This window comes from Sitophilus oryzae, unplaced genomic scaffold (assembly GCF_002938485.1).
Source record: "Sitophilus oryzae breed Bouriz unplaced genomic scaffold, Soryzae_2.0 scaffold_1081_pilon_pilon, whole genome shotgun sequence".
Taxonomy (NCBI): Eukaryota; Metazoa; Arthropoda; class Insecta; order Coleoptera; family Curculionidae; genus Sitophilus; species Sitophilus oryzae.
In genome coordinates this window covers 1,229,930-2,383,362 of record NW_022145706.1, presented here as the reverse complement: position 1 = coordinate 2,383,362, position 1,153,433 = coordinate 1,229,930, and the positions used below count along the sequence as shown (strand labels likewise).

Below are 1,153,433 nucleotides of genomic sequence, written 5' to 3'. Positions count from 1 at the left end.
TTGGCGTTAGCCGTACAATTAAAAATAATTACTTTAAAACAAATGATGAGTGCACAAAATGCATAATTATGTAGAAAAGCAACAAATATATATAAATTGTTATAAGTTTTATGTTAATTTAGGAAAGTCTTACTTTTTAAGATATTGAAATTCAAATACAAACAAGTTTTTATTTTTTTTATCGTCAATATGTTTTTTAATTTATTGAATAGATGATTTATTGAGCAATAAATATTTTATATCTGCAGTTTGAGTTTTTTTTTTATGGGAGATCTACATTTACTTGCTTCAGAAGTTAGACACTAAAATTTGCTTATCCTGACTTGAATAAGATTTTTGATGAAGTTTTATCTTAAAATGTTCTACGTAACAGTTTTCCACAGAGAAATTCATAGTCAATTTCGACGACATCCTTATAACGAGATATTAAACGCAGAACTTCTAGCCATTAAGGCCCTATAGGCCAGTCAATCTGGAGGTTGAGGTGGAAAAAATTAGTAACCAACCGATCTCAACGGGAATGTGTAGATAATGATCTCCTATTTAACCTCTCAAAAGTCCCATTCGGTCCCAGTGGGAGAAGTTTGAAAAAAAAACCGCCGCCATCTTGAATTTTTTCATTTTTTTTTCAAATATCTCCGTTTGCATAACTTTTTTCGAAAAATCTAAAGATATGCTTTTGTAGAGAATTAATTTAGAATATTTTACCTTCAATCATTTCTTTTTCAAAATAAATAGTAATAGAGATAAATTTTCCAGTTTTTTAAACCAATCAGCTATAATTTTTGCGTTAACAATATAGTTTTAATATAGATAAACCAAGTATAAATTTAAGCATTAAAACAATTAAAAATAACGTTTAAATATCATTTATAAAATAAAAATATTTTTAAAAAATTATTATTAAATTAAAGATATTAAATAAAATCTGCTTGACGTCATCCTGAGCGTCATTCTCGTCTTCAACTAAAATACAAAAGTTTGTGCAGCTGATTCCGTACACACACTGAAGAACATTTAAGACCAAGTTTTCTACAAGAGCAATTTTTAGAGCACTGACTCTCTTTGCAATGGCAAAAAAAATGGCTTTTAGATCTTTCTTCCATCCATATTGTAAAGGATCTAAGTTATTACCAATCCATTCTTGAGTCTAAAAAATACAACTTATCACATTTCCTATAATAGATATATCTTTAGTTACCTGAAAGTATGTTCTGAATAAATGGAGTTTTGCAGAGTTCTCGGTTGGAGGCAAATTAGCTAAATTAAAGGTAGTCTTAAGAGCTTGTCTTGATGTAACCCTATTGTACAGAGTGTATCTCAGATGGTTAATATATGTTTAATATAGCTTGGGTAGTGATATAGCTTTAAAAGATAATTTAATTCTAAATGAAACAAGTCATCTTTGTTAGCATTTTTTTCTAAAAATACGTCGAGGTATTTTAAAGATCATCTTTTTTCAGTACCAACAGGGGGCACATTTTTGACTTGTTTGACTGTTTTGTTGATTTTGACAAAATGCATGTCTAAACGGTACAGATAGGTTATCAGCTTATTTTATGGGTAGTCTGCTCACAAAGAATGCCCGATTATAAAAATCCCTGTTATTCCAAAATAGAAGCTATTCCAAAATAGAAACACATGTATGAACAATCTGCCATGTTTATTTATAAAAATAAATAAAATAAAGGTGTCCCAGTAAAAATGGCTCTCATCTCGGAAAATATAAGCCGTAGGACCTGCGGAAGAAAAATATTACCAAAGACGCCACCAGGAATCATTGAAATCAGTATAATCAGTATTGAAACTAGAAGAATTTCGGACTTCCATTGTCTTTATTTATTTTGATTAACACAACGTTTCGGTCAGAAGGATCACTGACCATTGATATCAAGTGTAAATTCTTCCTTGCTTGACAAGTTTTTTTTATTAATATCGTGTATGTTTTTTGCAGCATTGCGATTCAAAAATACTTTTCCATTTTTCGAAAACGCTTTTCGACATTCAATAAAAACTACCCACCGCCAACCCGCTATCGACCAGGAAACGAACATTTGACATAACTTATGTAACGGTAGCCCGCGGCCATTTTTTCCAATTTGGCTATCGCATTGTTCGTCGAATTCAATCGAACTTCCGCCTCGTACGAGCCGCGTTTCCGGTTATCGAACTACCTAATGAAATTATTGTTCGTCGATTGTGATCGAGACCCGCCGGAAACTAATCAGCCGCCATTTAGGCCGGATTCGACCGAAAAAAGCGCATCTCCTATGACTAATTTGCCGTTTTATTAACCTAAACGGTGCAACGGGTGGGTGATTATCGCTAAATGAACGTATTGAAAATATGTAATGGTTAAGTACATAGGGAATAGCTGATTGCGAATGAACATTTTTGATTTAGATACTTGAATATGTAATAGTTTAACGAACTCTATTTTAAAATGAGCTGCTTTTGAATATGACTACGTGTGTATTTTCCATCTATCGCTTACAATAATAATTTTAGCCTTTGCTCGAGTACACAAAATCTCAGATGCAAAAAAAAACGCTACAGAGAAATTTTTGGTCAATTTTAAAGTGTTATATTTTTGTAATTTTTAACCCTATTTGTATGCATTTTTTAACAAACTGTATATAATTATATCAACTTTAATTTTTAAACTCAGTTTTATGTAAACTTTAGTAATTGGCAAATGGGCAGTTCATAGTAGTGTACTAATATAGTTCACAATAATCACCAAAGCTGCCTTGTCATATTGAAAAAAAGATTCAAAAATAAATTATAATTGAGAAAATTGCAAATTGTTGGTGGCAAGTTCATTTTGCTCTTAAAAATTAACCAAGGCATGTATTGACATGATCTAAAAAATAAAATGCTCAGGAGACATGGTTCTGACCCTAAAATTATATTTCAGGAAAATTTACACACGAAATTATTGCAGAGGGGGCGTCAAAGTTAGGGTAAAAAAACAACCCCTCGATTAACCCTGTATAATATGCCAAATACTAAAGTTTATAAAAAACTGAGATTACAAATTAAAGTTGATATAATTATATACAGCCTGCTAAAAAATTCATGAAAATAGGGCTAAAAATAACAAAAATATAACAGTTTAAATTTGAGCAAAATTTTCTCTGTTGAGTTTTTTTTGCATCTGAGTGTATACTTGTTTTCACCTAAAACTTCCCAATATGGCGGACTTCAGTATGGGAGGTTTAAAAAATGAAAATCTCTAGACTGGAATCGACTGTAGTTCAAATCGTTCAAATCGATAATCTGTGGTAAATCTAATTGAACTCTGACACTTGGCTGACTGACGTTTACGGTTCCTTTTTCTAAATATTTTCATTATTTTTTGTGTTTTTATTGACAAATTCTACTTGATTTTGTTCTTTTATTTAACCTGCAGTATTAATTATATACTTATAAATAATCTTTTCACCGATCTAGAACTGAGGAATAGGCTGAAAGAAATTCAAAAAATGTGTAAAACGCTTAAAAACGTATTAGAAAACATTGACTCGTCCACAAATTCGTGAAAATAAATTAGTCCAGATGTTTGTAAAAAGGTCTCTAATTATTTTGAGAAGTTTCCTCGTATCAGTAATTTTCAGGTTTGTAATATGTATATGATAATAAATAGATTAAAACTTATATTAATTTCAGGAAACAGCGCGGGCATTACAGATTGTTGTAAATTAGTTTTAAAATATAAAGAAGGTTTAAAACAGGTTTAAAAGTTGAGTTAGTAGAGAAGACCTAAATAAGGTAAGGCTGGTAATGGGACCAAGGTCAAATAACACTTGAAATATATAATATGTACAATTATTGTAAGTAGTTTTTATGAATCTCTTTGATATCTATTGCATTGTTTTTACATTTCTTGAAATATATATTTTTTTACTTTACAGGATACACAAACAATAATAAAAAATACAGTTACTCACTAAAAGCACTTAAGGTTTGTAATAGATGTAGTTAGAATATCAAACACCAAACCAAACCAAAAATAATGTTTTATTTTACTGGTATTCCTCACATTTGAAAGGAAAGTCATTTCATAAATAAGCAGAAGGACATCGTATAGTACACTCTACATTAATAATTCTTTTTTATCCTATACTTGTTAGTTGACGCCTCACTAGGTATAAAATTTAGTACTGATTCCAGACCTATAGTTGTGGTTGTGACATATTCTGATGTGTTTCTGGCAATTTAAAATAAGTTAATATTTAAACAAACATTTCTGGCTTTCCTGACAGGAGTGTGAACACAAATTTAATAAAGGTATAATGTGGATAATGTTCTGATTATTACAGTTTGCATGGATGACTGTTTTTGTATGTTGTTATTTTTAATAATAGCTATTTATGTAACTAGTACCTAAAATGATGTTTTTTAGGACGAATCATTACTGTTTGCGGACGAGGCGTTAGCCGAGTCCGAAATAGTAGATGAGTCCTAAAAAACATAATTTAGGTACGTGTTACATACACTATTTTTTGTCATACGCTTTTTACAGTTTTTTAGAACGCATATTTGCAAATTTTCCATATTTGAAATTATAATGTTTGAAAAAGTTGGCTTATAAATTCATATCTTAGTAACGAGTTTGTTTATTTCATCGCATTTTGACATGTCATTCGAAATTTGTCACAAAATCACACAAATTCATCAACAATTTTAAAATGTTCCAAAATCCCGAACATATTGCTAATAAGGCCAAAGAAATCGTGTTGGATTTACTTCCTGTGAAGTCTCGTGCCATTTACCAGAAAGAATATGATGTTTTTAATGAATGGAAAGACAAAAATGGCGTATTCGTTGTAAATGAAGATGTATTGCTAAATTATTTCCACGAAAAAGTAAGTACCTAGGTACTTACTTTAAACAAATAACTTAGCTTTTGATATTGTTAGTATTTAATAATTTAATTATAAATATATGTATAATTTTATGTGATTTTGTGACAAATTTCGAATGACAAAATAAAACAACCAAATAACGAATTTAGACATTTTAGTCCATAAAGGTTGCCATGACGACCTTTACGGCCTAGGCCGAAAAAGAAACATTTTACGGACTGAAATGAGTCCGTAAAATAGCTGTTTTTGGGAGCGTATGACAAAAAGTATATTTAATGAGTTTTTGAGTATTTTTTTCCCTCAGAGGATTGTGTTCTAATCTTTATATATAAATTTTCATAAATTATATCTACAAAATTTATTACCTTATAACTTTTTGCTAAAGACTTTGTAGTTGATACAGTTTAACAGTATATAAAAGAACTATTTAAATAAGATGTTTGAGAATATATAGCTGTTTTTGCACACATCAATTCAATTTGTGATTAACTGTACTGAAATGAAACCAAATTAAGAGAAATGGGGTGATCTATCAACTATAACATGAAACTCATCATCCTATATCCAAGTCTTCTATTAATTTCACTTATTAAACAACTATTTTTATTCAATAATCTTGATAATTCTAGGAACTCTCAGATATCGTCAAAACATGAAAACAGAAATTCACTTCCTATAGTTTTTACGTTCCGTTAACTGAAATATAAGAAACAGGGGAGTTAATATTCTGACTGAGAACGTTTATAAAATACCTTTAAGTAAAATCTCTTCGGATCTGCGGTAAAATACCTTTATTCTTATTAAATAATTTCAATAATCTATGTTTTTATTTATGATTTATGACAACCACCTAATAACCTAACTTTAACGTCAACTTGACAATCCTCAAAAATGTTATTGTTAACCAAATAGTAAATCAATTTCTGAATTCGCTAACGCCAACTTATTTTTCATTAAAAAAAATGACCAATTTTCGTAACTAGGTCGGCAATATTGAGGAACTTTTAAAAGAATTGTACTTATAACAGTCCAGGACACCGATATAATTATTCGGTATCTTATTCTAAGCAAACTTGATATACAGGGTGCTTCAAAAAACATGTGCCATCTCTCGAAGGGAGATTCCTCACACAGTGATATGTTATTATATTATATAACCAACTAAAACTCCATGTTGCTCTTTTTTAATGCTATATTTTTAAATGGACAAACATTTCCATTTTATTTGTAGAGGCGCCTCTCTATTATACGTACAATAAAAATATACAGAGAGCAAAGGAAAAACTTAAAAGAGAATAAGTCAAAGATAACATCACAATAAAGCTCTATCTGGAAGTTCAAAACGTTTTTTACTCTTGTTTTCTGGACCGGCAGGACGGCAGGTAATAAAACATTTAAAGCAGCAAAAACAAAATTTAAGCCTTTGACGACAAAAGTTAATTCCCCGTAAAAACAAACAGCAGCGCGTTATATTTGTCAACTCGGTTTATGCCGGCAATTTGAAAAACTGGAATAAATTCACAAAAGCTGTAAAAATTTCAGGAGGCAACGTTGCCGTTATTATCTCTTTTTAGTTTATAATAACTGGACCTGCCTGGAATTTTGTTATTGTTTGAATTGGGCGTAGATAATTCAGTAGCTTTGGGCACACTACAGGGTGTCCCCGTTATTATGGATGATAACGAGAAGGTGAAAACTGATTCTTGTAGAACTTTTTACGTAGGTCTGTTTTTCTACGAAAAATATATTTTTGAAAATATGAACTAAAGTTGTTTTTTCAAATGGAACACCCTGTATATTTATAAATCATGTGATCCGTCTTGCTATGGCCTTCTTAAAATAACATATCACTCTACCGGGTGTTGCTCGTCGGACGGGACATAGGAAATCCCATGTAAATTTTAATGGGGTCAATTATAATTATTGGCTTCCCTAATTATTTTAGAGAATAATTCTATTTAGGTTTATCGAATAGCACTAAGACCCACATTAAAAAGGATAACTTTAGATATTTTTGATTAACTCGTTTACGAGTTATCGCCGATTTCTTTTTAAATATTTCTCCTTTCTTATTGCCCTGTATATGCCTTATTGCCCTGCCTTACTTATGAGCACCAGTCAAGGTAAAAGATAACTGTCAAATGAACTTGTCATTTCAGAAATTTACCTATTTAGTGCTTTATTATTATTGAAAACTCATTCCTACATCGGAAATCTTAAATATGTATTTATAAATACAAATTAATATGAATTAAAGTAAAATAAAGTAATCAATTACAAGGTTAATTATAGTATTATTACATTATTCAATAACTTAGGTACTATTAAATTGTTAGAATTTTAGGATTTAAAAAGATGTTCAAAAATTCCTCCATCGACTGCTAGACAATAGCTTGTTTCGTTTTCTTGTTATTACCGATTCTGAACCGTCCTAGAACTGTGATGCGTATGCGCAGAAGGAAATATGAAGACATTATTTCATTTGCGCATGCTCTGCAGAGTTCTAGGACGGTTCAGAATCGGCAATAACAAGTAAACTAAAAAAGCTAATAATCCAAGCGATCATAAAATTCTCTTCTTACATTCGCTAGTTGGTAAACTGAAATTCTATTGCATTCGGCAGAAATAGCATTTTTTAACTCGTATAGATTTGGGTATTTTTTATCCTTGTATGTCCTGTTTTTTAAATGGTCCCAGAGAAAGAAATCATTTGGCGAAATATCAGAAGACCTTGCTGGTCAATTTACTGTATGATTTAGGCCAATAACGTTTCCGTTAAAACTATTGTCTAAATATTCCCGAAAAGCCAGGGTACTATGTGCCGTGCAGTCATCCATTTGGTACCAAACTTCCTGATTTTCCCTAGCGGCATCATGTACAGCAGATAAAATGTGATTTTCGAGTAGTTCTAAATAATATTCTGCATTTAAATTTCGCGTAAGAAATAATGGCCCGATAATATTGTGTCCGAATATCCCTGCCCAAACATTTACTTTCTGTGGATATTGCGTCCTTGTTTCAACAAACCTGTCTTGGTTTTTTTTGTTCCAATATCGATAATTTTGAACGTTGGGTTCATTATTTAAGGTAAACGTGCATTCGTCAGTGAAACTTCAGTTGACAATTCTCCCAGTATTGTTACCGCCAATGACCATTGTCGTATAGTTGCATGTCATCATTGGCAGTAAAGATTACTGCACATTGTCGCATTGGCAATGACAATTCAATGTTTTAGCCATTCAGGGTCTATCTCGAAATTTTTAACCGCCGTGAAATGCTATCTTTATTTCACAGTGAACTGAAAGCACAGGTAGTGATTTTAGTTGTTTTTAGAGAGACCCATCTCTAAAAACAACTAAAACAAATTTCGTAAACTAAAATCTTATAGCCCTTAGTCTTCTGTAAATTAGAAACTGTGTTGTCTGTATTTTATTTATTAATATGTTTGTTTAAAATTGATTTTTACTCAACAACACACTGGACAACAACAGCATCAATAATTCAACAAGGGAAAGGAATTTACTGACCAATATCACGAACTCTCGACGTGGAATTGTTCGCAGGGTAGTTATCTTAATAACTGATGGGGCTTGTGGCGGACCAGCGATCTCAGATTGCTGCAAAGCGAAAGGAAAAGCCTTCAGGGCTCCGATGCTAAGGTCCAAAAGCTGAAATAACAAAGCACAACAAAGAAAGGGCAAATTTATATTTTTTTGCTTCCGACGACTAAGTTAACTTTCCGAAACGTTAAGCATTTTTTTGTTCGTTAGGCAAATTTGTATATCTTTAAACCTAACTTCTGACAAGTTTCCGTATGGGATTAACGCAGAAGTGTTTACATAAAATAACTATTTTATTTTGTAGATTTTCTTGCAGTGGTAAATAAATAAATAAATGCCTTTATTTTCAAAAAATTTTTCAATTTGTAGACAAAGGTAAACTAACAAACAAAGTAAAAAAAAACAAGGTACACGAACAAACAAACAAAAGATAATACAAAACATTATGCAAATAATATTGTCAGTCTTATTGTTAAAATAAACATTTATAAATGTTTACAATGTCAAAGAACAAAAAAAATTAAAATAATATTCAAAAATATTTAGCCAGTTTATAGCAAAATATCAATGACCTCTAAATAAATTAATTTCGATGTCATTAGTAAATATAGCAATAGCAAACATTAGACCAGTGTTTTCAAGATCAAATTCGATTTTCAATTCAAATATAATTCATTTACGGCGTAGAAAGCCTTGTCTAGTAAATAAGAGTTCAATGCTTTGCGAAATGAAAAAAATGATGTTATGGATTTGATTTCAAATGGCAGGTGATTGTGCATTTTTTTCGAGTTGTATAATATTGAACTTTTAACTAACTCTGAGCGTGGGGTAGGTAGATAAAGATCTTGCTCCGCGTTCCTGAGTGGATAAGTGTGAGATGGCCTTTCTTGAGAAGCTGATACATGTTTACGTATTAGGCAAACGGATTCAAATATAAATAAGGAAGGAAGAGTCAATATTTTTAATTCTCTAAAAAAGCCCCGGCAATGAGTTCTGCTGTTTAGTCCCAGTGAATATCGAACAGCTCTCTTCTGGAGCTTGAAAATGCGGTCAAATTGAGCCGCACAACACGTACCCCAGAATGGAAGGGCATACCTGAGGTGCGACTCAAAAAGTGCATAATAAACAGTTCTAGCCACTGACAAGTTAAGCTCCTTAGAAACAGACCTTAATGCAAAACAGGCAGAGCTCAATTTTTTCGACAAAGCTTCGATATGTATGTCCCATTTCAGAGAATTGTCCACAACAAGCCCTAAGAATTTTACGGATTTTACGACGTCAATGGTGGTGTTGTCAAGTACAAAAGGCTGCAACGAGTTTTTATACGACAAAGCCTTAGTTTTAGAAATGTTGAGACTCAGGAGGTTCGAATCGCACCAAGATTTAATGGTGATTAAGTCATTTGATATAATCCTATGAAGTGCCGCGATGTCCTTGTTGCTCCAAGTGAAGCTAGTGTCGTCCGCAAAAAGACATATTTTGCCACTGATGTTTATGTTAGCAATGTCGTTAATAAAAAGAAGAAACAAAACAGGGCCTAGTACTGAGCCTTGTGGTACTCCACATTCTATTGGCTTTCTAGAAGACAACGTGGTATCCACCCTCACAAGTTGACTTCTGTTGCTCAGATACGACTTAAACTATCCGAGAGATGATCCCCTGAACCCATAGTGCTGCAGTTTATTAATTAAGATCTTATGATTAACAATCGAACGCCTTAGAAAAATCACAGAAAATTGTTGCTGTAGAATGATGGTTGTTTAGGCTGGAGTAAACTTTATTAAGGAGGGAAAACATAGCGTCATTTGTGGACTTGTTGCTTAGAAATCCAAATTGATATTCAGTAAGTATTTCGTACTTAAACAGAAAAGATACCAGCCTTCTTTTAACCAACCTTTCTATGATCTTAGATAGCGTTGGAAGGAGTGCAATTGGGCGATAGTTAGAAGCTTCATCTTTGTCTCCTCCTTTGTGCAGAGGAATGATTATTGCCGTCTTAAGACATTTTGGAAAAACACCATTTTGGAACGACATGTTTATTAAAGTTGTTAGGTGATTCAGAGTGCTTTCTGGCAGATTCGAAAACATTTTTAAAGTTAGCCCGTCGGTCCCAGAAGAGGATTTATTTTTGATGGTATTAATTGTACTGCGAAGCTCTTCAAGAACTACGGGCGAAAAAAAGAAATTGTGTAAGTTTACATTATCATTAGAGAGATAAGAAAGTGGATAATGAGGAGGACATATGGTATTAGTTAAGTTTTTCGTTACATTTACAAAGTAATCGTTAAGGTTCTCAGGCGAGGTAGAGATATTGCTAGACGAAGAAGCTTTGTTTCCCAACTCATTCACAATAGACCATGTTTCCTTAGCAACATTACCAGAATTGACTATTCTCCTATTATAATAAAGGTCCTTAGCGGCTCTTATAGTCTTATGATAATTTTTTCTGTATAGTTTTACGTAATTGTGGAAGAAGAGAATGTCTGAGATTTTTTTAAGTGAGATAATGAACGCATGTTTTTAGAAGATATGCGTAGACCTTTAGTGGTCCAAGGTTTATTATGCTTATTTTTTATAGGCCTAAGAGGAAAGGATTTGAACGCTAGACTGGTTAATGTTTTTACGAAAATAGAAAATTCGGTGTCGACATCATAAGAGCTAGTATCCCAGTTGGTTGTTTTACATAAGTGGCTGAACTTTTGAGCATTCTTTTCTGAAAAAATACAGCATAATTTACGAGGGGCATTTTTGATTTTGGACTTTATCGAAAATTCAGTTGAAAATTCTTCATGATCAGACAGACCCGAGGTAAAGACGTTGCAGGCGATGGAGTTGGGATCAAAAGATGACACAACATAGTCTATAGTACTAGAACTAGTGAAATACCTATATAAGATTTTTAAGAGATGAATCCGCCACATAGGTATAGATATTTTTTAACATTTTAATGCCAAAGCCAATAGCAATAGTGTAAAAAACAGCTCTGAAAGTGTACTTTCTATTAGGGTGGAAGGTACTACTGGTGGTACTTGTTTTAACCTTATAGATACAATAATTTCAACTGTTTCAGGGCTGTAACAGAATTTTACACTATCGCCATTCGCTTTGGCATTAAAATGTGTCAAGAATACCAAATTTCAGGAAAAACAGTTTTCAGGAAAAATCCTCCAGCCTCAACCTCACGGATACCTCAGCCGGAGACAAGCTCCTCGACTGTGAAGCGCACGGAGGGCTAAACTCCAACTGTGGAAGGGTGGGTACCTCCTACGAGGGGGAGGTAGATGCCCACTCCTCGGAGGATGAACATCTGTTGTCCCAGAGTAGGATGGAAAATACCCTATCTCCCTATAATCCGATTTTTTCACATGTTTACACTATTTTTGCCCAAAAATAATTACTTGATATTTGCCGAGACTTCCACTCTTCTCCAATTAAAATTTATTGTGATTCGCAAACCGTTTATTTTTAAAAGATTTTTTTTGAAAATATAGATTTCCAGATATTAAGAAGAGAAAAAAGATATATCGATTTTTGAATTCAGAGTTCTAATAGCGCGACCACTGTCGAACACCAACTAAATTCCTATGGACGACACTATATAATACTATATCCAGTGACTTACGCACCATTAAATCTTGGTGCGATTCTAATCTCCTATGCCTCAACCTTTCAAAAACTAAAGTTTTGTCACATAAAAGTATTATACAACCTTTTGTACTTAAAAAACACCACTATTGACGTCGTGGATGTGTGAAATTCTTACGACTTGTTGTAGACAACTCGTTAAAATGGGACTTGCACATCGAAGCTTTATCAAAGAAACTAAGCGCTGCCTGTTTTACGCTAAAATCAGTTTCTAATGAACTTAACTTATCAACCTCTAGAATGATCTATTATGCGCTTTTTGAGTCGCATCTTCGTTATACCCTTCCATTCTGGGGTACTTGCTGCGCGACAAAATTTGATCGTATTTTCAAACTTCAAAAGAGAGCAGTTTTATTGGGACTGAACAGTAGAACTCACTGCCAGAATTTATTTAAAAATTTCAAAATACGGACTCTTCCTTCCTAATTCATTTTTGAATTCGTTTGCTTAATCCGCAAGCACATATCTGCTATTCCTGAAAGGCTCAATACTGTACAATGCCAAAAAAATGTACAATCATCTGCCTTTGAATATCAAGTCACTTTCATTATTTCTCGCATTTCGCAAAGCTCTGAAATCATACTTACTGAAAAGAGCCCTATATGCGGTAAACGACTTTTTTGTTGATGTTTAATCAGGAACGATTTTTGAATTTTAAATTTTGGTTATCATCTCACACACTGGTTAAATGTCTAGTATTTAATATTTTATAATCCTTACATGATTTTATCCAGTTACAATTTTCCTTTTGTAAAATTTTATTAATACGCCTGTGTTCTGCAATGTCCATGTATGTTTTTTTTGTAATTTTAATGACGTAAATTTTTTTGAACTGATTTGTATTGTATGCTATTTTTTTTTATTAATTATATATTTTTTTGTGCTTTTGTTTGTTGTGTAAATGCTTTGTCGATGAAGCTATTTTGGCTTTTTGTACAATAAAGCGTTGTTTTGTTTCCACTTATTTTTACCAAAAATGCAAGTGTTTGTAACTTGCACTTAAAAGTTTTCAAGCTATAGGGAAAATTACAACGACCCGTTAATAAATAAACAAATAAAGTATCACGAGACGTAATTAAATCGTGAAGCTGAACGCATAATATACACCTTTCCCTAGAACTTTAAGTACAGAGGTGCTGATTGGGTCAACCGGTTGACTGCGACAAATCTGCTATATCCCCTTCCACGTCTACTAGCAATGCGCAGAGTTTCTCGGTTTATTTCATACATTTGGCAACGTGTTTACTGTTCTCTCTTTGTTCAGTGCATTCTAAACGCATTGTACTCTTCTTACATACGGAAATATTGACCCAAGACTAATCTTTGCCAGCCCTTAGTAGATTTAAGTTTAATGGTCAAGCCTATCTTTCTTTTTCCCAGTATACAACATTTAGTATTTTTCATCTCATAATGACGCAAAATATTATATATTCAACCTACAGAACAACACGATCCCGGTTTTTGGTTTTAATGGTAGTTTCGGCTGAGACGGGCTTAATCCCGCACATGATTGTTTCTGTTTAAGCAATTCCGATGGCCAATTAGGCGGATTACGAGGTCGTGATGAAGGTATTAGCCGGCGTCTGGTTGTTGTAAGCTTTGTCTCCGCATTTCGACATCCCGCATAAGACGGACTTAATATGGGTAGAATAAAATTTTTATATTGTTTCTAACAAAGTTTATTTTGTGTATATAGTTAATACAAAGTGACCCAGAAATCAGTGCAAATATTTTAACTGGTAGTACAGGTCGACTCAAAGACATCTAAATGGGTAGATAAAACACTCCATTCATAAAACTCAATTTTTTAGAATCATACATGGTTTGACACTTTTATGAGAGTTAAAAAGAGATGGGTACATAAATATGACAACACGGTTGAGTTTCATCTATCTTTCTGTCATTTGGCTCTATCAATGCCGTGATGTTTTTTTATCAAAAATTAATGAATTTTATCAAAAATTGATTGAGATTGCCTCAGACCAATTTGCCATTATAACTAGTTTTGCCTGAGGTCTAACTGAGGGTACCTCTAATTTCACAATCGAAAGCGCCAACAAATAAGAAAATATACGTATTTTTGTAATAATCTACTTATAATTAAAAGTATCTAGATAAGCTACTGTAAGCATGGCTAAAGGTAAAAAAACGTAATGACACCGTCGAAATATCAATTCCGGGTTAGAATAGTCCACCTTTTTACAAACTATGCATTGGCAAACCATCGTAGATAGTTAAAAACTACTTTAAATAGTTTTCTTTGCAATAAACACTAATAATTAGTTAATTTAATTAATAAACAGGTTTCTGCCTAATAGGTTTTTCATATACCACACTATCAGCTCTGCGAAATAGGAAAATTAGTTTTTCAAAGAAACGCTTATCAGGAAGAATTACATTTGGATATATTTGAACATAAATCCTTCTGGCCAACCAGCAATTGTCCTCATAAAATAAAATCACTGGTAACATAAATATGCATTCCTTCCGCCAGCACCCAAGTAGCAAAAAGAAATTCTAAAAGGATTGAATTATTTTATAGCAATCGAATAGCGTTGTCTTAAGGACTGCTTGGTGGCAATTAAGCGTTTGGTTTCGACCATTCTGTTTTTAATAAAAGTTGTCATATTAAACTATTGTCTAGTGGTTTTTACAACATATCCTATAACGCATTAAACGATAATTTCTTTTAGTATTATATAACACTTAATAAGGCAATGCTATTTATAACAAACATATTATTTTATTAGACTCTTATACCTACCATGTAAGAGTTCTATAATATTTATATAACTACTAGTCACAAGATCATATAATAGTTACTTAAACTTGTCTTATTAAAGTTGTATTACGTTGTATGATAGAATGTTTTATTTGTTTTATTGCGTTAAACTACGGTGCTGTATACAACACCAGTTATATAGTCTTATATGATAAAATTGTGATTAACAAAATAATTCGCTGTAATATCTGCATTATAAAACTGGTAATGTATAATATAACCTCATTTTAAATTAAATGGTATACCTAGTTATTTATTTTGTTATTGTTGTTTTTGCAAAAGTAATATCTACGTACGAGTATAATCAATCACAGCTATTATGAATTCTGGACAAAGTTGGAAAAAAGTTAACAAACGCAGTGGTAGTTATAAAGAGCATGTAAGAAAAAACTCCTCGAAATTACGGCAAATAATCCCGAAAATTCCCTGGGTTCTCAAAAGCCAAAATCTCTCGGGTTGTCTGGCTTCTTCAAAGCATTGTTGCCACGATGATGTAAAAGTTTTACTGTAGTAATGTTTGTATTGTTTTATTGTTGTTTTTCCAAGTCCTTAGGTTGCCGCTCTACTTGAGGAGATGCGTCCAGCGGGTCCAGGTAGACGTGGCAGGAGCAAGGGGGTGACGTTTAGTGGGTAGTGTCCTCCAGACAGCTTAACGAGAGATTGAGTCCCACACTCCGTACTTAAAGGTATTTTACACCTCCAAAAAAAAAAAGGTTGCCGCTCACTCGTCGGGCACGCATCTGTGGGCACGCATGAAATGCATTGCGTGCATGAATCCATGAAAATCTGATCATGTTTGTTAGTTTAAATACTAATCAAATGAGATTTGGCAACATCTATTTATCACAAATCTCAATATGTCCAAAATAGTTCTATAGTGCCTGAAAATTCTGCGTAATGATAGATATTTATCCTATATACCGTTTTATTTTACAACAAAGACTTATTTAAGGGATTCATTTATAATAAAATGGTTGCATTATAATTCGCCATGTTTAAGGCAGAATTTTTGTATGGCCTATAGCCGCCATTATATGAAGCAAAATTAAAAACATCAAAATAAATTGTAAAATGTTATTTTTGAGAACAATTTTGTGATAAGATTCCCACATAACAGTAATAAAGTGTTTAATTAAATCAAAAACAAGAATTTTTGAAAATTTTATTTTATTTTATTGTTTAAATTTATATGCAAACCTTAATCGAAATTAAAGCGCTTTAATTTTTTGCCAAATACATACCTATAATCTACCGGTAAAATTTTCGGCGCAACAAAAATTGTCCCTACTTTTGAAACCCTATTAATGATTTTTTTATATTACATATTTGTTGTACCTTCTGACTCTACCCGCCATTTTCATTGTCGAGTAAAGTCTCCTTTTTAACAATCCACATCCTCTAGATTCATTTTACGACACTCTTAAAATATAATTTGCTCCTAATATTCTTCGGTAAAAAATAAAATACTCTTGTACCTCGCTAAATGATCAAATGTTCTTATTGTTCTGTTTCTTAGATGTGACCACGTAATACACAATAAAACTAGTTTTATAATAGTCATATAACGCTGTGTAAAATAGTTGCATAAGAGTTGTATACCCTTTTTATAGAACTTCTATACTACTAAACGGTTGTATAAAAATGGGCCTTTTTTGGTTGTAAAGCTATCATATTACGGTCATATAGCACGTTATATGAATTGAGGTATCCTATAAAAATTATCACATAGCTGTTTATACAGCCTTTATAAAATAAAATTTGCTACTTGGGCAGATACTGCTACATTTTTCTTGATAAAATAATAAATACTTACTTATTAATATTATTGTAAGTAAATTTAAATAAAGTCCATAAACTAATGTCGATTTTGAAAATAGCTACTAAGTGTCACTAGAAAATTGCCATGGTGACACCAGCCATCTTGATTACAGTTTTATTGAAAAATCGCTTTTTATTCAAAATCTGAACTAGATAGGTATAGGAAACTCTAATATAGTTTGAAAGAGCATTTAAATCTGCTTCGATTTATTTAAAAAAATACATAGTGTTCCATTTGAAATAACGAAGTGTTTATGTAAAATAAATAGTTAAAATAGATCAGCAATTTTTGATACCCCTGTATACATTTAAGGAAGCAATAAAATTGTTTAGTAAAGTTTATTTCTCTGGCTTGAAAGGCAGCACATGAATTAATTCTGAAAAGTAATGTACAAGGTGTTGAGAAACCTTTTTATTATAACATGCATATTTAAATATCTCAAAAACCAAAGGTTTTAGACATATAAACCCTTATAATAAATGCCTTATTTTATGTCCAAGAACCCAAAAATGAAATAAATTACCGGGTGTTCCATAAGAAAAAATATAACTTTGGTATGGATCTTTAGTTTTGACACACCCTGTACATTTCAAAATAATGTTAAATTATGCGAATTGCTTCTTCACATATACCCATAAAATATTTTGTTTCTACATCTTTCCGTTTTCGTATAATCAACCGAGGCGAATGAGGTGCGCCACCCTGTATGTTCCGATAAAATATTAATTTTGTATCATGGCTAATTATATCCAAAGATTCTTTTTCTAGGAGACGAACGCTCATTTGAGCATTCTGGAAATCGTTATAAAACTAACGAGCTAATTTTAACCAATTTATACAAATTATTCGGATGCAACCTGTTGTAGCTCTAGCCTAAAACGCGTAAATTTATTTTAATGCAAATTAAACTTGGTAGAATTGAATTAAACAATTCTACACTCTAATTAGCTTAATTAAAAGCAGTTAAACAGAAATAAATTAAAAATATTACTCGTCCTCTAATTTGATTTTCTCATTTATTCAAAACACAATTAACAGCAGTAGACCTCAATTCTATAATAAATTGTGTATCAGAATTAACAACGCTTATTTTAAAGTTTTAATTAACAAACTGTTTGAATTGTTGCTAGTTTATTTCTCGAAATCATTTATATACATTCAGGGTACAATATACGTTCAGGTTCAAGAAGGAAATAAATGGCTTGAAGTTAAGGATTAAATTTTTAGTGAACATTACCCTCTATGAATTAATACAATACTTCAGTTACTTAATTCTTCTTCAGCTACTTAATAGTTCTATACTATCTAAACTTGACTATGGTGATGTTGTCTATAACTCGGCCAAAAAGTCTTACCTAAAATCCTTGGATACAATACTCCACCAGGAGCTACGATTATCTTTGGGTGCCTTTCGCACCACACCGGTGGAGAGTCTTTATGCCTTATCTGGATATTCTTCCTTGTATCATAGGAGAATTCTCCAAACTCTTAATTATGGAATATCCATTAAGTCAAAGCCTTTTTTGATTGACTATGGCAAGTTCTTCGACTTACAAGACAGTGAAAAGTATACAGTTCATCCAAAATACCAACGCCCCATTAATATAAGATACCACCTATTTTCCTCCCAACAAAACATCCTAGTATCCATGTTACACTTTTTTCCGACATACTGCCCCCTCCATGGAAGGATCCTATTTCAGTTAATATGGCACAGTTAGCCTGGGCCAAGATGTCAAGAAAAAAAATATATAAACTTTGAGTAGGATATTTTTAAATGCCGATACCACTGGCTTCAAAAAAATATAAAAATTAAAATCGCCGACGTACAATTGCGGTCTCTACACAAATTTAAAAAAAAAAATTTTCAACCAAATTAAAAGGCGCGCAAAAAGTTTTGTTAATAATAAATAACGACCATCATCACCAAAAGGTATGCTTACTGCTGTCCCCCTCCCTGTTTCTAAATTCAGGAGGTTGGGTCTCTGAACAAATTTAAATAAAAATAGACTTTAATCTAATGGAAAAAGCAAAAAAAAAATTTTTTTCTAATATTTTAGTGATAAAATTTTACTTTATGATCATAAGTATTAGTAAACAAGTAAAACTACAAACTAACAATTAAGGAAGTACAATTAATAACTTTAACACACACTGAATTTAGACTAAAAAGGAAGAAAACAATTAGGTACTAATGAGTACAATAAATAAATAAATAAATTTTAAACATGGTTACTGTTGTAGGAAGCAACACTCCTAAGGAGATTTTTTTGATAGTTTTTTGATCTCGGATTTGAATTAAAGTTTTTTGAGAACAGCTTAAAGGAATGATGCACCTGCTCTGCGGCTTGCTCAGAGTAAAAGCCCAATGCTTTCTGTAAAATACTAACAAAATCCACTATATGGTGAACAACAGCGTGAATTTTTGGAGTAAAACTGATTTTCGTATCTCTTATTTTGTCGGAAAATTTCAGTATATAGGCTTCGTAATTGGTATCAATATATTTTCCAAAACAGCTGGCTACCACATCATTGAAGGCACAAAATACCTCTATGTATTTGTTGTCTAAAAAAAATAAGCAAAGGGCTTAGTGTCCAAATAACAATAATAAAATAAAATTTTGTTACAAAGTAAGTACCAGGATCTAGTGCTTTAAGAACGTCAACTTTTTTAAGCAAGTTTCTGGCATTATTTCCATTAAATCTGCTGTAATGGTCTAATTGTATCCCAGAACTTCTTAGCCAGTTTTGGGCAATTTCCGGAAAGTCCTTTTTTAGAGAATCGTATATTTTTTGTACAACTCCCATCTAAATAAATATATAGTTGATAATTGGAAGATCGTCATCACCAGTTATTAAAGGAATGTTGACACAATTCTCTAAAAATTTTAATTAAAATTTGCAAAAAAAATAACTATTAAAAAAGTCAATAAAGTAAACTTAGCAGTACACTTGTACTGTACTTTTTTGTTTCTTTTAAATTTCCACCTGTCTCCTCGTTCCATAATGTACTCCATTTGGAAATATCTTTTATGGATCTTAGTAGTCCCCTTGTCTGTAAATTTTTTGAGTTCACATCACACCAGGCAAATGGATGGTATGATGATGAAGATTGAAGGCCCAATATAATCATTACCAACTTTAGATCTGCGGCAAATGTGTAAGAACTGACTCCACAAATAGTATGGAGTTGCAAAATCTCAAACATTGCTCTGATATTTTTGTAGGTTTCTATTATTTTGGGAGCCAATCCTATTATAATAAGTTATAAGGTACTTTTATGTGTTTCTTGTTTTATTTCGGGATTTTCGTAACAATATAAAGACGGACAAATTTTTAAAGATCCACCTCGACTATCTATACCCAGTTTTAACTGGAAATCATCTAAGTTCACGTTTTTTAAACAAATGGTATTTCCACCTGGCCAGGCAGGCAAATTCGTCAAAAAAATCTCCTTAGGAGTGTTGCTTCCTACAACAGTAATCATGTTTAAAATTTATTTATTTACTTATAGCTAGTACCTAATTGTTTTCTTCCTGTTTAGACTAAATTTAGTGTATGTTAAAGTTATTAATTGTTCTTCCTTAATTGTTAGTTTGTAGTTTTACTTGTTTAATAATACTTATGATCATAAAGTAAAATTTTATCACTAAAATATTAGAAAAAAAATATTTTTTTGCTTTTTCCATTAGATTAAAGTCTATTTTTATTTAAATTTGTTCAGAGACCCAACCTCCTGGATTTAGAAACAGGGAGGGGGGCAACAGTAAGCATACCTTTTGATGATGATGGTCGTTATTTATTATTAACAAAACTTTTTGCGCGTTTTTTACTTTGGTTGAAAAAGTTTTTTTTTAAATTTGTGTAGAGACCCCAATTGTACGTCGGCGATTTTAATTTTTATATTTTTTTAAAGCCAATATATTATTGAGCGCTAAAAACCCCTCGCTGTTGACGCGCTCTGTAACCCAAATCCTCTCTCTCTCTCTCTCTCTCTCTCTCTCTCTCTCTCTAAGAGCAGTAATAATATCGAATCGATTGCAGCTGATTCAAAGGGGTTAGGTTAGGCTACAGAGCGCTAAAAGCAAAAGTGAGTCCACAGCATAGAGAGTTGACAGAAGCGATGTTGACAGCGCCTCCACAGAGCGAAACAGGGTTGTGTCAAACGATAACAGGGTTGGCGACTAGGAAACGTAAAAATTACGCCAAGCGTGCCAAATAAATTATCAGGCCTGAACGATACGGAATCCGATGACGATACGCCAGACATCATATAAATCATATATAAAAAATACATGTAACGAACTAAAAACGTTACAGTACTGAAACATACAGCGCCATAATATCTCGACCTCCGCCCGTTATCCTCGTAAGAGGTTGAAAAACAATGTATCTAAAACAACTGATGCTTTATTCTCCAACCTGTTTCGAACCTCCATCGACAATCGACCGATGCAGCAGCGTTACTTTCCCACTCCGATTATCTCGACCGCCGCTTGTTATGCTCGTAACAGGTTAAAAACCAACGTATCTAAAATGACTGCTTATTTTCTATACGTTATTCTCCAACCCGTTGCGAGCCTCCATCGACAATCGACCGATGTAGCAGCGTTGCTTTCCCACTCCTGTTATCTCGACCGCCAGGCGTTATACCCGCGACTGTTTCAAAAAAGCTGCTTCTTTTATATATCCTATTATTTTTAAGCTGTTGCAAGCCCAACACGACCGACCATCGATGCAGCGGTAGCACATTCCCCACTCCGTTGTCCGTATCTCGCCGCCTGTATCGATGGTTGTCGAAATAACATGTAACGGTTGCCTTATGTTATTTCTAAATAATTTTTATAAAATAACAGATAGTTAAATAACAACCCATCACTACATAGGTCTACTAAAAGTGAATTCTGAGCTTCTTCAATGTAAGCAAAAGACAGATAATTATTTTAAATGCTTTTAAATGAAGAGAAACTTTTTAAATCCTCTAAGAATTCTTATCCCCGCGATCATCTGGCAAAGACTATATTGAATTTGTTAAATAAACGAATTTCTAAATTAATTAAAACAGATGTTACGCAGATTGTCGAAAAAGATTAAGTCAAACTTAATTAATTAAAACAAAAAGAGAAGAGAATACAGGCCGTAATCGTGCGCTCACCATCTGTTCACCTTTTCGGCACGTTTTTAATGATTTTCTTGTAATAGAAAAACAGCATCTTCAAGTAACGGAGTCAGATAAGAAATTTTAGAAGGTTTTAGAAAGGCTGGCTGTTCAACTTTATAGAAAATAAGGTCTGATAACTGATAAAGAGTATCCGAATAGCACGTAAGAAGATTACAAATCTAAATAAACTGTAGTTATAATGCTCCAAGTATTGGTAGCTGCAATTCAAAAAATAAAATAAAATGAGATTTTATTCATTATTTTTTATATAATATTTTTTTTTCATAGCAACTGTTAAAATTGCCTTATATCTATCAAAAACAGTAGATAAAATAGTACTTTAACCGCAAGGGTAGATTAAAAAAAAACTCTGAGTTTAAAATTTTTGACTTTTGCGGTTTGTAACCGCTACATGACTGCTTCAAGGAAGCTATGAGCTGACCATATCTACAAAGTTTAGATGTTACTATACTACTACGGAAATTTAAACGGTATAGCTTATCCTTAACCTTGAAATATAAATGTTTTCATTGACCAGTATTGTACTTTTTAGCATTGAATAGTACGACCATAAACTGGACGGCTGCATTTTCTTTGATTTTTCAGAAAAATATGTTAAAAGTATGTTTTCACTTGATGTTTCTTCTCGCACGTTTTTTAATTGCTTCCATTTTTGAAAATTTCCGTTCTAAATATCTTGAGAACGGTTGCTCGTAGCGATTTTTAACTAAAGACATTTTTTACGTAAAATGATGGTAAAATGTCACTGGAATGTATATTTTTTCAGTCAGTAGTTTTATACAGGTACGGACGAAAAGTTATTACTCTTCAAAACAGTTAAAACGCAAGTAGATGGCGCCCCCCACAAATAAGAATCATATTGACAACAAAATCAAATTTCTCATGTCAAAAAACTCCCAGACACCAATTTTCATCCAAATATTGACAAATATTCAGAAATTATATGGAAAAAATGAAAATAAAAATGAAACTTCTACACCCTGTATCTCCGAAACTAAGAATTTTAGGACATAATATATTTATACGAACTATTTTACTTATTTTTATCTGCAGAATATGCTGCCGAAGTTTCCGGAAAACAGTTCGGGTCACCCTGTATTTTAATTTCAATATAATACATTGTAATTAAAAAATAATATTGAGAGTGTGTTCTAATTATATTTTAGATCATATCGAGGTAATATTAAAATTGCAAAACTTTTTCGAAAAAAGAGGCGATCTTGTCAATTTCAGACATAATCCGGTAAGTGGAAGTAAGGAAACGCTTTAATTCTTTATACTCTTGTGTCTGCTGCAAGAGCCATTAGAGCGAGCGGAAATTTGCCTATCAATTTCACCCTGAGCTATCGACAAGAGAACGAGGCTCTATAGACTCCCCATGTTCTCTATAGCTCTCTTTTGCTCTATTTTGCCCCGAAGAACGATCAGTCCGCGTCGGCGGTAAGCATTCGACCCCGAAAACGAAATATGTAGTTTTGGTGCCGTAAAGAGAGTGATGAATAATGGAACAGATTTCTAAGTAACCTTAAGATATTTTCTATTCAGTGAATAACAAAAATATGCTCGTCAGAGAAAGCTCACGCTTTGCTTTCAAATGGAGGGAGGCGAAAAGTTACACTGTTTTACAAAACTAACTATATGGTTGCTAAATATTATTTTAATGCTCTCGAATTTGTTGAAAAAATTGGTCAAGTGCGAGTCGGACTCGCGCACGAAGGGTTCCGTACCATTCATTATCTATACAACATTAGACACTATATTATTATAAACTTTTTTTCCAATTTAGCTGATATTTTGAACGCGCGAATAAGTAATTTAAAAAAAATGAAGGAACACATTACTAAAAATTGTATTAATCAATAAATATGTAAAAAGTAAAAATAAATATGTAAAAATTGAAAAAAAAACGATTAAAAAAAGTCGCCTTGACTAGGAATCGAACCTGCTTTACTACGGCTCTAACATCATAGCAGCGTAAAGTCCTAACGCTTTAACCACCGAGGACTTGAAAGATTCTATGTAAAATTCTTACTTAAAAAATAATGTTTAGTGAAAGTACTTTTTTATTTATAAACATTTATTAAATTCTGTTTTTATTATTTGTTCTTATAGCGGCAACATAAATACATTATCTGTAAAAATTTCAACTGTCTAGCTATAATGGTTCATAACATAGACCTTTGTGACAGACGGACGGACCGACGGGCAGCCAAGACTTAGTAATAGGGTTCCCGTTTTTATCCTTTGGGTACGGAACCCTAAAAAGGTGTTGACTTGAAGCTTATTTTCAACATTTACAACATTATTATTCATTTTTAGAATTATTAAATTTGAACTAGTTAAAAAATATGTACATGGTGCCCTCTACAAGTTTTTTGGGCTTTATTATAACCTGTTTTATTTCATGTATCCCTATTAAAAAAGGAAGTATTGCTCCCAGTTTTTAAAGGGTATAACACCCTATACTAATTAACTGATATATTAAAAATTTAATGAAGTATCTAAAGCATAATGATGAAAACAAAAAAGTTTGCAAATTAAAAATTTCAAAGCGTCAGCAGTTTGCTTTAATTAAAGATATTTTATCATGGCAAAAACAGCAGTTCCCAAAATATGCCTAGCGCTATAATGTTGGAAACATTTTCGCACAGTTTATTTTAATCATAGAGTTCTATTTTTATATTTTGGTGGGCATATAATTAAAAGTTAATTATTTAATATCATTCAACAATAAAATCAAATAAAAAAGTACAATCAGTTGTTTCTAATAGATTTCGATATATCGATTTTTGAATTCAGTATTGAGTAATTTGTTTTGTTATTTAATAATTTTGAGTTCTAATAGCGCGACCACTGTCGAACACCAACTCAATTCCGCTTGTTTTTACCAAAAGTTCAAGTTTTTCTAACTTGAACAAGCTATAGGAAAAATTACGACACGTTAATAAATAAACAAATAAAGTATCAAAAGACGTAATTAAATCGTGAAGCTGAACGCATGATGTACTAAAGCCTTGGGTCGACCGGTCGTCCGCGACGAATCTGCTTATCCCCCACCGTCCACGTCTCTTCTCTGTTTATTTCATACGTTTGAACTGCTCTCTTTGTTCAATACATTATAAATGCATTGTATTCTTCTTACATACGGAAATTTCGACCCTAGACTAACCTTTGCCAACCCTTAGTATAAAGCCACCAAAGCAAAATATATACAAAAATATAGCACTTTTTTGCATGAGAATTTAAAAGAAAATCTTGTGAGCTAAAAGGTATATAGCCTTCTTTTAAAAATATATAGCTTAAGTTTGAAAATGTATTTGAATCACCGCACAATTTTGAAATTTTGCGATACCCATTGGCTTCCTATTTTATAAAAAAAATTATAGTGAAAATCTTGAACCAAAAATCAAATATAGAGCTCTTTGAGAACGCTGGGTTATTCTGTATTATATTATTGAACTATTAAGAGAAAAAAAAATATAAAAGAAAATAACAAAAAAGAAAACACACTGTTAGCAGCTCGCTCAAAAAGTAAATAATCAGTTAAACACTCTGCAATGGGACCTCAAGAGTGCGCTTTTATTTACCTTTACAAACCATAACAGTCGAGTACGTAACAAGAGAATTCCTCCCGGTTATAATACGCAGCTAACTACGGTCCAGGAACAATGCGCTTCTTTGGAATTAAATTAAGCGAAAAGCCCGCCATGAAACGCGCGCTTATTTGCACGACCAGTGTACATTTACTACAAGACTTCAGTTAGAAAATACCCTAGTTTCATTCATTCATCAGTCTCATAGGGTCGACCTTCCAACGCGTAAATTGAATTAGAACGTGCTAATCAAATACCATTATATTATGATACAAAAGCACATGAGTAAATAAAATAGTGCAAACTGTACTAGAATAATTTTGAATGTGTCGCGCACTTTGCACATTGCTATGAATTCGCGAACCTTGTCAATTTTTGACGTTTGTAGAAAAAATTATCTTAATATGTTTATTACAATGTTGCCAAATATACAACATTTGACGTTGAAATAACTACAATACTATAATTATTATTAAACATAACAGCATTGTAGAAAAAGGATTGCGCTTTTCGCGAACGTTGTCTACATTATTGTGAAACTTACAGTCCTGTTATCAAAATTGTAATTTCGTGCCTCGTTTATGAGATTTTAGGACCTTCCTCGTACCTCGGTAATATCCAATAATTCAATGTTCTTAAAGGATTTATTGCTTCCAACTTCCACCAACACTCTCCCTATTGTACAGTAGAATGACATTTAATGACAAATTTTAGTAAATGATACTATCAATAGAGACTACTAAAAATTACTAGTAAAAGTCGACAAATTTCACCAAAATACGACATTCGACAGTCCAATACGTAATTGTTGGCATTTTCTACTGATTGTTAACATTAACTGGATTACTATTTTTAACACAACTGGCATCTTCATTGGAGGACGTCAAATCTTGAAAAAGAAACGATTATATCAAGTTTATGATCGAATAGCAAATTAAATAAACAAAACTAAATAAAGAAACGGTTACCGGTTCCCATTTTGTTTGTTTAGCCTCTATTATATTATCCAAAAATAAAAAACGTTAAAAAACATGTAAATATAAAAGGTAATATAGAACACACAGTTAGTAACTCGCTCAAAATGTAAACAATCAGTTAAACACTCTCCAATGAGACCTCGAGAGTGCGCTTTTATTTACCTTTACAACCATAATAGTCGAGTACGTAACAAGAGAATTCCTCCCGGTTATAATACGCGGCTGAATGCGGTTCAAGAACAATGCGCTTCTTTGGAATTAAATTAAGCGAAAATCCCGCCATGAAACGACCGCTTGTGTGCACGACCAGACTACATTTACTACAAGGTTTCGGTTACAAAATACCCTAGTTTCATTCATTACCAGTCTCATAGGGTCGACCTTTCAACGCGTAAATCGTATTAGAACGTGCTAATCAAATACCATTATATTATGATACAAAAGTACATGAGTAAATGAAATAGAGCAAACTGAACAAGAAGAATTCACTATATGTAATTTTGAATCCCTTCGGAAGTGCTAGTAATTTCAGCACATTCTACATAAAAAAACTGTTTTAAAATTAAAATTGAATTTTTATGCAATTTCTAAGTTCACACTATTCGATGTCATTATTGAATTTTAGCATTTATACCTTTATTTTTACTGATAATGGACTCGTATGCAGGAATAGTAGACAAAATATTGTCCGGTAGCAACTTAAATTCTCAAGTACTACCTGAGATAAATATAGGATGTAGATAAAGCATTTGGATATTATATTTTAAATCAATTTATATAATCGAAGGACCTAATAGGAAAAAATATCGCTGGTTGCAAGTTTCCCAGAAATGTGTTGATAAAATTATGAAAAACTTACTCTGTTAAAAGTATTTTTTTTTGTTTCTTGGTATGTTCTGTGGGTGGAAGGGAAGGAAAAAATCATAACCGATGTTTTTTAAAATCAAACTTTAAGTAATCGCCACTTGCTATAAATAACCAACTGCAACTAAATAAACCGATTACAAAATAAAAACTTTGCATTCCCGGCAGACCAACCGTTGCTCTCAGTATTACAATCTAATAAAATTATCTTAATATATTTATTACAGTGTTGCCAAATCTACCACAACATTTGGCGTTGAAATAACTACAATAATATAATTATTATTAATTAATATAATATCAGCATTATGTAGAAAAAGGATTACGCTTTTCGTGAACGTTGTCTTAATTTTTGTAAAACTTACAGTCCTGTTATCAAAATTGTAATTTCATGTCTCGTTTATGAGATTTTAGAATCTTCCCCGTATCTCGGTAATATCTAATAATTCAATGTTCTTAAAAAATGTATTGCTTTCAACTTCCACCAACACTCTCCCTATTGTACAGGGTGGGTCAAATTCGACGCTTTTAAATGGAAACACCCTTTTCTATGGGAGATAGACGAAAACTAATATCGGTGTCTGGAGCTCAATTTTCATCAAAAACATGATGGTGAAAACCGCACATCAATATCTCTTACCGTTTCGGACTTACGGGGTGTTTTTCAAAAATGTGCATTTTTAACAAATTGCTGTAACTTTTTTGCTATGGAAAATTTTGTATTTCTATGAAAACATTTCCAAAGCACTTCTTTACGCAGAATTTAACGGTTTCAGTATAATTTTTTTAAAATTAATATTTTAAGAGTTATCAACAGAAAAATTGATTTTTTATTCGGGACACCCTCTATATTTTTAATTAACTGAAAAGAATTTAGAATTACCTTTCCAAAAATATAGCACACTTGATATTTTGTTAAAATCCCCTTCGAAATACAGAATTTTTAAAAGTTCGCCACTTTCAACTAGTAGGCTTTGGACCCCTTATTGATGATATGCCCTTAATGGAACTCGAAAACATATTTTTTCCAGCAAGACAACGCACCGCCTCTGAACGCTGAAGTTATCAGCAAATTTTTGCAGCCAATTTCAGGAATAATAATTGTATAGCTAACCAAGATCTCAGCCGTTGGCCGTCGAGGCCGCCTGACTTAGTGCCCATGGATCTAATCCTATGAATATATTTGCGGAAGAATAAAGGTTCTTTATCATTCCGTATAATCTAGGCAAGAATTAGAAATACTTAGAAGTTATGAGAAGGTACCTTTCACCCCCACTGAGTTAATGAATTCCGCGATGAATGTTCAAAAACGGTCCCGTCTGTTCATAACAGAAGACAGTCTATATGTCGAACACCTGTAGCAAAATCTCATGTCTTGGTTTGCTATTTATTTTTATTGTTATTAGATATAGTTTAAATGTGTTGATGATGGTTAAATATATTTTAAATTGTTATAAAATTCTGCATCTCTCATAGCAAATATTATTTTCGTTTTAATTGATGCTCACAGCTAGATTTTTTTTGCATTACAGCCGGTGCCGTTCAAAGCCTACTTATTTAAAGCGGGCGAATTTTTATGTACTCTATATCTCGAAGAGGAATCGAGCAAAATATCAAGTGTGTTATATTTTTGGAAAGGTAATTTTAAATTCTTTTCAATATAATAAAAATATACAAGGTGTCCCATGTAAAAATCAAATTTTCTATTGATAATTCTTAAATTATTAATTTTTAAAAAATTATACTTAAACCATTAAATTCTACGTAAAAAGGTGCTTTGGAAATGTTTTCATAAAAATACAAAATTTTTCATAGCAAAAAAGTTACGACGATTTGTTAAAAATGCATATTTTTGAAAAACACCCCGTAACTCCGAATCGGTAACAGATATCGATATGCGGTTTTCACCATCATGTTTTTGACAAAAATTGGGCTCCAGACACCGATATTAGTTTTTGTCTCTATCTCCTATAGAAAAGGGTGTGTCCATTTAAAAGCGTCGAATTTGACCCACCCTGTACAGTAGAATGACATTTAATGACAACTTTTAATAAATGATACTGTCAATAGAGACAACTAAAAATTACTAGTTAAAGTGAACAAATTTCATCAAAATACGACATTCGACGATCCAAAACGTAATTCTTAGCATTTTCTACTGAATGTTAACATTAACTGGATTACTATTTGGAACACAACTGATATCTTCATTGAAGGACGTCAAATCTTGAAAAAGAAACGATTATATCAAGTCAATTGTCAAATAGCAAGTTAAATGCTCACTGAAAAACGGTTTGTTCCTATTTTGTTTGTATACCCTTTATTATATTATTCAAATATGGAAAAAACGTTAAAAAACATGTAAATATAAAAGGTAATATGGGGGAACACACAGTTAGTAACTCGCTCAAAATGTAAACAATCAGTTAAACACTCTCCAATGGGACCTCGAGAGTGCGCTTTTATTTACCTTAACAACCATAATAGTCGAGTACGTAAGAAGAGAATTCCTCCCGGTTATAACACGCGGCTGACTGCGGTACAGGAACAATGCGCTTCTTTGGAATTAAATTAAGCGAAAATCCCGCCATGAAACTACCGCTTGTTTGCACGATCAGACTACATTTACTACAAGATTTCGGTTAGAAAGTACCGTAGGTACACGAGACTGGTAATTCATTACCAGTCTCATAGGGTCGACCTTTCAACGCGTAAATCGTATTAGAACGTGCTAATCAAATACCATTATATTATGATACAAAAGCACATGTGTAAATTAAATAATGCCAACTGAACAAGAAGAATTCGCTATATGTAATTTTGAATCCCTTTGAAAGTGCTAGTAATTTCAGCACATTCTACATAAAAAACTTTCAAATTTAATTTTTATGCATTTTCTAAATTCACTCTATTCGATGTCATTATTGTATTTTAACCTTTTATTAACCTACATATGCTCACAAAATTTATTTTCAATACAAACTGTCGTTCTCCTTTGGAGCCTCCGCGGCGTATGAGAGGCGCCACCCTGTACAGGGTGTCCCACTAAGAATAGCTCTCGGCTGTATATCGGAAAGTATTAGTCGTAGAGCTTGCGGAAAAAAAATATTTATAACTAATGAGAGCATGAAAAATTGCTGGAAATTATTTTTAAGTTTGTAGAGCGGCCGCTAGAGGGCGCAACTGATATTAAAAATATGAAAAAGGAGTTTTTACACAATTTTACCTAGATAATGGATACTATAAATAATATATTCATTATCTTCAGTAATTTTTGCATACTTTTTGTTAGAACTATTTTCCCCTATCTGCTAAAATAAAGTGGTGGGGGAAGGTTAGATCTGTTTTTATTTAAATGTTAATAACTTCGGACTGGTTGATTGGAATTCAACATGTGAGGGCTCGTTTAAAAGAGCGTTTATTACTCTATATTATACCATATAAACAATAAAAATAAGCTTTTGACCGTAGACGCTAGGGGGCGCTGTCTTACAATTTAACAAACATTACGCGTTTTTTCGAAAAAGTTAAATGCGAGAGTATATGTAAATTTAGCTGATACTAAAGAGTAATAAAAGTTTAAAAATTCAGCGAAAACCGCATCTTAATATCTTTTTTCAAACCAAAGTTATTAGCAAAATTATAATAAATATCAAAAAATAAGCCCTTAATTACCTTATCTTTCTAACACGGTATCCCTAGCCCTCTTTATTATGACCATTCTAATAAAAAATTAGATAGAAAAGATTATTTCATTCAAAAAATCGACAATGTACCAGAATACCATAATACTAGGTGTATTTTAATATCTAATAATTAAGATATCAATGAAAGTGACTAACAAACGACGCTTCAATGAATTCATGGTAGGCTTTGGAAAAAAGTTGCTTTTAAAGAGATAGTTTAAACTCAGAATATTATTGTAGCTTTTGATTGCTTTTCTAAACATGCCTTTCTTCAAAAGAAAAAAAACGCTGCTAAGACTATCAAAATGTTGATTTAATAACTCTTTGACGTTTATACTATTACGTCAAAAGCATCTTTTTTCCAAAGCCTACCATGACTTCACTGAGGCGTCGCTTCTTATTCACTCTCATTGATATCTTAATTATTAGATAATAATACATCTGGTATTATCGTATTCTGGTATATTGTTGTCGATTTTAGAATAAAGCAATCGTTTATATCTTATTTTTTATTAGAATGGTCATAATCAAGAGGGCTACTGTAACCGTGTTAAAAAATAAGGTAATTAAGGGCCTATTTTTTCGTATTTATTATAATTTTGCTAATATCTTCGGTTTGAAAGAGGATATCAAGATGCAGTTTTCGCACTTTTATTACTCTTTACTATCAGAGAAATTTTTTTGAAAAAACAGCGCCCCCTAGCGTCTACATTCAAAAGCTTATTATTATTGTTTATACGCTATAATATAGAGTAAGAAACGCTCTTTTAAGCAAGCCCCGTTTGTTAGATTCCGTTCATCCAGTCCGGAGTTATTAATGTTTAAATAGAAACAGATCTAACCTTCCCCCACCACTTTATTTTGGCAAATAGGGAAAATTGGTTCTAACAAAAAATATGCAAAATTTACTGAAGATTATGAATCTATTATTTATAGTATGCATTATCTAGGCAAAATTGTGTAAAAACTCCTGTTTCTCATTTTTAATAGCAGTTGCGCCCTCTAACGGTCGCTATACGAACTTGAAAATAATTTCCAGAAATTTCTCATAGCCTCTTTAGTTATAAATATTTTTTCCGCAAGCTCTACGACTAATACTTTTCGAGATAAAGCTGAGAGCTATTCTTAGTGGGCCACCCGGTACATACGGCATAGCTTTATCCACGAAGTTTATAAGATCTAAGGTTCGAACGAACTAAAATAAAATTCGGTTTTATTTTCACAATAAAACAAATTTGAAATAGAACCGTGTAAATTATTTACCCTTCAACAAGATTCTCTTTCTCCAGGTGTCTGAAGCAAATGGAATTTTTAATGAGGTCAGGGGTTAGTTAGAGATGCTAATAAATAACGGTGAAAAGTAACCGATGCCTCATCCGCACGTACGAATGTCCGTAAATAAATAATCTATTTGTGTTAGTGTGATGCTGTATATACACGGCAAACGCGAAATTGAATATGCATGAAAATGCTTGAAATTCGGCCTTACAAAGGGAATAGCGTAAGAGATAACCCGGCGAAATTCGTCAGATGTAATATTTATCGTGCAATTTTTCCTGCAACAATGAAAAATCAAACATACATATTTATGTTCAACCGACAGGGTTATGTAAAATACGAGGCTGTTAGACGGATCCGTGTTTATGGTCCAGATATTTTTTGTATCATCGGAAATGGAAACGTCTATACAATATTGATGTTTCCATTTACTTTTCTTTTTCATAATCGTACTCTAGTTTTAAAATAAAAAAAAATCTAAATAAAACAAAGTTTTCCTGACACAATGGAAAATCAGCCGTGTAACCTGTTACCAGAGAACTTGGAAAATGCGAAAAGTGACCTAATTAAATATGGTCAAAATGAATAGTAAGTTGTCCAATAAAACAGAAATAATATTCAATTAACGTGTTGAGAGAGTAAGAACAGAGAATTCAAAAAGTTCCACTTTTGTCTCAATATTACTACTTTTGATGGGCCATAGCGTTTTCGCGCCACTTTTCATACATAATTAAAAAAAAAGTAAAAAAAGCTCGTCAACTAAGGGTCTATTCCGTTCTTTGAATTAGAAAACTAAGGAAGGAGCATATCAAAAATCTTAGGTACACCGCGATGGGCCTCAAATATGGCCGACTTAAATCCCGGTTTATCAATGTCGTTCTAATTTTATTTAAAAAATGTAAAACTATGATGTAAGGTAGACGTGGAGTAGACTCAATAATTTGTTGTTTTATTTTACGTTGTGAATAAATGTTGGTAGTTATTAAAATTGTTATAAAAATATATAATTCTAATAAAAATAGATAAGTTATAATAAGTATTTATTAACACAAACATCCGATACGCTACTGAAGCAGGTAAGTCAAATTAACGTATCTAAATTCTTTGACATCTAATCTTTGACAAGAAATAAATAAAAGCTAAAATGCAAGAAAAATATATAATTTAGTTAATTTAAGTGAATTTCATAAATGATCGGTTTACTACACGTATGTATATTATATAGTCACTTACTAGCGAAAAGTTGTTCCATTATTTCACTCAATTTTTGCCGAGATCTACCGCACGCTACACAACCAACTATTTTAGAGACTTTTTCGATAAATTGCGATAGTGTCACTGTTAATTTAAGTTCTGCCACAATTTCGATCTAGATTTGCTACCTTTATACAACTATCAGTAGTAGAATAAATAATAAATAACATAAAATAAGCTCCGTAAAGACTGACAAATCCACAAAATTTCAAATCAAATTCAAATGTGTCAAATGAATCGTCAAACAGAATTGTCAAGGATCCCCACCCTAGAGTGCTTTTTCCGACCACCGTGCATGAATACATGGATAGCATTATGCTCCTTCCTTAGTCTTCTTATTCAAATATTCCGTTGCTTACCTAGGTTATGGTTTTATGTTCCGTTTCTATCGGTTTCCTGAATGTTTTCTTATTACGGAACACGGTTCCAGAAAAATTCCGTTATAACTGTCACAAAACTAACCAGCGCGAGAAGGCTGTTTTTTCTGGTTCTGTTTCGAGTTCGAGTGAAATTCTCATTTAGTTTCTAAAATTTGTAATAATATTTTTTATTTACATCCAAAAGCAATGGAGGTAGACAGTAAAGGTAAATAAATTTCATTAACTAAATAGAATGACTGTTTCTTGGACCATTTAAACTTATCATGCAGCCATTCTTTCTTCAAGTCAGGAACATTTAAACAAAACATGAAAAACAAGACAAGTAATCGTGAATGTTTTGTAAGCAGCTATAAAAATATAAATATTGATTAGATTTGTTTATTTATTATTGATCTGTTTTAATATTGGACCTGCAAATCTTCACTTGAGTTGTCTAACGAGTTTAACAGTTTATTAATAAAGTACTTTTCAATATTAAACACCATTGAAAAGATGAAGCAAACGCAAAAGCAGAGAATAGGTACATTAAAAATGCATAAAAGATAAATTTTATAATAGAGGTATTGAAATTTAGAAAACGTCAACATTTGACGTTTCCAGTATTTTACCGAACCGTTCCGTATCAAACCGATGTTTTTCAGGAACCGTAGTTTACCGGTCTGGTTCGCCTGGTTTTGCAATGGAATACAGCCAGAAAGATAGTACGATACGGACGTTTTGACACTTTTTTTACAAATTTAATGTAACTTTAATAAAAATATAATGTACAAGAACTAGCAACGTCGGGAAAACAAGAATTTTAACAAAGCCGGTTCTTTCATATATCCTTTGTTATGCTCTCCTGATGAAAGTGCGGGAAATTGGCTACCGGTAAACTACTGCGCTTCACTACTGCGCATCACACCTCTACAGGTGTTTTATGGGATTTCTCGTTTATGAGTAGAGATACAATGATGCGATTTTCACAACACTTTGCTACTTTTTTATGAAACTAAATATGCTACACATATGTTTGTCCTAGCCTCCTTAGTTCCTGAAATACAGGGCAAATTTGTGGTGCGCTGTAGTGAACAGATCTTGGATACAGATATGATGCGCAGTAGTGAACGCAACGTCAACCGGCAGCCAGACGGTCCGCAGTCTGTTCAGGAGAGCTAAAACGTTGCTAGCTGTTAAGACTATAAGTAAAACAGCGAAATCGTTATGGAAATGAAAATAGGTATAAAATGACACTAACCACAAACAAATCGTACATCCGATGAACGCAGGCATGAAAATACAATAAATTTAAAAAGTGCGTAATTTTCTAACCAATCGAAGTCTTTAAATTTAACCATTAAAATTAATATCGTATCATCGTATATCGGATGCATGGAAATCAAGCTTAACATGACTGAAATACGACTGGAGTCAAAATGTTTTCCCAAATGACCAATAAGGTGAGTTGTGTCCAAAGACATCTAAATGGGTAGACAGAACACTCCATTCATAAAACTCATTTTTTTAGAATCATACATGGTTTGACACTTTTATAAGAGTTAAAAAGAGATAAATATGACAGCACGGTTGAGTTTCGTCTATCTTTCTGTCATTTGGCTCTATCAGTGACGTGACGGTGGCGTGCTGTTTTTTTTCTATCAAAAATTGATAAATTTTATCAAAAATTGATTGGGATTGCCTCAGACCAATTTTCCATTATAACTAGTTTTGCCTGAGGTCTAACTGAGGGTAACTCTAATTTCACAACTGAAAGCGCCAACAAATAAGAAAATATACGTATTTTTGTAATAATCGACTTGTTCGGTATTTTATTAGTATTCATTTTATAAATTTAATTTCGCGCATAATTTTTTTTGTTCATAATAAATGTTCGCCCGCTACGCCATTGCGCCTCGGGCAGGAAACTACGACTCCGAGTGTGACTTCGATATAGTCCGCCGCAGACTCAACTGGTCATTTTTTGTATCACGATATCCGAAGAAATTAAAAGACTTTTTAACCACGAGAAAGTGCAAGAACGTTCAAGGAGCTGACTTGGAAATAAGGTAGGCGAACATCCGCTATAATTCTTTTTGTTACTTTAATTTCAATTAACTTTTAATTTACCTAAATATTACTTCTTACTTTGTTAAAATAAATGAAACACCAGAACCAGCCCCAATGGGTTTATAATCCATTTAAATTTAAATATAAAATAAAACACGCCTTATAACTAAAAGTATCTATATACGCTACTGTAAGCATGGCTAAAGGTAAAAAAACGTAATGACACTTACCGTCGAAATATCAATTCCCCGAGTTAGAATAGTCCACCTTTTTACAAACTGTGCACTGGCGAAGCATCGTAAATAGTTAAAAACTGCTTTAAATAGTTTTCTTTGCAATAAACACTAATAATTATTAGAAAGTCGTTCAAAAGCTACAAAAACTTTCAACTACCGCAAAAAACTCACAACCGCGCGCTGTCAAATATAAGTTGAATGAAAACAAATGAAAACGTCAAATGTCAGCGTAATTCCTACAGATATCGACAATTTCGTAGTAAAAATGAATCCGCAGCGATGCCGCTAGTTAGCATTGTAATTTCGCTAATATAATTAATTAGAAAACTAAAAATTATTTCAAAGGTATAAAAATCCTGGCACAATCTATGTATATTAATTAGAGTTATATACCTATACAAATATTTAGTTTAACGTTTCTACAGATATCCAAAAAAAAACATTAATAACAGTAATGACATTTGGAACTCGAACCGTATTCTGTGTGTGTGATAAAATGTGAATTGTTGTCTCCCTTTATTTAGATGTCTTTGGTTGTGTCAAATCAATGGAAACAATCATATTTCTATGATACTCCAAACATAGAGACCCAACATGAATAATTTATCAAAACCGGAAGTGTATTTTTTGACCTATATATTTTTAATAACTTCATATTTTTGATACACGTCAATTCCGAACAAAAGAAGAATAAAGAAAACAAAATTCGGGACTATTTTCAAATAAATATTGATTGTGTTTTTCCTTGTTCTCCTTGCTGCGTATGAATTACAGTCAATATATCTTGGGAAAGAAAATTGCAGATAAAAAAGCAAGTGGTCAATAACTCACCAAAGGTAGATTCGGAGCCCTATACATAGCGGCAACACCAGTAATATATAATAAATGTGAAAGTTCCTTTATTATTTAGGTAGCCATTGAAGCAATTCCAAGTCTACGCCCTTTGTGGATTGCTATTTTAATATTCTTGCTAAATAAGGTCGACTTGAATTGCAAACGGGGATATAAATGAGAAATTATAAATTGTAAACTCATTGGATTAGTGGTTAAGATCAAAGAATGGGTGGTAATTGAAAATTAATTATTAACTTTTATATTATATCTGGGTAGGGAGTTCATTAATAAAAATTAATTTATTAATTATTAAGCTTTTTTTAACGAATAATTTGGTACCACACATACAATAAATTGAAACACTAAAATTTGCCACATCATAGCACTATAAATTGAAATTTCAAATGCTATTTCTTTAGGCTGTATTCCGTTGCAAAACCAGAACCAGACCGGTAAACTACGATAAAGAGCGGTTTCTGAAAAATATCGGTTCAATACGGAACGGTTTGATAAAATACTGGAAATATCAAATGTTAACATTTGTGAATGCATTGTTTTAACTGACACAAAGTGATAACTAGTTGTTAAAGTTGGACTAATTAGACAGCTATGTTGAAGTAACGTCAGACATATCACAGCCACCTAGATTTTATCAAATAATAAAGATCTACTCAGATCAAATCATGTAAATGAAAATATCTAGGAAAATCTTTGTTTGAGGGATAGGCAACCTTAATAGTATTTTGAAGAAACATGAATTCTCCATTTGAATATCGTAATATTATACTGGGTGTTCCATTTAAAATCAGAGAGTAACATGCTTTTAAAGGTGACCAATGTTCAATATTAATTTTGTCTCACCCTGTATAACTTTTTGGATCAAGTTTTAACTTGATTTAAAGTAAAATAGTTAATTTAACTATATATTAGGCTATACCGGGTAAATTCCAGTTTAGGTAGCTTTTATTCTAATTTAAAAAATTGTCCTTTATTTCTAGAAAATGTTAAATATGTCAAAAACCATACATTTTAGTCATATACTTCTCTTATAAAACTCACCTTTATTTTTCTACCAGAATCCGAAAATCAATTAATATATAGGGTGTTTCATTACAAAAAACACAACTTTGATATGTAACTTTTTTTTGGGGACGCCCTGTAGAACTCTCTATAGTTTTAAAAAGTGCACTGAATTAACCTACATATTCTCACAAAATTTCATTTCAATACAAACTGTCGTTCTCCTTGGGGCCTCCGCGGCGTATGAGAGGCGCCACCTTCTATGTTTATTAACAGAGAATAACGTTATAGGACCGCCTAATAACGGTACAATTTGGGAACACAGGACATGTTTAAAACTAAATTTACCTAGTTAACTTAAACATGCTACGTTTCGTCGGAAAATGTGCAATATTATTACGATTTCAGAGGGAAGGAGTCCGCCAGCGAAGCGACGACAATGGCAGCACAAAGCTTCTTTAGACTTTTGCTCGTTTGTTATTCTCGCCGTCTTACTTGTCAAGCGAATTCCGCTTTCCGTTTTTGTCGCACCTGAAACCCTATATTTCCTAATGCAAAACTGTTTCGTTTTGGAATAATCGCTTGTCTTGACGTATTCAAGCTGTCCAAATGATAGAAAATTGTTGTTCAGAAAATTAAGCGTGTATTATTTTTGTTTCTAATGCTACATTTTTAATCCATGCATATACAAGCTGAGTTTTCTACGATGCCGATGTTAATCACTGCGACCTTAAAAATCTATTGTGCCCCCTTTGTTGAGTCTATAACCCATCATACCCCTGTTGTAGAGGGTACAGAGTATTTCCCATCCTCCTCTGACAACAGTTCTTCCTCCGAGGGTACACACCCTTAAACGGTTGGAGTTTGGCCCTCCCTGCCGCTCTTCACAGTCTAGGAGCTTGTCTCCGGCTGAGGAACCCGTGACGTGGAGGCTGGAGGATCTGTCTCCATTTTCTCCACCTCTTTAACTTGGTCTCTCCTTAGACCTGATACCGGTGTTGTCCCGTATCTATAATAGAGGATATGTCCCTCTTTCTCTATTGTCTCCTTGTAGTGATGGGTTGTTATTTAACTATCTGTTATTTTACAACAATTATCTAGAAATAACATAACGCAACCGTTACTACTTTTAAAAAATAACAGATATAAAATATCGACACGCAGAGATCGACTGTTCGTGAAACGAAGTCGGCGCTCTGCACCGCCACGAAATTCGATGCTGCTCCAAGCAATTCCAAAAAACAACTAGTATGGATGGAAAACGTTATTTCGACAACCATCGATAAAGGCGGCGAGATACAACGGACAACGGAGTGGGGTATGCGCTACGGCGCGGCGCGGCGTGTTGAAAGAAAAAAGAAGCAGCTTTTTTGAAACAGTTGCGGGCATAACGCCTGGCGGTCGAGATAACAGGAGTGGGAAAGGAACGCTGCTGCATCGGTCGATTGTCGATGGAGGCTCGCAACGGGTTGGAGAATAACGCATCAGTTGTTTTAGATACGTTGTTTTTTTACCTGTTACGAGCATAACAGAGCGGCGGTAGAGATAATCGGAGTGGGAAAGTAACGCTGCTGCATCGGTCGATTGTCGATAGAGGTTCGAAACAGGTTGGAGAATAACGCGTCAGTTGTTTTAGATACATTGTTTTTCAACCTGTTACGAGCATAACGGGCGGAGGTCGAGATATTATGGCGCTGTATGTTTCAGTACTTGGTTATTAAGTTTCAATATTTAGGTATTTATTTATTCTGAAAAATTTTCAGAATAATATTTTAAGATTTTTTAAAAATGTATACAGGGTGTTTTTTAAAAATGTATTCTGGTCATTGTTTAATCACGATCCTGCTTTCAGTCAGGTTGTTTTTTTGTTTCTTTACTCTCCCCTCTTCGGAGGAGTGTTTTCGCTTTTGCTTCCTCTGGAGCAAGTCCTTCGTGGAGCAGTCGGATGTATATGTATATTATGTTCTCTATGGGTATCTCGGAAACTACTGGGAAGTCGGTTAAATGGAAAAAGAATTGCAGTTTTATCGGGTCATCAATATGCGTCTTTCAGATTTTTCAAAAAGTTCATGGCTTAATATATATTTCGAAAAAAACAAAGTTCGGCTATTTTAAAAATTGACCATAATTCTATTATAATCTATTTTAGACAAAAAAATTTCAGATAAAAGTTGTAAATAATCACATCCTTAATGAGATTGTGTTTTAAATGGCCCTAGCTGTAAACCCCTAAAAAGTTAGCCCTTGAAAGGTGATTGCGCTGATCATTGCAATATTTATATTTTATAAGCTCAAACCTCTATCTTAAAAATAACCCCCCTGCCATTCATAATAAATAAAATCATTAAAATTAAAGATTATTACAAAATGTATCTCTTTTATTGATTTCGTATTCCCTTCATACAATATTTGTACATCATTTATTTTTGCAATAAAGGAATGATCAATGAAAACCTCACATTAAAATTTTACTCTCTTTGGCTTTTATCAATTAATTGTTACTAAAGCTAAATACCCAACCTAAAAGATAGTTTAATTTATAAGAGTGCTTAAACTAAATTACGTTTTATAAAGTATTTCACATCTTGCCTTCTGTGCGACCCCGTCTCACTCTGGTGGAGCGTCTCCCTCTCGTCGTAATTGCGAAATCTAGTCCATTAAGCTTAAAACACTAAGTCGTATATCCGGCCTGCATATAACCAACTGCTCGGCTCGGCGACGTACGATTCTTTGGGGTATTAGTTTAAGTGAAACACACTAACGGCAGAGACATATTTTGCCACGCTTTACCTTCGTAAAAGTTTAATAATGAATGGAGCTCGAGACCAGTTAGAATATTCTGTTTTGCATACTTTTTACAAAGTATACGGAAAACTGGTGGTGGAGCAACGACTTGAAGAGGTTAAGATCGGAAGTTTCTTGAGGAACCCCAACATTGGGGTTCCTCAGAGCTCCATACTCGGTCCGGTTCTCTTCCTAATTTATATAAATGATTTACCAGCAAGTGAGGCTTCAGCAGGTTTTACTTTGTTCGCAGACGACCCTACAATTGCCTGTAAGGGTGAAACACTCGAAGAATCTTTGGAGCTAGTGATTGGTTTCATGCGAACAAATTAGTGTTAAATACAGAAAAATACCAAGCAAATAATATTTTCTATGAGAAACTCTCACATTTCCAGGGAACAGGTAAAATTCCTCGGGGTTTGTCTAGATCCTAGGCTTCAATGGGGCGGGCATGTTAACGCGGTTTGTGGGAGACTGGGCAGCGGCCTATTTGTTTTGCGAAATTTAACTAACAATGTGTCGCAAAACACAATGAAGATCGCTTACTTCGCCTTTATCCATAGTCATATTTCATATATCATCCAAGTATGCGGTCATTCAGCTGAAACCCACAGGGTTTCTAAACTACAGAGAAGGGCCGTAAGTTTGCTGGCCGGTCTTGGATACAGAGAGGATTGTCGGACCGCTTTCCGGGTTCTGGAAATACTGACATTGCCATCTCTTTATATTTATCGCGATCTACTAGATTTTAGGAATAAAATAGACTCATGTACAACTCACAGCGAAGTTCATGACTATAATACGCGAAACAAAACAGAATACTGACGTCTAAGAATGTGTAAGGATGGTCCGGGGTATTGGTCTATCAAATTTTATAACAAACTACCAGAATGTTTTAAAAATTTATTAAATAAGGATCTTAAAATTAAATTGAGGACATTTTTAACTGAAAATGCGTTCTATTCGCAAGACGAGTATCTCTCTTTCAATTTCTCTAGCTAAGATATCCTTTAATGTGTTTGTGCTTTGTGAATGTTAGTGTCTAAATTGTAACTGTAATGTTCTATATTTATTATATATGTATAACATATTTACCTCATTTTACTTTGTATCTTGCAAGGCTTGATAATCATTGACGATTGTAAACCTTAATGGTAATTCACAGGAATTTTGAATTTTGAATTTTGAATTTTGAATTTTGAATTTCGAATTTCGAATTTCGAATTTCGAATTTCGAATTTCGAATTTCGAATTTCGAATTTCGAATTTCGAATTTCGAATTTCGAATTTCGAATTTCGAATTTCGAATTTCGAATTTCGAATTTCGAATTTCGAATTTCGAATTTCGAATTTCGAATTTCGAATTTCGAATTTTGAATTTTGAATTTTGAATTTTGAATTTTGAATTTTGAATGTACAATTTCTAGTTCCTTTTGCATTCTCTGGATCGCGGTGTTTTTTGTGACATGGTAAGTGTATGAAATACTGAGCATGCGGCGATAGCAACACATTTCAAAGGCTTCCAAGCATTTGGATGTAGCGTCTGTCAAGCTTCAAGCGTCCACTCCATACAGAAGCATGGGCATATGTAGCACCTTAGGACCTGTGTTCTTATAGCAATCGTCAGGTGCATAAATATTGCATAGGATCTTTCTAAGACTGTAAACAATATAATGGAAAGTATAATTTCTGAAACTGTATTCTAAACTATTTATTAATATCATTTCAAAATTTAAATTGCAACAGCATCGAACAAGGATTCATCCGAATATGGAAATATTCCTACAAAATTGCGAGTTTGCGTTTAATATAACTTTATTCATTATTGCAATAATCTATAGTGTAATTTATTTCAGACGTTTCTGTTCCACGAACAACTGTAACAAATGGAGACGATTTAGGGCAATAGAAAAAACAAAAAGATGGGACGGATATTCTTGACGCTGTTACTAAATTTCCATTTCTGTAACAAACTTTCGTATTTTGCCGGCGACCGGTGTAAAATATAAAGTCATTCGGTAGTTGAGGAACGTGACTCGGTTATATTTGTGTTATGGCTGATAGAGAAATGATATCCACTTAAATAGCGCTTTAAAATGAAAAATGTTTTACGGGGAGAGTACAGCGATGGCGGGACAAGTCTGAAATTACTTTTTAGATATTTATAAATGATTTATAAATAATATTTGATAAAGTATTGGAGCTTATCACCGGTCATTATACCATTAATTACCATCGCCGGAAAGTTGGTTACCGGTAGCAGCTAGACAGCTAACTTTTGATCCATAAGGATATTTCGGGATTTTTTATTTTTGCTTCAATTATAAGCTTAAAACTACTAAAAATTCGAAATTTGAAGTTTGTGACACTTCTAGAAGTACCTTAGAATTTTGATGACGGTGAGTGAGTCGCTAGCGAAGTTAATCAAGTTTGACTGGAAAAAAATCATAATCATTGAATTATTGTTGGTACATTCATATACAAAATAAAATCACAAAATACCGCTTCGATTAATTCCAGTTTTCTACCTTTTTCTCGGTTGGAAAGTCAAAGAATGTAACGAGTAGCAGCTAACTTTTAATCCATAAAGATGGTTCGAGATTTAACATTTTTTCCTTTGCTTAAAGCTACCTAAAATTGAAAATTTGAAGTTTGTAACTCTTCTAGAAGTACCTTAGAATTTTGATGATCTGTCAGTGAGTCAATGTCGAAATTAAAGAATTTTGACAAGCGATAATTCATAAACTATGAGGTATAATTATTACATATTTTGGTAGTCTAGCCAGATATATAGTCTGTGAAACGAATAACTTTGAATTTGACAGTTCCCGCGGGCTTTTCTAATGTTAATTTTATTAGGTTAGCAACTTGCGACCATGCTGACGCAATGCCGTCTCTAATAGAACAGCCCCGGAGCGAGATTTATGACGTCACGCTTGTTAGATACTACGGATTAATAAATATGTTGTAGAATACATGGAAAACATAATTACTCCTCGTATTTTTGGTTACATTGATTATGGCTGAAATCGTACTCCATAGTCAATGTAGATAGTTTTAGTGTTAAGAATAATAATTTTAAAAAATATGTGGTCATCTTTTGACAAATATTTTATATGTAATTTTTTGGATTATATTCGACACTATTTTTTTCATATGACACAACACTGATAAAGGCTATAATATTAGCACGTTTTTTTTAAACCAAAAAAAAATAATGAAAAACCAAATGAAAACTTAATCAGCGTTTTTCCCGAACCTAAATCCCAAAAAAATCAAAAATTTTAGAATAATTTTACATATAAAATGACAGCGATCTTTATTTCATAGCCATCGGTGACGCCTTTTTTTATGATATTGTATTATTTGCAAATATAATTTTTCGAACATTGATACTTGCAAAATATACATATGAATTTTGTGAATGCAAATAATAATACATCACTATTAGTAGATATTGAATGTTTTTTGTTAAATTAGATCGATTTTCAAACCCCAAAATTTATAATATATTTTACATTTTACCAATTATCTTATGTACCTATTCATTATAACATATTGTAAAACATTAGCTGCATTTGTATTGTTCATAGTTTATTTGTCAAAGTATTTATTGCTATAAATAGGTATATATGTTGTATTTATTAAGTGTATATTATGTATATTTCATGTAAACTATATCATTTTTAAAATACAAACCAAAAATACGAGGAATAATTATATTTTCCATGTATTCTACAACATATTTATTAATCCGTAGTATCTAACTAGCGTGACGTCATAAATTTCGATCCGAGGCTGTTCTATTAGAGACAGCATTGGTCTGATATTTAGAAATGTTTTGTGTTGATTTTTGCAAGAAAAGGAAGAACTGTCACTTGTTTTATTATTTTCCTTTTCTATTTCACGAAAGTAAAAAGAGTTACCTATCTGATTCGTTCAGGCGCTCAATTTAAAGAATATTAGTAACTTTTTTGATAGAGGTATTTTATATTTGCCATGTTGGTAAAAAATAACGGTCAAAATTCAAAGTTATTCATTTTATAGACTATAGTATGTCTTCATGTGCAGTGAAAATTGATATTCTTACTTTATCCTCAACAAAGTTACAGGGTGGTCAAAAGTGCCGCTAATACCTCCGAGAAAAAGGTGGTACTAGTGTTGGGAAAAATCGGATGAATTCAATCCTCGAGTATTGATCCTCGAGGATTCCAATACTCGGATGATCATCCGAGGAATCCTCGGTCATAAAATTTTCTCTGTATAATATCTCGATCGAAACCTGAATAATACTTGCCGCGAGGTGTGAGTGATTTTGCTTGCTGTTGTAACACACTGTTGCCATGTACTTGAATGACTTAAATAATATTGTAATAAAAATAAATACTAATTATTTTAAACACTTTTTTAATACTTTTTAATATGTTCGTGTATAATTTAATTAAAATTTTTCATAGGTTTTGCTTTATATTGTGCTGATTTTGTTTCTTTAACTCCGACTCTCAGGCTAATCTGGCAACCTTTCAGCACGGCCAAATGAATCCAGTAATTCTAGGAAATACGTGCGGCTTTTTAAAAAGGGCTCGTTATTTATTGTTTATTTGTCGGCGGTCGGTCATTGAGATAAAAAATATATTTTGTCTTACTTTTTAATAGCGTACTTTCACCGAAAATAAACTGTAATACCTAATAAATTGTAGTAGTATTGTGTTATTGTGCATATTTTAAGTTTTTGTGCGACATAATATCCAGTTTTAAAATTGAATTTACCAACTGTATTATTTGGGCACAGCTTAACAAATAATCGAAAAAAATTGTTAATGATGATTGTTTCGGATTTTCAACCTCTTTCTCTTGTGAACCCTCATAATAGAAAAATATTAACTAATAAAATTTTACTTAAGGCCGAGCTTAAGGCTTACAACGAGTCAGCTGTCGCTTTAAAAACTGTTTAGAAAGAGAAAAAAAAATGAAATAAAATATACAGCAATATTGTTATTGTTCTTGTTGGCAAATTCCGCAAATCATTGACTTTATATCTACGTTCCATCACACATTCTATAAATTTCGATTATACTTTCATCAGAATATAGTCTCCCAACGTCCAACTACAAGCAAAGGTTTTTTTTACAAGAAAACACGTAAATTGAAAATTAAAAATGCAAATAAAGCAAAATCTCCAAGGTCTTAACCCAAAAAAAACAACTGTGGTTTTGACAAATTGAAACTCGAAAACTGACGTATTATGAATTTTCAGTTGTTTCAATTCTGAATTATTACACAGAAAAAACAACATTTTATTATTATATCAATGGTTAAAAAACTATAAATCTTAAAATATAAAGTATGGAGAAAAAATCTTCATAATTTAAATAAATGTTATAATTAATATATCCCATCTAAACAAAACAAAACAAAAATAATTAATGTATTTCAGTTCAAAAATGCAGGTTACTACTCTGAAAACCGGCTATTATTGCAAGCGATATGCGAGCAAGTGATTAAACGGTTATCCTCTGTCCTTTATACAGGGTGGCCCATCGAAAACGTTCCGCAAGGCATAACGGCCAGGGTATTCTTTTTTTTCAAAAAATCCAAAAACACGTCAATTTTGTTTGTGAGGGGGACAACTTTTGCCCCAAAAACGATTGCAAAATCTTCAACCCTCTAAGCGGGGGTGTCATCCCCCAACTTTTTTCAAATGGAAAGAGGGGTCAAGTCGTACCGCAATGAAAAGGGCTTTCTATTCTCTAAACTTTCCGGCTTTGTTTTTAAAAATCGGTCAAGTGAAGTTGAAAAAATATGAAGGATTGAAATTTGAAAAGTTTATTTAAACATTTATCAGAGTTAATGATAAGGGTAAATTCCTTCGACCAATTTGCTGTTTTTTCTTATATTATTTCTATTATTATTTCTAGATTTCTTATTATTTCTAGATGTTTACGCATTTTTTCACTTGCCACAAGGTTGAACGATCAGGTGCGGTAGTTGCTAGATAGCTGTTCTGTGACTTATGCGTTGAAGTTCTTCTCAATATCGTTAAACTTTTTAACAATTATTATGGAACAATTACTATTATCGAACCTTATTTTAAAAATAATGAATGTGGCAATCGGGTTGCGCAGATATTCAATGAACGCCATCCTGACAAACACCTTTATGGCAAAATTGTTCGCGAGTTAGTAGCAAAATTTCGCGAAACTGGAAATGAATAAAAAGAGGCAGAGGGAAAATCCTGTAGTAAATGAAGCTATGGAGGTATTCGTATTGGGCTAAGTTGCCATGGATAGTACGCTGAGTACAAGAAAATTAGCCAATGAGACCGGCGAGAATCGTACAAGTGTCCAAAGGATATTAAAAAAACGCAAGTTCCACCCGTACAAAATTCAGTTGGTACAAGAACTCAACGAAGACAATTTTGATCGTCGCTTGCAATTTTGTGAAATTATGAGTGAACGAGTGGCGAATGATAATAATTTCCTATTTAAAGTGTGTTTTTCGGACGAGTGTACTTTCTTTTTGAACGATGTAGTTAATCGGCACAACTGTCGGTACTGGGCTGAGGACAACCCCAGGGTTTTTTACGAGATGCACACACAAAACCCTCAGAAATTGAACGTGTGGACTGGTATTTTCGGAAATTCTATTGTGGGTCAGTTTAACGATATTGAGAAGAACTTCAACGCACAGTTGTCACAGTTCAAAGTCACAGAACAGCTATCTAGCAACTACCGCACCTGATCATTCAACCTTGTGGCAAGTGAAAAAATGCGTAAACATCTAGAAATAAGAAAAAATCTCAAATTGGTCGAAGGAATTTATCCTTATCATTAACTCTGATAAATGTTTAAATAAACTTTTCAAATTTTAATCCTTCATATTTTCTGTATGACTCGACCGATTTTCAAAAACGAGGCGGGGAAATATAAAGGATAGAAAGCTCTTTTCATTGTTGCATCACTTGACCCCCCTTCCCTTTCTAAAAAGGCTGGGGGATGACACCCCCGCTAAGAGGGTTGAAGATTTTGCAATCGTTTTGGGGGCAAAAGTTGTCCCCCTCACAAACAAAATTGACGTGTTTTTGGATTTTTTGAAAAAAAGAATACCCTAACCGTTATGCCTTGCGGAACGTTTTCGATGAGCCACCCTGTATAAAAGGTTTCAGCATAAATCGTAAATCGCCTATATCGTCGCGACCAGCGAGGATGGTACACCACACCCGATGTTAGTTGCGTGCCGAGCAATCCTCGAGGAACGATAGAAATACTCGAGACATACCCAGGATATGAATACTCGGATGACCGAGTATTTTTCACTCGAGTAATCCCATCACTAGGTGGTACGGCTGTGCTCGACTTGACAGATTCACTAAACGAATTGCAGAACAAAATTAATTGACACTATTTATGTTGCATCTTTTCTCTTTTTTGCTATTATATAATTTATACATGGCGTTCCATTTGGTTTCCATTAAAACATACTTATTAAAAATCTACGTGCCGACCATTCGGACGGTCAAAGCTGTGCGCCTCACCCGAGCGGCGATGGAGGATGCGGTTTAAAATGGAGCCGGGGACCGGGCATTAGGCTCGACCGGCCGCGGCCGCCGCTTTCGTATTCATAGTGACTGGAATTTATGAATATTGTATACGTAAAGACATTTATGCATGAGGCCCGCATACCAAATAGACGGCCAGGCAAAATGTATAAGCCGACTGACACTTTCGGTGAATACATTGCGGCCTGTGATCGACGAGCCGAAGGTAGAACTTATTTATCATAGTTTTAGGTAAGTTTTAGATGCGAATCTTTTTGCTATTAAATATGCAGTTATGAAATGAATTTTCTCTTGGACTGCCATCGATTTTTGCTCCTCTCAAAACTGTTTTCTTGGGATCTATTCTAAAAATAAAATAAATGCCTTTATTGTCAAAAAATTTTTCAATTTGTAGACAAAGGTAAATAAAACAAACAAAGTAAACAACAAGATACACAAACAAACAAAAGATAATACAAAACATTAAAGAAATAATATTGTCAGTCTTATTGTTTAATATAAACATTAATAAATGTTTACAATGTCAACGAACAAAAAAATAAAAATAATATTCAAAAATATTTAGTTAATTTATAGTAAATATAAATATCAATGACCTCTAAATAAATTTATTTCGATGTCATTAGTAAATATAGCAATAGCAAACATTAGACCAGTGTTTACAAAATCAAATTCGATTTTCAAAATACAATTCATTTACGGCGTAGAAAGCCTTGTCTAGTAAATAAGAGTTCAATGCTTTGCGAAATGAAGAAAACGATGTTATGGATTTGATTTCAAATGGCAGGTGATTGTGCATTTTTTTCGAGTTGTATATTATTGAACTTTTAACTAACTCTGAGCGTGGGTTAGGTAGATAAAGATCTTGCTCCGCGTTCCTGAGTGGATAAGTGTGAGATGGCCTTTCTTGAGAAGCTGATACATGCTTACGTATTAGACAAACGGATTCAAATATAAATAAGGAAGGAAGAGTCAATACTTTTATTTTTTTAAAAAAGTCCTGGCAATGAGTTCTGCTGTTTAGTCCCAATAAGTATCGAACTGCTCTCTTCTGGAGCTTGAAAATGCGGTCAAATTGAGTCGCACAACACGTACCCCAGAATGGAAGGGCATACCTGAGGTGCGACTCAAAAAGTGCATAATAAACATTTCTAGCCACTGACAAGTTAAGCTCCTTAGAAACAGATCTTAATGCAAAAAGGCAGAGCTTAATTTTTTCGACAAAGCGTCGATATGCATGTCCCATTTCAGAGAATTGTCTATAACAAGCCCTAAGAATTTTACAGATTTTACGACGTCAATGGTTGTGTTGCTAAGTACAAAAGGCTGCAGCGAGTTTTTTCTAAGAAGTGCCTTTCTAAAAATAACAAGACAGGAATCATCGAAACAACAGTCTATCTACTAGGTACCTAGGTAGAGTCCTTCAGAATTAGTGAGGCCGGAAAGCAAACTTTTATTAATTCTTTAAAACTTTCCTCTTTAGTTTCCGTGTAAATGCCATCAGATTTCTTAATGAAACCTATTTCTTTGATGGTAGCTCCATCTTTTGCCAGGACTTTATGGATACAAGAGCATGTCGAGACATCTGTAATTTCTTCGCAAAAGTTTCTCCAAGAATTCCATTCGGCTTTTCTTTATTGTATTGTGAGCTTATACCGGAAGGTACCCCAGTTTTGGTTGCTTTTGGCAAAGAGTATGTAGCTCTGCGTCAAAAAGTTTAATTCATTTTGTTTTATTATAATTTTTTTCCAAGTACTTTTAATGATTCCAATGAAATTTAGAACTTAGAACTTGTATCTTTTGATATTTTGTCGAATTCGGCCTCCTTAATGAGATAAACGTAATTTTATTAATCAACAATAATAAAATAAAAATAAAAATAAAATTAATGAAAAGATATATTTTACCGAATTTAGTATCAAATTTATTACTATTTATTATTACTACTATTAGTGCAACCTACAGCAATTTTAAATAAAAAAATGGTATTTAAGATAATTACCAAAAGCCTAATTTTAAAAAGTTTTAGCAACCTGTGACTCTAAAACTATGCATCTCCATACCCATGTTTATAAGAACTTTTTTTCATATTTTTTGATGAGGAGTCAATGAGTGCTTGTTTAAAACTTTCGCAATTTAATGATATTATTTTTTTTAAAGGACAAAATATCAAGAAACAACTTTTAATCGGCAATAAACTGCTTACACCATTTCGCTAACAAAAGAAAAAAAAGTCAGTAGTGTACATGCTTTTTTTAGAAAAATATTCTAGTGAAACCCATATACCCACCACTTTTTTAGCTTTAAAATACCTATGTCGCATTTATAGTATTTTTTACCTTCAAAATTTCACTCAAAACGCTAAAAGTACTTGAAAAAAGAAAATTAAAATTCTATTTTTTTTTAATTCTCCATCTAATAAAAAAAAAATAATATACAGGGTGTTCCATTAAAAAAAACAGAAAAAATATTTCATATTTTAGAGTGTTTGACGTAGAATTTTGAACACCCCGTATGACTTAAGATTACGATATGAATAGCAAAGTAAGTATAGACCATCTAAAGTAAATATCTAATATATTTTTGATTTCAGGCCTGTTCTTGTATTTGTAATAATTTTTTAAGGAAGGTGGCTCAAAAAAGTATGAGTGGACCAGGGTGATTTTTCCTTAAATGGAACACTTTCTATCTAATTGCAATGGCTTCCTTTCAGATCACTTTGCATAACCCTAAGATATGAGTAGATATATTTCGATAGTTTCAGAGATATTAATAAATAAATAAAAAATATGTATTTTATTTATTTACTAGCGTGTACCAGCAACTTCGTTCGCGTCGAATTAATCATTTGTAATGGTGATGATAAAGCAAAGCAAGAATTTCCGTTAACATACAAACTGGATAAAATTTTCTCACATTTATGTCAGCATGAGAAAAAACAATATGGCGATATTATTATATAACTTGGTAATACTTCAGTGGTAGTTTCATCTCGTTGTAATCCGACTTTCGAAAAATCCGTTTGCAAAAAATAAGCTTTTTACGTCAAGCAGTTTAAGCAGAATCGTGGTTAAGAAATTACCTAACTTTTTGGAACACCCTGTATGATTTTTTAAAAGATTTCAAAATATTTAAAAAAACCAAATAAATTATGCTTGTCCAAGCGTTTTCCCGAAAGACTAACCGTTTTTTAAATAACAAATATTGTAATATTTGAGGGGCGTTTTCACCCTCTTGGAATTTGAGATTCGAGAAACCCATCCTTATCGAACCTCTACACTCCACAGTCAATCCGTTTGCCAAAAATCAGCTTTAAACGTCAAGCAGTTTAAGCAGAATCGTGATTACTCAGTAGTCATATTTTATGAAACACCTTGTATAAATTTATAAAAAATCTTAAAATATGTAAAACAACAAAATCAAATATACGTGTTTAAGAGTTTTTCCGAAAAACTCACCGGTTTTTAAATAAAAAATATTTTAATATTTGAGGGATAGTTTTACCCCCTTAGAATTCGAGTTTCGAAAAATCCCTTCTTATCGAACCTCTACACCCTAAAGTCAATCTGTTTTCCAAAAATCAGCTTTTTACGTCAAGCGCTTTAAGCAGGATCGTGATTAATCAATGACCGGATTTTTCGAAACACCCTCTATACATTTTTAAAAAATCTTAAAATATGTAAAAAAACAAAATAAAATATACGTGTTTAAGCGTTTTTTCGGAAACTTGACCGTTTTTTAAATAAAAAATATTGTAATATTTGAGGGGTGGTTTCACCCTCTTGGAACTGGAATTTCAAAAAATCCCTTCTTAGCGAACCTCTACACCCTAGAATCAATCTGTATGCCAAAATTGAGCTTCTTACGTTGAGTGGTTTGAGCAGGATCGTGATTAATCAGTATGTCAGTCACTTAAGGATCTTATATACTAAAGCAAGGTTAGGCAAAGGTTAGTCTTGGGTCGAGATTTCCGTATGTAAGAAGAGTAAAATGCGTTTATAATGTACTCAACAAAGAGAGGACAGTAAACACGTTGCCAAACATATGAAATAAACCGAGAAACTGTGCACATCGCTAAGAGACGTGGAAGGGGATATAGCAGATTTGTAGCAGTTGACCGGTCCACCCAGTCAATACCTCTGTCAGTACTTAAAGTTCTAGGGAAAGGTGTACGTCATGCGTTCAGCTTTACGATTTAATTACGTCTCGTGATACTTAATTTGTTCATTTATTAACGAATCGTTGTAATTTTCCCTATAGCTTGAATTTTTTTAAGTGCGAGCTAGAAACACTTGCATTTTTGGTAAAAATAAGTAGAATTGAGTGGGTGTTCGATAGTGGTCGCGCTATTAGAACTCTGAATTCAAAAATTGATATCTCGAAATCTATTAGAAATAATAGATTGTAGTTTTTTCAAGAACTTTGTTAATATTTCTGTTGTATTTTCTTTGTAGACAGTATGTGAAAATCTTTATCATTAAAAAAATTACACGATTGCTGAAAATTGCTATGCTCTAAAAGTAAATGGATGGATTGTTTACAATTTTTGAATAGAAAAAACAACCTTATCGAATTTTTCTTATGTAAACATATTGTAAAATATCCGATCTTGAAAATAAAAAAAAAAGTTTCAATATCTAAAGTGGTTCTTGGGTTATGGCCTGTTATGTGTTAAAAAGTTCAGTTTTTAAATTATCGCGATTACTGACGTTTTCTCGTTATAAAAAAATGACACCCTAACGATATCCTTATAATTCCATTTCAGATGCTCAGAAACATGTCTAATGATTTTATCTAGTTATCTCTCTAAAAAAAAGTCTTTTAAAAATAAGCGGTTTGCGATCGTGATTTTACTTTATTTGATAGTGAATGGCGTATCGGCAACGCCGCAACAGCACACCGTCGCGCGTCACGTCGGTCGGTCGTATTTCTCTCACTCCGACTTAATAAGGTCCCTATGCGATTTACTTCCACACATGTAAATGCCGAGCCAAAAGTAACAGTTGCCAGCACGGTATTAGTATAGATTAATAGCTCTGAAACTATCGAAATATATCTACTCATATCTTAGGGTTATGTAAAGTGATCTGAAAGGAAGCCATTGCAATTAGATAGAAGGTGTTCCATTTAAGAAAAAATCACCCTGGTCCACTCACACTTTTTTGAGCCACCCTATAGAAGTTAAAATATTTTCCTGAAATACATACTAGTACATACTTTCGGTTGGCATTTAAACGTAATTCCCAAGTTTTTTATTCTAGGAGCTACAGATCCCGTCAAGGTTTACTTTAAATAATAACGAATATTTTTATTTGTAACTCACTTATCCTGCTCTAACTATTCATTAAATTGCAAATTTTCTCTTTTATTTTTCCGAATTCAACTTATACTTTCTTATGATTGTGGTACAAAAAAATCAGCTATAAAAGAAATATTCAGAGTGTTTCAATAATAAGTATTTTTACTAGTATTCTTATAAAATCTCATTGTGTAATGGCCTTTCTAAATATACGTCATCTTTATATATTCACAAGCGGTACGTGCAACAAGTAAAGTTACTCTTACAACAAATATCCCCATTCTTCATTTCTAAGGGTTGACACGCCACGCATTATACTCCCCTGCCTGATCTATTACGTTTCCCTTTATTATGACCACCGGTTGAATATATTCGTGCTATGCATTATTCATGCCGACCCAAAAGACACACACATTCTCTGTAAAAGGAGTACAGGAGAGGAAAAGGAAAAGCATGCTTTCACCCAGTTGTTTAAAACTGTTGTTTTCATAACAGGAGAGGTGTATGTTTTAATCTAAATGGTGTATCTTCTTTATTTTTTTGTTAATTATTATTAATATTTAAACTAATATTTAGTCTAGAAGTAGTAATTTTTATCAAATATATTTTTTCAGTTCTATTTATTAACAGAGTTAATTCCCCTTGAGTCCTGCAACAATGCGTCGAGCATCTATGGGTCCTAAAATAAAATAAAAACTTAGAAATTCCGTGCAGGCTTAAACTACACACATGGCCAAAATCATTGCATATACCCAACGATATTTTTATTTTATTTTGGACCTAGTATGATTCTTTTTATATTTTTGGACATATTGGCTTACTGCACGACTAGCTAATGTAAAATTAAAAATCTAAGTGCAACTAAGCTGTTATTATAATTTTATTTCATAATGAGTGAAAATCAACAAAAACAAATTTCATTTTAAACAGAAAATATTGAAAACAATTTTAATTATTTCTCACAACTAATAGTCTGTATTGCCTCCTCGAGCCTCAATGCAAGCTGTGAGACGACGTGGCATGCTCTCAATTAAGTTGTCCAGAAGATGTTGACGAATGGCTTCCCATGTTTCGCGCTCAGCAATTTTCAATTCACTTAAAATACGGGGGGGGGATCATTTCTTTTGGCAATATGGCGTTTTAGCATGTCCCAAGCATGCTCGATCGCATTCATATCTGGAGACATCGGTGGCCACCACAGTTTTCTTATACCCTCTTCCTCACAAAATTCGCGAACCGCTAAAGTGCGATGGGGAGGAGCATTATCGTCCATGTAAACAAATAGGCTCTAAAATGTCTCCGAGATATGAAGCACCTGTCATTGTGCCATCAATAAAAACAAGAGGAGTTCGAGCTCCGTGCATTATACCTGTCCATACCATAATACTTCCAGATGCTCTCCAGACCAACGTTCGTCACGAGTCTGACACTGGGTCTATTTTTGTTTCATCACTAAACATGGCGAAATTCCAATTAGGTCCATTTGCTCAGCCCATTGTAGTCGCGTAATTTTGTGTTGTAAATTAAGCTTCGGAAGACGTAGAGGCCTCCTTAAATGTAATCCTCTGTCATGGAGTCTTCTTGCTATGGTCTTTCTTGAAACATTTACTCCTTCAAGGCGAACTAACTCATTTTTAATAGCAGTACTAGAAAGCAGGGGATTGCGTCGTGCAATTAGGGATATTTGACGGTCTTGCTCTGCAGTAGTCTCTCTGCAACGTCTTGCAGGCCGGTCTGAAACCTCGTTTGTCTCCCTGATTTTTTTTAATATTCGCAAAACATCGCTTTGGTTAACTCCTATAATTTCAACTATTGCAACTTGCCGGTAGCCCTGTTAAGACAGTGTTACCATTCTGACTCTATTAAACTGTGAAATAATGTTTCTAGGCATTTTAAGGTCAAAACAATCGTCAAATTTCTTCTGAAACCCAAGAGACCACAAATCGAAACGTGCAAGAATTTGTAATAATATTGAGTCTGAACGATAAACATTGTTTACCATATCCATTTTAACAAAAAAATGTTTATTACAGATTATCACAATTACAGATTCTATAAATTCCTTTCCGTATATTTTTAAACGATCTATGCAATAATTTTGGCCATATGTGTATTTACTAGGGTGTTTTTTAGAAAAATGTTCTTGTACAAGGTGTCTCAAAAAAATTGAGTGAGTTGGCAGAAATTGTAAGACTGTAGACTGTTTGCTCTTTCAATAGATTTTGAGAAATATACAGGTGTCCCAGAAATAAGTGCAGATATTTTAAATAGGTAGTATATTTCGGCCCCAGAAACACGCCTATGAGTTTTTTTTTGCGAAAAAAAATTGTTGAAAATTTTATATTTTTCTTGACATTTCCCGGGAAATTTTAAAAAACTTTTTAGTGTCACTTGTTTATTCACCTGAGATTTCTCTACGGTATATCTAATTATATCTAATCCTTGCAGTGTGTTGCACCTCCTACATTATGAACACCTATTCAACAGTATTCAACATAACAGCGATCTTCATTTCATAACAATCGCCGACGCCCTTTTTTATACCATATTGTATAATTAATTAATAAACTAGAACATAATGAAAACCAAAAAAGTTTGTGTCTATCGATTTGCTTTCATACATAATAAATCCCCGCAAATCGAACAAATCGTAAAATTCTCCTCATACAAACTTGTTTAAATCAGGCCCTGTTCAAGTATAAAATATATTCCAGCATCCAACCATCAATCCTATGCAACCAGTAATACAAAGAAACGCATATCGTGTTGCCTTACCTCCAAAACTAAAAAGGTGAACCGGAGCCTAGCATATACAGCATCCCACTTAGAAAATCGGTAGCAGGGAGCATAGCTGTCGGCGAAAGGAGCGACGTTGTCAGCTGTTTCGAAGCGGTGATTTATTATCGGGATAATGGAGGAATGGCGAGGTAATTCTGAAAGGGCCACATCTAGCGAGAAAAATTGCACGCTTTGTTATATAAGTGCATTAATGTCAGAATATAAATGTAAATTTGCTTACCCGTCATAAACGCAATTTAAAATTTGCAACGTACAGTATTATGCGATGTAAAAATACAATGTTAAATGGGATAAGGCATTAGAATACAATGTAATATAATTTACGAAGAAGACGAAGAGATCATTAAGTGTTTTCTTCTAGAGAGCATAGCTGAATTTAATTTAAAAAAATATGAATAAAGATAGTTTTCTTTTCAAAAATGCAATTAATCATTTGGGGAATTAATTTCTCTTATATTAAATTTGTTCTAAATTAGAGATACTTAATTACTTATTTATACCTCACCGGCAAAAAAAACTGGCCACTAAAAACTAGTCTCAATTTCAAAGTTGGATTTCTCGCGAACCACTCATTAGATTTTGATGATTTTTTTTTTAAATTGTAAATTAATTCCTTCTTAACGGATGCTACGTCAGAAATTTTTATTCCGATTTTATTTTGAGCATATACAGGGCACAACAATAAGGCGAAGTTTTTTGCCCGAACTTTGTAACACCCTGTAGGGTGCAGCAGATGTTGTAGCTATTGCTAAATCAAATCACATTGTAGCCTCATCTTTTGTGAGGATTATTTTTTTTTAATCACGACATTATCTCTGTTTGTATTGGAGATACGCCGATTTAAAATAAACGCCTCGAAAAAAGCTTTAGTCCATTGCTCAATATCCCAATTCACATGTAAACGCGCAAACTGAAGACGTGCTCGACGATTTCTTGCAAGCTGTTTTGTTTTAGTCTTCGACGGATTGTTCTTTCGCTGACTTGAGTTCAACGCACGGTTTGTAGCAGATGTTGATTCTGAAACGCTGTAATTCTACGATTTCGTAAAGTATTCAGGACAATAAAGCTGTCGTCCGTTGCATTTGTCTTCCGTTTTCTTTCGGAACCCACTCGCCTAGTGAAATTTCCCTTTTTCATATACCGATTCCAGGCATCCTGGACTGTTGTTCGAGGTATACCCAGGGTACCGGACACATAAAGTTGACTTCGGCCATCCTCAATTAAAGCTACAATAGAGCAACATCCGTCACAGATAATGGCATTTTAACATTGAAAATGTTTCTGTTATCCTATATAAGGGAGCCCAAATCGAATTAAAATGCTACATTTGCCACACCATGACGCCATATATACAAGGGTATAGGAAATCTCGGCGCAGCGGCGGCAGTCGGCCAGCGCGCGCAAAAACCATTACATCGCTAATTGTTTATTGATATATCTTTATTAGTTTAAAAGCAAAAAATATGGGGTTTGCTTTGATACCTTGTCAAGACATAAGCGAAACTTTTAAATTGTTTCTTTTTTTCATTTAGGCCTTCGTTTTTCGTTAAATAAAAGTTATATTAAAAAAATCTATTTTAAACCAAATTTTCGCATGATTGAAATGATTATTCATGTTTAAAGTTTTTTGGTCATAAGCGCTAATGGAAATGTTTTTTGTAAATAATTATAAAAATTACTCCCTACGAAGACTTTATTATGTACTGGATCAAAAAATAAGTATTTGTTTTCTCTATACGGTGGTATTAATATATCGATTTTTGATGATAGTGCCCTTTTACACGGTCTAATTTTGTGCTACTTTCGGAATAAGGGTCCCCATATCATGTACTGTACTTCCATCCCTGAAAAATTCAGCTTGTGACACCGAAGTGAGAGGTAACGTCAAAATAAGCTTTAATCTACCTACATCATAGGTAGGTGTAGGTACTCTAGGTATATTCTACCTAGACAGTAGCTGAACTAGCTGACAGTAGTAATTAATTTGTTATCCGATAAGTAGTTGTCATTATATAAGTTTAATCATCTTATACCTCCTATAACGGTAAGTTTTGGATTTTTCCTGATTGGTTTGTTAATCAAAAATATACTGGGCATATAAATGTCTGTTACAGGTTAATTCGTTAAAGAAATATGTTACACACATATTTATTTTAATAATAATAGTATAATAGTAATGGCTATATTATGTTATAACACATACATATGTATTGAATGTACTTATTTTAACCAATGCATTGTTTTTTTTTAATCTCACAAATAAAGAAATGTTTTATAGTTTTTATTTTAACCGTTTTTAGTGTAACCAGGAGTTTATTTCGTAACCTCTTACGATATAAGAGGGCCCACAAAGTGTTTTATTACTGAATGCTTAAAATTTAATAATATATTTGTACATAAAATAGAATAGATTAGAAAGTCAATTAATTAATATTGACGTAATTACTAAATAAGTACAAGATTTTTTTTCTAATTATTTTAGTGTATTTTTAGTCACCTAGTTATAAAGGAGAGATATCCAATCATTGCATTATTTTACTCACAAATAAATGTTTTATGGTTTTTATTATAAAACAACGATTAATTTATTATACACCCCTTAACCCAAACACTCCAAGGAGGATATTTCGTGACCCCTTATTTAAGGTGGACAAGCTTTATTAATCAATGTTTTAATTACCCAGCGTTTTTAATAAAAATCTAATGTAATTTTTCATAGAAATGATCTGACATCAAAAGCAAATTTTATCAAAAAACTTTTTGATTATCTACAAGGAGTAAACCGCTGACAAATGTCTGTATACTAATGCCAAAGTAATGCCAAAAATATAAATTAAATACCAAAATTTCTCATATAATGCCCGACTAATGCCAAGCTGATTCCAATATAATACCACTAATACTACGAATAATATGTAACACATTTGTTTCACGAATTAACCTGTAACAATACTGGTAGGTACGTGCACAGATTTTTTCCTAGGTAACTTAAAAGTCGTTAAAAAGTCTAATTATAATTAAAGAAGATATAATTCCAACAAATTACATTATAAGGCCAATAATGCACAAGTAATACCATTAAAATTTTAGAAAATTTAAGAACTCTTTATCTGTCATTGATCATGATCTGTCATCATGTTAACCTGATGTTTTGTATGTTATTTTGTTTTTTCGAGGTTTTTTTGCTTGCTTGTTTTACGGATAGGTGCGATCGCATAATTATTACTGATAATGTTTTATTTAATGTTAACACTATTACTTTTTCAGTGAATCTTTAAATCTGTTGTTTTTTGTTAAGTTCGTTATTTAAACATATGTATGTAATACACTCATATTAACACTAATCATATTTTTGCGTTTTTATTCATCATTTTCAATGCCCCCCCGGTTGCATCTTTGTAAAGGACTGTGAATTTTTTAATTTGACAACCGTTGTTGTCATATTGCAAATACTCATTAATCCGTTTTCGCCTATGTCGCATTGATTATTTACACATAAAACTTTCTACCGACGAAGCATTTTTCCGGGACGTTTGTTATAAATCAGCGTATCTCCGATAAAAAGAGAGATAATGTCGTGATTAAAAAAATAAAATGCTCGCAAAAAATGGGACTACAATGTGATTTGCTTTAGCAATAGCTACTACAGCAGCTGCACCCTACAGGGTGTTACAAAGTTCGGGCAAAAAACTTCGTCGTATTGTTGTGCCCTGTATATGCTCAAAATAAATTCGGAATAAAAATTTCTGACGTATCATCCGTTAAGAAAGAATTAATTTACAATTTAAAAAAAAATCATCAAAATCTAATGAGTGGTTAGCGAGAAATCCAACTTTGAAGTTGGGACTAGTTTTTAGTGGCCGGTTTTTTTGCCGGTGAGTTTGTTTAAACGATTGAACTCCACTAATAACGGAGCGCACAACATATTGAAAAGTTGGCTATTCCGATTTTGCTCGTTTGGTTGGAGATAAATATAAAAATTCCAATATTTATCACTAGCGTCAAAAAAATCAAAAATTAACTACGATAATATTTAAACTTGATTTCCATAATAAATGTGAGACTAATTAAAACGTGATGAGAAATTGATATAATCTGAGAGTTTTCTAATTTAATTACTGAATAAGTGTGTTAAAAAATATAGGTTAGGTTTGTGGAAAACTAGACCAATGTATTAACATAACTATTTTTTAACTCTCGTAAAATTCAAATAATAAATAAAGGAATTCACGATCACGTCAGAATTAGAATAAAAGGATCCACCCCCATTTTATTCACCCCTCTAGCCGTTGGTCTTCCTCCTGCCGGTCTGCTTAAATGCTGTTTTCCTAATAACACGAAAAAAATACACTTTTATAGGATTGAGCGTTCACAAAATTTCTCATGCTTAAATGTACCAGGCAACGGTCCAGCTACGTCGAAACACCGGTTCCCATTAGAACACCGAAGTTAAGCGACGTAAGGCGATACTAACGGATGGACGGGTGGCCGGTTCGAAACTCTGTATCGGCTGTTGTCCAAAAAAGGCAGAAGTGTAAAATCTATTGATACACACTGCTCATTCGCGCCGGTTCGAGGCCGGATGATGAGACACTTGCCAAATCGGTAAACCATTGACCATGATATGGCCGATTCGGATTCCGCGTAAACAAAGTCGGCCCCGTCCAGATTAGCCCTGGCAGCAAAAATGAGACGTTAACTTGAAATCTTTACTTTACTTCTAAATGTACCACTCATGGCGCATTACAACGGAATGAATTCTCGTTCCGCTCATCTCTTGCGAAGTGGGTCATCTATATTTGAAGTATACAGTCATTTTATAATATACCAAAAATTTACACGCCATTTACAAGAAGTCTAAAAATTTAAAAGAAGTCTAAAAACTCTTTAACTTAAATTTACAAAATACTAAATTTTGATAATCAAATTTGATATTGAATTTTGATAATAAAACGCGAATTAGTTCCAAAAAATGATTGTTTATACCAGCGTTTCTTAACCTGTGGACCGTGGACCCCCGGGGGGTCCGCGAGTATGTTTATGGGGGTCCGCCGTCTTATCTATAACCATTTGAATTAATAACTAAATTTTATAAAAATGTATTTTTTTGTACTAAAATAATTTGTCCTAAAATTTCTGTTTTTAGGGTTCCGTACTCAAAGGGTAAAAACGGGAACCCTATTACTAAGACTTTGCTGTTCCTCCGTGCCTCCGTCCGTGCCTCCGTCCGTGCCTCCGTCCGTCTCTCACAAAGGTCTATCTTATGAACCGTTATAGCTAGACAGTTGAAATTTTTACAGATAATGTATCTATGTTGCTGGTTGCTGCTATAAGAACAAATACTAAAAACAGAATTAAATAAATGTTTATAAGGAAAAAAGTACTTTCACTAAAAATTTCTTTAGCTTTCATCACTTAAACATCTTTTAAGTAAGAATTTTGTATAGAATATGTCAAGTCCTCGATGGCCGCGTGATTTAAAGCTTTAAGGACTTTACGCTGCTATGACGTTGGAGCCGTAGTAAAGCAGGTTCGAATCCTAGTCAAGGCGACTTTTTTTAATCGTTTTTTTTTATTTTTACATATTTTACATATTTATTATTGATTAATACATTTTTTAGTAATGTGTTTCTTCATTTTTTTAAAATTACTTATACGCGCATTCAAAATTTCAGCTAAATCGGAAAAAAAGTTTATAATAATATAGTGTCTAATGTTTTTTTTTATCAATCAATTTTTTTTTAATTAGGGCGGTCCTTGAAATTGTGCTTGATGGGGTCCGCGAACTGAAAAAGGTTAAGAAAACGCTGATATTACCTATAAGTGATATTAACATAAAGATGTTAATACTTAATGATGAATTATAAGAATATAGTAGTAATTACACAACAGTTATTATTTAGATATGTGACTTCGACTGCAGAGCTGCTAGGTTTTAAATATTTTGCTTGCATATTTGTTAAAAATTGCCAAAAAAATATTTAAATTTCTGTTTTAAACATGTTTGGTATATAGGTTCTTTTTTGAAAAAAACGAACTCTTTCTTTGAACAAGCATTTAATAAATATGCAAAGTACAAATATTTTCAGGGCTGGTAGATCTCGATAAAAGAATAATATTTTCTCTTTACCGTTTTTCAAATAAGTTCAAAATACCCGACTTATTCAAGTTTGAAAATTTAAAAATAAATTATTTATTTTTAAAAAATTTTGAGGACCACCGGATTTTTTCTGTATTTCCATCCCTTTAACTTCATTCAGAATGGAATAAATTAGTGATTCTTTAATTTCAATGTAAGCATTGAAAATTAGTGGTAGACATTTTCAATTAGTAGAAAAAGTTATCAGACTTTTAACTTTTCCTCTAATTATACTTGAAATTTACGAGAAATGTCATTTTGGCCTTTATATTTTTATTTTTTTATAAGCTAAATTTAGGTTTTCCCTATGGATACAACTGACTTAACTATTAATTTTAATTGTGTATAAAACATTGTGAATAATCGTAAACTAAAAAGTATAAAGTGTAATTGAAACCACTAATTGCGAGGTTCTGAATAAAGCTTTTTAGTGCCGTAACCACAACCGTAACCATGGTAATATCACAGATTAAGAAATTCTACCGTGGGAAAATTTGAGGTGAACAGGCAGTTTTAAAAAGTTTTTTAAAATATACAGAAAAATTTATAAGAAAATGCACGATTTTTAACATCTTCTTTTCCGAAAACCTCATAGACCTGTTCCTGGGGTCGAAATATACCACCCCTAAAAATATTTGCACCTATTGAAGACTCACCCTGTATAGCTTAAAACAATTGTTTTAAACAATTTTTAAAAATAATCCTGATTTTGAAGTTACAATCGTGTTTAAAAGATTAAAATATGTATTAAACCAAAAAAGCCTGTTTTATTTAAAAATAAAAAAACATGTTTTTTTTCAACCCTGTACGCCTAATTTTCATGGAGAAATTACACGAAATTAGAGAAAAAGTACATTAAATAGACAGCATAATAATAGAATAGCGTAGAAAGGGGATGCATAGAATATTAGAGCATAGTTTCATACGAAAAATACATTGGAAAAGGAAGTGCATTTCATAACAGCAGAAATTGTGTAAAGAGACAAAAACTCACCTTAAGACGTCTAATGACATTCAAGCTCCTAAAAAGAAAGAGAAACATACATTAACAAAACGTCCACACATTCAAAACAGTAGAAGAGGGAAGCATTCTATTAGAAAGTTCAAATATTTAATAGCAAATTAAAATTAACAAAGATAGATATCATTAAAAAATATGGAATCTATCAGTAAATTGGCCGTTTAAGATGCTGGGAAATAACACGTAAAACTCAGCCAGAGCACAATTAAGATTTATTTTAATTTTAGTGTTTTAAAAATACCTCTGGACCTCATTTCCATGAATAGATAGTTCTTTAAAATATTAATACTGAATATATGCATTATACCAGTTGATGACGCTCAGTATATTAAAAAATATATATTAAATAAGGTAAAAGTTAATCATTGTGAAAGAGAATTAAAAGGAAGAACAAACTAAAATAAATATGAGATAGATAAAATAATATTATAAAATGAATAGCAGTAACAACTATAATATTAAAAAGATACATTATGATGATGGTATATAAAAAGTGACGTATATTTTTAAGGCCGTCATAATTTTTGAAGTAAAACTTCTTTACGCGCAATGGGAGTAAAAATTCAAGACCGTGGTAAGCAAATGAGGAAGTTGAGATGGGTCTTTGCAGTGTCGTAACACGGGTTCTATATGATGTGTGTGTGGGCACATAGTGCACATCCAATTTTTTTGTTAACACTGACATGCAAATGTGACATTTTGTTCTTATCTAGTGACATGCAGAGTAATTTTAACTGAAGATGGGGCGGAATACTATACACTTAGCGGGAGAGAAAGGAAGAGAATGGAAAAAATAGAAAAACTGATTTTTTATATTTCTTTAAATTTTTATTTTAAAAAAAACACACAATTCAATAAGTCATTACATTTTGGATACAAATAAAATTAAATAATATGCATGAATAGAAATGAACGCAGTTTAGGTACATACACCTACTAAGTTTAAAAAGTTAATATAGTGTCATTTAATTTATCTAGTTGATATAAAATCAGCTTGAAATACAGTATTGAGGATGATATCATTCTCCAAATTACATTAAAAATATCATCAAAATCGTATGCCAGTACATCTATGTAAACAGACTACCAAAACAATAGCCTTTCTGAAAAAAAATATATTATTAGTATTTCGCCGCTGAAAAAAAACTAAACATTATGATTTTTGTAAAATTACATAAATTACAATCTAAACAAAAACTACCTTATCAGTGGCTTTCTACTTTTGCCCTACAAGCAAAAAATCTTAGTGTTTCAAGAGATATACCTCCTCGTCGACAGAAGAAAACAACCCAGAATATAGAAAGAACTATGTAAAATCAGTAACTATACATGATTATCATTTTGTTATCTTACTGAGATTCATGTTGTATGGTTTGTTATTTTTTCAATAGTCAAAGAATCCAGGCAGATATTTATTAATACATTTAGTTACATTTGATTTGCAAATTAGCAATACATTTATTTATATTTTTTGATTTGAATTAGAAAAGCCTCTTTTATTTTTCGTTTAGCAGCATATTTCATGAACTGTGTTCTCTGGATATAAATCTTATATTCTCGAAAATCGTATTTTTAATGATCTTTATGTTCTTGTAGAATGTAGAATATAGAATGAGTAAGAGGGGGAGTTAATCACTGCGACCTTAAAGATCTATTGTGCCCCCCTTCCTTAAGTCATCACACAGTCTATAACCCATCACAACAATGTTGTAGAGGGGACAGGGTATGTCCCATCCTCCTCTGACAACAGTTCTTTCTCCGAGGGTACACACCATTCCACGGTTGGAGTTTGGCCCTCCGTGCCGCCCATCACAGTCGAGGAGCTTGCCTCCGGCTGAGGAACCCGTGAGGTGGAGGCTGGAGGATCTGTCTCCATTTTCTCCACCTCTTTAACTTGGTCTCTCCTTAGACCTGATACCGGTGTTGTCCCGTATCTATAATAGAGGATATGTCCCTCTTTCTCTATTGCCTCCATGGATTTGAGGTCAATTCCTATTGTGAGGACCTGACCATGACCCTCCTCCCTCGAATTGATGACTCGCCAACTCGATGTCCTTACATTGAATTTCTGACCCTGGATAAGGCTCAGCAGGTAGGTGGTGTCTTTCCCCTTACTCCTCGACAGAAAGACCGTGATCTTTATGTTCTTACGTACAATGTAATTCTTTCAATTAAAGTTCTAGAAGTATCGGTAATATAAAGTTTCGCACACTCCTAAGGCATTTTATATATTATAGGTATGTTTTGTTTGCTTTTTATTTTCATGTGTTGAATTTGTAGGGGTCACAAAATAAATTTCAGTGAAGCTTCTATTATAAATGAAGGACGTTCGTATCTCATATTGTTTTCCTTTATTCCGAATCGCCTAGTATAAGTGGATCTGTTAATAATTGTGTATTCTGTGCATTTCCTTCATTAATATTATGTATTATGGTTGCGGTTTGTATTTAATAAAAATAAAACAAAAAATAAGATGAGATGAGAAGAAAATATGATAAGATTTACCATATTCAAATGATGACCATATCCAAACTTAATAATCATGCAGTGAGCATAAAATGGATTATTATAGTTGCAGTAGTCGCAATTTACAAAAACTTTCTCCGCAAGTTTATAACCACATTTCGTAAAAGACATATATAATCTACAAACTTTGGTCCCCTTTGTAGCTTATAAATTAATACCTACAATTGGTAAGTCCGTTGCTTGGGCCAATAAGCAACCTCGTTCAAGAAGATTTGACCTGCGGTTAACACAACCTTTGTTCCTAAATTCTGAAGATTTAACAATGGTAGACTGATGTCCTATAGAATATTCATACACAAGAGTAATGTAACACTAAACATTTTGTTAATTTTTTGCATATTTAATTTAAGGACCATATAAAAAATATCTTCAAAATTCAGAATATAGTGTTTTATATTACAGTATTTATCTATAGTTTTAGTTTATTAGATATTTTTTTAACAGTGGATGTAATTATTATAATAGTAGGCGCAGTCGGTAGGATTGTGCAGTAATAACTTTTTCTATTTTAAGAATATTTATCAACTAACTAAAATAAATAAAATCAAAATAATAAAAATATATTGAGTTAAATTAGAAATATATTTTTAATAAATATTTTTTAAATATTTATAAGTAATGTAGAAAGTAAGTATTTTGGATATAATTGTTCACTGGGACACTTAAAAATGATACCTAAATATTGATATCAAAAACACTGTCGAACAAAAAGATTCCGGATATCAGGCAAAGAAATCCAAAGTATTTACAAAACTGGAAAGAGAACGCTTTATGAAAGAAGCCGATGACAAAGAATTCCTGTTAGCTAAATCTTAATCGTTGGAGTATTTGGAGCATGTAGAAGGGAAGAAATCACGTTTTTGACCGTAGATGCCATTAAAGATTGTCAGTCATTTATTAGTGTGAAGATTCCAAATACAAAAACTCATTTTCCAAGAGTGTTTACGATTACTGAGGGACCAATAGATGGTGTCAATTTCTTACATGTATTTCGTAAGTACGCAAAACTTCGACCACTCAATGTGACACATGTACGAGGTATGATGCTGTACACGGAAAAAATCATTTCTATATTCAAGAACAATCATACACTTAAAATTTTACACTTTCTTTAAGGATAGTATTCTTTCCATGAGTACAACAAATATTTGGAACTATTTTACTTTTACACTTGCTTTTTAAATATAGTTATAGTAACTTTAAGTAATTTTGAATCTAAAAAAAATAAAATGACTTATATTTAAAAAAACTTATATTACTATCAAGTGAATAAATCCTTTAGCAACGAAGAAACTATTATTACATGAAGTATAAATGCTTTTATATAATAATAAGTAGTATTCTTAACTTTTTTAAAACTTTTACTTGAAATCGGTGTATTAAGACTTTAAATAAGTATATTATTCTCGGCGCGAGAATAACACCCCATTTCCAAGAGTTACTATTCTTATATTAAGTGACCATCCCCAACAGCAACAACGCAACAGTGCATTCCTGATTCCTATCTTCATTTGATTTCTGTTTCTCCTCTGCGACACGAGACGCGCCGGGTACTTTATATATTTTTTTTTGTTATCGTTTGTGCTTGTGATATGTTAAAATGGAGGATCTTCTTCAGGCATGGGAGATGACGGATTTGATCCCAAAATTTCAAGGTAATTTTAGCAATAATCCTACATTATTTGATGATATTGGTTTGAGGTTAGGGGGACTCCATTTCAATATGCGTTATTTCTTATACATTGGTGGTAAACTAGGTATGTAAGCGTTTGGAACGATTCAATTATGTTTTAACAATTTTTATTATCGTTTCTCGTTTACAATTAGCGATACCGCTGTTCAATATCTACCTATATTGGGAAATTACACAGTTTTATTGTATTTTCTTATTACGAAAAGCATATAATTTGGTAGGTGATGTTTGGCTAATCTAATTTAAAAAATATTAACCATATTCGGGGTTATTCTGGTGATATTTCAATATTCCATACCTATTGGAAATGGAAATTAAAATTTTTAGCATGTCCCAACTCTATTATATTCATGTATGTTACCGGGCAAACCCGATTTTAGGATAAACTAGTTGTTCTTAGGACGAATATTAACCGGGATCGAAAAACTATATAGTTCTCACAAAATTCGGTAACGTGTTTCCTATGCTTTCGGAGGTTCGGGTTCGATCTTGTTAGAAACTCTTGTTTTGGTAAAATCTTTTCTTAATTTCCATTTACAATAGGTATGGAATTTTGAAATATCACCAGAATAACCCCGAATATGGTTAATACTTTTTAAATTAGATTAGCCAAACATTACCTACCAAATTATATGCTTTTCGTAATAAGAAAATACAATAAAACTGTGTAATTTCCCAATATAGGTAGATATTGGACAGCGGCATCGCTAATTAAAAACGAAGTAATAAAAATTGTTAAAACATAATTGAATCATTCCAAACGCGTACATACCTAGTTCACAACCTAGTTTACCACCAGTGTATAAGAAATAATGCATATTAAAATGGAGTCCCCCTAACCTCCAACCAATGTCATCAAATCTTCTTAAGGTGCTGTACAGATTCCTGCGTAGGCGTTCATCTTTTTCTTCCTCATCAGATGGTTCTGTTAACTGCCGCGACTTGGAGTGCTTGGAAGTCCTTGGACGAATATTGACGAATATATCAAATAATGTAGGATTATTGCTAAACTTACCTTGAAATTTTGGGATCAAATCGTCATCTCCAATGTCTGAAGAAGGTCCTCCATTTTCACATATCACAAGCACAAACGATAACAAAAAAAACTTTATAATTTTATAAACTACCTAGTCGGCGTGTCTAGTAACTAACCTAAAAGTAAGAACAGGCTTTATTTTATAGTAGGTGATATTACACTTGAACGAAGTAATTATTACACGTACACAAAGAATTTCTATACTTAACGCAATAATTTGCTAATTTACAAATAAGTATAAGTAGTACTCGAAACAAGATTTTATCTCGAATTGTGTGGAGTGTAGTTATAATCTTAATTTCAGTACTAGGTAAATCTTAAATAAAAGATAAATTTTCTTAGCTTCTAAGGATAAGGTTTTCTTGAAAAGAAGTATAACTAGATTTGCGGAATGGGGAAACTAGCATATCGTTGGTTCAAGATTAATAATCTTTAAGCCAGTTTAGCTGGTTTTCCGTGTACCTTGCCAGTTGGAATCAATACAATTGGGGGTATGCCAAAAAAGATAGCGGAATTTCTTGGACTCTCCAACGCCATTGAATACACTGGTCATTGTTTCCGGCGCAGCTCTGCAACAATGCTGTCAGATTCAGGAGCGGACATAACAGTTTTAAGGCGATATGGAGGTTGGCGAAGGTTACATTGAAAATTCAATTGAACAGAAAACCGAAATAGCAAAAAGAACCATGGGACAGTAAGATACGCCAAATAAGGAATTAAAAGCAGTTCACGTAGAAGCAGAAGCTACCAGCATTGCCAGTACAAGAAATTTACTTATTTCGACTCCTACAACTTGCATTTCTCTTAGAGACGAAAAGTTATTGGATGCCTCTTGTATTCACTTTAATAATTTAAATAATTGTACCTTTAAGATTTATAATAAATAAATATTTTCATTGTTTCTAACGTTTCATTTTTTACTTTTAGGCACTAGTGCCTAAACAAGTGTCACTTTTAGATACTAGCGCCTAAAAGAATGTCATTTCGAATCTCAAATAAATATCAAAAACTGTCAATTACGAAACGCTTTCACAAAAAATAATTTTTCTATATTTTAAATATTTATAAGTAAAGTAGAAGATTTCGTACTATAAGAAGTACTGCAGCTGGTCGCGTAAAACTACATAATATGGACTCCCCTCGTTCGCCATAGCCAGGAACAACATTAAATAGAATTCCGGATTTTCCGAAAGTTATTTACCGAGCCGTAGCACCGTTTACAGCTTATAAATTAGCGAGTACGGTTAATGAGGCTGTTTATGCGGAGGGGTCTGCCCCAGTTCACCCGGATTAGGACTGCGGTAATCAAAACGTTTATTATTGCACTCTGTCGACTTAACCGTGGCGCGGCGGTTGCTCATAAAGAATTCGTAAAGCGGCGATATACGCTAATTTTGTTTGTGTTACACATAAAAACGATATATTAGCTCGCAGCCAGGCGCTAAAGTTAAGTTTAGTAACCAAATCCACTTAAGCCTATAAAAGAAACGCTTTTTCCGCTGTTATCTTTTAAACGGGGTTAAGAAATTAATATGCATGTCTACTAAAACAGTTTAATATAATAAACTGAAAACATGGAATTGATAAATACTTTTTATTCTTTTGTGGTGGCTATCTTATTGGAATATACGGGATATTTCGCCACAGGAACATATAATTATTTTTATACAAGAAGATATAATGGTATTTTAACGTCGTCGACCGAAAAAATAATAAAAAAAATAAGTTTTTAGTTTTTTTATAAACATTACCACTGCGAACGGCAGCTTTTCATCGGAGAGCAGTCGTGGATAAGGTATTTCACAGGAAAGAAAAATAATTAATAACAATAAACAAAAAAAAATAGATATTGGGCGCCAGGCATGTACAGAGAAAGAAAACACAGTTGTATATTACTTAAAACTAATGACTATATTTATTCATGATGTTATTTGCTGGTACATGACATTGTAGAGTTCTAGTAAATATATAGTGGTTATATGTCAACGAAAGTGGTGTTAAGAATTGTACTAAATATCTATGAAAACAACTATGATAAAATACAAAACATGTAAATTTTAAGAGAATATATGAAATGTAGCATTACTTTAATTAATTTGATATATTTTATATGATGTTAGTGCAATAATAATATCTATAAAAAAGTAATACTATTACAAGGCGTAATGTAATGAAACCTAAAATCTAAATCATATTGTAACTACTAAATAGACATAAATGTTCTTAATAATCTAACCACTAAATATAGTCTGTACGATATTATTTAAAATGTACGTTATTAAGTTAAGACTGAAAATCGACTGAAAACCAGAACCTAAATCTACACTTAGCTGTTCTTGAGGCAATCCTGTTTCGAAGAGTAGCAGCGTGAGGTGGGCTGAAATCTCTGTACTGTCTTCGGCGATCCTGTTGGCCAAAACAACAAAAGGGGCCAGAATGAGGACACCATGAATCAATACAGCCGCAGCTACTGACTAGGCTTAGAAACGGGAGCGAAGCAGCATGGGGCCTACGCTGTATCTACACTGTGGCAATATGGGGACACTACCCGTACCTTGGAACACTACTAGGACCTTGGATAATGTCCGTAACTTGGACCATAACCCTGGACACAGTCCGTCCATAAGATAACGGTACAGGGGAACACTACCCGTACCTTGGATACTACTAGGACCTTGGATAATGCCCGTACCTTGTAAATAGTCCGTCCATAAGACCCTAAAAATCGAAACTCTTGTTTAAAACCAAACAAGGTCTAATAAACAAAATAAACCTACCTCGAAATACTTCCGAGGGCTCAATAATAAACAAAAGAACTGTCCTTTCTTCCATGTAACATTCTGGAGGAAAAAAGAAAACGGACGCCAACGTGCAAGCAAAACACAAATACAGGTTAAGTTGGGACATCCAAAACTCTACCCTAAAAATATTCAATAATAATAACGAATTTATTAGATTCGTTATCTTTATTAGAGATAATATCTCATCTTTACCTGTGCCTCGAAATAGCAGCTGATTCAGATTATACAGCAAGATTTAAATAATCACCATTTCTAGAAGCAGGATTTGCAACCGTGCCGCAACCGGCCAAAGACAAAGTGAGGTTAAAACGCACAGAGGCGCCTTGACATATAACAAGGATCTTGACAGCGCGCGCCTCCACAGAACAGTGAAACGATAGCAGGGTTGGCGACTAGGGAACGTAAAAATTACGCAAAGCGTGCCAAATAAATTATCAGGCCTGAACGATACGGAATCCGGTGATGATACGCCAGACATCATATAAATCATATATAAAAAATACATGTAACGAACTAAAAACGTTACAAGGTTACGTTTTAAAAAATATTCAGAACTTATTATTTCAAGGAATTACGAATAGAAAAAATATTGTGCTGGGTTGGCGTTGGTTTCTATGTAATTTGACGAATAAATAAAGCTGTCTCTTTAGTTGTCAGTTTTGAGTCAATATTTTTTAATTCTCTTTCGTATCGATTGCTGATTGAATTGGAGCCAGAAATGGCTCAAAACGAAATAAGTAAATTATCAATAGATATTCAGGCTGAGGCGACAAACGCCATATCCAAACTACTTCCATTTAAATCCCGAATAACTTATGAAAAGGAATACAACATTTTTCAAAAATGGAAGCAATTAAAAAACGTGCGGGAAGAAATAAAGTTTTTAACCTATCCTCGCTGTTAAAGTATCATTTAATCTACCCTTGCGGTTAAAGTACTATTATTTTATCTACTATTTTTGATAGATATAAGGCAATTTTAACACTTGCTATGGAAAAAAATATTAATGTGTATTTAAAAATACACTTTCCGAAAGGATATCTTTCGTCGGTTTTGGTTCATCTCGGATCACTCAAACAGCCGATTAACGTTTATTTTCAGGTTCATAAAAGTAAATCCAGGATTGTTCACCACTGACAACTGTATATATTTTTTGAGTTTCCTGTGTTAAACCGGTGCCGGTGTAGTGTTTTTTTGACTAATCGAAGTAGTGAATATTAGGGACATACTGCTCATTTGAAAGAGTCTCTCAAGGACCCAATATCGTAAGAGAGCGTTCACTCAATATGGACGTAAAAATTCGATATTATCGATGGGGGGAGCTTACCCCCACTCACCTTTATTTTCACTTTATTAGTGTCTAGTCATATAGTAAAATTTCGTAATAATAAAGTGAATCTCTTCTACACATCAAGAGTAATGCACAATAATAAAAAAATAGCTAATGTTGTTAGAAAGCTGATTCAAAAATATACTTTTTTTCGTCAGACGATTTCTCATCAGATAGTTTTAATTAATCAAAAAGATTTATTTTTTCCACTCAAACAAGATTGCCATAGAATAACTGAATTTTTTGCTGATTATTTACTAGGTCGACTTAATCTATTTGAATTCGTACGTGCATTGGGACATACATATTTTGCAAGTGAACTAACACACATTGTTCCATACCTGAGACTAACGAAGAAATCCAAAGTTATAATAGAAATTTTAAAGGTTTTCGAGAGGTTCCACTTGGATGACGCTAGAGATCAGTTACTGCGAAGATTTAAAGGCAAGTTATCACAACCCTTAGAAGTTGGAAGCACAATATCAAGAAAACATAGACTTCTTCGTCAATATCGTACTCCAAAATATTTAAAAAACTATATTTTGTTATAAAGTGAAAAATGTCAAGTGAGAATATTGAACTTATTAGTGCAGTAATATGTATTCATCAAGAATTTTGTAAATCATTTCGTGAAACTTATCAAAAACTTAGACTGATGGAAAAAATATGCATGCTTGCTTGTGCACAATATAATAAAAATGATGATATATTAGAATTATTCTCTGTAATGATAGACTTAGGATTTATAAATCAAATAACTTATTTAAATAAATTTGTTAAGAGTGGAGAATTCCACAGTCAAGTAACAGATGATGTAAACACTAACATAAATAGCAATTTAGTTAACCAGGATAATTCATCTAATAATTTAGTTGATGTAGAAGTATTAAATTAGTATAAAAGTTATATTTTAATAATAATAATAAAAGATGTAATAAATATTATATAGATTTTTATTCATTCATAAAAAAATTATCATACAAATACAATACATTTGATAATGCACACATTTGATAATGCACACATAAGCAGGTTGTTCATCTATTTCAATCACTGGTTTTTTGGAATATTTCTTTACAAATTCTCCTTTTTCTGCTCCTTTAACATAAACAAATTCCACTTCAGGTTCTTCAGTGAGTTTTTCAATTATTGTCGAAAAATAATGGTGAGGTGTAAATCCTTCATTTCAGTTGATACAATGATGGTTTTTCATTAGCCATACTGCCTGTCTGTGACATTCTGGTGACCGATAGTCTAATGGATAGGGTTTCTTAAACATATGATGTGAGACTCTATGTCCATGAAAGGCTGCAAGTTCTTTAGGTAAAAATGTGTTTTTCTCATCTTTAAATCCTTGAATATCCACAATCAACCTCATATTTTTAGTTCTCTAAACTTTTTAATTAGACTTTTTTGTCTTGAGTAATTTGTAATTTGTTCTTTCAATTTTTGTATTTTAAAAATAAATTTTTGTATTTCTAGTTGAAGTGTTGATGACATATTTACTACTACAGACTTTGTTTACTTATTTTATATTAAATCTAAATATTAAGAGAGTAGTGGTAAAAGTTATAACTGTTTAACAATCTTGTAACTAAATAATTTGTCATGTAAAATAAGACAATAAGCAGATGTGTCCTTTTTAATTGCACTGTTTGTTTCAAATTCTATCCTCATTACTACAGAACCCGTTTGAAGCGTTTCCTTTTGGTGAGAACAATCAATATGTGTAATTGGTGAAATCTCTTTGAATTTTTCAGGATTAAAAATCGGTTCATTAGACATACCATAATAAGAATAGCGAAAATTTGCAAACATTTCATATAATGCTGAAAATTTATTATCTTTGAAATTCAAATACAAGTCATAATAAGGATATCTTTGTAATTGTTTTCTGTTCTTCCGTCAACAGATACGGTGTCCAACGAGAAACGATATTTAAAATGCCCAACAATACTTCGGTAATTGGTTGATGGACCTGTTTGTTGGATCGTCGCCAAGGCTAATTCGTCCACGTTTATATTATCCATACCAACGAGAAATTGTCGACCGATGTGGTGCTTCACTGTCAAAAACAGAAACCAACTTGGCAAGGCATTATTGGCTCTTCAACGATTATTGGCAAAAATTGACTCGTCAAATTCAAAAAAATTCAGTTTAGATACATACCTACAGCTTTAAACGAAGCGGTCTAAAACTTTGGCGTTAAGTTGAAAGAAAACAACTAAAGATGACAGTTGATATGTGTTGACAGGGGCCTACTTTGTTCCTATATGCACACTATAAAAGACAATCCTCGTATACCCTAGTATATTGAGTAATAATATAATGGTTCCGTTTTCTAAGCAAAAGTTTAAATCCTTATATAAACGAACAAACAATTTATACAGCTTCCAGAGACCTTTGCATCACCCTATACACAAATCGTCCATTTATGCATAGATCCAGCCCAACAATTAACTCTATTATGAAAAGTTACCGATTGAATAGACTCAATGACCGGCCGTTGCTGCAATCTAGAGCGGGTGCAACGCTTACTTATGTTGCTTCACCGGATTACCTTCAATTACCTGCTCGAATGATCCCCTATTGAATCTCGGTTCAGCCGTGGCGCCGGCTTATTAACTACTGACTCGGCTAATCCGTCCTCGTCTTGAAATTGAAAGACCGGATTTGAGCTTTAATGTTGTCATTTCCGTATTCTCTTGTCGCTTTCAATAAGATTTTTTTTCTTGTAAATATATGGGACTCTCCACATATTATGCACTCTTTTATAAATATATCTAATATTAGAAAAGAAAAATACAAAATTATATTCGGCGAATCATAAAAAATAGAGTTATGGAAAGCTGGCAAAATTTTATATATCTTTATTTTATTGGTAGCCAATAAGTTACTTTAAAAGAAGTAAGCTAAGTTGAGAACTTTGTGATAAGACAACAATGAATAATCAACAATCAATAATGAATAATAAATTAATCATAAATTTTTCTGCGAAAAAATGATGATAAAACAGTGTCTGGTAAATTTTTGGCACAAGAATATTTCAAATTTATGATTTCAGTCTAACAACTATTTAGTCAACATGATTAATTTATGTCAATGATGATAGGTATTGATAATTTCGATTCCAAATATCTCGGAAACCATTACCCGTGGCGATTTTTACCAAGAGGCCTTTTTTACGTAAAAAAGTCGTAAATTTATATTTTTTTACCCACTTGTTTTATACAGGTACGGACGAAAAGTTATTACTCTTCAAACCAGTTAAAAAATATATAGGTGGCGCCCTCTACAAGTAGGAGTCATATTGACATCAAAATCAAATTTCTCATCTCAAAAACTCCCAGACACCAATTTTCATCCAAATATTGATGTTACTTAAATTATTTAGAAAAAAAATCGAAATAAATATGAAACTTTTACACCCTGTATCGCCGAAACTAAGCATTTTAGGACATACATTTATAAGAACTTTTTTACCTATTTTTTAGTAGTGGGAACTATCGAATGAATACTATCGAAACATTCGATAGTTGTAATTCATTCGAATAATTCGATGGCCAGTAAGAAAACATTCGTTGGAAACTATTCGAATGAAAATTATCGAATAGATGCGTCATCTGCCTTGAAATATTGTATTCTAGTAATTCGGCAGCAAAAACCATTCATTTATAAAATTCATTCATTTATGAAATTCATTTATTCGTCAGGATCGATTAAAATAAAATATTAACTGGATTTTAGTTGTCGCCCGGCGACGTAGGTTTCTTTCCTAGAAACCCGACAGCGGTCGGTGGCAATGCTATGAAAGAAGCCGGCATCTTTGATTTTTTGCGGACTCAGTTAAAGATAAGGATATATTATTTTTTTTATTGAGGTGCTAGTATTTACACAGAAAATACATTATGAAGGGCGCTGTTGCCATATATTGGTATTAGTTGATATTAGCAAAGAATATTATTGTTTGGCTTTAGTTAGTTAGGGATAGTATGTCTATATATTTTGTGCATTTTTTTATTAATATTCGGTTGTTACACTGCAATAATACTTGTTATTTTGGATGTAGGAAAATGATTTTTAATGTTTTTAAGCAAAGACTGGTTTAATAAATAATAATAACAGTAATAATATGTTATACCTATTAACCACAAAATTTAAAATCATTTAATATAAACATTTTTTTAAGTAGTAGCAAAATATAAACAACAAATTAGATGTCAAAATTATTTATATTAGATCCTATTTAAAAATAATATAGTCTCTAATTTTTTTTGTGGCAACGTTGCTTTATTAAATAATAATAATTACAGAACTAATTTGTTATATTAACAACAAATTTTAAAATCATGAAATATAAATATTTATTAATTTTCTAAGCATGCAGTGTAATGGAAGGAAAATATAAATAAAAAATTAGAAATCAAAATTATTTATATTAGGTACTTTATATTACTATTTAAAAGTAATATTTACTTTTACTGGCATTTACTTTAAAAAATAAATAAAATATTTCTTCGCAAAAAACTACATGTAAGAGAATTAGCATAAACAAAATACAAACATCGTTAACTTTTTTTTAAATTGGCAAGTGTAAAACTTTCAATTTAATTTTCAGACCCCATAGTTTGAGTTCGATAACCCCCCATTTACTTAACCACATTACTTAAATATGATTATTAAGTTCAACTAATTCATATTATTAAAATATCTAAAATACAAATATGTATTTTTAAAATTAATTGTAAGTTCATCTCATCTCTCTTAAAAATTGCTACTTCTCAAAATATCCCATTAAAAAATAGACCATATACCATATAAAATTAAATAATTGAAAGATCGGGCCACGGAAAATCACACAAATTTTCGGAAAAATTTTGACCACCTGCACACGGCACACAAACGTCAATTAAAAAAAAACTACAATTTTAGTATTTTAAATATTTTAATAAACGCAAAAATAGCACAGTATTTATAAGGCGAAGTTATAAAAATTTGGAAGAACTAATAATGCACTGACACACACAAAAATCAAACGAATACTAAATTTCATTTATCAAAAGCATTCGATAGTCGTGGCTCAACGATAACCATTTAGTCGCACGGCGAGGTTGTCACATATGCTTTAGTGTACAAATGAATGAATGATTTTATTCGAATAAAACCATTCGATAGTTGAAATCATTCATTCAGTAACCATTCGATTGTCTAATTCATTCGATAGTTCCCATTGCTACTATTTTTATTTGCAGAATATGCTGCCGAAGTTTCCGGAATACAGTTCGGACCATCCTGTATACTGAGACAATACACCAACATATTTTTATTATATTTTTAAAACTTTGAACTTTAGAAAGTAGAATTTCTAATTTCTACGCCACATAAATGAAGGTACTGTGCAAGTGACTTACAATGTTCTTTACTTTTATAAGAAATAATGTGAAAATTTATCTTTGTAGTGTATTTTCATCAATAATGAGACTTCGAAAATATAAGGTAATTATAGTTTGTCTTGTCTTGCCTTCCAGGTAATTTTGAAACTCTCATTGCCAGTGATATTATCGGGAAAATATTTTGAAAGCATAAAATTTAAAGTCAATATACATAAATGTTAGAATTATACATAAAATTGAGAATATCTCTAACCTTTAAACGCCATTTTATACAAATATGTAGTCTTGTCTTCCGTTAGAAAATAGTTTATATTAAATATTGTTAGGTTAGGTTGCACTTTAAAAAATAATATTTTATTTGTACGGCCCATTGCTTATCCAAATACCATTTATATAAAATTAAAGTGAAGGAAGATCCATACTGTGATTGTGGCTCTGTTGAAGACCTAAATCATATTTTTTTTAGAATATCCCATAAATTTTTTGTTTAATTGGGATTTATATAAAAAATTTATTAAAATTAATTTTCTTACCCCACTTTCAATATTTACAGTTCTGTCAAAGATAAGTGAAAAATTAATAGAAACTATTATGATATTTTTAAACATTAATATAATTAAATTATAATGCTCAACTTTCTATTTATTTATTTTCTTTTTGTTTCAGTTTACGAATGCAGTCTGTTTGTGTGACCTCTACCCTATGTGCCTTTGTTTGTGATATAATTTTCCTTTCAGCACTTCATTTATATATTTAATAAATAATAATAATAACATATTTCAGTCACAGGTTACCTTCATAGAAGTTAGTTATATTAAAATTTACCCATTATACATTTAATCAGATAAGAATTAGTGGCCTTGATATGGTTTAGAGCTAGTCAACATCTTGGTCACTCTCAAATTGAGCTGGCGATTGCCTTGTAGCAAAGCCATCATAAAACAAGAAGAAGAAGATTTTATTTGAATCTCTAATTGGTACAACGGTTTAGTTACGTTGAAACACCGGTTCGCATTAGAACACCGAAGTTAAGCGACGTAAGGCGATACTAGTGGATGGGACGGGTGACCGGTTCGAAGCTCTGTATCGTGCTGTTGTCCAAAAAAAGGCAAAAGTGTAAAATCTATTGACACACACTGCTCATTTCGGCCGGATGAGATCGGATATCTCGTGAGTAAGAGTCGATTTAGACACTTGTCAAGTCGGTAGGCCATTGACCATGATATGGCCGAGGACCGCGGTTCGGATTCCGCGTATACAAAGTAGGCCCCGTCCAGATTAGCCCTGGCAGCAAAAAGGAGACGTTAACTGAAATATTTACTTTTTATAACCTAACCTAACCTACACATTGTGAAACACTGAATCTACATAAATTTTGGTGAATTCTTTTATACATGGAAATGTTTATTACCATTTTGCATAGGTATTTATGCATAGTTACTAATCTTGAAACATAAATTTAACTCTCCAGACTAGCATTATATTCCAGCTGTATGGCTTAAGCACAGTAATTTAACATTTGCTTTAATATTTTATTCTCAATTTGAACCACCTGTTTCGTGTAGGACTTTCTGAGACTTAAGGAGATTAGAAAACAGTTATGTTGCTCGGCAGCGCGGATCTTGGTTCGGCGCTGTAAGGTAAATGTTTGGTCGATATAGCTTCAACATTTCCGGATTCATTGCCGAGGTTGTTTCGGGCCGGACATATTTTGTTTTAAAAACAAGATTGCCAATGAATTCGCTTGAATTGTATTGATGCCTTTAAGCCGACGGCCACACAGAAATCGTTTTTTGCTTTTTGGAGTTTTTTTTTTTCGTTTGAAGCTTTTATTTCGATTTGTGTCCATTAAAACACGCAAAAGAAGCGGCAGGTCGCCAGTTCCTATCAAGCATGCTGTCGATTAGTAACGAAACAGCTCTTGGAATTCCCGGCCCGTTCCACAATCAATCCTTTGAGAAAGAGCTAGGCGAGATCGGCGCGGTTAGCGTTGAAAAGACGAAGATGAAAGATATGCTCGGATCGAACGTTGAACGGGCTGGACATTTGACAACAAATGGCAATCTACTGCCAGTGCCAGTGGTGTGTGTAAAAATAATTATTATTATTTGCCATATATTTTATGAATTTTAGTTTATTTATGTATACAGGGTGAGTTTTCTACGATATTTTCTATGGGTATCTCGGAAACTACTGGAAATAGAGAGTCGGTTAAGTGGGGAAAGAATTGCAGTTTTATGGGGTCATAGATATGCGCCATTCAGATTTTTGCAAAAGTTCATGGCTTACTAGATATTTCGAAAAAAAAACAATTTTTGGCTATTTTATATAAAAATGGTCCTTAATTCCATTATAATACATTTTAGACAAAAAGTTTTTAGATAAAAGTTGTAGATAATAACATCCTTAATAAGACTGTATTCTCCGCTTTTTTCTAAAGCCTGTAATTTTTGACATATGACACAAACTTATGTTTTTTTTTAAATGGAAACCATAGTTGGCCATGATAAAAAGCGCCATTTTTTAAGCTTTTCAGCGATGTAAGCTATAATATGAGTTTTTCCAAAAATTGCTGAGTTATAGCCAATTCTTATAATTTTTAAACAATTTCACTTAGTTAGCCATGGAAACAAGTTCAAAAAAAAATTGTCATTAAAGCTTAGCATAGTCTTAGGTAGTCTGTTGTATCCATAGAAAAATCCTAATATTTAGCTTATAAAACAATAAACTTTTGATTTCTAACCAAAATTTTTCTTGACGGGTGATAATCAAGTGGAAAAAGTTTATTAACTTTTTCCACTAATTGAAAATAACTACCACTAATTATGAAGTTCTGAATGCTTACATTAAAATTAGGTGAACAAACTTCTACGACTAATTGAAACCACTAATTTATTCAACTAATTGCGAGGTTCCGAATGAAGCTTTACAAATGCTAATCTTTAATGACACAATTTAACGACAGAAATCTTGCATGTCCTAATTTTAAATGACCGACGTTTTTACACTAAAAAGCCAATGCGACAGGCCTATTTCCCAAAGGAAATAATTTGAATTAGAACCCATTATTAAACATACACGCACACGGAAGCAGCCCGGCCGGTCCGTTATCGGGGCCGTTATCAAATTAATTTGGCTCCCAATTAGAGTGCAATTGATTTCTCAAACAGAGCCCGTTTATGGGCGATTGAATTTTCGACAGAGTTATTTCATTATGATAATATCCAATTTGTAGCCGTCATCAGGTTCGTTTCAAAGGAACAAACGCTCCGGAACAATAGTTCGTCGACGCTCTTTTGCGTTCGTTTAGGTCCAATTCGTCCAGTTTTTGTTATGTGGACGTACATTTCGTCATTGTATTAATACATTATTCAGGCTGTATAACTCTGTTTTTTTTCTCAGGTAAGATTTCGACAGACGATGACAGAAAAAAAGGAGATGACGTCCCATACCAAGTATTTATTTAACTAAATAAAGTTTCTAATATTTTTAAGTTAACTATGGATGGATTTAAATATAAAGCCGTCTTGCGTCGTCTCTTGTTGTTTTTAACCAGTTTTATTGGTTTATTTCAAAAATGACAGATCATATTTCAATTTTATTGGTTTGACGGAACGATGAACGACAAACGGACGCCGATACTTATGAACTCACCTTTAGATTTTTGGGACTTGTCAAAGTCTTTCCAAATTATAAGTTATAATTTTGTGTCAACTTATGTCAAATATCTGCGTTTTGGAAGATGATGCATTTGATTCGTGTTATTACGTGTGTTTTGTGTCTTTTGAAGTCAAGTGGAGGAAAAATGGAGGAAAATTAACTCAGAGCACAGTTTATAGTTAATACTCGCTGCCCAGGCAGAAAGTCTTATACACCAATAAAGTTACCATCAATAACGTTTGTATAGCATCTCGTCGTAGATAAGTGCATCTCGTATATGCTACAAGGATCGTACTAAACATATACTACTGGAGTAGCTGTAAAATATCGACATCACACGATAGGTAAATAATGGATTTTAGTACTGCAGAAAAATAATGTCAAAATGTACTGGTTTAAAAAAATTAAGATTAAAGTTAATCAATCAACTTTTAAGGTATAAAATTTGGTAAGTGTTATTATTAATAAAATAGTTTGTTTTATTTATGTTGTTTTATTAATTCTTGTGGAATATTACAAATTTGAATTTGTACAGAAGTTGTATTGATAAATATAATAATAAATGCGGGAAGTTTCTTGAAGCTTGAAAGTAGTTAAGGAATAGTTCTTTTTTATATTTTTTGGTATGTGGTGTTTTGTTCTAGTTTGTTTTATACAGTTTTTTTTCACAATATTTTGAAGTAATCACTTATCAGTCAAATTTCAAATATATTATATTAATATAACCTAACTTATTTCTTTGTAAAATAAAATAAACTACTTTGAAATTAAAATGACAAACACATCTATCACTGTCAACGATCTTATCGTTGGACAGACAAAAGCATCAAGTGTGTTTTTGCAACATTTAACGATAAATCATATTATGCTATTAAATGCCTGCCTTATCTGTCCACAATACAAAAAACAACCTTTTTCTTAAGCACTCACGAAACGTACGCACTTACTAACAAAACCTATCTTGTCAGGGAAATTTAAAATAAAATGCACGACTTTCAACATCTTTTTTTGCGAAAAAAACCTCACAGACGTGTTCCTGGAGTCGAAATATACTTACCACCCCTTAAAATATTTGCACTTATTTAAGACTCACCCTGTATATTATATAAGAGACACGTTGCATAATCAAATACAGTCCAGATTTATCCCGCATTTGCATTTATATCAATCGACAGAAAGTGCTTTTCGAAACCGAAAGTTCAGGAGCCAACCGCCCCCGCAAATTAATTACGAGAAACAGTGACGCGGCCGTGGAAAAATGTCAATTGGTAAACGTGCCGGTCGGGCACTGATTGCTTCCGGCATCGGAAATTGCCGCGTCCGGCCGGATCGAAAGTTCATTTTCCAAATGTACGAGCGGCTCGTTAGCGGCCGCTAAGGACGCTCCGTCCCGTTTGGAAGCTCGTTGTCGTCCGAATGGCAAGCTTAATTTAGAAAAACTATCCAATTTAGATTTTAAATGTAACTTGGAAATAGGAGCGAGGACTAGAGGTGGGAATTCTAGTTCCTTAGGAGGAACTAATTCCTTAGTTCTAGTTCCTCCAGAAGAATAGTTCCTTGAACTAGGTCTTTAGTTCACAATAATTGCCGACTAACATTGACATTCCCGTTGCTTGCTAATGGGTTTTATGCTTTCTTAGTGACGATGAAAAGAAAGGTGTTGAGACCCAGCTGCGATCATTTTTCATTGTTTTACATCGAAAGTGGAAAAAAGTTGCTTTTCCTTAAACAAATTTCACAAATATAATAAATCGTAACTAGAAGACATTTTATTAGTTACAGGGAAGTCAAGTTTAACCCCCAAAAGTTTCATTTCAATCGGCTAGTATAAAAACGAAACAAAGACTCGTTAAAGGGTTAATAGAAGAGCATTCAAAAGGAGAATTGGATTTGCAACTACTATGAGCTTGAGGGTTAGTGGAAGTAGGGATGCTGTTGTGATCGTTGAAACCTTAATTGAAAACTCTATAGAAAAGCACTGAGTTCAAAAAATCACTGAATGTCACCAATATTCAATTCGGCAATTTTTCTCCTGATGAAGCTCTAGTTGTATTTACGGATTTAAAATTAACACAAGCTCAATACCAACCTCTTTGGAATGCGTTAAAATTAAAAGATCTTAAAGATGTGTTTCCCAGTAACAAACATATTTTGGCAGCTAAGACAAATTATTGTTATCCAATTGGCATGACAATTTTTGAGAAGGTTTCAGTGAGTAATTTTCAATCGTTACTAAGACATACCTCATAAAGATTGAGTCTCAAAAAGAGGTATTATCTTCTTTTGCAACAAATGGCGATGATTCTCCTATCTTAACTCCAAACTTAACCTGTATGTTAAATGGAGTGTTGATAGTAGTGGTTGTAAAAATTATTTTAAACAACATTTTGAGTTTGAAGTTTTTGATGATACATAATATTAACAAGCTCAGAACTTGCATTGTTCCGTTACGTCTAACTGAAAAAATGAACAAAAAGTTTTCTGGAAAAATCCAAAAATATCACCTACTAAATTTAACTATATGGGTGCTATATGTTAGACCATTTGCTACCTTCTTAGATTTTATTTAAGTCCCAAACATCGCTTCAGAGGCTTTGTTCCGCTAGAAGTACCATCCGCCGCACTGTGCGTCGTCCAAATGCAAGCTTAATTACGAAAAACTATTCAATTTATATTTTAAATGTAACTTGGAAATACGAGCCCAAACTAGCATTTACTATTAACCTGTTTTAATTCTGCTAGGGTTAAAATAAATAAACACTTATTATTTACCACAATACTTTAAAACACTTTAATTTTAAAACTGGACGCGCGTTTTGCTAACCATGTTACGTTCATCAGCAGATGAATGAATCTCTAATGTTTTAGTCATCTGCTGATGATGCTAACATGGTTAGCCAGACGTACGTCCAGTGTTAGAAGTAAAGTGTCTTGGTGTATTCTGATGAATTAGTTTTTATTTTGCAGCTGGAATAGGTACTAAAGTTTCCCTACCCCCAACTGTAATTAAGATAAAGATATTACTAAATAATGTCTATACATTTGTAGAGAATTCATTTCCTAAAAGAATAAAAAAAACTGGCGAACAAACCATTAAATTTAGTTTGGAAGTAGCCATTTCTTAATGTTTTAGTGTCAACGTTTCAAAATAAACTTATTTTAGTTGTTTACAGAAAACCGACAAATACAGACAGATATGTAAATTATTAATCTAAGCACAGTATAAGCGTAAAAGAAGGTGTCATTAAAAGTGTATACGATAGGACAAAAACAATAGGTTCAAACACTATGTTTTTAATGAAAGATATAAGCCACATAAAATAAACATTAATAAAAATGATTATCCACCATCTTCTATTGATAAAACATTAAACAAAATACGAGACACACGCCATAGGAAGAATGCACACTTATATTAGAGAAACAACTAGCCCTTTAAAGATTTGTCAGCATTCATGGGACACAGGACACAAAGTATATTTTAACAATGCAAAAATTAAAGAAAAAGAACAGATTGCCTCGAAACGAAAAATAAAAGAGGCCTTTTCCAATTCAATCTAATATAAATAAATGTATCAAATAATAAATTCAAATATAGAATATAGAATAGCAAGCTTAATTAAGAAAAACTATCCAATTTAGATTTTAAATGTAACTTGGAAATACGAGCGGGGACTAGAGGTGAGAATTCTAGTTCCTTAGTTCTAGTTCCTCCAGAGAAATAGTTCCTTGAGTAGGTCTTTAGTTCACAATAGTTCCCGACTAACATTGACATCCCCGTTGCTTGCTAATGGGTTTCGTTGTCAGTCAGAATTATTCACAGTATGATCTGTATAGTTTTTATAGTGTACGATATACCGCGTGCGTCTCAAAAGTGGCTCACCACTATAACTTTTTTATTTCTTCAGTTAAAAAACGACCTTTGGTATGTTAGTAAGTGACAAAAATTAGGATTGATTGACGTATTCAATTATTTTCGGTCACTTCCTGTTTCACCGGAAATGACAACAACTTTTGATTTTTAAATGGCACCCTCGGTATTTCTTTACTTTGTTGAATAGAAAATGACAGTCTGAATAAAATGACATATCATATGTCAAGTTTTCTATTGGAGTTATCGCAATTTCCTATGAGAGCCAATCGCAGGTTGTGGTAACGCTTTTCGCTGCGATTGAATCGCAGTTTGCGATTTGTTGCTCATCCCTAGTAAATACCTAAACATAACCAACATTGTGCCCTATGGTACTGCATATAGTTTTTGCATAAATAATAGTATTTGTTGATAGTTTTGCCAGATATAAATATGAAAAATATTATACACAAAGGTATTAAAAAATAACATTAACTTTTTATCGCGTTAAAGTAATTGAATAGCATTAAAATTTTGATCTAAAACATGAATATTAATATGAAATAAACAACAGCATAAGATGAAAAGAATATAATCCAGATAATAAAAAGCATGTCCTAAAATTGCGTTAGCGGGTATTTAGCAACTAGTAATAATATACCTTGTGATAAAGTTTCCAAATATTAAAAAAATTTTAGACTATACTTTATCGACAAGTTAAGAAAATGTATTGTATATGATAAGGGCAGAATACATTTTAAAGTTTAATTAAAAATAATTGTAAAAATTTGCCTAACATGTTTAAAAAATGTGGATATCAGGTAGAATTAACTATTATCATTAAGTAATTTGTAGTTCGATGTTCATCAAGTAACCATCTCCATATATCGTAAATAAAAAGATAAAGATATCATTTTTTTATATAAAATACTGAAATAAAGTACAATTCATTTAATTTCTTTAAAATATATTGCAATTTCATAATAATAATATATATTTCATAATAATAATAATTTTCAATATTTATTTCATCCTGAATTTCCAAATTTTGTTTTCTTTCATCGGGATGTTTGGGAACATGCACAGTCACATAAGAGGGTTGATTTGGAAAAATAGTAGGCATAGCATCTTCTGTAGGTTTTGAACGTGACTTAGTTACAGTTAATATTGTTGGAAAAAAGAATGTAGACAGATCCTGTGTACTTATTATAATTGCTGCTACAAGGCACAGGCACAGAACAATGTCGCGGCATTTTTTATTTCACAAAGAAAAAATAAAGAAACGAAAACTGTTTTACCTAAAAATACACGTCACTTACGTTGGTTTAACACTATATACTAACACTAACGCTATTAATTATGTTTTATATAAATTCCCCAACTTTTTCCTAGCCCAGATACACAGCCCGCATCGCCGATGTTACTATAATTTTTACCGAAAGTATGTTTTTTTCGCGGGTACGATGTTATGAATCGGATCTACATAGTTCACTATTCACTCAGAGTACACTCAAAATTATTTGGCATAATTTTATTAGCATAGAAAGGCGTAAAAAACACAGATTTGTTGCGAAACTAATGAAAACAATAGGTTTGTTTACGACTACTAATTCTCGACCACTTTGGTAGAACTGTCAAAACAGTCAGGCCTTGAATATGACGTTAACCACGACCTAAATACTATGCTAATAAAACTACATAATTGTATAGCAATATCTTTGATATTTAACATTAACCCCTTGTTTCCAGACAAGGAATATAACTCGATTAGCCTAATATACGTTGAAATTATTAATTGTCCGTTACAGCTTTATACGATTACCGAAAAAAAAAAATATCGCACAGTGGCTTAGTTTTTCCGTCTTTTCAAATCACAAAAGGTACTCGAATTATCTTTTTAATTTGGCGTGACGAGGAAAAAGCTTTCCCAAAGTAGGTTTGCGCAGCACACAGTGGACTTTAGTTTGCTCGACAAACTTAATTAAATTGCCCTTTTTTACGTGGGGGTAATGAAATATGCAGATTTTTAATTTCTACCTTTTGAACCCTTTAAATCAGTCGTTGCGGCAAAATTTTATTTCGTTCCGGCAAGAACTCGCATACTTGTTTAATTAATCAGATTAAGTGTGAATATGAAGGGTATTCTAGGCAAATAAAATGGAATATTTTAGGCCAGAATGCCTTTGAAAGTATATACAAGACATATATGACAAGAATATACTTGATAACTATTAAACTTTTAATTACGTAATCGAGGGCCATGCTAATCTTGGCACTCAGAGATCAAGGCCCCAACGACATTCTCAATAATCTAAAGCAGGGCATAACTACAGCAACAAAGAAAATATGTAGTAAAATGAAACACCCTTCGGAAACTAAATTAAAACCAGAAACGACAAAACTAATAAGGGAAAGAATAAAGACTGACAGAGATGCCCCAGAATATGACACCTTAAATAAAACAACTAAAAGAGAAATAAGAAAAGATCTAAGGGAATATAAGAGAAACCAAATTTTGAAAACAATTGAAAACAATTGTTTCCCAAATTTGCTTGCGTCTTAACAAGCAAATGCGCGGAAAACAAAAAATAATAAAGATAAGAAACACACATGGCATTATAACAACAGACAAACATGAAATTAGAAATGAAATACACAAATTCTACGAACAACTTTATCAGTCTGTTATACCAAACAAAGATAGAGTACAAAAACACATCACAAACGTAGGATCAGAAGATATGCCAGAAATATCAACTACAGAAATTAAATACGAACTTCAACAAATAAAAATGGCAAAAGCCCAGGAGAAATCGTATTACACCTGAAATGCTGAAGATGGGCGGAAACCATTAGTGGATGCCGTGGAAGTATTGTTAAATAAATGTCTGATGGAGGGTAGAATCCCGGACGCATGGAAAAACACAGAAGTTGTGCTATTATACAAAAAAGGAGATTTTACAAATATAGAGAATTATAGACCAATAAGCCTTCTCTCGCATCTATACAAGCTCTTCACTAGGATTATCAACAACCGACTGTCTACGAAACTAGATTCCTACAGCCCATAGAACAGGCAGGCTTTCGAAAAGGTTTTAGTACCATCGATCATCTACAAACAATTAAAACAGTCATTGAAAAAACAACAGAATACAATATACCTCTACATTTGGCCTTTGTAGACTACCAAAAAGCCTTTGACAGCATCGAAACCTGGTCATTTCTAGCTGCAATGGAGGACGCGAGAATTGATTCCAGATATTATTCCGTTATTAAAAATATCTATGATAGTGCAACCTTCCAAGTTAAATTAGATGATGACCTCAAAACCGAAAAAATACCACTCGGCAAGGGCGTAGGACAAGGAGATACCATCTCTCCCAAGTTATTTACACTGGCACTGGAAAATGTCTTCAAGAAATTAGAATGGGAAAATAGAGGTCTAAATATCGATGGGGTACACCGTAGCCATCTGAGGTTCGCAGACGATATTGTCTTGCTGAGCACCGACATTCAAGAACTGAACACCATGCTAAATGAGCTAAATGACCAATCCCAGAAAATTGGCCTTAAAATGAACTTGAAGAAGACCAAGATAATGAGCAACAATATCCATAACATTACCGTTGACAACGTTATTATTGAAAACGTAGACCATTATATATATTTAGGTCATAAAATCAAGCTAGGCAAGGAAAACCAAAATGCGGAGATCAAACGCAAGATCCATTTGGCATGGGTCGCATTTGGAAATATGGGCGATATTTTCAAGGATAAAAAGGTGCCCATGAACCTAAAGAGAAAGGTTTACGACAGCTGCATTCTACCTGTGCTTACGTATGGCTTAGAGACTATGGTAATTATCCGAAAAACAGCAGAACAACTACGAGTAGCACAAAGAGCCATGGAAAGAATCATGTTGGGAGTCACCATTAGGGAAAAAATACGGAAAAAAAACAAAATTAATAGATGTCGTTACAAGAGTGACAAGTCTGAAGTGGCAATGGTTAGGACATGTGGCAAGACAGGATCCAGACCGATGGCTCCAAAAAGTAATCCTATGGAGACCTAGGGGAACAACAAGAAGTGTGGGCCGACCAAAAAAGAGATGGGCCGATGACGTCAGGGCAGTGGCGGGAAGACAATGGATAAGACTGGCTAGAGATCGCGAAGCATGGAAAAACCTAGAGGAGGCCTATATCCAACACTGGATGGAACCAGGCTGAGAAAGAAGAAGAAGAAGAATCGAGTGCACGATTTTTAAATTCATTGTTGCCAACCATAACTGGAATTTAAATTTCGGGCTGGAAATTCAGCTGGTAGCTCTGCTGTAAAAAAATGTCAAGTTGCCCCATTTATTTATTTATTTCCGGACATTGTCATTCGTTTTGACACTTTAATTTTGTATTACAAGTTTTTGGTTTAAATAAATAGTGTTGTGATACTCTAAGCTAAAAAATGTTTACTAGCAGACCTTGCAGTCGAACATTGTTCTTTTTAGAACCTCTTTTAGTGCGAAGTGTATAAGATAGCTTAATAGTCATAAGAAACTCGGAAAAACGGGAAACCGGTAGTAACGGCTCTTTATGCCGCTTAAGTGCTGTTAAGAAGGTGAGTTTTGTTGATGTAAATAATAACTGTTTATATATTTATAATTAATTTATTTTTGTTTTCAAAAATATTTTCATTAAAAGAAAATATGTAAAAGTGGGCAAAGCTGTGCCGGTCAAGCTTATAATCACGTGACTAAAAGTTTATTTGGTATGAACTGTAGTGTTGTAGCTTGTGTTGTAGCGAAGCTTAACAAATTACGCAAAAAAAGTGTTCCTTCTATGGGTACCAGCCCCAGGGTACTTCTTCTGTGGGTTCCTTCTATGTGTACCAGCCCTTAGGAAATGCAAGACCTTGTTGTTGGTGGGGGAAGCTCCTTGTCAGGTGCTGGAGGAATCTCCTTCAGCACTTTGGCTCGGTCTAAAAAGCATCTCATTGTCTTGTCCCTGGCTGTAGTGTCTTGGCCAGGGAATTGCAGCAAGACATATAACGATGCCGGACGGGGCTACCCCTGTCCGTCATACCAGGCACCCTCTACTGACTGTGGTCATATCTCGCGGGTAAAGGTTGTGGGGGGGGGGTCTTGGCTTAACCGCCTGGACCAAGAGGAGACAACCTCACCAAAAACTTAAATCCTACGATAGCGGGACCAGATCAAAGGGATGCGTGGCTAGATAGAGGACTAGCCATTACTGCGGCCTCAACTTTGGGGCATCAGGGGGCACCCCATTGTATTTACCCCTTACTTCTGCATGCAGGGCTCTGTAGAAGTGGACCGACTATCCCTAGCGACTCGTGGGAATACTATGAGATCTAGTATTAAAAACACCACCGGTGAAGCTGTGGGGAAGCCCCCTAGCGACACTGGGAACATTACAAATGAAAGTTCCAAGGAACCAAATCCAAAGGAAACTACAGGAGGGGCGGCACTTGCTTGGGATCATCCTTCACAAGTAGCACACAAGCTACCACCTTCTCCAGCAAGGGTCGGGAGCCTACCTCTATACCCAATAAGCGACATAAGCTACCGTTTCCTCTACCCGGCCTGGGTCAACCAGGCGGGCTAGACGATCCTCTGAGAGTAGGTCTTAGCGAAGCAGAAGCACGGAGATACCTCCGACTGCTCCACGAAGAACTTGCTCCAGAGGAAGCAAAAGCGAAAACACTCCTCCGAAAAGGGGAGAGTAAAGAAACCAAGAAACAACCTGACTCATCTGCATAAAAGGGCAAGAGAGGGAGCGAGAACCTCTCACCTCTTCTCCGGCAGAGACAGAAAAAAGCCAGGATGGAAAGCCGTCCAACACCGGGAGGCAAGCAGGGACGTATCACCAGCTTTGCCGCTATTGCTGGACAAGTGAAAATGGCGGTGCTGCCAAAGGATTTCCCAGAGGTTGCTCTGACCACCGACCAGCAAACGTCTCTAGAAGAGGCTATACTGGACGAAGTAGTTCGCAATACAACGATCTACAGAATGTGGGGCAGCTGCGTTTTGCGTGGATACACATTCGGGTGGGCATGATCCTCATAGATTGTGTATCTCAAGAATCGGCGAATTGGTTGGTGGAAATCGCACATCTAAGCTTAAAAATTGGCAAAGGCCGGAACTGGTTGCAGTGAAGGGAGAAAACATCCCTAAAGGGGTGGCCATAACGGTCTTTCTGCCGAGGAGCAAGGGGAAAGACACCACCTACCTGCTGAGCCTTATCCAAGGTCAGAACTTAAATGTAAGGACATCGAGTTGGCGAGTCATCAACTCGAAGGAGGAGGGTCATGGTCAAGTCATCACAATAGGAATTGACCTCAAATCCAAGTAGGCAATAGAGAAAGAAGGACATATCCTCTATTATAGATACGGGACAACACCGGAATCAGGTCTAAGGAGAGACCAAGTTAAAGAGGTGGAGAAAATGGAGACATATCCTTCAGCCTCCACCCCACGGGTTCCTCAGCCGGAGGCCAGATCCTCAACTGTGAAGAGCGGCACGGAGGGCCAAACTCTAACCGTGGAAGGGTGTGTACCCTCGGAGGAAGAACTGTTGTCAGAGGAGGATGGGAAATACCTTGTCTCCTCTACAACAGGGGTATGATGGGTTATAGATTATGTGATGACTCACGAAAGGGGGACACAATAGATCTTTAATGTCGCAGTGATAATGCCTCTTACTCATTCTACATTCTAAAAGGATCTAGCTAGAAAAAGATCAAACACTCCGCTAACGGTCGACGAATCAAGCCGTAGTTTCACCCTTCATTTACTGGACTATTTCTACTATTGCAAATTATAACGATATTGCGAAACAGACATAATTATTTAAAGTATAAATAGTGCAGTAATATATTTCTACATATAAACCGCAAATACAAGTTTATAATATACACCATCAAAATTATTAAAAAAATATTCTGTTACATAGTCTGATTAAAATTGCCCTGGCGTGTGCAAACTAATACAATATTAAATGTAAATATTACCATTTGCTTTCATTTGGTTTAGTGTTCAAACCAATCATGGAATGAAAATAAACAGTTTAAGACTAAATATACACTAACAGCCCGAACTCGGTTGTTTTAGTAACCGCGCAAATATTGCCACTAGCGAATATTGATGTATAACAAAGAAAAGTTTGTCTATTAAATGAAATTCTTTGTTAATTTTTAACTTATATTAATAGTATAGGCCATAGGCTCAACTTTCGTTTAGCTGAAATCTGTTATACAAAAAATTAGTAGTGGGAACTATCGAATGAATACTATCGAAACATTCGATAGTTGCAATTCATTCGAATAATTCGATAGTAAGAAAACATTCGTTGAAAACTATTCGAATAAAAATTATCGAATAGATCCGTCATCTGCCTTGAAATATTGTATTCTAGTAATTCGGCAGCAAAAACCATTCATTTATAAAATTCATTCATTTATTCGTCAGGATCGATTATAATAAAATATTAACTGAATTTTAGTTGTCGCCCGGCGACGTAGGTTTCTTTCCGAGAAACCCGACAGCGGTCGGTGGCAATGCTATGAAAGAAGCCGGCATCTTTGATTTTTTGCGGAGTCAGATATAGATAAGGACACATTATTTTTTTTATTGAGGTGCTAGTATTTACACAGAAAATACATTATGAAGGGCGCTGTTGCCATATTTTGGTATTAGTTGATATTAGCAAAGAATATTATTGTTTGGCTTTAGTTAGTTAGGGATAGTATGTCTATATATTCTGCATTTTTTTTTATTAATATTCTGTTGTTACACTGCAATAATACTTGTTATTTTGGATGTAAGAAAATGATTTTTTAATGTTTTTAAGCAAAGACTGGTTTAATAAATAATAATAACAGCAATAATTTGTTATACCTATTAACAACAAAATTTAAAATGATTTAATATAAATATTTTTTTTTAGTAGTAGCAAAATATGAACAACAAATTAGATGTCAAAATTATTTATATTAGATCCTATTTAAAAATAATATAGTCTCTAAATTTTTTGGCAACGTTGGTTTATTAAATAATAATAATTACAAAACTAATTTGTTATATTAACAACAAATTTTAAAATCATGAAATATAAACATTTATGAATTTTCTAAGCATGCAGTGTAATGGAACGAAAATATAAATAAAAAATTAGAAATCAAAATTATTTATATTAGGTGCTTTATATTACTATTTAAAAATTATATTTACTTTTACTGGCATTTACTTTAAAAAATAAATGAAATATTTCTTCGCAAAAAACTACATGTAAGAGAATTAGCATAAACAAAATACAAACATCGTTAACTTTTTTTTTAAATTGGCACGTGTAAAACTTTCATTTTAATTTTCTCACCCCATAGTTTGAGTTCGATAACCATTTACTTAACCACATTACTTTAATATGATTATTAAGTTCAACTAATTCATATTATTAAAACATCTAAAATACAAATATGTACTTTTAAAATTAATTTAAGTTCATCTCATCTCTCTTAAAAATTGCTACTTCTCAAAATTTCCCATTAAAAAATAGACCATATACCATATAAAATTAAATAATTGAAAGATCGGACTACGGAAAACCACACAACTTTTCGGAAAAATTTTGACCACCTGCACATGCACACAATCGTCAATAAATAAAATTAAAAAATAACTACTATTTTAGTATTTTAACTATTTTAGTAAACGCAAAAATAGCACAGTATTTATACGGTGAAGTTATAAAAATTTGGAAGAACTAATAATGCACTGACGCATACAAAAATCAAACGAATACTAAATTTCATTTTCATTTATCAAAAGCATTCGATAGTCGTGGCGCAACGATAACCATTTGGTCGCACGGCGAGGTTGTCACATATGCTTTAGTATACAAATGAATGAATGATTTTATTCGAATAAAACCATTCGATAGTTGAAATCATTCATTCATTAACCATTCGATAGTCTAATTCATTCGATAGTTCCCATCGCTACAAAAAATGACTTTATATATGCGTTCTAGAAGGCGTTAGGAGTATAAATATACAAAAACTTTCCTGCGGAAATGCGTCATTTTCATTTTTCTGACTTTAGTATAGCCGAAATCGGTTACATCAAAACTAGTCTTCGGGGTGTGTTTTAGACATTTTTCTAAACATAAAAACACAAGAAAGTGTCTGCGGAAATTGTTTATTTTTATTTTACATAAAAAAATGCTTTGACTTTAGAATAACCGAAATCAGTTACTATTTGTTTTATACGTTATATTTGTTTTATACGAGCCTTTACGAGCAAAGAAATACCAAAATATTCCTGCGGAAATGTGTCAATGTCATTTTGTGCATTTTGTTTTTCATACATTTTTCAGTTTAGAAGCTTACGGGACCCGGGAGCGATTAGGGGTGCTGGGTGGGGTAAAACATCTTTCGGAGGAACAAGATCGTTAGCCAGTGTTGCCACAAGCTTATTTTTCATCGGGGAGGTTATCACGAGATAGCCAGGTTAAATTGTTTTATAAAGAGGTAGATCTACCCCGAATGAAGTGGCTGTGGCAACACTGCCGATATCATTTTTTCTCTTGCTAGCTCGTGCGTCACGGTGGTCTCAAGGCCGTCATTCAAGGGGTAACGTCGTGTGTCACGGCCTTTAATTTTTACCACCAACGCGCGTAAAGGAGTTTTACTTCAAAAAACAATACCTTTAAGAACACACACTTTTTACACTTAGATCCATTTTATCACATACTAAACCAATGAATACATAACAACAAACAAAAAATGTAATATACCAAATACTTACCATGCGAATGCGATAAATTTTACATTGGTGAAACATCTAGACCTTTAAATGTTAGAATTAAAGAACATAAAGATTATTTAAGAAAGGGAGATTTTCAATCTAAGATTTGTCAGCATTCATGGAACACAGGGCACAGAATAAATTTTAATAACGCTAAAATTATAATGAAAGAAGCGATAGCCTCTAAATAAAAAATAAAAGAGGCTTTTTTAATACAATCTAATAAAAATAAATGTATTGCTCATGCATCTGTAGATGTTAGTAATGTATGGCAATCGCTTGTTTGATTTTAATGAACATAACATAAATAAACATAACATACCTACGTAAAAATTAAAAATAATTATACAGAAAGTTTGGGGCTTTTTGGTAATTGTTAATTTTGAAGTTTAACTTGATAATATAATGTCATTTTAACAGAACGTCAACGATTTTTGTAGAGGTATCTGTTTTAAAAAACTAAAGTATTCTCGAATAGTTGAATTTAAATATATTCAATAGTTTTTTCTTTATTCTTTGTATTTTTTTGCTTCCGACGACGGAAAGAGATAAACTTTCCGATACGTTAAGCATTTTTTTGTTCGTTAGGCAAATTTGTATAACTGTAAACCTAACTTCTGACAAGTAGTTTTAGTTTGGGATTAACGCAAAAGTGTTAAAAAAAATAACTATTTTATTTTGTAGATTTTCTTGCAGTGGCGAAATACTCATAGAGGATTTTTTTGGAGAAATAGCTTTAAACCTTTACCAGATATAAAAGATTTTTTTTAAATTGTAAATATCTCAGTAAAGACCGAGTTACATTCGTTGTTACTCGGTATAAACAAGAAACTTACTTATCTATCAACGCCTACGAATTAGATGTTGATGCTATGCAAACGCCGGCGATTTTCCGCAAAAATTGAAAAAAAAGACCCCTCAATAAAAATTCAAATTTCCCTATTTGCATTTTAAATGCTTTTTCATACACAGTAGTCGCTTGTTCGTGCGTAACTGAAAAGTGAATGCTGTTTTACATAACATTATGGAATGCGATTCGTAAAGAAACCCGTTTAGCCAGAGATTTGCTCTTGAAGGCGTATATCAAGTTTATTATAATCCTTTTCTTAGCTTTATATCAAATGTTTTTTGGTGTTTGCGCGATCCTTACCAATTTTTTTCTCGCTAGCTCGGACGTTAAGGCATGGTCAATGCCATGCAGTGTCACGGCACGGCCTTGAATTTTTACTACCATCGCTCGTAAAGAAGTTTCACATCAAAAGATAGTAACAACCAAAGATAACAAACGAAACAGAAAGTTTATAGCGATTTAAAACGGTTTATTTAATTGGAAAGATCAAGCTTAAGATCTGTTTCTAAGGAGCTTAACTTGTCAGTGGCTAGAACTATTTATTATGCACTTTTTGAGTCGCACCTCAGATATGCCCTTCCATTCTGGGGTACGTGTTGTGCGACTCAATTTGACCGCATTTTCAAGATCCAGAAGAGAACTGTTCGATATTCACTGGGACTAAACAGCAAAACTCAATGCCAGGACTTTTAAAAAATAAAAATATTAACTCTTCCTTCCTTATTATTTATATTTGAATCCGTTTGCCTAATACGTAAGCATGTATCAGCTTCTCAAGAGAGACCATCTCACACTTATCCACTCAGGAACGCGGAGCAAGATCTTTATCTACCTACCCCATGCTCAGAGTTAGTTAAAAGTTCAATATTATACAACTCGAAAAAATGCACAATCACCTGCCATTTGAAATCAAATCCATAACATAATTTTCTTCATTTCCCAAAGCATTGAAATCTTCTTTACTAGACAAGGCTTTCTACGCCGTAAATGACTTATATTTTGATAATCGAATTTGATCTTGTAAACACTGGTCTAATATTTGCTATTGCTATATTTTTTTGAATAATATTTTTATTTTTTTATTCTTTGACAAATTTACATTCTATTATTATTTTCATTCATTTATAAATGTTTATTTTAAACAATAAGACTGACAATGTAATTTGTATACTTGTTTTATATTCTCTTTTGTTTGTTTACTTTACCTTTGTGTACAAATTGTACAATTTTTTGACAATAAAGGCATTGATTTATTTATTTATTGACCAGTGACTGACCCCCACTGATCGATAACCCTACTTCGATTGTTTAAATTACTCAAATGTATCCAGCAGCGAGAGTACAGGCTCAATGTAATTTACTTGGACGTTTTTATTCGGTTATTCGTCCACATGGATCCTAAGAAGCGGAGTAGTAAATTCAGTAATTGGATTTTTGATTTTGGTCCGATTTGCTGTCACATTACAAAATTAGGTAACGGCACGAGCGAGCGCGAGTGCACAGTTGCGTGGCTTTTGCCCTAATAAGTCACGGAAACTCGAAGAAAAATCGAATGCACTGACCAATAAACTAGCCTAATAGACGGAGAGCTGGCTACATAAAAAAACTTATCATCGTTACATGGCTAGTTTTTCTTGTGAAGTATCCTTTTGTGTAGCCATTGTGAAATATTCGTGTCTGTCAGCGCGAACCCGGGGCTTAAAGCGGGGGTGGCCAATCGAAAGGGTGAAATTTTGACACTAAAAATATTATAAGGTACACGAGTTATAATTGCCAAATATATATAAATTCGGGTATATTATATTTTCATAATAATTATTATTTTTTTACAGATGGATGTAAGAAGATAGGTTTTATTTTTACTGCTTCAGTTATCCACGGGGGGGGGGCAAATGCCCCCTCTTCCCCCCCCGTCCGGCGCCCATGTTGGTATCGGTATTCGATTAAATAGCACAACCAATTATGAAGTAATAAATAATTTCGTTATATTTCTATAATATATCAAGTACATTAATTTGCTAACGTCAACTTTTTCATTTAGTTCTTAACTGCTTAACCATTTCAAATTTTGTAATGTAATAAAAATATCATCGTGTCCTGTTTCTTTTAATAATAAAAAGCAGTTTGGCAACGTCAGTTTTAGAAATATGACGGCGTAGTACAACGGATTTCGAGGATGAATGAAAATTCCTAGATTCTGCTGTTGCGAGGTTGCTATTCCGCCGTTCAAGCTCCGTATTCTTTATTTGCAGTATTATAGTATTTTGTATTATTACAGAAACAAGACAACTTGTCTGGTATGGACATGTGATGAGAGCTGGGGAAGACCAATGGCCAAAAAGAGCTATAGAATATGCCCCCTGGTTTGTTTTTTAAATTACATATTTATTAATTAAATTACCTGTAGGAAAAAGGTACATGATACGTACTAATTACCAATAAGTTAATAACAATTATTTCTGTTTCACTTTTAAGAAAAAGTATTGAATGTTAAAAATTAAATTTAAGTTCTATAAGCCGCCTGTAATGTATAAAATTACGAACATCTATTTTCAAAAAAACCTACTTTCTTATAAGAATAAATCTAATCTAGGTACCTACTTGGGTTTTACAAACCATGTATGTCCCTTTTCATTTATGTCCCTTAAGTGCTATTAAGAAGGTGAGTTTTGTTGATGTAAATAATAACTGTTTATATATTTATAATTATTTTTTTTGTTTACTAAAATATTTTGATTAAAAGAAAATATATAAAACATTAACAGAAATTCAAAACACAAACCACAGACAATACACACAATAGGTATACAATTAAATACATACGAGGTTTTTCAGAAAAGAAAAGAAGGATAGGAAAGCAATATAAGATATGAACATCGTCTTAAATAGAAAATATGCTTACAATAGATCCACTTTGGCCCACACAAAACCAATGAACACTAAACATCAAACAAAAACTGTGATACAAAAAATATCATGCAAATGTGAAAAATTTTATATTGGTGAAACATGTAGATCTTTCAATGTTACAATTATATTTATAATTGTATTAATTGTATTACATTTACAAAATATAGCAAACACGGAAATATAACTTTTAGATATACACTAATCGAATCATTTTAGATTGGGCATTTAAATTTTCGAGATTTTCAGGATCCCGGGATTTAATATTGGGAATTAAACACACCGGAATCCCGGTTTGGAAACCCTAGTTACAGTTAAAGAACATACCTTAGTATGGATTATTTAAGAAAAGAAGATTTTTGCAATGCGAAATTGTCTGCAAATTTTATGGAATGCCACACCAAACTTTTATGCAAATGAGTAATAATGTCAACGCTTAAATTTTGAACCTAACCAACAATTCGTATTTATAGTGATTTACAGTAATTTTGTTAAATTATATAAATATTCTCGTTGATTATTGGTTTGAAATAAATATGACCTCCAATGAAAGAGTTGCTTAACTCTGGTAATTCTAATTCTGAGCTAGCAAAGGAGCTAAATACTTTACCTAGACCGTTTTCAGAAGCTACAAACCGATCGATGAAAATATGCATGAAAATTTAGCTTACTTCCTAGCACACAACCAGAGGATATTCGTACCCAGGTAAAGTATCAAGTTTATTATAATGCTTTTCTTAACTTCAAATAGTATTACAGTTAATGTTTAAGTTGATTCTACTTGAGTAATGTTTATTACTCAAGTACTATTGAGTAACAAAAAGGATTGGAAGGAAGAAATGCTTACTCAGTATATAAAAGACCATACCATAACGTAGTATACTGATGCTTCCAAAACCAAAGCAGGGACAGGGATAGGAGTATTTGGGCCAAAAAAATACTCCGAACCAATGGGCATCTACACCAGTATCCTTCAAACAGAAATAGACGCTATCGAAAGATGCGTACAATTTATCTTAGATAGGAACTATCGAAAACAGGAAATTGCCATCCTATCCGATAGTCAAGCAGCACTTAACGCGATCAACTCAGTAACCGTCAATTCGAAGTTGGTCAAAGAATGCCTAGAGAAGCTCAACAAATTAGGCAAAGAAGCTGCTCACCAAGGGACAGAAGGCAATGAATAAGCAAATGATCCAGAGAGGAAAGAAGCGAACACTCCACTAACTGGACCAGAACCGTTCTGTTTTCCAAACGGGAACCAACTGAAAGCGGAACTGAAGAATCTGGAAGACTCCATCCGTAACTTGGAATGGGTGTCCTCCAACGGTCTAAGACACTCGAAAAAGTTTCTCAGAACTTACGATCGAGAAAATTCAAAGGTTTTCCTTGATTTAAGTAAAAACAATCTTCGAATTGTCACAGGGTTTCTAACAGGACACTGTCCCCTCAACGAACACCTCAGTAGGCTGAAGCTGAGAAACAACGGCGAATGCAGATTCTGTGTAGAAAATGGGGAAACACCAGAACATCTTATCACTGAGTGCGCCGAGACGAAGTGTGCCATGAACTTTGGTACGGCTGATGTCGAGGATGGAGAGCTGGCCTCTGTGAAGCCGTCTCAGATACTGGCTTTTGTTAAAGCCCTGAGACTGTATGATGAGTTATAACTCGTTATAACTCAAGAAAGGGGAACACAATAGATCTGTAAGGTTGCGGTGATTAACTCCCCTCCTAAACATTCTACATTCTAGCTTCAAATCAAATGTTTTTGGTGTATGCGTTATCGTGTATGGCCTTGACCGTGCGTGAAATTACAGTCAAGGCCATGTCGTGTCACGTGTCAAAGCCGTGGTGTGTCACGGCCTTGAATTTTTACTCCAATCGCGCGTAAAAAAGTTTCACTTCAAAAATGTTTGTGAATTAAAATAAAAAATCGGTAAAAAAACTTTTAAGTTAAACGGTTTTATCTTATGTGCACTGAAAGCTAGAAAATAATAATAACAATTAGGTATTTTGAACTTCTAGTTCAGAAATATTTTAGTACTAGGCAGAATAACTTTTAGGCATATTAGACTAAAATAAAAACGTGGGGCCCCTCTGAAATCCTACCTATGGCAAAGCATATCTTTATACTTTGGTAGATCATGAGCTCGGCGTTCGCTGGTGAAGCCGCCACGGCTGGTTATTGATTGTCAAAATCTCCAGTTACGATTATAGTAAGTCGATGCAATCCACACTTAGTATAGAAGAAAGTATTACAGCAATAGTTAATGGGCCCCACGTTTTTATTTTAGTCTAATATGCCTAAAAGCTATTCTGCCTAGTACTAAAATATTTCTGAACTAGAAGTTCAAAATACCTAATTGTTATTATTATTTTCTAGTTTTCAGTGCACATAAGATAAAACCGTTTAACTTAAAAGTTTTTTTACCGATTTTTTATTTTCTAGTTTTTAGTATTTAACGGAAATGCCTGCCGAATATTCCTCATTCTATTTAATTCATTTAGTGCATCATTATTACATGGTTTTTTACCTGATAATTTATTACAATCTGACGCTCAGGTGTTTCTGACGCTAACAACTCTCTTTGCCTCTCTCGTTGTGATGTCAGCCTAGACTCATGACGCTCAGGTGTTTCTGCCGCTAACAACTCTCTCTGTCTGTCACGTTGTGATGCTAGCCTGGACTCATGACGCTCAGGTGTTTCTGACTCTACCAGCTGCCTTTGTCTCTCACGTTGTGCTATTAACCTGGCATCATGTTGCTCAGGTATTTCTGTTGCTAACCGTTCTCTCTTCGTTTCTGTAGTCGACTATAGGTTTCATTTTCACTTTCTTTTGCACGTTTCGTTCTATACTTTTCTTTCGCCTTTTCGAGCCTTCTTTTTCGTTGTGTAGCAGTTTCGTTTTTATTTTTGTTTGTTTTTTTATTTATTGTTTCCATGTTGTTCCCACGAGTAATGGACATTTTAACGGTCGACCCCCCCCCAGAGGTCCAGTAGAGGGGCAAGGCTATAATATACAACAAGAGGCCCCAATCTTGAGGGGAAAACGCTTGCGACATTACATTTTTAGCCACTCTAATGCCATACAGTCCTCAGCACGTTTTAACCTATTACCTTAACTTGGGTGGTAAAGCTACCGCTAACTACGTAGGTACATCTAATCACACACACACACACACACACCTATTTTTTTTATCTGTCCTTCTAACGTCACACAATCTTGGACACAACTGTTCTGGACACGACTACTCATGCCCTCACCTAATACGCCATTTTTTAACGACGTCCATCTTGGATTTTAAATTTTGTCATAATCACAGTATTCTACTAGTGTAGCCCTTTCATTTGATACCCATATTGAGGGTGTTGTGGAAAAATATGAAATCCGCCATTTTGTACCGGCGGCCATCTTAGATTTACAATTTTATTGATATTACTATATTGTATTGTCATCGGAACTAAAGGTGTGTACCAAATTTCAAATCAATCTGACAACAGGAAGGTACTTAAATTTCAATTTCTAATTTTGACCCAAATAAATAAATACCGTACGGGTCGAGCTAAATAAAACCGTTTAAAAAATGCGAAAGACTATAACAAAAAATGACTGTTAATTGTACCAAATTGTTCATTGCAAAAAACATCTAACAATTTTCACATTAAACAGTCAACCAAATTACACAAAAAAAATATAATAATAAATAAAGAGATAAGGCAAAAACTTTTCTCCAAGTAGAATTTCCTATTTTTTGTTCCATAAACTAATCCGATTTGCAAATCTTAAAACTTTGCCCGGCTACAAAAAGCAATCCCGTAAAACTAAACCTAATTATGCAAATAGGAAAAATTAATTTTTCGAAACGGCTCTGTCCTCGAGCCAAAGGCGGAAGACGACGCAAAGAAAGTACTAAATATGAAAAGTAGAGCTGCTTAAAAGGCTAATATAGTTTGTTTATTGTACCAGTACTGCGGAAATTACCGGAGAATTTCACTATTGGCTATCGGAGGAAAAATTCTTGAAAAAATTATGCCAAACCGCCTGCACCCATATATAGAAAAAATCATTCCAGAATCGCAAACAGGTTTTCATACCAACCGCGGTACCGTCGATTCCATATTTTCCATCCGCCAACTACAGGAAAAAGTAAAAGAGCAGCAGTCTAAATTTTATGTTGCATTCATCGATCTAACAAAAGCCTTCGACTCTGTGAACAGAGATGCGCTTTGGGCAATTATGAAAAAGTTCGGAGTACCCAACAAATTTCTTACAGTGTGTAAAAGCCTCCATAACAACAACAAGTCAAGAGTGTCACATCATGGATCACTGAGCGATCCATTCCTAACAAATACAGGAGTTAGGCAGTGATGTGTCTTAGCGCCCCTCCTATTCAACATATTCATGGCAGCGCTCTCCATTATAGTGGACAGCAAATTGCAGGAGAGAGGATTGGGCATTAGATACAGATACGACGGCGGTCTGTTCAGCATAAAAAGATTCAAAAACACGTACATAATTCATCACAGAACTTCAATACGCTGCCGACTGCGCTCTAGTTGCAAACACGTTACAACAATTACTAGAAATGTTGAACACATATATACATGTATATACCTAGGCATACGAGGCTTTGGGCCTTAAGCTAAACATCGACAAAACCAAAATCATGTGCACTCCCCCGGAAGATCACAACAACGCTATAAAAATCGGAGAAGAACTATTGGAATATGTGGCGGAATTCAATTACCTTGGCAGTTTGATTTCGGAAAAGGCCAATATTGACTCTGAAATTCAGCACAGGATTAGCAGCGCCTCAAGGGCATTCTGGAAATTAAGACAGGGTTTTATACAATCATGACTTGAGTACAAAAACGAAACTTGCAGTGTACACCCTGTATATGACCACAACTTAAAATACTTGCACTTATTTCTGGGACACCCTGTATAAAATGTATACTGACGGGCAAAACCGTTATTTTTAAATAATAGTTTATACTGTTACCGTTATTTATTTATAACAGCTTAAAATAACAGGTTCCTGTTATTTCTATCCGAAAGAAAACTGAGAAGGATCTCAGTTTTTTCAAATTTTCAAAGTAAAATAATTTGGTTATTTTGGCTCTATTTGAAAAACGGTTTAGAGAAAATATGTTTCTTTTCTCGAGATCTACCAGCCCTGAAAATATTTTATTTAAAACTCGCCATGATATTAGATTAATAGTTACAAATACCTGTTATAACAGAGAGTTAAATAACGACCTATCTCTAGTATAAATAGGCTATATTTTTAAAACCTGTCTATAAGGCAATTATATAATCTATAACGAGTATGTATCCGTTTAAACGCAATAATTGTCCACTCCTTATAAATTCATCATATTGATTACGATTTTTTATAAAGAAGTAATAATAATAATGGGATTATAAAATACAATAATGAAATATTATTATATTTAGTTTGCATTCAATTGTTACAATTATTACGTTTTAAATATTATTTAATAATATTTTATACATAATCCTAGATTATATGAGACGCATTTCTTTAATTTTACTTTTTTGTATGTTTAAATATCTTCAAGCTAAACTTGACCTTCTGAAATTTACAAGTTAAACAGTCAAACATAAATTGTGTGATATAGAGTGTTGTATATTTTAATATTTTTACAATATAATATAATATAATACAAATACAAAAATATATCATTTATCTGCTACCATCGGCTACCGTGAGATTTTATGGAAAAATAAAAGTTGAGCGTACGGACAAATGGTCGTTTTTTGATAGTTGATTATAGCAATCATAAAGGATATTCCTTAATAACATGGTAATATTTAAAGGAGCGATTCTTGAACCTATTCTAAGAAAAAAACTTTTGAGATACAGTGTGGTAAATTTTTCAAAAAAAAATGTTTTTCATAATAACACTGATGTTATTATAGATATCTTTATGAAACTTGATCCACGTTTCCTATGCACCAAAACATAATTTCGATGTTCAAACAAAATTATTTATTTCAATCAGTGGCGTCGGCACGGGTTTTATATAGAATACATTTTGAGAAGAAATGGTACACCACTAACTTGTTATATAATAAACATTATTTGCAAAATCTTAATTTATTTTTAAACAATTTTTGTATCTTCATTTTTTTTTGTTGAACGTATAGTTTTTGCTTAAAAAATTAAAGTACTTTGGGATATACAAGACACTTTTATTGGACTTAAAAATAATAATTCTTATGCATAGAAAACGTGCATCAAATTTCATAAGACATCTATAATAACATCAGAGTTAGTATAATAAAAAAAAGTTTTTTTAGAAAAAATTGTCACCATTTTTTTGTATCTCAATACTTAAGATGTTTAATAATATATGTTACGGTTAAGGTCCGATGTTCGGTTAATGCCGACATTACCCGGTTAATCTCGAGAATAAGGGTACGAACATAGTGGAGGCAGGTTTCTGTTTTCCGACAGCCAGCGCCGTCTCTGGGTACCTATTCTTAATCACTTGCATCTTCAAATATCGCTCACATCTCGCATCTCCGAAAAAGCCATATAACAATACACGTGATGCGTAACTTTGCGTATATGCCTCTCGTGTATTGTTATATGGCTTTTTCGGAGATGCGAGCAGGGTTCGGAAGTAGTTAATTAAGAGGAAATTTACTTGATTAACTAACCTAACCTAACGTAACCATATTCAAACGCCGCGCCCGCCGCGCCGGCGCCGCACATAGGGGTATTTGGTCTATAAACCTGGCCAAAAGTGATATTTTTTTATTTTCATTTTTTATCTTAACTGAATACAAATCTATAAATACTAAATGTAAGCACGTTTACCACTTTAGCTTTTTTTTTAGCTTTTTTTAAGTCGTAAGTTGACTATCAAATAAATAATATATTTCAATTATAAGTATGAATTATCTTGAGTGTATTCTGAATATTTCTAAGATTATAAAATAGTGGAATTGTTTGTAGTGCTGTTTTTTGCAAATTGTTTATAATAACTGTCATGATGGATACAGAGCCAGCTGGCAAGTCCTGTTTTATGCCATATTTTTATTTTGAAACGTTTCCTTCTATTCTATTTCTTTATAATGTTTTATATTTAAAAAATCAGAGGCATTTTTATAAGGTGTAAGACTATTCGGCAATATTCCGCATGGAAATTAGTATCCCTTTAGTGCTTAAAGTCTCCAGCTTTGGAATATGTACAAAAATCTTGCCATTGCCAAAAAAAAACATTGATTTAAATAGATTCTTAAACGAAATAGTCTTTACCCCATAACACCCATCCTCGCTCAAATATCGTCTATAATATACAAATTACTTTCTTGTTCTAGCATCCTCATCCAATTGCTTGGTTTTGCACAAAATGGCCCTATTTGATCGGTGGAAAGAGTTTCAGAGTAGAGGAAAAAATATTATGTAGGAAAAACAAAATGGGGTTCCGTATTAGCACCCTCTCCTCTAATAATTAATATTACTAGCAAAAAAGCACAAAAATCATAAAACATAATTTTGGCCAACTTTTAGTTCTTAATACCCCTCTGTGCGCCGTCGATCGGCGCGTGCAAAAGCAGAAATAAATAAATTTTCGTTCCGGTAAAAGCGAGAACGCCGATGAACGCTGGTTGACGGCGCCTACCTGCTTTCACTGTGAACTAGCCGATTTGATAACACGCTTTAATTTTTCAAGGTTATAAGCGCGAGGCGGCGCGGCGCTACTATGTCACCATATACAGGGTGTCCCAGAAATACGTGCAAGTATTTTAACTTAACTGGTAGTATAGTTCAACCCCAGAAACACGCCTATGAGGTTTTTCTCTAAATAAATTTTGTTTGAAAATTCGGAATTTTTTGAAAATATTTTTGGAATTTTTTTGCAATTTTTTTTAGTTTTTATTTAAAAAAAATAATTTCTTGATAATATGGCAACAATGGTAGTAGATTAAATTTACAAGAAAGAAAATCCAGAAAAGATCCAGTGGTTCTCAAACAAATCTCGAAGTATTGGAAAGAATGTGTAAGGACCAAGAACTATTGACTACAATAAAACAACGGAAAGCAGAATATTTTGGTCATATTTTTCGAAATAACAAATATAGTTTCCTACAGCTGATCGTTGAGGGAAAGATTGAAGGACGACGAGGCATCGGGCGTAAACGGTTTTCCTGATTGCGGAATTTGCGCCAGTGGTTTAATATAGGAGAGGCCAGTGCGATTATCCGTTTGGCTCAAGACAGGGAGGAATTCCAATTGATGGTCGTCAACCTCCGATGAGGAGAAGGCACATGAAGAAGAAGGTTCTCAAAATTTTAGCAAAAAATCATTTTTTTGGGAAATTTTCAAAGTAAAATAACTCCATTATTTTGGACTTATTTGAAAAACGATAAAGAGAAAATATGTTTCTTTTATTGAGATCTACCACCCTTTAAAATACTTACACTTATTTCTGGGATACCCTGTTTATAACAATACACGTGATGTGTATACGCAAAGTTGCGAACGATGTCAAGAATAGGTGCCCAGATTGGCGCTGACTACCAGTAAGCGGCAAACCTGCTTGCACTGTGTTCGCACACTAACACACAACAAAACAACCAGAAACATAACCTAACCCAAACATTAACGTGTTAATGTCGACATTAACCGGACATCGGACTTTAACCGCAACATATACATGTTATATGCCACATCCTAATGTGTAGAAAAACTGTAATTTGTGAAAAGCATATTTAAGTACAGGTTTTATTTATATTTATTTTCAGTGAACTTTATGAAAAATTCATTAACATGGAGAATTGAGATTTGAAGTTTAAAATTATATCTATCTTTGGCCGTTTAAAAAAAATAATTGTGTAAACAGAAATAAATATACAGGGTGGTCCGAATTGTATTCGGGAAACTTCGGCAGCATATTCTGCAGATAAAAATAGGTAAAAAAGTTCGTATAAATGTATGTCCTAAAATGCTTAGTTTCGGAGATACAGGGTGTAGAAATTTCATTTTTATTTCGATTTTTTCCAAATAATTTCTGAAGTAACGTCAATATTTAGATGAAAATCGATGTCTGGGAGTTTTTTGACATGAGAAATTTGATTTTGATGTCAATATGACTCCTACTGGTAGAGGGAGCCACCTACATGCGTTTTAACTGTTTTAACTGTGATTTTTTACGTAAAAAATATCTCTTTGTAAAAATCGCTACAAGCAACCGTTCCCAAGATATTTAGAATGGAAATAGTCAGTACATACCATTATTAACGAAAAATAAACACGTTGAGTAGATAGTTATTTCACTGAAATAATAAATTTGGGAAATTTTTATTTTTTTAAATTAATCATATTTTTTCTGCAAAAAATTATGATAAAACAGTTTTTGTTGAACTTTTGGTACAAAAACATTTCAAATTTATGATTTCAGTCTAATAACTATTTAGTCAACATGTTTAATTTATGTCAGTGATGACAGGTATTGATAATTTCGATTCCAAATATCTCGAAAACCATTACTCGTAGCGAGTTTTAACAAGAGACCATTTTTACGTAAAAAGCGTCGTAAATGTATATTTTTTTACTCAGTAGTTTTATACAGGTACACATGTGTTCTTTTTGCCTTCTATCAAACGATGATTATTACTACCTATTTTGCATTAGGTACTCACGGTCCAAATAAGAATATTTCATCCTTAGGACGGGGTGGATCAATGCGATGACTCAAAAATAAACAAAAAAAAACTTGAAAATGCCTTTTTCGGCGTATATTAAACCTTACCTACACATGTATAGACCAAATATAAAGGTCTGAAGCAGAAAAAAAAACCGGTCCCAACAAAACATTTTTTTCAGTGTCACGCCGGGACTCAACGTGTTAAAATACTTGCACTTATTTCTGGGACACCCTATATAGTAAGTATTATAAGTAGTAAGATACAATGTATTAAGGTTAAAAACACCAACAGATTTCGGTACATGCGGGACCGGCTAATTAAAATTTACAAAAGCCAATGATTAATGTGTGATGTAAAAACAATGACATGCTTTTTAGAGTGGTATACGTTAAGAAAAACAAAGTTAATAAAAACATGAAAATTACAATTATTTATAAATAAAGACGGTCTACTAAATTATCGACTTACCCGATCATTATAAAGACGACAAAAAACGAACAAGGCGAAGAAAAGAGTAACGACACAGAAAGGGTTTGTAAATAAAAAAGCTCCAAGACACTACGGTTGCGTGCTTCAAGCAAGATGCAGTCATAAATAATTAAAACACCGAATGTTAACAAGTGGTTTGCTAATATGGCGAAACGTCAAACAATAAAGGAGAACAATGATCGTGATCAAAACGAATGGTAATCCATTGGCACAACACAGAATAAGAATAAATGCACCGTTCGGCGTATGTACAAATAGAAAAATACGTTTCAAATACTATGAAAATAAAATTATTGGTCCGATTGCAGGTAAATCATTACATTATTTGGTCCACTAAGAAAAATCGACTGTCAGATTCCGTCTGGAGGGTGGCGGGTAACGTAGGGCGCTGCTCCGGTTATTATCGAGCGCATCCGCCAGGGCCGGATTCCACGCTGTATAACGATTTTCCAGATCGGGGAAGTTACCTAGCAACTCATTGAAAGTACGAATTATAAAATACGATCCTGCTTGGGCTGCTACAATCCTGCCTTATCCTGCTTCAAATCCAACCCAGCCACACCTACCAATTTTTACCCAAGCAACATTTGGACGTCGGGACAACGTTCTGTCACGCGACTAAACGTCGGGGTGCAACGTCGGCACAACCTCGTGCCAACCCTAGTCTGCACTAGTTTGGAGAATAATTTTTGGGTCGAAACGACGTTGGATACCGACGTTGGCTCGAAGCCTAATTTAGTACAAACTGCAACGTTGTTTAAAATCCTAATTCACAGAAATACAAAACTAATATGGCGTCTAAGTCGCGTTTTATCCTAAATTGGGATAATTATAGTAAAAATATTATTTTATGATTTAGTTAGAGACATAAGTCAGATGGCAGTCAAGGAAAACAAAACAAAGGTATTTAAGTGTGGAGGATGTTTGAAGATAATAATTATTGAAACACTTTAACCGACTCTGTAACTCGTTACCCAAGGCAAAAAAGTTAAACGCAAACAACTTTATTGATAAATGTATTGTTTCTACTTTGAAAAATACTAATGGGCCTTAAAATTAAAGAAGTTTCAAATATTTTCTTGAATTTTTTTTAGTAAAATGAGAATAATTTATTCGCAGTCGAAAAAATTGTTTCCGCGTGTTTTTTAGGGTCAAATATTTCAAGTTAATGTATTCAAAAAGCAGGAATTGCATTTTAGGAACGAAACATTTTCTTATTTAACAACATGGCGGCTTTCACTTTGTTGTTTTGGAGATTAAGATGGAGTAGTTCGAGTAGTCACATACTGGACTAATAAAGTCGCAGTTCGGCCTTAACAGGTAGTATACTAGTCGCAAGATTGCCTAATTTAGTCATCCAAGAGTCTAGCTTGTACCGCCCTCTATAATCTAAATAAACGAGGGAGTGGATAAACTATCGGTAATATATGTCGATGTATATTTAAATTTAGTTTTATATGTACCTTTTTATGTCTCATTTTAATTAAGTTTTTTTTTATAAAAACAAAAACAGCACTGAACTGTCTGACTGAACAGAATAATGAAGTGAGAATTTAAGATTTAAGGTTATGGTTCAATACACTTGCGAAAAAGGTAGTGACTCGACGTCCTACCAACGTAATTATAAGGAAATCTAAACAACGTTGGAATTAGTAAAACAGACGACGTTTGCATAACGTTGGAATAGGTCCTGAAACTGACGTCGGAAAACTCTATATTGTCCAACGTTGTAACTACGTGGTCCAAATCACCTAAAGATCACTTAAGCAAAAAGGTTACAAGACAACGTTTATTCGACGTCGCAGAAGCTTCTACTTTGCTGTAGTACTAGTCCAACGTCGGCACAACGTTATAAAAACGTTTAAATTTATTTTAATACCCAAGGTAGGGAGCTAACGATTTTTTGTAACTAATCCAACGTTGTGTTTAGTAAACATGTGGTCGCAAGTCGTGAAAATGCTACTTGGGGAGCTATAGATACTTTTATTTTGGTTGCTAACTTCCCAGTTGGCAACACATGAGAAGCGGAATCACCAAAACTGGTTTCTGCTATACCCCTGTTTGCTATAATATACCCCATATATACCCCACGAGGCTTTGGGCCTTAAGCTGAACATCAACAAAACTAAAATCATGTGCACTCCCCGGAACATCACAACAATGCAATAAAAATCGGAGAAGAACTACTGGAATATGTAGCGGAATTCAATTACACTTTGATTTCGGAAAAGGCCAATATCGACTCTGAAATTCCGCACAGGATTAGCAGCGCCTCAAGAGCATTCTGGAAATTAAAAGACAGGGTTTTCTACAACCATGACCTGAGCACAAAAACGAAACTTGCAGTGTACCGAGCAATAATAATAACCACGTTATATGGGAGCGAAACCTGGGTGCCGTACCGCCGACACATGAACGCATTAAACAAGTTGCAACAGAGACACCTTAGACATCTCTTGAAAGAATCAAATGGTTCCATCATATCTCAAACGTATCGGTTCTTGAAAAAGCTAACTGCGAGAGTATTGAGTGACAGGTAGAAACACCTTGACAGTCAGTAATACCTATGTTGCTATATTATCAAGAAATTATGTTTTTTAACTAAAAACTAAAAAAAATCCAATAAAATTTTTCAAAAAATTTCGAATTTTCAAAATTTTTTTTTTCGCGAAAAAACCCTCATAGGCATATTTCTGGGGTTGAACTATACTACCAGTTAAAATACTTGCATTTATTTCTGGGACACCCTGTTATACCTATACTGCAATAAATTTGTTTTCCATGTTATAGCATTCTAGTTTAAAATTGTATGCTACAGTAAAAATACTACCTGTTTATTACTTTCTTTATACTTACTACAGTATTTTTGTAATTGTATTTGCATCAATATAATTTTAATAATTACTGAAAAAATAAATTCAATGAGATGAATAATAAAAAAATTGGTCAAGTGCGAGTCGGACTCGCGCACCATTCATTATCTATACAACATACACTATATTATTATAAACTTTTCTTCCGATTTAGCTGAAATTTTCAATGAGCGTATAAGTAATTTAAAAAAAAATGAAGAAATACATTACTAAACATTGTATTAATCAATAATAAATATGTAAAAAGTAAAAATAAATATGTAAAAATATGGAAAAATAAAAAAAAAACGATTAAAAAAAGTCGCCTTGACTAGGATTCAAACCTGCCTTACTACGGCTCCAACGTCATTAGTGGGGTATGTTAGCTTAAAATTTTTTATGCCAAAATATTTCACATCTGGCATCCAACGCACCCTTTTGGATTTAGATAGCACATAGATAGACAAGTCTAAGAAGCTCGGGACACAAATTTTTCTGGCCCTCTAGCGGTCTTGATGACGTAATCAAAATGGCCGCCAAAATTTTTAGACACGCTTCTATATTTCCCGCTATAAGTCAGTTTTACTTTTTGATATTAACAAATATTGTTAGTGATTATAAAAGAGGAGGAAACGCGCTTTTTAACGGTATATTTCACAAAATTATTTACGTTTATAATAACAAAAATATTTGCTACTTAAAAAAAATGTTTTTTAATTTCATTTTTTCGTCAGATTTTTCTAAATAACTTGAAATTCACTATATGTAGCTAAAAATGTGTTCTATATTTTTTTACTTCGCCAAAAAATTACCTTTATAACGGTATATATATCTTCTATTTTGTCATAAACAGTTGCTAAAAATCTGCCAAAACAATGTAGCGTTGCACAGCTAGTCGTTAGGGCAGCAATGTAATTTATAGATTTCGAAATGTAATACAGCTTTGTACCTGCTAAAAAAAGTAATAACTAATTTTAAATTAATAAGTAAATAAATTATAGCTTTTTTCGGAAGACGAAACTTTGATTTCCGTTTTAAAATCGCGCACATGAAGCACACTCAAGGTATAACTGTAAAGTAGCTTTCAAACATATAGTTATATATAGTTACAGAAGTCATATCCAGAGTAGATGATTTGCATTTTACCCGTTCACTTATGATTACCGATCACTATCCGAGCACTATCCTTCACATACACAAAGTTTTGTACAGCGTATTCCCCTTTTAACACATTTACAAGATGTACATCGTAAATGTAACTGATTTCAAGTTATTTAGCAAAATGCGATGAAAAAAAAATAAAATTTCAAATATTTTTGGTTTTGTGAACCTAAACTATAAAACCAAATACACCGTTAGGAAGCATGATTTCTCCTAATTCATAATCACTATAAACATATGTTGATATCGGAAAGAAAAATTGAGTTATAACGGGAAATCTAGAAAGATTTTGGCGACCATTTTGATTACGTCATCAAGACCGCTAAATGGCCAGAAAAATTTGTGTCCCAGGCTTTTTAGACTCGTCTACCTATGTGCTATCTGAAACCAAAAGGGCGCATTGGTTGCCAGATGTGAAACTTTTTTCAGCCATCTCACCCCACTACATAGCAGCGTAAAGTCCTAACGCTTTACTACGCGGCCACCGAAGACTTGAAAGATTCTATATAAAATTCTAACTTAAAAAGATAATGTTTAGTGAAAGTACTTTTTTATTTATAAATATTTATTTAATTCTGTTTTTGGTATTTGTTCTTATAGATACATTATCTGTAAAAATTTCAACTGTCTAGCTATAACGGTTCATAAGATAGACCTTTGTGACAGACGGACGGACGGACGGACGGACAGCGAAGTCTTAGTAATAGGGTTCCCGTTTTTACTCTTTGGGTACGGAACCCTAATTAGCACAAAAATATTGTCTTGAACAAAACCGTCGATTTCACAGCACAATTATTGCATAAAGCAGTTAAATCTGATTCCAAATATGTAAAAATGTACAGTTCAACAGAGCTTGCTTTTTCGTTTAGTAAATAAGTATGGCCTATTATAATTTCTACAACGTATATTCATAAAAATAACAAAGTAAAAACGAATTCTGGACTTAAGACTAATATACACAGCAAATTTTGCAGAAGATATATTCTACAACCACCTATATAATTTTAACATAAACATTATACTGGAAATACAAATATGGTTAAATCAAAATAACTATAATTCCTTTTTTAGAATTGATTGATATAATAAGACATAATAAACTAAGGATTATTAAGATTTTTATTGCTATAACTCTATAACTTTGGTTATGTCAATATAGAAGTTAAAGTGTCCCCTGACCTCTTCAGACTGTTTCATAGTCGCTCCTTATTTGTTTCGCCAAATAGCAGGACAGAATTATTCCCACAAGCTGAAAATAATAAATATATATTGATATAAAAATGTATAACAGTTACAGAGAGATAAAATATTGAAATGACATTTAGGAAGCATAATAATAATAATAACTCCCGTATATAGCGTTTAACGCCTTGGAAGTAGCAAGGTACAGCTTGCCATGCTAGAGCTGTTCGGTATACAAGGAAGGTAATGTGGCTAGCACTACGCTTTAACCGCCTATTATTACCTCAGGATTGTGAATCCCAAGTACTCATTTAAGGCTGCGTCGACCTAGGTACCCAAACTATTTTTATTTTAATAAAAATAGTCGGCTGATGAAATGTCGGGTGTAGGATTGGAACCTACTACCTTGAGATTGGTAGACGAGAGCCTGTACCTCTATAAATAATAATAATCCCACCCTCTATTACGTCGATTAGTATATAATGTCGATTTTAAAATAGTTACTAAGTGTCAGAAAATTGCCATCGCAACGCCAGCCATCTTGATTGTCATTTTATTGAAAAATCGCTTTTTATTCAAAATCTGAGCTAGATAGGTGGTATAGGAAATCCTAATATAGTTTGAAAGAGCATTTAAATCTGCTTCGATTTAATTTAAAAAATACAGGGTGTTGCATTTGAAATAACACAATTTTATGTTAAAATAAATATCTAACATAGATCAGTAATTTTTGATACTCCAGTATAAATTTAAGAAAGCAATACAATTTTTTAATAAAATTGATTTCTCTACCTTTAAACTCAGCACAAGAATTAATTCTGTAAAGTAATCTACAGGGTGTTCTACACTCTATTCTATTGTAACATGCATATTTAAATATCTCTAAATATCTCAAAAACCAAAGATTTTAAACATATTTAACCCTCATAATACATACATTGTTTTGGGCCCAAGAATTCAAAAATAAAATAAAATACCGGGTGTTTCATAAGAAAAAATATAAGTTTGGTATGGATCATTGTTCCGAAACACCCTATATATTTCAAAATAATTTTAAATTGTGCACATTGTCTCCCCACATATATCCATAAAATATTTTGTTTCTACATCTTTCCGTTTTCGTATAATCAACCATGGCGAATCAGGGTTGGCATGATATAGTATATCAATGATATATATCGGATATATATCATTGATATATATCATGATATTTATACCTTGATATATATCATGATATTTATAAAAAAATAAAACTCAAAAATCAGAAAGAAAAAACAAAAAAGATAATATTGATTGGATCTGGGACAATTCAAATGTACCAAAAACTGTGCCAGAAACAGTATCAATTGACTCTGACGAATCTGACGATGATTTAACATTAATAAAATTAATAAATCAAATATAAATTTGTTTGTTGTTAGTTTTAGAATATCTGTTTATTTTTTTGAATTTCCGTTTACTTTTTAGAATTTCCGTTTATTTTTTAGAATTTCTGTCTATTTTTTAGAATTTCTGTTTATTTTTTAGAATTCCTGTTTATTTTTTAGAAGTTCTGTTTATTTTTTTTAGAAGTTCTGTATATTTTTTACATATTTTTGTTTTAATGTTGTAATTATGGGCAAAGCAACAATAATTAAGTTGAAATAAAAATATTTGCTTGAGCTCTTGATTTTACTTGATACTAAAAGCAATTTTACATAAAAAAATAAAAACAAAAATAAATACCAAAACTTGATATATATCGGATATATATCAGATATATATCCGATATTTGATATTTATATATTTTCCTATTTTTTATTTATATATATTTTTTCCTATTTGATTATTTATATACATATATCCGATATTTGATATTTATATAAATATCATGATATTTGCCAACCCTGTGGCGAATGAAGTGCGCAACCCTGTATTTATGATTAATTCATTTTTGTTTCCTAAAGTATTTTAAACAAAAGAAAATATGTAAAAGTCAGCAACGCTGTGCCGGTCAAACGTAATCACGTTACTAAAAGTTTATTTGGTACGATCTATACATATCCTGCCAGTGGATCAAATAAAATGATCCATCTGCTTATAAAAATGTTATCCTACACCCTGTCTAAATCACTTACCTGAACCAGAGCCAAAGAGATTCCAGCAATTTCAACAGAGGAAGTATTTGCTCTGATATAATCTCCAAAAGTTTCCAGACAACCTTCAGGATAAGCTGTCGCTATAGAGCAATTAAATATGTTCATTGCACCATGAGGAATTGGGCAACAACTTACAGGTAAAGTATGATTAACTGAATATTTGTTAGTAAACCAATCAGTGTAATTTGTAATACCACAGCACTTCATCTGTAAAAGAAACGTCTTATTTTTACAACTGAGTGTGAAAAAAAAAATAATTGAAAGTATCATAAAAACAGCCTCAAATCAAGATATATCAAGTCTGTATTTCATACGTGGCAGCATTTTATTTGAATCATACAGTATTTATATCTTTATGTATTGATTTTTATATTTATTTATACGTTAGACCATTGGTCTGAGATTTTATGCTGCGAAAGCTACTGTTTAATGAGAAGATCCGTGACAGTGACAGCTGTGTATGTCATTTTAATTCAATAAACAACGAGGTTTTTGCTATTTTCTGTTACTTTTTTAGCTAATTCTATGCATAATAGAGGAAAATTTACTAAAATAAATTTGTAAACAATCTGAAAATGTTGGGTTATGTGTTTCTGGCATTTAAAGCAACGTTGCCAATGCTAAACCTAAATTTAACGTTTTTTTCGCTCATTCTGGGATTACGAAAGACGGTCGCCAGAGGAACGGCCCCTTCCCGTAACTGCTATTTTACCAACGAGATCTAACTATTTATAACCATGAAGTGCGCGAAAGTTTTGATTGCATTGGTTTCAACTTCATGCAGAGGGGGTTAATCTTTTTTTTGTTATATTATATCAAAAAAAGATTAACCCCCTCCGCATAGAAGTTAAAACCAATGCAATCAAAACTATTTCGTGCAACTTTGTGGATATAGGTATATTTAATTATTGTCAGATCTAATAGGCAATTTTTTAAAATCCCTAATCATCCGAAAAAATACAAGATATTGCAACGTTGCAAATTTTCAAATTTCTAGATTAGATCTAGAATATATTGTCAGATCTAATAGGCAATTTTTTAAAATCCCTAATCATCCGAAAAAATACAAGATATTGCAACGTTGCAAATTTTCAAATTTCTAGATTAGATCTAGAATATATTTGTCTCTCTCATTACATAGGAGAGAGAAAGAAGGACATATGAAATGTCAAACTTCCATCTGGTCTCAATTTTCTTTGTTATTTTGTTAAGAAACGTGTTTTAAGTAAAATTTTGTACATTTTTCTATCCTCAATCAAGTGTGGCTTTTAGATAAACTTTCATATAATGAAAATATAGTCAAATTATTACTTTATAGGGCTGAAATATAGAAAAACTCACTGTTGAAATTATTTTCCGTTTTTCTGTAAAACGGTAAGAGACCGCCAGGAAAAAAGTTTAGATTCGTAATCTACGACCTCAAAATAGGATGTATAAAGATAAAACCAACTTACTAAAAGCCAGGAGCATCATGGGTGAAAGAGACCGTCATTATATCTCACTCCGGTTCTGGTATATATAAATCGGTTGAAGTGAGCAATTGGCTTTTAGTAAGTTGGTTTTATCTTAACCAATTTTGGTGAAAATCGGACGATTTCCAATTTTCCCAATAATTACCAAACTGCTAAATTGGTTTTTATTATTCAAAATTCACTTCTGTCTGCTATCATAATGATTCATAAACTCTAATCTGTCATAATAAGTACTTACCTGAGTTTGAACCAAGTCCCAAGTTTCAGTAATTTCAGTATCATTGCCATACAAACTTAAGCTTTGATTCATACTATGCTCCAAAAACTCTTCCGTTTTGTGTCTTAACACAATACCGCTAATACCAACTAAGGCTTCGAGTATAAAAATAATAACCAATAATGTGGAAAACTATAATAAAGTAATCAGTTATAAATACAAAACTTACAAAAATTTATAATTTTATAATCCATACTTACAGTTGTAGTTAAGCAAGCATTTTCTTTTAGGGCTCCACAGCATCCAAAGAATGCAATAATGAAAATAATAGCCCCAATAACAATGAGTAAATCGGAGACATAAAAATATTTATCGTTAAGTAAATCATCGAATTCGTTGTAGTAGGCCTTCGCACTAACTCCCACTGATATAATTACTACACCAGTAAGCTAAAAATAATACAAATAAATTACCACTTAAGCCCTATAGTGCATCAAACATGTAACATTGCACAATTCAAGTTATAGGTATACTCTATTTTACATTAAACTTCTAAAAATTTGTAAAAAAAATTCTCAAAACAATCCCTATCAGCTGGTAAAACCTAATAGGCCCTCCCTGGCTAGGCCTCCCCCTATCAGCTGGGAAAACCGAATAGTACGTAATTACATGAAATTGATATTACAACAGAACAAAGAACTTACCACAAAGAAAAAATTAAAAACTATTAATATATATCTGGAATAATCTCTCATCAATTTTCTGCAGTCGATCATTTTGATGTAGTTTTAATACCATAAAACACAGAAACTTTTAAAAATGCTACTTTTAGCCCAAAAATACTGATTAAAAAATCCCTTATCTCTGATGAATCACGTCGTTTGTCAATTTGTAAATTGTCAACGAGACGTGCAAGATGTCGGTACAATCGTCCAGCTGATTGTTGGTTTCTAAAATGTACAGAAACGGAGTTCTCTACCGGATTGGTTGGCTATATCACATGATCTTTGTTTTGTTTTGTTGCCAGAACGCGTCAAGGTTCTAATGTCAAGGTTGCCGGTTGTAGGAAAAGTTTTCCAAATAGAGGAAATAGAGGGTGAAAAAAAAAGATTGTTTAGTATAAATACCGTATGATAAAAAAACGGCGTCATTTTATATGTAAATTTATATGGGAAATATCATCCAAAGAAACTTTTGTGGTATTATTTAACCTCATATTCTCAGATGCTATTTTGTATAATGAGAGGTGTGATATGTAATTTAGCATTTATTACAATTCATACATTTAGGTTCATAAATAATAAATAATACCCTGACTTAATAATTTGTACCAGTATAAACTAGGGATATCTTCTGGGGAACTGAGGAAAATGATTAAGAGGGGGGGGGGGGGTAATCACTGCGACCTTAAAGATCTATTGTGCCCATCTTCTGGGTATGTCTTGTTCAATTAGTGTTCATTTGAAACTAGCAAAATTTATCTGACAACGTTGCTATGTGGTGCATTTACAAGCGATTATTTGCAAAGTGTTTGCAAACAACTGTGATAAACAGAGAACAGAGGAGGCCTTGAACTTCAAACATAGTTATTTTTACATGTAATTTTTGCTTTTCATTAAACATTTTATTTATTAAATTTTATTATTTTACTGACAAATTCATTTTTAGAAACTGAACGGTAGTCTGTGAGCGGTAGTTTTGAGTAACTTACATAGTAAAGACCTTCTTATCTTAAAATAAATCAAACTATGTATTGTATTCTCATTTAAAGATTGTATTTATATTATTTGGGAGTTGTAATATTAAATAAAAACAGCCCTTAAAAAAGTATAGATACATATATTACTACTTTTGAATATAAAGAGAAATAACAAAATTACCAATACTAATAAACTAATACCGTATGATCGAAAAAAAACGGCGTCCAGTTGGCTTGGAAATGACGATCGATGACATTCCCCATATAATTTTACATATAAAATGACAGCGATGTTCACTTCATAGCCATGGCTGACGCCGTTTTTTTCGATCATACGGTATTATATGCACAATATCCTGATTATTAATACTATTTACAACATTTACATCATCTTTATTTCAATTGAAAGTGGCTTCAGGCCAAAATAAATAAGAAATACAGATTTCTTATTTGACACACGTACTTCTTAGTTTCTACAGGGTTGTTTACGCTAGTCGACACGGAGTATTGTAGCCAAATCATTATATTTTTAGCAATTGTGAGTGATAAGATCGTTGGAGAATTACTAAAGATTCAATATAAAATTATTTGCCAAAGGTTAGAACTTTTTCATTAATGGCCATAAGCGGGAGTAAAAGACCAACCGCCCGAACAAACACTAGAGGCGCCACCGGTCATAAAATGGTGTATAAATTGCGAAAATTTAATCATCTAATTTTGACACAAGGGGTCGCGCTTAACTTTTTTAATTTTTATTTTAATCTTAATTCAATATTCATTGTTTTCAAACTATATTATTAGACTTTGTTGTATTTTGTGAATGCATAAATGTTTTCTTAGTACAAAGTTGCCTTATATTAATTTAAATTATATTACATACATATTTTAAAATTTAAATATTATGACATATATGTCAGTTGCCGTCTAAAATGTCATCTATGAATGTCATCTTGAAAACAAAAAGTTAGTTATTGTCAGAAATAGTTCAAATCATGTTAAAATATTAAAATTTACAAGTTATAATTAGTTATAATAAGTTATAATATTTTATATTATTTCAAAAACAAAAACATAATGGTACCGCGTAATGTTGATATGCAGGTCCAAAACAAAAAGTGCCGTTATATTTTTCAGTTTTCGTTGTCAGCGGCGGAAGTTTCAGTGATTTTAGTGTTGTCGGATATTTTTATTTGTGAAATAGAAATATTGCGTTTGGATTGCAAAACTAAAAGTGGAAGTTTTATTGCAATGTAAGTAAGCGTTTGTCCATTTTATATTTTACTTTTTCCATACGTACGACAAATATACATATATTGAAATTTTGTTATTAGTTTTATTTAAAAAATGTTAGAAAACAAGCTTGTAATCCTGTAATTGACCTAACTGTTATGTGATATATTTCATTTAAATGTAATAAATTACTTTACAATTAAAAAAAAGTAAATTTAAAAAATATATTAAAAATATATTACAGGCATTAATTGAGATTTTTAGCATGCGAACAAACACGAGAGGCGCTTTATTATTTACTTTTATTTCTTAACATGACAGACGAAGTTCTAAAGGAGTACAAATACTAATATTATCGATCTAGTTCGCTGATTTCTCTAAAAAATAAAAAAACATTTAAATATTTGTAAAAGAGGACCAATTCATATCATCCCAGTATTCGAACTACAATATAATAATTGACTATTTGCGTTGATTAGTAATTGCTCCAAATACTAATAAAAACTTAATTTTGTATTTGTATGAGACAGTGTGGTAAAAAATAACGGCCTACTAAATTTTATTTCATTCTTTGACGAATTATTTTTTCACAACAGAGACTTTCACATTCATAACTAATTCAAATCCACGTTTATTTAGAATAATTTATTAACTAACACAAGCTGGCTAGCAATATTATCGTTTTAGCATCTGTACATTTTATAAATTTGTTACTTTTTAAAATTAAACGTTAAATGTCAATATTCCATGGGTATATTGATAAATGATGTCTAAATTATAAGAAAATGCATTTTCTACGAAAACTTGAAGAGATAGGTAAAAAATTGTATAATACAGTTTGACAGGCAATTAAATTGTGCATCTGATTCACCTAAAATATGCAGGGTGTTCCATTTAAGTTAAATAACTTATTGCCGTTTAAAGCTAGTAATTATTTAAAATAAATTTTTAGACACTCTGTATAAGGTAGTATTATTGTAACAGAAAATTTAGTAAATAAAAAAACTTTAGTATCAGAATTTGGTTTTAAAAACTTAAATACGCGTATAGTATTACATATATACAGGGTGACCCGGGCTGAGCGTGCATTAGAAGTTTCTAGAGAACCACAATATCTAGACCGGAGATTTTTTGCACATCATTGTTTCACAACGAGATCTATCGATTAAAAATATTTTCATAATGGCGGCACTTCCGGAAATACCAGAAGTTGACGACAACTTTCTTATTTTAAATGGGTGCCCCCATTTTTTATTACATACTTAAATTCTCTGTAAAATTTTATGAACTTTGATATCAAACACTCTATACCTAACATAAACCGTTTTTGAGAAAAAAAATATTTAAAATTTTTGGACGATAAAAACTGCCTGTCAAAAATATGTGTATAGTCTAAACGTCAAATTTAGTGATTACCACAGCCACTGTGCCATAAAGAGAAGACATGTGGCTATCTATTTCAAAAATTAAATTGTTTGAATGTCATATAATAATGGCTGCAGCTGTCATGGAATTGAGCGATTAAGAAAGTATCATAAATCATTTTTTTCAAATGGAAACCCACTTTTTTATTTCACTAGTGAAAAGGCTTTTCAATTCGTTACTTTTGGACTATACAGGTTCCTATACCTAAAATAAATCGATTTTAAGTTATTTAAAATTTAGTTTTAAAGCGTATATTTTTCTTGATTTTAACAACTAGTAGCCTATGACTTTAAACGTGAAGTGATTATTTTACTTGACTTGATTCGTATTGTGACACTTTGTTAAAAAAGCAGTATGTTATCGATCATCATTTGCAAGCCAACTTCGCGTTGTTTTTTCTTCAGGGTTGATACAGTACATTATTAATATAATTAATAATATCAACTATTAACACTTTTTAAACTTTTAAGCAACAGTATTTACAATATAGGAAATTCAAATAATTTGTTTTCTGACAGATGGAAATAAATTGTCTGACTTTTTGACACTTAATGTCAAAGGAAGCTAGATAAATTCAAGAAAAATATACGCTTTCAAACTAAATCTTAAATAACTTAAAAACGATTTATTTTTGGTATAGGAACATGTTAAAAAGTAACGAATTGTAAAATCTTTTCACTACTGAAATAAAAAAGTAAGTTTCCATTTGAAAAAAATGATTTATGATAACTTTTTAATCGCTCAATTCCATGACAACTACCGCCATTATCATATGACATTTGAACAATTTAATTTTTGAAATAGATAGCTACATGTCTTCTCTTTGTGCCACAGTAGCTGTAGCAATCACTAAAATTCACTTTTAGGCTATACAAATTTTTTTGACAGGTAGTTTTTTTCGTCCAAAAATTTTAAATATTTTTTTTCTCAAAAACGGTTAATGTTAGATATAGAGTGTTTAACATCAATATTCATAGAATTTTACAGAGAATGTAAATATGTAATAAAAAATAGGGGCGGCCATTTAAAATAAGAGAGTTGTAGTCAACTTCCGGTATTTCCGGAAGCGCCGCCATATTGAAAATATTTTTAATCGATAGATCTCGTTGTAAAACAATGATGTTCAAAAAATCTCCGATTTAGATATTGTGGTTCTCTAGAAACTTCTAATGCACGCCCAGCCTGGGACACCCTGTATACAGCATTAAAATTGTTAGTGGATTTTCTCAAAATCGTAAATATTTCAAAAATGGTAAGATTAAAGTGCGGTTAGCCTTAATCAGATTTCTCTCCAGCCTAGTCCTCCAACAATCCCAACACTCACAATTTCTAAAAATATAATCATTTTTGGCTATAATTCTCTGTGTCAAATAGTGTGAACAACCCTGTATAGCCTGTCTATGAACTCAGGGAAGATTTCGACAGACGACATCCAAAAAACAACAGAATATGCAAATTCCTGTTAATTAAAATGACAAACACAGCTGTCACTGTCAGAGTTCTTAACGTGGAGCAGACTATAACATGGTACAAAGAAAACAAGGTATGATCGATAGCGGCTCCAATTTCGTTAAGTTTGCGCATACCACCTGTGACTTCATACGCCATACAAAAAAATATTCATATTGTCACTAATAAAAAAAGACCTAAAATAGGGAAGAATTAGGACATAACCCCAAAAGTTATGTCAAATCATCGAGCTTGACACTTGAAAAATTATTTTCACATTTATTATGTCATCTGTTTGACAATTTGAAATTGGCGCGCAGATCTTGCCGACCAATGGTGCCGTTTACCACCTGTGACGTAGTGACCAACCTGCGCAATATTATACCTTGTATTCTTTGTATCGTGAGACTATAATATACATTTTTAAAAACTTAATTTAAAGAAATTGTTAAGTTAATACTACTTATAGCGTTAATATAACTAATATACTACCATACGATCTAAAAAAACGGCGTCAGCGATGGCTACGAAATGAAGATCGCTCTCATTTTATATGGAAAATTATGTAGGGAATGTCATCGATCGTCATTTCCAATGGGACGCCGTTTTTTTTTCGATCATATGGTATTTATACAAAGAATATAAGTTAAAATAATACTACAACATAATATTTTACCATTTACTAAAATTGAAAGAATTGAAAGTCTTTTTCTTTTTTGATAGTGTGTCAGGCTTATCCATTTCTGTATCTGGCCTAAAAATATTCATTCTATTTATATCCTGTTTAAGTTATAGTCTAACAGCTAGCAACGTTTTCGAGAAAGTCGACGGGGGTGTCACTTGTATGGGAAAACAGGCAACAGTCAAATTTAAACGTGCCAGGATAAACGACAAAGAAAGCAACATCTGCCAGGCATTGGCTTTTTTGGCTGACCGTGGCCATTTTGTCAACAAAGAAGCTGGCCGGCTGTCCTGGCAAGTGATTTAAAACAATTTTGCGTTTTAACAATATTAAATTACCATTTGGATGTATTTAATGCGATTATTCAGTTAACTGGTACCTAAGTCAGAAATTACACACAAATACTTTATTCGTAAATACAACTAAGATGTAAACGTATTTTTGTATTTTTAGATTTCAACTTTTGCAAAGACCCGCCGATAGAACTTGCCTGGTAGCGTACCTGTTTAAGTAAACGTATTATTTCCTGATAATAATATCAAAACACGTAAGTACCTCTATAATTTATGATGAAAAATGATTTTGATTATGTTTTATGTTATTTAAATACTTTCTAACCTCAAATAATAGTAAGATCCTTGTTTATATCGCACAGCCCGTTCAAAACTGTATTGTCTTCAAAAAATGTTTACAAAACAAACAATTATTACAAAAACAATGTCCTTTTAATCTGATTTATACCTCAGAAGGATGCCAGTAAAATTTTATTAAGTCAACATTATATTATTTGGCCATTAATATGCAAAAAGGAGCATATTGCCTTAACTTAAATTTTCTTTTACTTCTTTTGTGACAATGTTCTCTATATTCTCTATTTTGAGTTAGTAAACTTTTAAACGGGATGTACGATATATAAAATACATAATATATCCAAGGGTGGTATGATCTGATAAAAGTATTTTTTGATGCATTTTTTGGTTGTTTATGCACGTTGGCTTGGTTTATGTTTTATTCAGCTTATATTTATTTGGTATAATAGTTTTTTTTGCCTTTGGAATGGCATGCATTGAGGCTAGATAGTGTTTCATTAGATCGGAATTTAAATTAGCACATATTTTTTGTGATATTAGTAGGTCTGTTCCCAGAAGAATCCCTGAACTAAGAATCCCTGACTAGTCAGCACGTTTCTCATTGGCTAAAATACGTAGAAACCTGATTCTTCTGGGAACAGACCTAGTGTGTTATTATGATACAACTACTAGGTAGTTGTATCATAGTGCCTTATGCATGTTATTTACCTATTATACACTTATGTATTACCAGTAAATAGATGATAACATACTACTAAAATGTATTTTTAATAGTATGTTTATCTTTCCAATTCACTGGTTATTTGCAAAATGTATTTTGAACTAATTTAAGTCATTAATTGATCATCTTTCTTTTTCAGGTTCCGGGATATTTTTTTTCATTGTTAAAAAAATATATATATTTCAATATTATTGTAATATAAATCGCAGCTCTAAAAAATAAATGATATTGTTTACTAAATGTGTAATTTATTTACTATGAATTTTCTCTGAAAATAATAAGTCTTTAATAATATCATTGATTTGCTGTGTAAAGTTAATAGACATATTTTTTAATACTTTAAATTATATTAAAGTAATAAAAAATATGTTTATTAACTTTAAAATTTCCCCTCTTTTAAGCCCCGCCCCTCCAATTCCCCTCAATTTAGCTAGTACTGCCAGGCTACACCGGGTGGCGTCTGTTTCCATTTTTTAACATGAAGTTAGCATTTCTTTAATGTACCTATTCTCTGGAGAAAGTATTTTAAGACGTCTGGCTCTTTGATATATCTTTCACTGGAACAGCATGCGGCCCGTCTGGCTGCCGATACCCGTTGTGTTCACTACTGCGCATCGGTAGAAGAGCCTATATATTTTTTTCAATTTAGTCCTATAAATTCTAGTATTGAATATAAATCGAACATGTCTCCATAGCGCAGTGCGTAGAGTTTCCGATTACGAACCGAGGATTCAGAGTTCGAATCCGGGTCAGGCAAAGACTTTTTTATTTTATTTTCGTTTATATTCTAATAGTAAAGTATTAAACAATTCTGGTGATTCAAAAAAAAAATATTTAATACTTTACTATCAGAATATAAACGAAAATAAAATAAAAAAGTTTTTGCCCTGACCCGGATTCTAACTCTGACTCCTCGCTTGATAGGCGAAACCTCTACGCGCTGAGCTATGAAGACTCGGTCGGTTTATATTCAATACTAAAATTTAAAGGACTAATAAAAATATAGGATCTTCTTTCAATGCGCAGTAGGGAACGCAACGTTTACCGGCAGTCAGACGGGCCGCATGCTGTTCAAGAGAGCATAGTAAAAGATATATCAAGGAGCCAGACGTCTTAAAATACTTGTTTTTCTGACGTTGCTAGCTCTCGTACTATTAGAAGTAATTAAAATACCTCTTCTTGACCTCTTCTACCTGCTGTGGATTTATATACTTTCCAACACCACTCTTAAACGCTTTCAAAGGCGTGTTTCGCAGCATTTTCTTCTTTTTCTCTTCTTGTTCTTTCTTCTCTCGATTTAATTCATCCTCTCGTTCTTTGGCAAGCTAAATATTTCAGACAATCAACAGGTTACCTCAATTCTGGCATAAAACACTTACGATTTCGTCCGCTTCGTCATAAGGGTTGACGAATATTTGCGTTTTAAGTAAAACAATATCTTCGATCGGCCTGTCTTTATTATCTACTTCTATTCTCTCCATTTCGTTCAACGTTTCTATGCCTCCAACAACTTTTCCAAATACTGTATGTTTATTATCCAAATGTTTGCACGATCTAAACGTAATAAAACTGAAACCAAAATATAATAATAAAATAAACAACGCTTTATTGTACAAAAAGTAAGTATTGTAAAACATTATTATAAAAAATATCATACAATACAAATCAATTCAAAAAAAATTCACGTCATTAAAATTACAAATAAAACATACATGGACAAAAAAGGCGTATCAATAAAATTTTACAATAGGAAAATTGTAAATGGATATAATCATGTAAGAGCTATAAAATATTAAAGTTTTTACCCTTCCCGTACTTTTTCTTGTTTTTTTGTGAAAGTCAAATTTTAAAGCACATAGCAACGGTTCCTAAAATATCTTAAAAAATGTGTTTATTTTTTAAAGTTCGATGCCCTCTAACGGACAAAAGAAGCACTTTTGTATAGAGATAAATTGTGTCCAATGAACTTATTTTGATTATATTATCTTATATCACAGCCGCCCTATAATTTTTCAAATAATAAATATCTACTGGCGCAAAATCATAAAAACTAAAATATCTAAGAAAATCTTTGTCTGAGGGGTAGGCAACCTTAATAATATTTTGAAGATATATAAATTCCCCATTGAACACCGGAATAATATACTGGGTGTTCCATTTAAAATAAAGGAGTAACTTGCTTTTAAAATTGACTAATGTTCAATATTAATTCTGTCTCACCCTGTATAACTTTTCGGGTCAAATTTCAAGTTGGTTTAACATACAATGGTTACTGTAATTAAATACCAGGTTATACAAGTTCAACTAAAATTTAGGTAGCTGTTATCGAAATTTAAAATTTACTCTTAAATGTGAAATATGTCAATATCCTTAGATTTTAGGTATATGCTTCTTTAATAAAACTCACATTTATTTTTTTCTAGAATCCGAAAATCAATTAATATATAGGGTCTTCCATTAGAAAAAACACAACCTTGATGTGTAACTTTTTTGGGGGACACCCTGTATAATTCTAAATATTTTTATAAAATGCTTTCAGTTAAACTACATATGCTGCCAAAACTTCATTTCGATATAAACTACCGTTCTCCTTGGAGCTTCCGCGGCGTATGAGAGGCGCCACTCTATACAGGGTGGTCCGAATTGTATTCCGGAAACTTCGACAGCATATTCTGCAGATAAAAATAAGCAAAAAAGTTCATATAAATGTATATCCTAAAATGCTTAGTTTCGGAGATACAGGGTGTAGAAGTTTATTTTTATTTCGATTTTTTCCAAATAATTTCCAAGTAACGTCAATATTTGAATGAAAATTGGTATCTGGGAGAATTGTGACACGAGAAATTTGATTTTGATGTCAAAATTACTCCTATTTGCAGGGGGCGCCACCTACATGTGTTTTAACTGTTTTGAAGAGTAATAACTTTTCGACCGTACCTGTATAAAACCACTGACTAAAAAAATATACATTTTCATGACTTTTTATGTAAAAATAAGCACACGTTGAGTATAGTTATTTGACTGAAATAATAAATTTTTATTTTTTTAAATTAATCATAAGTTTTTCTGCGAAAAAATGATGATTAAACAATTTCTTTTGAACTTTTGACACAAAAAGGTTTCAAATTTATGATTTCAGTCTAATTACTATTTAGTCAACATGTTTAATTTATGTCAATGATGACAGGTATTGATAATTTCGATTCCAAATATCTCGAGAACCATTACTCGTAGCGATTTTTACCAAGAGACCTTTTTTATGTAAAACAAGTCGTAAATGTATATTTTTTTACTCAGTAGTTTTATACAGGTACCGACGAAAAATTATTACTCTTCAAAACAGTTAAAACACATGTAGGTGGCGCCACCTACAAATGGGAGTCATATTGACATCAAAATCAAATTTCTCATGTCAAAAAACACCCATCCACCAATTTTCATTTATTTGGTTAAATTTGGTTAAATTTTTAACTTAAATTGGTTATTTGGAAAAAATCGAAATAAAAATGAAACTTCTACACCCTGTATCTCCGAAACTAAGCATTTTAGGACATACATTTATACGAACTTTTTTACTTATTTTTATCTGCAGAATATGCTGCCGAAGTTTCCGGAATACAATTCGGACCACCCTGTATAGAAAGTGTCCCAAAAAAGTCTTAATAAAGTTTTAAGGTTTCCTTAAATTGCATTCTTTCTTAAATTTTATTCTTGCTTCTAGGTCTAAGGCTAATGTTGAGATCGATGCACTGAAATCATCAACGCAGCTAGCATTTGTTAAGCTGATTCATATTCTTGAGACTAATGTTAGTGTTAGGGTTAAGATTGAAAGCGTGAACAAACCATTAGACAAAGACAGAGAGTTAGATTACACAGAGACAAGTACGCGATAAAGAATATTCTAACCACACTAATGATTTCTTGCCTTATTTATAAAATAAATATACTTTTACTTGAAAATGGAATGTTATTCATTGTCTTTTTTTCTGCGTATTATTTATTGTAGTCAACAAATGTGGATTTATTCTTGCAGTTTTATTTCTGTAAAGGTAATGGTGCACAGGGTTTGGAAAACTATATGTTACTTTTAAAAACTACATAAACTATATTACATGTAGTTAATGGAGTTTATGTAGAAGTTTATGTAACCTATGTATGTAACGTTCAAATATCAAAGGTTTGAGGTGAGGTTATAATAAGTTGAAGCTTTAGAAAACACATAATGTATTTAAGAAAACAGAAGAAATATGGTTTGAAATATAACCATTCACATCATATTATTTAGACCTCTCATACAAAGGAAAATTATTCATAATATCAATACGTAGTTTATTAACGTAGTTTTCATCTAGTTAATGAACGGGAAAAGACGTAAACGTTGAAGAAAAACTACACCTAGTTAATCAGGTAAATTACGTCTTAATTAACTACTTCTGAACCCTGAACTTACAACTGAGATCCATTTGTATGCTTTCCGGAGTTTGCCATGGACAGTACGCCCCGCCCTGTGTGACTTAAATTTGGTCTAAACTCATCTTCAAATTTCTTTTTCCAAATAGAAGTTCCTCCGTTTCCAGTATTTGTCGGATCTCCTCCTTGAATCTTCAACATTGATTAATTATTATGAGCTCCTAATCTAATCAAAAAATGCATACCATAAAATTTCGAATGGATCTGTGGAACTTTGTTCCATTGTAATAACCATTTTCACAATGCTTTATGAAGTTTTCACATGTTTTTGGTACTTGGTCGCAGTAAAGTTCTAAGTTTAGCATTCCTAAATTTGTAACCAGTCTAACATATCCTAAAATCGTAGTATATTTAAGAACAAAATAAGAATATTTAATATACAGGGTTGTTCACCACATACGACGCGGAGTATTGTAGCTAAACTCTTAGATTTTTACAAATTGTAAGTTTTGGGTTCGTTGAAGGACTATTAGAGCTACAATTTAAAAATATTTTTACAAGATACAGAGTGGCCCAAATAAATAAAAAATATCAAAGTTGTATTTTTTTAAATGGAACACCCTGTATATTATTACATTTTTAGTTTCTACGATTAAAATAAAGGTAAATTTGATTAGGGTTTACCTCATTTTAATCTTACCGTTTTTGAAATATTTAGGTTTTTGCCATTAATTCAATATTTGTTTTTATCAATACAATAACATATCATGTGTCAACTTTTGACATTAGGGAGTTTCCGTTGCTTACAAATTGCAATTCCGGTTAACACTAATTGACAACTTTGACATTTCAATTTCGATTATCGTATATCGTAACCGCTAACTGCGGATATTTTACGGACGTTAGCCAAAGCCGTTAACATAGCGGTACGCATGCGCACTAGCGCAGTAGAACACAACATTGAAAAATACAGATCTGACCTAACCTCATTCTATTTTGTTTACGTTTTGATTATTTATTTTATATGTGTTAAACAAGTTTGGAATTCTTAGTGCTTCAACTAATCGAGGAATGTCTTTTTTTTCAAAGCGGAAATTAGCATCGCACTCTTGGTCAGATAATATTTCTAGGTTAAACTCCCCATAAAGTTCTGCTCGATATTTGATGTTGTTTTCAAATCCTTCCAACAGCATAGCATCCTCCAAATCCGATTTATCACTAGAGTCCAATAAAATTAAATTGTCCATCCTATACAGGGTTGTTCACCACATACGACACGAAGTATTGTGGCTAAACGATGATATTTTTACAAATTGTAAGTTTGGGGTTCGTTGAAGGACTATTAGAGCTACAATTTAAAAATATTTTTACAAGATACAGAGTGTCCCAAATAAATAAAAAATGTCAAAGTTGTATTTTCTTAAATGGAACACCCTGTATATTATTACATTTTTAGTTTCTACGATTAAAATAAAGGTAAATTTGATTAAGGTTTATTAAACTTAAACCTTACCGTTTTTGAAATACACTTCACAACTTAAAGAGATAGGTAAAAAATGGTATAATATAATTTGATAGACAATTAAATTGTGCATCTGATCCTCGTAAAATATAGAGGGTGTTCCATTTAAATTAAACAAGTTATTGCCGTTTGAAGCTAATAATTATTTAAAATAAATTTTTAGACACTCTGTATAAGGTAGTATTATTTTTATTATTGCAACACAATAACTGATCAGTAAATAAACTTCAGTAAATATTTAGTATTAAAAACTTTGATACCCTTGGAGAAATGAAGCTTTAAAATTTTTACTGCAATTTCACAAAATTGAAAATATTTCAAAAACGGTAAGGTGTAAGTATAATAAACCTTTATCAAATTTACCTTTATTTTAATCGTAGAAACTAAAAATGTAATAATATATAGGGTGTTCCATTTAAAAAAAATACAACTTTGATATTTTTTACTTATTTGGGACACTCTGTATCTTGTAAAATTATTTTTAAATTGTACCTCTAATAGTCCTTCATCGAACCCAAAACTTACAATTTGTAAAAATCTCATCGTTTAGCTACAATACTCCGTGTTGTATGTGGTGAACAACCCTGTATAGCGATATCCAATAAAGTCATATAAAGCACTTTCAAATCAAACAACAATACAAAAACCAAAAATCAAAAGACGCTACGGGCTGTGCTCTCAGTCAGCTGTCAGTTTTCGGTTATCGTATCGTATGTCGGCTCCGAATCGATGAACCAAAAGTCCGAAACCTGTTTTTTTATCTGTCAAAATAGCGGTTATGGTTACGTATCCGTTAACCGTACCGTTGAATTTTTTTAAAGCAACGAAAACTCCCTATTATTCCTTAAAACAAAATTGTATTAATAGTAACTTTCAATCTAGAGTGCCATGTGTTAAAAACACTAATTTTTAATCAAGGAACCTTGGAAAAATATGTTTGATCGTCTAATGTTTTTAGTGTCTTAAAAGGTGCCTAAATCGTATTTTTAATCATATCTCAATTTTTTTAAATGGAACGAGGGTGGCTCATTAGCATATTTGGAAAAAGCACTAATAATTTGGTACCACACACTTGGTATTTCGAGTCAAATTATCGTTATGAACTGCATATTACAATTTCAAATAAACCATATTCAAAAATGTCAAAGGTTGACATATGATATGTCATTCTATTCAGAGGGTCATTTTCTATCGAAAAAAGCAACAAAATACTGATGGTACCATTTAAAAATCAAAAAATGTAGTCATTTGTGGTGAAACAGGAAATGACCAAAAACAGTTGAATACATCAATCAATCCTAATTTATGTCATATATACTAACATACTAAATCTCGTTCTGTAATTTGAAAAAATAAAAAAGTTATAGGGGGGAGCCACTTTTCAGACGAACCCGGTATATGTATCTTAGAGGAAATTAAATTAAAGGGAGTGAAAGAGTGAATGTGCTCTTTTGCCTTTGTGAGTAAAATACTTAAATTAGTATTGCATACATTACAAAATGATGTTGAAATTAATCATATGTTTTTTTTATAGCTGTATTGCAATGACTAGTAAAAAAATGTAATTATGATGGCTTACAGAGAATTAATTTTATATAAAACGTTAAATAAAACAAAACTAATCATTTATCAATATAGTTTCCTTAAACAGCATACCTTTTTTCTTTACTCTTTCATATCGTACTTCATCCTCATGTCTAATTGCTGCCTCATGAACCAAATTAGGTTGCATGGATGTTGATGTAAAACTTGCTGCTACGGCTCCAGTAGAGTAATGAGCAGCATTAAACTTATCGGCCTTCAGATTTGTTGCAGTTTTATTTATTTCGATTGTTGGAGGTTTGTATTCTTTCTCTAATTGTGTCAAAGTGTCTCTCGTCTCCGGGTTAATAGATTTTAATCTAGCTTGAGAATTTAATTTGTCATTAATTTCATCTGTAAAAAAAGCAAATAAAGTATTAACAATTTTTCCTAAATCATAATCTCTTTTAATAATTATAAAATATAAAATTAACAAAATAATGTTACCTTCTGTTTCCACCCTTAGATTATTCTTTACATGGTGAAACTGTGATATATTAAATTTTGCTATGTTATTAGGATCTTGCAGAGTAATTATATCTTTCCTCTCAAATGGCTTATCGTTAATCAGGTCTTTCCAATTGCGATTCTTTATATTTAACTGTTCGATAGCTTCCATCAAATAAACATTTCCTGTGGTAGCAATAGCTGCTATATGAGAACTTTTAGTAAAGGCTCTAAGTAATACTGGGCATTCAAAATTTCCATCGCTGTCTACCTTCATATTTAACTGGACTAACGAGTGAAAATCTAATGGTTTTCCAGTAACCGGATTAATCTTAAATTTCTTGAGAAATGGGATAAGTGCATCCAAGTCAAAAATATTTCCATCTAAATCACAGAAGGGCACTTCAAATGGTTGCAAAGATAAGCAGCAATGATCAAAAGGTAAGCGTTTGAAATTTTGTTCATCTTTCGCTAGGGTGCCTGACTTTTTACCACCATATAACGTAGTCCATTCTGTATACGTTAAATACATTTTGTCTTTTTGATGCTGTCGCTTCCCCATTTTGTTATTTTTCAATTAATCCTGCGATAAAATATCCAAAAGCTTCAAAGGGAAAGTTACAAAAATGTAAATATTTTTTTAATTTTTTAGGTTAGATTTTCCAGTCAAAAAATGTCAAAACATCAAATAAAAAATCTCAGGGCAAACAACATAAATACATTACAGAAAATATTCCTAATAAATATTTTATATAAAATATTTTAAGTAAATATATTAAATACTTATAATCACTTCAACTAATATAAGATTTACCGAGTGATAATAAAGGTAATAATAAATCACAATATTATTTGAAATAGTTTACCAAAAACGATTTTTATTCTGATTTGTTCTGCTAGGGATATTTGTATGTTGGCGATCTTGATTTGACCTCTCTGTTTTCGAAGTTCGCCCGTTCGCCATGATTAGCCGTCACTTCTGAAAAAGGGAGTGTAAATTTGTTTTTAGTTTTGCAAGTGCAGAAATTTATTGGTATGTATAATTATTATGATACATTATTTAGTAATAAACTTTATTTAGAACGAGCGAACATCATTTATGTATCACACTACTTTTTATTACAATGCCAAGCAAATTGGTTCAAGTGGTCAACTAGTTCTCAAAATAAGATTCGATATCTAAGAAAATAATTCAGTGTAGTGTACACATTTATGTTTACCGGCGCATTTAATGTGTAAGTTAAAGTGTATCTAGAGGGTATTTTAATTATTTCCATTAAAAATCTCGTTCCTGGAGAATTGAATCAAAATGGCCGACAAACGACGGGATCAATTTTTAAGAAGGGTCGTTTAGCTTTCTACCTTCTAATGATCCAATTCTTGATGTCGTAAAACCGTTTAATAAGCTATTCACCCGTATTACAGTAGTTTATTAACCTGCTAAGATATTATCACTGTAAATCATACCTTCTTTCACTTAATCAAACAAAGGAAGCATTATTGACTTGCAGATATTCTTTGCCTGATTTTATTGTGACAGAAATAATTTATAAACTCATTATTTAAAAGCAATAGAGATAATAATGCATACAAATATATGAAGTATGGATCTAATATACTGATTAAAACTTTAAACACTTTAGGTAGCAATAAATTTGTTATTACATTTTACAGTTATATTAATCTTAATATAAAAGTTATAAGTAAGATTGTAAGATCAAAAAATTATTAAGTTCGGTTAAGTTGTAGTTCTGGAATGTTGATTAGATAGATATCTATGTAACTTAAAGGTAGAATCTTAATAAATCAATACACTTGTTAACATTTTTGATATTGCCAGTAACTGGAGAAATAATTGGTTCTTCAGTTATTAGACTAATTTTAGAGTTGTTTCTTAAAAGAATCATAAATAGGAGTACCTAATCAGTCTTAAAAAAGTTGTTACCAGTCTGTGTAACTAGGGGTTTTAATAAAATATTGAAATTTGACATGTAGGTAGGTCTTGACGCCCACATACTGTATGGTTGAAAATAAAATTGGCATCAGGTTTCTTTAAAAATTACTAGGTATCATACATAGTTCATATTATTTTTATTTGCATTTCTAGTCTTATTAGGGACTTCATTGCAAGTTAAAGTCTGACTAGAAAAAAGTCATAATCCTTGAGTTATTGTTGGTACATTGATATATAAATAAAATCAGAAGAAACTGCTTCGATTAATTCTAGTTTTCTAGCTTTTTCTCGACTGGAAAGCCAGCCACCGGTAGCGGCTAGACAGCTAACTTTTAAACCATAAGGATATTTCGAGATTTTTCATTTTTTCCTTTGGTTATAAGCTTAAAGCTACCTAAAATTCTAAATTTGGAGTTTGTGACACATCTAGAAGTACCTTAGAATTTTGATGATCTGTCAGTGAGTCAATGTCGAAATTTGACAAGCGATAATTATTCATAAACTATGAGGGATAATTACTAGATATTTTGGTAACCTAGCCAGCTATAGTATGTCTTCAAGTATAGTGAAAATTAATATTCTTGCTTTATCCACAACGAAATTACAGGGTGGTCAAAAGTGCCGCTAATATCTTTGAGAAAAGGATGTGTACAGCTGTGCTAGATTTGGCGGGGGCACTGCCGTGCCTCCAGATATATACTGGACCACATACTGTATGGTTGAAAATAAAATTGGCATCAGGTTTCTTTAAAAATTACTAGGTATCATACATAGTTCATATTATTTTTATTTGCATTTGCATTTCTAGTCTTATTAGGGACTTCATTGCAAGTTAAAGTCTGACTAGAAAAAATTCATAATCCTTGAATTATTGTTGCTACATTGATATATAAATAAAATCAGGAGAAACTGCTTTGATTAATTATTCTAGTTTTCTATCTTTTTCACGACTAGAAAGCCAGCTACCGGTAGCGGCTAGACAGCTAACTTTTAATCCATAAGGATATTTCGAGATTTTTCATTTTTTCATTTGGTTATAAGCTTAAAGCTACCTAAAATTCTAAATTTGGAGTTTGTGACACATCTAGAAGTACCTTAGAATTTTGATGATCTGTCAGTGAGTCAATGTCGAAATTAAAGAAATTTGACAAGCGATAATTATTCATAAACTATGAGGGATAATTACTAGATATTTTGGTAACCTAGCCAGCTATAGTATGTCTTCAAGTATAGTGAAAATTAATATTCTTGCTTTATCCACAACGAAATTACAGGGTGGTCAAAAGTGTCGCTAATATATTTGAGAAAAGGATGTGTACAGCTGTGCTAGATTTGGCGGGGGCACTGCCGTGCCTCCAGATATATACTGGATACTGGAACAAGTAGCAAAATTTATAAAATTCTTATACAGGATGTCCTAATATTCCGCGGAAATAGAACTTCTCCGTATTTTTGGAATCAAAGTTCATTGGGCACAATTTACCTCTATACAAAAATGCTTCTTTTGTCCGCTAGAGGGCATCAAACTTTAAAAAAATAAACACATTTTTAAGATATTTTGAGAACCGTTATTCCGATTTGAATGAGATTTGGGGTGCCTACGTTTTGCGAAATGCTTTAACATTTGATTAACAAAAATCAAGAAAAAGTACGGGAAGGGTGTAAATTACCCCCACCCCATAGCTTTATTTACAAATTGAACTATATTTAAGACACCTTGTACATACATATATGCTCTCCATTGCTATTGTTACAGAGGGACAAGAACAAAGAACTAAAACGAATATCCTATGAACCATGATCTATGTTCATATTGCCTTAAGTTTTTTTTTTATTTTGATACTCTTGTAAACTTTAAATTATGTGTAATTTCAGACATATTTGTTTAATTTTTACTCATATATTAACAAAATAATATGTGCAATTTATGAAAAATTGTTGGATCCATGCAAGATTCATCTTGTCTACTATATTTTAATTGAGCCATATGTTTATTTTATCATAAACTTTCGATATAGATAATTACAAGATTATTATTTTCTACTTTTTGGAACTTTTAAGTATTTGTTTATGCTGGGTGCGTCTCAAAAGTGGCTCATCCCTCATCCCTATATCTTTTCAGTTAAAAAACGAGATTTGGTATGTTAGTATGGTTTGGTATGTCATAAATTAGGATTGATTGACATATTCAATTGTTTTGGTTGTTACATTCTGAATAGAATGTCATGAAAATCATATTTTAAATTTTAATCTAGAGGAGTGCCATGGCTATGTTAAAAACACTAATTTTTAATCAATAGGCCTTGGAAAAATAAATTTGATCGTCTAATGTTTTTAGTGTCTTGTTCTGGCCAGTTAAAAGATGCCCAAATCGTATTTTTATCATATCTCATTTTTTCAAATGGAACGAGGGTGGCTCATTAGCATATTTGGAACAAAAATAAAAACATTTTTTATCCACGACTCGTCTATAATTACTTATTATACATGTGTTTATGAAATAATAATAATATTCATTAATCACTAAATGGTTCCATTATTCACCGCTTCCACGGATATCTCGATCCAAACTCCAAACAAGAGCTATTTGAAGCTTTTAATGTCACTTTTTGCATTCATCTGTGGGGTGTTTGTAAAAGATTTTGAAGCTGTGAAGATTTAAAATATTTTTTCCTTTTTAATAAGTCTCTCATGTTATATCTCGACATGTAAACAAATTATTAGACACCATTACGAAGAAACAAATTACATCATTTTCTACTCTAAAATTCGATTTAAAAATTTGAAGTTTTAAATTTCACTTTTTGCTTTCTAAAATTCGATTTAAAAATTTGAAGTTTTCAATGTTATTTTTAGCATTCATCTATGGGGGGTTTCAAAAAATGTTTTTTAAAAATAAAAACTTATATTAATATTATCTAAATTTTTTTGATAGTCCTGAATAAAGTATAGTATTCTACTCGCATATAATGGCTGTTATTCACTTGGATGATTTATGACACTCGCCTGCGGCTCGTATCATAAACTTCATCTTCGTGAATAACAGCCACCATTATATGCTCATTGAATAATATACAATTTTACGAATAATTTGGTACCACACACTTGATATTTCGAGTCAATTAAAAGTTGACATTTGATATATGTGATTCTATTCAGAGTGTCATTTTCTATGGAATAAAGTAAAAAAAACGAGGGTAATTTCTGGTGAAACAGGAAGTGACCAAAAAAATAATTGAATACGTCAATCAATCCTAATTTATGTCACATACTAATATACCAAATCTCTTTTTTTTATCTAAAAAAAAATAAAAAAGTTATAGGGGTGAGCCACTTTTGTGACGCCACCCGGTATTTTGAATACTGACTAGGTTTTCTTTTTAGGATTATGTCTGCAGCTGGATCAAGCGGCTCCGGAAGAGGAAGAGGCAGTCAAGCAGCAGTTGGCGATCAAAAGGAGACTAAAGAAGCCAAACCAAATCCCAAGATGTCTAAAGCACTGGGTACTTCAGCCAAGCGCATCCAGAAGGAACTGGCCGAAATTACTTTAGATCCGCCACCAAATTGCAGTGCTGGTCCTAAAGGCGAAAACTTCTATGAATGGGTGTCCACAATCTTAGGACCTCCTGGATCTGTTTATGAAGGTACCTCGTTGAAATATCATTTTCATTTACTCCGAAGTGTGAAGCGAACTTGTAACGCTTTTATAAAACGTCGTAATGTTTAATTGGATACTTACTTACTGCCATTACTCGCTAACGAGTATTTGACAGGCATCAGACGATGGTTACGCAAGGCGTTTCCTGTCATGAGCTTTTCTGTGACTGAAAAGCCCGATACGTGATGTTATCTCTCTTCCGCACTCCGGACATTCAAAAATCTCATTACTTTGTTGCCTCTTTACTTTTTGGTTGTCGTTATTACTGAATTTACAATTCTCCTCTCCATTCCGTTCTATTGTGCGCTGCTTCCTGCTACTGATGTTGCATACTTATCCCCTTTAAGTTTTCATGAAAAACATCCTTGTATCTTTTCTCTACAAGTTCACCATAAAGAAGAGATTTCGGTAGGCGGTTTTCTTGCATCCTGCATACGTGGCCAGCCCATCTTAAGCGAGATTTAGTAATCATGACTTCAGCGCTTTCGCAGCTTGCTTTTTCAAGGACTGATACGTTCGAGACGTGGTGATACCATTTGATTCTTAACAGTTGTCTAAAGGTGGGTATTCACACTCAAAACACTCCGAACGAACCAAACGCGCCGCGCGCTTTATCTAGTTTGTGTAGTGAATACGTTGCGCCGAACCGAACCGAACGCGCCAAACATTTTCCGAACCGGACGACCGGCAATCGTTTTATGACGTATATAATTCCAACGTACGGCACGTAACCTCACTTTGCGTATCAGCGATTTGTGGATTTGTGCAACTATATTTTAGTTTTTGTTTTCTCTTTAAAACAATGGGCAGCCACTTTTTTAAGATAGTATATACAAAATTTAAAAGAATTGGAACCAGTACCTCACATGTAGGAGGAGGATGGGGTCTGCTGGTTTTCTAAGCTAAAAAATGAAATTAAGATGCACCAGTGTAATGCAGCATCTCTTCCAGATAAAAAGCATTCGTGGGTGGAGGGAAGACATCACTACTACTATTATTATTTTGCAAAAGCCTTGACCTCTTTCTGTAAAATGTAGATGAACGTCTAAATGCCATTTTAGTGTTTTTTTAGGCATAATAAAAAAAAATAAGTTTGTTTACAAAAACTTTTTATTAGGTTATGTTCATGATGTTTATTAGGCTACTTAATGGGTTGTATTTACGGACGTAAATAGAGATACGTAAATTAGGTTAAAAATATGAACATAAAATACAACAAAATATAATTGGACGTTACTTTAGGGATTATCAGTGAGACGTATCCTATTCGGACAACAGGTAGACGTCGGGCTAGTTCAAATATAGGTACGTCGTGCAAGCCAACGTTGGAACGACGTTGGGAAATTAATAAAAATGGTACGTTGTTATTTTGTACGTCGACAGATCGTTGGATTTACCGACTCGGATCCAACGACGTCGCTTTTAATAGGAAAGCGACGTCACCAGTCGTATCACCAGCACCCGACCTAAATTTGCACAAAGTCTGACGTCGCTTCAGGTCAGATTTAGTTTGAAGTCAGATAGATGCTACTTGGGCTATTTTATTAAATTAATAATTAATTATTAAATTAATTAAATTCTTCTTATGCATATAATCTAGGTCACTAAGTAAGGCCATATTATATTGACGGCTCAAAAAGAGGCGTCTTGCCCACATTTTTCGTCCTTTCCTTTTTTTCTCTTTTTTGTTACCCGCTAATGCCTCTATAATTAAAAAAGCACCAGCGGCTATGGTAATATCAGAAGCATCCTTATCGACAAACACACTAACACACACGGTTTGACATAATTTTTGCGAGAACTTTTCCTCCGATGACCAGTAGTGAAATTCCTCTGTAGTTTCCGCAATCTGATGCTCTTCCTTTCTTCTTAAATATATTCACTATATTCGCGTTGCGTTGCGTAATTGGACAAAAAAATTAATTGGCAGACTAAGTGGGCAGGTCGGACTTGGCCGTCCAAAATACGAAAGTTTTTTTTCCGCAGATTGGTATATAGGGGGCTCTTAAGCTTAAAGAGTTTGATGAACTGAAAGAACCGTTAGTAATTAATAATATTCCATCATTTCACTCTTAATTTGTATTGTCTCTTTTAACAGAATATTTCCGGTAATATATTAATTAATGCTGATCTGTTTTTAGGTGGCGTGTTTTTCTTAGATATCCACTTTTCTCCAGAGTACCCCTTCAAACCTCCAAAGGTTACTTTCCGCACCAGGATTTATCACTGTAATATCAACAGTCAAGGAGTGATTTGTTTAGACATTTTAAAGGACAATTGGTCACCTGCATTAACTATTTCGAAAGTGCTGCTTTCCATTTGCTCTTTGCTGACTGACTGCAATCCAGGTAAGATTTTAAGGGCTCTATTCCTTACAATATTAATTTATTTAAAACTAAAACTGTTTTATCCAACTTCTACTGTATAACAACTACAAAGGTTCAGAGTAGTGATGGGAATACCGGTTCCACATGAGTCGCGTTACAATAGGGACCGTTCCAGAAAAATACCGCGATTATGTAACCGAAGTTCCAACTTCCAAAGTGTCGCGTTCCTCGCTAAAAATATATCTAACTTATCTATATTTGTTGATTAATGTAACTTTTATCCGGCACTCATTTTCCAAATATCGAATTTATAATAATTGTGTATAGCCAATCTATCTCATTTTTAGAAAAACTATGACATTCCTTGTTATTTTCCATCAATTTTCGTTTAAATAAAATCAACGGCTCATATATGTGCATTGCAATATAATATATTTAATGTTAAAATCTAGAATAAAGTCCAAACTACTGTCAAAAAAAAAATGTTTATTGACCTAACCCAACATTAAAAATAGATATAAACAATAAAACTTATATAAATGTATAAAAGCAACTAAAATTTTATTTTATTTGCTTTTGCGTTTCATCTTTCAAACAACGCTATTTTATACCATGTCTAGTACATACCAAAAATCGCTATTTTGAAAGTAACGTAGCGACGGGAGCACCAACGCCAATAGTAACCGACCAAATCGCGACAGGCAAAACCGGAACCCTAGAAGCGCTCCAGCGACTGCTGGAACGAAGTACGTCACCGCCGAGGTCGAGCGTTGATAGCCAGTTACAGCAGGGACCAGTTACTTCTGTTTGTGCAGACGGAACTACGGCTCTAGCCGCTCTAGGAGCGCGACGGCTGAAGCGAAATTACGTCGCCGCCGAGGTCGAGCGTCGATAATCAGTTACAGCAGTTAACAGTTACTTCTGTTCGCGACAGGCGGAACTACGGCTCTAGGAACGCGAAGGCTGGAGCGAATACGCGCGACGCTACGTATACGTATTGTGACGCTCCCCTGTTTTTGAGAAAGGTCACGGACGCCGAGTTGCCTTGTTTCGGTTCCTCGGGCGCCACCCCCAATGTTTAAAGTGTTTGAGAGACCACTAGTGCCAATACGGGTAGCTTTTATACAGTGGAGATACCAGGGAGTGATGAGATAAAAAGAAAATAAAACACACAATTAACTATAACCTAACACTAGGTTTTTATTTAACTAATTAATTATGTACAAAAGTAATCAAAGCAATTTCGCGTTCTTTAATTGTAACAATAATAAAAATAAAATAAATATTTAGTACCTCGCAGAGCAAAATTTACACTAACAACCGTACCTCTAGAGTTTTGATCGATTATTCCCGAGATGCAACTCTCTGACTGATTCTATCACGCGAATTCAAAACGCGTTCCCGAAATGACGTTCTATTAAATAAGACGACGCGAGTTCCTGATCGACGTCGAATTTAGCGGCGTCCTAATGAACACAGACACGTAAGTACCGGAGCAACATACTCTACTATGACGCGACTCTTTAAACGGCGGCGACGTCGTTACAGGCGTCCCGATGGTCACAGCTAAATATTTCTTGGAACGGCGTCCGTTTTGACAACGAAACACGAACCTCGGATCGGCGTCGACGTTAAAAGCGTCCCGTGATACCCAAACGCGAGTCCTGGATTGATCGCGAAATTAACAGCGTCCTGTGGGATATACACACGCGAGCCCTGGATCGATCGCGAAATTAACAGCGTCCCGAGGGATACACAAACGCGAGCCCTGGATCGATTGCGAAACTAACAGCGTCCTGTGGGATATACACACGCGAGCCCTGGATCGATCGCGAAATTAACAGCGTCCCGAGGGATACACAAACGCGAGCCCTGGATCGATCACAACGTTAGCGACGTCTCGGCGAGTTGTACGTCGTTTGGATAAGCGCAGCCCGTACACACACCGCCCGCTCAGGACAACCTCGGGATTTCGGCGAGATCCCGTCCAGCGTTATTGATGCAGGGTGTCGTCCGGACGACACACCTAGAAAAATACGAGAGCTACAAAACCAGCCTCGGGATTTGGCGAAGTCTTGTTTTAGCTCCGTGAACATTCGCGACCCGGGCGTTTACTGAACTACCTTAACCGTTAGCTGTCTCACTCTCTCCCTTTTAACAAAAGAAATCGTTCCTCGCGTCCACGTGATCCGATCAAATATCCCCCAGCCTCCGTAGAGGTGCACAGTTTGATCTACCTGATCGCATATAAGTTTTGCTATGTCTTTGCGCTCGCGCGATTCTTTCAAATAGCCTCCAGCCTCTGTAGAGGTGCATAGTTGCGCCTATCTGAGCGAATATACATATCTCTGTCTCCCTTATCCCGGTAACGCGTTAAGGCAGTAAAGTAAACGTCATTAACAATAAAAGAATACGACCTACTCTCGATCACTTTGGCGGTGGGTGCTTACCTTATACAGTGCGGCGACAGGCGGCTGGCAGCAGGACACTTGGCAGGGCACTCCGGACTCGAACCTCACTGTTTCACGTGCGACCACAAACTGTCTCTCTAGAGCTGCTGTAGCCGAGGTACTCGACTGACGCTCCCCTCCACTCAACCTGCACTGGTAGGGAGAGCGGCGCAAACGTCTCGGTTTCTCGCACTGAACCACAGCGACCAAAACCGATCAAAACTCTCTTACAAAATGGCAAGAAATATTTAACTTATTTAATTCAACAATAGAAACACTAATGAAGTTCATTACAATAATGAGTTAACAATAAAATACACTGCCTGTCATTATTAAAAGAGAATCAAGTCTCTATTATTCTAGTATAATATTAACACAATATACAGGGTGTCCTAGAAATTTTATGAACTTCATTACAGTATGCTACGTATACCAGTGTCAGTTACTACTGTTGATGACCGACGATCGCGACGGCTGGAGCTAAACACGTTGCTATACGGTTACTACGGTTCAAGCTAACTTCAAGAGCGATTATAAAATAATTTATTTGCAAATTATAAATAATTTATAATTTTGTCGTCATTATGATCGTCGTTCTTCAGTAACAAGTTCCTGATTCGTTGTGAAGCGGGACACGACGTTACAAAAAAATATCGCTCCAAAATCGCGTTCCTCAAATACCGAAACATCACGAGTCACAGGGCACAGAATAAATTTTAATAACGCCAAAATTATAATGAAATAAGCGATAGTCTCTAAAAGAAAAATTAAGAGGCTTTTTTAATATGGCAACACTGTCGCTGTCAGATCCACACCGTCTTGGATATGCCTTCGCTGGCCGAATTAGAGAAAATAAGTGTTTTAATTTTTAATCGTTGACCGCAGAACGATTGGTGTCTCCATTGTAGAGCACTTGAGGCGAAAGAGGAAATTAAATCAGCCTTGTCACAAATTCGCTCATTAGGTTGCGTATGTTGCCAGTTCTTTCAATTGAAGGTTTTAGTTTTTATTTAATAGTTGACAGTGATATAACTATCAGAAATATTGTGGTTGTTTATCAGTGAAAGAGATGAGATTTATTTCAATTCTTGTTACTTTTCAAATATTTCGGTGTATCCTAACATTTTTGTTTTTGTTTCAGCCGATCCTTTAGTAGGTAGTATAGCAACTCAATACCTGCAAAATCGCGAGGAACACGATCGCATCGCTCGACTTTGGACAAAGCGTTACGCAACGTGATTCCGTTGCCCCCCGAACGCCCTTCCATCGATGTTCCCAGGGCTGCCAGTACAGGCAGAAACGGTATTTTTTTTCTCTAAACTCATGAACTAGTAGATTTTTTTACGATCCTTGTAACGTATCTCCTTGTTTTGTAATCGTACGCGCGTTACAAAATCTCCGAGACGTTATTTATGTTTTAAACATACCTATTGTAGTTCTGAGCAATATCTTCCCCGTTTGTGCTTCGGGCAAATGCATTGCCAATTTAATTTGAACTTTGATATTATTAAGGAATTGACTTAGTTGTGATGATCGATTGTTTAGTTCAAATTTACGTAATTTTTTTAAAAAATAAATTGTTTTTTTTTTGTCATTTTAAATGAATATATAGATATTGTCATAAAAATTCTGGCAATGTATCTGCCAACTTAAATGTATGGAAGTTTGTTTTGTGATGGTTTTAGTATACTGCAGTTGCCAAAAGTCTACATATATCGGTCACTGGTAATTTTTTAATTAAATAAGTGATTGATCTTTTTGTATTTAGCTGTGTATTGTACTTTAAGGCGACGTATCTGTCTTTCATATCAAACTGGTTCTTAATTTCCTGATTCAGTGTTACCAAGATTATTAAAACCATGTTTTATACAGTAGTTCAAGGAAAATAATTTTGCTTTTATATTAAAGTTCGATTTTCACGCATCCGTTATCTGTTGATGCGATGGTCCGACGGCGCTCATCCGTAATTTTTTTACTCCAGCCCGTCAACGGAGAAAGATTGTACAATAACGGACGTTTTGACACTTTTGACAAATTTAATCTAACCTTAATAAAGATATATTAAAGAAGTGTCAACTCTGTATTAAATCGTGGAAACACAATACGCCACCGAAAGCCTTCGTGGTCGTCTGGAGAACTAATTTTCCAATTGACAGGGTGACATGATGGCTAAATTTTCATTTCCGTTTCCGGTTATTCAATGGCGGGCCCTCTTTCAATTCAAATGTATTTTGTATTTTTTATTATCATAAATAAAACCAAAAAATAATTTATTCACATATATTTATTTGAAATATGGAACAACGTGGCTAAATAAATATAAAAATATAGAGGATTGTATTGTTTCAATATCAATTAGTTAATTATATGCACTTTTAACGTAAATTAGTTAAGGTATAAGCATGACTTACAGTAATTTGTAAATAAATACACGTAATCGCAGACTTCAAGGACAGAAAACGGATACAGGAACATGAAAACGGGAGCCTTACACAAAAACCTGAAAACAGAAAAACAGATTTTTTAAACCAAAACTAACAATGTAAAAATATGAATATAAAATATAAATATACTAGGTCTACACTATGATGCATTTAGGAAATTTAACAAAACTTGAAAATAAAATAAATATGAAATAAACCTAATTTCCCTTTTACATTTTAAAATAAAGATAAATAAAAGATTTATCGTATTATAGATAATAAACCACACATACTGCAGATAATTAATGTGGGTTATAGTTAAAAATGATCTTACCTTGAAGTAAGTTGTTTCCATTTTCAAAAAAATTGCCGATCAAAGAGATTATAACACCATTTTCTTGCATCTAAAAAATGTAAAAACAGTGTTTATTTACTACCTATTTTTCATATACATGGGACATACCTACTACTGCAGAAACGTCATTTTCTCCAGGATTCTTCATGTAATATATATTTTATATACTTTATTACCTCTATATTTATAAATTTCAGCCGAAATATTAAATTGAACTTCCAAAACGAAACTAAACGGAGTGAATTAAAATGGCGTCAAATAGATTTGTTCGATTTGTTCTAGAACAAATCTGTCAATCCTAAACTGTGAAGTTAGACAGAAACAATGCTGTCCTTGTCTAGGCGGCCATACTTGTCGTGAGGAGAATGACAGGAATGACACTAATGACTGTTTCCAATTTTCCTATTTCACTGTCACCCCCTGAGTACGAGAGCTAGCAACGTCAGGAAAAAGAGAATTTTAAGAAAGCTGGTTCTTTAATATATCTTTTGTTATGCTCTCTTGACCAAAGTGCGGGCCGTCTGCGTCTGGCTGCCGGTAGATGTGGGGCTCACTACTGCGCATCAAATCTATGTGTAGCATGTATAGTTTTATAAAAAAAATAGCAAAATCGCATCATTGTATCTAAAGCATTGCGACTGTATGATGAATATCCCGCTATAGCTCAAGAAAGGGGAACAATAGATCTGTAAAAGGTGGGTATTCACTTGCAATAAAACACTCCGAACCAACCAAACGCGCCGCGCACTCCAAACAATCTGCAGCAAAACATTTTCCTGGAACGCTTTGAACAACCTGCAACAAAACATTTTGCGTTCCGCCTGTTTGCGGTGTTCGTTGCGTTCCCACCAGTAATCAGTGTTAGTGTGTTTGTCGACATGGATTGCATCTGATAGTACCATAGCCGCTGGTGCTTTTTTAATTATAGAGGCATTAGCTTTCTATCTTCTAAAACTCGATAGAAGACTTACCCTATATTATTAGCAATTACCACCCAAGCATCATGCTTCTTCACTTTGTTATAATATGTCCCATTTGTCGGATCCCATAAAATAGGCTGCCTTGTAAACACTTTTCTCTGTTTCACTCCATAGCTAGGCACAGTTTAAAATTTAAAAAAACCACAAACACAACGAACGTTCAAAACTGCCGTATCCACCGAACACCGGCCAACGAACAAATTCTTTTGAGCAAATCCCGTTTACCGACAAGCTTCGCAAAATGTTTGGCGCGTTCGGTTCGGTTCGGCGCAACGTACTGACTACACAAACTTGTTAAAAGCGCGCGCGCCGCGTTTGGTTCGTTTGGAGTGTTTTGTTGCAAGTGAATACCCACCTTAAGGTCGCGATGATTAAGCCGCCTGCTAAACATTCTATATTCTACATCTCTACTCATAAACGAGAAATCCCACAAAATATCCGAAAATGGGACGCCCTGTACAGATGTGATGCGCAGTAGTGAACGTAACGTTTACCGCCAGCCAGACGGCCTGCGCTCTGTTCCGGAGGACATTTGTATATTCGATAAACATAGGCGTAAAAATGCAATAAATTTAAAAACTGCGTAATTTTCTAACCAGTATTTAAATTCAACCAATAAAATTAATATCGTATCGTCGGATAACGTATGCCTGAAAGTCAAGCTTATCTCCGGGACTTTTTAATTTTTGGTTTGGTTTAATATAATTCCCATTAATGTTTTTTTTTTATTCTTCGACATTACTTTTATAAGTTTAATGCGAAATCAATGGTATCAAAATATACTGAGTAACACACGGTCACTCGAAAACGAAGATGACTGGCTGATACCAAATAAGTTGTGGTTATTATATACCTCATGGTTTTCCAAACATACATCACTTAAGTTAAATATTTAGTATATATTTTCTCGAATTTAATTTATTTGTTTACAATACAAAAGTAATTTAATTATTCAACTTTTATTTTTTTTTAATTCAATTTAAAATTGTTATCAACATTATTAAACTGCGGCAGTTAAAAAATTTGTATATAAAACATTGTATTCATTGAAGAGTTTTATTTGTGATATTTTTCAGTGGTTAGGTAATAATAAAATCTGGAGTGGTTACTATTAATGGTTAGCTAATAAATTATTGACTTAAAAATATATAATATTTTTATATTAGTATATTAATACAATATGATCAAAAAAAACGCGTCAGCGATGGCTATGAAATAAAGATCGCTGTCATTTTATATGTAAAATTATATGGGAATGTCACCAAAGTTAATATCCCAGCCAACTGGACCCCGCTTTTTATCATACGGTATCGTAAGTTATTAATTAAAATACTAATATTAAAATTGTGGCCTAAAATGTATTTTCCTTGACCTACTTCACGAATGCTAAAAAGTTTGAATTTTATTTAAGTTATTTCTGTGAAATATGTCCTCTTTTGCAGATAGTCCTGCAGATAGTGCAATTTAATCTCTGTAGAATTGCTTGTGCAGAACTACTTAAAAGTTTATAGTAACGTGTAATTGCTTATTTGTAAATTAGCTACACGTTGCCGTGAATATTTCTGTTTATCAGCTTGTGTAAATTACTTTTTTTACTAAATTATATGAGAATATGGACTATTCTTCTAGGTACTGTTTAGTTTATAATTAATAAATGTAACAATAAATTTTAGTATGTAATCAAAGAGTAGTTTTATTTCCGTGTTGTCATGTTTTATAAACTATAATTGGCAAACTATACAGTTTTAGATGTTTTTGTGATATTCTAACAAAGTAAGCGCTAAATTTGGTACCTCATGAAAGTCTATTTATATTAGTGTGAAATATGCATTTATCTACAGGGTGATCCGAACTGTATTCCGGAAACTTTGGCAGCATATTCTGCAGATAAAAATACGTAAAAAGGTCGTATAAATGTACGTCCTAAAATACTAAGTTTCCGAGATACAGGGTGTAGAAGTCTCATTTTTATGTCGATTTTTCCAAATAATTTCTGAAGTAACGTCAATATTTGGATGAAAATTGGTGTCTGGGAGTTTTTGACATGAGAAATTTGATTTTCATGTCAATATGACTCCTGCTTGTAGAGGGTGCCACCTACATATTTTTAATTGGGTTGATGCGAAATAAATTTTGTCCGTACCTGTATAAAACTACCGAGTAAAAAAATATAAATTTACCACGTATGAAAAATATACGAAATAATATACATATGTATACTGATTTCTTTCGAAAATCTACAACTATGAAACTATGATCCCTTCCCCGACACAAACGGTACATTGTGAGACAGGAAACTGTAGAGAGAAACACGCCCTATAACGTAGGATACAATATTTTAATGAACAGTGCTTTCCATAAAATCTATAAAATGAAAAATATACGAAATAATATACATGTACTGATTTCTTTCGAAAATCGACAACTATGAAACTGTGGTTCCTTCCCCGACACAAACAGTAGAGGTGTGTAGTTCGTGAACGAACTAGTTCCAATGAACTATTCCGACCCCGGAATGAATGGAACTAGTTCCTGGCTTCTCAAAGGACTAGTTCCTCAGGACCTATTCCGGGATCGAGACTGTCCGATATAGAATAATATGCGACGGCGACGGATCGGCTAGCGCGCGTAGCCCGATGGTAGGCAGGAGTGGGAAGTGCCAGACGTACGTTATCGGATCCGGACCTAGAGGAACTAAACTAAATAAAAGACTAGTTTACGTACGAACCGATCGGGCAAGCGCGATCGATGCTAGGCAGGAGTGGGGAGTGCCAGCCTTATGCATATACGTATTACTTTTTACAAATATACTCAGCCTAATCTCCAAAAAGTGAAGCCCAAACAGTGAAAGAACAGTATGGAATTCTGCACAAGTCTATTTCACCCGGATATTCATTTAACTGAGCATGCCTCACCTGAAGAAGTTTTCATTGGTCGATGTTTTTAAAGGGAAGTGGTTGACTGACATTTCCCCTAACCTTCAATTTTATTTATATTTTTATTATTTATAACACATCATGGAGTTGGAAAAATATCAAAAATAGTTGGAAACAATAAACTAAACAAAATCACTCTTTTACGCGCACAAATAAAAAGTAATCCAAACAGAACTAAAACAACAATCAATCGGAGTTTGGCGCAATCGCAGTTCAATCCATATCCGGGTGAAATAGACTTATGCAGTTTTAATATGGAGCTGGGTTATGTTGTCTTTTTCTTACGGCACAGAAATTGCACACGGGGTTAAATAGGGAACCCTGAGTATATTTGTAAAAAGTAATACGTATATGGCCTTATGCCGTATGTTATCGGATCCGGACCTAAAGGAACTAGAGGAACTAAATAAAAGACTAGTTTACCTATGGATCGGCCAGCGCGATTGATGCTAGGCAGGCGTGGGGAGTGCGAGCCGTATGTTATCGGATCCGGACATAGAGGAACTATTAAAAGACTAGTTCACGGGAATCTATTCAGTCGGCAGATCCGAGATATAATACAAGGCGACGACGATGGATTCGGCCTTGTCTATTGCCGCAGCCGGCGCGGCGTAATTACCACAGAAAATTGTCGTGGATACTGTTTTTGATTTTTAGTTTGTTTATTAAATATGTTATGGGAATGTTTCACTTTAGGTCCCTAAAATTAAGAAATATCTTATAAAACGAAGTAGATATTCTGAATTTTTAGACAAAAAAGCTTGAAGTGAGGAAAAATGCAATTTTTCGTAAAAATCTGATTTGAGTTTTTTTTTTAATTTTTTTATCTGCTATAAAACTTACCTATATGTTTTTAACATACACAATTACCCGTCTCGTTATATCTCCGTACATTATGAAAATTATACAGATCATACTGTGAATAGTTCTGACTGACAACGAAACGCATTAGCAAGCAAGGGGGATGTCAATGTTAGTTGGGAACTATTGTGAACTAAAGACCTAGTTCAAGGAACTATTCCTCTGGAGGAACTAGAACTAAGGAACTAGTTCCTCCCAAGGAACTAGAATTCCCACCTCTAACAAACAGTACATTGTGAGACAGGAAATTGTAGAGAGGAACAAGACCTATAACATAGGATACAACATTTTAATGAACAGTGCTTTCCATAAAATCAATAAAATGAAAAATATACGAAATAATATACATGTACTGATTTCTTTCGAAAATCGACAACTATGAAACTATGATCCCTTCCCCGACACAAACGGTACATTGTGAGACAGGAAATTGTAGGGAGAAACAAGACCTATAACATAGGATACAACATTTTAATGAACAGTGATTTCTATAAAATCAATAAAATGAAAAATATACGAAATAATATACATGTACTGATTTCTTTCGAAAATCAACAACTATGAAACTATGATCCCTTCCCCGACACAAACGGTACATTGTGAGACAGGAAATTGTAGAGAGAAACAAGCCCTATAACATAGGATACAACATTTTAATGAACAGTGCTTTCCATAAAATCAATAAAATGAAAAATACACGAAATAATATACATGTACTGATTTCTTTCGAAAATCGACAACTATGAAACTATGATCCCTTCCCCGACACAAACGGTACATTGTGAGACAGGAAATTGCAGAGAAAAAACAAGCCCTATAACATAGGATACAACTTCGCTTCTTCATATGACAGACAGACTATCTATTTCGCGCAGCCGCAAAGAAAATTGAAAACCGGACTGTCGCTACTCGTCGGTTTACTTACTCTGGTTCTGCGTCCTTACCCGAAGCATAAGGCTGAGGACACACGATGCGGCTTTTCGTCGATGCGGCGTGGAACACAGGCGGATGGTAAGTCTAGCGGCACTCGACGAAAATCCACCGCGTGTGCTCTTAAATAATTGGGTAGATCTTATACAGGGTGGTCCGAACTGTATTCCGGAAACTTCGGCAGCATATTCTACACATTAAAATAAGAAAAAAAGTTCGTATAAATATATGTCCTAAAATGCTTAGTTTCGGAGATACAGAGTGTAGAAGTTTTTATTTCTATTTTTCCAAATAATTTCTGAAGTAACGTCAATATTTGGATGAAAATTGGTGTCTGGGAGTTTTTGACATGAGAAATTTTATTTTGATGTCAATATGACTCCTACTAATAGAGGGCGCCACCTACATGTGTTTTGTCTGTTTTGAAGCGTAATAACTTTTGTCCGTACCTGTACAAAACTACCTACCGAGGAAAAAATATACATCTCGTGATTTTTCACGCAAAAAATATCTCTTTGTAAAAATCGCTACGAGCAACCGTTCTCAAGATATTTAGAATGGAAATAGTCAATACATGTCATTATTGACGAAAAATAAACACGTTGAGTACAAGTACGTCTGTCCGTTCTGTGGCTACGGGGTATCCGTGAGAGGGGAAACGATATTCTCTCGATGTTTTTCGTAAAAAATAGACGACGCGTTCCATCAATAAAAATTCAACAAATTTGCAAGTAGCCAATAAAATGAGTGGGCGGAGCGATTTGCGGTGATGCACTCGTCAAATCGACGTATAAAATATATTGCTGTTTATTTAAATGTTTTTGTCCGCATTCCTTTCATAGACACAGATCCAGCAGATGTACAGTAGATAGTTAATTCACTGAAATAATAAATTTGGGAAATTTTTATTTTTTTTAATTAATGATAAATTTTTCTGCAAAAAATGATGATAAAACAGTTTCTATTGAACTTTTGGCACAAAAACGTTTCAAATTTATGATTTCAGTCTAACAACTATTTAGTTAACATGTTTAATTTATGTCAATGATGACAGGTATTGATAATTTCGATTCCAAATATCTCGAAAACCATTACTCGTAGCGATTTTTACCAAGAGACCTTTTTCGCGTAAAAAACGTCGTAAATGCATATTTTTTACTCAGTAGTTTTATACAGGTACGGACGAAAAGTTATTACTCTTCAAACCAGTTAACAAATATGTTGGTGGCTCCTTCTAAAAGTAGGAGTCATATTGACATCAAAATCAAATTTCTCATGCCAAAAAAGTACCAGACGCCAATTTTCATCAAAATATTGACGTTACTTCAGAAATTATTTGAAAAAAATTAAAATAAAAATGCAACTTCTACACCCTGTATCTCCGAAACTAAGCATTTTAGGACATACATTTATACTAATTTTTTAATTATTTTTATCTGCAGAATATGCTGCCGAATTTTCCGGAATACAGTTCGGACCACCCTGTATATTAACTCCTTAAAGCAGAAAAGATCCTGTAATTAGAGATCATTACTGCAATCTAGAAAAAATATACATTCTCCACTCATTTATATTTATTAGGTTATATAGATTTTAAAGATTTAATACATACATATATTGTAACATTAAATACTTTGTGTAAAGTAAAAATACGAGAATAAATTTTCTTAAGACTAATTTTACACATTTTAAATAATGTTCAAATAATTTTTGGTACAATTTTGGCAAAACCAATTTCAGTTCAAATCTAGACTAAAATACATTGATCTATAGTATATAATGACATTGATCTAATAAACAATGAACAACGAGAAAATACTTCGTTCATAGAAAATGTATTTGAGCATTTTTCCAACAAAGTAGATCCGTTTTCATATAAAAATATTTAAATAGGTATTCGAATTATTAGAAGTATACATATTATATCAAAATAATGCTCAAATTGGCGTACACACTATTTTATATCAAAATTTCCTATTTACTAGTGCAATGCATAAATTGTTATTTTTGATTTATTATTGTGTTATTATGAAGATTAATTATTAAATTTAATAAAATATGTAAAAATATATTTTAACAGAGATCAATAAAAATAATTGTTTTAAACATCTGGGCACTAGTAGGTATGAAGTTTTGAAATATTTTTACATATGTATTCGAAGTAAAATATTACAGTAATATAAACTATTGGTAATAAACTACAAATGTGACAAAGTGTAACAAATCAGTCTGTGAAAGTGAACACATGCAAGAATTCGAGAACAGTTGAGACATAATTTGTAATATTTTAATCTTAAAAATATTCTGTGTAAAAATATCATAAACTTATTTTTTATATAAGTTGTAAAAAGTGTATCAAAAAACTTAGACAATAAAACAAAGACATATTCCTATAATAAACAGAGAGATTCCTTTCAACTATAATCAAAACAAATACTTATTTTAAACTTATTTCACAACCAAAATAGTTATTTAAAATAAATAATAAACAAATATAAATAATACTACTACGTTTCGTAACAACAAAGAAAAGTATGCAAAATATAACAAGAGGTACCGTGGATGTGACAATGTTACTAAGCTACAATATTGTGCCTTTGGATACTGCTTAAACTGTTTCATATTCCTTGCGAATGTGCCGAGCCAACGCACAGGCGAAAATAATTCCAAACAACTAAAAAAAATAAATTAGATAAAGTCACTTTAATTGCAATAATGTTCCATATAAATTAACTTGAAAATGTTGACTATTGTAGCTCAATACAGTTCAACCTCTTTACTCCGGACATTACAAGATTCTAGTGATGGGAATACCGGTTCCACATGAGTCGCGTTACAGTAGCGACCGTTCCAGAAAAATACCGCGACAAAATAACGCTATTTTGTAATCGAGGTACCGACGTTCACAGTGTCGCGGTACTCGCTTATGCAGTATTTCTGGCATTAGTTACCTACTCCCAACCAGTGTTGTCAGGTTCTTACAATTGTACCAGCTGTTACAACCATTCCTGCCATGAACTTAGGTAGAGTAAACGCCACGAATGTTTGGGAGTGATTCATCGCTTGATCAAGTTAGAATCGACACTCGCGCTATCATTTTTACATTAAAAACGTAAATTTTTACCGCAGACGTAGGTTTTTAAAGGCCCGGTCTAATCATCTACCTGCGCTCCTCCTACTTATTCTAAAATGTTAGCGTGATTGACAAAGACGATACTATATCGCGTTCCTTTGATTGATTCGTTTTTGTGCATCAGTCCACTGGTGTGCTTGCAGTGCGACCAATGGGGCATTCCATTTTATATTTATAACCAAATATATGTTTTAACAAGACTTTGACAGTTAAAACAACAAATTACAACAGATTATATATTGATTATTATATGACTTGAAAGACCACGGCACTGGAATTAAGTTTTATGTGACCTTGAACAGATTAGATCACATGGTAGCGACCTTTGAATAAGAAGACTAAGGAAGGAGCATATCAAAAATCTTAGGTACACCGCGATGGGTCTCAAATATGGCCGACTTAAATTCCGGTTTATCAGTGTCGTTCTAATTTTATTTAAAAAATGTAAAACTATGATGTAGGGTAGACGTGGGGTAGACTCAATAACTTGTTGTTTTATTTTACGTTGTGAATAAATGTTGGTAGTTATTAAAATTGTTATAAAAATATATAATTCTAATAAAAATAGATAAGTTATAATAAGTATTTATTAACACAAACATCCGATACGCTACTGAAGCAGGTAAGTCAAATTAACGTATCTAAATTCTTTGACATCTAATCTTTGACAAGTAATAAATAAAAGCTAAAATGCAAGAAAAATATATAATTTAGTTAATTTAAGTGAATTTCATAAATGATCGGTTTACTACACGTATGTATATTATATAGTCACTTACTAGCGAAAAGTTGTTCCATTATTTCACTCAATTTTTGCCGAGATCTACCGCATGCTACACAACCAACTATTTTAGAGTCTTTTTCGATAAATCGCGATAGTGTCACTGTTAATTTAAGTTCTGCCACAATTTCCATCTAGATTTACTACCTTTATACAACTATCAGTAGTAGAATAAATAATAAATAACATAAAATAAGCTCCGTAAAGACTGACAAATCCACAAAATTTCAAATCAAATTCAAATGTGTCAAATGAATCGTCAAACAGAACTGTCAAGGATCCCCACCCTAGAGAGCTTTTATGGTGGCTTTTCCGCCCACCATGCATGAATACATGGATAGCATTATGCTCCTTCCTTAGTCTTCTTATTCAAAGGTTTTAACAAGACTTTGACAGTTAAAACAACAAATTACAACAGATTATATATTGATTATTATATGACTTGAAAGACCACGGCACTGGAATTAAGTTTTATGTGACCTTGAACAGATTAGATCACATGGTAGCGACCGATGAATCACTCCCAAACATTCGTGGCGTTTACTATACAACTGATATTGGAGATGGAGAATTACTCTCTATAAAACCGTCCCAGATACGGAAGAAAGGGGGGGGATGATAGATCTGTAAAGTCGCTGTGATTAACCCCCCTCCCACACATTTCTACATTCTACGACCTCAAAATACATTTTGCTGAGATTTATTGACTTTTCCACCACCTTTTTTCACAAACTGCAACTACTCCCAACCTTGCCGTTATCTCTGTGTCCGTGTAAATTCATAAACAATTTCATAGACAAATTTGTAAACAATACAAGATGACTAGAGGAATTTATAGTGGCAATACGTTAGGTTTCAATTTTAGAAATTAAACTATTAAATAAAATAAAAAATATGCCCTATTCACTAAACTGACGTTGTTTTTATTATTTAAGCACGAATAGAATTGACTTAAAATATGTACATACTTTTATTGGTATTCAATACTTTTTATTCGCCATCTATTCAGAGTGAAGAATTTTTATTCTTTCCAATAATAATTTAGATTTATATTCTTCTGATCCACGTTATAACCGCTGCAATTTAAAGAAAAAAAAACACATTTGTAAGATAATTACATTTTTCTATCTTTTGTTCTTAAAATATGTTTGCTTTAAAAACTTAAACAATAAAAAAATGACATAATTAGAATCATTATTCCATCATATATAAATACATATGCTAAATTTTTTTATCTAGATGTATGTTTTTATCTACATATATTTCTTACTCGTGGGAAAATTTAGAAGTAAAATGTTAATGTTCATGTCAGGTAATCATAAAATCATTCTTACATTATTCCCGTATATGTTAGTAAAATGTAATTCTCTTTCTTGTGGGATTATATTACTCTAATTAGGATTTTATTTTTAATCAATTGAGAGTGGTTTTACAAGTTTCCGTTTTTTTTTCAATCATATTTTCTTCTTTATTCATATTTTTTTTGCAACATAATATATTTAATGTTAAAATCAAGAACAAAGTTGAACAAACTACTGTCAAAAAAATTCTTTTTTGGTGACCGGTTTCGGCAATTCTAGCCATCATTAGACCTTAAAAATAGATATAAACAAAAAAGCAAATAACATTTTTATTTTATTTTATTTGCTTTTACGTTTTATCTTTCTAACAACGCTATTTTATACCATGTCTAGTACATACCAAAAATCGCTATTTCGAAAGTAACGTAGCGACGGGAGCACCAACGCCAATAGTAACCGACCAAACAAGCGAAAACGGAACCCTAGAAGCGCTCCAGCGACTGTTGGAACGAAGTAAGTCGCCGCCGCGCCGCTGAGGTCGAGCGTCGATAGCCAGTTACAGCAGGGACCAGTTACTTCTGTTCGCGACAGGGAACTAAAACTCTAGGAGCGCGACGGCTGGAGCGAAGTAGGTCGCCGCCGAGCGTCGATGCCCAGTTACAGCAGTTACTTCTGTTCGCGACAGGGAACTACAGGGAGCGCGACGGCTGGAGCGAACACGTCCCGATCGAGATCGCGCGGCGCTACGGACATACCAGTTTCTGATACTACTGTTGGCGACCGATGAAATCGCGACGGCTGGAGCTAAACACGTTAGAGGTGTGTAGTTCGTGAACGAACTAGTTCCAATAAACTATTCCGACCCCGGAATGGGTTTCTTAAAGAACTAGTTCTTCAGGACCTATTCCGGGATCGAGACTGCCCGATATATAATATGCGACGGCGACGGATCGGCCAGCGCGATCGTAGTCCTATGCTAGGCAGGAATGGGGAGTGCCAGCCGTATGTTATCGGATCCGGACCTAGAGGAACTAAAAAAGACGAGTTTACGTACGGATAGGCCAGCGCGATCGTAGCCCGATGCGAGGCGGGAGTGGAGAGTGCCAGCCCTATGTTACCTGTCCCGGACCGAAAGGACTGAGATTAACTAATTGAAAGACTAAAAATCTATTCAGTCGGCAGACCCGAGATATAATACAAAGCGACGACAATAGATTCGCCTTCGTCTATTGCCACAGCCGGTTACCACAGAAAATTGTCGTGGATACTGTTTTTGATTTTTAGTTTGTTCTTTGAATATTTTATGGAAATGTTTCACTTTAGGTTCCTAAAATTAAGAAATATCTTATAAAACGAAGTAGATGTTCTGAATTTTTAGACAAAAACAAAAAACTTGAAGTAAAGAAAATGCAATTTTTCGTAAAATTTTCGTAATATTTGCTCCAATTGATTGGTGATATAGTTTTTTAAATTCTGATTTGAGTTTCTTTTTTATTTTTTTTATCTGCAATAAAACTTACCTATATGTTTTTAACATACCCAATTACACGTCTCGTTATATCTCGTACATTATAAAAATTATACCGATCATATTCTGAATAGTTCTGACAACGAAACCCATTAGCAAGCAACGGGGATGCCAACGTTAGTCGGGAACTATTCTGAACTAAAGACCTAGTTCAAGGAACTATTCCTCTAGAGGAACTAGAACTAAGGAACTAGGATTCCCACCTCTATTAGGGACCATTTTTAAAAATTGCCAAAATTTTTTTTTTCCCGAAATATCTAGAAAGCCATGAACTTTTTGAAAAATCTGAAAGAGGATATTTATGACCCCACAAAATTGCAATTCTTTCACTATTCAACCGACTCTCTATCTCCAGTAATTTCCGAGATACCCATAGAGAATATCGTAGAAAACTCACCGTGTAAGTATAGTGCATTTATCCACTATTAGACTACTGGTGAATAATCCGAACAGTTTTCTAATTTGGACTTTGGACAAACCTATTGTACTTAATTGTCCGAATTAAAGAGGTGTGCCGTACTGTAATTTTAATTACTAGTTACCTGAAATCCGGCAACACCCAATCCAACAGCCCCAATACCGGATGCATAGTTCATAAACATCTCCTTCAACTTTTGAATGCAAGATGATTTGTACACGCCAACTGTAGTCTTTTCACAGACACCGTGATTGTGAACATTTGGACAGCAAGTGTGGGGAAGGGAATTGTTATGATTGACCTTTTGCCAATCGTCCGGACCATTCATTCCACAACACTCCAACTGTAATAAAAATAAAATGGGTGTTAGTATAAAACTGCCGTCCGAAGTTTTTCTAAATTTTAGTGCCCTATAAAAATAAATGTGTCAAGATCCAATCTCTTATACATATAGTGTCCATGTCCATAAATTGAAATTATTAGTATTTCTGTCTCAGTGTTAAAATTAAATTTTTTTTTTATTTAATTTAAAAAAAATAATATGGCACATGAAATATACGAATACTTCATAGAAACTAAAAAATTAAATTGTGAATTACTAAATTCAAAAACGTGTTCATGCAAAAAAACTGTAAAAAACACATATACAGGGTGATCCGAACTGTATTCCGGAAACTTCGGCAGCATATTCTGCAGATAAAAAGAAGTAAAAAAGTTCGTATAAATGTATATCTTAAAATGCTTGGCGGAGATACAGGGTGTAGAAGTTTCATTTTTATTTCGATTTTTTCCAAATTATTTCTGAAGTAACGTCAATATTTGGATAAAAATCCGGCCATGAAAAATTTGATTTTGATGTCAATATGACTCCTACTAGTAGAGGGCGCCACCTACATATTTTTAACTGGTTTGAAGAGTAATAACTTCTCGTCCTTACCTGTATAAAACTACCAAGTAAAAAAATATACATTTACGGCGTTTTTTACATAAAAAAGGTGTCTTGGTAAAAATCGCTAAGAGTAATAGTTTTCAAGATACTTGGAATCGAAATTATCAATACGATATCTGTTACCGTTTTGGAGTTATGGGGTGTTTTTCAAAAATGTGCATTTTAAACAAATCGCGGTAACTTTTTTGCTATGGAAAATTTTGTATTTTTATGAAAACATTTCCAAAGCACCTTTTTACGTAGAATTTATTGGTTTAAGTATAGTTTTTTTCAAATTAATAATTTAATCAAGTTATCAACAGAAAAAATGATTTTTTATTTGGGACACCCTGTGTATTTTTAATTAACTGGAAAGAACTTAAAATTGCCTTTCCAAAAATATAGGACACTTGATATTTTCTTATAATCCTCTTCGAAATACATACGAATTTTTTAAAGGTCGCCACTTTTAACTAGTAGGCTTTGTACCCCTTATTAATGATATGCCTCTAATGGAACTCGAAAACATATTTTTCCAGCAAGACGAGGCACCTCCTCAGAACGCTGAAGTTATGAGCAAATTTTTGCAGCCAATTTCAAGAATAACTGATTAGCTAACCAAGATCCCAGCCGTTGGCCGTCGAGGCCACCGGACTTTGTGCCTATGGATCTAATCTATGGATATCTTTGCGGAAGAATAAAGGTTCTTATTTTTAAATTGCCCGTATAATCTAGACAAAAATTAGAAATACTTAGAAGTTATGAGAGTGTATCTTTCACCCCCACTGAGTTAATGAATTCCGCAAGAAATGTTTAAAAACGGCCCCGTCTGTCCATAACAGAAGACAGTCGATATGTCGAACAGCTGTAGCAAAATCTCATGTCTTCGTTTGCTATTAATTTTTATTGTTATTAGATATAGTTCAAATGTGATGTTGGTTAAATATAGTTTAAATTGTTATAATATTCTGCATCTCTCATAGCAAATATTATTTTCGTTTTAATTGATGCTCACAGCTAGATTTTTTTGCATTACAGCCGGCGCCGTTCATAGCCTACTTATTTAAAGTGGGCGAATTTTTATAAACACTATATTTCGAAGAGGAATCGAGGAAAATATCAAGTGTGCTATATTTTTGGAAAGGTAATTTTTAATTATTTTCAATAAATTAAAAATATATGTTAGAGTCGAATATTCTTAGAACATTTATAGTTAGTTAGTAGATAGAACATGAATTTACATTAGGTTAAACCCTACGGTAGAAAACAAATTTTTCCATAATGTATCCCAAATCTAGAGAAACTTCTAAAAAGGAACCACTTCAATCGACGATCGTTTTTATTTTCTCATCGTAGGTATACGGTTTCGAAAGCTCGAATATGAGACTTTTATTTCTGGCGCTGTTAAAATTACATCACCGAAGTTTTATAATTCAAAGGTGCCTCTAGAATCCAATTTATTCCAGACGTCCGCACAGTTGTTTTCGGGAAGACATCGACGACAATTTATTACTATTTTTAAATAGAACCTCCTCACGACCCAAAACAAAATAAAGCGGAACATATTAAACATATTCGTGGCCAATTTGTTTTCTATATTCGATTTTCCGTCATGGGAGTTGTTGAATTATAGATCACCGCTCTATCTCGACTTCGTATACTTTAGTAATCTCGCTACTTGAATTATTACATTTAATCGATATTCAGGAACGAAATCGAATGTTTGTTTTATAAACTATTCACCAGTATTTTTAAGACTTAAAACTTCATACAGAACCTCGAAATTAGTGGAATAAATTAGTGGTTTCAGTTAGCGTAAAAGTTCCTTTAATTTTAGCATTTAGTTTTAGTATGTCAAAATTAGTGATAGTAATTTTCAATTATTAGAAAAAGTTATTAAACTTTTAACTTTTATTAAGCTTCGTTCAGAACCTCCCAATTAGTGGAATAAATTAGTGGTTTCAATTACACTTTATACTTTTTAGTTTACGACATAGATAAATGAAACAAGTTTAGATTGGAAAGTGCCCATAAGGACAATTGAGGACAATGTAAACACTATTTGGCGCTATTCTTGCAACGGTCGCGACCATAGACAAACAAATAAAAAGAGACTGGCAAATTAAATGGCAAAGAGAGGGACAACGTTCCCGTAGCGCAACTCAGAACGCAAAATTTCGTTCTATTTATGTTGATCTGCGCATTACGTCTATTGGGCCCACTATGTCATTCTAATATAACAAGAGAGAAAGAAGCAACCATATAAAACGTAATTTCTAAATAGAAATTAGAACAATCGCCTTTCGTTTTCGTCATCATGACAACCAAGATGACAACATCATGACAATTCGTCATGTTTGTTAATTTTTCTTTTAGTGATTTACCTTTTTTTCTAAACTCTCCATTTTATTAAACTTATGAATATGGATAGGGAACAAATTCCTTTGTTCCATATAGGTATTTACATTTTGTTACTTATAATTTTCGGTTATACTATTTGTTACTTTATTTGCTGCAGGAGCCAGTATCATCTATTTTTTTTATGTATTGGTGTCCCTTTTCTCTGATGGATATGTTAAAGACACCCGGTAAAATAAAAGTAAGTAGTTATATTTTATCATCTTATTAAGAAAAAGGTAGAAGTAGTAGTGTCAAAAATATTTCGAACCTCTCTTAACATAACAAATTAATACAATTAATTTTTTTCATTTTTTGGGTAGGTAGTTTATAGCTGGTTTATAGTAACCAGAAATTTTATTAATATACCTATTTTACTTTTGTTTTAGGATTAAAACTGGACTTGAAAATGGTTCAGGATCATGATTCTCGTAAAGTCTTCTTTGCTTGGATATTCACTTTGTTACTGCAATTAGGCAGTTTTTTCGAAAATGAGATTTTTAATGCAATTTAAAAAAATTGGCCGATCGTTTCCTGCAACAGTCAGCTCTTCTGCATTTAAAATGTAGGTAAAAGGTAGGTGGGTGGAATAAACACTGTTATTTTTTGTTATTATATTATAAAAAGTTTATTTATTTTTATGTATAAATAAATATGTTCATAAAACAGTACAATTTTTGCTTTTTTTATAATTTCTCTTATAATAGTAGTATTCTTTCGTTCTGAAAGAAATTGCAAATTTTCACTTAAACTGATTTATTCCCTACACCACGTTCCCTTTACGTGGTATAGGGAATAAAGTGAACATTTTCAGTTTCAGAATGAAAGAATACTACTAATAAAGGCTAATTTAAATTTTCCGCCAGCCAGAATGTGCGATAATGTCTTACAATACGTTTTATACCTATCTCTTTCTTTTTCATATAAAGCACACATAATAAAGAAATATAGCAATAAAGACGTACGTCCTGCCATGGTCCTGCTAATTGGTTTCAAAATTGTTATTCGGAGTTGCGCTACGGGAACGCGGTCCCACTCTTTACCATGAGATTTGTCAGTCTCTTTTTATTTGTTTGTCTATGGTCGCGACCCAAAACTTTTGAAAATTTCGGAGCGGTTCGGCTTTTTCCGGAATTATATTGCCAAATATTGTTTATTCAAATTTATTATTATTTTCGTTTAATTTTATAAATAAAATACAGTCTGTTGCATACAAAAAACTTTATTTTATGTAAGGACGCATGTATGAAATACCTATGAAACATTGGAAACCGACGTTATGCCACGATCCACGATGGTTTTTGCAGTTCACAGTTCACAGCACAGCTTTTTAAGTTTTTAATGCCACTTTTTCACAATTATCACCGGTTGGAGTAAATAAAACTTGAATTAAACTCACAAGATAGCAATAATTACTTTGAAAATGGACGCTATAAACATTTTTTTCGAGATTTCTTTAATGAGAGCGGTTTAGATTTTGAAAGATTATTATGATTTTTGAAGATTCTGACTATGACAAGAGAAAATTATTTCTGTTTTTGTTTGCCGTTGCTCTTAGCGACCGCTATAGCAGCGCCAGATCGCGTATAACGGTCGCGACCCAAAATAATTTCGCGATCCAAAATTTATACGGGCTTTCCAATCTAAACTTGTTGCATTTATCTATGGTTTACGATCATTCACAATGTCTAAAAAACACAATTAAAATTAATAAAATATCCTAGCAACAGCTTGCGGTGGTCTGTTGTATCCATAGAGGACGCATAATATTTAGCTTATAAAACCTTTAAAACAATAAACTTTTGATTTCTAACCAAAGTTTTTCTTGAGGGGTGATAACAGGGGCCGGAAAGTGAAATAGCAAAAGCGGTTCCACCGTTTCCATGGAAATTTCAAATAAAATAGTTCCAGCCTCGGGCGCTAGGTGGTAGTGCAATTAATTTTTAGGTTAAGAAGTTGCTACTAGTTATTGCCAGATGGCGTTCAATCAGATTTTTTTTTTGTAGTTTCCATAGTTTCCAACGGCCATTGTCATACTATTGTCAAATTCTCAAAAAATATTGTCGTTGTCATAGCGCCAATCATAATATTATCAAAAATGATTATCAAAACGTTTTTCAAACTATAATTTGTTATATGTGTTTTTATTAAACAATTCTGTTTGTTTGTGGCCCTAAAAATATAATGTAAGTCTTTTATTTTTGCCATAATTTAAGTACCTATTTATATTTACTCAATTTACAAAACTTTGGGCGTATTAGGTTGGTCTTGTTTTATTATAATAAACGATGTTTAAATATTTGACTTATAAATAAAAACTTTAAATAATAAATAATATTTACACATGTTTGGCTTTAATTTTATTTAATAATTGTATAAATTATACTGTTAAATCTTATTTTTTACACATCACAACGATACTTGTTATTAGTATTGTCGAATTTGTGTAAAAAATAAGATTTAATAATCAAATTTAATTATTTTAGAATAAAATCCATTCAGCGCGGGCTCATTTAAAAAGCCCGCGCTTCGATCCATTTAAAACAAGCCCTACTCAATAGATGGCGCCACTTATTTTTCAGTATGGCAGAGTCCATTCTTTTTCTAGCTAGGTATATTCTTTGGGTGATAATCAAAGGCCAAACTGACATTCCTCGCAAATTTTGAAGTATAATTAGTGGAAAAGTCAAAAGTTTGTTAACTTTTTCCAATAATTGAAAATTACTACCACTAATTATGACGTTCTAAATGCTTACATTAAAATTAGGTGAACAAACTTCTGCAGCTAATTGAAATTACTAATTTATTTCACTGATTTCGAGGTTCTGAATGAAGCTTTATAGTTAAAAATTTGCGAGTGATGTCATTCTGAAGTTTGATTATCATCCGTCAAAGAAATTGTTGGAATGAAAAGGTCAAAAAAAACTTTTGTTACTTACATTTTGAGAAAAATGCATTCTTCATAAAAATTTTTGCTTGTTTGTTAAAAGGTTAATCCCGTTTATACTTTTTCAAATTTCCACACTATTTTAGAGAAAATTAAAAAAAACTTGAAAATATGGTTGAATTGAGCCCTAAAAATCCGTAAAAGTCAAAACGCGTTTCTATGGTATAAAAATGAAGTATGCCGTTAAATAAATAAATCAATAAAAGCTGAGTACATAAATTAACATAAAAGATATCTTCTTAATATTATAAAAATAATCAATCTAATAAAGTCTATCTTCAGCAGTTCAAAAATGGGTCTAAAAATAGTACTGAAAATTCTGTATCCTGTCAAAAACGTCTAGGTTCCTACTGTGGCTTAAAAGCACTTATTTATGTCACTTCGGTTAAATGATGGCATTCAGGCTTAAAACAGCTTAATTATCTTTAATTTAGAGGTTAAAGGTAGGCCATCTAATTCTCTAAAAATAGGTTAACAATGGTTGAGTTGTTGACATTTTATCATCGTTTCTTGTAATCTCGCTCTCTTTTTATACCGTAACTTTATTTATTATACAGTATGTCCCCGGATTGTCTTTACAAGAGGAAAACCTTTTTTATTATTGACATTTTGAGAAAAATGCATTCTTCATATAAATTTTTGCTTGTTTTAAATGGTTAATTCCATTTATACTTTACTAAATTTCCATACCGTTTTGGCTGAATTTTTTTTTCTGTTGTAATATAATTTCGTTTTCATTCTTTGACAGATTATTATTCAAAGAATTTTAATAAACGTCATATTTTTTGCTGTTTTAGAATGTTAAAGAAGCGCAAAATTTATTTAGTTCATTGCTACGGAATGGCTGACAATAGTTATCAGAAAATGTGATACTTTAACCCACCAAACCAAAACAAAAAATATGACGTTAATCAAAATTAATAATAACCATCTATACTCTGTTTTTTTTTCTCAGGTAAGATTTCGACAGACGATGACAGAAAAAAAGCAAATGACATCCCATACCAATCTATTTATTTGACTAAAAAAGTTTCTAATAATTTTTAAGTTAACTATAGATGGGTTTAAATATAAATCCGCCATGCGTCATCTCTTGTTGTTTTTAACCAGTTTCATTAGTTTATTTCAAAAATGACAGATCGTATTTCAATTTTATTGGTTTGACGGAACGATGAACGACAAACGGACGCCGATGCGTATGAACTCGCCTTTAGATTTTTGACGCTTGTCAAAGTCTTGCCAAATTATAGGTTATAATTTTGTGTCAACCAATGTGTCAATTTTTGTCAAATATCCTGCGTTTTGGAAGATGATGCATTTTTATTCGTGTTATTACCTGTGTTTTGTGTCTTTTGAAGTCAAGTGGAGGAAAAATCGAGTGAAAATTAACTGTAGACCCAGAGCACAGTTTATAGTTAACACTCGCTGCCCAGGCAGAAAGTCTTATACACCAATAAAGTTACAAGTTACCATCAATAAAGTTCGTATACCATCTCGTCGTAGATAAGTGCATCTCGAACATACGACCATACTAAACACATACTAAAAACTGGAGTAGCTGTAAAATATCGACATCACACGATAGGTAAATAATGGATTTTAGTACTACAGAGAAATAATGTCAAAAGGTACTGGTTTAAAAATATTAAGATTAAAGTTAATTAACCAACCTTTAAGGTATAAAATTTGGTAAGTGTTATTATTAATAAAATAGTTTGTTTTATTTACCTATGTTGTTTTATTTATTCCTGTGGAATATTACAAATTTGTATTTGTACATAAGTTATATTGATAAATATAATCATAAATGCGGGTAGTTTCATAAAGCTTGAAAGTAAAAAATAGTTCTTTTTTATATTTTTTTGGTATGTGGTGTCTTGTTCTTGTTTGTTTTGTATTAACACATACCGTTTTTATTAAATAAAATAACTCGGTTACATTTTTTCAGTTTTATACAGTTTTTTTCACAATATTTTGAAGTAATCACTTGTCAATCAAATTTTAAATATTTCCTGCTATGCGTTCCAGTTGTACCAACTTATTTCTTTGTAAAATAAAATAAACTACTTTGAAATTAAAATGACAGACACATATATCACTGTCAAGGATCTTCTCGTTGGATAGACTATATGTGTCCTCAAAGAATGAAATCTAAATTATATTACCATGGAAACGCCTTTTGATTTTTAGGACTTATAGTTTAGGAGCTAGCACAAAACATCCCCCCTTCATCCCCCTTTAGAACTATTTCTTTAATGGCCATAAGCGGGAGTAAAAGACCAACCGCCCGAACAAACACTAGAGGCGCCACCGGTCATCAAATGGTGTAAAAATTGCGAAAATTTAATCATCTAATTTTGACACAAGTGGTCGCGCTTAACTTTTTCAATTTTAATTCAATATTCATTGTTTTCAAACTATATTATTAGACTTTGTTGTATTTTGTGAATGTATAAATGTTTTCTTAGTATAAAGTCGCATTATAGTAATTTAAATTATATTACATACATATTTAAGATTAAAATATTATGACACATATGTCAATTGCCGTCTAAAATGTCATCTTGATAAAAAGTTAGTTATTGTCAAAAGTAGTTAAAATCCAAGTTAAAATCATGTTAAAATACTAAAATTTACAAGTTATAATTAGATATTTTATATTATTTCAACAACAAACACATAATAGTACAGCGTAATGTTGATATGCAGGTCCAAAACAAAAAGTGCCGTTATATTTTTCAGTTTTCGTTGCCAGCCGCGGAAGTTTCAGTGATTTTAATGTTGTCGGATATTTTTATTTGTGAAATAGAAATATTGCGTTTGGATTGCAAAACTAAAAGTGGAAGTTTTATTGCAATGTAAGTAAGCGTTTGTCCATTTTATATTTTACTTTTTTCATACCTACGACAAATATACATATATTGAAATTTGATAATTCGTTTTATTTAAAAAATGTTAGAAAACAAGCTTGTAATCCTGTAATTGACATAATTGTTATGTAATATATTCCATTTAAATGTATTATATTACTTTTTTACAATTAAAAAAATGTAAATTTGAAAAATATATTAAAAATATATACAGGCATTAATTGAAATTTTTTGAGTGCGAACAAACACGAGAGGCGCTTTATTATTTACTTTCATTTCTTAACATGACAGACGAAGTTCTAAAGGGAGATGTTTTGTGGGATCCCATGTCGCGTGTGCCGTCGTATGTCCCATAAATTTTGTTGCGGGGATTTGTTAAGCTCCTCTAGGAGTAATTGACAAGCCATTTGGTCGCCATATTTAAAAATGGCTGCCATTGACATTGTTTTTGACGTTTACAAGGAAAAAAGCGTGAAAGGATTTGAGAGGGCTAAGCGATCGCGGAAACACCCTGTAGAACATGGAGCACCAAATGACAACACACCCCTTCCTGTAGATTTTGACGCTTACTGGGCCTCCTGTCAAAAAAAAGAATTATTGCAGTCATACTTTGTTGATTGGGTATCCCGGAAAAAAGATTCTGTCACTGCATCTATTCCCATTTACCTGGGTGGCGTTGTTAAAGATGGCCAGCCAAGGTGTTTCAGTATAAAGAATGGCAGAATTGAAGAACGTACGTTGGAATCTGATCATGAAGAAGCGGATGACAGAATGCTAACCCATATTTCTCACCTGACACTGACGTAAAGAACGTAGTTATTTGTTCTACCGATACTGATGTTTTTGTTAGTGCACTTCAACACTACTTGCAGAAGTGGAAAAGTGCAGGACTTAAAGAGCTTTATGTTGCCTTTGGAGTAGGAAAAACGTTGCGGTATATTCCACTTCACTCGTTTGATGGCAGATTACCACTTAATGTTTTAACAGCTTTACCTGCTATTCATTCTTTAACCGGTTGCAACACTACAAGCAAGTTTGTAAATGTAGAAGTAGTGTTTTAGACCAGTGCAAGAACCCTCATACATAAGTTAGTAAGTTTTCTGCTTAAACATCTTAATTTTTTGCCTTTGAAAAATTATACTTGTTGCGCGTTTTTTTGTGAATAAGTCTTAAGCATTTAAATATACTTTTATAATTTTGAAACCAATTTTTATTAGTGCTTAAAAACGCGCCATGGTTCCATATTTTTAAATTATACTTTCCTCAAAAGAACTACAGTTAAAAAATATGTGTTCACAAAATTTGTTTGCGGTCAAAAAATGAGTATAATAACCTTTAACGCTAAAATCGCGACCGTTTGTTATAGGAAGATATTAAAATATATAAGAAATTAGTAACATGTCGGCCATTTTTAAATATAGCGACTATACGACCACGATCTGGAGCGTGTGACCAGTTGGTTTTTAAGCTCTTATACATATTTAATTAAACGCCGCGCAAAAACTTAGGGGACATATAACTGCACACGAGACATGAGCTAGCGCCCGCACTATTAGGAGTAGAATGACATATCGTATATTCAGATTCAGTTTTTTAACATTATTAGAAGAGAAGTTACATTTCCTTCTATCATTTTTAATAGACATAAAACAATAAAACTATCTACTAAATACTATTATCGATTTCACCACATAACATTCATTACCTCATAAAGAATTTATACAATACACTATAAGCCACACAATCAAAAAAGCTACGATATAAATAATAAAAGAATAACGATTTTATTCTTTCAACGCTATAGTTTAGTTATGTACACCTATCAAAATCTATAAATATAAAGAAAATTGTGTCATTGTGAATGTATGATTTCAAAATAAACGGAAATAAAGTTATTTTTATATTTATTTTTTCGGAGCGATGTTAAAAATATTAATTTATAAGAATATCACTAAGGTATCAATTATTATAGTTATATTTACAGAAATAAATAAATATTAATGTAACCACAGATTAAGTATACTATATGTATACAGATAAAAAGTACAGTCGCATAGCGTTGTCTTAAGCACTGCTTGATTTTATTAAGCGTTTGGTTTCGACCATTCTGCTTTTTAATAAAAGTTGTCATATTAAACTATTTTATAGTGGTTTTTACAACGTATCCTATAACGCATTAAACGATAATTTCTTTTAGTATGATATAACACTCAATGAGACAATGCTATATGATAACAAACATATTATTTTATTAGACTCTTATACCCACCATGTAAGAGTTCTATAATATTCATATAACTAGTAGTCACAAGATAATAGTTACTTAAACTTGTCTTATTAAAGTTGTATTACGTTGTATGATAGAATGTTTTATTGCGTTAAACTACGGTGCTGTATACAACACCAGTTATATAGCCTTATATGATAAAATTGTGATTAACAAAATACATTCGCTGTAATTATAACACTGGTAATGTATAATATAACCTCATTTTAAATTAAATGGTATACCTAGTTATTTATTGTTGTTGTTGCAAAAGTAATATCTACGTACGAGTATAATCTATCACAGCTATTATGAATTCTGGACAAAGTTGGAAAAAAGTTAACAAATCCAGTGGTAGTTATAAAGAGCATGTAAGAAAAAACTCCTCGAAATTACGGCAAATAATCCCGAGAATTCTCTCGGGTTGTCTGACTTCTTCAAAGCATTGTTGTCACGTTGATGTAAAAGTTTTACTGTAGTAATGTTTGTATTGTTTTATTGTTGTTTTTCCAAGTCCTTAGGTTGCCGCTCACTAGTCGGGCACGCATGAAATGCATTGCGTGCACGAATCCATGAAAATCTGATCATGTTTGTTAGTTTAAATACTAGTGAAATGAGATTTGGCAACATCTATTTGTCACAAATCTCAATATGTCCAAAATAGTTCTATAGTGCCTGGAAATTCTGCGTAATGATAGATATTTATCCTATACCGTTTTATTTTACAACAAAGACTTATTTAGGAGATTCATTTATAACAAAATGGTTGCATTATAATTCGCCATGTTTAAGGCAGAATTTTTGTATGGCCTATGGCCGCCATTATATGAAGCAAAATTAAAAACATCAAAATAAATTGTAAAATGTTATTTTTGAGAACTATTTTGTGATAAGATTCCCACATACAGTAATAAAGTGTTTAATTAAATTAAAAACAAGAATTTTTGAAAATTTTATTTTATTTTATTGTTTAAATTTCTATGTAAACCTTAATCGAAATTAAAGCGCTTTAATTTTTTGCCAGATACATACCTATAATCTACAAGTAAAATTTTCGGCGCAACAAAAATTGTCCCTACTTTTCAAATCCTATTAATGATTTTTATATTACATATTTGTTGTACCTTCTGGCTCTACCCGCCATTTTCGGGTAAAGTCTTCTTTTTAACAATCCACATCCTCTAGATTAATTTTACGACACGCTTAAAATATAATTTGCTCCTAATATTCTTCGGTAAAAAATAAAATACTCTTGTACCTCGCTAAATGATTAAATGTTTTTATTGTTCTGTTTCTTAGATGTGACCACGTAATACACAATAAAACCAGTTTTGTAATAGTCATATAACGCTGTGTAAAATAGTTGCATAAGAGTTGTATACCCTTGTTATATGAAACTACCCCTCAAATATTATACCAAGTTATATAATAATATCGCCATATTGTTTTTTCTCATGCTGACATAAATGTAAGAAAATTTTATCTTAGTTTGTATGTTAATGGAAATTCTTGCTTTGCTTGATCATCACCATTACAAATGATTAATCCGACGCGAACGAAGTCGCGGGTACACACTAGTAAAAAATAAAAGAAATGGAATTTAACTTTCAACTCTGTAAATATTCTAGTAGCGCTAAAATTAGTCGATAATCCAATATCTAATTACAACATCGTAATTAGATCATAAAGAAGCACTAGTTCAATAGAAATAATTTATTCATCAGATAACAAGTTTATAAAGATTGAGGCTGAAAACTATACATGTCCTTTAAAAAAATCCGTTACAAAATTCTAATATTGACTGACATTTTCAACTTATTTGTCAATTAGTAAATACGTAAAGATTCAAATCGCATAAGTCAATAGAGCTGATTTACCTAATCTACACTACTGATTTTCGAAGAAAAAATGAATTAAAACTTACCTCGTGCTGAGCAACATCCCAGGTCTTCTTAATATCAGTACTAGTGTAGTACTTATACATTGTAGAATTCAGTTTGGTGTCCAGCATAACCTGAACTTCGTGACGATTAATGTATCCGATGACTCCAGCAGCAATTTCAGCAGCAAAGATAACTCCCAAAAGAATCGAGAACTGCAAAATTAAATGACTATAGTTATATACTATTATAGCCCTGTAAAGACACTTAATAACTAAAAAAAACAAATAACTGTATCTTTTTCGACAGGATTTAGTCTAGAGAAACTATTTTCAGGTCTAATAGAAAAAGTATCACAAAAGTAGCAGCTCTAGACACAACTGGAGCAAGGAACAACACAGCGCTAGAAGTAATTCTGGACTTGCAATCAATCGACTGGCTCGTGAAGGATCTGGCCGCTTGAGTGCCCTCAGATTCTTCTTCTTTCTCAGCCTGGTTCCATCCAGTGTTGGATATAGGCCTCTTCTAGGTTTTTCCACGCTTCGCGATCTCTAGCCAATCTTATCCGTTGTCTTCCCGCCACTGCCCTGACGTCATCGACCCATCTCTTTTTTGATCGGCCCACACTTCTTGCTGTTCCCCTAGGTCTCCATAGGATGACTTTTGGGGCCATCGGTATGGATCCTGTCTTGCCACATGTCCTATCCATTGCCACTTCAGACTTGCCACTCTTTTAACAACATCTATTAATTTTGTTTTTTGACGTATGTGGGTGTTCTGTATTTTTTCCCTAATGGTGACTCCCAACATGATTCTTTCCATGGCTCTTTGTGCTACTCGTAGTTGTTCTGCTGTTTTTCGGGTAATTTCCATAGTCTCTAAGCCATACATAAGCACAGGTAGAATGCAGCTGTCGTAAGCCTTTTTCTTTAGGTTGATGGACACCTTTTTATCCTTGTAAATATCGCTAATATTTCCAAATGCTACCCATGCCAAATGGATCCTGCGTTTATCTCCGTATTTTGGTTTTCCTTACCCAGCTTGATTTTATGACCTAAATAATATATTATATGGTGGTCTACGTTTTCAATAATAACGTTGTCTACGATAATGTTATAGATATTGTTGCTCATTATCTTGGTCTTCTTCAAGTTCATTTTAAGGCCAATTTTCTGGGATTGGTCATTTAGCTCCTTTAGCATGGTGTTCAGTTCTTGAATGTCGGTGCTCAGCAACACAATATCGACTGCGAACCTAAGATGGCTAAGGTGTACCCCATCGATGTTTAGACCTCTATTTTCCCATTCTAATTTCTTGAAGACATTTTCCAGTGCCAGTGTAAATAACTTGGGAGAGAGTGGTATTTTTTCTGTTTTGAGATCATAGTCTAATTTGACTTGGAAGGTTGCACTATCATAGATATTTTTAATAATGGAGTAATATCTGGAATCAATTCTCGCGTCTTCCATTGCAGTTAGAAATGACCAGGTTTCGATGCTGTCAAAGGCTTTCTGGCAGTCTACAAAGGTCAAATGTAGCGGTATATTGTATTCAGTTGTTTTTTCAATGACTGTTTTAATTGTTTGTAGATGATGGATGGTACTAAAACCTCTTCGAAAGCCTGTTTGTTCTATTGGCTGATAGGAATATAGTTTCGTAGACAGTCGGTTGTTGATAATCCTAGTGAAGAGCTTGTATAGGTGCGAGAGGAGGCTTATTGGTCTATAATTCTCTATATTTGTATAATCTCCTTTTTTGTATAATAGCACAACTTCTGCGTTTTTCTATGCGTCCGGGATTTTACCCTCCATGAGACATTTATTTAACAATACTTCCAAGGCATCCACTAATGGTTTTCCGCCCATCTTCAGCATTTCAGGTGTAATACGATCTTCTCCTAGGCTTTTGCCATTTTTTATTTGTTGAAGTGCGTATTTAATTTCTGTGGTTGATATTTCTGGTATGTCCTCTGATTGTACATTTGTAATATGTTTTTGTACTCTATCTTTGTTTAGTATAACATACTGATAAAGTTGTTCGTAGAATTTGTGTATTTCATTGCTAATTTCATGTTTGTCTGTTGTTATAATGCCATGTGTGTTTCTTATCTTTATTATTTTTTGTTTTCCGCGCATTTGCAGTAATTAGCCCTAAGATTAAGGGAATCCAATCTATGGAACCAGACAACAAGGAAACAGGAGGCACAGGTATAGACATCTTTTGCTGGATGCCAGGCCACAGCAATGTGGTGGGCAACCATGAAGAGGGAACCAGGGGAGAGGCTGCGGCCGTGGCAGATGACCCACCGCTTGTGACGATCAACACATTGAAGGAAGTTATAGAAACTACTATCAAGGCCAAGCAGCAAGAGACGTGGCAACATCGTGAGGACTGCGCTACAGCTCGCATAATTGTAGATGTCATCACTGGAAACTGCCCCACGGCGCGGCGGTAAACCTTGTGAGATGGAAGATTTCCGACGACGACTACTGAGTCCTCCTGAGAATTGCTGTCCTCCATTCGCGAATTTCAAGTTCCAGAGCTTTACGCCGGGCTACTCGAGAACGGTTCTGAAAGGAGCTGTGCCCGATAGCCTGGTGCCTCCATATGGCGCGGAACAGTTCTGAACTTTATGACTCAATTGATTGGAGAGTATCACGTGACGACTGCGTGAATGGAGGACAGTAAATGCGGAGAGGAAGAAGAAACCATAGAAGGTGTGTAGTATTATTTTTAGTGTTTTAATAACTATGTGAGAAAAACATCTAGCTAGCATAGACAGAGCTTACAGAGCACATATTTAATACTTACAGTTATAATCATACAGTGGTTTTCTTTAACGGCTCCACAGCATCCGAAGAATGAAATCAGGAAAATAATGACACCGACGGCGATCAGAATCACTGGAGCGAGTTGGTAGCTTGGATAAACGAAATTCGAATACTGAGCATAAATATGAACGTGGGCGATTACTCCGACTACCAATATTGCCAAACCAGATATCTGGAAAAAAAAAATTCAATAATAGAGCAGAATTAATAATTATATACAGGGTGATTCACGGTGACGTTTATGGAGAACCGGTGATAGGATTTTTTTGAAAATTTGGGTTTTTGCATAAAGGCGTCTGCTCCATCTGTCTAAATTATTTTCAGCATTATAGTGTTGCCTCTTGCCAAAAAATGTTGATTTCTCATTAATAAAAATGTACAATTTCCTTCCCGAATGTGTTCGAGGTTTGGCAAGAAACAAGTTAAAAGCCACATTAAAAATCTTTCTAGCAAAGAAAGCCTTTTATTCGTTAGAAGAATTTTACAGATCCGATAAAGCTGTGTTTATAAGTCTGATATCTAATGTGTAATATTTGTTGTTTGTATATATTAATTCTATCGTTTTTTATTTCTTCTATGTATTTGCTTATTTTACTTAGTTAAGATCTTAGTTTAATTGTAGTATTATCTTAACTGTAATTATATTATTTTGGTGTGAAATATTCTTATTTGACAATGTTTCCATGCCTGTTTGGGCTATTTTATGTGTTTTTATTGTAAACATTGGAAATAAATAAAGAAATATCTATCTATCTATCTTACTACTAAAAGTGGTAGCATCTTTGTTATTTTAAATGGAACACCCGGTATATTATTACATTTTTGAAAACTACTTTGATATCTCATCATTTTTATATTATCTTCTCTTTGATAGTTTTCGAGATAAAAAATAAAACATGCGTAAAATTGACATAAACATTATCTTGAATAAACATTGGTTAAATCATAAATTCGGCATATTAAGCTGAAATTTGGTTTTTAAGTTAAAGAAAGTCGGCAAATCCAATCTATCTAAATCAACTGATTGAATATCAAACAGGGAAGTGCGAAAATATAAATTATTTCCGTTTGTTATAAAATTACTCAATAATAATCTTTGTTATTTTAATGTTATTATTATAAAAAATACATCAAAATGTTGAGGTGCCCGTTTTTCGTGCCCGTGAGTGTAGATTACACACTAAATAATAAATTTGATTTATGATCAGTAAAGTTCTAAGTTAAGTTCAAATGGTTAAGAAAATTTTTAGTAGGTACCTAGGCCTAGGTACTTTTTATCTCCTTATATTTAAAGGAATGAGGTTCTGATTTACTGATAATGGTTTGATCTTCCTTATTTTCAAACTATTCTAGATAATATTTTAATCGTCAGCTAGTGCCTATCTTGCATCTTGCATATCTAGTTCTGCATGCAATTAAAGGTCACTTAATGATAAATTGACTGATATAAATAGTAGTAAATAATAAATAATTGTAAATACTTATAACATCACAGTAAATGTTCAAGCCTGGCACACTCTATATAAAAACATTGATTTTAAAACGGTAAGGTATTCTAATTGGTTATAAAATTGTTCAGTTCAACTTGGGCAAAAAATGCAATTCTTAAATTAAAATTGCATACAATTTACAGCTATGAAATCTAATAGAAAACGTATTTTATTTAAAATATTAAATACTATGTTTCCATCTTAAAACAACTTACCGCAAATAGCAAATTGAAGCAAAATAGTAAATATTTCACACAGGTCATCCCGCCTGACACCATTTTCAAAGATATTTATTCGGATATCTCTGAATAAAAACACTGTGAATAAAACCTTCAGAAATACTCACTACACCACTTATATTTTTATGCGACAACGAGTGAAAATGTTGAAAATAATCGAAATTATGGTTCAATTAAATACGACTCCTTTCGTAAAGTTGAATACAAACAAACCTGACAGCCGTCCACGATAAACGTCACTCAAAAATCGGCGAACGAAATTTTACTGACAGAGATGACAACTGACAACCGATTTTACACGATTCCATGAGCGCCTTTATTGAAAAATTTAAAATATTCTATTTTTGAAATCAAGATACCTAAAAAAGTATAAAAATGAGAATTATGATATGTTAAGCTATCTTCCTCTAGATGGCACTATTTGAATTATAATAAATGAAATTGCTGGTTGCCGGAATACTAAAAAAAAACTTGGCGTTGCTTTTATCTTTCATATACAAGGTGGTCTATTTCTTAACAGAGAAGAAATATGTACAGGGTGTCCCATAGTCCAAAGGTGAAAAATGAGTCCCATAGACATTTTCACGTAGAACTGAGTAACGTAACTGGATTTTCGCTGGAAGTTCATTATTGAAATATGATGACCCAAACTTATGTGTTTCTTTAATGGATTACCCTGTATATTATTTTTTCATTTTATTTGTCTTGTTGGGGTTTCTAAAAATATACTATACTGATACTTATTTTCATGAATAACGTAAAAAAATGCATTACTTAACTTTTTAACATAGGCGGCCGGTTTAACTGGTCGAAAATGTGGAAACTGAGTCCCATAGTTCTTCACATAGAATCTAGTGGCGTAAATAGTTTTTTTGCTGGGAGCTGTCATTTTTGAAATATAACCCAAGCTTATGTTTTTTTTATGGGACACCTGCCTGTTTTTATTTGGTTTGCTTTGTTCATAGATAAGATACTATAACATAAAATAGATAGGAAATTCAATACATTTTGTCCCGACCAAACGGTCGCGCAATCTCGTGGGTCTAGTAATGGACTATGGCGTAATTGTGTACAACCTGTCACTTATATAGGTTCCTAGGCATGGCTTTGTTACGGGCTGTCTAAAAATTAGTGATTCGAGCGATGCAAGTGACGCGAGTACCAAACGACGAACGCAAGCGATCCTAGAATGAAATAAATTGAAATCTGATTTTAATGTTACATACTCGATAAAAAGCCGAGCGAATTTTCTACATACATTGCAGGTAGCAAATTTATACGACACCGTATAATATATTTTTAGTTAAAAAAATGAGATTTGGTATATTAGTATGACATAAATTAGGATTGATTGACGTATGCAATTGTCTTCTGTCACTTCCTGTTTTACCGGAAATCACTACAATTTTTGACTTTTAAATGGCACCCTCGGTATTTTTTTAATTTATTAGATAGAAAATTACATTCTAAATAGAATGACGTATCATAGTCAACTTTTGACATATTCGCTTAAACCAAATTGTATTTTAAACTTCAATCTAGAGTGCCATGGCTGTGTTAAAAACACTAATTTTTAATCAAGGAGCCTTGGAAAAATAGATTTGATCGTCTTATATTTTTAGTGTCTTGCCCTGGCCGGTTAAAAGATGCTCAAATCGTATTTTTCATTATATCTCAATTTTTTTTTCAAATGGAACAAGGGTGGCTCATTAGCATATTTCGAAAAAGAATTTTTTTACGCATAATTTGATATCACACACTTGGTACTTCGAGTCAAATTGTCGTTATGAACCGCACGTTACAATTTCAAATAAACCATATGCGAAAATGTCAAAAGTTGACATGTGATATGCCATTCTATTCAGAGTGTCATTTTCTACCGAATAAAGTAAAAAAATACCGAGAGTGCGATTTAAAAATTAAAAGTTGCAGTCATTTCCGGTGAAACCGGAAGTGACCGAAAATAATTGAATATGTCAATCAATCCTAATTTATGTCATATACTAACATACCAAATCTCGTTGTTTTATCTGAAAAAATAAAAACGTTATAGGGGTGATCCACTTTTGAGACGCACCCGGTATATTTATCCGTTGCGTATCTGAGGGACAACATTTTACGACCTACATCGACAATGCTTCGAAATAAACTAAATTAAGCGATCAAGATCAAGCGAATCGCTCGCCGCTTACTACTTGCCGTTCATTACCGAAAAAATATGTGCCCTGCGCATGCAGCTTACTGCTTGGCGCTTAGCGTTGACGAGTACTTACAACATGCGACGGACAAAAAACCGTATTTTTAAATACGAGCGATATTTCGCTCGAGTGATCACTTATTGGTTATTGCAATCGCTTGATACTCGAGTACTCGATTATTGAAATTAATCGGTTTTTCCCATCACTACTAAAAATATAACATACTCTATACTTATTTTCATTAATAAAATAAAAATGCATTATTATTGCTTTTCAACATTAATCAACCTACGTTCCATCATGTTATCTTGATAAACTGCAATGAGAACAAATTTGTGCAGCTTTTAGAGAACACGCTGTTACGCTGTTGATCAGAGCTATTATTTATATTTTTGATCCCACTTCTGAAATCATTTTTCACACAGAAACTGGCGTGGAATAACCAATAATCACAATTTTATGTGGAATATATTATTTGATTGTTTTGATTACCTTATATTTATACCGGCCGCCTATGTTAAAAAATTAAATAATGCATCTTTTACCTTCTTTATGAGAATAAGTATAGAATATATCTATTATGTTTTTAGAAAGGTAAATAAAATAAAAGTTCCCATTTGATATCAGTAATAAGAAAAACATCTAAAAAATGCAGTTCGTTCACTGAAATAGGAGTCAGAAGGATTAGGTTTCGTCCACACATAGTTCAAAGAAGATTTTTTTCTTAAAACTAGAAAAAATAAAAGATAGTGTTCTTGTTGAAATGTTTATATGGACTAAAAAATTATATGCCTGGATCAGGTAGCTAAAATAAACTGATAAACATAAAGCAATCTAATACATTTTTGCTTATTTTCATAACCACCAAAAATTTAAAAATTAACGTTAAAAATATTCTGTATCTATTTAGAACATAACTTGTTTATTGAATTAAGGCAGATATTTGTGGATAAAAAAGTATTAACGACGACGTCCTTGTGTCACTGTAGACCATCCACCGCCATCTTCGGATTGCGTTTTCGTATCTTGCGCTGCAAAACAAATTACTATATTGGTAAAAAAATAACATACAAATTAATTAAGCTATCTATTAGCTACAACAGCCCAATCACTTTGTTTTTTTTTTCAACAAAAAAAAATCAAATTCAAATTCAAATTTCTTTATTAGACCCCATTAAATTTTACAGAATATTATTATTAATAAAAGTGTGTCTAAAGGGATCGCACCGCGATTAAAAAACCGATACAATGACACAAAGGGCCAGAGTGGTGCAACCCCAAAAACAAAATAGAAATAAATTAAATTATAAAAATAAACAAAATTAAAAAAATTAAAATTAGATAAAAAAAAGTGAAAATATAATTTTATCAGGGATGAGCGGAGAAAAGCAGAGAGGCATAACGAAACAGTGTAAAAACCGGAACAGCAACCAATGACGGGCATATCAGAAGAACAAGAACCTCACAAATCAGTCGACGAAATTATAATTCTTACGAATTTAGTAAATTATTTTTAATTTGTTTTTTATAATCTGTAAAGGATTGAAATTTAAAGTTATTAGAAATATTATTCCACAAATGTGGCGCTATGAAACTGAAAGATTTTTGGAAGTTAGCTGTTCGGTGTTGAGGAATTTTAAAATAATGCACTTGCCTAGTCGAATGATCATGGTAAACGTAGTGAAACAATGAGAACAAATAGGGAGGCTGCTCTGTAGTTAAAATTCGATAAATGAATGTCATTAAATGAAATTGTCGTCTGTTAGTCATGGATAAAATAGATAAATTTTTAAGATGTGGCGTTATATGATCTCTAAAAGGAATGTTAAAAGTAAACCGCAGACACGAGTTTTGAAGTATTTGGATTTTTCTAGAGAATCTAGCATTTATGGATGTACCATAAACAACATCGCCGTAATCAAATAAAGATAAAATAAGTGTGTCACATAACTGATACTTAGTCTTTGATGGTATATATTTCTTAAGAGACGAAAAATTCTTCAAACGTATATAAGCAGCCTTTAATTTAGTAGTTATATGTGCCTGAAAAGAAAGCTTCGCATCAAAATAGACTCCAAGATTTTTAGTCTCTGTAACAATGGGTATTGCAACATTATCTATATGGATATTCATGTTACCAGCCGTATTTGTAATTTTGTTTATATCACTACCAAATACTATAACACAAGATTTACCGGCATTTAATTTCAAATTATGATCCAGAGCATATTTATTAATTTTATTAAGATCGTCGTTCAAATTTAACTGAAATTGTGCCAAATTATTAGTATCTATTTTGCAATAAATTTGAGAATCATCTGCATAATGCGGCAATTTAGAAAACTGTAATTCCTTATCCATGTCAGCTACATATAACGAAAATAAAAGTGGCCCCAGAATAGATCCCTGAGGAACCCCAGAAATCATAGGAATATAACTAGATTTTTGTTTTAAACTTCCTTTATCAAATTGTTATTAGATCAACATTCTTATTTTCCATAGCAGTTGCGCCCCCTAGCGGCCGTTTTACAAACTTCAACAATAATGAAGTGAATTTACTTATCCACGAAGTTTATGAGATCTAAGAGATCTAGATTTAGAAAATTACATTTTGATTTTAATCAACTTTATTGAACGTCCAAGCCAGATAAAGAAATAGCCAAAAAGATCACTTACGCTTCTCTTTTGGAGGTGGACGTTTCTCGTCACCGCCGGCTCTCTTTATAGGTTCCTCTCTGCGCGGCGTGCCAGCACTCTCGCGTATTGGTGCGCCTCTCGATGGACCCAACCCTCGCCTCGGAGCATCTTCGTTGGATCTAGGGGCGGCCTGTCGCCACGACGAACCACCCTCAGGTTTGCGATCGTCTCTGAAAAGTCAATGAATATGTTAATATTAATTCTGGCTTATAAAATAATTAGAGCAAATTCGGAAACCCTAACAGAGGCGCCGCACACACGGCAAAATGCTACGTTTAGCTTGACAAAAATCCAAATTACAAATATTTTTTTTCGTTTAAATGTTATAATTTTTTATTAAACTATACTCTGTTTTTGTTCTCTCAGGTAAGATTTCGATAGACGATGACAGAAGATGACGTCCCATAACAATCTATTTATTTTACTAAAAAAAGGTTCTAATATTTTTTAAGTTAACTATGGATGGGTTTAAATATAAATCCGTCATGCGTCGTCTCTTGTTGTTTTTAACCAGTTTTATTGGTTTATTTCAATTTTATATCAATATACTTATTATTGATCATATTTCAATTTTATTGGTTTGACGGAACGATGAAAGACAAACTGACGCCGATGCGTATGAATTCGCCTTTAGATTTTTGAAGCTTGTCAAAGTCTTGCCAAATTATAGGTTATAATTTTGTGTCAACTTATATCAAATATCTGCGTTTTGGAAGATGAGGCGTTTTGATTCGTGTTATTATGTATGTTTTGTGTCTCTTGAAGTCAAGTGGAGGAAAAATCGAGAGAAAATTAACTGTTAGAACACAGTTTATAGTTAATACTCGCTGCCCAGGCAGAAAGTCTTATACACCAATAAAGTTTGTATACCATCTCGTAATAGATAAGTGCATCTCGTATATGGTACAAGGATCCTACTAAACACATACTAAAAACTGGAGTAGCTGTAAAATACCATCACACGATAAATAAATAATGGATTTTTTTGCAGAAAAATAATGTCCAAAGGTACAGGTTGAAAAAAATAAGATTAAAGTTAATTAATCAACATTTAAGGTAAAAAATTCGATGTGTTATTATTTAATAAAATAGTTTGTGAAATAATATTATTTAATAAAATAGTCCTGTGGAATATTACAAATTTGTATTTGTACATATACACAAGTTATATTGAAAAAAGTTATTATTTTGAAAGTAAGAAATAGTTTTTTTATATATATTTTTTGGTATATGGTGTTTTGTTCTTGTTTGTTTTGTATTAACACATACCTTTTTTTTAATAAAATAATTTGATTAGATTTTTCCAGTTTTATACAGTTTTTTGTTACACAATACTTTGAAGTAATCACTTGTCACTCAAATTTTAAATACATTAATTTTCTGCTATGCGTTCCAATTGTACCAACTTATTTCTTTGTAAAATAAAATAAACTACTTTGAAATTAAAATGACAGACACATCTATCACTGTTAAGGATCTTGTCGTTGGACAGACTATAGATGAGATAAGTGTCACTTAAAGTTGCCAAATTGATTAGTCTTGATGATTATGCTCGTGGGTGCTCCGCACACACTGTTTTCCTCTCGTAGGTGCAGGACCACCTGAGTATGCGCGCCCCTGAGCCCTAAAATGAAATAACTAAAATTTACTTACCGGTTTTCTTTGCGTTCAAAACGACCTCCACTGTCTTTGTTTCTTTCGAAAGGTCGTCCGTCTCTTTTCTCCTGTCCGTGCCCACTGTCCCTTTCATAACCTAAAAACAGACACATGAATTTCTTAAGCTTTACCAGGTTAGCTGTTATAGAGTTGTTATAGATTTGAAATATCGTCGGTGAAACGTGATAAACTGCTAACTCCATTATTCCTAATTTTACAGGAGAGCAAAAAAACGGTACAAAAAAATATGTACACATGTAGGAAGTATTTTGATGCGTTAATATGATAAAGAGATAAGAATTTTATTTGCTGGGGAACAATAAAACTCAATATTTCGTGTTACGTAATTTTTTTCAGATACAATAGGGAGATAGCAGATATTCGTCTTGCAGAAATAAGAAATAAAAATATACTTCTGGAGATAGCAACCTTTATTGTTTGAAATTTTGAAAATGGAAATGAATATTAGCCAAACAGATTTAGAAATAATTAATTAAATTTAAAAAATATGATATTCATAACCATATATTTATATTATCATTTTTCAAAAAAAAATTTCGCGCAAAAAACCTCATAATCGTGTTTCTTGGATCGAAATATACTACCCTACAAATATTTGCACTTATTTAAGACTCACTCTGTATATAATAGGGAAAAATTGACCAAAACGTAAGGCGAAAAAATACGCAAAAAAAAACACACGGGTACCTCCTTACATTGCCCCCCGGGCCCCTTTGGCCTAGTGCGACCCTGGATCGACGTACTGTACTAAAAAAACATACAACTAAGAATCTGGGTTTTTGCTTTAGCGTGATCGTAACGGAAATTACGGAGATAGCAGCATTTCGGTGGCTATTTCAGATCACTAGGAGTTAGCAGATATTATTGAGTTAAAATAAAAAAAAATCTTTAATGGGAAAAAATGTGTTTGCTTTCCCTATTTATAGAGTATTTTTTTCTCTTTCTAATGGTATAAAAAAACTTATTAACGTAAAAAATGGAGTTAGCAGGTTATCACGTTTCACTGACGATATGCAAGTTCAATATACCAAATAACCTAAACAATATTTCTCTGTCTCTGTCTGCAATAAAATTAAATGCTGGTGGCAAGTTCATTTCGCTCTTAAAAAATAACCAAGGCATGTGTGTTGACATGAGTCAAAAAACAAAATGCTCAGGACATGGTTCTGATCGAAAAGTAAAAGGAAAAGTTGCTTACGAAATTATTGCACAGGGTGTTTTAAAGTTAAGGTAAAAAACAACCCTTCAATTAACCCTGTATAATCAGCCAAGTACTAAAGTTTACAAAATATTGAGTGTATGAATTAAAGTTGATAGATTTATATACAGTTTGCTAAAAAAATCATGAAAATATGGCTACAAATAAAAATATATCACTTTAAACTTGACTAAAAAAATTCCGTTGCGTTTTTTTTTACATCTGAGTGTACTAAAAATATAGAGGGAGATAACTAAAAACGCCACTTTGTGTGGAAGGCGACGATATGATTATTCTGCTTCATTAATCTATTTTTTTCATATAATTGACTTACCCTTATCGTCGTCAGGACGTTCGCGGTTGTTATCTGTTCTCCAAGTATCTTCGGCAGCCCGGCGTTCTGAAACACAAAGAGATAAACATTGTAACTTCATCGTAAGTAAAAAAAAAACATCACGCAAAACTACTTTGGTGACCGCGGCTGCCGCGCTCACCAAATTTCAATCCTTGCCACGGCCAATAGAAACTTCTGCCAAAGCGGCAGAAAGGCCTACATTGCCCGCAGGCATCGAAAACCTGATGCGCGCGGCAGTCGCGGTCCATAGAAACGCACCATCGCACAGTGGTTCCCCTTAATTAGCTGCGCGGTCATAACTGTTAGATATCTAGATATAGCTTGACTGCACCTTTTTTAATAGAAATTTATAACAAATGTTAAATAAATGTATATAAAAAACTTAATGTAATATGTATTAAAAAAATTGGGCCCAGTTCGTGTGATTTGCATTTTAAGTTCTAACTATTCGGAAAGGTATACAATTATCTTTGCACATATGGTACATGTTTTTTCATATTGAAGAGGTCAAATTTATTTTAAATGTTGAAAAAATAAAAAAGACAGTTGTTTCATTTTATAAATACAATTTTATTGTCAATTGATATACAGTGTGTCTACGAAATAAGTAGACATGAAGAGGAAGAATGAAATGAAGCCAGAAAGCTGTTTCTCAGGGGCGAGAATGTGAACTGGAAAAGATTTCCTATAGTGGACTTCCCCAAAATATCGATGACTGAAGTCGATAGCGCAGTCAAGAGGCTAAAAAGAGGAAAGGCACCTGGACCAGACGGCATTCCAGTTGAGTTAGTTCAGATTGTTGCTCAGGAAAGACCTGATGTGCTGGTAGATATCTGCAATGATGTTATTGGAAATGCATCTATTCCGAGTAGGTGGAAACGTGCCCAGCTGGTGTTAATAGAAAAACCCCAGAAAGAAAGTGGAAAACGTAGCTATCGACCTATATGCCTGCTGGACTCGATGGTCAAATTAATAGAAATGGTCTTAAAAGATCGATTGGAAACTGAAAAAGCTAAAGGGTGGTTTAAATGAGAGGCAGTACGGGTTCCGAAAAAAAATCAGTACAATCGATTCTCTCAAAAAAGTGTCTCAGGCAATTAGAGTACTAAAGAATACTAGCTCGTCAAACAGAGATATCCTTATGTTGATTACCTTGGATGTAAAAAATGCTTTCAACTCGGCTAACTGGGAAAATATAATCAATGAGCTTAAATATCATTGGAAAATAAGTTTATATTTAGTGGAAAATATAAAATCTTATCTAAGCGAAAGATGCGTTATTGTAGAGGATACAGAAGTTAAAGTATCTAAAGGTGTACCTCAGGGATCTATACTGGGTCCTTTACTATGGAATGTACTGTATGATGGACTCCTTCGTATGGAATACCCAGCAGAAGTAGAAGTCATAGCATATGCAGATGATGTTGCGCTGATGGTAAAGGCTAAATGTACCGAAGACCTCGTTAGAACTGCGGAAAGAGCATCGGAGCAGGTGTGCTCACGGATGGATGAGGTGGGACTAGAAATAGCGCCGCACAAAACGGAGGCAGTTATTTTGGTTGGTAACCGAAAATCACGCAGTGTACGTTTTCATGTGAAACAAAATGTAATTGTACCAAAGAAAACAATAAAATATTTGGGGATTGTTTTCCAAGCGGGAGGAGGCTTTTCTGAGCATATCCGCCATACAGTTTTGAAAGCAGAAAAACAGGGGGCCATGTTATCCAGAATTATGCCAAACTGGTCTACCTTGGGTCAAACGAAACGCCGAGTGCTAGCTGTATTGTAGATGCTTGCTACAATTTTGTATGGATCCGAAATTTGGGGAGAAACCTGCAAAGTTCGGAGTCATAGAGAGAAACCTCTTGCAGTGCAACGAAGATTGGCCATAAGAGTATGTCGTGGATACAGGACAATATCTGCGGAGGCTGCACAAGTTATGAGCTCAATGGCCCCAATAGACATAGTAATTGAAGAAAGAATGGAAAGGCAAGAACATTCAGGAAGAACGGCGGAAGAAAGTCGAAATAGAGTTCTGGAAATATGGTGTAAAAGATGCGAGTCAAAACAGAAATGGGAAAGGTAAATGGACTAGAACACTTATAAAGAACCTAGAGTGTTGGATAAATAGAGAATATAGAGAAATGAACTATGCCATGAGTCAATTCCTTTCTGGCCACGGTTGTTTCAGGTATTACCTACATAAAATAAAGTTAGCTGATAGCCCGAGATGTCTCTATGGCGACTCTGATGCTGACACGGTGGAGCATACCCTTTTGGAATGTAAACGATGGACAGCTGAATGAAGAGTTCTATACGAAAAACTAAGAGTCCCAAAAATTAAGATTTCCGATCTAGTTCCAGAGATGATTCGATCCCCAGAAAATTGGAATAGTGTTAACACTTTTATGGAGACACTAATAGATGCAAAAGAGAAAGAAGCTAGACGAAGTAACTAAAACATCGCAGTAAAACCGCCTCCTCGAGAAGTAATGCCGAAAGGTAGTTCCTCGGGGAGATATTCAAAGCGGCTTGTGGAAATTTTTTAGTCGGTAAGGTACCTCAACCACCCCGACAGTACGACAGTACCACATACGGTCTCTGGTTTGCAGATTTTTCCCCACAAAAAAAAAAACAAGGCATGAAGAGGAAAAATAAGTTACTTTTATTTGAAGACAAAAAGTCAATCTTTAACCACCCGGTATAAGATCCGGCGGCAATTCGCGGCAGCCAGTGGCAATTAATTTATATGCAATATACTTTAAGCAACAAGTATTATCATGCCGTTTAAGAGGATTTGAAAGGAAAAGTAGTTAAAAGTCTTAAAGAGTGGCAAGCAAAAATGTAAAAATACTATTTTTGTTGTCTTCAAATAAATTGCCATAAATTAATATTACTTAGGTTTAATTAAGTGCAAAACAGAAAAAACAGTTCTTTTTACCTTCTTTTCGAACGTCCATTACAGAAAAGGCAACAGCTTTTATCAATTTTAATAAAATAAGTAATTAATTGGCGTTATCTGAAAACTGTTTATGTCATCTTGATAAACCTAACCTAACCTAACCAGTAGCAAAAATGTGACATTTCTAATAAAAAAAAGCGCTACACTAGGCTTACTTGATTTTGTTATTTATTATGTATCGTTTACAGGGGAATATAAGAAAAGTATTAGCAACAGTTTCATGCACAAACATTTTGAAATTAATATTTCTAAGTAATGACCTATCTGGGAACCACTGTGCATCGTGCGATTATATACTGTTTTTTTTTCTCAAGTAAGATTCTCAGAAAAGCAGATGGCGTCCCATACCAATCTATTTATTTTACTAAAAAAAAGTTTCTAATATTTCCTAAGTTAACTATGGATGGGTTTAAATATAAATCCGTCATGCGTCATCTCTTGTTTAACCAGTTACAACTAGGTTTTAAAGACAATACAGTTATTTAGTTATACAGTTATTTAGTTATACAATACAGTTACAATTAGGTTTTAAAAAAAACTAGGCCAAACCAGTTTTATTGGTTTATTTCAAAAATGACAGATCATATTTCAATTTTATTTGTTTGACGGAACGATGAACGACAAGCGGACGCCGATGCGTATGAACTCGCCTTTAGATTTTTGAGGCTTGTCAAAGTCTTGCCAAATTATATGTTATAATTTTGTGTCAATTTATGTCAAATACCCTGCGTTTTGGAAGATGATGCATTTTGATTTGTGTTTTTACGTGTTTTGTCTTTTGAAATGACGTGGAGGAAAAATAGAGGGAAAGTTAACTGTAGACCCGCCACATAGGTATAGAGTATAGACATTTTTTAATAATTATACTTTAAAAAGAACATATTAAAACGAATTGAAACTTACTTGATGTCCAAATTTCGGGCTTCTTCTCGTCAGACCTCCGGTCGTCAGATCTTCGATCGTCCGACCGGTTTTTAATATCGGACACGCGGTCTGATCGCCACGATCCCGCGTCTGGCTTTTTCTCTTTGTCGTTCCTCCAGACGTCCGCACTGGGTTTTTCCCTTTCCTTTTCCTTTTCCTTTTGTTCCGATAATTTGCGATCTAAAATTAAAAAAAAAATCGAAAATTAAGATATTCAAAATAACTTTTTGTGAAAGCGTTTCCAAATTGACAGTTTTTGATATTTGTTTGAGATTCGAAATGACATTCTTTTAGGCACTAGTATCTAAAAGTGACACTTCTTTTGGCAATAGTGCCTAAAAATAAATTGATCCATGTTTCAAAGTTGTTGTAGGTGGTCTCATATAAGTTTGTCGACTTCTCGGGCACTAACGTGGATAGCGCAGTTTCAGCAGCTTGTTGAATATCCAAAGACTCGTCATTATCACTCATTTTTTCACAAAAGTTTGTAGGAAATACGGCGACGTTTGAACCTGACAGAACTTTGTCATTAAACAATGCCTTAGAAACCGATTACCAGAACATTTTAAAAAATGTTTAAAAATAAATAATAATAATAGCACGAATATCTCAAATTATCCGCTTTCACAAAAAATCTTGTATGAAATTCGTTGCGAAAAGAGTGCTTTAAGTACGGGACGCAAAATTGCACACAAATAAAACACATTCATTTCGCAACTTGTTACATAAATAGCTATATTAATTTTAAACTTGACGCACTACGCAATGGCGTGCAGTGCAAATCAAAACATGATAAGCAGAAATTGGCGAAATATTAAAATAAAAATAGCATAAATAATTGGGATCCCAGCTTTCACTTTACTGCGCAAGACAGCGGCGACACCGTCGAAATTAATCAGGCGTTACATCTTTATGCTATCCCTTCCAGTGGCGGCTCGTCAGGGTAAGCGGCGCGCCTCTGGGTTTACAGCAAGAACCGAGCAGCTCTTTTTCGATTTCCCACAAATTTATTAAAATATGAGCTGCCTGGTTATTGTGGCCACCTCTTCAATTATTCTTTCCAAATTTTTATTAGTCTCGATATATGAATAAGAAAATGTTTTTCTTTGTAAATTTAATTGTCTATACCGGGTGCGTCTTAAAAGTGTCCCACCCATATAATTTTTTTATATAAATTTGGATTGATTGACGTATTCAATTGTTTTCAGTCACTTCCTGTTTCACCGGAAATGTATACCGGTGTATATACAGGGTGTTTCAAAAAACATGTGCCATCTCTCGTGGGGGAGATTCCTCACGTAAAAATAAGATTTATTTTTCATATCAACATAGGTCCCATTCTGCTTTGTTTCGTAGCTACAGGGTGTTAAAGTCTTAATAATCTTTCCATTTACTATAATTTTCTTTCAAGTACTTTTAGTGATTCGAATGAAATTTTGAGAGCAAAAGTTACTGTAAGTGATACATATTTTAATGCTAAAAAAATGTCGATAAATTCATCAGGGACGTGCATATGGGTTATCACTGGAATATGTTTCAAAAAAAAACTGCGCCACTGACTTTTTTCTTTTGATATCAAAATTGTGTAAGTAGTTTAATGCCAGTTAAAAATTATCTCTTGATATTTTGTCGATTTCGGCCTCCTTGATGAGATAAACGCAATACTATTAATCACAATTAATAAAATTAAAATAAAAATAAAATTAATAAATTATTTATTTTACCTAATTTATTATTAAATATTATTACTATTAGTCCAACTTACAGCAATTTCAAATAAAACCTTATTTTCTTTTTCTTTAAACTTCCACCGTCAAAATTTCATTCGAAACGCTAAAAGTACTTGGAAAATTATAATAAATCGAAAAAAGACGAGAGTTTAACACCCTGTAGCTACGAAACAAAGCAGAATCGGACCTATGTCGATATGAAAAATAAATCTTATTTTTACATGAGGAATCTCCCAACGAGAGATGGCACGTTTTTTGAAACACCTTGTATATGTTTTACCGGAATAAAGAATTTTTTTTTACTTTATTTGATAGAAAATGACACTCTGAATAGAATGGCGTATGGCAACTTCGTAAAAAATGATTTTTCCAAATATGCTAATGAGCCATCCCCGTTCTATTTGAAAAAAATTATATATGACAAAAAACACGATTTTAGCATCTTTCAACCAACCAGTATAAGACACGAAAAACATTAGACAATCAAATCTATTTTTCCAAGGCTCTTTGATTAAAAGTTAGTGTTTTTAACACAGCCATGGCACTCCGGACTTTAGAAAATATCCTAAAATAATCTGATTAAAAGAAAATATATAAAAGTGGGCAACGCTGTGCCGGTCAAGCTTAATCACGTGACTAAAGTTTATTTGGTATGAAGTGTATATGGTCCTATGAGTCGTGTAAAACGTTAAGAAATAATAAAATATGCAGCTATTTTTATTGCACGTCATTCTGGACTTTTTATATCTCCATCACAGATTTTATAGTGTAAAGCTTCATTTAGAACATCGAAATCAGTGGAATAAATTAGTAGTTTCAATTAGTCGTCGAAGTTTGTTCACCTAATTTTAATGTAAGCATTCAGAACGTCATAATCAGGGGGGTGACAGTGAAATAGGAAAATTGGAAACAGTCATTAGTGTCATTCTTGTCATTCTCCTCACGACAAGTATGGCCGCTTAGACAAGGACAGCATTGTTTTTGTCTAACTATTGTCTAACTTCACAGTTTAGAATTGACAGATTTCAGTTTTAGAGACAACTTCAGATTTGTTCTAGAACAAATTCGAAAATATTCGACGCCATTTTAATTCATTCCGTTTAGTTTCGTTTTGGAAGTTCAATTTAATATTTCGGGTGAAATTTATAAATATAAAGGTAATAAAGTATATAAAATATATATTACATGAAGAATCCTGGAGAAAATGACGTTTCTGCAGTAGTAGGTATGTTCCATGTATATGAAAAATAGGTAGTAAATAAACACTGTTTTTACATTTTTTAGATGCAAGAAAATGGTGTTATAATCTCTTTGATCGGCGATTTTTTTGAAAATGGAAACAATTTACAGCAAGGTAAGATCATTTTTAACTATTGCCAACATTAGTTATCTCCAGTATGTGCGATTTATTGTCAATAATCGGACTGATAATCTGATTATATTATCCGACTAAAAGTCTCTTTTTGCTTCTTTTTGATTTATAAGCCAGGTCTCTTTGGGAATAATGGACGCTTTTTTAAACAGTATATTTATATTTTATACCTATTGATATTTTTACATTGTTAATTTTAGTATAAAAAAATTTGTTTTTCTGTTTTCAGGTTTTTGTATAAGGCTCCCGTTTTCATGTTCTTGTGTCCGTTTTCTGTTCTTGAAGTCTGCGAATACGTGTGTTTATTTACAAATTACTGTAAGCCATGCTTATACCTTAACTAATTAACGTTAAAAGTACATATAATTAACTAATTGGTATTGAAACAATACAATCCTCTATATTTTTATATTTATTTAGTCACGTTGTTCCATATTTCAAATAAATATATGTGAATAAATTATTTTTTGGTTTTATTTATGAAAAGAAAAAATACAAAATACATTTGAACTGAAAGCGGAGGCCCGCCATTGACTAACCGGAAACGGAAATGAAAATTAAGCCATCATGTCCTTATCATGTCAACCTGTCAATTGGAAAATTAGTTCTCCAGACGACAACGAAGGCTTTCGGTGGCGTATCGTGTTTCCACGATTTAACACAGAGTTGACACTTCTTTCTAGTTAATTATTTTATGGTTATAATTAGTGGTAGTAATTTACAATTAGTGGAAAAAGTTAACAAACGTTTGACTTTTCCAGTAATTATACTTCAAAATTTGCGAGGAATGTCATTACGGCCTTGGATTATCACCCGTCAAGAAAAATTTTGGTTAGAAATCAAAAGCTTTATAAGCTAAATATTATGCTTTCTCTATGGATACAACAGACTACCGCAAGCTGTTGCTCAGATATTTTATTAATTTTAATTGTGTTTTTTAGACATTGTGAATGATCGTAAATTAAAAAGTATAAAGTGTAATTGAAACCACTAATTTACTCCACTAATTGGCAGGTTCTGAATGAAGCTTAACACCATTAAAAAGTAATAAAATGCAACTTTTAAGGATAAAAACTAACTAACTAAATACTAACCTATTTCTTCTTCCCTAGCCCGTTGTTTCGCGGCAACACGATCAAGCATCTCTTGTCTTTGTCTGTCGGCACGTTCCTTTTCTTCTTTTTCCTGTCGTTCGCGTTCTTCTTGTTCCTGACGTTCCCTCTCTTCTCGAGCGATGCGTTCTAGTTCTTCGCGCCTTTAAAAACATAAAGGTAAATGGTACCCAACATTCTAGCAACTTGAGGGAATACGACAATTATGTCACAAAAACGTAATTAATAATTGGATACAATAATATAATTTAGATATAATCTTCTAAACAAGGTGTGTTTAAAACACATATTACTTCAAAGCATCAAAGAAAAAACTGTTCAGATTTTGATTTTACATCTATTATGTTCAAAAATATACATGAACTTTCAAAAATGACAATTTTTACAAACTATGGTCTGTCATTTTTGAGATAAACCCATATAGTTCAGTCATTGGGGATCAAAAAAGGGGCCTGCTTGGAAAAAAGTCCGGAAGTTTTGAAACTTTGCAGGTTTATAGGTTTTGGGGTCCCTAACTAAAATCCATAAAATGCACATTCCCAGACTTGCCGCCGGCGCGGCGCCGCCATCTTGCCAAGATGATGCCCAACATCGGTGTTTTGTAAATATCTCGAAAACTATGAGTTTTTCGCAAAAATTTGAAGAAAGCAAAATTAAAGAGAATAAAATTTCCTATAAAAAAGGCTCTATGAAAATTTTCGTTAAAGTCAACCGTTTAGGCACAAAATCCCTGGAAATTTTACAATTTTGCCTAAACTATATATAGTCGATTTTCCGAAATCAAATGTCGATTAGGGTTCACTAAAACTAGTTTTAGTTTAGTTTCTTCAATTTTGTCATGAAACAGTGGCGTATCATTAATTCGCTCATTAAATTTATGAATAATTAATTGTTGTACTGGACAGCATTCATTGCGAACTTACCACCAGGTTCAGCATTGGCCTGGTTGTACCAAAGGTGCCGAAGAATGGGATTGGAAGAAAACAAAAACAGGCATTAATCCAGTCACAACGTTGACAGATCCAGCTCCAAAATCCCTATTGGCATTTTTATCCTATAAATGCAAAACCAACAACTGTGGTAAAGCCTGCGGATGCAGAAAAGCAGGATTAAAATGTTTTTGTGCATACTGCAATGGGAAATCCTGTGACAACATCACTGAAGTGTCACTCGACAAATCTGATGATGAGAAGTTGGACGAATTGAGAGACCACCCTGATGAGCTCAGCACAGCAGACACGATCGACTTTGATATCAATGAGCCAGATCCGTCGGGCTTGTGCAGATAAGTTAAAGTCTTTACCTAGTGGAGTAGGCCTCCGGGAGACCACGTTAAAATAAACGCGGCATGTACTTTACCTCTTGGGTTGGTGTGGAAACAAATACACATTTTCAATAATTCAAATTAATTATTCATAAATTAATGAAATAATTAAAAACTAGTTTTAGTGAACCCTAATCGATATTTGATTTCGGAAAATCGACTATACATATAGGTATCATATTTTACGCAAAATTGTAAAATATCCAGGGATTTTGTGCCTAAACGGTTGACTTTAGCGAAAATTTTCATAGAACCTTTTTTATAGGAAATTTTATTCTCTTTAATTTTGATATCTTCAAATTTTTGCGGAAAACGCATAGTTTTCGAGATATTTACAAAATACCGATTTTGGGCGCCATCTTGGCAAGATGGCAGCGCCGCGCCGGCAAGTCTGGAAATGTGCATTTTATGGATTTTAGTTAGGGACCCCAAAACCTATAAATCTGCAAAGTTTCAAAACTTCCGGACTTTTTTCCAAGCACAAATCCCCAATGACTGAACTAATAAAATTGCAGAAAAACCATAGGACTTAAGAAGATTTTACGTGCCTCTATCATGAATGAACAATCAAATGTATTAAAAAGATATAAAAATTGGGTCGATACATTTCTTCTATACGGTATTGCCGGATTTTGAATCATCAAAATTTCAAACGGCACAGTCTCAAGTAGGCGTTTACGCAAAATCTTGCATCCAGGGTTGGAACTTTATTTTTCACTATTAGCTACTCATTTTACTACATCTGTAATATATTATATTTAGCTTACATTATATTATATTTAGATATATTATCTTCATTTCAGTAGTATACAGGGTGGCGCCTCTCATACACCGCGGAAGCTCCAAGGAGAACGACAGTTTATATTGAAATGAAATTTTGTGAACATATGTAGGTTAATTTAGAGCACTTTTAAAAATATAGGAAGCTCTACAGGGTGTCCTCAAAAAAATTTACATATCAAAGTTGTTTTTTGTCATGGAACACCCTATATATTATTTGATTTTCGGAGTCTGGGAGAAAAATAAAGGTGAGTTTTATAATTTTTTTTAAATAACGATTTAAAACAGGCACCAAATCAAAAACTGTTTAAACAGGGTCTTAAAAAGTTGTTGCTGCAGTAAGAGCCATATGGTATGGAATATTACTTTAGTATGTAAATATTGTGAAATGCGCAGGGCTAGAATTTAGAATTTGTAATTTGTGGAAATATTGTATATTATTTTTCTATTTTGGTTTTGACGTTATTTCACTTTGCATAAAAACAAAAACGGACGACACACGACTTAATTATGGTATGTATATTGTTTATTGTTTAAATAGCGAATTGTTGCTACTAACTTTATTTGCTCTTCGCGTTTGCGTTCTTCTTCCTCTTGTTTCTCCTTAAGCCATTTAGCTCTTCTTTCTTCCTTTCGTTTGGCCCTGCATTCGGCGTGCCGCTTTGCCCGTTCCTCCGCCAACAGTTTTTCGAATTCTTTCAATTTCTCTTCGTACACGGAGTTCCTTTCTTTCTTAAGTTTAGCCAAAAACTCATCCTTGAAATAAATTTTTTATTTAATTTTAAAATATACATGTTTTTACATAAAGAGTTAAATTATAATACATGTTTTATTAAAAATTATATTATTCCCTGTCACACTTATTAAAATCCAAACATAAATTGGACGACCAGCGGGGTATGTAATACTTCCGTTAGGAGATGCAAGACATTGTCGTTGGTGGGGAGGCTCCTGGTCAGGTGCTGGGGGGAATCCCCCTAGCGCCTGGCTTGGTCTAACAAGTATCTCACTCATCGTCTTATCCCTGGCTGTAATGTTGTAGCCAGGGAATTGCACCAAGACATATAACGATGCCGGACGAGGCTACCCCTGTCCGTCATACCAGGCGCCCTCTACTGACTGTGGTCATGTGGCTTAACCGCCTGGACAAAGAAGAGACAACCTCACCAAAAACCTGAATGCTACGATGGCGGGACCAGATCAAAGGGATGCGTAGGTAGATAGAAGACTAGACTGTAGCAGTGAACCGACTATCCCTAGCGACTCGTGGGAACACTATGAGATCTAGCATTAAAAACACTACCAGTGAAGCTGTGGGGAAGCCCCCTAGCGACACTGGGAACATTACAAATAAAAGTTCCAAGGGACCAAATCCAAAAGAAACTAGAAAAGAGGCGGCTGACACTTGCTTGGGTTAGGTATCATCCTCCACAAGTGGCACACAAGCTACCACCTTCACCAGCAAGGGTCGGGAGCCTACCTCTAGACCCAATAAGCGACACAAGCTACCGTTTCGTTTACCCGGTCTGGGTCAACCAGGCGGGCTAGACGATTCTCTGAGAGTAGGTCTTAGCGGATCAGAAGCACGGAGATACCTCCGACTGCTCCACGAAGGACTTGCTGCAGAGGAAGCAAAAGCGAAAACAGTCTGGCGAAAAGGGGAGAGTAAAGAAACCAAGAAACAACCTGACCCATCCCCATCAAAGGGCAAGAGAGGGAGCGAGAACCTCTCACCTATTCTCCGGCAGGGAGAGAAAAAAGCCAAGATGGAAAGCCGTGCAACACCGGGAGGCAAGCAGGGACCTATCACCAACTTTGCCGCTATTGCTTGACAAGTGAAATAGCGGTGCTGCCAAATAATTTCCCAGAGGTTGCTCTGACGTCTCTAGAAGAGGCTATACTGGACGAAGTAGTGGCGAGCGGATCTACACAATGTGGGTCAGCTGCGTTTTGCAGAGATACACTTTCGGGTGGACATGATCCTCATAGATTGTGTATCTCAAGAATCGGCGAATTGGTTGGTGGAAATCGCACCTAAGCTTAAAAATTGGCAGGGGCCAGAACTGGTTGCAGTGAAGGGAGAAAACTAAAGGGGCGCCCATCACGGTCTTTCTGCCGAGGAGCAAGGGGAAAGACACCACCTACCTGCTGAACCTTATCCAGGGTCAGAACTTCAATGTAAGGACATCGAATTGGCGAGTCATCAACTCGAGGGAGGAAGGTCATGGTCAGGTCCTTACAATAGGAATTGACCCCAAATCCAAGAAGGCAATCAATAGAGAAAGAGGGACAAATCCTCTACTACAGATACGGGACAACACCAGTATCAGGTTTAAGGAGAGACCAAGTTAAAGAGGTAGAGAAAATAGAGACAGATCCTCCAGCCTCCACCTCACAGGTTCCTCAGCCGGAGGCAAGCTCCTCGACTGTGAAGGGCGGCACGGAGGGCCAAACTACAACCGTGGAAGAGTGTGTACCCTCGGAGGAAGAACTGTTGTCAGAGGAGGATGGGAAATACCCTGTCCCCTCTAGAACAGGGGTATGATGGGTTATAGACTGTGTGATGACTCAATGAAGGGGGGCACAATAGATCTTTAAGGTCGCAGTGATTAATCCCCCCTCTTACTCATTCTACATTCTACAGGGTATGTAATATATAGGCGTAAATTTACTTTATCAGCTTTCATGCGTGCAAATCTGTCTCGCGTAGCTACGGCCAATTTGCGCTCCTCCATCGCGGCAGCTATTCTTTCTTTCTCTTGTTGTTCCCAGAAGTTTTGATCTTGAAGCTGCCTCTCCTTCAAACTCTCTTGAAGTAATGGAATTTCTTCCAAACGCTTAGCACGTTCAAAGTAGTCAACCTTTCGAAAAAAAAAACATTGAGTAAAAGATAAAATATTAAACACTAATAAACATTACTTTCTTTTCTTGTGACTTCAATTTAGCTTGAAGTTCACGTCTTTCCTTTTGTATTCCTCGGCTTCTTTCGCTGCAATTTGGTCGGCATCCAGTTTTTTGATGTCATCTTCATCCATTTTTTTAAGGATTTTCTGCCCATGGCCAGTTTGACTAATCTATAAAAAATGTACAATGTAAACATATGAATCCAAAACACTTTTTTCTTTATAATGGAAATATTACATTTACCAAAACAATTAATACAGGGTGTCTCACAGAAGTACCGCGTATTTTTGGAATCAAAATGAATAAACACTACTTAAGGGCTCTAACTCATTGACGACCAGGTCGCAACGACCTGGCCGTCGGCTGGCCGGATGCATTGCATTTATAGCTGCGGCCAGATGAACGACCAGTTTCAACAGAGTTGTCAGATCTAACGATTTTTTACGTTTTACCAATTAGAAAATATTGTTTTCAGAAATGTTAAAATATCCGAGTTAACTAAAAAGCGAAATTGCTATTCATGAGCTTATTAAATGTTCTAATATTAATTAATGCATTTAAAATATTCTTGGATGATTTTTCGTTAATAAATACTGGTGTGGTAAATGGAGTAAGTAAAATCTCCAACCCCGACTACACGATAACGTCGTTATTTCCTTGTTTTTCAAATCCGCGATGCCTGCTATTCCATCAGTCGTTTCATAACAGAATATTCTACATCCTACATCTATGTAATTTAATATGTGTAGAGTGAGACATGCAACTCGTGAGATTTTCAGCATTACATCAATAAAGGACAAAAACAGTATTGTTCCTAAAGGTGCGTCCGGACTTGAGCATTTTAGCCCGAACGCACCGAGCGCGCACGAACAAGCAGAACAAATAGGCCGAACAAAAAGCATTGTGTACGCGCGACCGACAAAAAGGGAAATATTCTGTTTTTTTTCTACTGATATGGACTTCTACTGATGGCTCTTATTGACTTTAGAAGTGTTAGAAGTAAACATATTCGTAAAAAAGGTCGTCAGACACTGGCTCTAAATATAAGCAGGTAGAAAGTTTAGCATCCAGTTATTTCAATGTTTACAATATAAATTCCTCTTTTTTATTGTTACTGAGAATCTACAACAGTAATTACTTCTCTTTTTATGAATGTTTAAGTTACTTTTACTCATTTCTACTAGATATATTATTTAATTTTTTCTTTAAATAATATATCTAGTAGAAATATAGTCTAATGAACCCTGTTTGAAAAACGTTAAATTAAATATAATATTTAAAATACAGTTGTCCTCCTTGTACATGACTACAATACAACTAAAAAAACTAATTTAATAAAAAAAAACAAGTGGTTGTAGAAAAACTATAAATATATGATTTTTTTTTATTTTTTAACATCAAAACTCAAAGGTATAATAACAGGTAATCATACTAACCATAAATAGAGTAGGTATGTCATATAAAAATTTTTGGAATTTTTACTAGAATCGACCCTTGATAAAAAAAAGGGACTAGATTTAAGTTTACCTTTGATCCAGTCTGTATACTATTTCTATGGATTTTCTACACGTGTGCAAAAACTACACTAAAACACTATATCTTATATAAAATAAAATATTGTGCGTTGAATTTGAGGGATTTCATCTGAAAAATTATTAATTTGGAAGAAAACCGGCAACAAGCGGCAGAAAATAATATTTTAGTGCAGTTTACTGGTCGCAACGACCCCTTGGCAACGACCAACGGACGGCCAGGACGTTAGTGTGCGCCGTATCATTTGATTCAATGGTTTTAGATGTAACAGCGGCCTGGCCGGTGCGACCTGGTCGTCAGTGTTTTCGAGCCCTAAGTCTACCGTGGCTCACCCCTATAACTTTTTTAGTTTTTCAGATAAAAAAACGAGATTTCGTATATTAGCTTTGAATAAGAAGACTAAGGAAGGAGCATAATGCTATCCATGTATTCATGCATGGTGGGCGGAAAAGCCACCATAAAAGCTCTCTAGGGTGGGGATCCTTGACAGTTCTGTTTGACGATTCATTTGACACATTTGAATTTGATTTGAAATTTTGTGGATTTGTCAGTCTTTACGGAGCTTATTTTATGTTATTTATTATTTATTCTACTACTGATAGTTGTATAAAGGTAGTAAATCTAGATGAAAATTGTGGCAGAACTTAAATTAACAGTGACACTATCGCGATTTATCGAAAAAAGACTCTAAAATAGTTGGTTGTGTAGCGTGCGGTAGATCTCGGCAAAAATTGAGTGAAATAATGGAACAACTTTTCGCTAGTAAGTGACTATATAATATACATACGTGTAGTAAACCGATCATTTAGGAAATTCACTTAAATTAACTAAATTATATATTTTTCTTGCATTTTAGCTTTTATTTATTACTTGTCAAAGATTAGATGTCAAAGAATTTAGATACGTTAATTTGACTTACCTGCTTCAGTAGCGTATCGGATGTTTGTGTTAATAAATACTTATTATAACTTATCTATTTTTATTAGAATTATATATTTTTATAACAATTTTAATAACTACCAACATTTATTCACAACGTAAAATAAAACAACAAATTATTGAGTCTACCCCTCGTCTACCCTACATCATAGTTTTACATTTTTTAAATAAAATTAGAACGACACTGATAAACCGGAATTTAAGTCGGCCATATTTGAGGCCCATCGTGGTGTACCTAAGATTTTTGATATGCTCCTTCCTTAGTCTTTTTATTCAAAGTATATTAGTATTATATGACATAAATTAGGATTGACTGACGTATTCAGTTGTATTTGGTTATGATTTGGTTGCAGAATAAATAAAATATTTTTTTTTAATTATTAGTTCAACCAATAGGTGCGAAATATGCTAAATAATGAAACAAAATATATTTATATTCTGTAATAACAAAAGTAAAGATAATATAACTTAAAAATAAATCTTACTTTTTACTCTATTAGATTTTTTTCAAATGGATGCAAAACTATAAAATGTGAGTAAATATTATACCGGAAAAAACAAATATTTTACCTATATTTTACTAAAATATTATGCTTTCAAATACTCATGGATAATAGGTACAACATTAAACCATAATCACAAACAATTTAAGAATTTTCTAATTTCTAAAAAATGCTTACCTGGTGCAACTTCTCTTTGAGATGCCTATCTTTAATTTGTTGGATTTCGTTCAAGTGACGGCGTCTCTCGCGTTCTTGACGCTCTTCCTCTAAGCGTTTCTGTTCAGCCAACATTTGCTGCCTTTGAATTTCCTCAATACTGCAAATAAATTATTTAGAATTTATTAAAATACTATATATTTTTTCATTTACCGTTTTTGTTCTTCCTCTTCACGAACCGTATTGAGCCTCTCAATATATTCCTTTCTATCCTCAATAATTTTATGCCTCTGAAGAATCTTTTGGTGTTCTTTAACTTTCGTTTCATGGTAATTTTGGACCATGCTGTTCCTAATTCTTTCCCTTTCAGTCTGTAGATATATACAAAAAGCTTTAACAGCAAAAAAACAAAATATAAAACAATATTATTCATACCTTCTTCTTATTGGGATAAATAACATTAACAGCTTGGTTCAAAACACTTGACATATTAACAAGCTGATTACGAACTTGTTCGCTGGGCATAACTTGTAGAGTTGGACCTTCAGGTTTATCTTCTCTTTGGCTTTCACTCAAATCAATACCAAAGTGAATGCAGTGTTTACCATGATCTATTCTGATCTAAAAAAATAAAGAAACTTTGGTAAAATAAAGAAATAAAAAAAAATAAAGAAAAGAAAGTAAAAAAAAATAAAGAAACTTTGGTAATTATTGGGAAAACTGGAAATCGTCGGATTTTCACCAAAATTGGTACACACCCTATTTTGAGGTCGTAGATTACGAATCTGAACTTTTTTCCTGGCGGTCTCTTACCGTATTTCAGAAAAAACGGAAACTTATTTCAACATTGAATTTTTCTTTATTTCGGCCCTATAAAGTAATAATTTCACTACATTTTCATTATATTATAGTTTATCTAAGCCACACTTGATTGAGGATAGAAAAATGTCCAAAATTTTACTGAAAAACACTTTTCTTAACAAAATAACAAAGAAAATAATTGAGACCAGATGGAAGTTTGACATTTCATATATCCTTCTTTCTCTCTCCTATGTAATGAGAGAGATAAATATTATTCTAGACCTAATTTAGAAATTTGAAAATTTACAATGTTGCAATATCTTCTATTTTTTCGGGTGATTAGGGATTTTAAATAAATTATCTATTATGAGATCTGACAGTTAAATATACCTACCTATTCACAAAGTTACGCGGAAGAGTTTTGATTGCATTGGTTTCAACTTCTATGCGGAGGGGGTTAATCTTTTTTTGATATAATAACAAAAGATTAACACCCTCCACATGGAAGTTGTAAGCAATGCAATCAAAACTCTTTCGTGCAACTCCGTGGTTATAGTCAAATCTCGTTGATAAAATAGCAGCTATGGGAAGGAGCCATTCTTCTGGCGACCGCCAGAATAAGCGAAAAAAACACGCTAAATTTAGGTTTAGTATTGGCAACGTTGCTTTAAATGCCAGAAACACATAACCCAACATTTTCAGATTGTTTACAAGTTTATTTTAGCAAATTTTCCTCTATTATGCATAGAATTGGTTAAAAAAGTAATAGAAAATAGCAAAAACATCATTGTTTATTGAATACCTAACAAAATATGTGCTAGAAAACCTTAAAAGTATGAGAAATTAAGAAAAATTCGATGTTGAAATAATTTTCCGTTTTTCTGAAAAAACGGTAAGAGACCGCCAAGAAAAAAGTTCAGATTCGTAATCTACGACCTCAAAATAGGGTTTATACCAATTTTGGTGAAAATCGGACGATTTCCAGTTTTCCCAATAATTATACTACTTTTTATTAAAAACATTGACTTACCTGCATATCATTGTGCCTAACCGCGTCAACCAAAAGTCTCTCGAGATGAAATGGAGTTGCAAATTTAGCCAACTCTAAAAGTCTCGAAAATTCAATTGTTTGATAAACTTGAGCAGCTTGTCTTACAAGTCTAACCAAAGTAACGTCTTGTAGGGCTGGGACATATTGTTGAAGTGCAATATTTCCTTCATCTGTAATAACCAAAGTATATCAAAATGACTAATATACAAATTTAAGCAAATTTTACCTCCTTGTATATGTTGAATAATACCATGAACATGTGAACATAAGTTCAAGGGATCGAAATCAACTTCTAACCATCTATGTAAATCTTGAAGTTGTGGTGTTGCAAGGCTGATTACGTTAATACGAACCTAAAAAGTGCATTAGCGAATATAAAATATCAAAACAAACCATGAAAATTTACCAAATCCTTTAGAAGACTTGCTCTAGTAGGTGGTTGCATTAAACCTAAGAGTATGGCTAATCTTTGTGCTTTTTCTAAAGGCGATTTATCGGTTTCAATAAATCTATCAAACTCTGGATGGGCTGAAGGCAATGGAATAGACAAAGTCGCAAGTAAGACTCTAGAAAATGAAGAAGTTACAAAACTGTGGAAAAAAGACAAGCAAATACTATATACTTGCAAGCCATCCTCTGTAGCTCTTCCTGAGTAATATTCTTCTTCATTTCTTTGCTCAGTTGCAGTAATTTGAACAGAGCTGCAGCATGGAACAGGTAATTTCCAGCTTTCCAAAAAACCATTGCAAGTTTTTGATAGTAATTGGCCATAGTTTTAGGAACAGGCATTTTCTTAGATAAGTTCATTAAATTGTTAATATCTTCTATGGCTTTGTAAGCTTCTTGCCATAATTCCATTTGAATTGCAAAATCTAATTGATGAAGCCTAAAAACTCAAGTTTAGCAAATATTTTCTATTTAATTAATGGTATTTAAGCAAGACCACACAAGTGATAATGGAATTCAGGTTCAATCATTTTAATGTAAACTAACCAGCAACCCTAAAACATTTTTTGGAGGGAGAATTAAATACATGAGATACATGAGAACTTTTAAGTTTTGAATTTTTATCAAAATATTAATATTAAATCATAAATCTTGAAGCATATTTCACTAAGATATCTCTGTTCCTTTTGATTTTTTTTTATTTAAAAAAAATACTTTACATCATCAAATTTAATTAAACTACACAATTAAAGAAGAAATATGTGGTTTACTTGAGGTAATCTTGCTCTTTTACAATTATTACTAAATTACCTCGTCTCTAAATTTAGTTGTTGCGTTTCTGGTTTAGACATAGACACATTAGCAACCTGGGCAGGTAACTTACATATATCTTCCAAATGTTTCCGGAGCTTATCGCACAATTTCCTGAATTCAGTTTTCCTATTATATTTCAGACAAAACTGAAATGCCATTCTGGCAATATCGTGGTACAAATTTTCCACATGAGCATTAGTTCTAAGAAGCTCTAAACATTGACAATAAGACTCCCAAAGAAACTTAACCCATGGAGTTAATATGGTGCGGTCTGATCGATCTTGAGCATCTTCACCAGACACAGCACTTAAAAGTATACTTTCCGGTGTTGCTAAGTTGTCTAAATCATCTATATCAATTACTGCTTGAGCTGACTGTTCGCGTGCAGATTCAGTTTTCTCTTCAGCCATTCGTAAATATCCTCTTATTACATTTTCTAATGAACTTACATTGACAGATTGGAACATATTACGATATTGAAATAATCCTTCTTTTGCAATATGAGACTTTTTCAGCTCTACACATAAATCAAGGTACTTAAACATAATCGGCTCTAAAACCGATTCTGACCAATTATAAGCCCATTTCTTATTCCGAAACACTTCTTGTAAAGTATCAAGAGCTCTAGCTGGTTTCCCAACTTCAATGAACTCTGTAAATACAATGTGAACATTATTAAATCTTCGTAACAGGAAATATTTTATTTATAAAAAACAAGATTATAAGATCCATATGCCCCTATAAAAGCTTACCATTAGCACGTTTTAAAGCGTTCTCCGGCCTTTGTCCGTATCGAGCCATTTTTAACAAATCTATTTAAGTAACTGCTTTATTTACATTTACTTCTTATTTCAGGACGAAAATGATCAACCAAATCGCCCAGAAATCTAAAAAATATTCTAAAAATTATAAAATAGACTGGATCAATTTAATGACCTTTTAGTCATCTGTCACTAACTGTCACTTCCGTCACTTCGCCACGATAGCCACGATAAAAACATAAACCACAGAACAACTGCAGTGCGTCCACGTTAGAGATGTGACTATAAATTAGTATATGATCGTTTTCTTTTATTCAAGGCTCCAAAAGAACATGATGAAGCCGAAGACGTGGATATATTACCAATTAAACTTTAAAAAATACAAGCTAAACCCGCTAAATCTTATTCAAAGTGTGGTATACCCAAAGTGTAAACTTTAATTTAGAGCAGTTGAGGTCCTATAATTTCTATAAATCTATATCAAAAATGTTTTATATATGATCGGAAATTCAGTTGAAGCTCTCTTCATTCCCGCCAAGCAGGGGCGCATATATTGGAGGAGTAATGGGGGAAATTACCCTCACAGAGAAATTCAAAACCAATCATATACCAATCACTGAACTTACCACTTTGGTAAGCTATGGATACTGTGGACTGTGGATCTGGTGGCTAATCTTGAAGCCTAATATTTGCCCTTGCATATTTGCTGCATTTAATCACAGATACTACGCAAGCGCACATCGGCGATGTTGCCAAATTTCAGGTTATTTTTAAATTATTTACAGTTTACAGTAGACCGTACAAAACAATTTTGTTTTAATTTTATGATTTTAAATGTATGTTAAATATTCAATCAGCAATGATACAAATTCGATGATTAATTTTATAATTTAATAATCAAAAATTATGGAAAGAAGGTTAATGGAGATTGTGAAGTTAAGGTACTGTACTATGATTGTAATCGGAGGTGTAAGTATATAAATAATACCTTATTTATATGTATATTTACATAAGAATTAAAAATTATCATTTGCGGATTTTTTCTATTAGAATTATTTTGCATCATCAATATGACACATTTATTACACCCAAGTTGTTCAGTTTCTAGTTATTTACAGGCAACAATAGTTTTGATTATATAGATATGCATATTATGACGAAGTCCAAGAATATTTAAAATTTCAATTTGATAATTTTTAACACATAAATGACAATGAAAAAATTTGATAAAGCGGTAAGAGAGTATCTTTTTCTTATCCAATATGCTTTAATCTATGAGTCTTAAGGGGTGAGCGGTATTCCATCCCAAGCAAGATTGATATTCCAGGAAAAAATGAAGGTCGCATAGAGAACATGGAAGGAAACACGCTACTACTTTTGGCTGCGTAATATCAGCGATTGGTATGGATGATCAGTTTTGGATGCGAGAACATTGTTTCGACTAGCTGAAGGCAAAACACACTTACATTGGCACGATTAGAAGATGGAACAAATGACTCCAACGTGCTTTAGCAAATGGCACACGAAGAATAAGATCAGTCTTATTTATATAGCACAGTATGTACATGTCAATACCTATATAGTTTGATTATAATGTTTGTATCATAATTTCTTAAAAATATCAAGTTAGTGGATCAATATAGCCATTGTATTGTAGGGATATATTTTATCGAAGAATGTTGATAGGATTAAAACAAGCTTTAAGTTTTATCTTTTACTATTTAGAAGGGAGATGTTGAGTTACTATTTTGAGAAGGGAGATGAAGTTTATGTCGTAGTATACATTACAGTATTTAATATCCTGTACTTTGATATTCTTTTCTTAATTTACTGTAATACCAAAATAAAATCTTGACAATATGGTGAAGGTTGAGTTTTGAGCGTATTATTATACAATAGTATTAACGAAAAATGTAGTAAATACTAGGGAGACCATTTTACGAAAAGAAAATCTGTCGTCGGTGCAGCTGCAAAATATTTATACTAAAATTTATGTAGTGGTGGAGATAGTTTACTAGTAAAAAATAAGCCATTGTCGAAGAGCTATATGGAAGGTTCAGTCTACAGATTATTAGAATTTGTGAAAATATAATGGAAAGTACTCTTTCAGGGCTATTACGGAATTTTACACTATCGCGATTCGCTTTGGAATTAAAATGTGTATAAGACTACCAAATTTTGCAGGAAAAACGGTTTACCAATGTTTTTAAAAATATACAAAATATATTATTAGATCGGCAAAAAAAAAGTTTTTTAATTTCACTCAAAATGAGTTATTTGGGTCATAAATGACCTAAATACAAAATATTTTCATGGTGTCTCTCTGTCTGTCTGTAACACGATAACTGAAAAACCGCTAAACCATAGATAAATGAAACAAGTTTAGATTGGAAAGTGACCATAAGGATAATGTAAACACTATTTGGCGCTATTCTTGCAACGGTCGCGACCCAAAACTTTTGAAAATTACGGAGCGGTTCGGCTTTTTCCGGAATTATATCGCCAAATATTGTTTATTCAAATTTATTATTATTTTCGTTTAATTTTATAAATAAAATACAGTGTGTTGCATACAAGAACCTTTATTTTATATAAGGACGCATGTATGAAATACCTATAAAACATTGGAAACCGACGTTATGCCACGATCCACGATGGTTTTTGCAGTTCACAGTTCACACCACAGCTTTTTAAGTTTTTAATGCCACTTTTTCCCAATTATCACCGGTTGGAGTAAATAAAACTTGAATTAAACTCACAAGATAGCAATAATTACTTTGAAAATGGACGCTATAAACACTTTTTGGAATTTCTTTAATGAGAGCGGTTTAGATTTTGAAAGATTATTATGATTTTTGAAGATTCTGACTTTGACAAGAGAAAATTATTTCTGTTTTTATTTGCCGTTTTCCTTAGCGACCGCTATAGCAGCGCCAGATCGCGTATAACGGTCGCGACCCAAAATAATTTCGCGACCTAAAATTTTTACGGGCTTTCCAATCTAAACTTGTTGCATTTATCTATGCGCTAAACCGATTTTAACCAGATTTGGCACAAAAATACTCTGGCACCCGAGAATCTGGCCATTATAGTTTTTGGTGGGGGTGGGGGGTTGGTAAGGGGTTATTGCAGGGGGTTAAAAATTAAAAAAAAATCGTCCAAAATTACAGTTGCTAGCAAAACGCGGTTTTCAATTTAAGATTAGGAATACTATTCGCAACAAAATTTGTAATAACATCAAAATCAGTCAAAGTCGCAGTGGAAAATTCCTTTACTTTGAAACTAAAAGAAGTGCCTACCAACTTTTTATTAACATATTTTAGTAAAGGCGTGCCTCCCGGCGCCAATTTTTTTATTTACCCTTTCAAGGGCTGTAATTCCTTCGAAAAGCATTTCAGGGCATATGTTCATAGAAACTTTTTGTTTTATTTTTATCCGTAGAATCAGAGTTAGATTCACTATTTTTTTGACACCCTGGTATAATCTAGAAATCAAATATCCACAATAAATCTGAAAAGGTCGCAGTGAAATAGGCCAATGGCCACCTCACAAATCCTAATCTACTAGAAACAATAAATTCATTCATTCATTATACCATTGAATTAATTTATTCTCCTTTTAAGCTCTTAATTTACTATCAATCGCTACTAATTAATCGGTACGCGATAGTTTATTAATCACCAGCTAACGATACGTGATAATTCTAATTGAGATTGTTAGGATTTCTGTATAGCGGCAGCGCCGTGGTTCAAAGAATGGCCTGCCTAGCGTACTCTATGGAATGACACCTACGCACACACAGGGCAAGACCAACCGTAGCCGCCTCATAAATAATTAATTTTTGTTTTGCGACCTTTGAAGGCGTTCGCATTGTCGACATACCTGGTCCGATCTATCATCGTAACGAAAACATAAGGGCATTCCGGATAGGATAAACAGAATATATTGAGTGTGTTAAGGCAATACTAATAAAAACTACTGCTTTTAATATACCTAGTACACTCACCGGCACGAAAAACGGGCACCTTAAAATATATAGTGTTCAAGTGGATCTATTTTGATTATTTTTTAAGAAATTTGTAGCTAAATTATTTGACTTCTTAAGCCCCATACTCACACTTCGCTCCTTCGTCCCTTCCTCGCGTTACTTCCTCGCGTTACTTCCTCGCCTTACTTCCTCGCTTTACTTCGTCTCTTCGCTTCCTTCTTTCGTCCATTCCATAGACTAATGTCACGTACTAGAGATAGATTGGACACTGATATAAAACAAATAAGTCCGTCATTTAGAGCCACCTGGCGATCCGGAAGAAACTAATGGGGAGTTTTGGCATAACATAATTTTACCGTTCCGTTACTTATTAACGCTAACTAAAACGGTAACGTTATTCAAGCGCAAAATTATTCCTTGTAAAATATAAAATAATAAATAGAGACTCGTTTACTATATTTTATGTTTTATTAGATCATTAGAAGTATAACATATTCAAAACTAAAAATAAAATTATGAATACATACATTTTAAACACCAACATAGAGTACATAGCGCCTATTTTTTTGATTTGGTCTGGTATAAATTATAATATTAGAATAAAAATATTATAGACTACTAATTCTTAAAGTACTATATTACCAACTATGTACTTACTTATTTATGATTAAACATTTTTTTTATTTCGTTCACAAATGTATTATTCATCTAAGCTGTCTAAAAGGTCTTTGCTAAAAAAAGTTTATTATCTCACACGAAAATGATGGTCGATTGTAAATATCAAAATGCACAAACTAATAAAAACACAAACTATAAACACAAATCACCGAACTTTCTGGCAAATCAGGAATATCTGAATTAATAATTTTTTAAAATAACTTGACGGATCACCAACATTTTGACAACTAAGTGACAACTAGACCAAAACTAGACCATAGATGGTAGTAAATATAGAGGCTGTCATGTCATCTTCATATATAAATTAGAAATCTGTACTTTAATGTCTTTTGCGCCGTCTGGCGATGCGGAAGAAACTAAATTTGTAGTTCCATAAAATTACCATTGAGTGTCTAGGGCATGGTCCATCCGATGCTTGGAAATTAGTCGATTATGCAACAACACACCACAAAATATTTTTAATATAGCAGAGCTACATGTTTATTACGAAATATCTAATAGTAACCTCTAAAATTTTTATTATAAAACGGCAATTCTTTGTCGTGTCAAAAATAAAAATTGAATTTTAATAATATAATTTTTTTTAATAAATTCGAATATTTCAGTATCATGTACAAGGTATATCAGTATGAATGTACAAGGCCAGTCAACAATAGAGTAAAGTTTATTATGTCATTTATATCGAAACTACGAAATATGACATATGTACTAATTAAACGTTGATGTCAATCCCCACTTCTTAAGATATTTTTGTTAAAGCATCATACACACTATTTCTATTTTTTATTTTTGTCGCTACGATTACATAAATATGGACATGTAGGTATTTCTTCACAAATATGAAGACAATATTGTCTTTTCCTTCCATTTTTAAGACTATTGTGTGTGATATCTATTTTTATATCGACTGGCGATTGCTAGATGTACAGTGTGTCCCATTTTTGTGTGTTTTATGGGGTTTCTGGTTTATGAGTAGAGATATAAAGATGCCGTTTTGACATCATTGTTCTACTTATTATGAAACTAAATATGCTACACACAGATTTATCCTAGCCTCCTTAGTTCAAATTTATTTCTTTCTTTTATACTTTTTATTTTTTAATTAGTAGAAATTTTTGCATTGTTCGATAACCTTTGTATCTCGATAATTTTATAACTTATCAAAAAGGTGAAAAGGGTCAGTGATGGGCGGTGGGTAAGTACCCAATTTGTAGATAAATAAATCTGAGTATATATGTATATACCTGTACATTTAGATGAACATCCTAATTTTATAAAAGGTATTTCCGACGACCGCATAGTAAATACCCGGTATAATACCGGGAACAGGGATATACTAATATATATTAGGAATATTGTAGATATATTCCTAATATTACTTGTATATTTCTGGTATTATACCGGATATTTACTATGCGGTCATTGGAAATACCTTTTATAAAATTATAGACTGTTCATCTAAATGTACAGGTATATACCGGATACCCTAATTTTGTTTTTTTTTTCTACCTATTGAGTACTTACCAACCGCCCGTGTCTCGTTTTTCAGGTAGAATGCATTGACGAAACTAGTTCTTCGCTGGGAGCTGTCTATTTCGAAAAATGACTCAAACTTATGTTCTTTTTTTTAAACAGGACACTCTATATATTATTTTTATTTTATTTGCCTTGTTATGAGCTTTCTAAAATTATAATATGTATACTCTAGGTATACCTATTTATTTAGGTACTGCTAAACTGCTAAACGGCTCTTATTTTAGAGTTATATTATAACTATACTTTAAAATTAGCGTGGAATAGCCAATAACCCACATTTTACGTCGAATAAATTAGTTGATTGTTTTGATTACCTAATTTAAACCGGCCCACTATGTAATAAAATTAAATAATGCATTTTTACCCCGTTTATGAAAATATGTAAATATTTTAGAAAGCCCGTAACAAGGAAAATAAAATAATATACAAAATATCGCAAAATATCGACAGATTCAAGAACTAGTTACGTACGGAACACCGTTTTCACCTTATCGATAAGTTATAAGGTAATCGAGATACAAAGGGAATCGAAAAATGCAATAATTTCAGATTCGCCCTGTATATTAGAAAGTAAGAGAGCTAGGACATATCTGTATGTAGCATCTTCAGTTTCATAAAAAAGTAACATCGTAATGTGAAAACCGCATCTTTGTAGCTCGACTCATAAATGAGAAACCCTGCAAAACACACGAAAATGGCACCCTGTACAGACGTACTGCCAAATCAAGAAATCAACTACGAATGAAATCTAAGATCGATTTATATATTTTATATATTTTAATATTTTTTGTGTTCGTGATAATTCCTTTGCTACTTCCTCCAAAAACCGACAGTACGGGGAAGGAGCGTTTCGAGGAAGTAAACGGACGAAGGAGCATTTTGACGAAGGAACGAAGAAACACACAGTCGCATAAATCGACAATTTCCCATAGTAAATATATGATTTTTGGATGAGGAAGGAACGAAGTGAAGTAGCGAAGTGTGAGTATAGGGCTTTAGTATGTTTTTCTATTAAAAATGTAAGTTTCTATCGGTCAATTATGAGGAAAAAAATATATTGATATTTTGGTGAAAGTTTGGAGCACCCTGTAGAATAAGTTAACAAAGGCAGAAATTTAAAAATTACTTTATAATCTAGGTGTATCTTTCCTCAATCGGTAGGCGGTTTTCTTGCATCCTGCAAACATGGCCAGCCCATATTAAGCGGGATTCAATAATCATGACTATAGCGCTCTCGCAACTTGCTTTTTCAAAAACTGAAACGTTTGAGACATGATGGTACCATTTTGATTCTTAACAGTTATCTAAGGTGTCTCTGTTGCAACTTGTTTAATGCGCTCGTGTGTCGGCGGTACGGTCGCGGCACCCAGGTTTTGCTTCCATATAACATGGTGGGGATTATTATTGCTCGGTACACTGCAAGTTTCGTTTTTGTGCTCAAGTCATGCTTGTAGAAAACCCTGTCTTTTAATTTCCAGAATACTCTTGAGACGCTGCTAATTCTGTGCTAAATTTCAGAGTCGATATTGGCCTTTTCCGATATCAAACTGCCCAGGTAATTGAATTCCGCTACGTATTCCAATAGTTCTTCTCCTATTTTTATAGCATCGTTAGGATTTTCCGGGGAGTGCTCATGATTTTAGTTTTATCTATGTTCAGCTTAAGGCCCAGAGCCTCGTATGCCCAGGTATATGTGTTCAGCATTTCTTGTAATTGCTGTAACGTTTTTGCAACTAGAGAGCAATCATCAGCGTATTGAAGTTTTTTGATGAATTTTGTGCGTGCCCTGAGTCTTTTTATGTTGAACAGACCGCTGTCATACCTGTATCTGACACTCATTCCTCTTTCCTGCAGTTTGCTGTCCACTATAATAGAGAGCGCCGCCATGAATATGTTGAATAGGAGAGAAGCTGGGAGACATCCCTGTCTAAATCCTGTATTTGCCAGGAAGGGATCGTTCAGTGATCCATGATGTGACATTCTCGACTCGTTGTTATGGAGGCTTTTACACACTGTAAGAAATTTGTTGGGTACTCCGAATTTTTGCATAATTGCCCAAAGTACATCTCTGTTTACAGAGTCGAAGGCTTTCGTTAGGCCGACGAATGCAACATAAATTTTACTCTTTTTTTTTTCTTTCTGGAGGTGTAAAATACGTACGGAGTGTGGGACTCAATCTCTCTTTAAGCTGCCTGGAGGACACTACCCACTAAGCATCATCCCCTCGCTCCTGCCACGTCTACCTGGACCCGCTGGACGCATCTCCTCAAGTAGACGCCGGACTGTTCTTTTTGTTTTATTACCCCTGCTCTTCGCTGTATTTTGCTTCTAGTATATTTTGGGCCAGTTTTGAGATGGCTTCAAAGTTTTCTCTCTTTTCTGTTACCGATTTTAAGGTGTCTGCGGAGATGTTGCCACCAATCGTCATGCGTGCCTCACATCTTTCCTGTTCCCATCTTGAACCATCTTACTCTGCTGTTCTACGAGTATATCAAGTTGAACTTCAAAATTAACAGAATTCTCGTAGTAGAAACAAAAATAATTGATGCTAGTCCTGTTGTCGGTGAAATATCTATCCAAGGCTCATAAACTTGGTTAAATATTTTGAATAAATTCATATCTTTTATGAAAAGCTAAATTTAATTTGTTTCTATTATTATTTAAACACTGTGTGTATTCTGGTTATTTATTCGCTTATTTTCAGTGTACCCGTATTTCGGGGTCGGTTGGTATACATATCAAAAAAAATGTTTCATTTAAAATACACCTGTCGGCGGCTGAAGAATTATTTGACGCCCGGTTAAATGTGCCTATATTATATTCTTTTTTGAGTCGAGGTCAGTAACAAATTTTACATTATTTAATATTACAACAATGTAGCTATCTGTTTACGCGTGCAATTTATTAATAAATTCAAGTAAAGTTGTTCGATTATCGTCCATTATTTGTTAATTTTTTGTCTTGTTCTCAATGACTTTTTAATATTGGCATATTTATATATCACTCCTCTGCACTTAGATTCAAAAATTAATTCAAACCAATATAATTTTATGTTTATTTTTTACCTGTTTTTTTCTTTCTTACCAAGTTATTCTGTAGTTTAATTATCTTTTTTTCATAACAACTGTTAAAATTGCCTTATATCTATCAAAAATAATAGATAAAATAGTACCATAGATAAATGAAACAAATTTAGATTGGAAAGTGCCCATAAGGACAATGTAAACACTATTTGGCGCTATTCTTGCAACGGTCGCGACCCAAAACTTTTGAAAATTTCGGAGCGGTTCGGCTTTTTCCGGAATTATATCGCCAAATATTGTTTATTCAAAGTTATTATTATTTTCGTTTAATTTTATAAATAAAATACAGTGTGTTGCATACAAGAAATTTTATTTTATATAAGGACGCATGTATGAAATACCTATGAAACATTGGAAACCGACGTTATGCCACGATCCACGATGGTTTTTGCAGTTCACAGTTCACAGCACAGCTTTTTAAGTTTTAATGCCACTTTTTCACAATTATCACCGGTTGGAGTAAATAAAACTTGAATTAAACTCACAAGATAGCAATAATTACTTTGAAAATGGACGCTATAAACACTTTTCGGAATTTCTTTAATGAGAGCGGTTTAGATTTTGAAAGATTATTATGATTTTTGAAGTTTCTGACTTTGACAAGAGAAAATTATTTCTGTTTTTGTTTGCCGTTGTTCTTAGCGACCGCTATAGCAGCGCCAGATCGCGTATAACGGTCGCCACCCAAAATAATTTTGCGAACCAAAATTTTTACGGGCTTTCCAATCTAAACTTGTTGCATTTATCTATGAATAGTACCTACTTTAACCGCAAGGGTAGATTAAATGATACTTTAACAGCGAGGATAGGTTAAAAACTTTATTTCTTCTCGCACGACTTTTAACTGCTCCATTTTTGAAAATTTTTGTATTCCTTTTCATAAGTTATTCAGGATTTAAATAGAAGTAGTTTGCCTGATCATCTGTTGGTAATTTACTTATTTCGTTTTGAGCCATTTCTGGCTCCAATTTAATCAGCAATCGACACGAAAGAGAATTAAAAAATATCGACTCAAAATTGACAGCTAAAGAGACAGCTTTATTTATTTGTCAAATTACATAGAAACCAACGCTAACACAGCACAATATTTTTTCTACTCGTAATAAATTCCGTGAAATAATAATTTCTGAATATTTTTTAAAACGTAACTCGCTATGGAAAAAAAATTGTTTTATACACTACGATAAAATTGCATTATCGTCTCCCGAAATTAATTCACTCGCCATTTCATCGCTCGTGAATTAATCTTTTCGGTTCGGGCTTGTATAAAAAATAACTATTTTTTAAAATATTCAACACAGTTTTAAAACCGCTCGGATATGCATATTCTAATAGCTAGTACGACCTTGACGGTACCTCTAAGATGGGCGTTTCTTCTTTTATTAGGTGTTGCTCTCATTGTTTCGAAACTAATCAATTGAAAACATTTCCGATTTTTTGCCATCGCATTATGGCATTCCACAGACCTACGCATCGAATAATATTTAGGATTATGGTTTAAGGTCTGTCTGTTGTTAAGTACCTAACGGAATGTGTCAAGTTAGCCGTGAATTGTTCTTTTTTCGATAGATGTTCGTTTTTTATTTACTTCTATGTCACGTTCTTGACAGGTACATCCTAAATAATGATGTATTTATCAACAAAAGTATTGTGTCACGCATTTACGCTCAGAATTTATAATAATGTGATTATTTATTTAAAGAGAATAAGGATTTTCAGCTATCAAATAAGTACATAATTTATTTTGTCTGTGGGAAAGAATAACAATAAATATAGTTTTTGCAGAGCATACAGAGTGAGTTCTAAAAATATGGCAAAATTCTGAAAATTTAAGCCAAATTATTTTTTAATTTTCGAAATAAAATAGCTCAGTTATTTTGGACTTAAAAAACGGTAAAGGGAAAATACATTTCTTTTTTCGAGATGTACCAGCCTTGAAAATATTTACGCTTATCTAAGACCACCATGTACCTATAAAGCTTTATAATAGTTTGCAAAATAACCATCTGCCTTAATTTAGATGAAATGGCCGAACAAGGCTCGTGAAGGTAGTATTGCAAATAACATTTATATGTATAATGTATATTCCAAATAATAATCCAGTAAAATTCTATCGCCGTATAGAGAGTGAAAATAAAAAAATTAGGGGCAAGCTGATTTTTTCAGAGTTTGTCAGCGACTGTCTTCTGAGTGTAAAATTAACAAAATCGGTAATTTTCCCCTTGCGGTTTTGAGCAATTGTTGTACATAAGTAATCACAAATTCACAAATTGTACATAAGAACATTCTCTATAAGTTTGCCTAATGAATTTTTTTTATAAGTTTATTATTTCCGGACTTAGCGGCCGTTTCGTGAGCCCTTTGGGGTGGTTTTCAAAAAGTTTGTTTTACAGCAAATTTACCCGTATGAAAGTCGTTCATAATAAATAGACAAACAACTTTTCCTCATGAATTTTTTTTGTAGCTTGATTATTTTTGGAGATAGCGTCCAGTTCATGAACAAATTAGGGTAGTTTTCAATGTTACTCTTTTTTCAGCAAATTCACCCTAGGAAACTCGTTCAAAATAAGAGTACATATACCTTTGCCTTATGAACTATATTCTGACGACGACGACTTTACTTCATACGAAGTATAACAAAGAATTAGAATTTAGAATAAGTGGGAGGGGAATTAATTTCTGCGACCTTAGAGATCTATTTTGTCCCCCTTTCTTGAGTTATAACTCATCATACAGTCCCAGGACTTCCTACGGAGACCCGTGTCCCTCACAGTCGAGGAGCTACGACCCAGGCCGGGTAGACGAAACGGTAGCTTGTGTCGCCTGTTGGGTTTAGAGGTAGGAGGTAGGCTCCCGACCCTTGGAGGAGGTGGTAGCTTGTATGCCACTTGCGGAGAATGGTCTCACGCAAGTGTCAGCCACCTCTCCTGTAGTTCTCTTTGAGTTTGGCCCCTTGGAACTTTCATTGTTGCTGTTCCCAGTGTCGCTAGGGGGTTTCCCCACAGCTTCACGGTGATGTTTTTATTACTATTATTACCAGATCTCATAGTGTTTCTATGAGTCGCTAGGGACAGTCGGTCCACTTCTACAGAGCCCCGCATGTAGAAGTAAGGGGTAAAATACAATGGGGTGCCCCCCGGTGCCCCAAGGTTGAGGTTGTCCGTAGCCCCGCCCGGTATCGTTATATGTCTTGGTGCAATTCCCTGGCCACGACATTACAGTCAGGGACAAGACGATGAGTGAGATGCTTCTTAGACCAAGCCAAGTGCTAGAGGAGATTCCCCCCAGCACCTGACCAGTAGCTTCCCCACCAACGACAAGGTCTTGCATCACCTAGGGGAAGAAGTATAATAAAAGAAACCAACAATAAATCTGAGGAGCCAACGCCAGGTCCATCACACAAAAGAAGACGATACAAATTAAAAAAAAAACATAATATTCATTCACTTGATGAATTCCATGAAAAGGAATACAAAAATTTTCAAAAATGGAAGCAATTAAATAACGTGCCAGAAGAAATAAAGTTTTTAACCTATCCTGGCTATTAAAGTATCATTTAATCTACCCTTGCGGTTAAAATACTATTTTATCTACTATTTTTAATAGATATAAGGCAATTTTGTTTGGATGGTTGCTATGGAATAAAAGAAATTCTTAGTCGACAATAGACAAATATAAAAAATCTGTTCTATTAAATCAATTTTCTAATAGACTTCCACAAGTGTCTACGGAACTAAAAACGATAGCGTGCCTGTAAATGGGCCTTAATTAAAATCTTGGCGGGATTCTTTACACACCCATTCAAGCTATAATATGCCTGTTATTTTTACCTTCATGCAAATTAACCAGCAAGTAAACTTATGGTCAAGTTGAACCGATAAATTTTGCATTAATAAATTTAATTAAGCCGTAAAATTTATATTGTTTATTATTATTGGTTATATATGGTTTATTAAACAGTTTTTTTTTTCAACTTTCTTAATATAGGTACTTAATGTCTTTGTTTATAGAAGGTTTGTTCGTTTTTCTTTCAGTTAAACAAAGCAGTCTTAAAAATGATTTAAGACCAAGAGGTAATCGAACAGTCCAATAGGTCTAGGATATATTGGTTATTAAGCATTTTTAAAGCATTTTTAAACTAATTTAAAAGTAATAACCCTATATTACATACCGTTTAAAAAAGTGATTCATTACTGTCGAGACTCTAAGCAAATGTCGATATATTAATGAAAACTTTTCTTTGCTAGGTCTGGATACTATTTTATTTAGAACGATACATATTTCGTTTTGAGTATAAAATAATAATGTAATAAAAATGGCAAATTTCTTAATGTTTTTGTCAATTTTGAATTTTTAGCATTTGTTCCTTCGAATTTCTGTAAAAAAAGGAAGCAAAAATAGAAAGTGATGGTAACGAAGACTACAATGGTACTCTACCAGAACTTAGAGAAGCTACAGAAAAAATAGAAGAATGAGAAATGAGAAAAAAGTGAAGTGAAGGAAACGAATTAAAATGATTTTGTTACAATTAGTGAGGGATATGAATGAGGAAAACGGAAAAGAAAAAAAGAAAAATAATGTAAACCTTTAAAATTTTAATAACCAAATCTATTAGCACTTCTGTGTATAGAAGTATTTTTTAGTTTTTGGTCCAACCATTCTAAAGCAACTAAGAAAGGAATAGTTAACACTTTTTTTAACATCGAGCAAACACCATATATACCGGGTGAGTCTCAAAAGTGGTTCACCCCTATAACTTTTTTATTTTTTTAGTTAAAAAAACGAGATTTGGTATGTTAGTATATGACATAAATTAGGATTGATTGACGTATTCAATTGTTTTCGGTCAATTCCGGTTTCACCGGAAATGAAAAATCAAAAGTTGTAGTCATTTCCGGTGACACAGGAAGTGACCAAAAACAATTGAATACACAAATCAATCCTAATTTATGTCATATACTAACATACCAAATGTCGGTTTTTTATCTGAAAAAATAAAAAAGTTATAGGGGTGAGCCACTTTTGAGACGCACCCGGTATATAAAGACTAAGCATTACTTAATGCTGAACTAATAAATATTATTAAAACAGTTTAATTATAACAGATTTAAAGAGAAAATGATATCGAATTGTAAACCAGACTTGGATGACCAGCCTGATGAAGATGCGATTCTCTCTCTCTCTCTCTCTCTCTCTCTCTCTCTCGACTATTTTATATGTAAAATGAACATTAGAAAAGATCATGCAAAAAAACAAACGACATAGCGTTGAGACTGTTTTAAAATCTGGAAGGACTCTAAGAAGCGTCCTAACAAAATCAAGACTGGAAAGGTAAACTATCTACCAGGTATCTGGTAAATGCGGTGAGTCGTATATGGAGAGACAAAACGTCCTTTACATGTACGACTTAACGAGCATTAAAAAGCATGTACTAAAATGTGAAACAACGAAATCAGATATTGCAGAGCATATGTGTTCCAAGCAGTACAATATAAATTGGTCAGAAGCTTGTGTGTCCACGGGAAATCTCACTGAAAAAAAAACGTAAATTTAAAGAAGGCATTTTTTGGGAGTTTGTACAGTCTGGCCACCACTTATCAAATAGACCAATGCTGGCATTCTCCTGACAATCTAGCATTTGACTGCACCCAAATATTTACTAGCACTTATACTGCATTGTATATTTCCTTGGCAGTCGCCTTTAATTATTACATGGCAGTCATTGGCAGTCGCTTGGCAGTAAAATTATATTTTGGCAGTGCATGTATATTTTTTACCCTAGTGAGACACCCCTCGAAAGTCAATGGAATTTCGAAATTCTTTTGGTATGAAATAGAATCCATCTACAAAAGAAATAAAAAATATATATTATTTATATAATAAATGAATTAAAAAGAAAATATAAGTCCTAAGGTGCAGTGGCGGATACAGAGGGGGCCCCGGCCCCCCTACCCCTTAAATCTGTAAATTGGGTTAAATATTAGGCTTTTGGGTTAAAAATTACGCCCTAAAAGGCATATTTTGCATTATTTTCATTTCGGCCCCCCCCTAAAATAAATTTCTGTATCCGCCCCTGCTAAGGTGGCCCGGTGGCGTAGAGGTACAGGCTCTCGTCTACCAATTCAAAAGTTGTGGGTTCAAATCCTATAGCCGGCTATTTTCATCAGCCGACTATTTTTAATAAAATAAAAATAGTTTGGGTACCTAGGTCGACTCAGCCATAAATGAGTACTTGGGATTCACAAGCCTGAGGTAATAATAGGCGGTTGAAGCGTAATGCTATAACCACATTACCTTCCTTGTATACCGAACGGCTCTAGTATGGCAACTGTACCTTGCTACTCCCAAGGCGTTAAACGCTATGTATACGGGAGCTATTATTATTATTAAATATAAGTCCTCAGATGATTTTTTAGATTGACCGCATATCCTAGAAAACTCTTGTAGGAAAATATCAGATATGAAACATGGTATTAACCTTTATCAGAACATAAAGAATCACCCTATATAAAATCAATTACTTCCTCAAGGTATAAAATATTTAAAATGCTGTTTTCAAAAATACATTTTATATCATTACATTTAAACTAGTATTTCAATTACTTCAATGTTCTAATTTCTAATATTAAGGCAAACTACGCTACTTGACGCAAATTCAATCGTAATCATGCCCAATAGTCCGATCGATTTCAAACCCAACGACCTTACTAACCTACTACACAGACCGCGCGAGTATCATTGGACGGTTTCGCGAAATATCGAAATACCAACTAGTGTGAATTACGGTATTCGATCAAGTGAATAGAGCAGCAACGTTACAAAGAAATTCTGCGGCTTCCTTTAATGAAGTTCCACAGGGCGTTGCTTGGGCGCGGACACGAGAGCGTGAAGAATAGTGAAATAACGATTTTATTGAAATTTTGTTGCGTCGGAGTGAGAAATACTACGAGTTAAATGTTTTGTTAAACCTCGTTTTTGCACAAGGATTATTGATAATTTAACACATTATAATTTTAAGTTTAATATAAAAAAATTGCAGGAATGTTTTGATTTAATGATAGATTTAAGATGTTGCTGGACTCCATATAATTTCATTTTAACAGAACGTCAATGGTTTACCATTATACGTATCTATTTAAAATATCTAAATACAACGTTTCGAAAGTCCATTATCATCTTGGACAATTGGTGAAAATGTCCGTTAGTACACAATAGGTTTTAAGGTTTTTAATGGCATTTCGAACTTACTGATGTGAAAAAACGATTTTGGCTCCGAGTGTGGTTACGGCGTTTTTTTTACTCACGGCATAATTTTGACTTTTAATAAATAGCCAGCTTACAAGGTACCATACAATTTTTTTACTAGGATATTAGGTATCTTCTCCAAAATATGGATATGAATAGGTACTAGCTTCTAACCTCGGCATGTTTTTGATATGGGACTTTCAATTTTTAAATCAAGACAATCAAAGCAATGAAATTCCTATCAAAATTAAAATATAACAAAGGATCACAAAAAAAGTTGGTGTACAAGTGTATCAAAAAAGTAAATGTAAATGTAAGGAAGTACAGAGTATATAAAAAAAGTTAATAACGAAGTTTTATTTGTTCTAAATTGTAGTGCCCATTTTCTGTAGAGAATTGGATTTAGTATTAAATTTGGCATATAGTAAACCATTTTTATTTGAAGAACTATGTGGTATTGCCATGATATTTCTTATTCTACTGAATCTTTGGTTAAGAAACCATATCCAAAAAATTATTAAAAACTGAAGTGAATTTAACTTCATCCTGTATATTATTTTTCTTTTAGATACAGAACTAAAAAATTAACATTTTTTGCATTTGAACTATTATTGAGCCTTTTCTATAAATCTAAAAAAAATGTAGAAATAGTTAACTATTATTATTTAGTGTCACGTACTACAGCGCAATGTTTACAATTAATAACTTTTACAAAAATGTTGAAAGAAAAATACCTTTAGCAGTATTACCAACTGACATGGGTGTTAACATACTTATGTTTATTCTTGTAACTTAGCAAATTGACAAAATTTATTGTTAAAAGATAATAGAAACCACAAATTGATATTGTTTGAATTGATACTTACAGTTTTCAGCGTTATTCTATACATCGTGACCTAAATATCTGATAAATCTAATATACAATGCGGCCACATTACTCTTTTTTTCACATTTTTATTGCCTTTGTTCGGTTGACAGTTTTAAGGGTACACAAAGTTGTAGGTGGAGCATTAGAATGCTTTTGTTAGATCATAGATCTTATATTTAGAATACAAAGTAATTCTATTTCTCTATTGTATCTTTAGCAAAACACAAACCTCTCTTTATTTACCGAAATATATGTATTTGATGATAATATTCAAAATATTTAAAATTTTCTCAAAATCTTAAAATACCATCATATCATTTAAATGAGTGATTTAACATTTTGAGTGATTTAATTCATAGAAACACAGCTTACTTATGACCAGTTTGCCGACTTACGACTATTTGCATGGAAATTTGGTAACCTTCCTATATATATTACTATGTTCATAGAACAAGGCGAGATCTGAGCTTCATTTAAAAATCGATTGGGAGTGATGTTCTAAAAACTGCAGTCATATTTACGAGAACAAAAGCAGTAGATTGTAACGTTTTTAGTTCGTTACATGTCTTTTTTATATATAATATATGATGTCTGGCCTATCATCACCGGATTCCCTCTCGTTCAGGCCGGATAGTTTATTTGACGCGTAATTTTTACGTTCCCTAGTCGCCAACCCTGTTATCGTTCGACACAACCCTGTTATCGCTCTCAGGAGGCGCTGTCAACATCGCTTCTGTCAACTCTCTCCGTGCTTAACCTCACTTTGTTTTGACGCTCTGTTGTATCCCAGCTTTTAGAAATGGTGATTATTTAAATCTTGCTGTATAATTTGAATCAGCTGCTATTTCGAGGCTACAGGTAAAGATGAGTTATTACCTTTTATAGATTCCATATTATTATTGAATATTTTTAGGGTAGAGTTACGAATGTCCCAACTTGTATTTGTATTTTGCAGGCACGTTGGCGTCCCTTATCTTTTGTCCTCCAGAATGTCACATGGAAGAAAGGACAGGTTGTTTATTATTTATTGAGCCCTCGGAAGTATTTCGAGGTAGGTTTATTTTGTTTATTAGACCTTGTTTGGTTTTAAACAAGAGTTTCATATTTTTAGGGTCCAAGGTACGGATAGTGTCTTATGTACGGACATTATCTTATGTACGGATGTCCTGTGGACGAGTGTCCCCAGTAAGAATGATTTTTTCTTACATATAAGTGCCACAGCGTGGATGTAGCTTGAGTCCCATGCTGCTTCGTTCCCAGCTATAAGCTAGTTAGTTACGGCTGTATCAATTCATGGTGTCCTCATTCTGGCCCCTTTGGTTGTGTTGGATGGCTGAGTACAGAGATGCGAGACCACCTCACGCTGTTACTGTTTAAAGCAAGATTACATAAAGAACAGCTAAGTGTAGATTTAAGTTCTAGTTTTACATTTAACATTTAAAACATTTACAGTCTTAAACAATAACGTACATCTTAAATAATATCGTACAGACTATGTTTAGTGGTTAGATTGTTAAGAACATTCATGTCGATTTAATATTTAATATAATAATTAATACTAAATATAATTTAGATCTTAGGTTTCATTGCATTACATCTTGTAATGGTATTACTTTTATAGATATTATTATCGCACTATTTTAACAGATGAATAACCAAACATAGATTCTAGAATCTACAGGTTGCAACATCTTCGATTTAGCATCATATGGAATATATCAAATTAATTAAAGTAATGCTACATTTCATATATTCTCTTAAACTTTACATGTCTTGTATTTTATCGTAGTTGTTTTCATTGATATTTAGTACGACTCTTACCACCACTTTCTTTGACATAAACCACTATATATTTATTAGAACTCTACAATGTCATGTACCATCTAAGAACATCATGAATAAATATAGTCATTAGTTTTAAGTAATATACAACTGTGTTTTCTTTCTCTGTACATGCCTGGCGCCCAATATTTATAATTTCGAGTTATTATTGTTAATTAGTTTCTTTCCAGTGAAATACCTTATCCACGACTGCTCTACTAACGAAAAGCTGCCGTTCGCAGTGATAATGTTTTAAAAAAACGCTACAAGGTGACATAGGGTTATAGAGCGATAATGAAGTAAACTTTGAGAAGTTTTATATTGTGTTGTTGGTACCTATTTGTTAGTAGCAATATTTCCTGAAAGTATAAACATCATTCCAAGATCCAAATATCTTTTTAGTAACTTATTTACAAAATAACAAGAAGAACTTGTCTCAATGACACTACAATTTGTAATAGAGACACACTATACTACCCAGACATCAACCACTCCCTCAGACACAGACCTCATAAATTTTTAAATTAAAAATTAATACCTCCATTTCGAGGTTTCAGTGATTTATGACCTGAAAATGATTTTATTATAACTCCATATTTTTTTCCGAGCAAGAGCATGATATAAACTCACTGATAACCAGGATGCAGTAACACGCATAAGGCATACCTGAGTTTATTTATGACACGGTTTATATCAAAACGCATAAAATACCACTTTATCATTTTAATATGGACTCAAACGGTCGTTTTATGCAGTTCTTGCTATTGTTAACAATTCAGCTGCAATAAATTTTCGATTTGGAATGCATAAGGAGAAATAGGAGACAAACAAAAATGACACGGTTATTAAACCATGGGTGAAACTGATATCGAAATAAAATAATTTAAATAAACTGTTGAATATAATATGTTTCTTTTTTTGCCTAAAAGAAAAAAGTGGTTTGAAGTTGGTTAAGGTTTTCAAGTTTAACCTGCTTATTTCTAATTATCAAGTCCGGTTGACATGATACAAGTGTACTTGAGTGACAACTTGGGCCAAATAATTTGTACAGGTACGCTGTCAATCCAAGTTAATTTTCACAACAGTGTCTTCGTATAGATAATATATCTAGGTATCTATTCAGCCTTCTTTGGTCCATCGTTGGACATAGGCCTCCCCCAATCTCTTTCACTCTTCTCTCTCTGTCACTATGCTCATCCATCTCGCATCCATGTTTCCTCAGATCGTCCGCAAATCTCATCTGAGGTCTTCCTCTACTTCTTCTATTCTCTCAGGGCCTCCAGTTTACCGGAAAACTTCCATTTCAATTTTGCTACTTCACTTTTAACATTCCTTATTTTTGTTTTACCTCTGATCCACTCATTTCTTTTTCTATCTGCCAGTCTTACATGTAGCATTTGTTTTTCCATAGATCTTTGAGCTTTTGTTACCTTATCCATGTTTTATTTTGTTGGTTTCCAGGTCTGGGATCCGTTAGTAAGTAAGTAAGCAATACCTACCCCCTAAGCTCTTTAACCAGGCATTGGAAGACGTTTTTAAAATTTAGACTGGGAAGAAAAAGGTATCAAAATATATGGACAATACTTGGATAGATAGTAGGATAACGAATTTGGTGATATATTAGGTACTAGTGGTGATATATTAGGTACAGAACTAACTGCTAATATGTTTAACAGGAAATTAAATTCCCAGAAAGAACTACGTAAAATAAAACAAATACTTTTTACTCGGAGGTGGATCTTTAAGCGTCAGGCGACTGGGGTTTTCGATTTTTGAAAACAGCAGACATGCAAGCTGCTTTATCTGGTAGCCTAAATTAAAAAAGTAAAAAAAAAGACTCAAAGTCTCGGTCTTAAAACATTTAGACCGAGACTTTGAGTCTTTTTTCTACTTTTTTAATTTGAACCAGGTCTCTTTGAGAAAAATGGATGCATTCTTTAAATTTGGTAACCTAAAGTTAAAAATAACTTTACTTGGCAACTGTTTGTTCTTCAACTTATGTTCTCCCTATAAGTCCACTTATAATTTTTTTATGGACTTTATCGTCGCCTTTATTGTAGCCATTTCTAGAAAAGTTCATACTTGTGCAAAGTAAGTTGGCAGCCAGCCTACATACTTGGATGTTATCAAGCTTTCCAACTGGGCTTGGAATAAAGCAGATGTAACGATCCAAGACTTGATCCCAGGGCCGTTCCTGGCGAGCGTGCAGTGCGTGCACGCACGTAGGCGCAACATTTTGGGAGCGCAAAATCGAAGGGTCAGTCAGTACTTTGTAACAAAAATCGATACGCTTTCCTTGCCAATAAACAAATACTTAAACATACATCATAGGATAAAGTTTGCTTAGCGTCTTTTTTGCGTTGGCCGCACCGAATAAACAAGTCTAGAGCAATCTGTCGGCAACACATTGATCTCATCTATTTATTTTTCATTTTATGGAAAGCACTGTTCATTAAAATGTTGTATCCTATGTTATAGGGCCTTGTTTCTCTCTACAATTTCCTGTTTCACAATGTACCGTTTGTGTCGGGTAAGGGGTTTCATAGTTGTCGATTTTCGAAAGAAATCAGTACATGTATATTATTTCGTATATTTTTCATTTTATTTATTTTATGAAAAGCACTGTTCATTAAAATGTTGTATCCTATGTTATAGGGCTTGTTTTTCTCTACAATTTCCTGTCTCACAATGTACCGTTTGTATCGGGGAGGAGTCATAGTTTCATAGTTGTCGATTTTCGAAAGAAATCAAAACATGTATATTATTTCGTATATTTTTCATTTTATTGATTTTATCGAAAGCACTGTTCATTAAAATTTTGTATCCTATGTTATAGGGCTTGTTTCTCTCTACAATTTCCTGTCTCACAATACACCGTTTGTTTCGGGGAAGAGATCATAGTTTCATAGTTGTCGATTTTCGAAAGAAATCAAAACATGTATATTATTTCGTATATTTTTCATTTTATTGATTTTATCGAAAGCACTGTTCATTAAAATGTTGTATCCTATGTTATAGGGATTGTTTCTCTCTACAATTTCCTGTCTCACAATGTACCGTTTGTGTCCGGGAAGGGTTCATACTTTCATAGTTGTCGATTTTCGAAAGAAATCTGTACATGTATTTTATTTCCGATTTTTAGTTTATTGTTTTTATGTATTTCATATAAAATGGGTCAGTTTTTTTCTTTAGGGTACTATTTTTCTTACTAAATGTTTTTGTGGTTTCGATTGTTTTATTTATTTAATAAATGTTTTTATACTTTAATTAGAATAGTTTTTTTACATTTCCAATTACATATTGCTCGTTTGTCGCAGAATATAAATTCTTTAAATTTTTGAGATTAAGGTTAAAGTATATAATTGATTTAAATATAAAAAGGGCGCACCAAAGAATACTGCACGCCAGATAGCCCAGGAACAGGCCTGATTGATCCCATCAGTACACTTATGATTAAGTTTTTTCAGATACTTACTGACTTACTTCACTGCGGTTTATAAGTTACAGTCACTCTTTTTGAAACACTAAGAAAGGCATATTTGACAGGTTATATCCTTGATATAGAATGTGTTCTGTTTTAATGAAACAGTTTCTTGTTCTTATTGACAAAATCTGGTTTCGTTCAATAATGGCTTCCATTTTTCGTTCTGGCAATGGCTTTGTTTGTAAACCCCGTCAGCTTTAAGTGCTTATTATTAAGCTTAGAATATTCTGTTAGTATAGTCACTAGAATGTTAACAGTTTTTTTGTCTTTACTTTACTGGTCTGGTAAATTTTGACAATTGTTTTATTATGTATAAATTGTTTCGACGGCTCTGTCCTGGTTAGCGCTAAAAACCCTCGCTGTTGACGCTCTTTATAAACCAATACCTCTCTCTCCCTCTAACTCTCTTGATGTATTTTGGCGTCATTCTAGAGATTTACTGCAAATTGGTTACACAATTAAAATATGAGAAAAAAATTCAGTTGTTTAATTCCAGCTAAATTGTGATTCTGCTAAAAAAATGTGCAGCCTTTTTAAGCAGCAAATGAAACGAAGCTGTGTTATTTTTGTTAGAATAAAAGAACAAATTTAGTTATAAAATATCTTAAAAATATTAAAGATATTACAGTAATAATTTAAAGAAAATTGATTATCATAATTATAAATATATAATTTAATTATAAGTATAAGTACATTTTTACTTTTATTAATAGAGTGTTTTTCAAATATTTAGGTATTCTATATACTCTCTAGGTGTTCAATTTTCATTTATAATCACGAAAAATAATAAATTTAAAACGTATCGGATCTGTAACTCGATACTTATTTGAAATAAAGGAAAAATGACGCTGTTCACCTTCCGCTTGAGCCAATTATTGACCGAAAACAAAATTACATGCAGAAAATTCTTGAAAACCTCAAACACTCAGTATCATAGATATTAAAACATGTAGACTTTCGATTTCAGTATAAAATAGACAATGGTTCTGTAATTGGGGAAGGTATGGTATCGGAGAATTGTATCTAAATAACTTTCCATTGGTACTTAGTTAATAACTTTTATTAATCCAAAGAGAATATATTATACCAGAAGAAGAAAAAATATAATTTTTGCTGCTTGTTGTATTAGTGTTTCTAACCTCAAATATTTAATTTTTGTAAAGTTTTATAAATTCAATCTAGAGTGCATTGGCTGTGTTTAAAATACTATTTTTTTTCTCAAGGAGCCTTGGAAAAATAAATTTGATCGTCTAATGTATTTCGTGTCCTGTCCTGGCCGGTTAAAAGATGTCCAAATCGTATTTTCAATCATATCTCAATTTTTTTCAAATGGAACAAGGGTAGCTCATTAGCATATTTGGAAAAAGCATTATTTACGAATAATTTGGTACCACACACTTGCTATTTCGAGTCAAATTGTCGTTATGAACCGCATGTTACAATTTCAAATAAACCATATGCGAAAATGTCAATACTTGACATATGATATGTCATTCTACTCAGAGTGTCATTTTCCATCGAATAAAATAAAAAATACCGAGGGTACCATTAAAAAATCAAAATTTGTAGTCATTTCCGGTGAAACCGGTGAAAAAAAAAATAGTTATAGAGCCACTTTTGAGACGCGGTATTGAAAATACTTGTATCAAAATGTAAGTACAAGCATAGAAAACAAATTATAACAATTGTCAAATCGATTGAAGAGTGAAACACCAGAACATCTCATCACTGAATGCGCCGAGACGACAACCATTCGTATCATAAACTTTGGTACGACTGATATCGAAGATGGAGAAGTAACTTCTGTAAAACCGTCTCGGATACTGGCTTTTCTCAAAGCTCTGAGAACGTATAATGAGTTATAAATTTAAAAAAAGGACACAATATATCGATCATCGTGTCCATGTACATGCGATGCGTTTAAAAATTATCAGCAAACAATTTCTTAAAATACATCAACGTTCTTTCTATAAATTTCTATATCTATGGTAAATCTATCTGAAACGAGATATTTGTATATCATCGACAAGAACGACCATCATACAAGGACGCAACGCAAAAAGTCCGAAGCAGAAAAAAAAAACAGATTTAAGATCTTTGTGTGGAAAAAAGTGTCTCGCCCATCAGAAATACTCCAGTAGCCGCCAAGAATCAACATAATCGATTTATACATCGTTTCGGAATGGGTAATTGGCATCAATTAAAGGAGCTGACGGCTCTTTAAAATTCAGCCACGTCTCGTGATACGTTCTTAATGTACTTGTAAACACAGGCTTGTGATCTTGTTTATCAATATTTTTTCGGAGTTGAAAATTACCTATTAAAAATGTAAAGAATTCAAGTTACTAGACTGTCTAAACTTTTTGACTACAGAGTGTCCCAGGCTGAGCATGCATTGAAAGTTTCTAGACAACCACAATGACTAGTTCGGAGATTTTTTGCATAGTTTCACAACGAGATCTATCATTTTTTTTAGATTTTTTGTATAGAGCTTATACATGTAACAAAAAATCCTTAACGTTTTGGATCTCCCTTCGTCACGAGAATAAAAAATCATTATTAAAGAAATTAACAACAAAGAAAAACTATTTAAAATGTCTATTTTCATTTGATTTGGTTTAGTTCTATATTGAACCATCTCTTATTGAATTTGTGAATATGATTATACTTATTTCGGCGAAATAAAACATGATTGTTACTTACTTATTTTTTAAATCCTTGATTGGCTCTTATCTTCCGATACTTAACCCATGCATAATTGAAAACGTGTACACAGATTACAAATTATTAATTTTTTTTAACCATTTTTTTTCATCTGTTTTTGGTCGTTCAAAGCCGAATATAATAAGCGGTTTCATTACACTTCCAAACTCGTTCTTGATAATGGCGTTTATTTTAAAACTTTTAATCTCATTAACCAGAACCGGGGGACGCCTTTTTTAATTTAAGACCACACGAAACCCGTTACAGTGTTAAATTGTCATAAAGATGACGTACTTAAGTTCGGCATTTAATTAGTGCACTTGATATGATTAAGTGAACTTGAAAGGAGCTAATTATCGTGTATTTATTTATACAAAAAGATATTTCAGATAGAATTAAGTACAACTCATGAATATTAACTTCTGTGCGTATTAAAGAAAAGAGCGCAAAGTTATAAAAGGTTTAAATGCCAGTTCTGATCAACTCGAGCATTTTATGTTTATCAATATACTTTTTTCTTTAAAATCTATTAATTGATCATGGATTGATTATTGAATAATATTCTTTATTGTCTAAGAAACAGACTAACAAAAGCAACTTTTCCTTCCACCTCAAAAATATGCTGTTATTGATGCCACTTTTAATTTGCACATCACCATAGTTTGCACATCGAAGCTTTATTAAAGAAACTAAGAGCTGCCTGTTTTGCGCTAAGATCAGTTCCTAAGGAACTTAACTTATTAATCTCTAGAATAGTCTATTATGCCCTTTTTGAGTCGCATCTTCGTTATGCCCTTCCATTCTGGGGTACTTGCTGCGCTACGAAATTTGATCGTATTTTCAAACTTCAAAAGAGAGCAGTACGATATTTATTCAGACTGAACAGTAAAACACACTGCCAGAATTTCTCTAAAAATTTCAAAATACTGACTCTTTCTTCTTTATTCATTTTTCAATCCATTTGCTTAATCGGCAAGCACATATCTGCTATTCCCGAAAGGCAACCTCACAACTATCCACTTAGGAATGCGGAGAGAGCCATTTCAGATGAATTTCAAGATATTCATTTACAATTTTCCTATTGTAAAATTTTATTGATATGTCTTTTTGTCTTGTAATTTTAATGACGTACATTTTATCTTTTGAACTGTATGATTTGTAATGTGTGATATTTTTTATTATTTGTATATTTTTTGTGCTTTTGTTTTTTAAATGCTTTATCGATGAAGCTATTTTGGCTTTTTGTACAATAAAGCGTTATTTATTTTTTTTTCTGCGACAAATTCAAATTTTATGTCGCTACTGACAATATTTCCACCAAATAGCATCCAAAACATACATAAGCGAATTAACATCTGTATCGATAACAATAGTTTTTTATCGATATTTTTGTGATATTCCCCTTCCTTGCTCTTCAGTCAAATTAAAGCAGAAACTTCAGATTTTCAAGTCATATTTCAACTAAATAAATTAATACAAATATCACATATTATACATGGTTTATCTGTGACATATCTATGTATTATTAAATTTAAATGATCTTGTAAAGTATTGGAATTAAATGTAAATACCGTATGATGGAAAAAAGGCGCCCAGTTGGCTTGGAAATAACGAACGATGACATTCCACATCCAATTTTACATATAAGATGACAGCGATCTTTATTTCATAGCCATCGTTTACGGCGTTTTTTTTCGATCATATTGTAGTATTTTTACTTTTTTTTCTATTAGACATCTAAACAGACAATGCCGTTAGAACTCTTAACACCAATTTTATTCTTCCTCATATTCAGTCAACATTTATAACATCTATAATCGAACCATATCCCTAATAAGTAGTTTATTTTAAACTATACAATGTTAAAATACTTTTAAATATTTCAACATCTCGAAAAGGATAAGTTTGAAATCCGGGTAATTTGGCATATAATTAATCGTGATGTTAGAGATAAGAATTCTTTTAATAAATGGTTGTAGAAGTAGTTCTTAGTACACACCTACCTAAAAATAATTACCCACAATTTATACACAGAAATCCTTTACTTAAACTGATTTTTTTGCTAATTTAGTTTTCGTATTATAAGAAAACTATCCTGTTTAAAAAAAATATATTATGTTGTATTAAAAGCAACAAAATCTCTGTATTACTTATCTTCTTTCTTTCACGAGTTTTCCTAACTTGCCGTTTCCTTCCATTTCTCTTGCTTCTGTTTTTCCTGTAAGCTTTTTTAGGTACTAGAGAGTTACCAATGTTAAAACAGTTTTAAAAAACTTCATTTACTATAACTCTCTCATACAGGTGCAGCAGGATGTTTGAAACAAATTGGGGACTATCTGTGGAAATATACCGGGTGCGTCTCAAAAGTGGCTCACACCTATAAGTTTTTTATTTTTTCAGATAAAAAACGAGATTTGGTATGTTAGTATATTATGACATAAATTAGGATTGACTGACGTATTCAATTGTTTTCGGACACTTCCTGTTTCACCGGAAATGACAACAACTTTTGATATTTAAATGGCACCCTCAGTATTTTGTGACAATTCGATAGAAAATGACATTGTGACATATCATATTGTTGTATATTATTAAAACAAAGTTCAATTTTAAATTTTAATCTAGAGTGCTATGGGTGTGTTAAAAACACTAATTTTTAATCAAGAAGCCTTGGAAAAATAGATTTGATCGTCTAATGTTATTCGGGTCTTGTCCTGGCCGGTTAAAAGATAACCAAATCGTATCAATAAATTTTTACAAATGGAACGAGGGTGGCTCGTTAGCATATTTGGAAAAAGCACTTTTTACGAATAATTTGGTATCACACCCTCGGTATTTCGAGTCAAATTATGAATCGCACGTTGCAATTTCAAATAAGCTATATTCGAAAATGTCAAAAGTTGACATACGATATGTCATTCTATTCAGAGTGTCATTTTCTCTCGAATAAAGTAACAAAATACCCAAACCAAACCCACAAGTGCAATTAAAGTTTTGTTGAATATATACTACTACACATTTTCATACAAGGTAAAGCCAGATCTGTCATTCACAGGTTATTTGATGGTCAGTAGGATATAAGCAAGACGCATATTGCTGAAAACCAGAAGATTATCAAAGAACTGAAAGCAATCGAGGTATTGATTGTCTAGATGCAACAGCTACAAGGTAAACCTTTAATTACAAATTAGCATATGTATATATCGAGTTGGAAAATTATTGGCAGTCATTGGCAGTCGCTTGGCAGTAAAATTATATTTTGGCAGTACATGTATATTTTTTACCCAAGTGAGACACCCCTCGGTCAAAGCTGTAGTGGATGTGCTCACAGGACATTGCAAACTTAAAGGCATCTAAAGCTGATTGAATTGACGATTGAAGCTATATACAGATTTTGACAATTTTAAGAAGAAATTACAGAATACATTTAGTCAGTGCGAAAAATGAAAAGTTATTTATATCGGGCAATGATAGGTTATTGACAAAAAGCTATAGGGGGGTCAGTCGACCAGTTGACAGACTTTTTCAACATGATGAGACTGGAAAATTTAACCTAGAGATTGAAAAAAACTCTCAGTAGATACGAAAAGGTCGCTGTAGACAAAATTTTGGGTTTCTATCATAAACAAACTCAAAGAGACAAAAGTCATTTCTGCTTTACTAATTATAACGCCACCTTGGGTGAAAAAGTTTATAATGGGAACTCAGGTTCACCAGGTCCCGTTACAAGTAGGTTCCAGCTAGCTCAGTAAATAATTAAGTAAAATATATGCACAGAACAAGAGATATCAAAAGGGAAGTGGAAAAAGTGTACTGATTGAAAAGTCTAAAATGTACTGGATTCGTTTAATAAATATTAAATTTAAAGTTAAAACAAATTGCCAAGATCTATCATAAAATGTAACAAATATTTAAATACGAAATAATGAAATATATATATATATATATATATATATATATATATATATATATATATATATATATATATATATATATATATATATATATATATATATATATATATATATATATATACGAGTAAAATGAACTATCCGTAAAATAAATTAAATCATGAATAGTATAACAAAATATTGTTGTGACTAAACTGTGAACAACCCTGATGCGTATTTGTGATTATGATTAAATGACTTTGTGTGATTATGATTAAATGTCTATAAAGAATAAAATGAAATTTAAATGTAAAAATCCCCTGGTATACCAAGTTCACATACGATCGTATTGTAATAAATTTTAATCAATCATAAACGCAATAAAATAAGAGATGATTAAAGTCTTATCTGTCATCCAGTGGTCGTTCCAGTCAGTCCATGAGAAAATCCAGATTGCCGGTCTTCAGTGTCACAGTGGCATTCCTCGTCACAGTGGCATTCACGTCACAATGGCATTAGTTGCAGTACCAAATTCAGTACAAAAAAAAATTGATAAAAATCTTAAGCTAAACCGTAATCATCACTAAGGAGTAATAGCCAAGGAACAAGAACCCTAAAATATGATCTACTTTAGTGACACGTTCTAGTTTGGACATAGTAAAATACCTTTCCACCATGCGGACCTTCCAAGACAAGATGGCGTCTCAACGCATGTTACTCCATGGAAAAGGGTTCCTCTGTTCTCGTACTCATCCCAGTACGTCCACGCACCCATCTACAGCTCCTGCCCTCTAAAATAAATAGTTGTAGAAGAGAACCTTACACCTAAGAATGTCTCTTACCCAACCAACAAAGATATCCCTTTTCAAGGTTTTCCCCGGAATTCCAACTACACAGGCCAAGCTCAATTTCTTGCCAATCGGTCTTCTCGACCCTCAATGAATTCCAAGACCGTAATTCTACTGAACAATCCTAATATGGAACGGCGACCAGCCAAAATTTCACTAGAATTTCTTTCTTTTATTTTCGGCAGAGATCAGAAGGCTTCCCCTGCTTTCACCAAGATGGTTCAAAGTCGAAAAAGGACGCGTGTTTGCAAAATCCGCAAAAGACGCTGGACTCCAAGATACCAACCCAAAATCCAACACTGGCAACCAGTAAAACAAAAGAACCAAATAAAATTCGACATACAATTTTATTTAATGCATACGAATTGGGTGAAACATTTTATTACATCATAATAAACATATTATAATCCATATATGAACATAATATCTTCGGAAAATTATTAATACATTTTCCGATCATAAAAAAACGATTAAAAAGATCGAAAACCTAATTTACAAAGATCTATATGTCAACCTTCAACGCCGGTGTCACACGATCAGCTGACAAACAATTGAAACGTCAGTCTGTAAATGGTAATATAAACAAGATGAAATTTAGGGAAAAATCAACTATAATCAGGTAAAATCAATTGATTACACACAGGAAAAATACATAATAAAATCCTTAACCCATATGTATATTGTAGACCCAACATTCCCACTTGTTGCGTTGAAACAGACAAAAGATAATCACATCAAGTCGATGTTCAAGAATCCTCCGAAGAAATATGCCAAGAAAATATCCTAACACAAGCATAAGTCTAAATAAAGAATTAGTAACCACTGTAGAAAGAAAGGTAGGTTTTAAACAGACAAATTGATATTTTATTAATGAGGTTTTATATTACAGTTATCGGAGACAACTCCATCCCAAGAAATTGTTGTGGTGAAGAGACTTAATAGATAAGATATTATTAGAAGTTATATGTACAGTTAAGAAGTAAGCTAATTAAACGTTATTATTCAAGTTATTCAAGTAAGTTTTAGTTTTATTCCAAAAAATAAGCAAAATAAGTAAAATAAGTTACGGTGAAATTTTAAACCGTAACATAATATATGATAATCTACTTAGTATTCAAGCAGCACTAAACGCGACTAACTCAGTAACCATTAATTCGAAGTTGGTCAAAGAATACCTAGAGAAGCTGAACAAATTAGCCAAAGAAAATAAATAAAGTCCTCCTACTCTGGGTGCCCGCTCACCAAGGGATAGAAGGCAATGAAAAAGCAAATGATCTAGCTATAAAAGGAGTAAACACTCCATCAACTGGACCAGAACCAGTTCTGTTTTTCAAGCAGAAACCAACTAAAGGCGGAACTGAGGAACCTGGAAGAATGGGAGTCCACCAACGGTCTAAGACACTCGTAAAAGTTCTTTAGGACTTACGACCGAGAAAAATCAAATATTTTCCTTGATTTAAGTAAAAACAATATTTGGATTGTCACGGGGTTTCTAACAGGACACCGTCTCCCCAACGAACACTTCAGTGGGATGAAGCTGAGTAACAATGACGAATGCAGATTCTGTGGGGAAAATGGGGAAACACCAGAACACCTTATCACTGAGTGCGCCAAGACGACGACCGTTCGCGCTATGAACGTTGGTACGGCTGATGTCGAGGATAGAGAGCTGGCCTCTGTAGAGCCGTCTTAGATACTGGCTTTTCTTTAAGTCCTGAGACTGTTAGAAAGTTAAACACACAATAGATCTGTAAGGCCGCAGCTATTAACTCCCTTCCTAAATATTCTACATTCTACACATTATACTTAATATAGATAACTTTGATAATATGCTTAAAAATTTTGCTTCTTAAACCTCCAATAAAATTTAATCTAAAACGCTGCACTTATGTCTACATAATAAATATCGAGTTCACACCTAGCCATCATAGTTAAGCTACATTAACAATTTAAGTAACAAATCAACTAGATCACGTTAAAAATGGTCGTTTAAAAGCAGTATCAGCTTGCCATTTAAACTCTATTTGTAGACTAATTTGCTGCATTATAAAATGCCATAAATTAAAACGCTATCGATAAAAATGATATAAACTCTTTTAACATGCGTATTACATTCTTCGCATACTGGTTATATACATTAATTCATACATTATTATTATGTTGTACCCGGATTTATCAAAATCATTTTTTCTTGTACTGTTGGTGTGTTTTTTTTCCTCGTTGATACATATATTAACAAGGGTATTTACATAACTTAATAATCCTTCTTTTGTAATTTGATATCTTATCTATGTTATTAATCTTGTTTGTAAATTGACAAATGGTGAATTCAAATACTTAAAAATTAGTTTTTTTAAATGGAGAATAATTTGAATATGATTTTTTTGAATGAGTAATTTAATAGAGCACGCTACAAAATTGTCTTGTCTGAAATGATCCATCGAACACGTCTATGAAGCTTTTTAGCAAAAACAATGTGGAACATTTTATATTATTGGAGAAATTTTTTCTTCTGACCGAGACGTGTAAGCAAAATATAGACAATAAAACTTTGAAATTTCTGTTTGTTTCAGCATAAAAAATAGTTTTGGTTTTTCTTCCAGGGGCAAAAACCACAGACTTCTTTCAAGAAATCGTCGTAAAATTTTGTGGTCAAACGTGCTTTGTGTGAGTGACAGAACAACAATTGTTATGTATAAAGATACATTAAATATTTTTATTGTCAAAGTTATAGAACCAACCAGATCATAAATCTTATTCATCACACTTCACTTATTTATGGCCCTAGATCCAAAAAAAATCCTCAATCAGCAGTTTTTATTCAATTGTCTCTACAGGGTGTTTCAAAACAAATGCGAAAAACTTCAGGGGGTGATTCCTTGTTCAAAATAAAGGGTAGTTTGCTTTATAAACGTTGGGTCAAAAGTCAACCATTAGGGAGATATCGCGGTACAAAGATGGCGGAAAAATAATGTTTTTATTTTTTATCTTGAAAACGAAAAGAGATATACTAATGAAATTTTATGGAAGCTATTACTGTTATGAAAACACACTTTGTGGTAATTTTTTCATTTTTTTAAAATGAGTGGAAGGGGTTGAAATAAACTGCCTATCATTCTTGTTAACGAAATTTAAAGAAAAATCTTATCAAACACATGCAAAAAAATTAATTTGGATAGTTTAGTTTGTTTAGAAACTTTTTTATCTCTTGTGTTTTTTTGATAAAACTCACCGATTTGAAATTAAAAAATAAAATGTAAAGCATTACATGTCAGGACAAAAACATTTCATCTAGTGATAATAACGATAATAATAATCATCTAGATAATAACGTATTGCAGTAGAGTAATGTCAAATAAAATAATATTAGGAACATCCTAAAAAGTAACAGCGGCCGACTAGATTTTTTCCTAAAAAAAATTACAGCAGCCAACTAGATTCTTTATCAGAAAATGTTTTTTGTAAAATGTAATGCTTTACATTTTATTTTTTAATTTCAAATCGGTGAGTTTTATCAAAAAAATACAAGAAATAAAAAAGTTTCTAAACAAATTAAACTATCCAAATTAATTTTTTTGCATGTGTTTGATAAGATTTTTCTTTAAATTTCGTTAACAAGAATTATAGGGGTAGTTTATTTCAACCCCTTCCACTCATTTTAAAAAAGTGAAAAAATTACCAGAAAGTGTGTTTTCATAACAGTAATGCTTCCATAAAATTTCATTAGTCTATCTCTTTCCGTTTTCAAGATAAAAAATAAAAACATTATTTTCCCGCCACCTTTGTACCGCGATATCTCCCTAATGGTTGACTTTTGACCCAAGGTTTATGAAGCAAACTACCCTTTATTTTGAACAAGGAATCAGCCCCTGAAGTTTTTCGCATTTGTTTTGAAACACCCTGTATATCTAAACGACAAACTAGTCTGGTATAACATGCAATAAAGTTCACTTGCTTATTTATATTTTTATTATTTAAATTTCCTTTATAAAGAACGGCATTTTATTATTTTTCAACGGTTCGGATAAATGCATTCTACAAATTGTTATATATTTTCTATTTAATATTTATTAAAATATATGTTACATTATTGGAAGCTAATATAAAATTTGAATTTATAACTAATGGCTTAATCCGAGGTCAGACGAAGAATGAAGAAAATTCTGTTCCCAGTGGGATATAAAAATATTTAAGAATATCTAGTGCTAGCACGTGCTTCTTGCACATATTTATTAGAGTGCATAAAAAATTGCAGTTCTTGTATAAGTTGCACTCTGTCCACTGCATAAAAAATATTTATAGCTTTTAAAGCAATATTTATTGATTTTTTTTGAAAATTTTAATTTTAAATTTCTATTTTGCATTGAAGGTTTATTACAATTTTTTTTAACTTGCAATATTTATATGTCCTAATTGCCAATACCATAAACTATATGTATATGTACAACGAACTGGTAGACAGCAGGGGCGAATATACGGGAGGTGTAATGGGGATAATTACCCCTCCCAGGAAGAAATTTATAAATAAGAAAATCTGGTATGAAACAAAATTGTCACAAAATAAATTAATAATGTCAATCAAAATAGAAATCCAGAACAATCTAAGCTTATTTTTTCCACATAGTCACAATACCTTTGTGCGAAAATTTAATTTAAATCTATTACTTTATTTAAATATTGCCACTACCCGTCCCAGACCAGGGCCGGACTTAACGAAGTTGCCGCCCCAAGCGAAAAAAAAATTGCCGCCCCTTAACATTTTTTTTAATTAAAAAAATTAAGGATATAAAAAACATTTATTTGAATGCAGGACCAACAACAGAATAGACCGACAGAACAGATCAACACAGAACATAAAATAAATATTAAAATATTCATATAAAATGACAACAAACGAACAACAAAACTATAAGGTTTGCTTATATGATTACAGTTGAGGGTTGGATTTTTTTGTCATTTCTAGATGTATTAGTTGTTAGAAATACTAATAATTGCCTGGAATTTGATATCTATAGGAAAAATACCACTACACGCAGATATATTCCTAATGAATCACATTATAGTGTTGAACATAAAATGGCTAGTTTAAATTTCTTAGTTCATAGATTACTTAGTTTCCCACTTTCCAACGAAAGATATGAAATAGAAAGAGATTACATTAGGAATGTAGCTGAATGTAATGGATATTCTCCTTCACTAGTTGATAAATTAATTAGAAAACGTAGGTATAGGTTAATGATTTCTGAAAATTCGACTTTTCAAGTGGAGAAAGATACGTCTAAATATTTTTCAATACCGTTTGATATAGAGTTATCCCGTGGTCTAAAAGGAATTTTTAAGAATGTCAATTATAAACTTGTGTATAGTGCTAATAATAAATTACAACAATTATTAGGTAATCCAAAGGATAAAACACCTCCAGGAAAGGTCAGGTATTTATGAAATTTCTTGTAAAGATTGTAATCAGAAATATGTTGGGCAAACTAGAAGATCAATATTAACTAGATTTAAAGAACATTTAGCTCAGATAAGATATGGTAGACCGGATAAATCTTGCGTTGCCGAACATATTGTTGATAAAGAACATTGTATAGATCTTAATAATTTAAAATTAATTAAACAAGTCTCAAATTACAGGCAATTAGATGCATATGAAAGCATCAGAATTAATAAATGTAAAGATAGTATGAACAGAGTCAACGATCCAATTCCTTCAAGTTCTTTGTTCCTACTACTCTAGTGGCGGAAATTAACTGTTACGCTCAGTTTCATTTTTTTTTCTCTCTGACTCGGTTGGCTAGATTTTGCCACGCCCACTCGGTACCTACTGGGCGAGTATATAAACGCTCAATTTGTAGATTGTACTTTAGTTTATAATCATCTGCTGATGATGCTAACCTGGTTAGCGAAACGCGCGTCCAGTGTAAAAGTAAGTGTTTTTGTGTATTGTGGTGATTTAGTGTAATTTTATTTTGTTGCTTATATGCCTATAAAGGTTTCCTACGTACTTCTTTGTTCGCAAAATTATCAATTATTTCATCATAATTGATAGTTTTTAAAAGGTCGGACTCAATATGTAAAACTGCCAAATGATTTAGACGTTCTGTTTCCATAGTGATTCTTAATGCTATGAAAGTATTTGGAAACAGTCTTGAGCGTTTTTTTCATAAATTACTTTAAGAAGCTCTCTAGCAGATGGTTTTGCTGACTTAATGCATTTTATAAATTCACGAAAATGTATTAATTCATTAGGCATTGACTCATCTAAATCATTTGGATAACAGGTTATTAAATGTCTGGACTTATCGGTAATGTCGTCAATACTTAAAGTAGATAAATCACTAAAGAAACCAAATTTGGTTGAAAAGTCATTGTAGGCACTTTTCCTATAGGAAATTTCAAGGATTAATTTATCAATAATAACATTAAATACATTTATCCTAAAATCGTCCCCAGCGTTAAATAGAGTTTCATTATCACTGGTTTCATCAAATTGTCGTTTCACTTTTCTCTTTTTATCTGTCGCATATTCTTTCTCACCGAACAATTCTATGACCCTTCTTTCATATTCCTCAAATGATTTAGTATTATCTAGATTTCTAATTTCAGAAAAATATTTTTCCAATGAGCTATATAAATCTGCAGCAAGTTGTAGATCAATATCCACCATTTGAAGCTTTTTATTGACCGCATCTAATCTATTTAAAACGTCTGTCCAAAATACTGCCACAAAATCCATTTCTAGGCTTTTGAATTGTTTAAGGAGACTAGAAGCCTCTAATCGGGTTTTAGGCTTTTCGGTATCGTCTTCAGAAATTGACTCTAACCTGGATTTTATTTCATTGGAAGTCAAAGATAGTGTTTTTGATAGATTTTTTAATGTTTTTGAATTTATTTTTTATATTCGAGGTATTTATGTATTTATTAACTGTATGCATGGCACAATGCAGTAAAAAATAACCCAAGCGAATTATATATTTAAACAATAATAATAGTTATATGTAATCGGCTAAGGCTATATTCGAAATATTTTATGAACAAAGAAAAGTTAAAAAAAGATGCTGCTTTATCTAAATGTAGATGCTACTTTATCTAAAGAAGGAAACATTCGACCAATGTGTACTACCAGTCATGACCTACATATGCAAAACCTGGACATTTAAAACACACATTATAAGGAAACTGCAGGTCGCACAATACTCACTGAAACACGAAACTCCCAGTGGATGACATACCAAGAATTTACAACTTTCAGAAACACCTCACTGTAGTATTGAGTAATAAAAAGGATTGGAAGAAAGAGACGCTTACTCAGCATATAAAAGACCATACCATCATGCGGTAAACGGATGCTTCCAAAACCAAAGCAGGGATAGGAGTATTTGGGCCGAAAACTGAATACTCCGAACCAATGGGCACCTACCCCAGTATCCTTCAGGCAGAAATTTGCGCTATCGAAAGATGCGTACAATTTATCTTAGATAGGAACTATCGAAAACAGGAAATCGCCATCCTATCCGATAGTCAAGCAGCACTTAACGCGATCAACTCAGTAACCATCAATTCGAAGTTGGTCAAAGAATGCCTGGAGAAGCTCAACAAATTAGGCAAAGATAATAAAGTCCTCCTACTCTGGGTGCCTGCTCACCAAGGGATAGAAGGCAATGAAAAAGCAAATGATCTAGCTAGAAAAGGAGCGACCACTCCACTAACTGGACCAGAACCGTTCTGTTTTCCAAACGGGAACCAACTGAAAGCGGAACTGAAGAATCTGGAAGACTCCATCCGTAACTTGGAATGGGTGTCCTCCAACGGTCTAAGACACTCGAAAAAGTTCCTTAGAACTTATGACCGAGAAAAATCAAAGGTTTTCCTTGATTTAAGTAAAAACAATCTTCGGATTGTCACGGGGTTTCTAACAGGACACTGTCTCCTCAACGAACACCTCAGTAGGCGGAAACTGAGAAACAACGGCGAATGCAGATTTTGTGGGGAAAATGGGGAAACACCAGAACACCTTTTCACTGAGTGCGCCGAGACGACGACCATTCGTGCCATGAACCTTGGTACGTCTGATGTCGAGGATGGAGAGCTGGCCTCTGTGGAGCCGTTTCAGATACTGGCTTTTCTTAAAGCCCTGAGACTGTATGATGAGTTATAACTCTGTATAACTCAAGAAAGGGGAACACACAATAGATCTATAAGGTCGCGGTGATTAACTCCCCTCCTAAACATTCTACATTCTACATTCTACTCACTGAAGCGAAATATGCTAGGAATAATCAAGAACAACCATAAAAGTATAGAGTGGATACAAAAGAAACCAGGTAATAGATGTCATCCACAGAATCAAATCCCTCAAATGGAAAAAAATATGCCTGGAGAATGTAACCTAGAAAACAGAAGAGTTCTAGAGTGACTTCTATATACATATAAAATATAAATTTAAAACAATTTCAGCAATATCCACAATCATTTTTTTACTCTTAAATTCTGTTCTCTATTTCTTCATTAAGAATAAATTTTGTCTGACATTCATTTATGGAGGCTTCAGTAATTTGTTTTTTCACATTTTTGAACTGTCGGGAACTAGAATATTATAGCAGTTAACGCTTAATATTTACTAAAAACTTAATGAATTTGTTAGAAACCATAAAGATACGAATGTAGAATGATTGATAGCTATAAAAACTATAAAAAAGCTAAAAGTATTTTACATGAGCATTAAAATTGCTAATTATCAATCAGGAAGTGTTTTTACTATTGTTCCTAATTATAATCTTGTTTATGTGGGTTCAAATAATACGGGTATATTGTTTCAATAATGTATACTGTAATTTACATCAAATTCTACTAACTATAAGGTATGCAGACCTATTCTTTATTGATATTAAATTACAAAAAGTATATTGAATTAAAAATAAATAATATATAAATATTTTAACTCATTTGTTAAATAGTCTATATACCTTATGATCAAATATAACCAGGTATATGACCACTAGTTAATAGGTTATCAGATATTTTGCCTCTACCACAAGAAACAATTGCTATTGGTTAAAAGAAGCAAATATCTAGACAATAAATCATATCTCTCTTACATACCTGAGAGAAAAAAAATAAAAAGGTTCTAATTTTAGCTTCTAAACTAAAAGCAATTTATATTGAATTCTTATATAGTTAATAAACTATGTATTATTTGGATTATTTCTATTAAGTTGCATTATTATTTGATTATAAAATCGTTAGAAAAAAAATAAACAGAAGAAAATACTGTAATTGTTTTGATATTTCGCAAAAGGCGAGGCATCTCAAGCAGTCACGTCTTGTGCGGTACAGGAAAAATAAGTTCAACTAGATCAAGTGCCTCACGTTTCTTGCAACTTAGAAAAAAATATTCGCATTTGCAATATAGAATATTTTTAAATAGATTTACGTTTTTCCCTCTAAGTAGTCACTGAGTTTTGTTTTAGATTTAAATACCAGAATCTTTATTATTGGTTTTTCATGAAAGTTTCTATCATGAAAAACATTTTATTCAAAGTTTCTTTCATGAAAAACATTTTATTCAAAGTTTCTTTCCTGAAAAACATTTTTTCCTAGGTGAGTTTTGTGTGAGTATGCTTTTATTTCAAAGAACACAAGTTTAATTAAATTAAAATAAAAAATAATTCTTCTACATACAGTGTGGCCCACTCAAGACCGGGCACCCTCCATAAAATCTGTGTTTATAGTCCGATTTTGATGATTTTTTTTTCAAATATAAAGTTTCAAAAAATGTACTTTAGGGCTCAATGTCATGTTATTTCACAAAAAAACAAGGCCTACTTAATAAAGTTTTTGTGGTGAAAAATTTGCAAAATCATATTAGCGATTTTTTTCAAAAATTTGAGTACACCCCTACATTCGGCATCCCCCCAAAACAGTTCTGTACAAATTTCGTTTAAAAATATTAATTATTAATAATTCTGCAGTTAAATTAAATAATTCCCTATTTTTGCCAATTTAACGATGAGTTATCACGTAACCCTTGAAAAAAACAATCCACAACAATGGGTTTTATTAGCTGTCAATTCTTGCAGCGTAGAATTGAATATTAATTTAATAGCACGCAGAAAAGTGTTGTATCAAGAAATATTATTTGCATTATGGAACAATTAAATATTAGGGATAAAATTGAAATTATTCGTTTAGTGGGTGATAACTATCTTCAAGCAGGAGAAGCTGCCAGAGAATTTAACAACAGACATCCCGACAGACCTGCAGTAAGTAGAAGCACGGTTCAACGAATAAATAGAGTTTTTAATGAAACTGGTTGTGTGTCAAAATACTTACTAAAAAACAGAAGGCCGGAACATCGAATAAATAGGCGGAATGAGGAAATATTAGAATATTTTCGTAACAATCCTCGTGCAAGCATTAGAGGCGCCAGTGTTGATTTGGATATACCAAGGGAAAATATTAGGAGATGTTTGCGAACTAATAAAGTTAAACCCTTTAAACCAAAGATTTTACACACTTTGGAAAACGGAGATGATGTTAGACGATTAGAATTCTGCTTATGGGCTCAAGCAGAGTATTTAAATAATAGAAATTTCTTAAAAGAAATTTTATTTAGTGATGAGGCAACATTTAGTACAAACGGAGTAGTATCCTCTCAAAATTCGCGATTCTGGGCAGTCGAAAACCCTGAATGGGTGATCAATACAAGAAGACAGTATTCTCAGAAATTAAATGTGTGGTGTGGCATACTTGATGATAGAATCATTGGTCCATATTTTTTTGAGAGAAATTTGAATAGTCCAACGTTTTTGAATTTTCTGATTAATGACTTTTGGGATGCAATACATAATTTACCATGCCAAACCCGTTTGAATTTAAAATTTCAATTGGACGGATCACCTGTGCATAACGCGGCAGTTGTCAGGGAATGGTTAAATGAAAATTTTGAAAATAAGTGGATAGGTCGAAATAGCCCGCTAATTGAGTGGCCACCGAGATTCCCGGACCTAACACCCCTTGATTTCTTTCTTTGGGGTTTCTTAAAGCAACAAGTTTACAAGTCTAGACCTCAATCTGTAGATGAATTACGTATTAGAATTACAGAGGCTTCTGCAAATATTACACCACAGCAGCTTAGGAATGTAACTGTTAATCTAAGAAAAAGATGCGACAAATGTATTGAACTGAATGGAGGGCTGGTAGAAGCAACTAGAATTATTTGAATATGTTTAACTTATTATTCGGTTATTGTGTTGCTTGTAGTATTTTATCATTGTTTGTAATAAAACTCGTTGTCGTGGATTGTTTTTCAAGGGTTACTTGATAACTCATCGTTAAATTGGCAAAAATAGGGAATTATTTAATTTAACTGCAGAATTATTAATAATTAATATTTTAAACGAAATTTGGTACAGAACTGTTTTGGGGATGCCGAATGTAGGGGTGTACTCAAATTTTTTTGAAAAAATATCGCTAATATGATTTTGCAAATTTTTCACCACAAAAACTTTATTAAGTAGGCCTTGTTTTTTGTGAAATAACATGACATTGAGCCCTAAAGTACATTTTTTGAAACTTTATATTTGAAAAAAAAATCATCAAAATCGGACTATAAACACAGATTTTATGGAGGGTGCCCGGTCTTGAGTGGGTCACACTGTATATAAATTAAAATAAATATTAAATTTCTAAAAATTAAACTAAAGTAAATATTAATTTTCTACAATATATAAATTTGAAATATAAATTAAAGTTCAACATATACTAATTACAAAATAAAAAAATAAACATAATTCTTAACTTGTTCCTAACTAACATAACTAAAAAAATTATCCTACAAAATTGAATATCAGCATATACAGATTGAAATAATTAATTCTCAACTTACATTACTAATACAAAAAAAAAATATATCAAAAAATATATCACTCAAAATAAATTTAACTAATGCTTAAGTAAATTTCTTTGAATTGTGCATTGAGGTATGATTTGATTATTGCCTTGTTTTTTCTTTCAAAGCTGATTATACGGCTCACCTCACCTTATGTTTTAGTCTAGTTGTTTTTAATTTTTCAAATTTAGCATACCATATTGTTATCTGTGATTGAACAATTTTTGTGATAGATATAACTTTTTGACTTTGTAAAAAAAAAATTGTGACTTTTTAACTTGTTGTGATTGTATTTTATAAATTTGACCTCTGTAATTGTTCTAGCTTTGGGCCTGATGATGGGAATAGTTTAAATTCCCGAAACATGTCGCCCCCCTTGCTTTTTTAAGCATTAAAATTCAAATTAAACAACTTAAAGATTGTGAGTCATTGTCCGTTTACCCGCCTTCAAATGTTTTGCTTTGAAAAAACATTTTCTATAAAATGATTTTTTTTGAAAGGTCACAAAAGTATTAATTTTTGCGACGTTATTGAGAATATAAAAAAGTAATTTTAATGCCCAGGTATAAAAGTAAAGCACTTTTACGCCTAAGCATAAAAGTAAGAAAATATATTATTAAACTGACATAAAGTGTCAAATTCAACGAGCGTAACCATAGTTTCTCGATATATAATTACTTACAAGCCAATTTTAAATCTTTTTATATTATTTAGAACGTTTAAAATTGTTAAAAAATTATTTGTGACGTTTGAAAAAAATAGCATGTTCAATTTGGAGTAAAAATTACATTTTGTGCCTCGCCCTGTAAGTGTGTCCGTCAAACGTACAGCCTAGCCAGAAACACTATCATTTTTCATTTTTTACTCTTAGTAAAACTAGTATTTTTTACTCCTTTTACTCCTAGTAAAACAATATACTATTATTGGCTATTATAAAGATGACAGATAAAATCATAAATATTATTTTAGAACCTTACTTAATACCTGAAGAAGTACTGGGATGAAATAGATAGCAGCAAATCTTCCATTATCCTAATAAGGGAGTAACAATGACACTTTTGGCTATGCACAGAGAAGTATTTTATGTGAAGATAACACAAGACATTGTTGAACATTATCAAACAAATTGCGCAACGCAGGCTGTTGCGCAACGAGTTGCCAATGTAGATAGTGTTTGATGCGTTGCGCAATTGTTTGATGAGTTTCAAGAATATTTGAATTCTTTTATGCAACAGGACTGTTTGCGCAACGCGTTGTGAAGTGTATGTGTGCGTTGCGCTTCGTTGTGCAATATTTTAGTTCTTTCATCCAAATTCTTTGTTTTCTTTTTTGTTTTTGGTATCATCGACATCATCTAGGGTATATAGGATAATAATTGCCGCAATGGCAATTGAGGACATGATTGTTTCTCAAACAATGCTCAACTTTTAATAAAAAGTTTGATCAAAATTTTACTAAGTGCATGGGTGAGGCAGTTGTGCAACGGAACGTTGCGCATCGCTTTGTTGCGCAACTTGTTTGATGGTGTATGGACCGCTGAATCAGTTGTGCAACGCAACGTTGCGCATCGCTTCGTTGCGCAATTTGTTTGATAATGTATGGGCCGCTTTACGCAAAGTTTTTCGCTTCAATCTACTGAGGTGTTCATTGAAGAGTGTCCTGTTAAAAATCCCGCGACAATCCGAAGATTGTTCTTACTTAAATCGAGATCAGAACTTCTGAGGAATTCCTTCCCAAGTAGCATTTTCACGACTTGCGACCACATGTTTACTAAACACAACGTTGGATTAGTTACAAAAAATAGTTAGCTCCCTACCTTGGGTATTAAAATAAATTTAAACGTTTTTATAACGTTGTGCCGACGTTGGACTGGTACTAGTCTAACGTCGGACTAGTACTAGTCTAACTAGGCAAAGTAGGAAGCTTCAGCGACGTCGAATAAACGTTGTCTTGTAATCTTTTTTGCTTAAGTGATCTTTAGGTGATTCGGACAACGTAGTTACAACGTTGGACAATATAGAGTTTTCCGACGTCAGTTTCAGGACCTATTCCAACGTTATGCAAACTTCGTCTGTTTTACTAATTTCAACGTTGTTTAGATTTCCTTATTCTTACGTTGGTAGGACGCCGAATCACTACCTTTTTGCAACTGTATTGAACCATAACCTTAAATCTTAAATTTTCACTTCATCGTTCTGTTCAGTCAGACAGTTCAGTGCTGTTTTTGTTTTTATAAAAAAAAACTTAATTAAAATGGGACATAAGAAAGGTACATATAAAACTAAATTTAAATAATGTTTCGTTCCTAAAATAGCAATTCCTGCTTTTTGAATACATTAACTTGAAATATTTGACCCTAAAAAACACGCGGAAACAATTTTTTCGACTGCGAATAAATTATTCTCATTTTGCTAAAAAAAAATCAAGAGAATTTTTAAAACTTCTTTAATTTTAAGGCCCATTAGTATTTTTCAAAGTAGAAACAATACATTTATCAATAACATTGTTTGCGTTTAACTTTTTTGCCTTGGGTAACGAGTTACAGAGTCGGTTAAAGTGTTTCAATAATTATGATCTTCAAACATCCTCCACACTTAAATACTTTTGTTTTGTTTCCTTTCACTGCCATCTGACATATGTCTCTAACTAAATCATAAAAATAATATTTTTACTATAATAAATATAATTATCCCAATTTAGGATAAAACGCGACTTAGACGCCATATTAGTTTTGTATTTCTGTGAATTAGGATTTTAAACAACGTTGTAGTTTGTACTAAATTAGGCTTCTAGCCAACGTCGGTATTCAAAGTCGTTTCGGCCCAAAAATTATTCTCCAAACTAGTGCAGACTAGGGCTGGCACGAGGTTGTGCCGACGTTGCACCCCGACGTTTTGTCGTGTGACACAACGTTGTCCCGACGTCCAAATGTTGCTTGGGTCGGTGTCTTTGGCCGTTGGAGAATTTCTATCCAGATTACCTATGGAGTGTTCCAGGTTCTTCAGTTCTTCTTTAAGTTAGTTTCCATTTGTAAAGCAGAACGGTTCTGGTCCAGTTTGTGGTGTATTCGCTCCTTTTCTAGCTAGATCGTTTGCTGTTTCATTGCTTTCTATCCCTTGGTGGGCTGCCATCTAAAGTGAATATAGAAGAGCTGTGTAATAGTAAGAGCTGTCATTTTTTGGAATCCACATACTCTACACCAAACAGAAGAGAACAGATCTGTGAACTATTTTAGTTGAATACATTTTCCAGAATTACTAAAATGTACTTACTTTTGGTGAAATAATGTCGTAAAAAATAAGCCCGTACGTCGCGTACGACGTGTAATGGCTCTGATTCTGACTCTAAGGACCTGATGGCCGCAAGCACCGCCCTTCTCCAATTTTTCCTGTTCTCTGTTCTTCGAACGGCACCCTCCAGGTTGGTATCCGTAAGTTTTTCAACCATATCCACCCACCTGGTTGGCGATCTTCCTCGGCAACAGGATCTTGCAGGTCTTCCCTGCACTATAAGTCTCTCCATATGCCCGCTCCTGTTGACGTGACCGAAGAAAGAATGAATCCATTTATAGAAAGTGCTAAAGTCTTTGTGGTAATTGGATTTCAGTGCTGTCTATGGTATTCGCTCCATCCTCCTCCAGCACCACATCTCAATGACGTCAATGCGTCGTCTGTCGGCTGCCAATAATGTTCATGCCTCAGAAGCATAAAGCATAACTGGAAAGACAAGACTATTTGAAGACAAGATTAATTTTTGTCGAAATAATATACGTGTTGTCAATTTTTACAACAAACTAAACAAAAAACTACTTACAATTACTAAATTTAAAAAGAATTTAAGAACATTTGTAATATGTTTACTATGAAACCTACGAGTATCTTCAGTCATGCGTTGATTTCACTGCCCTATTTTAGCACTCTTAATATATCACACTGTTTGTTACACGCATAGCTAACAAAAAGCTGCATAGTTATAAATTTTGATTGATTAAGTTAGGTGTTATGCTCTGGTTGTCTTATTAAAAAAAAAGAAAATGTCTTATAATTATTGTTATCAAATTCAATGATTAAAGTAAGAAAATTAATAAATTTTTCGAAAAAAAAAATATTTTAAAAATATATTTATGAAATATTATATTCGGATTTTCCACCTTAAAAAAATAAAGTAATGAAATCAGAACTAATACGAAAAAACACACGTTTCTAATAAGTTGCAATGGAGGAAAATATTTAACAACTTTCATAACATATAAAATGACATCATTATTAAATAACACGTGTCATGGTACCAGTGTGTGAGAAAATTTACTAGTGCAGGTAATATTATTTTCTATTATTTATAGACAGGTATATATAATACATTATATTTTACATTATGTTGATGAAAAAAAAAAATGTTTTAATTTTTATAGACTAAGTAGCATTATTTATGAATCATTTAAGTACTTGAACCATTCGTTATATCTTCCCACTTTACCTAAGATGTTATCAAAAAGTATTAATATTATTCATGTTGTGAATATGTTAATCTTCACTTAATTATTATAAGTAGTAGATATTACTCACTAAAAGAAATATTTACTTTAGTTCATGTAGAGTAATCACATATGTGATCAAGTGAAATATTTATTTACATTTTGGAAAATTTGGAAAAGCATAGACGAAGCTAACCATTTTAGAACAAGCAATAATTTTTATGAAGAATGCATTTTTCTCAAAATGTCAATAATAAAAAAGCTTTTCGTCTTGTCAAGACCAATCCGCGGACATACTGTATGTGTTGTCAATGAAAATGAAAATTGGCAGCATTTCCTAGGAATGTAAATATTGAAATCTTAAATTTTTTATAAAAACAATAATTAATTGATTTTTATTGATTATGAAAACTTGAATACAAAAAATATTGAACTACTAAGGCATTTTTACACAAACTGAATATTTTTATGATTTTACATCTAATCACAGTATAAGTGTAAAAAAAGGTGTTATAAAAAGTTTATATGATAGGGCAAAAATAATATGTTCAGGCGACATTTCACTAAACCGAGATATAAACCACATAAAAAATACATTAATAAAAAACGACCATCCAGCATATTTTATTATACAAAACATACAAAACATTAAACGAAATACAAACCCCAAATCATAGACACAATGATAACCATACACAATATATACAATTTACAATTCCATACATACGAGGCATTTCGAAAAAAATTGGGATAGGAAAACAACATAACATACGAACATCTTTCAAAACACAAAATACACTTAGATCCATTTTATCATATACTAAACCAATGAATACAGAACAACAAACAAGAAATGTAATATACAAAATACCATGTGAATGCGATAATAGAACCTAAAATGTTAAGACAATTAAATAAAATTAAGTTTAATACGAATTAAAGAAAATAAAGATTTAAGAAAGGGAGATTTTCACAAATCTAAGATTTGTCAGCATTCATGGGACACAGGGCAGAGAATAAATTTTAATAACGCCAAAATCATAATGAAAGAAGGTCAAATAAAACATCCATCCAAACAAAGATAAGGATTTACAAAGCAATCGTAGATCCAATTTTAACATACGGTGCCGAATGCTGGCAATTTACAGCAAAAGAAAGAAGGATGGTCGAGTCAGTGGAGATGGACTTTCTCAGAAGAGCATGTCGCATATCAAGGATGGAACACATTAGAAATGAGGAGATCAGGCAAAGAACAAGGCGAATATATACCAGCACCGACAACATCGAATCGAGACAGCTACTATGGTATGGGCACGTAAAAAGAATGGGAGGGGAAAGATGGCCAAAAAGGACAATGGAGTATCGTCCCCAAAGCAGAAGGAAAAGAGGAAGACCTACAACTACGTGGTTAGATGGAGTAGACCAGTACATGAGAGACAGAGCTATTACCCAGGAAGAATGGCAAAATCGAGCAATATGGAGGTCGAAATGCGGGATGCGTACAAAACATACAAAACATTAAACGAAATACAAACCCCAAATCATAGACACAATGATAACCATACACAATATATACAATTTACAATTCCATACATACGAGGCATTTCGGAAAAAATTAGGATAGGAAAACAACATAACATACGAACATCTTTCAAAACACAAAATACACTTAGATCCATTTTATCATATACTAAACCAATGAATACAGAACAACAAACAAAAAATGTAATATACAAAATACCATGTGAATGCGATAATAGAACCTAAAATGTTAAGACAATTAAAGAAAATTAAGTTTAATACGAATTAAAGAAAATAAAGATTTAAGAAAGGGAGATTTTCACAAATCTAAGATTTGTCAGCATTCATGGGACACAGGGCACAGAATAAATTTTAATAACGCCAAAATCATAATGAAAGAGGCGATAGCCTCTAAAAGAGAAATAAAAGAGGCTTTTTTAATAAAATCTAATAAAAATAAATGTATTGCTCATGCATCTGTAGATGTTAAGCTACGTTTACACGAAGCAAGTTTTGCTTACGCAAGAACTTGATTGCAAGTACTTGCTTAATGTAAACTGTGTTTCAAGTAATTGCTCAACTGATTGTACAAGAAAAATTACTTTACAAGTAAAGTTGATCGACGGTTTACTTTTTTTGCACGCTAGGACTTGCAGAGCGAAAATTTGACATGTAAATACATTGTCAAGTTCTTGCAGTAGCAGTTGCACGAAAAAATGGCACCAAGCTGGTTGTCTGACGACCAAATTATGAGGTTGTTAAATTTCCGAAAAGCACCAATATTTGTGAACGTTGAAGTGTACACCTTATTGTACACTATAGAAATCAAAATATGAGAGATGCTGTCTCTGAAAGCGTTTTGGAATAAATAATTTTTCCTTAGATTTATCCATGGTTTTACCCATACTCTTGCTTTTTGATTTTTCTTACAAAGTACGCAAATCATTACATATGTACTTAACGTACGACATTAAATATTTACGCCATATTTAATAATCTCTGTGGTATCCATAGTTCTTGCGCAAACTTGACTAGTGTAAACATACAATTTTAAAATGTTCAGTTGCAAGTACTTGCCATCAAGTATTTGCGCAAGCAAAACTTGTATCGTGTAAACGCCGCTTTAGTAATGTATGGCAATCGCTTCTTTGATTTTAAAGAACATAACATAAATAAATATAATATACGTAAAAATTAAAAATCTTTTTTAATAAAATCTAATAAAAATAAATGTATTGCTCATGCATCTGTAGATGTTAGTAATGTATGGCAGTCGCTTCTTTGATTTTAAAGAACATAACATAAATAAACATAAAATACGTAAAAATTAAATATAATCATACAGAAAGTTTGGGGCTTTTTGGTTTTATCTTATTAAGTAATTATTATCAGGTAATAATTGTTAATTTTGAAGTTTAACTTTTTTTGAACTACAATGTCATTTTAGCAGAACGTCAACGGTTTTTGTAGAAGTATCTGTTTTAAAAAACTAAAGTGTTCTCGAATAGTTAAATTTAAATATTTTTTTTTTCTTTATACTTTGTATTTTTTTTGCTTCCGACGATGGAAAGAGATAAACTTTCCGAAACGTTAAGCATTTTTTTGTTCGCTAGGCAAATTTGTATATCTGTAAACCTAACTTCTGACAAGTAGTTTCCGTTTGAATTAACGCCACAAGTGTTTACAAAAAATAACTAGGTATTTTAATTTTTAGATTTTCTTGCAGTGGCGAAATACCCATAATATAGTATTTTTTGGAGAGATGAATCCACTACATAAGTATATACATTTTTTGAATATTTTTACTGTTAAACTTTTCACAAAAATTTGCAAATATGATAAAGAAAACTTTAAAATTTGATTCAAACACGACGCAAGCCAAAAACTTATATTCAAATGATTTCATAGGTATGGTTTCTTGATAAATTGATATATTTCAAATTGATTTTTTCTCTGACATTATACAATCAAGAAAAAATCTAAAATTTCGGCATCTAATGCATAGGTGAAATATTATTCAAATTCGATTCAGCCGCAACAAAAGACTGACTGAAATTTAAAGGACAATTTTCTTTGATTTCCATTTTTCGTTATTGTCAAGATCTTTAAGTGAAAGGGACCTTGCTCTTCAGATGTGGCTGAACATTGGGGGGCTTTATATATACCGGGTGGGGTCGCTCCGTTGCATCAGTACCAACTCAACAGTCCTAAGTGCTAGGAGGTAGAGTTCCAACTAAAGTGCTATCAATCATGAAGATTTTGGTAAGTACTTATGTCAGTGTGATGTAGTGATATAGTGCGTAGTGATTTTGCGGCATTCTTTTTCTTACTGTGATTCGTTTATTATATCTACGTCTAATATTTTATTTTTAATGTTTTTTTTTATTTTCTTATTTTTAAAATTTCAAAATCCAATTATTTTATAAACGTTTTTTTTTGGAGAAAATAAAAGATTTTTTTGAAAAAAAGAATGCATTAAAAATAATAGTGATTTTTTCTGCATTTAATAAAATATACAGGGTCGCTGTTATGTATCGAGAAGGTTGAATATTAGGTAAAATATAGGAGGTACCGCAAAAAGTTAAATACAAAAGTTATAGGATTTTTAAATTTCTATTAGCGAGTAATAAATTTAAGTATACAGGGTCGATCATTAAGTCGTGGCACATCAAAGTTTTATTTTTTTAAATAGAACCCTCTGTAAATTATTGCATATTTCAATTCTTTCTTCAATTCTAAGCAAAAATCAATAATATACCACATACATAATGTACCACAATAACGTACCAACCGTTTCCGAGTTATTGACTTGAACATATCACTTTAACAATTTGATTTAATTCATTTTGATATGTTCAGTTTCATTTAATGATGCCATTCAAATGAATTAAATCAAGTTGTTTAAGTGATATGTTAAAAAGTCAATAACTCGGAAACCGTTCATTTAAGGTACATTGTGTGTATTTCGATTTTTGCGACCCTGTATTTAAAAAAAAACATGGAGGATTTTTTACTGTTTGATGAAAATGTTTAAGAAGTTTAAGTTTAACTTTTTTAGAATAATGGTTAAATATGAGTGTCAGGCATATCTCCTCTCTGTTTTTCCTGTGTCTTCTATCTCTCTGTCTTCGATCCAGTCTTGTCTAAAATTACTACTTGGCTACTCTAATAAACATATATTTTCAAAATTAGTACTGTTTAATTTGCGAAGTTTGAAACTTTCGTCATCATTTTCGGTGCCATATTGGTTTTCACGTATTTCTTGACTTGGTCCATGAGTTGTTTATATCTCTGGTTATAAACTAACAATAACAAATTTAATAACAAAACCTTAAACAATGACAAATTTATTGTAGCTTACCCGCAGTGTATACAATGAATAAATACGTCCTCTATTAATATGTTCATGGATGTTATAAGCAGGAATTCCAGGGGACAAACGAATATTGTGACTTGTTTTGCTGCTTTTTGTTCTTTATCTTTCACGATTCCTCTGGAACTTATTCTTTGCACAGTCGAGCATGAAATTCCTAAAGCCTCCGATGCTCTCTATAAAACACGTAAATATTTTCGAGTTAGTTACAAAATATTAACTCGGTAGTTGTCCAATTACATCGTAAACAGCCGACACAGGTAAAAGGGTGTTTTCCACCATCTTTTTCGAGTTTCAAATACTCGATAACTTTTAATAGGGCGCATATCATGTTTTTCCTCTGGGCCTTTTAATTGCGATATTGGCGACACCATAAAAATTACCCTGTATAAGGTAATGTAAATTTTGGGAATATCCATTGCGGGATTATTCTGTTATTCTTGGTTTTTAGGAAATTTCATTCCATCTTTTTTTCAAAAAAATCCCATATGGGTATTTCGCCACTGCACTGCTAGAAAATCTACAAAATGAAATAATTATTTTTTGTAAACACTTCTGCGTTAAACCTAAACGGACGCTGCTTGTCAGAAGTTATGTTTACAGTAATACAAATTTGACTAACAAAGAAAAAAAATGCTTAACGTTTCGGAAAGTTATCCCTTTTCGTCGTCGGAAGCAAAACAATACAAAGAATAAAGAAAAAAACTATTTAAAATATTTAAATTCAACTATTCGAGAACATTTTACTTTTTTAAAACAGATACGTCTACAAGAAACCGTTGACGTTCTGTTAAAATGACATTTTTAACTTAATATTTAAACTTCAAAATTAACAATTACTACCTGATAACAATTACTTAATAAGGTAAAACCAAAAAGCCCCAAACTTTCTGTATGATTATTTTTAAATTTTACGTATGTTACGTTTGTTTATCTTGTTGTATCTATTGTTCTTTAAAATCAAAGAAGCGATTGCCATACATTACTAACATCTACAGATGCATGAGCAATACATTTATTTTTATTAGATTGAATTAAAAAAGCCTCTTTTATTTTTCTTTTAGAGGCTATCGCTTCTTTCATTATAATTTTGGCGTTATTAAAATTTATTCTGTGCCCTGTGTCCCAAGAATGCTGACAAATCTTAGATTTGTGAACATCTCCCTTTCTTAAATAATCTTTATGTTCTTTAATTCTAACATTTAAGGGTCTAGATGTTTCACCAATGTAAAATTTATCGCTAAATTTTAAGTTATATCCGAAACGTTAAGCATTTTTTTTTCTTTGTTAGGCAAATTTGTATTACTGTAAACATAACTTCTGACAAGCAGCGGCCGTTTAGGTTTAACGCAGAAGTGTTTACAAAAAATAATTATTTTATTTTGTAAATTTTCTTGCAATGCAGTGGCGAAATACCCATAAAGGATTTTTTTGGAAAGATTAATCCGCCACATAGATATAGACATTTTTTTCCATCTTTTTGTTGAACATCATAGTATTGAAAAATAGAAATTTCTTACATTGAAAAATATGTTGATTTCACAAATATAACAGTAATTTTTTGATCGATAATTTGTATTTGCATCAGTACCAAACACGAACTTTAAAATTTTCTACACAGTATTTTGCCTACTAACTATTCTTTGCCTACGAATCATTGTTGGTCGCTCAATATAGGGTGAGTCTTAAATAAGTGCAAATTTTTTTAGGGCTAGTATATTTCGACCCTAAAACCACGTTGATGAGGTTTTTTCGCAATTTTTTTTAAAGATTTAGAATTTTTTGGAAAATTTTTAGGATTTTTTTAAATTTTTAGTTAAAAACACAATATCATCATAATATGGTAACATAGTTAGTAGGTTAAATTTACAAGAAAGAAAACCCAGAAAAAATCCAGTGGTTCTCAAAATTTCAGCGAATTTTTTTCTCTAATTTTCGAAGTAAAACAACTCGGTTATTTTGGACTTATTTGAAAAACGGTAAAAAGAAAACATATTTCTTTTATCGAGAACTACCAGCACTAAAATTATCTACAATTATTTAAGACTCGTCCTGTATATCTTTTCCAGAAAACTACCTACATTAAAACATTTACCTCCAGAATTTTAACTTTTACTAATTTGCATGTTGTATAATAGTTTTCTTTATATCTGTAATCATTTCATTATTCTCTCTAAACATAATCGATAAACATTAATTTTCCAGACATAAATATATTACAATTAACCTTCAAAATTAAAAATAAATTTAATACCAATATTATTGACCGATTTTCTTGTCATATTTAATACTGAAATATCTACTATTTAACAAAATACTACAACTCAATTTACATCTGGCATCGATTGAACTTGTTTCGATAAATAATAAATTAATACCTTATTGACGAATGAGTTGTTATATTCCACTTAATTACAGATTTGCTTTAATTTTGTTATGAACTACCTACCTGATATTAACTGTTGACATTCTGGTTATTAATAGTTAGCAATAGTAAAAAATTCGTTAATAATTGTGATCTAGATTTCAATCATTTCACCAAGAACGTTTGAATATGGATTTTAGTGCGTATGGTAAATGAAAACAAAAAATATCATTACTAGTAAACTAGTACTTGATTAAGAAAAATATATGTAATGAAGGTAAGTAATCTAGGTACTGATATAATTGCAATTAACATATACAGAAAATGCATTTACCAGATTTACAAAATTTCATTATAATAAATTTATAAATTAAGAACATAAAGTTTTGTATAATATTACTGCATTGAAACTGCCAAGGTTCAAAATAATTTTAACATCTTTTTTAGATTCCTGATTAATTTTTTTGCTGCTGCGTAAAAGTAGACTAAAATGGCACGTCAAACAGACAGCTTTAAATTTTATTTTAGTTTCAAAAATAGGGTAAAAAGTTACAGGTTTTCAAGTAGATAATATTTTTTGTACAGCAAAACCATGGTGTCATCAGCTCTTTTCTATGGTATATCTTTTGTTTTAAGATATGCTTTTGTGTGCCCATACTTAAATCACAGTTATAAATATTATGTATACAGGTTGCTAATTTGTTCATTACTCGCGGCAAGAGCTTTTTGGTTGAAATATGGCAACCTCGGCCCGCTCGTCGATAGACGATGCACAGTGGTTCCGATTGCCAAAAAGTGGCGCATAGGATATTTTTAATTTTATTACAAATTCAAGATTTAGTAGGTTTAATGGCGGATTTATTAACATGACAAAGATAGTCCAAGGAATAAACAAAATATATTTCGGACTATGTTTGTTTAGTATAAAAATAATAACAAATGGGGATTTTCTATGAATTTTATTCAAAAATTATGGTTTGAAAAATGCTTCGAACCTAGTCAAAAAAAGAATACCCATTAGATTAACTGGTCTAAATTAAAGAAAAAACATAAATTGCAATATACCTTAAATAGAGTCTTCAAACTCATTTTGTTCATGACATGATTCACCACCACTTTCTTCTAGTTCCTCTTCACTATCCGATTGACATTAATATTCTGACTTCTTTTGCCGTCTCATTTTTATGTTCCTTCCTTAAATTAGAAACTGTAGCATATGCCAGAACTTCAGAGGTGTGATGTAAGAATCTCTAATTCCTAGAAATAAATTGATTTTTAATCTTTGCCATTAATTAAAATCAATAATGCAATATTTGCAGCATTATGTGAATAAAAAAACATGTTTTTTTCTGTAAGATATTATAAATTAATTCCTTGGCAATATATACTTTTGATCTCTTATTTTTTTGGGAGTTGGACAATTCTGAAAAAAAAATCATCTTGAAGGGCCAGGGTCATCAAAAGATTGATTTTCTTCCATTTGAAGTAAATTTTTATTCAGCCAGAGACAATTGTTGGAAATAAAACTGCTCCAAGTATAATTACATTTCCTCCACTTTTCTGACCATTTATAAACAAAATTTTCAATTTGCTTTTTTTTGATAATATGTTAGGAATATTACTATCACACAAAAATGAAATAATTTCATCAATAATATCCGCTTCTGACCTATTATTAAAACCCATTTTCAAAAACCTCTCACATATTGATCTGCGGCTTATTGTTCCTAAAAATAAAAGGAATAGAGTACGGGTGGAACATGTGAGTCTCTATAGTTACACTTTTACCACTCCAGAGTTACTCAAAAAATATTAGTATAATAATTTAAGAAATTATTCATGGAACAAAAATAAGTCTACTAGTCAATTTAAAATTCTAATTATATATCATCTACCTCGGGGTCTCTTGGGGTAAGATACTTGTGGTAAATTAAACTTGGTATAATACCTTTTAAAAATTATAAAATACAGAAGCGGAGATCTGCGGAGTTCTAAAGATACGCAATTTCAAAGTTTAATTTTTTTCAAAAAAACGCTCCTACTATGTTTGTGGTAACTACTCGCTTCATAAAAAAATATTTAAGTTAATACAATTCTCTTAAAAAGTACTTACCTTGGTCTTCAAAATCCATTATAATTTAATTTATTTCCAAGTCTCTGAATTAAGAACCAAAATATATTAGCAACACTAAACCATTATCAGCAAATAACTGATATATTTAAACTACAAAATCTAACGAAAACAACATTCCTGTACGCTTTTTTATTACGATTAAAAAGTGGATCGTGATAAATTTGAATAAAGGGACCCATCATCTATTGAAAATAATATCATTGTTGAAATTTTCGAAATTTTTTTCTTGACCCCTATACCTCGATTTTTTTGAATCTGAACCAATGTGCGACGCGATGGGACGAGTCGGCAGAAAAATCAATAATGCATGCGTTCTCAATAGGCAGTGTTGCCATTCTGTTCCCCTATAAGTAACTGTCGAGTTAACAACCTGTATATCGTAGTCACATAGTGTATTCCGTCTTTTCATGAAGATCCTAGGTCGCTTCATGAAGCGTCGGTTAGGTTAGCAGTTTAGTTATGTTATTAGGTTAGTTTTTTTCATTAAGTGACTAGGATCTTCATGAAAAGACGGAATACACTATGAGAAAAAAAATGTCTATACCTATGTGGCGGATTCATCTTTCCAAAAAAATCCTGTATGGGACATTCTGAAGAGAATGACATATCATATGTCAACTTTTAATATTTTTGCATATGGTTTATTTTAAATAGTACCACGCGGTTCATAACGAAAATTTGACTCGAAATACCAAGTGTGTGGTACCGAATTATTCGTAAAAATGCTTTTTCCAAATATGCTAATGAGCCACCCTTGTTCTATTTGAAAAAAATTGAGTGATGATTAAAAATACGATTTCGGTATCTCTTCACCGGCCAGAACAAGACACGAAAAACATTAGACGATCCAAACTGTTTTTCCAAGACTCCTTTATTACAAATTAGTGTATTTAACACAGCCATGGCACCCTCGATTGAAATTTATAAACTGAAATGTCACAAGTTGACATATGACATGTCAATAGGGGCGAGCCACTTTCGAAACGCACTCGGTATACCTTATACATATTGTATAATTATTTAAACTGTGCTTAAATGCGACACCGTGTAATAATTTAGAAAATAGAAAACTTACTAAACTACTTTACAAAAAATATCAAAATTAATGTCAAAAATAAAGTAAAATGTCTTGATACACAACTCAATTTTTAAAATAGGTATTTTTATTAAATTTTAATGTAAAAATAATTGGCGTAGGCACCTAAAAGCTTTTCACATTTTCTCTTTCAATACTAACAATTTTTGACAAGATTTTATGTTAATATTTAGTATATAGAGGAGAGATAGGAGAATCCCTGTCAAAACGTATTACCGATTTTTCTTCCTATGGAATGTGTTTTTGTTCAATAGTTTTGGTACATACCTTAATGAATTTTTAGCGTTGGAGGTGCTGATATAGCCTTGATATTTAACCAAATTCCCAATTAATGCGATAAAAAATTCAATGTCCTGATTTAGAAGAAGTTCTGATCCAGGAAGTATGATAAAACAACATTTTCCCAAAATAGATCAGATAAAAAAAGTAAATACCCACATATTAATGATACCTTTTAACATTTTCGTTTAGCACAAGTTAAATATGCATATCTTGAGATCGGATCAATACCAGCTTTATTCAAGTTTTTTTTTAATAATTATGATATTTATTGGGTGGATAATTTTCTCAGAGAAATATCTAAACCTGGAGGGTTTTGAGATCCACACACCGGAAAAATCTAGGGATATAATTTTATTAAAGTTAAAAATAAATGTTTTGAATAAACAACCACATATTTGTAGGCCGATTCTTTCTACTTCGATTGAAACGAAGTAGTCACACTAGTTATTTCTAAATTTGGGATATTTGCAGAAGTGTTTGTGCATTTTTTGTCAAATGTATAAAAAGCACCTAGCATCAATTGTTCGAATTTAACCTGTACTGGCTATGTTTTTATGATAACTGGCCAGAATTCATTCAAATAACTCTGTTTAGTATTAAACATTTTGGAGCGTAGACATCTTAACAGAGACGAAATGCTAAAGGCCATGGGTATGCTCGAAGCTGGAATGCGCCAAATCGACGTAGCTAGAGCATTAAATACAACGCAAAGTGTAATATCGCGATTAAGTGCACGCTACCGTGAAAGTGGTGATGTTGCTGAAAGGCACACAGGGCGACATCGCATTACTACCCCACAGCAAGATCATTTTTTACAATTAAATGCTCCACGCCGACCGACTCTTACAGCACCAGAGCTTAGTTTAATTCTCCAGGAGACACATAATGTAACCGTTAGTCCTGACACTGTTCGTAATAGATTTAGAGAGGTCAACTTAAGAAGCAAACGCTCCTGGAGAGCTCAACCCTTAACGAGAGGAAATCGAGAGGTACGATATTTGTGGGCTCAAGATCATTTTCAGTGGTCGAATGAACAATGGGCCAATGTTCTCTTCAGGGATGAGTAACGCTTTGGAATTCATCCGGATTCGAGAAGGCTTAGGGTATGGAGAGAACCGGGAAATCTTATTCGGTTGGATCATGTTCAGGAAGTGCACCCTTATCAAGGTGGAACAGTTATGGTCTGGGGAGGAGTCCAGTTAGGCCGAAAAACCGATCTCGTTTTTCTTGAAAGGTTTCTAACAGGAATCACATATCGTGGTTTAATTCTTGAGCCTGTCGTGTTACCATATGCCAATGATTTTGGGAGAAACTTCATTCTCATGCCTATGACAATGCACGGCCTCATACAGCCAGAGTGGTAAGTGAGTTTATCAATGCTCATCAATTAAACATCTTACCCTGGCCGGCACAATCTCCTGACCTCAACCCCATCGAGCACGTATGGGACGCGGTCCAAAGAAGAATTTTGAGAATGGGTATGCCTCGTGAAACTCGTAGGGATCTGGTTCGGGCCGTGAATGCAGCGTGGCAGGCTGTACCTCAAGAAGAGATCGACAACCTGATCAGGAGCATGGAGAGACGATTTAGGGCTGTAATGAACAGTAGAGGAGGCCATACCCTTTATTAAGTAAAAATGGTTTTATCTTTTTTTATTTTTAATTCACAGTTTAGAATAAAAAAAATGTGTGTATTTTTTTGAGTTCAATAAAAATCAAGGTAAATTTGAAAAATTCGGTAAATTTCGCATTTTTATTTCCAATACGTCCTGTAAACTATTTGTTTATTTTAATTTTAATATATCAGAAATGCAAATAATAAAATTACTGACGGTGGCTGGATAAAATTGTAATATCCCTAGACTTTTCCGGTGTGTGTATTTGTTAATACAACCATCATAGGGACATTATAGTTTGTTCGTACAAAAAGGAGTAAAATGGAAATAAACCGTTTGTTTACTTTTAATTTGACATGAATACACATTTAAATCATCATTATTAAAGGCTTGATAACGTCACTATCGTAGAATAGATAAATGCTTCTACTATAGTGTAATTAATCTAAAACCATCTAGGAATTTGATTTTCATTAGTATGATAAACATAGTACACTAATGACATACAAATAACAATGCCTATTTTACCAAACAAAAATAATCAATAGGAAATCCAATCGGCGATAAATTAAAATTTCTCAGTAGTTAAGTAGGTGTTTTGGCGAACAGTAACACATTGTTTATGACTCATAAATAATCCTTATTGTTTTCCAGTTCATTGGACACCTACTATTTTTAAATAAATCTATTCTAATCGAATTATCGCTAATTGTTAGGCCACCATAATTCACATAAAATTGACCCGCCCAAGTGCATTTTATATCTTGGCCTTGCACCATTGTATTTAGTAGCTAGTACTAGTTTACGATATGTTTGAATTATCCTGTTTGCTAAATGCTTTATCTGCGTACTATATCTGAGATATATTGTAGAATTCTTGAAAAAGTTGAGGAAATATTAGGTATAGCGTAATTATATACGCTGAGCAGCTACTGTTTACTTTAATTAAGTGGTACTGGTCAAGTGGGGCATGTTTTACGCTCTTGTTTATTGTTACAACTTTGTTTTTTTTTAATGGCACGTCATTGATATGTAACCAATCTAGTTTTTATTAACATTATACTTTGTCGCGTAGCTTTTTCTGATTTACGTTTCCTGAAAGAAATATACCTATTATATTCACTTAAAAAATATGCATTTATCAAAAACCTTCTTTTATTCAGAGTGAGTTTCCCACGATGCACAGTGCTTCGTCCCATGGACAAAAATCAAAAAATAAGTTAAAATTTACTAATATCTGAATATATAATTTTATACTTATAGCAATGTTCAACCATCCTGTATATTATTTTTCATAAACAGCGTTTTTGTTAGCAAATATTTTCACTAAAAATAAATTTTGCGATCATTATCTCATCAGTGAAACGAATAACATTCATAGTAGTTCTGTATATTATGGAGTTAAAGGGTACGTACTTAATTGAAAGCCACTATGGATATTGTTAAACAAGGTATGTACTTTTAAATTTATTTCTAAACAGGTTCGTGATTGTTTAGTTTTTTATTTATTTTTAAGATGATTCTTAAATGTGTATAAAAATTTTACGTTTTCAAACTTCAAAAAGGCATTTAAAAAAAACATATCAAAACATATCGTATTTATTGAATATTTTGTTGCCATATTCATACACTTTTAATTTTTGTATAGTTCACCTGCGTGTGCTTGCGACGAACTTTATTTTATAATACTTTTCAGATGGAGTAAAATTGATAAGCAATGCCGATCTGGCTAATACTTGGCTTGATCATAAGGACAAGAACTCAAAATTATTTGTATTTCAAAAAATATGTTCTTATTAGATATTGATGAACCTTCCAGTCAAATGAGACACCACTTGTGCCTGAAAAAGTCCACTATGTTGGAGCGAAACGTCGCATAAAAAAAGTGTCCATCTTTCAATTTGTATAAAATCTCATACCCAAGAAAAGGAAAAAATAATATATGGATATGGTCTATTAAAGAGGTAACTATTAACATCCGAACCCCTCGTACCGACAAAATGAACAGTAACAACGCGAAAAAGTAGAAAAAAAAAAACATATTAGAAAATTATGTACAGAAATATCTTATATGTGAGGATACTTCATCTACCTGTGATTTGATACTATAAATTTGGAAGATTCTGTCAGCAGTGATTCTCCTGAATCAGAGTAGTTACGATCTATGCATTTTGTTGTCCTAAAGTAAATTTATAGTATCTTAAGTTTTTTTTTAATTAAATATAACATTAATGTTTCTTTTTCATTAAAGAAAAACATTTTTATCTTATATTAGGCTTGTATTGTAGGAATCATGTTCTAATGTTATTTCAATTCTTTTTTATCACAGGAATTTATTTAATACTTACACCGTTTTCATACTATAACTTATTATTTGCTTAGATGGAAGACAACTCCAACATTATTATTATTTATAAGATTTTTTTTTCATAAACGTGGGACTAAGAACATCATCATTTAGTACAATGAGAGTACTCATCATTTGTGTCAAATAAACCTAGTTTGAATCAATTGCTTACAATAAAAGAGAAGTTTTGGATTTTTGTCCTCTAGAGCCATATGTTCGAAGCACTGTGCGATGTTTTCAATAGGTATCTCGGAAACTACTGGAGACAGAGCATCGGTTAAATGGAGAAAGAATTGCAGTTTTGTGGGGTCATAAATATGCGCTTTTTAGATTTTTCAAAAAGTTCATGGCTTACTAGATATTTCGAAAAACACTAATTTTGGCTATTTTAAAAATTGTCCCTAATTCTATTATAATCTATTTTAGACAAAAAGTTTTGAGATAAAAGTTGTAGATAATTACATCCCTAATGAGTTTGTATTCTCCGTTTTTTTTTTCTAAAGCCTGCCATTTTTGACATATCATATGACACAAACATATGTTTTTTAAATGAAAACCATATAAAACAATATAAGCTATAATATGTTTTTTTTTCAAAAAATTACTGAGTTATAGCCAATTCTTATCTTTCTTAACTAATTTCACTTAGTTGGCGTGGTGCTCTTATTTTGTTATGATTTATAACTTATAAAAAGACAAAATATATTATTAAACCGCCGCGCCGCTCTTTATAATTTACTTTACATAAACTAAAGCTTAAAAAATAATATCACTACATACATTTTAAGTTATTTTAGAAAATGTTCAAAAAATCCGCCATTGTTTTGAGTACATAAATGCATCTTTTGAAAACTGAATTTCTAGCTATTTCTCACTGAACGACCGGCCGACTTAATTAAACTTCTGTACAGCCTCTTCGAGTCCTCTCTTAATTCATAAGTTATTTTGTAAATCTTGTGTATTGTTAACCATACCGCATAAAAAAATCTAAAATGGATAGGTCAGGTAATCGAGGTGGGACATGCGATTGGTCCACCTCTCTCTGTATATACAGGGTTGTTCACCACATACGACACGGAGTATTGTAGTTCAACGATGAGATTTTTACAAATTGTAAGTTTGGGGTTCGTTGAAGGACCATTAGAGCTACAATTTAAAAATATTTTTACAAGACACAGAGTGTCCCAAATAAATAAAAATATCAAAGTTGTATTTTTTTAAATGGAACACCCTGTATATTATTACATTTTTAGTTTCTACGATTAAAATAAAGGTAAATTTGATTAAGGTTTATTATACTTAAACCTTACCGTTTTTGAAATATTTTCAATTTTGTGAAATTGCAGTAAAAATTTAAAGTTTTATTTCTCCAAGGGTATCAATGTTTTTAATACTAAATATTTAATGAAGTTTATTTATTGATCAGTTATTGTGTTGCAATAATAAAATAATACTACCTTATACAGAGTGTCTAAAATTTATTTTAAATAATTATTAGCTTCAAACGGCAATAACTTCTTTAATTTAAATGGAATGCCCTGTATATTTTAGGAGAATCAGATGCACAATTAAATTGTCTATCAAATTGTATTATACCATTTTTACCTATCCCTTCAAGTTTTCGTAGAAAATGCATTTTCTAATAATTTAGACCTCATTTATCAATATATCCATGGAATATTGACATTTTAGATTGTTTTAAAGCAACAAATGTACAAAATAAATAGACTAGTAATATTATCGTTTTTAACAAAACGATAATATTACTAGCCCATTTGTATGCAAAAAGAAAACTATTTAAATCTTTATAAAAGAATATACCATTAATTAAATATAACACCATTATTTCCGCCCATATACTAATTAATTACATACTTAATTGTGTTCGTTAATAAATTATTATAAATAAATGTGGATTTGAGTCAGAAATCAATATAATAATAAGTTATCAAATTAAAGTCTCTGTTGTTATAAATAAACATTTATTAAAAAATGAAATATCATTTTTATGGTGTTACTTTTTATCACACTGTCTAATGCCCATACAAAATTCAGTTTTTTAATATTTGGAGCAATTATTATTAATCAACGCAAACAGTCAGTTAATGTAGTTTGAATACTGGAATCATATTAATTGATCCTCTTTAACAATTTTTTTTATTTTTTAATGAAATGAACGAATTATATGGACAATATTAGTATCTTTACTCTTTAAAAATTTTAAAATGATCTTTACTCTTTAAAAATTTTTTAAAAATAATCTAAAATGTCAATAGTCCATGGGTATATTGATAAATAAGTTCTAAATTACAAGAAAATGCATTTTCTACGGAAACTTAAAGAGATAGGTAAAAAATGGTATAATATAATTTGATAGACAATTAAATTGTGCATCTGATTCTCGTAAAATATACAGGGTGTTCGATTTAAATTAAACAAGTTATTGCCGTTTGAAGCTAATAATTATTTAAAATAAATTTTTAGACACTCTGTATAAGGTAGTATTATTTTTATTATTGCAACACAATAACTGATCAGTAAATAAACTTCAGTAAATATTTCGTATTAAAAACTTTGATACCCTTGGAGAAATGAAGCCTTAAAATTTTTACTGCAATTTCACAAAATTGAAAATATTTCAAAAACGGTAAGGTTTAAGTATAATAAACCTTAATTAAATTTACCTTTATTTTAATCGTAGAAACTAAAAATGTAATAATATACAGGGTGTTCCATTTAAAAAAATACAACTTTGATATTTTTTACTTATTTGGGACATTCTGTATCTTGTAAAGTTATTTTTAAATTGTACCTCTAATAGTCCTTCATCGAACCCAAAACTTACAATTTGTAAAAATCTCATCGTCTAGCTAGAATACTCTGTGTCATATGTGGTGAACAACCCTGTATACAATAAGTCTACATAATTATGATATAAATAATTTTTAATGTTTCTTTCATTGAGGGGTGGTGTGTCATATTGTAAGTCATGTTAGAACCTCTCTAATAATGCGCGAGTATCTAAATTTAACTTCTTTAACATCTCTTTGAAAACCGTTCTCTAAAAAACTAAAAAAAAAACTAAGTAACGTTCACCGGTCAACGTATTCTCGAAACTGTATGGCCAAGAAAATTTGAACCAGTATTCTACACGCTTTTCCGTAAACTACAACTCTAATCTGCAAAAAAGTTTAAGTTAAATCAGACAAAGTATTGGGATTACCAATTGATGCAACAGCTACAAGGTATAGTTTCAACAACAAATTTAATATAACCATACCAGGAAGGGAAGACTGAAGTAAAGGTGTACCGATTCAAGCTGAGGCAATCTGGTCTACAGACGGCTCAAAAACGTCAGAAGGCGTAGGAGCTGGGATAGTAGGGCCGAAACAAGGGAGATCCTTCCACGTAAGCCTATCTAAGGATGTCACAATTTTCCAGGCAGAAATAACGGCAATCCACTATTTTGTAGAAGAAATAATAAGGCAACAAAGAACAAATCGTTCTGTGGCCATTTTCACAAACAGCCAAGCGGCGCTAAAATCACTCGGCTCCGCGGAGGTCAATTCTAGACTAATGTGGGACTGTGTGCGTGCTCTGAATACTTTAGGCGAATGTAGCACTGTTACATTGGCCTGGGTGCTAGGGCACGGGGATCACAAGGGTAACGAAAATGCAGATGAAAGGGTCAAGCAAGGCTCATCATTCATAGGACCAGAACACTTCTGCGGCGTTGCAAAGGCAGTCACGAGAATGGCCACGGAGCGATGGGTGGCCAACACAAAGGTTCATTGTAGAACATTCGCCAAAATTCACGGCAGATTTGATAAGCAAGGACAGAAAGACAATCAAAGCTGTACTAGGTCTACTAACAGGGCATTGTAAGCTAAATAGGCACCTAAAGCTGATGGGACTAATAGACGAAGCTATGTGTAGTTTCTGCCAATCTGGACAAGACACATCAGAACACATTTTATGTCGGTGTGACAGCCTGGCAAATGTGCGGTTCTCGGTAATAGGCAATGATAGGCCATTGCCAGGGAGCTACATGGAGGGTTCAGTCTCCAAGTTGCTATACTTTGTGAAAAGGGACTGGAGAATGTAATCTAAGGGAAGAGGACCACAATAGATCTGAGAAGGTCGCAGTGGATCAGGCCGAAAGCCACCTCTAAGAATCTAATCTAATCTAATCTAATCTAATAGGGAGTTTTTAGCTCAATAGGCAATCATGTGTATTATTACTATTTTACAATCTTCTCTTTTTCTGTTCAGTATAATAAACAAATATTTAATTAATATTGATACGTTTATCTTACAGATTCTCATTTCCCTTGCCGTGGCAGCAACCTCAGCTGCTTACTTAGGTCCCCAACACATCCCTGTCATAGGTCCCAATGGTGTACCGGTAGAACCACACGAAGTCCAAGCCGCTAGAGCCAATCACTTAGCTGCCGTAGCCTCAGCTTACGGAGGTGGAGCAGTTTCGTATTACGCACCTTATGCCGTCGCTCCAGTACAAGCCTTAGGTTTGTAAAAAATATTTTAAATTGATTTTAACTAATTTTTATTATAACTCGTGTTTTTTCTTACTTATTTATGCTTTCTAAGACGCTAAAGAAAGCCTCTTTATTGTCTTAAATCTATTTTCTTGATAATAAAAAAACTAACTTATTTTATTTACAATTGGAAACAAATATTTTAGGTCATAATGCCCTTCCTTTGGACACACCCGAAGTTGCCGCTGCTAAAGTACAACATTACAGAGATTTTGCCGCCGCTGCTCATAGAAATGGTGTTTACGCACCATTGCCTGCTATTGCTGCACCTGTCTTAGCTGGACCATATCCTATTGATACTCCCGAAGTAAGAATATGTTTTATTTTACGCAAACATTTTTTTTTCAAACGTCACCAAAGTATTAATTTTTGCGACGTGATTAAAAATATAAAAAAGTCATTTAGGCAAAAACCTAGGCATATGTCAAATGTACAGTGCGTTGCCGCAAAAAGTGTCATTTTTGCTCCTAATAAAACAATATATTATTATTGAAAAACGAAACACGAAAAATTAAACTGGCAGATTCTATGTTTTCTGCCAATATAAAAATAGATTTTTTCCGATGGATTATCATTGGATACCAACATACATCAATATTTACTGACATAGAATGTCCATATTATGATTGATAAAATCTGACATGCCTGTGTCAGGTGTAGATATGTGTTCTATTTGTTGATTATTTAATCATACAACAGCTCTCTCAAAAATATTCAGTTTAGGTTTAAATCTGATAAGTCAAAGATAATGAAAATATTGGAACTATTTTATGTTATACTAAAATATATATCGCCATAAAAATTGATAAGAATATTTGAACTATTTTATAGTTGTTTATATTTGGTAAATATTTTTTAATATTAACACCCAATAATTATTATCCTTGATATATAAAAATATAATCACTATCAATTAGTCGCGTTAAAAAATAGATATTATGAGATTATCGTTGGACATTCTATATTTTTTATATTTTCAACAAAATTACCTAAAAGTTTAGATGCAGATACACACAAAAAGCAAAAACCACTCTCACTTCAAGTCATATGGGAAGAGAACCCTGTGGTAATACATTCTATTTAGAATAATCTGCTAAAAAATGCTGTTCTAAGAGATATTTTTCTGCGATTGGCTATTTTTTTTAACTATACATCTTAAATACAACATTATATCATTATACATATTCCATTATTATTCTAGGTCCAGTTAGCCAAAGCTGCTCACTTCCAGGCCCACGCTGAAGCTTCTGCACGTGCCGGTGCCCACTACCGCAGACGTCGTGACGTGTATGGTGGTTACCACGTGCCAGTAATCGGACCCAATGGAGTTCCAGTAGAAACACCCGAAGTCCAAGCCGCCAGAGCTAGCCATTTGGCTGCTTTAGCCGAAGCCAGCTCTAGATCTGGAGCATCACCATACTACGATAACTGTAAGCATTGCTTTTTTAAAATTTTATAAAAACCATAGACCGAAATCCTAGTAACATCCATATGGGGATTGATGGTAACTAGCATAGTAACTAGCATATGGGGATTGATGGTTTTGAAGTGGTCGAAAAGTTCAATTACCTTTCAATTTCTTATAACAATCAAGATAGGCTGTAATGAAGAAATCAGACGTATATTAGCAATTATTTCATTTCGGTATAGATTAGCAAGTAACTCAACAATAAAACTAACCTCTCTATGGAAAGACTCCTTCTTTCCTATAGCTGCTTATACATCTGAGACCTAGACCCAGAAAACTGCGGACAGAAGAAAAATAGATGCTTTCGAAATGTGTGTCTCCAGAAGAATAATGCGATTTTCATATACAGAACAACGTACCAATATCCATTTAATGACAGGTAAAGTCACAAGACCTTCAACCAAAATAAACAACTCTACTTTAGGTACCTACTTTGAATACATTTCGAGAAGAACTCATTTTTAATCATTTGATGAACTGGAAAATCTCATCTTAGTTATCCACTTGTATAGCGAGGAATAGAGAACAACGATCCGCCCAATTGAGACATTATATTAACGTACTTTTTCTAGAGTTAACGGAGGAGATAGAGAAAAAGATAAAAACCTATTATCGATATATAAACCGCTATATTCTCATTTTTGGTTTGGTTTTGAATATCGGAAATATGCTGGGAATAACCAAAAGAGGCCGTAAAAGAATAGAGTGGATACGACAAAAGACCCAGGTAATAGATGTCATCCACAGAGTCCAATACCTCAAATAACAATGGGCAGGATACCTGGCAAGAAGAAGGGACAACAGATGGAGCACAAAAATTACAGCATGATACCTACGAGGAATTAAGAGGCCTAAGAAAAAGACCGAACCTGAGGTGGGACTATGATATTAAGAATTCAGGCAAGGATAACTTGGGCCCGTATAGCCAACAATAGACGACAATGGGCCCAACTACAAAGAGAGTATGTGAGGAAAGCGAAACCAAAATTGGAAATGGTTGAATAAGCTGAAAATGATGATGATGATAATGATATTTTCATTTTTTATCATATGATCATTGGGAGGATAGTTCCTCTACCTCTCTAAGATTTAAGTTCTACTTTTCATTATGTCTTTTGCAGAATTATAAAGTGTTTTTTTCATTTAGTATAATTTAATGTTGCTTTTTTTATTTTCAGCTGGTGCTTACGACGCTGGTAGGTACTCAGAACCCTACCACAGATACTACGGACCCCCAGCTACCATCGGACCAGACGGCCAACCCGTTGAAACTCCCGAAGTCAAAGCCGCCAAAGCTTACCATTTTGCTGCGCACAACGCAGTAAGATCAGGAGCTTACCTTGCCGGACCCGGACACTACTACTAGAAGGATTAACCTGTAGATAAAACCGCATAGGAAACAAAATATTTTTATAAGCATTACCTCTATACCTTTTTCTATTAATTTATTGTTTTCTGTAATTATTACCAACTCTAAATCTCACTACAACCTTGAAAAAAATGCTCAAAAAATATTTTGTCGTATTAGTCTGTACCAGTATCATATTTTCATGATTGAATACATAAATCAAGTATAGGAGTTTTTGTCTTAGTTCTAGGCCAAAGTAAGATAGGTTTTAACTATTTTCTGAGCCTATTAGAGGACAACTAGCCATAAGACCCCATGGTAAATTTTTCGAATTTACAAAATTTAGGTTTTTGTGAATTTGAAATTTTATCGAAATGGTGTTGTGATTTCACGTTACCTTTTTCTCATATATATCGTATCATTTTACCTGCATTTTTAATGTAAATACACTTATGTAATTTTTTTTTATGGAACATGTGCAATAAAAGTACTCTTGAATATGTCAGATTAGTTTTAGTTTATAGCCTTTATTTAAGTTTTATAGAAAAACTAGAGTGACTAACTGTAGTGACTGAGTAACTAACAGTGAAGTGAAGTATTTTTTTTTGTTTTGTCAATCTTGTGGTACGGATGTCTGATTGACGAAATGATCTGGAATCATTGCGACCTATCGATTTGACAGTTGCGGATATATGTTCTATACATTTTTGTTTACATTTCTAATCAAGTGTTTTCTGTGTGAGACGCCCCTCGGTCTTTAGATATTTTTCTAAATTTTAATAGGCTATTTTCTCCCTATTTTCCTTTAAATTCATATTCTACAGGGTGAGTTTCCTACGATGTTCTCTATGGGTATCTCGGAAACTACTGGAGATAGAGAGTCGGTTAAATAGGGAAAGAATTGCAGTTTTGTGGGGTCATAAATATGCGCCTTTCAGATTTTTGAAAAAGTTCATGACTTACTAGATATTATTAGGCTATTTTAAAAATTGTCCCTAATTCCATTATAAGCTATTTTAGACAAAAAGTTTTCAGATAAAAGTTGTAGATAATCACATCCTTAATGAGATTGTGTCCTCCGTTTTTTTCTAAAACCTGTCATTTTTGACATTTGACACAAACATATGTTTTTTTAAATGGAAACCATAGTTGGCCATGACTTTATAAAAAGTGCCGTTTTTTAAGCTTTTCAGCGATATAAGCTATAATATATTTTCTTCGAAAAATTATCGAGTTATAGCCAATTCTTATCAGTTTTAAATAATTTCACTTAGTTAGCCATGGAAACAATCGTCTTTGCTCTTATAAATGTGAAGCTGCCACATCCAAACTTTGTAAATTAAAATAAACAAAAATTGTAAATATGAATTTTTCAAATGAAGAAAAGCGTGTAAGATTATTGATTCAACTTTTCTTGACCATACATTTTCGAGGATACGTTGACCGGTGAATGTTATGTTTTTTAGAGAACGATTTTCAAGACTTTTAAATCTTTATAAAAGAATATACCATTAATTAAATATAACACCATTATTTCCGCCCATATACTAATTAATTACATACTTAATTGTGTTCGTTAATAAATTATTATAAATAAATGTGGATTTGAGTCAGAAATCAATATAACAATAAGTTATCAAATTAAAGTCTCTGTTGTTATAAATAAAGCATTTATTAAAAAAAAATGAAATATCATTTTAAGGTGTTACTTTTTATCACACTGTCTAATGCCCATACAAAATTCAGTTTTTTAGTATTTGGAGCAATTATTATTAATCAACGCAAACAGTCAGTTAATGTAGTTTGAATACTGGAATCATATTAATTGATCCTCTTTAACAAATATTTAAACAGTTTTTTTTTTAGTTTTTAATGAAATGAACGAATTATATGGACAATATTAGTTAAATGGTTGTTAGAAAAGTTAAATTTAGTTATAGCCAATTCTTAGTTCTCTTGACTAATTTCACTTAGATTGCATGGCATTTTTATTCTTTTATGATTTATAACTTATAAAAAGTCAGAATATATTACTAAACGGTTCTCTAGAATTTACATTACACAAACTAAAACTTAAAAAAATAATATCGCTGCAGTCGAGTCACTGCATACACTTTAAGTTATTTTAGAAAATGTTCAAAAATTCCATTGTTTTGAGTTACATCTTTTTAAAACTGAATTATTACCTATTCTCACAAAAGGACCGGTTGATTTAATTAAACTTTTCTCGTACCGCCACTTCGAGTGCCTCTTGTAATTCATAAGTTCTTTTGTAAACCTTATTTTTAACCATACCGCATAAAAAAATCTAAAATGGATAGGTCAGGTGATCGAGGAGGCCCATGCAATTAGTCCACCTCTCCCTATCCCTGAGTTTGTATTATTATGATATCAATAATTTTTATCATTTCTTTCATTATGCGGGGGCATAAAAATTTTTCGTTGCGTTTTTTTACATCTGGTTGTTCTTAAAAGCTTCCAAAAAATTTCAACTAAAATATCAAAGTAATACAGCTATAGTCATATTCACGGAAAATGACGATCGCTATAGAATATTTTTATTCAGAAAAGACATGCAGAATAGAAAGTTAAATGCGTTAGAGTGAGACAGTTTTCTAATTTTATGTCCTAGGAGATGGACCAAACAAAGATAGAATACATTTATTAGAAAAACTTTATTCGCAGCATTGACGAATGACAGAAATGACTGTTCCATCAAAGTGGAGATGATTGTAAAATAAATTCAACAACATCATAACGTCCATCTCTTATTTCATTCGAGTATCTAGTAGGTATGGTATGATGCAACTGTCATGTTTCTTGAATCGAGCTATATAAATTCATTTAAAACCCACTATGAACAGACTTACTCTACCGTGCCTACATCTAATTGGTGGGAGATATTGTTAACTTATAAATAATTGATTTAAATCTACATTCCATCTTAAACAACCAGTTTTAAAACAACAGACATAGTACAACAGTAGTTTTTTCGAAAAAAAATCATTATAAATTTTAAAACCATCGACAAAATAAATTGCTTGTTTCACACCTATAGCCGGAAGTCCTGTATTCTACCCACTGTCTTCAAAAAAATAGCGCTTCAGGATACTTAGGAGCCTTGGAATCACTAAGGTTTTTTCGTCGATTCGTGTTTTCATTGGTGTTAAAACTAATTTTTCGAATTTCTCCATAAAAGAATTTAAATATTTCATTAGGTATTACGTGGAAGCCTATGGGCAAACGGAGATAAAGGCGGGGCAGACTATATAAGGCTTTAAGGTCATATATCTATTAAATCGTTATTGTCGGTTCTTGTAGTAACAACAGAAATTAATTATGCGGTTTTTGGTAAGTCCTGCAATCATATTTTATCAGGTTTGTGTCGAATAATTTTTCCTTTGTATATGTAACATAAACCAGGTTTGTTATTGATGTTGTTCTGCTTAGTTGACTCTTTGTGTCTCCCTGAAGTTTTTGTAGCTGGGTGTTATGTAACGGAAAACATTCCTTTACACTTGCTGTGTTTGATTTGTGCCTTTCTTTTGTTATAGTTTAGAAATTTTATAAAACATTTTAAGTTTTTACAAATATAACTACAGTGTTTAGTGCACCTTTGTAATAAATCGTAATTATATACGAAAAATAACCCAGAAGGGTTTGACAACCTTATTTTACACAGTGACAATGTTCTGTTATTTTTTGGAAATAACAAAAAAACTCAAATTCATACAATTAATTGTAAGCAATCAAAATTCAGATAAAAACCTAAATGATTAAACGTAGATTTTACACTTCTACTACAGTATTGTTTTATATTGTCTCTCAGTTATAATTTATTATGTTAATCACAATAATAACGTTAGTTGTAATTGTATGTAAATAATTATTAATTATCATACACTAACCATTACAGCAAGGCATGCAAAGGTTAGATATTTTTTCTTATAATTAGTTATCTTAGATCAAATCTGTGATGGAGTAGTTGTGTTAATAATGTATTTTTATTTATTTATACCGTATGATCGAAAAAAGAACGGCGTCAGACATAGCTATTAAATAAAGATCGCTGTCATTTTATATGTAAATTTATATGGGAAATGTCATTGATCGTCATTAACCAAATAAGTGGGTTTTTTTTTCGATCATACAGTATATCAACGTCAAAATCATTTAGTTCCATCGATATACAGGGTGGTCCGAACTGTGCTTCGGAAACTTCGTATAAATGTACTAGCCTGACTTCGTTCGCATCGAATTAATCATTTGTAATGGTGATGATAAAGCAAAGCAAGAATTTCCATTAACATACAAATTGGATAAAATTTTCTCACATTTATGTCAGCATGAGAAAAAACAATATGGCGATATTATTATATAACTTGGTAATATTTGAGGGGTAGTTTCATCCCGTTGGAATTTGACTTTCGAAAAATCCGTTTGCCAAAAATAAGCTTTTTACGTCAAGCAGTTTAAGCAGAATCGTGGTTAAGAAATTACCCAACTTTTTGGAACACCCTGTATGATTTTTTAAAAAATTTCAAAATATGTAAAAAAACCAAATAAATTATGCTTGTCCAAGCGTTTTCCCGAAAGACGAACTGTTTTTTAAATAACAAATATTGTAAAATTTGAGGGGCGTTTTCACCCTCTTGGAATTTAAGATTCGAGAAACCCTTCCTTATCGAACCTCTACACCCCACAGGCAATCCGTTTGCCAAAAGTCAGCTTTAAGCGTCAAGCAGTTTAAGCAGAATCGTGATTACTCAATGGTCATATTTTATGAAACACCCTGTATAAATTTATAAAAAATCTTAAAATATGTAAAACAACAAAATGAAATATACGTGTTTAAGAGTTTTTCCGAAAAACTCACCGTTTTTTAAATAAAAAATATTTTAATATTTGAGGGTTAGTTTCACCCCCTTAGAATTCGAGTTTTGAAAAATCGCTTCTTATCGAACCTCTACACCCTAAAGTCAATCTGTTTTCAGCTTTTTACATCAAGCGCTTTAAGCAGGATCGTGATTAATCAATGACTAGATTTTTCGAAACACCCTGTATACATTTTTAAAAAATCTTAAAATATGTAAAAAAACAAAATAAAATATACGTGTTTAAACGTTTTTTCGGAAACTTGACCGTTTTTTAAATAAAAAATATTGTAATATTTGAGGGGTGGTTTCACCCTCTTGGAACTGGAATTTCGAAAAATCCCTTCTTATCGAACCTCTACACCCTAGAATCAACCTGTATGCCAAAATTGAGCTTCTTACGTTGAGCTTGTTACGTCACATTCTTACGTGTCAGTCACTTAAGGATTTTATATATTAGTATAGATTTCGGAGATACAGGGTGTAGAAGTTATTTTTCCAAATAATTTGTAAAGTAGCGTCAATATTTGGATAAAAATTGGTGTCTGGGAGCTTTTTGACATGAAAAATTTGATTTTGATGTCAATATGACTCCTATTTATTGGGGGCACCACCTACATGTGTTTTAACTGTTTGGAAAGTAATAACTTTTCGACCATACCTGTATAAAACTACTGAGTGAAAAATATACGGTCTAGGGGAGGATGTCTTCTGCGTAAATCTACCTTGATTGTAAAAAATGTCTATACCTATTTTATTATTTTTTTTATTTCTTCGCGCTTTTACCTTGATTGTTTTTGGACAGACTGTAGCTAATAATAATTATTAGTGCTTTAAATATTTGTGGTAGAAAATTCGTATTTTTTTAAAATTATAAAAAAAATTAAGGACTTATACTAATATAAGTAGCAGCTGCAAAAGAGTACAAAATTGTGTTTTGTTTTTAGATACTAATATCATCGGTAATTTATACCATAACAGCTGCACCAACTGGTGAAGTTCTTGTCAAACTATCCCCAGAACATTTCCATCCAATTCACTCGCTCTATCACAGTCAAGATCATGGACAATATGTTTATGGTTATGCGACGCCTACCGTTAGTAGGTCAGAGACAAAAGCTGCAGATGGTGTAACATACGGAGGATACTCATACATAGGTAAGACATATTGAAGGTCAATTTCAGAAATCGAAAACTGTACACCAAGACAGTTTTGACTATTTTGGACACTAATTAAGATTTTCAGTTTAATCATCTAATTTAATTTTGCAGATGGTGATGGACATCTCCAAACCGTCCAATACACAGCTGATGCCACACATGGTTTCAGAGTGGCAGCTTCAAACTTGCCATCAGACGATGCCGAAGTAGCCCACGCCAAAGCGAGTCATTTGGCTGAATTTGAAGCTATCAAAGCTGAGAGAGCCCAGATAGCTGCCCAAGCTGCAGCTGCTGTCACTGTGCCTTACTTTAATCCTGTGGCTGTGCCACACGCTCAAGTACCACAAGTACCTGTAAATCAACTGGTAAGATATTATCAATATTTTTAGCCGACCGACCATACCAACAGGTATGGTAGGCTATTAAGATCGACAAAAAAAAGTTTTTTTAATTTCACTCAAAATGAGTTATTTGGCTCATAAATGACCTAAATACAAAATATTTCCATGGTGTCTGTCTGACTGTCTGTAACACGATAACTCAAAAACCGCTAAATCGATTTTAACCAAATTTGGCACAAAAATACTGTGGCACCCGAGAAACTGGTTATTAGTTTTTGGAGGGGATGGGGGGTTGGTAAGGGGATATGGGAGGGGTTAAAAATTTAAAAAATCGTAACTCCAAAATTAGAGTAGCTAGCGAAACGCGGTTTTCAATTTAAGATTAGGGATAATATTTGCAACAAAATTTGTAATAACATCAAAATCGGTCAAAGTCGCAGTTTTTGAGATAAAAAATTGGAAAAATTCCTTTACTTTGAAACTAAAAAAAACTGCCTACCAACTTTTTATTAACATATTTTACGGGCGGCTATACGTGCCTCCCGGCGCCATTTTTTTTATAATCCATAAAGGGATTTACTCTAAATTGCACTCAATAAATTCAATAATAAATAAAAAGAGGAGTGTTTTTTTGTAAGGTAATAACGTCTATCTGTGTCCGTATTATTTCTATAAATAAATAAAAAAATAGCAATTAACAATTAAACAGAAATTGACAAAATTGTAATTTTATAAATTTCTCTTTAACTGACAAAATTCAATAATAACACTCGCAACTATTGTCCTGCAGTGATATAACAATTTAACTAAATGTATTAATTTAATATTTCCCAAGCAGTTAAAGATATCAGTATGACATTAGCATGAAATATGTACAGAAATATGTTTTGGAAAAATTCAAAAATTCAGTATAACATACTGTGTTCAGTCACAAGTACTGTGTATAGTCAATCAAAATAAAAATCATTTTGTAGTTTTCTTGGCATGATCAACTAATTGGAATTACTTATTTAGTTTTTTTAATGGACTTCATAATGTTACTACCGTATAATCGAAAAAAAAGTAAGTATGTCTAGGGCTTGACCTCACTGAAATTATCATGGATTATTATATATGTCCTCTTTGATGCTATTTTTTTTATCGTATGATATACCTATATTTAACATTATCAAGATATTTAATCTATGTTATCTAACATATGTTAGATTCTACAGTAATATACAGGGTGGTCTGAACTGTATTCCGGAAATTGCGGTAGCATATTCTGCAGATTAAAATAAGTAAGAAAGTTCGTATAAATGTATGTCCTAAAATGGCTTAGTTTTAGAGATACAGGGTGTAGAAGTTTCACTTTTATTTCGATTTTTTCCAAATAATTTCTGAAGTAACGTCAATATTTGGATGAAAATTGGTGTCTTGGAGTTTTTTGACATGAGAAACTTGATTTTGATGTCAATATGACTCCTACTTGTATAGGACGCCACCTACATAATTTTTAAGTGGTTTGAAGAATAATAACTTTTTGGCCGTACCTGTATAAAACTACTGAGTAAAAAATATACATTTACTACGTTTTTTTTTACGTAAAAAAGGTATCTTGGTAAAAATTGCTACGAGTAATGGTTCTCGAGATATTTGGAATCGAAATTATCAATACCTGTCATCATTGACATAAATTAAACATGTTGACTAAATAGCTCATTAGACTGTCGACTGTCGAGAAGCCCCAAATTTGAAATGTTTTTGTGCCAAAAGTTCAACAGAAACTGTTTAATCATCATTTTCTCGCAGATTAATTTGAAATAATAAAAATTTCCCAAATAAATATTTTCCAATTATTTCAATTAAACAATTTTATCTACTCATCTTGTTTATTTTTTGTTAATAATGACATATAATAATGACTACTCCCATTCTAAATATCTTGAGAACGGTTGCTCATTGCGATTTTTACAAACAGACATTTCTTACGTTAAAAATCACAGAAATGAATATTTTTTCACTCAGTAGTTTTATACAGGTACGGACGAAAAGTTACTACTCTTCAAAGCAGTTAAAACGCATGTAGGTGGCGCTCCCTATAAATAGGAGTCATATTGACATTAAAATCAAATTTCTCATGTCAAAAAACTTCCAGGCGCCAATTTTTGTCCAAATATTGACGTTATTTCAGAAGTTATTTGGAAAGAATCGAAATAAACATGAAACTTACTACCTACATCCTGTATCTCCGAAACTAAACATTTTAGTACATACCTTTATACGAACTTTTTTACTTATTTTTGTCTGCAGAATATGTTGCCGAAGTTTCTGGAATACAGTTCGGACCACCCTCTATAATAAATCCATAGAACTATTATAAAAATAAATATAGATTTAGTCCTTTTTAAAATGATAATGTAAGAGAAATGATATTCTACATTAAAATTCTCATTAAACAGACCTTTTTTAAACTACTCCAAACTTAAATACCATAAACAGTTCTCTTTGGTTAATTCCATAATCGCTGTATTATTATTAAATATTAATTAGATACGTAAAACATATATAAATTTTTCAGTTACCAGAACCAGTAACAGACCTTCCCGAAGTAGCCAAGGCTCGTGCAGAACACTTAGCTACCCTTCAGGCCGCCTACAGAAACGCCCAAGCTGCCACTTTAGGATATGGATTACCGCAACCCGTCCAAGATCTTCCTGAAGTAGTTAAAGCCAGAGCAGAGCACTTGGCTGCTGTAGAGAAAGAAAAGGCAAGACAGTTGGAGTTACGTGCTGAAGTTCCTTTGAGTCCTATTCCTGAGAATCTTGATGGCTATGTTGTGCCTGTCCAAACTCATGTAGGCGGCGCCGAGCCTCTTCCTGTTGCTCCTGCTGCTCAAGTGGCTTATGCTCCAGAGCAGTACTCTTATGGACCATATTCATATGGGTAAGAGATATATAGTAATCGCAAAACAATTTCCGACGCACGTGAGTGACAAGCGATGGTGACAGCGCTGCCAGATTGTGACGGATTTATGAGATTGATCTTAATTTAGTAGTGACAAACAATATATTTATTATATAATTTTTTAAATATTTTTACGTTTTATTTTTAATTTAATAACTAATATTTTAGTAACTGAATTAAATTGATTTATTTGTTTTATAGCTTATTTTACTTATTACATATTGGCAAAAACTAGCCAATTATGAAGATTATTCTAAGCGTTATTATGGGTTATTTATTTATTTATTGATGTACACCTTACAACACCATAAGTAGTAATAACAAGTAAGAGGGTGTTATTAATGCACAAACTAATAATCACAGAATTTAATAGAAACTAACGTAGAAATAACTTTGAAAGTGGTGCAAACTTACTTCTCTGACTCCAGTCAAGGGTAACATAGGACCATTATTGTCACGTTCTCGTTCAAAATAGTTTATCAGGGAAGTTACAAGCTGTTTGCTTCAACTGTTTAAATGCTTCGGCATATTTTCAACACACAATTTCAAGAAATGCAATTCAAAAACTCGAAAATTTAGTTCTTAAAAGAACTGTTTGGGCTTTTAAAGTACAATTAAGGGTCTTGTGCAGAACAGGTCCCCACGAAATCGTGGTTTTTTTAATTTTTAATGTGGATCCCATAGTTAATGGAATGGTTTAAAAGAAAAAAATTGTTGGATGAACCACTTTTTCTACGAAAAAAAATAATTGAAAATTCCAAATTTTCACTACATTTCAATGCGAAAACTCCCTATTATAACCTTCATAAAGACAGTAAAATACAAGGTTATGCACAGTGTTGCCATACTCACCCTGTGTAAAATCGAAAACGTTCTACTTTATATTCATTTTTTTTACATTTAGTACGCACTTTAAGAACACGAAAAATTAAAAATATAATAAACGAGGCAAAACAAAAACACTATAAAAATAAATTGACAATAAAATCATTACACAGTATTTAGCACAATTGTTTAAAAATATATTTTTCCCGGATTTGTTCAGTAAGATTCCGAAATCGATGTGATCTGCGTACTTCCAAACACTCCCCACCAACCTAACCTAATCCAATGCATTAACACCCCCAAATAACCAGGCTAACCAATGCATTAACACCCTCCAAATAACCAGACTAACCAATGCATTACCACCCTCCAAATAACCAGAATATCTAACCTAACCTAACCAATGCATTAACACCCCCAAATAACCAGGCTAACCAATGCATTAACACCCTCCAAATCACCAGGCTAACCAATGCATTAACACCCTCCAAATAATCAGGCTAACCAATGCATTACCACCCTCCAAATAACCAGCCTATCTAACCTAACCTAACCAATGCATTAACACCCCCAAATAACCAGGCTAACCAATGCATTAACACCCTCCAAATAACCATGCTAACCAATGCATTACCACCCTCCAAATAACCAGGCTAACCAATGCATTAACACCCCCAAATAACCAGGCTAACCAATGCATTAACACCCTCCAAATAACCAGGCTAACCAATGCATTACCACCCTCCAAATAACCAGGCTAACCATTGCATTAACACCCTCCAAATAACCAGGCTAACCAATGCATTACCACCTTCCAAATAACCAGGCTAACCTAATTGAGCCTAATGACAAAACTTCATTGATTACGCGTCGAAAAACAGTATATATTAAAAAAACTTATATTTTCGTAGAACCTGAAAAATCCGCAAATTTTATTTCAGAAATTGCTTTAAAATAATCCACACTAACGAATAAGCTACTAGACAGTTCAATTTTTGTTGCACTAAAGTGATAACTTACCGTTTTAAGTCCCTCCACAACAACTTTATTTCAGAAGAAAATCATATAAAGTAATTTTATTGACAACGTCGCAAATTCTATGCGAAGGCCATAGATGACATACCGATGATCGATTAACTGTCAATCGAAAAAGTCATAAAATTGCTAGCTTGAGCTGATGTAAATAAATATATTTTCTTAATTTTTATGCTTACAAAGAAGATTCGTTACATTTTTGTGCTTAAATTAGATCATTCCACGTTAGGGTTCCCAACCGTCCCGGTTTGGCCGGGATTAACCAGGAATCAGAATGTTTGTCCCGGCGAAAGTTTTACCTTGGCCGGGACCTGGAAATTAAAAAAATGTGTACTACACACATAATATATTTAATTTTCTAATATTTAATGTCTTGCTTCAATTATTTATAAGCTTAAAAATAAATGTCCCGGAATCGCCGATGCTCAAGTTGGGAACCTTATTCCACGTCTATATAAGGTAATAAAGTACTAATATGTGATGTTTTTACTGAATCCGTGTAGAAAATTTAACATATTTACTGTCCGTCGCCTGTACCTAAAATACGTTTTTTTGCCGCTTTTTAAAGATAAAACACATTCATCCAACAATTTTTATGCTTAAAAATATTCAGTTTAAGATAATCTTGCAAAAAAATCCCAAAAAAGTGTTAAATGCGTGGGGACCTATTGTGCACCAGAGCCCAATTAAAAAAAACTATGAAAATAGGCAAAAAAAAACGAGAATTACTCACAAAGATTCAACAACAACACGATATTATACAAAATAATGACTGACATTAGGATAATTGTCACATAATAAACGACAACCCTGCTGAAAACGGCGCAATGTGACCAACATAGCGATAATAAAATTCGGTTTAAACGAATTTTTGCAGCTTTAATCTTAATAAAATATCTGTTACAATCATTTGCTCTATAAAGTTAAATGAAGAGCTGCTTGGTATCTTAAATTAGACAACAAATTTAAACATTTCTGCCCAATTTATATATCTCTATATCCTTATATTTAGGTATGTGGAGCCATATGCAGCTAAGTCAGAGACTAGATCAGCTGATGGTGTAGTCCAAGGAGGATATTCCTACATAGATGCTTTCGGAGTGGTCCAGACAGTGAACTACATTGCTGATAAGGCTGGGTTCAGAGTAGCAGCTACTAATATTCCTGTAGACAAAAACCATCTTTCGGCAGCCGCTACAATTTCTACTGGGGCTAGGGTAGCACCTGCACCCATTGCTACTGTAGAGGAAAAGAAATTTATTGTACCTGCACTGTACAGTGCAGATATTCATTACTAATGTAAAGAATGCGACTGAAAATTAACTTGTTATGAAAATAAATAAATGTATATATTGTGTATTTTAAAAGTTGAATTTATTTTTAGTAATAAAATTCCTCTGTAGTCTAAATAAATAAAACGGTTAGTTACACCATTTATACAGGGTGTTATTCAAAATTACCCTATTATTTCGTTGTTGCGACACCAAAGGTTCCATCCCCAATTTGTAATGTCAGAAAATGATATATTCTATGATATCTTATGCCACCTTTTGATATTTTCAATTAAAAACAATAACATTTTAATTTTCAATCTAGAGTACCATGGCTGTTTTAAAACCATTAGTTTTTAATCAAATACTCAATTGTTTTCAAATAAAACGAGGGTGGCTCATTAGCATATTTGGAATATTTGGCATTTTTAATACGCAAAAAGTGTTTTTTTATGGGTATAAATAAGAATACGACATTATTGTATTTTAAGGGTTCCGTACCCAAAGGGTAAAAACGGGATCCCTATTACTAAGACTTCGCTGTCCGTCCGTCCGTCTGTCACAAAGGTCTATCTTATGAACCGTTGTAGTAAAGTTGCCCAACCGACTAGACAAAATGTGCTGCCAACTGGAGGACAAATCGTGAACCTTTCGGGGCGGAGTCAAAAATATCGATTATTTTCGTTATTTTCCTCAGAGTAATGTAATAATATAGCCCAGGGTTTCTGCGAACTTTAATAGTGATCAGCTGATTAAGAAATTTAAACGAAACTTTTATTTTCTTGTAAATTGTGGATTATTTTTGCCTGTAATTTTAAGAATTCTAAACCGTATTAACAAAGAAATTATTATTTCGATATGTTGGTACATTATTTATAATTTATGATAATGCTAATTGCTGTTAATTAGTATTTAAAAAAAAGTTACATACCTATTTTAATTTGATTTAATGCAGGTATATAAAATAATCATTTCATTCTTAGATTATTTTATTCTAAATTGAGTGCTTTACGAATTTTATGATATTTTTTTTGAAAACATGAAACTTTTTACATTTTTGATGCCAACTAATTGGCATGGTATTATTGGTATGGAAATTAGCCAAGAAAGAAAAGAATTGGCTATAACTTGTAATTTTTAGAAAAAAACATATTATACCTATATCGCTGAAAAGCTTAAAAACTGGCGCTTTTCATGAAGTCATGGCCAACTATGGTTTCCATTTAAAAAAAACATAATGTTTGTGTCATATGTCAAAAATGACAGGCTTTAGAAAAAAAACAGAAAACACAAACTCATTAGGTATGTGATTATCTACAACTTTTATCTGAAAACTTTTTGTCTAAAATACCGTATGATCGAATAAAAACGGCTTCAGCGATGGCTATGAAATGACGATCGATGATATTTCCCATATAATTTTACATAGATATAAAATGACAGCGGTCTTCATTTCATAGCCATCGTTGACGCCGTTTTTATTCGATCATACGGTAGATTATAATGGAATTAGAGACAAAGTTTTAAAATAGCCAAAATTTGTTTTTTTCGAAATATCTAGTAAGCCTTGAATTTCTCCGAAAAATCCGAAAGGCGCATATTTATGACCCCACAAAACTGCAATTTTTTCTCCATTTAACCGACTCTTATTTGACTAGATTAATTTGATTAATAAAACTCGATTAATTTAATTTAAAATAAATTTGATCAGATTTTTTTTTCGTATATTCTACTACCAGAAAACCAAAATTATATGATAACGCACTTTTCAACAAAGTTGAAGGAAGATATAGTGTATCTATCACAATACTTAATAGAATTACAACAATTAGAAGAAAAACAAAAAGAAAAAATACCCAAATACCTTCACCTACTACTCATCTACAAAATAAACTAATATAATCTCTTATAAAAACACTACACAACTACTTCTTCACTACTTCAACCACTTCTACACTGAAAAAATTATCAAACTTACTAATTAATCAAACAAAAAGAAAAAATAACCAAATTATCCTTTCACCTACTACTTAACTGCAAAATAATAAACTATAAAAACACTACTAAACTATTTCTGGTATTCTACACTAAACATTATAATTAAACTTAATAAAATGAATCTAATTTTACACTACAACCACTACAACTACAAAGAAATAGGAACATTTTTTAAAACTAGAAGAAACAGAACCTCGATACGTGCAACCAGTATAATAGATCAAGCGGACAAAGAATATAATATACTTTAAAAATGTGCATTCAGAAAGAAAAAATATCTCGAAAATTATCTAAACAAACATTTTTGTTTTCTTATCAGTGGAAAGCATCGGCCTCGTCGGCCTTGCGAAATTTGTCGGGTATTTACAATGGTCGAATTGTATAATTACCAGCTTTTATAGCATATCTAATAGGCAAAAAGTATCTGGTCGATTAGTAACCAATTGACACAGTCCGAAAATTATCGATTTTTATTTTCTCTGTTTTTATTGGGCGCTTCAAAATTCAGAGTAACAAAAAATATTTTTCTGTAGTAAAAGACTGTGAAATACGCCCCGCCATCTGGTGCTTTACATCCATAAACGTCTTAGGTTGAGCTACTTTAAAAATTCATATCAAATTCATATACAAGGGTTATAGCTAGACAGTTGAAATTTTCACAGAAAATGTATATATAAAGGAAATTAAGATAACTTTCGTTGCACATCATAATACGACCACCAGCAAACTCCATAAGACGAGGCATGGGGTTTGCTGACGTGCAACGAAAGTTGTTTTAATTTCCCTTAATGTTGCCGCTATAAGATCAAATACTAAAAACAGAATTAAATAAATGTTTATAAATAAAAAAGTACTTTTACTAAACATTATCTTTTAAGTAAGAATTTTACATAGAATCTTTCAAGTCCTCGGTGGCCGCGTGGTTAAAGCGTCAGGACTTTACGCTGCTATGACGTTGGAGCCGTAGTAAGCCAGGTTCGAATCCCAGTCAATGCGGCTTTTTTTTTAATCGTTTTTTTTTATTTTTACATATTTTTACATATTTATTTTTACTTTTTACATATTTGTTATTGATTTGTACAATTTTTAGTAATGTGTTTTTTAATTTTTTTTTTAAAATTACTTATACGCGCATTCAAAATTTCAGCTAAATCGGAAAAAAAATCGATATCTAAAATAATATTGGTTTAAAATCTAAAATCTGGACTGGGTGATACACCCGGTATAAAGCAATTACAACATAAACCCAGTCAATTTTAAACCCATTTAAAACAAATAAAAACATCGTAAAGTTAAACAAATGAAACAATTAACACAATGAGCTTTATCTCGTCTAAACAAAATAAAAAAGTACAGTTTATGCGGTACGATAGTGATATTACATTGAACAATTCGGTCGCATCCGTAATCAGTGCAGACCCATCATTCTTTTTCTGTGATCCGTATAATTATAGTGGGCTATTTTCGATAAACGGAAAACAAAATAATGTCAAATGTCAAGTGTAAGAGTTATTTTTAGTGTTACGCAGACTTTATCTACTCGCAAGATGTGACTATTATTATTAATATTTTTATTGAAATATCGCTGGTCAGTTGTTAAGAGAACGGTGTCCCGACATGGTCAGCATGAAACAGTACAGATGTAAGTTTATTAGATTTTTTCCTTGGCTTATCATATTTTCCCTTGATTTTGAGAAAATTTATAGGTTTTAGAAATTCGGAAATATTAACATTTTTATAAATCTGCAAACTTGACTTGAGTATTGAATACTTAGTCCATAAGGATGATGGCACAAATTTCTTCTGTAGTTCAAAGAAGTAAGTAAGCAAGATAGTTTCAAAACATCCCCCTTTAGAACTTTTTCTTTAATGGCCATAAGTGGGAGTAAAAGACCAACCGCCCGAACAAACACTAGAGGCGCCACCGGTCATCAAATGGTGTAAAAATTGCGAAAATTTATTCATCTAATGCCGTCTAAAATGTCATCTTGATAACAAAACGTTAGTGTTAAAATCATGTTAAAATGTTAAAATTTACAAGTTATAATTAGATATTTTCATAATGGTACAGCGTAATGTTGATATGCAGGTCCAAAACAAAAAGTGCCGTTATATTTTTCAGTTTTCGTTGTCAGCCGCGGAAGTTTCAGTGATTTTAGTGTTGTCGGATATTTTTATTTGTGAAATAGAAATATTGCGTTTGGATTGCAAAACTAAAAGTGGAAGTTTTATTGCAATGTAAGTAAGCGTTTGTCCACTTTATATTTTACTTTTTTCATACCTACGACAAATATACATATATTGAAATTTAACAATTCGTTTTATTTAAAAAACGTTAGAAAACAAGCATGTAATCCTGTAATTGACATAATTGTAATGTAATATATTCCATTTAAATGTAATATATTACTTTACAATTAAAAAAATGTAAATTTAAAAATATATTAAAAATATATACAAGCATTAATTGAAATTTTTAGAGTGCGAACAAACACGAGAGGCGCTTTATTATTTACTTTCATTTTTTAACATGACAGATGAAGTCCTAAAGGGGGATGTTTTGTGCATGTTTTACTTTCATCCAGGGACGGGAAAGTGAAATAGCAAAAGCGGTTCCACCGTTTCCACGGTGGTAGTGCAATTAATTTTTAGGTTAAGAAGTTGCTACTAGTTATTGCCAGATGGCGTTAAATCAGAATTTTTTTGTAGTTTCCATAGTTTCCAACGGCCATTGTCACATTACTGTCAAATTCTCAAAAAATATTGTCGTTGTCATAGCTCCAATCATAATATTATCAAATAAATGATTATCAAAATGTTTTTCAAACTATAATTTGTTATATGTGTTTTAATTAGACAATTCCATTTGTTTGTGGCCCTAAAAATATAATGTAAGTCTTTTATTTTTGCCATAATTTAAGTACCTTTATATAATTACTCCATTTACAAAACTTTGGGCGTATTACGTTGGTCTTGTTTTATTATAATAAACGATGTTTAAATATTTGACTTATAAATAAAAACTTTAAATAATAAATAATATTTCACATGTTTGGCTTTAATTTTATTTAATAATTATATAAATTATACTGTTAAATCTTATTTTTTACACATCACAACGATACTTGTTATTAGTATTATTGAATTTGTGTAAAAATAAGATTTAATAATCAAATTTAATTATTTTAGAGTAAATTCAATAAATACGCTCATTTAAAAAGTCCGCGCTTCGATCCATTTAAAACAAGCCCTACTCAATAGATGGCGCCACTTCTGTAGGACCATTTTTCAGTATGGCAGAGTCCATTCTTTTTCTAGCTAGGTATATTCTTTGCTTTCATCCACTCTTCAAACGCCTTGAATTCCCTATCATATTCGCCACGAGACTTTTCTGGCAGTATTTGTGCTGTAGCCGCCTCTACCTGGTTAATAATTTCTTGCGGAAGATCTTCCTGAATCATTTTTCTTTAAAATCTGACTTGCTGGTTGATAATTCACTATTTTATCGTTAAAAAATCGCGATTTATCTAAATGACGTCTTAATGTCAGTGCTATTTATTATTTACATAGTAACATAAACGCACCCTGATAATTTATTAATTTGCAACAATGAAAGTAGAACTGGTAGATCCTTTTATATCAATTATTCTTTAGAGATTGGACATGTAGAGATGGAAACAGTTCTGCTGTTGGATAAAATTTTGTATGGCACTCGCGTATTATGACATAAGTCACTTGAGAAAATTAGCCCTCTCGGCCTACGGTCTCGAGATTACCTATAAATGTCATCTGACAGTAATCTATTGGTTCTATAATAGTACCATAGTATCAAGGATACTATAGAGATAAGGATAGTTCGATTCCTATATTCCTGCACTGTCAGTTTTTTTATGTTATCTACTGACCGAATTGAAGTTGGCGCTAAAGATTTTAGACAGTGACAGTTATTTTTGCATTTGACAGACGAGCGCACAGTGCGTTGGAAGATAAATTTAGCGGGACAAAAGCGTTTGGTTAGAAATAAGCCAAAAAATGTGTACTGATAAGAATAAATAGTAGACATTCCAATTGATACAAAAATGCATGAATATTCTTTGTATTTCGATGTATTTCGTGCTTATACATTTTATTAGAAAACCAAATTATGTTGAAGATTGCCAAAGGTATGTACTTTTCTACTGTACGTATATTATTTGTTAAAATCCTTTGTGCCTTTCTTCTGCAGATATCAAACTTTCACTTTTTTTTCAAATATCGATATATTTGAAAAAATAAATATAGTTAAGGATTAAGAAAAAATAAATATATTATAGGATAGTATAAAAACAAAACAACTCCATCAAAAGGCACTGAGTTTAAAAAATTGTCTTAGATACTTACTATATATGAATTTACAATTACCGAATGTTAAAATTAAAATATCTATCTTATTTATTATTTTCAAAATAAAATATATTTTTTTAAAATAAATTATAGAGGGTGTCACAAGATTATAAATTAATTAAAACAAAACTGCTAAAGAGTTTTTTGATATCATAATTTTATGTATTTGGCAATAGTTTACAATACGGTTTTTGTGTGTCATGTACGAATAATATCATAGTTTTATTATCTTGTATTTATTTCTTAATAAATTAAGTTGTTAATAAATAAATAAATTTAACCATATAGTTGCTATATATATATATTGCTACGTTCTTAGATTTTAAGTCCCAAACATTGCTCTTGAGATTTTGTCCCGCTAGAATAACCATCCGCCGCACTGTGGAGGGCTGGTCAGCACGTGACGTAGCATTTGATGCGATCGAACGATCCTTAGAATATATACAGTCCTTGCCATAGTATTACTTTTTTTTCCAAACCTCCAAAACCCTTATTGTATATTCAATAATATTCAATATCTGCATATTCAATATCTATCAATTTTTGCAAATTATAAAAAATATATTAAATTATCCACTGTGTAGATTATTAGATTTTAATTGAAAACAAGAAAATAAAAAACAAATAATGGGCTTTAAACTAAAATTATTCTTAGATACCTTATAACACAGAATAACTAGTGTTAAAATTCAGCTGATCTGTATTTCGATAGCGTACTTAATAATATTTATCTGTCATCATATTTATGATTTAATTATGTTAGTTTTATTACATAGTCTGGAAAATTTTAGAGTGATATAAATATTTCAGAGTGAAATTAAAATTTTTGGATTTTATGTTAAATTTGTAGCATAACGCAAGTGATATTTTAGTTCGTTCATTAGTATTTTTAGAAATGATTAGCAATTTAGGATTAATTGGAACTATACTATTTTATTGAAAACAACTTAATTATTGTAGTCATAATATATATGTCTAACATTCAATGTTAATTGCTATTTTTCTATCAGCTTTGAATGACAAATTACTATTAATTATTTTATTGAAACACTTATAGAACAGTTAATAGAATATAGTTTTAATTGCATGAGTAATAAGTTGTTGTCAGATGTCATACTACAATAAACACTCAAAAGCATAGTACAATAAACACTTATTAGTCTAGATCACACACCTAAATCCTGATTACAAATTACTTTTAATTATACCATTCAATAACTCTGGATTCTCTTAAATCACTTAAGTTACTTAAAAAGAAATAAGAACAATACAAAATAAAATATATTCCTCTACTGTCAGTGTCATATATGGTTGATGTTAGCATCATCAGCAGATGATTTAAACTGATATTTATATTCATTCAGAATCTCTCTATTAGTGGCTATTAGTGGTTTAAATTTTATACTTTTTAGTTTTCGATCATTCACAATGTTTAAAAAACCCAATTAAAATTAACAGAATATCCCAGCAACAGCTTGCGTTAGTCAGTTGTATCCATGGAGAAAGCCTAATATTTAGCTTATAAAGCAATCAACGTTTGACTTCTAACCACAATTTCTCATGACGGAAGATGATCAAAGGCCTAAAATGACATTTCTCGCAAATTTTGAACTATAATTAGTGGAAAAGTTAAAAGTTTGATAACTTTTTTCTACTAATTGAAAATTTCTACCACTAATTTTGACGTTCTGAATGCTTACATTGCATTGCAACAAATTCTACGCTAATTGAAACCACTAATTTATTTTACCAATTGCGTTTTGAGTAAAGCTTAATAGTTTAACTCATATGTTAATGATGTAATGATGTCACTAAGTAGTGATTTAGTGCTTTATTTTGTTGTAACGCCAAATGTTACCAAAATTATAAACTATTAATTATTGAGTTCATAAAAATTATAATAAATTTTTAATACAATATTATCCTTATATTTCACATAATTCACATGAATGAAGTATCTAACTATTTTTTCGCATATCTTCCCAAAACCAACCCTGCAATTCATTCATTAAAATCATATGTGCTGTCAATACTCTGTGTTGTCCTACTCCAGCTATATTAAAATAGGGAGAGATGGAAAATGCGATGGAGAAATTTAATGGAAATTCTCGGAATACGTCACACACCCCGAAGCAACCCCAATCGATTGCAAAATGCAGCGCTGCCAAACGTAGAGAAGTTAAGGCATTTTTTAATAGATGAAAAATACATAATTAACAGAAGACAAATATACAAACTCAAATATAATATTGAATATTAATTGTTTGTGTCTACAGATCACACGTATGAAAGTGAAAAAAGGTGACATTTCAGTGTAAAACACTGTATGATAATTTTGAATTCTTCTATACAATTTTCCATTATTTATCTTCCTAATTCTATAAACTCCAACCAGAGTTATCCTTACTCTAATTAATACCAGTTTAAGTCTACTTAACCAATTTATTTTAAGAGATATAGCGAAATACGCTATTTCAGCGTCAAATGTAGCTCTTTGACAACGGCCAACACACTAATATAAAAAACCGCACATATTTGACAGTCTTTCTGTTTTTTTCTAGTCAAGTCTTCAGGCAATTTTGGTAGATATTTATTTTACAATGAAAAATTTCGTCTGTTTTTGCTCAGGTGAATTTTTGCACCATTCTAGATATTTATTGGCAACCACTGTATTATGGCAATTTTTCTGACTGCGCTTGCAGCACCGCAGAAGTGTTCTGGGCATATGAATGGCACCGATAAGCCTTGTTTTGCCATCTTGTTTGTCTTTTTGTTACCCTACTTATGTCTACCCTACTTGTGTTTCAGTACCCAGGTCAGCATAATATTTCTACGTTCACTCCTCTATATTTAGAGCAAGCACACAATACCACGGTAGTCTAGAATTTACCCTCGTGGAACCGAGTGCTTTTAGCGCTCTTTGGCTGTCTGTGAAGATGCTGCCTTGTTATTTCATCTAAACAATAACGGATTGACGCTTATTTCGGCCTGGAAAATTGTGACATGCTTAGGAGGCTCACGGGAAAAGTTATTCCTTGCTCCGGTTCTACTGCCTTCCTATGCCTTCGGACTTTCTTGAGCCATCTATATGCCAGGTTGCTTCAGCTTCAATGGGAACATAATTAATTCAGGCTCCGTCTAGTATAATTATACTAAATTCGCGAGTAAATTTGTTGCTAAAGCTATACCTTTCATCTAGCGGTATACCCAATACTTTATCTTCTTTTAGTTCTCCGATTATCATCTGTTTTTAGGCATTATGCGTCTGGGTTAACTTGTACCATAACTTTACGATGAAATTGCTTTTGCTCGCATAAGGATTTCAAAGTAATGATAATATTTAGGATTTCCTACACTCAAACAATCAGATCAGAATCAAACCCTCAAAGAATCAGAGAAAATTAAGCTGTGCTATAGGCTCTTTCTATAGACTGTTATCTGGATGGGCTCACCATCAAGTTATTACCTTTTAAGCTAAAGTTTTAATTCCTACTCTGGGTGCCAGCCTACCAATGATAGAATGTAATGAAAAAGCAATCGATTTACCCAGAAAAATCGAAGATTTTCCTTGATTTATCTAAGAACAATCTTCGGATAGCCAAGGGGTTTTTAACAGGACACTCTCACTGAACTCTGGTGAGTCTCCTCAGTGAACGTCTCAGTAGATTGAAGCTAAGAAACGACGACTAATGCAGATTCTGTGGGTAAAATGGGGAAACACCAAAACACCTCATCACTGAGTGTGCTGAGACGATAACCATTCATACCATACACTTTGGTACGACTGATATTGGAGATGAAGAACTAATATCTGTAAATCCGTTTTAGATAGTGGTTTTAGTCAAAGCCGTGGGACTGTATGATGAGTTATAACACAAGAGTAAGACACATATGCAGGGTGTTTCAAAACAAATGCGAAAAACTTTAGGGGGTGATTCCTTATTCAAAATAAAGGGTAGTTTGCTTAATAAACGTTGGGTCAAAGGTTAACCATTAGGGAGATATCGCGGTACCAAGATGGCGGAATCATAATGTTTTTATTTTTTATCTTGAAAACGAAAAGCGATAGACTAATGAAATTCTATGGAAGCATTACTATTATGAAAACACACTTTTTGGTAATTTTTTCACTTTTTTAAAATGAGTGGAAGGGGTTGCAATAAACTACCCCTATCATTCTTGTTAACGAAATTTAAAGAAAAATCTCATAAAACACATGCAAAAAAATTAATTTGGATAGCTTAGTTTTTTTAGAAACTTTTGTATCTCTTGTATTTTTTTGATAAAACTCGCCGATTTGCAATTAAAAATAAAATGTAAAGCATTACATGTCAGGATTTTTTTCCTGACATGTAATGCTTTACATTTTTAGATGAAGAACCTAGGGGGCTGCTGCAATTTTTTTAGGAAAAAATCTAGTCGGCCGCTGTCACTTTTTAGGAGGTTTCTAATATTATTTTATTTGACATTACTCTACAGCAATACGTTATTATCTTACGATCAGTTAATTATTCCGAAGCCTTTTTATGATCTATTTAATTGCGTAAAAAAGGAGTTTTAATTACGTATTACATAATCAGTAAAACAATAATGGTTAATTTCACTAATGCTGAAATGGCAGATATGCATTTTATGTATGGGCGTGCAAATGGAAATGCCTTGGAAGCTTGTCGTCTTTATACAGAAATGTATCCGAATCGTAGACCTCCCCACCTCAGCACGTTCACTAGACTTCATCAAAGGCTGCATGAATCTGGCACTTTCGAAAAAAGAAGTTTGGATACCGGCCGACACCGCCAAATTCGAACACCCGAATTAGAAGTTGCTGTCTTAAATATTATTGAAGCGCAACCTGAGACAAGTACCAGGAAAATTGCAGCGGACTTAAATACTTGTACATCAACTGTATGGAGGATATTAAAAGAACAGCAGTTATATCCTTACCATATACAGAGAGTTCAAGCTCTTTTACCAAGTGATTTCGAGCCGAGAATGACATTTTCCCAATGGTTTCATCAAATGAATATGGAAAACCCTTTTTTTTGTTCAAAAATTCTTTTTTCCGACGAAGCTAGTTTCTCAAGAGATGCAATTCAAAACTTCCATAATAGGCATATATGGGCTGAAGAAAATCCTCATTCAGTTATAGAATCTAGACATCAATATCAGTTTTCCGTTAACGTTTGGATAGGAATTGTCGATGAACATTTAATTGGGCCCCATTTTCTACCTTTAAGATTAACTGGTGAGTCGTATTTTTATTTCCTACAAGAAGAATTGCCTCCTTTACTAGAACATTTACCCCTGCAGATTAGACGAGAGATGTATTACATGCATGATGGTGCTCCAGGACATTTCAGCATAGATGTACGAAGGTATTTAAATCTTAATTATGAAAACCGCTGGATAGGAAGAGGTGGGCCTCATTTCTGGCCGCCTCGATCCCCAGATTTGAATCCTTTGGATTTTTGTATTTGGGGATATTTAAAAGAATTAGTTTATGCTACACCAGTACAGGATATCGAAGACCTACGAAATCGCATAATTGCATCATGTGATATAATAAGAAATAATCCTGGTATATTTCAGCGTATTAGGGGCTCAATGTTGCGTAGGATAAATGCATGTATTACATCACAAGGTGGACATTTTCAACACCTGTTGAAAAACATTTAATGGCTCCTGCAAAAGACGTTGTGTTTTTATTTGAGTTGCAATGTTTAAACATTATTTTTTTAACGATATTATTTTGTACTTTCATGAATTAAAATACAGAATTAAAAATTGTCTTGGTAAACAATTTGAAGAGGTTATCGTTCAGAAGAAAATGTAACTGAAACGAAATAAAACTGTTTGACAGCAGCCCACTAGATTCTTTATCTAAAAATGTTTTTTGTCCTGACATGTAATGCTTTACATTTTATTTTTTAATTTCAAATCGGTAAGTTTTATCAAAAAAACACAAGAGATAAAAAAGTTTCTAAACAAACGAAACTATTCAAATTAATTTTTTGCATGTGTTTGATAAGATTTTTCTTTAAATTTCGCTAACAAGAATGATAGGGGTAGTTTATTTCAACCCCTTCCACTTATTTTAAAAAAGTGAAAAAATTACCAAAAAGTGTGTTTTCATAATAGTAGTGCTTCCATAAAATTTCATTAGTCTATCGCTTTTCGTTTTCAAGATAAAAAATAAAAACATTATTTTTCAGCCATCTTTGTACCGCGATATCTCCCTAACGGTTGACTTTTCACTCAACGTTTATGAAGCAAACTACCCTTTATTTTCAACAAGGAATCACCCCTGAAGTTTTTCGCATTTGTTTTGAAACACCCTGTATATAAACGGGATTTGGTTTAAGTATTTAATACTCAATTCCAACTACAGCCTATTGCTGCGTTCCCGTTACCCTACGCCACATATCTAGATTTAGAACGTCATCAGCTTCTAGGTTACGAGCTTCCATATGCTTCCTTAATCGTTCCGTTCCAGGATTTTCTAGGTCTACCTCTCTTCTTTCTGCCCTGGGGAGCCCATTGAAAATCTTTTTTTTGGCCACCTGTTCTGCGGCATACGCAGAACATGTCCCAACCACTTTAAGATGGATTGTTCGATTCGATCTAGTACTGTTTCCTCCGATGCATTCATGATACGCCTGACCTCGATGTTTGTTTTTTTTTCATCCTAGATATACCTGCGCTTCTTCTAAGGTAGTCCATTTCAACAACTTGGATTTCGCGCTTCGCGTCTGCACCCAGAGTCCATAGCTCTGAACCATAGCAAAGAATTCTCTTTTTAGTTTTTTTTAGTTGTTGCAGACAAGTTTCCGTCCCACCAGAGGCTACTAAGACATTTGTTTGCTCTTCTAAATTCGGGTTTGTATTTTTTCTTTGCCCAAACCCTCGTTGTTGATAGTAGTTGCCCACTTGACGAATCTGGACGTTATCAATAATGAAGACTTCAAAACAAGCGTAGACGGGAGAGAGTTAGACACAATAGAATATAAGGTCGCCCTCATAATCTACATCTCTAAATCTCCTAAAGTTTTTAATTAATAAAGCTAGTTTGTAAGTTTAAAGTTTCAATTTCTACCATAAAAATACTTTACTGCTGCATTTTCCTGCTGTATTATATTCTGCAGTTAGCTGTACACGTTTGGCAACGTTGCGGAACACTGCCTGTCGCTTTTCCCTTGTTTCGAATCGCCCAAAACTGGCGGAAATGTCTTGAACCGGAACGGCACTCGGTGGTAAGAACCGTGCACCTACACATAAACCGTTTAAAATGGAATTAAAAAATATCTGTGTTCGATTGCGTACATCGGAGTATAACCACGTACACTCGGGCAGTGTTTCAACGAAACGTTAATATTCGTGTTAGCAAAACGCATCAATCAAAATAAATAATATACAAGCGAATAATCGCCTAATAAGAATTAAAAAAAATGTGAGTGTATAAATAAAAAAGAAATCATATTAAAAGAGAATGAAATTATTTATTTACATCTGTACAGTGCGATAATGTGATTTGTAACAGTTGGATATTTTTCGTATCTGCAAAAATTATTTTAAACATGGTAAGATTATCTTGTTCCTCTTTGCATGTAGGTTTATATGAATAAACACATTCCTATTATCAGTATTTATTTATATTTATGTATGTTTTATGACTGTTCTAAAATAGGTTTTAATTGTTGCAAGTAAACAGTGATTCATTAACATCATGCTATTGTTATTTAAAAATAACGTCGCGTTTTAGTTTCTTATTCCTCTTAGTTATTCTAGAGGATGTCTTGAATTAATGCCAATATTTACAGGGCTGGTAAGACCTTGATAAAAGAAACATATTTCTTCATTTCTTCTTTGCCAATTTTCAAATAAGTCCAAAATATCCGCTTTATTTAACATTGAAAAATAAAAAAAAACTTTTTTGCATATACCGGGTGTTTCTCAAAAGTGGCTCCCCCCATTAACTTTTTTATTTTTTCAGTTAAAAAATGTATTTCCTATATTAGTGTATGACATAAATTAGGGTTGATTGACGTATAATTGTTTTCGGTCACATCCTGTTTCACCGGGAATGACTACAACTTTTGATTTTTAAATGGCACCCTCGGTATTATTTGTTTTATTCGATAGAAAATGACACTCTGAATAGAATGATACATCACATGTCCACTTGTGACATTTTTGCTTAAAAAATCGTATTTTAAATTTCAATCTAGAGTGCTGTATTAAAAATACTAATTTTTAATCAAGGAGCATTGGAAAATAGATTTGATTGTCTAATGTTTTCGTGTCTTGTCCTGGCCGGTTAAAAGATGCCCCAATCGTATTTTTAATCATATCTTAATTTTTTCAAATGGAACAAGGGTGGCTCATTAGTATATTTGGAAAAGGCATTTTTTACTAATAATTTGGTACCACACACTTGGTATTTTGGATGTCAAATTGTCGTTATGAACTACATGTTACAATTTCAAATAAACCATATGCGAAAATTTCAAAAGTTGACATATGATATGCCATTCTATTCAGATAATAAAAAATCTCAGAATATTTAATATTATTGTTGCAACAAATTATCCTAAATATTAAACTAAGCAAAAAAAGTCGTTTTTATTATTACATCAAGCTAACGTTATGGTTTTATGCACGCACATACTTATTTAGTAATCTAAAATTAATTTTTATTCTTTTACAGACAAATATTTCTTAATAACTATTACTACGCATGAAAAATCTAACTCTTGTGAATATGTAACATGTTTTAATATAGATTATTTCAATTATTATTAAAAAACTCTGGAGGGTATACCCATGGTACAAAGAAAACAAGGTATGATCGATAGCGGCCCCAATTTCGTTAAGTTTGCGCATACCACCTGTGACGTCATACGCCATACAAAAAAATATCCATATTGTGCAATTGCCACTAATAAAAAAAGACCTAAAATAGAGAAGAATTAGGACATAACCCTAAAAGTTATGTCAAATCATCGTGCTTGACATTTGAAAAATTGTTTTGACATTTATTGTGTCATCTGTTTGACAATTTGAAATTGGCGCGCGGAACTTGCCGACCAATGGTGCTGTTTATCACCTGTGACGTAGTGACCAACCTGCGCAATATCATACCTTGTATTCTTTGTATCATGGGGTATACTGGTATACATTTATATAAAAACTTACCAGTTAATATGATGTGTGAAAAAAATGACAGTATTACAGAATATCGCTGAAGCTTACTCATGACATTGACATTGACAGCTAACCTCGGGTTATTTTAGATCCTTGTCCTCAGAGTTACCTCAGAGTTACAGAAGGCCTAACTGTCATTTTTCAGAAACTCTATTCTTTACGCAGGTAGAGCCCACGATAGCTCTATAAATAAATGATGTCAATTTTTTGGTTTAAATTGAATACTTCCTAAAGTTGTATTTTAAAAAATTTTATAGTTAAAACTAATTAATAAAAAATAAACTTTCTTTCCCTTAGAAATTTATTAATTTTCAAAATGACAAAATTATTGGGATTATTTAGTTTAGATTTTACCTTGATACATAGTCCCTAATCGTATATTTCTTCTACTCGTATATTAAATCAAACATATTTAAACAAAAGTATATGTTTAAGGCCTAATATCTAAAAAGCAATATACAAATTAACTACAATTATATAAATACAGTTTTACCATCAGTTTTAATTGTTTTTTTTTCGTTTCAGATCATGGCAAAAAATAAAGATATAAAAACATTTAACCCTTAGAAGCTCAAGAAAAACGCAAAAAAATCATGGGGAATCTTCAAACAAACGAAGGCGGCAAGTCAGGCTCTAAAGGTGGTCAAAAATCAGCCACCAAATCGAAAATGAGGCTGCTGGGGGGTAAAAAGGGGGCTAAAACCGAAGAATGGACCAGTGTAGTACCAGAAGAGAACGAAATCAGTATCAGGGTCACTCCAGAAAAAGAACCAACACCGCCTGTTGTTAGAACTACCAGGTACGTTAAATTTAGGAACACAACCCTTGGATATTTTAGTTTAGTAGATTTTTTTATTTAAAAAAAATAATTTGACGCCGGTTTATCAAAACTTCAAAGTGATTTTACATAGATATAATGTCATAATAATGTTTTTTACAGTATGTGCCTACAGTATTAACATTTTGAAAAAAATGCAATCTTTATGAAACATGTGGATGCTTGCTCTATGCTATTGCTCCATGGTTAATTCCGTTTATACCTTTTCAACTTTCCATACAGTCTTAGAGAAAAATTAAAAACTATGAAAATATGGTTGAATTTTCTTAAATGAGATCCCTAAGAATCAAAACGCGTTTATATGGTAATATCATAATATTCGTATGGAAATTTAGAAATATATAAACTGGATTAGCCCATTTTAGGACAAGCAAGATTTTTTCATGACATATTTCTTATTTCTTAAAATGTTATTAATAAAGAATTATTTCTCCTAGTAAAGGCGATATGGAAATATACTGTAGAATAACTAAACGTTCTTGTAGAATAACTCTTTATACAGTATGTCTTCTGAAACATAAAATATTTTTTGTTGATTAGGTAAATATGTTAACAAAGCGACTGACAAACTAGATTTTGTTTGAATTTGTATGTAGTTCTATTTTACAAATATATAGAGTACTAGCGTGTACCCGCGACTTCGTTCGCGTCGAATTAATTTTTTCTATTGGTGATAAAGTAAAGCAAGAATTTCCATTAACATACAAACTGGATAAAATTTTCTCACATTCATTTCAGCATGAGAAAAAACAATATGGCGATATTATTATATAACTTGGTAATATTTGATTTGGATTAGTTTCATTTCGTTGGAATTTGGCTTTCGAAAAATCCGTTAACCAAAAATAAGCTTTTTACGTCAAGCAGTTTAAGCAGAATCGTGGTTAATCAATTATCCAACTTTTTGGAACACCCTGTATGATTTTTTAAAAAAATTTAAAATATGTAAAAAAACAAAATAAATTTCCCCGAAAGACTAACCATTTTTTAAATAACAAATATTTAAAGGGCGTTTTCACCCTCTTGGAATTTGAGATTCGGAAAACCCCTCCTTATCGAACCTCTACACCCGACAGTCCATCTGTTTGCCAAAAATCAGCTTTAAACGTCAAGCAGTTTAAGCAGAATCGTGATGACTCAATGGTCAAATTTTATAAAACACCCTGTATAAATTTTTAAAAAATCTTAAAATATGTAAACCAACAAAATAAAATATACGTGTTTAAGAGTTTTTTCCCAGAAACTCATCGGTTTTTAAATAAAAAATATTCTAATATTTGAGGGGTGGTTTCACCCCCTTAGAATTCGAGATTCGAAAAATCCCTTCTTATCGAACTTCTACACCCTAAAGTCAATCCGTTTTCCAAAAATCAGCTTTTTACGTCAAGCGTTTTAAGCAGGGTCGTGATTAATCAATGACCAGATTTTTCGAAACACCCTGTATACATTTTTAAAAAATTTTAAAACATGTAAAAAAAATAAAATCTACATGTTTACGCGTTTTTTTATAAACTTGACGGTTTTTTAAATAAAAAATATTGTACTATTTGAGGGGTGGTTTCACCCCCTTGGAACTGAAATTTCAAAAAATTCCTGCTTATCGAACCTCTACACCCCAGAATCAACCTGTATGCCAAAACTGAACTTCTTAAATTGAGTGGTTTGAGCAGGATCGTGATTGATCAGGGAGTCACTTAAGGCTTTTATATATTAGTATAGATTCTAAGAATATTTCTTTAGTCTAAATTCAAATAAATTAAGAATATCGTTATCTCCTCCATTAAAGTCACAAAAAGAAAATACTACAAAGTAATTGTGATTATTGCTTTCAGCTCTGACTCACACTTTACTCTTGCCCTCAGTCCAGCTGCGTTCAATCAAGACATTACCTTCACCAGTGATAAGAAGAATTCAGTATCAACATCAGCACCGATTCTGGACAAAGAAGTACCCTTAGCATCATCGACCCTAATTAATAAGGACGAGAATCACGATAGTGGATCCTTTAGTGATGTATTCCAACCACTGAATAACTTTAAATTGAATGAATATAGAGCCAGGGTTGACAAGGTAAATATTTCATTTTAAATTAGAGTAAAAGTACCATACGATCGAAGAAACGGCGTCAAAGATGCCTGACAATGACAATCAATGATAATTTTGGTGAAGTCAAGCCTTAGAGTCATTTACTTAGCCTGTACTAAGTTCTGTCCTATTTTAATCTTTCTATAATTATTAGTGTTAATTTTTTGTAAATTCTTAGTAAATGCCGCCTTTTTTTGATCATACGGTATAACAAATTAAACTGTCAAACTAAACTTCAAAAATATTAATTAATTTAATTTTTTGATCTGAAGTGACTTCACAGATCATTCAATTTTTTGACGTTTGAAAAAAGGTACTCTATTATTCCACTTATAATCAATAATAATTATACTTTTTTTAAGGAAAAAGTTACAAAATTAAGCAAACTGGGAGTGACAAGAACGTCTCAGATAAGTCTGGAACAGAATGGAACAGGTTTTTCGAGTGGTGTGGTTGAAATAACCGAAAATGAGAATGAAAGCCCTACGGGAGAAGATAAAATTGGTATTACTGATGAAGTTGATGATAGTAGAACTACCAACACTTACAGTAAGTAATTTAGAAATGTTTCATTAGCATCCCTAGATATATTACCATTTTAATTTAAATTCTATTGTTATAATTGAGATTTTGAGGATATAAGGTGGCATTATAATAATCACTGGTTATTTTACAGTAATTACACTGGTTTACAAAAGCAGCAAATTTTTTCTCGAGCCCTGTCAATAGTTCTGCTGATTTTTATGTAATTTGACATCCCGAATTCATATATAGCTCCCGTTTTCTTCTATCACTGGTTTTTGTCAAAGTCCAGTGACTGTAATGATGAGTTATAACTCGTTATAACTCAAGAAAGGGGAACACACAATAGATCTGTAAGGTCGCAGTGGTTAACTCCCTTCCTAAACATTCTACATTCTCACATCGACATGAATTTAATTTAAAAGTCTGGAAAGAATTATTTTAGTGCAAAATAATAAATAAAAAGGTACCTACCTTTATTTTGTTTGCTTGCTTGCCATTTATACTCTAAACTAGCCTGTACCTGCGACTTCGTTCACGTCGAATTAATCATTTGTAATGGTGATGAATAAAAGCAAAGCAAGAATTTCCATTAACATACAAACTGGATAAAATTTTCTCACATTTATATCAGCATGAGAAAAAACAATGTGGCTATATTATTATATAACTTGGTAATATTTGAGGGGTAGTTTCATCTCGTTGGAATTAGACTTTCGAAAAATCCATTTGCCAAAATTAAGCTTTTTACGTTAAGCAGTTTAAGCAGAATCGTGGTTAATCAATTACCCAACTTTTTGGAACACCCTGTATGATTTTTTGAAAAAATTTCAAAATATGTAACAAAACAAAATAAATTATGCGTGTCCAAGCGTTTTCCTGAAAGACTAACCGTTTTTTAAATAACAAATATTGTAATATTTGAGGGGCGTTTTTGCCCTCTTGTAATTTGAGATTCGAGAAACCCCTCCTTATCGAACCTCTACACCCCACAGTCAATCCGTTTGCCAAAAATCAGCTTTAAACATCAAGCAGTTTAAGCAGAATCGTGATTAATCAACGATCAGATTTTTCGAAACATCCTGTATACATTTTTAAAAAATCTTCAAATATGTAAAAAAACAAAATGAAATATACGTGTTTAAGCGTTTTTTCGGAAACTTGACCGTTTTTTAAATAAAAAATATTGTAATATTTGAGGGGTTGTTTCACCCTCTTGGAACTGGAATTTCGAAAAATCCCTTCTTATCGAACCTCTACACCCTAGAATCAACCTGTATGCCAAAATTGAGCTTCTTACGTTGAGTGGTTTGAGCAGGATCGTGATTAATCAGTGAGTCAGTCACTTAAGGATTTTATATATTAGTACAGATTATAACTCTCTCGATCCAAAAACCAGCAGTACTAGGTCAACATACTTGCATTCCACTTTTCTTTTCCAGCTTAGTGATATTTTGATGAAAACGTTCTTTGTGTTAGGTTGGGTCCGAGACTGCTGCTAAATTTTTAGGGAAAAAATCCAAGTGTGTGTGAAGGAAATGCTCTCTAAGAGAGTAATCATCCAAAGTAGTTTGGGGATCCCCAATAACTCCATTCTTGATTTTAGCCTAGGAAATATTGGATCTCCCTCAAAAACTGATAGTGATGGAAGAAAATGGAGTTCATATTTGGTATCAAGATGTCATTAAAAAAAAGAAAGTTGTTTTAATTTCCCTTTACATAAGAATCTGCATGAACTATGTCAAGGCAATTTTTATTCAGACCAGTGTTATTATATATATAAATAGCTCTAAAAGCAAGGTTCATAGCTTGATTGGTTATCTTTCTCCATTTGTTTCTGTCTTTCACCTTTATTCTCCAACCATCCACTCTTATCCTTCTCAAGTCCTCTTCAACATCATTTTCCCATCTGATTCTCGGTCTACCCCTTCTTCTCTTCGTTATACTCGGTGCCCGATATAGTTGCTTTACTTCTTCATTTGTTCTTCTGGTTCATATGTTGTCTATCTCCTCTCCTCCAAAAATCTTCCTCAGTATTTTTCTTTCCCAAATCTCTAGCCTCAAATTTTCCGTTGAATTGAACGTCCACGTTTCACATGCATACAGCACTATTGGTCTTATCATTGTTTGGTATACTATCCCTATCTGACCATTCCATAAATTTCGTTTTCTTCTCATTAAACACTAAGCTTGATTTTCGAGTCTTTTGGTCACCGATATCAGCTCTTTCCGATCTCTTGCTAAGATAACTAAATCATCGGCAAAGGCTAAGCATTGGTGTCTTTTTGTATACAGAAAGCCCTCTCTGTTAATTTCCGCATCTTTTATAATTTTTTTTAATACTACACTAAACAGTATTGGAGATAGTGGATCCCCCTGTCTTAATCCGTCCCTGATTAATAATTTTTCCGTTGTTTGTCAGTGTGTCAGTGTTATTATACAAAGTAGTTTTTACAATATTCATCTAGATTAGTTTGTTCTATTTTGTTGTGTATTAAAATGTTAGGTTTAATATCAAGTCTGTATTCTGGTGTAAAATTACTAAAACGGTAAAGATCTGTTCCTGAACAAGCTATGTTAAAATTGTAGAAATGTTAGATGTTGAATATTTTTAAATTAATAAGATTAGTTTTTGAGAGGTATTGGTTCTATAAACTAAGTTATAATCATTGCCTGGAAACTTATATGGTGAAATTTTGATAAAATAATTTAGCACTCACTAAAAACACGGTATGTCGCTAGTGGTAGGAAAAATGATTTTTAGAGGTTACTAGTTTATTTGGTTGCCTGTGATATGCATATACAGGGTGTTTCCTAATTAATCTACAAAATAAAAAATCGTTAGAAAACCGGGCGCTTAATAAGTATATTTATTTTTTTCTCGGCAACCGTTTGATGAGCAAGAAAAACTCAAAAAATCAATTTTGTTGAAAAAGGATGGCCAGTCAAGAAAAAAAATATATTTTCTTTAAAAAAGCAGTAGTGTACTATTTATGTTAAGCAAAATATCGATTTTTTTTTAATTTTTAACACTCTGTAGATCAGAAAGGACGTGCTTTAGACACATGAGGAATCACACCACAATTTTTTAGACTAATTAGAAAACACCCTGTATATTGTCAACTTGACAATGATTGTTGATAAATCAAAAAATACCTTTTCTGTGAAAAAAGCCCGATTTTCGCAGGAAAAATTTTGGTTTTTATTGAATTTGGGCCTGCGTCTGCAAATACCGGTACGTTGTTTAATATTCTATCTATCTAAATTTTAAATATCATAGTCAGAAATAGTTTTATTATTTATTAACTGTAAAAATGGTACACTTATAAGTTTTATCAAATATTGTGATTTACTTTCTACCTTGTAGTCAAAATTTATATTTAATAAACTGTAAAATATATATATATTCTTATGTTTTATTAAAGTTACTCTGATATACTAATATATCAGTGTAACTTTAAAACTAAATCCTTTGAAATCAAATATAAACATAAAAAATATTTACAGCAGAAAAGGCGAAGGCGCTGGGTTAAACGTAGTCTCTACTAAGAACACGGAGGGGCGCTTTGACCCAAAATTTTACTATTAAGTTTCATATCTATCTTAATAGAAGATTATTTTCTTTTATCTATGGTTATAATATTTCATTAAAAGAGGCGTGTTGTATTAAGTGTAATATTACAAAAACTGTTTTGTGTAAAGTATTTTATTTATTTTTTAGATTCCATTCCACAATACCGTCGTCATATGTCTGTCCCATTAGACACCTCTATTTTGGTGGATAGTAATACGAGTACAAATTTACAGAAAACGCAATCATTGAGCAAATCAGAGTTGGAAGCTCGACTACAGAGGCCTAAATTTGTTCCGGAAAAGTTAGATTTTAAACTGTACGAAAAATTTGAAGGTAGGAATTCCTTTTTTATTTGGTCCTATTTTTATTTGAAATTTTGTATAAATTACGTATAGTAAAATATCGCAGAAACTGATGCACCAGAAATTGGTATGCTTGAAATATGAATCCAGTTGTTACTTTGAATGTGGTGAGAAATCATTCAGCAGTGGTACTAAAAGGATGTCAAAGTGCCTCTCTCTTTATTGAATTTATTTAAATATTATGATAGTTAAATATTTTATTATTTTATAATATTTAATATACAGGGTTCGGCAATAGTGCCCGACGCACTATTGCCGGACCCAATATACACACCGACCGCCACAGTGGTTCCCAGATAGGTCATTACTTAGAAATATTAATTTAAAAATGTTTGAAAGAAACTGTTGCTAATACTTTTCTTATATTCCCCTGTAAACGATACATAATAAATAATAAAATAAAGTAAGCCTAGTGTGGCGCTTTTTTTTATTAGAAATGTCACATTTTTGCTACTGGTATCAAGCTGACATAAACAGTTTTCAAATACCGCCAGTTAATTACTTATTTTATTAAAATTGATAAAAGCTGTTGCCTTTTCAGTAATGGACGTTCGAAAAGAAGGTCAAAAGAACTGTTTTTTCTTTTTTGCATTTAATTAAACCTAAGTAATATTAGTTTATGGCAATTTATTTGAAGGCAACAAAAATTGTATATTTACATTTTTGCTTGTCAGTCTTTAAGACTTTTAACTACTTTCCCTTTCAAATCCTCTTAAACGGCATGATAATACTTGTTGCTTAAAGTATATTGCATATAAATTAATTGCTGCCGGATCTTATACCGGGTGGTTAAAGATTGGCTTTTTGTCTTAAAATAAAAGTAACTTATTGTCAATTTATTTCGTGGACACGCTGTATATCAATTGACAATAAAATTGTATTTATAAAATGAAACAACTCTCTCTTTAATTTTTTCAACATTTAAAATATATTTGACCTCTTCAATATGAAAAAACATGTACAGGGTGGTCGAAATTGGTCTGTTTTAACAGAGAAAACCTATTTCCTGACTAGATAGAGCAAAACCGCCATAGATGTCATGGGCTCGATTTGTGAGATACGTTTAATGGCGTAAACTGCCTGTTGTTATTTTCACTGCCAACTTAGATACCGGGTCTTTTTGATTTTTTGACCATTTTGAAAATTGCCCATAATTTTTTTATTTTGCGGAATAATCAAATTCTGTAAAAACGTTTTTAAGGCACTTTTTTAAGCACAATCCAGTGGCGTAGTCAGTTTTTTTCTATGCTGTCTCTTTTTGTCAGAAATAATAAAAAATATAATTTTTTAAATGGAAATCATAGTTGGCTATGAACTTAAAAAAATGCTGACGTTTAACCCTTTCCAACGATATAAAGTTATGGGTATCTATTTCTAAGAATAAGAGAAATATTAGGTTTTTTATCTTTATATCGAAGCGGGCTTTGATTTTGGGTTGACCCTCGGGTTGACCTATTTGCCTAATTATTTTTTATCACAATTTAATATTCTATATTATTATTTATCTGCATAATTAAATACTTTTGAAAAGGTACATTTTCACATTCTATTTATATATTATTAGTATTAGTAATTACAACTGAAATCAACACAATAAACAAAGAACAAAACTAGAGAAACGTATTTTTTGAGTGACGAATATGGTTTTCTAAAAAAAATCAAAGATGTTCAAACTGAGCACTTCCTTGCTGAATACACAATAAACATCATTTGCGCACAGAGTTACAACGATTTATTAGGCAAACTGGTGTATTAAGTCCAAAAGCTTGCCTATAGTAGCCTTCTGCAATTCTTCTCTCGTCCCAATGGCTCTTTCCTTATATATAAGGTCTTTTAATTTCCCCCATAAAAAAGTCGAAAGGAGTTAAATCACAGAATCTAGTAGGCCAAGATATGGGCCCCTTGTTCCAATCCAATTCTCTCTAAATTCTCCATTTAATAGTTCGGTTGTAACTCTGGCGTTTTAATTGTAATTGGTAATACTAATATAGAATGTTGATTTACCTTTTCAAAAGTTTTTAATTATGCAGATAAATAATAATATAGAATATTAAATTTTGATAAAAAAATAATATTAAGCAACTAGGTCAACACAAAATCAAGGCCCGCTTACAAAGATAAAAAACCTAATATTTCTCTCATTCTTAGAAATAAATACACATAACTTTATATTGTTGGAAAGGGTTAAATGCCAGCATTTTTTTAAGGTCATAGCCAACTATGATTTCTATTTAAAAAATTATATTTTTTATTATTTCTGATAAAAAGAATAAGTATAAAAAAAAACTGACTACGCCACTGGATCGTGTTTATAAAAGTGTCTTAAGAACGTTTTTACAGAATTTTATTATTCCGTGAAATACAAAAGTTATGGGCAATAATCCAAATGGTAATAAATTCAAAAAGACCCCGTATCTCAGTTGGCAGTGAAAATATCGACAGGCAGTTTACGCCATTAAACGTGTCTCAGAAATCGAGCCCATGACATCTACATATGTCGGTTTTGCTCTATCTAGTCAGGAAATAGGTTTTCTCTGTTAAAACAGACCAATTTCGACCACCCTGTACCAGTGGCGTAGCAACCGCTGTATCAGCTGTATCAATGATACAGGGCCCACTAACCTGAGGGGCCCACCGAGCAGTAAAAAAAAATCAAAATATGATGTTAGCATCAAACTTTTTCGTAATTATGCAAACTTTGGTCATACTTTAATAAAACCCCGTATCAACTACAGCCAGAGCACGCGGCCATCACGTATTTGCCTGTCCCCGTATACATCAACCGGTTGCCAAAAATAAAAAAATAAAATTGTTATATACCTAATAATTATTGTTACCCTTCTTGATTTTAGTTTCATAATATTTTCTTGTTTTTATTTTTATGTTTGTTTGTTGTTGGTTTTTGGAACGAATATTTATTTTATTTCTGTAGGTATAATTTTACCAAAGACCATACGTTCCTTGTTTTGATATTTATGTTTATTGTTGGAACTATTGTTTATTTTATTCCTGTAAGGTAAAAGTTATTAATAAATAATAAGCTATTCTGATCAGACGGTAAGTTTTTTTATTTTTTTTTTACCCCCCCCCCATGGTTCTGTCTCAGGGGCCCCCGGCGAAATTCGTGATACAGGGCCCTTTCAATGCTAGCTACGCCACTGCCCTGTACATATGTGCAAACATAATCTGTATATGCAAATCACACGAACTGGGCCCAATTTTTTAATACATATTACATTAAGTTTTTTATATACATTTATTTAGCATTTGTTATCAATTTCTATTAAAAAAGGTGCAGTCGAGCTATATCTAGATCTAACAGTTATGACCGCGCAGCTAATTAAGGGGAACCACTGTGGCGACCGGCACAAAATTCCGCCACCCTAAAAAATTGACTAAGTTTGATGTTTCGTAACTTTTTATTTTGTAATTTGATTTTTACGATTATGGTATCAGTGTGTAAATACATTTATTGGCATTATTTTTTATTATTTTAATGGCTTATATTCTTCGGTTAGGTGGGTTTATACCGGGGTAAATCAAAACGTTGTTTTTTGCCATAAATTCAAAACACCCTGTGGAAAATATGATACGTGCATTTTGGATAAAATACACTTTCCTGTAATCTTAGATGTATTCCTAACATTTCATTTTTTGAATTATCCCATTATCTTTATTCTTCTGTGAGCTACACATTTTTAAGCTAAGTATTGATTTCAGAGACAATTTCAGAGACAACAGCTCGAGATCTTCATTGTATCGAATGAATAAGGGCAGTTATTCTTTTTTCAGTCTATAGCTTGATAAATATCAAGCAATAGATCAAGAAAATCCTTTACAGGAGCTAAGGCTAGAATTAACGGAGAAATTTCCGTTAAGGCTAGCCATAGCCTTTTTCAAAACTTATGAAGCATCAAACTTGGTCAAAATTTTAGGGTGGCGGAATTTTGTGTTGGGGGGTTTATATAGTTTAAATATTTTTTATTGATTCGTGATCTTTTATTTTACAAGATTGTAGAATATATCGGACAACTTATTATGTACGATATATTCGTAAATTTACTGTATCATTATTAATAATTTATCGAGATAATTTGGATTAGATATGTATAGATTTATGCTCGGCTTAACTGGTCTAAAATATTGGTGGGATTGCCTAGAAATTTTATTACTAATTTTGTTTGAAGATAGGTAACTAGACAGACACATAGGTACCTATGTATTTCTAAAATTTAATAGTTTTATAGGTGTAATAAAATTATTTTTAAACATATTTAGTTTAAAACATATTAAAGTAAAATATTATCAATGGCGTTTTTTCACTAAATGTTATAAAAATATTTTTATGGCTATAAAATGTCTTAAAGCAGGTGTTGTCCACTTTGTCCGCTGTATATTTTAACTGGTTCTAAATAAACCCAAATAAAATATAACTATTTTTCTAATTAAAGAGATGAATCTAGGTAATTATTACTAGTGATGTTGTTTGTGACATTAGGTAATATATTTATTTACTAGCGTGTACCAGCGACTTCGTTCGCGTCGAATTAATCATTTGTAATGGCGATGATAAAGCAAAGCAAGAATTTCCATTAACATACAAACTGAATAAAATTTTCTCACATTTATGTCAGCATGAGAAAAAACAATATGGCGATATTATTATATAACTTGGTAATATTTGAGGGGTAGTTTCATCTCGTTGGAATTTGACTTTCGAAAAATCCGTTTGCCAAAAATAAGCTTTTTACGTCAAGCAGTTTAAGCAATCGTGGTTAAGAAATTACCCAACTTTTTGGAACACCCTGTATGATTTTTTAAAAAATTTCAAAATATGTAAAAAAAACAAATAAATTATGCTTGTCCCCAAGCGTTTTCCCGAAAGACTAACGGTTTTTTAAATAACAAATATTGTAATATTTGTAAATATGTAAAAAAACAAAATAAAATATACGTGTTTAAGCGTTTTTTCGGAAAATTGACCGTTTTTTAAATAAAAAATATTGTAATATTTGAGGGGTGGTTTCACCCTCTTGGAACTGAAATTTCGAAAAATCCCTTCTTATCGAACCTCTACACCCTAGAATCAACCTGTATGCCAAAATTGAGCTTCTTACGTTGCGTTGAGTGGTTTGAGCAGGATCGTGATTAATCAGTATGTCAGTCATTTAAGGATTTTATGTATTAGTATAGATAGTTTCTAATATTGTATAGATCATGAATGGTACGGAACCTTTCGTGCGCGAGTCCGACTCGCACAGGTTATTTTCTATGACTCGCACTTGGCAAATTTTTCAGTGTCCTCTTGCTATTAAATGAGAAAGAAGTAATGGAAATCTAACTAATTTTTAAAATCTTAATGGAAATTAAAAAAAAAGTCTTTATCCAAAGATTTGATATGACTGAATTACATAAATTGAGTAGAAACAAGTAAAAGATAGATATATCTTATAGATAATATAAAAATAGTTATAACATATGTAATTAACCATTTTTGTTAACTCTAGTTGAAATTTTATTTAAAAAAAATAGCTTTAAACATTCAGTCGATAACTTAGTAAATCGTAGTTACAAGAATTTTATGAAAGCAAATAAAACGGAATTTTGAAAATACTTGACAGAAAGATATTTTCATTAATATCTTTTATAACTTTGTATATCAATACAATGTGAGTCTTGTATAAGTGCAAATATTTTTAAAGGTAGTATATTTTGACCCGAGTAACATGTCTACGAGGATTTTTCGCAAAAAAATAATTGAAAATTTTGATTTTTTTGAAAAAAAAATGGTAAAACTTTTTAATTTTGAGTTAAAAAACATAATCTCTTCATAATGTGGCAAATAAAACCTAGAAAAGATCCAGTCGTTCTCAAAATTTAAGTGAAAAAACAAAAAACATTTTTTTTATGAAATTCCTCAAGATTATAATAATATCCGGCTATTTTGGGACTTTATTTGAAAACGGTACAGAAAAAGATGTTTCTTTTATTGAGATCCACTAGCCCTGAAAATATTCAAATTTATTTAAGACTTTGTCCTTGTATATTTTAACACGATGTTTTCTACAGGTGTCAACGTAAATTTTGTATATCATCTTCATCATTATCAATATTTATGTTATCAAATCACACACAACAATATTTCTGTTTATAAATATCCTCAACAAACTATTTTTCGTGTTAGATCAATACTTACCACAAACAAATATCTATTTTTACACATATGAAAAAAAAAAAAAAAAAAAAAAAAAAAAAAATAGATTTTTAAAATATAGCCAACGTCAATATTTTTATCTATAATTCTAAATCTGATCAAAGCATTATCGATTGATTAGAGAGACTAGCTTAAGATTAAGACCACAGTCATTATTGTCACACTGAACCAGTAAAATGTGTTGCAGGTGCCAAAATATTGGTAATACGATTTTTTCGATTATAAACTGTACGAAAAATTTGAAGGTAGGAATAGGAATTCCTTTTTTATTTGATCAATTTATATATTTTGTATAAATTACGTATAGTAAAATACCGCAGAAACTGATGCACCAGAAATTGGTATGCTTGAAATATGAATCCAGTTGTTACTTTGAATGTGTGAGAAATGATTCAGCAGTGATACTAAAAGGATGTCAAAGTTCCTCTCTCTTTATTGAATTTATTTAAATATTATGATAGTTAAATATTTTATTATTGTATAATATTTAAAATACAGGGTCCGGCAATAGTGTGTCGGGCATCTGTAGCTCCTAGAATAAAAAACTTGACATTTTTGTTTAAGTGAAAACCTAAAATATGTACCAGAATGTATTTCAGGAAAATAACTTCTAAAGGATGGCTCAAAAAAGAGTGAGTGGATCTGGATGATTTTTTTTTAAATGGAACATCCTGTATATTATTGCATTTTTGGCTTCCTTTCAGATCACTTTACATAATCCTAAGATATGAATAAATATTTTTCGATCGTTTCAGAGATATTAATCAATAAATCAAAAATATATATTTTTTAGCCCTTCTTAAAAAAAATTATTAAAAATAAAAGAACTGTTCTGAAATCAAAATTATTATAGGAATAATAAGTAAATACCTAATTTTACTTATTATTCCTGGGCCCAAAAAAAGGCATTTATTATAAGGGTTAAATATGTTTAAAATCTTTAGTTTTTCAGATACCTATTTAAAGATATTTAAATTTGCATGCTACAATAGAATAGATTATCAACACCCTGTACATTACATTTTAGAATTAATTCTTGTGCTGAGTTCAAAGGTAAAGAAATAAACTTTACTGAAAAATGGCATTGCTTCCTTAAATTTATACAGGGGTAGAAAAAAGTGCTGATCTATTTTAAGGATTTATTTTATATAAAAACTTGTTACGTTATTTCAAATACAACACCCTGTATTTTTATAATAAATCGAAGCAGATTCAAATGCTCTTTCAAACTATATTAGGGTTTCCTATATCTATCTAGCTCAGATTTTGAATAAACAACAATTTTTAAATAAAATTGCAATCAAGATGGTTGATGTCGCCATTGAAATTTTCTAGTAACAGTACTTAGATTTACCCATAAAATAATTAACTAGAAAGAAGTGTCAACTCTGTGTTAAATCGTGGAACCACGATACGCCACCGAAAGCCTTCGTTGTCGTCTGGAGAACTAATTTTACAATTGACAGGTTGACATGATAAGGACATGATGGCTTAGTTTTCATTTCCGTTTCCGGTTATTCAATGGCGGGCCCTCTTTCAGTTCAAATGTATTTTGTATTTTTTCTTTTCATAAATAAAACCAAAAAATAATTTATTCACATACCTATATTTATTTGAAATATGGAACAACGTGACTAAATAAATATAAAAATATAGAGGATTGCATTGTTTCAATACCAATTAGTTATTATATGCAGTTTTAACGTAAATTAGTTAAGGTATAAGCATGATTTACAGTAATTTGTAAATAAACACACGTATTCGCAGTCTTCAAGGACAGAAAACGGAAACAGGAACATGAAAACGGGAGCCTTATAGAAAAACCTGAAAACACAAAAACAAATTTTTTTTATACTCAAATTAACAATGTAAAAATATCAATAGGTATAAATATAAATATACTGTTTAAAAAAAGCGTCCATTATTCCCAAAGAGACCTGGCTTATAAATCAAAAAGAAGCAAAAAGAGACTTTTAGTCGGATAACATAATCAGATTATCAGTCCGATTTATAGCATTATTGACAATAAATCGCACATACTGGAGATAATTAATGTTGGCTATAGTTAAAAATGATCTTACCTTGCTGTAAATTGTTTCCATTTTCAAAAAAATCGCCGATCAAAGAGATTATAACACCATTTTCTTGCATCTAAAAAATGTAAAAACAGTGTTTATTTACTACCTATTTTTCATATACCTGGGACATACCTGCTATTGCAGAAACGTCCTTTTCTCCAGGATTCTTCATGTAATATATATTTTATATACCTTATTACCTTTATATTTATAAATTTCAGCCGAAATATTAAATTGAACTTCCAAAACGAAACTAAACGGAATGAATTAAAATGGCGTCGAATATTTTCTAATTTGTTCTAGAACAAATCTGAAGTTGTCTCTGAAATTGAAATCTGTCAATTCTAAACTGTGAAGTTAGACAATAGTTAGACAGAAACATTGCTGTCCTTGTCTCGGCGGCCATACTTGTCGTGAGGAGAATGACAGGAATGACACTAATGACTGTTTCCAATTTTCCTATTTCACTGTCACCCTCCTGGATTTACCCACAAAGAAATGATTGTTATCAAGAAAAATAAAGCAGTATCTGCTGGCGGAACGAATGGATATGTTTGTAGTGAATTTATTTTGTGAGGAAAATTGCTTCTTGGCCTCAAGAGCTTATGTTCAAAGGTTTCCAAAAATAGCAATCTTCCTGATAAGCTTTCCTTCGAAAAACTACTTGTCTTGTTTCGCAGAGCTGGTAGTGTGGTTTATAAAATACCTGTTAGGCAGAAACCTGTCGTTGGAAGTGATGAAAATGAATTTGCCGTAATTGTCTCTTTTATAGAAAATCCATATATCTACAAATCATCGTAAAATAAATTAAAGAACTACTTCTTCGTTTTTCTTGATAGAATAATAAATACATATTTAATAAATATTATTTATTACACTATTGTAGGTTGTATACCAATTCCAATTGGTATAAATTTAAATAAGCCCATAAACTAATTTCGATTGTGAAAATAGCTAGTAACTGTCACTAGAAACTTGCCATGGCGACACTAGCCCCCTTGGTTGCCATTTTATTGAAAAATTGCTCTTTATTCAAAATCTGAGCTAGATAGGTATAGGAAACCCTAATATAGTTTGAAAGAGCATTTGAATCTGCTTCGATTTATTACAAAAAATACAGGGTGTTGTATTTGAAATAACGAAGTTTTTATGTAAAATAAATCCTTATAATAGATCAGCAATTTTTGATACCCCTGTATAAATTTAAGGAAGCAGTAACATTTTCAAGTAAAGTTTATTTCTCTACCTTTAAATTCAGCACAAGAATTAATTCTGAAAATTAATGTACAGGATGTTAATAATCTATTTTATAGTAGCATGCAAATTTAAATATCTTTAAATATCTCAAAAACCAATGATTTTAAACATATTTAACCCTTATAATAAATGCCTTTTTTGGGCCCAGGAATTCAAAACTGAAATAAAATACCGGGTGTTCCATAAGAAAAAATATAACTTTGGTATGGATTTTAGTTCTGAAACACCCTGTATATTTCAAAATAATTTTAAATTGTGCACATTGCCTCGTCACATATACCCATAAAATATTTTTGTTTTCGTATAATCAACCGAGGCGAATGAGGTGCGCCACCCTGTATACACACCGACCGGCACAAAATTCCGCCACCCTAAAAATTTGACTAAGTTTGATGTTTAATAACTTTTTATTTTGTAATCCGATTTTTATTATTATGCTATCATTGTGAAGATAAATTTATTGGAATTATTTTTTATTATTTTAATGGCTTATATTCTCCGGTTAGGTGGGTTTATCGGGGTAAATCAAAACGTTGTTTGTTGCCATAAATTCAAAACACCCTGTGGAAAATATGAGACGTGCATTTTGGATAAAATACACTTTCCTGTAATCTTAGATGTATTCCTAACATTTCATTTTTTGAATTATCCCATTATCTTTATTCTTCTGTGAGTTACACATTTTTAAGTAAAGTATTGATTTCAGAGACAATTTCATTGCTTCGCAGCAACAACAGCTCGAGATCTTCGTCGTATCGAATGAATAAGGGTAGTTATTCTTTTTTCAGTCTATAGCTTGATAAATATCAAGCAATAGATCAAGAAAATCCTTTACAAGAGCTAAGGCTAGCATTAACGGAGAAATTTCCGTTAAGGCTAGCCATAGCCTTTTTCAAAACTTATGAAACATCAAAATTTTAGGGTGGCGGAATTTTGTGTCGGGGAGTTTATAATAGTTTAAATATTTCTTATTGATTCGTGATCTTTTATTTTACAAGATTGTAGAATATATCGGACAACTTATTATGTACGATATATTCGTAAATTTACTGTATCATTATTACTAATTTATCGAGATAATTTGGATTAGATATGTATAGATTTATGCTCGGCTTAACTGGTCTAAAATATTGGTGGGATTTCCTAGAAATTTTATTACTAATTTTGTTTGAAGATAGGTAACTAGACAGACACATAGGTACCTATGTATTTCTAAAATTTAATAGTTTTATAGGTGCAATAAAATTATTTTTAAACATATTTAGTTTAAAACATACTAAAGTAAAATATTATCAATGGCGTTTTTTCACTAAATTTTATAAAAATATTTTTATGGCTATAAAATGTCTTAATGCAGGTGTTGTCCACTTTGTCCGCTGTATATTTTAACTGGTTCTAAATAAACCCAAATAAAATATAACTATTTTTCTAATTAAAGAGATGAACCTAGGTAATTATTACTAGTGATGTTGTTTGTGACAATAGGCAATATATTTATTTACTAGCGTGTACCAGCGACTTCGTTCGCGTCGAATTAATCATTTGTAATGGTGATGATAAAGCGAAGCAAGAATTTCCATTAACATACAAACTGAATAAAATTTTCTCACATTTATGTCAGCATGAGAAAAAACAATATGGCGATATTATTATATAACTTGGTAATATTTGAGGGGTAGTTTCATCTCGTTGGAATTTGACTTTCGAAAAATCCGTTTGCCAAAAAATAAGCTTTTTACGTCAAGCAGTTTAAGCAATCGTGGTTAAGAAATTACCCAACTTTTGGAACACCCTGTATGATTTTTTAAAAATTTCAAAATATGTAAAAAACAAATAAATTATGCTTGTCCCCAAGCGTTTTCCCGAAAGACTAACTGTTTTTTAAATAACAAATATTGTAATATTTGAGGGGCGTTTTCACCCTCTTGGAATTTGAGATTCGAGAAACCCCTCCTTATCGAACCTCTACACCCCACAGCCAATCCGTTTGCCAAAAATCAGCTTTAAACGCCAAGCAGTTTAAGCAGAATCGTGATTACTCAATGGTCATATTTTATAAAACGCCCTGTATAAATTTTTAAGAAATCTTAAAATGTGTAAAACAACAAAATAAAATATACGTGTTTAAGAGTTTTTTCGAAAAACTCACCGGTTTTTAAATAAAAAATATTTTCATATTTGAGGGATTCGAGGGATTCGAAAATTCGATTTTCGAAAAATCCCTTCTTATCGAACCTCTACACCCTAAAGTCAATCTGTTTTCCAAAAATCAGCTTTTTACGTCAAGCGCTTTAAGCAGGATCGTGATTAATGACCAGCTTTTTCGAAACATCTTGTATACATTTTGAAAAAATCTTAAAATATGTAAAAAAACAAAATAAAATATACGTGTTTAAGCGTTTTTTCGGAAAATTGACCGTTTTTTAAATAAAAAATATTGTAATATTTGAGGGGTGGTTTCACCCTCTTGGAACTGAAATTTCGAAAAATCCCTTCTTATCGAACCTCTACACCCTAGAATCAACCTGTATGCCAAAATTGAGCTTCTTACGTTGAGTGGTTTGAGCAGGATCGTGATTAATCAGTATGTCAGTCATTTAAGGATTTTATATATTAGTATAGATAGTTTCTAATGTTGTATAGATCATGAATGGTACGGAACCTTTCGTGCGCGAGTCCGACTCGCACAGGTTATTTTCTATGACTCGCACTTGGCGAATTTTTCAGTGTCCTCTTGCTATTAAATGAGAAAGAAGTAATGGAAATCTAACTAATTTTTAATATCTTAATGGAAATTAAAAAAAAGTGTTTATCCAAAGATTTGATATGACTGAATTACATAAATTGAGTAGAAACAAGTAAAAGATAAATCTTATAGATAATATAAAAATAGTTATAACATATGTAATTAACCATTTTTGTTAACTCTAGTTGAAATTTTATTTTAAAAAAATAGCTTTAAACATTCAGTAAATCAACAACAACTTAGTAAATCGTAGTTACAAGAATTTTATGAAAGCAAATAAAACGAAGAATCTTGAAAATACTTGACAGAACGATATTTTCATTAATATCTATTATAACTTCGTATATTTATACAGGGTGAGTCTTAAATTAGTCCAAATATTTTTAGGGGTAGTATATTTTGACCCCAGAAACATGTCTACGAGGATTTTTTGGCAAAAAAATAATTGAAAATTTGGAATTTTTTGAAAAAAAATGGCAAATCTTTTTAATTTTGAATTAAAAAACATAATCTCTTCATAATATGGCAAATAAAACCTAGAAAAGATCCAGCCGTTCTCAAAATTTAAGCGAAAAATAATTTTTTTTATGAAATTCTCAAATTATAATATCTCGGTTATTTTGGACTTATTTGAAAAACGGTAAAGAGAAAAGATGTTTCTTTCATCGAGATCTACTAGCCCTGAAAATATTCGCACTTATTTAAGACTTGTCCTGTATATTTTAACACGATGTTTTCTATGGTGCGTCAACGTAAATTTTGCTATCATCTTCATATTATTCAATATTTATGTTATCAAATCACACACAACAATATTTCTGTTTATAAATATCCTCAACAAACTATTTTTCGTGTTAGATCAATACTTACCACAAACAAATATCTATTTTTACACATAGTTATACAAAAATAAATGTCGCAATCAATTTCTCAAATAGATTTTTTAAAATATAGCCAACGTCAATATTTTATCTATACTTAAATTGATCAAAATAATATCGATTGATTAGAGAGACTAGCTTAAGATTAAGACCACAGTCATTATTGTCACACTGAACCAGTAAAATGTGTTGCAGGTGCCAAAATACGGGTATGTCGATTTTTTTGGATTGTAGAAAACTCGATTTAGTTAATTTCCAACTTTACACAATTTGGGTCATTGAAAATTAGTGCTCTTGTATTACGTTAAAATGTAGTAAAATATAATTAACAATGAAGTAAGACAATATTTGTTTATTAGTTTATTTATAGTTTCTATTGTTTAGTGTTGTTAATATTGTTAGATATTTTTAGTGTTTTATTCGTTTTAAAAGGTATATATTTCAGATTGTGTATTTCTGAAAAATTATTATTTTAAAGAACATTTTACAAATGTTAACTTTAAGATAAATTTTAATATATTGTGTATCCTAAAATTGTGAATTTATTATACAGATTACAGTTGAGGGTTGGAACCTTTGGTGTTACACAGCAAAATAAAATACTAAATCACCACAATACACCAAAAGTGTTTTGGTGTATTGCGGTGATTTAGTATTTTACTGACCCGTTTATAATACTGTTACGTTTTTCGTCGGTTCCGTGTGGATAGAAAGTCACAATTTATTTAAACACTATTTATTTAACACTAATTAACAAAAACAATAACGATAAAAGACTTATAGAACTATTTACAAACGATTTATAACTAAGAATTTATTTTGAATTTTAGCGCGTCAACTTCACTCGTCTATTTATAACTGCCCTCTCTAGGCCACAGCCGCCGGCTGTTATGTATACCGACAGCTAAAGATCTCTAGAATAGTCCATAGATCGTTAGGTGCATTAGAATATTTGAATTTAGAATGAGTGGGAGGGGGGTTAATCACTTCGACCTTACAGATTCATTGTATCCCCCTTTCTTGAATCATAACTCATCATACAGTCCCAGGGCTTTGACAAAAGCCAGTATCTGGGACGGTTTTATAGAGGGTAGTTCTCCATCTCCAATATCAGTCGTACCAAAATTCATGGCACGAATGGTTGTCGTCTCGGCGCACTCAGTGATGAGGTGTACTGGTGTTTCCCCATCTTCCCCACAGAATCTGCATTCGCCGTTTCTTCTTAGTTTCAATCTACTGAGGTGTTCGTTGAGGAGACAGTGTCCTGTTAAAAACCCCGTGACAATCCGAAGATTGTTCTTACTCAGACCCAGGAAGATCTGTGATTTTTCTTCATCATAAGCCCTCAGAAACTTCTTCGAGTGTCTTAGACCATTGGAAAATTTCCATTCCAGGTTGCGGATGGAATCTTCCAAGTTCTTGAGTTCCGCCTTGAGTTGGTTACCACTTGGAAAGCAGAACGGTTCTGGTCCAGTTAGTGGAGTGTTCGCTCCTTTCCTAGCTAGATTATTTGCTTTTTCATTGCCTTCTATCCCTTGGTGAGCAGGCACCCAGTGTAGGAGGACTTTGTTTTCTTTGCCTAATTTATTCAGCTTCTCGTTAGGTGCATAGAGAAGGTTTCGAATGTTCTCGTATGTACTACTCCATTCCAGTGGGACTCGATTCTTCTCGAACGAATGAATCATTACGGTGTCTATTCTTTAATGCGATGTTAAGGTCATCTGAGGGCGGGACATATAGTTAGGTTAGGTCGAGTCCACACGGGTCCGCAACAATACTTACTATGGGACTTAATTTGATGTAATTAGATTTAAGTTTACTGGCCAGGGGCGGCGGTGGGGCATCACTGTTAAATTATTTTAAAGGAAAAAATAGGCACGCCACTGATTTTTTAGAAGTTTAATATTATTTTTGGATATAGTAATTAAAAATATCATTTTTCTGCCTCCTGACTTTTTTGTCTATCTTGCTTACTTCTTGCGAAAAAAAAATAAATTCTAATTGGTAATTAATATTATAATTGGTATTCTAATGGTACCCTGTATCTCGAAAAGGAAGCTTTAAATCTTACAAGTTGGTATGTACTTTTTGTTTTATTTTTGCAAGTTCTATCGTCTATTAAATTTTCCCGATTAAAATCTGAGACACCCTGTATATAGCGAATGTTCGAAATTACTAGGAAAAGTCCACAAATCTCTTTAAAATACTACATTCACTGGTCTAATGCGTAATTGCTAGCATTTTCTAGTGAATGTTAACAATCACTGAATTTCCGACTTTCACTGTAACAAATATACCGTATGATTGAAAAAAAAGGGCGTGGAAGACGGCTAGGGAATGATAATCGATGATAATTTTGGCGGGGTCAATCCCTACACTAAGTAATTTACTAAAAATTGACATAAAACTGGTCACAATTTAACAGAATATTTAAAAATGGATAAAACGTTTCAAAAATCTATTTCCATTTTTTCGATCATGTGGTACATTTATACGATTTCGATAATAGTCCAGTCATCTTAGTCGAAATAGGGTAGGAATCTCGGAATTCAAGATAACCGGCTGTAAACTCGTATAAACCTTTATTTTAACATCCTAAAACATGTCTCAAAACCTACATATGATAGCGCATGCGCGACTTGTAGATAACTGAGGTCATAGGTCAAAAAATCGGTTTTATGCGCATTTTTTGCAAATATCTAGTTCCCTTTCACATTTACGCTATTTGTATCTATTATAAATATTGTAGAGGATAAAATTCTCTACACCTTTTGTTTCAAAAATTTTTTTGTACCTCAAACCGTTTATGAGATAGAGGGCGGTGAGTGCGCAGTCTTTCATTATGTAAGGTATCATTCAAAGTCAACCTGTAGCATGTAGTTTCGGTCAAAAACACGCCGTATAAAGTCCGTTAATTATTGAAGAATATATAATTATAAATAATTTACATTTTTTCATAAAAGATCATATTGAATATAACAATTTTTTTCATAAATTAAATATTTCTTCATTTGATAACACTTACCGCTTTGTACAATTAGAAAATTATAACAGAAATACTTTAATTACATTTTAATTATAGTTAGATTTATACTAATTACATTTTAAGTAAATACGATTTCATACGTTTCTCATGGTTGAAATTAAAAAATTTGAATAAAAATAAAAAGAACTCCATTTTCTTATTTTTAGTTTTCTTCTTCATCATCGTCGTCGTCTGGTCGTTATGGAATTTCAAATTCTTCTTCATTTTCATCTTCAACGACATTTGTCTCCAAGTCTTCTAGGATTTCGGGGTTAAATGTACCATCTTCATTGACATCACTCTGATAGGGTGAAGCATTGAGACAAGCTTGTCCATTACACTGGCCACAAGCTAAAGAGCACGTCAACCCTGATTTTCTGCATCCACATCGCGAACCACAACCATTCTTGTAGTTGCAGAATATTGTGTTCAGCAAATTTTCTGGAGCTGGAGGTAGAATAGTAGTGGTAGGTTCTAGGAATCCATTACGCATTATCCAACCCCAGTCCTGGGGTTCTAAGTCATGCCCTAACCAAGCCTGAACTTGGTAGTAAACACAATTGAAATGTTGGTGAGCTGCTGCACTTGTTGGTGGAAGATTTGATAATTAGAATTAGAATTAGAATAAGTGGGAGGGGGGTTAATCTCTGCGACCTTAGAGATCTATTGTGTCCCCCTTTCTTGAGTTATAACTCATCATACAGTCCCAGGACTTCCTACGGAGACCCGTGTCCCGCACAGTCGAGGAGCTACGACCCGGGCCGGGTAGACGAAACGGTAGCTTGTGTCGCCTGTTGGGTTTAGAGGTAGGAGGTAGGCTCCCGACCCTTGGAGGAGGTGGTAGCTTGTATGCCACTTGCGGAGGATGGTGTCACGCAAGTGTCAGCCACCTCTCCTGTAGTGCTCTTTGGGTTTGGCCCCTTGGAACTTTCATTGTTACTGTTCTCAGTGTCGCTAGGGGGTTTCCCCACAGCTTCACCGGTGATGTTTTTATTACTATTATTTCCAGATCTTATAGTGTTCCTATGAGTCGCTAGGGACAGTCGGTCCACTTCTACAGAGCCCCGCATGTAGAAGTAAGGGGTAAAATACAATGGGGTGCCCCCCGGTGCCCCAAGGTTGAGGCTGTCCGTAGCCCCGCCCGGTATCGTTATATGTCTTGGTGCAATTCCCTGGCCACGACACTACAGTCAGGGACAAGACGATGAGTAAGATGCTTCTTAGACCAAGCCAAGTGCTAGGGGGGATTCCCCCCCCCCAGCCCCTGACCAGGAACTTCCCCACCAACGACAAGGTCTTGCATCTCCTAGGGGAAGATTTGATAATTACACAAGTTTATTCAGTTTGGTTGATTTGATGAATTGTGTATAACGAAGATGATCGATGCTGTTCTCAGATTTTGGAGTATTATAGATTGCTAACAAAGTTCGCACTCCATTCTCAAATAACGTTGAACCGGACAGTTTTCGTCTTCAAATGCTGCAGCAAGTTGATCCAGTTAATTTATGAAAAAAAATATTATATTCAATATGATCTTTTATGAAAAAATGTAAATTATTTATAATTATATATTTCTCAATAATTAAAGGACAGGACGGCGTGTTTTTGACCGAGGCTACAGGTTGAACTTGAATGATACCGTACATAATGAAAGACAGTGCGCTCACCGCCCGCCCTCTATCTCAAAAACGATTTGAGGTACAAAAAAATTTTTGAAAGAAAACTTGTAGAGAATTTTATCCTCTACAATATTTGTAATAAATACAAATAGCGTAAATGTGAAAGGGAACGAGATATTTGCAAAAAATGCGCAAAAAATCGATTTTTTGACCTTTGGCCTCAGTTATCTACAAGTCACGCAAACGCTATCATATCGTCCTATTGCTGCCAAAACTAACATTTTTCCGAACAACCAAATTCAATCACTAACTATGTTTTGAAGCGGAGAATCGATTGCAAAAGTCATTAACTACGATTTCTGGCTATTTATGTTTTATTTTAATACCGAATAGTTACTAATTATAACATCTTTATGCAATGCAATTCTTCTTTAGACGCATTTTTTTCGGAAGTAATAAAAAGTAAGTTAGTGACTTTTGGCAGCAATGGGACGATAATATGTAGGTTTTGAGACATGTTTTAGGATGTTAAAATAAAGGTTTATACGAGTTTACAGCCGGTTATCTCGAATTCCGAGGTGAAACTCCTAAGATGACTAGACTATAATTCCACTCATCAAAATAACAGTAATTACTAACCATTGAAGGAAAATTACATCAACTGAAATAAAGAAAATTATTACTATGTGTTTCTTGTAATATTACGCAAACAATACTAGTAGCACATTAGGGTATTCCTCTTCTCTTTTTTTACACAAGACTGCACCCGGCTAGAAAGTGTAAACAAATAACAGTTTTTATAGGTTAGTCAGTACGAATCATTTCTAGGTTTCAGATCGGCGTTTTTTTAGCCTACCGCGACCGTGATTTTAATTGAAAAATGCTCGTGCAAGGTAATTTGGTTGTACTAGGTTCACCCTGAGTCATCGACAGATCAAAATACACATTTTACGAGGTTTTTTTACCTACCAGTAAATACGTATTTATAGATGTTTTAAATGCTTATTTTTTTTGTTTATACAAATTTATTTTTTTCTGTGACTCTGAAATCTACAGATCTAGTGTTAGTAGTGTGTCAGAATGTCGTATGTTTATATGTGATTCAAAATGTTGATTGAATATATTTGTCAATTTTACCTTGTTATAAAAATATACCAAAGATTGTATGATATTGTTTTGCAGTATGTTGCAGGTATTTATTTACATTCTTTTACAGACTATAATACTAACTAATAAAAAATTAATTTTTAATTTTTTTTTTTAAAATTGCAAATTAATGTTAAAAGAAGAGAATATTTAAGTATATGAATTTTTCTGAAATATTAAATATTATTATACAGGGTGAGTCTTAAATAAGTGCAAATATTTTCAGGGTTGGTAAATCTTGATAAAAGAAACATATTTTCTCTTTACCGTTCAAATAAATCCAAAATAACCGAGTTATTTTACTTTGAAAATTTCCAAAAAAAAAGAATTTTTGCTTAAATTTTGAGAATCACTGGATATTTTCTGGTTTTTTTTTGTAAACTTAATTTACTACCTATGTTGCCATATTATCAAGAAATTATGATTTTAACTGAAAACTAAAAAAAATTCCAAAAATTATTTCGAAAAATTATCAAAAAAAAAATATTTCAAAAAATTTTCAATAAAAAAATCATAATCTTGTTTCTGGGTTCGAAATACACTCTAACCCTAAAAATATATGCACTTATTTACGACTCACCCTGTATACAGGGTTGTTCACCACATACGACACGGAGTATTGTAGCTAAACGATTACATTTTTACAAATTTCAAGTTTTGGGTTCGATGAAGGACTATTAGAGGTACAATTTAAAAATAATTTACAAGATACAGAGTGTCCCAAATAAGTAAAAAATATCAAAGTTGTATTTTTTTAAATGGAACACCCTGTATATTATTACATTTTAGTTTCTACGATTAAAATAAAGGTAAATTTGATTAAGGTTTATTACACTTAAACCTTACCGTTTTTTAAATATTTTCAATTTTGTGAAATTGCAGTAAAATTTTGTTGCTTTATTTCTCCAAAAGGGTATCAAAGTTTTTAATACTAAATATTTACTGAAGTTTATTTATTGATCAGTTATTGTGTTGCAATAATAAAAATAATACTACCTTATACAGAGTGTCTAAAAATTTATTTTAAATAATTATTAGCTTCAAACGCCAATAACTTATTTAATTTAAATGGAGCGCCCTGTATATTTTAGGAGAATCAGATGCACAATTTAATTGTCTATCAAATTGTATTACACCATTTTTACCTATCCCTTCAAGTTTTCGTAGAAACTGCATTTTCTTATAATTTAGACCTCATTCATCAATATACCCATGGAATATTGACATTTTATTATTGACACCTATGGAATATTGACATCATATATTGACATTCTAGTAACATTATCGTTTTGCTAAAAACAATAATGTTGTATGCAAAAAGAAAACTATTTAAATCTTTATAAAAGAGTATACAATTAATTAAATATAGCACCATTATTTCCGCCCATATGCTAATTAATTACATACTTAATTGTGTTACTATTTATCACACTGTCTAATACCCATACAAAATTCAGTTTTTTAGTATTTGGAACAATTATTATTAATCAATGCAGTCAGTTAATGTAGTTTGAATACTGGAATCATATTAATTGGTCCTCTTTAACAATTATTAACAGTTTTTTTTATTGTTTAATGAAATAAACGAATTATATCCACAATATTAGTATCTGTACTCTTTAAAAATTTGGTACATCTTTAAAAATAATCTAAAATGTCAATATTCCATGGGTATATTGATAAATAAATTCTAAATTACAAGAAAATGCATTTTCTACGGAAACTTAAGGAGATAGGTAAAAAATGGTATAATATAATTTGATAGACAATTAAATTGTGCATCTGATTCTCGTAAAATATACAGGGGGTTCCATTTAAATTAAACAAGTTATTGCCGTTTGAAGCTAATAATTATTTAAAATAAATTTTTAGACACTCTGTATAAGGTATTATTATTTTTATTATTGCAACACCATAACTGATCAATAAATAAACTTCAGTAAATATTTAGTATTAAAAACTTTGGTACCCTTGGAGAAATGAAGCCTTAAAATTTTTACTGCAATTTCACAAAATTGAAAATATTTCAAAAACGGTAAGGTTTAAGTATAATACACCTTAATTAAATTTACCTTTTTTTTAATCGTAGAAACTAAAAATGCAATAATATACAGGGTGTTCCATTTAAAAAAATACAACTTTGATATTTTTTACTTATTTGGGACACTTTGTATCTTGTAAAATTATTTTTAAATTGTACCTCTAATAGTCCTTCATCGAACCCAAGACTTAAAATTTGTAAAAATCTCATCGTTTAGCTACAATACTCCGTGTCGTATGTGGTGAGCAACCCTGTATACAGGGTAGTCCGAATTGTATTCGGGAAACTTGGGCAGAATATTCTGCAGATAAAAATAAGTAAAAATGTTCGTATAAATGTATGTACTAAAATGCTTCCTTTTGGAGATACAGGGTGTAGAAGTTTCATTTTTATTTCGATTTTTTTAAAATAATTTTTGAAGTAATGTTAATGTTTGTTTGAAAATTGGTATCTAGGAGTTTTTTGACATGAGAATTTGATTTTGATGTCAATATGACTCGTATTTGTAGGGGGAGCCACCTACATGTATTTTAACTGTTTTGAAGAGTAATAACTTTTCGTCAGTACCTGTATAAAACTATGAGTGAAAAAATTCACATTTCCGTGATTTTTTATGTAAAAAATGTATCTTGGTAAAAATCGCTACGAGCTACAAGAGCTACACGAGCTTCTTCTATTTGTAAAAACTCTGTGAAATTATTTAAAATATTTGCGTCAAAATTATATCTCTATAATTCAAAATCACAAAGTATGTTCAATGTTCTTTATAATTTAAAAACTACCAAAAACTTACATAAATTAAATTTAATAATGTGAATTATATCAAATTATATTTTAGGCCACATGCTTGTCAACTGGTATCTGTCAGAACTCGCTTCTGACAGTCCAGCAAGAGCCCAACTAGGCGTGACAGAACTGAAGCTGCTAGCTGCCCAATTTTGCACTCACTTGCTTGCAGCTGGAGTCCTCAAACAGTTACCAGACCCGGGAGTTCCACCAACGAACATCTTTAGGGTAAATAATAGCTACAAATTTGATAATTTGATATATCCCAGAAAAAAAAACAATTATTTTTGCACAAATTTAGCCAGATTGTATTTACTATTGGAGCCATGCAGAAATACCACAGTCCCAGCCACAAACACCTGGACGGCTCAGCGCACTCTACTGGCCTCCACCATCGCCAAATGAAGCTACTTTGACATCTCCGAATGATGTTTCCAATAATGTCGGTAAGGAACTCTTATTACGTTACTAAAATTTGTTAAATTTATTTTATTAACTATGTTTAGTGAGCCTGGCGTCCCAGGAAATGAAAAGCTCAGCTCGGGATGTAGAAATATTATCGTTGGAAGAAGAAATAAAAAGCCTGAGGCAAGAAGTGGAAAAATATAAAACGTTGGTACTGTATATCTTTTTTATTACGTTATTAATCTAGATATAGAATGAAAGAATACTTGCACTAAATAAGGGAATATAGCCTAATATGCACCGCTTTGCAAAAAAAGTTAAAAAATTTACTAAATTTTTCGGACTGGGTGCTACTTGAAAAAGATATTAATATGGAAGTCTTGTTCAGCTTATAAAATAATATAGGGTTGGTGCATTCTCCGCCGGTGCTGCCACCAACGGGGAATATCGTAAACAATTGGTATATACAAATATGCGGGTTTAAATAGGGAGTATACGAAAAATTTATTAAATCATTATTTTAAAAGTGCTATGAAGTATATTTTGTGAAAATTCTAAAAATAAAAATGAAAAAGGAAATATTTTGATATCTTCAGAGGGTCTAACTTGTGTTGTGATTTATTATTCCAGCTAAAAACACTTTTTAGATGAGTTCAACTACGGTAGCGAGCATAGCTTTACGCACCGGTTTCGCTAATTTTTTAAAGGTACATAATTATAATTTTAGAAGATATTCATAAAACATTTAATCACTAGTTGATTAAAAAAAGCATACCATTCAAATTGCAAATTATATTTTATCCTCTCATAGTATATCGTCACCCTAGAAGAAGATTGTTCTATAGACAATTTCGATGAAACTGAGAAAACAAGGTTTAAAGTTTAAACTGGATATCCGTGAACGCTATATACAGTACGTCTGTCCGTTCTGTAGCTACGGGGTATCCGTGAGAGGGGAAACGATATTCTATCCATGTGTTTCGTAGAAAATTGGACGACGCGTCCCATCAATAAAAATTCGACAAATTTGTAAGTAGCCAATAAAATGAATGAGCGGAGCGACGTATTCGTACGTGACGTACAGACGAACTGTACCAAAATAGTTCTATTAAACATTTAAATTAAAGATAATATAAAAACCTATCAAACATACAGTACATCTGCTGGATCTGTGTCTATGAAAGGAATGCGGACAAAAAACATTTAAATAAACAGCAATATATTTTATACGTCGATTTGACGAGTGCGTCACCGCAAATCGCTCCGCCCACTCATTTTATTGGCTACTTGCAAATTTGTTGAATTTTTATTGATTGAGCGATTGAGCAGTCAATTGAGTGAATTCGAATTTGCTAACAAATCAGGCAATCAGTGCTTTTCAAACGAACCGATTTACCGCCTATTTGACAAACGAACGTTTAGTGGTGCAATTTCACCCGCTTAAAACAAAAGCCTTAAATTTAAATAAAAAAAAAATAATTAAATAAAACAGATACATCCATTGTATGTTAGAGAGAAAGAGATCGAGAATAAATGGATATAGAACAATCTAATTTTTATGCATAGTAACATATTTGTTGATCTGGTACGAGGCATGTTTTTTAAGTAAGTACCGTTTTGGAATTTAAAAAAAACGTGCAAAGATATCGCAATAATTTTATTTTTACATGAAAGCCTGTACCTTAATCTACTTTTCTACATAATTTCCGTGAATATTGAGGCACTTGTCATAACGTGGCACCAGTTTTTCAATACCCTCCTCATAAAATTCTGCCGCCTGACTGGTTAACCACTGTATCACAACTGTTTTGACTTCGTTATCGTCTTGAAGACGCTGACCGCCCAGGTGTTTCTTCAAGTGCATGAATAAATGGTAGTCACTGGGCGCCAGATCAGGGCTGTATGGAGGATGATCTAGAGTTTCCCATTTAAAAGATTTGATAAGATCTTTGGTCCGATTAGCCACATGTGGACGGGCATTGTCATGCAGCAAAACAATACCCTTACTCAACTTGCCACGTTTTTTTGTTTTGGATTGCACGGCGCAGATTGTTCAATGTCTCACAATAAGATGCTGCATTGATTGTCTCATTACGAGGCAGAAACTCCACTAGCAATACTCCTTTTCTGTCCCAAAAAACTGTGCACATGATTTTCCGGGCAGAAATTGTTTGCTTAAACTTCACTGTTTTCATGATGAATGTCGCCATTCCATGGACTGTTGTTTCGATTCTGGTGTGACTTAGGCCACCCATGTTTCGTCACCAGTAACAATTTTGTCTAAAAATCTTCTAACAAATCATTGTGGTACTGCTCAAACGAAAGTTAATGCACTGCCTAAACGTTGGGTTTTGTGCAAATCCGTCAACATTTTCGGAACCCAACGTGAACACAATTTCCGGTAATTCAAGTTCTCGGTCACAATGCGATACAAAACACTACGAGAACATTGAGGAAAGTAGTCGCACAATGATGAAATTGTAAAGCGTCTGTTTTCTTTCACCTTTTCGTCCACTTTCTGCACCAAATCTTCATTAACGACCGAAGGACGCCCACTCCGTTCTTCATCATGCACATTCGTATTTTCGTTCCATATCCACTTCTTAGGATAAAGAACACAATAATTCTTTTTTTTACTGTAGCCTTAAATAGTGATTTTTGGATGTAGGCCATTATATGGTTTCGCGACTTTCAAATTAATATGGATATAGTACAAAATATTAGATTTTTTTTCTTTATTTGTGAATTTGGCTATATTGTTTTTGTGGAAATAGAACAAGCTAATTCTGCATAAAAAAATGGTGTATGTAACTTATTTTACCCCAAAAGTGGATATAGAACAACCTAGTTCTAGGGTGACGATATGTCTATTTAATTTTTTGACTATGTAACGAGCACTTTGTTTACTCACTTGTTTCGTCGAACTACTTGAATCCATTTTTGCTTTTGAACAAATTGGTGTGAGAAACTCTGAAGTTATAAAATGTTGTTTCGGGAGAATTTTATTAATATTTGAAATTGTCACCACACAACACGATGCCTGGTTTGGATTCTTTTTCACTTATTTTTTACTACCTGGAATAGCGTTATATCACACAAACCTCGTACCTGAGTATTTTATAGTTTCAATTACTGCGCCAGCAAAAAACTAAAATAGGTACTTAAATATTATGACAGACACAACTTCCATATTATTTTAATGCGATCAACCGGGACGACGTGAAATACATGGTGAAAATTTCTGATTTCTGCCGTATACAGCGCTGCGGTTGGAATTTTTTGACATCAAATGAAATGCACCAAGCCGATTTATACTGCAAGGTGTATTGCCAATGCAATTTTAAACCATATATTCAAGAGGTACGATTTACAATCCAGTATTCTATAGGTGACTAAAAAAGGCTAACTGGAAGAACAATCTGACACATAAAGCAATAACCAACAAATTGTTACCTTTTTTCACATTTTTTATTAACATTATTAATATTTTTAGATCGAAATTCAGAACTTGACTGCTTCAGCCGTCAAGGACTTCGGATCTCCTACAGAGTCGGAAAAAACCTTATGTGAAGCTGTTAACAGCCATGTAGTTCAGAAAGCTACACTAGCTGCCGCTACGTGGACAAGTTTAAACTGCACTGAAACTGACACCCAGACAATATCGAGTGTAAATAGTGCCAGTACACAAACAGATATACCTTGTATGATATGTCAAGAAACTCAAACTGAGGCAGATTTTGACGTAGATAAGGAAAAGGTAATGGATTCTGAATATAGATTTTTAAAAGTTATATTGGCTATATTTCCTCATTTTGTTTGAGAGTGGGAGTCTCAGTACTAGCCCACATAATATGAGTGGAATTATTGGAAAACTTTTTGTTTTGCCTGATTATGTCGTGTTTATCGCTATATTCCTCGGTACAGTAATGAAATCGACAACTTCGATTTGCCCGACTGGAAAATTAAAAAAAATTGGCGCCGGGAGGCACGTATAGCCGCCCATACTAAAATATGTTAATATCTCGAAAACTGCGACTTTGACTGATTTTGATGTTATTACAAATTTTGTTGCAAATATTATTCCTAATCTTAATTTGAAAACCGCGTTTCGCTAGCTACTGTAATTTTGAAGTTACGATTTTTTAAAATTTTTAACCCCCTCCCATTTCCCATTACCAACCCCCCACCCCTACCAAAAACTAATGGCCAGATTCTCGGGTGCCACAGTATTTTTGTGCCAAATTTGGTTAAAATCGGTTCAGCGGTTTTTGAGTTATCGTGTTACATACGGACAGACGGACAGATGGACAGACGGACAGACGGACAGACGGACAGACGGACAGAAACTGACATACGGACAGACGGACAGATGGACAGACGGACAGACGGACAGACGGACGAACGGACAGACGGACAGACGGACAGACGGACAGACGGACAGACGGACAGACAGGAGTGACAGACGGACAGACGGACAGACGGACAGACGGACAGACGGACAGACGGACAGACGGACAGACGGACAGACGGACAGACGGACAGACGGACAGACAACGGACAGACGGACAGACGGACGACTAGACGGACAGACGGACAGACGGACAGACGGACAGACGGACAGACGGACAGACGGACAGACGGACAGACGGACAGACGGACAGACGGACAGACGGACAGACCATTGGTTTCTAAATACTTTGCTTTGCAATACTACAAATCCCCAAAAAATCAGTTCAATGTCAGTAAATCTTAAAATGTTTCCAAGTCGACATTCTTGTTCTTTGTGGGTCGATTTCAGGACTATAGATAAGAGTATGATACTAAACCGTTTTCGAAAATTTTAAAATTATAGGAAATGTTAGCCTAATAGGATATTTTATTTTTTGGCTAAAAACCAGGGATGTCAAATGGGGCGCCAGAATATAATCATTAATCAAAAAAATACATTCAGTGACTGAGACAGTTTTATAATTTATTGTCTTAGAAAAAAGAACATCTCAATCTTTGCATCAAACAAAGATAGATAATTTTTTCGTCTTACTTTAGAACTTCTCCTTACATAGAACATTACATATGGTTATGGAAAGATTTTTTTCCGCCAATCGTCATTTTCCGTGAATAGCATTTCGCTGGGCTAAAAAGACTGTTACTTTAAACATATATATTTATTTTACAGAAAACTCAACCAGGAGTATGCCCTGCACCACCACCTCCTCCTCCAATGCCAGTGGAAGTGGATTCTTCAGATCCACCGTCAAATTCAGTACCTCCACCTCCTCCACTACCTCCACCTCTTCCTGTTACATTAAACGGAGACCAATCATGTATTCCTGCATTATCCTGCAATGGAGGACCACCACCACCTCCACCATTACCAGGTCTTTCCGGAGGACTTCCACCACCACCTCCTCTACCTGGATTGGCTGGACCACCTCCTCCTCCACCACCTCCATTACCTGGAACAACTGGGGCACCACCTCCTCCTCCTCTGCCAGGAATGGTTTCTCCTTCTCTGATAGGAGGTGGAGTCCCGCCGCCTCCCCCTCCAGCATTTATGGGCGTCCCACCTCCTCCACCTCCTCCTGGATTGGGAGGTGATGGGAAACCACCTCCTCCTCCTCCGCCTGGAGGACCGATGCCTATGCCCGCGCCGCCGCCTGGAGGATTTATGATGCAGAAAGCTGGTGAGTTTAGATAATATATTGACACACCGTGTGATTAACAAAAAAAAAACTTTTGCAGATATAGTATGTATCTCAAATGTTCATAACCCCTTTCTTGTCAAATTTAGGTCGTTCTTAGGTGTAGGTAAATGTAACTACTATTTTTTTGTTGGTCATACGGTATGGTAGATCTAAATACCCATAGATCATCTTTCAGACGTAAAAGAAAATTTACATAGGTTGTTCTATTTTTGTCCTTAGGAACCACAATTCCTCCTTTCCATTTAGGTAAGATCATCGATATTGTAACGGTATGGCTTTTATTCTGGTCTCGGTATTGGCTCTGGGCGCACCCACGTAAATTTATGGTAAAAGTGCGTTTTAGGCGGTTGAAAAATGTGTTCAATTTTTCTATCTTTGAATACATCAATAATATACGGAATGGTGAGAAATATATTCCGGAAACTTCGGCATCAAATTCTGCAGATGACAATAAGTAAAAAAGTTCGTATAAATGTATATCCTAAAATGCTTGGTATCGGAGGTACAGGGTACAAATTTAATTCCTATTTCGATTTTTTCCAAATAATTTATGAAGTAACGTCAATATTTAGATGAAAATTGGTATCTGGGAGTTTTTTGACATCAGGTCTCTTCTCTTTAGATAGGCTGTAATCTTAGCCATTGTCTAGTAATACTAACTTTATTAATTACAATATGTTTATTAAAAAAGACGCGAAAAGATCAACAAAATTCATAAACTTCTGTTGTAAACAAAAATAAAATTTATCGTATGAAAATGTCGATATTGCCCAATTGATGATCAATTTATGTTCAACTGATATTTCTAAAATTTCTGTAATCTCAATCTTTTGATTGTCGCACGATCCTCTTTCAACCAAATTTATAAAAATTGAGCATATGAATTTTTAACCGCTCAAAAGACACTTTTAATAAAGTTTTCATATTTTTGAACTTGGCTTTTTCAGTCTGTATCTTAACAATAACTTTATTATTTTATATTTATATTGCGAATTAAGTAACTTGCTATTGTGGCACTAAAATATCTTTGCTTGGGAGTTTATAAACGCATGAAAGTTACATAAATATATCATTTTATTATTTATGATTCAATATTCAAAACGAAAAACTGTTTTAAAAATATTGTATTTCAGTTATTATAATTACTGTACAAATTAGAATGATTTTTACAACGAAACATAATATTTTGTAAAGACTCTAAATGTTGATTGAAGAAATAAGAAGATGCGCAACCTTATGGGCGATTTCGTGGCACAAAACATGCCCGAAATATAGCTGGCGTTACCGTTATTCTGTCCGAGATTTAGCTCTGCGCCGCTGCGCACTGATAGTCGTTTACAGCTTTGAATAAGAAGACTAAGGAAGGAGCATATCAAAAATCTTTGGTACACCGCGATGGGCCTCAAATATGGCCGACTTAAATTCCGGTTTATTAGTATCGTTCTAATTATATTTAAAAAATGTAAAACTATGATGTAGGGTAGACGTGGGGTAGACTCAATAATTTGTTGTTTTATTTTACGTTGTGAATAAATGCTGGTAGTTATTAAAATTGTTATAAAAATATATAATTCTAATAAAAATAGATAAGTTATAATAAGTATTTATTACCACAAACATCCGATACGCTACTGAAGCAGGTCAAATTAACGTATCTAAATTCTTTGACATCTAATTTTTACAAGTTATAAATAAAAGCTAAAATGCAAGAAAAATATATAATTTAGTTAATTTAAGTGAATTTCATAAATGATCGGTTTACTACACGTATGTATATTATATAGTCACTTACTAGCGAAAAGTTGTTCCATTATTTCATTCAATTATTGCCGAGATCTACCGCACGCTACACAACCAACTATTTTAGAATCTTTTTCGATAAATCGCGATAGTGTCACTGTTAATTTAAGTGCTGCCACAATTTCCATCTAGATTTACTACCTTTATACAACTATCAGTAGTGGAATAAATAATAAATAACATAAAATAAGCTCCGTAAAGACTGACAAATCCACAAAATTTCAAATCAAATTCAAATGTGTCAAATGAATCGTCAAACAGAACTGTCAAGGATCCCCACCCTAGAGTGCTTTTATGGTGCTTTTTCCGCCCACCATGCATGAATACATGGATAGCATTATGCTCCTTCCTTAGTCTTCTTATTCAAAGTTTACAGCGCAGCGGATAAAAAATACTGAGACGGTGTTGCCAGAACTACAGATTGATCCGTATATTTACGGATTTTCAGTACGTTAATAATACGGATTTTCTATCATTAAACAGTTTAATGTAATAGTATATGATTAAACAAAGAACGGCGTCAGAGTTGGCTTGGAAATGAAGATCGCTGTTATTTCATATGTAAAATATTATGGCAAATGTCAATAACCGTAATTTCCATCCCAACTAAACGGTTTCTTTCGATCATACGTAATATTCAGTACCTATTAAAATAATTTTTATTTTTGTTGTTTACTCTATGTTTAACACGAATAAATTTCCAATACATAAATGTGGATTTTTCATCCAAAGATATTTTCGTCAAACAATAAAGACATTACACATTTTAATATAGCGACATAATATGGTGGCCCGAACTGTATTCCGGAAACTTTGGCAGCATATTCTGCAGATAAAAATAAGTAAAAAAGTTCGTATAAATGTATGTCTTAAAATGCTTAATTTTGGAGATACAGGGTGTAGAAGTTTCATTTTTATTTCGATTTTTTCCAAATAATTTCTGAAGTAACGTCAATATCTGGATGAAAACTGGTGTCTGGCAGGTTTTTGACATGCGAAATTTGATTTTGATGTCAATATGACTCCTATTTATAGGTGGCGCCACCTACATGTGTTTTAACTGTTTTGAAGAGTAATACCTTTCGTTCGTACCTGTATAAAACTACTGAGTCAAAAAATATACATTTTCATGACTTTTTACGTAAAAAATCTCGTAAATGTACATTTTTTTACTCGTTAGTTTTATACAGGTACGGACGAGAGAGAAAAGTTATTATTCTTCAAAACAGTTAAAACATACGTAGGTGACGCCACCTACAAGTAGGAGTCATAGTGACATTAAAATCAAATTTCTCATGTCAAGAAACTCCCAGACACCAATTTTTATTTAAATAATGTCGGTACTTCAGAAATTATTTGGAAAAATCCGAAATAAAATGAAACTTCTACACACTGTATCTCCAAAACTAAACATTTTAGGACATATATTTATACGAACTTTTTGATTTATTTTTATCTGCAGGATATGCTGCCGAAGTTTACCGGAATACGGTTCGGACCACCCCTGTATATAGACATTACACATTTTAATAAGAATTCGCCCATTAGGTTGCATATCTTCCAATATGTCTCTCAATCAACGGTGTAAATATTATTTTAACAATATTGCATTATAAACTCTTAATGTTAACACAAAATTAACATACCTACCCCTCATCTCTGATGATATTATACACTGCATAAAGGTAACTTTCAGCTACAAGAAAGCCTCAACTCAATCCTCCTGTACCGATGAAACCGTTGTATTGGACTAGGATTTTGCTTGCTCAAGCTGTCAAAACTCAGGAGGGACCAGCGCTGTGGGACGAAATCGACGAAGAACCTATTGATAAGTTGTCAGAAGACCTTACGAAACTGTTTTCTAGACAGGTAAGCCCGAAATGTTTTTTAATGTAGATAATATTTTGCCGGGTCCAGACCAAGCAGACAAAATAACGACAAGACAGAAACATTCATGCTTTATGACAAAATTGCGACAAATCCAATACATTTTTGCTATATTTTTGTCTCATTTTTGTTTTATTTCAAAATTCATGTGCTGCCAACGGTAGGAGACCAGTAAAATCACACATGGTGTAATAAAACTCATTCGCAACAACTAAACTTTTGACTTTTTTGTACTTTTGTCGTTGCGGTGTGGAGAATTGGTCTCAAGTTTGTCTTGTCAGAATTCCCCATTTTTTGTCGCAAGTTTGTCTTGTTTTTGTCTCAAAATCGTGTTTACTTTTTGTCGCCTTGGCCTGGACCCGCCATTATATTTTGAAATAATGATTAACAAGAAGAAGTATTTTCTGTCGTTTCTGGATGCTCTTGTCCCCTTTGAATAAGAAGACTAAGGAAGGAGCATAATGCTATCCATGTATTCATGCATGGTGGGCGGAAAAGCACTCTAGGGTGGGAATCCTTGACAGTTCTGTTTGACGATTCATTTGACACATTCATAGATAAAAGACTTATACTATTAAATAGATAGGCAACTTATAATACATTTCAATTTTATTATACAAGGGCGCCTCTGGTAGACGGAGGAAGAAATACTAATGGAAGAGAGGGGTGCGGGGAAGGGGGGTTGTTTTAGTTAATTTAAAATAAATTTAGACATACATGTAAGAACACTTTGTGTGCTTTTAATTAGGTCGAACATATTATACACGATAAATCAACTGAATTAAAAGCATACAAAGTGTTCTTATATGTCGGATATTAATTAAAAAATATATTAAAAATACTAGAAATAGTATATATTAAGTTGTTACAGTTATAATTTAATCTTTGGTGGTTTTCAGCAAATAGCAGGCAGTTTTACATAATTTTCCTCCCTTTGAAGTGAATTGGAAACGGCTAGGTATATAATTTTGGTGTAGGCAAGATTCCCAGTTTGTTTCCGTTTGGGACCTGAAATAATCAAAACAAATTAAATCAGATGTAATTATCTGCTGATCATAAAAAAAAACGCGCGTCCTTAATTCCTTACATGCACCGTAAAAAAATTAAATAACTGCTCTGCAAGTAGCATTTATTAGCAGTACTAATTTAAAAAATCTATAACTGTAAGTAGATATGTTTAATTTACTTACCATTGTATCCTTCGGAAACCAGGTGTACAACAATTAAACTCCATGATAAAAAATAATTAAGAGTTATTACAAAACACAAATTGTCCCACCATTTTTAAAAAACATTGTCTAAAACAGAATACTGGCAAAAAATCTGAAGGAATTTAATTTTACAATAATTCGACAAATCAAACCGTAAAATCACAACAAAAGCGTCTCTGAGTGACAGTTAAAAATCAAATTTTATTATTGTCAGATATTGACATTTGCATTGTTAATATTGACAGTTTTAATATTTTGCGCCTCTGCATCTTGGAGGAAAAACTATTTTTAATGAACTGTCATTTCCATTTAAGTCAGCCATGGACACATTTGAATTTGATTTGAAATTTTGTGGATTTGTCAGTCTTTACGGAGCTTATTTTATGTTATTTATTATTTATTCTAATACTGATAGTTGTATAAAGGTAGTAAATCTAGATGGAAATTGTGGCAGAACTTAAATTAACAGTGACACTATCGCGATTTATCGAAAAAAGACTCTAAAATAGTTGGTTGTGTAGCGTGCGGTAGATCTCGGCAAAATTGAGTGAAATAATGGAACGACTTTTCGCTAGTAAGTGACTATATAATATACATACGTGTAGTAAACCGATCATTTATGAAATTCACTTAAATTAACTAAATTATATATTTTTCTTGCATTTTAGCTTTTATTTATTACTTGTCAAAGATTAGATGTCAAAGAATTTAGATACGTTAATTTGACTTACCTGCTTCAGTAGCGTATCGGATGTTTGTGTTCTTAAATACTTATTATAACTTACCTATTTTTATTAGAATTATATATTTTTATAACAATTTTAATAACTACAAACATTTATTCACAACGTAAAATACAACAACAAATTATTGAGTCTACCCCACGTCTACCCTACATCATAGTTTTACATTTTTTAAATAAAATTAGAACGACACTGATAAACCGGAATTTAAGTCGGCCATATTTGAGGCCCATCGCGGTGTACCTAAGATTTTTGATATGCTCCTTCCTTAGTCTTCTTATTCAAAGTCTTGTCCCTAGAAATAGTAGAGACCTTTTATCTATCTATATATTTTTATTTATATATACAGTATGTCATAAGAGGAAAAACTTTTTTTATTATTGACATTTTGAGAAAAATGCATTTTTATACAAATTTCTGCTGCCGTTTATACCTTTCCAAATTTCCTAAAAGTCCTAAAAATCAAAACGCGTTTCTATGGGAATATAATTTCGTTTTCATTCTTTGATAGATTATTATTGACAGAATTTTAATTAACGCCATACATTTTGCTGTTTTATAATGTCAGAATGTAGAATGTTTAGGAGGGGAGTTAATCACCGCGACCTTAGAGATCTATTGTGTGTTCCATTTTCTTGAGTTATACAGAATTATAACTCATCATACAGTCTCAGGGCTTTAACAAAAGCCAGTATCTGAGACGGCTCTATAGAGACTAGCTCTCCATCCTCGACGCCAGACGTACACCAAAGTTCATGGCACGAATGGTCGTGGTCTCGGCGCACTCAGTGATAAGGTGATCTGGTGTTTCCCCATTTTACCCACAAAATCTGCATTCGCCGTTGTTTCTCAGCTTCACCCTACTGAGGTGTTCGTTGAGGAGACAGTGTCCTGTTAGAAACCCCGTGACAATCCGAAGATTCTATTTAGTTAAATCAAGGTAAACCTTTGGTTTTTCTCGGTCGTAAGTTCTGAGAAACTTGTTCGAGTGTCTTAGACCGTTGGAGGACACCCATTATATAAGTTACGGATGGAGTCTTCCAGATTCTTCAGTTCCGCTTTCAGTTGGTTCCCGTTTGGAAAACAGAACGGTTCTGGTCCATTTACTTTAGTGTTCGCTCTTTTCCTAGCTAGATCATTTGCTTTTTCATTGCCTTCTATCCCTTGGTGAGCAGGCACCCAGAGTAGGAGGACTTTATTTTCTTTGCCTAATTTGTTGAGCTTCTCTAGCATTCTTTGACCAACTTCGAATTGATGGTTACTGAGTTGATCGCCTTAAGTGTTGCTTGACTATCAGATAGGATGGCAATTTCCTGTTTTCGATAGTTCCTATCTAAGATAAATTGTATGCATCTTTCGATAGCGTAAATTTCTGCCTGAAGGATACTGGGGTAGGTGCCCATTCGTTCGGAGTATTTAGTTTTCGGCCCAAATACTCCTATCCCTGTCCCTGCTTTGGTTTTGGAAGCATCAGTATACCACATGATGGTATGGTCTTTTATATGCTGAGTAAGTGTTTCTTTCTTCGAATTTTTATTACTCAATACTACAGTGAGGTGTTTCTTAAAGTTGTAAATTCTTGGTATGTCATCCACTGGGAGTTGGAGAAGTGGAATTTTATGATGTTAAAGAAGCATAAATTTAGTTCAATGCTTCGGGAAAGGTGATAATAGGTATCGGAAAATATGATATTTTAACAACATGAAAAAATATGACGTTGATCAAAATTAATTATGACGATCTATCAGTGAATAAGATCGAAATTATAATATCAAAGAAACATCTTTTAACTTTAAGGACTTTAAAAATATTCAAATACATTTTCATGTTTTTTTTTTAATTTTCCCTAAAACGGTATGGAAATTTGGAAAAGTATAAACGGGATTAACCATTTTAGAACAAGCAAAAATTTTACTGTAGAATGAATTCTTCTCAAAATGTCAATAATATAAAAGTTTTTCCTATTGTAAAAACAATCCGGGACATACTGTTTAACTTACTTTAGTTTTCTCAATATTTCTGTCAGTTTCATTTCAATTGCAGCGATAATAGGTGTGCCATTATCATAAATCTCAATTTGTTGAACATTATTTTATCAAACTTTCTTATTTAAGTCGTGCTTGTATCTATCTCTGATTTAATATTTTGTTCATTTTGTTTAAACTAATGTAGTTGGTTTATTTTCAGGTTATTAATAGGGCACCAACAGTTAAGAAACAGGTACAAAAACCGAAAGTGGAAGTGGTAAAACTATTAGACAGTAAAAGATCACAAAATGTTGGAATTCTTGCTCAAAGTCTAAGACAGGACTTCAACGAAATAGAAAACGCAATTTATAGTTTTGATACGTCCGTAGTTAGTTTAGAAGTATTGCAGCAAATATATGAAGTGGTATGTTTGGATTCTATGTTAATTTTTAAAATTAGTTAATAAGATTCATTGTATTTTTTTAGAGAGCAACTCCTGAAGAATTGGAACTTATTAATGAGCATCTGAAAACTCGACCGGATGTACCTCTTGATAAGCCGGAACAATTTCTGCACGATTTGTCACAAATTGCTGACTTTTCGGAAAGGATTGCCTGCCTAACATTTCAAGTAAGTAATTAGTACCAAAGTCTTATACAGGGTGTTTCAAGAAACATGTGCCGTCTCTCGTAAAAATAAGATTTATTGTTCATATCAACATTAATCCGATTTTGTATTTGTAAACATTAAATAATAATATGGTTGAGTTTGGAAAAATTAACTGTTTAATTAGCTGTGACTCTAGATACGTTTATTAAGGGTTGGAATAACAGGATTCTGTGTTTTTAGGTAGAATTTGACGATGAAATAACAACTATAGGACATACACTGGACAATTTTCAGTCAATATGTGAATTTCTTACGAAAAGTCCCGAATTGAAAAAAGTATTATCTTTGGTAAGTATATCTTTAGTAAAGGGTATCAAATAACTAAAAATTTCTTCCTAACTTTAGTATAAAAAAAAATTGGCGCCGGGAGGCACGTATAGCCGCCCATACTAAAATATGTTAATAAAAAGTTGGTAGGCAGTTCTTTCAGTTTCAAAGTAAAGGAATTTTTCCAATTCGGCGGTTATTTCGCCTATCCGCCACCTGGGGTCGCGTCCGATGCGAGTTTGGAGTTCTTCACACGGATTTTCTCAAAAACGGACTACGGAACCACGGAATATCTCAAAAACTGCGACTTTGATTGATTTTGATGTTATTACAAATTTTGTTGCAAATATTATTCCTAATCTTAAATTGAAAACCGCGTTTCGCTAGCTACCTACTGTAATTTTGGAGTTACGGTTTTTTAAAATTTTTAACCCATACCCCCTTACCAACCCCCACCCCCACCAAAAACTAATGGCCAGATTCTCGGGTGTCACAGTATTTTTGTGCCAAATTTGGTTAAAAGCGGTTCAGCGGTTTTTTAGTTATCGTGTTACAGACGGACAGACAAACAGACAGACAGACAGACAGACAGACAGACAGACACCATGAAAATATTTTGTATTTAGGTCATTTATGACCCAAATAACTGATTTTGAGTGAAATTAAAAAAACTTTTTTTTGCCGATTCTACTACCATAGTATATGGAAACTAGTAGATTTACTCCTTGTCAAATCCTTTATTCTTTTTCTGCCACTTTATATGACCTTGTTCTCGCCTCCCGTGACCACTGACGTAGCTGTATAGTTGTGGTCTATTAACTAGGCAAAGTATAGTCGTGGCACTCGCCGTAGTTTCACAGATATGTATTTAGAAAAATATGAGTTTCCAATAAAATAAAATAAAATAAATTGATCATCGAGTAAAAACTTGCCTGAAAACAGAATTATTTCACATTTCGTGTAGGTAACAATTCTTCTGTATCTGAAAATCTTCTGATGGGAAGAAATGTGGAAAATATATATAATGACATATTTTTATATTATTATCTATTTCAGAGATTTTCTACAATTTTTTTTTGATTTAAAACAAGTTTAATTTTCTATAGATAACTGGATTCTAAAAAATTAAAGCACACTCTGGTGTTGCCATTCTATTTCTTATTTACTAAAACTTTGGTTAAAAACATTATATATGAAAAGTGGCAAAAAACTAGAGTGAATATAACTTTATTAATACTTAGCTATGTTTTCTTAAACGTGACAAGGACACCAGAATAAATTCGTGTAGAAAAATTTACTTCATCGTATACAGGGTATTTTTTATGGCGTCACCAAAATCGTAATATTTAAAATGTTGTATTTCATTTTTTTTAAAGCAACACCTTGTATATTATTTTTCTTTCAGATGTAGAATTAAAAAGTGAACATTTTTTGTATTTAAAGTGTTTCTCTAAATTTGCGTTTTGCAAATATTTTCTGTATTTCATTACATATGGGATTTTCAACGATAAAATATCAGACAAAGATCATATTAGGTGGCTTTGATAAAAATTTACTGTTGAAAGAGCTATATGTAATATAATACTGCGAATATCTGCGAAACCGTTAAAAATGTAGAGAAACACTTTAAATAAAAAAATGTGCACTTTTAATTCTGCATCTGATCGAAAAATAATATACAGAATGTTGCATTTAAAAAAATTGAGATATACCATTTTAAATATTCCGATTTTGGTAACGCCATCGCCATAAAAAATATCCTATATAGAATAATGTATATAGAATGATGTAAAATAATTAAAAAAAAATTAACTTTACCATAACTTTTTTTCTGACACCCTGTATATAACAAAATATTTTAGGATACGACCCTTTATAAACCTTGAAACATATGAAAAACTTTTTTCACATCTTCGACAAGAACGACGATATTGGACTTCCTCGCAATAATGGGCCACCCTGTATATTTACGGTGGTTTATAGCTAGGTGTGGCACTTTTCTTCCCTCAAATATAAACTCAATATTTTGTCTATAATATTTTAAATATTGTTATATTACGACCACTTATAATAAAAAATAAATAAAATAAAAAAAACATAAAAAAATACAGTCCACTAAATTTATAATAGATTATGCTATTATAAAATTCTTTCATTTAAAAAATATGAATAATTTGCGGAGACTTTAGATGTACAAAATATTTACTCTAAAATTGTTTCAAAAACCAATTGATATAAATTATCTCGTAAATTATAATTGGAATGAAAATTTTATGGCAAATCCCCTGACCAAAGAATATTTTCATGCGCATATTTGAGAAAACCTGTATATCTAAAAAACTATTTCTAAGATTTGCCCACATGCTAAAAAAATAATAACATTTAATTAATTACATAATATCTCAGCTTCTAAAATAAACAAATATAATTAAATGTTTATTGATAATTACTATCAGCTTGCCGATTTACATCCGATGGAAATCTAAAAAAACTCAAAGAACAATTTTTTGAATTATTACTACAGTTAATAGCAGCACACAGTAAAGCACTCATTTTTTGTCAATCCGTCTCTGTGCTGGGACGCAACGCTCGAACCTCGCAGCTCGACGGACGGAATTCAACTGAAACACTTTGCAAGCTGCCGATATTCGACAGCTTGCAAAAACTGGCAGAAAATATTTGCGAGAGTGCAACTACTCTTTTCCTTAAACTATGCTATAGTCTATAAAATGAATAACTTTGAATTTTGACCGTTATTTTTTACCAACATAGCAAATATAAAATCCCTCTATCAAAAAAGTTACTGATATTCTTTAAATTGAGTGCCTGAACTAGCCTGAACGAATCAGATAGGTAACTCTTTTTACTTTCGTGAAATAGAAAAGGAAAATAATAAAACAAGTGACAATTCTTCCTCTTCTTGCAAAAATCAACACGAAATGTCATAATTGACAAAAGTAAAATGTCATCAGCTTTTGACATTTCTAAATATTAGACCAATGCCGTCTCTATTAGAACAGCCACGAGCGAGATTTATGACGTCACGCTAGTTAGATAATACGGATTAATAAATATGTTGGAGAATACATGGGAAACATAATTATTCCTCGTATTTTTGGTTTGTATTTTAAAAATGATATAGTTTACATGAAATATACATAATATACAGTTAATAAATACAATATAATATATACCGATTTATTGTAATAAATACTTTGGCTAATAAACATGAACCATACAAATGCAGCAAATGTTTTACAATATAAAAATAATGAATAGGTGGTACATAAGATAATGGGTAAAATGTAAAATATATTTTAAATTTTGGGGTTCGAAAATCAATCTAATTTAACAAAAAACATTCAATATCTACTAATAGTGATGTATTATTATTTGCATTCACAAAATTTATTTATATATTATAATATTTACTGCAATTAATAAACTAATATAAATTTGTCAAAAGATGACCACATATTTTTTTAAATTATTATTCTTAACACAAAAACTATCTACATTGACTATGGAGTACGATTTCAGTCATATGTAAAACATTTGCTGCATTTGTATGGTTCATAGTTTATCTGCCAAAGTATTTATTAATATAAATAGGTATATATATTGTATTTATTAACTGTATATTATATATATTTCATGTAAACTATATCATTTTTAAAATACAAACCAACAAATCGAGGAATAATTATGTTTTTCATGTATTCTACAACATAGTTATTAATTTGTTGTATCTAACTAGTGTGACGTCATAAATCTCGTTGCTAGGCTGTTCTATTAGAGACGGCATTGCGTCAGCATGGCCGCAAGTTGCTAACCTAATAAAATTAACACTAGAAAAGCCCGCGGGAACTGTCAAATTCAAAGTTATTCGTTTTACAGACTATACTACCATACCTCTTGGTAAAATTGTATCATCGTCATCTTTGGTTAGAAATTATATATTTTCAAGTTTTGGCAAATATGTGCTTCTTTTGGAGTTATGTACCCCTACTTCAAGAATTTTTTTTTAATAAGGGCTTTAATCCTTTGTGTGTCTCGAAAAAAATCCTTTATGGGTATTTCGCCACCGCACTGCAAGAAAATCTACAAAATAAAATAGTTATTTTTTGTAAACACTTCTGGCGTTAAACCTAAACGGACGTTGCTTTAAATATCCATAAAGGATTTTTTTGGAGAGATGAATCCGCCACATAGGTATAGACATTTTTTATCCTTTGTGTGGAAAATTCTTTGCCAATGCACATTTTTATTAATCTTATACTCTGTAATGCTATTTGACGATAGCTATGTTCTGTGTTGTTCTCCATCGACCATTGGTGTTTTCCTCTAGTTCTACTGCTTAATCCATTTCTTATATGATTTGACATCCTTATCCTTTTTTTAATTAACTATGTTACAAAACATTTCAGGTTTTAACACTAGGGAATTACATGAACGGTGGCAACGTAGCTCGAGGCCAAGCCGATGGATTCGGACTCGATGTCCTACCCAAACTCAGGGATGTAAAGAGTGCTCAAGCCGGAGTAACTTTACTTCACTTCCTAGTTAATACTTACGTAAGGAGGTGCCAAGAGGACGACAAACCCCCTCCCCTACCTGTACCCGAACCAGGCGATATAAGACGAGCCATGGCGCTGGATTTTGACAGTTTGAGGGGGGAGCTTAATCTACTCAAAAATAAACTTCAAGGTTGGTAACAAGTAGCACCTAAAGTGTTTATTTAGTATTATCTAAATTTGTAAGCACAATTCAACAATTTTGTTACAAATTGTTAGTTATCAATATTAGACTAGATTATTAATATTGGGGCATGACCGGGTGTTGCATCGTCGGACGTGACATAGGAAATCCCATGTAAATTTTAAAGGGATCAGTTATTGGCTTCCCTAATTATTTTAGAGAATAATTCTATTTAGGTTTATTAAAGAGCACTAAAACCCACATTCAAAAGAATAACTTTAGATATTTTTGATTAGCTCGTTTACGAGTTATCGCCGATTTCTTTTTAAATATTTCTCCTTTCTTATGGCCCTGTATTTACTTATGACCACCAGTCAAGGTAAAATATAACTGTCAAATGAAGTAATAAGTTATTGAATATTGTAATAATACTATAATTAACATTGTAATTGATTACTTTATTTTACTTTGATTCATATTAATTTGTATTTATAAATACATCTTTAAGATTTCCGATGTAGGAATGAGGTTTCAATAATAATAAAGCACTAAATTGGTAAATTTCTGAAATGACAACTTCATTTGACAGTTATCTTTTACCTTGACTGGTGCTCATAAGTAAATACAGGGCCATAAGAAAGGAGAAATATTTAAAAAGAAATCGGCGATAACTCGTAAACGGGCTAATCAAAAATATCTAGTTATTCTTTTGAATGTGGGTTTTAGTGCTCTTCAATAAACCTAAATAGAATTATTTTCAAAAATAATTAAGGAAGCCAATAATTGACCACATTAAAATTTACATGGGATGTCCTATGTCCCGCTCGACGATGCAACACTCGATATATTTCTGTAATAATTATAATTACTTTGCAATTGCACGATATGATATTCTCTACTAATTAAAAAAAATATATTCAAGTGCACTGTTTTAGATTTACTTAGTAATCGAAATGGTAGATTATTCTTTTACAATAATGATGCCAAAGCAAACGTATTAGGGAAGGCTTGTAAATGAAGATCTTTTTTATATTATATCTAAAATTATATAGGGGATATTATCGATGGTCATTTCATTGCCAACTGGACGCCGTTTTTATATCGTACGGCTATTACTTAAAAGAATTTATATATATTATGTAACAATATATTTCAAGCTAGATAGAACTTCCTATAGTTCAGTCATTGGGGATCAAAAAAGGGGCCTGCTTGGAAAAAATTCTTTAAGTTTTGAAACTTTGCAGGTTTATAGGTTATGGGGTCCCTAACTAAAATCCATAAAATGCCCATTTCCACTTGCCGCCATCTTGCCAAGATGGCGCCCAAAATTGGTATTTTGTAAATATCTCGAAAACTATGCATTTTTCGCAAAAAATTTTGAAGAGAGCAAAATTAAAGAGAATAAAATTTCCTATAAAAAAGATTCTATGGAAATTTTTGCTAAACTCAACCGTTTAGGCACAAAATCCCTGGAAACTTTGCGTAAAGTATGATATACATATGTATAGTCGATTTTCTGAAATCAAATATCGATTAGGGTTCCCTAAAAACTAGTTTTAGTTTAGTTTCTTCAATTTTGTCATGAAACAGTGGCGTATCATTAATTCGCTCATTAATTTATGAATAATTAACTGTCGTGCTGGACAGCATTCATTGCGAACTTACCACCAGGTTCAGAATTGGTCTGGTTGTACCAAAGATGCCGAAGAATGGGGTTGGAAGAAAACAAAAACAGGCCTTACTCCAGTCACAACGTTGATAGATCCAGCTCCAAAATGCCTATTGGCATTTTTATCCTGTAAATGCAAAACCAACAACTGTGGTAAGGCCTGCGGATGCAGAAAAGCAGGATTAAAATGTTCAATGATATGTGCATACTGCAATGGGAAATCCTGTGACAACGTCACTGAAGTGTCACTCGACGAATCCGGTGAAGAGGAGTTGGACTTGTCTGTAGATATCCCTCTGGCGGCTGAAGATGAAGAGTTGGACGAATTGAGAGACCACCCTGCTGAGCTCAGCACAGCAGACACGATCGACTTTGACATCAATGGCCAGGTCCGTCGGGCTTGTGCAGATAAGTTAAAGTTTTTAATTTACCTAGTGGAGTAGGCCTCCGGGGAGACCACGTTAAAATAAACACGCCATGTACTTACTCTTGGGTGGTGTGGAAACAAGTACACATTTTCTTCTTGTTCTTCTTCTTCTTCTTCTTTTAGAAGGCGTATCGCCTGTTTAGTTCCGGTTTCCTCCTCGTCTAAGCAACTCTTGCGAGGTTGACTGCCAACTGTCTTGCCAACGTTTAGGTGGTCGTCCAGTAGGTCTTCTGCCATGGGGTACGTTGTTGCGAATTATTATGGCCATTCTGTCGGGGCCCATCTGGTTCCATTCTCTTCTTCTCTGCCTTATCCATCTGACAACGTCGTTTGTTTGGCACTTTTCTCTTAAGTCTACATTTCTCTGTCTGTCCCTCAATGTGTATCCAGTTATCATTCTTAAGGTCTTCATTTCAGTAGTTCGTAGGATTCTCTTTGTTACTGATGTTTCAGCTCTGGTTTCCGCACCATATGTCATCACTGGTCGTATGCAGGTTTTGTATATTCTTGACTTACATTCTGTACTCAAATGTTTGTTTTTCCATATGGGATATTTAAGATGTCCTGATATTGCGGCAGCTTTATTGGCTTGTTTTCTCCTTCCAGGAATCCTGAGTTGTAATTTTGCATCCGAGGTATTCGAATGACATTATCTGATCAATGGTTTTGTCTTTTATTACCAATTTGCACCATAGAGGCTCCTTTGTAATGGTCATGCATTTAGTCTTATTTGTGGAAATTTGCATGTTAAGTTTTTCTGCCTGTCTGTTAAAAGCTTGTAGCATTCTTTGGAGGTCGTCTTCTGACTCTGCAATAAGTACTGCGTCATCGGCATAGCATAATATGTTTACTTTATGCATTCCCATTCGATATCCTAATCCAGTATTCTTGACGGTTTTTATTACTTGATCCATGATTGTGTTGAATAACAGAGGGCTGAGACTGTCGCCTTGGCGAATACCAGTTGTAGTTCGAAGATGTTGCGTTAAAGTAAAATTTGTTCTTATTTGGGTTGTTGTGTTTGTGTTTAAGTCCTTGATAAGTTCTGTGAGTTCTTTCGACACATTACTGCTTTCCAAGATGGTGATGTCTTTTAGTTAGACTCTATCAAAGGCCTTTGTTAAATCTATAAAACATAGATAGGCTGGAGAGTTATATTCTAAGGATTTTTCAACTAGTTGCCTGAGTATGAATAGTGCATCGGTAGTTGATCGGTTTCTTCGGAATCCTTGTTGTTCCTCGCTTATTGGCACTATTGAGGAGATTTTGTCCGCATTGATCTTAGTCAGAAGTTTTAGCGAGGTGCTCAGTAATGTTATTCCTCTATAGTTTGCTGGGTCTGTTTTATCTCCCTTTTTAAAAATGGGTATTGTTATACTTTGTTTCCATTCTTCTGGTATTTTCTTATGTTGTAATATAATGTTAAACAGTTTTGTGTATTCCTCTATGGTAGCCGTGCCTGCGTTTTTTATTAGCTCGTTTGGTATTTTATCTTGATTAGGAGATTTTCTATTTTTAAGTTTCCTTATTGTCTCTTCTACTTGCTTGTAAGTGATTTGCGCATGATCTTCTATATTATCTCTTTGGCTTGTCTCTTGTGCTTCCATTGTCAATAATTAAAATTAATTATTCATAAATTAATTAGCGAATTAATGATACGCCACTGTTTTATGACAAAATTGAAGAAACTAAACTAAAACTAGTTTTAGTGAACCCTAATCGACATTTGATTTCGGAAAATCGACTATACATATATCATATTTTACGCAAAATTGTAAAACTTTCAGGGATTTTGTGCCTAAACGGTTGACTTTAGCAAAAATTTTTATAGAACCTTTTTTATAGGAAATTTTATTCTCTTTAATTTTGCTCTCCTCAAATTTTTGCGAAAAATGCACAGTTTTCGAGATATTTATAAAATACCGATTTTGGACGACATCTTGGCAAGATGGCGGCGCTGGCGGTTAAAGTCTGGAAATATGCATTTTATGGATTTCAGTTAGGGACCTCAAAACCCATAAACCTGGAAAGTTTCAAAACTTCCGGACTTTTTTCCAAGCAAAAATCCACAATGACTGACCTATTATAGCTTTTCAGAAAATAGTCATTACTTATTCATAATTTTTGTAATCCAATGTATTATTTTGTTTTAGAATGCGAGAAAAAGACTGAAAAAATTATTACCAACTCTACTCCAGAAAATTTACAACCTTTCAAGGAAAAAATGGAAGCGTTCCTGGAAAAATCGCAAACGCAATTGTCAACGGAATGCGAAAATCTGGAAGAGTGTCACAAACTGTTTATTTCAACTATGAAACTGTACTTATTCAAACCAAAGACAGGAACCTTGGAGAGTTTTGCCCCGGGGGGATTTTTCGAATTTTGGTTACCGTTTTGTGTGGATTTTAAGGATATTTATAAAAAAGAAATTGTCAAAGTACAAGTAGAAAGGTAAATTAATTTGTGTTTTGTCTTTTGCAATTTTTATATTTTTTATTTATTACTTACTATCTTTGGTAGAGGCGCTAAGACACATCCCTGCCTAACTCAAATTATTATTAATATCATTTTTTGCAAACAATAAGAAGATTTTATTGCTGTTTCAGAGCACAGGAATTGAAGCGTAAAGAATACCACGATGCCAACTCTACAAAAGAAAGGGAAAATGGCCTAAAAGCCAAATTCAAGAAAGCCAAAGCCAGATTAAAAGACAAAGAAGAAACAGGGAAAACCAGCTAATGTTGCCTATTTGTCGCTTACAAAAAGCGGAGAACTATACTTAATATTACAAAAAAAAATGATTCACCTGTTGCTAAGATACAAATTACCTATATAATATACGTTGGATCTGATTACAGATATTGTTTCGAGAGTAGAGAAGATGAAAGAAAGATAAATAATGAAGAAAGCTTTAACATTTTTTTGATTTTAAACGTCGAATATTATTACTAGTTGTAGCTAGCGTTAGAAATGCTGCGGCGCGATTTTTTGCTATTTTACTAGTTGTGTTAATTTTATTTAATGTTTATTGTTGTAAATACTACGTTTTTTTAATGACAATTATAAATAAAATGTCAAATAACAAGTCGTTTTTTTTTGGCCGGATTAATATGGGTTTTTTTGACTCGCACTCAGCGGATCGATTTAGTGTCGAATCAAAATAATTCACTTAAATTTTGACCTCTTTAACTCAAACGGTTTTCGAGATTTTAAAAAAAACTATTTTTTCAATTTTATTTTTATTTTTATAGTAAAATTCGAAATTAATTAATGTTGATTCTTTTTTCTATTTCTTAGAAGTCTGAGAAATGAAAAAATAATATGATCATGATTCTTAAACGAAAAGCGAAAAACGATTTTTAGCGGAGGAAAGAAAATTAAAATCTTCATTTTTTAACCTTCGTGAAATATGTCACTGACTAAAAATCATCAGAAAATGTCTTTTACACTCCTTTACACTCAGGATTTTTTTAGAAATTTTTGAAGTGGTGGAATGATATGAAAAAAAAATAAAAACTATTTTTTTTTCTAAAATCTTCTCGGACTGATTTTTTTATAGTAATCTTTATGTTTATTTCTGGCAAGGATGTATTATTAATGAAAAAATATTTTCTACTCACTTTTTTAAACTAAACAAAAATATAAAATAATAATAGCTCCCCTATACAGGGTGCTACAAATTCGAGGTACGAGCATTGGTATCTCGGTAACCGTAATAGATACGAAGATGGTTAAATTGGGGCAAAGTTGCGCTTTGGGATGTTCACCAAGATGTCATCAAAAAAGATTTAAAAATTTCAAGGATTGCTGAGTTTCTTGGAAAAAACGGATTTTTTTGAAAATGAATTTTATTTTTTCCTGTCGTTACTTATAAGAAAATCAAAAAACTAATTGCATCTGATATTTTTTTTAGATTTTCAAATTAGCTGATAATTTGTGAGATACAGAGGCCAACTTAATTTTTTTAAATAGGGACCTGCATTTTTTATTTCAGATTTTGAAAGAACTCGGTCTCCTGAGTACAATGGTATGCCACATTTAATATTTTTTTTGTTTCAGACATTTGAACACAATTTATTTAAACTAATTTCAAGTCCGGCTCTGTTTTTTTTTAAATATTTAATCTATTCATCGTTACAATATCGATAAACTTTCAAACTTAAAAATGACCTGGGGTAAAACATTGAATAGTGAAAATCAAATGCAATAAAATAATAAAAAATAATATACAAATGAATACATTACTTCACGTCATTTGTAAAAGTAAAATCAATACATCTCAACATTTAGAATAAAGAGTACAAAATGCTTTCGGAAGTATAAGAAGAAAGTTTGAATAAATAAAATTGAACGAAAAATAAATTTGTGAAATAGGGAGGGTTGTAACCCTTTCGTAGAGCATTAGAAACTAGTTTGTAGAAGTTTATTTATTTATAATAACTACGATGAATATTACGCATATTATTAGATCGCACACTGAGATTTCAAATTCACAATAAAACAAATAAAAATAATATCTTTAAATTGCTGACCTGGATATAATTTATTTGAATCTTCCAATTGGCTCGATTTTCCTTATTCAGTGTCAATTAGCGCTGATTAATATGTATATTACGATGAATATAATCAGATAATAAAAAACAGGGTCGGACTTGAAATTATTTTAAATAATAATTATATAGTTTTTTGTTGTTAAGGTACCAAAAACAAAAAAAAGTATAAAGTGTGGCATATCATTGTACTCAGGAGACCGAGTTCTTTCAAAACCGAAAATAAAAAATGCAGGTCCGTATTTAAAAAAATTAAGTTGCCCTCTGTATCTCACAAATCATCAGCTAATTTGAAAATCTAAAAAAACTATCAGATAGCCCTAATAAAGTTGCTATGAGAATGTGCAATTAGTTTTTGATTTTCTTTAAAGTAACGACAGGAAAAAATAAAATAGATTTTCAAAAAAATCCGTTTTTTCCAAAAAACTCAGCAATCCTTGACATTTTTGAAACTTTTTTGATGGCATCTGGGTGAACATCACAAAGCGCAACTTTGCCCCAATTTAACCATGTTCGTATCTATTACGGTTACCGATATATAGTCTATAAAATGAATAACTTTGAATTTTGACCGTTATTTTTTACCAACATGGCAAATATAAAATCCCTTCGTCAAAAAAATTACTGATATTCTTAAAGTATTCTTTAAATTGCGAGTGCCTGAACGAATCAGATAGGTAACTCTTTTTACTTTCCTAAAATAGAAAAGGAACATAATAAAACAAGTGACAGTTCTTCCTCTTCTTACAAAAATCAACACGAAATGGCATAATTGTCAAAAGTAAAATGTCATCAGCTTTTGACATTTCTATATATCAGACCAATGCCGTCTCTAATAGAACAGCCTCGGAGCGAGATTTATGACGTCACGCTAATTAGATACGGATTAATAAATATGTTGTAGAATACATGGAAAACATAATTATTCGTCGTATTTTTGGTTTGTATTTTAAAAATGATATAGTTTACATGAAATATACATAATATACAGTTAATAAATATAATATATACCTATTTATAGTAAAAAATACTTTGGCAAATAAACTATGAACCATACAAATGCAGCAAATGTTTTACAATATACAAATAATGAATAGCTACATAAGATAATGGGTAAAATGTAAAATATATTTTAAATTTTGGGGTTTGAAAATCGATCTAATTTAACAAAAAACATTCAATATATACTAATAGTGATGTATTATTATTTGCATTCACAAAATTTATATGTACATATATTTTGCAAGTATCAATGTTCGAAAAATTATATTTGCAAATAATACAATATCATAGAAAAAAAACGCTGATTAAGTTTTCATTAGGTTTTTCATTATTTTTTTTGGTTTAAAAAAAACGTTTCGGCTAACATTATAGCCTTCATCAGTGTTGTGTCATATAAAAAAAATAATGTCGAGTATAATCCAAAAAATTGCATATAAAATATTCACACCACATACCGCATAATGTTTACTGCAATTAATAAACTAATATAAACTTGTCAAAAGATGACCACATATTTTTTAAAATTATTATTCTTAACACTAAAACTATCTACATTGACTATGGAGTACGATTTCAGCCATAGTCAAATATAAGGAATAATTATGTTAGGGTAACGTCATAAATCTCGCTCCGAGGCTATTAGAGACGGCATTGCGTCAGCATAGCCGCAAGTTGCTAACCATTTGCTAACCCAATGACTAAAGAATCCAAGGACAAATAACATCCGAGAGCAAATTGTGACGATGCCATCAAACAGTGCCGTGGCACATATTTTTCTTAACCTAGCTGTTTGAAGAAAACGCTAAAAAGTTGGAGTGGACTGTTTATTTACCTATAAAACGTAACTCCTGGCTCTTTCTTATCGCTGCTGCTTTTACACTTGAAAGCTGAACAACTAATCACCATTATAATAAAGTTTATACAAAGTTTACTACACATAAACTATTAAAAATGACTAAAATTGTCGCTGGTGACCAAATGATGACTCATTGTTTGCCACCAAAACAAAAAAAAGGTCACAAATTCTGCTGCAGCCCGTATAGAGGCGTTACATGTCCTTATATTCTTTAGTCATTGTGCTAACCTAATAAAATTAACACTGGAAAAGCCTGCGGGAACTGTCAAATTCAAAGTTATTCGTTTCACAGACTATACCAATAATGCTCGTACCTCGAATTTGTAGCACCCTGTATACAGGGTTGTTCACCACATACGACACGGAGTATTGTAGCTAAAGAATTAGATTTTTGATCATATTGTTCCACCACTTCAAAAAATTGTATTTTTTAGACTGTCGTCAGCTACTGGATACGTTTATATCTACCTTTAAAGACAAAATGAATGATCCAGCTCCACCTAAGTTTGTTTATATCCTCTTTCCATAATCTTTTTTGTTCAAAGTTTTTACATTTGAATTTTCAGTATGAGTTATTTAACTAAAAATTAGACTTGGGGGTATATAACACAATAAAAATAACTGTTTTATCTTAATCATAGACATTTATTTACAAAAACTAAAAACAAAGGTGCTTACAAGTGTATAGTTTCTTATTTACAACATTAAAATTGCGTCTCGGATCTTAATGCTAAGCTTACAATATATACGAAATAGTCTTTTGCGTCTTATGTACACATCAAAAACATTTACAAAAAGAAACAAATTCATCCCAAATAATAAATAGAGCTTCTACATATCTCTCAATTTCTTTTTGCGCTTATTTTTACAATACCAACAATTATTAATATCATCAAGAAAAAAATAATAGGAAAGAAAAAAATCAGTCTTTTAAGCATCTTTTAAGGATTAATTTACAATAAATTTAACTCGGAAAATATTAAAAGAGACTTAAAAGCTTAAAATTTAAACTGAGATCAAAATAAAGAAAAAAGAAAATACCATGCAGCACTTTCAACATATCAAAAATATAATTGTACAACATAAAATTCAAACTTTCCGTTTTTATATACTTTTAACAGCTTGAATTCGTGAATTTGTTTTGGCACAATCAAAATATAGAAATATATTTTATATCATTTTTAACTACTATATAAAATAGGCACAATAATTTTTTCTTTATAAATATGTATGTTAGCAATTTACAATAGAAGAACTTTACGAACAATAAAAATAATTAAGTATCGAAAAATAAATTAACATAATCCTGATATTTTGTATACACCGACCGGCACGAAAAACGGACACCTAGAAATTTTGATGTATTTTAAAGTTTTATATATCGTGTTATAGTGGACCGATTTTGATGATCTTTTAAGCAATTTGTAGCTAGATTATTTGACTTTTTTAGTATATCTTTCTAAATTGAAAATGAAAGTTCCCATCTGTCAATTATACGAGGGAAAAGAAAATGTTGATATTTTGGTGATAGTTTGAAACACCCTGTGGAGTATGTTGAGATAGCAGGGAACTTAAAAATTATTTTGTCGACTAGGTACATCCTTTCTCAATAATTTGTTTTTTAGATCATTTCAATAGCTATATTTTTGTTGGAGATATTCGCTTTTGAAGAAGACACTAGCATATTTTCGTAATTTTTACATTAAATTACTTAATAATGCTTAAAAAATCATCAAAATCGGCCCAGTAGAACAATAATTATTTTTTATACAAGACGATAAAAAGTAGTATTTTATCGCCGACCGAAAAGATTAATTCACGAGCGATAAAATCGCTCGTGAATTAATTTCGGAAGACGGTAATACAATTTTATCGTCATGTATAAAACAATATTTTTTTCCATAGCAAGTTACGTTTTAAAAAATATTCAGAAATTATTATTTCAAGTAATTTATTACGAGTAGAAAAATGATTGTGCTGGGTTGGCGTTGCTTTCTATGTAATTTGACAAATAAATAAAGCTGTCTCTTTAGTTGTCAGTTTTGAGTCGATATTTTTTTAATTCTCTTTCGTGTCGATTGCTGATTGAATTGGAGCCCGAAATAACTCAAAACGAAATAAGTAAATTACCAACAGAAATTCGGGCTTAAGCCGGAGTCTCATGCATCCGAAATCCGATGACACGACGATCCGACGGTGCTCCTATTGGTCGAAATATTTTGACAACAATTTTTATCCGATAATTTTAACTAATCATCCGACGTCGTATAAAGTTAAATTTTGTTTAACTTATCCTCGCTGTTAAAGTATCATTTAATCTACCCTTGCGGTTAAAGTATTATTTTATCTACTATTTTTGATAGATATAAGGCAATTTTAAGAGTTGCTATGGAAAAAATATATTAGGTAAACTTTAAAATACATCAAAATTTTAAGGTGCCCATTTTTCGTGCCGATGATTGTATATTTTTAGTTTGAATTTTTTAAACAAAAACAATATTCAAAGAAAAGTTCTTCTATCTCTTAATTTTCATTCAAACTAAATTTTCTACAAGAAAAGAAAATTTGAACAAATAACGTCGCTCGAAAATCTTAAATTCCACATATAAAAAATATAGAAACTAAAATTATATTTAAGTACATAAATCTATTTGTACATTCACAAAACAAAATCGATAACAGAGTAGCACAACAATAATTTATTGCAATTCAAATCACATTTCAGAAGAAACACTCATTCGTTCGTGACTCCTATACCGCTTAAGTACGTTTCGGCCAAGCATGCACCCGTCATCAAGCTCAACAACACTGTCAAAAAACATTGAAAGTGAACTAACTGTCTGTTTCAATACTTGTCATGTTAGAGGGGGACGATTTGTGTGTTTGAGTGATAATATTATCATGTCAAAATTTAATTATCAGATAACTGAAGTAATATCATTTATGAAAAAATCTGTGATGTATACTTTTAAACAGTCAATTTTCCAAAAAAAAAGTGTTTATGAAAGCTTTTTTTGGTACTTCAAGCATGTACGTTTACAAAATACTCTGACAAAGTGTTATAATGTTATTTACAGTTAAAAAAATAGTGTTTTAAATGATATGTATCAGTAAAAGTGCCAGAGTATCAGATTGTTTAACTTGTATTCATATCTATTTTCCTTGTATATATGCTCTATTAGATTATGGAAAAAAGTGTCGTATATGATAATCAAATACTATATTGTGATATGTTTGGTGTATTATATAGTTATCGTTACGGATTCGGGTCACTAAGCTTTCAAAAACACAGTTTTTTGGTTTATTTGTTGTCACACCAGCTCTAATTGTTTTACATAATTTTTATTAGCTTTGTAAAGAATATAGTAATTAATACTTAGGTACAATATATAAATTTTAGTTTAGTAGAATTGTTTGATGTTTGTTAATAGAAAATTATTAATTATTTTAATTATTTATAAACGAATTATGAAATCACTTTGTAATTAGTAGATAAAATTAACAAAAAGTTTCTCAATTCTTAAGGAATATTTGAAATATTATACTATAGTTTATGAAACGAATAACTTTGAATTTGACAATTCCCGCGGGCTTTTCTAGTGTTAATTTTATTAGGTTAACTTGCGGTCATGCTAACGCAATACCTTCTCTAATAGAACAGCCACGGAATGAGATTTATGACGTCACTCTAGTTAGATACTACGGATTAATAAATATGTTGTAGAATACATGGAAAACATAATTATTCCTCGTATTTTTGGTTTGTATTTTAAAAATTGATATAGTTTACATAAAATATACATAATACACAGTTAATAAATAGAATATATATACATATTTATAGTCATAAATACCTTGGCAAATAAACTATGAACCATATAAATGCAGCAAATGTTTTACAATATACAAATAATGAATAGGTACATAAGATAATGGACAACATATAAAATATATTTTAAATTTTGGGGTTTGAAAATCGATCTAATTTAACAAAAAACATTCAATATCTACTAATAGTGATGTATTATTATTTGCATTCACAAAATTTATATGTATATTTTGCAAGTATCAATGTTCGAAAAATTATATTTGCAAATAATACAATATCATAGGAAAAAAGGCGTCAGCGATGGCTATGAAATAAAGATCGCTGTGATTACATATGTAAAATTAAAGGTTCGGGAAAAACGCTGATTAAGTTTTCATTTGGTTTTTCATTATTTTTTTTTGGTTTAAAAAAACGTTTCGGCTAATATTATAACCTTCATCAGTGTTGTGTCATATGAAAAAAATAGTGTCGAATATAATCCAAAAAATTACATATAAAATATTCACAACCTAACCTAACACCACGTAATGTTTACTGCAATTAATAAATTAATATAAACTTGTCAAAAGATGACCACATATTCGTATATTGTAAAACAATTGCTGCATTTGTATGGTTCATAATTTATTTGCAAAAGTATTTATTACTATAAATAGGTATATATATTGTATTTATTAACTGTATATTATGTATATTTCATGTAATTTATATCATTTTTAAAATACAAACCAAAAATACAAGGAATAATTGTTTTCCATGTATTCTACAACATATTTATTAATCCGTAGTATCTAACTAGCGTGACGTCATAAGTCTCGCTTCGAGGCCGTTATATTTGAGACGGCATTGGTCTGATATTTAGAAATGTCAAAAGCTGATGACATTTTACTTTTGACAATTATGACATTTCGTGTTGATTTTTGTAAGAAGAGGAAGAACTGTCACTTGTTTTATTATTTTCCTTTTCTATTTCACGAAAGTAAAAAGAGTTACCTATCTGATTCGTTCAGGCACTCAATTTAAAGAATATCAGTAATTTTTTTGACAGAGGGATTTTATATTTGCCATGTTGGTAAAATAACGGTCAAAATTCAAAGTTATTCATTTTATAGACTGTAGATTTATAATTTTTTTGAAAATGCCATGATCATGACAATTGTTTTTAAAAAACTAGTAAGGTAGATGAATAATTATAACTGTTACCATTTTGAGTAACTTTAGCTTTTAAAGCATTATATTATGGCACTATCGTCAAGATAATCAAAATAATATGGCGGTCAAAAAAGATAATTTAATGCAGATAACTAAATATTCATTTTGAACTGCATCCTTGACATTCTAAAACTGTATTAAAGTATAAAAAAAATATAAAGTTAATATGATATTTTAGTATTGGAGAAAAAACTCTTAAGAAATTTGTTCCAGTGGATCTTAACTTTTAAAAAAGTGTATATTTTTGTAGCAAATCCACAAAAATATGTAAATTTGTCGGAAATAATTTTTATAAAAAACTTATATAAAATTATCTAAAACAATAATTATTAGAGTGTGACTACGCAATTTTACGTATACATCACGAGATGAAACTCGAATTATTTAGGAACTTACGTCAAAAGCGAAGTTACACACCGTATGTACACACAAATATAAATCGTCTTTTCATCCAAAAATAACTCGAAAATTCACCGCTTATGGCGCTTCTTACGAAGGTAAACGAACACGTACGAACACCGTCGCTTCTTGTTTATTGGTCGAATGTTCTACACAGTTAGACAAAAAACAATTTAAACGTTCTAAACGATTATTTCCCGGATCACTCTGCGCGTGCGCGAGTTGGGTGTGGAGTAGCCGCTTTCTAGCGACTCCTCGTAGGCCAGTGACATGTGCTGGGGTGGTGGGGGTGGCTTGTCGTCGTCCATCTGTTCCATGAATGGGTCGGGGAGCCCCGGGGTGTCTCTATATACTGCGGGGGATTCTAGGCGTTTTTTCGGCTTGTGTACCTGAAAGAAATAAAGAGATTAATATTGTCGTTACACAATTAACAAATACTTAACAAATTAACGATACTAGTGAGGTGTCTCATAAGTTTTACAGAATTACTCGCGTATCTTTATCGATATATAAGATTTGCTATGACATTTGCTAAGTATGACTAAAAATCTAAAAAAAAAAAAAAAAAAAAAAACATTCGATCAATTTGTACTACCAGTTATGATCTATGCATGTGAAACCTGGATACTAAAACGGATATTATAAGGAAATTGCAGGTCGCACAACGCTCAATGAATCCAAGTGGTAACCAACTCAAGGCGGAACTCAAGAACTTGGAAGATTCCATCCGCAACCTGGAATGGAAATCTTGCAATGGTCTAAGACACTCGAAGAAGTTTCTGAGGGCATATGATCAAGAAAAATCACAGATCTTCCTGGGTCTGAGTAAGAACAATCTTCGGATTGTCACGGGGTTTTTAACAGGACACTGTCTCATCAATGAACACCTCAGTAGATTGAAACTAAGAAGAAACGGCGAATGCAGATTCTGTGGGGAAGATGGTGAAACACCAGTACACCTCATCACTGAGTGCGCCGAGACGACAACCATTCGTGCCATGAATTTTGGTACGACTGATATTGGAGATGGAGAACTACCCTCTATAAAACCGTCCCAGATACTGGCTTTTGTCAAAGCCCTGGGACTGTATGATGAGTTATGATTCAAGAAAGGGGGACACAATGGATCTGTAAGGTCGAAGTGAGTGATTAACCCCCCTCCCACTCATTCTAAAAAAAAAAAAAAAAAAAAAACGCTCAATGAAATGAAATATGCTGGAAATAATCAAGAAAGGCCGTAAAAGAATGGAGTAGATACGACAAAAGATCCAGGTAATAGATGTCATCAAATCCCTCAAGTGGCAATGGGTAGGACCCCTGGCAAGAAAGACAGAATGTTACCACAAAAAATATAGCATGGTACCCACGAGGAAATAAGAGGCCTAGAAGAAGACCAAATCTGAGATGGGACTATGATTTATATTAGCAAAATTAGCAGGGATAACTTGGGCCCGCATAGTCAACAATAGAGAACAATGAGCCCAACTACAAAGAGATTGTCTAAATATGTGAGGAAGGCTACACCATAATTAGAAATGGTTGAATAAGCTGAAAATGATGATGCTAATATCAAAGCGTATCATGTTTTGAATCATTATCTATTTTATTTTACCGAAAAAAGCACTAAATTAATGTTAACGACTACTAATAAAACTTTACATTCACTGATTTGCCACACTCTACAGGATAACGCTATGCAAGTTCAACAACTAATTTTGAAACACACCTTCACTTGTGAATACGTTTAAATTAGCTTTGCTTTTTGACTTCTAACAACTGCTTGTAATTTACTATCTCGAATTAACAGAATTAATAGAGCAGGTAGCTGAAATTTGACGTAAGAAAAAAAAATATAATTTTTAGAATCAAAACATCCAAAACAATTAGATGCGTATTAAAATTAAAAAAAAAATAGATAATCAACAAAAAAAGATTGAAACCAAAGCAATTAAAACTCATTAGAACAACTTCGCGTCGAATAGACAGGCACTCGGTAGCGACTAGACACTTGCTAGATGCTTTTTGAGGTAAATGAAGAAAACTATTTTAATTGTATTTCTGTTTTGCTATCGTTTTCTTGTAATTTTAAATCAAATTAAAGTCAAATTTTCCCTAGAAATCTCTAGCTCAGCAGCTCTTAGCTAAAACAGATCATTGAATATTTAGATGTCATTGATTTGATACTGACAGTTCATAATATCACAGATTAGGTATCCTATAAGTATACAGATAAAAATCTTGTCCCTAATTCGTGGTACGAAAATTGTTTTTTATGACGAGTGCAAACGAGTCAAATTTCCTGTGCGCAAAAATAAACTCACGTAAAATAACAATAAACAGCGTAATAGAGAGATATCGCTAAACCGAATAGCGTGCATGGACGTTAATAAGGCCAGGTGTTATTTCCTTTACGTGAGGTGGTAACTTTGAATTTAAAACTTTGAAATTGTTGTGTTTACTAGGTATTTTAAAACTAAAGGACCAAAGTGCTTATTTCCAGTGCTTCAACGTCTGCCAATGGGTTCAGGGCATCAAGCAACAAATTCTCTTAGAAGGGCTAAGTCGTCATCTGCTGTAAACCTAAGACTCTTTATAGGTTCTTTAGTATTGGAAGAGGTGGAATCCATATTTCGGGCCATATTTATTTAATTCAAACTAATTCCAGCTACTTAAATATCAAATTACCTAATAAAACTAAAGCAATAATTCAAAACAATTCAAACATAACCTAAAATAAAAGATCTCGCCGGCTGGCTCCGGTTGTCAAATATCCGCATATGCCCATTTGAGCAATTTTTAAACGTTATCAGAGGTTATTTAGAAAGAGCGCTTGGAGTGCGGTCAGGCGGTAACGTTATTAGCGAGTGTTGCGTTAAAAATTGACTCGCGCATATCGTAACCATGATAAGGTACGCGTAAATACTGGATGACGCTATTCGGTTTTCCGATATCTCTCTAATAACTGTGCCGGTCAGGCGCTGTGCACAATTTTAGAGGCCATAAGTGGGCGTGCTATATGCGCAAACTAGTCACCTAACTAGTGCCCGATTCCGAAAATTGGAACCACGAAAAACAAAGATTATAATCTGTATAATCTGTGATAATATTTACTCTGGTTTTATTATACAGGGTGGTCCGAACTGTATTCCGGAAACTTCGGCAGCATATTCTGCAGATAAAAATAAGTAAAAAAGTTCGCAAAGTTCTTTCAGAGATACAGGGTGTAGAAGTTTCATTTTTATTTCGATTTTTTCTAAATAATTTCTGAAGTAACGTCAATATTTGAATTGAAAATTGGTGGCTAGAAGTTTTTGACATAAGAAATTTGATTTTTATGTCAATATGACTCCTACTAGTAGAGGGCGCCACCTACATGTGTTTTAACTATTTTAAAGCGTAATAACTTTTTGTCCGTACCTGTATTAAAAAAACCGAACGAAAAAATATACATCTCTGACTTTTTACGTAAAAAATATCTCTTTGTAAAAATCGTTCCGAGCAACCGTTCTTAAGATATTTAGAATGGAAATAGTCAATACATGTCATTATTGACGAAAAATAAACAGGTTGAGTAGATAGTTATTTTACTAAAATAATAAATTTGCGAAATTTTTATTTTTTTAAATTAATCACAATTTTTTCTGCAAATAATGATGATAAAACAGTTTGTGTTGAACTTTTGGCACAAAAACATTTCAAATTTATGATTTCAGTCTAATAACTATTTAGTCAACATATTTAATTTATGTCAATGATGACAGGTATTGATAATTTCGATTCCAAATATCTTAAAAACCATTACTCGTAGCGATTTTTACCAAGAGACCTTTTTCACGTCAAAAATGTCGTAAATGTATATTTTTTTACTCAGTAGTTTTATACAGGTACGGACAAAAAGTTATTACTCTTCAAACCAGTTAAAAAATATGGAGGTGGCGCCCTCTACGAGTAGGAGTCATATTAACATCAAAATCAAATTTCTCATGTCAAAAAACTCCCAGATATCAATTTTCATTCAAATATTGACGTTACTTCAGAAATTATTTGGAAAAAATCGAAATAAAAATGAAACTTCTACACCCTGTATCTCCCAAACTAAGCATTTTAGGACATACATTTATACGAACTTTTTTTACTTAATCTGCAGAATACGCTGTCGAAGCTTCCGGAATATAGTTCGGACCACCCTGTATATGACTAAAAAGATTTAAAATATATTTTCTAATTTTTAGTATTATACACGGTCGATGATAGGAAAAATAAGGCAATAATTCCTGCTCAAAAAGCGTTATATAGATTAATCAGGTTTTTATTTGATGATGTTATCATAACTTGTTAGTCTATGATTTTCCGTTTATAATATTGAGTTTAAGCACGTTTTTTAATAATATTTACAAACAAGGTATAAAATTATACTAAAATTTAAAATTGTTACTGATCATATTTCATAAAAATCTATAAATTCAAAACATTTTGGCAATTTTTTAAATTATTTTGTATCTACCTGTGCGTAAGGATCCTGAGTCTGGGGGAACGGTGCGTAATCGTCATGTCCGCCATATTGGTCGTACACTTGAGATCCTCCATTAGCTGCCATTTTCAGTTGCCACAATGAGTCCTGTGAGTCCACACTTCCGTTTCCGGGTACAGCAGTTGTATAACCTGCATCTGAAAGTAGAAATCTCATTGATTAGTATGTAATCTTGTATTTGAAATCAATTCTAGATCTTACGGCAATCAAAATATCGTATAACATTAAAAAAACAATAAGGTATACTTTTTCAATAATTCAAATATTCTTACCAAGGTAGTTCCAGTCATTTCTAGGTTCTCCATAATGTCCGTACCCATTTTGTGTTGCGGCGTAGACAGCCTTTTGGTCTTCCAAGGCCAGCTGAAGGTCTAAGGCTTGATTATCGAGTCCAGGCGCATAGTATGGTGGGGGTGCCTGGTTCTGGAACAAAGGTGAATTCAACTGTAAACAACAAAAAGTTATTTAACAAAGAATCGAGGCAAAATAATAAGTAAGCAGCACAATTATAATAAGAGGTATTATATTATATTAAAGTTGTATTATTTAGAAATATCAAGGTAATATGTGAATGTGTTCAGGCTTTAAATCTAAGAAAACTTGTATAACCGAACAATAGTTGTAAAAAAATATCAACAAGAACTATAAACATGCTTGGCCAATTAAATAAAAGATACAAAGAGTAAAATATTTTCTAAAAACAACCAACATGAATTGAAAATGAAAAATGTTTAATTTTCTAACGCTTTATAATAATTGTTATTGCATAAACGGTTAAGAATGCCATGTATTATCAAAAAGGCATACAATTATCTTTATCATAAAATAAGATTAATTAAAAATAAATAAAATTTTGTTACTATTAAACGGGAAATGAAAGAGATTTGAATCAAAATAATTGCCTAAAATACTTTTAATAGACAAATTTTGTTAAGAACTCTGCTTGTTCTTGTCATTTTATTTGTTAATTTAAGAATACAACATTTTTAGATATTTTAAAAATTTTATATTAAAAATATCATGCCCTACATTTATATCCATTTACATTTTTCTAAATAATAAGCAATAACATTAAATAAGCCACAATGACCACGATAAATAAACACGATTTTACAACACAAAGCTTTTAAACTAATCAAAGCATACCGATCCTATGTATAAACCGGCTATACGGCGTTATTACTCTACTTACTATTATTGGTCACTCTCTTTTTAATGTACCCATATCCTTCTTGCCACCAAGAAGTACGGAAGAGCATTAAATAAAGCAAATAGCAGATATTTTATCACAAATCATACTTATTAACGCCTCATTAAATTTTTAAAATCAACAATTTAATTACCTGTTGTCCATTTCCGTTGGCTGGTATAATGGTGGGTCTCACTGAGTCCATTTCCAGGTCTTTGGCTTGCTGAGCTTTCTTTCCATGCTGAGCTCTTCTACACCTGCAGAATACCAAAAGTAGTCCAGCGCTGAGCAGAAATAGAGCGCATGTAACGATAATGACGATCAGTGTTGGTGTTGTCAACGATGAAGCTTCTCTCAAAGAATTTGCGTATCCCACTGTAACAAAAATATAATATAAAATTGTTTTAGGAATAAAATTTCATTTAGCTTACATTCAGCTTCGACAAATTCACCACAGTGGTCTCTGTGAGTGCTTAGGCATAATTTGACACGAATTCTCGGGCTATATTCATCCATTCCTATAGGTTCGTCGACTAAGGATCGACCCAAGGCATTTCCAAAGCTTCTGGTCATCATTTTGTCTAAACTTCGTTCTTGGTAAGTTGGTGTCATTCCAGAAACCTAAGGAACAAACGTATTATGTACATTTTCATCAAATTTCCTTTATTTAAAGTACAATTAAAAATGTTTACTTTTAGTTACTGTTACGTTAGTCGAGACTTATGATCAAAGTAACTAGAAAAGCTTGTGTTTTAAAAAAGTAACACTTTTTTTGTATTTCTGCGTTGATTATAAAAAATCTTAAGCTTCCTTCAAAACCTCAAAACTAGTGGAATAAATTAGCAAATTCAAGTGTACTCTGTATTTATGAGTTTACTATCATTTACAATGGATAAAAAAATACAATTAAAATTAATAGAATATCCTAGCAACAGCTTGCGGTACTCAGTTGTAACTATAAATCCTCATTCAGAACCTCGCAATTAGTGAAATAAATTAGTGGTTTCCATTACAATACTTTTTAGTTTAAGATCATTCACAATGTTTAAATAACACAATGAAATTAATAGAATATCCTAGCAACAGGTTGCGTTAGTCAGTTGTTTCCATAGAAAAGCCTAATATTTAGCTTACAAAACAATCATCTTTTGATTTCCAACAATTATTTCTCTTGACGGAAGATAATCAAAGGCCAAAATGACATATCTCGCAAATTACTCTCGCAAGTACAATTAGTCAAAAAGTTAAACGTTTGATAACTTTCTCTACTAGTTGAAAATGTCTACCGCTAATTTTCACGTTCTGAAAGTTTGCATTCAAATTAGAGGAACAAACTTCTACGCTAATTGAAACCACTAATTTATTCCACTAATTACGAGATTCAGAATGAAGCTTAAAGAAAGCCTAATAATTAGTTTATAATACAATCAATTTTTTATTCCTAACCTCAACTTCTCTTGACGGATGATAATCAAACGTCAAAATGACTTTCTTGCAAATTTTGAAGTATAATTAGTGGAAAAATTAAAAAGTTTTTTAACGTTTAGTACGAATTGCAAATTACTACCACTAATTTTTACGTTATGAATATTTATATTGAAATTAGAGGAACAAACTTCTACTAAAATTTGTTCCACTAATTTCGAAGGCCTGAACAAAGATTTAGGTTAAATTTACTAATTAAATTTGCATCAAAAAATAATCTGACAACAAAGAAATAGTAAGGAACAAGATAAAAATAAGTAATAATGCCATCAAACTTACTTGTAAAGGTAAAGTGTCAATCACTTGCCAGGCAGTAACTGGATGATTATCATTACTGACAGATTCTATCACAGCAACCAGGGGTAAACATGTAGCAGGAATATTTATAGACAGCATATTTGACGATTTATCATAAGCAACTCTTTGAGGTATAGGTATTCGGTCTACTCTGGTTGTAGCTCTAATTTCCTGAGAGTCTTCACCAACTCCTTTAGTGTTCAATGCCTTAACCTTTAAAAATAGAAATAAATATTAATAAAAAGCTCGTTACCACTAAATATTGAATTTTAAATACCTTAAATACATATGACTGATGTTGCTCCAAATGAGTCACATTGCATGGTACGTTCTGTTGACAATCCACTTCAGCCCAATCCATGTTTTTCGAAATTGGACCACACCCTTCTACAAGCCCATTATTTTCCCCAGCTATCCTCTTGTACGAAACAAAATATTTGGTGTTATCAATTCCTCCATTAAAACCAGGTTCCCAGCCCAGTGTCACAAACGTTGGACCAGTAAATAAAGCAGATAGTTTATGAGGTTTTTCTGGTGGTCCCTTAGGCTGTAGTCTTATTTTTGTCTCAATTTTACCCAAATTGTTGATAACCTGGCAGTTATACTCTCCATAATCGTGCTTCTTTATATTGGATACCCTCAGGACGCTGCTGTATATGTCTCCTTCTTCGGGGGATGTTTCTATAATGTAGTGTCCTTCTGAGGAAGAATGAAGTGGACTGAGATTGTTACCAAAGAACCACTTGAATTCGGGTCTGGGATAGGCTTGAACGCGACAGACTACTTTGGCAGTTTCGGAAACGTCATAGGCGACTTTGTTATATTGGTGCAAAACAATTGGTTCATCTGAAAATAACAAAAAATTGGTTATGTTTGAATCTTTTGCGTTACAACTGAAAATTTCACAAATCTATCACAATACATTAAAACTTTATCTTAACCTCTAACACGTGCGTTTCGCTAGTAATGTATACATTGTCAGCGTATTATTTATACTAAAAAAGTTAAATTCCCTTCAGAAGTTTTAATTAAGACTGCGAACTAACCCAGTAAGCACAGAGTAGATGAAGTGAATTTTGGTAGATTTTCTATTAGTATTTAACTTATAATTTCTATAGTCCTCGTGTAGTTTTTCAGTAGTGAAATAACATCGATTTTAACAAACCCAAAATCAGTTTTTTTGTAAAATTAATTTTACAAAAAAAAAAAATGAGTAAACTCAGAGCTAAAAAAGTATCAAAGATTGATATTTGGTTGGTCTGGTTGTTAAAGTACCCAATCGGCTGCTCCATTCCAAAACACATTATGTGTAGAAAACAAACTTGTGAGAAAAACGTTCTCTAGTTTTTTTAGTCGGCTTTTGTAGTGTATTAAAAATGTGTAGATACTAGGTTTTGGGCACGTCATATCTCCGAATATCTTATAGCTATCAACAAACAGGCCAGGTTTAAACGTACAGAAAAACACAGTATATCCAAATATGTAAGAAAACTAATTTCTGAAAAAATGTTGGTTACTGTGTTTTGGAATGGAGCAGCTGCAATTAGCTGAGGTAATAAGGTACCCAATTTTGAAACAGTCCTTTGTAAACTTGTTCGCTATAGTATGAACGTTACTTCTACAGGGTCCGGCAATAGTGCGTCGGGCATCTGTAGCTCCTAGAATAAAATACTCGAGAATTTTGTTTTAGTGCAAACCTAAAGTATGTACCAGGATGTATTTCAGGAAAATATTTTAACTTCTATAGGGTGGCTCAAAAAAGTGTGAGTGGACCTGGATGATTTTTTTTAAATGGAACACCCTGTATATTATTGCATTTTTGGCTTCCTTTGAGATCACTTTACATAACCCTAAGATATGAATAAATATATTTCGATAGTTTCAGTGATAATAAAAAATAAATCCAAAATATATATTTTTCAGTCCTTCTTTGAAAAAATATTAAAAATACAGGAACTGTTCTAAAATGAAATCTATATTAGGTATTTACTTTAGATGGTCTGTTCTTACTTTGCTATAAATATTGTTATTGTATATGGTAATCGTAAATCATACAGGATGTTCAATATTCTACGCCAAACTTTCTAAAATATAAAATATTTTTTCTTTGTTTTTATAAATGGAACACCCTGTATATTATTTTTTTATTAGTTGGAGAGTTAAAAATGAACATTTTTTGTATTTAGAGTATTTCAAAATTTTTAACGGTTTCGCAGATACACGCAGTATTATCTCATATGGCGCTTTCAATGGTAAAATACGAGAGAAAAATCATTGGGTGGCTTTGATGAAAATTTGCTGTGGAAAATGCCATATGAAATATAAAACCGCAAATATCCGCGAAACCGTTAAAAATTTTGAAATACTCTAAATACAAAAAATGTTCATTTTTAATTATCCGTCTATTGAAAAATAATATACAGGGTGTTCCATTTAAAAAAACGAAGAAAAATTATTTTATATTTTAGAAAGTTTGGCGTGGAATTTTGAACATCCTGTATGATTTACGATTCTTATATTTATAGCAAAGTAAGTACAGACCATCTAAAGTAAATACCTAATATAGTTTTGATTTCAGAACAGTTCTTGTATTTTTAATAATAATTTTTAGAAAGACTGAAAAATATATATTTTTTATTTACTTAATTAATATCTCTGAAACTATCGAAATATATTTATTCATATCTTAGGGTTATGTAAAGTGATGTAAAAGGAAGCCAAAAATGCAATTATATACAGGGTGTTCCATTTAAAAAAAATCATCCAGGTCCACCCACACTTTTTTGAGCCACCCTATAGAAGTTAAAATATTTTCCTGAAATACATCCTGGTACATACTTTAGGTTTGCACTTAAACAAAATTCTCAAGTTTTTTATTCTAGGAGCTACAGATGCCCGACGCACTATTGCCGGACCCTGTATAATACGTCCACGGATTATCTTTACAAGAGGAAAAATGTCTTTATTATAAACATTTTGAGAAAAATGTATTCTTATAAAAAATATTGCTTGATCTAAAATGGTTAATCCCGTTTATACTTTTCCAAATTTCCATACTGTTTTAGAGAAAAATACAAGAATATGGAAATATAGTTGAATTTCTTCCCAAAAATCAAAACGCATTCCTATTTCTAATATAATTTCGTGTTCATTCTTTGATAGATTGGCAGTATTATTTTGATTAACGCCATTGCATTAAAGAAGCACAAAACTAACTTATATTCACCTTTCCCGTAGCACTGAACCAAATAAATTTTGTGCTTCTTTAACATATTAAAACAGCAAAAAATATGACGTTAATGAAAATTAATAAAAACCAACCAAACCAAACCAAAGAATAATAACCTAAAAATGATATTACTACAGAAACGCGTTTTAATTTTTGAGGCTTTCAACTATACCTTCATTTTTTAAAATGTTTTCTCTAGGCGGTATGAAAATTTGATAAATATCAACAGAATTAACCATTTCGGAACAAGCAAAAATTTTTTTATGAAGAATGTAAAAAAGTTATCTCCCAAAAAGTTTAATAATGATAAAAAAGTTGTTCCTCTTGTAAAAACATACTGTATGTTACCTCTAATGATATTTTACTTCATAAGTGTAAATCAAAATAAAAATTTTAACCTAATAAAACAATTTGATAATCAGAATTATTAATTATATGATGGATCATAAACTTACGTTCAATTTTCAGATGCATTGTAGATTCAGTTCGCCTCACTTCATTTTGAAAGTTACAAGCATAAACCCCTCTATCCGAAGGCAGAAGTTCATTCCCATTCGGCCTAGCTTTACCGTTAAATCTCAAAACACTCTGTACATTCACCGCTCCATTATTAGATTCGGAATATTCCGTTTTCACCTCGAACATATTCGCATCAGCTGTCAGTTCATCGTGATCTTTCAACCATTTCACGATAGGACGAGGTTTCCCTTTGGCGCTACACGAAATTGAATATGCTGCATCCCCCACTTTCCTGGTCTCAGTTGGTTTTAGTTTGTGTTTAAACGTTGGAGGTTGGTGAACTTCCAAATCCACCGAAGCCATTTCACCAGGACCTAGTTCGTTGGTAGCTTGACAGTTGTAAGTTCCCTCAGCCCCCAGATTTGCGTTGGCGATAGTGTACTTCGTTCCTGTCGCTAGAATGGTTGTTTGGCCGTCAACTCCCACTCTCAACCAGCGATATTGAGGTGCAGGCCAACCAGATGGTGAGGCTGTGCAAGTGAGTGTAACAGCACCTCCTTCAGAGACTACAGGTTTACTGGGTGATACTCTTGCTCGTCCAGGTCGATGGCGTACCAAGAGTTTGACAGTTGCATTTCCTACTCGCTCAAATCTGCGAGCACCTTGGCCTGAAGGGGTTAGGATATTAACTGCACGGCATACGTAGGTTCCAACGTGTTCAGCGGTCACGTGGGATAGTCGCAAAGCATCGCCGGTTTGTCTGAAGTCGGGCCTCTCTTCTTTAAGCTGTAAGAGAATCAGATATAAGCATGGTGTAGTTGTAATTATAAATATTTGATTTTTTTAATTGAACTAAGTTTATAATAACCTTTTCACTATTTTTTCAATTCTAGTATAACTATTTATTACTATTTTAAAAATTTATGTTATAATTCTGTTTATTACAATACAATATTACACAAATTTACTACAATACACCACAATACTTTATTTTAAAAACTTTAGGTACATCAAAAAATGATCAAAAGTGACGTAAAAGATCAAGTTTAATATCTGCTGATGTTAATATGGATAGAGAAACTGGGATCAAAGTTTAAGATAAAGTATTATAGTGTATTGGCTGTGGTATTGTGGATTTTTGAAGTTACTAAGTCAAACAAGATGAGAATTAATGTTTTCTTTATATAATATTTTGCTTTTCTACATAGATAAGAATGGTAACTTACCCATTCAATAGTAACTGGGCTAGGATTGGCTGTCACATTACATTTAATGTAAACCGATTCGCCTTCTTCGATGTCTTTCGTTTTGGCTTCTAAACTGACAATTGGAGCGTAGAGAACATCCAAAGTTATCTCTTTTTCACCGACTTTTCCTAAGCCATTGTCAGCACTACATGTATATTTTCCTTTGAAAAAAGAAATATTAATTAAATATCCAGCATGAATGTTTTATTACATTTATAGGCAAGTCAAGAACAAACTTCTTCAGAAAATTTATAAATTATTATTTATGTTTCTTCATTATGCAGGGTGATTTTGAAAAAAGTGCAAATATTTGTAGGGGTTGCATATTTAGACTCCAAGAACACGTCTATGAGGTTTTTTTGCCAAAAAAAAATGTTGAAAATCGTCCATTTTCTTTAACATTTTCTGTATATTTTAGGAAAGTTTTTAGAGCTATAAATTTTCCTACGATATAATTTCCATGGTTACGGCTTTACTCTATGGTTACGAAACTAAAAGAAATGCATATACAGACAAAATCCGGTGGCTCAAATTTTTTTTTAAAATTTATCATTTTTTTTTAAAACTTCAAACTTGAATAATTCGGTTATTTTTGACTTATTTCAAAAACGGTAAAGGAAAAATAAGTTTCTTTTATCGAGATCTACTAGCCTTGAAAATATCTGCACTTAAGACCCACCCTGTATATTTCATTCGATTCTATTATTAATAAGTTTTACTATACAGGGCGGTCCCAATTTTTATCCGGAAACTTTGGAAACATATCTATAAAAAGGTCCACAGACTTCGAGACAGAGGAAAAATCAAGTCCATTTAGCGTGTGTCGCAATTTTCACACTTTAAAAATTAGTTTTTTATAGCTACTATAGCAACTGCAGCGACTATGAAAAAAGCTGTGTAGTTTTCATAGAAAATAAGAGCACCTGTAATTCGTATGAGAATGTTATAAATCGCTAAAAGAGGTTCCAAATCTCTTGGATTTCTATTAATATTAAATAAATTTTATTAAAAATTGAACTAAAATTGTTAGTATCATAAAAACAATTCAAATTCAAAAATTGTATCAGTCAAATTCCCTCATTTACGGTGAATATTAAAGTAAATATAAATACAGCTCATTCTAAGCTCTACTTATCTTTAAGAAAAATTTAAACCATTGGTGCAATTGGGCCTTAATGCCATTTCGAATGAATAATAGTATTAATAATGTACATTTAATATACATAAACTTTATATCATAGTGTGTATTAAAACTACTAAAACACTTTTAAATTGGTATTATATTAACAACTTTTGTTTTTTTAATCAAAAAAAATAAAAGTAACAAAGTTCTCAATTAAAATATTTGTGGTCCTGAAAAGGACCTTTGTTTTCCCATGTTCGTCAAGGTAGGTATTGGGTAAACGGTAAAAAAAAACAGGATAATGAAATTTAAAAAATTACAAAAATTGTTCAAAAAAGCCTCCCTCTTGCATTAAACAATATTCCAAGCGATCATAAAATCCCCTCCTCACTTTGGATAACATATCAGAGGTGACAGTGTCAAAGGCATTAAATATTTTCTGCCTTAACTGCTCGAGGTTTTGAATTTCCTCATGGCCGTAAATTTTAGATTTTATGTACCCCTATAAAAAGAAATCATTCACCGAGAGGTCAGATGAAATTAAACATCAGTCTAAACAAAACTGTCATTTTTGAAAACTTGTCAAAATTTGGACACACGCTAAATGGACTTGATTTTCCTATGTCTCGAAGTCTGTGGACTTTTCTGTATAGTCTTAAAATGCTCGTTTCACAGATACAGGGTGAAGAACTTTCATTTTTATTTAGTGTTTTTAACTTCAAAAAATAATTTTTGACCATATACATAGTTATTTGACAGAAAAGAAAAATTTAGAAACATTTTTTTTTAATTAATCATAATATTTTATAGAAGAATTATATGATAAAACAGTTTCTGTTGAGCCTTTGGCACAAAAACATCTCCAAATTTATTATTCCAGTCCAATAACTACCTAGCCAACATGTATTTTTTTGTTAATGATAATGTACTGTTTCTTTCTATTCCATATATAATATCTTAAGAACAGTTGCTCGTAGCGATCTTTACCCAGAGACCTTTTTTACGAAAAAAACAGAGGAAATGTTTTTTTCTCTCTTAGAAATGTAATACAGGTTCGGACGAAAAGTTGTTACTTTTCAGAGAGTTAAAATACATAGTAGGTGGTGAGATCTACGAGTAGGGGACATCGAAATAGAATTTCTCATATGAAAAAAACACCAAGACACCAATTTTTATCCAAATATCGACGTTAAAACAGATAGAAATTATTAAAAAAAAATCTACACGCTGTATCTCCAAAACGAAGCAGAATTTTTATACGAATATGCATATATTTATACGAATTTCTTTACTGAGTTTTAATTACAGAATATGTTTCCAAAGCTTTGCGATTCCAACTCGGACCACCCTGTATATTTATTTAAATTCTATTATTAACAAATTCTACTCTATATTCTAAAAAGATGTTCTCTTATATTATATTTCCTTACCTGCATCTTGTATAGAAACTCGATGTATAATATTATTATAGTTCGCACTGATGAACCTTCCATTTCTCATCCATCTGACACCTGTCACTTTGGGTTTGGCATCGACCGAACACTGCAGAGTCGCCTGCGAGTCTCTTTCCACTCTGAGCGGATTTTCCGGGCCGACATCCACTCTGGGAAAGTCTGAAAATAAACGATTTCTATTAGGTTTAATTAATTCAATCGTCGTTCAGCTAAAATCTCGAAAAGTTATGATTAATTTAAATTTTATCTCTTCATTAAAGGATTAGGTCGATCGAAAATGAAGTCTAAACGTTCGTTGAAGCGTGTAAGAAGACAATAGATTTGCTTAAATAGATCCTTAAAGAAAGTTTCGGGTTCTAATTTGGAAGGGAATTGGAAAATATTGGTTTGAATTTGAATTATTAGTTAGTTTGCATGGAAATACGAACTGCAAACCATAGGCAGAATACACACAATACATACAACTTACAAGCGTACAACAACTTCAATCTCAGCGTGTGAGATTGATCATTTTCATTGTTAGTATACGATTTAACTGTGTTTTTACTATTTTTTTTTTAAATTTAGAGTTAATTTATTGAACTATTAGCAATGTACCAATGAGTATGATAAAATAAAAAAATCCTAAACGATAGATCTTGCTTCGTACCTGGCTGTATAAGAACTTACAGTGGAAGAAAGACAAATAAAGAATGGGGTGAAAGAAACCAAAGCCTTTTCAAAGGTCCTAATGTAAGTGGTATATCTAATTAATTAAAAAAATATGGATAGATGTTAAGAAAAACATTCAAATTATATACTGTCAGTGCACAGATTAATTTTAGATTAATTTGTGCACAGATTAATTTTAGATTAATTCGCACACATTTAATTTTAACTCTTTTGAAATAAATTGAGTTCACTATTTATTCATTAATATTTTATTTACGAAAATTTACCTTTACAATTATTAGATGACATTGAATATAATACATCTTGAATTTAATTCTCTACGAAACAGTGACAATTTGCAAAACTTTGCTAATGACATTAAAACTTAAATTCAGAAAATCTAAAGAAAAAACACTATTGGACACAGGAAACATTTCAGCTTAATGTGCATATTCTCTGGTTTCAGCTATAAAAAGTTATGGGATAGAAAGGGTGCAACAGTAGTGTTCATCTTCACTTTCCATTGAAGTTATTCCTGATAGAATACTTTTAATTTTCGTGATTCAGTTTCTGTCAATTGCCGTAAAACCACTACTGGTTTGTTACGAAAGTTTTTAATGTTTTTAAAATGGTATCACACTGAACTGCATGTAAACATATCAATTTTAAATGTTTTTATGAAAAACTATTAATAAATCACTAACACAAACACACCATAAACTATTTAATTCGCATTTGTCATCAAGAAACAACTCTGGAAACAATTACTGTTTACATCAAATCAAAGGTTGAACTGATGATATTTGTTGCTGGAACTTCTATCTTTTTTGTACAACAGTTCTCGGGAAGATTTATTTTAGCAGCTTATATTTTTCTTCGGCCGTGTGTGCACTAAAAAGAACCATATAATGAAACAATTTTATAATAACAACTTAGAAAAAGAATATCTAAAACCGGCATCTGATATAAACTTCTAACTTACTTTTCAAACTCAAATTTAAGGTTTTGTATTCACAATTTTAGCCACGCACATTGTTCAATTAGAAAAAACCACGTTTCTAAAAGCTAAATCTTGTAAAAATATGCCCAAATATTAACTGAACTCTATAATTTATAACAAAATAGTAATTCTTGCCATAAGAAGCTGTGTATTTTTCAATCTCTTTGATCACATGCGCCCCTAACGGCGATTTTCGAACTTCATTTAGATCATGAAATCTGGGCCCAAAATTTTTGCGTTCGATTCGCCTCCTCCTTTTAGACTCCAACTCAATAACTCTTTCAGTCTGAACCAGCGTTGCCACCTCGGTTTCGCAGTTCCGCAATGAATTTTCTCGTGATTTTTATAAATGTCTAATGTCTCTATAAGTACTAGATCTAACAATAAAAAGTACTATTACGAGGTTTACGTTTTTTTAGTTAAATTTTAGGATTAATAGGGGATCATGAAGTGAAAATACTGGAAATATGTCGGCACTTACTTATTAAAATTAAATTTTCTCATAGTCTCATTTCTTCATAGTGTACACCATAATTCCTCTGCGGTTTACCCCTCGTATAATACAGTCTAATATAAATATAAATGTCTCCAAAAAAATTCTATATGGATATTTCGCCACTGCGAGAAAATCTACTACATGTTCGAATTAAAGAATGAATAAATTAACTTTCACAAATCTAAGATTTGTCAGCATTCATGGCACACAGGGCACAGAATAAATTTTAACAACGCCAAAATTACGCCTTTAATAGAACGTCAACGGTTTTTGTAGACGTGTCTGTTTATAAAAAAAAGTGTTCTCGAATAGTTGCATATAAATATTTTAAATAGTTTTTTTATTCTGTGCATTTTTTTGCTTCCGACGACGGAAAGAGATACACTTTTAAGCATTTTTTTGTTTGTTAAGCAAACTTGTTAATCAGTATACCTGATAAGTGCTGACAATTAGTCTCCGTTGGATTAACGCCCAGCAGTGTTTACAAAAAATAACTATTTTATTTTGTAGATTTTCTTGCAGTGGCGAAATACCTATATAGGATTTTTTTGGAGAGATGAATCCGCCACATTGGTATAGACATTTTTTACAAATAAATGTATTGCTCAGGCGTCTGTAGAAGTTAGTAATGTATGGCTATCGTTTATTTGATTTTAATAAACATAGCATAAATAAACCTGACATAAGTAAAAATTATAAACAAATAAAACCAATCACATACAGAGAAAGTTTGTAGGCTTTTTGGTTTTACCTCATTAGGTAAGTAATTATTGTTACCAGGCAGTAATTGTTAATTTTGAGAAAATGTGTCTGACTTTTCCGTGCACTTGAAGAGTACGATTGGATCATTGTTCAAAGTTCTGGTTTCAAAGTTCAAAAGTTTTTAATTAATGATGTTAGGTAAATTAATTATACAGGGTGCTACAAATTCGAGGCACGAGCATTGGTATCTCGGTAACCGTAATAGATACGAACATGGTTAAATTGGGGCAAAGTTGCGCCTTGGGATGTTTTAAGATGCCATTAAAAAAGTTTTAAAAATTTCAAGGATTGCTGAGTTTTTGAAAAAAACGGATTTTTTTGAAAATGAATTTTATTTTTTCCTCTCGTCACTTTTAAGAAAATAAAAAAAACTAATTGGCACATTCTCATAGCTACTTTATGGAAAGAATACTATCATTAAAGAAAGTGTAAAATTTTAAGTGTATGATTGTTCTTGATTATAGAAATTATTTTTTTCCGTGTACCGAGATACCAATGCTCGTATCTCGAATTTGTAGCACCCTGTATACCTCGTCAACCGGTTTCATTATTTGATTATTTATCTCGAGCCTCAAGTACTTTACAGCCTTATCTAAAAAGACACCCTGTTAAAAAAATTAATTAACTTAACTTGCGCCGCGACATCTTAGTGTCAATCAAAATGCCGACTTTTATATTCCGTAAAACATCTAAAACTCATAACAAAATCTTGACGACTCGTAGCACGTTGCTGCCAACGACAGGCGGTAATACTTCTAGTCTATTTATACGAAACGGAATAAAAAGAACGTTAAAGATGATCGAGAGCCACTAGGAAGTCGGATTAGTCAAGTAATGAAAGCGAAAGACAGCTTTTTTTCGATTCGATAGCAAAGATTAGTTAGTGGTTGCGTCGCCGGCAGGAAACTGGTTTTATAAACTGGAAGCGCGTGTTTATTTTTGCTACAAAAATAGCAATTTCATAAATTCCGCCGCAGAGTAGCAGGAGATTATCTGTCAGTCTCTATTTTGCCTTTGATGCAGTTTTATATTGATTTGTTTAGCCTGCGGAATTGCTATCTTAAGGTTATACTAAGGGCTGGCAAAGGTTCGTTTTGGCTCGAGATTTCCGTATGTAAGAAGAGTACAATGCGTTTATAATGTACTGAACAAAGACAGAACAGTGAAAACGTTGCCAAGCGTATGAAATAAACCGAGAATCTGTGCACATCGTTAAAAGACGTGGAACTTAAGGGTTGATTCTCACTATAACTTCCGTTTCCATTCCATATTCGTTCCGTATTTTTATTGTATTGACGCTATACGTAAGCTTCCGTTCCGTATCAGTTCCATACTTTTTATTGTACAATTTATATCATTAGGAAAGTTTTATTTTAAAAATTTGTATCTGTTGAAACAAGTAATATAGTATATTTATATTAGATCTAAAATAGCCGAATAGAAGAAAAAAATTATAAAGTTTTGATATGTTGAGATTAGACGCACCAAAAGGAGACTTTTCAAAATCAAAAGAGTTCTTAACTCTAAAGTGTGAGCTTCACCCCAAAAAACCACCCCCAATACGCCCTTCGATGGTTTTTCGCTTTTTTTCTCAGAACCCGTTGGTCCCACAAAAAAATGTATACTTACCAAAAACATTTCCTATAAAATTTGCTACAAAAAAGGTTCTATTCATTATTTATATTTATCCCATGCATTTCGAGCAATAACCGTTTGAAAAATGGAGTACAAAAAAAATACAGGTCGCCTTTTAAATTATAGTTTCCCAAGGTATTTTAACGTGCTAAATATACACGCAACAGATATAATACTGTATAATATAAACAAAAACATTGCCTATTCCACTAAACTAACATTCATACTTTCATCTACGAGGCATGCTTTTTAAGGAAGTACCGTTTTGCGATTCCGCCGCCGCAGCTCTACGGTCGGCGTTCCGTGCATGCGCGCTGGTTACCTACATCTCTTGTCTATGCACAGACGCCAGTACAGTCTGATTCTTCATTGTATACGTTGTTTATTGAGTGTTTAAGATGCCTCCGACAATCGTGAGCCCCGCCGATTGTGAAGTACGGGCTGTCATACGATTTCTTAGTGCTAAAGGCGTAAAACCGATCGATATTCATCGTGAGATCTGTGAAGTTTACGGACAAAACATTATGAGTGATGGAATGGTAAGGAAATGGGTGAGAGCATTTAAAGATGGCCGCACAAATGTGCATGATGAAGAACGGAGTGGGCGTCCTTCGGTCGTTAATGAAGATTTGGTGCAGAAAGTGGACGAAAAGGTGAAAGAAAACAGACGCTTTACAATTTCATCATTGTGCGACTACTTTCCTCAATGTTCTTGTAGTGTTTTGTATCGCATTGTGACCGAGAACTTGAATTACCGGAAATTGTGTTCACGTTGGGTTCCGAAAATGTTGACGGATTTGCACAAAACCCAACGTTTAGGCAGTGCATTGACTTTCCTTGAGCAGTACCACAATGAAGGTGAAGATTTTTTAGACAAAATTGTTACTGGTGACGAAACATGGGTGGCCTACGTCACACCAGAATCGAAACAACAGTCCATGGAATGGCGACATTCATGATCACCCAAAACAGTGAAGTTTAAGCAAACAATTTCTGCCCGGAAAATCATGTGCACAGTTTTTTGGGACAGAAAAGGAGTATTGCTAGTGGAGTTTCTGCCTCGTAATGAAACAATCAATGCAGCATCTTATTGTGAGACATTGAACAATCTGCGCCGTGCAATCCAAAACAAAAGACGTGGCAAGTTGAGTAAGGGTATTGTTTTGCTGCATGACAATGCCCGTCCACATGTGGCTAATCGGACCAAAGATCTCATCAAATCTTTTAAATGGGAAACTCTAGATCATCCTCCATACAGCCCTGATCTGGCACCCAGTGACTACCATTTATTCCTGCACTTGAAGAAACACCTGGGCGGGCAAAACAGTTGTGATACAGTGGTTAACCAGTCAGGCGGCAGAATTTTATGAGGAGGGTATTGAAAAACTGGTGCCACGTTATGACAAGTGCCTCAATATTCACGGAAATTATGTAGAAAAGTAGATTAAGGTACAGGTTTTCATGTAAAAATAAAATTATTGCGATATCTTTGCACGTTTTTTTTTAATTCCAAAACGGTACTTACTTAAAAAACATGCCTCGTACATATTGTCATCGTCTATAGTTTTTAGAATGTGCTCAGTATTCGAACAACTTTGCCCACGACAGGTTAAATAATAATTTATATTTTTGACAAGAATAACATTTTCTGTGCTATAATCGTTTTCGAGAAAAACTAGAAAAATCACCGCAGTGCGTATTGGGGGTGGTTTTTGGGGGTGAAGCTCACACTTTACAGTTAATTTTAAAAATTAATTTTAAAAAGTCTCCTTTTAATACGTATAACCTCAACATATCAAAACTTTATAATTTTTTTTTCTAAATATGCTAATATCAACGTACTAATAGATTTAATTAAGAGGCGAAAGAATAAATAAATATCAGCAAAATTTTAACAGAGTTGTGAAATGTAAGAACTTGACTGTTTCCGATACGCTTCAGTCCCTCCGTCAAAAAATGTATGGAAGAAAAGGATATGGAACGGATAGTGTGCATTGTCCTATTCATTTACATGATATAATATTTTATGTAAACGGAACGGAAACGGAAGGGAGCTGATATGGAATGGTATAGTGAGAATCAACCTTTAATGAGACATAATCTTTATAAAAATTAAAAAAAAAATTAAGAAGAAAAACAATAAAAAATCAATGGAATTACGCAACTATTTTACCGAAAGCGACTGCACTGTTCTTCAGGCTCGGTCTACTACCGTTTAATCGAACTAGTAAAAAAAAATGATGCGACCCGTCAATAAAAATTCGACAAATTTGCAAGCGATCTAATATCAATCAAAATATATTGCTGTTTATTTAACTGGGTTTTGTAGTAAATTAATCATGCTCCAATATTTTGTCTACATTCTTGAAATTCCTTTAATAGGCACAAACTTACTTTATATCTTCTGGAGTAACTAAAAAACAGAAAAACAGTCAAGAAGTTAAAATTACACAAACAAATGCTTATTGACAAGAGATAAATACAAATTTAGTGACTTCCCGGGATGCGATTGTGGATAATCTCTGGAACGAGCAGTGACGCGGATGTTTTCCTGCATTAAAATGCGACAACAGCTGCCGATCGCGCGCCTAATACCGATTTAATAAATTGCGTAACGAAACCGGTTTGTCTGTCAGACAGAAGCAGCGACGAAAATATTGTAATCAGCATCAGGCGTCAGTTTGAGCCAATGGCCGATATACACTGCAAATTTTGAGAGGGAAGGCGCATTAGCATCATTGAACGCGTGGCAAGCATTATTAAGGCTGTATTTCGTTGCAAAACCAGGCGAACCAGACCGTTAAACTACGGTACGGAGCGGTTCCTGAAAAATATCGGTTTGATACGGAACGGTTTGGTAAAACACTGGAAACGTCAAATGTTGACGTTTTCTAAATTTCAATACCTCTATTATAAAATTTATCTTTTATACATTTTTAATGTTTTATATTCTCTGCTTTTACGTTTGCTTCTGTTCAATGGAGTTTAATATTGAAAAGTACTTTATTAATAAACTATTAAACTCGTTAGACAGCTCAAGTCATGATTTGCAGGGCCAATATTAAAACAGATCAATAATAAATAAACAAATCTAATCAATATTTTTATAGCTTACAAAACATTCAAGATTACTTGTTGTCTTGTTTTTCATGTTTTTGTTTAATTGTTCCTGACTTTAAAAAACAATGGCTGCATGGTAAGTTTAAATTGTCCTAAAAAGTCATTCTATTTAGTTAATGAAATTTATTTACCTTTACTGCCTACCTCCATTGCTTTTGGATGTAAATACCAAATATTATTACAAATTTTAGAAATTAAATAAGAATTTCACTCGAACTTCCAATATTTGCTTGATTTCTGTCACATAAATGACATTGATTGACAAACAAAATCAGAAAAACCAGCTTTCTCTCGCTGGTTAGTTTGGTAACAGTTATAACCGAATTTTTCAGGAACCGTGTTCCGTAATAAGAAAACTTTCAGGAGACCGATAGAAACGGAACATAAAACCATAACCAAGGTAGGCAACGGAATACACCCTAAGTTTGAAATTCAAACGTCATTTGCTAAAAAGACGAAGCGGATACGGGGTGTCCAATTTTCGTGTGTTGAATGGGGTTTTTCGTTTACGAGTAGAGATACATAAATGCGGTTCTTACACATCTGTGCTATTTTCTATGAAACTAAAATGCTATACACAGATTTGTCGTAACCTCCTTGGTTTCAGAAATACTAAGACAAATTGGAAAAATGCTCGACACCCTTCGAATCTTGGTTTTTTTATAACTTATCGAAAAGATGAAAAATGAATCCCGTAGAGTTTTTTACGTAGTGGTGTAACTAGTTTTTATTGGGAGCTGTTATTCTCAAAATATGACTCAAATTTATATTTTATGTAAACGGGACATTGTCTCCCGAAGAAAGGGTTTTAACAAGACCTTAGATTGAAGCTAAAAAACAACGGCGAATGCAGATTATTTGGGGAAAAAATGGAAAAACACCAGAACACCTCACCACTGAGTGCGTCGAGACGACAGCCATTCGTGATACAAACTTTGGTACGACTAATATCGGAGATAGGGAACTACCGTCTCAGATACTGGCTTTTACCAAAACCCTCAGACTGTATGATGAGTAATAACTTAAGAAAGGGAGACAAAATATATCTATAAGGTCGCGGTGGGTAACTTATCCCTTCCCATACAATCCAAAATCAACAATCTTCATATAAAAACAAACTATAATATAAAAGTTAAAATCAATATTTGATATAATATCTGATATATCCAATATATATCGACATGTGTCGAATATATAGCTTCGAAAAAGTATATCGAAAAGTTATTCAAGTATCTCAGAATAAAATAAAAGAAACAGCCTACGTGAAAAAGTTTAGTGTGACACTTATTTCTTTTTTTATGTCCAGAAAATGTAATACGATAGTGTAATTTTAATAACTTAAACAACACATACACGTTTTGTATCATCTTGTCAGCATCAAAATGAAATTCTCTTTCATTTTAAACTGGAACTAGGGCACTATTTATACTCTTGTAAAAATATTTTACGTTTACAATAGAATTTTTGCCGGCTACACGTCAAACAACGGCAAAAGGGAATATTTGAACAAAAATTTAATAAAAGCTGAAGGTCCGCGAATACGAATAAGTTTTTCTTTGTTGGAGCTCTCTTGGCTTTCTATCGGTTTAGTGCAAATTAGTTATACGATTTTTTTGTGGTTTCGTATGTATGAAAACAGGAAATATATGAGCAATCTGATTTTTTGTAATTTAATACTAAACTTGAAATACATGTATAATAAGATATGGTACATCTAACAAAATAACGTAATATTTTAGAGATTTATAATGAAATATATGTAAGCTTTTGTATAATAATAGTTGATAATAGTTATTTTTTTATACAAGACTATAAAATGGTATTTTCTTCCGAAATTAATTCACTTGCGATTTCATCGCTCGTGAATTAATCTTTTCGGTAGACGACAGTGCAATTTTATCGTCGTGTATAAAACAATACTTTTTTTCCATAGCAAGTTACGTTTTAAAAAATATTCAGAAATTATTATTTCAAGGAATTTTTTACGAGCAGAAAAAATATTGTGCTCGGTTGGCGTTATTTTCTATGTAATTTGACAAATAAATAAAGCTGTCTCTTTAGTTGTCAGTTTTGAGTCAATATTTTTTAGTTCTCTTTCGTGTCGATTGCTGATTGAATTGAAGCCAGAAATTGCTCAAAACGAAATAAGTAAATTACCAACAGATATTCAGACTGAGGCGACAAACGCCATATCCAAACTACTTCCATTTAAATCCCGAATAACTTCTGAAAAGGAATACAAAAATTTTCAAAAATGGAAGCAATTAAAAAACGTGCGAGATGAAATAAAGTTTTTAACCTATCCTCGCTGTTAAAGTATCATTTAATGTACTCTTGCGGTTAAAGTACTATTTTTGATAATTTTATCTTGTTAGCGTTTAATTTATTAAAAATAAAATAGTGTAATAATACAGGAGTAATATCCATCCATATTTTATAAATATAGAAATATCGATCAGTAGATTTTCTTTGAAAATTGACAGGTTGCTATATCCTAATTTATTTTGAGATTAGGGAAACAATTTTTGTTACCATGAATAATATAATTTTGAAATAAGTTACTGTGACATTTACTTATTTTATTTAGATACTGGCAGTTATTATATTCACATATACCGGCTGAGTCTTAAATAAGAGCAAATATTTTCAGAGTTGGTAGATCTGGATAAAAGCCACATATTTTCTCTTTACCGTTTTAAAAATTAGTCCAAAATAACCGAGTAATTTTAGTTTGAAAATTTCAAAAAAACACTGAAGGCTGGATTTTCTTTCTTGTTACAAACGTCTTGTTGGAATCTTGTTAGAAATTATTTTTTTTAATGAAAAACTAAAAAATATTTCCAAAATTCTTTTTAAAAAATCAAAATTTTGATTTTTTTACGAAAAATCCTCATAATCGTGTTTCAGGGGTCGAAATATACTTACTCTAAAAATATTTGCACATTTAAGACTCACCCTCTATATGTAGCATAATTTCTCTGTATGTGATTCTCCCTCCGATATCTGTAAATTTCTACAAAGCCGTAATTAAGAGAAGAATACTTTGAATACACACATTTTTTTTATATTGGGCAGTAATAGCAAACTCTAGACAATATTTTTTTATTCATATATCGAAAAATGTTAAATATTGATATGGTACAAGGTGAACAAACGAACCTGATATACAGGGTCGCTGTTATGTATGAAAACGTTCGATTACTAGGTAAAATATAGAAGGTACAACAAAAAGTTAAATAAAATAGTTATAGGGTTTATAAATATCTATTAGCGGGTAATAAATTTAAGTATACAGGGTCGGTCTTAAAGTCGTGGCACATCAAAGTTTTATTTTTTTAATAGAACCCGCTGTATATTATTGCATATTTCGGTTCTTCCTTCAATTCTAAGCAAATATCGAAACACACACAATGTACCTCAAACCAACCTTTTCCGAGTTACTGATTCTTGAAAATATCACTTAAACAATTTCATTTCATTAATTTCGATATGTTCAGTTTCATTTAACGATGCAATTTTGCCGAAACTGTGATACTTAATAGTATTTAACATTATTTCTCAGTTAGCATTTATAGATGAATAAAATGAGTGTATATTAAGTCTAAAAATTACAAAATTTCCGTTAAACATTTCAATTCTTCAATTTATGTACATTGTGTATTACGATTATTGCTTAAAATTGAAGGAAGAATTGAAATATGTAATAATATACAGAAGGTTTCATTTAAAATATAAAGCTTGATGTGACACAACTTTATGACTGACCCTGTATACTTAAATTTACTAGTAGCTAACAGGAATTTAAAAACCCATTACAACAGTATTACAGTTTCGGCAGAATGGTATCATTAAATCAAACCAAACACTTCGAAATTAATTAAATCGAATTGTTTAAGTGATATTTTCAAAAGTCAATACCTCGGAAACGGTTGCTTTGAGGTACATTGTGTGTATTTCGATGTTTGCTTAGAATTGAAATATGTAATAATATACAGGGGGTTTTATTTAAAAAAATGAAACTTTGATGTGCCACGACTTTATGAACGATCCTGTATACCTAAATTTATTACTCGCTGATAGATATTTAAAAATCCTATAACTTTTGTATTTAACTTTTTGCGGTACCTCCTATATTTTACGTAATAATCGACCGTTTCCATGCATAAAAGCGACCCTGTATAAATTAATGAATGGTAACTATACCCAGAATTTCCTCCACTATGAAATTTCTTTGTCAAAGAACTTTTATAAAAGATATTCGGTGAAAAATTTGACATTGTTAATAAACAACATTTCATAAAATGACACGTATTACACGGTCAAATACTTTGATAAAATAAAATCTTTGACAAAGAAATTTGATAGTGCAATACGGGCCTAATAAATAACAGACAGGTATCATTCAGATTATTCAACTCCTTCTGTAAAATCTGACTCCATCACACCGTATTCCAAAACCCTAATTCCATCGAAACCGTGCACCACAAAAGCCGCGAAACGATGAACCGAATTTAAAGTCGGATATCAATCCGTAAATTAGAAACATGTAGCTCGGCGTGGCGGCCCGCCCATCAGCCTTGCACGAAAATTGATTGTTTCTAATTCAAGTTTACGCATAGTTCGGTTTGGGCTTTCGTGTTCGGCATAATTACGGAGGGAGTCACTCGCTCAGTCACGCTGGCAAGACGAGCGACGATGCTGCCGCCGCCTTCAGCTTTCTTGTCAGGTCGCTGGCAGGATCGTGCATCCATGCAGAATATTCGCCAATAAATATTTAACATGTTCCGTGGACCGACAGCTGTGTACGCTCTAAATTTACAACGCCAGTAGTTGCTTTATATATGGCATCTTGTTTGTATCATATAAATTCGATGAAATACATTTTTCACAAAAGTTTTTTTTGGTAAACAGTAGAATTTTCTACTGTTTACCAAAAGGTTAAAATGGTGGAGATGTTTTTACACGTTTATAATTTTTATCTTGTAGCATTTAAATTGTGAAAAATTTGAAACTGAGTTCTGTGACTTATAAAACAGCAAAACACAGACAGAATTACTAGAAAAAAAAACTGAGACAGAATTCTAAAAACAAAATGTTGTTTTTCGTCTAAAGAACCCGTGCAAATAGACGAGATTGTTTCAAAAAGGTTGTTCTTTTTATGCAATACCCATATTTGCATTTTATATATCATTTGAATATTAGTAGATTCTGGGTACAGTTAACATTCGTTAATTTATATATCAGGTTCGTTAGTTGACTTCGAATATCTTAATTTATTAATAATTAATCATCAATATTTAACATTTTTCGATAAATGAATGTAAAAATAGAGTCTGCTATTACTGCCAAATAAGTATAGAAAAATGTGTGTATTCAAAGTATTCTCCCTTAACTTTCCTTGTAAAAATTTACAGATATTGTGAAACCAGATACAGAGAACTTATGCTATATATAGAATATTTTTATGGATAGTATATTTCGACCCCAGAAACACGATTATGAGTTTTTTATCTGACGGAAAAAAATCAAAATTTTGAATTTTGAATTTTTTAAAGTTTTTTTAGTTTTTATTTAAAAAATCATATTTTTTTCATAATATGGCAACATATGTAGTAGATTAAATATACAAGAAAGAAAACCCAGAAAAAGGTCCATTGTTTTTTTTTGGAAATTTTACAAAGTAAAATAACTCGGTTATTTGGGAGTTTTTTTTTGGAAAACGGCAAAGAGAAAATATGTTTCTTTTACCGAGATCTGCCAACCCTGAAAATATTATTTGCACTTATTTAAGCGTCATCCTGTGTATGTGAATATAATAACTCCCAGTATCTATACTATCTGATAGCTGTGTACGCTCTAAATTTATTTTACTCTAAATTAAGGCAAGTAGTTGCTTTATATATGGCGTCTTGTTTGTATCATATTTCGATCAAGTATGAACAGTAGAATTTTTCAGTATTTATTTCAGCAGAAAAAGATTAATAAAGATGTATTAAGTCAAAAATACGTAAAGTTGCTAGGTAACTACTATACCGGGTGTGTTTCAAAATTGGTTCACTCATATAACTTACTTAATTTTTCAGATAAAAAAAAACGAAATCTGGCTCCTTGATTAAAAATTAGTATTTACAGCGATGGCACTCTAGATTGAAATTTAATATACGATTTTTTTCTAAGAAAAGATATCAAAAGTTGACATATGATATTCATAGTCATTCTATTCAGAGTGTCTTTTTCTATCGAATAAAGTAAAAAAATACCGAGGGTGCATTTAAAAAAAAATCAGAAGTTGTAATCATTCCCGATGAAACAGGAAGTGACCGAACACAATTGAATACATCAATCAATCCTAATTTATGTCATATACTAACATACCAAATCTCATTTTTTCACGTTTTTTTTGGACTTATTTCAAAAACGGTAAAATGAAAATATTTTTTACAGTTATTCGAGATCATAAACCAGCCCTAAAAATATTTGTACATATTTAAGACTCACCCTGTATAATAAAGATAAATAATATATCATGTGGTGCATTGCCGTTGCAAACATAGTATCAACGTATCGTATCAACTCCGTAAAAATCTATTAATATCTATTTACTTATAAAAAAAATAAAAACTATTTAGACAGTTCAGACTCCCTAAGTTTCCAACTACGATACACCACCCGGTATGCTTATTAACCTAAACAAAATATTTTTAACTATTAATATAATCTAGTTATTATCTTATTATTACTTATTTTATTTCAATATTGAGATTTATTTTAATCGCATATACTAGATCTGGTCACTTCATCTGCGTGGTCTGTATTTCAATGCATGCGACAGAGATAAATATAAATGACCGGTTGACAAACAGAGAGACAAAATAAACAGTGGAATAAACAACGGCTACAGTGTTGCATTTTAAAAACTTCGTTTATACTATTGTTACAGCTGTAGTAAAATGAGTAACTAATAGACCCTAGATGCAACATTTTTCATAAACGCCTACTAGTGCGATTTGAATATTGATGCAAAATATGGTAATACCGCATATAAGAAATGTATCAACCCAACTTTTATGTCTTTTTAATACATTTGATTTTCCATTAAGCTATCTACATTACTGTCTTACACGTTAAAATCCAGACCACGCAGTTTCGATGATCAAATCTGTAGACCTTGCATAATTTATCTGTATCTGATACGCAAACACACAGGTTATATTTAAATGTTTTTTACGGTTTTATATATTCGTTTATCTAGAAAATGATATATATTGACTATCAATCATAATTATAGGCCATGCAACAATTATCAAAACCTATCGTTTAATAAACAAGTAGTGTAATTTATGAATTAATAATTATTTTTAGATATTTAAGTTTAATTACATGTTTGGCATTTTTCTCATTAAAATTATGATGTAAAAAAATATTAAGACTGTCTTGTTTTAATTATTCCATAGAGTAAATTTAGTTTGAAACTAACATTGTATCTCCTCATATCTATTTGTAGTATTCCTCTTCTAAATTATTCAGGAAAATCGATTCTAAGCCCGTGAACTACAACATTTAACAAATATTGTTTTTCAAATATGACATTAAATATATATCAAAGAAAAACATATTTATTACAGGCTATTATAAGGCGATATTAAATAATTACATGCAAGGAAATTATTCTCTTATAATGAAAAGACCTATTTTATCAATTCTTTGTTTTTTTATTTATTTGTACTGATTAGTAGTAATTTTTTCCATAGCAACTGTTAAAATTGAATGATATCATATTATATATTAAATGATACTTTAACAGCGAGGATAGGTTAAAAATTTTATTTCTTCTCGCACGTTTTTTAATTGCTTCCATTTTTGAAATTTTTGTATTCCTCTTCATAAGTTATTCGGGATTTAAATGGAAGTAGTTTGGATATGGCGTTTGTCGCCTCAGCCTGAATATCTGTTAGTAATTTACTTATTTCGTTTTTAGCCATTTCTGGCACCAATTCAATCAGCAATCGACACGAAAGAGAATTAAAAAATATTGACTCAAAACTGACAACCAAAGAGACAGCTATATTTATTTGTCAAATTACATAGAAACCAACGCAAACCCAGCACAATATTTTTTCTACACGTAATAAATTCCTTGAAATAGTAATTTCTGAATATTCTTTAAAACTTAATTCGCTATGGAAAGAAATATTGTTTTATACACGACGATAAAATTGCATTATCGTCTTGTACAAAAAATAACTATTAATTGATAATGTCTCTATTACGATGTATAATTATTTACATAGAACTCTCCTAAAATAAGATAGCAAACTTTAGGTTAATAAATGCACTTTAAAACTTCGTTATAACACACATAGGTGTTTGTAAATGAAATATTGAGAATATTTAAACCAAGGCTTTTCAAGACAATATGACTCTAACTATAAATCGACGTCAAACTTTCAATTGAAATTTGAACAATGTATCGAATATCAGAACATATTACACAATATTTAATAACCGGATAAAAAAAAACATGTTAGGTAAAACCTCGTTTTTACTACAGGCACAACAGTCGACTTTCTCAAGCCATTTTCGTAAAATAAAGCTCGATTATGTTCTTACAAAAGCCAACGCCGAAGGTATATAAGCGGCATGATTGATTATTAATACCGTAAAATATTTAAGGGCCTAGGAAAGTCGACCTGATAAAAAGACCACGGAATATAGCTTTTGGATCGGGGAATAATTATTGACGGTTTGGAAATCATGAAAATTTTATCGGCTCAATTAAAAATAATTGCGGCTCCGACTTCTTATTTTCTTTTTCCGTTCTTGGAATCTATTATTTTAAATAAACCATTATGTAGTAGATGAAAGGATAAGGCTTCAAAACAGGCATATTTCCCATTAAAGTATTTTTTCCTTGGTATACAGTTGCATTGCATACGCAGCAATTGTTTTTACAAGAGGAAAAACTTGTGTATTACTTCATAAAAAATTTTGCTTGTTCTAAAATGGCTAACCCCGTTTATACTTTTCCAAATTTCCAAAAAAAACAGTTGTTTTATGTTAAATATATAAGAAAATTTGTAAACGCTGTAGCGATTTTACTGCTAACTGCATCTTTGCCAAAAAAAAACATGAATTTTAGTTATCTAGTATCATGTAAACCGAATTTTTTTTTAAATTGGCGCCGGGAGGCACATATAGCTGCCCATACTTGATTTTTTTTATCTCAAAAACTACGACTTTGACTGATTTTGATGTTATTACAAATTTTGTTGCAAATATTATTCCTAATCTTAAATTGAAAACCGGCGTTTCGCTAGCTACTGTAATGTTGGAGTTACGATCTTTTTAAATTTTTAATCCCCTCCCATACCCTCTTACCAACCCCCCACCCCCACCAAAAACTAATGTCCAGATTCTCGGGTGCGACAGTATTTTTGTGCCAAATTTGGTTAAAATCGGTTTGGCGGTTTTTGAGTTATCGTGTTACAGACAGATATGTCCAGTTATAGACCATGAAAATATTTTATATTTAGGTCATTTATGACCTAAATAACTCATTTTGAGTGAAATTAAAAAAACTTTTTTTGCCGATCTTAATAGCCTACCATACCTGTTGGTATGGTCGGCTAAAAAACATACTAGGTGCACAGTGTTTGAAAACAAACAAAACATTAGTGTAATATCAATAATTGTAAAATAACCATAAGATTATTAGGATCATCTATTTTTTATTGTCTAGCTAAATTGTGAATGCTGCTGGTAAACTAAAAATATATTATAAATCAATATATATATGTAATATTGTAAGGGGGTACTTTATGTAGTTTTTTTGTGTTGTAATAAAAAAATACTCACATTGGACGCTTAAGGTGACTGTGGAGGTTAAGGGTTTATCTTTGGGTAAAGCTCTGTTCCAGACTTCGCATCTGAAGATAGCTTCGTCATCTTCTTTGGTCGGAGTAATAGTCAGGGTAGCTGTGGTCGGTTGGTCCCTCGATCCACCATTTTTAAGGGCAGCTTCCAGTGGATATACTGATCCTGAAAATAAAAACATAATAAATATTAGATTATTAATAAAAATCGTATAAAATATTTTATACAGGGTGGTCCGAAGTGTATTCCGGAAACTTCGGTAGCATATTTTGCAGATAAAATAAGTAAAAAATTTCGCATAAATGTATGTCCGAAACTGCTTAGTTTCGGAGATACAGGGTGTAGAAATTTTATTTTTATTTCGATTTTTTCCAAATAATTTCTAAAGTAACGTCAATATTTGGATTAACATTGGCGACTGAGGGTTTTTTGACATGAGAAATTTAATTTTGATGTCAATATGACTCCTGTTTGTAGAGGGCGCCACTTACATGTGTTTTAACTATTTTGAGGAGTAATAACTTTTCATCCGTACCTGTATAAAACTACAGAGTGAAAAAATATACATTTCCGCGATGTTTTACGTAAAAAATGTCTCTTGGTAAAAACCGCCACGAACAACCGTTCTCGAGATATTTAGAATAGAAATAGTCAGTACATGTCGTTATTGAGAAAAAATAAATATGTTGAGTTGTTGATATTAATTAGACTGAAATGATCAATTTGTAAACTATTTATTTTTTAAATTAATCATAAATTTTTCTTCGAAAAAATGATGATAAAATAGTCTCTGTTCAACTTTTGGCACAAAAACATTTGACAGGTAGGTTCAATTCCAAATATCTCGAGAACTATTACTCATAGCGATTTTTACCAAGAGACTTTTTTACGTAAAAGATATTATAAATGTATATTTTTTTACTCGTTAGTTGTATACAGTTACGGACAAAAAGTTATTACTCTTCAAACCAGTTAGAAAATATGTAGGTAGCGCCCTCTACAAGTTATAGACGTTACTTCAGAAATTATTTGCAAAAAATTGAAATAAAAATAAAACTTCTACATTCTGTATCTCAGAACCCAAGCATTTTAGAACACACACTTATCTAATTAACCCCCCTATTATACATTCTATATTGTACATGTAAGTTGTTTCGACAGGATTAGCAATTAAAGAGTGGAAATACGAAAGGGAGTAAGTGGCCAAAATTATTCTTTAGAGATAAATGAGGATAACACTGAAAATAATAAATGTTTACAATATCTTTTAAAATAGATAAAAAAATAGACGCTTTCGCTTGGTACTTGTAACTTTTGATATGGCATGCAGCATGGTATTTATTACGTTTCTAATGCAATAACTTAATATTGAAAAATTTGGCACTTACACCCTTTGGTATTTCCACTCTTCAATATTTTAACGATAAAATGTAGATCAATATTTATTCTACTAAAGAAAAAAATGCCGCTAAATAGAATTAACTCGCTCAACTACACTACGTATTTTTTGTGTCCCTCGTAATTCATTTAAATGTCGGTAGCGATTAAATTCCCGAGCCCAATATTATTTTATAGGTTTATAGGCCTCTCTCCATTCCCATCGTAAAAAAACCTAACGAAATAAATTTGTAATTCGGAATATTTTACCCCGATCGGTTGGAAAAATCAAATTTCGCGTCGCGCCAGCTAGGGCCTCGTTCACCAACGAAAAAAATATAATTGTACAAGTATAATACGCTTAATATTATAAAACACAAAAAGTCCAATCTATATGCAAATGGTCGCCGGCTAATATTTACATTTATAACGATTGTTTGTACTCGCCCACCGTGAGGACCAAATTGGCCGATTGTGATTTAAATTAATTTTTTCTTCGGCTTCCTTGTTTAAAGGGGTAGAACGCTCGGATTATCGGGATAATAAGGTTATGCGAAGGTGAAAAATTATAAGAATATTTACCGAATTATACAGGGTGTTCCAAAACAAATGCAAAAAAACTTTATAGTCTAAGAGCTAGCAAAGTTTTCGAGAAAGTATTTTAAGACGTCTGGCTCTTTGATATATCTTTTACTATGTTCCTAGAACAGCATGAGGCCTGTTTGGCTGCCGATACCCGTTGCTTTCACTACTGCGCATCGGAAGAAGATCCTATATATTTTTTTAATTTAGTCCTATAAATTCTAGTATTGAATGAAAATCGAACATCTCTCCATAGCGCAGTGCGTAGAGTTTCCGACCACGAGCGATGATTCAGAGTTCGAATCCGGGTCAGGTCAAAGACTTTTTTATTTTATTTTCGTTTTTATTCTGATAGTAAAGTATTAGAGGAACATGAAAATATAAAAAGCTGTATTCACAAAACAAAGAAACATTAGGAGAATATACCACTGTAAGAAATAAACAACCGGAGTACATAACACAAGAAGTAAAACAACTCATTGAGGAAAAAAATAGGAAATACAAAAATTATTTATCAAATAAAACAGAAGCGAATAGACAAGAATATAAAAATGCAAATAAGGAGGTGCGTACACAAATTAAAAAGGACAAAAATGAATTCTGGGAGCGGAAATGTAATCAAATAAATACGTACATAGGAGGAGCTCGTACGACTGAAGTATGGAGAACAATAAAAAATATGAAGAGAAACACTAACGAAAAATCATTTTCTCTTATAAGTATAGAGGAATGGAAAGAATACTACACGCAATTATTAACAGAAAATCGAGAAGAATAATTCATGAACAACGCAAATAATGTATATAGAGATATCACAGAACATAAGAACTCAACACCTATTACAACGGAAGAAATAGAAGAAGCGGTTAAAGAAATGAAAAATGGAAGAGCACCCGGACCCGGAGATATTGTAATTGAAATGATCAAGTGTGGGGTGGGATAACACTATATGAGAGAATTAAAAGCTTATTTAATAATTGTTTACAAGAGAGAAAAACACCGAGTGAGTGGAAAATTGGATATATTTCACCTCTGCATAAGAAAGGAAACAGAAATGATCCAAATAATTACAGGGGGTTGTGCGTCACTGCTACTTTCACGAGACTCTGGGGAAGAATTATACAAAACAGAATAAGAGCTGAAGTTGGAAACTCTATATCCGAAGATCAGAATGGCTTTACCCCAGGTCGGTCATGTACTGACAATTTATTTGTCATACAACAAATAGCAGAAAAAAAGATAAGAAAAAATGAAGAAATACATATAACACTTGTGGATATAAAGAAAGCATATGATAATGTCACGAGAAATAAGCTATGGATGGATATATTGGAAACTATTGGGGTTAGCCAACATCTTATAGGCCTCTCTCTCCATTCCCATCGTAAAAAAACCTAACGAAATAAATTTGTAATTCGGAATATTTTACCCCGATCGGTTGGAAAAATCAAATTTCGCGTCGCGCCAGCTAGGGCCTCGTTCACCAACGAAAAAAATATAATTGTACAAGTATAATACGCTTAATATTATAAAACACAAAAAGTCCAATCTATATGCAAATGGTCGCCGGCTAATATTTACATGTATAACGAGTGTTTGTACTCGCCCACCGTGAGGACCAAATTGGCCGATTGTGATTTAAATTAATTTTTTCTTCGGCTTCCTTGTTTAAAGGGGTAGAACTCTCGGATTATCGGGATAATAAGGTTATGCGAAGGTGAAAAATTATAAGAATATTTACCGAATTATACAGGGTGTTCCAAAACAAATGCAAAAAAACTTTATAGTCTAAGAGCTAGCAACGTTTTCGAGAAAGTATTTTAAGACGTCTGGCTCTTTGATATATCTTTTACTATGCTCCTAGAACAGCATGCGGCCTGTTTGGCTGCCGATACCCGTTGCTTTCACTACTGCGCATCGGAAGAAGATCCTATATATTTTTTTAATTTAGTTCTATAAATTCTAGTACTATTGAATAAAAATCGAACATGTCTCCATAGCGCAGTGCGTAGAGTTTCCGACTCCGAACCGAGGATTCAGAGTTCGAATCCGGGTCAGGGCAAAGACTTTTTTTTATTTTATTTTCGTTTTTATTCTGATAGTGAAGTATTAAATAATTCTGGTGACTCAAAAATTTTTTTTATTAAAATAAAAATAGTTTGGGTACCTAGGTCGACTCAGCCTTAAATGAGTACTTGGGATTCACAATCCTGAGGTAATAATAGGCGGTTGAAGCGTAGTGCTATCACGGAAAAAAAGCTAAACTGGCTTAAAGATTATTAATCTTGAACCAACGATATGCTAGTTTCCCCATTCCGCAAATCTAGTTATACTTCTTTTCAAGAAAACCTTATCCTTAGAAGCTAAGAAAATTTATCTTTTATTTAAGATTTACCTAGAATTGAAATTAAGATTATAACTACACTACTGACAATTCGAGATAAAATCTTGTTTCGAGTACTACTTATACTTATTTGTAAATTAGCAAATTATTGCATTAAGTATAGAAATTCTTTGAGTACATGTAATAATTACTTTATTCAAGTGTAATATCACCTACTATAAAATAAAGCGTCTTCTTACTTATAGGTTAGTTACTAGACGCGCCGACTAGGTAGTTTATAATATTATAAAGTTGTTTTGTTATTGTTTGTGCTTGTGATATGTGAAAATGGAGGACCTTCTTCAGGCATGGGAGATGACGATTTGATTCCAAAATTTCAAGGTAAGTTTAGCAATAATCCTACATTATTTGATGACATTGGTTGGAGGTTAGGGGGACTCCATTTTGATATGCATTATTTCTTATACACTGGTGGTAAACTATAGGTATGTACGCGTTTGGAATGATTCAATTATGTTTTAACAATTTTTATTACTGTCTCTTGTTTTTAATTAGCGATGCCGCTGTCCAATATCTACCTATATTGGGGAATTACACAGTTTTATTGTATTTTCTTATTCCGAAAAGCATATAATTTGATAGGTGATGTTTGGCTAATCTAATTTAAAAAGTATTAACCATATTCGGGGTTATTCTGGTGATATTTCAAAATTCCATACCTATTGTAAATGAAAATTAAGAAAAGATTTTACCAAAACAAGAGTTTCTAACAAGATCGAACCCGAACCTCCGAAAGCATAGGGAACACGTTACCGAATTTTGTAAGAACTATATAGTTTTTCGATCCCGGTTAATATTCGTCTTAAGAAAAACTAGTTTATCCTAAAATCGGGTTTGCCCGGTAACATACATGAATATAATAGAGTTGGGACATGCTAAAAATTTTAATTTCCATTTCCAATAGGTATATGGAATATTGAAACATCACCAGAATAACCCCGAATATGGTTAATACTTTTTAAATTAGATTAGCCAAACATCACCTACCAAATTATATGCTTTTCGTAATAAGAAAATACAATAAAACTGTGTAATTTCCCAATATAGGTAGATATTGAACAGCGGCATCGCTAATTGAAAACGAGAAACGATAATAAAAATTGTTAAAACATAATTGAATCATTCCAAACGCGTACATACCTAGTTTACCACCAATGTATAAGAAATAATGCATTTTAAAATGGAGTCCCCCTAACCTCAAACCAATGTAATCAAATAATGTAGGATTATTACTAAAATTAACTTGAAATTTTGGGATCAAATCCGTCACCTCCCATGCCTGAACAAGGTCCTCCATTTTAACATATCACAAGCACAAACGATAACAAAAAAACTTTATATAAAGTACCCGGCGCGTCTCGTGTCGCAGAGGAGAAACAGAAACCAACTGAAGATAGGAATCAGGAATGCACTGTTGCGTTGTTGCTGTTGGGGATGGTCACTTAATATAAGACTAACTCTTGGAAATGGATTCTCTTGGATTTCAAGTAAAAGTTTTAAAAAAGTTAAGAATACTACTTATTATTATATAAAGGCATTTATACTTCATTTAATAATAGTTTCTTCGTTGCTAAAGGATTTATTCACTTGATAGTAATATAAGTTTTCCTTAAATATAAGTCATTTTATTCTTTTTTTTTAGATTCAAAATTACTTAAAGTGACTATAACTATATTTAAAAAGCAAGTGTAAAAGTAAAATAGTTCCAAATATTTGTTGTACTCATGGAAAGAATACTATCCTTAAAGAAAGTGTAAAGTTTTAAGTGTATGATTGTTCTTGAATATAGAAATGATTTTTTCCCTGTAGTCACATTACCTTCCTTGTATACCGAACGGCTCTAGTATAGCAAGCTGTACCTTGGTACTCCCAATGCGTTAAACGCTATATACGGGAGCTATTATTATTATATATTAATACTTTACTACTTTGCTCTGACCCGGATTCGAACTCTGAATCATCGGTTCGTGGTCATCTTCTTTCAATGCGCAGTAGGGAACGCAACGTTTACCGGCAGCCAGACGGGCCGCATGCTGTTCTAGAGAGCATAGTAAAAGATATATCAAAGAGCCAGACGTCTTAAAATACTTGTTTTTCCGACGTTGCTAGCTCTCGTTCTACTGGGTTGATATACTACAACCTGAATTTGCAATAATCTTGCTTTCACAATTAATTACACAGTCGATTGCGAACATAACTGGTTTACAGATTCAATCAGGACGAAATGATTTCATATCGGGATGCGTGTAAATAATAACGACTGATCCACGAGCCTGCTGAAGATTTACGATTAAAGGTCAGTTAAAGGTTTAACGATCTCCAGATAAAACCCGACACATGACCGGCACAAAACACTACACCGCCATAAAATTAGATGCGACTTAATTAGATTGCAGTCTATAACCGGCCAAATTGCATTTTAATTATATACCGAGCCATTTGGAAAGCCTATTTTCATACCGGTTACCGAATTTAATGGCTGGATAAATAATACCTTCCAGTAAACAAGGAGAAGGTTTTATGTCGTGGATTAAATAAGGAAGCATTACCTTAGCCATTACTAAATTTTGATGGTGTCTTAGAGATTAAATAAATACTTGCCACTTAAGATATATGCGCCTGCAAATATAGCTGAAATCTATACTGATATATAAAATCATTAAGTGACTGACATACTGATTAATCACGATCCTGCTCAAACCACTCAACGTAAGAAGCTCAATTTTGGCATACAGGTTGATTTTAGTGTGTAGAGGTTCGATAAGAAGGGATTTTTCGAAATTCCAGTTCCAAGAGGGTGAAACCACCCCTCAAATATTACAACATTTTTATTAAAAAAATGGTCAAGTTTCCGAAAAAACGCTTAAACACGTATATTTTATTTTGTTTTTTTACATAATTTAAGATTTTTTAAAAATGTTTACAGGGTGTTTCGAAAAATCTGGCCATTGATTAATCACGATCCTGCTTAAAGCGCTTGACGTAAAAAGCTGATTTTTGGAAAACAGATTGACTTTAGGGTGTAGAGGTTCGATAAGAAGGGATTTTTCGAAACTCGAATTCTAAGGGGGTGAAACTATCCCTCAAATATTAAAATATTTTTTATTTAAAAACCGGTGAGTTTTCGGAAAAACTCTTAAACACGTATATTTTATTTTGTTGTTTTACATATTTTAAGATTTTTTATAAATTTATACAGGGTGTTTCATAAAATATGACCATTGAGTAATCACGATTCTGCTTAAACTGCTTGACGTTTAAAGCTGATTTTTGGCACACGTATTGACTGTGGGGTGTAGAGGTTCGATAAGGAGGGGTTTCTCGAATCTCAAATTCCAAGAGGGTGAAAACGCCCCTCAAATATTACATTATTTGTTATTTAAAAAACGGTTAGTCTTTCGGGAAGACGCTTGGACAAGCTTAATTTATTTGGTTTTTTTACATATTTTGAATTTTTTTAAAAAATCATACAGGGTGTTCCAAAAAGTTGGGTAATTTCTTAACCACGATTCTACTTAAACTGCTTGACGTATAAAGCTCATTTTTGGCAAACGGATTTTTCGAAAGTCAAATTCCAACGAGATGAAACTACCCCTCAAATATTACTAAGTTATATAATAATATCACCATATTGTTTTTGTTCATGCTGACATAAATGTGAGAAAATTTTATCCAGTTTGTATGTTAATGGAAATTCTTGCTTTGCTTTATCATCACCATTACAAATGATTAATTCGACGCGAACGAAGTCGCCGGTACACGCTAGTCTTTGAATAAAAAGATTAAGGAAGGAGTATAAATATACGTGGATGGCGAGGCCCAGGAAGAAAACAACATTCCTGGCTAAAAAACATACGGGATTGATGTAATATCAGCGACGCAGCCACCATATTTCGAAGAGCCGAAAACGGCCTCTACACATTATATGAAGAGTACAGACAATCATCAACGTGCTAGTTAGATTTTTAAATGGCACCCTCGGAATTTTTCTACTTTATTCGATAGAAAATGACATTCTGAATAGAATGACATATCGATTGTCAACATTGGACATTCCCGCTTAATAAAAAATTAAACGGTTTTAAAATTCAATCTAGAGGGTCATGGCTATGTTAAAAACACTAATTCTTCATCAAAGAGCCTTGGAAAAATAGATTTGATCGTTTAAGGTTTTTAGTGTCTTGTCCTGGCCAGTTAGAAAATGCTCAAATCGTATTTTTAATAATATCTCAGTTTTTTTCAAATGGAACGAGGGTGGCTCATTAGCATAATTGGAAAAACATTTTTTTTACGAGTAATTTGATACCACACACTTGGTATTTCGAGTCAAATTTTCGTTACGAACAGCAAGTTATAATTTCAAATAAACCATATGCGAAAATGTCAAAAGTTGACATATGATATGTCATTCTATTCAGAGTGACATTTTCTATCGAATAAAGTATGAAAATACCGGGTGTACCATTTAAAAATCAAAAGTTGTAGTCATTTCCGATGAAACCGGAAGTGACTGAAAACAATGGAATACGTCAATCAATCCTAATTTATGTCATATACTAACATATGAAATCTCGTTCTTTTAACTAAAAAAATAAAAAAGTTATAGGGGTGAGCCAGTTTTGAGACCCACCCGGTATAATAAAGACATTAGCACTATATAAAAAAAAACTGTACGTTTCTGTTTCGAAAAAAGTAATGTTGAGTAGAAACAGCGTAGGAAAATGATTGACAGATTTTATATTCTCATATATACAATGGAAAAATAACTGACACAATAAGGCATTTAATGGTCATTTAAATATTTTATAGTGATTGAATTGGATGAATTGTTAGGTTAGGAACTTGAGGCCAAATGCAGCTAATGCAGCTATTAATACTGACTGTTTAGGAAGGATTGTTCTAGAGATCTGAGATGTTTGTTCATTGAAAAGTTAGTTTGCAAAATTGCTATTGAGTTCCAAAACTGACCAAGAATCCATTTTATAACAGTAACATTTCCGAAACAAGTAAAAAATAACTGTTTATTTAATATTTTGTATTTTTAAAAACATCGTAAACTTTAAAATCGATACACTTAACTCCGTACAACTTACTTAAAATCATACACACGCATTTTGAACGGCGTGACGCCCAAAACATGCCCTAAAATTACCTAAATCCGCTTAGAGCGATGTTTGAGGCGTGACAAGGCGTGGGGTACCTTTCAGAAGATTTGTCAGATTTACCTCCCCCCAAATCATGAGCGGTATTTGTCACCCTAATTTTCGTGCGTTGTTTCGCATCCAGGATTCGGTTACTGGATAAATAGCCGGAGAAAGAGAGGACATTTAAATAACTGGTGGAATAATGGGAGCTTTTAGTTAAATTCTGGAATAATAGGCCTAAGAGAACCGGAAATAACAATAAAATTCAAAGAGTTTTGTGAAGAGATATTCCGGCCTCTTAATATAATTAATTAGAGCTTAATCTTCTAAGAAACATGTTCCTTTGTACAGGGTGGCTCGAATTCGACGCTCACCATTGGGATTTTGGAAACCGTAAGAGATACAGGATCGGTTAAATGGAGACAAAGTTGCGCAATTTGATGCTCCATAAAATACGGTATTGCTTTTTTTATTGTTTTTTTGCATAAAATATTCTTGTGATGGAATTTTCTGTACGAAACGTCGGCAAATATCAAAGTGACTATATATAGTGTTTTGAGAGTGATAAAAGAATTTTTAAATTGGAAAAAAAATCAGGTCCGTATTTAAAAAAATTAAGTTGATGATAACACCTTATCCATCTGAGGTTCGCAGACGATACAGACGTCTTGCTGAGCACCGACATTCAAGAACTAAACACCATGCTAAATGAGCTAAATGACCAATCCCAGAAAATTGGCCTTAAAATGAACTTGAAGAAGACCAAGATAATGAGCAACAATATCCATAACATTACCGTGGACAACGTTATTATTGAAAACGTAGACCATTACATATATTTAGGTCATAAAATCAAGCTGGGCAAGGAAAACCAAAATACGGAGATCAAACGCAGGATACATTTGGCATGGGTAGCATTTGGAAATATGAGCGATATTTTCAAGGATAAAAATGTGCCCATGAACCTAAAGAAAAAGGCTTACGACAGCTGCATTCTACCTGTGCTTACGTATGGCTTGGAGACTATGACAATTACTCGAAAAACAGCAGAACAACTACGAGTAGCACAAAGAGCCATGGAAAGAATCATGTTGGGAGTTACCATTAGGGAAAAAATACGGAATACCCACATACGTCAAAAAACAAAATTAATAGATGTCGTTAAAAGAGTGGCAAGTCTATGTGCAATGGATAGGACATTGTGGCAAGACAGGATCCAGACCGATGGCCCCAAAAAGTAATCCTGTGGAGACCTAGGGGAACAACAAGAAGTGTGGGCCGACCAAAAAAGAGATGGGTCGATGACGTCAGGGCAGTGGCGGGTAGACAATGGATAAGATTGGCTAGAGATCGCGAAGCATGGAAAACCCTAGAAGAGGCCTATATCCAACACTGGATGGAACCAGGCTGAGAAAGAAGAAGTTGATGATGGTCGCCAGAAGCTGAAACGTCAGAGTCAATATTTAATCACAAAGTAGCATAGAGCAGAAAAAGTGGCCATGAAAATGTGTTTTTCATTTTAAGTTATCTTAACAAATAAAGCCAGGAAACAATAGAAAATAAAATTGAAAATTCCGGTTTTTTTTTTGAATATATTCGGACGTATTCGGAATTTTTCAAAATGCAATACGGCATTTTATTGAGCATCAAATTGCGCAACTTTGCCTCCCTTTAACCGATCCTGTATCTCTTACGGTTTCCGAAATCCCAATGATGAGCGTCGAATTCGAGCTACCCAGTAAATACACGTAACATAATTCTATAAACTATTAAAAAATACTGAAATAATTATTACTTATATACCGAGTATTAAATGTCCGCTTAAAACGGACGTTATAAAGAAACTGCAACGCTCAGTAGAACGAAATATGCTGGGAATAGCCAAGAGAGATCGCAAAAGAATAGAGTGGATACGATAAAAGACCCAGGTAATAGATGCCATCCACGGAACCAAATTCCTCAAGTGGCAAAGGGCAGGATACGTGGCAAGAAGGACAGACAATCGATGGACCAGAAAAATTACAGTATGGTACCCACGAGTAATTAAGAGACCTAGAAGACCAAACCTGAGATGGGACCATGATATTAGAAAACTAGCAGGGATAATATGGGTTCGCATAGCCAACGATAGACAACAATGGGCCTAACTATAATAAGATTATCTAAATATGTGAGGGAGGCTACACCATAATTGGAAATGGTTGAATAAGCTAAACATGATGATGAAGATGATGATAAATAAATAAATAAATCTTTATTGACTACGTATTTATACAATGTATAATTGTAGCAGGTCAGAGTAAATAACAAACAGATAAAAATCCATAAAAATACTAAAAGTTAGAAAAAAAACAATACACGGGAGGCAAAGTGTGTTACATTAAATACATACAAGACAAACAACAATTTAAGAATTTTTGTACAAATAAATCAAATTAAATCTAAGTTCCCATCTACCTGCTCTATAAACTCATCCACGCTATAAATTCCAGATTTCTCTAAAAATGTCTTAAGCTTATATTTAAATTTATTAAAACATAGAGTTTTTAATTCCATTGGAAGACGGTTGTATAAATCAATGCGTAGAGAGTTTCTAGCTGATTTATCCAGTCTATAGAAATTGGTTCGTATTAGATTGGCAGATCTTGTTCCATAATTATGAGAGTCAGAGTTAACTGTTAGATAAGATTTAGTTTTATGAACTTCCAAAAGTTGATTTAATATATACAGAGCAGGCAGTGTAAGTATATTCAGTCTAATAAAGTGGGGCTTACATGTATCTCGATAGCCAACACCACATAATATTCTAATTACCCTTATTTGCAACCGAAATATTTGAATAGAATTTGTCGAGTTCCCCCACAAAGCCACTCCATAGGACATATGGGAATGAAACAAGGCATAGTACGAATTCAACAAAGACTCCTGGCAGATTAACGCTTTAAGTTTACGCATCAAGTATACCACCGACGAAAGTCTGCGTTTAAGATTTTCAATATGTGGTACCCAACTGAGTGTACTATCCAGTGTAATACCCAATAGTTTAGCACTATTCATTTCTATATCCTTAGACCATCTGGAGGAAAAAAATATGTTTTGCGTTTTATCGCGATTCAGTTTCAGGCAATTATGCGTGAACCAAGTCTCCGCACACGTTTCATCAACCTTTCGCTTTCAGTCACTAGCAGATCCATATTTTTATTTCTACAAGACATTGAACTGTCATCCGCAAACGCTCGACACTTATTTGGTATAAGGTAATTAAAAGGTCATTAACATAAATAATAAAAAGAGCAGTGGTCCCAGTACAGATCCCTGTGGCACACCACTCTCCATCAAACCTACTTCCAGAAACCGCATTGCCAAAGTTCACGCACTGTCTACGCCCGTCGAGATATGACTTAAGCAATTGCAGTCCAACACCTCTAACACCATATCTGTACAACTTGTCAATCAGGATCGCATGCGATACACAGTCGAACGCCTTAGTGAGATCGCATAGCATTAGATTTACCAGCTCTCCCTTTTCAAAGCCCTCGACTATGTCCGACACAACACTACCAACAGCCTGAACCGCAGATCGCCCCTCCCGGAAGCCGAACTGTGAAAAGTCGAGCAAATCGTTTCTCTCGAAAAAATCCATTAATCTAACTTTAATAATTTTTTCAAATATTTTGCCAAAAACGGGAACAATTGATATGGGGCGATAGTCCGACACTGAATCCTCGTCTCCTTTTTTAAAAATTGGAACCACGTTAGATAATTTAAAAAGATTGGGAAAATTGCCCTTTTCAACACAAATGTTAAAAAGATGAACCATAGGCTGGATAATTTCATTTGAAATGCTTTTCAAAATATTGCTACTTATATCATAAATATCATATGAAGCCGAATCTTTCAGCGTATTAACAGCATTCCATATCTCTCGCCCGTCTATTGGCAAAAAAACAAAAGTGCTGTTGTAGATGATACTGAGTATCCCACAAGAAACTAAAAGATATCAACTCGATTATCAAAATGATTATAATTAACACCCTGTATATTATAATAAAATTTAAGATTTCTCGGATCGAACATACTAGCAACGAGAAAGTTCTTGTACAGCTAAATAAAGATCGGGAACTCTTAAGGTACGCGCACACTGGCCAGAGCCGCACGCGTCGCATCGACCGAATAAAAATATTGTTTGTGTTACTTTCAATGAAGCTGCGCACACTAGCCAGAGCCGCACGAATCGCATCGACGAAAATGCGGCCAACATTGTTGGGCCAGAATGATTTTCGGTAAATGCGGCTAGTGCTGCTGACGTCACACACAATTCTTTCCACTCTATGTAGCGTAGGTAGCCGAAGAGGAGATTAGAAATTCAATATGCTAAAAAAGTTCAAAAAATGTTTAGTTGATCCTTAATTAAATATGGAAATAATGTGAATTTTTGCCAATATTGTGAACCTATAACTTTCGATGCTTTCTCGTGATTTCTTCTTTTTCAATTAGCACGGAGCTCATAATTATTTCTTGTTCGTTGTCATTTATTGTCGAGAAATATTAAAGCGACTGATGAGAAATTCGATTGACAAATACGGGTGTAGTAGGGAAAAAAAGAAACAAAATAGCGAAAAATGCGGCGCGTGCGGCGAGTGCGGCTCTGGTCAATGTGCGCATACTTTTAACCACCATCAATGCCAGAAAGGTTAGCTACTTCGAACACATAATGCGTGGCACCAAATAGTATATTCCTCGTTTGATCATTCAAGAAAAAGTCGAAGGTAGAAGATGGGTAGGTCGAAATAACCAGTCATGTCTGGGGGTGGAGAGGCTGTTTCATGCAGCAGAAGATAGAGAACTCTTCAACGAAATAGTCATGGAGATCGCCAAAGCCTGAAGACAGTCACAGAATTTTATATACAGGGTAAGTTTTAAATGGGTGTACGTATTTTAGTGGTGGTATATTTCAGTCTAATAAGGGAGCATTTTTAAAGATTTTTTTTTAATTTTGTATGATTTTTTTATTATTTTTCTTTTAATTTCAGTTAAAAAAGATAATATCTTGATAATATGGCAATATAGGTAGTACCTATATTAAATTTAGAGAAACGAAATCCCAGAAGAAGAAAAAACAGAAGTTTTGGAGTTATTTGCAAAACGGTAAAGAGAAAATATGTTTCTTTTATCCAGATCTTTAAGCCCTGAAAATTTGTACACCTATTAAAACACACTCAGTATAATGTCCTAATTTTACATCTGAACTTAGCCAATAACATGATCATTAACCATGTAAAATTAACCTTCACATTTGAAAATTTAAAAAAAATGGATATTAAACTATTATCTAAATTAATTAATTTAAAATTTATTTTCTGATATTTTCTGGATTTTGTTTAGTGAAAAGGGTTCTTCCTAAACTTTAATCAAGGATACAGTGCGCTTCTTTAATTTAATACAGCTGCCACTTCATTTAAAAGCAGCTGGAGAGCACAGTAATCTGAATTAAATTTAGACCATCTAAATGGACTCGCAATCAACTTATTTCCATTGATAATTTGGAGCAGTTGAATCTATCTGGTAAAGACAAAGCCAAAATTGCCACTCAAGCTAATTGCTGAATACTACGGAATATAACTGAGATAACTGCAGGGATTTTGTTAGTTCCAAACTGCCTTCAAATCAAAATTATTTCTTTTTTGTTATACAGGGTGTCTTAATTAAGTGCAAATATTTTTAGGGTTAGTATATTTAGACCCCATAAACACGTCTATGAAGTTTTTTTCGCGAAAAATAATTTTGAAAATTTGAAATTTTATGAATTTTTTTTCAGTTTCTAGTTAAAAACATAATTTGTTGATAATATGGCAACATAGGTTGCAAGGGCGTAGATAAGGGGGGGTACTGGGGGACAGTACCCCCCCCCCCCTGACGCTTGAGGAGATACGAGAATTGAAATAGTCATTGACTATGAAAGGATTTTTTTTAATTAATATCCGACATATAAGAACACTTTGTATGCTTTTAATTATGTTGATTTATCGTTTATAATATGTTCGACCTAATTTAAAGCACACAAAGTGTTCTTATTGGCCAGCACAGATTAGTGGGGTTAACTCTAATCAATATCCATAAAAATATTGAAATAAATGTTGATGCTGTTATTGATAGGTTTTCCAAACAACGTACTAGAAAACTTGAATTTGTTTTGTAGTTTTATTTATAGTTTTTATAGTTTTTTTTGATAGTTTAGATTTTTTTATTTATAATTTATAGAAAATTAACTAATAAACGTCGTTGTTTCATTTTTGTGTATGTTATTTACAAATCTATATTTTAATTTTTGCGTTATGTTTAGACAAAAAAATCGCCGTCGTTTTAATTCGACAAAAAAATTCCGACGGTGATTTTTTTTACGACTTAATCATAGTACCACCCCCATAGCATACACCTATCTACGCCCCTGATAGGTTGTGGATTAAGTTTACAAGGATGGAAACCCAGAAAAAATCCAGTGGTTCTCAAAATTTAAGGAGAAAATCATTTTTTTTTTAAATTTTCAAATATAACTCGGTTATTTTGGACTTATTTGAAAAACGGTAAAGAGAAAATATGTTTCTTTTATCGAGATCTACCAGCCATGTATATACAGGGTGGTCCGAATTGTATTCGGAAAACTTTGTAAATTTATATGGATATTGTCAGAAAGTAGGTTATTAAAAAGCATATGTTTTCTCATTATTTAACTAATGTTAACTAAATTATATTAGTTTGTTTTCCTATTGTAATATTCTGTATTAAAATTTTTTCCTGCTTTATTTGATTTGGCAAAGATAATATATAACATGTATATGTATTTAATGGATCCGATTTATGATGTGAATAATTTCAGTTTAAAAGTAATCTAAATAGAATCATTTACTGTCCATTCGTGCCGATGTTTGTGGTTCAGTGTGATTACAAGGGCCTTGTTGAATGTACTAACATTTTTCGACCGTGAATGGGCGAATGCCTTAGCTCACAAAATAGCAAACAAAAACAATACATAGAGAATCTCATAGAATAACTTATAATCTAAAGATATTGGCACCAAACCTTCAACTTTAGCTTCGAGACTCGCAACAAGAGAACTTAGTACCTGAAGGTATGTTTTGAATGTATTAAACTATAAGGTATGAGGACAGTTTTTGAATTATAATTATTTCTCTTTTATTAAAGTTCAGAACAGTTGGATTCTTTGGAATATTGATCAAAGTTTTCTCTGCCGTGCTCTTTAACTTGTGAATTCCAGGCAGAGTACGGCACTCCTTTCATTTCATTTAACAAAATAAGTATGGCTATTTAGAAATTTAGCGTTTCATTTACATAACCTATTCTCCTCAAATTTCTCAAAATATTGCTTCTGTCGGGCGCATTCGAGGTGATCACAATAAATCGCTTTTTAACACAACCTAGGTTCCTTTATTTCATTTAAATCGTTTGTCATGCAGTTGGCCAAAATATCACCTTTACGACCCTGGGTTATTATTTAAACTGTATTCAAATTCAAAATGCACCAGTATAAACAAATGCACAGTGCGTGATCAGCACGTGTCAGGCGAGAGCCAGCGGCAAAATCTACCCTGATTGGCCGGCCAGCCATAGAGCCGTTGAGGTAAGCGGTTGAGATTTTTTACAGGGTCGGCTTGCATAGCGCTTTAAGGAATACTGTTTGATAACATAAAAATGCTTTTTAAATTTATTCCCAACCAAGCGAGTAAAATCAGAATAGTCAACTATTTCAATAATAATTGTTGATCACTTCGTAAGAGTTACAAGTTACAAATAGAGAAAATAATATTTATGTTTGCATAAAATATTTTTACAATTAGTACACACGTACCTACTACAAAAAGTCAAAAGTTATATATTTTATATAAAATTATTATTTTGTAAATGTTAATAAAATTATAAATTTTGTAAATCTAATGTTAATAAATGTTATGTTTAAAAATAGAAGCTTTTTATTTGACTAGTTTTTCAAAAAAAATGTCGTTATACTTTAAAACGGATAATACAGCAGGCTACGAAAGCAAGTTAAAACTAAGTGTTTTTGTCAACTAAAATTTTTTCCTGGCGGTCTCTTACCGTTTTTTCAGAAAAACGGAAAATAGTTTCAACATAGAATTTTACTTAATTTCTCATATTTTAAGGTTTTCTAGCACATATTTTGTTAGGTATTCAATAAACAATGAGGTTTTTGCTATTTTCTGTTACTTTTTAACCAATTCTATGCATAATAGAGGAAAATTTTTGCTAAAATAAATTTGTAAACAATCTGAAAATGTTGGGTTATGTGTTTCTGGCATTTAAAGCAACGTTGCCAATGCTGAACGTAAATTTAGCGTGTTTTTTCGCTCATTCTGGGATTACGAAAGGCGGCTGCCTTGTTGAACAGCTCCTTCCCATAACTGCTATTTTACCAACGATATCTGAATATTTATAACCACGAAGTGGCATGAAAGAGTTTTGTTTGCATTGGTTACAACTTCTATGCGGAGGGTGTTAATCTTTTCTTGTTATATTATATTAACCCCCTCCGCAAAGTTGAAACCAGTAATCAAAAAACTCTTTCATGCAACTTCGAGCTTATAAATAGTATTTATATAACTTCTTTGTGAAGGGGTTTAATCTTTTTTTAATATAATATAACATAAAAATATCAACCCCTAAGCATAGAAGTTGAAAGCAATGTAATTAAAACTCTTCCGCGTAACTTTGTGTGGATATAGGTATATATTTAACTATTGTCAAATCTCATAATAGGTAATTTATTTAAAATCCCTAATCACCCGAAAAAAATCAAATATTTGTCTCTCTCATTACATAGGAGAGAGAAAGAAGAATATATGAAATGTCAAACTTCCATCTGGTCTCAATTTTCATTGTTATTTTGTTAAGAAAAAGTGTTTTTCAGTAAAATTTTGGACATTTTTTCAATCCTCAATCAAGTGTGGCTTTTAGATAAACTATGATATAATAAAAATATAGTAGTGAAATTATTACTTTATAGGGCTGAAATAAAAAAATTCAATGTTGAAATTATTTTCCGTTTTTCTGAAAAACGGTAAGAGACCGCTGGTTGGTTAGGTTTGGTCAGATTCGTAATCTACGACCTCAGAATAGGGTGTATACCAATTTTGGTGAAAATAGGACGATTTCCAGTTTTCCCAATAATTACCCATTTATATAATATAAATTTCCATCATAAAATATAAACAATAGTAAAAAAAATCATAAAAATATACATAATAATTTTATGATTTGAAATATCCGACCTTAGTGCCGTCCTGGTTATATTACTACAGCGTTCCTGTTCACGTGCTTGCATCATTTCTCTGTTTACGTTTGGTGCATCTTGGGGTTGAATTTACTATAGTAAATATTTTGCATTTCTTCATTTATCTCATATTCCAATTTGTACAACATTAAAACTAAACAACTGTTTTACTTAAAACTGCAATTTTGAATCCCTTTGATGGTTAAAAACTTTTAAAGACAATTACAACATGTTCCTTTAAGCCAGCCAGGTCAATTAAACAGAGCAGTTTAACACAGATACGTCTAGAAAAAGAAAAAAACAGAGACGAAACTCGGAACGACTTTAACTAAACGACAAGGCTCGAGGGCAAATCCTTGCCGTACCATTATTTCGCCCTTTCTTTCTCCTTATTCTCCTTCTTTATTTTTACCTCTTTCGGCTTTTTGCCGCTGAATTATGCAGAGACGTTCTGGGCGCGCGCGCGAGATGTAAAAACGCCTGTTTATGTGGGCAGGTTGTTGCTTAATGGCCTCGGGAGTTTCGTTAATTCTCCTGGAAAGGATTAGGAACGAGCCCTTAAGACTGGCGCTGGAGAAGGCCACAGGGTGGATAAGAAAAATCGGGCAACGTTACCGTTTGTTTCATTCGTAATAGAAGTCGATAGTAGAGTTGTAGCGTTTTTTTATAAAACATTACCACTGCGAACGGCAGCTTTTCATCGGAGAGCAGTCGTGGATAAGGTATTTCACTAGAGAGAAAACTAATCAATAACAATAAACAAAAAAAAATAGATATTGGGCGCCAGGCATGTACAGAGAAAGAAAACACAGTTGAATATTACTTAAAACTAATGACTATATTTATTCATGATGTTCTTTGCTGGTACATGACATTGTAGAGTTCTTGTAAATATATAGTGGTTATATGTCAAAGAAAGTGGTGTTAAGAGTTGTACTAAATATCTATGAAAATAACTATGATAAAATACAAGACATGTAAAGTTTAAGAGAATATATGAAATGTAGCATTACTTTAATTAATTTGATATATTTTATATGATGTTAAATCGAAAATGTTGCAACCCGTAGATTCTAGAATCTATGTTTGGTTATTCATCTGTTAAAATAGTGCAATAATAATATATATGAAAGTAATACCATTACAAGACGTAATGTAATGAAACCTAAGATCTAAATCATATTTCAAATATTAAATCGACATGAATGTTCTTAACAATCTAACCACTAAATATAACTTAATCAAATAAGTCAGCTTTTTAAAAGTGCCTATTGTAAAAACTAAAGACGCAGTTGAATATATCGTTGGATTTTTCTTTAAATCGGTAGATCGGTAGCTTACAGACGAAACCGGTAGACCTGGCAACTCTGTGATGAACTGACGGGAGTCGGAATAGCGAGGTGCGGAGGCGCGGGAAGGGAAATAAAATAATGGCGATAATATATTGATCAAAGTTTTCTTTGATCAATAAAACAAAACACAAAACTTTTTTAACAAAATAAGTATGGCTATTTAGAAATTTAGCGTTTCATTTACATAACCTATTCTCCTCAAATTTCTCAAAATATTGCTTCTGTCGGGCTCATCCGAGGTGATCACAATAAATCGCTTTTTAACACAACCTAGGTTCCTTTATTTCATTTAAATCGTTTGTTATGCAGTTGGCCAAAATATTACCTTTACGACCCTGGGTAAATATAAAATTTAGTAAATATTTTGCATTTCTTCATTTATCTCAAATTCCAATTTGTACAACATTAAAACTAAACAACTGTTTTACTTAAAACTGCAATTTTGAATCCCTTTGACGGTTAAAAACATTTAAAGACAATTACAACATGTTCCTTTAAGCCAGCCAGGTCAATTAAACAGAGCAGTTTAACACAGATACGTCTAGAAAAAGAAAAAACAGAGACGAAACTCGGAACGACTTTAACTAAACGACAAGGCTCGAGGGCAAATCCTTGCCGTACCATTATTTCGCCCTTTCTTTCTCCTTATTCTCCTTCTTTATTTTTACCTCTTTCGGCTTTTTGCCGCTGAATTATGCAGAGACGTTCTGGGCGCGCGCGCGAGATGTAAAAACGCCTGTTTATGTGGGGAGGTTGTTGCTTAATGGCCTCGGGAGTTTCGTTAATTCTCCTGGAAAGGATTAGGAACGAGCCCTTAAGACTGGCGCTGGAGAAGGCCACAGGGTGGATAAGAAAAAATCGGGCAACGTTACCGTTTGTTTCATTCGTAATAAAAGTCGATAGTAGAGTTGTAGCGTTTTTTATAAAAACATTACCACTGCGAACGGCAGCTTTTCATCGGAGAGCAGTCGTGGATAAGGTATTTCACTAGAGAGAAAACTAATCAATAACAATAAACAAAAAAAAAAAATAGATATTGGGCGCCAGGCATGTACAGAGAAAGAAAACACAGTTGAATATTACTTAAAACTAATGACTATATTTATTCATGATGTTCTTTGCTGGTACATGACATTGTAGAGTTCTTGTAAATATATAGTGGTTATATGTCAAAGAAAGTGGTGTTAAGAGTTGTACTAAATATCTATGAAAATAACTATGATAAAATACAAGACATGTAAAGTTTAAGAGAATATATGAAATGTAGCATTACTTTAATTAATTTGATATATTTTATATGATGTTAAATCGAAAAATGGTAGTTGCAACCCGTAGATTCTAGAATCTATGTTTGGTTATTCATCTGTTAAAATAGTTCAATAATAATATATATATGTAATACCATTACAAGACGTAATGTAATGAAACCTAAGATCTAAATCATATTTCAAATATTAAATCGACATGAATGTTCTTAACAATCTAACCACTAAATATAATCTTAATCAAATAAGTCAGCTTTTTAAAAGTGCCTATTGTAAAAACTAAAGACGCAGTTGAATATATCGTTGGATTTTTCTTTAAATCGGTAGATCGGTAGCTTACAGACGAAACCGGTAGACCTGGCAACTCTGTGATGAACTGACGGGAGTCGGAATAGCGAGGTGCGGAGGCGCGGGAAGGAAATAAAATAATGGCGATAATATATTGATCAAAGTTTTCTTTGATCAATAAAACAAAACACAAAAACTTTTTTAACAAAAAATAAGTATGGCTATTTAGAAATTTAGCGTTTCATTTACATAACCTATTCTCCTCAAATTTCAAAATATTGCTTCTGTCGGGCTCATCCGAGGTGATCACAATAAATCGCTTTTAACACAACCTAGGTTCCTTTATTTCATTTAAATCGTTTGTTATGCAGTTGGCCAAAATATTACCTTTACGACCCTGGGTAAATATAAAATTTAGTAAATATTTTGCATTTCTTCATTTATCTCAAATTCCAATTTGTACAACATTAAACTAAACAACTGTTTTACTTAAAACTGCAATTTTGAATCCCTTTGACGGTTAAAAAACATTTAAAGACAATTACAACATGTTCCTTTAAGCCAGCCAGGTCAATTAAACAGAGCAGTTTAACACAGATACGTCTAGAAAAGAAAAACAGAGACGAAACTCGGAACGACTTTAACTAAACGACAAGGCTCGAGGGCAAATCCTTGCCGTACCATTATTTCGCCCTTTCTTTCTCCTTATTCTCCTTCTTTATTTTTTACCTCTTTCGGCTTTTTTGCCGCTGAATTATGCAGAGACGTTCTGGGCGCGCGCGCGAGATGTAAAAACGCCTGTTTATGTGGGGAGGTTGTTGCTTAATGGCCTCGGGAGTTTCGTTAATTCTCCTGGAAAGGATTAGGAACGAGCCCTTAAGACTGGCGCTGGAGAAGGCCACAGGGTGGATAAGAAAAATCGGGCAACGTTACCGTTTGTTTCATTCGTAATAAAAGTCGATAGTAGAGTTGTAGCGTTTTTTTATAAAACATTACCACTGCGAACGGCAGCTTTTCATCGGAGAGCAGTCGTGGATAAGGTATTTCACTAGAGAGAAAACTAATCAATAACAATAAACAAAAAAAATAGATATTGGGCGCCAGGCATGTACAGAGAAAGAAAACATAGTTGTATATTACTTAAAACTAATGACTACATTTATTCATGATGTTCTTTGCTGGTACATGAGATTGTAGAGTTCTTGTAAATATATAGTGGTTATATGTAAAAGAAAGTGGTGTTAAGAGTTGTACTAAATATCTATGAAAATAACTATGATAAAATACAAGACATGTAAAGTTTAAGAGAATATATGAAATGTAGCATTACTTTAATTAATTTGATATATTTTATATGATGTTAAATCGAAAATGTTGCAACCCGTAGATTCTAGAATCTATGTTTGGTTATTCATCTGTTAAAATAGTTCAATAATAATATATATGAAAGTAATACCATTACAAGACGTAATGTAATGAAACCTAAGATCTAAATCATATTTCAAATATTAAATCGACATGAATGTTCTTAACAATCTAACCACTAAATATAATCTTAATCAAATAAGTCAGCTTTTTAAAAGTGCCTATTGTAAAAACTAAAGACGCAGTTGAATATATCGTTGGATTTTTTCTTAAATCGGTAGATCGGTAGCTTACAGACGAAACCGGTAGACCTGGCAACTGTGATGAACTGACGGGAGTCGGAATAGCGAGGTGCGGAGGCGCGGGAAGGAAATAAAAATAATGGCGATAATATATTGATCAAAGTTTTCTTTGATCAATAAAACAAAAACACAAAACTTTTTAACAAAATAAGTATGGCTATTTAGAAATTTAGCGTTTCATTTACATAACCTATTCTCCTCAAATTTCTCAAAATATTGCTTCTGTCGAATCTCATCCGAGGTGATCACAATAAATCGCTTTTTAACACAACCTAGGTTCCTTTATTTCATTTAAATCGTTTGTTATGCAGTTGGCCAAAATATTACCTTTACGACCCTGGGTAAATATAAAATTTAGTAAATATTTTGCATTTCTTCATTTATCTCAAATTCCAATTTGTACAACATTAAAACTAAACAACTGTTTTACTTAAAACTGCAATTTTGAATCCCTTTGACGGTTAAAAACATTTAAAGACAATTACAACATGTTCCTTTAAGCCAGCCAGGTCAATTAAACAGAGCAGTTTAACACAGATACGTCTAGAAAAAGAAAAACAGAGACGAAACTCGGAACGACTTTTAACTAAACGACAAGGCTCGAGGGCAAATCCTTGCCGTACCATTATTTCGCCCTTTCTTTTCTCCTTATTCTCCTTCTTTATTTTTACCTCTTTCGGCTTTTTGCCGCTGAATTATGAGACGTTCTGGGCGCGCGCGCGCGATGTAAAAACGCCTGTTTATGGGGGCAGGTTGTTGCTTAATGGCCTCGGGAGTTTCGTTAATTCTCCTGGAAAGGATTAGGAACGAGCCCTTAAGACTGGCGCTGGAAGAGGCCACAGGGTGGATAAGAAAAATCGGGCAACGTTACCGTTTGTTTCATTCGTAATAGAAGTCGATAGTAGAGTTGTAGCGTTTTTTATAAAACATTACCACTGCGAACGGCAGCTTTTCATCGGAGAGCAGTCGTGGATAAGGTATTTCACTAGAGAGAAAACTAATCAATAACAATAAACAAAAAAATATAGATATTGGGCGCCAGGCATGTACAGAGAAAGAAAACACAGTTGTATATTACTTAAAACTAATGACTACATTTATTCATGATATTCTTTGCTGGTACATGACATTGTAGAGTTGTAAAAGAAAGTGGTGTTAAGAGTTGTACTAAATATCTATGAAAATAACTATGATAAAATACAAGACATGTAAAGTTTAAGAGAATATATGAAATGTAGCATTACTTTAATTAATTTGATATATTTTATATGATGTTAAATCGAAGATGTTGCAACCCGTAGATTCTAGAATCTATGTTTGGTTATTCATCTGTTAAAATAGTGCAATAATAATATCTATGAAAGTAATACCATTACAAGACGTAATGTAATGAAACCTAAGATCTAAATCATATTTCAAATATTAAATCGACATGAATGTTCTTAACAATCTAACCACTAAACATAGTCTGTACGATATTACTTAAGATGTACGTTATTGTTTAAGACTGAAAATGTTTTAAATGTTAAATGTAAAACTAGAACTTAAATCTACACTTAGCTGTCCTTTATGTAATCTTGCTTCAAACAGTAAGAGCGTGAGATGGGCTTGCATCTCTGTACTCGGCCATCCAATACAACAAAAGGGGGCCAGAATGAGGACACCATGAATTGATACAGCCGTAACTACTAACTAGCTTATAGATGGGAACGAAGCAGCATGGGGCTCAAGCTACATCCACGCTGGGGCACTTCATATGCAAGAAAAATCATTCCTACTGGGGACACTCGTCCACAGGACATATGATAATGGTACAAGGGAACACTACCCGTACCTTGGACCATAACCTAAGACCCTAAAAATACGAAACTCTTGTTTAAAATCAAACAAGGTCTAATAAACAAAATGAACCTACCTCGAATTACTTCCGAGGGCGCACTAAATAATAAAGAACCTGTCCTTTCTTCCATGTGACATTCTGGAGGACAAAAGAAAAGGAACGCCAACGTGCCAACAAAATACAAATACAAGTTAGGTTGGGGCATCCGTAACTCTACCCTAAAAATACGCAGTAATAATAACGAATCAAATAAAGATAATATCTCATCTTTACCTGTAACTTCGAAATAGCAGCTGATTCAAATTATACAGCAAGACTTTTATAATTGCAGTTTCTCGAAGCAAGGATTTTTTGATGGTGACAGTAGGACGGTCAAAGCCAAAGTGAAGTTAAGCACGGAGAGGCGCCTTGAAGCGATGTTGACAGCGCTCCACAGAACAGTGAAACGATAGCAGGGTTGCTGACTAGAGAACATAAAAATTACGCCAAGCGCGTCAAATAAACTATCCGGCCTGAACGAGAGGGAATCCGGTGATGATAGGCCAGACATCATATGTAACGAACTAAAAACGTTACAGAGTAGAATTATTAGGAACACGGTGTAATAATACAATAATAAAATAATAGAATAATTCGAAGATATAAACGAAATCAAAAATACATTAATAAAAGACGACTACCTTCCATCATATTTTGTTGACAAAACATTATAACAAATAATACAAACGCTAAATGCAAACCCCAAACCATAGGCAATAATACACAATATATACAACTTAAAATTTCATAGATACTAGGTGTTTCGGAAAAAATAAGAATGGTAGGAAAACAATATAACATACAAACATCTTTCAAAACACAAAATACACTTAGATCCATTTTAACCCAAACTAAACCAATTAACACTGTACAACAAACAAAAAATGTGATATATAAAATTCCATGTGAATGTGATAAATTTTATATTGATATTCGTTTTTTTGCTTTTTCTTAAAAATTTCTTTTTTTTTCTTTATGCTCTTTCTTCTTCTTTATGTTTGTTCTTAAAAAAATAAAAAAAAACATAAAGATTATACAGTTTAAATTTTTAGTTAGAAAGGGTAATTTTCGTAAATATAAAATTTGTCAGCATTCATGGGACACAGGGAACAAAATAGGTTTTAACAGCGTAAAAATTAATATGAAACAAGCGAAACCTCTAAAGAAAAATAAAAGAGGCTTTTTCAATACAGTCTAAAATAAATAAATGTATTGTCCATACATCTGTAGAGGTTAGTACTGTATAGCTATCGCTTCTTTGATTTTAATGAATATAGTTCAGTCATTGGGGATGAAAAAAGGGGTCTGCTTGGAAAAAAGTCCGGAAGTTTTGAAACTTTACAAGTTTATAGGTTTTGGGGTCCCTAACTAAAATCCATAAAATGCACATTTCCAGACTAGCCGTCGGCGCTGCCATCTTCCTAAAGGTGCGTATTCATTATCCGAACGAACGAACGAACGAGCGAGCGAACGAATGGAATTCGGTATATTTGGACGGTGGACCGAACGCATGCGGTCGTTCGTTTGTTCGTTCGCTCGGCCATCCGTTTCGAATCGGTACATCAAAGGCGTTCGCAAACGAATGGGTTAAGGTGTTTTCGTTTGGTTCTAAAATCCGGTCCCGTCCATACTACTACCGAACGAACGAATGAATATTCGTTCGTTCGTTCGGATAGTGAATACGCACCTTAAGATGGCGCCCAAAATCGGTATTTTGTAAATATCTCGAAAACTATGCGTTTTTCACAAAAAATTGAGGAGAGAAAAAATAAAGAGAATAAAATTTCCCATAAAAAAGTTCTATGAAAATTTTCGCTACAGCCAACCGTTTAAGCACAAAATCCCTGGAAATTTTACAATTTTGCGTAGAATATGATATATGTATAGTCGATTTTCCGAAATCAAATGTCGATTAGGGTTCACTAAAACTAGTTTTAGTTTAGTTTCTTCAATTTTGTCATGAAACAGTGGCGTATCATTATTTCGCTCATTAATTTATGAATAATTAATTGTCGTGCTGGACAGCATTCATTGCGAACTTACCACCAGGTTCAGCATTGGTCTGGTTTTACCAAAGATGCCGAAGAATAGGGTTGGAAGAAAACAAAAATAGGCATTACCCGGTCACAACGTTGACAGATCCAGCTCCAAAATCCCTATTGGTATTTTTTATCCTGTAAATGCAAAACCAACAACTATGGTAAAGCCTGCGGATGCAGAAAAGCAGGATTAAAATGTTCAATGATTTGTGCATACTGCAATGGGAAATCCTGTGACAACGTCACTGAAGTGTCACTCGACGAATCCGATGAAGAGGAGTTGGACTTGCTTGTAGATATCATCCCTCTGGCGGCTTAAGATAAAGAGTTGGACAAATTGAGACCACTCTGATGAGCCTAGCACAGCAGACACGATCGACTTTGACATCAATGAGCTAGTCCGTCAGACTTGCGCAGATAATTTAAAGTTTTTAATTTACCTAGTGAAGTAGGCCTCAGGGGAGACCACGTTAAAATAAGCGCGCCATGTACTTTACCTCTTGGGTGTGTGTGGAAACAAGCAAACATTTTCAATAATTAAAATTAATTATTCATAAATGAATGAGCGAATTATTGATACGCCACTCTTTCATGACAAAATTGAAGAAACTAAACTAAAACTAGTTTTAGTGAACCCCTAATCGGCATTTGATTTCGGAAAATCGACTATACATAGGTATATCATATTTTACGCAAAATTGTAAAATTCCAGGGATTTTGGGCCTAAACGATTGACTTTAGCGAAAATTTTCATAGAACCTTTATATAGAAAAAATTTTATTCTCTTTAATTTTGCTCTCCTCAAATTTTTGCGAAAAATGCATAGTTTTCGAGATATTTACAAAATACCGATTTTGGGCGCCATCTTGGCAAGATGGCGGCGCCGGCGGCAAGTCTGGAAATGTGCATTTTATGGATTTTAGTTAGGGACCCCAAAACCTATAAACCTACAAAGTTTCAAAACTTCCAGACTTTTTTCCAAGCAAAAATCCGCAATGACTGAACTAATATAAAATAAATAAACATAACATAAGTAAAAATTAAAAACAAATTAAGTAATAATCATAAAGAAACTTTGAGACTTTTTGGTTTTACCTGGTTAAGTAATTGTCATCAGGTAGTAATTGTTAATTTTGATGTTTAACTTGATAAAATGCCATTTTAATTAACAGAACGTCAACGGTTTTTATAGACGTTATCTGTTGAAAAAAACTAAAGTGTTCTTGAATAGTTGTACTTATATATTTTAAATAGTTTTTTTCTTTGTTCTTTGTGTTTTTTCTTTGCTTCGTTAGGAAAATTTGTTTATTAGTAACCAAACCACTGCTGACAATAGTCTCCGTTGAATTAACGCAGCAGTGTTTACAAAAATAACCATTTTATTTTCTAGATTTTCTTACAATGCAACTGACGAAATACCCATAGGACTTTTTTGAAGATTATTGTTGAGATTTATACAAAATTCCCCTTTAGTAATACAAGTACAAAGAAATATATCACGTATACTTTTCAAACCCTTTTGAAAAATCTACAAATATCGCCGGAGAAATAGTGAAATTCCTAGATAAACGAAACACCGAAAAATACAAAATCGAGACGTTTCCGATTTTTCTTTGCTCCACGCTATCTGTCTCGCGCCGCTCTGTGTACACTTTAAACATTCGAAGGAATAAAATAAAATGAACACCGTTCGCGATTCTACATCTCAGGAGGAGTAAGTGGCGCACAGCTCGTCGTGCTCTTTTTATTTCTGCATTTGCTTTATATGCTCTATCTTCTCCGTATACAAATATAAACGTATATTGTCCGTGGAGATAGAGCAAGAAGGATTTTACTTTGCCAGAGACACCTTTGTATCATGTATATGTGTGTGTATCTCTGGAAAGGATGCAACTAGTTACGTCAAAGTGAAAATGATACTAGTCAAAACTGAGAGGTGATAAATTTTTACAGAGGAATATTGAATATTATAGATATTTATGGTTCATACCAGATAAACTTTTAGTCACTTGATTAAGCTTGCGATGAGTTTTTCGCATTAAAAGAGATTCTAAAAAGCATAATGTTGGACTGCAAGGTCTGCTAGTAAATGGAATAATAAATCAATCCTTATCGTTACTCTGATAAATGTTGAAATAAAATGTTCAAATTTCAATCCTTCATATTTTCTCAATGACCCGACCGATTTTCAAAAACGCAGCGGCAAAGTATAGAGAATAGAAAGCTCTTTTCACTGCGGTACCACTTGACCCCCCCCTTCTCATTTGAAAAAAATTGGGAGAAGACACCCCCGCTTAGAGGGTTGAAGATTTTGCAATCGTTTTTGGGGCAAAAGTTGTCCCCCTCACAAACAAAATTGACGTGTTTTTGAATTTTCTGAAAAAAAAATTACCCTGGGCGGTATGCCTTGCGGAACGTTTTCGATGAGCCACCCAAAAAATGTTTAGAAATGCATGGAGATTGTGAAAATAATTTTTATTTTAAGAAAAGTCAGTGGGGGGTGTAGCACTTTTTGGCACGGCACTGGTTGAAATAAATAAAATTCTTTGTACACCAGACAAGGTATTTTGATGCATAGAAGACGTGTATCAAGTTTCGTGAAGATACCTACAATAAAATCAAAGTTATTATGAAAACAAAGTTTTTTTTATAAAAATTTACCACCCTGTATCTCAGAAATTAAGATGTTTAGGACATACATTCATATAAAGTTTTTCTCTTAGAATAGGTCCAAGAATATAAGCATGTCACTAACGAACACCCTGTATTATAATATTTGGACTTGCCAAAATTTCTTTCATTTTTTTTTGAAAATACTATCAGGAATAAAGAAAAAAATAGAAATGTGTAATACTCACCTTGCTTGTACCATCTAACTTGAGGATCCGGGGAACCCCCAACACTACTGCACGTCAACTCTTGTCTTTTTCCTTCTGTCACTGTCACTATGGACCCAGGAGCTATTTGAGGAGGCTGAGGAGGTGCCAGGACGGTCAAGGTGTATTTTTGCACGTGCAAGTCCTGTCCCGAGCCTGCGGCTTTAACTTTGCACTCGAACCTGCCGTTATCTCTGTCATAGGAGGCGTTGTTGATGAGCAAGTCGTAGATGCCTTCGTCTACGTGGTAGTTTGGCCTGAAACAAATGACAAAGGTAAATAAAATACGTAAATATACAGGGTGGTCCGAAGTGTATTCCGAAAACTTCGGCAGCATATTCCACAAATAAAAATAAGTAAAAAAGTTTGTATAAACTTATGTCCTAAAATGCTTAGTTTCGGAGATACAGGGTGTAAAAGTTGTGTGTGATTAAAGTGATTAACCCCCCTCCCACTCATTCTAAATTCTAAAAAATTCTGACTCCTACTTCCAGAGGGCGCCACCTACATATTTTTTAACTGGTTTGAGGTGGAACTTTTCGTCCGTAAGGTGGAACTTTTCGTCCGTACTTGCATAAAATTACTGAGTAAAAAATATACATTTACGACGTTTATTACGTAAAAAAGGTCTCTTGGTAAAAATACTTTTTAGACTGAAATCATAAATTTGAAATGTTTTTATTGTCAAAAGTTCAGAAGAAACTGATTTATCATCAATTCTTCGAAGAAAAATTTATGTTTAATTTAAAAAAAAATAATAAAGTTATCATTTCACTGAAATAACTATCTATTCAATATGTTTATTATTTGTTAATAATGACATGTATTAACTATTTCCTTTCTAAATATCTTGAGAAGGGTTGCTCGTAGCGATTTTTACAAAAAAAAACATTTATTATTTCGTTCAGTAGTTTTATACAGGTACGGGCGTTAAGTTATTACTTTTTGAATCAGTTAAAACACATGTAGGTGGCGACACCTACAAATAGGAGTCATATTGACGTCAAAATCAAATTTCTCATGTCAAAAAACTTCCATACACTAATTTCCATCCAAATATTGACGTTACTTCAGAAATTATTTGGAAAAAATCGAAATAAAAATGAAACTTGTACACCCTGTATCTCCGAAAATTAGTAATTTTAGGACATATATTTATACGAACTTTTTTACTTATTTTCATCTGCAGAATATACTGCCGAAGTCTCCGGAATACAGTTACAGTTCGGACCACCCTGTATAATGTACCGTTAATAAAAGTGTACCGTGTTAGTATACGTATTACGTCCAAAGTGAAACGGAAAATATAAGTAAAATTACAAAATCAACAATGAATAAAACTTCAAGAATGAAATAATATACATAAAAACACCATTTGGTAAATTTTTGAAACTTAATAGCGATAATACCGTACGATCGAAAAAAAAACGGTGTCCAGTTGGCTTGGAAATTACGACCAATGACAAGAAAATATAAATCAATTATAAGAAAACAAAAAAGGAGAAGAAAAAATAAATCATTTCTCAAAGTAAAATGCAATTAAATAACGGAAAAATAAATCTCCAATATAAAAAAATGTCAAGACACAGAGATGAGACAATGAAGACAGAATTCCGCACTTCGCACCAGGACCGCAGTTATTAAACGGGATTAGCGCTCGATCCGGGCGCTTCCCGTCTGCCAAATTATTTAAAGCCCGGGAGGCATTAGTCCGGACACGTCCGGTCTGTCCGAGGCAGGACGTGGGACGCGGTCGGCGAGGCGTCCTGCTGAAAGTTTGATGGCGTCGGTGCACCGACGACGTTGACGTCGTCCGATGCAGCCAGAGGCACACGAGAACGACCGCGCGCTTGCTTCTCCGCGTTTAATTAAAACCGAACGTTTAATTAAGGTTCTTATAGAAGGCTTTATTTTCGGTACTTTAGATTAATCGAGATATACAATCAGTTCAGTACTCTTCTCCTGCTTTATAGATTATATTATTTTATCTGTGAGCTTTTTTGTCCTGGAGAAAGCAAAAAAAAGAGAGAAAGCAAATATCTCTCTTCTGTACCAGCAACATTGTTTTTGGAACAGTTTTAATTGTAGTACAGTCTGCAGTACTTCCGGTTCTACGTAATAACGTCAATAATTGTCAGACCCGGTTGTCCAATAAAAGACATATTAAAGCTATTTAGCGGGTTCAACCAAAGTATTTGCGACAGATTGTGCACATATCAAATACTTAGCCATCTTATCCGACAGTCAAGCAGCTTTAAGAGGGATCAACTAAGTAAACATTATTTCCAAGTTCGTCAAAGAATGAATAGAGGCGCTGAACAAGTTAGATAAAATTTTCCGCAAAAAAAAATAAACAATTATTCTAGAAGCTTTGTGTTATTTTATTTATTTATTTTTAAATTTTATTAATTACTCACTGAAATTATTATTATACACCTAAACTAGCAAATTTTTTGAAAGAATATTTAAAAAAATATTGTAACAAGTAGCCCACCACAAGTTTGTCCACCCCCAGCAAATTTTTTGGCAGGTAAATTTAAGTTTTATGTAACAACTATACATATAGATTTTTTATAACCAAAATTTTTCATGTTTCTTTTATAGTTTACAATTATTACTTTACATATTTGATAACAATACTTTATACATTTTTTTAACATGTAAAATATATAAAAAAATGTTTATTGCAGAAATTGTATTTCTCTGATTATAATACCCTACGCCACTGGAGAAATCGTGTCTGAGTAGCATTATTTATAGTTTCAAACATTAATTATAATATAGGATATTGAAAATACTACTTGGAATGAATAAAAATAGTTTGCTTTGGATGTGGTACAAGACATATTAAAAGCATTTTACATATTTTTACCGCTATAATGAAAAAAATGTACATTTTATGACTACATAGCACAAGTTGTGTATCAACTTTTACCTGTAAAATGTAATTCCAGTCATTTTTTTCTCGCTTCAGCCTTTGCAGCCATACGCCGAACATCTCACCATACTAAACAACACAGTTTATAAATTTAAAACAAAACAGTATTCACAAAAAACATAAAAATTCGCTTGATGTCAACTCGAAACCTTGTCACCAAAGTATGGCCGCCGATCAAATTTTGGCCTCAAAATTTTTTTACTGAAGAATATGCGTGTTAGCTGTACCCTCACTATCCTTGTCTAAGGTGCAAACAGATTTTTTTTAATCTGATTGTCCACTTCAGTCATTTTCTACTTCTTATTCTCATCCTTCCATTCATCCATTATTCTTATTCCCCTTTGATATTACACTTTTTTCTTGATTTCTTTAATACTTGTAACAAAACCACGTAGAACTATAAAACTTCTTACATCACCTCTATTTCTTCCACAATCAAATACACTTTTCTAAACGAAACTAAGTTATAAAATGCGGAAAAGTCAATAAAACAGTATTAATATTTCAAATATCGACTGAAAATAATTTGCGAAGATTAAAAACAATCCCAAAGTTTTATTACCTATTTTTTTATACGGCATACTGGCTGCATTCAGCAGAATTTTAAAGAAGGTACATCGAAGTAATTTGATTGAAAAAACATTTCTTTTTGATTTTAGATAAAAGTGATTTATTAGAAAAAGTAATTTAATTGTACCGGGTTCTTTCTTGTTTTATTTTCTTGTCTGGACTGGGAATCGCATGACCTATGGAAATATTTTTAAAATGCGGAGTAAGATTTACGACAACGTTTAGATGCGATCTCTACGTTTTTCTACATAAATAACTTACTCAGATCTAATATATTAGAGGTTTATGTACTGTACTGTAGTATTTCAATTTATTTTGTTAATGAACGCCTTTATTTATAGGAAAAATAAAAAACGACCCGATAAGACCTGTTTTACAATTAAAATATGAGTTAAAATCAAGATATTTAACGAATTAGTGGAATAAATTAGTGGTTTCAATTAATGTAGTTATTAATGTTCAATTAACGTAGTTTGTTCCTAAAATTTCAATGAAAAGCTTCATTCAGAACCACGTACTTTGTGGAATAAGTTAGTGGTTTCACTTAGCGTAAAAGTTTGGTTTGGTTTGGTCGTCAAAATTAGTGGTAGTTATTTTTAATTAGTAGAAAACGTTATCAAACTTTTAACTTTTCCACTAATAATACTTCAAAATTTGCGAAAAATATAATTTTGGCCCTTGATTATGTTCCGTCAAGAGAATTTGTGGTTAGGAATCAAAAGTTGATTGTTTTATAAGCTAAATATTAGGCTTTCTCTATGGATACAACTGACTAACGCAAGCTATTGCCAGGATATTCTATTAATTTTAATTGTTTTTTTAAACATTGTGAATGATCGTAAACTAAAAATGTAAAGTGTAATTGAAACCACTAATTTCCTCCACTAATTGCGAGGTCCTGAATGAAGGTTAAGCATTGAAAAAGTCAAAATTAGTGGTAGTAATTTTCAATCAGTAGAAAAAGTTAAAAAACTTTTAACCTACTTTAAAATTACCCACTAATGTCATTTTGAAAATTTTTAAAATTTGAGTCTTTTTCAAACAAATAACCACATTTTTTAAAATACTTTGAACCCATGAAGAACCCATGTTCCGATTTGAACGAGATTTTTATATTTTTTAAAGTTTGATGCCCTCTAACCAGGGTTGGCATGATTTAAATCAAGTAATTTTTTTAATTTTAATCATGTGATTTAAATCAAAAAAATAATTTTATTGAAACTTTATAATAAATCAAAAAATAACTGTAAAAATTATAAAAATCTGTCCTAGAAAACTATAATAAATATTTCTATAACAGATATAACAGATAATAAATCGAAAAATTATTATAAATTTTATAAAACTATATAAAAATATCTATTCGTCAATTTAAATGTTGAAGCGATTTTTGAAGTAATTTCGTGTGAATCCATAAGACGGCTAAACGCAGGGATTTATTTTAAAATTTATAATTTATGTATAAGTGACAAAAATTCGCTGTTCGAATACATATCATTCGCAGACTAGTGCAGAAATAGGTTCTTCTGATATATAGACTATATCTTCATTCCCGAAAATCTATAATCGTTGTCAGAAAATATGTCATTTTATATATATTTTTTTTGAAACGTTGGTATGTTCCCAAATTCTTACCGACATTTTGATTTGCAGTAAGTACTTTGCACTTTGACATTAGATAATACTAATTTCGTTCTCGACTTAAGACTATTTCCGAACAATAGTATATTGTTTTATTAAGAGTAGAAATTATACTTTTTTTGACGATGCTGTACATTTGAATGACCATCGTAAACCTATTCCGACGTTACAAGAAGGCACAAAAAGTACATTTTTACTCCGAATAAAACACTATTTTTTTAAAAGCTTACAAATAATTTTTTAATCAATTTCAAACATTGCAAATAATACAAACAGTAATCGAGAAACAATTTGTACACTCGTTGAATTTGACACTTAATATCAGTTTAATAATATATTTTTGGACTTTTGTGCTTAGGCGTAACAGTGCTTTACTTTTATGCCTAGCTGTTAAAATGACAAAAATTAATACTTTTGAGACGTTTGAAAAAAAATCCTTTTGATCTGAACCGAGCGACTTTTTTTGCGGAATATATTGGTGACCGATGTGGAAAAATGACACGCGCCATAGAATTGTTAAATAAGTCCTAGTCATTTGGAAATCCGATTTAAATATTGTTTTGAATTAAAATCAAAAAAATCTGATTTTTGTAATTTTTTTTAAAAAATCATGATTTTTTCCAACCCTGCCCCTAACGGACAAACGAGGCACTTTTGTATGGAGATAAATTGTGCCCAATGAACTTATTTTGGTTCCAAAAACACGTAGTAGTTCTATGTCCACGGAATATTGGGACACCCTGTAAATATATTTCGAAAAACGAGAGACTCCGATATATATTTTTTTTCTAGATATAAAAATAAATATTAGAATAATATTTTTAGAATTACCAGAGATTTTTTAGACCCGTCCTCAGTAACAACATTATGTAACAGCCTAGTAAGATTATCACTAGAGTACTCTTCCATAATCTGGATGCCACGTTATGAAACACATAAAAATAGATTTTTCCAAATTGAGAAAAAGTTTTTAAAATATATGAATTTCTTCCTTTGTAAAAATAACATTCTTTTGAATATGATTAAGACTTCAGAGTATCTAAACTTCCAAAGGTTGAAGCTCAGATGGGATTATCTGGCTGTATGTTTCATCGTATCGATTAACCAGATTGTTTGACAAATTTCGACTTTCACATTGCTCCAAGACACTTGAGGTCACAATCGTTGCTACACTTAAGAACATATTCAACTTTTTATGCAAAAAATTGTCCTGCGAATTTCCAGAAGTGTGAATGGGTACGACTTGAATTATTTTTAGAATTCCTTAAGTATATTTAAAACCCGTGCTAGAAATGTAATTGTTTTCAAAAATGAATTGTAGACTGTGCTTGGCTTTTGTTATTTTATTATTATATTTTTAGTTTTTGGAATCTATTACTTCTGTATTTTAAAAAAATCGTTTTTTTTGTTGAATTACTCTGGCGTTTACGAAATAAATAAATAAATAAATAAATGCTATAAAAACAATTAAATATTTTTTAACTAAGTACTTAGTTATTTTTATTAATTGTTATTTAGGAAATATAATTATATCATTTAATTATAATTTTATACCACATCTCAGGTTCTGTTTATCCTTAATCCTTCATTATTCCTAAACGAACACAATTTTAAATTAAATTTACACCCTACCCGTTAAAATATCACTGTTCTGAACTCGTTCTGAACGAATCTAAATACACTACGGTTCCATTTCTACCCGTTTCCAGTCTTAATTACACAGGCGAAACGGGGGAGACAAAAAAAACTTGGAGCTCGAATCTAAACGATCCTAATTTAATCTTATCGAGAATCACTTTATTATTTTTGGTAATTATTTTCAACAATTTTCGCTCTTTAATTAAAAATCGTGATAAGTGAGTGCCGAGACGTTCGTCTACGGTCCGGAGAAGCAGGGAGAGCGGTGTTGCCAGATTAAAATATAAATATTTCACCAGGTTAAGATGAAGGTTTCGTATTTTTAGATTTAGGAAGAATTTATATTATATTTTTAAAAAAAAATAGGACCTTCCGCAATATATTAAGATTTACTAAATTTAAGCAGGATCCATTTGGCATGGGTAGTATTTGGAAATATGAGCGATATTTTCAAGGATAAAAAGGTGTCCATCAACCTAAAGAAAAAGGCTTACGACAGCTGCATCCTACCTGTGCTTACGTATGGCTTAGAGACTATTGCAATTACCCGAACAGGAGAACAAATGCGAGTTGCACAAATAGCCATGGAAAGAATCATGTTAGGAGTCACCATGAGGGAAAAAATGCGAAACACCGACATACGTCAAAAAACAAAACTAATAGATGTTGTTAAAAGAGTGGCAATGGATCGGAAATGTGGCAAGACAGGATCCAGACCAATGACCCCAGAAAGTCATTCTATGGAGATCTAGGGGAACAACAAGAAGTGTGGGCCGATCAAAAAAGAGATTGGTCGATGACGTCAGCACAGTGTCAGGAAGATAAGATTGGCTGAAGATCGCGAAGCATGGAAAAATCTAGAAGAGGCCTATATTCAACACTGGATGGAACCAGGTTGAGAAAGAAGAAGAAATTTAATTGAGATTCAGGCATAATAATAATTGACAATACTACGTTACAGGAGTTTAGGACTACTGATTGGTACCTATGCTGGAACAACTTATCGATCGAAATGTTTTTAGCAGCAATTTATTGGGCTTTCCTTTGCCTTCATGAAAAAGTTATGACTGCGTTATTTGTAAAATCGACATATTTATTTTTCAATATAAAAAAACCGTTTTTCGTTACAACTATAGCGTTAAAATGGAAAACCCGACATACAAAACAAGGTTAGAATCATATATTAAATTTAGAAAATATCGCATGCTTAGTTTGAAGTAATTTTTCAAAAAATCACACTATTCTCACTGTAATTCAAATCTTGACTCAATGTCTATCCAGATTTGTACACTTTGTATAAAACCAATTATAAAATCAATAGAAAACAGCGAAAAACTCACAATAAATTAATTCAAGAATTTATTAAAATAATATTTGACTACTTCACTAGTTGATTGTTATTCAATTTAATTTTTACAGACTTATATTTCAATTGGTGCTAATTTTGTGTTACTATTATAAAATGTAGAATTAGTTACAAGAAATAGTTAATTAGACTTATAACTCATCATAAAGTCTCAGGGATTTCACAAAAACCAATACCTCAGACCGCTCCACACAGGCTAGCTCTCCATCTTCGACATCAGCCGTACCAAAGTTTGTGGCACGAACGGTTGTCATCTCGGCGCACTCAATGATAAGGTGTTCTGGTGTTTCCCCATTTTCCCCACAGAATCTACATTCGCCGTTGTTTCTCTGTTTCAATCTACTGAAGTGCTCGTTGTGGAGACAGTGTCCTGTTTGAAATCCCATGACAATCCGAAGATTGTTTTATTTAAATCAAGGAAAATCTTCGATTTATCTAGGTCGTAAGTTTCGTAAGTTCTGAGAAAATATCTATCTCAAATGTCCCAATATTGCAACACCGGAAAAGAAAAAAACATTAATTTTTATTCCCCTCTCTTTCTACATCACTTTTTCCTTCTTCCTTGCTCATTATCTTTTTTTATCACGTCTTCGCCAGGTTAAAACCGTCTTTTTTTCAGTAAAATACCGCCGGTCCCCTCATTTTTGTTCTCTACTAATTACTTTTCTTTAAACTCAATTAACACCAGTACGTTGTGCCATTTAGAAATGTTCCCCCAAGACGGGTTTTAACTATTTTTTTACCAGGTTATCTTAATTTAATATAAGGGGGACCTCAGCTCCAAATGAGATCGGACCAAATAACCCCTCTTTATCACTACCACAAACCATTCGAGGTGAACAAAATGGATCGAGGAATGTGGACAGATATAACATTTCTTCAGGATGGACTAACCTGGTATACAGACGGGTCAAAGACCGCTGAAGGAACAGGAGCTGGAGTATTTGGGGAAAGACCAAGGGTAAGTTTATCCTTTTCCTTGAGTAAACACTCAACCGTTTTCCAGATAGAAATCTTCGCCATTCTACAATGTGCGAGAGAAAACAATAGAAGAGCTTATTCAGATAAGCTCATCAATATATGTTTAGACAGTCAGGCGGCACTTGGGGTGCTTATGAGCCCAAAGGTATCGTCAAAACTCGTCTGGGAATGCCTGGGTGAACTGGGAGCTCTGGTTCAAAGGAACAGAATTAAATTATTCTGGGTGTCGGGCCACAGCGGCATCCAAGGCAACAAAAAAGTCGATGACCTAGCTAGGCAAGGATCATCGGCATCCTATCTTGGTCCAGAGCCAGTACTCGAAATATCCAAATGTATGGCCCGTAGTGCACTAAAACTCTGGATCAGGGAAAAGCAGAATGTCCACTGGAGAAACAAACAGGGGCACAGGCACAGCAAGGCTTTTATCCAAGGACCTAGCTCTAAACCTCAAAAGTACTGCTAATGTTTAGCAGGAATAAATTGCGGATTACAACAGGCTGCACACATGGCTGTCAAGTGTTACCTGAACAAGCTCAACCTGTATCAAGGAAGTCTTTGCTGCAGACCCTGCGATAAAAATTCTGAAACAGCGGAGCACATAATATGTCACTGCGAAGCTCTGGATCGCAAGCGACACTTCTTAATGGGGAAAGCTAGGCTAGAACCGGAGGAACTATGCTCCCATCCTATCAAGGACCTGCATAAGTTAGTGCAGGGCACAGTGATAGGAGAATGGGTGCAGATATAGAAAGGGGACAAACACAATAGGTCTCACAGGTCACAGTGTTTCCGGCAGAGGACTGCCTCTTATTGTAAAAAAATATAAGTATCCCAATTCAACAAAAAACATGTTTAGAATCATGTGTAGATGAAACACCATACCACACAACTTAATTCTTAGTATAAACCAAAATATTTTATATATTATGTCAAAACGTCAATATTTATTCAAACTGTTCCATTTTTTACCCATATTTTTCAGAAACCGAAGCTTACTGTAGTTTACCAACATGATTAGCCTGTATTTTCAACAGAATACAACCTAAAATGACAGAAATCAAGTGTCATATCATGCATTCTCCCCATATAAAGACTTTATATCATTAGATCGTTTATAATTAGAATCGCGAATCCAAATTGAAGTAATCAAAAATAAGTGAGTTTGCTACTAATAATTACTTTTTATTAATGAGCATTTCCAGCCGCAGAAAACAAAGTTAGAAGCCTGAAAAATCTTAACTTCCCATTAAAGTACGTTACAAAACGGAAAGGTCGTTAAAATAGCGGTTAGTCCTTAAAAGGAGTTTAAAATTTTAATTCCAGCGGTTGAGATTTTCGGGTTGAAAGGAAACATTAAAAAATCATAACGAAAGAAGCGATAGCCTCTAAAAGAAAAATATAAGAGGCTGTTTTAATACAATCTAATAAAAACAAATGTATTGCTCATGCATCTGTGGATGTTAATAATGTATGGCAATCGCTTCTTTGATTTTAAAGAACATAACATAAATAAACAAAACGTAATCATACAAAAAGTTTGAAGCTTTTTGGTTTTACCTTATTAAGTAACTGTTATTATTAATAAAATATAAAATCTATGAAAAAAAGCCAAGTTGACGACTAATGCAGGAAAGACAACAAAGCAGTTTGAGATTCTATGGAATCGATTTAATTAAAAGCAACTATTTAATTAACTTTGGTTCAGTTTTATTAGCGCGGAGCACGCCATCTGCTGAGCGCTAAAATATTATTTTATGGAAGTCTTTCGGGCAATATCTTTTGTGAGCCTTTTGAGCTTTGCCAGGCTTGTCGCATTTCGTCTGTTTTCATTTGACGGACTTTGTACGGTTTTAATTTCAAATCGGTTTAAAATTGAAAGATTAAAGAAAAACCATAATTGTTTTATATAATTCTTCATAATATAAGCATCTTTTTATTCAGTAAGATCGAATGATGCAATTAAAAAAATAAGGATCTGTGAACTAGGGAAGCATTATTTTCGCTAAAGTTTTTGGTGCAGAGGTGTTATGACTAACGACCAGGGTGTATTTATTTGTTTTATTGATTAGCAAAGAGCATTCGATAGTATCAAGCATGATTTACTTCTGGCAAGACTCCGGAAAATTGGGGTAGATGAAATGACACCGAAATCATAAAACAACTCTATTGGAACCAGATAGCTGAAGTGTAGATAAATGACACGGTCTCGACCGAAGCTTTTGAAGTAATCGTAGGACTACGACAGGGATGAATTCTCTTACCGATGCTTTCTCTCTAAAATATGCTTCGACATATACGAGTGAACCTATGAGTTTCATAGTTGTCGATTTTCCAAAGAAATCAGTACATTTATATTATTTCGTATATTTTTCATTTTATTGTTTTTATGGAAAGCACTGTTCATTAAAATGTTGTATCCTATGTTATAGGGCTTGTTTCAGTCTACAATTTTCTATTTAACAATGTACCGTTTGTGTCCGGGAAGGGTTCATAGTTTCATAGTTGTCGATTTTCGAAAGAAATCAGTACATTTATATTATTTCATATATTTTTCATTTTATTGTTTTTATCGAAAGCACTGTTCATTAAAATGTTGTATCCTATGTTATAGGGGTTGTTTCTCTCTACAATTTCCTGTTTCACAATGTAACGTTTGTGTCCAGGAAGAGTTCATAGTTTCATAGTTGTCGATTTTCGAAAGAAATCAGTACATTTATATTATTTCCTGTATTTTTCATTTTATTGTTTTTATGGAAAGCACTGTTCATTAAAATGTGGTATCCTATGTTATAGGGCTTGTTTCTCTCTACAATCTCCTGTTTCACAATGTACCGTTTGTGTCCAGGAAGAGTTCATAGTTTCATAGTTGTCGATTTTCGAAAGAAATCAGTACATTTATATTATTTCGTATATTTTTCTAATAATTCAAAAATAAGTCGGGTGTATATAGGGTGGATTGCAATGATTGTGATGCCGTGTACATAGGCCAAACAGGTAGAAATTTAGATATAAGGATTAAAGAACATGTAAAGTCTATTAATAATCTCCAGCTTAGTTCTGGTCTTGCAACTCATTGTATAGTAAATAATCACAAAATTAATGAAAACTCAATTAAGTTACTACACAGAGAAACAAAAGGTAGACGTTAGAAATACTAAAATCTGTTAAAAACGAAAATAATGTTAACGACCAACAAGGATTTCTAAACACATTTTTTATTACCCCTATTGTAAACTCTCTGAACCCACCCCCCCAAATATATATATATATATATATATATATATATATATATATATATATATATATATATATATATATATATATATATATATATATATATATATATATATATATATATATATATATATATATATATATATATATATATATAGTTACAGTGTAGTTATACTATTAGTTCTTAAAAAATTCTTGAAAAAGGCCTAACAAGCCGAAACATATATGTAGAGTTAAAGTTACTCTTATTAAAAGTTTTTTGAAACATCTAAAAGCGTGCTTTATTAAAATACTAATATTTCAACGATGTTTCACAAGGAACCAACCACAGCTTCAGTACATTTATTATTAGTTTCAGTACATTTATTATCAGTACATTTCAATTTTTTCAGATATGATCAAAACTAGATTTTTCACATGTAGGTTCACATTTTTCAAACATACTAGTTTTTCTGTAAGTTTCGTGCAAAAAGCATGGCAGTGTTTCGTTGTTTGTCAAAATTCGAAAAAATAGACAAAAAATGGAAGAAGAAGAAGAATATGGAAGAAGAACAAAGAATATGCCTGTATATTAAAATGTGTTTTCGTATTCACACATTCCCTAACAAATATCAATTCCCACATTCCCAGGCTTTATTGAAAAAAGGCGGATAAAAAACCGTCGAACTACTTAAGAATGGTAAGCGTCGTCTTTGATTTCCTGCCAGTGAATATTTTCACTCTCTTCACGTATATCATCACCCACGTCCCGCATTTTTGGACGGCGATACGCGAGAATCCGTCACGCGCATATCGAACGTATCGCCGACGTGTTATCAATAAAAAATCCAAGAATCTTGGTATTGTTTCTTGAAACATCAGAGGATGTGTATGACAAGATTCACAACATGCTCGCTCTTCTAACACGAACGGTTTTGTAAAACATAAACTATTCCCTTGGAGATTTGATAAAATTGTTTTTTTTTCTATAACACGTTCACGTCTACATTGAACGTGATATATAAGAGAATTTATAGAATAACGATAAGCAAAAAGTATATCAAAATTTTTCAAAAAAGCAAGGTAAAAGTGTACTTGGACCAAGTTGTGGCCATATAATATACAGGACGGCACATCGAAAACGTTCCGCAAGGCATAACGGCCAGGGTAATTTTTTTTTCAGAAAATTCAAAAACACGTCAATTTTGTTTGTGAGGTGACCACTTTTGCCCCAAAAATTATTGCAAAATCTTCTTCCCTCTAAGCGGGGGTGTCATCCCCCGATTTTTTTCAAATGGAAAAGGGGTTCAAGTGATACCGCAATGAAAAGGGCTTTCTATTCTCTATACTTTCCTGCTTCGTTTTTGAAGATCGGTCGAGTCGTTGGGAAAATATAAAGGATTGAAATTTGATAAGCTTATTTAAACATTTATCAGAGTAAATGATAAGGATAATTTGCTGTTTTTTCTTATTATTTCTAGATGTTTGCAATCGGGTTGCGCAGATATTCAATGAACGCCATCCTGACAAACACCTTTATGGCAAAATTGTTCGCCAGTTACTAGCAAAATTTCGCGAAACTGGTTCCGTTATGAATAAAAAGAGGCAGAGGGAAAATCCTGTAGTAAATGAAGCTATGGAGGTATTCGTATTGGGCCAAGTTGCCATGGACAGTATTCTGAGTACAAGAAAATTAGCCAATGAGACCTGCGGGAATCGTACAAGTTTCCAAAGGATATTAAAAAAACACAAGTTCCACCCGTACAAAATTCAGTTGGTACAAGAACTCAACGAAGACGTTTTTGATCGTTGCTTGCAATTTTGTGAAGCTATGAGTGAACGAGTGGTGAATGATAATAATTTCCTATTTAACGTGTGTTTTTCGGATGAGTGTACTTTCTTTTTGAACGGTGTAGTTAATCGGACAACTCTCGGTACTGGGCTGAGGACAACCCCAGGGTTTTTCACGAGGTGCACACACACAAAACCCTCAGAAATTGAATGTGTGAGCTGGTATTTTTGGAAATTCTATTGTAGGTCAGTTTAACGATATTGAGAAGAACTTCAACGTACAAGTCACAGAACAGCTATCTAGCAACTACCGCACCTGATCGTTCAACGTTGTGGCAAGTGAAAAAATGCGTAAACATCTTGTTTAGGAAACTCTCAAAATATATTTAATTTTATCTTTTTTAATTTTAAATTCAATATTAATTTATTCTATTATTTATTGTATACGCATATGTGGTACTAGGGAGGTTATTCCAAAGGGCTGAAACACGCCTGCGTCAATTAACCTTGGACCACAATACACTTGATCGAAAGATCCCGCAAGAACCGCATCTATCGAAAGATCGATTCAACGTGCTAACCGCCGCCGCCGCCCATAACTTTATTTTAAATCTTCAAAAGGTCCTACCAATTCGGTACCGTTTACTCGTGCGAGTAGTTGTTCCTGATTCAGATACAGGGTGGCCACCCAGGAGAAGACTACAACCCTCCAAGGTAAGCCGACCTCGTACCCCGTGTTTTATTTTAGCAGGAATTTCTATTTTCTCGAGTATATTACAATCATTTCTTTATTTCCTTTCTAAACACATCTAGAAATAATAAGAAAAAACAGCAAATTGGTCGAATTTATCCTTAATTATCATTTACTCTGATAAATGCTTAAATGAACTTTTCAAATTTCAATCCTTCATATTTTCTCAATGACTTGACCGATTTTCAAAAACGAAACGGGGAAATATACAGAATAGAAAGCTCTTTTCATTGCGGCGCCACTTGACTCCCCTTTCCATTTGAAAAAAGTTGGGGGATGACACCCCCGCTTAGAGGGTTGAATATTTTGCAATCGTTTTTGGGGCAAAAGTTGTCCCCCTCACAAACAAAATTGACGTGTTTTTGGATTTTTTGAAAACATAAATACCCTGGCCGTTATGCCTTGCGGAACGTTTTCGATGGGCCACCCTGTATATACAATGTCGCTGTTATGTATGGAAGGTCGATTAAATGTTAAATATTAAAGTTATAGGGTTTATAAATATCTATCAGCGGGTAATAAATTTAAGTATACAGGGTCGGTCGTAAAGTCGTGGTACATCAAAGTTTCTTTTTTTTAAACGGAACCCCCTCTATATCATTGCATATTTCGGTTCTACCTTCAATTCTAAGCCAAAATCGAAATACACACAATGTACCTCATACTAACCGTTTCCGAGTTTATTCACTTTTGAAAATATCAATTAAACAATTTGATTTAATTAATTTCGATATGTTCAGTTTCTTTTAACGATGCCATTTTGCTGAAACTGTAATACTTAATAACTTTGACATTAGTTCTCAAGTTAGAATTTATAGATGTAGTATAGCAAATCTGGAAATTAAAAATTTTCGTTTAACATTGTGCAGAAATGCAGTTGTGGACTGTATTAATTTTAAATTTTAGTTTGACTGGTCTTATTTTATCAATGTAAATTACGTTAATAGCTGGGAGAAACCGCACAGAGAAATGAGAAACCTGCTCCTACCTTTAATGTTCGTCTCAGACAGCTTCAGAGGGCCCTCTTCTCGATCTTGATCTTCTCAGCGCTAATTTTCACACATACACTAACATGAATCGTCTTTGAAGGGATGTAACTTTTAAGTTCAGACTTTCGGCGCGTACCGGTTAGCTGACCAATTTCGTCGTACGACGGTTTGTAATAGACTGTGTGCCACACTTCCTAGTGTTCGGGCATGCGTACACTAATGTTGCAGGAAGCAGGTATAAGTGCGTTTTAATTTAAAATTTAAAGAAATTAAAATATTAATTATTAATTAATCTTAATCTAAGAAATTACATAAAAGAAAATAATTTTATATAAAATATTAAGTTTCCTTAACATTCCACCCACCAAAACATATGTTTTTAAAAATAAGATAAAGGAAAAAAATAATGCAAAGTTAAGAATAAAAAATGTATAAAGAATTATTTTACCTTATTAGTTGCCAGGTAAAGGGCAACTCGTCTTGGTAATATCCCATGTGCAGTTTTAAGTGTATTAAGTGTTCAATTCTTAAATTTATGTACAGGGTGGGTCAAATTCGACGCTTTTAAATGGAAACACCCTTTTCTATAGGAGATAGACAAAAATAATATCGGTGTCTGGAGTTCAATTTTGTCAAAAACATGATGGTGAAAACCGCATATATATATATATATATATATATATATATATATATATATATATATATATATATATATATATATATATATATATATATATATATATATATATATATATATATCGATATCTGTTACAGTTTCGGAGTTACGAGGTCTTTTTCAAAAATTTGCATTTTTAACAAATCGCTGTAACTTTTTTCCTATTGCAAATTTTCTATTTTTATGAAAACATTTCCAAAGCACCTTTTTACAAAGAATTTAATGGTTTAAGTATAATTTTTTTACAATTAATAATTTAAGAATTATCAACAGAAAATTTGATTTTTTATATCGGATACCCTGTATATTTTTAATTTATTTCAAGAATAAAAGAATTTAAAATTACCTTTCCAAAAATATAACACACTTGATATTTTGCTCGATTCCTCTTCGAGATATAGAGTATATAAAAATTCGCCCGCTTTAAATTAGTAGGCTTTGAACGGCACCGGCTGTAATGCAAAAAAAAAAATAGCTGTGAGCATTAATTAAAAAGAAAATAATATGTCCTATGAGAGATGCAGAATTTTATAACAATTTAAAATATATTTAACTAACATCAACACATTTAAACTATGTATATCTGATAACAATAAAAATAAATAGCAAACCAAGACATGAGATTTTGCTACAGGTGTTCGACATATCGACCGTCTTCTGTTATGGACAGACGGAGCAGTTTTTAAACATTTCTCGCGGAATTCATTAACTCATTGGGGGTGAAACGTACCCTCTCATAACTGCTACGTATTTCTAATTCTTGTCTAGATTGTACGGAAGAATAAGGGACCTTTATTCTTCCGCAAATATATCCATAGGGTTAGATCCAAGGGCACTAAGTCAGGCGGCTTCGACGGCCAACGGCTGGGATCTTGGTTAGCTGTTCAATAATTCTTGAAATTGGCTGCAAAAATTGGCTGATAACTTCAGCGTTCAGAGGCGGTGCGTCGTCTTGCTGGAAAAATGTTTTCGTTTCCATTAAGGGCATATCATCAATAAGGGGTCCAAAGCCTACTAGTTAAAAGAGGCAAACTTTTAAAAATTCTGTATTTCGCAGGGGATTATAACAAAACATCAAGTGTGCTATGTTTTTGAAAAGGTAATTTTAAATTATTTTCAGGTAATTAAAAATATAGAGGGTGTCCCAAATAAAAAATCAATTTTTCTGTTGATAACTCTTAAATTATTAATTTAAAAAAAATTATACTTAAACCATTAAATTCTACGTAAAAAGGTGCTTTGGAAATGTAATCATAGAAATACAAAATTTTCCTTAGCAAAAAAGTTACAGCGATTTGTTAAAAATGCACATTTTTGAAAAACACCCCGTAACTCCGAAACGGTAACAGATATTGATGTGCGGTTTTCACCATCATGTTTTTTATAAAAATTGAGCTCCAGACACCGATATTAGTTTTCGTCTATCTCCTATAGAAAAGGGTGTTTCCATTTAAAAGCATCGAATTTGACCCACCCTGTACATTGTGTATTATGATTACTGTTTAAAATTGAAGGAAGAATTGAAATATGCAATAATATACAGGAAGTTTTATTTAAAAAAAAAAATTGATATGACACAACTTTATGACCGACCCTGTATACTTAAATTTACTAGTAGCTAATAGGTATTTAAAACCCCATTATAACAGTATCACAGTTTCTGCAGAATGACATCATTAAATCAAACCAAACACATCGAAATTAATTAAATTGATTAAGTGATATTTTCAAAAGTCAATAACTCGGAAACGGTTGCTTTGAGGTACATCCTGTGTATTTCGATTTTTGCTTTGAATTGAAGTAGGAATTGAAATATGTAATAATATACAGGGGGCTCTATTTAAAAAATAAAACTTTGATGTGCCACGACTTTATGAACGACTCTGTATACTTAAATTTATTACTCGCTAATAGATATCTAAAAATCCTATAACTTTTGTATTTAACTTTTTACGGTACCTCGTTATAAGCGACCCTGTATAAAAGAATTCATAGAATAAGATACAAGTTGATATTCTGTAAGGTTTACGAAAAATACTCCCACCATATAAATACTACCCACCTGTAATTTGGAGCAAATGGCGTGTCCTTAATAGCAACGTTGTCGTGGCTATATTTCGTCTGCCTTATCCAGTAATATGACAGGATATCCGACGAACTCTGTGGCGAAAACCTGCACTCCAAGGTGACATCCTCCCCCTCCCTTGCGTCCTTGACAATATCCTCAGATCCCACCAAACATATTCCTGCAAAAAAGGAAACCACAAAATTAGAAAAAATATCCTAAACGAGCAGCATAAAATATAAAATACAAGACGATTTTCCTTTGCAAAAAACATTTTTGCTAAAGGAAAATCGCTTGTAACATTTTCCTAATACTCAAACGCGTATAATAATTGGGTATGGGAAAAAATGAAAGGAACTCGGTCAAGGGATGACTTCTAAACGAATCAATTACTGATTTTTTTCTGGGCTGTTTCCCTTTTCGTTTTTGAGGGGTTTTTCCTCAACAAGAAAAAGAAACGACGTTAAAGAAATAAGCTACTGGAAGTTTATTTTTCTTTGAAATTGTTTAAATGTATAGGTTATTGAGTCTTTGACAAGGGTTTGGGATGTAAATTTTTGTGGTAAGTACCTAAAAGAAAGTCGTAATATTTAATTTATTTATGAAAAAATATACTTAATACCATAAAATTTAGATGAAAATACCGTTGATCGAAATCAGATCGGCGTCAGGGATGGCTTGCAAAGAAAGACGGCGATTATTTTGTGTAGAAAATTAGACGGAGAATGGCAAACATCGTCATTTGAAAGCGAAACGGATGTCTTTTTTTCCGAACATACTTTTAAAGTTAAAATTAAAACATATCCTGTAATTATTTTAAGAGATTTTAACTTCTATAAACTGTCTCTGATACTGGTTTTTGCCAAAGTCCCGATGCTGTATGATGAGTTATATCTCAAGAAAAGGGGACACAAAAGATCTATAATGTGGCGGTGGTTAACTTCCTATACCTCCCATATAATCTACAATCTGTATTTGAGTGAGTTTTTATTGATTCATGAAAATTAAACAATAATAAACAAACGTTTAGATAATCTAAAGCATCGTTTATCAATCAACTAATCGTAACCAATTTTCCGTCTGTCCCATTTCCCGAATAACCAACATCTTTTCACGAAAATTAGACTCAGTCTGCTCTCGAGCAGGATCAAAAGGAATGCTTTTTTTTCTTTTTCCATCCATTTGGCTAGAAAATCGTTCGTCCCTTTTTACGCTTTCGAGAGGAAGAAAGAGGTAAAATAAAGGAAATAGGATGCGCTCCATTTAAGAATGCTTATGCTGTTGCTTTGCAGCGTAAGCTCGGACGGGGACGGAAAACGGCGATGTCAAAGGAAAACGGCAGAGAAAAAAAGCCGTCGAAAAGTTTTTGCTTCTTTTCCGGGTTTTATTCGAAGGTTTCTAAATGCATATTTGTCGAACAGATCTTTGTTAAGATTTTTTTGAATTACTTCCATTTTAATTTATTAGATTTTTTGGAAACTCTATTTTATTAAAATTGAAGGAAACTTGAACTTGGACAACGGTCACGAAATTAAGCAGTGTCCTTTGTATACTTTCAGCAGTGTCCTTGCAGAGTATGAGTACCTGGGAATTACATTTGATAACACTGGAACTGACGGCAGAGAAATAGAGAAAAGGATTATCAACGCGAAAAAAATAATCGGATGTCTAAATGGAATCTTATGGAGCAAATCAATAACAAAGCGAAGAAAATTCAATATATATGAAACCATGATAAAGAGCAACCTCCTGTATGGACAGAAACATGGAGAATAACTGAGAGATACAAGAAGGGGATAGAGGCCGTAGAAATGGATGTCATTCGAAGATCAATGGGAATTTCAAGACAACAACGAATAAGAAATAATACCATAAAACAACAAATGGGTATAGAAGGTACGATAACACAGGATATAGAGAAAAAGCAGCTGATCTGGTACGGACATGTAGAGCGAATGAAGGACACTAGATGGCCCAAGAAAATAATCAATTGGCAACCAAAGGGCAGAAGAAAACAGGGAAGACCAAAACTGGAATAGCAAAAAAGCGTACACAAAGCGATGAGTGAAAGAAACCTATCAACAGAGGATTGCACGAATAGAACAGGCTGGAAATTGGGTATCGGACAACGTAGAAAAACGTTCTAAACCGACTAATATATATGAAAAAAACAGGATAGATGCGGGTCAGACTCGCCCACCGAGGGGGCAAATTAATATACAGGGTGGTCCGAACTGTATTCTGGAAACGTTGGATAGCTACGTTAAAATGGGATAATTATAGTAAAAATATTATTTTTATGATTTAGTTAGAGACATGTGCCAGATGGCAGTAAAAGAAAACAAAACAAAAGTATTTAAGTGGGGAGGATGTTTGAAGATCATAATTATTGAAACACTTTAACCAACTCTGTAACTCGTTACCCAAGGCAAAAAATTTAAACGCAAACAACTTTATTGATAAATGTATTGTTTCTGCTTTGAAAAATACTAATGGGCCTTAAAATTAAAGAAGTTTTAAAAAATTTCTTGAAAATTTTTTTTTTAGTAAAATGAGAATAATTTATTCGCAGTCCAAAAAAAAATTGTTTCCGCGTGTTGTTTAGGATCAAATATTTCAAGTTAATGTATTCAAAAAGCAGGAATTGCTATTTTAGGAACAAAACATTTTCTTATTTAACAACATGTCGGCTTTCACTTTGATGTTTTAGAGATTAACATGGAGTAGTTCGAGTAGTCGCATACTGGACTAATAAAGTCGCAGTTCAGCCTTAACAGGTAGTATACTAGTCGCAAGATTGCCTAATTTAGTCATCCTAGAGTCTAGCTTGTGCCGCCCCCTATATTCTAAATAAACGAGGGAGTGGATAAAGTATCGGTAATATGTCAATATATATTTAAATTTAGTTTTATATGTGCCTTTCTTACGTCCCATTTTAATTAAGTTTTTTTTTGATAAAAACAAAAACAGCACTGAACTGTCTGACTGAACAGAACAATGAAGTGAATATTTAAGATTTAAGGTTATGGTTCAATACAGTTGCAAAAAGGTAGTGGCTCGACGTCCTACCAACGTAATAATAAGAAAATCTAAACAACGTTGGAATTAGTAAAACAGACGACGTCTGTGCAACGTTGGAATAGGTCCTGAAAGTGACGTCGGAAAACTCTTTATTGCCTAACATTGTAACTACGTTGTCCGAATCACCTAAAGATCACTTAAGCAAAAAAGGTTACAAGACAACGTTTATTCGACGTTGCAGAAGCTTTTACTTTGTTGTAGTACTAGTTCAACGTCGGCACAACGTTACAACAACGTTTACATTTATTTTAATACCCAAGGTACGGAGCTAACTATTTTTTGTAACTAATCCAACGTTGTGTTTAGTAAACATATGGTCGCAAGTCGTGAAAATGCTACTTGGGTTTGTTTTAAGGGAAAAGAAAATGAATAAAAAAAATAGTTCTCAAAGATGTCAGGAAGTAGGTCACGATATACATAAAGTCACTCCTCTACGCTGTCGTATATAAGTCTTCGCAGTCTTATTCCTGCAGCATATTTTAAAGAAAGAAAATCTATAATATCCCTATATTTCAGATCGCGGCAATGTCGGTGAGCGAAATGACAAATGACAGTCCCCAGCGCATTAAACGACATCGAAGGCGCAATACATAAAAGAAAACAGAAGACGGAATGCGAATAAATAATATGCGGAAAATAAAAAAGAAATAAATAAAATATGGAGGAGTGGTAGCATCAGGAGAAAATAGAAAAATCACATATTGTCAGCGTCAATTTTGTGGTTGTAAGAAGTGTGTCGTCAAGTCAAAAACGATTCTCATATAATAATAAAATGTATCTGGATTTTTCTGATGCATATTTTTTTGGTTTCTCAAAGAAATGTTTCCATTCAACATTGAGTATAAAATTTCTGATAATTATTTTGTCATTACTGATGAAATTTATCATTAATTATACGATTTTTCACATATTCTTTCTGATTGATGTACAGGGTGGGTCAAATTCGACGCTTTTAAATGGAAACACCCTTTTCTATAGGAGATAGACAAAAACTAATATCGGTGTCTGGAGCTCAATTTTTGTCAAAAACATGATGGTAAAAACCGCATATCTATATCTGTTACCGTTTCGGAGTTACGGGGTGTTTTTCAAAAATATGCATTTTTAACAAATGGCTGTAATTTTTTTGCTATGGAAAATTTTGTATTTTTATGAAATCATTTTCAAAGCACCTTTTTACGTAGAATTTAATGGTTTAAGTATATTTTTTTTAAATTAATAATTTAAGAATTATTAACAGAAAATTTGATTTGTTTATATGGGACACCCTGTATATTTTTAATTTATTGAGAAGAATTTAAAATTTCCTTTCCAAAAATATAACACACTTGATAATTTGCTCGATTCCTCTTCGAGATATAGAGTATTTAAAAATTCGCCCGCTTTAAATAAGTAGGCTTTGAACGGCACCGGCTGTAATGCAAAAAAAAATCTAGCTGTGAGCATCAATTAAAACGATATTTTTTGCTATGAGAGATGCAGAATTTTATTACAATTTAAAATATATTTAACGAACATCAACAAATTTAAACTATATCTAATAACAATAAAAATAAATAGCAAACCAAGACATGAGATTTTGCTACAGGTGTTCAACATATCGACCGTCTACTGTTATGGACAGACGGGGCAGCTTTTGAACATTTCTCGCGGAATTCATTAACTCAGTGGGGGTAAAAGATACCCTCTCATAACTGCTAAGTATTTCTAATTTTTGTCTAGATTATACGGAAGAATAAGGAACCTTTATTCTTCCGCAAATATATCCATCCATAGGATTAGATCCATAGGCACTAAGACAGGCGGCCTCGACGGCCAACGGCTGGGATCTTGGTTAGCTATTCAATTATTCTTGAAATTGGCTGCAAAAATTTGCTGATAACTTCAGCGTTCAGAGGCGGTCCGTTGTTTTGCTCAAAAAAATATGTTTTCGAGTTCCATTAAGGGCATATCATCAATAAGGAGTCCAAAGCCTACTAGTTAAAAGTGGCGGACTTTTAAGAATTCTGTATTTCGAAGGGGATTATAACAAAATATCAAGTGTGCTATATTTTTGGAAAGGCAATTTTAAATTCTTTTCAGTTAATTAAAAATATAGAGGGTGTCCCAAATAAAAAATCAATTTTTCTGTTGATAACTCTTAAATTATTAATTTTAAAAAAAATATACTTAAACCATTAAATTCTACGTAAAAAGATGCTTTAGAAATGTTTTCATAGAAATACAAAATTTTCCATAGCAGAAAAGTTACAGCGATTTGTTAAAAATGCGCATCATATCTGTGTTCAACATATGTTCACTACTGCGCATCACAAATTCGCTCTGTATTTCAGTAACTAAGGAGGCTAGGACAAACTTATGTGTAGCATATTTAATTTCCTAAAAAAGTAGCAAAGTAATATGAAAATCGCTTCATTGTATCTCTACTCATAAACGAAAAATCCCATAAAACACGCGAAAATGGGATACCTGTATAGATGTGATGCACAGTAGTGAACAGCAGTGGTCTACCGGCAGCCAGACGGCCCACACTTTGGTCAGGAGAGCACAGGGAAGCATAGCAAAAGATATATAAAATAACCAGCTTTCTTAAAATTCTCGTAATCTCGGCGGTGCCGCCGGTGCTAGCTCTTGTACTATTATATTTTTATTATAAATTTAGACTAAATTTATCAAAAAAGTGTCAAAACGTTCGTTATCGTAACGATCGGCCCGAAAAAGCTATGCAAAGGGACCCATGAAAATCAACCTTAACAATTTTATAATCTAGACTACGCTTTTACGATGACCCGTTCGGTACAACAACTCAAAATACACTTACAAAACACATAAAATAAAATAGAAAACCATTTAAACTTCTTTAAAACCCGATAAAATTTTAAAAATTGTCGCTTTTAAGTTATATCTCAATCCGATTCCCTCTAAATTCCAGTTTTAAAGGTATATTCAATTAAAAACAAGTAAATTACAAACCCAGTGCCTTCCTTTGAAAGCAAATTAGTTTAGAAAACGAGCTTTTCGAGGCAAAGTAACGCGTTTTGTAAATATGGCTTAACGGTTTCAAACGGACGTGTTACATGTAAAAGAGGATAATCTACGAATTAGCCGTTTTTCAAAAGTTTCGCTACCGAGTTGATTTTGTCACGGAATTGGTTTAAATTTCCCTGCACCTATTACCATCGCGGATGATTTGGTCTTATTTTAAGCAAATTACCTCACTAGCAGGCGGCACGTACGCCGGTATAGAATATGTGGAATAATTTAAAGGATACTTCAATTTATCCGTGAAATTAGGCAGGTCTCGCACGCGAAAGGCGAAATTTAATATTTGCTCTGGTTTATTTAATTATGCACTGTGATAAAAATCAGCAAGATACGTTTTAGCAACGGACTTCGGTGTAAAGTAAAATGCAGTTGGTTTATTTTAAGAAGCTTTTATTAGTAGTATTCGTAAATAACGGTGGTATCCATATTTCTATAATGCCAAGATGCCAAATGCTATATTTTGGCAAACGGATTGACTGGGGGGTGTAGAGGTTCGATAAGGAGGGGTTTCTCGAATCTCAAATTCCAAGAGGGTGAAAACGCCCCTCAAATATTACAATATTTGTTATTTAAAAAACGGTTAGTCTTTCGGGAAAACGCTTGGACAAGCATAATTTATTTGATTTTTTTACATATTTTGAATTTTTTTAAAAAATCATACAGGGTGTTCCAAAAATTTGGGTAATCTCTTAACCACGATTCTGCTTAAACTGCTTGACGTAAAAAGCTTATTTTTGGCAAACGGATTTTTCGAAAGTCAAATTCCAACGAGATGAAACTACCCCTCAAATATTACCAAGTTATATAATAATATCGCCATATTGTTTTTTCTCATACTGACATAAATGTGAGAAAATTTTATCCAGTTTGTTTGGTAATGGAAATTCTTGCTTTGCTTTATCATCACCATTACAAATGATCAATTCGACGCAAACGAAGTCGCTGGTACACGCTAGTAAACTTATAAAAACATTCATTAGGCGAACTTATACAGAATGTTCTTCTGTACAATTTGCGTCTAATTATTTTGTTGTAGTAATATTGCTCAAAAACCGCAAAAAACCGGGGAAAATTTCCGATTTTGTTAATTTTACACTCAGAAGACAGTCGCTGACAAACTCTGAAAAAATCAGCTTGCCCGTAATTTTTTTATTTTCAAACGACAATTTTATTGGACTACTTGAATTCTTCATTGCCCATTGATACGAAAACTAGTTTCACATTCAGTTCCAGTCGAACCGTGAAATTGCTCAAAAATCGAATTTATTCACACGCTCACATCAATATATAAATAACTCTACATCGTGGAATAAAATTCGTTTTCCAAATTTTATTATAGCAAAAATTGGATATTATGTTCTATTTGATACGGCGCGCACATAAGCCGTAACCGGTTTAAATTATAGACGATATTTACGAACGAAAATGGACAGAATTTAATTTCATAAGTAAACAAATTATGCATTTTGTATATTATTCGGGCCAAAACCAAATTATTTATAATGTTTGCGCGCAGCGATACACAATAAATAAATTAACGGTTTTGTATAATATAAATCGAAAATAACGTTTATGTCAAAAATCCTTTTATGTTAAACAACTAGGAACAGATTGTTAAACACAGGAACAGTCAAGGTCGCGTTTCGTCGCCTAACTTTGTCGCGTTTAGGCTTATCTCCGGTATTCTTGACCTATTTCGGTGTATCTCGACCTACTTTCCCCAAGTAGCAAAATTACGTTGTTCAACGTAATCACAACGTCGCCAGGAGCAACCCAACGTTGCCGGACAACGTCGAAGCGACGTCTAAGCGACCCATATTTGCACGAAAATGGTGGATGTTTTTAGGGTCGCTACAACGTCGCCGTCGACGTTGCTTGAGGCGACGTAGTACGTCGTGTGCTAAAAGTTGTTTTGCATGCCGATTCGCGATATTTTGAGGTTAGAGTTAAAAATATTCTTCGTCAAATGTTACTATATTCAACCATGGGGAAACCAAAACAATGCAATTTGTAATGGCTGATGATGTATGAATTAAAAATGGAATATATTATGTTCCATTAAGAAATAACTAGATGAATTTAACTTCGACAAAACTGCAAAGTTTTGAGATGTCGGCAATCAAAATTCATCAACGAAGATTAGTTTACTGTTGAAAGTGACCATGATACTTCGAAATATGGCCAAACCCCTTTTTTATTTCCTAGTTTTAATTTTAAAATGATAGTTTACTTGGTTAACTAACTTTTTTTTTTTAATTTTGAGACAAATATACGAAATCTATCAGGAAAATTAGCTTACAACCCTAACAGATACAGTTTTTTAACGAAATTCACAGTATTTTGTGGTTTTTGTAATTTATTCGATTCGCCCACAACGCACGAAAAGGTAAATCGTAGTAAAATGGCGGAGTTGCCTAAGGCAACCTTTAAAATATCAATATAGTGCATAAGGTGCGGTAACCGACCTTTGGGTCACCTATGTCAACCTTTGGTTCAAAAATTGACACCTGCGTTGACGAAATAGGACCTCTGAACCCTACCGACATCTCGGAGGTAAATAAGAAAATTCCTTCTTACTCTCTTTTACCTAGGAACAATAAAATAAAAAAAGAAAGCAGGGTCGTCCTTTGGTGGTGGGGGTCACATACTCGTTAATAATATCGCTGATATTAGATCAGTATTTCTATTTATTTATTTTTAAAAAAAACCGTACAGGAAGTATTCTTGATTTTACCACTCATTTGAAAATTAAAATCTAATATTCTCTTCAATTTATGCTGAAACTGAACTTCAGTTGACTGCTCTTCTGGAGGATCATTATTCTTATAGTATCCCTTTGTTGTATGGGCTTCAGGTGTACTGTTATTTATTTCTATAGTATCCATTGATGATAAGCTACCACTAGTAGCACTATAAGCACTGAAGTGGACGTTCCTTGGATACATGATTGCGAGGATGTGGATGACGGACCCAAACTCGTTATTTCCACTTAATTTTTCGGACACTGACTTGCTCGCTGACTTTCTTCTAAATACTTTTTCCTTTTTCTATAAAAAGTTGTAGAGTATTTATACACTTTTTTCCTATACATCTTCTTTTCGCTTTACACAGTAAATACAACAGAAAAAATACATAACCAATTGCTCTGTGACAGTAGAGTACAGAATTTTTTGAGGTTAGGTGTTGATAGTTCCGCTTCCACAACAAAAATCGATATCGTCGCGCTCGTCGCCGTAATCCAACGTAGTAATTGGTTATAATTTTGGAGTTGCTTTGAGTCGTTTAATGAAACGTTGTATTACGTTGTAGTTAGCATGTACTTACACTCGTAATTTAAAAGTACGTTGCACAACGTTGTACTACGTTTGTTATTCAGTAGTACAATAAACATGCCTTCTGGCGACGTAATGACAACGGTATAAAACCCAACTTCTAACAACGTTGTGTCCTACAACGTTTACCAACGTTGTTAAGGGTCAAAATATACAACTGTTTAAGTGCAACGTCGTAGCGACGTTTTAGCTACGTAATTTGAGGTTTGGGTATGCATAGGGTAGGGATAAGTACCAATTTCAACGTTGCGCGTAGTCAAAACTAGTCGGAAATCGGAATTTTGTTACTTGGGTCGTTTCTTAAAAGCGCAAAATCAAAACTACTCGTTAAGTAACTACTCGTAACTTAACTGTATTTTTTGGCGTTTCCTATTGTCTCGTTCAATTTCGTTTTGTTTCGAACTCTTTCCAAAACATGGCGGTATCTATACCCGAGGCAAAGGACCTTCTTTTCATAAATCTCAGTGAAGTAAGTAAATCTAGACGTTTCGAAAATATCTGTTGTAACGATGATATTTCATTAATTACATCTCGTTTTATGTTGATATATATTTCGCAAGATTAATATTTGAACACGCGTTTAATAATATGTATAGTAGATTTTAAGAACGAAACTTTTCACTTAATCTACAGGAATATATTTAAAATATTTTTATTATTTCATTTTATTATAATGAACTAGTATATAAAATTTTATGTTATGTTTGTTTACGCGGCCTTAATTGATTAATATAACAGTAGTATTGCTTGATGATGAGAACATTATCAATCATCAATGTATTGAGCTGATTGAGAAAATTATTGATTCGATGTCTTTTATTGTTTTAAGAGTAAACAGTTAGATATACTTTTGTATATAGTAATAGTGATGGGAATACCGGTTCCACATGAGTCGCGTTACAATAGCGACCGTTCCAGAAAAATACCGCGATTTTGTAACCGAGGTTTCGACTTCCAAAGTGTTTCGGTCCTCGCTAAAATATATATCTAACTTATCTATATTTGTAGATTAATGTAACTTTTATCCGCCACTCATTTTCCAAATATCGAGTTTATAATTGTGTATAGCCAATCTGTTCTCATTTTTAGAAAAACGATGACATTCCTTGTTATTCTTTTTCTTTATCAATTTACGTTTAAATAAAATGAACGGCTATTTATGTGTATTGCAATATAATATATTTAATGTTAAAATCAAGAACAAAGTCCAAACCACTGTCAAAAAAATTGTTTATTGGTCTAACCTAACCTTAAAAGTAGATATAAACAATAAAACTTATTTATATAAATGTATAAAAGCAAATAAAATATTTTTGTTTTATTTTATTTGCTTTTGCGTTTCATCCCTTTCAAACAAAACTATTTTATACCATGCCTAGTACATACCAAAAATGGCTATTTCGAAAATAACGTAGCGACGGGAGCACCAACGCCAATAGTAACCGATCAAATCGCGACCGAAACCTTAGAAGCACTCCAGCGACTGCTGGGACGATAGTAGTAGCCGCCGAGGTCGAGCGTCGATAATCAGTTACAGCAGTTACTTCTGTTCGCGACAGGGAACTACAACTCTAGGAGCGCTACGGCTGGAGCGAACACATCCCGATCGAGATCGCGCGGCGCTACGGACATACCAATTCCAGATACTACTGTTGGCGATCGACTAAATCACGACGGCTGGAGCTAAACACGTCGCTATGCGGTTACTACGCTTCGCGCTAACTTCAAGTGCGATTATAAATAATTTATTTGCAAATTATAAATAATTTATAATTTTGTCGTCATTATGATCGTCGTTCTTCAGTAACTGGTTCCTGATTCGTTGTGGAGCGCGACACGACGTTACAAAAAAATACCACTCCAAAATCGCGTTGCTCAAATACCGACACATCACTATATAGTAATAATATGGTTTGATATAAATCCGTTTAAAAATAAGAAATAATTAGAGGATTTTTAGAAAGTTTAACACCGTGGATAATAACGTATAAAAGGCGCCAGAACAGTTTTAGTCATTGCTGCCCTGCAGTTTTACGAATTTAAGTTTTGAAAATATACTTTTTTACTATATTGTAACTGATAATATTAGACAATGATTAAAACTAAATATTCTTATGTAACTTTATTCCTCCAATTTAATCTGCCATCGTAACTGTTTCCTATCTGCGCAGTTTTTGATTTTTCATATCGGTATAATATAGTGGTATTACAATAAACTCCATTAAAAACTAATGAGATTTATTCATACTCTATATTTACTTATTTTTCAGAACTCACTACAACGTTTGATCTCGATTGCTTCGCGAAATAGTACGATATAAGCGCGTGTTGTTGAAATTTTGAAATAGACCGAGACACGCCATGATTGGTTGTTTGTTTGGTAACCTTTGCTTGTGAAAGTATTTCGGGAAATGCCTCGCGAAATTTTTCACGAAATATTTCCAGGAATATTTCGGCCATAGTGTAGAGGGGTGTGGTTAGATATTTAAGATGACTCACTGAGAACAGGCATCTAAAGAAGACGATACAATCTTACTATGGTCTAGAATTGACCGTGGGAAAGAGTGTCTTTTGCACTAAATAAATTGTTAAACATAGTTTTTTTTTCTTTTGAGTATTGTACAGGCTTTCTCAATTTTGGTTTCCATGCCACATATCTTTGTTATTGCCGATGACTTAACAATTACTGATGATAGTGACCTAATAAGTTTAGTTAAAAAAAACAAAAAGACCAATAGCATTGCAAGAGTTAAATAAAACCTTAAAGAAAAAGAAAAATCCAATTTTGATAATTAAATCCTTGTGAGGTAATATGAAATATTAACTGGAGGGTGAAAAAACCCTTATTGATTGACTAGAAGCACGAACAAAAACAACTTGCATATTTTAGGCCTGTTAGTAATAAAACAAATTAATACATCATTAGGCACCCGTTGTTCGTTACATGTTTGGACGGCCATCGAAATAATTGATGTGGTTTTAATGATTTTATAAACAGTGTATCAGTTTAATTAAATTATTTCTAATGCACAAATACTCAAAATGGGATTCTTTTTGTTGATATTTCTATTTGCTTTTCATTGTTTATACAAATATAATTTCCTTTTTTATGATATCTCAATTTATAGTTACATAAAAAGGTCTAGCTTTTTGGTAATTATATATTTTTATGTTAAAATGTTGTTAAGTTATAATGCTCTAAACGAAAAAAATATTGAAGATGAATTAAATGTTTTCATCTTGGGTATTCTTTAGTACTCTGATCTTCAAATATACTTAAAGAGAAAGGTGTTTAACCAGTGTGTTTTGTCTGTCCTTACGTATAGAGTTGTTGAAACACTTACTTTGACAAAAATGAACAGACATAAAATACAGGTCATGCAACGAAAAATAGAAATGTGCAAGTTGGGTGTTACACTTTTAATATATCCAATCATACCATTAGAAATCGAACAGGAGTGAGGGATGCAGTGATATCTATCTTACTTAAATGGAATTAAAGAAAAAACAACGCTTTATTGTACAAAAAGCCAAAACAGCTTCATCGACAAAGCAAAACAAAAAAGCACAAAAACAAATAATAAAAAAAATGTCATACAATACAAATCAATTAAAAAAAAATTTACGTCATAAAATTATAAATAAAACATATATGGACATTGCGGAACACAGGCGTATATAGAAAATTTTACAAAAGGAAAACTGTAAATGGATAAAATCATGTTACAGTTGAGGGTTGGAACCTTTGGTGTTACACAGCAAAATAAAAACACTAAATCACCACAATACACCAAAACACTTTTACTTTTACACTGGACGCGCGTTTCGATAACCATGTTAGCATCATCAGCAGATGATTATAAACTAAAGTACCATCTACAAGTTGAGCGTTTATATACTCGCTCAGTGGGCACCGAGTGGGCGTGGCAAATTCTAGCCAACCGAGTCAGAACCAACTGAGCGTAACAGTTAGATTTCCGCCACTAGAGTAGTAGGAACAAAGAACTTGAAGGAATTGGACCGTTGACTCTGTTCATACTATCTTTACATTTATTAATTCTGATGCTTTCATATGCATCTAGTTGCCTGTAATTTGAGACTTGCTTAATTAATTTTAAATTATTAAGATCTATACAATGTTCATTATCAACAATATGTTCAGCAAGGCAAGATTTATCCGGTCTACCATATCTTATCTGAGCTAAATGTTCTTTAAATCTAGTTAATATTGATCTTCTAGTTTACCTAACATATTTCTGATTACAATCTTTACAAGAAATTTCATAAATACCCGACCTTTCCAGTGGAGGTGTTTTATCTTTTGGATTACCTAATAATTGTTGTAATTTATTATTAGCACTATACACAAGTTTATAATTGACATTCTTAAAAATTCCTTTTAGACCATGGGATAACTCTCTATCAAACGGTATCGAAAAATATTTAGACGTATCTTTCTTCACTTGAAAAGTCGAATTTTCAGAAATCATTAACCTATACCTACGTTTTCTAATTAATTTATCAACTAGTGAAGGAGAATATCCATTACACTCAGCTACATTCCTAATGTAATCTCTTTCTATTTCATATCTTTCGTTGGAAAGTGGGAAACTAAGTAATCTATGAACTAAGAAATAGAAACTAGCCATTTTATGTTCAACACTATGATGTGATTCATTAGGAATATATCTACGTGTGGTGGTATTTTTCCTATAGATATCAAATTCCAGGCAATTATTAGTATTTCTAATAACTAATACATCTAGAAATGGTAATCTGTCGTTGTTCTCAATTTCATGCGTAAATTTAATGGAAGGAAAACGATTATTTAACTTAGAAATAAAATTATCTATGGTGTCTGAATGTGTGTCAAAAACAGCAAAAATATCATCCACATACCTGAACCATACTCTTGGAAAATACTCAAACTGATTCCTAGCCAACCTACCATCAACTATAATAACATAAAATCAAGAGTTATAAAATATTAAATACTACACCTTTAACCAGTGTGTGAGATGATCAAAATATTAAAATTAAAATTCTAAATTTTTCATGATTAAACATCAACAAAAAAGTCGTTTACCGCATATAGGGCTCTCTCCAGTAAGTATCATTTCAGAGCTTTGCGAAATGCGGGAAAGAATGAAAGTGACTTGATATTCGAAGGTAAATGATTGTACATTTTCTTGGCATTGTACAGTATTGAGCACTTAACTAGTTCTGAGCTCGGGGTTGGCAGATAAATATCGTGCTCCGCATTCCTAAGTGGATAGTTGTGAGAAGGCCTTTCCGGAATAGAGAATATGTGCTTGCGGATTAAGCAAACTGATTCAAAAATGAATAAGGAAGGAAGAGTCAGTATTTTAAATTTTTTAAAGAAATTCTGGCAGTGAGTTCTACTGTTTAGTCCCAATAAGTATCGTAGTAAATTGGGCAGGTCATGTGGCTAGGATAACAGGTGGATGGTGGACAAAGTGGTGTAGAATGGAGATCGTTCAACCTTGTGGCAAGTGAAAAAATGCGTAAACATCTAGAATTAATAAGGAAAAACAGCAAATTGGTCGAAGATCGACTCGACCGATTTTCAAAAACGAAGCGGGAAAATATAGATAATAGAAAGCTCTTTTCATTGCGGCGCCACTTGACCCCCCTTCCCATTTGAAAAAAGTTGGGGGATGACACCCCCGCTTAGGGGGTTGAAGATTTTGCAATCATTTTTGGGGCAAAAGTTGTCTCCCTCACAAACAAAATTGACGTGTTTTTGGATTTAAAAAAAAACATCCTGGCCGTTATTTCTTGCGGAACGTTTTCGATGGGCCCCCTGTATGATCTAGGAAATAAACAAAGGGTTTCTTTACAATTTTCTTGTGTGTGATGGATAAAAAACAAATCAATGTATCCGATTAGTAAATTTTTATTCAAGCCTATGATTCAAATAAGTAATATAATAACCGAAATTAGTAACGCCATTTACCGCGTAAAAACATCGAGTTTCAAGAATTAATTACGCTCCCATTTAACCCCGTAATAACGCCGCAACCACCCTTTGTTTTCCTCCAGAAAATATACAGCCTTGCGAAGCCCTTTAAAAATAAAAGTTTCAATTAAATGTGAACGTGTCAAAGACCTCGATAACAATTACGGGGAGCATTTTTCTAGCGGGCCCTATAACGTATCCGCGCGGTAGTAAAAACCCTGTAACTAACCTCTAACCAATTTAGATTAGAGGTTTGAAATTACAAGTGGAAATATATTGCTCTTATGCATGCAACGTGCGCGAATATGCTAATTTTTATCCAGCCCGTACTACTATCAGCAAAAATGGTAATAAGGTATATAAGGGAATTTTGCGTTTTAGTTTTTATGAGGAGACGAGCCACCGAAAATGGAAATTTAAGTTTGTGCGGGTATTTTTTGGGGGACGCGGACGGTTATGTAGAATGTAGAATGTTTAGAAGGGGAGTTAATCACCGCGACCTTATAGATCTATTGTGTGTTCCCCTTTCTTGAGTTATAACGAGTTATAACTCATCATACAGTCTCAGGGCTTTAAGAAAAGCCAGTATCTGAGACGGCTCCACAGAGGACAGGTCTCCATCCTCGACATCAGACGTACCAAGCTTCACGGCACGAATGGTCGTCGTCTCGGCGCACTCAGTGATAAGGTGTTCTGGTGTTTCACCATTTTCCCCACAAAATCTGCATTCGCCGTTGTTTCTCAGTTTCAGCCTACTGAGGTGTTCGTTGAAGAGACAGTGTCCTGTTAGAAACCCCGTCACAATCCGAAGATTTTTTTTACTTAGATCAAGGAAAACCTTTGATTTTTCTCGGTCATAAGTTCTGAGGAACTTTTTCGAGTGTCTTAGACCGTTGGAGGACACCCATTCCAAGTTACGGATGGAGTCTTCCAGATTCTTCAGTTCCGCTTTCAGTTGGTTCCCGTTTGGAAAACAGAACGGTTCTGGTCCAGTTAGTGGAGTGTTCGCTCCTTTCCTAGCTAGATCATTTGCTTTTTCATTGCCTTCTATCCCTTGGTGAGCAGGCACCCAGAGTACGCGGACGGTTAGCGATTAGACTTGTTTAATTTTTACTTGTATCGAGCATATGCTTAATGTATTTAATGTATTGTAGTATAACAACCAAAGACATTATAAAGATAGACAGAACATCTCATTCATAAATACTCGTTGGTAGTGTATCAAACATTCCAATGTGTCAAACAAGGACAGAAAAGACAGAGAAGTCTAAAATTTCCGACCCCGGCAACTAGGAGCATTTCGATTGTTCTAATGGCCAGTGGCGTATCGTTTTTTGGAAAGAATTTAATTAGTAAAGTAAAAGTAAAGTAATTAGTAAAATGTTTACTCCATATTAATATACTACATTAACACTTTTTCGTCAGATGAGTTTTGTTATAAGGTCTAATATAATAATACAATTAATATCCCACATATACCTATGTTGAAACGTTAGTAAGTAGTTTTCGAAAATCGCTCCAACGTCGATTTTCAATTTAAACTTTCAGTTAATTCTATATAAACTTTCAGTTACTTTTGAATCTTTACAGGGTGACTCAGGCTTCCGAAACAGTTCAATATTAGGTTTGCGGTTGGTGACTTTTCTTTCAATTTTTTTTTCAGAATATGGAGGCAATGGTAAAGCACATTTTAGACATTTTTGTAAACATAGGGGGCCGGAACATATTTTCAAACTAAAGTTGTAGATTTGCCATTAAATTTCCATTCCAGAAATACCTAGGGTTGCCACTCACTCCTTTTTGAAAAGGACAGTCCTTTTTTGGAATAACTTGTCCTTTTGACTTTTTGACTTAAAAGTCATTTTTATTTTCGTATTTTCCCTGAGAAAATTACCTACAGCAAACAGAAATATTCTTTTCGTCCAAATTTAATTAGAGATGTTATAAAACTTATAAATAAATTTTTCTTGTTTAGAATAGGCAAAATATCATGGTCGTGTTTCTTTAATAATAAAAGCAGTTTAGGCAACGTCAGTTTTAGAAATATGCCTGCGTGTAGTACAACCAGTACAACGTATTTCGAGGATGAATGGAAAATCCCTAGATTTTGCGAGTAATAGGTAAGCGTAGTAATAGGTAAAAGTTTTTGGAGGCCTGGGTCACTCTGTATATAGGTATGTATAAAACTAGTAGCCTAAGAATTATTTACAGTTCGTCCCATTCTAAAAAAAAGTAACACCGTACAAATAACTCTAGGAAGAGGTATTTGTACAGTGGTAAAAAATTGTCTAAATAAGGCCGAAGTGGTGTATAATAAAGCAATAAAATGTAAAAAAGGTCGGGTAACACCTTTGTTTATTTGTTGAGCAAAATTCCTTTAGAATATCGTATATAATGACCAGAAATGACGCAATTTTAAGAAAAAAATGTCACTTTCTGGCTTATAATAAAATTTCAAATGCAACGTTTATATTCAAATTTGTTATGATCTACAACAGTTAGGTAGTCATTGAGACGAATTATAATTCAATTACTGGCTACTACGTTCTTGTTTTAATAGATTAATTACAAATATAATTAGAAATTATTTTGATTGTGAGAGGCTCCTTTGTGGGACGCCTATGTACAATGACGAAAAAAATACCCACCTGTGAAAAGACAAATTCGGGTAATTTGAGCTTATTTTTCCACACACTTGGCACTGTCGTACCATACTGAATTCGCAATTCAAAAGTACGTTAAACAAAAACACAAAACCACCGAAAACACTGAAAGTTCACTTTCGTCTTGATTCCGACTTCAAACACACCGCAAGCTAAACGTAGTACGCTATGGTCGGGACCAATGGCCGTCGCGAGGGGCGGTGGGACGGACGGCTCATTTCATTCTGGAAGACTAGCAGCGACGTTGCCAATAGTTCTAGACGTTTCAGCACATTAAACAGTAAACATGTCCTTTAATAGTAACGCATATATCCTCTGGTTAATAACATATTATTACGCATGCTTCTTTAAAAATAAACTATTAATTTAATTAAGAAATTGAGATTTATTGATATCCGGTAAAGGTTTTAAAGTCACCTTTTTTCTGCAAATCAAACTGAGTAGATAGGCGCAAATTGAGATGCGGCAATGTGCCCCTTCTCTATCTCAGTTGGTTTTTACCTGACTTAAAATAAAAATATAGACTGAGCATCTCATTCATAAATAGCTGGAACATGCGATTAGACACTGTCTTGTTATTGTTGTGTTATTGTTTTAGGTTATAACGAATTTGTACAGGCGACAGATAGGTTGTCTCTGTCGTAACGGTCGTTCCCTGACGACTCTGCCGAGAAACTAACACTGTCTTTCGTTTCTCAAGTACGCGACTCTCCGTATCATAGCCGGGTAATTTTTTTATTTTAATGAAGCTATAATTAAATTAAAAATATATCGTATTTAAACTTTTTTATATTTTATTAAGATTTGGGACAGGTTTTTAAATAAAGAAAGAAAAGTTTAGAAAAAACAATTTAGTAGCAAAAAGGATAAAAATAATAAAATACACGTTATACGAAGAATTTTATAATCGAAATTAGGTAATTTTTGAAATTAATAATAATTATTAATTTTAGTCAAACATTTACTATCTAATAATAATCAAAACAGGATCTATTCCACAGATATAATAGAGATCGGCGACAGGGAGAGAAAAAAATATGATTGTTGTAAAATTTTCTGGTTAAGTGATGTCTTATTATGTAAATTAGAGAAAACATAAATCTGTTCCATTAAAGCAAGGAAGGTGATAGGAAGTGGATAAAATAAAAACTACATTTATTTAACTCATTACTGTCTTTGTCTATGCAGGTGCGTCTCAAGAAATTATGGCTCATCCCATAATTTTTTATTTTCAAATAAAAACAAGATTTAATATGTTGTATATGAAATAAATTAGGATTGATTGACGCATTCAATTGTTTTTGGTCACTTCTGTTTCACCGGAAATGACTATAACTTTTAATTTTAAACGGCACCCTCGGTATATTTCTACTTTATTCGATGAAAATGACCTCTGAATAGAATGACATATCATATGTCAACTTTGACATTTCGCATATGGTTTAAAATTGTAGTATGAATTGTAACAATTTGACTCGAAATACCAAGTGTGTGGTATCAGTATATTCATAAAAAATGCTTTCCCAAATATGTTAATGAGTCACCCTTGTTCCATTTGAAAAAGAATTGACATATGTATGATTAAAATACGATTTGTACATCTTTTAACCGGCCTAGACAAGACACAGAAACCTATTAGACGATCAAAACTATTTTCCATCATGATTAAAACTTAGTGGATTGAAAAAACTGGATTGAAATTTAAAATAGGATATGTTTTTAAGCGACAATGTGTCAAAGAGATTATTCAGAGTGTCATTTTATCGAATAAAAGTAGCAATATACCGAGGGGTGCCTTTAAAAATCCAAAAGATGTAATCATTTCGGTGAAACAGGAAGAAGACAAAACTAATGCGTCAATAAATCATTTATGTCATATACCTACTAACATACAAATCTGTTTTATCTGTAAAAGTTATAGGGATGAGCCACTTTTGGCTGACAGTATATTAAAAAACTATTGTTTCATAATGTAATATCATTTTAAATTCTTGTACGTTATTTTTAGAACAGAAGATAATTTAAAGATAAACCGGAATATATTTTTAATAAAAACATTATTAATTATTAACAGGGTTATAATTATGATTTTGTTACAATGTAAGTAAGTAAATAATGTAATGTAAAGAAAAATTCAGATTTTACATTTACTAAATATTATCTAAATAAGTGCCTTTCTACAACAACGCCACTGACTGCCAATGGGTAAATTGAGTTGCCTACCGGTCAAAGTCGTTTCAAAAGACTTAAATGGATTATTTAAGTCAGAATTTCTTTAAAATTTGGCACTGTGAACCATATTTTATAGTTTTGAACAGAAAAAAGTCAATAAATAAACGCCCAGGACTACAAGCTAAGAAAATGCGTTAATACAGCCAGGGGAGATAACGGCAACAAAGCTTTACCGCACGTGCGACACGTACTACAAGGTAATAAATGAATGACTAGGCTCCCCTCGCCTCATCCGGTGTTGTCAATTGTAAGAACTTAACCTTGATAAACAGTATCCGACTTATAATTTAGTAGTATAAGGACTATTTAATACATCTATGGAATATTAAAACCTACTTTATTAAACTGTAGTATTAATATCTCAATATATGTGTATAACAAGAAAAAAAATATTGATAATATTAAAGACGTGACAACATAGGCTGGATGAGGAAGGCTCGGTCGATGCCAGAAATAAACATGTGCTTACAAAAAGGTTGTTTGTCCGCGTTGAGATGTAAATAGTGCTAGTCTATATTTTTATTTTAAGTCTATGGTTTTTACAGTACGTAGACAACCTCCGATTGTTTGATCGGGTTAAAATGTCTAATGTGATATCTGTTCTTACTAAATCTATGATAACAACCCATGTGCTTTCAACAAAGTTGAAGAGGTAATATTTTGGCCGACTGTATAACAAACTATTTAAATGAAATAAAGGAACCTACATTGTGTTAAAAATATTTTCTTATTATGATTACCTCGGAAATTTGAGAAGCATAGGTTATGTTAATCAAATACTAAATTTGTAAATAGCCCTTAAAAGAAATGCAAGGAGTATCGTACTCTGCCTGGAATTCACAAGTAAAAAAGCATGGCAGAGAAAAATATTCCAGAGAATCCAACTATGCTGTTCTCATACCAAGGTTTGATAATATAATACAGGGTGGTCCGAATTGTATTCCGGAAACTTCGGCAGCATATACTGTGGAAAAAATAAGTAAAAAAGTTCGTATAAATATATGTCCTAAAATGCTTACTTTCGGAGATACAGGGTGTAAAAGTTTCATTTTTATTTCGATTTTTTCCAAATAATTTCTGAAGTAAAGTCAATATTTGGATGAAAATTGGTGTCTGGGAGTTTTTTGACATGAAAAATTAGATTTTGATGGCGCCACCTATATATTGTTGCTAGTTTGAGGAAGGTTTTCATCCGTACCTGTATAAAAACCTGAGTAAAAAAATATACATTTACGACGTCTTTTACGTGAAAAATGGTCTCTTGGTAAAAATCGCTGCGAGTAATGGTTTTCGAGATATTTGGAATCGAAATTATCAATACCTGTCATTATTGACATTAATTAACCATGTTGACTAAATAGTTATTAAACTGAAATCATAAATTTGAAATATTTTTGTATCAAAAGTTCAACAGAAACTGTTTTATCATCAGTTTTTGCAGAAAAATTAATGATTAATTTAAAAAAATAAATATTTCACAAATTTATTATTTCAGCGAAATAACTATCTAACTCAACGTGTTTATTTTTCGTCAATAATGCCATGTACTGTCTATTTCCATTCTAAATATCTTAAGAACGGTTGCTCGTAGCGATTTTAAAGAAGGCTATTTTACGTAAAAAGTGGTCTATATTTTTTCAGGTCGTGGTTTATACAGGTACCGAACAAAAAGCCACGCTTCAAAACAGTTAAAAAGCTATGTAAGGTGATTGCCCTCTAACAAGGGGTCATGCAGCCAAAATCATATTTCTCATGTCAAAAAACTCCCCAGATGCTCATCAAATGACTTTACTCAGTAATACTAGAAAAAATCGAAATAGAAATGAAACTTCCACACCCTGTATCTCTGAAGGAAGCATTTTAGGACATACATTTATACGAGCTTTTCCATACTTATTTACCCGCTATTGAAAGTTAAAAATAAAATCTTACAACACTCACCAAAATCAAAAACTCTATATTATTCTGTAATAATATTTATGGGTTAAAAATACCATCTTTATATACGTAATATAAATATTATTTCACAGTTTAAATCTTACATTAAGCAAGAACTTACAAGATATTCCACCAAAAATAGAAAACGTAATATTCCCACGTCGCATTAGATTAAATTTATATCTAACTATCGAAAAACGACTAAAACCCCTTTCTATTCCACAAGTATCTCGTTAGTCCGACTTTAAAAAGAGCCCTAAGGATTCGGAAAAACTATTTAAACCGAATTCGTCCTATTAAATTCTTTGGTAAACGTCGGAAGAGTATTTCTGACGATTAAATTGGTTATTAAAACCTGGAAAGTTTTTCGATGGAGCAATTAGTTTAGCTTTAAGGCTGTACTTTGAAAGATATGTTACGATTCATATTATGTATTCGTCGTGTAAAGGCAGATTTACATTGGTATTAATAGTAGTGGATCTCACTAGCATAATTTTTTTCTAAAATACTATACTTTGTCTACAGGGTGTTTTAAAAAACATGTTCAATCTCTCGTGGGGAGATTCCTCACGTAAAAATAAGATTAATTTTTTATATCAACATAGGTCCGATTCTCCTTTATTTCGTAGCTACAGGGTGTTAAAAGATGTGGGTTATTCGGGAAATGGGACTGACGGAAAATTGGTTACGATTAGTTGATTGATAAACTGTGACTTAGATTATATAAACGTTTGTTTATTATTGTTTAATTACCATGAATCAATAAAAACTAATATAATAATTTATGAAGATTTGTTGGAATTCGCTCGCGTCCGATACGGAGGTGCTCGTTTCACGTTCGTTTCAGGAAATATATTAGATATGTCTTCTTTCGGAACCCGGTATATCTTCTCTTGGTAGATCTTCGCTATTTCCAATATTATTATGATTTAGTAGTTTTCCTGTTTTTAGAGTTTGCAGTTTTTCTACCTCAGTCTGCGATTGTGGATAATTGTATGGATTCATTTATTGGAGAAATGACAACGTTCTGGATCCGGATGCTTCTTGATGATACTTTTCTTTAAAATCGCCTCTAGTATAACTAATACCATCAATTACTAACTTATTTCCTTTTAGCTTAGCGTTTCTGTTTTGAGCTTTTACTTCTTTCAATTTTTCGACTAAAACCTTTTTGTTCAATCTGTCTTCAGCTACTAAATCTTCGTCTATAAATATATTTGTTCCTCTGAGTTTTCCCTTATTTTTAAGGAGTTCCGTCCTTTTTAAACAAGACACTAAGCTTATAAGGATGTTCACTATTTTTCTCTGGCATTCCATATATTATCAAATTGTTTTTCTTTAAAAGTTTTTGTGTAAGATATATTTGATGTTTTAATTCCTTATTTTCTGTTTCTAATACTTCAATTTTACTTTGAAGGAAAAAAAACTGCTTATCAACTTTAGAGCTGAGATTATCTAGGTCTGTCTTGATGTTATCAATCTTATTGCAAACATTTTCGTTAATATTATTCAAGAGTGTGTATAAATCCCTAATTTAATTTCTTGGATCATTTTATCGATAAACAGCAGTAAATTTTGAGACACTTGATAACACCGTTGGGATGGCTTGTAAGGTTGCTTGCTAAATATTGCAAATTCTTTAAATTCTTCTATGTGATAGTATTTTAGAGATATTCAAAAACTACTTTTCGTGAAGTCTGAATCAACTGATTTTCACTCACCCGTTCTATCTTAATATACTTCATAACTTGTAATTTGAATTTTCTAATTTATTTCATATATAACTCCACTTTTTGAATATATTTAACGGATAAAATTCTAAATCACATTAACACTTGACTTGCGACGTTGCCATGATATAAATATAATAAACAAGAAAAATAATACACATAAATCAAGAAAAATACAGATAGATTTTAATAGGTCGGTAGTTATTGGCTTCTTCCACTTCGAACCTTACAGATCTATTGTAGGCCTATTTTTGTTACTAGATTATATTTCCCAGTTGTATTCCGTTCAAAAAGTCTAATAACTTATAGTGAGTTTTGCATATAGCTCTTTGCCAATGGCTTTGAACATTGTCTAATACAAATAACAAACATTTGTCATGGAATCACACTGACACAGATTACAGATATTCTTCAGTTTCTTCTTCTGTTTGAGAGAATCCTGGCACATGGTTTTGTCAGCTAGTGTCCTCACTAAATGCTTTCAATGCTTCTTATTATTGTTTCTGCTGTAAATTTTGGCTAGGGTAATTTGAGTATCTATCCTTATGATTGTTCTACCATTCTAGAGATTTGTTTTCCACACATTTTTTTTTCCGGGACTGTTTGGTTTGGTTCGGTTTGGTTTGGTTTCGATCGGGACTGAAATATAAAACTTAAAAAAAAAGCATTACACTAGTGGATAGAGTCTATGCTCTTTTACTACTACTCGGTTTTTGAGCGAGTTTTTTCAGATGTTCTCTATGGGTATCTCGGTCAAATGGGAAAGAAATTGCAATATATGGTACCTTTCAGATTTTTGAAAATGTTTATGGCTTACTAGATATTTGGGAAAAACAAATATCAAGCAACCATCAATTCGAAGTTAATCAAAGAATGCTTAGAGAAGCTGAACAAATTAGACAAATAAAATAAAGTCCTCTCTACTATGTTTTTTCGACATATATACAAATATATATTCTGTTATAACTCATGAAAGAGGAACAACCAATGATTACTTCCCCTTCCCATACAATTTACGATCTAAAATCATACAATAATATTTTTCAATGCTGGAAAAAATAACGACTTAATATAACAAACATTCCGGAAGCAGCGACACGTCCTGTCCTCCCACAACACGAATGCACCGACATCGACACTACGAAACACAATTAAAAGTCTTTTGCAGCTTGGCAAAGTTTCCGTCCCGTCTGAAATAAGACTATTCCAACTTGAATCCGATTACGTTTACGATAGCCATCGTTTCCCTGCGCCATGCGCCAGCCAGGGCGCCATGCAAAAGCTAAATTTAATTAAAAATTGTCCTGAGTAGATTATTGAATTAGTCAGACCGGTTTGTTTCCTTCCGTTTTCACAGAAAAAAAAAGAAAAGAGAACGCGAAGTTCTGGATAATTAGGAAAAAAGGGAAAAAGGAGAAGTGTGACTGGAAAATAGTGTCGCAATTATTTGGCGAGTTTGAAATTTTACTAATCCTAAGAATTTTCTATATTAAACAAATGTCGTTTTTCCATAGCAACTCTTAAAATTGCCTTATATCTATCAAAAATTGTACTTTAACCGCCAGGGTAGATTAAATTAATGATAAATTTAACAGCGAGGATAGGTTAAAAGCTTTATTTCTTCTAGCACGTTTCTTAATTGGTTCCATTTTTGAAAATGTTTGTATTCCCGTGGTTAAGAAATTACCCAACTTTTTGGAACACCCTGTATGATTTCAAAAAAAATCAAAATTATGTAAAAAACCAAATAAATTATGCTTGTCCAAGCGTTTTCCCGAAGGACTAACCGTTTTTTAAATAACAAATATTGTAATATTTGAGGGACGTTTTCACCCTCTTGGAATTTGAGATTCGAGAAACCCGTCCTTATCGAACCTCTACACCCCACAGTCAATCCGTTTGCCAAAAATCAGCTTTAAACGTCAAGCAGTTTAAGCAGAATCGTGATTACTCAATGGTCATATTTTATGAAACACCCTGTATAAATTTATAAAAAATCTTAAAATATGTAAAACAACAAAATAAAATATACGTGTTTAGGAGTTTTTCCGAAAAACTCACCGGTTTTTAAATAAAAAATATTTTAATATTTGAGGGATAGTTTCACCCCTTAGAATTCGAGTTTCGAAAAATCCCTTCTTATGGAACCTCTACACCCTAAAGTCAATCTGTTTTCCAAAATCAGCTTTTACGTCAAGCGCTTTAAGCAGGATCGTGATTAATCAATGACCAGATTTTTCGAAACACCCTGTATACATTTTTAAAAAATCTTAAAATATGTAAAAAAAACAAAATAAAATATACGTGTTTAAGCGTTTTTTCGGAAACTTGACCGTTTAAATTTCTAAAAATTAAACTAAAATAAAAATTAATTTTCTACAATATATAAATTGAAATATAAAGTAAAATTCTACATATACAAATTAATAAAAATAAACATAATTCTTAACTTACTCCTAACTAACATAACTAAAAAAATTATCCTACAAAGTTAAATATCTGCATATAATAATAATAACAGCTCCCGTATATAGCGTTTAACGCGTTGGGAGTAGCAAGGTACAGCTTGCTATACTAGAGCCGTTCGGTATACAAGGATGGTAATGTGGCTAGCACTACGCTTCAACCACCTATTATTACCTCAGGATTGTGAATCCCAAGTACTCATTTAAGGCTCAGTCGACCTAGGTACCCAAACTATTTTTATTTTAATAAAAATAGTCGGCTGATGAAATGCCGGGTGTGGGAATCGAACCCACACCTTCAGATTGGTAGACGAGAGCCTGTACCTCTACGCCATCGGGCACCTATCTACATATACAAATTGAAATAATCATAATTCTTAACTTACATGACTAATACAAAAAATAAAAAAATTATCCCTCAAAATACATTTGACTAATGTTTAAGTAAATTTCTTTGAATTGTGCATTGAGGTATGATTTGATTATTGTCTTGTTTGTTTTTTCTGTCAACTTATCTAATTATAGTGGATTATACGGCTCCCCTCACCTTATGATTTTAGTCTAGTTGTTTTAATTTTCAAATTAAGCTTACCATATTGTTATCTGTGATTGAACAATTATTGTGATAGATATAACCTTTTAACCTTTTAAAAAAAAATTAACTTTTTAATTTGTTTTGTGATCGTATTTTATAATTTTGACCTCTGTTTGACTATTGCAATTTTCTGTTATTCTGATTGTAATGGTTTTAGCTTTCTGAAATTGTTTAAGTCACGAAACATGTCGCCCCCCGGCTTTTTTGAAGCATTTAAATTTAAATAAGCATCTTAAAGAATGTGAGTTATTTGTCCCCTTCTTCAGAGGTTTTCAGAGGTTTCACTTTGATAATTATGTTAATTATTAACACCCGCCTTCAGAGGTTTCACTTTGATAATATGCACTTGTTCCGAAAGTATGTTATTAATGTTTAAATTACCACTCAGTGCTAGGTTTGTACAGGGTGAGTCAACGATAGAGTAAAGTCCATTATCTCATTTGTTTCGAGGTTTACAAAAAAATGTTAAATACAAAAGTTATAGGGAAGATTAAGATACACATTATAAAATTATTATAGAGTATACAGGGTGCTTCAAAAAAGTGTGGCGGATATAACATATGTTTTTTTAAAGGCAACACCCTATTTTTTATTTCATTTTTAGATTCTGCGTAAAATTTTATAATTTTTTTATATATAACGTTATATACCTAAAATTAATAGTTTTTGTAATATTTAAATTTGTTTATACAAATGTTAAATTGCAGTGTGGTAAAAAATTGTCAGTGGTACCATTGTTTCTGAAGTTGGAATACCAAAATTTGTTATGAGAGTTCTATAGAGATTAAGAAGAAGATATATGTTAAGATATTTTAGTTAAATGCTACAGGGTGTTCAAAATATATTTATAAATTTCAACTTCTTAAAATTAAAAAATCTAAAATTTTTTAAATGGTACACCCTATATATTTTGATTTTTTCTGATAGATTTTGCAAAGCTTTCAACTTTTATTAAGTATGTCATATACTTATTTTTAATAATTTGCGATTTATTCCAATTTTTTCTATTTTTAGCCACATCTTTAATACAATTACGCTATAACATCACAGTTACCATGACAAAAAATAATAATTAATATTAAAATTTCATATGTCTGTTAAGCAAGTTAAGAACAAAAGGTGAATTTTAGTTTCATTTGTTGTAATAGGTATAAATGGTAGAGGTAGAGGTAATAGTTTCAGATTTTCCTGAAAATGGATTAGTTAATGTGACTGATATACACGAACAAGCCAAAATAAACAGATTTTTTGGTTCAGTACTATATATTATATAGTACTTTGCTAAGTACTATAAGAATAGATGTAGATTATCTAGAAAACATTTTCATATTATATTATATTATATATTATAAACCAGAATTACTACGAGAAAAAAAAATTACTGTATGTCGGAGAAAATTTCAATATCAGCAGTCGTCAACAATTAGGTAATCTAGTTAGTATTACCCTAATCTGTGGCTATTCGGCCCAACGGAAAATCCAAATGTCATCTTTCATAATATAGAAATACATCAAGAAATTCACGACTACGATTTTAGTTTATTTGAGTAAAGTTAGTTAATTTTGACTAATAATAACAATTGTAATTAATTATTAAACTACTTGTTAAAAATAAGCAATAAATATGTTTGTTTTGTTACGGCAACTATGATGTTATAGCGTAATTGTATTAAAAATTAGGGTAAAAATAGAAAAAAATTGGAATACATCGCAAACTATTAAAAATAGGTCTATGACATACTTAATAAAAGTTGAAGAAACACCCTGTATAAATTTATTAAAAATCTTAAAATATGTAAAACAAGAAAATAAATACCATTTAAAAAATTTGAAATTTTTTAATTTTAAATATTTGAAATTCATAAATATATTTTGAACACCCTGTAGCATTCAACTAAAATATCTTAACATATATCTTCTTTTTAATCTCTATAGAACTCTCATACCAAATACCAACTTCAGAAACAATGGCACAACTGACAATTTTTACCACATTGCAATTTAACATTTGTATAAACAAATTTAAATATTTCAAAAACTATTAATTTTAGGTATATAACATTATATATAAAAAAGTTATAGAATTTTACGCAGCATCTAAAAATTAATTAAAAAATAGGATGTTGCATTTAAAAAAACATATGTTATATCCGCCACACATTTTTGAAAGACCCTGTATACTCTATAATAATTTTAAAATGTGTACCTTAACCTTTCCTATAACTTTTGTATTCAACATTTTTTTGTAAACCTCGAAACAAATGAGATAATGGACTTTACTCTATCGTTTGGTTCACCCTGTACTGTATTGTTTCTTTGATTTGATAAGTTCATTTTCAAACCGACCTTTTCCGAAGCATCATTTAGCATATCAAGCATACTCTGTGCTTCCTGTATATTGTCTGTTATTAAAACAATATCGTCTGCAAAACAAAGATGATTTATCAATTTGCCATCGATGTTAATTCCTGCTGAATCTCAGTTTATCATTTTTAACACACTTTCTAGCACAGCAACGAATTGATTAGAGGAGAGTGTGTCAGATTTATATAGGTACTTTGCATAAAACCTAAAAACTATAAAATAAGCAATAAATAATATAAAATCAGCATAGAAACTGGTCCAAACAGGCAAAAATTTGCAAAAGAAAATTATTAAAAAATCAGCCAAAACTGTTAAAAAAAGAGCAAATAAAACTATTCTCCAAAAATAGCCTGTATTATAAATATTACACTATGGCCTCTACGGCAGCAACACTAAGTAATTATTTTTTTTAATTCCATCAATTATCACAAACGAAACACGCGGCAATGTTGCGAATTTTAGAACCGTAAAACAAATCGTTCTGTAAATAATACAGGAGCAACATCATTTGTAAAATGCCGAAAAAAATCATTTCAAAAGCCAACAAAGGTCGATTAAAAATGGCCCACGGCAAAAAATTAATTAAGGTTTGTTTACTTTGTACGGGCGTTAAAAATTTTGAACTTTTTCGATGATTAATGCAACAATTAAAAAAAATGTATGCGTGAGCGGGTCATGATGATTGGGTCAGTATAATCACATAGTAGTAGAATTAAAAGAAACTTATTATTGTTATATACTGTACCTAACTCAAAGGTTTACTCAACTCAGGTTTTATTTTTTTTTCGTCAATTTTGATAAAATTCCGATTTTTAAATCTTAGAATAGTTATTAATGATATAAGTTCGACACGAACATCATTTTCATTAAAAAGTTATATCGTATCGAACGTGTATCATTCAAAATTTAATCTACGACGCGACACAAGGAACGATCCAAAGAGATATGATTTAATTTAAAATATCAGAGATATCCTCATAAAAATTAAAATTCAAAATTATCAGGTGCCCATATTAGTCGACGCCGTGGTAACCGTGGTTGTTGATTGTTTCCATTTCGACTTTGACAACTCAATTATTGAGGTCCAATTTTGTGTTAAACGTTCAGTTTTAGCAAAAGCAAAAAATAATATTAATATGGGTGATTCTGATTCTGAAAGTGTCCCGTCGGATATTGAAGGCATTGCGCAAAACGTTGTCGATTCCCTACTTCCCGAATAATCAAGACAAACGTAAGAGCAAGCCTATGTAAAACTTGAAGATTAGTGTAAAGGGAAAGGAATCAAGAATAGTAGTAACGAAAAGGTTCTCCTGGCATATTTTGAACATCTTTCAAAACATACGAAGGCTTCATCACTTTGGGTACATTATTCCATGCTACGTTCAGTTATATCAGTGAAGAAAAATACAGATATTAGTAAGTACGTCTATTTAATTCCATTTCTAAAAAGAAAATCGGAAGGATTTCGGTCAAAAAAATGGAGAATTTTAAGAAAAGAAGACATAACTCGTTTTTTGTTGGAAGCCGATGATAAAACTTATTTCCTGACAAAAGTTTCATTGATAGTGGGACATGCGGGAGCCTACCGGCGTATCGAGTTGACAAATCTGCAGCTGCAATATGTTAAAGATGAAGGACAATGCATTCATGTCATTATTCCATTTACGAAAACAAAGATATCATGAGCTTTTTTTATAACGAAAGGGAATGTTGAAGGAATAAATATGGTGGAAATGTTTCGAAGATATATAGCTATGCGGCCAGGCAACACAGAGCATACTCGATTTTTTGTGGGGTACAGAAATGGAAAATGTATTAAGCAACCCGTTGGCATTAATACTTTAGGGAAAATGCCGTATAAAATAGCATTGTTCCTAAGTCTTCCAAATCCATAACAATACACTGGACATTGTTTCCGTAGATCGTCTGCGTGGTTGCTTGCAGATTCAGGAGTGGATTTATTAACTGTTAAAAGACATGGTGGTTGGCGCTCTAACACAGTGGCAGAGAGCTATATAGAAAATTCCAAAGAAAATAAGAAAAAAGTGTCATGTAATATTTTGGGTAACATTTCTGGCAATGATGAGTCTTCAACAAGTTCAAACACTCAGGAAATAAATTTACTTTCTAAAAATTCAACGCACCTGTCATCGTCTGGAATTAATTTAACCAATTGTACTGATATTATAATTAATGTTTACAATAAATAAACGTATTTAGGTCCTTTTTTTGCTTGTTTCTTATTTTAAAATTTGCGTGTTATTATGAATTCATAATAGCACTAGTGCTATTATGAAAGCCATAATGACATCCAAATGACAATGTTAAACGTGTCATAATGACGATAATGATATTGTCGTAGATTAAATAATATAAACAATTCTAATCATTCGTTTTAATGATAGCTAAGTGTCCAGGAAATAAACATTTATTATCTGATCCACGTGCCAATTGCAGCCGGTTTGTTATTGATTAACTCGATTAAAAAGTCATACGACAGTGGCAGGCTATTATTTATTAACAGATTAAACAAGCGGTAGTTATATTGGTTCCAATACAACTCGCTTGCCTATTAAAAATAAATGAGCTCTAGTTGCGCCATACACACAGCTCTATGCTCTAGAGAAATTAAAAATCGCGACAACGCCGAGCTAAGTTTAATTTATTTTCAAAAGGATAGGCAAATATTGTCTCTGCTAGAGTCTCGATTTCTTGTTGGGCTGGAGACGATAGAAATTTTTTAAATAGAGTTTTATTTGTACAATATTTTACATTTTTCTTACAGTGCCATATTCTATATAGCGCGTCGGCTACCTCTCGCATGTACTTGTGATGTGTGTCATCAGTGTTTCACAAGAACACGGGACCTACAGTTTATTGCCGAATCCGAACGGCACTATTTGAGAGGCTGTACGGCGCTATAAGGCCGATATACTCAAAGTGGTTTGCCATTGCCTTCATTGAGGTGGCGGCTTGTTGGTCGCTCTATTTAGATAAATAAATATATTTATTTAAATAAATAAAGCGACCGTACTGGCTGGGGATCGAACCCAGTACCTTCCGCTCCGCAGATCGACACACTAACGCTGGAGCTACGGCCGGCCACTATATTAGGATAGTGTTATTATGGTGGGGATAATTATAACGTATTTGTAATAATTCAATGTCCATTGCAAACTAGTGACATTCTAGACATTATAGAATAGAAATTTAAGAAAAAATATCACATTTAAATCTAGATATTTAACGATTAATAACAATAATTGAAACTTGTTTAGAACAAAACTATTTTCAGTATGACAATGAAATATTTATACAGAAAGATGGGTTACCGATGGGTTCCCAAATTTCACCGTTATTCGCAGAAATATTTATGGCAGACTTTGAAAAGAAGCTATTTAAAAACAAGAGTAGTTTGATATCAAAAATAAATTATTGGGCAAGATATGTAGATGACATTTTTTGTATTTGGTCAGGCACCGAGATAAATTTAAACAGTTTTCTAACATTATTAAATTCAATTAACCCGAGAATACAATTTACTATTGAAAAAGGTATTAATACATATAATAAATAATATAAAACAGACTAATAGATTACAATTTGATATTTACAGAAAACCCACTACCACAGACACTGTAATACATAGTCAATCACACCAATACTGGCAAATCAAAATGTAACCCTTTCATAGTTTAATTCATAGATTAGTAATGTTTCCACTGAGCCCAGAGAATTTTAAAAAAGAGTTAAATATTATTAAACAAATAGCCATCAACAATGGATATAAGTGTTCCCTTATTGATAATATGCTAAAGAAAAAACAAAAGAAAATATTAATGAAACCTTTTTATTCCGCTAATTCTAAAGACAATAGCAATTATCGACTTTTAAACTACATTCCTAATTTAACTAACAAAATATCAAATAATCTCAATAAAATAGGATGTAAAACTATTAACGTAAATAAAAGAAATTTAGGTCAAATTTTATTAAATAATAAAGACAAAACTAATGTCAAAAATAAGTCGGGTGTATTGCAATGATTGTGATGCCGTGTACATAGGCCAAACAGGTAGAAATTTAGATACAAGGATTAAAGAACATGTAAAGTCTAATCTCCAGCATAGTTCTGGTCTTGCAACTCACTGTATAGTAAATAATCACAAAATTAATGAAAACTCAATTAAGTTATTACACAGAGAAACAAAAGGTAGACGCTTAAATTACATTGAACAGTTAGAAATACTAAAATCTGTTAAAAATGAAAATAATGTTAACGACCAACAAGGATTTCTAAACACATTTTTTATTACCCCTATTGTAAACTACTCTCTGAACCCACCCCCATAGCAAATATATATATATATATATATAGTTAGACGATATATATCTTAAAAACTATATATATATATAACATATATATATATATATGTAGATATATATATATATATTATATATATATATTGATATATAGTTAAAGCGTGTTTTAGACCTAACAAGGTAACTAAGGCCTAACAAGCCGAAACATATATTATGTAGAGTTAAAGTTACTCTTATTAAACGTTTTTTGATACATCTAAAAGCGTGTTTTATTAAAATACTAATACTAGATAAATATAAATATAAATATAGATAAATATCAATATAAATATATTGAAATATATAGAAAATGCTCGAATCGGAGTATCAACAAATATAAAGAATAAATGACATCAACTGTCAAATCAATTGACCTGAATTATTCTAGATCATTCAAAATTAATATAAATTAATTAGAAGACAGTAGAATTTTTTTACATGCACGTACTTTAGCAGCATTTTTAAAAGAATTTTTTGTACTAAAATGCAAAATACATATTCCAGTGTAACAAAATATATTTTTCAGTTTCGTCATAAACCAAAAGCAAAACTTTACTCTTTTAAAAAAATAGCCACAAAGTAATAAAAAATGATATCCCTATTTACGTGCCATAGGCATTGGCAATCCTCATAAATACGATGTTTGACTCCACTGCAAAGCTCTAAATTTCCGAATGGCTGGAAAAACGGCGGATCGACTCGTTTGTATCTGGCAAGGTTCCTTTTCCGCATCCATAAAGTGTGTCAATGCGAACGATCATCGATAAAAGCGGAGAAAGAGACCGGGTTGCGACAATTTTCGTATACAAAATTGTCTTCTTTGTAGCTTTGTAGCATTTTTTTGTACTGTATTATTTGTCATTAAATTTAATATTACATAGTCAGTCATGGATTCTGATTTTCTTCTCATTTTCTTTAATTGTTTTATATTTAATACTTGTTTAATTGAACTAAATGTCGAATTGCTAAAAGTTGATTAAAATACAGCCAGCAATAAAGAAGGTCTCAAAATGAATTTAAAATCTAAAATAACGTACAACGAACTAGTAGACAGAAAAAACATTCTAATAAATGACACAATACTGTAAATAGTAGAAGAATATATACAGGGTAGCGCACCTCATTCGCCTCGATTGAGACTGGTTTAATTAATTTTAAATTATTAAGATCTATACAATGTTCTTTATCAACAATATGTTCGGCAACGCAAGATTTATCCGGTCTACCATATCTTGTCTGAGCTAAATGTTCTTTAAATCTAGTTAATATTGATCTTCTAGTTTGCCCAACATATTTCTGATTATAATCTTTACAAGAAATCTCATAAATACCTGACCTTTCCAGTGGAGGTGTTTTATCCTTTGGATTACCTAATAATTGTTGTAATTTATTATTAGCACTATACACAAGTTAATAATTGACATTCTTAAAAATTCCTTTTAGACCACGGGATAACTCTCTATCAAACGGTATCGAAAAATATTTAGACGTATCTTTCTCCACTTGAAAAGTCGAATTTTCAGAAATCATTAACCTATACCTACGTTTTCTAATTAACTTATCAACTAGGGAAGGAGAATATCCATTACACTCAGCTACATTCCTAATGTAATCTCTTTCTATTTCATATCTTTCGTTGGAAAGTGGGAAACTAAGTAATCTATGAACTAAGAAATAGAAACTAGCCATTTTATGTTCAACACTATGATGTGATTCATTAGGAATATATCTACGTGTGGTGGTATTTTTCCTATAGATATCAAATTCCAGGCAATTATTAGTATTTCTAATAACTAATACATCTAGAAATGGTAATCTGTCGTTGTTCTCAATTTCATGCGTAAATTTAATGGAAGAAAAACGATTATTTAACTTAGAAATAAAATTATCTATGGTGTCTGAATGTGTGTCAAAAACAGCAAAAATATCATCCACATACCTAAACCATACTCTTGGAAAATACTCAAACTGATTCTTAGCCTCCACTTCAAACCTGCTCATGAATAAATTAGCCAAAAATGGAGACAATGGATTACCCATTGCTGTACCTTCCCGCTGTTCAAAAAAGTTGTTATTAAATTGAAAACAATTTCATTATCCAATCCCTCATTACCAAAATTGTATGCTTTGCCAAAAATTCATAAACCGGACAAGTCTATGCGCCCAATTGTTTCGGCTGTAGGTTTTCCGACTTATAATTTGGCAAAAGGCTTATCAAGGGAGTTCGAAAATTTACCTGATCATGAACCTTCTTTCTGGGTTAAAAATAATATTGAATTCATTAATAAAATTAAACATATAACATTGCATGAAGGTGAAATTTTGGTCTCCTTTGATGTATCTTCGTTGTTCCCAAGTGCTCCAATTCCACATACTTTAGGCTACTTGAAGGAATTACTGAACGCAAATGGTCTCGACAACAAAACTGTGATTGAATATATTGGGCTTACTTCGTTATGTATGAAACAAAATTGTTTTCAATTTAATAACAACTTTCAATAAAATTCATTTTTTTTAAATTAATATCCAAATTTTCTTTTTAAAACGAATATTATTTTTATGAAAAATGGTCTGGCTTTTCGGGTCCCATAAAACTTTTATAGAGCGAAAAACAGCGCCGTGTATTTTATGTTTTCTAATAAAGTTGGGGAATGCCGGTGGTCAATAACGTAAAAGTAGATATTGATCTATCTAAAAGTCGGGCATATTCCAGAGATGGAGAATAAAGTATCGTGTTTAGGGTACGTCATGAAATAAACTTTTTTTAATATTTTTCGATAATAGTATTGAGAGTGTTTTAAATTGTATTATTTATCTGTGATTTTAAGAACAGGTTAAGATTGTATCGAACAGGCATTTATTTCCCTGTTGCTTGGAGTAAAAAAGAAATAGAATATCGAGTTTTATTATTATATTAGTTTAGTTTATTAATTTAGTTTAGTTTAGTTTAGTTTAGTTTATTAATTCCTTTTAATATAAATACATGGTACTTAGATTATAGGATCGTCGATAAATATATATACAGAAAACAACAATTTTTGACAGAAAATCATACAAATACAAATATAAAACAACTATACATGTTTTTATACACAAACAAAAACAATTGTAAAGAAGAATCACTATTATATTTGTGCTGACAAGCCTGGAATTTCCGGCTCCCGGAAGAATTCGTCTAGAGTGTAATAGCTCCTTGATATAAAAAATTTCTTTAAATTAAACTTATTTTTTTTGTTTAGGTTTAGAGAGTTAAACTCTACGGACACTCTTCTCATTTTGTTTAAACACTTTCTCCCAAATATTGATGGGTTGTGTTGCCCCATAGTAAGGCGCGTATATGGGATATCAAATTCATCTTTGTAGCGGGTGTTGTGACTGTGAACTTCCCGCCGTCGGGATAATTCTTCCTCATTCTTAATTGTAAATACAATAATTGAATATAAGTACAAAGAATATAAAGTCATAATATTTAGCGATTGAAAACATGGCCTGCATGAGTCTTTCTGACCCTCCCAGCCATGATTCTTACTATTTTCTTTTGAGCCACAAAAACCGAACCCACCTCACCGGAGTGTCCCCAGTACACCAGACCATACGCCAACACAGATTGTACCAATCCATAATAAATCAGTTTTATTTTTTCGCTAGAAACTGTATGCTTCAAGTTTTTAATCAAAAAAGAAGCAGAACTTAACTTTGCAGTTACTGACTTGGTATGATCTGTCCATGTTAGCTTCTGGTCTAGATGTACGCCCAGGAATTTACTGCAGTGGACACTCTCAAGAGACCGATTTTCGGCCTTCACTAACAAGCTGTAGTCGAGGGATCTATTCTTTGTAGCAAACTCTACTATATTAGACTTGAAAGTATTTAGTTTAAGTCCATTATGGTAACACCAGCTCAGCATTTGCTGGACTGTCCAGTTATATTTGTCAGTTAGCTCCCTGTGGGTATCTGCCTGTATTATGACGTTACAGTCATCCGCGTATTGGATTGGTATACCATACGTGGATATTTTTTTATGGTAAATCATTAATAAATACATTGAATAACGTTCGCGATAGACAAGAGCCTTGAGGTGTTCCTAGGCTAATTACTTCCATCTCAGATCTAGTACCGTCTATCTCAACTAACTGAGTTCTGCTAGACAGGTACGATTTTAGCCAGTTCAGAGGAGGACCCCGAATACCCATGCAGTTTAATTTATGAATTAAAAGTTCATGATTCACCGAGTCAAAAGCACGGGTCATATCAAAAAACAAACCACAAACAAATTTTCAATTCAATGTAAATATAGAAAAATGTATGAATGTAGAATGTTTAGGAGGAGGATTCATCACCACGACCTTACAGATTTATTAGTAAGTAGTTTCTTGAATTATAACCCATCATAGAGTCTCAGGGTTTTTGACAAAAGCCAGTATCTGAGACGGCTTTATAGAGACTAGTTCTCCATCAAAGTACCAAAGTTTATGGCACGAATGGTTGTCGTCTCGCCGCACTCAGTCATGAGGGGTTCTGGTGTAAAGAAACAGAACATCTCCCTTTTTGACGGTCGCGCGTACACAATGCTTTTTGTTTGTTGTGAATAGCAACTTCGCTTTTTAGTTAACTCGGATATTTTAACATTTCTGAAACAATATTTTCTAATTGGTAAAACGTAAAAAATCGTTAGATTTGACAACTCTGTTGAAACTGGTCGTTCATCTGGCCGCAGCTAAAAACGCAATACATCCGGCCAGCCGACGGCCAGGTCGTTGCGACCTGGTCGTCAGTGAGTTCGAGCCCTAAGACACCCACAGTTGGGTATAGTGATGGGAAGTACGTGTGCGTGTCGTACAAAATGTACGATACATTTCAATGTACGGTGTACGTGTCGTACAATTTTATTGTACGAAACGTACAATCCACAATTATCATTGTACTTTGCATCTTTGCAAGCACTGGACCCGGGACCGGGGACCGGCAACACAACATACTACGGGAACTGTTGCTTGGTTAAATTAGCTTTAAACCAAAATACGTACACTACATACGCACGTACATAGTGAATTGATGTACTGTGTATATTATAGGGTGTGCTATCTTATTAGTACTGTAGTTTAACTTGAAAATTAGTAGCGATTTATTTTTGTAGTTTATAGGTACTTTCTACGTATGCCTAATATGCCTAGTTTCTAATATCCTAATTCAAATAGGTAATTTTTTTAGGATTTTCAATTTAAATTCAAAACATACGTAGGTATTCTAGAACTTGATTTATGGAAAATATATTATTTAAAAATATAATTATAGTTAAACAATTCTGAAGGTATTGCTATTTTGTAGATTTTATTACTAGGTACATTAGTAAAGTATAAAGTATAGTAGCATAGTAAATATGTACGTATCGTACAACATAACAAGTATAGCCAGAGACGTGAGAAATATAAAATAACACGCGACCGGTGCTATCCCCAAGTCTCTTCTTATATTTGTACAACTGTACTCGTACGCTTCTGTTACGGGTGACTCATACTCATTCTACTCCGTTGCCGTCCGCTCATGATCTCGTGAATCTCGTCGTACAATTGTACGACACGCACTGTACGATACAATTAAGTGTACTGTACGAAGTGTGCTAGTACAACCAATTGTACTGGTTTTGCCCATCACTAGTTGGGTAGTGCCGGATTCTTACCAGCTAAAAAAACCCTCCTCCAACTACCACTTTACGCCGGAATCCGCTCTCGCAAAGGGTGTCGATAGATTTATGATGCTCGTTCTGTCTTCCCTATCTTTACAACTTATTATATTTCGGACTATCCGATATACTAGCTTCCATTGTTCATCCCCCTTTAACTAGGTACATTTTAAATGCGGGTAAGTCAAAGTCTCTGCTGGTTTCTGTACGGAATTGTTCCCTAAGGACCTGCCATCGTTCACACGCAAATAGTGTATGTCGAACATCATTCATCTTGACCAGATGCATGATGCACTATCAACCCTACGATGATCGTATAAAGATTTTCTAAAACATCTATCGCCAGACAATGCTTGACTCATGAAGTAATCGCCTACTCCATATTGTCTGTTTAACCATAGTTTTATGTCGGGTATTAACCTGTTAGTCCATCTGCCATATATTCCGTTATTCCATTTCTCTTGCCACTGTTGGAGAAGTTTTGTCCTTGCTAAATTTTTATCCATCTCATGGTATCTATCATATCGTTCCTGTATGAGCAAATCAATAAGCGCTATTTCAGCTATAACTCCTATAGCCTCTCCAGATACAATTTAATATGTGCTGCATACCCTAATAGACATAATGCGTTGTATCCTGCGTAGTCTTTGCATTAGCTTACGATTGTTAGTGACTTTATGCCATGCCGGTGCAGCATACAACAGCTGTGAGTGTACAACACTAGCAAGTACTCTTCTTTTGGATGCTCTAGCACCTCCTACATTTGGCATGAGTAAGGATAAAGCAGTGAGAGTTTTCTCGGCCTTGGTGATGGTTTTATTATTCGCATCCATAAGTTAGACATTTGACCAAAAGCTTATATAAATAAAAATAAGATTTAACAATAAAATAGTCAAAAATTATAATCATTTTTAATTTCTAGTAAATTTGTTAAATCGGTTCATTCCGATATGAATCTATAGACCGTTCTAATCCCGATTCTTGCAATCGGGACTGTTGCAAACAACGAATTTAATTGTCGTAGTCGCGACAAATAGAAATGCCCGCCGCTCCAGCTAATACCCACTTGATTTACCACCCTCTGTTCGCCATTAGCGAGCGAAATACTCAGAATTTCGGTCGTGTTCGCCGTTCCCGTTAATGTTAAACTTTTGTGGAAATGGCGAATTAAATGCTCCAAATAGTTCGTACGTACATACGTTTAAGCGGTATATTATTATTCGCTACTAATTCTTCCGTTTTTAATGGATTGTTTTTGAGTACACTGAATTCAGGGCTTCCTGTAAATGTTTCCGAAACATGTTTTTCGAGATATTTCGAAATCTTTTAGTGGAATATTCTTCTTAGAGTGCCATACTCTATATATAGAGCGTCGGCTACCTCTCGCATGTACTTGTGATGTATGTCATCAGTGTTTCACAAGTACACGGGACCTACAGTTTATTGCGGAATCCGAACGGCACTATTTGAGAGGCTGTACGGCGCTGTAAGGCCAATATACTCAAGGTGGTTTGCCATTGCCTTCCTTGAGGTGGCGGCTCGTTGGTAGCTCTATTTAGATAAATAAATATTTTTATTTAAATAAATAAAGCGACCGTACTGGCTGGGGATGGAACCCAGTACCTTCGACAAAACAAACAAAAAAAAATGAACCGATTATTCGTTGGGCTGTTTTCTAAATTTCTTGAATTGAATTCTAAATTACGATAAACATTTTAAGAATTTCTTTTTGTGACCTGATTGTGAATAATATGAATCATTTTATTAAATTTATTCCAAAATAAAGTTATTTTGCAGCATAACAAAGATTTTCGTAAACGTCATAAACGTAATGTTTTAGATAATTTTCGGTGGTTTTTGTTAAGTTTTCATTGAAAGGGTAAGTACTAAAAATAATTAATGTGTTTTTTTCCTATAATTATTAATAATGAGAACTGATAAAAGATTAAATTTAACATTCCTAATTTTTTGAGTAGAAATTTGTCTATGAATTTATAAATGTAGAACTATGTTCCGCCGAACTATGTAGAATGTTCTCCGATCCCTGTTCCCGTATTGGTTTTGGAAGCATCAGTATACCAAGTTATGGTATGGTCTTTTAACTGCTGGGCAAGCGTTTCGCTCTTCCAATCCTTCTTAATGTAGTATTGAGCAATAAGAAGGATTGGAAGAGCTTTTCAACATTTTTTTTTCGCAAAAAAACCTCATAGGCGTGTTTCTGGGGTTGAACTATACTACCAGTTAAAATATTTGCACTTATTTCTGGGACACCCTGTTATATCAACATAAAACGAGATGTAATTAGTGAAATATCATCGTAACAACAACTATTATAGAAACGTCTAGGTTTACTTATTTCACTGAGATTTATAAAAAAGTATTTTGCCTCGGGTACAGATACCGCCACATTTTGGATAGTTCAAAACTAAACAAAATTGAAAGAGGCAACAGAAAACGCCAAAAAAATCCTCCCACATCCTCCTCAAGAGTATTTTTCAGGCTCTTTTAAGAATCGAAAGCATGCCCAGGCATACCGAAGTGGGTCTAGACAACTGGAAAAAATAGAAATGCGACAATAGACTTAGCGGTTATATAATACTCTTCCTTGAACAGAAAAAAAAATAATTTGCGGTCTCTCAAAGATAAATAGATAATTTTCTACCGAACATTTCCATTTATATGATTTTAGTCTCTGACCGACAGATCGGACTTGGCTCGCCTCAATATTCATGAGAATGAGTGATCCATTAAATCTCATAATTTATTTCCGTCGAGGTCCTTTGGCCGGGATACGTGGCATAGCGTTCGGTAATTCAGATTCATTAGGAGCGCCGATGTGCCATGTATGGAATGGTATAAAATGCCACTAATTGACATCGGAAATGTTGATAATTTGCGGTATTAGAAGATATTAAAACCCAGATGAAAGAGAAAAAGTAAAAAAACAAATATTATTTTAAGATTAAACGTTTTCGAATTTATACGAAATATATTGATATAATATTTAATCTACTAAGACTTCTCTAATTTCTTAGTCCTTGTGTTATTCTTCTTCAACAAAAGAAAGTGACAATACTCCTTTAAAACATAAATCTTAGTAATGAATAATAATTATTCTTAATAAAATTATATAAGAGTTTCTTGCCTTGAACTGCTAATATAGAAATTAATTCCACGCTGTATTCGACATAATGTGGATCAACCTGCTCTCACTACCGGTTTCGGGGCCCTACCCCATCATCAGGTGAGCTTGGGTCGTTTCCACAATATGTCGAGCACAGCGCAGAGTATATATACACGACTTGTCGTAAAGTAGCGGTAAGATATTAAGTCCCGCATCGCGAGATAGCGGCCTGCGTGCAATGGTAGGACTTTCGTACCACCGAGGCACAACTATCGATAGTAAATATTTTCCATTATATAATTATTCTTTATACAAGACGATAAAATGGTATTTTAAATGGTATTTTATCGTCAACCGAAAAGATTAATTCACGAGCGATGAAATCGCGAGTAAATTAATTTCGGGAGACGATAATGCAATTTTATCATCGTGTATAAAACAATATTTCTTTCCATAGCGAGTTACGTTTTAAAAAATATTCAGAAATTATTATTTCAAGGAATTTATTACGAGTAGAAAAAATATTGTGCTAGCTTTGGTTTCTATGTAATTTGTCAAATAAATAAAGCTGTCTCTTTAGTTGTCAGTTTTGAGTCAATATTTTTTAATTCTCTTTCGTGTCGATTGCTGATTGAATTGGAGCCAGAAATGGCTCAAAACGAAATAAATAAATTACCAACAGATATTCTCCGAATAACTTATGAAAAGGAGTACAAAAATTTTCAAAAATGGAAGCAATTAAAAAACGTGCGAGAAGAAAGATTGAATTTGCATGAATACAAATAATAATGATGATTCTTTGTAATTTGAATATTTTTAATACAGGATTGCAGAATAAAGTTTTTAACCTATCCTCGCTGTTGAAGTATCATTTAATCTACCCTGGCGGTTAAAGTACTATTTTATCTACTATTTTTGATAGATATAAGGCAATTTTAACAGTTGCTATGGAAAAAAATATTTTACTACACACATTAAAGCTTTGAGGTTTAATCAGGCTGTATTCCATTGTAAAACCAGATTAACCAGGTTGCTTAAGGCTTTTTGTTTATATACTTTTGTATTGTACTCTGGTATCAAAAATAGCAGATCATACTTCAATATGATTCGAATGATGGACGACGCAATTTTTTTGTTATAGGTACTTTAAAATGAAAATAGATTTGCGTGACTGGAAACGTTATATCCTTTTTTATTCTTTCTATAATTGGTGTTAATTTTAACAAGTTTTTATGCTAATTTTTATTAAATGATCTCTAGAGATCGACCTTACTAAAATTATCGTCGAGTCATTTTCCAGCATTCTTTGACACCCTTTTTTCCGTTTATACACATCTATCAGTTTTAAGGATTTTTCCGTTGGAGAGACTATATATGTTCGTGCCTTTATTTACATCTTGAGTAAGTTAAATCCTTATAGACTATAAGTAACTTCATTGTACACACACCGGCACAAAAAACGGGCACCTTAAAATTTTCATGTTTGATATTTTGGTGAGAGTTTGAAACACCCTGTGGAATACAATAACAAAGCAAGGAATTTAAAAATACTTTTGTCATCTAGGTGTATTTTTTCGCGATAGTTTGTTTTTTGATTCATCTTAATAGCTTTATTTTTTTTGGAGATATTCGCTTTTGAAAAAGACACTAATATTTTTTCAATTTTTTTACATTAAAGCCATACCTTTGCTTTTGGTCCTAGTCAACAGACCCATAAATAGTAATTTAAGCTTTATGTAATGATGTCACTGTCTTTGAAAAATCATATTATCATTGTCTGTTGGGCAGTTACCCTAGCAGTTAGGGTTTTAAGTCCTAAAGTTGATATCTACTAATCACTTAAAGCGGCAATAGCCGATACTTAATTATTAAATACTAGCGATGGGAACTATCGAATGAATTAGACTATCGAATGGTTACTGAATGAATGATTTCAACTATCGAATGGTTTTATTCGAATAAAATCATTCATTCATTTGTATACTAAAGCATATGTGACAACCTCGCCGTGCAACTAAATGGTTATCGTTGAGCCACGACTATCGAATGCTTTTGATAAATGAAATTTAATATTCGTTTGATTTTTGTGTGCGTCAGTGCATTATTAGTTCTTCCAAATTTTTATAACTTCACCTTATAAATACTGTGCTATTTTTGCGTTTATTAAAATATTTAAAATACTAAAATAGTAGTTTTTTTTTAATTGACGATTGTGTGCGTGTGCAGGTGTAAAAATTTTTCCGAAAATTTGTTTGATTTTCCGTAGCCCGATCTTTCAATTATTTTATTTTATATGGTATATATGGTCTATTTTTTAATGGGAAATTTTGAGAAGTAGCAATTTTTAAGAGAGATGAGATGAACTTATTATTATTAATTTTAAAAATACATATTTGTATTTTAGATGTTTTAATATGAATTAGTTGAACTTAATAATCATATTTAAGTAATGTGGTTAAGTAAATGGTTATCGAACTCAAACTATGGGGTGAGAAAATTAAATTGAAAGTTTTACACGTGCCAATTTAAAAAAAATGTTAACGATGTTTGTATTTTGTTTATGCTAATTCTCTTACATGTAGTTTTTTGCGAAGAAATATTTCATTTATTTTTTAAAGTAAATGCCAGTAAAAGTAAATATTATTTTTAAATAGTAATATATGCCAGTAAAAGTAAATATTATTTTTAAATAGTAATATAAAGTACTTAATATAAATAATTTTGATTTCTAATTTTTTATTTATATTTCATGATTTTAAAGTTTGTTGTTAATATAACAAATTAGTTCTGTAATTATTATTATTTAATAAACACGGGATGCCAAAAAATTTAAAGACTATATTATTTTTAAATAGGATCTAATATAAATAATATTGACATCTAATTTGTTGTTTATATTTTGCCACTACGTAAAAATGTGTAAATATTGTTGTTAATAGGTATAACAAATTATCTCTGAATTGTACATTTTTCGCTAATTCTCGCAATATTACTCTCGCCTCAGTTAGGCAATGTTATTTCTCTCTCTCACCTATTTATTGTAGGTATTTTATATATCAAGTTTACCTTTAAGTTAATGGGAAGCTGCAGTGAATTTGTTTAATTTCAGTTTGATTTACCGTTTTTAAAGTTTTACCATTTGCCAATGTACGTGTTGTTGTTGACCCTAGTAGTTTTTTTGCGACGTGTACTGGATCCACTTTGAAATTAATTACACATTCGAGAGTAATTTGAATATTACTCTCAATTTTGGATTTGGTGCTCTCAAGCAGTAGTACCGATACAATATGACTCCGCAAAAAATCAAAGATGCCGGCTTCTTTCATAGCATTGCCACCGACCGCTGTCGGGTTTCTCGGAAAGAAACCTACGTCGCCGGGCGACAACTAAAATCCAGTTAATATTTTATTATAATCGATCTTGACAAATAAATGAATTTCATAAATGAATGAATTTTATAAATGAATGGTTTTTGCTGCCGAATTACTAGAATACAATATTTCAAGGCAGATGACGCATTTATTCGATAATTTTTATTCGAATAGTTTTCAACGAATGTTTTTTTTACTAGCTATCGAATTATTCGAATGAATTGCAACTATCGAATGTTTCGATAGTATTCATTCGATAGTTCCCACTACTATTAAATACAAAATTTAAAACCATCTCTACTAGAGTAAACGTCAATAAACAATAAAAGACAAAACAATAACATCACAAAAACAATAAACACTATGTTGATAAGGACCCAAAATCATTGCTAAAATTGCTGTAAATCGTTACTGTCGGGTACGTTTATGTTGGAGCTGTGATAAACGATAAAAGCAGTGAATTAGCGTTGCTCTTATCGTTGCTCAACTGCCAATCGTGTCTCGACGCGTTGCTCCAATAAAAACACCTACATATAAATTAATATAATAATATTCTTTGCTTTGCTACTATTGCTACTCTTATCGTTTATCGCCGCTGCAACATAAACTCACCTTTATTCAAAAGCGAATATCCCAAAAAAACAATCTATTGAGACGAATCAAATAACGAACCATCCGGAAAAAAACGTACCTAGATTACCTGCTTCGTTAACATATTCCACAGGGTGTTTCAAACTTTCACTAAAATATCAACATTTTGTTTTCCTCCGTATAATTGACAGATGGAAGCTTTCATTTTTAATTTAGAAAGAAACACTTAAAAGTCAATTAATTTAGCTACAAACTGTTTAAAAAATCATCAAAATCGGCCCACTAGAACAAAATATATTAAACTTAACAACAATATTTTAAGGTGCCCGTTTTTTCGTGCCGATGAGTTTATTTCTAAATAAAATACAGATACAACTAGATCAACCGAGTTTATTGAAAAGTATAAATTAAACAAAGCAAAAAATAGAAGAGAAAGAGCAGTAAATCGAGCGGTTAGTAAAAAGGAAATAAAACAAAACCGGAGCGGTTCGTAGGCGATATCATATTCTATGGGCACGTGATCTGGCCGTGTTTGCTTTATCTGCTCTTGCTCTCTCTCCGCATTTATCACGATCGTAGTATGCGGGCAGTAGCCGGAGAAGGAATCGTGATCAAAGAATTATGATTAGATGGCCTAGCCGAGCCATGGACCAGTTCTTGTCCGGTTCGGTTTAATCGAGAACGGGCTCAAGACGCCATCGAAACATAGGCGTAGATTTGGTATTTTGTGTGTATTAAACATAGACTTAAAATAAAATATAGACTACACTATTTACATCTAAACGCGGACAAACAATCATTTTTGTACACATGTTTACTTCTGAGTACAGTCGACAGAGCCGTCCTCATCCAGCCTATGTTGTGACGTCTTTAATATTATCAATATTTTTTTTCTTGTTATACACATATATTGAGATATTAATATTACGTTCTAATAAAGTAGGTTTTTATATTCCATAGATGTATTAAATAGTCCTTATACTACTAAATTATAAGTCGGATACTATTTAAAAAGGATAAGTTCTTTACAATATAGCAACACCGATTAGATTTATTACCTCGTAGTACGCGTCGCACGTGTGCGGTAAAGCTTTGTTGCCGCTATGTCCCCGGCTGTATTAACGCATTTTCTTAGCTTGTAGTCCTTAAGTGTTTATTTTATTTACTTTTTCTGTTCAAGAACTATAAAATATGGTTCGCCAGTGCCAAATTTGCAAGAAATTTGACTTAAATAATCCATTTAAGTCTTGAAACGACTTTCGACCGGTAGGCAACTCTCAATTTACCCATTGGGAGTCAGTGGCGTTGTTGTAGAAAGGCGCTTATTTAGATAATATTTTAGTAAAATGTAAAATCTGAATTTTTTCTCTTACATAATCATTTATATAAAGGTTTTTGTAACAAAATCATAATTATTATAACCCTGTTAATAATTAATAATGTTTTTATTAAAAATATATTCCGGTTTATTCTAAAATTATCTTCAGAATCTAAAATAACATACAAGAATTTTAAAATGATATTACATTATGAAACAATATTTTTTAATATACCGGGTTCGTCTCAAAAGTGGCTCACCCCTATAACTTTTTTATTTTTTTAGATAAAAAAAACAGATTTGTATGTTAGTAGGTATATGACATAAATTAGGATTGATTGGCGTATTCAATTGTTTTTGGTCTCTTCCTGTTTCACCAGAAATGATTACATCTTTTGATTTTTAAAAGCACCCTCGGTATATTGCTACTTTATTCGATAAAAAATGACACTCTGAATAGAATGACATACCATATGTCAACGTTTGACATTATCGCTTAAAAACAAATCGTATTTTAAATTCCAATCCAGGGTGCCATGGTGTTGTTAAAAACACTAAGTTTTAATCAAGGAGCCTTGGAAAAATAGTTTTGATCGTCTAATGGGTTTCGTGTCTTGTCTAGGCCGGTTAAAAGATGTACAAATCGTTTCAATTTTTAATCATATATATCAATTTTTTCAAATTGAACAAGGGTGACTCATTAGCATATTTGGAAAAAGCATTTTTTTATGAATATATTGATACCACACACTTGGTATTGCGAGTCAAATTGTCGTTATGAATCGCGTGTTACAATTACAATTAAACCATATGCGAAAATGTCAAAAGTTGATATATGATATGTCATTCTATTCAGAGTGTCATTTTCTATCGAATAAAGTAGAAATATACTGAGGATGCCATTCAAAAATTAAAATTTATAGTCATTTCCGGTGAAACAAGAAGTGACCAAAAACAATTGAATGCGTCAATCAATCCTAATTTATGTCATATACTAACATATTAGATCTTGTTTTTTTATTTGAAAAAATAAAAAAATTATGGAGATGAGCCACTTTTGGGACGCACCCAGTATAATAAAGACAGTACCAAGTTAAATAAATGTAATTCTATCTTGGTTGAGGAACATCAGAAATTGGACTCATCTAACTTTTGAAGAACTCATAAGGAAAACCGAGAATCGTAAAGATTTTGCCAATGTGATCGCCCACTTCCATGAAAGAGACGGCACGTAAAGACGTAAAGAAGAAGAATATTGTCTTTACACATTTCATCTTTTATAACCAATCTCTTAAAAGAGGAATCTAGAATTATGTTTGATTTACTTAATAAAAAGTACACGCTACAAGATTACACAAATTAAGAATATTTAAGATCGGTTAGATCGTTTGACACTATAAAATTTGCTCTAATAGCATTTAAAGTTTTAGAGACAATAAAAGTAAGTCCAAAATCTGAAACCACTGAAGATTTCATTTTTAAAATTCAAAATGACCAGAGCTGTTTTTTAGAGATAAAATAACTTGGATAAATAATATGGAGCTAGAGGCAACCCTGTTGCATTGAATTATAGTGAAGGTTGTTACTTCCAAAAATCAATGTTCTATAGTTTAAAAAGTTTTGAGAATCGTATTAACATAAAAGATCTAATATCAACTAACAGTTTTGCCTTTAGGCTTAAAGATACGATAAGAGAATATTTTTGACAAATGAACAAGTCTACTCTTTCAAAAATAAAGAAATGTCGGGTCAAAAATTTCAGAAAATACATTCTCTTTGGATTACTGGTATTAATATAGTTAAAGAGATTTCTAAAATACAACTTACCCACACTCAGTATAACTAAAAGTCTCATGATTGCTTATTTCTCGTTCTTCCTCGATTTTAAAATTTTACCTGAAACAATAAAATGACATAAGAAACATGAACATGAAGTTAAAATACAATAGGTAAGTATAATAAAGAAATGTCTATAAGCCACACATAACAGGTATATTTCGACTTCATAAGTGGTATATTTTATATTTCGACCCCATACAACACGGCTATAAGGTTTTTTTGATTTTTTTTAGTTAAAAATCATCAATACTTCATAATATGGCAACATAGGTGTAGTAGATTAAATTTACAAGAAAGAAAACCTAGAAAAATTCCAGTGGTTCTCAAAGTTTAAGCAAAAAATCATATTTTTTTAATTTTCGAAGTAAGATAACTTGGTTATTTTGGACTTATTTGAAAAACGGTATATATAATATATTTCTTTCATTGAGATCTACCAGCCCTGAAAATATTTGGACTTCACAAAACAATAAAAATTAATTTAAAAGTTTCAAAATTCAAAATCTTTATTTTATGTAGTCACTAGGTTTGGAATCCCTAAAGATAACTTTTTTTTTAGATCTTTCATGTTGTATTCTTCCCTCTTTGAAGTTAATTTTATTGTTTATAGAAATTTCTGTTCAAGTAATGAGCTACTGAAATTCTCTTTAAATCAACTTAAATAAAAATGTCTGTACCGGTAGCCATAATCCCTAGAAATTTCCAGTAACTAACTTACCACAAAGTTCGAAATAATACTTAAATATAAAATTAAGTTTAATATGTTTACTAAGAAATAAAATATTCTGTCCACGCCACTGCCTAGAAAACCGTTGGAGCGCACCATTCTACCAGTTTTTATCCACTAATAGAGACGGTGATCAATCAAAATCGTCAAAAATTCGAATAATCAACATCGACGTACTACACGATCCAGTTTCGTAATCTGCCATGCTCAAAAAAAGAGATAAACACATACTGTCAGAAAAAAAAATGTAATTTCCTATCAAGCCCTGTTTAAGAATTTCTTTTAATAACGAAAAGCTCTTCACACACCTTAAAATGATAATTTAGAACGGGTTTGGTGAGAACCTCCTCAATTAATTGTGTGATTCTAGCTCATAAATTAAAGCTGGTTAATTTTTTTGGATGTCCTCTAATGATTTATGATTGTTTGAAAAATTACAACGGTTAAAATAATTTCAAATTAAATCAGAGATTCATACTTCAATCATTTTCTTTTTTGGCATTCCGGGACAGTAAATTTTGTCAGATTTTTTGTCAAAATAATTGCAATAAACTTTTGAAAACTAGAAAATCAAATATCGATATCTAAAAATGCCCTGGGAGGAACAAAAGTTGAAAATTATTTTCCTTCCTCAAAAGTCCTCGAAACTTTGTCCTATTGCAAGAAATGGAGGCGTTTCAAGTAATCTTTCTGCTATAGTGATTATTCTTTTCAACTTAGTTCCTTTCTTCATTAAAGTTTGATTAATTTTTATTGGTTTTAAAACACTTTTCATGTATCTTAGAAAAATATCCTATATTTTATGCTGTTAAATTTTCTTTCAATAAAATAATTTAAACAGCAATAATTAAATTAAATATGTGTCCGGAAAGTTGAGCCTTATATGCAGTTAAAATAATCATTACACATTATACAAAATATATAATATAGAATATTTTTCTTTTGAACTGTTACCACTGAATTTCTGAATTTATTTTTCTTTCTTTTATAACGGATTTTATTATAACGGGATGGGGTTTGCAAATATCTAAAAGCTTGCATTATTAAGCATTTTCCAGGTGTTCGACATTGTGTTAGTTGCCACGATATATTTCATATTTCAAAAATCCCCAAAATTAGAAATCTAGATCGGACAAATCCGAGAATCAGGAAGGCCATCACATGTGTCCTTTGGTTTCAATTCATTGATTTGAGAAATAACAATTTAACTAAATTCTAATAAACAAACAAAATACAAGAAGAGGAAAAAGGGGCCAAAAAACCCTACATATATATATATATATATATATATATATATATATATATATATATATATATATATATATATATATATATATATATATATATATATATATATATATATATATATATATATATATATATATATATATATATATATATATGTATATACAATATGCTTATTCTCTGCATTAAGTTCATCAGACTGAAGGGAGCAGCCATGCGACGACCGGTTTCGGAGATTTATCTCCATCGTCAAGCCGACTTTGCTGTAACCCTCAATCTGACAAAACGAAAAGCAGAGAAGAGCATTTGAGTACAAAACGTACTACTATGGATAGTGCTAGACGCTCTCTCTATCTAGCGGTAGCTGTGACAATCACAGATCATACCGCCAAAATTAAAACCAGCGGCCTACTGGACAAACATGCTTGCTTCATGCACGTTACCGTAGATGGAGCTGAAAGTTTTGGTAGGGTATATATAAACAAACAAAATACAAGAAGCGGAAAAAGGGACCAAAAAAACCTACACATATGCTTATTCTCTGCACTAAGTTCATCAGACTGAAGGGAACAGCCATTCGACGACCGGTTTCGGAGATTTATCTCCATCGTCAGGCCGACTTTGCTGTAACCCTCAACGTGGATGAAGCAAGCATGTTTGCCTAGTAGGCCGCTGGTTTTAATTTTGGCGGTACGATCTGTGATTGTCACAACTACCGCTATATGGAGAGAGCGTCTAGCACTATCCAGAGTATTGTACTCAAATGCTATTCTCTGCTTTTCGTTTTGTCAGATTGAGGATTACAGCAAAGTCGGCCTGACGATGGAGATAAATCTCCGAAACCGGTCGTCGAATGGCTGTTCCCTTCAGTCTGATGAACTTAGTGCAGAGAATAAGAATAGTAATAAAATATATAATAAGAAATAAAACAACAAAATAAAATATACGTATTTAAGAGTTTTTTCGAAAAACTCACCAGTTTTTAAATAAAAAATATTCTTATATTTGAGGGTGATTTCACCCCCTTAGAATTTGAGTTTCGAAAAATCCCTTCTTATCGAACCTCTACACCCTAAAGTTAATCCGTTTTCCAAAAATCAGCTTTTTACGTCAAGGGCTTTAAGCAGGATCGTGATTAATCAATGACCAGATTTTTCAAAACACCCTGTATACATTTTTAAAAAATCTTAAAATATTATTCTAAAAATTTTTCAGAATAAATAAATACCTAAATATTGAAACTTAATAACAAAGTACTGAAACATACAGCGCCATAATATCTCGACCTCCGCCCATTATGCTCGTAACAGGTTGAAAAACAATATGTATCTAAAACAACTGATGCGTTATTCTCCAACCCGTTGCGAGCCTCCATCGACAATCGACCGATGCAGCAGCGTTCCTTAACCACTCTTGTTATCTCGACCGCCAGGCGTTATGCCCGCAACTGTTTCAAAAAAGCTGCTTCTTTTATATCCTATTATTTTTAAGTTGTTGTAAGCCCAACACGCCGCGCCGTGCCGTAGCGCATACCCCGCTACGTCCGTTGTATCTCGCCGCCTGTATCGATGGTTGTCGAAATAACATGTTTTCCATCCATACAAGTTGTTTTTTGGAATTGCTTCGAGCAGCATCGAATTTCGTGACGGTGCATAGCGCCGACTTCGTTTCACGAACAGTCGATCTCTGCGTGTCGTTATTTTATATCTGTTATTTTTTAAAAGTAGTAACCTGTTGCGTTATGTTATTTCTAAATAATTGTTATAAAATAACAGATAGTTAAATAACAACCCATCACTAAAATGACATCTTAATGTCAGTGCTATTTATTATTTACAAAAAAACAAAACGCACATCTATATTGCATAGTAACTTAAACGCACCCTGATAATTTATTTATTCACAACAATGAAAGTAGAACTGGTAGATCCTTTTATATCAATTATTCTTTAGAGATTGGACATGAAACAGTTCTGCTGTTGGATAAAATTTTGTATGGCACTCGCGTGTTATATCATATAAGTCACTTGAGAAAATTAGCCTCACATAGCTAAACATTTCCCAGCGTGACTTATATGTAAGATAACACGCTAGTACCGTAAATAACTCTTTTGACAATTTTAATAACTAATAACATTTATTGGCAACTTAAAACTAACATGTTTTAAATAACATTAGAACGGTACTGAAGAACCTAAATTTAAGACAGCAATATTAAACAAACCTTAAAGTTTGTTAGTATATTCTTTGCTTAATTTTTTTCTCATAGTTTTTAAAGTCGTAAAGTCCCACTCCATAAAATTAACGGTTAAATTAAGTAATTATAACACGTTAATGATGTTAATGCTATCATAAACACAACAATCACTCCTCGCATACAAATTACCCAATTAAACAAGCTCACCCTTGAACTTGACAACACCATTTATCATTTTAGAACAACACCAGTACACACACGTACGTTTTGTCGTGCAACTAGATTCTTGGAACGGCGCCATCTTTTGAGAAATTGCCCGAAAACAGTCATAATTCACGTTCCGCAGGTCTCATATATTCATATCGAGTTGTAGCAAAGCTGCTGGTCTTTAGCCTGCGACGAGGCCATCGTAAGCGAACAATAAATTCTCGAGTTCTTGGAGTAAGACGACGGAACTTCGCAGTTTGTTCGGATCCGCTCGTTTTGAGTTCTAAGCACTAGGCAAACTGCCTGAGCTAATAGTGAATTATGACCCAAAGTATATCATGTTTTTTTACTGTATTTGAATCTGGTTTTATTTTGTTTTTAATTGTTGTGATGAGGTTCTTTAGTTAATAGTTTTTTATACATTAAAATCTGTTACTTTAGGCCAATTCTTCTTCAATTTTTTCTTATCGATGTTTAACGTCTCTTTTTTGCTTGCTTGCTACTACTCATGGTAAATGGCCTACTGACTTGGTGAGCGTTTAAATCGACTCTTACGTTATGTCCGATAGATTTTACAATCTTACTATAGAGCAACAGGTCGACAGAGTTTCCAGAAGTTAACAAGTCCATCCACTCACATCCTCTAACGTCGGCGTAGCTGGGCCATTGCCCTTGAATAGTTGTCGGGAGGTTATTATCTAAATAGTTTTGCTATAATTAATAATAATTTACTATAATTGGCTGTAAGGTTTAGCGATACCAAATATCTTCACACACAGGGCTGGTAGATCTCGGCAAATGAAACATATTTTCTCTTTACAGTTTTTCCGAGTGCTAGACGCTCTACGCCATCTAACGGTAGCCGTGACAATCATGGCGGTACGATCTGTAATTGTCACGGCTACCGCTAGATGTCGTAGAGCGTCTAGCACTCTTGCCATAGTAGTACTTATTGTACTCAAATGCTATTCTCTGCTTTTCGTTGGTCAGATCGAGGGTTACAGCAAAGTCGGCCTGACGATGGAGAAAAATCTCCGAAACCGGTCGTCGAATGGCTGTTCCCTTCGGTCTCATGAACTTAATGCAGAGAATAAGCATATATGTGTAGGGTTTTTTGGCCCTTTTTTCCGCTACTCGTATTTTTGTTCATTTAATAAATAAATAAATGTGGCAACTTGACATTTTCTACAGCAGAGCTACCAACTGAATTCCCAGCGGGAAATTTAAATTCCAGTCAGTCAGCCCGGCGCCGAATACGTCCATGGTTGGCAACAATGAATTTAAAAATCGCGCCCTCGATTACGTAACTAAAACTTTAATTGTATAGCTGAGAATACTTAGTAAGTATCTACCTGATATCAGTGGGTGTCTACATATTTACGAAACGACGTAGTTTTGTAAATCTAAAAAATTAATTCAATGCAAGCTGGACAAATCAGCTTTATTTCAAATTAACTGTTTTACTGAAAAAACATGCCTTTCTCAAACATAAAAACATTACAATACCTAGGAAAACCAACGAAAATTGCTACACGGACACTTAAAAATTAATTCTTTTACCAGCCTGGTTTCTAGCGATCTACAATCTGCAAAATAATAGGAACGGCGAGATAAAGCGAGGAAATAAAAACCCACAGCTCGCTATTTATTGTTCGTAACCGTAATGCCTCTCTCGTACCATTGCGAAACGCAAACCGCTTTGTTCTGCACGTTTTCGTTGGGGCCTAGTACGCCCACGAAACGGCGCGGCGTAATCTGACGTCAAGGCGGTTTAAAGGTAGAACGGCGACAATTTGTACTTGCATAAAGAGACAGACCGGTACCGGTTGCACTGTTTTGCCAGTGGCGGGTTGAGAATATTTCTTAGTGGGAGCAAGCTAAACATAATTATTTTTTTTGATTTAGAACCACAAAGGAACTGTTTATACTTGCTTCGACATTTTTCATCTTTACAGACAGAGCTGCAAGCTCGCAGAAAACTTAAGTTACCTAAACAGTAGTAGTCTCACTAGTAGTAGGCTCACAGAAAACTAAAAAGTCGCCTTGACAAGGATTCGAACCTGCCTTACTACAGCTCCAACGTCATAGCAGCGTAAAGTCCTAACGCTTTAATCACGCGGCCACCGAGGACTTGATAGATTCTATGTAAAATTCTTACTTAAGAGATAATGTTTAGTGAAAGTACTTTTTTATTTATAAATATTTATTTAATTCTGTTTTTAGTATTTGTTCTTATAGCGGCAACATAGATACATTATCTGTAAAAATTTCAACTGTCTAGCTATAACGGTTCATAAGATAGACCTTTCCCAAGTAGCATCTATCTGACTTCGAACTAAATCTGACCTGAAGCGACGTCAGACTTTGTCCAAATTTAGGTCGGGTGCTGGTGATACGACCGGTGACGTCGCTTTCCTATTAAAAGCGACGTCGTTGGATCCGAGGCGGTAAATCTAACGATCTGTCAACGTACAAAATAACAACGTATCATTTTTATTCATTTCCCAACGTCGTTCCCACGTTGGCTTGCACGACGTACATATACTTGAACTAGCCCGACGTCTACCCGTTGTCCGAATAGGATACGTCTCACTGATAATCCCTAAAGTAACGTCCAATTATATTTTGTTGCATTTTATGTTCATATTTATAACCTAATTTACGTATCTCTATTTACGTCCGTAAATACAACCCATTAAGTAGCATTTGCGGTCTAATGAACATCATGAACATAACCTAATAAAAAGTTTTTGTAAACCAACCTATTTTTTTTATTATGCCTAAAAAACACTAAAAAGGCATTTAGACATTCATCTACATTTTACAGAAAGAGATCGAGGCTTTTGCAAAATAATAATAGTAGTAGTGATGTCTTGCCTCCACCCACGAATGCTTTTTATCCTGAAGAGATGCCGCATTAAACTGGTGTATCTTAATTTCATTTTTTAGCTTAGGAAACCAGCAGACCCCATCCTCCTCCTACATGTAAGGTACTGGTTCCAATTCTTTTAAATTTAGTATATATACTATCTTAAAAAAGTGGCTGTGAAAGTGGTTGTAATTATATTTCTAAAACTGTTGTATATTTTATAATAAATAAATATATTTTTATAATGGTTGTTTTGATCAAAATGATAGAACATGGTATAAGCGATCCTAGCAAACAACCCCCGAGCTAGGTCGCGACAATATCGTTGTGAAATATGTTTAGTTATGATAAAAAAACAGTGCAAAGCTAATAATATTGCCACTAATTAGATAGAAACATTATGGATTTCCTAACTAAACACCACTTTCAATAATTAGTAAACTAAAACACTCCCAATCAATGTACAATACGCATATAATATAATTTCGAATAGCACCAAAACTATTTTTTGATAAAATTAATTTAATGTTAGGTTTAATAACCCCAATTAATTAGTAGACCCGTCCTAATGCGATTCGTTGTAGTGCAATTACCGTTTTCCCGTGTCCGATATTCATTAGTTACAATAATTGCAATAATTAGTAACTGATAGTGTATTATATGTTGATCAGGTTCAGACTAGGGCGTCTATACGTAGGTCGTTATACGGTAATGATGGTAATTTTTCGTTCTATTGCTCTGGTTTATTTAAATTGATTTTATTAAAACACCCATCTGTAAGGTTTACTAAATAAAATCTTCTTGTAAACTAACCTTTTTTCGTAACTAACTTATACACTCAGAAGCCAAAAAAAACGCAACGGAAATATTTTTCGTCAAATTTAAAGTGTTATATTTTTGTTATTTTTAGCAATATTTTTATGAATTTTTTAGCAAACTGTATATAATTATATGAACTTTAATTCAACTCAATACAGGGTTAATCGAGGGGTTGTTTTTTTATCCTAAATTTAGAACACCATCATGAAAGGGAACGTCTTGCGTAACCATCTTTTGATGTGTGTCAAATACTCGTCAGCGAATAATGGCAGTAAGTATTTTTTTCCTACTATTGGAACAATAAGGTGGTCTACGCACTGCAGCATATCCCTGCACCTAGTTATTATACAGTAATGTAGTTAATATTAAGGTGCGTATTCATTATCCGAACGAACGAACGAATGAACGTGCGGTATATTTAGACGGGGACCGAACGCATGCGGCCGTTCGTTCGTTCGTTCGCTCGACCATCCGTTTCGAGTCGGTACATCAAAAGCGTTCGCGTCTGATCTTCTCGTGCGGTTCTATCGTGCGGTCCCCGTCCATACCACTAGCGAACATTCGTTCGTTCGTTCGTTCGGATAATGAATACGCACCTTTACATAAACTTGAGCTCTGTTTTCTCTCTTCTAGAAAACTTTACAAATTTTGTTTTGTATGCATAAAAATTCTAAATAATTATAAGAAAACTAGCGTGTACCCGCGACTTCGTTCGCGTCGAATTAATTATTTGTAATGGTAATGATAAAGCAAAGCAAGAATTTCCATTAACATACAAACTGGATACAATTTTTTCACATTTATGTCAGCATGAGAAAAACAATCGAGAAACCCCTGCTTATCGAAACTTTACACTCCACAGTCAATCCGTTTGCCAAAAATCAGCTTTAAACGTCAAGCCTGCAGAATCGTGATTACTCAATGGTCATATTTTATGAAACACCCTGTATAAATTTTTAAAAAATCTTAAAATATGTAAAACAGCAAAATAAAACATACGTGTTTAAGAGTTTTTTCGGAAAACTCACCCGTTTTTAAATAAAAATATATTCTAATATTTGAGGGGTGGTTTCACCCTCTTAAAATTCGAGTTTCGAAAAATCCCTTCTTATCGAACCTCTACACCCTAAAGTCAATCCGTTTTTCAAAAACAGCTTTTTACGTCAAGCGCTTTAAGCAGGATCGTGATAAATCAATGACCAGATTTTTGGAAACACCCTGTATACATTTTTAAAAAATCTTAAAATATGTAAAAAACAAAATACAATATACGTGTTTTTTAATATATTTTTTATATAAGCGTTTTTTTCGGAAACTTGACCGTTTTTTAAATAAAACATATTGTAATATTTGAGGGGTTGTTTCACCCCCTTGGAACTGGAATTTCAAAATATCCCTTCTTTTCGAACCTCTACACCCTAGAATCAACTTGTATGCCAAAATTGAGCTTCTTACGTTGAGTGGTTTGAGCAGGATCGTGATTAATCAGTGAGTCAGTCACTTAAGGATTTTATATACAGGGGCCCATCGAAAACGTTCCGTAAGGCATAACGAGGGTAATTTTTTTTCAGAAAATTCAAAAACACGTCAATTTTGATTGTGAGGGGGACAACTTTTGCCCCAAAAATGATTGCAAAATCTTCAACCCTTTAAGCGGGGGCGTCACCCCCCAATTTTTTTCAAATGGGAAAGGGGGTCAAGTGAGGGGGTAAAATCGGTCGAGTTATTGAGAAAATATGAAGGATTGAAATTTGAAAAGTTTATTTAAACATTTATCAGAGTAAATGAGAAGGATAAATTTCTTCGACCAATTTGCTGTTTATTCTTTTATTTCTAGATATTTACGCATTTTTTCACTTGTCACAAGGTTGAACGATCAGGTGCGGTAGTTGCTAGATAGCTGTTCTGTGACTTATGCGTTGAAGTTCTTCTCAATATCGTTAAATTTTTTAACAATTATTATGGTGTACTCACTTGCAGAAAAAGTAGAAATAATCGAACTTTATTTTAAAAATAATGAATGTGGCAATCGGGTTGCGCAGATATTCAATGAACGCCATCCTGACAACCACCTTTATGGCAAAATTGTTCGCGAGTTAGTAGCAAAGTGTCCAAAGGATATTAAAAAAAACGGAAGTTCCACCCGTACAAAATTCAGTTGGTACAAGAACTCGACGAAGACGATTTTGATCGTCGCTTGCAATTTTGTGAAACTATGAGTGAACGAGTGGCGAATGATAATAATTTTCTATTTAATGTGTGTTTTTTGGATGACTGTACTTTCTTTTTGAACGGTGTAGTTAATCGGCACAACTGGTCGGTACTGGGCTGAAGACAACCCTAGGGTTTTTCACGAGGTGCACACACAAAACCCTTATAAATTGAACGGTTGGGCTGGTATTTTTGGAAATTCTATTCTGAGTCCGTTTAACGATATTGAGAAGAACTTCAACGCACAAGTCACAGAACAGCTATCTAGCAACTACCGCACCTGATCGTTCAACCTTGTGGCAAGTGAAAAATGCGTAAACGTCTACAAATAATAAGAAAAAACCTCAAATTGGTCGAAAGAATTTATCCTTATCCCTTACTCTGATAAATGTTTCAATAAACTTTTCAAATTTCAATCCTTCATATTTTCTGAATGACTCGACGGATTTTCAAAAACGAGGCGGGGAAATACAAAGAATAGAAAGGTCTTTTCATTGCGGTGCCACTTGACCCCCCTTTCCATTTGAAAAAAGTTGGGGGATGACAGCCCCGCTTAGAGGGCTGAAGATTTCGCAATCGTTTTTGGGTAAAAAGTTGTCCCCCTCACAAACAAAATTGACGTGTTTTTGGATTATTTGAAAAAAAGAATTCCCTAGCCGTTATGCCTTGCGGAACGTTTTCGATGGGCCACCCTGTATATTAGTATAGATTGGTATAGATGAAAAAAATTTTTCTTTCATTTTAAGCTATAATTACTGTGCCAATATAATAGAAGGAAATATAGGAACTGTGGCATTGCATACTTAAAATATCGCAATATCATTTTAGTATTAGTGGTTTTAACTGTCAAAAAGTAATTAAAAGTACAGCTACAGTCGTGAATATTCAACCATGAATATTGTGTTTGTTCGGAATTACTGTTCTGTAACAAACCTAATGAGATATTATGTGAAAGTAAAATAAACTAACGTTCGAGTCAAGTAAAAGGTTAAAAATATATTTGTTTACCGTTGAAGGAAACGGTCTGTATTCAAATGAGATCGGTTTATAGAAAAACGTTTTAAGTATGTCTTTAAATTTTTATGATTATGAAGTGAGGCAACTGTTGCTTGTAGAAAAAAAATATATTCAACTTTAGTTTGTAAAGAACTCACTAATACTAGATTATATTTTCGAGGTGGCTCTTGCCCTGTTCCACTGCGTGCCCGCGTTTTCAGATCTATTGTGGTCCTCTTCTGGTTCTTAGATTACATTCTCCAGTCCTATTCATTATAAAAACCTACTAACCCTAAGACCGAGTCCTCCATATAGCTCTTTTGCAATTGCATATTATCGGCTAAAACAAAGTAGCGCACATTCACCAGGCTGTTGCTCCGACATAAGATATGTTCTGTCGTTTCTTCTTCAGATTGACAAAATCTGCATATCGCGACGTTTGTCAATCCCATCAGCTTTAGATACCTATTAAGCTTACAACGCACAGTGCTTCGAACATATATGGCTCTAGAGGACAAAAATGCAAAACTTCTCTTTTATTGTAGGCAATTTATTCAAACTAGGTTTATTTGACACAAATGATGAGTACTCTCATTGTACTAAATGATGATGTTCTTAGTCCCACGTTTATGAAAAAAATCTTATAAATAATAAAAAAGTTGGAGCTGTGTTCCATATAAGGAAATAATAATTTATAGTATGAAAACGGTGTAAGTATTAAATAAATCCCTGTGATAAAAAAGAATTGAAATAACATTAGAACATGATTTTTACAATATGAGCCTAATATTAAAAATTATTATTATTAATGAAAAAGATACATTAATGCTATATTTAAAAAAAAATAAGATACTATAAATTTACTTTAGGACAACAAAATGCATAGATCGTAACTACTCTGATTTAGAAGAATCACTGCTGACAGAATCTTCCAAATTTATAGTATCCAAATCACAGGTAGATGAAATATCCTCACATATAGGATATTTCTGTACATCATTTTCTAATATGTTACTTTTTCGCATTGTTACTGTTCTTTTTGTTGGTATGAGGGGTTCGGATGTTAATAGTTACCTCTTTAATAGACCATATCCATATATTATTTTTTCCTTTTCTTAGGTATGAGGTTTTATAATAAATTGAAAGATGGAAACTTTTTTATGCGACGTTTCGCTCCAACATAGTGGACTTTTTCAGGCACAAGTGGTGTCTCGTTTGACTGGTAGATTCATCAATATCTAATAAAGAACACATTTTTTGAAATACAAATAATTTTGAGTTCTTGTCCTTATGATCAAGCCAAGTATTAACCAGATCGGCAGTGTTTATCAATTTTAGACGCAGGTCAACTATACAAAAATTAAAAGTGTATGAATATGACAACAAAAATATTCAATAAATACGATATGTTTTGATATGTTTTGATATGCGTTTTTGAAGTTTGAAAACGTAAAATTTTTATACCCATTTCAGAATCATCTTAAAAAATAAATAAAAACTAAACAATCACGAACTTGTTTAGAAATAAATTTAAAGTGCATACCTTGTTTAACAATATCCATAGTGGATTTCAATTAAGTACGTACCGTTTAACACCATATACAGAACTACTATGAATGTTATTCTTTTCACTGATATAAGATAATGATCGCAAAATTTGTTTTTAGTGAAAATATTTGCTAACAAAAAACGCTGTTTATGAAAAATAATATACAGAATGGTTGAACATTGCTATAAGTATAAAACTTCATATTCAGATATTAGTAAATTATAACTTTTTTTTCGATTTTTGTCCATGGGACGAAGCACTGTGCAACGCTCTGTTAGTGGACTAGCTACAGCTTTGACTGTCTTTCTGTCATTGCTTCTCAGGGTAAATTTTGCCGAATGTTCTACAATGAACTTCTTCGCCTGTCTATACCCTGGTGAAGTCTACCATTCTAGAAATATGTTGGCTCTCTACCATTTTAGTAAAACCAAACCAAACCAAGGCGAACGAGGTGCGCCACCCTGTATGTTTCTTCTGGCCAGATCTACCACTCCTTAAAATACTATTTCTGGAACACCCTGTATAGATGAAACAGGCTAGAGATTTTTTTAAGAGGATTTTATTCTTTCTAGCGCCTTCGTTAAAATCACTTTTGCGATAATTTACGGCGATAAATTCCAGCGACGGGATTTCAAATATCCAGCTTCCTCTATTTTGACGGAGGTGGATAATGGGCACGTGCATTTTTCCGTGCCAATCTGCATCGTCAATCGCCGCGTCCCGAACAACAAAGCCGCGGATTTAACCGATCCAGGTTGCCCCTGCTACCGTATCAAAATCCGCTCTTTGTTAACCGCACTATTAAGCAACACCGCTTTTTCTATTCTGTGTCGATAGAGGCATCGATTTAATCAATGGAAAGGCCGTGGAAAAAGTTAACTGGACTAGCGACACTGAAACTATTGTTTGAGTAGCGAGATTTATTGATGGTGGATAGAGGCCAGAGATTTTTTAAGCTTTATGTCGTTTTATAAGGGTTAACGTTGCGAGAAAATGATTTTTCGCGTAGTCAGTATTATCATTTTCAGCTTATTCAACCATTTACAATTATGGTGTAGCCTCCCTAATATATTTAGATACTCTCTTTGTAATTGGGTCCATTTTTTGCCTATTGTTGGCTATGCGGACCCAAGTTATCCCTGCTAATTTCCTAATATCATGGTCCCATCTCAGGTTTGGTCTTCATCTAGGTCTCTTAATTCGTCGTGGTACCCTTACGTTAATTTTGTTGTCCGTCGTGCCCTACCTATTGCCACTTGAGGGATTTGATTCTGTTGATGAGATCTATTACCTGGTTGTCTGTTGAGGTATCCACTCTATTCTTTTACGGTATTTCTTGATTATTCCCAGCATATTTCGTTCCATTGAGCGCTCCAGTGATCTCTGTATTTATTTAAAAAAATGTATCAAGAAGTAGTTTTAAAAACATAGACACGAGGGAAAAACACAAAATGCTTGTGCCCTTATAGTAATTTGTATATATACTATATAAGTGGTTTGTTCCATTCAATTTATCAATGACTCTCTAGTCTAAAACAAATTTGTCAGTTCAACAAGAAATTTTAAACCTGCCAAGAGTTATTTGTTCGTCTAACAGATATTTCTTTTTTCGAGAATTCTATAACTTCTCCCAATAATCAATACTAATATCTACATATATAAAATGCTAATGTTTATCTGTGTCGTCTCTACTGAAATAACGACTTGCTCTAGAAAGTTGCTTTTTTACTAAAAAATACCTAATTGGCTCTTCTAAAAACTGTCGTCGCCGGATTTTTTGATTTTCATTTAATTAAAAAAAATAAAAATTATTATTTTTTCTGATGTCGCATGTTGTGTCGGATGCGCCAGGCTTCTATACTCTTTTCTCAGGTAAGATTTCGACAGACGATGACAGAAAAAAAGCAGATGACGTCCCATACCAATCTATTTATTTTACTAAAAAAAGTTTCTAATAATTTTTAAGTTAACTATGGATGGGTTTAAATATAAATTCGTCATGCGTCGTCACTTGTTGTTTTTAACCAGTTTTATTGGTTTATTTCGAAAATGACAGTTAGTATTTCAATTTTATTGGTTTGACGGAACGATGAACGACAAACGGACGCCGATGCGTATGAACTCGCCTTTAGATTTTTGACGTTTGTCAAAGTCTTGCCAAATTGTAGGTTATAATTTTGTGACAACTCTTGTCAAATACCCTGCGTTTTGGAAGATGATGCATTTTGATTCGTGTTATTACGTGTGTTTTGTGTCTTTTGAAGTCAAGTGGAGGAAAAATCAGTGAAAATTAACTGTAGAACCCAGAGCACAGTTGATGGTAAATACTCGCTGCCCAGGCAGAAAGTCTTATACAGATACACCAATAAAGTTAATATCAATAAAGTTCGTATACCATCTCGTCGTAGATAAGTGCATCTCGAATATGGTAGAAAGACCATACTAAACACATACTAAAAACTGGAGTAGCTGTAAAATATCTACATCACACGATAGGTAAATAATGGATTTTAGTACTGCAGAAAAATACTGTCAAAAGGTACTGGTTTAAAAAAAATTAAGATTAAAGTTAATTAATCAACCTGTGAGGTAGAAAATTTGGTAAGTGTTATTATTAATAAAATAGTTTGTTTTATTTATGTTGTTTTATTTATTCCTGCGGAATATTACAAATTTGTATTTGTACATAAGTTATATTGATAAATATAATCATAAATGCGGGAAGTTTCATAAAAGCTTGAAAGTAAGAAATAGTTCTTTTTATATTTTTTTGTATGTGGTGTCTTGTTTTGTTTGTTTTGTATTAACACATACCGTTTTTTATTAAATAAAATAACTCGATTACATTTTCTCAGTTTTATACAGTTTTTTTCACAATATTTTGAAGTTACTTGTCAGTCAAATTTTAAATACATATATTAATTTCCTGCTATACGTTCCAGCTGTACCAACTTATTTCTTTGTAAAATAAAATAAACTACTTTGAAATTAAAATGACAGACACATCTATCACTGTCAAGGATCTTCTCGTTGGATAGACTATACTAGTAGGTACTATATAAAATCCTTAAGTGACTGACTCACTGATTAATCACGATCCTGCTCAAAGCACTCAACGTAAGAAGTTCAATTTTGGCATACAGGTGGATTCTAGGGTGTAGAGGTTCGATAAGAAGGGATTTTTCGAAATTCTAACCTAACCTAACCTCAAATATTATAATATTTTTTATTTAAAAAAACGGTCAAGTTTCCGAAAAAACGCACGTATATTTTATTTTGTTTTTTTACATATTTTAAGATTCTTTAAAAATGTATACAGGATGTTTCGAAAAGTCTGGTCATTGATTAATCACGATCCTGCTTAAAACAGATTTTTTTTATTGTCCTAAAAAGCTGATTTTTGGAAAACGGATTGACTTTCGGGTGTAGAGGTTCGATAAGAAGGGATTTTTCAAAACTCGAATTCTAAGGGTGTGAAACCACCCCTCAAATATTAGAATAATTTCTATTTAACAACCGATGAGTTTTTCGGAAAAACTCTTAAACACGTATATGTTATTTTGTTGTTTTACATATTTTAAGATTTTTTTTTTTAAATTATACAGGGTGTTTCATAAAATATGACCATTGATTAATCACGATTCTGCTTAAACTGCTTGACGTTTAAAGCTGATTTTTGGCAAACGGATTGACTGTGGTGTGTAGAGGTTCGATAAGGAGGGGTTTCTCGAATCTCAAATTCCAAGAGGGTGAAAACGCCAGTAAAATGGGGTGAAAATGAGTTTTATCTTTCATATTTAGTAACTGCCAAAATATAATAATATCGCCATATTGTTTTTTCTCATGCTGACATAAACGTGAGAAAATTTTATCCAGTTTATATGTTAATGGAAATTCTTGCTTTGCTGTATCATTACCATTACGTCGCGGGTACACGCTATTTAAATATAAAGATTGAAAATACAATTCAAAATCATGTTTTTCTTTAGAATCAGACATCCTTTATAACATGATTCATTTTTTGTCTAATATTCAAAAAAATTGTGAAGATTTTAGCACAACGAATGATAATAGAAGCGTATAAATATTTATGCTAAAAGCTACGTTCATATAATATTTTACGACCCATAACTTTAGGGATATTATATAACGTACGGGATAGATATAGCCAGTATAGAATATAACTTTATCTTAGTTTCGCGCATCATCAAAAATCTCGTAAAATTTTTCATATTTTTAAAAAGGAATATTTTAAAAATTGCAAAAATGTCATATATAAGAGATTTAGTTTTTATCACGTATACGTAATATTTTTAGTAGTTATATAATTCAAATAATACTAAATAAAACAATTAAAAAATAAGTATTATGTCATCGATTATGTCTATACATTTGTGGCTGCTTCATTTTTGGAAAAAATGTATCAACGTCAATATCATAAAATACAAATAAGTCTTTAAGCGATTTAGGATAAGATTTTGACTGGAAATATTTAATTAACATGAAAATATAACTTAATCTCGATCAAAATTAACAAAATACTAACTTAAGTCTCAATCTGCAAATAGTAACTAAAGTCCCACCGTGCAAAATTGGATACGACGTTTTGTTTACATCTTCATCAAGGTTTTCGTTTACACCTTCATCTAGCTGAACATTAGGGGTCCGTTATTTACCAAGTTGACCATTTCTCTCACGACGTTATCTAAATTTTTAGTTTATTGTCTAAAAAACAATAACAGACTATTGTAAACCCATTTAATATTCACATTAAACTTAATCTATTATTTGAAAAAAAACAGCAATTTTCATGATACCATGATAAACAATTTTGAATGCATGACAGGTTGTTAATTCTAATACTTATTATTTTTGAGCTTGCATTCTTTTGCAGTATACCTACTTACTTAACTAATTTTAAGTTCGGTAAATTTCTGTTATTTTTCTAACAGAGCTCTAGCTTTCTTTCTATTGAGTTGACGATTTGAATTTATTTTTACAAACGTTCTTGCCAACATACAAAAAAAATACCAAAATTCAACTAATCCAACTTTTAAAAACCTAACAAAGAATGTTTATTAAAATAAATCAGCTATATAGTCTGTGAAACGAATAACTTTGAATTTGACAGTTCCCGCGGGCTTTTCTAGTGTTAATTTTATTAGGTTAGCAACTTGCGGCCATGCTGATGCAATGCCATCTCTAATAGAACAGCCTCGGAGGGAGATTTATAACGTCACGCTAACATAATTATTCCTTATATTTGACTATGGCTGAAATCGTACTCCATAGTCAACGTAGATAGTTTTAGTGGTAAGAATAATAATTTTAAAAAATATGTGGTCATCTTTTGACAAGTGTATATTAGTTTTTTAATTGCAGTAAACATTATGTGGTGTGTGGTGTGAATATTTTATATGCAATTTTTTGGATTATATTCGACACTATTTTTTTTATATGACACAACACTGATGAAGGCTATAATGTTAGCCGAAACGTTTTTTTAAACCAAAAAAGATAATGAAAAACTAAATGAAAACTTAATCAGCGTTTTTCCCGAACCTAAATCCCAAGAAAATCAAAAATTTTAGAATAATTTTACATTATAAAATGACAGCGATCTTAATTTCATAGCCATCGCTGACGCATTTTTTTCTATGATATTGTATGATATGTATGTTATTTGCAAATATAATTTTTCGAACGTTGATACTTGCAAAATATATGTACATATAAATTTTGTGAATGCAAATAATAATACATCACTATTAGTACATATTGAATGTTTTTTGTTAAATTAGATCGATTTTCAAACCCCAAAATTTAAAATATATTTTACATTTTACCCATTATCTTATGTATCTATTCATTATATGTATATTGTAAAACATTTGCTGCATTTGTATGGTTCATAGTTTATTTGCCAAAGTATTTATTACTATAAATAGGTATATATTATATTTATTAACTGTATATTATGTATATTTCATGTAAACTATATCATTTTTAAAATACAAACCAAAAATACGAGGAATAATTATGTTTTCCATGTATTCTACAACATATTTATTAATCCGTATCTAATTAGCGTGACGTCATAAATCTCGCTCCGAGGCTGTTCTATTACAGACGGAATTGGTCTGATATTTAGAAATGTCAAAAGCTGATGACATTTTACTTTTGACAATTATGCCATTTCGTGTTGATTTTTGCAAGAAGAGGAAGAACTGTCACTTGTTTTATTATTTTCCTTTTCTATTTCACGAAAGTAAAAAGAGTTACCTATCTGATTCGTTCAGGCACTCAATTTAAAGAATATCAGTCACTTTTTTGACAGAGGGATTTTACATTTGCCATGTTGGTAAAAAATAACGGTCAAAATTCAAAGTTATTCATTTTATAGACTATACCAGCTGTTGCTATGTTATGGTTTAAACTTGATTAGTCTTGAAAATTTCTTAATTCCCAACCTTAACACCATCAGAGTTGTATATTTTTACAGTAATAGATTAATTTTTTCAAAAATAATCATAATTTTGTCAAAAAAGCTGAAAACTTTAGGAATTTACCGAGTGGTTACGTTTAACTGTGTATAACTTTTGAACGAGTAGGCTTATCGAAAAACTGTAAGAGACCTTTTTTGTAGAGCATTCAATTCTGTATCACCACATGTGATTGTCATGGCTGCGAGAGAACAAGATCGAGAAAAAAAAATATTTGCAAATTCCCATCTAATTTAAATATGGCAAATGAATCGTCTTTGGAGCAAGGTTTAATGTGAATATTAAGGGTTTACAATGGTCTGTTATTTTTTTTAGACAATAAACTAAAAATTTAGAGGGCGTCTACTGAACATGCATCTAAAATATATTTGTCTAAAAAATAAAATCTTTTAGTGCTTCGCAGTAGATTTCTAAAATCTACTAAGAAATAGGAAGGATCGATTCAACAAATAGAGATGTTAGTTTCAATTCGCTTTAATCGAGACGATAAAACAGAGTCCGCTCTGCAACTTATTTACAGAAACCTTAATTAACAATCTCGATGCAATTAAAGTCAGATAGGGAGATGGCTAGAAGGAGAATGTAAATCCGGGACAAAAAGATAAATCCGCTCGCTCTCACGAAAACTGTTCCAGTAAAATAACCCCTTATTTCGATGCAAATGGCTATAATTTAGCAGTATCCTCCCAGCGAATAACAGGGAGGAGACTGGTCGCCTATATTTCCTAATTGCATTTTCTTACTTGACTAGTTTCAGTTCTGCCGTTAGTTGCAAGAGAGGCGCGACTATACAGGGTGCTACAAATTCGAGGTACGAGCATTGGTATCTCAGAAACCCTAATAGATACGAAGATGGTTAAATTGGAGCAAAGTTGCGCCTTGGTATGTTCACCAAGATGCCAGCAAAAAAGTTTTAAAAATTTCAAGGATTGCTGAGTTTTTTGGAAAAAACGGATTTTTTTGAAAATCAGTTTTATTTTTTGCTGGCGTTACTATTTAGAAAATCAAAAAACTAATTGCACATTTTTATAGCAACTTTATCAGGCCTATCTGATAGTATTTTTAGGTTTTCAAATTAGTTGTTAATTTGTGAGATACAGAGGCCAACTTAATTTTTTTTAAATACGGACTTGCATTTTTTATTTCAGATTTTGAAAGAACTCGGCCTCCTGAGTACAATGGTATGCCACAGTTAATATTTTTTTTTTGTTTCGGAAATTTGAACACAATTTATGTGTGTTTCATAAAATATGACCATTGAGTAATCACGATTCTGCTTAAACTGCTTGACGTTTAAAGCTGATTTTTGGCAAACGGATTGACTGTGATGTGTAGAGGTTCGATAAGGAGGGTTTCTCGAATCTCAGATTCCAGGATGGTGAAAACGCCCCTCACATATTACAATATTTGTTATTTAAAAAACGGTTAGTCTTTAAGGAAAACGCTTGGACAAGCATAATTTATTTGTTTTTTTTTACATATTTTGAATTTTTTTAAAAAATTATACAGGGTGTTCCAAAAAGTTGGGTAATTTCTTAACCACGATTCTGCTTAAACTGCTTCATGTGAAAAGCTTATTTTTGGCAAACGGATTTTTCGAAAGTCAAATTCCAACGAGATGAAACTACTTAAATATTACCAAGTTATATAATAATATCGCCATAATTTTTTTTTCTCGTGCTGACATAAATGTGAGAAAATTTTATCCAGTTTGTATGTTAATGGAAATTCTTGCTGTGCTTTCTCATCACCATTACAAATGATTAATTCGACGCGAACGAAGTCGCTGGTACACGCTAGTTCATTATATAATACAGGTTTGTTCACCACATACGACACGGAATATTGTAGCTAAACGATTAGATTTTTACAAATTGTAAGTTTTGGCTTCGTTGAAGGACTATTAGAGCTACAATTTAAAAATATTTTTACAAGATACAGAGTGTCCCAAATAAATAAAAAATATCAAAGTTGTATTTTTTTAAATGGAACACCCTGTATATTATTACATTTTTAGTTTCTACGATTAAAATAAAGGTAAATTTGATTAAGGTTTATTTCACTTAAACCTTACCGTTTTTGAAATATTTTCAATTTTGTGAAATTACAGTATAAATTTTAAGGCTTCATTTCTCCAAGAGTATCAAAGTTTTTAATACTAAATATTTACTGAAGTTTATTTATTGATCAGTTATTGTGTTGCAATAATAAAAATTTTACTACCTTATACAGAGTGTCTAAATATTTATTTTAAATAATTATTAGCTTTAAACGGCAATAACTTTTTAAATTTAAATGGAACACCACGTATATTTTATGAGAATCAGATGCACAATTTAATTGTCTATCAAATTGTATTATACCATTTTTTACCTATCTCTTCAAGTTTCCGTAGAAAATGAATTTTATTGTAATTTAGAACTCATTTATCAATATACTCATGGAATACTGACATTTTAGATTATTTTTAAAGATGTACCAAATTTTTAAAGAGTACATAATATACTAATATTGTTGATATAGTTTGTTTATTTCATTAAAAAATAAAAAACAACTGTTTAAATATTTGTTAAAGAGGATCAATTAATATGATACCAGTATTCAAACTACATTAATTGACTGTTTGCGTTGATTAATAATAATTGCTCCAAATACTAAAAACTGAATTATGTATGTGTATTAGACAGTGTGGTAAAAAAACTAACACCTTAAAAATGATATTTCATTTTTTGACAAATGCTTATTTATAACAACAGAGACGTTAATTTTCATAACTTATTATTATATTGATTTCTGATTCAAATCTACATTTATTTGGGATAATTTATTAACGAACACAATTAGGTATGTAATTAATTAGTATTTGGGCGGAAATACTGGTAGTATATTTAATTAATGGTATACTCTTTTATAAAGATTTAAATAGTTTTCTTTTTGCATACAAATGGGCTACATTTGTACATTTAGCATGTACATTTTGTACATTTGTTGTTTAATAAACAATCTAAAATGTCAATATTCCATGGGTATATTGATAAATGATGTCTAAATTATAAGAAAATGCATTTTCTACGAAAACTTGAAGGGATAGGTAAAAAGTGGTATAATACAATTTGATAGACAATTAAATTGTGCATCTGATTCTCATAAAATATACAGGGTGTTAAATTAAACAAGTTATTGCCGTTTAAAGCTAGTAATTATTTAAAATAAATTTCTAGACACTCTCTATAAGGTAGTATAATTTTTATTATTGCAACACAATAACTGATCAATAAATAAACTTCAGTAAATATTTAGTATTAAAACCTTTGATACCCTCGGAGAAATGAAGCCTTAAAATTTATACTGCAATTTCACAAAATTGAAAATATTTCAAAAACGGTAAGGTTTAAGTGTAATAAACCTTAATCAAATTTACCTTTACTTTAATCGTAGACACTAAAAATATACAGGGTGTTCCATTTAAAAAAATACAACTTTGATATTTTTTATTTATTTGGGACACTCTGTATCTTGTAAAAATATTTTTAAATTGTAGCTCTAATAGTCCTTCAACGAACCCAAAACCTACAATTTGTAAAAATCTAATCGTTTAGCTACAATATTCCGTGTCGTATGTGGTGAACAATCCTGTATAATGAAATATATTATATTACTTTCGAGTTTCATTGAAGTAAATCTATTATTTTGAATTGTTTCGTTCAGTTCTCTGACCGTTCCATTCAAGTTTTCGACTATAGCTATCCGAAAATCTGGCACAAGCTGACTAGGGCCGATGACAAACTTCCCCAGCAATGCATTTGCAGGCTTTCTGTACTTGATTTACAGCCCAAATATAGAACTACATTCAAGTTTAATGTCTTGGAAAATCTCAAAAACAGTTCCCATTTAAAGGCTTGCTTTTTAGCTGTAGGATTTGGCATATTTATAGGCGACAGTCATGCTAAACAACATGAAATGTATATAAATTAATATGCAATTTTCTATATTTATAAAAACGTTCATCCTAGTAGAATAGTATGGTTATCGGCGCGAAAAACGGGCACCTTAAAATTTTGATGTATTTTAAAGTCTAATATATTTTGTTTTAGTGAGCCGATTTTCATGATTTTTTAAGCAATATGTAGCTAAATTATTTGACTTTTCATTATCTGTTTCTAAATTAAAACTGAAAGTCTCCATCTGTCAATTATACGAAGGAAAACAAAATATTGATATTTTGGGTGAAAGTTTGAAACACCCTGTGGAATATGTTAACAAAGCACGGTATTTAAAAATAATTGTATCATCTAGATAGATCTTTTCTCGATAGTTTGTTTTTTGACTTATTCACATAGCTTTATTTTTATTGGAAATATTCGCTGTTGAATAAAGCTTGATTTTCATGCATCCGTTATCCGACGATACGATGATACGATATTAATTTTATTGGTTGAATTTAAAGACTTCAATTGGTTAGAAACGGTTAACCAATCGAAACCTTTAAATTCAACCAATAAAATTAATATCGTATCAACGTATTGTCGGACAACGGATGCATGAAAATCAAGCTTAAGACAGTAACTATTTAGAGCAATTTTAGCCTTGATTTTGAGTCGTCATCAACACACTTATAAAATAGTGTTTATTGTTTTTGTAATATTTCTGTCATTGAAAAGCACGGATGGAAAAAATCATGATTTAAAAAAAAAATAAAATCAGATTTTTTTTTATTTAAATCAAATTTTTTTTTATTTTAATTCAAAACAATATTTAAATCGGATTTCCAAATGACCAGGACTTATTTCTAATTAAAGTCCTCTCCTAAATGGCTAAATCTATACCTCGATACCGATAACATTAACAATTCTACGGGGCGTTGTGATTGTTCCACATCGGTCACCAATATATTCCGCAAAAAAAAATCGTTCGCTTCAGATCAAAAGGATTTTTTTTCAAACCTCTGAAAAGTATTAATTTTTATCATTTTAACGCCCAGGCATAAAAGTACAAAAATATATTATTAAATTGATATTAAGTGTAAAATTCAACGAGTGTACAAATTGTTGCTCGATTACTGTTTATATTATTTGTAATGTTTGAAATCGATTAAAAAATTATTTGTAATGTTTATAAAACATAGTATGTTTTCTATTCGGAGTAAAAATGTACTTTTTGTGCCTCCCTGTAACGTCGGAATAGCTTTACGATGGTCCTTCAAAGGTACAGCATCGTCAAAATAAGTGTAATTTTTACTCCTAATAAAACAATACACTATTGTTCCGAAATATTCTTAAGTAGAGAATGAAATTAGTATGTATTATCTCTAATGTCAAAGTGTAAGGTACTTACTGCAGATCAAAATGTCGGTAGGAATTTGGAATACAACTGTTTCAAAAAAATATAAAACAACGTATCGTCCTATTGCTGCCAAAAGTCAGTAACTAACATTTTTCCGAACAACCAAATTCAATCACTAACTATGTTTTGAAGCGGAGAATCGATTGCAAAAGTCATTAACTACGATTTCTGGCTATTTATGTTTTATTTTAATACCGAATAGTTACTAACTATAACATCTTTATGCAATGCAATTCATCTTTAGACGCATTTTTCTCGGAAGTGATAAAAAGTAAGTTAGTGACTTTTGGCAGCAGTGGGACGATATTTTCTGACGATTATAGATTCTCGGGTATGAAGATATTACAATCTCTATATTAGAAGAACCTAGTCCTGCACTAGACTTTGCGAATGATATGTATTCGGACAGCGAATTTTTGTCACTTATACATAAATTTTAAAATAAATCCCTGCGTTTAGCGGTCTAATGGATCCACACGAAATTACTTCAAAAATCCTTGAAGTTGTAAATATAAATATATAATCAGTTATTATTAAATAAAAATATAGTTTACGTGAATATATAATTCCTATAATAAAACACTTATATCAGGCACAAATTCTATTCAGCTATATAATTTAGTGCTACGACCTCTTATACGAAGCATATAATTTGCATTTTTAACAATGGGAATATTAAGTGAAGGAAGAAAATAATATACTTAATAAAATAGGTTAGAAACGGATATAAGGGTGCCTATATTGTTTAGTCTTTTACATAACCTAGTCATCGCATGTCTTCAAGATCTGTCTTTAAGTATATCTACTTTAGTATGTGTTAAAAAATTTATTATATCGTCAACTATTCTCGTTAGGGATAGAAATATCTGATGCTAGTATATATTTTTCAGGCCGTATAAGACATGTAAAATGGCATTTTTTCCATAGCAACTGTTAAAATTGCCTTATATCTATCAAAAATAGTAGGTAAATAGTACTTTAACCGTAAGGGTAGATTAAATGATACTTTAACAGCGAGAACAGGTTAAAAACTTTATTTCTTCTAGCACGGTTTTTAATTGCTTTAATTTTTGAAAATTGTTGTATTCTTTTTCATAAGTTATTCGAGATTTAAATGGAAGTAGTTTGGATATGGCGTTTGTCGCCTCAGCCTGAATATCTGTTGGTAATTTACTTATTTCGTTTAGAGCCATTTCGCAATCGACACGAAACAGAATTAAAAAATATTGACTCAAAACTGACAACTAAAGAGACAGCTTTATTTATTTGTCAAATTACATAAAAACCAACGCCAACTCAGCACAATATTTTTTCTACTCGTAATAAATTCGTTGGAATAATAATTTCTGAATATTTTTTAAAACGTAACTCGCTATGGAAAAAAAATATTGTTTTATACACGACGATAAAATTGCATTATCGTCTCCCGAAATTAATTTACTAGCGATTTCATCGCTCGTGAATTATCGTCTTGTATAAAAAATAATTAAATTTGCTACAAATCTGTACGGTTTTGGCTACTTTACCTTAATCAGGGTTGTCCGAACTGTATTCCGGAAACTTCAGTAGCTTGTTCTGCAGATAAATAAAAGTAAAAAAGTTCGTATAAATGTATATCCTAAAATGCTTAGTTTCCGAGGTACAGGGTGTTTCATTTCTATTTCGATTTTTTCCAAATAATTTAGGTAACGTCTATATTTGGATGAAAATTGTCTCTACAATTTCCTGTCTCACAATGTACCGTTTGTGCCCAGGAAGGGTTCATAGTTTCATAGTTGTGGATTTTCGAAAGAAATCAGTACATGTATATTATTCCTATATTTTTCATTCTATTGATTATATGGAAAGCACTGTTCATTAAAATGTTGTATCCTATGTTATAGGGCTTGTTTCTCTCTACAATTTCCTGTCTCACAATGTACCGTTTGTGTCCAGGAAGGGTTCATAGTTTCATAGTTGTCGATTTTCGAAAGAAATCAGTACATTTATATTATTTCGTATATTTTTCATTTTATTGATTTTATGGAAAGCACTGTTCATTAAAATGTTGAATCTTATGTTATAGGGCTTGTTTCTCTCTACAATTTCCTGTTTCACAATGTACCGTTTGTGACCAGGAAGGGTTCATAGTTTCATAGTTGTCGATTTTCGAAAGAAATCAGTACATGTATATTACTTCCTATATTTTTCATTTTATTGATTATATGGAACGCACTGTTCATTAAAACGTTGTATCCTATGTTATAGGGCTTTTTTCTCTCTACAATTTCCTGTCTCACAATGTACCGTTTGTGTCCAGGAAGGGTTCATAGTTTCATAGTTGTCGATTTTTGAAAAAAATCAGTACATGTATATTATTTCCTATATTTTTCATTTTATTGATTATATGGAAAGGACTGTTGGCAATAATAACATGTATTGACTATTTGCAGTTTATATATCTTGAAAACGGTTGCTCGTAGCGATTTTTACCAAGAGACATTTTCTACGTAAAAAGTAACGAAAATGCTTATTTTTTCACTCAGTAGTTTTATACAGATACGGACGGAAAGTTATTACTCTTCAAAACACTTAAAACACAGGTAGGTGGCGCCCCCAACAAATTGGAGTCACGCTGACATCGAAATCAAATTTCTCAGGCCAAAAGAAAAACGAAAACCAATATTCATCAAAAAATTGACGTTACTTCAGAAATGATTTGGTAAAAATCGAAACTAAACATTTTAGAACATACATTTATAAGAACTATTTTATTTATTTTCATCTGCAGAATATGCTGCCGAACTTTCCGGATAACAGTTCGGACCACCCTGTATATTTTTCTCCATAGGTAAGAAGAATTTTTGGTTACATCTAAAAGAAATTTCGTAAGTTTCTATTTCGTTTATTCTTAATACAACTGTTTTAAACAAGGCAAAGTTTTCCGCGTGTTTCCCATATATTTCCGGACTTCGGCAAAACTCAATTTTGCCAAAGATTTCGAACTGGAAGCTCTCGAACTCGGCTAAGGCAAAACTCGCACTGCCACTGACACTAACGCCAAGAAACAACAACCTATCTCCTCCGGATACGTAATTGCATTCGAAAACTTAGGAATTCGCGTCCTATAATGCTGTTGGGGTTGGAGGAGACCCACCCCCTTGTGCCATAACATAATAATAGTAGTTCGTCATGGTCGGTGCCGTTCGGTCGTATATAAACTTCAGGTAATTCGAAGTTATCGAGAAGTCGAAGAGGAAAACTAGTTCGGTGGTAGAGATGGCTTTAAGACGCATTATATTCGATAAGTTTGTATTATAAATTGATGTAATTCTGTGGGTTTATTTTTTCCCGTCTAACAACAACAGTTTAAAGAGCATAATATGTTCTTTTAAGAGGCTATTACGCTGTACTGTTCGGGTCGCTCTCAGGGGTCGAGTAAAGAGGGTGTGTGGCCCAAGGAAATATATATTATATTTCAGAAATCTGCCAAAGGCTTAGTCCGATCCTGTCGTGTTAAGCCACACACGTGCTTTGATTTACCCACGGCCACACAGAAAGCGTTTGTAACATTTTGCGTTTTTTGCGTCTCAAGCGCTTTTTGCGATTTTACCGTTTTGAAAGTTTTTTTGGATTTGTGTCCATTAAAAACAGGCAAAAGACGCGGCAAGCTCGTGGATTCCCGGCCCGTTCAACAATCAATCCTGTGAGAAAGAGATAGGCGAGATCGGCGCGGTTAGCGTTGAAGAGACGAAGATAAAAGATGCTGGGATTGAATTGTGGACAGGCCGGGGCATATATTCGGCGACAAACACAATCTACTGCTAGTTCCAGTGGTGTGTGTAAAAACAATAATTTGCCATTTATTTTACGAATTTTAGTTTATATGTGTTTAGTTATTTTATGTTGTATTGTTGTGGTTACTTGTTATAGTTTTTTATTTTGTAGTGTTGTGGTTACTTGTTCTAATTATAATATAATATAATATAATATAATATAATAAAGAATTATAATTATATAATAGAATAGTAAATATATATTACTAGTTGCTAAAGCAATTTTAGGAGATGATTTATAAAACTTTTTGGAGTGAAACTTCTTTACGCGCGCTGGGAGTAAACATTCAAGGCCGTGACATACAAGCTAGCGAGACGGCCCTGACACACGAGCTAGTTGTAACGAAACGTGTTAACTGCTTAGAAATACGTAGTGACGCGACGTGTATTTGTGAGCAATCCACGTGTTTATCAAAAATATTGATATTTTAATACAAATTTTTTAAAAGTGAATCAAATTATTACGTGTAAAAAACCATTTGTTACACGTAAAAAACTATTTTAATTATTTTACGCGAATAAAACTGTTATATGTAAAAAACTATTCTTTATGCGTATAAAACTATTTTTACTGGTAGAAAACTATTTTTTACGCGTATAAAACTATTTGTTAAACGTAAAAAACTATTTTTTTACGCCTCAAAAACTTATTGTTTCTGGTAAAAAACCTTTTTTACACAAAAAGAAATATTTTTTACGTGTAAAAAACTATTTGTTACACGTAAAAAAACTATTTTTTTACGCGTCAAGAACTTATTATTTCTGGTAAAAAAACTCTTTTACTCAAAAAAAAAATTACGTGTAAAAAACTATTTGTTACACGTAAAAAATATTTTTTTACGAGTCAAAAACATATTGTTTCTAGTAAAAAAACCTTTTTTACGCAAAAAAATATTTTTTACGTGTAAAAAACTATTTGTTACACGTAAAAAACTAATTTTTACGCGTCAAAACCATTTGTTTCTGTTAAAAAAAACACTTTTTACGCATAGAAAACTATTTTTTACGCGTAAGAAAATATTCCCTTAATTTATTACTTTTTCAACATTTCATTAATTGAATCTTCCTAAACAGTAGACATTCTCTATAAAAATATTTTTAGATAATATTCTAAACTGAAAAAAATTCTATTACTATTTAATTTATTTTTATTGTATTATTAAATATTACGTTCGCCTATGACGGGGTCTCATAGAAAACGCTAAAGACGCTACAGAAAACAAATTGATTTGTTTTCATTTGCGTTTTTTGCGAGACATGCCGACCGCTAGACGCTTTTGGTGGGGCCACTCCTATATAATCCTGTCATTTTGTTTTAGACGCAAAAGACGCTTCACGCTAAAAACGCAAAAAACGCTTTCTGTGTGGCCGTGCACTAGACTTGATTAAGGTTTGCAGAGCTTCAGCATTTGCCATAAAATAGCGAGCAATTTGTTACAAAACCATATAAATTATATATCACTGTAATCACAAAACTTCTATCTATTTCCGTATTGTAACGGAATTTTAAATTATGTCTTTATTTTCGAGAAAATTTAGACAAAACATAAGGAATATTTTCTTGATGTTTGACCATCAAAATCTTAAAAATAAAGAAGTTGTCTAAAAATGTGCTACAATACGGATATAGTATAATCCTTTATCTTTAATTTCCTTCTGCATTTGTGTAAAAATACCTAGCCAGTTTTACATAAAACGTTAAATACCGAACGCTTATTTTGCTACTTTTTCGGAATAGTCAAATGGACTCTTAACATAAACTAGTTGACATAAATTAGTTTGATGTGAAATGGGAGTTTTCTATTTATCAATCTTGTAGGACGAATAACTGATTGACCAAGTGATCTGGAATCATTGAGACGAACCACTACATTGGGACTAAAACAACAGTTTTGGCTTCCACACCATTTTGATACCGGACAGAACTTCAATTTTGATTATGTAACCACAGATTAGGTATCCTATAAGTATACAGATAAAAATCTTGTCCCTAATTCGTGGTACGAAAATTGTTTTTATGTTAACTCGCGTAAAATAACTGTTGTAAAAAAATTCTGTTCGCGTCGCGTCCGCTATTTAAACTTAACCTAACTTTGAATTTAAAACTTTGAAATTGTCTTGTTTACTAGATATTTTAAAACTAAAGGGCTAAAGTGCTTATTTCCAGTGCTTTATTGTTCAACGTCTGCCAGTGGGTTTAGGGCAACAAGCAACAAATTCCCTTAGAAATAAGCCTCTTTACAGGTTCTTTAATATTGGAAGAGGTGGAATCCATATTTTGGGCCATATTTATTTAATTAAAACTAATCCCAGCTACTTAAATATCAAAGTACCTAATTAAACTAAAGTAATAATTCAAAACAATTCAAACATAACCTAAAATAAAAGATCTCGCCGGCCGGCCCCGGTTGTCAAATACCCGCACATGCCCATTTAAGCAATTTTTAAACGTTATTTAGAAATAGCGCTTAGCGGTGTAATTAATCCGCAAATTACATCAGGCGGTAACGTTATTAGCGGGTGTTGCGTTAAAAATTGTCTCGCGCATATCGTAACCATGATAAGGTACGCGTAAATACTGCATGACGCTATTCGGTTTTCCGATATCTCTCTAATAACTGTGTCGGTCAGGCGCTGTGCACAATTTTAGAGGCCATAAGTGGGCGTGCTATGTGCGCAAACTAGTAACCTAATTAGTACCCGATTCCGAAAATTGGAACCACGAAAAACAATAAAGAAAAAAACAAAGTTTATAATAGGTCTGTTCTCAGAAGAATCCCTGACTAGTCAGCACATTTTTTATTGGTTAAAATGCGTAGAAACCTGATTGTTAGTCTGGTTTCTACACATTTCAACCAATAAGAAACGCACTGACTAGTCAGGGATTCTTCTGAGAACAGACCTAATCTGTATAATCTGTGATGTAACGGTTCTCAAGAGTGAATCAAACTGATATAAACGAAATATAGAAGAAATGATTGAAATTCATTTGAACATAATTGCCAATATGAGGTTTAATATGTGTAAAATAAACGAAAAGCTCTGCAAAACACACGAAAATGAGACACTTTGTTCAGAAACATCAAATAGAAAAAGTGTATTTTTTTCTAAAGCCATACACCCCAAAATTGCGAACCACGCGGCGCTTATGAAATAGATTTTATTTCTACGCTTTTGGCTTTTTGATATTCTTATCAGTATTAACAAATTTTTCCTTTATCCCATTGCAAATTATCCCCAAATTTGTATTTGGATCACGGATATGGAAGTGGGACAAGCGGGAGACGGCTTCCCACAAAAACTTTCCCAAAAGTCTCCCATCGCGCGGTTCGAAATGGCGTTATTAAACTCGCAGAGTAAGTTGGAAAATGAGTGGATTTGACGACGGGATCGGATCGGATAAATAAAACGCTTAACCGCAGCCGAGTTACGCATTTTGATAAAAGCCAGTGGATGCTGGGGGCTTCGGCAAATGTTTGACGATAAAAGTTTCGGGGTTGGGAAGTTGGATGTCGAAATCATTTCCGACTTTCAATCGCACGTAATAACCTTTACCGTCATTGTTTCTAAAGAAGTACGTAGAGCTGATGTTGATATTAGTTTGTATGTTGTTCAGGAATGCATGAAGGAATCAGTAACTTATAGTCTAAGAGCTAGTAACGTTTTCGAGAAAGTATTTTAAGACGTCTGGCTCTTTGATATATCTTTTACTATGCTCTCTGGAACAGCATGCGGCCCGTTTGGCTGCCGATACCCGTTGCGTTTACTACTGCGCATCGGAAGAAGATCCTATATTTTTTTATTAATTTAGTCCTATAAATTCTAGTATTGAATACAAATCGAACATGTCTCCATAGCGCAGTACGTAGAGTTTTCGACCACGAACCGAAGATTCAGAGTTCAAATCCGGGCCAGGTCAAAGATTTTTTTATTTTATTTTCGTTTATATTTTGATAGTAAAGTATTAACTAATTCTGGTAATTAAAAAAAACCAATATTTAATACTTTACTATCAGAATATAAACGAAAATAAAAATAAAAAAGTCTTTGCCCTGACCCGGATTCGAACTCTGAATCATCGGTTCGAGGTCGGAAACTCTACGCACTGCGCTATGGAGACATGTTCGATTTATATTCAATACTAGAATTTAAAGGACTAATAAAAATATAGGATCTTCTTTCAATCAGAGTACGTAGATCGCCGAGTAGCGACAGAAACCGTCGGCTCTTTTGATGTGGTGGGACCAAATTTTCTTTCTCTCTCTTTTGACGTGTTTGACAGATAGACTACGTATTTAACTGCTCAACTTATGAAGTGGTCCTATAAACATGGTATACACTGCTCACAATTTGAAGTGGTATTAATTATAAAGTTTTATATAGTAAACGCCACGAATGTTTGGGAGTGATTCATCGGTCGCTACCATGTGAACTAATCTGTTCAAGGTCACATAAAACTTAATTCCAGTGCCGTGGTGTTTCAAGTCATATAATAATCAATATATAATCTGTTGTAATTTGTTGTTTTAACTGTCAAAGTCTTGTCAAAACATATATTTGGTTATAAATATAAAATGGAATGCCCCATTGGTCGCACTGCAAGCACACCAATGATGATGAATCACTCCCAAACATTCGTGGCGTTTACTCTACATATCTTTTTTGTTTTGTTTTATCCTTATTTCTAAATTTGAATGTATAAAATATCTTACTGCTAATAAATAATTAAAAAAAACGATTCGTTGCCTGAGGTATACTTGAAATAAAGTATATAGAGATATTTGATAAATGGCAACAGTGGCAACTTCGCTTCTTCGTATGACAGATAAGCTACTTATTTCGCGCAGCCGCAAAGAAAATTGAAAACGGGACTGTCGCTACTCGTCGGTTTAGGTACTCTGTTTCAATGCGCAGTAGGGAACGCAACGTTTACCGGCAGCCAGACGGGCCGCATGCTGTTCTAGAGAGCATAGTAAAAGATGTATCAAATAGCTAGACGTCTTAAAATACTTGTTTTTCCGACGTTGCTAGCTCTCGTACATATGTGACACGGTCTTAAAAGTTTGGCTGTTGTATAAATGTTTTACATTATAACGAATAAAGTTTTTGGGATTAAGTGAGTAACCGGAGTATGATCATATTATTGAGAGAAATAAATCTAAATTTGTCGTTGAAAATCGTTTATTTCAACATTAGTAAAAATAATAGTCAAATATTCAAAAGAGGAGTAGGTATTTGAAAACCCGGTTTTGCATAACACGGCTATTTGTTACAACACATTGTTTTTCATACCATTTACAATAATTGTGTTTCCAAATATTTACTTATTGAGTTAGGCTTGAAAAAAAGTAAGACAAATTGAAGTTCCCACGTTTACCAATTAACACTTTAAAGGAATTATGCAAATTTATTAATATTCACATAGTAAATGGACAATCGCTTAAAATATTTTCATCACAATGCTCAAAATTTTCACAAAATTTTTGACATTAATGTAGGTGGAAGAGTACCATAACTTTTACGGTAACGGGACAAATGAACAGGCATTTAAAAAAAAATAGCTATATTAATAAAAAGTATATACCGGGTGCGTCTCAAAAATGGCACACCCCAATAACTTTTTTATTTTTTCGCGATTTTGTGTGTTAGTATTTGACTAATTAGTATTGATTCACGTATTCAATTGTTTTCGGTCACTACCCGTTTTACCGGAAATGACTACAACTTTTGAATTTTAAATGGCTCCCCCGGTATTTTTCTACTCTATTCGATAAAAAAATGACACTCTGAATAGAATGACATATCATGTCAACTTTTGACTTTTTCGCATATGGTTAATTTGAAATTGTAACATGCGGTTTATAACGACAATTTGACTCGAAATACAAAGTGTGTGGTATCAAATTATTCGTAAAAATACTTTTCCCTAATATGCTAATGAGCCACACATTCATTCCAGGCATCCTGGCCTGTTGTTCGAAATATACCCAGAGTATCGGAGACATAACGTTGACTTCGGCCATCCCCAATTAAAGCCGCAATACGAGCAACATCCGTTACAGATAATGGCATTTTTTAATTTGACAACCGTTTCTCTCATATTGCAAATACTCATAAATCCGTTTTCGCCTATATGTCGCCTTGATTATTTACACACAAAACTTTCTGCCTTTTCCAAGATGAATTCTGATTTTTCAGAGACGTTCGTTTTAAAACAGCATATCTCCAATACAAAAAGACATAATGTGGTGATTAAAAAAACAAAATGTTCACAAAAGTTGAGACTACAATATGACTTAATTTAGCAATAGCTACTACCGCTGCTGCACCCTACAGGGTGTTTCAAAGTTCGGGCAAAAAACTTCGTCTTATTGTTGTGCCCTGTATGTGCTCAAAATAAATTCGGGATAAAAATTTCTGACGTAGCATCCGTTAAAAAGGAATTAATTTACAATTTAAAAGAAAAATCATCAAAATCTAATTATTGGTTCGCGAGAAATCCAACTTTGAAATTGGGTCTAGTTTTTAGTGGCCGGTTTTTTTGCCGGTGAGTTTATATTAAACTATTGAAATTTCTTTCATTTAATGACAAGTTGTCTTTTACAGTTGAGGGTTGGAACCTTTGGTGTTACACAGCAAAATAAAAACACTAAATCACCACAATACACCAAAACACTTTTACTTTTACACTGGACGCGCGTTTCGCTAACCATGTTAGCATCATCAGCAGATGATTAGAAACCTACAAGTTGTCACTGAATATTAAACCACAAAATAGAGCGCGGACTTTGACATAATTATTATTTATATTTAAAGCTCCAGTTTGAACAGCAATTTCATACACACCCAGTATATAAAATAAATATTCATATTTACATTTTAAGGACATATTTTTATATATCTCCTTTCAAGATATCTTAAAAATTTCATTCGCTCGAAATAAAACCTTTGAATATTCCACGCTTTTAGAAAATATACTTTTCGTGCCTAGTTGAATATAAAATTCGTATAGAATAGAAAACACTAAAAATTGCATTTCTTACAAAAAATTTATATCCTCTTATACGTGTTTCCCGTTGAATTCGAATATATTACAGTTTAAAATTGCAACTTTTCAGAAAGTCTATTTTCTCGGAGGAGTTGCCCGAGCTGTTCTAGAATAAATAATATATTCATAATTTTGGAAAATGAAGAAAAATAAGGCAGAATTTACCAGCAAAATAACTACTAAAATCTACTGAAGCTAATTTCTCAAAAATAAAAAAAATAAAAAAAAAACAGTAATAATTATATACAGGGTGTTCCTTAATGACAAGCTAATATTTAAGAAGTAATGAAAAACCAAAACCAAATCAAATATAACATTAGAGATATTTTGAAAAAAAAATCGAAAATTTTACCACCCTGTATCTATAAAGTTCAGATGTTTAGCACATATATTCATATGAAGTTTTTTTCTTAGAATAGGTCCAAGAATCACCTCCTTAAATATTAGCATGTCATTAAGGAACACCCTGTACAGTGCTATATCATGAATTAACCAGCCGATAATTTAAATAAATCTATAATTTTTGTAAAAAGAATTTTATGTAATGCAATAATTATCATTTTATGTTGCTATTGCAAGAAAAAATGATGGAAGCACATTTAAAATCTAAAAACTGAATATTACACGATTTAAGAAAAAAATATTACTTTTTCTTTTAATAATTGATATTTCTCCATGGAAATTTTAAACTAAATGAACTTTCCTATCAATCTGATAACATAATCGAAAAATACTTACATCTAAAGGTAGTATCAGACATAGGTACTTTTGTTGCGCAGCACATTAAAAAACTGCGCAACTTGATCTGCTGCTAGTGTGAATACCTAGGCAACCTGCAACGTTGCGATCGCAGCTTGGTTGTGTAGGCTACTTTTTTGTTGCGCGCAGTTTAAGAAATAGCCATGTGTGAACAGTTGTTGAGGAAGGTTGCAAGTGCAGCAAAAGATTACTAATCAGTTGAAACTTTTACTGCGGACATCGGTGCAGTATTCTGTTGGTATGCCCGAAAAATTGCGATGTCGTCGAAGTCAAAACAAGCGATTTGGAACAGAGAACAAGTAAAATGTTTAATAGAAGCGGTAGAAGCAAGGGAGTGTTTATGGAACATAAAAAAAGTTCATTCTATCACAACCAAACGAAAAGACGAGCCGCTATTTCGGAAATTTCTTCTGAATTACATATGCCCGATGAAGATATAAAAAAGAAAATTCACACGTTGCGTGCACAATATTCGAGAGAACGCTCAAAAATGAAAAGTTCCAAATCCGGTTTGCTCTCCCAAAAGGTACACACACGATACTTGAGCTGTGGATCGTGTACTATTGGTACTTCCAAGGCTGCGGCTATCAAAATATGTTGCAAAAGTAGCGCCTTGGTGTGAACACATGAAAAGCATGTAGTGTCGACCTGCAACTTTTTTAGGCAGCTGCTGCATAAAAACTGCGCGTTTTGGGCTACTTTCTGCTGGTGTATGAAAACTGTATGCTGTAACTTTTGCAGCGGCTGCAAAAAAGTTGCGCAACAAAAGTAGCTGTGTCTGATACTACCTTAAGGTTCTGGAAGGATCTGATTTTCTGCAATCATCAATATAAAGAATAACTCACCATTTTAATCTTGTTACACTGAGGTATAAGCGAACTAACCTGAAACAATAAGAACATGGTGAGATATTTTTACTTCAAAATAGTGTGTATATAAAAAAAAATTTAAAAAATATAGTCTATAAAATGAATAACTTTGAATTTTGACCGTTATTTTTTACCAACATGGCAAATATAAAATCCCCCTATCATAAAAGTTACTGATATTCTATAAATTGAGTGCCTGAACGAATCAGATAGGTAACTCTTTTTACTTTCGTGAAATAGAAAAGGAAAATAATAAAACAAGTGACAGTTCTTCCTCTTCTTTTAAAAATAAACACGAAATGTGTTAATTGACAAAAGTAAAATGTCATCAGCTTTTGACATTTCTAAATATCAGACAAATGCCCTCTCTAATAGAACAGCCACGGAGCGAGATTTATGACGTCACGCTAGTTAGATACTACGGATTAATAAATATGTTGTAGAACACATGGAAAACATAATTATTCCTCGTATTTTTGGTTTGTATTTTAAAATGATGTAGTTTACATGAAATATACATAATATACAGTTAATAAATACAATATAATTTATATCTATTTATAGTAATAAATACTTTGGCAAATAAACTATGAACCATACAAATGCAGCAAATGTTTTACAATATCTTCTTCTTCTTTACGTGCCGTCTCTTTCGTGGAGGTTGGCGATCACATTGGCAAAATCTTCACAATTCTCGGCTTTCCTTATAAGTTCTTCAAAAGTTAGGTGAGTCCAGTTTCTGATGTTTCTCAACCAAGATAGTTTCTTCCTGCCGAGACCTCTCTTTCCTTCAATGTGTGTGTTTTTACAATATACAAATAATGAATAAGTGGTACATAAGATAATGGGTAAAATGTAAAATATATTTTAAATTTTGGGGTTTGAAAATCGATCTAATTTAACAAAAAACATTCGATATCTACTAATAGTGATGTATTATTATTTGCATTCACAAATTTTATATGTATATTTTGCAAGTATCAATGTTCGAAAAATTATATTGGCAAATAATACAATATCATAGAAAAAAATGGCGTTAGCGATGGCTATGAAATAAAGATCGCTGTCATTTTATATGTAAAATTATTCTAAAATTTTTGATTTTCTTGGGATTTAGGTTCGGGAGAAACGCTGATTAAGTTTTTATTTGTTTTTTATTATTCAAACCACACACCACATAATGTTTACTGCAATTAATAAACTAATATACACTTGTCAAAAGATGACCACATATTTTTTTAAGTTATTATTCTTATCACTAAAACTATCTATATTGATTATGGAGTACGATTTCAGCCATATTGTAAAACATTTGCTGCATTTGTATGGTTCATAGTTTATTTGCCAAAGGATTTATTACTATAAATAGGTATATATATTGTATTTTCATTTACTGTATATTATGTATATTTCATGTAAACTATATCATTTTTAAAAATACAAACCAAAAATACGAGGAATAATTATGTTTTCCATGTATTTTACAACATATTTATTAATCCGTAGTATCTAACTAGCGTGACGTCATAAATCTCGCTTCGAGGCTGATCTATTAGAGACGGCATTGCATCAGCATGGCCACAAGTTGCTAACCTAATAAAATTAACACTAGAAAAGCCCGCGGGAAGTGTCAAATTCAAAGTTATTCGTTTTACAGACTATGTCTATACCTCTGTTGCGGGTTCATAACTTCAAAAAAGTCCTATGGATATTTCGCCCCCGTAAGAAAATCTACAAAATAAAATAGTTATTTTTTCTAAACACTGCTGCGTTAATCTAACGGAAACTAATTGTCAGCAGTGGTTTACTAATAAAGAAATTTGCCTAACAGACAGAAAAATGTTTTTTTTTTATTTAAAAATTTATAGACCTATCTGTTTGAAACAAACTAAAGTGTTCTCGAATGGTTGCATTTAGATATTTTAAATAGTTTTTTTCTTTGTTCTTTGTGTTTTTTTTGCTTCCGACGACGGGAAGAGATATACTTCCCGAAACGTTAAGAATTTTTTGTCCGTTAGGCAAATTTGTTTATTATTACTCCACTGCTGACAGTGTCCGTTGGATTAACTCAGTAATGTTTACAAAAAATAACTGTTATATTATTTCGTAGATTCTCTTACAGTGGCGAAATACCCACAGAAGTTTTTTGAAGAAATAAATTCGCAAAGAGGTATAAATATTTTTAATAATCATATTAGGGTGAGCCAAAAAAAACTAACCTATGGAATTTATGGGTTAATATGAACCTAATAATCGAGAAAAAAATATCCCTGGATGGTAGGATTTTTACCTCACTTCTAAAGATATAATTTAAATAACACTTAAAAAAATATTTTTTCATTAAAGCACCATAACTTTGAAAACGGTTTACGATTATTTTTTAAAGCACGGATTCTTGTAGAAATAAACTTTCTTAAAAAAATCTATCTGAGAGTAATCTAGTTTCAACAAAATAAAAAGAAGCAAAAATTAAGGCCTAAAAAACCCTACATATATGCTTATTCTCTGCATAGCAAGTTCATCAGACTGGAACAGGGATGGCAGCGGATTTCGACGACAGGACTTTGCTGTATTCTTATTCCATGACAAACGAAAATCAGAGAATAGCATTTGAGTAGCCGCTCTCGTTTTGTACTCAAATGCTATTCTCTGCTTTTCGTTTGTCAGATTGAGGGTTACAGCAAAGTCGGCCTGACGATGGAGATAAATCTCCGAAACCGGTCGTCGAATGGCTGTTCCCCTAAGTCCCTGATGAATTAATGCAGAGAATAAGCATATATGTAGGTTTTTTTAGGCCTTAATTTTTTGCTTCTTTTATTTTGTTTATTTATATAAACCCTACCAAGCCTACAGCTCCATCTACGGTAACGTAGATGAAGCAAGCATAATCTAGTTTCTTTTTACTAAATATCAAAATTTTTAATTAATAAACACTAAAACTGTATAATATACGAATTATTGAATTGAAAAAAAATACTCTCATATAGATTTTTTAGTAAATCTTATGTTCTACAAGAATCCGCGATGTAATTTTTTTTTATTGTAAACCGTTTCCAAGTTATGGTACTTTTAATGGAAAAAGATTTTTTTACGTGTTATTTAAATGAAAAACTTTGAATGTTCACCGACACCTTTTAGAAGTGAGCTAAAAATCCTGCCTTCCGGGGATATTTTTTTTGTGGTTATTAGGTTGATTTCAACCCATAAATTCCGTCGGTTATTTTTTTTTGGCACACCCTAATATACATGTATATGTTTTTAACCGACCATACCAACAGGTATGGTAGGCTATTAAGATCGGTAAATTTGTATTTTAATTCCACTCAAAATAAGTTATTTGGGTCATAAATGACCTAAATACAAAATATGTTCATGTAGTAGTGGGAAGTATCGAATGAATACTATCGAAACATTCGATAGTTGCAATTCATTCGAATAATTCGATAGTTAGTAAGAAAACATTCGTTGAAAACTATTCGAATAAAAATTATCGAATAGATCCGTCATCTGCCTTGAAATATTGTATTCTAGTAATTCGGCAGCAAAAACCATTCATTTATAAAATTCATTCATTTATGAAATTCATTTATTCGCCAGGATCGATTATAATAAAATATTAACTGAATTTTTAGTTGTCGCCCGGCGACGTAGGTTTCTTTTCCGAGAAGCCTGACAGCGGTCGGTGGCAATGCTATGAAAGAAGCCAGCATCTTTGATTTTTGCGGAGTCAGATATAGATAAGGACACATTATTTTTTTTTATTGAGGTGCTAGTATTTACACAGAAAATACATTATGAAGGGCGCTGTTGCCATATTTTGGTATTAGTTGATATTAGCAAAGAATATTATTGTTTGCCTTTAGTTAGTTAGGGATAGTATGTCTATATATTCTTCATTTTTTTTATTAATATTCTGTTGTTACACTGCAATAATACTTGTTATTTTGGATGTAGGAAAATGATTTTTAATGTTTTTAAGCAAAGACTGGTTTAATAAATAATAATAACAGTAATAATTTGCTATACCTATTAACAACAAAATTTAAAATCATTTAATATAAATATTTTTTTTAAGTAGTAGCAAAATATAAACAACAAATTAGATGTCAAAATTATTTATATTAGATCCTATTTAAAAATAATATAGTTTCCAAATTTTTGGTGTGTCGCAACGTTGGTTTATTAAATAATAATAATTACAGAACTAATTTGTTATATTAGCAACAAATTTTAAAATCATGAAATATAAACATTTATTAATTTTCTAAGCATGCAGTGTAATGGAAGGAAAATATAAATAAAAAATTAGAAATCAAAATTATTTATATTAGGTGCTTTATATTACTATTTAAAAATTATATTTACTTTTACTGGCATTTACTTTAAAAAATAAATGAAATATTTCTTCGCAAAAAACTACATGTAAGAGAATTAGCATAAACAAAATACAAACATCGTTAACATTTTTTTTTAAATTGGCACGTGTAAAACTTTCATTTTAATTTTCTCACCCCATAGTTTGAGTTCGATAACCATTTACTTAACCACATTACTTAAATATGATTATTAAGTTCCAACTAATTCATATTATTAAAACATCTAAAATACAAATATGTATTTTTAAAATTAATTGTAAGTTCATCTCATCTCTCTTAAAAATTGCTACTTCTCAAAAATTTCCCATTAAAAATAGACCATATACCATATAAAATTAAATAATTGAAAGATCGACTACCGAAAACCACACAAATTTTCAGAAAATTTTGACCACCTGCACATGCACACAATCGTCAATAAATAAAATTAAAAAATAACTACTATTTTAGTATTTTAACTATTTTAATAAACGCAAAAATAGCACGGTATTTATACGGCGAAGTTATAAAAATTTGGAAGAACTAATAGTGCACTGACGCATACAAAAATCAACCGAATACTAAATTTCATTTATCAAAAGCATTCGATAGTCGTGGCTCAACGATAACCATTTAGTCGCACGGCGAGGTTGTCACATATGCTTTAGTATACAAATGAATGAATGATTTTATTCGAATAAAACCATTCGATAGTTGAAATCATTCATTCATTAACCATTCGATAGTCTAATTCATTCGATAGTTCCCATCGCTAGTTCATGGTATCTGTCTGTCTGTCCGTCTGTAACGCGATAACTCAAAAACCGCTAAACCGATTTTAACCAAATTTGGCACAAAAATACCGTGGCACCCGAGAATCTGGCCATTAGTTTTTGGTGGGGGTGTGGGGTTGGTAAGGGGGTATGGTAGGGGGTTAAAAATTTTAAAATATCGTAACTCCAAAATTACAGTAGCTAGCGAAACGCGGTTTTCAATTTAGGATTAGGAATAATATTTGCAACAAAATTTGTAATAACATCAAAATCAGTCAAAGTCGCAGTTTTTGAGATATTTCGTGTTTCCGTAGTCCGTTTTGAGAAAATCCGTGTGGAGAACTCCAAACTCCCATCGGACGCGACCCCAGGTGGCGGATAGAGGAAATAACGGCGGACCAAAATTGGAAAAATTCCTTTACTTTGAAACTAAAAGAACTGCCTACCAACTTTTTATTAACATATTTTAGAATGGGCGGCTATACGTGAGCTCCTCCCGGCGCCAATTTTTTCATTAGAGATTTATGTATTATTCAAAAGAAAGAACCAGATCTACGCTAATAGAGGTAATAAATATCTGGAACTCGCAAAGTTAAGACAAAACATCTTTCTAACAAGAACTGTAACGAAAGGCCTTGCATATTTTGTGTGCGCCAAGCGAAAATAAGCTTAATATATTGCTGTCGTTTAGGTTGTTTATCGCTTCGGACGCAATCCGGACAAAACGCTCCGAGACTGTTTATTATTAAATTTAATTCGACTGTTTATTCGGCACATTAGAATATTCCCGAGTCCCTAACCGAGCGGGTAAACCAAACATCTCGACCTAAAGGTCCAAACCGCGCTATTTTCATATTTAATGGGCCTTTGTCCTCGGAGAAAAACAATTAAATTTGGATGTGTTATGCCATTACTAATTGTTAGAGTGTCCCAGTGGAGCTGGGCGAAGGGTGAGAACAACCCTTTTTGCGCGCGACGAAAAAGCTAAGTTATGTTGGTGCAGACAATTAAGGGTTTTCTTGTTTTGAAGGAAAATTATGTAATAAACAAAGGATTTGACATAAAACCGCGTATATATTAGGAAAATCTACTGAGACTAATAAAACCACGTTATATGTAAAGATTAAAAGCGGTAAATATACACCTATATTACTTATCCAGCGTTTGGGAATATAATTTATTATATATACAGGGTTGTTCACCACATACGACACGGAGTATTGCAGCTAAACGGTTATATTTTTACAAATTTCAAGTTTTGGGTTCGATGAAGGACTATTAGAGGTACAATTTAAAAATAATTTGACAAGATACAGAGTGTCCCAAATAAGTAAAAAATATCAAAGTTGTATTTTTTTAAATGGAACACCCTGTATATTATTACATTTTTAGTTTCTACGATTAAAATAAAGGTAAATTTGATTAAGGTTTATTATACTTAAACCTTACCGTTTTGAAATATTTTTCAATTTTAAGGGAAATTGCAGTAAAAATTTTAAGGCTTCATTTCTCCAAGGGTATCAAAGTTTTTTAATACTAAATATTTACTGAAGTTTATTTATTGATTAGTTATTGTGTTGCAATAATAAAAAATAATACTACCTTATACAGAGTGTCTAAAAATTTATTTTAAATAATTTCTAGCTTTTAAACGCCAATAACTTCTTTAATTTAAATAGAACGCCCTGTATATTTTAGAGAATCAGATGCACAATTTAATTGTCTATCAAATTGTATTATACTATTTTTTTTACCTATCCCTTCAAGTTTTCGTAGAAAATGCATTTCATTATAATTTAGACCTCTATTTATCAATATACCCATGGAATATTGACATTTTAGGTGTTTTTAGTAACAGGCTAGTAATATTATAGTTTTAGCAAAACGATAATATTACTACTAGCCCATTTGTATGCAAAAAAGAAAACTATTTAAATCTTTATAAAATAGTATACCATTAATTAAATATAACACCATTATTTCCGCCCATATACTAATTAATTACATACTTAATTGTGTTCGTTAATAAATTATTCTAAATAAATGTCGATTTGAGTCAGAAATCAATATAATAATAAGTTATCAAAATTACAGTCTCTGTTATAAATAAGTATTTATTAAAAAATGAAATATCATTTTTAAGGTGTTTCTTTTTATCACACTGTCTAATACCCATACAAAATTCAGTTTTTTAGTATTTGGAGCAATTATTATTAATCAACGCAAACAGTCAGTTAATGTAGTTTGAATACTGAATCATATTAATTGGTCCCCTTTAACAAATATTTAAACAGTTTTTTATTTTAATAAAATAAACAAATTATATCGACAATATTAGTATCTGTACTCTTTAAAAATTTGGTACATCTTTAAAAATAATCTAAAATGTCAATATTCCATGGGTATATTGATAAATAAGTTCTAAATTACAAGAAAATGGATTTTCTACGGAAACTTAAAGAGATAGGTAAAAAATGGTATAATATAATTTGATAGACAATTAAATTGTGCATCTGATTCTCGTAAAATATACAAGGTGTTCCGTTTAAATTAAACAAGTTATTGCCGTTTGAAGCTAATAATTATTTAAATAAATTTTTACGCACTCTGTATAAGGTAGTATTATTTTTATTATTGCAACAAAATAACTGATCAATAAATAAACTTCAGTAAATATTTAGTATTAAAATCTTTGATACCCTTGGAGAAATGAAGCCTTAAAATTTTTACTGCAATTTCACAAAATTGAAAATATTTCAAAAACGGTAAGGTTTAAGTATAATAAACCTTAATCAAATTTACCTTTATTTTAATCGTAGAAACTAAAAATGAAATAATATACAGGGTATTCCATTTAAAAAAATACAACATTGATATTTTTTACTTATTTGGGACACTCTGTATCTTGTAAAATTATTTTTAAATTGTACCTCTAATAGTCCTTCATCGAACCCAAAACTTACAATTTGTAAAAATCTAATCGTTTAGGTACAATACTCCGTGTCGTATGTGGTGAACAACCCTGTATATAGAATATAATTTATAATATATATTGTCTTTATTTATTTTGCTTACAGAACGTTTCTGTCAGAAGTATCACCGACCGTTATCAAGTGTGAACTAAGCTAAATCCGATAATGATGATAGTCTACCACTTCTAAGAAATACTGACATCATTGCTTAGAAAGCCTATATGTCATCATCTAAAAATATGTATAGGGGTGAAGGAGTGCCTTTAAACTGTAAAATGACTGCTAATAATTATAATATACCACCGAGTATACCACATATAAATATAATAATAATAATAGCTCCCTTATGCATTTAAGCAAAATGTACCATTATTTAGTCCATAATGTGATTTTCCCTGCTCTCATTGGTCGAGACTAAACGCTGGTGCGTTTTGCCAACCATGACTATAATGCGGTACATTTTGCCACGTTAGCGTGAGGCATTCCAAACGCAGGTACATGTTGCTAAACTTTACTAAAACGTCGTGTATTATGCCTGAGATCGAATGGCATTAACCTTTTCAATAGCCCTGAGAAAAATAAAAATGAATTGACGGATTGATATGACAACTTCGCCAAAAACATGCCGCCGTTATACGCTTTTCTCAAGTAGCTTTCATTAGACAGACGTTGTTTTTGTGTGCTTGAATAAACTTTAGCATTTTTAATTGATATCTACCATGACATCTGAAGGTTTGACGTATATTTTACCGGATCATAACATAAAAACTTCGTTATTTCTATGTTTGATGCAATTTAATTTTGATACCCCTGTATACATTTAAGGAAGCAATCAAAATTTTAGTAAGGTTTAGTAAAGTGTTGACAAACTTTTTTATCATAGCATGCATATTTAAATACCTTTAAATATCTCAAAAACCAAAGCATTTAAACATATTAAACCCTTATAATAAATGCATTATTTTATGTTCAAAAATCCAAAAATGAAATAAAATACCTGATGTGTGTTCCATAAGAAAAAATAATAATAACTTTGGTATGGATCTTAGTTCTGACACACCTTGTACATTTCAAAATAATTTTAAATTATGTACCTTGACCACATATACTTATATATAAAATATATAATTTTAACTACAGAGCAGCCTCCCTATTTGTTCTCATTGTTTCACTACGTTGACCATGATCATTCGACTAGACAAGTGCATTATTTTAAAATTCCTCAACACCGAACAGCTAACTTCAAAAATCTTTCAGTTTCATAGCGCCACATTTGTGGAATAATATATCTAATAACTTTAAATTTCAATCCTTTACAGATTATAAAAAACAAATTAAAAATCATTTACTAAATTCGTAAATATTATAATTTCTTCGACTGATTAGTGAGATCTTGTTCTTCTGATATGCCCGTCATTGGTTGCTGTTCCGGTTTTTACACTGTTTCATTATGCCTCTCTGCGTATCTCCGCTCGTCCCTGATAAAATTATATTTTCACTTTTTTTATATAATTTTAATTTTTTTAATTCTGTTTATTTTTGTAATTTAATTTATTTCTATTTTGTATTTGGGGTCGCACCACTCTGGCACTTTGTGCCATTGTATCGGTTCTTTAATCGCGGTGCGATCCCTTTAGACACACATTTATTAATACTAATATTATTCTGTAAAACTTAATGGGGTCTAATAAAGAAATTTGAATTTGAATTTGAATTCGAATATACCTGTCTGTGTTACAGAGACTCCACGACACACGGAAATCAAACAAACAATTTTTCAGAAGTGTCAGACTAATATTTTTATAAAATAGGCGTTTTCTTAACATTTCACGCTGGTCCTAAAAAGACGATTAAATATTAAATAGAATAATTCTGTGGTCATTCCTAAAAATCAAAGATTTTAATAATGGCGTTTATAGCATTTTAGTGTAATCTGCATTGTCCTTAAAACATTTGTATGATGCTGGAAAGAATATGGCAGAACGTACCACGTTTTAGTCACGGTTGGCAAAACGCACCATCGTTTAGTCTCAACCAATGAAAGCAGGGAAAATCAAATTATGGACTATATAATGGTACATTTTGCTTAAATGCTTCCCGTATATAGCGTTTGACGCCTTGGGAGTAGCAAGGTACAGCTTGCCATGCTAGAGCCGTTCGGTATACAAGGAAGATAATGTGGCTAGCACTACGCTTCAACCGCCTATTATTACCTCGGGATTGTGAATCCCAAGTACTCATTTAAGGCTGAGTCGACCTAGGTACCCAAACTATTTTTATTTTAATAAAAATAGTCGGCCGATGAAATGCCGGGTGTAGGATTCGAACCCACTACCTTGAAATTGGTAGACGAGAGCCTGTACCTCTACGCCACCGGGCACTTTCTAAATAAGTTTTAAAATCCATTAAATATGGTGTATTACAGTTGAGGGTTGGAACCTTTGGTGTTACCTGCATTTTCAGACTGTAGTCCAATATCGAACATAATGTTAAACAAAATATCTATGCTGTAGTAATTTTCTTTACCTTTTGTTACTTCTAATATGAAACAAGTCTAACATATTTTTTAGAAATATTGGTCAATGAATAATACCATACCAGAGTTAATTGGAAATTTAAAATGCCGTAATTAAATAATGGAGACCCCTGGGACCTAGCATTGTTGCCCAAAATAGGTGCATAAATCAATTTAAATTGATGCTGTCATAACACTATTAAACTGACTTAGAAGAGCTATAAAACCAGTCAAGGAAGATAGTAAATGATGTTAATGATCTTTAAGAACAAAAAAATATTTTCTACTGATTGCATAATCTTATCTATTTTAATGATTATTATTACTTTGAACAGACATGTTTGTTTAGTTCGATATATGCGAAGTACTATTTTGTTCTGAAATAAATATACTTAAAGAAAATTTACTGCAAATAAAAATAAGTAGCAAGTGTACCCCTTCTTGGTGAAGTATTTTTACTACTCTCTACTACAGAGACGGCTTTATTTTGATACATAAAAATACAAATACGAATACAATATTTTCACCTCTAGGTGTAGTATCTTTGCTGTTTCTTAATATTTTTTAATACATCATTTTCAAATAAAAATATCTAACTGTGTGAACAACTGTGTAATTTACACAACCTAACCTCACCATGCCTATTGCGATTTGAAAAATACAATATTCTATAGTAGTTCATGTCTATTACTTGCTAAATAATTCATTTTATAGTTAGTCCAATAGTTGTTCTGACAGCGAATCCAGCTAGATTAATCTAAGAAGCATTAAAAATATCTTAATAATACATCATTTTACTTAATATACATATAATAATAATGTATAATTGGTGACAATGTTTCCGAAACAATACACTTTAGTATCTGACGGATAAAATCTCTCTCAAAATATAAAAAAATATATATTTTCACTCCTTTACGTAACTAAAGCAGGATTATATAACATTTTTAATTTTATATTTTTATACTACTTTCAGTAACTCGAAACATATAACATATAAAACTATTAGTTTTATATGTGCTATCTAAACCTAATTTTACCTAGAATTAGAAAAAAGCCAATATACACGACAATGTTTATAGTATAATACATTACAGTATCTTTAATAGAATCGTAGATCCTCCAGATAAAAGCTCCCTCCAACTAAAGAAATCGACATTAAAGACTAAACGAAATTTTAAAAGGGCCCTTTTCATCCCTTTAACTTCGTTTCGCTCCCCACGACACAATCGTCTGGCAGGGCCATTGTCGGCAATCGTGTACTTCCTGCTAAGGCTATACGATAAGGATGTTTGTCGCCTCGAAGGAGCGACACCGATTGGGACTAAACAATTACGTTTCGCCTCTGTCGAATTATTTGATGTATGGCGGAACGTGCGATTCGTTTAATTCAATCAGAAATTTTGCTAGAATTGAGAATAATCTGTTACTTCCTTTGTTAATATCATCTGCGACATCAGAAACAAAATGTATATGGTATAATGTATGTAGAGAATACCAGGCAATAACTAAATAAATCACAGTAAATTACTAATAATTTCAAGATTATGAATTGGAAATTTCACTGATAAATTCAATAACACCTTTTGGTCACATTTTTTAACTTTCTGTTACTCGCGTCTTGTTTTCGCGTGGAATATTTTAATGTTTCTATAAAATAATTGTTAATGAGAAAAATAAAAAAATGATGTCATATTAGTAGTTACATGAAGAATGTAGAATGTTTAGGAGGGGAGTTAATCACCGCGACCTTATAGATCTATTGTGTGTTCCCCTTTCTTGAGTTATAACGAGTTATAACTCATAATGCAGTCTCAGAGCTTTAACAAAAGCCAGTATCTGAGACGGCTTCACAGAGGCCAGCTCTCCACCCTCGACATCAGACGTACCAAGGCTCATGGCACGAATGGTCGTCGTCTCGGCGCACTCAGTGATAAGGTGTTCTGGTGTTTCCCCATTTTCCCCACAAAATCTGCATTCGCCGTTGTTTCTCAGTTTCAGCCTACTGAGATGTTCGTTGAGGAGACAGTGTCCTGTTAGAAACCCCGTGACAATCCGAAGATTGTTTTTACTTAAATCAAGGAAAACCTTTGATTTTTCTCTGTTCTGAGGAACTTTTTCGAGTGTCTTAGACCGTTGGAGGACACCCATTCTAAGTTACGGATGGAGTCTTCCAGATTCTTCAGTTCCGCTTTCAGTTGGTTCCCGTTTGGAAAACAGAACGGTCCTTTTCTAGCTAGATCATTTGCTTTTTCATTGCCTTCTATCCCTTGATGAGCAGGCACCCAGAGTAGGAGGACTTTATTTTCTTTGCCTAATTTGTTGAGCTTCTCTAGACATTCTTTGACCAACTTTGAACGTTTTTCCGAATCGCGACGAATTTCCTGTTTTCAATAGTTCCTATCTAAGATAAATTGTACGCATCTTTCGATAGCGCAAATTTCTGCCTGAAGGATACTGGGGTAGGTGCCCATTGGTTCGGAGTATTCAGTTTTCGACCCAAATACTCCTATCCCTGTCCCTGCTTTGATTTTGGAAGCATCAGTATATCACGTGATGGTATGGTTTTTTATATGCTGAGTAAGCGTTTCTTTCTTCCAATTCTTTTTATTACTCAATACTACAGTGAGGTGTTTCCCAAAGTTGTAAATTCTTGGTATGTCATCCACTGGGAGTTGGAGAAGTGGAATTTTCTTTTTGAGAGTGTTTCAAGCCCCTGACTTGAAAATTCTCCCAGTAATGTTTCCGTCAGTAACCATTCTAATCATTGTCGCATTGGCATAACTACCGACGACAATGTGCAGTGGTGTTAGGCCTAGAATGACCTCCATTGCTGCTGCTGGACATGTTCTCATTGCACCTGTGATGCAGATACATGCCAGTCTCTGTACTTTGCAGAGGTTTTGCCTTGCTGTACGTTGCTCTAGTTTTCTATACCAAGCTCCATAAGTAATCATGGGTCTTACTATCATGGTACACATCCAGCGCAAAATGTTAGGGGCGCAGCCCCACCTGTTTCCCGCCAGTCTTCTGCATATCATGAGAGCCTTTGTGGCTTTGCTGGTAATGTTCTTAATATGCCTGTTCCAGAGAAGTTTACTATCCAGGGTTATTTCCAGATATTTCACTTCCTGTGATGGCAGTATTTCCTTTCCATCTAGATGGATTATTTTCAAGTTTTTCAAACTTCGCTTTCTGGTAAATGGCACTACTGCGGTTTTATCTGAGTTAATGCTCAGCCCGACAGTCCTGCACCATCTCTCAGCGATGCGAAGTCCTCCTTGGATAATATAACAGAGGGTGCCTTCCGGTTTCCCCCCGTGCATGTCATATTAGTAGTTACATAAAACATAATCCACTTATTTAAATTATAGCAATATTTATTCACATATTACATCAATTAGAGCAATGGATTTTACATATCTATTTGTTGCAGTTGGGGCAGCTCACTGTATTTTCCTTTCATGGCTTCTGGGTTAAAAATAACACCTTGCTTGACTTTTTTGCAGATGTAACCCAGTGAGCAAAGTTTTGTCACATTAGGAAAAAGTTACGTATCTGCGTTTCATTGCTTCATATCAGACACAAGAAGGGCCTGGTAACGTAACAATGACGTCACCTAGAGCATATTTCCCTTGAAGGAATAAAATGCTCACTGGGAATGTTTTAAGATAAAAATATTCAAAATATATTTTCGATAACATTCGACGGTAAATATTTAGTATATTCACGATAATTAGCATCGTTTAAAATCTTTCTTGGCATGTTTTATGGCTCATCTAAACTCAGATTTATTGTATTATGACAGAGTCAATTTAAATTGATTTATGCACCTAATTTGGGCAACAACCTGGAGCCTCTGCTATGTAATGGTGGTATTTTTTTAAATTTCCAATTAATCTTGATAGCAACATTATATCCAATATTTATGGTATCATACTTTAAATTAACAAAAGGGAGGAAATCATTACAGTATTCATATTATAAAACCGGTATGACAAACAGGCACCTTAAAATTTCCATGTCCTTTAAAGTTTAATAAGTTTTGTGCTAGTTGTCCTATTTTGATAGTTTTTTAAATAATTTGTAGCTAACGTGTACACGCCTTTTTATGTCTTATAATTCTTAATTTAAAAAGATATTAAAAAGTAGAATAGATTAGCTATAAATTGCTTCAGAAATTACAAAAAATCGACCCACTAGAATGAAATATAATGAATTTTAAAATACGATTAGCGTATAATTCTCTAAATGAGATGATTTTAAAAATAAATTAATATATTTAAAATGTATAAGCAAGTGGAATAATATCTCTTAACAAGTTAACCTTAAATTTTATATCTCTCTATTTCTCGGCTCTCCTGTATATTACTAATAATAGAGACGGATTCAGTTAGCTGTACCCGGTCGTAAACCGAGCTTGAAGTAGCAATATTCCCAGTTGTTTGAACAAGCTCGGCGACTTGGCAGCGTGTTTGCCATTACAAGCCACCCTCAGTTTGTTTACGGAGACATAGCAGCGCGGAATAGTAATTTCGCTCTAAGACATTCGTAACGATATTGCCAATTTCGCAATGAGCAATTCGAATTTGAATGCGTTTATACTGCGCTAATGGAAGTGTGTACGTATCGGGCACTTGAGACTAATTCGAATACTAATAATATATGCATGCAGAAAAGTTTGGTTTACTTGATAATTTATAGTACTCTGCAATCCATAATGTTAAATGTATTTAATAAACAGGGGTTATTCAGTTCATTCGACACGGAGTACTGTAGCCAAATGATGGGATCGTTTGGTTTGGACTCATGGTACAAAGAATACAAGGTATGATCGATAGCGGCTCCAATTTCGTTCAGTTCGCGCATACCACCTGTGACGTCACTAGGAAAATAATGAATAAATAAAAAATAAAGAAAGTTGACAGGAGATCTGCATTTTTTGGGGTTATGGTTAAGAATTGTTTATTTTTAAGACTTTTTAGTTCGTTTAATTTAATAATTACTAAAACCAGCAGTTCCAAAAATATATTTAAAAATAATAATTATCAATTAACATGGATTTGGACGATAGGTAAGAATACTAAATTTATTTCTATATTCGGTATAAAATTGTTTATTAGGTTTTTAGTTTGCGATGTTTATGGTAAATAATTTTTATGTTCATTGCCTCTGAATTCACATGAGGACAGAGATGAGGATATCTATGGAAAAGTAACCACAAGAGGAATTGTTACATCATTTAAAAAATGTTGGGAATTATATTGTTTCCCATCGAAAAGTAGAAAATGCCAATGCAGATGAATGTATTGTAATTGTGATAGAAGTAATTCCAAGGGTGAAGTTTATTATAATTACTGTGCTTCTTTTTATATGTAGATGTTTCAGGTTTTGAGAATAAATCGGTTGAACGAAACCCAAAATTTAGAAGAAGTATTTGCATACCCAGAATATGCCCATCAAGGATTATATAGCTCAAATTTCCTTTGATCCTAGGCAATTATTCAATGCAAATTAACTTTTTAAGTGACTGAAATATTAAATAGTTTACATTGGTATATCACTGTAACAATATATTACTTTTAGGTACAATTAGGGCCAGATACATTTCAAAAAGTAGAATATTATTTTATATTAAATGAGGTATTGTACCAACAATCAATTTATATTAATACCGCAGATTAAAAAATAACAGAATAAATAGTTCTATCTTTTATACTAAAAAATAAACTATAGAATACAACAGTATTTAAAAAAAAGTTATGTCCCGCCGAGATTCGAACTCCGGTCTCTCGCTTCCTAGCCCAACTCCTTACGCACTGCTCCACAGTAACTTGCTTACCGATAATTCAATGACGGTATATAAACAAAAAAACAGGTTTATAACAATACCTTGACGATTTGAACTGGCGCGCGGAGCGTGCTGACCAATAGCGCCTGTTATCACCTGTGACGTAGCGACCAACCTGCGCAATATCATACCTTGTATTCTTTGTACCATGGTTTGGACTACTAAACCTACGATTTAAAATTATTTTCAAAAAGTACCCAAGTTGTTATACGTGTTATATTTTTGTTATTTTTAGCCCTATTTTCATGAATTTTTTAGCCAATTCTATATAATTATATCAAATTTAATTTGTAAACTCAGTTTCTCATAAACTTTAGTATTTGGTATATTATACAGGGTTAATCAAGGGGTTGTTTTTTTACCCTAACTTTAAAACACCCTGTGCAATAATTTCGTGTGTAAATTTTCCTAAAATATAATTTTACGGCCAAAACAATGTCTCCTGAGCATTTTGCTTTTTGGATCATGTCAATGCCTTGGTTAATTTTTTAGAGCGAAATGAACTTACCACCAAAAGCTTACAATTTATTCAATAATCGTTTCATTTTGAAGCGATTTTTGAATATGACAAGGCGGTATGTACTACTATGATCTGTCCATAATATTCGATGTTTGAAAAATGCTTGGCAGGAGTGTTAGAGATCGCGAAGCAGTACCAGCTTCATTAAATGACTTCGCTTGGTCCTTTAAGAAGAATGGGAAAATATAACGTAATATGATATAAATATGCAGTCTCGATGGCTGTATGAACGGAACATATACAGGCAGCCAAGGGAAACAATGCAAAGTATTAGAGTATTTTTTTTTCTGTTTGTATACTTGAGCATCACAGATGTTTTCTTTAATATCAATAGTTCTGTTATCGTTATTTATGTTTATTAAAATCAGGTCTGTATCGTTAGTCTTTAACGTTTCTTTTAAATTTAGTATAGAGTATCCACTGCAGCGTAATATAGTGACCTAAACCATCTCGTCACATTAAAAAATTACATAAAAAAGTAATGATAATTGAAAAAATTGCAAATTGATCGTGATCAGTTCATTTCGTCCTTAAAAATTCACCGAAGCATGTACTAACATGAATCAAAAAATAAAATGCTCATGAGACATGGTTCTTACCGTAAAATTATATTTTAGGAATATTTACGCAATTATTTCACAGACTGTTTTAAAGTAAATGTAAAAAAACAACCCCTCGATTAACCCTGTATATTATGCCAAATATTAAAGTTTATAAAAACGGATTTTACAAATTAATGTTGATATAATTATATACAGGGTGGCGCCTCTCATACGCCGCGGAGGCTCCAAGGAGAATGACAGTTTGTATTGAAATGAAATTTTGTGAGCATATGTAGGTTAATTCAGAGCACTTTTTCAAAATATAGAGAGTTCTACAGGGTGTCCCCAAAAAAAGTTACATATCAAAGTTGTGTTTTTTCTAATGGAACATCCTATATATTAATTGATTTTCGGATTCTGGGCAAAAAATAAAGGTGAGTTTTATCAGAGAAGTATATGACTAAAATGTAAGGTTTTTGACATATTTAACGTTTTCTAGAAATAAAGAACAATTTTTAAATTACAATAAAAGCTACCTAAATTATAATTTACCCGGTATAGCCTAATATGTAGTTAAATTAACTATAGTACTTTAAATCAAATTAAAACTTGATCCAAAAAGTTATACAGGGTGAGACAAAATTAATATTGAACATTGGTCACATTTAAAAGCATATTACTCTCTTATTTTAAATGGAACACCCAGTATATTATTCCGATATTCAATGGAGAATTCATGTCTCTTCAAAACACTATTAAGGTTGTCTACCCCTCAAACAAAGATTTTCCTAGATATTTTTATTTACATGATTTGATCTGAGTAGATCTTTATTATTTGATAAAATCTAGGTGGCTGTGATATGTCTGACGTTACTTCAACATAGCTATCTAATTAGTCCAACTTTAACAACTAGTTATCATTTTGTATCAGTTAAAACAAAAAAATTTCTCAGAAATTTGCTGAAATTGCAAACATATTTTACATCAGAGAGAATTGATATGATACTCTTAGTTGGTGAATGCAGTGTGCATTCACCAATTAAGAGAATACTTAAATGCTCCTGATTTTATCTAGTCTGGGTTTTTTTTATGGGGATATGTTAAAGACAGTGTTTACAAAACTCGACCAACTAGTGTCGACAACATGAGAGAAATTATTGTAGCTGTTTTTCGAGGTAGAACTCTACATATGCCTTTTAAAATGAAAAGATCCTTTTGAAAAGACAATAATTTTATGCAGTAAACAGGAAGGGAAGCATTTTGAGCATTTGATTTCATCTAGCTAATTTTTGTCGCATAATTATAGGTTTATAAATCTAGTTTTAATTCTGTAATAACTAAAATATGTTTTAAATGCGTATCTTTTTATTACCCTTGTGTATTTTACTCTACAATCTTTAATTCTTGTTAAATTAACAAAAGGTATATCACACAGCCACCTAGATTTTTTCAAATATTAAAGATTTATTGACGCAAAATCATAAAAATTATAATATCCGGGAACATCTTTGTCTGAGGGGTAGGCAACCTTTATAATATTTTAAAGATATATAAATTCCCCATTGAACACCGGAAAAATATACTGGGTGTCCTATTTAAAATAAAGGAGTAACTTGCTTTTAAAAGTGTCCAATGTTCCATATTAATTTTGTCTCACCCTGTATAACTTTTCGGGTCAAATTTCAATTTGGTTTAACATACAATGTCTACTGTAATTAAATATTAGGCTATACAAGGTCAACTAAAATTTAGGTAGCTGTTATCTAAATTTAAAATTTACTCTTTATTTTCACAAAATGTGAAATATGTCAAAATCCTTAGATTTTAGGTATATGCTTCTTCTTATTGAACTCACCTTTATTTTTTTCTTAAAATCCGAAAATCAATTAATATATAGGGTGTTCCATTAGAAAAAACACAACTTTGATGTGTAACTTTTTTTGGAGACACCCTGTATAATTCTATATATTTTTATAAAATGCTTTCAGTGAACAATGAATATGCTGCGAAAATTTCATTTCGATATAAACTACCGTTCTCCTTGGAGCTTCCGCGGCGTATGAGAGGCGCCACCCTGTACAGCTTGTTAAAAAATTCAGTGATATAAATTTGACATGTTACGAAAAAATAACAAAATTTATTATTAATAAAATCCTTAAGCTTGAAAATCTTCCAACGCCAACAAAAACATTTTTACTAGAGTCGCTATAAAATTTTATATGAAAACTTCAGGTAAAAGGATTTGACACCTTGAAATATAGATAAAACTTTCAACTATACCGTCACGCCTGTTGAAAGGTAATTTATCACACGTAAATCAATATTCATAGATGCATCTCATACTTTATAACCTGTCTCATCAATTTTTAACTACAAAAGAACGTTACAAAATAATTTAGCACCTCTTTGAGACTTTGAGAACAAGTTTTCTGTATGCTGAAAAATGTTTAAAGAAGATATAAGTAAAAAATCGTCGTCTGATTTAACTTATTAACTTATTAACTTCACAAATGCAACAAATACTTAACGAATGTAATCGTTATGTCATGGCCAACTATGGTTTCCATTTAAAAAAAAACATATGTTTGTGTCATAAGTCAAAAATGACAGGCTTTAGAAAAAATCGGAGAACTCAAACTCATTAGGAATGTGATTATCTACAACTTTTATCTGAACACTTTTTGTTTAAAATAGATTATAGTGGAATTAGGGACAATTTTTAAAATAGGCAAAATTTGTTTTTTTCGAAATATCTAGTAAGCCATGAACTTTTTCAAAAATCTGAAAAGCGCATTTTTATGACCCCACAAAACTGCAATTCCTTCCCCATTTAACCGACTCTCTATCTCCAGTAGTTTCGGAGATGCCCATAGAGAACATCGTAGGTAACTCACCCTGTATTTATAATCAATTTATTTAAATTAAATGTGGGCAACGCTATGCCGGTACAATAACGGAGAATTTTCTCTTATAATTCTTTGTTCTCAATCTAACAGGGGTATAATTATACCCCATTTTCGACATTCTCTGACCCTCGTTCCCTTAAAGGTCTTCCTTTAATGTTGAATAATAGATTGCCATTACTTGTAAATGCTCGTCATAAGAAAACATCGCTTGCCTTATATCTTTCAATTTTTTTTCTCATCCCCACTGATCTATCTTAAATTATTCAACTCTTATTTTTTAGAGAAAACACAATATAAATGCTGTAAGAAAAATTGCTCCAAAATTTTTACAAATTGCAAGTTTTAGGTTCGTTGAAGGACTATGAGAGCTACAATTTAGAAATATTTTTACAAGATACAGAGTGGCTCAAATAGATAAAAAGAGTAATAGTAAAAGAGTAAGTAAGTAATAAATGAGGTCTAAATTATAAGAAAATGGATTTTCGACGAAAACTTGAAGAGATAGGTAAAAAATGGTATGATACAATTTTATAGACAATTAAATTGTGCATCTGATACTCATAAAATATACAGTGTTTCATTTAAATTAAACAAGTTATTGCCGTTTAAATCTAGTAATTATTTAACATACATTTTTAGACACTCTGTATAAGGTAGTATTATTTTTATACTTGCAACACAATATCTGTTCAATAAATAAACTTCAGTAAATATTCAGCATTAAAAACTTTCATACGCTTGGAGAAATGAAGCCTTAAAATTTTTACTACAATTTCACAAAATTACATATATTGCAAAAACGGTAGGGTTTAAGTGTGATAAACCTTAAGTAAATTTACTTTTATTTCAATCGTAAAATTTAAAAATAAAATAATATACAGGGTGTTCCGTTTAAAAAAATAAAACTATAATATTTTTTATTTATTTTAGACACTCTATATCTTGTAAAAATATTTTTAATAGTCCTTCAACAAACTCAAAACTTACAATTAGTAAAAATGTAATCGTGTAGCTACAATACTCCGTGTCGTATGTGGTGAATAACACTGTATATTAATTAGAAATATTTGTTATCTTTTATTCATGGTAAGACCCCAAAATCGAGATTTTCTCAGTGGAAATTACGTTATTTTATATTCGGCACCAGTTTTATTAAAAATAAACGCAGTAATAACTAAAGAAAGAAAAAAACGAAGCGCCAACTAACAATACGGCCATTACATTCAACACGAAAAAGCTCTCTAAAAGTTTTATGTGCCGGCGAAGTGCCGGTGCAGTTTTCTTTTTTGCCGGCCCGCCCCAATTTGTAGACTAAGCGGACTAGTAGATGAATATTTTAAGAAGCCGGCGCCGCTGGTAAAGTTCGTAGTTAATGACAGGGCCGGACTTACAATCGGCTCCGGGATTAAACGGTGCAGATTTAGGGGAAACTCGGTCAACGGGTTTTTGAATTTTCAGCTTTGTACGAGAAAAGCTTTCTTATACAGGGTGAGTTTCCTACGATGTTCTCTATGGGTACCTCGGAAACTACTGGAAATAGAGAGTCGGTTAAATGGAGAAAGAATTGCAGTTTTGTGGGGTCATAAATATACGCCCTTCAGATTTTTAAAAAGTTCATGGCTTACTAGATATTTCGAGAAAAACAAATTTTGGCTATTTTAAAAATTGTCCCTAATTCCATTATAATCTATTTTAGACAAAACGTTTTCAGATAATAGTTGTAGATAATCACATCGCTAATGAGTTTGTGTTCTCCGATATTTTCTAAAAGCCTGTCATTTTTGACATATGACACAAACATATGTTTTTTTTTAATTGAAATCATAGATTGCCATGACTTCATAAAATTAACCATTTTTTAAGCATCTCAGCCATATAAGCTATATTTTTTTTTTTTCGAAAAATTACTGAGTTATAGCCAATTCTTATCACTTTTAAACAATTTCACTTAGTTAACCATGGAAACAAAATCAATCGTCGTGAAATGTGAAACTGTCACTTTCAAACTTTGTAAATTAAAACAAACAAAAATTGTAAATATGAATTTTTCAAATGAAGAAAAGCGTGGAGGATTATTGGTTCAACTCTTCTTGGCTATACATTTTCGAGGATACGTTGACCGGTAAACGTTACTTACGTTTTTTAGAAAAATTAAATTTAGATACTCGCGCATTAATAGAGTGGTTACAACATGACTTGCATTATGACTCCCCCCCATAATAAAAATGCTGAGAGCTTAAAAAATAGCTTTTCAGCGATATAAGCTACAATATATTTTTTTTAAATAAGAATACCATACCAAGTAAGTGAAATTAGTCAAGAAAGATAAGAATTGGCTATAACTAAGTTATTTTTTTCGAAAAAGACATATTATTTACTGGCTTTAAGTAAAGAGAAAATCGGAGAACACAAACTTATTAGGGGTGTGATTATCTACAACTTTTATCTGAAAAGTTTTTGTCTAAAATATATTGTAATGGAATTAGGGACAATTTTTAAAATAGCCAAAATTTGTTTTTTTCAAAGCCATGAGCTTTGAACTTTTTAGAAAATCTGAAAGGCGCATATTTATGAACCCACAAAACTGCAATTCTTTCCCCATTTAACCGACTCACTATCTCCAGTGGTTTCCGAGATATTTGGAATCGTAATTATCAATACCTGTCATCATTGACATAAATTAGACAGGTTGACTAAATAGTTATTAGAATGAAATCAAAAATTTGAAATGCCTTTGTATGAAAAGTTCATTAGAAATTGTTTTTTCATCATTTTTCGCAGAAAAAATTATGATTAATTTAAAAAAATAAATATTTCTCAAATTTATTTTTTCAGTCAAATAACTAGGTATCTACTCAACGTGTTTATTTTTTGTCAATAATGAGATGTATTGACTATTTCCACTCTAAATATCTTGAGAACGGTTGTTCGTAGCGATTTTTACCAAAAGATATTTTTTACGTAAAAAGTCACGAGGATGTATATTTTTTCACTCAGTAGTTTTATACAGGTACAGACGAAAAGTTATTACTCTTCAGAACAGTTAAAACGCATGTAGGTGGCGCCCCCTACAAATCGGAGTCAAATTGACATCAAAATCAAATTTCTTATGTCAAAAAACTCCCAGACACCAATTTTCATCCAAATATTGACGTTACTTCAGACATTATTTGAAAAAAATCGAAATAAAAATGCAAGTTCTACACCCTGTATCTCCGGAACTAAGCATTTTAGGACGTACATTTATAGGAACTTTTTTACTTATTTTTATCTGCAGAATATGCTCCCAAAGACCACCCTGTATAACAACATTTAATTTATAAAGTAAGCGAAAAATGAAAAGTAACGATATCAAGAAATATAAATAAAAACAACAGAGTTAACAATCTTGCTCGGCATTATCACAGTGCTCTGACACTTGATAATGCCGAGTGCTACTTATGGACAAGTTTAACGTCAATTTTCATCCACAGCCGTCTCTGATACCGTTTTTTTTCTATTATACTGTATATTTATTCCTAAGAACGTAAAACCTTTTTAGTAGAGTGTGAATTTCTAGATTTTATAGTGTCACTTCGATAACAAGAAATCATGTTAAAAGTTTAAAATTTTAGCGTCTCAAAAGATGTTATAGGCCAATAAAAGGTTTTAAGACCGTTGGCTGTTTTCTAATAAACTAAAAAACCGCACTATAGTTTTTTTTTCTGTGTAATCTCCTGAAAAGTTGTAAAATAATTCAGTTCGCTGTAAAAGCGATACACGCGAAACCGCCTGCTGAGATCTCTATTTCTATTTTCTTCCTTTTTTTCCGTAAAAAAACTAATTTAACATTTTTACGTCACCGGAAAGTGCGCCTTATGGAAATTTAACCGTGTAATTAGTTTCTGGAATTTTACGACAGCTACTGACTTTATGTCTAAAGTTTATTTCGTGTTAAAGAATAAAAAAACCTCACAAACATCCTTGAACAACGTTTAAAGTTATCGAGGTTTTTGTATGGGAAAAAGTTTTTCTTCGGGTAGATATCGAATGTGGGGCAAATATTTCTGATAAAGAATTATCTGCAAGTTTTATGTTCGATCAACAGGTTTTCGATAACAACTTTATTGAATTACTATTTTTCTTTGAAACACAATTTGTTCTCAATCGATAATTTCTTAAGACTTCTGTTTTCCTTTCTCAAATACTTCAGCATATATTATTACTACTTGTAAAGAGAAAACCTATCTAAATTAGATGGGCATTTTGGAGAAAACAACACTTCCACATCTTAGATGTATTCCTAATATTTCATTTTTTGAATTATCCTTTATCTATCTATTCTTTTATAACGAGCTACACATTTTTAAATAAAGTACCCAAGTAGCAATTGGACGTTATCTAACGTCGGGTATACGTCGCGTTCAATAAACCCGACGTCGGGTACCAACGTCGGTTCGACCGCCTGACGACCCTTATTTGCACCTAAATGGGGAATACAGATTCGGGTCGCCTCGACGTTCGTATCTGACCTAATAGAGAATGTAATCCTACCAATTACCAACGTCATATTACGTTGGATTTTAGTTAATTAAAATTCGTCACTAAGCACTTACGTTACGTTTGGTTTCATATTCGCTACCAAGAATACATAAAAACCTAACCAAACTACCTAAGACGACTAATGTTGGAGACCCGGTCGGAATTGGTATATTAGTAGTTCATATTAAGTCGGACACAGAAATCCGCCATTCTTAACACGTATCCGATTGTCAGCCATTTTAAAATCGTTTTTTGTTTTTAAAAATTAATATTCACATTTCGATTTCTAGTAGAATAATATTGATAAGGTTGAGTTTGGGGGGAACCACAGTACAGTTTTATGATTAAACTAGCTAGAAAATAAAAAAAATATTTTGCGAGTTACTTTTTTATAGATATTTTTATTTCATAAATCTACCTAATTTTGAAGGCGCTCGTTGTTTTCCGGAGTATTTTAACCAGATATATCAAGAAAGTGACTTCCGTTGACAAAACTGATGTCTGGATTAACGATTCAGAATTATTATAATATGAAATTAGATAGGCACTTATAGTTATATTCGAGGAGTGATTATGAATCCATTTGTAATTAGGTAGTTTGGTTAGGTTTTTATGTATTTTTGGTAGCGATTATGAAACCAAACGTAACGTAAGTGCTTAGCGACGAATTTTAAGTAACTAAAATCCAACGTAATATGACGTTGGTAATTGGTAGAATTACATTCCCTATTAGGTCAGATACCGACGTCGAGGCGACCCGAATCTGTATTCCCCATTTAGGTGCAAATAAGGGTCGTCAGGCGGTCGAACCGACGTTGGTACCCGACGTCGGGTTTATTGAACGCGACGTATACCCGACGTTAGATAACGTCCAAATGCTACTTGGGTGTTCTTTATAAAAAATTAAAAGTAATAGCACACAATAACAATGAAAATAAATAATAAGAGGTAAACTAAACGTAAAACCAATAGAAGCACCAATATAATCAATATTACTGATTATACAAAATTAATTATTTACTGATTCAGATTTTTTACGATTCTTGCTTTTTATAAGTCTCTAAAATGCAAAAAGGTATATAAATTAAAAGTTGCATGTTCCTTTATTCTTGTCAACTTTTCTTTAGACCAACTCGTTCGTTTTACTGTTAAATTTCGAGGTTACACGCTCGAGCGACGTCATTTAAGACTGGTGACGAATCCTCGATCGACTCGACGAGCACAAAAGGTGGCAATTTGCATTTGTTAGGAGAAATATAGGTCGCGGGATGAGTTGGAAAACTCGCTTTTCCAAAGGAAGCCTTCGGGAAAAGAATCGAAGATAACGCGAAAATTAAAAGGAGAAGTTAAAAGTTTTTTCTTTGTAGATATATAAGAAAAGTTAAATTGATCGGAAAAATATCTAGTTTTAAAGCAATTGTTATAATAATAAGACATTCTTATAAAAGTGATTAAAATAATTATATTTCTGTTAGTTCATAAAGAAGTATTTTTTAGACATTATTATCAATTCTCTAATCTGCATGCTCTCAAGTTACATAGAATACATCTTGTTTTTTCAAAGCTACTATTATGTTAAGCTTGTTTTACAGCTTTTTCCCATTCACTGTTCGTGTACCTTTCTCTAGTTGCACTTAAAGTAAATAGTAAATTTTCTTTATTTTTTGTTTGGTTGTCAAAGAGAAAGTCTGCAAGCAATTTAGTGTTCAACGCTGAGTGCACTTGAAAAAAGACAATAACTATTAGAGAGTAGGAAAGTATCATTAGGTATTAATTACAGTAAAAATGTTATAACGGATCTTAAGATTATGTTTCTCTCTTTGTATTACATTAGGAGAAATTAAGCAAATTAGATTAAATATGGTCAAAAAAAATGGCGACAAAGACAGCTGGGGAACGACAGTCGATGAGACTGTCGTTCGATGAGAAAATAGAGACATAAACTTCTTAAAAATTAACTTTAATTATAGCAATTCTCTTTATACCGAGACATTCTCTTTATACCGAGAGTTTCCGAAAAGTGGCTCATCCCTATAACTTTTTATTTTTTCAGATAAAAAAACGGGATTTGGTAAGTTGGTATACGACATAAATCAGGATTGATCGACGTATTCAATTGTTTTTAAGTATTTCCTGTCTCACTGGCTGTCAGAAGGTGGCATATGATATGTCATTGTATTCAGAGTATTATAAAGTAAAAAAAAAATACCGAGGTTGCCATTTAAAAATCAAAAGTTGTGGTCATTTCCGGTGATACAGGAAGTGACCGAAAACAACTGAATACGTCAATCAATACTGATTTAAGTCATATACCAAATTTCGTTTCTTTTTAATAAAACAGTTATAGGAATGAGTCACCAAACCAAACCCAACACCCGGTATTATATCATTTTATTTTATATATATTAATTTTACAGATCTTACCAAGGAGTCTATTGAAAACCACATTGTATACTGCATCAAGCTCTTCAAACTCATTTACCTGAAACAAAAGAAAAATACACATAAAACAAAAGGTAATTATTGGGAAAAGTGGAAATCGTCCGCTTTTAATCAAAATTGGTATACACCATATTTTGAGGTCGTAGATTACGAATCTGAACTTGTTTCCTGGCGGTCTCTTACCGTTTTTCAGAAAAACGGAAAATTATGTCAACATTGAATTTTTCTTAATTTCTCGTATTTTTAAGGTTTTTTCGCACATATTTTGTTAGGTATTCAATAAACAATCAGGTTTATGCTATTTTCTGTTACTTTTTTAACCAATTCTATGCACAATAGAGGAAAATTTGCTAAAATAAATTTGTAAATAATCTGAAAATGTTGGGTTATGCGTTTCTGACATTTAAAGCGACGTTGCCAATGCTAAACCTAAATTTAGCGCGTTTTTTTCGCCCCCTCTGGGATTACCAGATTCATGGAAAGGGAAATATTTTCCCCTACATTCCAAGGCAAAAACCGTTAGATTCTAACGATTTTTCCAACTGATTTTTGTTGATTAGAGCTTTTTTCTGCGACTGAAGACAAGTAAGTATTTAGCAATGGAGCCCTGCAATGGATGCACTTTGGACGTCGGAGGTATGTATAATATAGTCAATGATGAGGGTAAACTAAATAATTTTTTATTTTCTCATTGGGTATTTTCTATCGAACCTATAAATTGTCCGAGATGCCATGTACCCTGCAAATTTTACGCACGCGATAAATTTACATTTCATTGCACTAATACAGTGTATTTGTCTAAAAAAAGGGGACTAAATGTACGTTTAAAATTGGGGCATAGAGGGGAACTTTTTTTGAGAAGGCGCATTGAGACATCCAGACAATTTGTAAGTTCGTGTTTTACTGGTTAGCCCATAATCACGGGCAGGAGTGGATGATGGTCGAGCTGCAATTGGCGTCCGATACTGTTGTCAACTAGACAAATTTCTGCAGGGAAGTTTGCTTAATTTGTCTGGTTGATAACTCCCAAAAGGTGGGGGCCCAGGGGTTATTGTAGAGATCGACGAATGTAAGATGGGCAAACGAAAATATAATAGAGGTAAAGTAATCGACGGTCAATGGATTTTCGGAGGAATCGAACGGGAATCAAAAAAGCTCTTTTTGTTACCCGTTGAAGAACGGTCGAAGGAGCATCTGCTGGCGGTTATTCAAGAATGGGTACTACCGGGTACTACAATAATATCGGATTGTTGGAAATCGTACAACTGCTTGGCAGATGAAGGTTTCTAACATCTGACGGTAAACCACTCCCAAAATTTTGTCGATCCAGACACTGGAGCACACACGCAAAATATTGAGAAAGCATGGAGGGATCTGCGCGGAAATGTTCCTAAATATGGCCGGGCAAAAGATCATTTTCCCGGTTATTTGGCGGAACATTTATTTCGGAGGAAATTTCGAACACCCAAACATCAGGAGATGTACCATGAATTTTTTAAATATATCTAAATGGGACAAATTAAACGGTCCAGCATCAGGGCCTGAAGGCATCGCTTGAACATTTTTCGTCCGATATACCCCGGGTCTGACGGCCTATCTTAAACGTACCGGGTCTGACTCCGTCGATTTAATAAATATATATATATATATATATATAATTTTTTTTTTTTACATAAAATGAACCCCTAGTTTTCGGCCATACGAAATTCGGCCGTTTTCTGTTAAAAGCAATATGGCGGCACAAAATTCCTAAATTTTAATAAAATTATTGATTGTCCGACTTTTGGACATTTTAATCTTAGAACTACCTACGTATAATTACTCAAGAAATTCGTAAAAATTATATTGATGGACGATAATGTTACATAAACACGTTTAGAAACTTATGAGACGTAATTTTTTTAAGAAAACGTCCTAAATTCAGATGCAACTGAACTAATAAAAACTGAACTTAATCGTTTTGATATTTTGACGTAACCAAGTTACCTGTTTTTGTTTTCTAGCCTACTACTATAATTTTTAGACCATATAATCCTAAACGGCAGCCTACATGATTTGTTCTCTTAATATCTCCGGTTAGAGAGAAGATAGAAAGTTGCGGTTTGCGCTGGTTTTTTGGAAATTTTGTGCTCTATTTAACTGTGTAAAGAGAAATATAGCCTCCTATTGAAAATTTTTCTACAAAAGCGCAATATCTGTTATGGTGTCAAACAGCGCCCTCTAGCTACCACGAAAAAAATTATGGAAACAAAATTTATACTGGAGATCATAAAGGAAGAAAAGCTCTTTTAAACGAGCCCTAGTTTGTTTAAATCGGCTAACCTAAATCAGAGTTATCCTTATTTTAATAAAATCAAGTTTAACCTTCCCCCACCACTTTATTTTATGAGATAGAGCAAAATACTCTATATCAAAAAAATTACAAATTTCTCGACGATTACAATAGTAATATTTAAAATACCTGTTCACCTACATATTTTTGAGAAAAACTCTGTTTTCTGAATGGCTCTCAGAGAAACGCCCCCTAGCGGACATTTTTCGAACTTGGCAATAATTTCCAGCGATTTCTCTTGGTCGATTTGCTTACTAGAATTTTTTTCCCAAAGTTATACGATAAGTGGTTTCTGAGATACAGCCGGCGTCCATTCTTAGTTGGCCACCCGGTACAATTAAATAGCATCAATATAATAAATTTGAACTGTTTTGAATGTAGATAAAATATATCTTAAACACACTATTTTGGGTTTATTACTTTGTAATTTTGTTTTCATAATGAGTTATAGTAATGTGTTCCCCGGAGTTCAGCTTTTAATTTAATAAAATTAAAATCAGTAATATAAATATGTTGATACAGGTATAAAAAAATCAGCTTTCCCAAATCTGCCCTTTTTGAAATAGCCCTTTATTTGCAGGGAGTCGCACTAATTTCTATAGCAGTCCTGCAATATCAAGAAAGGATTTTTTTAGTTTTAAAATGACAAATATTCTTAATTATGAATTTCTAAGTTTATTACAAGCTTTTTTTCATAAACTTGAAAGTAGAAAAAAGAAATCAAATAGCTGTGCAGGGTGTAAATGACACTCTTTTGCGTTTCACGAAAGGTGCGAACTGCATCCATTTTCGGTAACGCTTGCACTACTCCAGTTTTTTCTACTAAAAAATTTTCTAATATTTAAAATTAGCCCTACAAATATAATAAGAAAAACAATGTGTGGATAAACATACGAAAAAAAAATTAATCTGGATTTTTTTCAAGGCATTTTGCCGTGTGGTGCGGCGATGCAACAGATGGTATTCCCATTTCGTAAAATTGTTGAATAAATCATAGTTTACAAATTTAAATGCTAATAGTCCCATAAAAATTAAGAATTACCACAAAACATCTAACAGACCATAAAAACATCAAACCACAGTTACCGAAAGAAGGAAAACGAGGAAAAAACTCCGCGTTTTATGTGCCCATATGGTCGAAAATGGCCGATCAAAAGGGCATTAAATAACAACACAATCAACAGTTGCCTTATTCAGCCGCATACTCTCCTTCTCCTTCGTCTCGCCTTCTTCTAGCCTTCCCTGTTCTCTACGTCTTTTTATTATTCCGCACCGTCGTTATACCTGCAGTCATCGACCATCTGGTCGTTTGCGCCAAGATGGCGGCGGTACGACCAATGGGAGCCGAGATCGTTGACCCGTGGTACGGCCACGGCGAGGTTCTTGCGGCCGGGGTTCAGTTCTAAAGACTTGTTTGTTTTAGAGAAGATCTAAAATGTATAGGATTTTGATTTCAAAATAAGCAGAACTGAAATAGGCCAGTCGCCAAGTATTAAAAAATAGCATATGGCGGGAGCAAATCCGGACAAGCTCGAATAAATTTTGTTTTGTTTATTTTAGTGTAAGGAACCACGTGTTAAATTTGTACCACCCCCAAAGCCCGGATTTGGCAGCCATCTTGGAAAAAGTGGCTAAAATTCGGTTTATTTTTCATTATTTGTCAATAACTCGATTTCTATCAACTTTAGTGCAAAAAATGTACAGACTAAAATTAAAGAAGAGGAAAAACTCTATAAAAAACGTTCTATGTACTTTTTCCGTGCGACGACCCGTTTCCAAGTTATCTCGGTTTAAACACGCAAAATATATTATAATATAAATTATTTCCTCTATTCTAAGCAGTTTTTGTCTTTCCGAGAACCTTACTCTTTTTATTTCTCTACGCATTTAGTGGCTGCGATACCACATCCGCATTATACAGACAAGAAAAAATGAAATTCGTTAAAGTTTTACAGAAAGAAAAAGAATTATTATAGACAGCTGCACAAACTTTCAAAGACCCAAACACATCCCCAGAAGGTATAGAAAAAGCTGGAGAACGATTTCTTCTACATCTATATGGATCCAAAAAATGCGACTTATTAGATAAGTACAGATACCAGTGTTTTGTAAAATCTATTACCAAAAGCTTACCAAACCTAGAATCATTCCCACCGAGCAAAGACGCAGCTCGCTTGCACTCCCTCCGTACGTACAGCTATAGTATGCGAATGAAAAATCACCTCTAGATTGGGAATGGAAAAATTCAAAGAATGGGTTGATGCACATTGCTACTTCCCAAGATGCAGCTCCCCAAGAATTATTAAATCTGATTTCATTTAAAGTTGCCGCAAAGCAGGTTTGCGTTGCTCGGTAATGTGTGCACTTTTTCAGGGCAAATCATGTTCGAATAGTTTGGAGGTGGCAAAATTAGACGAAGATGAGTACGAGGACAATTTTCCTCTCGATAAAGATCAACGAAAAGAATTCTGCACCTTATGAACCAGATCCGGAATATGATACAGATGTGGAAGATATTCAGAAAGATTATATTGAACAGCCAGTAACAGAAAAAAAACGAAGGAACTCTGATTAACCTTCCACCTCAAAAGAAACCTAAGTTGACGACATGTGGATTAGGCCTATTGAAAATGGGGAGGAGACCACTCAAAGAAAAACGCGCCGGGTACCTGCTTTACCTCAATGCAGCTCCCTGATCTGAGAGATAAGGCGGTTAAACTTGATTTTCCACCAGTCGCGCAACAATAAAAATTTAGTCCGTTATTGCGTTCATAATGTAAATTGCGTTCTTCCATTATGACCGCGACAGCAGACTACTGCCAACCAGTAGCAAACAAGTTTTTAGGCTTTATGTATCGGGGGTGCCGCTCAAGGTGGTGTGGAAACAAGTACAGTTAACCCCGGATATATTGAACACGTACATTATATGAAACTTTAATTTTGTTATCGTAAAATTCGATACTTTGGGTAGTAGCACGAAAAAAATCCATACAACGTTTTTTATAGAGTTTTTCCTCTTCTTTCGTTTTGGTCTCTACATATTTTGCACTAAAGTTGATAGAAATCGAGTTATTGACAAATAATGAAAAATAAACCGAATTTTAGCCAATTTTTCCAAGATGGCGGCCAAAACCGGGCTTTACGGGAAGTGCAAATTTAATAGGTGCTTCTCGACACCAAAATAAACAAAATAAAACTTATTCCTGCTTGTCCGGATTTGCTCCCGCCATCGATGCACTTGTCGACTGGCCTATAATTATATAGATTTGGGTATGATTAGCGATGGGAACTATCGAATGAATTAGACTATCGAATGGTTAATGAATGAATGATTTCAACTATCGAATAGTTTTATTCGAATAAAATCATTCATTCATTTGTATACTAAAGCATATGTGACAACCTCGCCGTGCGACCAAATGGTTATCGTTGCGCCACGACTATCGAATGCTTTTGATAAATGAAAAATGAAATTTAGTATTCGTTTGATTTTTGTATGCGTCAGTGCATTATTAGTTCTTCCAAATTTTTATAACTTCGCCGTATAAATACTGTGCTATTTTTGCGTTTATTAAAATAGTTAAAATACTAAAATAGTAGTTATTTTTTAATTTTATTTATTGACGATTGTGTGCATGTGCAGGTGGTCAAAATTTTTCCGAAAATTTGTATGGTTTTCCGTAGTCCGATCTTTCAATTATTTAATTTTATGTGGTATATGATCTATTTTTTAATGGGAAATTTTGAGAAGTAGCAATTTTTAAGAGAGATGATATGAACTTTGAATTAATTTTAAAAATACATATTTGTATTTTAGATGTTTTAATAATATGAATTAGTTGAACTTAATAATCATATTTAAGTAATGTGGTTAAGTAAATGGTTATCGAACTCAAACTATGGGGTGAGAAAATTAAAATGAAAGTTTTACACGTGTCAATTAAAAAAAAAATTAACGATGTTTGTATTTTGTTTATGCTAATTCTTTTACATGTAGTTTTTTGCGAAGAAATATTTCATTTATTTTTTAAAGTAAATGCCAGTAAAAGTAAATATAATTTTTAAATAGTAATATAAAGCACCTAATATAAATAATTTTGATTTCTAATTTTTTATTTATATTTTCGTTCCATTACACTGCATGCTTAGAAAATTAATAAATGTTTATATTTCATGATTTTAAAATTTGTTGTTAATATAATAAATTAGTTCTGTAATTATTATTATTTAATAAACCAACGTTGCCAAAAAATTTAGAGACTATATTATTTTTAAATAGGATCTAATATAAATAATTTTTACATCTAATTTGTTGTTTATATTTTGCTACTACTAAAAAAAAATATTTATATTAAATCGTTTTAAATTTTGTTGTTAATAGGTATAACAAATTATTGCTGTTATTATTATTTATTAAACCAGTCTTTGCTTAAAAACATTAAAAATCATTTTCTTACATCCAAAATAACAAGTATTATTGCAGTGTAACAACAGAATATTAATAAAAAAAAAATGCAGAATATATAGACATACTATCCCTAACTAACTAAAGCCAAACAATAATATTCTTTGCTAATATCAACTAATACCAAAATATGGCAACAGCGCCCTTCATAATGTATTTTCTGTGTAAATACTAGCACCTCAATAAAAAAATAATGTGTCCTTATCTATATCTGACTCCGCAAAAAATCAAAGATGCCGGCTTCTTTCATAGCATTGCCACCGACCGCTGTCGGGTTTCTCGGAAAGAAACCTACGTCGCCGGGCGACAACTAAAATTCAGTTAATATTTTATTATAATCGATCCTGACGAATAAATGAATTTCATAAATGAATGAATTTTATAAATGAATGGTTTTTGCTGCCGAATTACTAGAATACAATATTTCAAGGCAGATGACGGATCTATTCAATAATTTTTATTCGAATATTTTTCAACGAATGTTTTCTTACTAACTATCGAATTATTCGAATGAATTGCAACTATCGAATGTTTCGATAGTATTCATTCGATAGTTCCCACTACTAGTTATGATATTGTTTAAAGATTATATTATCATAGGCATAGTTTCCTCACTCTTAGCTACTGAGCATGGGTCAATATAACTCGAGTTAAATTTTGAACACTCTCAATGATAAAGCGGACGATCCTCACCACTCCTCGATTTCAATAGCTGTGAGTTAATTATTTGTCATTCATTGAGTGTGGCAGTTGTGTTTATGAATCTTTTACAACATTGAAATACCGATGCGTACGGTATATGCGCAAAATCCACTCAAGATGAGAATCTAATACGATTTCCAAAAAACGTTGACTCCATAAAAACGCGTTTGGATTTTTAGAACTTATTTTTAGGACTAATTTTTATAAATTCAACTATATTTTCTTGATCACAGTTGGTGGTTGGAAGCTTTGGTGTTAAACAACAAAATAAAACACTAAATCACCACAATACACCAAAACGCTTTTACTTTTACACTTGAAGCGCGTTTCGCTAACCGAACCTAACGCGCGTTTCGCTAACCATAGCATCATCAACAGATGATTAAAACTGATTTAATCATCACAATACACCAAAACACTTCTACTTTTACACTGGACGCGCGTTTCGCTAACCAAGTTAGTATCATCAGTAAATGATTAAATCAATTTTAATCATCTGCTGATGATGCTAACATGGTTAGCGAAACGCGCATCCAGTGTAAAAGTAAAAGCGTTTTGGTGTATTGTGGTGATTTAGTGTTTTATTTTGCTATATTTTCTTGTTTTTCTTTATTTTATCTAAAACGGTATGGAAATTTAGAAAAATATAAACGGGATTAACGAATTTAGAACAAGCCACTTTTTTTGTGAAGAATACATTTTTCTCAAAATGTTTATAATAAAAAACGATTTCCTTTTGTAAAGATAATCCGAGAACATTCTGTAGATAAAGATATGTAATACATGCTATGGACAACTTGGAATGTTCATTAAAAGTAAAACAATGTAAATCCTAATCTTTTTGCTGAAAAATATCTTGCTTAAATTTTTACACCTACGAATAAAAAAGCTATTTATCTAGCCAAGCTGTCTTTTATTCCTCCTAAATTCCAGCTTAACAACTTAAGAAAAAAAACTAAGGTTTCTGTTCCAAGCGCTTGTTGATATGTATAAAAACGCACAAGGCACACGTAGGGTTTCTCGCTGATTCGCCTGTCGATATCTTATTGAATATAAAGTAAACCCAGCGTTCAGGAGCAGAGAATTTCAGTTTTTTTTCTTTCTACAAGACCCAAACGAGTTTATTGAATTACAGCCTGGTCGGTTGCAAGAGAGTTGCTTCCACATATTAATAGGGATGGGATAAAAATCAATTTATCGATAATGTCACATATTCATATAGGAGGTACGTACCAAACAGCTTCAATCCAGATTTTCTTTTTTAGATTTTCATGTTTTTAAGGGGTACTTCCGTATTTTATTTATATAATTACATTAATTTACGTATCATATATCATTACATTCTGAAAAAAAGTCATTTGATGGCTAGTCAATTTTAGCGTCTGTATACAAGATGTCCAAACAGCAATTTCATCATCTAGTTGTATCTTTTATCGATAATTTGATTTTTGATTAATCTCAATAGCTTTATTTTCTTTGGAGATATTCGCTTTTGAAAAAAAAATATGTGGTGCTCAAAATAAAATTGATTCTATAGACAAGTATAATTATTATTATACAAGTATGTATTGTGATAACAAAATTTATCAAGTTTTTAGATTAGAAGAAAAATAAAATTAGAAACATCTAATAAATGAAAGTCTTGTTCATTTAAAATAAGGAAGTAAAACATCGATAACAACACATCGATATATTTTATAAAGGTATCGATATTTGAAAAAAATCGATGCATCATTACCATTCCTAACTTATGAAACCAAATCGTCTCAAAACCCGTTATTACACGTTATGCATACATTAAGACTCGAGGCTGACTTTTAAATTGGAATAAATTGATAAGTGCTGTTCTTTTTTCGTGTTTTTTTCTTCTCGAAAGCCGAGTGTGGTACACCTGTCGCGCGTGGACGTTTCACCATTAGCTAATGGAGAAATTATTCCGAGTTAAACGCTCGTGTAGTTTTATTATTGCTTTATATGTTCTATGGCATTTTCTAGAATCGCTTAACGTTTATTTTATGATGCTGAGCAACGGTTGTATTGAAGAAAAAGCCATCTGTATTTCTATCTCGAGTATTTATTCTTCCGTGTAAATAATTTAAATTGAAAAGAAACTATAATTTGATTGGAGCTTTGTATTTGTAACGGCTTAATATAAATTAATTCAAGTAATATTAATAAGTCTTTGACAAAAACTTACTAATATTTTTTTTATTTTTTTATTATATTTTATTTCTTATTTTTTACTTTTTCTTTTTCTTTTTTTATTTCTTATTTTTTACTTTTTCTTTTTTATTTTTCTTTGTTTATTTCTTACTGAATTAATATAAGCTAATATCGTTTTGGTTACGTTAACCATAAATAGAGTTATAACTCCCTTGGGACGACTTGGGACATTTTTAACGGGAATTAAGATGCCTATCTTTTATAGGTAACAACCATGGAATACAATAGAGATTTTGAATAATAATATAAAATGAAAATGGACATTCATCTAACTACTCTAATAATGTATTTACATTATTAATGTCACCTATAACAAATTTACAAGAGAAGAGTTTCACAGACATCTCCTGCTACAAAGTTTTTTCTGTTCCAGCCACTGAAGGCATTTCTTATATTCATTTTGGTAAATTGATTCGCTTTAATGTGGAAGTAACGATTGTCGTGCTTTTTAAGCTTTTTTAAATATTCCATCTATTTTAATGAAAACGTACTCCAACGTGTGCCAAATTCGTGCAAATTGCGTTTTTTTACAGAAACACTAAACTCGATTGACAACATCCCTCAATTTATGAACAGGTCATTTAATATATAAGAGAGATATGGCAAAGTCCAATACTGCCGTAATTCCGTTATTAGCGCTGACGTTATTTTGACATTTGCCTTTGTCGAACTTCGAGTTATGGCAACACAAAACAGCATTAATTGATTTTGACGATTATGCCAACATTTTTAAAAAATTATCCCTAACCTAGTTTTCTGATTTTGTCAATCAAAAGAGCATCTATATTCATAATTTTTCTTTATTTTTATAAAAAAATAGCTATTTTCATTTATCAGAAGTTTTAATTAGTGTCCAAAAGAAAGTGTGTCTAAAAAAGAGTACAATTTAACCCAATAAAGAGTTAACGCTGCTTGTAGGAAACAAGCAGCGTTAATATACAAATATTCCAGAAAATTAATAAATGCAGCATTTGTGTCGTTTTCAAATGGGACAAAATATATTAAATTCAGTAAAAAATAAAATTATCTATGTACCAAGGAAATTATAAGGTGTCAATAAACTCGGGCAATTATTGTACCTCGGGTTATAGGCCCTCGGGACAGAAATTTTGCCCTCGGTAGTTTGGTTTGTAAAATACCTTTATAATTCACTTGATATACAGGGTGGTCCGAACTGTATTCCGGAAACTTCGGCAACATATTCTGCAGATAAAAATAAGTAAAAAAGTTCTTATAAATGTATGTCCTAAAATGCTTAGTCTCGGAGATACAGGGTGTGGAGGATTCATTTTTATTTCGATTTTTTCCAAATAATTTCCGAAGTAACGTCAATATTTGGATGAAAATTGGTGTCTGGGAGTTTTTTGACATGATAAATTTGATTTTTATGTCAATATGGCTCCTACTTGTAGAGGGAGCCACCTATGTATTTTTTAACTGGTTTGAAGAGTAATAACTTTTCGTCCGTACTTGTATAAAACTAGCTAGTTAAAAAATATACGTTTGCGATATTTTTTACGTAAAAAAGATCTCTTGGTAAAAATCGTTACGAGTAACGCTTCTCGAGATATTTGGATTCGAAATTACCAATACCTGTCATTATTGATATAAATTAAACATGTTGACTAATTAGTTATTAGACTAAAATGATAAATTTGCAATGTTTTTGTGCCAACAGTTCAACAGAAACTGTTTTATCATCATTTTTTTTAAGAAAAATTTATGATTAGATTAAAAAAATAAAAAGTTCCCAAATTTCTCATTTCAGTCAAATAACTATCTACTCAACATGTTTATATTTAGTCAATAATGACATGTATTGACTATTTCCATTGTAAATATCTTGAGAACGGTTGCTGACGATTTTTATCAAGAGACATTTTTGACGTAGAAAATCACGGAAATGCATATTTTTTCACTAAGTAGTTTTATACAGGTACGGACAAAAAGTTATTACTCTTCAAAACAGTTAAAATACATCTAGGTGCCGCCCCCTTAAATAGAAGTCATTTTGACATTAAAATCAAATTTCTCATGTCAAAAAACTCCCAGACACCAATTTTCATCCAAATATTGACTTTACTTTAGAAATTATTTGGAAAAAATCGAATTAAAAATGAAATTTCTACACCCTCTATCTCTGAAATAAAGCATTTTAGGACATACATTTATACGAAATTTCTTACCTATTTTTATCAGTAAAATATGCAGCCGAAATTTCCGGAATACAGTTCGGACCACCCTGTATAGGGTGTGTCTTAAATAATTAAGTGCAAATGTTTTCAGAGCTGGTAGATCTAGATAAAAGAAACATATTTTCTCTCTGCCATTTTCAAATAAGTCCAAAATAACTGAGTTATTTTATTTTGAAAATTTCAAAAAAAATATATTAATTTGTTGTATAATTTAAGATATCGAGCAGCTCTTCATTTGACTTTATAGGGCAAATGATTGTAACAGATATTTTATTTAGATTAAAGCTGCAAAAATTAGTTTAAACCGTATTTTATTAGCGCTATGTTGGTCATATTGCGCCTTTTTCAGTAAGGTTGTCGTTTATTATTTGGAAATTATCCTAATATCAGTCATTATTTTGTATAATATCGTGTTGTTGAATCTTGGTGAGTAATTCTCGTTTTTTTTGTCTATTTTCATAGTCTTTTTTAAAAATTGTACTTTAAAAGCACAAACAGTTCTTTTAAGAACTAAATTTTCGAGTTTTTTTTATTGCATTTCATGAAATTGTGTGTTGAAAATATGCCGAAGCATTTAAACAGTCCAAGCAAAGAGTTTGTAGCTTCCCTGATAAACTATTTTGAACAAAAAAAACGTGTTTAATGTTACTTTACTTTGAAATTATTAATTTAGAGATACTAAACTAATAATAAAATATGTACTGACGCATAATATTGACGGGAAAGCGCTTAAAATAAAAGGGCTAATAAAGGACAGAAATGAGACCTTGGACTTGTTTTTCCTTTAAAAAATATTTTATCACATATTGTATTTTTACACATATATTTTCAGATCAATTTTAAAATGCGTATTTTTTCTTCAAGGACACATATTCTACGAATAGTAAGTATAGGAGAAATATATTTTTTTAACAAACACATACAAATTAAGGAATGGCAAAGCTAAGAGCGAGATCATTATCGCACATAGACATTCAGGCCTTTCCAATTACAGCGATCGTTGGTGGTTTTTTGCCAGCGCCTCGTTTGGCGAACGCGCTCGTATCTTATTCCTACGACTTCCCTGTTTGCTTTTTTCTCTAAATTAAAAGTCCCTTATCATTAAAACTAGAGCTAAGCCTAGAAATAAAATAAAATAATTTTTCTTGAGTCTGTCGTTAGTTACGGTCAGTGAAACGAATGATTAAAAATAAAGAAATTATTTCCTTAATGCTTCTCAGAAGAATATTTTTATAGAATTCAAGAAGATTTATTGCATAGGTAATACATTATTTGTTCATTGCTTCATTTAGACATAAATATTTTTCTTGATTTAGAAAAAGAAGTCAGAAGAAGAAAATTAATTAACAAGGACGTACAATTAGCATGGATACCAAGTCATACCAACATTCATGGAAATGAGGAAGCAGACAAGTTGGCCAACGCTGGGCGGCCCCTACCTCCCACACTAACACCCACAGCAAATTATAAAACCTTTATAACAAAAGTGAAAGAATTCATATACAATAAATGGAAAGAAAGATTTGTAACGATTGGTAGAACGAGAGGAAAAGAATATTGCACTACAGTTCAACAGCCATACAGGACTCCATGGTTCAAACAATACAAATCCTTGACAAAGCAACAATTAACCACCATGTGTCGACTCAGATCAAACCATTGCTTATCCCCGTCATATCTCTATAAAATCAGAATCAACAGAGACAATTTGTGTCAGTATGGAAAAGTTGCTGATGTCTTTCATTTGATAATTATTGCTTGTCCACACAATTATAATCACCAAAAAATCTTATACTCCTATTTCAACAATGAGATAGAGCAAAAACCGATTTCCCTGCATGACATCCTTTTCAAATTAAACAAGACAGAACACATAAAACAAATCGCTGTGTTTTTGAATGTTAGTAATTTAAAACTCTAAATATTTACTAATACCGAGCCTAACATTAACTTTATAATCAAGAAAAAAAAACTAGCCGCAAATTTGAATTGTCATAATCACATTTTCTTGAAATGCACAGTAATTATTGGAACTTTGAGCTGCTTACTACTTGTAGAATGCATGCATAACTGAATAGAGCTTAAAGCAACCTGTTTAATAGGCTCAATAATTGTTAGTCGTTAATAAAAATAAATCAGTGAAGGTCCATAAAACGTGACCGCCCAGAATAAAGAAAAACAGAAAAGAACTTTGCCAGAATGGCCCTGGCAGCCTAGGCAGCGCAACTCTCTCCTGAAAAGGAGAGTTTGAGAAGAAAGAAGAAGAAGTAACAACAATCTTAGGATTGCCACGGTTTTTTTAACAGGACACTGTCTCATCAATGAACACCTTGAACATTGAAGCTAAGAAACAACGGCGATTGCAGATTTTGTGGGCAAAATTGAGATATACCAGAACACCTCATTATAGAGTGCGACGAGATAACAACCATTCGTGCCATACACTTTGGTTCGACTAAAATCGGAGATGGAGAACTAACCTCTGTAAAACCGTCTCAGAAACTGGCTTTTGTCAAAACCCTGAGACTGTATGATTAGTTATAACTCAAGAAAGGGGGACACAATGAATCTACGTGTTTCCTTATATATTTCGATATTATTATATATATTTTGTGAAGTTGTCCGTTATTTTGTGATAGAATATTTTAAATAAATAAATCTTTGTTGACTTCCCTGATTTATAGATTTAAGCTTCATTCAGAACCTCGTAATTATTAGAACAAATTAGTGGTTTGAATTAAACTTTATACTTTTTTGTTTACGATCATTCACAATCTCTAAAAAACACAATTAAAATTACTAGAATATTCTATTAAAACCCAGCAAAAAACAGAGGCTTGACTTGAGAAAGCTTGTAAATGCTGATGTTCTTCAACAAACACAGACAGAAATAAATGACAACTTAAAATGTATCTCAACTTTGCAAGACACTTCTAATATTAATGAAAAATGGTCCGAAATAAAAAAGGTAATCTGAACAGTAGGCCAAAAAAACTTAACTGCAACCAGAAAAACAAAACAAAGATGGATAACCGATGAAATCTTGGATTTAATGGATAAAAGGCGAAATAACAAAAACAATGCCGCTAAATATAAAGAAATACAGAACCTGATTCGACGGATGATCAGACAGGCCAAAGAAGACTGGGTCCGTAGAGAGTGTGAAGCCATTGAGGAGTATGAGAAAAAGTATGATAGCTTTAACTTGCACAAAAAGATCAAAGAACTGACTGGAATGGCGAAACATAAACAACCGACAGTAATAAGAGATAAAAATGTTACTTTAATCATTGATATTAAACAACAGCTGCTTCGTTGGTCTGAATATATAAAAGACCTTTTTTACGATAATCGTCCGGACATGGTGCCCAGCTTCTCAGAAGCCACAGGTCCTACCATTTTGCGAGAAGAAGTATTACACGCAATTAAACAGATCAAGAGTGGTAAAGCGAATGGTCCTGATGAACTTCCAATCGAGCTTCTCAAACTTATAGATGATAAAGCCATTGAAATTTTGGTTAATCTTTTTAATGTTATATACACTACGGGCATTATACCAAAGGATTGGATAATGTCTAGTTTTGTACCGTTGCCCAAGAAACCCAATGCCAAAGAATGTTCCGACCATCGAACAATTGCCCTGATGAGTCACACATTGAAAGTGCTTTGGATAATTATTTATAATAGAATTTTTGCTAAGGTGGACTCAGAAATCAGTGATAACCAAGTAGGGTTTAGAAGAGGCATGGGTACGAGGGAGGCTCTGTTTAGCATAAATGTGTTAGCACAGAGGTGTATTGATATGAATCAGGACCTGTATGTGTGTTTTATAGATTTTGAGAAGGCGTTCGATAAAGTTCAACATCATAGACTAATTGAAATACTTAAAGGCATGAATATCGATAGCCGAGATATCAGGATAACAGCAAACCTTTATTGGGGGCAAACATCGAAGGTTATAGTGGACGACCAACTTTCTGATGAAGTAAAGATTCTGAGCGGCGTTCGTCAAGGATGTATATTTTCTCCGCTATTGTTTAATATATATATAGCGAATCAATTTTTCGGGAGGCCTTGACTAGTAGAAAGGAGGGCATCACTATTAATGGGCAGGTCTTAAATAATATGCGGTTCGCGGACGATACCGTCCTTATAGTAGACAACGTGGAGGGTCTGCAAACACTTCTACAAAGACTAAACAACACGTGTAGAGTCTATGACCTGAAAATGAACCCTAAGAAAACTAAATTTATGATCATCACTAAGAGAGAAGATGTCCAAGCCAACAACTACTCTACTCTATGGTTCAGAGGCTTGGACACTTTAAAAGGTCAATATGGAGAAGCTTGAGGCATTCGAAAGATGGTGTTATCGGCGTAGGCTGAGGATTGCATGGACTGACAAGGTTACAAATGTAGAACTGCGACGCAGAATTCAGAAGGACGAAGAGGTGATTAACACCCTTAAAAAGAGAAAACTTGAGTACTTTGGACACATAATAAGAGGACCTATAGAAGGAAAAGATAAATGGTAGAAGGAGCCAAGGAAGAAGAAGAACATCATGGCTCAAGAATTTGAGAGAATGGTTTGGAATGACTTCAAACCAGTTATTCAGAGCAGCCGTTAACAAAGTTAGAATTGCCATGATGATTTCCAACCTCCATTAGGAGATGGAACCCGAAGAAGAAGAGGAATATTCTAGCAACAGCTTGCGATAATCAGTTGTATCCATAGAGAAACAAACTTCTACGCTAATTGAAACCACTAATTTATTCCACTAATTGCGAGGTTCTGAAAGCTTTATAGTTCAGTGAATAAGTTTACAAGTCAGTGATGAAATACCAAAAAGGGTATTTATTTTTTTATGAATTTTCTTTAGTTTCACACAATGGCGGAATATTGCCCCTTGACTGTAAAGTGTTTTTTTGTTTAAAATAGTTGTCTGCAATCAAAGAGCCTTTAAGATGTTGTTGTCAGTAGATTCCCAATGCATTGTCATTTAAATTTACAGTTCTATATACCCACATTTTCGCTCTAATTATATTAAAGTTAATAAAAAAAATAAATCTAAATTATTATTCTCTTGCCCAATCTCACTTCTTAGCTCTATTATCCTTGGTAAAATCCACAAATCTAGGTCATCAGCAACGGTATAATATTATATTTAATACTATTATTGCACGACCACACCCATTGGAGTACTACCACAAATTCAACATAACCTACTTTTGAGATGAGATTTACCAGCGATAATATTAACGCTCGATCAATAATATTTGTGTAGCATAAAATATATTATGAATAATAATTAATCAACAAACAATTTCTTGGTAGAGAAAATAAAGGAAATAACTAAAATTCTTTCGAGAGAAAATATGCAATTATTATTGACTGACCCTTTAAAAAAACAACTGTCGAACGTAAAGTAGTAACAGTCACAAATTGTTCGATACGACCGACAGCCTGTGTATATACAACCGGTTTGCGGTAAAAAAGCGTTACCATGTTGCCACTTCTTACTTAATTAAAATAAATAAATCCCTGAATAATACACGCCAGAAATTTTTACACTCTTACTATTTGTTATTGTAGTTTAATTTTACCCTGAACAGACAAAAACATAATAATATAACACTATGCCTGTCTCATAATGTTTTTGATTGAAGTCAAACTTTTTTACGCGCGCTGGGAGTAAAAATTGAAGGCAGTAACACACGAGACGCGGGAGGAAAAGTGGTAACGTTGACATTTTGATCTCGAAGCGTCGTAACTCGGGCCCTATGTGAGCTAGGGGACTGAAACTCGGAATATAGATGTGCCTCGAAGAGCCTCATCTTTTCATGACATTTTGACGACGTTTCGTGCACAACGAAACCCCATCATCAAGGAGTCAAATCAAAAAATCATCCGTTTTAAATGAAATTTGGCATGTCGATAGATTGGACGAAGGCCAACTTGACAGTGTCACTGTATCAGTTAGTTTTGACGTAAGAAACATCAAAACTGAATGGAGTTCCCAGACGGACAGACAGACAGACGGAAGTAAGAAGAAGTTTCACATCAAATGTGCACACATATGTACCTAATTCTTTTTCGATATTTTATATTTTTACAATTTAGTGTGCATAGATATTTGTCAATAAAAATAATTATTCTTTTTTGTTAAAAATAAAAATAATATTTTAAATTTACTGTTTTCTTTTATTATTTTTTAATGTTTTTGTAACTTGTGACATTAACCTAATTAATAATTAAATTTTACCTATCTATGTCAAATTATTTTAGAGATGTCTATAATTGTAAATGTTTAGGAAGTTTTTTCTTAACTTTTTTGGAAATCTTAATGCTTTTCTTCGATATGGAATGTTAAACATTTACATGTTTACAAATTAAATTATTTACATGTAAGTTTATATAATATTATATTATATTCAGGAGATTATTGTAATATTTTGTAGCCTTGAAAAAGGAAATAAAATTTCCGAAAGCTTGGCGTATGTAAAACAAATGTTTAATTTTTTGCCTTCAGACCGCTAATCCCAAGAATTTCCTTCCAAGTTTTTTGTGTCAATAAATATATGTTAGAGAGTAATACTATAAGCCCTATCTTAATAGTTAAAATCTCTGTCTAAAGACATATTGCAACGTTGGACAACATGAGATTTATCAGCTGTACCATACCTTAAAAAGCTGTTGGTCAAACTAAAGACCAATATTAACTAGATTTAAAGAACATGTGGCACAGATAAGATATGGTAGGGCTAATATATTTTTGATAAAAATAATTGTATAGTGTACAAGTCTCAGATAAAGGCAATTAGATACATATGAGAGCGTCAAAATAAATAAATGTAAAGATAATATAAAGAGAGATAATGGTACAAATCAAAAAAAAAAGTTTTTTACCTGCAATATGCTAACTTTTTCACATGATCGGTTACGAAACTGCTTGTAAAATGTAAATCAAAATAAAACATCTGTAAAGTGAAATCTTATAAATCAAAAGCACTTTCCAGCTTAACAAAAACTTGTTCTTTAACACCTTTAAAATCCTGGTACACAAAAAATACTGTTTACTCGAGACAATTAGATGCATATGAGAGCGTCAATGTTCTGTATCCAATGTTGTTCAATTTATATGTGGAAAGAGCATTCACTGAGTCAATCTCCGACAGTCCCATTGGTTTGAAAATAAATGGCATTCCAATTAATAATATCCGATATGCGACCCAGTGATATTGGCAGACAATGCAAATGACCTCCAAATTCTTCTAAGTAAGATTGACAATGAAAGCCAAAGACTGGGTTTAAACATAAATACTACAAAAACTAAATTTATGGCTGTTAGCAGAAACAACATTCCAAACGCCAGAATTTACTTAAATGGAGAGGTCATCAAACAGATCACACAATTTAAATATTTGGGATGCATGGTTAACGAAACGTGGAATCCAGATCAGGAGATGAAATGCAGGATCGAACAAGCAAGATTAACTTTTCTGAAACTTCGAAGATTTCTCACAGATATGAACTTGAATTTCGGCTTTAGATACAGAAGTTTTGTTATATGGTGTGGTTTTGTTATATGGTGTGGTTTTGTTATATGGTGTGGAAGCATGGATACTGAAGGTAGCAACAATAAACCGAATTGAAGCCTTCGAAATGTGGACCCTACGACGAATGCTAAGAGTGCTCTGGGTCGACCGTGTGAGGAATGAAGACATTCTCAGAAGAGCTGGTCTAGAAGAGCGTGACCTCTTTGAAATCATCAAGAAGAGGAAAACAGCCTCTTTAGGAAACATACCACGTGGAGAATGCTATCGCTTTCAGCGTCTGATTCTCCAGAGGGGTAAAAGAGAAATAGGCCGAAGGAAGCTATCCTGGCCGATAAATATTCGTCATTGGACAAGCATACAGGACTTTCAAGCACTCCAAGTCGCTACAATTAATAGAACCATCTGATGAGGAAGAAAAAAATTAACGCCTACGCAGGAATCTGCACGACACCTTAAGAAGAAGATAGCGTCAAAATAAATAAAGATAATATGAACAGACAGAATAATATAATATGGTACAATTCTAAGTTTTTCACATACTAAATGCTAAGTTTTTTATATGAAGCGTAAAGAAACTGCTTTTAAAATGTACATCAAAATAAAACATCTGTAAAGTGAAATCTTATCAAAAGGTTTTTTTACATCAAAACACCTTTCAGCTCAACAAAAACCCGTTTATTAACACCTTTACAATCCTGCTACACAAAAAATGCTGTTTATTCAACACCAAAATCTGGCAACGCCGAATTGTCGAGGTCATGTTGTCAAGCGAGCACCTGCTGCCGCCGCTGCTGTTACCCGAACACCAAGAAGCGCAGCATCGTCTGTCTGCGGCACGGACGTGATTCAATTTTCGATTCTTTGCGGCCTTTTAACTCCGGTGTAAAAGCGCCCGCATCGATCTTTAAGGCTTAGATTTGGGTGAATTGCCAAAAGCTCGAGCCGGAAAAGGCGATAAAAATGATTGTAATATGATTTAAATAAATTGGAATGTGTGAATTTGGTGATAAAGGAGTTCGAAAGGTACTTATAAAAGAGTTTTGACAGATAATGATGTTACTAGAGTTAAATTAGATGATTGAAGAGGTTAGTTGAAAATCACACACTCCATCTCCGATATCAGTCGTACCAAAGTTTTTGATACGAATGGTTGTTGTCTCGGCACACTGAGTGCTGAAGTGTTCTGTTGTTTCCCCATCTTTTTTTATCACACATTTATCTTAGATAGGAACTATCGAAAACAGGAAATTGCCATTCTATCCGATAGTCAAGCAGCACTTAACGCGATCAACTCAGTAACCATCGATTCGAAGTTGGTCAAAGAATGCCTAGAGAAGCTCAACAAATTAGGCAAAGAAAATAAAGTCCTCCTACTCTGGGTGCCTGCTCACCAAGGGATGGAAGGCAATGAAAAAGCAAATGATCTAGCTAGAAAAGGAGCGAACACTTCACTAACTGGACCAGAACCGTTCTGTTTTCCAAACGGGAACCAACTGAAAGCGGAACTGAAGAATCTGGAAGACTCCATCCGTAACTTGGAATGGGTGTCCTCTAACGGTCTAAGACACTCGAAAAAGTTGCTAAGAAATTATGAGAGAGAAAAATCAAAGGTTTTCCTTGATTTAAGTAAAAACAATCTTCGGATTGTCACGGGGTTTCTAACAGGACACTGTCTCCTCAACGAATACGTCAGTAGGCTGAAACTGAGATACAACGGCGAATGCAGATTTTGTGGGGAAAATGGGGAAACACCAGAACATCTTATCACTGAGTGCGCCGAGACGAAGACGAACCTTGGTACGTCTGATGTCGAGGATGGAGAGTTGGCCTCTGTGGAGCCGTCTCAGATACTGGCTTTTGTTAAAGCCCTGATACTGATGATGAGTTATAACTCGTTATAACTCAAGAAAGGGGAACACACAATAGATAAGGTCGCGGTGATTAACTCCCCTCCTAAACATTCTATATTCTACATTCCCCATCTTGTCTTGTGGTACTTCTTGGGGTGCAAAAGCAACAACACTTCGGATCTCCGCCCTTGGTCTGGTATTCAGTGTGGCAGAGTATTGTGCACCCGTGTGATTGAACAGCCACCACACAAATCTCGTAGACAGACAGCCGAAGAACACCATGCGGCTGATTACAGGGAGAATCAGATGCACACCTAGTTACTGGCTTCCAATTCTGAGTAACATCCTACCTCGAAATCTACGCAGAAACGAGGCTCTTAGAGAATTTGACAAAATAATAGCTACCCCAACGCTACCTGTTCATGAAACACTTCCTGCTTTACAGGTGAATAGACTTAAGTCGAGGAATCCACCTTTGCGAACAGCTGAACAAACTAAAAAGCAGTAACTACAATTCTCGAGAACAGTGGCTTCAGTTATGGAGAGAAATGGCCGATGCGCACCTATACTCCTGGTTCAAAAATAACTATTGCCAGACACCGGGTACCGATCTAAACCGGAAAACATGGTCAACTTTGAATAGGATACGCTCTGGCCATGGAAGATGTGCGGATTCCCTTTATAAGTGGGGAAAAATACCTACAGAATGTGATTGCGGATCCCCTCACCAAACCATCCATCACATAACTAGAGAGCGCAACCTACTCGCTTATGGTGAAAACTGGAGGGACTTTCTGGAGGCTTCTCCATCAGCTTTGGAATGGCTGGAGCATCTAGATGTTAATATATAGTGTTCGTAAATACGTTTTTTATGTTGTTTTTTATAATATACTTGTTTTTTTTTTATATTTACATTGTAATGTTTTCATTTACATTGTAGTTTATTTTATGTCTATGTTTAAGTGTCTGGTTTTCTTGCATGTATATGAGCCGTACGATAAATAAATAAAATTCTTCTGATTTTTACAACAGCTAGGGTTTCACAGTTATCTAGTTTCTGCCCAATAACACCTTTGAGTCCACAGGGACCTAAAGTTTCACCATCTAGTTCTTTTACTAAATGTCGCAAAGGAAGTTCATTTAAATGGAATAAACAAATTAACCATTGTAAGGGACGTTTTAATTCTTTTTCCAAAAAACGAATAACGCCATTTTTCACTCCCGTATTCACAACAGTTCCATCTGTCCCAACTGCTACTAAATCGGAAAGTTCGGTCAAGTCAAACTTTTCTTTTAAGAAATTAACCAAAGACCGTTTTATATGACATGCAGATCCGCTTTCCGGTGTGACCTAGCCCAAATACTTAGAACCGGGTTCACTTAGAATAGAAATATGTTCGTAAATAATAGTAGAGTCCTTTCGACCATCAAAAACACGCCTAATAACGACATTTTTCACCTAATACACTAGTACAAACGTTATGTTGATACATTCTGGCCCTCCTGATCTTCATTCTATCTACTATCTGTGTAGAACTGCTTTTAGACACTACTCCAATATCCTCTAAAACAGCATTTACGATTATAGCGGCAGCGTGATCTGAAACTCCAATTTTGTCACAAGCAAGTGCCACGGATGGTAGTTTATCATGCAGGTGGACAAGTTTCAAATATATTGAGGAACCGGAAAACAATAATTTAAGTGATTTAGTTTGGATAACATTATTGGATTATATTTTATAGTCATGGTTAAATAATTATCAAATATGTTGACGGGCAAAAAAACAAATATTTTTCAAAATATCTCAGCTTTTAAGGCCCGTGAGGAACCTGAAGATACAAAGGCAGGGCGCTCAGCTTTTGAGAAAAAAAATTACTTATCTAAAGGCACATTTTGAGGCTGGTGTGAAAATATTTTGGAATTTTTTTTTATTTTCTTTTTTATTTTATCACTCCCTCATATATTTAGATACTCTCTTTGTAGTTGGGGCCATTGTTGTCTATTGTTGGTTTTGTTTTCTAATATCATGGTACCATCTCAGGTTTGGTCTACTTCTAGATCTCTTAATTCTTCGTGATTACCATGCTGTAATTTCTGTAGTTCATCTGTTGTTCGTCCTTCTTGCCAGGTATTATGTCTATTACCCCTTGAGGGATTTGATTCTGTGGATGACATCTATTATCTGGGTTTTTTTCATGTCCACTCTATGCTTTTACGGTCTTTCTTGGTTATTTCCCGCATATTTCGTTTCATTGAGTGTCCATGTAATATACATTTTTCTTCTTTAGATAAAGTGGCATTTTTGAATATAACAAATAATATAACAAATCAACCGTACAAGTAAATATTTAAATAAAGCAACAATATTATTAGCACCTTTTAAGAAATTTTATAATCACTGAACCAATAATACATTCGGAGATACAATCCGTACAGACAGTTAACTGATTACAGACTTACTTCAAAACAGCAATTCAAAAACACACCAACAATAAATAAAAAAACTAATTAACTAAAACCTGACACGTCCTTTATACCTTCACACTCCAACCTAAACGGGCCAATTTCAACAAAAAAAAACAGCGTTAAAAACCCTACTAATTACCGACAAATCCTCCTGTCGTTTCCCACACTCTCGCGCTCTGATATATTTTCCGCTTTTCCTTTATTAACAGGCCGCACAAAGAAAAATCGCCGCCATTTTTAGCTGGCCAGCGACGACGAAATATATGGTCGGGCCGGTCTGCAAATTGGCAAGCGCGCGTGTAATTTATACGCTGACCTAACATCAGGGAGCGGGAGAGAAAAAATCCGTAGAAAAAGGGTCTTAATTCGGGCTCTAATAGATAATCTAAGCTTCAGTAATGTGCTCGTTTTTCGCATTTAATGAAATCGAGAAAACTCTCAATAGGTGTGGTTTGTTTAATATAAACAGGCTCTATAATATTAGTATTTTAATAAAACACGATTTTAGATGTATTAAAAATTTAGTATGAGTAACTTTTTCTCAACATATATGTTTCGGCTTGTTTGGCCTTTTTTCAAGAGTTTCTTAAAACTAACCGTCTAACTATATTGTACCGGGTGGCCAACTAAGAATGGACGCCGGCTGTATCTAAGAAACTACTTATCCTATTACTTTGGGAAACATTTTTAATAGTAAATCGACCAAGAGAAATCGCTGGAAATTATTTTCAAGTTCGAAAAATGTCCGCTAGGGGGCGTTTCTCTGATAGTCAATCAGAAATCAGGGTTTTTCTCAAAAATATGCAGGTAAACAGGTATTTTAATTATTACTATTGTAATCATCGAGGAATTTGTAATTTTTTTGATATAGAGTATCTTGCTCTATCTCATGAAATAGAGTGGTGGGGGAAGGTTAAACTTGCTTTTATTAAAATAAGGATAACTCTGGTTTAGGTTTGGTGGTTTTAACCAGTAGTAGAGTTTTTACCCATATCTCGATTTCATTCTTGATTCTATATAGAAATTTTTAATTCTGCGATTTCTAGAAATTAACATTTCCTTGGCTCATTTTCTTAGTTTGTAAGTTAAAAATACTCAGTGCATCTTCCTATCGCGGCAAAAGTTTGCGTTGCCCTCTAGCCGTAACGAATAAGTTATTCAAACTTTGATTCCACCGTTCGCGCTCTATTTCCATCTGTCATTCCATAATGGAGGAGTCGGTCGTGGAGAAACGACTCAAGGGCGCCAGGATGAATACGGAATGGAGGAGGACGACTCATTTGCTTCCACTATTAGATCTTAAAGGATAGGTTAAAAATGGAGGAGGAAGGAGGAAAGACAAAGGTCTTAGAGGTGGAGGATTCGACATTCGTTTTGTCGAAGATGAAGACAACGTTATCGGTTTTTAGTTTTTTACATACGTATATATAACGTATAGCGTATAATGTTTGGTTTAGTCAATTGTAAGAACTCTATTTTTCTATGCTACGTTTTCTTTATCTGACGTAATAAAAAACAGACATTTCAAAAGCCGGAGCGCAATGGAATTTCGAATGTAAACAAAAACAAGCCCAAAATTCATGCTACCTGCACTTTTCAAAAAGGTTTTAGATAACATTCAATACAGTATCGCCGTCTAAAACAGTATTAGACAGCGTCAGAGAAAGAATTGGTACGCGGTTATTAAATTAAAACTATTATAGTTTCTGAGGTTTAATTAAGGTTTTGTGGTAGTTCTGAGTTCCATTGCCGTCCCGAATAAGAAGTCTAATTAAGGTGAGTTTATTATATCTCACTGAGCAACTAGTTGGTTACTGTTTATTGTTTATATTGAGATATATTATATTTCTGAATCTCAGATAAATTTTAAGATATTTGAATATAAAGAAAAGATAGTTTGCAAATGATAATATTGAAGTATTTCTTTATAGTGAGTTATTTATAATTTGTCTATGTGACTTTAATAGAAGATAAGAATATATTTGTGTATTAATATTATCAAATCTTGATTGAATATTAAGAAAATCTTGATTGAATATGAAGAAAATATGATTTGCGGATGATAATATTGAAGTATTTCTTTACAGTCATTTATTTATATTTTGTATAAGTGACTTTAATAGAAGATAAGAATATATTTCTGTGTTTGTATTATCAAATTGATCTTGAATGAATTATGATTAGCTTTATTATTTTCTACAGTTAGCCTTTGGGGCGTAGTGACCCTGTGTAGCGTAGTTAGACTTGAAGAGTAGTTCGTCCTGTAGCGTAATTAGCCTTGACAAGTAGTTAGTCCCGTAGCGTAATTAGACTTGAAGAGTAGTTAGCCCCGTGGTGTAGTTTGATTATTAACTTGTCCATTTTTTTAGCCTGTGTGGCACTTTGATAGCCTGTGTGGCATTTTGATAGCCTGTGTGGCATTTTGCTAGCCGGTGTGGCATGTTTTTTTTAATAGTCTGTGTGACTAGCCTGTGTGGCATGTTTTTTAATAGTCTGTGTGACTAGCCTGTGTGGCACTTTGATAGCCTGTGTGGCATTTTTTTAGCCTGTGTGGCACTTTGATAGCCTGTGTGGCATTTTTTAGCCTGTGTGGCATTTTGATAGCCTGTGTGGCATGTTTTTTTTAATAGTCTGTGTGACTAGCCTGTGTGGCATTTTATTATTTTATTTAAACTTGTATTTTTAAGTTGGACTATTGATAAATCATTCAAGTACCTGTTTAATTTTAAATTCACTTTATTTTAATAATAACTGGTAACATTGTTGCTCACACCATGTTTTTTTCTCTTTAATTGCAGGTAGGTCATCTCGGTAGCCAGGTCATACAAGACTTTTGTTGCTATACAACATTTGTCCATTTGCAGCGCCCAGCGCCCAGATCAAAGTTGGCTATTACCATTAGTAACGTACCATCTATTAGTATTATTTTTATTTTATATTATTAGTTGTATTTTATTATACAACATTTACGCCCTTTAAATTTGTTTTATGGTTTTTATTTTTAATTTGAGTTGACAGCTTGAAAAAAAAATTTTGGCCCGTACATAATATAAATCAATATTTAATTTTTTAATGTCGAAATAAAAATTAGTTTTAGTTGCTGTAGCTTTTTCGTAGCCGAGGGTTTGAGATGCAGCGCGAAATTTGTGTAAGTACTAATTCAAAATTTTCTGGTTCTGGATACATGATGAACTCTTGTTGACTAATTCTGAAATAGATATTTTCAAATAGACAACATATAGTGTTTAGTTTGTAAAATCCTGCGGTTAAAAAAAACAATTGCTTAAATTTCGAAAAACGTTTAGAGAAAGAATTGACTTAAAATATAAAAAAAAGTGAAGTAAAACTTTTAGGAATATGTATGGGTATATATGTATTTATATTTTTGTGACATTATTATTTAAGTATCTTTCAAATCCTACCGTTGAAAATTTGTGTAAAGAACATTGACTTACAACAACATTGGTACAAGTACCTTGTAAGAAACCAATTAAATTTGGTCGCGTCTTAAACAAAATCGACGCAATATTTTTAGACATTGACCTCTCTACAATAATAACCACGAGTCGCCACTGCAATTACTATTCAAAATTTAACAAAAATATTTGTACAACAAATTTGACAATACTTTTATCGTATATCCAGATATAGAGTTTTTTTTCTAAATACACGTTTCTGTTGACCGAAATACATTAATATATCCGGAAACCATCTGTATTTATTCCTTTCCAAACAATCAAACAATAATCCAATATATATCCAGCGTAAACAGAACGACTCTTTAACGCAAACCCGCGACTATTTTAAGCCATTTCTTCGACAGACACGTCGGCCTGTAACGCCAGTTTATTTTTAATTCAGGTATTTGTTTTGTTTCGGCATTTCCAGTTACTATTTATGAATGTTTTTGAAACAGACGGAAATGCATTAGAATCGACAACGGACTCGGAATATTCTCGGTAATTTCGAGTTATTAATAACTGGATGCAGGCAGGAAACGGTCCATGTCGTAAAAGTTTATCGGATTAGAGATTGTAATTATAAAAGTAAAAAAGGGAATTAATGGTGTTTAGATCTTCGTGATGATTTAAGAATTTTATCGTTGAATAAAAGTTTTAATAGGTGTCGTGTATTTATAACTTATCTTTATCTAATAAATTTTCTTAAACGCATACGAAAAATTTTGACGCATTTTAAATTTTTATACAGGGTGGTAGAAGTTTCAATAAATTGTACTGAAGCTGTGGTTGGTTCCTTGTGAAACATCGTTGAAATATTAGTATTTTAATAAAGCACGCTTTTAGATGTTTCAAAAAACTTTTAATAGGAGTAACATTAACTCTACATATATGTTTCGGCTTGTTAGGCCTTTTTCAAAAGAGTTTTTAAGAACTAATCGTCTAACTACACTGTAACTGCTCTTATATATATATATATATATATATATATATATAACAACTTATATATATATATATATTTGCTATGGGTACGTAGGCGTATTTTAAATTTTATAAGGGTGGTAGAAGTTTCAATAAATTGTACTGAAGCTGTGGTTGGTTCCTTGTGAAACATCGTTGAAATATTAGTATTTTAATAAAGCACGCTTTTAGATGTTTCAAAAAACTTTTAATAGGAGTAACATTAACTCTACATATATGTTTCGGCTTGTTAGGCCTTTTTCAAGAGTTTTTTAAGAACTAATCGTCTAACTACACTGTAACTATATATATATATATATTTGCTATGGGTACGTATGACGTATTTTAAATTTTTATACAGGGTGGTAGAAGTTTCAATAAATTGTACTAAGCTGTGGTTGGTTGTAGCGTGAAACATCGTTGAAATATTGATATTTTAATAAAAACGCAGATGTTCAAAAAACTTTAATAGGAGTAACATTAACTCTACATATATGTTTCGGCTTGTTAGGCCTTTTTCAAGAGTTTTTTAAGAACTAATCGTCTAACTACACTGTAACTATATATATATATATATATATTTGCTATGGGTACGTATGACGTATTTTAAATTTTTATACAGGGTGGTAGAAGTTTCAATAAATTGTACTGAAGCTGTGGTTGGTTCCTTGTGAAACATCGTTGAAATATTAGTATTTTAATAAAGCACGCTTTTAGATGTTTCAAAAAACTTTTAATAGGAGTAACATTAACTCTACATATATGTTTCGGCTTGTTAGGCCTTTTTCAGAGTTTTTAGAACTAATCGTCTAACTACACAGCCAACTTCCTGCCATATATATATTTGCTATGGGTACGTATGACGTGGCACTAAATTTTTATACAGGGGTGGTAGAAGTTTCAATAAATTGTACTGGCTTTGTGGTTGGTTCCTTGTGAAACATCGTTGAAATATTAGTATTTTAATGAAGCACGCTTTTAGGTAAAAAACTTTTTTTAATAGAGTAACTTTAACTCTACATATACCAAACTTGTTAGGCCTTTTTCAAGAGTTTTTTAAGAACTAATCGTCTAACTACACTGTAACTATATATATATTTGCTATGGGGGTGGGTTCAGAGAGTTTACAATAGGGGTAATAATAATTATTAATTTATCAAATATTACTTTTTCAAATGATGAAATTTCAATATTGGAAAAAGACATAGAATTGCTAGCAGTTAACACCGAAATCGCAGTTGGGACTTTACCTCATGCCTCAACATGTAATAAATATCGCATACTAGAAAATTTCAATAATTGTAACAAATATTTAAAAACTAACAGTAAAGAGAAAAATATCATACAGTCTATAACCAAGAAAATAAATGATAACAATTTAATAATTACAAAAGCCGATAAGGGCAACACTATAACAATTCTTACAAAAACAGAATATGATAAGAAAATAGCTGATATTTTAAATAGTGGAGATTTTACTAAAATTTCTGATCCAACATGTAATTTTCAAAAACAAATTCTTTCTATTTTAAAAAATAACAAATCTATATTACCTAATAACAATGAATACTATGCCAAAATAATGAATCCTTCACCCCCATTACTCTATGGTTTACTAAAATTACATAAAGACAATAATCCAGTTAGACCAGTCGTCTCGTACATAAATGCTCCCTCTTATAAATTATGTCAAATACTAGCTAAAACACTTCCTTCCATGATCAATTTTCAATCAAAATTTGCCATAAAGAATTCTTTTGAGTTGCTAGATAATTTGAAAAATATTGAAGTTCCACATAATGCAACACTCGTTTCTTTCGATGTCAAAAGCCTGTTCACTTCTATCCCAACCCATGAATTGTCCTCTATTATTTATGAACTAATTGATAAATCTAATCTTAATATAATAGTAAAATCAGATTTAATAACAATAATTGAAACTTGTTTAGAACAAAACTATTTTCAGTATAACAATGAAATATTTAAACAGAAAGATGGGTTACCGATGGGTTCCCCAATTTCACCGTTATTCGCAGAAATATTTATGGCAGATTTTGAAAAGAAGCTATTTAAAAACAAGAGTAGTTTAATATCAAAAATAAATTATTGGGCAAGATATGTAGATGACATTTTTGCTTGGTGTCTGGGAGTTCTTAAACATGAGAAATTTGATTTTGATGTCAATATGACTCTTCCTTAGAGGGCGCTATCTACATATTTTTTAACTGGTTTGAAGAGTAATAACTTTTCGTCCGTACCTGTATTAAACTGTCGAGTAAAAAAATATAGAGTTACGACGTTTTTTACATAAAAAAGATCTCTTAGTAAAAATCGCTACGAGTAATGGTTCTCGAGATATTTGAAATCTAAATTATCAATACTTGTCATAATTGACATAAATTAATCATATTAAACATGCTGACTAGTTACTAGACTGAAATCGTAAATTTGAAATGTTTTTGTGTCAAAAATTCACCAGAAACTGTTTTATCATCATTTTTTGCGAAGAAAAATTTATGATTAATTTAAAAAATAAAAAGTTCTCAAATTTATCATTTCAGTCAAATACACCAACCGTCCGAACAAACACTAGAGGCGCTACCGGTCATCAAATGGTGTAAAAATTGCGAAAATTTAATAATCTAATTTTGACACAAGGGGTCGCGCTTAACTTTTTTCATTTTAATTATAATTTTAATTCAATATTCATTGTTTTCAAACTATATTGTTAGACTTTGTTGTATTTTGTGAATGTATAAATGTTTTCTTAGTATAAAGTTGCATTACATTAATTTAAATTTTATTACATACATATTTGAAATTCAAATATTATGACATATATGTCAGTTGCCGTCTAAAATGTCATCTTAATAACGAAAAGTTAGTTATTGTCAGATAGTTAACATCATGTTAAAATATTAAAATTTACAAGTTATAATTAGATATTTTATATTATTTCAAAAACAAAAACATAATGGTGCCGCGTAATGATGATATGCAGGTCCAAAACAAAAAGTGCCGTTATACTTTTCAGTTTTCGTTGTCGGCCGCGGAAGTTTCAGTGATTTTAGTGTTGTCGCATATTTTTATTTGTGAAATATTACGTTTGGATTGCAAAACTAAAAGTGGAAGTTTTATTGCAATGTAAGTAAGCGTTTGTCCATTTTATATTTAACTGTTTTCATACCTACGACAAATATACATATATTGAAATTTTATAATTCGTTTTATTTAAAAAAATATTAGACAACAAGCTCGTAACCTGTAATTGACATAATTGTTATGTAATATATTCCATTTAAATGTAATATATTACTTAACAATTAAAAAAAATGTAAATTTAAAAAATATATACAGGCATTAATTGAAATTTTTAGTGTGCGAACAAACACTAGATGCGCTTTATTATTTACTTTCATTTCTTAACATGACAGATGAAGTTCTAAAGGGAGATGTTTTGTGGTCAAATAACTATCTACTCAACATATGTTTATTTTTTATCAATAATGACATGTACTGTCTATTTTCTTCTAAATGTCTTGAGAACGTTTGCTCATAACGATTTTTACCAATAGACCTTTTTTACGTGACAAACGTCGTAAAAGTATATTTTTTCACACCTTATTTTTATACAGATACGGACGAAAAGTATTTTTCTTTAAAACAGTTAAACTACTATACTTTTTCTTTAAAACAGTTAAAAACATTTAGGTGGCGCCCTTTATAAATAGGAGTCATATTGACATCAAAATGAAATTTCTCATGTTAAAAAACTCCCAGACACCAATTTTCATCCAAATATTGACGTTAAAATTATTTGGAAAAAATTGATATTAAAATGAAACTTCTACACCCTGTATCTCCGAAATTAAACATTTTAGGACGTACATTTATAGGAACTTTTTTACTTATTTTTATCTACAGAATACTTTGCCGAAGTTTCCGAAATACAGTTCGGACCACCCTGTATTGATAAGTTGTATATTGTGTCTAGTGGGCCGATTTTGATAATCTTTTAAGCAATTTGTAGCTAGATTATTTGACTTTTTATGATCTCTTTCTAAATTAAAAATAAAAGTTCTTATCTGTCAATTCTATGAGGAAACAAAAAATGTTGTTATTTTGGTGAAAGTTTGGAACACCTTTTGAATATGTTAAATGGAATGTTTTTAAAGTAGAATAATATGTAAGAATATAAAAATCATTTTATGATCAATGAAAAAAAAAATGGAAATATAAAATAGATTTAAAAAAATAAATCAGTATAATTTAAAATAAATACAATGTTACTGATATTTATTTATTTATTTTTTATTAAATAATTCTTCAATTTTGAAACTAAATTCATTGTTACTGAAACTGTTTATCCAAAACACGGTGTAACACAATAATACAGATTGAATTTTATCTTGATATGGGACAGTCCATATTTCATCTCGTATCTATTATATTGTGCCATACTATGAAATTTATGGCTAATTACCAAGCTGAATAATAATGGATGTCGGTATACAATAATATTATTGTATTAGTTTCCAAATATTTTAATAGGATATTAATCTAGGATGGGGTAGAAAACTTTAATAATTAATTTTGATTGATAAAATATATACAGGGTCCGGCAACAGTGCGTCGATCATATGTAGCTCCTCGAATAACAAATGTGAGAATTGAGAAGTTTGTTAGTACAAACCTAAAGTATGTACTAAGATGTATTTAAAAAATTTACATAATTTGATAAGATTTTTTTTATAAAAAATGCACCTATTTTTATTGGCCTAATTTTCCTACTCATATCTGTCTTAATGCAAAAGAATTTTCGTTAACTTCCTGCCGGAACTTTAAAATAAGTTTTTAGAACATAAACACAGTACTTAGCCAGACCCGTACTCAGATTTTTTAATGGTAATTTTATCCGGGAAATAAACGCGGAGAAAATTATTTTAAGGCAACACCAAACCATTAACAAGTAACTTAATACAACCGGCCGGGAATTATCCTTAATAAACGTTTGAAGGCGAAGTTTCTGTAGAGATTTGCGAAACTTTTAGCGACGTACCTGCATCCAGTCAACTCCGAAGACGAGAAAGAGGAAGAAAACTAAGAGCGGGGGAAGAAAAAAAGTTGGAAAAGTTGTTCGAGACGCCGGGAAACCGAATCTGGTTTAGGAAAACTAACAGGCAAAGGGTGTCGGATAATCTAGCTCGCAAACTTTCTGTTATGTGGAACAATTCAAAGTTTCAGTTTACTACTACGGTTTTTTTAAAGGAAGACAAGAAGATAGTATAGGGAGACGGTTTGTGTTTTACTTTGATTTGATTTATATAAAATTGAATAACCTGATTTATAGACAGATAATTCATATTAACTCTCTTAATTCCTCTTGGGTACCATGCTGTAGTTTTTGTGGCCCACCTGTTGTCCGTTCTTCTTGCCAGGTGTCCTGCTTATTGCCACTTGAGGTATTTGATTCTATGGATGTCATCTACTCTATTCTTTTACGGTCTTTCTTGGCCATTCGCAGCATATTTCGTTCTATTGAGTGTTGTGCGACCTGCCGGTTCCTTAAAATGTCCGTTTTAAGTATCCAGGTTTCGCATGCATAGGTCATAACTGGTAGTACACATTGGTCGAATGTTTTCTTTTCTCTTTAGCCAAACGGATAATTGCACTGGCCTCTCCTATATTAAACCACGTAAATTGGCGTAAATTCCGCAACCAAGAAAAGCGTTTACGCCCGATGCCTCGTCGTCCTTCAATCTTTCCCTCAACGATCAGCTGTAGGAAACTATATTTGTTATTCCTAAATATATGACCAAAATATGCCGCTTTCCGTCGTTTTATTGTAGTCAATAGTTCTTGGTCCTTACACATTCTTTCTAATACCCTTGTATATATATATATATATTTTTAAAGTAGATCAACCTAAGACTTTTATGGACTAAGACTACTAGATGGCAGGACCGGTTTGCCTAGAGAAAAATATTTTTTGTTACTCTGAATTTTGAAGCTACCTATAAAAACGAGAATTGCAGTTTTGTGGGGTCATAAATATGCGCATTTCGGATTTTTCGGAGAACTTCAAGGCTTATTAGATATTTCAAAAAAAACAAATTTTGGCTATTTTAAAACTTGTCTCTAATTCCATTATAATCTACCGTATGATCGAATAAAAACGGCGTCAACGATGGCTATGAAGTGAAGATCCCTGTCATTTTATATGTAAAATTATATGGGAAATATCATTGATCGTCATTTCATAGCCATCGCTGACGCCGTTTTTATTCGATCATACGGTATTTTAGACAAAAAGTTTTCAGATAAAAGTTGTAAATAATCACATACCTAATGAGTTTGTGGTTTCTGTTTTTTTCTTCTAAAGCCTGTCATTTTTGACATATGACACAAACTGTTTAAAAAATTATGTTTTTTTTTTAAATGGAAACCATAGTTGGCCATGACTTCATAAAAAGCGCCATTTTTTAAGCCTTTCAGCGATATAGGTATAATGTTTTTTTTTCGAAAAATTACAAGTTATAGCCAATTCTTTTCTTTCTTGGCTAATTTCCATAACAATAATACCATGCCAATTAGTTAGCATCAAAAATGTAAAAAGTTTTATGTTTTCAAAAAAAAAAAATATCGTAAAATTCGTAAAGCACTCGATTCAGAATAAAATAATCTAAGAATGAAATGATTCTTTTATAAACCTGTATTAAATCAAATTAAAATAGGTATGTAACTTTTTTTTAAATATTAATTAACAGCCAATTAGCATTATCATAAATTATAAATAATGTACCAACATATCGAAATAATAATTTCTTTGTTAATACGGTTTAAAATTCTTAAAATAAAAGGCAAAAATAATCCACAATTTACAGTAAAATAAAAGTTTCGTTTAAATTTCTTAATCAGCTGATCACTATTAAAATAATCGATATTTTTGACTCCGCCCCGAAAGGTTCACGATTTGTCCTCCAGTTAGCAGCACATTTTGTCTAGTCGCTTGACCAACTTTAAAAATATATAAACAAAGCTAATACTTAGAGATTTGTTATTCGTCCGGTCCAGGATATTTTCAATTTTCGTCGGTATAACCAACATCTCAAATGAATCCAAGCGTGACATGGTCCGTGCCTTCAACGTCCATCCCTCGACTCCGTACAACAATGTAGACAGTACATAGCATTTGGTAGCTCGCCATCGAGTAGCCAGATTCAGGTCTCGGTTGCAGAGTAGAGTTTTCATTTTGAAAAAAGTGTTTCTGGCTATTTCAATTCTATGTTTGATCCCATTTATCATTCAGCCAGCAACCCAAGTAACTAAATCTTCTCACTCTTTCTATATTTTGATCTTCAACTTGTATCCTGATATTTTCAATATTTGGTTTGCTGATAATCATAAATTTTGTTTTGTTTATGTTTATTTTAAGACATGACTCTGACTAATACTGCTAACTCTGTCCACCAGGCACTGCAAATCTTTCTCATTGCTTCAATTTGCCATCAAAAGGCCATCTCAAATTCAATTCAATCTAATGAGGTGTTCAATGAAGAGACAGTGTCCTGTTAAGAACCCGTGACAATCCGAAGATTATCCTTACTTACTAAGTCAATGAAAATCTTTAATTTTTCTCTGTCGTAAGTCCTGAGAAAGAAAAACTACCTACTATTTAATTTTATAGTCCTTTAAAAAATCCACCCAAACTTCCGTTTCAGTTTTCAACCAAACAAATATTTACCACATTCACTGCTCTCTTTTTTCCGACGAAACTTTGTAACCGACGATTTTAGGTACATGTTAGCTCTGTACAGTATTTACAATTACACACGCTCAACGCTATTATATACGTTTTCCAGAACGGGTAATCAGATATTTCCTGGTCGGTGTATGGCCCTATTTAAATGTAACCAAAAACCAGGCGAAAACAAAGGCTATTACGGCTACCGCATGTCCATGTCTTTTACAAAAGAATAAATGAAAGCGTGCGCGCCTGTTTGTGTGTGTATGGTAATAATAGATTGAGATAGAAGCGAACAATGGCATGACGGAGCTTTCAAAAAATAGGCTGGAATAGACAATGAGCGAGTGACAAAAGCGTAAATGGTTTATGTGATATGCTTTACTTTCTTTTAGGTGTAACGTTTCTTAACGGAATCCTAAATAAATAATTTAAGAATAGTATTATTTAAGATAATAATATTACAATTTTAATTATATAGATTAGTTTTAAAACGCTGTTAATGGATTAATTATAAATTTAGTAAGTCGAACAAAAAAAATAAGAAAACGTGTTTCATAGCTTATAATATTATGATATTCATCTTGATGGATTTTTAATATGGTTTTTAATTTTGAAAAACTATACAACAAATGATAATGTTGTGTAAAGTGTCAAGAGCAAAGACAGTATCAACAAGATATTTCTAGATGGGATAGATGGGATATTTCATAGTTAGTATGTTATAATTAGCTAATAAAATATACTCGATACCAATTAAATTTTAGTTACGTAATCGAGGACGCGATTTTTAAATTCATTATTACCAGCCATGGACATATTCGGCGCCGGGCTGACTAACTGGAATTTAAATTTCGCGCTGGGTTTAGGTGGTAGCTCTGCTGTAATTGTCATTCGTTTTGACACTTTAGCTTTGTGTTACGAGTTTTTGGTTTAAATGAATTGTGCTGTGATATTTTAAACTTAAAAAAAATTACTACCAGGCCTTGCAGTCGAATATTGTTCTTTTTAGAACCTTAGAACGTCTTTTAGTGCGAAGTGTACAAGATTGCTTAATAGCCATAAAAAACTCATTGAAACTTTATTAGAATATTTTGAATGGAAAAGCGATAGTAATGGCCCTTATGTCCCTTAAGTGCTGTTAAAAAGGTGAGTTTTGTTGATGTAAATAATAACTGTTTATGTATTTATAATTGAAGGGGTTAGAATCATAAGGGTCTAAGTACATCTACCATTGTTTTGAGATAATTGAAGTTAAAGTTGATTGCTTATTGTAAATTCTGCATGAACGCATTTGAAATGATTGTTACGTAAAAGAATGCACTTCATGTAACTATTTCATATACCGTTTGCCACAGACTGAAAAAAAACTGTATTTAACTAGTTTTATGTCACTTGGATCCATATGCTTCTGACGACTTTGATCAATTTCTGTCAGGAAAAGAGGTATAAGTCGATTTTTTATAAAAATAAAGAACATTTTATTATACAAAAATTGGCGCCGGGAGGCACGTATAGCCGCCCATACTAAAATATGTTAATATCTCGAAAACTGCGACTTTGACTGATTTTGATGTTATTACAAACTAGGTTTTTCCCGCGACTACGTTCGCGTTACACCTCGAATAGTTCATGCATTGATTTAAATGATTTACTTTGTATATAGAGCTAGTGAGTCTTACAAATGCCCTATTTAAACTGTGTTTTTAAGAGTTCTAGAGCTACTCGTATTTCATATGAAAGTTATCAATTGTCGATTTTCTGGATATTATACAGGGCAAGTTTTGAATAAGTGCAAATATTTTCAGGGCTGGTAGATCTCGATAAAAAACATATTTTCTCTTTACCGTTTTTCAAATAATTCTTTCGAATTACTTTAAAAAGTTCCAAAAAATATTTTTTTGCTTACATTTTGAGAACCACTGCAGCTTTTCGGGTTTTTCTGTCCTGTAAATTTAATCTACTACCTATCTATGTTGCCATATTATCAAGAAATTATGGTTTTTTAACTAAAAACTAAAAAAAATCCAGAAGGTTTTTCAAAAAATTCAAAATTTTCCAAAAAAATTTCGAGAAAAAACTCATAATCCTGTTTCTGGGGTCAAATATACCTACTAAATAAAAAATGAATTTCAAATATCTCTTCTAATTCTTTTTGTAGGATTTCATTCTTCTAGACCACATAGTAAGGAATTTTCATACAACAAATTGTTCCGACATAATTTTACTCTCTAAGGATGAATTTTCTAAAATCGCTTTGTGTAGCTAATTCACTAATGTCGTTTAAACGAACCTTTGTTCTAATATTTATGTATCTAAAGCTGGCTGTATGAACTGATCCCTAAAATATCTAAAAACTTTATATATAATCTAACTGACAAACCACTGACAATGACAAATAATTTATTTCTGGAAGTATTGTGTGTAGGTGTTTTTCAGGTATGTTTTATTATTTTAGTCAATTTACACAAAGAAATAGCCATTAAACAATTTATAAATACTTCATAACAAATCTAGACATATATACCTTTCATTTAAAAAAAGAATCATCAAGATTGGTAAAGCAGTTTCTGCGGGATGGATGTAACAAAAAAAAACATATATAAAAGCTCAAAAGCCCTTTGAGCTTTTATATATCTATGGATTTTGTTGCAAATATTATTCCTAATCTTAATTTGAAAACCGCATTTCGCTAGCTACTGTAATTTTGGAGTTACGATTTTTTAAAATTTTTAACCCCCTCCTATACCCCCTTACCAACCCCCCACCCCCAACAAAAACTAATGGCCAGATTCTCGGGTGCCACAGTATTTTTGTGCCAAATTTGGTTAAAATCGGTTCAGCGGTTTTTGAGTTATCGTGTTACAGACGGCAGACAGACAAACAGACACCACGAAAATATTTTGTATTTAGGTCATTTATGACCCAAATAACTCATTTTGAGTGAAATTAAAAAAAACTTTTTATTTGCCGATCCTAATAGCCTATCATACCTATTGGTATGGTCGGCTAAAAAAGGTATCAAAAAATACAACACGAACTTTAGCCGAATAATCCTAATTTTCGTAATCCGACACCACATTGTCGTTGCCTTCATCCATTTCTGGATTTTCCTCAACTTCAACAATGAAACAAAATCAGTTTTTTCCATTTCATAAACAGTAAATTTTTTAGATGTTTTTTTTTATAACTTCAGTCGAGTCCTCTGGAACAAAAACGGTTAATACAGTTTTCTTGGCTTTCTCAAAGCGGACAAAAGAGCGATCGCAGTCCATATATGAATATCCAATTTCAAAAAACTTGTGATCTATTTTTTCCAGGCTAGTAGATTGGACTAAATACATAAACAACTTCGCAACAACCAAACCAAACCAAACACAAGAGCCGGTTTGCACGCGTCAGTTATATTGAATCTATACAATAGAAATACCAAATAAATAAAAAATGTAAAAAAGGTATATATTTGATTAAGGTTTATCACACTTAAACCTTACCGTTTTTAAAATATATTCAATTTTGTGAAATTATCTATAGTAAAAATTTTAAGGCTTCATTTTCTTTCTCCAAGAGTATGAAAGTCTTTAATGCTAAATATTTACTTAAGTTTACTTATGAGTCATATTTTGTGTATATTTGTGTGTATCTGAGACACCAGTGTTCACTCACTGTACAGAAATCTGCAAAAATCGTGCCGATATCTCAAAGTTTGTCAGATTTATAGGGTTCACCGGCACGCTGACCGGACAGATAGAAAAGCTAGATCTGTCCGTGCGCGCTGCTTTATTTATTTCCACCTTTAAACGGGTCCGAAGTCAGCGGTAATTTATGCGAGCGGCAATAAACTGTGACCGAACGCGACGGAACCGTAGTCACACCCACGATTCGAGCCCAACCTCTAGGAAATCGGTCGTGTCCGGCCGAGTTTTTTTCTTTCTATCCTATGTAAAAACGGGAAAGGTTTCGAAACTTTCTAAAAGCGGTCAAAATGTTTTAAAACGGACAATTTCCTGCTGTGATAGGAGTGAAACTTATGAGGTTTCATAATTATTAACCCTAGAGTCACATAATGCAATGCCACAAATACTAACCATTCGTAAATTCTTGTTAATGTCATAGAAAAGTACTATACAACTTTTTGTACTTAATAGCACTACTATTATTGACGTAGTGGATTCTGTGAAATTCTTAGAACTTGTTGTAGACAACTCGTTAAAATGGGACTTGCACATCGAATCTTTATCAAAGAAACTAAGCGCTGCCTGTTTTGCGCTAAGACCAGTTTCTAAGAAACTTAACTTATTAACCTCTAGAATAGCCTATTATGTCCTTTTTGAGTCACATCTTCGCCATGCCCTTCCATTCTGGGGTACTTGCTGCGCAACAGAATTTGATCGTATTTTCAAACTTCTCGCAGTTCGATATTTATTGGGACTGAACAGTAGAACTCACTGACAGCATTTCTTTAAAAATTTCAAAATACTGACTCTTCCTTCTTTATTCATTTTTGAATCCGTTTGTTTAATCCGCAAGCACATATCTGCTATACCCAAAAGGCCATCTCACAACTGTCCACTTAAGAACCTCGAGCTCAAAACTAGTTAAAGGCTCAATACTGTATTGTGAGGCCATCCATTTCTTCAGTTTCTGAGCTGCTATACCTCCAATCATCTGATGACTAGCCTTTCGTCATTACCCTCAGTTTGTAACAGTCAAATTTCCTCGCAACGACCTCTGTGTGCTAGCTCATAAATTATCGCAAATAACTATTATTTTTGCATCATGTTTACTATAATTTTATTGTTAAATATTATTTTATTTAGTATTTTACCATTATGCAACCGAATATACACCGCGATATTATACTGGCTTCAGCTCCACAATATTGTCACTGGCCCAGCATTAGAATTTTTGTCCCTCTCTCTATATCTTTGATCATCACCTCCGTCACTTGTCATTGTCAGATCAAATCAGATGTTTTAGATTTATTTATCCTTTGTTTTGGTTATTGAAATTTTATCATTATCAGATAAAATTTCGTAATTAAATTGTTTATTTTTGATGTGGATCGCAGTGTGCAATTCGTTCATTTTAATTGTGGAATTTCTGAGTTAAGTTCGTTCATTGACCGGATATGAAATATGGCTGTTGGAAAATATTCTAGAACATCGTTTTTTATTTACGCCTTTTTGTGAGTTGGACTAGTCAAGATATATAGTTCTCTATCTATATACTGGAGGGAGATTTCCGGTTGAAATCTGATTTTGTGAAGGAAATCGAATCCTTGCATCAATTCTTGTGTACTCCCCGACCGAGAATATCGTCGTGAAGAACTGGAACTGGCTGCCGTTTCGTGAAGCATTCCCTGTTGGTGAATAGCAGGTCTTCGTAAAGAAGGATTAAGCCTTCCGAAACACATTTGGTCAGAGACGTGGTTGGATTTTGTTGAGTTTACATGGACCACCGACCAATTTCCGTAAGGGATTAAATAGTATTCCACGTGCCCAAGAAGTCCCCGAACAGTTCCAAGAGCAAGAAGACCGATCCAGACCGTACAGCACAGAACAGTCCAGAATTCCATCCGTTCCTGTTGTACGTGTGTAGAGTTACCCGTTGGACATCATAAACCCTCGTTGAGGTAAAGTTCAGATTTGATTAGTCCTTCTTTATTACCTTTATTAACTCATACACGTTGTGCTAGTCCTTGTTCTATAATTGAGGCTCTTTTCTAAGACAACCAATGTTATTTAGGGTTTTTATGTTCACCATTTGAAACCTCAACAACTTGCCTTTCATCTGTACATCTGCTGACATACGTGGGCTCCAGTGACAGTACACCGAGCTGTAGCCACCCTTAGCTGTACACCGTAGCTCAACCGGAGGAAGTTTCAGAAATTTTCAAGTGTATCACATCGAGTAGAGTAAGACTGTTTAGATATTACTTAGGTTTAGATTTGCAAATTGTATTCCGCCCTTAGAGCATACTTAGTTTAAGTTAAGGGGGATGACGTCATAGATTTAGTCTTTATTGATTTAAATTCTGATTTAATATATTTCAATCATTTACATTTTATTTCAGTTCTCATACATTTCATTCATTCCTTTATATATTAACTTTTAATATTTTAATAAATTGCTTAAACATTTTTACTAGTATTATTTGCAGTCTAGTCTCATAGTTAAGTTAGAGTCACTTAAGTTTAACGAGTTATAGCATATTTGAAGTTCATGGTCGTTGCACTCAACAGTTCGAGGTTAGTATTGAACTCTACTTAATAGTTATATCTTTATTGCCGAGTTTATAGAGTATAATCTCGTGGCGCCCTTTTATTAATATCTTTGAACCCCGACCACCCGGCTGTTAAAATTAAAAAGCTAGTGGCCTCTATGCAACTCATTACCGATTAAGTAAACTTGTGTTTTATTGAACTGCAAATTAGAAAGGGCGTGGCAAGTTAGGAACAGTGACAGTGTTTCTGATTCTGTTCGTTTTAGGGGTCTTGTATCTTCCCACATCTTTGACATTTTTCCATAAATTCGTCTTTAAAACAAAGAGCAGCTCGGGAATGTTAAAACACCAAAAAATAGTAACGTGCATACTAACTTTTCGTAAAAAATACGACGCAATGCTGTTTATAATAAATTTTAGTTATATACTTCTTTACTTACACAAATGAATTTAAAGGATTTCAGTTAATTTTTATTTTCTGTTTTACAGGTCTAAATATAACCTAATGTCAGTGCTGTAAATACTACTTTGTTAACTTACCGCTGTAGTGCATAGAATAAGTATTTTAACAACCAAGGAACTGCGTATAACACTGAAAATTACCTGAAACAAAAAAAAACGTTATTATATATACATCAAAATCAAATGAATCTGAATTTAAAACATGCATTTCTCAATAATCGATTAAAAATAACCCTTTAAATTTTTCTGTTGCACTGTTTGATTTGGTTTGATTTGATCATTTCAAATAATTCATCAGTATAAGAATCATCTTATACTGACTGTTTTCAGTAAGTATACAGGGTGCGTTTTATAGTATTAAAAAAAATTGTTGGTTAAATTTTGAGAACCACTTGATATTTTCTGTGTTTTCGTTTCTCTAAATTTAATCGACTATCCATATTGCCATATTATAAAGATATTTTGTTTTTCGAGGGAAAATTAAAAAAAATTCCAATAATTCAAAATTTAAAAAATCATGAAAAAAAAAACTCATGGACGTATTCTAGGAATCAAAATTTAGTGCACCTAACATGTGCACTTTTTTAGGACTAACTCTCTGTAGTTATTATTTAGTAAATATTTATGTTCTAGTAAAGAACCACCAAAAATTCTCTCTTAGTTTTTAATCCAGCAATTTAGATAACTTAAATAGTAAAATATAAAATAATTGTATACAATAACTTAAATAAATATAATAACTTGAATTAAAATAGTCAATGTGGTTACTGTAATATAAAACAAATATTATTCGCTCTCGAATACCTTTCCTACTAACAAGAAGAAAATATTTTAAATGAGTTATTCCACCCAAACCGACCACCGCTATTATTTTCCAAAAGAATTCGATAAGGAATATTGAACGGTGGCATTATCCAAACAGAGGAACGTTTCCAGATAGACGTCATTCCAGGAAAGGACACTTTTTCTATTTTTATTCGCAAACCGAGAGATCGTACACATTTCTCCATTCCAGACAGGGACAGAGGCGATATTTTCTCTATCCAGAGATGCATCTCGTTGTGAAGGAGATATTGGAATTATATCGGAAATCGAAGTTTAGGTATTTAATTCTAGACATACAATCGATATCATTTCGACTAAAGACCTTTTGTGCGTTTTTATTATCGGTTACTATTGTCTATCTTAAGATAGTAGAAATGCTATAACCGTTGATATAATAAATAAAAAGATGCGCGAGCTTATGGGCGATTTCGCAGCACAAAACCTATCTGAGATGTAGGTGGCGTTACCGTCAGCCTGTCCGAGATTTAGTTCAGCTATGCGCCGCTGGGCGTTGATAGCCGTTTACAGCGCAGCAGGTAAAGAATACTGTACCGTAGTTCTGTTTTCAGGCGACAGAATGAGTGTTTGTCGGAGACAGTGTTGTCAGAACTACTGATTAATACATAGATTTGCGGATTTTGGGTAGAGTACGTTAAAATAATAATACAACAGATTTTCTATCATTAAATAATTTAATATAATATTACATGACTAAACAAAGAACGGCGTCAGAGTTGGCTTGGAAATGAAGATCGCTGGTATTTCATATGTAAAATATTATGGTAAATGTCAAAATCGTCATTTCCAAGCCAACAAAACGACTTTTTTCGATCATAAGATATATTCAGTACCTATAAAAGAATTTTTATTTTTGTTGTTTATTCTATATAGCGTGTACCCGCGACTTCGTTCGCGTCGAATTGATCATTTGTAATGGTGATGATAAAGCAAAGCAAGAATTTCCATGCCAAAAATCAACTTTAAACTGTGATTACTCAATGGTCATATTTTATGAAACGCCCTATATAAATTTTTAAAAAATCTTAAAATATGTAAAACAACAAAATAAAATATTCGTGTTTAAGAGTTTTTCCGAAAAACTCACCGGTTTTTAAATAAAACATATTCTAATATTTGAGGGGTTTTAGAATTCGAGTTTCGAAAAATCCCTTCTTATCGAACCTCTACACCCTAAAGTCAATCCGTTTTCCAAAAATCAACTTTTTACGTCAAGCGCTTTAAGCAGGATCGTGATTAATCAATGTCCAGATTTTTCGAAACACCCTGTATAACGGGTGACCTCGGAAACTTGACCGTTTTTTAAATAAAAAATATTGTAATATTTGAGGGGTGGTTTCCATTAACGTAACTACAGGGGTGCACGGGGATGCCGCCCCCCCCAGGTTCTGCTGGGCACCCCCTGAGAAATCATGAATTATGACTTTTGGCTACGTATTAATTTTTATTTGCTTGTGATGCAGTAAAAATGACTGTTTCTAGTTTTGTTTAGTTAACATTATTTTGTTGTGTTCAAAAAATGTGTTAATTTTTATTTTTTTAGAAAATTTGTAGGTATTTAAGTAATCTACGGGAACAGGGTTTGATAACCAAGTCTATGAAATTTATTGATAGCGAAATTCATGTAAACGTTTTATTCAAAAATGTGTTTTTTTCATTTAAAAAAAACAAAAGCTCTAGGCCCCGCCTGGGCTCAACCCCAGGTCCGCCCCAGGATAAATTTCTAGTTACACTAATGGTGGTTTCACCCCCTTGGAACTGGAACTTCGAAAAATCCCTTCTTATCGAACCTCTACATTCTAGAATCAACCTGTATGCCAAAATTGAGCTTCTTACGTTGGTGGTTTGAGCAGGATCGTGATTAATCAGTGAGTCAGTCACTTAAGGATTTTATATAGTAGTATAGATTTGTCACGAATAAATTTTCAATACATAAACGGGGATTTTTCATCCAAAAATATGTTCGTCAACCGTATTACAGATATTACACATTTTAATATGGCAACACTGTCGCTTTCAGATCCACAACGTCTTCGATATGCCTTCGCTGGCCGAATTAGAGAAAATACGTGTTTTATGCGTTGGTCGCAAAACAGATCGGTCAAGTTTGCCCCCCGTACTAGAGGAAATTCAAAAAGAGATATACCACTATTTTGCACACATTTTGCACAATTTTGGACACCATAAATGATATTTTGCACACTTACCTATGAGAAACTAGAGCCGTTTTTTAAACGGGGGGCAAACTTGACCGTTCCCCCATTTGTTACGAAATTGATTTATTTCTATGTACACGGATTCGGCTAATTTTGCACAATTTTGCACACATATTTTTAAATTTTGCGCACCCTCCTGACTAAAGTTATAAGCGGTTGAAAATTTGAAATTTCCCCCCCCCACCTGCGACTAAATTGAATTTTGTTTATATCAAACGAATGGGCTAATTTTGCACAATTTTGCACACTTATTTTAGAATTTTGCACACCTTCCTGATAAAAGTTATAAGGGTTTGAATATTTGAAATTTCCTTCCCATCTGCAACAAAATTGAATTTCGTTTATATCAAACGAATCGGTTAATTTTGCACAATTTTGCACACCTATTTTAGAATTCTGCACATCTTCCTGACGAGAGTTATGAGGGTTTGAAAATTTGCAATTTCCCCCCCATCTGCTACGAAATTGACTTTTGTTTATATCAAACGAATCGGCTAATTTTGCACAATTTTGCACAGCTATTTTCGAATTTTGCACACTCTCCTGACAAAAGTTATATGGGTTTGAATATTTGAAATTTTTCCCATTGTGTGTGAATTGTCCCATTTAAAAAACATAAGTATGAGTCATATTTGAAAATGATAAGATCTCAGCGACGTGGAAAACTGTACGGAACCCAGACTTCATCTTTTCGATAAGTATAGGATAACCGAGATATGAGGATTGTCGAAAAATGCAAAATTTTCAAATTTGTCAGGTATTTCAGGAAGTAAGAGGGCTAAGACAAATCTGTGTGTAGAATCTTTAGTTTCATAAATGTTCTTCTATGCAAGCTATAAATTATCGAAAAGGTGAAATCTAAGTTCCGTGCAGTTTTTCACGTCGCTGGGATCTATCATTTTCGAAATATGACTCATACTTATGTATTTTTAAATGGGACATTTCACACACAATGGGACAAATTTCAAATATTCAAACTCTTATAACTTTTGTCAGGAGAGTGTGCAAAATTCGAAAATAGCTGTGCAAAATTGTGCAAAATTAGCCGATTCGTTTGATATACACAAAATTCAATTTCGTGACAGATGGGGGGGAAATTCCAAATTTTCAAACCTCCATAACTTTAATCAGGATGGTGTGCAAAATTCAAAAACAGGTGTGCAAAATTGTGCAAAATTAGCCGATTCGTTAGATATACACAAAATTCAATTTAGTCACAGATGGGGGGGAAATTTCAAATTTTCAACCGCTTATAACTTTCGTCAGAAAGGTGTGCAAAATTCAAAAACAGGTGTGCAAAATTGTGCAAAATTAGCCGAATCGATGTATATAGAAATAAATCAATTTCGTAACAAACGGGGGGGAACGGTCAAGTTTGCCCCTCGTTTAAAAAACGGCCCTGGTTTCTCTTAGGTAAGTGTGCAAAATATCATTTATGGTGTGCAAAATTGTGCAAAATGTGTGCAAAATAGTGGTATATTTATTTTTGAATTTCCTCTAATACGGGGGGCAAACTTGACCGACCTTCGCAAAACGATTGGTGTCTCCACCGTACAGCACTTGAGACTTAAGGAGAAATCAAATCAGCCTTGTTACGAATTCGCCCATCAGGTTGCGTACCCTCTCAATTCTTTCAATCAACCCTGTAACTTATGCTTCTGTATACTAGAGACACTGTGTTTTTTTAAATTTAAATTTATTTGTTTTTTTTTATTGAAATAAACAAACTGCTTGGATATTATTAGTAAACATATCATATCATATTCTATATACAATTAATATTTATTTTACTCAATATAATATACATTAACCTATTGTAAACAAGACCTTTCCAAGACTAAATACCCATTAACATGACTTTCTAGACGCACACGTGTGAGAAAGATCTCGAAAAAAAACTATAAATTATGAGTGAATCCCACCGAAGCCAACATGTGTCTTCCAACTGTTTCTGTTCGGCTTTGTTGTGAAAGGAAATAAATATCGAAACGCTCCAAATAAATATACTTTTAGCTGGCTGGTCTAGGGCGGAAAGGGCATTTTTTTCTGTATATTGGTGATAAAACACTCGTTATACATTACCTTTAAATTTATATGAGATTTTCTTTTTGACTACTAAACTTGGAATAGATATTTCTTGAACTTATTTAGAGCAAAAGGTCAAGTTATTAATTGTTTTTTAATGATACTTTGTTTTAATGTTTCTTTATATTTTATTAATTTTTATTTAAGAGCTTGATATTTTATTATTTTTAGTTCCTTTCATTTATTAATTGAAATAAACAAGTCTTAGAATATTTTTAGTATTGATTTAAGTGTTTCAATCTGTTGTTTATACTCAAATGTATCGGTCCTCGAAAAGCTAATTGCGAGAGCGCTGAAATCATGATTTCTAAATCCCGCTTAAGATGGGCTGGTCATGTATGCAGAATACCAGAAAACCGTCTACCGAAATCTTTTCGTTTTTATTTATTTTACCCCTCGAGGGGGTAAAATAAATTAAAACAAAAATAATATACAGGGTTGGGTTGGTCATATTTAAAAAAAAACAAAGAAAAATTATATTATATTTTAGAAAGTTTGGCCTAGAATTTTGAACACTCTGTATAATTGAAGATTACGATATTTACAGTAAAGTTAAGTATAGACCATATTTACAGTAAACACCTAATATAGTTTTGCTTTCAGGACAGTTCTAATATTTTTTTAAGGAAGTTTGAAAAAAAACATTATTTTTTTATTTTTTTTATAAATATCACTGAAACTATCAAAAACATTTAATTATAAATTAGGATTATGTAAAGTGATCAGATAGGAAGCTAAAAATGCAATAATATACAGGGTGTTCCTTTTAAACAAATTAAAAAAATATCCCAATCCACTCACACGTTTTTGGGTCACCCTGTAGAAGTTAAAATACTTTCCTGTAATACATCCTAGTACTTACCTTAAGGTTTGAACTTAAAAAAATTCTAAACTTTTTATTATAGGAGCTACAAATACCCGAAAATGGTTGCAGGGCATATTTTATTGTATTATTTTTATTTGAGACACATGGTATTATCAAAATTATTTAATTTAATAATAAACAATTTAAAATAGAACAATATTTGTCAATTTATCATAAATTATCTGCCGGCATAATGTTTAGTTTCGGACATTAAAAGCGCTTTTCCAAAAACCATCCCCTTTCGATAAGAGAAATACATATTTAACGTTAAATATATTTTACAAAATATATAATCCAATTTATCATAATAAATCAGTGGTATTATTACGCATTATGCGCCGGGTTAATAAATGTTTCATTAATGAAGTTTTGTTTCGTTTCACTTGCCATGTAATCGATTTTGCATTCAAAATACAGCATTAGTTTTTTTGTTATACATATATCGCATTATCTGTGGTGAATCCATTAGAGTTTAACCCCTTTGATTCGTGTTCACTTGTTTTATACATTTGAGTATCAATTAATTATTATTTTAATTCATAAATTACCGTAAACTGGGGTATATCTGTGACTGCAGCATGACTTTAATACATTCACCATATTTTCACATTGTGAATTATATGGTTCATCATTATCAATAATAAAGTTATCTCTACTACATACTACTAAAGGGTAACTAAAATACGACTAAATAATCCCAATCTGGCCATTCCGCATTAAACACTGCATGTTTATTAACATTCCAAAAAGTCAACTACAAATAAAATAGGTATATTTTACGAATTATGTATGCTTTCTAGGCTACAAACAGAACTGTAAATTTCTATGAAAAACTAGTTAGTATATCTTAAAACCCTCTTATTTCCCTCATATTTTAGGTAAAAAACGGTTTTTTATATGACACTGGGAGAAAAATATATTTGCTTCTAGACAAAATTTTATCTTTGCGGGCCAATTTTGGTACTCAGAGTTGTCCTATGAATTCTTATTAGTATGTGTCCTGAATAATTAATTTACTAAAGTTGGACATGGTAATTGAAGTATTCTTTTAAAGCAACAAATTCACATATACATAGACTAAATAACTATTTAGTCTATGTATGTGTGAATTTTAATCATTAAGGCTAGTGCGAAACAGGGATATTTTTGATGAAATTATTGGATCTCCAAAATTAGGGTGCACTGCACATACGAGGCATGTTTTTTAAGTAAGTACCGTTTTGGAATTAAAAAAAACGTGCAAAGATATCGCAATAATTTTATTTTTACATGAAAGCCTGTACTTTAATCTACTTTTCTACATAATTTCCGTGAATATTGAGGCACTTGTCATAACGTGGCACCAGTTTTTCAATACCCTCCTCATAAAATTCTGCCGCCTGACTGGTTAACCACTGTATCACAACTGTTTTGACTTCGTTATCGTCTTGAAGACGCTGACCGCCCAGGTGTTTCTTCAAGTGCAGGAATAAATGGTAGTCACTGGGCGCCAGATCAGGCTGTATGGAGGATGATCAGAGTTTCCCATTTAAAAGATTTGATGAGATCTTTGGTCCGATTAGCCACATGTGGACGGGCATTATCATGCAGCAAAACAATACCCTTACTCAACTTGCCACGTCTTTTGTTTTGGATTGCACGGCGCAGATTGTTCAATGTCTCACAATAAGATGCTGCCTTGACTGTCTCATTACGAGGCAGAAACTCCACTAGCAATACTCCTTTTCTGTCCCAAAAAACTGCACATGATTCTCCGGGCAGAAATTGTTTGCTTAAACTTCACTGTTTTGGGTGATGATGAATGTCGCCATTCCATGGACTGTTGTTTCGATTCTGGTGTTTCGTAGGCCACCCATGTTTCGTCACCAGTAACAATTTTGTCTAAAAAATCTTCACCTTCATTGTGGTACTGCTCAAGGAAAGTCAATGCACTGCCTAAACGTTGGGTTTTGTGCAAATCCATCAACATTTTCGGAACCCAACGTGAACACAATTTCCGGTAATTCAAGTTCTCGGTCACAATGCGATACAAAACACTACGAGAACATTGAGGAAAGTAGTCGCACAATGATGAAATTGTAAAGCGTCTGTTTTCTTTCACCTCTTTGTCCACTTTCTGCACCGAATCTTCATTAACGACCGAAGGACGCCCACTCCGTTCTTCATCATGCACATTTGTGCGGCCATCTTTAAATGCTCTCACCCTTTTCCTTACCATTCCATCACTCATAATGTTTTGTCCGTAAACTTCACAGATCTCACGATGAATATCGATCGGTTTTACGCCTTTAGCACTAAGAAATCGTATGACAGCCCGTACTTCACAATCGGCGGGGCTCACGATTGTCGGAGGCATCTTAAACACTCAATAAACAACGTATACAATGAATACGTACTTACGGTACTTACTTAAAAAACATGCCTCGTACATTAGCCTTTCTATTTAAGAATAATACAACTTTTTTGCTCCAATATTTTAGACAATAAGTCGTTGTACCTATATAAGAAAAATATTGTTTTATTTTTGTGATGGATATTTAATTATTAGAATCTGTGTGAATCTAGTTGCTATCTGTATATGCTAGTTCTTTAGTAAATAACATACATCGCAACAAAACTATATCATCAGTTTTTTCCCCATGTTCCAGTTGAAAACAAAAATAATTTAAAATTTCCGCACGTCAACTCGTACGTTGATGCTTTATATTCCCTCTCCAACTTTAACGAAAACCCAGAGCGGCGAATAGAAAAAATAAAACATGGGAAATAATAACGGGAAAAACTAAGGAAAACTTTGCTCGCGGGCAAGTTTCGAGTGAATTTTCCCCGGAAAAGTTAGTCGGTCGGTTGTGGGAAAACTAGCGAACGCAAACCGCAAGTGATATTTGGAAAAATTGAAATCATAAACTGAATTTTATTCCTGTGTCAATTGGCTCGCTGGCTGGCGAGTTTCGAAGCGTCAAACGAACTCTCGGGTGTCGGAAGTCGGTCGCAAACTTCCGGAGTTTTACGTTCCAACTCTCTTTCTGACTTATTGAGTGGTGGATCAGAAAGAAAAGAACTGTTTGTAGAGTTTCTTGAAAGTTTATCTAGCCGAAGATATATTTTTTAAAGAAAATTATATATAAAACGATACGGTTTAGACTGGATAATAAAAAAATAGATTATAGATTACACTGCTACCCTCTAGATTTATTGTTTCCCCCTTTCTTGAGTTATAACTCATCATACAGACTTAGGTCTTTGACAAAAGCCAGTATCTGAGTCGTACCCAAGTTTAAGGGAGGAATGGTTGTCGTCTCGGCGCACTCAGTGACGAGGTGTTCTGGTGTTTCCCCATTTTCCCCACAGAATCTACATACGCCGTTGTTTCTTAGCTTCAATCTACTAAAGTGTTCATTGAGGAGACAGTGTCCTGTTAAAATCCCCGTAACAATCCCCGGGTTTCCCCATTTTACCCACACTTCAATTACTGAATTTTTCACTGAGGAGACAGACATTTATTCTTCTTCTTCTTCATACTCTATATTAGGCAAATCTTTTTCTTGGCCTTCCCGTACTTCTTCTTCCCAGTGGTGATTTGTCTCGAGCTGACCTTACTATTCTTCCCTCGTCCATTCGCCTTATATGTTCATTCCATTCGCGTCCTTTGCCCAATACCCATTCATTAATGCTATCCACCTTGCATGTTTGCCTTATGTCGTCTCTTGGTTCTCTATCTAGCAGCGTATTACCTGTGATTTTGTGGAGGATTCTCATCTCGCCTGTGTCCAAGAATCTTTTTGTTTTTGCTGTATCCGGTCTGGTTTCTGCTGTACAGGTTATTATGGGTCTGACGACAGCCTTGTATGTTCTTGACTTGACCTCGACACCTATGTATTTATTATTCCATATGGTGTCGTTCAGACATCCAGCCACCTTCAAGACAGACATTTAAACCCGTAAATAGCCGCAAAGAACCATTTTGTACCCAAAAAGGGCGCACATCTTAATATAAATGAAGCTAAAAAAGTTTGGTGATATTTGGAAAAATTGAAATGATAAACTGAATTTTATTCCTGTGTCAATTGGCTCGCTGGCTGGCGAGTTTCGAAGCGTCAAACGAACTCTTGGGTGTCGGAAGTCGGTCGCAAACTTCCGGAGTTTTACGTTCCAACTCTCTTTCTGACTTATTGAGTGGTGGATCAGAAAGAAAAGAACTGTTTGTAGAGTTTCTTGAAAGGTTATCTAGCCGAAGATATATTTTTTAAAGAAAATTATTTATAAAACGATACGGTTTAGACTGGATAATAAAAAAATAAATTATAGATTACACCGCGACCCTCTAGATTTATTGTTTCCCCCTTTCTTGAGTTATAACTCATCATACAGACTTAGGTCTTTGACAAAAGCCAGTATCTGAGTCGTACCCAAGTTTAAGGGAGGAATGGTTGCCGTCTCGGCGCACTGAGTGACGAGGTGTTCTGGTGTTTCCCCATTTTCCCCACAGAATCTACATACGCCGTTGTTTCTTAGCTTCAATCTACTAAAGTGTTCATTGAGGAGACAGTGTCCTGTTAAAATCCCCGTAACAATCCCCGGTGTTTCCCCATTTTACACACACTTCAATTACTGAATTTTTCATGGAGGAGACAGACATTTCTTCTTCTTCTTCTTCATACTCTATATTAGGCAGATCTTTTTCTTGGCCTTCCCGTACTTCTTCTTCCCAGTGGTGATTTGTCTCGAGCTGACCTTACTATTCTTCACTGGTCCATTCGCCTTATATGTTCATTGCATTCGCGTCTTCTGCCCAATACCCATTCATTAATGCTATCCATCTTGCATGTTTGCCTTATGTCGTCTCTTGGTTCTCTATCTAGCAGCGTGTTACCTGTGATTTTGTGGAGGATTCTCATCTCGCCTGTGTCCAAGAATCTTTTTGTTTTTGCTGTATCCGGTCTGGTTTCTGCTGTACAGGTTATTATGGGTCTGACGACAGCCTTGTATGTTCTTGACTTGACCTCGACACCTATGTATTTATTTTTCCATATTGTGTCGTTCAGACATCCAGCCACTTTCAAGACAGACATTTAAACCCGTAAATAGCCGCAAAGAACCATTTTGTACCCAAAAACGTCTGCATAGTAAATTAATTTTTCGGCAATACAACAATTTCTAAAACAATTATTTTTTTAACCGGTGGCTTTACAAAAAACACAATTTAAATTGATTGACACCATTGGACTGGTTGATTTTTCTTAAGTTCTGTTCTGATTCCAGAAATTTGTTAAGCTCTATTTTCTTTTAATTAGTATTTTCAGAACAAAAGAAAATTACCTCATAAAAAAGTAATTAAATTGTCTTAGTTAATTACAACATGACAAAAAAATAATGTCTATACATTTCTTGGAAAAAGTAATCGGTTTTTCGCAACTGCGAGACAATCTAAAATATAAAAAAGTTATTTTTTTGTAAACATCATTGCGTTCAGCTTGTCAGTGTTTTTTTTGCTAGCAAATCAAATTTGACTACAGACAAAATATATTTAATGTTTCAGGAGATCTATCTCCTGCCGTCGTAAGAAGCAAAAAAACAAAAAGAAAATAGAAAAAAACTAATTAAAATATCAAAATACAACAGTATTCTGTATCCAAATTAGTAATGTATGGATATCGCTTCTTTGATTATTTATTTATTAGTCTATTTATTTTTATCTTTTACACCACATAAAATAAATAGATATAATATAATGGAGGTAAAAATTAAAAAGAAAGAAAGCTAGAAAGCTACGGCTTTTTGGTTTTACCCCACTAAGTTATTGTTATCAGATACTAACTATTAATTTGAAGTTTGACGTCATGTAGTATCATTCTAGCAGTACTTTAACGGTTTATAATACACGTATTTGCTGAAAAATAAGGTGTTCTTAACAGGTCTAAATAGTTGCATTTTGAAATTCTATATATTTTTTTTTTCTTTATGTATTTTTTACTTCTGACGACAAGAGAAGATATAGATTGAATAGTTAAGCATTTCCTGTCGGTTAAGCAAATTTGTATTAGTAGTAAAAAAGCCAACCGGCAAGATGGTTTCCATTTGGATTCAACAAAGTGGTCTTTACAGAAAAAAGGACTTTTTTATTTTGTAGATTTTATCTTCCAGTAGCAAAAAATAGAGCCTTTCTCAAGAAATAACATATAACTTTATATAATTTTGATGTCATATTTAAAAGATAATAAAAAGACACATTTTTGTCTACAGAATCGTACATATAGATCTAGTTTTGATCCAATTACTTCAATCAATAAGCAGTTTCCCTCTGTGCTGCATAAATCTGTCCGATTGTCACACAGATATCCGATCTTAGAATTAAATCAGTTATCTCTATGAATGATGTATTACCAAAAGTGATTGACCTATTACCATTGATTTCCAGTCAGCGCACTACTGGATGAATACAAAGTTTAACAAGGAATACAAAGATAGTATTTAAATATGTGAGGCAGGCTACACAATAATTGGAAATAATGTAAAAAAACGCAACAAAACTTTTTTCTTGGTCCTAATTTTTTTCTACCAGAAGGAAAATATTAAGATGAGACGTTTATTTTTCATATCATGTAGTATTCTCGAATTTTCCTATAAAAACATCAAAAATTCTCCAGACTGTGCGTTCTTTACCAAAGTTTCTTTTCCAGAGAGATCCACTCTTAACTTTAAGAACTCCCATCCCAAATTGTTTAATACTAAAAAAAGTTTCACGAGGGATAATCTTCTGGAAATATCCTTCGAATTTGCTAAAAAAACACTTTTTTCTTATTACTTTGCCGCTGCTGCTGCTGTTTTTTCTTCGTTAATAAACTCAAATTACCATACTTAAATATCTTTTTAAAATTAATAATTAAATTTCTTTTTATTCTAAAAAAAAGGATCACAAATAGAGTAAAAAATAAATATAAACGTATGATTTCAAAGAGGAAATTATCCATATCATTTACATTTCACCGTAAATCACGACAAATGCCCAGGAAAAAATTGTGATAGATCACGAATATTCAAACATTTTGAAATAAAAAGTACACTGATAATTGAATTACATGGTTAGGGCGGATTCTGCGGTTTATAACGTTTTTTTTATTTGTTCGAGTTACCTCTTTCCCATGGTTAATTGATCAACAAAAAATATGTAGGTATATTAGTGTCTCATTTTTGCTGAGTTTTAATATGGTTAATATTCTTTTTTAATAATTGTTTAGTATATTTTTTTTGCATGACAACTGTTAAAATTGCCTAATATCTATTAAAAATAGTAGATAAAATAGTACTTTCACCGGGGTTAAAAGGGTAGATTAAATGATACTTTAACAGCGAGGATAGGTTAAAATCTTTATTTCTTCTCGCACGTTTTTTAATTGCTTCCATTTTTTGAAAATTTTTGAATTCCTTTTCATAAGTTATTCGGGATTTAAATGGAAGTAGTTTGGATATGGCGTTTGTCGCCTCAGCCTGAATATCTGTTGGTAATTTACTTATTTCGTTTTGAGCCATTTCTGGATCCAATTCAATCAGCAATCGACACGAAAGACAATTAAAAAATATTGACTCAAAATTGACAACTAAAGAGACAGCTTTATTTATTTGTCAAATGATATAGAAACCAACGCCAACCCAGCACAATATTATTAATTTCTGAATATTTTTAAAACGTAACTCGCTATGGAAAAAATATTGTTTTATACACGACCATAAAATTTCATTATCGTCGCCCGAAATTAATTCACTGAATTAATCGTGAATTAATCTTTTCGGTCGACGATAAAATACCATTTTATCGTCTTGAATAAAAAATAACTATTCATTTTCTAAATTATAACCACATTATAACTTATATCGATTTCAGACTATTTTTTTAGAAATAATAAATAAGATGTTTTAGATATGTGTTTTTACTATACTACACCTGACTTGATATGTATATTTTACATATTAATGTTAACAAAATATGTATATTTTACATACATCACACAGACCTTTCAAATATGTGTCAGTTTTAAGAAAGTATACATTTTTTCGAATCCACTTTACCTTAAAAAGCTCAATAAAATATTTATTGCATGCTTTATATTTGAAATATCTCACTCTATAACATCTCGAGGAAACGGGTGCTAAACCTACATGTGTCATTTTCTGTAATTGACAGCATATTACAAATTCCTTGTTTTATTCTTGAATAAAAAAAAATTTTGATGGAATACGTTTTTCCGACAAAACACACACAAAATATTCTCCACTTACTTTGAGTGAGTATTAAGATAAGATATTTTCATACATCAATTTATTTTTTATATTATCATATACAGGGTGTCCCAATATTCCGTGGACATAGAACTACTACGTATTTTTAGAATCAAAATAAGTTCATTGGACACATAATTTATAAAAGTGTTTCGTTTGTCCGCTAGAGGACTAATACAATGTTTATGGTCCTTGACGTAAAAAATGAATAAAACAAAAGCAATACAGCTTAAAAACATGATCAGCACTTGTGGTTCGTCAAATATAATACATAAATCTACAGTTCATACCAAACAAACTTTTAGTCACGTGATTAAGCTTGGCCGGTATAGCGTTGCCCATTTTTATATATTTTCTTTTAATGAAAATATTTTAGGCAACAAAAATAAATTAATTATAAATATATAAACAGTTATTATTTATGTTTGCTTAATCCACGTTACCATAGATGGAGCTAAGAAGGCTTAGGTAGGGTATATAAATATATAATAAATAAACAAAAATACGAGTAGCGGAAAAAGGGGCCAAAAAACCCTACATATATGCTTATTCTCTGTGCATTAAGTTCATCAGACCGAAGGGAACAGCCATTCGACGACCGGTTTCGGAGATTTTTCTCCATCGTCAGGCCGACTTTGCTGTAACCCTCGATCTGAGATCTGACCAACGAAAAGCAGAGAATAGCATTTCAGTACAAAACGTACTACTATGGCGAGAGTGCTAGACGCTCTACGCCATCTAGCGGTAGCTGTGACAATCACAGATCGTACCACCTAAATTAAAACCAGCGGCCTACTGGACAAACATGCTTGCTTCATCCACGTTACCGTAGATGGAGCTAAGAAGACTTAGGTAGGGTATATATAATAAATAAATAAAAATACGAGTAGCGGAAAAAGGGGCCAAAAAAATCCTACATATATGCTTGTTCTCTGAAGGGAACAGCCATTGCCGTTGGCGTTGAACAATAAAGCACTGGAAATAAGCACTTTAGCCCTTTAGTTTTAAAATACCTAGTAAACAAAACAATTACAAAGTTTTAAATTCAAAGTTAGGTTAAGTTTAAATAGCGGACGTGACGGGAACAGAAATCTTTCCGATCCGATAACTATAAATTAAGTTAATACCACCTCACGTAAAGGAAATCAAACCTGGCCTTATTAACGCTCATGCACGCTATTCGGTTTAGCGATATCTCTCTATTACGCTGTTTATTGTTATTTTACGCGAGTTTATTTTTGCGCACAGGAAATTTTAATCGTTTGCACATCGTCATAAAAAACAATTTTCGTACCACGAATTAGGGATAAGATCTTTATCTGTATACATATAGTATAATAATAATAACTGCTTATTATTTTAACTTCCCTTCGGTAAAAAAAAACTTAATATAAAACAATATAATAAAACTCATCTTTAGATCTCCTGAGCCAACAAAATCGACTATGCAAAATTCAGCACAACGCGGTCTTCTACAAAGCTCGTCTATAAAACAAACCTTAAGGGCCCATCGCTGGAAAGAAATAACGTCGATAGCGAGAGATAAAGGAAAAACGAAAAGAGTTAGTAGCTTCTTCGTTCTAGGAAAGAGTCTGAGTATGTTTTTTTATATAGAAAACGAATAAAACAAAGAGGAAATAAAAACAAATTAAATAAAGCTACGCGCTGGCCCTTTTTCGCTAATTAAAATTTTTAATTCTAAACAATTAATTCGGTTGCATGTAAATTAACTGGAACGAGCTAGAGGGAGCTACGTGCCGACTTGAGAGAAATACCGGGAGCTTTTTAATCAAATAGCTTTTTTCTTGGGTCGTTGTTAGTGAGTCTTTTTTTGCTTTCTTCTTCGGTGTCTGGTCGTGTATTTTTACGTAACCTTAATAATTAAAAATAACAATTAAAAACGAAGAAAAAAATACTGCATAATGAGATTTAAGAGTTTGAAAAATAAATTTGTGTATTTCAGAGACTACTTAAATTAATTTTTCGAGAATAAAATACAGGGTCCGGCAATAGTGCGTCGGACATCTGTAGCTCCTAGAATAAAAAACTTGAGAATTTTGTTTAAGTTCAAATCTAAAGTATGTATAAGGATGTATTTCAGGAAAATATTTGAACTTCTATAGGGTGAATCCTTCTATTGGGGAACACCTTGTATATTATTGTACTTTTGGCTTCCTAACTTTCCTTTTTTTGACTTTACATAATCCTAAGATATGAGTAAATATATTTCGATAATTTCAGAGATAATTAAAAATAAAAAAGATGTATATTTTTCAAACTTAAAAAAAAATATTACAAATACAAGAACTGCCCTGAAAGCAAAACTACATTAGGTATTTACTTCAGATGATCTATGTTTACTTTACGGTAAATAATCGTAATCTTAAATCATACAGGGTGTTCAAAATTCTACGCCAAACTTTCTAAAATGTAAAATAATTTTTCTTTGTTTTTTTTACAGAACAGCCTGTATATTACTTTTTTATTAGATGGATAGTTAAAAAATGAGTATTTTTTGTATTTAAAGTATTTCAAAATTTTTAATTGTTTCGCATATACACGCTGTATTATTTCATATTATGGCTCTCTCAACGGTAAAATATGAGAAAAAAATTATTGTGTGGTTTTGATAAACAATTACAATTAAAAAAAAAACGAAAAAAAAATTGTTATATTTTACAAATTTTGGCTTAGAATTTTGAACATCCTGTATGATTTACGATTACCATATTTATAGCAAAGTTAGTACAAACCATCTAAAGTGAATATCTAATAAAGCTTTAATTTCAGGACAGTTTTTGTATTTTTAATATTTTTTTAGAAAGGCTAGAAAATATATATTTATTTATATATTAATACCTCTGAAACTAACAAAATATATTTACTCATATCAAAACATTATTGCAATCAATCACTCACACTTTTTGAGCAATCCTACAGAAGTATTTTCCTGAAATACATCCTAGTACATATTTTAGGTTGTACTTAAACAAAATTCACAAGTTTTTATTCCAGGAGCTACAGATGCCTGACGCACTATTGGCGGACCCTGTATAAACAATGGGAAATAGATGGATTTTAATGAATTTAACAAGTCAACAGAAAGTAGTAAAAAAGTTGGTCGAAATACTTAAAACTACAAGATAAAAAGGTATTAAAAAATGCTCAAAATATAAAACGAAATTATAGGATTTTCTAAATACAACTACTTAAGAACACTAGGTTTTTTTTTCAACAGATACGTCTATATAATAACCGAAGACATTTTGTTAAAATGACGTTATATCAGGTTAAACTTCAAAATTAACAATTACTACCTGATAACAATAATTATATTTAATAAGGTAAACCAAAAAGAGACCAAGAGAGACGGTTATTTTAAATTTACAAAAAAGATTTAAAAAAAAAGCTTGACACTTTCTTTTGGAAACAAAGAAAAACCTATGAAAGTAAAAATTTTTATAAAGTAAGAATTTGCGCATAAAGCGTTTTGAACTGTCCACTTTTTATTGTATGTATTTAATAAAAAAATATTAATTATTATATGTCCTATTTCCATTTTCAGGTTCGTCGCAACTGGAGACAGCTTTAAAACAATATCATCCAGCTACCGCCTCGGGGAATCCACTGTAAGGAAAATAGTATACTCTACTTGTAAAGCTATCTGGGAACAGTTAATGCCAGTTGTAATGCCGAAACCGTACAAAGAACAATGGGAAAATATTGAAAACAATTTCAGAATACGGTGGAACTATCCCAATTGACAGTGATAGACAAACCTCCCAAGTCTGGGTCCCTATTTGTTAATTATAAGCAGACATTCAGTGTCGTTTTGATGGCATTAGTTGTGATGCCGATTATAAATTCATCACCATAAGCGTAGACTGCGTAGGTGGTTATGGTAAAGACAGTGATGCCGGTATTTTTGCCCTTTAGGAAATTATTCCCCCCTAGGAAAAAAATGACAACCGGTAAGGCAAATTTTACCGATGACAAACTTTTTCCAGGTTGTACTGAGCCTGTACCACATGTTATTATTGGGGATGAAGGATTTCCTCTCCAAGAGCACCTTATGCGACCTTTTCCTAGGAAGCAAGTAAAATCCAGCTTAGTAAAACAAGTGTATAATTATCGCCATGGCAGAGCTAGAGGATCGTAGAGAATATGGTCCTGCACATAAATTGAAAACCACCTAAATACGTTCTTGAGAGTACTAGAAACACATTATTACAAAAAACCAAACTTCTCTACTTTCTGTATGATTATTTTCTAATTTGTTAGCGATTGCCATACATTACTAACCTCTATACAGTTGCCTAAACAATATATTTATTCTTATAAGACAGTATTAAAAAAGTCTCTTTTATAGCTATAGGGTATTACCGTTGAATAAACTGTAGCCAGTATTTTTCCTTCTTGATTATCTAATATATCCTTACAAACGTTATTTTCATCCATATTTTTTACCGCATTACGACAAAAATCTTATTAAAACTCAACTTTGAAACTTCTACTTCGATTTCGTCAAAATAAACTATTCCCTTTATATAAGGCCGCCGAAGAATTGCATCGACTCTATCGATCATTTCTATTCCTGCCTCGATATCAAACCGAATGTCGCTAAAAAGTATCGAATATTGGAAACGTTGCGGCATTTCCCGATTTATATAGAGCAGAGTATATCTTGTGGAGCTTCCCCAATATAAAGTCGAGGAAAATTCTTTGGAGGAGCACAATACGAATTTATCTGATGTTTTTATTGTCGTTTTGTAGAATTGTGATATGTGTCGTGTTATGTTAGAAAGGGATAAGTGAATTTAGGAGATATAATAAGCTGTATTTTGTGTTGTTATCCGAACAAAATACACTTTTAACACTTAAGGTGGGTTTTCACTTGTCAGTGTCACTGACGCAGTTTAACTGATTCGTTATTAATGAAAGATGGAAAACGGCGTTTGCATTTATACGTTTCTTTTATACCGGGTGTTGCATCGTCGAACGGGACATAGGAAATCCCATGTAAATTTTAATGGGGTCAATTATTGGCTTTCCTAATTATTTTAGAGAATAATTCTATTTAGGTTTATTGAAGAGCACTAAAACCCACATTTCAAAAGAATAACTTTAGATATTTTTGATTAGCTCGTTTACGAGTTATCGCCGATTTCTTTTTAAATATTTCTCCTTTCTTATGGCCCTGTATTTACTTATGAGCACCAGTCAAGGTAAAAGATAACTGTCAAATAAAGTTGTCATTTCAGAAATTTACCTATTTAGTGCTTTATTATTATTGAAAACTCATTCCTACATCGGAAATCTTAAAGATGTATTTATAAATACAAATTAATATGAATTAAAGTAAAATAAATTAATCAATTACAAGGTTAATTATAGTATTATTACAATATTCAATAACTTATTAATTTAGGTACTATTAAATTGTTAGAACTTTAGGATTTAAGAAGATGTTCAAATATTCATCCATCGACTGCTAGACAATAACACAGGCGATCACAAAATTCTCTTCTTACATTCGCTAGTTGGTAAACTGAAATTCTATTGCATTCGGCAGAAATAGCATTTTTTAACTCGTCTAGATTTGGGTATTTTTTATCCTTGTATATCCTATTTTTTAAATGGCCCCAGAGAAAGAAATCATTTGGCGAAATATCAAGAGACGTTGCTGGCCAATTTACTGTATGATTTAGGCCAATAATGTTTCCGTTAAAACTATTGTCTAAATATTCCCGAACAGCCAGGGTACTATGTGCCGGGCAGCCATCCATTTGGTACCAAACTTCCTGATTTTCTCTAGCGGCATCATGTAAAACAGGTAAAATATAATTTTCGAGTAGTTCCGAATAATATTCTGCATTTAAATTTCGCGTAAGAAATAATGGCCCGATAATATTGTGTCCAAATATCCCTGCCCAAACATTTACTTTCTGTGGAAATTGCGTCCTTGTTTCGACAAACCTGTGTTGGTTTTCTTTGTTCCAATATCGATAATTTTGAACATTGGGTTCATTATTTAAGGTGAACGTGCATTCGTCAGTGAAACATATGTTTTTTAAAAATTTCCTATCCGTGTTTGCTCTTTCCATCATATCAAAACAAAACGCCTGCCGCCGTATTTCATCCCCATCTCGTAGCTCTTGGTGCTTTTCATATTTGAAGGAATAGTATTTCTGTCGTTTCAAAATTCGAAACGCTGTAGTGTGATCTATTCCTATTTCATCCTCAAGTTTCCTTGTGCTGATCTTTCCATCGTTCTCTTCCACGCACAATAAAACTTCCAAGTCGTTATCATTTCTTGCATCTTCTCTTTGTTCCTGCCCTGCTTCACATCTGCAGTTATTTATTAGGGTACCTTTGATCTCAAATCTCTGGATATTCCTTGCGATTGTAGATTTTCCAGGTATCGGTCTATTCAAATACAGAGCAGCAAACATGTCCGACACCTTTTGATAACTATTTCCTTGATAATACCATTTAATCATCAATACTTTTTCTTCGGTAGTGTAATTCATGGCTAATATTTTCGATGTAGGTATGAGTTTTTAATAATAATAATAAAGCACTAAATAGATAAACTTCTAAAATGACAACTTCATTTGACAGTTATCTTTTACCTTGACTGGTGCTCATAAGTAAATACAGGGCCATAAGAAAAGAGAAATATTTTAAAAAAATCGGCGATAACTCGTAAACGAGCTAATCAAAAATATCTAAAGTTATTATTTTGAATGTGGGTTTTAGTGCTCATCAATAAACCTAAATAGAATTATTCTCTAAAATAATTAGGGAAGCCAATAATTCACCCCATTAAAATTTACATGGAATTTCCTATGTCCGGCTCGATGATGCAACACCCAGTATACCTATAATAGCTCTAAAAGCCTAAAAGGCTCATGGCTTTATTGGTTATCTTTCTACATTTGTTTCTGTCTCGCCTTTATTCTCCACCCATCCACTCTTCTCCTTCTCAAGTCCTCTTCAACATCCTTTCTCCATCTGGTTCTCGGTCTACCCCTCCTCCTCTTTCCACCTATTTCACGTTTCATTATCATACCAGGAATTCTTGCTTCAGCCATTCTTTCAATGTGTCTCAGCCATCTCAGTCTTTGTACTCTTCCTACTCCCGTTACCCGATGTAGTTAACAACTTGGTGCCTGATATAGTTAGCAACTTTAATTCTTCATTTGTTCTTCTGGTCCATATGTTGTCTATCTTCTTTCCTCCAAAAGTCTTCCTCAGTATTTTTCTTTCCCGAATCTCTAGCCTCGAACTTTCCCTTGCATTGAACGTCCACGTTTCACATGCATACAGCACTATTGGTCGTATCATTGTTTGGTACATTGATGTTGTTATTCTTAATATTTTTTTGTAGTGCGCTAACACATATATTTTCTGTCATTATTCTTGCCACAATTTCCTGAGTATTTAGTTACATTGGTTTCCTTAGAAATACTGTTCCTAGATATGTGAATGTATCTACTTCCTCAAACTTGTATCGTTTCCTTCTCTCAGAGTCTATTTGTAGGCATCTTTCCTTCTCAAAATCCCTATCTGACTACTCCATAAACTTCGTTTTCATCTCATTAAACGCTAAGCCTACTTTTTTCGCTTGATCTTCTAATCTTCTGGTCACCGATCTCTGGCTAAGATAACTAAATCATCTGCAAATCATCTTGCATCTGAGTGTGTATTCTAGTAAAGCAAAAGTCTAGTAAAGATAATTTAAGCGCTTGCGGAAGAATATGAGCATTTGCTATGACAAATAACTAACAGATTTGTTAGATTATTTTAGTTTGTTTGTTATAATGCTATGAATATTTATTGCTGATTTGAATTATTGGTTATAAACGAATATATCGAACTTTTGTATAATCTGAAAAGCACATCTTGATCTTGCTCATCTATACTAATATATAAAATCCTTAAGTGACTGACATACTGATTAATCACGATCCTGCTCAAACCACTCAACGCAAGAAGCTCAATTTTGGCATACAGGTTCATTCTAGGGTGTAGAGGTTCGATAAGAAGGGATTTTTCGAAATTTCAGTTCCAAGAGGGTGAAACCACCCCTCAAATATTACAATATTTTTTATTTAAAAAACGGTCAAGTTTCCGAAACAACGCTTAAACACGTATATTTTATTTTGTTTTTTACATATTTTAAGATTTTTTAAAAATGTATACAGGGTGTTTAGAAAAATCTGGTCATTGATTAATCACGATCCTGCTTAATCACGATTTTTGGAAAACAGATTGACTTTAGGGTGTAGAGGTTCGATAAGAAGGGATTTTTCGAAACTCGAATTCTAAGGGGGTGAAACTATCCCTCAAATATTAAAATGTTTCTTATTAATATATAATTTAATATAATAACCTTATATAAAACCGGTGAGATTTTCGGAAAAACTCTTAAACACGTATATTTTATTTTGTTGTTTTACATATTTTAAGATTTTTTATAAATTTATACAGGGTGTTTCATAAAATATGACCTTTGAGTAATCACGATTCTGCTTAAACTGCTTGACATTTAAAGCTGATTTTTGGCAAACGGATTGACTGTGGGGTGTAGAGGTTCGATAAGGACGGGTTTCTCGAATCTCAAATTCCAAGAGGGTGAAAACGCCCCTCAAATATTACAATATTTGTTATTTAAAAAACGGTTAGTCCTTCGGGAAAACGCTTGGACAAGCATAATTTATTTGGTTTTTTAAAATAATATTTTGAAATTTTTTAAAAAATCATACAGGGTATTCCAAAAAGTTGGGTAATTTCTTAACCACGATTCTGCTTAAACTACTTGTCGTAAAAAGCTTATTTTTGGCAAACGGATTTTTCGAAAGTCAAATTCCAACGAGATGAAACTATTGATATTACCAAGTTATATAATAATATCGCCATATTATTTTTTCTTATGCTGATATAAATGTGAGAAAATTTTATCCAGTTTGTATGATAATGGAAATTCTTGCTTTGCTCTATCATAACCATTACAAATGATTAATTCGACGCGAACGAAATCGCTGGTACACGCTAGTTATTGTATAAAAACATATGTCCTGTATTTAACACACATTTATTTTTTTATTTTAATTAGAGAAAAGAAATTAGAATACGAGGTATCCCGAATAAAAATATTATAGCCCTATCGTCTTCCTTATCGTAAATAGTACTTTATACTGATTAAACATCTATATATTTACCAAATTTACATCCACTTGACTCCAGAATTCTCCCCAGACTTGCCCAACTTACGTAAACCTTAGTCCCAGTCTGACATCGTCTTATTTCTTGCAAAACACTCACCTGAAATAAAAAGAGAGAAAAGAACTGTTAAATCTACGTTTTCATATGACAGACAGTATGGAGGTAATAAGTTAAAAGAGGCCGGCAATCTACATATTGCCTCGACTAAAAGGACGGCAGACATAACTTTGTTACCCAGAGGGAACACAGAGCACAAAAATTGTGATCACGTAAACGGAGGAATATAAATAGACTTTTTTTTTCTTTTTAGATAAATATGTTTATATCTCTAGTTGTTCTGTTTTTGTGTTGTGTCACCCCTATAACTTTTTTTAGTTCTTCAGATATAAAAATGAAATTTGGTATATTAAGTTTCGGTATTTTTTTACTTTATTCGATAGAAAATGACACTCTGATTAAAATGACATGTCATATGTCAACTTTTGACATTTTCGCATATGGTTTATTTGAAATTGTAAATGCGGTTCATAATGACAATTTGACTCGCAATACCAAGTGTATGATACCATATTATTCATAAAAAAATGCTTTTTCTAAATATGCTAATGACCCATCCTCGTTCAAAATTGAGATATTATTAAAAATACGATTTGGTCATCTTTCAGCCGGCAAGGACAAGGCACTAAAATCATTACACGATCAAGTCTATTTTTCCAAGGCTCCTTGATTAAAAATTAGTGTTTTTAACACAGCCATGACACTCTAGATTGAAATTTAAAATACAATAATTTCTTGTTAAGCGAGAATGTCAAAAATTGACATATATGATATATCATTCTATTCGGAGTGTCATTTTCAATCGAATAAAGCAAAAAATATCGAGGGTGCCGCTTAAAAATCAAAAGTTGTAGTCATTTCCGGTAAATAATTGAATACGTCAATCAATCTTAATCTATTAGTACCAGAGCTAGCAACGTCGAAAAAAACAAGTATTTTAAGATGTCTGGCTCTATGATATATCTTTTGCTATGCTCTCTAGAACAGCATGCGGCCCGTCTGGCTGCCGGTTAAACGTTGCGTTTCCTACTGCGCATTGAAAGAACATCCTCTATTTTTATTAGTCCTTTAAATTCTAGTATTGAATATAAATCGAACATGTCTCCATAGCGCAGTGCGTAGAGTTTCCGACCACGAACCTATGATTCAGAGTTCGAATCCGGGTCAGGTCAAAGACTTTTTTTTTATTTTCGTTTTTATTCTGATAGTAAAGTATTAAATATTTGTTTTTTTTAATTACCAGAATTATTTAATACTTTACTATCAGAATATAAACGAAAACAAAATTAAAAAGTCTTTGACCTGATCCGGATTCGAACTCTGAATCATCGGTTCGTGGTCGGAAACTGTACGCACTGCGCTATAGAGACGTTTTCGATTTATATTCAATACTAGAATTTATAGGACTAAATTAATAAAAAATCTAGGATCTTCTTCCGATGCGCAGTAGTAAACGCAACGGGTATTGGCAGCCAGACGGGCCGCATGCTATTCCAGAGAGCATAGTAAAAGATATATCAAAGAGCCAGACGTCTTAAAATACTTTCTCGAAAACCTTGCTAGCTCTTAGACTATACAGGGTTGTTCACCACATACGACACGGAGTATTGTGGCTAAACGATGATATTTTTAGAAATTGTAAGTTTGGGGTTCGTTGAAGGACTATTAGTGCTACAATTTAAAAATATTTTTACAAGATACAGAGTGTCCCAAATAAATAAAAAATATCAAAGTTGTATTTTTTTAAATGGAACACCCTGTATATTATTACATTTTTAGTTTCTACGATTACAATAAAGGTAAATTTGATTAAGGTTTATTATACTTAAACCTTACCGTTTTTGAAATAATATTTTCAATTTTGTGAAATTGCAGTAAAAATTTTAAAGCTTCATTTCTCCAAGGGTATCAATGTTTTTAATACTAAATATTTAATGAAGTTTATTTATTGATCAGTTATTGTGTTGCAATAATAAAAATAATACTACCTTATACAGAGTGTCTAAAAATTTATTTTAAATAATTATTAGCTTCAAACGGCAATAACTTCTTTAATTTAAATGGAATGCCCTGTATATTTTAGGAGAATCAAATGCACAATTAAATTGTCTATCAAATTGTATTGTACCATTTTTTACCTATCCCTTCAAGTTTTCGTAGAAAATGCATTTTCTTTTAATTTAGACCTCATTTATCAATATATCCATGGAATATTGACATTTTAGATTGTTTTTAAAGCAACAAATGTACAAAATGTACAGACTAGTAATATTATCGTTTTTAGCAAAACGATAATATTACTAGCCCATTTGTATGCAAAAAGAAAACTATTTAAATCTTTATAAAAGAGTATACCATTAATTAAAAACATACTTAATTGTGTTCGTTAATAAATTATTATAAATAAATGTGGATTTGAGTCAGAAATCAATATAATAATAAGTTATCAAATTAAAGTCTCTGTTGTTATAAATAAGCATTTATTAAAAAATGAAATATCATTTTTAAGGTTTTACTTTTTATCACACTGTCTAATGCCCATACAAAATTCAGTTTTTTAGTATTTGGAGCAATTATTATTAATGAACGCAAACAGTCAGTTAATGTAGTTTGAATACTGGAATCATATTAATTGATCCTCTTTAACAAATATTTAAACAGTTTTTTTTATTTTTTAATGAAATAAACGAATTATATCGACAATATTAGTTTTTTTTTCTCTTTAAAAATTTGGTACATCTTTAAAAATAATCTAAAATGTCAATAGTCCATGGGTATATTGATAAATAAGTTCTAAATTACAAGAAAATGCATTTTCTACGGAAACTTAAAGAGATAGGTAAAAAATGGTATAATATAATTTGATAGACAATTAAATTGTGCATCTGATTCTCGTAAAATATAGAGGGTGTTCCATTTAAATTAAACAAGTTATTGCCTTTTGAAGCTAATAATTATTTAAAATAAATTTTTAGACACTCTGTGTAAGGTAGTATTATTTTTATTATTGCAACACAATAACTGATCAGTAAATAAACTTCAGTAAATATTTAGTATTAAAAACTTAGATACCCTTGGAGAAATGAAGCCTTAACATTTTTACTGCAATTTCACAAAATTGAAAATATTTCAAAAACGGTAAGGTTTAAGTATAATAAACCTTAATCAAATTTACCTTTATTTTAATCGTAGAAACTAAAAATGTAATAATATACAGGGTGTTCCATTTACTTTGATATTTTTTACTTATTTGGGACACTCTGTGTCTTGTAAAATTATTTTTAAATTGTACCTCTAATAGTCCTTCATCGAACCCAAAACTTACAATTTGTAAAAATCTCATCGTTTAGCTACAATACTCCGTGTCGTATGTGGTGAACAACCCTATATGTCATATACTGATATACCAAATCTCGTTTTTTATCTGAAAAAATAATAGTCACAGGAGTGAGCCACTTTTGAGACGCACCCGGTATAATACATAAAATAATATAGGGAAAAAACTGAGTTAATCTAAATCTACAAATTATACAGGGTGAGTCTTAAATAAGTGTAAATATTTACAGGGTTGGTAGATCTCGGTGAGCAGTCATATCAAAAATATTGATATTTTAATACAAATTGTGTGAAACAAATTATATATTATTTTTTTATTTTACGCTTATAAAGCTATTTATCACACGTAAAAAGCAATTTTTTACACGTAAAAAAACTATTTGTTACACGTAAAAAACTATTTGTGACACATACATTTTTTTAATTTATTCCTTTTTCAACATTTCAAACTACACTTTTTCAAACATGTCCTTCCTGAATAATTTTTGTTAAAATTACAGAGAAACACAAACCAGAAAAATGGTTTGCGTAGTTTTCACGCCAGTACGAGAACCGTTTTAATTATAACGAACTCTTTGCCGTCAAAAGCCCGAAAACTGTTCGTGAAAGAAGCGGCACCGACGCGACGGCAAAGGACTGAATATTTCACGGCATAAAACAGTTGTTACCGGGACGGCGAGATCATAAAAGCGCCTAAAATGACACTGGAAAAAATTTAAAACAAAAACTGGAAAAGGCAAAGCAACGAATACACGTTTATTTTTGACGCCCAGCCAACCCTAACGAACTAAAAAAAGTAGGAAAATGCGGGTAGGTATAGTGGAAAACGGGCAGTGCCGGCCTAAAGGGCCGAATGAATACAAATGATATGTCCGCATCTAGGCCGGGCTTTGTCCGGTGGTCGAGAGATGTTTTTTTTTCAGTTTTATATCTACCATCATCAGGTTTTGCTTTAAATTTCTTTCCATTTTTGAGGGAGTATGTTTTTTTCTAGAAGGACTAAAAATGCTGGAGTACAGGATGATAACGATATCCTCAATCGTTTTAAATGTTCGTCAAATATAGTCATTTATGTACCAAGGGAATTACAAGGGTGTTAGTTATCGAGGAAAAGTTTCTGGCAATAATTGCCCAAGGTTATTAACACTCTGTAATTCCCATGGTACATAGATAATTTTATTTTTTACTGAATTTAGTATATATTGTCCCATTTGAAAACGACACAAATGTTGCATTTATTAATCTTCCAGTATATTTATATTACCGCTGCTGGTAGGAAATTTGTTTGTTACCAGGTTACTATTATATTGAATGAGCTGTTTATAAATTGACGGTTGTTGTCAATTGAGTTCAATTTTTTTCAGTTCGCACGATCGAGTTTCCATCAAAATAGAGAAAATATTAAAGAAAGCTGAAGAAGCACGACAAGCGTACAAGCACTTAAAAGTGCATTTACCTAAATGTGATTTACACTCACCGGCACGAACATTTTCTTGTATTTTCAAGTTTTATATATTGTATTCTAGTGATCCAATTTTGATGAATTTTAAAGCAATTTGTAGCTAGATTATTTGACTTTTTAATGTCTCTTTCTAAATTAAAAATGAAAGTTGTCATCTGTAAATTATACGAGAAAATTTTACTACCTTATACAGAGTGTCCAAAAATTTATATTAAATAATTACTAGCTATAAACGGCAATAACTTGTTTAATTTAAATGGAACACCCTATATTTTTTACGGGAATCAGATGCACAATGTAATTGTTTTCGTATCGTATAAAATGCATTTTCTTACAGTTTAAACCTCATTTATCACTATACCCATGGAATATTGACATTTTAGCTTATTTTTAAAGATGTACAAATTTTTAAAGATGTAATAAATTTTTAAAGGGTGCATATACTAATATTGTCGATATTGTTCTCTTATTTAATTAAAAAAATAAAAAAAAGTTTAACTATTTTTTGTTAAAGAGGACCAATTAATATGATCCCAGTATTCAAACTACATTAATTGACTGTTTACGTTGATTAATAATAATTGCTTCAAATACTAAAAAATTGAATTTTGTGTGTGTATTAGACGGTGTGGTAAAAGTCCCAATTTTATTTCATTTTTTGACGAATGCTTATTTATAAAAACAGAGACGTTCATTTTCATAACTTATTATTATACTGATTTCTGAGCCAAATCCACATTTATGTAGAATATTTTATTAATTAAAACAAAAATTGATTTACTCTTTTACAAAGATTTAAATAGTTTTTTTTGTATGCCAATGGGCTTGCAGTATTTACCACCTGTACATTTTGTACATGTATAGTGCTATAAAAAATCTGAAATGTCAATGTTCCTTGGGTATAGTGATAAATGAGGTCTAAATCATAAGAAAATGCATTTTCTACGAAAACTTGAAGAGATGGGTAAAAAATGGCATAATACATTTTGATAGACAATTACATTGTTCATCTGATTCGCGTAAAATATATAGGGTGTTACATTTAAATTAAACAAGTTACTGCCGTTTAAAGCTAGTAATTATTTAATATAAATTTTTGAACACTCTGTATAAGGCAGTAAAATTTTTATTATTGCAACACAATATCTGATCAATAAATAATCTTCAGTAAATATTTAGTATTAAAAACTTTGATACCCTTGGAGAAATGAAGCCTTTTTTTTTTTACTGCAATTTCATAAAATCGAAAATATTTCAAAAACGGTAAGGTTTAAGTGTGATAAACCTTAATCAAATTTACCTTTATTTCAATCGTAGAATCCAAAATAGAATAATATACAGGGTGTTCCATTTAAAAAAAAATACAACTATAATATTTTTTACTTATTTGGGACACTCTGTATCTTGCAAAAAAACATTTAAATTGTAGCTCTAATAGTCCTTCAACGAACCCAAAACTTACAATTTGTAAAAATCTAATCTTTTAGCTACAATACTCCGTGTCGTATGTGGTGAACAACCCTGTATATTAAACTTTAAAATACATCAATATTTTAATATGCCAACAATCAAGTCAGTATTTAACGCTACACCTTTTGATACGCTTTTGATTATTGGAATCAACGTACAACGCAGTGGTGTACAAAAAATAACTTTTTATTTTGCAAATTTCTCTTCCAGTGGCGAAGAACACAGACTTTCTCAAAAAAGATAATTATAGTTATATTATCATTATTATTCCATAAGTAATACAAAATCACGACAACACTTCGACTAGTATTAGCTAGCCATTATTGAAGCAAAAACTGACAGAAACCTATAATTTAATGTTAATCAACTCTCCGTAATCACTCTATATTTGAATTTTCACAGTCTAATTATAAAAACCAGATAAATAGCGCAAAATTGTCGAGCCATTTAATTTCCTAGACGGTAAAACAGGCCGCTGTAAATTGCAACAGTTCATTAGTTATTTCGAATGAAAATTGCCCGTAGAATTTATCGCTCTCTTGTGTTTGTTCTACCATAAAACTTTAATTATATTCAAACGGTTTTATTGAAGCTTTTAACGGCAAACTGTTTTCGCCGGAGTTATAATATATTATTTTTCATTGCTGGGATTCTCAAAATTTTACTATTGGTTTAATTGGTATTTAGGAATATCAAGTGTTGGCGTCGCGTTGTAAAGATTTGAAATCATATATTTTCCGAGTAATGACATATTATAAAATGTTAAATATTGTTTTATATGTTTTCATTTCACAAAAATAATAATCAACACAGTACAAAACACGCTAGACGCTGCTTACTTACTTACTTACTGCCATTACTCGCTGACGAGTATTCGACATGCATCAGAAGATGGTCACGCAAGGCGTTTTCTTTCTTGAGCTTTTCTGTGGCTGAAAAGCCCGATAATGTTATCTCTCTTACGCACTCCGGACATTCAAAAATCTCATTACTTTGTTGCCTCTTTACTTTTTGGTTGTCGTTGTTAACTGAGTTTACAATTCTCCTCCATTGCGATCGAGTTCTATTGTGCGCTGCCCCCTCCCACTGATGCTGCATACTTAACCCCTTTAGAATTTTAGAATTTAGAATGAGTGGGAGGGGGGGTTAATCACTGCGACCTTACAGATCCATTGTGTCCCCCTTTCTTGAGTCATAACTCATCATACAGTCCCAGGGCTTTGACAAAAGCCAGTATCTGGGACGGTTTTATAGAGGGTAGTTCTCCATCTCCAATATCAGTCGTACCAAAATTCATGGCACGAATGGTTGTCGTCTCGGCACTCAGTGATGAGGTGTACTGGTGTTTCCCCATCTTCCCCACAGAATCTGCATTCGCCGTTTCTTCTTAGTTTCAATCTACTGAGGTGTTCATTGAGGAGACAGTGTCCTGTTAAAAAACCCGTGACAATCCGAAGATTGTTCTTACTTAAACCCAGGAAGATCTGTGATTTTTCTTGATCATAAGCCCTCAGAAACCTCTTCGGGTGTCTTAGACCGTTGCAAGATTTCCATTTCAGGTTGCGGATGGAATCTTCCAAGTTCTTGAGTTCCGCCTTGAGTTGGTTACCACTTGGAAAGCAGAACGGTTCTGGTCCAGTTAATGGAGTGTTCGCTCCTTTCCTAGCTAGATTATTTGCTTTTTCATTGCCTTCTATCCCTTGGTGAGCAGGCACCCAGAGTAGGAGGACTTTGTTTTCTTTGCCTAATTTATTCAGCTTCTCTAAGCATTCTTTGACCAATTTCGAATTGATTGATACTGAGTTGATCGCTTTTAACGCTGCTTGACTATCAGACAAGATGGCTATTTCTTGTTTCCGATAGTTCCTATCTAAGATAAGTTGTACGCATCTCTCGATAGCGTAGATTTCTGCCTGTAGGATACTAGGGTCAGTGCCCATTGGTTCGGAGTACTTAGCTCTCGGTCCAAACACTCCGATCCCTGTTCCTGTATTGGTTTTGGAAGCATCAATATACCAAGTTATGGTATGGTCTTTTAACTACTGGGCAAGCGTTTCGCTCTTCCAATCCTTTTTATTGCTCAATACTACATTGAGATGTTTCTCAAAGTTGTACGTTCTTGGCATATCGTCCACTGGGAGTTGCAGGAGTGGTATTTCCTTTTTGAGGGTGTTCCAAGCCCCTGATCTGACAATTCTCCCAGCCCTCCTTAGCCTTGCCGTCCGTTGCTCTAGTTTTGTATACCAGGCAACTGCTCCATAAGTAATCATTGGTCTTACTATCATGGTATCCATCCAGCGCAAAATGTTAGGGGAGCCCCTTTAAGTTTTCATGAAAAACATCCATGTATCTTTTGAGTTGTCCACCCGGTTTCCTCTTACCCTCTACAAGTTCACCGTAAAGAAGAGATTTCGGTAGGCGCTTTCCTTGCAACCTGCACATCCTGTGGCCAGCCCATCATAAGCGAGATTTAGGAATCATGACTTCAGCGCTTTGCAGCTTGCTTTTTCAAGGACCGATACGTTTGAGATATGGTGGAACCATTTGATTCTTAATAGTTGTCTAAGGTGTCTCTGTTGCAACTTGTTTAATGCGTTCATGTGCCGGCGGTACGGCACACAGTGGATCGAGGTATATAGCGATCATAAATAGAAAAAAATACTTTAATAAGTAATTTGTAGCCCAGCTGCTTTATTGATGCCGAAAAGAAAAATATCTATAGATTTTTTTTATAATTTTAATTGAATTTTAGCAAAACGCCGGCGCCCGCCGTTCTAATTATGACTGCAAAAATTATTTTGTATCTTAATAATATCGGTAAAGGAACACACCTGTAGATTTACGGTTATCGCTTAGCAATGATTTCTGGTGAACTCCAAAAAATGTTTTTCGAACTCACGCCCCCTCCTTTAAAGGGTGAACGTGTTGGATGGGTTTCGGAAAATGTTTGGATTGGGTGAGCAAGTGAAAGGTGAAAGAGATAAGTTAAGTAATTCTTTAAAAATCACTTCTTGTATGACCAGCTGTTTGCTTAGACATTTCTTAATAAAATAAAATCAAGTTTCCCGTGAAAAAATAAAATAACAAGATACTAATTTAACAATGGGATCCAAAAAATATATGCGTGCAGACGAAGAAGTGTTTATAATTTAATTATGTTTGTAAAAAAGTTTTATTTTGTAAATAAAGTGATTTCCATACTTAAAAGAAACTTTAAACAGTATTAAAATAAACCTGAAGTATAAAATTAAAAAAAAAATATACATTTCACAAAACAAAAAAACTAAACCACCATTACAACTCTGAACGTAAAAGTAAAAAATAATATTTATGTAAGAAAACGTATTCTCAACCAACTCGGTTCTATAAAAGGAGTTCTTTGGCATCATCATCCAGCTCTCAACATTCACTTTTCTTCCACATATGCCGAAATGCAGCCAAATAAGAGTCAGAGGATATTAGGAGACAATTAAAAACATCTTGATTTGTGGCATACCGTGAACATTTTCGACTATTAGACAGTTAAAGCAAGGCACAATACGTATACGTATCTCTCGACACGTAACGCAGAAACCTACGCTACGTCTGCCGTTCCGTTATCGTGTAAACAAGGATTAAAGCAAGTATTTTGACGTACGTAACGTAAATTGTACATTTGTAATTCTAAATTATTTTGTGAAACAATTTATTTCATTTTAAAACTGAAAATGGATATCTATTATTCCATTGATTCCACATTAAATTTATAAAAGTTCGAAAAATGAAGAAAATTATAAATGGTAATAAAAAATATTGGAAAACAGACACAGAATCCTCATATGGATTTTGGCTAAGAACTAGCATTTAATTAAATAGATTTCAAAATGAGTTGATTATGATGCTTAATATTTTCATACTAATTTATTGTAATAAAATAGGCCCAGTTCTGTTACACTGGCCCCAAAATTTATGAAATAACTTAATTACTAGCCAGTTGTGGAAACGAGTTGTTTGTGAATTTGTACGTTCGGCATCATTCGGGTGAAAATCGAAACTCCTTCGGCTCGATACGTTTGCGTTTTGTACGTACGTAAAGGCACGTAAAGATACGTATCACGTATCCGTAAACGCAAGTGAATTTTTCACTGCGCAAGCGTACATGTCAAACGATACGTTTACGTCTACGTCTTCGGCCGTGCTTTAACTGTCTATTGTCTTTTCTGAAAAAAACGTAACTTAAAATTGTGTTGCCGGTCTATTGAGAAACACGAACTACTTCAAATAAATATATCGCATGAATAGGCAGAATTCGGCAAACCGTTTTTTGTTTATAAACAAATACATTCCTCAAACTATATTATTTGCGATAAGAGGGAACATCGATAAGCGTCGATAGTATTTTTTTGGTATTTTGAAAACTATAAAAATATGGATAAAAACGACGTTTAAAAAACATGAAAAATTAATACATAATAATAATTTCAGAACTTTCTTAGTAATAGTCCAAAAGTAGAGAAAACCTTTTCTTTAAAATATAAAAAATAATAATCACGGGTTTTTTAAAGCCTCCAGGAATATTTAGATTCTTATTTGCTATCACTGAGCGAAAAAGACAATTAAATGTGATGGATTTAAGAGAAAAAAAAACATGGTTACAAATTTTATTCAAAAAATTTGTTGTTGTTTTTTTTTAAACTAATGCTACTACTATTCAAAAAGTTTAACAGTGTGTCATATAGTTTCATTTTTCCAAAATCACTTATGGCCGCTCTTTAACATAAGCAAAAGCCACTGTGCGGCACCCAGGTTCCATATAACATGGTGGGGATTATTACTGCTCGATACACTGCAAGTTTCGTTTTTGTGCTCAAGTCATGATTGTAGAAAACCCTGTCTTTTAATTTCCAGAATGCTCTTGAGGCGCTGCTAATTCTGTGCTGAATTTCAGAATCGGTATTTGCCTTTTTCGAAATCAAACTGCCGAGGTAATTAAATTCCGATACATATTCCAAAAGTTCTTCTCCGATTTTTATAGCGCTGTTATGATTTTCCGGGGGAGTGCACATGGTTTTAGTTTTGTTGATGTTCAGCTTAAGGCCCAAAGTCTCGTATGCCCAGGTATATGTGTTCAGCATTTCCTGTAATTGCTGTAACGTACTTGCAACTAGAGCGCATTCGTCAGCGTATTGGAGTTCTGTGATGAATTTTATACGTATTTTTGCCCAGAGTCTTTTTATGTTGAACACACCCATCATACCTGTATCTAACACCCATTTCTCTTTCCTGCAGTTTGCTGTCCACTATAAAATTCCGGAAGTCCGAACATGCCTAGCCAAAACTACCTTAATAATGTATCTAATCTAAATATCCAAAATACAATAATTATATATTAAGTATGCGAGTTTATTTAGTAATTGTATATTTTTCCGTAATTATAAGAAAATTTCAGACAACCCCAAGCAGTCATCAGTCATTATATATCTCACGGTGGCCTAAAGGACAAAACTACCGTCATAATGGCGTAATTTAACCCAGTAATAATAACCTATGGGAAATGGATCTCGTGCATTGTCAAGTGACACGGCCAAAGTACCTGGTTCTTTGAGATCTCTTAAGCAACATGAGAAATCGTGCTGGTTGAATACTGGTACTGAATGGGTACAACGGAAGTTGCATGAAACAGGGTTGGGTATAATTTTGATTTGCTATGTTAATTTATTACGGTAATAAATTCCCAGTAGGTTACATAATGTAGTAAATTATTAAATCTCTCACTTTACTATAGGAATATACCAGTTAACAGTAAAAGAATATTTATTTTTATTTCATTCATCCTTTTTTTAATTGTCATTGTGTCGTTTTACTCGGTTTCTTCACTGCCTGGTAAAAAACTTGTTCGCACAGTTATTTGTCAGGCGTGTTGTGCTCCCGTGTATGTTCGTGTGCAAATGGGAAATTAATTACACAGGTAGTATATATATTTTTTCCCTTCGTCTAATTCTATGTTAGTTTTATGTGTATATGAAAGTAGATCGTAATATTGCGTGAAGCAAGAGGTAATTTATATTTTGTTTTATGTGGAGAATGTCGTAGATAGTAGGAGATTAAAAAATATACATAAAAAATGTGTACCTACATAACCAACTGTATACAGTTTTTTATCTATAAATAGTAACTTTATTCCTATAGGATGACCAATATTAAATAATGAATAGTTATTTTTTATACAAGACGATAAAATGGTATTTTATCGTCGACCGAAAAGATTAATCCACGAGCGATGAAATCGCGAGTGAATTAATTTCGGCAGACGATAATGCAATTTTATCGTTGTGTATAAAACAATATTTTTTTCCATAGTGAGTTACGTTTTAAAAAAATATTCAGAAATTATTATTTCAAAGAATTTATTACGAGTAGAAAAAATACTGTGCTGGGTTGGCGTTGGTTTCTATGTAATTTGACAAATAAATAAAGCCGTCTCTTTAGTTGCCAGTTTAAAGTCAATATTTTTTAATTCTCTTTCGTGTCGATTGCTGATTAAATTGGAGCCAGAAATGGCATAAAACGAAATAAGTAAAGTACCAACAGATATTCAGGCTGAGGCGACAAACGCCATATCCAAACCACTTCCATTTAAATCCCGAATAACTTATGAAAAGGAATACAAAAATTTTCAAAAATGGAAGCAATTAAAAAACGTGCGAGAAGAAATAAAGTTTTTAACCTATTCTCGCTGTTAAAGTATCATTTAATCTACCCTTGCGGGTAAAGTACTATTTTATCTACTATTTTTGATAGACATAAGGTAATTTTAACAGTTGTTGCTATGGAAAAAAATATATTTATGCTATATATTTTGTCTAATATAGATATTGATTATTTATTTGTACACGGTAAAAATACAATAAAGTTGTGGATGGAAACCTAGATGTAACAACAATAAAAAAACAGTAGTTCACCATAGTACACCAAAACACTCTACCACTCTCCACTTACTACACTCTTTCAACAATGGAAACGAATTTTGTTAACCATGTCCGTTTGCATTAAAATTTATTTTATTTTAGTTTCAATATAGAGGGCAAAAATATAGTACGAATTACATAAGTGTATTGAGTTTGTGTTATTTTTCAAGTGAAACTTCTTTACGCGGGCTGGGAGTAAAATTTCAAGGCCGGCCGTGACACACGAGCTAGTACCAATGGCGAAAAAATCGTCCGATTTAAATTAAATTTTGTACGTCAATAGATTGGACCAAGGCCATCTTAACCATGTACGAACGACATGTGTCACTGTGACAATTCGTGTTGACGTAAGAAACGTCAAGAGTTGATGTCGTTCGATCTTGACCAAATTTGGTAGGTAGGCTATGTGAGCGAGGTGCACACGGTCCCACCTTCCAATGTTGAATACGACGTTTCGTTTACATCTTCATCAGGGTGGGACTAAGGATTTGATATTGAAGAAAAATGTGGGTCGATTTCGGCATAATTGAGGATGGGCTAGAGGTCGACCAACCGATGTCTCTATTGGATGAAATCATCAGGATTTTTCTTAATTATGAGTCGATTGGAACCAAACTCGGAACGTATATAAAAGTATCCGAATGGAGTCCTCAGATGAACAGATGGACAGACGGACAGACAGGCAGACGGACAGACAGACTAAAGTAAGAAGAAATTTCAAAATGCCAACAAATTTTTTTTGGATGTCGTCTGTGTTAATTATCTCATCTCACAGTGAACACAATTTCGTCAATAATAATTATGTACATGTATAAAATATACAATAAATTAATTTTAAAGCTTCAATTGTTTCGCGTCTAATAAAAGACAATTTTAATTGCGTTATTACTTCATACCACAGCGTAAATGTTTCACTACTTTTCACTACTTTTTTTTTGTAAAAAGGACATAAAATTTCCTGTATCTAAAACTTTCTTATTCTACGATGTATACGCTATGACGCGTTTAATATAATAATTGGTAAAAAGTTTCATCTTACAGCAAGGGTGGGTAATATTTATAGATTTTTTTTAAATTTTTAGTTAAAATTGAATGATGTTCAATAAATTTTGCAAAATCTTTTAATTTAATTATGCCTAAATCCCAATAGCTAGTATAAATATTAAAATTATAAAAAATGTATCTATATCTATGTGGGTATTCATCTATCCAAAAAAATCCTATGGGTATTTCGCCACTGCAAGAAAATCTACATAATAAAATAGTTATTTTTTGTAAACATTGCTGTGTTAATCCAACGGAAACTACTTAAGTTTACTGATAAACAAATTAATAAAAATAATTAAATAATAAAAATCTAATTAATAGATTTTAACAACGCCAAAATTATAATGAAAGAAGCGATAGCCTCTAAAATAAAAATAAAAGAGGCTTTTTAATACAATTTAATAAAAATAAATGTATTGCTCATGCATCTGTAGATTCTAGTAATGTATGGCAATCGCTTCTTTGATTTTAAAGAACATAACATAAATAAACATAACATACGTACAAATTAAAAATAATCATAGAGAAAGTTTGGGGCTTTTTGGTTTTACCTTATTAAGTAATTGTTGTCAGGTAGTAATGGTTAATTTTGAAGTTTAACTTGATATAATGTTATTTTAACAGAACGTCAACGGTTTTTGTAGACGTATCTGTTTTAAAAAAGCTAAAGTGTTCTCGAATAGTTGCATTTAAATATTTTAAATAGTTTTTTTTCTTTATTCTTTGTATTTTTTTGCTTCCGACGACGGAAAGAGATACACTTTCCGAAACGTTAAGCATTTTGTTGTTCGTTAGGCAAATTTGTTTATCAGTAAACTTAACTGCTGACAAGTAGTTTCCCTTAGATTAACGCAGTAGTGTTTACAAAACATACCTATTTTATTTTGTAGATTTTCTTGCAGTGGCGAAATACCCATTTAGGATTTTTTTGGAAAGATTAAAAGTATAATTGCACATTTTGTAAATGGGTCAGTTTTATAAGTATTTGTTCTGGAAAAATCCAAATTAAAAGTTTTTCTTTGCCTTGTGCATTTTAAATATGTATATGTTGTTAGATTCTCTAAAAATTCTAGTTGCTATACTTAAGTAAGTTTAGTAACTTTTAGTAAGTATAGTAGTACTTTCATAATAGACGGTTATAGTTAACTAAAAACCCAACCCTGCTCTGGAGTTGCAGAAGTTTCCTCTTCTAGGTTTAGCGAAAGAAACACCACTAGCGCACTTCCAGTTATAACGAGTTTACAAATTTCACCAACTTAATTCATATCGTGTTTTAAAAGTGGCGCTAGGCCAAAGTTCGGGCTGAAGCTGAAACAGACTGCTGTTGCGGCACCGTCTATACATAATAGAGTGAATTATATCGGCTGGTGTCAGTTTCGGGTTTATATTATATACGACTGGGAAGGGTAAAAGTTTCCAACTAAGAAAATGGGTTTTAATAAGTTGAGAAACTTTAAATAATTGCCTGTTTTGCTTGGAGACTGCTTGTAAAATATATTCTGCCATAGATATATTTTCGTGGAAGAATTACTTAGAAGAGATTCCAAATTATATATGAAAACTTTCAAGTACTGTATGATCGAAAAAACCGGCGTCAAAGATATCTGGGGAATGACAGTCGTTGCTAATTTTGGGAAGGTCAATCTCTACAAGACATTTATTAAAAATTGTCATGAAACTTGTAAAAAATTAACTCTAATTATAGAATAATTAAAAAAGGATACAACGTGTCCTGGCACACAAATCTATATCAAAAAAAAATATTTTTTCTCCAATTTTAAACTACACAATTTAAAAATAATTTTTACTCAATATAAAAATAAATTACGCCAACTAGCAGTAAACGTAATGATGTCTAGGGCTTGACTTTGCCAAAATTTTTATCGATTGTCGTTCCCGCCGCCCCACAGTGGGGTATTTGACACTGATACTTGATAAAAAAAAAATTATGTAGACCTTATATAAATTATTGCTATTTTCAATTAAAGAGGAAATAATATGAACAAAATAAAGGATAATTCGTCGATTCTAAAAAAAGAAAGAAAAATCACTGTTCCAGTGTTTCCACGGTCAGTGCCAGTAGTAATATCGCAACTACTACTACTAATGCTACGACTGATCCGCGAGCAATGCCCATACCACTAAAGTCGCTACTAATGCCAAATTGTGCTATACTGCTAATGGCACTAATGCGATCGCTTTGTACACAACAATGCCATCGCGGTTTACACCTCGCATTAGTATATCACTGATTGGCAAATTAGAGGAAACCAAGAATGTTTTTCTCATTTTATCAGCAAAGTCGCAAAAAGGTGCAGTATTTTATTTTACTGTATGAAAGCCCAATGTTTACTAAGTAAAACGTATATAGACAATATGCTGAATTCTTCGAAATGCGCAACTAAATGTCTAAGTATAATAAAAATGTCACAAATTTAATCAAATTTTATGAACGCCTAACTTTTAGTTGCAAAAAAAATCGTTAGTATAGAGAATATCAAAATAAATAATACGTTTTTGTAGAATACATACCTGCAGCTTGCTGAGCCATTTTCAATCAAAACAATAATATAAACGTAAAAAGAGCACAAGAACAACAACAATTTATAATTTTAAACATAAAATTTAGCCATTTACCTCTTATCTGTGAGAAGTAACAACTTTGACGTTTCGTTGAAACAAATGAATGCAACTAAACACACCCATAGCAACGCCATTCATGGCAGAGATGATTTACTTAACTAACCAAAGTAAACCAATCTTATCATTTATCTTTTTTTGGGAAATATTAAACACATTTGCTTTTTCGAATTTCGATCACATTTTTCATGCTAATACCCCACCGTGCGCCCATTTGACGCCTTTTTTTTCGATTATACGGTATTACAAATATGTGTTTAAAATTCTCGTTGGGAATGCAAAAAAAGTTAATTTCAAGAATTCATAAAATATATTTTTTGTATCTACCTGTTTATAATATTTTTTAGAACATATTTTTCTTCAAAAATATCTTCAAATTAGACATATAAAGAGACATACTCGGAGACATGCTAGGAATGCATTGTTTTTTCATTAAAAATATTTTTTGAATTGAGTTTTTATTAAAATATTTCAAACCAAAGAAACTGGAGTAAACCAAACTTTTTTTGATTTATACAAAACTTTGGAACTAATTGAAATGTGCGATAATAATAATCTCCACTTTTTGCAACAGTCACTATACAGGGTGGGTCTTAAATAAGTGCCAATTTTTTAGGGGTAGTATATTTCGACCAAAAAAACACGATTATGATGTTTTTTTCGTTAAAAAAAATTAAATTTCGATTTTCTTAAAAAAAAATATTTTTTTTAGTCAAAAAACATAACTTCTTGGTAATATCAATATTCTACATAGCTAGTTCAATAAAATAAAACAATTCATTATTAGTTCACTATTTCGCGACTCTACCATATGATTATTTTGACTTAAAATTAATCAGCTGGCATCCGCTTGACCCTCTCACAAAAACGAATTGACAAGCGGACCATTTAAAGAATTTTAATGCGGTCGCAGCACTGAAAAAAAAAACCGGTCGGAACACACTTTCAGGCCACTTATTCGCCGCCATGTTGTATTCCGATGGACAACCGTTATCTGAGGCTGAAGCCGATGACGACGATGAAATAACGACTCGCCAGAGGGCGTCCGCAGCAGGAATCTGATAATGAGAGCCTGTTTCAACCTCTTTTTTAAACGTGTGTGTGTGTAATTATCGTGATATTAACAACCTACATCTATATAATATACCGTGGAATATCCTTTGGTGTTTCTTCCTTTTGTCTTCTATGGAGAATGCGGTGTCAGACAGACTAGTAATTTGGGATTTTGAGAGACGGTTGTGAAAGATTGAAATAAAAAAAATGTGGCTTTGTCTGGACTGTATCTTAAGATATTATTACAGCTATTTCTTGTTCTATGTAGTTGGCTTGAGGGTTTTTGTGTGGCAGGGTAATTAAAGTTGTTATTTAAACGGAAGTAGTGAATCAATTAATGATTAATATTATCTATGATCATATAGAAATGAAGAATTACTGCAGATTCTAAAATTGGTTGAGGGCGAAAGCGAGAAACTTGTAATTAATCCCTTCCAAACAAAAGTTATGACTATCGACAGATAAAACAACAACAAACCTGATAAAGTGAGAATTGATAGTTTTGAGGTTGTCAGTCAATTTATATATCTTCGTTCAACATAAAAAACACGTACAAAATTCATCACGCTGATGACTGCGCTCTAGTTGCAAAAGCGTTACAGCAATTACAAGAAATGTTGAACACATATACTTGGGCACATATACTTGAGCTTAAAGCTGAACATCGATAAAACTAAAATTATGTGTACTCCCCCGGAAGATCATAGCAATGCTATAAAAATCGGAGAAAAACTATTGGAATATGTAACGGAATTCGATGGGCACCAAAACTGTAGCTGTTAAAACAACGCAAGGAACTCCACAAGGTGGGGTAACCTCCCCTTTGCTGTGGAGCTTGGTGGTGGATGAACTACTAGACGAATTAACTCTAGCGGGAATACACTGCATTGGGTATGCAGATGACATAGTCATGATCGCTCGGGGGAAACATGAAGGCACCTTGTGTGATATTATCCAAAGAGGACTCCGTATCACTGAGAGATGATGTAGAACTGTCGGGCTGAGTATCAACTCAGACAAAACCGCGATAGTGCCATTCACCAGAAAGCGAAGTCTGAAAAACTTGAAAAGAATCCAACTAGATGGAAAGGAAATACTGCCAACACAGGAAGTTAAGATATGATTAGAATGGTCACTAACGGAATTAGTACTGGGAGAATTGTCAGATCAGGGGCTTGGAACACCTTCAAAAAGGAAATACCACTCCTGCAACTCCCAGTGGACGATATGCCAAGAACGTACAACTTTGAGAAACATCTCAATGTAGTTTGAGCAATAAGAAGGATTGGAAGAGCGAAACGCTTGCCCAGCAGTTAAAAGACCATACCATAACTTGGTATTCTGATGCTTCCAAAACCAATACGGGAACAGGGATCGGAGTGTTTGGGCCGAGAGCTAATTACTCCGAACCAATGGGCACTTACCCTAGTATCCAACAGGCAGAAATCTACGCTATCGAGAGATGCGTACAACTTATCTTAGATAGGAACTATCGGAAACAAGAAATAGCCATCTTGTCTGATAGTCAAGCAGCGTTAAAGGCGATCAACTCAGTATCAATCAATTCGAAATTGGTCAAAGAATGCATAGAGAAGCTGAATAAATTAGGCAAAGAAAACAAAGTCCTCCTACACTGGGTGCCTGCTCACCAAGGGATAGAAGGCAATGAAAAAGCAAATAATCTAGCTAGGAAAGCAGCGAACACTCCACTAACTGAACCAGAACCGTTCTGCTTTCCAAGTGGTAACCAACTCAAGGCGGAACTCAAGAACTTGGAAGATTCCATCCGCAACCTGGAATGGAAATTTTCCAATGGTCTAAGACACTCGAAGAAGTTTCTGAGGGCTTATGATGAAGAAAAATCACAGATCTTCCTGGGTCTGAGTAAGAACAATCTTCGGATTGTCACGGGGTTTTTAACAGGACACTGTCTCCTCAACGAACACCTCAGTAGATTGAAACTAAGAAGAAACGGCGAATGCAGATTCTGTGGGGAAGATGGGGAAACACCAGTACACCTCATCACTGAGTGCGCCGAGATGACAACCATTCGTGCCATGAATTTTGGTACGACTGATATTGGAGATGGAGAACTACCCTCTATAAAACCGTCCCAGATACTGGCTTTTGTCAAAGCCCTGGGACTCTATGATGAGTTATGACTCAAGAAAGGGGGACACAATGGATCTGTACGGTCGCAGTGATTAACCCCCCTCCTGCTCATTCTAATTCTAATTCTAAACGGAATTCGATTACCTTTGCAGTTTGATTTAGGAAAAGACCAATATCGACTCTGAAATTCAGCACAGGATTAGCAGCGCCTCAAGAGCATTCTGGAAATTAAAAGAGAGGGTTTTCTACAATCATGATTTGAGCACAAAAACAAAACTTGCAGTGTACCGAGCAATAATAATACCTACCATTTTGTATGGAAGCGAAACCTGGGTGCCGTACCGCCGACACATGAACGCATTAAACAAGTTGCAACAGAGACGACTTAGACAACTCTTAAGAATCAAATAGTTCCACCATGTCTCAGACGTATCGGTTCTTGACAAAGCTAGCTGCGATAGCTTTGAAGTCATGATTACAAAATCCCGCTTAAGATGGGCTGGTCACGTATGCAGAATACAAGAAAACCGCATACCAAAATCTCTGTTTTACGGTGAGCTTGTAGACGCTAAGAGAAAACCAGGTGGTCAAAGGATATTTTCCACGAAAACTTTTAAAGGAGATCAACATGCAGAATGAGTGGAAAGAAGCAGCGCACAATAGAATGCAATGGAGAAGAATTGTAAACTCAGTTAACAGCGATGCCCAAAAAGTAAAGAGGCAACAAAGCAATGAGATTTTTGTTTAACATTATTTAACTGCAACTTAACTTAACCTAACCACCTATAAGTCCTAAAAAAAAATGTTATGTTAAATGAAAACTTAAAGCAACCAACTTAAACGAACACAACTTTCCAAGTATACAAAAGTGGAATGTGCCGAACACACCAGCCTCCTGCGACAAAAACGCCCGTGTTTGCGTTCGTGCCCTACACGTACATGCAGAATAAAACCAGAATCGAGTTTTGTTGTCTCGTCGGTCGCTGGAAAGGAAGAGATAAAAGATGCGGCTTTCAGAGTGTGCGGAGCGATTTCTGAATAATTTACATGGCTATATGGGGCCATGCTTATGAACAAACATTTTCCGCGGGTAATAAATATGCCCCGGGCATGACAAAAGATTGTGCGTAAGAAGAAGGATGCTTAGCGGAGGTTTAAGGTTTGCAAATGGAATACGTAGAGATAGGGCGGATTTATTTAATGTATACCTGTTTAACGCATGTTGAATCGTATAAAATTTTATATAAAATCGGTGTCTGGAGCTCAATTTGAAATGATGGTGAAAACCGCACATCGATATCTGTTATTATTAAAATGCACATTTTTGAAAAATATCGAACCGATATCCATGTGCTCTTTTCTCCATCATGTTTTTGACAAAAATTGAGCTCCAGACACCGATATTAGTTTTTGTCTATCTTCTAAAGAAAAATGTGTTTCCTTTTAAAAGCGTCCACCCTGTACATATGGAAATACGTCTATTTATTATCTCTTTTACATAAAATGATACTTGTTTCAAAATGTAAAGAGAGAAGTCTCATACTCTATTTTTGTATGATGTTTCTTAAATTAGATATATGCAGTGATTCTATTAGTGTTTCAGAGTATTTATAAAACTCATTCTTTCTGTCTGTTGAACATGAACACCACCACTAAACAAGATAACTCAAAACTTGATTGAGTCCACATTTGCCCAACCAACAAAATAAATGTCTATTGCAGAGTTGAGTCGACTTATATAACATATCGCGAGTAATATATACTTATTATAATGACATCACCATTCAACTGATATTAAAAATTAAACATTCCATACTGAATGTTTCTTTCATATTTACACACTAATTATTCTTCAAAGTTTAATACACTATCGATTTAACAAACAATTTTCCAGCAACATACGATCCCTAATTTCCCTAGAACGCCGCTACAAAGACTATCACGAACCACCTCCATGGCCGTTTTTAACTAAAAACATCGCATTTTATTTAATTACAAAGTTACTAACGCGCCGAAATTAAACTAGATGGCGCCCGTAGTTCGTTCTCGCCTTCGTATTTCTCGCGTCGTCTCGTTTTAAGTTTGACACCCCAAAAGAATGGGAAAAAGCACCGTTTGTGCATGAGAAAAGAGTGAAAAAAAGCTATTGTAATTAGCTACGGGACGTAAAAATTGCTTCCCAAAGGGTTGGAAAGGCCTTATAATGGCAGTTTTCCTCCGAGAGTACCTTAATGATCTCTTTTAGCGCGCTAAATTATGTATTACCTGCTTTTAATAATTATAAACACGGTCATTTTATCTCTCTCTGTTCATTATTTTTGCGTCTGTCTCTCTTTTAACGTTAATGATTGCGCCTTGAGTGATTTTCGGTCGTTATCTTTGTTTTCTTCGTACAGACACCAACCTCATTAAAATTTTATTTGCTCTGTTTCTTTTTGTCTTAAAGTAAACAATGGTTCTTTATCTATTCACAAATATGGACCCAAGTCCCAAACCTTTTTGACTCTCAATATCCATACCTATGAAAGTCGTAATTGTCACTAAGCGTCCCCTTTTTTATCATAATATAATTTAGTGATATGATCGAGACTGGTCTTGATCTTGTGGACCTGTGCTTCTTGCAAGGCCAGGATTAATACTGCAACACCAAGACTAGTCTCGCTCATGCAAGATATTTTCTTGGCTTTAAAGTATGTAACACCTATAACAAAGATAATTCCACTTTGCTTATAGTAACTTTTACCCTCTGAATGTCATTCCATTCACTAAAGGCACTTGAAAGAAAACTGTAATAAGTCGAAAAGAAGACTTTAACCAAGACCTTTCCGCTTCCAGAGTGGAAATAAATTGACAGCAGACCTCAAGAACCTGGAATACTCCATCCGTAACCTGGAATGAGAATCCTCCAAGAGTCTAAAAAAATCGAATGAATTTCTCAGGACTTACGACCGAGAAAAATCAACGATTTTTCTTGATTTAAGTACAAACATTCTTCGGATTATTATGGTTTTTTAAGAAGACACTGTATGCAGATTCTGTGGGAAAATGGGGAATAACCAAAACACCTAATCAGGGCCGTTCCTGGCGAGCGTACAGTGCGTGCACGCACCTACGCGCAACATTTTGGGGGCGCAAAATCGAAGGGTCAATCAGTACTTTGTAACAAAAAACCGATACGCTTTCTTGCCAATAAACAAATACTTAAACATACATCACAGGATAAAGTTTGCTTAGCGCCTTTTTTGCGTTAGCCGCACCGAATAAACAAGTCTAGGGCAATCTGTCGGCAACACATTGATCTCATTTATTTATTTTTCATTTTATTCATTTTATGCAAAGCACTGTTCATTAAAATGTTGTATCCTATGTTATAGGGCTTGTGTCTCTCTACAATTTCCTGTCTCACAATGTACCGTTTGTGTCGGGGAAGGGATCATAGTTTCATAGTTGTCGATTTTCGAAAGAAATCAGTTCATGAATATTATTTCGTATATTTTTCATTTTATTGATTTTATGGAAAGCACTGTTCATTAAAATGTGGTATCCTATGTTATAGGGCTTGTTTCTCTCTACAATTTCCTGTCTCGCAATGTACCGTTTGTGTCGGGGAAGGGATCATAGTTTATCAGTTCAGGTATATTATTTCGTATATTTTTCATTTTATTGATTTTATGGAAAGCACTGTTCATTAAAATGTTGTATCCTATGTTATAGGGCTTGTTTCTCTCTACAATTTCCTGTCTCGCAATGTACCGTTTGTGTCGGGGAAGGGATCATAGTTTCATAGTTGTCGATTTTCGAAAGAAATCAGTTCAGGTATATTATTTCGTATATTTTTCATTTTATTGATTGTATGGAAAGCACTGTTCATTAAAATGTTGTATCCTATGTTATAGGACTTGTTTCCCTCTACAATTTCCTGTCTCGCAATGTACCGTTTGTGTCGGGGAAGGGATCATAGTTTCATAGTTGTCAATTTTCGAAAGAAATCAGTTCAGGTATATTATTTCGTATATTTTTCATTTTTATTGATTTTATGGAAAGCACTGTTCATTAAAATGTTGTATCCTATGTTATAGGGCTTGTTTCTCTCTACAATTTCCTGTCTCACAATGTACCGTTTGTGTCGGGGAAGAGATCACAGTTTCATAGTTGTCGATTTTCGAAAGAAATCAGTACATGTATATTATTCGTATCATTGCCTTCTGTCCATCCAGTCATCGGCTTGTAAATTGCGCAATGACATTGCCTTTGTTACCCCCTTTAACCATGTCTCTCGGGGATCCATTTCGTTATATTCTTTGGTAGCCTTTCTTCTCCCATTCTGTTTACGTGCCCATACCAGATTAATTGTTTTTTTTTATTTCTTCTATGATGATACTATTTAAATAATTCAAAAAATGAAATAAAATTAACTCTTTTGTATAAAACCTGCTGATCCTAATGCCGGCGATTCTATAAATATAATAGCTTTATTTACTGATCCTCACTGAAAAGCTTCAAACACGTTAGATTTATGGCAGCATATAAACTGTTTAATTGTCATTATATCTCACGCAACCCGCTAGCGAAGGCTTCTTCGTTTGTTCCGTTCTAAAAATCGATCGGATTATGTCGATTAGAAGTCACTTACTGTTAGAATAGGTCAGGGAAGTTGTTGTTTTATAGGTCACATGTTAAGAGTTAAGAAAAGGTGATTTTTTAATGAGTTTTCAATATAAATAGAAACATTCCAGAGGCTTAGTACAGTGTAAACTAAAAAAAGGATATATATTTTTTATGAATGCTTTTTATAAACTTCAAAAAAAAATAGAGTTAATATAAAACCGTATACTATTCTAGCTTTATACTTGTATAATGTTTATTTTTTAATTTTTATTTAAAAACGATAATTCTATCACTCGGCCGGATAGTCTGGCAGCTGTGGCAAGTAAACCAAAATACTACTACATCTGTATAATATCTAACTACTACTAACTAGGCCAGGACAGTTAGGCTAAAAATAATGGCCTTTAGGAGAAGTTTTTGCAATCAAGCTAATTTTTTCACAGATGATACTACCCATCAATAGTACTCTGTAAAAAAAGTTACACCTTCTAGGAGGCTTGCTTTTTCCGCCATGTTGAATTAAAGATGGCCGACACAATATTCTTTTAAGTACTGTAACTTCCTTATTTTTTAACCGATTTACCTCAAACAAACTCCATATTAAGGAGGAAGAGAAGCTATTTTTATAACAAAGTACAGGACGAGAAAAAAAAATAAAAACCGATTTTTTAATTTTCGGGAATTTTTTAAAATACATGATAATGCAAAAAAAAAGATAAAAATGCTATTAACATTCATATTTTAAGGCACTTTACACGTTTCAGGTGAAAAAAGTACAAAAAATTGAAAAATTCAAAATTTTTTTCAAAGGGTTACGTATGAATGCTCAGGAAATCGACAATTGAAAACTTTTATTCGAAATATCTCAAAAACTATTCGTTTTAGAAACACAGTTTAAATGGTACAATTGTAGGGCTCCACAAGCTCTATCCACACAGGGGTCAACCATCATTTTACAATTTATCATTTTCGAGATATTTAGGATTATTAGATTTTGCAAATTTTTGACTTTGGATCGATTTCTACAACACTCTGTACAATATTAAGAAGTAAAAACATTCTCGTTAATGACCACCACCTATGCTCTATCCAACAATGTATAACTAATTACAGACAAATGAAGAATATGGGAGATATTTAAAAAAAATAGGCAAAAAAGGACACATGGTTTGGGATCTAATTTTGATTTGGCAAATCTTCCTCCCACAGAAGACTCCAGTAATCAACACGTTTTTAGAGTATATTTACAGGTACAAAGCTGGAGAGGAAACGAGTTAGATCCACTTGAGTGGGGGTGGTTTGCCAGTGGCAATGAGCTTTTCCCAGTAACTTCCACCAAACCTCCAGGCCCGAACATCTAATGGCAACTTTTTTTTGCAAATTCAAAGATCTTTGCACAGCAAACTGTGTGTGTGCTCCTTATAATCGGAAATGCAGCAATTTGGGTAAAAAATGCAATCAAGCCTGTCTAAATGCACCCAGAGTCGATTATGAAGAAGTGGATATAGATGATGGTGACGTGTAAATACAAATGTGAAAAAGTAATTATTATGTATTTGTAGTTAAAAGCTATTAAAAGTTGAATTTATACTTTTCTGTTGGAATAAAAGAATTTCAGTGTTTATTATTATCTATTATTAAGAATAACAATTTTTACTGTTTTTTTAAATTTATTTTTAATGTTTTTTTTTTAATTCATATGTTTAACCTAAAACCAAAGGCAACTGTTTTTATTTTATGTCATTCGAGCAAAAAATAAAGTATTTTTACATCCTGCATAAGTTTTATTTTTGTTTGTATCCTTAAGGATACACGAATACACTATATCTACCGCACTACTCAACCTATCACAAACTCAAGGACTGTTTTATTTAATTAGAACAAAAAGCGCATATTCTTTAACCTTTTTTGCTACGGAGTACGGTTCAAATAAAATTGAAGAAAAGCAAGTCGATTTCTTTTATTATTTTCCCTTTTTTATTTTTGACAGAAAAACAACCTGTCAAAATAGTTTTATATTTTTATTTCATTCTTTAGTCCAAAACAAAGGTAATGATTTTTATTTGACGAAAATCGGTTAATAAATAAGAAAGTTACGATTTTTTACGAAAAGTTACGAAGACGCCATCTTTTATTCAGCATGGCGGAGGAAGCAAGCGCTCTAGGAGGTGTAACTTTTTTTTACAGAGAACTGTTAATAAGTACTATCATCTATGAAAAAATCTGCGTGATTGCAAAAACTTCCCCTATTTTTGCTAACTGCCTTGGCGTAAACTGCTACTAACCAACAATTTGTTTTGTGTGGTCTGTAGTCTGTTTATGTTTAAATGTTTTGTTCATTATTCATGTTGGAGAATTATTTTTAAATTAATGTTAATCGTTAGGCAAACCCATAGAATATGTATTCCTTCTGTACAATCAAAATTCTTACTCTAAATTTTATATAACCAAATTGCCACTCAAAATCGCGCGATTGTAAACGTAGCAACTATTAGCTGTAAAATAATGAAGCTGAAAGTTCCGCGAGTAAAGATTGTTGTTAAAAATTAAAAGAAAATATCGAAAAAAGCACTATCCACTATCAGTATCCTGTTTTTTTTTCTTCGAAAGTGTCACTGTTATTTCTGTCCAAAAACTAGCTTGGAAAGAGACCGAGAACAAGCTTTCCGATTTAACACGCTCCCATCGACGATAAAAATAGTTAAAAGCTCCATTACGTCCGGATCGGGTCGATCAGTGCTGCCAATCTATTTCGTAATTTAGTCGTCGATGACTTTTGCAGCTGTCGCCTGACCCTGTCCCGGTGAAATATAGCGTCCGAGTGAGAGAAAAACGGTAAAAAAAACAAAAAAAAGCAGTATAAGAGAAGAAAAATAACAGTTTAATTGGCTTTTATAGCTCGGAGGGCTGTTTTTCTTTCTGCGTTTCGTGTTTTTATTTGATATTTTGTTTTGATTTTCGGGGTTATGACATACCGAATTAAATTAATTGTTATTTTAGGGTATTATATTATTTTAGTAGATATATTATACAAACCGATGATTTTTTATACGTATACAATCACATGATTTTAACTGGAATATCTTAACCATCTAAGATTCGCTGATGACATAATAGCCAATAGTAATGAAGATTTTTTTTCTGAAGAAAAAAAAATTGGCAAATATAAGGTAAGCCTGTAAACAAGACCACTTCTTAGTTGTAATTTGCTCATCACTAATAAAAAACAATTTTAGAATGCTAAAAATTGATTAAAACCTTTTTCAAAAATGGCAATACCAAGAAAAATAAATAAAAATAATATTATTGAGACAATAAAAGAGAATATAAACATTCAAAACTGTATACACTCTTTGAACATTCTCTCAATTTGTTATTCCCCAAAAGCAAACTCTCCCGAGACCGAAAAAAGTGAAAGAAAACGTTTTTAATATCTAATGGATTTTCAGGAAAGAAGACAAATGCTCAGAAATTTTCTTTTCCCGATTGACTTTTTCACTAAATTTACCTTCTTTTAAACTCTCCAACAATAAACTTGGATTGAATTAAATTTAAAAATGATTTTTAATTCTTTCGAAAAAATTAACCATTGTTTTTTAGACTCTTTATAGATGTTAAATGCAAATGATTTATTTGTTAGAGGAGCGATTTAAAGCTGTTGTTCCGAACAAAAGAACGAGTTGAGCTTACTTAACCCAACACACAATTCTGAGATTTAAAATCGTATTTAGTGTTGTTCAGAGCAGAAACAATAGATGGTTGGACACAAACAATGAAGAGGTACGAATATTAATGATTTTTAAAAATAAAGAGAACATTTCTAAATGAGCATATTGCTAACAATAAGGTACGAGGATGGTTATTACCGAAACAATAGAACTGTTTTAGCTATTGAACATAATGAAAAAAAAATAACCTACGCATATGCTTTAATTTCTACTTTTTGCCTTAACTTCAAAACTAACTGTGTTTCATAAACTGAACTAATATTACAATTTTTCTCGACGATAATTTAAGAAATGCAGTGTCAGAGATAGTGATGTAAAATTTCCAGAAATATATTTTCGGAAATATTTCCTGAAATATTTCCTGTAACATTGGAAATATTGGAAATATATGAAATAAAAAATAAGAAAAACTGAAATATTTATTTATAAAAATTATAACAAAACATCGCAAAACACAAAATGAGTTATTCTTCAAATTAAAAAATAAATTAAGGTTAAATTTGTACAAAAAAAAATATTTTTGACACACTAGTCGAGCAAGAGGCATATCTTCATCGCTGTCATCAGCATCACACTCAATAACCTCTTCTTGACAGTCTACTTCCTCAAAACCTTCAATAGTGTCGGAAATAAAAATTGATCTATTGCTGTTTCCTATTTTCTTCAGCAAGTTTTCATTGTGGGATACATAGAGTAGCTTAGCGGCTCTATCATTAGTAAGCCTGTATCTCTTTTTTGAATGAATATAACTATAAACGCTAAAACTGCGTTCCGTGGCAGCCGAAGATGCTGGCATCATCAAAATTCGTGAAGCTATACTTGTGATAATGAAGATGAAGAACACAGTCCTTTCCAACAGGAGACTGGATTATCAAAACTACTTTTCCATATGAAGTTATTTCCAAACAACTTGCCACTTCTACAACGGTAATCTGCTATTTCATCTATTATTTCTTGCTCCTTTATATTGAGTTTATTTTTTGATATATTAAGTATATGCATGTCTATGACAGAAAGAATTTGGGTTTCATCAAGTTCAGAACCTTGTGATTTTGGATTTAGTAATTCTGCAGCATAATGAATGGGTTTAATAGCAAATTTTTCTCTTTTGTCAACAAACTCCAACAGTTCGGATTTTTCTTTGTCGTCAAGTGAGGACAATGCAAGATTATTCTGAATTACCCTTCTAATATCACAAAATGCTTTTACAGCAAAATGAATGTCGATCAGGGATTCCCCTACGCTACGACCTACGAGCTCGGGACTTCCCCGTAGAAATGCGAGGTTGCAAATAAGTAGGTGAATCCTCAAACTCGATATATTCACCATATTATATGTTTGTAAACAGTTTAATGTTTATAGGGTTGCAAAATATGAAAGATATATTAATAAACATCGGGTTTGAATCGTTAATGACAAGATTTAAGTATTTTTAAAAATATTTCCAATATTCCCAATATTTCCGAGACACGTTTGGAAATTTTCCAATATTTCCATTTACAACACTAGTCAGAGATAACGTCCGCAACATATGGGATTTTTTAATTATTCATATATAGTTCACATCAAATAAACTTTTACTCACGTCATTAAACTTGACCGGCACAGCGTTGCCCATTTTTCTTTTAATCAAAATATTTTAGGAAACAAAAATAAATGAATTATAAATATATAATCAGTTATTATCTTCATAAACAAAACTCAACTTCTTAACAGCACTTAACGGACATAAAGGGCCATTACTACCGCATTCCCGTTCAAACTATTCTAATAAAGTTGCGATGAGTTTTTTACGGCTATTAAGCTACATTGTACACTTCGCACTAAAAGAGGTTCTAAAGAGAACCATGTTCGACTGCAAGGTCTGCTAGTAAACATTTTTAAGCGTAAAGTATCACAACACTGTTTATTTAAACCAAAAACTTGTAATACAAAACTAAAGTGTCAAAACGAATGACAATGTCAGGAAATAAATAAATGAATGTGACAACTTGACATTTTTTACAGCAGAGCTACCACCTAAATCCCAACGCAAATTTAAATTCCAGTTATGTTTATGGTTGGTAACAATGAATTTAAAAATCGCGCCCTCGATTACGTAACTCAAAGTTTAATTGGTATCAAATATAGATGACCGCGCATACATTTTTACTTAGCTACTTCGTGTATAACATTTTATATTAGTTTACAGTAAATTATGGTTAAAAATTTCTGATATCTTTTTCGTTTTCTGTATAATTATACAAAATTAAGTAAAGTGGACCCATTAAAAAGAAAGCGATGACCTACAACATCCGTGGGAGAAACGAAAACAAAGGGTATCCTCTGTATATCGTCGCATTGGTTTCTCATGTCTTTAGATCATAAATGAGGGGGGATTTTAGATAAACCAGTAGCGGTTCATCAATAGGGGCACAAGTGCACGTAAACCCTCCAAATTTAATCTCCCTTTGTTTCCTTCTTAAATTTATTTTGAGGTTGTTTTATAATGTTTGAGGAAGTAGATACGATAACATCTCTAGGAACGGTATTTATAAGAAAACCAAATGCAACCTAGAAAACTCTATGAAAAATAACGGCAGGAAGTAGATGTGTCAACGCACTACAGACAGAGAATTATTAGGAGGAAGAATATCTCTAGAACTTTAAAATTTAGAATATACTAAACACTGACAACAAACAACATGCTGAACGACAGAATATTCCAAGTTGTAATGGGATCTGACACAAGCTCTTCGTTCTTAAGAAACTTAAGAACAGCCTATCTCAAGGGCGGTGCTTGCGCCGCTTTGATTCAGCTTAAATGACGGTTGATCTCAACAAAAAATGGGAAATGTTTCCGAAATTTCCAACCAAACGCTAGCAAAACAGAATTACCCCGCTTTCACCTGAATAACAAACTCGCAAATAGAGAACTCAGTGTCCAGTTTGAAAACACTACTCCCAAACATAATATAAACCTAAAGTACCCAGGTATTCTCGATAGAACACTTTCGTGTAAAGAGCACTTGTCAAAAACAGCAGAGAAGCTGAAAACAAGACAATATAATACAAAAATTGTGCGGAAAATTTTGGGGTGCTTCAGCTTCTACTCTACGCTCGTCAGCTCTGGATCTCGTCTACTCAGCTGCCAAATACTGTGCTCCGATATGGCTCAATAGCCCATATGGTTCACAAAATAGATGCACAGCTCAATGAGAATGATCGCTGGTGTTGCCTCCGATCCAGAAAATCACCCACCAAGACCGCACTAAATTCAATTGAAGACGAATGGAGCATCACCGATGCTTGGTATCAGGAATGGACGTCGAAACAAAACAGTGACATGCCATGCATCACCAACTCTACTAAGGAAAACCTGGTGCACGCTAAACACAATTAGAACGCAGCTTGGCAGATGCGCCTATACTTTACACACACATATCGTGGAGGAATGCCCTGGAACGGCTTATAACGGCAGACCAGAAAATTTTCTATTGGCAACTCCAGAATCAATAGATTATATAAATTTGTTAAATGTTCGTTTGTAATTTTTTTCTTTTTGTCATACGTATTTTGTGTGAATATGGCCATACGCTAAATAAAACTAAACAATAATAGACCAGTAGCACTTAGTTCAATTAAACGGAAAATTCGAGACTAGAGATTTGGAAAAGGAAACAACTACGAAAGATTTTTGGAGGAAAGAGGATAGATCATATATGGACCAGAAGAACAAAAAATGACATAAAGCAGTTATATCATGCACCGAGTGTAAAGGGACATTAGGGTAGGACATTTTGAAAGACTGGCTGAAACAACAGTTCTTAAAATGATAAGACGTGAAGTAGGCGGAAAGAAGGGGTGGATAAAAAGGGGTGGATAAATTTTAATGGATGAAGAATAAAGTCAAATGACAGAAAAAAGAGGAAAAACATAACTAATCAAGCCATGAGCCTTTTGGATAGGCCTTAAATTGATGATTTTATATTCGAAAAGGGGTCTTATTTAGTCTCTGTCGTATGTCAATTTGTTATTCTCAGGCTCTAAACCCCCCCAAAAAAAAATTAGCCACGCGCCGCTACTGGATTTTGGATAAACGTAGCACTAATTAATATTGCCAGTCGGGATTTGACGGTGTAGATTACAGAAAACCGACGCTGTAGCTACACCGGCGACATCTAGTTCGCTCGATCGGCTTTTGACGTAACCTCATTTCGAGCGCTTATTACGAATGCATCCATTATAAATTTATCAGCAGTCGCATTTCAGTTTGATTATTAAGGTTAACCTGCTTATATTAACTCTGGATATGTATGGTAGCTATAGGAAGAAATTAAGCCTATATCCGGGGATGGTTCTGTGATATATGTGTCTATTGATGACCTGAAAATGTTCATTAGATTCCCAGCCGATAAGTGCAATAAATAAATAAAATTGTTTTTTCGAAATTTCGGAGAAACGGTAAGAACTAGAAAAAAAATGTCCAAATAAAAGTTGTGGAGCGTCAAATTTCACATATAAATGATCTCTACACTTTTTTGTTCAGATCAAAATTAACCGAGATAGGATGGCTAGAAGCTAGAGGATGATAGTAGAAATTAAAAAAAATATAAGTTGCTGAAAAATTCACATATTTAACATTTTTATTCATTATTTGCTGGGAAAATGATAAATTCCAATTAAGATTTTTTAAATTCACCCCGAGAAGGGGTGAAAAATATAAATAAAGTGTTTTTTTTAAATTTCGGAGAAACTGTAAGGATCTGGAAAAAAAAATTCAATAAAAACTATTCCCCAATTTTGATTTGAGCGAAAAAAGTATAAAGACAATTTTTATCTAAAACTGGACGTTCTACGACTCTTGTTTGAACTTCTTCTTTCTAGTCCTTACCGTTTATCCGAAATTCGGAAAAATAATTTTATTTAGTTATTTCACCCTTTCTAGGGTGTGAATTTAAAAAAAAACATTTTCACAATTCGTTTTTAGACCTTTCAAAGTAACTTATATCAAAAATTCAAGTTTTTACTAAAACTTCGTGTTTGAAGGCCTATTTTCTTGGACTAATAAGATTGAACTACAGACACGATTTTAGCGTGCAACATTAATTTATAGACAATACATTTTAGTAAACGTTTTTTTATTATTAATTTTATAAGTAAGTTTCTACAATTTGCATACTTTGATTATTGATGAATCGATAGCCGAAAAATAGTCTTTTTGGGGGATAGTCGCGTGACATTTTTTTTTCCACAGGTTGTCCAGCACAAGTATTGACTGATCATGCTTTACAATTCAACTGATTTAAAATTTTAAGTGTTTTTAAAACCTACATTGCGTGTTTAAAAATTACATACCGTAAATTTATAGATAGTAAATATGAAGATTATTACTATAAGAAAATTAAACTTAATTTAATAAAATAACTCACCAACAACAGCTTACAGGACATTCTAACAAACTTCTCATAAAAGTATTTAGTTTACCTGAAACAATAAAAAAATCAAAATTAGATAAATATGATGTAAATACATTCAATTTTAAACATACCTAATATATATATACCTAACCCCCCCCTCACTAGAAAGATAAGAATTGCACATAATCTATATAAAATAAAGTCCCTAAAACACAAACTAGGAGTCTTAATTATCTGCTGATGATGCTAACATGGTTAGCGAAAGGGGCTCCAGTAAAAAAGTAAAGCGTTTTGGTATATTGTGGTGAATTAGTGTTTTATTTTGCTGTTGTAACACCAAAGGTTCCAACCCACAGCTGTAATAACGGAACTTCGCCATCTTGTGCGACAGTTCACGTATTGATGTCGACTTAACTCAATACATACAATCAATATTATAAGATTATTAAACAAGACATACTAATCAATACAAAATGTAAATTCAACGAAATATATTTAAGTAAAATAATAGTGAGAAAATAGTGAGAATTAACTAAATAGTAAATAACTAATAATAACTAAAATACTGAGAAAATAGTATATTCGAATTTAGAAAGATATTGAAATATAAAGAAACTACTTGAAACGTAATGTAAACAAAAATATAAAAAAATGTCTATACCTATGTGACGGATTCATCTGTTTTTCATCAAATATATTCTGTGCTCTGTGTCCCAAGAATGCTGATAAATCTTAGATTTGTGAAAATCTCCCTTTCTTAAATAATCTTTATGTTCTTTAATTCGAACATTTAAGGGTCTGTATCTTTCGCCAATGTAAAATTTATCGCATTCACATGGTATTTTGTAAATTAAATTTTTTGTTTCTTGTTCTGTATTCATTGGTTTAGTGTGTGATAAAATGGATCTAAGTGTATTTTGTGTTTTGAAAGATGTTCGTATCTTATATTGTTTTCCTATTCTTATTTTTTCCGAAACGCCTCGTATGTATGGAAATGTAAATTGTGTATTGTTATTCATTGTGTCTATTATTTGGGGTTTGTATTTCCTTTAATGCTTTGTAAATAAAATATGGTGGATAGTCGTTTTTTATTAATGTATTTTTTATGAGGATTTATATCTGTTTAGTGAAATGTCGTCTGAACATATTATTTTTGCCCTATCATATAAACTTTATATAACACCTTTTTTACACTTATACTCTGATTAGATGTGAAATTTAAGTATTTATTTTATTTTTTTTTATTTTTTTGTAGATTTTCTTGCAATGGCGAAATACCCATGGCCATATAGGATTTTTGGGGGAGACAAAAATAGAGATAGATAACAAATGACAACAACGGTCAAATTTATTATTCTCAGTCATTTTAAATCATTTGGTCAATCAGTAATCTCACAAAATTATTTACAAAATTAGTCGGTTCAGCTAGTAATTATAAACCTATCGAAAAAATGCTCTGGGAATAATCGCCAGCAAACGGGAAAAAATCAATGAAAAATCGATCACCAAATTTTAAATGGCTGTTATCTTACAAAATTTATACAAAGTTGCTCAGAACTATAACCTATTCCTGGCACGCTCTAAACGAACACTGAACTAATTACTATTATTCAGGTTAACGAGTGTATAAACTTAAAAGCTTTACGCCGGAACGGATTAGATTACATAATATAAGAAACAACTTCAAAAGATCGTATTTCTAATAAACCTAACATCGCTCCTAGCAATAAAATAGAGAAGTGTACCGAACCAGTTTAAACGAAGCTATTTACATCGGGTAGAAACACCGAAAGGTCAAGTTTATGATCTTTAAAACGAGTTATACTAGATACGTTTACGTATTTTTGCGTCTAAAATTCGTAGAAATGTATTTTTTTCGTTTTTTTATGTGTGTAACTTTGAATAATGTCACATATAACGTGAAAGAAAAAACGTTAGGTATACCCGAAAAAATGTGAAATGCTCTGGAATATAAAGAAGGAACGATATTATTTAATAAAACTTTTGTCACATGTCGCCAGACATTTACAAGTTTAATATTTTGTCGAGATTTCTTTTAAGAATTTTTTCTCCTTCAAATTTTCAGCACCATATGTACTTTTTAGAGATCATAATATTCAAAAAATAATACATATTTTTTCTTAAATTGAGAGCTATACAATTTTGCAATGATTAATCATTGTATAATTTTATAAAGATAAATAAGAATTCTTCTTGAATAAATGCTACGTATTTCGCTCCACTGAATCATAGGTAAAAAATTAAAAAGCTTGTCAAAGGCTTTCTACTGAACTATTTTGAATTTTTACTAAGATTTTTGTAATGTTGTAATGTTGCTTGAAAAATCTTATTCTCTGTTTAGAGGCTTAATTTCTTCTATTATAATTTTTGCATTGTTATATAGAACTTATAGTTACATATAGTATATATTAAAATACATTATGTTATTAAAATGATTACAACATAGTACCCACGAGGAATCAAGAGACCTAGAGGAAGACCAAACCTGAGACGGGTTAATGATATTAGGAAATTAGCAAGAATAACTTGGGCCTGCATAGCCAACAATAGACAACAATGGGCCCAACTACAAAGAGAGTATCTAAATATATGAGGGAGGTTTGGACCAAACCAAACCATAATTGGAAATGGTTGAATAAGCTGAAAATGATGATGATGATATTAAAGTACTCCACGCGAGCACTTACTTAGTAACTGAGTAACAGAAGGTAACGACAAAGAATAAACTGTCAAAATTACAACGACAAGCATGCTTAGCGGTGACTGGTGCCTTTCATTCTACGCCGTCAAAAGCTATGGAAACCCTACTCGACTTACCTCCTCTTCAAATTATTTTGGAGAGGGAGGCGAGATGGGCTACATATAGGTTTCTAAATATGGCACGAGAGAGCCAAGGAACAATCATGTTCATACAAAACCGACTAGTAGACGAACTACAATCGGATGAGATTCTGGGAATGGTCTCGGATCTCACACCAGCAATCCAACTCTTGACGCGCACCTACAACGTCCTGTTTCCGAATAGGGACGAATGGGATAAGCCGAGAAACGGCTTATTATTTGCGGAAATGTGTTGGTACACGGACGGATTCAAAAACGATAAAGGATCTGGCGCAGGAATTTACTGCAGCAGTCCAAAGACTGAGATCTACCAGAGTCTTGGAAAACACACCACTATTTTCCAAGCTGAGCTATATGCGATTGAAACCTGTGTGCAACTGCTGGTAGAACAGCAATACACCGGAAAACAATAAGCATATTTTCGGATATTCAAGCCGCGTTGAAAGCACTTGAGGCAACGAAAGTACGTCCAGGACGATTCTTCATTGTAAGAAACTACTCAATATATTAGGAGATGGAAACAAAGTGTCGCTAATATGGATACCGGGACATGTCGGCCTAGAGGGAAATGAACGTGCTGATTCCTCGCCAAAACTGGTGCAGGCTCGCCATTCGTGGCCCAGAACCGACACTAAGCGTACCAAAAAATCTCGCAAGAGACAGGCTCTGTGAATGGGTTAGGGGTGTAACGCTTCGGGACTGGTATGACAGTCCCGGAATGGAACATGCCAAAACAATCCTAGCAGGGCCATCCAAACGTAGAACAGATGAACTCCTAAAGGCTGGTAGGAACGGAGCGCGTACGCTTACTGAAACTTACTTAAACCCACGCTAGACTTATCAGACCTAGAAGACATATCACCCTCGGACATAACGGCCTATGTTAAAAGGCTGGGTCTTGAGGGCAAACTTTAATGCTCTTTTTCTATTAAAGAGCTTGTAGAAACTGAGCCACAATAGGCCCTCGCGGCCTCAGTGGAGGGTCCCACCTGGGACTCACTCTTAGTAAAATACAAAAAAAAAATACAACAGAAGGTTAAAAAATGTGACCAAAATGTGTTATTCAATTTATCAGTAAAATTTACAATTATTGCATTATTGCATTATTAAAGCAAGACCTGTCAAATAGCAGGAGTATCCAAAGTGCTGACAAAACAAAATAAAAATCTCAAGACCATAAAAACTTATGAAGATGAGCGAAACGTCAAGATGTTTAAAAAAAATGATTTATTTAACGAACCCCAAGAAAACATGAATTATTGATCTTTAAAAAATGGTTCAAGAAAAGCTTCATGCAAAGTTCATTATGTTATAAAATAGTAAGAATAAGAAATTTAGTGGTAAGCTTTTTATATTAAAAATAATGATGGACAATTGAATACATTTAATTCTCAGCTGCTCCTTATCAGTATTTAAACAGATTTTGATTTATTTATTTTCCAACAACATATTTTATGTATAACAACATACGCAAACATAAATCTCATAATGACATTTACGCAAAGAAATGGAAATTAATGTTAAAAAGAAACTTTATTATGTATGATATGTTATTCAACAAATTTGCTATACCAGAAATAATTGTACATTGAAAAAATAAGCCTTCAATGTAGGGTGTGTATAGGTCAAACCCATTTATTTTTTAAACTGTAAGACCTCGATTTTCAAGTCTAAAAGGTGTTATAAATAACAATGGTTGTTCTATTTTATTTAAAATAAAAAATATTCCGTAACATTGGCTATAGTTGACTTTTATTCTTCCTTAACCTACAAATTCAGGTTTTTAGCTCTAACTTTCAACGTTTTATCGGCTAATTATGTTAACATAGTGAAAAAAGTCTTAGCGCATTGTGATGGACTAGTATTTTATAATCCAAATTTTTGTTTTAGTTTAATCAGTAGAAAATGTACATTTTTGCATACGATTTCTTAACAAAATATATCGTTCTGTATACTACTGGGGGAGATACTTATTCCTCCGCCGCCACTGTACCTATTTTTACCTGGCGCCCCCGACCCGCCGGCTGTTCAAATAACGTCGGCATTCCGCTGTGTTCTGAGGAAGGGCGGTCGAAAAAGGGCCGAAACAAGGCCTGCAGGCCCCTAGCTGCATAGTAGGAATGAAACGATACTAGTTTTTATCTCGATAGCTTTCTATCGATACAACTACTTTTGATATCTATATTCTTTTTTTGACTGTTGCTAATCCTGTGGAGTTAATCAACTGAAGTAGACCATATTATCTCTTTTGGTTCCTCATTCCATGTCTCCTAGATAATTTTCAATATTTAATAATGTCCGGTCTCCTTTTGAAGAATTTCGAAGATTTTCTTTTTGGATATGTGGTCCACCCAGGAAATTCAAAGAATTGGTCTTTATAGCCACGTATACATATGTCAAAGGTTTTAAGTTTCTATGTGGACGCTTTCGTCACTATCCAGAACTTTGCACCATACGAAAGCACACCAGATGTACCTCTCTATTACGGATGCTGGTAATAAGCCAAGCGATTTAAACTTTGCGTACTGCTGCTCTAAATATACATACATATTGCCATTACCCACTGACGAGTATTTGACATGCATCAGAAGAGGGTTGTGATGAAAGGCGTTTTCTTTCATGAGTATTTCTGTGACTGAAAAGCCCGATACGTGATGCTATCTCTCTACCGCACTCCGGACATTCAAAAATGTCATTGCTTTGTTGCCTCTTTACTTTTTGGTTGTCGCTGTTAACTGAGTTGACAATTCTTCTCCATTGCGTTCTATTGTGCCCTGCTTCTTCCCACTCATTCTGCATGTTAATCCCCTTTAAGTTTCCGTGGAAAATATTCTTGTACCTTTTGAGTTGTCCACCCAGTTTCCTCTTACCGTCTACAAGATCACCGTAAAGCAGAGATTTTGGTATGCGGTTTTCTTGCATTTTGCATACGTGGCCAGATCATCTTAAGCGGGATTTTGATCTTCCGGGGAGTACACATGATTTTAGTTTTGTCGATGTTCAGCTTAAGGAACAAAGCTTTATATGACCAGGTATATGTCTTCAACATTTCTTGTAATTGCTGTAACGTTTTTGCAACTAGAGCGCAGTCATCAGCGTATTCAAGTTGTGTGATGAATTTTGTACGTGTTTTTCCCGTTGAATAGCCCTCCGTCGTATCTGTATCTAATGCCCAATCCTTTTTCCTGCAGTTTGCTGTCCACTATAATGCTCTAAATAATCCTCGTATAGACAGAAAAAAACAGGTTCTAAGATTTTTTCATCAGGACATTCTGCGCCTTCCATACTTTCTTCTGTCTAAGACCTTTCCATGGTGCATCAACTGAAATGGACCATAATAATATCTCTTTTGATTCCTCATTATGGGTCCCAGATATTCAAATTTTCGTTCTTTAATAACGTTATTTTGATGTTGTTAATAATAGTTAAAAGTATCGATACTTAGGTTCATCCCTAACAATAAGGGTTCCTTGGAGCGTGACTGAAAGATGATTTTTATTTTACGTGTGTGTGTGGGTTAGGGCCCTTGGTTTAGGTATAAAGGGTCCACCCCACATATTTTGCCGCTTCGGCATTACAACGGTCGCATTGTTAACAGGATATATGCGGACTGGTTTCTCGATGGTTTGGCTAGGAAATCTGTCGAAAATTATACACCTGATGGTTCTTTAGTAAATAATGTACTTTTATATATCTAGTTAGTTAGAATTAAAACCAAAATTAAAAAGGAATCATAATAGAAAGTAAACGTAAACCACCTATAATTTTATATACAAAACATGACGTTGAATTTCACTGGCACCTTAATACCTTTTCTTAGATTTATTAAACTATCTCTTTGAATATACGAGTCATACGACTGCCCATACGATTTAGAAAATATACTAAATTTTTGACTTGTTATATTATAATAGATTAAAAAATAAGCGGATTTTAAAAAACTTAAGACTTAATTTTAATGTTCAATATTTGACATTAACAAAATCGTAGGTTGACATCATAAAGTATTGTTTCTTACTATTATTACCTCTAATTACATTTTTATTTTTTTTTAAATACTACTTATTATCACTCCTTGCATACAAAATCTCAATCAGGATACCCGTTACTTGTTTTTTTTGAGCTAATTAATCCCTCACTATAGAAGTGGGAACTCTAGTTCCTTGGGAGGAACTAGTTTCTTAGTTCTAGTTCCTCCAGAGGAATAGTTCCTTGAACTAGATTTTTAGTTCACAATAGTTCCCGACTAACATTGACATCCCCCTTGCTTGCTAATGCGTTTCGTTGTCAGTCAGAACTATTCACAGTATGATCTGTATAATTTTTATAATGTACGCAGATATAACGAGACGTGTAATTGTGTATGTTAAAAACATATAGGTAAGTTTTATTGCAGATAAAAAAAATAAAATAAAACTCAAATCAGAATTTAAAAAACTATATCACAAATCAATTGGAGCAAATATTACAAAAATTTTACTAAAAATTGCATTTTTCCTCACTTCAAGCTTTTTGTTTTTGTCTAAAAATTCAGAATATCTACTTCGTTTTATAAGATATTTCTTAATTTTAGGGACCTAAAGTGAAATATTCGCATAAAATATTTAAAAAACAAACTAAAAATCAAAAACAGTATCCACGACAATTTTCTGTGGTAATTACGCCGCGCCGGCTGTGGCAATAGACAAGGCCGAATCCATCGTCGTCGCCTTGTATTATATCTCGGATCTGCCGACTGAATAGATTCCCGTGAACTAGTCTTTTAATAGTTCCTCTATGTCCGGATCCGATAACATACGGCTGGCACTCTCCACGCCTGCCTAGCATCAATCGCGCTAGCTGATGCATACGTAAACTAGTCTTTTATTTAGTTCCTCTAGTTCCTTTAGGTCCGGATAACATACGGCATACGGCTGGCACTCCCCACTCCTGCCTAGCATCGATCGCGCTGGCCCGATCCGTTCGTACGTAAACTAGTCTTTTATTTAGTTTAGTTCCTCTAGGTCCGGATCCGATAACGTACGGCTAGCACTCCCCACTCCTGCCTACCATCGGGCTACGCGCGCTAGCCGATCCGTCGCATATTATTCTATATCGCTCACCGTCTCGATCCCGGAATAAGTCCTGAGGAACTAGTTCTTTGAGAAAGCAGGAACTAGTTCCTTTCATTCCGGGGTCGGAATAGTTCATTGGAACTGATTCGTTCACGAACTACACACCTCTACCTCACTATGCCATCTTAAATTGACAAAAAAATAAAGAGTAAAATCTTTACCATGCATATCATGCACATAACTGTTTTGCCTAAAAAAGTTCAAAAACCTTAAATGCATGTTTGACTTTATTATTTTGAAGTAACCTACGAGTGTGTTTGCGTAATATATTAAGGCAGGTTTCACACAGTCACTTATCGTATTCCCACAAGTTATCGGAACCATCTGCCATCACAAATAAAACCGTTATTTCAGGAATTAAAATAATCTTTTTGCTGCAATTCCTTGATACTTATTTACTTTTTATTCTTCTTTTATGTTTCCTGTTTCTTTACCCTCTCAAAATATAATCCTATTTTCCCAATAATAAAGTTTTTTTCTGCAATATTTTGCTTCATTTCACTTCGTTGCAGTCGTTCCCCTACTTCAAAAATAATCGATCAAACCCCAAACATTTTTTTTTTATTTAAATTCTTCCACTTGTATTTGCACTCCCCCTATTTCAAGCGAATAAAAAACTCTCTCAAATCCTTCAATAACTATTCAAACTCGTGATCGTTTTATTGAACTCTGGATGAAATTTTTCCCCTCTCTAGGGAATGCATTTAGAATCAATTCTTGCATGAAAATGTGCATAATGCGTGGTTCCCACATTAAAAACATATTTTTTATGTTATCAGGACAAGTTAAGTTAGAATGAGACATAAAGATAATCAAATTATTCAATATCGCTTGACATAAAGGAAAAATTAGTTACAATATTTCAATCAGTTAAAATATTTTTATGTACTAATTTTAATTGTTCCCAAAGGTTTTCAAGAATATACCCGCTACTGAAGCATAGAAGTTACTTAAAATATAATCTATTAACACTATTAGCAGATACTTAGTTTTAAATTTCTGTAAATTGGTTGGTGCTAACAAGGTAGTCGTAGGGAATGATAAAGATATTTAAGTATGGTATAGTAAAAATATGTTTTTTGAAATATCAAAGAGGAAAAATAGCCATTCTTTACTAACATCTACAGATGCTTGAATTAGAAAAGCTTTTTTAATTTTCCGTTTATAGTTTACTGGTTCGTTCAATATAATTTCTGCATGGATAAAGTCTACTTTATGGTCTGTGTCCCATGATGCTGACAAATTTGAGATTTGCAAAAATCATCTACATCTAAACTGCAGCCACTATTAATTTTATTATATAGATTTTTTATGGCACTTTTCTATTAAATCCTTCATAATCTGCCACAGTTTGAATAATTTTAAGACTTCCCTGGGCAGAAGGTATTGAAAGGATGCATATAATTATATTTTAAAATATTATAATAAAATTTTATGAATAAAAAATAAAATTTTCTTTGTAAAAAATCTAGTTCTGCTAAATTTCGATTTTCGACATTCCTATACAGTCAATAACATCCTTCAAAAATGAAATCCTGAAAATTAATAAACCCGGAAAATTTTTCATCTAATACCTCCACTTGCAGTGAAAGCTTCCACCCCAATTTTATCACCCTCGAAAAAAAATCCCTCAAATCGTTCAATAACTATTCAAACCCATCCTAGCCTTCGCTATATTGGATTCCTGGCGAATTTTTTATCCCTTTTAGTAATGCATTCAGAATTAATTCCAGCATGAAAATATGCGTGTTGCGCCGTTCCCACATTAAAAGTGCTGTGTTTTGTGGAGAGGGCGCCATCTCTCGCGAGCTTTTTTCGTGATTTATTGCTGCTTGAGGAGGTGCTCTGCGCGAAAAGCTTTACTTAATCCGGCTAGAGTCCTTAATCTTGGCGTTGCTGTTCAGGATTAATGGTGGTGTATATTGTATCAAAAATAACGAGACTCTGGGAGTTCTAAAATATTGGAAAAAGCTGTTTAAGAAATTAAATTTGAATAGACTTGTAAGAATAGTTTAGTTTATTTATTATTCTCTATAATTATGCCACGCCCTTTCTAATTCGAAGTTCAATAAAACACAAGATTACTTAATCGGTAATGAGTTGCATAGAGGCCACTAGCTTTTAATTTGGAAAAAATCGAAATAAAAATGAAACTTCTACACCCTGTATCTCCGAAACTAAGCATTTTAGGACATACATTTATACGAACTTTTTTACTTATTTTTATCTGCATAATATGCTGCCGAAGTTTCCGGAATACAATTCGGACCACCCTGTATATGCTATGCTTAACGAAAAAAATAAATTTATATAGTTATATTTTTGTAAAATATGCTATTTTTAACGAAATATTCAAATATCTTAAGAAAATAAATTTAATATAAACATAGCGTGCAAAAAGTATGCATTTTGCATATTTGTGCTTCTTTATATAGCGCTTCAGGATGAAAATAACTTTTCACTGATGATGTAGGTAGGTATATTAAAAATGTTCAATTTATTTTTGTAATCTGTACATTTTCTGTTTCCTCAATAGCCTGCAAATTTCGTGGAATACCTCCCAAAATACACACTTTCGTGTAAATGCCTAATAACGTTAACGCTTAAATTTATTTAGGAAGAGAAAAACTTTTGAACCTAACCATCAATTCGTATTTATAGTGGCTTACAGTACTTTTGTTAATTATACGAATCTTCTCGTTGATGATTGGTTTGAAAAAATTATGACAATATCCCCCAATTAAAATGCGAGTTTCGTAACTCTAATAATTCTAATTCTGAGCTAGCATATGAGTTAGATGCTTTAGCTAGACCGTTATTCAGAAGCTTCAAACCTATCGATGAAAATATGCGTGAAAATTTACTTTCAGGCACACAAACAGAGGATATTGGTACAGAGCGTACAGTATCAATTTTATTATAATGATTTTCTTAGCTTTAAATTAAATGTTTTTTCGTGTTTGCGCGATCTTTACCACTTTTTTTTCTCGTTAGTAGTAGTGGGAACTATCGAATGAATACTATCGAAACATTCGATAGTTGCAATTCATTCGAATAATTCGATAGTTAGTAAGAAAACATTCGTTGAAAACTATTCGAATAAAAATTATCGAATAGATCCGTCATCTGCCTTGAAATATTGTATTCTAGTAATTCGGCAGCAAAAACCATTCATTTATAAAATTCATTCATTTATGAAATTCATTTATTCGTCAGGATCGATTATAATAAAATATTAACTGAATTTTAGTTGTCGCCCGGCGACGTAGGTTTCTTTCGAGAAACCCGACAGCGGTCGGTGGCAATGCCATGAAAGAAGCCGGCATCTTTGATTTTTTGCGGAGTCAGATATAGATAAGGACACATTATTTTTTTTATTGAGTGCTAGTATTTACACAGAAAATACATTATGAAGGGCGCTGTTGCCATATTTTGGTATTAGTTGATATTAGCAAAGAATATTATTGTTTGGCTTTAGTTAGTTAGGGATAGTATGTCTATATATTCTGCATTCTTTTTTATTAATATTCTGTTGTTACACTGCAATAATACTTGTTATTTTGGATGTAGGAAAATGATTTTTAATGTTTTTAAGCAAAGACTGGTTTAATAAATAATAATAACAGTAATAATTTGTTATACCTATTAACAACAAAATTTAAAATCATTTAATATAAATATATTTTTTAAGTAGTAGCAAAATATAAACAACAAATTAGATGTCAAAATTATTTATATTAGATCCTATTTAAAAATAATATAGTCTCTAAATTTTTTGTGTGTGGCAACGCTGGTTTATTAAATAATAATAATTACAGAACTAATTTGTTATATTAACAACAAATTTTAAAATCATGAAATATAAACATTTATTAATTTTCTAAGCATGCAGTGTAATGGAAGGAAAATATAAATAAAAAATTAGAAATCAAAATTATTTATATTAGGTGCTTTATATTACTAGGTATTTAAAAATTATATTTACTTTTACTGGCATTTACTTTAAAAAATAAATGAAATATTTCTTCGCAAAAAACTACATATAAGAGAATTAGCATAAACAAAATACAAACATCGTTAACTTTTTTTTTTAAATTGGCACGTGTAAAACTTTCATTTTAATTTTCTCACCCCATAGTTTGAGTTCGATAACCATTTACTTAACCACATTACTTAAATATGATTATTAAGTTCAACTAATTCATATTATTAAAACATCTAAAATACAAATATGTATTTTTAAAATTAATTGTAAGTTCATCTCATCTCTCTTAAAAATTGCTACTTCTCAAAATTTCCCATTAAAAAATAGACCATATACCATATAAAATTAAATAATTGAAAGATCGGACTACGGAAAACCACACAAATTTTCGGAAAAATTTTGACCACCTGCACATGCACACAATCGTCAATAAATAAAATTAATAAATAACTACTATTTTAGTATTTTAACTATTTTAATAAACGCAAAAATAGCACAGTATTTATACGGCGAAGTTATAAAAATTTGGAAGAACTAATAATGCACTGACGCATACAAAAATCAAACGAATACTAAATTTCATTTATCAAAAGCATTCGATAGTCGTGGCTCAACGATAACCATTTAGTCGCACGGCGAGGTTGTCACATATGCTTTAGTATACAAATGAATATATGATTTTATTCGAATAAAACCATTCGATAGTTGAAATCATTCATTCATTAACCATTCGATAGTCTAATCCATTCGATAGTTCCCATCGCTACTCGTTAGCTCGTGCGTCAAGGCCGAGTCGTGTAAATTGTCACTCCTAAAGCGTAAAAAAGTTTCATCTAAAAAAATAGTACAATTTTTATGAATAGTTAAAATCGTTAACAGGAAATGCAATATATATGCAGTTTTTTTTTCAATACCAAATCACCGCGTCTAATTTACGTAAACCTTAACAATGAAAATCGAATTTCTATCACAAGAATAGAAATTTCTTCCAACAACAAGAGAACCTTTAAAATTTTCGAAACTTTTGTGGTGCTACCGCTGCGAGTTCTACCTGAAACCCTATTATAACAAGACCGATTCTTGAAATACAATTTTCCACTCCCACCTACCTACTCGTTATTTTCTGTCTAAGTTAGTCGGTTTCTAAGGGTTTTCTACCTGTTGCCGGGCCCGAACGACTTGTTGGAATAGATATACTACCTAGATATTTCGTGAAATTAATGTTGTGCCGTCTCAAGTTAGCGAGATTTATTTTTGAGAAATATAAATACGAGCTAGGGTTTGGAATAGTTTCACTTTCTGGGAGATTTTGTTACTGTATGTTAATGATATTCGTATTAGAATAACAGTAAATCCTAGGTTTTACCGCATTTCGGGCATTTACAGTAACATACAGGGTGTTGCATCGTCGAGGGGGACATAGGAAATTCCATGTAAATTTTAATGGGGTCAATTATCGGCTTCCCTAATTATTTTAGAGAATAATTCTATTTAGATTTATCGAAGAGCACTAAAACCCACATTCAAAAGAATAACTTCAGATATTTTTGATTAGCCTGTTTACGAGTTATCGCGGATTTCTTTTTAAATATTTCTCCTTTCTAATGGCCCTGTATTTACTTATGAGCACCAGTAAAGGTAAAAGATAACTGTCAAATGAAGTTGTCATTTCAGAAATTTATCTATTTAGTGCTTTATTATTATTATTAAAAACTCATACCTACATCGAAAATATTAGCCATGAATTACACTACCGAAGAAAAAGTATTGATGATTAAATGGTATTATCAAGGAAATAGTTATCAAAAGGTTTCGGACATGTTTGCTGCTCTTTATCCGAATAGACCGATACCTGGAAAATCTACAATCGCAAGGAATATCCAGAGATTTGAGACCAAAGGTACCCTAATAAATAACTGCAGATGTGAAGCAAGGCAGGAACAAAGAGAAGATGCAAGAAATGATACCGACTCGGAAGTTTTATTGTACGTGGAAAAGAACGATGGAAAGATCGGCACAAGGAAACTTGAGGATGAAATAAGAATAGATCACACTACAGCGTTTCGAATTTTAAAACGACATAAATACTATTCCTTCAAATATGAAAAGCACCAAGAGCTACGAGATGGGGACGAAATACGGCGGCAAGCGTTTTGTTTTGATATAATGGAAAGAGCAAACACGGATAGGGAATTTAAAAAAAACATATGTTTCACTGACGAAAGCACGTTTACCTTAAATAATGAACCCAATGTTCAAAATTATCGATATGGGAACAAAGCAAACCAATACAGGTTTGTCGAAACAAGGACGCAATATCCACAGAAAGTAAATCTTTGGGCAGGGATATTCCGACACAATATTATCGGGCCATTATTTCTTACGCGAAATTTAAATGCAGAATATTATTTGGAAATACTAGAAAATCATATTTTACTTGCTTTACATGATGCCGCTAGGGAAAATCAGGAAGTTTGGTACCAAATGGCTGGCTGCCCGGCACATTGTACCTTGGCTGTTCGGGAATATTTAGACAATAGTTTTAACGGAAACGTTATTGGCCTAAATCATACAGTAAATTGTCCAGCAAGGTCTCCTGATATTTCGCCAAATTACTTCTTTCTCTGGGGCCATTTAAAAAATAGGATATACAAGGATAAAAAATACCCAAATCTAGACGAGTTAAAAAATGCTATTTCTGCCGAATGCAATATAATTTCAGTTTACCAACTAGCGAATGTAAGAAGAGAATTTTATGATCGCCTGGGTTATTGTCTAGCAGTCGATGGAGAAATATTTAAACATATTAAATTCTAAAGTTCTAACAATTTAATAGTACTTAAATTAATAAATTATTGAATATTGTAATAATACTATAATTAACCTTGTAATTGATTACTTTATTTTTTTTTAATTCATATTAATTTGTATTTATAAATACATCTTTAAGATTTCCGATGTAGGAATGAGTTTTCAATAATAATAAAGCACTAAATAGGCAAATTTCTGAAATGACAACTTTATTTGACAGTTATCTTTTACCTTGACTGGTGCTGATAAGTAAATACAGGGCCATAAGAAAGGAGAAATATTTAAAAAGAAATCGGCGTTAACTCGTAAACGAGCTAATCAAAAATATCTAAAGTTATTCTTTTGAATGTGGGTTTTAGTGCTCTTCAATCAACCTAAATAGAATTATTCTCTAAAATAATTAGGGAAGCCAATAATTGACCCCATTAAAATTTACATGGGATTTCCTATTTCCCGTCCGACGATGCAACACCCGGTATATATTTCTTATATGATGAAATAAATTGAAAAAAAATCCAGTAAACGTTAAACTAAAACATAAAAATAGGTAAATGCTATTTACGTTGTCTATTCTTTATGTTATAATAGTCCAATTATTGAAAACAGGAAATATATTCCAAAATCATAAAAAACCTATGCGAAGCAAAATGTAATATCGTCATTAGATATAAGGTGGGGTGCCTTATAAAGCCTCCTCGCGCTTTCATTTTGAGCGAAGCTTTCAGAGCTCTTATCTGCGCGTCGATGGTGTTTGCTCTGAATGTGTGACAATATTGTTTGGCGATAATGAAAGCACTTATGGCGTTTAAGGGGTTGATTATACGAAGGGGTGAGATTCAGCCAGCCGTCTTCGGCATTTGTTTATGAATTAGTATCGCGCGCAAACATCGTTGCCAGAATAAACTGACGAGGATGACGAGTTGTTTGTTATTCGATATAGAGAGAAATCGGAAAGTTACTCTTAGAACATTGTGTTAAATTTTTTAATGTCTTTATAACCGGGTGTTTTTCAAAACCCCTTTTTTATATTTCACAATAGAAAAAAAATACATTTAGTCTTTCGGTTTGTAAAAACTATAAAGCAGATAAAGCCCCATAATCATAAAAACCACCATAATGTCGTTCCTTTTTCGCTACGACGCATTCTTAAAAAGGCAGTTAAATATATCTCTTTCCCAGATCGTAAATATCAAGGGAAATTTGGTTGTTTGAAGTTTTCCAGCCAGCCTTGCTTCTGTCGTTACTTCCAGACCATTTGCCTTGAAAGATGTGTCTTTGCGGGTTTTTTGGGGGGTCGCCCTGTTACAACAAGGATACATTGGAAGAGGGAGAGAACGCTAAAGTATTATGTTAGCATGTTTTGTCAACATACACATTATTTTTTCATATTACATAAAAGGTAAAACTGGTAACAGAACAAAAAATTAAGCCTATCATCAATTGTGGAACAGAAATTTAAAAAATACGGAAGTTACTTTTTTGTAAAATACCAGTCCGTAAAATCCAATATACCGTAGATAAAGGACACAAGTTTAGATTGGAATGCTCGGCTTGCCGCCAAAACTTAAAGTGCTTAAAGCGCTCATTTTCAAAATAATTATTGCTTGTGAGTTTAATTTAAATTTTATTCACTCGAACTCAAAAAATTGTGAAAAAGTGGCATTAAAAGCTAAAAAAGCTGTGTGAACTGTGAACTGCAAGAACCATCGCATTACATATTGGCAAAAACTAATTCATAATGAAGATTATTCTAAGCGTTATTATGGGTCATTTATTTATTGATATACATCTTACAAACTAATATAATCACAGAATATAATAAAAATTAACTTTGAACGTGGTATAATGTGCTTATCAATAAAACTTACTTTTCTGACTGCAGTCAAATGACAAGAAAGGACATTTATTATCACGTCCTCGTTCAAATTGTTTATCAGCGAAGCTACAAGCTCTTTGCTTCGACTGTTTAAATGCTTCGGAATATTTTCAACACACAATTTCAAGAAATGCAATACAAAAACTCGAAAATTTAGTTCTTAAAAGAACTGTTTGTGCTTAAAAGCGCAATTTTTAAGAAAATACTACGAAAATAGGCAAAAACCGAGAATTGCTCACAAAGATTCAATAGGAAGACGATATTATACAAAATAATGACTGACACTAGGATAATTCTCAAATAATATAGGACAACATTGCTGAACACGACGCAATGTGACCAACATAGCGATAATAAAATTCGGTTTAAACTAATTTTTGCAGCTTTAATCTAAATAAAATATCTGTTGCAATCATTTGCTCTATAAAGTAAAATGAAGAGCTGCTTGGTATCTTAAATTATACAACAAATTTAAACATTTTTACCAAAATTAGGTTTATTGACTTTAATGTCAATGTCGATATGATTGATGACGTGCATCGGAAAATGTTTTGCGATTACAATATATTTAATTCTAAGGATAGTTTATTAAAAAATTACTGAAGGCCCAAAACTTACAACCGGTAATATTAATTTACCGCTTCATTGTGTGCAGTTTCCAAACTTCTCCAACTGAAGCACGAACATCTGTCAACTGGCCCTTAGAGTTTCGCGAAACTTCGTCGAATTATTTAAGAAGTACAACTACCTAGCCCGTACCGAAGTTAGCTGTGAGGCAAGACCATTATGCATGTCCAAACGTACATTGTATTACGTCGTATTAGAGTGGGCGCTATTGCCAAATGAGCAATACGGACTGCTCTAAAGTCCTCTGCAAAGTTTGGGACAAGAAGTCGGTCGCGCACGTCATTGTACCATACTGTTGGACAATGTAGGTATAATCTTGTGTTTGCTTAACAAATTAAAAATGTATATGGCAGTTAAAACCACAGAAATATATAAAAGAAAATACTAACCAATTTCTTTTGTAAATTTACAAGTTCATCATCATCATTTGCAGCTTATTCAACCATTTTCAACTATGGTGTAACCTCTTGATGTTGTTGGATCTAGTGTTACGACTCCGAGGACACTAATATATTGATTTTATTCATCTTTTCTCTGATAATTTTTCAGACGCAGTTTTTGAAAAGATCCAAAATTGATTAAACTATCTTCTAATTTTTTAAAAATGGCTGGGTTTGGTTGCTCGCGCTCTGGATACCGCTCAAAATATAAATCAGCTGCCATTTGCTTATGTATGTTAGACTCAATATAACATTCTAACATATTATATTTCTCAAAATTTTAAAATTTACTAATTTTTTTATTATTTAAAATACACACACTTCAATCTGTTGAAATTAAATGTCCCGCATCCATCAAAGGTATGTTCCGATCACCATGAAAACCGTTTACTTTGTTACTCGGCGCGGCCTACTATCTACTAAGTGGATAGATTAAAAAAAAATTGAAATATTGACGTTAATAATGAAAATAAATATAGAGTGTTATATATTTTCGAGAAGCCCATGCCAAGCTGAATAAGAAAATTTAAAAATATACAGGGGGTTCTATTTAAAAAAACATAAGTATAGTTAATATCTCAAAAAATATTTTTTTCGAAAAAAGTCTCACTACGCCACTGCATTCTACACAGAAAAGTACCTTTAGAATGTATAATTCATTTTTCCGTGGTTGCTGAAATAAACAAACTATCGAACATCTTCAAAAAGTACAAAATTTGAGAATCCCCCTGTAGCTTCGAAATAATATATAATTTTTTCAAAAAAAGAACCCGAGACTGCAGTATCAAAATTTGAATATTACTCACGGTTTCCTAGATACCCTATAGAAACAACCAAAATGGTCCACCCTGTACAATACGAAAAAATGTACAAGCATCTGCCTTTGGATATCAAGTCGCTTTCATTCTTTCCCGCATTTCGCAAAGCTCTGAAATCATACTTACTGGATATGCGGTAAACGACTTTTTTGTTGATATTTCATCTTGAACAATTTTGAATTTTAAAATTTTGATCATCTCACACACTGGTAAAAAATCTGGCATTTAATGATAACTCTAAATTGGTTATGTTTTTTTTGCCGTTTAGAATTTTCCAATTGTAAAATTTTTATTAATACGTTTTTTTGTGTTCTGCAATGTCCATGTACATATGTTTTTTATTTGTAATTTGAATGACGTATTTTTTTTTGAATTGTATGATGCTTAGTTGGATCTTTTATTATTTGTATATATTATTTTTTGTGCTTTTATTATTTGTATATTTATTGTGCTTTTTTTGTTTTTTAAATGCTTTGTCGATGAAGCTATTTTTGCTTTTTGTACATAAAACCGTTATTTGTTATTATTAATATTATAAGCGATCAACAATACCATCTTTCACTCTGTAGATAATTATATTTGAACTAATGTTGATTAATCAATTATCCAAGGATTCCATACATAATTAACGTTTTCTTACGACGAATTGTTGAATTCTAGTCTATATATCCTTGGAAAATGGCCCCCTCAAGCACAATATAATTGAAATTTACAGGCGAGTGTATAGAGGATTATTCGGGAATTAATTCTGGCATAACTGTAACTTTATATCGTCTAAATCAATATGGCCCTATTCGATTTGGGTTACATAATGGCGGTAAATCCCAGGCATTAGATAGAGAACGGTTTCAGATTTACCGACTAGACACTAGAAAAAGTTTCGTTGAATTGTGTCTGGAATGAAGAAAATTTATTTGAGTTTCGGTAAAAAAATTTTGATACAAATTTCTTTTTTTGAGAAATATATATGATTTTACACAAAATTGAACAATTGTATATTAAGTACTTTAATTCTTAATCAAGTAACGGCGTTGATGTCAATGCTGCGTTCTACGAGTACATTGTAAATAACCAATGACGGAACCAATGGTTGCTAAAAGGAACAGGGGCACAGATAAGTGTCCACCAGGTATTATTGAGTAATGTCTATACCATTTGGCGGACTTATTCCTTGACAAAAGGTTTGGTATTCTGTTTTTTAGATAATAGAAATATAAAAAGTAAAAAAGCATGCTACTTTATAACCTCTTTTAACATGCTACTGTCTAACCAACAAAAGCAGATTATATTTTAGTGTCATTAGATAGCAACTGTTAATTTAAAATTGGATTTTATGCAATGACAATTTGTCAGAACGTCAACGGTTTATATTACGCTATGTTCTATGCATAGATAATGGAAACAAGTTTAGATTGGAACTTTGAATAAGAAGACTAAGGAAGGAGCATAATGCTATCCATGTATTCATGCATGGTGGGCGGGAAAAGGACTCTAGGGTCGGGATCCTTGACAGTTCTGTTTGACGATTCATTTGACACATTTGAATTTAATTTGAAATATTGTGGATTTCTCAGTCTTTACGGAGCTTATTTTATATTATTTATTCTACTACTGATAGTTGTATAAAGGTAGTAAATCTAGATGGAAATTGTGGCAGAACTGAAATTAACAGTGACACTATCGCGATTTATCGAAAAAGATAGTTGGTTGGCGTGCGGTAGATCTCGGCAAAAATGGAGTGAAATAATAGAACAACTTTTCGCTAGTAAGTGACTATATAATATACATACGTGTAGTAAACCGATCATTTATGAAATTCACTTAAATTAACTAATTATATATTTTTTCTTGCATTTTTGCTTTTATTTACTACTTGTCAAAGATTAGATGTCAAAGAATTTAGATACTTCAGTTTGACTTACCTGCTTCAGTAGCGTATCGGATGTTTGTTTTAATAAATAATTATTAAAACTTATCTATTTTTTTTATTATAATAATATGTTTTTATAACAATTTTAATAACTATCAACATTTATTCAAAACGTAAAATAAAAAAAAATTATTGAGTCTACCCCACGTCTACCCTACATCATAGTTTTACATTTTTTAAATAAAATTAGAACGGCACTGATAAACAGGAATTTAAGTCGGCCATATTTTAGTCCTATCGCGGTGGACCTAAGATTTCTGATATGCTCCTTCCTTAGTCTTCTTATTCAAAGGATTGGAATGCTCGGCTTGCCGCCAAAAATTGTTTTGGAGCGCATACGTTGTGGGGCGCTGCTATAACGGTTGCTAAGAACAACCGCAAACAAGAACAGAAATAATTTTCTCTTGTCAAAGTCAGAATCTTCAAAAATAATTATAAAATCTTTCAAAATTTAAACCGCCCTCACTGAAAAAATACCAAAACGTGCTTAAAGCGTCCATTTTCAAAGTAATTATTGCTATATTGTGAGTTTAGTTTAAATTTGATTCACTCAAACCCGTGATAATTGTGAAAAAGTTACATTAAAAGCTTAAAAAGCTGTGTGAACTGCGAACTGCAAAAATCATCGTGGATCGTGGTATAACGTCGGTTTCCAATGTTTCGTAGGTATTTCATACATATTCTTATAAAAAATAAAGTTTCTTATATGCAACACACTGTATTTTATTTAAAAAAATAAACTGAAAAAATAATAAACTTGAATAAATAATATTTGGCGACATAATTCCGAGAAAAGCCGATCAGTTCCGAAATTGTCAAAAGCTTTGGAGAGCGACCGTTGTAAGAATAGCGCCAAACAGTATTTACATTGTCCTTATGGGCACTTTCCAATCTAAATTTGTTTCTTTTATCTATGATTCTATGACTGTTCAAAAATCTCAGATTTGTATAATCACATTTTATTTATAACATTTACAATTCTTTTATTCCAACATATAAGTATGCCTTAGCTGTCTAGACTTTCCGCAAATAAATTTTTTAGTGTTTGATTTAAAAGATTGTATTAAAAAAAACAATCAAAACAAATTAAATTCCTAAAATAGATTACATTCATAAAATTTTATTAATAATCGTAAGTAAAAAAACAGTAATTAAACTAAAGTAATTTGAATACTCCGAAGCGTAAATAATAAATCTTTATTAAGAAAAAAGTAATATAGAAAAGTTCAACCACACAAAAAACAACCGTTGTTTTTTTTGGATTCTCTGAGATATATAGAAAAAAACAAAGTCCTTTAATAACTTTAGGCAGAAGAGTCAGAAAAAGAAAGGTTAAGAACAAAACGAACCTCGCACATAAATTATCTGGAAGTCAAACAGAAGACGTCTCGAAAAGTCCCTTTTTTTCTCATTAACACCGAATCAAAAGACCTTATAATTAAAAAGGGGCAAGTCTAAGGAAAGAAAAAAGGAAAGTCGCCTTGATCTCTTGCTACTTTCGAGGGATTTCTAGTGAGTTAGCTTAAGTTTAGTGCTTAGCTGGACCATAAAAACCGGCCTTTAACTATCAGGCTGTTTCGATTAGAGATAGAGTAGGGTCAAGAGGACTAAGCTGGTTAAATTATTTTCGAGGTGTGATGGATATTATGATTCAGAAAAAAATGTGTAGAAAAAGATCCAATTCTTAGATTAAAAAAGTATTTTGCAGGTAGAAAAAGGTATCTTTATACACTTCTAAGTTTGGAGTGTTAGATAGAGTGACCTAAATTTTATCGGAAGAAACTTTGTTAACATTTGCTAACAGCTAGATATAATTCGTCACAGTCGCTTTATTTTGGACACAAACTGTTAAATGTTCTACTTAGTATTTAGTGCTTAAAATAAAATGTGTAAGTGCGGAATTTAAATTTCCCGCTGGGATTAAGGTGGTAGCTCTGCTGAAAGAGATGTCAAGTTGCTACATTTATTTATTAATTTCCTGATACTGTCATTCGTTTTGACACTTAGTTTTGTATTGCGAGTTTTAGGATAAAATGAATAGTGTTGTGATACTTTAAGTCTAAACATTTTTACTAGCAGATCTTACATCGAACATTGTCCTTGCCTTGAAGCAGTCGAACATTGTCCTTGTTAGAAGCTCTTTTAGTGCGAAGTGTACAAGATAGCTTAATAGCCGTAAAAAAGTCATCGCAACTTTATTCGAATATTTTGAACGAGAAATTTGTAGTAATGGCTCTTCATGTACCTTACGTGTTGTTAAGGAGGTGAGTTTTGTTGATGTAAATAATAACTGTTTATATATTTATAATTAATTAATTTATGTGTCCTTAAATAGTTTGATTAAAAGCAAATATGTAAACGTGAGCAACGCTGTGCCGGTCAAGCTTAATCACGTGACTAAAAGTTTATTTGATTTAAACTATATATCCGGAGCTATAGGAATGGTTCAGTCCCCAGGTGAATAAACCTTTGATTTAGAGAGACAAGAAGAAGACCATAATAGTTCTGAAAAAATAGCAGTAGCAAAAGGCTAATAACCAACTCATTAAATCTATCTAAATGCATCAGAGTGTATTAAAATATTAAAAAAGTATTACTTTTGCTATTTTCTTCAGATACGTTTCAAAAGATGAAGAAAGAATTTGTATACTTCGTTCCATCGTCCAACTGAACCTAGTGTATCATCAATTTATAATACGTAAAAATATTTTAATTTATTTATCGTATATTTTTGTTACCAGATTCTTATTTTTATATTTATCAAAGGAATATCCTTGATCTGCAGTGTAATCAATCCATTCATCCAAAATTAAAAACGATTCTATTTAATTTCGCCAAAATATTTAAAGAAATGCGTCTCATACTTCGATAAATTATGGTGTTAAATGGAATTAAATGTGTAAAATGTTCTTTTAATACCTACTTGTCTATTAAACAAGATAGTATTTTATATAGCAATAAATCTAAGATACATATTTAAAAAGAATACACCGAATAAAAAATAGTTTTTCATACAAATATTATTTTTTTATTTCCACTCGGTATTAAATATACAATGATAGAAAAAAAACATTTCTTTTCTTACAGGTCCAGTGAAGCATATCTTAAATAACGAAAGATCGAGAATAGATTTTTTGCCGAATAGTGGAAAGAAAGTAGATGGGGAAACATCAAAATCGAAGGAAGGAAAATAATGGGGGATATGAAAATGATAAATAATGAAAGCAGGGGCAAAATAAGTCGAAGCTTTTTCCACTTAAGGGCGAAAGAAAAACCTCAGGGCAGACGAATTCTGATTAAACCCAAGATCCGTGATTAAAAGAAATGTTATTTGGTAAGGTTAAGTTTCGGTTTCGCAGATAAAGCCTAGATACTATCTTGATTAAATAAGATTTATGACTTACTTTGATAAAACAAAAACAAAAATTATTAGGAATAGTTTAATAATTTATTAATATAAAATTATATTATAAAATATTGCTTTTTTTCTATTTTCTTCTTATTATAAGCACAGGGTAGCTCATATGGTGCGGAGGCTCTAAGGAGAACGGTAGTTTACATCAAAATTTCAGGTCAGGGGCTTGGAACACCCTCAAAAAGAAAGTTCCACTGCTCCAACTCCCAGTGGATGACATACCAAGAATTTACAACTTTGAGAAACACCTCACTGTAGTATTGAGTAATAAAAAGGATTGGAAGAAAGAAACGCTTACTCAGCATATAAAAGACCATACCATCACGTGGTATACTGATGCTTCCAAAACCAAAGCAGGGACAGGGATAGGAGTATTTGGGCCGCAAACTAAATACTCCCAACCAATGGGCACCTACCCCAGTATCCTTCAGGCAGAAATTTACGCTATCGAAAGATGCGTACAATTTATCTTAGATAGGAACTATCGAAAACAGGAAATTGCCATCCTATCCGATAGTCAAGCAGCACTTAACGCGATCAACTCAGTAACCATCAATTCGAAGTTGGTTAAAGAATGCCTAGAGAAGCTCAACAAATTAGGCAAAGAAAATAAAGTCCTCCTACTCTGGGTGCCTGCTCACCAAGGGATAGTAGGCAATGAAAAAGCAAATGATCTAGCTAGAAAAGGAGCGAACACTCCATTAACTGAACCAGAACCGTTCTGTTTTCCAAACGGGAACCAACTGAAAGCGGAACTGAAGAATCTGGAAGACTCCATCCGTAACTTGGAATGGGTGTCGTCCAACGGTCTGACACTCGAAAACTCGACCGAGAAAAATCAAAGGTTTTCCTTGATTTAAGTAAAAACAATCTTCGGATTGTCACGGGGTTTCTAACAGGACACTGTCTCCTCAACGAACACCTCAGTAAGCTGAAACTGAGAAACAACGGCGAATGCAGATTTTGTGGGGAAAATGGGGAAACACCAGAACACCTTATCACTGAGTGCGCCGAGACGACGATCATTCGTGCCACGAACCTTGGTACCTCTGATGTCGAGGATGGAGACTGGCCTCTGTAGAGCTGTCTGAGGTACTGGCTTTTGTTAAAGCCCTGAGACTGTGTAACACACAATAGATCTATAAGGTCGCGGTGATTAACTCCCCTCCTAAACATTCTACATTATATCAAAATGAAGTTTTGGGAGCATATGAAGTTTAATTGAAAGCATTTCATAAAAATATATTGAGTTATACAGGGTGTCCCCAAAAAAAGTTACACTTCAAGGTTGTGCTTTTTTGTAACGGAACACCCTATATATTAATTGATTTTCGTATTCTAAGACAAAAATAAAGAACATTTTGTGAAAAAGAAGAGTAAATTTTAAATTTCAATAACAGCTAGCATTTAAGTGTTCTATTAATTGGTGAATGCACACTGCAATGAAAATATCTAGGAAATTGCTCTTGTGTTCATTTTTGGCATCTAACAACACTGTATCCAAACACTATTTACTACTTTAAACTCATAAAAACTTGTATAAAGAGTTTTGAATATTTTCGCAATATCTTGTGCAGTGAAGCGTTTTTAATCCTTATCGATCTTTAACTTAATCCATGAATTCAAGTAATTTAGTTCTTGCGGTGATTTATAAACAACTAATTTATTCTCGTTTAAGTATTCTGCTTCTAAAGGTAAACAAGTCAAACCGAACGGTACAGTTGATTAACGATTGGCTCTGACATTATTCGAGTGGCATTTTCAGGCCAATCTCATTGAAAATCGAACGAAAACGTTTTAGCAAACACTACCATACCTTGATACGGTATTTACGTATACGCATGTACAAAAGAATCGCACGCAGTCATGTGACAGGCTTGGATAAACGGAGTTGTTCCAGAATATTAATTTCTAAGCTCGCTTGGGCAGACTTGTCACGATTTGGCTATTTTTTAAGAGCGATAACGATATAGGGCAGGGACAGCAAGCACCACTGGCTTGAATTAATTTCTAGAACCGAGTCCGGTTGCCGAGGTACAAATCGTGCAGTATTTGCCAAACAGATGGCATATAGGTTAACATCCAGAGATTCGTTAAACAAATCTAGATGTTCATGTTAAATCTCTCTCTTTTACGTTATTTTTTTATTGTTTCAATAATATTTTTATTTGCAGCAAAGGGCACACATATATATTAAAAAAGTAAAAATTATATAAGAAAATTAGGGTGAGTCAAAAAAATCGACATTTTTCACTTTAGACTCTAAAAAACAGGTTGTAGACATCTCAAAAAAATACTCTCCATTAATTTTAATAGGATTAAACCTCCGTTTTTCAGTTTTCAATTTTTTCCTTATTATTAGAAAGAAAAATTCATATCTCGATATCTACTCATTGGAAAAAATTGGCGCCGGGAGGCACGTATAGCCGCCCATACTAAAATATGTTAATATTTCGAAAACTGCGACTTGACTGATTTTGATGTTATTATAAACTAGGTTTTTCCCGCGACTATACGTTCGCGTTACACCTCGAATAGTTCATGCATTGATTTAAATGATTTACTTTGTATATAGAGCTAGTGAACCTTACAAATGCCCTATTTAAACTATGTTTTTAAAAGTTTTAGAGCTACTCGTATTTCATATAAAAGTTATCAATTGTCGATTTTCTGGGTATTATACAGTGCAAATCTTGAATAAGTGCAAATATTTTCAGGGCTGGTATATGTCGATAAAAAAAAACATATTTTCTCTTTACCGTTTTTCAAATAACTCCAAAATAACTGAGTTATTTTACTTTAAAAATTTCCCAAAAAAAATAGTTTTGCTTAAATTTTGAGAACCACTGCAGCTTTTCGGGTTTTTCTGTCTTGTAAATTTAATCTACTACCTAACTATGTTGTCATATTATCAAGAAATTACGGTTTTTAACTAAAAACTAAAAAAAATTCAAAAAGTTTTTCAAAAAATTCCGAATTTTCAAAAAAAATTTCGCGAAAAAACTCATAATCGTGTTTCTGGGTTCAAATATACCTACTACCGCTAAGAATAATTGCACTTATTTAAGACTAGCTCGACAAAAAATCGATATTGTTATTTTTGACTTATTACATATTTTTTACTTAAAATTTATAAAAAGCCGACAATATTCCAATTTCAAGAGCATTTTTATTCTCTTTAAATATTATTATGTACTTGAGAAAATTCGAAACTTTAAAAACCGTTTTTTATTTTTTCATCGCTTGTATATGACTTTATGACACACTTTGTATACCAAAAATAAAACTTTTGATTAGAGCCGTCTGAAATAAAAAATCTTAATAATTCTAGAAGTTATCGAAATCAAAGTATTTCAAAGAAGTACAATTTTGGCCACAAAATGTTTTTGAAATCTTGCTTTTTTTAACACTTTTTTTCAATTTTTTCTAACTACTTCCATTGACTGAAACTAATTATGTATGGTTGGATAGAGGGTGGATGGCGATCTTCCAGGGCGGTTTTTTATTTCTTATTTATATATAGATTATTTTCGAAACCGAACCAAAGTCAATTTCAAAGAAATTTTGCAAAATCTGAAAAAATAAAATCTCTCCAAAATAATAAATAGTGAAATGATTATTTACCCTCTATAGATAGAACCCCTACCTATGGTCCCATATAAACTGAATTACTAAAATAAATAGTTTTGAAATATGAAGTTTTCAAATGAATATTTGAAATTTTCAATTGTCGCTTTTTTCGCAATTTTTTTTTAAGAGCACTAATACTCTATTTATAGTTATTTTTTATTCCTTGAAGGATAATTGAAGAAGAAATATTTCGTTTATATTATTGATGTGTCACTAAATAAACCCTAGTATACAATTTGATACTGCTAGATGTTATAGTAATGCATTTTCGTACAGCAAACTTTCATTCCCTATTCTACTCCCTAAGATTATAAATTTCATAAAATCGTTTTATCCAAATAATTAACTCATGTCTTTTAAATGATCTTTTGTACCAATTTTTATGTGTATAATCCAGAGGTCACCAAGTTTTATATAAATTTTTACTAACTTTACCCATTCGGTTGATACATTTCAAAAATCTCTTCTAATTCTTTTTGTAGGATTTCATTCTTCTAGACCACATAGTGAGGAATTTTCATACAACAAATTGTTCCGACATAATTTTACTCTCTAAGAGGATAAATTTCCTAAAATCGCTTTGTGTAGCTAATTCACTAATGTCGTTTAAACGAACCTTTGTTCTAATATTTATGTATCTAAAGCTGGCTGTATGAACTGATCACTAAAATATCTAAAAACTTGATATATAATCTAACTGACAAACCACTGACAATGACAAATAATTTATTTCTGGAGGTATTGTGTGTAGGTGTTTTTCAGGTATGTTTTAATATTTAGTCGATTTACACAAAGAAATAGCCATTCAACAATTTAAAAATACTTCATAACAAATCTAGACCTTTCATTTAAAAAAAGAATCATCAAGATTGGTAAAGCAGTTTCGGCGGGATGCATGTAACAAAAAAAATCTTTGAGCTTTTATATATGTATGGATTTTGTTGCAAATATTATTCCTAATCTTAATTTGAAAACCGCGTTTCGCTAACTACTGTAATTTTGGAGTTACGATTTTTTAAAATTTTTAACCCTCTTCCATACCTCCTTACCAAACCCCCACCTCCACCAAAAACTAATGGCCAGATTCTCGGATGCCACAGTATTTTTGTGCCAAATTTGGTTAAAATCGGTTCAGCGGTTTTTGAGTTATCGTGTTACAGACGGACAGACGGACAGACGGACAGACGGACAGACAGACGGACAGACAGAGAGACAGACAGACACCATGAAAATATTTTGTATTTAGGTCATTTATGTATTATGTATCAATAATATTAAAAAGAAATTAAAAAAACTTTTTTTTGCCGATCCTAATAGCCTACCACTGTTAAGCCTAAACTGTTGGTAATAGCCTAAACTGTTGGTATGGTCGACTAAAAATGAAAAATTTGTAGGAGTGAGCCACTTTTTAAAAACACCTGGTATAGTTGGATATCGTTCTCGAGAGAAAAATAATTCAACATAAAGAAAACAGACTATGCCGGGAAATTCAATTTTACAGTAAACTTATTTTCGAGCTGTAATATTTTAACTTTATTAACGGAATTTAGTGTTGATTTTGTGCCAAGTTATCTTGGTGTATCATAAACTGCCTTGAACTTAACCGGGAGCTTAGCAAAAGCCGGCGGTATAAATCACACAGCTTTCGCAAACTTTTATTTATTGGATCTTGTAAAAGTATATTGTTAAGTCTTCTTAATAGTTTAGCAGAATAATACGATTAAATTGTAGAGAAGTTATAGGTAGTCGAGTGTTTGAAACTGTATTATTCTGATTCATTATCTGAGACTTTTATTTGTTTATATTTAATATACATATACAGGGTGTTTCAAAATTTCAGTCTCCTTGATGAAATAAACTCAATTAACCTAAATGTCAGATTTGAGAGATACTCGAGAGTAACAGATAATTCGTTATGACATTTTTGCACCAAATTTCAAAGCAAAAACTAAAACCGATGTCAAATATCACATAAAGCCTCTCTAAAAAGTCAGGGAAGATTTCTACCGGCAGACGACATCCAAGAAATGATAGAAAATCCAATTTACCTGTGAATAAAAGTGACAGAAAATAACTGTCACTGTATCCCTCAAGAATAATCTTATTGGACAGACCATATAAATAAAAAATCGATATTTTGAGGACTTTATTTGCTTTTGACAATATCCATCGCTACATTTCCTCTTCGCAAGCACTGTATTCAGACCTACCCCAACACATTGTAACTCTATACGCCTAGCAAAATGGTGTATGCAACAACTGCACCAGTATCGGCCTTTTGCCATTAATGCCGGCCCTGGTAAAAAATAAATTAATTGGTGCAAGCCGGGCAGCAGTATCTATTACAAAAGCTTTTAGCGGTATTAGGTTTGCGTTATCTGTATATACGTACGAATATATATAAACATATATTGTAAACCGTGCATACATATATTTAGTGGTCTGGATGTGGAGGCCAATTAGCCGCAACGGTGTAATTTACTGGTGGAGAGAACAGTGAAATAGTTTTAATCGGAATATTGGTGGAGTTAATGGAAATACGTAGTTTGTGGTTGTTACTAGTACTATTTAATTCAATAATATTAAAAATAACAGCAATTTACCTTTAATTTTGTTTTATTTAGTTTTCGTTTTGTTTCTTCTTCAAACAAAATTTGATCGTATTTTCAAACTTCAAAAGAGAGCAGTTCGATATTTATTGGGACTGAACAGTAGAGCTCGCTGCCAGAATTTCTTCAAAAATTTCAAAATACTGACTCTTCCTTCTTTATTCATTTTTGAATCCGTTTGCCTAATCCGCAAGCACATATCTGCTATTCCCGAAAGGCCATATCACAACTATCCACTTAGGAATGCGGAGCACGATCTTTATCTGCCAACCCCGAGCTCAGAACTAGTTAAAGGCTCAATACTGTACATACAATGCCAAAAAAATGTACAATCATCTGCCTTTGAATATCAAGTCACTTTCATTCTTTCCCGCATTTGGCAAAGCTCTGAAATCATACTTACTGGAGAGAGCCCTATATGCGGTAAACGATTTTTTTGGTGATATTTAATCATAAACAATTTTGAATTTTAAAATTTTGATCATCTCACACACTGGTTAAAGGTCTAGTATTTAATATTTAATATTTTATAACTCTTACGTGATTATATCCATTTACAATAATTTTCCTATTGTAAAATTTTATTGATACGCCTTTTTTTGTGTTCTGCAATGACCATGTATGTTTTATTTGTAATTTTAATGACGTAATTTTTTTTGGAATTGATTTGTATTGTATGATTTTTTATTATTTGTATATTTTTTGTGCTTTTGTTTGTTTTCTTTGATGCTTTGTCGATGAAGCTATTTTGGCTTTTTGTACAGTAAAGCGTTATTATTATTATTATTATTCTTAGCTTCATAATTCATTTTGTCCTTTACTGCTACGCGGAGCATACGGCTTCAATAAACGCTCTCCAGCGGGTTCGGTTGTTAGCAATTGATTTGACATCTCGCCATGATCGGTTTCGATTTCCTTTTTAATTGTCCTTTACCATGTATGTCTTGGACGACCGCTTCCTCTACTGCCTTGTGGATTCCACCTCCATTTCCTCAGTTTGATCTCGTTATACACCTGCCTCTGTTGGTCAAGCTACATAAATTCTCATTTCTGATAGTATTTGGCCAGAATATTCCGACAATTTTTCACAGACAGCGGTTTATGAAAACTTGAAGTTTGTTAATGAATGGCGATGAAATTTTCCAGGTCTGTGCACCATACAGCAATACTTATTTTAAGTTTAGTAAGTTGAGACTACTGTCTAGATCTCCAAATATTGTTGAGCATTCCAAATGTTATTCTGGCCTTGTTTGTTTTATTTTATGTATTATATATCCTTGTTTATTTTATTATTCTTCTTAGCTTAGGTTGTTTCATAAAAATAATTAAATCACCTTATTTTAAGTACTTTAAGATAGTAATGCATAATGATAAAAGCTTAAAATTCAACACTCTATTAAATTTCTGAGACAACAACTAAAAGTACTTTAAAATTTAGATGATCGATGATTTTGATTAGCAATAATTCATAAACTTAGTTTATGAATGGCAGTTTATAGATATAACACTAAATTATAAACATAATTGTAATGTTGTAGACTGTAGATTGTAGATTTGGAGGGGGAGGTTAATAATTGCAACCCTATAGATTTTTTGTGTTCTGCTTTCTTAAGTTATAACTCATCATACAGTCTCAGGGCTTTCTCAAAACCAGTATCTGAGACGATTTTATAGAGGGACTACCTGAATTGTTTAGAAATTATCAAAAATATAGATGAAATAACGTAAAGTAATATTTTCTATAAGATATATCCAAATATGACTAGAATATCCAAACAAAAGTACAATAAAACTGATATAAATCTGAATGCATATCTACAGGGTTTTTAATGAAATCTAATATAAAATTATAAACACCTGAGAAGATTAAGTGTGACTGTTGCCTTTGGCAGAGTTCTTTGATCCCTCACAATAATACCGGACACTTTCTTTTCATGTAAAACTAACCTTTCCCTAACCTCTAACCCAACCAAATGTAACAATGACATTTGTTGACTGATTGTATATTTTGCAACCAATATTTTCTGAATACTGAATAAGTTATATTATTTTTTTTAGCCCACCATACAAGGTATGGTAGGCTATTAAGATCGGCAAAAAAAAGTTTTTTTAATTTCACTCAAAATAAGTTATTTGGGCCATAAATGACCTAAATACAAAACATTTTCATGGTGTCTGTCTGTCTGTCTATCCGTCTGTAACACGATAACTCAAAAACCGCTAAACCGATTTTAACCAAATTTGGCACAAAAATCCTGTGGCACCCGAGAATCTGGCTATACGTTTTTGGTGGGGGTGGGGGGTTGGTAAGGGGGTATGGGAGGGAGTTAAAAATTTTAAAAAATCGTAACTCCAAAATTACAGTAGTTAGCGAAACGCGGTTTTCAATTTAAGATTAGGAATAATATTTGCAACAAAATAATTTAATAATAAAAATAAGTAAAAGTTGCAGTTTTTGAGATATTCCGTGTTTCAGTAGTCCGTTTTTGAGAAAATCCGTGTGGAGAACTCCAAACTCCCATCGTCGCGACCCCAGGTGGCGGATAGGGGAAATAACCGCGGACCAAAATTGAAAAAATTCCTTTACTTTGAAACTAAAAGAACTGCCTACCAACTTTTTATTAACATATTTTAGTATGGACGGCTATACGTGCCTCCCGGCGCCAATTTTTTTTACATTATCATTATCAGTGATTAATTCTGATAAAAAACTAGTATATTTTTCTCCATCTCCGATATCAATCGTACTAAAATTGATGGCAAGACTGGATGTCATCTCGGTGCACTCAGTAAAAAGATGTTCTGGTATTCCCCTTTTTTCCCGCAAAATCTATATTCGCGGTTGTTTCTTAGCTTCAGTCTATACTGAGATATTCATTGAGGAATCAGTGCCCTGTTAAAAACGCCACGACAATCCGAAGATTGTTTTTGCTTAAATTAAGTAAAATATTTGACTTTTCTCTGTCTTAAGCCTTAATTCTAACGTTCTGTTATTTATAATAACTTACATTAGTAAGTAAAGTTACTCAACTCCCTTGTCGACTAGCTCTGAACGCAATCAAGCCCAATCTACACAACCCAACACTAACTTCTATTCACCGTTAACAAACGAAAACAAACAAACCAGCACACCGACGTCTCCTAATACGTTTTCTACCTGAGTTCTGCTGCAAATCAACATACCAGAATCGGTCGGCAAACAACTGCATGCACTGGCTAATCCGCCTCATATTAAATGCAAGTCCTCTGTGGAAGTTTGTCTTGCGTGTCGCGTGTGGACCGGCCCTAATGATCAAAAGGACCGAGCGTGTGTCTGGAAATTGGTACAGGACGAGAACTGAGGTTGGATGGAGATTTTCGGAGGGACAGTGAGGTTTCGCATCTCTAGGGTCGATTTGATTTAGTTATCGCGTTAAAATAAATTAACTCTGATTGAGCGATGAAGAGGAAGTGGGGATTTTGACGCTCTACGGGGCATTTAATTTGTTTAATCTAGTTCCTGTTAGATTTTAATTGAAAGTTTTTATCTCCTAAAGCTTCATTCAAAATTAGTTGAATAAATTAGTTGTTTAATGAGTGCCAGAGACCTGAAAGATTGACAGTGGAACAACTGAGAGGTGTGGAAGAAGGGCAACGAACAACGGCGAAAGACGTTTTGAAACCGATTTATATAGTATATATTTTCATTTAGCCCAAATTATTATTGTTTTAAAAAAAATATATTTTGTTTATATTCTCTTCCAAAGTTACAGAATTAACAAAAGGTTTAATTTATACCTTCGAAGTAGGAAATAAATTTTGGGCAAGGCCTCTCATTCAAGCCAGACTGCCCTATTTTCCTATTGCTCTTGATTGATAGCGCACCTCACGGGTGATATTAAGCCTTTTCAACGTACACGACAAGCCACTTTAAACTAACTCTCGCATCGGAGAAAGAATTAGCCTTGAACTCTGGCAGCACGATTGCTACTTTTGTTTGTTATGACAGCAATTAATTTCTGAGAAAATTTCCATATAATATGTTAAAATATGCTAAATACTCTGGTATTGTTAAAAGTATATAATTAGTAGATGTGACATTATTTTGCTTTTGAAATAAAATATAATTGAATAATATTTTTTCTAATAATATTTTATTATATTTAAAGTAAAGACTTATTTTAAAATTCTGTTAAAATACGGAAATAGATTGAAGTTTTGTGATTACAGTGATATATAATCTATATATTTTGTAACAAATTGCTCGCTACTTTATGATAAATGCTTAAGCTCTGCAAACCTTAATAAAGCCTTAATCAAAGCACGTGTGCTTGGAATTTTGGATGTGGCTTAACATCACAGGATCGGGCTAAGTCTTAGGGAGATCCTGTTAGGCAGATTCCTTCGCCACACACACGCTTTACCCGACACACCCTGAGAGCGACCCGAACAATACAGCGTAATAGACTCTCACAACTGGCAGTAAGCATTAAACAATTAAAAAGAGTACGACCAAGTAACTACTCTAGGACTTGACCTCGCCAAAATTAGCATCGATTGTCATTCCCCAGCCATCTTTGACGCCGTTTTTTTTATCGTATTGTATAAATAGACAACCGTTATTATACAATATGAATATACTCAAGATAGACAATCCAGTTGTTAAACAGAAAAATGTTTGGTTGCCATTTATGTTATTCATAATCATAGTTTTGATAATAGATAATATATTTAAACAATGTTAATTTTGTTATAAAAAATAACTATAATATAAATAAAACATACAATTTGTTACTTACACATGGCTTGATGCACGCTTGCACAAAAGGCACAATAGACTCACCTGAAACAAAAATAAATAAATTAGCATTAAATAACATAAAAGTTATTCAATAATAACAATTCTAAACAAAAATGCCAGCTGTTAGAGTGGTAGCACATAAAATACATGTCTGTGAAAAATACTCAATGTTTTCTATTGTATTTTTGTCATTTTTCAGCACATTGTAGTAACAAGTATATTTATAAAAAAAACTGTTCAAAATATCCCAACTCCGCTTCTATTATTACCATATTACTTGTTATTTCCTAATTTTATTAAAAAAATGCTATGGAAGAATTAATATTACCAGTTTGCATCTTGCCGGCTCTTTAGAAAAAGTTAGGCGTTCAGTTTTTTCTGTAGAGAAACTGATTTCCTGCTCTCAAATTTACCTTCAATGACAAGTTTGAGCACCTCGTATCTTTCACCCCTCATAATGTAACCGAAATACTGTAGCTTCCTTTCCTTAACCGTTGAAAGGGGTTCTTTATCTTAAGTCATACTTGAAGTCAACTCAATAAATTAAAATAAATCTATAAAGAAAGTAAACAGAAATGCTTCCCAAATATAAAAAATAACGCTGAAAATACCAGGATTAAGGTGATATTAATCCAAACGTCCTGAAACTACAATTCAGAACGATATGTCAACGAAAGTTACGAATACAGAAGGTGAAAGACCTAAAAACCCGGCCTATTTCGCTGTTCGCGAGCGATAATCTCGTTTACTATTTAAAATCCGACGAGATAATCCACGGGGCAGTCGTAAAACCGTCATATTTTGCCTGGAAAAAGTCCAGAATGCAGTAGAAACCCTGGAAAGTAATTTCGGCGACAACTACTCCAGACATTAATCTGTATTCGACGCGGAGTCGTTAACAATTAGGAATTTTCCAAAGGATAAACGTGGACGGAATGTAAAAAATGTTCCGAAGGAAAAGGCTGAATCGAAAATTTCAGGGTTTTTTAGCATTGTCGTCGTTTGAATTTGTAGTAATTTAAGTTTGGTTTAAAGGGTGTAATTGAAATTAAATCAAGTACATCATATTATTTTTAAGATTGTTCCAAGGAGATTTTAAAGAAAATTATGAATATTCTCAGTATTTTTGTAAGATAAATTATCTTTTTGGACTGAAATTTTCCTTAATTTTAATATTTTAGAAGTGAGACTTCTTCTAGGAGATGCAACACCTTGTCATTGGTGGAGGAGCCCCTAGTCAAGTGCCAAAAGGATTCCACTCATTCCAGCATTTTGGTTGGGTCTAAGGAGCATCCCATTGTCTTGTCCCTGGTTGTAATGTCGTAGCCAGGGAATTGCACCAAGGCGTATAACACTGCCGGATGAGACTACCCTCTGCGTCATACCAGGCACCCTCTACTGTCTCTTGATGTATTAAGCCCTTAATACCTTATTATTAATTTTCCAAAGACTGGCAACCGCCTATACTAATCAATATAATCGGTTAAAAAAGTCGTATTATTACTTAAATCGCTCATCTTGCTAGTACAAAACTTCCAACTGGTCAAAAGATGGGAACAAAATATGATTAAAAAAGTTGATAGGATCTTTAAAAACAAAATTTCGGTTTATATGTTTTCAGCTCTTTTAATATTCCGGAGCATTCCAAAAATATAAACTAATAAACCCAACATCAAACAATGACCTTTTGTTGTATACTGTCCACCCAAAGCACGAAACAAGTTTGTAATGTCCATTTCACACGGTCGGTCAGTCGCTTCTCATTTTTACATTACGATCACAACCGTATCCCTACAAACGACAATCATAATATTCCCTACACGTCCATGTCCCATCTTACGTAACAAATATTCCGAAAACCCTCCGGATTACTACGTACATTAACGAGACGCGTATCAATGAAAATCGGTATTTAACGAGCTAATGCGCCAGAAAGAGACGAAAGAACAAAGCCGCGCAAGGCTGGAGAAAGACAAAAGAGAATTAATTATTCATGAACGGTCGCTTTGAGTTAATCAGAGGCAGATCACGAATCAACGCCGAAGCGCTTTATTGTAGCCAGTTTTAAATAATAAAATAATAAAAGTTATAAAATCGTCTGGGCATGGCCGGAATTAGAATAGAATTCGGAATGGAAACACATTCTAGTCAGTTAAATTTCGATTTTGTAATATCTAGCTATAAATTTGTTTGGTGATTAAATTAGTACGATCCCGCGTGCGTTAAAAGCTTTAAAACGTGAAATATTTTATTATTTTTGTTAACAATATTAGATGAGAATTTATATGATATAATATTATAGGTACATTTCTTGGCAGAAATAATATAAAGGCGCACTCTCACGACTCGTCTACTTGGCAAGTACGCCAATATTTGCGTACTTGGCAAGTATCCCCACCAGTCCCCACTTTGTAAACAACATCGGCAAGTGGGACGCTCACACGACGTGTCCATTTCAACAAGTACGCCAGCAGAAACATTGTTTAAATCCTTGGCAAGTAAACAGTATAGTCGCATCGATGGATACCGGTCGTCCCGAAATTGTCGTTGCTCGTGATTCTTTTTAAGTTCTTTTACTGTACACTTCAATACGATTTCAATGTTCTTTATATTTGGCCATCGATGGATACTGGTCGTCCCGAAATTGTCGTTGCTAGTGATTCTTTTTTCTTTTTAAGTTCTTTTACTGTACATTGCAATACGATTTTTAGGTTCTTTATGTTTGGCCATCCATATGAGGGGCTCATTTTCGTATAAATCCATAAATTCCAAAACAACATCATTTGAAGACTACACGGGAAAACCCAGTTTTGTCCATTTTAAGCCGAGAAAATTGCAATTTTAAGCCGAGAATTTGGAGCCGAGAAAAATGCAATTTAGTGTTTTTAAAGAAATATGTTATTTTCGGTTGAATAATTAGAAAAATATTTATATTACTACCAATTTTGAATTATTAATATTGCGAATTATCGCCATATTCTGAAATATTGAAATAAAATCTAAATAGATAATCTAAAAAAAATAGACAAAATGCAAAACAAAACAGAGGAAAACCAGAGATGTTCAATTAATTAAAGGTTTTATAAAACCTAAATATAAACTATTATTTTTTTTTGTTGAAAATTTATATTTAAGTAGGTTTTATTACAATATAAATTTATAACCATATTGATAACGAAAAAATATTCCGAAATATACGTACATAAATTAATTACGTATGTGTATACCTTTAAGATTGTTACATAAGGATAATATTTTTGTATTGATCGTGTCAGATGATGTTTTAAAGAGATTTGTTGATTCATCTATGTTTTTCGGTCAGTCGAGATTATTGTTGTTTATTGTAAGCTTCGGCAAGTTTCGAGCGGAATAAATTTGTTTGTGTTTTTGATTTTCGACGTTTATTTTCTGTAATATCCCTTGTTTTAATAATATAATACTAATTGCAAGATGCATGCTTGTCGCCCATGCGTAAGTACATCTCTGGTTTTTTGCCATTTACGCGTGGACTACTGTGGTTTTTCCTTTGTACGGCAAAATAACCAAGCTGTAATATCTCTGGGACTAAGCGTATTATTGCTTTCTTTTTCGAATGACGTTAACATTTGTCTATAAGTTGTATCTTAATTTCTATGAAAATGTGACATGTCTGGTTTTTCCCGTGTAGTCTTTATTTGTCCACTCGCCATTATTGAAGTTATTAATGTAAATTTGATATTATATAATCATTATTGTTTTAACGTTTTAAATTATTCGCAATTAATTTGAAAAACAATACGATCCGAAATAAACGGGACATTTTCTATAACAGTACAATTATTTGCGCCTCGGCAAGTATAGACAAGGCTGGGCAAGTACATTTGGCAAGTGTACGAATAATTATTGTGATCCTTTGACTCGGGGTATATTTACCGACAGAGTGGAAGTTATTAATGTAAATTTGATATTACATAATCTATTATTGTTTTAACGTTTTAAATTATCCACAATTAACTCGAAAACACTACGATCCGGAAATAAATCAGACATACGCTATAACAGTAACATTATTTGCGCAGTCGTTTTTGCGCCTCGGCAAGTGTAAACAAGGCTGGCTCCAGGCTGGCCAAGTATACTTGGCAAGTGTATGATTAATCGTTTGACTCGGGCTATATTTACCTACAGAGAGTGGGGACGCGACAAGTGACCAAGGAACCCGTTCTCACGACATGGCAAGTATATTCCAATAACAAATGTTTGTCAAGTACGCCAGTCGTGAGAATCCGCCTTCACACGACGTGTCCATTTCAACAAGTACGCCAGCAGAAACATTGTTTAAATCCTTGGCAAGTAAACAGTATAGTCGCATCGATGGATACCGGTCGTCCCGAAATTGTCGTTGCTCGTGATTCTTTTAAGTTCTTTTACTGTACACTTCAATACGATTTCATATCCATGTTCTTTATATTTGGCCATCCATATAAAGGGCCTATTTTTGTATAAATCTGCTGATGACTACACGGGAAAACCGTTTTTGCCCAAAAAAGTTTTGCCTATTTTAATTAGAGCCGAAAAAAATGCAATTTAGTGTTTTTAAAGAAATATGTTATTTTTGGTTGAATAATTAGAATAAGATATATTACTACCAATGCTGAATTATTCTGAATTATCGCCATATTCTGAAACACCGAAATAAAAACGTCAAAATGCAAAACAAAACAGAGGAAAACCAGGGATGTCCAATTAAAGGTTGTATAAAACCTAAATCTAAACTATTATTTGTTTGTTATAGGAAGAAAATTAATATTTAAGTAGATTTTGATTACAATACATAAATTTATAACATATAATACTAATTGCAAGAGGCATGCTTGTCGCCTATACGTAAGTACATCTCTGGCTTTTTCCATTTACACGTGGACTACTCTGGTTTTTCCTTTGTACGGCAAAATAACCAATCTGTAATATCTCTGGGATTAAGCGTATTATTGCTTTCTTTTTATCGAATGATGTTAACATTTATCTATAAAGTTGTATCGCTATCTTATGAAAATGTGACATATCTGGTTTTCCCCGTGTAGTCTTCATTTGTCCACTCGCCATTATTGAAGTTATTAATGTAAATTTGATATTATATAATCATTATTGTTTTAACGTTTTAAATTATTCGCAATTAATTTGAAAAACAATACGATCCGGAAATAAACGGGACATTTTCTATAACAGTACAATTATTTGCGCCTCGGCAAGTATAGACAAGGCTGGGCAAGTACACTTGGCAAGTGTACGAATAATTATTGTGATCCTTTGACTCGGGGTATATTTACCGACAGAGTGTGGGGACGCCTCGAGTGACCAAGGAAACCGTTCTCACGACATGGCAACTATATTCCAATAACAAATGTTTGTTAAGTACACGAGTCGTGGGAATGCGCATTAAGAGATAATAATTTTGTGTTGTAGGGGGGACAGGGTATTTCCGGTCCTCCTCTGGCACTAACTGTTCATCCTCTAGGAGCGAACTGTTCATCCTCTAAGGAGTGAACATCTACCTTCGCCCCGTTTGAGGCTTAGCCCTACGTGTCCTTCACAGTCGAGGGGCTTGTTTCTGGCTCAAGTACCTTTGAGGTGGAGGCTGGCGGATCTCTCTTCATTTTCTCCACCTCTTTAACTTGGTATCTCCGTAGACCTGAATCGGTGTTTTCCCAGATCTATAATACAGGATATCTCTCTCTTTCTTTATTGTGTCCTTGGATTTGAGGTCAAATGTCAACGAGGTTAAGTGTCAAATTCAACGAGCGTAACCGTAGTTTCTCGATATATAATTACATACAAGGTATTATTTTAAATCTTTTTTAATTACTTGGAACGTTTGGAATTGTTTAAAAATGTATTTCTGGCATTTGAAAAAAATAGCATGTTCTATTTGGAGTAAAAATGACTTTTTGTGCCTCGCCTGTATGTGAAACGTATAGCCTCGCCACACAAAGTATTATTTATACTCCTAATAAAACAATACACTATTAATTTATCTGATAAAATTGAGAATCTTCCTTGAAAAAAGCTTTTTGTATCTCCTAATAATAAGTAAACTTAAACAAAAAAAAATTAAATTGGACGCCATCAATTTTATACATTTTTCATATTCGGTGGTTATTAAAAATTTTTCCAGCGAAAGATCAACGCCAAAAAATAGAGAAATCCCCTAGAAAAATACTATTAAAAATAGAAGAAAGTGCGATAAGCCAAAATGGCTTTGGGCTAATTTCGATTATGCTTGGATAATGGAGATGCGAATAATAGACCTCGCATTATTCAGAGTTTAAAGCGAAAAAAATTGGCTAGAATGGAAAATTATGTTCGAACATTTTCCAATATGGCTGAGAGTTTTTTTCGTTGCTTTTTCAGTCGATATGTTCATAGTGCTTTGCATGAAATTTTAGATATAAAATATCCAGCACCAAAAAGAATTTAATAAGCTTCAATTCATCAATAATTATACCCGAGCGCAAAAGTTAAAAAAAAGTTTGTTTAATTAAATTAGAGTCAAATTTTATTATGTCGTTTATAATCTAATTCAAAGCTATTATACAGGGTGACAAAAAATAGTGTAAATGCTTCCCGAAGAAATTATAACCCTCGAAAGGTTAAATAAAAATAATATATTATTTTGTTTATTTTTAAGAGCATTGGTAAACCGTTTTTACAGAAATTGGTACTCTAATTTTTTATTAAAATACGGTAATTCTATTACCCGGCCGGATAGCTGTGGACAATTAACCCAAATACTACTACATCTATATCTCTGACTACTATTAACTGCTACTAACCAACAATTTGTTTTGTGTAATCTGTGATCTGTTTTTGTTTAAATGTTTTGTTCATTATTCATGTTGGGGATTTATTTTTAAGTTAATGTTAATCGTTAGGCAACCAGTAAACTCATAGAATATGTATATCTTTTGCATAATCAAAATTATCACTCCAAATCAGTGTCTTTTTTAGACAGATATCACTTCTCATGTCATTCAATTCATTATTCGAATTATCAGAATGTTGTTAACAAAAGTTTTATCTTAAAATAAAATTTCAATCAATCGCAATTGTTTATCTCCATCGTTTATCGGATTCATAATACAGAAATTGCAGCTCAATTACAAATAGGGAATGCAATCCCGCACCAAAATCTCAATCCCGCAAACCCGCGGGATTAAAGCAATCAATCCCGCGGATCCACAAGGGTCCACAATATATTGATATAGCGTGTATCTTAAACTAGCTGTACACCTCTGCTTCTTAAATCAGCTGTACAGAAATTTAGACCGATGTGTACAGAGCGTTCAAAAAATATATTTAATATTAAATAAACTTAATTTTTATTATAATTTATCTACTTATTTTATAAATAAAAATATTATTCTGATGTTGAAGTTTTTTTTTAACTTGTGTTTAACTTGTGTTAGTTGTGACTGCTGTTAGATACACTCTATTACAATAATTTGTTGGCACATGCAGAATGTACAAAGCTTTTTGTACCATTTAGGACAATACGTATGACTAAAGATGCATATTTTTCGAAAAAATATCTCGTATTTTCTTTAAAACAAAAAAAAATTAAAAAACTGATCAAATTGTTTTTTTGTAATTTCAATACAGATTAGTCGTACTTGGTAAAAATTTCGATTTTTTAAAAATTGTAAATTTGCGGTAAAAAAGATTCTTAACCAAATTTTTACACTCTTATAAAACACCCTGTATACGAGAATTAATTTTTATATAAATAAAAAGAAACTAAATATATTTTCGAAAACCACATAGCATCTTAATCACAATAGATGCATCTAAAACCTGGTCCAAACCGCATCCCAAAATCTTTTTTAGTACAAGAGATATTCAACTTTAAATTTACCCTAAAATTTTGCTTGTCCCTATAATTATGTCCGGCAGTTTATTTGACGAAATTGTCCGCAAGTACTAGTTAACCGCTTTTCTATCACTCTTCCACTGGCTAGCTCCCGCGTCGCAGCCGTCTCGCATGCATATCGCGGCCGTCATTCAAGGCCGTGTGTCATGTTATTGAAAAAAGCGTAAATGTAAAGAAGTCCTTTTTCTATCAAATAATAACATAGAACCAATTTATTGCAAAATTTTGAAAAAAAAATTAAAGAAAAAAAATATAGCACCGGAAAAAAGCCGGATGCACTTTCACCAAAAACAAAATGAAACAATTCAAATAATCCACGATCAATTGATAACTTTTCCATTCCTATTTACGTTAAGCCGGAACAAATGAATAAAATATACATTTCGTTAGGCATGCCGTAAGGCCCGTTTATCCCCACAGGTCCCGCAGGAAACCGGAGGCTAATAATCATCAGCATCGTTGCCGGATTTATAATTCCGGAAAGATGGGGAAAACAGCGAGGGTCGGTATTAAAAGCATTGGAATACGATCCAGGGAATAAGTAGATAAAATAAATCGAGAGATATGGAGATTTTTTGACCATTTTGGACATCAAATAATGACTTTTAGTTGTATAGTGTCCACCAACAGCAGGTAAAGGAGTTGAAATGTTTGTTTTTTTTTTTCTTGAGAGTTTCTTGTTTGGTTTAATCTCAATTACTTTGTTGGTATTCAATATATTTGCCTGTAATAATGAAGATAAAGAATTTTCAATCAATTTTAATGAATTTTAAGTACAAGTAATTGCAAAAAGGCAACGCACTGATGAATTGGACCATGAATTTGGACCATGCATTGGGAAAACTTGAAATCCTCTAGCAAAGTTGAGGGCAATAGGTATGTAGCAAATTGAATATTACAAATATTCATCTTTAATAAATTTGGAATATCTATAGAATTTAATGAAAAATATTCTAAGAGTCATCAAGAAACCAATAAATTTGTATTGATATACCGTGGTGGCAACTCTTACTATTGGATCGGTATTTACATGTGTGGAAGTAAATGGCATAGGGATCTTATTAAGTCGGTAATCTTATTAAGAGAAATGCGACGGTGTATTGTTGCGGCGTTGCCACATTTCTCCGGTACGCCTTTCCCTATCAAGTAAAGTAAAATCACGATCGCAAACATCTGAAATGGAATTATAAGGATATCGTTTAGGTTGTCCATTTTTTTATAACGAGAAAACGTCAGTTATCGCGATAATTTAAAACTCAAATTTTTAACACATAACACGCAATAACTCAAGAACCACTTTAGATATTGAAACTTCTTTTTTATTTTGAAGTTTAGATCTTTTACAAGATGTTTAAATAAGAAATATTCGATAGACTTTTAGTGCATAACAATTTTCAGCAACCATGTAACTTTTTTATTTATAAAGACTTTTACAAACTATCTGCAAAGGAGATATAGCAGAAATATTAAGAAAGTTTATGGAAAAAAACTAGAATGAATTGTTTCTAATGGATTCCGTGATATCGATTTTTAAATTTAGAGTTCTAATAGCGCGACCACTGTCGAACACCAACTCAATTCCACTTAATTTTACCAAAAGTGCAAGTGTTTATTACTTTTACTTAAAACTTTACAAGCTATAGGGAAAATTACGACTCGTTTATAAATAAACAAATAAAGTAGTGAAAAAAACGATTACTTTTATACGATTACGATTGCGATTACGATTAAAACCGAAATAATCGTACGATTACGATTACGATTATCAAGTAAAAAACGAAGAAATATATATTTCATATAATTTATAAAAGAAACTAACGAAAATAGATACAAACTGAAAATAAAATATAGGTTCAGAACAAAAACATTTAAAATCTAAGATAAAGAAGCAAAATTAAGTCCCAGGCCTGTTTTTGGTATAACATAATATAATTTAATATTGAAAATTAAGAGATATTAAATTATTATTAAGAAAACATAACATTTTTAAGTTTTCAAAACCCAGTCGATTTCTCTTCGGAGTTTGAATGTTTCCTGCTGTAGAAAACAATCTTTCTGACTGGACAGAGAATGGTGTGAATGACAAATATTTCTGTGCCAACATCTTAAGGTTTGGATACAAAGAGTTTTCAGACCAGTACTTGAAGACATCTGCTGAATGATCTAAATTAGGTGCCTTTAGGTATCTCTCAATCCCTTCTTTAAAACCACTTTTTTGCTCTCCTTTTTTGCTCTCCCCCAGAGCTTTTTCTTTATTTGGATTATCCGCTAATTTTATAAAATGTCGCCACACATCACTTCTTTCTGGTTTATTTCTTGACGCCATTGCAAAATAAAACAACTCCGTAATACCTATGTCTGCGCGGTGAAACCCTTGATATATGATTTAAAACTAAAACGTTTTTGCCTTTACAGCCGTACGCCTAATAACACAGTCATAATAATCGATATTTTCGCATTCCTCGCGTAGAGGTGTCCTAGCGCATGGCGGAGTTGCCGGGGAATTACCAGTGGTTTTAAAACTTTTCATATTACAATAATCGTATCAATAATCGTATAAAAATCGGCGGTTAATCGGAAAAATCTAATAATCGGCGGTTAATCGTAATCGGAATCGTTTCTACACTAAAATAAAGTATCACGAGACGTAATTAAATCGTGAAGCTGAACGTATGATGCAAACCCTTTCCTAAAATTTTAAGTACTGATTGGATCGACCGGTCGACGGCGACGAGATCTGTTATATCCTCTTCCACGTCTCTTAGCAATATGCACAGTTTCTCGGTTTATTTCATACGTTTGGCAACGTTTTAACTGTTCTCTTTTTGTCCAGTTAACCTTTGTAAAACTTTTAGTTCAAAACTAACCTTTGCCAACCCTTAGTATAAAAATAAAACCACAAAAACATCGTATAAACCTTTAGCTATATCTATCTCCACTCCACATTCAATTTTAATGAGCTTAAAGTACTAATAATTTCAAAAAATCGCTGCGCTGATTGAATTTGGATCATACATTGAGAAAACCTCAAATCCCGCAGGAGAAGCGGGCTTTTGCCGAAGTTAAATTGAACTGGATGGAAAAGTTGAGGACTGGAGGGAATAGGTTGTTGGCTGGCCGAGTCCTGCCCAATGCCGCATGTGTATTTTCGGTTTACGAGGTTATTTTTTTAGATTAATGCTCGCTTTTGGCCATCGAAAACATCGAACAGAAATTGATTCGAGCTCAGCCAAGAGACTTTTTACGATTATGGCAGGCAATTTTAATGCGGGCGGTTTTTGGAGTGGACATTGTTCACTTTGATCCTTCCCCAACGATATCATTTAAAATGACAATAAAGAGGCTCTGGATATTTTTTTATTAACCTCCGGGCAGGCGCGTGTTTTAGAATCACACGACTGGGCCCTTAGCTGTATTAACCTCACTGTACTGCATTTATATTTTGTAAGTATTCTGTATTATTTATATTTAAGTATTTTATCGTCGAACGAATAGATTATTAATTTCGGTAGACGATAATGCTATTTTATCGTCGTGTATAAAACAATATTTTCTTCCATAGCGAGTTACGTTTTAAAAATAATTCAGAAATTATTATTTCAAGGAACTTATTATGAGTAGAAAAAATATTGTGCTGGGTTGGCGTTGGTTTCTATGTAATTTGACAAATAAATAAAGCTGTCACTTTAGTTGTCAGTTTTGAGTCAATATTTTTTAATTCTCTTTCGTGTCGATTGCTGATTGAATTGGAGCCAGAAAGGGCTCAAAACGAAATAAGTAAATTACCAATAGATATTCAGGCTGAGGCGACAAACGCCATATCCAAACTACTTACCATTTAAATCCCGAATAACTTATGAACAGGAATACAAACATTTTCAAAATTGGAAGCCATTAAAAAACGTGCGAGAAGAAAGATCAAGTGAAAACATACTTAATGTGTCTGGCACTTTATAAAAAAACGATATTCAGAATTACTACACAACTTTAATAATCAATATTCAAAACAATTCACCATCTTTCGATAAAATATACTATTTCTCGATAATTCGGTATGAAACCCGTTGTCAGCGATGTAAAATATTGACTTTCCCAAAAGTTATACGTTTTAGAGTGGGTTATTGAATTTTGAATACAAATACTTGGAAGATAAGTGCCTTATAATCCGCTTTCCAAACTTTAATATTTCGAAACTGCAATAAAACTACTTCCCCGATCTTGTTAGTTCGTCGTACATTATCTCGCGAGTACCGCATCATATCTATATGTAAGCGCATACATTTTAGTTTTAAGTTTCCGTTATAGGTCGTTGAGGAAGTAAGTTAACAAATTTCAAAAGTCAGTACTTAAGAAAAAAGTTTCTGAATGATAAATTTAAGTACTTGAATTATGTATTATTCCATTTTATATTAGAATGTAGAATGTTTAGGAGGGGAGTTAATCATCGCGACCATACAGATCTAAGGTACATTAACTTAATATTTGACAAAAACTGGGATGTGACACAGAAAGTGCCGAATACTGGTACAGTAACGATTACTGGTACACTTAACTTATTGTGTGTTTTCTTGAGTTATAACGAGTTATTACTCATCATACAGTCTCAAGGCTTTAACAATTTCTAATTTATTCTTTCTAATTTCTAATTTGTAAAATAAGAGTTATCTGCAACACTATAAAAACTTTTATTCCCTCTTTTAAATTAAATTCTAGATCCAAAACTCCATTTTTAAACATTTTATTATAATTTAGTCTCACGACGCTGAAACAGAAAGGGCACAAATGGGCGATAATTGACTTATAATAAAAATAACAGAGGAAGTGCCGGTAAATGGGGGTTTAGGGTGGCAGAAAACGTAGTTACCGAACCAATTACCTATTTAAAATTAACCGATTTAACGTAAAACGGGCCCCTAACTCGATTTTCCATAAAATTGCGATGCTATCGCGGCGCCATTTAATTAATTCTAATCGGGCTGGGCGTTAACTGCGTTTAAATTTGCCGCCTTTTTAGGCCCTAACCGGATTTAGATTATACGTGGTTAAGGATTAACAGCGACGCTCTATTTAATACAAAACAGAGTCGTGTTTAAGTTAGATGCATCGATTTAACTCTATACAATAGAGTTATACAGGGTGCCTCCAAAAAAAGTTACACATCAAAGTTGTGTTTTTTTGGGTTTTTACCCTGCATAGCCTGATATTTAATTACAATAACCATTGTATGTTGACCAAATTGAAATTTGACTGAAAAATTAATCAAGGGTGCGACAAAATTTATATGGGACATTGGTCACTTTTTAAAGCAAGTTACTCCTTTATTTTAAGTGGAATACGCAGTATATTATTCCGGTGATCAATGGGAAATTCATATATCTTCAAAATATTATTAATGTTGCCTACCCCTCAGACAAAGATTCTCCTACATGATTTCGTGTCAGTAGATCTTTATTATCTGAAAAAATCTAGGGGTGGCTATGATACACCTTTTGTTAATTTAACAAAAATTAAAGGATCCAAAGTAAAATACTTAACGGTAAGAAAAAGATACACGTTTAAAACATATTCCAATTATAACAGAATTAAAACTGGATATAAGCCTCTCTTTTCAAAATATATTTTCATTTTAAAAGCCATTTGTACTTCGAAAAGCAGCTACAATTATTTCTTTCATGTTGTCGACAATAGTTGGTCAAGTTTTGTAAACACTGTCTCTAATATATCCCCATAAAAAAACCTAGACTAGATAAAATCAGGGGCAGTAAAGCATTCTATTAATTCTCTCTGATGTGGGATAGGTTTGCATTTCCGGCAAATTTCTGAGATGTTTTTTTTTTCTTTTAACTGACACAAGATCATAACTAGATGCTAAAGTTGGACTAATTAGACAGCTATGTTAAATTAACGTCAGACATATCACAACCACCTAGATTTTATCAAACAATAAAGATCTACTGACACTAAATCGTAAAAATGAAAATATCTAGGTAAATCTTAGTTTGACGGGCAGGCAACCTTAACAGTATCTTGAAGAGACATGAATTTCCCATAGGATATTGAAATAATATACTGGGTGTTCCATTTAAAATAAAAGATTAACTTGCTTTAGGGCTGACCAATGACCAAAAATTAATTTTATCTCACACTGTATAATTTTTTGGGTCAAGTTTTAATTTGATTTAAAGTACAATAGTTATTTTAACTACATATTAGGCTATATCGGGTTAATTCCAATTTAGGTAGCTTTTATTGTAATTTAAAAATTGTTCTTTGTTTTTCGAAAATGTTAAAAATGTCAAAGACCTTCCATTTTAGTCATATACTTCTCTAATAAAACTCACCTTTATTTTTCTCCCAGAAACCAAAAATTAATTAATATAATATACGGTGTTATGTAATATGAGTTTACCAATTAAAGTTGATATTATTATACAGGGTGGGCAACTGAAAACTTAAAATGGCTATAATTCTTAAACCAAAACAGATATCAAAAAAATAAAAAATACCGTTTCTAAAATATCGAGGGGGAATACATATGACGTATTTTTTGAACCACCCCGACCTACCCCTTAGGCGGCACCCCTACTCACTGGAAAATCTTAAATGGCAACACCCCACTTTTGGCACCTTTTTGGAAAGCCCATGAAAAATGCTAAACGATGATCATAAAGTTTTTAGGGTGAAATTGAAAAACTAACCTTACACGAAAAATTAGGTGGATATTTATAAAAAAAGTGATTTTTTCAGCATAAGACACTTCTTTGGAAAGCTAATTGAAATTGTTAAACGATGGTTATACAGATTTCAACTTCTGTCTTCTTTCAACAATTACTGGTAAATAGTGATAAGAAATGTAGGTGTGACAATTTGAAAGATATTTAAAATGATAATTTATTTTAACAATTGCTCAAAATGACAGCCGTTTTGTTCCATACAAAAATAACAACGATTTTCAAATTCTTCTCTCACTTTTTGGAAAGTCTCTCTCAGAATATTTCGACATGCTTCAGTTATCCTCTGCCGCAATTCTTGCAACGAACCTGGTTTTGTCTTGTAGACTATGGATTTAGTGTAACCCCACAAGAAAAAGTCTAAAGGAGTGAGATCAGGTGATCTTGGTGGCCACTCGATTGGACCCCTTCTGCCAATCCATTGCCTTGGATAATATCTATCCAACCACCGCCTTGTGACAATAGAATCATGCGGAGGGGCTCCATCTTGCTGAAAGAGTATGAGGTCTTCATTAAGAGTTAAATTTCCTTCCAAATCTCTTTGTTTTTCAACCTCATTTACAATGGCTGGCTCTATCAAATTGTTCAGCATTTCCACATAAGCATCACCAGTCAAATTTCCGTCGATGAAAAATGGACCTATAATTTTATCGCCTAGTATTCCGCACCAAACATTAAGCTTTTGGGGATGTTGGGTGTGTTCTTCAACAACAATATGCGGATTCTCATCGCTCCAGTATCTGCAGTTCTGCTTATTCACAATTCCGTTTAAAAAAATGAGCACTCATCACTAAAACAAATATTTTTAGTGAGTGAAGGTTCCCTTCGAATTTCCTCCGTCATTAGTTCACAGAACTGAATCCTTCTATCTGGATCGTCGTCGCCAAGTTCCTGCAGAATCTTCATTTTGTAGGGATAGAATTTGTGCATTTTCAATACTGTCCTGACAGATGTTCGAGGTATACCTGTGATTGATGCCAACTGGCGTGTTGATGCTTCTGGATTGACCGATACCTGACCAATAACTTCCATCTGCATTTCTTCACTCAGTACCCTGGGCCCTGTCCTTTTTTATTTTTGACCGACCCAGTTTCTTGAAACTTTAAAATCAAATCTCTAACATAAACGTGACTTACGTTTTTGTCCGGATTTCTCTCATTGAAAGGACGGGCCGTTCTCAAATAACACATACCTTCAGCACTATAAAGAAAAACTATTTGAATTCTTTCTTCCACAGTATAAACCATTTTTCTTTCAAATAAGCGAACCAAATAAACGTTTAAAATACCACCACATTTGCAAACGATTGAAAATCGATAAAAGACAGTGCAAAAACGCAAATATATGCCGTTTTATTCCTGTTTGTTGAAAGTAAAAAAATAGATGAAAAGGAAGAATTTGCGTTTTCGTAAAATTAGGCTGAACGATTAGTAAAACATCTTTGTGTTGCATTTTGTATTATCTACATTTTTTATTTTTAGCTTTAAAATGGCAATGGTTTAAAAATGGCATTGATGAGATTAGAAGTGAGGGGATGGCACCTAGGGGTGGGCCGGGGTGGTTTGAAAAATACCTCATTTGCCCCTTTTAGCTGGGTCCCAATTTGTAACTTATGCTGAAAAAATCACTTTTTTCATTAATGTCCACCTAATTTCTCGTGTTAGGGGTAGTTTTTCAATTTTACTCTAAAAACGTTATGATCATCGTTTAGCATTTTTCATGGGCTTTCTAAAAAGCCCCTTTGATATCATAGAAACGGTATTTTTTATTTTTTTGATATCTTTTTTGGTTTAAAAATTATAGCCAGTGTAAACTTTCAGTGGCCCACCCGGTATACAAAAATTAATGAAAATAGGTCTAAAAATAACAAAAATTAATTAACTTTTAATTTTACTAAAAATTTCTCCGTTGCGTTTTTTGGCATCTGAGTGTATTTTTGTGAATTATTCCGGAGACTAATCCAATCCATCAGATATTTTTTAAATCGGTTCAGCTATTCTGCAGTTACAAATGGTGTAACTAACCCGGCATTATTTTATTTTTTTATATAATGTTTATAATAATCTAAGTTGCGCTTATATATTTTTGTGTTTTATTTGTCTTCGTATAATTGACTAGATGTTTCTAATTTCAATGCTACGAGTTAAGGGTTTAAGGAAAAATCCTCTTAAAGATGTTTTGTAGACTTAGAACTGTAAACTTCTTAACAAAGTTACATAAATCGAACTTTATCTTCTATGTAACGTACAGCTTAATTAACTTAGCAAATTGCGTTGCTTCTAAGAGCAATTACCTGTGCTTAAGTTACCAAGTTACTATTACGTTCTCGAGTTACGAAAGAAATTGGGATAATTTCAACAATCACGACTTCGTCTATTAAATTGACTTGTTCTTCGGTTACAAATTACATTGGAGAAACTCTTGCAAGTGCCCGGGGGTTTAAATTATTTTTTCCTTAATCATGACTACAATTTGTCTGAATGTGGTAGACCATGATTCACTATTAAAACTAAAAGAATTTCGGACTTCTGTTGTCTTTATTTATGTTTTCCTTACATCACTGTCCTTTATCAAGTGTGCTTGGTAACGTTCAAGTGGTTGCTTGTGGTGGTTGGATGACAGAGGAAAAAAGTTAAAAAAATTTTTCTTTTATTTCCTTTTTAAAATTTAATTTTTTTATTATTATAATTTTCATCTCTCATTTCTACACATTGTAATGTTTTATAGACATATTCAATATTTCAAAATATAATAATACTTATGTGATTTATGTATTGATCTCTAGAAATAAGTAGTAAAATAGTTGTGCTTCATATTTAAAGAACACGATTGTATCTTGAAAAATAATTACTATACTTTTTCATCTAGTCGAGTTAATAATATTTCAATACTTTTAAACTATATTGGTTCTAGAACATAGACATATTTTTTGGTTTCATAATTCCATTATGCAATTACCTCGACGTCCTGAACATTATTGCATACAAAGTAAAGGTATTTGCGAAGCCGAAGGCTATAATTACTTCTTGGTCTAAATTAAATTTTATGTCGAATCAAGGTTCTTTGTGGCGCCGAATAAAGAAAACTGATTGCGCCCATTGTTGCCAAGCTATGTTTAATGTTTCGTTGGGAGTCGCTGGCATTTCGAGGCATTTTAAGGTTGGTACTCGGTCCGTTGCGATTGTCCGATAAATGTCACTGGTACTTCAGTTTATTTCGAGTGATCGATCAACTCGAGTTAAAGAGAAAGTCTATTGCAGTAATATATTGGATATATACAGTCTGTCTCGCTTGTTATTATTAAAATATAACATTTGTGTCCAATTAAGAATATTTCTTTTTATTTTTTATGTTTTAACAATAATTCAGTACACTGATAAAAAAGATAGACTTGAACTAAAGTCGTCATCGTTCTTTAAAAAAAAAATAGTGGCAAGAGAATTTATTTTAGCGTAAAAGAAAATATGTCTTAACTCAAGAAAACTTTTTCTCTTGAAAAATTCGAAAATTTCTCTTGAATCTATTTTCATTCAACCAAGTGCAAGTTACTTTGTTTTAAGATAATAACAAAAATACGCTAGGAAGACTTCATTCAAGAAACATGGCCATATTTCCAATAGCTAAATACTCTTGTGATGAAAAATAATAACGACACGTAAAGACGATGACGAAGGATGGTATATACAATCAGTCGACAGTCCGATCAGTCTCACGTCGCATTTGATAGGTCGCACATCATATTATGCACGGGTTTTGTTGCCTGGAATTTTCCACTTGGAATTTTGCATAATTTGCTTTTTAAACGCATATCATATAACAAATTAGTGATCGTTATTAACATGTATTTGTCATTTTTTATGGACAAATTTTACGATATATGGATTCTTTAAAGGAGTTTCTGAAAAAATGGAAATTAGAGCATTTATTTGCTATATTTGAAGGTAAGAGACATTTACCTAATGCACCTGTTTAGATAATACATGCGTGACTATAGATAGAATAAGAATATAGGTATCGATTTTTTTATGCAAATAATTACAAAAATTTTAGAATTTCAAGTCGTCGTATTAAAAAATTCAAAATGTGACCAAAGCTTATAATTTTAATAATTTGTTTGCTTTACTTTGATTAATCGTGATGTAGTATTTTTTTTGTAATTTGTAGAGTGATGAACCACCCCAAAAAATACCAAGGAGTGAAGAAGCAGAAATAACTACCTACTATCGAGGAAAATAATATCACTTTACTTACTACAGGCTAGGAAAACCTAAATATATCAGAAAATAATATACCTCGTAATATGCCTGTATGCCTGTATATGATATATATATAGACTTCTCTTAGATCAAAATAAATTTTAGTTGAGTCAATGGTATTCGCTATTGGTTTAAGAAAAGTGTCTCTTTAATCAAGAAATGTCCCTTTTCAATCAAGAATTTTTGCATGAATCAAAGAGACTATTGTTCTTGTAGCAAGAACTTCTTTGCATATTAATTTTGGGTCAAGAGTGAAATACTTTGGACAGATAGATTCTTCTATTCTCTAAAGTAATTTTTTAAAGCTTAAGAAAAGAGAGTTAATACTTTCGGCAAAGAAACGTCGTTCTTGGCCCTATTGAAAAGCGCCAATCTTTTGGGTCAAAGTAATATTCATTTCGACTGAGAGATCTTTTTTTCAGTGTAGTAGTTTTATTTTTAATTTTTCTTATTATATATAATTATTAACTAATTTTTGATGCTATATATAATACATACCAAACAACATGGTGTAACCTGGAATGAAAATCCTGCAACGGTCTGAGACACTCAAAGAAATTTCTGAAGGCTTACAACCAAGAAGATTTTCCTTTATTTAAGTAAGAAAATCTTGGGATTGTAACGGGGTTTTTAACAAGACCCTCTATGTTTTAACTGGATATTGTCTAGGGATTTGCAGAGTAGTATTATATCCAATTGCAAGTTTGACTCATTGGTGCGCCAGCCTGAGGACGATGCTCTTTCTCCCTCTCTTAATCATCTTATACATGCAAGGAACATCGAAGAAGATCAATAGCTAAGCAGTATAAAATTAAAACTGTTTTTAAAGTCTGGGACTATTCTAAGGAGAATCACCAAACCAAGAAAAAGGTACCTAACATCTACTAGGTAAGTTGCGAGTGCGGTGAGTCGTATATTCGAAATATGGTGGCTGCGTCGCTGATGCTACACCAATCCCGTAGGTTTCTTAGCCAGGAATGTTGTTTTCTTCCTGGGCCTCGCTGTCCCTCTCTTTCTCCTTGTAGGATTAGTTTAGGAATGTAATATTTGTCTCCTCTAAGGATGTGGCTAAGGTAGGAAAGTTTTCTTTCTTTAACTATATTAAGTATTTCTCGTTCATAGCCTGCAGTTCTTAAAACTTCTTCGTTGGTGGCATGTGCGGTCCATGGCACACGTAAGAGTCTCCGGAGAGTCCACATTTCGAAAACCTCGATGCGGTTCAGGGTTCTAGCATTGAGAGACCACGTTTCTGCGCCGTATAGTAAGATAAGCCATATGTTGCATTTTACTACCCGTACTCTAAGTGCTAGCGGGAGACTGCGCATGCCAATAAGAAGTTTTTAAGATTCAAAATGTTGTTTTTGAATAATTAACATAAAATAACATAAAAAACATACGCAAAGAGGTGAAACAATGAAGACAGGTTAAATAAAATTCAGAAATTTTTTCTCATATTTATGAGTTCAAAAAAAATTCCGAAAAAATTTCAGAAACAATCTTCAGCAAGCAGATAAACAAATCATATTTTTAAGGCTCGTTAAAGATACAGGACAACAAAAATTCTTCTCCCAAAGAACAGATATTGTTTATCTGATTTGCTTAATTTTGGGACAAACCTAAACACTAAAAGCAGGTAATTTAAAATTAAGTGTTATAATGGATTAGCCTTCTAAATCATAACACTAAAATCTTAAAACGATACGGCGCGCCGTTTAGGATACAAATATTCCCCTCTGCAGAACATCACGTGCCCATAACGAAATTCTCACTCAAACCTGCATCACCGTGCGCCGGCAGCCTGCTAGATCTGACGAATATTTTAACGCAAATCCAGTCAGGATACTCTGCGCGCACAAACCGGCACACAGTATGCCTCGTCCTGAATTTAATCTAAACCTGTGTTGTACGAAATAACGGTGCAGCAGAAATAAAATTTGCCAGTCTTCTATTTTTCGTTGAAAGAAAAGCGGGAAAAGATTCTTCGCTCGAAGGGAAAGTTTATGAGTACGCGTTTAGGGGAATTTTCCGAATTTTCTCTGATCTAGTTTAATCGGCTGACGCTTTACGATGTGAAGAAAGGGTGGAAGTATTGGAGCTGATTTGAATTTGGTTACGAGTTAAGTTAAGTTACGAGAAAATCCTTCGGATATTTTAGTTTTCTTTAATATAAATAAATGTCTTCATTTTGGATTGTATTATTTAGTTGCATTATAATTATTGTTAGTTCCCAGTAGTTAGTACACAGAAAATAAATGGTGGGTGTTTGGGACGTTTGGCGACTTTAATGTCGCTTCTTCAGGCACCCAGGTAATAGCACCCAAGGTTGGAATATGGTTCTCGAGATATTTGGAATCGAAATTATCAATACCTGTCATCATTGACATAAATTAAACATGTTGACTAAATAGTTGTTAGACTGAAATCATAAATTTTAAATGTTTTTGTGCCAATAGTTCAACATAAACTGTTTTTATCATCATTATTTCCCAGAAAAAATTATGATTAGTATAAAAAAAATAAAAATTTGCCAAATTTATTATTTCAGTCAGATAACTATCTACTCAACGTGTTTATTTTGTGTCATTAATGGCATGTATTGACTATTTCCGTTGAAAATATCTTCAGAATGGTTGCTCGTAGCGATTTTTACCAAGAGACATTTTTTACGTAAAAAGTCACGGAAATGTATATTTTTTCACTCAGTAGTTTAATACAGGTACGGACGAAAAGTTATTACTCTTTAAAACAGTTAAAACACATGTAGGTGGCGCCCCCTACAAATAGGAGTAATATTGACATCAAAATCAAATTCCTCATGTCAAAAAACTCCCAGACACCAATTTTCATATAAATATTGACGTTACTTCAGAAATCATTTGGAAGAAATCGAAATAAAAATAAAATTTCTACACTTTGTATCTCCGAAAATAAGCATTTTAGGACATACATTTATACTAACTTTTTTACTTATTTTTATCTGCAGAATATGCTGCCAAAATTTCCGGAATACAATTCGGATCACCCTGTATATTCTTTTAATATTTCCAGTGTTGTGTTATTTACTAGAATATATTTCCTTTCCACTAGTTCGTTATATATTACTTTCGTTATTGCTAAATTCATTTTGAAACACACTTTATTGCTGGCTGTATTTAGTTCATTAATTTGTACTTGCAGTTTTTCAGGAATATTGGCAATTAGGACTATGTCATTAGCGAATCTAGATGGTTAAGATATTTTCTATTCTATTTCTATTTTTAATTCTTTGTTAGTCCAGTCCAGTTAGCGGAAGATATGTTAAACAAATTTCATTTTTTTAACGAAAAAAAAGTCGTAATCCTGTTTCCGGGGTTGAAATATACCACCCCTAAAATTTTTGCAGTTATTTAAGACTCACCCTGTAGAACTGGTGTATGTTGACTAACCTAAAACAAAAAAAAGGAATTATTAGTAAAATTTAATAACAGTACTTATTAAGTTTCCCCCTCATAGTAAACCACATTTTCACCCGAAAGAAAACAGAAAATCTCCTTTGTTTCGTTTATCCGACCGCAACTGTTGGAAACTTCCGATAGTGAAACTCGATATGCGGTCGAAACTCGACTCCGTTCACCGATTTGGGTCAATAAAACCGAAGAACGGAAAGCTTTTAAAATTTTGTTAGCCCCGAAAGTAACCAAATCCGACAAGAATATAAAAAAGTCAGCGCAAAGTCCATTAAATGAGTAGCCCACTGAAAAGTAAATATTTACTTTGCTCGGAAACAGTATCGAATAAAAGGAGAAATTTAGTTTTTTATGTTTGTTTAGGTAGGGCGGTTCTATAATGAACTTTCGGACAAAATTAACTCACTAATTTAGATAACTAAAGTAATGGTATTAATAAGACTTTTAATAAATTTATTTTTTCTTGCTATTTTATATACTTAATAGTAATTATATTCTTTATAGTGTTTGAGAAGTCTTTCGACTCAATATTATCCTAAGGCAATAATAGAAGCTCAAACGAAACAAGGTATTGGCAGGCCTTATATAGAAACCCTTGCCAATATACACAAAAGTCAAAACAAAATCAATGATATATAAAACAACCCTAGAGTTCCCAACTGGCAAAGGAGACGCGGTATTCCCAAAGTTGTATAAAGCAACACTAGAAGAAATCTTACGTCAACTGGACTGGACTAACAAAGGACTAAAAATAGATGGAGAATAGGCCATCGACAGAGAGTTATGTGGAAGATTCAGTCTCGTTTGCTAGACTTCAACTTCAAGACTTTGCTTAGACTACAACCTCCTGGTAGTACCAGTTAAGACTAACATTATAACTCGATATACTTAAATTTAAATGTTCATCTCTAAAAAAAGTCCAGAATTTTAACCATACATTAATCTCCAAAAGTCTAGATCACGATATATTCGCTTTTTGTTACCTTATATCTATATTAGCCCGCTTTTATTCACTGCCAAGAGACGAAGACGTATTGGGAATTCGTCGAAGTCGACGCCTCCTCACGTCACTTCCGTCTCCACGGCTACAAACGGCTCGTTTCCAAGCATTAACGTTTTTATCGCGCCGAAATAGACGTTGATGTATGGAAAGGCCGATGGCTGGTTTACGTTTGACTCCCTTCTCAATTTGTTTCCGTTATTTTTTTGTGAGTGGGAGGGAGAAGGGTTCGAATAGTCTTTTCCTTTTTTTTGGAAGGTATAATATATATCAAGTTTATTTTCATTCATATAACTCTTAGATTTCTGGACAAATTGAAATAAATAAATTACTTTAATTTTTCTCAAGCCTCTACTTCAAGCTTCAACTCAGGCTTCAGTAAAGGTTCTCCAGCGAGTTCAGTTGCTTGAAATTGATTTGAAATCTTGCCATGATCGGTTATTGTTTCGATCTCCTATTTAATTCTTCATTGCCCTGTGTGTCTTGGACGACCAGTTCTACTGCCTTGTGGATTCCACTCAATAGCTTGAGGATTCCACTCAACAGCGATGAGTCCGAAAAAGGTTGGGTAACTTGACAGTAATAAGTTGATTTAGACACTCTTTAAATCTGTATTACTTGCAACTAAAAGAATAGGTAACTAACATATTTATGCTGAAAATACAAAAAGAAAGAAACTCAAAAATAATACAAAACCGAAAAAAGAGCATGAATGAAAATATGAAAAAGGGACAGTTAAGATTATCTAAAGATCACAAAGCTTAGATATGAAAACGAAACGTTAATTCTTGGTTGTTCAGAGGAAGAACTGGTTCAAAGTTGTGACAATAAAATTAAACGCGGACTAGCAGTATGGACAGACTGTGCAATATCCTAGCACAACAAATTAAAATTACTAAACATTACTGATTATATTATGCATCAAAGATCTGCAAAACAGCGAACAGAAGAATAACAGATGTTTTCGAAATGTAAACCTAGAGAAAAATACTGCGATTCTAAGGCAATAATAATTAATTAAAATATACCATTCATATATACCTTGGATACTTTTGGGCACATTTCGAGAAGAACCAGATGGATTGGAAACTCATTATTGAAGGAAAAATTAATGACGAACGACCAAAAGGAATGTTTCCGACGCGCTGGCGCTGGGTGGAGCAAACTAAAAAAAATATTGGTCACGGTTTATAAGAAGCTTCTCTGCCCGCAAAAACAGAAATGGGTGGAGAATAACAATCCGCGCAATTATAAAACAAGATGTCGCCATGAAGAAGAATGAAGAATGTTTAGGAGGGGAGTTAATCACCGCGACCTTACAGATATATTGTGTGTTCCCCTATCTTGAGTTATAACGTGTTATAACTCATCATAGAGTATCAGATACTGGCTCCACAGAGGCCAGCTCTCCATCATCGACATCAGCCGTACCAAAGTCCATGGCACGAATTGTCGTCGTCTCGGCACACTCAGTGATAAGGTGTTCTGGTATTTCCCCATTTCCCCCACAGAATCTGCATCCGCCGTTGTTTTTCAGCTTCAATTTACTGAGGTGTTCGTCGAGGAGATAGTGTCCTGTTAGAAACCCCTTGACAATCCGAAGATTGTTTTTATTTAAATCAAGGAAAATCTTTGATTTTTCTCGGTCGTAAGTTCTGAGGAACTAAGGACTCGAAAAAGTTCCGTTGGAGGACTCCCATTCCAGGTTACGGATGGAGTCTTTTAGTTTCCTCAGTTCCGCTTTTAGTTGGCTTCCGCTTGGAAAACAGAACGGTTCTGGTCCAGTTAGTGGAGCGTTTCGCTCCTTTTCTAGCTAGATCATTTGCTTTTTCATTGCCTTCTATGCCAGGATGAGCGGTTATCCAGGCTAAGAGGACTTTATTTTCTTTGCCTATTTGTTCAGCTTCTGTAGGCATTCTTTGACCAACTTCGAATTGATGGTTACTGAGTTGATCGCGTTTAGTGCGGCTTCACTATCGGATAAGATGGCTAGATGATGTCAACATACTTTTACGAGAGTTAATGGACTAGAAGAAGAAGATCTAATTCATAGTTATTTTTTATACAAGACGATAATGCAATTTTATCGCTGTGTATAAAACAATATTTTTTTCCATAGCGCATTACGTTTTAAAAAATATTCAGAAATTATTATTTCAAGGAATTTATTACGAGTAGAAAAAATATTGTGCTGGGTTGGCGTTGGTTTCTATGTAATTTGACAAATAAATAAAGCTGTCTCTTTAGTTGTCAGTTTTGAGTCAATATTTTTTAATTATCTTTCGTGTCGATTGCTGATTGAATTGGAGCCAGAAATGGCTCGAAACGAAATAAGTAAATTACCAACAGATATTCAGGCTGAGGCGACAAACGCCATATCCAAACTACTTCCATTTAAATCCCGAATAACTTATGAAAAGGAATAAAAAATATTAAAAATGGAAGCAATTAAAAAACGTGCGAGAAGAAATAAAGATTTTAACCTATTCTCGCTGTTAAAGTATCATTTAATCTACCCTTTTGGTTAAAGTACTATTTTATCTACTATTTTTGATAGATATAAGGCAATTTTAACAGTTGCTATGGAAAAAAAACTTTTTTTTGTACGGTCTAGTTTTATTTTTTTTTTAATTTGAAATTTAGTTCGGAAAAACAGTAGCGCAAAATCAGTGCATAAAAGTTGAACAAGCAAAAACGATTCGGAATAATATTCGAAGCGGACGAGATCGCGACGCACCCAACTTATTTAATCAAAATTGTGTCGCCGGAAAAGTGGAATTCGGAGGCGCTAATGCAATTTGGCGACGACTGTCGTCGGTGTAATTGAAATCCGACGGGACCAGAGTGAAACTTTCAGGCGACACAAACTATTTTTGCCACAATGGAAATAAACAAGGCGAAAGAACGTTCAATTAAACGTTAACTACGATCTCGAAGTTTCCAGCCGGTATGTTTGTATCTGTGGTCAAATTGGTATCTGTGGTGGTATCTGTTGTACGATGTATCTGTGGTCAAATTTTCCAAAAAATTTTCCGCAATACCTTTGACGGATTTTCGCGCAACGAAAAATAATCACTTGATTTTTCAATATAATATGCGAATGCAGTTAGTCATGGCCGGAACAGCGATTTTTTAATAACAGGTACAAGCTGTTCCAGTTGCAAAAGATACCTGTTCCAAGAAACCTGTTCCAATTCCAAACTGTTCCAAAACGAAAATTAATACCGTACTTGCGTCATTGTGAATCGGTGGCTATTTTTCTTTTTAAATTTATATAAAAGAATATTTTTTGCTTAAATAATGAGAACTACTGGAGATTTTTCTGTTTTCTCTAAATTTAATCTACTATCTACGTTGCTATATTACCGAATTATATTTTCGAAAAATATAAACTTTTCAAAAACATGTTTTCCCGAAAAAAAACTCAGGAGAATCGAAATATACCACCCCTAAAAACATGTGCACTTATTTAAGACCCACCCTGTATAAGCACTAATGAATAAATATAGATTTATAATTTTGCGATATACTTAAAAAGTAAATTCTTGGAAGAGTTTAATTTTATTTTAATATCTACTATATTTATAATACAAAACAATAACCGACTGTTCTTACACTGTATTTGTCAAAAAAAAACTATAATGCGATAATTATATTGCATTTGGCAACATCGCCAGCATTTTTTTTTATTATAAAAAATGTTCCTTACCTATTCTGTTTCTGTTTACATTAAAAAATATAAAATATTTAAAAAAAATATTATAAATTTAAAATTTAAATAAAAATTTAGTTGGCTATAGGAACCCATACTAGATCCACAGTTGAACCTTTAGATATTGAAGAGTGATGCAAGTCGAGCGATTTAACGGCTAGAGGATGTTTTGGTGATAATTCGTTTAGGCATTGTAATGCATTTAGTGAATCTGAACATATCACCCATTTGGAAGGAGGGAGGTTGGAGATTATTCTTAGTGATTCCTTAATAGCAAAAAGTTCGGCAGTTTTATGTGAGAATAAACGTCTTATCATATTATACAAGAAAGCATAATGACATTATATTTCTCTGTAGTTTACACCCACACAACAATTTTCAGCTAAACTCAACCCATTTAAAGAATGACTCAGTTCTCTCGCCTTCTTGATTACTAATTTTATTAATATTTTGCGACGTGCAAATTATTAAACGCCTGAATTTATAAGGGATTTTACTTTCTTCATTATGACGTAATAAATTTTAATTAGTAGAAGGCCATTTTATGCCGGAGTTTTTAAATGAATAATCAGAAATCTGTGTCAAACTCATAAAGTATGCAAAATACAAAAATGTTATTAATTCATAAAGGTTTTCTAAATGACAGTACATTTATTTTATTTACAAAATAATAGTTAATATTTTTAATGCTTGGACTAAAAATATCTACTGGGTGGTCCAAAATTGTATTTCCCAAACTTGGGCAGCATATTCTGCAGATAAAAGTAAGTAAAAAAATTCGTATAAATGTATGCCCTAAAATGCTTAGTTTCCGAGATACAGGATGTAGAAGTTTCATTTTTATTTAGATTTTTTCCAAATAATTTCTGAAGTAGGTAACATCAATATTTGAATGAAAATTGGTGTCTGGAAGTTTTGTGACATAAGAAATTTGATTTTGATGTCAATATTAGTCATTTTCTTTAGGGGGCGCAACCTACATGTGTTTTAACTGTTTTGAAGGGTAATAACTTTTTGTCCATACCTGTATAAAACTCTGAACTGAGTAAAAAATATATATTTCCGTAACTTTTTACGCAGAAAATGTATAAATGCATAAAAAAACATTTCAAATTTATAATTTCAGTCTAATAACTATTTAGTCAATATGTTTAATTTATGTGAACGATGATAGGTAACTATTGATCATTTCGATTCCAAATATCTCGAGAACCATTACTCGTAGCAATTTTTTTACCAAGAGACCTTTCGTTCTTAAAAATAAACTAAATATATTATTTTTATTTCCCTTTCGAGGGTTGCAACTTCTTTGGTAAGCATTTTGGGGCATATGTTCATAGGGGAACTCAATGTTTTATTTTTATCTGTAAAATCACCCACCAAAGTTAAATACACATTTTTTGACACCCTGTATATATAACAATTTTCACACCCAAATGTAGATTATTTACGAATCATAAACCTTTATAAATTAAGCATGCGTTTCAGCAATAAAATATTTAAAACTAAATAAACTAAAGCCTTGGATAGGTTTAACAAATTGAATTTTCAGGATTATTAAATTTTATAGGATTAATCAAAAATATTAAATCAAAATTTTATAGCTATATTTCACGACTGGAACTTTTTTGTATAAAAATCACTAAAGAATTTCATTTAAAAATTGGAAAAATAACATTTAAAATCGATTTTAAATAAATACACCCCTTCGTTTTGTAATTCTAAACATAACTCTCCGTTAGCATTCATTCCTTTATTCAGAAATGCCATTTTAAAACGAATGTTTATTAAAAAGTGTACAGTTTCGCACGGCCAAAATGAACAAATTGAAATTCTAGTCGTTCATCAAACGAAAAAGTTTACTAAATTTAATTAAATTAAATATACGATGATAAGAGAGAAAACAGAGACAGACAGGCCAGAATATTTATTTTCACTTTTAGAATAACATAAATTTTTAGTCTAATAAAAACTTCAAATTGCGTTTGCTAATAATATACCTCTGCCAACAAGTTTTGTAAATATAATTAATTTAATTGGACGAAAACGAACTTATACTCGTTTTTCTGTTTATTTACTCGTAGCTTTTACTGAATATAACGGAGTTACTTCATTTTTCCTTTCTCCGGGGCTAACAGACTATAAAAACAATATATGATCGTAAATTGTTTATATTAAACTCATTTCGCCAGTTATTTTTAAACGTAAAATTCATATTCCGAGAAAGAAGTAAAAGTTAATAACCCGACTATGTAAAGAGGATGTTTATGATATTCTGTTGGTTTTTGTATGAAATAGAAATTCAAAATTTCCGAGAAAAAAAATATATTTAAACTTAAGTTTATAATAATTCTAATTTAAGAAATAATAGGTATGTTTTTGTATATACATTCAAATGCAAAAAAACGCAAGGGAGAAATTTTTGGTCAAATTTAAAGTGTATTTTTGCTATTTTTAGCGCTATTTTCATGATTTTTTTTAGCAAATTGTATATACTTATATCAACTTTAATTCGTAAACTCAGTTTTTTTATAAACTTCAGTATTTGGTATATTATACAGTGTTATCGAGAGGGTGTTTTTTTACTCTAACTTTAAAACACCCTGTGCAATTTTTTTGTCGATCATGTCAATACATGCGTTGGTTAATTTTTAAAACCGAAATGAACTTGCCACCAACAGTTTGCAATTTTTTCAATTATCATTTCTTTTTCAAGTTATTTTTCAATCCAAGTCAATGTGACAAGGCTGCTTTGCTGATTATTGTGAACTGTATACTACTATGAACTGCCCATCATGTTCGACGTTTGACAAATGCTTGGCAGGAGGGTCGGAGGTCGCAAAGCAATAACAGATTCATTAAATAAACTTCGCTTGGTCTTTAAAGAAGAATGGAAAAACATAACGCAATATCATATATTATACAGCCTCCATGATGGTATAAACGGACGTATACAGGCAGTTATAGGCAGCCAAGGGCAGCAATACAAAGTGTTAGGGTATTTTTTATATATTTTTTTTTCGGTTTGTATACTTGAGTATTAGAGATGTTTTCTTTAATATCGATAGTTCTATTATCGTTATTAATGTTTATTAAAATCCGGACTGTATCGTTAGTCTTTAACGTTTTTTTAATTTAGTATAGCGTATCCAATGCAGTGTAATACGACGTTACGACAATAGTCACCAAAACCATCTCGTCATATTAAAAAATTACATTAAAAAGAATTAATAACTGAAAAAAAATACAAATTGATCGTTATAAGTTCATTTTGCTCTTAAAAATTAACTATAGGATATATTGACATGAATCAAAAAACAAAATGCTCAGGACCAGCTGTTTTCACCGCAAAGATATACTTTAGGAAAATTTACAGACGAAATTATTGCACAGGGTGTTTTAAAGTTAAGGTAAAAACAACTCCTCGATTAACTCTGTATAATATGCCAAATACTAAAGTTTATGCTATAATAATGCTATACGGCATTTTATTGAGCATTAAATTGCGCAACTTTGCCTCCATTTAACCGATCCTGTATCTCTTACGGTTTCCGAAATCCCAATGATGGGGTTCGAATTCGAGCCACCCTGTACAGGTATAACGTCAAATATAAACAAAATTCTAATCTACATAAATTATAAATTTAAGTATTCAGTTTTGAAACTAGCTAAATTTTATGTAGTGATAATTTCGAAACAAGTCGAGTTTTAGAGAAATTACGCAAAGTAAAACAAAGCACCGGTATTTATATAGCAACTTGACTCGATATCGTAAACTGGAAACGAGACTAATAAAAAGTTTCATAGTAAAACTTGTCATTTACCGAGGACAATTTCCACGTCGGCACTAAAGCAGCTCTTATAAAACTCCCTTTTAGCATCTATAAAACAATATTTACTTCCCCTTAACTGCAGCTAACGCTTCGCCGAGATATAAATTTACAACTAGTTTCCTTATAAATATTTCCGTCCCTTATCGGAAAACCTGCGGGACCGTATAATTCCATTTGTATAAAATATGCATGGTAATCCGTAAAGTTTGTAACTCCGTTGATGTCATTAGTATGGCATCGATTGTATTATTTTTGTATTACGCGTTGAATTACAAAGGTTGTTAATGACTGTAATCGAAACGAATAATATAATATTGTTCTTCCCCAGGTGCCTTTTCTCAGCGAAGATTGGCGATAACTACAGAGAATTCTTCTCGTCTTTCTGCTGTTCTGACGGAGTGTCTGAACATTCATTCCTCTCCAATCCCTTATGTTTCTCATCCACGACATCTGTCTTCTGCCTGGACCTCGTTTTCCTTGAATTTTACATTTGATGATAAGGTGTAGTAGACGGTATTTGTCGTTCCTGAGAATCATCATCATCATTTCCAGCTTATTCAACCATTTCCAATTATGGTGTAGAGTTGGACAATGCGTCGAATGCTTAAAACACTCTTCTCGCAACGAATTTCATACAAGATTTTTACTATTATTATTATTTATTTTTAAACATTTTTTAAAATGTTCTGGTAATCGGTTCTAAGGCATTGTTTATGCATTGTTTAATGACAAAGTTCAGTCAGGTTCAAACGTCGCCGTGACGAGTCGTTGGATATTCAACAAGCTGCTGAAACTGCGCTATCCACGTTAGTGCCCGTGAAGTCGAAAAACTTATACGAGACCACCTACAACAACTTTGAAACCTGGGTCAAAGAAAAACATGTTGACAATTTCACAGAAAAGGTATTGCTAGCCTATTTCCTGAAGTTATCCACTACCTTAAAGCCGTCAACTCTGTGGAATAAATATTCGATGCTCCGCACCATGATTTACCTGAACAGAAACGTAGATATTAGCAAATTCACAAACCTTATTGCATTTTTAAAAAGAAAAGCTTCCGGATATCAGGCAAAAAAATCAAGAGTATTTACAAAACTGGAAATAGAACGCTTTATGAAAGAAGCCGATGACAAAGAATTCCTGTTAGCTAAAGTTGTTTTAATCGTTGGACTATTTGGAGCATGTAGGAGGGAAAAAATCACATTTTTGACGGTAGATGCCATTAAAGATTGTCAGTCATTTATTATTGTGCAGATCCCGAATATAAAAACTCATTTTCCAAGAGTGTTTACGATTACTGTGGGACCAATAATAGATGTTATCAATTTCTTTCATGTATTTCGTAAGTACGCAAAACTTCGACCATTTAATGTGACACATCAGCGATTTTTCTTGACGTATCGAAAAAATCAATGCTGTACCCTGCCAGTTGGAATCAATACAATTATTGGGGGTATGCCAAAAAAGATAGCGGAATTTCTTGGACTCTCCAACGCCATTGAATACACTGGTCATTGTTTCCGACGATTCAAGAGCAGACATAACAGTTTTAAAGCGACATGGAGGTTGGCCATCAAGCTCGGTTGCTGAAGGTGACATTGAAAATTCGATTGAACAGAAAACCGAAGTAGCAAAAAGAATCATGGGACAGAAAGATAACGCCAGATAAGAAATTAAAAGCAGTTTACGTAGAAGCAGAAGCTACCAGCATTGCCAGTACAAGAAATTTACTTATTCCGACTCCTACAACTTGCATTTCTTTTAGGCACGAAAAGTGGGATGCCTCTTGTATTCACTTTAATAATTTAAATAATTGTACCTTTAAGATTTATAGTAAATGAATATTTTCATTGTTTGTTTCATTTTTTACTTTTAGATACTAGTGCCTAAAAGAATGTCATTTCGAATCTCAGATAAATATGAAAAACTGTCAATTTCGAAAAGCTTTCACAAAAAGACTATTTAAAATATCTAACTAATTCATTGAACATTTGTATTTAGATGTTTAGCTGACCATCTATCGATATCAATCCCTGGCAATAAATCAAACATTATAACATACTTTCGCTTCTCTAGCTCTACATAATAAATTCATGAACGAACCGAACGCACGTAAAGACACTACGAACGAAGCTCAGATTGATCGAGGAAATTTTCGAGACTTAATATCTGTGGAATTTCCATGAAATCGAACAGGAACCTGATGCCGGGGCCGCATTAACTGCACGAAACGTCGTTTTCGGTCCTTCTTACGTCGCCCCAATTACCGGCAAGGCGAGAAAGACATTTGCTCGATACAGCGAGGGGTGCGAGGAGGGGTTAAATGGAAGAGACACGCGACCGTCTCTTGGCGTCATTATTTTCGACTTACCATCCACGAAAATGCAACGGAAAAATTGGAAAATTGAGCCGCTGTAATGTCGATTTGCATTGGGAAGCGTGAAATATGCTTCCTGTACCAATTAAGGCAATTTTCTTTTTTTATAAAAAAATCCGAAACTAAGCATGTTTGCATGATACGAACTTTTTTACTTATTTTTATCTGCAGAATATATTGTCACGGGGTTTCTAACAGGACACTGTCTCCTCAACGAACACCTCAGTAGGCTGAAACTGAGAAACAACGGCGAATGCAGATTTTGTGGGGAAAATGGGGAACACCAGAACACCTTATCACTGAGTGCGCCGAGACGACGACCATTCGTGCCATGAACCTTGGTACGTCTGATGTCGAGGATGGAGAGCTGACCTCTGTGGAGCCGTCTCAGATACTGGCTTTTGTTAAAGCCCTGAGACTGTATGATGAGTTATAACTCGTTATAACTCAAGAAAGGGGAACACACAATAGATCTATAAGGTCGCGGTGATTAACTCCCCGGTGATTAAACATTCTACATTCTCCATCTGCAGAATATGCTACCAAAGTTTCCGGAATAGATAAAAATAAATAGAAACATTAAACTAAAATAATTTTTTGGAGCACTCTGTATAATGAACGCTAATTTGCTTAACAACTTACGTTATATTTCCCGTTATTGATTTCTCTATAAAACAAAACCCAAGACAATCGTAAGAAAAACTAATCCCAACTAAGAAGAGAAAGCGGTAACATTAAGCAGTAGATCGGCAACTTTCTGCGGAAACTCGCCTTAGTTATTTGTTATAACCCAGATTATGTTAATGCGATTGGAGCAAACCGCGGTTTCGGCTTTTATACACTTTTCACGGCGAACTTAGACGCCTTTTCTTGGTATAATAAAGTTTATTTTGGGCACTAAAACGCCCGCCTGTACCGAGAAAACAAAATGTTTCTTTATGTCTGCCACAGTCGTGAAAATCTGTAAATATAATCACTCAAATATTCTGGCTATTATTAAATATTTCGAAAAACGGGCATCTTAAAATTTTGATGTATTTTAAAGTATTATATACTGTATATATTGGATAACATATCAGGGGTGACAGTGTCAAAGGCATTAAATATTTTCTGCCTTAACTGCTCCAAGTTTTGAATTTCTTCATGGCCGTAAATTTTTTCATCACCGAGAAGTCAGGTGAAATTAAACGTCAGTCTAAACAAAACTGTCATTTTTGAAAACTTGTCAAAATTTGGACACACGCTAAATGGACTTGATTTTCCTGTCTCGAAGTCTGTGGACTTTTCTGTATAATCTCGCAGTAATTTAATAGATTGCTCGTCATATTATATCAGTTCGTAGGAGATTAGGAAAAAAAAAAGATATTTATAGTATAAAAAATTAATTTATTTAACAAAATTTAATTAAAGATGTGACAAAATAGTTACATTTCTATTGGTTCTATCGGACTTTCTTCGACTATATAAATCTTTATTTTTTGTAAACTTTAATGCATAAAATATTTTCGATCTAATAAATAATTTAATGATGTAAATAAGAGGAAATCTCTCACATGGGTAGTCAAATTCTGTAGTTTTCATTATATCAAACAGCCTCTGAATGTTTTCTTCAGTGCAAAACTCATCAAAATTTAATATAAATAATTTTTCCAGCCTGTAAATAAAATGAACAAATTCTTCCACTTTCATGATTAAAGGCTTTTAAATGGGTAAATAATTTCGAGTTATCCAGAGATTCGGATTCTTTTGCAAATTTTAGACAAATATCACATTGATGTATTTGTTTTAATAATGTAGTTTTTTAATGATGTAGTCAAACATAATTAAAGGCATTTTGAGTTGAAAACATTTCTCAGAGGCTGTTTGATATAATGAAAACTATAAAATTTGACCACCCATGTGAGAAATTTCCTCTTGTTTACATCATTAAATGATTTATTAGATTGAAAATATTTGATGTATTAAAGTTTACAAATAAAGATTTATATAGTCGAAAAAAGTCCGATAGAACCAATAGAAAGGTAACTATTTTGTCACATTTTTAATTAAATTTTGTTAAATAAATTAATTTTTTATACTATAAATATCTTTTTTTTTCCTTATAAATAAACACATTTGCATCCCATTTTAAATAAGATATACAAATTACCAAAACTTAGACAGAACAGTTCGAAAGTTCAACAAAAATCCTACACGCGTTTTTAAAAAGAAACATATAACCACGCACTATGTCATTCCAGCAAGCGAATACGACACAGCATAGGTTTCCGGACTAAACGACTGGTGTATTTACACCACTCAATAGGCGTGTCGGGTTTGCCGAGCGGTTTCCGATGCAGTCGCTTTCTTTCGCATCTGTTATAGGTAATTTGTGCTTATGTCAAGAAGGCCTGCTTCGGGATCACAACTTACTACGTCTGTTGACTAAAGCCAAAGGGATGGTTTTAATATAAAAATTGCGAAAAAATGCTCTAGTGTCTCCTTATTCTTTGAATATCTTCAATAAAAATAATGCTACTGAGATGAACAAAGAAACCAACTATGGAGAAAGGACGTACCTAGTTGATAAAATTATTTTTTTCCATAGCAACTGTTAAAATTGCCTTGTATCTATCAAAAACAGTAGATAAAATAGTACCTTAACCACAAGGGTAGATTAAGTGATACTTCAACAGCCAGGATAGGTTAAAAACTTTATTTCTTCTCGTACGTTTTTTAATTGCTTCCATTTTTGAAAATTATTGTATTCTATTTCAAATAAGTTATTTGGGATTTAAATGGAAGTAGTTTAGATATGGCGTTTGTCGCCTCAGCCTGAATATCTGTTGGTAATTACTTATTTAGTTTAGAGTCATTTCTGGCTCCAATTCAATCAGCAATCGACTCGAAAGGGAATTAGAAAATATTGACTCAAAACTGACCACTAAAGAGACAGCTTTATTTATTTGTCAAATTACATAGATACATAAATTCCTTGAAATAATAATTTCTGAATATTTTTTAAAACGTAACTCGCTATGAAAAAAAATATCGTTTTATACACGACGATAAAATTGCATTATCGTCTTGTATAAAAAGTTAATATTCCCTGCTGTTTTAACTTATTCCAGATGTTTTCTCATTTTTTTTTCTTTTTCACATTTTTCCTCTTTGTACATCTTGTAATATTTTTTATGTTCGTTTAGGTCGTTATTTTCGTCTCTCCACCATACGACTCACCACATTCACAGATACCTAGTAGATGCACCTTTTCTCTTGTTTCAATGCTTCCAATCTTGTTTTTGTTAGAATGCTTCTAAAGTAATTCCACACTTAAAATCAGTTTAATTGAGATTCTGTTTCTCACTGATATTCATATCATCTTTTCTGATGTTATTTTTATAAATGGAAACGCCAAGAGGAAGAGAGCATTCTCTTCAGACTAAGGCATCAATGAGTCTGTTTTATTAAGTACACTTTTCATAGTAATGTTGAAGAAAATCAATTTAATAATGCTTAGTTCAGCATTCAGAGATGCTTGGTCACTAGTGATGGGTTGTTATTTAACTATCTGTTATTTTATAACAATTATTTAGAAATAACATAACGCAACCGTTACTACTTCTAAAAAATAACAGATATAAAATAACGACACGTAGAGATCGGCCGCTCGTGAAACGAAAAACGAAGTCGGCGCTCTGCACCGCCCCGAAATTCTATGCTGCTCGAAGCAATTCCAAAAAACAACTAGTATGGATGGAAAACCTGTTATTTCGTCAACCATCGATACAGGCGGCGAGACAACGGACAACGGAGTGGGGAATGCGCTACGGCGAACGTAGCTGCTTCGGTCGATCCCGTCGACGGTCGTATTGCGCTTATAACAGCTTAAAAATAATAGGATATAAAAGAAGCAGGTTTTTTGAAACAGTTGCGGGCATAACGCCTGGCGGTCGAGATAACAGGAGTGGGAAAGGAAGGCTGCTGCATCGGTCGATTGTCGATGGAAGTTCGAAACAGGTTGGAGAATAACGCATCAGTTGTTTTAGATATATTGTTTTTCAACCTGTTACGAGCATAACGGGCGGAGGTCGAGATATTATGGCGCTGTATGTTTCAGTACGTTATTAAGTTTCAATATTTAGGTATTTATTTATTCTGAAAAATTTTCAGAATAATATTTTAAGATTTTTTAAAAATGTATACAGGGTGTTTTGAAAAATCTGGTCATTGATTAATCACGATCCTGCTTAAAGCCCTTGACGTAAAAAGCTGATTTTTGGAAAACGGATTGACTTTAGGGTGTAGAGGTTCGATAAGAAGGGATTTTTCGAAACTCGAATTCAAAGGGGGTGAAACCACCCTCAAATATTAGAATATTTTTTATTTAAAAACCGGTGAGTTTTCCGGAAAAACTCTTAAACACGTATATTTTATTTCGTTGTTTTACATATTTTAAGATTTTTTAAAAATATATACAGGGTGTTTCATAAAATGTGACCATTGAGTAATCACGATTCTGCTTAAACTGCTTGACGTTTAAAGCTGATTTTTGGCAAACGGATTGACTGTGGGGTTGAGGTTCGATAAGGAGGGGTTTCTCGAATCTTAAATTCCAAGAGGGTGAAAACGCCCCTCAAATATTACAATATTTGTTATTTAAAAAACGGTTAGTCTTTCGGGAAAACGCTTGGACACGCATAATTTATTTTGTTTTTTTACATATTTTGAAATTTTTTAAAAAATAATACAGGGTGTTCCAAAAAGTTGAGTAATTGATTAACCACGATTCTGCTTAAACTGCTCGACGTTTAAAGCTTATTTTTGGCAAATGTGAGAAAATTTTATCCAGTTTGTATGTCAATAGAAATTCTTGCTTTGCTTTATCATCACCATTACAAATTATTAATTCGACGCGAACGAAGTCGCGGGTACACGCTAGTTTAAGTGTAAAATTAATTCGAACTCTAGTGTATAGTTGGTTTACTTATGAAGAATATACTACACATTTTCTTATATTGCTATTTTTTGACCACAAATGGTAAAATTATAACTAAGAGCTTCTTGCCCGTCGAGTGAGATGCACCCTGTACACTGCTACGCAATTCAGGATTTACGCCGATCGAGGGGCAAGGCGTAGGTAGATCGGAATGTATACGTATAGACGAGTGGCGGAATTTTGGCTTTTTTATATCGCAATTTGTAAACAGCGCTTATTTGTAAACAACGGCCGTTTTTAGAAAGGTATTTTAGATATCAATCGATATTTAGAAATTTTTAGACACCCTGGAAATACTACCACCGAGCATGTCATTATAGCAACTTGCAACTGCGTTAATACGCCTGGCGGCGACCGCTTCATACTCTTTCAGATATTTAGCAATAAAATAAAGAAACCTGTTATTTTTAAGCTGTTATTTTAAGCTGTTTTTTATAAATAACTATAACAGTTTCAACTGTTATCTAAAAATAACAGTTTTGCCCATCACTATTGGTGACAGCATATGGTGTTGGATTGATCACATAATGTTTTAACAAAAAAAATATTATATCACCCATAAATATGAAATAAAACTATCAAATATAAAATACCAATGTAATCAATAACTTGTATTTCCAATGTCAGTTGTTTATCTGTATATAACCAAAATATTTAACTCCATATTCAATTTCCATGATCCAAACTATAAATAATCCATGAGCGGAAACCTCCTCTTTGTTTAGAATCGACTAATAAATTGTTGCTGAATCGAAACAAATCATTATTTATATATTTTTTGTGTTGTTTGTCTGTTTACTATGGGCTTTCAACGCTAAATAAAAGTTTGTACAAAAATATCCGATTTATTTCGGTTTGTTTGCAGAAAAGTTTTTGTTGTTGTTTTTCTGGATAAATAGAAAACTGCAGAAAGGATTCTGATAAAAATGCATTGAGAGAGAAAAAGATAAAATGCTGAAGTCAGGTTTATTTTGGAATTTTTGCGGAGTGGATTGGCTTTGTTTATCAACTACTTACTTCTAATCAAAGAAAACAGAAAGAAGTTACTTTACGAGAATATATACGGAATAAACTTATAGAGATATATTGTATGACCTGTTTTTGCTAGATCTTTTATTTTTATTAGCAAATTTGTATCAATATTCGATAATAAATGCATCGTTAACAAAAATATCTTACCTAAAAATTATCGTTTTACCTATTTAAATCTTTATAAAAGAGTATACAATTAATTAAATATACCACCATTATTTTCGCCCAAATAATTAAGTATGTAAATTGTGTTCGTTAATAAGTTATTCTAAATAAATGTGGATTTGAATCAGAAATCAATATAATAATAAGTTATAAAAAGAACGTCTGTGTTGTTGTAAATAAACATTTGTCAAAAAATGAAATATAATTTTTAAGGTGTTACTTTTTACCACACTGTCTTAATACACATATAAAATTCAGTTTTTTAGTATTTGGAGCAATTATTATTAATCAACGCAAACTGTCAATTAATGTAGTTTGAATACTGGAATCATATTAATTGCTCCTCTTTAACAAATATTTAAACAGTTTTTTTTTACTTTTTAATGAAATAACCGAACTATATCGACAATATTAGTATCTGTACTTTTTAAAAATTTGGTACATCTTTAAAAATAATCTAAAACGTCAGTTTCCATGGGTATTATTGATAAATGAGTCCTAAATTACAAGAAAATGCATTTTCCACTGAAACTTTGAAGAGATAGGTAAAAAATGGCATAATACAATTTGATAGACAATTAAATTGTGCATCTGGTTCCATTTAAATTAAACAAGTTATTGCCGTTTGAAGCTAGTAATTATTTAAAATAAATTTTTAGACACTCTATATAAGGTAGTATAATTTTTATCATTGCAACACAATAACTGATCAATAAATAAACTTCTGTAAATATTTAGTATTAAAAACTTTGATACACTTGGAGAAATGAAGCCTTAAAATTTTTAATGCAATTTTACAAAATTGAAAATATTTTAAAAACGGTAAGGTTTAAGTGTAATAAACCTTAATCAAATTTACCTTTATTTTAATCGTAGAAACTAAAAATGTAATAATATACAGGGTGTTCCATTAAAAAAAATACAACTTTGATATTTTTTATTTATTTGGGACACTCTGTATCCTGTAAAAATATTTTTAAATTGTAGCTCTAATAGTCCTTCAACGAACCCAAAACTTACAATTTCTAAATATTTAATCGTTTAGCTACAATACTCCGTGTCGTATGTGGTGAACAACCCTGTAATATACTTTATTGGACTTGGAAAATGGTTTATTTTTATTAATTTTGGCACAATTTTAGTAATTAATATTTTGTATCTTATACCTTAGTATTATCTTGGGTATCTTCGTTTTGTACAGTATGAAATTTAAGGTTTTCCGAATTAGTGTTTTCATATTTAATATTACGATATTTTTATTTAAATAAATAATAAACGAAAGAAATGTACGTTGCCTTTTGTTAACCCTTAATTAACTCATAACACTTCATAAATAATAAATGTGATTTTAAGGCCCCGTAATTATTTTTACCTGGCCCGTACTTCTTCACAAACGAAATACGAAATTTATATTTTGATTAATGGTCAAAGTCGACTTAAAATACACGCCACTCGAAACGTTGTACTTAGAAATCCGAAGAGTACAAATTCCTTTCGGTCTGAAGCTTAAAATAACACATATCAGGGTTTCCAACCTCATAAATTAAACAGTTTGCAAGGAAAATGGAGTTTAAGAAAATAGAGGAAGTCAAAAAATCAAATAAAAGTATCTTAATTTATTGAAAAAACTAATACCTAGTTATTTTTTATACAAGACGATAAAATGGTATTAAATCGTCGACCGAAAAGCTTTTTCGGGAAAGCAATTTCGGGAGACAATAATGCAATTTTATCGTCGTGTATAAAACAATATTTTTTCCATAGCGAGTTACGTTTTAAAAAATATTCAGAAATTATTATTTCAAGGAATTTATTACGAGTAGAAAAAATATTACGCTGGGTTGGCGTTGGTTTCTATGTAATTTGACAAATCAATAAAGCTGTCTCTTTAGTTGTCAGTTTTGGGTCAATATTTTTTAATTCTCTTTCGTGCGGATTGCTGATTGAATTGGAGCCAGAAATGGCTCAAAACGAAATAAGTAAATTACCAACAAATATTCAAGCTGAGGCGACAAACGCCATATCCAAACTACTTGCATTTAAATCCCGAATAACTTATGACAAGGAATACAAACATTTTCAAAAATGGAAGCAATTAAAAAAGGTGCGAGAAGAAAGATCAAGTGAAAACATACTTTCAGCATATTTTTTTCTGAAAAATCAAAGAAAATGCATCCGTCCAGTTTATGGTCGTTCTATTCAATGCCAAAAAGTACAATACTGGTCAATGAAAACGTTGATATTTCAAGGTTAAGGATAAGCTATACCGTTTAAATTTCCGTAGTACGAGGGTGGTCTGAAAAGTTTCCGACCTAACAAAGATACAAGACATTTTTTCTGAATATTTTATTTTATTTTTCAACATAGTCCCCTTGTAACTCTACACACTTTTCCCAGCGATGCTCGCATCTCTGTAACCCGTCCAAATAGTACTCGGCGTTTTTCTCTGCAAAATAGTGGTTCACGAAGGTGATTGCCTCTTCATTTGACGAAAATCTCTGTCCTCCCAGCGCAATTTTTAAATGAGGGAACAAAAAGATGTCGCTAGTGGCTAGATCTGGTGAGTAAGTTGGATGGTCAAGCAGTTCAAACCGTAATTCGTGGATTTTCGCCATGGCAACCGCTCAGGTGTGAGACGGTGCGTTATCTTGGTGAAACAGGATTTTCTTTTTCCGTAAATGTGGCCGTTTTTCCGTAAGTTCTGCTTTTAGCTTGTCAAGTAATGATGCGTAGTATGCTCCTGTGATGGTTTTTCCTTTTTGAAGATAATCAATTAAAATAACTCCATGACTATCCCAAAAAACAGTCGCCATCACTTTCCCAACCGAAATAACTTCTCCCTTTGCCGTCCACTGTTTGGACTGTATTTTTGTTTCTGGTGTATAATGGTGTATCCAAGTTTCATCTACAGTAATTAATCGACGCCAAAATTCAGATTTATTGCGCCTAAACTGCGCTAACATAGCGTTGGAAATGCTCATACGAACACGCTTTTGGTCTAACGTGAGCAAACGCGGCACCCAACGCGCGGACAGCTTTGTCATGCCTAAATCTTGATTTAATATGTGACAAACACGTTCTTTTGATATGTTCATAACCTCTGCTATCTCTCTCACTTTAATTCGGCGGTCGTCTAGCACCATTTGGTGAACTTTGGCGATGTTATTGTCGGTAGTTGCAGTTTTTGGACGTCCCGAACGTTTATCGCCTCCCAAGCTCTTACGGCCATGTTTAAATTCAGCTGCCCAAAATTTCACTGTGGTAAATGATGGCGCAGAGTCCCCATACACAGAATCCAACTCATGTTTAATTTGTGTAGGCGTATTGCCTTTCAAAACCAGATATTTAATGACAGCTGGATACTCGATTTTGTCCATTTTCACAAAACACTGACATCAACTCACTCAAACGACTGTTACATAACAACTGCGCATCCAAAACGGTTGAAACTTTGGTGAATAACTGTCAACAGATGAACAATGAAAATTCACTAGTTTTTATTTTTTTAATGGTTTATAAAAATTAACAAGCCTTTTGAGGACAGAAGTAGATAAAAAGAGCTTTAATATCAATTCTTATAAAAGATACTTATAATTCTAATTCTTTAAAATAGATTTAAAAAAATAGAAAGACATTAGATCAATATAATAATAAAGTTGGACATTAAGTTAATAAAACTTTAAATAAAGTAAAATACTAAGAAATGTAACATCTTTCACGATAAATTCTAATATATATAAAATTTAAAAACTTAAAGTAAGAGTAAAATTGAAATGAAATAACGAAAATAATAAACCATAAAGATGAAATTACCGACGTAACAACTAACTGAACGACCACAATACGAAACGGAGAATTCTTTTAACTACTTTTGATCCAAGAAAGGAGCTAGTTATCGTAAAATGGCGGAAAAGAATGAAAAGTCCGAAAGAAAATTACGATAGACTCGGAAAATACACGTATCTTTTCCCCCGAGCGAGCCGGATCCTTTTATTCTTATTTATGGCTAAGTGCAAAACAATTAAACTGCTCTTCCTGAATTAAGGATGGTATAACGGCCCAAAGATATGGTTTATACCCTCGCTTACGAGCTGGAGATTAGCGGGAAATTTAAATGGCACTTACCGTGTAAGCGATACACAGGATTTTAATGGAAAATCCAAGAATAAAATTGAAAGAGGCTCTAAAAAGGTAGTCACAATGAGCGACTATGATTTAAAGAGCTTTAATCAAAGTAATTTAACGATTACACAAAAGTGTTAGTTTGTATTTATTTTATTTAACAATCTGTCTCTTGTTTATAAGGTTTTTATTGGATTGTACGGAAAATGTACTCATTTAATGTCTTAATAGAAATAGTAACAGAGTAATCATTTGAAGGATACGAGAACTTTAATTGATATTTGTCTTGTGTAACTACTTTTGTTATAATTCCCTTTGTTTTTAAATTTAATTTAGTTTACTTTGGCACCAATGCTAATGCCTTTCTTCTTAATTTAAAAAAAGTGAAGAACAAATAATGTTAATTCTAAAAGCTTATATTTCCGTCTCAACCATTTTTCAGTTTTCTACTTACCTCTTGTAGTAATTATAATGAAATTAATCTTTAGTAAAGCTTCTTAATTAGTGGCTTTTAGTCCTGGAGTCTTAAGACGAACATTATAAGAAAACTGCAGGTCGCCCAATGCTCAATGGACCTAAATATGCAGGGAATAACCAAAAAAGACCGTAAAAGAATAGAGTGGATTGGACAAAAGACCCAGATAATAGATGTCATCCAAAGAATCAAATCCCTCAAGTTGCAATGGACAGGACACCTGGCAAGAAGGACGGACTACAGATGGACCACAAAAATAACAGCATGGTACCAACGAGGAATTAAGAGACCTTAGAGGAAGATCAATGAGATGGGACTATTAGCAGGGATAACTTGGGCCCGAATAGCCAACAATAGACAACAATGTGCCCAAATACAAAGAGGGTTTCTAAACATGTGAGGGAGGCTACACCATAAATGGAAATGGTGGAATAAGCTAAGAATGATGATGATGAATGCTGCTAATTATAAAAACATTTTGTAAGAAATGATATTATAGTTATTAATGATACAAGTTCGATACGAACATCATAATGAAACGATTATTTAAGTTACACAATATTACACAAATTAATATGGGTGATTCTGATTCTAAAAGTGACCCTTCGGATATTGAAGGCATTGCGCAAAACGTTGTCGATTCCCTACTTCCCGAAAAATCAAGACATACGTACGAGCAAGCATATGTAAAACTTGAAGATTGGTGTAAAGGGAAAGAAATCAAGAAAGGTTCTCCTGGCATATTTTGAACATCTTTCAAAACATAGGAAGGCTTCATCACTTTGGGTATATTATTCCATGCTACGTTCAGTTATATCAGTGAAGAAAAATACAGATATTAGTAAGTACGTCCATTTAATTCCATTTCTTAAAAGAAAATCGGAAGGATTTCGGTCAAAAAAATCGAGAATTTTAAGAAAAGAAGACATAACTGTTTTTTTGTTGGAAGCCGATGATAAAACTTATTTCCTGACAAAAGTTTCATTGATAGTGGGACTTGCGGGAGCCTGCCAGCGTATCGAGTTGACAAATCTGCAGCTGCAAAATGTTAAAGATGAAGGACAATGCATTCATGTCATTATTCCATTTCCGAAAACAAAGATATCACGAGATTTAATGAAAGGGAATGTTGAAGGAATAAATATGGTGGAAATGGTTCGAAGATATATAGCTATGCGGCCAAGCAACACAGAGCCTACTAGATTTTTTGTGAGGTACAGAAATGGAAAATGTATTAATCAACCCATTGGCATTAATACTTTAGGGAAAATTCCGTATAAAATAGCATTGTTTCTAAGTCTTCCAAATCCACAACAATACACTGGACATTGTTTCCGTAGATCGTCTGCGTCGTTGCTTGCAGATTCAGAAGTGGATTTATTAACTGTTAAAAGACATGGTGGTTGGCGCTCTAACACAGTGGCAGAGAGCTATATAGAAAATTCCAAAGAAAATAAGAAAAAAGTGTCATGTAATATTTTAGGTAACATTGCTGGCAATGATGGGTCTTCAACAAGTTCAAGCACTCAGGAAACAAATTTACTTTCTAAAAATTCAACGCACCTGTCATCGTCTGGAATTAATTTAACCAATTGTACTGATATTATAATTAATGTTTACAATAAATAAACGTATTTGGGTACCTTTTTTTGCTTGTTTCTTATTTTAAAATTTGCGTGTTATTATGAATTCATAATAGCACTAGTACTATTATGAAAGCCATAATGACATCCAAATGACAATGTTAAATATGTTATAATTTTATCTAACATTTATATCTGTAATTATAATTAAGTATATCTAACTGGATATAATCTTCTTTCTATACACACATTGTTACTTTTTCAGTATAAAGCGAAACTCTATAATATCACATTTCATCAAAGTTACTACTGATATGTTTTACTTTAGTGTAACTTTATATACCTTAATTAACTTGAAATTCGAGTAGCAAGCTTTAAATTATAATTACATACATATAAACAAATTAACCTTTTATTTGATACTTTATCATCCAAAAGTTTCCTTTGACTCTTGTTTGATAAAAGCATTGTATTATTATTGATGTATGTTTAATTAGATAGTCATTTAAAAAAAAACTGCGATAATATTATTATTGAAAATAAAATTTAATAACTAGAATGTATAAAGTGCTGAAAAAAATAATGACTCGACTTTTTAAGAGGTGTGTACGAAAGGACTATTAAGAAATATGTCGCACTTGATTCTAAAACCAGTGAAATTTTTGGAAAAAAAAAGTATTGCTATTTTTTAAAATATATCTGTTGGAGTGGCAATATAGTAGAGTCTTCAACGATTCAGGAAAAAATTCGACAGATAACACTCAAATACAAGTTACCTGTGATTTAAAATGACAGACACATCTCTCACTGTCATGTATGCTCCATATATTATAGAATTCTTCTATATAAAAGCTTGTTACATTTTAATTACTTATAAAAATGTTACTAGGAAATATCTAATCTTTTTTAACTGCATTTTATATTAACTTCTTTTTCCTTTTTCAGTTACGCTCAACATATTTGTGGCAAAGCAGGATAAAAAAGATCCTCCAGAACGATTCGTTTGATTAATGATTGGTGCAATCAATCTTGTGGAAGATTCCGATAGTGTAATTAGATCCTTCTTTCTACTATTAAACTAACGAACTAATGAAACTCCGTCTGGCTACAACAGACATAATTAAGAGACTGTTATTCAAAAATAATGAGAAAATGATGAAGTGGAAAAGTCGAAACTCAACAAGTCTGCTAAGGCAATTTTATATATTTATTCGGAAAATATCTGTCTGGAGCTAGTTCAGTAAATATCACCATTATTTTTGATTTATAGTCTTAGGGGTTTCATAGAGAATAGAATAAGAGCTACCTTTATTTTTTAGTCATATATAAATAAATGTATTTCTCAGGCATATGTATGTTTATTAGGTAAGAGTCAGTTAGTTGTTAATAACTAGCTAGGTATTTTTACACAAATGAAGAAGGAAATTAAAGATAAAGGATTAGACTGTATCCGTATTGTAGCACATTTTTAGACAAGTTTTTTTATTTTTAAGATTTTGATGGTCAAACATCAACAAAATATTCCTTATGTTTGGACTAAATTTTCTCAAAAATTAAGAAATAATTTAAGATTCCGTTACAATAAGGAAATAGATTGAAGTTTTGTGATTATAGCGATATATAATTTGTATGGTTTTGTAACAAATTGCTCGCTATTGTATGGCATATGCTGAAGCTCTGCAAATCTTAATCAAGTCTTAATCAAAGCACGTGTGTTTGGAATTTTGAATGTGGCTTAACACGACAGGATCGGGCTAAGCCTTAGGCAGATTTCTGAAATATAAAATATATTTCCTTCGGTCACACACCCCCTTTACCCGACCACTGAGAGCAACCCGAACAGTATAGCGTAATAGACTCTTAAATAAAATGTTTAATAATAAGTTCCTTTACTTATATGTAATACACGACAAATCTAATTCTAACAAGCTCTTATTTCTCCACTTCTTTGAAAATTATACCGCAGAAGCCATTTTCAGGTAGTAATTTGTGTAATAATTACTTCTAAGAAACATATACACATGTAAGTGCTGGCTAATTTATCATCTGAAAGAAATAATTGTAGTGAAACGTATATAAAAAAGGAAAAGGTATATTAAAGTAATACGTTCAAATGGTAGCGTGGATTCTATTATTCTTTTTTCGTTTTATGTTTCCGTTCTATTTTACATAATTATTATTGGTACTTGTGCCTGGTATAATATCACAGCAGGCTGGTTTAATTGATTCGGCTACCTACATGTTCTATTTATTAAAAAAAACTATTAAATCTAAATAAAAAAAACACTTTTATTTTTTTATACAACGTATATCGAAAAAGAACTATATCATGCTTGTGAAGAAAATATTTTGCAGTGTTGCTAGATCTACTCATAATTATAATCAATTTCGTTTTTTCAATGACACACCCTATACTAGCCCTGTTTAGAACACCCTATACTAGCATTATTTCCGTGGTCTGTACCTTATTGCATAAGACAGAGATAAATATATACTACCAGTTGACAGACAGAGAGACAAAATAAAAAGCGGCATTCAGTGTTGCCAGTTCGTACGAGAAATAAAACAATAAACTGAGATAACACATCTAAGCTAGCTTTATCTAGCTTTCATAGTTTTTTTAGCTGAAAATTTTTCATTCAAAAGTTTTTTTACCTGAAATAATCTATTCTAATATATAAAATCCTTAAGTGACTGACTCACTGATTAATCACGATCCTGCTCAAACCACTCAACGTACGAAGCCCAATTTTGGCATACAGGTTGATTCTAGGGTGTAGAGGTTCGATAAGACGGGATTTTTCGAAATTCCAGTTCCAAGGAGGTGAAACCACCCCTCAAATATTACAATATTTTTTATTTAAAAACGGTCAAGTTTCCGAAAAAAACGCTTAAACACGTATATTTTATTTTTTTTTACATATTTTAAGATTTTTAAAAATGTATACAGGGTGTTTCGAAAAATCTGGTCATTGATTAATCACGATCCTGCTTAAAGCGTTTGACGTAAAAAGTTGATTTTTGGAAAACGGATTGACTGTGGGGTGTAGAGGTTCGATCGGTGTCCCTCCAAATTTCCAAAATGTGATCGGGCGGTTTTTTTATCATACCCTATACCTAAAACCCAGAGTTGTTAAATCAAATATTTAGCGAAAAAAGTGAGAGGTGATAGAAATCCCAATGGATCGAATATTTTTGCCAGCTCTGACAAAACGTGCCTTTTTGTACATGGCCTTTCCAGAATATCAACTTTATATGTGAAATAATCTTGCAGTGGAAGCCACTGGAGACCAAGAATTTTGAGAACCATGTCCTTTTCAAAATCAAAATAAAAAGAAGAATCGTGACACACAGATGACGCGATTTTATCTAAAAGAATTTGTGAGTTACTGGACCATTTTCTAAGTTCAAATCCTCCAGAACTGTATAATGCCACAAGGTCTTGCTGTAATTGTAATGCAGACTCGACCGATGAACAGCCTGTTACAACATCGTCTACGAAAATGTCAGTTTCTAGGACTTTTGCAGCTAGTGGAAATGAAGCTTTTCCCTCTGCAATAAGCTGTTGAATAGTGCGAAGAGCTAGAAATGGAGATGAGCTAACTCCAAAGGTGACAGTTTTCAAACGGTAGTCTTGAAGGTCTTCGAACGGAGAGAACCGCTACAAAATATGTTGATAATCCGTATGCTTTGGTTCTATCCAAATCTGCCGATACATTGGTTTAATTTTTGCAGTGAATACGATTTTATTAATGCGAAATTTTAACAATATTGAGAATATATCCTTCCGGTATTTCTCGAATCTCAAATACCAAGAGGGTGAAAACGCCCCTCAAATATTACAATATTTTTTGTTATTTAAAAAACGGTTAGTCTTTCGGAAAAACACTTGGACACGCATAATTTATTTTGTTTTTTACATATTTTCATTTTTTTTTTAAAAATCATACAGAATGTTCCAAAAAGTTGGGTAATTGATTAACCACGATTCTGCTTAAACTGCTTGACGTAAAAAGCTTATTTTTGACAAACGGGTTTTTCGAAAGTCATATTCCAGCGAGATGAAACTACCCCTCAAATATTACCAAGTTATATAATAATATCGCCATATTGTTTTTTCTCATGCTGACATAAATGTGAGAAAATTTTATCCTGTTTGTATGCTAATGGAAATTCCTGCTTTGCTTCATCATCATTACAAATGATAATACTAAGACCCATAATGACTTATACAGCAGAAACAAAGAGATTCTTAGAAACAAGCAACATCCTCCGCAAAATCACAGGTAAAACGCTTCTAAATAGAGAACGAAGCAACAACATCAGGCAACCATGCAAGGTGGATAGCATTAATGAATGGGTATTGAGCAGAAGACGCGAATGGAATGAACATATAAGCCGAATGGACGAGGGAAGAATAGTCAGCTCGATACAAATCACCACTGGGAAGAAGAAGCACGGTAAAGCAAAGAAAAAGATGGTGTGATAACCTTAACATCGATTGAAACTGTAGGCTTGATGTGAAGAATGAACAGACGATCTGCCTAATATAGAGTAGGAAGAAGAAGAAGAAGAAGAAGCAGCAGCAGAAGAAAGATTAAAAATACGATGAGCGTTGTAGTCCAGCAGCCGGCTTTTAGAGTAATAAAACACTATTAGGGAATGCAATCCCGCAAATGCTGGATCCCGCAAATGCGGAATCCCTCTGTGATTCCGCGGGATCAAAGTTGCGGGATTTGCCGTGCGGGATCTGCGGGATCGACACCAGGGGATTCCCCTTACGGCTTGGCCATTAAAAATAAGTGAAACAAACAGGTTAGTTATTAGATTTCTTTCTGGCGTGCGTAAGTGAAGAAAAGCGTTTAACTAGTACTACTAGTGGACAATTTCGTCAAATAAACTGCCGGACATAATTATCGGGACAAGCAAAATTTTAGGGTAAATTTAAAGTTGAATATCTCTTGAACTAAAACATATTTTGGGATGCGGTTTGGACCAGGTTTTAGATGCATCTATTGTGATTAAAATACTATGTGATTTTCGAAAATATATTTAGCGAATTCTCGTATACAGGCTGTTTTATAAGAGTGTGAAAATTTGGTCAAGAATCTTTTTTACCGCAAATTTACAGTTTTTAAAAAATCGAAATTTTTACCAAGTACGACTAATCTGTATTGAAATTAGAAAAAACTATTTGATCGGTTTTTTGTTTTTTTTTGTTTTAAAGAAAATACGACGTCTTTTCGAAAAATATGCATTTTTAGTCATACGATGGTCCTAAATGGTACAAAAAGCTCTGTACATTCTGCATATGTCAAAAAATTATTGATATAGAGTGTATCTAAAAGCAGATAACTAACACAAATTGAAAAAAAAACCTTCAACATCAGAATAATACTTTTATTTATAAAATAAGTAGATAAATTATAATAAAATTTAAGTTTAATATTAAATATATTTTTTGAACACCCTGTATACATCGGTCCAAATTTCTGTTCAGCTAGTTTAAGATACACGCTATATCAGTATATTGTAGGCCTATGCAAAATGTACAATGCCTTTTGTACCATTTAGGACCAAATGTATGACTATAAATGCATATTTTTCGAAAAAAACTCGTATTTTCCTTAAAACAAAAAATTAAAAAAAAACACCAAATTGTTTTTTCTAATTTCAATACAGATTAGTCGTACATAGTTAAAATTTCGATTTTTCAAAAATTGTAAATTTTCGGTAAAAAAAATTCTTAACCAAATTTGTACACTATTATAAAATATCCCGCAATTTTGCGGATCCGCGGGATTGATTGCTTTAATCCCGGGGGTTTGCGGGATTGAGATTTTGGTGCGGGATTGCATTCCCTAAACACTATATTTAAAATCACACATTTCTGGAAAAAAAGGTAGGTGTACCAAAACAAATTAATTTTACCGTTAGACATAAACAAAAAAAGAAATAAAAGTGAAGGGAAAAATCGTAACGTCAAATTATTTCCTACCTTCCGGCAACAATCTCCTTCCTTCAAACAATCCCAAGGATTTAAAAACGACAAATTGTATTTTTTTTTTCAAAAATCCTCCAATTTTCCAAAGTAGCGAATATTCCGGAATTACGACAAGTATTTAACCGTTCCATCTCTATCTGTCTGTATTTTTTCCGTTCCCGTGTTTTTATTTGTTGTTTGCGTATGTATTTTGGAGCGTCGAAAAGTCTCGGAAAACCGCGCCACCGAAACAAGTGGCTGCGGCGGAATCGGAAAATTGCGGCAGTTTTTCCCGCCATACCGCTAATTGTTCTGGATGGTTCGCTTCGAACAATAAATTTCGGGAAAACAAGGACACGGTTGCAGTTTAAAAATAGAGAAGTAGTTTTGCCATACCGCAAATGCTTAATTACGGCAGTAAAAAATGTCATAACGCTAAACGCATTTCCAACTGGCATTGTTCTTATTTTTATTTATCTAGTTGGAGAAAGTTACAGAAAAATGTGTAATTTGTTTTTTTATTTATGTTTCAACTCAATAAAATTTAAAAATTATCAAGTTTATAAAGGGTGTTTTTCAAAGAGCCGCTTTTAAGAAAAACCTAGAACTTTTTATTTTTTCAGATAACAAAACGAAGTTTGGTATATTGGTATGTGACATAAATTGTCTGATTGACGTATTCAACTACTTTCGGTCACCTTCTGTTTCACCGTAAATGACTACAGCTTTTGATTTTTAAATTGCACCCCTTGTATTTTTTTACTTTATATCATTGAAAACGACAATAGACTGACATCACACTGTTCGGTTTTTATATGATTCAAAATAAAAAATATATAAATTGTAAAATTAGTAATTTTTTAATGGCCATAATGCGTTCTTTCAAAATCATCGATTAACTAAATCATTTCCATAGATCCTGTGACGTACCGTAACTTTGAATTTTGAGACTAAAAACTAAACTGACAAATAATTTGTCAAAAAAATCATATTACAGCTATATGTTTTATTTTGCATAAAAATGTTAACTAATAAGTTAAAATAATTATATTTCTTCCCTAACTAAGTGGTTTAATCGCTAAATTTAACTAAAGCTAAGTATAACACAAATCTTAAATACGTGGACTATTATAACAACAAATACATCGTAAAAGACTATTTTGGTAGCATTCTGAACGAGGATTCAAGTTAAACTTTTTAGAAAATAATTTAAAGGAAAAATTAACCTGCTCGCAGATGCTTGTTCCGGGTAAGATCCTCGAGCTCTATGATTTGCTTTTATAAACTATGGCACATGATGCAGAATTACATGAATCTTTGGAGTTATCTTAATAGCTAAGTTGAGTATTTTCAATTTAAATTGTTCGATGTCATGTTCAAAATGTTTGTTTAGTGCTTGACCAAAACAACTCGAAACTACTTGATTGAATGCAGACAACACTGCAATATATTTATTTCCTAAAAAAAAATGTTTAGGTTTTTGCTTCTAAAAACTTTGAATAGGATTCTTTACCGGGCGATATCGTCTTCAAAATATCCACTTTCTTTAAAAGTTGTCTGGCGTTATTTCCGTTACATTTTCCATAATGATCTAGTTTCAATCCCGCTTTTTTTTTATCCATTCTGTTGCAACATTGGTATTCTCCAATTCAAGACAATCAAATAGTTTTTGAACCACACCTAACAAAAGGTGAAGCTAAAGAGGGGGAATATACTTTAAGACAGGTGTTTCTTCGTCGCCAATGATGAAAGGTAAGTTTATACAGTTTTCTAAAAAATAATTGCCCCTTTTTATATGGTTCATTGAACAACAGTTTAAAAAATACAAAAATAAATATTTCAAATAAAAACGCTTAATAAAATCTTTGGCTTTTGTTATATTTCCTCCAGATTGTTGCCATAAATTTGTATTTTCTGTAATACTTTTTATAGTTCTGAATGATCCTTTAATTTCCATTTCCTTTACATTTACATCACACCATGGGCAAGTGTGAATGGATGAATTTGACTGAAGACCAAGGAGAATCATAATAAGCTTAAAGTCAGCGGCAAAAGTATAGGAACACATTCCACATATGAACTGCAGATCTAACGTCTCAAAGAGGATTTTAATGTTAGCATAAGATTCAGACAACTTTGGTCCTAAGCCAATTATGAATAGTTTATTAATTCCATCACTTTTATATTTCTTGAAATATTCGGGATCATTTTCAGGGAGCACATTCAGAAAAACTTTAAGTGATCCACCACCACTATCAATGCCAATTTTTAGATGAAAATCTTCAGGTAATTCTCTAATTTCCAAATATATGATAGAAGACCAGATAAATCTAAGCAGTATACAAAAATTAATATTAACTGAATTAACATTTTTCCTTTAAATTATTTTCTAAAATGTTTAACTTGAATTCTAGTTCAGAATGCTACCAAAATAGTCTTTTACGATGTATTTGTTGTTATAATAGTCCACGTATTTAAGATTTGTGTTGTACTTAGCTTTAGTTAAATTTAGCGATAAAACCATTTAGTTAGGGAAGAATTATAATTATTCTAACTTATTAGTTAACATTTTTATGCAAAATAAAACATATAGCTGTAATATCATTTTTTTGACAAATTATTGTTTCAGTTTTTGGTCTCAAAATTCAAAGTCACGGTACGTCACTGGATCTAGGGAAATCATTTAGTTGTTCCATGATTTTGAAAGAACGTATTATGGCCATTAAAAAATTACTAATTTTACAATTTATATATTTTTTATTTTGAATCATATAAAAACCGAACAGTGATCGTATGTCAACTTCTATCATTTAAAATTTAAAAAAAGGCCGTTTATATACAGGGTGGTCCGAACTGTATTCCGGAAATTTCGGCGGCTTATTCTGCAGATAAAAATAAGTAGTCCTAAAATGCTTGGTTTCGGAGATACAGGGTGTAGAAATTTCATTTTTATTTCGATTTTTTCCAAATAATTTCTGAAGTAACGTCAATATTTCGATGAAAAGTGGTGTCTGGAAGTTTTTTGACATGAAAAATTTGATTTTGATGTCAATATGGCTCCTACTAGTAGAGGGCGCCACCTACATATTTTTAACTGGTTTCAAGAGTAATAACTTTTCGTCCGTACCTGTATTAAACTACCAAGTAAAAAATATACATTTACGACGTTTTTTATTGTATTGTATTGACTATTTCCATTCTAAATAGTTTGAGAATGATTACTCCTAGCGATTACAAAGAGATATTTTTTGCGTGAAAAGTCACAGAGATGTATATTTATTTCTTTCCTCGGTAGTTTTATACAGGTATGGACAAAAAGTTATTACGCTTCAAAACAGTTATAACACAGGTAGGTGGCGCCCTCTACTAGTCGGAGTCATATTGATATCAAAATCAAATTTCTCATATCAAAAAACTTCCAGACACCAATTTTCATCCAAATATTGACGTTATTTCAGAAATTATTTGGAGAAAATCGAAATAAAAATGAAACTTCTACACCCTGTATCTCTGAAACTAAGCATTTTAGGTCACAAATATATACGAACTTTTTTACTTATCTTTATCTGCAGAATATTCTGTAATACCTTTTACTAACTAGTAGTTTGATAAATGAAAATGTAATTTAAGTGAGAAATTAAAGGCAAATTGTTTACCATCTTCCGACATACATAATCGTTTTCAAATTGTTCTCCTCTTCATTCCCCAGTCCATTATTTCTTCTTCCCCCGATCGTTCAAGTTATGAAGACAATAAAAGCACAGCAGAAGTTCCCATGGTACAGTCATAACAGCGATTTACCGCTAAGTGGAGCCTTCATTAACGAACAAAGAAATTAGAATAATGCCATGTCCTGTCTTGTATTAAGTTTCGGTCCGCCGGCTTCCTAGCGAATCGCCGACTACGACGTTTGTATTTTCAACGACTTTATCTATAATGTAATCCTGCTAGGGGGTTTAAGTATTTGTTGTGCTGGAATGGACTTGTATGGTCATACGCTTAAGTGATAGATTAAAGGGTTAATTGGGTCAGGCAAATACAACTTGTAAAAAAATACGAATAACATGATAAATTAGGATAGAGCATGATTAAGTTTGTCATATTAAAACCTTGTTTTGTTTGCCTTCTCTGTTATTTGTATTTGTAAAAGTTTTAGCTTGTAAAAGAGCTGATATTGGTGACCAAAAGACTTGAAGATGAAGCGCAAAAAGTAGGCTTAGTGTTTAATGGGAAGAAAACTAAGTTTATAGAGTGGTCAGATAGGGATTTTGAGAAGGGAAGATGTCTACAAATAGATTCTGAGAGAGGGAAACGATACAAGTTTGAGGAAGTAGATACATTCATATATCTAGGAACCGTATTTCTAAGGAAACTAAATGTAACTTAGGAAATAGTGTCAAGAATAATGACAGGAAATAGATGTGTTAGCGCACTACAGAAAATTGTTAAGAGTATGAACATCTCTAGAAGTTTAAAAATCAGAATGGCGTTGTATGCATGTGAAACATGGACGTTCAATGCAACGGAAAGTTCGAGGCTAGAGATTTGGGAAATAAAAATACTGAGGAAGATTTTTGGAGGAAAGAAGATAGACAACATATGGACCAGAAGAAAAAATGAAGAATTAAAGCAACTATATCGGGCACCGAATATAACGGGAGTAGCAAGAGCACAAAGATAATAAGAAGCTATCTTGATAATAGGTTTATAGTTCTCAATAGAGAAGATGAAAGAGAGGTATTCGGTGGCGTCCCACAGGGCTCGGTGCTGGGGCCAACTCTGTGGAACATATTATACGACAGTGTCATGGAGCTTCCTGTATCAGGTGGGACAGAGTTGATGTGTTACGCCGATGATCGTGCTGTGATAATAACAAAAAAAAACTAAAAGAAACAAAAAATAAACGACCTCGACCTAATGCAGACTATGGATGATACACTAAAGGTCATAGCCAGATGGATGCGTGAGCACAGACTCGAAATAGCTGTGGAAAAAACAGAGGCGATTTTACTGAGCCACAAGAGAAAAGTTGACCATATAAGGTTTAATTTGAAGGATATAATAATAAATCCAGTAAAGCAAGTCAACTATCTTGGATTCCACATAGACCGTGCACTCACGATGGACCTGCACATCAAGGAGGTTTGTTTGAAATCACAACGAACTGCTAAAGCGTTGTCCGCAATACTGCCAAACGTTCGGGGCCCAACACCAGCAAAGAGAAGAGTGTTAGCGTATGCGTGCCAGAATATTATTATGTATGGAGCACCTGTGTGGAACAAAGCAACCAATATGCACGTAAATAAAAAAAGACTTGAAGGTGCACAGAGAGTTATGGCTTTGAGGGTCTGCTTGGCGTATCGGACAACTTCAACTGAGGCAGCCTTGGTGATATCGGGTCTGGTGCCCCTGCATCTTCTCTCAAGAGAAAGAGAACGACTCTGTCTCAAGGGTGAAGTACAAACCAAGGCAAGCAGAGAGATGGAGAGAAACCGCTCAGTGCAGCAGTGGCAGGCAGAATGGGAAGTATCGCAAAAAGGAAAATGGACATATAAGCTCATCCCAAATATAAATATGTGGATTAAAAGAAAGCATGGAGAGGTCTATCTTACTCAAATATTGAGTGGTCACGGAAATTTTGGGAGTTACCTGTGTAAAATTGGAAAGAGGGCAGTCGCGGAATGCCGATACTCTGCTGAACCCAATGATACTCCAGAACACACAATGTTTGCTTGTCCAAGATGGGAACAGGAAAGATGTGAGGCACGCGTGACGATTGGTGGCAACATCTCCGCAGATACCTTCTTAGAATCGGTAACAGAAAGAAGAGAAAACTTTGAAGCCATCTCAGAACTGGCCCAAAATATACTAGAGGCAAAATACAGCGAAGAGCAGGGGTAATGAAACAAAAAGAACAGTCCGGTGTCTACTTGAGGAGATGCGTCCAGCGGGTCCAGGTAGACGTGGCAGGAGCGAGGGGGTGATGTTTAGTGAGTAGTGTCCTTCAGGCAGCTTAAGGAGAGATTGAGTCCCACACTCCGTACGTAAAGGTATTTTACACCTCCAGAGAGAAAAAAAAAGCACAAAGACTGACATGGCTGGGACACATTGAAAGAATGGCTGAAGCAAGAGTTCCTAGTATGATAATGAAACGTGAAATAGGTGGAAAGAGAAGGAGGGGTGGACCGAAAACCAGCTGAAAAAGGGATGTTGAAGAGGACTTGAGAACGATAAGAGTGGAGGATAAAGGCGAAAGACAGAAACAAATGAAGAAAGATAACCAATCAAGCCATCAGCCTTTTATGCTTTTAGAGCTATTATGTATAAAAAAGCTGTAACTTTATTCTTTTTGAAATAGATATCTTACACTGATACTGTTCGAAATGGAATGTGATATATTTACCTCAAATACTGCTTTTGGGTTTTGAATTATATTGTAAATGACATAATCAAAGCTCTCAGGTATCTGTCAAATTATTTATACTTACATAAATAGCTAAGATTTGGATTTATTCCCAAATTTTCAAAAACTTTATCTATTAAGACGAAATTGCTTCTTTTTTAATTTTACATAAATACTTCTATGATTATTCAGCCATCTAGATAAAATATATTTTTTGCATTTTATTTATAACCAATAGCAGCTGATTATAGAGATATAGACTGTACAACAACTGAGAGAAAATTTCAATAGACGATGACAGACAAAAAGCAGATGACGACCATACCAATCCATCTTTGTCACTAAAAAAAGTTCCTTTTTTTATATGGAGGGGTTTATACAGGGTGAGTCTTAAATAAATGCAAATGTTTTCTAGGCTGGTAGATATCGATAAAAGAAACATATTTTCTCTGTACAGTTTTTCAAATAAGTCCAAAATAATCGAGTTATTTCACTTTCAAAATTTCCAAAGAAAAAAAAATTGCTTAAATTTTGAGAACCACTGGATCTTTTTTGGGTTTTCTTTCTTGTAAATTGAATCTACTCCCTATGTTGCCATATTATCAAGAAATTATGTTTTTAATTAAAAACAAAATATTTAAAAAAAAAATCAAATTTTCAAAAAAAAAATTACGAAAAAAACCTCATTAAATATTTTGTATTTCAAAAAAGTTAAGTTACTTATTTAGCTAAAAAGAATTAGGATGACCCATCAAAAAAAGACGACTGTTTGAACTGACCGGACCGTAATTTGTTATATTTTTTTAATTCCCTCAAATGGATTTCGCAGTGAAACTTTCGATCGCTTGACCGCTTCGGATACGACAATAAAACGAAAAAGTTTGCCAAATGCAGGCAGGACACTCTTTTTATTTATTGATGCGGACGAGTTTTGTTTGCTTTTTTTCAAATTCTATAGGACACAAACATTGCCATTGTCTAAAAATACTGGAAAACAGTTAAAATATTCATGGAATAAATACGTACAGTATATCGACACGAAGTTTCACTTTAATTAAACAAAAAAAGAGCTGACTTTTATGAAAACGACGATCCAAATCATACATATTATAGTTTAATTCCAGAAAAAATTATATAATATTTAAATGTGCTAAAAGTATGACTACAATTTATATAAAAATAATGATGAATTAACTGATTTTATATTTCTATTACGTAAGGTATTAGTAGAACGTAAAGAAATCAAGATATTAAACAAGATAATACCTTATAGAGTCAATCGATCAAAAAACGACTGACCTTTCTTTAAGAGGGGATGGAAAAAATTGTCCATTAATTTTCAGCTAGGAAAAAGCAATTTTGAGTAGGGCAGATATAATCGATAAGAATATCTCGAACTTCATAAGACTAGTAATCGAATACGAAATGACCTAAATGATAATGAACAAGGAAATCAGAGATAGTTTTCTTCTTCTTCTAAATCAAAAAGCTAATGAAGATGAATTTAAAGTCCTTTGCGAAAATTATGACATAGTATAATATTTTAATAAAAAAAGCGATTAATTTAATCAAATATAAATTCATGTAGACCTCAGGCATCTGTAGGTATTAGTAATATATGACTACAGCACCATTTTGATACCCAAAATACTAGATGAAATCTTCCGTCAACTGGAGTGGACCAACAAAAATTAAAAATAACAATAACATTCGCTGATGACATAGTCCTAATTACCAATAGTCCTGAAGAACTACAACCAGACATTAACAAACTAAATACAGCCAGCAATAAAGTGGGTTTCAAAATAAATTTAGCGGAAACTATTGTAATGTACAATGAACTACTAAACAGAAAAGGCATTCTAATAAATGTATTCCTTAAGAGGTTCTTCCAACAGTAATCTTCATGTCATTCGGTTTTATGATATGCAGATACCGAAATTAAACGACTAGAACTTGCTGTTTACTAAAAAGAATCCTATCAAAAAACACTTTTAACAAAGTTTTCCCTTAATTTAATACAAAACCAACCATATTACATATTCCTCGACAAAAGCCTAATCTGTTTAACATTTTCTCTGTTCTGTCCCCCAAAGCCGATCGAAAAAAAGGTCCCAGGGTCAATAAGTTTTTTCGTTAGTCGACACAGATCCGAAAAAAATCCGACATTATACTTTTGGGGCACACACGCGTCCGTACGTGTACAAAAAAGGTTTTGCTTCATGCCCCATTAGGAGGCTAAAAAGACGAACAGGATCAGTACTAACAATCCCTAGCAGTGCCGTCACTCAAATAGAATTACGAATAAAAAATAGGGACCTTTTTTAACATGCAGCTTTCGCTGGCCTAGGGTCAGTTGGGATCGCCTGGCCCTAAAGACCTTTTTCAAATTATGGCTTTTTCGGACCATTCGTCTTTGGAGTTTTATGCTAAGTAAGTGCGTTGTTATCTTTATATCCTCTCATTGTTACATGTAAGTCTCAATTATCTTGCTCAGGAAACTTATACAGAGGAGATTTAACAGGGTGTCAAAGATAGCGTAAAATCTTTCCGTAAAGTTTTTTTAACCAAAAACTAAAAAAAATCCAAAATTTTTTTCAAAAAATTCAAGATTTAAATAAAAATATTTTCACGAAAAAATCTCATAATCTTGTTTCTGGGGTCAAAATATACAGGGTTGTTCACCACATACGACACGGAGTATTGTAGCTAAACGATGAGATTTTTACAAATTTTAAGTCTTGGGTTCGATGAAGGACTATTAGAGGTACAAATGAAAATAATTTTACAAGATACAGAGTGTCCCAAATAAGTAAAAAATATCAAAGTTGTATTTTTTTAAATGGAACACCCTGTATATTATTGCATTTTTAGTTTCTACGATTAAAATAAAGGTAAATTTGATTAAGGTTTATTATACTTAAACCTTACCGTTTTTGAAATATTATCAATTTTGTGAAACTGCAGTAAAAATTTTAAGGCTTCATTCCTCCAAGGGTACCAAAGTTTTTAATACTAAATATTTACTGAAGTTTATTTATTGATCAGTTATTGTGCTGCAATAATAAAAATAATACTACCTTATACAGAGTGTCTAAAAAATTATTTTAAATAATTATTAGCTTTAAACTTTAAACGGCAATAACTTGTAATTTAAATGGAACACCCTGTATATTTTACGAGAATCAGATGCACAATTTAATTGTCTATCAAATTATATTATACCATTTTTTACCTATCTCTTTAAGTTCCCGTAGAAAATGCATTTTCTTGTAATTTAGAATTTATTTATCAATATACTCATGGAATATTGATATTTTAGATTATTTTTAAAGATGTACCAAATTTTTAAAGAGCACAGATACTAATATTGTGGATATAATTCGTTTATTTCATTAAAAAATAAAAAAAAACTGTTTAAATATTTGTTAAAGAGGACCAATTAATATGATTCCAGTATTCAAACTACATTAACTGACTGCATTGATTAATAATAATTGTTCCAAATACTAAAAAAACTGAATTTTGTATGGGTATTAGACAGTGTGATAAAAAGTAACACCTTAAGTGAGACTTTAATTTTGATAACTTATTATTATATTGATTTCTGACTCAAATCCACATTTATTTAGAATAATTTATTAACGAATACAATTAAGTATGTAATTAATTAGTATACGGGCGGAAATAATGGTGCTATATTTAATTAATGGTATACTCTTTTATAAAGATTTAAATAGTTTTCTTTTTGCATACAACATTATTGTTTTTAGCAAAACGATAATGTTACTAGAATGTCAATATATGATGTCAATATTCCATGGGTGTCAATAATAAAATGTCAATATTCCATGGGTATATTGATGAATGAGGTCTAAATTATAAGAAAATGCATTTTCTACGAAAACTTGAAGGGATAGGTAAAAATGGTGTAATACAATTTGATAGACAATTAAATTGTGCATCTGATTCTCCTAAAATATACAGGGCGTTCCATTTAAATTAAACAAGTTATTGGCGTTTAAAGCTATAAATTATTTAAAATAAATTTTATTGCAACACAATAACTGATCAATAAATAAACTTCAGTAAATATTTAGTATTAAAAACTTTGATACCCTTGGAGAAATGAAGCCTTAAAATTTTTACTGCAATTTCACAAAATTGAAAATATTTCAAAAACGGTAAGGTTTAAGTGTAATAAACCTTAATCAAATTTACCTTTATTTTAATCGTAGAAACTAAAAATGTAATAATATACAGGGTGTTCCATTTAAAAAAATACAACTTTTATATTTTTTACTTATTTGGGACACTCTGTATCTTGTAAATTATTTTTAAATTGTACCTCTAATAGTCCTTCATCGAACCCAAAACTTGAAATTTGTAAAAATATAATCGTTTAGCTACAATACTCCGTGTCGTATGTGGTGAACAACCCTGTATATAAAACATCTTAAAATATTTGCACTTATTTAAGACTAACCCTGTATAAAGCTGTATTTTATTTAGATTTAATGTTCGAATAACCGATGAATGTTAAGCGTCAATCAATTGGACTGCTTATTAACTCGAAGTATTGTAGGTCTTTCTCTCAAATTCAAGTATATTGTTATAATTAGTTATTGCATTGGCAGTTGCTTTTTTTAATAATCATAGAACACTTTTAGAGTCTATAAGACATCTTTAAGAGTCTCTTTCAGAAATCTGCCTAAGTGCACGGCCACAGAGAAAGCGTTTTTTTGCGTTTTTAGCGTGAAGCGTCTTTTGCGTCTAAAACAAAATAACAGAATTATATAGGAGTGGCCCCACCGAAAGCACCTAGCGCTCGGCGTGTCTCGCAAAAAACGCAAATGAAAACAAATCAATTTGTTTTCTGTAGCGTCTTTAGCGTTTTCTATGAGACCCCGTCTTAGGCAAACGTAATATTTAATAATACAATAAAAATAAATTAAATAGTAATACCATTTTTTTTTTTATTTTAGGATATTATCTAAAAATATTTTTTATAGAAAACATCTACTGTTTAGGAAGATTCTATTAAATTCAAAAATTTCAAGGAAATGTTTGAAAAAATGTAGTTTGAAATGTTGAAAAAGACATAAATCAAAGGAATATTTTCTTACGCGTAAGAAATAGTTTGTTATTCGTAAAAAGTGTTTTTTTTTTCTGCGTAAAAAAGGTTTTTTTAACAGAAACAAATAGTTTTTGACGCGTAAAAAATAGTTTTTTACGTGTAACAAATAGTTTTTTCACACGTAATTTTTTTCTTTCTGTAAAAAAGTTTTTTTACCAGAAACAATAAGTTTTTGACGCGTAAAAATTAGTTTTTTATGTATAACAAATAGTTTTTTACACGTAAAAAATATTTTTTTTTGCATAAAAGATTTTTTAACAAAAACAAGAAGTTTTTGACGCGTAAAAAAATAGTTTTTTTACGTGTAACAAATAGATTTTTACACGTAACAAATAGTTTTTTTCACGTAAAAAATATATTTTTTTGTGTAAAAAAGTCTTTTACCAGAAACAATAAGTTTTTGACGCGTAAAAACCAGTTTTTTTTACGTGTAACAAATAGTTTTTTACACGAAAAAATTTTTTTTGGGTAAATAAGTTTTTTTGCCAGAAACAATAAGTTTTTGACGCAAAAAAAAATTTTTTTACGTCTGACAAATAGTTTTTTACACGTAAAAAATATTTCTTTTTGCGTAAAAAAGGTTTTTTACCAGAAACAATAATAATTTAACAAATAGATTTTTACACGTAACAAATAGTTTTATACGCGTAAAAAATAGTATTTTACGTATAACAGTTTTATTCGCGTAAAATAATAAAAATAGTTTTTTTACGTGTAAGAAATGGTTTTTTACACGTAATAATTTGATTCACTTTTACAAAATTTGTATTAAAATATCAATATTTTTGATAAACACGAGGACTGCGCACAAATACACGTCGCGTCACTACGTATTTCTAAGCCGTTAACACGTTTCGTTACAACTAGCTCGTGTGTCAGGGCCGTTTCAATAGCTCGTATGTCACGGCCTTGAATCTTTACTCCCAGCGCGCGTAAAGAAGTTTCACTCCAAAAAGTTTCATAAATCATGTCCGAAAATTGCGTTAGCAACTAGTAATATATATTTACTATTCTATTATATAATTATAATTATTTATCATCTTATATTATAATTATAACATGTAACCACAACATAAAAAAACTATACACATATAAACTAAAATTCGTAAAATAAATGGCAAATACTATTTATTATTTTTACACACACCACTAGCACTAGCAGTAGATTGTGTTTGTCGCCGAATATATGCCCCGGCCCGTTCACAATTCAATCCCAGCATCTTTTATCTTCGTCTCTTCAACGCTAACCGCGCCGATCTCGCCTATCTCTTTCTCACAGGATTGATTGTTGGACGGGCCGGGAATCCACGAGCTTGCGACGTTACTTATTGACATCTTGATAGAAACTGCAGACCTGCCGCGTCTTTTGCGTGTTTTTAATGGACACAAATCGAAAAAAACGCTTAAAACGGTAATATCGCAAAAAACGCTTGAGACGCAAAAAACGCAAAACGCTAAAAACGCTTTCTGTGTGGCCGTGGGCTAAGGCTTAGCCCGATCCTGTCGTGTTAAGCCACATCCAAAGTTCCACGTACTTTGATTAAGACTTGATTAAGATTTGCAGAGCTTCAACATTTGCCATAAAATAGCGAGCAATTTGTTACAAAACCATATAAATTATATATCACTGTAATCACAAAACTTCAATCTATTTCTGTATTGTAACGGAATTTACAATTATGTTTTTATTTTCGAGAAAATTTAGTCCAAACATAAGGAATATTTTGTTGATGTTTGACCATTAAAATCTTAAAGATTAAGAAGTTGTCTAAAAATGGCTACAATACGGATATAGTATAATCCTTTATCTTTAATTAAGAATAGAACATTTTTTATATTGGGCTAGATAGTTACAATAAACAAACTTTTTCCAGAGGCACTAAATAAATATTCAGAATATGTCTGTCCTAAAACAAATTTAACAAAGCAAAACTATTTTAATCGTTTCATTTTACCTCAAAAATATTTTTAAATTTAAATCCCTTTATTTTGAAAAAATATGTAAAGATAATGGAACTCCGCTACTCAGCATTACAAAGAACCAGAGCTTCAACTTTTTAATTTCCTCTTTTTAAAACCACTCCCAGGTACGAGCAGAAAGATATATTCTACTTTTATTCTGAGCACAATAGGAAAAGCATTCGGCCATTTTTTCTGGACCGGAAATAGTCGTCCAGCGTCGGTCTTGCAAAGTACACTCCGTCATAAAAGTGCGCCTTTCACTCACTCGTCCCGACTACAGATTTTCCATTTTAATAATTAAACGTAATAAAATTCTGGAAAGCGTATTTTTCTTTCGTAGGCCGCAGTGTTTTATATATAAAAGCCAGTGGTGGAGGTTTCCAGCCTATATTATTACTAAAGAGGCCTATACATTGTCCAGCGAATACCGCAAAAAGCGCCGGCCAGCGTTGTTTTTTTGCTGTACCAGAACCGTTCTGCTTCCCAAGAGGAAACCAATTTATAGCAGAAGTCAATAACCTGGAAGAATATATCTGTAATGTGGAATTGGAATTCTCCAATTGTCAAAGACACTCTAAGAACTTTTTACTTTTTTAAATCTCTTTCGGGTCGATTGCTGATTGACTTGGAGCCAGAAATGGCTCAAAATGAAATAAGTCAATTACCAACAGATATTCAGGCTGAGGCGACAAACGCCATATCCAAACTACTTCCATTTAAATCCCGAATAACTTATGAAAAGAAATACAAAAATTTTAAAAATGGAAGCAATTAAAAAACGTGCGATAAGAAATAAAGTTTTTAATATTAGTATTTTAATAAAGCACGCTTTTAGATGTTTCAAAAAACTTTTAATAAGAGTAACTTTAACTCTACATATATGTTTCGGCTTATTAGGCCTTTTTCAAGAGTTTTTTAAGAACTAATCGTCTAACTACACTGTAACTATATATATATTTGCTATGGGGGTGGGTTCAGAGAGTTTACAATAGGGGTAATAAAAAATGTGTTTAGAAATCCTTGTTGGTCGTTAACATTATTTTCGTTTTTAACAGATTTTAGTATTTCTAACTGTTCAATGTAATTTAAGCGTCTACCTTTTGTTTCTCTGTGTAGTAACTTAATTGAGTTTTCATTAATTTTGTGATTATTTACTATACAATGAGTTGCAAGACCAGAACTATTCTGGAGATTATTAATAGACTTCTTTAATTCTTATATCTAAATATATATATATATAGTTCTTTAATCCTTATATCTAAATTTCTACCTGTTTGGCCTATGTACACGGCATCACAATCATTGCAATCCACCCTATATACACCCGACTTATTTTTGACATTAGTTTTGTCTTTATTATTTAATAAAATTTGACCTAAATTTCTTTTATTTACGTTAATAGTTTTACATCCTATTTTATTGAGATTATTTGATATTTTGTTAGTTAAATTAGGAATGTAGTTTAAAAGTCGATAATTGTTATTGTCTTTAGAATTAGCGGAATAAAAATTTTTCATTAATATTTTCTTCTGTTTTTTCTTTAGCATATTATCAATAAGGGAACAACTTTTTTTTAAAGAAAAAACTGCTTTTTAAAGAAAAAAAAACTAAAACTATTAAAAAGTGAAACTATTAACGTAAATAAAAGAAATTTAGGTCAAATTTTATTAAATAATAAAGACAAAACTAATGTCAAAGATAAGTCGGGTGTATATAGGGTGGATTGCAATGATTGTGATGCCGTGTACATAGGCCAAACAGGTAGAAATTTAGATATAAGGATTAAAGAACATGTAAAGAATTTTAATAATCTCCAGCATAGTTCTGGTCTTGCAACTCATTGTATAGTAAATAATCACAAAATTAATGAAAACTCAATTAACTTACTACACAGAGAAACAAAAGGTAGACGCTTAAATTACTTTGAACAGTTAGACATACTAAAATCTGTTAAAAACGAAAATAATGTTAACGACCAACAAGGATTTCTAAACACATTTTTTATTACCCCTATTGTAAACTCTCTGAACCCACCCCAATAGCAAATATATATATATAGTTACAGTGTAGTTAGACGATTAGTTCTTAAAAAACTCTTGAAAAAGGCCTAACAAGCCGAAACATATATGTAGAGTTAAAGTTACTCTTATTAAAAGTTTTTTGAAACATCTAAAAGCGTGCTTTATTAAAATACTAATATTTCAACGATGTTTCACAAGGAACCAACCACAGCTTCAGTACAATTTATTAAAGTTTTTAACCTATCCTCGCTGTTAAAGTATCATTTAATCTACCTTTGCGGTTAAAGTACTATTTTATCTACTATTTTTGATAGATATAAGGCTTTTAACAGTTTCTATGGAAAAAAAGTGCTTTACTTTTATGGCTAGCCGTTAAAATGACTTTTTTATATTGTCAATCGGGTCGCAAAACTTAATACTTTTGTGACGTTTTAAATAGTTTTTTTTTCTCCCTTTATTCTGACTGGGGAGGAAATATATTAGAAATATATAGATTAAGAAACTTTGTTTTAGTAGTAAAAAGTTACTTTTAAGGTGGTTTCCGTTTAGCTCCAAGGCAGTGGGGTTTACAAAAAATATCTTTTCTATTTTGTAGATTCCTCTTCCAGTGGAGAAAAAACAGACTTTTCTGAAGAAAAATAATTTGATACGCCACTGATATCTACTACGGGATCCCAGCTATAAAAGGCGGTGGGACCCATGCATTCTACATGTTTATATGAATTTTTAGTGGCGAAATTACGAAAACGTATGTATAAGAATATGAAAAAGAACCGGTCTCCGTACGTGTATTCATATAGAATAGAGTAGGTACACAGCTCGCACAAAGCTTTTTTCACTGCCTTGTGATGTTAAATTTATTTTATAAAGAAAATTTGTTTTTCCTATGGACACGACAAAACTGTATGCGTGCATGAATATATTTTCTTTAATATGTTACTCTGTTTTATTAAAGTACATATAAAATATATTTTCACCAAAATACACCACAATATTCATGTAATATGTATTAAGTATTTTTAGATTGTGGAAATAAACAAGATTTTAGGTGGATTATGTTTTTTCATACTTTATTCTGTAGTACTAATGGTATTGTTTCATTCGTATATATTATTAATGGGAAACCAATGTACAAAAAGTGAGTTTATCAATAAACGATTACAATTTTTTTTAATAATTATACTTACTGATGCAACAGCTTGTAAATTTGATGAGGAGGAAAAAGCTTACCTGAAAAAGAAAGAAATATAATTTAGAAATTTAATATAATTATACATTGATATGCTTTGACCCAATATATACAGGTAATGTATAAAGAAAGAGTTCATTTATTTACAATTTGATTTTATCATGGACTTATATCATCTTTTTTTTTCAAAATATTACAATGGTTTCAGTATCTTCATAAAACCACAAAAAGAGAAAAAATTAAGATATATTATATTTATTTAATTTACGCAAAAAGCATTTACAGAAACAGATAGATTCAAGCTGATAGCGCATTCAGATGGAGCGGACCGTACGCGAGGAACGTCCGCGCGGATGTTATAATACTTACTATGGGACTTAATTTGATGTAATTAGATTTAAGTTTAACAGCCAGGGGCGGCGGTGGGGCATCACTGTTAAATTATTTTAAAAGAAAAAAATAGGTTTAGGCACGCCACTGCTTTTTTAGAAGTTTAATATTATTTTTGGATTTAGTAATTAAAAATATTATTTTTTTGTCTCCTGACTTCTTTGTCTATCTTGCTTACTTCTTGCGAAAAAAAATAAATTCTAATTGGTAATTAATATTATAATTGGTATTCTAATGGTACCCTGTATCTCGAAAAGGAAGCTTTAAATCTTACAAGTTGATATGAACTTTTTGTTTTATTTTTGCAAGTTCTATCGTCTATTAAATTTTCCTGATTAAAATCTGAGACACCCTGTATACAAGTAATGTACAAAGAAAGAGTTCATTTATTTACAATTTGATTTTATCATTGACTTAATAATCTTTTTTTTTCAAAATATTACAATGGTTTCAGTATCTTCATAAAACCACAAAAATAGAGTAAAATAAATATAAGATATTTTATTAATTTACGCCAAAAAGCATTTTCGAAACAGATAGATTCAAGCTAATAGCGCTTTCAGATGGAGCGGACCGTACGCGAGGAACGTCCGCGCGGATGTTTTTTCAATACAGCTCATCCGCGCGGACGGAGCATACGCGACCCATGTGAAATCGTTCATATAAACTCATGGTACTTGCTCGAAGTCGCGGACGATCCGCTCCATCTGAAAACGCTGTAAGTGACATGATATTGGCAAGTTGATTAACTTTTACGGCGTCTAACTAAATGCTCCTAAGTTCTTCGATGCAGATGAATAACCATTATAAATACCATTCATAGACCCAGCAAGCAAAAGAATTCACAAGAATCTTAACAAAACAGTTAGTAGTTGCCCAACAAATATTTACGAAAAAAATAAGATTAATAATAAACGTGTTGAGTAGATAGTTATTTATATAGGGTCGCTGTTAAGAAACCGTTTCCGAGTTATTGATTCTTGGACATATCACTTAAATAATTTGATTTAATGAATTCCGATATGTCCAGTTTCATTTAATGATGCCATCCTGTCGAAACTGTGATACTGCTGGAATTGGTTTTTAAATGCCTATTAGCTACTAGTAAATTTAAGTATACAGGGACTGTCATAAAGTTGTATATGTTGTATAGTTTATATATTGCCATATTACAATTCTTCCTTTATTTTTAAACAATCATCGTAATACGCAATGTACAGGGTGGTCGAAATTGGTCTGTTTTAACAGAAAAACCTATTTCCTGACTAGATAGAGCAAAACCGACATAGATGTCATGGGCTCGATTTCTGAGACACGTTTAATGGTGTAAACCGCCTGTTCTTCCCCTAGGAGATGCAAGACCTTGTCGTTGGTGGGGAAGCTCCTGGTCAGGTGCTGGGAGGAATCCCCTCTAGCACTTGGCTTGGTCTAAGAAGCATCTCACTCATCGTCTTGTCCCTGACTGTAGTGTCGTGGCCAGGGAATTGCACCAAGACATATAACGATACCGGGCGGGGCTACGGACAGCCTCAACCTTGGGGCACCGGGGGGCACCCCATTGTATTTTACCCCTTACTTCTACATGCGGGGCTCTGTAGAAGTGGACCGACTGTCCCTAGCGACTCATAGGAACACTATGAGATCTGGTAATAATAGTAATAAAAACATCACCGGTGAAGCTGTGGGGAAACCCCCTAGCGACACTGGGAACAGTAACAATGAAAGTTCCAAGGGGCCAAACCCAAAGAGAACTACAGGAGAGGTGGCTGACACTTGCGTGAGACCATCCTCCGCAAGTGGCATACAAGCTACCACCTCCTCCAAGGGTCGGGAGCCTACCTCCTACCTCTAAACCCAACAGGCGACACAAGCTACCGTTTCGTCTACCCGGCCTGGGTCGTAGCTCCTCGACTGTAAGGGACACGGGTCTCCGTAGGAAGTCCTGGGACTGTATGATGAGTTATAACTCAAGAAAAGGGGACACAATAGATCTCGAAGGTCGCAGAGATTAACCCCCCTCCCACTTATTCTAAATTCTTCTAAAACCGCCTGTTGATAATTTCACTGCCAACTGAGATACGGGGTCTTTTTGATTTTTTTACCATTTGGAAAATTGCCCATAACTTTTGTATTTCGCGGAATATTAAAATTCTGTAAAAACGTTCTTAAGGCACTTTTTTAAACACAATCCAGTGGCGTAGTCAGTTTTTTTCTATGCATGCTCTTTTTGTCATAAATAATAAAAAATTTAATTTTTTAAATGCAAATCATAGTTGGCTATGAACTTAAAAAAATGCTGGCGTTTAACCCTTTCCAACGATATAAAGTTATGTGTATTTATTTCTAAGAATGAGAGAAATATTAGATTTTTGATCTTTGTATCGAAGCGGGCCTTGATTTTGTGTTGACCTAGTTGCTTAATAATTTTTTATCACAATTTAATATTCTATATTATTATTTATCTGCATAATTAAAAACTTTTGAAAAGGTAAATCAACATTCTATATTAGTATTACCAATTACAATTAAAACGCTAGGGTTACAACTGAACTAGTAAATGGAGAATTTAGAGAGAATTGGGTTGGAACAAGGGGCCCATATCTTAGGTCCTCCTAGGTCCTGTGATTTAACTTTCGATTTTTTTAAGGGGGGAAATTAAAAGACCTTATATATAAGGGATAAGAACCATTGGGACAAAAGAAGAATTGCAGAAGGCTACTAGGCAAGCTTTTGGACTTATTAAACCAGTTTGCCTAATAAATCGTTGTAACTTTGTGCGCAAAAGTTTATGTGTATTCAACAAGAAGGTGCTCAATTTGAACATCTTTGATCTTTTTAGAAAACTATATTCGTCACTCAAAAAATACGTTTTTTTTAGTTTTGTTCTTTGTTTATTGTATGGATTTCAGTTGTAATATAATATAATTTACCTTTTCAAAAGTCTTTAATTATGCAAATAAATAATAATATAGAATATTAAATTGTGATAAAAAATAATTAAGCAAATAGGTCAACTCAAAATCAAAGCCCGCTTCGATATAAAGATAAAAACCCTCATATTTCTCTCATTCTTAGAAATAGATACCCATAACTTTATATCCTTGGAAAGGTTTAAACACCAGCATTTTTTTAAGTTCATAGCCAACTACGATTTCCATTTAAAAAATTATATTTTTTATTATTTCTGACAAAAAGAGCAAGCATAGAAAAAAAATGACTACGCCACTGGATTATGCTTAAAAAACTTGGACACTAAAACAGTATCACATACCTTTTCTTTTTCTCAACTGTCTTTTTTATTATCTTTTAAATACCATACACCTCGTACGTTTATCGACTTGATATTTTGTCCCGAGAAAAGGGTCGTGAATCGTCGAAAAGGCAAGATAAATCCAATCTCCAGACACTCTTCATCGCCCTCTTTCTCCTTTATAATGCTTTGACGACGGTAAAAACAGCGGAGTGGGGACGAACGGGCCAAATACGAAGAGGGGAAGGAAAAACAAACCGTTCAACCTGTCGAGCTTCGACTTGTTTGTCCGAACTTTCCCAAAGGAAAACGATGACGTGTCGACTTTTTCCGTAACTCCGCTTTTCCCCCACGGACTGGAAGAAAACTCACCGGAATTAAATCTTGGAGTTGGGATGTTTACCGCTTTGACGAGCGGGTCTATTAGTGCAGATTTGCTGTGTGATATATATCGGTGACAGAATGTTGTTTTTTTCTTAGATTGGTAGGTGTTTATACACTGATAAAAAAGATAGACTTGAACTAAAGTCGTCATCGTTCTTGAACAAAAAATTTAGTGGCAAGAGAATTAATTTTAGCGTAAAAGAAAATATTTTGCCTGAAGAAAAACTCTCTTAACTCAAGAAACCTGGTTCTCTTGAAAAATTGGAGAATTTCTCTTGAATCTATTTTCATTCAACCAAGTGCAAGTTACTTTGTTTTAAGATAATAAGAAAAATACGCTAGGAAGTACTTCATTCAAGAAACATGGCCATTTCTCCAATAGCTATATACTCCTTTGATTGAAGTGGAGGTTAAGAATCAGTTCGGTTAGGTATGTGGATGATATTTTTGCTGTTTTTGACACACATTCAGACACCATAGGTAATTTTATTTCTAAGTTAAATAATCGTTTCCCTTCCATTAAATTTACGCATGAAATTGAGAACAATGACAGATTACCATTTCTAGATGTATTAGTTATTAGAAATACTAATAATTGCCTGGAATTTGATATCTATAGGAAAAATACGACCACACGCAGATATATTCCTAATGAATCACATCATAGTGTTGAACATAAAATGGCTAGTTTAAATTTCTTAGTTCATAGATTACTTAGTTTCCCACTTTCCAACGAAAGATATGAAATAGAAAGAGATTACATTAGGAATGTAGCTGAGTGTAATGGATATTCTCCTTCACTAGTTGATAAATTAATTAGAAAACGTAGGTATAGGTTAATAATTTCTGAAAATTCGACTTTTCAAGTGGAGAAAGATACGTCTAAATATTTTTCGATACCGTTTGATAGAGACTTATCCGGTGGTCTAAAAAGAATTTTTAAGAATGTCAATTATAAACTTGTGTATAGTGTTAATAATAAATTACAACAATTATTAGGTAATCCAAAAGATAAAACACCTCCACTGGAAAGGTCGGGTATTTATGAAATTTCTTGTAAAGTTTGTAATCAGAAATATGTTGGGCAAACTAGAAGATCAATATAAACTAGATTTAAAGAACATTTAGCTCAGATAAGATATGGTAGACCGGATAAATATTGCGTTGCCGAACATATTGTTGATAATGAACATTGTATAGATCTTAATAATTTAAAATTAATTAAACAAGTCTCAAATTACAGGCAATTAGATGCATATGAAAGCATCAGAATTAATAAATGTAAAGATAGTATGAACAGAGTCAACGGTCCAATTCCTTCAAGTTCTTTGTTCCTACTACTCTAGTGGCGGAAATCTAACTGTTACGCTCAGTTGGCTCTGATTCGGTTGGCTAGATTTTGCCACGCCCACTCGGTGCCCACTGCGCGAGTATATAAACGCTCAACTTGTAGATTGTACTTTAGTTTATAATCATCTGCTGATGATGCTAACATGGTTAGCGAAACGCGCGTCCAGTGTAAAAGTAAAAGTGTTTTGGTGTATTGTGGTGATTTAGTGTTTTTATTTTGCTGTGTAACACCAAAGGTTCCAACCCTCAACTGTAATCTCTTTTGATGAAAAATAATAACGACACGCAAAGACGATGACGAAGGACGGTACATATCAGTCGGCAGTCCGATCAGTCGTACGACGCACATCATAGTACGCACGCGTGTTGTTGCTTGGAATTTTGCATAATTTACTTCTTAAACGCATATCGTATAACAAATTAGTGATCGTTATTAACATGCATTTGTCATTTATGGACAAATTTTAGAATATATGGATTCTTTAAAGGAGTTTCTGAAAAAATGGAAATTAGAGCATTTATTTCCTATATTTGAAGGTAAGAGACACTTACATAATGCACCTGTTTAGATAATGCATGCGTGACTATAGATAGAATAAGAATATAGGTATCAATTTTCTTATGCAAATAATTACAAAAATTTTAGAATTTCCAGTCGTCGTATTAAAAAATTCAAAATGTGACCAAAGCTTATAATTTTAATAATTTATTTGCTTTACTTTGATTAATCGTGATGTAACATTTTTTTTGTAATTTGTAGAATGATGAACCACCCCAAAAATACCAAGGAGTGAAGAAGCAAAAATAACTACTATCGAGGAAAATAATATCTCTTTACTTACTACAGACCAGGAAGACCTCAGAAAATAATATACCTCGTAATATGCCTGTATATGATGTATAATCTTCTCTTAGATCAAACTAAATTTTAGTTGAGTCAATAGTATTCGCTATTGGTTTAAGAAAAGTGTCTCTTTAATCAAGAAATGTCCCTTTTCAAGCAAGAATTTTTGCATGAATCAAAGAGACTATTGTTCTTGTAGCAAGAACTTCTTTGCATATTCATTTTGGGTCAAGAGTGAAATGCTTTGGACGGATAGATTCTTCTATTCTCTAAGGTAATTTTTTAAAGCTTATGAAAAGATAGTTAATGCTTTGGGCAAAGAAACGCCGTTCTTGGCCCTATTGAAAAGCGCCAATCTTTTGGGTCAAAGTCATATTCATTTCGACTGAGAGATCCTTTTTTCAGTGTAGTCGAAGATCCCAGGGCCACACACCTTACTTATTTTCTCACAAAAGTTAGGTCAGGGCGATTAGGTGAAATAATGGCCTTTAGGAGAAGTTTTTGCAATCAAGCTAAATATCTCAAAAACTATTCGTTTTAGATGGGTTCATTCACAGTTTAAGTGGGGAAATTGTAGGGCCCCATAAGCTCTATCCACACAGGGGTCAACCATCATTTTACAATTTATCATTTTCGAGATTTTTAGGATTTTTAGATTTTGCAAATTTTTGACTTTGGATCGATTTTTACAACACTCCGTACAATAAGTAAAACAATTCTCGTTAATGAGCACCTCCTATGCTGTATCCAACAATGTATAACTAATTACAGACAAATGAAGGATATGGGAGATATTTAAAAAAAGGGCAAAAAAGAAAAATTTCCAAAAAAATTTGAGGCCAAAATTGAACTTTGAGAACAGAAGGTTTGGGATCTAATTTTGATTTGGCAAATCTTCCTCCCACAGAAGACTCCAGTAATCAACACGTTTTTAGAGTATATTTAGGTACAAAGCTGGAGAGGAAACGAGTTAGATCCACCTGAGTAGGGGTGGTTTGGTTTGGTGCAAAAGGTTATATGGAAAAAACTTGAAACTTAACCCTAAAATGACTCTATGGTTATTCACAAGGATTATAGTCGGTGGTGTGGTGAACAATGACATTGCAAGGCTGTAAAGTTCCATACAAAGGCTTGCTTGTTAGTGTGTAACGGGGGCCATGAAAGGATTGTTCCAACCAGCATTTCGGGGTCGTTTCAAAATCGTACTCGAATCGGTTTTCTTGCATTTTGTTAGCATGCGCGGACTTCGAATAGTTTCGTGACGGTGCAAAAAGTATCAACGTTGGAACGTTTTGTGGATTGTTTTCGGGGCTGTCAAAAGTGTCAAGCGTGCGTGTATCGATCGGTTTTTTATTCTTGTTTAGAATTTCGTAACATAACACTATTATTTTTGTTTGCAATTTGCAATAATAATAATTATTATTCTTGAAATGGAGAACCAGAATCCAGTAATTGTTGATAAGTGTAGTTTCAACTGTAACTCACTACCTCACCTACCTATCCTCTCTTTTATGATTTTGTTATGCGTAGTTTCCTGTTTTTTCATTGCAGTGGTAGAATCTTTGAAAATTATTTTACAAATAAAAAATTAATTAAAATTTCCGAACGATTTACTCCACACAAACTCACAAGCAAAAGTATAACGCATACGTATTCGAATTCGTAAAAAATAATCAAGACAGAAGCATCAGCCGGACGCCGGACCAGAATCAGCTGTTAAAAATCGAGAATGCCCTGCCAATCGATAATTCCCTGCCGATATGCCTTAATGCGCAAGTCAACCCAAACAGTTCTCAATTTGGACTATGTACGGAAATTACCGTTCTGAAATCGTAACTAAACGATCCCAAGGTACGTTGGCACGCAAATAGGATCGTCCGATAACCGTCAAATCTCGGTTGGAACACATTTGAATTACTGCGCACGAGCGTGATCGTTCGGTGACGGTTCTGCGGCGGGTTGGAACAAACCTGAACTTTTATGTTTATAAATTGATGAAATATATTGTTACGGATTCCGTGGGTCCACTAATTAAACTCACGATAAAATACTTAACGAATTTATTTGTTTCACTCTGTACACACAACATATACTATTTACAACACAACTTATGCAACTACTATTACTCTAACCAAAGACATTATAAATATAGACCGAACATCTCATTCATAAATACTCGTTGGTAGTGTATCAAACATTCCAATGTGTCAAACAAGGACAGAAGAGACAGAGAAGTCTAAAATTTCCGACCCCGGCAACTAGGCGCATTTGGATTGTTCTAATGGCCAGTGGCGTATCGTTTTTTGGAACGAATTTAATTAGTAAAGTAAAAGTAAAGTAATTAGTAAAATGTTTACTCCATATTAATATACTACATTAACACTTTTTCGTCAGATGCGTTTTGTTATAAGGTCTAATATAATAATATTTAATAATATAATATATTTAATATAATATAATTAATATCCCACATATACTTATGTTGAAACGTTAGTAGGTAGTTTTCGAAAATCGCTCCAACGTCGATTTTTAATTTAAACTTTCATTTAATTCTATATAAACTTTCAGTTACTTTTGAATATTTATAGGGTGACTCAGGCTTCCGAAACAGTTCTATATTAGGTTTGTGGCTGGTGACTTTTCTTTCAATTTTTTTTTCAGAATATAGAGGCAATGGTAAAGCACATTTTAGACATTTTTTGTAAACATAGGTGGCTGAACATATTTTCAAACTAAAGTTGTAGATTTGCCATTAAATTTCCATTCCAGAAATACCTAGGGTTGCCACCTGTCTTTTTTCAAATGTCAAGCTCGATAATTTGACATAACTTTTGGGGTTATGTCCTGATTCTTCCCTATTTTAGGTCTTTTTTTATTAGTGGCAATTGAACAATATGGATATTTTTCTGTATGGCGTATGACGTCACAGGTGGTATGCGCAAACTTAACGAAATTGGAGCCGCTATCGATCATACCTTGTTTTCTTTGTACCATGAGTCAAGAACACGTCAAGAAACATAGGTTACCGTCAATTTATATGTTTTCAATTTCAAATACTCGACGATCATTGGTCGTGACGAAATCGTCTTCCTCGACAAAATACGGCATATTTTCCTACATAGCCCGCTATAGGGAGTTGAATATCCTTCTTCTATATATCCTTGTTCCAGCTATTTATGAATGAGATGCTCAGTCTATATTTTATTTTAAGTCTATGGTATACCCACAGCGCAAGAAAGGAAGATTTCCAAAGTTAACTCCAGGATGGGAAGGTCCTTATACAGTCATCAAGAGGATAAATGATGTTGTGTACCGGATTCAACGCAGCCCTAGAACTAAGATGAAAGTAGTTCATCTGGATCGATTGAAGAGATACCAGACAGGAAACCTTGATCGGGACGATCAAATTTGAGAAGGGGGCAATGTCAAGGTGTATTACTGGTTGCATAACTGCATACTGCTAAATAATCGCAACCAGTAATACACCTTGACAATATTATAAAAAACACAAAAGAAATACGTTTTTTATTAATAAAATACGATTTTTTTTGTTCCCATAAAAATGAATTCACCAATAAATCTGGAAATACACTTTAACTGATCCATTCTTTAACGCTGCACGAATATCTAAATAAAAACGTTAGAAAAACTAAACCGATACGTTATTTCTCTCATGTGCAATTTCTTAAATCGCGGTCGTTTGGCTGAACGTGCCGTTTTATCAGGGAAAACGATATACTAAAATAGTAATATTTCTTTTTCTACGGCCAAAGCAAATTTCCATCCTTGGGGATCGTCTCTCGGAATACCCGGCAAAAGCATCAGTAGGATTTTCAGTTTTCCATGAATTTATCAAAGCGTGGATTTTTTGTTTTCAAATTTTCTTCTTGCTAGTTTCTTTTTTAGGAAACTATTGCCTTTAAGTACAAATAATACACTCAGGTGCAAAAAAAAACGCTACAGAGAAAATTTTAGTTAAATTTAAAGTTGTAGTAAACTCAGCTTTTTATAAACTTTAGTATTTGGCATATTATACAGGGTTAATCGAGAGGTTGTTTTTTACCCTAACTTTAAAACACCCTGTGCAATAATTTCGTCTGTAAATTTTCCTAAAATATAATTTTACGGTCAGAACCATGACTCCTGGCCATTTTGTTTTTTGATTCATGTCAGTACATGCTTTGGTTAGTTTTTAAGAGCGTAATGAACTGATAGCGATCAATTTGCATTTTTTTTAATTATCATTACTTTTTCATGTATTTTTTAATATGACGAGATGGTTTTGGTGACTATCGTCGTAACATCATGTCACACTGCATTGGATACTCTATACTAAATTTAAAACAAAAAAAACGATAAAGATTAACAATACAGTCCGGGTTTTAATAAACATTAATAACGATAACAGAACTAACGATATTAAAAAAAATTGTAATACTCAAGTATACAAACAGAAAAAAAAATGTAAAAACAGCCTAATACTTTGTATTGCCATTGCCCTTGGCTGCTATAACTGCCTGTATACGTCCATTCATACTGTCATTGAGACTGCATATAATATCATATTGCGATATGTTTTCCCATTTTTCTTTAAGGACCAAGCGCAGTTATTTAATGAAGCTGGTACTGCTTCGCGTCTTCCAACCCTCCTGCCAAGCATTTGCCAAACGTCGAACATGATTGGCAGTTCACAGTAGTATATAGTTCACAATAATCACCAAAGCCCCTTGTCACATTGAAAAATAACTTCAAAAAGAAATGATAATTGAAAAAATTGCAAATTGTTGGTGGCAAGCTCATTTCGTTCTTAAAAATTTACCAAGGCATTATTGACACGATCCATGGGCGCCGGACAGGGGGTGCAAGAGGGGGCATTTGCCCCCCCCCCCCCTGGATCACTGAAACAATAAAAATAAAAGCTATCTTCTTACATCCATCTGTAAAAAAAATAATCATTATTATGAAATTGTTAGGTGTTACCTGTAAAATAATAAAAAATGTGGTAATTGTTGGGAAAACTGGAAATCGTCCGATTTTCACCTCAAAATTGGTATACACACTATTTTCAGGTCGTAGATTACGAATCTGTTTTTTCTTGGTGGTCTCTTTACCGTTTTCAAGAAAAACGGAAAATTATTCAACATTGAATTTTTCTTTATTTCGGCCCTATAAAGTAATAATTTCACTATATTTTCATTATATTATAGTTTATCTAAAAGCCACACTTGATTGGGGATAGAAAAGTGTCCAACATTTTACTGAAAAACACTTTTCTTAACAAAATAGCAAAGAAAATTGAGACCAGATGGAAGTTTGACATTTGATATATCCTTCTTTCTCTCTCCTATGTAATAAGAGAGACAAATATATTCTAGACCTAATCTAGAAATTTGAAAATTTACAACGTTGCCATATCTTCTATTTTTTCGGGTGATTAGGGATTTTAAATAAATTACCTATTATGAGATCGACAATAATTAAATATACACCTATATCCACAAAATTACGCGGAAGAGTTTTGATTGCATTGGTTTTAACTTCTTTGCGGAGGGGGTTAATCTTTTTTTAGTTAATCTAATAATATAACAACAAAAGATTAACACCCTCTGCATGGAAGTTGTAACCAATGCAATCAAAACTCTTTCGTGCAACTTCGTGGGTATAAATAGTCAGATCTCGTTGGTAAAATAGCAGTTATGGGAAGGAGCCGTTCTTCTGGCGACCGCCTTTCGTAATTGCAGAATGAGCGAAAAAAACGCGCTAAATTTAGGTTTAGCATTGGCAACGTTGCTTTAAATGCCAGAAACACATAAACTTACTTCGGGTTTCTCTTATTACCGATTCTGAACCGTTCTAGAACTGTGATGCGTATGCGCAGAAAGAAATATGAAGACATTATTTCATTTGCGCATGCGCTGCAGAGTTCTTGGATGCTTCTAAATCTAAATCTTGGTGCGATTCGAACCTCCTGAGTCTCAACATTTCTAAAACTAAAGCTTTGTCGTATAAAAACTCGTTGCAGCCTTTTGTACTTAACAACACCACCACTGACGTCGTCAAATCTGTAACGTTCTTGGGGCTTGTTGTAGACAATTCTCTGAAATGGGACATACATATCGAAGCTTTGTCGAAAAAATTGAGCTCTGCCTGTTTTGCATTAATGTCTGTTTCTAAGGAGCTTAACTTGTCAGTGGCCAGAACTGTTTATTATGCACTTTTTGAGTCGCACCTCAGGTATGCCCTTCCATTCTGGGGTACGTGTTGTGCGACTCAATTTGACCGCATTTTCAAGCTCCAGAAGAGAACTGTTCGTTATTCACTGGGACTGAACAGCAGAACTCATTGCCGGGACTTTTTTAAAGAATTAAAAATATTGACCCTTGCTTCCTTATTTATATTTGAATCCGTTTGCCTAATACGTAAACATGTATCAGCTTCTCAAGAAAGGCCATCTCGCACTTATCCACTCAGGAACGCGGAGCAAGATCTTTATCTACCTACCCCACGCTCAGAGATAGTTAAAAGTTCAATATTATACAACTCGAAAAAACTGCACAATCACCTGCCATTTGAAATCAAATCCATAACATCATTTTTTTCATTTGGCAAAGCATTGAACTCTTATTTACTAGACAAGGCTTTCTACGCCGTAAATGAATTATATTTTGAAAATCGAATTTGATCTTGTAAACACTGGTCTAATGTTTGCTATTGCTATATTTACTAATGACATCGAAATAAATTTATTTAGAGGTCATTGATATTTTACTATAAACTAGCTAAATATTTTTGAATATTATTTTTATTTTTTTTTGTTCTTTGACATTCTAAACATTTATAAATGTTTATTTTAACAATAAGACTGACTGTATTATCTTTTGTTTGTTTGTTTGTGTACCTTGTTTTTTTACTTTGTTTGTTAGTTTACCTTTGTCTACAAATTGAAAAATTTTTTGACAATAAAGGCATTTATTTATTTATTTATTTCAGAATCGGTAATAACAAGAACCCGAACAAAGCTATAACCTAACATTTTCAGATTGTTTACAAATTTATTTTAGCAAATTTTCCTCTATTATGCATAGAATTGGTTAAAAAAGTAACAGAAAATAGCAAAAACATAATTGATTATTGAATACCTAACAAAATATGTGCGAGAAAACCTTAAAAATATGAGAAATTAAGAAAAATTCGATATTGAAATTATTTTCCGTTTTTCTGAAAAACGGTAAGAGACCGCCAAGAAAAAAGTTCAGATTCGTAATCTACGACTTCAAAATAGGGTGTATACCAATTTTGGTGAAAATCGCACGATTTCCAGTTTTCCCAATAATTACCAAAAATGTCAATTTTTTATTCATTTTTACCTTGCCCCCCCCTAAATTTCATTCTTCCGGCGCCCATGACACGATCAAAAAAACAAAATGATTTTTTTTAGTTTTTGGTTAAAAATATAATTTTTTGATAATATGGCAACATAGGCACTAAATTGAATTTACAAGAAAGAAAACTCGAAAAGGTTCTCAAAATTTAAACAAAAAATAATTTTTCAAAGTAAAATAACTCGGTGACTTTGAAAAACGGCAAAGAGAAAATATGTTACTTTTAGCGAAATACATCAGCCCCCATTTAATTAAGACTCACCCTGTATAGTTATTATATTCAAATTAAAGCTCAAGTTAAGTTATCATTATTTTATAATCTACACTCACATCATTTTTAGTTTCTGGTATTTCCAATACCCCATCATTGAATCCATTTTTAATATGGTCAGGTTACTGGGTTACAGAAAAAGAATAATCGATTTTTAATTATCTTAAAGTGCCAGAAATATACTAATGACGATCCTAATGACATTTCTTCTAGGAAATTAAAAATAGCTTTAATTTATTTCCACAATTAAACAACGAAAACCATTAAATAATTAATATTCAACCAGTAATTATATTTTCGAAAGTATCACTTCCATAACGATTTATTATTTATTTGATTTAAGGTTAAAGGTATTTTCGGATTTTGTCCTTTATTTTCTCTTGTTGTTCTTTGACGTTTAAACAGAAATTCTTCGAATTATTTATTCATTTAAATTACTAATTTTGGCGGAAATTAATAAAATATAAAGCACAGATTTCAATATTTCCTCTTATACATATTTTATATAACCACGCTCTTTGATTTTCTGGCCTCAAGCCAAAATTATTTAACAGATATTTAGGCCCATTCAGCAAGATATATTACATTTAAGCATCTTCTTTCTTTTAAGCTGCTCGGCACTTTGTCATTACGCCGTCTTTTTGCTTGGTCTTCTCAGGATTTCGTCCTTTTTTATACAGTCGAGTTGTTTTTTTTTCGTCTTTTGTACGACGTGGAAAAGCTCTATTCATTGGTCATTTTTTTGTCCTTTTACTTTTGATTTAGCGGTTTACTTTTTTGTTATTTACAACCATCTTTGTTATGCAATGTGTCTTTGTTTATTTTTCATTTTTTTTTATTTAGTAGCATCAACTTATTCGATTTCTTCTTCATCAACCCTTTACATATTGCTCTATTTTTAGCATAATGATATACAGGGTGGTCCGAATTGTATTCCGGAAACTTCGGCAGCATATTCTACAGATAAATATAAGTGAAAATAAATGTCCTAAAATGCTTAGTTCCGGAGATACAGGGTGTAGAAGTTTCATTTTTATTTCGATTTTTTCCAAATAATTTCTGAAGTAACGTCAATATACGGATGAAAATTGGTGTCTGGGAGTTTTTTGACATGAGAAATTTGATTTTCATGTCAATATGACTCCTACTTGTAGAGGGCGCCACCTACATGTGTTTTAACTGTTTTGAAGAGTAATAACTTTTCGTCCGAACCTGTTTCTTGGTAAAAATCGCTAAGAGCAACCGTTTTCAACATATTCAGAATGAAAATAGTCAATACATGTCATTATTGACAAACAATAAACACGTTGAGTGGATATTTACTTGACTGAAATAATAAATTTGGAAAAAAAAAATATTTTTTTAAATTAATCATAAACTGTTCTGCGAAAAAATGATGATAAAATAATTTCTGTTGAACTTTTGGCACAAAAACATTTCAAATTTATGATTTCAGTCTACTAACTATTTAGTCAGCATGTTTAATGTGTGTCAATGATGATAGGTATTGATAGTTTCGATTCCAAATATCTCGAAAACCATTACTCGTAGCGATTTTTACCAAGAGACATTTTTTAAGTAAAAATCTTCGTAAATGTATAACTTTTTATTCAGTAGTTTTATACAGGTACGGACAAAGGAGTCATATTGACATCAAAATTAAATTTCTCATTTCAAAAAACTCCCCGGCACCAATTTTCATCCAAATATTGACGTTACTTCATAAATTATTTGGAAAAAATCGAAATAAAAATGAAACTTCTACACCCTGTATCTCCGAAACTAGGCATTTTAGGACATACATTTATACGAACTTTTATAATTATTTTTATGTGCAGAATATGCTGCCGAAGTTTTCGGAATACAATTCGGTCCACCCTGTATATATTTTCTGTTAAATTATTCAACCACAACTATACATATAATACTCGATATAATGTTAGAATGGATACAACTCCAGATAAATGCATTTTACAAGCGACACATTAAGCTGCAAACTTGCAATATAAATATGGGAAAAAGGCTTTTGTTTGATTGTGCCAATTCTCAGAGCCTACTTCGTTACGCAGCAATATATCACTGTTATTTTGTAAATTTAACAAGTCTCAGTTTAAAAGAAACCAGTTTGTTAATTAAGACAGATTTCGCAAAGTTTTATTGTCTTTTTTCAAAATGTTTTTTTGACAAGAAAAAAACAATGCAAAAATAGCAAATACAGTTCCATAAATTGAAAACCGGTAAACTAGGTAAGGTAAAATTTTCTTGAATATTAACAGAAAACGTGTCTACATACAAGGCGTAAATTACGGCAGAGATATTCTTAGCTAACTGTAAATCCTAATAATATTGCGTTATGTCCCGTTATACCTATATACGATGTATTTACTGATAAATATGTAGATTTCTGAAATGGTATGAGAAAATTCCCATAAAAACTATAACGAAAAACTTGTTTTTGTGTTAGATATTCAGGTTTCGTAAATTCGGATCAGCTGTTTCTATTGTTAACTTAATACACAAAAATGTTTTAAATTTTTAAATATTTATTATTTTTAGGCCAATCAAGTTACAGGTAAATAAGGGTAGGTAATTATTGCAAATATATTACCACCAGAATCGGAAATGTGCCAGTGTTCGCCACTTTTTTTTGTCACATCACAGTTTTTGTCAAATATTAAGAAACTTTTATATAGCACAATAATAAATCAAAATGTACTAATTTCACAGATTTGATATTATTTGATCGATTTCGCAAAATTTTATAATAGCTGTCATAATTCGTTTCTGCATTACTTTTTGGTACGTGATTGGGACGATATTGGTTCTGTGCAAGTTCTTTAACGTGTATGTTAAGACATCCAAACGTTTAAGATACATTAGAAGTGTAAAGAATTAAGTTTAATTATGCATTTTTTATATTAAATAGCCTGTATTGATTTTAAATTTTCTGTCGTTAGGCAATTTTACAAGATTTAAAGAATATTAGATATTAGTTTATTTTCCTGTGCCGATTACTAGGTCTAATAAAGGTGGTGGTGTCCTAATAATCGGCACATATGACGATTACTGGTGCATGGAAGTAAAAATTATAATTGCGTATAGATTAACTAGTTTTGTTGGTATTTCTAGACCTTATCTTTAATGGTGTTTTTTTAAGCAATAAGAATATGCGTACCAGTCTACATCATACCATTTTGTTTCGGGATTTTAAAGAGAATATATATGTTAATTAGAGATGACGAATACTGGGACATGGGGGTAACGATTTCTGGTATTATCAGGTAATATGGTAAAACTTAAATATTCCGCAAATAACACGCTTAAAACCAGTGTTGCACAAGACAAGAATTCTTGTCTTGAAAATCAATTTCTTGTCTTGTCTTGAAATTCAAGACAAGAAATTTTCAGTCTTGTCTTGCAGATTTCTTGAATGGCAAAGTCTTGTCTTGTCTTGCAAGACTCCTGAAATTTCTTGTCTTGAAAAATTTTACATTCTAACAAAAAAGTAATAATATTTCTATATTTTATTTCATAGAAAGCGTCGTATACAAAATGTAATAGGGAAAAATGAACAACAACGATGCTAATTTTAGCAAAAAAATCTTAACGGACCGCAAACGAACTAGGTCAACTCGCCCGTTTGACGAAACAAGAGCCATTACCAAATAAAAGATGAATAAGAATAAGTAAGGTTAAGTTGTGAGGATTTAACCCTTAACCGGCGTTGCGGAGTCCCTGGGACTCTAGTAAAAATAAATTGTTTCATAACTTTCGTATTTGTCGACCAACCAACGCGCGTCGTCTAGTAGCTTCCTATGGTGATGGTACCCATCGGATGTGGAGAGGACTTCGGTCTGTTATCACGGCAAGTGCATCTAACAAACATCTTAGAGTCCGTGGGACTCCGCGACGCCGTTAGTGTAATGATATCAATTTAGTGACTATGTCTAAGAAATTAAAGGTGGCTAAAGCTACAGATCCTAACTTTGAAGAAACTATGTTAAGATGGTTTAATGAAAGCGAGGAAGAGTTTTCTGACCAAGATGGAGAACCTGAGAGCCATGTTACAACAGAAAATGTTATATAGTGATCACGACATGGCCAGTGACATGTCTGCCAATGAATCTGATGATCAAGACGGGATGGAGGTTACTGAAACTTTAGAGGACAGTGACACAACTGATCCAACTAAAAAATATTTCTGTTCAATCAAATACTCAGGAAAAGTGTGTGTTCAATGCATAGAACATACCGAAGATTCCTAAATAAAAGCTATACTTTATTTGTTTTTAAACACTTGTCAATTTTTTACAGTTTTACATTAGGGGTGGTTATATTCTTTTTTTTTGTAGTTTTCACCTTGGTGATCACGTTTTTCAATGAGTAATGTTTTTTGTTAATATTTTTCTTTTTGTAAAATACGATGAAAAGTAATATAATGTTCATTTTGTACAAACTGTATTACTTTTGGTTTGTTTGCTTTTTTTACTTCATTTTGTAAATAATATGGCTGTAAAAATAAAAATATATTTCCTTGTAAGTGTTTAACAATGTATATAACGAAAAAAAATATTATGTTATGATAACACTAATACAGCGCACCTGTATATTTTGGAGTCCCAGGGACTCCGCAACGCATGGAGTGCTAAAATTTCCGACCACGCCTGTTAAGGGTTAAGTTTGGACACAGGGTGTACGGAAAGGTCATGCTAGAGTGTGCTATTTGCACTATTTGATACTACTTTTTGTTCGCAGAGCAATTTCGTGCATGAAAAGTAGTACCAAATAAATAGCGCAAATAGCGTGCTCCACGAACCCACTATTAGTTTCAACTACCGTTAGTTTTTTTTATAATACCATTATACCAATATAATTTTGTGTATAATACCAATTAGCAATATACGGTTTGTTGCCTGGACTTTATTTTATGTCATTCTCAACTCTAAAACACTGGCTATGATAGAAAAAAATTAACACTGGTCAATATTAATGCCAGGTTTATACAACATTTGCATAAGTCGTAATCATAATCACAACGCAATTTTAATGTACGTTTATAGAGCATTTTCATAATCATAATTTTTGTATCAGTGAAGTTGGGTAACATAAAATTAAAGGCTAAGTTCATGGTAGATGTCAACAGGTTTATAAGAAGTGGATAGTTTAACTTTTATGATTATGACTATGATTGTGATTACGACTATGTAAATGTTGTATAAACCCGGCATAACTTGCGCAAAGACCTAATTATCACTTGATACAAAAAATGTATCATTTCTAACTTTCAAGAAATCTTGCAAGACTCTTGAAATTTTTTGCATATTAAAGTCTTGTCTTGAAATTCAAGACAAGAAATTTTGAAAGTCTTGTCTTGAATTTCTTGCAAGATTCTTGGTCTTGCAAGACTTTTTCAAGACTCTTGTGCAACACTACTTAAAACGATTGAAGCTTTTAATAATGGTTTATCCATTAAGAACGACTTTGTGAGATAAGGTTATTGTACAGACCCTATCGCGATGAAAATGGGACCACAATCCGTTTTAAGCTTACTAGAGAAAAACATCTTAAAAGATAATATAAGAATAATGGATAAATTTCATGGCTCTCATTATATCTTTCCGGAACTTAAATAACTATTGAAACCTTCCAAAAAGGAAACTCTGAAGAAAAACTAATATTTAACTTAAAACAAAACTGCAAAGCAAAATAAAATTTCAAGAGCACAAACAACTTTAACAATCAGAAAACAAACCTTCAAAAATATTATCAAGAGGGCATGATCCGGTGCATGAAATGTAAAAACTGGGTGCACGAAAAATGTACTGGAGTAAAAAATCTTGAAAATAACAATTGTTCGTATTAAGTAAATATTAATTTCATATTTACTATAAATACAGTATTTAATTTAAATATGACGATTACTGGGACACGATAATGACGATATCTGGGACAATTGTGTAGCGTTTTTTAAACAACTACCACTGCAAACGGCAGCTTTTCATCGGAGAGCAGTCGTGGATAAGGTATTTCACTGGAAAGAAAACTAATTAAGAACAATAAACAAAAAAATAGATATTGGGCGCCAGGCATGTACAGAGAAAGAAAACACAGTTGTATATTACTTAAAACTAATGACTATATTTATTCATGATGAATTCTGATGGTAAATAGCATTGTACAATTTTAATAATTATTATAGTGGTTATTTGTTGAATAAAACTATGTATGTAAATAATATTAAATATGTTCTATGAAAAGACTATGAAAAAATACAATGCGTGTAACGTTATAGAAAATATAAGAAAAGTAGCATTACTTTATTTAAATTGTTAAATTTTATGCGGTGTTAAATCTGATATGTTGCAACCTGTAGATTCTAGAATCTATGTCTCGTTATTCATCTGTTAATATAGTGCAATAATAATATCTATAGAAAGTAATACTATTACAAGGCGTAATATAATGAAACCTAAAATCTAAATCACATTGTAACTACTGAATCGACATAAATGTTCTTAATAATCTAACCACTAAATATAGTCCGTACGATATTATTTAAAATGTACGTTACTGTTTAAGACTGAAAATATAGAAAATCTAAAACATAAAAAACTAGAACGTAAATCTACACTTAGCTGTTCTTTATGTAATCTTGCTTCAAACAGTAGCAGCGTGAGGTGGTCTCGCATCTCTGTACTGTCTGTCGGCGATCCTGTTGGTCAAAACAACAAAAGGGGCCAGATTGAGGACACCATGAATCCTTACAGCCGTAGCTACTGACTAGGCTTAGAAATGGGAGTGAAGCAGCATGGGACTCAAGCTACATCCACGCTGTGGCACTTAGATGTAAGAAAAAATCGTTCTTACTGGGGACACTCGTCCACAGGACATCTGTACATAAGAGAATGTCTGTACATAAGGCACTACCCGTACCTTGGACACAGTCCGTACTTTGGAAATAGTCCGTACCTTGGACACAGTCTGTACCTTGGAAATAGTCCGTACCTTGGACACAGTCCGTACCTTGGACACAGTCCGTACCTTGGACACAGTCCGTACCTTGGAAATAGTCCGTACCTTGGACACAGTCCGTACTTTGGACACAGTCCGTACCTTGGACCCTAAAAATATGAAACTCTTGTTTAAAACCAAACAAGGTCTAATAAACAAAATAAACCTACCTCGAAATACTTCCGAGGGCTCAATAAATAATAAACAACATGTCCTTTCTTCCATGTGACATTCTGGAGGACAAAAGAAAAGGGACGCCAACGTCGTGCCAGCAAAACACAAATACAAGTTGGGACATCCGTAACTCTACCAAAAAATATTCAATAATAATATCGAATCTATAAAAGGTAATAACTCATCTTTACCTGTAGCCTCGAAATAGCAGCTGATTCAAATTATACAGCAAGACTTAAATAATCACCATTTCCAAAAGCTGGGATACAACAGAGCGTCAAAACAAAGTGAGGTTAAGCACGGAGACAGTTGACAGAAGCGATGTTGACAGCGCCTCCTCAGAGCAATAACAGGGTTGTGTCGAACGATAACAGAGTTGGCGACTAGGGAACGTAAAAATTACGCGTCAAATAAACTATCCGGCCTGAACGAGAGGGAATCCGGTGATGATAGGCCAGACATCATATATTATATATAAAAAAGACATGTAACGAACTAAAAACGTTACAATTGTATCTAAGGGTTGACGAATACTGAGGCAATGGGTACTTAAATGAAAAAAAGATTTATAGCGATAATTGGGGCTACAGAAACACAAAAATACGACCTAAGATAATGAATTCGATATAATATCTCCTCACAAATAAAATTACTACCAAAAGGAATATACCATATAATTTGGATATAATCGCCATACGTATTATGAACTTTTCTAAATGTGACGAGCCTTGTGAATTTACCGTAGTATGGCTAAAATCGAAATGGCGGGTGTCATAATTAGAGTGTTATTTTTCAAATTATTCTTTTCTCCCAATAAATTTTTCACCCCACTGAAACAAACCTCAGACCCTTAAAAACCGATAACGCCCTTTAAAGGGCTTAGAGCGTTACTTACAGCCCGGGCTTGCTAAAACCGCGGCATGCCGCTCGTAAATATCCGGGAAATATACGGTGGGCCATAAATCTCGCTAATCCGAAACCCATACCGAAATATGATTCGACGAATGGTGCTACTGCCGCTGCTCCTCTGCGGCAAATATTTGTTAATATGAAATAATTGCGCTTTGCGGCCTCACGCAAATAAATAAGCGCACAGAGCGATTGAGGTTATGTTCGACGGCGATCGGAATCAGATTATGACGTAACGTGCGGACGAGGTGCCGTGAATATAAACGAAGAGTTAATATTATGACCACTGGAAATGAGGATTTCTTTCATTGAGACTCATATTGAGTCACATGTTTTTCAATTACCTACTTTGATTTTGATGAAAACTTTACTATGTTTAGTAATAGATACTTTTTTCCAATCTGACATTAATAAGCATATTGTGCTTTTTCAGTATTTTCTTAACATAGAATTTTTTTGTAAGATAAAATGCTTTTCTACGTTGTCCGATACCCAATTTCCAGCCTGTTATATTCGTACAATCCTCTTTTGACAGGTTTTCACTCATCTCTTTGTGTACCTATGCTTCTTTGCCATTCCAGTTTCGATCTTCTCTATTTTCTTCTGCCCTTTGGTTGTCAATTGATTATTTTCTTGGGCCATGTTGTATTCTTCATTCGCTCTACATGTCCGTACCAGATCAGCTGCTTTCTCTCTATATCCTGTGTTATTGTGCCATCTATACCCATTTTTTGTGTTATGGTATTATTTCTTATTCGTTGTTATATGGAAATTCACATTGATCTTCGAATGGCATCCATTTCTACGGCCTCTATCCTCTTCTTCTTCTGTCTTTATATTTGTTTCGTAGACTATAAAAAAGCTTTCGATAAAGTCAGATGGCATCACCTGTGGAAAATCTTAAAGGAAGTGGGGGTACCGCAACACCTTATTTCACTTATCATTCAGTTGTATCAGCACACTACAGGATCAGTTAGAATACTGGATTCAGCTTCAAAGGAATTTTCTCTCGAACAAGGAGTCAGACAGGCGTGTATATTGTCTCCTCAACTATTTAACATATACGGAGAATACATAATGAAAAGGTCGCTAGAAACATGGGAATGAGGCATTTCAATAAATGGTCAAAAAATAAATAATCTACGCTTTGCAGATGATACAGCACTACTCGCTAACAGTCAAGAAGAGTTAATCAATTTAGTAAATAGGGTAGAAAAGGAAAGCAATCGGCTCGGTATGGAACTAAATACGCAAAAAACCAAAATTATGATAGTTGATAGGCAACATAACAACCATCCAAATATAAGTCATATCGATCGCTTTGAAGTCGTTAAGTCATACGTATACCTGGGATCACTATTGACAAATACAGGCACATCGGAAGAAGAGGTGAAGCGTAGGTGCAACATGGCAAAGGTAGCTGTTGGAAGACTGACCAAGATCTGGAAAGACCGCCAGATTTCAAGAGCCATCAAAAACCGGCTAGTCAACTGTTTGGTACTCCCAATATTGACGTATGGCTGCGAATCGTGGACTCTCAGGCAGGCGGAACGTAAGAAGATCGATGCTACCGAGATGTATTGTTATAGACGTATGCTGCGTATCCCATGGACTGAACGCCGTACAAACGTTTCCATTATAAATGAACTTAATATTACTAACAGGCTTTCCTGTAAAATCCGACTAAAACAACTAAAATATTTTGGACATATAATGAGGAAAAGTCCGGAAAATATGGAAAGACTCATAATTCAAGGCAAGGTGGAGGGACGTAGACCACGTGGCCGCTCTCCAACTCGATGGATAGACCAGATCACGACTAGCTGTAGCAAGCCAATGCACGATGTCATCGAGATGACAAAAGACAGAGGCCCATGGAGAAAAATCATCCATGATGTTACGCTGACCACTACACTCCCTAATGGGGGTCAGGACTGAAGAGAGAGAGAGAGATCCTCTTCTGGCATTTCTCAGTTTTTCTCCATGTTTCTGCTCCATATAGGAGGCTGCTCTTTATCATGGTCTCATATTATATTGAATTTTTCTTTGCTTTGTTATTGATTTGCTCCATAAGATTCCATTTAGACATCCGAGTATTTTTTCGCATTGAAAATCCTTTTCTCTATTTCTCTGCCATCAGTTCCAGTCTTATCAAATGTAATTCCCAGTTATTGTCTTGACATTGACAAATTTCTTGACTGTTGTCGAAGTTCAAATTTCCTTCTTGTGCGCCTATACTACATAGATATTTTGTTTTGTCTATGTTAACTGTCAAGCCCCATTCTCCGTATTCTTCAATAAGTTTTCTTAGCATATATTGCATATCATCTTTGTCATTGGCGACTATTATTTGATCGTCTGCCAATTGAAGTGTGAACATTCATTGTCAATCTCTATGCCCATACCACCAAAAATCTTTGTTTTTCAATTTTTTAAAGCGACTGCAACATATATTTTAAAGAGGGTAGGGGAGATGCAACAACCTTGGCATAGGCCTTTGTTGGTTATAAACGTTTCTGTAAGCTCTTTTCTTACCTTTATTTTTGATTCTGCATCCTTAAATATTTCCCTAAGAGCTGTTGTAGTTGTATGGTTAATGGTAGATTGTTCCAGTGCTCTCCATAGTCTGGATATTGTGTAAGATATTATTCATTAAATAATAAACAACTGAATATTTTAACGCTAGAGAAAGCTTTAAATACATTATGATTATTGGTTATTTATAAAAAAAAAACATAAATAATTACCAGCTACCTTTGACTTTTAGTTTCGTGATACCTAACCTACCAAATAGAAAAAAATGTAATTCCATTTATTATCACACAACGAAAGGGAATATTCTATCACAAATACCAATAATTATTATCCTACGATATTTAAACGACATTTTCTTGCATAAGAAAGGTGAATAGCGTAACAACAATCAATAAATAATATGATTTAATGCAAATGGAATGAAAACCTGAAATCCTTGAAATTAAATGTTGATCTACTTAAGTTTCATTAGTAATATTTATTATATTTTTTTATTCTCGTCTCTTCAAAGGTCAACTCATTTTAATTCTCTCTTAGACAGTTTTTATCCCCCTATATGAATAAAGAAACATCTTTGATCTTTATTAAAATACAATTGCAAGAAGATTTTTATTTTATTTCAAGTTGCAAAAGAAAATATCTTTCTTATATGATTATATTCTCTTCACCAAGGCCAAACATTTGATTTACACTACAGCCGACAGTGAAATATCATCTTAATGATTGAATATCAAAATGGCTGAATCGTTTGTTACAGATTTTGATTTATTAAAGTCATTTTTATTCTATAAAAATACAAAGGAAATGAGGCTTACGCCACGTGTAAGAAGCTGGGAAGAGTTATGGATGACATGAATTATTTGTTATAACACCGGTCGATGTTTTTATTAATCTCTACAAATGGCTAAAAGTATTAATATATTTAGACTTGGCATGTTAATTTATTTCTTATAATATTCATGACTGCTAGTGAATGTCGTATTTGCATGTGTTGTGTAACAAATGCATTTAAACTAATTGGCAAACTAAAGTTTTTGTAATTGTCTGTGGAAATGTATTTTTATATTTCCTATATATTATGCAAAGATATGTTACAATATTTATAGGTTTGGTTTGGATAATATATATCTATACTGCAAGAAATTTGTTTATTATTTTATAATTTGGCTTGCCTGAAAAAAAAACCTTTTACCATCCTTTTACTATCGATAGTTGTGCCCCGGTGGTACGAAAGTACTACCATTGCACGCAGGCCGCTTAATATCTAACCGACACTTTCCGACAAGTCGGAATTAACTATCTCTGCGCTGTGGTTGTCATTTTGTGGATCTGCCCAAGCTCACCTGATGATGGAGTAGGGCTCCGAAACCGGTAGTGAGAGCAGGTTGATCCACATTATGACAAACACAGCGTAGAATTAAGCACGTGGGACGAATCCTTATATAATATTTATAGGTTGATATAGATTATGGTTATTAGCATTACAGTCAAAAAGTAATTGTTTAAACTAATCTTACTGCCCAAAACAAAGGTACAGCCTGTTCAATGAGAGGATCTGTAACTGTGACAGTGGTGTTTGACATTTTAATTCACAGAGAAAATGTATTTTCTGTAATTTTTGGATGTCATCTGTCATAGCGCGATACCGCGTCGAGCTGAAACATAGTAGCTGAAAGTGCTGAAACATAGTAGAGCGGCGAGGAATAGCGAGGTACTTGCAAATTGTCCTTTCATTTTCATTTGCTTATTGATAATTTAAAATGTTAACAGTAGCTAAAATTCTGGGCAGTAGTGTCGCAAACATTTGGTTGATTCAAAACCAACACACCAGAAGGTGTAGTGTAAATGAAATTTTCAAAAACAGGAGAGAATGTGGCAAGTTTTATAACCTTTACGAAAATTTGTACCCACTTTATCTTATAACTTTTCTAAAATGTACCGGTTATGGTGATTACTATCTTTCTGGTCCCATAAAATCTCTCTTACAATTACTAAATCTATTAATTTTTTGAAATCCATCATTTTCTACAGTCTATCCACTATGTTCTTAGCCTAAATCTTACTAATCTTTACTTGGGCAAAAAAGAACCTAATAGAACACAGGTAACGGAAAATGAAAAGATCCATGTTACACTTACAAATAAAATACTCAATCATACCATAAGAAATGGAACAGGAGTAAGGGATGTGGTGATATCTATCTTACATCTTAAATGAAACTGGGCAGGACATGTGGCTAGGATGATAGATGGACGGTGGACAAAGAGACTTGTGGAATATACATCAAGACACGAGGTCTATAGAAGCAGAGGAAGCTCTCATAGTCGATGGACAGATGATATAAATAAAGAGTGGCTGAAAATTGGATTCAAGTGGTCCAAGAAGGGAGGCTTTTGTTTAGCAGTGGGTGGAATAAACTAAACGATGATAATGATTCTTTACAGATGAATATACAGGGTGCTAGAAATTCGAGGTACGAGCATTGGTATCTCGGTAACCGAAATAGATACGAAGATGGTTAAATTAGGGCAAAGTTGCCGCCTTGGGATGTTCACCAAAATGCCATCAAAAAAGTTTTAAAAATTTCATGGATTGCTGAGGTTTGGGGAAAAACGGATTTTTTTGAAAATCAATTTAATTTTTTCCTGTCGTTTTCCTTCTATTAAATTTACGCATGAAATTGAGAACAACGACAGATTACCATTTCTAGATGTATTAGTTATTAGAAATACTAATAATTGCCTGGAATTTAATATCTATAGGAAAAATACGACCACACGCAGATATATTCCTAATGAATAACATCATAGTGTTGAACATAAAATGGCTAGTTTAAATTTCTTAGTTCATAGATTACTTAGTTTCCCACTTTCCAACGAAAGATATGAAATAGAAAGAGATTACATTAGGAATGTAGCTGAGTGTAATGGATATTCTCCTTCACTAGTTGATAAATTAATTAGAAAACGTAGGTATAGGTTAATGATTTCTGAAAATTCGACTTTTCAAGTGGAGAAAGATACGTCTAAATATTTTTCGATACCGTTTGATAGAGAGTTATCCCGTGGTCTAAAAGGAATTTTTAAGAATGTCAATTATAATCTTGTGTATAGTGCTAATAATAAATTACAACAATTATTAGGTAATCCAAAAGATAAAACACCTCCACTGGAAAGGTCGAGTATTTATGAAATTTCTTGTAAAGATTGTAATCAGAAATATGTTGGGCAAACTAGAAGATCAATATTAACTAGATTTAAAGAACATTTAGCTCAGATAAGATATGGTAGACCGGATAAATCTTGCGTTGCCGAACATATTGTTGATAATGAATTGATAATGATAATAGATCTTAATAATTTAAAATTAATTAAACAAGTCTCAAATTACAGACAATTAGATGCATATGAAAGCATCAGAATTAATAAATGTAAAGATAGTATGAACAGAGTCAACGGTCCAATTCCTTCAAGTTCTTTGTTCCTACTACTCTAGTGGCGGAAATCTAACTGTTACGCTCAGTTGGCTCTGACTCGGTTGGCTAGATTTTGCCACGCCCACTCGGTGCCTACTGAGCGAGTATATAAACGCTCAACTTGTAGATTGTACTTTAGTTTATAATCATCTGCTGATGATGCTAACATGGTTAGCGAAACGCGCGTCCAGTGTAAAAGTAAAAGTGTTTTGGTGTATTGTGGTGATTTAGTGTTTTTAGAATGTCTTTTGACTTATAATGTCAATTTGAATTATAATATCAAACAACTGTCACTTATATATTATTTTCCTCGTACAAAAAATTACCGCTATACAGTATCCTTAAAAAAATATGTAAAAATGAACTAATATGTCACTGATGTTTCAACATTTTATTGACATCTGACAAAAAAATAATTAAAAAAGAATTAGCTGCTTAAAAAATATGTAGGAAAAAATATTAAATTCATCGAGTAACAAAAAAAATCTTGTTTTTGTAACAAAAACTCTCATTTTTTTGTGAATTCAGAAACTGTAACAGAAAAAAAGTCCCTTTCCATCAGCTTGACTGACAAAGTAATTTCGTTCCTTTACAATAATCAACTTGTTGCAAATTTTTCGTCGTGAATCAAAAATACGTGTCATAACCATAAATTAACTCAACCTTGTTTCGGCACAAAATTTAATTTGCGCTAAAGTTTCGATGACCTGAAATTGATAGGGCCTTTTATTCTATCCGAAATATTGGTTTTTAATATCGTAAAATAATTCTATTAAAATAATTCGTTCGAAGTGAAACGCTGCACGTGACATCATATACGTAGAGTAAACGTTCTGAGTAAACTTTAAATTGAAATCTAGGAAATTAAAACATAGCATATCACGATGTATTTGCTCTTTGATCAAACAAAATTGAATATTTATACTTCCACTTTTTCTATAAATCTCTTAGTTAAATTCCTCTACGGAATTTTCATACAGAAATGTAATTTAAACTTTTTTATTTACTTCAACAACTGTCTAGAATGGTGGACAAATTCTTTAGGCGAAAAAGTTTATTACAAATCATTCGCCAAAAATTATTATATATTATAGACCTGAAAAGAAAAGACTGTTCTATAGTCAGTGTGTCTACTAATACTGCATTTTAAGCCTAATATATTCGATGGTAATTAAACTTTTACTTACGTAATCGTGGGAGCGATTTTTATATCATTGTTGCCAACTATGGAAATATCCGGCGACGGTCTGTCTAACTGGAATTTAAACTTCCCCCTGGGATTCAAGTGGTAGCTCTGCTGTAAAAAATGTCAGGCTGCCACATTTATTTATTTACTAGCGTGTACCAGCGACTTCGTTCGCGTCGAATTAATCATTTGAAATGGTGATGATAAAGCAAAGCAAGAATTTCCATTAACATACAAACTAGATAAAATTTTCTCACATTTATGTCAGCATGAGAAAAAACAATATGGCGATATTATTATATAACTTAGTAATATTTGAAGGGTAGTTTCATCTCGTTGGAATTTGACTTTCGAAAAATCCGTTTGCCAAAAATAAGCTTTTTACGTCAAGTAGTTTAAGCAGAATCGTGGTTAAGAAATTACCCAACTTTTTGGAACACCCTGTATGATATTTAAAAAAATTTCAAAATATGACAAAAAACCAAATAAATTATGCTTGTCCAAACGTTTTCCCGAAAGACTAAACGTTTTATAAATAACAAATATTGTAATATTTGAGGGGCGTTTTCTCACCCTCTTGGAATTTGAGATTCGAGAAACCCCTCCTTATCGAACCCCTACACCCCACAGTCAACCCGTTTACCAAAAATCAGCTTTAAACGTCAAGCAGTTTAAGCAGAATCGTGATATTTTATGAAACACCCTGTAATAAATTTAAAAAATCTTAAAATATGTAAAACAACAAAATAAAATATACGTGTTTAAGAGTTTTTCCGAAAAACTCACCGGTTTTTAAATAAAAAATATTTTAATATTTGAGGGATAGTTTCACCCCCTTAGAATCCGAGTTTCGAAAAATCCCTTCTTATCGAACCTCTACACCCTAAAGTCAATCCGTTTTCCAAAAATCAGCTTTTTACGTCAAGCGCTTTAAGCAGGATCGTGATTAATCCATGACCAGATTTTTCGAAACACCCTGTATACATTATTAAAAAATCTTAAAATATGTAAAAAAACTAAATAAAATATACGTGTTTAAACGTTTTTTTGGAAACTTGACCGTTTTTTAAATAAAAAATATTGTAATATATGAGGGGTGGTTTCACCCTCTTGGAACTGGAATTTCGAAAAATCCCTTCTTATCGAACCTCTACACCCTAGAATCAACCTGTATGCCAAAATTGAGCTTCTTACGTTGAGTGGTTTGAGCAGGATCGTGATTAATCAGTATGTCAGTCACTTAAGGATTTTATACATTAGTATAGAGTATAGATAATTAATTTATTTTGTTTTAAATTATTTTTCTCAAAATGTCAATAATAAGTTTTCCTCTTGTAAAGACAATCCGAAGACACACTGTATATTTTTATGATTTAATTACAAATGTATAGTTTTAAATTTTTTTATACTTGTAGTATAAGACTGTATTACTTGCCAAATTTCAAAGTTGTAGGTATCACGGTATACCTTGAGAGTATCAAAATATACTTTTTTTGATAATTTTTTTTGATTCTGTAAGGGTTCCGTTTTTTCCTTTTGAGATACGGAACCCTAAAAATCGTAATATGTCACGATATATTTAACTATAATCAAATAAAATTGAATATTTATACTGCAACTTCATTTATAAAAACCCTTCACTAAAATTTCTCTACGTAACTTTCAAACAAAAATTTAATTTAAACTTTTTCCGTTTGCTTCAAAAATTTCATAACAACACTAATTACAGTAATGAATATTTATAACTTTATAACTTTTTTATAACTAGTTACATAAATAGCATGAAGTTAATGCAAAAGCAATTAAACTAATGAAGGCATTATCTCCGACGATGAAGTGAGTGGTTCATATTATGTCTGATGCGTATGTATGTGTAGTAATGAATTTCAGAACTAGGTTGAAAATATCTGAATAGTTCTAAATGATATTCAAATAGAGTAGCCTCAATTTAACGTAAATGCAATTTCAGATATAAAATATATGATTCGGCCTAATGGGTACACGTGCTTTGATTAAAATTTTAGATTTGCTATAATTTTGTCTATTACACTGTAATCATCGTGCATTAATATCCCCTCATCCCCTTTTTCATTGTTACCATTATATTTTTATATAATGTTACCATTATATTTTTATATAATGGAAACAACATGTTAAAGATATTATATATTTTTATGTCTTTTGTAATGTCTTTGAATAACAAACCAGCGTATATGTGTTTTATTGATTTAGAAAACGCGTTCGACCGTGTGCAGCTAAGAGACGTTGTACACCTTCTTTACAATAGGCAAATCCCACACAACCTCGTTAAAACCATACAAAACATATATGAAGCGAACCAAATTCAAGCTAAAATTAACGGGGTCCTGACCGAACCAATAAATGTAGGCTGTGGTATCCGACAAGGTGACTCCCTGAGCCCTCTTCTTTTCAACATCATTATGGACGAAATAATAGGAAATGTACGTTTACTGAAGGGATACAGCATGGGCGACCAGGAAATTACTATTCTATGCTATGCCGATGAAGCCGTATTGGTAGCTGAAAATGAGAACGATCTACGGCGCTTATTACATCGATTTAATTGCACTGTCAAATCACTTAATATGATAATATCGACCCAGAAAACTAAATGCATGACGACATCGACAGTACCACTAAGATGCAAACTGGAAGTCGAAGGCAATGTTATTCAGCAAGAGATGAAGTTTAAGTATCTAGGCATAGAAATCTCAGGATATGGTGATGTAGAAGCGGAGGTGCGAGAACGGACAACGAAGGCAACCAGAATAGCAGGATGCCTGAATGATACAATATGGCGAAATAAAAACATTGAGGTGGAAACTAAAGCGAGAATTTACAAGGCAACGGTACGACCAATAATGACATACACTGCAGAAACTCGACCTGATACAGCGAAAACTAAACAACTACTAGAAACAACCGAAATGAGAGTATTACGCAGAATAGCTGGAAAGACGCTTCTGGACAGGGAGAGAAATGAAAGCATAAGAAGAGCGTGCAAGGTGGAAAATGTAAATGAGTGGGTACTCAGCAGAAAGGAAGAATGGAACGAGCATATCAGCAGAATGGACAACAGAAGGATAGTGAGAGTTGCACGCGACAAATCACCGCTAGGTCGCAGAAGCTTAGGACGTCCACGAAAACGATGGAGCAACAACTTGTCAGTCTAACCGGTAGAGACGACGAAACCAAACAGGCGATTCGCCTAGTATGAAGAAGGAAGAAGAAGAAGAAGATGTCTTTTGTACATTTTTTCAGTAGTGAATATATACAGGGTTGTCCGTACTGTATTCCGGAAACTTCGGCAGCATATTCTGCAGATGAAAATACGTAAAAAAGTTCTTATAAATGTATGTCCTAAAATGCTTGCTTGAAGATTTTGTAGATTTCTTGTGACCGATGGTGTAACATGAAAAAGCTGCGACACATATCATTGCGGCTGACGCGACCCTCCTGCAATAAAGTTGTGGCTCTGATGACTTCTTCAATATCTAAACGCCTTCTAACACCGTTTGGTGTTTCCAAAACATCAAAATTTTTCATATTTAACACTAATTTTGACGATCAAGAATGAAAAATCACACTAAATAAGAAACTGATTTTGTATGAAATTTATGCGTCTTCGAGTGCGTCTTTATTGTTATTTTTTTATGACGGGGAATAATTTCGTTTTTGTATCAATTTATGCATGAAAAATTGTTCTTATGATATGCTGCTATAAATACACAGAGATCGGTCTATAAACATAGTAAATACAGATACTCATGTGATCCCTAGTTCGTTTTGATTCGTTTATATTTAATTATTTAGTATCTAGAGATAAAGGTGCCCGGTGGCGTAGAGGTACAGCTCTCGTCTACCAATTCAAAGGTTTTGGGTTCGAATCCTACAGCCAGCATCTCATCAGTCGACTATTTTTAATAAAATAAAAATAGTTTAGGTGCCTAGGTCGACTCAGCCTTAAATGAGTACTTGGGATTCACAATCCTGAAGTAATAATAGGCGGTTGATGCGTAATGCTTGCCACATTACCTTCCTTTGTATTCCGAACGGCTCTAGTATGGCAAGCTGTACCTTGCTACTCACAAGGCGTGAAACGCTATACAGAGAAGACCAGGCTACTAGTAACATAGCAAGTTGACGGACGAATTTACGTTTACCCGATTTGCGTTTGTACTCGAGATTCACGCCGGCTAGTCGGCTGGTCAGGCAGTACGCAGTTGCAGTTGTGCTTGGACGGGTCGGTCGTGACAGACTAGGAATACGACGCGAGAAGTGCCGAGTATTTATTATTTTCATTTTAAGTGTTTACCTTCAAGGTAAACACTTAAAAAAAATTTTAAGGTAACATTTAAAATAAAAATACTTAAAATATTTATTATTTGAGTACTACTGACATTGGCTAACACATTAGAGCTAATAGTTTGGAAAGCCCCTCGTATTTTTACTTGAAGCTCATCCAGATTATTAGCCCTATTATGACCATACACTTTGGATTTTACATAACCCCACAAAAAGAAATCATTGGGAGAAAGATCTGGTGTTCTAGCGGGCCACAAAATAGTTCAGTTAAACGGTTGGGAAAAAAAATTTTCAAATATTCTTGAACAATACGGGCATTGTGGGCAGGGCAACCACCTCAGCAATTTGATTACTTGAAAACTATCTATTTAATATAATAATATAATAAACTTTATCTATTTTACAATTATTAAACATTACAGAAAATACAGATGTGTATTACTAAACCTGGGCCTTATGATCCGAGCATTGTTCTCGAACTTTTTCCGACATGTCAAACCGAACTAAGACCATCGAATTCCGACAGTCACTTAGAAAGATTAGAGCCGATTAGGACTGCCATGAATATTCCCGTTTGAGACGGTCGTCGGCTCGCGCACAAGGATGATATCTCGCTGCAACTGCACTTTGGCTGCATTATGCATCAAATGAGCAACTAACTCCGGCACAGATTAGCCTAGTCCTCTCGGTGTATAATTCCATCGGAGGTAAAGTGCATTAAGGCTGAGGCTGGCCGAGATATAAGCCAATTTAACTTATTTGTGTGTATATGTGTCTTGAGCTCTCCGATCTTGTGGCGGAATGCAGGATGTTGACGAAATTTGCGTTGGGCTAACTTAATTTTTTTTTAGTTTCATAAACCACAGAAAAGAAATATTAATAAAATTACCCACCATTTTTTAATGACAAAAATGAAATACAAATCACAAACTATAGGCAGAATACACACAATGAAGTCCAGGCGTTATAATGAGACGTTTAAGAAGGATAGAAAAAACAAGAAGTATAGGAAAACAATATAACATACAAACATCCTCCAAAACACAAAATACACTAGATCAATTTTGACATACTCTAAGCCAATGAATATATTGAACAAGCAATAAATGTGATATACAAAATATCATGTGAATGTGAGAAATTTAATACTGGTGGAACATCTAGACTGTTAAACATTCAAATTAAATAACATTTGTCAGCCATTCAGGGAACACAGAGCACAGACTAGATGATAATAATGAAAGAATTATAATAAAAGAACCGCTAGTCTCTAAACGATAAAGAGTATAAAAGAGTTTTTTGGCCAAAAAAAATATGCCAAGGTGCCAAAAAAATATGCCATTTATTTATTTATTTCCTGACATTGTCATTAGTTTTGACACTTTAGTTTTGTGTTATAATTTTTTCGTTCAAATAAATAGTGATTGGCTTTGAATAAGAAGACTAAGGAAGGAGAATATCAAAAATCTTACAGTACGTCTGCTGGATCTGCGCCTATGAAAGGAATGTGGACAAAAAACATTTAAATAAACAACAATGTATTTTATACGTCGACTTGACGAGTACGTCACATCAAATCGCTCCGCCCACTCATTTTATTGGCTACTTGCCAATTTGTCGAATTTTTGTTGATGAGACGCGTCGTCTAATTTTTTACGAAAAACATCGAGTGAATATCGTTTCCCCTCTCACGGATACCCCGTAGCTACAGAACGGATAGACGTACTGTGGGGATGGGCCTGAAATATGGAACCACCGCGATGGGCCTCAAATATGGCCGACTTATATTCCAGTTTATCAGTGCCGTTCTAATTTTATTTAAAAAATGTAAAACTATGATGTAGGGTAGACGTGGGGTAGACTCAATAATTTTTTACTTTATTTTACGTTGTGAATAAATGTTGGTGGTTATTAAAATTGTTATAAAAATGTAAAATTCTAATAAAAATAGATAAGTTATAATAATTATTTATAACGATAAACATCCGATACGCTACTGAAGCAGGTAAGTCAAATTGGCGTATCTAAATTCTTTGACATTTAATCTTTGACAAGTAGTAAATAAAAGCAAAAATGCAAGAAAAAATATATAATTAGTTAATTTAAGTGAATTTCATAAATGATCGGTTTACTACACGTATGTATATTATGTAGTCACTTACTAGCGAAAAGTTGTTCCATTATTTCACTCGATTTTTGCCGAGATCTACCGCACGCTACACATCCAACTATTTTAGAGTCTTTTTCGATAAATCGCGATAGTGTCACTGTTAATTTAAGTTCTGCCACAATTTCCATCTAGATTTACTACCTTTATACAACTATCAGTAGTGGAATAAATAATAAATAACATAAAATAAGCTCTATAAAGACTGACAAATCCACAAAATTTCAAATCAAATTCAAATGTGTCAAATGAATCGTCAAACAGAACTGTCAAGGATCCCCACCCTAGAGTCCTTTTTCCGCCCACCATGCATGAGTACATGGATAGCATTATGCTCCTTCCTTGGTCTTCTTATTCAAAGGTGATTGGTTTGGTTGATTTAACCTTACTAGTAGACCTTGCAGTCGAACATTGTTCTTTTTAGAACCTCTTTTAGTACGAAGTGTACAGGGTGGGTCAAATTCGAAGCTTTTAAATGGAAACACCCTTTTCTATAGGAGATAGACGAAAACTAATATCGGTGTCTGGAGCTCAATTTTTGTCAAAAACATGATGGTGAAAACCGCATATCGATATCTGTTACCGTTTCGGAGTTACGGGGTGTTTTTCAAAAATATGCACTTTTAACAAATCGCTGTAACTTTTTTGTTATGGAAAATTTTGTATTTTTATGAAAACATTTCCGAAGCACCTTTTTACGTAGAATTTAATGGTTTAAGTATAATTTTTTTAAAATTAATAATTTAAGAATTATCAACAGAAAATTTGATTTTTTATATGGGACAGCCTGTATATTTTTAATTAATTGAAAATAATTTAAATTTACCTTTCCAAAAATATAACACACTTGATATTTTGCTCGATTCCTCTTCGAGATATAGAGTATATAAAAATTCGCCCGCTTTAAATGAGTAGGCTTTGAACGGCACCGGCTGTAATGCAAAAAAATCTAGCTGTGAGCATCAATTAAAACGAAAATAATATTTGCTATGAGAGATGCAGAATTTTATAACTATTTAAAATATATTTAATCATCATCAACATATTTAAACTATATCTAATAACAATAAAAATAAATAGCAAACCAAGATATGAGATTTTGCTATAGGTGTTCGACATATCGACAGTCTTCTGTTATGGATAGACGGGGCAGTTTTTGAACATTTCTCGCGGAATTCATTAACTCATTGGGGGTGAAAGATACCCTCTCATAACTGCTAAGTATTTCTAATTCTTGTCTAGATTATACGGAAGAATAAGGAACTTTTATTTTTCCGCAAATATATCGATATAATTAGATCCATGGGCACTAAGTCAGGCGGCCTCGACGGCCAACGGCTGGAATCTTGGTTGGCTATTCAATTATTCTTGAAATTGAATGCAAAAATTTGCTGATCACTTCAGCGATTAGAGGCGGTGCGTTGTCTTGCTGGAAAAATATGTTTTCGAGTTCCATTAAGGGCATATCATCAATAAAGGGTCCAAAGCCTACTAGTTAAAAGTGGCGAACTTTTAAAAATTCTGTATTTCGAAGGGGATTATAACAAAATATCAAGTGTGCTATATTTTTGGAAAGGTAATTTTAAATTCTTTTCAGTTAATTAAAAATATAGAGTGTGTCCCAAATAAAAAATCAATTTTTCTGTTGATAACTGATAAATTAAATTATTAATTTTAAAAAAAATTATACTTAAACCATTAAATTCTACGTAAAAAGGTGCTTTGGAAATGTTTTTATGGAAATACAAAATTTTCGATAGCAAAACAGTTACAGCGATTTGTTCAAAATGCACATTTTTGAAAAACACCCCGTAATTCCGAAACGGTAACAGATATTGATGTGCAGTTTTCACAATCATGTTTTTGATGAAAATTGAGCTCCAGAAACCGATATTAGTTTTCGTCCTATCTCCTATAGAAAAGAGTGTTTCCATTTAAAAGCGTCGAATTTGACCCACCCTGTACATGATAGCTTAATAGCTGTTAAAAACACATCGCAAGTTTATGAGAATATTTTACTAGCCCTTTATGTCCCTCAAGTGCTGTTAAGAAGATGAGTTTTGATGATGTTTATTTGATATGAACTATATTTAACAACCTTAATTTTTTTTAAATTTTCATTTTTTTACTGTATCAGTTAAAGTGACTGAATTAGTGCGATTGATTACACCCTTTTTCTGTATTGTATAATGTTAATAGCTCGGCTGCCGCGATTTTCCAATTATTTTCCACGAAAACTCCCTCCTGTGTTTTCCGTGAAACGGGAAACGCACGCGAACCCATACTTTCCGCATCCAACAAGTTATCCGTGTGCGTGGATCGCATTACAATAGCTTTTATCTCTTTATCTTTAATTTATAAGGTTTTCGTACACATTCCCAACATAATTTGGCCAAAAAAGCGCCTTTAAATAATGAAGTTAGGGCCTGAAAGGGCGCGAGAGCCACAAATGGACTAAATGTATAAGGATATAATTTGAAAACTGTGTCATACATTATTAGTTATTACTTACAGGGTCGCTGATATGTATGGGAAGGGTCGATTATTAGGTAAACTATAAGAGGTACCGCAAAAAGTTAAATATAAAAGTTATAAGGTTTCTAAATATCTATTAGCGGATAATAAATTTAAGTATACAGGGTCGGTCATAAAGTCGTGGCACATCAAAGTTTCATTTTTTTAAATGGAACCCCCTGTATATTATTGCATATTTCGTTTCTTCCTTCAATTCTAGGCAAAAATCGAGATCACACAATGTACCTCAAACCAACCGTTTCCGAGTTATTAACTTTTGAAAATATCACTTAAATAATTCGATTTAATTAATGTCGATGTGTTCGGTTTAATAATCAATAAACAAACGCTGTCAAAAGACAAATCAAATAGATCTGAAAAAAAATGTAGTTAGAAAACATTAAGAAATACTGAAACCAAACATAAACAGTAAAACAATGTCATATTTCATTTTATGCAACTTTGATGGGCAGTTTGGCCAAAGGAAATATTTTTAGGAATTTGTCCGAATGAATTACGGTTATGCTTTAACAACCCTTTAAAGCCCTTTAAAGTTGCAAGTTTCCCTTATCGTAGGGACGAAGGAATGCCCTTAATAACACTATATTACCTTGCGGGCAGACATGCATGCCGTTTTATTAGATTTAACGTTCGAAAACGAAAATAAAAAGGGCAAATTTCGATGCATATTTCAGATAAGCGTTGTTTATTGAATTCCATAGTTGTATAGTGATCGATATAACAATAGCAGGTCGGTTACATGTTCTAGCTTCACTTGGAGCAACAAGGACATCGCGGCACTTCATAGGATTATATCAAATGACTTAATCACCATTAAATCTTGGTGCGATTCGAACCTTCCCACATTCGAACCACCTCACAAACGAGTCTCAACATTTCTAAAACTAAGGCTTTGTCGTATAAAAACTCGTTGCAGCCTTTTGTACTTGACAACACCACCATTGACGTCGTAAAATCCGTAAAATTCTTAGGGCTTGTTGTGGACAATTCTCTGAAATGGGACATACATATCGAAGCTTTGTCGAAAAAATTGAGCTCTGCCTGTTTTGCATTAAGGTCTGTTTCTAAGGAGCTTAACTTGTCAGTGGCTAGAACTGTTTATTATGCACTTTTTGAGTCGCATCTCAGGTATGCCCTTCCATTCTGGGGTACGTGTTGTGCGGCTCAATTTGACCGCATTTTCAAGCTCCAGAAGAGAGCTGTTCGATATTCACTGGGACTAAACAGCAGAATTCATTGCCGGAGCTTTTTTAGAGAATTAAAAATATTGACTCTTCCTTCCTTATTTATATTTGAATCCGTTTGCCTAATAAGTAAACATGTATCAGCTTCTCAAGAAAGGCCAGCTCACACTTATCCACTCAGGAACGCGGAGCAAGATCTTTATCTACCTACCCCACGCTGAGAGTTAGTTAAAAGTTCAATATTATACAACTCGAAAAAAATGCACAATCACCTGCCATTTGAAATCAAATCCATAACATCATTTTTTTCATTTCGCAAAGCATTGAACTCTTATTTACTATACAAGGCTTTCTACGCCGTAAATGAATTATATTTGAATTGAAAATCGAATTTGATCTTGAAAACACTGGTCTAATGTTTGCTATTGCTATATTTACTAATGACATCGAAATTAATTTATTTAGAGGTCATTGATATTTTGCTATAAACTGGCTAAATATTTTTGAATATTATTTTAATTTTTTTTGTTCTTTGACATTGCAAACATTTATAAATGTTTATTTTAACAATAATTCTGACAATATTATTTGTATAATGTTTTGTATTATCTTTTGTTTGTTTGTTTGTGTACCTTGTTTTTTTTTACTTTGTTTGTTAGTTTACCTTTGTCTACAAATTGAAAAACTTTTTGACAATAAAGGCATTTATTTATTTATTTATTTATTTATAATTGGAATGTAATAAAAATCACTATTTACTTTTGAAAGTATTTTACAATTACTAAAAAAGAATGTATTTAGGGAAGATTTCCGAATATTCATAAAAAAAATTCTAGAAGTCTCTAGCTAGAATTGCTAACTTTCAAAATTAAAAATAGAGGATGAGAGGGTGAAATATTTTTTGAAACCTCGCACAAATATTGTCAAAAATTTACCCGAAAGTTTTATAAACGTTATGAGGTTGAACTTTTTATTTCAAAATATAAGCTAGGAGTAAGTAGTATGTTAAGAGCGTGGCTAACGTCATATTCAAGGCCTGACTGTTTTGACAGTTCTACCAAAGTGGTCGAGAATTAGTAGTCGTAAAGAAACCAATTGTTTTCATTAGTTTCGCAACAAATCTGTGTTTTTTACGCGTTTCTATGCTAATAAAATTATACTAAATAATTTTGAGTGAATAGTGAACTATCTAGATCCGATTCATAACATCGTACCCGCGAAAAAAACCATACTTTCGGTAAAAATTATAGAACACCGGCGATGCCGGCTGTGTGTCCGGGCTAGGAAAAAGTTGGGGAATTTATATAAAAACATAATTAATAGGCGTTAGTGTTAGTGTATAGTGTTAAACCAACGTAAGTGACGTGTATTTTTATGTAAAACAGTTTTCGTTTCTTTATTTTTACTTTGTGAAATAAAAAATTCCGCGACATTGTTCTGTGCCTGTGCCTTGTAGCAGCAATTATAATAAGTCCTCAGGACTGTCTACATTCTCTGTCCCAACAATATTAACTGTAACTAGGTCACGTCCAAAACCTACAGAACATGAACAGCCTACAATTTTTCCAAATCAACCCTCTTATGGACCCTCTGTGCATGTTCCCATAAAGAGAAAACGTCCCGATGAAAGAAAACAAGATTTGGAAATTCAGGATGAAATAAATATTGAAAAGTATTATTATTATTATGAAATGGCAATATATTTTAAAGAAATTAAATGAATTTGTACTTTATTTCAGTATTTTATATAAAAAAAAAATGATATCTTTATCTTTTTATTTACGATTTATGGAGATGGTTACTTGATGAACATCGAACTACAAATTACTTAATATTAATAGATAATTCTATCTGATATCCACATTTTTTAAATATGTTAGGCAAATTTTTACAATTATTTGTAACTGCCGTTATCATATACAATACATTTTCTTAACTTGTCGATAAATGTATAGTTTTCAATTTTTTTAATATTTGGAAACTATTTATCACAGGTATATTATTACTAGTTGCTAAATACTCGCTAACGCAATTTTAGGACACGCTTTTTATTATCTAGATTTTATTTTGTTCAACTTATGCTCATTCATATTAATATTCGTACTTTAGATCTTAATTTTAATGCTATTCAATTACTTTAACGCGATAAAAACTTAATGTTATTTTTTAATACCTTTCTGTATAATATTTTTCATATTTATATCTGGCAAAACTATCAATAAATACTATTATTTATGCAAAACCTATACGCAGTACCATATGGCACAATACGAAAGCCGGACTAGTGCGGTGACGTCACAAATCGATGTCTCTGGCCTGTCTGTCATGTTGGCCATGTTAAGAGTCCATGTCACTAATTCGAAAAAGTAGCAAATTAAGCGTTCGGCATTTATCGTTTTATGAAAAACTGGCTAGGTATTTTTACACAAATGGAGAAGGAAATTAAATATAAATTATTATAATATATCCGTATCGTAGCACATTTTTAGACAATTTCTTTATTTTTAAGATTTTGATGGTCAAACATCAACAAAATATTTCTTATGTTTGGACTAAATTTTCTCGAAAATAAAGACATAATTTAAAATTCCGTTACAATACGGAAATAGATTGAAGTTTTGTAATTACAGTAATATATAATTTATATGGTTTTGTAACAAATTGCTCCCTATTTTATGGTAAATTCTGAAGCTCTGCAAACCTTCATCGAACCTTCATCGAGCCATCGTGTTTCAAAATAATACATCTACAATCCAAATTCTGCCTAACGATCCAATGAAGTTTTCGACAAACGACAAACAAAAAAAATGACAAGAAACACCATATACCTGTGAGTTAAAATGACAGTCAGCTCTAGAAACCTTTTATGTAAGCTCAGCCAAAGGCAACATATTATTTAAGTTATTTAAAATAGTTTATATGACACTTAGGAAAGGCAAATGACTTTCTATCGTGTCCCCATAAATTTCAAAGAAACATTCCTCAGTTCAGGCCAAACCTCCAAAGACCCAAGTCCGCATGGCATTTTGAAATAAATTAAAGGGTTGGTAGGTACAGAAATTAACGCCCTTACCTAAACACGCATTCATATTAAAAATAACCATTTTTCAGCTTTACGTGTGTACAATATTACCGAAAACGTAGGTATACACACAAAATGTCTGCAGGACAAATTTCCGCTTGGAAGCATAGTTATACAGAGTGGGGGCATAATTATTATAATGAAATTACGTTTAATTTGTAGCGAAATGAATATGGCAGTATGCTAATGCAAAAATATTAATGAAATCAGATCCTTTGTAATTAGTACAAGCGTTAGAATAAATTAACAGGACCTGGAAAAATGTTGATTATATATAATTTTGTCCTGTGTATCTCACTAATAATATGAACGTAACTGAAATAAAATATTAATTTTAATTAAAAGAAACTAATTGAGAAAAATAAAGAATTATCGAGAAAAATATAATTTTACTGCTAAGTGAGTCTCACTGACTGCAAAGAAGACTGCCTATGTCTGCCATATAAATATAGTCGACTGAAGGATGGATTACCACGGCAGTTTGATTTCGGAAAAGGCCAATATTGACTTTGAAATTCAGCACAGGATTAGCAGCGCCTCAAGGACATTCTGGAAATTAAAAGACAGGATATCGGCTATTGCTGATTTAATTGATCATCGTAGAGATCAACTATTTGACTTAAAACCATCTCTGCTAGAGTAACGGCCCAACAGACAATAATAATATGATTATTCAAAGAGAGTGGTATTACATAAATCATGAAGAGTATTTTAGAGGTCCGGTTATAGGACCAAAAGCAAAGGTACGGTTTTAATGTAAAAAATTCTAAAAATGTTAGTGGTCTTCTTCAAAAGCGAATATATTTCCAATAAAAATAAAGCTATTGAGATGGATGAAAAAACAAACTATCGAGAAAAGAGGTACATAGATGATAAAATGAGTTTTAAATTCCTAGCTTTGTTAATATATTCCACAGGATGTTTCAAACTTTCGCAAAAAAATATCAACATTTTGTTTTCCCTCGTATAATTGACAGATGTGAACTTTCATTTTTAATTTCGAAAGAGATACTAAAAAGTCAAATAATTTAGCTACAAATTGCTTAAAAATAATCAAAATCGGTTAACTAGAACGACACAATATATAAAACTTTCAAATACATAAAAATTTTAAGGTGGCCGTTTTTCGTGTCGGCGAGCGTAGTTTATATTACCTATTGATTTTCCTTCATTATATCCTCAATTACAACTATTCTAATTCGTACAAAGAACATTTCCGCATAGTTTAAGCGAACAGTTCAAGAGAAAAACCAACATACATACGAGTATATCTGCCTCAAAACAAGATACGTCTGCAAAACAAGATATGTAGCCTAGGCCTTTGCTCGTTCACGCGAACGATAATTTCTAATTACTCGGATATTTAATAGAGAGCTTTGAGGTTAACGATTGAGGAAGATGCACGTAGATCGCCTGCAGTTTTCGCTCAAAGGTGTTTCTCAATATTAGCTTACGTCTGTAGGAGATATGTATGTATATCGAAGCCAAGTTTGTAAATTTGTAGAGAACAAATATTAGTTTTATGGATTTGCTTAAGTCTGTTTTAAACTTTACTTACCATGGAGGAGAACACTGAGTTTAGTTCTTGCCTTTTCTTTTCATTAATTTAAAACTGACAAATAACATTAATATAGGTATGAAGATGATATTTATCTCATTCTGATCTGGTATTCTATAGCGTCTCCCGATATTGTTTACTTCAAAAAAGTCAAAATAAAAAAGGTTTCTCATCGTTTTGGTCTATTTTGGTTAAGTAGCATAAAAAACCCTGTCTTTTAATTTCCAGAATACTTTTGAGGCGCTCATAATCCTGTGCTGAATTTCAGAGTCGATATTGGCCTTTTCTGAAATCAAACTATCAAACTGCCGAGGTAATACACCCATCAGTCGACTATAATTATATGGCAGATATAGGCAGTCTTCTTCTCAGTCACTGACAGTCACTTGAATATTTCCCTATGAAATTTCCCTACTGAAAAGTTCTAAAGTCTTGTCCTCAAAGAAATGTCCTCAATAGGAATATTTTACTCCTCCAGCTCCTATTGGATGACATACAAAGAATTTATAAGTTTGAGAAACAACTTTTTGTAGCACTAATCAACAAAAAGGATTGGAAGGGGGAAACGTTTCCTCAGCAGCTAAAAAACCATACCATAACATGTTATATCATTGCTTTCTAAATCAAAGCAGGAACAGGAATAGGAGTATTTGGGTCAAAAACTAAATACTCCGAACCTTATCTTATCCGATAGTCAAGAAGCCTTACGAGTGGTTAACTGAGTAACCATCAATTCGAAGTTGGTCAACTAACTCCTACTACAAGTTCTCCTACTCTGGATGCCAAACCAATAAGAGATAGAAGGTAATGAAAAAGCAAACGATCTAGCTAGAAAGGGAGAAAATACTCCCCATTAACTAGACCAGAACCGTTCTGCTTCCCAAGTGGAAACCAACTTAAAGCAGAGCTCAAGAACCTTGAGAACTCCATCCGTAACCTGGAATGGCAATCCTCCAGCAGCGGTCTAAGACACTCTCAGAAATTTGTCAGGACTTACGACCGAGAAAAATCAAAGATTTTCCTTGATTTAAGTAAGAATAAATTTAGGATTGCCACCGTTTTTTTTAACAAAACACTGTCTCTCCAATGAACACCTTAGTAAATTGAAACTAAGAAACAACCAGGAATGCAAATTCTGTGGGGAAAATGGGGAAACCCCAGAACACCTCATTACTGAGTGCACCGAGACAACAACCACTCGTAACATATACTTTGGTAAGACTGATATTGGAAATGGAGAACTAACCTCTGTAAAACTGTTTCAGTTACTGACTTTTGTCAAAGCTCTAAGATTGTATGATGAGTTATAACTGAAGAAAGGTGGATACAATAGATCTATATGCTAAAATGGAGCATAACACACCACAACCAACAACAGCAATAACTAACGTTGTCCACATAGCATCGCCCGCAAAAAAGCTACAGCATAAATCTCGCCGATACGTCTAATCAGGACAAACTTGAAAAAACTTTTATCGCCGCCAGGGGTCGTGCATGTGCGACCTAATGGACGGACGCGTCCCGCCGGACGGGTGTGTGGGGGGAAACCGGAGGGGGAAAAACGATGGGAAATGGCGCCAAAATTTATATTTTAATTTCGACACCGCCGGGATGAAATTATGTGCCGCGCGGCACTCTTTGCTCTTTTAGCAAACGTACTGGCTGGGAAATTTAATTATTCCGCCGAGATAGTGGGGATATTTTTACCGGAACTAATTTTAAAAAAGCTTTTCCGGTTTTAAAAAATCCCCGTCGAATATCACGATCTTGGGAAACGTGGTAGGGACGGTTGCCAATTTCTCTAAGCCATTTTCATGTTTTTTTTCAGGGAATGAAAACTTATATGACCGATTTATGAAAGGAAAAAGAAATAACTCAAAATAATTTTCACGCTTTTGCAGTTTTTTAGCTACTTCTTTAACCAAATTAAAATAACATCACAGTTATTAGACATATTAATTATTTTATTCAAATGCTATTTCTACGTCTAGTATTATTCATTAGTCATCAGAGGTTTGAAATACTGTATGGTCGAAAAAAACGGCGTCAAAGACGGCTGGGGAATGAAAAAATTAACACCAGTTATTGAAAGATTAAAAAAGGATAGACCGTTTCCAACACCAACTTTTTTTCCAAAAAAAACTTTAAACTAGATCATTAAAAAGTCATTTTACTCAATATGAAAATAAATTATAGCCTTCCTAAATCCAACTGGAAGTAAGAGCCATCAAAGAATAAAGAAGAACAAAAGATGTCTAGGGCTTGCCCTCATCAAAATTATCATAAATTCTCATTCCCCAGCCGTCTTGACGCAATTTTTTTTTTCGATCGTATAGTACTAGAAGTGATCATATCTGAAACTTACCCTATCATATAATAGCCGAAACTACTCTTAACTGCATTTTATTCATTACCTGAAATGAAATAAAATAAAATATGTTAAAATTCCACCAAAAAAAACACCTTACTACTAAACATTTAAAATTTATTATTTTAAATAAATATTAGTGCAAATACCAAGACTTGAACTTAAAAAATGTCTATGGAATGAAAAAATTAACACCAGTTATTGAAAGATTAAAAAAGGATAGACCGTTTCCAACATTTTTTTTTCCGCAAATTTTTATTACTGTAAACACAACTTCTGACAAGCAGCGTCCGTTTTAGGTTTAACGCAGAAGTGTTAAGGAAGTGAAAATAACTATTTTATTTTGTAGATTTTTCTTGCAGTGCAGTGGCGAAAAACCCATAAGGATTTTTTTGGATACTTGAACTTAAGTTAGACCAAAATAAATTTAACAAATTTCAATAAATCAAATTTATAGCACATTCCTTTTTCTTTATTCCCGAAATCTATTCTGATATTTCTCATATCATACATATTGGCAGACATGTCTGCAGGCAAACGGTCACGCGTATAGTAATTTGCTGATTTTATTGAGTCACGTTCTTCGGCAACGTCGACGTCAGAACGTATTTTCGGCTGACTGATTGGGCCACCAACCGGCTTGAACATATTTCGTGTCTGCTTATTCGATATTAAGCAGGATTTCGTCACGTAACAGAAAAAATGTATCAGTTTGCCCTATATATTAAAACAAATACAGGCACGTGTGTTAGTATTGTCTAATATGAGACAATATTTTTCACAGTTTGTGAAAAAAAAAATGTTTGATTAACTAAATTTCTTTTGAATCAATTAAACCAATTTATTTTTATAAATAGGGGATAAACCGGCGAAAAAAAGAACATGTATGCACCATAATCTGATTTTTTAATCTACTATAGAAAAATGACTCATTTAATCTATACTAATATATAAAATCCTTAAGTGACTGACTCATTGATTAACCACGATCCTGCTCAACCCACTCAACGTAAGAAGCTCAATTTTGGCATACAGGTTGATTCTAGGTTGTAGAGGTTCGATAAGAAGAGATTTTTCGAAATTCCAGTTCCAAGGGGGTGAAACCACCCCTCAAATATTACAATATTTTTTATTTAAAAAAAGGTCAAGTTTCCGAAAAAACGCTTAAACACGTATATTTTATTTTGTTTTTTACATATTTTAAGATTTTTTAAAAATGTATACAGGGTGTTTCGAAAAATCTGGTCATTGATTAATAACGATCCTGCTTAAAGCGCTGGACGTAAATAGCTGATTTTTAGGGTGTAGAGGTTCGATAAGAAGGGATTTTTCGGAACTCGAATTATAAGGGAGTGAAACTACCCCTCAAATATTAGAATATTTTTTATTTAAAAACCGGTGAGTTTTTCGGAAAAACACTTAAACACGTATATTTTATTTTGTTGTTTTACATATTTTAAGATTTTTTAAAAATTCATAGAGAGTGTTTCATAAATTAGGACCATTGAGTAATCACGATTCTGCTTAACCTGCTTGACGTTTAAAGTTGATTTTTGGCAAACGGATAAGGAGGGGTTTCTCGATTATTTTTTCTCATGCTGACATAAATGTGATAAAATTTTATCCAGTTTGTATGTTAATGGAAATTCTTGCTTTGCTTTATCGTCACCATTACAAATGATTAATTCGACGCGAACGAAGTCGCGGGTACACGCTAGTTAACTAATATTTTAGATAGGATAGGTTAACATATCTTAGATAGGAACTATCGGAAACAATAAATATCTGATAGTCAAGAAGGTTTAGGTAACCATCAATTCGAAGTAAAAGAATCCCTAGAGAAGCTGAACAAATTATGTAAAGAAAATGAAGTTCTTCTACCTTCTGAACGTAATGAAAAACTGCACTAACTAGTCCAGAATCCTTCTGCTTTCCAAGTGGAAACCAACTTAAAGTGTAGAGTGCAGATTCTGTGGAGAAAATGGGAAAAGCACCAGAACACCTTACCACTGATTTGCTCAACTGTGATGTTTCAGATTACTATAAAGTGAAAACTAAACCTAAACATACATAAGCTACATAATTTGTATATGACCGGTAGACAATTTAGCATAAAAAAAACATACACCTACGAGTTTGTTCCACAAGGACTCAGTACCTCTAAATTTTCCTTAAAAATATTTCCGATCTGTTAGCACTTCGGTGCTTGGTCGGTGGAAAATGCGCTTATAAACAATAGCAGCTTCTTTAAATTTTCGTTTTTTCTTCAATGCAGTTTCCTCCAGAAATCTCTAGCCTAACATAAAAAGATTCAGGGCAAAAACGCGTACAAAATTCATCACAGAACTTCAATTCAATACGCTGATGACTGTGCTCTAGTTGCAAAAACGTTACAGCAATTACAAGAAACGTTGAACACATATACCTGGGCATACAAGGCTTTGGGTCTTAAGCTGAACATCGATAAAACTAAAATCATGTACCCTCCCCTGGAAGATCACAATAATGATATAAAAATCAGAGAAGAACTATTGGAATATGTAGCGGAATTCAATTACCTCGGCAGTTTGATTTCGGAAAAGGCCAATATCGACTCTGAAATTCAGCACAGGATTAGCAGCGCCTCGAGAGCATTCTGGAAATTAAAAGACAGGGTTTTCTACAATCATAACTTGAGTACAAAAGCGAAACTTGCAGTGTACCGAGCAATTATAATCCCCACCATGTTATATGGAACCGAAACCTGGGCGCCATACCGGCGACACACGAACGCATTAAACAATTTGCAACAGAGACACCGGTCCTTGAAAAAGCTAAATCCCGCTTAAGATGAGCTGGTCACGTATACAGAATGCAAGAAAACCGCCTACCAAAATCTCTGCTTTACGGTCAGCTTGTAGACGGTAAGAGGAAACCGGGTGGACAACTCAAAAGGTACAAGGATATTTTCCACGAAAAGGGGCATAAACATGCAGAGTGAGTGTGAGTGTGTATAGAACGCAATGGAGAAGAATTGTAAACTCAGTTAACAGAGACAACCAAAAAGTAAAGAGGCAACAAAGCAATGAGATTTTTGAATGTCCGGAGTGCGGAAGAGGGATAACATCACGTATCGGTCTTTACAGTCACAGAAAAGCTCATGATAGCAATCTTCTGATGCCTGTCAAGTTCTCGTCAGCGAGTAGTGGCAGTATAGCATAATATATAAATATGTATTACATGCCTACCGTTCTTCTATTAATTTAATATTATACACATGATATGGTACCCGATACCTTCAAATAAGTCTCTTCCTAATACAAATATTCTTTTTTTTTTTCTACCAAAGCCGTCCATATGAAGCATAATTACTTGTAGCTACTGATATATTAGTTATATAGCCCAGACTTCATCTCTAGACCAAAGAACTTAATCTCTAGACATAGTTACATTGCATTAACGGGAAATATAATATGTATGGAGATTTAACATAAATTTGGTTGTTTCATCTTTAAATATAAGTCTCCATCTCATACAATCTAGGCCTTATTTTACGACAGCATTAACGCTAGCAGACTTTAAGGCCTTTAAAGCTCGATTAGGCCCCATTTTTCTCCACAACGTATCTCGAGCCAAACGAACTTTCTAACATATCGGGGTCAAACGCGCACGACGAAGACAGAAAATATTATCCTCCATCAAACGTACAAACAGTCCGAAGAAACCGAGAGACGCATACTGCGAGAGAGACGGAAACAATCCGGTTTCGTTCGAGATAAGAGAAGATCAACAAAAATACTACGAAGAAAAGTGGGTATGACGAGGACAGATATACGATCCGGCGTTAGTGGAAGACTAATGCGAGGGGAAGAGAGACGGAGAATGATGATGGGGCGCGTGCTGAAAGGGGACAGAAACCGGTCCGGATGCTGCGTGCAGTTAAAGGCGGCCAATGCGAGGTCAGGTAGCGGTTCTACGTACTGCAAGCTGACGATATCGAATGTATGTTGTGTATCGCTTGATCGGAGAGAAGGGCACCAAGTAAGTTGTTTAGTTTCTTGCTCTTTAATACAACCCTTCAAATACAAACATTTATTTAGCTATATGATACTTGTATAAATATTATTCAGTCGAAAATGTAAATAAATCTGCGAACGAATATCTACACTAGGTATGTCCCCGGATTGTCTTTACAAGAGGATTTTTTTGTCTATTTTATGTCTATTGATGATCATCCCTATTCTCCCAAGAGAGTGATTTCATTGCGTATTCAAGGACAGCTGTAAAAAGTTTAGGCGAAATAGTATCCCCTTGTCGAACTCCTCTGCCTACCTCAATTTTATCTGTTGTTTCGTGAAGTTTTACAGTTGTGGTGGCATTACTATAGATGTATTCTATAAGCCTTGTATACCTATAATCTACTCTTCCCTGCTCCAATGCTGCTATTATTGATGTTAATTCTACTGTGTCAAATGCTTTCTGGAAATCAACGAACACCAATGCTAGGGGCCTGTTGTATTCCACAGATTTTTCTATCAGGACTTTAATTACTTGAAGATGATCGTTTGTTCCATAACCTTTCCTAAAGCCTGCCTGTTCTCTTGGTTGATAGAAATCTAGTTTACGTTCGAGACGTTTGGCAATGATTTTGGTAAACAGCTTATACAAGTGACAAAGAAGGTTTATCGGTTAATCGGTCTATAATTTTCAAGCTCGGTGATATCGCCCTTTTTATGGAGAAGTATAGTTATGGCGTTGTTCCATTGAGACGGGATTATTCCTTTTTCAAGGCATAGATTAAATAAGTCTTTAATCCATTTTAATAGTGTTCCTCCTCCGAGTTTTACAGCCTCAATCACTCAATTGTTATTTTCACCTCAATTTGTTATTTTTCATTTCTTTTAAGGAGTTTCTGATTTCTTCTGTAGTTATTTCCGGTATATCCTCTGATCCCTGGTTAACTATCTTTTCGCACAGACGTAGGGGCATAAATATCGATAATATCGAATAGGGGCATAAATATCGATGGTGAAAGGTTGACACATCTCAGATTCGCAGATGACATCGTCCTTGTCTCAGATAACATCGGAGATTCAAAGCAGATGCTCGAAGAATTAGTGCAGGCCTCATTAAAAGTCGGTCTCCGGATAAATACGAGTAAAACGCAAATAATGACAAACTTAGTGCTGACACAGAACATCAGAATAGGTGACGCCGACATAAAAGAAACACATATATACAAATATCTCGGGCACGAAATACAAAAATCGGAAAGAACAACCAAACACACGAGATACAGCGCAGAATAGGTTTGGGTTGGGCTGCTTTTGGCAAACTGCGGGAGACCTTTAAAAGTGATATACCCATATGCTTGAAGAGGAAAGTTTATGAACAATGCGTCTTGCCGGTAATTACATATGGAGCGGAAACTCTAACATTAACGAAAAAGTCAGAGAGAGCCATGCTCGGAATAACTAAAAGAGACAAAATTCCTAATAACACTATCAGACAAAAAACCAAAATTAAAGACATAGTGGAATACGTAACTCGAATGAAATGGAGATGGGCAGGTCATGTGGCGAGAACATCTAAAGACAGGTGGACTAGAAGATTGTTAGAATGGCGACCTCGAGCAGATAAACGTAGCAGAGGCAGACCACCGACACGCTGGACCGATGACGTAAAGAGGATTGCTGGAAATTGGATGATGACGGCCCAAAATCGAGAGACATGGAGAAATATGGAGGAGGCCTACGTTCAGCAGTGGACAACGATGGCTACATGATGATGATCATCCCATGGTTGGGATATATTGGGAAGATGGGAAGATGGTTCTTCTAAGGTTCTTTAACCAAGAGTTTTGGTGTCCTTCAATAGATCTTTTTCTTTGAATTTTGCCTTTAATTATACCAGTCTCAGGAATTCGTATTATTTATCACCCCTCTACTACTCTGAAGAAAATCATAGAAGGAGCAAGAAGCAAAAATCTATTCCTTAACAAATATATTCGCTAACAAACGTACTACAGTCCGTTTGCTGGATCTGTGTCTATGAAAGGAAGGCGGACAAAAAACATTTAAATAAATAGCAATATATTTTATACGTCGACTTGACGAGTACGTCACCGCAAATCGCTCCGCCCACTCATTTTATTGGCTACTTGCAAATTTGTCGAATTTTTATTGATGGGTCACGTCGTCTAATTTTTTACGAAAAACATCGAGAAAATATCGTTTCCCCTCTCTTGGATACCCCGTAGCTACACAATGGACAGACGTACTGTACAGTTTGTTTTGTTCTTTCTTCAAGAAAGTAAATATGCCAGACACATTTATATTAAGCCACCGTTGTTTCTGAGAGCCGCATGAAAATATCGTATTTCAAAATATGACTGCATCTACGCCATGTTATAATACGCAGCGACTTGAGTTTTTGTTTCAGGCAAAAAATGCATATTAACGTAAAAAAATGTATTTTATCTGAAGCTGAGCGACGCCGCATGCACAATAATAATTTCAACAATATTTTTTTAGTCCTTTATATGATGGTGAAAGAAAAGACACTAATAAGAAAACAAAGGCTAAAGGTATGTATTTGGACTTTTTATCAAAAATGTTGCCTGCTAAATAAATAAAAAACATTGAATCAGAATATTATTCAATTTTTTTTTAGTTTTTAGTTAAAAAAACAATTTCTTGATAATATGGCGACATAGGTAGTAGATTAAATTTACAAGAAAGAAAATCCAGAAAATTTGTTCAAACAGTGGTTCTCAAAACTTTAGCAAAAAATATTTTTTTTGGAATTTTCAAAGTAAAATAACTCCGTTATTTTGGACTTATTTGAAAAACGATAAAGAGAAAATATATTTCTTTTATCGAGATGTACCACCCATTAAAATACTTGCACTTATTTCTGGGACACCCTGTATATTTAATTTACTACATGCTAGCCACGATAGATGGTGGGCTGTGGCACCGAATATTAACTAAACTGTTGCTGTAGCTTAGAAGCAACTGCTATTAACGCTAAAATCTCAACTATTCCTATCCATATTAAAGAAAAAAGCAAATGAAGAAGTTTGAGCGCCGATGGGAGTAAAAAAAACGCTAGTACAAAAGGTTGAGAATAAACACCTCATATGGTATGGTCATGGATGATTCAGGAGTACACAGTAACTGAGACCATTCTACCATTCCACCAGAAGGTGTGTAACTGAGACCATTGGATGGAGTCAATCCTAAATATACTCTTTCTATCGAGGTAAAGCCAGACTAGAACCGGAGAAACTATGATCCCATCCTATCAAGGACCTGTACAAGCTGGTGCAGGGCACTGGGACAGAGTAGACTAGGTGCAGTCATAGAAAGGGGACACAACTGGCTTTACAGATTGTAGTATTTCCGATTTACGACGACCCCTTATTATTAAGAATACAAAATCAGAGTTTGGTCTACGTTTCAGACCAAAACATTTGGGACAAATATTGCAACCCTCATTGAAATCAACACAGCTGCAGCTTAGAATCGTTTTGGAAATGCATTTTGTTGTACTAAAAACTTTCAGGACAGCTCTATCTGTATACCTGTGTAGAATGCTACGTAATAATTTTAAATTACAGTATTATTAGACTTCATAGTACGCTTTTACGTCATTCTTTTTTACGCTAAAATTAATTCCTATCCATAATTCGACCAAACTTAATACACTTTTAATATTTAGCATCCCTGATAAACAAACGAGCTCGTATATAAACATTCTTTTTAGCGAATCGCGTTGAGGTAAAAACAAACTCATTAGGGCCATTTTATGTAGTAATTTGCGCTTAGCTAAACAGTTCCAGCATTAAAATTTATGGTATGTTTTAAATTACCTAGCGAGCGGAAAAAGTTTCCGCGGGCTCGGGGAGTATACATCACGGACCTATCATATTAAAAAGCTTGGAAAATTAAGCGCGAATGAGAGACTTCGTTTTGCCGGTGGATGTGAAGCATATTCATTTAGTTATTTTGAAATATTTGACTCGAATATATAGCACGATTTCAATATGACTATTTTACAATTTAGATTTATTTAAGTTGTAGAATTAGCCAACGATATACAAGAACTGCAAAGCATTATAGATGCCGTAGTCTACTATAGTGAGATGTTTGGACTGCATCTCAATGTCTCCAAGACCTAGAAGAACTATTGGTCTTTTAAAAGACTCCAATAAATGCACACCTGCGTGTCAAGGGACAAACAATCGAACAAGCGACTTCAATAAAGTATTTAGGAGCTAACATCAATAATCAGTGCGACTCGAAAAGAGAAATATTTTCAAGAATTGAGCAAGCGAGAAAAATCTTCGTGAATTTGACAAGTGACAAGTGTTTTTCTTCTAAAATTATTGTGCATGAAACTATTTTCTATAAAGCAAAATCATGCAAAAAATTATTTGGGTAGTTTAAACAATTAAATACAATAGGTTGAGTGATATACGGCTAGATTATTTCCTGAATGACTTAGAATGAAGCGAATGACTATAAGAATTTTATTTTTGAATTGCCAACTCGATATTGTCGCCGGAAATATTACTAAACCGTGAATTCATTTTCACTACAGCGGTAAATAAAATTTAAAGACGTTTCAAAATGACGTCTCGTAAGTAATGTTTGTGCTTCTGCTACTTTGGTTACGCATCCCAACAATGCATCGAGAATCGTTTCGCATGTCAACACTGAAAAAAAGGATCTCTCAGTCGAAATGAATATGACTTTGACCCAAAAGATTGGCGCTTTTCAATAGGGCCAAGAACGACGTTTCTTTACCCAAAGCATTAACTATCTTTTCATAAGCTTTAAAAAATTACTTTAGAGAATAGAAGAATCTATCTGTCCAAAGTATTTCACTCTTGACCCAAAATTAATATGTAAGAAGTTCTTGCTACAAGAACAATAGTCTCTTTGATTCATCCAAAAATTGTTGATTGAAAAGGGACATTTCTTGATTAAAGAGACACTTTTCTTAAAACAATAGCGAATATCATTGACTCAACTAAAATTTATTTTGATCTAAGAGAAGTCTATACATCATATACAGGCATATTACGAGGTATATTATTTTCTGATAAATTTAGGTTTTCCTAGTCTAGTAAGTAAAGTGATATTATTTTCCTCGATAGTAGATAGTTATTTCTGCTTCTTCATTCCTTGGTATTTTTTTGGGGTGGTTCATCTCTCTACAAGTTACAAAAAAATGTTACATCACGATTAATCAAAGTAAAGCAAACAAATTATTAAAATTATAAGCTTTGGTCACATTTTGAATTTTTTAATACGACGACTTGAAATTCTAAAATTTTTGTAATTATTTGCATAAAAGAATCGATACCTATATTCTTATTCTATTTATAGTCACGCATGTATTATCTAAACAGGTGCATTAGGTAAATGTCTCTTACCTACAATTATAGCAAATAAATGCTCCAATTTCCATTTTTTCAGAAACTCCTTTAAAAAATCCATATATCCTAAAATTTGTCCATCATAAAATGTTAATAACGATCACTAATTATACGAAATGCATTTAAATAACAAATTATGCAAAATTCCAAGTGGAAAATTCCAAGCAACAAAACCCGTGCGTACTATGATGTGCGACCTATGAAATGCGACGTGAGACTAATCGGACTGCTGACTGATTGTATATACCGTCCTTTGTCATCGTCTTGGCGTGTCGTTATTATTTTTCATCAAAAGAGTATTTAGCTATTGGAAAAATGCCCATGTTTCTTGAATAAAGTACTTCCTAGCGTATTTTTGTTATTATCTTAAAACAAAGTAACTTGCACTTGGTTGAATGAAAATAGATTCAAGAGAAATTTTCGAATTTTTCAAGAGAACAAGTTTTCTTGAGTTAAGAGAGTTTTTCTTCAGGCAAAATATTTTCTTTTACGCTAAAATAAATTCTCTTGCCACAATTTTTTTTTCAAGAACGATGACGACTTTAGTTCAAGTCTATCTTTTTTATCAGTGAACACATCAAATTCTGACGTATTTTTCTCCACTTATTACCCATTCGCTACCCATTCCTGGTTTAATTTTACAAGCATCCATTCAAAATGGGGAAAGTTACACAATTTACAACTCAAGAACGGCTGGACCGATTTTAATGATCCCTAAATTGTTAGATTCGTTTCTTCCCCGAACAGTAGAATCTGTCAGTTCAAAATTGAATGTATTGTGTATTTCAAAACTGTTTTCTTTAACACAGAAAATCAACTAATTGATTATTAACCAACTATTCATCGAATAATGGATTCCTAAGTGTTCTTGCTCACTGTCGCGAATCAAAACGAGTAAAACGATTTCGCTGTTCTCGCTGGCTGTTCCGAAAATCGAATCCTTTTTGTTCTCTTCCCCCTCCTGCTCCTCCCCACACCCCCCGAAACGTAGAACGGCGTCCGACTAAATAATTAAATTTTCGATGTGACGGTAACGTGGCGCGGTCGCTCCTGCATAATTCACGGAGGTTTTGCCTGGCAGAAGTTACAGTATCGGAATTTCAATGGGGCCGGCCGCCATCGCCTGCTTCGATCTGGGCGACGCGACCGCGAGGGGTATCCGGGCGTGGGACGTTTTTAAGAGTTTAGTTTTCGGTTTGGGGAGATTTGCATAAGCGCGGTGAAGAGAAAAGGAGGAGAATAAAATGATACCGGGCCCCCGATTCTCTGGTGGGGAGAAAGATGCTTCCGTAACTTCAGGAGACACAAGTATACGGATGGCTGTAATGGTCTACAAGCAAAAGTTCACGCCCTAAAGGAAGCCGTCAGTTGTATACGAGAGAAAATTGCTGATATACAGGGTGGTCCGAACTGTATTCCGGAAACTTTGGCAGCATATTCTGCAGATAAAAGTAAATAAAAAAGTTCGTATAAATGTATGTCCTAAAATGCTTAGTTTCGGAGATACAGGGTATAGAAGTTTCATTTTTATTTGGATTTTTTCCAAATAATTTCTGAAGTAATGTCAATATTTGGATGAAATTTGGTGCCTGGAAGTTTTTTGACACGAGAAATTTGATTTTGATGTCAATATGACTCCTATTTGGAGGGGGCGCCACCTACATGTGTTTTAATTGTTATGAAGAGTATTAACTTTTTGTACGCACCTGTATAAAACTACTGAGTGAAAAAATATACATTTCCGCGATTTTTTACGTAAAAAATGTCTCTTGGTAAAAATCGCTACGAGCAACCGTTCTCAAGATATTTAGAGTAGAAATAGTCAATACATGTCATTATTGACAAAAAAATAAGCATATTGAGTAGATATTTATTTGACTGAAATGATAAATTTGGGAACATTTTATTTTTTTAAATTAATCATAAAATTTTCTTCGAAAAAATTGGCTCTAAAACAGTTTCTGTTGAACTTTTGGCACAAAAACATTTCAAATTTATGATTTCAGTCTAATAACTATTTAGTCAAGAGGTTTAGTTTATGTCAGTGATGACAGGTATTGATAAATTCGGTTCCAAAAATCTCAAGAACCATTACTCGTAGCGATTTTTACCAAGAGATCTTTTTTTACGTAAAAAACGTCGTAAATTTATATTTTTTACTTATTAGTTTTTTACAGGTACGGACGAAAAGTTATTATTCTTCAAACCAGTTAAAAAATATGTAGGTAGTCCTCTACAAGTAGGAGTCATATTGACATCAAAATCAAGTTTCTCATGTCAAAAAACTCCCAGACACCAATTTTCATCCAAATATTGACGTTACATAAAAATCGAAATAAAAATGAAACTTCTACACCCTGTATCTCCGAAACTAAGCTTTTTAGGACGTACATTTATACGAACTTTGCTATTTGGTTTGCCGAAGTTTCTGGAATACAGTTCAAACCACCCTGTATATCGTGATATACTCTGACAGCTTGGGCTCTTTAAGAAGCATCACCATGCAATAAGTGAGATCGAAAATTGTGATGGACTGCCAAGAAGCACTGTCCTGGCTGCGTAAAAGCTGGGCTACTCTCTGTTGGATGTCAGGCCACAGCAATGTGGTGGGCAATCAAGGAGCAGACAGACTGGCTAAAGAGGGGGCAAGGGGAGAGGCCGTGGCAGATGACCCACCACTTGTGACGATCAACACACTGAAGAAAGATATAGGAGCTACCATCAAGACCAAGGAGCAATGCACGTGGCAACACCGTGAGGACTACGCTACAGCTCGAAAATTGTGCCCAGTGGTAGATAGCAAAAAGATAAAACAACTACTAGGACACAAAAAGAACCTAGTAAGCATAATTGTCGGTGTCTTCACTGGAAACTGACCACGGGGATACATTTCGTGAGACTTCCAAGGACGACTACTGCAGAGAATGCGAAGAGGAAGAAGAAACCATAGAACACCTGCTGTGCCACTATCCGGCACTGGAATACCGACGCTTTAAAACTTTAGAGCAAGGTTTTTTGGAGGGAATAGAAGAAGCAGCAGAAGCCAACATCAGCGACATCGGGTACTTTGCAAAGAGCTGGAAGTCCTTTAACGCAGAGAAAAAATGAGAGGAAGGTTTGGTACAACAATACAGAAAAACGTGGAACATTCAAGGAAGAATAAAAGCAAATAATGGCCTGAAAAAATACAACACACAAGCTCCTTAATTTTAGACACTAAACTATTTTTTCTGATGCAGGAACTATATTTGCAGAAAGATCTAGAAGTTTTTGATTTGAGTCACAAAAACTCATTATGTCCTTAAGTTTGTTGGCAACAAATATAATACTCTAATCCTAGAAAGTAATTTTCCGCCACTTTGCACACGCGTTTGACATTTGCACGTAATGAGATTAATATTAAAAACAAATTAAGAAGCAGTTTGCATACGGCCTTAGTCTGGACTTTCTAAAACGTTAAATTAGCCGAGTTTCAATTAAAAGCCGTTTTAAATTTTGTTGTTTTCGCTGGCTGTTTGTTGGCTGGCCTGGCCTGGCGTTCTCTCGAAAAATTTACAATTCTAATGGCGTCTAAATGTTTTAGGTCGAAGGTTTTAGTGCCGCTATGCGCCACTAGAACCAGATTACTTTGGACAATATTAAGTAATATTTAATTCGTTTTACGAGTAGTACTTATGAAAATTTAAATATAATACAAAGCGGACACAGGTTTAATCTTCTTAGATGTTCTGCTGTATTAAATTATATATTTTTAATGTTATCCTACTTATATTATCCAACTATGACTAGTAGTGGGAGAGCACAAGCGCGGATTTTCAGATTTACTCAAGAGCGCCAGAATACAACATAAGGGAAGAAACCTTGTACCCTTTTAAGTACCCCCACCAAACATGAGCCTTTTATACAGGATCGTACAAGTAGGGTAGCCGAGCAGAGTAGTAAATAAAATTGATGCAGAAGAATGTGGATTTAAGTGACCAAAAGAAAATGGAAGAGTCACAAAATTGCAAAAAAAAAAACGCCGCCTAAGCATTCCCGAGCATGGTTATTTCTTTTTGTTTTGAAGTCTAACAGATTTATCTATCATATACCACTAGATTGACAAAATAACTCTCAGTTCACTTTACTGTTAGCTGGTACGAAGTCATCTGGGTCAGTTAGTATTAGATAAGGTGGGTGGACCATGGAAGGCCATGCTCCTTTGAAGGCCAACTATAAAAAAGTCATAGTTATTGTCATGTGATGACAAATTCCTTCCACTCACACTAAGATCCATTAAGCTCAAGGACACAGACGCGGTGGCGAGTCACTCGCGTCACTATTTTGTTAGTGCGGTCCCTCGCTTCGTAGACTTCAATTGTCGATTGTAATTTCATTCTAAAACGCATTGGCAACTTATTTGTCATAGATATAATAATTTCCATTAATATATTTTTAGTTATACCACAGATTAGGTATCCTATAAGTATACAGATAAAAATCTTGTCCCTAATTCGTGGTACGAAAATTGTTTATTATGACGATGTGCAAACGAGTAAAATTTCCTGTGGGCAAAAATAAACTCGCGTAAAATAACAATAAACAGCGTAATAGAGAGATATCGCTAAACCGAATAGCATGCATGGACGTTAATAAGGCCAGGTGTTATTTCCTTTACGTGAGGTGGTATTAACTCTCTTCATTTATAGTTATCGGATCGCAAAGAATTCTGTTCGCGTCGCGTCCGCTGTTTAAACTTAACCTAACTTTGAATTTAAAACTTTGAAATTGTTTTGTTTACTATACTATAGTTACTAGGTTACTATAGTTTTGATTTCCAGTGCTTTATTGTTCAACGTCTGCCAGTGGGTTTAGGGCAACAAGCAACAAATTCTCTTAGAAATAAGCCTCTTTACAGGTTCTTTAATGTTGGAAGAGGTGGAATCCATATTTTGGGCCATATTTATTTAATTAAAACTAATCCCAGCTACTTAAATATCAAAGTACCTAATAAAACTAAAGTAATAATTCAAAACAATTCAAACATAACCTAAAATAAAAGATCTCGCCGGCCGGCCCCGGTTGTCAAATACCCGCACATGCCCATTTTAGCAATTTTTAAACGTTATTTAGAAATAGCGCTTGGTGTAATTGATCCGCAAATTACGTCAGGCGGTAACGTTATTGGCGGGTGTTGCGTTAAAAATTGACTCGCGCATATCGTAACCATGATAAGGTACGCGTAAATACTGCATGACGCTATTCGGTTTTCCGATATCTCTCTAATAACTGTACCGGTCAGGCGCTGTGCACAATTTTAGAAGTCATAAGTGGGCGTGCTATGTGCGCAAACTAGTAACCTAACTAGTACCCGATTCCGAAAATTGGAACCACGAAAAGCAATAAAGAAAAATCAAAGTTTATAATCTGTATAATCTGTGGTTATACGATGTGATCAAGGAATGTTCGTTGAGTTTTTTTAAAGAAAATTATAATATGTTAAGCATTTAATTTTTCGTTTAATTGAAAGGGCTTTTTATGTAGTTTTAGTAAAAGCGGGTATTTTGATTATTGCAACTCTAATGTTAAATTGAACGACTGATAATATTGGCCTTGTATGGAGCCCTGTTCCTTGCAAGGCCGTTTGGAAGATCTTAATAAAAGTTAAGTGTAATAAATAGTGATTACATCTAGAACAAAAAAAGGTAATGTGTCTGTTACACAATAAAAAAAAGTGTTAATTAATAATTTGTTTCTTTTATTTATCCAGTAATCTACTGGAAACGACTTTTAATAAGTTTCAATTTTTCCTTTATATTGACAAGTTCGATCAAAATCGAATAGAAATGTATTTTATGTATATGCATCTAAAGTTATTTACATTATCAACTATATAGTTCGTTCGACAGAACGAACATTAATATTTTTATATTCGACTTAGCAAGGCCCTTCCGTCTCTCCTCCCCCACCTCCGTTCCTCCGATGGATAGATAACATCAATTTTGATTAAATTCTATTGAAAATAAGAAAAATAGCGTGCCGCTTCTCCATAAAGTCGAAGAAAATACGCTTTGTCTAGAGATATTTCATTTTTGATTTCTCGTTATCGGTTTTTCATTCTCGTCCTTATGGAAAATGCTTTTTCTCTCTTTTCGTGGCCCGCTCAGTCGGTCGGTCAGATATCGTCTAGAAATTACAACGTTTAATGCATCTGCGTTTTTTAAAATTGCATGACTGCATTTAGTTCGACGGTGGTGCAGAATGCCCGTTCTTTTATCCATTAAAAATTTAGATGCATTTATCTGTTGGCGTGGATGGGTATCAAGGAAAAACGTTAAGCGTTTGCCGTTAACGGAAGTACAAGGAAAAGTAATGGTTTTTATCTCTAAAGATTTTTAATTTTTAATAGCTTTGTGTTACTATAGTTGTTAAAATGTACATTTTTTAATTCCTTTCAGAAGAACGTCGTTAGATGTATATGTATTTTAATATTTTATAAAGTAAATTTCCTTCTGAATCCAATGTCCTATGATGTTAGTATTTAAGGCCTTATTGTGCAGAGGATGTTGTGTTTTTAACTGACCCATTCGTAGGTTTGTTTTTTTGTTATATAATTGCAAAATGTTAATGCCTTTTGTTTATACATTTTAGAAACTCTCCTGATGAGAGGAATAAAATTCTCGAAAGTTTGACAAATTGAAAAAGTAGGTTTATTAGCCTACGTGGGGATTATTGACTGCATCCTCACTTAAATTTCGAGTTTTTTCTTAACTTAGTCGGTCACGACTAAACTTGCTGTTTTATTTTTAATTTCTGTATATTTACCAAATCATTATCATCATCATTTTCAGGTTATTCAACCATTTCCAATTATGGTGTACCCTCCCTCACAGATTTAGATATTCTTTTTGTAATTGTGGGCCCATTGTTGTTTATTGTTGGCTATGCGAGCCCAAGTTATCACTGCTAACTTCCTAAATCATAACCCATCTCAGGTTTGGTCTTCTTCTAGGCCTCTTAATTCCTCGTGGGTACCATGCTGTCATTTCTGTGGTCCATCTGTTGTCCGTCCTTCTTACCAGGTGTCCTACCCATTGGCATTTGAGGGTTTTGACTCTGTGGATGACATCTATTACCTGGATCTTTTGTCGTATCGACTCTATACTTTCACAATCTTTCTTGTTTATTCCCGGCATTTATTTCGTTCTATTGAGCGTTGTGCGACCTGCAGTGTCCTTATAATATCCGTTTTAAATGTCCAGATTTCGCATGCATAGGTCATGACTGGTAGTACACATTGGTCGAATGTTTTCTTCTATAAAGTGGTATTCTAGATTTGAATATGATTGAGTTTCTTCCATGCTAACTTAATTCTTTTGTTGATTTCTGGCAGTAGAGATTCCGATCTGTGTATTAGTTGTCCCAAATATACAGGGTGGCCCATCGAAAACGTTCCGCAAGGCATAACGGCCAGGGTAATTTTTTTTTCAAAAAATTCAAAAACGTCAATTTTGTTTGTGAGGGAGACAACTTTTGCCCCAAAAATGATTGTAAAATCTTCAACTCTTTAAGCGGGGGTTTCATCCCCCAATTTTTTTCAAATGGGAAGGGGGGTCAAATGGTACCGCAATGAAAAGTGTTTCCGGTAGAGGACGGCCTCTTGTTATTGAAAAAAAAGTTCATTTCTAAATAACTTATAATATCGAACAGTGTGCTATCAAAATATAGGTATCATACATATTATATCAATTCAAAACCTACAATCAACTATAAGGTTCTTACGATTGCGTTCACAACAACTTCGACATTTTAATAAATAATGACGGAAAATAATACGTTCGAAAGATAAGTTTACCCTAAATAAATAAAATATCAGGTAACTTTTGTTGCCTCTTCGTTTGACGACGGCGAACTACTTACATTTATTATTCGCTTTGATGGAAAAAATATCCGTGTCTTGGAAAAGAACAGGTTTCAAAAACTATTAGTTTTTTGTACCAAATGTTTAGAATAAAGTATATATTATTACTAGAATTAATTTTTTAGATATTGGTCATTAATAAGTAAAAAATGGCCATGGATATAGATACTACTCAAAGTAGTATCTCTACACATGGCCAAAATTATTGCATATAACGATATTTTTATTTTATTTTGGACCTAATATGATTCTTTTTATATTTTTGGACATATTGGCTTACTACACGACTAACTAATATAAAATTAAAAATTTAAGTGCAACTAGGCTGTTATTAAAATTTTATTTCATAATGAGTAAAAATCAACAAAAACAAATTTCATTTTAAACAGAAAATATTGAAAACAATAATTTTAATTATTTCTCACAACTAATAGTCTGTATTGCTTCCTCGAGCCTCAAGCTGTGAGACGACGGGGCGTGGCATGCTCTCAATTGAGTTGTCCAGAAAATGTTGAGGAATGGCTTCCCATGTTTCGCGCGCAGCAATTTTCAATTCATTTAAGGTACGAGGGGGATCATTCCTTTTCGCAGTATGGCGTTTTAGCATGTCCCAAGCATGCTCGATCACATTCATATCTGGAGACATCGGTGGCCACCACAGTTCCCCCTCCCCCCTTGTAGAATGTAGAATGTTTAGGAGGGGAGTTAATCACCGCTACCTTATAGATCTATTGTGTGTTCCCCTTTCTTGAGTTATAACGAGTTATAACTCATCATACAGTCTCAGGGCTTTAACTGTAACCAAACCAACCCCCCCCCCCTTATATCCTCTTCCTCACAAAATTCGCGAACCGGTAAAGTGCGATGGGGAGGAGCATCTTGAAATGGACGCACAATAGGCTCTAAGATAGGGGATAGATAGGACGCACAAACGTCTCTAAGATATGAGGCACCTGTCATTGTGCCATCAATAAAAATAAGAGAAGTTCGAGCTCCGTGCATTATACCTGCCCATACCATAATGCTTCCCCCTTGAAACGGGACACGGGGTTGAGCTGCATTCAAGCAAGCTCGTTTTCCAGATGTTCTCCAGACCAAAGTTCGTGGCGAGTCTGATACTAGGCATATTCTTGTTTCATCACTAAACATGACGAAATTCTAATTAGGTCGATTTGCTCTCATCTCCTCAGCCCATTGTAGTCGCATAATTTTGTGCTGTAAATTAAGGTTCGGAATACGTAGAGGTCTCCTTAAATGTAATCCTCTGTCATGGAGTCTTCTTGCTATGGTCTTTCTTGAAACATTTACTCCTTGAAGGCGAGCTAACTCATTTTTAATAGCAGCACTAGAAAGCAGGGGATTGCGTCGTGCAATTAGGGATATTTGACGGTCTTGCACAGCAGTAGTAACTCTCTTTCTGCATCTTCCAGGCCGGTCTGTAACCTCGTTTGTCTCCCTGATTTTTTTTAATATTCGCGGAACATCGCTTTGGTTAACTCCTACAATTTCAGCTATTGCAATTTGCCGGTAGCCCTGTTGAGACAGTGTTATTATTCTGACTCTATTAAACTGTGAAATAATGTTTCTAGACATTTTAAGGCCATAACAATGGTCTGAATCTGTCAAAGTTTCTTCTGAAACCCAAGAGACCACAAATCGAAATGTGCAAGAGTTATAATATTGGGGGGGGTGGTGTCTGAACGATAAACATTGTTTACCATATGCATTTCAACAAAAAAAAAATGTTTGTTACAGATTATCAAAGCTATGTATAAAAAAAAGATTCTTTAAATTCCTTTCTGTATATTTTTAAACGATATAATATGCAATAATTTTGGCCATGTATGTATATACACAGCGGACCGATTTTGAGTTTTTTTTAGACAATTTGTGGCTAAGTTATTTGAAGTTTTAATATCTCTTCTTAAATTACAATACTTTAGGTCCCATACAGATTAACCTTAGTAGTAAAAAAGAGGAGATGAACACCAATTGGAATTTGTTAATATTAAATTTTATTGCTTTACTATTTTCAAAACTTTTGAAAACAACAACATGTTTTAAAAGCTATCAATTCCAAATTACTAAAACGAAATAATAATAAAGAGAGATAAAAGCCATTTTGTTTTATTGCTGCTGTCGTAAATCGATAAAACGATATTCTTCGGCGTCCATTATAAACCTAAATCGACTTTACGACGGCAATTTCTTCTAAAGTAAATAGATTGAGAACGCGGGACCAGTTTTTCCATCGGCAGATGCGGAATACTTAAAATAATCATAATAATAAACAGAGAAAAAAGGAAACCGTGAACAAATGTGTATTGAACGATTCAGGGAACAACTAGAGAAAATGTACCGTGATTCGTGATGGTTGTAGGAAAGAATTCTTGAGGTTTCATATAAAAAAAGTCTGTTATAGGAGCGTTCTGGTAAATATTACGTAACTGTGTCTAGGTATAATGTTTTATTATTTGTTTAGGTACCCGCATTGTTAAGAATAAACAAAGAAGTAATAAGATCTTTATTCTTCTTTTGAACACACAGTGAGGTAAACAAGATAACATTGTTTTCTTGTTAGAAAAGTTACTATATATCTTGTTTCGTTTTACCTCTATTCAGGTTAGTTCTAATCAACTTGAGTTGCCATTTTTGAAGGTTATTAGTTTTTTCTTATAGATTTAGTTTAATCAAGATGAGAGAGAACCTACGAAGTTATAGAATATGTTGATGGTTTTTTACTAGTATAACATTTTTCAGTTTTGTAATCACTTAGGTACCCAAAATTTTCTGGCAAAACTTATTTGACTTAAAAAGTATCTCAGTTTTATGAGGTTATCTACCTGTAGCAAAAATTCCCAGGTACTATTATCGATTTCTTTAAGATGCGTCAGTTCTTGGATTAGCTGACTTCCAAGAATTACAGTTTCTGGATCTTTAGTGTGCTATAATTGCTATTTTTAGTATTCTCTTTTGTACCTTTTCTTACAACGATACTTGCATATCATATTGATAGCCATGGTAATGCAATAAGGGTTTTACATTTTTTTTTATTAAAAGAGATATATTATATTTCACAGTTAATATAAAAGGATTCTTTACCAATTATAATATTTGATACAAAGTAGGTACTCTTTATATTCTTGGTGTTTTGGAGGTAATTTTTGGAGTGTTCTTTGCAAAATTTTCTGAGATTATCACTATCAAAAAAAGCTCGTCTTAAAAAGATATATGTTTTGTAAATGTAAAAATCTCGTAATTCATTATTGCTTCAACAAAAATTAATTAACTTACAACTAAAATAAAAAAATAAATAATTGACATTTCAATAGATATTTTTGGATGTATGTCCACCGATTTAAAAAGAAACAAAGATATTAAAAAATATAATGTACATTTGGTCAACTTTTAAAATGGTTAACAGAATTATTACATTACATCACTATCAGCGAGATAATAATTAACTGATACTTATTTGCAAAAGAAATGTCCAATTAGTTTAATTATAATTGATTAGAATGTATGAAATAATATGTCTTTATAAATAAAAATAATATATATTTAATTATTTCTCAAGCTAATTATTATCATCATAATCATCATTCTCTGCTTATTCAACCTTCCTCTTTAGATAAAATGGCATTCTAGATTTGAATATGATTGAGTTTCTTTCATATGTGCTCATAAGCTAATTGTATTAAAATTTAATTTAGTGAAATATATTTTTACGCTGTGAGTCTCATATTTTAAAGTACTTATTTGTGTCAGTAACAATTTACAACAAAATAAAACGCTAGTTCATCACAACCATACACTTTACTTTCAACACTAGATAGGCGTTTGGTTATAATATACAGGGTGGGCCACTGAAAACTTACAATGGCTATAATTTCTAAACCAAAAAAGATATCAAAAAAATAAAAATACCGTTTCTATAATATCGAGGGCGAATACATATGAGATATATTTTGAACCACCCCGACCTATCCCTAAGGCGGCACCACTACTTGAAAATCTTAAGTGGCAACACCCCACTTGTGGTACCTTTTTGGAAAGCCCATGAAAAATGCTAAACGATGATCATAAAGTTTTTAGGGTGAAATTGAAAAACTACCCCTTACACGAAAAATTAGATGGTTATGAGAAAAGTGATTTTTTCAGCATAAGTTACAAATTGGGACCCAGCTAAATGAGTTTTTTTTCAAACTACCCCGACCCACCCCTAGGTGCCACCCCTTCACTTCTAACCTCAAGATAGCGATACCCCACTTGTGACACCTATTTGGAAAGCGCGAGTCTAAAAATAAAACAAAAATGTCAAAACGTGTCAAAATCAATAGAATGAATTATTTTTGTATCCATGAACCATTGCGAGAAAAAAAGCTGGTACAAAGAAATTTATTATAACTCTTAATGAAGACCTCATACACTTTCAGCAAGATGGAGCCCCTTCGCATTATTCTATTGTCACAAGGCGGTGGTTGGATAAATATTATCCAAGGTAATGGATTGGCAGAAGGGGTCTAATCGAGTGGCCGCCAAGGTCACCTGATCTCACTCCTTTAGACTTTTCCTTGTGGGGTTACACTAAATCCATAGTCTCCAAGACAAAACCAGGTTCGTTGCAAGAATTGCGGCAGAGGAGAACTGAAGCCATGTCGAAATATTCCCAGAGAGACTTTCCAAAAAGTTAGAGAAGAATTTGAAAATCCTTTGTATTTTTGTATGGAACAAAACGGCTGTCATTTTGAGCAATTATTAAAATAAATTATCATTTTAAATTTTTAAATTGTCACACCTACATTTCTTGTCACTAACCAGTAATTAAGTTGAAGTCTGTATGACCATCGTTTAGCAATTTCAATTAGCTTTCCAAAGAAGTGTCACAAGTGGGGTATCGCTATCTTGAGATTACAAGTGAGGGGGTGCCACCTAGGGGTGGGTTGGGGTGGTTTGAAAAAAACTTCATTGGCGTCATTTAGCTGGATGCCAATTTGTAACTTATGCTGAAAAAATCACCTTTTTCATTAATGTCCACCTAATTGTTCGTGTAAGGGTAGTTTTTCAATTTCACCCTAAAAACTTTATGATCATCATTTAGCATTTTTCATGAGATTTCCAAAAAGACGCCACAAGTGGGGTGTTGCCATTTAAAATTTTCAAGTGAGTAGGGGTGCCTCCTAAGGCGTAGGTCGGGGTGGTTCAAAAAATCCGTCATATGTATTCCCCCTCGATATTATAGAAACGGTATTTTTTATATTTTTGATATCTTTTTTGGTTTGCAAATTATAGCCATTGTAAGTTTTCAGAGGCCCACCCTGTATACCATATCAGCATCAGCAGCATGAATAAAACTACTCACTTTTAATTGTACTGTATAAATGTTATATTTTGCTCTTATAACACAGGTTCCAACTTCAACTGAATTCAACAATATTTTTAGTACTGATAAACATTAAACATTAAAATATTTCTTTTAATTAGATATCCAATTAAATATTCCATTTGTTCAATATTTATATGATTAATAGTAAAAACTAAAATGACTAAGCTAAATTTATGTGTTTATCTGAGTCAGACGAGAAAATCCAAATCCGAAAGTTTAAAAAAACCGCAGTTCTCCGACAAAATTAATAATCAATCTGGAATCCGAGACTGGCTTCCTGTACTTTTTATTCCCGCTCTTTTCCCTTAGCCACTGTCATTTGAAAAGTCCTTAATTAAAAAACAACAAACCACTATTATTGAAGAGCATTATCCAGGCAGCTGTGGACCAGCTACGATTTCCTCTAACGATGTTTATTTTTCAATTAAATCTTGACTGTAAAAGGAGTTTTTTTATATGTATAAGAAAATAAGTGATGCCGCAAAATCTATCGTTATTAATCTCTGGTTTCCTAATCACCACGACTACAGAAAGTTATATAAAGTATATACCGTTATAGCGTTTTTTTAAACATTGCAAACGGCAGCTTTTCGTTGGTAGAGCAGTCGTGGATAAGGTATTTCACTGGAAAGAAACTAACTAACAATAATAAATCGAAAATACAAATATTGGGCGCCAGGCATGAAGAGAGAAAGAAAACACAGTTGTTTATTACTTAAAACTAGTGACTATATTCATTCATGATGTATGCTGATGGTAAATAGCATTGTACAATTTTAATAATTATTATAGTGGCTATATGTCGAGTAAAGCAATGTATGTAAATAATATTAAATATGTTCTATGAAAAGACTATGGAAAAATACAATGCGTGTAAAATTATAGAAAATATATGAAAGGTAGCATTACTTTATTTAATTTGTTGAATTTTATGCGATGTTAAATCTGAGATGTTGCAACCTGTAGATTCTAGAATATATATATATATATATATATATGGTTATTCATCTATTAATATAGCGCAATAATAATATCTATAGAAAGTAATACTATTACAAGACGTAATGTACTGAAACCTAAGATCTAAATCATATTGTAACTACTAAATCGACATAAATGTTCTTAATAATCTAACCACTAAACATAGTTTGTACGATATTATTTAAAATGTACGTTATTATGTTAAGACTGAAAATCGACTGAAAACTAGAACTCAAATCTACAGTTAGCTGTTCTTTATGCAATCATGCTTCAAACAGTAACAGCGTGAGGTGGGCTCGCATCTCTGTACTGTCTCTCGGCTATCCTGTTAGCCAATACAACAAAAGGGGCCAGAACGAGGACACCATGAATCAATACAGCCGTAACTATTGACTAGGCTTAGAAATGGGAAAGAAGCAGCATGGGGCTCAAGCTACATCCACGCTGGGGCACTCTATATATAAGATAAACCATCCCTACATGGGACACTCGTCCACAGGACATCCGTACATAGGGCATCCAACCATAGGACCCTAAAAATACGAAACTCGTGTTTAAAACCTACCAAGGTGTAATAAACACAATAAACCTACCTCGAATTACTTCCGAGGGCTCAATAATAAACAAAGAAACTGTCCTTTCCTCCATGTAACATTCTGGAGGACAAAAGAAAAGGAACGCCAACGTGCCAGCAAAATACAAACACAAGTTAAGTTGGGACATCCAAAACTCTACCCTAAAAATATTCAATAATAATAACGAATTTAATAAAGATATCATCTCATCTTTACCTTGAGAAGCTTCGAAATAGCAGCTGATTCAAATTATACAGCAAGATTTAAATAATTGCAATTTCTCTAAGCAGGGCTCTGAAGGTGACCGCAAAGCGGCAAAAGCAAAAGTGAGTCCACAGCGCAGAGAGCGAAAAATTGAAGCGATGTCGACAGCGCCTCCACAGAGCAGTCAAACGATAACAGGGTTGTGGACTAGAGAACGTCAAAATTACGCCAAGCGCGTCAAATAAATTATCCGGCGATAGGGAATCCGGTGATGGTTTGGAGGCATGTAACGAACTAAAAACGTTACACCGTCATAAGCTTCATTCAAAATCTCGAAATTAGTGGAGTAATAGTTATTTTTTATACAAGACGATAAAATGGTTTTTTATCATCGATCGAAAAGATTAATTCACGAGCAATGAAATCGCGAGTGAATTAATTTCGGGAGACGATAATGCAAGTTTGTCGTCTTGTATAAAATAATATTTTTTTCCATAGCGAGTTACGTTTTAAAAAATATTCAGAAAATATTATTTCCAGAAATTTATTTCGAGTAGAAAAAATATTGTGCTGGGCTGGCCTTTGTTTCTATGTAATTTGACAAATAAATAAATCTGTCTCTTTAGTTGTCAGGTTTGAGTCAATATTCTTTAATTCTCTTTCGTGTCGATTGCTGATTGAATTGGAGCCAGAAATGGCTCAAAACGAAATAAGTAAATTACCAACAGATATTCAGGCTGAGGCGACAAACGCCATATCCAAACTACTTCCATTTAAATCCCGAATAACTTATGAAAAAAAACACAAAAATTTTCAAAATGGAAGCAATTAAAAAACGTGCGAGTAGAAATAAAGTTTTTAACCTATTCTCGCTGTTAAAGTATCATTTAATCTACTCTTGCGGTTAAAGTACTATTTTATCCACTATTTTTGATAGATATAAAGCAATTTTAACAGTTGCTATGGAAAAAATTAATTAATTCAATTATAGTTTATACTTAAGAGTTTACGATTATTCTCAATGTTAAAAAAATCCAGTTAAAATTAATAGAATATCCTAGCACCAGCTTACGATAGCCAGTTGTAACCATATATATGGAAAGCCGAATAATTAGCTTATAAAACAATAATATTTTTATTTCTAACTACAGTTTTTCTTAACAGATGATAATCAAAGGCCAAAATGACATTACTCGCAAATGCGCATTAGCATTTTCAATTATAATTCGTAGAAAAAGTTAAAAATTAGTTAAATTTATCTACTGATTGAAAAGTACTGCTACTAATTTTAACGTTCTGTATGCTTACTTAGAAATAAGAGGAACAAACTTCTACGCTAATTGAAACTACTAATTTATTCCACTGATTTTGACTTCAACCTAACAAAAAATATTATTTTAACTTATTTTAAATTTATTTTCTTAAAAAGATTTCGTAGAAAAAAGATATTATTTTAAGTGCATATAAATTTAAATACATGCAACATTATTCTGTATTCTCAGTAGTTTCTTCCTTATAGGCTTATTCCTTATTAGCCTTGCATTCAAATCGCTGAATAGATCAAATAGAGGCATATTTTTCTATAAAACAATATTTCTTCACGAAAACATCGTTGAATGTAATCTTAACAAGGCCCGTGACATTTAAAAAGTTATCTTAAACGTTATATAACCGAAATCTTCTAAAATACATCTGCATTGATAAAATGTTATTGACACTGATAATGTAATAAATAGACATCTTGAATGTACCTTTCAGACTGTTTACCCCACGCTTTTATACGAATAAAAATACAAAAACGGTTAAAATTTTCTTATAAATCCAGTGACAACTGGAAAAATATTTTTTATGCAAATTATGATCATGGTCTTTGATAAGGATAAAAAGTATTTCTTATAATTACATTACACAATGCCAATTTTTTTGGAGATTTTAGGTAGCTTTATAAAAAACAATTCTTATAATAAAATTCTTCAAATTGCATTTGGAGAATTTTATTATTCTTTTTAGCTCCATTTGACTTTTATCTTTGGGTCGAGTTACATTCAGCACTTAAATATTATGGTATTCGGCACACTTTTCATGTTAACTTATTCTTCTGTTATTGGTATAATCATTATTTGAAAAAAGCTAACAAAAAAAAATGAAATTAAAAGCACATTTAATACACCAATCAGAGGTCTACTAAATCAAAGACTACTCCACTAACTGGACCAGAACCGTTCTGCTTCCCAAGTGGTTCTTCCCCACTGCTTCCCAACTTAAAGCAAAACTCAAGAATCTACAAGACACCATCTGTAACCTGGAATCCTCCAACGGTCTAAGACACTCGTAGAAATTTTAAAAAGATTTTCACTTATAATATCACAAGAGCTTAAATTATTTTCGGAAATTTTTTTGAGGGCACGAATATTTTGAAAATTATCCCGAGTCGAAGACGAGGGATAATTTTCCTAAAATATTCGTGCCCGAAAGAAAATTTCCAGGAATAATTTAAGCTTGCGTGGTATTCGGTAAGAAAATTTCACACCTAAATTTGAAAAAAAAAATATTAATCCAACATGACATTTTAAAATAATTTCAATTTGTTAATAATATTAACAAATATTATTATATTTTTAATTAGTTACATCAAATGTTAAAACTCAAATGGGTAATATTTCAATATATAGACATTGTAGTTCATTCACATTATGATTGTAGATCTTATGTTTACCTTTTCAACTGTCAAAAAATTTCCACTAAAGTTTCGTGGCGCCTCAAAAAAAAATTTGCGGAAATTTTTTCAGTTGCCATGGTAACTAGTCAACATTAAAGCATGTTATTGGTTGAAAAGTAGAGGTGTGAAATTTTCCTTGATTTAATTAAGAACAATCTTCGGATTGTCACGGGATTTTTAACAGGATACTGTCTCCTCAACGAACACCTCAGTAGTTTGAAACTAAGAAACAATGGCGAATGAAGATTCTGTAGGGAAAATGGGGAAACACCAGAACATCTCATCACTGAGTGCGCCGAGACGACAACGATTCGTGCCACGAAGTTAAAACTTGGATGGAGTACTAACTTCTGTGAAACCGTCCCAGATACTGGCTTTTGTCAAAGCCCTGAGACTGTCTGATGAGTTATAACTCACTAAAACTCAAGAAAGGGGGACACACAATAGATCTGAAAGGTCGCGGTGATTATTATCTACATTTTACAAGTCAAAGACTTACAAATAACGTGGAAAATTTAATTAAAAGTGATGTAATATTAAATTTTCTGCAAAAAGTAAAAGTATGAATATTCCATTCTAAGAAACATTAAGTCTAAGCTCATGTACCGTACTTCTAGATCCATTATATTTAAATCATTTCAAAATTATGCTTTAGTTGCTTATTGTTATTGTTTCTTACAATAACAGTATGCACCGTTGAAGCCCGTTAGCAATTCCAATTAATTTCAGAAAAAAATGCAATTATTATTTAAATTGTATAAATTTAAATTAGCTTAATGACAATACGGTCCAAAAAGCATTTAGCTGATTTTACTCTCCAATAAATACTAAGATTTTTTGCAATTTTAATTGCAATTGTCACTGCGATATTTTATACAAATTATATCGCTAGTTAATTATAATTTGATAAAATATACAACTATGGAAATAAAAAACGATTTTATTGATATAAATTTAGATTTTTTCTGTTAAATTTTAATTCAGAAGCTTCAGCTGATTTTACTCTTCGATAAATCCCAAGATTTTTTTAATTTTTTAATAATTTTATCAATATTATTTCAAATAAAGTACCGCTAGTACATATACATATAGAATGTTCAGCCATCGTTCAACGTGACGTCATATATTGTCGAACTTTCTCAATAACTTGCCAACCAGATGAAAGACATTGGTGACGTCATTACGGCATTTCGTAAATTACTGCATATATTCACTTTAGTGACTGTCATTGTCATTAGATTTGGGGTTGTAATTTTATTGACGGGCATCGATAAATGTCAAAATTAAAATTTGATTGTTGCTGTCTTTGAATAAGAAGACTAAGGAAGGAGCATATCAAAAATCTTAGATCCACCGCGATGGGCCTCAAATATGGCCGACTTAAATTCCGGTTTATCAGTGCCGTTCTATTTTATTTAAAAAATGTAAAACTATGATGTAGGGTAGACGTGGGGTAAACTCAATAATTTTTTTTTACTTTACGTTGTGAATGAATGTTGGTAGTTATTAAAATTGTTATAAAAATATAAAATTCTAATAAAAATAGATAAGTTATAATAATTATTTATAACCGTAAACATCCGATACGCTACTGAAGCAGGTAAGTCAAATTGACGTATCTAAATTCTTTGACATCTAATCTTTGACAAGTAGTAAATAAAAGCAAAAATGCAAGAAAAAATATATAATTAGTTAATTTAAGTGAATTTCATAAATGATCGGTTTACTACATGTATGTATATTTTATAGTCACTTACTAGCGAAAAGTTGTTCCATTATTTCACTTATTTAATTTATTTAATTATTTCACTCTTATTAATTTTTGCCGAGATCTACCGCACGCTACACAACCAACTATTTTAGAGTCTTTTTCGATAAATCGCGATAGTGTCACTGTTAATTTAAGTTCTGCCACAATTTCCATCTAGATTTACTACCTTTATACAACTATCAGTAGTAGAATAAATAATAAATAACATAAAATAAGCTCCATAAAGACTGACAAGTCCACAAAATTTCAAATCAAATTCAAATGTGTCAAATGAATCGTCAAACAGAACTGTCAAGGATCCCCACCCTAGAGTCCTTTTTCCGCCCACCATGCATGAATACATTATGCTCCTTCCTTAGTCTTCTTATTCAAAGGCTGCTGTAAAAAAAATTCAAATTCTAAGCTTATAAACTATTTTTCTCGAGAAAGAGATGGTGGAAGAAAACACTTGCCCGTGGACGCTGTGTATGAAGTCAGTACAACGCAAAGGTGTAATATTCTTATGTAAAATACAAGAGTTGTTGATGGTTTTAGAAACAGGAATTTCAACGTCCAAAGGATTGGAATTAAAGGGATCGTAACTGATAAAGAGTTTAAGAAAAAATGAATAAATGCCGAAAAAAAACGGAACTCCCCCAATCAATAATAAGGAACGTACTTAAAATTTTCTAAACAATATGAACTGATCTCAGACACACCCTAAAACTCATATTTAACAAATAATCATGACGTAACAGTGAACGTTGGTTGAACAGTCCATAACTCTAGAAAAATTAATGATATAACCTCAAATTTTTTCTATTGAATTTGAAATCAATTCTGACTACGCAATAAAAAGCTTGATTAAATTTTTGATATTCATCCATATTTAATGATTTATTTATCTGAGGTATTGCGGTATACTCTAAGTAAAAACTAACTGCATAATAATTGCATATAATATCTACATAGCGTTTATACAAGCGGCCGAGCATAAGCACTTTTCCTGTGTTTTAAATCAATAGTGCATGTAATTGCTCGGTTTGTATTGTAAATAAAAATAAACATTTTAAATGCATGTAGGTATGAATACAAAGCCTTCATTCATACCTGGATAAAATGTAATAGTGCAGAATTGTGATTGAATTATTCAGAATTAAAATATTTTTATCGTTTATTTATTTTGTATCAATAAATAATGTCGTGAAGCAATATTTCTAAAATTAATAAATCTCTTAAGATTCTTTTAAGTTCTTTTAAGTATAAAATTCCTAAAATTTATTTTTTAATTATTTCATTAATACGATTATTAATGTTTTTTAGATATTAAGGCCCAAATATGATGAGTCTTAATAAGTGCAAATATTTTCGGGGCTGGTAGATCTCGCAAAAAGAAACCTCATAATCGTGTTTCTGGGGTCGAACTTTACTATCCCTAAATATATTTGTACTTATTTAACACTTACTCTGTATAATAGCACCGCTAAACTTCGCCAATGGAAGCACGCCTTAATAGACTACACTTCAAAGCTCAAAATACACTACTAGCTCAAAATGCCTGTTTTATGCAAAAAGTCATTAGGCTTATTTTATCAATTTAAACCTTCTTCATCCTCAAGTCTAAAAATTGACATTATATTAATAGTAAGTGCAGCAATGTTTTAAGATTTTGTTTCAACCAACATATTTTCTTTCAACAGCCAAAAGAGATATACTAAACTAAAAAAAAAACTATATACCTAAGGTTCCTTCCTGTGTAACCAGCGACTTCTTTTATTATCTCCTATTATAAGATAAGATTGATTTATAGCTCAATATTTTTATTGATTAATGTGATGATTAAAAACTTTAACTATAGCTTTTAATCATCTCCTGATGATGCTAACATGGTTATCGAAACGCGCGTTTAGTGCAAAAATGAAGTGTTTTGGTGTATTGTTGTGGGTTAGTGTTTGATTTTGCTGTTGTACCACCAAAAGTTCCCTTTTACAATTTTTTCGATAAATTTTGCTTATTTTGACATATATGTTTTAATCCTAAATATGCACTTTACAAAAATTTACATTTTGTGTTCCGGATATATTTTTGTTGCTAAGTTTCGGAAACTGGAATTTTTTTTCTGGATATGAACAAATTAGTCATAATATATTAAATATATTATAAACTGGTTTGTGTAAAAAAGTTTTTAAAAATTCAAGGATTGCTGAGTTTTTTGGAAAAAAAACGGATTTTTCTGAAAACTAATTTTATTTTTTCCTGTCGTTACTTTTTAGAAAATCAAAAAACTAATTACACATTCTCATAGCCACTTTATTAGGGCTATCTGATAGTATTTTTAGATTTTCAGATTAGCTGATAATTTGTGAGAAACAGAGGACAATTTAATTTTTTTAAATACGGACCTGCATTTTTTATTTCAGGTTTTGAAAGAACTCGGTCTCCTGAGTACAACGATATGCCACACTTTATACTTTTTTTGTTTTGGGTACCTTAACGGCAACAAAATTATTTAATTATAATTTAATAAAATTTCAAGTCGACTCTGTTTCTGTATATATTAAAAAAAAGCAGAGCCGAGCTTGAAATTAGTTTAAATATTGTATCCAAATTTCCAAAACAAAAAAAATATTAAGTGTGGCATATCATTGTACTCAGGAGACCGAGTTCTTTCAAAATCTGAAATAGAAAATGCAAGTTTTTATTTAAAAAAATTAAGTTGGCCTCTGTATCTCAGAAATTCTCAGCCGATTTGAAAATCTAAAAATACTATCAGATAGCCCTAATAAAGTGGCTATGAGAATGTGCAATTAGTTTTTTGATTTTCTAAAAAGTATCGACAGGAAAAAATAAAATTAATTTTCAAAAATATCCGTTTTTTTCCAAAAAACTCAGCAATCCTTGAAATTTTTAAAACTTTTTTGATGGCATCTTGGTGAACATCCCAAAGCGCAACTTTGCTCCAATTTAACCATGTTCGTATCTATTACGGTTACCGAGTTACTAATGTTCGTACCTCGAATTTGTAGCACCCTGTATAACGAGCAAGTACCTAACTACATAATGAAGGTATTTATCACAGTAAAGAAATATTTTTGAATCAAGCAATATATTTTATTACAAAAAATCATAAACCATATTACCCCAACATATATTATTAATTAGTATCGATATAGATTTCAATAAAAAAAACCATTTCACTATTACATGTTTTAAATTAAATATCATTATCAATAAAATTAGCACAATTAAACACCTTTTTTCCAACTGCCGCTCACCATTAACGCTCTTTCATTCACAAGCGCTAACTGCATGTAATGTTTATTTAGTCTCTCACGCATAATAACAAACATCAGCGTTTCTTGATTATTATTTTAAAAATCTTTTTAAACCTACCTGATAAAAATATGGAGACCAGAAACCACCGCAGTTCAAAATCCATTCTTCGCTCCATACTCCTTCCGCTGAAACCAGTTTTTTTTCACTCGAAGTATTTTTTCGTCGTTCAAATCCAAACAAAACTCACTAAATTCACTTAAAAATCCTCATCAGGTTAATCCTTTATGTCATGGTCTCACACAATCCTGGTAAACACACAATATAAACACACTCAATCCAAGAAAAACAAAAATAATCCAATTCAAATCATTTGGTGATGATGACACTAACAAAACACGCGCTGAGAATCAAGTTTGCGCGTGCACTAACGTCAAGTTTCCTTCAAGAGTTTTTCTTTTCAACGGAAAATCTGCGGAAAACTTCGCGAAAAGCGGGTTTCCACCGGCCGATCTTTCAAAGACCTCTACGTAACAGCGAGCGGTCGTAGAATGCGCGGCAAAAATTCAACAGAAACGCTGCGGCGACCGTTACAAACGACCGTCCTGCCTCTAGCGCACGCTCGGGAAACTACACAAACTCTCCTCGAGGAATAACGAAGTTACAGACCAAATTTTTCACCTGTTTTCCATGTAAACAATACCGTTTTTTATCGGGCTTCACCAAAATGTTCAAATAATCCAGCAAAAACCAGAAATATTCTTCAAATACTCAATTATTTTCGTTGATAATGTTGAATGTGTATAAATACCAGCATAGGTAGTAAAGGTAGACTGGTATAAGGTAGAATAAACGTTTCATGGGTGTTGAATCATTGGCGTACCATGATGGATTTATGTTTTCGTACCAATTTCGTTTCTTAAAGAGGATGTATCGGGATTTTGCGAGGTTTTTGAATCAATCAACTGGAGCAGTGAGGCTGAAAACAAAAGGGTTGCATTGAGAGGGGTGGATGGGTCTTAATTTTATTGTTAGAATCAACAGAGAGGGTTGTAAGAACTTAATGGGAATTAAGATATTCGGACAATGTGTTGTTGATGAAACGTCTTCTTTGTATTAATTAGGTTTGTCCTAGAAGAGGAGTTTGGAGATACTTTTGTTAATTAGTTTTTTTGATGTTGAACTGTCTTATAGGCAAATGAATATTGAACTCTGTTTTTTTGAGGGAGAAAACTGTGTGTAATGTGTAATATTTTTTTTCGGATTTACCCAGGACAAAGCTGAATCGAAAACACAAACCACAATTATTATTACACAAGCAATGAAGAAAATTCATAATATGCAATGTGGCGCTCCTCATTCTCGTCGGTTGATTATACGAAAAAATTGCAGATCTGTTTTATATACTTATTTTACATAAAAACTTTGTTATTTCAAATACAATACTCTTTATTTTTTAAATAAATCGAAGCAGATTTGAATGCCCTTTCAAACTATATTAGTGTTTCTTACGCCTATTCAGCTCAAATTTTGAATAAAAAATGATTTTTCAATAAAATGTCTATCAAGATGACTGGTGTCACCATGACAATTTTCTAGTGACAGTTACCAGATATTTTCAAAATCGAAATTAGTTTATGGACTTTATTTAAATTTATAACAGTTTATTTTTATTTAATTTACCTGCAATAGTTTAATAAGTAAATATGTATTACTTTATCAAGAAAAATTAAACAGTCTCTGCTGGCGGAAGGAATGAATATGTTACTAGTGATTTTTGTGATGAAAGTTGCTTCTTGGCCTGAAGGGTTTATGCTCAAAGATATCCAAATAGGAATCTTCTTGATAAGCGTTCCTTTGAAAAATTACTTTTCCTATTTCGCAGAGCTGATAGTATATTATATGAAAAACCTATTAAGCAGAAAGCTGTCTTTGGAAGTGAAGAAAATTAATTTACCATAATCGGCTCTTTTATAGAAAATCCAATATTTCTACAAGGCATTGTAGTATAAATCAAAAAACTTCGTTTTTGTTGATAAAATATTAAAAACTATTATAAATAGAACTATAAAATAAAAAAAATAATACATACCTACTTATTTAAAATAGTTTCTTACAAATATTCAAAATACCAGAAAACTGTATTCCTAGTAAATAATTACCCTTAAGTCGAGAAAAATCACATAAATACGTGCAGAAACACAAGGAATCTGTAGAAAATAAAGACACAACCTTATAATTACGCTGCAACTAAAGTTATACAGAACATTTTTGGAAATAGCTTCAAAACATCAACCACGAACACCTTAAGTACAATAAATTCCAGTCCTGTGCTACGCCACTGACTACAGTACTCCGTCCCCTCTCGACCCATGGCCCCAGGTTACCATCGTGCTCTGTCTCCGTCGCACCCATGGCCCCAGGCCCAACGCTGGGTCGACCCACGGAAGTGGCTCTTTCATGGTCAAGTTTACGCCGTACCGTAGAACCACCGTCTGCAGACGGTACGACCAGCCGAATCGACGCAAGAGATATTTTTGTTTGGTCAATGACCAACGTTTGTTGATGATTCCTGCTAATTTGCATTTTGTTGTTTAGTAAATAAATTACTTAACTATATGGTACCATTGACTGTTGTAGATGATGCAGTGAGTCAAAATGCAATAGATGTACGGTTTTTTTTATTTTTACCATAGCAACAACTGTTAAAATTGCCTTATATCTATCAAAAATAGTAGATAAAACTGTACTTTAACCGCAAGGGTAGATTAAATGATACTTTAACAGCGAGGATAGGATAAAAACTTGTTTCTTCAAGCACGTTTTTTAATTGCTTCCAATTTTGAAAATTTTTGTATTCATTTTTATAAGTTATTCGGGATTTAAATGAAAGTAGTTTGGATATGGAGTGTGTCGCCTCAGCCTGAATATCTGTTGGTAATTTACTTATTTCGTTTTGAGCCACTTCTGGCTCCAATTCAATCAGCAATCGTCACGAGAGAGAATTAAAAAATATTGACTCAAAACTGACAACTAAAGAGACAGCTTTATTTATTTGTCAAATTATATAGAAACCAGTCCCAACCCAGCACAATATTTTGTCTACTCGTAGTAAATAATAATTCCTTGAAATAATAATTTTTGGATATTTTTTAAGAATTAATTTTCCAAACATTAATTCACTCGCGATTTCATCTCGTGAGTCAATGTTTTCGGTTGACGATAAAATACCATTTTATCGTCTTGTATAAAAAATAACTATTAGTCAATGACCAATTTTTTGAAGAAATAAATTCTTGAAATTTGCATTTTTATTATAAATAAAATGTGTGTGCACTACGTGTGTATATTTGAAGTGAAACTCCTTACTGACAGCTATTCAATTAAAGGACTTGAAGGAAACGTTTGAAAAAGTGTCCTTTGAAATGTTGAAAAAGTAGTAAATTAAAAATTAATAAATAATTTGATTCAAAATTAATTTAAAATAAAACAACTGTTTCTAAAGCTGCGATCACCAAGCTCTAACCCTGGTTATGGATTTTTGTTTCGTTTCAATTTTTTTAATGATGACTCAAAATTAAGTCGATTTTTTCAATTCAAATCATCAGTGGTGAAGCTATAGGGGATGATGGGGGGGGATGCTTCCCCCCCAATGTATAATTGAGTTGGGAAATTAGTCATGACAACGCGACGCGCGACGTCTAAATCCCAAATTTGTCAAAAATAAAAAAAAAATTGCCGCTGTACTAATGTGAAGCAGATATTGCCATCAACTTAGATTTACCAAAAATAATAACAACTTGGGTCACTTTGAAGACCAGACGACTAGTCTATACTAATATATGTATAAAATCCTTAATAAGTGACTGACATACTGATTAATCACGATCCTGCTCAAACCACTCAACGTAAGAAGCTCAATTTTGGCATACAGGTTGATTCTAGGGTGTAGAGGTTCGATAAGAAGGGATTTTTCGAAATTCCAGTTCCAAGAGGGTGAAACCACCCCTCAAATATTACAATATTTTTTTATTTAAAAAACGGTCAAGTTTCCGAAAAAAGCTTAAACACGTATATTTTATTTTGTTTTTTTACATATTTTAAGATTTTTTAAAAATTAATACAGGGTGTTTCGAAAAATCTGGTAATTGATTAATCACGATCCTGCTTAAAGCGCTTGACGTAAAAAGCTGATTTTTGGAAAACAGATTGACTTTTGGGGTGTAGAGGTTCGATAAGAAGGGATTTTTCGAAACTCGAATTCTAAGGGGGTGAAACGGTATCCCTCAAATATTAAAATATTTTTTATTTAAAAACCGGTGAGTTTTTCGGAAAAACTTTTAAACACGTATATTTTATTTTGTTGTTTTACATATTTTAGGATTTTTATAATATAATAATATAACCATTGAGTAATCACGATTCTGCTTAAACTGCTTGAAGTTTAAAGCTAGTTTTTGGCAAACGGATTGACTGTAGGGGATGGGAGAGGTTCAATAAGGAGGGGTTTCTCGAATCTCAAATTCCAAGAGGGTGAAAACGCCCCTCAAATATTACAATATTTGTTATTTAAAAAACGGTTAGTCTTTCGGGAAAACGCTTGGATAAGCATAATTTATTTATTTTTTTTACATATTTTAATTTTTTTTCAAAAAATCATACAGGGTGTTCCAAAAAGTTGGGTAATTTCTTAACCACGATTCTGCTTAAACTGGTTGACGTAAAAAGCTTATTTTTGGCAAACGGATTTTTCGAAAGTCAAATTCCAACGAGATGAAACTACCCCTCAAATATTACCAAGTTATATAATAATATCGCCATATTGTTTTTTCTCATGCTGACATAAATGTGAGAAAATTTTATCCAGTTTGTATGTTAATGGAAATTCTTGCTTTGCTTTATCATCATCATTACAAATGATTAATTCGACGCGAACGAAGTCAGAAGTACACGCTAGTTGTTAAATAAAATATTAAGGATGGTACGATTTTATTTTAATTTTAGAGTTGTCATAACAATAATTATTTATGCATGTTATATTGTTCAATAATGTTAAATTTAAATTTTAAATTAATAAAACAATTTTTTTAAAACAAGGGTTTTTACATTATTACATGTATTATGGTCTCTAAAAAAAAGATGGAAGTTGGGAAAATTGCTTGTCCTCCCCCCCCCATAAATCGAAAAATTATTAAGACTTTAACACCCTGTAGCTACGAAACAAAGCAGAATCAGAACTATGTTGATATGAAAAATTAATCTAATTTTTAGTTGAGGAATCTCCCCACGAGTGATGGCACATTTTTTCAAAACACCCTGTATATGCAGTAATAAGATCAGTATAAAGGTTGATTCTAACTATACCTTCAATATCAGCTCCCTTTCGTTTCCCTTCCGTTCACATAAAATATTATATCATGTAAATGAATATGACAATGCACACTATCCGTTCCGTTTCCCTTCCGTTCCATATCCTTTCCTTCCCTACATTTTTTGGCGGACGGATTGAAGCGTATCGGAAACAGCGTTGTCAAGTTCTTACATTTGTACCAGCTCTGTTAAAATTTTGCTGATATTTATTTATTCTTTCACCTCTTAATTAAATCTATTATCTTTTTCAAAAGATACAAATTTTTAAATAAAACTTTCGTAATGATTTAAATTGTACAATAAAAAGTATGGAACTGATACGGAACGGAAGCTTAAATAGAATACAATAAAAATACGGAACGGATATGGAATGGATATGGAATAGAAACGGAAGGTATAGTGAGAATCCTTTATTTTAAACTATTACAACCTTAATAATTCGGCATAAATGAAATCAAATAATTAGTAATCATTAATTATTTTAGCGCTAAGAGAATTTTAAAACCGATAAAGTTGTAATGGTGGTTTTGTTTATAATATTTGAATTTTACATTGCACGCTAATTAACTAATTAATATAATTATTCTATTAGATGTAACTGACAAGTTTGCGTTAATATTTAAACAAATAATTTTAATAAATAAGCCTGCATTTATAATCGAAACCTTATTTTCATTATTTTCTATGGCAGAATGACTAAAATTTAATTAGGGTTCACTCTGAATATAATCTCTTGTATTAATTGATTTCGATAATTAGTAATAAATAGACAAAAAGAATCGTTCTGTAATAATTGGTTTTAGTTTATAATTTTTTATATTATATTTAATAGGAAAATAAATCAATTCTATATAGGGTTAGTTTTATCACTTATTTACAAATATTTTCAGGGCTGATGCGCAAAAATAGGCAGTTCTAAAAAGTTTTCGAAAAATATACAGGGAAATTTAAAAGAATATGCACGATTTTCAACATTATTTGCGAAAAAGCCTCATAGACGTGTTCCTGGGGTCGAAATATACCACCACTGAAAAGATTTGCACTTATTTAAGACTCACCCTGTATAATTAGCTTTTCAAAAGAATATTTTAGTCTTTTCTACTAACAACATAATCTAAAATTCTCACACAAGTCTTTTCTTTATTTTGAATTCAATTCTTATTTTTATTTTAATGCAACCCACTACCAGAACATTTATTTCTGTAACACCCTGTAAATACCAGAATATTTATTCAAGTCTTCATATAAAGGAATCAATCGCTTGCTCGCAATCCGCTTCTTTAAAAACTTTAAAAATGAAAGAAATAAAATTTGTATATCCTTTACCAAAATTTTACCACCATATCTAAAAAAACTTTATCTACACACAAGCAATAACTTTTATTTTACGTTTACGACATACAAAAAGACATATTGCAGAATATGAAATCGTTTACAGTTAATACGAAATTTTCGTTTAGATTTATGAGCTCTAATGAAGACCTATGATCGAAAAGTTGGGTCGTAAAGGCTGTCCCAAACTGATTAAAACTTCCCCCTATTTAAAGCGCTTTGACAGTGCAATTGTCAATCCTGCCACATCCATAATATTTACGACTTTTAATATTTAACTGTTGTTCGGAAACATAAAGTAATAATTTTATACGACGCGACGTTGTCAGATTCTTTCAGTCTAATAAGTTTAAATTGAAACCAGGAATCCTAATAAGAATAATATTTTATTTCGATGGCACTTTTACCTGCATTTACTTAAAATATAATTCTTCAAATGGCTTTAAAATTATAGTATTACTGAAATAAGTTAATACACTCAGATGAAAAAAAACACAACGGAAAAACTTTCGGCAGTGGTGGACTAAGGGGGAGGGCGGAAGGGGCGGTCCGCCCCAGGCCCCTTCTTCTAGGGGGCCTCCAAATCTTAATAAGTAATTTTTTATTCAACTGGCTAACAGGCCAATATGTGTTCAGTAGTTATAAAGCAATTTGTAGTTGGAGTATGCAAACCATAAGTATACGCAAACTAAACACAGTATAAATGGAAGTAGATATTTACTTAATTATCAATTATTAGGCCCCAGTAATTGTCAATGGCATTTTTCTATTTACGAAATTAAATCAAGGGGTAATTTTCTTTGCTTAGAATATCGAATAATTATTATTTTTTATATTCGAATAATTATTATTTATTCTTGGATCTATATAGGAGTAGGTATACCACGATTTTGTAAGGAGCCCCTTACCTTACTTTATATTTACCGGGAACGGTCCCGAAAGTAACGCGGCTTATATGTGGAACCGGTATTCCCATCACTTTGTTATCATAAATTGCCATTAAATATATGTAAACATTCGCTCGAAACAGGCATATTAAGAACACTACCAGCAAAGCCATAAAGGCTCTCATGATATGCAGAAGACTGGCTGGAAATCGATGGGGCTGCTCCCCTAACATTTTGCGCTGGATATATACCATGATAGTAAGACCCATGATTACTTATGGAGCAGTTGCCTGGTACACAAAACTAGAGCAACGGACGGCAAGGCTAAGCCTATGCAAAGTCCAGAGACTAGCATGTGTTTGCATCACAGGAGCCATGAGAACCTGTCCAACAGCAGCAATGGAGGTCATTCTAGATCTAACACCACTGCACATTGTCATTGGTAGATATGCCAATGCGACAATGATTAGAATGGTCACTAACGGAATTAGTACTGGGAGAATTGTCAGATCAGGGGCTTGGAACGCCCTCAAAATGGGGGCTTGGAAATACCACTCCTGTAACTCCCAGTGGACGATATGCCAAGAACGTACAACTTTGACAAACATGTCAATGTAGTATTGAGCAATAAGAAAGATTGGAAGAGCGAAACGCTTGCCCAGCAGTTAAAAGACCATACCATAACTTGGTATACTGATGCTTCCAAAACCAATACGAGAACAGGGATCGGAGTGTTTGGGCCGAGAGCTAATTACTCCGAACCAATGGGCACTTACCCTAGTATCCTACAGGCAGAAATCTACGCTATCGAGAGATGCGTACAACTTATCTTAGATAGGAACTATCGGAAACAAGAAATAGCCATCTTATCGATAGTCAAGCAGCGTTAAAGGCGATCAACTCAGTATCAATCAATTCGAAATTGGTCAAAGAATGCATAGAGAAGCTGAATAAATTAGGCAAAGAAAACAAAGTCCTCCTACACTGGGTGCCTGCTCACCAAGGGATAGAAGGCAATGAAAAAGCAAATAATCTAGCTAGGAAAGCAGCGAACACTCCACTAACTGAACCAGAACCGTTCTGCTTTCCAAGTGGTAACCAACTCAAGGCGGAACTCAAGAACTTGGAAGATTCCATCCGCAACCTGGAATGGAAATTTTCCAATGGTCTAAGACACTCGAAGAAGTTTCTGAGGGCTTATGATCAAGAAAAATCACAGATCTTCCTGGGTCTGAGTAAGAACAATCTTCGGATTGTCACGGGGTTTTTAACAGGACACTGTCTCCTCAATGAACACCTCAGTAGATTGAAACTAAGAAGAAACGGCGAATGCAGATTCCGTGGGGAAGATGGGGAAACACAAGTACACCTCATCACTGAGTACGCCGAGACGACAACCATTCGTGCCATGAATTTTGGTACGACTGATATTGGAGATGGAGAACTACCCTCTATAAAACCGTCCCAGATACTGGCTTTTGTCAAAGCCCTGGGACTGTATGATGAGTTATGATTCAAGAAAGGGGGACACAATGGATCTGTAAGGTCGAAGTGATTAACCCCCCTCCCACTCATTCTAAATTCTAATTCTAAAAAAAAACATTCGCTCGGGGATTGTTTTATTACGTCAAATTGTATTCGTTTTTTAATTTAAATGTATTATTATAAGCTTTAAAAAAATGATGTTATCGTTTTTGATACCTTTTTGAAGCTGATGCCCTTGAGGGGGCCTTTAATTCTTTGGTCGGGGCCCGTCGCGCGTCGGGTCCCTACGTAAAAACGGCACTGCCGATGAATAACATATTTATATCTACAGTATGTCCGCGAATTGTCTTTATAAAAATGTTTGCTTGTTCTAAAATGGTAATTCCTGTTTATACTTTTCCAAATTTCTATACCGTTTTAGAGAAAAATAAAAAAAAACATGAAAATGTAGTTGAATTTTTGAACTAGTAAAAATAAAACGCCTTTCTATTTTCTATGGTAATATAATTTCGTGATAATTTTTTGATAGATTATTATTGACAAAATTTTAATTAAAGTTATATTTTTTGCTGTTTTAAAATGTTGAAGAAGCGCAAAATTTATTTAGTTCAATGCTACGGAAAGGGTGACAATAGTTATCGGAAAATGTGATATTTTAATATCAAAAAAATATAACGTTAATCAAAATGAATTATAACGATCTATCAAAAAATTAAATCGAAATTATATTACCATAGCGTTCTAATTTTTAGGACTTTTAGATTTTTTAGGATTTTTTTTTTGTGGAAAAATTACATTAAATAACTACATTTTTATGTTTTTTTTTATTTTTTCTAAAACGGTATGGATATTTAGAAAATTATAAACGCTATTTTACAACAAGCAAAAATTCTTATGAACGCATTTTTTTCAAAAAGTCAATAATTAAAAAGTTTTTTCTCTTGTAAAAAAATGAATTAAAGTTGATAGATTTATACAGAGTTTGCTAAAAAATTCATGAAAATAGGGCTATAAGTAAATATTAAAAAAAATTGCATTGCGTTTACTTTGCATCTGAGTGTAGATTTTGGTGTGCATTCAAATATTATTTTGACTCTTTTCCTTGTTTAAAGACCATTTTAACTGTGTTTCCAGATATTTATATAACCGCTGACTCACCCGGTTTAACCGAAACAGCAATGCCAAATGGAAAAACGAAAGAAAAGTCGACGGAAAGAAGGGAAATGTTCGCCAGCTTAAAACGTCTTCGGCATTAAACGAGCTGTGCTGAGATTTCTATTTATATCGTTTCGGCGAGGCTTCGGCGCTACATCTAACTAAATAAAAAGAAACGGAGCTTGAAATAAAGATAAACACCCTGGTGGTACGTTTTGGACTTGAAATAGCTCTATAGATTGATGTATTAATTGCAAAAATCATTAGTTAATAGTTATTTACAGTACAATGTATTTATTAACATGATTACAACAACGAGTGTGAACGATTAGAACGACGAGGTCGTAGACCGAGTCGTTCTAATCACACGAGTGTTGTAATCATGTTTAAAGGCACGGGTCATGTACAGCTGGTTTACACATTTTTTTCGAACATTTGGGCAGTGTATATTTATGTGTCAAGTATTTTGACATTTTAAGGTTATTGTGACATTGTATAAAACAACTTTGCTTTTGACAAAGTGCTTTGAATAAGAAGACTAAGGAAGGAGCATATCAAAAATCTTAGGTCCACCGCGATGGGCCTCAAATATGGCCGACTTAAATTCCCGTTTATCAGTGCCGTTCTAATTTTATTTAAAAAATGTAAAACTATGATGTTGGGTAGACGTGGGGTAGACTCAATAATATGTTGTTTTATTTGACGTTGTGAATAAATGTTGGTAGTTATTAAAATTGTTACAAAAATATATAATTCTAATAAAAATAGATAAGTTATAATAATTATTTATTAACACAAACATCCGATACGCTACTGAAGCAGGTAAATCTGGTAAATCAAATTGACGTATCTAAATTCTTTGACATCTAATCTTTGACAAGTAGTAAATAAAAGCAAAAATGCAAGAAAAAATATATAATTAGTTAATTTAAGTGAATTTCATAAATGATCGGTTTACTACACGTATGCATATTATATAGTCACTTACTAGCGAAAAGTTTTTTTTATTATTTCACTCGATTTTTGCCGAGATCTACCGCACGCTACACAACCAACTATTTTAGAGTCTTTTTCGATAAATCGCGATAGTGTCACTGTTAATTTAAGTTCTGCCACAATTTCCATCTAGATTTACTACCTTTATACAACTATCAGTAGTAGAATAAATAATAAATAACATAAAATAAGCTCCGTAAAGACTGACAAATCCATAAAATTTCAAATCAAATTCAAATGTGTCAAATGAATCGTCAAACAGAACTGTCAAGGATCATCATTACGATGAGCGATTCCGAAAGTCTCCCTTCAGATGTAGAAGTTGCCGCAGTACGTGCCACGGAATCATTATTGCCGGAAAAGTCGCGATCTAAATATGAAAAAACATACAACCAGTTTCGTAGATGTTATAGTATCGTCTTTATACTAAATAATATAAAAATACTGAAAAGACAAATAACTTAGCTACAAATTGCGTAAAAAATCATCAAAATTCGTCCACTGGAACCCAATACACAAAACTTTAAAATACATTACAGTTGAGGGTTGGAACCTTTGGTGTTACACAGCGAAATAAAAACACTAAATCACCACAATACACCAAAAACACTTTTACTTTTACACTGGACGCGCGTTTCGCTAACCATGTTAGCATCATCAGCAGATGATTATAAACTAAAGTACAATCTACAAGTTGAGCGTTTATATACTCGCTCAGTGGGCCCCGAGTGGGCGTGGCAAAATCTAGCCAACCAAGTCAGAGCCTACTGAGCGTAACAGTTAGATTTCCGCCACTAGAGTAGTAGGAACAAAGAACTTGAAGGAATTGGACCGTTGACTCTGTTCATACTATCTTTACATTTATTAATTATGATGCTTTCATATGCATCTAATTGCCTGTAATTTGAGACTTGTTTTTTAATTAATTTTAAATTATTAAGATCTATACAATGTTCATTATCAACAATATGTTCGGCAACGCAAGATTTATCCGGTCTACCATATCTTATCTGAGCTAAATGTTCTTTAAATCTAGTTAATATTGATCTTCTAGTTTGCCCAATATATTTCTGATTACAATCTTTACAAGAAATTTCATAAATACCCGACCTTTCCAGTGGAGGTGTTTTATCTTTTGGATTACCTAATAATTGTTGTAATTTATTATTAGCACTATACACAAGTTTATAATTGACATTCTTAAAAATTCCTTTTAGAATTCCTCTATCAAACGTTATTTAAAATACATGAAAATTTTAAAGTGCCAGGAGCAGTAGGAAATTTTATTTTACATTTTGTCATAGTGTTCCTCATCCAAGACACAAGAAGACGCATCGCAGTATATAAAATCGTTTAAACGTTAATACGATGGTTTCGTTTAGATTTATGTCCTTTAATGAAGACCTATGATCGAAAAGTTGGGTCGTAAAGGCGGTTCCAAACTGATTAAAACTTCCCCCTATTTAAAGCGCTTTGACAGTGCAGTTGTCAATCCCGCCACATCCATAATATTTACGACTTTAAATCTTTAACTGTTGTTCGGGAACATAAAGTAATAGTATTATACGACTTTGCCCGATGGTTTCATTGTAATAATTTGGAATTGAAACATTAAAGTTGAGAAATTATACTTATTAATCACATTTAAATTAAAATAAAAATAAAATTAATAAATTACTTTTTTAACCTAATTAGTTATTATACTTGGATTAAGAGAAATTAATAAAATTGTGTTATCTCATCAAAAAATTTGTTTATTTCACTTTTTTGCATTAAAATGTGTCGCACTTACAGTAAGTTAAAAACTTCATTCGAATCGCTAAAAGCACTTATATACAGGGTTGTTTACCACATACGACACGGAGTATTGTAGCTAAACGAAAAAAAAAGTTTCGGGTTCGTTGAAGGACTATTAGAGGTACAATTTAAAAATAATTTTACAAGATACAGTGTGTCCCAAATAAGTAAAAAATATCAAAGTTGTATTTTTTTAAATGGAACACCCTGTATATTATTACATTTTTAGTTTCTACGATTAAAATAAAGGTAAATTTGATTACGATTTATTATACTTAAACCTTACCGTTTTTGAAATATTTTCAATTTTGTGAAATTGCAGTAAAAATTTTAAGGCTTCATTTCTCCAAGGGTATCAAAGTTTTTAATACTAAATATTTACTGTATTTTATTTACTGATCCGTTATTGTGTTGCAATAATAAAAATAATACTACCTTATACAGAGTGTCTAAAAATTTATTTTAAATAATTATTAGTTTCAAACGGCAATAACTTGTTTAATTTAAATGGAACACCCTGTATATTTTACGAAAATCAGATGCACAATTTAATTGTCTATCAAATTATATTATACCATTTTTTACCTATCTCTTTAAGTTTCCGTAGAAAATGCATTTTCTTGTAATTTAGAACTTATTTATCAATATACCCATGGACTATTGACATTTTAGATTATTTTTAAAGATGTACCAAATTTTTAAAGAGTACAGATACTAATATTGTCGATATAATTCGTTTATTTCATTAAAAATAAAAAAAAAAACTGTTTTAAATATTTGTTAAAGAGGACCAATTAATATGATTCCAGTATTCAAACTACATTAACTGACTGTTTGCGTTGGTTAATAATAATTGCTCCAAATACTAAAAACTGAATTTTGTATGGGCATTAGACAGTGTGATAAAAGTAACACCTTAAAAATGATATTTCATTTTTAATAAATGCTTATTTATAACAACAGAGACTTTAATTTGATAACTTATTATTATATTGATTTCTGACTCAAATCCACATTTATTTATAATAATTTATTAACGAACACAATTAAGTATGTAATTAATTAGTATATGGGCGGAAATAATGGTGTTATATTTAACTAATGGTATACTCTTTTATAAAGATTTAAATAGTTTTCTTTTTTGCATACAAATGGGCTAGTAATATTATCGTTTTGCTAAAAACGATAATATTACTAGTCTGTACATTTTGTCCATTTGTTGCTTTAAAAACAACCTAAAATGTCAATATTCCATGGATATATTGATAAATGAGGTCTCAATTATAAGAAAATGCATTTTCTACGAAAACTTGAAGGGATAGGTAAAAAATGGTATAATACAATTTGATAGACAATTTAATTGTGCATCTGATTCTCCTAAAATATGCAGGGCTTTCCATTTAAATTAAAGAAGTTATTGCCGTTTAAAGCTAATAATTATTTAAAATAAATTTTTAGACACTCTGTATAAGGTAGTATTATTTTTATTATTGCAACACAATAACTGATCAATAAATAAACTTCATTAAATATTTAGTATTAAAAACATTGATACCCTTGGAGAAATGAAGCTTTAAAATTTATACTGCAATTTCACAAAATTGAAAATATTTCAAAAACGGTAAGGTTTAAGTATAATAAACCTTAATCAAATTTACCTTTATTTTAATCGTAGAAACTAAAAATGTAATAATATACAGGGTGTTCCATTTAAAAAAATACAACTTTTATATTTTTTACTTATTTGGGACACTCTGTATCTTGTAAAAATATTTTTAAATTGTGGCCCTAATAGTCCTTTAACGAACCCAAAACTTACAATTTGTATAAATCTAATCGTTTAGCTACAATACTCCGTGTCGTATGTGGTGAACAACCCTGTATATATAAATTACGACTTCAACGCCATGTCTACACGACACAAAGGTATTTTGAAACACCCTGTATGAGTATTTTTAAGTAATCTACACAAATAAAGACGTGAATATACAATTTTTCTTTTCTAAGACTATGCACCCCCAAAATATTGAACGTCGCGCCGCCACTGAGCGTGTGCCAGTGCGATTGACCCTTTTATGAAACAAGATATGAAATGAAACGACCCTGGAACAAAATTAAATCTCAAAAAGATTTATTAAAATAGGTTACTGGCTACATAAATCAGTGTTCGATAGAATTATGAAATATTTACTAAACGTTTGAGTGATTAAATTACTATACTAGTAACAAGAAACAGATGGGTTTAATATTAGTGTGCTTTTTCCAATCTTAGTTAAGCAAAATTTAACTGAATTTATGAAAAAAGTATATTGGAAGTTCAAATGACACTCAAAGAACTGTGTGTATATACAGTTTGCCAATAATCGCTAAGTCAAGTAATAAAGGCTTGTTTACCTCTTTTTTATAAAGTGTTAGATCAAATATTGCTGAAAAAATGTTAGTGCTTATTTTAACAAGAAAGAAAAACGCAAAAGATTAAGTAGTACTACTGATACATTTCAATATTTTTATTTATAACTTATATAACTAACTGGAATTTAAATTTTCCGCTGAGGATTCGGGTGGTTAGATCAAATATTGCTGAAAAAATGTTAGTGCTTATTTTAACAAGAAAGAAAAACGCAAAAGATTAAGTAGTACTACTGATACATTTCAATATTTTTATTTATAACTTATATAACTAACTGGAATTTAAATTTTCCGCTGAGGATTCGGGTGGTCGTCTATTTCTGTAAAAAACGTCAAGTAGCCATATTTCTGTAAAATCGCTTATTTCTTGGGGCTTACTCAACCGGGTCTCACAATGCAAATTCACCTCAAATATCTATTTAGTTGGTCATTGGCAAGCATTCTCTCATTGTACATGAAAATAACAAAACAAACATTTACTGATCTGGATAAAATTGATAGTTAAATAGTAAGACTCACCCGGGGGTACTCCGCCCCCTAGCCACTGATATATTCTATTCAATATATCCCATTCCATATTCTCCATCTAATTCAAATATTATTCGGATCTATTGGTTAATAATCTTCAACAACTAGCTAGTGTCACCTGAAATAGTATAGGAGGTACCTCACTACCCCAACGCCACATCGTGTCAATCGAGAAGACAAGGGAGACTTCAAACCATAGAATAAGTAACTGAAAGAAATGAAAACTCCTATGTTAAAGCCTGGAAACACGCGCTCGACGCGATCCAAGCGGGCTACTGGCAGAACTAAAACTTCGCGCCATATTTTTAAATGGACCTTTACTGCCAGTTCATAAGTTTTTTACTTATATTTGGTAATTTCAATCTAGATTATGAATTTATTTGTAACAAAACATTTTATAAAATAAAAATAATGTATTTTGATACAAATAAATTAATAATCTAGGTTGAAATTATCCTTGAAATTAGAATAAAACACGAAAAATCTGTAACTTGATTATTTTATTATAACATTGTTAAAATTACATATAACACATTCAACACTATAGAAGTATATATAAAAGTTATCAGAATTTATACAATCAGTTATAAATAATTATAAATAAATCATTATATAAAAGATATAGTAATTAACGTGTATATAATTTGGTATAACTTTAGTCTCAACTTTAATGACCTATTCAAATAGAAACATCTCACAATTCGCGTTATATAATACACAAAGCCAAGGGACAAAATTGTTAGTAAATCTATTCTCGATGACTCGAAGCATTTTTTTGCAAACAAAACAGGACATATAAAGCTTATAAATAATACAAGGGTATAGAAAATATATAAATAAGTAAATACAAATATATTTTCAAACTAAATGATTAATGATTATACTCGTTTAAATAAATAAATGATCTTTTTAAAATTACTTGTTTGTCTTTGCAAATTTGTATATTTAATATTTATCTAACAGCGTACACTTACATAAATTACTGCACAACCTTTAAAATTAAGCTTTTAATATGTGTTATACCAATTCTTGATTCGATATAAATTCATTTAAATAAAACTTTAAAATTAATGATCTTCCAAATTTCTGAGACAGCCATTTTGTTGAAAGAATTTGTTTTGATTATGAGAAATTTCATAAAAATTATCACAGGGATCAATTGATCTTATATATCCAACTACTTGGCTCTTAAATTTCACAATCCTATCGTCCAAAATACTCGTCCAAATTCGAGAAAATCCGTAAAATATTCCCATAAAAACAAATCACAATTCACTTTCACTTTACAGAAACTGACAGGCTGGCCCAATATGGAATGACGTTTATTTTTCAATTTATTTTACTAATCTAACTGATCCGGGTCACTTAGAAATTAAATTTTTATTAAATTATTTAATTATAATTGTTTCTGGCGAAAGCAACTTCATACCAATATTTATTCATAGAGTAACAAAGCACATCACTGTTAAATTATCAACATTTTATATAAATTTTATATAAATATTTATAGTTTTCAACTACTCCAACTACTCAACAGAGAATCAAACGAATTGTTAATTAAACTATACTCTGTGGATGACTTGATAAAATCATGATGAAATTAAAGTCCCTAGATGAATATCTAGGGACTTTAGATGAAATTTCTACGCAGCGCCATCTATCCCTCTACTGGCGGAAACTCCGCCGTGTTTCCAAAATTCAAATGGCAGTTTCATCCGCCTGCTTCAAACTCTCAAGACCAACCTCGAAGGCAAGACGTCACAAGAGGTTTTCTTCTGGTCAAACGACCCGTTGCCTTACAGTACTTGCAACGTTTATAGTCAAAAGACTTTCAACCCCCAAATATCAGCTCTATGAAAAAACACAACACAACAGCCGGCCGGCCTATCAACTACTGACTCGCCTCCGGCAAGCTAAGCCTCCTCTTGCATCACAATTTTACCGGATCGTAAATATTTACATTACTTGCCAATGAATCATTCTATTTTCTCTAATCGACTTTCAAATAGAGGGTTTTAGCATTACTAGATAAATAAATAGAGAGTTTCCGAATTATAAAACCATTATTATAACCAACTTATTTTCCAAGCTTTACATTTATTCATTTATTTCCTGACATTGTCATTCGTTTTGACACTTTAGTTTTGTATTATGAGTTTTTGGTTTAAATCAATTATATTATTAAACTTAAAAATTTTTACTAGCAGACCTCGCTGTCGAACATTGTTCTTTTTAGAACCTCTTTTAGTGCGAAGTGGTACAAGATAGGTTAATAGCCGTGGCAAAAAACTTATCGCAACTTTATTAGAATATTTTGAACGAGAAAGCGGTAGTAATGAGCCTTTATGTCCCTTGAGTGATGAGTTTTTTTATGTAAATAATAACTGATTATATATTTATAATTCATTTATTTTTGTTTCCTAAGATATTTTGATTAAAAGAAAATATGTAAAAGTAGGCAACGCTGTGCCGGTCAAGCTTAATCACGTGACTTAAAGATTATTTGGTATTGCTTATATATTCTAATGTAGTCTAATGTACTGCAATTAACTGAACAAAGAAAAAAAAATAATCACCACTTGTGAAGTTCACATGATAGTCTAAGTCAAACTAAATCATTAATCAATCAAGAGGGGGGGGGGGAGGAGAAATTAATCACTCTTCTTCTAATGACAAATCTAACCTCAAACCTACGCTTGTGACATTCTTGACACTGTCGATATTTACTTCATAGTTTCTTGCCAAGTATTATGAAAAATCGGAACATATTTTACAAAACGTTATAAAAATAAAAGCAAATGAGAGCAACAAACAAGCGTTCTTAGAATAGTGTCATTTATTAAACATAAAATAAGTAAGTTGACGCCTGTCGGTATTCAGACATAAGAAATATGGAGCTTTTGGTTACAAACATATGTTAAGCCATGTCATGTCAAATTAACGAACTCTTTCAAATGAGAAAAGCACAACGCTAAACGCCATCGGTCAGCGATCGTCACACGTGAGGTTCTGTTCCGATTTCGATTTCCAACAATAATAAATGATGCCGGCCTGTCGTTTATCTTATGATAGCAATAACAACAAATATATGATAGAGTAGCTGAAACGTAACAATATATTCTAAGTAATCCATATATTTTTTAACTGTCTAAAATAACTTTTAATTACTACTAAAGAAATGTCTACACGAAAACTTCATTCAGGACCTCGAAATTAGTGGTTTCAATCAGCGTAGAAGCACAAATTACCTATAACAGATGCGAAAGAACACCGAATTACGCGTTCAGGTTTCTGTGTCCTTCAGAAAGAGTTCATAGACAATCCGCATCAATGTATAGTTTGGGTTATTATTTGTTTGGGTGAAAATAATCTGCACCAATATGTTATCGAGGCATACAAAAAGGTCCACAGACTTCGAGACATACGAAAAATCAAGTCCATTTAGCGTGTGTCGCAATTTTCACACCTTAAAAAATTAGTTTTTTTATAGCTATAGCAACTGCAGCGACTATGAAAAAAGCTGTGTAATTTTCATAGAAAATAAGGGCACCCGTAATTCATTTGAAAATGTTATAAATCGCTAAAAGAGGTTTCAAATCTCTTGGATTTCTATTAATATTAAATAATTTTTATTAAAAATTGAACTAAAATTGTTAGTATCATTAAAAACAATTCAAATTCAAAAATTGTATCAGTCAAATTCCCTCATTTAAGATGAATATTAAAGTAAATATAAATACAGCTCATTCTAAGCTCTACTTATCTTTAAGAAAAATTTAAATCATTGTTGCAATTGGGCCTTAATGCCATTTCGAATGAACAATAGTATTAATAATGTACATTATAATAATAATAAATTTTATATCATAGTGTGTATTAAAACTACTAAAACACTTTTAAATTAGTATTATATTAACAACTTTTGTTTTATAATCCAAAAAAAAGTTACCAATTTTCTCAATCAAAATATTTGTGGTCCTGAAAAGGACCTTCGTTTTCCCATGTTCGTCAAGGTAGGAAATGGGTAAACGGTAAAAAAACAGGATAATGTAATTTAAAAAATTACAAAAATTGTTCAATAGTGCCTCCCTCATGCATTAAACCAAACGATCATAAAATCCCCTCCTCACATTGGATAACATATCAGGGGTGACAGTGTCAAAGGCATTAAATATTTTCTGCCTTAACTGCTCCAAGTTTTGAATTTCTTCATGGCCGTAAATTTTAGATTTTATGTACCCCCATAAAAAGAAATCATTCACCGAGAAGTCAGGTGAAATTAAACGTCAGTCTAAACAAAACTGTCATTTTTGAAAACTTGTCAAAATTTGGACACACGCCAAATGGACTTGATTTTCCTATGTCTCGAAGTCTGTGGACTTTTCTGTATAATTTCACAGTAATTTAATAGATTGTTCGTCATATTATATCAGCTCGTAGGAGATTAGGAAAAAAAAAGATATTTATAGTATAAAAAATTAATTTATTTAACAAAATTTAATTAAAGATGTGACAAAATAGTTACATTTCTATTGGTTCTATCGGACTTTTTCGACTATATAAATCTTTATTTTTGTTAACTTTAATGCATAAAATATTTTCAATCTAATAAATAATTTAATGATGTAAATAAGAGGAAATTTCTCACATGGGTGGTCAAATTCTATAGTTTTCATTATATCAAACAGCCTCTGAATGTTTTCTTCAGTGCAAAACTCATCAAAATTTAATATAAATAATTTTTCCAGCCTGTAAATAAAATGATTTTTCCACTTTCATGATCAAAGGCTTTTAAATGGGTAAATAATTTCGAGTTATCCAGAGATTCGGATTCTTTTGCAAATTTTAGACAAATATCACATTGATGTATTTGAAGACCCTTTTTAATGATGTAGTCAAACATAATTAAAGGCATTTTGAGTTGAAAACATTTCTCAGAGGCTGTTTGATATAATGAAAACTATAAAATTAGACCACCCATGTGAGAAATTTCCTTTTATTTACATCATTAAATTATTTATTAGATTGAAACTATTTGATGTATTAAAGTTTACAAATAAAGATTTATATAATCGAAAAAAGTCCGATAGAACCAATAGAAAGGTAACTATTTTGTCACATTTTTAATTAAATTTTGTTAAATAAATTAATTTTTTATACTATAAATATCTTTTTTTTCCTTATAAATAAACACATTTGCATCCCATTTTAAATAAGATATACAAATTACCAAAACTTAGAAATAACAGTTCAAAAATTCAACAAAAATCCTACACGCGTTTTTAAAAAGAAACATATAACCACGCACTATGTCATTCCAGCAAGCGAATACGACACAGCATAGGTTTCCGGACTAAACGACTGGTGTATTTACATCACTCAATAGGCGTGTCGGGTTTTCCGAGCGGTTTCCGATGCAGTCGTTTTCTTTCGCATCTGTTATAGGTAATTTGTGGTAGAAGTTTGTTCCTTTAATTTGAAAGTAAGCATTCAGAACGTCAAAATTAGTGGTAGACATTTTCAATTAGTAGAAAAAGTTATCAAACTTTTAACTTTTGCACTAATTATACTTCAAAATTTGCGAGAAATGTCATTGTGGCCTTTGATTATCTTCAGTCAAGAGTAATTCTGGTTAGAAATGAAAAGTTGATTGTTTCATAAACTAAATATTAGTCTTTCTTTATAGATGCAACTGACTAAAGCAAGCCGTTGTTTTTTAAACATTGTGAATGATCGTAAACTAAAGAGTATTAAGCGTAATTGAAACCACTAATTTATTCCACTAATTGCGAGGTCGTGGTTGGTTCTGAATGAAGCTTTAAGCTTCATTCAGAACCTCGCAAATCAAAACTATAAAACACCCTGTGAAATGGTCCAACAAAGTATTGAACTTAAATGAGACTGATCCTAGATAAAAGGTTTGTTCCAACCAGTACATACTCGAATCGGTTTTCTTGCACTTTATTAGCATGTGCGGACTTCGAATAGTTTCGTGACGGTGCAAAGAGTATCAACGTTGGAACGCTTTGTGGATTGTTTTCGGGACTGTCAAAAGTGTCAAGCGTGCGTGTATCGATCGGTTTTTTGTTTTTGTTTAGAATTTCATAACATAACCACATTATTTTTGTTTGCAATTTGCAATAATAATAATTATTATTCTTGAAATGGAGAATCATAATTCAGTAATTTTTTGTAAGTGTTGTTTCAACTGTATACTCACTAACTCACTTGCCGATCCTCTCTTTTATAATCCTGTTATGCGTTTCCTGTTATTTCATAAATAAATAAATAAATAAATGCCTTTATTGTCAAAAAATTTTTCAATTTGTAGACAAAGGTAAACTAACAAACAAAGTAAAAAAACAAGGTACACAAACAAACAAACAAAAGATAATACAAAACATTATACAAATAATATTGTCAGTCTTATTGTAAAAATAAACTTTTATAAATGTTTACAATGTCAAAGAACAAAAAAATAAAAATAATATTCAAAAATATTTAACTAGTTTATAGTAAAATATCAATGATCTCTAAATAAATTCATTTCGATGTCATTAGTAAATATAGCAATAGCAAACATTAGACCAGGGTTTACAAGATCAAATTCGATTTTCAAAATATAATTCATTTACGGCGTAGAAAGCCTTGTCTAGTAAATAAGAGTAGAATGCTTTGCGAAATGAAAAAAATGACGTTATGGATTTGATTTCAAATGGCAGGTGATTGTGCATTTTTTTCGAGTTGTACAATATAAAACTTTTAACTAACTCTGAGCGTGGGGTAGGTAGATAAAGATCTTGCTCCGCGTTCCTGAGTGGATAAGTGTGAGATGGTCTTTCTTGAGAAGCTGATACATGTTTACGTATTAGGCAAACGGATTCAAATATAAATAAGGAAGGAAGAGTCAATATTTTTAATTCTTTAAAAAAGTCCTGGCAATGAGTTCTGCTGTATAGTCCCAGTGAATATCGAACAGCTCTCTTCGGAGCTTGAAAATGCGGTCAAATTGAGTCGCACAACACGTACCCCAGAATGGAAGGGCATACCTGAGGTGCGACTCAAAAAGTGCATAATAAACAGTTCTAGCCACTGACAAGTTAAGCTCCTTAGAAACAGACCTTAATACAAAACAGGCAGAGCTCAATTTTTTCGAAAAAGCTTCGATATGTATGTCCCATTTCAGAGAATTGTCCGCAACAAACCCTAAGAATTTTACAGATTTTACAACGTCAATGGTGGTGTTGTTAAGTACAAAATGCTGCAACGAGTTTTTATACGACAAAGCTTTAGTTTTAGAAATGTTGAGACTCAGGAGGTTCGAATCGCACCAAGATTTAATGGTGATTAAGTCATTTGATATAATCCTATGAAGTGCCGTGATGTCCTTGTTGCTCCAAGTGAAGCTAGTGTCGTCCGCAAAAAGACATATTTTGCCACTGATGTTTATGTTAGCAATGTCGTTAATAAAAAGAAGAAACAAAATAGGGCCTAGTACTGAGCCTTGTGGTACCCCACATTCTATTGGCTTGCTAAAAGACAACGTGGTATCCACCCTCACAAGTTGACTTCTGTTGCTCAGATACGACTAAAAACCATTCGAGAGATGATCCCCTGAACCCATAGTGCTGCAGTTTATTAATTAGGATCTTATGATTTACACAATCGAACGCCTTAGAAAAATCACAGAAAATTGTTGCTGTAGAATGATGGTTGTTTAGGCTGGAGTAAACTTTATTAAGGAGGGAAAACATAGCGTCATTTGTGGATAGCGTCATTGCAGTGGTAGAATCTTTGAACATTATTTTATAAATAAAAAATTAATTAAAATTTCCGAACGATTTACTCCACACAAACTCACAAGCAAAAGTATAACGCACACGTATTCGAATTCGTAAAAAATAACCAAGACAGAAGCATCAGCCGGACGCCGGACCAGAATCAGCTGTTAAAAATCGATAATCCCTGCCAATTTGCTTTAATGCACAAGTCAACCTAAACAGTTCTCAATTTGGACCATGTACCGAAATTACCGTCCTGAAATCGTAACTAAACGATCCCAAGGTAGGTTGGTACGCAAATAGGATCATCCGATAACCGTCAAATCTCGGTTGGAACACATTTGAATTACTGCGCACAAGCGTGATGGTTTGGTGACGGTTCTGCGGCGGGTTGGAACAAACCTAATATGTAACGAGAATGATATGTTGGGAGGCACACTCCGCTTGATTCGCTCTTATGTAATCCTGAGTAATTTTAGTGTTTTACTTGGAAAATGTATACTACATTCTGGCATCAGAAGTGGGATCGATCTACTAAAAGTAATATGCCATGTTATGTGTGAATCCACAAGTGCTGGAAAATGAGATAAAACCATTAAGCAACGAGTTCAGCAGTGTTGGTAAATAAAAATGATTATAGTATCTACAGGAAAATTTGGAAATTGGCTAATACGTAAATATTCTTTAGAAAAATAACCCACCGACATCAAAAATGGTAAAAGCTAAGGCTGTTTCGATGTGCAAGATGTAAACTATAATGTCATATTCATATTTGCTCTGGAATTGTCATTGCTCTGGAAGGGAAACCGATATGTACGAGACAGTCTAGAAGACATCCAAAAAGATGAAAAGACAGTTTGCAGTCCACCTCTCAAGAGAATACATAACTAAATTCAACCAACCGATATGTATTCAGTTGAGAACATTGTTAGTTTATATTACAACTCGTAATATCATAAAATTTAATATTTCAAGCGTGTCTATTTTTGATGAAGCGCCTGCATCGTAAATTTATTAGTATATATTTCACATTCCGGACTAATTTCGAAGCCATTAACTCCATCGCGCTTTCGGGACTTTTGCGAAATGATTCTATCGAAATCAGTCCCCCGATATATGTTGTAGATAACCCATCTGGCGCATATAAATATTTCTTGTTTGCAGCTGTCGATGTGGCTACAGTTAATATTTCGTTCTAGTATACCGGGACGATTCGTTGTTTTGTACACTTAGCCAATAAAATACAAGTCGCTTCACAACGTATTTCTAAGCCGTAAGCTGCTCTTGCCAATTTTCGTCTCGGGCTTGTGTGTCACGTCCTTGAATGTTTACTCCCAGCGCGCAAAAAATTTCACTTCAAAAATTCTACAAAAAGATTTGGTCACCCATCCATTTATACCGCCCATACCGTTGCTTAACTCCGATTATTGATTACGTACTTTAAATCAAGACTGTATTTTTTATGATTTTATTAAAAATGTATAGTTTTCAGATTTTTCCCTCTACTTGTAGTACCAGACGGTATTACTTTTCATTTCGTAGTTCTAAGTCAACGGAAAGTATTCTTAAGTTTTACAAAAAAAATACTGACCTGGCCTTTCAAGAACATCCGCATATACATTGCTGAATTTATATCGCCGTCAGCACGTTTAATAATAATAATAATAATATTTGGAATTCGCGGCTTTCTTCTAGCAACGGTCCGGTTCTTTAATATTTTATTCATGCTACTCGATTATTGGTCAGCGGTCATCCTGTTATACGAATACAGATGGACTGGTTAATCTGACCCAGGCTCTTTATTGTCTTTTGTTCTTCCTTATAACGCACCATCTTGCGGTTTCGGTTCCACTTAGAGAGACGAGCAAATGAAAAATATAGAAATGAAATGAATATGATGAAAAACTTATAGGATATATGACAATTTGTTTTTTATGGAATGTGTATATTTATGTTATTATGATTTCTATGATAATCCGGGAAACGTTTTTCTTGAGACTTATAAGTGGAAACTGAGTAAAAAGTAAAAAGTAAAAAGTAAAAAGTAAAAAGTAAAAAGTAAAAAGTAAAAAGTAAAAAGTAAAAAGTAAAAAGTAAAAAGTAAAAAGTAAAAAGTAAAAAGTAAAAAGTAAAAAGTAAAAAGTAAAAAGTAAAAAGTAAAAAGTAAAAAGTAAAAAGTAAAAAGTAAAAAGTAAAACGTAAAAGTAAAAAAAAGTAAAAAGTAAAAAAGTAAAAGTAAAAAAAGTAAAAAGTAAAAAAGTAAAAAGTAAAAGTAAAAAAGTAAAAAGTAAAAAGTAAAAAGTAAAAAGTAAAAAGTAAAAGTAAAAAGTAAAAAGTAAAAAGTAAAAGTAAAAAGTAAAAAGTAAAAAGTAAAAAGTAAAAGTAAAAAGTAAAAAGTAAAAAGTAAAAAGTAAAAAGTAAAAAGTAAAAAGTAAAAAGTAAAAAGTAAAAGTAAAAAGTAAAAAGTAAAAGTAAAAAGTAAAAGTAAAAAGTAAAAGTAAAAAGTAAAAAGTAAAAAAGTAAAAGTAAAAAGTAAAAAAAAAGTAAAAGTAAAAGTAAAAGTAAAAGTAAAAAGTAAAAAGTAAAAAGTAAAAAGTAAAAAGTAAAAAGTAAAAAGTAAAAAGTAAAAAGTAAAAAGTAAAAAGTAAAAAGTAAAAAGTAAAAAGTTAATAGTAAAAAGTTAATAGTAAATAGTAAATAGTAAATAGTAAAAAGTTAATAGTAAAAAGTTAATAGTAAATAGTAAATAGTAAATAGTAAATAGTAAATAGTAAATAGTAAATAGTAAATAGTAAATAGTAAATAGTAAATAGTAAATAGTAAATAGTAAATAGTAAATAGTAAATAGTAAATAGTAAATAGTAAATAGTAAATAGTAAATAGTAAATAGTAAATAGTAAATAGTAAATAGTAAATAGTAAATAGTAAATAGTAAATAGTAAATAGTAAATAGTAAATAGTAAATAGTAAATAGTAAATAGTAAATAGTAAATAGTAAATAGTAAATAGTAAATAGTAAATAGTAAATAGTAAATAGTAAATAGTAAATAGTAAATAGTAAATAGTAAATAGTAAATAGTAAATAGTAAATAGTAAATAGTAAATAGTAAATAGTAAATAGTAAATAGTAAATAGTAAATAGTAAATAGTAAATAGTAAATAGTAAATAGTAAATAGTAAAAGTAAATAGTAAATAGTAAATAGTAAATAGTAAATAGTAAATAGTAAATAGTAAATAGTAAATAGTAAATAGTAAATAGTAAATAGTAAATAGTAAATAGTAAATAGTAAATAGTAAATAGTAAATAGTAAATAGTAAATAGTAAATAGTAAATAGTAAATAGTAAATAGTAAATAGTAAATAGTAAATAGTAAATAGTAAAAGGTGAAAAAGTGAAGTATCTATTTTATATTTTCAAGATCCATTCCAAATATCTCTTGTACTTTATAAAAACGGATAATTGCCACATTTAGTGTGGCAGATGTGATGTAAATAAAAAGTTTTCATTCCACTTTTCGAGAAATATCTATTTCTAAACGACCAAAGTTTTTCTACAGCTCGTTTAGTAGCAAGTTGCGAGTGTTTGACCGCTCGTAAATGGAGCAATAAAGAAGTTAGGGATTCTCGTCATTCTTGTCATAAGACATTGGAAGACATTCATAAATCCCAGTTATATTACTGTAAGTATTTGAAGAAAAACTAATATTATCTCTATAAAAATTTTATGGCAAACGTTTAATTTAAAATATCTAGTGCTTCGACATGCTATATAAACTATGAGGGCTACATTTTTCATTTTAAGCAGTATTGTTATTAGAGCAAAACACTTGTCACATAATGAATATGTCTTTATTTTGTACAAAAAACATCCTTATGATGACGTTATTTCAAAAATAGTACACCATTTTGAAGTTTCTTTGTACTTGTTAAACTTTTGACACCAATTTCATTGGTTTACCGCAACTGTCCCATAGCTGTTGCTCTGCGAACAAGTCGTGAAAACTCCGAAATGCTGAAACAAAAGGCAGGAAAGACGGAAAGAAAATGCGTTTTGTTGAGAAAATGTTCACTCTACATGCCGGAAAACTTTTCCCGAAAACAAACAACAACCGAAACGAATGTCAGCAGGTTTCCAGGGATATTTTCCCAGTTGTTGACGCGATTTTTAGTCCTCGCCATCGCTCATAATACGTAGGCTCTTTGTCTTGTTTTCTTCCTTGCATTTTTCATCCGTTTTAAGCAGAAGGTAAAAGCAGGAACAAATTGTTGTGTGGATGTAAAGTGGCTTTTTAGTTTTTAGAGAAAATAGAAGATTACCAAAACATATGGTATCTTTTGGTAATCTTTCTTATGCATGTTTCTTCGTTATGTTAAACCTGTTTTTTGGGGGGGTTTAACCTAGGGTTAATTTTCCTGGTTAACTACGTGTAGTTTTCCTTCAAAACCTAGGTATTTTCCCGTTAATTTATGTATTATGCAGACTACTTTAAAAAAACGTTGTTGTATACACTATATTTGATAGCAATTAAACTTTTAGCTCCGTAATCGAACCCGCGATTTTTAAATTCATTGTAGCCAACCATGGAGATATTAGGCGCCGAGTTGACTAACTGGAATTTATATTTCGCGCTGGAATTCAGGTGGTAGCTCTGCTGCAAAAAATGCCTAGTTGCCGCATTTATTTATTTATTTTCTGACATTGTTATTCGTTTTGACAATTTAGTTTTGTATTACGAGTTTTTGGTTTAAATAGTGTTGTGAGACGTTAAGCTTAAAAATGTTCACTACACTGAAAAAAGGGATCTCTCAGTCGAAATGACTATGACTTTGACCCAAAAGATTGGCGCTTTTCAATAGGGCCAAGAACGACGTTTCTTTGCCCAAAGCATTAACTATCTTTTCATAAGCTTTAAAAAATTACTTTAGAGAATAGAACAATCTATCAGTCCAAAGTATTTCACTCTTGACCCAAAATGAATATGCAAAAAAGTTCTTGCTACAAGAACAATAGTCTCTTTGATCCATGCAAAAATTCTTGATTGAAAAGGGACATTTCTTGATTAAAGAGACACTTTTCTTAAACCAATAACGAATACTATTGACTCGACTAAAATTTATTTTGATCTAAGAGAAGTCTATACATCATATACAGGCATATTACGAAGTATATTATTTTCTGATAAATTTATGTTTTCCTGGTCTGTAGTAAGTAAAGTGATATTATTTTCCTCGATAGTAGTTATTTCTGCTTCTTCACTCCTTGGTATTTTTTGGGGTGGTTCATCACTCAATTACAAATTACAAAGAAATGTTACATCACGATTAATCAAAGTAAAGCAAATAAATTATTAAAATTATAAGCTTTGGTCACATTTTGAATTTTTTAATACGACGACTTGAAATTCTAAAATTTTTGTAAGTAATTGCATAAAAAATCGATACCTATATTCTTATTCTATCTATAATCACACATGCATTATCTAAACAGGTGCATTAGGTAAATGTCTCTTACCTTTAAATATAGCAAATAAATGCTCTAATTTCCATTTTTTCAGAAACTCCTTTAAAGAATCCATATATCCTAAAATTTGTCCATAAAAATTGACAAATGCATGTTAATAACGATCACTAATTTGTTATACGATATGCGTTTAAAAAGCAAATTATGCAAAATTCCAAGTGGAAAATTCCAAGCAACAAAACCCGTGCGTACTATGATGTACGACTGATCGGACTGCCGACTGATTGTATATACCGTCCTTCGTCATCGTCTTTGCGTGTCGTTATTATTTTTGATCAAAAGAGTATTTAGCTATTGGAAAAATGGCCATGTTTCTTGAATGAAGAACTTCCTAGCGTATTTTTCTTATTATCTTAAAACAAAGTAACTTGCACTTGGTTGAATGAAAATAGATTCAAGAGAAATTTTTGAATTTTTCAAGAGAACCAGTTTTCTTGAGTTAAGAGAGTTTTTCTTCAGACAAATTATTTTTTTACGCTAAAATAAATTCTCTTGTCACTATTTTTTTTTTCAAGAACGATGACGACTTTAGTTCAAGTCTATCTTTTTTATCAGTGTAGCAGACCTTACAGTCGAACATTGTTCTTTTTAGAACATCTTTTAGTGCGAAGTGTACAAGATAGCTTAATAGCCGTAAAAAACTCATCGCAAATTTATTAGAATATTTTGAATGGGAAAGTGGTAGTAATGGTCCTTTATGTCTTTTAAGTGCCGTTAAGAAGGTGAGTTTTGTTGATGTAAAGAATAACTTATTATTTTTCTTTCCTAAAATATTTTGATTAAAAGAAAAAATATAAAAGTGGACAACGCTGTGCCGGTCAAGCTTAAACACGTGACTAAAGCTTATTTGGTATGAACTGTATATCTACCAGGGTTGGCATGTAATTTAAATCATTATTTAAATCGTGATTTTTTAAATTTTAATCATTAATTTAAATCAAAAAAAAAATAATTTTATTAAAACTTTATTATAAATAAAAAAATAACTGTAAAAGTTATAAAAATGTGTCCTAGAAAACTATAAAAAATATTTCTGTAAAAGATAACAGATAATAAATCGAAAAGTAATTGTAAATGTTATAAAACTACGAGTATATAAAAATATCTATTCATCAATTTAAATGTTGAACCGATTTTTTCGAAGTAATTTCATGTGAATCCATTAGACCGCTAAACGCGGGGATTTATGTTAAAATTTATGTATAAGTGACAAAAATTCGCTGTTCGAATACATATCATTCGCAGTCTAGTGCAGAACTAGGTTCTTCTGATATAGAGACTATATCTTCATTCCCGAGAATCTATAATAATCGTTGTCTGGAAATATGTTGTTTTATTTTTTTTTTGAAATGGTTGTATTTTTCCAAATTCTTACCGACATTTTGATCTGCAGTAAATATTTTACACTTTGACATTAGATAATACTAATTTCATTCTCGACTTAAGAATATTTCCGAACAATAGTGTATTGTTTTATTAGGAGTAAAAATTATACTTTTTTTGATGACCTTTGAAGGACCATCGTAAAGCTATTCCGACGTTACAAGGAAGCACAAAAAGTACATTTTTACTCCTAATAGAACATACATACTATTTTTTTAAAACATTACAAATCATTTTTAATCAATTTCAAACATTGCAAATAATATAAACAGTAATCGAGCAACAATTTGTACACTCGTTGAATTTGACACTTAATATCAGTCTAAGAATATATTTTTGTAGTTTTGTGCTTAGGCGTAACAGTGCTTTACTTTTATACCTAGGCGTTAAAATGACAAAATTTAATACTTTTGAGACGTTTGAAAAAAAATCCTTTTGATCTGAAGCGAGCGACTTTTTGCGAAATATATTGGTGACCGATGTGGAAAAATGACAAACGCACCCTAGAATTATTAATGTTATCGATAACGGGCAGAGTTATAAAGATTTAGCCATTTAGGATAGGACTTTAATTTGAAAGAAGTCCTAGTCATTTGGAAATCCGATTTAAATATTGTTTTGAATTAAAATCAAAAAAATCTGATTTTAATAAAAAAAGTCTGATTTAAATTAAATAAATCTGATTTTTTTGATTTTTTTAAAAAAATCATGATTTTTTCCAACCCTGATATCTACTAATAAACAAAAAAAATACGAATTTCATAAAAGTTTCAAATCAAAAACAAAATTTAAATTTAGAATTAGTCGATCTCGTTTTAAAAAGCAATTCTCGTAGTGTTATTCGCGATCCCAACCAATATTGTATCGGTAAATAATTCTGATTCATCGGTAAACATTGGCAACGTCAACCGCCCCAATTCGAATTAGTTCAAAAGTGACCGTAAACAACAATAATGTGGGGGGGCAAGTCGATCGCGCTTAATTAGCCAAATTGTCGAAAATACATTTGGAATATGTCAAAATTAGAAAAAGCGATCGGGCGTGCATAGATCCGGCCGCAAAGCACGTCAAAATATCCGTCCGCAGAGGAATGTAGCGTTAATTACGAAAATATTCGAAATAGTTATTTATATTTTATATGGACGATGGGTTCGGTTGAGCGTTATATAAATCGCAGATAAACCAATATTGACGTGGTTGTGTTTGTTCGGTGCACATTAGGCATTTCTAATATAACAAAGTACAGATTTAATTTCATTAACTCTTGTTTATTTCAGTGCGTGTACCTGCTAGGTGCACGTGTAATTTCTGGCAAATAAATAACAGTTGATCAGGGTCAGATTGTCGTCTCATCGCACTCAGTGATAAGGTGTTCTAGTGTTTCCTCATTTTTCCCACATAATCTTTATTCGCCGTTGTTTCTAAGCTTCAAACTACTGAGGTGTTCGTTGAGGGGACAGTGTCACAAATTACCTATAACAGATGCGAAAGAAAGCGACTGCATCGGAAACCGCTCGGCAAACCCGACACGCCTATTGAGTGGTGTAAATACACCAGTCGTTTAGTCCGGAAACCTATGCTGTGTCGTATTCGCTTGCTGGAATGATATAGTGCGTGGTTATATGTTTCTTTTTAAAAACGCGTGTAGGATTTTTGTTGAAGTTTTGAACTGTTATTTCTAAGTTTTGGTAATTTGTATATCTTATTTGAAATGGGATGCAAATGTGTTTATTTATAAGGAAAAAAAGATATTATAGTATAAAAAATTAATTTATTTAACAAAATTTAATTAAAAATGTGACAAAATAGTTACCTTTCTATTGGTTCTATCGGACTTTTTTCGACTATATAAATCTTTATTTGTAAACTTTAATACATCAAATATTTTCAATCTAATAAATCATTTAATGATGTAAATAAGAGGAAATTTCTCACAAGGGTGGTCAAATTTTATAGTTTTCATTATATCATACTCGAAATTATTCGAGTATCATACTCGAATTATAACTCGAAATTATTTACCCATTTAAAAGCCTTTGTTCATGAAAGTGGAAAAATTTGTTCATTTTATTTACAGGCTGGAAAAATTATTTATATTAAATTTTGATGAGTTTTGCACTGAAGAAAACATTCAGAGGCTGTTTGATATAATGAAAACTATAGAATTTGACCACCCATGTGAGAAATTTCCTCTTATTTACATCATTAAATTATTTATTAGATTGAAAATATTTTATGCATTAAAGTTTACAAAAAATAAAGATTTATATGGTCGAAAAAAGTCCGATAGAACCAATAAAAATGTAACTATTTTGTCACATCTTTAATTAAATTTTGTTAAATAAATTAATTTTTTATACTATAAATATCTTTTTTTTCCTAATCTCCTACGAGCTGATATAATATGACGAGCAATCTATTAAATTACTGTGAGATTATACAGAAAAGTCCACAGACTTCGAGACAGGAAAATCAAGTCCATTTAGTTGCTATAGCTATAAAAAACTAATTTTTTAAGGTGTGAAAATTGCGACACACGCTAAATGGACATGATTTTTCGTATGTCTCGAAGTATGTGGACCTTTTTGTATGCCTCGATAACATATTGGTGCAGATTATTTTCACCCAAACAAATAATAACCCAAACTATACATTGATGCGAATTGTCTATGAACTCTTTCTGAAGGTCACAGAAACCTGAACGCGTAATTCGGTGTTCTTTCGCATCTGTTATAGGTAATTTGTGGTGTTGTTGTGTGACCTGAGCTAGACCTTCGACTGTGTGGACCATGGTATCCTCCTTAAAAAGCATCATAGCATATCATTTTTCGCCAAAGAGTGTGGAACTGCTGAGGTCTTACTTAGAAAATAGATGTCAAAAGGTAAGGATGGGGGGTGTGGTGTCTGGGGAGACTGTTGTAAACATTGGGGTTCCTCAGGGCTCCATACTCGGTCCGGTTCTCTTCCTAATCTATATAAATGATTTACCAGCTAGTGAGGCTTCTGCAAGTTTTACTTTGTTCGCAGACGACACTACAATTGCCTGTAAGGGTGAAACACTCGAGGAATCTTTGGAGGGTTCCGGGAGAGCGCGGTCGAGAGCTAGTGATTGGTTTCATGCGAAAAAATTAGTGTTAAATACAGAAAAAACCAAGCAAGTAATATTCTCAATGAGAAACACTCACGTTTCCAGGGAACAGGTAAAATTCCTCGGGGTTTGTCTGGATCCGAGGCTTCAATGGGGCGGGCACGTTGACGCGGTTTGTGGGAGACTGAGCAGCGGCCTATTCCTTCTGCGAAATTTAGCTAACAATGTGTCGCAAAACTCAATGAAGCTCGCTTGCTTCGCCTTATCCATAGTCATATTTCATATGCCATCCAAGTATGTATATATATTACAGAGACGGGCCGTAAGGCTACTAGTTGGTCTTGGGTATAGAGAGGATTGTCGGACCGCTTTCCGGGTTCTGGGAATACTGACATTGCCATCTCTTTATATTTATCGCAACGTACTAGATTGAAGGAATATTTTTTAAGAAATAGACTCATGCACAACTCATAGCGAAGATCGTGACTATAATACACGAAACAAAAATAACATTGTAACAGATTACTGGCGTCTAAGAAGGTGTCAGGATGGGCCGGGGTATTGGTCTATCAAATTTTATAACAAACTGCCTGTATGTTTCAAAAATTTATCAAACAAGAATTTAAAATTAAATTGAGGACATTTTTAACTGAAAATGCGTTCTACTCGCAAGACGAGTGTAGCTATGATATCTTTTAATGTGTTTGTGCTTTGAGAATGTTAATGTGTAAATCTTAACTGTAATGTTCTATATTTATTATACAGGGTTGTTCACCACATACGACACGGAGTATTGTAGCTAAACGATGAGATTTTTACAAATTGTAAGCTTTGGGTTCGATGAAGGACTATTAGAGCTACAATTTAAAAATAATTTTACAAGATACAGAGTGTCCCAAATAAGTAAAAAATATCAAAGTTGTATTTTTTTAAATGGAACACCCTGTATATTATTACATTTTTAGTTTCTACGATTAATATAAAGGTAAATTTGATTAAGATTTATTATACTTAAACCTTACCGTTTTTTGAAATATTTTCAATTTTGTGAAATTGCAGTAAAATTTTAAGGCTTCATTTCTCCAAAGGGTATCAAAGTTTTTAATACTAAATATTTACTGAAGTTTATTTACTGATCAGTTATTGTGTTGCAATAATAAAATAATACTACCTTATACAGAGTGTCTAAAATTATTTTAAATAATTATTAGCTTCAAACGGCAATAACTTGTTTAATTTAAATGGAACACCCTGTATATTTTACGAGAATCGGATGCACAATTTAATTGTCTATCAAATTATATTATACCATTTTTTACCTATCTCTTTAAGTTTCCGTAGAAAATGCATTTTCTTGTAATTTAGAACTTATTTATCAATATACCCATGGACTATTGACATTTTAGATTCTTTTTAAAGATGTACCAAATTTTTAAAGAGTACATATACTAATATTGTCGATATTATAATCGAATTTCATTAAAAAATAAAAAAAAACTGTTTAAATATTTGTTAAAGAGGTCCAATTAATATGATTCCAGTATTCAAACTACATTAACTGAGTGTTTGCGTTGATTAATAATAATTGCTCCAAATACTAAAATACTGAATTTTGTATGGGCATTAGACAGTGTGATAAAAAGTAACACCTTAAAAATGATATCTCATTTTTTAATAAATGCTTATTTATAACAACAAAGACTTTAATTTGATAACTTATTATTATATTGATTTCTAACTCAAAAATCCACATTTATTTATAATAATTTATTAACGAACACAATTAAGTATGCCATTAATTAGTATATGGGCGGAAATAATGGTGTTATATTTAATTAATGGTATAGTCTTTTAAAAGATTTAAATAGTTTTCTTTTTTGCATACAAACGGGCTAGTAATATTATCGTTTTGCTAAAAACGATAATATTACTAGTCTGTACATTGTACATTTGTTGCTTTAAAACAATCTAAAATGTCAATATTCCATGGATATATTGATAAATGAGGTCTAAATTATAAGAAAATGCATTTTTCTACGAAAACTTGAAGGATAGGTAAAAAATGGTATAATGCAATTTGATAGACAATTTAATTGTGCATCTGATTCTCCTAAAATATACAGGGCATTCCATTTAAATTAAAGAAGTTATTGCCGTTTGAAGCTAATAATTATTTAAAATAAATTTTTAGACACTCTGTATAAGGTAGTATTATTTTTATTATTGCAACACAATAACTGATCAATAAATAAACTTCATTAAATATGTAGTATTAAAAATATTGATAACCTTTTAATTTACCGTTAATGATATTACATTTTTTTAAAAGTTGCTATCAGACTTGGATCAAAGCAAATTAATAAAATTGTTTTTATCTCATCAAGGAGGCCGAAATCGACAAAATATCAAAAGGCAACTTTTAATCGGCATTAAACTGCTTACACTATTTCGCTAACAAGAGAAAAAAATCAGTGGCGTACAAGCTTCTTTTATAAAAATATTCCAGTGATAACCCATATGCACGTTCCTGGTGAATATTTTTGACATTTTTTTACCCTAAAAATTTCATTCGAATCACTCAAAGTACTTGGAAGAAAGTTATAATAAAGCTAAAAAATATTAAGACTTTAACACCCTGTAGCTATGAAACAAAGCAGAATCGGACCTGTGTTGATATGAAAAATAAATCTTATTTTTACGTGAGGAATCTTCCCTCGAGGTATGGCACATGTTTTTTGAAACACCCTGTATAATTTTTGACCCACCCGCGTATGTGCGAGAGATAGACTTAAATTTTTGCCCTTTTATTGATAGTTTAATGTCAATAAGAATATCAAGAAAAATTTCCGAGAAACTCGAAACAAACCTATGTAGGTATTTAAATTTCTTCCCGAATCTGTATATCTCATCGTTTCACCTACATAGCCGCTTGTTAAATTCTAACAAAACCTTCACAATTAAAACAGGAAAAATCATCGCAGCAAGGCAGACGTATGTAGGGGCTCATTACAATTCACGGCGCTCAATCTATTATTTACATATCATTTGTTTGCCTTTCGCGAGGCAAAATAAAGCAACCGAAGAAAAGGAAAGCGAGCGACTGCTAGCGTACGCGGCCCGAACTTATTATGAGTAACGACGTTCTTAGACATGGTAATAAACAGAGGAGAACGTTTCCAGAATGTAATACAGGCAGCCGGCGAAAGGAAATACAAGGCTAGATAAAGGTAAATAATGTAGTTTAATGGCTTCTTATATTTATTTACAAAATATTACCTTCTAATGAAGTCGAAGGTAAGATTCAATGAAATTTATTTTAAATTGGAAAAAAAAACTAATAGACGTGTAATAAATAATTAAAAATTTTAACATACTCATCACTTTATTAAAATTAATAAGAAAAACAATTTTAGCTTGAAGCCGCATCAGCTTTTTTCATCAGGTTTCAGTTTTCTTTGAGGTCACTAAATCTTGCAATAATACCAAGTTTCCTTCAAAAAGGCAAATAGTTTAGGTCTTTCCCTTGTTGAAAAAATGTTGATTAGGGAGCTATTGAGATCAAAATTAGTTTTAAATTGGGACAAATGTTCACATGAGATGGAGACTGCCAGGACACAATGACATACCTCACGAAATGGACAGGGAGAGCATCGTAACAAATATTCGTGTGAGAATTTATACTGACCGATCATAAACCTATTAAGATGGTTCCTTTCGATTTATCGTAGTATATTTGCAGTGAAATGTGCCCGGTGGCGTAGAGGTACAGGCTCTCTTCTACCAATCTCAAGGTTGTGGGTTCGAATCCTACACCCGGCATTTCATCAGCCGACTATTTTTATTAAAATAAAAATAGTTTAGGTACCTAGGTCGACTCCGCCTTAAATGAGTACTTGGGATTCACCTCCTGAGGTAATAATAGGCGGTTGAAGCGTAGTGCTAGCCACATTACCTTCCTTGTATACCGAACGGCTCTAGCATGGCAAGCTGTACCTTGCTATTCCCAAGGCGTTAAACGCTATATACGGGAGCTATTATTATTTATATTTGCACCTTCAAAGAAAATTCTTTTGATGTTCCAGGGCTTATTAGGGAAATCAAAAAGGTCCCAGTCTAGCTGAATTAAGTACCTAGTTTACCAGATGCTATAAGAGTATACGTATTTTCTAGAAATGCCATTAAGATAGTCAATTTCCAGCAATATCACCATGACTAGGAATCTAAATAAAAGGAATAGAAGAGCCAAAGCAAAACTACTCTAAATATAAAATTACAGATTGTAGAGCACCTGGTTGGATACAGTCTCTCCACACAAGAAAGGTTTGAAAGAGAGTCGAAGAAATAAGTATATAAGAGCCTCTGTTATTACCAGCAGTTTCAGCTCTTCTCTAATTACAATTAACCAATGCACAACTTGAACTAGTATCTGTGACTGAACCATCTGTATAGATTATTCGATTTTAAGAATATTTCGAGGTCAACCTGGTGAACTCTGATCTGATGAAGCCATGAGTAACTGATGTTAATCCAAAGACACTAAAGACAGCATACCGCTGTGCTATTTTTTATGTTTAAGACAGTATATACAAAAATAATTTATTCATAAATTAATTAAAGGATAGAAAAAATACCGAAATGCATTAAATTAAGCACTAACGTATCATAATAAATATATTCTAGAAAATATTAATCTATTGCCTGTCTTATACAGAAAATGTCTTAATTCAATGCAGATTTTTTTTGAGCACTGCATACATTTTACTCTTTTGTACAACACACATCGATAATGAGTGTTTTTTTTATAAACTCGGTGGATATTTATACCAGGCTGTTCGTATTGTCAGAAAATTTTCGAAGTGGTTTATCGATCTTCGTTTGGAAAGAAAGATAGATAATCAAATTTCATGCCATCTTTTTGAAAAGACGAGAAATCAGAATATTCTACATCCATTCCTTCAATTTTCAGTGTATCTTCTAACTCATAGCATTTTCGCTAAACTTTATACCGCCGTCATTTTGATTTAAAATATTTTAGGCCCAGTGGTCAAGTCTTGGGACATTAAAGAGTATAAGATTCGGAAGTTGCTCATAACCAACTTCACCGGGAAAACCATCGGAAATAATATTTTTACTTCCTGTAAATAATATTAATAGTTACATGTAAAATATTCGACGGTTTTGTATATTTTAATAAATTATGGTCTGGATTGTTTATGTCAGATTTTATTTTAAGAAACCTTGATGATTTATAGGTTTTAAAAGTACCGAAATTAATTTTAAATTAATTTTGAAACATGTTTTCTAATTATTTATAGGTCGTCTTTAAGAAAGCAGTGGGCTGAAAACATCTAAAAATTTGCATTTTAATGTCTCCATTAGAATAGTTAATTTTTAAAAAATACCCATATCTGACAGTCAGGAATATTTTTGTGTTTGTAGAAATATTTTTTGAAAATAACAGTAGTATAATTTTTATACTGCTAGTTTAGAAAATATGAAGGAAAGTATTTTTAATTAGTTAACCACATAAAACAGAATTATTATTAAATTTTACTTATCTACTCATTGGCATGTTTGACTTGAGACATGGTTAAGGGGTATTGTATTTATTATTGTCTAAATAATTGGTATTGCTATTTTTTGTAAACGTCACAGCGTTGATCAAACAGAGATTAGTTTGACAGTGGTATTTTACCAGTAAAACCACTTTGACTAACCGACAAAAAAAAATAACTTTTTAACAGTTTTATAATGGGTAATTTTTAACAGTTTTATATTGGGTAATACAAGATTGTTAACTATTTATTTATATATTTTTATTTATCGTATGGCTCATATACATGCAAGAAAAACCAGACACTTAAACATAGACATAAAATAAACTACAATGTAAATGAAAACATTACAATGTAAATATAAAAAAAATCAAGTATAATATAAAAAGACAACATAAAAAAACGTATTTACGAATACTGTATATTAACATCTAGATGCCCTATCCATTCCAAAGCTGATGGAGAAGCCTCCAGAAAGTCCCTCCAGTCTTCACCATAAGCGCGTAGGTTGCACTCTCTAGTTATGTGATGGATGGTTTGGTGAGGGGATCCGCAATCACATTCTGGGGAAGGTATTTTTCCCCACTTATAAAGGGAATCCGTACATCTTCCATGGCCAGAGCGTATCCTATTCAAAGTTGACCATGTTTTCCGGTTTAGATCGGTACCCGGTGTCTGGCAATAGTTATGTTTGAACCAGGAATATAGGTGCGCATCGACCATTTCTCTCCATAACTGAAGCCACTGTTCTCGAGAATTGTAGTTACTGCTTTTTAGTTGTTCAGCTGTTCGCAAAGGTGGATTCCTCGACTTAAGTCTATTCACCTGTAAAGCAGGAAGTGTTTTATGAACAGGTAGCGTTGGGGTAGCTATTATTTTATCAAATTCTCTAAGAAGAGCCTCGTTTCTGCGTAGATTTGGAGGTAGGATGTTACTCAGAACTGGAAGCCAGTAACTAGGTGTGCATCTGATTGTCCCTGTAATCAGCCGCATGGTGTTGTTCAGCTGTCTGTCTACGAGATTTGTGTGGTGGCTATTCAACCACAGGGGTGCACAATACTCTGCCACACTGAATACCAGACCAAGGGCGGAGATCCGAAGTATTGTTGCTTTTGCACCCCACGAAGTACCACAAAGTTTTTGTATAATGTTGTTTCGTGTTCTGATTTTCCCAGCAACATTTTCTAGGTGTTTTCTTCGAAATGAGAGTGTACGGTCTAGAGTAATCCCCAGATATTTTGGATATTTGTTATTACTCAGAGTGGTGCTACCAAACTGGACGCTTATTTCAGTATTCGCCAGCTTGTTATTAAGATGGAAGGTAGCCACTTCTGTCTTATTTGCATTGGGTTGAAGTCTCCATTTTATAAAATAGGCATTCAAGGATGCGAGATCCTTTGTAAGCGTTTCTTGGGTTTGATATAGCGATTCATATTCCGTTGCTATGGCTATATCGTCTCGTAAAACAAAATTTTCTAGATTGCGTATCTGGTAGGTCAGAGATGTATAAGTTGAATAAGAGAGGGGCGAGAACGGAGCCTTGGGGTAAGCCGTTGTTAAGTTTTTTAGGTTTACTTGTGCTCTCTCCCTGAAATACTTGGATATATCGGTTACTTAGCATGTTGTTGATAACTCGAGCTATAGTTTGACAAGGAAGTGCTTTAAGTAATTTATAAACCATACCATCTCTCCAGACTGTGTCGTAAGCGGCTGTTAAATCGACAAAAGCTATGGAGGTTTTAAGCTTAAGTTGGAAATTTCCTTCAATGTGAGATGTAAGTGCTAGGACTTGGTCACAGCAACTGCGTTTAGGAATGAAACCTGCCTGTTCAACTGGAATATGGTCTAAGATACCATCCTTTATTCTATTGAAAATAAGTCGTTCTAGGAGCTTATGGGTACAACTAAGAAGGGCTATGGGTCGATAATTCTGAGGTTGATCTTTAGATTTTCCTGGTTTTAACACAGCTATTATTTTAGTTTTCTTTAATTCCTTTGGAATGTTGCCGGTTGATAAAATTCTCGAGAAGAAACTACAAAGCCACTTGAGGGCAGGGTTTCCAGCGTAAATAAGGAATTCTGGATGAATGTTGTCATATCCAGGAGCTTTGTTCGGCTTGATGTCTTTAATAGCTGTGACTGTCTTCAATTTCGAAGGGCTGTGAATATTCCGAGACATGGGGAGTGGTTGTTCTTAACTCCTTCAATTTCCTCTTAATCTCAATTGTGTGCTCCTTATCACGTCGAGACCTAGATGTCTCAGCTATATAATTTGCAATTTGATTAGCTGATATTTGAGAGCTTGGCCTATTTTGTCTTGTTGAACTTCCTCAATTACGTAGAAGGATCCAGGCCTTCCTACTAGATCGATGGAAGTCTATGTTAACTATTTAAGTACTTTTTTACTTTAGTAGAATAATTGGCAAAAAAGCTATTATACCAACCATTTTGTTTGTCCCTTTTCTACTTTAAAACATTGTTCCAAAAAAGCAAAAGTAAAGTAAAAAAGGACATTAATCCCATTGCCACGTGACAGACGTGGCGCTCTTGCACATCTGCACCATCCGAAATAACGTTGTCCTAGGACGGAAAAACACCCCTCTTCAATCCTCCACTTTAGCCCTCTGTCAGGCTCATAGATCGATTATGGCCTCAGAGAAATAAGTAAACAGAGAGAAGTCTGAATTATTTCTCCATACAATAGGTAATTATCTTTATGTTTACGTTTAGTAACGTTAACACGTATTAAAAGAATATGAATTGGACACTGACGAGTACGATAAACATACACCTTAAAGTGTGTTTTAATGTTCAATCTATTTTGTGCTAGTACGCCTATTTTGATGATTTTTAAACAATTTATACTTAAATTATTTGACTTTTTAGCATTTTTTTTAAATAAAAATTAAAGTTCGCATCTGTCTGTCAATTGTAGAATTGTGGAATGATTTAACAAACTAAGGAGTTAATGTTAAATCATTCCACCACACCATCAAGTTAAATTTTTTCTCGATAATTTGTTTTTTGGTTAATCTCATTAGCTTTATTGTTATTAGAGATGTTCGTATTTGAAGAAGACAGTTACGATTTAAAAAATGCCTTTGCTTTTGGTCCTCATTATCAAACCTATGAAACTGAGTTTATCTTTTTTTCTAATGTCTATTACTAGTCTAGTCTATGTCTATTACTAGTCTAGTCTATGTCTATTAGTAGTCTCTAGTAATGTCTAGAGTTAATCACATAGAAGGAGGATATATCCTTTAAAACAATAAGTGTCTTTTTTATTTAGAAAAACTTGTTGTTTAAAACTAAGGAATTAAACAGTTACGGAAAAGGTGATTTTCATATACAGGGTCCGTCCCAAAAGTGGCTCACCCCTGTAACTTTTTTATTTCTTCAGATAAAAAAATGAGATTTTGTATGGTATTATATGACATAAATTAGGATTGATTGGCGTATTCAATTGTTTTTGGTTATTTCCTGTTTCACTGGAAATGGCTACAACTTCTGATTTTTAACTGTCACCCTCGGTATTTTATTTTATTCGATAAAAAATGACATTCTGAATAGAACGAGACAACATATTATGTCAACTTTTGTCATATTCGTATATGGTTTATTTAAAATTGTAACATGCGGTGTGGTACCAAATTATTCTGAAAAAAATGTTTTTTCCAAATATGCTAATGAGCCACCCTTGTTCCATTTGAAAAAAATTTTGATATGATTAAAAATATGATTTGATGAGATAATCAAATCTATTTTTCCAAGGCTCTTTGATTAGTAATTAGTGTTTTTAACACAACCATAGCATTCTAGATTGAAATTTAAAATACGATTTTTTAAGCGAAAATGTCAAAAGTTGACATTATGTAATGTCATTCTATTCAGAGGTCGTTTTCTATCGAATAAAGTAAAAATATTCGAAGGGTGTAATTCAAAAATTAAAAGTTGTAGTCAGTTCCGGTGAAACAGGAAGTGACCAAAAACAATTGAATACGTCCAATCAATTCTAATTTATATCACATACTAACATACCAAATCTCGTTTTACTTACTTTGTAATTTTTTAGATACTTGTTTCTGTGACAAAATACACATCCCTGTTTCAAGAAATTTAATTACAGAGACATTGCATTGGACTACAAGCCATTGTTATTTATCTCTCTCCATATTTACTTATTTCTCTAGGCTGATGGGTCTCTGGATTGCCCGGAGGGGAACAGAAAAAGAGCATAGGCTCGTTGTGACGTCAACGTTGGCGAAGATGACGTTGGAGACGTCGACAGATGTCAAGACAGATGCTACGGAAACGAAACAGAATTTAATCTACTTCGAAGTGAAGCTGAGGGGAAGGATATAGACTACGTCAAAGGAGGAATGTAAGGAGTGCCTCGTTAAGTCGTTTTTTTTTGTCCTGTTATGAATTTGGTATTTTTAAATTTAGGGAATACTGATTTTATTTTAGAACCTTCAGTGTTAACCCTCCAGTATACGCGCGGGGTATTTTACTACTCCACATGGTTGATTTCTTTAGATATCTTGTTAAGGTAGTGTGAAAATTATATGCCTCCTCGTGTATTCTTTAACCTTAGTTTATAGGTGTGTGTGTTAGCAGATAGTCGCAATCACGTTACTAAAATTTAAGAAGTACTTCCATTGTATGTCGAGAAACCAACAAGATCTACTAAAGTACATTATCTTGAAACATTACATGAGCAAAAAAAGTTCAAAACTGGCACAGGAAGGTGTAATTTATGTCTTAGGAATCATAAAATCATGGAACGCCTCAAGTGCATTGGATGGATATGTAAAATTCAATGGCTTAGCAAACAAGGCCAAAGCAGTTTTCGAATTCGAAAATTCTGGCAAATTCTGGCTTCTTAATATTTAATGATTTACAAGTTTTTCAATGTCGATAATTGTTAAAATTTAAGATTTTTGAGATGGATCCACTGGCCTGTTACACTGCGACCTTTTTAGATCTTTTCCACAATATGTACCTACTCCTCCAATTATGAGTTACATTCTGTGGTACTATCAATTTTAAAAAGTCTAATAACTTGAAGATTGAACCCACCATAAAACTCTTCGCTCAGGCCGTTGCTCTGACATAAAATAGTGTGTTGAATTTTTACATAAAAAGATATGTATATTTCTGGCCGTAGTCTCCAAGATGCTTAGTCGTTATCAATATATTAATCAATATCTCTGTGTTCTGATGAAGCCATGAGCAGATTTTATCAGTTTGTAGATGAAACGACAGAACATATTTTCTGTCAGTGCGACAGCCTGACAAATGTGCGGTTTTTTGTATTAATCAATGATAAGCCATTGACAAAGAGCTATATGGAGGGTTCAGTCTCCAAAATTCTAGCCTTTCGAAGACTCCTTTGAAAAGAATTCGACTAGGAAATGTAATCTAGAGATGGCAGCTAATTGGCAGCATACTAATATATAATATATAATTTTCTTCTTCTTCTTGTCGTCAGTTACTTGGAGACACTAGCGGTAAAAAAAATTTCACTTGGAGCGGGCCAGATGTTACGGCACTATATAATACTATATCCAGTGACTTACGCACCATTAAATCTTGGTGCGATTCTAATCTCCTATGCCTCAACCTATCAAAAACTAAAGTTTTATCATATAAAAGTACTATACAACATTTTGTACTTAATAACACCACTATTGACGTCGCGGACTCTGTAAAATTCTTCGAACTTGTTGCAAACAACTCGATATAATGAGATCAGTTTCTAAGGAACTCAACCTCTGGAATAGTCTATTATGCCCTTTTTGAGTCGCATCTTCGTTATGCTCTTTCATTCTGGGGTACTTGTTGCGCGACAGAATTTGATCGTATTTTCAAATTACAATAGAGAGGAGTTCGATATTTATTGGGACTGAACAGTAGAACTCACTGCCAGAATTTCTGTAAAAATTTCAAAATACTGACTCTTCCTTCTTTATTCATTTTTGAATCTGTTTGCTTAATCCGCAAGCACATATCTGATATTCCCGAAAGGCGACCTATACTATCCACGTTTATTTTGTCTTCTGCAATGTATGTATGTATGTTCTATTTGTGATTTTAATGACGTATATTTTTTTGGAATTGTATAATTTGTATTGTATGATATTTGTTATTATTTGTATATTTTTTGTGCTTTTGTTTGTTTTTTTGAATGCTTTGTCGATGAAGCTATTTTGGCTTTTTGTACAATAAAGCTTTATTTGGATAATGCTAATCGAAAAGGACCCAAGCGCCAAACTGTGATTTTGAGATATTGCCTTCTAACGTACGAGCTCTGTCTCTCTTTGTTGAGCTATCAAGAAAAATGTATCCACAATTTATGACAAAATTGATTTAAGATGAGTACAAGAACGAATTGACAAAATATAGCTTCAAACTTTACACATCTTAATAAACATTATATAATTTAATTAATTTAATTAATAAACATTTGGCGCATAATTCTTTTTTAAGAAATGCCGGAGTACTGTTATTAATTTTAAAAAAGAACCAAGTTTTTGGTTATTTGTAAGTAACTGTTTACTCTGTAGAAGAGAAGTCTCCTTTATCCGTCGTTTCGAAAATTATATTTTCCCAAGCAAGTTCTTGGTTACTTGTAACCAAAAAGAAAATCTACAACATGGTTTACGGTGTTTTCTATTGCAGATTTGTTTCTCTGTTTGTTCTGTAGAATAGAAGTCTTCTTTATCCATTGTTTCAAAAATTATATTTTCCCAAGCAGCCAACACAATACTTTTCACTAATTCCTATGTTTACCCTTGTTTTAGACTAATAATAATAATAATACCTTTCTTTTTTATAATAAAAGTAATACCTTTCTTTTTTATAATAGTTTTGTAGTTTTAATATGAAAAGCACGCGGCTAAGCAAACATTTAAAGAGAATCAACAGAAAACGGACATACATATAAAAGGAATTGTCGCTTGGATCCTTTTAGACAAATTCAAAAGATTCCTACACAGTGGTGGTGTTTAGGATCCTGTTCAATAGATGTCACTGAAACACCTAATTGTAGCGTGGATCTTTTTCCACATATACATTGAACATTGCTCTGTCAGATGATGCTTCTTCAACTATCTTAGAATTGAGACGTTGGCCCGATGTTCCGTATATGAATTTCGCAGCATTCTTCTGTAGGCCCACATTTCGAAATAATCTATTTTTCTTCTGTTTGTAGTTTTCAGATAGGAAAGATCAATATGTTTAGTAATTAATTCTTTTATAATTTTCCTTATTTTGCCTTGAATCCTCAAAATTTATCAGATAAAAGTAAAAATTAAAATCCAAACCAAAGAATTCATTTTTTGAGAAAATAGAGCTGGATTTCATTAACCAATTCCGAATAGTTCACCGAATAATAATTGGAAGACCAAAAACAAACAAATTATCGCAAAGATTAAAACTCGACAAAAACAGAAATCGAAACTCCTTGGGCTCTTTTAAAGAGAGACTTCTTGGGCTCTTTTAAAGAGTTTTCTTTTAAGAGATCGAGAGGCGCTCGCTGCTGCTTGGGTCGATTGTTTCGTCTGCCGATAAAAAGCCCGTCCCATTTAGCATTAGTTTTTTATCATCCTCCGCTCACAAATTACGAAATACCGAATCCACCTAACGTCTTGCATCTAATTTATCGCCCGAAACTTTTCTTTTAATTAGTTTTACAACTAGGAACGTATCTTGAACGAAGACGACAACGAGTTCGTAGAGACAAAATTAGTGGGTGTCAGCGAAAATTTATTGTTTTTCTAAAGCTTTGAATAATGAAATTAAAGAAGGGATATAACGGTAGCTATTCATGCATGAGAGATGATCAGTTCTGTGTCTTTTTTGTTGATTTGAAATTTTGCAGATGTGTTGGGCTTTTCTGGCATTATTTTATGTTATTTTATACTAGTTCTACAATTGGGTTTTATTCAGAGGAGTAAATCTAAAAGGATATTTTGTCAGAACTGAAATTAACAGTGATGTTATGACGAATTACCGAAAAAGACTGCAAAATAATAATTTACATATATAAATACGGTAAGTAAATATATAATATACGTTCCATCTGTGGTTCCATGTAGTAAACTATAATCAATTTATCATTTCTTGCATTTTCACTTTTATCTAATACGTATTAAAAGATAACTAGTAAACGTCAATTTTACTTATGCATGTTTTTCAAGAGCTCTATAATTATAAAGTCTACTGTTTTGATTATTAAGTAAATATAAACAGTGCATTTAAGAATAAATCATTATGATAATAAAATATGTTGCCGTGCAATTGCCAAATCAATATAACTATTATAGAAATACAGATAAAAATGTCTACAGTATTAATAAGGTAACTTTGTATTGAATTGAACATCGTTTCGGTAATTCGCCAAACCAAACCAAATACAGCCAGCAATTAAGTGGGTCTCAAAATCAACTTAACAAACACTAAAGTAATATATAACAAACTAGCGGAGAGAAAAGACATTCTAATAAATAAATCAACACTGGAAATATATATATTTGGGATCTCTACTACCAGAAATCAACAGGAGAATTAAGGTAGCATGAAGTACTTATTGAAAAAACTCAATCAAATTCAAATCTAGAATGCCAATTTATCTAAAGAAGAAAACATTCGACCAAAGTGTGCAACCAATGCATGCAAAACCTGGAAACTTAAAATGGACATCATAAGGAAACTGCAGGTCGCACAATGCTCAATGGAGCGAAATATGCTGGTAATAACCAAGAGAGACTGTAGAAGATTAGAATAGAGTGCAAGGGGGGATATATAAAAAGACTGGGGGCAAAAACACGTACAAAATTCATCACAGAACTTCTATACGCTGATGACTGCGCTCTAGCTGCAAACACGTTACAACAATTACAAGGAATGTTGATCCATACCATACCGCCATTACTCGCTGACGAGTCTTTGACACGCATCAGAAGATGGTCACGCAAGGCGTTTTCTTTCATGAGCTTTTTTGTGACTGAAAAGCCCGATACGTGATGTTATCTGTCTACCGCACTCCAGACATTCAAAAATCTCATTGCTTTGTTGCCTCTTTACTTTTTGGTTGTCGCTCTTAACTGACTTTACAATTCTTCTCCATTCCGTTCTATTGTGAGCTGCCTCTTCCCACTCATTCTGCTTGTTAATTCCCTTTAAGTTTTCGTGGAAAATATCCTTGAACCTTTTGAGTTGTCCACCTGGCCTCCTCTTACCGCCTACAAGCTCACCGTAAAGCAGAGATTTTGGTATGCGGTTTTCTTGCATTCTCCATACGTGACCAGCCCATCTTAAGCGGGACTTTGTAATCATGACTTCAATACTCTCACAGTTAGCTTTTTCAAGGACCGATACATTTGAGACATGATGGAACCATTTTATTCTTAAGAGTTGTCTAAGATGTCTCTGTTGCAACTTGTTTAATGCGTTCATGTGTCGGCGGTACGGCACCCAGGTTTCGCTTCCATATAACATGGTGGGAATTATTATCGCTCGGTACACCGCAAGTTTCGTTTTTGTACTCAAGTCATGATTGTAGAAAACCCTGTCCTTTAATTTCCAGAATGCTCTTGAGGCGCTGCTAATCCTGTGCTGAATTTCAGAGTCGATATTGGCCTTTTCCGAAATCAAACTGCCGAGGTAATTGAATTCCGCTACATATTCCAACAGCTCATCTCCGATTTTTATAGCATTGTTGTGATCTTCCGGGGGAGTGCACATGATTTTAGTTTTATCGTTGTTCAGCTTAAGTCCCAAGGCCTCGTATGCCCATGTATATGTGTCAACATTTCTTGCAATTTCTGTAACGTATTTGCAACTAGAACACAGTCATCAGCGTATTGAAGTTCTGTGATGAATTTTGTACGTGTTTTTGCCTTGAGTCTTTTTATGTTGAACAGACCGCCGTCGTATCTGTATCTAATGCCCAAACCTCTCTCCTGCAGTTTGCTGTCCACTATAATGGAGAGCGCTGCCATGAATATATTGAATAGGAGAGGCGCTAAGACACATCCCTGCCTAACGCCTGTGTTTGTTAGGAAGGGATCGCTCAGGTGATCCATGATATGACACTCTTGATTTGTTGTTATTATGGAGGCTTTTACACACTGTAAGAAATCTGACCAGCCCATGAATGTTGAACACATATACCTGGACATACGAGGCTTTGGGCCTTAAGCTTAACATTGACAAAACGAAAATCATGTGCACTCCCCCGGAAGATCATAACAATGCTGTAAAAATCGGAGAGGAACTATTGGAATATGTAGCGGAATTTAATTACATCGGCAGTTTGACTTCGGAAAAGGCAAATATCGACTCTGAAATTTAGCGCCGGATTAGCAGCGCCTCAAGAGCATTCTGGAAATTAAAGGACAGGGTTTTCTACAATCATGACTTGAATACAAAAACGAAACTGGCAGTGTACCGAGCAATTATAATCCCCACCATGTTATATGGGAGCGAAACCTGGGTGCCGTACCGCCGACACATGAAGGCATTAAACAAGTTGCAACAGAGCCACCTTAGACAACTCTTAAGAATCCGGTGGTTCCAACTGTCTCGAACGTATGGGTCCTTGAAATAGATAACGAGCGAGAGTATTGAAGTCATGGTTACAAAATCCCGCTTAAGATGGGCTGGTATGCAGAATGCAAGAAAACCGCATACCAAAATCTCTGCTTTACGGTGAGCTAGAGATGTTACGGAATAGCTTTTCAATGTACCTATTACGGCCTGTAATAGTTCCACATATGAACCTATTCCAAAAACCTGTTACAGGTCCAACTCACCAATGAATGGTAGCGGCCCGCGGTATCGTTCCTATTCCGACCTGTAATAGTTCCACATATGAACCTATTCTAATCTATTCCAAAAATATGTAACAGGTCCAACGGGTCCAAGGTCTCCACAGCAGTGCTGTGCTATAAAGATGCGGAACAGGTACCCCGCCACGGCTCCCGCTGAACACGATTAGCATGCAAATAATCACCGGTTTTTTAGGGATTTGACCAATTTGCTCGATTTATTTTTTGTGACGTGATAGGGAGGAGAACTCGAAAAAGACAACCTCTAAAATTATTTTCGTTTTTAAAGTTTTCTTTATTTTTGAGTTAGTAACATTTCTAAAATAATTTCTTTTTTTTAGGTATAGACATTTTTTAACATTTCTAGTTATAATAATATACCTAAAAAAGTTTAAATATTGTCATATAGTCATGAATAGACGACGAACTAGTGCTGTTTGGGTTTTTTTCTGTCTTGAATAGTAATAAACAAATGGCTAAAATTGGTTCATAGTTGCCTAAACCTGTGTGGCCTATTGATATATCGACAGTAGCAAGGCTGTTTCTGTGGCCCTGAATAAAATAAAAAGAATTAGAAAACTATTAGAAAACAGGTATACATTTTTTCTTGATTCTGGTTTTTAATGTTAAAAAGGTTATAATAGACATTTGATTGCTTTGAAAGTCTTTAGATTCATGCAACCAGCGATACACGCAGGAACAGTGACGTTCGGAATTTCGAATCGGAATTCGGAATCGTGAACCAACGCGCGACGTCACGACAAGCGCACTCGTAACAGGTACCTCTGATTTCGGGTAATAGGTACGTGGAATAGCCGACCGATATCTATTCCGTCGGAACAGGTCCAGTCAGTGTTGCCGAAGTGGCCCAATTGGGTCACATGTGGCTCTTTTCGGCATAAAAATACTCGTTGGCTCCTCGTTGCAAAATGTGGCTCTTTCCGCTCTTTGCAAATAATAATATTACTATAATAATTCCTTTTTCTTCATAAATCATAAATTTATACATAATATCATCTCATTTTAAATTGTTTAGTCATTAAAATAAACGAATCGTTGTATCGATTATTTTATCCCTCCCTATATTGTAGTATCTGGTTGCTGCGTTCGTGTTAGCGTTTGACGTTTGACGTTTGATACGATTTTGGTGGTTTTGAACATTGTTAGGTTATGTTCAGTGTTCAGTTTAAATTTTTAACCGTTATACCTGTAATCAATAAAAATCAATAGATATCAATAAATTAATTATTATCAAAAGTCTTTACTATCAATAATTCTATTCCTTACGTATGATCAAAAGTACATAATATACAAAGATGGATAAATAAGTATCTGGTTTTTTAAAAAATACGTCATAATATACCATCATAATATACCGTCATATCCTACTCATTATGCCAACCAGTCATTCACACAGTCACCATATACCCATCTTTGTTTAACTCTCTTATCTCTCAGCATAGGCATGCATGGCCAGCGACAAATATCGATTTTTAAGTTCTAATGCTAACCTAAATTTTTAATTAAAATGCACAATTAAGCTCAGTCAAAGTATTAAGTTTTTGTTTTATTATTGTGTATATTATTGTGTTATATTTATTATTTTGTATATTTTTGTTTTATTTATTAAATTTTAGCTTGAATAATAATGTGGCTCACTTGCATGCAAATGTGGCTCGTTTTTTCAATATTGTGTGGCTCGGAAAAAAATTGTCTATCGGCAACACTGAGTCCAGTTCCATCGTAACATCTCTACGGTGAGCTTGTAGACGGTAAGAGGAGGCCGGGTGGACAACTCAAAAGGTTCAAGGACATTTTCCACGAAAACTTAAAGGGGATTAACATGCAGAATGAGTGGGAAGAAGCAGCTCACAACAGAACGGAATGGAGAAGAATTGTAAACTCAGTTAACAGCGACAACCAAAAAGTAAAGAGGCAACAAAGCAATGGGATTTTTGAATGTCCGCAGTGCGGTAGGCAAATAACATCACGTATCGGGCTTTTCAGTCACAGAAAAGCTCATGAAAGAAATCGCCTTGGGATGGATCATCCTTTGGTGCGTGTCGAATACTCGTCAGCGAGTAATGGCAGTATATGTATAGAATAGAGTGAATACGACAAAAGATCTAAGTAAAAGATGTCATCCACAGAGTCAAATCCCTCAAGTGGCAATGGTTTGGTTGCATTAAGGACGGACAACGAAGAATCAAGAGACTATTTGCTATCTAGAGGAAGACCAAACTTGAGATAGGACCATGATATTAGGAAACTGGCAGGGATAATTTGGGCCCACATACCCAATAATGGACAACAATGGGCCCAACTACAAAGAGAGTACCGAAATATGTGGAGGAAGCTACACCATAATTGAAAATGGTTGACTAAGCTGAAAATGATGATGCTGATGATGATTCCAATCTATAGATATGGACACTCTAGTTCTACGGTTTCGTCGATCAACACAATACTATACTTAACGAATTCTAAAATAGATTAGAGCAGTCAAAGGGACGAGCCGAATTGAAAATTGAAGGGTGTTAACCCAATTTATTTTCGAACGATTGGCCGTACTATAGCCGTATCGTGTTTTTTCTACCTGGCTGAACAATTAACAAGAACAATAAATTTGTCCGGAGTTTAATGAACAAAAGCACTGAAAATTATTAGGTATAATAAAATTGATATTTTAATCTATCAGGAAACTTTTTTGGGAGCAATTTTAAAATCTTGTCTTTAAAATATTCTTTTTCTTTTTTGATAAGATATTTTTAATTATTTTTTTCCTTCTCTTTAGAGTTCTTTGTTTCTGCCTTATTATATTTTTCCTCTTCTTTGTTTATTCTTTTGTTTTGGTTAATTTAGATCTTTTGTAATATTTTCTTTTTTTCTGTTTCCGCAATAGTATAACTTTGAGTTTCATAGATGTCGATTTTCGAAAGAAATCGGTACATTTATTTTATTTCGTATATTTTTCATTTTATTGATTTTATGGAAAGCACTGTTCATTAAAATGTTGTATCCTATGTTATAGGGCTTGTTTCTTTCTACAATTTCCTGTCTCACAATGCACCGTTTGTGTCCAGGAAGGGTTCATAGATCCATAGATGTCGATTTTCGAAAGAAATCAGAACATGTATATTATTTCGTATATTTTTCATTTTATTGATTTTATGGAAAGAACTGTTCATTAAAATGTTGTATCCTATGTTATAGGGCTTGTTTCTCTCTACAATTTCCTGTCTAACAATGTACCGTTTGTGTCCAGGAAGGGTTCATAGTTTCATAGATGTCGATTTTTGAAAGAACATGTATATTATTTCGTATATTTTTCATTTTATTGATTTTATGGAAAGCACTGTTCATTAAAATGTTGTATCCTATGTTATAGGGCTTGTTTCTCTCTACAATTTCCTGTCTCATAATGTACCGTTTGTGCCCAGGAAGGGTTCATAGTTTCATAGATGTCGATTTTCGAAAGAAATCAGAACATGTATATTATTTCGTATATTTTTCATTTTATTGATTTTATGGAAAGCACTGTTCATTAAAATGTTGTATCCTATGTTATAGGGCATGTTTCTCTCTACAATTTCCTGTCTCACAATGTACCGTTTGTGTCCAGGAAGGGTTCATAGTTTCATAGATGTCGATTTTTGAAAGAACATGTATATTATTTCGTATATTTTTCATTTTATTGATATTATGGAAAGCACTGTTCATTAAAATGTTGTATCCTATGTTATAGGGCTTGTTTCTCTCTACAATTTCCTGTCTCACAATGTACCGTTTGTATCCAGGAAGGGTTCATATTTTCAGAGATGTCGATTTTCGAAAGAAATCGGTACATTTATTTTATTTCTTATATTTTTCATTTTATTGGTTTTATGGAAAGCACTGTTCATTAAAATGTTGTATCCTATGTTATATAGCTTGTTTCTCTCTACAATTTTCTGTCTCACAATGTACCGTTTGTTTCTAGGAAGGGTTTATATTTTCAGAGATGTCGATTTTCGAAAGAAATCGGTACATTTATTTTATTTCGTATATTTTTCATTTTATTGATTTTATGGAAAGCACTGTTCATTAACATCTTGTATCCTATGTTATAGGGCTTGTTTCTCTCTACAATTTCCTGTCTCACAATGTACCGTTTGTGTCCAGGAAGGGTTCATAGTTTCATAGATGTCGATTTTCGAAAGAAATCAGAACATGTATATTATTTCGTATATTTTTCATTTTATTGATTTTATGGATAGCATTGTTCTGAGTTGTTTGCTACTTTTGAAGAAAATCTATAAAATAAAAGAGAAAACGCGACCTTTTGCGTCAATAAGCAAAAACAAAAAGAAAAATGACAATATTGATAATCCGTGTTGCCACCTCTAGCCCTTATGCAAGCTTCTATCCGCTCTGGCATGCTTCTTATTAAATCATCAACGGTATCGTGGGGTATGTTTTGCCATTCTGCTAATGTTATCAATAAGCGCTGCGAGAGTTCCTGGATGGTTTCGACGAGCCTTAACCCTTCATTTGAGCTGGTCCCACAAGTGTTGAATAGAGTTTAGATCTAATGAACATGTAGGCCAGTCCAAAACTACGACACCTTCCGTTTCAAAACATCCTCTAGCCACTCTGCTGGTATGGGGAGGTGCCGAGGGGTCTCTCACTATTGGAATTACATGTACATTTTCTTGGCAGTCGCTGGCAGCCATTGGTAGTCTTATGACAGTCGCCTATAATAATTACAGGCAGTCTTCTTCATAGTCATTGGTAGTCGCTTAGCAGTGGAAGGATATTTTGGCAGTACGTGTACATTTTTTACCCGAGTGAGACACCCCTCGGGAGGTGCATTATGGTGCATGAAGTTAAAATTATCCCCAATTGCAGCTCTCCAAAGCCTAACGATTGGTCCTAGCATTGAATCAACATACCTCCGATCCGGTAAAGTTTGTTGAAGTGGTCACAATTGAGTTTTTGCTCCCAGTATAATACCTCCCCAGAACATTACAGTTCCTCGTTTATATATTGGTACAGATTTTGTCTCGCTCGTCTTCCTGGAACTCTGAGAAGGCGAGTTCGATGATCATCTGATCTTGGGCCAATTTTGGTCTCATGCGAAAAAACAACATTTTGCTAATTCTCAATTGTCCAGTTTTGATGTTGAAGGCATCAATTTAGTCGGACAATTTTATTTTGCCGAGATAACAGTGGAAACCGTAATAATTACTTCGAGAATTATTCTCTTCTATTGTACACCCTCGAGCACGAAACCTTTTACTTACGGTTTAAATTGAAACGTTCGCACCTGTAGCTGCCAGAAGTTTTCTTCTGGCAGCACTGCAATTTCAAAATCTGTCAATTTGGCACACAAAGCAGTCTTGTTGTTCATTTGTCGACTCTTTGACGACTTTGTCTGGGCCTGTTCTTGAGAGTTCCTAGTTTCAAGTACTTACATTGCATATGTTTTCGATATATCATCCTGGGTAAGGGCTACTATCTCTGGTACGTCTCTTTGGGGCATTCCTTGTTCGATGAGAGCAATAATTCTCCCCCTCTGTATATCTGTTAATCCAAGATAAGGCATTTTTTATTTTTTTTTGGATTGGGGGCATCACACAAACACAAAATTCACAAGAAAAATTAAATCGCAGCAGTCGTTTATTCTTCATTATCATGTGTATTTACAATAAAAAGCTTTATCTTAAAGTTGTATACCAATCTTTTTCCTTGCAAAAAGTTTAGTCAGAAATAAAGAGTTACTCCATATAAGTTTGGTTGTGTATATTCAAACATTTTTCAAACTATTCGGTCTGTATTTTTTGAAAAAAAAAAGATGAAATACAGCTGCAGTACGAATGATTGGAAATATGAACCGTTTTTTTCTTCCTTTCCTTATCGAAACACATGGCTGTTTTGGCAAACTGCCGACAAAATATTCTAATACGCCAGATTGGGTAAGAAATGGGCAAAAAACGAGGCCATTAGACGATATAAAACAGAATAATAAAATATGGAAATATACCCATCCATCGAACTTATTCCTGTTTTTATGATAACGACCGTTTGGGTACGTTCGACTTCGTGATGGCACATAAAATCCGAATATCGATAAATAAATATCAATTTAGCTATATAATAATAACGATATAATATAAATCAAATCGAATAGAATACAAAAAAACACTGTTACATGCCGTGGACAAGGTGGCGCCTCTCATTTGACGCGGAGGCTCCAAGGAGAACGGGATTTTATCTCGAAATGAAATTTTGGGCGCATATGTTATGGTTAATTGAAAGCATTATATAAAAATATATAGAGTTCTAAAAGGTGTTCCCAAAAAAAGTTACGCATCAAAATTGAGCTTTTTGTAATGGAACTAATCCCTATATATAAATTGATTTTATATATTTTTATAATTCGGATAGGTTTCTAAAAAAATATAAAGGTGAGTTTCATTAAACATGCATATGCCTAAATTGTAAGGATTTTGACATATTTTACATTTTTTGAAAATGAAGAATAAATTTTAAATTTCAATAAAAGCTGCCTAAATTGTAATTTACCCTATATAACCTGATATTTAATTAAAATAATAATTGTTAAACTAAATTAAAATTTGACCCGAACAGTTATACAGGGTGAGACAAAATTAATACTGAATATTGGTCAATTTTAAAACAAAGTTACCGCTATATTTTAAACGGAACACCAAGTATATTATACCTGTATTCAATGGAGAATTCATATATCCTTAAAACACTATTTAAGGTTGCCTACCCCTTAAATAAAGATATTTTTATTTTAATGATTTTGCGTCAGTAGTTCTTTATTATTTGATAAAATCTTGGTGGCTGTGATATACCTTTTGTTAATTTAACATAATTTTGTTACTTAAAAGTAAAGGTTATAAAATGTTGCTAGGCAACTCGAGGGGTAATTCGCTATGGAATTTGGTGTACACGGACTTGGAATTTTTTGGAATATTTTTGAATTTTTTGAAATTTTTTGAAATTTTTTGAAATTTTTTGAAATTTTTTGAAATTTTTTAAAATTTTTTTGGAATTTTTTTGGAATTTTTTTGAATTTTTTTGAATTTTTTGGAATTTTTTGGAATTTTTTGGAATTTTTTGGAATTTTTTGGAATTATATGGAATTTTTTGAGAAAAAATTCCATTTGGTGTACACGATTCGAGCAGCGGTTTACCCCTCGAGGCAACCTTAATAGTATTTTGAAAAGACATGAATCACCCATTGAATATCTAAATAATATACTGGGTGTTTCATTGAAAATTAAAGAGTAATTTGCTTTTAAATTTGTCCAATGTTCAATATTAATTTTTTCTCACCCTGTATAATTTTTTGGGCTTTTAATTTGATTTAAAGTACAATCGTTGTTTTAACTATACATTGGGCTATACCGGGTAAATTCGAATTTAGGTAGTTTTTATTGAAATTTACAAATTCTTCTTCAGTTTTAGAAAATTATATACATATGTCCACAAAATGTAATTTCAATACAAACTGAATTTTGAAGTTTAACTTGATATAATATCATTTTAACAGAACATCGACGGTTTTTATAAATGTGTCTGTTGAAAACAAAAACTAGAGTGTTGTTGAATAGTTTTTGTTTGTTTCCGGAATTTTTTTTTCGGAGAATTTCCCGAAACGTTAAGTTTTCTTTTCTCCGTTCTGCACATTTGTTTATTAGTAAATCGCTGTTGACCAGTTGGTCTCTGTTGGATTAACACCAGCAGTGTTTACAAAAAATAACTATTTTATTTTGTAGATTTTCTTATAGTACAAGTGACGAAATACCCATAGCACCATTTTGAAGAGATGATTTCGCTACATAGGTATAGACATTTTTTAGATCATTTTTTTATTCTCACTCTTCTGATAATATTTTTAACTTGATATATGTTTTTTTTCAATAAAAGGATAATATTTTGCTAAATGATTTTTATTTAACAAACAAAATGCTCTATTTTACAATAACCACCATACAAATATAAACCATTTTTCATTCCTACCGAACATAAAAAATGGGATATTTTATTTTCAATCTAATATTCCGTTTCTCTATTTTACCTGACAAAATAAAACAAAAATCCTATAAATACAACAACGACAAACACGAAAAAAGCCGAAATTAACTTTATTGCCGAATGGCAAATATCAAAAGACAAAAACCGACAGCGATTCGTTGTTTATTGAAACAAAATAGCTCTACGGAGGTCTCTCTGTGTCCCCTTTGTCGTCGAGAGAAAGTTTAAAAGCCAAGAGGGTTTCTGCTTTGCCTTTCTTCTCCTTTGCTTTCCTTTCTTTTGTAGTTACGACCGAATTAGAACAGAAACAGATAGAAGCGGAGATTTCATTACCTTTGCAATGAAGCCAATCGGTTTCTTCGAGAGAAAGGACCGATTTTACCGATAAAAGTAGACAATGCTAAGGAAATTGTCCATGTCTTGTAGCCAGTTTTATATCTTGAAGATTATAGTTACATAGATACAAATAAACTGGACTATCCATTTGATCCAACGATACATTCCTATGTACTCATAAGAAAGTGTTTCATCACTAATGAGGTATATATTTGACTTATTTACAATTACATATGAGTGTAATACATTGACAGGCCCTGACACGGGACATAGAAAATCCCATGTTAATTTTGAAAAGGTCAAATCTTATCCCCCAGATGATTTTAAGCAAAAGTTGTATTAGACTTTCTTAAAGAGCCGTTAATGTTGTACTTTTGTGTAGAATTTCGTTTCATTTGGAATAGTTATTTAAAAGTTATTTGCAAAAATCTACATTCAAATTAGTAAAATTCGTAATACCGTCCTAGAGAAAGCTACAATTAAAATACCAGCAAAAAATATGATTATGTCATTGTCAAATTCGATGTCACATTTTGTTTACAAAAATTTGAAGGTTCCAAACAGAGTATATATATATATATATATATATATATATATATATATATATATATATATATATATATATATATATATATATATATATATATATATATATATATATATATATATATATATATATATATATATATATATATATATATATATATATATATATATATATATATATATATATATATATATATATATATATATATATATATATATATATATCTTTCCTCCATAAACGTGCCAATCCCTTCCTGCCAACTTCTTCTCGGTCTACCCGGTTTTCTTCTTCCTGCAGGTTTCCAGTTTATAATTTGCTTTGGGATTCTTATTTCTGCCATTCTTTGGACATGCCCGTACCATATGAGTTGACTGTTCTTTATGTCGTCCACTATCGTATGTTTAACTTCCATAATCTCTCTTATGCGTTCATTAGTTATTCGCTCGAGTCTTGATTTTCCTGCTGATCTTCTCCAAAAATCCATCTCTGTAGCTTCCAGCATTCGTTTTGTTGTTTCCTTAATTGGCCACACTTCACAGCTGTACGTGGTTATACTCTTTATGATGGTATTGTATATTAGAGTTTTGTTCTTGTTGTTTATGTTTCTGTCCCACAGTATCCCATTCAATACCGTGATAGCACTCCTTCCAAGTTGGTTTTGTTCTTTAATTGCTGTATCAACAGTCCATCATTTGTGATTTGCATACCCAAATATTTGTATTTTGTGCAGCACTTAATTTTCTTCCCTTCTTCTAGTATTAGATCTTGTTGTTCTCCTCCGATACACATATATTCTGTTTTGTTAGTATTGATCTCGAGTCCCCATTTCTGATATTCTTCTATAAGCTTACGTGTCATATAATTTATGTCATCGTAATCTTGTGCTATGATCACCTGATCGTCCGCGAAGCAAAGTGTGTAGAGCATGTTATCCCCTATGGTTACTCCCATATTTCTACATTTTTGCTTCCAACCTTTGAGAACTTGTTCGAGATATATCTTGAACAGTGTTGGTGAAATACAGCACCCTTGTTTCAGACCTTTGGTTCCATTAAATCCTGTTGTTAACTTTTTGCCGACTTTTATTCTAGTTTTTGTTTGCTTATATAATGATTTTACTGCTTTTATTAGCTCTACATTTATATTGGTTTTTTCCATAGCTTCCCAAAGTCTCACAAGGGGAACGCTGTCGTATGCCTTCTGCAGGTCCACGAACACAAGATGTAGCTTTTGGTTTAGATTGCTCTTTTTACTTATTACTTGAGTGACTGTAAATAAGTGATCCACCGTCGATCTTCCGGCTCTAAATCCTGCTTATTCTTCGGCTTCTATTTCTTGGTATTCGTTTTCGATCCTATTTCTCAAAATTTTTCCATATATTCGACTCACGGTGGCTGTTACTGATATTCCCCTGTAGTTTTCGCACTTAGTACGATCTCCCTTTTTGTATATAGTTGATAGGTAAGCCTCATTCCATTCTTGTGGTACATCCGTTCCGTTTATGCAGTCCTGGAATATTTTCCTTAAGTGTTCGTACAGTTTTTTCGGTCCTGATTTAATTAACTCTGCAGGTATATTTCCCGGTCCGGGTGCTTTACGATTTTTTAGTGAGGTACATGCCTTAATTACTTCGTCCATTGATATTCTAATCGGGGATCCCATTGTTCTTATATTTGTCGTCACGTCAGGGCAGTCCATAAATTCGATTCTATTTTCCGTCATAAGATTTTCCATGTATTCTTCCCATTTTTGTGGTGTAATCGGGGAGATGATTTCTTTGCCTTTTCCCTTTCTGACATTTTTTATAAATTTCCAACTTTCTGTGCTTCTTCTACCAAACAGAGTAATTTTGTTTAAAATAATTATGAATTTCGCAACTTCTGAAAAAGTTACGATGTTTAGACGGCAGTTTACTGGAAATAGTATTCCCGGTGTGTTAGATTTGTTCGCAGCTCAGTCTCCTGATACCGAACAAGTCAACAATTTAAAGAATAAACCGGAGGTTTGAAACTAAAGGCACTATGGTATTAAGCTCATGGAAGTGCGAAGACAAAAATAATTGAACAGGAAGAAAATAACAATGACTTGAATATTCTTCATGTTGAAGAAAAGAAAAACATTGACTCCCGTTTATTGGGGATACAGTAGGAAAAGACCAGAGGATCTTTCGCCGAACGACTTCTTCCTGTGGAGCACACTCAAAACCCGTTTTTGTAGGCATATTAAATACAGAAATTTAGATGGACTGAAAACGACACATCCGTGGAATGCTAAAGATTCCCCCTTAACAGCTTTGTATTGTGAGGCATCAATTTCACAATCATTTGGGGTATTGTTTAGCTGCGAAATGGGGATTATGTAAACATTTTATTAATTCCAATTCAAGAAAATCAAGCATTCCAATTTAGGAAAAAAATAACCACCTTTTTGCAAACCACGCAGAAATTCTTGTAAACAAAAAGAAACTAAACAGGGGTATATAAATGTACTATGTTTGTTTTCATGGCAAATATTATTGTGGGTTTTGCCCGATAATTTTGTTTTTCTTTTTTATTACAGTCCCCACGATAACATCCATTGTTTATAATAATTATAATATATAAAACAACCCCAGAGTTCCCAACTGACAAAGGAATACGACAGGGAGATGCGATATCCCCAAAAATGTTTACCGCAACACTAGAATAAATCTTCCGTCAACTGGACTGGACCAACAAAGGATTAAAAATAAATGGAGAAACTATCTAAGATTCCATCTGATGACATAGACCTAATTGCTAATAGTCCTGGGGAACTACAAGCACAAATTAACAAACTAAAAACAGCCAGCAAGTTAGCAAAAACTAAAAAAATGTGCAACGAACTACTAGACAGAAAAGACATTCTAATGAATAACACAACACTGGAAAGAGTAGAAGAATATATATTGTATTTGGAACAACACGTAATGTGACAACATTGTATTGTATTTTTAACATTACTGTATTAATTCTTCCAAAATTACACAACACACTTTTATTTTTCTGTTTAATTTGATATGTCACATAAAAACGAACATGTAAAATAAAGCTCTTTTATTCCTTATCATTTTGTACCATTTCAGTACCATCTAAATTACGGTTTTTTACATATTGGTCTTACAACAATGACGTGACTGGAACGCATACTGCCTGAATGTTCCTCGCCCAAATAATAGGCACGTCCGCTCCACCCTAATTAAATAGCTTTTGATTATTATTTACATCTCTTTTTCCATTGTAATTGCTCTTTTACATAATTACACAGTGCCGATAGAAACACATGCGAAAAAAGCGAAATTATGAATTCTGGCGGAGTAGCGTTTTGTATTATGAGGCTACCAGCTAATCCGTCTTTGAACCTAAATTAAATCATAATTAATTGCAAATTTTACATCTCTTTTTGTTTCTGCAATGTGGGGGAGTTACAGTATGTTCAAAAATATACTAGCAAAAAAAGGAGAACACCTATACCACATACCTATATGTCTATTTTTGCTGGCTTTCCTTATCTTGCCTTGAATAAAAAGTGACCAAAGTTTCAGGCTTATCTCTTGAATATTTCAGTACCTGCATTGATCGTTAAAGGCATCCAAATAAATTGGAAGGCAAACAGTCAATACTATAAAAGCAGCGTACACGTGAGACGCGCGCAGCCGTGGCTAACGTCATATTCAAAGCCTGACTGTTTTGACAGTTCTACCGAAGTGGTCGAGAATTAGTAGTCGTAAACAAACCTATTGTTTTCATTAGTTTCGCAACGAATTTGTGTTTTTTACGCGTTTCTATGCTAACAAAATTATACTAAATAATCTTGAGTATACTCTGAGTGAATAGTGAACTATCTAGATCCGATTCATAACAGGGTACCCGCGAAAAAACCCATACTTTCGGTAAAAATTTTAGTAACACCGGCGATGCGGGCTGTGTGTCCGGGGTAGGAAAAAGTTGGGGAATTTATATAAAAACATAATTAATAGCGTTAGTGTTAGTGTTAAACCAACGTAAGTGACGTGTATTTTTAAGTAAAACAGTTTTCGTTTCTTTATTTTTTCTTTGTGAAATAAAAAATGCTGTGACATTGTTCTGTGCCTGTGCCTCTGCTTGTAGCAGCAATTATAATAAGTACTCAGGATCTGGCATTCTCTTTCCCAACAATATTTACTAACTACGTCACGTCCAAAACCTACAGAACATGCTGTGCCTACATTTTTTCTAAATCAACCCTCTTATATGACTGTGCATGTTTCCAAACATCCCGATGGAAGAAAACAAGATTTGGAAATTCAGGATGAAATAAATATTGAATATTATTATTATTATTATGAAATATATATTATTATTATGAAATGGCAATATATTTTAAAGAAATTAAATGAATTGTACTTTATTTCAGTATTTTATATAGAAAAAATGATATCTTTATCTTTTTATTTACGATATATGGAGATGTTTACTTGATGAACATCGAACTACAAATTGCTTAATGATAATAGTTAATTCAACCTGATATCCACATTTTTTAAATATGTTAGGCAAATTTTTACAATTATTTTTAATTAAACTTTAAAATGTATTCTGTCCTTATCATATACATTTTCTTAACTTGTCAATAAAGTATAGTTTTCAAATTTTTTAATATTTGGAAACTTTATCACAAGGTATATTATTACTAGTTGCTAAATACTCGCTAACGCAATTTTAGGACATGCTTTTTATTATCTGGATTTTATTCTGTCCATCTTATGCTATTGTTAATTTCATATTAATATTCGTGTTTTAGATCTAAATTTTAATGCTATTCAATTACTTTAACGCGATAAAAAGTTAATGTTATTTTTTAATGCCTTTGTGTATAATATTTTTCATATTTATATCTGGCAAAACTATCAATAAATACTATTATTTATGCAAAAACTATATGCAGTACCATATGGCACAATTCAAAAGCCCGACTAGTGCGGTGACGTCACAAATCGATGTCTCTGGCCTGTAGCTCATGTTGGTTATGGCGCAGCATTATTATAAGTACAGCTATACAGCGGCGTGTCGTATAGGGAGCCAGTGGGGGCGAAAGCCCCCTGCCCTTTGGGCTTCTGGCGCCCTTTGGGAAAAAAATAGAAAAACTAAATTTAACGCAAAAACAAACGGTGTCCTACCGTGCCCTTAGCTCTTCAAGATAAAAAATGACGTATATATTTCTCATATTTTATTTTTGTTTTTTAATGTTTACTTATATTTAATAATTTAAATCTCTAATGAAGTAGACGTATACGTACGAAAGTTTTCATATGGGTTTGAAACTACGCTACCGCTAGACCATTGTCTATAAATAAAAATACAATGGCTAGACATAACCTTGCGCCGGCGCCGCGCCGCCAAAGAAGACGAAAGCAGTCACGATGGAAATAAATTCGGGGAATCACCGACCAAAATATAATCTCTTAATATCCATGTCTACGTGCATTGCTGAGGATTTTTTACACTATAACCATCAACAGTTAGCTGGTGCAGAACGATCTTTCAGTAGATTAGGAAGAATTAATAATTACCAGAGGTGCAGTAGCACACAAGATAGAACAAATTATTTACCACTTCTCAGTATTGAAGCAGACACTGCCCAGGATCTAAATATAGACAAAATAATTGATTCTTTTAAATTAGTTAAAACAAGACGCTTGCATCTTTGAAATAACAGTTTTATATACTAACTTTTTTAATAAACAAATTTATAAGTAAAAAAAATAAAAGTTTTCATGTAGTCTTATTATTTAAAAAAAAGTTTGTAATTTATTTGATCTTTTATTGATCATTGCGCCCCTAAGGTCTTCGCCCCCTCCGCCTTTTTATCCACGACACGCTACTGCAGCTATATGGTAGCATCCCTAGCCAAACATTGACAGGCCTTATATTATAGAAACTCTCTCCAATATATACAAAGAAGCCAAAGCAAGAGTAATGATATATAAAACATCCCCAGAGTTCCCAACTGGCAAAGGATTACGACAGGGAGACGCGATATCCCCAAAGCTGTTTACAGCAACATTAGAAGAAATCTTCCGTCAACTGGACTGGACCAACAAAGGATTGGAAATAGATGGAGAATATCTTAACCATCTAAGAAACTTTTCTTAACAAAAAAAAATTCGCTGATGACATAGTCCTAATTGCAGACAGTCCTGAAGAACTACAAGCACAAATTAATGAACTAAACACAGTCAGCAATGAAGTGGGTCTCAAAATGAATTTAGAAAAAACTAAAGTAATGTACAATGAACTAGTGAAAAGAAAAGACATTCTAATAAATAACACAACACTAGAAATATTAGAAGAATAGATGTATTTGGGACAACTAATACACACCTCGGGATCTCTACTACCAGAAATCAACAGAAGAATTAATTTAGCATTGAGTACTTATGGAAGAAACCCAATCATATTCAAATCTAGAATGCCACTCTATCTAAAGAAGAAAACATTCGACAAATGCGTACTACCAGTGATGACCTATGCATGCGAAATCTGGACACTTAAAACGGACATCATAGGGAAACTGCAGGTCGCACAACGTTCACTAGAACAAAATATCCTGGGAACCAAGAGACCTGGGAACCAAGAGATAAAATACCCAGGTGATAGACGCCATCCACAGAGTCAAATCTTTCAAATGGCAATGGGCAGGACACCTGGCAAGAAGAACAGATGGACCACAAAAATTACAGCATGGTACCCACGAGGAATTAAGAGACCAAGAGGAAGACCAAACTTGAGATGGGACCATGATATTAGGAAATTAGCTATTATATAGGTATTATAGGTTATAAGGGATAACTTGGGCCCGCATAGCCAACAATAGCCAACAATAGACCCATCTACAGAGTATCTAAATATGTGAGGGAGAAAACGTCATAATGGGAAATGGTTGAATAAGCTGAAAACGATGATGGTGATGATGATGGTGGTAGCATCAAAGTGTACTTTGTCCAAGTAACTTGGACGCTGCCATGTAACGCATACATTTAATTTGAAAAAAGATGTAATTCCTCATAACTATATTTGACAAAGAAAAGTTACAGAAGACAAACAAAAAATGGCAATTAGAGAATTTCTTTTTTGCTGGTGATGAGACGATGAGACGTAGTAACTGTCCTGAATATCAGGGCAGTCAATTTACAAATAACTAAAATATGAAAAGACTGGATTGGCCATAAAAAGTGCAAGGGGGATAACTGTTATTTTTCTTTATTCTATATTCAATACATTATATTTTTTGAAACATTCCGAAACAACCCACTATTAATTTACTACTAATTTTGTAACAAGAAAGTTACAAAATTATTTCAATAATTTCATTCATATATGGACTGTAGCTCAACGAGTATTAAGAACTATTATTATTAAAAGGAAGTCAGCTATTATTTTTGACTACTATATTCTCTCAAGAACTCCAGGTCGGCAAAAATAATTACCAGCAGTAAATGTATCTTCATTTTTATTAAAATTTACTGTTTTAGTCAATTTTGCCTTTTTTATTTAATATCTTCTTATTTACACTGAATCTGAACCCACTGTGCAGCAGATTATAGGGCTCAATTCTTCCTATTATTATTTTTTGAGATATAATATACGAAAAAAAACGCACCTAAACAAATAGGACCGTAAAAATTTTTGGCATAAAAAATTCCAGTTTCACCAAAAAATTCAATTTTATTTATTACCAAGCAAACAATGCCTAGGGCTAGAGAAAGTTAAGGGTGGCACAGGCTTTTTCTTTTATTTACTGCAGATTTTTGTAAATAAAAAATTGACCTTTTTTTCTGTTCAATATGTTTCTCATAATATGTTATGTTGATGGACTTCCACGTATTTTTTATATTTACTTTATGAAATATAAAAGGACATACTTTAAGAACAGTATTAAAGTTTTAGAGTTTTTTTTCCTCGTTCATTGATATAGGTTTGGGACAAAATATGTCCAAAAATGCATTTAAAATGTCAATTTCAATAAAAAAGAAACAGTGTGTGCATTGCTAAACACTTAGACAAGGAAAGAGAGGGGACAGGTAACACGGCAGCTGAAAGTGAGGCCACTTGTCACCACTCGAAATTCTCCAATGGCGTAGCATCAGAAATTAGCTTGTACCAAGGCTTGTACCTAGACGATACAAAATATTTATTAAAACGTAAACTAATATATCGTTCATTTTTGAGTAATGCATATACAATTTTGTATTTTATAGTTTCACCTTTATAATATTAGAATATCTAAGTCGATAATGCAAAATTTATTTAACAGTCACAGTGGACTGATTATCAAGACAATTATTTATTTATTAACGTGTGTATAATGTATAATTAAATAAAAAATAATGTAAATATATATGTTTAAAACGTGTATACTACCGTATGATCGAAAAAAACGGCGTCTTTGTTTGTTTGGAAATGACAATTTCACAAATTAGTATTAAAAATTACATTATTCATTGAATCCGTAAGCAAGTGTGAAGGGGATTGGGTAGATTTATTATTATACCGTATGATCGAAAAAAAAACGATGGCCAGTTGGCTTGTAAATTACGATCGATGACATTTCCCATATAATTCTACATATGAAATAAAAACTATACAAAACGACATCGAAAAAAGACGGCGTCAGCGATGGCTATGAAATGAAGATCGCTGTCATTTTATATGTAAAATTGTATGGGGAATGTCGTCGATCGTCATTTACAAGCCAACTGGACGTCGTTTTTTTTTTCGATCATACGGTATAATAATGAATCTAGCCAATCCCCTTCACACTTGCGTACGGATTCAATGAATAATGTAATTTTTAATATTTGTTACCTTCAATCATAAGAATATCCTAATTTTCCACAAAAAAAATAAACAATTCTAGAAGCTTTGTGTTATATTATTTATTTTTAAATTTTTATTAGTTACTCACTGAAACTATTATTATACACCTAAATTAGCAAATTTTTTGAAAGAATATTTAAAAAAAATATAGTAACAAGTAGCCCACCACAAGTTTGTCCACCCCCAACAAATCTTGGCAGGTAAATTTAAGTTTTATATAACAACTATACATATAGAATTTTTATTACTAGAATTTTTTATTTTTTTTTTATAGTTTACAATTATTTTACTATTTGATAACAATACTTTATACATTTTTATTACATGTAAAATATATAAAAAAATGTTTATTGCAGAAATTGTATTTCTCTAATTATAATTCCCTACGCCACTGGAGAAATCCAGGCTGAGTAGCATTATTTATAGTTTCAAACATTAATTATAATACAGGGTATTAAAAATACTACTTGGAATTATTAAAAATAGTTTGGTTAGGATGTGGTTCAAGACATATTAAAAGCATTTTACATGTTTTTACTGCTATAATGAAAAAAATGTACATTTTATGACCACATAAAAAAAGTTGTGTGTCGATTTTTACCTGTAAAATGTAATTCCAGCCACTTTTTTCTCGCTTCGGCCTTTGCTGAATATTTTATCATACTAAACATCACAGTTTATAAATTTAAAACAAAACAGTATTCACAAAAAAACATAAAAATTCGCTTGGTGTCACCTCAAAATCTTGTCACCAAAGTATGGCCGCCGATCAAATTTTGGCCTCAAACATTTTTCACTGGAGAGTATGCGTGTTAGCTGTCCCCTCTCTTTCCTTGTCTAAGGCTAAACAACTATTAAATTAAAAGATTTGAAGGACATGTTTGAAAAGGTGACATATAATGCTGTTTTAATATAAATATTATTTTCAATTTATTTCTGTAACCTGTACATTTTCTGTCTCCTCAACAATAGCCTGCAAATTTTGTAGAATACCATCCAAAATACACACTTTTATGCAAACGTTTAATAATGTTAACGCTTAAATTTGTTTAAGAAGAGGAAACATTTTGAACCTAACCAACAATTCGTATTTATAGTGGTTTACAGTAATTTTGTTAAGTACGAATATTCTCGTTGATTATTATTGGTTTGAAATAAATATGATAATGTCCTCCAATGAAAGGTCAATTAAAAGACTTATTGTGAATTAGTGCATACATTTATGGTCACAAAGTCACTTATTCTACTGTTTTGCGCTTCCTTAACTAGTTTTTTGCGACTTTACACTGAAAACTTTATTCCCCGTAATCACAGATACGTATCAGAAAAGAAAGGCAACAAAAAAGATAATCAATGGAACTCAATCACCGTAAACACGCGGATGCAAGTAAATAATGACATTCAAAATCGATCTACATAAAACACAAATTCATTTTACAGTTCGTCGGCCGCTTCTGTAGCTACCCAAAGAATAAAACAAGCTTAAATATTTTTTGGAGCCATTCAATTATACCGCGAACAATACATACAGAGTGTCCCAAATACTGACAAAAATAAATAATATATAGTTTGTCATCGGATTGTCTTTATAAGAGGAAAAACTTTTTTATTATTGACATTTTGAGAAAAATAAATTCTTCATAAAAATTTTTGCTTGTTCTAAAATGGTTAATTCCGTTTATACTTAAAAGAATTTTGTAAAATCAATAAGAAAAAACGCTTCCATATTTATATGGAAGCGAAACCTGGGTGCCGTACCGCCGACACACGAACGCATTAAACAAGTTGCAACAGAGACATCTTAGACAACTCTTAAGAATAAAATGGTTCCATCATGTCTCAAACGTATCGGTCCTTGAAAAAGCTAACTGCGAGAGTATTGAAGTCATGATTACAAAGTCCCGCTTAAGATGGGCTGGTCAGGTATACAGAATGCAAGAAAACCGCATACCAAAATCTCTGTTTTATGGTGAGCTTGTAGACGGTAAGAGGAGGTCTCTCGGGTGGACAACTCAAAAGTTTCAAGAATATTTTCCACGAAAACTTAAAGGGAATTAACAAGCAGAATGAGTGGGAAGAGGCAGCTCACAATAGAACGGAATGGAGAAGAATTATAAAGTCAGTTAGAATTTTTTTTTAGAATAAGTGGGAGGGGGGTTAATCTCTGCGACCTTAGAGATCTATTGTGTCCCCCTTTCTTGAGTTATAACTCATCATACAGTCCCAGGACTTCCTACGGAGACCCGTGTCCTTCACAGTCGAGGAGCTACGACCCATGCCGGGTAGACGAAACGGTAGCTTGTGTCGCCTGTTGGGTTTAGAGGTAGGAGGTAGGCTCCTGACCCTTCGAGGAGGTGGTAACTTGTATGCCACTTGCGGAGGATGGTCTCACGCAAGTGTCAGCCTCCTGTAGTTCTCTTTGGGTTTGGCCCCTTGGAACTTTCATTGTTACTGTTCCCAGTGTTGCTAGGGGTTTCCCCACAGCTTCACTGGTGATGTTTTTATTACTATTATTACCAGATCTCATAGTGTTCCCATGAGTCGCTAGGGACAGTCGGTCCACTTCTACAGAGCCCCGCATGTAGAAGTAAGGGGTAAAATACAATGGGGTGCCCCCCGGTGCCCCAAGGTTGAGGCTGTCCGTAGCCCCGCCCGGTATCGTTATATGTCTTGGTGCAATTCCCTGGCCACGACACTACAGTCAGGGACAAGACGATGAGTGAGATGCTTCTTAGACCAAGCCAAGTGCTAGGGGGGATTCCCCCCAGCACCTGACCAGGAGCTTCCCCACCAACGACAAGGTCTTGCATCTCCTAGGGGAAGTTTTTTATTGTTATTATGTGAACGGAATGGAGAAGAATTATAAAGTCAGTTAACAGCGACAACCAAAAAGTAAAGAGGCAACAAAGCAATGAGATTTTTGAATGTCTGGAGTGCGGTAGACAGATAAGATCACGTATTGGGCTTTTCAGTCATAGAAAAGCTCATGAAAGAAAAAGCCTTGCGTGACCATCTTCTGATGCGTGCAAATACTCGTCAGCGAGTAATGGCGGTATGTATGTATGTATGTAAGAAAAAACGATAATATATAGGGTGTGCTATAAAAAATTTGAGACATTTATTCTATTTTAATTTAATTTAATTTTTAAAATTAATTTAAGCACAAATTCATAAATATATTGTGAACAACCTGTAGCATCTAATTAAAATATCTTTACAATATATTTTTCTTCATCTCTATAAAACTCTCCTACCAAATTTTAGTAATCTAACTTCATAAACAATGGCATCACTGACAATTTTTATCACACTGAAATTTAACGTTTGTTTAAATAAATTCAAATATTAAAAAAATATTAATTTTAAGTATATAACATTATATAAAATAAAGTTATAGAATTTTAAACAGAATCTAAAAATAAAATAAAATATAGGGTGTTGCATTAAAGAAAACATATATATGTTATATCCACCAAACTTATTAGAAGCACTCTCTATACTCTATAATAAATTTAAAACAAGTGTCTTAACCTTTTCTATAACTTTCATATTTAACACTTTTTTGTAAACCTCCAAACAAATGAGATAATGAACTTCACTCCATCCTTGACTCGTCCTGTATAATAGTACAGGAGTACATAAATAGTACATACTACAACTGAAACTATATTTCTAAAACTCATACTGTGACTGTGATTACACTTATTTTAGTTTATTTAGGACACTCTGTATAAGTAAATGAATCAGTTATAATGACGTTGATGTTTCTGAATCTCACTGAAAATAATCGACAAGAAGAAAGTAAAAAAGTTAATTTAAAACCTATTCAGTTGACGCAAATCTTTACGGAAATCATTAAAATACAATTTTTAATATCAAAAATATTAGAGAGAAATTATTATTTTAATATTTTCATTTTTATTTTGTGTCCTTTTTATATCAAGTTGTGCTTAGCTTTTTCTATAAAGCCAACTTTTATAAAGTAGGCTCTTGCGGTTTATGGTTTAGCTGCTTTGAATAAGAGACAAAAGATTATGGAGCACGGGCAAGTAAAAAACCTAACCGTAACAAATTCTATAGCGGAGGTCTTTGATATTTTACATAATTTAATAATGTTCAGTCTGAAGAGTATGTTTGCGGTTTCAGAATATGGGTCGTACGAGTTTAACATTCTACTGTTTTTTTGGGGTTTATAAAAGAGAACAGTATTTTTTGTTTTTATCATACCGGGTGACGGTTTAAAAAGTGGCAAACGGGAATTTCTTAAACAAAAAAAAAATGTATACAGGCACTATTGGGGCATATTTGAAGTCAAATTTCTTACTAACAGCTATTAAATTGGAGGATTTCAAGAACATTTTTGAAAAACTCATATACCGGGTGCGTCTCAAAAGTGACCCACCCTTATAACTTTTTTATTTTTTCAATTAAAAAAAACGAGATTTGGTATGTTAGTATATGCCATAAATTAGGATTGATTGACGTATTCAATGATTGTTTTCTGTCACTTCCTGTTTCACAGGAAATGACTACAACTTTTGATTATTAAATGGCACCCTATAGAAAATAACACTCTGAATAGAATGACATATCGTATTATGTCAACTTTTGACATTTTCGCATATGGTTTATTTGAAATTATAACTTGTTAGGTTAGGCGGTTAGGTATGAAATTATTCGTAAAAAAATGCTTTTCCCAAATATGCTAATAAGTCACCCTTGTTCCATTTGAAAAAATTGAGATATGATAACTGGCCAAGACAAGACACAAAAAAACATTAGACGATCAAATCTATTTTTCCAAGGCTCCTTGATTAAGAATTAGTGTTTTTAACATAGTCATGGCACTCTAGATTGAATTATATTCGCGTCCAGTCCGAATGCATTATCTTGATTTTTAGTACCGTCCCTGCGTGCACAATTTTAAAGCTATAAGCTAAATTCCCTCCCGTTGCTAGTCTAGGCTAGGCTTTAAATATTTTTTTTATGTTACTAGCTTAGTTCGGTGGCCGGCCGTAGCTCCAGCGTTAAGCTGAGGCCGCAGTGCAAGCAAGTTACCTGGAGGATAGTGGGTATTAGTGATGGGTTGTTATTTAACTATCTGTTATTTTATAACAATTATTTAGAAATAACATAACGCAACCGTTACTGCTTCTAAAAAATAACAGATATAAAATAACGACACGTAGAGATCGGCCGCTCGTGAAACGAAAAACGAAGTCGGCGCTTTGCACCACCACGAAATTCTATGCTGCTCGAAGCAATTCCAAAAAACAACTAGTATGGATGGAAAACCTGTTATTTCGTCAACCATCGATACAGGCGGCGAGACAACGGACAACGGAGTGGGGAATGCGCTACGGCGAACGTAGCTGCTTCGGTCGATCCCGTCGACGGTCGTATTGCGCTTATAACAGCTTAAAATAATAGGATATAAAAGAAGCAGGTTTTTTGAAACAGTTGCGGGCATAACGCCTGGCGGTCGAGATAACAGGAGTGGGAAAGGAAGGCTGCTGCATCGGTCGATTGTCGATGGAAGTTCGAAACAGGTTGGAGAATAACGAATCAGTTGTTTTAGATATATTGTTTTTCAACCTGTTACGAGCATAACGGGCGGAGGTCGAGATATTATGGCGCTGTATGTTTCAGTACGTTATTAAGTTTCAATATTTAGGTATTTATTTATTCTGAAAAATTTTCAGAATAATATTTTAAGATTTTTTAAAAATGTATACAGGGTGTTTTGAAAAATCTGGTCATTGATTAATCACAATCCTGCTTAAAGTCCTTGACGTAAAAAGCTGATTTTTGGAAAACGGATTGACTTTAGGGTGTAGAGGTTCGATAAGAAGGGATTTTTCGAAACTTGAATTCAAAGGGGATGAAACCACCCTCAAATATTAGAATATTTTTTATTTAAAAACCGGTGAGTTTTTCGGAAAAACTCTTAAACACGTATATTTTATTTCGTTGTTTTACATATTTTAAGATTTTTTAAAAATATATACAGGGTGTTTCATAAAATGTGACCATTGAGTAATCACGATTCTGCTTAAACTGCTTGACGTTTAAAGCTGATTTTTGGCAAACGGATTGACTGTGGGGTTGAGGTTCGATAAGGAGGGGTTTCTCGAATCTTAAATTCCAAGAGGGTGAAAACGCCCCTCAAATATTACAATATTTGTTATTTAAAAAACGGTTAGTCTTTCGGGAAAACGCTTGGACACGCATAATTTATTTTGTTTTTTTACATATTTTGAAATTTTTTAAAAAATAATACAGGGTGTTCCAAAAAGTTGAGTAATTGATTAACCACGATTCTGCTTAAACTGCTCGACGTTTAAAGCTTATTTTTGGCAAATGTGAGAAAATTTTATCCAGTTTGTATGTCAATAGAAATTCTTGCTTTGCTTTATCATCACCATTACAAATTATTAATTCGACGCGAACGAAGTCGCGGGTACACGCTAGTTTAAGTGTAAAATTAATTCGAACTCTAGTGTATAGTTGGTTTACTTATGAAGAATATACTACACATTTTCTTATATTGCTATTTTTTGACCACAAATGGTAAAATTATAACTAAGAGCTTCTTGCCCGTCGAGTGAGATGCACCCTGTACACTGCTACGCAATTCAGGATCTACGCCGATCGAGGGGCAAGGCGTAGGTAGATCGGAATGTATACGTATAGACGAGTGGCGGAATTTTGGCTTTTTTATATCGCAATTTGTAAACAGCGCTTATTTGTAAACAACGACCGTTTTTAGAGAGGTATTTTAGATAACAATCGATATTTAGAAATTTTTAGACACCCTGGAAATACTACCACCGAGCATGTCATTGTAGCAACTTGCAACTGCGTTAATACGCCTGGCGGCGACCGCTTCATACTCTTTCAGATATTTAGCAATAAAATAAAGAAACCTGTTATTTTTAAGCTGTTATTTTAAGCTGTTTTTTATAAATAACTATAACAGTTTCAACTGTTATCTAAAAATAACAGTTTTGCCCATCACTAGTGGGTATCGAGGCGCCAAGCGACTCTCCAAGTAACCCACGAGATATGTTTCCGTAACATGCGATTTTAACCAAACCAGCCGCAGTGCAATTACCCCACCAACTTAAGCCACAAAGCAACTCGCCAAGCGAGCCACTTGAGGATCAGTCGTGTTCGATATTTTCAGCCAGGCGTAAAGTAGTTTTGGTCTAATATTGGAACAAAAATTGTAATGCACCAGCATTGTTCTGCAGAAATTGCTTCTCTGAGTTTGTAGACATCCTTTCTAATTTGTCTTGAACTTTATTAAGTAAAAAATCAAACGATTTTACACTCATACGTGCATAATGAGCTTTTTCACAATAAATAAAATACCCAATTCAAGAACCAAATCTGAAATAGAAGACTATTTTCAGGATGTTTATCCAAAAACAATAGTTCCATGACATTGAATAATTTTTTTTATAGGCTCTTCTAATAATTGCTTTAATTTGAAATAATTTTATAGGGCCAATTGATGACGTATGAAAAATACGCCCAATCACATTGCAGAACCGTGCTCGTGCGCCAGCCAACAACTGGCAACATTGCGATTTGATTTGACCAGCACCACCTCAACTCAAGGCTAATCAACATGATATGGGCAAGGCAAATATGGCGGCGAAGGTAGCGCATTATTAAATTGTTTACCTTTAACCTGAAAAGCCGGTAGTGGTTTCTCGTTCCGATTGCATACCAGAAATAATTAATTATATCTAGTTTGTTGTGCATCTGCAACACGTTTGGTTAGTTCTTAGTGTTCAGTGCATGGTGTGATCAGAAAATTGTGATAAAATAACAGTGTAATAAAAATCCAAACCAGACATTCCACATAGGGAAATTCAAACTTTTGTACTTGTCGTACTCCTCTATTATTATTTATTTTAAGGTAAGAACTAGAAGTATTTATCAAGTTATTACACCTAAATGAGTAAAAAGCCTTCGCCGCCAGTCTGCATAGTACTTTATAATGACTACTTACCATAATCAAAAGATAGGTATTAAAGGGTAGGTATTAATATTTTATTGTAGCATGCCTTTTACATGCTCTGTGCTAAATTGTCACGGGTATTATAGAGGAGGTCCCAAGGTTTCTGCTTTTATATTTCCCAAAAATGACGAGCTTCGTAAAAAATGGTTGACAGCTATTAAAAGAGATAATTTCACTCCTACTAGTAGTTCTCGGGTAAGAAGTGCATTAAATATGCCTCAAAAAGGCCAAAGGCTACTGGTAGTAGCCTTTGGCCTACTGTAAGAATTACTACAGACTAGATCTGTTCGGTGTTGAGATTTGAACACCGGTGTTAGGTGTTGATGACCACCGGTGTTTCAGTCGGTGTACCGGTGTCAATACTCAGTACTAAGAATTACTACAGACTAGATCTGTTCGGTGTTGAGATTTGAACACCGGTGTTAGGTGTTGATGACCACCGGTGTTTCAGTCGGTGTACCGGTGTCAATACCGACACCGGTATCGCGGTGAACACCGGTGTCGGTGTCGATGTCAATGGTGCCGTTTGTTTAGTTTTTTTTAGTTTTTTTAATGTAATATTTTTTAGTTTATTTTACAGCTACGAATTTTCGTTTTTTTATGTTTTGTTTTGTTTTCTATTTGTTTTTAATTAAACAATTTTTTACTTTATAGTTGTTCATCTGACGCTTCCACTTTATTTTAGTGATTAGTCTGGCAAAAAAACCGATACGACTTTATTATTTTCAGGTTTATTTTGAACTTATTAATTAACATTATTTCTTCTTTTATCTCCAAAACACAGGTGTCGATATCAAAACCGGTGTCGTAGTCAAAACCGGTATCGAGATGAACACCGGTGTCCAGACCAACACAGGTGTCGAAATGAACACCGGTGTTGTAGATGAACACCGGTATCAAAATGAACACCGGCGTCGGTATCAACACCGGTGTCTGTGTCAACACCGTCGACACCGGAACACCGGATAGCCTATATTTGGCCACCGGTGTCAGGCCCAACACCGGTGTTACAACGGTGTTCCGGTGTTTGGAACAGGTCTACTGCAGACCGGCACTGTTAGAAGAAGATGTTGCTAGCTCATGTGTCATGTGTCACGGCTTTGAATTTTTACCTCCTAGCACGCGTAAACAAGTTTCACTTCAAAAAAATCAATTTCAATCCAAATTAATAATTAAAACTAAAATACAAAATCGCTAGATAGGAAAGTCAAGATATTATTTTATTTTCTATACTTGCTCTTTTAATTGAAAACACATAAAATTGAAAATATATCTGAAGATATATTTTTGAAATATAATTTTTTGTGTGAGTTTGCAAAAACTCCCTTGTCACAATGCCGTGTTTTCTATCACCAACAGGTCGTGTACACGATGTCAGTGTTGCGCCAAAGTTACACCATTCGATCTATATGTAAAGAGTTCTAAACTTTAATGTATTCAAGGCATTACGTATTTTGTACGGATGCATCCGCTCTAACGCGCCTAGAATTATTGATAAATATATTTGTCTGCAGACAGACGACGACATTTTGTTTGTTTTCTTCTAAATAACGGATGTTTCCTAATATCAATGTGCCTACCCTAACAAGACAGGTGAATAGGCTTAGTTTATAACATAAACGTGATATTCAGACAAGCACGTTGTCTTGAATGTTGTCACCTTGTCACCTTGAATATTAAAATATTTATACAGGATGTCTGAGAAACAAGTGCAAGTATTTTCACTGGTAGTATATTTCGACCCTAGAAACACGCCTATGAGGTTTTTTTGCAAAAAAAAAATATTGTTGAAAATTTTATATTTTTTTGGTATCTTTTGGGAAATTTAAAAAAAACAGCCGCTTGTTTATTCCACTTGTTTATTCACCTGAGATTTTTCAACGGTGTTTCTAAACCTAGCATTGATGCCAACTCCTATATTCTCCATATTCAACATATTTGTATTTACTGTAATTTTAAATTTGTACACAAAAAATTACTATAGTATTAATTTTAATCATATCATTCTTTATACTGCCTATTACTAATAATTCTAGTAACAAACCCCATTAACATATTATTGACACTACAAAAACAATAAACACTATTTTATAAGCGTGTTGATGAGGACCCAAAATCAATGCTAAAATTGCTGCAAATTGTTACTGTCTTATTCAAAAGTGGATATCTCCAAAAAAATAAAGCTACTGAGATGAATCTAAAAACAAACTATTGAGAAAAGAAGTACCTAGATGATAAAATGATTTTCAAATTCCTTGCCTTGTTAACATCTTCCACAGGATGTTTCAAACTTCGACCAAAATATCAACACTTTGTTTTCCCTCGTATAATTGACAGATAAAAACTTTCATTTTTAATTTAGAAAGAGATACTACAAAGTAAAGTAACTTAACTACAAATTGCGGAAAAAATCATCAAAATCGACCCACTAGAACAAAATATATTAAACCTTAAAATACATCAAAATTACTAAAATAAACTAAAAAATAATTTGTAATCAAATTTAACAAAAACAATCTGTTTATTTCAACTTCGTAAAGTTTTCGGTGAAATATTTAAATGCTAATTTAAAGATCCTTTCAGCAAAACCTAAACGACTTCTACACCGTAAAGATTTTGCTCCAAATCAATGTCAACTCATTGTCTTGAACCGACAAATTTCAAATTTAAATTCGCGAAAATTTTTCTCGCTGAACAAAAGTTTCTTCCTTCTGTCTCTTCCTCCTTTCTTGTATCTTCTTTTTATTATGTAAGACAACAAACAAAACTGAAATTGAATTTGAGAAAAGTCGCCGCGTAGTTCGACGTCAAAAAGCTCCAACTTTCCAGGAATGAAAAGTTGAGGCGGCTGCACCCAACTTTCCACCAGGTTTCTGCATAGGAAAAATTATTCTTGTTAGACGGACGCCGGAAGAAGAAAACTTGTTCGTTTTTGTTGGGAAAGCCCGACATTATTTTATGATATATGATCTGTAGATTCGTGATATCCGGAATCCAGGAATAGTCAGCTGAATAACAAGTAGATAAGTTCATCTCGAAAAAGTTAGCTGAACTTTAAAGTCAATTCGTACTAAATAAAGTGCTAGTTCTGTCTCCAAAAACTTTAACTTTATTTTCGGTGTAATATTTTCTTTATAATTTTTGCGACCTATAAAATAGTGTTTAGGATTTATGAAATGTCGCCTTCTTTGAAACATCATATTATTATAGTTTGTTGGGCAGCTACTCCAGCAGATATAGTTTCAAGTCCAAAAGTTGATCTCTACCATGATCATTTAAAGCAGCAATAGCCCATACTTCAGAAATTAAAACCATCTCCACTTGAATAAACGCCAATAAACAATAATAATATGACTTTTTAATGACAGTGACATTACAAAAACCAAAAACACTATTTATAAGTGTGTTGATGAGGACCCAAAATCAATGCTAAAATTGCTGTAAATCGTTACTGTTTTATTTTATTTATTTTATGAATGAAAAAACAAACTATTGAGAAAAGATATACCTAGCGGATAAAATAATTTTTAAATTCCTTGCTTTGTTAACATGTTCCACAGAGTGTTTCAAACCTTCACCAAAATATCAACATTCTGTTTTCCCTCGTATAATTGACAGATTGAAACTTTCATTTTTAATTTAGATAGAGACACTAAAAAGTCAAATGATTTAGCTACAAATTGCTTAAAAAATCATCAAAATCGACACACTAGAACAAAATATATTCAACGTTAAAATACATCAAAATTTTAAGGTGCCCGTTTTTCGTGACGACGAGTGTAGTTACTTAATTTTTAATCAAATTTAACAAAAACAATCTGTTTATTTAAACTTCGTAAAGTTTTCGGTGAAATATCTAAATGCTAATTTAAAGATCCTTTCAGCAAAATCTAAACGACTTCTACACCGCAAAGATTCTGTTCCAAATCAATGTCAATTCATTGTCTTGAACCGACAAATTTTAAATTTAAATTCGCGAAAATTTTTCTCTCCGAACAAAAGTTTCTTCCTTCTGTCTCTTCCTCCGTTCTTGTTTCTTCTTTTTATTATGTAAGACAACAAACAAACCTGAAATTGAATTTGAGAAAAGTCGCCGCGTAGTTCGACGTCAAAAAGCTCCAACTTTCCAGGAATGAAAAGTTGAGGCGGCTGCACCCAACTTTCGACCAGGTTTCTGCATAGGAAAAATTATTCTTGTTAGATGGACGCCGGAAGAAGAAAACTTGTTCGTTTTTGTTGGGAAAGCCCGACATTATTTTATGATATATGATCTGTAGATTCGTGATATCCGGAATCCAGGAAAAGTCAGCTGAATAACAAGTAGATAAGTTCATCTCGAAAAAGTTAGCTAAACTTTAAAGTCAATTCGTACTAAATAAAGGGTTAGTTCTGTCTCCAAAAACTTTAACTTTATTCTTGGTGTAATAGTTTCCTTAGAAGTCTTGCTAGTAAACTAACTGATTTCTCAATTGATGATAAAATATGGTTTGTTAATAAATAAAATAGATTTTTATGAATTAATTTATATTTCATGCCACAAACTTTTTAACTCAAATAGACTCTAATAGCTTCAATAATAATAATAAAAGAATCATTCATAATTCAACCTATTGAAAAGGAGCTAGGTAACAAAAGATGTGTAAGAAATTTTTGAGTAACCACACAATTGGTGATGAAGTAGTAGAATGTAATGCATGTCACTTAACGCTTTATAGGTTGATGGTCGCTAAATCGACCACTTTAATTTAACCAACTAATCAGTCGCGTGGCAGTGTATTATCGCCCAGTTTGTTTGCTATGCTTATTCCTATACGCGTCTTGGCCATTTAGTCAATAATATCAATATATTGGCCAATAAGACCAGTAAGCATTGGTGACACTGAGTTCGCTGTGTATCATATAATTGTTAAGGTAATAATAATTGTCGTCTAAGCATTTTCTATGCAAATTTCGTGCGATAAACATTTAAAAATATAGAAACAAATGTATCTGTGACGTTTATTTCTTTTTATTTATTGTACCAAATTTACGGTTCGGATGATATTTTCTAAAATCGTTAACATATCCCGTATATTTTCGATCATTTCTCATAGGATGCGAGTTTCTCGAAAAAGAAAATTTGATTTACTTGATATGGGCCTATTTTTGAGTAGAGATCTAACAGAGATAATCAAAATGAACTTACTCTTTGCACTCTTTGCTCTTATTGGATTATACATACAGTTTATACATTATAATATAATGTAATGATCCATATGCTTTAACAGTCTCTGGTTGAAAAATTTTTCTTTTGAAAAATGTTATTAATGTTATTATGCTCCTTTGTGCTAGTTTATATATTTTTGAAATCAATTTGATCAAACTAGAAAATAATTAGTACTGCCCTATAAATGGAAAATGTACTTGCTTGCAATCCCGTATGAACACACGGAACGGTTCCATCAAGACATCGCTAAGCTGGGGAAGATTTAGGCAAGTGGAATTTATATTAATAAAATACAAACTAATATAATACAATGGTTATTATTACAGTTGAGGATTGGAACCTTTGGTGTTTTACAACAATAAAATAAAATACTAATTCACCACAATACACTAATAAATAAATAAATAAATGCCTTTATTGTCAAAAAAATTTTCAATTTGTAGACAAAGGTAAACTAACAAACAAAGTAAAAAAACAAGGTACACAAACAAACAAACAAAAGATAATACAAAACATTATACAAATAATATTGTCAGTCTTATTGTTAAAATAAACATTTATAAATGTTTCTAATGTCAAAGAACAAAAAAATAAAAATAATATTCAAAAATATTTAGCTAGTTTATAGTAAAATATCAATGACCTCTAAATAAATTCATTTCGATGTCATTAGTATATAATATAGCAATAGCAAACATTAGACCAGTGCTTACAAGATCAAATTTGATTTTCAAAATATAATTCATTTACGGCGTAGAAAGCCTTGTCTAGTAAATAAGAGTTCAATGCTTTGCGAAATGAAAAAAATGATGTTATGGATTTGATTTCAAATGGCAGGTGATTGTGCATTTTTTCGAGTTGTATAATATTGAACTTTTAACTAACTCTGAGCGTGGGGTAGGTAGATAAAGATCTTGCTCCGCGTTCCTGAGTGGATAAGTGTGAGATGGCCTTTCTTGAGAAGCTGATACATGTTTACGTATTAGGCAAACGGATTCAAATATAAATAAGGAAGGAAGAGTCAATATTTTTAATTTTTTAAAAAAGTCCCGGCAATGAGTTCTGCTGTTTAGTCCCAGTGAATATCGAACAGCTCTCTTCTGGAGCCTGAAAATGCGGTCAAATTGAGCCGCACAACACGTACTCCAGAATGGAAGGGCATACCTGAGGTGCGACTCAAAAAGTGCATAATAAACAGTTCTAGCCACTGACAAGTTAAGCTCCTTAGAAACAAACCTTAACGCAAAACAGGCAGAGCTCAATTTTTTCGACAAAGCTGCGATATGTATGTCCCATTTCAGAGTATTGTCCACAACAAGCCCCAAGAACTTTACAGATTTGACGACGTCAATGGTGGTGTTGTTAAGTACAAAAGGCTGCAACGAGTTTTTATACGACAAAGCTTTAGTTTTAGAAAAAAAACTAAAGCACATTGTAAACATAAAGTGTTTGGTTGGTGTATCGTGGTGAATTGGTGTTTTATTTTGATGGGTTTTATGAAACCTATATTCCCGAAACACTAAACTTTAAAAAAAAAAAACAAAAAACACATAAGTATAAAGCTTACTGAAAACTAACAAATATACAAAAATTGTAACAAAGTGCCTCTATGTAACAGAACATAAAATTACCATATACTATATATTCATATTGCCATCCTGAATTTTATAAAGCCGAAAACTTTGAGAGATTATTGAACGTAAAATCTGTTATGGATCGGGAACGGATAGACACGGAGGAACAGGGAGTTACCCAAATCCCTTTGTCGATTATTATGCGAAAACAATATGTTAATGCCGCGCAAACTTCTGTTATTAAAACTGTAAACCGATCTCTGTTTAGCATCGAAAGGGATTTTCCGGCTATCTACATATCAGAGGGAATATTCCACAGTAATTCGAAGATTTGTTTTGCGTTACGTTTCTCACACTATAGAGGTTTTTTTCTTCTTTCATTTATTTATTTCTATAATTATTGTTGTTGATTTCTTTCAATTTTTGAAGCGAGACTTCTTTACGCTCGCTGGGAGTAAAAATTCAAGGCAGTAACACACGAGCTAGCGAGACGAAAAGTGCGGTAAGGATCGCACGATTGCGCAAACACCAAAAACATTTGATTTAAAGCTAAGAAAATCATTATAATAAACTTGATACTGTAACCAATATCCTCTGGTTGTGTGATAGGAAGTATATTTTCATGCATATTTTTATCGATAGGTTTGTAGCTTTTGAATAACGGTCTAGGTAAAGCATTTAGCTCAGCTGCCAGCTCAGAATTAGAATTTAGAGTTAGTAACTCGCATTTTAATTGGAGGACACTGTCATCTTTATTTCAGACCAATAATCAACGAGGATATAGGTATAATTTAACAAAATTACTGTAAATCACTATAAATAATGAATTGTTTGTAATTTAACTGTAATTTATGTATTATTAATCAGGTAAATGATGGAGATAAAAAAAATAAAAAATCAATCACAGTTATTGATTAAAATTTTATTTTAAGATCAAACTTTTGCTAACAACATTCTAAAAATTCGAATAATGAATTGAATAATGACTAGACAAGTGACATCTGTCTTAAAAAGACAGCGATTTAGAGTGACAATTTGGTTATGTAAAATTAAAAGTGACAATTTTGATTATGCAAAAGAAATGCATATTCTATGAATTTACTGATTGCCGAACGATTAACATTGATTTAAAAATAAATCCCCAACATGAATAATGAACAAAAACATTTAAAAAAAACAGACCATAGACAAAACAAATTGTTGTTTAGTAGCAGTTAGTAGTAGCCACAGATATAGCTGTAGTAGTATTTTGGTATAATAGCCACAGCTGCCAGGGCTATCCGGCCGGGTGATAGAATAATCGTTTTTTAATAAAAATTAAAAAAGATTATAAAATTATTATAAAGCTAGAATAGTACAGTACGTCTGTCCGTTCTGTAGCTACGGGGTATCCGTGAGAGGAGAAACGATATTCTCTCGATGTCTTTCGTAAAAAATTAGACGACGCGTCTCATCAATAAAAATTTGACAAATTTGCAAGTAGCCAATAAAATGAGTGGACGGAGCGATTTTATGTGACGTACTCGTCAAGTCGACGTATAAAATATATTGTTGTTTAAACCAACCAAACCAAACTTTTTTTTCACTGGGGTTGAAATATACCACCTCTAAAAATATTTGCACTTATTTAAGGTTCACCCTGTATAAAAAAAATACCATGTATGCTATTTTGATAAAACAGAGAATAATAAATTTGTTCTAATTTCCGATGCTAACAAAAAATACCATATAGTCAGATTTTAAACCCCATTTATCTCGTGTTTATAAACCTTAAACCGTTTATAACTATAATAATAACTGGTTATTAAAATGAACATTAAAATATAACATAATTCGTGGTGGAACCAGATATTTCAGTTCTTATTTAAATACTAAACCTGGTAGTAAAATTTATGGCCTACATCTATAATAGTTAATTTTTTATTTAAGCACCGAATTAGGCGAGTTATGGAAAAGCTATAAAAATAATTTTTACGGAAGGTATAAAATATAATGATATAAAATTAGGTATATTTAGTTTAAATTTTATGCTTATTTTATGGGGTTATACAACGAAAATTAACATAATTCTGGGTCAATCAAAATAGGAGCAGTAATGTTTAAAATAAAATATCCTAAAATTTATTAAAATTATTTATTTTTTATAGGTTATACAGGGTGTTTCAAAACAAATGCGAAAAACTTTAGGGGGTGATTCCTTGTTCAAAATAAAGGGTAGTTTGCTTTATAAACGTTTAGTCAAAAGTCAACTACTAGGGAGATATCGCGGTACAAAGATGGCGGAAAAATAATGTTTTTATTTTTTATCTTGAAAACGAAAAGAGATAGACTAATGAGATTTTATGGAAGCATTACTGTTATGAAAACACACTTTCAGGTAATTTTTTTACTTTTTTAAAATGAGTGGAAGGGGTTGAAATAAACTACACCTATCATTCTTGTTAACGAAATTTAAAGAAAAATCTTATCAAACACATGCAAATGCTTTAATTTGGATAGTTTAGTTTGTTTAGAAACTTTTTTGCCTCTTGTGTTTTTTTGATAAAACTCACCGATTGGAAATTAAAAAATAAAATGTAAAGCATTACATGTCAGGACAAAAAACATTTTTAGATTAAGAATCTAGTGATAATAACGATAATAATAATCATCTAGATAATAACGTATTGCAGTAGAGTAATGTCAAATAAAATAATATTAGGAACATCCTAAAAAGTAACAGCGGCCGACTAGATTTTTTCCTAAAAAATTACAGCAGCTCACTAGATTCTTTATCAGAAAATGTTTTTTGTCCTGACATGTAATGCTTTACATTTTATTTTTTAATTTCAAATCGGTGAGTTTTATCAAAAAAATACAAGAGATAAAAAAGTTTCTAAACAAACTAAACTATCCAAATTAATTTTTTTTTGCATGTATTTGATAAGATTTTTCTTTAAATTTCGTTAACAAGAATGATAGGGGTAGTTTATTTCAACCCCTTCCAATTATTTTAAAAAAGTGAAAAAATTACCAGAAAGTGTGTTTTCATAACAGTAATGCTTCCATAAAATTTTATTAGTCTATCTCTTTTCGTTTTCAAGATAAAAAATAAAAACATTATTTTTCCGCCATCTTTGTAGCGCAATATCTCCCTAATGGTTGACTTTTGACCCAACGTTTATGAAGCAAACTACCATTTATTTTGAACAAGGAATCACCCCCTGAAGTTTTTCGCATTTGTTTTGAAACACCCTGTATAAAAAAACAAAGAACTGCCAATAATACATAATAATTTACTTTACTTACTCTGAATTTTTGTCTCTCTCTCTCTCTGTAGAAAAATATCCAGTCTTATTTAAGAAACAATAAAATACCAATAAAAACACTGTTAAGTCGCATACTATTTTAAGACATTTGTTGGTCAATTTTATAGGTTTTCAAACTCAAAAGAAGTCTTTTAAACTACAAACGTGATACTAATTCATTTTCTATCCGAACAACAGAAATCCTTCCAGAATTTTACAGCCTCTTATTCAACATCCTCCACACAACCAAAGACTTTCAAAAAAGCCTTTTTCACAGAACTGGTTACATTTACAGGTACAGATTTACGAGGTTTCGTGTCAGGTAAATCTAAAATTTGCCATCCTCGTTCTTTTCATTTTTATTTAGTTTAAGTTAGGCATAAAAACACCTGCCTTTTTTCTGAAAGGAACTGGGAGGGACCATGTTGATGAATTGAGCTTTGGTTGAGAATTGGTTTACCTAAGTGATGTTTTAGCATAGGGGTATGTTGTAATGTGAGAATATATTATTTGAAGACAACCCGCATGTGTTCGTCAAATATGTATTTTTATTAATAATGTCAAATATTGTTTTAAAATTTTCATAAAAGTTAAATCACATAAATCATCATGAAACAAAAACATATTGTTAAAAGTCTGGCGTTGATATGTTGATGATGCCTTAATAAAGTTGTTTTAGGATAATGTGGTCAGTAGAAATTAGGGAGCTCTTGAGACTTCTGTATATAAAAAAACAGCACAGGGGACCATATCTAAATCCCAAAGTATTTAATTATAAAACAAAATCGAACAACAACCTCAAAAGAGGCAATCAAAAACCACATTTAGTAGGTATATTTGCTTAGTACCATCTCTCAAGTCTCCCTTTGGATTTGATGATAAACTGTAGATACCGTACTTGCTAGAATAACAGCTCCCATGGAAAAGCCAGTTACGCCACCGAAATCAACGTGATAATCTCTATAGATGCCAGTTTTCATCTTTTCGAAAAATTATATTATGATAAGCGTGATACGAGGGGAGTCAAAAAATACAAAAATTTCAAATTCTCTCTCTAAGACGGCTAGGACGAATATGTATGTAGCATCTTTAGTGAGAGTTATGTGAAAACTGCATCTTGGTGCCTCATAAACAAGAAACCCTCTAAAACGTAACACTAACACAAGAAAATTGGACACCCTGTACATGTCTGAATATATATACAGAGGTTTTTTACGCTCTATAACAAGAGTGAACCCGCCAAAAAGGTACAAACATCACTTTCGATATTCAGCCGTAATATGTATCAGTAACGTTGGCCCTAACATTCACGTTATTGGTATGGTATGTTAATTCGTAATATGTATATTTTAACGGAGCACGTTACCTAACGTTAAACGTCTAAATTTTGACCGTAACAGCGAATTTCTGACAGTATCGAAAACGGTGCCGTTTGCCATATAGAAAATATATTTTATGAGTGTTTATTTATGTTCTGTGCTGAGTTTTATCTAAAATAGTTAGTTTTTACCCATTTGAGTTAATGGCTTGTAGAAAATAATGTACTTGCTGAAGGAAGAAGAATTCGGGATGATTTAGTTCGAAGATTTTTTAATTAATAATTTCCTATAATCTAGGCACTATTTTATATAAAGTACCTATAGTAAATAAAAGTCCAATATCATTTTTATCATCAACTTTAATTATTTTTTATATAACTTGCAACATTTCATAAACTACACACACCTGAAAAATCTAGGGATATCATTTTATTAAAGTTAAAAATAAATGTTTTGAATAAACAACCACATATTTGTAGGCCGATTCTTTCTACTTCGATTGAAACGAAGTAGTCACACTAGTTACTTCTAAATTTGGGATATTTGCAGAAGTGTTTGTGCATTTTTTGTCAAATGTATAAAAAGCACCTAGCATCAATTGTTCGAATTTAACCTGTACTGGCTATGTTTTTATGATTACTGGCCAGAATTCATTCAAATAACTCTGTTTAGTATTAAACGACATTATGGAGCGTAGACATCTTAACAGAGACGAAATGCTAAGGGCCATGGGTATGCTCGAAGCTGGAATGCGCCAAATCGACGTAGCTAGAGCATTAAATACAACGCAAAGTGTAATATCGCGATTAAGTGCACGCTACCGTGAAAGTGGCGATGTTGCTGAAAGGCACACATGGCGACATCGCATTACTACCCCTCAGCAAGATTATTTTTTACAATTAAATGCTCGACGCCGACCGACTCTTACAGCACCAGAGCTTAGTTTAATTCTCCAGGAAACACATAATGTAACCGTTAGTCCTGACACTGTTCGCAATAGATTAAGAGAGGTCAACTTAAGAAGCAGACGCCCCTGGAGAGCTCAACCCTTAACGAGAGGAAATCGAGAGGTGCGATATTTGTGGGCTCAAGATCATGTTCAGTGGTCGAATGTACAATGGGCCAATGTTCTCTTCACGGATGAGTCACGCTTTGGAATTCATCCGGATTCGAGAAGGCTTAGGGCATGGAGAGAACCGGGAAATCTTATTCGGTTGGATCATGTTCAGGAAGTGCACCCTTATCAAGGTGGAATAGTTATGGTCTGGGGAGGAGTCCAGTTAGGGCAAAAAACCGATCTCGTTTTTCTTGAAAGATTTTTAACAGGAATCACATATCGTGATTTAATTCTTGAACTTGTCGTGTTACCATATGTCAATGATTTTGGGAGAAACTTCATTCTCATGCATGACAATACACGGCCTCATACAGCCAGAGTGGTAAGTGAGTTTATCAATGCTCATCAATTAAACATCTTACCCTGGCCGGTACAATCTCCTGACCTCAACCCCATCGAGCACGTATGGGACGCGGTCCAAAGAAGAATTTTGAGAATGGGTATGCCTCGTGAAACTGGTAGGGATCTGGTTCGGGCCGTGACTGCAGCGTGGCAGGCTGTACCTCAAGAAGAGATCGACAACCTGATCAGGAGCATGGAGAGACGATGTAGGGCTGCAATGAACAGTAGAGGAGGCATATGGCATACCCTTTATTAAGTAAAAATGGTTTTATCAATTTTGTTTTTAATTCACAGTTTAGAATAAAAAAAAAATGTGTGTATTTTTTTGAGTTCAATAAAAATCAAGGTAAATTTGAAAAATTCGGTAAATTCGCATTTTTATTTTCAATACGTCCTCTAAACTATTTGTTTATTTTAATTTTATTATATCAGAAATGCAAATAATAAAATTACTGACGATGGCTGGATAAAATTGTAATATCCCTAGACTTTTCCGGTGTGTGTATATTGAAAAATAAAAACTATTATTAATTACTAAGCTCATCGAAACCATCAAAAGAACCAAAAATGTCTTTTATAACCTAATTTTAATCTAATTAATTCAATTTTCTTTCTCTCCCTCATAGTTGCTGCAGTTTCTTCTAACGATTGCGAAATCGAAAATAGTAAAAAAAAATAAAATAGCTCTTCATATTGCTGTGCTGTTGTCCGTTGTAAGCGCTTAGCCATTTTCACAAACAGCGAACACGAGTAGAACAAACCAAAAAAAATTACAGAAATTTGAAAACCAAATGTCATTAATTACCAAATTGTTATTTATTGCTCAGCTTTGTCGTACACAGGCACAAATGCATTTGCTGTCTCTCACAAATAACAACAAAACTTTCTTTCTTTTTAACGTGAAATATCTAACAGGCGTGTTAACAGCCTATGATACATCTTACGACGCCAAACGTATTATGTTTAAAAAAACTGTTAATTTTTTCCTGTTTTCGTAACGTGTTTTGACTAACGTGTTTGATACATATTAGGGCTAATTGTCGATCTTAACAATGTCAAAATGTGATTCAGGGTCAACATTACTATATCAAACAAGTTGCCTCATAACTTTTGGACCAATAGAAGCGAAGCGGCAATTATGTCACAGGTATGCTACAGAACATATAAAATCATAGGGGATAAAGGAATAAAAAATAAAATGCAACGGACAAAGAGAGATAAATGGGCAATGTAATAAACAAAACAAACTTCAAACAACTGAAAACTATGGACATCATACACAATGAATATCGATTCGGAAATGCACTGTCTGCAGCTTTTGTCCCTTTATGTATGAGCGATAGCATACCTGTGACGTAGAAGATGACGTTTCCGATAACGGCGGATCTAGTTACGAGACAACCTTATCTTTTAATAACCTTGATTCAGGGTTTGGTTAAGGCATTTCCTAATGTTATTAATATAGCCAATATCTAGATCTACCGATCTCAAGAGCCTGGAACACCCCATTCGAAACGTGGAATAAGAATCCTCTAACGGTCTAAGACATTCGAAGAAATTTACCAGATCTTACAACAGAGAAAAATCAAATATTTTCCTTGATTTAAGTAAGAACAATCTACGAATTCGTGCCATAAACTTTGGTACGACTGATATCGGAGATGGAGAACTAACCTCTATAAAACCGTCCCAGATACTAGCTTTTGTCAAAGCCCTGAGACTGTGTGATGAGTTATAACTTAAGAAAGGGTGACACAGTAGATCTACAAGATCGCGGTGATTAACTTCCTCCATACAATCTACAATCAAGATCTACCAACTTAAAAGCAAAGGAAATATTAAGCAAGTCTCTAAATCTACCCATTTACCTAATTCAACGTTTGACTGACGCGCAGGAACAGTTAGTAGATTTTGCACACTAGTCTTGAGACAACAATAGAGACAAATTTACCTCTATCTCCCTTTCTTTTCAATTATTTCTATTAAAAGTCTCTTAAATTTAAAGCAAATAGGTATACTGCAACGACCACATTTTAAACCGTAGTTAAAAATCGACGCCGCCTCCCTACGCCACGTCCATACGAATGGCTCGATAATCCTTTTCCTTGCAGAATTCTAATCAGCATGCACTGTTCATTTCGGGTAATCGAGTGGTAAGCCAAAGCGGATCGTGATTCGATTGCCTAAGCCCGCGATCAATGAGAGATAGTTGACAGCAAATAGATTTATTACCGATCCGTTGAAAAAGATCCAATAGGGCGAAATACAATTTTCTCCCAGTTTGGTTTTTGAAGATTTCAATTTATTATATCGTCTGGAGTGAATAGTTAAATATGGATGGTTTTAATATGAAAAAAACGGTATTAAGGGCAATATTTTTAATATATTTTTTCCACAGCAACTGCTAAAATTTCTTTATATCTATCAAAAATAGTAGATAAAATAATACTTTAACGGCGAGGATAATTTAAAAACTTTATTTCTTCTCGCACGTTTTTTAATTGATTCCATTTTTGTATGATGAATTATAACTCGTCATAACTTCAGAAAGGGAAACACACAATAGAATAGAAAATTTGGAATTTTTTGAAAAAAAATTTGGAATTTTTTTTAGTTTTAAGTTAAAAAACATAATTTCTTGATAATATGGCAACGTAGGTAGTAGATGAAATTTACATGAAAGAAAATCCAGAAAAGATCCAGTGGTTCCCAAAATTTAAGCAAAAAAGCATCTTTTGTCTAAATTTTCAATCGGTTATTTTGGAATTACTTGAAAAACGGTAAAGAGAAACAATGTTTCTTTTGACCAGATCTACAACACCTTAAAATAATTGCACTTATTTCTGGGACACCCTGTATATATATATATATATATATATATATATATATATATATATATATATATATATATATATATATATATATATATATATATATATATATATATATATATATATATATATATATATATATATATATATATATATATATATATAAGGTTTTTTAGCGAGACATCCATAATAAGCAGACAATATTTTTGTATCAAATTACCTCTAGGTAATTTAATAAAAAACCTCTAGGTGTAAAAAGTATCGTATAAAGAGGGTAATAATGCTCTTAAAATTCTTATATTTACACCTTTTATACATTTCAGATAGAAAATTGAAATACAGGGTGGCGCCTCTCATACGCCGCGGAGGCTCCAAGGAGAACGACAGTTTATATTGAAATGAAATTTTGTGAGCATATGTAGGTTAATTCAGAGCACTTTTTAAAATTATCGAGAGTTCTACAGGATGTCCCCAAAAAAAGTTACATATCAAAGTTGTGTTTTTTGTAATGGAACACCCTATATATTTAATGATTTTCGGATTCTGGGAGAAAAATAAAGGTGAGTTTTGTAACAAAAGTATATGACTAAAATGTAAGGTTTTTGACATATTTAACATTTGCTAGAAATAAAGAACAATTTTTTAAATTACAATAAAAGCTACCTAAATTGGAATTTACCCGGTATAGCCTTAATATGTAGTTAAATTAACTATTGTACTTTAAATCAAATTAAAACTTGATCCAAAAAGTTACACAGTGTGAGACAAAATTAATATTGGACATTGGTCAGCTTTAAAAGCATGTTACTCTTTTATTTTAAATGGAACACCCAGTATATTATTCCGATATTCAATGGCGAATTCATGTCCCTCCCAAATACTATTAAGGTTGCCTACCGCTCAAAGATTTTCCTAGATATTTCCATTTATATGATTTGATCTGAGTAGATCTTTATTATTTGATAAAATCTAGGTGGCTGTGATATGTTTGACGTTACTTCAACAAGGTTGTCTAATTAGTCAACTTTAACAACTAGTTATCATTTTGTGTCAGTAAAATCAAGAACATCTCTCAGAAATTTGCCGAAAATGCAAACTTATCCTACATCAGAGAGAATTGATATGATTCTATTAGTTAGTGAATGCAGTGTGCATTCACTAACTAATAGAATACTTAAATGCTACTGATTTTATCTAGTCTGTTTTTTTATGGGGATATGTTAAAGACAGTGTTTACAAAACTCGACCAACTATATATAGTGTCGACAACATGAGAGAAATTATTGTAGCTGCTTTTCGAGATAGACCCCCCCCCCTTTTGCCTTTTAAAATGAAAAGATCCTTTTGAAAAGACAATAATTTTATGCAGTTAACAGGAAAGGAAGCGTTTTGAGCATTTGATTTCATCTAGCTAATTTTTGTTGCATAATTATAGGATTATATCTAGTTTTAATTCTGTAATAATTAAAATATGTTTTAAACGTGTATCTTTTTATTACCCTTGAGTATTTTACTCCACAATCTTTATTTTTGTTAAATTAACAAAAGGTATATCACACATCAGCCATCTAGATTTTTTCAAATATTAAAGATTAACTGACGCAAAATCATAAAAATTAACCTTAATAATATTTTGAATATATATAAATTCCCCAATGAACACCGGAAAAATATACTGGGTGTTCCATTTAAAATAAAGGAGAGACTTGCTTTTAAAAGTGACTATCGTTCCATATTAATTTTGTCGCACCCTGTATAACTTTTCGAGTCAAATTTCAATTTGGTTTAACATACAATGGTTACTGTAATTAAATACCAGGCTATACAAGGTCACCGAAAATTTAGGTAGCTGTTATCGAAATTTACAATTTACTCTTCATTTTCATAAAATGTGAAATATGTCAAAATCCTTAGATTTTAGGTATATGCTTCTTTAATAAAACTCACCTTTATTTTTTTCTTAGAATCCAAAAAAAAACAATTAATATATAGGGTGTTCCATTAGAAAAAATACAACTTTGATGTGTAACTTTTTTTGGGGACACCCTGTAAAATTCTATATATTTTTATAAAATGCTTTCAGTTAACCTATATATGCTGCAAAAATTTTATTTCGATATAAACTACCGTTCTCCTTGGAGCTCCCGCGGCGTATGAGAGGCGCCACCCTGTATAAAAGACATTTTTTCGCTATAAAGAAGAACATTGAATCTAAACTTTGCCATTGATGAAAATTTAAAAACATTTTTTCATCGTAAAACGACCCTAATAGTGTACCAAATTTAATAAAAATATTTGGAGTGGATAATACGAAAAAAAAACCGAGATTTTTCTCAAAATTTTGACACCCTGTATCTCAAAACGAAAGCACTTTAAGACACATTTTTTAAAGTGAAAAAAGTTCATAAAAACATTTTTATAAACTTTTTATTTTAAAAAATCTTGAAAAACCACCCTGTGAAAAATCGGACGCGTATTCAGGGACACCCTGTATACAAGTTTTTGAATCAAAATACTTTTTTGTCATTTGACGTAAACCTATAGAGTTATTTCTCTAATATATTACAAGAAAAACCATGTAAGACAGCAGAATAAGTTTGTATTACATTAAAGTCCAATAAAGAAACTTCTGTTGCAAAAAGTACAAGTGCAGAAAGTTCTTTAAATACAAAACTAAATCCGCCCTTTTATTTAAAAAGAATAAAAACATCCGCTACATGTTTTTATTCTGCTCTAAACCCTATTTTTATATCAAATTCATCAATAATTAGTAAAAAATAAAGCAAGTAAATTTTTAAACTTGTATACTAAAAACGTTAAAAATAAGATTTTTTTTTAAATAAAAACCCTCAAATATTTGATTCTGAAACCTAATTTATTATTAGGTCGCATAATACAAACAAATTTTTCATAAAAATCCCTTTTATTATCTATTCTAAAAGCATAACATATGACAAGAACAAAATTTTCATTAAAACTTACGTTACATTTAGAAAAATCGTCATTTACATTTGTCTATTCTAATATCATAACAATAAATATCTTCTTTAGCCCGTCGATTGCCCACAGCTCACTACCAAATAACAACAATCTTGCCAGTAGTGCACAAATATCCGGGCGATCGCCTTGAGAAAAATTTTTCGTTTTATTTTCTCTATATCTTCGCGGAAATACGTGTTTCTGAGCGATTCTTGTTATAACATGACCTTCCTAGGAGTCCGCTACGTCTAATTATGGGGTAAGTTTTTCGAAATCTGCTTTTATTTACGTGGTTTTGGTGATTTTTTGATTGAATTTTTAACCTAAAACGGGGACACGTCAAAGCATGGGCTCCGCGTCGGTGGCGAGAGTCAGGATTTTTTCCATGGCACCCGCGATGGAATATCGGCGCGCCGCGCGGCCGCTAGCCAGGCAACGATCGGTGATATCGATGCGGTGAGGCTTACATAGAGCGTCTTGAGCGAAATAACATGGATATTTTTCGATCGCGCGAAAAAAATACCGTTGACTACATATTTAATTCTAAATTAAAGTCATTTTCGGTAGTCTAGAGGTTTATTTATTTGGTTTATCATTGTAGGGAACATACTGAATGTTGTTTCAACTGAAAAAAACGGTATTTAAGCTACAAGAATAGGGTTTTGTTCTAAATACATAATGTAATAAAGCATATTTTTGTTATTTTGTTGTTTAGGTTTAGTATATACAGGGTGTCCCACTAAGAATAGCTCTCGGCTGTATCTCGGAAAGTATTAGTCGTAGAGCTTGCGGAAAAAAAATATTTATAACTAAAGAGGCTATGAGAAATTTCTGGAAATTATTTTCAAGTTTGTAGAACGGTCGCTAGAGGGCGCAATTGCTATAAAAAATAAGAAAATGGAGTTTTTATACAATTTTGCCTAGATAACTAGTAGTATAAATAATAGCTTCATAATCTTCAGAAAATTTTGAATATTTTTTGTTAAAACCATTTTTCCCTTTTTGTCAAAATAACGTGGTGGGGTAACTTCGATCTGTTTTTATTTAAATATTAATAACTTAGGACTGGATAAAGGGAATCAACAAGCGAGGGCTCGATTAAAAGAGCGTTTCTTACTCTATATTATACCGTACAAAAAATAATAATAAGCTTTTGAATGTAGACGCTAGGGGGCGCGGACTTTCAATTTAACAAACATTGCGCGTTTTTTTCAAAAATTTAAATGCGATAGTATATGTATTTTTAGCTGATGGTAAAGAGTAATAAAATCTTAAAAAGTCAGCGAAAACCGCATCTTGATATCCTCTTTCAAACCAAAGATATTAGGAAAATTATAATAAATACGGAAAAATAAGCCCTTAATTACATTATTTTTATAACACGGTTACAATAGCCCTCTTGATTATGACCGTTCTAATAAAAAAATAAGATAAAAAAGATTATTTTATTCAAAAAATCAACAATGTACCAGAATAATATAATACTAGGTGTATTAATATCTAATATGAGATATCAATGACAGTGAAAAAGAAACGACGCCTCAGTGAATTCATGGTAGGCTTTGGAAATAGTTGCTAGATCATAGAAGCTATACAGATGCCAGACCCACTGTTGCAGGATACTGTATAATATATTAATACACAAATCTATATACAGGGTGATCTAGGCTTTGTGATTTTCATTTTATTTTTTTACATAATACGGGGATAATTATTGCAACGCACATTTTGAAAATATTTTTTTTTAACAAACAGGGTGATTCAACCACATTTTCAAACTAAAGTTGTATATTTTTACATAGAATAATATACAGGGTTGTTCACCACATACGACACGGAGTATTGTAGCTAAACGATTAAATTTTTACAAATTGTAAGTTTCGGATTCGTTGAAGGGCTTTTACAGTTTAAAAATATTTTTACAAGATACAGAGTGTCCCAAATAAATAAAAAATATCAAAGGTGTATTTTTTTAAGTATATTATTACATTTTTAGTTTCTACGATTAAAATAAAAGTAAATTTGATCAAGGTTTACCGCACTTTAATCTTACCGTTTTTGAAATATTTTCAATTTTGTGAAATTGCAGTCAAAATTTTAAGGCTTCATTTCTCCAAGGGTATAAAAGTTTTTAATACTAAATATTTACTGAAGTTTATTTATTGATCAGTTATTGTGTTGCAATAATAAAAATTATACGAACTTATACAGAGTGTCTAAAATTTTATTTTAAATAATTACTAGCTTTAAACGGCAATAACTTGTTTAATTTAAATGGAATACCCTATATATTTTATGAGAATCAGATGCACAATTTAATTGTCTATCAAATTGTATTATACCATTTTTTACCTATCTCTTCAAGTTTCCGTAGAAAATGCATTTTCTGGTAATTTAGAACTCATTTTTCAATATACCAATGGAATACTGACATCTTAGATTATTTTTAAAGATGTACTAAATTTTTAAAGAGTACAGGTACTAATATTGTCGATATACTTTGTTTATTTCATTAAGAAATAAAAAAAACTGTTTAAATATTTGTTAAAGAGGACCAATTAATATGATTCCAGTATTCAAACTACATTAATTGACCGTTTGCTTTGATTAATAATAATTGCTCCAAATACTAAAAAACTGAATTTTGTATGTGTATTAGTGTGGTAAATGACAAATGCTTATTTATAACTACAGAGACATTAGTTTTCATAACTTATTATTATATTGATTTCTGATTCAAATCCTCATCTATTTAGAATAATTTATTAACGATGCATCATAAAGTATGTAATTAATATTTGGGCGGAAATAATAGTGGTATATTTAATTAATGGTATACTCTTTTAGAAAGATTTAAATAGTTTTCTTTTTGCATACAAATGGGCTAGTAATATTATCATTTTGCTAAAAATGATAATATTACTAACCTGTACATTTTGTACATTTGTTGCTTTAAAAACAATCTAAAATGTCAATATTCCATGGGATAAATGAGGTCTAAATTATAAGAAAATGCATTTTCTACGAAAACTTGAAGGGATATAGGTAAAAAGTGGTATAATACAATTTGATAGACAATTAAATTGTGCATCTGATTCTCCTAAAATATACAGGGCGTTCTATTTAAATTAAACAAGTTATTGCCGTTTAAAGCTAGAAATAATTTAAAATAATTTTTTAGGCACTCTGTATGAGGTAGTATTATTTTTATTATTGCAACACAACAACTGATCAATAAATAAACTTCAGTAAATATTTAATATTAAGAACTTTGATACCCTTGGAGAAATGAAGCTTTAAAATTTTTACTGCAATTTTACAAAATTGAAAATATTTCAAAAACGGTAAGGTAAGGTGTAACAAATCTTAATCAAATTTACCGTTATTTTAATCGTAGAAACTAAAAATGTAATAATATACAGGGGGTTCCATTTAAAAAAAATACAACTTTGATATTTTTTATTTATTTGGGACACTCTATATCTTGTAAAAATATTTTTAAATTGTAGCTCTAATAGTTCTTCAACGAACCCAAAACTTACAATTTGTAAAAATCTAATCATTTAGCTACAATACTCCGTGTCGTATGTGGTGAACAACCCTGTATATATGTTTGTACTTCAGTGAATTTGCCATTAAATTTCCATTCTAAAAATACCATAATGTGATAAACTATACCGAGTGGTTTTTGAAATATGACTTTTAAAGACTAAATTTAATGCTTATTTAAAACTGAAAATTTTATTGAAAGATCACAAATCAAAACTTTTTTGAAAGCCTGGTTCACCCTATACTACGACTTACAACTTTTCATAAAACCTTCTTCTTGTGAAGGAAAAGACGTGCAATACACGTTGCAATACGATTCAAAAAAACTGTTCTATCCTTACATCTTGTAATATTGTTACTGATGGCTCTATCACTCTTTTGCTCTATCATCCACTTCAAAGCTACAGATTTATATTCGTTTTCTGTATAGAAAAATCCTTGAATTATATTTTCTTGGATTCCGCGCGACGTAAGTTATCCGCCTGATAAAATAGAAAATAAATTTCAGAGTTTCAATTTCGCTTTTTGGAGATATCTGCATTATGACTTATCTGGGATATAGACGTTTATTTTAAAATTTGCTACAGAGATAGATAAGAGTATTTTTGATATAGTTTTCTAGTGTTTTAAAAATTATCTCTTCTGCCTTCTGTCTGTCGTCTGTCGATTTTTTAAGTTAGTAAGTCTGTATCTATACAAGGTGAGTCTTAAAAAAGTACAAATATTTTAGGTGTAGTATATTCCGACCCTAAAAACACGTTAGTAGTTTTTTTTTCGCAAAAATTATTTTTGGAAAATTTGGAATTTTTTGAATTTTTTTTGGGATTTTTTAAGTCTTATATCCAGTGATTCTCAAAATATAAGCAAAAAATTATTTTTTTAAATTTTCAAAGTAAAATTACTAGGTTATTTTGGACTTTTTGTTTGCTACAAGTATTGGAAATTTGTTTCTTTTATCGAGATCTACCAACCCTAAAAAAAGATTTGCACTTATTCTGAATAATCATTTTTGGAACATAATATCTTAACTTAGTTATTATTTAATCTACAGAGTGTTACAAATCCGAAGTACGAACATTGGTATCTCGGTAACGGTAATCCCAACTAGCAAATATAGTTCCCAGTCCTTTTTAAAATGTCACTGCCCCTAAAGTATAGTTCCTGGGCCCACTCTGCCACTTAAAATGTTACTCTATAAGGGATAGTCACTTTGAAGTATATTTCGAGAGTGACCGGTTAGTGCCTACCTACAATAAAAGTGGAAAATAAACACCCCGATTGCAAGTCGCAAACATGTAATTTAAAGAAGTGGCTGGAACTACCCGAATCTTTCAAATATGACACCATAAAAGACCAAAACTTTATAGTAACTTTTCAAAGTAGCGGTTACTAACAAGTGCTACCATAATGCCTCCATTAAGTTTTGTTACTTTATAGTAACAATTTAAGTTATTAGGGTAGTCGCGGCCACGACACCTAGTTACTTCTAATTTATAGTAGCATTGAAAGTAGCAAAATGGTTACTGCTACCTTCCTAGGTCACTATAAAGTAGCCGTCGCTCATCCATTGCCACTAAAAAGTCACGGGGATCAAAAACGGCTACTTTATAGTGACTATAACTTAATATACCCTAATAAATGTACATGCCTCAGACTGCATCGTGTACTGCTCTGTTTTAGTGTTTGTTTACTAGCTTTAAGCTTTATTAAAATTTTGTAAAATGCCTAAGGTGAATAAAAAGAAATTTAGGTATTCTAGTACCATATAGAAACACTAAAAAATGCACAGTAAGTATGCACAAGTAATGCACAGTATCAATGTTTACTAAAAAATTTAATGGCGTCCTATTCTGTTTAGCCGTCGCGTCTCCAAGTGGGAACTTCAAAGGACAAGGCGGAACGATATAGTGGCACCAATGGAATGTATAGTCGCCACCAGGGCCGTCGCTAGACTTTGGGCCGCCCGGTGCAAATTTTTAAATTGCCGCCCTTATATTATATATAATAAAAAAATAATTAAGTTAAAAAAATCTTTATTAAAAAATAGAAAATAGAAAGGTTAATGATAAATACACACATCCCATATGATCCTAAGAAATGGCCTCAAATTACCTTAGAAATGACAATCGATTAAATTTTATATGTAAAATTATATGAGGAATGTCATCGATCATAATTTCTGTTTTTTTTTCGATTATACGGGACTAGGATACTTACATAGAACACCTACATTTTCGCAAATTTTCACACACATTTTCACAAAGTCTAATTATAATGACAAATTCTCTATTTTTTTATAAACTATAGGGTGTGTCATTTCAATTAGCAGGGAAAATAACATTATATTTAGTTTCGACCCTATTACCAAGCAATTTTGACCGTCTATACCGGGTGTTTCTAAAAAGTGGCTCACTGCTATAACTTTTTTTAATTTTTCAGATAAAAAAACGAGATTTGGTACGTGAGTATATGACATAAATCAAGATTGATTGACGTATTCAATTGTTTTCGATCACGTCCTCTTTTACCGGAAATTACTACAACTTTTGATTTTTAAATGCCACCCTCCGTATTTTTTTACTTTATTTGATAGAAAATGGCACTTTGAATAGAATGAAATATCAGATGACATATTCGCATTTAGTTTATTTGAAATTGTAAAATGCGGTTCATAACGACAATTTGATTCGAAATACCAAGTTGAAAAAGAATCAATATAATCCAAAGAAGAAAAAATTCCAAAAAAAAATTCCAAATATGCTAATGAGTCGGCCTCGTTCCGTTTGAAAAATCGAGATATGATTAAAAATACGATTTGGGCATTTTTAACTGGCCAGGACAAGACACGAAAAACATTAAACGATCAAATCTATTTTTCCAATAAATTAAAAAAAATACCAGGGGTGCGATTTAAAAATCAAAAGTTGTACACACTTTTTACACACACTAAACAGTTGAATATGCCAATCAATCCTAATTTATGTCATATACTAATATACCAAATCTTGTTATTTCTTCTCTGAATATAAAAAAGTTATAGGGGTGAGCCACTTCTGACAAACATCCGATATACCAAGCAATTTAGACTATTTTATTATGTTAAAAATAAATAGAGAATAATTATAGTTAAAAATTGTTAGATTTTAAATACCACCCGGTATAGATTTATTATTATTATATATTATTATTACATAGATTATGGTTTTGTGTTATTGGAATAGTCTTACATATCCAATGAGCGAAAAAATGTACAGAACTGCATTTTCAAAAAGTAACTATAGCTATTTTTGTCTGTTATAGTATAACTTTGGTAGATATAAAAATATACTTCAACCCTGTTATGAAAAATATTAAATATTTTTAGAATGTGGCATCTATACTTTCAAAAATTAAAAAAATAAATAAATAAAAAAGTGCCTCCGACGGCCCTGCATAAGCTCCAATTAAGTGGCAATTTGGTGGCGCAGGGAACTTTCTTGGAAAAAATCACTTTATGGTTCCAAAAAATCGTTGACCATGTAGTTCCAAAAAAGTTATTGTTTCTATAAAGTCGCTTCTGGGTAGTTACAATTGCCACTTTATCAACCCGAAGATTTTAAAGGTCCAAACGGGTAGGGTTGGCCTAATATGTTATAGTTCCCGGTACTTTGTGGAATCATATGGAACTATAAAGTATTTTTCGGATTAAACGGCCATATTTTTTTCATGAATTTTTAGACGAACAGCCAAATGGCTCAAACATTATGCGTTTTTAAGCTAAATATACCTAGATTAAAGCTTCTTTCCTTAGTTATTTTGTTATTTCTGACGGTCGACTAATATTTTAAAGTTTGACCCCGGTTTCAAGCAAATTTTTATTATTTCTTAATCACTACATGAGTTTTTATTGCAAATAATATAATAATTTGAAATATTTTGAGAGGCGCTCGAAAATTTTGTTATATAAACCTACTATTTTATTCAGTAAAGTTGATTGCGTTCTGGAATTTACCTCAAAAAGGCGTTAAAATCGCACGGTAAATATCGAAAAAATAATAATGGCTTCCATAATTATTTTCCATCATGACATTTATTTTTATGAAATGTGAAATTGCTTGAAGAGGTCGCTGCAAATAAAGTTCAACTGTTTAACGAAAGTTCCATATGTCGGTAGATAACACTTGGCTGCCACGAACCCGCGACTAGGCAGCTTCGTACCGGATAAGTCGCATTCACCAGTAGGCTACTTTATAGTAACACATTATAGTAACTCTTTTAGTGGCAAAAACTACCCGAGACACTACCCGGCTACTCAAAATCTTTCCCCATTTTGGTCGCAGTTACGTAGCAGCTACGAATATACGACGTAGCCGCCGATGGTCACCGCCCACTTTGTAGTGGCTTTGATAGTAGCAGTTACGTATCTGCCACTATAAATGCTAGTTGGGATATAATATACAAACCAGGTTAAATTGGGGCAAAGTTGCCGCTTTGGTATGTTCACCAGGATGCCATCAAAAAAGTTATTTTTAAAACTTTTTAAAAAGGATTGTTAAGTTTTTTGGAAAAAACGGATTTTTTGAAAATCAATTTTATTTTTTCCTATAGTTACTTTTCAGAAAATCGAAAAACTAATTACACATTCTCATAGGCACTTTATTAGGGCTATCTGACAGTATTCTCAGATTTTCAAATTAGTTGATAATTTGTGAGATACAGAGACCAACTTAATTTTTTGAAATACGGACCTGCATTTTTCATTTCATGTTTTGAAAGAACTCGGTCTCCTGAGTATAATGATATGCCACACTTAATATTTTTTTGTGTTTCGGATATTTGAACACAATTTAATTAAAATAATTTCAAGCCCGGCTCTGTTTTTTTTAAATACCTATTTAATCTGTTCAACGTTACAATATTGATTATCTTTCAAACTTAACAATGACGCGGGGTAAAACATTGAATACGGAAAATCAAATAAAATAAAATAATATAAAATAAATAATATAAATATAATAAAATATAAACAATCAAATCATTTTACGAACACGAAAAATTAATTTGTGCGATATGGAGGGTGGTAACTCTTTCGAACATGTAGAGCATTAGAAACTAGTAGTGATGAGTGAAATGTCGGTAACTGTGACTTTGTCACTGATATTCTATAATCACAGTCACGGCCTGTGACTGATTTGAAAATAAACGGTGACTTGCTAAAGCGTGACGATTACAGTTAATTGTGATTTCTCTGGTAACGAGAAAATACTTCACAGAGCGGGACGTCGCGAACGCAGCTGCCGATCGCGCCGGTCGTGACTCAGTTCACAGTCACGAGTCACGACGTACGTCTCATAGGATAGATATCTGACAAAGTTATCTAAAGACTGTTAGAAGTGATTTAATTTTTTATGTATTTTATATTTTATTACTATTTTTTATTACTACGAATCGGTTTGGTTCCTTTTTAGTTTAGCAGGTTTTTTTAAAGCCAAACATAAAGTTTTTCCTTTATACTGTTTATTTTTTTTAGAAACTTCATTTTTTTATATGTTTCGTTTATTTTAATACAAAGGAAAATATTTGTTGTTTAATGTATTACTTATCTCGTGTTGTTAAGTTTCGTTCGTTATGGTTATGAGCATATTGCATATTTTATTCTTTTCCCGTTGGTTTCTTTAAATAAAAAAATTGTTTTATTTTTTAATATACCTTTTACCCACTGTTTAGTGTTTTCTATTTCAGCGGCCTTGGATAAAGGACAAATAAAAATTAGTATAACAACAACAACAGAATCGTATCATTCGTATCGTATCTTATATTTTAGCCGTGATTGTGCTTTCGGATTCATAATCATAAAGTCGCAGTCACAGTTAAGAGTCACAGATAATACAAAGTCGCTGTCACAGGTAAGCCTGTGAACAGAAAATCACGGTTTGGCTCATCACTGGAAACTAGTTTGTAGAAGTTGATATATTTATAATAACTACGATTAATATGATGCATATTATTAGATCGTACACTGAGATTTTAAATCCACAATAAAAAAAAGGCTGTACTTAAACTGCCGTTAAACGGTAGCTTACTGAAATGTCGTTAATAGGTATGACGTCGCTGATGTGACGCACTTGACGGCTTTATGAAATATAGGAATTTTATAAGGACTAACCAACGCTATCCACCCCACCAAAAACCAATTTAACCAACGCGACTAACCTCGACACTGATAAAAAATATAAAAAACAAATATAAATTAGTAAAAATCAACCAACCCTACCAAATAACCAACTAACCAATGAATACCCTCCAAATAACCACGCTAACCAACCCGCCAAATAACTCAACCAATCCAACTAAAAATAGTGAAACCAATGCAATAAGATCACGCTATAAGCAAAAAAAAATATAAAAAGTTTTGGTCGGCGTGAGATTTGAACCACGGACCATTTGCTTACGAAACGATAGCCTCAGCCACTGACCCACAAGTGCTCTTGCAGAATGCTTAAGGCTAGGCATTACTTTCCGCCGACATGAACGACGTCACAATATCTATTAACGGCATTTTAATAGGCTACCGTTTAACGGCTGTTTAAGTACATCGTAAAAAAAATTAAAAACAATATCTTTAAAGTGCTGACCTGGATATTATTTATTTGAATCTTTCAATTGGTTCGATTTTCCTTATTCAATGTTAATTAGTGCTGATCAATATTGTTGGCATGAATATAATCAGATTAGATAATTTAAAAACCAGAGTCGGACTTGAAATTATTTTAAATAATAATTAAATACTTTTGTTGTACACAAAACAAAAAAAGTATAAAATATGACATATCGTTGTACTCAGGAGACTGAGTTCTTTCAAAATTTGTTCCGTATTTAAAAAAAATAAGTTGGCTCTGTATCTCACAAATTATCGGTTAATTTGAAAATCTAAAAATACTATTAGATAGCCCTGATAAAGGGGCTATGAGAATGTGCAATTAGTTTTTTAATTTTCTAAACAGGAAAAAATAAAATTGATTTTCAAAAAAATCCGTTTTTTCCAAAAAACCCAGCAATCCCAACAATTTTTAATGTCCAATAATCAGCAAGTGATTAGTAACATAATAAAATTTTGTTAATATTCTCCTTACTTTTTATTATTATACAAAGGGTTCCCTTTGTATATATCTCTCATCTTACACAACTTAAGATTATTTTTCAAAACAAACGTCTTCCGCCATTACTGCTGCGATTCCTTTACGCTTTCGGCACAAAATGTAAATCCGTTGTACCGTAAAATATGAACAATTCCCGCTTAATCGGCCATGCCGTCGATTCCTGGGGACGATCTCTCCGGTCTATTTTTGCGCCAGCTAACCCAGTTCGCCAATTAACAGATCCAATTAGTACGTTCCATTATGGATGTACAATCAAATCGAAACCTATTCCCCTCCGCCTCTCATCTCTCCATCGATATAACTGCTATCGTGGAGAGTCAGAGACATAAGTAAACCTAGAGTTGGTTTTGAATATACAGTACAGCACACCTCATTCGCCTCGGTTGATTATACGAAAACGGAAAGATGTAGGAACAAAATATTTTGTGGGTATATGTGGGAAGGCAATGTGCACAATTTATAATTATTTTGAAATAAACAGGATGTTTCAGAACTATGATCTATACCAAAGTTATATTTTTTCTTATGGAACACACACACGGTATTTTATTTCATTTTTGGATTCTTGGGCCCAAAAAAAGAAATTTATTATACAGGTTAAATATGTTTAAAATCTTTGGTTTTTGAGATATTTAAAGATATTTCAATATGCATACTACAAGAGAATAGACTATTAACACCCTGTACATTACTTTTGAGAAGTAATTCTTGCGCTGAGTTTGAAGGTAAAGAAATAAACTTTACTGAAAAATGTTATTGCTTTCTTAAATTTATACAGGAGTACCAAAAGTTGCTGCTCTATTTTAAGGATTTATTTTACATAGAAACTTCGTTATTTTAAATACAACACCTTGTATTTTTTTAAATAAATCGAAGCAGTTTCAAATGCTCTTTCAAACTACATTAGGGTTTCCTATAACTATCTATCTCAGATTTTGAATCAAAAGCGACTTTTCAATAAAATGGGAATCAAGATGGCTAGCATCGACATGGCAATTTTCTAATGATAGTTAGTAACTATTTTCAAAATTGACATTAGTTTATGGACATTATTATTTGGACTTATAACAGTTTACTCAAATTTACCCACAATAGTTTAATAAGTAAGTATTTATTATTTTATTAAGAAAAATAAAGCAGTATCTGCTGGCGGAACGAATGGATATGTTACTAGTGATTTTATTTTGTGAGGAAAATTGCTTCTTGGCCTCAAGAGCTTATGCTCAAAGATATCCAAATAGGAATCTTCCTGATAAGCGTTCCTTTGAAAAACTACTTGTCCTATTTCGCAGAGTTGGTAGTGCATTTTATAAAAAACATATTAGGCAGAAACGTGAAGAAGTGAAGAAAATGAATTTGCCGTAATTGGCTCTTTTATAGAAAATCCATATATCTACAAGTCATCGTAAAATAAAACAAAGAACTATTTCTTCATTTTTCTTCATAGAATAATAAATACATATTTAATAAATATGATTTATTAAAGTATTGTAGGGGGTAAATTAAATAAAACTAAACTGGTATAAATTTAAATCGATGTACTTAAACAGCCGTTAAACGGTAGCCTACTAAAATGCCGTTAATAGATATTGTGACGTCGTTCATGTCGGCGGAAAGTAATGCCTATCTATAAGCATTTTGCAAGAGCACCTGTGGCTCCGTAGCTGAGGCTATTGCTTTGTGAGCGAATGGTCCGTGGTTCAAATCTCACGCCGACCAAAACTTTTTAATATATTTTTTGCTTATAGCGTGATATTATTCCATTGGTTTCACTCTTTTTGGTTGGATTGGTTTAGTTATTTGGCGGGTTGGTTAGCGTGGTTATTTGGAGGGTGTTAATTCATTAGTTAGTTGGTTATTTGATGGGCTTGGTTTGTTTTTACTAATTTATATTTATTTTTTTATCAGTGTCGAGGTTAGTTGCGTTGGTTAAGTTGGTTATTTGTTGGGGTGGATAGCGTTGGTTAGTCCTTTATATATTTCATAAAGCCGTCAAGTACGTCACATCAACGTCATACCTATTAACGGCATTTTAATAAGCTGCCGTTTAAGGGCAGTTTAAGTACAGCCAATTTAAATAAAGGCCATGAACTGATTTTGTCTTTAAAAACAGCTACTAATTGTCACTAGAAACTTGCCATGACGACACAAGCCCTTTTGATTGCCATTTTATTGAAACATTTCTTTTTATTCAAAATCTGAGCTAGATAGGTATAGGAAATCCTAATATAGTTTGAAAGAGCATTTGAATCTGCTTCGATTTATTTAAAAAAATGCAGGTTGTTGTATTTGAAATAACGAAGTTTTTATGTAAAAAACTACTTCTATAAATTCCACAATAATTAATTGATAATTTTATTTACTGTTTGGCAGCTATAAATATTGTTCAAGACATCGAAAATGCTAAAAAGCGTCTTCGACATTTCCCTCGTATAATAAGAATAATGACATATCCATCGAAAAATAGGTTCACATAACTCAACAATAGGTTTTGAAATCACACATTTGACCAGAGAAATTGCGATGCTGCCAATATGTGCTCAACGCGTATCCAGAAAACGATTCGCACGGCAACGAGAATACCAAAATCGACTGCTTGGCGTTCCAATAATCGAATACTTTCGCTTACCGCTTTGAAAGCGTAACGTTTTTATGTCGAAGTTCCAGAATTCGGGCCCAGGTCTCTGAGGCATAAGGGGCAATGGGGGATTTTTTTTAATTGTTATTAAATATAAACCCATGGCCTTCATTTTGGTAGATAAAAGCTGTTCCTCTATGACACCGGGCATCTCTATGTGTACTTACTTCTCTAATATCGCTAGGTAGACACTACAGAGAGTTAGGCCCTTTTTATTCCCGACTGTTAATTTGGAATAAAATCTCGTAGTGTGTAAGTACGAATTTCTTTTTTTCGAAAATGCATTTTCAAATTTAATGATGTTGATTGAGTGCTTTGATGAAAAATTCTGGCAAAAAATCATATTTTTCTTTATTGGGCATTACTGTCTACCGATCAAAAATTTACAATAACATAATTTTGGCTTTGTAATTCGTAATAGAATTGTAAGTTCTAGTCAACACATTTTTCTTACCCTACAATTATCAGTATTTTCAAAATCATTTTTCGCTGTGGAAATACACAATCCTACAGATTTATAGTTAGCTGTATAGTATGGCGCATGAAATCTGACAAGTTTCATTAAACTTTAGACATTTCCAGTTTGCCGTTCCAGCTAATAAAACGCGCACATTTGCGAAGTGCGCTCTGCTAATCTCAGCCAGTTATTTTTCAACGTCATCGAAAAAATTGACATCGCCCTCTGCCAATACCGCCTTAATATTTAGGCCACTACTCCGCCAAAAAATATGAATGAATGGGACTTGGAACTAATAAATAACGCATTTAAGATATTTTTGGTTACATTTTCGGTTTGAAAAAAAAATCAAGATGCGATTTTCTATAAAGCTAATTATATATTCGGATAAACGCTGAAAAAAGCTTTCAGCGTTTATCCCTCTTTACTATCAGCTAATAGTACACATAATATTATTGCATTTTTTTTTCAAAAAGTATTATAAAATATTATATTTTTTTGAACATAGTTGTATTTTTTTTTAAATTGGACACTCTCTATATTATTCTACACTGAAAAAAAGGATCTCTCAGTCGAAATGAATATGACTTTGACCCAAAAGATTGGCGCTTTTCAATAGGGCCAAGAACGACGTTTCTTTGCCCAAAGCATTAACTATCTTTTCATAAGCTTTAAAAAATTACTTTAGAGAATAGAAGAATCTATCTGTCCAAAGTATTTCACTCTTGACCCAAAATTAATATGCAAAGAAGTTTTTGCTACAAGAACAATAGTCTCTTTGATTCATGCAACAATTCTTGATTGAAAAGGGGCATTTCTTGATTAAAGAGACACTTTTCTTAAACCAATAGCGAATACCATTGACTCAACTAAAATTTATTTTGATCTAAGAGAAGTCTATACATCATATACAGGCATATTACGAGGTATATTATTTTCTGATAAATTTAGGTTTTCCTAGTCTGTAGTAAGTAAAGTGATATTATTTTCCTCGATAGTAGGTAGTTATTTCTACTTCTTCACTCCTTGGTATTTTTTGGGGTGGTTCATCACTCTATAAATTACAAAAAAAATGTTACATCACGATTAATCAAAGTAAAGCAAACAAATTGTTAAATTATAAGCTTTGGTCACATTTTGTTTTTTTTAATACGACGACTTGAAATTCTAAAATTTTTGTAATTATTTGCATAAAAAAATCTCGATACCTATATTCTTATTTTCTCTATAGTCACGCATACATTATCTATACACACAGGTGCATTAGATAAATGTCTCTTACCTTCAGAAATAGAAAATAAATGCTCTAATTTCTATTTTTTCAGAAACTCCTTTAAAGAATCCATATATCCTAAAATTTGTCCATAAAAAATGACAAATGCATGTTGATAACGATCACTAATTTGTTAAACGTTATATAAATATACGTTTAAAAAGCAAATTATGCAAAATTCCAAATGAAAAATTCCAAGCAACAAAACCCGTGCATACTATGATGTGCGACCTATGAAATGCGACGTGAGACTGATCGGACTGCCGACTGATTGTATATACCGTCCATCGTCATCGTCTTTGCGTGTCGTTATTATTTTTCATCAAAAGAGTATTTAGCTATTGGAAAAATTGCCATGTTTCTTGAATGAAGTACTTCCTAGCGTATTTTTGTTATTATCTTAAAACAAAGTAACTTGCACTTGGTTCAATGAAAATAGATTCAAGAGAAATTTTCGAATTTTTCAAGAGAACAAGTTTTCTTGAGTTAAGAGAGATTTTCTTCAGGTAAAATATTTTCTTTTACGCTAAAATAAATTCTCTTGCCAATAATATTTTTTTTCAAAAACGATGACTACTTTAGTTCAAGTCTATCTGTTTTATCAGTGTATTTTTAGATTCTACGATTGAACTAAAGGTAAATCTATTAGGTAAGGTTTATCACACTTAAACCTTACCGTTTTTGAAATATTTTCAATTTTGTGAAATTATAGTAAAAAATATATATAAATAAATTTTTAGACACACTGTATAAGGTAGTATTTTCTTTGTTACTGCAACACAATATCACTCAATAAATAAACTTCAGTAAATATTTAGTATTAAAAACTTCGATGCCCTTTTAGAAATGAGGCCGGAAATTTAATAAAATTGAAAACATTTCAAAAACGGTAATGTTTAAGTGTGATAAACCTTAATCAAATTTACCTTTATTTCAATCGTAGAATCTAAAAATGGAATAATATACTGGGTGTTCTATTTAAACAAATACAACTATAATATTTTTTACTTATTTGGGACACTCTGTATCTTGTGAAAATATTTTTAAATTGTAGCTCTAATAGTCCTGCAACGAACCCAAAACTTACAATTTGTAAAAATCTAACCGTTTAGCTACAATACTCCGTGTCGTATGTGGTGAATAACCCTGTGTAAAAAATTGATAGTAACTGTAAATTAGTAATCATTATATTCTATTCTTGAGGGGAATATTTAACCATAGAAAGAAACCATATGTTTTTATAATAGTTCTTTATAAACAAAATTGTAGACATGTAAAAATCTAATCGTTTAGCAACCATACTCCGTGTAGTATGTGTTGGAGAACCCTGTATATGTGATGGAGGCTACACCATAATTGGAAATGGTTGTGAATAAGCTGAAAATGATGATGCTAATGAAATAAATAAAGCTCCTCTATGGGCTGGGGATTGTACCAGGTACAAACATACTTACCACAGGCACAGGACAAGCTGAGGCTTTCATTTTTAAGTTGGTGTTGGCTCTGTTCCATTCTAATACGGCACTGCACCGAACTGAAAATCGAACGGAACGGTCGTCCGTCTGACACATCGAGACTCGGTCGCATCCATCATCCTTTGTAAAACTATTAACATAGAGGCCACATTTCCATGACGTCTATTCGCCGATGCCTCTGTTTCTTTCTGCTCCGTCGGAGCCGACGATAAAAAGCGAGATGATGCGTGAACTTTACAAAGTAGAGCGCAGCGAGAGCAAAAAGAGTTTGTTAAAATTGTATGGCTTGTGCTGAGGTCTGACACAAAAAAAAGAGATGATGATTTTAATGTAACTGTATCAGTTTTCTGTATATTTTTTAATTTATATTGTAAAATTCTTGAAGTACTTCTAAAAGTTGTCTTTCGTAGATGTGTTCTATACAGGATGATTCTTAAATAAGTGCAAATATTTTCAGGGCTCTTAGATCTCGTTAAAAGAGACGTATTTTCTCTTTAGTGTTTTAAGTCCCCAATAACCAAGTTATACTTCAGTAAACAAGGACAAGAAAAGACCCAAGTTGTTGTTGTCTTGGAATAAACCATGAAGCTTAGGTAATTATCTACAAAAATGGTGCTTACCATTTTTTACGTAGAATTAGTAGTTTTCGAGATATTTCGCCTCGAAGATCCCTGAATTTTCTCTCCAAGTCTTAACGCTCCGAAGACAGATTTCATAACCGTATCATTGATTGATAGGAGAAATTGTTTAATAACTCGGCTATATATTTTAATGATTCAAAGTTCATTTAAAAGGTAGAATCAACAGCTATCACATTTTAGAATTTGATTGCATTTTGTCATATTTTATGATAATATAAAAACCGGGGGACTCAAAAATTTTCAGATTTTTGCAAATTTAATAATAGCTTATTTGTCAAGATTTTTTTAACAGTTGTACTAGAGCCTCTTTAAGCAACTCAGAAAGTTTGAATTGTTTCTTTAATCACATTTCAATATAAAAAACAATTATTCGTGAGTGGCCGATCCAATCCGACCGTTCCGTTCCGATCCGACCGGTCCGATCCGACCGGTCCGATCCGACCGGTCCGATCCGACCGGTCCGATCCAACCGGTCCGATCCGATCCGGCCGGTCCGATCCGAGCCGATCCGACCCGACCGTTCTGATCCGACCGGCCCGATCCGATCCGATCCGACCGTTCCGTTCCGATCCGTCCGATCCGTCCGATCCGACCGGTCCGATCCGGCCGTTCCGATCCGACCGCTCCGGCCGGTCCGATCCGATCCGATCACAATTAATAAAATTAAAATAAAAATAAAATTAATAAATAATTTATTAATTTTATTGTTATTTATGTTTTTTTTATTTTTTTTATTATTATTTAAGTTTATATTTATTAATTTTATTATTATTATATATTATTTTATAATTATTACATATTTTACCTCATTTATTATTAAATATTATAACTATTAGTCTAACCTACAGCATGGAAGTCTAACCTACAGCAATGGAATTTGAAATAATTACAAAAAATCTAATTTTAAAAAGTTTTAACATCCTGTAACTCTAAAACTATGCATTTCCATACCCATGTTTATAGGAACTTTTTCATATTTTTTGATGAAGAACCAATGAGTAGTTTTATTTAAAACTCTCACAAGTTAATGATATTAACATCTCGTCAAGGAGGCCAAAATCAACAAAAAATCAAGAGAGATCAAGTTTTAATCGGCATTAGACTCCTTACACTTTTTCGCTAACAAGAGAAAATAGAAGTCAGCGGCGTACATGCTTTTTTTTAGAAAAATATTCCAGTAATAACCCATATGCACGTCTATGGTGAATATGTCGACACTTTTTTAGCATTAAAAAATGTCGGATTAATAGTAACTTTTACCCTCAAAATTTCATTTGAAACGCTAAAAGTACTTGGAAGAAAATTATATTAAATCGAAAAATATTAAGATTTTAACCTCCTGTAGCTACGAAACAAAGCAGAATCCGACCTATGTTGTTATGAAAAATAAATCTTATTTTTACGTGAGGAATCTCCCCACGAGAGATGGCATATGTTTTTTGAAACACCCTGTATACGCCTAGAGAAATGAAGCATTAAAATTGTTACTGTATTGTCACAAAAACGTATACCTAGGTTTCATTTAAATCGATAGATAAATTTGGGAAGATATAGATGATCTTTTTGTGAAAAAAGGAAGAACAACACAAAGTCATAGCAACCACCTTAAAATAACCAAACAACCAAAAAAAAGTAAAAACAATATACGGCGATGTTTTATTTTAACAAATTGCCCGAGTTATTCGGACTGGCACCACCGCAAACCCTGACAAATCGTCCAGGTTATATTGGATAGGTCGTCGTGACGTCACGGATGCGCTTCCGCAGCGCCACCTGGAGATAAATGTGCGAAGAGCGCAAGTTTTAAAAATTAAATTCGCCGCTATTTCTCTTCGGCCGTGAGTCTTCTCGGGCTCATCCAGGTAATAATAATGATGAGCGGTGAGGTGTGGGCTTAGAGCGGAAATAAGAGATTCGGGATGGATGACGTTGGATGCGGCTGACGTAGTCGGATCCGAGGCAATATGCTGGGGTTTATATATTATATATGGGCTTCTTTCTTACGTGGCGTCGTAAGAAATATATATTTAGTTTGTGTAGTTTTATATTTAATAATTTTGTTTATATATGATTCAACAATATTCTGCACTTTATCTTAGTTTCCAACATTCAAAAAGTTGTGTTTTAGGAAAGCTTTAAAATTTTCAAATATTTTAAAATTCGATATATTTTGTTCTAGTGTTCTGATTCTGATGAATTTTTAAGCAGTTTGTAGCTAAATTATTTAACTTCTTAGACTTCTTAGCATTTTTTTACATTAAAAATTAAAGCCCACATTAAAGCCCACGATTAAGACAGGGGGATCCACTATCTCCAGTACTGTTTAGTGTAGTATTATAAAAAGTTATAAGAGATGCGGGAATCAACAGAGAGGATCTTCTGTATACAAAAAGACACCAAAGCTTAGCCTTTGCAGACAATTTATTTATCTTAGCAAGAGATTGGAAAGAGCTGACATCGGTGACCAAAAGGCTAGACCAAGCGCAAAAAGTAGGCTCAGTGTTTAATGAGAAGAAAACTAAGTTTATGCTGTAGCCTGATAGGGATTTTGAGAAGGGGAGATGTCTACAAATAGATTCTGAGACAGGTACACGATACAGGTTTGAGGAAGTAGATACATTCACATAATTAGGATCCGTAGTTCTAAGGATACCAAATGTAGCTCAGGAAATTGTGGCAGGAAATAGATGTATTAGAGCACTACAGAAAATTATTAAGAGTAAGAACATCTCTAGAAATTTAAAAATCAGAATGTACCAAACAATGATACGGCCAATAGTGCTGTATGCATGTGAAACGTAGACGTTCAATGCAACGGAAAGTTCGAGTCCAGAGATTTGGGAAAGAAAAATACTGAGGAAGATTTTTGGAGGAAAGAAGATAAACAACCTATAGACCAGAAGAACAACGGAAGAACTAAAACAGCTATATCGGGCACCGCGAGTATAACGAGAGTAGCAAGAGCACAGAGACTGAGATGGCTGGGACATATTGAAAAAATGTCTGAAGCAAGAGTAAAGCTCCGCGCGCACTGAATAGGTATCGGCGAGAGCGAGCGACACGTAATTTTCAGTTTACGTTGAAATAAATTTAAGCCGGCGCACCGCATTAGATCGGTACGCTCGGTGCGCTTCGAGCTATCGGCGGTACTCGTGCCATCAGGCGAAATCAGAGAATGCATGGGAGGGGGCGAATAGTCTACGCCGAGCGACTGTTTTTAGTGGAGCGGTTTTACATTAAACATGTCCGATGAATTATTAATCGAAAGTGTACGAAACGAGCTTTAAAGCTCCGCGCGCAGTGAAGGGGTATCGGCGCGAGCGAGCGGCGCAACCGACACGACCGGTCGGAAAGTCGATTGTAGCCGCGCACTGGAGTCGCACGATCGACGGTCGAGAGTACGTCACCAGCATAAATTTGAGCATAGACGAGGAGAAGTGTATTCAAATTTAGTCAAATTCATTCGGCATTTCAAAAAATTATGAAGTATTATTACTATTTATATTTTTATGCAACTTTTTATATTTTATGCTTTATGATGGAAATTAATATCATTTAGATCTTAACAAACCACATAAAATTAGTGAAATAGAGTGGAAGATGGGGATAAAATATAATACATGACTCTTAGCTTGACCGATTTTAACAAATTTGGTATAATTCAAAAGGGTGTAATTTGTTCTTTAAAAACAAAGCTAGATATGAAAAATAGTCAAATAAGACTTCTATTTTTAGTTTTTTAATCTAAATAAGTGTCATTAAAACATTTATAGAGTACGTCACCAGCATAAATTTGAGCATAGACGAGGAGAAGTGTATTCAAATTTAGTCAAATTCATTCGGCATTTCAAAAAATTATGAAGTATTATTACTATTTATATTTTTATGCAACTTTTTATATTTTATGCTTTATGATGGAAATTAATATCATTTAGATCTTAACAAACCACATAAAATTAGTGAAATAGAGTGGAAGATGGGGATAAAATATAATACATGACTCTTAGCTTGACCGATTTTAACAAATTTGGTATAATTCAAAAGGGTGTAATTTGTTCTTTAAAAACAATATAGGTTTTATTTTAAGTTTTTAAAATCTTTGTTTTAAGTCAGTAGTAAATAAAACGAAACTTGTGTTTACATTTTGTTTAATGATTGACGTTTCGACCAATTTTAATTCGGTCTTCTTCAGAATCTATAATATAGGTTTAAATAATTTTCTACGTTTGTGGTTTGGTTTGTAAGAAAAGACCGAATTAAAATTGGTCGAAACGTCAATCATTAAACAAAATGTAAACACAAGTTTCGTTTTATTCACTACTGACTTAAAACCAAGATTTTAAAAACTTAAATAATTATTAAAAACTTAATTAAACTTAAAAAATATAATAAACAAGTCAAAGAAAATTGAAAAAATATAAATAGTTTTTATAGTACCGTATTATCGAAAAGGAACGGCATCAGCGATGACCATAAAATGAAGGTCGGTGCCATTTTATATGTAAATTAATATAGGAAATGTCATCAGTCGTCATTTCCCATCCAACTGGACGCCGTTTTTTTCTATCATACGGTAGATATATGTACAAATATTTTATTCAAACATAAATATTATTTTCCCTATTTGTACCTTTTACGGAGCGATCAACATAATAACATAGGATGACTATTTATCAGCTGTTATTACTAACGTCAAAACAAACCAATAATTAAATAATATGATAAGTTTTTTGACGATATTTAAATTCGATTTTCAAAATAATGTGAGATAATCAAAACGAGATGAGAAATAAATGGGTTTAATCGGAAGATTTTCTAATTCAGTTATTAGTTATAATAAGTGTAGTAAACAATATAGGTTACGTGCTTAATTTTTATAAAAAACCGCATATTAAGTATGATATGGTCTCGTACACTTTCGATTAATAATTCATCGGACATGTTTAATGTAAAACCGCTCCACTTAAAACAGTCGCTCGGCGTAGACTATTCGCCCCCTCCCATGCATTCTCTGATTTCACCTGATGGCGCGAGTACCGCCGATAGCTCGAAGCGCACCGATCTAATGCGGTGCGCGGGCTTACATTTATTTCAACGTAAACTGAAAATTACGTGCCTCTCGCTCTCGCCGATACCTATTCAGTGCGCGCGGAGCTTAACTAGTAGTCGGATCGGAACGGTCGGATCAGACTGGTCGGATCGGACCGGTCGGATCGGGTCGGGTCGGAGGGATTAACCCTGTATAAAAAATAAACCAGTTAAGATTGTACGATCTCGTAAAAATACAAGACTTGCTGTAATTGCAAAAATTAAGTACACTAAGCGCGTGTAATGGTACTTTCAGACAATTTTTAAAACCAGTTGACGAAAAAGTCCAGAACACAAAAAATATAAGCTATTCTTCTCCAATTGTCAGTCTCCAAATTAAAAGCCCTGTCCGATCTATCAAGCGGTATTTAAACCGTTTCACGCGCCCCGGGAATTATGGCGATTTTCATCCGTTTTGATACACGAATGTCAATACATTGTCCGGCAATGATTACGTTGTTTCGTTTAATCGATCCAGGGAAGAGAGGGGGTAGCAGAAGAGCGACAACAACGAATCGGAAATATAATGAAGTCGAAAGCAATTTCATTTGGCCCGCGTGCGGCGCTCGCAATCGCTTTAGGTTTTTAGGCCGGCCAATAATCAGATAATTACGGGATAAATATTATTTTCCTCTACCCGTGTTTGTTTCGCATTAATGAAGAGCTAAGGTTATAACGCGGGGTTATTATGAAATCTGCATCGGCCGAGTTTGCTCGTTGTATATTCGTTTACCGAACCTTCCTACATTTTTAAAATAATTTGAATTTTATGCGTAACCGTATATTACTAAATTAACAAGCAATATAGCAGTAAAAATATTCGAATTGCTCTAGTATTCGAAGGCTGACTTAACTACTCACCGGTACGAAAAACGGGCACTTTAAAATTTTCATGTATTTTAAAATGTAATATATTATGTTCTAGTGGGACGATTTTGATGATTTTTTAAAACTTTTTATTTAGCTAAATAATTTAACTTTTTAGTATCTCTTTCTAAAGTAAAGATTCATTTTTATTTCGATTTTTTCCAACGTCAATATTTGGATGAAAATTGGTTTCTGGCAGTTTTTCTGATATAAGAAATGAGATTTTGATGTCAATATGACTCCTATTTGTAGGGGGCGCCACCTACATTTGTTTTAACTCTTTTTAGTTTTTTTGTTAATATAAATAGGCTTTTGGCACAAAAACATTTCAAATTTATGATTTTAGTCTAATAACTATTTAGTCAACATGTTTAATTTATGTCAATGATGACAGGTATTGATAAATTCGACTCTAAATATCTCGAGAACCATTACTCGTAGCGATTTCTACCAATAGCCTTTTTTTTACGTAAAAACGTAAATATATATTTTCTTACTCAGTAATTTTATACAGGTACGGACAAAAAAGTTATTACTCTTCAACACCAGATAAAAAGTATGTAGATGGCGCCCTCTACAAGTAGGAGTCATACTGACATCAAAATCAAATTTCTCATGTTAAAAAACTCCGAGACACCAATTTTCATCCAAATATCGACGTTAGTTCAGAAATGATTTGGAAAAAATCGAAATAAAAATGAAACTTGTTTAACTCTAATAATTCTAGTTCTGAGCTAGAAAATGAGCTAGATGCTTTACCTATACTGTTATTCAGAAACTACAAAGCTATCGATGAAAATATGCATGAAAATTTACTTCCTAGCACATAATCAGCAGATTCTTTACACAGTACACAGGTTCAGTATCTAAGGATATATATAAGATGTATAGTATATAGGATATAGGTATAAACTGGAGCACTATGGGTTCAGGGGAACATCTCTCGAATGGATTAACTCATATCTGAGCAACAGAAGTCAACTTGTGAGGGTGGATACCACGTTGCCTTCTAGCAAGCCAATAGAATATGGAGTACCACAAGGCTCAGTACTAGGCCCTATTTTGTTTCTTTTTTTTATTAACGACATTGCTAACATAAACATCAGTGGCAAAATATGTCTTTTTGTGGACGACACTAGCTTCACTTGGAGCAACAAGGACGTCACGGCACTTCATAGGATTATATCAAATGATTTAATCACCATTAAATCTTGGTGCGACTCGAAACTCCTGAGTCTCACCATTTCTAAAACTAAAGCTTTGTCGTATAAAAACTCGCTGCAGCCTTTTGTACTTAACAACACCTCCATTGACGTCGTAAAATCTGTAAAATTCTTAGGGCTTGTTGTAGACAATTCTCTGAAATGGGACATACATATCGAAGCTTTGTCGAAAAAATTGAACTCTGCCTGTTTTGCATTAAGATCTGTTTCTAAGGAGCTTAACTTGTCAGTGGCTAGAAGTGTTTATTATGCACTTTTTGAGTCGCACCTCAGGTATGCCCTTCCATTCTGGGGTACGTGTTGTGCGACTCCAAAAGAGAGCTGTTCTATATTCACTGGGACTAAACAGCAGAATTCATTGCTAGGACTTTTTTTAAAAATATATTAACATTTCCTTCCTTATTTATATTTGAATCCGTTTGCCTAATACGTAAGTAAGCATGTATCAGCTTCTCAAGAAAGACCATCTCACACTTATCCACTCAGGAACGCGGAGCAAGATCTTTATCTACCTACCCCACGCTCAGAGTTAGTTAAAAGTTCAATATTATACAACTCGAAAAAAATGCACAATCACCTGCCATTTGAAATCAAATCCATAACATAATTTTCTTCATATTTCGTACTCTTATTTACTAGACAAGGCTTTCTACGCTGTAAATGAATTATATTTTGAAAATCGAATTTGATTTTGTAAACACTGGACTAATGTTTGCTATTGCTATATTTACTAATAACATCGAAATAAATTTATTTAGAGGTCATTCATATTTACTACAAACTAGCTAAATATTTTTGAATGTTGTTTTAATTTTTTTATTCTTTGATATTGTAAACATTTATAAATGTTTATTTTAAACAATAAGACTGACAATATTATTTGTATAATGTTTTGTATTATCTTTTGTTTGTTTGTTTGTGTTACCTTGTTTGTTTGTTTGTGTACCTTTTTTTCTACAAATTGAAAAAATTTTTGACAATAAAGGCATTTATTTATTTTATCAAATTTTTTATAATTATTTTCTTAGCTTAGAAAATAAGATTTCTTGAAAAATAAGACCCGCAGTAGAAAAAAGTTGTTAATAGCCAGAGCCAGAGCTGTTAATAGAGAAAGCATCCTTTTTGTTTGTGTGGTGATTTGTTTCTCTAGTCGGGCCGCGAACTATATAATTAGGGCATTATTTCTTTACTTATAATCGTGAACCAGTGCTCTATAGCGACTTAATTCGATGTTAAATAGAGCCTTTGAGACCGCTATCCTTAGTTTGGCCGGACAAGCACTATACATCGCGTGACTGCCACACCTGCTCGTTCGCCTCGATTCACCTTCGCAACCTTCAGACCTCGAAAAAGCAATTTTCCGTGTTGATGCGCCCCTCGCCTTCTTTCTTTCGTCTCTTTTCTATCTTCTAAAACGCAAACCGTAATACAGGGTGGTCCTTGTAGATTGTAGGTTGCATGGGAGACGGTTTTATAGAGGTTAGTTCTCCATTTCCGATATCAGTCGTACCCAAGTTCATGGCACGAGTGGCTGTCGTCTACGCACACTCAGTAATGGGTGTTCTAGGGTTTCGTCATTTTCCCACAGAATTTGCATTCGCCATTGTTTCTTAGCTTGAATCTACTGAGGTGTATAAAGACGCTCCTATACGATGTTTGTTTGCAGCGTAAAGGGACCACGGTATAACCATAGTAGAAGGAAAAGAGTAGTTGCACTCTCCCAAATATTTTCTGCCAGTTTTTACAATCTGTCGAATATCGGCAGATTGCAGAGCGTTTCAGTTGAGTTCCGTCCGTCGACCTGTGAGGTTCGAACGTTGCGTACCAGCACAGAGACGGATTGACAAAAAATTAGTGCCTTACTGTGTGCTGCTATAGGTTGTAGTAATAATTCAAAAAATTGTTCTTTGAGTTTTTTTTCAGAGTCATTTGTGATCATGTTTGTGTTCAGATGAATTTTCTCATGAGTGATTAACTAATTAATAATTTGATATTATTTTCATTTAAACCTCAATTTTTTATCGATTTTACTTTTGACAACCATCCCTTGCTTGCTGTTCTTGCTGTTCATTGTTCTTGATTCTTCGCTCTTTTGAAATTTCTGTAATATTTATTAGCAATTATTAAAGTTTAAATATTTGTAGAAAATCTTTGAAATAGATAATAATATAAAAATATGTCATTATATATTTTTCCCGCATTTCTTCCCATCAGAAGATTTTCAGATACAGAAGAATTGTTACTTTCACGAAATGTGAAAATATTCTGTTTTCAAGCAGATTTGATCAATGATCAATGATCAATTTTTTTAATTTAATTATATTGTGAACTCGTATTTTCCTAAATACATCTCTGTGAAACTATGCCGAGTACCACGACTATACTTTGCCTAGTTATAGACAATGACTATACAGCTAAGTCAGTGGTCACGGGACGCGAGAACAAGGTGATATAAAGTGGCAGAGAAAGGACAAAGGATTTGACAAGGAGTAAAGCTACTAGTTTCCTTATACTATGCTATAACATTAAAAGCGAGGCCGCTACTAGACTGATCCCCAATAAAATATCAGCCACGTGAAGACTTCGGTGTAGGAGCGCATCGAGCAAAGCTTCCAACGTTGGAAGGTCCTTTGACGCGCGTGAAATTTACCGACGCGAGCCCGAACTTGCTTCCAACATTGGACACATAGATCTCTGCGCGCCTACACGATGTGGCGAATGTCGGTAGAACCGTCGTAATACAAATTTGTGTCTGAAATACATAGAAATTTTAAGGTGCCGGTAAGTGCAGAAGGAGAAGAAGAAGAAAAATGAAAGAAATAAGAATCTAAACAATAATATATCAGAATCATCTTAGAGTCAACTAATTCATATTCCAACTTGTAGAGGAGAGAAGAGAGAGATACAAAGGGACAACCAAACTGTAGGCAAGAAGCATACTGATGATTGAATGGCAAAAGGAGTGGGATCTAGATAGATATGGTAGATGGACACATGATCTCATACCAGACATTAATACCTGGTTAGACAGAAGCTTTGGAGAGACGGACTACTTCCTAACTCAGGCATTGACAGGGCACGGATGCTTTAACAACTATTTGTATAAAAGGGAGAGATCCACCTCAAATTTGTGTATGTATTGCAAGGAAGTTGACAGTGTCGAACACACACTATTCCTCTGCAATAAATGGAAGCAGTTTAGAGAGTCATTCCAACGGGACAGTGGTGGACAAGCCTTTAATGCTATAAATATGATGCAAGGGCTGCTAAGCGGTGAAACATTATGGAAAATTACATATAGATGCATTCGAGAAATAATAGAAACCAAAAGAAATAGAATGCGGGGCCTAACCGCATAGACAGCCTTCCAGCTGAAGTAATGCGCAAGCGGTTTCCAGCTGGATAGAGCGTTGGATGCGAAGAGGGTTTTTTTAGTCGGTAGGAATCCGACACTACCCAATGGTGTCTTATGCAAGATTTTTCCCCTCCTCATCAAAAAAAAATCATATTCTAAAATGTTTTTGGGGAATTTTGCTTTTGAACTTGAAGCGATAAAAGCATGTTTGAAAAATATTAGTTAAATCTTGAAAATAAAGTCTGCCTCTAAACACGTTCACTCAAAGAATTATTTTATTTTCTCTTTTAACTCATTGAATCAACTCACGGATTTGTATTCCTCTAATCATACCAATTGTCTGTTATAATACTCATATTACATCGAAGGAAATAAAGCAACCTAAATCATTCCATCTATTTTGCTTTTCCAAGCAGTCTAGACGGATCACGCTTAAACCTCCACGACGTGGAACGTCGTTTTTCAAGTGCTGTTTAAATACAGATCGCATGTTGGTAATTTGGAGTGTGGCTGGAGGAACGGCAGATAATGGACGTTAATTTTAAAACGCTTTTCGGGAGAGACCTACCCGCCCGCCGGTCTGCATGTAGAAAGTACTTTTTTCATAATAATTTGGTTTGTTGAGTGCGTAAAATTATTCGGTTTGGGTGGCATATCACCACAATATCAGATAATTTGACAAAGCCAGAAAATTTTAGATTCACTTTTTATAATATAAAATACTCAAATATAAAATTTTAAATATCATTTAAAACATGTAGCGAGAATTATTAATTACTAAAGATATTATTCATCATTATTAATAATGTTAATAATTATTAATTACTAAAGATATTATTCATCACTAAAGTAATATGCAACGAACTAGTGATGGGAATATCGGTTTTACATTAGTCGCGTTACAATAGCGACCGTTCCAGAGAAATACCGCAACACAATACCGCGATTTTGTAACCGAGGTTCCGCCTTCCAAAGTGTCGCTGTTCCCACATATGCAGTATTTCTGGTTACCGTTATATACCTACTCCTCTCCCCGCCATCATCTCTGTGTCCATACAAATTCCTAAACAACAACAATTTATAACCCCCCTAAATTTGTAAACAATAAACAACATGCAGACGGTTAGAAGAATTTAGTTATGTTATTTTTTAATTTCAAAAATGGAACTATTAAATAAATAATATGAAGTAATATAATTTCTTGGTATTCAATACTTTTTATTCGCCATCTTTTCTTCAAACTGTAAAATAGCTTTTTATAAGTTTTATATTTTTGTCAATAATATTTAGATTGATTTTCTTCTGATACACGTTATAACCGTTAGAATTTAAATTAAGACACATACAATTGTAAGATAATTATATTTTTCTATCTTTTTTCTTAAAATCTGTTTACTTTAGAAATAGTTTAGCTTAAATAATAAAAAGTAACATACTTTGAATCATTATTTGAGATACCTACGTCATATCCTAATTTTTTTTCCATAGCAACTGTTAAAATTGCCTTATATCTATCAAAAAAGTAGATAAAAAAAACCGCAAGGGTAGATTAAATGATACTTTAACAGCGAGGATAGGTTATTTTTCTCTCGCACGTTTTTTAATTGCCTCCATTTTTGAAAAATTTTGTAATCCTTTTCATAAGTTATTCGGGATTTAAATTGAAGTAGTTTGGATATGGACTTTGTCGCGTCAGCCTGAATATCTGTTGGTAATTTACTTATTTCGTTTTGAGTTCTGGTTCCAATTCAATCAGCAATCGACACGAAAGAGAATTAAAAAATACTGACTCAAAACTAACAACTAAAGAGACAGCTTTATTTATTTGTCAAATTATATAGAAACCAACGCCAACCCAGCACAATATTTTTTCTATTCGTAATAAATTCCTTGAAATAATAATTTATAATAATATATATAATAATATATAATAATATATAATAACATTATTTTGCTAAAAGTGTGTATTTGTAACTATCTAATGTACCTAATATGTATTGATTTTCAATTAAAAATGCCGAAAATCACATCAAATTAATCAAATTATCGTGTCGACTGTAGTGGGAGCATCAACGCCAACAGCGACCGATCAAAGTGCGACGCTACGTACTTACCAGTTCTAGTTACTACTCTTCACGACAAACGAAATCGCGACTATAGGAGCGCTACGGCTAGAGCGAAACACGGCGGTTACTGCGGTTCGAGCTCACTCCAAGAACGATTTTAAATAATTTATTTGCAAATTATAAATAATTTATAGCTTTGTCGTTATTATGATGAGATGAACCGCCTATTTAAAAATAGACATATTTATTTAAATTCAAAACATTTATTTTTAAGACACTCTGTATACATAAACAAAATTATTGATTTTTAAAATATTATTCACAAACTAGGGAGAGGGAAATCAGGCGACGAACAGAGGTGATAGTGGTTAGATAATAGCTTCTAGACTACCATTCGAGACGCATTGATTTTTTTTTGGTTCTTGAGTTCTGTGACAAAGAATGTTATTAAAGGTAAAGTAAATGTTTTCTCATTATTTAACTAATGTTAACTAAATCATATTGTTTTGTTTTCTTGTTGTAATTCTGCTCTAAAGCTTTTCCTTATTCATTTGATCTGACAAAGACAATATGTAACATGTGTATGCATTTAATGGAATCTATTTATGCTGTAAATAATTTCAGTTTAAAAGTTCTTCTTAAGGTGCCGTGCAGATTCCTGCGTAGGCGTTCATCTGTTTCTTCCTCATCAGATGGTTCTGTTAACTGCCGCGACCGGAGTGCTTGGAAGTCCTGTATGCCTGTCCAATGACGAATATTTCTCAGCCAGGATAGCTTCCTTCGTCCTATCCCCCTTTTGCCCCCCTCTATGTTACCCTGGAGAATCAGACGCTGAAAGTGATAGCGTTCTCCACGTAGTATGTGTCCCAAATAGGCTATTTTCCTCTTCTTGATGATTTTCGAAGAGTTCACGTTGTTCCAGACCAGCTCTTCTGAGAATGTCTTCATTCCTAACACGGTCGACCCAGGGCACTCTTAGCATTCGTCGTAGGGTCCACATTTCGAAGGCTTCAATTCGGTTTATTGTTGCTACCTTCAGTGTCCATGCTTCCACACCATATAACAAAACGGACCAGACGTAGCACTTCACCATTCTGTATCTAAGGCCGAAGTTTAAATTCCTATCTGTGAGAAATCTTCGCAGTCTCAGAAAAGTAGATCTTGCTTGTTCGATCCTGCATTTGATCTCCTGATCCGGATCCCAAGTTTCGTTAACCATGCATCCCAAATATTTAAATTGTGTGACCTGCTTGATGACCTCTCCATTTAAGTAAATTCTGGTGTTCGGAATATTGTTTCTGCTAACAGCCATAAATTTAGTTTTTGTAGTATTTATGTTTAAACCCAGTCTTTGACTTTCACTGTTAACCTTATTTAGAAGAATTTGGAGATCAATTGCATTGTCTGCCAATATCACTATCAATAGTTTAAAAGTAATCTAAATAAAATCGTTTACTGTTTCTTCGTGCCGATGTTTGTGGTTTGTGAGCATAAGAGCCTTGTTGAGTGTACTAACAATTTTCGACCTTGCATGGGCGAATATCTTAGCTCGCAAAAGGGCGAACAAAAATAATAAATAAAATAATTCATAGAATAACTTACAATTTATTAAATTATAAGATAATGGCACCAAACCTTCAACTTTACCGTCGATTCCGCAACAAGGGACTTCGTACCTACGGGTGGGGACCCGTTAAACTAACAAAAATCTCTTCAGTTTTGAACGATATAAATGTGGCATGTTTTGAATGTATTAAACTATAAACCTAGGTATGAGGACAGTTTCTATATTATTATTTCTCTTTTATTAAAGTTCAGGACAGCATAGTTAGATTCTCTGGTATAGTGATCATGGTTTTCTCTGCCGTGCTCTTTTACATGTGAATTCCAGGCAGAGTACGGCACTCCTTTCATTTCATTTAATAAAATAAGTAGGGCTATTTACAAATTTAGCGTTTTATTTACATAACCTATTCTCCTCAAGTTTCCCAAAATATTGCTTCTGTCGAGGCGCATCCGAGGTAATCACAATAAAAAAAATATTTAACACAACGTAGGTTCCTTTCTTTCATTTAAATTGTTTGTTATACCCTAATCGAGATAATCACAATAAAAAATTATTTAACACAACGTAGGTTCCTTTCTTTCATTTAAATTGTTTGTTATACCCTAATCAAGGGTTATACAGTTGGCCAAAAATATTACCTCTTCAACTTTGTTGACGAATTTGGGTTGTTACACTACAATGATCGTCGTTCTTCAGTAACAGGTTCTTGATTCGTTGTGAAGCGCGACACGACGTTACAAAAAAATACCGCTCCAAAATCGCGTTACTCAAATACCGACACATCACTACAACGAACTAGTAGACAGAAAAGACATTCTAATAAATAACACAACACTGGAACTAGTAGAAGAATAATAATAGATAACTAATACACAGATCGGGATCTCTACTAACAGAAATAAACAACAAATTAACAAGAATTAAGTTAGCATGGAGTACTTATGGAAGAAACTCAATCTTATTGTAATCTAGAAATCTCATTTTGTTAATAAACTATAGACTGCCCCACGAATCATGGAAGATTTCGACAAACGACATCCAAAAAAATGACAGAACATACCATTTGCCAATGAATTAAAATAACAGACACAACTGCCACTGTCAGGGATCCTGTCGTGGAACAGACTACAATAGGTATCATTCTGGGCACACGAGGTTTTGGGCCTTAAGCTAAACATCGACAAAACCAAAATCATGTGCACTCCCCCGGAAGATCACAATAATGCTATAAAAATCGGAGAAGAACTATTGTAATATGTGGCAGAATTCAATTACCTCGGCAGTTTGATTTCGGAAAAGGCCAATATTGACTATGAAATTCAGCTATGATTAGCAGCGCCTCAAGAGTATTCTGGAAATTAAAAGACAGGGTTTTCTATAATCATGACTTGAGTACAAAAACGAATCTTGCAGTGTACCGAGCAATTATACTCCCCACCATGTTATATGGAAGCGAAACCTGGGTGCCACACCGCCGACACATGAACGCATTAAACAAGTTGCAACAGAGACACCTAAGACAACTCTTAAGAATCAAATGGTTCCATCATGTCTCAAACATATCGGTCCTTGAAAAACCTAACTACGAGAGTATTGAAGTCATGGTTACAAAATCCCGCTGTTAGAAAATCCCGCTTAAGATGGGATGGTCACGTATGCAGAATGCAAGAAAACCGCATACCAAAATCTCTGCTTTACGGTGAGCTTGTAGACGATAAGGGAAGGCCGGGTAGATAACTGAGAAGGTACAAGGACATTTTCCACGATATCTTAAAGGGGATTAACATGCAGAATGAGTGGGAAGAAGGAGCTCACAATAGAACTCAATGGAGAATTGCAAACTCAGTTAACAGTGACAACCAAAAAGTAAAGAGGCAACAAAGCAATGAGATTTTTGAATGTCCGGAGTGCGGTAGGCAGATAACATCACGTATCGGGCTTTTCAGTCACAGAAAAGCTCATGAAAGAAAACGCTTTGCGTGATCATCTTCTGATGTGTGTCGAATACTCGTCAGCGAGTAATGGCTGTATGTATGTATGTATAGGTATCACTATATATATATATATATATATATATATATATATATATATATATATATATATATATATATATATATATATATATATATATATATATATAAACGGGATTTGGTATAAGTATTTGATACTTTTTTCCAACTACAGCCTATTGCTGCCTTTCCGTTACCCTACGCCACACGTCTCGATTTAGTGCGTCATCAGCTTCTAGGTTACGAGCTTCCATTGCTTCATTATACCGTTCCGTTCCAGGATTTTCTAGGTCTGCCTCTCTTTCATCTACCCTGGGGAGTACATTGAAAAACTTTTCTTGGCCACCTGTTCTCCGGCATACGTAGAACATGTCCAAACCACTTTAAGCTGGATTTTTCAATTCGATCTAGCACTGTCTCCTCCGATGCATTCATGATACGCCTCACCTCGATGTTTGTCTTTTTTTCCATCCTAGATATACCTGCGCTCCTTCTAAGATAGTCCATTTCAACAACTTGGATTTTGCTCTTCGTATCTGCACTCAAAGTCCATAGCTCTGAACCATAGCAAAGAACTGACTCCACCAGTGTTCGTCCAAGTCTCTTTTTAGTTGTTGCAGACAAGTTTCGGTCCCACCAGAGGCTATTAAGACAACCAATAACTTGTTTGCTCTTTTGAATTCGGGTTTGTATTTCTTCTTTGCCCAAACCCTCGTTGTTGATAGTAGCACCCAGGTATTTAAATTTGTCTACTTATTGAATCTGGACGTTATCATCTATGAAGACTTCAAAACAAGCTTTGGAATTGACAGCTAAATATTCTGTCTTTTTTAGACTAACCTGAAGTCCCCATTTGTTATATTCTTGGTAAAGCCTCTTAGTCATGAACTCCAGATCGAAAGAGTCCTGCGCAATCACGTCCTGATCGTATGGAAAGCTCAGAGTAAACAGTGTATCTTCCCCAAATAGGTATCACTAAATAAAGGTTTATTATATCAACTAAAAAACATATTTTCATCAACAATAGAAAGTTCTTGTTGAGATTTCAATATTAATTTTACTGCTAAACAAAATAATAATATCAAATAAATCATAAAGCAAAAAACCTATTTTGAAACTCTGCTATAAACGGTCTACAAAGTAACCGAAATAATACGGAGCTTGGTGAATTTCATAAAATGTAGCGAATTTTCGTATTTACACTGTTTTGTTGGCAACGATTTAGTTGAGGACATAAATTTAAACGTACATGTTGTTGAATACGCTAATTAATATAGTACGTAGCCGAGATGAAATGCTGCTGTAATTTAGCTACTCATAAAGGAATACCAACAAGTATTATATTAAAGGACAGCAAGAGATAAATCAGTATTTATTTTATAATGTTATAGTTCGGTCCCCTGATATTATTTTTAATTCTAAAAATGTTTGTCAGTAGCTTAGACAAAAATGAACGCAATAAAAGTAGGTGTTTTTATAGAAAATTCCACACCTGTAATTTTTAACCAATCAAAACGTGTTTTTTGACAAATCACCATGGCAACGTATAAATTTTAGTGAATTTTTTTTCCTTGTGGACATCCAACAGCGAATTATACTGGAAATTTTTTGACGTTTATAATGACAGAATATCTTTTTGAGACTCGGGTTTTTATTTGTTTACATGATAATTTTGATACATTTCAATTACAAAGCTGAGATGTTTTCTATATTGTTTGGAAACATCCTTTCTTCTTAATGGCGAAAATGTAGGACTTGGAATGGACTGAATTAAATGTCTATGTCTAATGAAATATATTTAATATTTAGACACTATTTTATTCACCTTTTTTTCCATTTAGCACTTTGAATTTTGAGTAGTTTAGGCTGTGGAGTTCCATAAAACTTTGATAACACTATCCTTGTAGTCTTTAGAGTTCATTTTTTGCATGTTGAACCCATAGTCTTCAAGAACAAGCGCCAGTTCTTCCACAGGTTTATCCGCTCTGTCGAAATCATACGATTTTTCTGCGCAAAAGTTTGTAAACTGCTTCCATACGCTTGACTTCGACTTCCTAGTATTCGCGGGGTCAACTGCTTAATCTCCTGGCGAATATTTTCTTTGCTTTCTTAACCGAAGCGAAACATTTTTTTAAGTCGTGCCGCTTGACAGCTTCAAAACTGAAATAGTTTTTAGGTTTGGGCATAGATAAATGAAATAAGTTTAAATTGGAAAGTGCCCATAAGGACAATGTAAACACTATTTGGCGCTATTCGTGCAACGGTCGCGACCCAAAACTTTTGAAAATTTCGGAGCGGTTCGGCTTTTTCCGGAATTATATTACCAAATATTGTTTATTCAAATTTATTATTATTTTCGTTATATATTATAAATAAAATACAGTGTGTTGCATACAAGAAACTTTATTTTATATAAGGACGCATGTATGAAATACCTATGAAACATTGGAAACCGACGTTATGCCACGATCCCCGATGGTTCTTGCAGTTCACAGTTCACAGCACAGCTTTTTAAGTTTTTAATGCTACTTTTTCACAGTTATCACCGGTTGGAGTAAATAAAACTTGAATTAAACTCACAAAGTAGCAATAATTACTTTGAAAATGGACGCTATAAACACTTTTCGGAATTTCTTTAATGAGAGCGGTTTAGATTTTGAAGATTATTATGATTTTTGAAGATTCCGACTTTGACAAAAGAAAATTATTTCTGATTTTGTTTGCCGTTGTTCTTAGCGACCGCTATAGCAGCGCCAGATCGCGTATAACAGTCGCGACCCAAAATAATTTCGCGACCTAAAATTTTTACGGGCTTTCCAATCTAAACTTTTTGCATTTATCTATGGGTTTGGGTGTCACTTAATTGCCATAGTAACTAAATAATCCAGTCGACCAAAAATTGAAAAATACATTTTAATTATTTGATTTTCAAACACAATTTAGTTTGGAATTTTCTTACCGAATACCACACGAGGTCAAATTAAATCCGGAAATAATTTGACCCCTAGTGGTATTACTAGTGAAAATTTTAAAACTTCTGAAAATATACTTAACTAGTTCAAAAATAATATCCTATATACAGGGTCCGGCAATAGTGCGTCGGGCATCTGTAGCTCCTAGAATAAAAAATTTGGGAATTTTGTTTAAGAACAAACAATTTTTTTTAATATTTCAACTTCTATAGGATGGTTCAAAAAGAGTGGATCGGGATGATTTTTTTCAAATGGAACACCCTGTATATTATTGCATTTGTGGCTTCCTTTCAGATCACTTTACATAATCTTAAGATATGAGTAAATATATTTCGATAGTTTCAGAGATATTAATAAATAAATAAAAATATGTATATATTATATAGGGATAATCTCAGAACAAAAGTAGAAAATGACCTACCACGCATTATTCATTTTCTAAGCAAAAAACGAATGACAGTAAATTTTGACAAAACCTGCTTTATACCCATAGATAAAAGAAAATAATCTTCTATTAAGATAGATATGAAACTTATTAGTAAAATTTTGGGTCAAAGCGCCCCTCCGTGTTCTTAGTAGAGACTATGTTTAACCCAGCGCCTTCGCCTTTTCTGCTGTAAATATTTTTTATGTTTATATTTGAATTCAAAGGATTTAGTTTTAAAGTTACACTGATATATTTGTATATCAGAGTAACTTTAATAAAACATAAGAATATATATATTTTACAGTTTATTAAATATAAATTTTGACTACAAGGTAGAAAGTAAATCACAATATTTGACAAAACTTGTAAGTATACCATTTTTACAGTTAATAAATAATAAAACTATTTCTGACTATGATATTTAAAATTTAGATAGATAGAATATTAAAAAACATACCGGTATTTGCAGACGCAGGCCCAAATTCAATAAAAACCAAAATTTTTCCTGCGAAAATCGGTCTTTTTTCACAGAAAAGGTATTTTTTGATTTATCAACAATCATTGTCAAGTTGACAATATACAGGGTTTTTTCTAATTAATCTACAAAATTGTGGTGTGATTCCTCATGTTTTCTTAAAACAATTTTTATATAACCATTGGGTCTAAAGTACTTCCTTTCTGATCTACAGGGTGTTAAAAATTTTAAAAAAATCGATATTTTGCTTAACATAAATGGTACACTACTGCTTTTTTAAAGAAAATATATTTTTTTCTTGACTGGCCATCCTTTTTCAACAAAATTGATCTTTTGAGTTTTTCTTGTTCATCAAACGGTTGCCGAGAAAAAAATAAATATACTTATTAAGAGCCCGCCTTAAGCCGTTTTCTGACGATTTTTTATTTTTTAGATTAATTAGGAAACACCCTGTATATGCATATCACCAGCAACCAAATAAACTAGTAACCTCTAAAAATATTATTTTTCCTTACGTACGTACCGTGTTTTTAGTGAGTACTAAATTATTTTATCAAAATTTCACCATATAATTTTCCAGGCAATGTTTATACCATTCGGCATTTATAAAGACAGTCTACCACTTTTTGAAAATTTAGAGGTAAAAAACACATGTCAATGTGTGAACTACACGATAAGAAGAGCAGTAAAAGTTAAGTATCTGGGTATTTTTATCGACAGTCACATTGCGACCATCAAATTACTTATATATGCCAAAAAATAAGAAATTTGGCGTAGAATTTTGAACATCCTGTATGATTTAATATTACGATATTCATAGCAAAGTAAGTATACACCATCTAAAGTAAATACCTAACATAGTTTTGATTTCAGAACATATTGTAATTGTAATCATTTTTTAAGGAAGGTTAGAAAATATATATTTTTTATTTATTTATTAATATTTCTGAAACTATCGAAATATATTTACTCATATTTTAGGATTATGCAAGGTGAACTGAAAGGAAGCAATAATACACAGAGTGAATGTTTGAAACAAAATATTTGTAGGCAATTAAACAATCAAGTTTAATAAGTAGCGCTGTTATTAGATCCCCTGTTAATTCTTAAAATGTCTAAATTTTCAATTAATTGCACTATTAGAGAGATGAAAGATAAAAACTTACATTAGTGTACATAGCTGAAACGCTTAAAGATACATCGAACAGATATTATTTTGCCTTTATTTGAAAATGTAAAAGAGGAAATAACAATTACCCTACAACATGTACATTAACTATTCAAAGATTACATTAATTGATCCAAGCGCTTCAAACACATTTTAATATTACAACGTTAGATATAATTAAAGGTAGTTCTAAATCAATTAAAATTTGAAATTTACAGACTTAAGTAAATGATTATTTTATTTCAAAATCAATACACAAAGCGAAATATAGAAATTACAGATATTGACTGCATTGATTTTGATCATTTGGTTACAAAAAGAGTTCTGATTTATTTTGAATTAAAATATATGACAAACGTTTTTTAATCAGTAGTTTTTCTGTCAAATATTGCTGAAAAAAACATCATCATGCTAACAGTTTTGATTTATCGTCCGCAACTAGACAACGAAACTAAAGTTAAACGGCTACAACAGGCAGTTTAATCTACTTTTGAACTGTTTACAATTCAGGCACACTTTAGGAAAATATTTGCGGATTTTGTATAGTTTAACAAGTTAGGAGACGTAGGTTTAAGAGAATATAGTATAAAATATAAGTAGGGTATCTATTTATAATAATACAAACAGGTGTTCTACCACTGAGCTAAAACATCTGGATCAAAAAGTCACAACAACATTCACTAAATACAGGATGCACCATCCAAAATCTACATTGGAAAGGTTATACTTACCAAGAAGTGATGGAGGAAGATCTCTTATAAATCTTGAACTTGCACACCTGCAGCAGAAAGAAAGCCTCATCAAATATTTTCATGCCAAACGCTCTAGTACCATACAAGCCATGATCAAAGCAGACAAAAATCTGAGTGCACTAAATCTATCGCAACAACTAGTAAAAACATACAAAGCAAGGACAGAACAACTAAAATCAGATTGGGTGCAAAAAGCACTCCATGGGAGGTTCGCTGCGAGTATTGAACAGGAGGATGTATGCAAGATCATATCAGTCACCGACCCGAAGCATGGATACCTCTTCCCAGAAACAGAACGAACCTTAGCGGCGATACAAGATCAAGTAGTACCTACAAGAACATATAGAAAATACATACTAAAACAAGACGTACCTTCAACAGCTATACCACTGTATTATTGTATACCAAACCTTCCTCTCATTCTTTCTTTGCGTTAAAGCACTTCCAGCTCTTTGCAAAGTTCCCGATGTCGCTGATGTTGGCCTCTGCTGCTTCCTCTAGTCTCTTCAAAAAACGGTGCTTTAAAGTTTTAAAGCGTCGCGTCGGTTTTCTAGTGCCGAACAGTGGCACAGCAGGTGCTCTATGGTTTCTTCTTCCTCTCCGCATTCTCTGCAGTAGTCGTCGTTGGAAATCTTCCATCTCACGAGGTTTACCCCCCTTGGATGGTTTCCAGTGACCTTAGGTGAACTAGATTCTTTTTGTGCTCTAGTGGTTGTTTTGTCACTTTGCTATCTACCACTGGCCACAGTCTTCGAGCTGTAGCGCAGTTCTCAGGGGAATCGGCGTGTCTTCTTCTTTCTTCTTTCTTCTTTCTTCTTTCTTCTTTCTTCTTTCTTCTTTCTTCTTTCTTCTTTCTTCTTTCTTCTTTCTTCTTTCTTCTTTCTTCTTTCTTCTTTCTTCTTTCTTCTTTCTTTTCTTCTTTCTTCTTTCTTCTTTCTTCTTTCTTCTTTCTTCTTTCTTCTTTCTTCTTTCTTCTTTCTTCTTTCTTCTTTCTTCTTTCTTCTTTCTTCTTTCTTCTTTCTTCTTTCTTCTTTCTTCTTTCTCGGCCTGGTTCCATCCAGTGTTGGATATAAGCCCCTTCTGGCCAATCTCATCGATCCATCGCTTTTTTACTCAGCCCACACTTCTTGTTGTTCCTCTAGATTTCCATAGTATTACCTTTTGGGGCCATCGGTCTGGATCCTATCTTGCCTCATGTCCGATCCATTGCCACTTCAAACTTGCCACTCTTTGAATAACATCTATTACTTTTTTTTTCACAAATGTAGGTGTTCAGTGTTTTTTCTCTCATGGTGACTCTTCACATGATTCTCTCCGTGGTTCTTTGTGCAACTCGTAGTTGTTCTGCTGATTTTCGGGTAATTGCCATAGTAACTAAGCCATACGTAAGCACAGGATGCTGCTGCCATAAGCCTTTTTCATTACGTTGATGGGTACCTTTTTATTTTTGAAAATATTGCTCATATTTCAAAATGCTACCCATGCCAAATGGATCTTGCGTTTGTTAAAATGAGAAATATAGGCCATAAAAAATCAAGCTGGGTAAAGAGGACCAAAATACGAAGAACAAACGCAGAGAAACGGTGTGTAAATAAAAATAAATAAAGACAATGGAAGTCCGAAGTTCTTTTAGTTCCAACCGAGCTAGCTGTTGTTTGTTATTCATCACAAATATAATCACATAATCAAACGAACAAAACGACTTTACAGTGTAGCAAAACAAAGCACGGACAGAAGCTTGAATCCATGTTAATATGTCATCAATTGCAGTGGTATAAATTTTCCGATTTAACGAGTTCGTGCGTGCCCTCGTAAATCCAATTATGCAAAACGCTAATTAAAAGAACTTCGCGTTATTAATTTAAATTGTCGCCCAAACGAGCGCCGGGCCAGTTTAGGGGTAAATTAATTACCTTTAGCAGAGTGCAACGTGAATTATCGTAAGTTATATTTCGTGTTTTAATGTCTATTTTATTTTTATTTCGTTTTTCTCTATGAATTTAGTAAATATTGCACGAAAAAAATCTGTACAAAATAGTATAAATGATTTGAGAGTTATTTGTATCTATACTATTCTATTATTATAGTTTCATTTGAAGAATTTCGTTACCATGAACTTTTTTTGAAATTAAAGTAAAGTAAGTAAATCTTTAGCTAACATCTCCTTTTTGCTGCTGAGGCTAATCTGGAAGGGGACTACTTTGTTTATGCGGAATCTGAACCGCAGTACTCGGCCGTTCATTGACAAAAGCCTACCGGCTTGGCAAGTGTGTAAATCGACTCTTACTCATGAGATATCCGGTATCCTACTACATACTTTAGGTCTACACTTAAACAAAATTCCTAAGTTTTTTTAGGAGCTACAGATGCACGAAGCACTATTGCCGGACCCTACATAAACTGAGCAGGAACCTTTATGTAAAAATCCACATTTAAAAAAAATATCACCGTTGTTTATAAACTTCTATCCTACATTACCGTGAATCATTGTGTTTAATGTTGTTTTATATAGGAATATTATTTTAATTTCACAATTTGTACAAATATGAGACGCATTTTATAAAATAAGAATTTGGTTTGTATTATTATGAAAATTGGGACCATCATTAAAAACAGATATGTTATATCTGTTCATATTTCAAAAACCTAGAATTGTACAGGGTGGGTCAAATTCGACGCTTTTAAATGGAAACACCCTTTTCTATAGGAGATAGACAAAAACTAATATCGGTGTCTGAGCTTAATTTTTGTCAAAAACATGATGGTGAAAACCGCATATCGATATCTGTTACCGTTTTGGAGTTACGGGGTGTTTTTCAAAAATATGCATTTTTAACAAATCGCTGTAACTTTTTTGCTATGGAATATTTTGTTTTTTTATGAAAACATTTCCAAAGCACCTTTTTACGTAGAATTTAATGGTTTAAGTATAATTTTTTTAAAATTAATAATTTAAGAATTATCAACAGAAAATTTGATTTTTTATATAGGACACCCTGTATATTTTTAATTTATTGAAAAGAATTTAAAATTAGCTTTCCAAAAATATAACACACTTGATATTTTGCTCAATTCCTCTTCGAGATATAGAGCATATAAAAATTCGCCCTCTTTAAATAAGTAGGCTTTGAACGGCACCGGCTGTAATGCAAAAAAATTCTAGCTGTGAGCATCAATTAAAACAAAAATAATATTTGCTATGAGAGATGCAGAATTTTATAACAATTTAAAATATATTTAACCAACATCAACACATTTAAACTATATCTAATAACAATAAAAATAAATAGCAAACCAAGACATGAGATTTTGCTACGGTTTGCTAGGTGTTCGACATATCGACCCGACAGACGGGGCAGTTTTTGAACATTTCTCGCGGAATTCATTAACTCGGTGGGGGTGAAAGATACTCCCTCATAACTACTAAGTATTTTTAATTCTTGTCTAGATTATATGGAAGAATAAGGAACCTTCATTCTTCCATAAATATATGCATAGGATTAGATCAATGGGCACTAAGTTAGGCGGCCTCGACGGCCAATGGCTGGGATCTTGGTTAGCTATTCAATTATTCTTGAAATTAGCTGCAAAAATTTGCTGATAACTTCAGCATTCAGAGGCGGTGCGTCGTCTTGCTGGAAATATAATGTTTTCGAGTTCCATTAAGGGCATATCATCAATAAGGGGTCCAAAGCCTACTAGTTAAAAGTGGCGAACTTTTAAAAATTCTGTATTTTGAAGGGGATTATAACAAAATATCAAGTGTGCTATATTTTTGGAAAGGTGATTTTAAATTCTTTTCAGTTAATTAAAAATATATAGGGTGTCCCAAATAAAAAATCAATTTTTCTGTTGAGTTATCTTAAATTATTAATTTTAAAAAAATGATATCTAAACCATTAAATTCTACGTAAAAAGGTGCTTTGGAAATGTTTTCATAGAAATACAAAATTTTTCATAGGAAAAAAGTTACAGCGATTTGTTAAAAATGCACATTTTTGAAAAACACCCCTTAACTCCGAAACGGTAACAGATATCGATGTGCGGTTTTCACTATCATGTTTTTGATGAAAATTGAGCTCCAGACACCGATATTAGTTTTCGTCTTTCTCCTATAAAAAAGGGTGTTTTCATTTAAAAGCGTCGAATTTGACCCACCCTGTACACACACAGCTCCAAAAAATTATTTTAACTTAAAATGAATTGTTGCACAGTGACATAAAAAGGAAATGCTAAAAATTTTTTTTTTGTGCTTAAGAAGCGATTAATATAAAACTCAAAGACGAAATCAATGTTCACACTAATTACAATTTCGTGTTGCAAGAGCTAGCAATCGAGTTTTAGTGGCTTTAACTAACTTAATAAGGAACAATGGAACTTTAAATATTTGCAGACTGCTGAGGCTGGCGTCATTAAAACTTTTTTAAAATTCTAACTACCCTCATTAAATATTTTAAAAATCCTTCGTACTTAGAACGAGAGAGCTCTAAAGTTTCCCTATTCGTGCTCTGGAACAGGATTAAGCTGGGATTTGGAATTTTAAGGATTACGAAGAAAAGTGCACATAAAATCGGTAATAAATTTATTCGAAATTTTTGGAGTTTTACGAGTTACACAGTCATAAAAATCAATCTCGAACTTATTTAATACAATATTAGAATGTTTGTATAGGAATCAGGTAATCTAATAGCAGAGTATTGGTATATGAATTCGATAGCATGTGTCTCATTATCATCATCATCATTCTCAGTTTATTCAACCATTTACAAATATGGTGTAGCCTCCCTAACATATTTAGATACTCTCTTTGTAGTTGGGCCATCTATTTTTGTCTATTGTTGGCTATACGGGCCCAAGTTATCCCTTCTAATTTCCTAATATCATGGTCCCATTTCAGGTTTGATCTTCTTTTAGGGTAATTTCTCCTGGGTACCACTAGTGCTGTAATTTTTGTGGTCCATCTGTTAAGGACGGACAATCAGGTATCCTACCCATTGCCACTTGAGGGATTTGATTTTGTGGATGACATCCCTTATCTCGGTCTTTTGTCATGTTCACTCTGTCTTTCTTGGTTATTCCCAGTATATTTCCTTCCATTGAAAACCAAACCTTATAATGTCCGTTTTAAGTGTCCATGGTTTGCGTATTTTAGATAATATAACTATAAATATACTAATTTACTAGTAAAAATAATTGAATACTCAAAACATCATTTTCAACTAGATGGCAGGTGTATGTCAGTAGTACACATTAGCCCAAGAAGTATGAAATAAATATTATTACAAAAATCAATTTAAACAATCATGACCTACTTATAGTAAGAGCAATTTAGAAGTGTAGTTATGGTATTACTGAAATACCATGAACTGGATGATCCATGAGCAGTGTTAGCTGAAGAAATTTGCAATTGGTTTGGAATAAAATGTATTTAAAATGTTGTAATCTCTGTGTGCAAATATATTATCAAACTCTATAATATTAACCTCTATCTACCGAGTAATTTCTTTCGAAAATCGCCAACTATGAAACCATGAACTCTTCCCGGACACAAACGGTAAATTGTGAAACAGGAAATTGTAGAGAGAAACAAGCCCTATAACATAGGATACAACATTTTAATGAACAGTGCTTTCCATAAAATCAATAAAATTAAAAATATGAAATAATATATGTAATTATTTCTTTCGAAAATCGACAACTATGAAATTATGAACCTTTCCTGGACACACGGTACATTGTAAAACAGGAAATTGTAGAGAGACACAATCCCTATAACATAGGATACAACATTTTAATGAACAGAGCATTCCATAATATCAATAAAATGAAAAATATTCGAAATAATATAAATGTACTGATTTCTTTCGAAAATCGACAACTATGAAACTATGAACCGTTCCCGGACACAAACAGTACATTGTGAAACAGGAAATTGTAGAGAGAAACAAGCCCTATAACATGGGATAAAACATTTTAATGAACAGTGCTTTCCATAAAATCAATAAAATGAAAAATATACGAAATAATATAAATGTACTGATTTCTTTCGAAAATCGACAACTATGAAACTATGAACCCTTCCCGGACACAAACGGTACATTATGAAATAGGAAATTGTAGAGAGAAACAAGCCCTATAACATGAGATTCAACATTTTAATGAACAGTGCTTTCCATAAAAACAATAAAATGAAAAATATACGAAATAATATATATGTAATTATTTCTTTCGAAAATCGACAACTGTGAAACTATGAACCCTTCCTGGACACACGGTACATTGTGAAACAGGAAATTGTAGAGAGACACAATCCCTATAACATAGGATACAACATTTTAATGAACGGAGCTTTCCATAATATCAATAAAATGAAAAATATTCGAAATAATATAAATGTACTGATTTCTTTCGAAAATCGACAACTATGAAACTATGAACTCTTCCCGGATACAAACGGTACATTGTGAAACAGGAAATTGTAGAGAGAACCAAGCCCTATAAAATAGGATACAACATTTTAATGAACAGAGCTTTCCATAAAATCAATAAAATGAAAAATATACGAAATAATATAAATGTACTGATTTCTTTCGAAACTCGACAGCTATGAAACTATGAACTCTTCCCGGACACAAACGGTATATTGTGAAACAGGAAATTGTAGAGAGAAACAAGCCCTATAACATAGGATACAACATTTTAATGAACAGAGCTTTCCATAAAATCAATAAAATGAAAAATATACGAAATAATATAAATGTACTGATTTCTTTCGAAAATCGACAACTATGAAACTATGAACTCTTCCCGGACACAAACGGTACATTGTGAAACAGGAAATTGTAGAGAGAAACAAGCCCTATAACATAGGATACAACATTTTAATGAACAGAGCTTTCCATAAAATCAATAAAATGAAAAATATACGAAATAATATAAATGTCTAATTTCTTTCGAAAATCGACAACTATGAAACTATGAACCCTTTCCGGACACAAACGGTACATTGTGAAATAGGAAATTGTAGAGAGAAACAAGCCCTATAACATGAGATTCAACATTTTACTGAACAGTGCTTTCCATAAAAACAATAAAATGAAAAATATACGAAATAATATAAATGTCTAATTTCTTTCGAAAATCGACTGCTATGAAACTATGAACTCTTCCTGGACACAAACGGTATATTGTGAAACAGGAAATTGTAGAGAGAAACAATCCCTATAATATAGGATACAACATTTTAATGAAATCAAAAATCAGCTTTTTACGTCAAGCGCTTAAGAATGATCGTGATTAATCAATGACCCCCTGAAGAAGAAACACCCTGTATACATTTTTGACAAATCTTAAAATATGAAAAAACAAAGTAAAATATACGTATTTAAGCGTTTTTTTCGGAAACTTGACCGTTTCTTAAATAAAAAATATTGTAATTCTTGAGGGGTGGTTTCACCCCCTTGGAGCTGGAATTTCGAAAAATGCCTTCTTATCGAACCTCTACACCCTAGAATCAATCTGTACGCCAAAATTGAGCTTTCTACATTGAGTGGTTTGAGCAGGATCGTGATTAATCAGTATAGATATTATAGTTATATTAAATTTTCCTTACAATAACGAACCCTCGAAAAATTACGGATATATGACTCATCGCCTATTCGTATTTTCCAAATCAACCATATTAGGATAATGTTCCGGTACAGCTGATCGCCCGAAAGCATTTTAATTAAATCCTGTACAGTGGGCCACAGTCGTCCCAAATATTCCATATTCCATATTGGCGAATCGGAAATCAACGGCATAAGGTCGAAGCTTGCGAATGGGGTGCATTTTTAATCGAGCCAACCCTTGACACGATGACATTGAGGGCGGAATACTTTCGTAATTTATATCACTAGTATTAAAAAGCATAGTTGTAAGTATTGTATGTAAGGATTGAATTTGAATTGAAATGTATTTATACAGGGTGGCCCATCCAAAACGTTCCGCAAGGCATAACGGCTAAGATATTCTTTTTTTCAAAAAATCCCAAAACACGTCAATTTTGTTTGTAAGGGGGACAACTTTTGCCCCAAAAATGATTGCAAAATCGTCAACCCTCTAAGCGGGGGTGTCATCCTCCAACTTTTTTCAAATGGGAAGGGGGGTCAAGTGTCGCCGCAATGAAAAGAGCTTTCTATTCTCTATATTTCCCCGCCTCGTTTTTGAAAATCGGTCGAGTCATTGAGAAAATATGAAGGATTGAAATTTGAAAAGTTTTTTAAACATTTATCAGAGTAAATAAGTACCCATACACCAGCGTTCTTTCCTGCAGGAATGTCTAATCCCGCTGGAAAGAACGCCAGTTAGTGGGTATATGCACGACACATGCACCTTCCGTCTTTCTTGTCAGGATCTACTGGCGTTCCAGCCCGACAAGATAAAACGTGTAAAAAATTTGTATTAGTGGTTTGGGGTCATTTCATTTGAGAGATGATATCCGTGTGTTCTCTCCTGTTAGGAAAGTCTGTTGTTAAAACGCCAGGTAGTTTTTTTAAGTCTTAAATATTTATTAGCTAGTTAGTGTTTTACGAATTAATTACGATGAATTTTTGTATGTATGGACTAACTAATTTTAACAGTTCATCAAATGTTATTAGAATCCATTCTTAAATAATTTTGGAAATCGGTAGGCTCACTTGTCCGTAATTCTCGTAACAGATACATATTGCTGTACATTTTCCGTTTCTGAAGCCACTTCTTTGATCACATGCGGCGTTTCTGCTTTTTCTTAAACAAAACTTCAATTGCAATATTAAATACAGCAATTGCAATTATTCTTTTAGGTTTCGTCTTAATATTAATAGTTTAATAATAATAAAAATAAATATTAATATTATTATTCAAAGCACACCACTTGTTTACTTGTATTGCACAACACAAATTTTATAAAAGTCAAATCTCACGATCGTTAGTAAAATGATCATCTAGCGGGAAAATTTTAATAATCGTGTCACATTTACAGTACAACAAACTAAATCCTTTAAAAACTGCAACGAAATGTATTTTGTGTTAGTGGGCTTTGCAAGGAATATAACTCCTTCAAAAAAGAACAGGCCAGTCTTACAGTAAAAACTGACAGGAAATTCAACAAGATTGCGTTTGTGTTAGTGGGATTGGACCTTCGTTCTTTCCTTTCAATTTTTTGACAAGAAAGAACGCATAAGGAAAGAATTACAGGAAAGAACGCTGGTGTATGAGTACCTAATGATAAGGATTAATTCCTTCGACTAATTTGAGGTTTTTTCTTATTATTTCTAGATGTTTACGCATTTTTTCACTTGCCACGAAGGTTGAACGATCAGGTGCGGTAGTTGCTAGATCGCTGTTCTGTGACTTGTGCGTTAAAGTTCTTCTCAATATCGTTAAACTCACCCACAATAGAATTTCCAAAAATAACAGCCCACACGTTCAATTTCTGAGGGTTTTGTGTGTGCACCTCGTGAAAACCCCTGGGGCTGTCCTCAGCCGAGTACCGACAGTTGTGCTGATTAACTACACCGTTCAAAAAGAAAATACACTCATCTGAAATACACACATTAAATAGGAAATTATTATCATTCGCCACTCGTAGTTCGAACTCATAGTTTCACAATTATCATTCGCCACTCATAGTTTCATAAAATTGCAAGCGACGATCAAAATCGTCTTCGTTATGTTTGGTTTGGTTAAAACTGAAATTAATAAAAGTTTATCTTCTATTACAAGTTCAATTTCTGATTTTGAGGGTAGTTCTACAGATAGTACATTTTTAAGAGTAAAATCTAGATTAGCTCATTTATCTGGTCGTGTAAGGTACCAACTGAATTTTGTACGGGTGGAACTTGTTTAGTTTTTACGATTCACACCGGTCTCATTGGCTAATTTTCTTGTACTCAGCGTACTATCCATAGCTTCATTTATTACAGGATTTTCCCTCTGCCTCTTTTTATTCATTACGGAACCAGTTTCGCGAAATTTTGCTACTAACTCGCAAACAATTTTGCCATAAAGGTGTTTGTCAGGATGGCGTTCGTTGAATATCTGCGCAACCCGATTGCCACATTCATTATTTTTAAAATAAAGTTCGATTACTTTACTGTTTCTGCAAGTGAGTACACCATAATTATTAAAAAGTTTAACGATATTGAGAAGAACTTCAACGCATAAGTCACTGAACAACTATCTAGCAACTACCGCACCTGATCGTTCAACATTGTGGCATGCACGTGAAAAAATGCGTAAACATCTAGAAATAATAAGAAAAAACAGCAAATTGGTCGAAGGAATTTATCCTTATCATTTACTCTGATAAATGTTTAAATAAACTTTTCAAATTTCAATCCTTCATATTTTCCCAACGACTCGACCGATCCTCAGAAACAAAACAGGAAAGTATAGAGAATAGAAAGCCCTTTTCATTGCGGTACCACTTGACCCCCCTTCCCATTTGAAAAAAATTGGAGGATGACACCCCCGCTTAGAGGGTTGAAGATTTTGCAATCATTTTTGGGGCAAAGTCCCCCTCATAACAAAATTGACGTGTTTTTGAATTTTCTGAAAAAAAAAATTACTCTGGCCGTTATGCCTAGCGGAACGTTTTCGATGGGCCACCCTGTATAAACTTGCGTTCAGAAATAATACTAACATTTTATAACTCCAGAACGGTTGAACCGATTTTAATAGTATCCGATTTGTTGGATTCGTCTCCGACCCGAATAGCAGAATACCTAATAAAATATCGGAACAATCCACAGAAAAAAATATACAGAAGAATAATTTTTAAACAAATTCGGTTTTAAAATTGAAGGGTCCAAGGCAAAAGCTTGTTAAGCAAATTCTTAATTTAAGATTTGGTCAAGAAATTTAATTTTTAATTGTCTCCTTTAATATTATCAAAATCAAAAAATGTCAAAACGTTTAATTTTGGTCTCAATTTTTGGATTTCTGCTTTTTAGCCCTTTTTTGTTTAATTTTTCTGTTGAATGAAACTGATTATTTCTGTGTGGAGAGGGGACAGATAGCGCTTTTCCAATGCGCTTTTGATTTTTTTTATTTCTATCTAGGATTTTGTCGAAATTGATCCCTAGTTATAATTTTACAAAATCTGAAAAAATAAGTATCTAGAAGATATTAAACAGTTAAATAACCGTTTACCTCTCTATAGTTAGAGCTAATGGAGCATTACAGTTTCCATATTTAAATATGGAAACTATAATGCTTAACTGTAATAAGCAAAGTTTAAACTTTGCTTCGAAAATTTACAATTTTAGAGCTAATTTAGATGAATATTTTCATTTATCGATTTTCTAAGTATACCGTTTTTAAAAAAATCTATTTTCTTTATTTTTAATATTTTTAACCTTTTTTAGTTGAAATTTATAAATTTCAAAATAACAATTGAAGGGTCCAGGGGAAAAACATGATAAGCTCTATTTCACTAATTTTACAGGAGAGCACTGGACCCGTATTCTGTAACTTTGACATAAAAACGTTAAGTTAATTGTATTGATCTGAAAATTCGCACACGTATACAGGGTGTCCAGTTTGAAATGAGGTACCTACATGGGGAATAATGGGGATCTTGAATACCGTTAAAGTTACAAGATCGGTTAAATAGAAAAAAACTTGCGTTTATGTGTGTCCAAAAATAATCTAGGTCTATTTTATTTAATATTCATATACCGTTTTACGTAAATACAGGGAGAAAAAGAAAAATGTGCATTTTCTAAACACCACCATATTTTCTTTATTATTGGAGCTAAGGTCATCAAAATTTTTACATAGGGGTAAGGCAATATGGAAATTTTAAAAATCATGTTCAAAAATGTCTAGGCTTACTACGTTGCGCATGGCCGAAGTGCACTTTTGCTTTTCTCAGTTTTGTTTTGCGTTTATGTGAGAAAATTATAGTTTTTAAGAAAAATTTTGAGTGCCATGTTTTTTTACTCATATGTGGCTATCGAAATTTATTGAAATTAGAAATTAGTGAACATGTCTATTCTGGAGATTTGTGCGCCAACATCTAACTAGTGTAACTGTCACAGAACGCATGTTATTAATGAGTCACCAATGTCAGTTTTTAACAGCCATATTACTAGACAGTCTTTTAGAATGTTTAATTTTTTAATAAAAAAAAGTATATTTAGCAAAAGAATAAAAAATAAAGGGAATGTCAAGAAGACGTTTTTTTTTCGGCATTTTTATAATTACTAAAAACCTCGACCTTCAAGTTATAAATGCGATAAATTGGCATCCACGAGCTCTCTCCTTACTCCAGCCAATTTGCATCCGAAATATCGAAAAGTAAATAACCATGCCGGCTAATAACAGTAAATTTACTTTGTACTTCGATAGACTGCCGGACTTTATGATTAGGATGTTCGCGTATCGGCGCGGCGTGTGCAGAAGGCAATAATTCTAGTACCTCTCCATTCTATTTCTGGGCCCGATCTGGTTTATTTTCCTTTCCTCTGATTGAATATTCATGGCAGTTTCGAAATGCACCGTGCCGTAAATGAACCTCGCGAAGGGATTAATGGCACGCTCCTGTTTGGAAATTTGGTTGAGCAAAAAGTCTCTCAGATTTAAATACTGATAATAAAATGTTCTTTTATAAAAAAAAATATTTTACAACTTTCAATAATCCCCTATCGTCAGAAGCAACATACAAAAGAAATAGGGAAAAACTATTTAAAATGTTTTAATGAAACTAATACAGAGAAGACCAGGCTACTAGTAACATAGCAAGTTGCCGGACGAATTTACGTTTACCCGATTTGCGTTCGTACCCGAGATTTCAGCCTTTTTTTTTCCTTTGACTATCGATAGTTGCGCCTCGGTGGTACGAAAGTACTACCATTGCACGCAGGCCGCTATCTCCCATTCGGGACTTAATATCTAACCGATACTTTCCGACAAGTCGGAATTAACTATCTCTGCGCTGGTGGTTGTCATTTTGTGGATCTCCCAAGCTCACCTGATGATGGAGTAGGGCTCCGAAACCGGTAGTGAGAGCAGGTTGATCCGCATTATGACAAACACAGCGTAGAATTAAATTTCTATATTAGCAGTTAAGTGGCAACAACCCTTATATAATTTTATTATATACCTCTACTGCAAGAAATTTGTTTACTATAGTTAAGAGCTCACTTACTTATGGCGCTGAAGTATGGCAGATGAGCAAGTCCATAGAAGGAAAGCTTTTAGCAACTGAAATGGACTTCCTCAGAAGATCGGCAAGAAAATCAAAATTGGAAAAAGTGCGAAATGAAGAAATAAGAAGAATAACGAAGAAAGAGATAACTATCATAGAAGAAATAAAAAAAAACAATTAATCTGGTATGGGCATGTAAACAGAATGGGAAAAGAAAGGCTACCAAAAAATATAATGAAATGGATCCCAACTGGAAAAAGAAAACGAGGAAGACCCCGAGAGACATGGTTAAAGGGGCTAACAAAGGCAATGTCATTGCGCAATTTACAAGCCGATGACTGGACGGACAGAAGGCAATGGCGGCAAGGAACCGGAAGGCGGATCACGCTGTAGATCCGGACTTATATATATACTTAATTATAGTAAATTCACTATAATAAAATGTTTAAATTTGTTGTTACTCTATAGTAATAGTACAATAAGTTGGCGATTTTAAAAGATATGTTTACAATGAATAAGTGAATTTACTATGAGATACACATTTTAACATAAATTCACAAAAAATATTGGTGAATATAAAGATATATTATAACATATTTACATACATGCTACAAATTAGCCATATAGCGATTTTACAAACGAGTTGTATAATTAAAGAACAGATGGTAAATTAACTACAATAATCTGTGGCAAGAAGTAATCATCAATATTGTTATTAAATTCACAAGTTATTTTTTTCAGAGTAACAGCCTAAACCTTACAAATCCGACATAATAATATCCCGATTCCAATTAAGCAACCGGAGAATTCTCACACAGCGGCGCAACTAAAGCAAATAAAAAAACACATTCGTTTATTTTTTTCATTCTCTCTAAAAATAGAGCATAGCGACATCGGCCTAGTCACAACCGATGAAAAATTGAAGTTCCCTCCACCCGCTCCTCGCCGCCAAAAGGGCGGCCAGGACCAACGAAAAAATTCCTTATCGCCGTCTGACAAATGCGCGCAATAAAAATAATCAACGGGCCTCAAAAGCGACCGGATAAAAAAGCGACGGCGGCTGTGCAATTAAAACAGGCGAAACGTCGTATTTCAAAACGTCAGTTTTGAAATTTTGGAACAGGAACAAGGGGTGGGGGAAGGCGCTGAAATGTTTCGTCCTAGTCGCTCGTTTTGGCTTGTGTTGTTCCCTATGACCGTTTTTTTTTTATTTTGTTCTTTCGTGTTTTTGTATTAGTTCGATACAGTGTGACCGAGTTTTCGTAATCAGGCTTTCTGATAGTAGAACTATCTAACTGTTTATCGGGTAGTCCGATAATATAATCGGCCAAGAGATATCTCGGTTAGGAGACGTAACAAAAACACAAAATCGAAAACACCAATTTTCCTGGAAAATTGTCCTGTTTATGGAACGTTAAAAGTACATATTAGTATCCTATGATAGAAAAAGAAGGGCGTCAAATGAGGCTGTGGTATGACATCGATGATAACGATGATAATTTTTAGGTCATGCCCTAGAGATTTAAGTGCCAATATTTTTGTTAAAGCCAATATTTTTGTTTGTCCATCTGTAGTCCGTTCTTCTTGCCAAGTGTCCTGCTATTTGCCATTTAAGGGATTTGACTCTGTGGATAACATCTATTACCTTTTATTTTGTCCACTCTATTATTTTACGGCCTCTCTTAGTTATTCCCAGCATACTTCATTCCATTGAACGTTGTGCAACCTGGAGTTTACATTATTCCTGCAGGTTACTTTATACCGGGTCGTCTCAAAAGTGGCTCACCTCATTTTTTTTATTTTTCCAGATAAAAAAACGAGATTTGGTATGTTAGTATACGACATAAATTAGGATTGATTGACATATTCAACTGTTAAGCCAAACATGAATTATTCTCTTAATATCTCCGGTTAGAGAGAAGATAGAAAGTTGAGATTCGGCACTGATATTTTGGAAATTTTATGCTCTATTTAACTGTGCAAGAAGAAACATAACCTGCTATTTAATTTTTTTTATGCAAAAGCGCAATATCTGTTATGATATCAAAGAGCGCCCTCTAGCTACCACGAAAAAAATCTATGGAAACAAAATTTATACTGGGGTTCATTAGGGAAAAAATATCTTTTAAACGAACCTTAGTTTGTGTAAATCGACTAATCGAAACCAGAGTTATCCTTATTTTAATAAAAGCAAGTTTCCGTAGTATGAGATAGAGGAAAATACGCTATATCAAAAAATTTACAAATTTCTCGATGATTACAATACACTGAAAAAAAGGATCTCTCAGTCGAAATGAATATGACTTTGACCCAAAAGATAGGCGCTTTTCAATAATAATATTTTTCTCGATAGTAGTTATTTCTGCTTCTTCACTCCTTGGTATTTTTTGGGGTGGTTCATCACTCTACAAATTACAAAAAAATGTTACATCAGGATTAATCAAAGTGAAGCAAATAAATTATTAAAATTATAAGCTTTGGTCACATTTTGAATTTTTTAATACGACGAAGTGAAATTCTAAAATTTTTGTAATTATTTGCATAAAAAAATTGATACTTATATTCTTCTTCTATCTATAGTCACGCATGCATTATCTAAACAGGTGCATTATGTAAATGTCTCTTACCTTCAAATATGTATAGCAAATAAATGCTCTAATTTCCATTTTTTGAGAAACTCCTTTAAATAATCCATATATCCTAAAATTTGTCCATAAAAAATGACAAATGCATGTTAATAACGATCACTAATTTGTTATACGATATGCGTTTAAAAAGCAAATTATGCTAAATTCCAAGTGGAAAATTCCAAGCAACAAAACGCGTGCGTACTGAGCAACAAAACGCAACAAAAACGCGTGCGACCTATGAAATGCGACGTACGACTGATCGGACCGACTGATTGTATACCGTCCTTCGTCATCGTCTTTGCGTGTCGTTATTATTTTTCATCAAAAGAGTATTTAGCTATTGGAAAAATGGCCATGTTTCTTGAATGAAGTACTTCCTAGCGTATTTTTCTTATTATCTTAAAACAAAGTAACTTGCACTTGGTTGAATGAAAATAGATTCAAGAGAAATTTTCGAATTTTTCAAGAGAACCAGTTTTCTTGAGTTAAGAGAGTTTTTCTTCAGGCAAAATATTTTCTTTTACGCTAAAAGAAATTCTCTTGCCACTATTTCTTTTTTTCAAGGACGATGAAGACTTTAGTTCAAGTCTATCTTTTTTATCAGTGTAGAAATATTTCAAATACCTGTTCGTTCACCTGCCATTTTTTTAGAAAAATCCTGTTTTTTGATTCCCTAGCCATTTCTCTTGGTCGATTTACTCATCACAATTTTTTCCCAAAGTTATACGATAAGTAGTTTCTGAGATACAGCCGGCGTCCATTCTTAGTTGGCCACTCGATACATTGCTCTACAACATTGTTTTGTACAAAATTTTTGCACTATTTAACCCACGAATCTACGTCGAATTAAAAACAGTACACAATTTTTCAATTTAATAATAAACGTATAAGTTTTCCGCATACCGTACCTACTATATTTATTTAGGTTAATACCTTTTTTAGTAGACGAAATTATTTTTTGTCAAAGTTAATCCGTATATCACACGACATCTAAAACTCTATTCCGATGTGTTTCCCGCTTGTGTGCCATTTTCCCCGAACCGAAAAAAGGAAAATAAAGATTATTATTAATGTTAGACGGAAACGTTGGCTGCAATTTATATGTTTCGTAAGTAGATCAGGTAAATATATGAGGATTATGAGGAAAATTTAGTGCCATACTGGCAGTACATCTAATTTTATCAAAGAAGAGTTATTTAGCACCCATGCTATATGTTTTATTAATTTTATAATTAAATATTTATATAAGTAATTATATACCGAGTGCGTCTCATAAGTGGCAAAATGCGTCTCAAAATGTCCCAAAATGCTTCGTTTCAGAGATACGGGGTGTAGAAATTTCATTTTTATTTCAGTTTTTTCCAAATAATTTCTGAACTATAGTCGTATATATGTAAGGACGAAAAGTTAATACACTTCAAACCAGTTAGAAGATATGTAGGTATTGCCCTCTACAAGTGAAGACAAGTGAAAAAATGATGATAAAACAGTTCCTGTTGAACTTTTGCCACAAACACATTTCAAATTTATGATTTCAGTCTAATAACTATTTAGCCAACATATTTAATTTATGTCAATGATGACAGGTTTTGATAATTCAGATTCCAAATATCTCGAGAACCATTACACGTAGCGATTTTTACCAAGATACCTTTTTTACGTAAAAAGTCACAAAAATGTATATTTTTTCACTCAGTAGTTTTATAAGGGTACGGACGAAAAGTTATTAGTCTTCAAACCAGTTAAAAATCAGTAGGTCCCGCCCGGTACAAGTAGGAGTCATATTAACATGAAAATCAAATTTCTCATGTCAAAAAAAATCACCTAGACACCAATTTTCATCCAAATATTAAAACCAAAAATTCAAATATTACAATCTTGACTTGAGCACAAAAACGATACTTGCAGTGTACCGAGCAATAATAATTCCCACCATGTTATATGGAAGGGAAACCTGGGTGCCGTACCGCCGATATATGAACGCATTAACCCTTAACAGGCGTGGTCGGAAATTTTAGCACTTCATGCGTTGCGGAGTCCCTGGGACTCCAAAATATACAGGTGCGCTGTATTAGTGTTTTCATAACATAATATTTTTTTCGTTATATACATTGTTAAACACTTACAAGGAAATATATTTTTATTTTTACAGCCATATTATTTACAAAATGAAGTAAAAAAAGTAAACAAACCAAAAGTAATACAGTTTGTACAAAATGAACATTACGTTACTTTTCATCGTATTTTACAAAAAGAAAAATATTAACAAAAAACATTACTCATTGAAAAACGTGATCACCAAGATGAAAACTACAAAAAAAAGAATACAACCACCCCTAATGTAAAACTGTAAAAAATTGACAAGTGTTTAAAAACAAACAAAGTATAGCTTTTATTTAGGAATCTTCGGTATGTTCTATGCATTGAACACACACTTTTCCTGAGTATTTGATTGAACAGAAATATTTTTTAGTTGGATCAGTTGTGTCACTGTCCTCTAAAGTTTCAGTAACCTCCATCCCGTCTTGATCATCAGATTCATTGGCAGACATGTCACTCGCCATTTCGTGATCACTATATAACATTTTCTGTTGTAACATGGCTGGCTCTCAGGTTCTCCATCTTGGTCAGAAAACTCTTCCTCACTTTCATTAAACCATCTTAACATATTTTCTTCAAAGTTCAGTCACTGTAGCTTTAGCCACCTTTAATTTCTTAGACATAATCACTAAATTGATATCATTACACTAACGGCGCCGCGGAGTCCCACGGACTCTAAGATGTTTGTTAGATGCACTTGCCGTGATAACAGACCGAAGTCCTCTCCACATCCGATGGGTACCATCACCATAGGAAGCTACTAGACGACGCGCGTTGGTTGGTCGACAAATACGAAAGTTATGAAACAATTTATTTTTACTAGAGTCCCAGGGACCCCGCAACGTCGGTTAAGGGTTAAATAAGTTGCAACAGAGACATCTTAGACAACTCTTAAGAGTTGTCTACCTGCGAGAATATTCAAGTCATGATTACAAAGTCCTGCTTAAGATGGGCTGGTCACGTATGCAGATTGCAAGAAAACCACATACCAAAATCTCTGCTTTACGGTGAGTTAGTAGATGGAGGCCGGATGGAAAACCCAAAGGTACAAGGATATTTTCCATGAAAACTTAAAATAGATCAGCATGCAGAATCAGTGGGAGGAAGCAGTGTACAATAGAACGCAATGGAGAATAATTGCAAACTCAATTAACAACGACAACCAAAAAGTAAAGAGGCAACAAAGTAATGAGATTTTTGATGGAGGCCGGATGGAAAACTCAAAAGGTACAAGGATATTTTCCACGAAAACTTAAGGGGGATTGACATGCAGAATGAGTGGGAAGAAGCAGCTCACAATAGAACCGAATGGAGAAGAATTGTAAACTCAGTTAACAGCGACAACCAAAAAGTAAAGAGGCAACAAAGCAATGAGATTTTTGAATGTCCGGAGTGCGGTAGACAGATAACATCACGTATCGGGCTTTTCAGTCACAGATAAGCTCATGAAAGAAAACGCCTTGCGTGACCATCTTCTGATGCGTGTCAAATACTCGTCAGCGAGTAATGGCAGTATATGTATATGTAGTAAAACAAAAAATTCAAATATTAAAACGAAAAAAAAAAGGACATTTCTAAACAAAATTAAATTTAAAAATGTAAATTCACACTGATGGGACAATGACGCTCCCACTTTTGTTTACCGATCGCCTACGTTCAATCTATTGTCTTCCATTTCTATTAAGACCGGAGCCGAGTGTTGGGTAAACAAATCTATATCGCCTGGCGGATTCGCTATTAATGAAATTTACCTTGCGCCATTAAATTGTCAAATCGGAATTACAAATTAGGCTGCTAGATAGAGAGAGGCCAGTGCGAACTATCGGATTAGCTCTGTTTTAAACCGTTGGCCTCTATCGATGGATCATTGTTTAAACGTCCAAACTATTATCTGCTTATTTAGTATAAAGGTAGTATTATACAGGATGAGTCTTATATAAGTAAAACTATTTTCAGGTTTGATAAGTCTCGATTATGGAGATGAGGAGAAATAACTCTTATATGGGACTTTATTTTAAAAAAATGGTCACGAAAATGGGAAGAATAAGGGTTCACCAATTAACAACAGTGGCGCTAATGACGCATATATCTAAAAAATGAAAAGTAACAATAGATAAGAGAATAAAAGTAACATAACCAAACATTACCCAAAAAAAGCTTTGTTCTTATTTTTTAGAACATAAAACAATTATTTTTATATATTAGAGGCCCAGTCTATTGTTACTGAATAAAAATCGATAATTTATTTCATGTGACATGAAAATAAAATTTGAATTTTTTTGAAACCCGCGCATTCACGTCAAATGTTTATCTCTTTTGAATCATTTCTGTTCTAAACATTTTCGGCGCATATTTTAAATTTTAGGTTTTTGCTACAGCAGCGCCATCTTAAGTCTTCCATTTTTATTGTTTTTCGTGGTTCCAATTTTCGGAATCGGGTACTAGGTAGGTTACTAGTTTGCGCACATAGCACGCCCACTTTTGGCCTGTAAAACTGTGCACAGTGCCTGACCGGCACAGTTATTAGAGAGATATCGTAAAACCGAATAGCGTTATGCAGTATTTACGCGTACCTTATCATGGTTACGATATGCGCGAGTCAATTTTTAACGCAACACCCGCTAATAACGTTACCGCCTAACGTAATTTGCGGATCAATTACACTAAGCGCTATTTCTAAATAACGTTTAAAAATTGCTTAAATGGGCATGTGCGGGTATTTGACAACCGGGGCCGGCCGGCGAGATCTTTTATTTTAGGTTATGTTTGAATTGTTTTGAATTATCACTTTAGTTTTATTAGGTAATTTGATATTTAAGTAGCTGGGATTAGTTTTAATTAAATAAATATGGCTCAAAATATGGATTCCACCTCTTCCAATATTAAAGAGGCTTAAGTTAACAGCAGATGACGAGCCCTTCTAAGAGAATTTGTTGCTTGTTGCCCTAAACCCACTGGCAGACGTTGAACAATAAAGCACTGGAAATAAGCACTTTAGCCCTTTAGTTTTAAAATACCTAGTAAACAAAACAATTTCAAAGTTTTAAATTCAAAGGTAGGTTAAGTTTAAATAGCGGACGCGACGCGATCAGAATTCTTTCCGACCCGATAACTATAAATGAAGAGAGAAGAGAGTTAATACCACCTCACGTAAAGGAAATAACACCTGGCCTTATTAACGTCCATGCACGCTATTCGGTTTAACGATATCTCTCCATTACGTTGTTTATTGTTATTTTACGCGAGTTTATTTTTGCGCACAGGAAATTTTACTCGTTTGCACATCGTCATAAAAAACAATTTTCGTGCCACGAATAAGGGACAAGATTTTTATCTGTATACTTATAGGATACCTAATCTGTGCCTCTACACTCCATAGTCTCGAATAAGCAACAAATCCAAAATTGCTGAGTTATTTTACTTTTTGTTTAAATTTTGAGAACCGCTGGATCTTTTTCTGTATTTTTTCAGTCAAATATTGAAGTTTATAGTAAACTGAGTTTACGAATCAAAGTTGTTAAATTTATTTATATACAGTTTGCTATAAAAATCAAGAAAATAGAGCTAAAAATAAAAAAATATACCATTTAAACTAGACCAAAATTTTTTTCGTTGCGTTTTTTTTTTCATCTAAGTGTATATCTATCTAATGATACTATTAATTAAAATATATGTACTGCTATTTATTATAAAGAAATTGGGCAACTCTTATCCAACGAAGACTGTGTTTTATATTTTATGGCGTGTCCAGACCAAGGAGACAGAAAGTGAACACATTTTGAGACAAAAACAATACAAATCTGCGACAAAAATGAGAAATTCAGACAAGACAAATTTGGGACAAAGTGTCTATACCGCGAGGACAAAAGTACAACAAACTTCAGTATATGCTAAACCTAACCACCTGGAAGAAGATAAAGATATATTACTAGCAGTCAGTAGTGTTGTCTTTGACTCGCTATCCCATGTTGCAAAAAGAAACCCCAAATGTTTTTAGTATTGAAAATACTTCTGGCCGCATTTATATGGGACCCGTCTTTGAAAAATCGACATGCTCGATGCCACCCGAGTTCAATAACCTGCCTAATCAACTTGTCAACACGTAAGTCGATAGTTTAGCCGGCGTTGATCCTCGAATAGAGCAAGGACATTTGAGGGCCGAAATGAGGTCTTATTAATTTATCAGTAGGCCAACTATTTTATTCATCATAGAATATACCAAATATGCCAAAAAAATCCAATAAAAAAAACAAAATCTGCATTATTTCTTAATGGAATCTTAAGTTGAAATTATGGTAAACTTGTATGAGTTTCAATCATTTATATTTAAAATGTTAGGAAAGACAATATAGATTTTAGGCAAGAGAATTCAAGGGAAGAACTGTGTAACTAGTAATTAAAACTTAACAATTTTTTTTAACTTGATATTCTTTTGGTCGTTCACGTTGCATTTTGACTCTTCATTGACTCTTCATACACACAATCTAAATTTTGGATATGATGCAGAACTGATAAATTGGATCAAATATATTAATTGCAAGGTATGTAAAGAAATATTTTTGTTAACTTTGCAAATACTTAAGGCATGCAATAATTTTAAAAATATTTGACGTGACATTACTTCATAATTCTAACGATAAAAATTTGAATTATTATGGGTCTGTTTTGTTTAAGAAGCTAACAAATAGTTTCAACTATCAAAATATATTGGTAGCAAATTTTTAAAAGTATGCATAGGTATAATGTTCTATATATGTAAACTAGGTATAGTTGCTGCAATCGATAAAATATTTTGCTGCTTATTTTCAGCACAACAAAATCCGTTATGATGAAACGAAAAAATAATACCGCTACTTATATTATGGGCACCTATGTATTTTTAATTTCATAATGATGTTTAAAAATACATAGGTACATACTATGAATAGTGGTTGTGACGGTTTTTTATTAGGTATATGATGAAAAGAAGCTGCAAACTAAATTATCGTTGGAGCCAACTATATTTTAATTTATTTTTATCTACAGTAACTATGCACGGTAGGGGTTCAAAATATGCCTATACTGTGAGGCAACTCCATTCGAGTATAAATTAACATTTATATTCCAAGTATGTTCTTGGTCTACCGGCACCCCATTCACCCTTACTCCCTCATTTCTATAAAAAAATATTATGATTTAAAACTTTTAATTTTTATTGTGAAAATTGGTGAAAAGTAATTTTTTGTACGGCGAATTTAAATTTATGGGCCATCCATAAATTTAAATTTACACCTAAGTTCGAATATTGGTTAAACCTAGGAATACCCAGGTACCTAATAGCCCGAAATATGCAAAAGAAGAAGTGAGTTTAGGTCAGATTAGAATTAGGTTTTAGTTGGTTTTGCAGTAATAAAAATATAGACCTAATCTAAACTTAAGCTAAACTGACCCTCTTTTTGCATATTTTGGGCTCCTACGTGGGTAGGAGCCCGTCATAGTGTCGTCAAATTGCTTTCCAACAAACAAGGTTTAGTTTTTTTTATATTTCTATTGAGCTCTTCCAATGACGCCACAAGTTAATGTAAAATGTAAAAAAAAAGGTGATTGTCGACAACCGCCGACTTGTGTCTGGTATTTTCAATACGCCTATGATGGTTGCGCATGTTGCAAAATCTGTGAATTTTATTTCTCTCCTACACTATATAGCTATTAATATTTCTTAATTTCTTCTTAACATCATCAGCCGAGTTTATATTTAATGCTAAACAAATATACTCTAATGCACCAGCTCTCTTGTAACAATTCTTGTAGCCTTTGTTTTTAATCTCCCATAATAATAAATGCGCTTTATAAAACTATTAGTTTGCAGGTATTTTCCGTGTTCTACTTTCTCTATTCTGACATTTTTAGCCGACCATACCAACAGGTATAGTAGGCTATTAAGATCGGCAAAGAAAAGAGTTTTTTAATTTCACTCAAAATGAGTTATTTCGGTCATAAATGACCTAAATACAAAATATTTTCATGGTGTCTGTCTGTCTGTCCGTCTGTAACACGATTACTCAAAAACCGCTAAACCGATTTTAACCAAATTTGGCACAAAAATACTGTGGCACCCGAGAATCTGGCTATTAGTTTTTGGTGGGGGTGGGGGGGTTGTTAAAGGGGTATGGGAGGGGGTTAAAAATTTAAAAAAATTCACAGTCCTTTACAAAGATGCAACCGGGGGGGCATTGAAAATGATGAATAAAAACGTAAAAATATGATTAGTGTTAATATGAGTATATTACATACATATGTTTAAATAACGAACTTAACAAAAAACAACAGATTTAAAAATTCACTGAAAAAGTAGTAATGTTAAAATTAAATAAAACATTATCAATAATAATTATGCTATCGCACCTATCCGTAAAACAAGCAAGCAAAAAAAAGAATTCTTACGGAAAGTTACACTTTACGATATAATTTTTTAATTGTTAAAGGCAAACCCCATTTAAACACAAAACTTTTTAATACCTACTACTGTATCTAAAAGACTTTTTTTAAATTACTAAATTCTTAGCCACGCTTCTGTTTTTCTTGGCTGTTGTGCGTCACGTCACAGATTAACAGGCCCACGTTTGCACCACAAGGCGATGCTGCAGACCACTAGGTAGACCGGTCGTAGAAATTTATGTTATACAACTTGTAGTAAAATCTACACAAATATTATCAAAAACTTTTTTTCTTTTAAAATGTGTTCAGATTTTGTAAAAAGTATAAGTCAAAATCGCAAAACTTAAATTTGATATGAGTTTCTTAGTTTTTAACTAATATAGTGGCGAATTACAAAAATTCCTTTTCAATGAAATTAATGAGTTAAATAAAATAATTTAATAAATTACTAGCTTTTTACTCGCGACTACGTTCGCGTTACACCTCGAATCGTTCATGCATTGATTTAAATGATTTTTTACTTCTTTATAGAGAGCTAGTGAGCATAGATGTTTTTTATTTTTCATCTTTATTTTATTTATTAAGAGCACTAATACTCTCTTTATAGGTTATTTTTTATTCTTTGAAGGATAATTGAGGAAGATATATTTCGTTATGATGTCACTAAATAAACCCTTGTATAAAATTTTATACTGTCTGGTTTATAATGTTATAATATTGCATTTTCGTACAGCAAACTTTCATTCCCTATTATACTCCCTAAGGGTATAAATTTCATAAATTTGCTTTACCTTTGTGCCAATTTTTATGTGTATAATCCAGAGGTCACCAAGTTTTATATAAATTTTTACTAACTTTACCCATTTGGTTGATGAATTTCAAAATTTCTTCTAATTCTTTTGTAGGATTTCATTCTTCTAGACCAAATAGTAAGGAATTTTCATACAACAAACTGTTCCGAGATAATTTTACTCTCTAAGAGGATGAATTTCCTAAAATCGCTTTGTGTAGCTAATTCACTAATGTCGTTTAAACGAACCTTTGTGCTAATATTTATGTATCTAAAGCTGGCAGCATGAACTCACTCTAAAATATCTAAAAACGTAATATATAATCTAACTGACACACCACTGACAATGACAAATAATTTATTTCTGGAGGTATTGTGTGTAGGTGTTTTTCAGGTATGTTTTAGTATTTAGTCGTTTTACACAAAGAAATAGTCATTAAGCACTATAAAAATACTTCATAACAAATCTACACATATATACCTTTCATTTAAAAAAAGAATCAATATTGGTAAAGCGGTTTCGGCGGGATGGATGCAACAAAAAAACCCTTTGAGGTTTTATATATGTATGGATTAATTATTTTTCCAACATATTTTGCAAATTTTTATAAATATTCAGACTCGCTAATATCCCTAATATCGACTACTCCACCGTGTCCAGCCTGTTTAGCCAAACGTAGGCCGAGTCCTCTTCGGCGGCGTCGTGACCCTGGCCGAAGGAAGAGTCTTGAAGACATTCACCCGCGCATAGGAATAAGTTGACTGCGTAGCGTATTGCGTATTAATCGATTCTGAAACTTTCTATCTCGTGTATAACATGTTACGCAAGTTTATTATTTTAATCTCGATTTTAATAGATAAATGTGATAGATAAAAAACCAATCGGGAAAAATCCAAAACCTACCGTTATAGGAGGTATAAGATGATTAAACTTATATAATGACAACTACTTATCGGATAACAAATTAATTACTACTGTCAGCTAGTTCAGCTACTCTGTCTAGGTAGAATATACCTGGAGTACATACACCTACCTATGATGTATGTAGATTAAAGCTTATTTTGACGTTACCCCTCACTTCGGTGTCACAAGCTGAATTTTTCAGGGATGGAAGTACAGTACATGATATGGGGACCCTTATTCCGAAAGTAGTACAAAATTAGACCGGGTAAAAGGGCACTATCATCAAAAATCGATATATTAATACCACCGTATAGAGAAAACAAATACTTATTTTTTGATCCAGTACACAATAAAGTCTTCGTAGGGAGTATTTTTTTTATAATTATTTACGAAAAAACATTTCCATTAGCGCTTATGACCAAAAAAAACTTTAAACATGAATAATCATTTCAATCATGCGAAAATTTGGTTTAAAAATAGATTTTTTTTGATATAACTTTCATTTAACGAAAAACGAAGGCCTAAATGAAAAAAAGAAAAAAATTTAAAAGTTTCGCTTATGTTTTGACAAGGTATCAAAGCAAACCCCATATTTTTTGCTTTTAAACTAATAAAGATATATCAATAAACAATTAGCGATATAATGGTTTTTGCGCGCGCTGGCCGACTGCCGCCGCTGCGCCGAGATTTCCTATACCCTTGTATATATGACGTCATGGTGTGGCAAATGTAGCATTTTAATTCGATTTGGGTTCCCTTATATAGGATAACAGAAACATTTTCAATGTTAAAATCGTAACTCCAAAATTACACAATTTGTAATAACATCAAAATCAGTCAAAGTCGCAGTTTTTGAGACAAAAAAAATATCAAGCATACTTTCCTACCGGCGCCAATTTTTTTTATAAAGATGGAGCACTCCGCCATATACTAATGTCATATATTAGCAGTACCAGCACTCCACAGTACTAAATTTGTGTGAGTTTATTGGTTTCCTACTTTTGACAACGCACGACATAGGTACACACTGCGCCGACAACTTGTCGTAAAATACACGACAAGAGAGAGACTCTTTAGACTTTACCGACTCGAGACGGGACATTCAAAACTCTCCGAATTTGGAAACAAAACAAAAATTAGACAAAAATGTTGCAGAAATGTATTGGATTTGTCGTTTTTGTCTTGTTGCTGTTTTGTCTGCTTGGTCTGGACCCGGCTTTAGAGATACAAGCCGCAGACCGTACTAATGGCCAATTTAACGATACAGTATGCACAATTCTCCGTGAATAGTTTAATAACACAGCCTCTACCGAAGCTAAATCAATCGTAAATCGTTACATAATTAATAGAAGCATAAAATTTAAATAGAAGGTTTAGGGTAATTCTGCTGGACCAGCTGGACGTGCGATTTTCGCTTGTAGAGTAGCCGCAACCAAAGAAGAAACCGTCTGCACCATTATCTATTTTATGTTAGTTTGAGGTAGTCTTATCGTTAGACAGTGCCGCACAAAATAATTTGTAAATATTATTTCATAAGGTTAAACCAAGACCTCACGCTTATGAATTAGGGAAATCTCTAATCGCAAACAAGGGATGTTTGCAAAGCAATCGTAAATAAATCTAATTGTAAAATATTTAAAATATTCTCTTCATTATTTAATTTTATGGAATCCATTGACTAACCGTTAATGATGTAAATGATGAATGATGAATTTTTTTTTTTTGAAACTTGAACAACGAATTTTTCCAGTTGGTATCCAGTTTATGATGTTTTTGAAGTGAAACTTCTTTACGCGCACTGGGAGTAAAAATTCAAGGTCGTGACACGACACGCGGAACGACACGCGACACAACAGGCGAGAGGAAAAGTGGTAAGGACAGTCTATGGCTTAGAACCAATCGTCCGATTAAACTGAAATTTGGTATGTCCATAGATTGGACCAAGGCCAACTTGACCCTGTACGACGCGTGGCACTGTGACAGTTAGTTTTGATTTAAGAAACGTCAAAATTGATGTCGTCCGAACGCGGCCAAATTTGGTGGGTAGGCTATGTGAGAGACTGTGCACACTGTCCCACCCTGGAAAGTTGGATACGACGTTTCGCCTACATCTTCATCAGGGTGGGATTAAGGATTTGATATTGAAGAAAAATGTAGGTCGATTTCGGCATAATTGGGGACGGGCTACAGGATGACGCCCTTGAGGTTTCGAACATATGCTTCTAAATGAGCGAAATCATAAGGATTTTTCTAAATTATAATATATATACGATTGGAACCAAACTCGGCACGTGGATGGACGTACCCGAATGGAGTCCTCAGATAGACAGACGGTCATTTTAGTACCAATTTTGTGAAAGTAAATCAAGTTATTTGATCATTATATGATTTGTGATATAGTACAATACACATTTAGGACTACAGGATATTGCAAAATAAGCAAAATCGATTTACCCAAATTTTTGAAAAAGAATCGAAACAAATTTTCTTAAAAATCAAAATTTCTCAGAATGCAACTAAAATCTCCTCCCATCGATAGTTGATTTTACGTAATATCTACTGACACAAACTTAATAATTTTTAATAAAATCTACAATTTTTTTTTCCCAATATCTTCGGAAAAAAAATCTCAAAAACGAAACGGTTTTGTAAAATACACATTTAGGACCAAATATTGTAAAATTGATTGGCATTGATAACGTGATGGCTTTTCTCTTTAGATACGGCTACTCTACGAAGGGCAACCGAGTTGGTCAATTAATTGGCAAAGTAATCGATCCGAAAGATGGCGCTAGTGTAACGTGTATACATTTCGGGTCAACGCTTCAGGTATTTAACGTAAAGAACGCTATGGACAGCGTTCTTGTTTAGGTAAATGGATTTGCCGTGTTATGTAAAGCTATGGTAGTCAAAATAGTCAATCATATTTCAGTTTTATGGAAGTTTAAAATGCTTTTCAGTTTTGGAAAGAAATTTCTTTTTTAGCTACTTTATTTAACAGAAATTTTACATTATCTTCCAAATGCTTTTGCTATTAATAATAAACTTAAAAATGTAAATTTTACTACAGGACAAACATCAAATTTGTAATATCGGACACTAATAATGTACTAAATTTTTTATTTGGAAAACATGGAAATCTGAAATCACAAAATTTGTCAGTATCCTCTTTTTTTATTCTATTTTCAAGATTTTGTTGTCAATATTCCCTTCAGCTTTTATCTTTTTTAACATTTTTTTTACTTTTATAACATTTTATACTATAAATATTCTTGTATGCAATCAATTACCTTATTATGCCATACGATAGAAAAAAAGGGGTCAAAGTAGGCCGGGGAATAACAATCGATGATAATTTTGGCGAGGTCAACCCCTAGTCGACATTTACTTGGCCGATACACTTCTTTATTTTTTGATGCTGCTTACACGTATGCAGGATGCAAGAAAACCGCCTACCGAAATCTCTTCTTTACGGTGAGCTTGTAGACTATAAGAGGAAACCGGGTGGACAACTCAAAAGATACAAGGATATGTTCCATGAAAACTTAAAATAGATCAGCATGCAGAATCAGTGGGAGGAAGCAGTGTACAATAGAACGCAATGGACAATAATTGCAAACTCAATCAACAACGACAACCAAAAAGTAAAGAGGCAACAAAGTAATGAGATTTTTGAATGTCCAGAGTGCGAAAGAGAGATAACATCACGTATCGGGCTTTTCACTCACAGAAAAGCTCATGAAAGAAAACGCCTTGCGTAACCATCTTCTGATGCACGTCATATACTCGCGAGTAATGGCAGTAAGTAAGTAAGTCTAGTACTTACCCTACTGGTGTAATAACAAAGCACAACAAATACACATAAAAATATTGAATTATCTAGAATTTTATGTACTATTTATTTATCGTATGGCTGCACATGACATAAAAAGCATAAAGGTGTATAAAAACTATTCCAATTCACAAACATTTAAATTGTATATATAGTCAATTGAGGCGTCAGTTACCATCAGGAAGTCGTCAAAGTTTCCCTCATACGCTGTATTTGGGCATTCCATCACCATATGTAGAATGGTTTGTTTTTCCGCTCCGCAGTCACACCTCGCAGATTGCGCCCTACCCCATTTGTGTAATGAGTCCGCGCATATGCCATGGTTGGTGCGTATTCTGTTCAGTGATGTCCATATTTTACGGGGCTGTTCGAAGGCAGGAGGTTTCATTCTTATGCACGGAAGATTTCTGCCTTGCGGGGGGCGGTTGTCTGTCCATTTTCATTCCCAAGAGTCTATGGGGTCAAACTGCGACGTGTGCAGTTCTCTTGCAGTTCTTATAGGTGGTCTTCTGGATCGTAATCTGTTTCTGCATGCTTTATCCGTATCCTGGTGTATGGGAAGTTGAGGGTTGCCTTGTATACGTTTATATTCTCGGAGAAGCGCTGCCTAGCGCCGGAAATCTGGAGGAGGTATATGGCTCAATATTGATAGCCAATCGGTAGGAGTCGATTTTAGCGTTCCGCTGATTATCCTCATGGTCTCATTTAGTTGTGTGTCTACCTTTTGGGTATGCGCACTGTTGAGCCAGATCGGTGCGCCGTATTCTGCAGTTGAGTCAGCCAGTCCAAGTGCTGAGGTTCTTAGTGTATCAGCGGTAGAGCCCCATGAGGTACCGCATAGTTTATGAAGGATGTTGTTCCGGGTTCGCAGCTTCGCAGCTGTGTTCTCCAGGTGCCTCTTATAGGTCAGTGTCCTATCTAGGGTGACACCAAGATATTTCGGGTGTGTATTGTGGCGCAGTAATGTATCCTCGAAGTAAACCTGGAGCTGTCTATTCGCTGCCTTGTTAGAGAGATGGAAGCACGCCGTCTCCGTTTTATTGGGGCTCGGTCTCAGACTCCATTTACGGAAATATGTTCCCAGGCTCACCAAGTCTGAGGAGAGGGTTGCCTCCGTCTCCCCAAAGGAGCGATGTTGCGTGGTTAGTACCCAGTCATCCGCGTAGCCGAACTTCCGAGATCTGGTTTCGGGCATATCGGAGATGTAAAGGTTGAAGAACAGCGGGGCCAGGACAGATCCTTGCGGGAGACCGTCATTAAGCGTCCGTGAAGAGCTCATTTTGCTGCCCAGAATAACCCGAAAAACCCTGCCAGTAAGCATGTTATCAATGAGTTGCAGGGTTTGTTTGCATGGAATTGTTTGGTAAAGCTTATAGAGTAGTCCATGTCTCCACACAGTGTCGTACGCTGCAGAGAGGTCCACGAATACTGTTGATGTTTTCAGATTATCCTGGAAGCCTGCTTCAATATGGGTTGTGAGTGACATGATCTGGTCTGTGCAGCTTCTCTCTGGTCTAAAACCGGCTTGTTCAATGGGGACCCTTTTCATTATTTTGCTCCCGATTCTATTATGGAGGAGTCTCTCATATGTACTATAATTATGTATTATTTATTATTTAAAAAGAAAAGCAACAATCTTTTCATTTTAAGAATAGCTGCTATATTTTAAATTATAATTTCCCTTCTTTTTCTTAGCTTCTTATTATGCGACATCTAATATATTTCGGAAACTGTGATTTAGTTTACTCATATATCACCCATTTCAAGCACCACACGCCACACTACAAATCCATAATCCATTAATACAAAAACGAATCTTAAGCACAGCGAAGAACACGGAAGAAACGACGTAACGATATGCCCTATGAATTTCCCAGTTCCTCCATTGTTATTTCCATCTTATTTATCATTTTTATAGGAAAAACTCTGCCCGGAAGAGCTGGGAAAACTCCGCTTAATAAAAAAGCTGTCGAGAATCACTTACTTGTGTCGGGTCTGTTTCGGAAAATGGCTTTTTTCCCAAAGAGAAACGGAGATTTATTACATTTATTCCGCTTATTATCCCACTGCGTTTTTATTTTTCTATCTGTTCCTTCATTTTTCTTCAAAGCGACTGTTTCGTCCGCTCAGGCTCGTGTCACCGCGAATGACAAACGAGCAGACGACTTAGAAAGATGTTACGAAGTGTTCTTTTCGTCTTTTCGAGATTGATAGTTTTCGATTTGTTAGTTTTTGAAATAACGGTCTGAGAAAATTACTATTATGATTTATTCTATTATAGTTCTTTTTCAAGGGCAGTTTGTATAATAATTTATCAATCGCGGTTTCTCAATAAATGCAAATATGTATTATCATCATAATTATAATTCTTTACTTTAGACCATTTCAACCATTTCCAATTTTAGTGTAGCCTTCCTCATATATTTAGATAATATCTTTGTTGTCTATTATAGGCTATGCAGGTCCAAGTTATCCTTGCTAATTTCCTAATATCACGATCCCATCTCAGGTTAGCCCTTCTTCTAGGTCTATTGATTCGTAATGGGTACCAATATGTAATTTTTGTGGTCCATCTATTGTCCGTTCTTTTTGCAAGGTGTCCTGTCCATTCCCACTTGATGGATTTGATTCTTTGGATGCCATCTATTATATGGGTCTTTGTCGTATCCACCCTATTCTTTTACGGTCGTTTTTGGTTTCGCATGCATTGGTCATGACTCGTAGTACACATTGGTGGAATGTTTTTTTCTTTACTTAAGGCGGGTTCTCATTGGTCGATTTTATTGATCAATATCAATGAATCCATGTCATTGAAATAAAACAGATTAATGTGAACATTATTTCTACCATATTGTTCAATGTTTTCGCATTTCTAGAAAACTGGAAGCCATTTCTACTTTTGGTGGACCAATCCAGCTTGCCCGTGAGAACAAGCTGGAACGAGCGTTCAGTCGCATCGAAGTGTTTTTCGGTGTGCGTTTCTGTTGAAATAAGTAAATCAAAATGTTGTTTAAATGGAGGGATTCCCGTGTTGTAAAATTTCTGGAGTCAAAATGCTATTCACTCATTCTTAAGTTTCACTCTTTTTTCATTCTTTCAGTTTTACTGAAGCGCCTTCATTTTTCAGTTTTAAAATACATGGCTTGGCCCACCAACGACGATGTTTTTTTTGTTTCCTGTTTTTGATTGTGTTTATTAAATGTTCACACATCATACGAACGCCAGCACGCAAAATTTTCTTCTTGGCAACCGTTTTTAAAACTACATTGAATGTTCAATATTCTTGAATCATGTGAACGAATTTTCCATTTATTTCTATGTTCAATGGTATAGATTCAATGATATTGATCAATAAAATCGACTAATGAGAACCCGCCTTTAGATAAAGTGGCATTCTAGATTTCAACATGATTGAGTTTCTTCCATAAGTACTCCATGCTAATTTAATTCTTCTGTTGATTTCTGGTAGTAGAGATCAGTGGTAGTAGAGATAAAGCAACCCCTAAATCCAAATATAAAGCGTCAATCTCTCTAAAAAAATACTAGGGTGGCGCACCTCATTCGCCTCGATTGATTATACGAAAACGGAAAGATGTAGAAACAAAATATTTTATGGGTATATGTGGGGAGGCAATGTGCACAATTTAAAATTATTGTGAAATATACAGGTTGTTTCAGAACTAAGATCCATATATTTTTATAAAGTTGTATTTAAAATCTTTGGTTTTTGAGATATTTAAAGATATTTAAATATGCATGCTACAATAGAATAGATTATTATCACCCTGTACATTACTTTTCAGAATTAATTCTTGTCCTGAGCTTAAAGGTAGAGAAATAAACTTTACTGAAAAATGTTATTGCTTCCTTAAATTTATACAGGGGTACCAAAAATTGCTGATATATTTTAAAGATTTATTTTACATAACAACTGCGTTATTTCATATACAATACCCTGTATTTTTTAAAATAAATCGAAGCAGATTCAAATGCTCTTTCAAAATATATTAGGGACCCCTTACCTATCTACCTCAGATTTTGAATAAAAAGCGATTTTTCAATAAAATGGCAATCAGGATGGCTGGTATCGCCATGGCAATTTTCTAGTAATGGTGAGTAACTATTTTCAAACTCGACATTAGTTTATGGACATTATTATTTAGCTTTATAACAGTTTACTTAAATTTACCTAGAATAGTTTAATAAGTAAGTATTCACTATTTTATCAAGAAAAATAAAGCAGTACCTGCTTGCGGAACGAATGGATATGTTACTAGTAATTTTATTTTGTGAGGAAAATTGCTTCTTGGCCTCAAAGGCTTATACTTAAAGTTTTCCAAATAGGAATCTTCCTGATACTCGTTCCTTTGAAAAACTACCTGTCCTATTTTGAATTTGGTATTGTAGTTCACAAAAAACTTATTAGAGAGAAACCTGTGTTGGAAAAAAATAATTTCCCGTAAGAAAATCCAGATATCTACAAGTCATCGTAAAATAAATCAAAGAACTACTTCTTAATTTTTATTGATAGAAAAATAAATACATATTTAATAAATATTATTTATTAAACTATTGTAAGTAAATTAAATAAATGTAAATTGTATAATTTAAATAAAATCCATAAACTAAAATTAAAAAATATCTAAAACTAAAACAGGCATTAATATAGGGAAAAAAACTAAAACAGGCATTAATATAGGTTAAACCGCGTAAACGGCTGCATAAAGTGGCAATTACTAAAAACTGGGCCTGTGGGGGCTCTCACCACAGATTCATGCAAAAACTACGTCCAAAGAAATAGAAACGATATTTCACGAGTATGATGTAATTTTGCAAAAATATCTAAAAAAAATTGGTCAAGTGCGAGTCGGACTCGCGCACGAAGGGTTCCGTACCATTCATTATCTATACAACATTAGACACTGTTGTAACGTTTTTAGTTCGTTACATGTCTTTGATTATGATATATGATGTCTGGGCACAACCCTGTTATGGTTTGGCACAACCCTGTTATGGTTTGGCACAACCCTGTTATTGCTCTGTGGGAGCGCGCGCTGTCAACATCGCTTCTGACAATTCTCTATGATCTAACTTCACTTTTGGTTAGACTGTTTGACCTGTCAGACGCCATTAGTCCCAGTTTTTGAGAAATGGTGATTATTTAAATCTTGCTGTGTAATCTGAATCAGCTGCCATTTCGAAGCTACAGGTAAAGCTGAGTTATTTTCCTTTTAGATTCGTTATTATTAGCGAATATTTTTAGGGTAGAGTTACGGATGGCCCAACTTGTATTTGTATTTGGCTGGCACGTTGGCGTCCCTTTGATTTTGGCCTCCAGAATGTCATTTGGAAGAAAGGACAGATTATTTATTATTTATTGAGCCCTCGGAAGTACTTCGAGGTAGGTTCATTTTGTTTATTAGACGGTGTTTGATTTTAAACATGGGTTTCATGTTCTTAGGGTCTTACGGACGGACATTGTCTTACGGACAAGTGTCCAAGGTATGGACTATTTTTCAAGGTCCTAGTAGTGTTCTCTTGTGCCACTATCTTATGGACGGATGTCCCATGGACAAGTGTCCCCAGTAGGATTGATTTGTCTTACACATAGAGTGCCCCAGCGTGGATGTGGCTTGAGCCCCGTGCTGCTTCAACCCCATTTCTAAGCCTGGATCGCCGACAGACAGTACAGAGATGCTAGACCTCCTCGCGCTGCTACTGTTTGAAGCAAGATTACATAAAGAACAGCTGTGTACAAGTGTAGATTTACGTTCTAGTTTTTATGTTTTAGATTTTCTATATTTTCAGTCTTAAACAGTAACATACATTTTAAATAATATCGTACAGACTATATTTAGTGGTTAGATTATTAAGAACATTTATGTCGATTCAGTAGTTACAATGTGATTTAGATTTTAGGTTTCATTATATTACGCCTTGTAATAGTATTACTTTCTATAGATATTATTATTGCGCTATATTAACAGATGAATAACGAGACATAGATTCTAGAATCTACAGGTTGCAACACATCAGATTTAACACCGCATAAAATTTAACAATTTAAATAAAGTAATGCTACTTTTCTTATATTTTCTATAACGTTACACGCATTGTATTTTTTCATAGTCTTTTCGTAGAACATATTTAATATTATTTACATACATAGTTTTACTCAACAAATAACCACTATAATAATTATTAAAATTGTACAATGCTATTTACAATTAGAATTCATCATGAATAAATATAGTCATTAGTTTTAAGTATTATACAACTGTGTTTTCTTTCTCTGTACATGCCTGGCGCCCAATATCTATATATCTTTTGTTTATTATTATTGATTAATTTTCTCTCTAGTGAAATACCTTATCTACGACTGCTCTCCGATGAAAAGCTGCCGTTCGCAGTGGTAGTTGTTTAAAAAAACGCTACACTGTATTATTATACATTTTTTTTCCAATTTAGCTGAAATTTTGAATGCGCGTATAAGTAATTTAAAAAAAAATGAAGAAACACATTACTTAAAATTGTATTAATCAAAAATAAATATGTAAAAAGTAAAAATAAATATGTAAAAATTAAAAAAAAACGATTAAAAAAAAGTCGCCTTGACTAGGATTCGAACCTGCCTTACTGCGGCTCCAAAGTCATAGCAGCGTAAAGTCCTAACGCTTTAACCACGCGGCCAACGGGAACTTCAAAGATTCTATGTAAAACTCTTCTTCCCCTAGGAGATGCAAGACCTTGTCGTTGGTGGGGAAGCTCCTGGTCAGGTGTTGGGGGGAATCCCTCCTAGCACTTGGCTTGGTCTAAGAAGCATCTCACTCATCGTCTTGTCCCTGACTGTAGTGTCCTGGCCAGGGAATTGCACCAAGGCATATAACGATACCGGGCGGGGCTACGGACAGCCTCAACCTTGGGGCACCGGGGGGCACCCCATTGTATTTTACCCCTTACTTCTACATGCGGGGCTCTGTAGAAGTGGACCGACTGTCTCTAGCGACTCATGGGAACACTATGAGATCTGGTAATAATAGTAATAAAAACATCACCGGTGAAGCTGCGGGGAAACCCCCCGGCAACACTGGGAATAGTAACAATGAAAGTTCCAAGGGGTCAAACCCAAAGAGAACTACAGGAGAGGTGGCTGACACTGGCGTGAGACCATCCTCTGCAAGTGGCATACAAGTTACCACCTCCTCCAAGGGTCGGGAGCCAACCTCCTACCTCTAAACCCAACAGGCGACACAAGCTACCGTTTCGTCTACCCGGCCTGGGTCGTAGCTCCTCGACTCTGAAGGACACGGGTCTCCGTAGGAAGTCCTGGGACTGTATGATGAGTTATAACTCAAGAAAGGGGGACACAATAGGTCTCTAAGATCGCAGAGATTAACCCCCCTCCCACTTATTCTTATTCTTATGTAAAACTCTTACTTAAAAGATAATGTTTAGTGAAAGTACTTTTTATTTAGCAACATTTATTTAATTCTGTTTTTAGTATTTGTTCTTATAGCGGCAACATAGATATATTATCTATAAAAAAATACAGTCTGGCTATAACGGTTCATAAGATAGACCTTTGTGACAGACGGACGGACAGATAGCGAAGTCTTAGTAATAGGGTTCCCGTTTTTACCCTTTGGGTACGGAACCCTAAAAATCGAAGTAAAAACACTTCAACAATTATTTTCTTGATCACATCTCCCAATTAGAATAAGAAATACAAATACCGAGACAAATACCTAGACTTCCACATCAAAGGATAAACCAGAAAACCAAACGTTCTTGTTCTATTTGTAAGAATACTTTGGCAGAACCCCCGCCAAACGAAATTGTTTCAAACTGGCTGCGTTTGAACCGTTTCCCATTCTGAGACGAAAGTGCTCGAGGTGTTCAGTTTGTTTAATTCTTGCTTAATTACATTATTTACAGGTTGGTTGTTCCGAATCGGATTAAATAGTAAGAGCATTCGAACTTTGTTGCGTCTACGCTATTGTTATATACGGAGAAAACATATTTGTGTAAACTATTAAATTACTTTTACGTATTAAAGTTTAATTTGGGATGTTCTAGGTTATATTGTGCTATTTCTGTTATTTCAGAGAAACAAATTATTAAGTTATTAGATATTTACTTTATAAGTCCAGTAAATCAAACAGCTATTACAGTATAATTCATAAACAAGACGACGCATAGTGGATCGACCCAATGCAATTTGCTGGACATTCAGAACTTATGCAAAATTTTCTAACTTAAGACATTTTTTGAATAAATGTGTTCTAAAATCTTCAAATTTGTTAAAAATAGTCATAAATTTATTGTAGATAACTTACTGAATCGTGCAGGGGTGTTTTTTCAGAATATATCTTTATTTGAATTTCCGTATTAAATTGGCTATTACAAATTAAACTGCATAATTTCATACTTATTCCAAAACTTAATGAACTTTTTATCATATTTTTATTCTATATGAATTATGGCCTTCCGATTTGTCCAGTTCTTTAATACCCAACATGTATTCAATAACTATAATTTTCAAAGTTTTATTATTTTATAGTGCATCATACAAAATTAAATTTTAATCTTGAGTTTTAAAAAAATGCTTAAATAAGCATAAACTTTTTTAATATCTTCTATTGAGGTTAAAGGTTCCTCAAAGGAAATATAAAAAGATTTACTGCCACTAGGCGCCCTTTTGGAAAATATACAGGGTGGCGTATTAGTGCGAAAAAGTCCAATATCGTTGTTGTTGACAAAGATATGAAAAAAAACTTACATACAGATGTTGTATGGTTTAAAATGGTGCATATCCTAAAAAATATTTTGCTGTATACAGGGTGTCCCAAAAATATTATGATAAAGCTTTAAGTTTTTTTTAATTGCACCCCCAATTTTTCTGTACATCATTGGATAAAGCATAAAGTTTTGCATATAATACCTCATCTTCATCTGATTCACGTATAATATACAGGGTGTATACAGGTCTATTTAAATTAAACAAGTTATGGCCGTTTAAAGTTAATAAAATTATTTAAAATAAATGTATACACTTTGTATGAGTTAATATTATTTTTAATATTGCAACACAAAATCCAGTGAATACAAAAACTTCATTACAATATTTGGTATTAATTAAAAACATAAATATGCATAGGGAAATAAGGCATTAAAATTGTTAGTGCTTTTTCACAAAATCAGAAGGATTAAAGTGCGGTAAACCTTAATTAAATTACGTTTATTTTAATCGTAAAAACTAAAAATGTAATAATAGACAGATTTAAAAAAATACAACTTTGATAATTTTTATTTATTTGGGTCACTCTGTACCTTTTGCAAATTAATTTAAAGTGTAGCTTTAGTGGTCCATCAACAACCTCATCACTCATAATTTCCACAAAACTAATCATTTGGTTACAATACTCCATGTCGAATAGCGTGAACAACCTTGTATATTTTTAACTGATAGCTAATGCCAGGCAATTTTTCTACTAAAAAATAAATATGACAAATGAAATATTGTTAGTTAGTGGCCAAAGTTAATTGTATAAGAAATATCTCACAAGTAAGTTGGTAAAAATTTGCAAACCCAGAGCAAGGCAGCTCCAACTAACGTCCCCATTTATGTACCGGGTGGCCAACTAAGAATGGACGCCGGCTGTATCTCAGAAACTACTTATCGTATAACTTTGGGAAAAAAATTCTAATAAATAAATCGACCAAGAGAAATCGCTGGAAATTACTTTCAAGTTCGAAAAATGTCCGCTAGGGGCGTTTCTCCGATAGCCAATCAGAAAACAAGGTTTTTCTCAAAAATATGCAGGTGAACAGGTATTTTAAATATTACTATTGTAATCATCGAGAAATTTGTAATTTTTTTGATATAGAGTATTTTGCTATAAAGTGGTAGGGGAAGGTTAAACTTGCTTTTATTAAAATAAGGATAACTCTGGTTTGGATTAGTCGATTCAAACAAACCAGGGCTCGTTTAAAAGAGATTTTCTTCCTTAATGATCTCCAGTACAAATTTTGTTTCCAGACATTTTTTCGTGGTAGCTAGACGGCGCTGTTTGACATCATAACAGATATTGCGCTTTTGCATAAAAAATTTAAATAGGAGGCTATATTTCTTTTTTCACAGTTAAATAGAGCAAAAAATTTCCAAAATATTAGCGCAAACCGCAACTTTCTATCTTCTCTCTAAGAGGAGATATTTAGAAAATAAATCATATTAGGCTGTCGCCTAGGATTATAATGTCTAAAAATTATAGTAGTAGGCTAGGAAACAAAAATAGGTAATTTTTTTACGTCAAAATATCAAAACGTTTAAGTTCCGTTTTCATGCTTCCGAATTTCGGGCGTTTTCTTAAAAAAATGACGCCATACATTTTTAAACGTGTTTATGTAACATTATCGTCCATGTCCAAAAAAATACTTGTCCCAAAACACTTGTTCTTTCTGTTGGCGGTTTCCGTCACAAATCAACCACAAAGCCTCACCGTTCCCCTTCTGCTCCTCGTGTAAAACAACAGAACGACCGTTTTTACCTAGCCCGTACTCCCCTCGGACCCCCTTAAAGTCACTCGTTCGATTCCAACCACCTGTTAAGTCGGTGGCGTTGTCTGAACATCGTCGTGATGGCGGTGGTCGTTGCCAGTTACCGGAAACCGGAAATAAGTCGTAGTTAGTTGCTAAATATGGCAGGAACTCGGTGCGCCATGAATATACAAAGGGAGAAGTCGGGGGATTGGTTGAGGATAGTGTTGATAGAAGCTTGACTTTGCAAGAAGCTTTATTTGCATCAAAACAGTATTAATTACGATAAAAAATACCGGGTGCTCCTAAAAAGTAGCTCACCCCTATAATTTTTTTATTTTTTCAGATAAGAAAACGAGATTTGGTACAGTTCAAATGACATGAATTAGGATTGATTGACGTATTCATTTTTTTTTGGTCACTTCCTGTTTCACCAGAAATGACTACAACTTTTGATTTGTAAATGGCACCCTCGGTAAAGATCTGAGACTTAACGCATTTGAATTTTATGTTGAATTTGACTTGAGATTTAAATCACTTTATTTCAAAAATTAAGTCTTATTAAAAATTTTCGAAATAAAAGTATGTACTAAGGATTTCATATTAACATGTGGTAACAAGTTGGTTTAGTTTACATTTAATCAAATAATAGTTATTTTTATACAAGACGATAAAATGGTATTTTATATATTAATGTTATTTAATAATGAATTTTTACTCCCCAATCTAAGAAACGTACTTCTTCAGCTTATGGTAAACTGCTGATGGACACATGCCATCTAGTTCGGAAGGACCCAGTCCAGAAAAGTTTTCTCGTTATAATTCGGTTTTAATATATACTTTTGATGATAATAATGTTATTTAATAATGAATTTTTACTCCCCAATCTAAGAAACGTACTTCTTCAGCTTATGGTAAACTGCTGATGGACACATGCCATCCAGTTCGGAAGGACACAGTCCAGGAAAGTTTTCTCGTTATAATTCGGTTTTAATATATTCTTTTGATTATAATATTGTTATTTAATAATGAATTTTTACTCCCCAATCTAAGAAACGTACTTCTTCAGCTTATGGTAAACTGCTGATGGACACATGCCATCCAGTTCGGAAGGACCCAGTCCAGGAAAGTTATCTCGTTATAATTCGGTTTTAATATATTCTTTTGATGATAATAATGTTATTTAATAATGAATTTTTACTCCCCAATCTAAGAAACGTACTTCTTCAGCTTATGGTAAACTGCTGATGGACACATGCCATCCAGTTCGGAAGGACCCAGTCCAGGAAAGTTTTCTCGTTATAATTCGGTTTTAATATATTCTTTTGATGATAATAATGTTATTTAATAATGAATTTTTACTCCCCAATCTAAGAAACGTACTTCTTCAGGTAATGGTAAACTGCTGATGGACACATACCATCCAGTTCGGAAGGACCCAGTTCAGAAAAGTTTTCTCGTTATAATTCGGTTTTAATATATTCTTTTGATGATAATATTGTTATTTAATAATGAATTTTTACTCCCCAATCTAAGAAACGTACTTCTTCAGCTTATGGTAAACTGCTGATGGACACATGCCATCCAGTTCGGAAGGACCCAGTCCAGGAAAATTTTCCCGTTATAATTCGGTTTTAATATATTCTTTTGATGATAATAATGTTATTTAATAATGAATTTTTACTCCCCAATCTAAGAAACGTACTTCTTCAGCTTATGGCAAACTGCTGATGGACACATGCCATCCAGTTCGGAAGGACCCAGTCCAGGAAAGTTTTCTCGTTATAATTCGGTTTTAATATATACTTTTGATGATAATAATGTTATTTAATAATGAATTTTTACACCCCAATCTAAGAAACGTATTTCTTCAGCTTATGGTAAACTGCTGATGGACACAAATCATACAGTTCGAAAGGACCCAGTTCAGGAAAATTTTCTCGTTATAATTCGGTTTTAATATATTCTTTTGATGATAATAGTGTTATTTAATAATGAATTTTTACTCCCCAATCTAAGAAACGTACTTCTTCAGCTTATGGTAAACTGCTGATGGACACATGCCATCCAGTTCGGAAGGACCCAGTCCAGGAAAGTTTTCTCGTTATAATTTGGTTTTAATATATTCTTTTGATGGTAATAATGTTATTTAATAATGAATTTTTACTCCCCAATCTAAGAAACGTACTTCTTCAGCTTATGGTAAACTGCTGATGGACACATGCCATCCAGTTCGGAAGGACCCAGTCCAGGAAAGTTTTCTCGTTATAATTCGGTTTTAATATATTCTTTTGATGGTAATATTGTTATTTAATAATGAATTTTTACTCCCCAATCTAAGAAACGTACTTCTTCAGCTTATGGTAAACTGCTGATGGACACATGCCATCCAGTTCGGAAGGACCCAGTCCAGGAAAGTTTTCTCGTTATAATTCGGTTTTAATATATTCTTTTGATGATAATAATGTTATTTAATAATGAATTTTTACTCCCCAATCTAAGAAACGTACTTCTTCAGCTTATGGTAAACTGCTGATGGACACATGCCATCCAGTTCGGAAGGACCCAGTCCAGGAAAGTTTTCTCCTTATAATTCGGTTTTAATATATTCTTTTAATGATAATAATGTTATTTAATAATGAATTTTTACTCCCCAATCTAAGAAACGTACTTCTTCAGCTTATGGTAAACTGCTGATGGACACATGCCATCCAGTTCGGAAGGTCTCAGTCAGGAAAGTTTTCTCGTTATAATTCGGTTTTAATATATTCTTTTGATGATAATAATGTTATTTAATAATGAATTTTTACTCCCCAATCTAAGAAACGTACTTCTTCAGCTTATGGTAAACTGCTGATGGACACATGCCATCCAGTTCGGAAGGACCCAGTCCAGGAAAGTTTTCTCGTTATAATTCGGTTTTAATATATCCTTTTGATGGTAATATTGTTATTTAATAATGAATTTTTACTCCCCAATCTAAGAAACGTACTTCTTCAGCTTATGGTAAACTGCTGATGCACACATGCCATCCAGTTCGGAAGGACCCAGTCCAGGAAAATTTTCCCGTTATAATTCGGCTTTAATATATTCTTTTGATGATAATAATGTTATTTAATAATGAATTTTACTCCCCAATCCAAGAAACGTACTTCTTCAGCTTATGGTAAACTGCTGATGGACACATGCCATCCAGTTCGGAAGGACCCAGTCCAGGAAAGTTTTCTCCTTATAATTCGGTTTTAATATATTCTTTTGATGATAATAATGTTATTTAATAATGAATTTTTACTCCCCAATCTAAGAAACGTACTTCTTCAGCTTATGGCAAACTGCTGATGGACACATGCCATCCAGTTCGGAAGGACCCAGTCCAGGAAAGTTTTCTCGTTATAATTCGGTTTTAATATATACTTTTGATGATAATAATGTTATTTAATAATGAATTTTTACACCCCAATCTAAGAAACGTATTTCTTCAGCTTATGGTAAACTGCTGATGGACACAAATCATACAGTTCGAAAGGACCCAGTTCAGGAAAATTTTCTCGTTATAATTCGGTTTTAATATATTCTTTTGATGATAATAGTGTTATTTAATAATGAATTTTTACTCCCCAATCTAAGAAACGTACTTCTTCAGCTTATGGTAAACTGCTGATGGACACATGCCATCCAGTTCGGAAGGACCCAGTCCAGGAAAGTTTTCTCGTTATAATTTGGTTTTAATATATTCTTTTGATGGTAATAATGTTATTTAATAATGAATTTTTACTCCCCAATCTAAGAAACGTACTTCTTCAGCTTATGGTAAACTGCTGATGGACACATGCCATCCAGTTCGGAAGGACCCAGTCCAGGAAAGTTTTCTCGTTATAATTCGGTTTTAATATTCTTTTGATGATAATAATGTTATTTAATAACTAATTTTTACTCCCCAATACAAGAAACGTACTTCTTCAGCTTATGGTAAACTGCTGATGGATACATGCCATCCAGTTCGAAAGGACCGAGTTCAGGAAAGTTTTCTCGTTATAATTCTGTTTTAATATATTCTTTTGATGATTATAATGTTATTTAATAACTAATTTTTACTCTCCAATCCAAGAAACGTACTTCTTCAGCTTATGGTAAACTGCTGATGGCCACATGCCATCCAGTTGGAAAGGACCGAGTTCAGGAAAGTTTTCTCGTTATAATTCTGTTTTAATATATTCTTTTGATGATTATAATGTTATTTAATAACTAATTTTTACTCCCCAATCCAAGAAACGTACTTCTTCAGCTTATGGTAAACTGCTGATGGATACATGCCATCCAGTTCGAAAGGACCGAGTCCAGGAAAGTTTTCTCGTTATAATTCTGTTTTAATATATTCTTTTGATGATTATAATGTTATTTAATAACTAATTTTTACTCCCCAATCCAAGAAACGTTCTTCTTCAGCTTATGGTAAACCGCTGATGGACACATGCCATCCAGTTCGAAAGGACCGAGTTCAGGAAAGTTTTCTCGTTATAATTCTGTTTTAATATATTCTTTTGATGGTAATATTGTTATTTAATAATGAATTTTTACTCCCCAATCTAAGAAACGTACTTCTTCAGCTTATGGTAAACTGCTGATGCACACATGCCATCCAGTTCGGAAGGACCCAGTCCAGGAAAATTTTCCCGTTATAATTCGGCTTTAATATATTCTTTTGATGATAATAATGTTATTTAATAATGAATTTTTACTCCCCAATCCAAGAAACGTACTTCTTCAGCTTATGGTAAACTGCTGATGGACACATGCCATCCAGTTCGGAAGGACCCAGTCCAGGAAAGTTTTCTCCTTATAATTCGGTTTTAATATATTCTTTTGATGATAATAATGTTATTTAATAATGAATTTTTACTCCCCAATCTAAGAAACGTACTTCTTCAGCTTATGGTAAACTGCTGATGGACACCTGCCATCCAGTTCGGAAGGACCTAGTCCAGGAAAGTTTTCTCGTTATAATTCGGTTTTAATATATTCTTTTGATGATAATAATGTTATTTAATAATGAATTTTTACTCCCCAATCTAAGAAACGTACTTCTTCAGGTTATGGTAAACTGCTGATGGACACATACCATCCAGTTCGGAAGGACCCAGTTCAGGAAAGTTTTCTCGTCATAATTCGGTTTTAATATATTCTTTTGATGATAATAATGTTATTTAATAATGAATTTTTACTCCCCAATCTAAGAAACGTACTTCTTCAGGTAATGGTAAACTGCTGATGGACACATACCATCCAGTTCGGAAGGACCCAGTTCAGGAAAGTTTTCTCGTTATAATTCGGTTTTAATATATTCTTTTGATGATAACATTGTTATTTAATAATGAATTTTTACTCCCCAATCTAAGAAACGTACTTCTTCAGCTTATGGTAAACTGCTGATGGACACATGCCATCCAGTTCGGAAGGACCCAGTCCAGGAAGGTTTTCTCCTTATAATTCGGTTTCAATATATTCTTTTGATGATAATAATGTTATTTAATAATGAATTTTTACTGCCCAATCTAAGAAACGTACTTCTTCAGCTTATGGTAAACTGCTGATGGACACATGCCATCCAGTTCGGAAGGACCCAGCCCAGGAAAGTTTTCTCGTTATAATTCGGTTTTAATATATTCTTTTGATGATAATAATGTTATTTAAAAATGAATTTTTACGCCCCAATCTAAGAAACGTACTTCTTCAGCTTATGGTAAACTGCTGATGGACACATTCCATCCAGTTCGGAAGGACCCAGTCCAGGAAAGTTTTCTCGTTATAATTCGGTTTTAATATATTCTTTTGATGATAATAATGTTATTTAATAATGAATTTTTACTCCCCAATCTAAGAAACGTACTTCTTCAGCTTATGGTAAATTGCTGATGGACACATACCATCCAGTTCGGAAGGACCCAGTCCAGGAAAGTTTTCTCGTTATAATTCGGTTTTAATATACTCTTTTGATGATAATATTGTTATTTGATAATGAATTTTTACTCCCCAATCTAAGAAATGTACTTCTTCAGCTTATGGTAAACTGCTGATGGACACATGCCATCCAGTTCGGAAGGACCCAGTCCAGGAAAGTTTTCTCATTATAATTCGGTTTTAATATATTCTTTTGATGATAATAATGTTATTTAATAATGAATTTTTACTCCCCAATCTAAGATACGTACTTCTTCAGCTTATGGTAAACTGCTGATGGACACATGCCATCCAGTTCGGAAGGACCCAGTCCAGGAAAGTTTACTCGTTATAATTCGGTTTTAATATATACTTTTGATGATAATAATGTTATTTAATAATGAATTTTTACACCCCAATCTAAGAAACGTACTTCTTCAGCTTGTGGTAAACTGCTGATGGACATCCAGTTCGGAAGGACCCAGTTCAGGAAAATTTTCTCGTTATAATTCGGTATTAATATATTCTTTTGATGATAATAATGTTATTTAATAATAAATTTTTACTACCCAATCTAAGAAACGTACCTCTTCAGCTTATGGTAAACTGCTGATTGACACATGCCATCCAGTTCGGAAGGACCCAGTCCAGGAAAGTTTTCTCCTTATAATTCGGTTTTAATATATTCTTTTGATGATAATAATGTTATTTAATATTGAATTTTTACTCCCAAATCTACGAAACGTGCTTCTTCAGCTTATGGTAAACTGCTGATGGACACATGCCATCCAGTTCGGAAGGACCCAGTCCAGGAAAGTTTTCTCGTTATAATTCGGTATTAATATATTCTTTTGATGATAATAATGTTATTTAATAATAAATTTTTACTACCCAATCTAAGAAACGTACCTCTTCAGCTTATGGTAAACTGCTGATTGACACATGCCATCCAGTTCGGAAGGACCCAGTCCAGGAAAGTTTTCTCCTTATAATTCGGTTTTAATATATTCTTTTGATGATAATAATGTTATTTAATATTGAATTTTTACTCCCAAATCTACGAAACGTGCTTCTACAGCTTATGGTAAACTGCTGATTGACACATGCCATCCAGTTCGGAAGGACCCAGTCCAGGAAAGTTTTCTCGTTATAATTCGGTTTTAATATATTCTTTTGATGATAATAATGTTATTTAATAATGAATTTTTACTCCCCAATCTAAGAAACGTACTTCTTCAGCTTATGGTAAACTGCTGAGGGACACATGCCATCCAGTTCGGAAAGACCCAGTCCAGAAAAGTTTTCTCGTTATAATTCGGTTTTAATATATACTTTTGATGATAATAATGTTATTTAATAATGAATTTTTACTCCCCAATCTAAGAAACGTACTTCTTCGGCTTATGGTAAACTGCTGATGGACACATACCATCCAGTTCGGAAGGACCCAGTCCAGGAAAGTTTTCTCGTTATAATTCGGTTTTAATATATACTTTTGATGATAATAATGTTATTTAATTATGAATTTTTACTCCCCAATCTAAGAAACGTACTTCTTCAGCTTATGGTAAACTGCTGATGGACACATACCATCCAGTTCGGAAGGACCCAGTTCAGGAAAATTTTCTCGTTATAATTCGGTTTTAATATATTCTTTTGATGATAATAATGTTATTTAATAATGAATTTTTACTCCCCAATCTAAGAAACGTACTTCTTCAGCTTATGGTAAACTGCTGATGGACACATGCCATCCAGTTCGGAAGGACCCAGTCCAGGAAAGTTTTCTCGTTATAATTCGGTTTTAATATATACTTTTGATGATAATAATGTTATTTAATAATGAATTTTTACTCCCCAATCTAAGAAACGTACTTCTTCAGCTTATGGTAAACTGCTGATGGACACATACCATCCAGTTCGGAAGGACCCAGTTCAGGAAAATTTTCTCGTTATAATTCGGTTTTAATATATTCTTTTGATGATAATAATGTTATTTAATAATGAATTTTTACTCCCCAATCTAAGAAACGTACTTCTTCAGCTTATGGTAAACTGCTGATGGACACATGCCATCCAGTTCGGAAGGACCCAATCCAGGAAAGTTTTCTCGTTATAATTCCGTTTTAATATATTCTTTTGATGATAATAATGTTATTTAATAATGAATTTTTACTCCCCAATCTAAGAAACGTACTTCTTCAGCTTATGGTAAACTGCTGATGGACACATGCCATCCAGTTCGGAGGGACCCAGTCCAGGAAAGTTTTCTCGTTATAATTCGGTTTTAATATATTCTTTTGATCATAATAATGTTATTTAATAATGAATTTTTACTCCCCAATCTAAGAAACGGACTTCTTCAGCTTATGGTAAACTGCTGATGGACACATGCCATCCAGTTCGGAAGGACCCAGTCCTGGAAAGTTTTCTCCTTATAATTCGGTTTTGATATATTCTTTTGATGATAATAATGTTATTTAATAATGAATTTTTACTCCCCAATCTAAGAAACGTACTTCTTGAGCTTATGGTAAACTGCTGATGGACACATGCCATCCAGTTCGGAAGGACCCAGTCCAGGAAAGTTTTCTCGTTATATTTCGGTTTTAATATATACTTTTGATGATAATAATGTTATTTAATAATGAATTTTTACTCCCCAATCTAAGAAACGTACTTCTTCAGCTTATGGTAAACTGCTGATGGACACATGCCATCCAGTTCGGAAGGACCCAGTCCTGGAAAGTTTTCTCCTTATAATTCGGTTTTAATATATTCTTTTGATGATAATAATTTCATTTATTAAAGAATTTTTACTCCTCAATCCATGAATCGTACTTCTTCAGCTTATGGTAAACTGCTGATGGACACATGCCATCCAGTTCGGAAGGACCCAGTCCAGGAAAGTTTTCTCGTTATAATTCGGCTTTAATATATTCTTTTGATGACAATAATGATATTTAATAATGAATTTTTACTCCCCAATCTAAGAAACGTACTTCTTCAGCTTATGGTAAACTGCTGATGGACACATGAGAAGGACAGCAGTTCGGAAGGACCCAGTCCAGGAATGTTTTCTCGTTATAATAATGTTTTAATATATTCTTTTGATGATAATAATGTTATTTATTAATGAATTTTTACTCCTCAATCGATAAAACGTACTTCTTCAGCTAGTGGTAAACTGGACTAAGATGGACACATGCCATCCAGTTCGGAAGGACTCTGTCCAGGAACGTTTTCTCGTTATAATTCGGTTTTAATATATTCTTTTGATGATAACCTATCCTCGCTGTTATAGTAGCATTTAGCCTACCTTTGCGGTTAAAGTATTATTTTGACTACTATTTTTGATAGATATAAGGCAATTTTAACAGTTGCTATGGAAAGAAATAAATAAATACAATTAATGTAAGTCCGAAACTCTTTTACTTTTAAGCAGTAGATTAAATAGCATTACAAACTATATTTTTCGGTTCTTTTTCACTTACCATCAGCATCTGAAATGATCTAATTAATTTTTCTTTTTCCTATTTGAAGCTGAATCCACTAAACCTGCATTTAATGCCTCAAAGGATCGGTTCTTTTCGCAAAATCAAGGTAAATTATTAATTACAATCTAAATTGGACCGTTAAAATTCCAATTTATATCCTTGGCGAGGGATTAAGAACGGCGCGGTTAGGCGGAATCGTTAATTTTTACCCGCAGGAGCAGATTTATTGTTTAAATAAGGAATAGTTTTAAACGGAGCGAATGGTTAAAGCCAGAGGAATTACCCGAGTAAATACCAACATTTTTTATCTTTTCCTTATTTATTGTAGGGAGCTTATAAAGATGATATTATTTTTTAATTGTATGCTATAAATATAAAAATATAGGTCATCCTTTAAGAACAGCTTTAATTTTAACTTGAACGAAACATTTGCCATAATCAAGATAATTCAGTATTAAAATTATTAAATTTACGTTTACAGAATTTAAAAAGTACTTGGATTTATTTAAAAAACAGCAACGAAAATCATGAAGTTACTAATCTGCTGATGATACTAACATGGTTAACAAAACGCGTGTCCAGTCTTTAAAAATAAAGTTTTTTGGTGTATTTTAGTGATCTAGTCTATTATTTTGCCAGAGTTGTCAGTGCTAACTCTTGAGGTGCCAGACTAAATCTTCATTTCCCTCTACACTTTAACTCTTATGGTCCACTTCTACTGGATCTCTCTACACGTATCCAGTAGCTGGCGCCAGTCTCACTGGCACGCTTGTTGTTCGCTGGCGCCAATCTCACTGGCACGCTTGCCGTTCGCTGGCGCCACTGGCATCACTGACACGCCCGTCTTTCGCTGGCGCCACTAGCCTCACTGGCACGCCAATCCTTCGCTGGCGCCACCGGCCTAACTGGCTCGCCAATCCTTCGCTGGCGCCACTGGCCTCCACGATGTTGAACTACTTATTCATACCATTTGTTTTCCAAGTTAAACCACATATCTTAAAATTACAATTAATTTATTTAGTATATTTATTAAAAATTATAGGAAATATTATAATGCGAAAGTTGTTCACCGTGGACAAAATAAGGGATTCACAATTTTTTTTCTAAGGGAGCTATTAGTTTTTTCCAACCCGTCACTTCGAGCATTGTTACGGGATTTATATTCTCATACATTTCTTTTCTAATTTAATTTATTTTGGGCTCAATATTGTAATTTTAACCTGGAACATTCGCCATTTCTTTAAAATCTAAAAACAATTTGGTAAATAATATAATTTCTAGGCTAAAATATGTTTATTTACTGTTGCATTACACTTTTTCTTTTAACAACATAAAAAAGGATCTAATTTCACTGTAAATTTCTCTGTCTCGTACTGCTTTATAGTTCTTCGAAGCTAAATACGTTGCCTTCTATTTCAACAAGTTAAATTTTGTTTATATTATCATATTTTACACAAATTCCTTGGAATGTACCATTATTGTAAAAATGCTATAGCTTTTTCCATGATTATAGTATGAATTTCACTCTATTTTGAATCGAACAAGTGTTGATATCAGTGTAGCACATTCAAATGTTGAACATCATAAACTAAAAATAAATAAAACGTTTAGTAATTATTAATAGGTACTTTTAAATATATTACTTACGATGTGTGGCTGATATTTAGTCTCTTAAAGGCTTGCAAAATCGTAATTTTATTGAAATTATCTTGAGTAATGTTTTGACAGCGATGTGTTTACTGCGGAATAATATTTGAGGTTATTTTGTAATTTCTTATTCTGCGGCAACGTAAATATCGAGCATATTAGCATTAGTTACCGAATTAGGGTTTGATTGACAGTTGTATATGACATTTATATATGGTGGTGACTTTTTGATTGTTTACATTGTATATTGGTTGCGTAATATTATTTTCCTGTGGTACTTTCGATTTCTTCTTCGATTTCCGTTTACTTTCAATACTTTCGATTTATTGATTTTTTATATTTTACGTATTTCATGTTTTGCTCTTAGGGAGTATGTTATTTGGTTTATTGGCAACATTGATTTGCTGTGTTTTTTTACTGCCCTTTTTGTCCCGGTGTTCATCCATGATTTGCTTCTTCTAGAACGATCCGTCCTTGTGTGCAGACACGCTTTTGGATCAAGCCTTGTGCTGATATAAGTTCTTGCAAGTTCTGTTAAATAATTATTTAGTGAATAGTTTGCCGTTTGCACTATTCAGGTGGAGTTTTCCGATTTTCTAATTATTTTAACCGCACGAATTTGAGAGAAAAGTTGATGAATGGCCACATGACATCTCAGGTATGTTTTACGCCATTTTGTAGTTTTTCTTGAAGGTAATTTTGAACTTCTTTTTCAGGTCATTTAATTTAATTTAGTTGGATTTAATTTGGATTTAATTTAATTTAATTCCTATTTATTTCTGTTTCCTTTTTGGAGTTTGGTTTTGACCATTTTTTAACATTTGGTTACGTTTATTTGGAATGCTGCCGTTTTCTTGCCAGCCAGTATCCAGTTTCTTCACCATGTGGTTCTGAGCTAACCATCACCTCATCACCTAGCTCATTTGATCCAAAAGACTTTCTGAGACCGACCAGACCGACCACTATGGGGTATTGAAGCCAGCTCACCGTCCGCCGTTTTGAAAATCAGTCAAAAAGCAACCATCTGAGTCACCGACCACCGAGATTCTGGAATGTCCTGATAAGTACCCATTTCATTTCATTTTACTGTTATGAGTTATTTCCGCCGAACAGTCTTATTAATCGTTTATTGAGTTTAATTATTTTTGCGTATTTAAGATAGTTGTAGTTTAACTTCTTTAGACTTTTTACTTGCGGCTCGATCTGTGAACTTACTAGTAAGTATCGTGAGTACGTATTTCCGTTTTAGTAATTTATAGCGTTTGTTATATAACCATTTTGAGATTTATGATATCGATTTAACCGTTTTAAGTTTAGACACTATCGTTCAAGTTACCACTTGTGTACTGCCGATACTTTTTGAGCTGTACTGTTTTATAGTTAATTACTTTTCATTATTTGCCTTAGTATATAAATGTACTGAGTTATTAAGTTTATTTCAGTATAAGATTTAAATAGTTTTATCTGATATATTGGTATATTTCTATAATTTAATTTGATATATTGACAACTGATTTTCTCGTCTTAAGCCATACATACAATATTTAGAGTTTTACCTTTTTATCGTGATTTCTGCTGAACCTTCTTTATTAAATGAGTTAAGTGATTCCTATTGTTTTATTTAGTATTTTGTTTCCCACTTTCTTTCAGAAACATCCCTTTTACTCTTAGGGTCCAGAAAGTGGGTGGCGCTTATTTATATTTAATTTAGACACATTTAGTTATAACCCCCCCTACTCTCCGTAGAAGCTACCGATTTGGGCATTGACCTGTTTGAGGAGTAAGAGTTAAATAATTAAATAATAACTATTAGTTTGTTGCTGTCTCTTTTCCTTTCTCTTTTGATTCATATTATCTAACCGTAACATAGTTTTATTTAATTTTACACAGCTATAATATAAATTATAGTTTTTCTGTTGTCATATGAGAAAAAAAGGTTTTGATATTTTGACACCCCCTTTTATAGCTTTTTTATATCAGTAAATAATTTAATTATATAATACCTTTCTTTTACCTTTCATTATTTTATTTATCTTAATTTCTATTTTATTTTTTTTTATATTTTTTTTTCTATGACAGCATATCAAAACGTTTATAAAGTTTATAATCACTAGGTTTATAGCCAATTTAATGTAATCAATTATGTTGCTTATTATTCTACTTATCCTTATAATTTACAACATGTTGCAACCGCGCAAACTGAATCTTTCGAACTCACTGCTATTCTCCAAGGAATTCTAGCATTCGCTAGTAAAAGTCGGATTTAAAAATAGCTGTTGAACTTTTACTGGCCTAGCTTTAACAAATCAGCGAATGTGAGAGACTTTTACTAGTAATTGTTAACAATCACAAATTTCCGAGATTTACTGTAACATATCTATAAGATATAACAGTTATACGATTCCAAGCTGAGTAAACATCTGAAATGTGGTGTCCGTAAGTGTAATAAATGTAATTGCAAGGAAACGCCGATAACAAAACAGTAACAGGAGGTAAAAAATGACTTAGTCTAGTTAAAAAGTTTACCGAATGTAAAGAGTTTTATCAATGAAAATGAAAATAATATACCAAACTTTTTAAATAATAAAACATACACCCTTAAATCTCAACCGCATAAATCAGGCGAATCGAAGCGAACCGATCCCTGCCCACCATTCAGCAGTTTAATAAATGCGTTTCGATCGGTAATAAGCACCGAAGCGATCGACGTCGAGTAGTGGCAAAGTAGCCATTATAAGGGTCAATAATAACTCGCCCGGTCCCGGTTTAAATGGAGCCGCGTCTAGAGTATCGCTTGCCCCGCGCTCTGGCTTAATAGAGCTCTCTCTTCGGCAAATTGCCGCGCTTAAGTGCCCCACCATTCGACCTTATAATGAAAATCTAATAGGTATATTGCGGGCCTAGACCATCGATACACCGACTAGACACCTTATCTGCTGGCTGTAGTTTCAAATCAAGTATTTCCTAGAAGTGCGACGTCTTTTGTGAGTAAGAATACAATATTATACTATATTGCCATTACTCGCTGACGAGTATTTGATACGCATCAGAAGATGGTCATGCAAGGCGTTTTGTTAAATGAGCTTTTCTATGACTGAAAAGCCCCATACGTGATGTTATCTGTCTACCGCACTCCGGACATTCAAAAATCTCATTGCTTCGTTGCCTCTTTTCTTTTTTATTGTCGCTGTTAACTGAGTTTACAATTCTTATCCATTGCGTTTTATTGTGAGCTGATTCTTCCCACTCATTCTGCAGGTTAATCCCCTTTAAGTTTTCGTGGAAGAAATCTTTGTACCTTTTGTGTTGTTCGCCCGGCCTCCAAGCTCACCGTAAAGCAGATATTTTGGTATGCGGTTTTCTTGCATTCTGCATACGTGACCAGCCCATCTTGAGCGGGATTTAGTAATCATGACTTCAATACTCTCGCAGTTAGCTTTTTCAAGGACCGATATGTTTGAGACATGATGGAACCATTTGATTCTTACGAGTTGTCTAAGTTGTCTCTGTTGCAACTTGTTTAATGCGTTTATGTGCTGACGGTATGGCACCCAGGTTTCGGTTCCATATAACATGGTGGGGATTATTATTGCTCGGTACACTGCAAGTTTTGTTTTTGTGCTCAAGTCATGATTGTAGAAAACCCTGTGTATTAATTTCCAGAATACTCTTGAGGCGCTGCTAATCCTGTGCTAAATTTCAGAGTTGATATTGGCCTTTTCCGAAATCAAACTGCCGAGGTAATTGAATTCCGCTACATATTCCAATAGTTCTTCTCCGATTTATTCTTATAGCATTATTGTGATCTTCCGGGGAGTACACAGGATTTTAATGATACAAGAAAACCATCTAAGCTACTTTCTTTAGTCTTAATTCTTGTGTCTTAGCTTAATAGACTTTTGTCATGTGACTTACTAGACTTTTGTCTCGTGTCTTAGCTTACTAGACTTTAGTAAAGCATTTGATGCTCTAAACCATTCATCCTAGCAAAATTACAGTATTTTGTATTTTCAGACGGCTCTTTAGAATTGATAAAAAACCTTTTACAAGATAGATCACATTGTGTTGTCATGAAACGGGGAAGTTTAAAACAAAAATCTAGTTATATTCCTATGATTTCTGGGGTTCCTCAGGGATCTATTCTGGGGCCACTTTTATTTTCGTTATATGTAGCTGATATGGATAAGGAATTACAGTTTTCTAAATTGCAGCAATATGCAGATGATTCTCAAATTTCTTGCAAAATAGATACTAATAATTTGGCACAATTTCAGTCAAATTTTAACGACGATCTTAATAAAATTAATAAATATGCTCTGGATCATAATTTGAAATTAAATGCCGGTAAATCTTGTGTTATGGTATTTGGTAGCGATATAAACAAAATTACAAATACGACTGGTAACATGAATATCCATATAGCTAATGTTGCGATACTTATTGTTACAGAGACTAAAAATCTTGAAGTCTATTTTGATACGAAACTTTCTTTTCAGGCACATATAACTACTAAATTAAAGGCTGCTTATATACGGTTGAAGCATTTTTCGTCTCTTAAGAAATATATACCATCAAAGACTAAGTATCAATTATGTGACACACTTATTTTATCTTTATTTGATTACGGCGATGTTGTTTATGGTACATCCATAAACGCTAGATGCTCTAGAAAAATCCAAATACTTCAAAACTCGTGTCTACGGTTTTCTTTTAACATTCCTTTTAGAGATCATATAACGCCACATCTTAAAAATTTATATATTTTATCCATGACTAACAGACGACAATTTTATTTAATGACATTCATTTATCGAATTTTAACTACAGAGCAGCCTCCCTATTTGTTCTCATTGTTTCACTACGTTGACCATGATCATTCGACTAGACAAGTGCATTATTTTAAAATTCCTCAACACCGAACAGCTAACTTCCAAAAATCTTTCAATTTCATGGTGCCACATTTGTGGAATAATATTTCTAATAACTTTAAATTTCAATCATTTACAGATTATAAAAAACAAATTAAAAATCATTTACTAAATTCGTAAATATTATAATTTCTTCGACTGATTTGTGAGATCTTGTTCTTCTGATATGCCCGTCATTGGTTGCTGTTCCGGTTTTTACACTGTTTCATTATGCCTCTCTGCTTATCTCCGCTCATCCCTGATAAAATTATATTTTCACTTTTATAAATTTAATTTTTTTAATTCTGTTTATTTTTATAATTTAATTTATTTCTATTTTGTATTTGGGGTCGCACCACTCTGGCACTTTGTGCCATTGTATCGGTTTTTTAATCGCGGTGCGATCCCTTTAGACACACATTTATTAATACTAATATTATTCTGTAAAACTTAATGGGGTCTAATAAAGAAATTTGAATTTGAATTTGATAATATGATCAATTAATATTTTATTAGTAATTCATTTATGTATACCTTCTATTTATATTTACTGTCATAATTTAACCAAATTGAATAATTTTCCAACTAAGTTGTTTCGAAGATATTTTAACACGTTTCAGTGAGGATGTGTCGACGAACATGGAACGTGATTTAACGCAGTTACCATCCAGTTTGCAACTGTGTTTTGTTTTTAATAGTGTTAGTTACTGAATATGAAACTACTCCAAGTTGTTAACTGTGTATGTCTCGTGGGATGGGCACATTTTATAATTTATTTAGGAAGTTCCAATGTATGTAATATTATTCTCTATCATTATTTTATTTATTTTTTTATTCTCTATTTTTAAAGATTTCTTTTATAGTTTTTTGATATGTTGTTTACAAGATGCTTAAAAGAAAGCTTCTCTAGTTATTATATGGTCTAATGTCGAAGAAAATCAAGAGCTGGCCATCGACGGTGTCTGCATTAACGGATACGATCGAATTCTGCGGCTAAATATCAAACTTTTCGATGGTTTAATAACGCTTGTGGTGGCCGAGGCGCTTTGAGACAAAATACGTAACAGTTTGCTTTAACGAAAAGGGCTTTGTTGATGCCAAACCCCGACAATTTAGTCTTGGGGATTTTCTGCGATCTTTAAACAAGTATTACGTTGTAAATTGTTTTATCTTGTATTGAAATTATTTGCAAAACTTTAGATTTAAGATATCAATATAATCAAATCTCCGGCATCGACTTTTTCTGCATTTTAGTTATTGTAATTGTAATATTAGATATGTAATTAGCCTAGATATTTTTGTCAGACACTATTTATATAGCGGATAAGTATAATTAGATATTAATAAATTTATTAATTGTTAAACTTTCTTATGCATAACTTAATTGACCCTGATACACATATGTTGATTATTAGTATCATTATAACTATTTTCTGTTAAAACTGAGAGGCTTCTTAGTAAAGTGCTTCAAGTTAACGTACTCTTTTTCTTGCCAGTACTAATCTGAATGGAGCCTACTTTGTTTAAACTGATTTTGTATCGTCACCGGATTAGGTATACTAAATAATAAATAAAGACCTTTATTGTTAAAAAAATTTTACAATTTGTAGACAAAGGTAAAGTAAAAAAACTAACAAGTATAGAAACAAAATAAGTATACAAATTACGTTGTCATTCTCATTGTTTATAATAAACATTTATAAATGTTTACAATGTGAAGGAATAGAAAAAATAAAAATAAGATTCAAAAATATTTAGTAAGTTTATAGTAAATATAGTGATAGCAAATATTAGACCAGTGTTTACAAGATCAAATTCGATTATCAAAATATAAGTCATTTACGGCGTAGAAAGCCTTGTCTAATAAATATGATTTCAATGCTTTGCGAAATAAAGAAAATGATGTTATGGATTTGATTTGAAATGGCAGGTGATTGTGCATTTTTTCGAGTTCTATAATATTGAACTTTTAACGAACTCTGAGCCGTGGGGTAGGTAGATAAAGATCTTGCTCCGCGTTCCTGAGTGGATAAGTGTGAGATGGCCTTTCTTGAGAAGCTGTTACATGCTTACGTATTAGGCAAACGGATTCAAATATAAATAAGGAAGGAAGAGTTAATATTTTTATTTTTTAAAAAAGTCCTGGCAATGATTTCTGCTGTTTAGTCCCAGTGCATATCGACAGCTCTATTCTGGAGCTTGAAAATGCGGTCAAATTGAGTCGCACAATACGTACCCCAGAATGGAAGGGCATATCTGAGATGCAACTCAAAAAGTGCATAATAAACAGTTCTAGCCACTGACAAGTTAAGCTCCTTAGAAACAGATCTTAATGCAAAACAGGCAGAGCTTAATTTTTTCGACAAAGCGTTGATATGCATGTCCCATTTTAGGGAATTGCCTACAAAAAGCCCTAAGAATTTTACAGATTTTACGACGCCAATGGTGGTGTTGTTAAGTACAAAAGGCTGCAGCGAGTTTTTATATGACAAAGCTTTAGTTTTAGAAATGTTGAGACTCAGGAGGTTCGAATCGCACCAAGATTTAATGGTGATTAAGTCATTTAATATAATCCTATATACTATATGTATAGAGATAAAGCTCTTGTCACTACTTCGTGGTAAGAAAATTGATTTTTATGACAATGAGCAAAATTTACTGTGCGCTAAAATAAACTCGCGTTTAAACAGCGTAATACCTGGGCTGGTCACAAGGCCGGTCAGGCGCTGTGCACAATTTTAGAGGCCATAAGTGGGCGTGCTATGTGCGCAAACTAGTAACCTAACTAGTGCACGACTCCGAAAATTTGAACCACGAAAAACAATGCTTTTGACGATAAGTTTATAATCTGTATAATCTGTGGTATTGTGGTCCTCAACCATTGAATGGCCTATCAACTTGGTGAGTATCTAAATTAACTCGTATTCACGAGATATTCGTTCTTATCCAGCCTCTAGCTGGCGCGAATGAGTAATATGTCTCCATTTAACTTGTTCTTTCGTCCAAATGTCCACAACGTTTACAAGCTTAACTTGGATGATCGATCAATATTGCCTATAGAAGCTTGTTAGATATTTTGTAGGCAGTTTTATAAAATCTCTATATGCTTTTATCTCATTCTTTTCCAATTACTGATTTCATTTTTAATTGGGTCTATTATATAGAAGGCAACATTATTTCTATTTTAAGAGTGTAAATCACCAATTAAAAGCTGCAATACCTAGGTCAAAGGCACCTAAAAATAAGTATCTACAATAAAACCCAGAGCATTCTAAAGAAACATATTTTTATTTCGAAAAAAAAATTAAAAATAGAGTCCTTTATTATACTCCTCGAAAAAATCCGTACAAAAACGTTTTAAAAAGGGGACAATATAAAATGCTTTCGAATTTGTAAAGATAAACAAACCACTTGCCATCCAGAAATGCATTTCTCGTAACATATTGCCCTGCTAATGTCTGTTAAACGGGGCCATTTTTAAAGTCGCCTCGCTGCTTCGCCTCGCTCTATTTTATTCCAGCGCTCGAAACTACAAACACACACTCACACACACATTAGGTAGCATACATACAAGTAACATTCAAGTGTAAAAGCTCAACAAAAGAACTACGTTCCAGATTGTTTATTTTAAATGGCTGATTAAAAAAAAACTTGCTTTTTTGCGAAGAAAAAATTTGAGAATTTTTTTTATATATAATATAATTTATTGATAATATGGCAACATAGGTAGTAGATTAAATTTACAAGTAAGAAAATCTAGAAAAGATCTAGTAGTTCTCAAAATTTTAGCAAAAAATAACTTTTTTTGGAAATTTTCAAAGTAAAATAACTCAGTTATTTTGGATTTATTTGAAAAATTGCAAAGAGAAAATATGTTTCTTTTATCGAGATCTACCAGCCCTGAAAATATCTGCACTTATTTAAGACTCACCCTGTATACAGGGTGAGTCTTAATGTCAGAAAGAAGAAAGTTTTGAGAACCACTGTATCTTTTCTGGATTTTCTTTCTTGTAAATTTAATTTACTACCTATGTAGCCATATTATCAACAAATTATGTTTTTTAACTAAAAACTAAAAAAAATTCCAAAAATTATTTCAAAAAATTCCAGAGGGTATAGCCGAATTAATATGGGAAATTTGCCCCCGCGGCTTTTTTAATTCGCACTCAGGAGATCTATTTGGTGTCGAAACAAAATAATTCACCTAAATTTTTAACTCAAACGGTTTTCGAGATTTTCACAAAACCTGCTTTTTCAATTTTATTTTTATAGTAAAATTCAAAATTAATTAATGATAACTTTTTTCTAATTCTTAGAAGTCTAAGACATGAAAAAATAATATGATTATGATTCTTAAGCGAAAAGCCGATTTTTAGCGGAGGAAAGAAAATTAAAATCTTCATTTTTTTAACCTTCGTGAAATATGTCACCCACTATAAATCGTTAGAAAATGTCTTTTATACTCCTTTACTATCAGGATCTAAAATATTCTGTTTTTAACTAACTTATATTTTTGTTTAATTTAACAAAGTGAGTAGAAAATATTTTACCTTCTTTTCACATATTTATTAAAAGCTTAAGAAATGTGTAAACAAGGTAACTATAACTAGACTAACTTACTGGGTGACTATTATATCTATCAAGATTGTGGCCATGAAAATTCGTTTTAAAAACAAAAATTTTAGAGAACATATTTGAAACATTATTAGATCACCCTATATAAACATCACTTCCAAACTTATCCCCGTATCACGATTTAACTTTAATCAGCCAAATTAATCGGTGACATGATCCATCACCCCAACCAGACGACGTCACTCATATCAGTTGGAAACTTACTCGACGCGTCACTTTTACCCGACATTCCCCTGTCTTATGCTTTCTCAGCCTGTTTCTGTACTCGACATTTTTTTTCTTAAACTGCTCGAAGCGACGATGTTTTAAGGGTGAAACTGAGGGGTTGCAAAGAGACAAGAAATTGAGCCTAATAGAGAGTCGAAAAAGTAATTTTGTGTTGTTTAAGTACATAAAGATCTCTTGAGGATTACTAGAAGAAAGGTAAACCCGAAAAAAATAATTTTAATCATTCTGCAAGTTAAATGAGTTTTGCAATAAACTGATTTAATTTTATTAGGGAGTAAAACTGTTTTGAGTTTATGCTGAAAATGTGTAATGCAGTTCATAAGAATAAGATATAAGATTTTTTTTAATAAATAGTTAAATAATCAGTGTAATATAAACAATGTACAGGATGTCCCATTTTAGTTGAAATCATACGGTATCTCAGTTATTAGTGAAGATAGAAGGGTGCGGTTTGCACAAACTTGTCCCACTTTTTTGTCAAACGGAAGATGCGGTAAACAAAAATGTCATAGCCCCCGTGTCTCTGTTATTGTTAAAGCTATCGAGAAGGTGAAAACTGTTTATTGCAGAACTGTTTACGTAGAATACAGTGGCGTAGTCAGTTATTTTACGAAAAGAATATTTTTAAAGATATGCTATGCTTTAGTATAGCATATTCTAAATATATGCTATACTGTAGTTACGTTTCCTTATATGGAACACTCTGTATATTTATAAATTATATGATCTGACTTGCCATAAACTTTTCAAAATTATATAACACTCTATATTTATTTTCAATATTTACTGCAATATTTAAAAGTTTTTATTAAAAAATCATATTTATCAGTAGGCCATGACCGATAATAAAAGAAGTTAAAGAATTATTAAAAGTCTACTATCTGTCTCTTGTTTTATTTTAAGACCCACTAAGAATTTCTTTAAATATTAAGTAAACTTAACTTTCTATCACTATTTGTAAATCTTGGTAAATCTTGTAAAGCTATCGTACCGGAAATTTTAGATGTTCCTTTAGCTAATTTACGTTATATACTTTCAGCAAGATGGGACTCACAACTTGCTGAAAACTAGAATTTTGTTAAATTAATGTTTCTCAAATCAATGAATTAGAACCATTAAACCTATATGATGACCTCCCCCCCTTTGGGGATTTTTGAAATATGAAATATATCGTGGCAACTACAACAATGTCGAGCACCTGAAAAATGCTTTAATAATGCAAGCTTTTAGATATTTGCAAACCCATCCCGATATAATAAATTCCTTTATAAAAAAAGAAAAATATATTCACAGATTTTTGGGCTCTTCGAACCCCATCTACATTCCGAGTTTCAACCCCCTAGCTTTTTCGAACATTACCACTTTTCCTGACGCATGTCGTGACGCTAGCTAGTCTGTCACGGCCTTAAATTTTTACTCCCAGTACGCGTAAAGAAATTTCATTTAAAAAAACTTGTTTTATTTGTCGTTTAGAGACTGTCGATGCTTTCATTATATTTTTTGCATTTTTAAAATCTACTCTGTGTCCTGTATCTCATGCGAAAATAAATTATTTGCGAAAACCTAACTTTTTTAAATAATATTTATGTTCTCTTATTTTTTTATGTTTCTGTTTAAATTCAATGAAGTATACAAAAATAACTGTTTTATTTCTTAGATTTCACTTCCAAAATCTAGTTTTTTTTTTCTCAAGGGGTATAATGTAGTTATTACTTTACTAATACAAATAATATATAAACAACTTTATAACACAACAAACAATGTTCTGTCATAGTTTTTACAAAGTTCTTTGTAATAATGTTCTAAATTTTCAGAAATTTTCAAGAATGAAATATACATAACATTATCCCTTGCTGACTGTTCTGTTTATAAACGACAGTGATTATCTGAAGTTTATTAAACACTAACTACTTTCTGTAAAATGTATTCCTGTATAACACTTTTTAAAGTTTCATCCTGTATAAGCACCGCGTCAAATTATATCCTTGGAGTCACGATTTAATTTTAATCAGCCAAATTAATCCATGACATGATCCATCACCCCAAACAGAACACGTCACTCACATCACATGGAAACTTACTTCACACGTCTCTTTTACTTCATATACCCCTATCTTTCGTCTCCTCTTCGTATAGTCGCCTGTTTCCATATTCGACATTTTTTTTTCTTCTATCATTGCTGGAAGTAACGTTATTTTAAGCAAGACACTGAGAGCTTGCAGAGGGAGAAAAAGAAAAAGACAAGAAAATGAGACTAATAGAGAGTTGGAGAAGTCGTTTTGGGTTGTTTAAGTCTGTCAAGATCTCTTAAAGGACCACTTCAAAAAGATAAACCCGCACAAATTTCGTAATTTTGAGCATTCCCAGGGTTAAATGGGCATGATTACGTCATTTAATTTTAGTGGGAAGTAAAACTGGAATATTTTAAGATAAGTAAATGAATTGCTTATTTAGCAGCAAATTATTAATACGTTTGTACTAAAATAATGTACTAAACAAATTCGGTTAACAACAAAAAGTTTCAAAGCAAGTTATGCTCACTGTAGGATAAAATTCTTACAAGTGTATTAGATTTTTTAAAAGTATGTTTTGAGCTTAGTTTTGTTTTTTAAAATGATTTTATATATTTTAGGAAACTTAAGTTAAAAGTTTTACAAAACAAATTCAACTTATCCCAATATTAAAAATATGTCTTGCTCGCTAATGAATCCTTTTTACAGGAGACCGTATACTGTACCGTAGTTCTACTTTCAGTCGACAGAGCGGGTGGTTGCCGGAGAGAGTGTTGCCAGAACTACGGATTAATCCGTAAATTTGCGGATTTTGGGTACAGTACGTTAATAATATGGATGTTATATGATTAAACAAAGAACGGGAGTCAGAATTGGCTTGGAAATGAAGATCGTTGTTATATAATATGTAAAATATTACGGTAAATGTGAATAGTCGTCATTTTCAAGCCAACTAGACGACTTTTTTCGATCTCGTACAGCATATTGAGTTGTTTGATATTCTATATTTAACACGAATAAATTTTCAATACGTAAACGCAGATTTTTCATCTAAAGATATTTTCGTCAAACGTATTACAGATATCACACATTTTAATATGGCAACACTTCGTTCATCCAAATCTATTTTGTGTGTCATTTAACAAATCAAGAGTATCTAGCAAGCCAAAAGTATCTAAATATGTGAAGGAGGCCATACCATAATTGGAAATAGTTGATTAAGCTGAAAATGATGATGGTGATGTTGATGTGACTAATTTGCAGTGGACGTTAATTACTACAAATAAGCGTGCTTGATGTGAGCTATCAACTGTGGAAGATCACGGGAATTTCAAACATAATTTATTTAAAAATTATTTTCCTGCATAATTATTTTTTCGTGATTGTAATAGTTACTCTTCTGTTCGGAACGGAGACCAATCCAACAAACCGGAGATTAATAAAATCGGTCCAGCCGTTTTAAGTCGTGTAACATTGTTTAAAAGTTTTAAATTCTTGGTTTTGGTCTCAAATTCTACTCTTAATTAATACTTTTTCAATTATCCACCACCTACCAGTAAACGAAAGGAAAATATTTCTACCTAAATATACATAATAGATAAATTAAATCTTGCACAGCGGGAGCAGCGGCAAGGAAGCGATGTCTGTGTTTGTAGTATAAATGTTTGTACTGGAGAACAAGTTCGAACCAGAATCTCGAGCTGTTTAATTCACCGACACGTCTGGTGTAATTGGGTTTCCAGCCACTTTTCTTGCACGAATTTAAACTTATGTTTTTATTTAAAAAGACCGAAATGGCTTTAGCTAGCGGAAGAAGATGTTGCATTATATATAACTTAAGTTTGAAGCATTTGTTTCATAAAAATATTATACAGGGTGTCCCAGAAATAAGTGCAAATATTTTAACTGGTAGTATAGTTCAATCCCAGAAACACATCTATGAGGTTTTTTTGCGAAAAAAAATGTTGAAAATTTAAAAATTTTCTTGACATTTTCCGGAAAATTTGAAAAAACTTTTTAGTGCCACTTGTTTATTCACCTGAGATTTCTATACGGTCTATCTAAACCTTGCAGTGTTGCAACCTCCTATGTTATCCACATTCTACATAGTTCTACATTTATAAATTCATAGACAAATTTCTACTCCAAAAATTAGGAATGTTAAATTTAATCTTTTATCAGTGTTCATTATTAATAATTATAGAAAAAAAAACACATTAATTATTTTTAGTACTTAACCTTTTTAATGAAAACTTAACAAAAACCACCGAAAATTAACTAAAACATTACGTTTATGACGTTTACGAAAATCTTTATTATACTGCACAATAACTTTATTTTGGAATAAATTTAAATAAATGGATTCTTCATATTATTCACAATCAGGTCACAAAAAAGAAATGCCTAAAATGTTTATCGTAATTTAGAATTCAATATATCGAAAACAGCCCAACGAATAATCGATTCATTTTTGTTTTGTTTGTTTTCTTTTATGTTTCTCTGTTTTATTTGAACCACTGATTTACAAATCACCTTAAAAAGCGCACATTACTTTGTATACCTTTCTGAATGAATAAATGTTGGGAATTATTGTCTCTTATCGCCACTTTACGAACTACTTTCAATCTAAGAAAATACATGTTTCACATGTTTCAAACAATTTTAAATACGTATTTTGTTTTTTCGCTATTTTTTCGATGTTTTTCGACAATTTCATTGACAACCGAACCGTCTGCCAAGAGTACCGCGGTCAACTGCACCTTTGAGGCGCCGCGCCGTCGCACAGTGGAGTATTTGATCAAAATTTGGATCAACAGATAGTTGATCGAAATTTTTTTTATGTAGACCTTATATAAATTATTGCTATTTTCAATTAAAGAGGAAATAATATGAACAAAATAAAGGATAATTCGTCGATTCTAAAAAAAAGACAGAAAAATCACTGTTCCAGTGTTTCCACGGTCAATGCCACTAATGCCAGTAGTAATATCGCAACTAATACTACTAATGCTACGACTGATCCACGAGCAATGCCCATACCACTAAAGTCGCTACTAATACCAAATTGTGCTATACTGCTAATGGCACTAATGCGATCGCTTTGTACACAACAATGCCATCGCGGTTTACACCTCGCATTAGTATATCACTGATTGGCAAATTAGAGGAAACCCAGAAGGTTTTTCTCATTTTATCAGCAAAGTCGCAAAAAGTCGCAGTATTTTATTTTACTGTATGAAAGCCCAATGTTTACTATGTAAAACGTATATAGACAATATGCTGAATTCTTCGAAATGCGCAACTAAATCTCTAAGTAATAATAAAAATGTCACAAATTTAATTAAATTTTCTGAACGCCTAACTTTTAGTTGCAAAAAAAATCGTTAGTATAGAGAATATCAAAATAAATAATACGTTTTTGTAGAATGCATACCTGCAGCTTGCTGAGCCATTTTCAATCAAAACGATAATATAAACGTAAAAAGAGCACAAGAACAACATCAATTTATAATTTTAAACATAAAATTTAGCCATTTACCTTTTAACTGTGAGAAGTAACAACTTTGACGTTTCGTTGAAACGAATGAATGCAACTAAACATACCCATAGCAACGCCATTCATGGCAGACATGATTGAACTTATCATTTATCTTTTTTTGGAAAATCTTAAACACATTTGCTTTTTCGAATTTCGATCACCTTTTTCATGCTAATACCCCACCGTGCGTCGTGGCGGGCTTGCGTCATACGATGTTAAGCAACGTTGCCGTAGTTTCAACAATTTCAAATTCAAGACACTCGAAGCAATCCAATTCGTATTAAATTTTAAAAATAAAACAGGGAAACATAAAAGGAAACAAACAAAACAATAATGAATTAATTTGATTGAATTTGATTGCTTCGAGTGTCTTAAATTTGAAATTGTTGAAACTATGGCAACGTTGCTTAACATCGTGCGACGCAAGCCCGCCACGACGGCGCGGCGCCTCAAAGGTGCAGTTGACCGCGGCACTCTTGGCAGACGCAGACGGTTCGGTTGTCGATGGAATTGTCGAAAAACATCGAAAATATAGCGAAAAAACAAAATACGTATTTAAAATTGTTGAGTGAAACATGTATTTTCTTAGACTGAAAGTAGTTCGTAAAGTAGCGATCAGAGACAATAATTCTCAACATTTATTGATTCAGAAAGCTATTCAAAGTAATGTGCGTTTTTCAAGGTGTTTTGTAAATCAGTGGTTCAAATTGTGATTAAGCCATATGGAAAGAATTTGTTAGAAATGGGGTTATTTTAGCAGTTATTATAATAGCATATTCAAGTAAAGCAGCACAGTGAAGTGTATTTTAATTAAGTGTGTATCAAAAAAGAGAACTGTCACAGTTACATCGATCTGTCATCAAGTATCTTTTTTTAATGTTGGATAAGTTTTTTTTATTTATTTTCTGTAATAATATCACACTATTAAAAATGTAATGCATCTCTGCAATCTCTGCCAAACTCCTCAGGTGGTGTGAGGTATGATTTTATGACTTTTTTTAAGCATATTATACTTTCTTGTCCATATGGCAACACAGGGCGTCCAAATACCTGAGAATGCGGGCTTGATTCGGTTAATTGGAGGTAATTGGCGATATCTGCCGGGGGTTCTCAAAATGTTGCTATTATTTTTTTTAAATTTCAAAGTTAAATAACTCGGTTATTTTCAATTTATTTTAAAAATGGTAAAGAGAAAATATGTTTATTTTGAGCAGATCTACCACCCCTTAAAATATCTGCACTCATTTCTGGGACACCCTGTATATGAGACCTCAATTAGCTCACTTAAATTCAATTAAGAAAAATATATATTTAATTTATTTCTATATTTGATACCATTTAAACTTTTAGTAACGTAATCGAAGACACGATTTTTAAATTCATTGTTGCCAACCATGGACATATTCGGCGACGGGCTGACTAACTCGAATTTAAATTTGCCGCTGGGGATTCAGGTAGTAGCTCTGCTGTAAAAAATGTCAAGTTGCCACATTTATTTATTTATTTTCTGACATTGTCATTCGTTTCGACAATTTAGTTTCGTACTGCGAGTTTTTGGTTTAAATTAATTATGTTATGATACTTTAAGCTTAAACATGCTTACTAGCAGACCTTGCAGTCGAACATTGTTTTTTTTAGAACCTCTTTTAGTGCGAAGTGTACAAGATAGCTTAATAGCCGTATAAAACTCATTGCAAATTTATTAGAATACTTTTAACGGGAAAGTAATGGCCCTTTGTATTCCCTAAGTGCTGTTATGAAGGTGAGTTTTGTTGATGTAAAGAATAACTGTTTTTGTTTTACACATTAGACAAACACTATTCCTGGAATTTTCAGTTTTATAATAAATTATTATTAGTGTCGTTTTGAATGCTACTTTTACTACATGAAAGAAGAAAAAGCCATATTTCCTTATAGTATATATCCATCCAAAACTATGTTCTTCTACCCTTCACGGAAAATTCTCATGAAATATTTCAAATAAAAATGTTGGAAAATTTAATTTTCTGCAGTTTTGTATAAAGGAGATGGGAAGCAATTTAGAGACGGGAAATTCGCAGCTCATAAAGGAATACGATGCCGAAAAACCTAATCGGTCAGATTTCCTTGGCGCAAAACTCAGTTTGCTTTCTTCTCGTTTAGAACAACTTTAGGAAAGGGACTGAATTTTACTACAAAGACGTAAAGAGATTTAATAAAAGATGGCCGCAGTGTTATTTTAATATATTTAGTCAAAAATATTCATTTTACAGTTGAAGTTTGTATTGTATATACAGGGTGTCCTAGAAATAAGTGCAAGTATTTAACTGGTAGTATAGTTCAGCCCCAGAAACACGCCTATGAGGTTTTTTTCGGAAAAAAAAATTGGATTTTTTTTAGTTTTTAGTTAAAAACATAATTTCTTGATAATATGGCAACATAGATTGAGATCAAATTTACAAGAAAGAAAATCCAGAAAAGATCCAGTGGTTCTCAACATTTTAGCAAAAAATCATTTTTTTTGGCAATTTTCAAAGTAAAATAACTCCGTTATTTTGGACTTAAAAACCTATAAAGAGAAAATATGTTTCTTTTATCGAGATCTACCACCTCTTAAAATACTTGCACTTATTTCTGAGACAACCTGTATATGTAGTATACCTATATGTAGCTTCATTTGCAGAGTATTGTTTATTAACAGTAAAAATTAAAGTTATTATTGTTAATTAACAGTAACAATGGAAGTTCAAGGGGCCAAACCCAAAGAGAACTACAAGAGAGGTGACTGACACTTGCGTGAGACCATCCTCCGCAAGTGGCATACAAGCTACCACATCCTCCAAGGGTCGGGAGCACAAAACACATACACAAGAAGAAGTGTGACCGCCTTGATAAATATTGGAAAGTGAAATTGACGTTTAAATTTGACACTGTTGACAAGTCTACTGCTAATAGCGCCCCCAATATCGCTTGTAGTTACTACGGACTAGATTGTCACGCATGGCGGGAAGTTCAAAAAAATAAAAAAAAATAATTCTTCATTTATTTTTAATTATGACATACATAAAAACACAAAAAATACACAATTTTTTAAAAATATGTTTAATATCAATATCAAATATACAACAGAAATTAATTTCACCACAATAAATTAATAAAATTAAAAGAATAATGTTAAAATGTTAGTTAATGTTAGATCAAGAGACAAAATTAATTATAACAAAACTGAAAAAAATGGCGTCATAGATGGCTTAGAAATGAAGATATCTATCATAATTTTGAAAGTAAAATTATATGGGAATTGTCATCGATCATCATTTTTAAGCCAACTGGACGATTATTTCAAACATACAAGCTGAGTTCGTTCATAGTCCTCTGAGAAATCTAGATAAACAAAGAATAATAAATTAAAAGTATTCCAGGGGAAAAGAGAGGAAAAACCTGTATAGTCTCTAATATCTGTCAGGGTATTGTTGAAAGTGTCATCTTTTTGCTCGAAGTTTTGGTTTCGAAGGTCGATCAAAAAGATGACTTTCACAAATATCAGAGAGAGTACAGGTATTGCCTCTCTTTTCCTCTGGGATGCTTTATATCTGTTGTCCTTTGTTATCTATATTTCTCAGAGCATAATGCCGAACACGACTACAGTATATAACAATTTCAATATCCTAAGCGGAAAGAAAAAAGATCACCTTTCTGTTTTGTACTATGGTCCCTTTCTTCCGATGGCTCATCTCTTTGATATTTAGGAAGGTATCCATAAAATATATATTTTACTATCGGTCCTGGGATGAAAAAATATAACATTCAATTTGATTTGATGATCCTTTTCTGTCACCTAAATCAGAAGAATGACAATGAGCTTGTTAAGATGAAAAAAAATTATTTATCAACACTTTTACCTACACGTTAGTCCGAGGTGTTTTATCAAAAACCTATATTTGCCTAAATAAATTATGTATTAAATTTGCAAAGCAAACTGCAGCGTGTAAACAAAAGAAATAAAATGGCGACAAGTCAACGTCAACGACCCGACAAGGATCTTACGACATGGAATTACAATCACTGTAGAAGTAAAGAGCAGGAAACAAGTATGTGTGCAAACAATAATAATAGTCTGACAAGAGTCTAAAATGTACAAACGAATATACATATAACAAGTATTACAAACAAACATCTAAATTACGGATGTATTCGACTGCACTGTCTGTAGCTTCCAGGAAATCATCAAAAGAACCGGAATAGGATCTTAACGTGCATGCTTCTACTATGTGCCGGATAGTTTGTCTGCCGGTATTGCAGTCGCATTCTGTGGAAGCTGACTTTCCCCATTTAAACATAGAATCGGCACACCTCCCATGATTTGTCCTTATCCGGTTTAACACAGACCATGTTTTACGTGGCATGTCAAAGCCTGGTGGGTTCTGAGTTATAGCCGGCATATTCCCGGCGTGGTCTGGTAACTCTGATTCCCATTCCCTAATCCATGACTCCGTTAATTTAAAACCGTCCCGGTGTAAGCTGCTTGCGGTTGTTAATGTTGGACGTCTTGAACGAAGTCTGTTCCTATCCAGGTCATGGACATCCAAATGTATCGGCAGTTGCGGCATTCTCTAAAAAGTGCATACTGCTTGCGTATATGTGGTGGAGGAATATTACTTAGAATAGGAAGCCATTGGGTGGGAGTTGATTTTATTGTTACTGATATAATACGCATTGTGTTGTTCAATTGGACGTCCACCTTTCCTGTGTGAGAACTATTGAGCCACACCGGGGCACAGTACTCAGCAGTAGAGTAAACCAAACCCAGCGCAGAGGAGCGCAAGGTACTCGCGGATGACCCCCACGTGGTGCCGCATAATTTATGGAGGATATTATTCCGAGTGTTGAGCTTAGCTGCAGTTTGCGTGAGGTGCTTCTTAAAGGACAAGGTCCTATCTAGTGTAATGCCTAAATATTTTGGGGTGTTGTTGTGGGACAGCCAGTTACCTTCAAACCTTATTTTAAGTTCTTGGTTTGCTAATTTATTATTAAGATGGAAACAATTGGAAACAACCCGACAAGGAGAAAAGTGGTGTTCGAATAACAAATTATGGGTCACCAAAAATTGTTTTTGTATCCTTTCAACGCACACTTTAGAGAGAAAAAGAGATGAACTGTAATACTGAGAGAACGTCAAGGTTTTATCTGTCACTCTTGTCAATAATTTATCGGTAAAGAAAATTCCTAGAAAATCGCTTGTAGTCAAGTTTTCAACCATTGCCAGTTCTCCCATAAGAAGTGTCATCCGCCTGGTCGGGAGCCTACCTCCTACCTCTAAACCCAACAGGCGACACAAGCTACCGTTTCGTCTACCCGGCCTGGGTCGTAGCTCCTCGACTGTGAGGGACACGGGTCTCCGTAGGAAGTCCTGGGGCTGTATGATGAGTTATAACTCAAGAAAAGGGGACACAATAGATCTCTAAGGTCGCAGAGATTAACCCCCCTCCCACTTATTCTAAATTCTAAAATTGTTTATTAAAGAGACATGTGTATAATAAAAAAATGAAGAAAGGAAATAATAAATAACAAAGTAGGAAGAATATTTATATAAAAATATCCCGATTTCATTTCTTGAGTTATAATTCATCATACAGTCCCAGGGCTTTGACAAAAGCCAGTATCTTAAACAGTTTTACAGCGGTTAGTTCTCCATCTCTGATATCAGTCAAAGTTTATGGCATGATGGTTGTCATCTCGGTGCACTCAGTGTGATGAGGTGTTCTGGTGTTTCCCCATTTCACCCAGAGAATATGCATTCGCCGTTGTTTCTTAGCTTCGTTGTGGTGTTCTTCAGGTGTTCATTGAGAAAACATTGTTCTGTTTCAAAATCCATTGACAATCCGAAGATTGTTCTTATTTAAATCCATGAAAATCTTTGATTTTTCTCGGTCGTAAGTCCTGAGAATTTTTTCGAGTGCTGTCGAGGGACGGAGTCTACCAGGTGCTTTAGTTCTGCTTAAGAGTATTTTCCACTTGGAAAGCAGAACGGTTCTGGTCCAGTTAGTGGAGTGTTCGCTCCTTTTCTAGCTAAATCTTCTAGTTTATCTTCTTATCTTTTGCTGTGCTTGAACCCAGAGTAGGAAGACTTTGAGTAGCATTTTTTAACTAATAAAGTCCACCTGCTCTGGGTGCCTACTCTGCAGCCACCACCAGTAATTGGCTATCCAGTCGACACGAAGTTGCGCAAATGAGTTTTAGTTGCTTTGATTTCAACTTTTCATAGTGATTTTTGTCCATTTTTAAAAAGAAAAGCTTCCGAATATCCGGCAAAGAAATCAAAAGTATTTACAAAACTGGAAATAGAACGCTTTATGAAAGAAGCCGATGACAAAGAATTCCTGTTAGCTAAAGTTGTCTTAATCGTTGGAGCATTTGGAGCATGTAGGAGGGAAGAAATCACGTTTTTAGCCGTAGATGCCATTAAAGATTGTTAGTCGTTTATTAGTGTGAAGATTCCGAATACAAAAACCCATTTTCCAAGAGTGTTTACGTTTACTAAGGGATCAATAGATGGTATCAATTTCTTATATGTAAACAACAAAACTTCGACCTCTCAATGTGACACATCAGCGATTTTTCTTGACGTATCGAAAAAATCAATGCTGTCCCCTGCCAGTTAGAATCAATACAATTGGGGGTATGCCAAAAGAGATAGCGGAATTTCTTGGACTCTCCAACGCCATTGAATACACTGGTCATTGTTTCCGGCACAGCTCTGCAACAATGCTGCCAGATTCAGGAGCGGACATAACAGTTTTAAAGGGACATGGAGGTTGGCGATCAAGCTCGGTTGCTGAAGGTTACATTGAAAATTCAGTTGAACAGAAAACCGAAATAGCAAAAAGAATCATGGGACAAAAAGATACGCCAAATAAGAATTTCAGAAATACAAAAAGCAGTTCACGTAGAAGCAGAAGGTACCAGCATTGCCAGTACAAGAAATTTACTTATTTTACCGACTCCTACAACTTGCATTTCTCTTAGAGACGAAAAGTTGGATGCCTCTTGTATTCACTTTAATAATTTAAATAATTGTACCTTTAAGATTTATAATAAATAAATATTTTCATTGTTTATAACGTTTCATTTTTTTTAGTTTTAGATACTAGTGCCTAAAGGAATGTCATTGCGAATCTCAAATAAATATCAAAAACTGTCAATTTCGAAACGCTTCGAAACACATAAATATTAGTTCTATTAAATGTAATAGAGATTCTCCAATAAAAACTCGCGATTTTCCAAGACGCTCCGCTGGATAATTTAAAGTTTTCCCGTTGTAATTTTTCGCGAGCACAGGTGATTTCGGGCAGAGAAATATTTTAACAAACGGCTTCCCATCCTCCATTCCGTTCTTCTTCTAGTTTTATTAACTTTTTCAATTCCTCCCGCGCTGCTCTCTATTTATTCGCTTTTTTCTCCCTTCGGCTGTATCTACCGTCTCGCTCGCGGCCCCATCTCACTTATCCAAACTCAATTATTATACAATTTGCAAATGTAAGTGGATTCGGCTGCAGCACGGTCTCGAACAGTGACGTCGAATAATTAGAGCAAGTTAAACAGGGGGAAAGTTTTAGTTTGATTTCGTTTGGCCGAAGAGTCTGTTGCAGATATTTTTGTGTACTTTGAAAATTGATTTTTAGTATTGAAAATACTTCTGGCCGCGTTTATATGGGACCCATCTTTGAAAAAGCGACATGCTAGAGGCGACATGGAGTTCAATAACCTGCCTAATCAACTTGTCAACACGTAAGTCGATAGCTGAATAGAGCAAGGCCGTCCAAGGGCCGAAATGAGGTCTTATTAGTGTGGGCCAACTATTTTATGGATATGGATGTTTAGTCTCTGAAAGCCGATATTATTATAAAAAAGAATATGCGTCAAGGCATGGGTTGTTAAGTACAGTTGGGTTATTTTAATCTAACTCTTTCCGTATGCCGTATATTTCTTTCTGCCGGAGTTTCCGGAATACGGTTCGGACCACCCTGTATACATACATGCCTCACATTTCTATAGTGTCGTGACCGTGATCGTGACCATTCATGAATCCGTACACCTTCATCTCCATCATTAATATTTTTCTTACTAAATTCTTCACTTTTATAAAAAGCCATCACGATAAAAATCAAATATCAAAATTATTTAACGTTGCGAACGGTTCACTTGTTCACTATACGTATCTGGAATATATTTGCGAATGACAATTAGCGATATGTTAGACTGCCGGAGTGCTGACGTCACGAATGTCAAATTGCTTTCCAAACAAGCTTTAGTTCTTTTATATTTCTAATGAGCTCTTCCAAATGACGTCACATGTTAATATAAAATGTAAAAAACAAGCGATTGCTAACCACCGCCGACTTTTGTGTCTGGTATTTTCAATACGCCTATGATGGTTGCGCATGTTGCAAAATCTGTGAATTTTATTTATATACCACAGATTGTGTAGTACAGATGTAGCGTTTATTTGATCTTGCCGGTAAACGCCGCCGTGGCCTCGAACCTTAACAGGAGTATGGGGTTGTCAGACTTCGTTTTTGTCTGCATTGTTGCCTTTTGTAAAAAATGTATTCCTAATTAAAATTGGGAATGCATTTTTTTGGAGGTTTTTGTCATATTTTAAGTTCTTACAGGGAAGTACCAATTCGTAGGGCTATATCTATACTAATATATAAAATCCATATAAGTGACTAACATACTGATTAATCACGATCCTGCTCAAACCACTCAACGTAAGAAGCTCAATTTTGGCATACAGGTTGATTCTAGGGTGTAGAGGTTCGATAAGAAGGGATTTTTCGAAATTCCAGTTCCAAGAGGGTGAAACCACCCCTCAAATATTACAATATTTTTTATTTAAAAAACGGTCAAGTTTCCGAAAAAACGCTTAAACACGTATATTTTATTTTGTTTTTTTACATATTTTAAGATTTTTTAAAAATGTATACAGGTGTTTCGAAAAATCTGGTCATTGATTAATCACGATTGTGCTTAAAGCGCTTGACGTAAAAATATGATTTTTGGAAAACAGATTGACTTTAGAATGTAGAGGTTCGATAAGAGGGGATTTTTCGAAATTCGAATTCTAAGGGGGTGAAACTATCCCTCAAATATTAAATTTTTTTTATTTAAAAACCGGTGAGTTTTTCGGAAAAACTCTTAAACACGTGTATTTTATTTTGTTGTTTTACATATTTTAAGATTTTTTATAAATTTATACAGGGTGTTTCATAAAATATGACCATTGAGTAATTACGATTCTGCTTAAACTGCTTGACGTTTAAAGCTGATTTTTAGCAAACGGATTGACTGTGGGGTGTAGAGGGTCGATAAGGAGTGGTTTCTCGAATCTCAAATTCCAAGAGGGTGAAAACGCCTCTCAAATATTACAATATTTGTTATTTAAAAAACGGTTAGTCTTTCGGGAAAACGCTTGGACAAGCATAATTTATTTGGTTTTTTTACATATTTTGAAATTTTTTAAAAATCATACAGGGTGTTCCAAAAAGTTGGGTAATTTCTTAACCACGATTTTGCTTAAACTGCTTGACGTAAAAAGCTTATTTTTGGCAAACGGATTTTTCGAAAGAAAAATTCCAACGAGATGAAACTACCCCTCAAATATTACCAAGTTATATAATAATATCGCCATATTGTTTTTTCTCATGCTGACATAAATGTGAGAAAGTGCCGAGAGTGCCATTTAAAAATCAAAATTTGTAGTCATTTTTGGTTGAACAGGAAGTGACCGAAAGCAATTGAAAACGTCAATCAAACCTAATTTATGTCATATACTAACATACCAAATCTCGTTTTTTTATCTGAAAAAATAAAAAAGTTATAGGGGGCTTTTAAGACGCCACCCCGTATAACTATATTATTATTCACAAACACTAATCCACTAATATATACAATAAAAAATAAACACAAAAAGTTGCAGTCCAGAAAGATAACAAAAAAAAATGACAAAAACCCACAAAAATTTGTCGCAAAGCCGGAACGCGTCTTTTTTTGTAGAAGCGATTGAAAACGAACAATTTGCTTCATTAAGTTCTTTAAAAAGTCTCAAAAAGATATTTCTTTAAAATAAAATGGGGAACAATTTATTATATTTGTCTAGGTTTGCTTTATAAATAAATTTAAAAGTTATTCATAAAGCAACCCTGGTTTGAACTAACTCCATACGACAATAATTACGAATTAAATACAATCCTGAATCGCGTTATAAAGCGCTAATCGAGCTCGATGCGACATTGATAATTGTTAATTCGTTTACCCAAAACGAGACTCTATCAAAAGCAAAAGCTGGTGGCTCTTACCATAGCGCTGATCGCTAATAAAATAAATTTCAATAGAGCTCAATCATATCGGGACGGACTTTGCCGATGAATTTTATTTTCAAATTAAATTAATTCCGAATTTGATCCATTTATGAAGGCAGTTTTGTTAAATTAACGTTGGAAATAGAGGGACACGAAGACAGTTCAAGTATGGGCTATATCAAAGCACATTTGTGTTCGAGCTTTTATCGATGTGTTTTGCTTATTAAATTGAAAATACAATAACAAAATAATTAACTCCATACATTACTAACCTTTACAAATGCATGAGCAATACATTTACTTTTATTAGATTGTATTAAAAAAGCCTCTTTTATTTTTCTTTTAGAGGATATCGCTTCTTTGATTTTAAAGAACATAACATAAGTAAAAATTAAAAACAAAAAAATTAAAAAATAATCATACAGAAAGTTTGAAGCTTCTTGATTTCACCTTGTTAAGTAATAATTATTATCAGGTAGTAATTGTTAATTTAAAGTTTAACTTGATATAATGCCATTTTAACAGAACGTCAACGGTTTTTGTAGACGTATCTGTTTTAAAAAACTAAATTGTTCTTGAATAGTTGAATTTAAATATTTTAAATATTTTTTTTTCTTTATTTGTATTTTTTTTGCTTCCGACGATGGGAAGAGATATACTTCCCGAGACGTTAAGCATTTTTTTGTCCGTTAGACAAATTTGCTTATTAGTAAACCACTGCTGACAATTATTTTCCGTTGGATTTGTCCGTTGAAGTATAACAGCCTCGATGTATTAGATATACCAATAACAGAACTGGAAATAAAGGCCTCCATAAAACGGCTTAAAAACAATAACAAATCAGCTGGCTGTGACGCGATTGCGGCGGAAATCTATAAGTGTGCAAGTAAAAAACTTTGATCAATTGATCAACAAACCAATTGATCATCTTAAGGCTCTCTTCGATGTCATATGGGAAAGCGGAGAGGTACCTCAGGCCTTTTGCAACGCGAATATATTCAATATATTTAAGAACAAAGGACTGCGGAAACTACCGGGGAATTTCACTACTGGCTATCGGATGAAAAATTCTTGCAAAAATTGTCAAACCGCCTGCACCCACATATAGAAAAAATCCTCTCAGAATCGCAAACGGCTTTTCGCACCAACCGCGGCGCCGTCGTAAAAGAGCAGCAGTCTAAACTTTGAGTTGTATTCATCGACCTAACTTTTGTTAGGTATGAATTGTACGAAGGCTTTTGCCTTCGACTTTTCTACTTCGATCGTTGGAATATGTAGCGCAATTCAATTACCTCGGCAGTTTGATTTCGGAAAAGGCCAATATCGACTCCGAAATTCTGCACGAGATTAGCAGCGTCTCAAGAGCATTCTGGAAATTAAAAGACAGGGTTTTCTACAATCATGACTTAAGCACAAAAACAAAACTTGCAGTGTACCGAGCAATAATAATCCCCACCATGTTATATGGAAGCGAAATTTGGGTGCCGATACCGTACCGCCGACACCTGAACGCATTAAACAAGTTGCAACAGAGACACTTTAGACAACTCTTAAGAATAAAATAGTTCCATCATATCTTAAACGTATCAGTCCTTGAAAAAGCTAACTGCGAGAGTATTGAAATCATTATTACAAAATCCCGCTTAAGACGGACTGGTCACATATGCAGAATGCAAGAAAACCGCAGACCAAAATCTCTGCTTTACGGTGAGCTTGTAGACGGTAAGAGGAAACCGGGTGGACAACTCAAAAGTTACAAGGATATTTTCCACGAAAACTTAAAGGGGATTAACATGGGGAATGAGTGGGAAGAAGCAGCTCACAATAGAACGCAATGGAGAAGAATTTCAAATTCAGTTAACAGCGACAACCAAAAAGTAAAGAGGCAACAAAGCAATGAGACTTTTGAATGTCCGGAGTGCGGTAGACAGATAACATCACGCATCGGGCTTTTCAGTCACAGAATAGCTCATGAAAGAAAACGCCGTGCGTGACCATCTTCTGATGCGTGTCAAGTACTCGTCAGCGAGTATTGGCGGTATGGTATGGTTCAACATTTCTTGTAATTGTTGAAACGTGTTTGCAGCTAGAGCGCAGTCATCAGCGTATAGAAGTTCTGTGATGAATTTTGTAAGCAGTAGTGTTTACAAAAAAATAACTATTTTATTTTGTAGATTTTCTTACAGTGGCAAAATACCCATAGGACGTTTTTGAAGAAATGAATCCGCCACAGAGGTATAGACATTTTTTAATATCATTTCCTTCGTGTCATTTATAATTTCCGATGATATTAAGTTTTTTTGTTCGGACTCTCTCAAATCCATAATATACTAACCTTATCCGTTTTCACATCCCCTGCTCATCTACTATTACTCGCTTCACTCTCACTCTGCGATCTCAAAGGTTATAATTGTCCTATAAATAAGTTCTCCCTCGTTATTCTAACCCATCACCCTTCATGTTACGTCACACCCCTCCACCCCACAGCTCATTGGCAACAAAGGGTCCCGGCATTAGTGGCACGTGTCCTTTATTTGGATTATTTATTTAGCAATCCGTCTCTAACAGACAGACGAGCTAAAATCTGTTATTCCCTTATCACGTTTCTTTAAGACTTTTTTTGCTGGTAATTTTGTAGATACAAGATTTTCTCATTTGTAGACTAAATTATTTAAATTGTCTTTATTAAAGTTTCGTCAATATTTGGATGAAAATTGGTGTCTGGGAGTTTTTTGACATGAGAAATTTAATTTTGATGTCAATATGATTCCTATTTGTAAGGGGCGCTACCTACATGTGTTTTAACTGTATTGAAGAGTAATAAATTTTTGTCTGTTTATAAAAAATATACATCTCCCTGACATTTTACGTAAAAAATATCTGTTAAAAATCGCTACAAGCAACCGTTCTCAAGATAATTAGAATGAAAATAATCAATACATGAGCCGATGAGAAGCAAAGTGGTGTAAGTCAATTTTTTGTTTAAAGTGAACTAAGTCCATATCTGAAATCTAGACAACAGGTTCTGTTTAATGGCAAAGCGGTGCAAGTCAGAAATTAAAACGAGGGTCAACAGATGGCGGCAAAATTCAGTTTGTGAGTTAATCGGCGGATACGTTGACAACCAAAGTGACGTACGTCGACTTACACCGCTTTGACGGTACACAAATACTAATTTTAGATTTTTTTTTGCACTTACAGTGTCATAGTTTGGGTGTTTTTTTATTTATTTCAATATATTTTTGAGTGTTTTGTGCACCAGCTTGTTCTTCGTGGTTCATTGGCGAATTGTAAAGATGGATTCGGACAGTAGTGCTGCAGATCCTTTCGAAAACGAGAGCCAGCGTTGAAATTGTTCCGGATTCCGACGAAAGCACCGGTAAAGCTAGATTTAAACTTATTAGGTGTACGTAATATGATATATAACTTTTATTTTGGGTTTTCTAGAATCCACACCTGACTCGCAAAATGATAATAGATCTTCTAGAAGTAGAAAACGCCAGAGATATGAATGGAAGCGAGAGGCTCAGAAGAAGGCACACAATTTTGGCCAAACCTATGTTACTAGTAAAGGGAAGGTTGTTGCTGAAAAGAAGTTTTCCGCTAACTTTGAATGCAAATGTCGAAAAAAATGTGCAAATAACATACAAGAGGCCTTACGCAAGACTTTGTTTAAAAACTTTTGGGACATGGGATCGTTTCAAACTCAAAACGCGTATCTATGTGGCCTAGTGCAGCAGACATTACCTTCTAACAGACGCCCAAGAAATTCTTCAAGACCGCCCAAGCAGAAGATTAACCATTACCGTTTCCAGGTAGAAGGAAATAGTGTAATCGTTTGCAAAAAATTTTTCCTAAATACTTTACAAATTTCTGATGGGAGGCTAACTCGAGCTCTAAACAAGGTAATGCTTGGAAAGCCTGCTGGGTCTGATGACCGTGGACGACGAGCTCCAAAAAATAAAACTTCTGTAGAGCAAATGAACGAACTTCTCAATCATATCAATTCATTTCCTTCATACCAATCCCATTACACCAGGGCTCATAACCCCAACAGACGCTACCTAGCAGAAAATTTAAATTTGCGCACAATGTACAACCTGTACTTGGAACATTGCTTGCAGGAAAATTTGCGGCCAGTAAAAGAAGCCACTTACAGACGTACGTTTAATAATTCTTTTAATTTGCATTTTCATAAACCCTCCAAAGACACATGCTGCAAATGTGATTCTTGGAAAGTAAAACTCGAAGCATCGCAGAATGAGCAAGAAAGAGCTACGATCAAACAACAGCATGAGTTACACCTAAGGAAGGCAGAAGCGGCCAGAGAATCCTTGAAACGAGATAAACTGAAGGCAAAGCAAGAGGAAGGCTTTTATGCATTTACTTTCGACTTAGATAAAGCCCTGCCATTTCCAGTTATATCAACTTCACTGGCATACTACAAAAGAAATATGTACGTATACAACCTTGGTTGTCACGAAATGGAAACTGATCTAGGTTACATGTACGTTTGGAATGAGACGATTGCTTCCAGGGGTTCTCAAGAAATCGGTTCATGTATCTCCAAACACCTCCAGACTCGAGCTTCAACATGCAAGCACGTTGTGGCCTATAGCGATGCATGTACTGGACAAAATCGTAACATCAAAATAGTGCTTTTTTTCATGCAATTAGTGAGCAGCGAAGCGAATGAAATTGACGTCATAGATCACAAATTTATGGTTAGCGGACATCATTCATACCAAATGATTCCGATTATGGTTCTGTGGAAACATACGCCAGGAACAAAACCATATACGTTCCTGAAGACTGGTGTAATATAATTACACATTGTAGAAGACATAAACCATTCCACCTGACTAAAATGTTCAGAAAAGATTTCCATTCAGTAGAGCTGTTGGAGAAAGCCATAACTAGAATGAACGAAGAATGACAACCAGCCAGTTAATTGGCCCAAAATTCAATGGATCAGAGTTGTGAAAGAAAAGCATTACATGGTATTATACAAAGAAACGCTTTCCGAAGACTTTCCATTTGCATGTATAAATCTAAAACCCAAGAAAGGTGGAAGACCTTCACTTCTTTCAAATATACCGACTACAGATCTAGACACGACCAGTGACAGAGGCAAAAAAAGGACATGTTGGACCTTCTTCCATACATACCCCCCATTCACCATGACTTCTTTAGGAATTTATCCACGGCGCCAAATACGAACGATAAAACTCCATTAATGGATATTGAAGAGGAAGAAGGAACCGAACATTAATGTTATATTTTTTCGTTCTACTTTTGTGATAATGTATTTTTTGTAGAATTCTTACATTTCTACATTAAATAGTACTTGAAATAAAAAATAATGTACTTTTTTTAATTTTTTTGCAGACCTAGAAGGACTCCATTGATAAGCAAAGTGGTGTAAGTCACTTTGCGCCCGTATAAAACAAAAACTGCATCGATTTTAGTATTCATACAACTTTACAATAAAACTTTAGGATGTTGTTACAACATCCCTTTGTACTAAATTTTGGTTTATAATTTGGGAGTTTATTATTTACACAATTGCAAAACTTTGTGTTTCTCAGAAGTACTATTACTTGACTTACACCACTTTGCTTTTTACCGGCTCACATGTCATTATTGACAAAAAATAAATACGCTGAGTAGAGATAGTTATAGATATAGATATAGTTACTTGACTGAAATAATAAATTTGGGAAATGTTTATTTTTTTTAAATAATTAATCATAAATTTTTCTGCGAAAAAATGATGATAAAACAGTTTCTGTTGAATTTTTGGCACAAAAATATTTCAAATTTATGATTTCAGTCTAATAACTGTTTAGTCAACATGTTTTAATATAATGGAAAATACATTTCTTGCAGTTTTTAAGTATATAATAAAATTATATGAGTTTCTTGCCTTGAACTGCTAATATAGAAATTAATTCCACGCTGTGTTCGACATAATGTGGATCAACCTGCTCTCACTATCGGTTTCGGGGCCCTACCCCATCATCAGTTCAAGGCAAGAAACTCTTATATAATTTTATTATATACTTAAAAACTGCAAGAAATGTATTTTTCATTATATAATTTGGGCTAGCCGAAAAAAGCCTTTATTTACTATCGATAGTTGTGCCTCGGTGATACGAAAGTACTACCATTGCACGCAGGCCGCTCTCTTGCGATGCGGGACTTAATATCTTACCGCTACTTTACGACAAGTCGTGTTTATATACTCTGCGCTGTGCTCGACATATTGTGGAAACGACCCAAGCTCAACTGATGATGGGGTAGGGCCCCGAAACCGGTAGTGAGAGCAGGTTGATCCACATTATGTCGAACACAGTGTGGAATTAATTTCTATATTAGCAGTTCAAGGCAAGAAACTCTTATATAATTTTATTATATGTTTTATTAATGTCAGTGATGACAGGTATTGATAATTTCGATTCCAAATATCTCCAGAACCATTACTTGTAGCGACCAAGAGACCTTTTTCACGTAAAAAATTCCGTAAATGTATATTTTTTTACTAAGTAGTTATATACAGGTACGGATGAAAGGTTATTACTTTACTTCTAAAAAATATGCAGGTGGCACCCTCTACAAGTAGGAGTCATATTGACATCAAAATCAAATTTCTCATGTCAAAAAACTTCCAGACACCAATTTTCATCCAAAATATTGACGTTGACCCAACATTGTAACTACGTTGTCCGAATCACCTAAAGATTACTTAAGCAAAAAAGGTTACAAGACAACATTTATTCGACGTCGCAGAAGCTTTTACTTTTTTGTAGTACTAGTTCAACGTCGGCACAACGTTACAACAACGTTTACATTTATTTTAATATCCAAGGTACGGACCTAAGTATTTTTGTAACTAATCCAACGTTGTGTTTAGTAAACATGTGGTAGCAAGTCTACAAGTAGGAGTCATATTTATATCAAAATTAAATTTCTCATATCAAAAAACTCCCAGACACAAGTTTTCATCCAAATATTGACGTGACTTCATAAATTATTTGGAAAAATCCGAATTAAAAATGAAACTTCTACAACCTGTATCTCCGAAACTAAGCATTTAGGACATTTATACGAAGTTTTTTATTTATTTTTACCTCCAGAAATATAGTTCGGACCACCCGGTATAAACTAAAGCCTCGTCCTACATGTGTGATGGAAGCGCTTTTTTTGGGTTAAGCTAGATTTTCTTTCTTGTAAATTTTATCTAGTATATGTATGTTGCCATATTATGTGGATATTATGTTTTTTTAACTTAAAATTAAAAAAAATTTCAAAAAAAATTTCGCGAAAAAGAAACCGCATAGACATATTTCTAGGGTCGAAATACACTGCTCCTAAAAATATTTGCACTTATTTAAGACTCATCCTGTAGGTACCAGTTATATTCCTTGCAAATTATATTGTATTTGACTAAGAGTGGGTCGCATGGGACTCTCCACTGCGGCCGCGAGGGCCTATTGTGTCTCAGTTTCTACAAGCTCTTTATAAAAAGAGCGTTAAAGTTCACCCTCCAGACCCAGCCTTTTGACATAGGCCGTTATGTCCGAGGGTGATATTTCTCGTAGGTCTGATTAGCATGGGTTTGCCAAACATCACAAACCTGGTCCTGCCCCCAGCGGGGCAGGTACACATAACGTGCTTCATTGTTTCGTCATCCTTCATACAGAGTCGGCATTCGGCGTCTTCCACCAGTCCCATCCTCTGTAGGTGTGATTTCAGCCGGCAATGGCCCGTGTACACTGCAGTGAGTGTATGCGTTCCACATTCCTACCAGCCTTTAGAAGTTCTTCTGTTCTATGTTTGGATGGCCCTGCTAGGATTTTCTTGGCATGTTCCATTTCGGGACTGTCATTCCAGTCGCACCTTTAACCCATTCGCAGAGCCTGTCTCTAGCGAGATTTTTTGGAACGTTAAGTGTCGGTTCTGGGCCCACGAATGGCGAGCCCGCACCAATTTTTGCGAGGGAATCAGCACGTTCCTTTCCCTCTAGGCCGACATGTACCGGTATCCATATTAGCGACACTTTGTTCCTTTCTCCTAATATATTGAGCAGTTTCTTACAATGAATAATCGTCATAGACGCGCTTTTCGTTGCCTCAAGTGCTTTCAACGCGGCTTGACTATCCGAAAATATGCATATTGTTTTCCCAGTATGTTGCCGTTCTACCAGCAGTTGCATACAGGTTTCAATAGCATATAGCTCAGCTTGGAAAATTGTGGTGTGTTTTCCAAGACTGTGATAGATCTCAGTCTTTGGACTGCTGCAGTAAATTCCTGCGCCAGATCCTTTTTCGTTTTTGGATCCGTCCGTGTACCAACACATTTCCGCATGTAATAAACCGTTTCTCGGCTTATCCCATTCGTCCCTATTCGGAAACAGGACGTTGTAGATGCGTGTCAAGAGTTGGACTGGTGGTGTGAGATCCAAAACCATTCCCAGAATCTCATCCGACTGTAGTTCGCCTACTAGTCGGTTTTGTGTGAACATGATTGTTCCTTGGCTTTCTCGTACCAGATTTAGAAACCTATATGTAGCCCATCTCGCCTCTCTTTCCAAAATAATTTGAAGAGGAGGTAAGTCGAGTAGGGTTTTCATAGCTTTTGACAGCGTGGAATGGAAGGCACCAGTCACCGCTAAGCATGCTTGTCGTTGTAGTTTCGACAATTTATTCTTTGCCGTTGTTTGGTTGACTTTTTGCCACCAAGCAACTGCACCATACGTGACAATTAGTTAGGAAAATTAGTTTAGTGGTAAAAATCCACTGAAAGCTGGTTTTCGTTTGGATTCTACACAGTGGCATTTTACAAGAAGTAACTTTTTATTTTTACGATTCTGTAGCGAAAAAACTGGGGTTTATTTAAAAAAATATACTAATTTATTAATTTAATGAATAAATAAGCTCGAATAATGTTTTAAATTTGCATTTCCACTATAATATCTGGAACTCGCATATACAAAAGCATATTATCTGATATTAAAAATATTTATAACCGTCTGGAACATAATTTCCATCTACAGCGAAATTAACTTAACGTAATTTTTAAACATATTATATCTAATCGCTACTAAAAGCATACCGGAAAATATGAAAAATAAAAGAACTAACGCCGTTTGACGTTAACGAAAAAATATACGGCGGCCATTTTTATACCGACCATAAAAAACACTTTTTAGCCGCGCATTTTACTATCCAGATAACACGAACCGAATTTACTTTATACGGCCTTTATGAATAATCAACGCACACATTCGCACACCTACGGACGCATATTTCACAACCTCGTTAAACAAATGCGAGGTTATATATGAAACGCATACAAAATATAAAATAAAGTATGGCAAACGAAAAAAAAATAGGGTTTTTGAATGTTAATCGCACCCTGCAAATGTCAAAAGTCGTGTTTACCGTATTTTTTTCGTTACAGAGATAGGTTTGATGTAGCTTTAATGGCCTGTCATTCTAACTAAGCTAATAATTGACTTTTGATGTTTTGCTGCATGATAAAAAAAACTCAAATTAAGCTAAACATAGAGCAAGGTAATTTAAAATTTAAATCGATTTTTTTAATGATCGCATATTCGTCAAAAACATAAAATGTAATAAAAAGCCAAATCTCACTTCGCAGTTCTTTCACTAGAAAAAGTTCTAGCAACACGCTCTGCACTATGCGGAGAACTCTTCGAAGCAGGTCAAAGTCGCGTTTCTTCACCCAACTTTGTCGCATTTTGGTTTAATTCTAGTTGTCTTAACCTACTTCGACTTATCGCGACCTACTTTCGATTCTGAAAAGCGCCTGAAAACTACTCGTGAGGGATTTTTTTGGCGTTTCCTGTTTCCTCGTTCAATTTCGTTTTGTTTTGAGCTATTTCCAAAACGTGGTCTGTAAAAAAATCTGTACCCGAGGCAAAGAACTTTTTTTATAAATCTCGGTGAAATAAATAAACCTAGACGTTTCTAAAATAGCTGTTGTTACGATGGTATTTCGTTAATTACATGTCGTTTTATGTTGATATATATTCCACAGAATTAATATTTGAACACCCGTTTATAACATGTATAGTAGATATTTAAGAACAAAACATTTTACTTAAACTGCAGGAATATAATTACAATATTTTTATGATTTAATTTTATGATAATGAATTAATATGTATGAAATTGTATAATATGATATAAACAAACAAAATACAAGAAGCGGAAAAAGGGGCCAAAAAACCCTACATATATGCTTATTCTCTGCATTAAGTTAATCAGACTGAAGGGAACAGCCATTCGACGACCGGTTTCGGAGATTTATCTCCATCGTCAGGCCGACTTTGCTGTAACCCTCAATCTGACAAAACGAAAAGCAGAGAATAGCATTTGAGTACAAAACGTACTACTATGGATAGTTCTAGACGCTCTCTCCATCTAGCGGTAGCTGTGACAATCACAGATCGTACCGCCAAAATTAAATTAATGCAGAGAATAAGCATATATGAAGGGTTTTTTTGGCCCCTTTTTCCGCTTCTTGTATTTTGTTTGTTTATATATACCCTACCAAAACTTTCAGCTCCATCTACGGTAACGTGGATGAAGCAAGCATGTATATGATATGTTTGTTTAGGCCTTAATTCATTAATATAAGAGTAATATTGCTTGATGGGCAATACTGGTAAGATTAGCAATATACAGGGTGTTTCAAAACAAATGCGAAAAACTTCAGGGGGTGATTCCTTGTTCAAAATAAAGGGTAGTTTGCTTCATAAACGTTGGGTCAAAAGTCAACCATTAGGGAGATATCGCGGTACAAAGATGGCGGAAAAATAATGTTTTTATTTTTTATCTTGAAAACGAAAAGAGATAGACTAATAAAATTTTATGGAAGAATTACTGTTATGAAAACACACTTTCTGGTAATTTTTTCACTTTTTTAAAATGAGTGGAAGGGATTGAAATAAACTACCCCTGTCATTCTTGTTAACGAAAGTTAAAGAAAAATCTTATTAAACACACGCAAAAAAAATAATTTGGATAGTTTAGTTTGTTTAGAAACTTTTTTATCTCTTGTCTTTTTTTGATAAAACTCACCGATTTGAAATTAAAAAATAAAATGTAAAGCATTACATGCCAGGACAAACAACATTTTCTGATAAAGAATCTCTGATAAAGAAGAAGAAGGTAGTAAAATTTTTATTATAGCAACACAATATCTGATCAATAAATAATCTTCAGTAAATATTTAGTATTAAAAACTTTGATACCCTTGGAGAAATAATGCCTTAAAATTTTTAGTGCAATTTCATAAAATTGAAAATATTTCAAAAACGGTCAGGTTTAAGTGTGATAAACCTTAGTCAAATTTACCTTTATTTCAATCGTAGAATCTAAAAATAGAATAATATACAGGGTGTTAGCTACCATACTCCGTGTCGTATGTGGTGAACAACCCTGTATAACAAACTTTTGCTTTGCCAACAAAGTCCTGAAGCCAATATGGATTTATGGTATTCAAAAAAATTCTGGGGACAAAGCAACCGAAATATTATCCAAAGATTCCAAAACAAGGTACTACGAGATATTGTTGACGCACTGTGGTATATTCGCAATGGCAATCTACATAAGGACTTAGAAGTGGATAATGTCGACAACGTTATCCGGAAATATGCCTTAAGACATCAACGTCAAGGCCTGGATAGTGATGGCTTAGTTAGAAGACCGAAAAGAACAAAATCATTTCAACTAGTGTAGTGAAAAGTGTTACTACAGCCCCAGTGAATTCTAACATAGTGCTCTAACAGAACTGACAGAACCAAAATTATTATCATAGGATTAATGTTTTGTATTTAACCGTAGCAAATTAAGTCAAAAACAACTAGCTTATTAATGAAATTTTACTAGATTAGTATATTAAAATTGCCCAAGGGTGATTAAAAAAACTCCTCCGTACAAGACTACTTTACACGCCCTACCTCCCTTCAAAATCGACCGAATCCATGTCCGGAAACCCTTTCTCGCCTATATCCTAGCCCTAGACGGCAAAAATAGAAATTCCTCTCGACCCTTCGATCACGGAAATCGGCCCTGTCGATATCCAATATGGCGCTCGTAACTATAAAACGGCAGAGTTGTTACAGAAATCTTTTCGTAACTGGAAAAATGGGCAGTAATAAAAATCCAGTCGTCCTGCATGCGAACGACAGAAAGAGTGAGAGGCCGTAGAAAAAAACTGGACCGTTTTTGCGAAAGGAATTTTCAATAAAATTCGAGCCAGAACGATTTGTTTTTTTTTCTATGATGTCTAGCTGGCTTAATTTAGATTTTCTGTGGTAATAAGAATTAATAGTAAAATCACACTAAGCGTAGAATAATTGGATATATGGAGAGCTTAATAATGTTATAGTGGTTAATTAATAACAAATCAGTGGGGATAATTACTTAGACTAAAGGAGAGACTAGTTTCTCTCTCTCTCTCTCTCTGTCTTTACTCCTATTTGAGGAATTTAGTGGTCTACAACCTTGCCCTGTATAATAAGTATTTCTATACAGGGTCCGGCAATAGTGCGTCGGGCATCTGTAGCTCCTAGAATAAAAAACTTTAGAATTTTGTTTAAGTGCAAACCTAAAGTATGTACCAGGACGTATTTCCGGAAAATATTTTAACTTCTATAGGGTGGCCCAAAAAAGTGTGAGTGGATGTGGATGATTTTTTTTAAATGGAACACCCTGTATATTATTGCATTTTTGGCTTCCTTTCAGATCACTTTACATGATCCTAAGATATGAGTAAATCTATTTGGATAGTTCCAGAGATATTAAAAAATAAATCAAAAATATATATTTTTCAGCCCTTCTTAAAAAAATTATTAAAAATACAAGAACTGTTCTGAAATCAAAACTATATTAGGTATTTACTTTAGATGGTCTGTTCTTACTTTGCTATAAAATATGGTAATCGTAAATCATACAGGAAGTTCAATATTCTACGCCAAACTTTCTAAAATATAAAATAATTTTTCTTCGTTTTTTTAAATGGAACACCCTGTATATTATTTTTTTATTAGATTGAGAATTAAAAAATGAACATTTTTTGTATTTAAAGTATTTCAAAATGTTTAATAGTTTTGCGGATACACGCCGTATTATTTCATATGGCGCTTTCAATGGTAAAATACGAGAAAAAAATCATTGGATAATATTAATTATTTTGATAAAAATTTACTGTGCAAAATGCCATATGAAATATAAAACCGGGAATATCTACGAAACCGTTAAAAATTTTGAAATACTCTAAATACAAAAAAAAAGCTTCATTTGTTAATTCTCATTCAGGACAGTTCTTGTATTATTAATATTTTTTTTAACGAAGACTTAAAAATATATAATTTTTATTTATTTATTAATATCTCTGAAATTATCAAAATATATTTACTCATGTCTTAGGATTATGTAAAATGATCTGAAAGGAAGCAAAAAATGCAATAATATACAGGGTGTTATTTAAAAAAAAACATCCCCGATCCACTCAAACTTTTTTGAGCCACCCTATAGAAGTTAAAATATTTTCCTGAAACAGATCTAGTACATACTTTAGGTTTGCACTTAATCAAGATTCCCAAGTATTTTATTCTAGGAGCTACAGATGCCCGACGCACTATTGCCGGACCCTGTATATATAGTATTGATATACAGGGTGGTCCGAACTGTATTCCGGAAACTTTGGCAGCATATTCTGCAGATAAAAATAAGTAAAAATTCGTATAAATGTATGTCCTAAAATACTTAGTTTCGGAGATACAGGGTGTAGAAGTTTCATTTTTATTTCGAGTTTTTCTAAATAATTTATGAAGTAACGTCAATATTTGGATGAACATTTTTGTCTGGGAGTTTTTTGACACGAGAAATTTGATTTTGATGTCAATATGACTCCTGCTTGTAGAGAGCGCCACCTACATATTTTTTTAATTGGTTTGAAGAGTAATAACTTTTCGTGCGTACCTGTATAACTACTGAGTAAAAAATATATGTATGCAGTTCCACCCTGTATATCGAGAAACTATGGTTACGGTCATTGAATTTGACACTTTAGGCGTAAAATTGCATAAAAATTCAATTGAGGTGTAAAAATTACTTTTTCATATTGTCAATCAAGTCAAAAAAATTAATACTGTTGTGGCATTTAAAAAAACATATTTCACAATATTTCCAAGTTTATTATAATGTATGCGAAATATTTTAAAAAAATCGAGACTTTATGGTTAATTTTTTTTTACAAAGTAAAAATATTCTTCTTTTTTTTTCACGTCTTTCTCATAAATCGTTGCTAAATGTATCGTAAAAATCTCGAACAAATCTTTATTCCTTTTTATTCCCATTATACAAAACCGAACATCAACAAAATGGCCTATTTAGCAGCATCCGCACAGCACAAAAGATATTCAGGTACACGTAAATGCGGCTGAAAGAAACCGTCTTGAATTAGAACGTCTTGGAAAGCTTTCCTTAACGAGCTGCTAAAGCCTTTTTGTATATACCTTTTGAATGTTCTCTGTTGAAATTCTGACTTTCGGCACAATAACGCGTCTCCGTAATTTATGTCTTAGTCGCTACCTGTTTTGTAAAAGGTATAATTAATTTTATTAGATCTTCTTTTGAGGATCTTTAATATAATTTTTACCCAGCTTTTCTTGTAGCCAGTATCTTTACCTGAGATTTGCAGACGATACGGGACTTCTAGCGGGAAACGAAGAAGAATTACTGCAGCTTCTAAATTTGATTGAAGACGAAAGCGAGAAATTTGGACTTGAAATTAATCCCTCCAAAACAAAAATTATGATTATCCACAGGCAAAACAACAACAAACCTGATGTAGTGAGCATTGGTCGTTTTGAGGTTGTCAGTCAATATACCGGGTGGTCCGAACTGTATTCCGAAAACTTCGGCAGCATATTCTGCAGATAAAAATAAGCAAAAAGGTTCGTATAAATGTATGTCCTAAAATTCTTAGTTTCGTTCTGGGTGTAGAAGTTTCATTTATATTTCAAATTTTTCCAAATAATTTATGAGGTAACGTAATATTTGGATGAAAATTGGTGTCTGGGGGTTTTTTGACATGAGAAATTTGATTTTGATGTCAATATAACTCCTTCTTGTAGAGGGCGCCACATACATATTTTTTAGCTGGTTTGAAGAATAATAACTTTTCGTTCGTAACTGTATAAAAATACTGAGTAAAAAAATATATATTTACGTGGTTTTTTACGTAAAAAAGATCTCTTTATAAAAATCGCTAGGAGTAATAAACTTGCGTGCATAGAAATCGGCCCACTGTTAACTTTCGACTTTAACTGTGTCTTTTAGAATCTATTTATCAGTTGCTTTAATATGAGTATAAATTTATCCAAAGTACTTATCGTTTATATGCGTAGAAATGTGAATGAAAGGCATTTGTGTTGTGGTGACAATAAGAATAAAACACTTATCAAGTATTGCAATTACTACTTTACTGTTACTTTGTAATCGAAATTTGCACATTGTTCTTTCATTGTTTGATTTGTTGTGTTTCATTGTTTGATTAGTGTTTCAATTTAATGCATACATCACGGAAAAAAGCTGCCAAAGTAATCGCTTTAATTGAAAATGTACTTAAACAGAGAGCTGTAGCTCGGCAACTGCATATGACACGCGGAGCGGTTCGAAGAGTATGTGAACGATATGAGGAGACTCGATCCTTTCGTAGGCGACCTGGAACTGGTGGAAAGAGATATACAACGGATCGTAATGACTGTTTTATTGTGTCAACAATATTAAGAAATCGGCATCTTAATGCTATTCAGGTGCAACAACAGCTCCTTGAAACGCGAGGAGTGTCTGTTAGTCAGAGGATAGTAAGAGAAAGATTGAAGGAAAGTAACATGACCCCCAAAACACCCGCAATTGGTCCAAAACTTACCCCAGCTCATCGTCAAACACGCCTGCCTTTTGCACGGAACATCTGAATTGGCCACTATAACACAATGGGAATGCGTTTTATTCTCAGATGAGACCAGGATATGCCTCTATGGTAGCGGCCGAAGAAGTAAAGTGTTCCAGAGGCCAGGTGAGCTATTCGCAGAATGCTGCATTGAGGAGCGGATTGCTTATGGAGGTGGTTTCTGCATGATCTGGGGTACAATCTCTATGACTGCGCGAACCGACCCAGTTTTTATCTGTTAGGACGACCGTCGGCACGGGAGAGGAGGTTTAACTGGTGCTAGGTATATTAAGGAGATTTTAGCAGTTCATGTGGTACCTTACGTCGATTACATTGGAAGCGAATTCACTTTTATGCACGACAATGAGAGAGCACACACATCAAGAATCGTACACGATTACATTTCAGAAGTCGGTTTTCGGGTTATGGAATGGCCAGCATGCAGTCCAGAATTAAACACGATAGAACATTTATGGGATGAGCTAAAACGAAGGATTCGTACTAGACAAAGAGCCCCAACCTCTATCCCAGAGCTCATTGTTGCAGTATAAGAAGAGTGGCTTAACATACCGCAAGCAACAATATGAAACTTGATTGAATCTATGCCAAACTGTATGGGAGATGTTGTAAGAGCAAGAGGGGGTCATATCCATTATTGAAAATGTATTTCAGTTAATTGTCAATCAATAAATAAATAAATAATGGCATACATCTTAGTAATAAAAAACGATAATTTGCTTCATGCATTAATTTAATAATTTTAATCCAAAGAAACCGAAATACAAATTAATATCTCTAAACTCTTTTTCTACTGTCTTTCAAACAGTATATATTTTTTCTTAATCTGACAAATATATTCTAAAAACTATATAGTTAACTTCAAAAGTTTGCTTTGGGCCGATTTCTATGCACGCAAGTGTAGTTCTCGAGATATTTGGAATCGAAATTATCAATACCTGTCATTATTGACTAGGGAAATTAAAATAACTTTGTTTGCACGTCATAAGACGATGACCAGGAAACTCCATAAAACGACGCATGGTGTCATTGATGACGTACAACGAAAGTTGTTATAATTTCCCTTTAAATAGTTATTAGACTGAAATCAGAAATTTGAAATATTTTTGTGCCAAAAGTTCAACAGAAACTGTTTTATCATAATTTTTTTAGAGAAAAATTTTTGATTAATTAAAAAAAATGAAAATTTCCCAAATTTATAATTTCAGTCAAATAACTACTCAACGTGTTTATTTCTTGTGAATAATGGCATGTGTATTGACTATTTCCATTCTAAATATTTTGAGAACGATTGCACGTAGCGATTTTTACCAAGAGACATTTTTTACGTAAAACGTCACGGAAATCTATATTTTTTCACTCATTAGTTTTATACAGGTACGGACGAAAAGTTATGACTCTTCAAAGCAGTTAAAACACACGTAGGTGGTGCCCCCTACAAATAAGAGTCATGTTGATATCAAAATCAAATTTCTCATATCAAAAAATCTGCAGACACCAATTTTCATCCAAATATTGACTTTATTTCAGAAATTATTTGGCTAAAATCGAAATAAAAATGAAAATTCAACACCCTGTATCTCCGAAACTAAGCATTTTAGGGCATTCATTTATACGAACTTTTGTACTTATTTTTATCTGCAGTATATGCTTCCGAAGTTTCCGGAATACAGTTCGGACCATCCTGTATAATTACATACAAGGTTACACTTTATTATATATTTTATAATTACTAAATATTTTTGTATAATTTGGAACGCTTACAATCGTTTAAAAAATTATTTGTGGCGTTTCAAAAAAAAATAACATGTTCTATTCGGAGTAAAAATGACTTTTTGTGCCTCGCCTGTATGTCAAACGCACAGCAGTGAAAGTGTAATTTTTACTCCTTATAAAACAATATACTATTTTTTCAAACGCCACAAAAGTATTAATTTTTGCGACGTAATTGACAATATAAAAAAGTCATTTTAAAGTCTATGCATAAAAGTAAGCACTTTTACGCCTAAGAATTTTTATGAAGAAAACATATTATTAAACTTTAAGACAAGAATTTATACGAATTTTTCCGATTTCAATTCGGACCACCCTGTATACTAGTTGAGGTCAGGGTTAAATAAGACTAATAATAACGAAATTACTGTAGAGACAATATGATAGCTGTATAAGCTGTTTTATGGAGTCCTTTATTTCCTGTTCTGTTATTGGAATGTCTAATACATCGAGGCTGTTATACTGAGGTATTATGTTGAGTGCTTCCATATTGGGGTTGTTTTCTTGGTTAAGGATATGGCTGTAATGCTCTTTCCAGCGCTTTCTGATTTGCTCTTCCTCTTTTAGAAGTTCGCCATTTTGTGCCATGATTGGGCATCTTGCCTTCTTAGTTGGACCGTATACTTCTTTTACAGCCTCGAAGAATTTCCGATAGTCGTGATGCGTAGCATACTCCTGAATCTGACTAGCTTTTTGCGACCACCAGTTATCCTTTAGTTGGCGCAGGTTTCTTTGGAGCGTGTTGTTGGCTGCCTTAAAGTTGTCTGCTAGTCTTGGATTGTGTAATTTTCTGCAGTGACGGCTTGATGTGCTCTATGCTTTTGTTCCGACAAAGCCTGTATATGCGGTTGATTTTCGTTAAACCAGTCTGGTTGTTTCTTTTTGTTGGATTTTCCCAGTACTGTTTCGCTGGTTTTGTGAATCGCATCTCTTAGTTGTGTCCAGCCATGTTCAGCATCCACGATTGAGATTGAAGTTATCGGTGGAAGTGATTCTTTGATGGCTTCCCGGAGGGCGTCGGCGGTATCGTTGTTCTCTAAACCCCGTACGTTCAATCTGGTCATGTAGGTTTGCTTTTTACAGTGTGAATTTTTGGGTTTTAACTGGATTTTCATTTTTGAGAGTAAAAGTCGGTGGTTAGTGCCGCATTCGGCATCTACTCTGGCTTTTGTGAGACTGACATCTTTTAGGTGCGTCCTTCGAACGATTATGTGGTCCAATTGGTGCCAATGGCCTGATCTCGGATGTTTCCAGGTGCCTTTAAATTTGTCCTTCAGCATGAACCACGTATTGGTGATGCAAAGCTTATACTCTGTGCATGTTGTTAATAAGCGTTCACCATTGCTATTTACACTTCCCATTCCATGTTTTCCCAATACGTCAGGCCATATTTCCTGTTGTTTGCCGACACGGGCATTAAAATCACCTAATAAAATGAAGTTGTTATTTTTAAAATAATTTTCTTACATTATAATCAAAGTAACAACATGCCAAAAAAACATAATTTAATCGAACAAATACATTCCTACCATAATATACTGTTCATATCCAAACAACTGTACGTTTTAATTTTGTGATTGTATGGACGCTGATTGCTTTATATTGGAAAATGCTCTATGATCGTTTAATTTGCTATTAATTGATATTACAATCAGTATCGATTTTATCAATTTGAATTTTGATGGATCGGCATTCTGAATAAAATGCAATTTTCAGATCTAATCAGAGTTTTAGTTAAAAATACGTTATTAAAATCCATTTTTAATGATACTCCAATGTATCTAAAATACACAAAGAAAGACACATATTTTGAGAGACGGAAAAAAAATTCTTTAGAATTAAAGTGTGCATCACTGTCTTTTTAATAAACTTATATATTTTTTTCTTTCTAGGTAATTCTACACCTTCTTATAGTATCATGCTCTACACTGAACATAGCCGATCTATCGCACAAGTACCTCGAGGATTTTAATATCAAATCCAAACAGAAGAATTTGGATTTGAGAGGCTGTAAGACAAAATGGTTTACCATTGCAGCCTTGCTTGAGGTGGTGGCTCTATGGTAGGGGTCGTCATTTTCTTGACAACTTCTTGATCTTGTCTTAATTTCAAGACAAGATCAAGACAAGAAATTATTTTTGGTTTTCAAGTCAAGACAAGAAATTACTTCTCAAGATCAAGATTTCTAGACAAGAAATCAAGAAAATCTTGAAATTTCTTGAAAATATAAAATGAAAAAGAAATACTCATTTACTTAAGTATTTGTATATTATATATAATATTTGTACGAAGCGGCACTTTGTCGGATGTCCAATGTCCAAAGTTGACATACGTCCAAAGTTTTATGTCCAAAGTCGGATGTCCAAAGTTGGCATACTGTGTCAAATTGAATCAATTCAATTAAATTGGAACCTTTTTAAAATGCCTAATAATTTTTTAATTTTTAAGTGTTTTTTTTTATAATTTTTTGGATATGTTATAGCCTACGATATTAGAATAAAAAAAAACTTTGCAAAGAGGGTCTACTTCAGTGGTATACAGACTTTTTGAATTAACGTAAAACTTTTAAAATAGAAAAAATAATACATTTTAATGTGCGCCACTGAAGTAGAGTAGCTTTTATATTGTTGTTTTGACTGTTTTTATCTGTTGTAATATTGTCACCGTCACTACTGTCAAAGTCACTAATTAAACTTCTACGTCCAGGTGTCTGAGGTGGTAGGTATTCTGAACCAGATTCACAATTACGAATGGCTCAGATTTGCTGCTCAACGAACCATCACAATCACTCATTTTAATGTTATATAATAATAATAATAATTAACAAAATTATGTAAATCTGATGATTTTGGCTACTGTAGTATAATGAGCCCAAAGTTTTTGAATTTTTTGAAAATTAGATGCCTGACCTTCGATTTTACGCATAAAGCATAAATATCACATTAACCAATCTCTCCGCGACTTTTAAACAGGGGGTTCTCCTTTAATAAACGAATTTTAAACGGGGGTTCCCCTTTTGTCAAGATATCAAGAAAATTCAAGATTTCTTGAATCAAGACAAGAAATCAACTCTCAAGAAATAGTCAAGACAATATTTTTTTAATTCTTGAAAATATTTTAAGACAAGACAAGAACTTGCTTGACAAGACAAGATTTCTTGTCATGCCGATCCCTACTCTATGGTAAGTAAAACTTTTAAGTACCTCTAAAGTTTTTTACTACCTCCAATAGATTAACCTAGTGATGGGAGATTGGTTCTGGTTTTGCGATCTTGGTCTGCGTCTTGCTCAAAAAGCAAGATCTCAAATCAAGATCAAAAGTCTTGGTCTTGGTCTTGTAAGCAAGATACGCCAGCAGGTGTCACACTAAATATCGCTGAAAACACTATACAAGAAGTATATAAATATTTTTATTCAAATAAATAGTGGTAATAAGGAGTAGGTTAAATAATAGGGCACAGTAGGCCTGAAACTATTTCCCCATTTTTACTTACTTCCCTAAGATTTTCAAAATATGACATTCTGTAACTTAATACATAAGTATTTTTTTCTACAATATTTAGAGTATCAAGCCCATGAAATGTTTTAATTTATTTTTAAAACAACTTCTATACGTTAAAAAAGAATGGATTGAAACATTGAAGACACAAATTGCTTTACAATACTTTCCTTTGTATGCCAGCGGATAAACTAATAATTTTTCATTCAACAATAGCTAGATAAAACCAGATATTTCAGGATTTGTAATACAAGAAAATAATTGTTTTAATTATAAATACTATGTTTTCTCTATAATACAGGATGAGTTTCCTTGAAAAGAAACATTCTTTCTCTTTACCGTTTTTCAAATAAGTCTAAAATAACTCAGTTATTTGGCATCAAAATTGAAAAAAAAAATTAAAAAATACTTTATTTTTTAGCTTAAATTTTGAGAACAACTGGATCTTTTCTAGGTTTTCTTTCTTGTAAATTTAAACTACTACCTACGTCACCATATTATCAAGAAATTATGTATTTTAACCAAAAAAAATCCAAAAAATTTCAATTTTAAAGAAAAAAATCGCGATAAAAACTCCATAGACGTGTTTCTGGGATCAAAATATGCTACCCCTAAAAATATTTGCACTTATTCAATCTCACCCTGTATAATTTGTCTAATATCTAATATTTTTGTGTTTAAAATCTTTTAGCGAACAACATTTCGTAACCAACTGATCCATTTATACTTAAATTCTCCCTGGCATACATATAAAGTGCCGCAATAATCTAAACAAGAACTAAATTTTATTACATTCCTTCATTTTTATCGGGCTTATAGTAATAACTTTAAAATCCGGGTCAGTCAAATCCAGACTCTGGCGAAACGGTTTAAAACTCGGTATAAAATTAGTGCGGTACCTGCGAAATATCAGCGGTAAATATGCCGTTATAGTATACAACTCGTCAAAATGTTCATAATTCTCGTTTCGGGACTGGAAGCGGAGCAGGAAAATTTAGGCTAGTCATAATTCGTTTGTATAGGGTGTCACGACTATCAGGTAGAACAAATTTAAGACACATTTTATAGTTACTTTTTTTTATGCAAGACGATAAAATGGTATTTTATCGTAGGCCGAAAAGATCGGGAGACGATAAAATACCGGCGGTGAACAGTCTGCCTTCAAAGCAGTCACTAGCGGTGTCCCACAAGGCTCGATTTTGGGCCCTCTGTTATTTAGTATTTAAACTTCTCATTTTCCGAATACATTACTGTCTAGCAAATATCACCTTTACGCTGATGATACACAAATTTACTTGTCAATTCCTCCTGAAGAAAGTATTCAAGCTATCTCGGCATTAAATTATGATTTGAATCAATTTTCTCTCACGGCAAAAAATCATGGTCTTTTTTTAAACCCTAAGAAGTCTGTAGTATTAGTTTTTGACAAGGGTGGTGACAGACAAAAGTTTTTGGATTCCTTTTCGAACTCAATTGAAATAAATAATTCACCTTTACTGATAAAAACGAACGCAAAAAATTTAGGAGTTATCATGGATCAAAATCTCAGATTTCAAGAGCATATAAATGCATGCCTTCAGAAAGCTTATTTGAATTTGAAACTTCTCTTTCAACATCGTCATGTATTAAATAGAAATATAAAAACAATGTTATGCGAGGCACTGGTATTGTCACATTTAAATATTTGCGATGTTCTCTATGGACCTTGCATTACAAAGCGAATTGCTAATAGCATTCAAAAATTGCAGAATTCTTGTATACGTCTAATTTTTGGGATCCAGAAATATGACCATATTAGTCAAGCATATAAGCATTCAGGATGGTTATTGATGAACGAGCGGCGCCACCTTCATCTGCTTTGTCTGTTCCACAAAATTTTAATAAACAAGTCACCACCATATCTTTACGAGAAAATTCGGTTTCGCACAGACATTCATAATATTAACATTAGATTTAAGGGAAAGCTTAACAATTCCTAGTCACAATACTACTTTGTATGAACGATCCTTTCATATTTAATCGCAAAATATTTAAACGACTTCTCCGAAAATATTAACAGGATGTCTAGTGTTACATTGGCGGAGAATTGTTCTCAGCACATGGTGGGACAGCATAAATAAATGGATTATACTATAATGAGTATGTTCAATGTTAAGTTTGCTTGTATTTTGTTTGGTTATATTTCTTCTATATAAATTTTATTATATTTCATGCCAAAAATAACTTTATTTTTAGTACTGTTTATACTTAAGGTTACATATTTGTAGATTTACTTCTAAGATTTAGTTTCATTAATTTTTATTATTGTTAACAAATATTTTCTTCTCTGTGGGTTAGTTGAACAGAGGGCAGATATCTAATCTGCTCAATTGAACCTCGCCCTTTTGTACACTACTTTTTTTCTCTTTCTTCTATTATTGTATATGGCACAGTTGTACAAATAAAGTCCTTTATTATTATTATTATTATTATAATGCAATTTTATCGTCTATACTATATTTTTTTCCATAGCCAGTTACGTTTTAAAAAATATTCAGAAATTAATATTTCAAGCAATTTATTACGAGTAGAAAAAAATGTGGTGGGTTGGCGTTGGTTTCTATGTAATTTGACAAATAAATAAAGCTGTCTTTTAGTTGTTAGTTTTGAGTCGATAGCTTTGTTCGGGTTCTTATTATTACCGATTCTGAACCGTCCTAGAACTCTGCAGCGCATGCGCAAATGAAATAATGTCTTCATATTTCCTTCTGCGCATACGCATCACAGTTCTAGGACGGTTCAGAATCGGTAATAAGAGAAACCCGAAGTAAGCTAATATTTTTTTATTCTCTTTCGTGTCGATTGCTGATTGAATTGTAGCCAGAAATGGCTCAAAACGAAATAAGTAAATTACCAACAGGTATTTCAGGCTGGGAGCGACAACGCCCTTAATCAAACTACGTCCAGTGTGTTAATCCCGAATAACTTATGAAAGAGTTTAAAATTTTTAAAAAGTGCATTAATTAAAAAACGTGCGAGAAGAAATTAAGGTTTTTACCTATCCTCTATATTGTTAAGAATGTCATCATTAATCTACCCTTGCGGTTAAAGTACTATTTTATCTACTATTTTTAATAGATATAAGACAATTTTAACGGTTGCTATGGAAAAAATACTTAAATCCTACTGTAACTCCACCCGTAGGTAATGTATTTAAAAAAGCTCACTTTAACCTTTGATCATAGATAAAAGAAAATAATCTTCTATTAAGATAGATATGAAACTTAATAGTCAAATTGCATAGACGTGTTTCCCGGGTCGAGAATAATATTATCGAACGCCTAAGAATATTTGCACCTCTTAAAGGAATATCTTTAAAAATATACTTTGCCCAAAGACATTATAAAGATAGACCGAACATCTCATTCATAAATACTCGTTGGTAGTGTATCAAACATTCCAATGTGTTAAACAAGGACAGAAGAGACAGAGAAGTCTAAAATTTCCGATCCCGGCAACTAGGCGCATTTGGATTGTTCTAATGGCCAGTGGCGTATCGTTTTTTGGAACGAATTTAATTAGTAAAGTAAAAGTAAAGTAATTAGTAAAATTTTTACTCCATATTAATATACTACATTAACACTTTTTCGTCAGATGAGTTTTGTTATAAGGTCTAATATAATAATACAATTAATATCCCACATATACTTATGTTGAAACGTTAGTAGTTTTCGAAAATTACTCCAACGTCGATTTTCAATTTAAACTTTCAGTTACTTCTATATAACCTTTCAGTTACTTTTGGATATTTACAGGGTGACTCAGGCTTCCAAAACAGTTCTATATTAGGTTTGTGGTTGGTGACTTTTCTTTCAATTTTTTTTTCAGAATATGGAGGCATTTAGGCACATATTAGACATTTTTGTAAACACAGGTGGCCGGAACATATTTTCGAACCAAAGTTGTAGATTTGCCATTAAATTTCCATTCCAGAAATACCTAGGGTTGCCACTTGTCCTTTTTTGAAAAGGACAGTCCTTTTTTTGGAATAATTTGTCCTTTTGACTTTTTTTGGCTTAAAAAGTCATTTTTATTTACGTATTTTCCCTGAGAAAATTACCTACAGCAAACAGAAATATTCTTGTCGCCCAAATTTAATTAGGAATGTTATGAAACTTAACTTATAAATAAATATTTCTTGTTTAGAATAGGCAACATTATTTAGAACTTCCCGTTTAATCTGAAATGATAGTTTAGGTTTTAGTTTTACCTTTTTTTATCTTAGAAATCTTTATCTAATTAGTAACGATTTAGTTAGTTCGCAATCGATAGCTTCCTGTAAAGTACCGTGTAATAGTTGTTTAATCTTGTATTATTAATAACTTCCTATACCTAAAATCAATATTTAATGAAAAAATTGTGTTTTTTTTGAAAATATAAGACAAGATTTGACTCTTTCGGTCTTCTTCTTGTATTATGATGGTTCTGATACGAGGCAATTGCCTTTTAGTCTCGCAATAGAAGGCATTTATCATTAAAAGTATAAAATCTGTGTGCTACAGTATGGGATTTCGGTCGCATAATAATAAGTACCTATTACGTTTATTTACAAATCCTTTACTTTTAAAGGTAGCTTCATCAGATAATCAAATTTTAGTTAAATGTCCTAATCTTCATGAACTGTATTAAGCATATGTATTGCGGTTTGAATCACCCTGTATGTTGACAAAAATATTTTGAAAATGTGCGTTACAATGGCCCCCATCTTATGTAAAAAAAAGAAATAAAAATCAAAAACCAAAAACGTAATAGGTAAAAAGCTTTTTTGGAGGCCTGGGTCACTCTCTATATAGGTATGTATAAAACTAGTAGCCTAAGAATTATTTACAGTTCGTCCCATTCTAAAAAAAGTTAAACACACCGTACAAATAACTCTAGGAAGATGTATTTGTACGGTGGTAAAAATTGTCTAAACAAGGCCGAAGGGGCAGATATAATAAAGCAATAAAATGTAAAAAAGGTCGGGTAAACACCTTTGTTTATTTGTTGAGCAAAATTCCTTTAGAATATCGTATATAATGACTAAAATACGACGCAATTTTAAGAAAAAAATGTCACTTTCTGGCTTATAATAAAGTTTCAAATGTAACGTTTATATTCAAATTTGTTATGATCTACATCAGTTAGGTAGTAATTGAGACGAATTATAATCCAATTACCGGCTACTACGTTCTTTTTTTAAGAGATCAAAATTCAACAAATATAATTAGAAATTATTTTAATTGTGAGAGGCTCCCTTGTGGGACGCCTATGTACGATTACGGCGCGGCGGAAACAATACCTACCTATGAAAAGACAAATTCGGGTAATTTGAGCTTTTTGTCCACACATTTGACACTGTCGTACCATATTGAAAATTCGCAGATTCAAAAGTACATTAAGCAAAAACAAGAACTACTGAAAAACACTGAAAAGTTCACTTCGGACTTGATTCCGACTTCAAACACACCGTAAGGTAAACGTAGTACGCTATAACGGACCATGGGCCGTCGCGAGGGGTGGTGGGACGGACGGCTCATTTCATTCTGGAAGACTAGCAGCGACGTTGCCAATAGTTCTAGACGTTTCAGCACATTAAACAGTAAACATGTCCTTTAATAGTAACGCATATATCCTCTGTTTAATAACATATTATTACGCATGCTTCTTTAAAAATAAACTATTCATTTAATTAAGAAATTGAGATTTACTGATATCCGGTGAAGGTTTTAAAGTCACCTTTTCTGCAAATCAGACTAAGTAGATAGGCGCAAATTTGATATGTGGCAATGTCGCCTTCTCTATCTCAGTTGCTTTTTACAGTACGTAGTCAACCTCCGAATGTTTGATCGGGTTAAAATGCATAATGTGATATCTGTTCTTCCTAAATCTATGACTTTGCCCAATAGTTGAGCCACCTTGTATACATATATTTTCTATGTGTTTATAGAATAGAGCGCTGAAAAAAGCTACGGCTTGGAGAAATATTTATTATTATTATTATCCAGTGTAACAGAAAATTTAGCAAGTTCTCTGGCCTCGGTTAAGCAGGATTTTGTTATGATTTTGAGTAAATAATTCGGAAATTTTATACGAAGAAACTGCTTGAATGTGATGAAAATTCTGAATACCGTTTATTTTTTCTATAAACTTAATAGCGCGCAAAAATATTATAATAACATCCACGTGCCTTAAGGAATTCTAAATTAACTAAGAAATTATTTCATTAGTGACGTAATTGACTTAGAAATAAGTTATGAGATATATCTTAAAGTTTGTTTGAAGACAATGATACATAAGACAAATTTTATAACGTTGTATGTATTTTTTACAAAAAATTTTCAACATCGACATAAATAAAAGTGAGTTGAGTTAGTTACACCATATATAACTCCCCATTCTTTTTTTAATTTTCATTAATGATCTCCAACTGTGTTACTCTACCACACTACACTCTTTTTGCTGAAGACGTGACGATATTGGTTCGAGGCTCTTCATTGAAAGCATCCATTGAGGGATCTATGTTTACTCATAATGTTTCAGAAGATTGGTTTAAAACTAACAAATACTTTTAAATAAAAATAAAACAAACAAAATGATTGTTTCAATGAGAGACATAAAAGATTCAAGATTAGATCCTGTAAAATTTCTGGGAGTTTATCTTGAGCCACGACTGCAGGTGCTCATATTGACGCACTCGCTTGTAAGTTCTTTAAAAGTTTCTACTTATTGACAAAAAACTCTCACTTCACTGTTATATGGTACTAAGTCAGCTGGGTCAACAAGTTCAGCCTCATTCAGAACCTGGCAATTAGTGGAATAAATTAGTGGTTTCAATTAAACTTTATACTTTTTAGTTTACAATCATTCACAATGTCTAAAATACACAATCTTCCCCTAGGAGATGCAAGACCTTGTCGTTGGTGGGGAAGCTCCTGGTCAGGTGCTGGGGGGAATCCCCTCTAGCACTTGGCTTGGTCTAAGAAGCATTTCACTCATCGTCTTGTCCCTGACTGTAGTGTCGTGGCCAGGGAATTGCACCAAGACATATAACGATACCGGGCGGGGCTACGGACAGCCTCAACCTTGGGGCACCGGGGGGCACCCCATTGTATTTTACCACTTACTTCTACATGCGGGGCTCTGTAGAAGTGGACCGACTGTCCCTAGCGTCTCATAGGAACATTATGAGATCTGGTAATAATAGTAATAAAAACATCACCGGTGAAGCTGTGGGGAAACCCCCTAGCGACACTGGGAACAGTAACAATGAAAGTTCCAAGGGGCCAAACCCAAAGAGAACTACAGGAGAGGTGGCTGACACTTGCGTGAGACCATCCTCCGCAAGTGGCATACAAGCTACCACCTCCTCCAAGGGTCGGGAGCCTACCTCCTACCTCTAAACCCAACAGGCGACACAAGCTACCGTTTCGTCTACCCGGCCTGGGTCGTAGCTCCTCGACTCTGAGGGTCACGGGTCTCCGTAGGAAGTCCTGGGACTGTATGATGAGTTATAACTCAAGAAAGGGGGACACAATAGATCTCTAAGGTCGCAGAGATTAACCCCCCTCCCACTTATTCTAAATTCTAATTCTAAAAATACACAATTAAAATTAATAGAATATCCTAGCAACAGCTTGCGGTGGTCAGTTGTATCCATAGAGAAAGCCTAATATTTAGCTTATAAAACAATCAACTTTTGATTTCTAACCACAATTTCTCTTGACGGATGATAATCAAAGACCAAAATGACATTCTTCGCACATTTTGAAGTATAATTAGTGGAAAAGTCAAAAGTTTATTAACTTTTTCCAATAATTGAAAATGACTACCACTAATTTTGCCGTTCTGAATGATTACATTGAAATAAGAGGAACAAACTTCTACGCTACCAAACCAAACCAAACCACTAATATATTCCAGTAATTGCGAGTTTCTGAATGAAGCTTTCTAAATAAAATTTAAACCTGCAACACAGTAAACTCGGATATATGAGACATACTATCCGTATTATAATTTGTTATTTGATAAAATATCAATCCCAATCACAAACGGCAACACACGTGCCCGAGTTAACCGATAAACAAACAAACTGCAATAACCAGCGGCTATTCCAAATATCGCCTCATTATCTAAACGGTTTTTTAACCACATCGCTCGGCAGGCACAATATTAGTTTTGGCCTTCCCGGATCCAACCAGTAATATTATTCCCTTTTGCCAACATATATATTTTTACGCTAGATATTCGGTAATGCACAAATATTACTTCTAATAGAAGGCAAATGGGTTATTCCATGAGAAACATTTTTTCAGTACAAACCAAAAACATCTAACAAAAGGGGGGATACAACACTCCATTCATAGAACACCATTTATTTACAATCATACACGCTTTAACTCTTCTGTATATGTTAAAAAGTTTACTTTTTCATTTACCTTCTGTCCCTTGGTGGGCTGGCTCCTAACGCAGAGTAGGAGGACTTTATTTTCTTTGTCTAATTTGTTCAGCTTTTCTAGGTATCTTGGACACCAGTTTTGAATTGATGGTTACTGAATAGATCATACTTAATTTACGTTGTTTGATCGCTGGATCGTAATAGCATACGATGGCTATCTCATGTTTTCGATAGTTCCTATCTAAGATAAGTTGAACGCATCTTTGGATAATGTAGATTTCTGTCGAAGGATGTTGGAGTAGGTGCCCATTGGTTCGGGATATTTAGTTCGGTCCAAATATTCCTATCTCTGTTCCTGATTTGGTTTTGGAAGCATCGATATACCACGTTCTGGTATGGTCTTTAAACTGCTGAGTAAACGTTTCTCTCTCCCACTTCTTTTTGTGGCTCTTTTAAGTTTAGATGTCTTTGAGTCAGACCAGGAAAGGGTTCAAATGATTCGAAGGTGTAGAAATTCAACAGAAATGACTGGATGAAACTCATAAAATAATTGAAGGGCTTAAGCTTGATTTTCATGCGTCCGTTATCCGTTGATACGATGCACAGTGCTTCGTCCCATGGACAAAAATCGAAAAAAAAGTTCAAATTTACTAATATCTGAATATGTAATTTTATACTTATAGCAATGTTCAACCATCCTGTATATTATTTTTTAAAAACAGCGTTTTTTGTTGGCAAATATTTTCACTAAAACTAAATTTTGCGATCATTATCTTATCAGTGAAAAGAATAACATTCATAGTAGTTCTATATATTATGGAGTTAAACGGTACGTACTTAATTGAAAGCCACTATGAATATTGTTAAACAAGATATGTACTTTAAATTTATTTCTAAACAAGTTCGTGATTGTTTATTTTTTTTTATTTTTTAAGATGATTCTTAAATGGGTATAAAAATTTTACGTTTTCAAACTTCAAAAAGGCATTTAAAAAACATATCATATTTATTGAATATTTTTGTTGTCATATTCATAAACTTTTAATTTTTGTATAGTTCACCTGCGTCTGCTTGCGATGAACTTTATTTTATAATACTTTTCAGATGGAGTAAAATTGATAAGCAATGCCGATCTGGTTAATACTTGGCTTGATCATAAGGATAAGAACTCAAAATTTTTCAATTTATTATAAAATCTCATACCCAAGAAAAGAAAAAAATAATATATGGATATGATCCATTAAAGAGGTAACTATTAACATCCGAACCCCTCATACCAACAAAAAGAACAGTAACAATGCGAAAAAGTAACATGTTTAACAAATTTGGAAGATTCTGTCAGCAGTGATTTTTCTGAATCAGAGTAGTTACGATCTATGCATTTTGTTGTCCTAAAGTAAATTTATAGTATCTTAATTTTTTTTTAATTAAATATAACATTGATGTTTCTTTTTTATTAAAGAAAAACATTTTTATCTTATATTAGCCTTATATTGTAGGAATCATGTTCTAATGTTATTTCAATTCTTTTTTATCACAGGGATTTATTTAATACTTACACCGTTTTCATACTATAAATTATTATTCCCTAGATGGAAAAGTTGCGCAATTTTATGCTCAATAAAGTGCCGTATTGCATTTTGAAAAATTCCGAATACTTCCGAATATATTCGAAAAAAAAAACGGAATTTTCAATTTTGTTTTCTATTGTTTCCTGGCTTTATTTATTAAGATAACTTAAAATAAAAAGCACATTTTCATGGCCACTTTTTCTGCTCAATAACTCTGTGTGATTAAATATTGACTCTGACGTTTCGGCTTCTGGCGACCATCATCAACTTAATTTTTTTAAATACGGGCCTGATTTTTTTTCAATTTAATTGAATCCTTTCATCACTCTTAAAACACTATATATACTCAATTTGATATTTGCCGACGTTTCGTAGAGAAAATTCCATCACCATAAAAATAAAAATAAAAATGCAATACGGCATTTTATTGAGCATCAAATTGCGCAACTTTGCCTCCATTTAACCGATCCTGTATCTCTTACGGTTTTCGAAATCCCAATGGTGAGCTACCCTGTACAGGATATCCCATTTTCGTGGGTTTTATGGGATTTCTCGCTTATGAGTAGAGATACAATGATGCGATTTTCACATTAATTTGCTACTTTTTTATGAAACTAAATATGCTACACATATGTTTGTCCTAGCCTCCTTAGTTTCTGAAACACAGGGCGCATTACTGATGCGTAGTAGTGAACAGATGTTGAATACAGATATGATGTATGCGCAGTAGTGAACTCACCGTCTACCGGCAGCCAGACGGTCCGCACTCTGATCAGATCAGATGTATGTATGTATATATGTATGTACTCTGATCAGGAGAGCATATCAAAAGATATATGAAAGAACCATCTTTCAAAATTCTCTCTCGAAAACGTTGCTAGCTCTTAGAATATAAGTAAAACAGCGAAATCGTCATGGAAATGAAAATATAAAATGACATCAATCACAAGCAAATCGTATATCCGATACACGGAGGCATGAAAATGCGATAAATTTAAAAACCATACTCTACGCTACTAGATGGCTAAAACGTATGATTGTAGAAATATTTCTTCCTTGTAATTTCGACCAGCTACTCCAACTAGTTTCCACCACTTACCATGGAACGACCCAAATGTTAAACCGAACGAAGCGAATGCAGATTTGGCTGATGTCGATGTCGACGCTTTCAAGAATAACAAACCTGGCTAGAGCGGGCAGGCTCTCCGATAATGTTGTTTGTTATTGGCCGCTATCAGGCAAAATTTAATTGTCAATGAGATATTTGGCGCGGTGCATGAAAGTTAATTCGGATTGTGCGCCGAGTTGATTGTAATTTCCATTTGGAAATTGCAGTACCCTGTAACTGTAATGGACTCGTATACTTAGCCAGGCGTGTTTATAAACGGAACAAGATAATTTTCTGATAGCCTGTAGCATTAGTACAGCTTTAGTTAGATAGGATTTTAGTTTATAAAATCATTTTCTGTCATACAAAAATGAAACTAAGTTCTTATAAACTGAGTTCCGCAAATAAAAAGTTTTAGAATTATAATATTTTAAAACTTTTAAAATAATAGTTTTTTGTAATTATCTTATTACTATAATTACCACTGAACATTAATGTTATAAATTGTAATGTATTATCAAGGATTTTAATACTTTAAGGAAGATCTACACATATCCAGTAGTAGCTGACGCGAGCTTGTCGTTTAAACGTTTACAGTAGGTGATGGCAGTTTCACTGGTACGCCAGCTCTTGACTCAGGAAGAACTGGCTCTAGTTGTTTATACGAATCCAGTTAGTTGAAAGCTTTTTTATCTGTGGTCAGTTGTGAGGATATCTATTTGGTAAAATATCTATGTTATTTTTGGAGATTTTATTATGGGTTTCTATTAGGGAGTCGTTATTATGGTTCGACTTTGCTCTTGAGACAATTAAAATTGTCTCGATGAATTAAAAAATCTCGATGAATACATGTTGGCGTTTACTTTAGGTTCATAGATGTTTCCTTCAGCACCAGATTTTGTATTTTTTAAATTGTGTATTTCTAAATATTATGTACTTCTAATATTCTTTATTTTGGCTTTATTTTTATCCATACTAACTCCTATTTCTTCAATTTCTGATTTTTTTTCTAACGCCGATGTACGCATTTGTTTATTTCTATATTTTAATATCCTACAAGCATTTTTGCTCTCTATAAAGCCGAATAAGCTTGAGAGTGTCGTTTTCAGATAGTTTTCTGGTCATTGTACTACAAATTCCATAATATACCATACAAAAAACCATAGAAGACAAATATTTAAACAACAAACTACGGAAGTACGCCAACGGCGCGGCGGGTGCCAATATCTAGGTACGCCAGTGACTGTCACGACGTGTTTAGATATACGTCTAAACCCTCTAACCCCGCGCCTACGTTGTGGATACCTACAACGTAGGCGCGGGGTTAGAAGGCTACTGGTACGAAAAATAGACGCGCTCTCTATTTGGTCCAGCACTGGCAGACAGCGCCGAACAGGCAAAAAAATGTTTACATAGTGGCACTGTCATGACAGTGCTGCCCTACCAGTGAGTCTGTGTAAATCTGCCTTTACTCCAGTTGCAAAAAAATTTCTCACAAAATCAAATAGATATCGAAATTAAGAAAAGAAAGTGGGGCTGGATTGGGTACATTTTGCGCAGACCTCACAGAGATATCGCAAGACAGGCACTTGAATGGAATCCACAGGGAAGACGTGCCAGTGAAAGACCACAAGAATACCTGGACAAAGTTTACAGAATAAAATATAAGTTCCGTCACTTGTGCCGGCGGCAGGTATCAAAAGCTGCTTCACGCACGTGTTTCCCAGTGTATTACTGGTGTGTGGACTTTGGACCCAGCATACACGGCGGATCACGTTCGGCGTATTACTCTGATTTTGGCGTTATTACAGAGTGGTCTCGCATGCATATGGAATTATTTTTCAAGTGATTATTTAATTTTCATTGCAAAATGTTACTGATCACATTAGCCTTAGTTAATTATTTATTAGTTTATTATAAAAAAAGCATAATTATTTTTATTATTTCTTAAAAATAATATTGAGTTTTTCGCCACTGGAAAAAAAATTATTTAAAATATCTAATTAGAATTATTCAAGAGAACACTTTATTTTTTTACACGAAAAATCATATACTGGGTGTGTCTCAAAAGTGGCTTATCCCTATAACTTTTTTATTTTTTCAGATAAAAAAAGATTTGGTGTGTTAGTATATGACCTAAATTAGGATTGATTAACGTTTTCAATTTTTTTCGGTCACTTTCGGTTTCACGGAAAATGACTACAACTTTTGATTTTTAAACGGCAACCTCGGCATTTGTCTACTTTATTCGATAAAAAATGACACTCTGAATAGAATGACATATCATATGTCAACTTTTGGCATTCTAGCTTAAAAAAATCTTGTAAAATTTCAATATTGAATGTCATAGCTATACTCTTTTAAAAACAAAAACAAAAATCAAGGAGCCCTGGGAAAAATAGATTTGATCGTCTAATGTTTTCCATGTCTTGTCTTGGCCGGTTAAAAGATGCCCAAATTGTATTTTTAACCATATCCATATCTTAATTTTTTTCAAATGGAAAGAGGGTGGCTCATTAGTATATTTGGAAAAAGTATTTTTTACGAATAATTTCATGCCACACACTTGGTATTTCGAGTCAAATTGTCGTTATAAACCGCGTGTTACACTTTCAAATAAATCATATGTGAAACTGTTAAAAGCTGACATATGATATGTCTTTCTACTCAGAGTATCATTTTCTATCGAATAACGTAAAAAAATACCGAGGATACCATTTAAACATCAAAAGTTGTTGACATTTAATAGTTTCAGCTTTGAATTTTATAGTGTACGTAATTCGTGTTGGAAAACCATATTACACACTCATGGAATACTGCACTCGTGCGTAATATTATTTTTTCCAAAACACTCGTTATGTAATATACTTTTACGTTATTTGCTGTTGATATTGTGTAGCTTTATTTTTTGTGTTTGTTTTTAAAATTTATTTTATTTTTGCTATATCTTTTTTATCTTGCCATGTCTAAATATTTATATGTAATACACCAATAAAGTGATTTTGAAATACCCCACGTTCCCCTGCACCTTGTCGTACCTTGCGATCGGTAAAAATGCGGTTTCTATTTACCCCCGGCTTCCACTCCTGTTTTCATCGAAATCCGGCGTATCGGACGAGGCGGCTTCTGGCTTTTGATACGCGATTTTCAAAGTGCCGATGCTAAGTGACCGAACTTATATTTTATTCTGTAAACTTTGACCTGGAGAAGAACAGTAACCTCTGAAGCCCAAGAGATTGGGAAAACATGGGGAATAGGATCAGATGGAAACATCTCTTAGAATCCCTATATCCCACGAAGGGATGACGGGAACATATATTAACTTCCCTCCTCTCACACAATATACAATCTAATATTGGCCTAGGACACCCAGTATAAAAAGAGTATAAAACCAAATCACGAAAATATCATCCCGTTATAAAAATTTAATAAGCAATTATTTTAGAGTCGGCAGAGCCAGTTCTAAATCCCTTTCCTGATGCGTCGCATGTCGACAGTCGCGCAAAACTATTCCGGAATTCCTTTTGACGTACACAGCGTTCGTTATTATTCGGCCCCGTTTGGAAAACGAAATTAACCGAAAGCCCGAGCGCATTTTTCGACAAATTCCGTTAAACCTGCAACGAATTTAATTCTTCAAAGGGCGCCACGTTTAATTTTTATTATTTCCCAAACGAGGTTAGCGCGTCATATGTTTAATCGCAGCGCGCCTATGCAGAGATGGGCAGAATTTATGCAAATAAATTTGGGACGAAAGTTACCGCGTTGGCGTGTCAAAGAATTAAAAACTGAGAGGAAAAATTAGGTATTTTTTGCCGTGTGTCTGTCAAAAAAAGTTCGTGAACAGACCTGACGAACGAATGGTAAATTCGTTTGCATTCCTTCGCAATCGCGGGTGTGGACGTGCATTCGCAGCGAATGTATCTCTTTAGGGTTATTCTATTTATTGTTCTTGGTTGCTCATTAATTTTTTTGCTAAAATATTCGCCCAGTCACGTAGAAAAATATTGGTATACTGAACAAGGCCCTTATTTTCACACTGAACCAAAACCATCATCGGTACGAATGAACAGTAAACAGTTGTATTACTTTTAAACTGAAATCATTTACAGCATTATTATAATTGTCAGATGAAATAAATAAAGAAAATACAGGGTGTCCCAGAAATAAGTGCAAGTATTATAACTGGTAGTAGTTCAACCCTAGAAAAAAACGCCTATGAGGTTTTTTTCGCGAAAAAAAATTGGATATTCGAAATTTTTCGAAACATTTTTTGAAATTTTTTTAGTTTTTAGTTAAAAAACATAATTTCTTGATAATTTGGCAACATAGGTATTAGATTAAATTTACAAGAACGAAAATCCAGAAAAGTTCCAGTGGTTCTCAAAATATTAGCAAAAAATATATTTTTTTTAATTTTTAAAGTAAAATAACCCCGTTATTTTGGACTTATTTGAAAAACAATAAAGAAAAAATATGTTTCTTTTATCGATATCTACACCCCTTAAAATATATATATATATATATATATATATATATATATATATATATATATATATATATATATATATATATATATATATATATATATATATATATATATATATATATATATATATATATATACAAATTAGTTTATAACGTTCTTCGCCGTTTTCTGATTTCCAGTCTCCATTGGTCTCTGTCTGTCCAGAGGTTTTCGTCTATTCCTCTTGTTCTGATGTCCTCGTCTATTCCTTCTCTCAAACTCCGTCTAGATCTCCCTCTCTTTCGTTTGCCTTGTGGTGTCCAATTGAGTATTTTTTCAGGATTCTGCTCTCTTCCATTCTTTGTACGTGCCCGTACCACATGAGTTGGTTAATTTTGATGTCTTCTGATATTCTGTGTTTAACGCCCATGATGTTCTGAATTCTTTCATTTCTAACTCTATCCAGTTTCGATTTTCCGGCCGTACACCTCCAAAAGTCCATTTCTGTAGCTTCGAGTAACTTAAGGTTTCTTTCTTTCAAAAGCCATACTTCACTACCATAACTAATGATACTTTTAACTATGTTGTTATAAATTTTATGTTTTTTTTTTATACGGCCTTATCCCTTAAATTACTGTTGAGTTGTCTAATCGCTTGTCTTCGCTGGTTGTTTCTGCACTTAATTTCTTCATCAAGGCTACCATCGTTGGTAATGTGCATGCCAAGATATTTATATTTTTGGCAGTGTTTTATCTCTTGCTGTTGCTGTTCTAGGATTATGTTCTGTTGTTCGCCGCCGATACACATATATTCCGTCTTCTTAAGTTTACCTCCAGCCCCCACTTGTTATACTCTTCAATTAGTTTGTGGGTCATATATTCCAGGTCCTCGTAGTCTTGAGCCATTATTGTTTGTTTCGCTGATGATCAAATAATACCCCTTACAATACTTGCACTTATTTCTGGGACACCCTGTATTTAGCCCACAGAATATTACAACAGAAAAATAAAATATCGGGTGCGTCTCAACAGTGGCTCACCCCTATTACATTTTTAATTTTTCAGTTAAAAAAATAAGACTTAGTATGTTAGTAGGTATATGACAAAAATTAGGATTGATTGACGTATTCAATTGTATTCGGTCACTTCCTGTTTCACCGGAAATAACTACAACTTTTGATTTTTAAATGGCACTCTTGGTATATTTCTACTTTATTCGATAGAGCATGACTCCCTGAATAGAATGACATAGCATATATCAACTTTTGACATTCTTGTGAAAAAATATATATTATCGTATTTTAAATTTCAATCTAGAGTGCCATGGTTGTGTTAAAAACATTAATTTTTAATAAAGGAGCCTTGAAAAAATGGATTTGATCGTCTAATGTTTTTCGTATCTTGTTCTGGCCGATTAAAAGATGCCCGAACCGTATTTTTCATCATAACTAAATTTTTTCAAATAGAACCAGGGTGGCTCATTAGCGTATTTGGAAAAGTATCTTTTTACTAATAATTTGGTACCACACACTTGGTATTTCGAGTCAAATTAGCGTTGTGAACCGCATGTTACAATTTCAAATGGACCATATGGGAAAATGTCAAACGTTGAAATAAGATATGTCATTCTAATCAGAGTATCATTTTCTATATGGCATAAAGTGAAAAAATACCGAGGGTGTCATTTAAAAATCAAAAGTAGTAAAGGTAGTCATTTCCGGTGAAACAGGAAGTGACCGATCGATCAATCCTAATTTATGTCATATACTAGCATACCAAATCTCGTTTTGTATCTGAAAATATAAAAAAGTTAGAGAGGCGAACCAGTTTTGAGACGCACCCGGTATATGTTTTAGTTAACATTAGTTAAATAATGAAAAGAAACATTTACTTCACCTTTAATAACATTCTTTGTCGCAATAACCAAAACTTAGAAACCCAAAATAACATCAATGCGTCTCGAACGGTAATCCAAAAGCAATTACCTAACACCTATCCCCAACTCTGTTCTTTGTCTCATTTCCCTCTCCCTAGTTTGCTAATAATATTTTAAAAATCAATAATTATTTATGTATGCAGAGTGTCATAAAACTAGATGTTTTGAATTTTTTAAAGAAATATATTTTAAATAAACGGATTATCCCAAAATGAAAATTCTAATAATAGTCCCAAAGGTATAAAGTGTATGATTTTTTACATATTTCAATATAAAGCAAGTGTGGTAAAAGCTATTTTTACTTACTTAAACTCCGGATTAAATTTTCAACTCAAAAAAGGGGATGCCAAAAAAAAACTGAAAAGCCGTATGGAAAAAATATGGCTGTCCACTGGCGATAACAACGGATGATGACGACGGTGAAACACAGAGGGCGCTAAAAAGGAAATTAAATTTTTCCACCGGCTTAGAGTTTGGTCCCCTGTTTAATTATTTACGAAGTGGGGCGCCCAAAAGGTCCGAAACGTGGTCCGTGGATTATGGCAGGATTTGAGATGTGACGAGACGCCGAGAAGTCCGAGACAGGGAGATTTACTAATTTGCAGGTTAACGTACGTTTTTTTTTTCGAACGGTAATCCAGAGGAAAAGCGGATTATTGAGGAAAATTTGATTATTTTAGCCTATTCATTGATAGAGTTGTATTTTTCTTCAAATTAGGCAAAGAAAATAAAGTCCTCCACACTAAAACTAAAAACAAAACTAAAAGTCTCTTAACCCTTAAAACCAAACTTAAAGGTAATATAAAAAGAGGCACCGAACGAAACATTTTTAATATTCAAAATAAAAAAAAAATTACTTTGCCAACTCACAAAAACTTAATCCTACCGAACATATTATAATAAAATAAACCAAACAGAAACTTTTAAATATTAAAAAAAATATTCTTAACCACTGGAAGAAGATGAAACTATAGTCTATAAAATGAATAACTTTGAATTTTGACCGTTATTTCTTACCAACACGGCAAATATAAAATCCCTCTGTCAAAAAAGTTACTGATATTCTTTAAATTCAGTGCCTGAACGAATCAGATAGGTAACTCTCGTGAAATAGAAAAGGAAAATAATAAAACAAGTGACAGTTTTTCCTCTTCTTTCAAAAATCAACCCAAAATGTCATAATTGTCAAAGGTAAAATGTCATCAGCTTTTGACATTTCTAAATATCAGACCAATGCCGTCTCTAATAGAACAGCCTCGGAGCGAGATTTATGACGTCACGCTAGTTAGATACTATGGATTAATAAATATGTTGTAGAATACATGGAAAACATAACTATTCCTCGTATTTTTGGTTTGTATTTTAAAATCAAAGTTTGTTTTTCAAATACAAACCAAAAATACGAACAATAATTATGTTTTCCATGTATTCTACAACATATTTATTAATCCGTAGTATCTAACTAGCGTGACGTCATAAATCCCGCTCAGGGGCTGTTCTATTAGAGACGGCATTGCATCAGCATGGCTGCAAGTTGCTAACTTAATAAAATAAACACTAAAAAAGCCCGCGGGAACTGTCAAATTCAAAGTTATTCATTTCACAGACTATATCATCTAAATGTTTGGTCTTCTTTTATAGATAGACTAGCGTGTACCAGCGACTTCGTTCGCGTCGAATTAATCATTTGTAATGGTGATGATAAAGCAAACCAAGAATTGCCATTAACATACAAACTGGATAAAATTTTCTCGCATTTATGTCAGCATGAGAAAAAACAATATGACGATATATTATATAACTTGATAATATTTGAGGGGTAGTTTCATCACGTTGGAATTTGACTTTCGAAAAATCCGTTTGCCAAAAATAAGCTTTTTACGTCAAGCAGTTTAAGCAGAATCGTGGTTAAGAAATTACCCAACTTTTTTGAACACCCTGTATGATTTTTGAAAAAATTTCAAAATACGTAAAAAAACAAATAAATTATGCTTGTCCAAGCGTTTTCCCCAAAGACTAACCACTTTTTAAATAACAAACTACTAACCACACTTTTTAAATAACAAATATTGTAATATTTGAGGGGCGTTTTCACCCTCTTGGAATTTGAGATTCGAGAAACCCCTCCTTATCGAACCTCTACACCCCACAGGCAATCCGTGTGCCAAAAATCAGCTTTAAACGTCAAGCAGTTTAAGCAGAATCGTGATTACTCAATGATCATATTTTATGAAACAGCCTGTATAAATTTATAAAAAATCTTAAAATATGTAAAACAACAAAATAAAATATACGTGTTTAAGAGTTTTTCCGAAAAACTCACCGGTTTTTAAATAAAAAATATTTTAATATTTGAGGGATAGTTTCACTCCCTTAGAATTCGAGTTTCGAAAAATCCCTTCTTATCGGTATCAAACCAAAAATCAGCTTTTTACGTCAAGCGCTTTAAGCAGAATCGTGATTAATCAATGACCAGATTTTTTGAAACACCCATTTTTAAAAAATCTTAAAATATGTAAAAAAAACAAAATAAAATATACGTATTTAAGCGTTTTTTCGGAAACTTGACCGTTTTTTAAATAAAAAATATTGTAATATTTGAGGGGTGGTTTCACCCTCTTGGAACTGGAATTTCGAAAAATCCCTTCTTATCGAACCTCTACACCCTAGAAGCAACCTGTATGCCAAAATTGAGCTTCTTACGTTGAGTGGTTTGAGCAGGATCGTGATTAATCAGTATGTCAGTCACTTAAGGATTTTATATATTAGTATAGATATCTACCGGTAATACAATTGATTAGTCTATCACCAAAGACTACACTATATAGATACTTGCTATTACTGTAGTGTTTGCGAACAAATTTGTTGCAATAGTTGCAAAAACTAGTAGTTTTAAGAGTTTCACATACATGGCAGGGACCAACTCGCTTCTTATTGTCTCTAACTAGTACCTTTCCCTCTGGAGCATATTTAGCGAGGAAAACTTGGAGATATCTGGGAAAAGTTTGTATACTGGCTTTTTCCATCATTACTACAGGTTATATAACATATATTTAACAGATTATTATAAAAGCAATCGAAAAAATTAATTAACTATTCAAAATTATACCAAATAAAGCGAAATAATTGAATTATATGATAATTATTTTACTTACATAACCGGGAGAATAGCGGCACGAAGTACTGCCAAACCAAACCATACTTGTAGTTACCAGGTTTGCAGCAGAATTGCTACTGAACCAAAATCGCTGGATACGCAACTACTATGTCAAATATCCTTATATAAGAATATTTAATGGCACCACGGACCTACGTCCAATGGATATTTTGTATTAATGAAATTAATAAAATTGCGGCACAAAATTCCCGATGCCCTCGATTGTTAAAGCAGAACTTAAAAGCCTGGAAGACTCCTGGATATCCGTAACTTGAAATGGGAATCCTCCATCGGTCTAAAACACTAAAATACACTTTCTTGATTTAAGTAGGAACAGTCTTCGGATTGTCACGACGTTTTCAACAAAATCCTGTCTCCTCAAAGAACACCTTAGTAGACTGAAGCTAAAAAATAACAGGGAATGCAGATTCTGTAGGGAAAATGGAGCCCAAACATCTTATCAGTGGGTAGCAGAAAAAGTACAGCGTGGTATGAATTAAGAGACCTTGAAGAAGACTAAACCTGAGAATTGACCATGATATTAGGAAATTAGCACGGATAACTTGGACCCGCATAGCCAACAATAGACAACAATGGGCCCAACTCCACAGAGAGTATCTAAATACGTGAGGGAGGCTACACCATAATTGGAAATGGTTAAATAAGCCGAAAATAATGCTAATGATCAATAAAAGCATATAATTTTTTCCGGAACAGCGACTCACCCCGTATATTTGTAGCTAAACTGAAAGTCTATTACTTTGATATTTCTGGCGATCTTTCATTACTTCATGTTGGGTTTATGTGTGCCTGTGTGTTAACGGATTATATCGCCAACACCATATTAAAACTGTGCAAGCTCGTAAACTGCATCAACTTTGTTGCTAAAAGAAATTGTGCACCGACCAAGTAAGTATATTATAAAGCGGTTTTATTGCGTAGAGTTTCTACTAAACACATTCTATTTGGAATTTAGTTTTATTTTTATATAACAAAGTGAAAACATTTTTATATTTTTACGTGTGATAAAATATTCTTGAACGTTGTAAAGAGAGATAAAAACCTTATTATATTCTTTTCAACATTTTAGGATTAATACAATAGAGGATAAAAATAATTTTCATTATCTTAACTTGAAACACTTTCTTAATTTAAATATGGATCTGGATATTTTGTTTCCCATTTCAATGGCCTTCATACCCTACAAAATATATTGGGCTGTAAAAATTTCAAGAAATCAGTTTTCTGTTAGAAATAATATGGCGGCACAAAATTCGTAGAAATTTTAATAAAATTATTGATTCTCCGACTTTCGGACATTTTAATCTGAGAACTAATTACGTATAATTAACCAAGAAATTCATAAAAATTATATGGATGGATGATAATGTTACATAAACACGTTTAAATAATTATGACGTCATTTTTTTAAGAAAACGACCGAAATTCGGATGCATGAAAACCGAACTCAAACGTTTTGATATTTTGACGTAACCAATTTACCTCTTTTTGTTTCCTAGCCTACTACTATAATTTTTAGACCATATAATCCTAAGCGGCAGCCTAACATGATTTTATGTAACTAACTGTTCTCTTAATATCTCCGATTAGAGAGCAGATTTAGAATTTAGAATTTAGTATGAGTAGGAGGGGGGTTAATCACTGCGACCTTACAGATCCATTGTGTCCCCTTTTCTTGAGTCATAACTCATCATACAGTCCCAGGGCTTTGACAAAAGCCAGTATCTGGGACGGTTTTATAGAGGGTAGTTCTCCATCTCCAATATCAGTCGTACCAAAATTCATGGCACGAATGGTTGTCGTCTCGGCGCACTCAGTGATGAGGTGTACTGGTGTTTCCCCATCATCCCCACAGAATCTGCATTCGCCGTTTCTTCTTAGTTTTAATCTACTGAGGTGTTCATTGAGGAGACAGTGTCCTGTTAAAAACCCCGTGACAATCCGAAGATTGTTCTTACTTAAACCCAGGAAGATCTGTGATTTTTCTTGATCATAAGCCCTCAGAAACTTCTTCGAGTGTCTTAGACCGTTGCAAGATTTCCATTCCAGGTTGCGGATGGAATCTTCCAAGTTCTTGAGTTCCGCCTTGAGTTGGTTACCGCTTGGAAAGCAGAACGGTTCTGGTCCAGTTAGTGGAGTGTTCGCTCCTTTCCTAGCTAGATTATTTGCTTTTTCATTGCCTTCTATCCCTTGGTGAGCAGGCACCCAGAGTAGGAAGACTTTGTTTTCTTGGCCTAATTTATTCAGCTTCTCTATGCATTCTTTGACTAATTTCGAATTGATTTACATACTGAGTTGATCGCTTTTAACGCTGCTTGACTATCAGACAAGATGGCTATTTCTTATTTCCGATAGTTCCTATCTAAGATAAGTTGTACGCATCTTTCGATAGCGTAGATTTCTGCCTGTAGAATACTAGGGTAAATGCCCATTGGTTCGGAGTATTTAGCTCTCGGCCCAAACACTCCGATCCCTGTTACCGTATTGGTTTTGGAAGCATCAGTATACCAAGTTATTGTATGGTCTTTTAACTGCTGGGGAAGCGTTTCGCTCTTCCAATCCTTTTTATTGCTCAATACTACATTGAGATGTTTCTCAAAGTTGTACGTTCTTGGCATATCGTCCACTGGGAGTTGCAGGAGTGGTATTTCCTTTATGAGGGTGTTCCAAGCCCCTGATCTGACAATTCTCCCAGTACTAATTCCGTAAGTGACCATTCTAATCATTGTCGCATTGGCATATCTACCAATGACAATGTGCAGTGGTGTTAGATCTAGAATGACCTCCATTGCTGCTGTTGGACAGGTTCTCATGGCTCCTATGATGCAAACGCATGCTAGTCTCTGGACTTTGCATAGGTTTAGCCTTGCCGTCCGTTGCTCTAGTTTTGTGTACCAGGCAGCTGTTCCATAAGTAATCATGGGTCTTACTATCATGGTATACATCCAGCGCAAAATGTTAGGGGAGCAGCCCCATCTATTTCCGGCCAGTCTTCTGCATATCATGAGAGCCTTTATGGCTTTGCTAGTAGTGTTCTTAATATGCCTGTTCCACAGGAGTTTACTCTCCAGGGTTATTCCCAGGTATTTAACTTCCTGTGTTGGCAGTATTTCCTTTCCATCTAGTTGGATTCTTTTCAAGTTTTTCAGACTTCGCTTTCTGGTGAATGGCACTATCGCGGTTTTGTCTGAGTTGATACTCAGCCCGACAGTTCTACACCATCTCAGAGTCCTCTTTGGATAATATCACACAAGGTGCCTTCGTGTATTCCCGCTAGAGTTAATTCGTCTAGTAGTTCATCCACCACCAAGCTCCACAGCAAAGGGGAGGTTACTGCACCTTGTGGAGTTCCTTGCGTTGTTTTAACAGCTACAATTTTGGTGCCCATCTGAGCCTCTGCTGTTCGTGTTGACAGCATTTCCCAAAACCAGCGAATGATAGTTCTGTTCACCCCTCTTGTCTCTAGAGATCGCCTGACCACCTTATGTGGTATATTGTCAAACGCCCCCGCAATATCCAAGAAGGTACAAATTGCTGTTGCTTTGCTATCCAGACTTGTCTGTATTAGCTCCGTTAATTGGTACAGAGCAGTTTCTGTAGATCTGCCCGTTCCATATGCATGCTGACTATCATGCAGTGGTTTAACCTTTAGATGATTTTCTCCAATATGGTTGTCAACTACTTTTTCCAGCGTTTTTAGTATAAACGATGTGAGACTAATAGGCCTAAATGACTTGGGATTTGTCCCGTCAGTTTTGCCTATTTTTAGAGAGCAGATAGAAAGTTGCGGTTTGCGCTGATATTTTGGAAATTTTGTGCTCTATTTAACTGTGTAAAGAGAAATATAGCCTTATATTTAAAATTTTTCTACAAAAGCGCAATATCTGTTATGGTGTCAAACAGCGCCCTCTAGCTACCTCGAAAAAATTTATGGAAACAAAATTTATACTGGAGATGATTAAGGAAGAAAAGCTCTTTTAAACGAGCCCTAGTTTGTTTAAATCGGCTAACCCAAACCAGAGTTTTCCTTATTTTAATAAAATTAAGTTTAACCTTCCCCCACCACTTTATTTTATGAGATAGAGCAGAATACTCTATATCAAAAAAATTACAAATTTCTCGACGATTATAATAGTAATATTTAAAATACCTGTTCACCTGCATATTTTTGAGAAAAACTCTGTTTTCTGATTGGCTCTCAGAGAAACGCCCCCTAGCGGACATTTTTCGAACTTGGCAATAATTTCCAGCAATTTCTCTTGGTCGATTTACTTATTAGATTTTTTTTTCCAAAGTTATACGATAAGTGGTTTCTGAGATACAGCCGGCGTCCATTCTTAGTTGGCCACCCGGTACATACTATTTCCGTTTGAATGAAATTAAACGCCTGCATCCAGGGATAGACGAGACGTAATATAGGGTAATATTTGCGTTGGACGGCGTGTGGATGCCCGAACCTATGCCCGAACCGCAGAAAAAAAAACAGAAAAATAAACGTTCTCCCAGCTGTAAAGCTGGAATTGGATTCTTTCTGGAGTCTGCTTCTCTTATTCGAAATCGATCAGTACAGGACTGATGAGATAGACTATGGTATTGCCGTATTGATAAATGCGGAAGTTATTACATTCCTGCTTTCGGTGACAAAATAATTATCAGAAAAATGTTTAAAAATAGTTGTTTACGTTTATTAAAATTGTAAAGAAATTTAATATACTTTACCTAGGACCACTACATAAAGCAGGCAAAAATACCCGATCTAACCGTGCAGTAAATCCGTTACAAATTTCTACTTTAAATTGTATACGCAGACAACTGCAATAAGTCAGTTTTTGCTGTTAAAAATTTATCATAAAAATATATAAACATCCGACTTAAATAGACAAATCATTTTAATGACTTAATTCTTTTAAATCATTAAAACTCAGCTCCCATAAAATGACTTAAGTCATTAAAATGATTTAAGTAAAAAAAAAAGAGTTTTCTGTGAACTTTCAGCTCTGCTTATGGATAACCTTTTATTTTTCCAAATTTTTATATGAACAAAAAATAAAAAAGTCTATGTTTAGAATGTATCATTTATGTTTAAATACTGTCCAATCTTGTGCGTGTTTTAGTGCGTCCCAAACGAGCTTAGCTCAAATAAACCACAAAACACATATGGTAACCGCATGCACACGACTACTTTGTTTTATCTCGCCCCAGTTTTGTTTCGTTTCTTTTCGACTTTTATTCAGCATTATTTACGTAAGCCCGCTTCTCCCCGAAGACGCATCTTTATTGTCTCTAGTTCTGCGTTTGTCGTAAATATATACGTGCATAGAACGAACGGCGCTGCAGCTTCTCTATTTTTAGTTGTTTAATTATTTCCCGTCTTTGTTTTAAAAGCGGTAAATTGTCTCTGCTAGCGCTGCTGGTTCTGCTGGTTCGTTTATACTCTTATTAAACAGGGGGAACAATTTGGAAATTGTCTTAAAAAGTCAAAATATAGTGCGTTTATACACGTATCCCGATGCAAATTGTATCGCAATCTAAATGTTTACGCAGTAATTCTAGGATGGTGAATAATTGGACTTTTTTAATTATCTGAATGAAATGAACTATCATCTACAATTTCTAAGAAATGAATTGTCATTTTCGTTAGGGGATCCATCATGGTGAAATTGCATTTGTTGCAATTTTATCAGCATGAATGCCGTTGGTGTAGTTGAGGCAGTGGTGCCCGCTTATTTTACAAATTTCTCGATTATTACAATAGTAATATTTAAAATACCTGTTCACCTGCATATTTTTGAGAAAAACCCTGTTTTCTGATTGGCTATTAGAGAAACGCCCCCTAGCGGGCATTTCTCGAACTTGAAAATAATTTCCAGCGATTTCTCTTGGTCGGTTTACTTTTTAGAATGTTTTTCCCAAAGGTATATGAGTAGTTTCTGAGACACAGCCGGCGTCCATTCTTAGTTGGCCACCCGGTACTTCTTTTGCACTTCTTTTCGGATAGATTGTGTTGAAATATAAATAGTGTTCTGTCAAAAAGTTTAAAAAACTTGAGAGTGAGTCTGTGTTCCGAAAAAGCTCCAGTATCGTTTTTCTATTACAAGATTTGACTACAGTTTTCTTTTGTAAAATACGCGGACAATTAATAATTGTTAAATAGTAGCACATATTCTAAAAAGTCTAAAGAAGAAATAATTCGATCAATGTGTGCTAGCAGTCATGACCTATGCATGCGAAATCTGGACACTAAAAACGGACATCATAAGAAAACTACAGGTCGCACAATGATCAATGGAAAGAAATATGCTGAGAATAACCAGGAAAGACCGTAAAAAATAGATTGGATACGACAAAAGATCCAGATAATAAATGTCACCTCAATGGGCAGGACACTTGGCAAGAAGGATGGACAACAGATGGACTACAAAAATTACAGCATGGTACCCACGGGTAATTAACCTTTCGAAGGTCGCGCTTTATTTGTTACATCTTTGGTTACATAAAAGATCGCGCGCGGACTGTGAGTCCCCATGCTAATTCAAGAGGTCTTAAGCGTTACTAGTGCTGTAAAGACTTAAAATAATATGATAATCAAAATAACAATTATTTATTGACTTGCTTCATTGCAAATAGCAAACAAAAACATAAAATATATAACATAAAACACACAAAAAAACAAATTAATAAGTATTATTTAAAAAAACAATAATTAATAATAATGAAAAAATCAATGCGTATAACAGTGGTTACAGGATATTTGTGTGTGTTCAAACAACCGCCTATCACAATTCTATAGTGCCGATCCTCTGGTAATTCTGTATTCAGTGCTTCAGAATCTGAAATTTAATTTTCAATATCAGAATTTATTTTGGGCCCTTGCCTTTCTGTAATATCCACTTCTCGTTCTTCCTTTTCATCGTCATGTTCAGTAGTTAATTCGTCATCTTCGTTCAAACAGTCTTGCATGAGCTGTTGCAATCTTTCTTGCAGAGTACATCTAAAAAATAATAATTATTTAATAAAAAAGTTGATTATTCACTTTTCGTATCATAATTTGCTCATTTTCAATTAAAACAAATCAGTAAAATAACTTACCTTGTTCGACATTATAAAATTATTGATTAATGATTCTACTATAAAATATTTCTCCTGTCTTTGTTCTGGTATATTTCTTAATTATTCAAAAGATCATTCAAAAGATTCAAACATCTGCCTAATAAAGATATAAACGCCAAGTAAATGAACATAGCGAATCTCACTAACCTAACTGAAGAATAGATGTCTGGATGCTCCAGCGTAAAACTGACGCTGTGTCAGTCGCCGTTTAATTCGATCTATTCCAGGGAAAATGGCGGCAGGGGGTGAGCCGGAAATACGGTTTCGTTAATGAGAAGCGTTGGACCGGCGCCAATAAGCCGGAAAATGGATTCGCCATCGCGCGGAGATTGAACGGACCTGTCGAAGAAGATATGGATGAATGGCTAAGTCGACCGGGAAAGACGGACTCGCTTAGCGTATAAAGACGTTAATGGATATGATAAGATTATATTCGTTCGATTCCAGACAGTTCTTTGTTCGTCTAGAATTATTTTTTGTTATTTCTCATTCTCCGTTACCTATACAGGGTGTCCCAATATTCCGTGGACATAGAACTTCTACTTGATTCAAAGTACGTATTTTTGGAATCAAAATAAGTTCATTAGACACAATTTACTTCTATAGAGGGCATCAAACTTTAAAATATAAACACATTTTTTCAGATATTTTAAGAACCGCTATTCCGATTTGAATGAGATTTTGGGTATCTATGTTTTTGTATTTTGTTTTTATAATTTATATCTATCTTTTCTATTGTTTTCTAGTGCTTTAACATTTGACTTTCACAAAAATCAAGAAAAAGTACGGGAAGACTGAAAACTACCCCCATCCATACATAAATTTTAGTATAAATATTTTCCAACTCAACAGACGATCGATTTTTTTTTGTAAAATGGTCCCTCTAGTATTTACTACCTTTTTTGTCTCTTTTAAAAAAACGCCACATCGCATAGTTTTTGAGAAAAAAAAATTGGAAAATTAATTTCTCAAAAGCAGACGTACAAAATATACAGAGAGTTTCAATATTCCGTGGATATAGAACAAGTACGTGTTTGGACATCCTGTATTTTATGATTTTTTTTCTGTTTTTTAACACACTTTTATTAGCCTAGGCTGTATGTAGTTTAGATTAAATTCTTCGAGTTGGATGTATCGGCTTCTTCCACTGCGCCCTTTCTAGATTTATTGTGGTCATCATCTGATTCTTAGCCTATCTTTTTCAGAAAATCTAGCAACTTGGAAACTCTATATACCTCTTTGTCAATAGCCTATCCTTGCCAAGAACAAAGAAATGCACATTTGCCAGGCTGTCAAACCCACATAAAATGTGTTCTGTCATTTCTTCTTCAGACTGACAAAACCTGCAGATGGCTTCGTTCGTCAATCCCTTTAGCTTTATATGTCTATACAGCTTACAATCAACTTTCAACTTTACGCTTTTTCTAATGGTATTTTTTATTAACCAGCGATTAAGCTGCTTGGTTTTCACATAATCTGCAATGCTTTATTTCATTGTTTCACTTATTTGTGGGAGATGTTCTGTCTCTCCAATAGACGACTCACCGCTCTCACAAGATAGACTTTTTGTTTTTTCGACGTTTCCGGTTTTTTTTTCACGTCGAGCCCTATGTGAGCTAAAGGGCTGAAAATGAAAATGTTTTTCGTTTCATGATAATTTGACGACGTTTTGTGCACTATGAAACCCTATCGTCAATGACGAAAAAAAATGTTTTACTTTTTTTAATTTGTAGGTTTCTCTTTCAGTGGCAGAATACTAAGACCTTTTTCGAGAAACGAGTTTCCAATAGAAGCACACAAAGTAGTGGAGTATTTGATTTGAAAATAGGAGCCCTACTAGCATCGAATGATCTTCTGAAAGGCCTAGTTGTACACTCGTCGTGTTAACTGTCGTTGACGTTAATAGCTTCGCAAACCGAGGCCTAAAATTTTGGAAATAAAATCGATTAAGACCTGTCAAACGGTATCGGTAGACGTCCAAATAAATTGAAACGTAGATGGATTGAATGTGTGTGTGTGTGTGTGTGTGTGTGTGGATTGAAATTGGGTATTTTATTTATTGCGGCGTTAAAAAGCTTTCTATTTATAGTGTTAGTAATTTGTATTCGAATAGGAATAATTCATATACAAAATTTTGTTGCAAAAATGTTTTATGTTATTGATAAAAAAAATAGAGTTGGCACTAAAATCAGTGTTGTCAAACCTCTTCAAATTAACTAATAATTATAGTTTTATGAAGATGGTAGGGCAATGATTAATCTAAATAAATATACAACAAAGTCGGGTTATATACAGGGTGTGTCAAATTGGATGCTTTTAAAGGGAAACACCCTTTTCTATAGGAGATAGACGAAAACTAATATCGGTGTCTGAAGCTCGATTTTTATCAAAAACATGATGGTGAAAACGGCACATCGATATCTGTGACCGTTTCGGAGTTACGGGTTGTTTTTCAAAAATGTGAATTTCTAACAAATCGTTGTAACTTTATTGCTATAGAAAATGTTGTATTTCTGTGAAAACATTTTCAAAGCACACTTTTACGTAGAATTTAATCGTTTAAGTATATTTTTTTTATTCGTTCTCCTATAGAATCTATAGGTGATAGACCCTTGCGTCTCTCTTTAAAAGCGTCGAAATTGAGCCACCCTGTTCACCGTTTATTACTAAGGAAGAGCTGGACCGATTTTAATAATCTCTTATTTGTTGAATTTGTCTCCGCGGCGAACAGTAGAATAACTGATGCATCAAGTTGTAAAAACCGCCTTATCCATTCTTTTAAAAAATAGGCCTATTGGAATATATTAATAGTTAAACTCTGAAATCTACATAAACATAGTCCCAAACTGCAATAAAAGTCGCCTATACCTATGTAAAATTTCCTACAAATTACGTTACTGCAACAAAATCCGTCTTAACCACTTATATTTGCTTTTTATTGTCATTATTATTGCAAATGCCGCATTTTTTGTAGGCTTGTCCATTTCAAATCTTTACCTAATTTTAATAAAATAGCATATCTAATAAATCATGTTAGGATGCCAATATCTTGCTGTAGCAAAACTCACAATATGCATCATACAACAAAACCCGCTTTATCCGAGTTATTCTTGTGTTTTTTCTCTTTAAAAATTATATATTAATTTTTATTTCTAGAAAAAAAAACGAGATACGACAGAACAATGATTCCACTCAATGGACACGTTTTTTTTTGTAAAATAACGCTTCAAACATTTCCTAACACAGTTTTTGCATATTATCTCGAAACAACGTTTTTGGGATAAGACAGGTTTTGCCACTTGACACCTCATATACAGCGTATCCCAGAAATAAGTGCAAGTATTTTAAGGGGTCTCGATGAAAGAAACATTTTCTCTTTATTGTTTTTTAAATAAGTAAAAAATAACGGAGTTATTTTACTTTGAAAATTTCGAAAAAAAAAATGATTTTTTGCTAAAATTTTGAGAACCACTAGATCTTTTCTGTTTTTTTTTTCTTGTAAATTTAATCTACTACCTATGTTGCCGTATTACCAAGAAATTATTATTTTTAAATAAAAACTAAAAAAATCCAAAAAATTTTTCCAAAAATTACAAATTTTCCAAAAAAAATTTTTCGCGAAAAGAACCTCATAGGCTTGTTTCTGGGGTTGAATTATAGTACCAGTTAAAATACTTGCACTTATTTCTGGGACACCCTGTATAAAAATATCGGAAAATTCCTGGAAAAATATACAGCAAATTATTTTTCAATTTTGTATATTTATGTAATTGATTAAATACCCCTCACACATGGCGTTTTTAAAAAATGATAAAGATTACATTCTAGAAACTACAAAATATCGCTTATTTGAAATGGTAACCTTCATTTTTATTCTTTAAACTCGTACTCTATAATGTAACTATTATTAGGACTTTACATATTCATATTTCTCCATAAAATATATGAATATTTAACGGAATTACTTTACTGTCCGGGTCACATTTAATGTGCTAATTAAATAATTAATATGTTAGTAAAATGTATTCTACTATGCAGATTATTTATATATGAAATATTAGCAGCAAATTTAATTTTAGAAAGAAATAATAATTATAATGTCCTTTTGAAACATTGCACAATAAAAATGTAACTAATACAGGGTGGTCCGAACTGTATTCTGTAGATAAAAATAAGTAAAAAAGCTTATATAAATGCCTAAAATTGTATTACAAGTTGTACAATAACATAAATTAAATAAAAGTATTTTATCATTAATTCGCATTTATATTACTTTTGAAGAAAAGTGTATCAAGAACATGCGAATTATGTCGGTATATACAAAACTTCGGCAGCATATTCTGCACATAAAAATAAGTAAAAAAGTTCGAAAAAAGTATGTCCCAAAATGCTTAGTTTCGAAGATACAGAGTGTAGAAGTTTCATTTTTATTTCGATTTTTCCAAATAATTTCTGAAGTAACGTCAATATATCAAAATCACAATATCACAAAATCTTGATTTTTCTCGGTCGTGAGTTCTGAGAAATTTCTTAGAGTATCTTAGACGTATAAGTTGGTTTCCACTTGGAAAGCAGAACGGTTCTGGTCCACCTAGTGGAGTGTTTGCTCTTTTTCTAGCTAGATCCTTTGCATTTTCATTGCCTTCTAGCCCTTGGTGAGCTGGCGCCCAGGATAGGAGGACTTTATTTTGTTTGCGTAATTTGTTCAGCTTCTCCAGGTATTCTTTAACCAACTTCGAATTGATGGTTACTGAGTCGATCGCTTTTAGTGATGCTTGAGTGTTGCATAAGATGGCTATTTCCTGTTTCCGATAGTTTCTATCTAAGATAAATTGATTTCTGCCTGAAAGATACTGATATAGGTGACCATTGGTTTGGAGTTTTTTTTTTGTTTTGGAAGCATCATTATACCACGTTATGGTATGGTCTTTTACCTGCTGAGCAAACGTTTCTCCCTTGCAATCCTTTTTATTGTTCAATACTACAGTGAGGTGTTTCTCAAAGTTGTACATTCTTGGTATGTCATCCACTGGGAATTGGAGGAGTGGGAATTTCCTATTGAGGTGTTCCAACCCCCTCAGCGGAGTATATTTACATAATTATAATTTATTAAATAAATTTAATCAAATATTAATTTAGAATCAACGGACCGTTTACCCGCATCTAATTTAATATTAGTTTTTAAAATAGCTAGTTTACACAACACATAGTTTTCCGATAAACATTATAATAAATACACATTATTAGCTATTGGTTCAGTGATAAATATAAAATTAATTACATCAAAGTACCGGTAATCTATGGCATTAGGCATCGTAAATTTGGACTTCCGATAAATAGTTAAATTTCAATTTAATTGGATTCGAGCAGATAATAATTATTCAGCAGAGATTTAAAAAATCAGTGTGGTTATTACTGATTTCAGTCCGAGTCATTCATGTTTGAATTTGTGTAATAATTATTATTTTGTACCTCAAAAGACAGTTTTAGATAGTGTAACGTTTTTAGTTCGTTACATGTCTTTTTTATATATAATATATGATGTCTAGCCTATCATCACCGGATTCCCTATCGTTCAGGCCGGATAGTTTATTTGACGCGTAATTTTTACGTTCCCTAGTCGCCAACCCTGTTATCGTTCGACACAACCCTGTTATTGCTCTGAGGAGGCGCGGTCAACATCGCTTCTGTCAACTGTCTCCGTGCTTAACCTCACTTTGTTTTGACGCTCGGTTGTATCCCAGCTTTTGGAAATGGTGATTATTTAAGTCTTGCTGTATAATTTGAATCAGCTGCTATTTCGAGGCTACAGGGTAGAGTTACGGATGTCCCAACTTGTATTTGTATTTTACTGGCACGTTGGCGTCCCTTTTCTTTTGTCCTCCAGAATGTCACATGGAAGAAAGGACATGTTGTTTATTATTTATTGAGCCCTCGGAAGTATTTCGAGGGTCCAAGATACGGACTGTGTCCAAGGTACGGACTGCGTCCAAGGTACGGACTGTGTCCAAGGTACGGACTATTTCCAAGTGCCACAGCGTGGATGTAGCTTGAGTCCCATGCTGCTTCGTTCCCAGCTGTAAGCTAGTTAGTTACGGCTGTACCAATTTATGGTGTCTCGTTCAGGCCCCTTTGGTTGTGCTGGATGGCTGAGTACAGAGATGCGAGACCACCTCACGCTGCTACTGTTTGAAGCAAGATTACATAAAGAACAGCTAAGTGTAGATTTACGTTCTAGTTTTTATGTTTTAGATTTTCTATATTTTCAGTCTTAAATAATAACGTACATCTTAAGTAATATCGTACAGACTATGTTCAGTGGTTAGATTGTTAAGAACATTCATGTCGATAAAATATAATTTAGACCTTAGGTTTCATTGCATTACGTCTTGTAATGGTATTACTTTTATAGGTATTATTGCACTATTTTTATAGATGGATAATCAAACATAGATTCTAGAATCTAGAGGTTGTAACATCTTCGATTTAGCATCATATGGAATATATCAAATTAATTAAAGTAATGCTACATTTCCTATTTTCTCTTAAACTTTACATGTCCTGTATTTTATCGTAGTTGTTTTCATTGATATTTAGTACGACTCATACCACCACTTTCTTTGACATATAACCACTATATATTTACTAGAACTCTACAATGTCATGTATCAGCAATGAACGTCATGAATAAATATAGTCATTAGTTTTAAGTATTATACAACTGTGTTTTCTTTCTCTGTACATGCCTGGCGCCCAATATCTATATATCTTTTGTTGATTATTACTGATTAATTTTCTCTCTAGTGAAATACCTTATCCACGACTGCTCTCCGATGAAAAGCTTAGTTAGTGTAGGTAGGGGGGGTACCTTAGGTAGTGGTTTAGAAAAAACGCTACAATAGTTAAAAATCTATTTTTTTCACAGAATAACTTCAACAATTTCTAACCTTGTTTTGATCACCGAGATGAAAATAAACAGTCATTATGTAAGTATTCCTATTCCACGTTGAATGCTATAGTTATTTTAAAAAATAGCAATTTTTACAATAAAGAATATGTCGATTTCACACAAATAACAAGGTAGAAACTAAAGAAATACTTTCCGATGTCGCTGATGTTGGCTATAAATAATATAATAAATAACGCTTTATTGTACAAAAAGCCAAAATAGCTTCGTCGACAAAGCATTTACAAAACAAACAAAAGCTCAAAAAATATACAAATAATAAAAAATATCATACAATACAAATCATTCAATAAAAAAAACTACGTCATTAAAATTACAAATTGGACTTTGCAGGACAAATGGACATTACAGAACACAAAAAAAGGCGTATCAATAAAATTTTACAATAGGAAAATTGTAAATGGATATAATCAGTTAACAGTTATAAAATATTAAATACTAGACATTTAATAACTATAACAGTTTCAACTGTTATCTAAAAATAACAGTTTTGCCCATCACTAGATTCAACATCAACAAAAAAGTCGTTTACCGCATATAAGGCTTTCTCCAGTAAGTATGATTTCAAAGCTTTGAGAAATGCGGGAAAGAATGAAAGCGACTTGATATTCAAAGGCAGATGATTGTACATTTTTTTGGCATTGTACAGCTCTGAGCTCGGGATTGGTAGATAAAGATCGTGCTTCGCATCCCTAAGTGGATAGTTGTGAAATTAAGCAAACCTCGAATTTGTAGCACCCTGTATAAATAGGCTTCACGTTTTTAATGACCGAGAAGAAGATTGAAATCTCCCTCTATAGATGCACCGAGCCCATTACCATATTTCCATCTAGATATTCGAAATCGTAAAAAACTGCATCCCGCCCGTGGTCCAATATCGACTGGGTTTTTCCGATCTCGTAAAGATTTTATAAGGTCGATGCGATTTTACGAGGAAAACTCGCTTTTGTCAGCAGCGCGAGCCTCGCGCGCTTGTTCTCCTTTTTTCCAGCTTTTACAGTCGACTCGGACCAGATTAATCAGTTTACCGGATTCTTTTCATGGCCGTCGCTCGTAAACTTTTACGGTTTTTAGAATGACGACCGTCGCAGTCGGGTTTGAACCGAAACACCGCGAGATTATCGGGTCTAGCTCTTTGTTTTAGCGCTAATTAAAAATGGTTAAGCGTTACATGCGATCGAGTTTAGTATGGGCAAACATATATCAAAATTCCATACATTGTTATGTTATACACATTGCAAGGAGATTGAGACGTCCAGAAAAAAATAAGGAAATTTTTGTTGTAAAGAACGAAAATAAAATCTTAAATACATCGGAAGAAATAGCTACTGAGTGCAAGCGATATAAAGAAAGACTATTTTGTGATACGGGAATATGAATCTGATATTTTAAAATTGGCTGAAAAAGTTTAAAAAATGTTTACACCTCTATGGCGGATTCATCTCTTCAAAAAAGTCCTATGGTATTACACCATTGTAAGAAAATCTACAAAATAAAATAGTTATTTTTTGTAAACACTGCTGGCAATTATCCAACGGAGACTAATTGTGAGCAGTGGTTTACTAATAAACATGTTTGTTTAACGGACAAAAAAAAATGCTTAACGTTTTGAAAAGTATATCTCTTTCGAGCATCAGAAGCAAAAAAACAAAGAAAAAACTATTTAAAATATCTAAAACAGATACGTCTACAAAAACCGTTGACGTTCTGTTAAAACAACATTATGTCAAGTTAAACTTCAAAATTAACAATTACTACCTGATAACAATAATTGTTGCAGTATGACTGATTCAGTTACTTATTGAAGGAAAACGGAGCTTTTATTTTGCTAGCATTTAGTTTCATTTTGCGTTCAACAAGTTTCATTTTGCTAGCTATATACACTTCGCCAATAAATTAACGCACCACAAAAAAATAACCAAAAGTTTAAGTTAAGTTTTTGTCAAAACCACTTATCCGATTTGGACGATTTTTTTTGAATGATAAGTTATTCTTTCCACAATGTTGCTATACTAACTGTATTTTGATAGGAACCCTTTTTATACTAATACCGGATGTAGCAATTATAACGTGTTTTTTAATAAAATTTGTGACACCCTGTTAACACTGAAATCACATTTTACCCTTATCTTTCTTTTACATTTTGTTTTTTTTTATTTACTTCATTATCTTCCTTATTACACGAGAAACAACATTTTATAGGATGACATGATTTAATATTGGTTTTAATTAACATTTTTCCATTTTACTCACTAAAGTAAGTAGCAGGCTATGGAAAAACACGGATTACCAGTAAATGTCAAATAGAGATGCTAGTTTCTGTGCAAACTTGTAGACCATTAGTATCTCTGAGCTGAGGTTGAAGGGTCCGAGCTGTTACGAAACGTTGTCTTAATGTTGAGAGTTTTAAAAAACGTTCCTGAATCGGATTGGTTCTTCGATTCCTGCCTTGTCCCGGCCTGCGACAATTACTTCCAGTATCTCTATACCATTGTATAACTCGTGAAATGGTTGACTGAGTTACATTAAATCGTTTACCAATTCTTCGGTAGCTCCAACCTTCCTCAGACAATATTAATGCCTGAGCACATTCTTCGCCAGTAAGATTTCTTCTTTCACGTGCACGTTGCATATTTTTGATATAATAAAAGGACGAAAACGACTGACACTGACAACAAGCATCTCTATTTGACATTTACTGGTAATCCGTGTTTTTCCATAGCCTGCTACTTACTTTAGTGAGTAAAATGGAAATATGTTAATTAAAACCAATATTAAATCATGTCATCCTATAAAATGTTGTTTCTCGTGTAATAAGGAAGATAATGGAGTAAATAAAAAAACAAAATGTAAAAAAGAGATAAGGCTAAAATGTGATTTGAATTTTAACTTGATACTGAAACTGATCAACTCTACAGGGTGTCACAAATTTTATTAAAAAACACGTTATAATTGCTATACCCGGTATTAGTATAAAAAGGGTTGCTATCAAAATACAGTTATATACATACAGGATTTTTTTTGGAAAGATGAATCCGCCACATAGGTATAGACATTTTTTAAAATACAGTTAGTATAGCAATATTGTGGAAAGAATAACCTATCATTCAAAAAAAATCGTCCAAATCGGATAAGTGGTTTTGACAAAAACTTAACTTAAACTTTTGGTTATTTTTTTGTGGTGCGTTAATTTATTGGGGAAATGTATATTCGTTTCATTTAGACTTTTTTCGTTGATCTCGTAGACATAAAATGTATAAAATTAGTTTTTTGTAATTAATTATGTTATAGGTATTAAGTGTATGAATTTAAAATGGTGGGTCAAGCGGGTCAAGTAAGGATATTACTCAGAAATAAATGGGGAGCTAGTGACACTATATTGAAAAAATTAGTTTTGGAAGCCAATTCTGTCCATATTACCTAAAACCTTGAGAAAATAAACGAAAAAAATACAGTCTCGCAAAATACAGTTCGTATTCATTCAAAATTAGAACTAGCAGTCATCTTCAATGGAAGTATGAATATATTGTTCAGTTTTAATTGAAAAACTAAAAACGTGTATTCTCGTTCATTATTCATTATTCATCTTACTAAATTAGTCAATCTTCTTCAGTGAAGATTGTAGATTGTATGGAAAGGGAGGAGTTAATCACAGTGACTTTATAGATCTACTATGTCCCCGATTATTAAGTTATTACTCATCGTACAGTCTCAAGGCTTTGACAAAGCCACTATTTGAGACTGTTTTACAGAGGTCAGTTCTCTATCTCCGATATCAGTTGTACCAAAGTTTATGACATGAATGGTTGTCGTCTCGGCGCACTCAGTGATGAGTTGTTCTGGTGTTTCCCCATTTTCCCCACAGAATCTGCATTCGCCGTTTTTTCTTAGCTTCAATCTACTGAAGAGTTCATTGAGGAGACAGTATCCTGTTAAAAAAACCGCTGCTTGAAAAAATGCTTCAGTGAAACTGACGTCTTTATTTACCAAGACGACAATGAATCTGAATAATAATTTTCTTTTTAACCTGTTAACTTTTTGACGGACATTGTGGATAGTAAAGTAATTTGAAAATTGTTTTTATAAAACTCTAATTCATGTACGAGTACTTCTTCTAGTATTATTAATAAGGAAGAAAAAGATAAAAATAGAAGTTCACATTTAGTTCTGAATAATTTGGAGAATATTCCCGAATATTTTATGATGTGGCACAATTAGAGCAAAAACTAAACCAAACCAGTAACAATGGCTTTTGGAAGCTATTGCAAATTTATTTTTTAGCCCGGCGTCCAAATTAAAAATTCAATTTTGTCCCGTGCGGCCGGACCTATCGCAGCCGACCACATTCAACAGCTAAACGCAGAGTATAAATTGACTATTAATTTCTAATTTGCCAGTTTCAGTTGCACATTTGCGCCGTTTTATCGCCTGCACAAAAAATAATGGCTTATAAAAGTTTCGTCCCGAAATTAACGAGCTAAATCATAGTGGGGAAACTATCTATTTGGCCGTAATAATCGCGTAATTAGGTTGTTTTAATAGGCGGTTACAGAACGCATTAGTGTCAGCTTCTATTGTGAGGCATGGTTGCAGATAAATATACTGCTACAGGTAATAAACTGGAATTTTGGGTTTGACTTTACTTCGTTATTTGTTTCGAATGTTCTATTGAAATTAATAAGTATGTATACACACAACCAAACTTATATGGAATCACTCTTTATTTCTGACTAAATTTCTTGCAAGAAAAAAAATTACAACTTAAAGAAAACTGGAAAACTGAGAATTGGAAAAATATTCTTTTGTCCGATGAGACCAGAATTGGCATAAGATCACATTACCATCGAATTCAGGTTCTCACAGCTCCAAGAAGACGAGCGAGACTCCAGGCTGTCAAATCTGTAACAAGATATAAAGGAGGAACTATAATGTTCTGGTAAAGTATTATACTAGAAGCAAAAACTTCATTGTTACCATTTCAACAAACATTTACGGGTCGGAGGTATGTTGATTTAGTGCTAGAACCAATCGTTAGTCTTTGGAGAGCTGCAATTGGGGACAATTTTAACTTCATGCACGACAGTGCACCTCCCCGTACCAGCACAGTGACTAGAGAATGTCTTGAAACGGAAGGTGTCATAGTTTTGGACTGGCCTGCATGTTCACCAGATATAAACCCTATCGCTACCTGTGGGAGCAGCTCAAAAGAAAGGTGAGAGCTCGTCAAAACAATCCAGTAAATCTCGCACGGCTTATTGATGCAGCATTAGCAGAATGGAAAAACATACCCCAAGACAACGTTGATAATTTAATAAGAAGTATTAGCAGTGCGGTAATTGTAGTTATGACTCGCTCCCAAACCAAACCAAGACGATATAAGCTTATTCTGATTCAGTAATGTAAGAGTCTTGTTGTCCGTTAAAAAATTGTTTATATTAAATTGTGTTATTTTAAGAAATAATATTTTATTTGAATCTCTAATTGACTTTTCTTGACCGCATGTATAAAATGTCGTTTCCTAGACGATGCGGTTTGCATTGTTGATGATTATTTTGACTGACGTCGCCATTTATCAAAAAATATTAAATTCAGATTATAATTTTGTGGAAAATATTTCTGGGACTGAATAGAATGGAATGAAGTATTATACAGGTGAGTGTATTTTGTTCACTCACGGGCATTACTGGGATTTGTGTGAAAGTCGTTTAATATTATTTAGTTAACAGTTATTGAGCTTTAGTAGTAAATAGAGAAGGGTATTTTAGTATTACTTTTGTGTGTATGTGTTCTATAGTAGACAAGTATTTATCAAAGGACATTTTAATATTGGTTAGTTAAAAGATAGATGTTTATCAAAGAGTGTTTTAGTGTTATTTATATATACGTAATGGACAGATATTTATCAAAGAGTAATTTAGTAATATTTATTGGGTGTGATTTATAATATCTGGCAAATTATCAAATGGTGTTTAGTATTATTATTTTGGAGCGTTTTATATTTTTACGTATGACCCAAATTGTTTAACAACAATATTAAGCTATGTCGCTTTGTGGCCATCCCTTTTGTGCGTGGGAAAGATGCCTTGTCGCTTAGCTGCGGAACAACAATATTATGCTATGTCGCTTTGTGGCCATCCCTTTTGTGCGTGGGAAAGAGCCTTGTCGCTTAGCTGCGGAACAACAATATTATGCTATGTCGCTTTGTGGCCATCCCTTTTGTGCGTGGGAAAGACGCCTTGTCGCTTAGCTGCGGAACAACAATATTATGCTATGTCGCTTTGTGGCCATCCCTTTTGTGCGTGGGAAAGATGCCTTGTCGCTTAGCTGCGGAACAACAATATTATGCTATGTCGCTTTGTGGTCATCCCTTTTTTGCGTGGGAAAGACGCCTTGTCGCTTAGCTGCGGAACAACAATATTATGCTATGTCGCTTTGTGGCCATCCCTTTTGTGCGTGGGAAAGACGCCTTGTCGCTTAGCTGCGGCACAACAATATTATGCTATGTCGCTTTGTGGCCATCCCTTTTGTGCGTGGGAAAGATGCCTTGTCGCTTAGCTGCGGAACAACAATATTATGCTATGTCGCTTTTTGGCCATCCCTTTTGTGCGTGGGAAAGACGCCTTGTCGCTTAGCTGCGGAACAACAATATTATGCTATGTCGCTTTGTGGCCATCCCTTTTGTGCGTGGGAAAGACGCCTTGTCGCTTAGCTGCGGAACAACAATATTATGCTAAGTCGCTTTGGGGCCACCCCTTTTGTGCGTGGGAGAGACGCCTTGTCGCTTAGCAACGAAACAATATTAAAAATATTTAACTATTTTATATACTCGATTATGGTGATGTGATCATGTGCGTTTTCCAGTGATGCTCAAGTATATTTTATTTTTATAGATTGCAAATTGCGTGATCATAGAGTGAGAGCATTACACAAGTGTCCCGACATCTAAGGTGAGTTTAGTTTCTTTTGTTAATGTTGTTTGAATATTAAATTGATATTAACACCATTCATATATTATGCTATATAAACAAAAAAATATATTTTATTTTTCTTACTCGCTCTTACAGTAAGAAATAAGATTTATAATAAGTTACAAAAGTAACTTATTATAAATCTTATATGTAAAAAAAAGTAAAAGATCGGTTAGTTATAAAATGACAGATTCATGTCTGTTTTATAGATAGGTCATATCGTACCCCTAATACGGCCCTAATAAAACAATAGCGTATAATAGCGCTATAAAGAATAAGGAATATTGCTCCTGGAAGCAATAAAGATTTTTTTGGCCGATGTTGTCGCTCAATTATCCCATCGGCATTCGAACGGCGCACAAAGAAAGATCATCTCGAACTGCCTATAAAAGCCGAAATTTCCTCGATATCCTGCGGCGCTCCATATACAGGGTTTCGCTAAAAGGTTTGTAGGGAATTTTACCATAATATACTAGTGTAATGTAATGGCTTGTGTCACGAAGTGATCTATTTTTAGAATCTTACATGTAAAATAAATATTTTGGCCCAGACTTGAAATTGCCACCAAGACTTTTGCAATTTTTTCTAATGCATGATATATTCTTGGCTCCAGGGAAAGGTCTTATGCAAAAGAGGACCTGGAAGGTGCAGAATATCCTGGTTAAGAAGCCTCAGAACTTGGTTTTCCCTGTCTAGATGAGGATTATTTAGAGCAGCAGCTAGTAAAGTTCGAATATCTTTGCTTATCGCCAACATCCGGAAGGGATAGGCACACTCAGAAGAAGAAGATATTCTTGGCCTCACTTCTAAATTGGTCCCCATATTTATTAGGGCGTCCGTTATTTACAAAGTTGATCATTTCTCTCACGACACCCTCTAAATTTTTAGTTTATTGTCTAAAAAACAATAACAGACCATTGTAAACCCTTGATATTCACAATTAACCTTGCCCCAAAGACATTTATGTAAATTACTTGGGAATTTGCCACTTTTTGCAAATATTTTTTTCACTTGATTTTGTTCTTTCGTAACCATAACAATTACACGTTCTTATACAGAATTGAACGCTCTACAAAAAAGGACTCTTACAATTTTTCGATAAACCTACTCCTTCAAAAGTTATTCACGGTTAAAATTAACCACTCGTTAACTTCCTAAGTTCTTCAACTTTTTTGACAAAACTATGATTATTTTTGAAAAATTTAATCTATAATATATAAATACAGTGTAAGTTTCCTACGATGTTCTCTATGGGTATATCGGAAACTACTGGAGATAGAGAGTCGGTTAAATGGGGAAAGAATTGCAGTTTTGTGGGGTCATAAATATGCGCCTTTCAGATTTTTGAAAAACTCCAAGGCTTACTAGATATTTCGAAAAAAACAAATTTCGGCTATTTTAAAAATTGTCCCTAACTCCATTATAAGCTATTTTAGACAAAAAGTTTTCAGATAAAAATTGTAGATAATCACATCCTTTATGAGACTGTGCCTTCCGTTTTCTTTTAAAGCCTGTCATTTTTGACATATGACACAAACATATGTTTTTTTAAATGGAAACCATAGTTGGCCATGACTTCATAAAAAGCGCCATTTTTTAAGCTTTTCAGCGATATAAGCTATAATATGTTTTCTTCGAAAAATTACAGAGTTATAGCCAATTCTTATCATTTTTAAACAATTTCACTTAGTTAGCCATGGAAACAAGTTTAATCGTCTTTGCTCTCAGAAATGTGAAGCTGTCACATCCAAACTTTGTAATTTAAAATAAACAAAAATGAAATGAAGATAAGCGTGTAGATACTCCCGCATCATTAGAGTGGTTCCTCCCCCCCTCCCCCTCATAATGAAAGAAATGTTAAAAATTATTTATATCATAATTATGCAAACTCAGGGATAGAAAGGGATGGACCAATTGTATGGGCCTCCTCAATCACCTGACCTATCCATTTAAGATTTTTTTTATGTGGTATGGTTAACAATAAGGTTTACAAAAGAACTTGTGAATTAAGAGAGGCACTCGAAGTGGCGGTACGAGAGAATTATTTAATATATTAATTAATTCGACCGGTCCTTCTATGAGAATAGGTAGTAATTCAGTTTTAAAAAGATGCAACTCAAAACAATGGCGGATTTTTTGAACATTTTCTAAAATAACTTAAAGTGTATGCGGTGATATTATTTTTTAAGTTTTAGTTTGTGTAATGTAAATTGTAAGGAACCGTTTAGTAATATATTCTAGCTTTTTATAAGTTTGATAAATCATAATAGAATAAGAATACCATGCAATCCAATTGAAATTAATCAAGAAAGATCAGAATTGGCTATAACTAAATGTAACGGTTAACGTATCCTCGAAAATGTATGGTCAAAAAAGTTGAACCAATAATTCTACAAGCTTTTCTTCATTTGAAAAATTCATATTTACAATTTTTGCTTATTTTAATTTACGAAGTTTGGATGTGACAGCTTCACATTTCCGAGAGCAAAGACGATTAAACTTGTTTCCATGGCTAACTAAGTGAAATTGTTTAAAAATTATAAGAATTGACTATAATTCAGTAATTTTTCGAAGAAAACATATTTTAGCTTATATCGGACTGTCACTCGGTTCTTCTTTTCTCTGTGGACTTGGCCTTCATGACCGGCAAGAGAAAACTTCTCCGGACCTGATACCGTTGGAGGCGGCAATGGCTTGGACGCCACAGTCACTCCCTCCCCAATGGACTTCGCGGGTTGCGAAGGACATGAAAATGTAACTCGTTTCTTCGGAAGGAGGATGCTAGGCTGATGTCGCTGTGGCTGAGGTGGATGCTGCAGCGGAGGCGGCGTGCTAGTCGGGATTTGTTGAGGTGGCTCGTCTGAGGTAGACGGTGGAGGCTGAGATTGCGAAGACTGAGTCGGCGCTGGTTTGCGTGCTTGTGACTGCGTCTGGGCATTGTGATCTGCCGATGCGAGGTAGGCTGGCTTGAGATGATCCGTGGAGATAGTCTTCGGAGAACCACTGATGTCAATGATGTAGGAACGGTCGGCGATTCTTTGGATGACTCGATGAGGTCCGGTGTACGGATGTTCTAAAGGTTTCCTGACGGCGTCTATACGACGGAAAACGTGGTCACATCACATCATGGTTTTCAGGTCCTTGAAAATGAACGGGTGGTGTTTGGCGTGTCTGGCGGCTGGCACAGGACGGATAGCTCTGAATAAGCTACGCAGATCGCTTACAAAATCGCTTGGGCTGCTGTGAGAAACGTTTTGAGGTGCGATGAACTCGCGGAATGAACTCGGGAATGCGGAAAGACGATCCGAAAACCATTTCTGCTGGCGAAGCTTGAAGGTCTTCCTTGAAGGTTGTGCGGAGGCCTAAAAGAGCTGCGGGGAGCGCGCGAGTCCAGGGTGTCTCTGGAGAGCACTTGAGAGCTGCTTTTAGGGTGCGGTGCATGCGTTCCACCATGCCGTTTGCCTGTGGGTGATACGGAGTTCTGTGTATGTGCTTGGCTCCAACAAGCTGGCTGAGCTGGGCGAAAAGATCAGCTTCGAACTGACGTCCTTGGTCTGAGGTGATTGTCAGTGGAGTGCCGAAGGTAGCTATCCATCTGTCAATGAGAGCTCGAGCTATTGTGGGAGCTTTGGTGTCTGGAACTGGGACTGCTACGGGCCAACGGGTGTAGCGGTCGATGATTGTGAGGCAGTGTTCGAAACCTTCGGATAGTGTGAGCTTGATTAGGTCCACGTGTATGTGATCAAAGCGAGCGTCTGGTGTGGTGAAGTTTCCGAGTTCGGCACGATTGTGACGATTCACTTTGGATTGCTGACAAGGAACGCACTGCTTGGTCCAGCGATACACGTCCTTGCGGAGACTTGGCCAGAAGTACTTCAGCGCCAGGCGTTTGGCAAACTGCAATTCTTTCCCCATTTAACCGACTCTCTATCTCCAGTAGTTTCCGAGATACCCATAGAAAACATCGTAGGAAACTCACTCTGTATATAGACGGCGTCGTATAAATTTGCTACCTGCAATGTATGTAGAAAATTCGCTCGGCTTTTTATCGAGTATGTCACATTAAAATCGGATTTCAATTTATTTCATTCTAGGATCGCTTGCGTTCGTCACTTGCATCGCTCGTTCATAATCGAGCGAAGTCCGTTATTTCAATAATCGAGTACTCAAGTGAATTTTCGCTCGAGTTGTCCCATCACTAGAAAAAAAGCGCCAAAGGTGGCTGTGGAATGACAGTAGTAGCAGTTAATAGTAGTCAGAGATATAGATGTAGTAGTATTTCGGTTTAATAGCCACAGCTACCAGGGCTATCCGGCTGGGAGAATTATCGTTTTTTTAATAAAAATTAAAGAAAACAATTTACGGTTTAATATTAACTCTATTTTCTTTGAAGTTTATAAAAAGCGTTCATAAAAAAATATATATCCTTCAAATCCTTCGATTTAATAGCTGTTAGTAAGAAGTTTCACTTTAAATATGCGAACATAGTCGTGAACTTTTCATTCAATACTAAGCAAAAACTGATGTAGAAGTTGATGATATACTGTACAATTTTGTACAATGAATGCAGAAAACCCTGTATAAGTCGACATGGGCTTTTCACACAACATCTTTCACGATCCACTGCGAGCACGCGTAATAAAGAAATTTCTAACTCTGGGCAAATTTACCAAGGAGCAAATCCTCCGATATTTCGATACATAACCAGGACAATAAAATACGAAAGTGACAATTTGAAAACTCTTTGTTCGCATGTCGTAAATCTTTAACAGTCAATTTTGCTGGTGCGCGGCCTCAAAATCACGCGCTGAATATTTTAAATGGCGACCAACAACATTTGCACACTATTCCGCTAAAATATTCAACCAGTCGATACATAATTCCCCATTGATTTCGGCTTTTATAGAAGCGGCCGCGACTGTTTCGGTTGGCCATAATGCGCCAGTGTGGATTGATTTAAAATACGTTCACTATCGATTTGATCCTTGTCGTTGGCTTATTTTTTTTAATTTCCTATTTGTTTATTTTATTAATATTTCAGAGCAATCATTCTTAGCTAGGTATAATGTATAAAATATCTCTAAAAGAATGACTTGATTAAATATAAGGTAAACGGCCCAGTCTTTGACGATGTCCTCGTCTATGGCCTATTTTAAATTTATTTCAGTGTAACAAGGAAACTGTTGGGAATAAAGCTTCATTCAGAACCTCGCAATTAGTGGAATAAATTAGTGGTTTCAATTACACTTTATACTTTTTAGCTTTTTACACTTTATACCTCACATATGTAAGATGCTCAAAGCTAGCCTGGCATGGGGAGTCATACCAGACAGATGGCAAAAGGTTAAGGTCATATATCTTCCTAAGGTAGGCAAGGTATCGGACTTTACACCAAAGTCATATAGACCGATAAGCCTATCCTCCTTCCTACTGAAAACACTAGAGAGGATCTTGGATAGGTTTTTAAGCAATCGTCAATATGCATACCAACCAGGAAAATCCACGGATAGTCGTGTCCTCGATCAAAGTCGATAGAGGACAAAGAAATAGTAATGGCCGCTTTTTTAGATATTGAGGGAGCATTCAATAATGCTACTGCCGACTCATTAGTAAATGCAATGAGTAGAAGAGGTACACCTGCAGTGGTATGTAGATGGATAAGGGCCGCCTTAGAAAACAGGATAGTGACTTCCACTCTGGGGCAAGCTACCATCAAAGCAGTAGCGGGTTGTCCACAGAGCGGAGTGTTATCTCCTCTACTTTGGGCAACCTTGGTAGATGACCTCCTCAACGAACTGTCCACACAAGGTTTTTATTGCCTAGGATATGCAGACGACATCGTAATTGTGGTCAGGGGCAAGTTTGCTGGTATGATATCAGAAAGAATGCAGACAGCCCTAAACAAAGTTGACAAGTGGTGCAAACAAGAGACACAATGCTCAGAAAACACAAATTGTCAATTATACAAAAAAGATAGCACCAAAAGACCTAAAACCACCAGTGCTAGTAGAAACGGAGATTTCATTTGCCAAAGAAACAAAGTATCTTGGGATAATTTTTGATCAAAGGCTTACATGGAATACTCACATAGCGAAGGCAACACAGAAGGCTGCCATCTCTTTAGGTAGGTGCAGAAGGATGTGTGGAAAAACTGGGGACTTAACCCTAAAATGACTCTATGGCTATACACAAGGGTAGTAAGACCCATGATAACCTACGGGTCGGTGGCGTGGTGGACAAAGACATCCCAAGTTGGTGCGGTAAGGCTGTTAAGTTCCACACAAAGACTTGCGTGCGTGTGTGTAACTGGGGCCATAAAAACCACTCCTACAAATGCGATGGAAGTCTTGTTGAACTTACCACCACTACATATTTTCATTCAAGGCGAAGCCAGATCTGTCATGCACAGGTTAATTCACGGTCAGCAGCACATAAGCCAAACGCATAGTGCGGCTAACCAGAAGCTAATCGAAGAGCTTAAAACAAACAAAGTATTAGGATTACCAATTGATGCAATAGCTACTAGGTATAGACGTAGGTAATACAAACGGCTCAAAAACGTCAGAAGGCGTAGGAGCTGGGATAGTAGAGCCGAAACAAGGGAGATCCTTCCACGTAAGCCTATCCAGAAATAACGGCAATCCACTATTGTGTAGAAGAAATAATAAGGCAACATAGAACAAATCGTTCTGTGGTCATCTTCACAGACAGCCAAGCGGCGCTAAAGGCACTCAGCTCCGCGGAGGTCAATTCTAGACTAGTGTGGGACTGTGTGCGTGCTCTGAATACTTTGGGCGAACGTAGCACTGTTACGTTGGCCTGGGTGCCAGGGCACGAGGGTCACAAGGGTAACGAAAAGGCAGATGAAAGGGCCAAGCAAGGCTCATCAATGCCATTCACAGGCCCAGAACCTTTCTGCGGCGTTGCAAAGGCGGTCACGAGAATGGCCACGGAACGATGGGTGGCCAACAAATCTCTAGAATGGTGGAGAAACTCACCAGGGCAGAGAGAGGCGAAAAGGTTCATTGTAGAACATTCGCCAAAATTCACGGTAGACTTGATAAGCAAGGACAGAAAGACAGTCAAAGCTGTAGTAGGTCTACTAACAGGGCATTGTAAGCTAAATAGGCATCTAAAGCTGATGGGATTGACAGACGAAGCTATGTGTAGGTTCTGCCAATCTGAAGAAGAAACGTCAGAACACATTTTATGTCGGTGTGACAGCCTGGCAAATGTGCGGTTCCCGGTAATAGGCAATGACAGGCCATTGCCAAGGAGCTACATGGAGGGTTCAGTCTCCAAGTTGCTAAACTTTGTGAAAAGGATAGGACTGGAGAATGTAATCTAAGGATCAGAAGAGGACCACAATAGATCTGAGAAGGTCGCAGTGGATCAGGCCGAAAGCCACCTCTAAGAATCTAATCTAATCTAGTTTACAGTCATTCACAATATTTAAAAAAATGAATTAAAATTAATAGAATATCCTAGCAGCAGCTTGCGTTAGTCAGTTGTATCAATAAAGAAAGCCTAATATTTAGCTTATAAAACAATCAACTTTTGATTTCTAACCACAATTTCTCTTGGCGAAAGATAATCAAAGGCCAAAATGACACTTCTGGCAAATTTTGAAGTATAATTAGTGGTAAAGTTAAAAGTTTCGAACCGGTCACCCGTCCATCCACTAGTATCGCCTTACGTCGCTTATCTTCGGTGTTCTAATAGGAACCGGTGTTTCGGCGTAACTGGGCCGTTGGTTTTGGTGTATTGTGGTAAATATGATGTAGATACAGATGGTGTGAAGATGATGCGTCCAATGCAAGTGTTCTGGTGTATTGTCTTAATTTAGTGTTTTATTTTGCTGAAGGAAGCTTGTAAATAATAGTATACATACGAGGCGTTTCGTGAAAAATAAGAAGCACATAACATACGAACATCCTTCAAAATACAAAATACACTTATGTCCATTTTAACCTACACTAAACCAATGGACATTGGACAACAAACAAAAAATGTAATATACAAGTTATATCTGTTGAAAAAAAAATTAAGTTTTTTTTGAATAATAGTACTTGTTGCATATTTTAAATAGTTTTTTTCTTGGTATTTGTGTTCTTTTTTGCTTCCGACGATGGGAAGAGATATAGTTCCCGAAACGCTAAGCATTTTTTGTCCGTTAGGCAAATTTGTTTATTAGTAAATCATTGCTGACAATTTGGTCTCCGTTGGATTACCACAGCAATTAGAAAAAATAACTATTTTATTTTGTAGATTTTACTACAGTACATGTGGCAAAATATGAATTGAAAGAATCCGTCACAGAGATACAGAATTTTTTTAAAATTTTTAATATAATTAAAATAAAAAAAAGTACAAGCTCTTGGACTTTCAGAGAAATTAGGTTTCGTCCATGAATGTTTAGACAATTTAAAAATGTACTTTAACTGTTTAAAACTTTCAAAAAATTCCTAAAAATCCTGAGTGGACAGGATAAAGCAAATTCCCTCTTAATAAAATAGAGAACTTGAAAAATTTAAATTATTTTATTGTTGATTTAGAGTAAAAGGAAAACTTTTGAAAGAAGTCGAACGACCAGGGCGGCGATTCTTCGCAGTTCTTTCTTGTATTAAATAGAGAAATTTGCTCTTTCAACTAATTATGAGTTTCTTAGTTTTCCCAGGCGATTCGTTCGGAAAATTCTAAGGAGGTAAATTAGTGCCTTGTGATCGCAGGGAAAATTGACAAATCTTAACGAAGCGGAAGTAATTGGTTAAAGATTTATAATGAAAAATTGAGCGCGAGATGTCAAAGGAAATTTTTAACGATATTCTTTTATTTTGTAAATTTGAATAAATGAAAGAGGATTTTTTTTTGGTGAAAAGGCTTAACAAGATTAAACTGAAACTTTGCAGCGTAGTTTTTCTTTATTTTTTTAAGGTATTTATCGATTTTGTTATATTTAGTTTTTTAACGGTTAATAATATTTGGAGGAAACTGTAAAACTTTATTAAAATAAGTATATTTCGTTTTAGGTTAGGTTTCATATCTGTCGCGTGGTTATTTTATGAAAAATCTCGCCACTGAAATATATAGTATGACCCCGGATTGTCCTTACAAGAGGAAAATCTTTTTTATTATTGACATTTTGAAAAAAATACACTCTTCACAAAAATTTTACTTGTTCTAAAATGGTTATTCCCGTTTATACTTTTCTAAATTTCCATATCGTTTCAGAGAAAATTAAAAAGGACATGAAAGTATTATTGAATTTTTCCTAAGTCCAAAAAATCAAAAAGCGTTTCTATGGTAATATAATTTTGATTTCATTCTTTGATGGTTTGTAACGTTTTTAGTTTGTTACATGTCTTTTTTATATATAATATATGATGTCTGGCCTATCATCACCGGATTCCCTCTCGTTCAGGCCGGATAGTTTATTTGACGCGCAATTTTAATCTCTAGTCGGCAACCCTGCTATCGTTTCACTGTTCTGTGGAGGCGCTGTCAACATCGCTTCTGTCAACTCTCTCCGTGCTTAACTTCACTTGGCTTTGACCGTCCGACTGTCACCATCAAAAAATCCTTGCTTCAAGAAACTGCAATTATAAAAATCTTGCTGTATAATTTGAATCAGCTGCTATTTCGAAGTTACAGGTAAAAATGAGATATTATCATTTTAGATTCGAAATTATTACTGCGTATTTTTAGGGTAGAGTTTTGGATGTCCCAACCTAACTTGTATTTGTATTTTGCTGGCACGTTGGCGTCCCTTTTCTTTTGTCCTCCAGAATGTCACATGGAAGAAAGAGCATGTTCTTTATTATTTAGTGAGCCCTCGGAAGTAATTCGAGGTAGGTTCATTTTGTTTATTAGACCTTGTTTGATTTTAAACAAGAGTTTCGTATTTTTAGGGTCCAAGGTACGGACTATTTACAAGGTACGGGCATTATCCAAGGCCCTAGTAGTTTCCAAGGTACGAGTAGTGTTCCCCTGTACCGTTGTCTTATGGGCGGGCTGTGTCCAAGGTTATGGTTCAAGTTACGGACAATATCCAAGGTCCTAGTAGTGTTCCAAGGTACGGGTAGTGTCCCCATATTGCTACAGTATGGATACAGCGTAAGCCCCATGCTGCTTCGTTCCCATTTCTCAGTCTAGTCAGTAGTTACGGCTGTATCAATTCATGGTGTTCTCACTCTGGCCCCCTTTTGTTGTATTAGATGGCCGAGTACAGAGATGCAGATGCGAGACCACCTTACGCTGCTACTGTTTGAAGCAGGATTACATAAAGAACAGCTAAGTGTAGATTTACGTTCTAGTTTTTATGTTTTAGATTTTCTATATTTTCAGTCTTAAACAGTAACGTACATTTTAAATAATATCGTATAGACTATATTTAGTGGTTAGATTATTAAGAACATTTATGTCGATTTAATAGTTACAATGTGATTTAGATTTTAGGTTTCACTATATTACGCCTTGTAATAGTATTACTTTTTATAGATATTATTATTGCACTAACATCATATAAAATATATCAAATTAATTAAAGTAATGCTACATTTCATATATTCTCTTAAACTTTACATGTCTTGTATTTTATCATAGTTGTTTTCATAGATATTTAGTACAATTCTTAACACCACTTTCGTTGACATATAACCACTATAATAATTATTAAAATTGTACAATGCTATTTACCATCACAGTCCATCATGAATAAATATAGTCATTAGTTTTAAGTAATATACAACTGTGTTTTCTTTCTCTGAACATGCCTGGCGCCCAATATCTGTATTTTTTTGTTTATTGTTATTGATTAGTTTTCTCTCTAGTGAAATACCTTATCCACGACTGCTCTCCGATGAAAAGCTGCCGTTCGCAGTGGTAATGTTTTATAAAAAACGCTACAGGTTATTATTAATTTTGATTACCGTCATATTTTTGATGCTTTGAAAGTATCACATTTTTCGATAACTATTGTCATCCATAAACTTTTAATTTAGGCTGTATTCCGTTGCAAAACCAGGCGAACCAGACCGGTAAACTACGGTAAAGAGCGGTTCCTGAAAAACATCGGTTTGATTCGGAACGGTTTCGTAAAATACTGGAAACGTCAAATGTTGGCGTTTTCTAAATTTCAATACTTCTATTATAAAATTTATCTTTTATGCATTTTTAATGTACCTATTCTCTGCTTTTACGTTTGCTTCTTCTTTTCAATGGAGTTTAATACTGAAAAATACTTTATTAATAAACTGTTAAACTCGTTAGACAGCTCAAGTGAAGATTTGCAGATCCAATATTAAAACAGATCAATAATAAACAAACAAATCTAATCAATATTTATATTTTTATAGCTGACAAAACATTTACGATTACTTGTTGTCTTGTTTTTCATGTTTTCTTTAAATGTTCCTGACTTTAAGAAACAATGGCTCCTTGATAAGTTTAAATGGTCGTAAAAAGTCATTCTATTTAGTAAATGAAATTTATTTACCTTTACTGCCCACCTCCATTGCTTTTCGATGTAAATACAAAATATTATTACAAATTTTAGAAATTAAATGAAAAGTGGCGCGAAAACGCTCTGACCAATCAGAGCGCCGCCACAGTGCTTCGTCCCATGGACAAAAATTGAAAAATAGTTAAAATTTACTAATATCTGAATATGTAATTTTATACTTATAGCAAAGTTCAACCATCCTGTATATTATTTTTCATAAACAGCGTGTTTTTGTAAGCAAATATTTTCACTAAAAATAAATTTTGCGATCATTATCTTATATCAATGAAAAGAATAACATTCATAGTAGTTCTGTATATGGAGTTAAACGTAAACGAGTTAGTACGTACTTAATTAAAAGCCACTATGGATATTGTTAAACAAGGTATATACTTTAAATTTATTTCTAAACAAGTTCGTGATTGTTTAGTTTTTATTTATTTTTCAAGATGATTCTTAAATGGGTATAAAAATTTTACGTTTTCAAACTTCAAAACGGCATTTAAAAAAAACATATCAAAACATATCGTGTTATTGAATATTTTTGTTGACATATTCATACACTTTTAATTTTTGTATAGTTCACCTGAAATATATCAGAAGATTCCTATCCTTCAATAAGAAGAAGAGAGACAGCCGTTCCCACCAAGACAATTAAGCTGACATATACTTTTTACTTTTTATTCTAATTCATTTTAATTAAGCAGTTGATTGTCAACCATCATAGCATACACATGTACTAAAACCAATTTTTTTGTAATAAATAAATTTTTAAAAAAGCATTTCTGAGTGTTCGAGAGTTATTTGGCGCAGTCGGTAGGATACACAGAATTCCCGTATCGAACGTGAATTTTCGTTTTAACGATTGACTGTGAACAGATCCTAGACAGTTGTTCGCGAAAAGTGGAAAATGTACTGGCGGCTCTTCAAAAATCAAGAAACCGACCTCGTATTGGACCAATACACAATTCGCTCGAGCAGAACATCGAAGTTTGGAACAACATTGTCCAAATTTGCGAAGGAACCATCAGCGAAGACTACATTGCAGACCTGGTGAATTTCTTCATAGAAAAGGATGCTCAGAATCGCTCTCATCTTACTGTAAGTACAATTTATGGAAGAACTTTCTGAAATTTTTTGAAAATTAAGTTTTACCAAACCTTCAACTGACTCTCAACCAATTAACGAAATTTTACAAAGATATTTAAATTCGAATATAAGCAAGATGACACAAACTTTCAAAGCTGAATATTTAAATTGTTTGCCTGAATTCGACGGCAATCCTAACGAATTAAATAGGTACATATCTATAAGTGAATCGTTAATAAATAATTTTTATGACCATAGTAATCCAAATAAATTTGAAAATACATATTTAATGAATTCTATAATTTCTAAGCTTAAGGGCAACGCCAAAATAGTTGTAAGCATTCAAAATACAGCCACATGGGAAGATTTAAAAACTGTTTTAACCAGAAACTTTGCTGATCAAAGAGATGAGTGTTGTCTCAATAGAGATCTAGTAATGTTAAGACAATTGCCAAATGAAAAGCCACAGCAATTTTTCGATAAATGTTTAAATATTTTAAATCTTCTATGTAGTTATGTTGACATTCACGAATCAACTACTGAGGCAAAAAACTTAAAGAAAAAATTTATATCAGGATATAGCTCTAAAAACTTTCTTGTCTGGGTTACGAGAACCTTTGGGAACTACTATACGTTGCATGAAACCTAGTACTTTGGGAGAAGCTTTACAATACGTAATTTCTGAAGATAATATTCATTATTTTCAAAATTTTTCTAGTAACAAAATATATTTAGGCCACCTGTGGCACAAATACAACAATTTAGACAACAAATGCCACAAGTACCGCGACCTAATTTCGGTTCTTCTCAGAATTTACCTTTAAATTCGCATACACAAAATAATCAATTTAGACAAAATACTTTTCCTAGCCAACCTATAAATATAAGGCCTAACCCTAACTATCAACAACCTAAATTTTTTACTAACTCCCAAGTTTTAAAACACCTTCAAATGTTAATGTATTTAAACCCAATCCTGGACAAAGATTTCCACCACCTACACCTATGAGTGTCTCTACTAGAAACACTACAAACGTAAATAGAGCGGGTCCGTCAACATCAAACCAATATAGAAATAATTTTTCTAACCAAAATCAAAATCGTAATTATTTTAGTAATGTTGGTAAAAATCCAAATATTATTGTCGAAGAACTTTTCAATACAGAGGCAAATCAAGAAGAGACATATGATCAAAATATTGAATACTCTGAACCTCAAGATTACGAGGAATTTAATGTCAATTATCAAGATATCAATGAAACCGAAATACAGACAGATATTGTTTCGAATGTTGACAGACAAAATTTTCACGATACTCCTACTCCCAATCAAGACACATAAAACCGAAAATAATTTCATTAAACACAACAAATTCAAGTGAATTAGCATATTTAATTTTTCCTGAATATAATATAAAATTATTGATAGATTCTGGATCGACCAAATCATTTATCGATCCACAAGTCGCTAATAAATTTTTTCCAAATTCAATAAAATCAGATCCGTTTATCGTAACTACGGTATTTCAAAAATCATCACATAAATACAGCGCTGAAATTCCAGCCTCCCAAATTTTTAATTTACCGGAAACAAAATATCTTAAATTCTACTTATTTAAATTCCATAATATTTTTAATGGACTTATTGGACTTGACATTCTTAAATTTTTACAAGCCAACATTAATTTTAAAGATGGATATTTACTAACACCATATGCAAAAATTAAACTGTTTTTTCACGGAACTCAAAATCCAGTATATTCTATAAATGTTTCACCGAGATCACAACAACTCATTAAAGTTAGAACTTCTATTCAAAATGGCGAAGTTATAATTCCTCACACAAAAATTCAAAATTGTGAAATTCCTGAGAGTTTAACAATGGCTTATAATGGCGAAGCCATAACAACTATTTTGAATAGTACAACTAACAGTATTGTGTTAGACTTGTCCGAGCCTATCGAAGTTTACAAACTCGATAGAAATGAAATCGAAAATATCGATCTAAATTTATTTACTCAAAATCCACCCAGCACTAATAATAATAACTGAGAAATCGCCTTTAGATTTATACAGCGAAAATCTGCCTAACGTAAGTAATCCACCTAACGATGACAACAACTCCATGCACGTTGAACCCGACCTTGACCGTCACCGTGAGATAGATGAAAATGCTGACGATCACACAATCCATTCTAACGCGGAAAATCATCCTATCTTCGGTATTCCAATAATAGAAACTGCAGTTAATTACGGGGCAAATCAAATAATTATTAACTCAGTATTACACTCACCAGCAAATCCTAAGACGAAAATTTTATTTGGAAAAAAGAAACGTATTATTTTACAACTATCACAAAATAATTTAGAAAAAGATATAATCGATTTTGTCAAAACCTACATAAATCCTGATACATTATATTATTTATATTTCGAAAACCCTGACCTGTATGAACCCTTTTCAAACACTCTTCAAAATTACTTCAAACACTCTGCATTAAAACTCAGAAAATGCACTAAAAAATTAATCGATGTAACTAACAACGATGACCTGAAAGAAATAATCCAGAATTATCATGAAAGTAAGTCTAATCATCGAGGAATCGATGAAACTTACAATAGAATAAAAGAAAAATATTATTGGCCCTTTATGAAAAATTCTATCCAAACTTTCATCAATGATTGCGAAATTTGCCAACAAAGCAAATATGAGCGACACCCTATAAAAATACAGATGAACATTACACCTACTGCAACAAAACCCTTCCAAATCCTTCATATGGACACTTTTACACTTGAACAAAATAAATTTTTAACAATTATCGATAGTTTTTCGAAATATGCCCAAGCATATCATCTCAAATCACTTTGCAGTACGGAAATCGTAAATAATCTTATACAATTCTTTTCTCATCACGGAGTTCCAGATCAAATCATAACAGACAATGGTACCGAGTTTAAAAACTCAGTTCTCTCAGAGCTGCTAGCCTTACACAAAATAAAAATACATTTTTGTTCAGTTAACCACCCCCAATCTCAAGGTTCAATCGAAAGGTTCCATTCAACCTTGATCGAGCACGTTAGATTACTTAACACAAGAGGTTTCTTAAAAACACCAATATCACACAAAATTGTATATGCCATTTTAGCGTATAATAATTCGCTCCATTCTGTCACAAAACTCAAACCTATAGACATCATAAATGGACATATTACCGAAAACAGCCCTTTTAATTTAGATATCGATAAAATATTAATTAACGACTATGTCAATGATCATAAAGAACGATCCCGTTTATTATACTCAAAAATAAATGAAAACCTAGTAAACGAAAAAGAAAAACGAATAAATAAAATAAACGAAACCCGTGACGACCCGGAAATATTCAATGACACTGAAGAAGTAATTGTCAAAAAACACACCAGACAAAAAACTGCCAATAAGTTTGGCAAGAAAACAAAACTAAAGCAGATTAATACTAAAAGCAAAACGGTCTCTACTGATGCTCAAGATAAAATTCATATGGACAACTTAAAACGTCCTCTCAAAAAACCTTTTAAATTTAAACCCTAAATGACCGATAATATTTATTTTCAGCATACCCGTAATTCTGGGGATGGAAGATAAAATAGAAATCAAGAACTTAGTGAACAACCCCGGTATATATCCAGCAAAAATTGGAACGGCTAAGCTTACACAATATTATTATAAATTAATACATTTTTACGATCTTCAGCCTCTTATTGAAGAAATTGATAAGTTAAAGTTACAATCTGAAAATATAAAACTTCAAATTAGCAAACATACAACATATTTAAACGATTCCTCAAATTACATAAAAGTCTTAAATTTTATCGAAAACAAATTAAGTGATAAATTATCTGAATTAGTTCCATATTCTCCAAGGAAAAAACGTGGACTAATAAATGGTTTGGGATCTATTTTCAAAGCTATCAGTGGTAATCTAGATGCTAGTGATGGTGAACGATATGAAAAACTAATATTACAACTTCAAAATAATCAAAATAAATTATCAGAAACAATTAAAATGCAAAATTCGCTATCTATAAAATTAATCGATAATTTTAACAATACATTAAAAAATATAATGCATAATGAAAAACTGCTTCAATCTAAATTAGAACAAATTGCATTTATAATAAATGGAACAGTTCACCGCGAAAATTCTATGTTCATAAAAGATGTTTTAAATCAAATTATAGAACTATATAATATTATTTATTCTATTACACAAGATATTGAAAATTCAGTTACGTTTGCTAGACTAGGGATAATGCACCCGAGTATAATTAAACCATTGGAATTCTTGGAAGAACTGAAACGTATACAGAGTGGCTCAAATACATTTTTATTACCTATCGAACTTGATCATAAAAATGTTTTGTTACTAGAAAAGTTAATTAAAATAGAAAGTTATTCTTTTAAAAATAAAATTACATACATCTTAAATATACCCATTATTCACCCTTCGGATTTTAACTTATTTCACATTTATTCCGTACCAATAATGGGAGAAAGTCAGTTTAAGGCTGTAATTCCAAAAAATAAATTTCTAATAATGAATAAATTGTACTACGCGTACTCGAGCGATTCCTGCACGAAGATCTTCCAAGAGCAATACCTATGCAATGAAGTGGAACTACTAGAAATCCAAGAAGTCAACCCCTGCACTGTCCAGTTTTTGAGCTTAAAAAACCTTTCCACTTGTCAAAAACACAATGTTCGCGTCAACCGGCCGATCATCAAACATATCGAAAATTCAAATCAGTGGATTTTTATAATCCCCGATGAAGAAAATATCAAGTTACACTGCCACCATCAAGAAGAAATTTTGAAAGTAAACGGAAGCCTTATAATTCATATTCCAGAGGGATGTGAACTCTCAACTCCTAACCAAAGAGTTAAGAACACTGAGATATATTCTAAACAAAGTTTTAACTACCCAAAGATAAACACCCTAACCAGTTCGCCACAAAATATGGACCTAACAATATCACTGGAAAATGTCGAGTTAGACGAACTACAAGATATAAGAGGAAAAATACTTCAAAATCAGCCGAAAATAGATAATACTGATTTTTCAACATCTCCTAGTATCTGGACAATCTTTATCTATATATCAATAATCTTATTGATTAGTTTTTATTTAATCAGAAGATTCATATCAAGATATGTCTACAAGAAGCCCGTACGTCAAGAAAATCCATTAGATGTTCAAATCCCACTGTAACCCTTGGATTTGAATCTACAGAGGGAGGAAATATATCAGAAGATTCCTATCCTTCAATAAGAAGAAGAGAGACAGCCGTTCCCACCAAGACAATTAAGCTGACATATACTTTTTACTTTTTATTCTAATTCATTTTAATTAAGCAGTTGATTGTCAACCATCATAGCATACACATGTACTAAAACCAATTTTTTTGTAATAAATAAATTTTTAAAAAAGCATTTCTGAGTGTTCGAGAGTTATTTCCTGCGTCTGCTTGTGACGAACTTTATTTTATAATACTTTTCAGATGGAGTAAAATTGATAAGCAATGCCGATCTGGTTTATACTTGGCTTGATCATAAGGACAAGAACTCAAAATTATTTGTATTTCAAAAGATGTGTTCTTTATTAGATATTGATGGACCTTCCAGTCAAATGAGACCATTTGTGCCTGAAAAAGCCCACTATTTTGGAGCGAAACGTCGCATGAAAAAGTTTCCATCTTTCAATTCATTATAAAACCTCATACCCAAGAAATCGAAAAAATAATATAATATTGATATGGTCTATTAAAGGGGTAACTATTAACATCCGAACCCCTCATACCAACAAAAAGAACAGTAACAAGGCGAAAAAATAACATATTAGAAAATGACGTACAGAAATATCTTATATGTGAGGATATTTCATCTACCTATGATTTGGATACTATAAATTTGGAAGATTCTGTCAGCAGTGATTCTTCTGAATCAGAGTAGTTACGATCTATGCATTTTGTTGTCCTAAAGTAAATTTATAGTATCTTAAGTTTTCTTTAATTAAATATAGCATTAATGTTTCTTTTTCATTAAAGAAAAACATTTTTATCTTATATTGGCTTATATTGTAGGAATCATGTTCTAATGTTATTCCAATTCTTTTTTATCACATTATTTAATACTTATACCGTTTTCATACTATAATTTATTATTTCCTTAGATGGAACACAGCTCCCACATTTTTATTATTTATAAGATTTTTTTCATAAACGTGGGACTAAGAACATCATCATTTAGTACAATGAGAGTACTCATCATTTTTGTCAAATAAACCTAGTTTGAATAAATTGCCTACAATAAAAGAGAAGTTTTGCATTTTTGTCCTCTAGAGCCATATGTTCGAAGCACTGTGGCGCCGTCGGACCATAGTATCAACGGATAACGGATCCATGAAAATCAAGCATAATACCTAGATTTATTTTTATTTTAAAATATTTTTTTGTCTTTTATTATGAACGACTATAAACCGTTCCTACTTTATAATTTCGTGATTACTCAAGTCTATTTAGGGCCAGTGTCCCATGAGTGTTGAAAAATTTGATGTTTGCATTATTTTTTAAATAATCTTAATGTTATTAAACTTTTTTTAAATAATATTTTGTTACAATAATTAATTTTATCTGCAATTTTCGCACAAAACAGCAGAAGTATCTTTTCTCTAGTGACTCTAAGGTATCTAACTAATATTCACGTGTAACACGTTAGTTCTAGTTCAAGTAACTAGAGCATGTATTATCTAACCAGTAAGCTTATCAATATGTTAATGAAATTGTATTTTCAAATTAATATGCTACACTAAATGTATACAGTTCAAAGGTTAATAAGGATGTAACTGCATCTAAGATGTGGAAGTAATTTAATGGATATACAGGGTGTCCGAATAGTCACTTTTTCTTAATTTTTGTGAAAGTCAAATGTTAAGGCAACGGCCCAGCTACGTTAACCGGTTCCCATTAGAACACCGAAGTTAAGCGACGTAAGGCGATACTAGTGGATGGACGAGTGACCGGTTCGAAGCTCTGTATCGTGCTGTTGTCCAATAAAGGCAAAAGTGTAAAATCTATTGACACACACACACTGCTCATTCACGCCGGTTCGAGGCCGAATGAGATCGGATATATCGTGAGTAAGAGTTGATTTAGACACTTGCCAAGTCGGTAGGTCATTGACCATGATATGGCAGAGGACCGCGGTTCGGATTCCGCGTAAACAAAGTAGACCCCGTCCTGATTAGCCCTGGCAGCAAAAAGGAGACGTTAACTGAAATCTTTACTTTACTTTTCAAATGTTAAAGCACTTAAAATCTCTTTCAAATCGGTTCTACTTCAATAACGGTTCTACGGTTCTTAAAATATCTGAATAAATGTGTTTACTTTTTTAAAGTTTGATGCCCTCTAGAGGACAAACAAAGCACTTTGTATAGAGGTAAATTGTGTCCAATGAACTTATTTTGATTCCAAAAATACGTAGTAGTCTATTCCCACGGAATACTGGGACACCCTGTATACAAAATTAATGGTGCCCTCTACGGGACATTTAGTTTATAATTTTGTCATTATTTCTTATTATTTTTACCTGTAATTTTTAATATAGGTACTGGTATATAGTAAAGAAAGAATTCGAAATTTTTTAATTAAAAAAACTTATTTATCTACTTTAGGAAAAGTAATAAGATCATATTCGTTGGCATCTTCATTTTCATTTAATTATATGAGTATTACATATAGCATTCATGAAACTTAAAAACTTCTTTTAATACCGTATGATCGAAAAAACGGCGTTCAGTTGGCTTGAAAATGACAATCATGACATTCCCCATATAATTTTACATATGAAAATACAGCATCTGCATTTCACAGCCATCGCTGACGCCGTTTTTTTTTTCGATGATACAACATAAAACAAATTTTAAAAAAGATGCGTTTTAATATCCACAAAACAGAAAAATTCCACAAAAATATTACCATACAACAAAAAGATGAACCACTATGGAGCCTTCATATAAACAGAAATTAACATAAATAATAACTTAATATTTCCACTAATGCTCATAAAGCGACATTATGATAATTCTAAAGACATAAATTTCATTAGTATGACTCAAATTACACCGCTCAACGCATAGATTAACTCAAAATATTCTTTCTAAACCATCAACAAAAAAATATCTGACATTCAATCTAGGTATTTCACAAATTAATTACTTTTTTCTATATTAAAATTAAATAAACTACTATAAAATATGAATATTTAAATAAGGCTAAAATGATATAAATAAAGAGCACGTACATACCGTACAGGATAATTTGAAAGCTTTAATAATTTAAAATTATTAGCGCGATTTATATTGTTTAACAACTAAATTGATTTAATTAAAATATGACAGAGTATTATTCATAATATTAATCAATCTCTGTCGCGCTTATTGTAGATATTTTATATTAGTTTATGCTATTTGTTTTTTAGTTTATGTCAATGATGTTTTATTATTTTTTAACATAAAAATAAAGTAGGCTGTTTGGCTCACCCCTATAACTTTTTTATTTTTTCAGATAAAAGAACGAGATTTGGTATGTTAGTATATGACATAGGTTAGGTTAGGTTAGGTTGCTGGGGTTTGGGATCATATTTGATCCCTCACTCGGAGGCCTTGGGCCCACTGCGATACCCCTGTATTGTTTTACCAAACCTTCCTCTCATTCTTTCTTTGCGTCAAAACACTTCCAGCTTTTTGCAAACCGGAGAAGGAACGGTAACGGTAACGGGACCGGGTACGGGTACGGGTACGGGTACGGGTACGGGTACGGGTACGGGTACGGGTACGGGTACGGGTACGGGTACGGGTACGGGTACGGGTACGGGTACGGGTACGGGTACGGGTACGGGTACGGGTACGGGTACGGGTACGGGTACGGGTACGGGTACGGGTACGGGTACGGGTACGGGTACGGGTACGGGTACGGGTACAGGTACGGGAACGGGAACGGGAACGGGAACGGGAACGGGAACGGGAACGGGAACGGGAACGGGAACGGGAACTGGAACTGGAACTGGAACTGGAACTGGAACTGGAACTGGAACTGGAACTGGAACTGGAACTGGAACTGGAACTGGAACTGGAACTGGAACTGGAACTGGAACTGGAACTGGAACTGGAACTGGAACTGGAACTGGAACTGGAACTGGAACTGGAAAGGGAAAGGGAACGGGAATTTGAACAAAAGCGGAAACCGAAGCGAGAGCGATAATGTGTGTTGCAAAATGACAAATGTTAGCATTTTAATTTTAAAAATATATGTATATTGTATCTGTATTTTTGTTAATCTCTTGACAGTAATGAAACACGTATAATATTATACAGGGTGTTCCAAGATTCCGTGGACATAGAACTACTACGTATTTTTGGAATCAAAAGAAGAATAGATATGTAGTATAAAAATATATAATATGTGTATTTACTATGTAAAGATTGTAAAAAAAATTCTGCCTAGACTAGTTTCATTAATTATTAATTAATAAATTATTTTCATTATACCAATACCCATAAGCGCTTGGGTTTTTAATTATAAATCATAATTACACAACTTCCATTACCGGAAGTTTATTTAAAACGTTTCCCTAATTTTCAAGAGAATCTTTCAAGCAGCGTCCGCCTCATTGCCGCTTATTCCCCTTTGCACTACCATTAATTTCTGCGATTCTTTCTTTTATTTTTCATCTCCAGACACTTCTAATTAGCCCTTTTGTAATATCTTCTTCGTTTTTCTCGTTCGAAAAAAATATTAAGACCGAAATATTACCCATTGGATGTGGTTAATTTAGCAAAATCTCAAGGCGTCCTAATTTAATTGCACCTCATCTCCTTTTTATTATGGTTTTTTCCTTTAAATCTGGAGTTGTAGAAAACGCGTTTGATTGCTCTGATTCAACTGTAATAGACTATATCTAAAATGATAGAATAATAATATCTAATATTCTTATTTTCATTCCAAAAATACGTAGTAGTTCTATGTCTACGGAATATTGGGACACCTTGTATAACATTATACGTGTTTAATTACTGTCAAGAGATTAACAAAAATACAGATACAATATAGATATATTTTTAAAATTAAAATGCTAACATTGATTGATAAAGATGAAAGTTGGTTTAGATGTTAAGGAAAGTCGATATTATGTTCGATCTGTCTAAATCTTTTTATTCAAAAGTCTAAATCGACCGATTGAATATAAAACTGTTTTAAATTCAAGCCTAAGTAGGCATATTATTAAAACAATCGAATCATAAATATAAAATGCTTTTCAACGTTATATCATGTTCCTATACCTAAACTTTCTGGTTTCTACAGTAAATCCATTTAACAGATAATAATCCTATTATAGTTGTTTCTTCGGTTGTTTCGTTTAAAGAAAATCGTTACCATGACAAAACTTTATAAGTATCAATTAGATTTTACTTGCTAAATTTCTTATAGTGTCATTTGTAATTCAAAACTTTATATATATATTTATAGCTCTACTTAAAAAACCTGAAGGTTTAGGTTTACGAACATAATATATAGTCGAAAAGCTATTTCATTAGTCAAATAACAAAGATTTCACACATAGCGATTTTTATATAACAAACGGAAATAAATATTTTTTGGCACTCCCTGTATAATATCCAATGGGTTGATTTAGACAGATCGAGCATATAGATTTTCGTTAACTTATAACTCAAATTTCACATTTTAAAATGTTCAATAATTCATGATTTTAGCAATGCTTAGTAATATTATGTTTTGGTGACCAAAAAGGTTCCTACCCCAAACTGTAATAATAATTGTGGACAATAAAAGAAATTGGGATTAATTTCACAAAGCATCAAAGATTCGTAATATTTTTTTCTATTAGTGCGTATAATATTTCTTCTACTTGCGCAGGAACACATCATATTTTGGATGATTTTCCACCAAAAAAAAACGCATTTATTAAAAACCCAGTTCCAATTCCTACTTTCTTTTTTAATTATACGTCCTCTTCCTGTTTAAACATGAATATTTTAATTCCCGCGATGAAAGGAGTCAAATCTGTTGAGCAAACAGCGAACTTTTGGGATTCGGAAAAGTTTGACGAGAAAAAAAAAGCGGGCCGGTGATTTCTTCGGATACACGAGCCACGATTCTCTGTATTTTTTTAATTTTTTTCTGTGTCTGTCTTTTTTCGTTTACGTCAAATGCCGCAGCAGCGAAAAAGAAAACAAATAAAAGAAGATGGGGACATTGTTTCGAGTTTGGGCACGCTGGTCAATAGTATTTTACTAATCACAAAGAGCTTACGGACGAGATTTGTTTGACCTACTGCTGAATTTTTTATCAAAGGAGTTTCTGTCTTTGTGGCTTAATGAATTGTTTATATAATGTACGATAACCGTAAAAACACGGCGGTAAAGTCGGCTGGAAATTACAAACGATAATAATTTTTGCGATGATAATCAATTTCTAGATGTCATTTATTAAATAACATAAAACTTCAAAAAAATTTCAATCAAAAATTAATACTAATTAATTCTAAAAAGATTAAAAAGGATAGAACGCTTCCATATGCACAAAATATCTTTTTTTTCAAAAATATCTTTTTTTTCAAATTTTAAAATACACCATTTAAAAATCCTTTTTACTCAATATAAATAGTTATTTTTTATACAAGTCGATAAAATTGTATGTTCTTGTCGACTGACAAGATTAATTCACAAGCGATGAAGTCGCGAGTGAATTAATTTCGGGAGGCGATCTTCAATCGCGAGACGATATTTCAAGGAATTTATTACGAGTAGAAAATATGTTGTGCTGGGTTGGCGTTGGTTTCTATGTAATTTGACAAATAAATAAAGCTGTCTCTTTAGTTGTCAGTTTTGAGTCAATATTTTTTAATTCTCTTTCGTGTCGATTGCTGATTGAATTGGAGCCAGAAGTGGCTCAAAACGAAATAAGTAAATTACCAACAGATATTCAAGCTGAGGCGACAAACGTCATATCCTACTTCCATTTAAATCCCGAATAACTTATGAAAAGGAATACAAAAATTAAAACAAAAGGAAGCAAGTAAAAAACGTGCGAGAAGAAATAAGGTTTTTAACCTATCTTCGCTGTTAAAGTATCATTTAAGCTACCCTTGTTAGTTAGTTGTTTATTATAGTTAATGACGCCTAGGTATTGACCACGCCAAAATTATCATCGACTGTCTTTCCCCAGCCGTCGGTGACGCCATTTTTTTTTTCGATCGTATGGTATATTTTACTATACCAACTCAGATGTTAATAAGAATTTTCTTACGCAGTGCTAAAACCGAAGTTAACCAAATTAGGGTCTTCCTAATTGCAACAAACGGGATCTGGGGCTTACGTTACAAGCGGAAGAAGGTTAGACAATGGGAAAGGGCCGCGTAGGGCTAATTTAGGGACAAAAGGTGGAATTAGTAGGTTGTGGAGAAGACAAGAGTGAGAAAAATGGACTAAGGATGCAAGAGATATCCGGGATTGTCATAAAAGTACGCAGCCTCTATTAAGGTAATTGGTACAAATTGAAGATACATATTACTTATTTTGAAATATCACGAAAATACATTTTAATGGTGTATTGTCTTCTATGATCGCTGTTAAAACTTCAAATATGTATCTATTATACCTATGAGCGAGAAAAAGGGCGTCCAGTTGGCTTTGAAATGAACATCCCCAAAATTCCATGAAGTATTTCATGTAGAATTCAAAAATCGTAAAATATACAGGGGGTGCCATTTAAAATATAATAATAAACAAATTGACATCCACGTCCAATTAAACCGGATCAAAAATACATTCTTAAGTACTCAGATGCAAAAAAACGCGTTTGTATTAAAGTGTTATATATTTTTTTTAATTTTTAGCCCTATTTTGATGAATATTAGCAAACTGTATATAAATCTATCAACTTTAATTCATAAATTCAGTTTTATATAAATTTTAGTATTTGGCATAATAAATGTGTCACTTTATTATGCGTGGTATTTGGTTATTAATGAGTAAATATTATACTTTTAATATAATTGGGAGCCAAAATGTACTTAGTCACTGTTATTGTTTATATTTAAAGTTGACTTTATACCACTTATAATAATTAATAATTCCTGTGCCAATGATTTGCCGTAAAAATATTAAGTATTATAATTTCAATGATTGACACCCTATGCTAACGATGATATAACTAATAGTGATGGGCAAAACTGTTATTTTTAGGTAACAGTTGAAACTGTTATAGTTATTTATAAAAAACAGCTTAAAATAACAGCTTAAAAATAACAGGTTTCTTTATTTTACGGCTAAATATCTGAAAGAGTATGAGACGGTCACCGCCAGGCGTATTAACGCAGTTGCAACTTGCAACAATGACGTGCTCGGTGGTAGTATTTCCAGGGTGTCAAAACATTTCTAAATATCGATTGTTATCTAAAATGCCTCTCTAAAAAAGGGGGTTGTTTACAAATAAGCGCTGTTTACAAATTGCGATATAAAAAAAGCCAAAATTCCGCCTCTCATCTATACCTACACATAGCGATCTACCTACGCCCTGCCCCTCGATCCGCGTAGATCCTGAATTGCGTAGCAGTGTACAGGGTGCATCTCACTTGACGGGCGAGAAGCTCTTAGTTTTGATTTTACCATTTGCGGTCAAAAAATAGCAATATAAGAAAATGTGTAGTATATTTTTCATAAGTAAACCAACTGCACACTAGAGTTCGAATTAATTTTTCACTTAAACTAGCGTGTACCCGCGACTTCGTTCGCGTCGAATTAATAATTTCTAATGGTGATGATAAAGCAAAACAAGAATTTCCATTAACATACAAACTGGATAAAATTTTCTCACATTTGCCAAAAATAAGCTTTCTAACGTCGAGCAGTTTAAGCAGAATCGTGGTTAATCAATTACTCAACTTTTTGGAACACCCTGTATGATTTTTAAAAAATTTCAAAATATGTAAAAAAACAAAATAAATTATGCGTGTCAGACATTTTCCCGAAAGACTAACCGTTTTTAAATAACAAATATTGAAAAATTTGAGGGGCGTTTTCACCCTGTTGGAATTTGAGATTCGAGAAACCCGTCCTTATCGAACCTCAACCCCACAGTCAATCCGTTTGCAAAAAATCAGCTTTAAACGTCCAGCAGTTTAAGCAGAATAGTGATTACTCAATGGTCATATTTTATGAAACCCCCTGTATATATTTTTTAAAAATCTTAAAATATGTAAAACAACATAATAAAATATACGTGTTTTACGAGTTTTTCTGAAAAACTCACCGGTTTTTAAATAAAAAATATTCTAATATTTGAGAGTAGTTTCACCCCCTTAGAATTCGAGTTTCGAAAAATCCCTTCTTATCGAACCTCTACACACTAAAGTCAATCCGTTTTCCAAAAATCAGCTTTTTACGTCAAGGGCTTTAAGCAGGATCGTGATTAATCAATGACCAGATTTTTCAAAACACCCTGTATACATTTTTAAAAAATCTTAAAATATTATTCTGAAAATTTTTCAGAATAAATAAATACCTAAATATTGAAACTTAAAAAGTAAGTACTGAAACATACAGCGCCATAATATCTCGACCTCCGTCCGTTATGCTCGTAACAGGTTGAAACAGAATGTATCTAAAACAACTGATGCGTTATTCCCCAACCTGTTTCGAACCTCCATCGACAATCGACCGATGCAGCAGCGTTCCTTCCCCACACCGATTATCTCGACCGCCGCCCTGTTATGCTCGTAACAGGTTGAAAAACAACATATCTAAAATGACTGCTTCTCCAACCCGTTGCGAGCCTCCATCGACAATCGACCGATGCAGCAGCGTTCCTTTCCCAGTCCTGTTATCTCCACCGCCAGGCGTTATGCCCGCAACTGTTTCAAAAAACCTGCTTCTTTTATATCCTATTATTTTTAAGCCGTTGTAAGCCCAATACGACCGTCGCGCGTCGACGGGACCGACCGAAGCAGCTACGTTCGCCGTAGCGCTTTCCCCACTCCGTTGTCCGTTGTCTCGCCGCCTGTATCGACGGTTGACGAAATAACATGTTTTCCATCCATACTAGTTGTTTTTTGGAATTGCTTCGAGCAGCATAGAATTTCGTGGTGATGCAGAGCGCCGACTTCGTTTTTTGTTTCACGAGCAGCCGATCTCTACGTGTTGTTATTTTATATCTGTTATTTTTTAGAAGTAGTAACGGTTGCGTTATGTTATTTATAAATAATTGTTATAAAATAACAGATAGTTAAATAACAACCCATCACTAAACTAAGCACATAAAAAACAAAGATGGTTTTTATATATTTTGGATGCTAACAGACGATGGGTTGTCCGAGAACGTTTTTTAAAAGAAAATTGCCATATTTGTTAATAATGAAGACAATGTCTAACTTAAAGACAATTTTTCACGTCCAACACTAAAAGTCGCTAATACAGTCACGCCACTTCAATATTTTTAATTACGAGTATAAAAATTCAGTTTCAAAAAACATAAATGTCAAAAAAGCAATTTTAGGCCAGTCGGCAAGTGCATCGATGACGGCAGCAATTCCGGACAAGCGGAAATAAGTTTTATTTTGTTTATTTTGGTGTTGAGAAGCACGTATTAAATTTGCACTCCCCGTAAAGCCCGGATTTGGCCGCCATCTTGGAAAAATTGGCTAAAATTCGGTTTATTTTTCATTATTTGTCAATAACTCGATTTCTATCAACTTTCGTGCAAAATATGTACGGACAAAAACTAAAGAAGAGGAAAAACTCTATAAAAACGTTGTATGTTTTTTTTTCGTATGACTACCCAAAGTATCGAATTTTACGAAAACAAAATTAAAGTTTCATATAATGTACGTGTTCAATATATCCAGGGTTAACTGTACTTGTTTCCACACCATCTTGAGCGGCACCCCCGATACATAAAGCCTAAAAACTTGCTTGCTACTGGTTGGCAGTAGCCTGCTGTCGCGGTCATAATGGAAGAACGCAATTTGCATTATGACCGCAATAACGAACTAAATTTTTATTGCTGCGCGACTGGTGGAAGACAAGTTTAACCGCCTTATCACTCAGGGAGCTGCCTTGAGGTAAAGTAGGCACCCGGCGCGTTTTTTTTAGTGGTCTCCCCATTTCCAATAGGCCTAATCCACATGTCGTCAACGTCAAGGTTTCTTTTGAGGTGGAAGGTTCATCAGAGTTTCTTCGTTTTTTTGATGTTACTGGCTGTTCAATATAATCTTCCTGAATGTCTTCCACATCTGTATCATATATCTTTTCGTTGATCTTTACCGAGAGGAAAATTGTCCTCGTACTCATCTTCGTCTAATTTTGCCACCTCCAAACTATTCGAACATGATTTGCCGTGACAAAGTGCACACATTACCGAGCAACGCAAACCTGCTTTGCGGCAACTACAAGATGTATTACAACTTTTGGCACATTTACAAGAAATCAGATTTAATAATTCTTGGGGAGCTGCATCTTGGGAAGTAGCAATGGGCATCAACCCATTCTTTGAATTTTTCCATCCCCAATCCCGAGGTGATTTTTCATTCCCATACCTTAGCTGTACGTACGGAAGGAGTGCAAGCGAGCTGCGTCTTTGGTCGGTGGTAATGATGCTAGGTTTGGCAAACTTTTGGTAATAGATTTTACGAATCACTGGTATCTGTACTTAACTAATGAGTCGCATTTTTTGGATCCATATATATTTTCTGGAGATGCGTTTGGGTCTTTGAAAGTTTTCATTTTTCTTGTCTGTATAATGCGGATGTGGTGTCGCAGCCACTAAACGCGTGGAGAAATAAAAAGAGTAAGGTTCTCGGAAAGACAAAAACTGCCTAGAATAAAGGAAATAATAACTGCTTATAATATATTTAGCGTGTTTAAACCGAGATAACTTGGAAACGGGTCGTCGCACGGAAAAAGTACATAAAACGTTTTTTATAGAGTTTTTCCTCTTCTTTAATTTCGGTCTGTACATTTTTTGCACTAAAGTTGATAGAAATCGAGTTATTAACAAATAATGAAAAATAAACCGAATTTTAGCCACTTTTTTTAAGATGGCGGCCAAATCCGGGCTTTGGGAGTGGTGCAAATTTAACACGTGGTTCCTTACACTAAACTAAACAAAATAAAATGTATTCTAGCTTGTCTGGATTTGCTCCCGCCATAATCTATTTTTTAATACTTTGCGACTGGCCTATTAATTTTATCTATGCGAATAAAACTAATAGAAGGAAAGCGGGTATAAAATGTCTTACAATTACTTGTTTAAAACGAAGAAATATTTTTAAATATATTTTGTGTGTCCAAAAGTTTCATAAAAATTGAACTTTTATTTTAGGTTTTTGATATTGACTCTAATCCGAGCTCTAATCCTAATTTTTAAAGTGTAATATCATGTTATTTACTGTGAAATGTTTACATCTTTAATAAACATACCTAGTTATAGCTTTAATATCATCATCATCATCATCATCATCATCATCATCATTATTCAACCATTTCCAATTATCGTGTAGCTTCCCTCGCATACTCTCTTTGTAGTTGGGCCCATTTTTGTCTATTATTGTCTATGCGGGCGCAAGTTATCCCTGCTAATTTCATAATATTATGGTCTCATTATGTGGGCACCAGGCTGTAATTTTTATGGTCCATCTGTTGTCTGTTGTTCTTGCCAGGTGTCCTGCCGAGAATTTGACTCTGTGGATGACATCTATTACCTGGGTCTTTTGTCGTATCCACTCAATTCTTATACGGTCTCCCTTGGTACCTACCTTGATTACCCATTAAACTACTTGCACTTATTTCTACACCCCGTATAATGATGTTACAAATTTTATATTACATTATCAAGAAAATCCGATATTAAAATCATAAAGTGAAACTTTGTTATTTTAGACTTACTCAAAGCTTCTTATTTCTTAACATAATATATTGTATAAACAAATTAAGACCATGGTAAGCGATTTAAGTTAAATTTTCTTCCTTTAACTTATTCAAAGCTTCTTATTTCGTAGCGTGGAGTTCAACAGATTGATGTTCGTCTAAATTTGCCAGTTCTATTACCTAATTAAAGTAGTTCCGCAGCTTGGCAGGTATAAATTCTGGATCGCGTCGCGCATTTATACATCCTCCCGTACGTATATAGGGACGTAACTGCGACTGGAAGTTCTTGTTTTGCGGATTTCCGGATATATTAATTCGGTCGTCGACGCTGTATGGCTCCAAGTTAAGAGCGCTGTGCATTTGCTGCCGTGATTCTCTTTTTGAGAGGGGAGTTCTTAATTGATGTTTGGAGTTGAGGAAATAGAAGTAAATTTCAAGGAAATATTCTTGCATCGTTTCTTCTGAAATAAATAAAGTAATACCATAAAATATGAATATTTACTAAAAAATGTGGCGGGTTCATCTCTCAAAAAAATCCTTTATGGGTATTTTGCCACTGCACTGTAAGAAAATCTACAAAATAAAATAGTTATTTTTTGTAAACACTTCTGCGTTAAACCTAAAAAAGAAAAGTAAAAGGGGCTTTTTTAATTCAATCTAATAAGAATAAATGTATTGCTCATGCATCTGTAGATGTTAGTAATGTATGGCAATCGCTTCTTTGATTTTAAACATAAAACATAACATAAATAAACATAACATACGTAAAATTTAAAAATAATCACACAGAAAGTTTGGGCTTTTTGGTTTTACCTTATTCGGTAATTTTTATCAGGTAGTAATTGTTAATTTTGAAGTTTAACTTGATATAATGTCATTTTAACAGAACGTCAACGGTTTCTTCTAGACGTATCTGTTTTAAAAACGTAAAGTGTTCTCGAATAGTTGAATTTAAATATTTTAAATAGTTTTTTTCTTTATTCTTTGTATTTTTTTGCTTCCGAAGACGGAAAGAGATAAACTTTCCGAAACGTTAAGCATTTTTTTCTTTGTTAGGCAAATTTGTATAACTGTAAACATAACTTCTGACAAGCAGTGTCCGTTTAGGTTTAACGCAGAAGTGTTTACAAGAAATAACTATTTCACTTTGTAGGTTTTCTTACAGTGCAGTAGCGAAATACCCATAAAGGATTTTTTTGGAGAGATGAATATTTAATATTCTGACATGAATGCAAATTCTGACTGATGCAATGACTGATATGCAAATTCACCTGTTGATTATATTGTGTTGATGAAGCAGATTAATAATCAATGTGATCAACAACTTCTAGGTACACTCAGATGCAAAAAAAAACGTAACAAAAAAAATGTTTAAATTAGGATTAGGAAGCTGTTGCTAAGCCAAATAGAAAATTTTTCAAAGGCTTAAAATCATTGAAACGTAAGAAAAACCTGTTTCCCGAATGGCTCCATAAAAAAGGAAACCGACGTTAACAACAGTCGCCAGAACAACTTAGAGCTCGAATTCCGCGCGAAAAACAGATTAACAAGGAGAACACCAGAGAGGCGTCTAACAGAAGGAAAAATTACGGCCGGAGTGACGCTAAAGTCCGAGCTAATCGCATTAGGATCGTCCTAATTGTAGAAAACTGAACGCGGAATAGAATAGGAGTGGAAGCAAAAGATTCCTTCGAGTTGTTATAATTACTTATTAAGCTAGAACTGTCGGTTCGAGTTAAGTATATTAAAGTTTTTAGTTAGTGAAGATTTCGTGTCTGTTTAAGTTTATTATTATTAGTAAGTTGTTTCTTAATATAGAGACAAACAATATATTATACATTACGTCCTAAGATAATATAAACTTAAGCTGCCCTGGTTGTCTGGGTCTACCTAACCACAGGGCATTGTAAGTTTAATAGACATCTATAGATGATGGGATTGACGAACGAAGCAATGTACAGGTTTTGTTAATTTGAAGTTCAGTTTGAATTTTGTCACATTTTATGATAATACAAAAACCATGCAAACCATTTCTTAGCCAAAAATTTTCAGATTTTTTTTTTGTGCGACTGCCAGATATCACAAGCCTCGTCATACACAATTTTATAAGTCATATTCCACAGCTTCTAGACTATTAAGGGGTGTAGAACGTCCTTTGGATGCTGATATTTCATATTTCAGACCAAATGGTGAAGGTAGTCCATTATATCCGGGAAAATAGAAAAAACGATATACTCCGAAAGAGTTGCAAGATATTGCGGGTAATTTTGAACTTTTATCGTTGATTTCCAACTCCTCTTTGATGTTTGTTACTTATAAAGTTATTATACAATTTTTTTTTGCTTACGACACTTTCCGGAAATTCGAAAAAAACCGAAAAGCCACTCATGAATAATTGTTAGCCGACCAAACCGACAGGGCCGCGCTGCCCATGTGTGCGAAGTGTGCGGCGCACACAGGCGCCAAGGCATTAGGGGCGCCGGATGATATATCAGCGCCAATTGTTGAAACTGTTTTTGTTACACAAATCCAAAACTAATAAAATCCAAAGCGAAATAATTTATATACTCAATAACTACGTTCCAAATTTTATTTTGAATTTATATCAAATTAACAAATACTTTTGAATAAAACTGGATTTCACTCCTGACTTTAGTGACTTTTCACACGTAGAATAAATTAGTACCATTATATTATTTGTCAATTTTAACACAGAAACTAGAAAGGTTGAAATAAGAAAGAATTTTCTAGCTTTCTGTCCAATTATCTATACAGCTGTCGCTGACTTATCTTTATTTATAATAGAAGAATTATACAAAATTAATTTGGACATAAACAATTTAAAGGGACAGGGACGATTTGATGAGGGATTAAATATTCGTTGTAAATTTATAAAAATCAAAGTCGCAGTTTTTGAGATAAAAAAAATATCAAGTATGGGCGGCTATATGTGCCTCCCGGCGCCATTTTTTTTTTTTTTATTAAAATGTGCTTAAACAAATACTTCAGGCTTTCTGAGTTGCTTAAAAATAAGCTATTATTAGTGAAAATATTAATAATTTTGTACAAATCTGAAAATTTTTGGGCTAAGGAATGTTTGTCCGTTTTTTTATTATCGTAAAATATGACAAAATTTAAACTAATTCCAAAATGTGATAGCTGTTGATTCTGCCTTTTAAATGAACTTTGAATCACCAAAAAATATTAAATTTTAGTCGAGTTATTGAACAATTTGTCCTATCAAGCAATGATACGCTTATGAAATACACGTGTGGCAAAATTTCATTAGCGATAGGAGCTTTTCAATGCGATAAAAAAAGATGCTAAGGCTGCAAAATACACTGCAGTACAACAGAGATGGATAAAGTGTCTTTTCCCTACCATTGTATAGGGAAAGTGATCATAGAAGTGATACGACGAGAAAGGAGAGAGCGTCTGCGTGGGGGGGGGCGGGTCTTTAAGACGCTTGTGTGTGGGCTACCGGCTACTAATAGAATAGAATCGAAAAAATAGAAAGACGAAGGACAGTGTTGCCATTCTGTTGAATCAAAATTATGTTGGCTTATCCTAAATCCCGAATCTTCTAATCCCATTATCTTGCCTACTTAATGAAATATTAAATAAAGTACAAAACAATTTTAAGAATGTTTTCTCTAGGCACATAACAACTTCTTTCTAAAACAAAAAGTAACATGCAGAACTTTGAAATCATTTCTAAAATAGCAAGTGCAATTCTATGAATTGGCAATACTGTACGATCTTCCTTCCAGTCGCCCCGACACCGACCGGTCGGTCGGCGGCGGCGACAAAGGAATTAGGCCGAAAAAACTTTATAAAGGAGTAGCCGAACAGGGTTGCCGGGTTTGTTAGATTATAATTCCATACGAGAACAAAATTCTCGGTAGATCTTCAACAAAAATCAAAAGTACAGAAACAAAATAAAATATAATATTTAAGTCCAAAATTAGCATTCCTATGTGTCGTAATACTAGATCACTCAAATAAAATACAAATATAGTAAATATAACAAGAATTAGAAATAGGTAGGTATATTATATTCAGTGCGAGATTCTGAATCATACGTTCTACTCGCCTGGGGTAGTTTTGTTTTAAGGTTCGACATTTCGTGGTTTAGAGGTTTGGCAATTTCAAGGCCACGCTTTTGATTAGAAAATTTTGAGGTTTGGATATGAGAATGGGATGGGACAGTGATTTCCCCAGTATGGTCTTGGGAGATAAGCTAAGGCTGATCCAAGAGTGGATGAATCCGGGTTGAGAAAGAGGTATATTATTTAATATTAAAAAAATATATATTGAATTAAACAATATTAATATATTAATAAAAACTATAACAAGTAGGGATAGCAGTCACCTTTTACCTTTGTACAAATTTTGATCAGTGATATCTAAAATTAATTTCATTTCAATGGGAAAGCTGTAGCAACTCTCAACTCTTATTTCATATTAATATATTTTTTGACAGGAAAAGCACTAAAATATTTATCCGTATTCAGTTTGTTTCTTAACTTAGATTTTGTTTTTTGTTTATATTTTTTTGGGGAAAATATGGGTTTAACTTTAGTAGATGAATGAAACAAAATCTTTTCAAAAGATATCAACTTCTTCGGGCATATCGCCAATACCGCGCCTAATAAAGAGTAATAAGGATTTGTAGGAATATCTTTGTAACTCTGCAACTAGACAGAACGATGACCTATGATTACTAAATAAAATTTAATAAACAATAATAAAGTCAGATTAGACTAAAGACGCAGGTGAACATATCGTTAGATTTTTGTTTAAATCGGTAGATCGGTAGCTTACAGACGAAACCGGTAGACCTGGAAACTCTGTGATGGACTGAGGTGATGGCGTTTTGTGGTGGCGCGGGAAGAGAAATAAAATAATGGCGATAATCATATCATGCGATAATCGTATCACCGTATACATATAAGCGTATCATGGGTGGATGGGAGGCGGCGGAATTTCCAAAATTTTTTATCTTATTGGAGTTTGTCTAACTCGACAGTCGTAGTGGAAGTGGAAACGGGGAAGTTGTTGTCCATCTCTGTTTAAGCTTAGACTTTTTATAGGCGTTTCATTCCAATGCATGTAATTCCTATGCCTAGATATTACCGGACCTGTATATCTCCGGAGCGTTGAGAAAATTCAGGGATCTTTGAGGCGGAATTTCTCGAAAACTTCTAATTCTGCATAAAAATGATAATCCATACATCGCAAATAATGAATTTACCGATTATTAGTTAAACATTTTAAAACCTCAGTTTATTTTCTAGAAAATATAGCTCACAAAATACAACCATCAAATAAATGGATTATCTACAATTTCAAAATAAACCAGAAAAATAATATTTACATATTTTATGTTAAATCTAAAAAACAGCCTTAATAAAAACACTCTTTAAAAGCTCTTACAAACCGCGTCTTTCTTCAAAAGACATATTTCTATAAACTTTCTTCAAACCGACCGATGTAATCGAATTTATTAGGCACTTGAACTGTGGAGTTTTTCCTTTTTTCTCGTCAGGGTTTAACTTTTTCCCTATCCTTTAAATCCCCCTTGGTTCACCCTCCGTCAAAAACAGGAATTAGAATAAAAAGAGAGGAAAGTTTTTAATTTTGCAGATTATGTTCGACTTTCTTTTGGCTTTCGTTGTAATTTTCCTTTTTTTAAATTTTAATATGTTTACAATGGGATGAAAAGTAATTTTTGGTCGAATTAATTTTGTTGATTATTGTTGACTTGATTATTTAATTAATTAGAAAAAAAAATGAAATGTATTTTAACAAATGTTTGCTTCCAGGGCTAATCTGGACGGGGTCAACATTCTTTACGCGGAGTTCAAACTCGTGTGATCG

At 32.9% G+C, this 1,153,433-nt stretch overlaps 12 protein-coding genes across 16 annotated transcripts; 5 read left to right on the top strand and 7 right to left on the bottom strand.

Annotated features, from left to right (window-relative positions):
- Positions 1 to 114,562: 114,562 nt before the first annotated feature.
- Positions 114,563 to 119,629, bottom strand: LOC115880645 (CD63 antigen-like). The gene is made up of 5 exons (XM_030897927.1): positions 119,390 to 119,629; positions 118,946 to 119,134; positions 118,707 to 118,877; positions 116,976 to 117,203; positions 114,563 to 114,925 (listed from the first exon to the last, which is right to left on the bottom strand). The coding sequence occupies exons 1-5, from the start codon at positions 119,459 to 119,461 to the stop codon at positions 114,860 to 114,862; spliced, it is 726 nt and encodes a 241-aa protein (XP_030753787.1). The 5' UTR covers positions 119,462 to 119,629; the 3' UTR covers positions 114,563 to 114,859.
- Positions 119,630 to 124,854: 5,225 nt separating this feature from the next.
- On the bottom strand, positions 124,855 to 135,098 carry LOC115880636 (RING-type E3 ubiquitin-protein ligase PPIL2). Its single transcript, XM_030897915.1, has 7 exons — positions 134,442 to 135,098; positions 134,070 to 134,348; positions 131,137 to 131,285; positions 130,932 to 131,083; positions 127,861 to 128,050; positions 127,655 to 127,806; positions 124,855 to 125,242 (listed from the first exon to the last, which is right to left on the bottom strand). Exons 1-7 carry the CDS (start codon positions 135,001 to 135,003, stop codon positions 125,161 to 125,163), a joined length of 1,566 nt encoding a protein of 521 aa, XP_030753775.1. The 5' UTR covers positions 135,004 to 135,098; the 3' UTR covers positions 124,855 to 125,160.
- Positions 135,099 to 135,369: 271 nt separating this feature from the next.
- On the top strand, positions 135,370 to 146,541 carry LOC115880625 (ubiquitin-conjugating enzyme E2-24 kDa). The gene is made up of 4 exons (XM_030897907.1): positions 135,370 to 135,474; positions 139,780 to 140,039; positions 142,195 to 142,401; positions 145,972 to 146,541. The coding sequence occupies exons 2-4, from the start codon at positions 139,784 to 139,786 to the stop codon at positions 146,067 to 146,069; spliced, it is 561 nt and encodes a 186-aa protein (XP_030753767.1). The 5' UTR covers positions 135,370 to 135,474; positions 139,780 to 139,783; the 3' UTR covers positions 146,070 to 146,541.
- An 8,330-nt stretch (positions 146,542 to 154,871) lies between these two features.
- On the bottom strand, positions 154,872 to 178,575 carry LOC115880617 (CD63 antigen-like). The gene is made up of 5 exons (XM_030897895.1): positions 178,301 to 178,575; positions 176,576 to 176,767; positions 173,809 to 173,979; positions 160,601 to 160,819; positions 154,872 to 155,989 (listed from the first exon to the last, which is right to left on the bottom strand). The coding sequence occupies exons 1-5, from the start codon at positions 178,361 to 178,363 to the stop codon at positions 155,924 to 155,926; spliced, it is 711 nt and encodes a 236-aa protein (XP_030753755.1). The 5' UTR covers positions 178,364 to 178,575; the 3' UTR covers positions 154,872 to 155,923.
- A 2,699-nt stretch (positions 178,576 to 181,274) lies between these two features.
- LOC115880610 (eukaryotic translation initiation factor 3 subunit A-like) lies at positions 181,275 to 206,781 on the bottom strand. The gene is given in 19 exon segments (XM_030897887.1): positions 181,275 to 181,553; positions 183,199 to 183,389; positions 184,873 to 184,972; positions 186,429 to 186,494; positions 190,315 to 190,515; positions 194,532 to 194,692; positions 197,213 to 197,409; positions 199,326 to 199,514; positions 199,573 to 199,625; positions 199,628 to 199,727; positions 202,710 to 202,848; positions 202,902 to 203,059; positions 203,124 to 203,309; positions 204,520 to 204,710; positions 204,767 to 204,893; positions 204,947 to 205,106; positions 205,163 to 205,426; positions 205,798 to 206,452; positions 206,553 to 206,781. Coding segments are annotated over 19 exon segments (3,258 nt in total). The 5' UTR covers positions 206,602 to 206,781; the 3' UTR covers positions 181,275 to 181,482.
- Positions 206,782 to 256,742: 49,961 nt separating this feature from the next.
- LOC115880594 (cuticle protein 18.7-like) lies at positions 256,743 to 275,682 on the top strand. Its single transcript, XM_030897870.1, has 5 exons — positions 256,743 to 256,855; positions 272,124 to 272,331; positions 272,508 to 272,668; positions 273,563 to 273,791; positions 275,008 to 275,682. Exons 1-5 carry the CDS (start codon positions 256,844 to 256,846, stop codon positions 275,193 to 275,195), a joined length of 798 nt encoding a protein of 265 aa, XP_030753730.1. The 5' UTR covers positions 256,743 to 256,843; the 3' UTR covers positions 275,196 to 275,682.
- Positions 275,683 to 278,158: 2,476 nt separating this feature from the next.
- LOC115880583 lies at positions 278,159 to 287,770 on the top strand. 2 transcript variants are annotated; one of them, XM_030897847.1, is made up of 5 exons: positions 278,159 to 278,555; positions 280,999 to 281,209; positions 281,324 to 281,577; positions 284,114 to 284,478; positions 287,372 to 287,770. In XM_030897847.1, exons 1-5 carry the CDS (start codon positions 278,517 to 278,519, stop codon positions 287,655 to 287,657), a joined length of 1,155 nt encoding a protein of 384 aa, XP_030753707.1. In that variant the 5' UTR covers positions 278,159 to 278,516; the 3' UTR covers positions 287,658 to 287,770. The 2 variants fall into 2 exon arrangements, with proteins under 2 accessions (XP_030753707.1, XP_030753717.1); XM_030897857.1 differs by having other exon boundaries at positions 278,159 to 278,528; positions 287,372 to 287,768.
- Positions 287,771 to 298,697: 10,927 nt separating this feature from the next.
- On the top strand, positions 298,698 to 299,687 carry LOC115880335. Its single transcript, XM_030897542.1, has one exon. The coding sequence runs from the start codon at positions 298,698 to 298,700 to the stop codon at positions 299,685 to 299,687; it is 990 nt and encodes a 329-aa protein (XP_030753402.1).
- Positions 299,688 to 301,243: 1,556 nt separating this feature from the next.
- Positions 301,244 to 356,916, top strand: LOC115880575 (formin-2). The gene is made up of 18 exons (XM_030897835.1): positions 301,244 to 301,588; positions 303,738 to 304,011; positions 305,883 to 306,120; positions 306,498 to 306,684; positions 310,379 to 310,564; positions 332,439 to 332,614; positions 332,688 to 332,832; positions 332,893 to 333,002; positions 336,285 to 336,548; positions 337,968 to 338,475; positions 338,716 to 338,742; positions 341,993 to 342,165; positions 346,325 to 346,528; positions 346,591 to 346,734; positions 346,954 to 347,061; positions 351,468 to 351,747; positions 355,988 to 356,285; positions 356,441 to 356,916. The coding sequence occupies exons 2-18, from the start codon at positions 303,806 to 303,808 to the stop codon at positions 356,571 to 356,573; spliced, it is 3,387 nt and encodes a 1,128-aa protein (XP_030753695.1). The 5' UTR covers positions 301,244 to 301,588; positions 303,738 to 303,805; the 3' UTR covers positions 356,574 to 356,916.
- An 8,253-nt stretch (positions 356,917 to 365,169) lies between these two features.
- On the bottom strand, positions 365,170 to 843,901 carry LOC115880561 (hemicentin-1-like). Of its 4 annotated transcripts, none has more exons than XM_030897802.1 (14): positions 843,228 to 843,900; positions 447,027 to 447,210; positions 428,393 to 428,667; positions 398,216 to 398,398; positions 380,673 to 380,855; positions 378,099 to 378,280; positions 376,869 to 377,658; positions 373,462 to 374,030; positions 373,167 to 373,397; positions 371,834 to 372,023; positions 371,557 to 371,777; positions 370,486 to 370,636; positions 370,187 to 370,350; positions 365,170 to 366,071 (listed from the first exon to the last, which is right to left on the bottom strand). In XM_030897802.1, the coding sequence occupies exons 1-14, from the start codon at positions 843,283 to 843,285 to the stop codon at positions 365,865 to 365,867; spliced, it is 3,588 nt and encodes a 1,195-aa protein (XP_030753662.1). In that variant the 5' UTR covers positions 843,286 to 843,900; the 3' UTR covers positions 365,170 to 365,864. The 4 variants fall into 4 exon arrangements, with proteins under 4 accessions (XP_030753662.1, XP_030753655.1, XP_030753673.1 ...); XM_030897795.1 differs by having other exon boundaries at positions 370,486 to 370,657; positions 843,228 to 843,899; XM_030897813.1 differs by lacking the exon at positions 843,228 to 843,900 and adding an exon at positions 496,731 to 496,780 and having other exon boundaries at positions 370,486 to 370,657.
- Positions 843,902 to 1,091,100: 247,199 nt separating this feature from the next.
- Positions 1,091,101 to 1,091,633, bottom strand: LOC115880307. Its single transcript, XM_030897495.1, has 2 exons — positions 1,091,462 to 1,091,633; positions 1,091,101 to 1,091,405 (listed from the first exon to the last, which is right to left on the bottom strand). Exons 1-2 carry the CDS (start codon positions 1,091,631 to 1,091,633, stop codon positions 1,091,101 to 1,091,103), a joined length of 477 nt encoding a protein of 158 aa, XP_030753355.1.
- A 46,703-nt stretch (positions 1,091,634 to 1,138,336) lies between these two features.
- LOC115880289 (tetra-peptide repeat homeobox protein 1-like) lies at positions 1,138,337 to 1,146,042 on the bottom strand. Its single transcript, XM_030897474.1, has 2 exons — positions 1,145,952 to 1,146,042; positions 1,138,337 to 1,138,812 (listed from the first exon to the last, which is right to left on the bottom strand). Exons 1-2 carry the CDS (start codon positions 1,146,040 to 1,146,042, stop codon positions 1,138,337 to 1,138,339), a joined length of 567 nt encoding a protein of 188 aa, XP_030753334.1.
- Positions 1,146,043 to 1,153,433: the final 7,391 nt, after the last annotated feature.

Excerpts from the sequence above, each read along its gene's own strand:
- LOC115880625 (XM_030897907.1), top strand. The coding sequence starts at position 139,784 with ATGTCTGCAGCTGGATCAAGCGGCTCCGGAAGAGGAAGAGGCAGTCAA. Across the intron at positions 140,040-142,194 it reads TCCTGGATCTGTTTATGAAG|GTGGCGTGTTTTTCTTAGAT; the intron begins GTACCTCGTTGA and ends ATCTGTTTTTAG. Across the intron at positions 142,402-145,971 it reads GCTGACTGACTGCAATCCAG|CCGATCCTTTAGTAGGTAGT; the intron begins GTAAGATTTTAA and ends TTTTTGTTTCAG.
- LOC115880575 (XM_030897835.1), top strand. The coding sequence starts at position 303,806 with ATGGGGAATCTTCAAACAAACGAAGGCGGCAAGTCAGGCTCTAAAGGT. Across the intron at positions 304,012-305,882 it reads CCTGTTGTTAGAACTACCAG|CTCTGACTCACACTTTACTC; the intron begins GTACGTTAAATT and ends TATTGCTTTCAG. Across the intron at positions 332,833-332,892 it reads TGATGTTTCCAATAATGTCG|TGAGCCTGGCGTCCCAGGAA; the intron begins GTAAGGAACTCT and ends AACTATGTTTAG.
- LOC115880561 (XM_030897795.1), bottom strand. The coding sequence starts at position 843,285 with ATGGAGCGAAGAATGGATTTTGAACTGCGGTGGTTTCTGGTCTCCATA. Across the intron at positions 428,668-447,026 it reads CCATTTGCTCCAAATTACAG|GCCAAACTACCACGTAGACG; the intron begins GTGGGTAGTATT and ends CATTTGTTTCAG. Across the intron at positions 374,031-376,868 it reads AATGCATCTGAAAATTGAAC|ATGAACCAATTGTTTTGCAC; the intron begins GTAAGTTTATGA and ends TGTTATTTTCAG.
- LOC115880617 (XM_030897895.1), bottom strand. The coding sequence starts at position 178,363 with ATGGTGTCAGGCGGGATGACCTGTGTGAAATATTTACTATTTTGCTTC. Across the intron at positions 160,820-173,808 it reads GGGATGTTGCTCAGCACGAG|TTGGAGTGTTGTGGAATGAA; the intron begins GTAAGTTTTAAT and ends TTTTTATTACAG. Across the intron at positions 155,990-160,600 it reads TGGGTGTTGCCGGATTTCAG|TTGTTTGGAATTATTTTCGC; the intron begins GTAACTAGTAAT and ends TATTTTTTTTAG.
- LOC115880594 (XM_030897870.1), top strand. Across the intron at positions 272,332-272,507 it reads CGCTCCAGTACAAGCCTTAG|GTCATAATGCCCTTCCTTTG; the intron begins GTTTGTAAAAAA and ends CAAATATTTTAG. Across the intron at positions 273,792-275,007 it reads ATCACCATACTACGATAACT|CTGGTGCTTACGACGCTGGT; the intron begins GTAAGCATTGCT and ends TTTTATTTTCAG.
- LOC115880645 (XM_030897927.1), bottom strand. The coding sequence starts at position 119,461 with ATGATCGACTGCAGAAAATTGATGAGAGATTATTCCAGATATATATTA. Across the intron at positions 119,135-119,389 it reads TTTTTAATTTTTTCTTTGTG|CTTACTGGTGTAGTAATTAT; the intron begins GTAAGTTCTTTG and ends TATTATTTTTAG. Across the intron at positions 114,926-116,975 it reads TCTCTTTGGCTCTGGTTCAG|CTTGTGGGAATAATTCTGTC; the intron begins GTAAGTGATTTA and ends TATTATTTTCAG.
- LOC115880289 (XM_030897474.1), bottom strand. The coding sequence starts at position 1,146,042 with ATGTGTGCACTTTGTCACGGCAAATCATGTTCGAATAGTTTGGAGGTG. Across the intron at positions 1,138,813-1,145,951 it reads CGAGGACAATTTTCCTCTCG|TTCCAGTTCCAGTTCCAGTT; the intron begins GTAAAGATCAAC and ends TTCCCTTTCCAG.
- LOC115880583 (XM_030897847.1), top strand. The coding sequence starts at position 278,517 with ATGCGGTTTTTGGTAAGTCCTGCAATCATATTTTATCAG. Across the intron at positions 278,556-280,998 it reads CTGCAATCATATTTTATCAG|ATACTAATATCATCGGTAAT; the intron begins GTTTGTGTCGAA and ends TTTTGTTTTTAG. Across the intron at positions 281,210-281,323 it reads CGGAGGATACTCATACATAG|ATGGTGATGGACATCTCCAA; the intron begins GTAAGACATATT and ends TTAATTTTGCAG.
- LOC115880335 (XM_030897542.1), top strand. The coding sequence starts at position 298,698 with ATGTATCCGAATCGTAGACCTCCCCACCTCAGCACGTTCACTAGACTT.
- LOC115880307 (XM_030897495.1), bottom strand. The coding sequence starts at position 1,091,633 with ATGTGTATCGGCGGCGAACAACAGAACATAATCCTAGAACAGCAACAG. Across the intron at positions 1,091,406-1,091,461 it reads AGCGATTAGACAACTCAACA|TTAAAAGTATCATTAGTTAT; the intron begins GTAATTTAAGGG and ends ATAACAACATAG.
- LOC115880636 (XM_030897915.1), bottom strand. The coding sequence starts at position 135,003 with ATGGGGAAGCGACAGCATCAAAAAGACAAAATGTATTTAACGTATACA. Across the intron at positions 128,051-130,931 it reads CATACAAATGGATCTCAGTT|TTTTATTACGTTTAGATCGT; the intron begins GTAAGTTCAGGG and ends TTTTGGTTTCAG. Across the intron at positions 125,243-127,654 it reads GTAGAAGAGGTCAAGAAGAG|GCCAGATACAGAAATGGATA; the intron begins GTATTTTAATTA and ends GAATATTTTTAG.